Consider the following 1153433-nt stretch of genomic DNA (forward strand, 5'->3'; position numbering starts at 1 on the left):
CAACAACAGCTCCAATTGAACATTTAGCTAAAGTAGTAGAAGAGTTACGAGAGCAAGTTGGGCAGCTAGCATTTCAGTTGAAAGAGGAGATAAAGAAGAAAGATGACGCAACTAAAACACCCACTGGAACTACGCCCATGAATACTGCTGAAAGAGGAAGGGTTACTAGACAGCAAAGGTGTTTTCGCTGTGGAAGACTTGGCCACAGAGCGTTTGAATGTGATCAGAGATGGAACGGTGTTGAAGAAGGCTCTCGGGCTAGTCGAGGCAGGAACTCATCGGGAAACGCCAGTGGGAGACCGATGAACCCCGCATCGGCTCCCTAAAGAATCAGCAGGAAGTGATGGGGAGTTACAGTGGCAGCTACTCTGTGCCTGAGGGATTGATGGGACCGGCTCCACTGATACCAGCATTTGTTAATGGAAACCCATGTACTGTTTTGTTAGACAGCGGATCCCAGGTATCCATCATATTCGAGGACTGGTATAGACATCATTTGGATGATATTCCTATATTACCCTTGTCAGGTCTTATCCTATGGGGATTAAGTGATCATAGTTACCCATATCTAGGGTACATACCTATTACATTAAAATTTCCCTTGGAAGTAGCTGGAGTGAATGGAGAAATACATACCACGGCTTTAATTTGCCCAGAATCAGATGGAGAGGAAAGAGAGGCTTCCGTCATTCTGGGAACCAATGCAAATTTATTCAAAACTTTGGCGCAGTGGTGTCGAGAAGTGGGAGGGACAGCCTATGCCAACTCCTTACATATACATCCCTCCTGCCTGGAGGCATATCGGAAAATTGAAGAAGTGCAGGCCAAGACCAAATACAGCCCACAACATGACATTGAAGAGTGCTTTTCAGGGAGTGATATCCCAGATGAAAGTAAATCTAAGTTGGTGAAGGATCTCATACAGCGGAATGCTGCGTTCTCACAGCATGAGTGGGATCTGGGTTTATCCACCAATGTGTCCCATCAAATTCGTTTAACCGACGAAACTCCCTTTAGGGAAAGATCCCGTAGATTGGCGCCAGCTGATTTAGAAGATATGAGAGAGCATTTGAAAAAATTATTAGACAGCCGAGTCATTCGGGAGTCGGAAAGCCCTTTTGCTTCACCTATAGTGGTCGCAAGAAAAAAGAATGGAGAGGTACGCATGTGCATTGACTACCGTAAACTTAACCAACGGACTGTACCAGATCAATACACAGTACCACGGGTGGATGAGGCCTTGGATTGCCTACAGGGTAGTCAGTGGTTTTCAGTGCTAGATCTAAAAAGTGGATTTTATCAGATCTTGATGGATCCTAAAGATGCTGAGAAGACTGCATTCATCTGTCCATTGGGGTTTTTTGAATTTTTACGAATGCCCCAGGGAACCAAGGGAGCTCCTGCCACGTTTCAGAGGAGTATGGAGAAGACAGTTGGAGATATGCATCTCCGAGAAGTGGTGGTGTATCTTGATGACATCATTGTATTTGGTAAGACATTAGAGGAGCACAATCAGCGGCTTTTAAAGGTGTTAGATCGTCTCATTGCTCACGGGTTTAAGCTATCTTTAGAAAAATGTAAAATATGTCAGAAAACTGTAAAGTATATTGGCCATATTGTCAGCCGAGAGGGAATAGCTGCTGATCCGTCTAAAGTGGAAGCAGTGAAAGAATGGCCTAGGCCGACCAAACTAAAAGAATTACGTTCCTTTTTAGGATTTTGTGGATACTATAGGCGATTTGTGCCAAAATTTTCTAAAATAGCAAAGCCCTTGACTAACCTCACTAAAGGGTATCCTCCTTTAAAAAAATCTTCTCTTAGATATAAGAAAAGTGACCCAGGTGCTTACTATCGGATTAACGAGGAGTTTGGTGAGCGTTGGACTCAACATTGTGAGAAAGCCTTTCTAGAATTGAAGGAACACCTTACCAATACACCAGTCTTGGCATACGCTGATCCATCCCGACCTTATGTTCTACATATAGATGCATCCCTTGAAGGGCTTGGGGGAGTTTTATACCAGCTGTATGACACTCAATTGCGTCCGGTCTCTTATATCAGTCGAGGATTATCACCTAGTGAGCGGAACTATCCCGCTCATAAACTAGAATTTCTAGCTTTAAAATGGGCGGTGGTAGACAAATTACACGATTACTTGTATGGTGTGGCCTTTGAGGTCCACACCGATAATAACCCCCTCACGTATGTTCAGACAACGGCTAAATTGGATGCCACAGGGCATAGGTGGTTGGCAGCCCTGTCAGTATATAATTTTTGTTTAAAATATAGACCAGGGACAAGTAACATTGATGCAGATGCATTGTCCAGATTGAAACAAGAACCGGATGGTACGCAAGAGGAAGGATGGATAGAGGTGCCAGCCTCTGAAGTAAGAGGATTATGCCACCAAAGCTCAGCTAAACAAATAGCTAAGAATTTTATTGAAGTGTTAGGAGCCACAGGAAAGGCACTTCCATTAGCTTATTGCTGGCTATCTAAGGTAGAGATGGGAGATCTCCAAAGAATAAGCCGCAGTCAACTAGAAGTTGAGCAAAAAGCAGATCCGTATATTCAAGAAGTTAGACAAGCTGTGATAAAAGGTCTAAAGCATCCTCCACTGATATCTACTGATAACCCCCAAGCTCGATTACTCTGTAGATAGTTTAACCTTCTCAAGATCAGGAGAGGACTGTTATATAGGGTGAAAGTTTCCAAGGAGGGAAAAGTCAAAGAACAGCTGGTGTTACCAGAAGTTTACCACTCCATAGTACTTAAATCTTTGCATGATGACCATGGCCATTTTGGGATAGACAAGACCTTTGCATTGATTGTAGATCGGTTTTATTGGCCTAAAATGGCAGAAGATGTGACTCGCTATTGTAACAACTGTGGCAACTGTATTCTCCGTAAGACTTTGCCAACAAAGAGTGCAACGCTTAAGAATATCTCATCTGATGGCCCATTAGATTTAGTATGTATAGATTTCCTGGCTATAGAGTCTGGAGAGGATAGAAAGTCATCCATATTAGTGATCACTGATCACTTCACTCGCTACGCGCAAGCTTATTTAGCGAGAGACCAAAGGGCCATTACAGTTGCCAAGATCTTGTGGGAGAAGTTTTTCCTTCATTATGGGTTGCCAGCTCGTATACATTCGGACCAAGGGCGTGAATTTGAAAGTCAAATCATACGAGAAATGTGTGACATATGTGGTATCAAGAAATCTAGGACCACCCCATATCATCCCCAAGGAGATCCACAGCCAGAGCGATTTAATCGCACCCTCCTCAATATGCTGGGTACCTTGGATCCTAGTAAGAAATCTCAGTGGAGTCGGTACATTAGTTTGCTGGTACATTCATATAACTGTACTAAAAATGAGGCCACGGGGTATTCCCCTTACTTCTTGCTGTTCGGAAGAGAAGCCCGTCTTCCAATAGATGTCTGTTTTGGAACCACCACAGGAAGAGCTGGCTGTATTCCCCATACAAAATACGTGGAGCAATTAAGGAGAGATTTGCATGAGGCACACCAACTTGCACAAAGAGCAGCTAAGAAATTAGGAGAAAAGAACAAGGTGCACTATGATTCTAAAGTTCGTGAACATTTACTGTTACCAGGGGATAGAGTTCTGGTTCGGAATTTAGGACATTCTTCCCAACACAAACTGAGCAACCGATGGAATCCTGAACCATATGAGATTGTGGAACAGCTTCCAGAGACCCCCTCTTACAAGATTAGGCCGGAAGGGGCTTCTGGCCCAATTAAAACCTATCATCGGCAACATTTATTGCATATAGGTCGGGAAGTTAGACTTCTCTTAGATTTTCAGCCAGGGCTTGAAAGTAAACAAAACTCTTCAATCCCTGTTTGTCGTAGCAAAAGAGGGAAGGATGAGGAATGTGTTACAGAAAGTGACCTCTCCCACAGTGAGGAAAAAGGAGGTTATTACTACTGTGATTCCCCATTTTCAAGGGATGTCAACATACCTACTGATATTGAACAAAGAAGAGAATTGTTTTCTCCTGAGCTATTAGGGAGAGATAATGAGAGTGAAGATACCAATGAGTCCTCAATGGTGACACTCTATGAACTTTCTCCGTTAGAAGCGCCTTAGTTGGAATTACAGGATTCAGGGAGTCTGGGTGAAGAATCCTTTGAAACTGAAAATGATTTAGGGAAAGTAGAGACCTTTCTACGACCAAAGAGGAATGTTAGGCCTCCGATGATGTTAACCTATGACACTTTAGGACAACCCGTTGAAGTACCCCGCATAATCCATCCCAATATAGTCTTTTCGTGGCCTTACTTTGGGTGGATGAGGGAAATGTAGGGTGGAGATAGAATGTACAGTAAATGGGTATAAGAGGAAAAAAAATAGTACTGTAAAAGGGGCATAGTTACAATACATGAAGTTGTTGATGCACTCACAAGATTCTTTTCAAATTCCTTGTTTGTGCATCAGGGGGAGAGTGTAACACCCTTTAATAAGTATGAGAAAGAGGGATAATCCATATAGGGTGTAAAATATGTAAAATAAAACAGAACTATATGTGTGTATATTACATCTTTAAGATAGTATTGTATCTGTATGTGTTTAATATGACTGTGTATAATTATTATATGTACAGTGTGAAGGGGTGAAACATGGCCCCAGTGAAAGTGATTTACTGCACCTCATACACTGCATGGAGGGATAGTTCTAGAAAGAGCACATGGACAGGTCAGCAAGGTTATAAATGCCACTGCAGCAGCAGTAACTGCCAGTCTAGTAACTGCCAGTCTCCTGATCCCCCTACAGTGCTGACTGACCTGATCACCTCCATGCTGTCTGGCTTAAGAGCTGAGATGACAGCAGAGATGGAGTAACAGGCTCAGTCAGGCCAGTGTGAGCAGAGCAGCATCTGCACTAAGCTGACAGCATCAGCGTCAGATCGGAGGAGTAGCCGCAGCAGCATCTGGCCACTGAGATAGTGGAGTTCAGGCAGGGAGCTGTGTGACGCAGGAGCTCAGTACAGCTGAAGGAAGGCAGGAGGCGGAGGCAGCTGCTAGAGATTTGCCTGAGTGACATAAGGAGTCAGCTGGGAGCAGCTATACGCGGAGGTGGTGAGCCCAGTTAATAACAAACACTAAGGAGTCACTCTTATAAAACTTTTATAATAGCCAAATGGAGAGAAGTGCTGGGGGAGAGATTGGATTAATTTAGACCTGCAGTGATTGCATTTACAGAGATATTACCTTCTGGATTAGATTACCATTATTACACTAACTAATCCCTGGGGCCATGAGACATCCTTAAAAAGCAGACTGTAGTAGCAATATTACTGAGGTTCTGTTTTCAAAAGAAAATAACTTTAAAAGGTGATTCGCTACAATAGTTGCCAATATTAAACGGGATTCTGGACTTGAGACAGGAGAAGCACATTTACTGTACTAAAGGCACCCGTCCTCAGGATATGATATAAAACACTACCCGGAACATATAGCAAACTAAATACTGCTCAGTCTAAGCGAACTATAGCAGCGGACATCCTTCTGTTAAATACAAATTGGGATTACTCCCTGATGCAGGACTAAAGGCACGCCACAGGCTGCCTATTGTGTGATAGACTCATTCATAGACTTTTCTAAATAATTTCATATGTGATGTTTTTCAGTGTTTGTATGTAATAATATACAGGCTATTTATCCTGTTAGCTATTTGCTAGGTATAATATAAATTACTATATTAATAATAAGAGTATGGTTGATTGTATTAAAACCACTATTCTAATATATTTGCAACATAAACATGTGTTATTCAATATGTTAGTAGTACGAAACCTTTAAAACTCTGTTTGAAAGTTATCACAAAATATAGAAAAGAAACTTGTACTGTGGTGTTATTTACTTAATAATCCTTAGGTGAGATATTTCAAAGAGTGAATTCAGTGGAGAAGAATTATACAGATAGCAGGTAAATGATGTTTCTATGTAACGCAACACTAATTTAGTAATTAGGTGGGTTTTGCCCAAGTGGACCCATACTACATTATAACAGTAAATAGCTTGGGTGGAGGCACTAAACTTAACCAATCTGCAGTCACAAACAGGGTTACAACTGGTTTGCAGACTGTCCCTTACTCCCTGCTTGACTCGTGAGACCTCGGGCTCACAGACAGAGAGAATGCAGAGAAGGGAGAAAGTCCAACAGCAGTCAGCATGGTAACTATATAGGTGTAATGGGCTGTTGGGGATTCAGCGAGGAGCGCTCGCTCTGAATCAGGGCCCACCTCCATTAATATGGAGCGTCCTCCTGGATGCTCGTATAGCTTGGGTCACCACCCACAGCATATACGAGCGTGCAGGATGATGGTCGCGATTGTCTTGACCATCGCCACTGCGAGCAACAGCCTGCGGTTGAGGTTTTCAACCGCAAGGCCAGGAGTGATTTTGGCTCTATCAGAGCCAAAATCACTCCCACTGACATCTCTAGTGATGTCAGTGGGGCCGGCTTCAGGCGGTAGGCGTTCCCTTGGGAATGCCTCCGTCTGGCAGGCACACCCCCGGCACGCCCACCAAAGGGGGCGTGCTGTCAGTCAACATCGACAGCACGCCCCCTTTGATGAGACACTCCGAGCGAAGGAAAGTCCCTCCGTCGTGCGCATGCGCAGTGCAGACCATTGACGCACTTGCGAGCGGACAGCCGCTCGCGAGTGGGTCTGAATGAGGGCCATAGATTGTAAGCTCCACTGGGGCAGGGACTGATGTGAATGGACACAAATTATCTCTGTAAAGCGCTGAGGAATATGTGGGCACTATATAAAATAACTGGTAATGTAATATGCTAGCTTTTTGATAAGGCTGTATATGTTGTTAATTATACATAGAAAAAAAATTCTAAATCATACATAAAAGGCTTGATATAGGATACAGCATCATGGTCGGTTGGGTGTGCCATTTGCTATGCATAGGATAGTACTGGTACATGTAGATGCTATGGCTAATGGGTTTGATAGGAAACACTGTGCACCAGCAGGACTTGCTGTCTGAGCATATAAAGTATATTACTATTTGTGTTATGTGAACTGTGGGCACTATTGTTTGGCATAATGTGAACTGTGAGCGCTATTATTTGGCATAATGTGAATTTTATTAGCCACTGTTTTGTATAATATGAATGGGGGCAGTACTTTTTGATATAATATGAACTATGGGCACTACTATGTGGCATAATGTGAATTGTGGGTAGATGAACGTCCTCCTCAATGCTGCCGTATTGCGGCGATCTCTTTTCAAGTGGGAATGGCCACACTACTGTGCACCTGATGATGCCTGTCGCTGGAACTGGGATCACCAATTACCAATGTCTAGTTTGGACCTGGATGCAGATTCAACACCCAGTATATGCCTATGCCTAGCTGTCCAATTTTGCAGCAGATCTCAGATCTGCATCTAGTAAAACAATCTACTGAAAGGATTGTGTCACCATACACACTCTTCCAACCTTTGGTAGACCAGCTGCCACTCACAGCCAAGGGCGTAGCTACACTAGGTGCAGAGAATGGGGCTGCTGTGGGGCTCAGGCCCTGCACCGAGCTACACTGCCATCTCCTAACCATAGGCTTTTCTATTCTCACCAGAGTGCTGCTGCAGGGCATCACAATCAAAATGTATAAACTGCAAAATAATTTGTACTGGGGGGGCCCTTTGGAAATTTTGCTATGGAGACCCCATAGGTTTTGCAACGGCCCTGGGTCAACCCGTCAAAATGCATTATTTTGTCTTTCTGCTGGAGTAACTACCAGTTTCCTCTCTAGAACTCTGTATAATATTAGAAGAAGAAATCAATGTTTTCAGTCTTCCATTTTATTTCAGTTAATTGAAGGGTACTAATTAGCAATTAAACGGGTTATGCTAGAAGTATATGAGAGTTGCTGTCTTACATGCTTAATGAAGAAGAAGCAACTCAGTACAATGGTAAACAGTGAACGCTAGAACGTAGGTCAGGTGGATTGGGGTTACTAATGCGTGTCAAACAATAGTGTCTTGCCGTGGAGCTTGAAAACCTATTTTATAACTATATAAGCAAATAAGTATCATTGATGTTAATGGCAAGCAGCCCGCATCCAGCAAGGAGGCCAAACATTTCCAAATCATATTGTCACAGATGCTAATAAGACTTTATGGGTAATTGTGCTTAGCATTTGTTAAAATAATCCTGACTGCTCCATTATTCCCAACAACACAGTTCTAGGATACTTAACAATAATTGTAGGCTTACTGAGGAATCAACTAAATATCGTACATACTGTCCTAACGTCACATAAGTAATCACGGGGCTGTAGCAGGGCTATAATGTGCAATGTGCCCACCCCGCCTGCTGATCATGTGATGTCATGACATCACATCAGGGGAGCAGGGCTGTGGGATTATGAAGACGAGGAGTGCCAGGAGCTTCCTAACTAACGGTGCTGCTCCCTAGACGCCGAGTCCTGAGCAGCACCACCGCGTGCAGATACCTAGTTATGGCTTTGGGTCATCATATTTTATAATACCATGATTAAAGCTGCATTATAATGCAGCCTCCACCCCACAGCCTTGACACTGCTCCATGCATCCATTTTTTCCCAAAGTCACAAATGTATCTATTGTTACTAAATTACTAACATGCAGTGGTTATTTTCAGTGATATATTGACAGAAGTGGGGTGAGAATTTAAATAGTTTCTACTATGTACAATAGTGATGTTAATCTAAAGTATAATGATAATGTCAGCAATACCAGATATCAGAGGAGTCTATGACAATGTAATGGCGTAGGCTGCAGGCTGGTGGATTTTATAGAGGTCATGGAAAACTTTGAATGACTTCTTATGTTTTACATTGACTAACAATTATAAATGATCAGGGTAATCCAATTAGCCCAGCTGGGAGGTTCAATTAGCGGCATTTACCCCCCACCCATCCCCACGCGCTAATCCGCAGAGGTGAACTTTTCTTCGCAGCTTCAGGATCTGCGAGGAAAAGTCCACGCGAAAAGGCACCTGCGGGGGGGGGGGTTGGGTTGTCGCGCAGAGAAAACCCATTGAATGCGCACATTACCCGGAATCAATGGGTTAGCGCACGTTAAGCCCTTTATTTTGCAAGGAAAATGCTATTTAATTGAATAGCATTTCCCCACGCTGCACGGCTAATCCAATTTCCCCCAAATCATCCAACACTTTAAATATGGTTACTCATTAAATATCATTTGCAGGAGTGACATTACTAGTATATTCTACAGGATATGTTACATATATCCCTGTCATTATACAGTACCATGGGAAAGTATTCTGTCTCGAACACATTTTTTTACATTTTGTATCTGCAGATTCTAAATTTGAAATAGATTAAAGGAGATTTTTGGCACAGATCAGAGTGCTGAGAACAATGTCAGAATATTAATATTCCAAAACCTTTTCACAAGTTAGTAAAAAAGGAAAAAGACAAATGTATTCAATTGAAAAAAGTGCTCATTCCCCCATTGTAATGGCTATCTCAAATTTGCAGAGGTTACCTCTTATAACAGATGGTTTATAGACCCCACCAACGTAAGAAATGAGTGGACTCTCAGTGAGGTCCTACAACATGGTAGTGATGGGGAAAAAAACAACTTTCAAATGAAAGCACAAGAGCCTTTCAAACAAGTCATTGATGATTATACAGAAGCACAAACCTGGGGATAGAAAAACAAAACCATTATAAAGGCAGTGGAGCTCATTGCAGTCCATTGTACAGATGTGGAAGAAGTCACGCTGCTAGGCCCTGCTGTGAACCATAGTTGCACAACAAGTAGGGCACATATTATAGAAGCTACTGAAAGTCAACTGATTGGGTTTAATGGAAGAAAAATGAAGACTTGATTTCTGGTTTTGTGGGAAGGTGGTGCTGTCTGGTGAGCAACAGCGCCAGCTATTGGCTTTTAGCTTAGGAGAATTTTTACTCTATGAATTAGCCTGAGAATACTGAGCCCACTGCCCACTTCCTGTGGCTAGCCAATCACCTGCATCCTGGTATATAATTCTTGCATTTAGTTGCACATACTGTCAAATTTTTATACTTCTCAACCTTGACACAGCATTTCTTTGACTGGCTATTTGACTTCTTGTGTACGATCTTATCTATAACTGAAGGCCAACCCAACTCTCTGACCCTTGCTTCTGCTACAGATAATGTTAATTATCTGTCTCCAGCATTAACTGCAAATCATGCTATTGTCTTGACCACTATTGTGACCCTTTTTTCTAATCACTACACGCCAGTGGAATCCTTACATCTGATGAACTTGTGAGGATTTAACAGACCTGTATCTCAAAGCAACACCATACCTGCCACCAATTGCAACATCAGGGGAGCTACAGAAGTCAGTAGTTGTAATGAAAGATAGGCCAGCAATCCCCAAGGCTTTCTAGAAAACAGACCTTCTTGTGAGGGCTGCAAACAATAAGTTCTGGCTTAAGAACAACATATTCTTTTCTGCAATGAGAATACATTTCAGTGGCAGAAGTGGTAATCTTGTAGGAAGATTTTAGGGTAGTTCAGAGGCAAGCGTGCTATTTTAGCTATGGAATTTTGGATGATCATCCAGTGATCTTATTGGAGAACACTGCTTTCCTTGTTATCTTATATAGCAGTGTTATTTATCATTTTGAATTCAATATAGTCACTGATATTAGAAAAACATGAAAGATATGTGGATCCTAAGGTAATATCATGGGGATCATTATGACCTTCTGCAGTATTGCATGCCATTCTCTTGAAGGTCTTTTTGTTGGATGACCATCTTGGGAACAATAAATGGTGGTGAAATATTCTTTTACCATTTGTGCATTTCCTGCCAGACAATGGACTGAAGTTTTTAGCAGTGGTTTATAACTTGTTCAAGGCTAATGGATAACGACTGTTTTAAAGTTCTTTTTATAATAGGTGATTGACAGTGACAATAAAAATTATATTATTTATACTGTAGGTTCCTTGAAAGGCTCACCTACTAGTCATCTTATTGATTGGTACATCAATACATTGATGAAAACATTACAGAAATAATAAAAGCACCATGCCTACCTGCACACTCTGGAGCCCGACTGCTCCAGAAAGGTCGTGTTGCATTTAGACATGTTAGCACATGGGGACCACGCAGCTTGTAGCCTGTATTGCAGTAGAAATAGGCTTCTCCTCCTGGATGCAGGCTGGTAACAGATACATCCCCATAGGCAGGTCTCTGTGGGAATCCACAGCTCAGGAGATAGGCTACAAAGAGATAAGTCATAAATATATACTATAATTTAATGTTTTCATAATTTATGAATTGATTATACATCTTATTCTATGTCTGCTACAATAGTGCTCGTATAATGGTCCCAGCCCCCCCCCCCCCGTTCCATCATGACCCCCCTGCCATGCTTACTCCAGTTGCCGGTCCTCCTTTCCTAGGTATGTCCTACCTCGCACTTGCAGTGGGAGCCATTGGGGCACACGCCCAGCCATCCACTGTGCGCGCATTGAGGGTACGGGGCAGACCTTACACAATTATTATATAGCAGTGGCGTAACTAGGGTATTTGGAGCCCAGGGCAAATTATGGGAGAGACGTCATGACGTCTCTCCCATTACCCACTGCTGGAGCCGGAAGGTGGAGCTCATGAGTGAGCTCCAGCCCGGCTCTTGCAGTGGGCACTGCAGCAGTCAATGAGAGTCTGTCTGACTCTCATTGGCTGCTGGTTAACACACACATCGCCGCGCGGCGGTGATGTGTGTGCAGCAGCAGCCAGTGAGAGTCTGTCTGACTCTCATTGGCTGCTGGTTAAAACACACATCGATGCCGCGCTAACGGCGATGTATGTGTTAAACTGCACAGCCTGAGCCTGCCTCCCACCCTCCTCCTGTAGCTATTGGTTAAGTCCTCAGGAGGAGGGAAGGGGCTTGGCTGTGCAGCACAGGACCGGTGCTGGGTGCAGGGAAGCCTAGCGCCGGTCCTGTGTAAGTGTGTAGCGCTGACCGCACACACTGCTGTTGGGGCTACACTGCCTAACTAGGAGGGGATGGGCCAGACCGTGGCCAGCGGTGCCCCCCCTCACGCCGCCTGTCCTACGGCGCTCAGGGCACGTGCCCTGCTCGCCCTGCCCTAGTTACACTGCTGTTATATAGGTTATTATTATTATTGCTATTATTATATTGTGGCTGCAAGTGGTTGCTTGGTAAGCTTTTTTTTAATGCTTTTGCATTTTGAGATTAGTGACAGTTGCAGTGTATTACTGTCACACAAGGGAAATGCCAAAACTGCAGATAGAGATTATAACTTAATTATCAGTAAATAGTATCTACCCTGGAAAAAAGGTTGTATAATGACTTAAATAAATATTATTCTAAATAGATACATTTTTATTTATTACAGTAAATGTATTTTTGGTAGCGTTTACATGGTCTGCACACTTGCCATACCTTCATCTTCGTAAAATGCCATTCTAAAACTGGGTACACACTAAACGATGTGTGTACCCAGCGATGCAACACACGAGCCAGCTGCTGACTGGCTGACATATTGAGTGGTCCTTACACACTGGGCGTTCCGGTGCCCAAGCGCCCGATATGCCACCCCCCCTGCATAGCGCAGTATGGGATCGTCAGCTGCATCACCTGATCTTACATGCTGCATAGAAGATCAGGCAATGAGGCTGACGACCCCACAGGAGCACGCACTACATGATATAGTGCATACACACTACACATATTTAAACGATTTGTTGTCCTGATGTGTCGGAATCGGACAAATCATTAAAGATATCGTGTAGTGTGTAAGGGCCTTTAATGCTGAACCTAACAACTTTATTAAAAAATTTTTTTTTATCTTTGATAATGACAGGCTATACTTGGGAGTGTGGCTGTATCTCTTTTGGGCATAGCATAGATACTGTAGTTGTGTGAATGCCAATCAGGTCTGCTTACAGCCTAGTCTGGGAGTGCCCGGGGTGCTCTGCAACACCTGGACCATTGCGACCATCGGGCTTGCGACAAGACCCTTGTGGTAGGGTCTCGTTTCCGCAAGCCCCAGCGAGCTTCCTGCTCTAATAGAGCAGGAAGCTCAACTACTGACATCACGAGTGATGTCAGTAGGGCCACCCTCAAACGGCAGGAACGCCTCAGTTTGACCAGCCTACACCTACAAAACGGGGCAAGCTGTCGATCAACATCGACAGCCGCCCCGTTTTGTTCCGAGCCCCGGAGTGAGTGATTTCTCGCTTGCTCCAGGGCTTGCGTACGCGGCATGTGCGCACTGCCCGGCCAAGGAGCACTTGCGAGCGGGTCTGAATCAGGCCCAGTGTCCAGCAGATTTAGGGCCTGATTCAGACCCACTCGCGAGCGGCTGTCCGCTCGCAAGTGGGTCGATGTTATGGACTGAGCATGCGCACGACGGAGGGAGCTCCGTCGTGCGCATGCGCCAGACGCGGCGAGCGAAGGAAAGTCCTTCGCTCGTTGTGTCCGATCAAAGGGGGCGTGTTGTCAATGTTGATTGACAGCACGCCCCCTTTGGTGGGCGTGCCGGGGGCGTGCCTCCCTGACGGGGGCGTTCCCACGGGAACGCCTCCCGTCAGAAGCCGGCCCACTGACATCACTAGTGATGTCAGTGGGAGTGATTTTGGCTCTGATAGAGCCAAAATCACTCCGGAGCTTGCGGTTGAAAACCTCAACCGCAGGCTCCGGCTCGCAATTTCGATGGTCGCGATGGTCACGACCATCGCGGCCATCACAATGCACGCTCGTATAGCCTGTGGGTGGTGACCCACAGCTATACGAGCGTCCAGGAGGACGCTCCATTTTCATGGAGCCAGGCCCTCATTCAGAGCGTGCGCTCTGCTCAGAGCGTACGGCTCTGAATGAGGGCCTTAGAGCCTGTGCATCACAGTTTGAGTTAAAGTGATTGATCTGTCATGTCACTGTCTCAGTTCATTAAGCAGCCATTTACTGTGTATTGTAAGTAACATATATTATCCATCTAGCATGGACAGTAATTTGCTCATGTGTAATTATTTTGGGGTAATACATAGCCGACTTGTGCTCTCTCAGTCACTTTAACACTGCACAGCCCTGGCATGGTTATAGCGTATGGATTTTACAGGTAAAGGCCGGGGTGTAAGTAGCAATGAGGATTATAAGGTATGTGTAGCTCAGACTGAGGTTCTCCTGCCTGAATCGGAGTGATGAATTATCTGAAATAAAGTTATAATGTCCCATCTCCATCTTGCAATGGATTTCCTGAACCGGGAGTTTGGCACCACTCATTAACTCACAGCTTGATAAATTAGCCGTGCTGCTTTCCTAATGGGACCCATAAAATATTTCCTCTGTGTCTGTGGCACTTGCCTGCAAAGCACAACAGATAGCGAGAAGGGAGAGATCTCACAGGGGGATTAGCGGAGGAAGAAGGAGTAAATGCCGAGCTTTATTCACACTCTAATCTGTGCACAGTAATATATCTCTCTTTATTATATCTGCAGAGTGTGCTAAACAAAGTTGGAATAGAAATTTGAAACAAACAAACACATATACCTGTAATTAGGATGATACATAGCATTAGAGCATCACAATACATTTATAGAATGTGGCTACATCTGTGGCACAGGAACAAGCTCAATAACTCTTGTATAGGGAATAAGCGGTACACCTGTTCTCAGCACATGCACCAATCGCACAGCTTCTGCCATAATATACTAATTCATTATACCTTATTCCTTGTGTTCCATTATATAATATACTAGGGATGTGCAGGCTCGGTTCTACTCGGTCCCTATAATATACATATTGGAGAGCGGCCTAAGTAGGGCCCTAAAGTTCCATTTAAATACAGACAAGGGTCAGAAAGGAAGGATACTTTCGTGTGTGGAAGGCCATGAAATGGATTATAAAGGTACCATTTATCAGGGCCGTAACTAGGGTAGTGCGACCAGTGCCATGGCACAGGGCACCGCAGGGCAGGGGGTGCTGTTCGGGCCTGTCACTTTTCCTGTTTATTATCATTCTCACGTGTAGCTTCCTCTTCTTTTACCCCCAGCATCTCCTGGTCTCCTCTATCTCTTCCCTGGCCCTTCCCCATGAGGCCATGACCCTTTTTCAGGTGCACTATCTTATGTTTCTATTTAAAAAATGGGGAGGGGGGGCGCCAATACTCTCTCTGGCACAGGGCACCAAAAGTCTAGTTACAGCTCTGCCATTTATGTTGGCAATACATGTGATAGGCACTGTAATTAAATATATAAATTGTTTAAGGGCGAAACCGGTAGGTTCGTGGCTTGGCGTTTGAGATCGTGGTCGGAAGCAAGCTCCCGGAGAGCCGCTTGGAGACATCCAGGTCAGCGGCCGGTGATTCCCTTGTTCCTTCGTTTATTGCTGTATATTCTCTCTCTCTCTCTCTCTCTCTCTCTCTCTCTCTCTCTCTCTCTCTCTCTCTCTCTCTCTCTCTCTCCTATCTTGCGGTGCACATGGGCATCAGGATCCAGAGAGGCCCTGTGCCACATACCCTGCACCAAGAGCATGCCTATCTGGTGCTGGCAAATAGATTCCCCCTCCACTGCAGCACCATCTTCCCAGTAACATCTTCAAAAAGAAAGTTCCGCACAATGAAAACCCAGACTGAGCCAGAGCCTTTGTGATCTTGTTTACATGTGCCATGTTCCCAAATATCCCTGAGAAGATGGCGCAGAGGAGGGGGGCACCCACTTGCCCACATCTGGTAGGATGTGGAGGGGAGGGAGGAGGGCCTTTTGCTCAGAAGAGAAGGGCCTGTTGCCCCCTCAAGTGTTAATATGCCCCTGTAGTGTAGTATGTTGTTAAAAAGGTTTATTGACCAAACGTTAAAAAATGCATTTGTACTTTAAAGCAGGTGAATCTTTTTTATCCCATTTCAAGGACAAAGATCCGCTACTACACTTTGCTTCTAATTACCTAATACACCTATATTTTATATAAAATGACTGAGAACATAGCTGTGTTCTTGCTTTTCCACTGAATTGTTCCCTTAATCACTGGTGTCTTAAGTGTTATTAAGTAAAACAAAACTGTAACAAATAAACAATACCTACTGCAGTGTAACACGTATTAAGGTAGCTGTTGTACCAAATTAGCTCAATAGATGGCAGTAGGGGACAATGGTCTGCACCAGTGGAGTGAATGGAAGTTGTAGTTCTGAAAACTCTTTTTGTCTATTTATATTGGTACCATTTGATCTGACGGACAGTATAAAACTCCTTAAAGCTTGTACCAAAATACATTTCATTAGTCTTAAGTGTATAACCAGTTATATTCCTGCAGGAAACTAGCTCAATGGTGGTTGTAAGACATCAGACATTTACCATAAACTAACTACATCTTTTGAGAAATTAACTGGCTGGTATCCCATTTTGGGGGATACCCGCAAATATTTAATATCGCCCCAATGTATGGTGGTCCCTCCATTTTTGAAAGCAGCGGCAACTGCTGTAGGTTTCTATGGGGGATGCCAGTCTGTTTGATTTACCAAGATCTGGAATGCTAAGCATGCCAAAGTATGCCCCCCCGCAGCCTATGGGCTACACTTAGTAAAATTTGCAGTTGCGAGGCTGATCTTTCTCGTTAATTGTCTGCTGATCCACTCTGTCAGTCCCTCCATTGGCTACCGGTCTTCCACCATACTCAATAATACTTACACTCACCCTTAAAGCTATTAACTAAACCACACCAACATACATCTCTTCACTTATCTCAAAATATCTTCCAACCCGACATCTCCGCTCTGCACAAGATCTGCGTCTTACACATTACTTGTTCCCATGTACAGTTACAGGACTTTTTTCGGGCTGCACCCACCCTGTGGAATGCCCTCCCACGCACAATAAAACTTTCCGCTAGTCTCCAAACATTCAAGCGTTCCCTGAAAACTCACCTCTTCAGACAAGCTTATCAGATTCCAGGACCGCCTACATAACCTTCATAGCTTCCAAATCTAACTCCCTTCTTATAGTATAAACATCACATTTTCTCTTTCTTCAATTTCACATCCTACTAACCCTAGGCCAACTTTCCAGTGTGACTGGATCATACAGCTCACCAAGAACATCTGCAATCGGGCTGGACCAATTTGCAATATGTAGCAACTATCCTAGTGTATCAACACCTATTTCCCTATAGATTGTAAGCTTGTAAGCAGGGCCCTCTTACCTTTATGTCTGTCTCTTACAACCCAGTTTTGTTCTATTAATGTTGTTGCAAATTGTAAAGCGCAACAGAGTATGCTGCGCTATATAAGAAACTGTTAATAAATAATAATAATAAGTAAAATTTACTGAGTTTCTCCAGAACCCTCCCCAGCAATGGTCACCATGCATACATGGTCAGTAGACAGCATATGCACAGGAGTCCTGGCGCAGGAGTAAAGAAACTGGAGCCCAGGCCGAGATTTTCAGTTGGCGCTACCCCCTTCATACACCATCTGCCACCAAGGCCCTAAGCTGAGTACACTCGAGATGATATTTTGGATGATTTATCGCTTTGGGATGAATCTGAATGACAAATCGTCCACATCACCCAGTGTGTATGCACTATTGCGTGCTCCTGCGCATCTTTCATCGCATCTTCAGACCTGCCCGCAGTGCAGGACAATCTGAATATCTTGGAGCCGACACCATGGTTCTAGATGCGACGTGGGAACAATATATCGGCTGGTCATGCACCAGATTGTGCAGTGTGTTACGGACCGCACAATTTATATCCTGCCATCGCTGAGTACACACATCGTCTAGTGTACTCCTTCTAAAATCCTGGGGATGCTTAATATTTGCAGTGGCACACTATAGGCCCTTCATAAATTTCAGCTCCAGGCCTATGTAAACCTTTATCTGGCACTGCCCCTAACCCTCCCCCTCCCGAAGCCTAACCCAATCCCTCCATTCCCACAGCCTAACCCTCCGCTGCCAGATCATGCAGAAGGTCAACACATCACATTCAACATTATGACAATAGGAGAACATTTGTCCATAATTTGCTCTATACATTTATATGGTTAATATATAACAATTACATGTTAGTGTATGTCAACATTCAAATGTATTTTTCTTTCTTACTCTGCTTTTCCACTGCATCTTTGTTGAAACAAAAAATATTGTTTCCTGTCCCCTCAATCAAAACAGGGAAATAAACATCTCAACAGCTCTTGAAAAGGTTTTTGATAAGGGTCTAAAAGCACAGATAGCAAAGATCATTATTACTTTAAAATGCGGAGTGCCTAATGGTCTATCCTTAAAGCTAGCAGTAATGACTGACCATAGAGAACTGTGTGTGAAACATAAATCTGTTCACAAAATATCTCTACAAGCCAAACACTTATGCTCTGCAGTCTGCAATATCTTTCCACCCCCTGTCCATTCTAAAGTTATCCAAGATAGAGAAGCTGTACCCACTTCCTGCCCAGTTTTAATCAAGAGGTTTAAGCAACTAGACTAATGGTCAGATATTGTTTATTAAGTACCTCTAAGTGTATCTCTTCAGTAACTATTTCTCATTCTACTGATACTGGATTCCATTTACCAAGCAGAGCAATGGGAAATAGGAACAGTAGAGAATGTTCACCGCTAGAGTATTGCAGCTAGTACTGGATTACTGACAAGAAAAGGCAGCAGCCTTGGGCACTAGGGTACCCCAGTTGTTCTTGGCGAATTAGTGAAAAATTAGTAGAGGTGCTGGGAGCACATGTTGTCAAAGTTAGGGACGTGCAGTCAGGGCAGGCAATACTCAGACTGCAGAGTTTTCACTATAAAAATGTTGATAATAATACAAAGAAGATATTTATAACTTATAACTATCTTCTTTGTATTATTCTGTCCGTTTTTATAGGCAAAAATCACCAAAATTGCAGCACTCCCTGAAAATACAGGGAGAGACGAGAGATGAGGCAGTAAGAGCCAGGCCCGGCGACAGGGGGGTACAAGGGGAACACTTGTACCAGGCCCTGAGACTCCCAAGGGGCCACATGCATGTCCCCCCCATCCCTTGCCTCTGCCGCTGGCCTGCTGCTGTTAACGCCGGGCATACGAAGAAAAAGCCGAGAAGCCGGGGCCGGCAGCCCGGCGCAGTGCGTGTGATGTCATGCTACTGGAACAGAAAGAGGAGCCAGAGCCGGGCCAGAGCTCACTACCCGTGAAGAAGAACAGAACAGCACAGCAGGCAAGTGTTGGCTAGGCTGGGCTAGAGAGACACGGGCAGATGGTGCAGGGGTGCAGATGAAGGGGGGGCTAGGGTGGAGCTGAAGGAATGAGGCTGGGACACACTGGGACTGGGAAATGAGACTGGGCCCGGGTGAAGCATGGGCTGGGAAGTCATAGAGGGGCTGGGGAATGATTAAACAGAGGGACAGAAAGGCTGGGGGATAATTAGGCTGGGAACATACACAGAGGCTGGGGGATGATTAAACTGACATAAAGAAGGGCTGGGACACGATTAAACTGACAGAAAGGGCTGGGGGATGATTAAGGTGAGAGACAGAGGGGATGGGGGATTATCAAACTGAGAGACGGAGGGGCTGGAGTATGATTAAGCTGAGAGACGGAGGGGCTGGAGTATGATTAAGCTGAGAGATGGAGGGGCTGGAGTATGATTAAGCTGAGAGACGGAGGGGCTGGAGTATGATTAAGCTGAGAGATGGAGGGGCTGGGGTATGATTAAGCTGAGAGACGGAGGGGCTGGGGGATGATAAAACTGAGACAGAGGGGCTGGGGGATGATTAAGCTGGGAGACAGAGGGGAGATGAGTGGATGACTGGAGATGGAGAGACATGGATGAGGCTGTAGCGACGCTGGCTAGGATGAGGCTGGTACAACACAGGTGAGGATAAGGCTGAGAGACATGGGATGAGCCAATGGCTGACCTACATATATGTACTAGGAGGGGATAGGGGGCTCCCAAAAAATGAGTGTGCAGGGCCCCAGAATTTCTGTTGCCCTCCTGGTAAGAGCTCTGCTTTACCTCTGATAGCTCAGATACTGCCTGGAGCTGGGGGCTGGGTCACAAAGCAGCTAATAAAAAGAGGAAATAAGCTAATAGAGGCATGCCTCACTGCGAGGGGATGTGCCTTGAGTTCTGATGTACACCTCTAATGATCAGGTGACCAGTCCAGGAAGTACTCAGGCATCGGAGCTCAGCAGCAGCACTGAGGAGGGAAGGAAATTGGAATATGCAGAGGAAAAACACAAAGGAGAAAAAGGTGACGAGGGTCCGCTGCTAGGGGGAGATCTGTGTGTGTGTGGGGGAAATCTTTTGTGCTCGGGGGGATCTTCTGTGCTAGTGGGAGATATGTGTAAGGGGGATCTGTGCTACAGGGAATATGTATGTGGGGGGGATCTGTGTGAGAGGGAGATCTGTGCAAGTGGGACAGGTTCATATACAGTATGTGTATGTAAATCTATCTCTGATACTAGCCGATGCCTCCCATCCATTGACCTCACTGCACATCCCTGATCATAGTCACTTACCAGACTTTTGGGATACAGATGTCATTCCCTTTTTTTTACTGGTGAAAACAGAAAGGAGCTGGAGCACAGTATAGTTTACCCATGGAGCAGTGCACTGAACTGCACTTTGGCAACAAACCAGAACTGTGAACATTCTCTGCTGAACTGAACTAAAGACACATTGGGCGGAATTCAATTGTATTCGCGGCCCGCATCTCCCGTCTAAAGTGACAAGAGCTTGCGGGCCGCTATACAATTGTCCAAGATGTTCGCGCTGATCGCGCCCATAGAGGTCAGGTTTAGCCGCGTAAAGCAGCTAAACCCGACCAAAGTGCTGGGCGCGATTGCGAAAAGTGATGTTTGGGCACCCAGGGGCTGCGAGCTGAAATGTAGCGCTCGCAGCTCATCGTGCCCGACAGGAGCAAGAATTGAATAGCTCCGTCGGGCGCGATAGCGGCTATAAAGAATTGAATTCCGCCCACTGATGGTTGTACCTGGAACCCCCTCAGTAAGCAGTACTGTACACGCTGTAAGTACAAGTTCTCACCTCATACTGTGCTAAGGGGTTTGTACTAGAGATGAGCAGTTCGGTTCTGCTGAACTTTGGGGTTTCGAGTAGAACAAATTCCTGGTTCAGGTCTTCCCACAAGTTGGATCTCGGATCTAGAAATCTGTTTTTTTTTTAAATTACATGTAAGTCCCTCCCTCGTTATTTCAGGTGCTAATTGGTCAAATTTGACTGTAAATTACTGGAAATGAATGATATCAAAACTATAAGAACAAAAACACTCTTTATTTAAAGAAATCCAAAGTCAAAACCAAAACCGTTTTACAACCAAAACATGGGGGTCTGCGCACATCTCTAATTTGTATAGTGTGGCTGATATTGGTGTTTGTGTAATAGAGACATGTGGGTAGGATATGTCAAGGTGTTGCCCATAGCAACCAATAAGATTGTAGCTATCATTTTATAGACTGTACATGACAGCTAGCTTCTCATTGGCTGCTATGAGCAACAACATGAACTCTTTAGAACAGTGGTTCTCAAACTCGGTCCTCAGGACCCCACACAGTTCACGTTTTGCAGGTCACCCAGCAGGTGCACAGGTGTTTTCATTACTCAATGACACATTTTAAAAGGTCCACAGGTGGAGCTAATTATTTCACTTGATTTAGTGTGGAGACATGGAAAACATGCACTGTTTGGGGGACCTGAGGACCAAGTTTGAGAACCTGTGCTTTAGAAGGTTTACTGAATCTCCTATTATGTAGCCAACTTTGCTTAAAAACAGTGGATTGGAGCCAAGGGCCACAAGTAACTACCACAGGTGCATTGGGGGTACAGCTGGTATGGGGCCCACAGCTAAGGTGAGTTTTTTACCATTGGACATATTATAGGAGTCCTTACAAAATGTTGCTATGTAGCCCACACAAGTTTAGTTATGCCCATGGCTGAGGCAAGTACTGAATACACAGCTTAAGTCATTATGGAGTCTAAGGGACAGATTTACAATCCTTTGGATGTACAAAGCAACTGATAATTAGTGGCTTTGCCCGATGGATTTCAAAGGGCAATAGTAATTAATGGTAAATCATGATGATTTAGAATTTATTACTATTGCCCTTTGATATCCATCCGTCCAAGCCACTGATTATCTGCAGTTTGTCATGCCTGTGGATCCGGACTAGGTGGAGTAGCTGGAATGGGGTTGATGAAGCCTGGGAAGAATTGGAGGTTTGATGTAACTCTTCTTCATACACTCTTGGGGACAGTGAGGTATGTATGAATAACGAAGAACTATAACAGGTTTCACAGGTGGGCAGTAATATATGAAGATGCTAGAGAAATCAGCTAAACAGGAACTGCCGAGCAAATACTGGGATTGAACCAGCTATTCAGGATTTGACAGATTTGAGCAGACGCTGGAATGAACCAGCTGTATAGGAACTGCCGAGCAGATACTGAAATTGAACCAGCTATACAGGATTCTCCAGGCTTCAGCAGATGCTGGGATAGATTCAGCTAATCAGGAACTGCTGAGCAGATACTGGGATAGAGCCTGTTATTCAGGGATTGGCAGATATCCACTGGAGCCAGGGAACGCTGGAGGTAGCCGCTGCACAGATAGGCTTGAGCCTGGATACTCACTGTAGAGTGATAACGCTCAAGGTCGCTCAGGAGACAACAAACCACTGGCAGCTTGGGAGCGTTCAGGAAGCGCTCTATATACCTCAGACTGTCCAGGGATTGGCTGAGAATATCATGTGATTGCAGACTGGCTTCTGGTTGGCGTCTGGCTAATTACCTGATACCAGGCTTGCCGACTTTCTGGCTGCCCCTTCCGGGAAAGAGCAGCCAGATCGGCATGACAGGGGGCGTGGCCAGCACAAGGAGGTGGGGTCGGCCAGAGTACGAGTATTTGTGGGCAGGGCCACACAATCGCGTCATTTTGGCCCCCGCCCCCACTACACAATGCCGATATTACAGGCATTGTGATGTAGGGGCGGGGCCAAAATGAAGCAATTCAGCGTGAATCGCGTCACTGCCCCCCCGCTGCGGGGGTTTCAAAGGTAATTGCGGGGGGGAATAGGAGGGGTAGGCGGCAGCTGGGAGGATTGCCTGCCTTCCCGGGTCATTGGGAGCGGCACTCGATTTTCGGGAGGCTCCCGACCAAATCGGGAGGGTAGGAAAGTATGCCTGATTATGACTGTCATGGCTGCGCCCATCTCTGATTCTGGAGGGAACTATGGCGTGGAGCACACTGTGGATATGCAGAGAGAATGGCAAGCACTAAGGACTGATAACAATACTTCCACATGAACTCTGCAGTTCAGATCCAGCACTACCAGCTGGCAACTGGACTGCAAACTGTGCTGTAATCTGCAGATCTCACAGACAGAGAGACCCTCACATGCATAATTAGCCTGGAAGGAAATCCAGCAACACAGACACATGCTGCACCATGTATGCTGAACAGATCTGTCAGGTGAACCTGGATATCCTTAGCCTGCAAGACAGACCGTGGCTGGGGAGACCTGGTCACCTCTACTTTGTGACACAGTTACGTAACTCCGATGGATAGTAAATCTACCCCAAAACTATAATACAGTTCACGGTTTCCTGGTCACCCAACAGGTGCACAGGTGCATGCATTACTGACTGACACATTTTAAAAGATCTACAGGTGGTGCTAATTATTACACTTGCGATTCTGTGATGAGACCTGGAAAACGTTCACTGTTTAGGATCCTGGTTTGAGACCCTATGCTATAATATCACCTGAGAGTCTAATATCTAAATGGTCAAAAAGGTTGTGATAATAATACTAAACAGATTCAATTATTTCGCATTATTGTACATTAGATATATCTAGTTGAACAAACCTAGGGCCTGATTCAGAGCCGTTCGCTATTTGCGGTCGTTCGTTCAAAAACAAGGGGTGGCTATTCAAATGATCCATTCGCAAATTGCAGTCTGTTCCCACCTCTAAGTCTGAACGAGCGAGCAAAACATACGCTCGTTTATTTGATAAAAACGCCCCCTGGCCGCACGCACCATACGTCATGTCCGCTATTTATTAGATTAATCGAGTACATCGTACAGCGTATGAACTGCTCGCTATTCTTGTGGTTGGTGTTTTCAACCGCTATTTTGCGAGCAGTTCTGAGTTAAAAAAAACCAAGTGACGTGGTCAATGACGCTGCTTTGTTAATTATGCACTCCCTTAAAACGCCCGTTTTGACCTTTAAGCACGCCTGCGTTCGGATCTCCACTCCCCGTTTTCAAGCACCTTCCCCTGTTACCACCCACATACGCCTCATTCTGTCACTCAAAATAGCAGGCCCTCGCTATATTGCGTACCAACGATTTTCGGCCGCACTGACTGGTTCGCGCATGCGTACTAAAAACCGTACGCATGCGCAGATGTGCGAACATCGCTCGGAACGAGCGTACTGCCGCTAGCGAGTGGCTCTGAATGAGGGCCCTAATTTGAGCCACCTCTGAGGTGCACTATTAAAATAACTCTGTAATACTTATCATGGATTTGCCTTATTACACTCTAAAGCCGGGTACACACTAGACGATATGTCGTCCGATCCCGCTATGTTGCTGACGATGAGCGCTCCAGCATGTAGTCAGTGACATCGCTTGTTGGACCTGCTTGCAGGTCCAACGGGCGATATCATCAGTGAGGATCATGCTGCTGAATGCAGCATAGCCCCTCTGTCACGCTGTCTCGCTCCCGGGATCGGAAAGTGTGTATGCACTTGCCGATGCCGGCACCCCCGCAGACCTCACTCAGGAATTGCTTACTTCAGCGCACGCTATGAGTCCTCAGGCGGCATCTGGTATTGCAGTGGCTAATTTATGCACGTCCATGCAACGAGATGCACTGGCAGGCCTGCGTTTGCCCGACCCCCCCATCACCACCCACAAACGCCACTTCCTGTCAATCACTCTGCCATGTGTCTGCTTAGCCTCTGTGATCGCAGTCCCGATTGCAGAGTCTGGTTCACGCAGGCGCACTGCGATGTATGCTCAGTGCGAATTAATCGGTCGATTGCGTGTGTATAAGCAACTGCCTTCCTTGCTGAATCAGGCCCAATGTGCTGTGCTCAGACTTCTCTTATGGTACTGAAATGTTCATTATGCCAAGTTTTCTAACCGAGATGTTTCTAGGAGATTCCCTAGTGACTATAATTGTCTGTAGGTTTGTCCCTGCTTGAGCTGTAATCTTTTCTGTTGTATGTCCTAATCTCCGAGCCTGGATAAGGCCGGGTTTTGGGAAGCAGAAGATTTGTTGAGGCTCTCTGGCACGCTTGTGAGGTCACCATGTCTGAACCCTGTACAAGACTGATAAAGCTAAAGATGTCCTAGTTTTCAGTACGGATTACACTTAACTTTCACTAAGCGACATTCATATGATGTGCAGAATCGTACATATCTATAATGTGCATGTGAGGGCAACAGCTCTCGCAGCATTGAGGAACAGTATTATAGTAATGACTATTCATGGGTATCATTATTACTGCAGAGTCGACAGTTCATGGCTGGCCAACAACCAGTAACCAGTGACTGCAAGAGTTAATTAACAATAGGCCGCCGTTATAGCCTGGCAAGTGCCAATTAAACTGATCAGTGCTTCTTCTAACCCTCATTTATTACAAGACATAAGTTAGGAGGCAGGATATCTCCCTCTGTCATTGTGATATATTGATATTTATCCAGCCAGGTTAAACACTCAATTGGTAGCAGCCAGAAGCTCAATAAATGCCATTAGTGGAAGTAACCACAGAAATGTTGTAAATCCCCGGAGGGGAAAGACAGGGAAAGGATGTATATGGCAGGGCTCTAGGCAGAACAGCACTGAGTGACAGGGGAAGGCAGAGAATGAGCCAATAAATCTAAGGACATCTGTTCATAAGTTCCTTTTAAGGTTTGAGAGATTCCAGTGGACGACTACTCCTCATCCTTGATCTCAGAGGAGTGATGCAAGCCCTGACTGTACAAGTGCTTTTTAAATAAACTGAATACTAGTCTGTTAAAGCATTTTGATTGCGGCAGATGCATTTTATTGCAGATCTATGAGGAAGTTCATTGTAGTCAGCTTAGTGGTGTATGTCAGACAGTTAACCTTTAGAAACAGTTTTCTATCAGTACTTTGCCTCATGTTCCTATAAACACTCAACACTACTTCATTGTTGCATTAGATTACATTGCTAGTCATATTCTTTTATATTTAAGAGGACAAAGACAGAACAGAGAAAGAACAGTGGAGAGTACAAATTGGAACAGGTGCAGAGGGAACATTTGGTGTTGCCCATAGCAATACAATACAAACATTATCTGTCATTTAACAAAACAATACAATGAATTGTCAATGAAATATTCCTATTAATCACCCAGACAAGTAAACAGGCAGATTCTCCTTCTTACATAACAATCTCAGATCAGTGCTGTGTACCAATTTAACATGCATATGGCTGTGGGGGGAAAAACTATTATGTAATCGCTTTGTACGAGTCAATAAAGTTCTAAGCCATCTATCTGATGGTAATCTATTAAATAGCATAGCATTTGGATGACTCTGATATTCTAGTGCAGTTTAGAAAATGAAAAGCTGGCATCTGATTGGTAGCTACATCTGAGTGGGTGCAGGTGGAAACATCACATTGTTCCTTCAGTACCAGTTTTCTTAAATTGTACTGGAGTCCCTATGTACATTTTAGGACATATAAAATAAGTTTACCTCAATTTGACTTTACTCTCTATAAAAATGTATTGTTTCGGGTAGGCATAGCCCATGACTCATGAAGTTACCTTGGACAAACAGCAGGGGCTAGCCCCTGGGGACTAGCCTGTGTGAAGTGCCGGCTCCCTCACTGTGTCAGGAGTGCTGCACGTAATGCTACATTGCAGCACCTGGCTCATGTCACTGAGGGGGAGTCGGCACTTTGGTGTCACTCCTGGACGGGTGACACACTGGGTGCTAGGTCACATCGACTCTGCCTGTGTGGGAGCCCCTCTGTGTGTGGGGGCCCCGGGGCGACATCCCTTAAACTGGCCCTTCATGAGGGTGATGAGAAGATCCTCAACAGGTAAGTGGAGCTGGGGGGGGAGAAAGGCTTGTGTTATTGATAAGTATAAGGGTAAGCTATATGAGTTTTATTATGAGGGTAAAGGCGTTAATGTAATATAGATAAGATTAATGGTTTAATGTTTTTATTGACGGTCTCAAAATGCTCTCAGTATGGTGGTCACATAAAATGCTCTTGGTATTGCATGGTCGTCACCAACATTTTCTCAGTGTCCATTGTTTGGGAGCTTCAAAAATGCTCCCGGTATTGTACGGCAGTCACAAAGATGCACTCAGTAGCTACTGTTTGGCGGTAACAAAAATGCTCTTTGGTATTGTATGATGGTCACAAAGTTGTTAAAGTTATTGCTATATTGTTTTAGTGTCATTTTTTATAATTTATGTTGTAATAAATATAAAAATAAATCTACCAATATTTTAAGAAGTCAAGTTTGCATGTGAGCGGTAGGGCGTAGGGTATAGGGAGGAGGAGGAATGATTTTGTGTATCTTGCCTAGGGTGCCTAGAAATCTTGCACCGGCCCTGCATGAGGTATTTAGAGGCTGCAAGCAGGCCATGTTTTGAAATAGTCTATACATAGCAGAGACAGTTATTTTGTGAAATGATCCAATAGGGGACAGTATTTTGGCTCAGGGGCTAGCATTGCTGCCTCATGAGGAGGTCTGTGCACTTCACGAGGAGGTATGTGTGGAGTTTGTATGTTCTATTTGCATGAGTTTCTTCTAAGTGCTCAAGTTTTCTCGCACACACAAAAGGCATACTAGTATGTTAAAAAAAAAAAAAAAAAAAAAAAAATATATATATATATATATATATCAGTGATCGCAAATACGCGCTATAGCGCCTGAAGGGATTAAGGACCGGGGACTCACCTTTAAAAAAAAAAGCCGGGTCCCTGGGGACACGCTGTGCCGCGGCCAATCCCTGTCAGGCTGTTGGGGATTGGCCGCAGCACAGCGCGTCTCCGGGGACAGCACCGCCATCTCTCCTGCAGCTGGCCGTGGCCAGCATCACTGTGTCCTCACAACCCGGTCAGACACTAGAGAGCCAACTGTTGCTCCCTTCTCTGTCTCCGTTCCCACAGCTGCTATGCGCAGGCCCACCTGGTGAGATGGTCTCCGAGGAAATAGCTGCGGTCATTCGTCTTGTGACCAGGAAGTTAATGCATGGGCTGGGCTCTGGAGTCTGACAGTGCTACTGGCGGCAGATATGTATCTGATTCCGCCGCAGCTGAGGAGGTACGTTGGTTGGCGGGGCCCGGTCTGTGGGTAGCAGCCTCCAGCTGTTATGGAGCCACAAGACTCAGCATAAGCTCACAGCTCACAGTATCTACTGTGGTGTTACAGGCCCCAGCATACTCCCCAGGTCTCTCCAAATGCTATAGGACTACAAGTCCCAGCATGCCCTCCAAATGATATAGGAATACAAGTCGTAGCATGCTCCAATGAAATAGAACTACAAGTCCTAGCCAGCATACTCTCCTGCTCTTTTCCCTCCAGGTAACTAAGCACCAGCACGTCTCCGGGACCACGGCCCAGCTGTCCGGCACGCATCAATAACAGTGCAGCTGTCATTCTAATAGGCACTGGTCATGAGACAATCGGAGCTCGCAGACCGGCAGCCAACCAGCAGTGGCTGCTGGTATGCGAGCTCCAATTGGCTCACACGCAGCGCCAAATTTGTATGACAGCAATGCTATTTTCAAGCAAGGGCTGCATTGAGTGCCTGCTGGTGCGGCTGCCTGCTGATGCGGGCGTGGGGGGCCAGGCAGCAGGTGAGGGCTGCTAGAGGGAAACAGGTAAGAGGCTTCTGGGTTACTGTGTGGCATAACATCTAAAGGCTATGCATTACTGTGTGCAGTGCTCGAAGTGGTAATTTAGAGGTGGGGGTATGGAGATTGAATCCCCCCCCTATGGGCCCCTGCTTCCATATCACCCCATTGTACTTCTACCCCCCCCCACACCCCCCTCACCCTTCTCCCTGCCTGCTCCCCTCTCTCACACCTTGCTTTTACTGATTCCCTTTCTTTTTCACCCCCTACAATAGTTAGCCTGCCTCGCTCTGTCTTCCCCTCTCTCTAGTCCCTCTCTCACACCCTCCCCTCTCTCTAATTCCCTCTTACCTGCGCTGCTGGAGTAGAGCCACCGGGATCCTCTGGTCTTCTTCACTGCAGTTTACCTGGCGCCTCTATGAGCCAATGAGAAGCTGCCATTTGGCAGCTTCTCATTGGCTGGCGGCTGCGAGCCTTGCGATTGGCTGGCAGCTGCGAGCCTCGTGATTGGCTGGCAGCCGCACAGTGCGTGGTGCTTACAGTGCAGCCGGGACCAGGTACTTTGTCCCGGCTACATGTCAGCGCCTCCGCTGCACCGATTGAGATGTGTCCCCTGCGGGACACATCTCTACACATTGCTGCCACTGTTTCAGCGCTGGGATCCCATACTGGATCTCAGCACTGGTGCATTCTCTAAAATTAAGTGGGTCCGGGAAGTGGCGGTATGTCATACCGCCGTATACCGCCCCACTTCGACCACTGACTGTGTGGCATAATTTGTAAGGGGTATTAATGCGTGGCATAATGTGTAAAAGGTCGGGCATTGCTGTGTGGCATAATGCGTTATGGGCATTAATGTGCGGCATAATGTGTAAAGGCTGGGCATTGCAGTTTGGCATAAAGTGTAAAGACTGGGCATTGCAGTGTGGAATAATGTGTCAAGGGTATTAATGTGCGGCATAATGTGTAATGGCTATTACTACGTGGCATAATGTGTAAAGATCGGGCATTGCTGTGTAGCATAATGTGTAAAGGGCATTACTGTGTGGCTGGCTGACTTCAAGCCTGGATTTCATCTGGTTTTAATCAGCCACAGAACCTATGTAATCCATGACTGTATCGTTTTAAAGGGATGGTATGTATGGTAAGCCTACGTATTCACTATGGGTTTTGTGTACAGACAAGTCATATCACCTGTAAGATCATGGAGGCATTAAACATGCATTTAAGGGGCATGTGGGAATATCTGATGCTGTTGAGGGTATTAGATGGGCATTCTAGGGGTATGTGGGGATATGTGGTGGCATGTGGGGAGGTCTGAGAGGCATATGGGGAGCTCTAAAGCATAAATTATGATGGGACCCAGAAATGGTCAGGTAGGACCCCATTTTTTTAAAGTACCCCACGTAAGTTGTCACTCAGCGCGATCATGTATATATATATATATATATATATATACACAAGGGTTGGGGTACCTTAGGTGCACTAATATTCGTCTGTAGGAAGAATCTCCACTACAGGGGAGTTTCTATGACAAGTTTTGAAAATGTCAGCTGATAACTAACTCATATACCCTTTTTCTTTTGTTGAAAACATCACCCAAAAGTAAAACCTTTATGGCAACAAAGAATCTTATACCTGAATATTTTATTATTGGTATATCAACAGAGGTAAAATTGTTTACATAAAATAAATACATAGATAAATACATGTGCAGCATAAAATGACTTTATAACCTGCCCCTATACTGAAGAGATGATGTTATTGCCCACCTGCCCCCTTATGGGTGTGAGCTCTTAAGTGGACCTCTCGTGATGAGTGCGGGCTATCAAATCAATGACCCTACGTGTTCTTCAGGGGTACAAACAATAGAATTGGTCTGAATACACACTCAGCGATGTGGGCCTATTCTCCATCCCTTAATCTGATGGTACTCTTAATTCGACTCTTAGATGCCAGGCAATTCTTTTAACCTTCACCATGCAACGGTATATCAAATATCCCAACCAATTGGTAAAGCCGGGTTTTTTATAACAATTTTAAGTACGAGGACGTGTCCTATATTCCCAGCAGGTAGAAGAACCAGGTGAAGCTTAATCCAGTCTGAAGCTGTGTATGTCTCCCTCTGTTAATATATGAGTATAAATAATTATTAATCATATTAAAGAGATCGCAACCAATGATTTCAGTGAAATCAATGAAGCACAAGCTAAATAGAGAGCAATTAAAAAAAAAAGAAGAAAAACAACTTAGAATAACAAGTGATAGAGGAGGTGTATCAGAGGATAAAATATTTGGCAAAACGAAAATTAAGGCTTTATTTCAGACACATTTCTGTTGCAGCACTACTTCTAGTCAGCAGGTGGCACTGCTGAGCTGGTTCTTTACCCCCTCTCCTGTTTAACTTTGTGAATTGTATATAACATTGTGCCTATTAATGAGCAGAGAACATTGTACTGATACACACAATAAACTTACTGTACAGCACAATGACAATAAGAGTCAAGTCAGGAAATAAGGCCCATTGAAAGCATTAGCGAATTGAAAAACGTGTAAAATCCAGGAAAGTGTAAAATTCACTGCAGTTACTGGCTGTAATAATTGTAAATGCTACCTAAAAAAACAATACAAATTGGCTTATATAAAAGAGCTACTGAAAACATTATATACAATGTGGCATTGTATACTCTGCACTGCTGTGCAAATCATTTACCCTGAAAAGTTTTGGATCGTGCTGGAAACCTGCACACAACACACCACACAAGCACACATGAATGTAGTTACAGATGTGTTATCATACATTGTGGCTTCAGTTAGGCCAAACAGCCCCTCTCGCTCTCAGTGCACCAGGTAACAGGGGTCTCGGCTGCGGCGACCGCCTTTCTCACGCAAAATGTGCATCTCATTTGCACTAATAAAACAATAGGAAGCGACAAAACTACTGTACATTGCTAGATTGCACTGATCAACTTCATGTGCAACATTTGTAAATCAGTGTGCGAATGAGTCTGAATCTGTATATGAATTGTTGCAGTGCAGCGTTAGCTTTTTCTCATGGCAAATTTCGTTGTGCTTATCTGCATCTTTGTACATGTTTAAAACTAATTTCTGTGCGGTTAAAGTCGCAGCCCAACATCTCTAGTACACTGAGTGGTGTTTCAGAGCAGACCAGTTGCGACGGGCGTCTCGTGCTGGATGGCGTATTGAGGCTAGGTGAATGAAGACACATCTATATAATTATTTTAGATTTAGAGGGTCATCAGCTGCTACAATCTGACATCTTGCCCGCCCAATCACCAAACATCACCCATGTGACTTTTGGCAGTGTTATTTATTTATTTATTTATTATTTTTATATGTAGAACCAGGTGTTAAATCTGGAGGGCAGCATTAGTCGTAATGTACTGGCTATTCCACCTAACATTCTACATTCTGTTAGGAATGGGTATGAAACAACGGAAGCCAGATCAGTGAACATCCCGACAGGTACCCTATTCCTCCCCTCCCCCCCGCCCCCCTAACCCTAACCCTCCCTTAGTGGTGCCTAACCCTAACCTCACCCCAGTGGTGCCTAACCCTAACCCCCCCTTCCGGCACCCTAAACCTAACCCTAATTTCCCCCCGGGGGTCCCTAAAACTACCCCCCCCATCCTCGGGATGCTGACACCGGTATCCTAATCCCCTTCAGGATAGCGGTGTCGACAGTTTGCTGGGTGGCGGAATTCCGGCCGCGGTATATCGGTGGATGGCATCCCGTCTCTCGGTTTATTAACTACATCCCTTCTGTTATAGAGAATGCTGTTTTTCTTGCAATGGAAACTATTATTAACAACTGTGGAGGAAACATTGAACAATTGTAATGCTATTCAAGTGATTTGTATTGTAACAGCGCCAGGAGGGGAGGTGTGGCTGCCTGAGTCACAGTCCATAAAAAGAGGACGGAACCAAGATGACTTGCCTCTCTAAGAACCGTGTCATTGGGATGCCATTCCTGCCATTTGACTCGCAAGCAGAAGGCTGACCTACACTTCCAGGAGCCCGTGGGACTCTCCATAAATTTGAGTGTCACATGGACATTCCTGGAGAGTCTGCAAGTATGGTTTATATGGTATGAATGGTACACAATGCCTTATACTGGATGACTTGCTAATACAGGTTGAGTCTCCCATATCCAAAATGCTTGGGACCAGGGCCGGACTGGGACTAAAAATAGCCCTGGCATTTAAAGAACATACAGGCCCACATTGGCATCAGCGTCTGGTTCCTGGCATAGACTCCTCCCCTTCGTATTCCTACTCCTCCCACTTATGATGCCCATCCACTAGAAGACAGACAAAAGACTGCACGATTACAACGTTGTAATCGTGCAGTCGTTTGTCAGTCTGTGATGAGCCTGCACTGAACGAGCAGTCATTCAGTGTAGGCACACCAATCATCTGCTAACATGCTCAACCTGACATTATCATAAGGTTGTCCAGCATGTTTGCCCGATGATAGATGTCTAAAATGACCAGCGGGAGCGTGCATCGCTGGTCGTTTTAGACATTTTAGTGAACGATTTGCAAACAATTAATGAACGATTGAACGATAACGATATAGTTATCGTTCAATCACTCAATTTAATTGCCTAGTGGATGGGCAGCATTAGTCTATGCTCTTACACATATATAATTAATATTAGAACAACATACAAGTATACATCATTCTCTGTATTAAAATACACACAACAGAGCTCATCCTGCAGAGGATTCAAACATGAATCAAACGTGTGTCTCTACTGCAGGGGGGGGCTACTACTGGGAACACTACAAGGGTGGGCTACTACGGGGGGCACTGCAAGGGGGACTACTACTGGGGGCATTACAAGGCGGGACTACTACTGGGGGCACTACAAGGCGGGACTACTACTGGGGGCACTACAAGGGGAGGACTACTACTGGGGGCAGTACAAGGGGGGACTACTACTGGGGGCACTACAAGGGGGGGACTACTACTGGGGGCACTACAAGGGGGGGACTACTACTGCGGGCATAACAAGAGGGGGGACTACTACTAGGGTCACTAAAAGGGGGGGCGACCACTACTGGGGGCACTATATAAAGGGTAATACTGAGGGTACTGCATAGGGGATGGGAAATACAACTGGGGCCACTGTTTAAATGGCACTGCATAAAGGGTACCACTATTGGGGGGCACTGCATGGGGGGACTACTACTGGGGGCACTATATAAGGGGATTACTACTGGGGACACAAGGGGCACTGCACAGGGGGGACCACTACCTGGGGCACTGCATAAGGGGGGAGCCAAAAAATATACTCTCTTACCAAAAAATATGTGCTAGAGCCGGCCCTGCGGTCAATCTGCCGATAATGACAGATTGACCATGTTCGGGGATGAGGGAGGGTGCCTACACTGAATGACCTATCGTTCAGTGCAGGCACTGCAGGGGATGGGGAATGATGGTACGATTACGATGTCGTAATCGTACTGTATTTCCCTAGTTGCCAAGTGGATGTGCGGCTTTACAGCAAAACATTTCTAATAGGGATGGGTGTAATTAAAAAAAGTCCATTATTGTTCAGCCTTCAGTGGACCATAACCTAATGTGTGATTACCTCTTCTATAGCTGAGGACCTGAAAATCTGCAAGTAAAGTCACGTACTCACTGGACTATATGAACAATAATAAAGTTATCGTTCATCGGCTTCAATATCGTCCAGTGTGTATGCAAGATATTGTTAACGATGCACACTCCTACAGATCAGTAACGATGTCTTTCATCGCCCGAACATGCAAGGCAACTTGACGATATCGTCAGGTTGTGCATGTTCGGGGATGAGGGAGGGTACCCTCACTGAACGATATCGTTAACGACATTGAGCCCAGCGGTGCAGGGGAAACACTGGACGATAGCGCTCATGGAGCATATCATCCAGTGTGTATGCGGTTTTACACTCTGTATATAAAATGCAGAAGCATTATGCAAAGTGAATACAATTTTTATTTTTACAAGCAAGTAAGATAATAATTGATAATAGACAAATTTAGAATGTGTAAGGTAAATACAACAATATATTTAGCTGTGTCTTTTCCTATAAAATAAAAATATACATATTCATACACTATATATATATATACATATATACACACACACACACTGTACATGCATATTATATATATATATATATACATACACACATATATTTTAGATAACTATACACACAGATACATATATATATATATATATATATATATAATGTGTGTAAATAATGTGTGTGTGTGTATATTTATCTATTTATATATGTGTGTATATATATATATATGCATGTACAGTGTGTGTATATTATATATATATACACACACACACACACACATATATATATATATATATATATATATATATATACACAGTTGTCCGGCACTCTCACTTCAATTGGTACTTTTCACTGGGGTGCTATCCAGGGTTGCTTAATCAGCTTCCCATATATATAGTATTTATGCAATCATCTCCCGACGATGCGGAAACACTCTCCAGACTTAATTATGTAGTTGCAATATTAATCAGCTTTATTATGCATACCAGATTAATTTGCCGACGTTTCGGTTCTAACTGAACCTTTATCACGGCATCAGTATTCTTAACATCAAGGTTTATAATTAACTAAAGTATAAGTAAATACAATAACATCAGCTTAATGGTCTAACAGGTCCTCTCTAATGGGTAATATTAATTGCCAAGTCTATAAGTCATAGTATTCAGAAAACAGTGCCTAGTCAATGGTCTAGTGTCAGTGTGTAACGATAATGTGTTATATGCATATCAACATTCACTGTGTTGATGCCCCACTTCCCTATTATTACTAGTGGATTAGTAGTAATTAGCTCTGATGTTTAGTGAATATCTGGCTAGAAAACATTCAGATCATGGTTTACTTGTATGCATAGATCATGTTATGCAGCTATAGGTAACTTAAAATACAGTTGGTGTGATGATTAAATCTATGTGATGTAGTTAGGTCGTAGCTGATAATAAACTGACAGCTGTCCAACTAGATGTGGCAGGAACTCTGTCTTACCTGCTCGTAGTGTCTCTCAGTGGAGGTATGCAGTGCCGCTGATGGATCAGTGTGGAGCTCTGTTGGCTGGCTTTATACCCGCCTACCGGATGTGCGTCACTTGTGCATATCCGAAACTGGAAGTGCACGCGCTCTCCGTCGGGGGCTGACAACGCTGTAGTTTGGGGACTTGGGCATGGGTGAATATATACGTATAGGTGGTCCTGGGTGTAACAGAGGGCTTTTTATTGGCTAGGTATGAGTACTCCACGCAACCGGAAGTAGGGCATATAGTCCCGATAACCGGAAGTGGGGCATGTCTCATTTTTGCAGGAAGTGGGGCATAGTTGCATGTCCACCGGAAGTGTGGCATGCACATGATGTTCTCACTCTGGCCGAGTCTATAAATGTGCATATGACACTAGGTGCAGTAGTGATGTTAGCGATGTAAATAAAATACATGACATTTACTATCTGCACATGCTATAGTATACAAGTTAGAACATAGGAGGCACATATATTGCTATACGTTAATAGTTGCAAGTAATAAGGTAGTGTGTTTGTATATATTGAATGAGGACTTGTGACCAGTTGAAGCTATAGTGATAGACTTCAAATACATAACTATGAATACTATAGTGTAATATATACATATAAGACATTGAAAGGATAATGTATACAATAATATAAATACTTAGAGGAATATGTTGAGTGGGCAGTATTCATTTAGTCCACGAGGGGCTACAGTGTCCATCTTGTGTATCCACAGACTTTCTTTTTTCTTTAGGCTAGATATTCTATCGCCTCCAAATTCGGGTGGTGGTACCCAGTCTATAAGTTTGCACTTAAGTGATGATACTTGATGTCCTCTCTGAAGGAAATGACGTGCAACTGGTTTATCTGATTGGCCTGTAGATATTGCTGCTCTGATGGATGCTCTGTGATTCGCCATCCTTTCTCTGAAGATCCTTGAGGTAAGTCCCACATAGTATAAGCCACATGGGCATGTTAGTACATAGATCAGGTGGTCCATCCTGCAATGTAGTTTCCACTTAATTTTAATTGCTTTACCTGTGTGTGGGTGGGCCACAGTGGAACCTGTGATCATGGAGCTGCATGTGGTGCAGCCCCCACATCGGTAACTCCCTGGTTTCTTCTGCATTGTCTGGATGAGCGATTCTCCCGCTTTTGGGTTGAGTGTTGGCCGTAATAGGAGTTGCTTGAGGTTGGGTCCTCTCTTATAGGCCATCATTGGTGCTTGTGTATCCCGAAATGGTAGCGTCGGATCTGTTTTAATGATGGGCCAATGGCGTTTGACCGCTTTTTCTATTAGTGCAGTGTTGTTGTTGTATTCAGTCACATAGGTGAGTCTCCCATCTTTTGTTGATCTATGTGTAGGATTAGTGATCTTCTGCTTGGCTTTGTTTAAACATTTGTCCAAAAGGTATTTTGAGTATCCTCTTTCCTGAAGTCTTGCCGTCATCTCTAATATCTGTGTGTTTGTGTTGTTCTCATCTGTGTTGTTACGTAGTACTCTGAGGTATTGGGAGATAGGCAGACTGTTTTTTAATGCTGGTGGGTGGTGACTTGTGGACATTAAGAACAGATTTCTGTCTGTTGGTTTACGATAAAGGGTATGTCCTAATTTTTTGCCATCACGGAATATTGTGAGATCTAGGAAGTCTACCTTGTTGGCATCAATGTGGTACGTGAATCTGACAGGATGTTCAAGTTGGTTAAGGTGTGTAACCATATCTACAAAGGTGGTTTCTGGCACATTCCATATCAGGAAGATGTCATCTATGAATCTTAGGAACAGTACTATGTACTCCCTGTATTTTGGCAGTATCACCTCTTTTTCATATTTAGCCATATATAGATTCGCATAGGCTGGTGCTAGGTTTGACCCCATTGCTGTACCTGAACGCTGGAGGTAGTATTCTTCTTTATACTTGAAGTGGTTATTGCGAAGGACCAATTCTGCTAGATCCAGTAGGAATTTTGTGGGTGCTTGGTAAGTATGGATACCCTGTATTGCCTGTTCCATGGCTATAAGCCCTTCCGAGTGTGGGATAATTGTATAGAGGGAACATACATCCATTGTTGCTAAGAACATGTCACCATCAATGTTGATATCTGCAAGTTTTGTTATCAGATCTCCTGTGTCCCTGATGTAACTGGCAGTTTGTTGGACGAGAGGTTGTAAGAAGTAATCTACGTACACCGCCAAAGGCTGTAAGATTGATCCTTGGGCCGAAATGATCGGTCTTCCTGGTGGTTTATCGAGGGTTTTATGAATCTTGGGTGTAGTATATATGATGGGGCATCGGGGGTTGCTTGGAAGGAGATAGGCATATGTGTTTTCATCCAGCCATCTTGCTGATAATGCTTGTTTTAATATAATTTCCACTTTTGATTGGATTTCTGCCGTTGGGTTATACCCAATGCGTTGATATACAGTTGTATCACTCAATTGTTTTGTTATCTCTTCATCATAATCCTTCCAATTCTGAACCACTACTGCGCCCCCTTTGTCTGCGGGCCTTATGACTATTTGTTCATTCTTGCGGAGATTGTTTAGTGCTTGTATCTCTATGCTAGTCAGATTGTTGAAATATTTGCGTGGTTTCTTTTCTGTTACTTCTTGAGTAATTAGTCGCAGGTACGTTTTGATGCTAGCGTTACTTGAAGGGGGGTCAAACCTCGATGGTTTCTTGAAAGGGGTGATATTCTGATCCCTGTCTTGGTTGGTATCTTTGAAATGTTCCTTGAGGCGAAGTTTTCTGCCAAACTTGTAGTGTTCTATCGTCCATTTAAATGTATCATGTCTATTGGTTGGGACAAACGTTAGGCCTCTGGTGAGCAGTGAGTATTCTGTATCTGTTAATTTATAATCTGAATAATAAAGCTGATTAATATTGCAACTACATAATTAAGTCTGGAGAGTGTTTCCGCATCGTCGGGAGATGATTGCATAAATACTATATATATATATATATATATATATATACACATACATATATTTTAGATAAATATACACACACACAGATACACATATATATATACACACACATATATATATATATATCTGCGTGTGTGTATTTATCTAAAATGTATGTGTGTGCATATAAATATATATATGCATGTACAGTGTGATATATATATATATATATATATACACACATACATATATTTTAGATAAATATACACACACACAGATACACATATATATATATATATATATATTAGGGGTGTGCACCGGCCACTTTTCGTGTTTTGTGTTTTGGTTTTGGATCTGGATCTTTCTTCGTGTTTTGGATCTGGATTGGTTTTGCCAAAACCACCCTTCCGTGTTTTGGGTTCTGGGTTTTGTGTTTTGGATCTGTATTTTTTTTAAAAAAAGCATAAAAACAGCTAAAATCACAGAATTTGTAGGTTTTTCTGCTCCTATGCTATTATTAACCTCAATAACCTTAATTTCCACTCATTTCCAGTCTATTCTGAACACCTCACACCTCACAATAGTGTTTTTATGTCCAAAAGGTTGCACCGAGGTAGCTGGATGACTATGCTAAGCGACACGAGTGGGCGGCACAAACACGTGACCCATCTAGGCGTGATACTGCAGTGGCAGACAGGATGGCAGTTTGAAAAACTAGGCCCCAAACTGTACATAATGCAAAGAAAAAAAAGAGGTGCAAGATGGAATTGTCCTTGGGCCCTCCCACCCACCCTTATGTTGTATAAACAGGACATGCACACTTTAACAAACCAATCATTTCAGCGCCAGGGTCTGCCACACAACTGTGGCTGAAATGATTGGTTCGTTTGGGCCCCCACAAAACAAGCTGGCAATTAATGTGTCCCTGCACAAACTGGCTCTACAGAGGCAAGATGTCATCCTCATCCTCCTCATCCACCGATTCCTCACCCTCTTCAGTGTGTACATCCTCATCCTCACAAAGTATTAACTCGTCCCCACTTGAATCCACCACCACAGGTCCCTCTGTACGTTCTGGAGGCTGGTCTCCCTGGAAGAGCTGATAATTCATTTTGATGAACATCATCTTCTCCACATTCTGTGGAAGCAACCTCCTACGCCTTTCGCTGACAAGGTTCCCGGCTGCACTAAACACTCTTTCGGAGTACACACTGGAGGGGGGGCAACTCAGGTAAAATAGAGCCAGTTTGTACAGGGGCCTCCAAATTGCCTCTTTTTCCTGCCAGTACAGGTATGGACTGTCTGACATGCCTACTTGGATGCTGTCACCGATGTAATCCTCCACCATTCTGTCAATGGTGACAGTATCATATGCAGTGACAGTAGACATGTCAGAAATTGTTGCCAGGTCCTTCAGTCCGGACCAGATGTCCAAACTTGGTCCTGCCTGCCCTGCATCACCGACAGCGGGTTGCTTAGGATACCTAAGTTTTTTCCTGGCAGCCCCAGTTGCGGGTGAAAATGAAGAAGGAGCTGTTGACGTGTCACGTTCCGCTTCAGCTGACAGTGTGTTCACCAGCAGGTCTTTGCACCTCTGCAGGCTTGTGTCGGCCGGAAAGAGAGACACCACATAGGCTTTAAACCTAGGATCGAGCACGGTGGCCAAAATGTAGTGGTCTGATTTCAACAGATTGACCACCCTGGAATCCTGGCAAAGCGAATGAAGGGCTTCATCCACAAGTCCCACATGCCGAGCGGAATCGCTCCGTCTTAGCTCCTCCTTCACTTTCTCCAGCTGCTTCTGCAAAAGCCTGATGAGGGGAATGACCTGACTCAAGCTGGCAGTGTCTGAACTGACTTCACGTGTGGCAAGTTCGAAGGGCTGGAGAACCTTGCACAACACAGAAATCATTCTCCACTGCGCTTGAGTCAGGTGCATACCCCCTCCTTTGCCTATGTCATAGGTGGATGTATAGGCTTGAATGGCCTTTTGCTGCTCCTCCATCCTCTGAAGCATATAGAGGGTTGAGTTCCACCGCGTCACAACCTCTTGCTTCAGGTGATGGTGGGGCAGGTTCAAGAGTGTTTGCTGGCGCTCCAGTCTTCGGCACGCAGTCGTTGAATGGCGAAAGTGGCCTGAAATTTTTCGGGCCACCCAAAGCGTCTCCTGCACGCCCCTGTCACTTTTCAGAAAATTCTGCACCACCAAGTTTATTGTGTGAGCAAAACATGGGACGTGCTGGAATTTGCCCAGATGTAATGCCCGCACAATATTGGTGGCGTTGTCAGATATCACAAATCCCCAGGAGAGTCTAAGTGGGGTAAGCCACTGGGCGATGATTTCCCTCAGTTTCTCTAAGAGGTTGTCGGCGGTGTGCCTCTTACTGAAACCAGTGATACACAGCGTAGCCTGCCTTGGAACGAGCTGGCGTTTCTGAGATGCTGCGACTGGTGACGCTGCTGCTGTTGCTGCGTAAGGTGATACATCTACCCAGTGGGCTGTCACAGTCATATAGTCCTTAGTCTGCCCTGTTCCACTTGTCCACATGTCCGTGGTTAAGTGGACATTGGGTACAACGGCATTTTTCAGGACACTGAGGACACTTTTTCTGACGTTTCTGTACAGTCTCGGTATCGCCTGCCTAGTGAAGTGGAATCTAGACGGGATTTGGAACCGGGGACACACTACCTCCAGCAATTGTCTAAATCCCACTGCACTAATGGCGGATACCGGACGCACGTCTAACACCAACATAGCAGTCAAGGCCTCAGTTATACGTTTTGCTTCAGGATGACTGCTGTCGTACTTCATCCTCCTCGCTAAGGACTGTTGGAGGGTCAATTGTTTAGTAAAAGTAGTGGTGTTCCTACTTCCTCTCTGGGATGATGAACGACTCCCAGCAGCAGCAACAGCAGCAGCGGCAGCAGGAGGCGTAGCAATGCAGGATCCTCCGGAGGAATCCCGGATAGGAGAGTCAGTCATGCCAGTGACATGGCCTGCAGGACTACTTCCGATCCTGACTAAGGAGGAAATTGACGAGGAGGGAGTTGACGGTGTGGTTTGCAGGCGCTTGGATACAACAGGACAACGGGATTTAGGTGTCCCTGGAATGCTTACGGTCTTAGCCAAAGTTTCTGAACTTGACAGTAACTTATTATGAACGCGCTGCAGGTGCCGTATAAGGGAGGATGTTCCTAGGTGGTTAACGTCCCTACCCCTACTTATTCCACCTTTACATAAGGTACATATGGCAAGACAGTTGTTGTCTGGATTTGGATAGAAATATTGCCAGACCAAAGAGGTGGAATGTTTGGTCTTCTGCCCAGGCATGACCGTGATGGGCTTTTTCATCCCACGGACAACAACTGTCTCCCCCGGAGCCTGATTTAAACAAACCACATCACCATCAGAATCCTCCTCGCCAACTTCCTCCTCAGCGCCAGCTACACCAGTATCCTCATCCTGTTGTACTTCAACAGTGACATCTTCAATTTGCATATCAGCAAGTGGACTGTGGGTGCTCCTTTCAGCACTTGCAGGGGGCGTGCAAATGGTGGAAAGAGCCACCTCTTCCCGTCCAGTGCTGGGAAGGTCAGGCATCGCAACCACCACCACACTTGGGCTCTCCTTGGGGATTTGTGATATCTTCTAAGAAAGCACAGTTCTTCGCTGTGCTTTTGCCAGCTTAACTCTTTTGATTTTTTTAGTGGGAGGAGGGCTTCCATCGTCATGTGAAGCTGAACCACTAGTCATGAACATACTAGGGATCGACCTTAGCCGTTCCTTGCCACTCCGTGTCGTAAATGGCATATTGGCAAGTTTACGTTTCTCTTCAGCTGATTTAAATGTTTTTTTCAAGGTCATTTTCCTGAACTTTGTCATTTGGGATTGTATGTGCCCTCTATTATGACATTGGGCATCGGCCTTGGCAGACGACGTTGATGGCATGTTATCGTCTATGTCATGACTAGTGGCAGCAGCTTCAGCACTAGGAGGAAGTGGTTCTTGACCTTTCTCTATTTTATTTTTATCGGAGAAAGTTTGGTCCTCCATTTATGTTATATCGATTTGATATATACGTGCGGCTAAACACAGAAAATATTTTTTTATTTTTGCTGGAGAGTAGTGCACTTTGTGGGTTACACCAGCCTTTAAGAAATGAGCCAGCCGGCTCTTTACTTATGGGACACAGGCGCACGCTTGGCACTACTTTGTTGATGCACGTGCGGCTACTGCGCACACAATTCACAAACACAGAAAATATATATTTTTTTGGTTTGGACTGGAGTGTACTTTGGGGGTTACAGCACCCTTTAACGGTCAAGCCAGCCGGCCCTTTACTTATGACACAGGCGCACGCTTGGCACTACTTTGTTGATGCACGTGCGGCTACTGCGCACACAATTCACAAACACAGAAAATATATATTTTTTTGGTTTGGACTGGAGTGTACTTTGGGGGTTACAGCACCCTTTAACGGTCAAGCCAGCCGGCCCTTTACTTATGACACAGGCGCACGCTTGGCACTACTTTGTTGATGCACGTGCGGCTACTGCGCACACAATTCACAAACACAGAAAATATATATTTTTTTGGTTTGGACTGGAGTGTACTTTGGGGGTTACAGCACCCTTTAACGGTCAAGCCAGCCGGCCCTTTACTTATGACACAGGCGCACGCTTGGCACTACTTTGTTGATGCACGTGCGGCTACTGCGCACACAATTCACAAACACAGAAAATATTTTTTTATTTGGTTTGGAGTGTACTTTGGGGGTTACAGCACCCTTTAACGGTCAAGCTAGCCGGCCCTTTACTTATGACACAGGCGCACGCTTGGCACTACTTTGTTGATGCACGTGCGGCTACTGCGCACACAATTCACAAACACAGAAAATATATATTTTTTGGGTTTGGACTGGAGTGTACTTTGGGGGTTACAGCACCCTTTAAAGGTCAAGCCAGCCGGCCCTTTACTTATGACACAGGCGCACGCTTGGCACTACTTTGTTGATGCACGTGCGGCTACTGCGCACACAATTCACAAACACAGAAAATATATATTTTTGGGGTTTGGACTGGAGTGTACTTTGGGGGTTAAAGCACCCTTTAACGGTCAAGCCAGCCGGCCCTTTACTTATGACACAGGCGCACGCTTGGCACTACTTTGTTGATGCACGTGCGGCTACTGCGCACACAATTCACAAACACAGAAAATAATTTTTTTTGTGGTTTGGACTGGAGTGTACTTTGGGGGTTACAGCACCCTTTAACGGTCAAGCCAGCCGGCCCTTTACTTATGACACAGGCGCACGCTTGGCACTACTTTGTTGATGCACGTGCGGCTACTGCGCACACAATTCACAAACACAGAAAATAATTTTTTTTGGTTTGGACTGGAGTGTACTTTGGGGGTTACAGCACCCTTTAAAGGTCAAGCCAGCCGGCCCTTTACTTATGACACAGGCGCACGCTTGGCACTACTTTGTTGATGCACGTGCGGCTACTGCGCACACAATTCACAAACACAGAAAATATATATTTTTGGGGTTTGGACTGGAGTGTACTTTGGGGGTTACAGCACCCTTTAACGGTCAAGCCAGCCGGCCCTTTACTTATGACACAGGCGCACGCTTGGCACTACTTTGTTGATGCACGTGCGGCTACTGCGCACACAATTCACAAACACAGAAAATAATTTTTTTTGTGGTTTGGACTGGAGTCTACTTTGGGGGTTACAGCACCCTTTAACGGTCAAGCCAGCCGGCCCTTTACTTATGACACAGGCGCACGCTTGGCACTACTTTGTTGATGCACGTGCGGCTACTGCGCACACAATTCACAAACACAGAAAATAATTTTTTTTGGTTTGGACTGGAGTGTACTTTGGGGGTTACAGCACCCTTTAACGGTCAAGCCAGCCGGCCCTTTACTTATGACACAGGCGCACGCTTGGCACTACTTTGTTGATGCACGTGCGGCTACTGCGCACACAATTCACAAACACAGAAAATAATTTTTTTTGGTTTGGACTGGAGTGTACTTTGGGGGTTACAGCACCCTTTAACGGTCAAGCCAGCCGGCCCTTTACTTATGACACAGGCGCACGCTTGGCACTACTTTGTTGATGCACGTGCGGCTACTGCGCACACAATTCACAAACACAGAAAATATATTATTTTTTTAGCACTTGGGGGGAGCACCCCTGATGGACAGAGCACCCCCTGGACAACACTACAGCACCCCTTTAGGACTGGGACACTGCACAGGACTTTGGAGTGGACACAGCCCCTATGGAGAACTGACTGCACAACACAGTCCAGCCAGCCCCTATGGACTTTGAAGTAGTGGACACAGCCCCTATTAACAACAGCAGCACAGCACAACACAGCCAGCCCCTATGGACTTTGAAGTAGTGGACAACAGCAGCACTACACTACACTACACAGCCCAGCCAGCCCTAACTCCCACCCTCCCTCTTCACTGTCCACAGCCGAGTGAGAAAATGGCGCCGACGCGGGTACCTTATATAGGATCCAAAACCCGCGAGACTCGGAAGGCGGGATGATGACGTTTTGCCTCGATTTCAGATCCGAGTCAGGCGGGAAAAGTCGAGCCTGACTCGGATCGGACTCGGATCGTGGGGGCTCGGGGGGGTTCGGATTTCAGAAATCCGAACCCGCTCACCCCTAATATATATATATATTACACATAACTAAGCACTTGCAAGGGGATTCCAACCTCAGCACCTACCTGCAGGTAGGTGCTTTCTATGGTCATCGGACGGGGGATGCTCCTGTGATCATGGGGAAGCGCTGATGTGATCGGGGGGGCACCCGTGTTGGGGGTGGCTGTTGTGATGGGGGAGCACCGCGGGGGTGTCCTCTTGTGATCGCGGGAGGGAGCACCTATGATCATGTGCAGAGCGCAGAGGAGCAGTAGCTCCGCCTCCAGTCGACCATGATTTACTGACACTAGAGCCCACCTCTGCCTCTTGCCATTTTTTACATTTGCACTATGTGGTGGTGGCCATTTTGGGGGGGATTTTTCTGTGTGGTGTGGAGGGAGACATACTCGCCAGGCATGTCAGCAGCCAGACCGGCCCACCTTGGCATCGGCCCTTCTGGCATTTGCCAGATGGCCAGTCCGGCCCTGCTTGGGACTAGGGGTATTTTGGATAACGGAATATTCCGTATTTTAGAATATTTGCATATCATAATGGAATATCTTGGGATTGGGAGCCAAATATACACACAGAATGCATTTATGTATTATATACACCTTATACACACAGCCTGCAGGTAATTGTATACAGTATTTTCAATAATTTTGTGGCTCAAGCAAAGTTTGTGTACAGAAATTAAATTCATTAATATTTCATATACACCTTATACACACTGCCTGAAGGTAATTTTATACAATAGTTTTAATAATTTGTGCCTTAGACAAGTTTGTGTACATTGAACCATCAAAAATCAAAGGTTTCATTATCTCAGTCATGCCAAAATAATTCAGTATTTCGGAATGTTCCGTATTTCGGAATATTTGGATATGGGAGACTCAACCTGTAATAGGAAATGCATATTTAGCTCTGATGTTAGTGTGTCTGTTTCTCTTACATAAAAGCATATATATTAGTTTGATAAATACCAAACATGGCTACAGTACTTATAAACAGTTTGCAAATGCAACCATAGGGTGGTATCACACACATGTTTTTTGCACTGTGTTTAAAAGTACACTCTAACATCATTTATATCTGTATTTAATGCTTACATTGTTCAAAATGGTCATTAAAAAAACCCTCTCCATTTGAAATACATTGTATTTAAGCAGTCTTTCACATAGGGCATATTTAGTGATTGTTACAAGCTGTGAAATTCAGAAGCATTGCTTTTTTTCAATCTGCAATAAAACACAAACTAAATAAAGCATTAGCGTACCTAGATCAGAAGCAGTTATGAAAGGCCAGTGCAGCACCACCCACACAGTCAGCGCCGTAACTGGGTGGCACTGCAGCAGTGATTCTGGCTGCAGGGACCCTGCTAGCCAGATTCATGGACCGATGGTTCCGGCCACAGGGCCCTGCGCTCTTTACTGCAGCCCACAGGGTCCTGCGCTCTTTACTGCACCCACAGGGCCCTGCGCTCTTTGCTGCAGCCCACAGGGCCCTGCGCTCTTTGCTGCAGCCCACAGGGCCCTGCGCTCTTTGCTGCAGTCCACAGGGCCCTACGCTCTTTGCTGCAGCCCACAGGGCACTGCGCTCTTTGCTGCAGCCCACAGGGCCCTCCGCTCTTTGCTGCAGCCCACAGGGCCCCGCGCTCTTTGCTGCAGCCCACAGGGCCCCGCGCTCTTTGCTGCAGCCCACAGGGCCCCGCACTCTTTGCTGCAGCCCACAGGACCCCGCACTCTTTGCTGCAGCCCACAGGGCCCCGCTCTTTACTGCAGCCCACAGGGCCCTGCGCTCTTTACTGCAGCCCCCAGGGCCCTGCGCTTTTTATGACTGCACCATTTGCTCACCTCTAGTTACGACCCTACTAACAGTGTTGACACTAGGGGTGTGCACCGGCCACTTTTCGTGTTTTGTGTTTTGGTTTTGGATCTGGATCTTTCTTCGTGTTTTGGATCTGGATTGGTTTTGCCAAAACCACCCTTCCGTGTTTTGGGTTCTGGGTTTTGTGTTTTGGATCTGTATTTTTTTGAAAAAAAGCATAAAAACAGCTAAAATCACAGAATTTGGAGGTTTTTCTGCTCCTATGCTATTATTAACCTCAATAACCTTAATTTCCACTCATTTCCAGTCTATTCTGAACACCTCATACCTCACAATAGTGTTTTTATGTCCAAAAGGTTGCACCGAGGTAGCTGGATGACTATGCTAAGCGACACGAGTGGGCGGCACAAACACGTGGCCCATCTAGGAGTGACACTGCAGTGGCAGACAGGATGGCAGTTTGAAAAACTAGGCCCCAAACAGTACATAATGCAAAGAAAAAAAAGAGGTGCAAGATGGAATTGTCCTCCCACCCACCCTTATGTTGTATAAACAGGACATGCACACTTTAACAAACCAAACATTTCAGCGCCAGGGTCTGCCACACGACTGTGGCTGAAATTATTGGTTCGTTTGGGCCCCCACAAAACAAGCTGGCAATTAATCTGTCCCTGCACAAACTGGCTCTACGGAGGCAAGATGTCGTCCTCATCCTCCGATTCCTCACCCTCTTCAGTGTTGTGTACATCCTCATCCTCAGAGTATTAATTCGTCCCCGCTGGAATCCACAACCACAGGTCCCTCTGTACGTTCTGGAGGCTGGTCTCCCTGGAAGAGTTGATAATTCATTTTATGAACATCATCTTCTCCACATTTTGTGGAAGCAACGTCCTACGCCTTTTGCTGACAAGGTTCCCGGCTGCACTAAACACTCTTTCGGAGTACACACTGGAGGGGGGCAACTCAGGTAAAATAGAGCCAGTTTGTACAGGGACCTCCAAATTGCTTCTTTTGCCTGCCAGTACAGGTACGGACTGTCTGACATGCCTACTTGGATGCTGTCACCTATGTAATCCTTTAACAGACAGACGCACGCTTGTCGCTGCTGCTTTAAGGATGCAGGTGCGGCTACAGCCCACACATTTCACAAAGACAGAAAAAAAAAGAAGAATATTTTTATTGTTTGTGGACCGCACTTTGAGGGTGTCACCACCCTTTAACAGACAGACGCACGCTTGTCGCTGCTGCTTTAAGGATGCAGGTGCGGCTACAGCCCACACATTTCACAAAGACAGAAAAAAAAATAAGAATTTTTTAATTGTTTGTGGAGCACACTTTGAGGGTTACACCACCCTTTAACAGACAGACGCACGCTTGTCACTGCTGCTTTGAGGATGCAAGTGCGGCTACAGCCCACACAATTCACAAAGATAGAAAAAAAAAGAAGAATTTTTTTATTGTTTGTGGAGCGCACTTTGAGGGTTACACCACCCTTTAACAGACAGACGCACGCTTGTCGCTGCTGCTTTAATGATAAAGGTGCGGCTACAGCCCACACATTTCACAAAGACAGAAAAAAAAGAATAATTTTTTAATTGTTTGTGGAGCGCACTTTGAGGGTTACACCACCCTTTAACAGACAGACGCACGCTTGTCGCTGCTGCTTTGAGGACAGTATCATATGCAGTGACAGTAGACTTGTCAGAAATTGTTGGCACGTCCTTCAGTCCGGACCAGATGTCCAAACCGGCCCTTGACTTATGACACAGGCGCACGCTTGGCACTGCTACTGTGTTGCTGCACGTGCAGCTACATCGCACACAAGTCACAAACACATAAAAAAATATTTTTTATTTTTTGTAGCACTTTGAGGGTTACACCACCCTTTAACAGACAGACGCACGCTTGTCGCTGCTGCTTTGAGGACAGTATCATATGCAGTGACAGTAGACTTGTCAGAAATTGTTGGCACATCCTTCAGTCCGGACCAGATGTCCAAACCGGCCCTTGACTTATGACACAGGCGCACGCTTGGCACTGCTACTGTGTTGCTGCACGTGCGGCTACATCGCACACAAGTCACAAACACATAAAAAAAATATTTTTTATTTTTTGGAGCACTTTGAGGGTTACACCACCCTTTAACAGACAGACGCACGCTTGTCGCTGCTGCTTTGAGGATGCAAGTGCGGCTACAGCCCACACAATTCACAAAGACAGAAAAAAAAGAAGAATATTTTTATTGTTTGTGGAGCGCACTTTGAGGGTTACACCACCCTTTAAAAGACAGACGCACGCTTGTCGCTGCTGCTTTAAGGATGCAGGTGCGGCTACAGCCCACACATTTCACAAAGACAGAAAAAAAAAGAAGAATATTTTTATTGTTTGTGGAGCGCACTTTGAGGGTTACACCACCCTTTAACAGACAGACGCACGCTTGTCGCTGCTGCTTTGAGGATGCAAGTGCGGCTACAGCCCACACAATTCACAAAGACAGAAAAAAAAAAAATATTTTTATTGTTTGTGGAGCGCACTTTGAGGGTTACACCACCCTTTAACAGACAGACGCACGCTTGTCGCTGCTGCTTTAAGGATGCAGGTGCGGCTACAGTCCACACATTTCACAAAGACTGAAAAAAAAAGAAGAATTTTTTTATTGTGTGTGGAGCACACTTTGAGGGTTACACCACCCTTTAACAGACAGACACATGCTTGTCGCTGCTGCTTTGAGGATGCAGGTGGAATCTAGATGGGATTTGGAACCGGGGACACACTACCTCCATCAATTGTCTAAATCCCACTGCACTAATGGCGGATACCGGACCCATGTCTAACACCAACATAGCAGTCAAGGCCTCAGTTATACGTTTTGCTTCAGGATGACTGCTGTCGTACTTCATCCTCATCGCTAGGGACTGTTGGAGGGTCAATTGTTTAGTAAAAGTGGTGGTGTTCCTACTTCCTCTTTGGGATGATGAACAACTCCCAGCAGCAGCAACAGCACTAGGAGGAAGTGGTTCTTGATCTTTCCCTATTTTATTTTTATCGGAGAAAGTTTGGTCCTCCATTTATGTTATATTGATATATACGTGCGGCTAAAGCGCACACAAACACAGAAAATATTTTTTTATTTTTGCTGGAGAGTAGTGCACTTTGTGGGTTACACCAACCTTTAAGAAATGAGCCAGCCGGCTCTTTACTTATGGGACACAGTCGCACGCTTGGCGCTGCTCCTTTGTTGATGCACGTGCAGCCACAGTGCACACAATTCACAAACACAGAAAATATTTTTTTATTTGGTTTGGAGTGTACTTTGGGGGTTACAGCACCCTTTAACGGTCAAGCCAGCCGGCCCTTTACTTCTGACACAGGCGCACGCTTGGCACTACTTTGTTGATGCACGTGTGGCTACTGCGCACACAATTCACAAACACAGAAAATATTTTTTTATTTGGTTTGGAGTGTACTTTGGGGGTTACAGCACCCTTTAATGGTCAAGCCAGCCGGCCTTTACTTATGACACAGGCGCACGCTTGGCACTACTTTGTTGATGCACGTGCGGCTACTGCGCACACAATTCACAAACACAGAAAATATTTTTTTATTTGGTTTGGAGTGTACTTTGGGGGTTACAGCACCCTTTAACGGTCAAGCCAGCCGGCCCTTTACTTATGACACAGGCGCACGCTTGGCACTACTTTGTTGATGCACGTGTGGCTACTGCGCACACAATTCACAAACACAGAAAATATTTTTTTATTTGGTTTGGAGTGTACTTTGGGGGTTACAGCACCCTTTAACGGTCAAGCCAGCCGGCCCTTTACTTATGACACAGGCGCATGCTTGGCACTACTTTGTTGATGCACGTGCGGCTACTGCGCACACAATTCACAAACACAGAAAAAATATTATTTTTTTAGCACTTGGGGGAGCACCCCTGATGGACAGAGCACCCCCTGGACAACACTACAGCACCCCTTTAGGACTGGGACACTGCACAGGACTTTGGAGTGGACACAGCCCCTATGGAGAACTGACTGCACAACACAGTCCAGCCAGCCCCTATGGACTTTGAAGTAGTGGACGCAGCCCCTATTAACAACAGCAGCACAGCACAACACAGCCAGCCCCTATGGACTTTGAAGTAGTGGACAACAGCAGCACAGCGCAGTACAGCACAACACTACTCTGCACTACACTACACTACACAGCCCAGCCAGCCCTAACTCCCACCCTCCCTCTTCACTGTCCACAACCGAGTGAGAAAATGGCGCCGACGCGGGTACCTTATATAGGATCCAAAACCCGCGAGACCCGGAAGGCGGGATGATGACGTTTTGCCTCGATTTCAGATCCGAGTCAGGTGGGAAAAGTCGAGCCTGACTCGGATCTGACTCGGATCGGGGGGGCTCGGGGGGGTTCGGATTTCAGAAATCCGAACCCGCTCACCCCTAGTTGACACATTTTTTATAGTATTTAAGACAACTATCTGCTTATGTAAGAGAAAAATATTTACAACTGTAAAAATTAAATGAAAGCGCCTGGTAAAATAAGGGACACAGATCATAGTATGTTGGAAAGAGTAGTCTCCTCTTGCAGCAACCATTGCCAGATAAAACTGCCAATGGTCCTTGATGGTGCTTACACCATTGGCCACAACATTCAGTACAAACGGAGTTGCAGTGAAATAATGCTCTTAGGGCCTGATTCAGACCTGCTCGCTGAGCGCTCGCAAGCGGGTCGGTGTTGCCCAAGTGCGCATGCGCACGAGGGAGCCGGCTCCAAAGGGGGTCTCGCACCAAAGGGGGCGTGCTGTCGATGGTGATTGACAGCACGCCCCCTTTGGTGGGCGTGCCGGGGGCGTGGCTGCCCAGATGGAGGCGTTCCCATGGGAACGCCTACCATCTGGGGCTGGCCCCACTGACATCACTAGTGATGTCAGTGGGAGTGATTTTGGCTCTGATAGAGCCAAAAGCACTCCAGGGCTTGCGGCAGCGAGACCCTACTGCAGGGTCTTGTCGCAAGCCCGATGGTCGCGATGGTCTTGACCATCACGACCATCATTTTGGCTGCTTGCTATAGCTGTGGGTGGTCACCCCACAGCTATGCGAGTGGCCAGGAGGCCACTCCAAAAAGGAGCAGGGACGGCCCTGATTCAGAGCGATCTCTTTGTCAGAGCATCCAGCTCTGAATCAGGGCCTTATTTCCATTTTAGTTCACATTATAAATAAGCATATATAGTCAACATCAATAAAATTCAAGGACCTTCTTCAATATCTTTGTAGTAAACATCAAGAATCTCATGGTAATTGCAAGACACACAACATTTATCACCCAAAGCTAGTGAAGAGCGAAGCTGCCGTGCGATACCATTTACATCAACTTTCTAGGCCATTTTGGAGAGGTGTGAAATCCAGACCTACAGGGCTTTATTCATAGCCAGACATGTGGCCGCCAAGGCAAACATTCACATTTTTGCGGATTTGCAGGGCTATTCAGAATAGCACGGAAGTCAAACGGACCTCCACTTGTTAAGAATAAACTAAATAAGACCTAATAACTTAGAACCTCTAGATTGTCAAAAAGAAGTACTTACGGACAAGACTATGTTTCAAGTGTGTCCTAAATATTTACCACACCGAGAGGTGGATCTAGTCTCCAATGAAACTTTGAGTCTTTCTGTCTCCCGTGCCTGTCAGCTGAGTATGCCGCAGTAGTAAGATCGGAGCCAAATGAATATCCAACATGCTTGTTGCAGGCTTGTATTGTTGTCTCCGCTTGGTAACTATTAAAATCCTCTACTGTAGCTTGTCACACATCGGGGTGCTGTCAATAAGGGGTCCTCTAACACGTTTTCTCCACTTGTGGCTAAATGGGTATAACTGGGCAACAACAGGATGTACACACTTAGCCAGTGCCATACTCTGTGCCAATACCATCCCATGAACATGTGATGTCATTGTGAGGGGCACTGGTACCAAGAAGAAGATCACTGCTCCAGACAGCTCTATAGCCAGGGTGCCTAGGTGCTCCAAGCAAGCACCCTGCAAACCAAATGCAGGTGCCATTGGGGAGTAGCGGGGCACCCTGGCCGTGGCACCGCTGACACCCACGTATTTACGGCCCTGCACTTAGCATAAGATTGCCATGGGCGTGTAGACGGAAATACGGTTAATATGATGGTAAATGTACACAGAGATCTTGCATATGCTTCACTCCCAGGATAGGAATGGTGTAAATCTGTGCTGAAAATGATGACAGCTGTTCTCGGGTACGGGATGCCAGTGGTCAGAATCCCGACTCCGGCATCTCGACAGGGTTAGCATACTGACACCTATTGGTCGGTATGCTAACCTCCCCCTCTTCTTACTCTAACCCTTCCTCCCCGGTGTCTGACCCTAAACTCCCCCTCCCCGCACCCTAAACCTAACCCTTTCCCTTAGTGCCAAACACTAACCCTCCCCCTAGTACCTAACCATTAACCCTCTCCCTAACCCCGCTATTCTTCGGGATCCTGGAGGTCGGGATGCCAGCGCCGGGATTCTGACAGGTGTCAGGATTTCGGCACCAGCATTCTATGTGCTGGGATATTGACTGCATCCCCATTGACATGGTGGTCATCGAAGCTGGCTTTAAAAAGAAAGGACTTTAAATGTAGCTGTATTAGATTTTGTAAAAAATAATTAAAAGGCCATTAAATTTGCATCCTACTAGTAAGCAGAAGCACATTTCCCATACTTGTAATGGGAAATGCGATCTGTTTCAGACTTACTAAAAGAAATTGCAAAAAAACACTCTGAGGGAGCCCTGCAATAGGAACACTGACAGGTGTCACGCACAGCCATCAGATTACCGGATCACAGAGGAGCTCACTGATCACCTGAACGGAAAGTAGTGTAAGCTGAGTGGGAGAAATGTGGATTGTGATAAATATGCCCCCTAGATTCTTATTCTATACAAAAAGGTTCATGCAATTAAGAAAATGCAATTCCTGTTTGTCTTAATGCCAGATTGTAACTAGATAATTATACATATAGAGCATCCCAAACTACCCTTGTACAGAGCAATCCGGGAGATCTCTACAGAAACTGCCATCTTGGTTCCCAAATTCTGGGACAGAGATACTAAGTCAGATGGGGGCAGCAACACTCCCATAACTTCACACGGGAAATAACATGACTTTTGTGCTATAATGGGATGAAACATGGCACAGCAAATGCTATAGTAGCTAAATAAGTGATCAAGTCATTATGTGTTACCGATTTCAAATGCATGGATACACGAGCCCTAAATTGTACATGTCATAGGTAGACATGAACAGTTCCTTTTATCCTGATTATTAAAGTGTATCCTATTATGTATTATGCTCTGTAGCCTGTAAAATGTTTACTGCTTATTTGTTAAAAACCCTCTATGGTCTTCCTTCCAATAGCAGCAGGCATTTTTTATTTTGAACTGTTGGGAGAGTATTAGCTAATATTACTATATATACACATACTGTTAGACAATACACCATTGCTTGCACATGACTTCCTGTAGCCAGTGGCATCACTTATCTGTGGGACACCCGGCGTGGACTCCTCCAAAGTCACGCGTCAATAAAAAAGGGGGCGTGACCTCGCAGGAGGGGGCATGGCATCGCAAATAGCACAAGCAGCTTCTGCTGATTTAAATGATATGCAGCATGCCTATGTTCTGTGTGCGACTGCGAGTGTATCGGCATAAGAAATGCTAGGTTACAGTGTTACAGCCGCTGACACTGTAATGTAGCGTTTTACAGTCGCTCACACTGTAACGTACCATTTAGCATGCAGATACACCTGCAGTCGTTCACAGGATATAGGCATGCTGCATATAATTTTAATCAGCAGAAGCTACTAGTGCTAACTATTCGCATTGCTGTGCGAATAAGACACATTTGAAGGTAAAAAGTCGCACGAAAAGGTGCTCATTGTTACCGTGTTGCGCCACGACATGGCACGACTAGGAGGGCTGTTTTGCGCGCAAGAAGGCCAGATGTATGAGGACACAGCTGTACAATAGCTTCATTATGATAGTTTTATGGTCCCCTTCTAAAAAGCTTTTGATAACAAAGCAAGGTTTGTGTCTGTTTCCCTTTTGTGTGCTGGCTGTATGTGGTCCCTGAACATGGTCACACCACAAATGATGTCATAGTATGGGGTGCATTTAACAAAAAGTGGAGTTAGAAGAGGTTTGCCATTGCTGCGTATTGTAGAGATAGAACATAATGTATGGCTTCCAGACAGTGCAGACTCTCTCTCAAAAAAAAAAAGAAAATATATCATTTTAAAGTTAGTTAAAATTAGGTGTGTGCACTGGCCACTTTTCGTGTTTTGTGTTTTGGTTTTGGATCTGGAGCTTTCTTCGTGTTTTGGATCTGGATTGGTTTTGCCAAAACCACCCTTCCGTGTTTTGGGTTCTGGGTTTTGTGTTTTGGATCTGTATTTTTTTTTAAAAAGCATAAAAACAGCTAAAATCACAGAATGTGTGGGTTTTTCTGCTCCTATGCTATTATTAACCTCAATAACCTTAATTTCCACTCATTTCCAGTCTATTCTGAACACCTCACACCTCACAATATTGTTTTTATGTCCAAAAGGTTGCACCGAGGTAGCTGGATGACTATGCTAAGCGACACGAGTGGGCGGCACAAACACATGGTCCATCTAGGAGTGATACTACAGTGGCAGACAGGATGGCAGTTTGAAAAACTAGGCCCCAAACAGTACATAATGCAATGAAAAAAAAGAGGTGCAAGATGGAATTGTCCTTGGGCCCTCCCAGCCACCCTTATGTTGTATAAACAGGACATGCACACTTTAACAAACCAATCATTTCAGCACCAGGGTCTGACACATGACTGTGGCTGAAATTATTGGTTCGTTTGGGCCCCCACAAAACAAGCTGGCAATTAATCTGTCCCTGCACAAACTGGCTCTACGGAGGCAAGATGTCGTCCTCATCCTCCTCATCCACCGATTCCTCACCCTCTTCAGTGTTGTATACATCCTCATCCTCACAGAGTATTAATTCGTCCCCGCTGGAATCCACCACCACAGGTCCCTCTGTACGTTCTGGAGGCTGGTCTCCCTGGAAAAGTTGATAATTAATTTTTATGAACATCATCTTCTCCACATTTTGTGGAAGCAACCTCCTACGCCTTTCGCTGACAAGGTTCCCGGCTGCACTAAACACTCTTTGGAGCAGGGTTGCCTACCCTCCCGATTCGGGCGGGAGCCTCCCGATAAACGGGTGCAGCTCCCGCCCCCCCGGAAAGGCAGGCAAGCCTCCCGCCGATCCCCCGACCCCACCTCCAAATGACCTGATAAACCCCCGCAGCGGGGGGGCCGCTGACGCGATTCGCGTCATTTTGGCCCCGCCCCCTGCTTTGCAACGCCTATTTTTCCTGCATTGTGTAGCGGGGGCGGGGTTAAAATGACGCGATCGCATGGCCCCGCCCCCTGTCACGCCCGCAAACTGACCTCACCTCATTTTGACCCGCCCCCTTTTGCCGGCCACGCCCCCTGTGTTGCCGATCTGGCTGCTCCCTCCCGGAAGGAGCAGCCAGATTGTCGGCAAGTATGCTTTGGAGTACACACTGGAGGGGGGGCAACTCAGGTAAAATAGAGCCAGTTTGTACAGGGGCCTCCAAATTGCCTCTTTTTCCTGCCAGTACAGGTACGGACTGTCTGCCATGCCTACTTGGATGCTGTCACCGATGTAATCTTCCACCATTCTGTCAATGGTGACAGTATCATATGCAGTGACAGTAGACATGTCAGAAATTGTTGCCAGGTTCTTCAGTCCGGACCAGATGTCCAAACTTGGTCCTGCCTGCCCTGCATCACCGCCAGCGGGTTGCTTAGGATACATAAATTTTTTCCTGGCAGCCCCAGTTGCAGGAGAAAATGAAGAAGGAGCTGTTGACGTGTCACGTTCCGCTTCAGCTGACAGTGTTTTCACCAGCAGGTCTTTGCACCTCTGCAGGCTTGTGTCAGCTGGAAAGAGAGACACCACATAGGCTTTAAACCTAGGATCAAGCACGGTGGCCAAAATGTAGTGGTCTGATTTCAACAGATTGACCACCCTGGAATCCTGGCAAAGCGAATGAAGGGCTTCATCCACAAGTCCCACATGCCGAGTGGAATCGCTCAATCTTAGCTCCTCCTTCACTTTCTCCAGCTGCTTCTGCAAAAGTCTGATGAGGGGATTGACCTTACTCAAGCTGGCAGTGTCTGAACTGACTTCACGTGTGGCAAGTTCGAAGGGCTGGAGAACCTTGCACAACACGGAAATCATTCTCCACTGCGCTTGAGTCAGGTGCATACCCCCTCCTTTGCCTATGTCATAGGTGGATGTATAGGCTTGAATGGCCTTTTGCTGCTCCTCCATCCTCTGAAGCATATAGAGGGTTGAGTTCCACCGCGTCACAACCTCTTGCTTCAAGTGATGGTGGGGCAGGTTCAAGAGTGTTTGCTGGTGCTCCAGTCTTTGGCACGCAGTCGCTGATTGGTGAAAGTGGCCAGAAATTTTTCGGGCCACCCAAAGCGTCTCCTGCACGCCCCTGTCACTTTTCAGAAAATTCTGCACCACCAAATTTATTGTGCGAGCAAAACATGGGACGTGCTGGAATTTGCCCAGATGTAATGCCCGCACAATATTGGTGGCGTTGTCAGATATCACAAATCCCCAGGAGAGTCTAAATGGGGTAAGCCACTGGGCGATGATTTCCCTCAGTTTCTCTAAGAGGTTGTCGGCAGTGTGCCCTCTTACTGAAACCGGTGATACCCAGCGTAGCCTGCCTTGGAACGAGCTGGTGTTTCTGAGATGCTGCTACTGGTGACGCTGCTGTTATTGCTGCGTAAGGTGATACATCTACTAGGGGTGTGCACCGGCCACTTTTCGTGTTTTGTGTTTTGGTTTTGGATCTGGCTCTTTCTTCGTGTTTTGGATCTGGATTGGTTTTGCCAAAACCACCCTTCCGTGTTTTGGGTTCTGGGTTTTGTGTTTTGGATCTGTATTTTTTTGAAAAATAGCATAAAAACAGCTAAAATCACAGAATTTGTAGGTTTTTCTGCTCCTATGCTATTATTAACCTCAATAACCTTAATTTCCACTCATTTCCAGTCTATTCTGAACACCTCACAATAGTGTTTTTATGTCCAAAAGGTTGCACCGAGGTAGCTGGATGACTATGCTAAGCGACACGAGTGGGCGGCACAAACACGTGACCCATCTAGGCGTGAAACTGCAGTGGCAGACAGGATGGCAGTTTGAAAAACTAGGCCCCAAACTGTACATAATGCAAAGAAAAAAAAGAGGTGCAAGATGGAATTGTCCTTGGGCCCTCCCACCCACCCTTATGTTGTATAAACAGGACATGCACACTTTAACAAACCAATCATTTCAGCGCCAGGGTCTGCCACACAACTGTGGCTGAAATGATTGGTTCGTTTGGGCCCCCACAAAACAAGCTGGCAATTAATCTGTCCCTGCACAAACTGGCTCTACGGAGGCAAGATGTCGTCCTCATCCTCCGATTCCTCTCCCTCTTCAGTGTTGTGTACATCCTCATCCTCAGAGTATTAATTCGTCCCCGCTGGAATCCACAACCACAGGTCCCTCTGTACGTTCTGGAGGCTGGTCTCCCTGGAAGAGTTGATAATTCATTTTATGAACATCATGTTCTCCACATTTTGTGGAAGCAACCTCCTACGCCTTTCGCTGACAAGGTTCCCGGCTGCACTAAACACTCTTTCGGAGTACACACTGGAGGGGGAGCAACTCAGGTAAAATAGAGCCAGTTTGTACAGGGACCTCCAAATTGCTTCTTTTTCCTGCCAGTACAGGTACGGACTGTCTGACATGCCTACTTGGATGCTGTCACCGATGTAATCCTTTAACAGACAGACGCACGCTTGTCGCTGCTGCTTTGAGGATGCAAGTGCGGCTACAGCCCACACAATTCACAAAGACAGAAAAAAAAAAAGAATATTTTTATTGTTTGTGGAGCGCACTTTGAGGGTTACACCACCCTTTAACAGACAGACGCACGCTTGTCGCTGCTGCTTTGAGGATGCAAGTGCGGCTACAGCCCACACATTTCACAAAGACCGAAAAAAGAAGAACAATATTTTTATTGTTTGTGTAGCACACTTTGAGGGTGTCACCACCCTTTAACAGACAGACGCACGCTTGTCGCTGCTGCTTTGAGGACAGTATCATATGCAGTGACAGTAGACTTGTCAGAAATTGTTGGCACGTCCTTCAGTCCGGACCAGATGTCCAAACCAGCCCTTGACTTATGACACAGGCGCACGCTTGGCGCTGCTACTATGTTGATGCACATGCGGCTACATCGCACACAAGTCACAAACACATTAAAAAAATAGTTTTTTATTTTTTGGAGCACTTTGAGGGTTACACCACCCTTTAACAGACAGACGCACGCTTGTCGCTGCTGCTTTGAGGATGCAAGTGCGGCTACAGCCCACACAATTCACAAAGACAGAAAAAAAAAGAACAATATTTTTATTGTTTGTGTAGCACACTTTGAGGGTGTCACCACCCTTTAACAGACAGACGCACGCTTGTCGCTGCTGCTTTGAGGATGCAAGTGCGGCTACAGCCCACACAATTCACAAAGACAGAAAAAAAAAGAACAATATTTTTATTGTTTGTGTAGCACACTTTGAGGGTGTCACCACCCTTTAACAGACAGACGCACGCTTGTCGCTGCTGCTTTGAGGATGCAAGTGCGGCTACAGCCCACACAATTCACAAAGACAGAAAAAAAAAGAACAATATTTTTATTGTTTGTGTAGCACACTTTGAGGGTGTCACCACCCTTTAACAGACAGACGCACGCTTGTCGCTGCTGCTTTAAGGATGCAGGTGCGGCTACAGCCCACACATTTCACAAAGACCGAAAAAAAAAGAACAATATTTTTATTGTTTGTGTAGCACACTTTGAGGGTGTCACCACCCTTTAACAGACAGATGCACGCTTGTCGCTGCTGCTTTGAGGATGCAGGTGGAATCTAGACGGGATTTGGAACCGGGGACACACTACCTCCATCAATTGTCTAAATCCCACTGCACTAATGGCGGATACCGGACGCACGTCTAACACCAACATAGCAGTCAAGGCCTCAGTTATACGTTTTGCTTCAGGATGACTGCTGTCGTACTTCATCCTCATCGCTAGGGACTGTTGGAGGGTCAATTGTTTAGTAAAAGTAGTGATGTTCCTACTTCCTCTCTGGGATGATGAACAACTCCCAGCAGCAGCAATAGCACTAGGAGGAAGTGGTTCCCTTAAAATAGGGAAACTATTTTATTTTTATCGGAGAAAGTTTGGTCCTCCATTTATGTTATATTGATATATACGTGCGGCTAAAGCGCACACAAACTCAGAAAATATTTTTTTATTTTTGCTGGAGAGTAGTGCACTTTGTGGGTTACACCACCCTTTAAGAAATGAGCCAGTCGGCTCTTTACTTATGGGACACAGGTGCACGCTTGGCGCTGCTCCTTTGTTGATGCACGTGCAGCCACAGTGCACACAAGTCACAAACACAGAAAATAATTATTTTTTTGGTTTGGAGTGTACTTTGGGGGTTACAGCACCCTTTAACGGTCAAGCCAGCCGGCCCTTTACTTCTGACACAGGCGCACGCTTGGCACTACTTTGTTGATGCACGTGCGGCTACTGCGCACACAATTCACAAACACAGAAAATAATTTTTTTTTGGGTTTGGACTGGAGTGTACTTTTGGGGTTACAGCACCCTTTAACGGTCAAGCCAGCCGGCTCTTTACTTATGACACAGGCGCACGCTTGGCACTACTTTGTTGATGCACGTGCGGCTACTGCGCACACAATTCACAAACACAGAAAATAATTTTTTTTTGGTTTGGACTGGAGTGTACTTTTGGGGTTACAGCACCCTTTAACGGTCAAGCCAGCCGGCCCTTTACTTATGACACAGGCGCACGCTTGGCACTACTTTGTTGATGCACGTGCGGCTACTGCGCACACAATTCACAAACACAGAAAATATATATTTTTTGGTTTGGAGTGTACTTTGGGGGTTACAGCACCCTTTAACGGTCAAGCCAGCCGGCCCTTTACTTATGACACAGGCGCACGCTTGGCACTACTTTGTTGATGCACGTGCGGCTACTGCGCACACAATTCACAAACACAGAAAATAATTTTTTTTTTGGTTTGGACTGGAGTGTACTTTGGGGGTTACAGCACCCTTTAACAGTCAAGCCAGCCGGCCCTTTACTTATGACACAGGTGCACGCTTGGCACTACTTTGTTGATGCACGTACGGCTACTGCGCACACAATTCACAAACACAGAAAATATATTATTTTTTTAGCACTTGGGGGGAGCACCCCTGATGGACAGAGCACCCCCTGGACAACACTACAGCACCCCTTTAGGACTGGGACACTGCACAGGACTTTGGAGTGGACACAGCCCCTATGGAGAACTGACTGCACAACACAGTCCAGCCAGCCCCTATGGACTTTGAAGTAGTGGACACAGCCCCTATTAACAACAGCAGCACAGCACAACACAGCAAGCCCCTATGGACTTTGAAGTAGTGGACAACAGCAGCACTACACTACACTACACAGCCCAGCCAGCCCTAACTCCCACCCTCCCTCTTCACTGTCCACAGCCGAGTGGGAAAATGGCGCCGACTCGGGTACCTTATATAGGATCCAAAACCTGTGAGACTCGGAAGGCGGGATGATGACGTTTTGCCTCGATTTCAGATCCGAGTCAGGCGGGAAAAGTCGAGCCTGACTCGGATCGGACTCGGATCGGGGGGCTCGGGGGGGTTCGGATTTCAGAAATCCGAACCCGCTCACCCCTAACATCTACCCAGTGGGCTGTCACAGTCATATAGACCTTAGTCTGCCCTGTTCCACTTGTCCACATGTCCGTGGTTAAGTGGACATTGGGTACAACCGCATTTTTCAGGACACTGAGGACACTTTTCCTGACGTTTCTGTACAGTCTCGGTATTGCCTGCCTAGTGAAGTGGAATCTAGACGGGATTTGGAACCGGGGACACACTATCTCCATCAATTGTCTAAATCCCACTGCACTAATGGCGGATACCGGACGCACGTCTAACACCAACATAGCAGTCAAGGCCTCAGTTATACGTTTTGCTTCAGGATGACTGCTGTCGTACTTCATCCTCCTCGCTAAGGACTGTTGGAGGGTCAATTGTTTAGTAAAAGTAGTGGTGTTCCTACTTCCTCTCTGGGATGATGAACGACTCCCAGCAGCAACAGCAGCAGTGGCAGCAGTAGGCGTAGCAGGATCCTCCAGAGGAATCCCCGATAGGAGAGTCAGTCATGCCAGTGACATGGCCTGCAGGACTACTTCCGATCCTGACTAAGGAGGAAATTGACGAGGAGGGAGTTGACGGTGTGGTTTGCAGGTGCTTGGATACAACAGGACAATGGAATTTAGGTGTCCCTGGACTGCTTACGGTCTTAGCCAAAGTTTCTGAACTTGACAGTAACTTTTTATGAACACGCTGCAGGTGATGTATAAGGGAGGATGTTCCTAGGTGGTTAACGTCCCTACCCCTACTTATTTCACCTTTACATATGGTACATATGGCAAGACAGTTGTTGTCCGGATTTGGATAGAAATATTGCCAGACCAAAGAGGTGGAATGTTTGGTCTTCTGCCCAGGCATGACCTCGATGGGCTTTTTCATCCCACGGACAACAACTGTCTCTCCCAGAGCCTGATTTAAACAAACCACATCACCATCAGAATCCTCCTCGCCTACTTCCTCCTCAGCGCCAGCTACACCAGTATCCTCATCCTGTTGTACTTCAACAGTGACATCTTCAATTTGCATATCAGCAAGTGGACTGTGGGTGCTCCTTTCAGCACTTGCAGGGGGCGTGCAAATGGTGGAAAGAGCCACCTCTTCCCGTCCAGTGCTGGGAAGGTCAGGCATCGCAGCCACCACCACACTTGGGCTCTCCTTGGGGATTTGTGATATCTTCTTAGAAAGCACAGTTCTTCGCTGTGCTTTTGCCAGCTTAACTCTTTTGATTTTTTTAGTGGGAGGAGGGCTTCCATCGTCATGTGAAGCTGAACCACTAGTCATGAACATAGGGAAAGACCTTAGCCGTTCCTTGCCACTCATTGTCATAAATGGCATATTGGCAAGTTTACGTTTCTCCTCAGATGATTTAAATGTTTTTTTTAAGGTCATTTTCCTGAACTTTGTCATTTGGGATTGTATATACTCTCTACTATGACATTGGGCATCGGCCTTGGCAGACGACGTTGATGGCATGATATCGTCTATGTCATGACTAGTGGCAGCAGCTTCAGCACTAGGAGGAAGTGGTTCTTGATCTTTCCCTATTTTATTTTTATCGGAGAAAGTTTGGTCCTCCATTTATGTTATATTGATATATACGTGCGGCTAAGGCACACACAAACACAGAAAATTATTTTTTCTTTTTGTTGGAGACTAGTGCACTTTGTGGGTTACACCACCCTTTAAGAAATGAGCCAGCCGGCTCTTTACTTATGGGACACAGGCGCACGCTTGGTGCTGCTCCTTTGTTGATGTACATGCAACTACAGTGCACACAATTCACAAAGACAGAAAAAAAATAATTTTTTATTTTTGTGGAACACACTTTGAGGGTTATATCACCCTTTGACAGACAGACGCACGCTTGGCGCTGCTGATTTGAGGATGCACGTACAGTGCAGACAATTCACAAACACAGAAGAAAATGTTTATTTTTGTTGGAGTGCACTTTGGGGGTTACACCACCCTTTAACAGACAGACGCACTGCTTTGAGGATGCACGTACAGTGCACACAATACACAAACACAGAATAAAAAATATTTTTTGGAGTGCACTTTGGGGGTTACAGCACCCTTTAACGGACAAGCCAGCCGGCCCTTTACTTATGGGACACAGGCGCACGCTTGGCGCTGCTCCTTTGTTGATGCACGTGCAGCTACTTGCACACAATTCACAAATACAGAAAATAATTTTTTATTTTGTTTGGAATGCACTTTGAGGGTTACAGCACCCTTTAACGGTCAAGCCAGCTGGCTCTTTACTTATGACACAGGCGCACGCTTGATGCTACTTTGTTGATGCACGTGCGGCTACTGTGCACACAATTCACAAACACAAAAAAATATATTTTTTTATTTTTTTTGGAGTGCACTTTGGGGTTACAGCACCCTTTAACGGTCAAACCAGCTGGCCCTTTACTTATGACACAGGCGCACAGTTGGCGTTACTTTGTTGATACACGTGCGGCTACTGCGCACACAATTCACAAACACAGATAAAAAAATAATTTTTTTTGGAGTGCACTTTGGGGGAGCTAAGATCACCCCCTGGACAATACTACAGCACCCCTTTAGGACTACAGCCTTTATGGGACACTGCACAACACAGTCCAGCCAGCCCCTATAGACTTTGGAGTGGACACAGCCCCTATGACTGCAACTGACTGCACAACACAGCCCAGCCAGCCCCTATGACAGCAGCACAACACAGCCCAGCCAGCCCCTATGGACAACAGCAGCACAACACAGCCCAGTCAGCCCCTATGGACTGAGTGGTCACAGCCCCTATGGACAACAGCAGCACAACACAGATCAGCCAGCCCTAGCTCCCACCCTCCCTCTTCACTGACCACAGCTGGAGTGAGAAATGGTGCCGACACGGGGACCTTTTATAGAATCCAAAACCCGCGAAATCATGACGTTTTGCCTCGATTCCAGATCCGAGTCAGGCGGGAAAAGTCGAGCCTGACTCGGATACGACTCGGATCGGGGGGGCTCGGGAGGGTTCGGATTTCAGAAATCCGAACCCGCTCATCCCTAGCTAAAATAGGAAAAATACTTGAATTAAAACTAGAGATTTACGTGGACCTACGTGTTTTGGTTCTAATTCATAATCATGTTTTGGTTTTTAAATGGATAAAAACAGCTAAAATCATGTAATTTGGGCCTGTTTTTGTTCATACAGTATAATCAACCTCAATAACATTAATTTCCAGTTATTTCCAATCACTTTTGACCTCCTCTCAGCTCACAATATTTGTTCACCAATATTGGCCACTGGCTCGCTAACCTAAGGAACAGAGCAGCGGCACAAATACACGGCACTTTAAAAGAATATAGCACATCTATGAAACATTGTGGCACAGCAGTGGCAGACAGGTTGGCATTTGTTTTCATTAATCCAGAACTAGATCAGAGGCCAGAGGGTAGTACAGAAAAATGGAGGTGGTGTATGTATGTAGTGGAAGAGAGGTAAACAACTATTTAATCAATCGATTAATTGATAATGAAAACTGAGAAAAGGCCATAAAAGAATACAATTTATCTTGTTCATTCATATTACTTAATAATATGAAATATGCTCCATAGTTCAGTAAACAAAAAATTATTTTTTGTGAGGCACCACAGTATTTCTGGTTAAAAATGTGTTGCAAATTAGTAAATGTATTAGAGCAATAACCAATAAAAATGTTTTTTTTTAATGTGGAAACAGACAATATAAATAGGGCTGCGCTACCTTATAATCAACACTCGTGTAACCCTGCTGCTTTTTCATAAAGAGGGGTCCCCCCTCCTAAACAAAAGAAAGTAGAATAGCTGTATGAAAGGCGCTGAATATGTGTTGAATAGAATATAGGGGTTTCTATATAATTATTTTATAAATCTAATTTTATTTGTATGTTTATAGCATGACAAATCTGATTCCTAAACAATCATGAATACAATTAGTGATCCTAAAAAATGCATATATGTTTATATGTAAAAACATAATATACAAAAAATACACTTATTCAAAATACATTATTACTAAAATACACAGGTGAATAATGATCCTACACACTAACTTTGTGCGTAACTTAATGCTTAAAACATTCCTTTTTATAAAAATATGTAAATATACATGTCCCTTAAAAATTTTTTTTTTTTAAATTATATGGTGGTCATAATTCAGCTCAAATTAAAAATCTGTCACCTCAGTATATTTTTTTATACACCTGGGGGATTCTTTTTTTCTAAAGATTTGATATAAATCCTTGTTAGTCAACTTTGTTTCCATTCAATCAAATGCAGCATCAGAATATATTTTTTTCTAGAAATCTGATACGTCCTTATAGAAACTGTTATTCTAATAAAAAAAGTTTGTCTATGCATAAAAGACAGTTACCAATGCTCCTAAAAAATACAACCCATAATGAAAAGAAAAGTGGTGCAAGATAGAATTGTCCTTTTGCCCCCACCCACCCTTATCTTCAGTGACATGGACTGCCACTTTTGTGGCTGAACGGTTTGATTTGTTTGGGCCCCCACAAAACAAGCTACCAATGGGCTTAAGGCAGCTAACAACAGTGTTAATCATCTCTCGACTGGGAAGATGTCAATATCATCCTCAACCTCATCAGTGTTAACATCACCCACACAATATTAGCTCATTGACCACTGGAATACACTGTTATAGCAGTCTCTGTACTTTGTTGCATTTAGCAGTAAAGGTTTCCCTAATAGAATTTACAGTTCATTTTTCTGAACAGGAGTTTTACACATTTTGAGGAAGTAGCCTCCTATGCTGATTGATCACAAGGGTCTTGGCTTTGCTAAACACTCTTTCTGAGTACACACTGGAGGGTGGACAGCTTAAGTACACCAAATGGGCTTCAAATTGCCTTTTTTTTCTCCCAGTATTCTGGGAGGAAAAAATGTGTGACATGCTAATTTGTACATTATCCTTAAAATAATACTCCACCATTCTAATGATGCTTAGTCTGTCAGATTGAATAATGGTAGAGGTATCAATAATTGTTGTCAATTCTTTTAAGCCTGACCAGATGTCAAAATGGTGTTTCACTTTGGTGCACTGAGTTCACTAATTTTCCACACCCCCCAGTGGGTCTCTTGGAAAAGGCCAATTTTTTCCTGGCAGGAGCATTTACAGAAGAAACTGAAGCAGGAGACGTTATTGTGTCATGTGCCTTTTGAGCTGACAATAAGTTTTATCATTTTAATTTTTGATATCAGTGCCTAAAAACACAACACAGTGCCTCACAGTGCCCCTAGTATACGGCTGGCACCCTAATGACATTATATTTTTTAACAGACAAGTTTTATCATTTAAATTTTTGATAACAGTGCCTGAACACACAACACAGAGGGTGGGGTACGGGAGCCCAGCAGTCAGGGTGCCGGTGGTCAGAATACCGACAGCAGGATCTCGACAATCAGAATCCCGATGCCCAAAGGTAAGTAACCCTACACTAACCCCTAACCCACAATTCCCACAGCCTCACCCTCCCTCTAGTGCCTAACCCTAACCCTTCCCCTAGTGTCTAACCCTAAACCTAACCCTCATACTTACCCGCTGGGATTGCAGGAACCGGGATGCTGGTGCCAGCATTCTCACACCTGTCGGGATTCTGGCGCCGCCATGCTGAGCGTCTGTGATCTGTGCGCCAGGATCCCAACTACATCCCAACACAGTAGCTCACAGTGCTCATAGTCAGGGCTGCTATCAGAAATTGTGGGGCCCGGGACTGACAAAATAGGCAGGGCCCCAGGTCCCCCCCTCCCCCTGCTACATCTCATTAATCATGACTTACCTTATTGCCTTGAAGAATGCTCTTTTCTTATGGCTTCATTTCCTACAGATCTGGCTGGCCGTGCTCCTCACGCGCCGCAAATCCTCTGGGGGGGTTTCTCATTTTTTTTATATATATATATATATATATATATATATATATATATATATACACACACACACATATATAATATATCTACTATATAAAATCGAAAATTTGTCCTGTCATTCTGCTCTTCTGTCTTTCTATACAAATCCACAGTTTACAAGCCAAGATAGTGAAATTTTACATACGTGCGTATTAAAACACAGCGGAGGCAACTAAAAAAATTTGAAATAGAAATTAAATTACTGTTCATTTTTAATTAATTAAAAAACGCAATTTTTGCATAGCATTCGCCCTCTACAGGTCAGGTACGGAATTAGATAAGGATTTAGCTTATCTAATATTTTTTCTTCTCTATCTCTACTATCTACTATATAAAAGCGAAAAATTTTCCTTCTGTCTTTCTATACAAATCCACAGTTTACAAGCCAAGATCTCTCATGGTTCTACACCTAAAACACCAAAGAAGAATAAAAGCATTGTCCTGTCTGGTTTATTGTTAGATGCAGATTTGGACACCATTCTTCTTGGGCCATCTGCAAGGTCAATAATTTGATTTTATAACATGCATTTTGCTACATACTAAGGAATTATGGAATTTTATTCTGTAGCATATAATCTAAGTCTCTGAACATCATTTACTATGGCTCTCGCGTGGAGTTTACAGTACCTTTTAAATGCTGTATGAATTTATAACCACTATTGATTAGAGATGAGCGGGTTCAGTTTTCAGAGAACCGAACCCACCAAAATTTCGGGGATCCGAGCCAAGCTCGGATCTCCCTGCCTGCCCCGGATCCCTCACCCGAGGCAAAACCTTGCGATCAGCGTTAAATTTAATATGCACACAGGAAGCAAAAGAAGATGGCGCCCGCCATCCCCTGCTGCCTGACACCGCCGGCACCCCCCGCTGCCAACAGCGCCGGCACCCCCACTGGCAGCATCCCCAGCTGCTGCCGAGCGTACTGAGGACACCGTCAGTGACCCCCACACTGCCAAAACTGCTGACACTCCCACACTGAGGACACCACCAGCACCCCTGCACTGCCAACACTGTCAGCACATATGCACTGAGAACACCGCTGACACCCCCGCTCTGCTGACACCGCCGGCACCCTGCATTGAGAACACCGCTGCACTGCCAACACAGTCAGCAAACCTGCACTGAGGACACCGCTGGCACCTCCGCACTGCCGACATCGCCGGTACCCTTCACTGAGGACACTGCCAGCACCGCAGCACTGCCATTCCACATACTGAGAACACCGTCAGCAACCCCTGCACTGCCGACACAGCCAGCAAACCTGCATTAAAGACACCGCTGGCACCTCCGCACTGCTGACATAGCTGGTACCCTTCACTGAGGACACTGCCAGCACCACAGCACTGCCATTCCATGTACTGAGGACAACACCAGCAGCCCACAATGCCTCTATGGTTTTCATTTTAATTACACAGTGCCCTGTTAAATTAAACAGTGCTCCCATATGGCATTTTTATTTTAAATTACATTGCCTACACAGTGCCCCTTTAAGATAAACACAATGCTCTTAATGGCTTTTTTAAATGAAACAATGCTCTGCACCTGCCTTTACTGGCTTGACAAACACAACACAGTGCCCTTCTTGTGGAAATCATACAAGACAAATAGACTCACAAAACCTCTTAGTCCTTTTGACATACAATTGGAGAGCCCTCACCAGATCCAACCAAGCCTCATGGTAGATGGATCCGAAGACTAAAATGCAGGAACCATTATTTCCTGATTAATATGAAAACGGGACATTACCTTGGGGAGGTAGCCTAAGCGAGTCCTTAAGACAGCCCTGTTGGAATGGAACACAGGAAAAAAGAGAGCGACACGAGAGAGAGCTCAGATCCGATACCCTCCTAGCCGACATGATGGCTAATAGAAACACCAGTTTCCACGTGAGCCAACGCAAGTCGACTGACTGCAGTGGCTCAAATGGAGGCAACTGGAGAGCTAAAGAAAGTTCCTAGGGCAGCGTTTTTCAACCACTGTGCCATGGCACACTAGTGTACCACGAGCGGTCATCAAGTGTGCCGCGGCGGTCAGCTCAGTACACTTGTACTGTAGTGTGTTTTATTCCTGAGGAGGCCAATGTAGTGTGTTTTATTCCTGAGGAGGCCAATGTAGTATGTTTTATTCCTGTGGAGGCCAATGTAGTGTGTTTCATTCCTGAGGAGGCCAATGTAGTGTTTTATTCCTGTGGAGGCCAATGTAGTGTGTTTTATTCCTGAGGAGGCCAATATAGTGTGTTTTATTCCTGAGGAGGCCAATATACTGTGTTTTATTCCTGTGGAGGCCAATGTAGTGTGTTTTATTCCTGAGGAGGCCAATGTAGTGTGTTTTATTCCTGTGGAGGCCAATGTAGTGTGTTTTATTCCTGAGGAGGCCAATATAGTGTGTTTTATTCCTGAGGAGGCCAATATAGTGTGTTTTATTCCTGTGGAGGCCAATGTAGTGTGTTTTATTCCTGAGGAGGCCAATGTAGTGTGTTTTATTCCTGAGGAGGCCAATGTAGTGTGTATTTTTTTATATGGGAGCCAATGTGTATGTTTTTTCATTGGTGACGTACACCGCATCGCCGGATGGTGTGCATTTGCAATTTTAAAATCTTGTGTAGTGTACCTCAAGTTGAAAAGGTTGAAAATCACTGTGCTAGGGAGCCACAGATGGTGGCTGTACATGGAGAACTCCCTCGAAAAAAATGCACATCTCAGGAAGCAGAGCCCCATCTAATATTAATAAAACCTATGTAGGGGACGCAAAGCTGCTTCCTGGATATGTCTGTATCTGCAGTAGAGAAAATGAAAATCTTATAAACATGGAAAACCCATTTATTGTTCAGAAATTCATGACAAGTAGAATTTAAAAAGATGATTCACATTACTTTAGATTATTTAACCTCTTGAAACTCATATAAAATTAGATTTTTATGACAATTGATTTTCTTGAGTCTTTCTCCACTGTTTATATTATAATCCATTTAACTTTAAAATTGTAAATAAAAGTAAATTTGTAACGTCTTCAAATCCCTCTTACTCCGGATACTTGTCATTACTATACGACACATATACTTATACAAGAAATCTCCAAATTTCAAGTTAAAAAGGTTTGTTATTTAACAATCTGGTCTTAGTACAGTCTCCAGTGAAAAGGGCATATTGTGATTCCCTCTCGACAGAGCACATTTCATTACAGGGAGCTACCATGTATCTCTCTTCCAATAAATCTTTAGGAAGCCAGTATGTAGTTAATGTCAGGCCGGGGGAGGGGGAAGGGGGAGCTCAGAGGATGTCAATTACCCCAGTTGGAGATATTGCCTTAGGCAAAGTGTGCTGTTTAGCAACCTTTCACTGTTACTGGACATGCTGCATCTGAACTGCACATTACAGTACTATAAGTAAGAATTGTATTTTTTCTATTAGTGCCATGTTTATATTTTATATCTTGAATATGATTTATTTCCTTCAGGTAGGAAAAATGGCAAGGTATGATATCAATATTATGCACACTCAGTAACCACTTTAGTACGTTCACCCATACATGTGACCTTTAATGCATATATTTAATCAGTTCAATTTGTGGCCCCAACTCAAAAAGGCAATGTACATATGCTCCAGATGTTCAGTTGTTGTTCAGCCCAAACACCAGAATGATGAATAAATGTGGATTGAGTGATTGTTGGTGCCTGGCTGGATGGTTTGATCATTTCACAAGCTGTGTTCACCAGGGATCTTCATTTACAACAGTCTCTACAGCAGTGGTTCCCAAACTTTTTGGCATCACGGTGCCCTAGAGTATCAGATTTTTTTTCATGGCACCCCTAAGCCAAAAGTTTCTTAATGAGAAATTCAGAAAAAATAAATAAATGAAGTAAATTGTGCTTACTTGTCATCCTTATGTTCAGTTATGTGGTAGTAGACAGGTTTGTCCGTCTGTTTGTCCACATATTTACATTACATTGACTATAAATAATTTGATTTGATGCTAGACCACCAACCTGAGGCACCCCTGCAAGTGTCCTGAGGCACCCCAGGGTGCCACGGCACACAGTTTTAGAACCACTGATCTACAGTTTACATAGAATGGTGAGCAAAACAAAATCTTCCAGTGAGTGGCAGTTTTATGGGAGAAAATGCCTAATTAATGAGAGAGGTCAGAGGTCAAATAACCATGCATTCTAACAGTGGTATGCAGAAGAGCATTTCTGAACACACAGCTTGTTGAACCTTGAAGAAGATAGGCTAGAATAGCAAAAGAGCACTCTTGTCAGCTAAGAACAGGATGGATGCATTGTCACAGACTTACCACAATTAGACAGCTATAAAACATATCCTGCTCACAACAGAAGGCAATATTTTAAATGTATCTGATCATTGTCTTAAATGCTGATTCCAACGCCAGAAAAATCCAAAAAGCCCTATGGAACATACAAGAACTCCAGCCGTCATAGGCAGCCCTATGTGTTTTGTCTCTAGGCCTTTATCAGGGGTGTGACATGGAATTTCAGCCAAGAGAAAGCCCCTTCTCTAAAAAAAAGTTGGCTGTAGTAGGACCTTAAGAGACAAATGTTGTTTATAACCTTATAGAGAAAATGGTTGCATCAAGTTATTGCTGTTAAGGTTATTATACAAGATACTATTTGTAATTTTTCACACATGACTTGGTGAGGACTACCTTAATGTCAAAATTTTCCTAGATGCTTGTCAATCATGAAAGTAGAAATTTTAAAAACATATATATCCATATAATAATGAATATTAGACCAGGGGCGTATCTACCCCTTGGCCAGGATGGCACTTTTCAGCGACACAGGCCAAGGGGCAGTGCCATCCGGTGGTGACACTTGGGGCCAGGGGGTAGAATCAGGGTGGTATTGCCAGGGCTGGAGTCTCAGGCCCACCCCGGCTCCTACCCAATGTAGATTTGTAGATTCCAGTGACAGGCAGCCGATGATGCTTCCGGTGGCTGTCTGGTACAATGAATAAAGGTTATTTTTATTTTGAGACAAGGCGCGCATGATGTCACATGGACTGTATCGCTGCGCTGTCAGACTGAGGAGCCGGCCACAGCGTGAAGGGCACAGCCAGAGACAGAAGATACAAAAGATTGTAAGTATCTGTGGGCTATGGGGGCTGAAATAGGGGGGCTGGAGCTGGAGTGACAGAAGGGGGTGCTATCTGGAGGGACAGAAGGGGGTGCTGGCTGGAGGCAGAAGGGAGTGATGGCTGGAGAGACAGAAGGAGGACTGGCTGGTGAGATAGAAGGGGATGCTGGCTGAGTAGACAGAAGGGGGCTGGCTGGGGAGACAGAAGGGGTAGCTGGCTGGGTATACAGAAGGAGTAGCTGGCTGGGGACACAGAAGTGGGTGCTGGCTAGTGAGACAGAAGGGGTGCTGGCTAGGGAGAAAGAAGGAGGGTTGTACGGTGAGACATAAGGACTGGCTGGAGCTCAAGAGACACTGAGGGACTGGAGGTACAGAAACATGAGGGATGAGGCTGAAAATTATTCTCAACTGGCAGGATTACTGGCACATTACTAACTCCTTTGCGCCCCCTGCTGTGCAGAGGTGACAGCAGCAGCAGCAGCAGCAGCAAATTGGTATTGGAAGGAAGGCCCCTGGGGAATCCGTCTGGGAGAAACAGGAAAAAGGTTAGTTTTAGTATTATGATATGAGTATCACTGGAGAATATCAGTAGTGACCGATATAGAATATCACTGAAGAGTATCGGTAGTGACCGATGTAGAATATCACTGGAGAATATCGGTAGTGGCTGATGCTGAATAACACTGGAGAATATCACAGAGAATGGTGAAGCGCACTGTGGATACAACAGCATGGAGCCTGGAACAGCGATCCGAAGCTAGCAGCTATTGGAGAAGAGAAGTTGTTCAGGCGGCTTTCTGTTTCCTAGAGTCCTGCTTTATACCCTTAGGTAGCTGTCCATTGGACGAGAGTCAGCTGAGATATGACCACTGGTGTAGGGTCCGGTCAGGTGAGACAGACAATATGGCTGCGCCCATGACCACCGCTGCGGGCACTCCGATATGGAGGATTGCGTGGAAGTCAACAGGGCCACTGCCGCCGCACCTGGCGTCTGACTGCACGGCTATTCAGGGGAACCAGCGCCGCAGTGAGTAACGGCCGATCCCAGGCTGAATCCTGACAATAAGTACAGAGTGTCATTATTCATAAAATATGGGGAGAGGGGGCGCCAGTAAAGTAGTTTGCCTGGGGCACTCGGACCACTAGATACACCCCTGTTTTAGACTTTCAGTAGGGGTTATACTAGAGGGACGTAAGGCTGTTGCTAGACTGAGTGTAGAAGAAAAGTCAGGCCAAATATGGATTCAGGTCGTGCCAGGTCACAATCCACATGAATTAATAAAATGACAGAATAAAAGCAGAGATAGTGAAAAGGCTGGACCGTGTTATGGGCAATTGAGGAAAATGCAGTTAGACTATAACTGCATGTGTGATACTCCTCTGATCATACTTACAGTCGCACCTTAGGTGGTAGGAGAACGGACAGGTTTTGTCAGAATTACCTACCTATTTGGTACTGACCTCATTGCGTAACCTCTGCAGGTTTCACATATAGGGCCAAATGTAATAGGGTGAGAGTTTAGAAAATGTGGGAGTTTAGCAGTAAAACTCTCACACTGAGGGGCCTATTCATCAACACTAAAATAACGTTTTTAAGGACATTTTCCTTAAATAACGTTATTTTGGTATTCATGTAGCCACTTAGCACAGGAGATATCACAGATATCTCCTTGCTAAGTTCCCCTGCGTTAATTTCCACACTCCCCATACATTAGTATGGGGATGTGGAAATTGTGGTATTCATCACATTCCGAAAATGATCAATTTTCGGAATTTGATGCAGTTACTATTCGCCACTGTGAGGTGGCAAATAGCAGGTGAAATTTACCTGTATCCGCGTGTGCAGGTCTCCCGACGAGTCCCTCCGGCGCTCTGCTCTGTCCTCAGGCTCCGGAGGCTGGTCGGACATGTGTGCTCCCCAGCAGAGCACAAGAAAGTTTAGACAAAAAAAAAAAGTTTTTTTTTTTTCTAATCTGTCATGTGGTCTGCTGGGAAACCACATGACAGACCAGCAGGACGGAGCCGGAGGCTGCTGCGCCGACAGGTACGTCGGGGGTGGGGGGGGTCGGGGGGTACGAAACTTAACGCATCTGTAGGCAGTGTTGCGCATGCGCTGGTTTTACAGATGTAACAGCGCATGCGCAATACTGTTTCCAGATGCGATAAGGTAGTGTAGGCATGGAAAAGTATCTATTTCCCGAAAAGCTGTCATCGCAAAAATGACAGCTTTTCGGAATAGATACTTATGGAGAGGTGGAATGATAAATTCCACCTATAATTAGCTAGAACTCATGAGAGTTCTAAAGCTAATTATCTCCAGAGAATTTTTATGTTTAATGAATAGGCCACTAATACATTGATCGAGTTGTATTTTCAATACAGGAAACACCTGGATGAGAGTTTAAAACTTGAGAGTTTTTTGAGTCTGAAAAACCTGCTAATTTGCATGTTCTGTGACTTTGGGGGTCATTCAGACCCACTCGCGAGCGGCAGTACGCTCGCAAGTGGGTCGATGTTCCCCACTGCTCATGCGCAAGACGGAGGGAGCTCCGTTGTGCGCATGCGCGAGTCCCGGCGAGTGAAGGACTTTCCATAGCTCCGGGTCTCGCACCAAAGGGGGCGTGCTGTCGATGTTGATTGACAGCACGCCCCCTTTGGTGGGTGTGCCGGGGGCGTGCCTGCCAGACGGAGGCGTTCCCATGGGAACGCCTACCGTCTGAAGCCGGCCCCACTGACATCACTAGTGATGTCAGTGGGAGTGATTTTGGCTCTGATAGAGCCAAAATCACTCCAGGGCTTGTGGTTGAGAAACCCGACCACAGGGTTTCACTCGCAAGTCCGATGGTCGCGATGGCCATCTTGTTGGACGCTCGTATATGCTGTGGGTGGTGACCCACAGCTATACGAGCGTCCAGGAGGACGCTCCATTTTAATGGAGGAGGGCCCTGATTCAGAGTGAGCGCTCTGGTCAGAGCGTCCGGCTCTGAATCAGGGCCTTTATTACATTGGGTGAGTTTAAAAATGTGAGAGTTTTCTCTCACATTTTCTAAACTGTCACCCTATTACATTTGGCCCATAATGCTTGTTTGAAAAGTTCACACTTACTGTACAATTTTTACATTTTATACATTAGGACATCAGACTTTTTCTGGCTCACTTTTCTCCTGCCTCCATATTCCTTTGAAATACAATTTTGTGAGACATGTAGAAACATGAGATAAGAAACATGTTGTAAGGTCAGTAACACTCCACATGGGTTGGAATAAGCAGCAAAACAACCCCTATGTGTAGGATCATCTCAACTAGCTCAGTTTAGAACTTGCAGTAGAATATCACCTTCACTCCAGAGTGAAATCTTTTGACCAGACAGCTGTAAATTACACTAGCCAGCAGACACCCATTGAGGCCACTGTACTCAGGAGGCAGCTGATTCAGCTCTCTCCTTATCGGTCAGATGGAAGGCTGAGATAAGTTTGACTTGGCAGTTTCACAAGATCCTGAGAGCTGCAGCAGCCAGTGCGGTGACAGGAGAATGCAATCTGCAGAGGAAAATGACACAAGGACAAAGATCTATAGACTCCTAACACCTATGCAGTCATAACATGGCAGCTATCAAAGTGAAATGTATGGGTAGGGGCCAACTCCACATCCTGCATTAATATCAAAAGGACATTTATCATGATGTTCGTTTATGTAAAATAAAATGTACTGGCTCATAATGTTACATGGCCCTGTCAAATTTAAGATTGAATTCTTTTGTGCTGTTCCCTGCCAGGTTAAGTTACAGCTAAGTTTGCAATAAAGAGATGATGTTGATATAGGGAGGATACAACTGATAACCCAATAACAATAAATATGGAATAGAGAGGGTGGATAAAAAAAGCAACACATTTACCACATCAAGGTGTGTTCATTTGTAGTATACCTGTAGCCTTGCTGTACATTGCATTAAATGCATTTCCAGGGAACAAGCAATTCAAATGTAAAATAATTGCTAGCAATATTAAAAGAGATACCTAATGGAATACGAAGATTTAACGGTCCATTCATCATAACATAAGTATCACTAGTGATAGTTATGGTTTGAACTCGCTGAGAGTTAAAAAAAAGTTCAAACAAAGTTTTGGGAGTCCTCCTGCCTTAAACTATTACTTTTGAAAAACTGCTGTTTCTGCGAAGTCAGTTTTTCGGAAGCGAGAGACTTTACTTTTCACAGCCTGTCTTCCAGCTGCACAGGCTGCAAAGATTCTTGCAACACCATAGGAGCAGGAGAAAAGTGAGAGGGAGCGACCGAGCGCTGACACCCACCGCAGGCGGTATGCAGTCAGGAAGCTGACGGTCGAAATGCCGACCGCCGTCTTCCCGACTGTGCAATCCCAACAGGGGACTAATGATAGGTGTCAAAATCCCGACGCCTATCATCCCTATGCCGGGAGCCCGATGCCCTGCATACCGAACAAAGTTAAGCCAGGCGGCGGCCGTGGACAGCCACTTTTAGGTTAGGGGCTCCCTGGGGGGACTTAGGGCTCGGCACCCCCGCCCCCCGGGAGGGTTAGGCTAAGGGAAGGGTGCTTAGGGTTAGGTTTAGGCACCCCCCCGGGAGGGTTAGGTTTAGGCTGCGGGGACAGGTTTAGGCACTTACGGGGGGGATTTATTGGCCCCTCTTCACTTGTATATATTTTGTGTTCGTCCACACCCCTCACCCCACACACGTATATTTACTTACCTTCTTATTCTTTTCCTCTTCTGAATGGGCTGCTGGACTCATTCTGGCAGGCCGTGCAACTTCATACTGCCTCTGGCACTAGGTAAGTATCCTAACCCTCCCCCGTTCATCCCCTAACCCTCCCTACCTGCATCCTAACCCTCCCTACCCCGCACCCTAGCCCTCCCGGTTAGTGCCTAAACCTAATCCTCCCTCCTTAGTACCTAAACCTAACCCTCCCCCTTTGTGCCTAACCTCCCCTCCCGGTGGTGCATAACCCCAAGCCCCTCTATCCGCAAACTAACCTCAACCTCCCCCCTCCCGATGCCTTACCCCCCCGTGGTGCCTAAACCTACCCCCCCTTCCCCCACGGCTAATGTATAACCCGGCCCACTATACTTACGATCGGGATGCCAGCTGTCAGCATTGCGACGTCAGCATCTCCACTGATGTCGGGATTCCGGCAGAGGGATTTCGACCGCCGGCATCTCGATCGTAGGTAAACTGACTACATTCCCTGCAGGGCCTGCCTGATAACCTCTGGTTATTGGTAACGTACCCTGCTTGATCTCCCCGATAATCATCTCTGGTTATGGTAATATATACAGCATGGCCTGTCTGATAATCACCTTTGGTTACTGGCGGGGCCATAGGGAACATGGCCGGGACCAGGTACAAGGGGCAGATCCAGGGAGGGCGTACTCCCCCATCCTATCAGATGCACGTAGAGGAGACTGCTGCTAAACTCAGTGATGGCAGCAGCCGCCTTCCTGTACTCACTGTAGCCTAGCACGCAGCAGTGTCACAGTGTGTGACGGGAGCTTCTGCCGCTGACAGAACTAAGAGGAGGGAGGGGTGGAGCGGCAGACTCAGGCGCCCACCGGTCCCCTCCAGCAAGCCCGGGCCGGGTAATCAGTACTGCTCTCAAACCCCTCTCTTGCTAAAGTATGTTGCAAGTCCTCCCTGATAAGAACTTTTGGTTATTGGTATAGTACCCTGCAGGACCTCTCTGATAATCATCCCTGGTTACTGGTAAAGTATGCTGCATGACCTGCCTCATATTCATCCCTGGTTATTGGTAAAGTACCCTGTATGACCTCCCTGATAATCACCTCTGGCTATTGTTACAGTATTCTGCATGCCCTCTCCGCTAATCAGCTCTGCCTCAGTGGCGTCACAAGGGGGGTGCGGGCCACACCCAGCTGTCACTGCCTCAGTGGCGTCACAAGGGGGGTGCAGGCCACACCCAGCTGTCACCCACCGAGGGGTGACAACAAAGTGCCGACTCCTCCTCAGTGACAGGAGCCGGGTGCTGCACTTAGATAAGGTCTAAAGATCTACAGTAAAAAAGTAGACAATGTCTAGATAGATACCAGATGTCAGACAGTCAATGGTGAATTTCAATTCTTTTGATAAAATAGCATTTTAGATTTCATTGTGATTAAATAATTCAGAAATTTGAATGACATTAATATAAGGTATATATACTGGCCCCTGAGAGTTAAGTATCCAATTTGCAGCGAGTTTCGGTGGTGGATACTGAAATAGTGGAGCAATTCAGTATTGCTCTGTATCGGTTGCGGGTCAGCTGCTCCGAAAACCTTATCATCTACACTTTCACCGTGAACTATTAGCGGTGGGAGTTTACACTGCTGGGCAGTGTAAGTGAGCATGTGTGAACTGAGTTGGCCGCTGGAGTTGTTGAATACACAGTGGCTTCATTGTGCAACTAATGATGAATAAGCCTGGTACTGTACCTAAAACATGCATAAACTATGTAGACAGGGACAAAAAGTCGACACATTAAAGGTCGATATGTAAGAAGGTCGATCGACGGGTACAAATGGTCAACAGGGTCAAATGGTCGACATGAAATTGGTCGATTCAAAAATGGTCAACATGTGTTTTTTTTTCCCCCTAGAGTTAGGCACTTACCCCGACGGTTAGGGTTAGGCACCAGTATGGAGGGTTAGGGATAGGCACCAAGGGTAGGGTTAGGGTGAAAATTAGAATTAGAAAGCAAACAAATGTGTCAACATTTTTTGGGTCGACCATTTTCATGTCGACCTTTTGTGTGTCGACTGTGTGTCCCTGTCGACCTATTGACTGTCAACATTTGGTGTCTACCTAGACTAGTGGTCTCCAACATTAATTGAGGTGTGAGCTACTTTAGACACATGAAACCTGAAGAGCTGCTAAAATTGTAGAAAAAAAAAAATCTGGTTAATAACCGAACAATTGAAGGTGATTTAATGAAAATGGAAAAAAAAAAAAATGTTTAATAGAAAATAAAGACAGGCTGCTGTGTGATTTTACGGCAGGGCTGGGTGGGAGTCACTCGCTCCACCGTAGCATAGACGCCGTGGGTGGAACCACACGGAAGAACGCCAGGTGATTATTGTAGAGGCTGCGGAAATCACCTGATGTGCTTCCCTGTGGCTCTACTCATGGCGTCGATTTCCCCGGGGGAGCACACGTCAGAAGTCACTTCCTCCTAGTTGACTCGGCAGTACCGCAGTTAGGTGAGCTACCAAAATTCAGACTGCGAGCTACCGGTAGCTTGCGAGCTACAGGTTGGAGACCACTGATCTAGACATTGTCTACCTTTTTACTGTAGATCTTTCAATCCACATCCGTTGCACTGTAGCATTATGTGCAGTACTCGGCTTCTGACACAGTGAGGGAGCAGGCACTGCAAACAGACTGGTCCCCGGCAGTCCACATCTCCGGGACATCCAGAGTGACATGCCACGCCCCCTGACCACATAGTCACATCCCCTATCCAGCGTGGACATGCCCTTACCCTTTTGGCCATGCCCTTTTTGTCAAAGCCGCACGCACTACAAGCCTGTCCACTCCTACCCGCACCAGGTGTCACCAGAGGGGGGGACGCCATTGCTCTGGCTATTGGTACAGTACTCTGCATGTCCTCCCTGATAATCACCTCTGGTTATTGGTACAGTACTCTGCATGTCCTTCCTGATAATCACCTCTGGCTATTGGGTACAGTACTCTGCATGTCCTTCCTGATAATCACCTCTGGTTATTGGTACAGTACTCTGCATGTCCTTCCTGATAATCACCTCTGGTTATTGGTACAGTACTCTGCATGTCCTTCCTGATAATCACCTCTGGTTATTGGTACAGTACTCTGCATATCCTCCCTGATAATCACCTCTGGTTATTGGTACAGTACTCTGCATGTCCTCCCTGATAATCACCTCTGGCTATTGGGTACAGTACTCTGCATGTCCTTCCTGATAATCACCTCTGGTGATTGGTGCAGTACTCTGCATGCCCTTCCTGATAATCACCTCTGGCTATTGGGTACAGTACTCTGCATGTCCTTCCTGATAATCACCTCTGGTTATTGGTACAGTACTCTGCATGTCCTTCCTGATAATCACCTCTGGCTATTGGGTACAGTACTCTGCATGTCCTTCCTGATAATCACCTCTGGTTATTGGTACAGTACTCTGCATGCCCTTCCTGATAATCACCTCTGGCTATTGGGTACAGTACTCTGCATGTCCTTCCTGATAATCACCTCTGGCTATTGGGTACAGTACTCTGCACGTCCTTCCTGATAATCACCTCTGGTTATTGGTACAGTACTCTGCATGTCCTTCCTGATAATCACCTCTGGCTATTGGGTACAGTACTCTGCACGTCCTTCCTGATAATCACCTCTGGTTATTGGTACAGTACTTTGCATGTCCTTCCTGATAATCACCTCTGGTTACCGTTAAAGTACTTTGCATGACCCGTGACACTGATTAAGCTATCATGCTGAAGCTGCATTAAGAAACTGACAGTGCGGTGCAAGTGTTTTCTTTAGAGCACAACTAGGTCAAATGTATAAAAATAAAATAAAAATGTTGCCATATTTTAATTGCAACTTTACTTTTCATATTAATTTGACCACAAAAAGGAAAAATCATCAATTCTGTTTTAAACTGTGGAATCTGTGCAAACACCATTACATTTTCTACAAAATTCTGTTTTCAAGAAATATCATAGTTAATTTACTTCTGCAATGTTTTCTTTGCTGCCATTTCATCTGTAAATATTTAATTTATTGCCATGGGTGATTCATTAATAAATGAAATGTGTTTTTAAATAGAGGATTTTTCTATCAGTAAGTTGTTTAACTGTTTGTGCCCTGCCTTAGTAATATAGGGCTTGATTCAGCGTGCACTGCTGTACGCAGATTCCCGAATATCGGGAATCCGCGTGAGCAGTACCATTCTGCGAGTGGTGCCTATCTCTTGCACTGATGATGTCAAATTTTGTTTCTGTTATTGCTCAGCTTTAACTTGACAGATGGAGATGAAACAAAGTGCAGATTACTTCTAGGAGTTTCCACTACAAAATAATGCAGTTTCATGAAAATCGATTTAGTCGTTTTTTATGCGCCAACTTGGAACAAACAGACAGACACAACATTCATATAATATTAGTATAAAGTGTTTTTTTCTTGCGGGCACCCCAGTTGACATAACCAGTGATGGCAGCCAGTGGGGGATAGAGGCAGTCAGAGGTGTAGCTAGGTGCCATTGTGCCCGAAGCAAGGGTATGTTGCAGCACCCCCTCACCTGTATTGAACGGGTGGCATGGCCAACATGTACAGTATATGTACAGCGCAATGTATCATTCCATTGCACTGTGCCCTTGCTGGGTATACAGTTACACATCACATAGTGTGTACCCAGCTGTAGACTTACAGTAGTAAAAGCCCAGAACAACCACCTTTAAAGAGCCCTGGAACACAGCGATCCTATTCAATCTGCTCTTTCCAAAAGAGTAGTGATAAAGAAAATACCAAGGATTCACAGTTGTGTGTGTACAAACTGTGTGTGTGTGTATATATATATATATATATATATATATATATATATATATAAAACATACCACAATCCGGCACTTGTGGACTCCAAACAAAATACTTCACCGGGTGCCCTCCACAGGTATACCCCTCCGGAGGTGCTCTGATTATATACAATCCAATCGGCGGCACTCCGGATGTAATAATAATGCACAACAGCTAGTTCTTGATAGGGGCAACGTTTCAGTGCATTTATTTGCACTTTTATCAAGCCAAACAACAATGGTACGACACTTACCCTCCTTATGAAGCCACCATATTCCCAGCACACCAGACGCCACTCGTCACTTCCGGTGCCTGCTAGCAGACACCCACGAAGTGACGTATAAGTTCCAATCCCCATAGCAACCAACCCGCATAAACCGAAAATAATAAACACCAATTAAAATCTCAATGTAGTCAATACTACATCAATTAATCACAAAACAAAGTTTAAACACCCACAATAGATGACAACACTATCTATAAATCATACATCTTAATAACAACAATTGTGTCTCTGAAGGTCATTTACACATAACACCCTCTAACATATTAAATACAACCCCATCCTAATTGATTAATTAATTACATAATATCGTAACTTTTACTATTGCATTACCTATGACAACATTACAATAACTCCCTCATTAAACCACACTACCATACTGATACAATGATAAATTGATCATATTAATCAAATTATACGTGGTTAGACATCAATATATGCACAAAATGGCATCCCATACCCCATATTTGTACATCATCAGCACAAAAATTCAAATGAAGCACTGTAATCCTAGTGTCTCATTTAAGCCCTGAGGAGATAACGTGTCAAGTTTAATGATCCACTGTGTTTCACACTGCAACAATCTCCGTGAGCGGTTACCCCCTCTGATGAGTGGCTGAACATGATCAATGATCCTGTACCTGAGAGACGCTAAATTATGTCTAGCTAAAGCGAAATGTCTCGCCACCGGCTGTTCACCAGACCCAGTGGCAATCGCTGTTCTAATTGCCAACCGGTGTTGTGCCATCTCTCAGAGTACACTACGTTTTACCTATGTAGACCTTCGAACAGGGGCACGTAATAGCATAGACTTACTAGTGCAAGTTAGATGATATTTTATATCAAATTTCTCCCCTGTATATGGATGACAAAATGTGGAACCTGATTGCAAAAATCTGCACGTAGTACAGTTTACGCATCTAAAGCACCCTAATTTTGAGGTACTTAAGAAAGTAGTTTTCACTGTTTTACCTAGTCCTGATACATCATTTTGGACTAAATAGTCCCTAAGATTTTTGCTCCTTCGATAACAAGTCATCAATCTGGTACTATGTAGGGGTTTAAGATCCTTATCCGTCGTAATGATAGGCCATAGTTTTTTGCCTGTTTATTAATACTACTGCTCATATGATTGAACTTATTGACCCAAATATGTGTGTTGTTGGTTCGATCATTACCGGTTATCTTACCCGCCAATAACTCAGTCTCAGGAATAGCTAATGCTTTACCTTTAGCGCGATCTAAAACTTCTTTACTGTACCCCCTTTGTGTCATTTTTACATACATTCCTTCTAACTGTGCCAATCCTTCTTTACGGTCTTTAGCAATCCTAAGTGCCCGTAGGAACTGTGAAAATGGGAGGGCATCTTTCAAAGGAGCAGGATGAGCACTACTCGCCAGGAGAAAATTATTCCTATCTGTAGGTTTTACAAATAAAGATGGAACCAAACGTTCCTCACATTTAGTTAGAGTAACATCTAAGAAGTTGACACATTTTAAATCCGTAGTATAAGTAAATTTCACAGGTCTCTGTAGTCTATTGTAATGATCAATGACTTCGGAAAATGAATCTGGAGAACCTGCCCAAACTATGAACAGATCGTCAATAAACCTATAAAAGGCAATAATATTCTTAGCGATACAAGGATTTGAAAAAAAGACTTCATGTTCGATCGTATACATGTACGCATTGGCGTAGGATGGGGCCACATTCGACCCCATCGCTACGACAGACGTCTGTAAAAAGAACCCACTGTCATACAGTTCCAACAATTGCATGAAAAAATCTACATTGGGGCCAACATAAAATTAATTATCGCTTATTAGTAATTTAGTGGCCTGCATCCCATCACTATTAGGAATGCATGTATACAATGCACACACATCAATTGCACATAGCGTACAAATTTCAGGTAAATCTGGCAGTTATTTCAAAGATATGAGCAGGCTATTAGTGTCCTTCAAAAATGTCGGTCTCGCTTGCACACATGGTTGCAATAGTGCATCTAAATACGTGGAAACAGTTTGATAGATGGACCCCCTGGCCGCAATTATAGGCCTACCAGGAGGCCTTACCGGGTCTTTATGTATTTTCGGGATAAAGTATAAGATGGTTATAACCGGATAATCTACCTCCAATGCTTTCTTAATTGAGGTAGAGATTAACCCCTCAGCGCAAGCTACTGATAAAAGCATGTCTAATTCTTTTTTAAAAACACCAGTAGGATCATTAGGTAATTTCCTATACGTTTTGTTATCACTCAGTTGATTCTGCGCCTCCATTTTATAATCTACCAAATTCAAAATGACCAGGGCACCCCCTTTATCCGCTTAGCGGAAAACCACATCATCATAACTAGATAACTGCTTCAATGCTATATGATCATCTTTATTAAGATTCCAAAACTTTGTTTTTTTATTGCTCCCATCATTCAGAACAGCCTTATCCAACAGATGGGAAAAAGTCTTTATGGACGCATTATAGCTCACTGGATCAAAACTGGAACGCTCCTGTAATTTTAGAAGTATGACTCTAACTTCCACTGTACATTGTTGAAGGGAACCGTAGAGACAAAAGATAGCCCCCTCCCCAAAACCGATAGTTCACTCGGGGTAAATGTCCTACTAGACAAATTATATACTAATTCTTGCAGTTCTTTGGGGGTCTTCCTCTCCCTCTTGCTCTGTTGCCCTCTACAAGTACGTTTGGGACTGGGTCTAAAAAACAAGCCCTGGTACGATTCCCCACTGGGGACTGGCCGCGAACTTTAAATTTGCGGTAAGTTGATGGTTCTGTCTCACTTTCAGTGGTTACTGCTTCATCTGATGTATCCAGCCGTGTTCTATATAATGTCCTCCTGAACAACGGTCTCCTGTCTGTCTTTGGATAAGCCCCTATAAGCCAACTATAAACCAGCTGTTGCTCATAGTCTGAATCCACTTTTTTTTTTTTTTCACTTTTGAATTTTATTAGATCCGCTTTATATTGTTCCAAATGTTGGTTCAGTATTATACACACAAGTATATGTAAATATATATATATATATATATAAAACCTATTATTTACAGCTTAAGGGCTGCGCGATGGGGTCAAGCGCAGCCCCGGTGTACGCCAATATCGTAATGTTTGAAGTGGAAAATGATTTATTTTTCTCCAATATCGATGTTTCGTCATAGATTATTTCATATTCACGATTTATCGATGACTTACTGTTATTTTGGTGTGGAGAAGCAACTGAGTTCCAATTGATTTTGGAAACCCATAATGCCAGTAGTTCCCCCATCAAATTTACATATAATATGAGTAAGGTTGAAATGAATTTCCTGGATGTAAAAATATTGATAAAGAATCAGGCTATTTGTACTACCCTTTACTCTAAGCCCACTGACAGGAATTTATTGTTACAGGTGCAAAGTTGCCATCCAAAAAAACTTATACACGGCTTGCCTTATTCACAAATGATCAGGATTATGCGTATCAACAGTGACCACAATATAGCTATCACACAGATAGATGAGCTGATTGAACAGTTTCGATCTGGTGGTTATTCGTTTAAAAATTTACAACTAACTAAAGCTAAGGTGTTAGCCCTAGATCGAGATCAACTCCTTATTAGGAAGAAGAGACAATTGCTACCAGAGGCTAAATTCCCGTGGGTAAATAGGTATAATACAGCCTCCCCTATTATTAGTCACGCTGCTAAAGCACATTGGCCAGTGATTGAATCAGACAAATCCCTCCATCTTAGTGGTAATCGCCTTATGCCATGTTACTCTAGAGGGCGTAATCTACATGATGCATTAAATGCTCTTGCGTGACCTGCCAGTATTTGATTGGGGGTGATGTATTTACACATCCTCACAGTGGTAAAAAAAATCTTTATCAAACATCAGCTTAATTGTAATACGTGTTTTGTGGTGTATCAGATCATCTGTCCATGTGGTCTTACATATATCTGAAAGACCGAAAGGAAGTTTAAAGAGCGGATGGCGGCTCATAGGTCAGCCATTAGAGGTGCCCTTTTAAGTGGCAGAAGCGAACAGCCAGTTGCGGGACATTTCGCTGAACATAACCATCCCCTAACCAGTATTCGGTACAGAATGATAGACCACATTCCTCCTTTATTGCGAGGTGGTGACCGTGCCTGCAAATTGTTGCAATGTGAGGCACGTTGGATTCCCGAATTAGATGTGATCTTTTCCCGTGGGCTTAACGAGAATTTCATATGCCTGCTTTGGGGCAGTAGCTGTATAATTAAAAAGTGTTGAATTTATTTCAATTTAAATGTTGATATTGTTAGTGTGTTTACCTGTGTTATTGATAACAACATGTTTTGGGGCTCCTATGCGCAGTTTCTACTATAATTTATGCTAGAAGTGTTATCATTGCTGATTGTGATTCCGTTATACATGTTGTTTGTTTATATTGTAGTTATGGTGATGGTGACACATGCGAGGGCGCTGTGGATACGCCATGGGCGTCATGACGTCATTGCAATGAACCGCCGGGCGAGTGGGCGGTCCCAGCTCTGGAGCTCGGCTTCACTTGTGGTGTTGCTTCTGTATAAAGGTATGTGTATTTTTCTATGTTCTTATCTTGATAAAAGTTCTGTAAATTAACTGAAACGTTGACAGTATCAGCCGTGAGTTGTCTTGTTATTTCGATGCCCTGAGTGCCGCACCTTACCTTGATCTATTGTTTACCTCTGTGGGGGCACCGGCAGCAGCAAATTGGAGTGTGTTTTTGGGAGTGCCAGACCTACCACGTTTGTATATATATATATATATATATATATATATATATACACATATATTCATATACATACACACACATATATAAATATGTAAGTATGACTGACAGTGTAGGACCTGCAGAGTAATGGGGTCCCGTGATGTGGGCTGCAGGCTTATACTCATGTATATGGTAAGTGACTTTATGACGGCAATAGCTGAGTATTGTGTTTTTATTTATTCAAGCAATGTGGTCACATGCCACTTTGCACCCCAGGCCTGCGAATGGTGAGTGCAGGTTTACACCCCAAATCTAAGAGTGGTTACAGTGGAGAGTCCCTGGGCTGGTTACTTGTCGTGCATGCCAATAAGAGGGAGGGAGTGAGGGAGGGCAGGGTGTGGGCACCAGAATGGTTTTATGTTGCCCCCCCAACATAAAATCATTCCAACGCCATATATATATAGACCATCAAATGTGTCATCAGAGGGATCTAGTGTACTTAGCAGGCGCAGCCAGCATTCACCTCTTTTTTTTCTTTCTTTTTTTCATCTGGAAACGTCCGTGGCTCCTCTATCCATGCATGTGTTTTGTACTCGGCGTTGCTGGGCTTGCGTTAGTGGATAGATCCCCTTCCGTTTCTGTACCTTGACATCATCAGTTACTGTCCAACATCATTCCCTACATTCCCTACATCTACGTGGGTGTAAAGGCCGAGCCCAAAGCGCGGCAAGCGAACAACTATCTTCTTTTGGTGGACTGTATGGGCAGGAAAGCGCACTTCTGCCCTTACTGCACATCACTACCAGGTACAGAAACAGAAGGAGATTTATACACCACCCTGGGCTTACACTCCACCCCCAGACTTAAGCACCGTATCCCGGTGACATTAGCCATTAGTCACTGGGTAGGCAGGGAGGAGAGGGCTGGATAGGGTAACAGCATCACTGCAAGCGGGTGTCTGCAAGTGTCAGGAGAAGGAAGCAGTGTGCGCCCCTGGAGCCATCACCCGGCAGTCTGTCAGCGATTAGACAATTGTCGGAGTCAGATTTCAGCCAGCGCCTTCTGACCTTTTTGGCACCTGGAGCTCACGCTCCACTGGAACCACTGTTCTTACAACTCTGGAGGCAGTACATAATAAATAGATGCAAAGCCGTATCAAGGCTGGGGCAGCAGTGGCAGTGCCCTGTGGACCCCTTGGCAGTGCGTTAAAATTCTCATGCACTTTTTATACAAATAGGCAATTGCTGATAGTCATCAGCGGGAGGGGGGCTTGTCAGATAGGCAGAAGCCCTAAATCCTCCATTTGTGCCTTTGATAAATAGTCTCCATAATGAGAAACTGTACAAGCTGATAGACCAGATAAGGAACAGGAAAGCGCATTGCAAAGATGTACATTTGATTGTTCACTCTGCTTGCACATTTTGGTTCACATCCCAATAGTTACTACATGTGTTTTTGTACACTCATTGAGCTTTGAGTGCTGCAATTCCACTTTACACAGGACAGGTTAAATTAGTCAGTTCAAATTACAGCCCAGTCTTAAATTATAATGTACTGGCACACTAATTGGCTTCAGATTAAATTGACGCTATGAGCGTATATTGTAATTCGTTAGTGTGACAGAGAAATAAAATTGTAAGCTCCACTAGTACAATATCTTATGATAACACATATTAATTCACTGTACAGCTTAGTGTAATATTTTTTAGTGACATATAAATAAATTATACAAATAATTTTGCTCATTTGCATTACTAACCATTAAATTATGTGTTTTCGTCAAATGTAATTGTCATGTGATGCTTATGTAGCTGGTTTTACATGCACTAACCGTAAAAATGTGTTAAAACGGGTTGGGCATGGGATGCTGACTCTTGAGATCCTGGCGGTCAGAAACCCGGCACTGGCATCCCAACAGGGTTAGCATACCAACCCTTCCCCCTCTCCCTACCCTAACCCTCCCTCCCTGGTGCCTAACCCTAACCCCTCTCTCTAGTGCCTAAACCTAACCTCCCCCTCCCCGCACCCTAAATCTAACCCTCCCCCCTTAGTGCCTAACCCTAACCATCCCCCCTAATGCCTAACCCTAACCCCAAAACGCAACCCAAACCCTCCCCCCAACCCCGCTACTTACCTTCTGGATGCCGGCGCCGGGATTCTGACTGGCGTCGGAAATCCGGCGCCGGTAATGTATCCCTATTAAAACAACGGTCTTGTAGGCAGTGACATCTGCTGTGTTGCCAGGTAAAGTAAGGGCTTTAAATTTGCCCTATCTTCTTCAATAGTAGCTTAATTTTATCAAGTGTTTCTAGATCTTATTTTGGATATCTGGCAAACACTAAGGATTCAGCAGCATCACTCCTGCTTTTGTCAGTATAGCAGCAAATTGCATTAGACACAGACATTTGTCAAAGCAATCCAAGATCTTCACCTGAAGCAAAGAAATCACTGGTGCGCTACACCCAAAAAATGTAATTCCACCACAACTGTTACAATGTCCTTTATCCTGAGATGGTGATAACAGAACAGGTACAGTACTTGTACAATGGTGATACTTGTCAAAAAGGCTTTCCCATGGCTCTGCTGTTAAAAGCCAGTGGAACTTACCACCGGTGGGTGTTAACGCCCTATTACCATGCAGGAATAATGACTACTGTATCAGTCTAGAATTTAATACCCAAAACGATGTTGCACTAATTTTACAAAAATTTATAAATGTGAAAACTTGGCATGGCATAAATTAAACAAGACGCCTTTCTTTACAATTAATACATTTATCTACTATATAAAAGTGAAAATTTGTCCTGTCTTTCTATACAAATCCACAGTTTACAAGCCACGATCCTGAAATTTTACATACGAGGGTATTAAAACACTGCGGAGGCATCTAAAAAAATTTGAAATCAAAATGAATTACTGTTAATTTTTAATTAATGAAAAACCACAATTTTTGCATAGCATGTGCACTCTACAGGTCAGGTACAGAATTACAAAAGGATTTAGCTTATCTACTCTTTTTTCTTTTCTATCTTCTCCACTATATTAAAGCAAAAATGTGTCCTTCTGTACTTCTGTCTTTCTATACAAATCCACAGTTTACAAGCGAAGATCGTGACATTTTACATACATAAAACACGGTGGAGGCAACTAAAGAATTTTTGAATCGAAATTACTGTTAATTTTTAATTACTTTAAAACTACAATTTTTGCTGGACGCTCATTGTGGGGCCTCACGGCATATGGGTAGGGCTTCGGAGCAAACGTTTTGTGTTGTCATGTTTTGTCGTGATCTTACTGTTTATTATCGAAGAGAGCTTTTGCAGGCTTTGCCAACATTATCAGCTCTCTGACTATACCAAGTTACGCAACAACATTTACTTCTTTCTTCCAACTGTGTCAAAATGATGACTTTGCAAGGACCTGCTGTACTGTGAGCTGCCAAAATATTACAAATGGAATTTTTCTCCCAAAGTTTTTTTGCGCAGAAAACAGGGAGTCACTGTAGATGATCATCATGGTATCAGAGTAACAGAAGCTCTTGGCCGTGTTTACACTGTACATCCCACAAATTTTGAATGCTTCTATCACCGAAGTTTGCTTTACACCGTTACAGGTCCTACTTCCTTCGAAGACCTTAGGACTGTTGATGGGGAAGTTTATCACACTTTTCATGAGGCCTGCCTAAGGAGAGGTTGGTTGGAGGATGATGTGTAAACAAACATTCTTAAAATCCCGGGCAATGCCGGGTACTCCAGCTAGTATTAAAATAATATTATAATAAATTATAGTGATACGTATTGTATGCATATAACATCAATAAATGTGAGTTCTAATCAGCAAATATCGTAATGATTGTAGCAGTGGCCAAACCAAACTATAGTATATAGAAAGTTCATTGAAAAAGGAAGGTGCTAATATTCCAGTTCAAAAGTTATTGTAATTAATGCAGTAAGATAGTTTGTAGCAGTTCCTTCCTGAACTCACAAGATCCTCCAGTGTAAACTGACCATTGGTATTCCGGCTTTTTCCAAACACCTCCTCAAATGTGTTGCAGCGCTGGATGGTATTAAATGTTATATCTCACCATCCATATGTGGGGGCTAGTAGCCCGTGTGCCTCATTTCACAGAGCGGTTTCTGAATTGTCAGCACCTCCGTCCGTGTACAGGTACAGCGTGCGGCGTTCCCACCTAACAGTATGACGGGCATCCGCCTGCATGTAGCTCAGCTCCGGCTAAATGACGAATGTCCTGCAGATAGCACCAAGAATCAAGCAGGTATATTCCACTGATGTGTTTCGCTTCACATTTGGAAGCTTTATCAAAGAATGTATCAGTCTAGTATTTGGCAGTTTTAAAGTATGGAGCATAATATGGAGTCCACACTTGAACAACAAATTGTTAGATTGGCTTAGTGCATGCACACTTACCCATCGACCGTCCGATATGACTGGTCAGAAGAACTAGCTGTGATGCCATTATTGCTGGTTGCTGTGTCCAGCATATGCATTGGTCGGTCGGTTGTGTGTACACACAAGCAGATGTGAAAGATACTGTACTGTATATCTTTCAGATAAAATTGCATCTGCCGTGCCACATGGCTGATGCAATATATGTGTGAAAGACGTCATCCACAGATAAATCATGTGTACACACTGCCTGGTGGACTGAACAACATATCGTTCATTGGCTGTAGGAATAATATATCTCCTAAAGTGGGTCAGTTTAACAAAATGCACATACTTCACCAGGAACCACTGGAAGGCAATGCCGGGAGCACGCAGGTCACTGCTCTCTAGCTGTCCCCAGGATGAAAATAACCGGGAAGTTGGGAGGCACAAGATCATCAAAGAAAATTGTGGCTATAGGGTCACAAGCACAGGATCAGAGAGGGAATAGGCTAAGATCAATGTCACAAGTTCAGATGCACAAACGGTAATTCAGGATAAGTCACAGACATGATTCAGAATCACAAACAAGCAGGGGTGTGATACACAGCAATCAATTACAATAACAGGAAATCTGGAGCAAGGTAGTGAGTCCTAATATTTGGCCACCGAATAGTGCTCAGGGTGCTGTTTAAATACAGTATATTTTAATTTAGCACATGACCATCCCATTCACTCCTGCACAGAACTGCATGGCCGCCCCTAGTAGAAATGTCACCGTCAGCATGACAGGATGCTGGAACAGAGGAGAGCAGAGAGTCTGCTGCCGCTCAGCATGTGAACACGCAGGACCTGTACTGCACATGGCAGTGCAGTTCTTGAACTGGCATAGACCGTCACAATCGGAGATGGGTGCTAACCATCGGGTTAGCGCACATCTCTGAATTAGCCCCAAAGTGTTTTATTTTTTTTCTGTGGAGGCCAATGTGTGTGTTTTTTTTTCTTGTGGAGGCCTATGTGTCTTGGTGTTTCCTGTGGAGGCCAATGTGTGTGTTTTTTCTTGTGGAGGCCAATGTGTGTGTTTTTTCTTGTGGAGGCCAATGTGTGTGTTTTTTCTGTGGAGGCCAATGTGTGTGTTTTTTTTTCTTGTGGAGGCCTATGTGTCTTGGTGTTTCCTGTGGAGGCCAATGTGTGTGTTTTTTCTTGTGGAGGCCAATGTGTGTGTTTTTTCTTGAGGAGGCCTATGTGTCTTGGTGTTTCCTGTGGAGGCCGCTGTGTGTGTTTTTTTTCTTGTGGAGGCCTATGTGTGTGTTTTTTTCCTCTGTGTGCCTATGTGTGTGTTTTCCTGTGGATGCATCAAGCAGCGCATTTTGAATGCAATGCATCCCGACAATGATTGATCACATGCATACTGGTGTTTAGTAACGCCATATCAGCCGTCCGAATGTACACTTGCTGCAGGGACCGCTGGTGACTGACAACTAAACTTGACGGCAAATTCAAAATCCCGCCCAGTTGATATGTCAGGGAACACACTTTCAGTGGCCGATCGGTAAATCTGTATAGCTTATCTGATCGGCCGCTGTGTTGATGGATCCGTCGGCACAATGTGTACCCAGCTTTAGGGTAGTCTTGTCGGTAATGGTACATATCTGTCATTGGGACATTGCCATTTGGCTATGTGTGCATATCTGAAAATTCTTTTACGCTCCTTTAATGACTTACTGTTACAGAACTCAGGGACAGGACAAATACTAAAAATGGTCTTGATGAGTTTTTCACCTGTTCACTTCTGTTTCACCTGACACTCCTGTGTCTGACCTGAGACTGACCTGCACGTGCCAATCCCAAGTACTACAGGAGAACTGTGGGATGTTGCACCAATGGATTCAGCAGACACTGTGCAATGCTGGAATGCAAGGGATGCCAGTCCACAGCATACACTATCCACTCAGGTGGACCCGGTTCTCAGAGAACCGCGCCCACCCGTACTACGTGATCCAAGGCGAGATCCGAGTCCGGCTTGGGTTTTCCCGCGTGACTCAGATATGAAAACGAGGCAAAACATTATCCTCCCGCTGTTGGATTCTTGTGGGTTTTGGATTCTATAAAGGTCCCGGTGATCGGCACCATTTTTACTCTGACTGTGGAGAGTGTACAGAGCAGACGTGCTCTGTTCTTCTAGGGTGCAGTCAGTGTTGTGTGTTGTTGTCAGTGACTTGTCACTATTTGTTCAAGGGTGCAGTGTTGTCAGGCTGGGGCTGCAGTACATAAACTGGGGGGTGCTGCTGTGTCACTCACTGTTGTCCTATCAATAAAGGTGCAGGGGCTGCAGTATATGAAGGGCTGCTGCTGTGTTGTCCATAAAAGGGCTTGGGCTGCAGTACATAAAGGGGTGTTGCTGTGTTGTCCTGTCCATCAACGGTCTAGGGCTGCAGGTCATAAAGGGGTGCTGTGTCATCCAGGGGGGCTCTGTCAATCCAGGGGTGATCTTTCCCAGTGTAAAAAAAAAAGTTAAAATTAAAATCTTTTTCTTTTTTCTTGTGTGTGTGCTAGGTAGTTACTAGTTAGTAACTAGTTACAATGTTATTGTACGGTGACACTGCCGGCCAGACCGCAGTTTATCATCCATGTATTTGTGACTCTGCAGATGGTCTGTCCGCACTCCGCTGCTTCGCAGGGGTGCTTTGTTGTCCATAAAGGGGTGCTGTGTTGTTCATCAAGGGGCTTCTGCCACGTCCAGGGGTACTCTTCCCCAGTGTAAAAAATAAATAAAAGTTAAATAAATTGGCATTCCTCAAAAAATAGTTAAAGAAAAGATTTTTTTTTTTTGTGTGCTACTTAGTAGTTACGCTATTATTGTTCGGTGTGCCTGCTGGTCAGACCACAGTGTAAGTTTGTTGATATGGAGGATGTTCAAATGAGAGGAGAGCAGGAACCACATACTAGTCCTGCCAGCAGTCATGATGATGATACAAGGCCATCAACGTCATCTACGAAGGTCGATGCCCATGGGCTTAAGTCAGGGCATGTAAAGTCAAACAAGAAATGTTTTACACTGTTAAAGAAAGAAAAATCAAAAGCTAAGTTAGCTGCAGAGAAACAGAAAAATGGCAATACACCATTTACTACACGAAGTGCAAGGAAAGGATAAGGCATTGGCCTTTATTTATGACTGGTGGTTCTGCATCTTATGATGTAAGCCCTTCTCCCTGTAGAAGTGTCAAAAAAATGAAAATCGCTAAGGCACATGAATCAACTGTGTGCTCCGAAAAGTCACAGATCCCAGAAGAGAGTCCAAGTGTGTCCACGGTTGCCATGTGTGAGCCTGATTTTTCCAATACTGTACTTGAAGAGGATCCTCCTTCCACCATTTGTGTGCCCTCTGCAAATGTGGGGATGAGCAGCACAAGTCAACATGCTGACGTTGAAATCGAGGATGCTTCTGTGGAATTGCAACAGGAGGTTGAGGAGAATATTTCTGTAGTTGGTGCTAATAAGGATGATGAGGATGTTGATGATGAGGATGTTGATGCCGAGGATGTTTGTGTAAATCAGGCACCAGTCGTTGACCATGCTATGAAAACAATCTGAAAAAAATATGGATAGGAACCTGCGCTTCAATATTACGGATGCTGCACTTCAATCCACTAAGGTGGCCACACAACACCTCACAATACAGCTTAAACAAAAATTAGGAAAAAGGCGCAACCTTCTAGAATATAAATATAAATAGTCCCAATAAAGGTCCACAAAATCACTAGGAAAGTAAAAGAAAATGTCCTCCTTCAATTCTCACAGTAGATTAATTCCAATCAAATGAGATCCTCCTGGTTGACATGCAAAAAGAAGAGAAAATCGCAATATAGCGTAATACATTGATTTTAATCACATAAAAATTAACACAAGACGTATATCCAACATTTAAAATCCTCCACCAATATCAAAGCAGCGTACTAGGATTTTTAACATCTAAAGCGAAGAGTGCACATCCAGGAGCTGCCATTCCAGGTTGAACCCGGGAGACTTTGGATTGTTTGGCTTACGTGAATGGGTGTGCATTATACACCGCTATCTCTGGTACGCTGCTTTGATATTGGTGGAGGATTTTAAATGTTGGATATACGTCTTGTGTTAATTTTTATGTGATTAAAATCAATGTATTACGCTATATTGCGATTTTCTCTTCTTTTTGCATGTCAACCACGAGGATCTCATTTGATTGGAATTAATCTACTGTGAAAATTGAAGGAGGACATTTTCTTTTACTTTCCTAGTGATGTTGTGGACATTTATTGGGACTATTTATATTTATATTCTAGAAGGTTGCGCCTTTTTCCTAATTTTTGTTCATGCTATGAAAACGCCCATTGTCATGCCAGGGCAATAGACAAAAAAATCCACCTCTCATGTGTGTAATTATTTCCACCCAAATCGGGACAACAATTGTCAAGCCATCTGTAACGTTTGCAAAGCAAGAGTGAGTAGAGGTAAAGACCTTGACCATCTAGGAACCTCCTCTCTGTTATGTCACTTGCAGCACATTCATCAAATTGAAAAGTATTTTTCAAATTCAGAAACTGTGGCTATAAACTTAACAATCAGTCCAGCATGACCTAGCTGCTCCCTTCTCTCTGTTAGATCCAAACACCTGCAATCTCAAACAACAACACCTGCATCATCATCATCAACATCCTCAATCATGATCGTAAGTAGTCCTGCATCCAATTTCATAAAAATGACTGACTCCTCTCCTATCCGTGATTCCTTGAGTGCTACGTCTCTTGCTGCTGCTATGAGTGGATCTTCATCCCAGAAGGGGACCAGGAGGAAGACTACTTTTAGTAGTTTAGCAAAACAAGTGACTGTCAAACAATCCTTTGCAAGGGGGAACAAGTATGACAGCAGTCACCCAGTTGCACAGTGGATCACTGACGCCATAACAGCTACAAACAAAAAGTATGGTGATCGCTCACATCAGCTTAATGACTTTGCACAGGTGCTTGTAAAGGGCGGGGTTTACACTGAACAACGGAAAAAAAGGGATTTTCCCTCCAGCACACTGCAGCAACATCAACAAAAAAACTTGAATCCTACATAATAATAGAAATTCAGAGGTATTAGTTACATACATTTGCAAATATATGAATAAGCGCTTATTCATGTGCTGTAATCATGCAGTACATTAATTTGTAATTATATGACCCAGAGTGGATGCTACAATTAGGTAGCAACAATTATTTTGGGGTGAGCGTTTGGGCTCTGGCTGAGCTGGATTTGCTCTGGCTGGGCCTTTTTCAGGGCATCACTACTTAATTCACATAGATATTTTTCATCACTTTTATATTTATTTGTCTATTATTTATGTAATTTTAACTCTCTCATTATATTAACACTTATTGATTTATCTTTACACATCTATACTTTACACTTCACTATCACCTTTTTTCCCCTTTTCGTGTGATGCCCTGGGGATGGTCCTTGGCTAGATTTTTTTGGGGTTCCCTGCACCTCAGATGTGAACCCCATAATGTTAGGGATGCCAGTATAGAGGAGCCTTGATGCCTGGCACCATAACAGCTATGCTGTTATTAGATGTGCATCCAGTATCCACCATTAATGCAGTGGGTTTTAGACAGTTAATTGAGGTCCTGTATCCCCGCTAACATGTCCCTTCTAGATTCCTCTTCACTAGAACAGCAATTCCCAGTCTGTACAAGGACATTAAAAAACCTTATTAGTGTCCTCCGAAATGCTGTGTTGTACCCACTGTTCACTTAACCACAGATATGTGGACAAGCAGGACAGGGAAAACTAAAGATTATATGACTGTAACAGCCCACTGGGTAGGTGTAAACAACAAAAAAAAACAGCGCTAATAAAGATGGACGGTGATATTCAATAATATAGTTGTCATTTATTACATATATTAACACAAATAAGGTTGAAAATAAAAATAAATATAAATAGCAATAAACCACACAGTAAAACAAGTGACTAGCACTCTTGATGTAAAAGTCCCATAGAAAATTTCTGGACCAGTATTTAGTGTCTCTGATCCTGTATGTAGGACAAATTAACCAACAGTTTTGATATAGAATTCCAATAAAAAAAGGAAAAGCAACCGCAAAGTGAGTATTATCTTTGATCCTGCACATAAGTCAGTTGAAAAAGGACCTAGGACTCCATCCCCTATATCCAAGACAATGAGGTCTCAAGCAGCCAAGTACTCAATGAGTGTAATAGGTTTCAACACAGTCTTTAGCACACAAGCTGCAAATTAAATAAGCTTTGTAAATCCACCTGTATTGTGATTCCGGCGCTGCCCTCAGTCTTGTAGTGTTGTTGGGGTCCAAAATTTATGGTCCAATGTAGTCAGGATAGTCAGAGTAACCACCTCAACACGTTTCGCTAGGCAAACGGCACCTAGCTTCCTCAGGAGTGTGTATACTAGTTCACATTGTAGGGTTTGTTAAATAATTAAAAACACATGTAGTGGCAATCAACAACATAGAAAGGAGCGTGAATGCACCTTAGTCAAGCTCCATGGAGAATAATTTCCATGTTGTGCAAGGTTCTCAAACCCTTTGAACTTGCCACATGTGACATTAGTTCAAACACTGCCAGCTTGAGTCAGGTCATTCCCCTAATCAGACTTTTGCAAAAGCAGCTAGAGAAACTGAAGGAGGAGCTGAAACGGAGCGATTCTGCTAAGTATTTCAGACTTGTAGATCAAGCCCTTCATTCGCTTTGCCAGGGTCCAAGGGTCATCAGTCTCTTGAAATCAGATCACTATATTTTGGCGACCATACTTGATCCAATGTTTAAGTCATACGTTGTGTCTTTCTTTCCGACGGATACAAATCTGAAGAGATGCAAAGAGCTGTTGTTGAAAAAATTGTCAGCTCAAGCGGAACATGACATGGCAGCATCTCCACCTTCAGTTTCTGCGGCTGCCAGGTAAAAACTAAATTATTATTGTGTGAAGAAGAGGATGTACACACTGATGGGGATGATGATGACGATTACGACATCTGATCTTACCTATGTTGTAAAGCCAGTTTGTGTATGTAGAGATCATTGTCAGCAATGTCAGCTGCCCGTTGGTAGCTTGTTTTGTGGTGGCACAAACAAACCAATCGCTTCAGCCACAAGTGGCAGTCCCTGTCACTGAAGTGATTGATTTGTTAAACTGTGCATGTCTCTGTTTAATATATACAATATAAGGGTGGGTGAGAGGGCCCAAAGACAATTCCACCTTGCACCTCTTTTCTTTGCATTATGTGCTGTTTGGGGCAATGCTGTCTGACATTTTTAATTTTATAGTTTATTAAACTGCCCATCCTGTCTGCTACTGCAGACAGGATTAAGAAGTGAGATAGGAACACAAAGCAAATGGCACTGCTAATAGAGTTCAAATGCAAATCGTGTTTGCAAGCATGAGTTTGTGGCAGAATCCATAGGTATTAAAGGGTCTATTCATCATCACTTAATTTCTACAAAAGCAGGTGAAAATGCACATTTTCACCTGCAATTGCAGAAATTAAGTATTCGGGCCATTCATCAAGAATGGCCTGCTAACCCATCAAGCTCCGAAAATACAATATTTTCGGAGCTTGAGTGCGGGAGCATTAGCCATCTTCAGCTCCGGGCTCGCAACCTGCTGCTTCCCTATGGAAAGGAGTCTCGGGTGGCAAAGACTCTCTGATCCCTCCGCTCCTGTCTGGCTCCTTCTGCCAAATGTCGGGACTCTTGTGCGTATACGTGACCTGTAGTTCACGAATGTGCCCTAGCATCATTGCTCCACATCAGATAAGCTGTCTCATTGCCGGAGCAATGATGACTTGCTCCGGCGTCAACAGCGAGTTAGAATGTTAATTATCAGGGTCCGTTTGGGTCCTGATAATTAACATCAAGAATAGACCCCTAAAAGTGCAGCAGTCCTGGAAGATGAATGTTAAGTGAATAAAGAGACATGGAAAACAAAGCAGCCCTCCTTTCACAGGGCTGTTCTTGGAATTTCCAAAAACAAAAATGTCACTAAATCCCCAAATTTAAATATACAGCTATGAAGAACCATGAAGGTAAAACATGGCAATCTACAAACCAGTGGTGAAAGACCCCATTTAGATAAGTATAAAACCTTCTGTTATTTCAAGTATATTATTCAGCTGAATAATACGCTGCCGTTGTCATAAATTACTGTCACATTCTGTTTACTCACGCTTTATGGGTTTGTTTGACCAGAATGCCGACCCCACAAAAATGTCAACTTAGCTAGAATGATTGATGTTAGAGAAACCATTATTGTAAAGGAGCAGAAGACCAATGAACCATCTGAACTGTCACCTCAGAGAATAGTAAAATATTTAGCATGTGCCAGCAGACTGTTATGTGTGTCAGCACCTCACAATCTGTAACAGCATAAACTTGTTGGCACTAGGAAGAAACTATTGCACTAGATGTAGCTTCCATCCATTACTCAGTGTTCTAGACAAGAAACAGATGTGAATGGACTATTTTAGGGCAAAGGGCTGAGAGTAATTCAAAAATATATTGCCAGCATGATGGATGCACAAAACACGTCTCCTCTTACCATCAGCACATACAGTAGAAGTAGAACTTGCTTCTGTGCTGGGATTCAATGAAAAAGTTCTCAACTTTGTAGGCAATTATGGTAAATTATCACCTAATTGCTTACACCAATTATATTTCCATTAGTGTCTGCGTGCAGCGGGTGTGCATTTAACCTGAGACGCCAGATATTAACTTTAGCAGGATTACATTGCTTTAAATTATTTAATTGCCCCTTAATCTTTGCAGGTTTGCAGCCTGAATTTGCAGCTGGGAGAAAAGATCTTTGATGTCCTCTGGGAAATGCAGATGGGGGATACAGTTTGCACCCGGCTGTTGTGTGCAGCGATTGTCTCTGCACTGAAAGGGTTACAGTTCTGTGTATTCTATTGAGTTTCTTAGAGTGATTTCCCTCAACACATCTTAAATTTAAATGCCAGGTGAATGCTGGTAAGTGAATACAGATGTTTCAGAACAGACTTACATCTCTAAATGGACACCCTGCTGAAATGAAAATGTTTGAAAGTAAAACAATGTTTGAATTGGGACTTAAAATGCTTACAGCTTTCTGTGTGCATGAAGTATAGGCAGAATAAAGAGGCTGTACACCTGTCTGGTATTAAATGTCAGACATGAAGCCATTCAGTGTAATACCCCTTTTACACTGGGGCTAAAACCCTGGTTTTTGAAGGGTTAACCCGGGCAGCTCCCTGGTGTAAAAGGGGAGAGAGTTGGATCGCCGGGTCGAGTGACCCGGCAATCCAACCCAGGTAACTAGCAGGGTTTAACACGGGCGTAGCCCGTGAAACCCTGCTGTGAGAACAGCGCACTCCGGGTCACGATGACCTGGAGTGCGCTGCTAGCCGGCCGATTGGTCTGGCTTCAGTGGCGCATGGAGATGACGTCATCTCCAAGCGACCACATTCACTCCGCAAAAGCCGGGTCTATGCAGACCCGACTGCGGTGTGAGCGGCGCTGACTCGGGAATATCCCGAGTCGGCACCGGCAAAATTCCGGGTCTGATCCGGATAGGAACTTTGTTCCAACTCCGGGTCAGACCCGGAATTTAGGTGGAAAAGGGGTATTAGTGAGGGTGCAATAAGAGTGTGCGGAGAGCTAAATGTGACACTGACTCTCAATCAAATGCCAGTCTCTAGGGTACTGATCACTGTAACCCCATAACTAGTGAGTGATCGGTCCAGATTAAACAATAAGTTTTGCCCCCCCATTGCAAAATAGAGACTTTTTGTGTGAAAAAAGGGCCATGGCCTCATGGGGAAGGGGCATGGCTTTGCAGCACACAAAGTATCAGTATCAGGTCATCAGAAATTGTGGGGCCTAGGACTGACTAAATAGGCAGCCCCCCCATAGTGTTTCTGCAACTCCAGCCCCACAGTGTGTCTCCAGTTGCAGCCAGCTCCCTTCTGTCTCTCCAGCCCCCCTTCGGTCTCCCATGCAAGGACCCCTTCTATCTCCCCAGCCAGCACCCCTTCTGTCTCCCCAGCCAGCACCCATACTGTCTCCCCAGCCAGCACCCATACTGTCTCTCCAACCAGCACTCCTTCTGTCTCTCCAACCAGCACTTCTTCTGTCTCTCCAACCAGCACTCCTTTCTGTTTTTCCAGAAAACTCCCTTCTGTCTCCTCAGCCAGCACCCCATCTGTCTCTCTAGCCAGGATCCAATCTGTCTCTCTAGCCAGCACCCCTTCTGTCTCACCAGCCAACACCCCTACTGTCTCTCCAGCCAGCACCCCTTTCTGTTTTTTTTCAGAAAACTCCCTTCTGTCTCCTCAGCCAGGACCCCATCTGTCTCTCTAGCCAGCACCCCTTCTGTCTCCCAGGCCAACACCCATACTGTCTCCCCAGTCAGCAACCCTTCTGTCTCTCCAACCAGTACTCCTTCTGTCTCTCCAACCACCACTCCTTCTGTCTCCCCAGCCAGCACCCCTTTCTGTTTTTCCAGAAAACTCCCTTCTGTCTCTCCAGCCAGCACCCCTTCTGTCTCTCCAGCCCTGTGGTGTCTCCCTAACCCCCACCAGTCCCCTTCTTTCTCTCCAGCCTGCTTTGACTCTTGTCTCCATTCTCCAGCCCTAGACAGCCCCTGCATTTGCATGACATGACACTTACCTTCTGAAGTTTTGTAGAGTAGTCCTCATGTACTGTGGCTCATTTCTCTTTCAGCGGGCTCACAAAAAAATGTATTGCATGGCTGCAGCTGTAGGAGCAGGCTACCCTGTTACTTTATTGCAACAGGGTAGTAGCAAGTGGCCCACCCTCTCTCACACAGACTCTCATTGGCTGCTGCACCCACTGCCGGAGCCAGGCTGGAGCTCACCCATGAGCTCCACCTTCCCGCTCCCGCATAGTACCAAGCGGGAGGACACAGACGGCAGCGGGTGCGGCAGGAGTGGGGATTCAGGTGAGTGTTTTGTGTGTGTATGTTTGATGTGTTATATATGTAAGGGGCACTACTGGCTGGGGGCACTGTATAGCAGCACTGTATCACTACTGGGAGCACTGCATAAGAGGGACCACTACTGGGGACACTGCATAGGGGGAATGCAACTGGGAGCCTGCTTAAGAGGGACCACTACTGGGGGCACTGTATCAAAGGCACTACTGGGGGCACTGCATAGGGGGGACTGTATAAGAGGCACTACTGGGGGTCCTGTATAAGCGGCACCACTGGGGGCACTGCACAAGACGGACCACTACTGGAGGCACTGTATAAAGGGCACTACTGGGGGCACTGTATAAGGGTGCACTACTGGGGGCACTGTATAAGGGGCACTACTACATGGGGCACTGCTACTGGGGACATTGCATAAGGGGCACTACTACAGTGGGCATTGCAAGAGGGGCACTACTACAGGGGGCATTAAGGTGCATATGGAATGTAAAGGAATGTTCCCAGAGTGACGAGAAATGGGGGGGTCATGTTGACATACCCCATTTGTCAATGGCCACGCCCCTTGTTGCATGTGGCCATGCCCACTTTTTGGCACGTGCACATAGAGGGGTGGGGAGGGGGTTCCCTTTTTTCATCTTGACCTGGACTCCAAATACTCTAGTTACGCCACTGGTTCCTAGTCGAGTCGAGTCCCAGCTCGGATCATGTGGGGCCAGTAGAACCATAATAGAATATTTTTGGAGCTTGACTGTGGGAGCATTCACCATCTTCAGATGGCGTTTGCTCCTGCACACCCGTTCCTTCCTTATGGGAAGGAGTCCTGGATCCCTCCGCCTCTGTCAGGCCCGGCAGTGCTAAGTTTCACTGCTCCTAAAGGATGTTCAGGGAGACAACTGATTCGCATCAGCTGTCTCCATAACAGAGCAATGATGAATTGCTCCGGCGCTCGCTGCGAGTAGGAATCATAATTTTCAAGGTCTGTCCAGGCCCTGTAAATTACCATAAAAAAAAAGGATATACAGTGTTAAAGCTTTAATCTGAACAGTCATTCTGGAAGTAATGTAACTATGTTGTTAAGAAGCTTGTCCGTTCTCATCTAAATTGATCACCTATATGAGGCCTGTAATTTGCCCAGGTTTTTTTTTTTTAATTCCTTACCTACCTGTTGTTTTAGACAATAAATAGTTTAGAAGTGACTCATTACTTAATTTAGAGCTTCCCAGCACCAGAGTATTTGTCCTGGCACTAAAGAACATTGGAAGAAGAGGCCCATGGGTATCTGCAAGCAACGCAATTTAATCTATGAAGCATTTTTATGCATGTCTATTAAAAGGTATTACTATCATCAACGAATCTCAAGACACTCATTACTATAATTGAAATGAGTTGTAAGCCCTAGTAACGTTAAAGTTTTCAAGGCACTACTTTACTGAACATGTACAATCTCTATGTAGAATGTAGCAAATCGTGAATTGCTTCCAACTAAAAATATAACAAAGAAGAAAGCGAAAGATTTTTACTATATAAACATGTAGGTTTATCAGCATTTATTACTATAATGATCTTTATGAATAACATTGTTCGTAGCCTTTTTATGTTTTGAAGTTTAAGCAACTTTTTTACTTTTGATATATTAATTTGAACATTAATAATATATTTATTTATAACATTTATAAAATATCTAGACATTTTAACATAAAATATTATGAGCCGTATTCAATTTGAGCCGAGCCGCGTTAACGCAGCACGGACTTAACGCCGACTTCGCCTGTTTTGTAGGCGTTAAAGTATCGCGCGCGTGCACGCTTTACCCCGTATTCAATTTCAAAGTACGCGTAAACAGCACCCGGCGATACTATAACAAGCGGAAAGTACTGTCATTTTTGGAAAATCAGTCTGTCACCCCCCAAATGATGCTCTGATATGGGGGTTCATTATGGTACCCCCCGATTTGGCTTGCTGAAGGTATTTGGTGTTTTTAAATGGGCTCAATAGCTGCTAAATAGCGTTTTTCTATACCTGATGCAGAATAGTATTTAGGAGTATTTTTTCCAGAAAATAACTTATCCCAGCAAATTTGGGGTACTTGAAAATGGGGGTCAGCATATTTAAAGTTGTAAAAGTGAACTTGAAAAAATCATGAAAAATCCACCTGCCGCACCTGTAATCTAAAAAACACCTGGGGCATACTTGGTGACCCCCCCCAGAGTAAAGTTCGCTAGTTTTTAACTTTGTACCCCAACATTTTTTTTTGCCCCCTTTTTCAAAGTAAATTTTTCGGTTGTCCTTAAGTTTATTTTTTTGACACAGATTACCTTTGGGGGACTGTCTGAAGGCTGCAGGGTTCTTCCCGAAACGTTGCACCCCAAAACCCCAATTCTGCACTTTTTTCCGCCTGCCATTCATAGGCGATACTTTACCGCCTATTACATTGCATTAACTTTCCGCCTAGACGGAAGTCTTTCAAATTGAATACGGGGTAAAACCAAAAAAGGTGATAATGATGTCATCGGTGGTAACTTAACACAAATCCGGACTTAACGCTTAAAATTGAATACAGGCCTATATAAAATTTAAGTTGGTTACATGATAGCATACAAAGATGTATTTATGACTTTGTTAAAGAACTTGTCATTGTTGTGGATAATACTTAGAATAGATTATGTTCCAAGGGGAGTAATTACTCTAGGCATAACAGAATATTCATTTGACAGATCAAAAATTCTTATTTTAAGCCTATTAAAGGATATAGCAGGTGGCCTCTTACATCGTGTCCACTGCCTGCGAAACAAAGAAATCCTCAATGCTATCACAATCATGGTAAACAAAGTACACTATGGTTGCCTACTCTCCTGGTTTGGCTGGGAGCCTCCCGAAAATTAGAAAATTGGGTGGCGCTCCTGCCCCCCCTATGAGAAGGTAACTCTCCTGCACCTAGCCCGGTCGCACCCACTTATCGAGCGAAAGTTGGGGGTCCGGGGGAGGAAAGGTGTCGTGAAAGCTACATAAAGAAGAGGACATGAATGGCTATATGGATTATAGGTGAGTATGCGTGATTGTGAGTGTAATAAACTTGTACTTTCACGTGTGTGTGTCCTGTTTATTTTATTATTTATTTTTTTTATTATTTATTTTGCAGGTGAACTAGAGGTACCTGCGAGCTGGTACTTGTGGCTTTCCAAGTACCAGCATGTGGGAGAAACTTGCTGGAATCAACCCGGCACCTGTCTCCCAGGGGTGCCAGGGATAGCCCCTGGCTATTACCTTTATTAATGGGCTCCCCACCTCCCCAGTGATCCCCGGCCTGGGCTGACCAGCGGTTAGGTGATAATGCTTTGCTGGGGGACCCGGTGAAAGGGTCCCCCGGCTGTGGCATTACACCCCCACTAGAAAGAGTCTGGTGCTGGTTGTGGAAAATACAGGGGTCCCCTACTCATTTTGTCCCTCGTATTTCCACAACTAGGACTGTCTCACTGTGCCTGGCACTGGTTGATGAATATACAGAGGAACCTTACTGTATTTTCACAGCTAGGTCCGGCTCAGAAAAGCCCGGTGCTGGTTGTGCTTTTAGGGGGGAACCCCACGACGTCTTTTTTTTTTTACATTTTACTATTTTTTTTACACGCAGAAGCCTTCACAGATCTCACTGATCTGTAACGGCTTCTGTATAACTCAGATCTTGTAAAAAAAAGTCGCATTACAAGGTCCAAGTGTTCATACGAGAAAACTCTCACAGACTTGCACAAGGTAATAGCCTCAAATTCTCAAGTTCGCAGGCTATTACATTTGCCGAGTTGTGGGACAAACTCAGACCTTCCAAATGTGCAATAAGGTCTGAGTTTGAACTCACAAAAAAACTCGGACCATATTACATCCTGCCTCTACTGTCCGAACATTGGAGCAATGCTGCATTACTCCAGTAATTAATTCACGTTGAGTTGGATACTTAATTATCGGGGGTCACCGAAGTCTAAAGTCACGTGACAAATAAGTCTTAACAGATTCTACTTTGCCATTATTACCATTATTTATTCTACAAAAAAAAATAAGATAGAGTGAATCTGTAGTTTATAGAATCACCCTTAACAGCAATAATTTGCAGTAATTGCTGTTTGTTTGTTTTTTAGTTTATTACTTTATTTAAATCATAATTTGGCAAATTTGTACCAGTCCTTCATATAACACTGCTTCAGTTCATTGATATTTTATTGCATTCATTTATGCACAGCTCTCTTAAAGTACCATGCAAAGGAGTCGAGGGAAGTTGGGCGAGATCAGAATTCTAAGAGAGAGCCCGGACTGAAGCCCCCTCTGCACACGCCATGACTGCTATAACCACGCCCCCTCCAGTGGCCACCCTCCCCCCAGCACCCAGGCCTGTCCAATGTTTCAGTGGTCCTAGTCATATATCTAAATGCGACAGAGGTATTGACTTTGCCTTGGACATTACAAAACTTCATTCTTTTCTTTTTAAGTCATTCAGCTGGACACTTGCAAGTGGGCTTTAGATCCTTTCCCATTGCATGATCCAAATTAGGCCAAGCTTGAGTGTTTTTGTTATAAAGACAAGTCCATGGGGAATCAATAACCCCCTGGTCCTGTTTCCAACATCATTACCCCTTTACCTAATAAAAAATATATATAAGACTTGCTCTGTATAAAGCAGCTAAAGTAAAGGGTTTCAAGTTTGTCAAAAGTATATGAGCGCTGTGTGTAATATGTAGACTGTAGCAATACAATAGGGAAAACATACCCCTTGACCTATCATTCTTAACATTTGGTAGAACGTTTTTTTGGTAATAGATAATAATAATAATAATATGCAGTTTTTGACTTTCAGCAAACATACATTTTTGTATTAAGATCATACAACTTTACTTCTCATCTGGCCAGATGACATTGTTTTTGTGTTTTATTCAGAAATAACTTTGCAAATCCACGTAACAAATTTTTTTTTTGGAGGGAAGGACTCTAAGGATAAGACTCGTCTTGGTACAATTCCAGCCAAAAATCTCCCTGAGTAAGGATCATTTATCAATAATCCTATACTCAATGCGATCTGGGCCCGTCTCTGAGATGTGCTGGGAGTCCTGTGCATGCCTGGTCTACAGACCACGCATGTGGAGTAGCTATTGCCAGGGAGGGTTCCTTAGGAACCCTCTACTGGCTACATGAGCTACAGCAGCACAACACCATCTTTAGATGGCTCAAGCTCCGGAATGCGAAACATTCCGGAACTTGGTAGATCTGACAGCATTGCATCCACCATAAAAACCTATGGGGGTTGAACTGCTGTCAGAAATGTAGGGACCACAACAGATAACGGAAATATCTGTTGCGGTCACTCCATAATACATCTTGGGGATACTTAATATTTACAGCTATCCCCCGAAAACTGGTGTTTTCAGGGAATATGCTGCATATAATTACTAATAAATGGGCCCCTTAGATTACATTTGAATGGTAATGTATAAAGGTACCCTTTCCATTAGAGAACTGAATACATTTTTCCAGGTACAATAAGAGTTTATTATTATGCAGCCATACTGGAGATACTATAGTTGCTGTCCCTAAATGAACTAAACTCTGTGGTATTATTTTATATTGTTGGTGCTGAATTTTGCTGCAATACATTATGATGTAGTGCTACAATTGTACAAGTCAGGACATCTGTGGGAGCTCCAGCAAACCCCCACTCTACGGCGATTTTCACGGCAGCCTAATGCTACCACTGAAAGGTTAAAGCAATATGCACATGTACGATAAATGCCCGGATTCACTGTTCCTTATAGCCAGATATAGGTTACCCAATCTCAGGATCCTCAGCTTTGCTTTTCACCACTTAATAAATTGCCAGATGTTTACATTCCCATAGTTAGCCTTTTGATATATTACACAAAGCAGTAAATGGGCTCTTTAATTTTCGCTCTACACTGTTTCATTAATAGAGCCCTAAGTCTCATAAAAGCACAACTTTGTGATCTGCCACATGGTATATAAATATATACACAAATAAAGAGACATTTCTTTATAATCTCTGTAAGCAGATGGCTCCAATGAAAGCTATGTTTGTCTTTGTTTGTAAATATTTTCTCTGGGTTTTTTTTTTTTTTGGGTATTTCTCAGGCCCAAATGTTCTTCATATGTGTTAGAAGGAATGAGATTCTAACCAGACGACCTCCCAGAAAATTCACATACACACAGACATCATGTGAGACAAACAGTTGGCCAGCATTCTAGATGAGGGTGGTATAAATTATAATGTAAAACCCTGGGCTTTCAGTGTGCTCTGCACCTATTATTACATGATTACACCCATTTATACAGGTAAGCATATAGATATGCAAGCTACGTCTGGTGTGTTTTAAATTTTCAACTTTAAAGTGTCTCCTTCCAGATGCACAATATACAAAAAAGTACATTCCCAAGTGTATTGCAACCAATGTAATAGTAAATTTAAGACACAGAAAATACACATGTAATAAGCAGCGACCAGATGTTCCCTCGCACTCATGGTTAATGTAAGGCTAAAAAAGTTGTATTTTAGGAGAAAACATTAAACATGGAAATAAGTGATGACCCCAAAGTGGTAATAGGATGGACTTCTACAGTAAGTGATATTTTGCTCTTTACACCTGGTGCATTTCCAGCCGATCCCCCATATTGGCAAACACTCTCAGAAAGCATTTATAAAGAGACAGACCCAAGGTATGGACAACTAGGTGCATTTACACAGATAGAAATGGACAGAAATGGATTGTACATCTGCATATTTTGCAATTCATAAATGACCTTCAGTGGCCTCACATGTGGTGGACACAATCCCTGTGCAGAAAATATCTGCATGTTTAATTTAAATGAGCTGAATACAGGAGAATGGCTTGAAATAAGGAGATGCAAGACATACAATTGGAAAACCTTACAAATTCAGCTTGATTAAAGAAGACATTTTGGGACCCAAAGAATAGATCATGTGGTACCATACTAAATATTCTGTATTCTGTCAGAGCATGGAAACACTGGCATAGCAGTCAGGGGAACAATGGTAGTAACTAGGGGTGTGCACCGGCCACTTTTTGTGTTTTGGTTTTGGATCTGGATCTTTCTTCGTGTTTTGGATCTGGATTGGTTTTGCCAAAACCACCCTTCCGTGTTTTGGGTTCTGGGTTTTGTGTTTTGGATCTGTATTTTTTTAAAAAAAGCATAAAAACAGCTAAATCACAGAATTTGTGGGTTTTTCTGCTCCTATGCTATTATTAACCTCAATAACCTTAATTTCCACTCATTTCCAGTCTATTTTGAACACCTCACACCTCACAATAGTGTTTTTATATCCAAAAGGTTGCACCGAGGTAGCTGGATGACTATGCTAAGAGATACGAGTGGGCGGCACAAACACGTGGTCCATCTAGGAGTGACACTGCAGTGGCAGTGAAAAACTAGGCCCCAAACAGTACATAATTCAAAGAAAAAAAAGAGGTGCAAGCTGGAATTGTCCTTGGGCCCTTCCACCCACCCTTATGTTGTATAAACAGGACATGCACACTTTAACAAACCAAACATTTCAGCGCCAGGGTCTGCCACACGACTGTGGCTGAAATGATTGGTTCATTTGGGCCTCCACAAAACAAGCTGGCAATTAATCTGTCCCTGCACAAACTGGCTCTACGGAGGCAAGATGTCGTCCTCATCCTCCTTATCCACCGATTCCTCACCCTCTTCAGTGTTGTGTACATCCTCATCCTCACAGAGTATTAATTCGTCCCCGCTGGAATCCACAACCACAGGTCCCTCTGTACGTTCTGGAGGCTGGTCTCCCTGGAAGAGTTGATAATTCATTTTGTGAACATCATCTTCTCCACATTTTGTGGAAGCAACCTCCTACGCCTTTCGCTGACAAGGTTCCCGGCTGCACTAAACACTCTTTCGGAGTACACACTGGAGGGGGGGCAACTCAGGTAAAATAGAGCCAGTTTGTACAGGGACCTCCAAATTGCTTCTTTTTCCTACCAGTACAGGTACGGACTGTCTGACATGCCTACTTGGATGCTGTCACCGATGTAATCCTTTAACAGACAGAGGCACGCTTGTCGCTGCTGCTTTAAGGATGCAGGTGCGGCTACAGCCCACACATTTCACAAAGACAGAAAAAAAAAGAAGAATTTTTTTATTGTTTGTGGAGAGCACTTTGAGGGTTACACCACCTTTAACAGACAGACGCACGCTTGTCGCTGCTGCTTTGAGAATGCAAGTGCAGCTACAGCCCACACAATTCACAAAGACAGAAAAAAAAAGATTTTTTTTATTGTTTGTGGAGCGCACTTTGAGGGTTACACCACCCTTTAACAGACAGATGCATGCTTGTCGCTGCTGCTTTAAGGATGCAGGTGCGGCTACAGCCCACACATTTCACAAAGACAGAAAAAAAAAAGAAGAATATTTTTATTGTTTGTGGAGCGCACTTTGAGGGTTACACCACCCTTTAACAGACAGACGCACGCTTGTCGCTGCTGCTTTGAGGATGCAAGTGCGGCTACAGCCCACACAATTCACAAAGACAGAAAAAAAAAGAAGAATATTTTTATTGTTTGTGGAGCACACTTTGAGGGTGTCACCACCCTTTAACAGACAGACGCACGCTTGTCACTGCTGCTTTAAGGATGCAGGTGCGGCTACAGCCCACACATTTCACAAAGACAGAAAAAAAAAGAAGAATATTTTTATTGTTTGTGGAGCACACTTTGAGGGTGTCACCACCCTTTAACAGACAGACGCACGCTTGTCACTGCTGCTTTGAGGACAGTATCATATGCAGTGACAGTAGACTTGTCAGAAATTGTTGGCACGTCCTTCAGTCCGGACCAGATGTCCAAACCGGCCCTTGACTTATGACACAGGCGCACGTTTGGCGCTGCTACTGTGTTGATGCACATGCGGCCACATCGCACACAAGTCACAAACACATAAAAAAAAAAGTTTTTTATTTTTTGGAGCACTTTGAGGGTTACACCACCCTTTAACAGACAGATGCACGCTTGTCGCTGCTGCTTTGAGGATGCAAGTGTGGCTACAGCCCACACAATTCACAAAGACAGAAAAAAAAGAAGAATATTTTTATTGTTTGTGGAGCACACTTTGAGAGTGTCACCACCCTTTAACAGACAGACGCACGCTTGTTGCTGCTGCTTTAAGGATGCAGGTGCGTCTACAGCCCACACATTTCACAAAGAGAAAAAAAAAGAATATTTTTATTGTTTGTGGAGCGTACTTTGAGGGTTACATCACCCTTTAACAGACAGACGCACGCTTGTCGCTGCTGCTTTGAGGATGCAAGTGCGGCTACAGCCCACACAATTCACAAAGACAGAAAAAAAAAGAAGAATATTTTTATTGTTTGTGGAGCACACTTTGAGGGTGTCACCACCCTTTAACAGACAGATGCACGCTTGTCGCTGCTGCTTTAAGGATGCAGGTGCGGCCACAGCCCACACATTTCACAAAGAGAAAAAAAAATAAGAATTTTTTTATTGTTTGTGGAGTGCACTTTGAGGGTTACACCACCCTTTAACAGACAGACGCACGCTTGTCGCTGCTGCTTTGAGGATACAGGTGGAATCTAGACGGGATTTGGAACCGGGGACACACTACCTCCATCAATTGTCTAAATCCCACTGCACTAATGGTGGATACCGGACGCACGTCTAACACCAACATAGCAGTCAAGGCCTCAGTTATACGTTTTGCTTCAGGATGACTGCTGTCGTACTTCATCCTCATCACTAGGGACTGTTGGAGGGTCAATTGTTTAGTAAAAGTAGTGGTGTTCCTACTTCCTCTCTGGGATGATGAACAACTCCCAGCAGCAGCAACAGCACTAGGAGGAAGTGGTTCTTGATCTTTCCCTATTTTATTTTTATCGGAGAAAGTTTGGTCCTCCATTTATGTTATATTGATATATACGTGCGGCTAAGGCACACACAAACACAGAAAATATTTTTTTATTTTTGCTGTAGAGTAGTGCACTTTGTGGGTTACACCACCCTTTAAGAAATGAGCCAGCCGGCTCTTTACTTATGGGACACAGGCGCACGCTTGGCGCTGCTCCTTTGTTGATGCACGTGCAGCCACAGTGCACACAATTCACAAACACAGAAAATATTTTTTTATTTGGTTTGGAGTGTACTTTGGGGGTTACAGCACCCTTTAACGGTCAAGCCAGTCGGCCCTTTACTTATGACACAGGCACACGCTTGGCACTACTTTGTTGATGCACGTGCGGCTACTGCGCACACAATTCACAAACACAGAAAATATTTTTTTATTAAGTTTGGACTGGAGTGTACTTTGGGGGTTACAGCACCCTTTAACGGTCAAGCCAGCCGGCCCTTTACTTATGACACAGGCGCATGCTTGGCACTACTTTGTTGATGCACGTGCGGCTACTGCGCACACAATTCACAAACACAGAAAAAATATTTTTTTTTAGCACTTGGGGGGAGCACCCCTGACGGACAGAGCACCCCCTGGACAACACTACAGCACCCCTTTAGGACTGGGACACTGCACAGGACTTTGGAGTGGACACAGCCCCTATGGACAACTGACTGCACAACACAGTCCAGCCAGCCCCTATGGACTTTGAAGTAGTGGACACAGCCCCTATTAACAACAGCAGCACAGCACAACACAGCCAGCCAGCCCCTATGGACTTTGAAGTAGTGGACACAGCCCCTATGGACAACAGCAGCACAGCACAACACTACTCTGCACTACACTACACTACACAGCCCAGCCAGCCCTAACTCCCACCCTCCCTCTTCACTGTCAACAGCCGAGTGAGAAAATGGCGCCAACGCGGGTACCTTATATAGGATCCAAAACCCGCGAGACCCGGAAGGCGGGATGATGACGTTTTGCCTCGATTTCAGATCCGAGTCAGGCTGGAAAAGTCGAGCCTGACTCTGATCGGCCTCGGATCAGGGGGGCTCGGGGGGGTTTGGATTTCAGAAATCCGAACCCGCTCACCCCTAGTAGTAACTGCTACCCATGTAAATGGATTCTGTGGTGAACTCATATCACTATATGTTAAGTGACCTCAGGGCAGCCAAGAAACAAGGAGACAAACATGAGGGAGATAGGCAAGAAACATGGGGGAGACAGGCATGAGGGGGGGCAGCTAAGAAACATGGAGGCATGAGGGAAAAGAGAAGAAACATGGGGGAACCAAGCATGAAAGGACAGATAAGAAATATGGCAGAGACAGGCATGAGCGGGATAGAAAGATGGGGCAAACAAGCAACATATGAAGACAGACATGAGTAGGAGAGACAGGAAACATGGGTAAGACAGAAAAGAGGGGAACAGACAAAAAACATTAAGGAGACAGACATGAGGGGGAGAGATAGGAAACATGGGTGAGACATGAGAGGGAGAGGCAGGAAACATGGGTGAGACATGAGAGGGAGAAACAAGGAACATGGGGGAGACCAGCTGGAGGGAGACAGACAAGAAACATTGGGGAGACAGATATGAGGGGGGGAGACAGGAAACATTGGGGAGACATGAGAGGGAGAGACAGGAAACATGGGTGAGACATGAGAGGGAGAGATGGGAAACATGGGTGAGACATGAGAGGGAGAAACAAGGAACATGGGGGAGACCGGCTGGAGGGAGACAGACAAGAAACATTGGGGAGACAGATATGAGGGGGAGAGACAGGAAACATTGGGGAGACATGAGAGGGAGAGACAGGAAACATGGTGAGACATGAGAGGGAGAGGCAGGAAACATGGGTAAGACATGAGAGGGAGAGGCAGGAAACATGGGTGTGACATGAGAGGGAGAGGCAGGAAATATGGGTGAGACATGAGAGTGAGAAACAAGGAACATGGAGGAGACACGAGAGTGAGAAACAAGGAACATGGAGGAGACATGAGAGTGAGAAACAAGGAACATGGAGGAGATATGAGAGTGAGAAACAAGGAACATGGAGGAGACATGAGAGTGAGAAACAAGGAACATGGAGGAGACACAAGAGTGAGAAACAAGGGACATGGAGGCAACATGAGAGTGAGAAACAAGGAACATGGAGGAGACACGAGAGTGAGAAACAAGGAACATGGAGGAGACACGAGAGTGAGAAACAAGGAACATGGAGGAGACATGAGAGTGAGAAACAAGGAACATGGAGGAGATATGAGAGTGAGAAACAAGGAACATGGAGGAGACATGAGAGTGAGAAACAAGGAACATGGAGGAGAGGGGGTAGACAAGAAATATGAGCAAGGAAAACAAGAGGGGGACATAAAAGAAACATGGGAAAGACAGGCATGACAATAAAATTAGTTGTCGTGTGGTGGGCATGGAGGGTTCATATACAGTATTACATCATGACCTGGGAGACCTGCTAGACCACTGCCTAGAAAAGCAGGACATATTGCTAAAGGGAGCCTCTTATTACATATACTGTACAGCTACAGCTACAGTAATGACCCCTACAGAGCAGGGGACCCAGAATACATGCTTTATCTGGCAGAATACAATGACATATGGAAAAGCATTGTTTCCATAAAGAAAAGACTTTGCAGCAAAATATTTGGTTACAATACTTACTAGCATGCTCAATTAATTAATTAATGTTAATGTCAACTGTATAGGAATGTTACATTACCTTGGTAATAGAAGCGGAAACTGCCTGGGTTGGTGGTTGGCTGCAAGCTCTGGAAATGCACCATGACTTGATTGATTGGACTTCGGATCACCTGACCCCTCATTAGAAAAGATTCATTGGCAAGGATCACAGGCTCCACTCCTTCTAGGCTCTCCACAGTTACTGTCTCACCTTCTGATAAACTGATGTTTTGCACCTGTCGAGAACAATGAGCAGTAGAACCACTTAGAATGAATTATTTAAAGAGGTGTAGTGTATAATTGTACTGTGGCATCTCATGCAGGCATTCCTGAATAGTGCACATGATAATGTGAATTCTAAAAACAGAAGCAGTTCCCCTGTCACCAGGGTTGCCAAGGGTTACTGACAATTTAACTACAGCCAATAATGACTTACATGTTACAATATTTATGTAATTCTAAAATGTTCACAAAAGTGAAAGTACTACCATATAGAGAACAAAATAGGTTACAAATGCAATATATGGGGTTAATGCACTACTGTATATTGAGTTGAAACACAATTGTAGTGAATGCTAAATGTACTTTACTAGTATCATATTTTACTGTACGTATTTGCCTGACAGTGAATTGATATACACAATATTGGCGCCTAAATGTACTAACAACCAGTTGCATCATTTAGGAACATTACATTTACCCAAACCAGTAATATTAATCAAAATTAAAAATTGCTGCTTGACTACTGTATATTCGAAAAAAGAGATACCAAATTGAATTACTGATTACTCACTAGTGCCTTTCAGTTTAAGATAACATTGTTTGGTTTAATGTATACAATCACTGATTGTGAAATAAAAGTCTATTTTTATTATTTGGGGCAGATGTTGAAAAGTTGCCCAAAGCAAGCAAACAGCTGCTTAGTTCCATTTATCTAGCAAAGTCTTTGAAATGACAGAAGCTGATTGGTTGTTTTCGGCAACTGCTCCACTTTATCTCTCGCCAAGGCTTGATACATCTCCCCTTATAAATCTCACCAGTGCTTTTTTTCTTTAAAAGAGTGGTGGTACTCATCTAACGTTGCAAGCTGATAAAAGATATATAATAGCTTCGACACTTTGTGCAGATGCTTATTTCATTCATTTCTGAAATGATCTCCATTTTTTTTCCTGTTTCTGGAACTAGTTCTAAGTATTAAAGATTTGACCAATAAATGGTACTGGTACCCTTGAGTACTACCATAAAAAAGCACTGACTCTTACGATGCTTTTGTCATGCTCCGGCCCTTAAAAAACACATTCTTACCTCTCTGGTGCTTGTGCTGTGCATCACTTCCGGAAGCCGGCTGCCTTAATACCAGCAGTGGTTGAAATACACGCTGAAGTGATCGCAGGGCTTGCGGCAGGGTATGGTCAACCTCAAGCGCTGCGATCGCATCCGATGGTGCTCGATGTACCAATGGTTTCAAGCACTTTCAGGAGATGATGTGCGCAAGTGGGCGTCTTATGAATGGCTGGTCTGCATACATAAAGCGATTGCACTCCAAGACATAGTGGGCGTGCTTATGCTTTGCCGTATGATCGCCTGCCTTGCCGTCACTTAGCCGAATTTGCATACGCATCGAGCGAGTGTTTGCATCTAACGAGAGGCTCTGAATGAGCTCCAGAGTTCCGCACATGCTGCACAATGTTGCACAACACTTCCGACTGGTACTGAGGCCTGTCTGTGCTGCTCCTGCCCCGTCCGCTCAGTGTCCTGTCACTGAGAATGGAGCATGGAGTTCCCTCCTAAACCACAGTATAGACACAGCCATGTTGGACTCTTTCACCTGACACACTCTTCCTCCACTCAGAGCGCTGCTCCCAGCATCCAATCCCGGGGGATCCTCCCCTAAAAATTCCATTTCCTGATTGGCCTCTGTGCCAGTACAACGTTGCTTCTTGCTGAAGTTACAGCTCTGTGCTGAGCTCACAGGTACTCTGTATCTGAATGGTCCCAGTCCGTTATATCCAGTTCCTAGATTTGGTAAACAAGTCTTCTATACCATCTTGCACACAAGTCTGGTTTTACCACTGAGACTTGTTCTTACAGCCTCCATCGGTTCCAACCAATACCTCCAACCATCGCTCACATCCGATGCCTCCAACATCAGACTCTTATCAATTAAGTTCTTCAATTCATCGACATCGGTCCCAACCGATCAAGTTCTTCAATTCATCAACATTGGTCCCAACCGCTCAAGTTCATCAATTCATCAACATCGGACTCGTATCAATTAAGTTCTTCAATTAATCAACGTCGGTCTCAGGGCCTGATTCAGAGCCGCTCGTAAGCGGCCGCTCGTTCGCTCCGAGCGATGGTCGCACAACTGCGCATGCATATGGGTCGTAATGCGCATGTGCCAACCAGTCAGTGCGATCGGAAATCAAGCGCTCGCCAAATAGCGAGTGCCTGCTAATTTGAGTGACAGGATGAGGCGTTTGTGGGTGGTAACAGGGGAAGGTGCTTGTGAACGGGGAGTGGAGATCCGAACGCAGGCATGCCAAACGGTCAAAACGGGCGTTTTAAGGGTGTGCATAATTAACAAAGCAGCGTCATCGACCACGCCACTTGGTTCTTAGCCTGAACTGTTCGCATGATTGCGGTAGGATAAACCTACCACAAGCACTGCGAGCAGTTCAGATGCTTTTCGATGTACTCGATTAATCAAATAAATAGCGGAGATGACGTATGATGCGAGCGGCCAGGGGTCGTCTTTACAAAATAGCGAGCGCATGTTTCATTCGCTCGCTCAGACATAGAGGCGTCAACAGACCGCAAAGAGCGAGCGCTCAATTTAAATAGCCAGCCCCTTTTTCTGACCAAGTGAGCGCAAATAGCGTCCGGCTCTGAATCAGGCCCTCAAACCGATTCAGCTCTCAATCTAGCATTATCAGTCCCAATCTGATTCTGCCCATTCCTTCAGTATTATATATCCAGTCCCATTCCAACCTGCTGTTCAATAAAGACATTCTATTTCTGTCCTCACCTTCGGGCCCATCATCCACTGCCGTATCTTTACCTCCTCACATCTATACATGAGGAAGTCCTGGCTCAAGCTACCTAAGTTCCTTCATGACTCTCAAAACTCCTCTTCCTGCCCTTGAACTTGTATTATTATTTGGACTCTACTTTTGATTGCTGCCTGCCCCTGATTTTGTATTATTACTTGGATTCTACCTCTGACCACTGCCTGCCCCTGACCTTGCATTATTACTATAGCGAAAGCTACAACAGGAATTTGTCCTCATAAAAAGTTTGAAAGTTTGGCTCAAGAGTCGTGCTGCCAGATCTATTGGAGATAGATGGCGGACAAAACTCTCTTTCTGTGAATATACTTTATTTTTTTGTTTACAACATAGTGAACAAGTAAAGAAGCTAAGCAAATAAATCATGAAAAAGGACCTGATAACAGGACTGCTTTAAAAAGTTGCTTCCCTGTAAGGTAAGAAAATACAATTAAAAAAATTGTCCACAATCTTGTAGTCAGGACTCAGGAGTCATCAGTGGTTTGTAACATTATGCGTCGGATACCCCTCCGGCAGATACCTGATTAAGTTAAGTTACTGCTCAACTGGAAAATATGTGGATGCTCCCACAGAAGCAGGGGGCGATGTGTAAACATGGAAAATCCTATTAAAATTGTTGATAGTTTGTGTCATTGTTATCTACTGTAGCTGTCTGTGTGCTGTTGCCTTATATGTTGGCCTTATATAATATTATCCTATACATATAGAGTATATATCAGTCTATGGAAGGCTTAATGCTTTGTATTTCATGACTACAGACAGGGCAGATGTACTAAGCTCTGGAAAGTGATACATTGGAGAGTGATAAACTACCAAGCAATCAGCCCCTAACTGTCATTTTTCAAACACAGCCTGTAACATGACATTTAGGAGCTGAGTGACATTTAGGAGCTGAGGTAGTTTATCACTCTCCAATTTATCACTTGCCAGAGCTTAGTACATCTCCCCCTGTGTTATGTGCATAGTGAAATGCCTTGTACAGTACACAAAGCACTCACTTGTCTATATTATCTTAAATATTTGAAAGTCGCTAAGACATTATCATCACTATTTAAGTGCCTCTTTCACAACAAGCAGCTTCAATGTTGTCAGTGGTATAAAAACATTAGATGAATGGTCTTTTTTTAAGAAGTGAGAAGTTTGCTTTAGAAACACGTAGAAAGTGGTCTATCTTGAATGTACTCTGAAATAATGGAGGATAAACTTTACCAAAAGGTGACTATGTTAAGATTTGCAAACTAGAACCTGACTCCAAAATAGTGATGTGAATACTGAAATCATTGAGAAATATCAGAGCATCATTTTGGTTTTCATGTGAATGATAAATGTTTTTGAACCCCATGAAAATGTAGAAGGATAAGTTATTAGTCATTGTACATCCACTGAAACCCATGAAGAGGGAGAGCCTAAAAAAGTAATCCATTCTGATACAGTTTGTAGATTATGCAAACACAAGAAGAAGAGTTACAGGTGCACAACTCCAACATTACTAATTATATATAATACAATACATTTTGCAATAGAATTTTGCAATAAATAGATAGAGGTTTTGGCATAATCATGGCCATGGTTATGAGCCTACCCACTGCGCCAAGGTAACCTCTGAGGGTAGGTCCCTAACATAATGGGGTTGAAATCCAGAGCGCAGGACGCCCCCAAACAAGCCCAGCTGAGCCACCCTAGAGCATCACTCCAATGAGGAAAGGCGAAGTGTAAAAAGGTGTTAGATAGATAAGAGCAGCTACTGCTGCATGTAGTGAGGTGAAAATAAAGATGTAAAAAAACAAAATAAAAACATTTTGCAGATTAAATAAAGTGCGCTATGGGCCTGATGAACGCATTGGCAATTATGGACACAGATTGAGCGATTATTTGTCAGTGCGCATGTGTAGTATAAGTCGAACTGCACGTGTGCAGTGATCGCATTGCAATTACAGATGCACAGAGGATCCACTCGCAAAGTGAGTGACAGGTAGTCAGCGTTTGGGGGAGGTAACGGGGGTGATCAATAAGACGTAGGCGTGTGTGACCGTTTGGACGCTGTTATGTGGGCGTGCATAAATTAGTCCTTGCGATCTCCTACGCAGCATGAGAACCCCTCTGAGTCAGGAGTGATGCTGAGTCTGCGGCTGCTCAGTTATGTCGCAAGGGCAAGATGGCCACTCGATGTGCGTCGATGTTACCGATAAATACACAAGTAAGCGACGTCGTACGCATGTAAGAAGGCAGCAGTGGGCATCCTTATGCTCGAGTGATCTTTCGAACAATTAGCATATTTTCGCAGCTGCATTAATCGCATTAGTGTCCATCTCTGAATCAGACCCTATGCACATTTTTGTCTCTGCTGACTACTACATGTTGGAGGAGGAATGTGACTGAAGAAAGGAATAATGAGGAGTTTAATATAAGTGTGATGAAAACAATTTTAAGCAAATCCACTTATTTGATTATTTTTTTGAATACTTATTTGAATACGATTTTTTATTTTTATATCCTTCTGTCACAAGGCAATTCCTTCCTGATTTGTACGTCAGTTATCAAACACTAAATCATTAACCACAAGGAATTATTTTATTTTAACGTTTAGTCTAATAGTGATCAGATGAGCATAGTCATTTCTCACAGATTATTCATACTATTGCAATATACCTTATGATATATATATTTGCTTCTTTTTATGACATTTTTGGCATTATGACATGTAGATTAACACGTTATAAAGTAGGCAGGTTAATGATAGGGGTGGGTAGGTAAAAAGTACACAGGTCCAACCTGACAGATATGCGAGGCATGCCCCAAAGATGGTATGGCCACACCAACTGAGGGCACCACACAGCATGTGGTAGAAGGCCCTGGTATTCAAAATGGGGCATGAGCATAACCCCACACTTGGCCGGACCTCCCACTAGTAAAAAAGCCCGAAAGGAGTCTTTATATGTAATTTCTTTTCAACTTTGTGTCACATTACTAGGTTACTTGTCTCAAAGGGGATGTAGTCGGTTTCCCAAAAGTCGGATTCTCAATACTCAGTATACAGACTGCGGGATCCAGACAGGGCAAAATGCAGGCAACTTCAAAAGATAAGTATTAGGGGGAGGGCTAGGCTGGGGGAGGGGAGGGACAGGGTTAGGCTGCTGGGGGGAGTGTTAGGGTTAGGCTGTGTGTATGTGTGAGGGGGCGGTTATGGTTAGGCAGCCAACGGGCGGTTGGGGTTAGTTGTGGGAGGGATGGGTTAGGGTTGGGATTAGGCTTAGAATACTTACCGAAAATCTGAAGATTTTTCACTGTTAGGATTCCGCTGCCGGCATTCCGACTATCAGGATTCTGACTGTCGGGATGCCATACCTAACCCGTCTCACAGTAATGTAAATGTAATAGGTGAAAAATGTTAAATGAAATGTACAGTGTGGATGATATGTTAAATATATTTAAATATATAATTAAAATGAATCACAAATATCTGCTCGTGCTTGCTCCTGTATCCAGCATATTGGTCAAACCAATTTAAAAATTTGTTGTCACAAAATACCCCAATGTGACTGCAAACATAAAATGAATAAAAAAATGGAATTCACTTCTAAACACTTCTTATTAGAGATTTTTTCATTAATGTGATGTATGTTTTACACAATCTGTTTCATGATGTCAGATCAGTGTTAAATAATAAACTGAAGGGCCCAGCAGGAAATTGGAGCTCGCTGTTGAGTCAAAAGTAACATACTATATTATTAATAATGTAACACCTACATATTATAAATATACAATAGCATACAACATACTTTGGAAATTGAAAGGGGCTTAATGTCAGTCATTCTCTCATGTTTCCTTTTAAAAGAAACACGCTTGAGTTTGGTGCCCACTTATAAATACCTGGTAACCTCAGTTAGTCAGAGATTTTGTAATATGGATTAACATTTAACTACTGTATAGTATTTTTCTTGGTCAAATACAATCAGTGGAGTAAGTTTATCCCAGTCGCTCTATCTATCCACATGCACAGGGGCAAACACACTGAAATAGAATATGTGAAAATGTTTCTATTCGGCCTATTTGGTAAAGCACGATTTCAGGGGATATCCGCAAATTTACAGTATCCCCTGAATGTATCTAGGGGGGCATGGCAGCAGATATGCTTGCATAAGCAGCCCGCATAGGTTTTTATGGGTGCTGCTTTTTTGTCAAATGTACCAAGATGCATTCCGATGCTTGGCCCCAGTAGCTAACGTCAATTCACACATTGGCCCCGATTCAGACCCGCTCGCTAAGATGCATACTCTCGCTGCTGCGGATGGTATGCAGTGTGTATGCATTGTGCGCATGCATCGCAGTGCGCATACCTTAGCGAATGTTCACCATGCGCATAGACAGCCCAGCAGAGTGAGTGACAGGGGAAGCCGTTTGTAGGTGGTAACAGGGGCTGGCCATTAAAAATGGGGAAGTGGAGGTGCAAACGCAGGCGTGCCTGAGCATCTCAACGGCATTTTAGAGGTGTGCATAATTTAAAGTCAGCATCATAGTACATGTCACCTGGCTTGTTTTTACACTGAAGTGCTTGCAGTGCTTGCGGCAGGGTATGGTCAACCTCAAGCGCAGCGATAGCATCCGATGTTACCTGATGTACCGATGGTTGCATACACTTCCTGGACATGATGTGCACAAGTGGGCGTCTTAAAACAGGCTGGTGGGTGTCTGCATACACTATGTGATTGCTCTCTAAGAAATACAGGGCGTGTTAATGCATTCCCTACGCAATTTGCATACACATCGTGCGAGCGATTGCATCTAGCAAGCGGCTCTGAATCAGGCCCATTGTCCCCTACAGGAACAAAATAAAACACATCGGCCCCTCAGAGGAAAAGAAAAATACACATTGGCCCCCACAGGAAAAAACACACACATTGTCCCCAACAAGAAAAAAAAAACCACATTGGCCCCCACAGGAAAAAAACACACACATTGAATCTCACAAAAAAAATAAACACATTGGCTCCCACAGAAAAATAATTAATAAGCCCTTCACAGAAGACTTACCTGATTTGTCAGTAGCAAAGGAGGAATTCCCAGTTCCTCAGCCGTGGGCAACACAGGCACCCAGGCCAGGAGTGGCTGCAGCTTCATTTACTGCAGAAAGAGTGACAGAGCACTGCTCGGGTGGTACTGCGATGTGGCATGCGGCTGCGTGATCTATGATGTCACGCCAAAGTGTCTATGTTGGTTATGGCCTGGTCTGCATCTGAGCCTCCCAGAAGAACCCAGCACTGCCCAGGCCCAAATTTAGAACTTTAGATGCTTTAATTCTACAATGAGAAAATAGTGGCAAAAATTCCATGCAGCCCGTGGTTGAAGGCAAAAGAAAGTGTCACTCACACTCCACCAAAATATATTTGAAAGGAAAATATTACCAACAATATTCCTCAGGCGCTCTAAGATATCTAGAACTCAATAAAAAACAAGAGAAATTCCATAGTGTAGTACATTTATGATATTTTCCCTCGATGTGTCTCACAACAAATGACCCCCCTCTTATTCAGACTCGTACCATTAGAGATGGTCTACTATGAATAAAGTAGACAAACCAGCATAGATAGATCAAACTTGTGGCTTTCCTGCAGGAGTGAGGTTTCCTTACTTTTTAGAAACACAATGTCCACCATTGCATATGTGAAGAAAAACTGTTCCAAATAGTGTAATACTGTTTTTAATTCCAAACATAGATTATATGAAACATAAATTATATAAAACAAAACATGTGTGAGTGGGGAATAAATGGACCCTCACCAGATGGATTGGTCTACCAATTTTAGTAGACAACAATGCATAAGTCCAAACATCAGGTGTCCTCGGTAGTTGTCAAAAGGACTTGCTGAGAAGTGTCCAAAAAATCCCCACTCAGCTCCTCCACCAACGGGTTTCGATACTATTGTATCTTTTTCAAGGTATGAGGAGACATACTGAACTATCCAATATATATACCCCGCCTAATGATCCTAATAATCACCCGCTCAAACCTATTGCCAGACATGGATCAACTTGCCAAACTAAAACACATAGCCTTCCTACTGATACCCCGCTCCTTTCGCTCCATCTCTGTCCACAGTCCTGACCAGATAATATAACTGCAAACACTGTTCACTGGCTTCATCTCGTCCGGGAGTTTGCGGTCCGAGTCTCTCTCTCGCACCCGTAACGTCACTTCCGGTCACCTGTTTCCGGGCCTCCCGTGTTAGTAACCATGCTATAGAAACTTAACAGACTGTGGCTTGGTGAGGAATAAAATAAAACAAGAATATAAAAGATTAATGACTACAAAAGAACTTAGAACTAAGGGCCTGATTCAGACCCACTCGCGAGCAGCTGTCCGCTCGCAAGTGGGTCGATGTTATGGACTGAGCATGCGCACGATGGAGGGAGCTCCGTCGTGCGCATGCGCCAGACGCGACGAGCGAAGGAAAGTCCTTTGCTCGTTGTGTCCGATCAAAGGGGGCGTGCTGTCAATGTTGATTGACAGCATGCCCCCTTTGGTGGGCGTGCCGGGGGCGTGCCTCCCGGACGGGGGTGTTCCCACAGGAACGCCTCCCATCAAAAGCCGGCCCACTGACATAACTAGTGATGTCAGTGGGAGTGATTTTGGCTCTGATAGAGCCAAAATCACTCCGGAGCTTGCGGTTGAAAACCTCAACCGCAGGCTCCGGCTCGCAAATTCGATGGTCGCGATGGTCACGACCATCGCGGCCATCACAATGCACGCTCGTATAGCCTGTGGGTGGTGACCCACAGCTATACGAGCGTCCAGGAGGACGCTCCATTTTCATGGAGCCCGGCCCTCATTCAGAGCGTGCGCTCTGCTCAAAGCGTATGGCTCTGAATGAGGGCCTAAGTTTTAAAATTTTATATAGCATGGTTACTAACACGGGAGGCCCGGAAACAGGTAACCAGAAGTGACGTTACGGGTGCGAGAGAGAGACTCGGACCGCAAACTCCCGAATGAGATGAAGCTGGTAAACAGTGTTTGCAGTTATATTATCCGGTCGGGACTGTGGACAGAGATGGAGCGGAAGGAACGGGATATCAGTAGGAAGGCTATGTGTTTTAGTTTGGCAAGTTGATCCATGTCTGGCATAGGGTTTGAGCGGGTGATTGTTAGGATCATTAGGCGGGGTATATATATTGGATGGTTCAGTATGTCACCTCATACCTTGAAAAAGATACAATAGTATCGAAACGCATTGGTGGAGGAGGGGATTTTTTGGACACTTCCCAGCAAGTCCTTTTGACAACTACCGGGGATGCCTGATGTTTGGACTTTAGAATTAAAGCACCGGCTTCTTCTTTGCCTACGCAGTCTTGGAGTGACGCCTTTTTTCCTTGTGGTTGTGTGGCGGAGGCTAGTACCCCAGGATGAGCACCCAGGCAGGTTACTGTCAAAGGCTCTTGTAAACTGAGTGCCGGTAATTTTGTACTATATATTTATATATATATATATTGTTGCAGTATCACGAGAGATTGGGATTGGAGCGATCCTCCCACACAGGGTAGAATTACTGAGATGTGACACACCTGTGGGTTGCATTGTGGAGAGAGCTCAGGTGTAGGCTGATGAGAAGGCAGACCAGTCAGGCTGCTGTTGGAGACAGTCTATGTGGGACTGTGAAGCTAAGCAAGCCATTGGGGGCAAGGAGGCCTGTGTCTGGACCTTGCAGGAGGCAGGGGGGGACCATAAACCTCTCAGACTGTGTGACATTGAAGCAGCTGGGCTGCAGGCTGAGGAAGCCAGGTCCTATACCTGGAGGATACAGGGAAGGCAACCAAGACTGATGGTGTTTGTATAGCTGTGGCAGCCAAGCCAGGCAGGAGCCAGCAATAGACCTGCAGAGAAGAAGGCAGAGACTTTATTGGCAGACTAGCTGCACCTTCATAGAGAAAGTTCAAGAAGTGAGCTAGTGACCTAGGGCTAGGTTGTTTGTTAATTTCTATTTCTGTTTCCTGATTTCCATGCTGGAAGTAAAAGACCATTTTCGTTTATTTTACTGGAATGTCATGTGTGAACTCTAATTCTGTATCTAATCACTGCACCAGTGACACCAATCTACCAAGCTAATTACCCCAAGTTATCACAATATATATATATATATATGTGTGTGTGTATTATATATATGTATGTATTATATATATGTATTATATATGCATATATGAGTATATATAGATATATGTGTGTATATATGTAGATATTTGTGTATTGATATTTACACAGTAGTCAGCATTTCTTTTGATTTCGCTGTGAGCGGGGGTTCTTTTTTTTTTTTGCCACCCCCTGGGGTTGGGTTGAGGGGGCCAAAGAGATATCAGTGCTCCGGGCTGCAAGATTTCTGTTCCCAGCCCTGCCTGCAAATATGCAAATGCAGCAGGAGATGTATGACACCTGGCCTTGCCGACTCCGGGGCTGCGTGCAATGAGGCACACTCACAGAATGGGTCCTGCGCACACGCAGATTCCCGATAGTCGAGAATCTGCATTCAGCATTACACTAATGAGCCCCCTAGTACATAAGTGGACAGACAACTGCTCCTCATTATGATTCTCTACATGATCAAAATTATGCATTTTGGTAGTGGCATTATAATTATGCCTATAGGCCACGCTCAGATTATACCATGTACAATGAATGAAACATGCCAGGCCATCAGTTAATGTAAATATATTCATTTTATATTTTGTAATAAATCCCAAAGCCCTCCAATCATTGCCTTTTTGCCTGTGATAAAGCTTAACAGCGAAACGCACGTCGGCGTTACACCTGCCGTGTGTTACCCATGTCTCGTATATAATAACTAGATTTAATAGGAGCTTATTTCACTAACTGTCCAGTTACAGGACATTATATCACTTTGTGACTACACAAACGCACGGCATACCTGACTGTTTAATACCAACAATTAAATTTGTCACTTTGTATATGTGTTATTTGCGATCAGGTCTGATTTGCCAGCACCATGAAAAATGCGTTCCTCTATGTACTAATACTTAATAATTGATTATTTGTCCAGTTACAGGACAATAGGTTACATTGTGATTATATGAATGTGCGGCACCTCTGACTGTTTTAATACTAGCAACTAAGCCTGATACTTTGTTTAAATAATTAGACCAGATCTGTCAGCACTATGATAAGTGCATCTCCTATGCACTAGCATTTAATAAATATATGCTTGTCCAGTTACAGGACATTTAGAGTGGAGGTGTCTGGTCTGTGTCTATGGATCTATAGCAATAGCAACCACTGACAACAGTGTTTCAGTTTTTATGTCTGATAAACTGAAACAGTCAGTAGAACATACTACAGATGGATGAATATTGCTATTATATATAATAGGATATTAACTTTATGAGGAAAATCTGATAATAAATTCGTATCAATTAAATTATAAGATACTGTTGATTTTGTTGATAAATCCTCATAGATTCTTAATCTTGAATAATATACTACTGAGACACCAGCACCAATTAATTACCAAAGAAGCTGTGTAAGAATTTATACTTACACTCCTTTCCTTTTTCTGAACATGGGAATCTATTAATAAGATTAATAAGCAATTAATTCACAAGGCAGGGTTTTTTCATGATTTTATTTCACCTTTTCATTACAAATAGCCACACGATTAGTATTTATTATTTTTATTTTTAACCTTATTTCGCTGAAGTCTATTCCCATTGGAATATCTTAATGCATACCTAATAAAGTATTATTTTATCATATTATCTTAGTTTGTGCACCATTCTCATGACAACCTTCTCTTTTTCCTTCAGTAATAATATAGCACCTCTTGTCTAATGGCAGCACCCCCATTATTAATATTGTAATATTGATAATACTACTATATGGGGTCAATTTAACTATTTAATAACATCTAATGTATGTGTGCAGATGTACTTTTCTTCTTGTATTTTGTCAAATATGCAAATGCAGCAGGAAATGTATGACACCCGGCCTTGCCGACTCCGGGGCTGCGTGCAATGAGGCACACTCGCAGAATGGGTCCTGCGCACGTGCAGATTCCTGATAGTCGAGAATCTGCATTCAGCATTGCACGCTGAATGAGCCCCCTAGTACATAAGTGGACAGACAACTGCTCCTCATTATGATTCTCTACATGATCAAAATTATGCATTTTGGTAGTGGCATTATAATCATGCCTATAGGCCACGCTCAGATTATGCCATGTACAATGAATGAAACATGCCAGGCCATCAGTTAATGTAAATATATTCATTTTATATTTTGTAATAAATCCCAAAGCCCTCCAATCATTGCACAAGCAAACCTAGGAGAAATGTTATTGACAAAACCACAAAGTTGTTTTAGTAATTATTTAGCAACTGTTCCCAAGAGGACAGAGAATGCTCATGAGAGTGAGATTAACATGCAAACATCACCCTTTGTAGCCAGTTTCCTGGTGGCTCTGAATGCATAATTACACGTCGTCAGCCTTATACCAATGCTGTGAATGTTAAAGCTTCCCCTTTCTGTATGCTGTGATGAAACACATGCCGCTTTCAGTCTACATCATCTTTATTCAGGAAGACATGTATAATTTACAGTGAGGAGGCCTCTTAAACAAAGTCAGGCCTACAGCTGATTATCCCCCAAATTCTCTCTTTATTCATTGTAGCAATAGCTTTTTATTCTTTGACAGTTGTATGTTGTACAGTCTGTATGATGAATGCTTGGCTGACTACAATCAATAAGTGCCTCTAGTCTGCTCTATCTGCCTAGACTCTTTTGGTGGATCAATAGTATACAACCTTTAAAGGGCATGTTCCCATCTGAGTTCTTTAAACAAAACCCATACCTCCCGCAGACCTCCAGCAATCCTAAACTGAAGCCTCTCATGAGGTGGGGCCACGACATAAAGGTTGGTAGCTGTGTTCCAGAGAAAAGGATAATATGCATTCAATAATGACAGCCTGAGTAGATAGCGGAAAATATAGAGAGCAGCCACGGGCATCATTATGTTTAGTTGTGCTACTTATCAATAATCCCTGGATCCTGGTGGGTGGTTTAAAGGAAATTATAGCTAAAATACAATCAATGGATTATTTGAATGCATGTGGATTAAGATCCTTCAACAAAATGTAAAGTTTTAATATTTTTAGTTTCTCAGCATGTCCGTTGAAATGAGGGTAGAGCTGATAGACTATGTAGCCATGGAAATGCTTACATGTTTGCTTTTATAAACCAGGTGTACAACATCTCTGCTTGAAAGTATGTATGCAAATGATTGATGGGAGAGTTACATGTATACCTGTCTGCAGAGTGTATCCTCAGGGGAGGGCTGAGCTGGGGGGGCTACAATTTTACTGCTTTGGGCCCGCCGGCAGGGGGGTCAAATCTGGCATTTGATTTTTCATAAGGGAGAGGGGGGGATCAGGTGTGTTTGTGGGTCATATTGGAGAATGATTTTTTTATTCAGGGAGGTAGGGGGTCAGTCAAATCTGGGATATGTTTGTAAAGAAAGGTCGTTAAGATATGGCATATGGTTTCTAGTGACCGAGGATGGGAGGTCAGATTTGGGTTCTAATTTGAAATCTGTTTATTTTATAGAGGTCACTGTTTTGTTCTCTGTATTGAACAGAGGACACTATAATAGTCTCTGCTTTGTCAGGTGGGGCTGGAATGTTTTGTAGTAGTTTTATAACCAGGGATGAGCCTTTGTGTGCCCCATAGCAAAATTGTGAAGGGGCCCCCAATGCTAGAGAGAAGGAAAAGTGTGCTTACCTGAGATCTTTATATTCAGTTATGTGCCGTTGAACGCGGTCTTACCTCTGTTCGCCCACGCTACCTCTCATCTGCAGTTACCAGAAGTGGGGAGGGGGGCAAAGGCATAGTTGTGGATGGTGGTAAAATCACAGTAAGAGATGGGGAGGGTGGCTCAAAGGCACGCAGATGAAGGGTGTTCAGGGGTACCTGAAGGTTTGGAAGGGTAACACTGCACAGGTGTATGTGTGGGATGGTGGTGACTGGGGGAAAGGTGGGGGGGATGAAGATGTACGGATAGGGAAAGGGGGGGCGAGCGGATGGGGAGACGGGGGAAGCCGGTGAGGTGTGGTGGCTGTGTGTGGTAATCTATACTGGTGTAGGGTGGTGTGTGATACTGGCGTGAATAAATACTGGACAGTGAATACAGGGTGAACAAGTGTTTATTGCAGTGTACAAATAAGAGACACAGTGCTCGAAGTACTTGTGCAAGTCCCTTCTGGGCTCAGAACCATATGAAGCTTGTTACAGTCCAAGGGGAAAAGTCCATACCCTATTGGTGAGGGGGGGATTTGAATAGTTCCAAAGTGGGGGTAGCCTGGCTGGCTCCATGGAGGCACAGTCAGGGGTGTTCCAGTGCTAGAGCGGCGTCCCGCTTAGACTTTATCACTTACCGGTAAGTGTGGTGAGTGGGGCAGGGGTCCAGCTGGAGCCTCGTGTCCTTGTCACTTGGGTGCACTGGTGTTGGACCGGGGGCGTTGTGCTGTGGTGCCCGTGCGGTCCTGGCTTCTCAAGGTAGGATCACGAGTGTGGGTGTTTCACCGGTGGTTCATCTCACTCCTACTGTTGCGCAGCGTCACCTTGCCGCTGGTGTGGGTGGGGTGGTGGTTACCGTAGCAGGTAACTTTGATGTCTTGCCGGTGGGTCAGGACCCTTCTTGGGGGGCAATCCTGCGGCTCTCTTAACAGATGTAGACAGCCATGCGTCTGTGTGTTCCTCGCTGTGTGCTGGTGACAGCCTGGAAACGTGATGTTCAGCATTCCTCTTAGCCCTAACTTCCAGCTCCAGGGGCAGGCGGGTTTGGCTTTCACAGTGTTGGCTCTGGTTTCAGCTGGAGATTGGTGTGCGGAGTACGCGGGTAGCGTCGATGTGTGAAAGCTGGTGTAGTTGTGTGTAGCTTGGTCCTGGTAGGTCTAACACGTTTCAGCACAGCATGCCTTTGTCAAAGATTTCCAGGCGTGGGTGTGTACTGTTTAAATCACTTCCTGATTTTCCGTCATTGGATGGTGGACATGTGGCGGCCTAATGGCTCGTGCTGTGATTGGCTGAGGTAATGGAGGTAATTAGGTTGCTATAGTCATCAGGGTGTGTGTGTGTTGATGATAAACTCTGATCAGCTGAGTCACTTCCTGAAGCCCAGAATCAGGTTGCTATAGTAACCAGGGTGTAAACTCCGATCAGCTGAGAGGATGGGGTAATCATGATGATGTAGGTGTGTCTGTGATCATGATCTCTATTGCTAAATATCTTGGTGAATGGGGAAATAGAGAAGGAGGATCAAATCGGAAATTTGCAGGTATTGCAATCATAGTGGATCAGAATTCTAGGTTGCAGCGTAGCTAGTGGATTTGTGGGTGTGGTTGGGACAGGTTCCTAGATCACGTGAGAGGCTATCGGCAGTTAAGGGTAGAAAGGCTGCAAAACCTGTTGTAGGTTCTCTATGTAAGTGTTGTTCGGACACTGATTTAGCAACTATAATAATGATCCTGTGTGGGAATGGATACTGAGGATCAATTGTTCGCACATGAGTGTGTTGTAATTTGGGGTGAGTGACTGTGGTTACAATGGGTGGGGCGTGGTGGTGTGGTTGGGGTGATGGGGTTTTATGTTTGTGTTGATAGTGATGGGAGGAGGGGATAGGGGGTAATTGGGGATTGTAGGGGTGCAAGTTATATTAGTGTGGGGACCGGTGTTTGTATGTGTTATATGATGGATAGAATGTTGAAGTCAATATTGAGCCTCTTTGGTGCTAGGGTTTTCATCATGTAGATCCATTTGAGTTCTGTCTTATTTATTTTCTTAATGTAATCTCCCCCCCTCCAATCCCTCGGTATTTGTTGAATGGCTGCAAAAGTGAGGGTGGAGAAATCTTGTTCGTGTTCCTCATTGTAGTGTTGTGACAGGTTGTGTTTATCACTTTTGACGTTCCGTATGTGTTCGGCTATCCTAGTTTTAAAGGGCCTAATGGTTCTGCCTATGTACTGCAGATGGCAAGGATATGAGATTATGTATATGACTCCTTTTGTATGACTGGTTTATTCTTGTTTGATTGTGTGCGTGTTTCCTGTTGTGTTTGATATGACTTCTGTGGTGAGTGTCTTCCCTATGTTGCCTGTTGTTTTGCAGCCAATGCAAGTGCCGCAGTAATGGAATCCATGTTTTTTGGCTGTGTCATTCAATGTTGTCTGTATAAGAGAGAGTGGTATGTGACTGTGTACCAGTGCGGTCTTGATGTCGGGTGCCTTTCTATATACCACTTTTGGCTTCCTGGGAAGAACTGAGGCTAGTGTTTCATCTTGCATTAGGATGTCCCAGTGCTCCTTGATGATGTTTTTAATTTTGTTGGCCGATGAGTTAAATTGTGTGACAAAGAATATGTCTTTATTGTCTGTGTCGTCTGTTTTCTGTTTGTATTCTAGAAGATGATCTTTGTTTAGGGTTTCTGCTTTTTTGAATGCAGTGTCTACTGTTCCTCTGTTATGGTTTTTTTTTAAATTTTTGTTTGAGTTCTTTACATGGTGAAGTGGCTCAGAGGCACACATGGAGATCATGGTTCAGAGTAACACGAGTAAAGGGGGTCAGAGGCACACATGGGGAGGTGGGTTCAGAAACACAGTTTGGAATGGAGGTCAGAGGCACACATGGGGGGGTCAATGGCACAGCATGGCAGGGGAGTAAGAGGAACACTATGGGAGGGGGTCAGAGGCAAACTAGAGGAGGAATATGGGTTGAGGCACACATGGGAAAGTTACTGTGATACTACCATGCAAGGCAGGGGCGGGATGAGAAAAGTTGGGGGTGGGGACACGTGAATAGAACGAGTACAGCAGTAGGGGTGGTTTCTATAGTGAAGCCTCCAATAAGAAGGGAGCCAGGGGAAAATAACTTTCATGCCCCCATCTAAAAGCTAGATGAATATTGAACACTGTGACAATATCAGTGCGTCAGTCAGGGGGTCTGCAGTGCTTATGATCCTAGCAGTATGTCTGTCAGGGGTCTGCATTGCTGATGGTCCCGGCAGCAATCTGCTTCTTAGTCACAGGCAGACCAAGAAGCAGTTTGTTGCTGGGACCATCAGTGCCAGCAGTCATTACCACACACATTCACGCAGACCAAAGCCGGCCTGGCTACAGAGTCCAGCAGCACCCTGTGTAGCTCTGTCCCATTCCATATAACTCTGCCCCATTCTTGCATAACTACGCCCCTATGGTGACATAGAGGAAGTCACTAGAGCTCAGAACAAAAGAGCTGTGATCATCATCAGCTGCTGTAAGTTTGTATGGGTGCTTCCTTACAGCTGGCCGCTCAATGTGCTGAGTGAGGTGACCTGGATGCAGAGGTGGTGGGCATTGTAGGTTCTCCGGGCCCCATTAGCGACTGCACCCCCTGCATCCATGCTAGTTATGCCCCTTTTATAGCTCTTTGACATGAAAATTGATACACCAAGTGTGGCTATTAAATAATGAGACTGATGTTATAATTTATGTTTAATTATATTAAATTCGTATTAACTCTGTTCACCTTCTATGTACCCCCCCTGCTGCTTCCACACACAGCTGCATTCTTTTTTTTTGGTCAAAGCCATGCTGTAGCTCATTATCTGTCTCAACAGCTCCATTGTTTTCTTTTTTACGTCAGTAAACTAACTGATGCAAAACGGGTTCCCTTGAAAACAGATTTGACTTTAGGGAAAAAAAAGAAGTCACATGGTGCTAGGTCTGGCGAGTATGGAGGGTGTTCTAGCACTGCAATCTGTTTCTTGGCCAAACACTGCTTCACAGAGAGAGCTGTTTGGGCTGGTGCATTGTCCTGATGGAGGATGAAACCATTTTTCCACAACTCTGGCCTCTTTCTTCTCATTCTATCCCGCAAAGCTGCTAGAACATTTTTATTGTAATGTTGATTCACTGTTGCGCCTTCTGGTACCCAGTCTTCCAAAATAACACCCATGATATCAAAGAAAACAATTAACATGGCTTTGAATTTGCTTTGCTGTGACGTGCTTTCTTCATTCTTGGTGATGATGGTGTTTCCAGTGCATGGACTGGTGTTTTGTCTCGGGATCATACTGGAAGATCCATGTTTCATCACAGGTAATAACTTTATTTAAAAATGTGAATCTACTAAAAATGTCTGTACAAATTTGCTTTCTATTCTCTTTCTGCTCGGCAGTGAGAAGCCTAGGAACCATCTTAGCACAAACTTTTGTCATATTAAGATCTTGCTGAAAAACTTTCCTAACAGTTTCTTTGTCGATGTTTACCATTTCTGCTATCATTCGACTGCTGAGTCAATGGACAAGTTGAACAATTTTCTAAATTTTTTGTGCCAATCAAACACACGTGCACGTGGCATACAATGTACCCCGTAAGCCTCGGTTAGGATATGGAAAGAGTCGGTGGGCATTTTGTTCAATTTAACTAAAAACACGTTGCTCTACTTTTGAACTAAGCATGTTTCTGAAGAACAGGAAAAACACAATTTCTTTGTACACTGTATGGCAGCAAACTATCTGTGCGAGAGGGGTGAAACCTGCAATACCATTTTGGCATAGTCCAAGGTCAATGTTCCCCCACTTCCTTTTAACTCTTAACTCTTAAGTACAGTCTCATTATTTAATAGCTACACCTCGTACTGCAAGGACGTCTTAAACCACACCCACATTAGATGAATCACTCCTGCTAGTTTGTTGTGCTAATTTTTCAATTGCAGCTTGCTGGTAGAATTAGCAAAAATATGTATTTTTCCACTGTAGGATTTATGTTAGTAGCACATCAAGCATGCACATAGACCACAGGTGTACTGCAAGACACATACACCTCTGTATATGGCCAATTATATGTATTTTTCTGTGCACAGTTTGGGAGCAACATAAACCTATTTTACGTTCACCTCGGTATCAGCCGCATAGACAATATACAGCAGTAAAGTTAGTAAGTTTCCCACATGCCAGTAAAAAAAATCGGGACACAACTGACCACACTCCAGCGATATGGGCAATTCACAAATCCACACAAAGTTTACCACCATTACACATCCAAATGACCTATTTGGATAGAAGACTTATTCTTCTATAAAAAAATGTACCGGCACTCACCTAAAGTTACAGATGTACTTGCCTACTCTCCCGCAATTTCTTGGAAGCTCACAATTTTTTGGGTAGTCCCCCGCACCCCCAGAAGAGTAGGAGGATCTCCCGCCTCTCGCCTACTTTCTAGTGAAGTGGGCAGGCTGGGGAGATTATACAGGGAATTTGCGGGTTCGGGAGTGACGAGTCCAGGCCCTCCATCGACTGGCAGAGATTTCCTGGCCTCTTTTTAGTTTCTGCAGCGGACAGCTTGCATGACTCCATGGGTCACTTAGCCGGTTGATGGTCACACAGATGATTCGATGTTGCATTCTATAACGCAACTCGGATCAGTAATGGATGCAGGAGGCATGATGCCTCCTGCTGCATTACCATATTAGAGCTATCACAGCTGCTACCATGTTAGCAGCTGTGATAGCTAGTGCATCCTTTGCTGAATCAGGCCCTAAGTTGTTTGCTGCCTGCACTGACCTTGGATTAGTTTGCCTACATCATTCCTTTTTCTACCTTGTTATCCTTAACCACTTATCTGACACTATGAGATTATCAAGTTTTTGCTGTGCATTTGTTTATGTGCATACAGTTGTATTTTAGCTTCTGTATATACTGTAAGTGTATCAATATTATCTGGTCTCTACCAATTGACTACTTTGTGAATTAACACATAGTACCATGATATAATCGCTATATATTGTATTATACAGGCAGTAAGTACAGGGGTACTATGTATCCTTTAAATGTCCTGTTAAACACATTAGTATTAACATAGACTCAGATAAGTTCTTACTATGCACACTGAAGTCATGGTGGCATCTAAGTACCTGTAAGCATATAAAGCTTTATGGGAAATTAGGCTTCTTTAGGTGGTCAAAGTTTGTGGTTCTAAGAATTTAACAAGTGCAATTGTATGATTCATTATATAATGAAATGTGGTCAAACATACACTGGAGACCATCATGAAAATAAAAACAAAAACCTTCCCTTACTGGCATTCAAACACTATCTATCCAGCATGGAGTTTGCTGTTTCATATATGTATGACATTAAACATGCATGAATGCTGGTCCTACTCTTCTTTATTGGAATACAAGACTATTGCACCACATTCCTATGTGATTGTTCTGGTCACCAAAATATTTATTTCCTACTGTATCTTGTCTTTGAAAATGAATGTGTCTGCGGATCATCTAAAATCTGCCCAAATATGTTATATATAATATAACATGACTACGGCTAATGTGGGCTGAATAGAGCTACCTGGCCAGCAGCACCAGTTATTGTGATGATAACCCCTATGTTTGTATACTCAGCATGAAAATGGACCTGATCCATTTATATATTGGCTGCAGAACAATTTGAACTTTCGCATAGAACCTCATGACAGGTAACCTGCACATTTAAAAAAAAAAAAAAACCTTGGGAATTTTACTGAAGGGAAATCCAATATCACACAGAATGATCACAAATGCATGTAATGTAAAAGACAATGACCAGAAATGCATGTAATAAACAATATATAAAGTGCACAATTATTAAACATAAACAGTATGTTTAGTACACAAAAACAGATAATTGCAAGTGCTTGCAGGTATGTATACATAAGATGGATTAATGGTGCCATGGAAAAGTATCAAAGTTGAAAGCAAGACCACATAAGTACACTGCTAAATAGACCAATGCCTAGGCCAAATTCACTGGCAAAAAAAAAATCACAATATAAGTGAGACAGTCTTTCTGAAGGTGACCAGAGGTAAATGAGACTTCCTTAAGGTGGGTACACACCTAGCAGATATATCTGCAGATCGAGTGATCTGCATTATAAGGGCAGTGTTACTATAGTATGCGTAGTATAAGAGCAGTATATCTGTAGATGATGGTCATTCATATACACTGAAGACCTCATCTTCCAGGCAACCACGGGTCCTGCTGGCTGGGTGTGTCCGCCCCCCTCCCTGCGGCTGCCGCTGCATGTGTACTGGCGATCGGCTGATTGCCCGCACACACTTACCGATGGACAGATATGTCTGCAGATATATCTATCCATCGGCTGCGCAGCAAAGCTGATGCGATATAGATATATATCACTCACAGCTTATGCGAGCGGCCAAAATGATGGTCGCGATGGTCAAGACCATCGCGACCATCGGGCTTGCGACGAGACCCTGCGGTAGGGTCTCGCTGCCACAAGCCCAGGAGTGCTATTGGCTCTATCAGAGCCAAAATCACTACCACTGACATCACTACTGATGTCAGTGGGGCCGGCTCCAGACGGAAGGCGTTCCCATGGGAACGCCTCCGTCTGGGCAGCAACGCCCCCGGCACGCCCCCCAAAGGGGGCGTGCTGTCAGTCACCATCGAAAGCACGCCCCCTTTGGTGCGAGACCCATAGCGACAGCTTGGCTGTCGCTATGCGGGTCTCGCGCATGCGCACGACGGAGCTCCCTCCGTCGTGCGCATGCGCATTGGGGCACCATCAACCCGCTTGCAAGCGCTCAGCGCTCGCGAGCGGGTCTGAATTTGGCCCTGAGTTCATGCAGTAAATAAATTAGTGATTTGACAACAATAGGGTTCTAATGAGTGTGTAAATATAGATAACCGAGGTTTGAATAGAACAGAGGGCATATAAACCTCTAGGCAGTGATGGAGGGGGTTAATAAAGTTGGAGGAGTGTTTAGTTATTGATTGACAGTTCATTCAGTGACAGGGACAGGTGGTTGTTTTGTTAAGGGAGTGGTTTCTTAGGAGTGATGGTAGGTAATGATATACCGCCTCTGAATCTGATCTATCACCCTCCCTCCCCTATTGTGTCTTGTGTCGGCTTTACTTCTTGGCAGGGAAAGACCGGCAATCTATAAAGCGTCTATCTTGCTGCAGTATGAGCAGTGCACTCCCCTTCAATGCACTGGTTAGGCTGATTTCACCCTACAGGGGTCAGCGGCACCTCTCAACCGAGTAGGCCAAAATAGTGCATTGTCATGGGTGTTGGATACCGCCTCACTTGCTTAGAAAGGGAGAGTTGGCCTTGCAAGTATTTAATATCACACTTGCCCTTGACTCGGAATAGTTGGCTCTGGTGAGTTTTGACATCTTTCCTAAGTCAAGTGGGTGCCGGTTTGTTTGCCATTGTTTCCTCTGCCACCACACTCATATATTGTACAAATAAATAAAGCTGACCCATTATTTTTTAATTCCATATACTTGGTCTTTGCCTTTATTTTAGTTAAGTATGGGTTAAGAAGTTTATGGTTACATCCATCATCTGCCAATAGTTTATTCACTTGTTATCAAAGCTTGAGCACATCTCTATATTATATTTGAAATTATATATCAATTTATTTTTCTGACTTTGCTAAACACATTTCTCCCAGACATCAGAGTGAGCCTTTTCATTACCTCCAACAATATCAGCCAAAACCACAGAATGTTTTATCACATACTCCTCATGTAATTTTTTGTGCTTATAATAAAGATAGCAGTATATATATAATACAACATGCAATCTATAAACCTTCATGTTAAATGTAACCGTTTAATCATAGGCTGACATGTGAGATTGAATAGATAGTGGACTCATTTTGAGCCTATTTGGAGATGTCAGCTGTAATAATGGGATACTGTAAGATGTCAGATAGATGGCTTTTCCAGATGGATTTGCAAACATTTCACACTTACTTTATTATTCAAGGCACATGAAATAACGCTTATTGAAAACAAATTAAATCAGAGACATAATAAATAATTATTTTGATAGGTTTGTAGTGTACACAGATAATATTTACAGCCTTATCTTATGTCTAATGGCAATAACTGAAATGTATTTCAAGAGCAGATGCTATGAAGGTGCCAGCATGGTGCTGTCTGCTATCGACTAGGTGCACCATGTGCACCAAGATGCACCGGAGGCAATACTCATGATTTTTCACAAATATATACTAACTAGAACCATAATATAATAAATATATCATTTGAGAATTACGAATAATAGGATGCATACAGGTGCATTGGATTTCCATTTCTGTTACAAAATTGGGATGAGGTTGCATTTTAATTGTCTATTCTAATAGTATTGAAAAGTCTAGAAACAGCCCTGCATACTGTACAGACACTATATTACTAGAGACCCCAACATTGCAGCCCTTTTCCTCATTCATTGAGCAAGGAGGAAACACATGGTGATACAAATCAGTGCTTCCTCCTGCAGTCGCTGAATGCATAGCTCCCAACAGTCCCAATCTTTGCAGTACAGTCCAGTTGTTTGGAAGGAAACAAGGATGGGACTTACAGTATCTATTGGGAATAAGGTTTCTGGTTGGTATCTGGTCTGGCTATATTGGAGGTATAACTTATTTTGTGCAATTTTCTGGAATGTAAAGAAAAATTTCTTCGTAGGGAGTGAAGTACAGTATCTGACAGCGGGAGTGGAGGAAATACATTCCTTCCTTTGTGTATCTTTTAAACCAGGCATGTCAAACTCAAAATCCCAACCGGCCCGAATATTGAAGGTCTAAAGGAGCACATCCACTAGGTGATATTAAAGAGCGATATAACAATATCGTTATCGTTCAATCGCTCATTAATCATGCATGAATTGGGCACTAAAAAGTCGGAAACGACCAGCGATGCGCGCTCCCACTGGTCGTTTCCGACATCAATCATCGCCTGAGCATGCCGGTCAGTCTGCCGATAATGATAGACTGACCATGTTCAGGGATGAGGGAGGGTGCCTGCACTGAATGATATATCATTCAGTGTGGGCACTGTACAGTTTAATGAATGATATCATTATTGTTCAGTCCTTCACTAGTCGCCTAGTGGATGTGCCCCTTTAGAGTGTGTGGGCGCAAGAAAAAATTTTTTTTATGCATTTTTGAAAGGTTCAATCAATATAACATTATAAAAATTGCAGGCAAAGTTAGGTTGCAAAATAAGTGCATATAACAATCACATAATAATATAATATAATATGCTCCTGATCCCCCTCCTCAATAATATGCTCCAGACCCCATCACCACATGACATAATAATATGCTTCAGACCCCCCTTGTATGCTCCACAAACACCAGCCCCACTCACCCAATAATATACACCAGCCCCGCCTGCTCACCTCCCAACACATATGTACACTGGACAAGACTATGCCCCTCCTTGTGTCTCAGCCTCACCATTCCCCAGCTCCTGTCTTCCAGTGTCACGATTCCCCAGCCCATCTCTAAGCCTCACCATTGCCCAGATTCCCCAGCCATGTCTTCAGCTCCAAACCACCCCCCTTTACACTAGTCAGGCAGACAGATTTATTAAAGTATAAATTTACAAACTGTCACACTACTGTGACACAGTCAGAATTGGTGGGCCGGCACTGGTTCCTCTTCTTGACTTCTGTCGGTGTGCACACTGTAGGGCAGGCTGCTGCTTTGTGTGACTATGTGTGCCGGGAAGGGCCAGCCTACGCTGCTGACGAGTTGTAGGTGGAACCGCCAGTGGTGACTTATGGGGGAGCTGCTGCGGGTGGGCATACACAGCAGCTCCCCCGTTGGCCATGTTTTTAACTACAGTAATACTGCCCGATCGGAGCTGAGTTCCGATCGCTGCAGCCAGGCCAGCTGATCAAAGCAGGTGGGGGAATGAAGAGCAGGCCGCATGTTTGATATGCCTGATTTAGACCTACCATCTGAAAAGACACTCCTTATATAGTGACTCTTGGAAATATCTTCTGTATTCATTATGGGGCTGAGTTAAACAAAGTCCATTTGTGGAGAATATGTGTCGTTGCATATAATAAAACTCCTTAATAAATGGGCCCCAAGGGTAGCTAACTGTTCTGCTGTATAAATGTTACTGATAAATGGTCAGGTTTAGACCAATCCCTACATTTTGTTTCCTCTCATTATATATGTCACGGACCGCAGTGATGACTTGTGGTTATTAACTCCAGTATCTGCCACCAGCAGAAGACCAATTTAACACTAAAGTGTAAGGCAAGCTTCTGCTCTCACCTGTACACACAACTTATCAATATTTAAACATAGGTAACATGCCAAACATGAGGAGTTTGGGTCATAAAAACACAGATTCCAGGAACTAAACTTAGTTTAGTTTAATTCAAGAAATATCTTCAAAGCTTATGTACAAAAATTATAAAGGATGTTACAAAAAGTCACAAACACAGTTAATCACAATTTCAAGTAAACTAAAGAAAATAATAAAATGGGAGAAAACAGAGCATTCAGATCATGACGGATAGAACAGCTTTGGGAATGAGGCCTTCCCTGTGATGAAGTCAGGTGCCCTGTTTCTTGTCGACAGCCTCAAGCAGAGAATCACCCACTCTTAACAGTGAGCCTGTCTTTTATTATGGGGTAATTAACCCTTGTCAGCTCAGAGTGTATTGTCCCTCTAGTTGGACTACAGGGTTTCTCTATAATTTGGACAGGGGTTATTTTAATTACCTTTCAACCCTTTCTGAAGTTTGAGAAGTGGGCTTAGGTCAATAAACGTGCACACAGATTAAGGGGGGGAAGTTAGGGCTAGCCACCCCCCCGGGAGGGTTAGGATGCAGGGAGGGGGGTTAGGTTTAGGCACCCCCTGGGGGACTTAGGGTTAGGCACCACCCCGGGAGTTTTAGGGTTAGGCACCACCAAGGGAGGGTTAGGGTTAGCGGGGGACAGGGGAGGGATAGCCTACTTACCAGCCCCAGGCGAGATGTTAAACCTTCGGGCTTCCGGCGTCGGTATGAGAACAGATGGCTATTCAGCCGTCAATATTTCATACCGATTCCCCGCCCATGACCCATTAAAGAAGGGACAGAATGCTTTGTTCCAGGGCTTTCCTCTTAAATTATGATTGCCATCACCTGTGTTGAACTAGTTAATTGATAAGAAAGGTGTTTCAACACAGATGATGTCAATCATAAATTAAGAGGGAAGTCCAGGAACAGAGCATTTTGTCCCTCCTGTAATGGGTCATGGGAGGGGAATCGGTATGAAATATCGATGGCTGACTAGCCGTCTGTTCTCATACCGACGTACTATGGATACAATAAGTATCCAATTCGCAGTGGGGAATACTTTACAGCGGAGCAATTCATCATTGCTTCGGTGCGCAGACAGCTGCTCCGAAAAGCAGCTGTCCCCGCGGTTAGTAGCACAGCTACAGAAGTAGCTGCATTACTTACCTCTCCCCCCATCTACCTCTCCCCTGCCGAGGTAGTGAAGAGGCGGCTGAGGGATCCACTGGGATCTCTCTTCACATTCTCGGAACTCCTTCCCATAGGAAGGAGTTGGAATCTGAGAACAAGTGCCATCTGAAGATGGCGTTTGTTCTCACAAGCAAACTCCGAAAACTCTGCAACTATGTACATGAAAATAGGATAGCAAAATTTATATTTTAATATTATAATTGGTAGTTTAATTTTAAAGGATACAAAAATGTTATCCTAATTTGGGGTAGAGATATCTGTACTCTCTGGCCCCACTGCTGTTAGATTTATACTACTTTCAGACCTGAGAACACACTGCCTGTCCACAGTCAGTACTAGTTCTGCTTTTATGCTCTTTGACTGTCGTCCACTGTTACAAGAAAGAAGGATTGCTATCTGCAATGTAATCTGGAAAAGAATATAGATGGTCGTGTTTTTTGCATCGGGCTACCGGCCAACACCTATTCAGCTCCCTAGTGCATAAAGCATTGTGGTTTGAGATGCCTCCACTCATACCAAAGATCCCAGTGACACTGATGGATCCACTGCCCTTCGGACAGATCTGTGCTTTATGATGTCACCAATCCTCTTTAGGGGAATTATAGCTGAGTGAATCACAGTTGCAGCTACCATCATTTAGCTGATGTTTTCTACACTCATTATTGGTTCCCTTTGCTGCCCATAAAACATACTAAGACAGTTCTGGGACAGCACTGCAAATTCATCAGCCGGTGGACATGATCAGAACCATGCAGTGTTCTATGCATGCTATTATCCGTGGCAGAGGCTGTTCAGCAAAGCTCACATTGTCAGTCAGTGTACGATGCTTGGGATAAACAGTGCTATGTTATTTTTGACAGCTGGATAAATATCAAGGATTTAGGGTTATTTATTTGACTACAGGACAAACAAGAGCAAAGTACTATATAGTTTACCTGGAGGGTAGAGAAAAAAAGAGACTCTTGCTTGCAGTTTTGTTAAGAACATTGTAAATGTTGTATACTCTACTACACAATGCTGGTAAACAGTAATGTGGGCCATATATGCATACATGCAAATTATGAAGGTTAATGGTAAAAAAAAAATACATTAAAAGTAGGGGTGAGCGGGTTCGGATTTCTGAAATCCGAACCCCCCCGAGCCCCCCGATCCAAGTCCGATCCGAATCAGGCTCGACTTTTCCCGCCTGACTCGGATCTGAAATCGAGGCAAAACTTCATCATCCCGCCTTCCGAGTCTCGCGGGTTTTGGATCCTATATAAGGTACCCACGTCGGCGCCATTTTCTCACTCGGCTGTGGACAGTGAAGAGGGAGGGTGGGAGTTAGGGCTGTGTAGTGTAGTGTAGTGTAGTGCTGCTGTTGTCCACTACTTCAAAGTCCATAGGGGCTGGCTGTGTTGTGCTGTGCTGCTGTTGTTAATAGGGGCTGTGTCCACTACTTCAAAGTCCATAGGGGCTGGCTGGACTGTGTTGTGCAGTCAGTTCTCCATAGGGGCTGTGTCCACTCCAAAGTCCTGTGCAGTGTCCCAGTCCTAAAGGAGTGCTGCAGTGTTGTCCAGGGGGTGCTCTGTCCATCAGGGGTGCTCCCCCCAAGTGCTAAAAAAATTATATATTTTCTGTGTTTGTGAATTGTGTGCGCAGTAGCCGCACGTGCATCAACAAAGTAGTGCCAAGCGTGCGCCTGTGTCATAAGTAAAGGGCCGGCTGGCTTGACCGTTAAGGGTGCTGTAACCCCCGAAAGTACACTCCAGTCCAAACCAAAAAAAAAATTATTTTCTGTGTTTGTGAATTGTGTGCGCAGTAGCCGCACGTGCATCAACAAAGTAGTGCCAAGCGTGCGCCTGTGTCATAAGTAAAGGGCCGGCTGGCTTGACCGTTAAGGGTGCTGTAACCCCCGAAAGTACACTCCAGTCCAAACCAAAAAAAAAATTATTTTCTGTGTTTGTGAATTGTGTGCGCAGTAGCCGCACGTGCATCAACAAAGTAGTGCCAAGCGTGCGCCTGTGTCATAAGTAAAGGGCCGGCTGGCTTGACCGTTAAGGGTGCTGTAACCCCCGAAAGTACACTCCAGTCCAAACCAAAAAAAAAATTATTTTCTGTGTTTGTGAATTGTGTGCACTGTGGCTGCACGTGCATCAACAAAGGAGCAGCGCCAAGCGTGCGCCTGTGTCCCATAAGTAAAGAGCCGGCTGGCTCATTTCTTAAAGGGTGGTGTAACCCACAAAGTGCACTACTCTCCAGCAAAAATAAAATAATATTTTCTGTGTTTGTGTGCGCTTTAGCCGCACGTATATATATCAATATAACATAAATGGAGGACCAAACTTTCTCCGATAAAAATAAAATAGGGAAAGATCAAGAACCACTTCCTCCTAGTGCTGTTGCTGCTGCTGGGAGTTGTTCATCATCCCAGAGAGGAAGTAGGAACATCACTACTTTTACTAAACAATTGACCCTCCAACAGTCCCTAGCGATGAGGATGAAGTACGACAGCAGTCATCCTGAAGCAAAACGTATAACTGAGGCCTTGACTGCTATGTTGGTGTTAGACGTGCGTCCGGTATCCGACATTAGTGCAGTGGGATTTAGACAATTGATGGAGGTAGTGTGTCCTCGGTTCCAAATCCCGTCTAGATTCCACCTGCATCCTCAAAGCAGCAGCGACAAGCGTGCGTCTGTCTGTTAAAGGGTGGTGACACCCTCAAAGTGTGCTACACAAACAATTAAAATATTGTTCTTTTTTTTTCTGTCTTTGTGAATTGTGTGGGCTGTAGCCGCACCTGCATCCTTAAAGCAGCAGCGACAAGCGTGCGTCTGTCTGTTAAAGGGTGGTGACACCCTCAAAGTGTGCTACACAAACAATTAAAATATTGTTCTTTTTTTTTCTGTCTTTGTGAATTGTGTGGGCTGTAGCCACACCTGCATCCTTAAAGCAGCAGCGACAAGCGTGCGTCTGTCTGTTAAAGGGTGGTGACACCCTCAAAGTGTGCTACACAAACAATTAAAATATTGTTCTTTTTCTTTTGGTCTTTGTGAAATGTGTGGGCTGTAGCCGCACCTGCATCCTTAAAGCAGCAGCGACAAGCGTGCGTCTGTCTGTTATAGGGTGGTGACACCCTCAAAGTGTGCTACACAAACAATTAAAATATTGTTCTTTTTTTTTCTGTCTTTGTGAATTGTGTGGGCTGTAGCCGCACCTGCATCCTTAAAGCAGCAGCGACAAGCGTGCGTCTGTCTGTTAAAGGGTGGTGACACCCTCAAAGTGTGCTACACAAACAATTAAAATATTGTTCTTTTTTTTTTGGTCTTTGTGAAATGTGTGGGCTGTAGCCGCACCTGCATCCTTAAAGCAGCAGCGACAAGCGTGCGTCTGTCTGTTAAAGGGTGGTGACACCCTCAAAGTGTGCTACACAAACAATTAAAATATTGTTCTTTTTTTTTTTGGTCTTTGTGAAATGTGTGGGCTGTAGCCGCACCTGCATCCTTAAAGCAGCAGCGACAAGCGTGCGTCTGTCTGTTAAAGGGTGGTGACACCCTCAAAGTGTTCTACACAAACAATTAAAATATTGTTCTTTTTTTTTCGGTCTTTGTGAAATGTGTGGGCTGTAGCCGCACCTGCATCCTTAAAGCAGCAGCGACAAGCGTGCGTCTGTCTGTTAAAGGGTGGTGACACCCTCAAAGTGTTCTACACAAACAATTAAAATATTGTTCTTTTTTTTTCGGTCTTTGTGAAATGTGTGGGCTGTAGCCGCACCTGCATCCTTAAAGCAGCAGCGACAAGCGTGCGTCTGTCTGTTAAAGGGTGGTGTAACTCTCAAAGTGCTCCAAAAAATAAAAAACTATTTTTTTAATGTGTTTGTGACTTGTGTGCGATGTAGCCGCACCTGCATCCTTAAAGCAGCAGCGACAAGCGTGCGTCTGTCTGTTAAAGGGTGGTGACACCCTCAAAGTGTGCTACACAAACAATAAAAATATTCTTCTTTTTTCTGTCTATGTGAATTGTGTGGGCTGTAGCCGCACCTGCATCCTTAAAGCAGCAGCGACAAGCGTGCGTCTGTCTGTTAAAGGGTGGTGACACCCTCAAAGTGTTCTACACAAACAATTAAAATATTGTTCTTTTTTTTTCGGTCTTTGTGAAATGTGTGGGCTGTAGCCGCACCTGCATCCTTAAAGCAGCAGCGACAAGCGTGCGTCTGTCTGTTAAAGGGTGGTGTAACTCTCAAAGTGTTCCAAAAAATAAAAAACTATTTTTTTAATGTGTTTGTGACTTGTGTGCGATGTAGCCACACTTGCATCCTCAAAGCAGCAGCGACAAGCGTGCGTCTGTCTGTTAAAGGGTGGTGACACCCTCAAAGTGTGCTACACAAACAATTAAAATATTGTTCTTTTTTTTTCTGTCTATGTGAATTGTGTGGGCTGTAGCCGCACCTGCATCCTTAAAGCAGCAGCGACAAGCGTGCGTCTGTCTGTTAAAGGGTGGTGACACCTCAAAGTGTTCTACACAAACAATTAAAATATTGTTGTTTTTTTTTTGGTCTTTGTGAAATGTGTGGGCTGTAGCCGCACCTGCATCCTTAAAGCAGCAGCGACAAGTGTGCGTCTGTCTGTTAAAGGGTGGTGACACCTCAAAGTGTTCTACACAAACAATTAAAATATTCTTCTTCTTTTTTCTGTCTTTGTGAATTGTGTGGGCTGTAGCCGCACTTGCATCCTCAAAGCAGCAGCGACAAGCGTGCGTCTGTCTGTTAAAGGGTGGTGTAACCCTCAAAGTGTGCTCCACAAACAATAAAAATATTCTTTTTTTTTTCTGTCTTTGTGAATTGTGTGGGCTGTAGCCGCACTTGAATCCTCAAAGCAGCAGCGACAAGCGTGCGTCTGTCTGTTAAAGGATTACATCGGTGACAGCATCCAAGTAGGCATGTCAGACAGTCCGTACCTGTACTGGCAGGAAAAAGAAGCAATTTGGAGGTCCCTGTACAAACTGGCTCTATTTTACCTGAGTTGCCCCCCCTCCAGTGTGTACTCCGAAAGAGTGTTTAATGCAGCCGGGAACCTTGTCAGCGAAAGGCGTAGGAGGTTGCTTCCACAAAATGTGGAGAAGATGATGTTCATAAAATGAATTATCAACTCTTCCAGGGAGACCAGCCTCCAGAACGTACAGAGGGACCTGTGGTTCCAGCAGGGACGAATTAATACTCTGTGAGGATGAGGATGTACACACTGAAGAGGGTGAGGAATCGGTGGATGAGGAGGATGAGGATGACATCTTGCCTCCGTAGAGCCAGTTTGTGCAGGGACAGATAAATTGCCAGCTTGTTTTGTGGGGGCCCAAACGAACCAATCATTTCAGCCACAGTTGTGTGGCAGACCCTGGCGCTGAAATGATTGCTTTGTTAAAGTGTGCATGTCCTGTTTATACAACATAAGGGTGGGTGGGAGGGCCCAAGGACAATTCCATCTTGCACCTCTTTTTTTTCTTTGCATTATGTACAGTTTGGGGCCTAGTTTTTCAATGCCATCCTGTCTGCCACTGCAGTTTCACGCCTAGATGGGTCACGTGTTTGTGCCGCCCACTTGTGTCGCTTAGCATAGTCATCCAGCTACCTCGGTGCAACCTTTTGGACATAAAAACACTATTGTGAGGTGTGAGGTATTCAGAATAGACTGGAAATGAGTGGAAATTAAGGTTATTGAGGTTAATAATAGCATAGGAGCAGAAAAACCTACAAATTCTGTGATTTTAGCTGTTTTTATGCTTTTTTTCAAAAAAATACAGATCCAAAACACAAAACCCAGAACCCAAAACACGCAAGGGTGGTTTTGGCAAAACCAATCCAGATCCAAAACACGAAGAAAGATCCAGATCCAAAACCAAAACACAAAACACGAAAAGTGGCCGGTGCACACCCCTAATTAAAAGAAGAGAGATGCACACATTGTTTCGTTTTCAGAGTTTGCCTGTGGGAACCGATTGCTTCTTGGAACTCTGGGCCTGATTCAGACCCGCTCGCGAGCGCTGAGCGCTCGCAAGCGGGTCGATGGTGGCCCAGTGCGCATATGCACAACGGAGCCGGCTCCGTCGTTCGCATGCGCGAGACCCGGATAGCGACGGGCAAACTGTCGCTTCGGGGCTTGTACAAAAGGGGGCGTGCTGTCGATGTTGAGTGACAGCACGCCCCCTTTGGTGGGCGTGCCAGGGGGAGTGGCTGCCCAGACGGAGGCGTTCCCATGGGAACGCCTACCGTCTGGGGCCGGCCCCACTGACATCACAAGTGTCTGTCACTCCCACTGACATCACAAGTGATGTCAGTGGGAGTGCTTTCAGCTCTGTTTGAGCCGAAAGCACTCTAGGGCTTGCGGAAACGAGACCCTACCACAAGGGTCTCATCGCAAGCCCGATGGTCGCAATGGTCTTGACCATCGCGACCATTTTCCTGGCCGCTCGCTATTGCCAGGAAGCCGCTCTAAAAATCAAGAAGGACGGCCCTGATTCAGAGCGAGCGCTCTGTCAGAGCGTCCGGCTCTGAATCAGGGCCCCTGCTCCTTCCTATGGTTGCAAATAGGAATCAGAGTGGATCCCTCCGCTACCTCTGCAGTGAATGCCCTGCAGCTGTGCTCATTCGCGACCTCGGTTTACACTTGTGCATATGGCTGGCATGGCAGTAGCAGAGTTACTGATCGTGGGGACAGCTACTTCTCTGAAGCGAGTTGGATCATCAGGGGCCAACTTGCTTAAATCATTTTGCCCTTAATGTTATTCAGTTTCAGAACCAGTAAGATATCCCAGTATCATATACTCTTACCACCATGCTTCATGCTAGATATAGGGCTCTTGGGTGCACATGCAGATTTATGGCCTGATTCAGAGCCGCTCACAAGCGCACAGCACTCGCAAGCAGCTCGATGGTCCCCCACTGCGCACGCGCCATGTCCGGCGTGCGTGTGCGCTCGCCCCGTCAAGCGACTGAGCTTCAGTTGCTGCGGCGCTTGCTACAAGATGGGCGGGTGTCGATGGTGAGTGACAGCTCGCCCCGTTTTGTAGGCGGGGAGAGGGGGTGGTTGGGCAAATGCAGGCGTTCCCATCGGAACGCCTGGCGTTTGAGGGCGAACCTACTGACTGACATCACTAGTGATGTCAGTAGTGGACTTCTAGAGCAGGAAGTCCACCCGGGTTTGCGGGAGTTGAGACCCTACCACAGGGTCTCATCGCAAGCCCGATGGGACGGACTCCAGGCCGCTTGCAGAAGCTTTGCGAGTGGCCTGGAGAAAAAAAAAAACATGCCCATCAGACCTGCGAGCTGCCTCCGGCAGCGAGCGGGTCTGAATCAGGCCCTTAGTCCTCATGGGGCCCTAAGCAAGACATAACACTATATTTTCATTCCTGAATTATTTGTTGTTTTACCTCCTTATGTTCAACTTTTTAAAAACTTTAAACATTCCTGACATTACAAGTATTAAAAAGGAACATAAAAACAGTGTAAATACAAAATAATTTATTAAAACTTTATGTCACACACAAAGAAAAGGGAAGGCATTTTCCCAATTGACCAAGCCTTAGCTTAGCAGTTGTAGAGAATTAGATCGTGTTCACTGTAGGAATTTTTTAGGGCAGAGGGTGCTGAACACAGAGGACGACACATCTGTGCACACCAAAGCAGAGCCGTTACTACACATTTTGGTATCCTGTGTATATAAAGATCATTGGTGCCCCTATCCATAATTGAAGCAGGGAGAGCATGCACCCAAAAAATACAGGTGTTGTCTTGCTGGGAAGGGGTGTGACCACACAATAGTACCCCCAATACAAATTATGCCACACAGTAGTGCTCCTTAGTCACATTATACAGCACAGTAGTGCATCTGCAACACATTACACCACACAGTAGTGTCCCTTAGTCACATAACAAAGCACAGTAGTGCTCCTTATTCATGTTACTCCACACAGTAGTGCCCAATCAGGTTTCGCCACACAGAACCCATTCACATTATGCCACACAGAGCCTATTCATGTTATGCCACACCATGCCCCTTATACATTATGCCACACAGTAATGCCCTTTACACATTATGCCATACAGTAATGCCCTTTATACATTATGTCACACAGTAATGCCACTTACACATATGCCACACACAGTAATGCCCATTATAACATTATGCCACACAGTAATACACATTATACCCTGCCCCCAGTAACTCACCTCCCCCACCCCGGAAACTCCCCTCCTCCCCTGCCTTTCACCCTGCTCCCCGTGTCCCTCCAGCAGCCACTGGCCTGGATTTGATGCCACAGACAGCGCAGCCCTTGAGTTGAGAGAGACAGCACCACCGTCATTCAAATCTGGCGCTCTGAATCCTTGATCTATTTAAAGGTACATGTACTGTATAAGGTAAAATGGACCGCAGCTCCTTCACATTTGTTCATTACTATTTATATAGTGCACACATCACATCACCCCCACAAACTCACACAGAAGCCGCCATCCCGTCCCGAAACAAACAATTCCCCCCCTGCAGCCTGCACCTCCCCTCGGACTACTGGAGAAGGGGAGTGTTGCAGAAGGCAACCAATTTCTGGGAGCAACCGGAGAGGAGCTGCTGCTCTCAGCTTTGGGGAGTGGAGCCAGACTATAGTCGTTATTAGGCCCCACCCCCTTTACAGGAAAAGCTCACAAACTGCGGGTCCGTGAGGAGAGGGTGGGGTTAAAAGATACGATTCGCGTCATGTAGCCCTGTCCCCTTCCTAAGGACCTGCAAATTTCTCTGAAAAGCTCCCCATCCTGCCCACTTCACTAGGTGATTTGCCTATTTTTTCGAAGGTGCACGGGGTTACCCGAAAAATCGGGAGCCTCCTGCAACTCCCAGGAGAGTAGGCAAGTATGGTGCAAGGGGAGCAGCTGCTATGGGGCCCAGAGCTGAGGTGGGTTCATCTTCCTTGTAAAAGTTACATGTGTTAGATACATTTTTCTACATAGGGGCCCTTACAAACTTTTGCTATTGGGCCTTCAAATACCTAGTTATGCCCCTGCCTATTCTGGTTCATTTTATTAACCTCAAGACATGTTTACACCCACTGTACATTCACGTATAGCCATATACTAAAGAAATGCACATATTTAACCAATATCATTGCAATCTACAATACAGTATCTTACTATCTATATGCCTCCCTATCACATTGGCTGTGGGCTGCGATTGGAGCTGCTGCACATGTGCTACAGCAAATCCTGCCTTTGCTCCTGACCTCCTACAACACAAGCTCACATTCACACTACGGTTGATTTTGTAAGAAGTCAACCTAACAATATGTGTTTGGAGTGTGGGAGATAACCCAAACTCCACACAGAAGGTTATTTGTTTAGAATTTAACCCATGACCCCCAGAGCTATATGTGAGGCAGTAATACTAACCACTGTGCTATCATATTTTACTTAGTTATGCATCACAACATGCAGCTAAAAAGTCACTTTTGGAGTAAGCTTCTATAGCCTATAGACAAAACATTTCTGAAATTGATACACATTAGCACTGAGTTGTCAAATATTTATTATCATAGTCCTCTTGTTTCTCTGCTCACAGAATCTCCCTGGGGTTGATGAGTAGTATTTGTATTGAACTTAGAACTTGCAATGCATGCATTTGAAGTATATTTATTTTTACAGAACGAAGAAACGGAAGAAACCTTTCTTGACAAAAGGGAATTGGCCAGTACGCTATTGTTAGTTTTATTTTCCAAACACAACCAATGTTTCTGACAATTTGCTCTGCCAGTCCTCCTTGCAAAATCACTTTATGAATAACCACATCAGCAATGTGATACTACACAAACAGATCTATAAAATAAAGAATATTTTAAAGATGATGCAATGCCTCTCATACGAAGTATTGTTTAGTGTTCTGAGCCGCATGGTTGTGGTAAGAGACAGTACCCACCCATTCACCACACCCACTGCCGTTCCAGTGCGTGTGTTAGTGGCGAGATTGGATGATTTAAAAGTGCCCTCCTCGATCCTAACAATTTTTAAATTTTATTAGATGAAATGAGAGTGCTGTTTTTTGTGAGCATTATGCAGCTTCCCCTTGTTATACACAGCTCCCCTTGTTGTACTGATTAGTAAACAACTTCCCCTGTTGTACCCAGTACAGTGCTTCTCCTATTGTACCAAGGACCATCATCAAAAATAATTGAGAGGCCCGGGACTGACAAAATAGGCAGCCCGCCCCTGTATTTGTATTTCTGAAACTCCAGCCCTGCAGTGTCTTTCCTGCTCCAATGTCAGAATAGCTAATGCCCTGGAGCAGCTCGCCCGCCTGCGCATGTTGGAGCCGGCCTCCCTTCCTGCTGGAACATCAGGGCCCTCCACCTCTGGCGCAACATCGGCCATCCCCCCAAATGTGCCTAGCCCTATGCCTAGCCCAGAGGAAACACCAGCTACCTCTGCCCAGGCGTGCGTACAACCAGACAGACAAAGTCATACTCCGTCCAACATCAAGCCAAGCGGGGGAGAAGGCGTTGACAGCACTGGCTAATTTCCCCAAATTCCATCTCTGTGTTTGCCCAATATTTTTGCTACACCAAACCTCCCTCTTCTTTCTTGTGAATTGATTTTTTTATAACATTACTTTATTTTTGGGATGTAAAAAAAACAAAACATTTGGCTGAAAAAAAACAACATTTCTAACAATGGCCCTGATTCAGAGCCGGACGCTCTGACCAGAGCGCTCGATCTGAATCAGGGCCCACCTCCATAATTATGGAGCGTCCTCCTGGACGCTCGTATAGCTGTGGGTCACCACCCACAGCATATACGAGCGTGCAGGCTGATGGTCGCGATGGTCTTGACCATTGCGACCATCGCCACTGCGAGCCGAAGCCTGCGGTTGAATTTCTCAACCGCAAGGCCCAGAGTGATTTTGGCTCTATCAGAGCCAAAATTACTCCCACTGACATTACTAGTGATGTCAGTGGGGCCGGCTTCAGACGGTAGGCGTTCCCTTGGGAACGCCCCCGTCTGGGAGGCACGCCCCCGGCACGCCCACCAAAGGGGGCGTGCTGTCAATCAACATCGACAGCACGCCCCCTTTGATCAGACACAATGAGCGAAGGAAAGTCCTTCACTCGTCGCGTCTCGCGCATGCGCACGACGGAGCTCCCTCCGTCGTGCGCATGCGTAGTGCAGACCTTCGACCCACTTGCGAGCGGACAGCCGCTCGCGAGTGGGTCTGAATCAGGCCCAAAATGTGAACATTTAATTTTTGAAAAAAAAAAAAACCTAAAAAAAAAAATGTGTGTCAAATTCACTAGCAAATGGCTAAAAGGGACTGGAACAAACATACTTAAATACATAACAAAGGTCATATACTTTAAAAAATGTTTCAATCCAAAAAACAAGGTAACAGGTAGGTAAACAATAACACAAGCAAAGCGATTAGTAGCTGATTGTCTTTCTGTATTGTAACCAAAATGTAAAAAAAAATTATACATAAAAAAAAAAAGTGTTGGGCTTTTTAAAAACGAAATAAATCTGACAACAACATGCGTACGGAATATAGGAAAAATATCAAGCATTTTAAACTTTATTTAAACATTTATTTTGTGATTGCTGTGATTATAAAACACAACAAATAGGAACACAACATGCGTTCCAAATTTAGCTAATAAATCATGGCCATTGAAAATCACCTTCTCGCAAGTGATCCAATTATTAGGTGATTGGTCTTGTGCCTTGTAAAGGAGAATAGCAAAACATTGTTTCGCTAAGGGAGCTACGAAGAGACCATCGTCTTTGCGAGATCCAATACCCTACCACAAGCTGAACGAGCAGTCATAATGGAAACTGGATCACACAGTGACGTATCCAAAATACCGTCCAAATTGGACGTTCGCACAAGATAATACATGTACGCCCAAAAAACGTCTTGCCACGCCTGCGTTTTCTCATCTCCACCCCCGTTACCACCCATAAACGGAACATTCTGTCAATCAAATTACATAGGTCACTTCCTGTTCGCTGTGTATACGAATGAACGAAAAATGACCGCAATAATCCGGCCGCACATGCGCAATGACAATCGGACGCATGCGTGGTTTAAAACAATCGAATGCGTACGAGTGAACGGCTGATTGCGTCCGGCTCTGAATCAGGCCCTGAGTGTTCATGTTTAGTGTGTTAATACAAATGTATCTAGTCTTTTGAGGCTGAGATTGGATTGACAATACATACTAATATCTATTGAGCTGGAATACAACCAGCAGATTCAGTGGGTCCCCACTAAAGGGACATGTGGATGTAGACACATAGGGGGTCATTCAGACCCGCTCGCGAGCAAAGGACGCTCGCAAGTGGGTCAATGTTTGCCGAATGCGCATGCGCACGACGGAGGGAACTCCGTCGTGCGCATGCGCGAGACCCGGCGAGCAACGAGGAATACGTCGCTCGGGGTCTCGCACCAAAGGGGGCGTGCTGTCGATGGTGACTGACAGCATGCCCCCTTTGGTGGGCGTGCCGGGGGCGTGGCTGCCAGACGAAGGCGTTCCCATGGGAACGCCTACCGTCTGAGCCCGGCCCCACTGACATCAGTAATGATGTCAGTGGGAGTGATTTTGGCTCTGATAGAGCCAAAATCACTCCTGGGCTTGCGGCAGCGACCCTACCGCGACCCTACCGCAGGGTCTCGTCGCAAGCCCGATGGTCGCGATGGTCAAAAACCATCGCGACCTTCATCGTGGCCGCTCGCTATAGCTGCGGGTGGTCGCTCCATTTTTAGGGAGGAGGGCCCTGATTCAGAGCGAGCGCTCTGGTCAGAGTGTTCGGCTCTGAATCAGGCCCATAGCTTGCAGGGAAGACAGAGCCAAAGCTTCCTGGCCAAATGCAGCAACAACCTTTATAAGCCAGATCAGCAGACGTTTATGCAGATAACTGTATTTGATTAATCTGTCTTATAATAAATTACTTGTTTTATAGCGCAGTATTTTGAACAGGATTTCTCCTGGGCAGTATTAATATTAATACTTAAACATAGAGTTCAATTGTATCCTGATTGTCTATTGAAGCCAAGTTAATAAATACAGAAACAAAAAAACATGGCTGAAATTTTCTTAATCAAAAATAGTAAAAGACAGACACCCAGATTTCCAGTTTGACCAAAAGTTTAAGTAGCTAGGCAGAGCACATCATGGGAAGTAGTTCAATCTTACAGTAATAAGGTATTGCCCTAATATTTTAATCCAGGTGGCAGACAACTTGCTCAGCTTTATTGACGTTGTAATGGTTAGCTTTACTGCCTAACAGCACTGAGGTCATGGGTTTGATTCCCACTACAGCCCTAACTGTGCAGCAGTGGCGTAACGTGGGAGGGTTGAGCAGGCCACGTGCCCTGGGCGCCATCAGACCCGGCCACAGGGCACGTGCGGTCACCGCCGGCGGTGTTTGTTTTAGCACTGCAGCCAATAAGAGTCAGACAGACTCTTATTGACTGCTGCACCCAGGGCCGGAGCCCCGCCTTCTGCCTCATGAGCTCCACCTTCTGGCTCCTGCACTGGGTGAAGGGATAGATGACATGACATCTCTCCCACAGTGCTGAGCAGGAAGGGAGCAGCGGACAGCGGCGGTAGGCGCAGGAGCGGGGATTGAGGTAAGTAAATTATGTGATGTGTGTGCCTTATGTGTTAAATGCACTACTGCTGGGGGCTCTGTATATTGGGCACTACTGGGCTGCACTATATAATGGGCACTATATATTGGGCACTAATGGGGGCACTGTATAAGGGGCACTATATATTGAGCACTACTGGGGGCACTGCATAAGGGCCACTATATATTATGGCACTGTATAAGGGACACTATATATTGGGCACTACTGGGGGCACTGCATAAGGGGTACTACTGGGGGCACTGTATAAGGGGCAGTACTGGGAGCACTGTATAAGGGGCACTATATTGGGCACTGCATATGGGGCACTACTTTGAGCACTGCATAAGGGGCACTACTGAGGGCACTGTAGAAGGGGCACTACTTGGAGGACTATTTATTGGGCACTACTGGGGGCACTGTATACTGGGCACTACAAGGGGCATGGTATAAGGGGCACTACTGGGGGTACTATATATTGGGCACTACTGGGGGCACTGCCTACTGGGCACTGGGGGCACTGTATATTGGACACTACTGGGGGCACTGTATCAGGGGAACTACTGGGAGTACTATACATTGGGCACTGCATAAGGGGCACTGCTTAAGCTGCATAATGGGCACTAAAACAGGGAGCATTGCATAAGGGGCACTACTACTGGAGGCACTGCATAAGGGTCACTACTGGGGGCATTGCATAATGTGCACTACAACAAAGGGCATTGCATAAGGGGCACTACTACTGGGAGCACTGCATAAAAGGCACTACCAGGGTCGCCATCAGGGGGGACTACCGGGACTAGAGTCCCGAGCCTGGACTCTGGCAGAACGAGAGGGAGCCCGGCCCGCTCCTGCTCTTCCCACCGCTGTACATGCATAGCCCGCAGTGAGTACACTACCCACTTGAGCAAGGGACAGATTCCTTTTCAATCCACGATTGCAATGGGGGGCGGAGCCAATGTGTCAAGCCCACCCCCATACACCCGCAAATCGCATCATTGTGGAAGGGGCGGGGCCTAATAATGCGAGGTGCCCAGGGCCAGCTGCTGTTGCATCAGAGGAAGTAAGTATATATGTGTATTTTTATGTGTTAGTGTGTATGTATTATTATAATGTATATATGTTAATGAGTGTTAGTGTATATAAGTGTATGTATTAGTGTGGATATATGTATGTTAGTGTGTAAACACTGTATGTTTGTGTATACTGTATATGTGTTAGTGTGTGTATACTGTATATTTGTGTTAATGTGTATATAAGTGTTAATGTGTATATACAGTATGTGTGATATATATATATATAATATATATGTTTGCTATATACTGAATATGTATAGATGTATTTAATAAACACACACACGCATGTGTATCTGTGCATATATATATATATATATATATAAATATAAATATAACAAATTATATTAGAACCCCCCCCCCCCGAAAATCCTGCGTTTGTCCCATTTTGTTTTTCCTTTGACACGCAGCTGGAAGGAAGAGGAGAGCCACAGCGCGCGAGGAGCAGCAGCAGCCAGACCTGGAGGAGAAGAAGCCAGAAGGAAGGAGCATTCTTCAAGAAGATAAGGTAAGTCATGACTCACGAGACTTACTGTAGCAGTAGCGCAGGAAGTTGGCCCAGGGGCCCTGCCTATTTTATCAGTCCCAGTCCCCACAATTTTTGATGGCAGCCCTGGGCACTACTACTGGGGCACTGCATAAGGGACACTACTTCAGGGGACATTGCCTAAGGGGCACTGCTACTGGATACATTGCATGAGGGGCACTAGTACTGGAGGCATCAAGGTGCATATGGAATGGAAAGTAATGCTCCCAGAGTGACAAGAAACGGTGGTGCCATGTGGACACGCCCCCTTTTTTCAGTGGTGATGACCCTTGTGGCATTTGGTCGCAACCACTTTTATCTACCACATGGGGGGGAAGGTAGCTTAATTTTTCATCTTGCCCTGAGCTCCAAATACCCTAATTACGCCACTGCTATGCAGAGTTTGTATATTCTCTCTGTGATTGCGTGGGTTTCCTCCGGATGCTGCGGTTTCCTCCCACAGTCCAAAAATATAATGGTAGGTTAATTAGCTCCCAATAAAAAAATAATCCTAGTGTGTATGTGTTTGTAATTACATGTGATAGGGAATATACAGTAGATTGTAAACTCCACTGGGGCATGGACTGATGTAAATGGCCTGTAAAGCACTGCGGAATATGTGTGCGCTATATAAATAACTGATTGTGATAATAATAATATAAACTATTAGTATTCTAGGAATTAACCACTTCTACATTTCAAAGTGATGCAAGATAAAGAAGCACCTTAAACAAATAAAGGTTTGCAAACATGCCAGGGGGTAAATTTACTAAGAATCGAGATGGTCCCGATTTTCAAGGAGATTAATCTCGCTGGAACTCGCCAAAATTCGGGTGATTTAATCCCTTGTTTTTTACCAAATTTACCAACAGGCGATTTGAGGCTAAACGAGTTGGCCGATAGTGAAGTAGAACGGGCTATCTCTCCCCAGTATCTCGTTTTGCAGGAGATAACTCACCCGAGATTGCAGTGTTTTCTCTCTGCAAATCTCTCCCGAGCTAGCAGCCTGCACATATCAGTGAGATATGTGTTGGCTGCTTGTGTGTTAAGACTTGTAAAAAAGGGTTAAATGTTTCTTTTTTAAATTACGTGAGGTCCCCCCCCAAAAGACTAACCAGCCCCGGGCTTGCCAGCCAGTCCTGGTTCTTAAATTTACAGGGAAAAAATGTGTAGGGTTCCACTGACAATTTACGAACCAGCACCAGGCAGCAGGGACAGAGCTGGTTTTAAATATATGGAGAAAAAAAATGGCATGAGGTTCCCCGTATATTTAAAACCAGCCCTGGACCCTTTCTACTGCCACAGCAAGGGGAGCCCTTTAACCGGGCCCCCCAGCTTGACCGCTAGTCAGCCCAGGCCAGGGATCCCTGGGGAGTTGAGTACCCCTCCAATAAAGGGGTACCCCTCTCCAGGGCACCCTTGGCCTAGGCTGATAGCCCGCGGCTATCCCCGGCACCCTAGGGTGGTGGGTGCCGGGTTGATCGTGTATGTGTAATGCAAAAGAAATGGTTAAATATTGTCTTTAGCTGTGGAACAACACATCCCAGAAAGCCTCCCCCACATGCTGGTATTTGGAGAACCACAAATACCAGCATGTGGGCATTACAGGCCCGCTGGCACTTGTAGTTCCACAACCAAAGCAATACGTAAAAAACACAACATACACCGTGATAGTAAAATTTTATTATAACATTAATGCACACTCACACTCACTATTACACATACTCACCTAGTATCCGAAGTAATCCATAGGGAACCTATAAAAAAAATCCATACTCATCTCTACTATGCGTAGTTCACGTCCTCTTCTCCAAGTAGGCATCCAAAGGGTTAAAACAAAAAACTGGTGTTCCCGAATTCAAACGGACTGAGCAAAGCTATGTGTTTCCACATAGCTTTACTCCGCGCGAATGGCCGGGGCACACGTGGGCCCCGTCATTGAAGGAGCCGCCAGCCAATCAGCGGGCATCTCCGTCGGAGCAGCTCGCTAATTGGCTGTGTGCTGTCAGCGTGTATCCCCATAGACTTCTATGGGGAGAATTCTCCATTGAAGTCTATGCTGGGAACCGCAACATTCTATCTACTGCTGTAACCACAAGGTTAATTGAGGTCACCCTTGTGGTTACAGCAGTAAATACTATGGCGCAGTGATTTTGACAGAGAGTTTGCTCCTATCTCACCCGAGCTTGTCATCCCGATTCTTGGTAAATTTGAGAGATGTTATGATTTAGGTGAAAAGTACTTCCGATTTGGCCCGATGGTGATTTGATTCGAGATTGCTATGTCACCGGAGTTTTACGAGTGAGATGAGAGAAATCTCTCTAACTCACCCGACTTTACCTTTAGTAAATTTGCAAGCAGGAAAAAAATGAATAAATCACCCGAGATGGTCATCTCGACCTATCTCGATTCTTAGTAAATTTACCCCAGCGGTCACATATCTAGCATGAAAGTTATTTGTGCAATTCAAGTTAATTTAACAAACTAATGCAGCCCGCTAGAGGGTTTAATTGACAATAAAAAAAAACTGTATGTTCTACTTAGCCATCATAAAATGCTTTTCGGTTTAAATATGTTATCTATGTATACTGTATTTTCCCCCGGATAAAATTAATTCAGTGCTCACATCGGCCAGCTGCGAGGAGACACTTCCTGCATTCTATGGAAGAGGAAATTATTACAACATAAGATCGAAACAACAGCGTTCCTATTATAGTACTTACACACTTGCCGAAGCGGGCAGCGACAATGCAAAGGCGGGGACTCTGCTGTATTCGGCAGCATGTCCTTTGCTAATGACATTTCCCGTCAGCCCTGCATGTAGGATAGACAGAGGATGTCGCTGACGACCCACTGGAGTGTGCTTCGTAAGCGACATAGTGGGTACAGGATGCAATCGGGAAGCCGGCTGACATTATACCGACAGCCGGCTTCCCGACTGACATATCCCGGCGAGAGTTAAATGACCGGCGTCTAGATGTAGACGCCGCTCATTTCACCAATGGCGTAGACCGGAGCGAGCGGGCAGCTGCGCGGGGGGGGGGGTTAAGTTTAGGGCTCCCGGCAGGGACTTAGGGTTAGGCACTCCCCGGGAGGTTAGGGTTAGGCTAGGGGGAGGGAGGGTTAGGGTTAGGCACCCCCGAGGGGAGGTTAGGGTTAGGCACATCCCTGGGGACTTAGGTTTAGGCAGCGGGGAAGGGGGGGGTTAGGTTTAGGCACTTAGAGGGGGGATTAGGGTTAGGCACTTGGGGGGAGGTTAGGGTTAGGCACCCCTAAGGGACGGTTAGGGGGGTAGGTTAGGTTAGTTCATACTTACCTGGGGACGATCGGGATTTCCAGCGCTGTCGGTCTGCCGCTGCCGGGATCTGTTCCTCTGTTGGCCCGACGCTGCCGGGAATCGAACTGCCGGCCATGCGGCCGGCGGTATTTCATACCGATTCCAGGGGGTACACACTAGACGATGTGCCGGGTTTGTCAGTCTGATCCGCCGGATCGGGTAACATATCGTCTAGTGTGTACCCAGCATAAAAGTGTACAATGACCCCAGCCTGTACACAGCTTGCAAACATACAGTATACTTACAAATACAAATATGGAGCTTTCGGACTATCTGTTAATGTTAGTAACAGATGATTTAATACTGACATGCTGAAGTTGAAGAACATGTTTTTACTATAGAGCTAAAATTACAAACTGCTTCTACTGTAGCAACACTTATTTTAGTCAACTGTTGGTTTTTAGTTTACACACATATTTTGTTTATTTCTTCACTTTATAATTAACTTGACAATGTCACAAAAAGATATGGAGCCCTACTAACACATACAGAACAGTTATTGTTGTCATAAACATATGAACAAACACAATCGCGTCATTCCTACATGACAACTACTTATCATTTGAGTACCAAGTTCTCCTTCTTGATCTAACTATTTGCAAGATTAAAACACCTTTGTTGCTTTCATGTATCACTGTTAACAGAGCGTTTGGCTCTCCGAAACAAATTTCACCTCTGTAGATTATAATGCTTCTGACACGAGCCTTCTGTTGGTCCAGGAAATTGGATTTTACCCTAAATTGAACCACTGATTGACTTGCAATCATTTGAGTCACCAGTGTTATCCATGCCCACTGTGAATTTAAGGAAATCTTTTGCTGATACAGTATGTTCAAATTAATGTCTTGAGTTGTTTGACTCTCTTGACTGCATTCCAGTCTCTCCAAGGCTTATTATTACACATCTACAGAGAATTTCCATTGCAGTTGCAATATTTTGACATAGTTGTGGCCATATAACAATGCCCTCACTGCTTGGCTGCAACTGTAGATCTTAGGTAAAATCTAATTGATTCCAACTTCAGGTATACTATATCCCTCAGTGTTGGTGCACCTCTGATATCTGCAAGGCCGGCAACAGAAATGTTGGGGCCCGGTACATTAATGTCTCTTGGCCCCCCCCACCCTCACCACTCTCGCACCCATATATCCCTCACCAGCATGTGCCAATACCTGAGGCTGTCTCAGGGGTGGGGAGAAGGTGTGCAGTCCCAGTCAGTGGTGCTAATGTGCAGCATAGCGGCTGGTGCTGCTGCAGCTTGCTACATGTACTTGCAGGCCACACTGAAAGTTTGCTCCTACCCAGCTTGTCTTCTCCTGCTCCTCCTTGGTAGCAGTGGCATAATGACACCGCTGCAGCATCATTCTTTATTATGGCGCATACATAGCATCAGGTGACATCCTCAAGGGGGGACGGGGATGGGGAAAGGGGGGGTGGGGTGGGTGGGTTTGTCTTTTGTTACCTAGTTGGGCTGGGACTGGCCTGTACATCAAATAGTGTTTGGCGCCATGGTCCCTAAGGATTTTGGTTTTGTGTCCCCTCTTAACCTTGGGGCCCCTCTTAAACTCGGGCCCCTCTTAACCTCGGGGCCCCTCTTAACTTCAGGGTCTGGGACAGGTGTACCCATTGTACCCTCCTGTTGCCAGCCTGGATATCTGGCATCCTTTATGGAATGGAGATTGTGCTGTTAATAGTACCACTGTGGTTGAGTAGAACTCTCTGATCTTCCTCTAGTGGCATATATAACATTATATTGTGGGAAATCCACAAAAAAGGTCTCCCATGGATGTAAGTGGGGTCACTCCATATAAGACCGTAAAAGCAGCCCACAATAAATTTAAAATATGATGCAATGACAGGTTCAATATCTGTATTAAGGGGCTTCCCCATTGTTTAGAATTATTATTTTTCTAACAATTAAGCATCTGATATGGCCATATTAACATAGCTAATGAGTGTAAAATAGTTTTGCTGTATTTACCCAACAAAGGAAGCATTTGGTATTTTTCATGGACTTAGCAAAGCAAAATGTACTCCACATATAACATATACTTTGAAATACAAATAATGTAAAAAACAAGACAAACCATTCCTAAGACATATTCTTATCTATTGTATTTCTGTTCCTTTTGCTGGGATTTGAGTACATTTAAATGGCCTATATTAAAAATGTCTTGTTCAACAGATTGTCAGTTTGCTTGCAGCGATTCATGACAGCTCATGCAGTAAGTAACACAGCTAAAACAATGCTTTAAATGTACTGTTGTCATGACAACAATCGGATTCTGAATATGGCCTAATTTGCTAAATTATCACACTTTTCGCCTCTAGAAATGTATCTTAAGCGAAGAACATGCATGCATGAGGTGACCCTTACAACTAGGTTTGTTTTGTATTCACTTACACTTTTGCATTTAATCATGAATCACTTATGGTTAGGACTGCCCAGTTAAACCTATAAATGTCCCTTTTTTCATTAGCAAGTCCATGGTCCAGGCAAAATGTGCTATACTATGCATACAATGTGAATGCAAGCATTGGAGCTAGCTCCTTGATTAGGTGTAGAGCATCACAGGGAAGGAACAAGGAAAGTTGTGCAACCTAGTGTGAAATAAGAGGACAAAGGATAGCAGACACTAGCTGGAGTTTAGCAAAGATTGTTGATGTATACCCTAGTATAGGCCGTCCTATCTCATCATCACCCACCGGCACCTATTTGTCATTAAAGATTTGAGGCATATTTCTCAAAAACACTAGTTTTCGGCAGGATACCGGCAAATATTTAGTATCACCGCAATGTATGAAGGCTGTCAGATTTACAAAGCTCCATAATGTGAAGCATGCCAGGGGTTTTCCCCCGCAGCTAACGCTATCTGAAGATGGCATTGTGCTGCTGCAGCCTAGGAGCTACTCTTCGTAAAATTTACCGGCAATGGCCACCGTGCATCATTGGTTTGTAGATTGCGCATGCGCAGGAGTCCCGGCACAAGAATGAAGAGACCATCTTTTCACTCCGAGCACATTGCAGGGATGCCTCCCTGCATGTGCAATTTCACACATTTGGGCGGTATAATCGCATCCTACAATGTGATCATGGGTGCTAGTTTCGCACCCAGATAGCATTTCAAATGCAGTTATTGATAAATGGGCCCCACAATGAGTTACTGCAGGCAATAGCATTGTTAAGCCTTCCGCATGTTTACTGGATGTAAGGAAAACGCTCAAATGTACTTAGAACAATGGAATCTGACCTGGTGAAGTGGTAAGTAATTATTACCGCCAGTATAACCAGGTCAGTTGAGTAAGTCATATTAAAATTTGTTCAGAGCAGGGAAAAGAAAAGTAAGAAATCGCTTCCACACCATTGGATGGCAGAGAATATCAGAACGCTGCCATTGAATGGTAAAACTGCTACCATTGAAAAAAAAAAATATTGTTGGTTATCAAACTTTTCCTGTCAATGGACATCTCTACTGCAGCTTACCACGCCCCTCTGTTGTCCCTTAATAGCAGGCACAATCATAGAGCAGAATCATTGCTAGGGGGAGAGTTAGGTACTAGTGGGAGGGGAGGAACTATGGGGAGGGTTAGAGACAGGAGTAGTGTATTCACTAGGGGTGTGCACCGCCCACTTTTCGTGTTTTGTGTTTTGGTTTTGGATCTTTCTTCGTGTTTTGGATCTGGATTGGTTTTGCCAAAACCACCCTTCCGTGTTTTGGGTTCTGGGTTTTGTGTTTTGGATCTGTATTTTTTTTAAAAAAGCATAAAAACAGCTAAATCACAGAATGTGTTGGTTTTTCTGCTCCTATGCTATTATTAACCTCAATAACCTTAATTTCCACTAATTTCCAGTCTATTCTGAACACCTCACACCTCACAATAGTGTTTTTATGTCCAAAAGGTTGCACCGAGGTAGCTGGATGACTATGCTAAGCGACATGAGTGGGCGGCACAAACACGTGACCCATCTAGGAGTGATACTGCAGTGGCAGACAGGATGGCAGTTTGAAAAACTAGGCCCCAAACTGTACATAATGCAAAGAAAAAAAAGAGGTGCAAGATGGAATTGTCCTTGGGCCCTCCCACCCACCGTTATGTTGTATAAACAGGACATGCACACTTTAACAAAGCAATCATTTCAGCGCCAGGGTCTGCCACACAACTGTGGCTGAAATGATTGGTTCGTTTGGGCCCCCACAAAACAAGCTGGCAATTAATCTGTCCCTGCACAAACTGGCTCTACGGAGGCAAGATGTCGTCCTCATCCTCCTCATCCACCGATTCCTCACCCTCTTCAGTGTTGTGTACATCCTCATCCTCACAGATTATTAACTTGTCCCCACTGGAATCCACCACCACAGGTCCCTCTGTACGTTCTGGAGGCTGGTCTCCCTGGAAGAGTTGATAATTCATTTTTATGAACATCATCTTCTCCACATTTTGTGGAAGCAACCTCCTACGTCTTTCGCTGACAAGGTTCCCGACTGCACTAAACACTCTTTCGGAGTACACACTGGAGGGGGGGCAACTCAGGTAAAATAGAGCCAGTTTGTACAGGGGCCTCCAAATTGCCTCTTTTTCCTGCCAGTACAGGTATGGACTGTCTGACATGCCTACTTGGATGCTGTCACCGATGTAATCCTCCACCATTCTGTCAATGGTGACAGTATCATATGTAGTGACAGTAGACATGTCAGAAATTGTTGCCAGGTCCTTCAGTCCGGACCAGATGTCCAAACTTGGTCCTGCCTGCCCTGCATCACCGCCAACGGGTTGCTTAGGATACCTAAGTTTTTTCCTGGCAGCCCCAGTTGCGGGAGAAAATGAAGAAGGAGCTGTTGACGTGTCACGTTCTGCTTCAGCTGACAGTGTTTTCACCAGCAGGTCTTTGCACCTCTGCAGGCTTGTGTCGGCCGGAAAGAGAGACACCACATAGGCTTTAAACCTAGGATCGAGCACGGTGGCCAAAATGTAGTGGTCTGATTTCAACAGATTGACCACCCTGGAATCCTGGCAAAGCGAATGAAGGGCTTCATCAACAAGTCCCACATGCCGAGCGGAATCGCTCCGTCTTAGCTCATCCTTCACTTTCTCCAGCTGCTTCTGCAAAAGCCTGATGAGGGGAATGATCTAACTCAAGCTGGCAGTGTCTGAACTGACTTCATGTGTGGCAAGTTCGAAGGGCTGGAGAACCTTGCACAACACGGAAATCATTCTCCACTGCGCTTGAGTCAGGTGCATACCCCCTCCTTTGCCTATGTCATAGGTGGATGTATAGGCTTGAATGGCCATTTGCTGCTCCTCCATCCTCTGAAGCATATAGAGGGTTGAGTTCCACCGCGTCACAACCTCTTGCTTCAGGTGATGGCGGGGCAGGTTCAAGAGTGTTTGCTGGCGCTCCAGCCTTCGGCATGCAGTCGCTGAATGGCGAAAGTGGGCAGAAATTTTTCGGGCCACCCAAAGCGTCTCCTGCACGCCCCTGTCGCTTTTCAGAAAATTCTGCACCACCAAGTTTATTGTGTGAGCAAAACATGGGACGTGCTGGAATTTGCCCAGATGTAATGCCTGCACAATATTGGTGGCGTTGTCAGATATCACAAATCCCCAGGAGAGTCTAAGTGGGTTAAGCCACTGGGCGATGATTTCCCTCAGTTTCTCTAAGAGGTTGTCGGCGGTGTGCCTCTTACTGAAACCGGTGATACACAGCGTAGCCTGACTTGGAACGAGCTGGCGTTTCTGAGATGCTGCTACTGGTGACGCTGCTGCTGTTGCTGCATAAGTTGATACATCTACCCAGTGGGCTGTCACAGTCATATAGTCCTTAGTCTGCCCTGTTCCACTTGTCCACATGTCCGTGGTTAAGTGGACATTGGGTACAACGGCATTTTTCAGGATACTGAGGACACTTTTTCTGACGTTTCTGTACAGTCTCGGTATCGCCTGCCTAGTGAAGTGGAACCTAGACGGGATTTGGAACCGGGGACACTCTACCTCCATCAATTGTCTAAATCCCACTGCACTAATGGCGGATACCGGACGCACGTCTAACACCAACATAGCAGTCAAGGCCTCAGTTATACGTTTTGCTTCAGGATGACTGCTGTCGTACTTCATCCTCCTCGCTAAGGACTGTTGGAGGGTCAATTGTATAGTAAAAGTAGTGGTGTTCCTACTTCCTCTCTGGGGTGATGAACGACTCCCAGCAGCAGCAACAGCAGCAGCAACAGCAGCAGCGGCAGCAGGAGGCGTAGCAATGCAGGATCCTCCGGAGGAATCCCGGATAGGAGAGTCAGTCATGCCAGTGACATGGCCTGCAGGACTACTTCCGATCCTGACTAAGGAGGAAATTGACGAGGAGGGAGTTGATGGTGTGGTTTGCAGGCGCTTGGATACAACAGGACAATGGGATTTAGGTGTCCCTGGACTGCTTACGGTCTTAGCCAAAGTTTCTGAACTTGACAGTAACTTTTTATGAACGCGCTGCAGGTGCCGTATAAGGGAGGATGTTCCTAGGTGGTTAATGTCCCTACCCCTACTTATTTCACCTTTACATATGGTACATATGGCAAGACGGTTGTTGTCTGGATTTGGATAGAAACATTGCCAGACCAAAGAGGTGGAATGTTTGGTCTTCTGCCCAGGCATGACCGTGATGGGCTTTTTCATCCCACGGACAACAACTGTCTCCCCCGGAGCCTGATTTAAACAAACCACATCACCATCAGAATCCTCCTCGCCAACTTCCTCCTCAGCGCCAGCTACACCAGTATCCTCATCCTGTTGTACTTCAACAGTGACATCTTCAATTTGCATATCAGCAAGTGGACTGTGGGTGCTCCTTTCAGCACTTGCAGGGGGCGTGCAAATGGTGGAAAGAGCCACCTCTTCCCGTCCAGTGCTGGGAAGGTCAGGCATCGCAACCGCCACCACACTTGGACTCTCCTTGGGGATTTGTGATATCTTCTTAGAACGCACAGTTCTTTGCTGTGCTTTTGCCAGCTTAACTCATTTGATTTTTTTAGCGGGAGGAGGGCTTCCATCGTCATGTGAAGCTGAACCACTAGTCATGAACATACTAGTCATACTAGTACGACACACACTAGTCATAGGGAAAGACCTTAGCCGTTCCTTGCCACTCCGTATCATAAATGGCATATTTGCAAATTTACGTTTCTCTTCAGATGATTTAAATGTTTTTTTTAAGGTAATTTTCCTGAACTTTGTTATTTGGGATTGTATGTGGCCTCTACTATGACACTGGGCATCGGCCTTGGCAGACGACGTTGATGGCATGTTATCGTCTATGTCATGACTAGTGGCAGCAGCTTCAGCACTAGCAGGAAGTGGTTCTTGATCTTTCCCTATTTTATTTTTATCGGAGAAAGTTTGGTCCTCCATTTATGTTATATCGATTTGATATATACGTGCGGCTAAGGCGCACACAAACACAGAAAATATTTTTTTATTTTTGCTGGAGAGTAGTGCACTTTGTGGGTTATACCACCCTTTAAGAAATGAGCCAGCCGGCTCTTTACTTATGGGACACAGGCGCACGCTTGGCGCTGCTCCTTTGTTGATACACGTGCAGCCACAGTGCACACAATTCACAAACACAGAAAATATTTTTTTATTTGGTTTGGAGTGTACTTTGGGGGTTACAGCACCCTTTAACGGTGAAGCCAGCCGGCCCTTTACTTATGACACAGGCGCATGCTTGGCACTACTTTGTTGATGCACATGCGGCTACTGCGCACACAATTCACAAACACAGAAAATAATTTTTTTTTGGGTTTGGACTGGAGTGTACTTTGGGGGTTACAGCACCCTTTAACGGTCAAGCCAGCCGGCCCTTTACTTATGACACAGGCGCACGCTTGGCACTCCTTTGTTGATGCACGTGCGGCTACTGCGCACACAATTCACAAACACAGAAAATATATATATTTTTTTGCACTTGGGGGGAGCACCCCTGATGGACAGAGCACCCCCTGGACAACACTACAGCACCCCTTTAGGACTGGGACTCTCGCAGCCTAAACCTAACCCTCCCGGGGGGAGGGTGCCTAACCCTAACCTCCCCTGGGGGTGCCTAACCCTAACCCCCCCTTCCCCTAGCCTATCCCTAACCCTCAAGGGGGGGTGCCTAATCCTAACTCCTCCCTGGGAGTCGCTAACCTAACCCTCCTCCCCCGCGGCTGTCCATACCCGCAGCCCGGCTTACCTTCATTCGGTATGCTGGGTTTTGGGCTCCCGGCGTAGGGATAATGACAGGTGTCGGGATTTCGATGCCTATCATTAGTCCCCTGTCAGGATTGCACAGTCGGGAAGCCGGCGGTCAGCATTTCGACCGTCGGCTTCCTGACTGCATACCGTGTATAAGGTGTATATGAAACATAAATGAAATTCATCTATATACACAAACTTTTGTTGGTGCACAAATTATTAAAAATATTCTATAAAATTATCTTCAGGCTGTGTGTATAAGGTGTATATAAAACATAAAAACATTCTGTGTTTAGATTTGGGTCCCAATCCCAAGATATTTATTTACTGTATGCAAATATTCCAAAATGCGGAATATTCCGATATCCAAAATACCCCTGGTCCCAAGCATTTTGGATATGGGAGACTCAACCTGTATTCTCAGGCTGATATTTTTCCTCTCAGACAAGGTGGCTGCTGTGACTGTTGTTTTTACTCCCTTGATCCTAACACAATAAGAGTTTCTTGTCTTACAAAATCTTACAAAAACACTTAGCTTAGGCAAGTGATGCCATTAATCGTTTTACATTAAAATTATATAATTTTAATTTGAGTATTACTGTAATGGATTTATCTCTTATTTATTACAGGAACTCACCAACTGTGAGGTAACATTTACCATGTTTTTTTTATAACATAAATAGAAAAGAAATAAATCATACACAGGGAACCATTGTCTTTCATCTGTCTTCGGTCTCAGGTCTGCAGTTTTATCTCCGTATATTAAGCACTTTTCTATTTTATCTGTGTTTCGATCTGCCTGTCAGTCTACATTGTATGGGTTGTTCATCCTGTAGTGCGGTATCTGTCACAAGTTTTTCTCAATCTTCTTTTCCTTTGCCTATCATTGTATAATTTATAAATCTGTTTTATCGTAATGTTTTGTCTTCATTTTTTTAATTAATTATTTACAGTAATATAGTCATGACACTAAATCTACAAATCTATTTATGTTTACTCTCATATTATGTTTACTCTCATATAGATACTGACCTTCATTCTACTAGCATAACAAAAGGAAATTCAACCTACCTACTCATCCACATAGTCCTTTATAATGCAGTGGTGGGATTTATGAATGAATAGAGGTTGCATGTGAAGATGGCGATGGGTAAAAACTAAAAATATGTTAATAAGCACAAAGGTCATTGCTAAAAATACTAGTATAACACATATACTGTAGTCTCAGTGTTCTGTAAATCTTTGACCATGAACTGACTGCGGTGGAAGGAGCCAAAGCAAGTTCTATGCACAAGAGGCAACTGTCTCAACAAGACTTGGGATACAGTAGATTTACTAAAACTTCTAACAGTAGAGGTGATCCCAATATCAACCAATCAGATTCCAGCAGTTATTCTATAGAATGTTCTAGATAAATGAGAACTAGAATCTAATTGGTTACTAAGGGGAACACCTCCATTTTTCCTGTTTAGATGTTTTAGTAAACCTTCTCCTAGAGGAGGACACTATTGATTATGCTCTGCTTCAGTGGCGTCACCAGGTCTGATGACACCCGGTGCGCACTTTAAATCCCCACTGCGCGTGCCCGAAAAGGGGCATGGCCTAACATAAAGGGGGCAAGGCCTCATGGGGGGGGGGAATCCCGATTGCATCACTCCAGGGGTGTGCCCAGGATCCCCGTAGATGATGGGCTGCCCCCGGAGACTCATAGGCAAATGCAGGGGGGGTTTCCGACTGCCTGGAAACCCCCCGCCCAGCACACACCATGACCACAATAGAAATAGTAATATAATAGAATGTTCCTAGTGCTGCATTTTCTTCTCAGTTTCACAAATGAAATAATTAGCACCATCTGTGGATCTTTTAACTTGTGTCAGCCAGTAATAAATACACCTGTGAACCAACTAGGAGATGTGGAAAACATGCACTGTTAGGGGTGCATTGCTATAGACAATTAATAGGGTTAATTATTAATATTGTATAATAATACACTATCCAGTACATAAGAAGACCGACATGTACATATATGTCCAGGGCAGTGCTAGGTTCTTCTGCTGTTCCCCCAGACTGTAATGGTGCCCACATCTGAAAAAAAACATTCAGCTCAGGCAGGATGGCCCTACTGCCGCATTTAATGGCTTACTGTGATCGCTGGTCCTGTATATGCTGGAATTATGACACACAGCACACTTTGTACGACGCATATTAAAGCTGGATAAGTGATAATTATGCCCTCTTTATGGACTGGCCACACTCACTCTAAAATCAAGCATTTGGAAACCCCTCTCTAGAAATCCTGCGTTTGCCCCTGGAGACTAGTTCCTGCACTGCCAGCTCCTCCTCTTTAACAGGAGCCCAGTGTTGCAGTAGAATGTCACACTGCAGCACCCGGCTCCTGTCACTGGGGATGAGCCGGCATTTTGGTGTCACCCCCTCCACACCACCCGTATCCCCATAGTGACTCCGCTACTCTGCTTCTATCCTGCTTTAGAGGAACAGCAAGAGAACTAGGGGCCTGATACAGGGTGGATGCAGATCACACAGCCGCTGCAGCAATCAATGGGGACAAATATTAGAATACTGTAGGTGATTTTCATATCCATATGATGCAAGCCCATTAAAAGTTTTTTTGTTTTAAATAAAACAAAAGTTTTTTAAAACATAATTTTTTTTAAATAACTTATATAATAGTGAAGCTTTTCAGTTGTGCAACTACAAGTTCCAGCATTGCCTATAAGTTCCCAACAACTGGAGAGACACAGCATATGTAACACATGAGATGCAATATCATAAACAGCATCAATGCATTTAATTAGTGATAGCGATATGCACAAATTGCCTCTCTCTCTTATAGCTCTGCATGAATCAAAGTTTGCTTAACATGGCAGATCCCCGTTTATGCTCCCCACGTCTCACACCACAGATGCTAACAGAGGAGCTCAGAAATGGAAAAAGGTTAAATCCAGAGACGTGTAGCGAGACAAAACGTTCTTGCAGAGAACGCCAGGCTTGGTTTTACATTACAGGGAAAATCACAATTCTCTATTTATTCTATCTTTGTAAAACTTTGTGAAACAAAGGAAAATACTGGCAATGTTGTGAATGACGAGTACATAGCCTGCAGCAAACACTAGGGATTGATTATAAAGTCTTGCTTGAAATTTAGCAAAACTCATATTGCTGTGTCATTAAATATCATTATTACAACTTTAAAGGGACTATGGGGCCTATTCATCAACACTAAAATAACGTTTTTAAGGACATTTTCCTTAAATAACGTTATTTTGGTATTCATGAACAGACTTAGCACAGGAGATATCACAGATATCTCCTTGCTAAGTTCCCCTGCGTTAATTTCCACAGTCCCCATACATTAGTATGGGGATGTGGAAATTGTGGTATTCATCAAATTCCGAAAATTATGAATTTTTGGAATTTGATGCAGTTACTATTCGCCACTGTGAGGTGGCGAATAGCAGAATCGACTTACCTGTATCCGCGTGTGCAGGTCCCCCGACGAGTCCCTCCGGCGCTCTTCTCTGTCCTCAGGCTCCGGAGGCTGGTCGGACATGTGTGCTCCCCAGCAGAGCACAAGAAAGTTTTGAAAAAAAAAAGTTTTTTTTTCTTCTAATCTGTCATGTGGTCTGCTGGGAAACCACATGACAGACCAGCAGGACGGAGCCGGAGGCTGCTGCGCAAACAGGTAAGTCGGGGGGGGGGGGGGGTCGGGGAGCGGAGGGGGGAGGGGGGGTACACAAACTTAACGCATCTGGTTTTACAGATGTAACAGCGCATGCGCAGCACTGTTTCCAGATGCGATAAGGTAGTGTAGGCAGGGAAAAGTATCTATTTCCCGAAAAGCTGTCATCGCAAAAATGACAGCTTTTCGGAATAGATACTCATGGAGAGGTGGAATGATGAATTCCACCGATAATTAGGTAGAACTCCAAGTTCTAAACCTAATTATCTCTAGAGAATTTTTAGGTTTAATGAATAGGCCCCTATATATGACATGTATCATGCGATATTATACATTACACATGCAGATTTTTTAAGTGATGCAACATGTATTTATGTCAATAACTACGGTGTTCCCAGAAAAGCCAAGCCCGTGATGTCACAAGTGGGTGTTTTTATTGTATATATGAGAATAAACATGCATTTAATAAATACAATACAACTGAACTTTTATTTTCTTTTTCATTAAAGAAATCTTAAAAAGGAACAATGGGGTATATTTACTAAAGTGAGGGTTTTTGGAAGTGGAGATGTTGCCCATAACAACCAATTAGATTCTACTTAACATTTATCAAGCACCTTCTAGAAGATAATAGTTAGAATCCGATTGGTTGCTATTGACAACATCTCCACTACCTAAAAACCCGCAGCTTAGTAAATATACCCTTTTGTGTTCATACAGAATTATCTTCCAGGCAGATATGTTGATTCCAGTGCACAGACCAGAGCAATAAATTTAAACTAATCTGTCAGTAAGCTAGAACTGACTGAAAGCGGATATCCCCTTTAAAGAGTAAAAATAATAATAAAACACAGAGACAATGAGAAAGTATAAAGTATAAAAACTGGAATAGATGCGCCACTGCCCAGTTAAAGTTACAAGTTGATACAAAATGTATAATATCTTCCATACTCTGGATAAGTCTTCAGATCTTACGGAATTTGATTTATTTCTGAAATGATTTCAATGATTTCTTCCTATTTCTGGAACCGCTACAGTATAAGAATTAAAAGCAATACTAGGAAATATTTGCCGGCACTGCGTACCGTTGAGTGCTATCAGGAACAAGGCACTGGTATTTGATGATTAATTACTGTGTTCCAGTTTTCTGTGTATTATTTTTCTTTCAAGCAACGGTTCTGAATTCTCTGCAGCTCTTAATGATAAACATTGTCCAAAAGAATCACTTTGAAATTGCCATCACATAAAAGTGTCTCCTTGGAAAAGATTTGGTTTCCCAATATGTATTTGTAGAAAATATAATAACAGCATTGCTCAGTATGTCAGCTCATTACCATTACTTCAAAGCCCGAACCTTTGCAAATGTCTCCATTACCTACAACTGTCTGGCATGAAATAGCAGTTGATATTTATGGCCTGCTAGCCAATGGCCAATATATCCTTGTCATCATAGATGAGTACTCAAGATACCCTGATATTGCACTTATTTCATCCACATCTCCTGTCAGGGTAATACTTGCTGTGGAAAACACATTTTTTTCAGCTCATGGCATTCCTCGGATATTGAAGTCAGATAACAGTATTCCTTTTAGTGACTATACATTTCTTCAATTTGCAGCTTGCAGTGGATTCATTTCCCCAGGAGATAACCCCAGGTTGAGCATAAGCAGAGGGAAGATTCTTCCACACTTTTAATGAAGAGTTAAAATCACAAAGTGAATACTAGAACAAATAGATTTGTACAAGAAGAACTCATCCCATACTACTACTGCTTCAGTACACCTGTGGGGAAGGGGGAACGTATAGATATAAATGAGCCTACTTATGTAACTACAAGGAGCGGGATTATAATGAACTGCGGTTTTGGAGGCGAGTTGAAAGTCACCTCAAATTGGCATCACCTACAAGCCAATTGATCTAATACATAGTACCTTGGAGGCTGGAAATCCAAATCAACAGCGATATGCAGCTATTTGTGGGGGTTTTGGAAAGCCAAGCTCACGATTGCCAGAAATACCGTAAGTAACTGCCTCTGGCTGGCGAGAATTCTATCTGTCTGGACAGAGCCTAATAAGTTGCCATATTAAACATGTATTAAAATGGAAATAACACTTAAGCGGCCAAAACAATTAATATTTATAGTTTTATACTCATAGGGGCACAATCACTTAATTTATTATTGGAGGCAATTTAATACTAAATTATAAAATAAGAATATTTTTTTTTATTAAATGAACAATATAACATTACATACATATTGTTGTTATAACCGCCAGTGAGAGATACTCACAAGGTTATTTTTCTTATCTACATAATCATGGTGAAGACTCAGGACGTTTCACATTGTGTTGATCATAGGTGTCAGTGATCAGACTAAAGCTGGATACACACTGACAGATATATTGGCCAATCAATTGATCGGCCAATATATCTGGTGCCCGTTGGCCAGTGTGTACCAGCGATATATCTGTAAATGTTGGGTGTGCTGCATAGCCGATGGACAGATATATCTGCAGACATATTTGTCCATCGGCAAGTGTCACATGCAGCGGCAGCTGTGGGGAGGGGGCAGACCCGCCCCCGACCAGCCCCTCGGTCAGCAGGACCCGCGGCTGTCTGGAAGATGATGATATATCTGCAGATCACTCAATCTGCAGATTTATCTGCTAGGTGTATACCCACCTATAGGGTCAAAGAACCATAAACAAGTACTGGGAAAGAAGCCTTAAGATGGGCACACACCTAGCAGATATATTGGCCGATCAATTGATCGGCCAATATATCTGTCAGTGTGTACCCAAACTTTAGAACTGCACCCTAGGAACAAAGAGAATGTTGACCAAAATGCAAAGATCATCTGTCAGCATAATTCAATTAAAGCACTACACAATACACCACGGGTTCTCAAACTCGGTCCTCAGGACCCCAAACAGTGCATGTTTTCCTGGTCTCCTCACAGAATCACAAGATAAATAATTAACTCCACCTGTGGATCTTTTAAAATGTGTCAGTGAGTAATAACTACACCTGTGCATCTGCTGGGTGACCTGGAAAATGTGACCTGTGAGGTAGTAACTGCTGAATACACCCACACACTCCCAACTCACAAGTCTAGCTCTGTGTATGTGAATTATTACAACTTTAATAAAGCAAGTACAGGTGGAGGAGGAGAGGAAGTAAAATTAATGTGGGGAAGGGGACACACATGCTGGAAGTCAGGTGCTCTGCTGCTAAGCAACGTGGGCACCTGGTCTGGGGAAGGAGGGGAAACCATGAGAGAGGGAGGCCTGAGCCATGTCATTGGCCCCCTGTTCAGATTGCAGCCCTGATCATCAACACCTCCATGTTTACCTCCTGTAGCCCTTAATGGTGGCTCTTCCAACAGGTGCCCCTTCTGGGCTTGCGCCTGGAGACAAACGCCTATACTGTCCATGGTAGTTACAGCACTATTTATCACACAAATAAAATGACAAGTTTGTTTTACATTCCTTAAGGAATTTGAATGGTATTGGGTAGAGTTTACTCGTCCTTTATTTTTGGCGCATGTATTTGAATGATGTGGTTATATATTGTGCATGTTTGTATTCATTTATAAGCACTAAAGGGTAATCGTTAAACATTGGGCCAGTTTCAGACTTACTGAAGTAGCAAATAAAAAAGGAGCTATTTGCACCATAGTATAACCATGTTGTGCTGCTGGTGGGGCAGATATCAAATGTGCAGAGAGATTTAGGGTCAAATGTAATAGGGTGAGAGTTTAGAAAATGTGAGAGTTTAGCAGTAAAACTCTCACAATAATACATTGATCGAGTTGTATTTTCAATACAGGAAACACCTGGATGAGAGTTTAAATCTTGAGAGTTTTCTTGAGTCTGAAAAACATGCGAGTTTGCGTGTTCTGTGACTGTATTACATTGGTTGAGTTTAAAATTGTTAGAGTTTTCTCTCACATTTTCTAAACTCTCACCCTATTACATTTGGCCCTTAGAGTTTGAATGGGGTGTCCTACTTCTAAATTTCAGTGTAAAAACAAAGCCGCTCGGTATTCGTTCACTAGATGCAAAAGCAGCCAGTATTTTCTCTGCATGCAAAAATACATTTGCACCCATTCTTGCCTACTGTCCCGGAACGGCCGGTAGGGTCCCAAATCACGGATGTTGCTCAGGGCTGACCTGTGCCCACCTGGCTCTGCCCACTTCCCGAGTAAAGTTTGCGGTTCGTGCAGCTGGAGATGCAATTCGCACTGAGCCCACCACTTTACAATGCTGGTAATCTCTGCATTTTATAGCGAAGGGCAGAGCCATGATGAGGCCATTGTGCAGCACCTCCCCTATACCACACCGTGCCCCCTCACAGTGCCCACCCTATGCCACCCCCCCTCCGCTGTGCTGTCCTAGCTGCCCCCTCCCGAAGGCGGCAGCCAGAAAGTTGGCAAGTATGTTTGCACCCCTTACATAGCAACATAGTTTGTGCCAGGAGCAAATTGCATCTTTTTTTATATTCTCCTACTGTAACTCTGTATCAGGCCCATTGTGTTTATTGGATGTGTACAGCAATACATTATTGGGCATAGTTCTGATTATCACAAGTGGAGCCCTGGAGTCTACGACTCTACGCTATTAAAAGATTAACTCCATTCGTCAGTCAGCTCCATATTTAGGCTTTTAATACCCTAGGCTATGTTTTTCAGTGCCAGCCTCAAACCTCTGTTAGGAACCAGAATAGTAAACGATATGCCGTACATATCTCTGCCTTTACAAATAATTCAATCTAAATAGTAGTTATGTTTTCATTGGAACATAACAATTTGTGACAATTTCTTAATTAAAAACAGAAAATATTTGTCAAACTATAAATCTGTCAACTAACTATAAATAAGTAAGCTAAATAAGTAAAATAAAATACATGTTCTTAAACTTGGTCCTCAGGACCCCAAACAGTGCATGTTTTCCAGGTCTCACAGAATCGCAAGTGAAATAATTAGCTCCACCTGTGGATCTTTTAAAATGTGTCAGTGAGTAATGACTACAATAGCAATAATTATCAAAATAAAAAACAAAGTAATATACAAATTATTGCACTCATTTGACTGGAACAGCTGCACAGAGAGCTCGACGCCATAGGGGGCGCATTGTGGGGCTGCCCAACTCAGATGGACCTACTGTACTAAGGTGATCCAACCAGTGGTGCAACTCCAGGAGGCAATGGAAGCATTGGCCTCTGAGTGCCAGCTCTCAGGGGGGCACCAAGGAGCAGGCCCGATGACAGGGGGTACAAGGGGCTCAGTTGTATTGGGCCCAAGGTGCCAGGCCCACAGATAAATCCATATATAATGCTGCTTGCACCCTGGTGATCACTGCAGCAGAGTAAGCAGCGGTTATAAATGGATTTTAACTGTGGGGTCTGGGAAGCCACTGTCACTTGATCTTCCGTCTGCCAGTGACTGGTGCAATAACGTTCTCTTTGCTTATCACTGATGCCAGGACGTTGCAGAGCTGAAAGGCAAAGCAGCCCCGAAGCAAAGAGAAGCAGCCAGTAGACACAGAAGAAGGTAAGTGTATGTGGGCTGGAGTCAAACGGATGTGGGAGCTGGAAAGACTGCAGGGCTGGAGAGATAGAAGGGAGCTGGAGATACACTAGGGAACTGGAGAGAAAGAAGGGGGCTGGCTGGAGCTGGAGAGACATTGGTGGGCTGGAGAGACACTGGCGGCTGGTGCTGCAGAATTGGGAATGAGGCTGGAGAGACACAAATGGGAATGAGGCTTAAGAGAACTGGAGGGAAGTGGCTGGAGATTATTCACAACTGACAGGATTACTGGTACATTATTTCCTCCTTTGCCCCCCAGCTGTGTAACTGAGATGCGACAAAAGGTGCTGGTGCATGCACTAACTGGAACCACTGGGATGGGAGAATTACCATCTATTTAGCCTCCGGGCTCCTGGTATGAACTTGTGCCTCTGGGTCCAGCACACTAGTTAATTATGTGACCCGTGATTTCACTGTTGCAGGAGGAAGGTAGCCTGACCAACTTACTGTGGGAACAATTGCGTATAGTGGCACTGTGTGGGTAAAAGCATATACAGTATGGGCATGAATGATTGTGGGGGCAATTGCATGTAGGCGCAGTGTGGGGGAAATATCTTATAGAAGCACTGTGGGGGCAATGGTATGTATATATGGGCACTACTGACTATAGGTCCAATGGCATATAGGGGCACAACTGAATGTGGGGACAATGGTATATAAGGGCACTGTGGGGGCAGTATTTATTTCTGTTGATAAAAGTATTAATTATAAACATAGTTGGATGGATAGAAAAACTCATGCACAGTGCTAGTAGACCTGGGGCCAGCCCAAGTACCAACATACTGATGTTGCAGCTGTTTATGTATTATTTAGGGCTCTATGTCGCAGCTGACCAGGGCAGGAGCCAGGAGACCAGCTGTTCAGAGCCCCAGAGGACATCACCAGAGCACGGATCATCGGCCCCTAGATGCAGGTATGTGTTTGTTTTACAATTTTTTTTCTAGTAATCAGTTTGTGGTCTTATTAGACCACACAGCTAATCACAGGGGCTCTGCTCTGCCTGTTAAAGCAGAGCATGAGTCGGAGAACCAGTGGAAACCCTGGATAACGCCATCCAGGTAGCGTTATTATCACAGGGCTTACCCCGTTTTTTTTTCACATTTTATTTTTAATAAATCTAACACAGATCGCATTTACCATTACATATGTGATAATTAGGGTTTGGAGTAGAATTTTACGAATTCTAGTAAAATTGCCCTTTAGTACATTTATGTTTTTTATTTTAGTAAAAATAATGTTAATAAATAGAGCCCATAGAGCCCATAGTCCTTTTACTCTATAGCAGGATAGAAGCTGAGAATATTCAATGTTATTCTCCTTTAAGGAGTAGATTTACATAACCTTTTAAAAAAGAAAAATGAAAGTGTTGCCCATAGCAACAATTCAGATTCTAGCTATCATTTAACTAGAACATTCTATAAAATAACAGCTGGAATCTGATTGGTTGCTGTTGGGAACACCTGTTCATTTAGAAGTATTAGTAAATCTATCCCCAAGTCTTGTTGAGACAGTTGCTGTGTGCTGACTCCTTTCTCCTGGCTGCTGGGATCCCATTGTGTCGGAGGCACGTCACAGTGCGACCTCCAACCCTAGTGCACTACTGCGCATGTGCGCTTTACCACGGGTCTTCAGCTCTATCCTCTATTCAGGAAGGACCCCAGAGAGTCTCCACAGAGACACGGCCTTATACACAGGAAAGACCCTGCATATATTTCACTGTGTCACTACCTTTATATATATAAATTTGTGCATAGTCCACTATTTGTGCATGTACAGGTGTGTGCTTCCCGTTATCCGCACACCACTAGCGTTATTCCATATGTTTCTGGCTGGACCTGATGCATCTATTATACTGTATACAGTACTGTGCCTGCATTGTGTACCTGTTTTACATACATACCAATATTAAACCCTGCGTTATTCTGAAACCTATTCTTCCAGGTTAATAAACCAAAGACCTGGTTAAGTTATTCATCATGTGGAATGACCTCCACCACAAACCACTACCACCACAGTATCAACACTACAAAATACTTGCCAACTCACCCTCATTGCCAGGGAGACTCCCTGAAATAGTAGCATTCTCCCTGTATCCCCGAAGAGTCTATCAATCTCCCTGATTGCACCTTACCCCCGCTATGAAGCTGTTATATAAAGTAAAACCCAGAGAAATATACATTCAGATGGGATCATTAGTATCATTTCCCTGCATTGGTTATAAGGCACAATGATCCCTATGGCTACATGCATTTTCTGAAAAGCATCAGTGTGTTTTCATCAACAAGTAGATCTTACTAACTGCTATGGAGCTCGTTTACAATTGGATGAAAGTCAATTTTATGACACGCCTCTCAGATGTAGCAGTACACGCCCACTTTACCGCGCACTCATAGGTGTTGCTTTCACAATCTCCCTGACATGCTGTTTCAAAAGTAGGCAAGTATGGATTATAGGTTCTGCCAATAGTTTACATGCACACTCAGTTCATGGTCGAAGATTTACAAAACACTGGCGCTGTATGTGTTATGCTAATGTGGGAGGTCCGGGGCCACGCGCCCCCCCTCCCACGAAGACGCCGGTAAGGACCGGACCCCGCGTCGCCGGATGCGCCCACGTGTTGTGGCGCGTCATCACCCAGCGGCGCGGCCATGACGCCGGCAAGGACCGGACCCCGCATTGCCGGGCGCGCCCACGTGTTGGGGCGCGTCATCACCCGGCGGCGCGGCGGGCGAATGAGGGCCCGCCGCGTCATCCAGCCCAGGAGCCCGCGCGGCGGGGTATTTAAAATCCCTGCCTGCAGGCAGGAAGGGGAGAGCGGAGGAGTCGTCGGAGCAAGCGGATCGTCGCTGGAGGGAGTCCCGAACGCGAGTTGGCAGCTCAGGTAAGCCCTCAGTGAGGCCCTTGTATCTTGGTATTAGACCACTGTACCATTGTGTTAGGTTATTGTGTACCCACTGTACCACCACCGTGCGGCGCTAGGCCGAGGCCATTGTACCCCTGTGTTAGGTTGTTGTGTACCCACTGTACCACCACCGTGCGGCGCTAGGCAGAGACCACTGTCCCACTGTGTTAGGTTATTATGTACCCACTGTACCACCACCGTGCGGCGCTAGGCCGAGGCCATTGTACCCCTGTGTTAGGTTGTTGTGTACCCACTGTACCACCACCGTGCGGGGCGCTAGGCCGAGACCACTGTCCCACTGTGTTAGGTTATTGTGTACCCACTGTACCACCACCGTGCGGCGCTAGGCCGAGGCCATTGTACCCCTGTGTTAGGTTGTTGTGTACCCACTGTACCACCACCGTGCGGCGCTAGGCAGAGACCACTGTACCATTGTGTTAGGTTGTTGTGAACCCATTGTACCACCACCGTGCGGCGCTAGGCCGAGACCACTGTACCATTTGTACCCACTGTACCACCACCGTGCGGCGATAGGCCGAGACCACTGTACCATTTGTACCCACTGTACCACCACCGTGCGGCGCTAGGCCGAGACCACTGTACCATTTGTATCCACTGTACCACCACCGTGCGGCGCTAGGCCGAGACCACTGTACCATTGTGTTAGGTTGTTGTGAACCCACTGTACCACCACCGTGCGGCGCTAGGCCGAGACCACTGTGCCTGTGCTAGGTTACCGCATATCCACTGCACCATCACCGTGCGGTGTTAGGCTGCAGGTATTGTTCTAGTGCGGCGCCAGAGAGCAGAGAGCAGGACTACTCGCCCAGCAAAGAGACAAGGGGCATACCCGGTGAGCGCATTCTGTGTTTGTGTGTCGAATCATTGTTTGTGTGTCGTCCCCTCTTCCCTTTCCCCTTTTCGGGCATTTCCGTTCGGGTTGCACCCATGTGCCTGGCATGCAGGTGCAAACCAGTCTGAGGCCACAAGTGCCAATGATGACCATCCTCTAGTCCCCGCACCCCTGTCCGTCAGTCCGTCCTGTGGCACCAAGGTCCGGCCCATAGGTTCAGCGTGTCCAACCTATCTTACAGGTTAGACCGTCCCCGGCTGTGTCGAACCGGAAAGACCCAGGACCGTCGGTGGGAGAAACCAAGGTGTCCTGAAGGTGAGAGCCACGGAGTGTGAGAGGTAAGTGCCCCGCCACACCTGCACGGCAGCAGACGCACACAGCAGTCCACCCCTTGCCCCTCTTACATTAATCTATCTATCTATCTATCTATCTATCTATCTTTGGGCGGGATGTACTAAAGGCGAAAATGCGGTTTTACCGCATTCTCCAAATGCACTAAGCAAGCACCAGAATGTGATGCATTCCGGTGCTTAGTCCCAATATAAGCTTATGGCCTATGGGCTTCTTATCGGGACGCTCCCCCTTGGGAGGGATCCGATCATACCCAAAGACAGGCGGGATGTACCACACAGCGAATGCGAGGCTTAGTACATCCCATTCTATCTATCTGTCTATCTATCTATCTGTCTGTCTGTCTATCTATCTATCTATCTATCTATCTATCTATCTATCTATCTATCTATCTATCTATCTATCTATCTATCTATCTATCTATTCCTATTGCTCTCCAAACAGTCAGGACTTAAACTGGCCACATGTCTATAGAATATAATTTCAACCAACTAGTTGGAACTATAATCTGACAATTGACCGTTTGCTCCAAAATGTTGGGAAACGGACGAAAATGGTTGTTTTCTGGCATTTGGGTGATTGACGTTTGCTCCCAGACATTACCAGATTTTTGATCCAAACAACCAAATAGTTGGCTGGTTGGAATGATGATCTTTAGATGTGTGGTCAGCTTTATATGCAGTATATCGGGACACAAAACTGATTAAATTAATGATGAGGGGAGATGAATGTACCAGAACAATCGGACCTTATTTTTGATCATGGAAGAAAGCATTAACCTGTTCTCTGCCAAAAAGTAGTTTACAATCCTTTTTTTCTGTATATATGAATAGTTCTCTCCCATTTACCTGTTAGCTCTAGTACCCGGAGCACAATCCTGTATCTGTCTAAGAGGCAAGACATAAACAGCGATCTGTAATTAAATGGGTCACTGACTTAAAAGGAGCGCACAGGGAATGGTGCATGCCTGGGAGATGGAGTTTTGACTGCTAATTAAAGGGTGTAATTAAGTAGGAACAAAATAAATTATGTAGCACGGGTAACATCTGTTCGTACAAAGGGTGTCCGGAGACACAGCAAGACAGGAGAGAGTAGGGTACAGGAAAGCAGTTAGAAGACAATGAATTAACATGATAGGAAGGGTAACACATAAACTAAAGACAATTAAATCTATTTGTGATTTCCCAACATTTTAGTCAGATGTCTGCGTTTTCTGCCCTGGTAATGCAGGTGACCCACACATGAAGAGGCAAGACCTCAACCCAAACAGGGCCCCACGTAAATTGGACAGTTTAAAAGAATGGGGGAAGGGGCTTGGACTGCACATCCTAATTTTAAACATAATAAGAGGTGCTACCATCCTGAAACTTGTAGTACAATGCAGCAGACAGAAAATGCAGGCGCACACTCTAAGCACTAAGAACAATGATCATCAAAATAATTCTGATAAACTCTACAATTAACATGGAGTATAAGTAAGGTTCTTAGAACATGTTTGCCCAAAAATGTTTGGGAGGGAGCAATGAAGCAGTGCCTGCTGGGCCTGTGTAATGTTTGCTGAATGCTGAAGGAGATGTGTTTTATAAGAATAATTATTTTTTGGGTTTTTGCTCATTATAAGTTGAAGTCTGAGCCTGTCTATCTCTTCTAACATAGTGTGTGTATTGGTGTCTCATAATATTTCCCATGTGTGGCATAAATGCAATGTGTACTGTACCTATTGTGCTAAACTTAATGCATTATTAGTTGTTGCATGAATTACTGGATGGAGGGATTGGGAGTCCGTATGTCTGTATTTGGGTGGAGTCTGACGTTGTAGTCACATAGGTGCGTGTTCATGTCTGTACATAGGGCGTCCAGATTGTGCAAAGTTTGCAGCGTTTGATATGTATATTTTTTTTATCCTTCAATTCTTTCTTCTTTTATACCTACAGTGAACATGCGTTGCATGATGTCTCTGTACTACTAGAGTGAGGTTCAGTGCACCGTAGTGATAAGTTTCTAAACCTACAGTATGCCAAATGAAAACTCCCAGCAGCACCACTGGACTGTGTGTGTGTGTGTTTGTGTATGTAAGAGAGAGAGAAATAAATAAATATATTAATTTGGGGGGCGGGGGTTTTCAGATCCATTCAGTCCCAGCCACAATAGCTTGTGACCAGGCAAATGATGGGTCCAAAATACTAGTTTCAGGTATCATGACAAATAATTATACACAGAAGGCCTGATGCAGTATGGATTGCAATTGCGATCGCAGCTGTGTAATCACACGCAGTGAAGACGACTCAGTCGCATACAAACTTTTGTCCAGGGCATCTAGTCTAATAGCGCTCCTCATGCAAGACCCAGCTGTACTCACTATGGGCCTGATTCAGCATGGATCGCAGCTGCGTAATCGCACGCAATGAATCTGAAAAAATATGCTAATGTCTGCCATGCTCAGCCAGCATAGAGACACCCACTACTGCCTTCTCACATCCGTAATACCTCGCAGTCCTGAGTATACATCGGTAACATCGGAGAACATCAGCCCATCACGCACAATTACAGCAGGTCTGACCTGTCTCAGAAATTGCAAATCTCGTCGCACGGAGTGCATACTCAAGCTGCGTAGGCAATCGCAGTAGCTAATTTACGCATGCCCATGCAACGGGGTTGAAATGGACAGGCACGTCTTTGTTTCTCCAACCACTCCCCCATCACCACCCCCAAACGCTCACGGCCTGTCACTCACTCTTCGATGGATTCCTGTTTGCATCCGTGATCGCAGTGCATGCGCAGTGCGTTGTATACGCATGCGCAGTAAGCAACAATCAGCCAATCTGCGTACGCAGTTGCAATTGCGATCCGTGCTGAATCATGGCCAGAGTCCACAAAAAGGACTATTTGGTTATATGAAGATGTAGTTAAGAGGTCAGGTGTTTATCATATACTATGATGGTCCTTAGGGCCTGATTCAGAGCCGCTCGCAAGGGGCCGCTCGTTCATTCCGAGCAATGTTTGCACAACTGCGCATGCGTATGGATCGTAATACGCATGCGCGAACCAGTCAGTGCGGCCGAAAATCGTTTGTTCGCTAAATAGCGAATGCCTGCTATTTTGAGTGACAGGAGGAGGCGTATGTGGGTGGTAACAGGGGAAGGTGCTTGAAAACGGGGAGTGGAGATCCGAACGCAGGCATGCTTAAAGGTCAAAACGGGTGTTTTATGGGTGTGCATAATTAATACAGCAGCGTCATTGACCACTTCACTGGGTTATTTTATAGTCAGAACTGCTCGCAAGATTGCGGTAGGAAAAACCAACCACAAGAATAGCGAGCAGTTTATACGCTGGTCGATGTACTCGATTAATCTAATAAATAGCGGACATGACGTAGGATGCGAGCGGCCAGGGGGCGTAGTTTCCCAAAAAACGACCGCAAGTTTTGTTAGCTCGTTCAGACCTAGAGGCGTGAACAGACCGCAAAGAGCGAACGGTTCATTTGAATAGCCACCCCTTTTTTCTGAACGAGCGAGCGCAAATAGCGTCCGCCTCTGAATCAGGCCCTTAGACCGTTATTGTGCTGTCCCCACAGGCAACTAGTTTGATATTGACAAGCAGGGAGTAACATAATACAATCTTTATAATGGGATTTATCAACTTTTGTTGCTGTGTCTGTTATTTCGCTCTCTCTTTTATCTGTGTGGTAAAATTTAAGCCAAGATGAGATAGCATGAATGGTGTTACATGGAGAGTTTTCTTTTGTATTTCCTGCGTTCTCGGTAAGGTAAGATGTAAAGCTTCGCTGTGCGTGGAACGGGCAGCTGTGGAGAAGTAATGGCTTACAAGAAATAAAACATATACATTCTATAAAAGAATACAGTAGGAACCGAATTATTCTCCAAACTTGTTCAGGATTGCCTTTCTTTATGCTTCTTATTCCACTATGTTATATCATCCCTTTTCCTCAAATTCTGCCTCCTTTTATTTCTAGTTAATTCCACTGAAAAAGTCTCTTTATAAGACAGTGGCAATTCTTCTACTTACTACTTACTGAATTAGCACTCCAAATTTAAATAAAAGTACATATTGATTCTGTCTGTAGAGAATAACTAGTACATTCTTCACCCTAAACCAAGTCCTTTTCAATGTAATATAGAATAAAACTGCATACAGTATAGTCATTTAAATAGAATCAAAGTCCATTTTCAAATCCCTCCATTTTATTAAGATAACACACAATTCTTCTGTAGCGGTATGCAGGTAGTCCCACAGATTACATCCTGAAAATGTTTATTGAGCAGAGTTATGTACTGTACCAATCGGGACTGGGGCTTAACAAATTACAGATATCTCCTTGCTAAGTTCCCCTGCGTTAATTTCCACACTCCCCATACATTAGTATGGGGATGTGGAAATTATGGTATTCATCAAATTCCAAAAATTATCAATTTTCGGAATTTGATGCAGTTACTATTCGGCACTGTGAGGTGGTGAATAGCAGAATCCACTTACCTGTATCGGCGTGTGCAGGTCCCCCGACGAGTCCCTCCGGCGCTCTGCTCCGTCCTCAGGCTCCAGAGGCTGGTCTGTCATGTGTGCTCCCCAGCAGAGCACAAGAAAGTTTAGAAAAAGAAAATTTTTTTTTTTTTTTCTAATCTGTCATGTGGTCTGCTGGGAAACCACATGACAGACCAGCAGGACGGAGCCGGAGGCTGCTGCGTGGATAGGTAAGTCGGGGGGGGGGGGGAGGTGAGTGGAGGGGGTCGGGGGGTGAGGAGGTCGGGGGGGTACGAAACTTAACGCATCTGTAGGCAGTGCTGCGCATGCGCTGGTTTTACAGATGTAACAGCACATGCGCACCACTGTTTCCAGATGCGATAAGGTAGTGTAGGCAGGGAAAAGTATCTATTTCCCGAAAAGCTGTCATCGCAAAAATGACAGCTTTTCGGAATAGATACTTATGGAGAGGTGGAATGATGAATTCCGCCTATAATTAGCTAGAACTCCATGAGAGTTCTAAAGCTAATTATCTGCATTGAATTTTTACGTTTAATGAATAGGCCCCTATACCTGTTACAGCCCATGCGGCTACTATGGGGCACAGAGTAATAAGAGGCATGTTGACATTATGGGGTCTATTTCTGATGCCTAAAACACCTGTTATATAGTATTGGGGTTGTACAAGAAATGTGTAGCAGAAGATATCAGATAGGCAAAGTAACGTATAATTCTCAATGAGGACGTTAGTCTGCAGCTATTTATCATACTTGGCAGCGACAGCTAATGCAAGCTGAAGTGTTCTAGAACTGTGACCTGATTCTGAGTCGGACAAATACCAATGTTCACAGAAATTGGTGATGTTTTTCAACCGTGTGTGCGTCTAAGTAGGTAAAAGGTCTCACTGTGTCTGCATCCCATGGTGTGAGCTCACAGAGTCGCAGGAGTGATTGAAATGTACAGTGTAATAAATATATTGGGCGCTCCCGGGGCGGTGACTGGGAGGTGGCTATTCAGACTCACAGAGATGTACCGTCTTATGAGCATATTATAAGAGTGCTGTGGGCGATGTGGTAAGCCGGCCCTGCACAGCAGGGAGGCACTGGGCTGGAGAGGCGCTGCTGATGCCTTCTCCATTTGCTGGCCATACACTGAGATTTTGTTACCAGCAGGTGTCCAGCAGCTCCTTCCCTGCAGCCTGAGGCTAGAGCTCACTCTTGAGCTCTGCCTTATGGCTCCCGCAATATGTGTTGGGAGATATGTCCCATAGCGCAGACAGCGAGGAGCTGTCGGACACTATTACTGTGGGCATTATGTGTAAGGGGTACTACTACTGTGGGTATTAAGTGTAAGGGGCACTACTACTTTGGGCACTATGTTTAGGGGGCACTACTACTGTGGGCATTATGTGTAAGGGGCACTATTACTGTGGGCATTATGTGTAAGGGGCACTATTACTGTGGGCATTATGTGTAAGGGGCACTATTACTGTGGGCATTATGTCTAAGGGACGCTACTACTGTGGGCATTATGTGTAAGGGGCACTACGGTGGGCATTGTGTATAAGGGGCACTACTCAGGGCATTGTGAGCACTACTGTGTGACATTATGGGCATAAGGGGCATTACTGTCAACATTATGCTGTGGCATTATGTGTATAAGGGGCACTGCTACTGTGTGACATTATGTGTATAAGGGGCACTACTGTGCGGTATAACGTGAATAAGGGACACTACTAGGTGACGTAAAGTGAATAAGGGGCACTACTGTGCATCATAACGTGAATAAAGGACACCACTATGTGGTGTAATGTGAATTAGGGGCACTACGTGTGGTGTAATGTTAATAGAATTGCGCTACTGTTCGCCCTCTCCTTCTCAGGGTGTAGAGTGGTTGGCTGACCCATTTTGATACTCACGCTTCGTCTCATACTTGAGCTATAGATTGCCCAACATAACCGATGCATCCTCTGGAGTCCCACCTCCTTGCCTTCCCCCCCTTCCCATACCAACACCCGCAGGCCTTTCCCTTTCCCTCTATGCACCTTATATGTTTCATGAATTGCATAAATCACTCTATACTATAGCTTAGGATGTTCCCTTACTTCTCCTGATCTCCTTAGAATTTCTAGCAATAGTCTCGATTTGACTTGTCCTCTGTATATATTACAAAGAACATCTACTGTAATATTGTTGTTTTAACTGCAATTTATTGAAATACTTTGATACCCTGGTCCTCCCTCCCTTTTTCTTTTTCTGTACCCTGTTCCTTCAACTTATTATTACAATAAAATCAATAAAATTGATTAAAAAAAAATGAAAAAGATTGTACTGTGTGGTGTAATTTGTATAGGGGGTACTATTGTGTGTCCATGCCCCTTTTTTGCAGTCCCTTTATAAAATATGGGAGGGAGGGCACAAATTTATAGTTTGCAGGGGGGTGACAAACACCCTAGCACCTGTGGGCGTGTCACAGAAGTGGTTGCAAACTGAGACGCAAACTGGAGGCCATCTTTTGACGGAAAATCTGCACCTAGTATGAATCTGTTGCTTTGATGGATGAAGTTTCAATGGTGAGTCCCATGGTTGCATCTAAAGAAGCGGAATTGTTGTGTCTAAAGACAAAATTGGTGTCTCAGTCTTTGCACATTCAGATGCACTAATGTACACCAGGAAAGGGCTTATACTGTGGCAAAAGATGGAACACGGATGCCAACTCAGAATCAGGCCCTACATTTGCACAACCCATGACCTGTGGCTTCATTGCGTGCACATTCTGGGGAAAACCTGCCATCTGCTGCTCAGACCACCAGTGTAGAGGTTGACTCTGCGCCGGGTATGGGGGAGGCATTATTCATTGGCATTCACTCACTGAGGTGGGTCACTGCAATGACTTGCCTGTGGCAGACTGCCTTGGCAGCAAAGGAGATCAGCTGCTTGTCTTAGTGGCCTTGGATCCCAGAGTCTCGGATTTGGTCATCTCATGAGACACTGCTCTTTCCCCCTTGGTCACTGTGTACTTCAGGTCCAACCTGACACCACCAGACTGCGCCAACGCTTCAACAAAAAAGTCATTTTAAATACAGTCTATAGAAGCAGCTATATAGCGTCTAAATTTAGAATTATCATGAAAAAATACTATTTTTGGATTTAATATATTCACCTACTGTGGCCACTCTACTCATGTATTATACAGTAGGCTATATTGAACTTCCATGCACTTATGGAGGTTTGACTAGAGTAGCCACTTTAAGTACAGCAGGTGACTGTAACATATGTACTTTATTATTTAATGCAAGAATATAAGTGGATTATAGTAAAAATCTTGCAGGACGACCTGAGACGAAAATTTCAGATGGAAGCATAGATCACACCAGGGGCTCTTCCTTTGTATACTGTTGCCAAGTTTCATATTGGGCCTACTAAGGTAATAATACATATGCAGGAGAATGTGTACTATATTGTATGTATTTTGTATGTTTAAGCAATAAACGTTTTACTGCAGCCCCTCTGAATATTATCTCTGGCTCGGGATAAAAAAGGTTTTGCATCCATGTTCTAAGCTATGGGGATAGAATCACTGGAGAAGGATATTCTGGTCCCTGCTCGACAGGCTGCATGATACTCGCTTCTTTTTTTATCATTTATTTTTTTCTGTACATGTGCGGCCTTATGGGCTACTCTGGGGTGGCACATTTTAACACTTTATTTAGCACTTTAACACCTTCAGATTCTTATTATTTTTTTCTCTTAGCATTTTTTTTTTCTTAGCATTTTAATTACACCTTTCACCTAAGTATCACCTATTAACACATAACACTTTAGTCTTTCACTGGTGTGCTGCCTGGGGTGGCTTGCCTTCGCCGGCTTTTTGGGGTTCTGCACCCCAGACTTTGACCAAGTATTAGGAACCTCCAGTAAACAGAGAAACCGTGACGTGGCCTGGAGGCTTAGCCATATTTTTGCAAATATATGCAAATGTGTAAATGACAGGTCCACTTGTTTAGGAACAACTTCATTATTTACAATAAATATTTATTTTATCCTTATATAATATAAGGGCTGAATATAATATTTACTTTCTGTCCAAAAAATAAAATACTAAAGCCTAAAAAGTTGGATGTCTAAACTTCATTTTATAGAATGAAGAGTTTAACACCACAGTTGTTGAGAGCAAGGGAAAAAGTTAGAGATAGAGGAGAGAGAAAGGGAAACAGAGATAAGGAGCAGGAGAATAAAAGATCAAAGGGCGGTTAGAGAGAGAGGAGGAGGGGGAAAGGGAGAGAGGAGAGCGAAAGAGAGAAGAATGGAACAAAAGAAAGAGAAACAAAGGATAGAGAAAGTGGGGCAGCGAGACGGAGCATGAAAGTAGGGGAGAAGGAGAGAGACAGGGAAAGAAAGCTGGGGAAAGAGAGAGACATCTGGGAGAGAGGGAGACAGAAGGTGAGAGAGACATGGAGGGAGGGAGAGAGAGAAGGATTGAGAAGGAGGGCGTTAGAGTTAATGAAAGAAAGACAGACAGACGAGATAGAGTGAGAGAGAAGGCGAGGGGAGAATGTGTGAGAAGAAGACAGAAAGAGAGAGAGAAAGAGTGGGAGTGGTACTAAGGGGTCTATTCATCATCACTTTATTTTTACAAAAGCAGGTGAAAATTTACATTTTCACCTACTTTTGTAGAAATTAAGTATTGGGGCTATTCATCATAAAGGTAACCGCTGTCCCCATACAATAGTACGGGGACCTAAATTCATCAAGCTTCGAAAATACATCATTTTCGGAGCTTGACTTTCAGATCCCTCCACCCGTCTGACTCCTTCCGCAAGACACCGGGGCTTTGTGCACCTGCGTGAAGTCCAGTTCACGCAGGCGCACTAGCACTGCTGAGTCAGATTCGCAGTGCTAACTTTCACTGTCCCAGAGACAGCTGATTTTGCACCGGAGCAATGTTGAATTGCTACTTTGCTACTTGCAGCGAGTTTGATACTTAATTATTGGGTGCCGACAGACCCCTGTTAATTAACATAATGAATGGACCTAAGAGAGAAGGAAAGAGAAAGTAGGGGGAGAGAGAAATCAAAAGAAGAAGAGGTAAAGTGAAAGGGTAGATAGGGAGGAGGGGCAAAATGGTAAAAAAAGAGATAGAGGAAGAGAGAGTGGATAAAGAGGGGAGGTGGAGAGAGAGAGAGGAGAAAGAGAGAGAGTGAAAGAAAGCAATGGAAAGAGAGAAGCAAGAGGGTCGGATTGGATCCCTCCCAGCATGCCCTGTAGTTGCAGCGTCACTCTGTGCATGCGCAGATGGACTCCCGGGTCATAAACCCGGAAGTCCACAAGGCGGCAGGGATCGCAAAGGACAGCTCTTATCGGAAGAGCTGTCCTTTGCTGTACAGATCACATATGTTAGTGCATATGCAATCTGTACAATTGCGGTGACTGGCGGTAGGTGTTAGTGCATCCCACTTAGAGAGAGAAAAAGAAAGTGAAGGAGAAAGAGTGAGGGGGGAGAGAGAAAGAGGGAATGAGAGAGAGAAAGAGAGAGAGAGAGATAGAGAGAGAGAGAGAGAGAGAGAGAGAGAGAAAGACTGGCTCAGTGCACCTTTTTGTTATTTTTTTAAGCATCAGTGCTGAAGAATAAATGACAGGATTGTATGTGTAAGTGGTGCTGCTGAGACAGAAGAAAGCTGCTGCTTAACCACAAGCTGTGGGAGAGCTCAGCTCTCTCAAAAAAACAAAGAACAAATCAAATTCAACACCTTTCTAATATTTCTTTGAAAATTAATTTTACTTTTCCCCCTGTAGCCTTGCAACAGATCCACTTGGTATAGGTAATTCAGCATGTATTAAATTAACAGCTATTAGGATTCCTCAGTGTTTCAGTGTTAACACACTAGTACATCGCTCTGTGATAGTGCCACATCATGGAAGATTAGTGTGGCCGGAGGCCGTCCACACGTGGATAATGGTGACCGCGGCACTGTAGGGGTTAACCCCCGTGCTGCGGCGCCATTTTTTAAATAAAACAATAGGCGATGGTTGCTGCTATTTCCTATGTGGCTAAAGGACCTCGCTGACGTAACCACTTCCGTGCCCGAAGCGGGGCGAGCATAGCCAGCCCGCGAGGGGAAACTTTTGGTCCCCCATTAGCATCCCCGCCCGTCCCCTTTTCAGGCCGGGTCACGTGGGTGTGATGATGTCACAGGTCCATCAGCGCTCTATAGTCTAGACCTAACCAATAGGCGATAGGCACCCATTTGTAAATGTATATTTGGTGCTAGGTGCCGAGTGTTTTAACTTGAATGTAATTTATGTTGATGTGCCACAGCCCCAGACCCTTTTTGAAGGCTGAAGCGATGTTTCATGTGAACACCCAGTGTGCTGCACTGGGGGACTGTATAGAAGTGCCGCAGCCCCGGATCATCTCCGGTGGGTGACCAGATGGAAGGAGCTCCGGCAGCCGGGACATGGTCTGCAAGGCTGGGTGCCGACTGCTGAGGACCGGGAGCATGGGTCCCAGTTGCAGTGACCCAGGAAAGCCGGAGGTCGCTGCAGCCGGGACAAGCCCGGACTGCAGGGCTATGAGTGGCCGCATACTGGGGGCCAGGAGCACCAGCTCCTGGTACTTCAGTACCGTGTGGAAGGCACACAGAGTAGCAGCTGCCCCTGCAGTGGGGGAGAGCCCCAGCACTACCTCGGCTACACGAGGGGGGCCTTGACTGTGCAGGGTGCTGGGGACTGGGAGGCTAGCTCCCAGTATTGCCAGCAGCAAAAAAGTTAAAGCACAAAGGATGTAAAATAAAGTGTTAAATAAAATCTAAAGGTATAATAAACGGGTTAGGTATGGATTGTTGTCTGACTAAATTGTGACGCCGCAAGCCCAAATGCTGAAGATCTAACTGTCCACCCCCATCCCCCTCATGGCTAAGTGCTAACACTGCCTGGCTTACCTTTGTTAGAAAAGCCGCCTGTCTTGATTCTGGCGTCGGGATATAGAGGGGCGTCGGGATATCGGCGCCTGTCTTTAGTCTCGCGTTGGTATTTAGACACTAGGATTTAGTCAGACGGCTTCCCGGCTGTCGGCATTGTGACTGTATCCCATTATATACGGTGTGTGCAGCACTGAGTCAGGAGAGCAGTCCTGAGCTGCAGTGCTGCAGTCTGTGAAAACCTTTTGCAGGGCACAGGCATGGTGCATTTATTTTAACATGATGTGCCTAAATATATCTTAAAGTAAATGTAAAGTGTTTTAAATGTATTTATAAGTAAAATCCACTTAACTTGTTCCCTGGAGGTCCAGGGGGATCCGGAACTCTCAGTGGGCTGCTGGGTCCCCCAGCCTCTCTCCTAGGGGAATTAAAAGCCTTCCTCTGCAGCCTCATGCTTGAAAGTGGCATGAGAAGGTAGGGGAATGGCTGCATAATGCAGCCAGCTAATTGTTTCAGGGAGCTCCAAAGAGCTTCCCCTCCGTGACCAGGAAACCATGCCTGGGGACCTTGGTTGCCCACCTCTGGAGCTCCAATTCAGGCAGAGGTAGCAGGCTTGGTCTCTTAACAGATTCCTGGAAGTACGTTTTGGAGGGAAGAGTTTTTCATTCCAGACGTGACAGAGCCTGGGCGTCGCCGAGCCCTGCGGATGTGCTCGGCTCAGTTTGGTAGTGGCAGCAACGTTACACGCCCACCGTGCAGTGGTCGGAGTAAGTAACAGGCGGTTACTGATGGTAAGAGGGAATTCCTAAAACCCCAAGATCCAGTGGGGATCAATACTAATCAGTGATCGGGTGGCGAGTGAGGTCATCCATTCACAAACAGCATTTGCTTATGTTACAATGAGGTGACGGTGTCTAGTGTATTGTCGGTTTACATGGTAAAGTATTTTATTCTGAACCACAATCCACAACTAAAAACAGAATTTTTCTCAGGTAATATATTAACTGAATTTTCTCAATTTATTACCTGAATTTTCAGAAAAGTGTTCACTTACTGATTTATACAAGAATTATATTTTGTACAATACCCCTACTTTTTTGTTCTCTAAAAGTACTCATCTCCCTGCTATGACCCTAAAACAGTCCCCTTCACCTTCAGTAACAGTATCGATGTCATTCTGCCAACCGAGAACATCTACCACCATTCTGTTACATTTTCTGCCATTCTGACACCATAGAACATTACATAATTCTGTAGCAGTACAGTAGCTGTCATTCTGCTCCACTTAGATCATTCTCAACCACCTTTCTGTAACAGGACCTGCTATTATGCAATACTATAATACTCCTCCTCACCTTTCTATGACAGTAGCTGTCATTCAGTCCTCCTTAGTATATTCTGCCCCCATTCTATAATAGTAGCTGTCATTCTTCCCCCTTAGTATATTCCTCCCCTGTACTACAGTATAGCACAAGCTGTCATTCTGCCCCCTAGTAAATTCCCCCACCCCTTTCTTTAATGGTAGCTGTCAGTTTGCCCATCTAGTATTCATCCCCCATTCTATACCAGCTGTCGTTCTGCCACCCCTAGTATATATCCCCCCCTTTGTATTACAGTAGCTGTAATTTTGCCCCCCTAGTATATTCCTCCTCTGTACTACTGTATTGCAGAAGCTGCCGTTCTGCCCCCTAGGATATTTATTCCCTGTGCTATAGCAGAAGCTGTAATTCTGCCCTCTTAGCATATGCCCCCTCTTTCTATAACACTAGCTATCATTCTGCCCACCTAGTATATTCTGCCTCCATTCTATAATAGTAGCTGTCATTCTGGCTCCCTACTGTATTCCACCTCCATTCTATAATAGTACTGTAGCTGTCATTCTGGCCCCCTAGTATGATCCTATAATAGTAGCTGTTATACAGGCATCCTGGTATATTCCTCCTCCATTCTATAACAGAAGCTGTCATTCTGGTCCCCTAGTATATTCCTCCTTTATTCTATAACAGTAGGTGTAATTCTGGCCCCCTAGTATATTACACCTCCATTCTATAATAGTACTGTAGCTGTCATCCTGGCCCCCTAGTATTATACTATAATATAGTAGCTGTTATACTGGCCCCCTAGTATATTCCTCCTCCATTCTATAACAGTAGCTGTCATTCTGGTCCCCTAGTATATTCCTCCTTTATTCTATAACAGTAGGTGTCATTCTGGCCCCCTAGTATATTACACCTCCATTCTATAATAGTACTGTAGCTGTCATCCTGGCCCCCTAGTATTATACTATAATATAGTAGCTGTTATACTGGCCCCCTAGTATTATACTATAATAGTAGCTGTTATACTGGCCCCCTAGTATATTCCTCCTCCATTCTATAACAGTAGCTGTAATTCTGGCCCCCTAGTATTATCCTATAACAGTAGCTGTCATTCTGGCCCCCTACTACATTCCACCTCCATTCTATAATAGTAGCTGTCATTCTGGCTCCTTACTATATTCCACCTATATGCCCCCTAGTATTATACTATAATATAGTAGCTGTTATACTGGAATCCTAGTATATTCCTCCTCTATTCTATAACAGTAGCTGTCATTCTGGCTCCCTAGTATGATCCTATAGCTGTCATTCTGGCTCCCTAGTATATTCCACTTCTATTCTACGTATAACAGTAGCTGTAATTCTGGCCCCCTAGTATATTCCTCCTCTATTCTATAACAGTAGCTGTCATTCTGGCTCCCTAGTACGATCCTATAACAGTAGCTGTCATTCTGGCTCCCTAGTATGATCCTATAGCTGTCATTCTGGCTCCCTAGTATATTCCACTTCTATTCTACGTATAACAGTAGCTGTCATTCTGGCCTCCTAGTATATTCCTCCACTGTTCTATAACAGTAGCTGTCATTCTGCCCCCCATCTGACAATTCTGAACACCATAGAAATAAAACACAGTAGACCCTAACTTTTGCAGTAATATGATCGATCTGAATAGGTGTAACACAATAAACAAAAGTAAGATTACAGTAGCAAGGGTGGATGGGTGGAGGTTAGGAAGATAGTAGGGGCTATAGGTCAAAACTCATTAATATGGAGAAAAGACAAATGTAGATTGTACAGGGTTATAGGGCCTGATTCAGAGCCGTCCTTCTGTGTTTTTAGAGCGGCCTCCTGGCCGCTCACAACTATAGCGAGCGGCCAGGAAGATGGTCGCGATGGTCAAGACCATCGCGACCATCGGGCTTGCGACGAGGCCCTTGTGGTAGGGTCTCATTGCTGCAAGCCCTAGAGTGCTTTCTGCTCTACCAGAGCCGAAAGCACTCCCACTGACATCACTTGTTATGTCAGTGGGGCCGGCCCCAGACGGTGGGCGTTCCCATGGAAACGCCTCCGTCTGGGCAGCCATGCCCCCGGCCCGCCCACCAAAGGGGGCGTGCTGTCACTCAACATCGACAGCATGCTCCCTTTGGTACAAGACCCAGAGCGACGGTTTGCCCGTCGCTATCCGGGTCTCGCACATGCGCACGACGGAGCCGGCTCCATCGTGAGCATGAGCACTGGGCCACCATCGACCCGCTTGCGAGCGCATAGCGCTCGCGAGCATGTCTGAATCAGTCCCATAATCCATACTTACCTACTTTTGAAAATGCATTTCAGGGAGATTCTGAAAGCAACACCTATGAGCGCGGCGGTAAAGTGGGCGTGTACTGCTACATCTGAGAGGCGTGGCATCAAATTGACTTTCATCCAATTGTAAACAAGCTCCAAAGCAGTTAGTAAGATTATTTGTTGATGAAAAAAAACACACTGATACTTTTCAGAAAATGCATGTAGCCATAGGGATCATTGTGCCGTATAACCATAACCAATACAGGGAAATGATACTAATTATCCCATTCGAATGTATATTTCTCTGGGTTTTATTTTATATAACAGCTTCATAATGGGGCTAAGGTGCAATCAGGGAGATTGCTGGACTCTTCAGGGAGTCAGGGAGATTGCTACTATTTCAGGGAGTCTCCCTGGCACTCAGTATATTCTGCCTCCATTCTATAATAGTAGCTGTCATTCTGGCTCCCTACTGTATTCCTCCTCCATTCTATAATAGTACTGTAGCTGTCATTCTGGCCCCCTAGTATGATCCTATACTAATAGCTGTATACAAGCATCCTAGTATATTCCTCCTCCATTCTATAACAGTAGGTGTCATTCTGGCCCCCTAGTATATTTCTCCTTTATTCTATAACAGTAGCTGTCATTCTGGCTCCCTAGTACAATCCTATAATAGTAGCTGTTATTCTGGCTCCCTAGTATATTTCTCCTCTATTTTATAACAGTAGCTGTCATTCTGGCCCCCTAGTATATTACACCTCCATTCTATAATAGTAGCTGTCATTCTGGCTCCCTACTATATTCCACCTCCATTCTATAATAGTACTGTAGCTGTCATCCTGGCCCCCTAGTATTATACTATTATATAGTAGCTGTTATACTGGCATCCTAGTATATTCCTCCTCCATTCTATAGCAGTAGCTGTCATTCTACTCCCCTTCTGATGAAGCCGAGCACCATAGAAATAAAACACAGTAGACCCTAAATTTTGCAGAAATATGATCGATCTGAATAGGTGTAACACAATAAACAGAAGTTTACAGTAGCAAGGGTGGATGGGTGGAGGTTAGGAAGATAGTAGGGACTATAGGTCAAAATACTCATTAATATGGAGAAAAGACAAATGTAGATTGTACAGGGTTATAATCCATACTTACCTACATTTGAAAATGCATTTCAGGGAGATTCTGAAAGCAAAACCTATGAGTGCGGCAGAAAGTGGGCGTGTACTGCTACATCTGAGAGGCGTGGCATAAACCTGACTTACATCCAATTTTAAACAAGCTCCATAGCAGTTAGTAAGATCTATTTGTTGATTAAAAAAACACACTGATACTTTTCAGAAAATACATGTAGCCATAGGGATCATTGTGCCGTATAACAAATACAGGGAAGTGATACTAATGATCCCATTTGAATATATATTTCTCTGGGTTTTATTTTATATAACAGCTTCATAATGGGGCTAAGGTGAAATCAGGGAGATTGCTGGGCTCTTCAGGGAGTCAGGGAGATTGCTACTATTTCAGGGAGTCTCCCTGACAATCAGGGAGCATTTGGAAGCATGTTATAATCTGGCAGAGGTGCCCGTAGAATGAGAGGTACCCTCAGAATGAGTGGGGGAATATCAGAAAATTAGCGGAGGGTAGACTAGGTGTACCCAAAGTGCCAAACATAATTATTCAGTCCGAAGAGTATGGGTAAGAGCTGGATTTTCCGCTGGAGCCAGGATATGAGAAACCAGTTTTTTAGAGAATTTACTTAAATCTTGAGGAGCCCGAGGGGGGTATAGTAGGAAAGTCCAAGTATCTCTAGAAATTGGAGATTCCAACATTCCATTTAAAATATTGAGGACAGTGTCCCAGTAAGGGACAATTACAGGGCAGGACGACCAAATGTGAAGTAATGTACCACTGTGGCCACAATTTCTCCAGCAATATGGGGAGTCACCAGGAAACATCCCACTCAACTTGTCGGGTGTCTAATACCATCGATAGTATATTTTATAGGGCGTTTATTTTAGTAGAAATGAAACGTTTTGCTATCTCTGTCCTCACCTCACTCCTGGCCTCTCAAGTAAAATGCCATGAATGGAGGATATCATCCCTTTCTGCAGCAGACAGTGACAGCTCAAAGCATGTGAGACCTCAAAGGACATGAGTAGAAGGGACATGAGTAGAGGGGAGGGAGGGATGGCAGGAAATGTTTTATATGAAGACACTCAATAGATCTGAAGTTGTAAGACGGGAATTTGTGCTGCAGATCATGGAGAGAGAACCAGCTACCACTCCATGCAAAATAGGCGGAGCACTTAAGGCCCACATGTGTCCATTCAGAAAACCGTGCGCATGACAGTATTGGATGAAAGTCGAGGTTACCCCAAATAGGAGTCAGTGGGGAGTGTGCGGTGGTAAAATCGTCCTTATGTAAATACAGATCACATAACATTAAACTGCAATGATGGGGGTTATGTTGAGGTGAGCGGTGTATGCTCCGAGGGTACTAACCTGTGAAAGGAAACTGATTGCCTATTTAGGGAGAAGGCCTCAATGTTGACCCAGGAAACCACACTCCCCGGGGAGGGAGAGTAAGCTACAATTCGTGTGAAGTGAGCCGCTAAGTAATACAACTTGATATCAGGAAGCCCGCAAGCCACCATTAGGGATGAGTTTTTTAAGCAGGTTTGAAAAAGTCTTGGAGGTCTATCATTCCAGATAAATCACACGATAAATTAGATTTATTTTAATGGATATGACAATAGATGTTTGCATTTATTTAAACTTAAATTGCTAGGTGAATTTAGCTTTATTATTTATTACTTAATAACTGTCCAGACATATTGTTCATGAATTGTTCTGCTGGGTGTGGTATGATATGTCGATATTCATCATATTGACATGAGAATGCTGATACCATCCTCACTATCTACTATCATGTAGATTGTGAGGAAATGTTGACATTTTAGAATGTCGACATATTGTCCCTGGTGGCCCTGCTGAGACTTACCTGCTCCTGTCGACTGCAGCGGCTCCAGCATGGCTTCCAGGTCCTGGCAGTCATGTGACTGTGATTTCCGGGTCAGAGTTGTGATCCACCATCGTTCTGGTGAGTATTTGTCCTCTTTCCCTAACCCTGATCCTTACCCATGGTCCTCCCTCTAGCGCATAACCCTAACCCCACCCGCAGCCTATCCCTAACCTACGCAAAGATTTATTTGCTTTGAGAAGAACAGTAGCAGTTTGGACAGGTATGTGGAGGTGTAAATGATGTGGGACAGGCATGTGGAGGTGTAAATGATGTGGGACAGGCATGTGGAGGTGTAAATGATGTGGGACAGGCATGTGGAGGTGTAAATGATGTGGGACAGGTATATGGTGGTGTAAATGATGTAGGACAGGTATGTGGAGGTGTAAATGATGTGGGACAGGTATGTGGAGGTGTAAATGATGTGGGGCAGGTATGCGGAGGTGTAAATGATATGAGGCAGGTATGTAGAGGTGTAAATGATGTGGGGCAGATATGTGGAGGTGTAAATGATGTGGGGCATATATGTGTATTTGTAAATGATGTGGGGCGGATAGGAGGTGTAAATGTTGTGGGACAGGTATATGGTGGTGTAAATGATGTGGGGCAGGTATGTGGAGGTGTAAATGATGTGGGGCATGTATGTGGAGTTGTAAATGATGTAGGACAGGTATGTGGAGGTGTAAATGATGTAGGATAGGTATGTGGAGGTGTAAATGATGTAGGACAGGTATGTGGAGGTGTAACTGATGTGGGACAGGCATGTGGAGGTGTAAATGATGTGGGACAGGTATGTGGAGGTGTGAGTGATGTAGGACAGGTACGTGGAGGTATAAATGATGTGGGACAGGTATGTGGAGCTGTTGTATTGATGAGAGAGGGGTTTTTGAACTTGCAAATGAGAGGTAAAATTATTTATTCCACCTATTTACAAACTTTACAAACTTGGAAAATCACTTTATACACATTTTTCTGTACACCAAAATGTAGGAAAGACTTACATTTGCGGAGAAACGCTTGCTATAATTTTTTTTACCCAATTATAAAAAGTGCAAAGATCAGCCATTTGGCACCTTTTAAAAAAACTCCATTACTTTCCTTATGGCCACTAACATCTTTCTATGTGGTCCTGCTATCTCAGTTGCCAGTGTTTTTGGGGTCCATGATGGTTTCCCATCTTTTTCATGCCCTTCTCCTAGGTTTCATTTTATAGTAAAGTTGCAGACCCTCGCAGTGAGTACCACAAATTGGCATTTATTTGAATCTCACATTTCTCGGTTGCCGCATTCTTGCTATGTACAGTATTTGAGTTTCATGAAAGAAAATAGCTTTTGCAAACTTGCTCCTAACTGAATTGACCCCTTGGTGTATTTGTGCAAAATGAGGCACTCAGAGGGGTCAAAGATTTATTTGCTTTGAGAAGAACAGTAGCAGTTTGGTGCTTTATAAATTACCTCAATTGTATTTACATAGTACTTAAATGCCTCCAAACATTTTGGTTATAGGCACCCTGCTATAGAAATTCTGCATTTTCAACTGTGTAAGTGTTGCCACTTGCAGGAAAGGCAGCCAAAGTATTGATCATGTCACAAACACAAAAGTAACGCTTCCCTGAACTAGAGGTTATGTCACATATTGATATGAATTTTTCAGTTTTCTCTGGTCTCCAACTCGAAGAGAAATGCAATTTTCTGGATTTATGATAGGATCATCCTCACACTGTCACTTTGCTTTACATCACTTACATTGAAATAGGGTTCTCTATAAATGACAGTTAGTGAATCCGATTTCTGAACATTGCAGGAGACAGTGCAAGGAGATCATGTTATGGAAATACCAATTGTCATAATGTAAAGCATTTTCTGTGCCTTCTACTCATATAAACTCATCATTGCTGAAGGGATTACAGCATATCCCCACAGAACCAAATGGGGGTCGGGAGAAGGTGGGGCAGCTGGCAGCCTCTCTCACCCTGCTAAAAATTCTATTTCATGGCTAGATTGGAAAATCTTCTCCTGAAGTCCATAATGTTTTTTGAAGCCTTAAACAAAGAGGACAGAGTCAGTGAACTCACAGCTTTCATACCCATTTAGTTTATCCATAAATCTCCTGGGCTGTTTGCGAGAAATGCAGCCTGCCTCTCCTTCCACACTTGAGTGGTTCATTTTTAACTCTTAAACCTTACAACGTCGACCAGTGGCACAAATAATGAGGGATGGAAAAAAATGGACTTCTGTAATAAATTATTTGTAGAAACAGATTTCACCTAACTGCAGACTGCAACCTCAGGACCCGATTTCTGGTGATTCATAGCGCTTGGCAAATAAGAAACATTGTGTAGAAAGCATTGTATATGAGAATTCTCCAGCCACTCACTGCATCATAACATAATTAGCAGTTAGAGAGGTGCCGGATGGTATCTCCGTGGTGTTATTAGCTGCCATTTTGAAGGCAGGTTTAATATGAAAAAAATAAACATTATGGTGGACATCGGGCTTAGGCAACTTGGGTCTCACCAGTATTTGTGGAAGTACAAACTGTGGTATAGATGATAAATATAAATTCTTAAGAGCTTTACATAAGATATCAATTATGTATACAGTATATAATAAACATTCCTTTTTATCTTAGAAAAGCAGGATATCTGTACCAAGGGGATGTGGCCTATCATTGTAACATGCCCATAACAAAACATCAGACATGATCAGACTGGAGATGTGATCAGGCTTACATTAGAGAGAGGGTCCAGAGAACATCCACGTCCTGCAAGTTTGGTTTTTCTCTGCTTCATTTCCCAAAGACAGCTCTTAATTGACATAAAAATTGTGATTTGGCTGCTATTTATATTCTAAAGTAATCTGTGTGATTTACTGTAGTTTGCCTATTCTCCCAGAATGTCTGGGAGACTTGTGAATTTCGGGGCACTCTATCATACTCCTACGGAGAGGAGACCAGCCTTAGGGATGCAGAGAGGGGAGGGGAGTGGGTACTAATTATTCGGGCCTAGGCTTGATGGAATGGCCCAGCAGTGGTCCGGGTCAGCCCCCCCCTCTCTCAGTGGGCGGGATGCATCAAAGGGAGAAATGCGGTCAAATTCCGAAAATGCGGGTTTGACCGCATTTCTCATATGTACCAAGCCCCAGAATGCAATGCATTCTGGGACTTGGCTGCGGTGGGTACATCATTTTCCTGTTGGCATTACCCTATAGAAGCCTATGGGCTTCTATCGGGAAAGTTACTAATGCCGGCATACATGCGAAGAGCGCCTCTGGGACAAAAAGTTGGCCAGGATGGGCATTATGCATTAATGATAGATGGAATGTTTGAAACAGTTGTTGTGTTTGATGATATTCTGGTGGGTTAGGATAGTTATGAAAGTCTATTTGGAAATGTGCTGGTTATTTAGTGTGTAGAACTACAAGTCCCAGCATGTTTTTTCACATCCCCTCCCAGCTGTACAATTTTTATGCTGTTCTCCCTCTGTATGCACATCAACACAGTGCTACTTCTCTTACAATGAAGTCACATTATGTATATATTTCTGTACAATGTGAATCATTATGGTGCCTCTTCTTCACTTCTCTGCATTTATTTTGATTCTCTAGATTGTGAGCTGTTATGAGCAGTTCCTTCTCAGGCAGATGCACACCTTCTATCAAAACCCTGTATATTCTCAGTGTGTATAAGATTTATTTTTTGTACGATTTATTGTACTGTCTGTATAGTTTTATGGCGCCTTACAAATAAACCTTGATAATTTTGTACCTGACTAATTTCTAGGGTCAGCACCAGGTTTTAAAAATGTAATCCTGGATTAAATGTACCCAAGGCCGCAGACAGGCCCGGTCTTGGGTACATTGTACCCACACATACCTCTTGGCACCAGTCCTGCAGAAAAGTGTACCTGAAAAATCATTTTAAAATACTGGCAATTCAATATATATTCTGTATTACTAGAGATATGGATAAACCCTCTACTATAGTTCAGTACACTGCATGCTAGGGTTGCAGGATTATTTCTTTATAAGAGACTCATATGAATTACACAGGTTCTGTGGCTGATTAAAACCAGATGAAATGCAAAAATGATGTCAGCCAGCCACATAGCCTCTGTAATTCATGTGTGTCCCTACTGGGTGCACCGTTTTAAGAATACTACAGATAGTTGCAAAGAGACTAATATAACCGAATCACTAATAGTAGTAGTACTAATGATACAAATGTATGGATAAATGCTAAAAATATTGTACTTGTAGATTTGACAAATTTTTCATAACAGTTCTTACAGTTCTTATTCAGACTCGACAGAGCTTATTCCAGCTTGTGCCCATGAATTATTACTGTGACAGCCTAGGGAGCAGTGGCTGTGCGCCTCTGACATGCAGAATCTGAAGTGATCTTAAAAACTGCTCTTTGTTCTAGAAGGGCCTATTCATTATCACTTCATTTTTACAAAAGCAGGTGAAAATGAACATTTACACCTGCAATTGTAAAAATTAAGTATTCGGGTCATTCATCAAGAAGGTTAAGCAGGAGATATCACAGATATCTCCTGCTTACCTTCCTGTGGTGGAATGGCCCACTGTCCCAGAATTCTTCAAGCTCCGAAAATACAATATTTTTGGAGCTTGAGTGCGGGAGCATTCGCCATCTTCAGATGGCATTTGCTCCCGCTACAGGCTCGCAACCCGCTCCTTCCCTATCCCGGGTTGCGAAGAGGGCTCCATTCTAATTCCTCCGCCCCTGTCTGGCTTCTTCCACCGGACGTCGGGGCTCTTGTGCGCATGCATGACCTGTAGGTCACCCATGTGCACTAGCATCACTGCTCTGAGAGGGGCAGTGAAAAGATTTACTCCTCTGAAAGGAGCAGTAATACACATCAGGGAGACAGCTGATTTTCGGATCAGTTGTCTCCGCGCCAGAGTAAGGATGAATTGCTCCGGTGCTCACAACGAATTAGAATGTTAATTATCGGGGTCCGAACCTAGATAATTAACATCATGAAAAGACCCCTTAGCCTTGCCAAGGCTTAAATATTTCAAGTGGGAGTTGTCTGTCTTACTGTGTGAATAATTGTATAAAGCCAGTTATCTACTGGCATTAAGAATCATTATTACTAGAGTTTCCATCCCCATACCTGTTTACTTATGCTAGTAAGAGCATGCAAATGGATATAGGGATGGCATCTATAAGCTCCCAGGAATCAATAATCATTTTTGCTTGCGTCTGCCATCGGAAACGATGGTGGCGCGGTCGTGTCTTTGGATGCTATCTGCTGTATTTGCTCAAGGTCTCTGCATTTGAACAGAGGCTGTTTATTTAGAATCTGCCCAAGTTCAGGTGCAAGCATTGCTAACATCTTACATTATGTTTTGCTGCATGGATTTAATACCAATGGGAAATGACCATTGTTGTAATGATGAGATAGTTATATAAATGTCTCCATGCTGTTATATTGATAACAATTGCAATCTTCATGTGTACACAGGAACCCACTGGAATTTGGGAATAATACCTTATTGGCTCCACTGAGGGTATCTCCATCTGCCCTATTACTCCCTACTTCCAGCTCTCTTGTATCTGTAAAATAGGTTTAAGTCTAAGACCCTCAAACAGGAGGTAGGAGAAGGTTATACTGGGTTACGTTCCTAAAACAAGTAAGAAACTGGCTGCTGGAAACTAGTTGATCCAAGTTGCACCATAAATTCATGTGAATCAAGATTTCCCATGGAATAGGCCATTTCATAGATGTAATGGGCCACTTTCACAGAAGCAAGGATCATTCTAATCTTGTAGACAGGGATTCATAATACCCTTCCTATCCTCATGGACTAGGTTAATATTATCCAACATCATATGAGGATGTATGAGGGAAGGATGAGAATGGATGGGTTTTTCTATTATGTCTGGGTATTCAGAATTATGAGTAAATTATAGGGCAGTTCATACACCCTTAAAACAACATTTTCCTACTACTTTATAGTCTGATCTTCCCTATGAATACTTTGGTAAGATCAGTTGCCTATGGGAATGAGAATATGTAAAGTACATATGTTTTCTAATGATGCTAGTTGTAAAGGTGTCATAAATAGCCATTGTGTGTTATATTGCTTGTATGAACTAATTTCTAACTTTACAATCTATAACACTTTGGGCGGAATTCAATTGTTTTCGCGGCCCGCATCTCCCGTCTAAAGTGACAGGAGATTGCGGGCCGCTATGCAATTGTTCCAGATTTTCGTGCTGATCGCGCCCAAAGTGGTCGGGTTTAGCCACGTAAAGCAGCTAAACCCGACCAAAGTGCTGGGCGCGATCGCGAAAAGTGATGTCTGGGCGCCCAAACATGTCACTTTTCGCACATTTCAGCTCTCACCCCCCTGGGGCTGCGAGCTGAAATGTAGCGCTGGCAACTGATCATGCCCGACAGGAGCAAGAATTGAATAGCTCAGTCGGGCACGATGGGGCAGGAATCAATTGAATTCCGCCCTTTATATGATAAATCTTCTACCTCTGAAATAATAAGCTGGTAAAAAAAGTACGACTGCGCCAAACTCTACTTTTAAATAATAATCTAACCATTCAGGTAAATTGCAAATGAATCTATGTGGTCTGTTGACTGAAGACCGAAGTCACATATTCAGTAGCAGTAAAGCAAAAATAAGTGACAAAAACCATCCTACACTAGCATCTCTCATCAGCAAATGCCAATAGGGTACTGCTTGGGATCAATTTGTATAGACAGCAGTGGAGAAGCCATTTTAATTACAAAGAAGACAAGTTCCACGCTACTCCTCTGTATAGGTTTGGAACATACTCCTCTGTATAGGTATGTTCCAAACCTATACAGAGGAGTAGCGTGGAACCAGTGCATGTCATAGCGCTCCCCCCTCCCAGTGCTGAACTGTGCAAGTGGGGTATGGCCAGCCTGCAGGGGAATACTGAAGTGAAGAGAAAAACAGCAAACAGTGGCAGTATCATGCTGGGCATTGAGGTCCCATTGGGGGAATAGAATGCTTCAGTGATGCACTATCTGACATTAAGGGGTAGCTCCTTTGGCACTGCTATATTTATGTATAGCACCTAGGATCTGACTTTTATCTCATTTGAACCATTGTTATTAGTCAATAGAGCAGATTGTATTCTATATTCTGATCATTTAACTTAAATTGACAGAGTACATGTGCTAGAGTGAGATTCCACAGGGTGCACAGCTTTTTACTGTGTTACTGCCCCAAGCAGCTTTCACTGGAGTGGGAACACCTATGGGAAGCTCCCTTCTCAGCTCTGCTCCTACATCGCAAATATACATTGCACCTATATTATTGTGAGTACTACTAATCATGTTCTGTCTACCACCATTATTATTATTATTTCAGGTCTCCTAATATTTTTTAAAAGGCCTTTCAAATAACACTGTGTGGTCATGCCTGGGAACACCCCCATTACTTTACATAGCAAAGCAGTGACTTTTTTTAAACTCATACCTTATAATTAAAGTTTAGGATTTTACCTCAGATGTATAACTAGTAAGTCCATTGAAGCACAGAATGAGAAAAGAAGGAGGGAGTGGGTCAAAGAGGAGAGGGAAGAGGAAAGTGCCGATCAGAGAGGGGTGGTGACAGAGGCCAATAAGCAAGGAGTGGAGAGGGGCAAAGCCAGTAAGAGAGGGGCAGCGACAGAAGCCAATAAGAAAGGAGAGGACAGGGGCAAAGAGCCGATCCCATGGTAGAGAGGGGAGGGAATTAAAGAGGAGAGAAGTGAATGTAATCACTCTGACAGGAAAGGGGAGGTGACAGAAGATGATCACAGAGGACAGAGGGACCGAGGGGAGGCAATCTGGGCAGTTTGAGGGATGAAATGTAGAAACTGATCTCAGATCCGTAACTTATTTAGGATATACAGCAAACAAACCGAAATTAAACTAACAGGCGGCCGTCACACTGTGCAGCGGCCCATGAATTCTGGAGCTCTGGATGGTGTCCTCTGTCCATTTTGGCACCCGGAGCTCATGCTCTACTGGAACCACCCTCGCTACTCCCCTGCACATACCTATTAAGCTATGAGGCATATGTGATTTATTATAATGTATTATTAGGTATGCTATCAACAGAGAAACCACTAATTCAGAGAATTGTGGCAAGAAAAATTTACTTTTACAATGTATCCCATAGAGTTTACTCCAGACAAATTTCTGGTTTCACCTCGCCCAGTCACATTGCAGGACTGGCTCTAGCAATAGCTGATAATGAGAGCCCACAGATCATTATATTGTTGCCGACCACATTATTCAACCTGTGTGTGTACGCGGTGTAATTACCAGTATATTTCCACATACAGTAAAGCTTCCACAAATGAGAAGGGAGCTGAGAATAAAGATTACCCTCTGCTCTCTGTAGCACATCACAAAAGCCACAATTCTGGCTTCAAATGTTGCAGTATAAGTAATGTGGATCCATGTACATTTGTCTTACAGTTTGTTACCATCTGATTATTCCAAATGATTGTTAAAAAACCTTCACATACATGGTCATCCAGTGCCGTCGCATTAAGTGGCATAGCATGGAGCCATGGCAACTGAGCATGCCTATGCTAATGCCATATCCCGCCGCCCCCACACTGAATTTTGGTAAAGTGGGCATGATCAGCATGTGAGTCTAATTTAAAATGTAAAAAAAAAAATCATACACGGTCCACAGAGACAGTCTTTTGCTAAATGCACCCTGTGCTGCTTTCATCTCGCCCCTGTCCTCTCTGTGCCCCTCTCCTCCCTGTGACTTTCTTTACCCCACACTTCTCCACCCAGGGCACACTACTGTGTGTCACCCATGGCCCGCCTTCACTCATTTGTATCTGACCAGGGGGAGGGCGCAATAACCGTAGTCAGTAGCTACACTGCCCCAGGGTGCTCCCACCTACTGAGATGAGTGATGCCAGCAAGCCCCGTCTCCAGCAGTTACACACAGCATTCCCAGCCACCTAATCCCTGTCTCATTGTCGCATACACACTGACTGTTGTCAGTGTGAGTTGCGTGACTTGCACTGTGGTGACAGGATCATCATAGTGCAAGTCGCACGACTTTTAAATGACACACACTGACAGCCAGTGTGTGTTTATGTTCCACGGTCGCTTGGGCAATACGGACAGAAGACCTGTATTATCATTTCTTGGAGCCCTAGGCGAGTTAAAGATTCAGGGAACCTCAACCTCTGCCCCTGTATTGTCAGTACAGCCCAGTCTGTGTCATTTTACTGACATTTACCTTATTGGTGTAGGCCTGTTGGTACATTCAGCAAATGTCTGACCCACCCTCTTAGTCCGGGCCCGCATGCCTATACACCATTTTGTATTTAAAAAATTCAGTCAAGTTACCTGTGTACAACTTATTGTGTTACCTAAACCAACCAATTGCACATTTCCTTCTATCTGTACTCTCTTGTGTCTGTCTGTGCTTCGATTTGTGCCCCCTTGTGGCTCTTTGCACCTCTATCTGTACCCTCTTCTGCCTCTGTAACCGCTATTCGTATCTGTGACTCTATCTGTGCTCCCTTCTGCCTCTCTGTGCCTCTATCTGTACCCCCTTCTGCCTTTCTGTGCCTCTATCTGTAACCCCTCTGCCTCTGTCTGTACCACCTATTCCTCTCTGTGGCTCTATCTGTGCCCCCTCAGGATTGTGCAAGTGGAAAAGTGTGAGAAACCCGTGGTTAGGGCGCGCTATTCGCAGTTACGGCACCCTAAGCAGAACTTTAGACGGGTTTAGCATGTTTCACGCCCTAAACCTTGTCTAATAGGGCGTGAAGAGGGCAATAATTAATGAGTGCCCAGTACAAATTAATTGCAAAACTGGGCGCTCATTAATTATCGCCCCCCATGCAACATTTGAATTGCCCCGTACCTCTCAATGTCCGTAATGTCTTCTGTAACTAAGGTGGTTCCCCCTGGTATTCCCTAGTTTCACTTATTTGCAAAGCAGTTTGTTTGAATTGTTAGATGAATGAATTATACCTCCTGCATGTTTACAATAATCCTGCAACTGCAATCTCCAGTCTCCTTATAGCTTCCTTATTAATACTTTCCAATATGCCATCCATCTAAATTCAGCCAGTGTAAATGAAGGGATCAATGTTTTTAATGAGTTGCAGTTTCTTCCCCTGTCTAAAACCACATTTGGAAATACAGCTCTGTGCAATGCTGACCTTTGCATGGATCACATAACCTCGCATGCTGTCGAGATGAATTCCCTTGAAGAGAGAATTCATTTCACAGATGTTAATGCAAATTGATAGACAATCGCCACCTTCAGGTAGAATAAACATTAACAAGATAACTTTTTATCTGCTGCTCAAAATATTGTATTCTGGAGCACTTAAACAAACATTGAAACAAAATGAAAAAACATATCTATCAATCTATCTATCTATCTATCTATCTATCTATCTATCTATCTATCTATCTATCTATCTATCTATCTATCTATCTATCTAATTTTATATATACTTGAGTTCTTTAAGCATTATCTTATATAAATATTTAACATGAAGAAGCAAGCAAAGTAGCAACAGTAAATACGTAGTTTAAAAACCACAATGAAAATAAACAGTAATGCTTTAGAGTCAATGTAACAAACATAAAATGCCAAGGTTTTGCTTTTCTGTTTTATTGATTAGGGATTCCTCTTTGTGAAAGTCCACAGTGTTTGTACAAAAGCTTTACACAGCACTTGATGATACCTTTTCTTCAGTTATGTAGTTGTCCTGGTGCTTAGTGTTATCCTTTATTTATATGGTGCCAATTGGTCCAAGTACAGAACCTTGGGGAACACCTACAGGTAGTGGAAATGTGGTGAAAGTGGAATCATGAGAAAAGACAGAAAAAGAAGAGTCAGGGGTCTATTTACTAAGCAGTGTTAGGAGACAGAGTGAAAATTGATAAGAAAGTGATAAGGTGCCAGCCAATCAGCTCCCAACTGTAATTTTTCAAACACAGCCTGTGAGATGACAGTTGGGAGATGATTGGATGGCACCTTATCACTTTTCACTCTGTCTCCTAACACTGCTTAGTAAATAGACCCCTCAGAGAGGTAGAAGGACAGCCAAGAGAGAGTGTATCACACACACCGGGGGAGTGAAGGATTTGCAGGAGGACTGGTGGGCCACAGTGTTAAGAACTGCAGAAAGGTCAAGGAAAATGAGCAGAGAGTAGTAATGATCAGTGTAGTGGCCCTTGGATTTGGCAGCAAGAAGGTAATTGGAGTAGAGAGAACTTAAGCCAAACTGGGTCAAGCAGGAAGTGGGAAGAAACAACGGTGGTGAGGTGGTTGTAGACAATCCGCTCAAGAAGTTTGGAGGCAAATAGGAGGAGAGAGATTGGGCAGTAGTTAGAGAGGGTGGCAGGATCGAGGGTGGGGTTTTTAAGGATGGGGGAGAAAAGGGCATGCTTGAATGCAGACAGGACAGTGCCTTATGTGAGGGAAACATTACAGAGATAGGCAAGATGGGAACAAGCAATGGGAGAGAGGGAGCAGAGGAGGCAGGAGGGGACAGGATCAAGGGGGTGGTGGATTAGGATCATGACCATCTCCAGATACTGGATCGAAGGAATTTGAATATAAGTCTGCATTGGTGAGCGATTTCCTCCACTATAGCTCAGAGGGACATACAGAAGGATGATCCTCAGAACTCAAGGAAGATAGAGATGTACAGTATATTCCCTCATGATCATTGACTACTATAAATGTATTATTGCAAGTTTATGTGCAGTAATTAAGTCTGTACAAAATCTGTTCGTAATTAGATAAGGAAGCATAAATACAGATAAAATATTTACTAGTACTGAGCATTTTCTTTTCTGATGATTTGATATACCTGTACATAAAAATGAATAAACAGAGCAGATCTTTGCACGTCACTGAAATTAATTTGGAATCAATAGTTACAGTAAATGTGTATTATATATAAAGCATATTAAATCAATATATGATATACATATATATAATGAGTAAATATCAGATATACGTCATTTACAGTATAGTATATGTCATAGTTATCTCGCCCACGTGACCTCTTCTGAAGACAAAGGGGCCCTTTTATGATTATTTATGTAAATGACCCCCAAAACTACAAGTTTTTATTGCTGTGCTTATGCAATATTAAATTCATATGATGGGCAATCACAATACACCTCTCTGGACAAGTTGATCCATTGTGGCAAGCGAACTTCAGTTGATGTTGGCCAATTAAGACAATATCAGAAAAGCATAATACTGCCGTAATCATGCAAAAAGAAAACAACCATTTCTGGATGTTTTAAGGACATAATTCAATTGATAAAGAGGCCTCAAAGTCCTTTTTTTTAACTAATTGTTAACTAAATTACTAGCGATTTAAAAAATGCTTTACCTGGAGTGTGTGTCATAATTAGTCATTTATTGAGAGTTGAGGTCTCTGGAACTAACCTTTGGTAGACCTGAAAAGATAACATAACTCGGGGGTACTGTATTTGCAAAATTGCCAGCCTAACCGAAACGTGAAAATATACCATTCCTTCAGGTACACTGATGTACGGGATATATCTATGTCTTTACTTTGACAGAAGGCTCCAACAGCTGACCTGTTAGCACATCATGGACAAAGCAGTAGCTATTGGCATTTCAGCAGCGGGTTGTCAGTACGTCTACGGGCTGATATAATCTAGGTCTTTCACCTGTAGCAGCCTATTTGTGACCTCATATTTGAGATTTGCAGTCCCTAGACCTTAGCAGCCACCCCTTGGGTGGCCATTGGGCTGCAGCTGGATAAGAACTCACATTCAAGTTGTTAGGGAGACCTAGATAACTGCATTTTTTTGTACTATATGCTGGGTTAGAGCTACAATTACATTGTGATAATGTATTCCATTTCAAGAGAATATTCAGGGTAGACGGCAACCAATCAGTGGGGGATTATGGCATCATCAAGGACAAAGCATCAGAAAATGAGCAGTACACACCCTGCACTGGGGCACAGGAATGCCCAATTAATTAGGAAGATCTATGATTGCGTCACCAATCATATAATTTTTTTAAATATAAGTTTGAGTCTTTGTTTTGCATAATGGTATGTGCACAAACATATCTGGGATGGATGTCCGTTGCACGGCTGTGAAAATAGCTAGGGGGAGATGTACTAAGCCTTGGAGAGTGATAAAGTGGAGAGAGATAAAGTACCAACTAATCAACTCCTGTCATTTTATCAAACACAACCTGTAAAATGAGCTGATTGGGCTCCACTTTATCACTTTCCAAGGCTTAGTACATCACTCCCCTAGTGTGTTACAGAATAACTTTTTCCCCATCAACAGGCAAATCAGCAGCCATTCTCCACTATGGCAGTTGGCCTAGGCAACCTCTATTCTACTGGTAGATGGCCCAATCTTCACTCCTTACCCTTTAATGAAAACCTTCAGATTGACCCTTTTAGACAACACTACTGGACTAGGCAGGGGCATAACTAGACCTGGAGGGCCCCCATAGCAAAATTTTCTCGGGCCCCCTAGGCTCTCTGACCTCCTCCTCCCTCTCCACAACCCCCCCCCCCCCGCAGCCCCTCTCCGTGACTTGCCTCTGCACAAAGGCGAAACTAGACAAAATAACAGGCTTTGCTGCACGTCACGAGGGGCATGGTCACTAGAAATGGGGGATTGTCCTCATTACACTTCACCCATTTCTCATCTCTATGAGAGCATTCCTGTACACAAGGGGCAGGAGGCTGAAGGGGACACATAGGGCACGAGTCTGGTTGATCAGTTTCTTCAGAGGTTCCACGTTGCAGACAAACCACCATATAAGTAAAGTGTATCCTGCCCCTTGTGTCTCTCCAACTTATTTTCTTTACACCCTCTTGCCCCATCTCTCCAGCTTCCTGCCTCCTGCCACGTCACTCCAGCCTTCTGCCTTTCCAGCCTCCTGCCTATGTCTCTTAGCCTCAATTTCTCCCGTGTACGTCAGCTTTCCCTTCATCCTGTGTTAATCAGCCTCCCCCTCTGTGTCAGTCAGCCTCCCCCATGTGTCAACCAGCCAGTCTCCTCCGTGTGTCAACCGGCTAGCCTCCCCGTGTGTCAACCATCCAGCCTCCCCATGTGTCAATTAATCAGCCAGCCTCCCACTGTGTCAATCAATCAGCCAGCCTCCCCCTGTGTCAATCAGCCAGCCTCCCCCTGTTTTCAATCAGCCAGACTCCCCCCTGTGTCGATCAGCCAGACACCGTCCTGTGTCTTTACCAGCCAGCCTCCCTGTGTCTCTAATTCTCTGTCTCTGCAGCCAATAGCCCACTGAGCACAGTGCACACTTACCTGCACCTGCAGTTCTGATCATGCCCAGTTCTCTCCACTGCACTTCAGTTCTTCAGATGAGGAATGCAAAGAGAGCATGCGGTGTGATGTCATCACATCACGTCGCGTGAGGCCCTTTGAATAGATGCAGCAGGGGAGGATGAGCTCGGGAGTTTCTAACACAAGTAGTGTTAGTCCTAACGATCCTTACTGGACCGGTCGCAGTGGCGGCCGCAGACGGTAAGCACTTTAAATTTGTGGCAGGCTGGCTAATAAGTGGTCCGGTGCACCCCCTATGCCTCTACTCTGTGGCGGAGCCGACCGGGACGGCAGATGTGATGCGACCATGGTTGGCCTGGCACCGTAGGTGTAGGGGGAGGGCTGGGCCCCGGAAGAGACTTGGGCCCTGTAGCAGCCGCACCCCCTGCACCTATGGTAGTTATGCCAGTAGGACTGGACTTATGAATACATTTAGGGCAAGTACTATCTGGACTTCTGCAATAAACTAGTTTCACAGCTGTGTTTTCTCTACATATTATAGTGTAATTATTCACTATACACTGGCCAATCGAATTAAACTACACAGAACTATTTTCTAGAATTATTCCACCACTTTGCTAAAATGACCACAATGCCTTCTCTATGTGTTATTAGTTATTATTATGCACCCATAATATTATATGCTGGGCTTCCTGCTCACTAGTTGTTTTATGATTATCAGTAGAGTTTTATGCTCCAAATGTTGGTATTTTAAATAGATTGGGAAATGGGTACACTTGCATGAAGCAGAAATGGTTATTCAAAGGAAAGAACATCGTAGATTACCATGAAAGAAGCTTATTCTGCCAGCTCAGTCTTAAATTCCCCAGAAACATACATGATGACTGATAGCATCTGAGTCTTTTCCTGCATGCTACTTATTGGTAGCAGAAGAGACCAAGGGGTCTATTTACCAATTTACTGAAATAAGACAGCAATTTAACAAGAAAAGTTTGTCAGACAGCTGACACTAAGCTCCCCAGCGATACTGGCTGGCATCAGTAAGAGCACACTTACCACATTGCCGTCTGCCCTGATCCCCTCTGCACATGAGTGACCCGAATTTACCACATGTTCAGCTCACTGGAAGCTTGGATATTAGCTTCCAGTTGTTCTTTCAATAAAAATTAAAAATATAAAAATGCTTTCTTTTAATAATTAAGCCTTTTTTTCTGTACCAACCCCTGGCTAGCTCCATCCTCAGATTTTACTTTCCGAGTACCATTCTTTGTCATATTCAAATGTTTCTTATGAAATTAGGGATTTAGGGCTTATCTCTGTTACATAAATATACCCCCACATGTCTTGTAGACTTAAGTAAGAGCTTTTTTAAAATTGTACCTGTTGCTTGTACACTGTGTTGTGGCCTGAGCCAATATGCAGCCTGGTAACTAGTGACATAATTGAGGCATGCGGCAATATGCAGCCTGGTAACTAGTGACATAATTGAGGCATGAGGCACTGCCTATAAGCAACATTTAAAATTATATTTTCTTTTTATGTTCTTCATGTCAAAAGGTTAAATGTCAACATTGTCAGAATGTCGACATTAGGGTTAGGCTGTGGGCGGGAGGGTTAGGGGTAAGCTGAAGGGGGGAGGTTAGGGATAGGCACCAGATGGAGGATGACTCAAGCATGGATATCCCTAAAACATGAACTGTAATCGTGGAGTTTGGGAAATTCTTATATAAGGCACAAATATAACTATACTGCCATACAGATGGGTTCATCAGATAATACATTTAACGATCAGAACCAATAAAAAAGCATTTTCATATTTGAAGGTTCTACTTAAAGCTTTGCCACAGTAGTTCAGGAGAATATGATAATATGTCAATAATTCTCTGCCTATGTTATTCAGTGTACACAAAGTTGCAAGAGTAAAATACCTATTAATAAACAAGCCATATCTCCTTTAGGAAATAACCTGGCCCCTGATGCTGCATTTGTGGTGTATTATAATAATATCAACACTAAATGAAATAAGCAGATTGACCACAACAGATCTTAAAGATATCCCGATATAGTGGGTTCTCATATGTCCAGCCTGGCTCCTACGGAGATGGGCTTATTTCAAAGTAACAGTAATGATGTGAATGATCCTCAACAATTAATTTTACCTTTGCACAAAGAAGCGATCCTATTCACATACGATGGGCATTGCCAACACAGCTTCCTGTGTAAAAGAGACTAACTGTGGCAGAAATAAGCAGTTAATTGCTAAACCATTACAGAAATTGGGGGATCTGCTGAACTGGAAGGAATAATGGATGCCAAGAGGGGGGAGAGCGGACACTAATTTCCCAGGCCCAGGCTTGCTGGAGGGGCCCGGCAGGGGCTGAGCAGCAGCAGTCTCCTCTGCCTGTGGGGGGCGGAGCGTTTACACCGATCGCACCCCCACTGGATTTGCGCCGGGCTGAGGGATTCACAACGCCCCCTCCCTGGCGTGCAGCGCCGCTTCAGGTTATTTTCCTTTAAGAAAGATGCTCCCCATATGCTCTGATAGTGAATTACACACTATCAGAGGGGCCCGGCATTCTCTATCTGCCTCCCAGACTGCAGCCACAGAGTCTGATTGGGGGAGGGGGGAGATCGTCCTTTCTCAGGGTGCTCCTATACTTTAATCACAGCTGCAGTGCAGAACAGGAATTGCACTGCGTGCTGGAGAAGAGGGAGGCGGAGTCCATAATCCTTGCTTTACATGTTTTTTTTTATGTTTAAACATTGTTTTTGAAGTACCAATAAATCTACAGGTTTAATTTTATTGACTGTTTACATTTTTATTCCCATGAATGGTCTGGTAGGGGCCCCAGTGCATTGCTTTGCCCAGGGCCTACAATGCTATTAAGATGACCCTACTAGGACAGGCTCCTTTCAGAATAAGGATTCCTTATTATTATCGGAAGCTCATCGCATATTTTAATAAATATGTCCCTATGTGCTGTTCCAATTCTTTGCGGGATTCCCTATCTATAAACCTGTGGATGTGGATATTTTATTTACTGACAATCAGGAAAAGTAACTTATTGATATTGCAATGTACTGTGTGCACCCTGCTTTGTTGTTTATTTTTAACAATGTGTTTCAAGGTTCTCTCTGTAAAAGGATCAAGGTAGAAGAGTCTGTTCCTTACAGTGAATATCGCGTGGTAAACATGCCTAAAAATAGTCAGTGATTCACGTACAGCTGGTCAGAGCACACATCCTCGCAAAGAGAAGATAAATCCTTAACTCTAATCGGAACAGCTTTCAAAAGGTCAGGGCACAAGACAGCATGAGAGATGAGAGCGAATACAGAGGAACAGATAAAAGGACGCCAGGCAAGAACATGTTTCTGCTTTCCGCAGAAACACAAAAACCTAGACCCAGTGTTTCTCTGCTCAACTTTTCACACAATTCCACAATTTGAAAATGCTAAAAGTAGAACACAATCATAAAAAGCTGATTGAATTTCAGAAAGTATTCCTCATTTATGAAGAGCACAGGGTCTACTCAGTGAACTGTATGGGTCACATCTACCATCACTGAACAAAATGTTTACTAATTTACAGTACGTGGAAAAGCTGAAAATACAATGTTTCTGTTTTGTCTCGGAAAACAGTACTGAATATAACCTTGTTCATGGTTTTAATTATGCATGAGAAACGAGGATATTTCTTTATTATGTTTAGCACTTTTGTGTTTTTAAAAGTTTATTTTTTTATGTTATTCCAAAACAGGCCAGCTTATCTTGGGGTATATTAATTGACTAAATACCTAGAACATGGGAACCCCTGGGAGGGTCTTCTGATGCCCAGAGACACCCCTGGGTGATTAAAACAATCGCACTTACTGGTCCTATTTCTATGGACCCAATTGTATTTCTATTAGTATAATTTTCAATAAAAATTTTGTGACAATAAAAAAAAAAAATCGTACAACTTGTCTGTACTTAGGTGCTAAAATGGGATGTAGTCAAAATGTTGACAATGACTATGTCGACAGTTATGATGTCAACATTGTGAAAATGATGACAGGTAACATGTTGACATTCTCAGAATGTCGTAAGATGAAATGTCAACATTGTCAGAATGTCGACATAAGGATTAGGCTGTGGGTGGTAGGGTTAGAGTTAAGCTGTAGGGGGAGGCTAGGGTTTGTCAGAATGGGAGGAGGTTAGGGATATGCACTAGAGGGAGGATGACTCAAGCATGGATATCCTTAAAACCTGAACTGTAATGGGAGTTTGGGAAATTGTATAAGGCTCAAATATAACTATACTGCCATACAGGTGGGTTCATCAGATAATACATTCAATGATCAGAACCAATAACAAAGCATTTTCTTATTTGTAAGATCTACTTAAAGTTTGGCCACAGTAGTTCAGGAAAACATGATAATATGTCAATAAGTCTCTGCCTGTGTTATTCAGTGTACACAAAATTGCAAGAGTAAAATATCTATTAATAAACAAGCCATATCTCCTTTAGGAAATAACCTGATCCCTGGTGCTGCATGTGGTGTGTTATAAAAATATCAACACTAAATGAAATAAGCAGATTGACCACAATATATCTTAAAGGACATTCCGATATGGTGGGTTCTCATATGTCCAGCCATCTCCTGGCTCCTACGACCATGGGCTTATTTCAAAGTAACAGTAATGATGTGAATGATCCTCAACAATTAATTTTACATTTGCAGTGAAACGAATCCCATTCACATACAATGGGCATTGCCAACACAGCTTCCTGTGTAAAACAGGCTAACTGTGGCAGAAATGAGTACAGGTTGAGTCTCCCATATCCAAAATGCTTGGGACCAGGGGTATTTTGGATATATCGGATTTTTCTGTATTTTGGAATATTTGCATACCATAATGAGATATCTTGGGAATGGGACACAAAATGCTTTTATGTTTTATATACACCTTGTACACACACAGAGCCGTTGAGAATCCTGCCGGGCCCAGGTACAGAGGGGGCGGGGCCTAATCGCGGGAGGCGTGGTCACACAGCCCTTGAGCAAAGAAAAAAAACCTTTTGCACCGCCGCTGCGGCGCTGCGCATTGGGAAGGGGGGCGCTGTGAGACCCTCAGCCCAGTGCAAAGCCAGGGGGGGCGCAATCAGATTGATCACTCCCCCCCACAGGCATAGGAGACTGCTGTGGCTGGTGCTCAGCAGCCACGAGCAGTCTCCCACTGCAGCTCAGCACATGCTGTGTGCGGGGCTGCTGTGAGTGAGAGAGAAGGGAGGGGGGTGGTGCCGGGCCCGGGCCCCCATCAGGATCCTCAGGAAGCCCGGGGCTGGTTAAATAGTACCCACTCCACCCCCCCTCCCGGCACCTCTGTACACATAGCCTGAAGGTAATTTTGTACAATATTTTTAAATATTTGTGCCTTATACAAAGTTTGTGTACATTGAACCATCAGAAGTTTCACTATCTGAGTCATGCTAAACAAAATTCCGTATTTGGGAATATTCCGTATTTGTAAATATTTGGATATGGGAGACTCAACCTGTAGTTACTGCTAAACCATTACAGAAACTGGGACATCTGCTGAACTGGGACAAATGCTGGACCCCAGCATTCACTATTATACAATAACTTATTTGATTATCACCCATAAATAATGACCTTACAAAATAAGGGAAGCAGCGAAGTACCATAGTAAAGTGTAAACTTTCATAGAGAAATATTAAAAGGGCTGCAGTGAGTTTTAAAACTTGTTGTGTATGATAATGATGCTCTAGCCAATCAGCTCCTAACTGTCATCTGTTTGAAAAATGATAGGAGCTGATTGTCTGAAGCACCATTTATCATACACAACAAGTTCTAAAACTCATTGCGTATGATAAAACACGTGACAGATGGCCCCCTAAATATGAAATTCTATCCATCCAGAGAAAAGCTTTAGAATGATGGTGAAAGCAGCTAGTAGTTCTATCCTATTAGATTAGATCTATCCTATTAGATGGCGTTTGGCATCTGCTGGTGGAGTGTGGAGATAAATAGGGCACCAGTCATTTTGTTTGTAATTCTGTTTCGACTTTAAGATTGTAGAGAAAGTGGGATAAGAACAGAGGATGGGCCTGAGTAGTTCTCATGTTACTTCAAAATTTGTGCACTTTGGAACCAGGCAACTGCAAACTAAAAATATGGTTCTTCAGATACAGTACATGAACGGTCTGTCACACCTGCTTTCTCTCCAGCAATTCCCACATGGCCCATATCTAATATAACAATACAGGGATGATCAAAAATCATGTCTATTAAACATAACCCTAGGCATATCTAGCTGTCTCTGGTTACAGCAATGGGAACCCTCTAGTGTCTACATAAAAAATAAAAAGTAGCCTATTAATGGAAAGTGAAATCTCGCCTTGGAGACACCTGTATTGAAACCATACTCACGTGACACTGGTAACAAATAAAAAATATACAAGGAACTGATGTTAATAATGTGATTGCTACATTAGTATATAAACTTGATACAAATATTACTCAATGCAGCAATGTTATAATTATTTATACTACTTTCTCTACATTGTACATCTCTCTCTCTCTCTCTCTCTGTCTCTCTCTCTCTCTCTGTATCAGTGTTGGCTAACCATGACACTCCAGCTGTTATGGAACTACATAACCCAGCATGCACTGCTACAGTTTTGCTATTAGGGCATGCTAAAACTGTGGCAGGGCATGCTGAGATATATAGTTCCACAACAGCTGGAGTGTCAAGGTTAGCCAACACTGTTCTATATTCTTATACATTCCTTACTGTTCACTCCATCCATTTAATATGCAATTACTAAATTAACAGTGCTTTTAACTCTTCACCATAACACAACATCCAGTTCACTGTTTGCCCTTTCAAGCATGTGTTTCACTTTCTCAAGTTTTCTCTCTTGCCGGCTGTATCCTAGTAATGCTGATGATTATAATCCATTCCTTCACACTCACACAGAGCTGACCTAGCACTAATACTTGCTGACAGGGAAGGAAATCAGGGTTAAACATCAATACTGCAATGTCTGTACTGCTGTACGAGGCAGCCAAAAAAAGGGAAGCTTCATGCCTAATACTGCCCCTTTCTAACGTACGGAGCTGAGCGTGATCTATATCACTAGGGGGAAATACACTAAGCTTTGGCGAGTGATAAAGTACCAACCAATCAACTCCTTACTGGCATTTTTCAAACACAGCCTGTAAAGTGACAGTTAGGAGCTGATTGGTTGGTACTTTATCTCCATTGACTTCATCTCTCTCCAAGGCTTAGTGCAGCTCCTCCTAATAAACACATAAGTATTCCTGTATAGAATACTTTAAATACATTGCACATTTATTTTAAATACATTGCCCATTTATTTCACCATTGCTTTGCTAATCCACCATTAAAAAGAGAAATGTGCACGGCAAAGCTGCATGTATTCGCCCATATGCACCTTCAGATGCGCCCACATCTGTGTTTGGAGCATATTATTATTATCATCATTATCCTTTATTTATATGGCACCACACAGGGGCGTATTAAGGGCCTGCTTCAGACCCGGTCGCAAGTGCTGAGCGCTTGCAACCGGGTCGATGCGCACAACGGAGCCGGCTCCATCATGCGCATGCGCGAGACCCGGATAGCGACGGGCAATCCATGGCTAAGGGTCTCGCACCAAAGGGGGCGTGCTGTCGATGTTGAGTGACAGCACGCCCCCTTTGGTGGGCAGGCCGGGGGGTTGGCTGCCAAGACGGAGGCTTTCCCATGAGAACGCCTACCGTTTGGGGGCGGCCCCACTGACATCACAAGTGATGTCAGTGGGAGAGCTTTTGGCTCTGTTTGAGCCGAAAGCTCTCTGGGGCATGCGGCCATGAGACCCTACCACAAGGGTCTCGTCGCAAGCCCGATGGTCGCGAAGGTCTTGATCATCGCGACCATCATCCTGGCCGCTCGCATTAGCTATGGGTGGAAACCCACAGCAATGCGAGCGGCCAGGAGGCCGCTCCATAAAAAAAAATAGACCCCCTGATTCAGAGCGAGTGCTCTGTCAGAGCGTCTGGCTCTGGATCAGGGCCTAAGAGAGGAGGGGGCCTGTGTTCACTCCCCGTCTGTTGCCCCCTCCTCTCTCCCCAGCTTCTGTCAGCAAACTCACAGCCCCCGTCGACTCTGGGCACTCGTTTGTGCCCGAAATCTACTGCGCATGGACAGGTCACCGAGAAAATGGTGCAGCAGCTATTTTCCCAGTGATTTCCCACTGCGCATGCGCAAAACGCTGGGAAAATGGCCACGGTGGCCACTTTCTGCGCTTTGTGTAGCGCTACTCTGTGGGACTTCGGAAAGGTATGTATGGAAAAAAAATGACAGATGCAGGGTGCATCGCACACACTGCACCCATTATAAATACGCCCCTGGAGCACCAAGCACATGGGGAAGAGGGCCCTGCTCGTGAGAATATGTGCCTAGTTTGCTACTTGTCATTATTATCACAATTACACCTGCCCTATACTATGCACAAAAGATACACCTTCAAAAATGCATATTTATGCTAACGTTCCTGTATGCATAGCCCACATTTGCATGAGAACCTCACTGCATACTTGCCTACATGAATATGCCCTGTCACACCAAAGCTTTGCCTCTCCTGTCGTTCATATAGATGGGATCAAAATGCTTATGACTCTGTACCGCCCATACTTGCAAGCACTTATTTTCTATGAATTTGCAGTGTGAATTTATGCAAGATACGCTCCGCAAACTGGCGCATGTTCAACCTTGCATCAGCCAATATACTGTATATCCAAATTCATTCTTGTATCTGGAAAAGTGTTTTTTCGTGGATAAACTGCAAGTAAATAAAAGAAATTGTACGAACACTGTCAGAGGTGCCAAGTTCAAGATAATTCGGCTAATTCTGAATTGGACGCATCAGCAACTTTTTTCCCATACAGCAGCGGCAGCTTGTTTACTGCATTATGGTAATGAGAATATCCGACTGTCCATGCCGAATATATGTTCTTCTTCATGCAGAAGACCGAGCAACACACTGCTCTTCTGTCTGCAGCTGCAGCTGTTACATTAGTATCTGGACTTACACCCACCCCATGCTGAGTGAAAAAGATCTGTCAGAAACAGGCGTACTATGCCACAAAAGAAGCTGGGAAGTCTACCTACATGCCTACAACACTCCTACAAGATGGATCAGTTTTGTTCATTTGCATGGTAGTCTCGCCTAGTTGCTGTCCACAAATGCCCATTTTAATGGACAGATCAATCAGTCCTCACCAGGGCCGTAACTATAGATATACGAGTGGTGCCTTCACCTTCAGTGCAGGGCTCAGTGGGTAGCACTATCGCTGACCAACAACACCTGCATTTGGCTGGCCTGGAATGTCACCCGGCAGTCAGTAGAGCTGCCTGGAGCATCTGCATTTGGACTTGTGACTCAAAATTCTCCCCAATGTAAACACTCCTCTATTGGCCGCTTATTTGGCTGACAAAGTCTGGTTGCCGTTACGACATGCTGTCATTTGTTATAGGAGACCTCTGAAACAATCTATCCCCTGCAAAGATTACAAATCTCCACAGGCTTATGTAATTGGAAACATAATTGCAAAATAGACGGGTGATTCCCGCGGGTTGGGAATGAAATACCGGCGGCTGACAAGGATAGCGGCATCAGCATTTTGCTGGGTGGTGGGATTCCGGCATCGGTATATATTGACGGATGGCATCCCATTCACTGGCATATTCACTACATCCCGATTATCGCACAGGATGAAGATAAATATACAAATATCTGTATACATAGGTGGGTACCCCATACATTTTTTTTCTTCAATTTAATAATTCAGGTACTAGAGCCATTCATAATACCTGCATGTCTATATTTTAAATGTTGACATTTTGACCCTGTCAGAATATATCATTCCAGCCCTGGGCTTACCAGTTTGGAACTGGTTAACATTATGGCAGGGGGACCTCATGCTGTGTGTCTCTCTACTATAGCATTACCCCCTCTAATGATTCAGCCTGGTGCTGGGGGAATCCCATACTGTTTTTTCCCCAGATTTTCCAATACTAGCCCAGGCCCAGAGGTCTGGGGATGGTTATGGATTTGGGGGGAGACCCCATACGTTTTTTTTTTTTATCTATTTTGCTTCTGCTAGCAGCCTCTAAACTGGCACCTGTCAAATACATCTGAGACGCGGCGTTTAACAGCATCTGAGCCGCCTGCCAGCTTTTATCAGCGGCAATTTTTTTTAGTTATGACTGTCGACATTTTTCGCTGTCGACATTTTGACATTCCAACCTGTCTATATATATATCAAGTGTCTAAATTATGTCTATGTCTATATTTTGACTATCTACATATTGATTGTCGACATATAGTCTATGTCAACATTTTGGTAGTCTAATATTGTATGTGCCTGTCAAGATTATATTTTGAATATCTAACTAATAGACCCAACCCAATCAAATATATTACCATGTTGCATGCAAATATGATAGTTGGAAGTGGCGTTTCTTTAAAGTTTATAGAAGAGATTTACTTTTTTTATTGCAGCTGAATATTTAATATGTCAACTCCTATTAATATAATATAGCAAAAAGCAAACATGTTACTCTTAAAATATTTTGTGAGATTGATGAAGCTGGTGTGGTAGAATGTTGGGTATAGATTACCTTGCTTGCAGGTCCTGGTAGGAAAATTTGTCATTACGCTCCTAATAATAGTCAGTGTAAAACTTCCCTAAACGATCAATTGAAATATTCATCAATAAGGCAAACTGTAAACCCTAAAGAATATACTCAGTGCTCCACAAATAAATACATTATTATCTCCGCCATGTCGGTAAAATTAACTGCTAGCTCCCTCAGCACAGACAGGCTGGGTTTTACATGCTATATCCAGATAGAAATAGCTAGCGAAGCTCCCTGCCAGCTCGGTTGCTACTGTAATAGTGGTATGGAGCCAAGGCCCATGAGTTACAGCATTGATTGAAAGCAGTATAATAGGTTAATAGGTTCAGCAGCTGCCAAGTGTGAGCAAAGTCCCAGTGCTCACCCTGGCTCTCTGAATGTGAGCGAGACTGCATTAACCTTGGATATCCCACACACACCTGGCATGGCTGCTGCTGCAGAATGCACAGCAGAGCTACTGCTTATGGAGATCATCTGCAAAGCAGGAACTCCTCTGACAGAAACATGTTTACAGAAATGCATGTGAAACTCTCTGGGATGTTCCCAGACATACTGCTGAATGATGTCATATCATATACTGTACAAATTACCAGGAATGTTTGTAGCAGGAAAAAGCATTAGTTGCTATTAATGGAAAGTGCTCCATAATATACAAATATTGTCACCAGGAGCTCTGCAAAACAATCACAGGAGCCCATTCAGACATGAAGCAATGAAAAAAAGATGGATTAAGGCTAAAAATAGACTTAATAACCACGTGTGTGGTACGTGTGGAATGGTTAATGCACATACTGTATTTAAAGCAATATGCATTTTCTGTAACCCCATCATGTCAAATGCTAAAATTCTGGTTTTACAAGGATACAAGTTCAAAGACCCATGTTTTATACTGCATTGGATTATGCCCAATAGGCATTATGTGGGAATATTTACCTACTGTATAATTAAAAAATACACCTATTTATGTCGGAATGTCAGCATTGTGATTATAGACAGTCGGCATGTTGACATAGCATTCGTAGCTGATTTTTTAACCCTAACTGCCTACTCTCCTGGAATCGCTAGGAGGCTCCCGAATCTCAGGTGCTGCTCCCGGCTGCCTGGAATAGCATCCAAGTCTCCCAGTGACTGACTAACATCCGCCTGGCGCTGCCCACTTTCCAAGTAAAAAGGGTGGTTTGGGCAGCCAATGATGCAATTTTCGTAAATCGCATCATTGCAACCACGTACCCTGCTTTACAATGTCAGTAATCTCGGAATCATATAGCTTTGACGATTACAAAATTGTGCAGTCACACACCGCACACCTCCCCCTATGCTGTGCCGACCTGGCTGCCCCTTACCAGAGGGGCCTAACCCTAACACTAAAATAAACTGTCTACATTCCGTCCATGTCAAAATTCTGGTGTCAACATTCTGAATGTTGACATAACTGCATACAGGCTATATAGAGAAGAGTCCAATCACCTGATAGACAGTATCAAACACAGATGCACATCCTCAGATGACCAGTATACATGCAAAGCAAAGTCCCATCATCTGGTAACCACCATCACATGCAGATGTTCAATACCCGATAACCCTTGTATAATGTAAAGCACAATCTTCTGATAACTAGGATACAGTGGAGCACTCGATAATTTATCTAATGATATCACTTATCCACATCCCCTTTCACCGGTAGTCCGTACTCTCTGTGAGGCAACATTAGATCCCATTGACCTGATTGCCAAATGATAGGGTATGTTGGCAAATGGTCCACACATATGATATGGCCAAAATTTCACTACTGTAGCGGTCTGGCAGATGGGCTGAAGAAACAACTTGGCTGATATGATAATGCCTGCATGTACAGTATCAGAATAAAATCCAATTCAGTCTATTTATTAGGTAAATCTACTTTTGTGTGAATATAACCAATTTACCTGATCTGATGCCTCTGGGCCTCATTCAGAAGTGCACATAATGTAGCTGCCGCACGCAAGTGGCTGATGATTTCAGTGCGGATGTGTCCGAATCATACTGCAAACGCGTCCTAATGGTTACCGTTGGGAGCGGTAGAACGAATCTGGATGCCAGAGCTGAGGATCTCAGTGGGTGTTCCTGAGAAGTAACATGGGGCTGCTACCTAGTTGCGGGCGTGTTGCAGGCATTTTGTGGCCGGCAAATGCATCTAAAGACGCACTGACACAGAAGGCCATGTTCAGTCGGCTAATCTGCTCCTCCATAGGGCTGCTAATGTTTGGTGGTGCCACCAATTCTGCGTCTTAACACGCACAGCGGTAAATTAGTGCTGCAGCCGGCCGACACCTCTCTATAAATACCATCGACTGTGGCATTAGCATAAAGAAGCAGGAACTGATTCAGGGATGGACAAAATGATCATATTTACGTAGTTGAGTGATTATTGGTGATCTGCACATGTCTCTTAGTCACACTGCGCATGAGGAAAGTTTCTTAATCATCACTCACTAGGAGGATTTATTCACAAAGTGATTGACAGGCAGGGACCATATATGAGGCAGCAACTCAAACTGAGCCGCGTCGCAATACTATAATACTATATAATAAAATATTATTTATTGAATAAAAATGAAAATTCATAAAAATATCCACACACTAATAAAACAATTATATTGCCCCTATTGCTTATTTAGTCCCAATCCACTCTTACTATCCTTTATGAAGATAAAATCCACTATATAATAGTAATATAGAATCCTTTGTAGTGTAGTGATACAGACAACCTTTTTTAACTTCATTGTGCCTAGTCTGAAAGTAAAAGTGTGGTTTTACTCAGAAGACAGATTATCAACTGATCTGCGACTGATGATACATCTTTATATGCAGTCGCTTGAATTTGCAAAGCTGCCATTGGGCGCCTCAATGCAAATCCCGCGGCCGCGTCATTTTCCTATTCTCGCACAGCAACAGTGGCATTAGCGTCATACTTGCCGACTATCTGGCTGCTCTTTCCGGGAGGGAGCAGCCAGATCGGCAGGGCAGGGGGCGTGGCCGAATGGGAAGATGTAATTTTTTGGGCGTGATGGGGGGCGTGGCCACACGATCGCCTCATTTTGGCACCTTCCCCGCTAAACAATGCCAATAAAATAGGCAATGTGAAGCAGGGGGCGGGGTAAAAATTACACGATTCAGCGTGAATCGAGTCACCGGGGAGGGGGGACCGGGAGCTGCACCCGTTTATCGGGAGGCTCCCAGCCGAATCGGGAGGGTAGGCAACCCTGATTAGCGTACATCTCACTCTGAATCAGACCCACAGTCGTGCTATGGCAATAGACGCACTCGCAGCTTCAGTAGCGTGCACCTCTGAATCAGGCTCTCTGTGCGTAACCTACACTTTATTTTCACTTTTACATGAGTTTGTCTATACCCACTTCAGTCATCTAAAAGCACCGCGCCACCCAACATCTATTTATTATTTGCTCTGTAACGGGCATACTGAGATTAGTTTTGCAAAGCACAATACTGATTTGCTGTGTTATAATATACTCATAGAACTGAGGGTAATGAAGCCTGCAGATGCTCACACAAGAGGACAGTAACACACTACATCTCTGATAAGGGAGTAATCCAGAAGGAAGTGTTGAACATGGCTTTAAAGCACATGTAAAGAGATTAAAACAATGTGAAGCAGGATATGTACAGGTCTCGTGTAAAGCTTAGAACTATGGTGACAGAACAAATCACGCGCCAGTATAATTAAAGGTAGTTTCATCGACAAGCTTTCAGCCAGCTAATGATAGAAAAAGCCTGCAGGCTTTAATGTTTTTAAAAGGAGCATTTCTAAAAGATCTATGCCAGCATTGTGTTTGTGCATGTAAACAGAAACATATTCTATTCATGATCAAGGTCAATTTACACATTATTTTGCTATGTATGTTCTGCGTAATATGGGCAATATTCTGCAATAGGGTATCCTGCACAAAGGACATTTTTACTATACTTTACTTTATAACAGTCCACGGATAGTAGCAGTGACATATTTTTATTTAAAAGTAATTCATTGCATAGAAGTAAAACAATATTTGCTTTCTGCAACTCAAATCCAATTCTTTAAATGTGTTTACATTTACTTTATTTTGCCACAAAGCAGCACTGGTACATTTATTAAAATCTACAATTTACAAACAATATTTGTCATGATATTTGGCTTATTTAATAACATGACATGTATGTATAGGTGTGCCTATGTTATAGCGAGTCTAAATTACAAACCTATGTCTTCGGGATGTAGTCACCATCCCGGCGCAGACAATGCCGGCGGACAGAATCCCGGCACCGGAATCCAGACAGCTGTGATCACGGAGGGTTGGGGTTATGGGGGGTATTCACTTGTACATATACAAATGACAGCACGATTACGCACGTTCACTCGTTCAGTCCCAGCAGATCCCTCATCCCCGCACATGCTGAACCTGACGAGGTCGTCAGGTTGACCAGCATGTATGGGCGATGACGGATGTCAGAAGTGACCAGCGGGCAAGCGCATCGCTGGTCGCTTCCGAACAAAACATGCCTGATGCATGCACGGTGCATGCGCGATTTGCAAGCGATTGCACAATAATGATGTCGTTGTCGTGCAATCGCTTGGCTAAATCGCTAAGTGGATACCCCTCTTTAGTCTGTGGTAAAGGTGGGTTAGGGGTGGGATTAGGGGAAGGGTTACAATCTTACCTGCGTGCATCTGGATTTCTACCGCCAGGATTTCATTGCCGGGATTCTCACCGTCAGCATTATCAGTGTCGGGAATTCGTACCCAACCCGTCTATTCTGATGGCTAGTTTACTTATTGGATATCCATCCTGGTGGATAGCCCACCCTATTCTATATCATCTACACAATATATCTATTGTGGGTGGCTAGTTTACTAAACAGACACAACTTGGAACATTAAGGACCAACAAAATCAAGCTCGATTCACAGTGGTTAGATTTCCTGACTCTCAGTGTTATGGTCACACCAACTACTGTATATATCCCCTCACGCATGAGTAATTGAAAATATAGATAAGCTAAATAAGTACTACTTTAGGAGCAAAATGAAAAAGTTGAAATTAGTGAAAGACAGTATTGTAGACAGCACAATGGCGCTGTGGTTAGCATTGCTGTCTAACATCTCTGGGGTCATACGTTAGATTCCAACCAGGGCCCTATTTGTTTACTCCAGATGCTCAATTTTTGGAGTTTTCATTTGTCACCATGGTTGTTCCTTTTGGCAGGCTGTGGGAGCTGAAGCTTCCCGCAACCTGACCGGGTGCTGGCCACGTAAGAGGCCAGGAATCTGCGTCCGCCAATGCAGACTTATCCTCGTCCCTCCAGGAAAACGGGGGCAACATGTCTGTGCAGGCTTAGACCCGGAAACATCGGAAATGTACATTCATCATCAGATGAACATAGATCTCTGAATCAGGCCCATAGATTGTATGTTCCATTGGAGCAGGGACTGATGTAATGTTGGAGCTATATAAATCAAATATTTATAAATAAATAAATGCTATCCTCCTATGAGATGCTGGCATTCAGTGCCATATAGTGGAAATTGGGCCTATTGGCAGGTCTGCAGACCCTGAACCTGTTGAATTTCAAACAGAACTACATCCGTGGCCAAAAGTTAAAAAGTTAACAGAGGAAGAACAATGATTTCAAGCTCCACCCTCCTTTTAAAGCCTCCAGTCTGTTATTCTAACTCAATCAGCATGACAGAGTGATCTCCAGTCTTGTCCACGTCAACATTCTCACCAGTGTTAACGTGAGAATCACTTACATGATGTCAGCTGGTCCTTTTGTGGCAGGGCTGAAATGCAGTAGAAATGTTGATTTTGGGATTAAAGGCCTGATTCAGGTTGGATCGCAAGGCTGCGTTCACATGCAGCCAGCCGATGTTTGCATTCTGAGCATGCATATAAGACACAGTGCACATGCATGAACCGGCCACTGTGATCGGGAAGCAATCACAGTGAGTACGCAGAGTCTTCACACAGTGATTGACAGAAAGTGACCGGTTGAGGTGATGGGGGGTGGTAGGAATGCAGACATGCCTGGGCGTTTAAACGCCGTTACAGGGCCGTGCATAATTAAGCCCCTACGATAGCATACGCTGGCAAAGGTTCCGATGGTACTCAATGTTACCGATGTTTTCGCTGACTTGCGGATGCATGTCATGGGAAGTGGGTGGCTTTATACAATGGTGGGCTTCTTGTTATAGCTGCGGTTGCCGTGCGATTGTAGCAAATTTTTGCATGGAGTGGGGTACGTGTGAACCAACCTGAATCAGACCCTAAGTTCATTGTCATGGCAAAGAGGGACTTTGCAATTAATTGCAATTCATCTGATCACTCTTCATGACATTCTGGAGTATATGCAAATTGCCATAAAAAAACTGAAGCAGCAAACTGTGAAAACCAATACTTGTGTCAATCTTAAAACTTTTGGCCATGGCTGTAAGCAAATTTGCAGTTTAATATTAAATGGAATCTAGTGTCTATTTGTCACAGAATTTTTCTCAGTTCCAAATCAATGTAATATTATGTTATCATGGTGCAGTACTTTTCCATAGTGCACTTATTGGTCTTGTAAATATTGCATGTAGGTGGAGTGGTGAAATAAATCTTAATAAATATCAAGATTTCACAAATATTAATCACTGCACTATGCTAAAACCACCAATGGGATCCTTTCGGAATGTCAACAGGTTCTGAAAACATCAGAATCTCAACATGGACTTTAGATGTACAAGCAATATGTCGACATTCAAGAATGTTGACATGGTCAAAGTGTCAATATATTTCATAATGTCAACATTTTACATGTTGACACCAGAATTTTTTTGTCTTATTTTTTAGGTTTAGGGTTAGGCTTAGAGTTATGTTTAGGGTTAGGCTAAAATAAAAAAAACCACAATGTCGATATTCTGGTAAATGTTGATATTCACTGTATATGTCGACATTATGAACATGTTGACATTTTTGAATGTTGATATATTTCTTGTCGATCTAAAGTCTATATTGACATCTGTCTGTTGACATTCTGAGCCTGTCAGCATTCTGAATGTCGACTTTTCATACCACACCTACCCACCATCAGCATAAATAATACACTAGGGGTAAGAAAGCATTTCAATGGCAGGTTTTGATAATTGCAGTCAGTGGTGAAGGTCCGTGTGCCAACATTCCAACGGATCATAGTCAGATACTGCAGGAATACTATGGGGAAATTCAGCTATTCTCCCACTGTTTCCTGCCGGTAATATACAGGCTTAGGTGGCTCTCCATCCTCTTTTTCACAAAATATTTAGTTTTTTTGATTGTTAATAGATTTTCACTTTCCCTTGTAGGGTTTTGAGAAAAGTTTGCTAAATTTCATTATTATATTCACAAGCATGGCATGAGTTTATATTAATACCTTTTCTTCTCCAACATAATGTCTTTCCTTGTTGTAGGAATGAATGAAAGAATTGTGGATGCATTGAGTACTGGATAGATACAGAATAAAGGTTTCTATTTTCAGCTTGTATTGTTTATCAAATACAGTGGTTGACTGCCTGTGTATGCCTGCACCTAGATAGGTGACAGTGCTAAAATTAACAACAAGTGTTTTTGGCTGTGGTTAGTGTGTTGTAATAAGTTTTTTTTTTATGTGATACTGTTTAAACAGTTATGTAGCTAATGCAAGGCACAGAAAAGTGTATAATAGCAATTATTCACAGATAGTGTAAACAAGTATAAGTACAATACACAACAAGTAACCACAGTATACGTACATAAAATAGGTAAAACATTACTGTAGTATTACAGATTATGTAGGACAAGTGAAAGGGGCAAGAGTAAGACAACTTGCTGTAGCTTGAAGCAGTGGCGTCACTAGAGAGGTGCGGGCTGCCAAGAGTGACACCATGTGAGGGGGCAACACCAATATAGCTGAGCTGCTCTGCTACATTGGTGTCACCCCCTCAGATGGTGTCACCGGGCAACGGTGACGGATCACTCAGGCATGCGAGTGTCATCCACACTGTGTCGGGAGAGGCTTGGGGCTGCCCAGCAGGAATTGGGGTGTGACACGCAGTCATAGCCGCCGCTGCACCCCCGCTAATGTCCCCTGGGCCCCAAGTGTAGGGCAGACCAGAGTGAGTAGCGGTCCGCCCTACACAGTTTACAAACACACAGCCGCCAGCATCGGTTGTGTTTGTTATAGCATCCAATGAGAGTCAGACATGGGTTGCTGCGTCGACCACAGAGCAGTGGACAGCGGCGGTCGTTGGCAGGAGCGGGGATCAGGTAAGTTGCTTTTTTTATGTGTGTGTGTAAGGGGGCACGGGGACTGGCAGAGCATAGGGGGGGGCGCTACTGGGAGCACTATATAGGGTGGGGCTGCTACTGGGGGGACTGTATAGGGATGGTGGCCACTACTGGGGGCATTGCATAGGGGGAGGCGCTACTAGGGGTACTGTATAGGGGGGCCGCTACTGGGGGCACTGTATGGGGAGTGTGGCCACTACTGGGGGCACTGTATGGGGGGACTAGTACTGGGGGCACTACATAGGGGGGATTACTACTGGGGGAACTGCATAGGGGGTGATTACTACTGGGGACACTCCATTGGGGGGCTACTACTGGGGCCACTGCATGGGGGGACTAATACTGGGGACACTGCATAGGGGGACTACTACTGGGGGCACTGCATAGGGGTATTTCTACTGGGGCAATGCATAGGGGGGGCTACTACTGGGGGCACTGCATATGGGGACTACTACTGGGGGCACTGCATAGGGGGGATTACTACTGGGGGCACTGCATAGGGGGGATTACTAATGGGGGCACTGCATAGCGGTGACCACTTATGGGGGCACTGTATAAGGGGTACTACTGGGGGCACTGCATAGGAAATGTGTTGTACTGTACATGTTCAGACTGTGACTTGTGTTTTTTTCTGTAAATTACTTCTGTTTTTCTGCCGATAGCCAACACCCCCCTCTCCTCTCCCGGCAAAGCCTTCTCCAATAGCATCCCATCCACAGCAGAGGATTGTTTATTAGGGGCCCCAGTGCATTGCTTTGCCCAGGGGCCTGCACTGCTTTTAAGACAGCCCTGAGAAGCCCATGTCTCTGTTATGGGGCCAAGCAGTGATGGGGCCCAGAGATGCATGCCCATTGTCAGAGTGGAGCTGAAAGTCCAAACAGGCCTATTACATACAGACATGTGCTTTTCAGTGCCACTGTCACCTTGCACCTTTATGTCTTCTGTAATATTCTCTGTTTTGTTTCCCTTAATGTGCCTCTTTCCTAATATGTTTCTTTTCATGGATCCATTTTCAGGCTATGAAATGCCCACTGGAATGCATCACTGTAGCAGCAAATACTTGTTGGCCTCTTTTTGTAGCTGTGACCTTTAGGAGAATGCACACGTCCCATCCGCAATGGGTTGATACCATGACACCATTAATTGAATTCCCCTTTTTTGCTTCTATGATCCTTACATACTGGAAACGAGAACAACTTCATTCCAGCTTTCAGCCCTTTTAAAACTTTAGTAACATTCTAATAACTGTGCTCTCACTGTGGAATCAGTGCTGTTATGACAGTACCACATTCTAGCTGCACGCCGTGTGTGTGGAAGAAGCCAGTCATCTCAGGATGCAATTAAATAGATCAGAGTGAATGAAGAAACATCACTCATGTCATCAGTAACTAGCAGCAGCTCCCTGCATGTGCATCAGACAGAGCGCTCAGGAGCCAGGCAACCATAAAGGGAGAGTAAATAATCTGCTAACATCTTGACTTTTTGCATATTTTAAACCTTTCCAGCAGGTGCATGGTGTCAGGAGAATTGGATAGTGTGAGACAAGCTTCTCATTTTAAAAAAAGAGTTCATGGGTCTTTAAACCCTGAATAATGTTTTGCTTTTGTTTGTAACTATTGATACTCACAGAATAGAATTAACACATACAAATGACTGATAATCCCCTGCGTTTGAGAGAAAAAATGTAATAAGGTGACTTGTTGCATTATACCGCTCTTCTCTTTTGCCCGCAGCTTCCACCAATTCTATTCTCCTCTATTTCATTTGTCTACTCGTACAAGCTGAATATGTCTTTCTTCATTATGTTCCTTACACCCACTCAGCATTCCTTGAATCTTTTTACCTTATTGTTCTCTTGCTTTGTTCACACTCTGCACACTCACTTCAATTTGTACCTCTCTTCCCTATACATTGCTCAGATCCCCCCTCCCTTCCTACCGTGCCACCCCTGCAGCTGTCTCAGGCTGTCAGGATATGTTCTGTGCATCCTCATATTCGGAGATGTGCCTTCTCACCTCGACAGAGGTGCCATGAATACCGAATGAAGCCTCCTCGTTTCTCTTGCTGCCTGCCCCGAGGGAAAATGCTGCCTGTCTCTTTCTCCTTCATTCAATTCAAGTTCCCATTATGTTGTACATGAAATTGGTGGACGCTGAAACCTTTTTCTTTTAATCTTCTTGGAAGATGCTGAATTCTTAAAGCTTCATGCAAAGGAACATTCTTTTGACTATTGCTATTGGAGGAACTATCATTAGCCGCAGACTAGCGACGTGTGACATAATAGATTATTTCACAAAATGACACTAGTAACATATATGAGTGCTTAGGAGAACTTTAGGCGAACATAGAAGTCTAGTAATATAAGCAAGTTTAGGCAATTTCCAGCCGTCAAGCCATTGTTAAAAATAAATCTCCTGTAATGCTCAGGCAGCAACTTACTCCTGTGGTAAACTTAGATGTACAGCTATGACAGCTTAACAGCTATTAAAGATTAATATTCGCTTGCACTCTGCAATAATGTTTCAAATCTGGTATTTCAGATGACTGACAGTTACTTGGCCAATGTATTTATTCAGTTTTAGGAATGTACACATCTGCTAAAAGTATTTCTGAAAAAGTACAATCTGTTTATTTTCTCAAATCACTTCATAAATTGAAGCATATTTTCTAAAACTCATGTTCAGCCTTGTGTAACAGCTGCCAAGACAGCTCAAGTCATTAATGAAAAATTCTCAAAGAGTTAGCGGAATATCGGATGGCAATTTTTGGTGGAAGGGAAAGCGTCTTTTCACCCTGGGTTATGGCTATGCTTGCCTAATTTTGAAAAAGCAATTCAGGGAGATTGTGATAGGAACACCCATGCGCGTGATGCTGAAGAGGACGTGTACTGCTCCAAAATTTACCTTCGTCCAACTGTAAATGAGCCCCAAAGCAGCTACATAGTTCCGCACATGTAATCCATATAGCAAGCACATCTGCAATGGTCTCAGAAAGTGCCTGCACAGATGGCCAATATATTTATTCTTTAGCCCATGTACCCATTAATGCCAGAGGTTTTAACTAGAGATTTACGCCGACCCCCATGTTTTGGATTTGGATACAGATTCATTTTCGTGTGTTAGATTGGCTTTGCAAAAACCACCCTCACATGTTTTGGTTTTGGACCTGTATTTTAAAAAAAGAAAGAAAGAAAACAGCTAAAATGACGTAATTTTGACCTGTTAGCATCAATCCAAAACCCGAGTTTGGTTTTTTAATTCGAGTTTCGAACCACAGGAAGATCCAAACTGGGATTCGGTTTGACTCAGTACCGCAAAGTGATTCCGAACTCGGACTTGGGGCCTGATTCAGCTTGGATCGCTATTGTGATAGCGTACGCAGATGGCCGATTGCTGCGTACTGTGCATGTGCAATCACTGTGATTGCAGAGACCATGCAGACCCATTGCGGAGTGATTGACAGGAAGCAAGCATTTGGGTGTGTAGACGGGGGGATGGTCGGTGAAACGCAGGCATGCCAGTGTGTTTGAACGCTGTTAAAGGGGCGTGCATAAATTAGCCCCTACGATGGCATTCACAGCTTCAGTACTCACTGCATACAGGAAGGTTAGCAATTTTTGAGTAAGGTCTGACCTTGTGTAATTGTACGTAAGGTTTCAATTAGGGGTGAGCGGGTTCGGATTTCTGAAATCGGAACCCCCCCGAGCCCCCCCGATCCGAGGCCGATCCGAGTCAGGCTCGACTTTTCCCGCCTGACTCGGATCTGAAATCGAGGCAAAACGTCATCATCCAGCCTTCCAGGTCTCGCGGGTTTTGGATCCTATATAAGGTACCCGCGTCGGCGCCATTTTCTCACTCGGCTGTGGACAGTGAAGAGGGAGGGAGGGAGTTAGGGCTGGCTGGGCTGTGTAGTGTAGTGTAGTGCAGTGTAGTGTTGTGCTGTGCTGCTGTTGTCCATAGGGGCTGTGTCCACTACTTCAAAGTCCATAGGGGCTGGCTGGACTGTGTTGTGCAGTCAGTTGTCCATAGGGGCTGTGTCCACTCCAAAGTCCTGTGCAGTGTTCCAGTCCTAAAGGGGTGCTGTAGTGTTGTCCAGGGGGTGCTCTGTCCATCAGGGGTGCTCCCCCCAAGTGCAAAAAAAAAAAAATTTTTTCTGTGTTTGCGAATTGTGTGCACTGTGGCTGCACGTGCATCAACAAAGGAGCAGCGCCAAGCGTTCGCCTGTGTCCCATAAGTAAAAGGCCGGCTGGCTTGTCCATTAAAGGGTGCTATAACCCCCAAAGGGCACTCCAAACAAAATAAAAAAATATATTTTTTTGTGTTTGTGAATTGTGTGCGCAGTAGCCGCACGTGCATCAACAAAGTAGTGCCAACCGTGCGCCTGTGTCCCATAAATAAAGGGCTGGCTGGATTGACCGCTAAAGGGTGCTGTAACCCCCAAAGGGCACTCCAAACAAAATAAATTTTTTTTTCTGTGTTTGTGAATTGTGTGCACTGTGGCTGCACGTGCATCAACAAAGGAGCAGCGCCAAGCTTGTGCCTGTGTCCCATAAGTAAACGCCGGCTGGCTTGTCCGTTAAAGGGTGCTGTAACCCCCAAAGGGCACTCCAAACAAAATAAAAAAATATATTTTTGTGTTTGTGAATTGTGTGCGCAGTAGCCGCACGTGCATTAACAAAGTAGTGCCAAGCGTGCGCCTGTGTCCCATAAATAAAGGGCCGGCTGGATTGACCGCTAAAGGGTGCTGTAACCCCCAAAGGGCACTCCAAACAAAATAAAAAAAAATATTTTTTTGTGTTTGTGAATTGTGTGCGCAGTAGCTGCACGTGCATCAACAAAGGAGCAGCGCCAAGCGTGCGCCTGTGTCCCATAAGTAAAGGGCCGGCTGGCTCATTTCTTAAAGGGTGGTATAACCAACAAAGTGCACTAGTCTCCAACAAAAATAAAAAATTATTTTCTGTGTTTGTGTGCGCCTTAGCCGCACGTATATATCAATATAACATAAATGGAGGACCAAACTTTCTCAGATAAAAATAAAATAGGGAAAGATGAAGAACCACTTCCTCCTAGTGCTGAAGCTGCTGCCACTAGTCATGACATAGACGATAACATGCCATCAACGTCGTCTGCCAAGGCCGATGCCCAATGTCATAGTAGAGGGCACATACAATCCCAAATGACAAAGTTCAGGAAAATGACCTTGAAAAAAACATTTAAATCATCTGAAGAGAAACGTAAACTTGCCGATATGCCATTTACGACACAGAGTGGCAAGGAATGGCTAAGGTCTTTCCCTATGTTCATGACTAGTGGTTCAGCTTCACATGACGATGGAAGCCCTCCTCCCACTAAAAAAATCAAACGAGTTAAGCTGGCAAAAGCACAGCGAAGAACTGTGTGTTCTAAGAAGATATCACAAATCCCCAAGGAGAGTCCAAGTGTGGTGGTGGTTGCGATGCCTGACCTTCCCAGCACTGGACGGGAAGAGGTGGCTCTTTCCACCATTTGCACGCCCCCTGCAAGTGCTGAAAGGAGCACCCACAGTCCACTTGCTGATATGCAAATTGAAGATGTCACTGTTGAAGTACAACAGGATGAGGATACTGGTGTAGCTGGCACTGTGGAGGAAGTTGGCGAGGAGGATTCTGATGGTGATGTGGTTTGTCTAAATCAGGCTCTGGGGGAGACAGTTGTTGTCCGTGGGATGAAAAAGCCCATCACGGTCATGCCTGGGCAGAAGACCAAACATTCCACCTCTTTGGTCTGGCAATATTTCTATCCAAATCCAGACAACAACTGTCTTGCCATATGTACCATATGTAAAGGTGAAATAAGTAGGGGTAGGGACGTTAACCACCTAGGAACATCTTCCCTTATACGGCACCTGCAGCGCGTTCATAAAAAGTTACTGTCAAGTTCAGAAACTTTGGCTAAGACTTTGGCTAAGACCGTAAGCAGTCCAGGGACACCTAAATCCCGTTGCCCTGTTGTATCTGAGCACCTGCAAACCACACCGTCAACTCCCTCCTCGTCAATTTCCTCCTTAGTGAGGATCGGAAGTAGTCCTGCAGGCCATGTCACTGGCATGACTGACTCTCCTATCCGGGATTCCTCTGGAGGATCCTGCATTGCTACGCCTCCTGCTGCCACTGCTGCTGTTGCTGCTGCTGGGAGTCATTCATCATCCCAGAGAGGAAGTAGGAACACCACTACTTTTACTAAAGAATTGACCCTCCAACAGTCCTTAGCGAGGAGGATGAGATACGACAGCAGTCATCCTGAAGCAAAACGTATAACTGAGGCCTTGACTGCTATGTTGGTGTTAGACGTCCATCCGGTATCCGCCATTAGTGCAGTGGGATTTAGACAATTGATGGAGGTAGTGTGTCCCCGGTTCCAAATCCCGTCTAGATTCCACTTCACTAGGCAGGTGATACCAAGACTGTGCAGAAACCTCAGAAAAAGTGTCCTCAGTGTCCTGAAAAATGCTGTTGTACCCAATGTCCACTTAACCATGGACATGTGGACAAGTGGAACAGGGCAGACTAAGGACTATATGACTGTGACAGCCCACTGGGTAGATGTATCACCTTACACAGCAACAGCAGCAGCGTCACCAGTAGCAGCATCTCAGAAACACCAGCTCGTTCCAAGGCTACGCTGTGTATCACTGGTTTCAGTAAGAGGCACACCGCCGACAACCTCTTAGAGAAACTGAGGGAAATCATCGCCCAGTGGCTTACCCCACTTAGACTCTCCTGGGGATTTGTGATATCTGACAACGCCATCAATATTGTGCGGGCATTACATCTAGGCAAATTCCAGCACGTCCCATGTTTTGCTCACACAATAAACTTGGTGGTGCAGAATTTTCTGAAAAGCGACAGGGGCGTGCAGGAGACGCTTTGGGTGGCCAGAAAAATTTCTGGCCACTTTCGTCATTCAGCGACTGCGTGGTGAAGACTGGAGCGCCAGCCAACACTCTTGAACCTGCCCTGCCATCACCTGAAGCAAGAGGTTGTGATGCGGTGGAACTCAACCCTCTATATGCTTCAGAGGATGGAGGAGCAGCAAAAGGCCATTCAGGCTTATACATCCACCTATGACATAGGCAAAGGAGGGGGTATGCACCTGACTCAAGCGCAGTGGAGAATGTTTTCCGTGTTGTGCAAGGTTCTCCAGCCCTTCAAACTTGCCACACGTGAAGTCAGTTCAGACACTGCCAGCTTGAGTCAGGTCATTCTCCTCATCAGGCTTTTGCAGAAGCAGCTGGAGAAAGTGAAGGAGGAGCTAAGACGGAGCGATTCCGCTCGCCATGTGGGACTTGTGGATGAAGCCCTTCATTTGCTTTGCCAGGATTCCAGGGTGGTCAATCTGTTGAAATCAGACCACTACATTTTGGCCACCGTGCTCGATCCTAGGTTTAAAGCCTATGTGGTGTCTCTCTTTCCAGCTGACACAAGCCTGCAGAGGTGCAAAGACCTGCTGGTGAAAACACTGTCAGCTGAAGCGGAACGTGACACGTCAACAGCTCCTTCTTCATTTTCTCCCGCAACTGGGGCTGCCAGGAAAAAACTTAGGTATCCTAAGCAACCCGCTGGCGGTGATGCAGGGCAGGCAGGACCAAGTTTGGACATCTGGTCCGGACTGAAGGACCTGGCAACAATTTCTGACATGTCTACTGTCACTGCATATGATACTGTCACCATTGACAGAAATGTGGAGGATTACATCGGTGACAGCATCCAAGTAGGCATGTCAGACAGTCCGTACCTGTACTGGCAGGAAAAAGAGGCAATTTGGAGGCCCCTGTACAAACTGGCTCTATTTTACCTGAGTTGCCCCCCCCTCCAGTGTGTACTCCGAAAGAGTGTTTAGTGGAGCCGGGAACCTTGTCAGCGAAAGGCGTAGGAGGTTGCTTCCACAAAATGTGGAGAAGATGATGTTCATAAAAATGAATTATCAATTCTTCCAGGGAGACCAGCCTCCAGAACGTACAGAGAGACCTGTGGTGGTGGATTCCAGCGGGGACGAGTTAATACTCTGTGAGGATGAGGATGTACACAACACTGAAGAGGGTGAGGAATCGGTGGATGAGGAGGATGAGGACTACATCTTGCCTCCGTAGAGCCAGTTTGTGCAGGGACAGATTAATTGCCAGCTTGTTTTGTGGGGGCCCAAACGAACCAATCATTTCAGCCACAGTCATGTGGCAGACCCTGGCGCTGAAATGATTGGTTTGTTAAAGTGTGCATGTCCTGTTTATACAACATAAGGGTGGGTGGGAGGGCCCAAGGAGAATTCCATCTTGCACCTCTTTTTTTTCTTTGCATTTGCATTATGTACAGTTTGGGGCCCAGTTTTTCAAACTGCCATCCTGTCTGCCACTGCAGTGCCACTCCTAGATGGGCCACGTGTTTGTGCCGTCCACTCGTATCGCTTAGCATAGTCATCCAGCTACCTCGGTGCAACCTTTTGGACATAAAAACACTATTGTGAGGTGTGAGGTGTTCAGAATAGACTGGAAATGAGTGGAAATTAAGGTTATTGAGGTTAATAATAGCATAGGAGCAGAAAAACCCACAAATTCTGTGATTTTAGCTGTTTTTATGCTTTTTTGAAAAAAAAATACAGATCCAAAACACAAAACCCAGAACCCAAAACACGGAAGGGTGGTTTTGGCAAAACCAATCCAGATCCAAATCTCGAAGAAAGATCCAGATCCAAAACCAAAACACAAAACACGAAAAGTGGCCGATGCACACCCCTAGTTTCAATGTTACTTGATGGTACCGATGTTTTTGCAGACTTTGCAAGGTATTATGGATGTGAGTAAGGGGAAGTGGGCGTCTCTATGCTGGCTGTGCGACGGCATTGCGATTGCATTCATTAGCATATTTTCACAGTGGGTCTGCATGTGTAATCGCAGCTGAGAACGCAATAGTGATCTGTAGTGAAAACCCCTAAATTCGGTTGATGTCAGTTCTCTGAGAACCGGACCCGCACATCTCTAGTTTTAACATAGACGTGGCACTACATTAAAATATGCTGCACTCTGAGTCTGATTCAGACCCGGTCGCAAGCGCTGAGTGCTCGCAACCGGGTTGATGGTTGCCCACAGCGCATGCGCACGACGGAGCCGGCTAGTGACGGGTATTCCGTCGCTCCGGGACTCGCACCAAAGGGGGCGAGCTATCGATGTTGAGTGACAGCTCGCCCCTTTTGGTGGGCGGGCCGGGGGGGTGGCTGCCCAAATGGAGGTGTTCCCATGAGAACCGAAAGCTCTCTGGGACTTGCGATGGGCGAGACCCTACCACAAGGGTCTCGTCGCAAGCATGATGGTCGCGATGGTCTTGACCATCTTGACCATCATCCTGGCCGCTCGCAATAGCTGTGGGTGGCCACCCACAGCTAAGCTATCGGACAAGAGACCGCTCAAAAAAAAAAAGCCCGGCCCTGATTCAGAGCGAGTGCTCTCACAGAGCGAGCGGCTCTGAATCAGGCCCTCTATTTTCTTGCATCTTAAATGTCCCCTCTAACTCTCTCTCTTCCATCATCACTGTGTTGCACACCACTAGTTACGTCCCTGAGAATATGAAACTTTTAGCTGCTGCAAGTCTTTATACTTTTAATTAGATAAGAACAATCAGTGAAAAGAACTATTTCACAATACATTTCAAATATTTATAGATACTTCCGCTGTGGGCAAACTTACAGTCAGGGCCGGATTAAGGTCTGTGGGGGCCCCTGGGCAACAAACTTGTGGGGGCCCCTTATGCAATGTCCCCAGTAGCAATGCCCCTTATGGAGTGCCCCCAGTAATGGTCCCCCCAATGCAGTGCCCACTGTAGTAATGCCCCTTATGCAGTGCCCCCAGTAGTGGTCCCCCTATGCAGTGCTTATATAATGACCCCCAGTAGTGGTCCCCCTATACAGTGCCCCCAGTAGTGCCCCATATATAGTGCCCCCAGACCCAGTAGTGGTTCCCCCCTATGCAGTGCCCCTTATATAGTGACCCCAGTAGTAGTCCCCCTTATGAATTGCCCCCAGTAGTAGTCCCCCCCTATACAGTGGGGCCAGTAGTTGTCCCCCCTGTGCATTGACCCTAGTAGCGCCCCCCCAGTGCCCCCATTAAGCGGGCCCCCTATGCAGTTCCCCCTGTAGCGGCCCCCCCTATGCAGTGTCCCCTGTAGCGGCCCCCCCTATGCAGTGTCCCCTTATGCAGTGCCCCCTGTAGCGGCCCCCCTATACCGTGTCCCTGTAGCGGCCCACCCTATGCAGTGTCCCCTGTAGCGGCCCCCCCTATGCAGTGTCCCCTTATGCAGTGCCCCCTGTAGCGGTCCCCCTATACCGTGTCCCTGTAGCGGCCCCCCCTATGCAGTGCACCCTGTAACGGCCCACCTATGCAGTGCCCCCTTTAGCAGCCAACCCCTATGCAGTGTCTTTTACAAACACACACACACAAAAAAAAAATCACAACTTACCTGAATCCCCGCTCCTGACGCGACCACCGCTGCCTGCTCCGAGTCCCGTCTCTTCCACTGCACTATGGGAGAGACGTCAGTGTTATGACGTCTCTCCCATCATCACACGCTGCGGGAGGAGCCGGAAGGCGGAGCTCATGAGTGAGCTCCAGCCGGCTCCCTCTGTTGACGCAGCAGCCAATGAGAGTCTGTCTGACTCTCATCAACTGCTCTAACAAACACACAGCTGCCGGCGGCGGCTGTGTCTTTGTAACTGTGTAGTGTGGTCGTGCTCACTGCGGTCTACACTACACTAGCGGTGGGGACACTAGTGGAGGCCCCTCCGTGTGTGGGGGCCCAGGGACGACCGCCCCTGTCACCCCCCCTTAATCCGGCCTTGCTTACAGTCCTTAAAAGATCGCCAGTTGTTCTAAATACAAAAACACCCTGAGCTATACTATAGATCTATGTGAGTATATTTATATTCACAATACAGATTTGGTGATCAATCCTGACCACAGATTGAACCACAATATTCCAATATTTATGATACATTGCTACTTGAGTTCCTTAAGCTGGGTACACACTAGATGATTTTTTACACGTCTTGTCCGATTCCGACGCTTTGGAACAATAAATCGTGCAGTGTCCAAGAATTTAAACAATGCCAATGCGCGGTCCCACGGGTTTTTGGTCATATCCTCAGATCTTCCCTAAATGCAATAAGATCTGGCAATCTCGTTAATGATTTGGCGCAGATTGTTAGGTCGTTGGTCAGACTGCACAGTTTTATGCACTATATTGTTTGTCCGGGGAGTTGCTGGGTAGTTCAAGGGAAATCGCTGATGACAGCACATCGTTTGCAAGTCGTCTAGTAAACAACTTTAAGTCCTATCTAGGCTTAAAACATTTCTGCATAATAAGTTTAGATGGAATACAGTTTATTCAGCAGATGACACTCAAACCTAACCAATAAGAGATGTCACAGAGTAGAATTGACAAAGATGTCAAGAAATCGTGCGGCCCCCAGTACCTAGGGGGATGTAGCCAAATATGTAGAGTCATTTTTTTAATAAAATCAGGAATGTCACAGCGCGCCTGACACCGGCGATGCTGGTCTATGGCAGGTCAGCAGGCGGGGACCCCCCCGGCGCTCGCTGTTGGCTGATCCTCCTGCCCTCCGGCGGCATAGTGAGGGCGGGCGCGGCTCCCTGTGGACGTGCACGCTGAACTGAAGAGAATTTAAAGGGCCATGTACACCAATTAGGTGAAGTCACAGATGGCGCCAGATTCAAGCCCTGCCTATTTATGGAAGTATCTAGGAGCAATCCTGTGCCAGAGTATAGGCTCCCAAACCTTAGTCCAGCGTCCCTGTATACTCATTGCTTGGTCCTGACCTTGGCTTTGTTTGTGACCCGATTTCGTCTGCCCCCTGGTACTGTGCTTTGTAATCCAGTTTTGACCTTGGCTATCCTTCGTGACCTGTCTACGTCTGCTTCCCGGTACTGCGCTTGGTAATCTGGTTTTGACCTTGGCAATCCTTCGTGACCTGCATAAGTCTGCTCCCTGGTATTGTCTTGTCCGTTTGGTTCTGACTCGGCCTGTCGACTACGCTGAAAACCTCCGCTCCATCCAGAGCTCTCCAGCACCTGTATAGGGAAACCTAGGCTGGTGTCGGACACAGCTAAGTCCATACCTCCTTGCGGGGGTCCCTGGTTAACACTGCCGGCACATTAGACTCTGCGCCTCAGTTATAGGTCTCACCAATCTCAATACGGGTTACATCCATTATCCACCCGCGAGTTGCGACAAGGGCCATCTGTACGTGATGCACACAGTGGTGAGTGCGAAAGGTGATGTTGTTGAGAAATCTTAGGGGACAGATTACTGTGGGCCTGATTCAGACCCACTCGCTAGCGCAGTGCGCTTGCAAGCGGCCTGATGGTTTGCGAACGCGCATGCGCATGCTTCGTTCTGCGCATGCGTGAACTACTATGTGCGGTCACAGCTGCTCGCTCGCCCAGCAAAGGCAGCCCAGTGAAATGAGTGACAAGAGAGGCCGTTTGTGGGTGGTAACAGGGGCAGGACACTAATAACGGGGGTTGGAGATGCGAACGCAGGCGTGCCTGAGTGTTTCAATGCCATTTTCAGAGGCGTGCATATTTAACAGGCAGCGTCATAGTACACATCACTTGCCATTTTTTTACCCTGATTTCCTCGCAATGCTTGCTGTAGGGTAAAGCTCCCGCAAGCACTGCGTTAGCATACGGTGGTGCTCGATGTACCAGTGTTTTAATACAATTCCAGGAGATGACGTGTGCTGGTGGGCGGCTCTGCTTTTGTGAATGGGTGTACGCTCACACAAAGTGACCGCTCGCTAAGACATGGTGGGTGTGCGTATACCTTGGCGAGCGATTGCTTCCCGTGGCATCACTTTGAAAAATTTGCATACGCATCTAGCGAGCGTACGCAGATAGCGACCGGGTCTGAATCAGGCCCTGTGTTCACTTATCATTATCCTTACAGCAATACTCATATTTACAAACACTATTAAATACATATGGTTCTAAAGCTATCAATAAAATACAGCTTTCAGTATGCTCAACTAATAGGTAATTTTAGTAACATCTGAAGTGACATAAATTTCCTAACCATGTTCTAGATTCTGTAGGATGTATTGAAGTAATTGAGGGTGGTATATTGAAACATACCCTATGGGAAGCTGACATTAATTGCTACAGGAGGTCTACATCACCACTGCTCTTGTAATGATTGTGGGGTAAAGAAATAACGATCCACTGCAGATACTTTTTTTAAATTTACAGTAAACATACCATTACGTCAAACCTTCACAAAAATATCAAAGAAAGTGGTTGCCCTTTTTTTTTGCTGCGCTAATGAATTGAAGTGCCGGCTTCCAGGCCTGTTGCCATTGTTCTGTTTCTTCCAAAGATATGCTGTCAAGATTCATATGGAAAAAGAGTTGAGAGTAAGGTGCTTTGTTGATTAGAACAACACACGACAGCTCACCCAGATCCTGCCTCATGCCCGACTGTCTCTCATTATACATCAAACAAGTTCTCGGGCTGCCAACTGTAGAACTGGATACAAAGCTCTCGCGTCAATATTGTCACCAATTATTACCATCTTGTAAGATCATATAAGGCCATAAACACTGGATTCTGCATTCAACGAAAAGCTGCAAGTCAACAGGCAAGGTTTGCATCACATTCTTACGCACAGGATGAAACAACATCACCCTGGTCTTAAATATACAAGGCTCAGATACTAATCCTGTTTGGGTCAAATATTCTTTCATTGATTGCATGGCAGAACATAGCTCAGGGCAAGTCACTTATTCTCACTGTGCTACTGAAATCTCGCTGTACTTAGAAACATCTGGTATATAAAATCTCTGTTTCCTAGTCTTAGAAAGTATCTAAACTAGAAACACAGTTGACCTACAGTATATCAGTTGGTTGCAATAAGAATAACATTTAATGATAATGTGATGAGAGCCTGTAGGGATCAGCTCCAGATGGACAAAATACAGAAGTAATGTGATGTGAGCGCTGTAGCCATCATCTTAGGAATCTAAAAGACAATTTTAGAGAAATGCAGTTTATGGCGAACTGCTAGCAGCCAAAGAGTGTTATTTATAGCGCTAAATAATGCAAATGCCCATCAATGACTGCACATGTGCAAAATTAGGTGCACACAATGAGAAGAAAGCAGTTTAGCGCTGCGATACCTCATTTTGTAAACAGCCTCAATGTCCCATGACTGAAAAGACTCATACACACTAGACGATGTGTGATGATCGATATTGGATGTGGCAGGGGGGCCGACATTGGTAAGTGTATACACACTTTCCAATGTCGGCCACGATGAGCGATTGAGCGCACGGGGGGGGGGGGGGAGCAGGGCCATGCTGCATTCGGCAGCATGGCATCATTAATGATATCCCCAGATTGAGCTGCATGTTCAGCCGACTGGGAATATCGTTAACAAACTGCGGAAGTGCGCATCATTGATTGTTCACTGCATGCACACTAGATGATACGAACGATATATCGTTGAACAATATCGTTATTGTCCATATCGTTCATAAATATCGTCTAGTGTGTACGCGGCTTAAAACATACTGGTGTTATAGTTACACAATAGTTAGAGATACACAAGTGTACTGCAAACATTGCAAATACAGTTATTTTGACTCTTTTCTCTCCTCTACACATCCTCTGAAATATGGATACTGCTTATAGATGGCGTTACCTAGTGGCAGAAAGCGTAGGTTGAGTAAGAGTCACTTGATAATTTTTTGTGTACTACTAATCCTTTAGCTTTGGTTGGGACTGTTTCCCAGTGGGACTGCGTGCTGCAGGGTTCATTGTGGGACTGGTCCAACCTGTTAAGTTGCTAGCTCACTCTTAAGCATGGGATCCCAAGTTTCTCTTCTATTTCAATTCACCAGGCATTTCAATGTGCTTTCAGCTTGTAGCTCATACTCTAGTTGGCCCATTCAAATGCATGGACAATGAATGGCAAATCTCTCACTGGTTATCTGACTGGTTTTCAGGAAATCTTGAGTATCTGAAACTAGTAAGATTATTTTTGGAATTTGCAGTAGCAACCGATTTCTGTGAATTTGAGATGTTTGCAAATTTGTGGAGATTTCAAAAATGAACAAGGTAGTTTCCCTTTACTAGATTTGGTGAATTCATGTCGTTAAAAAATATGGCAATTTCTGCAAGTCACTCTTTCCTGAATTCACCCTTAAGTCCCATTAGCAATCAGTGATACAGGTAAAAATCTTTTTGTGGGCTCTACTATGTGCCTGCTGCATGGAAAGGGCACTGGGGTGGGTGGGGGCAGTGATGGCAGTGAGCTTTAGATCAATTGAAGAGTGTTGATCAATCAAAATCACCTTTCAAATCAGTTGCACTGCAGACATCTGTCTCATAGCATAGCAGCAAGCTCAGCATGTCTGAGGAGGAGGAAGCTGGAGCTGTGCATGGAGAGTTATCTAGGTGGCATGCCATGTCATCCGGGTGAGAAGCCCAATTACAGCCAGTGCTTCATTGTCCTTTCTCATTGTCTTAGAGAGCAGTGTTCTTTGGCACTGTCTCCTGCATTCACCCGAGTACTAGGACCAGGAGTCACCGTGATATCTGACCTCCTTCCTGATGATGTCACTATTGGGCTACTGCTCATGTGCAGCCGGCACCATCTTTACTGTGTAGACTGTCACAGTACTGTGTGGATGCACATTATTTATCTCCTCATAAGTTATACCACTATTACCTGCTACATACTGCTGTTATAGCCACAGCTGTTATTCTGCCTCACCACTGTGTATGTACAACTGTTAACACTCTTACTGCTGTTACCAATAAACCCAGCATCCTGGTTAAGGAGATCTTTGTGGCATAACATTCACTTTCACATAACACTTGAAACCTATCGTGACAAGCCAGGTTCCACTAAATAGGTTATATCAATAAGTTATGGACCCAGTATGAAATAAACAGAAAGATCCTTCATTTTGAATCAGCACATACAAAATGCAAGTGCAGCTGCAGGCATGACCTTCACCAAAGAGGTATCGAGAACTACGCCATGTGGAAGTTTGATATGGAGATGCCGCTGAAGCAGAAAACATTTAAGAAATCACAAATGATTCAGGTGATAATCCAAATCCTGATGAAGTGGATTTGGCTATGAGGACCATAGATCTGGCTGTGAAGCAGCACGTGTATTCCATAATTCATGGGAAAGTGTCACCACATATTTGGATAGAACTAAAAGTAACTTATGAAGACATGGGTCCCTAGAGGAGGATAAACCTGAGGTGTACACTGTACAATACCAAACTGAGTGCATGCAAAGACATGACTGAATACATTGACAAGATGTTATCTAAATCTTAGCAATTAACATATGTAGGAGACCAGGTGAATGAGGAGGAGGTTGCAATGGTAATGCTACAGACTCTAACGCCTGAATTTGATTTCTTGGTGGTGGCTTTAGAAACCAGTACGACTAAGCTATCAACAGAGATCATGAGGGCTAAACTGCTGCAGTTCCAGAAATGCATACCAGTTAAGACAAATCCTGAGAGTTCTGCTTTACTCACAAAGGTCACTGTACCTGATTCAGAAATTTACATAAAATTGAGATGCACATAAATCTCCAATGTTTTTTGATCTGCACATGTGTAGGAGCTGCATTGCACATGTGCAGATCAGGTCCTGCCAAGTATGTCACATTGCTCCAAAAGCCGCAGCATGATTGACATGCTGCTTTCATTTGGGGGTGGTGATGATGGATAGCATTGCAGAAAACTGGGGTTGTGGTGGCCCCATTTACAGGGCTTGCCAAAGCCAGTGGCTGCATCCTTGGATGCAGTTTCACTGTCCCAGGCAGCAGCGGATCAGAGTAGCCAGCAGCATGTCTTTTTGCTTAAGATGCCACCTGTGGCTTTTGCATATATCAGTACAGTTGCTGCATACAAATAGGCGGCCTGTAAAACAAGTCAGTCTATGGAACTGCAGCACAGACATCTAGGCCACCTGGGGGAAACTTCTTGATGAAATGGTGGCGGGAATAGCCATGAGCAATACAGAGAGACTGACATGTAAGAGTTGTACAATGAGTAAACAGACCCACTGTCCCTTCTCAAAGTCAGCAACCAGAGCTGAGGCATCACTAACATTGGTGCATACAGATGTGTGTCCCAATGACTTCTCAAGAATGACACATTTACTTCATCACAACCAAGAGTGAAGTACAGTAGCAAGCAATATAGCAGACTACAAAAGTCAGGTGGTGATTCAAACAGATAAAGATCATGGGATCTGACAATGGCGGGGAATTTGAAAATAAAAATGTAGCCGTCTTCCTGAAGATAAATGGTGTTGAGCAGTTAACCATTGTGCACACACCAAAGCAAAATGTCAGTAAGCATGCAAATTGCACAATTGCGGTAAGAAGTACAGACTATGCTAAGTGATACAGGCCTAAAAAATTATTTTGGGTAGAATCAGTGTCTACAGCAGTATATTTAAAAAAAATTGTGCTCACACAGTTGCTGTATAAGACAAAAGACCACTGGATGCGTGTTCTTGAAGTAAGCCAAATCTCAATCATCTCAAAGTGTTTGGATGCAAAACTTATGTGCACATTCCAAAATAAAAGAGCTGCAAGCTAGATCCAAAGTCTGTGGAATGTGGATTTGGGACATTACGATTATAAAGCTTATAAAGTCCAGGAATGTAGTATTCCAAAAAAACAGCATGACCCAATGTGAAACTGGAACATGAATCAAACCTGTTTAGCTGGATATACTGACAGCTGGAAGCGTGTCTGAATTAGAGACTTTTTCCAGGATTTTGAAACATTGTCCAGGATCTCTAACGGCTCCGCTGCTCCTGGCTGCAGCACCACTCGACACAAGCGAACAAGGCCTGCCCGGGGCCATCTTGGATCTGGATGGTTGGCACTGCATTTGTGTTCTCCCAGAGTCCCCGCTGTGAACAGAGCCAGAGAGCCCTAGGACTACTGGCTGCCACCCATGATCCATCACGGCCGCCTGCCTGTAATACAGGTTGAGTCTCCCATATCCAAAATGCTTGGGACCAGGGGTATTTTGGATAACGGAATATTCCGTATTTTGGAATATTTGCATATCATAATGCAATAACTTGGGAATGGGACCCCAATATACACACATAATGCATTTATGTGTTATATACACACCCTGCAGGTAATTTTAGACAATATTTTCAATAATTTTGTGGCTCAAGCAAAGTTTGTGTACACAAATGAAATTCATTTATGTTTCATATACACCTTATACACACAGCCTGAAGGTAATTCTATACAATATTTTTAATAATTTGTGCCTTAGACAATATTTGTGTACATTGAACCATAAAAAATCAAAGATTTCATTATCTCAGTCATGTAAAAATGATTCCGTATTTCGGAATATTCCATATTTCGGAATATTTGGATATGGGAGACTCAACCTGTACTGAGTCTGGGTCTGGACCATCACCTGCAGCACCATGGTGATCACCTGTGACCTGAGGCTGATGGTGGCCTGTGGACAGGCCAGGCTGCCAGGGGCTGGCTGAGTGTGGGTGCTGGCTAGAGGCTGTGCTGTGGCTGTTTGTACTGTTGCACTGCAGTGCAATAAATGCGAGTAAGCATGTACATTAAAGTCATTTTCTAAATGTTTGTCTTTTTCATGTAAACACTAGTAGGCCTGGCAGATAGAAGGAATTGTCCAGCCCTTGTATTTTTGAGAGGTGGCAATGTGGATACCCAAGTGCAGAACAGAAGTTCTGTCAGGAACAATAAAGGAAAGCCCCCCAGGAGATATTACTATATGAGGAGCTTGCAAACATTGCTTTACATGCACCCCAAAATATCAAAGAAGCAAACTCAGGTAATGACTGGGAAGAATGGATGTCAGTAATAGACAAAGAAATGGTATCATTACCTGACAACAATTTGTGAACTCTTGCTAAAAGGCGAGTTATTGCAAGACAATCAAGAACAAATGGGTCGTCTGTAAAAAGTTAAATATAGATAGTACAGTTACAAAGCCCATCTTTTCACTAAAAAGTACACACAGAAATCCTGGATTGACTACGGTGAAATCTACTCATCTGGGGCAAGTTATAGTACACTGACTATAGTTATTGTCATGTCTGCCATGTATGATTTGTTACTATACCAATTAGACATTGAATGGAGGGTTAATTGAAGAAATTTATATGGAACCTCCAGAACTTTATACAGAGGACATGTTCCAAGAAGGAAAAGTCTTTGTTAAAGAAAGCTTTATATAGTCTGAAACAAAGTGTCCGTTGTTGGTATATTAAATAACATTTAGATTTAAATATACTTGCAGATGCAGCCATCAGCTGGGCAAGCAGAAAGCAACTAGAGAGCAGTGCTCTCCGGCATACATCAGGGTACTAGGACCTGGAGTTTTCCAGAGGTCTGACATCCGACCTGATGATGTCACCACTGAGCTACTGCTCATGTGCAGCTGGTGCCATCTTTACTGTGCAGAATGTCACAATACTGCGCAGATGCACTGTACTTAGCTCTTCATAAGTGATGCCACTGTTACCTGCAATATGCCACTGTTATAGCTACCATTGTTATCCTACATCACCACTGTGTTTGTACTGTTGTTACCAATAAACCCAACATCTGGTTAAGGAGTTTTGTGTGACCTAACATCCACTTTCACATTCCGCTTGACACCTATTGTGACCACCCAGGTTCCACCCAATAGGTTATATCAATACACTGGACCCCAGCGATATGTGAGTGACCTACCTTTGCACATCAGCAGTCGCCATAGCATGTTAAGTTAAAAGGAGTTTTATTTGATTGCTATCTTAATCTATCTGGTAAAAATACACTATAGCAACAATATATTCTTGGTTAAAGATAAAGAGGCATATTTACTAATTATTGGGGCCTAGACCAATAATTATAATTTCTTATATACACTATTTGCGTCAATAAGATATTACGTGCCAGGATGTACTATTGATCGCATCCAGGGACAGAGGAACCGGTGTAAAAGTAAAGTGATCACATTAGTAATCACTTTCATTTCTCTTCCCGGCAGACGCCGCAGTACTGCGCATGTGCCATCTGCTGACTGCGCAAGGTAGAATGGTGAGTGCTGGGGTCATATGGATCCCTCTCACAGTCATTTTTGAGATCTGTAGAGTATAGGCTACAATGAATAACTGCTACCTTCAGGGGGCCAAGCTTGGTAAATTCATGGAACGAAACCTGGGGATCGCAGCAGATATTGGAGATAAATATTGGAGATATCTGCTGCTGTCCCCTGTATATACAATCAGGGGGATACTTATTATTTGCAGGTATGCCACAAAAAAGGGTCCAGGAAGGCTGCTACCATTGAGCAGCAACAGTCTCCTGTCTCTCCTTGCTCAATGTGCCACTGAGCTGCTATTCAGCGGCCAACAATAGTGGGCAGAGGAGAGAAATTTTACAGGTGAGGGCGACTGCACTGATATTTCTGCACATAGTATTTTTTTTTTCAAAGGGGGCGTGGCCATGTTTTCTGGATTTGGCAAGGCCCCCAATACCCAGGTCCACTGGAGTTCTCAACGGCCCTAGTTATGACAGTGGAACCTGCATGCTCCATTTAAAAGTGAAGACACCACAGAATAAATGTAGCTGGCACTGGGGGTACCAAGTCTTTGCCCTGGGTGACAGAAAGCCTATATTCACCCCTGAGTGTACCTGTTATTTGGGCCATGTGTGTACTCCTTAAGTGAAGCACATTGTGTACATATAAAGACGATGTTAACCAATATATTAGAAAAAAATGTTTTGATCTCTTCATTATTTTTACACCTACATAATACACAAGTTAATTATTTTGATATTGTGTATTAATAGCATATGGAACTGACAGAACCGTGCATTGTGCATGCATAGCACACAAAAAAGTGTGAAAATAATTTAGATCACTGACTGCTGTAAAATCTTTTTCCTTTCGCACCTTATCCCAAGAACTCATGAGAATGTTGGAAGCCTTAGCAGAGTATTGATTGCTTGTTCCTATCTCCTTTTCTCCAGAACTCCTGATTTTTTTTTCAGCAGACAGCGTCCGAAAGCGGGCAGCTTTCTTTTCAGCTTATGTTTCCCGTTACATTTCTTTAGTCGTCAATGTGTAACAGAAGCTACACAGCATATTACTGCTCTTGTTTTTAATAATTACTTTAGTGCAATGGGAATACACTGTTCAAAAAGAGAGTGAACTCACTCAAAACAAACAATTCCAATCTTGAATTGGGTAATTGTTGAAAATCAATGATTTGATATGCAAACCTAAACATTTGGGAGAAGAGGAGGCATTTCTTCAGGGTATTGCTGTACTAAATGTTGCATGTAGCTGATGCACAATCAATAATGATGAAGTAGTGTACAAGAACTCAACTCTTTAAGTTATAGAATAACAGTAATAATAGCGTTGATTTAATTGACGTCTTAACTTTCACATAAAAGCCTTAATAAAACTAAAGTGCATAGATGGATCTGTAGGCTGTCGTGAAATAGAGCAGTTATACGTAATCAAGGGGCTGATGTACTAAGTGAGTACTATGCCGGTTGTGTGTTTATCTTGCATTATTTTGTGCTGCACATGCTCAGAAAGTGAACACACATTGCAATATTGAAGACCTGCCCTTGTCCAATACTTATGACTCCCTAGGAAAGGAGAGGCAGAATGATAACTGACATTTTCTGTATGTACTAAGCTCTGGAATGTGATACAATCTAGGGCTTGGAGCCGGTGGGCAATGTCATCTTTAAATGGCATTGCCCATTAAAAGCCTATGGGCTGCTCAGCGCAATCTGCACTGAGAGGGATCCAATCAGATCGCTCCCAGTGTTCCCTGTGGTGCGTATGTCATTCTGCGCATAGGCAAAGGGACTTCTGGGAAATAAACCCAGAAGTCTCAGTATCACATAGTACAGGTCTTATCGGGAGAACTGTCCTTTGCGATTTTAATCGGATTTCTTGGCACATACCGGTGTTAGCAACGATCCACGATACAATGCTTAGCACATCCTGCCCTGGGTGAGGAAAAGGGTGCTGTAACAGAGGCTGAGAATAGTAAAGACGTTTGAATGCTAGTGCATCCCATGCACCTACTCCAGGGGTAAAATAAACTCTAATGAAGACTTGTCTTAAAACCAGATGAATATATGTCAGACCCTAAGTGCAGATGTCTTTCTTTAAAGAGGAAACTATGTTATAAAGTTTCTTTATGTCACAATATTTAATTATATATAAACTGAACTGTTGCCTTAAATCCAGGTAGTGTAAGGACAACAGCATTCTACCAGGCACAATACTCCTGTTTTACAATGTTCGATGGTGTGGTCGATGGTGTGTCTTATTGTGCACAGCGGCAGATCAGTGACTCAGCCGGTGGGCGTCTCAATACAAAACCCATCGGCTGCAGCAGCCTTGCTACAGGAAAAGACGCAGTAATGGCTGCAATAACGTGCACCTTTGAATTGGGATCTCTGTCCTCTACAGCAGTTTCCAAAACTCCGCCATTACAGTACACATTTTAAGGATATCCATGCTTGAGCTCAGGTGACTTAATTAGTACCTCAGCCAATTTAATTTAACCATCTGGACTCGAACATTGATATTCTTAAAACCTGGACTGCAATGGCAGAGTCTGGGAAACTGTGCTCTGCTACACTGAAATCTCTCCTCTCTACAACACTGAAATCTCTCCTCTCTGCTACACTGAAATCTCTCCTCTCTACAACACTGAAATCTCTCCTCTCTACAACACTGAAATCTCTCCTCTCTGCTACACTGAAATCTCTCCTCTCCGCTACACTGAAATCTCTCCTCTCTACAACACTGAAATCTCTCCTCTCCGCTACACTGAAATCTCTCCTCTCTACAACACTGAAATCTCTCCTCTCTGCTACACTGAAATCTCTCCTCTCTACAACACTGAAATCTCTCCTCTCTACAACACTGAAATCTCTCCTCTCTGCTACACTGAAATCTCTCCTCTCTACAACACTGAAATCTCTCCTCTCTGCTACACTGAAATCTCTCCTCTCTACAACACTGAAATCTCTCCTCTCTACAACACTGAAATCTCTCCTCTCTACAACACTGAAATCTCTCCTCTCTGCTACACTGAAATCTCTCCTCTCTACAACACTGAAATCTCTCCTCTCTACAACACTGAAATCTCTCCTCTCTGCTACACTGAAATCTCTCCTCTCCGCTACACTGAAATCTCTCCTCTCTGCTACACTGAACTCTCTCCTCTCTGCTACACTGAAATCTCTCCTCGCTACAACACTGAAATCTCTCCTCTCTGCTACACTGAAATCTCTCCTCTCTACAACACTGAAATCTCTCCTCTCTACAAGCACTCTAGACAAAAAATATATGTTATATCCCACGAGAAATATTTACAACCACTTAGGTGTAAGCTTTTTTAAAAAAATTTCAGAACAAATAAATGTTAACCATAAACTTCTCACACTACAGTTTTCTGAAGACAAAAAAGCAACTTTGTCACCTTTTAAAAGCAAATTTACAAATAAGTTTTTGTTTATATGTTATTAGGTCATTTTTAAAATATCACTTCTTGTGAAATTAGCCTTTTATGTTGTATGGGATTTAAAGCTACATCTACATACGGGATGTCGGCGGTCAGAATCCCAACCTAACTAGGTACAACTGTCCTAACCCTAACCCACCTTTCCCGCAGCCTAAAGTGGCCTATCCATTACACAACTTTTTGAACGATCTGACCAAAACCAGGAGGTGTGATGGACAGCCGGAAAGGACGAGCAATGCACGTGCATGATGGGTCCTTGCTGACCCCGACTATCTGTTGAACATGCTGGTCAACCTGACGACGCTCGTCAGGTTCCACATGTTAGCAGATAGGGAGGTCGGTCTCCTGCACTGAATGACGTTCAGTGAACGCCGTTCAGTGCGGGCACCACACCCAGCGACCTGAAAGAGTGAACGCTAGACATTTAGTTTTTCAGGTAGCCTAATCGATAGGCCCCTTAACACTAACCATCCCCCCTGCAGCCTAGCCCTAACCTTCCCTCCCCGCAGCCTAGCCATAACCCTCCTCCTAGTGCCTAACCCTAAACCTAATCTTCCCCCTAACCCTAATACTTACCGTCGGGATGCTGGCGGTTGGGATTCCGTCCTCGGTATCCTGAGCGTCAGCATCCAAACCACCAGGATGATAACTACATTGCATCCACACAAATGCTTTTTTGTCATGCAGGAGTGAATTAGAGCAGAAGTTTAACTATTATGGCTAAAATACATTTCTAAGTTTATGGGTAATAGTTACTTTCATAACTTCCACTGATATTAATAAATTCAAATTTGCAAATAAATATTTTTGTTTAGAAAAATCAATGCTAATATGTTTTACTGAACATTTGCTGAGATATATCACAGAGAAATTTTTAGCAAGGTGTTAATCTCTCTCTCATGTTACCATGTTACAGTGCCAAGAACCAGCTTTATTTTGAAATCCCTGTGGTGTCTCCTGAAAAGAATCTACTTCACCCTATTGGCCTAGAATGTTTACACCAACTGGTTGTGAGGTGATAATTAAACCCCAACTCACAATGCAGTAATGTAAATGTACTGCTTGCATTTATTATAGATGGGGCACTGGGATAGAGCTTCTGGAAAAGCTCTGTCCTGGCAAAAGGCTAGAAGCAAAGTAATAGCTATTGCTATCACATCATCAAGTCCGTTATTGTATTTTGTATATTTCTGATTGTGTTTTGTTTTTAAAGTCAAACATGGTTGTAAAATTTGCAGATGACACCACTGTTGTGGGCAGGGCCGGATTAAGGATTGTGGGGGCCCCGGGGAAACTAAATTGTGGGGGCCCCATAGAAAAAAAAAGTAAAATGCAGGATTTAGAGTGGGGGAGATTATATATATATATATATATATATATATATACACACACACAGTATATATATTATATAGATAGATAAATAAAATTGAGATATATAAATATATATATTAATAGATAAAGATAGAGATATAGATACAGTAAAGAGAGAGTGGGGGGAGGGGGAGAAAGGGACAAGGAGGGAGAGAGACAGAGAGAGAGAGATGGGGTGGGAGTGAGACAGAGATGGATGGGGAGGGAGACAAAGAGGGAAATAGAGGAAGGGAGAGAGAGGGAAGAGGAGACAGAGGGGGAGAGAGAGATGGAGGAAGGGAGCTCGCACACTAACCTTTTGCAGCTGCAGCAGGCAACCCAGCAACCGTTCTGATGGGGCAGGAACTTCACTGCATTAAGCCCCGCCCCCTACTCGTGCACCCGCGAATCGCGGCATTGTCAACAAGGGGGCGGGACTTCCATACAGCCACTGTCGGGTGAAACAGTGGCAGTGAGGCTGTGATGCTGCCGTCCCCGGAAGCTGGCCAGGGTGAGTGGCCAGGTTCCAATCATTATTGTCATCAGTGTGGGGGCCCCAAAGGTGTGGGGGCCCCTGGACGATCGCCCCGCTCGCCCCTCCTATAATCCGGCCCTGGTTGTGGGTTTATTTAGCGATGGAGATGAAGACAAGTATAGGGTTGAGGTTCAGCGCCTTGTAAATTGGGGGTTGATGGGACAGATCCCGTAACAATAAAAAAATGAAAGAGGTCATCTAAGATTTTAGGAGGGTAAAAAAACCCACAGATCTGCACCCACTCTGCATAAAAGTTTTAAGGGCCTTGTGCTCTTGTGCGCGTGTCATCATTTTTTTTAACTTTTACTGTCAAACAGGTGATTAAGGATCATTAAAACATACACAAGTAGGTTTAGGAATAGTTTCCTTCAGTTTGTGATGTTTAAATGAAATTTGCAGTAAACTGTTTTTATCAAGTGTTACTATTGGATTATTTTATGACTGTAGCGTAATTTCGCTTCATTGCATTTGATGTTTTGTAGTGACAATAATCAATTGAATTTCATCACTTCTGGGTGTGGACCTGGCAAGCATACTGTGCATGCGCAAACCATTGGCTGCATATGCGTCAATGGGGGCTATTGGGAAGGGACCAGAGTAACCCATACGTACAGTAGAGTAGCCATAGGCTATTATTGGCTAAAGCCATCAGAAGATTCCATAGCTTGATAAATCTGACAGTTTAACAGCCTCCATAGACACCTATGCGATCTGCTTTTGTGTTCGGAAATGGTACGCGCAGATATCGGATAAATCATGGTGTTACTTAGCTTTTGTGGGGATTTCATGAGATTTTCTGCAAAATAACTTTAATAAGTATTGGCCCAAAACACCAGCAATGGATTGTCGCGATGCTGCGATCCCCAAATGCCCGGGTCAGAGTATCGATGAAATCCAACATGTTGGATTTCACAGATTTGACAATCACGATCAAAATATGATCATGATATGCAAATCTGTGAAATTTAACATGTATAATTTCAATGATCTTCCGACGGATCGGAGAACATTGATGGCCGCCAGTCGGCATTTCCGACCGGAGGATCGGCGTTTCCGCTCCCTTTGCTGGATTGGACAATACGTTGCCTGGTGTATGGGGGCCTTATGGCCCTTAGGGCCGTATTCAATTAGTTTCGCACCCACAATACTTTTTCGCATGCCATACTTTTCGCTAACATCATGTGTTTTGGCCGCAAAAACTTTTCGTGCATGTCCCCGCTATTCGCCGTGTTCAATTCCAAAAGACGCAAAAGCGCAACCCGGTGAATGCAAACCAGGTGAAAAGTGCTGTCAGAATTGGGTAAATCAGCCTGACACCCCCTAAAAGATGCACTAACATGGGGATCAATGTACATGTCCCCAAATAGCTGTAATAAAGCTATTTGGGGTACTTAAGGTGTGTCAATTTCTTCTAATTAGCATCTTTGCACAAGTGGTGAAGAATAGCATTAAGCAGTTTTTTAGGTGAAAATAAGTAGTTCTGTCAAATTTGCGGTCTTTGAAAATGGGTGCAAGCATGGTTTCAAGTCGCTAAAGTAAAGCTTAAAAAAACGTAAAAAAACGCACCTGAAGCAAGCACCTGCAATAAAAAAACACCTCACCCATACTTGCAGACCACCCAAAAGTCTATTTTGCTAGTTTTTAATTTTGTACCCCCACTTTTGCGCCACATTTTCAAAGTGCTTTTTTGAGGTGTTCCTCACTATTTTTTAGGTTTTTTTTACGCAGTTATCCTTTGGCTGTCCCAAAATAGTGATTTTGCACTTTTTTTCTCCACCTATTCATAGGCAAATCTTTTTCGCCTATTACAATGCATTGCGTTTTCGTGTACGCAAAAAGTGTTTGCAATTGAAAACAGTGATAAGTTTCCGCCTGGCGAAAATTCGCAATCGCCAATACTTTTTCGCAGATTCCAACTTTTTGCGGCTAATTGAATACGGGCCTTAGAATGTAAAAGTATACTGTATTTATTGCAATTAGATTAAATGGAAAACACATTCTGGGGTATGTGGTACTTTCCTCTAATTACTCTTTCTGCATTTTATGTGGCACATTTAATGTACAAGAAGCAGGTGAAGATTGCCCAGTTGGTGTCTGCATTGTTAGACAATGGGGAGGGAGCAATAATTGGTTCTCCTTATGAATAGGGGGAAATTCAGATACAGCAACTTAATAAAAGTTAATGTGATGTGTTAGTAACCTGAGAACAATATAAATTAGATAATTGAAAGCTCCCAATCAGAAAACTACCATGTGGCTGACACTCCCTCCTGCTTAAAGCTTTTATTTTTTGTAGCTACAGTAGCATGAGATTGCAGCAAGTCACATCTCATACCCCGGCAGATTGTAAAGATGCTAAAGAAAAAATGGTTCTTCTCACTGGGAGTTCTAACAGTAATCTCTTTAATCATCCACACAGCAGAATGACAATGATCAAGCCGTGTAATGAGGAAGTTCTAGAGCACAGGGTTTTTATCTCTACAGAGACAACTCCTCTTTTGGTAGAAAATCCCTAGCACCTTCTTGCTGCAAAATGGGACTTTCTTCCTTCTTGCGTTTCACAGATTTACCTAGAGTCGGATGGCCTTGGACAATGCAACAAACAAACAAACAAACAACAAAATGGCAGAGGCAGTCCAGTCTGACCCCCAAATGCTCCTGAATCATGATCAAAACGGCTAGTACTAATGACTTTCTCCTAGTGCTTTAAAGATTCAGTTTATGGGAATTAAATGTGACATCAGCAGTAGGGTCAGGTCAAGTGTGACAACAGCAGTAGAGTTAAGGCCCCCATACATCAGAGATGGATTGCAGAATCGTGCAATTTGCAATCGATTGTGTATAAAAATCTGCAATGTATGGGCTTCACAGATTACAGATTGCAACAAAAAAGTGATTGGAATTGTTTAATCAGATTGTCCAACATGTTGGATTTCACATATCCATTGGGGATGTAGATTGCTAGTGTATGAACATGATCAGCAGATTTGCAGACCGTTTCTAGCAAAATGATGGGCCTTTCAAGATTGCCAGATCTGTGTTTGCTGCAATCGATCTGCAAATCACTGAAAAAGATCTGTAGTGTATGGGCGCAGATTGCTCGATTGGGAAATCCTAAGATCGGGCAATAAATCTTCAAATTGTTCAATTGTGGTTTTCAGATAGCTAATGTATGGGGGCCTTTAGAGTCAGCTAGGATATATATTTTTCTGACCCGCACATTAATACTATACACACCCATTAATTTATAATACAATAGTTCTGAAGTCTCTTTATTCAAATGTCATAGCAATTAATCAACAGACATGCAATTGAAGGTAATATTCATTTCTATAAATCCCTGGTGTCATTTTAATTTCTTATGGCTGAATATGCAGTTGATTTTAGAGCGTTCCATACAGTTCTCTGAGATAAAATAACATTTACTCACAGAGTACATTTTGGTCCCCTCCAGCTCCTGTAACAAAAACAAGAGAACACTGTGTGCTTTTCAGTAACCTTCTCACGTCTCTACCAATTTCTATCCTCTCTGCTAAGAGGGATGAGTGGTCTCCATAGCAGCGTTTTAAATACAGCCATATGCAGAAAATGCAGTGAAGGTATTCTCTTAAATATCATCATCTCTTATACCTATGAGACAGACAGGAAACACAAAGGCAGCCTGCAATATGCCAGCTTCTCCATAGGAACTAAACACCAAAAAAAGAATAGAGGACCATTAACTAAAATATCAGGGATACAAAAGTGTGAAGTGTTAAAAGCAATAAATACATATGAGAACCCAGAATATACAACAAAATAATTTTTCGTGCTAGTCCTGTGTAGGGAGACTGATGCCCATTTAGCTTTTCATGGATAGCGCCAGTGCTATTATTTTTGGGCATAATTCACAATTACATTAACCCTTGAAAGAAAACCACAAAATTGTTCTACTCAGCAGCGTTCGCAATCATCAGCCTTGTGTGCATAGCTCCTAAAATGTATGGGGTGTAAAGCTAAAAAAAAAATCAGATGAAGAAACTGCCTGGTTCCATAGGTACCCCCCTACTTCCTATGTTTTCTCTCACAAGTGGTTTTCCTAAATTGTTTCTATTTTTTTTTAATTCTCTTTATTCACAACAAGTGAAAGCATACAAGTGACAGAACACAGTGGATGCCTTGTGTCTCAAACAGTTACCAATAACAAACATGACAAAGCCAAATTGTTTCTCTTAATTGACTAAAATTCAGCTGTATTTATTTAATTTGTTTTATTTACCTGATATATTTTGTTATAATTCTGTTGCTTTATTTAATGGGCTCAACAATAGTAGACAGCTCCAAATGAAAGCAGTGAAACCTACCTCCTCCAAAATTGTGTTGAAATCAAGAGTTTACACACTGAGAAATAGGTCTGTGACACCACGCAAGTTAGGGAACACATTATATATATATAATCGTATAAAACACCACTATACATACTGGTTTATTTATTGAATTTTTCGTTGCCTTGAGAGTGAACTATTGTTTTTGGAAATTAAAATGTAATACTGTACAGATAATGAACAGGAGCCTTCCTTAACCCATCTTGCCTCCTTTACATACTAGATAGGAGGTTAAGGAGCAGGGTCCTCCCTACTGTACTTTTTGTTTTCACATCTGCATTCATTTTGTTAATATTTTTCAGAATGCTGCCTACAGTCTGAATATTGGTTCACTAAATATCTGCCCCACCCTGTGTAACAACAAGTAACAATACTGCACTTTGCTAGGTATCCACTGGAATTTCCAGGAGTTCGCACAGAGTCCCAGTGTCATGGCCAGGGTTTCACGGCATGGTGGTCACCGGGTATTACCTGTGAGGTCATTGTGGCGAGGGGTCTCTGGCAGCGGTGCTGGTGTTTGGCGAGGGGCATTGGCTGTGCGTGGTTCTGTGCGGGCACATTGTCACTTAGGCCTGGTGAGGCCTGGTGGTGTTTGGCATGGGCGCCGCCATCTTGCCTCAGGTCATGTGATTCAAGCTGTCCAATCCTGGTGGGTCATGTGCTCTTTCCAGCCAGTCACAGCACGGCACCTGGTATTTAGGAAGGTCCAGAGCCTTCATTCATTGCCAGTGCACAGTACCTGTGCCTTACCTGTCTGCCTGGAAGCGCTACTAGCCTGTTACCTTGCCTGCTCCAACTGCTGGACTCACCCTGCACCCTCCATTTACCTTTCCCCTGCCTGAGTACCTGAACCTGCTGTTTCCCTGCACCTTGCCTCACACTCTAACTCCCAGCTGGACTTCAGTACCTCTGCCTGCACTTCGTTACAGCTCACCAAACCTGCATAATGGACATTTCCTGCCTGTCACTATCTGGATATTCTCCCATTTGCTTCACCACAGTTATCAAGTGCACTTTAGTGCTAAACCTGGACTTTTTCTTTTGCCATTCCCATGTCTGCTAAATCACTTATTAAAAACTCCACCTTTTTATTTAAATCTGCTTCTGTGTTTGCTCCAGTCACCACCCCGGGTCCACAACAAACCCAGACCTTCACACCCAGAAGAAAAGGCCACACTTCCCTATCTGCCTCTGTACTAGGAAAGTGGGCAGTGGTAGGGCTTGACGTGATTTGATTTCAATTGTATCATGATTGCACAAATTGTGATGCCGTACCCCTGCACTTGCTCCCATGGACTTCCTCTCTAGAATCCCTCAAAGAGGAGATAAACAATATTTACATACAGTACAGTCTCATTTAATTTCCGCTCTAACAACAGTGTATACTTCATCACATAGCAGCTATTAGATCAGGTATGCTTGGATTTACTGTATGCTGCCTGGGAGGAGAGATTCACGTTTGTTTTCCTCTTCTGAGGATTCCCCAGACTGATGCATGTATACAGCACCCCGCTATCCCTGCTCCACTATAGGAAGTATAACTGTGGGACCTGTAGCCATGAAGACCTTTAATGCTCTTTACTGACGTGGGTTTAAGTAATCTTTACTGTAATTGACAACAACCCAAATAAGCAGGCTTACAACTAAGAGTACGAGAATTTGTACAGAAGATAATATTACATGTTTTAACATTCAAAATTGGTGGAAATTACAAAGATTATGAAGGACTTCAGTTAAATATGGTAAGAATGACTATGACTCCATGGGCGGAATTCAATTCTTTTCATCCCCTATCGCGCCCGACGGAGCTATTCTATTCTTGCTCCTGTCGGGCGCGATCAGCTGCCAAGCGCTACATTTCAGCTCGCAGCCCCTGGGGGATGAGAGCTGAAATGTGCGAAAAGTGACATGTTTGGGCGCCCAAACATCACTTTTCGCGATCGCGCCCAGCACTTAGGTCGGAGTTAGCCGTTTTACGCGGCTAAACCCGACCACTTTGGGTGCGATCAGCGTGAAACGCTGGCACAATTGAATAGCGGCCCACGATCTCCTGTCACTTTAGACGGGAGATGCGGGCCGCGAAATCAATTGAATTCCGCCCCATCTGTATAATAACAAATTCTCTGGAGTCTTTCAAAACATCATGTGTGATCGGATGTAGTATTTAGATATATCATCTATTTATTTAACTGTAAATACACTGATGTACATGTATCCTTGATAGATATTTAAATTACTGTTATGTACAATAGCTTAGACCATAAGGGAACTGCCTCTAATTGTATGTAGTGCAGTATGTGCAGATTTGTGAGTGAGCTGCTTGTTGTGCAGTTGCCAAGCTCTAATTAATCGGCAGGCGATGAACACCAGTTGTATAGAGGTGGGATGGTTTGCTAGAATGCCGACCAAATCCTATCACATAGCGATCCAGCACACTAATTATTTTCAACTGACAGAAATTTGACTGTGCAAACATAAGCCTTTAATTATATCATTCCCACTGCAAATATAAAGTTCCATTAAGTTTTTCAATGGCAACCGTTTAATTGCCGGTAACTATTTAAACATATACTTTCTATTTAAAAAAAAAAAAATGCTTGCCAGCAGTAACCTTAATAGAAAACAATAAAATGTTAACTTTTATTAGTCTAAAACTTGCTCCACATCACCATGTGCGGGCTGCAAGCCTGGATGCGTCCGTCCTTGCGTGTGTGTGTGTTGAAGAGGGGGGTCATGCGTTAATGGAATGAATTGGCCTTTTATAATGCTGTCAATTACTTTATCATCAAACAACCTTATCTGTGCAATCTTGGTCTTCCTGTGTGTGGCTACATTTGCCAAAGAGCTTATTGTTTGATTATCATGTGCCACCAGCGTAACTTTTTCTACCCCGTATCTGCATAATAATAGTTCCTGTAGCTTACAGCACATGAATTATGTTATTAATTATTACAAACAGTTCTATCACAACAATAATTATTTAGAAATTTCTGGAGAAGTGAATGTTTGCAGAATGTAAAACTCATGTCTCATTTTTTTTTGGCATAATGAGGCTTGTGTACAATTGGATGGACACACTAGCACCCTCCAATGTAAGCAGATTAAAATTGCACACAATAAAAAGTATATCTACAGTTGCTCTAGAAAATCATCACATCCTGTCAAAATCTTGTGTTTCTGGGTACACAGAAATCCCATCCTGCATGTGCCACAATTGTTTGTACCCGAGCTAGTTTATATTGGTTACTCTAAAGGTGTGATCACTTAAGCAAATCAGATATTTTAGATATCATATTAATTAAGAAGTTTTGTAAATGTTATTTTTACTTCCATGTTGATGGTTATGTGTAATAAAGCTGGAAAAAGTAATGTGGCAAAACATACAGATTTTCACTGGCTATGATGATTTTCCATATTTACTGTATGCGCATATTTTTAGTCGTACACATCTCATGATGCATGAAAATGTAAAACAGTAGCATATTCACTAGTGGTAAATCAGGCACACAAGTTTGTATACTTATGCACCATGATTGCTTAGAGAAAGCACAGTGTTCATAGTGTTATTATTAATAATTGCTAAAGTCAGGGGCGTAATCAGAGGTATGGGGACCCCATAGCAAAATTTCCTTGGGGCCCCCATAGGTCTACCTTTGCCCCCTGTCGCCCCCACCATCCTCCAGGCCCACACTATTTACCTCCTCCTAAGCCCAGCGCTCCGCTCCATCTCTCCTCACTGAAGATGGGAGGAGGCCTGGCCGTGGTCTGGGATGTCATCATAGCCATGCCTCCTCCTAGCTTCTCTTAGATGTATCAGAGGAGAGCCATCACTTTTAATCAGGTGCTGATTGGCTGCTTGTCCACAAGTTCCTATTGGCTCACAACCGGCACCTGATTAAAAATGACACTGGTGCTGTACTTGGAAGGGTGCAAGGGGTTGCTGATTGCTGAGCTGGTGGGCCACCTAAGCTGCTAGGCCCAATAGCAAGCGCACCCTCTATAGTTACACTACTGGCTAAAGTTGCAATACTCTACTTGTACACAATAGAATAATGAAAAGTCACACATACAAGATAGAATATTGTTTTGACCATTAGTAATAAATGTAAAAAGTTGCAATTTTATGATTAAAATGTAATTAAGGGGGCATGGCAGCCAACTGGAGTGGACGTGCCTAGTTAGCGCTCCATCCTGGCCATTCACTATTTATATATATATATATATATATACATATATAGGACTACAAAGGACCCCTCCTTTACTCCCCTATCTTTTCTGAAGCCTGTACATGCTGGGTGGAAAAGTCCGTGGAGCCGGGGGTTACTCCTTCCCCGCGGGTTGCAGTCTACTGAACCCACAGAAGTCTGGGACTCGATTTTGGTCAAGATCCAGCCGGATCACTACATCGCGGCGGAGGTCCGGAGCCACACTTACTCCCTCTCCACCATCTATCCGCAGCCTGCTGACCTGCTATGTCTCCCTGGTGGCTGTATTGACCTGTGGAGAGTGCCGCTTGCCGCTGGGCTTAGTGTTGGCCTAAGGTGTCTCCTTCGGCGACCAGCGTCCAGTGGTGCTGTGCTGGGTGTGTGCTTGCTGATCCCTTCTCCTGTTAGGATACTATGTTGCAGTTAAGAGGCCCTCTATCATACTGACCCTCTATTCCTTCAGCCTTGACCCAGGAGAGGTCTTGTACACTCCTCAGTGTACTAGGGGTGAGTCCCTGGGACCAGTGGTGCTCATTCATTCTACGGGCTGGTGGGGCTGCTCTGATCCCTGCACATGTTTCGTCCCACTATATAATATAGTTCCTTCTTACTGCTGGGTTCACTTTTCAATTTAGCCCTGATTGTTTCAATGATATTGTTACTAAAGTGGATTTACTACATATTGTAAATTATATTTGGCTTTTAAATATACTATAATCTCCATTTTTTAGGTTGGGGCTTAGCCTTACAGTCCATATAGGCTCATTCCTAAGGTTGTAGCTCCCCCTTGTGACCAGTCTTCGTAATCACAGCAACTCCTGATTTATTCCTGTTCAGGCTGCACATCCATAAGTAATTATTCCCACAATTACTGATTACTGAGGACATGATCTCTTGAGCAGCTTAGATCACCTGAAGATGCTGCTTAATCCTATGATCTAACGCTATCCGGGATTATGGCTGTCTAGGCCAATTTCTCTGAGGAATGTGAACAGTGACATGACATGTGTTCCTGATTATACCTATGGTCTATACTTCAATATGGTTGCTCAGTTTTCTCTCCACGTTGACAGCCTCTATATTGCTGCTGTTTTCCACTGGCAAGAACAAGAAGAGCTCCTCAAAGGTGGACACTCCTAAACCGCAGAGATCCTTTCTTCACCCTGACTTACGTAATTTTTTACAGACTCCCATGGCACCCTCAACTGGTATGGAGGCCTTTTCTCAACCTTCCTCTCCAGGTACACCTCTTCGCCATGTCTTTCCCAAATGGAATATTATAGCAGTGTTGCTTTATCGGAGACCCATAACCTCTCAGCCATAATGCAACTCCTCAAATCCCTACCAACAAAACAAGAACTTCCATCTAAAAGGGACTTTGTATTGCTTGAAGTTAAACTCCAAGAAACAGTCCGCAAAGAAGCGGCGGTTCTCCATACTGATATCTCTCATTTGACAACCAGGTTGGTCAGTCTGAAAGAAGGTAGGGAGACCATTGTTGAGGATTACCAAAATTATACGGTCCATGCTCAAGCCAAAGGTTTGCTCATTCTGCAACATAAAGTAGATCATCTAGATAATAGAGGACGTGGAAACAACTTTCAGGTTCGGGGCATCCCTGAAGATGTTCCAATGCAGGGTTTAATAGACGTCATGACCTACATTTTCAATGAAATATTGGGCAACGATCCTAATGCACTTATCACATTTGATAGAGCACATAGAGCTTTAAAACCAAGAAGTGATTATAACAATAAACCAAGGGATGTTATCTGTCGGTTGCACTATTGTGCCCAGAAGGAAGAGATCCTATGGAAAATGCGTAATGTGGAAGGAGTGGACTTTAATGGCCTCCGCGTCCAGATATTTCAGGATCTTTCTTGGCACACCCTCCAGCAGCAGCATCTACTACTGCCATTAACTGAAGTGTTGCGTTCTAATAACAGGAAATATAAATGGCTTTTTCCTTTTGGCCTTCAATTGTCACATAATGGCAAATTCGCTGTGTTGTGGGATCCATCTGATCTTGACACATACTGCTGTGTTCTGGACTGTTCTAGCAGATTGGACTGAAACCTACTTAGTTCCTCAGCCCCCAAAATACTCTCCTCGGGATGGGTCTTTTCAACTGGTGAGGGCCTCCAAACGACAACATAGGCGTCGGCACTCGGTAGCTATACCTGATGTCACTTGATGCATTTTCTGAGGCTGACCCCATGCCTTCTGATATATATTTATCTCATATAGATTTTTTGTGAAAGGTTCAGTTACCTATAGGCCATCCATATATTACAATGTTTTTCCTGCACATCTTGCGACTTTGTTATTCTACTGGCCTTTCTAGGAATTTCCTGAGGTTTCTAGTCTAACTTTCATTGAGTCATTGTGTTGAATATTTTCTTCTATAACTATTGTTTAGTCTAATAGACTGTTTAGGTTATGTAATATTTTGCAATTAAGCTTATTTCTTGCTTTACATTTACCAATGTTTATATTTTTGTGATAAACAATGTTCTCTATCTAATGTATGTTACTGTTGGCGCTGTTTCCCAAGAGCCCCTATACAGCCAATGTTTTTCCTAATATTGGGAAGACTTTCTTTCCACCTTTATTAGGAGCGGTATTCCATTTGCTGGTTTTCAACTCATTTCAGTTGCTAATTTTTATATTGTATGTTCCAGAAAAGAAGTCCAGAATTCTCAGAGCTTCAGGCAGACAGAGCGGATGTGGCCTTTATTCAAGAGACTCATTTTAAAGAAGGTAAGGCACCACAGCTTTGCAATCATGACTATCCCCATTCCTATTTCAGTAACAATAGTTTGGGTAAGACGTTAGGGGTAGCGATTCTTTTTTCTCATCATCTTCCACTCTCTGATGTTGACCTACATGTTCTCAATGAGGGACGAGGACTACTGATTAACTGCAAGATCCATTCTCAGGTTTTTACGTTTGTTAACATTTATGCTCCGAATCTACACCAACCTGCCTTCTTGGACCGATTGTTTGAACAGGTACATACTCTTAAAATGGGGTTCTTGATGGTGGGGGGAGATCTTAATTGAACACTTCACCCTTTAGTGGACTTATCCTCTAAATCCTCCAACCGTCCTGAGTCACAGCACCTCCAGGAACATCAACTAGTTGACACGTGGAGGTTACGTCACCCCACAGACCGTGACTACACTCCCACCCACACAATGTCTACTCCCGAATAGACTACTTGTTCACAAATATTTGCATGTGATCAGTGATGCGAGGATTGGTTCCCTAATTTCAATGGAGGAATAAACCAAGTAAGATGTTAGCCAGGGCTTTGCAAGCGCAAAGAGCCTCCATGCATATCCAGACGATAGTAGACACCTCGGGCTGGGATTGACGGCTAACATCAGAGATTGCCGAAGCATTCCACTCATATTATTCTGGGCTTTATAATTTGACTAAAGGCTCCTCACACTGTCGGTAGCGCTCTTGCAATGGATAGCCCTTTTACATTAGGGGAACTGGGCGAGACAATCAAGTCATCTACATCTGGGAAAAGTCCGGGTCCGGATGGGTTCCCAATTTCATATTATAAAGTGTTCCGAGACACCCTAGTGCCTATGAGGCTCCAAGCATTTAACACAGTCTCTGATGAACATCATTTTTCAACTCAATCTTTAGAGGAACATATTACCATCATTCCCAAGGAAGGGAAGAATCCCTCCCTTTGCCCTAGCTGTAGACCTACAGTATATCCCTTTTAAATGTGGATTTGAAACTTTATGCAAAGCTTATTGCAAATAGATTAAAATTACTCCTACCTTCAGTGATTCATACGGATCAAGTGGGTTTTGTCTTGGGTCGTGAGGCTTGAGATAACACAACCAAAATGCTTAACTTAATCCACTTAGCAACCCGGTCTCCAGTGGCTTCAATGCTCTTATCCACTGATGCCGAGAAGGCTTTTGACTGCATTAGGTGGGCATTTATGCAGGGTTTGTTAGAATATATGGGGCTGAATCCAATGTCCTTGCATAGAATTTAGCGCTCTACAAAGGACCTTCCACCAGAATTAAAATAAATGTTGATTTTTCTAATCCGGTCCAGATATCTAATGGGACATGGCAAGGGTGTCCACTGTCTGCGTTGATATTCATGTTATGCATAGAGGCTCTTGCGCGAGCCATAAGAGCCAATCTAAATATTTCGAGTTTACAGGTGGGGGGATCGGAATATAAATTGGCCCTTTTTGTTTATGACCTGCTAGCAATCATTACAAACCCTATGATCTCCCTTCCTAATTTGATAAAAGAATTTCAAATTTTTTGTGAACTTTCCTATTTTAAAATCAATTATTCCAAATTGGTTCAAAACTATGAACCCAACTGTTGCTACTTCGGTTCTTACTGGTGTGCAACAGGCCTTTGCCTTTCAGTGGCATCCCTCACACTTAAAATACTTAGGAGTCCTTCTCCCCAGGGACCTCTCTAAGGTTCGCTCACTCAATTTTACTCCTTTACTTGCAAAAATCCAACAGGAGTTTACCACTTGGACACATAAGGGTATCTCATGGATTGGGAGGATTAATGTAATAAAAATGAATATCCTACCTCAGGTGCTCTATCTCTTGCCAGTACTTATTCTTCATGGTTGGTTTACAGATCTTCATCGGGTGGTGAAACATTTTGTGTGGGGTGGGAGAACCCCTCGGTTCAAAGATGATGTCCTATTTAGACTTAGACACTTGGGAGGGCTCCAGTTCCCACATTTTAGTATTTATCATGACGCTGTTATACTTAGTAGAATACTGGATTGGTCCAGGATGAATTCTGATAAACAGTGTGTAACTATTAAGGGTTCCTTTTTGCAGTCACCCCTGAATGCTGTGCCCTGGTTTTCACGCTTACCTAGCATTTTACATCCAACCATAGGACCTACATTAGGGACATGGAAAAGGCTTAGGGGCTTAGAATGCATCTCCATGGTTCCTTCTCCTCTAGCTCCGATATTTGGCAATCCTGCTTTTCCCCCTGGGGTTTCCAACCTGGCTTTCAAATGTTGGTCACAGGCAGGGATATCCAGGATACAGTAGGTCAATTGTTGGGAGCCTCCGGAGTACTGTCTTTTCAGGATATTCAAGCTCAGTGGCAGTTACCAAATAATGAGATCTAGAAATAACTCCTGGTTAAACATTTTCTCCAATCACAAAATCTCCTTTTTTAAGGTACTCATAAACCTTTGCCATTTGAGCAATTGGTTCGGTCCTCAACTTTCCCATCCCACATTGTTTCCACAATATACACCCTTTTGACTCTTGAATTTACTTACCATGCTTTTATCTGTATACAAAAAATCCCTTCTGAAGTACCTTAATAGTGCTGTCAAGGCCGTTATTCCTGTGCAATGGAAGTCTACCTCCCCCCAACTCTACTTGATTGGTTCCAAAGGATTGAATTATATCGTTCAATGGATGACATTATACTATCTTCTGCTGATCAGTCCAAAAATTACCTGAAGGTTTGGTTTTATTGGTTGGAATTTTGTGAGTCGGCCCGCTATAAATCCCTAATGGGAGTCGTATAACACTAATTCCCACATGCCCTTGATAAATTGATTTCTGCTTCTTGGTCCTTAGGTTCCCCCCACTCCCTCTCTCAACCTGTCACTTTCTCCCTTTCTTTCTCACCCATTTTTTCTTTTTCTTCCTTTTTTACTATTTTATATTTATTATACAGGTATTAGATAATTATTTTAATTTGGTATTTTTATGCGATGGTTTATATAAAGCCATACTATTTGATTGTGTTCTCTTTAAGTTCATACCATGTATATATTGCAATATTTTTGTTACTTTGTTTTGTATACTTTCATGGCTATTGAATACTATCACATGCTATTGTGTCTATGTATTTGCATTGCAAACTCTTTAATAAAATCTACTTGCAGAAATTTTTTTTTTATTAAATACAAACACAAATAAAAATACACATTAAATTAAAATGATATAACATTAAGTTAAAATTACATTAAATAACATTTCTTGTTTGGGAATGGAAGTCTTTTTTCCTGCAGTAGTAAAAATGAAAACAGCAATCAAGCAATATGAATAGAAGGCCACTGCTTCATATAATATAGCTGTGAGTACTTTAGTACTATTAGCTGGATGAGTCAAAAAGCAGCCAGCCAATCAGTAATGCCGAGATGATGCTGCTGATTGTTGAGAGAATCATTGCATATTGTTGCAATAGCCTTCCAGCACCAGCAAAGGGATATGTCTCCATTTGATGATGCATCCAAGTCTACTTGAGTCACAATTAAATGAACCTTTTCTTACTGTACTTGGCCTATGCTTTCCCATCCCTGGTCCCCCATGTATCAGATCTTCAGAGGTAAGGAGTTATGAGTGTAAAATGCACACTTTTCTAATAACGTCTAGTTTATTGATACACATGAGCAATGTGGAAAAGCATACATTATGCAAAAATGTAAATGTAACTCTGCATGAGCCTCAAAGAGAGAGAGAAGTGCTTCATTCAGTATTTTTGTTGATGGTCTTCCTTCATATGTTACATTTACTAAAGGTAAAATCTTAACTATCTTGGTGTCTTTGAATCCTGTTTCACAACATCAGATATAGGGCCTCATTTATCAACGACTGATATTCTTGTTATCACTTGTTACTAATCTGAAATGGTGCTCCAACCAATCAGCTCCTAACTGTCATTTTTAAAGCACATGATAGTAGGGAGCTGATTGGTTGGAGCACCATTTAAGATTAGTAACTACTTGAGTGATAAAAAGAATATCTCGCATTGATAAATGAGACCCATAGCAACAATAGATTCAATGATCATGAGACAAACCCAATTTTCTGTAACCAAGTTGGCTAGGTCATACTGACTTGGGCAAGAAGTCTTAGTGTAATGTGAGGGTTGCTGAGTAGATCGGGGGAGTTAGTAGGGTAATCAGGGGCATAGCTGGCAGATGAGTGACATGACCAGTCTTCTTCCCGATTTTTTCTTTGGTCTTTTGGGAGGTATAAGATTATACTGATATCTGAATTCTCTACATTGAAGGTTTAAAGTGCTAGGTAGGTACATATAAGATCGAAATTGGGTTTCTCCTCATAAATATCCCAAGATATGGTTTTAAAATAACTTTCAAAGACTTTTGCACAATGTGCTTCATGCCTTGTAAAGCAACATTTCAACTGCTGGTACAGGTGCATTTTCATGTTCTTTTTGTTTTATAAGATTTCCTCAAAAGAAATATTAAAGATGAACCTAGAATATGTTAAAGCAATTATACTTTTCACTTTTACTCCTTGTCATTAAGCGTCCTTACCTTAATTTCAACTCCATAACCGGAATAAACATAGATTGTATAGCTGCAGTCCAGGCCAGTACTATACTGAGGACTTCTGTTAGCTGAAGACAGGAGAATACCCTCAGGGGCAGTAAAATTTTTACTACAAGGTTCTGTAAAAGAAAGCAGAGTAACAAAGTTAAATAAGACACAAACTAACTACAACTATGTAAACTTGTTAATTTTTCAGTTTTCAATGATCAATAACAATTCAGATTTGAAAAGTGCTGAGATCACTAAGCCTTGGAGAGAGGTAAAGTGGAGAGAAATAAAGTACCAACCAATCAGCTCCTGTCATGTTACAGGATGTGTTTGAAAAATGACAGTTAGGGGCTGATTGGTTGGTACATTATTTCTCTCCAATGTATCTCTCTCCAAGGCTTAGTACATCTACCCCTTGGACCAGGGCCATAACTAGGGTAGTGTGACCAGTGCCATAGCACAGGGCACCGCAGGACAAGGGGCGCTGTTCGTGCCTCTCAATTTTCTGTTTATTATCATTCTCACTTGTAGCTTCCTCTTATGTTATCCCCAGCATTTGGAATTTTGTGAGTCGGCCCGCTATAAATCCCTAATGGGAGTCCCCAGCATCTCCTGGCCTCCCCTATCTCCTTCCTGCCCCTTCCCCATGTGGCCATGCCCCTTTTTAGGGTGCTTTATGTCCCTACTTGAAAAATGGGGGGGCGCCAATGCTCTTTCTGGCACAGGGCACCAAAAAGTCTAGTTATGGCTCTGCCTTGGACACATGGAGACAAATATATTGCTAGACTTATTTCTAATGAGATACATACCCTCTGTCAATATGTTAATATTTGAAACCGTACCACCTGCAAAGACCAAAGAGTACTATTTCCAGGGCTGTTATTTATTTTTCATGTGTCAGACACACAATCTATGCCATTTGTATGTATTTCTGACATGCGTGAATTAAGCTCCTTAAGCTTGTATGAGGGCAGCTGTCACCAAGCCAATCTTGGTTCTACATAAGCCAGCCAAGAGAGATTAATGGGCTGCTTCCAATCTGGTACCTAATCAACTCAGCAATGTTTAGTCACTGTATGCATCATCTATATTGATGTTTGCTATATGTCACTAGTCTATATGATTAATCATACAGCAGATTTCCATTCAATGCTATAAGCAAGGCAATAGTTATAACCATGAGAATACTTCTCAATTTCCAAACCGTCATAGCTTACTACTTCTGCATTCATTCCAATAATATCCTCCTTCTGTAAACACAATGCCATAGTTTTGCTTCTGCTCACCCTCACTCGCTAAATGTTAGCAAAATGTCCATTTAGCAGATTGAATTCCTATGTAGATATATTTGGCTAAAGTGAGCTAGTCATAGTGTAGTCACCTGGGGCCGGAGCTGTCATGGTCACGGTTGTGGTGATGATGGTGCTGGTTGTGGTTTCCTCTTCCTCTTCATAAGATGTAACTGGAGATGGTGAGATACTAGATATGATCTTCTTCATATCTAGGCCATTTGATCCTGCTAGGATGCTGGTGGTGGTTTTACTTAAAACAGAAGTAGCAGGACCAATACTATCGTGTGCAGCAATGGAAAACTTATTGTGAGGGATAGATGATGATTCCAAATGTTTACTATCTTGTTGGGAATAATAATCAGCATTAATCTTATCTGCCTGGAATATAACTTGAGCATCAGAAGTTGGCAGTGGATCTAAGACTGGGGCTGAGGACACTGTTTCCTGTAATTCTTCAGTGTCCTTTCCATTTTCAGTAACAATGGATGTGGTGTCCATTATCATTGTAGATGGAGTAAGAGGCATGGTAGGTGTAGGAGAGTCACCGAGGGACATAGGGACATAGTCTGGATGAGCCAGATTTACTCTTGCTTTGAGTGTGGACAATTTTTCTTTCAAATCAGTATCATGTGGTTGTTTAGTTCTGGCAAAGTAAGGTGGTAGGTACTGGAAATCTTTCTTCATGATACTTTCATGTAGAATCCCCTCCAGGACTGGGTGATGGTTCAATAATGTCATAGTAGGTGCTGTTGTTATGAAAGGTACCTCTCCTTCTAGATCCTCTACCATGGAGGTGGATGTTGGATCCAGTTTTGTATCCCATCTTCTAAGTGCCTTGCTCCTAATTCCATTTGTCACTGCAAAAATCAAACCTAAATAAAAGGTGAAAAAAAAATAATAATGAACTACAGTAAAGGGATCCACTAATTCAATGTTTCTCAAACTCGCTCCTCAGGATCCCTAACAGCTACATGTTTTCCAGACTACCTGTGGATCAGTTCCAGTAAAGCTAGGTACTGTATACACTATGTAATTATTGGGCTGATAATCTCACAGTGTCTGTGCTGCAACCATGGCTAATTATTGTTTTAACACCATTCAGATTGGATGACTGGATCTGACATACTGCAACTTTTCTGAAAAATTATATTGTGCACATTTTGTTGGGTGTATACATTTTTAATCACCTGTTTGACATTTCTGCTGATAGTTAATTTAAAACCATCACTTTTGTGACAATCTAGGACGAATAGTCATTAGGACTGGAATGATAACTCCCTAGTATACTCGGATGTTCTCAAGATCGTTTACAGTAATTTCTCAAAGAATTGTAAAGTCATTCATCATAAATGAATTCGTTCAGATGTGTAACTACTGTAGCAATAACAATTAGTGCACCACCACCTTCTATAATGTGACAGTTACAGTAGTAATAAACACCCCTGTGCACCAGCCAGGTGGTCTGGAAAATGTGAACTCTTTGGAGTCCTGGTGACCGAGTTTGAGAAATGCTGGGTTAATTAAGATTATTGAACTTAAATAATGAACCATATAGTTATAGTATGTGAATATCTCTCATAATTTCCAAGACATTCTCATATAAGGGTTACAAGAGAATTCTATCTTCAGCGCACACATTATCAAAGTACTGTATCTTGGACATAGTTCAAAGACGGGAAAGAAGGATTCTGAAAGTGTTCAGCAGCCAGATTTCACAGTTCACACTAAAGCTACTATACTTCTTTCTTTGACCTAAAAATAAGCTCTGCCAATCAGTGACCTTTGAACCAAGATGGAATCCAAAGCTGCAGAGGAAAAATTATTTGCAACTTGTTCCAGGGTCACATTCCTTAAAAATAAAATGAGCATTTCTTTTACTTTCGCCTGCAGAGCCTGAAGGATGAAAGAAAGGTTCATCTAGACCTGACCCCAATCAAGTTGAAAGAGAAAAATCTATTTCCAGTGGCTGCAACTAGGACAAAAACTGAAGGGATTAATGTGGCTAGTGGGAATAATGCCAGTATTAAATAGTCCAGGCTGTTCTCCTCTCTTATAGGAGTACACAGGAACAGAGATGGAAAAGTCAGATCATGCATGTGGTCAGGCAGAAGCTTCCCATGACATTAACAATTTCGGTGTTTATTGAATTATTTCTGTTTTTCTGAGCTGATGCCGGGAGCTGGGTAATTCGCCTTATCTGACCCTACATGCCACTTGATAGTGTTGTAAAACAACAATTGTGTTATTGGTCGTATAGAGCAACATGTTGTACACCCTTAGTGACAAGATTCTAAGGCAAAATATCTTATTGCTGTTTTAGAAAGTACTGCACTTTAAATAAAATACAACCGTGTATACTCCAGTTCAGAATGTTTTCTTTCCCTGGGCAAGCTATTTTGTTAAATACTAGCTGTTGCCCGCACCTTCGCCCATGATGAAATCGCTTCTGCCAATAGTTTTTTTATTTGAAGTGTTCTAGTTATATTGCTTTGCTTAGGGGCCCTGTCGCGGGAGGGGCCCATGTGACCAGCAGCTCTATACAGACTCACCCACCACTCACACCAATGTCACTGTGTGCCCTGCGCACAGACTGCTATGTAGCCTATACTATGCAAGTGATTGTGGGCCAAAATTATCTATCCACCCACCCCTTACCAGTCACGTGCATGGTGCTACATCTATCTCTTGCATTGATTGTGTCAGTAAATGTTGTGTTTCCACTACAAAATTATGCAGGTTTCATGAAAATCAGTTCAATAGTTTTTGCGCCAACTTGGAACAAACAGGCAGACACTATGTACCTATGTTATATTAGTATAGATCTACCCTCCTCTATCCACCCTGTTCTAATTGCTCTGTTAACACATTGGAATTTGTTTCTAAATAGGTATGTAAAAGTTCAAATGGCGTCAGACCTGAATTTAAGTAAGTGATGGCAAAGTGGAATAGGAACTTTACAGGTGTTTTGAATTACTTGTATAATATGTTTTTATTAAACATAAATAACATGAACATATATGATATTTTACATAAAATCTTAATCTATAATTATACTTGGTGAGTAAACTGATGATATTAGGCCACTGAATAAATAGGTAGGAGAATGATTTTTTGGCTGCATTCACAAAGGGTGAATAAAATGCAAAGACACCATTACATATAACTGTCTGACACAGGAGAAGGTACGGCTATGCCTAAACAGGATTGGTTTAGCAGTTATGTCTGTTGCTGATTTAAATCCATTGATAACAGAGGGCTTTGACAATCCGCAGGATAGTAAATCTAACCCCTAGTCCAGGTGGCATTCACCCATGTGTTTTAGGGGAATTAAATTCAATAATTAATGTACCACTATTACTTATGTATTCCACTTCAAAAGGGAACAAATAGGATCTTTGTACAGCAGTTGATGTGATATATTTGGATTTTTCAAAATCCTCTGATTCTGTTTAACATACTAGACTGGTACATAAGATAAGAGGGTTTGTGTTTGGCATCCGGGCGGTCTGGATGCCGATGCTCGTATTACCGGCTCATACTGTAATCCCAACACCGGTCAGAAGCCCAGCGGTCGGGATGCGGGCTTCGGGCTTCTGACTGAAGGTAAGTATCGGGGGGTTAGCTTTAGGGTTAGGGGTTAGGGTTAGGCACTAGGGGGAGGGTTAGGGTTAGGTACTAAGGGGGGGTTAGGCATCGGGGAAGATGTGTAGGGTTAGGCACTAGGGGGGAGGTTAGGTTTGGGCACCAAAGAGAGAGGGTTAGGGTTAGGATAGAGAGAGGGGAGGGTTAGCATACCGACCAACAAGTGTCGGTATGCTAGCCCTTTCGGGATCCCGGCGTCGGGATTCTAACAGCTGGGATCCCGAGCACCAACATCTCATACAGATTCCAATAAGAGCACTAGGTTTTCTGGTAATTCTTAGGCAGTAAGTCCCCCAGACTGCCGGAAATGCGTTACTGTGCGTTACTGCAAACGCACATGCAGCTTGTCCATGCGTCTTCAGCTTCATCATCCATGCTAGAAGAACGTGTCTCTGAGAATCTCCGACTATACCACAATAGAGACGGCGTAACGAAAGCCAGGGACCCCCAGTAGTTCCACTGCACTGCCACCGCTGTACCTGTATGTGTACAGAGCCAGCGTGCATACTCCACTGCCACCACTGTAATTACAGACACAGGAGTGTGCTCCCACCTGTCACACACCACCTGCGCTCTCCTGGCTGGATCTGGTGCATACATCATATACATTACTGTGTAACTGTTATACATACAGTACCTGCTTGATTAGCCATGTGTCATCCTGATAACATGTTCTGCCTGGTTAATAAACCTAAGACCTGGTTAAGTAATCTACTGTGTGGACTAAGGGCCTGATTCAGACCCGGGCGCTAAGCTGCGGATGCTCGCTAGGGGCGATTATCGCACATCTGCGCATGCATATGCGTCAAAGTACGCATTCGCGAACCAGTCACTGCGGCCAAGAATCCTGCGCTCGTAGTACACAGACTGGATGCTACTTTGAGTGACAGATAGCACCGTTTGTGGGTGGTGACAGAGGAAGGTGCTTGTGAACAGGGGAGTGTATGTGCGAACGCAGGCGTGTCTGAGCGTCAAAATGGAGTTTAATGGGTGTGAATAATTAGCAAAGTTGTGTCATTGAAAACGTCACTTGTTTTTTTTCTAGCCTGAACTGATCGCAGTGCTTGCGGTGGGGTATGGGCTACCTCAAGTGCTGCGTGCAGCTCCGATGGGTCTCGATGTTACCGATTAATCAGACACTTCCTGGAGATGACGTGTGCTAAGAGTGAGAGGTGGGCGGCTTTATACTCCTGCGTACGCTCACTGCCGTCGCCCTCTAAGACATAGAGGGCGTCCTTAAGCCAGACAGTGCGATTGCGGGATTTGCATACCCGGCCCCTTTTGGCAACGAGCGTTTGCAGTTTAGCGACCAGGTCTGAATCAGGCCCTAATATCCATCACACACCTCTGCTGCCTGTGCCAACTATAGGGTCTGCCAATAGGAATATAGTTATAAAGATAACACATTCAAATTGGGCTAAAGTTATTTAATGATGTACCATAGTGATTAGAACTTGGACCTATCCCATTATTTCTTAGTGACCTTGTAGATTGCCTAGAATGTAGGTAAACTATGTATAGTAGATTACAATACTTTGCAAATTCCAACACTGTCTCATCATTGCCCCCAAAACACATTTCAAGCTACTTGTTCTCTCCTTCAAAGGTCTCACCAACACATACATCTCTGACCTCATCACAAGATGATTGCCCTCCTAGATCTGCCTCTGCCCTGAGCCCAATCTTCTCTGTGATAACCATTCCACCTTACTGCCTCCAAGACTTCTCTCCATGCAGTTAAGGAACTCATTACCCCACCTGGCCAGACTCTCCTTTAATCATTTTAGCACTCTTTCATCTTTTCATTATATCGTATAACATCCTCACATGATACTGTTACATCTGTATGCTCTACCAGCTACCATCTCTACTCCCAGTCCCACTAGCTCTTTTTGTCTTAGCATTCATTGCCCCCTCCATCTAGACTGTAAGCTCTCATGAGCAGGATATTCTATACCGTCTGTCTAACATCTGTACCACCTTCAGCAACCTTTGATCGATGTACTTGTTCTTTTTTATGTAAACTTTTATTTTGTTTGATTTTTCATTCTGACTGTTCAGTGCTGTGGATTTTTGTGGCACCCTACAAATAAATGATGCTGATAGCTGTTAACACAAAGTAGGATAACAACAGGTTACAAAATTATTTGGACAAAGTGGTAAACTGTCTGCCTGCCAGATAATATGTAATGTAGATAAATGTAGGGTTATACACGTGGCAGGGCTGATTCTCAGTTGATGGATCTCAGTGATTGGGCACAAATGGTAGATTTTTGCATACAGCGCATGTGCAGAGAAGAATTTACAATTTTTTTCATATGTCCGTCCTATTCAGAATCATAAAGCACTTGGCCGGATATGTCTTTCCGTGAAATTGAGTATTTCGGGGTAGCAATAATGCATGCACCTAGCATGGGGCTGCCGTAAGTGCCAATACTAATAACAGTTGCGGCAGCTGGTGTAAAATCAGTGGGCAGCGCGGATTGCAACTTGCAGACATTTGAACGCACACAGTTGCCGTAGGGATTCTTGCATAAGCATAGTGTAGTTCATCTGGCTTGTGCGGCTGCCTGCAACTACCCTCTCTTTGCATGAGGCTCAGCCCCATAGGGGATACTTGTGTTTTTTTTGTTTTAAGAAATAAAAGCTTTTGTTTAACTTAAAATGGATAGAAGTATACAGAAAATCCATTGCTATGTCTATTTTTTAAAGTGTGCTATGTAGATTTATTTTATTAACAGTTAATTATATAGCAAACACATATTACTCTGCCTTTTACAGAACATATTTAGTGTTTCACATCAGCCCCTGCCCCAGTGGAGCTTACAATCTATATTCCCTACCACACTGATACACTTACATATACTGGTTATATTTTTTTATCAGAAGCCAATTAACATGCCAGTGAGTTCTTGCATTGTGGGAGCCATGTTGAGAGGATGTCAGGATGCAGGCTGTCACAAACAAGTCGCTGGAATCCCGACGGCAGTCAAAATCCCAGTTTCAGAATCCCGACCACTGACATCCTGATGGTTAGGTTTAGGGTTAGGGTAAGGCACTAGGGGGAGGGTTAAGGTTAGGCTGCAGAAGGGGAGGGTTAGAAAGTCTGTGGGAGGGAAGGGTTAGGGTTAAGCTGCGGGAAAGGTGGTTTAGGAGGAGGGTTAATTACCAAATTCTGTTGGGATTCTGACTGTCGGGATGTCGCTGTTAGTATTCTGAATTTCTGAGCATTGGCATCCAGACTGCCGGGATCCCATATCCAACCCAACTGGAGCTACTTAAGGAAACCCATGGAAACACAGGGAGGACACACAAACTCCACACTGATAGGGTCCTGGTAGAAATCAAACCCATGACCTCATTGCTGTAAGGCAGCACAGATAGTCACTGTGACACCATGTTGACCATGATATAGAGCAACAAGTCCAATGTCATATACAATGTCATATACTGTACAGTGTTGCCAATGGTAAAAACTGATCTTAGCTTATGACGTGGATTAGTAGCACAAATTTGAAAAGGAAAAAGGGTTATTAGTACATGTAAACATGTCACCAATCCATGTCAAAAGCAAAGATCGGTGTTTACAGAAGGGAGGCTGCACAACCCCTTCAGTCAGTGAAAACGTGAGGCAGACTTAACAAATACCCTATCAGAGTGATTTACTAAATATATTTTATGCCATTATACTGTATATTTTAAATAGTATCTACTGATGTACTTATGCTACATACAAAGTATTCACAACAAGTAATGTCTTATTGATTGATTCACCTCTGCAAATTTTTAAATCCATTCAACTGATGAACACTTCTCTACAACACTATTCTCCTGTGCTTGCATTGTAATTAATAAATGTATTCATCATCTACTCTGACCTTTCTTCCAAGTCCATCGCGATTTCCCTAATCATTTTCACTTGTTTGCCAGTGTTTGTCCACATTTCATCCTATTTCTCCCTTATTATCCATTCCTCCTCCAGATCTGCTTATCTACTTCATTACAAGGGAGTGTCAGAAAATGAGCGTGTTATTATTTTCTCTCACAATAACTTCTTGCTAAATGAGCCAGAATATCACCCGTTAGTAGCAGTTGTTTGTACATGATTATAAGATGAGGTAAGCCAATATGTGACCCGAGTCTATATTACCTGCAGAAGGACTACCAGTACTGTCATGTTTTCTCAGTTAATGAGCATATTGGTATGTGTAGCTACTGTAGACAACAGTTAAAAGTGCTGCTTTTTGTGTTTAATCTTAAAGATACTCCTGCTACTTGTACTGATGGGAGGCGGCCATTTTGTTGACTGAACCAATATTCATGATGATAATACTGCCAATCCTAGTAACTAGGGAGTGTAAAGGAATGGGTATGAAATACCAGCGTCTGAAAAGCTTCATATACCGATATCGGAAGCTTGACAGTTCAGGATCCCGATGCGGACAGGTAAGTCCCCCCCAACCCTCCCTTTGTGGTGCCTAACCCTAACATCCCCGGGGGGGCTAACCCTATCCTCCCCCCGTTGGTGCCTAACCCTAACCCCCCTCCCCGCACCCTATACCTAAGCCTCCTGGGGTGTGTCTAACCCTAACCTCCCCTCACCGTAACTCTAATTTGCCCCGAGGGGTGCCTAAACCTAACCCCTCCTTCCCTGGGAAGCAGCTCATACTTACCCGGCCCTGGACATTCGGCAGTCCAGCGTTTTGGGATGCCGACACTGGCATCTTAATCCCTTTTGGGATATCGGCATCGGCATTTTGCCAGGCGGCGGGTTTCCGACATCGGTATTTCGACGGCCGACATCCCGTCCGCCGGCTCTCAACTGCATCCCAGGGGAAAGTAGAAACACCTATATGCTGTGATAAATATTGCAATGTCACTGATAGCTCTTATTGAACTTATAGGCAGAATATTATTTGAGCCCACAAAATGGTAGCCACCACTGTGTGACAGGTGCACTTTAAACACTTATCGTTTATTGTCGAGTGTTTTGTGCTTCTGTCTTAGAGATTTTTCTTTTCCTTTCAAACTGTCTATTTTTCTGCAGAAACAGAATTACGGTAGAAGCCTGAATATCTATCCTGTATTTATCATTTTACAGCACAGAACCATATCAATAATAATGGTTCTCTCAGAAAATGTATCACTTGCAGACTGAACAATCACAGCCTGCTCTTACAGATGTTGCTCGTGTTATTGTATTTGCCAAATGTGTTTAAGCTGATTTGAAAGAAGTGCAATTTAAATATGTATGCCAGAGTTGGAGGAAAAAAAAAGATAGAATATAAACATTCATTCCAAAATTATAACAAGTGAACACAGGCTATTGGGTAAATATCAAAGCCTGTATACAAGAGAGATACAATTTATACCTGAAGTAACTGAAGTGCCAAACTGTAACTCCAGGCAGTGCACAGAGGCCTGAGGCCTTATCAATCTGAGACATTGGCTGGTAGGCATTGGAGATGTTCTATCTATGCATTTGTGGATTCAAACACAAAGGTATGTCCAGTGATATTGTAACACGATTCAATGGTTCAGTGACATACGCTGCTTAATTTTTCAGTCTTTAGACCTACTGTATAATAGTGTATATACGGATATGGGATGTCTCTTTTGCACTTTGTTATTGTGTGGGAGGGATACATAAATTATTCTCTACCTTTTATAGAAAAAATTAGAGATGTGTGGTTCGGTTTTGGATCAGATCTTCCCGTCAAGTTTGGATTTCAGAAAGAGGCAAAATGTCATATTGCACATATGTCCGTGAAAGATGACATTTTGTCCGTGAAAGATGATGTTTTGTCTATGGAAGATTATGTTTTGTCTGTGGAAGGTGATGTTTGTCCGTGGAAGATGATGTTTTGTCCATGAAAGATGACTTTATGTCTGTGAAAGATGATGTTTTGTCTGTGAAAAGGAGCATACACACGGGACGATCAGACAACGATCAGATATCGTTGTCTGATCGTCCTGCATGTGCTGGATGTTCGATGTTGAACATCCAGCACATGCCCCAAACACCTAACTACTATAACGACCCCGCGATCATCGATCGCGGGTCCCTATAGTAAACAGGCTAGCCTGGTTGATATCGACCAGGTTGGCCTGCATGCATGGGTGATGGTCGATATCGATATCGACCATCCATGCCTGCACATCGACCATCGTTTGGTCGTTGAAAGGGGCTATTTTCAGGATGATATAAACAATTGAACGATAAACTATATCGTTTATATCGACCAGAATATCTGATCGTGTGTATGCACCATAAGATGATGTTTTGTCTGTGCAAGATGATGCTCTGAGATCCGAACTTTGCAGGAAGATCAGACCGAAAATCGAGCCACACATCTCTAAAAAATTACTATTGTTTAGCTTAGTAGCATGATATATGATAGTGGACAGTATAACAAGGGTTTATTCACATCTATCTGCTGCTAATATAGTTTTCAGCCACTGACACTTGATAAGCACATGAAAAAAGGATGACTGGTCTTAAGATGTTAATCTTAAAATGCCATGTATACATTTTTATATTGAAGAACCACTCATGCATCAATGTGAATCACCAGGGTATAAGATTGCCTCAGTAAAATCACAACACATGCATGTTTACCCATTTCTCAATGTATATTTTAGTTTGAACCTAAAAGTCATTAAGTTATCGTGTTCCCTTGTGTCAAACTTGGGCAGGAAAACTGTGCCTGAACCTCTCCTGTATGCTATCGTTGTATCACCTTTCTCCTTTGATTCTGAAGCCATCTACAAAAACATGTGGACTATAAAAGTGAAATAGAAGCTGTATAGAAACTGGCTGCCTTCCTAACAAAAGCACTGATTCATATGCAACGTATATACACACACAAAAGAAAGTAAGTAAGAAAAGCTGATGGAATAAGTCTGGAAAAAAGTACAGTAATTCATGCAATGCTATGTCTATTATCCATTCCCTTAGTCAAGCTGCATGCTCAAGCACGTCTTACCAAAATAAACAATTATTGGGAAAAGGCAGCATAGCTTTTAACACTGCATATGGTCTTGAACAGTGTCAGAGCAGATCTCACTGTCATCCTGTCGCTGCTCTGCCACCGAAAGCTGGACATCTTATGAGGGGACGAGGCCACTGGCAGTAGAAAGTGGAGAGATAGCGGATGCTGTGGTCCCTCTACATTGCAATGGCTGTGGGGTAGCTACAGTGTCACTCCCAGGGCCCTGCGCTCTGGGTGATGGCACCGTTTGAACAGCCTTCCCTACGCACCGCTCTGGAATCAAGCATAGGCTGTTGCAGTCGTACACATTTCAATTGCATCACTTGTGACTGAGGAGGTGTAACTGTCTCTCTTTGATGACTGTTGGGCTATTAACCTGATTACTAGTCCTTGAAGAATAGTATCATCAACTTTTATTTTTGCAGGTTAATGCGGTTCATCTGTACAGTATGTCCAATGGGTAGTCACTGCCAGTCACAGTGTAGCCAGTGCAGTCATGGGCTGCAACTGGCTCACTGAGGAGGCAGATTTAACTGGAGGGGGGCTGCAGTGTGCAGTCCTGTAGCCCCTGGGTAATATCTGACACTGGGCCTGATTAATTACCGATTGCAACTGTGATTACGCACGCATTTGGCCAATTGTTGCGTTCTGAGCATGCGTATGCATCGCAGTGCGCATGCGTGAACCGCCCACTGCGATCGGGACTGTGATCGCAATGACTATGCAGACCCATCGCATAGTGAATTACAGGAAGTGACGTTTGTGGGAGGTAACGGGGTGGTCGGCGAAACGCAGGTGTGTCAGTGCATTGCGTGGGTGTGCATAAATTATCCATTACGATGCCTTACGCAGCTTGAGTACTCATAGCATGCGATGAAATTAGCAATTCCTGAGTAAAGTCAGAGCTTGTGCAAGTGTGCGTGAGGCAGCGATGATACCGATGGTTTCGCAGTCTTGCTAAACATTACAGATGTGTGTAAGGTAGAGTGGGCGTCCTTATGTTGTGCTGCGACGGCATAGCGATCAAAGTGGATTAGCGATTGCAGTGGATTAGCATAGTATTGCAGTAAGACTGCGCGTGTAATTGCTATTGCAATCGTAGTTGCGATTGGTAGTGAATCAGGCCCACTAGTTGCAATAGTTTTCTAGCTTTTATCTGTTGCTCTGCTCTCTCTCTATTCTACACATGGCTAGTAAAACACGCATATGACATGCAAATTTGTTTGATCTTTGTTTTTAATAATTTGTAGAGTTTCTAATGCACTGAAATATGGAAATGCATGCAGATGGAACAAGTAGCTTTCTGAGGAATGTTACCACAACTCAACAGAATGCAAAGCAATTAAAAACTGAATGGAAATGTTAACACTACAGACATTGGTTTCTAGTGTGAGGATTGTTTACATGATCTTTTTTTTAAATGATAAAAACTATAACACGTGTGTGTGTGTGTGTGTGTGTAGCCTAAGCGGCTTTTGCAGAATAGAATGCAAGACGGTTTTGTGGGTGTATTTTGCATGTTTTTTGTGCTGTGCCTGCTCCAAAGCTGTATGTGCATAAGTATGGTGATGCAGAGTGGTTGCAAACCAGTCACCTCTCCATTTGTGGCTGAAGGGGTGTCACACTTGTAGGCTAAGTTCAGAAACAGTATGTCTATGCAGAGTTGGGCAAACATATATTTCTGATTTCAGACAGATCTTCTTAGCCAGAATTAGGCCTGGGGTAAATGTCCTCTGATAATATATATACCAAAAATATACCGGTAGGTTAATTGGACCCAACAAAAATTAACCCTAGTGTGTATGCGTGCATGTGGTAGGGAATATACAGTGTAAGCTCCACTGGGGCAGGGACTGATGTGAATGGCCAAATATTCTCTGTAAAAGTGCTGCGGAATATGTGTGCGCTAGAAGAATAACTGGTAATAAATAATAATAATAATAATAATGATAACAGATATCAACCCAAGCCTCAAGATATGGCGTCCTACCAGAGGGTTGTATACAACTCTGCACACATAAGGACGAATGAACCCTTTTTTATGCCATGCACGGATTGCTGGAGCAATTACGGCTGACTTGTAATCATCTCTACATCAGCTTCTATATCAGGAAAAGGCTATGGCCAGTTGGATCGTTCTTTCACTGTTTAAAAATACAATTTTTTTATTCTATAGAACACATCCAGGAGAGTGGAAGATTAGGCAGTGATCATTTCCAACACCTAAAGATTTAGAAAACAAAAGCTCATGAGAGTTTTTCTTCTAATCTCTTTTATGGTAATGGAACAGAGGGCCTGATTCAGAGCCGGACGCTCTGACCAGAGAGCTCGCTCTGAATCAGGGCCCTCCTACCTAAAAATGGAGCGGTCTCCTGGCCGCTCGCATAGCCACCCACAGCTTATGCGAGCGGCCAAAAAGATGGTCGCGATGGTCAAGACCATCAGGCTTGCAACGAGACCCTGCGGTAGGGTCTCGCTGCCGCAAGCCCTGGAGTGCTTTTGGCACTAGTGATGTCAGTGGGGCCGGCCCTAGACAGTAGGCGTTCCCATGGGAACGCCTCCGTCTGGGCAGCAACGCCCCCGGCACGCCCACCAAAGGGCGACACTCACTCACCATCGACAGCACGCCCCCTTTGGTGCGAGACCCATAGCGACAGCTTGGCTGTCGCTATGCGGGTCTCGCGCATGCTCACGTCGGAGCTCCCTCCATCGTGCACATGTGCATTAGGGCACCATCGACCCGCTTGCGAGCGCTCAGCGCTCGTGAGCGGGCCTGAATCAGGCCCAGAGTTTAAACAATCTTAGAAACACATGTGAAGTGTCAAAGTTCTTCACACTCCAAAGATGTCTGATGCAGCTTGTAAAGTCATCATAGTCATCATGTGTAGGCTCCTTTACAAATTGTTGAACATATCCAGTTGTGGAATATTTTGGCTACCATTGCAGTGGTGTGACTAGGGTATTTGGAGCCCAGGGCAAGATGAAAAACAGAGCCCCTGAATATGCGGACGCCGAAAAGTGGGCATGGCCACTGAAAAATAGGGGCATGTCAACATGATACACCACCGTTTCTCGTCACTCTGGGAACATTCCTTTCCATTCCATATGCACCTTAATGCCCCCAGTAGTAGTGCCCCTCTTGCAATGCTCACTGTAGTACTGCCCCTTATGCAAAGTCCCCAGTAGCAGTGCCCCATGTAGTAGTGCCCCAGAAGTGCCCCTTATACAGTGCCCCCAGTACTGGTCCCCCCTATGCAGTGCCCCCAGTAGTGCCCCTTATGCAGTGCCCTATAGTAGTGCCCCGGATACAGTAGCCCTAGTAGTGGTCCCCCCTATGCAGTGCCCGCAGTAGTGGTCCCTCTTATGCAGGCCCCCAGTAGTGTACCTTATACAGTGCACCCAGTAGTGGCCGCCCTTGCAGTGCCGCTTATACAGTACCACCAGTGAGCTCCAGACCGGCTCTGGCAGTGGACGCAGCCGCAGTGAGAGTCTGTCTGACTCTCATTGGCTGCTGGAACACATAAACCTCTGCCGTGTAGTACAAATGTACTAACCAGTGCTGGCGACGGTGTGTGTGTTACTGTGTACTGTAGTCTGCACTACACTGACTTTACCGGACCTGGACTGCGGCCGCTGGTGCGCTCCCCCCCTGCTGCTGGTCCAATGACGACCAGGGCACGAGCCACGCCCGCCCCCCCCCCGGTTACGCCACTGATGTCTGTATATAAATGTATTGTTACTTGCTTTAATAAAGGTCCACCTTTACAGTACATGAGGACTCTCAATGGTGTTCACCTGGATAAATAATATCATTGATTTGCCCCGGCCCACTGTTTGTCTATTAAAACTGATATGTTTAATATTAATATTCATGTCTTATGTAACTAATAGGAAGACTATGGCCAACTTGATTTCCTGTTCACAATGAGGAGTGTCTTGTGTAACTAGGGCTGAAAAAGAAACAATATTAGGCTCCATTACTAGAATGTCAGATCTGATGGTCATAGAGCAATTGTCCATTATTAAAATGGTTCTATGTATGGGGCCTGGAGTAGAATGGAGTAGGACGTGTTTGCCAGCTCTCCCGATTACATCCTGTTTAAAACTCCTGTTTCCCTGGACATATCCTTTCCAGCTTTGGTGTGGTGGTGTGGTACACTCTCCTGCATCTCCTGTGAAGTACCGGTAACATATTTTGTCAATACCTACCTGCTGTGGTCCGCTGATCTTCGTGTCTGGATCCCGCAGTGTGGCCTGCCTTGCTCTGGCGGCTGGTCTCTTGTGCTGGGCGGCTCCCTCCAGTTTCCTGGCAGCGATCTCCGGTGATCCGGTTACGGTGAATGTTGCTGTTGCTCACTGTCCCTCCGATTTCACTGTGGTCAGTCCTGGTGGTTTTAGACGTGTGGAGGATCGACGGGTGCTCTCTTATCCCTGGCGGAGTTTACCTGTCCCCTTTGTGGACTCTGCTGGTGCAGTTTTACGGTCTGCTAGCCGCCGCCATCTTGTCAAATACTCCTGTTAATTTTGCTGGCTTTGGTTAAAGAGATAGTATAATTGCTAAGGCTATGTTTACTCCCCTACAATCAGTACTTCATGCTATCAATGCCTCAACACAGAGACTTCTCAATAAGCTTGATGCCATTTCACTGGAGGTTGCTTTTCCTTGCGAAAGGGTTAAGCTGGATACACACCTGATGCTTGACTTTGCGGATCTCACAGTGGATATGACAGCCTGTACTCTGGAGTTGTTTGATGTAAATGTGGGTCTTCACAAAATTCCCCCAATAATCCTATTTGGTGCACTGAAAATGCAGGATCTATATTTTCAGTACATTGTGAATTTTCCTGTTTCTCCTTGAATGTGCTGGACCGAGACTGCTCCTTTACTTTTATTTTCTCAAGGGACAGAGGCCTGGCCGGACTAATGTTTAATGTTGTGTAACCCAACATCAGGCCTTACTAATTGGTACTTATACTGTGTAGTCTGTATATCCTGTTTTATTTAATTTTTGCATTTTTTTTTATATATCTGACATATTATAGGTGTGTCTGTAAATATAATGAGAGTTTTCCTATTTTCCCTCAAGTGAGATATGGGTCTGTTCCTTTTTTTTCTCCTCTCAAGGGACTAATGCCTGGTCAGGCTAATGTCTAGTGTTTTGCAGCCCAATATCAGGCCATACTTATAGCTATTCTCAGTGTATACTTAGTTGCTGCAACATCTGTATATCTGTATATCTGTGACATATATGCTGATTCATATGGGAATTGTTCCAGTTATGTATAGTACAGGAGAGTTGAGTTTAGCCTAGTTTAGGAGATGTGACCGGACTAATATTAGTATTTTGCAGTATATTATTATGTTTATCTGTTGGTAGTTATATATATCCTGTTGAATGCTTCATTAAATTTTTCTCCTTTGTAATATGGGTATATTTCGGTTTGCAATCTATTGCTATTTGTCCGGTGGAATGTATTAAAATTTCTAATGTTGCGGGAGGGCTGGGGCTAGTCTGGCCTAGCTTAGGGCCATTAGTTTAATGCCCCTGTCATTTATTTAATTATAATCCTTTATTTGGGCTGGGTTGGGGGGGGTTAGGGCTGTTAGAGTAGTTAGTGGCGGGTTGGGAGTTAGGGGATCCAAGTATGCCTGGGTTGGGGTTAGGTTATACAGGGTGGGGGGCTACGGGGTGGTTTGATTTTCTGGGGGGGGTTCATATATATTATTTAAATTATATTATATTTTTATATCAGTAGGCATGGGACTGTTTTTTTTTTTTTCTTCAGTATTACTCCTGTTATGTGGTATAATACATACTACATAGATAATATGTATGTTTATAAGACATATCTTATATAGCCATAGATTAGGTGGGCTCAGATGGCGCCTTTGAGTGCGCCCTATACTATCCGTATGGTTTGAGTTAGGTATATCTATACGTTTGCTATTTACCATGGATTATGATTTCTATACATGTAACACCTGATTGCTTATTACTGTGTGATCTACATTCTATGTCTGCTAATATTATTATCATTCTGCAATTTTTGATATAATGTTTGGGTATGTCTCAAAATTTTTTTATAAAAAACTATAAGATTAAAAAAAAATGGTTCTATGTGGTTACAAAGCTTGCATAGTTCACCTTCTAATGAAGTAGTATAGTAACTGGATTTAAACGCTTTGGAGAGGCAACAATATATTCTTTACAATAACTTTTCATCCATACTTAACCATGACCACTATACAATAGCTATTTTACATGTATACACCTGTGTTATTTTCATAGTTATTATTTTGCTACTTTTTTTCTTCTCTTTGATTATCCGAGATTTGTTTTCGAAGCATAAATGCTGCAAACATGGAATAACTATCTTTGACAATCTAAAGGGTCAGGAATAAAAGCAAATCACAGTACAACAGCATCATCAGTGGGAACCCAACTGTATAGCAGCTGCAAGGACAATAATGGAGAAAGGTAACTATATACTGGGCTTTATGCAATGCTGTTTTCTAAAGTGGTCTGGTTATTATACTTTGAGGGGTATTCAATATGAAACATTAACTTCACTGTCGAAGTTAACGTTTCACATCAGAGTTTTTACCTGCGTTAAAGTATCGGGCGCGCGCCCGCTTATCCCCGTATTCAATATAAAATTAACGAAAACGGGAAACTCCGAAGTTGGATTTGCGTAAAGTTACGAATTTTTCCTTAAAACAATTGTAAGACCCCCCTAAAGTAGTAAAAACATGGGGGATCAGGATCACTATGGGTACCCCCGTTTTAGCCTTTAATTGAAAGTCGGGGATTTAGATAGCCGCAGCAGGTGTTTTTTTTCCGACATTGAAGAAGTGATGCAGAAGAGCACTTAGGTTATTTTTTTCGTTTTTTTAAGTGGTCCTATCAAATTTGGGGTACATGAAAATGGGTTCTAGCATATTATTATGTCCCTAAAGTAAGTTTTTAAAAATTCTGCATTTGTGCACCTGCCGCTATTATTCTATTCTAGAAAACATTTGCCGCATACTTTCAGAATAGCCCTGAACCTATTTCCCTATTGTTAAACAATTTTTTCCCATTTTTTTTTTCACCCCAATTTTTTTATTAATTTTTTGGGGTGTCCCTATTTTTTTTTAAAACTTTTTTTGACACAGTTCTTTTTTAAATGTCAGTCCCAGGGGTGCAGGCTATTTTTTTTAAGCCTGCACCCCTAAACCCCAATTCTGCACTTTTTTTCGACACCTATTCAATGGTGAAAACTTATCCCCGTTTTTTATCAAAGACTTTTCAAAACTGCGATAAGTCTTTGAAATTGAATACGGTGTAAAACTAAAACCTGCGATAATGACGTCATACCTCCGATATTAACGCAAAAACGATGTTATCGCACCCATATTGAATACCCCTGTTAGTATCCAGTATAAAACGATAACATTTTACACCTGTGTAGAACTAATAATAAATAAACAGACACTAGGTACAAACATTAACAGCAAATCTACTGTAGAGGACTGGAAACTAATGTCGAACCCGTATTATCTCAGTCTTGTTCCTGCCCTTTAGACTGTAAGATCCTGTGAGCAGAGCTCTCTTTCCCTGTCTTCTTGTCTGCTCCCATCTTGTCCATCTGTAAATTTTTCCTGCATGTTTTTGTTTATTACACTTGTTGCATACCTTGAATAGTATGTCCTATGCTCAGTATTATGCTTCTTATATGTCCCTGTTGGTCCTCTACATTTTTGCTATATACTCTACTTCCTCACTGTACAGCGCTGCAGATTTTTGTGGCGTCTTTTAAATAAAGGATAATAGTGTTAGTAATTTAGCAAATTCAGTATATGCTGTGCCATTGTTAGGAGAAGAGACCTCAGCAGGGCCATAGGGAGGGTGCTGCAGCCGGTGCCTCTGCACAGGGCGGAAGCCTCCAGGGTCACTGGCCACACACTTCCCGGCTCCAGAGGTCTGCAGGAAGAGACCTCCGGCAGTGGTGCGCGGTGCACCAAGAACAACGGCGGAGGATCCCGCCCTCCCTCCACCCTGGAGGGAAAGGTAAGCGCTCAGGTGGAGGAGGGGGGCGGGGGGTGAGCAAGAGGGGCGGCAGTGCTGCACAGGGTGCACTGCCGTCCAGATACGGCACTGGACCTCAGTGTCTTTGAGAGAGGTGGCATTTAGTGTTCATTTAGAAAAAACTGCTGTGATGATGGGTGCCTAACTAACCAATAATAAATAAATGAAATCTTGGGGAGGAGCTTGTAACTTACCATCATTAACAAAACTATTAATGGAATGTCTCATGGATTGATGGTGTCTCATTCCTGCTATGAAGAGTTCATGGCAGGTCTCTGCGAAGTTGTTCTGGTGACACGGAGGTTACATACAGAACTGAGCAGAACCAAAAGCTATTAAGACACTATAAGGTGGCGTTTCCTTTATTTCTGGAGTTCCCTGTTCTAAGGTTGTTATTTCCAAACAGACATGATAATAGCAATGACACTGGGCACCTGGTACTATAGGCAACCATAATGTACAGAATGTGAGTGCAGTCCACTTATTGCAATTTCACTTAAGCACTTCCCTTCATAATAATAATAATACTTTGGTGATGTCCTTCACACTTGTGACCCCTAACATTCCCAATAATTATCAGGGCCCCAGCACTTTCTTGCAGACAGCAACAGAGGGGCAATGAGAGGGGGATGAAGGTACCTGGACAAAGGCTCATCTAAATGGAGGCAAAAACACTCCTCCATGATGGCTTGCAGGCAGTGCAGCATATAAAGAGAGCCCTGGTACTGTATTTCAAACATGGATTTCTCAGTGGTCCTAGCAACCATCTCTGCTGATCACCCAATAGTACTGCTTAGTTCTTTTTGCAACAGGTAATACTTGAAAGCACCAGAGATGTTTTGGCTCTCCTCTGCTTTGTGCTGCCGTACAAAGGGTGTATGGACACGATTGGTCCTGTAATTGCAAAAATAGTTTAATACTCTTTGCAGACAGGCATTTTTCCAGAACCACTAAAGGAAGCAATTGTTAGATCACATCTTGAAATACCTTATTTAGGCCCCGACTGCATGACCAACTACAGACTGGTATCAAACCTTCCTTTTCTAGGAAAGGTCATTGATAAAGTGGTGGCAATGCAACTGGAAACCCGCCTGTCTACCCATGATATTTATGATCCATTCCATTCAGGATTCAGGAAAAGACATAGCACTGAAACAGCTTTGGTATGTGTACTTAATGATCTTCTGATGGCAAGAGACAGAGATGATTGTTCAATCTTAATCCTTCTGGATCTCTCTGCAGCATTCTGATACCGTGGACCACGGGATGAGTGCCTGAAAAATTTCTGTGGACTGGATGGCACAGTCCTTAGCTGGTTCAAATCATTTCTGTCCGGCAGGTCACAGAGAGTTTCTTCTGGAATATACTCTTCATCACCATTGCCACTTCCATGCAGTGTCCCAAAGAGTTCTATACTATCTCCCATGCTTTTTGCAGTATACATGCTACAGTACCATTGTGTGAAATAATCAGATGTCATGGCTTGGTCTACCACTGCTATGCAGATGATACACAACTGTACCTGTCCTTTGCTCCAGGTACTAAAAAACCCATAACAACCATAAATGTCTGCCTAGCTGAGCTCTAGGAGTGGATGAGTGCCAGTTGGCTGCGACTGAACCCGAATAAAACAGAGGTAATTTTGATAGGTCACAGGACAAGGCTACAGCATAGCCAACCCACAGGACTAACAATTGTGGGCTCAGAGTTACAAAACGCTGAACATGTTTGGAATCTTGGTGTTGTCCTGGATAGTGGCTTGACACTTAAATATCAGGTATCAGCCACAATCAAATGCTGATTCCTTCATCTGAGGAACATAGCCAGAATCAAGCACTTAATTCCCTCAGAAGATCTGCCTTGTTTTCAAGATTGGCTTACTAACTTTCAAAGTCCTGCATGACCAGGGCCAAGGTACCTGAAGCAGCTTTTGATTCCTTACTGTCTATCTCGATTACTGTGATCCGTTGATGAAGGATTATTAACAGTACCTAGAGTCTTCTGGAATTCGTCTGGGGTCAAACTTTCACACTTTGTGGCTCCGACTCTATGGAACTCACTTCCCCACACAGTTCAAGAGGCCTCCACTCTAGAATCCCATTCACCCAAGCATTTCACTAATGACCCTTGTTAAGCTTGTTTTTGTTTTGTGCTGTAAAGGCAAATGTAAAGCACTTTGAGTCCTTTAGGAGAAATTATTATTATTATTAAAGCGCAGAATGCAATGTTGTCGGAACCATCCCTAGCCCTAATCTCTATTTGCCAGGTGCCCGCTGCTATGTATGGTACCGGCTCCTGCTCCGCAACCCTGACATTGTGCTCCACCTCCCTCGGTTCCCGCTCTGTCTGTAGGGAGAGACTTGATATCTTTCCAGACTCCCACAGTGACGAGCATCGAGTGAGGTGCTAATGGGTGTACAAACAAAGCAGAGTCCCAGACAATGACAGTGTCAAGGGGAGACATACTAAGCCTTGGAGATTGATAAAGTGGAGAGAGATAAGGTACCAACAAGTCAGCTCATAACTGCCATTTTTCAAACACAGCTTGAACATGGCAGTTACGAGCTGATTGCCTGGTACTTTATCTCTCTCCCTTTATCACTCACCAAAGCTTAGAACATCTCCCCCTTAGTGTGAGGCTGAGCCTAGGCTGGGTCAGTGCTGCATATGGGAGAGAGAGAGGCATGGTGTGTGGGGGGATATGCTAAAGCATAAGGTGCATTACTGTGTGGCATAATGTGTAAGGGGCATTACTGTGTGGCATAATGTGTAAAGGACATTACTGTGTGGCATAATGTGTAAAGGACATTACTGTGTGGAATAAGGTGTGTATGGGGCACTACTGTGTGGCATAATGTGTATAAGGGGCTCTACTGTGTGGTGTAATGTGAATAAGGGGCTCTACTGTGTGGCATAATGTGAATAAGGGGCACTACTGTGTGGTGTAATGTGAATAAGGGGCACTACTGTGCGGTGTAATGTGAATAAGGGGCACTACTGTGCGGTGTAATGTGAATAAGGGGCACTACTGTGTGGCGTAATGTGAATAAGGGGCACTACTGTGTGGCGTAATGTGAATAAGGGGCACTACTGTGTGGTGTAATGTGAATAAGGGGCACTACTGTGTGGTGTAATGTAAATAAGGGGCACTACTGTGTGGTGTAATGTGAATATGGGGCACTACTGTGCAGTGTAATGTGAATAAGGTTGCACTACTGTGTGGTGTAATTTGAATGGGGGGTACTATTGTGTGGCCATGCCCCTTCCCCATGAGACCACCCCCCTTTTTGGATGCATCTTTGGCATGCACTGTTCCTATTGAAAATATGTGGGGGAGGGGCAACCAATGCTCTTTCTGGCACAGGGCATCAAAATTTCTAGTTACGCTTTGGTTTCGAGACACTACTAAATACAGTGAAACTTTCCAAATGAAATGTTGGTTGTTCAAGTCCACAAAATTGGCGTGATGGTAATAATCTTACAATGTTTCACAAAAATGTTATTATTTATATTTCTCTAATCTGTTGCTTCTGTTTTTTTTTCTTATAGTAGACGTAGTAGATGTACGGTGATACGTTCAGGACTGCAGTGTATACAATGTGTAATTTCCTCTTTATTTTTTTTCCTGTAAAATATACAATTATTATGTAACTATAGTCATTCAGAGATAGTGTATAGTACACATTCATTCTTATGAGTTTCCCTGCTGCTATGCTCACTGTTAGTTTATATACTGTATGTACAGTTCTGTTTCCCTCTGTCTCTCTCCTGCCTTTTCCATGTCTTTAGCAGGGTATCACTCATTGCTAGCTCCCCCTCCTTGCATCTTGCCCGGGGGTCAGAGATATGAGGGCCAGCAGTGAGCGGAGGATCAAGAAGCGAATTTCACGGCTGGTGATGTAAAAGGCAAAACACTATCGTCTGGGCAGAGCTAACAAATGTACTCTCCTCGCTTAATAAGAAAGAATTATGTTAAGTAATACCAGCGAGACAGTTTCTGTAAAGCTAATAAATTAACCGCGTCAACGGGAACCAGAAGGAGGGGGTACGGAGAGGAAGGAGAGATGGAGAGAATGGAGAAGACTCAGGCAGCAAATTACATTTCTTCTGATTGTGTTTTCTGTATATACAGAGTATAATAGCACACACAAGGCTCCATAATTAATCTTTGTTTCCAAACTACACTATTACATTTCATCCCAAGCAAGGCCTACCTTAATTATAGCACAGTCCCTAGACCAAGCTATTGCTCGCTGTTTGTAGAAAGACCAACAAGTCCCAGCATGTACTGCCAGATATGTGCAATGTGTTGTTCTCTACCTGATGGGACAAATAAAGTCCTATCATATATGCTCATAGTTATAGATCCTGTTCTATTATAAAATGAGTCTTCAGGCTATTTTCTTCTTTTTAACCTGTCAGTGGCGCTGCCTGGATGTTTTCTACTCTATAGACTGACACTAGATGGATCAGGGTAGAATCAAGCCATGTCTGACACAATGCAGCACATATTGGGGGTCATTCAGACCCGGTCGTTAGCGCCGATGTGCTCGGACCGGGTCGATGGCCCCCCACAGAGCATGCGCACGACGGCGCCGGCGCCGTTGTGCGCATGCGTGAGACCCGCTACGACCGACAGCGCTGGTCGAAGTGGGTCTCGATCCAAAGGGGGCGAGCTGTCGATGTTGATTGACAGCTCGCCCCGTTTGGAAGGTGGGCCAGGACCCTAGGGTCTCGTCGTAAGCCCCGATGGCCGCGATGGTCTCTGACCATCGCGACCATCACCGGAGCGGTCATTAGAGCTGTGGGTGTTAACCTAACGACCGCAACAGAAGCGGGCGGTCAGGATGCAAGTGGCCGCCCAGTTTCTGAGCGACCGCTTGCATCCTCCGACCGCCTCTGAATGAGGCCCATTGTGTCTTCAAGTTGCCTCCAATGCCCACTTTTCTCTGGAAGTGTGCAGTGGTGGCCAACAGGGTTCTTATTGCGGGATACATGCCTACTCTTCCTGGTGTCCGGGAGAATCACAGAGATTCATGAGTCTCCTGGACAAACTTGACGACTTTTGCATCTCCTCTACGGGAGAAGCTCGTAGAGGGGATGCAAGTGGGTAGTAAGGTGGCAGAGCTGAACTATTTTCATCATTAGGCGTCGCCCCCCCACTGCAAAATGATCAGAAAGTTTAAAAACACGCATAGTTGAATAGGGAGTGGGGCCAAATGATGCGACTATCATAGAATCACTGCACTAGGCCCACCCTGCTCCTCGTGGACCATGGATTTCCAATATTATCCTCCCCATTCTGCTTACTTCACTAGGAAGTGGGAGGGATGTGGGAGGAATACCTACTCTTCTGGGGGTGCATTGGCCTACCCGAAAATAGTGAGCCTCTCGCAAGTTCTGGGAGACGAGACAAGTATGGTCCTGGACATTCTGTGAAAGTAGGCAGTATGCTCCAAATGTGGTACTACAAGTCAGACTTGTATGCAAACCCGATAGTTTCTGTACAAGTCTGATGGTGGGGGCTGTGCATGCGCATGACCTGTTCTGCGCATGTGCAGAAGGGGTCTTGTGAGATTGCTCACAGTGCCACCTAAGCCACAACATGATTGGCATGCTGTGGCCATTTGGGGGTGGGGTAGTGACGTTGATCATTTTACTAAAGGGCTTGTCGCGGTCAGGGTATGCGTCTTCCAATACAGATTTCCTGGTCCCGGCTGAGCAGTACCATTGGTCATCCTGAGTCTGTCAGCAGGAGGCATCATTTTTCTTCAGACACCTCCTGCTGCATTAGCAAAGATTCAGCAGCCACTGTATGCATATAGTGTACAACTCTGAATCAGGCCCACAGTGGGGAACCTCTGGTACACCCCTCTCAATGAATAATCATGCACATGGAGGGCCATTTGGCGGATACAGACATGTACATTTTCAAGTGAATTTCTCTAAAAACCTCAATAATGGGTTAAATGATGTGGGACATGTATGTGGAGGTGTAAATTCTGTGTGACAGGTATGTGGAGGTGTAAATGATGTGGGACAGGTATGTGGAGGTGTACATGATGTGGGACAGGTATGTGGAGGTGTAAATGATGTAGGACAGGTATGTGGAGGTGTAAATGATGTGGGACAGGTATGTGGAGGTGTAAGTGATGTAGGACAGGTATGTGGAGGTGTAAATGATGTGGGACAGGTATGTGGAGGTGTAAATAATGTGGGACAGGTATGTGGAGGTGTAAATAATGTGGGACAGGTATGTGGAGGTGTAACTAATGTGGGACAGGTATGTGGAGGTGTAAATGATGTAAGATTGGAATGTGGAGGTGTAATTCATGTGGGACAGGTATGTGGAGGTGTGAATGATATAGGAAAGGTATGTGGAGGTGTAAATTATGTGGGAGAGGTACACGGAGGTGTAAATGATGTGGGACAGGTATGCGGAGGTGTAAATTAAATTGGACTTGAAAGTGGAGGTGTAAATGATGTGGGGCATGTATGTGGATGTGTAAATGATGTGGGACAGGTATGTGAAGGTGTAAATGATGTGGGGCATGTATGTGGAGGTGTAAATGATGTGGGACAGGTATGTGGAGGTGTAAATGATGTGGGGCATGTATGTGGAGGTGTAAATTATGTGGGACAGGTATGTGAAGGTGTAAATGATGTGGGGCATGTATGTGGAGATGTAAATGAAGTGGGACAGGTATGTGGAGGTGTAAATGATGTGGGACAGGTATGTGGAGGTGTATATGATGTGGGGCAGGTATGTGGAGGTGTAAATGATGTGGGACAGATATGTGGAGGTGTAAATTATGTGGGACAGGTACTGTATGTGGAGGTGTAAATTATGTGGGAGAGGTATGTGGAGGTGTAAATTATGTGGGACAGGTATGTGGAGGTGTAAATGATGTGGGACAGGTAATGTATGTGGAGGTGTAAATGATGTGGGACAGGTACTGTATGTGGAAGTGTAAATGATGTGGGACAGGTATGTGGAAGTGTAAATGATGTGAGACAGGTTTCTGGAGGTGTAAATGATGTGGAACATGTATGTGGAGGTGTAAATGATGTGGGACATATATGTGGAGGTGTAAATGATGAGGGACAGGTAGTTGGAGGTGTAAATGATGTAGGACAGGTATGTGGAGGTGTAAATGATGTGGGATAGGTATGCGAAGGTGTAAATGATGTGGGACAGGTATGTGGAGGTGTAAATGTTGTGGGACAGGTATGTGGAGGTGTAAGTGATGTGGGACAGGCATGTGGAGGTGTTAATGATGTGGGACAGGCATGTGGAGGTGTAAATGATGTGGGACAGGTATGTGGAGGTGTAAGTGATGTGGGACAGGCATGTGGAGGTGTAAATGATGTGTAACAGGTATGTGGAGGTGTAAATGATGTGGGACAGGCATGTGTAGGTGTACATGATGTGGGACAGGTATGTGGCAGTGTAAATGATGTGGGACAGGTATGTGGAGGCGTAAATGTTGTGGGACAGGTATGTGGAGGTGTTAATGATGTAGGACAGGTGTGTGGAGGTATAAATGATGTAGGACAGGTGTGTGGAGGTGTAAATGATGTCGGACAGGTATGTGGATGTGTGAATGATGTAGGACAGGTACGTGGAGGCGTAAATGATGTGGGACAGGTATGTGGAGGTGTAAATGTTGTGGGACAGGTATGTGGAGGTGTGAATAATTTGGGACAGGTGTATGGAGGTATAAATGATGTAGGACAGGTAATGTATGTGGAGGTGTAAATGATGTGGGACAGGTACTGTATGTGGAAGTGTAACTGATGTGGGACAGGTATGTGGAGATGTAAATGTTGTGGGACAGGTATGTGGAGGTGTTAATGATGTGGGACAGGTAATGTATGTGGAGGTGTAAATGATGTGGGACAGGTACTGTATGTGGAAGTGTAAATGATGTGGGACAGGTATGTGGAAGTGTAAATGATGTGAGACAGGTTTCTGGAGGTGTAAATGATGTGGAACATGTATGTGGAGGTGTAAATGATGTGGGACATGTATGTGGAGGTGTAAATGTTGTGGGACAGGTATGTGGAGGTGTAAATTATGTGTGTAAATGATGTGGGACAGGTATGTGGAGGTGTAAATGTTGTGGGACAGGTATGTGGAGGTGTGAATGATGTAGGACAGGTACGTGGAGGTGTAAATGATGTGGGACAGGTATGTGGAGGTGTAAATGTTGTGGAACAGGTATGTGGAGGTGTTAATGATGTGGGACAGGTAATGTATGTGGAGGTGTAAATGATGTGGGACAGGTACTGTTTATGGAAGTGTAAATTTTGTGGGACAGGTATGTGGAAGTGTAAATGATGTGCAAACATGTATGTGGAGGTGTAAATTATGTGGGACATGTATGTGGAGGTGTAAATGATGTGGGACAGGTAGTTGGAGGTGTAAATGATGTGGGACAGGTATGTGGAGGCGTAAGTGATGCAGGATGGGTATGTGGAGGTGTAAATTATGTAGGACATTTATGTAGAGGTGTAAAAGATGTGGAACAGGTATGTAGAGGTGCAAATGATGTGGGACAGGCATGTGGAGGAGTAAATGATGTGGGACAGGCATGTGGAGGTGTAAATGATGTGGGACAGGTGTGTGAAGGTATAAATGATGTAGGACAGGTATGTGGAGGTATAAATGCTGTGGGACATGTATGTGGAGGTGTGAATGATGTAGGACAGGTACGTGGAGGTGTAATTGGTGTGGGACAGGTATGTGGAGGTGTAAATGTTGTGGGACAGGTATGTGGAGGTGTTAATGATGTAGGACAGGTATGTGGAGGTGTATTTGATGTGGGACAGGTATGTGGAGGTGTAAATGATGTAGGACAGGTATATGGAGGTGTTAATGATGTGGGACAGGTGTGTGGAGGTATAAATGATGCAGGACAGGTATGTGGAGGTGTAAATGATGTGGGACAGGTATGTGGAGGTGTGAGTGATGTAGGACAGGTACGTGGAGGTGTAAATGATGTGGGACAGGTATGTGGAGCTCTTGTATTGATGGCAGAGGGGGTTCTGAACTTGCAAAGAGAGGTAAAAGTGTTTATTTCAATGTTTTACAAACATATATAAAAATGCTGAAAAATTATTATACAGACATTTTCCTATATCCCAAAATGCTGGAAATAGTTTAATTTACCAAAAAACATTTGCTTGCTATCATTTTTCAACCATTAACAAATATTGCAAAAATCAGACATTTGACACCTTTCACCTCCAGTACTTTCCTTATGGCCACTAACAGCCTTTTGTGTGCTATTTGAGTTGTCACTTTTTTGGGTCCAAGATGGTTTCCCCTCTTTTTCATGCACTTCTCCCAGGTTGCATTTTGTAGAAAAGTCATTCAACCTTGAAGGAAATAGCATTTTTTAGGTGCACGCATGTGAGATGTCTGCTAGTTTCATTAAATAAACTAATTTTTTTAAACCCGCTCTAAATTGTATTGGCCCCGTTGTATAATTGCTCAGGTTGGAGATGAGGAGGTATGTGATGTCGCAATCAAGTCATCATGGCCATGCCCCACTAGATAGAGCAATATCTGGGTTATACAGATATTATACAGAAATTTCGTAGTCTCACAGATATTGCAGGAGAGTAGGTAATTATTGTCTATACATATTGAGAAAGATTGGTCTCTAAGGACTGGGGGCACTGCATAGCAAAGCATAGCACTAGCAAGAGGTCACTTCAAAGATAGATATGGTTAAAAAAATACACTTAGAAGCTAAAGTAGATTCTATTTACGGATTTATTTGGACCTAAGATTTATATGGGTCTATATGATGGAATTGCCTGAAATACTTCTAGCAAATTTTGTGAGCAGGGACCTTTAATCCAGCCTTGACAGATGAGGATGCTTGAACTGTTTTAAAACTTAATTTAAAGAAGAATGATGCAACCTCAACTTCAATCCGCCGCACTGGCAGAGAGTGTGCTGCCATTTAATTACACACAAAATGAAACAGAACAGACTGAAGCCAGAGAGAAAATAGAGTCAGTAAAAGGCTGTTGGTGAAGGGTTTAATACATTCAAGGGAATGAATAAGTTATATAAGAAAAGTGAAACACACAAATATTATCACAACAGAGCTTATCCCTGAGGATCTGAACAAATGGGGAAATGAGGGGGCAAGAGCATATTTATTCTGACAGAGGGGTTGTCAATCAGGGCTTACCAATCCTTTAAATATTATTTGTTTAGGTGGAACTATTTTATTATAATTCAATTTAGGTAAGGTATGGAATGCCCCATATGGTGGAGATATAAAGCATGGTCCAGAAGCCAATAATGGGTATATTTACTAAAGTGAGAGTTTTTAGAAGTGGAGATGTTGCCCATAGCAACCACTTAGATTCTACCTATTATCTTCTAGAAGGTGCTAGTTAAATGTTCAGTAGAATCTGATTGGTTGCTATGGGCAACATCACCATTTCTAAAAACTCTCACTTTAGAAAATATACCCCTAGGAGTGGAAGTCAATTAGAGGTCAGGGGATGTGGCTCCTGGGATGATTACCTGGAGCTATTTACTTGACTGCATCGTGCCCGACACTTAAGTCAGGAGATGCAGTTTACTGTGTCTAAAGCCCGGCGCTTAGTCATGGTAAACTGGGCGCGATGCTGCTACCGCACGTGGTAACATTGCGATTACTTGCAGTTTCTATTGCTGGTCAGACCTGCTGTAAATGCTGCGTGACGGACCGATGGACGTCAATGGTACTGAATCTACTAATGTATACACAGAAAAGCGAGGTTGGACGGATATGAGAAAGCAGCAGTGGGCGTCCCTATGTCAGCTGTGCTTTAGCAAGCATTAGCATATTTTCGCAGCTGCATTTCGTATGAAATCGCAGCTGCGATAACAATTGCATACGCTGCTGAATGAAGCCCACAGTACTTCAGACATGGGCCTGTGGTGCCAGTTCTTGCAACACTCCTGTGTAATATATACAATAGGATTACAACAAACAAGGGCAGTGGTCATTGAGTCGACTATAGTCGTCACCACACTTGGGCTCCTGAAAAAGTATTTTCCTGCTCGGTAACCACTTAACGTGTCTAGATTTGATATCACTATTTCAATGCGCAGACGAATCACAAGAATTTCTCATCATTTCATTGGTACCATTTATAGCTTGGGGAAATCCGGGAAGAAGTAATATCCAGATCCAGTTCATATAATGTATCACACAGCGCATAGCACTACATTTCCTTTGCTAAAATTAAATCATTAGGAGCATTTCATGGCTCTGTGAGCCCAAAATGTTGCTCCCCCATACCTTCCAGGCACAGTGCTGCTTTCCAGCCATCCATCAATCTCTCTGCGTCTTGCACCACACCCTGTGGTCACACTGCTGCCACAAAGATAAGTCTCTACACCATCATCCCTACTAGACTAATAGTATATACTCTCCAGCTGCAATACAAACAGAACAATACAGTACCAGAGGCTCCCAAACTCCGCCATTACAGTACACATTTTGAGTCTATCCATGCTTGAGCACAGTAGCCCAAGTGACTTAATTAGTACCTCAGTCAATTTGATTTAACCGTCTGGACTCAAGCATGGATATCCTTAAAACCTGGACTGTAATGATGGAGTTTGAAAACCTCTGCTACATACTGTATCAGTACATCCATACACTTTCTAGTACATATCATTAAATAGCACTGTGTTATTTTCTGGTGTTTTTGTACATACCCAGCAGTTACATATACATTATTTCATTCATACTACAAAGAAAAGTTGTATTCATTAAAACGTTGCTGAAATAAATAGGATGTATTACAGTAGCAATAACAATATGAAGACAACATACTTCCTGTATTTCAGTTGCAGGAATAATATGTTAAATACATTTTTCTTTATAAATTAAAAGAACGCACGTCCATTTGCTGTAGCAGTACTGAGATACATGTAGTACCTTGGTCGCTCACCAAGGCAAAGAAATAACCTGGTGGCATAGAGCTTCGTCTAAAAGCTCAATGACATTTATGTCATTGTGCATGCTCAGTGCAAAAGTTCATCCAAGCCGATAAGGCCGCACATGGCCAGTAATGATTTTACCCATAAACATTACTGAATATATGCAATATGTAATTCCAGGATAGCAGAACGGTGGCAGCAGTGGCGTAACTGTAGACGGTGCAAGGGGTGCGCATGCTATGGGGCCTGGCGGCTTAGAGGGCGCACCGGTCCAGCAAGCAACACCCTGCCAAGTACAGCAGCAATGTCATTTTTAATCAGGCGTTGATTGCGAGGGAATAGGAACTCACGGACCAGCAGCCAATCAGCAGCGGCTGCTGGTCCATGAGTTCCGATTCACTCACTATCAGCGCCTGATTAAAAATTACATCGGTGCTGTACTTGGCTGGATGTTTCCTCTGATATGTCTCAGAGAAGCTGGGAGGAGGTGTGGCTATGATGACATCCCCAGTTCTCGGCAATGCCTCCTCCCAGCTTCAGTAAGGAGAAGCAGTGCGCCGGGCTCTGGAGGAGGTAAGTAGTGCAGGGCTGGAGGGTGTGTGTGGGGAGTAGACCTATGGGGGCCCTGAGGAAATTTTGCTATAGGGCCCCCATACCTCTGGTTACGCCCCTTGGTAGCAGAAATGTTAAGTATACATAGAAGTCCATTCATTATCATTTAACTTCTACAAAAGCAGGTGAAAATTTAAATTTTCACCAACTTTTGTAGAAATTAAGTTATGGTACCATTCATCATCATCATAAAGGTAATGCAAGAAATATCTACTGCTTACCTTTCTGTCCCGGGGTGGGATGCACGACACTTCGCATTCAGGATACGATGCATCCCGTCACCCTACGCATGCATACCAGCGTTAAGTACGCCGGTATGCATGATGGGAAATGCTAAGGACAGCTCTCTCAGAGTCTCTATAAGAGCTGTCCTTTGCAAGTGGGGGACTTCTGGGTCTATGACCCATAAGTCCCTCTGGCGTACTTTTGCGCATGCACAGAAGGATGCGAAACGCAGGGGGTGCTAGGAGATGGCATTGCCCACCACATCAAAGCCTCGGAATATATTGCATTTCGGGGCTTGATGCATATGAGAAATACGGTCAGACCCCCGAAAACTGCATGTTTGGGGGTTTGACTGCATTTTTTGCTTTTCTGCATCCCGCTGCCGATTTGACCCGCTGTCCCTATACACTAATATGGGGGCCTAAATTCACCAAGCTCAGAAAATACAATATTTTTGGAGCTTGACTGCAGGAGCATTCGCCATCTTTATTTGGCGTTTGCTCCCGCACATCCGCTCCTTCCATATGGGATGGAGTCCCGGGTTGCGAAGAGGTATACTTCGCCCCTGTCGATTCCTTCCGCCGGACGCCGGGGCTTTGTGCGCCTGCGTGAACTCTATCACTATCACTGCTGAGTCAGGCTGTTCCACTGTTTCCTTGCTCCTTTCAGAGTGACATTCAATGGTGAATTGCTCCAGCGCTCACCTCTATTTAGAATGTTAATTATCTGGGTCCGCCCGAACCCCAATAATTAACATAATGAATATGGCCCATAGTAACTTATTGAGATGGTATTATGTTTTTCTCTCAAACTGGGAAAATATAAACTTTTCGCAGTTTGTTAATTGGCGAACGCACTGCAGTCTCCATTGCAGGCTATGGGACAACAATAAACAGAAAAAACAAAGGTAACCCGTTTGATAAATGGCAGGTGACCAGTGATACCCCTTTATCCACAGAAAATTACAGAAAAAGCGTGTTTCACAACTTGATATATACGGGCCTATTCATGATTTTAATTATCGGGGTTCGGTAATTCGGGGTTGCTCCGGCGCGGTAACAGCTGATCCGAAAATCTGCTGTCCCCACAAGCGGCTTCACTGCTACTTTTTGGATCAGTGAATCTTTTTACTGCTCCTTCCAGAGCAGTGACAGGAGTGCGCAGTCACGCATGCGCATAAGAGCCCCGAAGTCTGGCAGAAGGAGCTGGACAGGGGTGGAGGGATCTGAAAGGATCCATCTTCACGAGCCGGGACTTCTTCCTATAGGGAAGAAGCGGGTATTGGGCTCACGCTCTGAAAATATGATATTTTTGTAGATTGATTAATTCGGTCCCCATATTAGTGGGCCGTTCCGTGAGAGGAAGGTAAAATGTTCATTTTCACCTGGTTTTCTAAAAAATTAAGTGATGATGAATAGGCCACATAGAGCGGTAAGTCTTCTCCATTGCAACCAGGATACTGAAATAAGTTCTGCTGTTACTCTTTAAAGAAAAAATGCATCTGCTTTCCTCTGTTACATCTCATGAGACCTCACATTATTACTTTAAGACTTATTGGCAACGATTTATTTACGGGTGAGATTTACAGAGTACTCACCTGCCACTAGCATAAGTAACTGATAGTGAGTGCACTTGTAAATCCTACAGCTCCTTAATAGATCTTATCCACTGACATACAGTAACTTCAGCAGCTTCTGCCATAGCGGAAATAGAATATACCAGAAATAAAGTAGTAGTTTATCATCACATTGAAGCCGCATACACAGTGGAAATAGCTGCAGCTTAAGTATCTTACAAAGGAGACTCATTCACCCATTTCCTGGGAGCCGTAATGAAATAGTTGTTTGTTTGCGGTTTATAATAGTTTACAAATGTTTATGATGAATACTATAGCTGCATGAATGAATACATCTGATATTTCATCCTACACCAATTATATTTATATGAGCTACAGTGCGTTGTTACTCTTGTAGAATTGCAGAATTGACAAGCTGAAAATCCTCAATGTGAATTAAGTGATCTCAAGCTTCTATGAAGAGCTGTGTTGATATTTTCTGAAATCACTTTGCTATTAACATGGTGAAAATTATTCCTAAGATAATTTCTTCCTGTGTCGGCACAAATCTAAATCTACCCTTATGACTATTGTGCAAATACTGTAACATTAATGAATTATTTTACATTTAGGATTCTATTTATCAAATAGCCCCAAAAAGTCCTATTTTCTATTGATGCTGATTAGAGCGATAGAAAGTATTTGTTGGGGGCTATTTATTTCAAGCACATCACTGGGAATACTGAGCCATACTCATATCCTTATCGATACTGGTCGGCAATAGTAAGCTTCTCTTCTGAAAACGCCTGAGCATGGGAGTATCTCTGATGGGTTCACGGTGTGCGATGCACACGGGCCCCTGGATACAGGGAGGACCACCTCGCACATCCTGCACCCATAGATGTTACTTACCTGTCCATCAGCGCCGCAGAAATCACCCGGACAATGTCACAGACACCATTTTCCAGAAGTTCTGCACATGTACAGTACAGTACAGCAATCGCTGGGAAAATGCGCAGTAGACTCAGGGCCTGATTCAGAGCCGGACGTTATTTGCGCTATTTAAATTGAGCGCTCGCTCTTGGCGGTCTGTTGACGCCTCTATGTCTGAGCGAGCGAACGAAACATGTGCTCGCTATTTTGTAGAGACGCCCCCTGGCCGCTCGCATCCTACGTCATCTCCGCTATTTATTAGATTAATCGAGTATATCGAAAGACGTGTGAACTCAGAGCCGTAACTAGACTTTTTGGTGCCCTGTGCCAGAAAGAGCATTGGTGCCCCCCTCATATTTCTAAGGGACATAATGCACCCAAAAAAGGGCCATGGCTTCATGGGGAAGGGCCAGGTAAGAGATAGAAGAGGCCAGGAGATGCTGGGGATGAAATAAGAGGAAGCTACAAGCAAGAATGATAATAAACATAAATTTGACAGGCCAAACAGCGCCCCCTGACCTGTGGTGCCCTGTGCGATGGCACCGGCCGCACTACCCTAGCTACGGCCCTGTCTGAACTGCTCGCAGTGCTTGTGGTTGGATTTTCCTACCGCAATCATGCGAACAGTTCAGGCTAAGGGACAACCAAGTGACGTGGCCGATGACGCTGCTTTGTTAATTATGCACACCCTTAAAACGCCCGTTTTGACCGTTTGGCACGCCTGCGTTCGGATCTCCACTCCCCGTTTTCAAGCACCTTCCCCTGTTACCACCCACAAACGCCTCATCCTGTCACTCAAATTAGCAGGCACTCGCTATTTTGCGAACACACAAATTCTGACTGTACTGACTGTTTGGCGCATGCGCATTACGATCCATATGCATGCGCAGATGTGCGAACATCGCTCGGAGCGAACGAGCAGCTGCTTATGAGCGGCTCTGAATCAGGCCCTCAGTGCCATATGCTGGCCATACACCTGCACGATTTCGGGCCGATTGCCCGAATTTCGACGAGTCTTTAGGACGGATCCTGTGAAAATCGTGTATTTTTGGAGTAAGATACGAGATGATGCGAGCTCACGCAGCTCCTAAAACGGATCGTATGATCAGATGTGCAGCACATACAGTATGTTCCATCCTATCGTGTGCAGATCGTACCGTGTATTTTGTGCATGCGATGCATCGTGTGTCCATTCAAGCAATTTCAATGACTTTTTCCCTGATGAGCGCGTGAGGCACAGGATCCTGTGCTAAGAAAAACAACAAATATGCTGCCGACACTGCCATGGAGCTCCAGGGAGTCAGATGGTGTGCCAGCAACAGGGGAGGTGGTTTCTCATGGAGGCTGCAAATGGGCCCCCTCCTCTCTAAATCCGCACCTGCTCATGACCCACTAATATTGTGCCATGTATGTATACAGTACAGCACCGAGAACATGTTCTCAAGTAAGACGGCAATAGCATAGGAGAACAGCTGGCAATACCACCAATAAAATATAGGACAAAGAAGCATGCAATGCATGAGGAAGCTATCGCATAATATCCCTGTGATGTGCGCCGCCAGCGATAGTTGAGATGGTCATCCATTAAGGATCGTCTCCCTTTATGATTGTTTTCATTTTAGATTTTTTTTAGGGCATTCATAAGCTAATATGCAAGATTACTAGGCCTACCAAATAACATTTTATTGAGCATTTTCCCTGCTTATAATGGTAGTGTACAATATACAGTATGAGATACGTATCGGAAAACATCACAGCACAATATAAGAACAGAAGATCTATTTCTGTATATGAAATGTAAAAGAATAAACAGATTTTACCAATGTGAGTAATTTCATAATGACCCAAACCTACTGATCAAGCGACCCTCCTTCCTCTATTGTTTCCTAGGAGAGATAGTAAAATTGGTTGCTATGGATACTGTTTCAGTTGTCAATCCCAGTGCAAATTGATGTAAAGCGAAAGTAACCACAAAAATGTTATGTTCATTTAATTTGTTAAAAGCTTCTTATTTTATGCCATTGTATTGAATGATAGATTCTAAAAATCATCACTTTCGCAACTAAAAATATTTATTTTGCGTTTTGGTTCTTCTGTGCACTGATGTAAAACGTTATGCAGTTCAAATATTTAAGAATTTGTGCGCAGTGCAGTAAAAATTACAATTTGAAGATAGTGACATTATCAGTTAACTGTACTTGGGATAACAAATTTCCTACTGCTAATTATTTATGATTTTGAAGTCACCTCAAGTTACCTCTGTGAATTGCATAACATTAACACAGCTTTTTTACACAGTTTGGTTGAAGTGTTACTCAAGGTCACTCAAGTTAGTAAAATACAAATATACAGGCTTGATGCGCAATTTAAGTTTTGTTATGTCACGCACCTACAAAATTCCATGTTTCATTCATATTTGCCCAATGGTCTGCGGCAGGAGGTAGACCCAGGTAGGGGAGGGAGAATGGGCGTGGCACCAAGATTTATGTCAATGCTGCCCTGACCCATGTGTACAATGGCGTTATTATTGTCATTGTGCCACTAGGCACAGGGCTAAGATTCCTTGTGAATTGCATTATCAAGCGCCCAATTTCTCTAGTATACTACCATGGGATCCCGCCGCCCGGTAAAATGCCAACGCAGCAACCTCCTTAGGGACCAGGATACCGGCATCGGAATCCCGACAGCCGGCATCCTGATCATAAGACGGCGGAGACAGGTAAGTCTTACTTGCGGGGTGGGGGGAGACTTGTCAGGTTTAGCCACACATGGGGGGATTTAGAGTTAGACACCTCCGGGGAGGGTTAGGGTCAGGCTTCGGGGAGGGGGGTGAGGGTTAGGCACCATCTGGGAGAGGTTAGGGTTAGGCACTCCCCCAGGAGGGTTAGGTTTAGGGTGTGGGAAGGGGGGGTTAGGGTTAGGCACCATAGGGGGGGAGGTTAGGGTTAGGCACCCTCCTGGGAGGCTAGGGTTAGGCACCACTAAGGGAGGGATAAGGTTAGGGGGGGGGAAGGGTAGGGATAGAATACTTACAGCCGCCATCGGGATTTTGACTGTTCGGCTACTGAGCCGCCAGTATTCCCATAGCAACCAATCAACTTCTAGCTATTATTTATCTGGCACAGTCTATGAAATGACATTTAGAAGCTCATTGGTTGCTATGGTCAACTGCTCCACGTTATCTCTCGCAAAGGTTTCATACATCTCCCCTCAGGAGAGCTCCCCTGAGATTCAAAAATCTCCCAGATATTCTGTAAGAGTAAGTAAGTATGCTTCATTATGACAAATCCTGAACATCTTCTTATGAGAGAAGCGATGAATAAGTGCGTTCCTTGCTAAAACCAGAATTAACACACACATGCACTTCATAGTGCATCCAGAAGGAAACCAAGGTATCAGGATGAGCAACTAGATATTTACATAAGACTGCATTGGTGTAGAAAACACATTTGAAAGTGTCTTCCTCAATGAACTTGGGCTGCACATGCCTTTTCTCATGCAAGAGGACTTAGGGGTATATTTATTATTATTATTATTATTATTATTTGCGGCCAACCCCAGAAAATATAGATACCTTATTGCCACAATTTACCTCAAGAAGGAATCTTTATTTGTCAGGGTGAATTATTTCTGAGTCACTGGGACAAGGGGTTTGTTTAGTAGCCTATCCCAGCGATCAGTGAGAAGTAAAGTAATTGCATTGCGGACACATTACTGTATTTCCTGCTTTGTCCTCTCAGCTGTGATACTGCTCATGTGCTGAAACAAATGGTGAAAGGTAGCCCATAGGCCCATAGCGTACCTTGGGGCTAACTATCATGGGCCTATGTGCCCCTCAATCAGGGCAAAAGTCAGCATTGCATTCCAGAGCTTAATAATTCAGGTAGCACAGTAACCCCCATAGAAACTTTAGGGGACTGCTGCTGTTGCTGTTGGAAATGGAGGGAATGCGGGAGATATCAGAGATACTTAGAATTTGTGGGTAACCCTGAAAATGGGTGTTTTCGAGGGATACCCCGCAAATATACTTTAATAAATTTGCCCCCTAATGTTACTGGCTTGGAGATGGTTAAATTACATTTTCAATGGAGTGCCTTTTTAACCTTGCAGAATTATTTTATAGATGAAATAACATTTATATTTGCAGTTTTAATAATGTAATAAAAACTTTAAAATGTACAATAGTGATGCATGAAATAGGAACAGTGCCAATGTTCTCTAGCTGTAATAATATATCTAAAAAATAAATGAATCTTAAACACGCGGTATTTTTTCCAGAAAAAAAACTTGATTTGAATGTAGTTAAGAAGGTGGTTTTAAAATGTTAGTACTGTAGATAGGCAGGACTTTAAACATACATTATTTCCCATGTGCATTTTTACCTGGGTGCCTAGGGGTATATTTAGTAAGTGGCGGCTTTAAAAAGTTGCTGATTGTCAGTGGTTCTGGCCGAAGAATATAAAAGAGCAATGATATTAAATTCAACACTGGGAGTAAATATACCCCATAATCGTGGAACATGTGAAATGTGCATTTGCAGAGGTAATTTTCCAGAACTGTCAAACAGGAATATTTGGACATTCACTGCGAAAAATACATTGTTTTTCAAATTTGTAGATGACCCCCACTGTTAAATTCACACATCTCAGGACTCGAGGGCTGACATGTTTCTTGGTGAGGCCCAAGTATTCAAGGTTCCTCTAGTGCAGGGGTCAGGGAACTTTTTACCTTTTACTCCAAAGTATATTTAGATACGCCGACGTTACCCCCTTGATTTGAAGTGAAGAAAGTCATATAGTAGTGCCCCCATATAATGCCCCTGTAGTAGTGCCCCCATAGTTATGCCCATGTAGTAGTGCTCCCGTAGTTATGCCTCCATATAATGCCCCTGTAGAAGTGCCCTCGTAGTAATGCCCCTGTAGTAGTGCCCCTGTAGTAGTGCCCCCATAGTTATGCCCCTGTAGTAGTGCCCCCATATAAGGCCCCTGTAGTAGTGCACCCATATAAGGCCCCTGTAGTAGTGCCCCCATATAGGGCCCCTGTGGTATTGCCCCCATATAGGGCCCCTGTAGTAGTGCCCCCATATAGGGCCCCTGTAGTAGTGCCCTCTTGTAGTGCCCTCATATAGGGCCCCTGTAGTAGTGCCCTCATATAGGGCACCTGTAGTAGTGCCCCATATAGGGCCCCTGTAGCAGTGCCCTCATATAGTGCCCTCATATAGGGCCCCTGTATTAGTGCCCTCATATAGGGCCCCCATAGTAGAGCCCCCATATAATGCCCCTGTAGCAGTGCCCCCAAATAATGCCCCAGTAGCAGTGTCCCCATATAATGCCCCTTTAGCAGTGCCCCCATATAATGCCCCTTTAGTAGTGCCCCCATATAGTGCCCCTGTAGTGCCGCTTGCACAAAGAAAAAAAAACACTTACCTTAATCCCCGCTCCTGCATCCACCGCCATCCTGTCCGCCCGGCTGCTCCTCGAAACTATGGGAGAAACGTCATGACGTCTCTCCCATAGTGCGCATGGGGAGAGCCTGAAGCTGGAGTTCAGAAGAGAACTCCAGCCTCCGGCTAACGCGGCGCTGCATGGAAGGCGCCGAGCTTATAGCCTCCCTGCGGCACTGGGCTGGAGGACACTGGCGCCGCACTTGGTATGGGCTGGAGGACACTGTGCATGCCGCCATGATGAGAGGCTATGCATGCCTCCATGATGAGAGGTTGTGCATGCCACCATGATGAGAGACTGTGCATGCCTCCATGATGAGAGACTGTGCATGCCTCCATGATGAGAGGCTGTGCATGTCGCCATGATGAGAGGCTGAGTATGCCGCCATGATGAGAGGCTGTGCATGCCGCCATGATGAGAGGCTGTGCATGCCTCCATGATGAGAGGCTGTTCATGCCTCCATGATGAGAGGCTGTGCATGCCGCCATGATGAGAGGCTGTGCATGCCTCCATGATGAGGCTGTGCATGCCGCCATGATGAGAGGCGGTGCATGCCGCCATGATGAGAGGCTGTGCATGCCACCATGATGAGAGGCTGTGCATGCCACCATGATGAGAGGCTGTGCATGCCGCCATGATGAGGGGACACCATGGGATTGTTCAGAACTTCCAAAGCAATGGGCTACCCCTTTTTCTCTTGTAAAAACACCCTCTGTGGATGTAACCTGTCAACTGTCCCTGAATCAAGGCAAAAGTCTGGGCATTTCCTCCTAAAGGTGCATATCCACTACACGATATAAATGAATGATTGAACGATTATGATGTTGTAATCATACAGTCGTTCTACACTCGTGTAGTGGACATGCACCTTAAGTCTTGACAATCGGAAAGTGATGCAAGTTAACCATGATCCTCTGGGGTAATTAGTATGTTTTATGTTTTTCTTTTATGTGAATTGCATATTAATTTATTATAAGTGCTAAATATTATTTGTTTTGGCTGATATGGGTGCCAAAGTTTTTGCATTACAATAATGAGAAATCTACAAATACTTATAATTAATGATAACAGTGACTCACAAGTAGGTAAATGTGTATGGGGAAGGAATGGCCAATAGCTAACAGGATACTACATATGAATAACATATGCTACATGGCACAATGAATAGTTTTCACAGTTGTTCTGGCCTCTCTGAGTAGCTCTGCCTAGAGTGGGGGGGGAGGGGGGGGAGTGGAAAGTAGGCAACGGGGTCACAGTTGTTCTGGTCTCTCTGAGTAGCTCTACCTAGCGTGGGGGGGGGGAGTGGAAAGTAGGCAGCGGGGGAGATGAGTTTCTCCACCTCTCCAGGACCACTTTAAGCCCTGGGCATAAGGCTTGATCATAACACACTGCATATTAGCCCAGTAGATAGAATTAGCATTATTATTGGTGTAGATTTACAATACACTACAGTCAGGGGCGCCGAGAGGGGGGGGGGGAGCGGGTACAGATTACCGAGGCCCAGGCTTCCTGAGGGGCCCAGCAGGGGCCCGGGTCCGGCGCCGCTCCCCCTCCCTCACAGCAGCAGCCACAGCAGTCTCATGTGCCTGTGGGGGGGAGCGATCACACTGATCGCGCCCCCCCTGGCTTTGAGCAGGGCTGAGGGGGCCCAGAGCGCCCCGCTCCCCAGCGCGCAGCCTCCTGCGATTAGGCCACACCCCCTATTACCCGGGCCCGCCGCGGCTCTCAGCGGTCCTGACTACAGTGCTCCACAGTGACAAATTGTGGGCATACTGTACACAAAATAAGAAAATTCTAAGTAGATCTAATACAAAGGCTAAGCAGTGCCCTGCATTGCAGAGCTTACAAGCCAGGGTTGGAATGTCTCATGTTACTAACTTCAATTTAGCAGTTAATAAGGTTTTATTGGAAAACTTAGTCAATAAATAGTAATTGTGAGCATTCTGGCGGATTTCATTTTGCTTTGAGGTAATTTACTAAGCAACGCTTCTTGGCAAGTTTGACCCCACCTTTAACATCAGTGCCGTTTTACATTTCTGGGTCAAACCCACAAGCAGTATCGGTTTGTAGAAGGCCCTACTTAGTATATTTATGTCTTTATATAATTATACATTGTTGCTCTCTAGCTAAAATGTTTGCAGGGCAAGTCATTGTAATTTTTATTAAATAACATAGCGCCTCCATATTTTGCAACACTTTTAGAAAGAATATTTATCATTCACATGACTACCTGCCCCAGAGGAGCTTACAATATATATTTCATACCACACAGACAACTACACTATGGTAATTTTGCTAGAAGGCAATTTACCTACAAGTATGTCTTTGGAGTATGATAGGAAATCCACACAATAATTGGGAGAATATACAAACTTCAGATATACAGGGCCATCCGGAGTGGAACACATGACCCAACTCTGTGATACAGCATGGTCCAGTCATAGACACTGCATTGTAAAGACAGCAAGTCTTGTACACATTTAATACTAGCACCATGTTAATATAGTAGGTGCACAAATTAAGTATTTAGCTTTACTTTTGTCTCATTTTTAATTCTTTTAACTAGTTCCAGGAAAAGGAGGAAATCAGTGAAATAATTTTAGAAATGAATAAAATCAGCATCTGTACAGTTCTGCAGACTGTGGAAGCTGCTATAAATCTTGCATCAATATGTAACTTTAGAACTTTAGGTGAGTACAGGCACCTTTTGTGATAGAAAATAATCATTGCTTCTATTGAATTTAGAGCAAGCTCAATTTCCACAGGTTGTTTATTTTGCATTTGTTCACTTACTTAAATATGATTTGAGCAGAGCATTGTCAGTGAGACCACAGAAAGGAACAGATGCATCATCATTCGGCTACAGACACAGGACCCATTTCCTGCCCTGATCTGGCTGCAGCTAAGTGCCTGAGGTTGCCAGGCAGAACATTTCTGAAGTGACACCTGTCGTTGGCTGTGCTTACTTGTCATACATTTTAATGAATAATTAAGGGGGGGAGGGAAGGAAATGATCCGAGGAATTAAGGAGCTGACAGGAACACTCTAAGCTGACCTAGCTGTGGCCTGCGCTGTTTACAGGCTCCAAGTCATTCCTTTTTTTGTAATTGCCTGCCAATTTAATATTTTTAGGTGAGCAAAACATCTTAATCTTTAATGATGTAAAGATTCTCTCTGCCTAGAGCTCTGAGGGTGGACAGCTGCCAAGTCTGACCATTTAATCATGTCACAAACAAATCACCAGGAATTAAAAGACCGTTTTAGATGAGAAATTGAAATGAAAGTGCCATAATAAGCTCAATTTACCCTCCAACTTCAATCCGTTTCCGAACATAAAGACGCTTTCTAAGAGCAACAAAAACAAATGAGCTCATTTATAGAAAGCACCCCATATATGCATATATACTTATGGGAACACAGCTTTATGTCTATCCTTCCGAACAGACCAGCAATAGCTGGAAATCCTGATTACAAAACACAACTGCTTCTGTATGCACTGGCTATAGGCACTAAGCACACACACTAATCACACTGTGGGGCACATTTAATATGCGGTTGGTGGTGAGACATCTTTTGTTGGTAAGCACTTTCATTGACCATGCTTCAGCTGCTTCAGGTGTCTGCACAGAGCTTCCAAGAAGGAAGTAAAGTGATAGTTACCACTATCACTTTGCTTCTGTGTTTGTATTCATTAGTGGGGTAAGATGAGGAGGGATCTATGCGGCATAAGAGTAACCTATAGGCTCGCACGGTGATAGCTACCGGGGTCAAGCTCCAGAATGCTTAGCATGCCGAAGCTTGGTAAATTTCACAGTCCAGCAGCCCCCATAGTAGTCATCTGCTGTGGTCCCTCATTTACAAAATACACAGTGCTATTTTTCAGCAGGAACTCAGTTCTTGAACCTCTCATTAGCTATGACGTAATGTCCTGGGCCAAAATGTATTTTTCAGAAGATAAGTTTTATTTTAAAGTCCTTTCTGAGTGCCTTTGTTTTTTAATACTATATATACAGTATGTATATATAATATATGTTTATGTATAATATATATATATATACATACACAGTATACTGTATATATATATATATATATATATATATTTATATTTATATATAATAGCTCGCAGGAGGAAGGGGAGACTGAGGTGACCAATATATTGTTTGTTAGTTAACAATTAGTTTCAATTTAGCGGATTTAGTTCAAATGTAATTAAATCAAGATCATGATGCAGCTGATATTTTATATGAGTATTTTATTTATTTATGTATTTATTTATTTAATAACAGTTTCCGTTGCGCTTTACAATTGGAAACATTAATAGAACACAACTGGTTAATAACAGATATATAGGTAGGAAGGCCCTGGTCGCAAGCTTACAATCTATAGGGAAATAGGCATTGATACACAAGGATAGGTGCTACATATTGCAATTTGGTCCAGCCAGAATGCAGAGTTTCTTGGTGAGCTGCAGGATCCAGTCACGCAGGAATGTCGACCAAATGTCAGGATGATGTGAAAGAAAGATAAGCTTGCCTGAAGAGGTGAATTTTCAGGGAACGCTTGAAGGATTGGAGAATAGATGTAAGTCTTATTGTGCGTGGTATGTATGTACAGTATGTAAATAAGTACAAAGAAAACGTTCTGGTCACACAAAATATAAGAAAGAAAATGAGGACCAAACATTTTCCTATATTTTAGAGTAAATATTATATAAATTTATAAATATAAATGTTATTCATACAACTTTTACTATTAGAAATTGAGAATGTGATTAGCTGATGGAGTGCAGCAAGTTATATAAAAGGTTGCTCTATACAGAATAATATTTTTGACATGACCTTATAGCATAGCATAACTGAAGTCATATTATTTCCTTTCATAGCGTACAGTGCATTAATAAGCATGCTTAAGCTAGGATGTATAAGAGATGAGAGTAGGGTGCAGATTCAGCTGCTGCCTTGGGCGAGATTGCCTATAAGAGATTATTTAAAAAGGGTTCATTAAAGGGCTTCATTTGTTTAGGAAATAAGCTCATGGGGTAAATAATACTGACAGTTAGGTCGTCATACAGAAATGTTTGTGTAATCTCAACATTTCCTCAGTGCACAAGTTTTCTTTGGAAAGAAAAAATATAAATCAAATAGCCGCTACATCTTGAATGGTGTAACCGACAGCTCCACAAGAGTGAAGTGGTGGCGATTGGCATCCAGGTGGGTGGGGTTGGAGGGGCTGGGCACCAGAGTAAGCAAGTAAACGATGGGGACTGTGAATATAGAATATTATTTTTTGGTAGTATTATATTGTAAGTGTTCGTGTGATTCATATCACAGTTTTCTTCCACTATGTTACCTTTCTGTAATTTTCAGATTTTTATCATTTTATATTATATATATATATATACACGAAAGTGACAAAAATCATGGGATAGTGGTATGTAAAGTTAATAGTAAGTGGTGTCACAGTACTGTGATGTCTTGGAGATGCCCAGACCTGCATCAGTTGTCATCTAACATCTCGTGAGTCACTTTGAACACCGGCTAGGCTGCTCATGGCAAGGCGACATTAAATATCAGAGTTCGAAAGGGGGATGATAGTGGGTGCCTGACGGATTCGACATTCCAATTCCAAAGTTGTGTGGACATTCAACATTTCTTGCTCTACACTGCAGAATGTTGACTGTATGTACCAGGAATACCTCATGGAAGGCATAACATCTACCGTGGACAGTGCAGTGGTCAACCATGGGTGCGTAATGATCACAATCAGCTGTGTCTGGCCAAAACTGTGTGTAGTAACAGACAAGAAACACTAACTCAAATATCATCCACATTCAATGCAGGAGGGACCAGATGCATATCCAGTAGGTCAGTGCAGCGTTCTTTAGCGTCCATTTGATATGGGAGTAGAAGTGCCCCTGCTAACACTACGACACTGGACGCTGATGTCACGCGTCTCCACTCAACATGTAAATAATACACATCCAATGTGCTAGAAAGCACAGAAACAGCACAATTTTATCACATACTGCCGGTGGTCTTAAAAAAACCGACCCCAGCATGTGTATACAAAAGCACAGTTAAAGCTTTATAACACTAAGGGGGGAATTCAATTAGCCACGATAATTTACGCGGCTAACTGATCTCCCGGGGGCCATTCAATTAGCTCCGCAGCAGGCAGTTAGCAAAAACAGGGATGTAATTGAATTGTGCAGAAAAATAAAACACAAAACAATCCTGTTTTACGCTCGTGAAAAATGAACGAGTCTAATTGAATTCCCCCTAAATCTAGATCTAATTAGTATCGTTATGCATTAATGTCAAACGCTTAAATATACATGTCAAACATTTAGATATACAAGCCCACAGTGCATAACTGTGAAAACAAAACTGATATGAATAAAAAAATAAAACATAAAAAATAATACACAACAACAAAATTACAAACCACATAAAAATAGCACAAAGGACCTCATTCAGAGCCGGTCGTTGCGGCCGCTCGGTCGTACGCAACCGATGTTCGCTAAACTGCGCATGCATAAAATTCACAATGCGCGTGCGCAAACTAGCTGTTACGATCAGAATTTGCTCTCTCCTTGAACACAGCCAGGTCGTTAGTTTGAGTGACAGGATGAGCCGTTTGTGGGTGGTAACAGGGAAAGGTGCTTGTGAATGGGGGTGTGGAGATCCGAACACAGGCGTGCCTGACTATGCAAACGGCGTTTTATGGGAGTGCATAATTAACTAAGTAGTGTCATGGCACATGTGACATGGGAGGTTTTTACACTGACTTGATCATAGTGCTTAAGAGAGGGTATGGTCAACCTTAAGCTCTACGACCAGCTCCGATGGTTCCCGATGGTCTCAATTAAACCTTATATGCCCGGAGAAGATGTGTATTGCGAACGAGAAGGGGGCGTGTTTCTAGTCTTACGGTCGTATCCTCCCCTCGATCGTCCAGCTAACGATTCCATATTAACGACGCAACTTGTGAGCGCATCATTTGCATATCCGGCCCCTTTTCCCTTACGACCGAGCGGCCGCAACGACCGACTCTGAATGAGGTCCAAAGTCCTTAATAATGATATAGCAGATCAGTAGATGTATATATATATATAAAAAAAAAAAAAGTCAGCGACAAACTAATACTCCTAAATGAGTAAGCCCTAATGATGGTACAAACATAAGGGGAGCCTGCAATATCAAAACCCGCCACACTCTTGGAGGTTCAAAAAACTACCAATCTTACAAGAAAAAAAACATTGCTGGAAAAAAAATTAAGGAAAACAAACAGGCAAGGAAGCATATGTGATAAGACCTATACATTATCAAATAACCACATTGTGCCCATGGCAAACTCGTGTCTTGTACTCAAATCAACAAGGAAGCGACGTGTCATGATCTAATAACAATAAAAAAGCACTGAGCTTGAGAAAGAGCTGCCTGAAACGTTGCTGTATACTGTATTTCAAATGCAGTAAATAAGCACTGTGATGTTTGAATGACAACCTGGAGTGCTGTTATCCATATCTTAGCTGCATCTACTATATCCTGGCACCCTTGAAAAAACATTGGACACTTGAGTGCCCATTTCCTCTACACATACTGTACTGTATAAATACTATATATATATATATATATATATATATATATATATATGTCAATACAGTTCTGTAGTGCAGGCACTCCCGTTCAAGTATTTCTTATGCCGTGGTGCTCGCCCAGTAGATGAAAAAGCAGGGGGATGCGGCGTCACTCTCCGGACTTGAAATCAAAGACTATGGGGTCTATGGGCTAAGCAGTGATAAGTGACAGAGTGAAAAGTGATAAGTCTGTGATAAGTGCCAGCCAATCAGCTCCCAACTGTAATTTTTCAAACACACTTTTCACTCTGTCACTTATCACTGCTTAGACAAGCAGGAACTGAAGACATTTGCAGTAGAGGCCTGGCAGAGCATCACCAGGGATGAAACCCAGCGTCTGGTGATGTCTATGCGTTCCAGACTTCAGGCTGTAATTGCCTGCAAAGGATTTGCAACAAAGTATTAAAAAGTGAAAGTTAGATTTAGGATTGTTTAGTTTGTCCCATTACTTTTGGCCCCTTAAAAAGTGGGAGGCACATATAGAAACTGTTGTAATTCCTACACCGTTCACCCGATTTGGATGTAATTACCCTCAAAATAAATATGAAAGACTGCAGTTAAAGCACATCTTGTTTGTTTCACTTCAAAACCATTGTGGTGGTGAATAGAGGCCAAAATCTGAAAATTCTGTCAATGTCCCAATATTTATGGACCTGACTATATATATATATATATATATATATATATACATATTTAATTTCAACCCGAAGACTATTCTTATCTAAATAATTTGAATGATGCTTAGCCAGAAGCACTTAGTGCTGTGTAATTACATTCTTCCACATATAAATAGTTTCCAGAGGGCAATCAATCCATCCCCAGGTGTTGCCCATTATACAGAGTTGAACCATAAACGAGCCACAAAAAAATCTGCAGACTAGGACACAACATCAATACAATTGGTATACAATTAATATTGAATTGATCGGTGTCTGCAGCTATAAAGTGATTAGTGAAGTGGGAAATTAGTTGAGAAGTAAATAAGACAAGTATGCTTAATTGGAAAAACATGTTGTAATGTCATAATTTATGCCCGTCTCTTACTAGTAGAACTAATATTATTTATTCCAGATAATTGTTCATTAAATGTATTTTGTTGTTGTTTACTTGACGGTGGATCATAGTTAATATGGAAATTTATTTTGTTTGTCTGTCTGTCTGATTATGCATTCAGACACCCATGCACTGATTGGGATGAAACCAATGCAAGGGGGGGGTTAGGGTCTCGGTCAGATCTCCCGTTGGTGTACGCTGGGCAGAACTTTGACCCGTGGAGCCCTAAGCCTTTCACTAGATGGATTTAGATGATAACTTCACAGAGTGGTAACATTGGATCCCTAAGACATATTAGGGGGATTAGTTCCTGGTTGGACCTCCCGTTGGTATATGCTGGGCAGAACTTTGAACCAGGGACTCTGCGCAGAACTTTGACCCGTTAAGCCTGTTCTGAGCCTTCCACTTTATGGATTTGGATGAAAACAGCACAGAGGTTGTTAATTGGTCTGGGGTGCCTAATGGAGTGGTTGGGGTCCCAGTTGGACCTCACATTGGAGTGCGTTGGGTAGAAGTTTGATCCAGGGAGCCTGTTCTGGGCCTTTCACAGGATGGCTTTGGATGACATCACATAATTTGGATGAAAACCTCTGAGAGTAGTAGCACTGGATCCCAGAAGACATAGTAGGGGGTTGAGGTCCCGGTCTGACCACCCGTTAGTGTACGCCGGGCAGAACTTTGACCCAGGGTTCTGTTCTGGGCCTTCCACTCTATGTATTGGACAACATCACATAATAAAACTTGATAACGAAGATTTAAACCCGGGCAACGCCGGGTACTACAGCTAGTATATATATATATATATTTACTGTATATATATCTATCTATCTATATATAATATTACATATATATATATATATATATATATATATATATACAGTCAGGTACATAAATATTGGGACATTGACAGAATTTTCAGATTTTGGCATCTATTCACCACCACAATGGTTTTGAAATGAAACAAACAAGATGTGCTTTAACTGCAGACTTTCAGATTTAATTTGAGGGTAATTACATCCAAATCGGGTGAACGGTGTAGGAATTACAACAGTTTAAATATGTGCCTCCCACTTTTTAAGGGGCCAAAAGTAATGGGACTATCAACTCAAAAGCTATTTCATGGACAGGTGTGGGCTATTCCCTCGTTATTTCATTATCAATTAAGCAGGTAAAAGGTCTGGAGTTGATTCTAGGTGTGACATTTGCATTTGGAAACAGTTGCTGTCAACTCTCAATATGAGATCCAAAGAGCTGTCACTATCAGTGAAGCAAGCCATCATTAGGCTGAAAAATCAATACAAACCCATCAGAGAGATAGCAAAACATTAGGTGTGGCCAAATCAACTTTCTTAAAAAGAAAGAACGCACCGGAGAGCTCAGCAACACTAAAAGACCCGGAAGACAGCGGAAAACAACTGTGGTGGATGACAAAAGAATTATTTCCCTGGTGAAGAAAAACCCCTTCACAACAGTTGGCCAAATCAAGAACACTCTCCAGGAGGTAGATGTATATGTGTCAAAGTCAACAATCAAGAGAAGACTTCACAAGAGTGAATATAGAGGGTTCACTACAAGATGCAAACCATTGGTGAGCCACAAAAACAGGAAGACCAGATTAGAGTTTGCCAAACAACATCTAAAAAAGCCATTACAGTTCTGGAACAACATCCTATTGACAGATGAGACAAAGATCAACTTGTACCAGAGTGATGGGAAGAGAAGAGAAGGAAAGTAACTGCTCATGATCCAAAACATACCACCTCATCAGTGAAGCATGGTGGTGGTAGTGTCATGTGGGCATGTATAGCTGCCAATGGAACTGGTTCCCTTGTATTTAATGATGATGTGACTGCTGACAAAAGCAGCAGAATGAATTCTGAAGTGTTTCGGGCAATATTATATGCTCATATTCAGTCAAATGCTTCAGAACTCATTGGACAGCGCTTTACAGTGCAGATGGACAATGACCCGAAGCATACTGCAAAAGCAACCAAAGAGTTTTTTAAGGCTAAAAAGTGGAATGTTATGCGATGGTCAAGTCAATCCCCTGACCTGAATCCGATTGAGCATGCATTTCACTTGATGAAGACAAAACTGAAGGGAAAATGCCCCAAGAACAAGCAGGAACTGAAGACATTTGCAGTAGAGGCCTGGCAGAGCATCACCAGGGATGAAACACAGCGTCTGGTGTTATCTATGCATTTCAGACTTCAGGCTGTAATTGCCTGCAAAGGATTTGCAACAAAGTATTAAAAAGTGAAAGTTAGATTTAGGATTGTTTAGTTTGTCCCATTACTTTTGGCCCCTTAAAAAGTGGGAGGCACATATAGAAACTGTTGTAATTCCTACACCGTTCACCTGATTTGGATGTAATTACCCTCAAATTAAATCTGAAAATCTGCAGTTAAATCACATCTTGTTTGTTTCATTTCAAAGCCATTGTGGTGGTGAATAGAGGACAAAATATGAAAATTCTGTCAATGTCCCAATATTTATGGACCTGACTGTATATATCAAAGGCTACTTAAAAAAAAAACCAAGAGAGGAATTTATTCCACGCGACAGCTATAGTAGAATACATTCCCACTGATTCTTTCCTCATTCCTGGAGTGCCTTCTGATATTTTTTCTTCATTACTGTGGGGATAGATGCTGCCCATTTTCCTAAAATATAAATACAAAGTATTTTAAGGTATACTACTATAATGTGCCCATAGATATATAATGACACACATAGCAATCCTGTAAGAATGGATGTTTAAGGATAATACAGTAGAGGACAAACACATGCTGAATAGAGCATGTTGTGTCTTGGATGTGCTTGGCATGTTGAACTCTTCTCTTTTCCCTACTTTTTTCCTTGTTGAGGAAGAATATAGAAGAAGGTTTATACAATAGGCTAGTTTGTGGGACAATGGTATCATTATGTGTGTCTTCCTTTATGGATGTCATGTGGATTTGATGAGAGACTCTTCTTCTTGTCACAGCAATACATAACGAGAGAGTGTAACACATACACACACACACACACACACACACACAGACACCTTGTACTCAATAACATTCTTCGTTCCATGCAACATGAAAAGCAACCTTGTGTTCAAAGACATGCTTGGTGGAACTTTTGTGAGTAGCAGTCTAGTGACAGGACAACTATACAATTTACAATTGAACGAAACAGAAATCATTGTGCAGATTTTTTTTTGCTTTTATTATTGTCTATGATGCATATATTTCAATAGGTGTTTTATCAAGGCCTTGATGATCTTGCATTGTGCTTGATGATCCTCATGAAAATGATGAAATGTACCCCAGCCATTGCCATAACAGTGCTCAATAAGATCGGTAAAGGAAAAAACATATATAATTGTGAGTAGGGATAGATTTAGGGCATCCTTGAGAAGACATTTACACTTGGCACAAAGGTTGGCACTGGTGTTGCTTATGTCATATTTTGTTAATTGGGAGAGCTATTATTTGTACCTAACATGTATATCAACTTGAAAATTGTGGCTCAGAACAATGGCAAGCGCAAGTCAAATGGAGTCAGCCATGACAGTATAAATGTTTAAAGAAACATACTGCTCTGTGTGCCAAAGCACCCATGAAAAGACTCCACTGTTACTTTAGAGAGGAGAAACCTGCAAAGACATTAGTTTTATACAAAATGCAGTCCCCACATGTGTGAGAAAACATATTTCTTTTTAGGTTAACCTTCAACCTTCCTGCCTCAAATGGCTGCATAACATAATCCATAATGAATATAATAATGATATGTTTAAACATAATATCAATACAAGTTATGCATGAAGTTCCCGAAGTGGAATTCATGCTAGAGATTTTCAGTTATACACCAATGATCTCATTAGCTACTAAAATATTATTACACTTTTTCAACAACTTACAATATTGTGATCGGTGGCTGCTGTGCCACGACTAACATATTTTAAGTTTGGTTTAGCCACACCCCTTCCATCTGGTCCAGCCTGGTAATATTTAGAGGTTTATATGAGAGATAACAGGTTGCATGCTGGCCACATCTATAGATTTAATGTATATTACCATGATTGCTTTGCCTCCCTACCATTGGGACACTGTCTCAGCATAAATACATCTAGTATGGAAATCTGTCATTTAATTTCATATGCAAACTGTACTATTCAAAGAATAATAAATAAAAAAAATTATTATGTCAGTATTCTGTGCTGCAATCTGGGTTTGGCTTGCTAAAATCAAGAAACCATAAAATAATCGACAATGAGATTTGTTCCGCTGTCTTAGTATCGGTCAACTATCATGATCCCATGTTAAGGACTTTGAACATTTGCAGCACTCAGTACTGGTTTAATTATACATTGTGCATTGAGAACGGATTTGTGCAATAGTGCAGGAGAGGCGTTATTGACATACAGATATTGGAGATCAGCGTAATTCTAGTAGGCATGTTTCTTAAGTATTGGCGAGGAGCATATTTAGGCTACAGTGAGTCAAGTGTTTTACCATTTGCAATATGTATAATAATACATGCAAACCGTGGAGTTTTAAGAGAGGAGGGGACCCATATGCAGCCTCGTGTGGGCCCCCTCCTCTCCAGCAGGCAGTAGAATCTGGATTTGTGCCAGAGTCCACGCATGCACAGGTCTCCATGCCTTCTTCCCGGAGACATCAGTACTGCGCATGTGCAAATCACAGGGAAAATAGCCACTGCATTTTCCCGGTGATGTTTGCAGAACCGGCTGACAACAGACTCCAGAGAGATAAGTATAATATTTTATGGATACTGGGTGTGCAGAGTGGGCTCCCCTGGACCCAGTGGCCTGTGTGCACTACATACTCTGCACCCATTATAGATACGCCAATGCACGCAGGGCCAAATTGTAATGAACCAATCGTTCTGGTATTGGACCAAATGACCATGTTGTACAGTGACGGAGACACTTAGCAATTCTATGTTGGCCAGTAACTGCACAGATAATCCACTGGGGACAGAATTATTGATTAGTCCAGTGGTTCCCAAACTTTTTTGAATCGCAGCTCCCTAGAGTATCAGCATTTTTTCCACGGCACCCCCGGGACAAAAGTTTCTTATTGAGAGATTCAGCAAAAATGAAATGAAGTAAATTGTACTTATATGTCACCCTTAGGTTCAGTTATGTGGTGGTTGGCAGGGCTGTGCTTTTTGTCCACATATTTTTTGATTGGCAGCCATTATTAGTGGTTTTGCATATCACACTGACTAAATATAATGTTATTTGGCACTGGACCACCAACCCGAGGCACCCGTGCAAGTGTCCTGAGCACCCCAGGGTGCTACGGCACCCAGTTTGGGAACCAGTAAATTAGTCTATTTTTTGTTGTGTCTGATAAAATCTTATTAGTCAAGTTGAACTTTTATTGTGCAGAACAATCATTAATTTTGGGTTGCTTTTGGCAAAATTGAAAGGTAAAACTTAGGCCTTTCCTGGGTTGTATAATAAATACAGAGTACATTTTTAAGAAATGACACTGTAAAAAACTGATGTTGTACTCACTTTCTCTCCTTTATACTGCATGCGAGCTTTCCATGCAAGTTAGCAAGCTCCCCTTCATGGAGAAACAAATATGTGCTTTTCATATTGACATTGACCTAGTAAGAAACTGTAAAAGCCCAGCACACAGCAGGACACCCAAGATCTACGTAGGTGCAGACAAAAGCCTAGTCCTCGGCAAAATACATTTACTGGAGATGATTAAGAAATAGCAACAAAAACTCAAAACATTATTCCCCATCTACAATCCTGCTTTTTTTTTAAGCGTAACATTCTGTGTTCATGTTTACTATGTTATACATGTATGAATGGCTTTTCTCTGCCTGATCTTTATATGCTGCCGGCAATATCACTGAGGCATGAGGAATCTAATGTGTTGTTTCCATGCCTCACTGATGTTAGTAATGAGGAATTAATTAATAGTCTACTTTCTTATTAACATACTGGACCTGCCCACAAAATGGCTTCCTCCGTTGTTATCAGGTGATGGGTACTCCTTAGGGGTCTATGTACTAAGCAGTGTTAGGAGATAGAGTGAAAAGTGATAAGTGCCAGCCAACCAGCTCCTAACTGCCATCACAGGCTGTGTTTGAAAAATGACAGTTGGGAGCTGATTGGCTGTCACCTTATCACTTTTCACCTCGTTCTCCTAACACTGCTTAGTAAATAGACCCCTTAGTCTTTAATGTCAGAACGAGTTACTAAAGGAAAAGCTTCTGCTTCTATTTTCAAAATTGTCTACTAATTTTCATTGATTAGTGAGATATTAATCTGTTTAGGCGAAGGAAAAGTTCAGTGAGGATGCATCAGTGCAACGGCAGGTAATGCAGAGTTGGACATATAGTAGTAAGTGTAAATACAGCAGTGTCCTGGTATATCTCTTGCACCTAATATAGGGCCATGCAGCCCACTTCCCATATGAAGTAAGCAGTCTGGGTGATCAATGACGCGTTTTGCGCTGAATCATGGCATAATGGCTCTGCCCCCCATTTCATAATGGTGTTAGTCGCAGCATTGTACCGAGGGGGCAGGGTCACGGTGATGCCAGCACAGTCTCACTCCCCCTCCTCGCGCATCCTGCCACATCCCACGCACTTGCTCTTTGAAAGAAAGTATTAGGGGCCTGTTATTTTGAGGTTAAGAATCCCTACTATAAATTTTAGTTCTACTTTTTCTTAGTATAATGGCTAAGGGGGAATGTAATTAGCCGCGATAACCCATTTCTGCATGTAAATGTGACATTTTTACGGGTGAAATGAACTTCGAGCCATTCAATTAGCCCACAAGTAACGGGGGGTATGCACCTTGCCTTGGAGAGAGAGAAAGAGGAGAGTGATAACGTACCAACCAATCAGCTCCTAACTGTCATTTTTCATACACACCCTGTGGCATGGCAGTTAGGAGCTGATTGGTTGGTACTTTATTTCTCTCCACTTTATCACTCCCCAAGGCTTAGTGCATCTCTACTGCGTTAATTTTCCATAGGATTTAACATGATGTTTGTTTCGCCACTCCTTGAGCAGGTGAAAAGTTGGGGAACATTTTATGGTATACATGTGGGGACTTGGGGGGTCATTCAGACCCGCTCATGAGCGGCAGTACGCTCGCAAGCGGGTCGATGTTCCCCCACTACGCATGTGCACGACGGAGGGAGCTCCGTCGTGCGCATGCGCGAGACCCTGCGAGCGACGGGCTCTCCATCGCTCCGGGTCTCGCACCAAAGGGGGCGTGCTGTTGATGTTGATTGACAGCACGCCCCCTTTGGTGGGCGTGCCTGCCAGACGGAGGCGTTCCCATGGGAACGCCTACCGTCTCAAGCTGGCCCCACTGACATCACTGATAGAGCCAAAATCACTCCAGGGCTTGCGGCAGCGAGACCCTACTGCAGGGTCTCCGTTGCAAGCCCGATGGTCGCGATGGTCAAGACCATCTCGACCATCATCATGGACGCTCGCTATAGCTGTGGGTGGTAACCCACAGCTATGCGAGCGTCCATGAGGACGCTCCAAAAAAAGGTAGGAAGGCCCTGATTCAGAGCGTTCAGCTCTGAATCAGGCCCTTGGTTCAGAACCACTGGGACACCCTCCAAAATGATTAAATAGGCACTTAGAAGTTCTTAATTAGCTTAATTTGGTCAATAATGACATCTATTTTGGGGTGAAATTCTGCAAAACGCACAATAATGCGTTACACAAGATGTAGGAAAGGGGTGCTGTATTAATGGGACAGGTGTTTGTAAGCTTGCTGGTAGGAGTTCAAGGTGTTTTGTATACATTTTTAAAATTGTAAGCCTTTTTAATTTGCATGTCAATTGAAGTGAAGTAAAATTAACGGGCGATATGCATGTTGATTTAATGCGCGAAAAACATTTTTTTTTATTGCGGCTAATTGAATTTGACTCTATGGTTCTTATTGTTGTTTTGCACTTTTTCAAGTGCAGTGTCATGTATGGAGCCCAGTGCATTACATATGAGCAAGAAGAAGCCACATTCTAGTTAATAAAAATATTGTAGCTTTCTTCTTTGCCACTCATAAGATGGCATACTGTATTGTTCTATGATTACCGTATATACTCGAGTATAAGTCGACCCGAATATAAGCCGAGGTACCTACTTTTACCCCAAAAAACTGGGAAAACTTACTGACTCGAGTATAAGCCTAGTGTGGGAAATGGCAGCAGCTGGTAGTGCCCCCAGTAGTAATTCCCCCTGGTTGTGCCCCCAGTAGTAATCCCTCCTGGTAGTGCCCCCAGTGGTAATCCCCCCTTTCAGTACCTCCAGTAGTAATCCCCCCTGGTAGTAGCCCCAGTAGTAATCCCCCCTTTTAGTGCCCCCTGTAATAATCCCCCACTGGTAGTGCCCCCTGTAGTAATCCTCCCCTGGTAGTTCCCCCAGTGGTAATCCCCCCTTTTAGTGCCCCCTGTAGTAATCCCCCCTTTTAGTGCCCCCTGTAGTAATCCCCCCTGTAGTAATCCCCCCCTGGTAGTACCCACTGTAGTAATCACCCCTTGTAGTTCCCCCAGTGGTAATCCCCCCTTTTAGTGCCCCCTGTAGTAATCGCCCCCTGACAATGCCCCTTGGTAGTGCCCCCTGTAGTAATCGCCCCCTGGTAGTGCCCCCTGGTAGTGCCCCTTGTAGTCATCGCCCCCTGGTAGTGCCCCCTGTAGTCACCCCCCCTAGTAGAGAGAGACGTGAAAAGAATAAAAAAAAAATAAACACTTACCTTAAACTCCCGCTCCTGGTCCCGCCGCTGTCCGCTCCTCCGGCCGCTTTGCATGGGAGAGACGTTGTCATGACGACGTGTCTCCCATCACCCACTGCGGGAGCCGGAAGATGGCTCCCGCAGTGGGAGCAGCAGCAGCCGCTGAGAGTCTGACAGACTCTCAGCGGCTGCTGATTACACCAAACACGCAGCTGCCGGCTCCGGCGGCTGTGTGTTTGGCAGTGTGTAGCGCTGACCGAACTCCGTGCGGTCAGCGCTACACTTGACTCGAGTATAAGCCGAGGGGGTACTTTTTCAGCACATTTTTTGTGCTGAAAAACTCGGCTTATACTCGAGTATATATGGTAAATGGTTCTTTTGTGAAACTGATCCAGATGCACACAGTTTCTTGGTCACATTTGGATTAATGACTAAGCTCATTTGACACATTTTTGTAAGTACACATCTCTTAATATCTGGTCTCACTAAGACAACTGACTGTAGCAGTTATTAAATCTCTAAATCTATTATCTTTCCCCTCAAGGTGCGACCTTTCAGCTCTCAGCATTAATAATGGAGCATTTCTTTCCAGTTACATTTCACCGCCAGGATTCAGCCACTTTGAAATGAGATTGGAACATGGAGTTTTCCTTTCTTCACGTTCTTCCACCAATAATACTTCTATTTCTTATGTATTTACATGAATAGAAAGCTTGATTCTAATGGAGTACTGAGATGAGACAATAAAACAAACCTACTACTGAAGACGTAAAAGACGGCAAAGCAAAGAGTTAAAGTTTCTAGGGACAAGGTAAGTGTTTTTTAACGTCAGATGCAAGAATGCAAGGTGAAAATTTGTCTGTCACATCATCCACGGAAGAATCTCAAAGAGCATCCCCGCTACCAAATGAAGAGCAGGCACACAGAAAGAGATAATAGAATCAAAAAGCACTGTCACTTTCAAACACACAGTAATTTCATCAAGTGTTCTCCCTGAAAGCAAAGAAACCAACGCGTTTCTAGCCATTGACCTGTCAGATGCAATCAAGTCGGTTCTTTATCCAACTTTATGGTGGATCTTCTCTCATATACTGTGAGTTTTATTATTGTTTCCATAAGTCTCTGAAGATACAACACTGAATCTGAACATAGTGTGCTACAGGAACCCTATATATACACATATACATATTTATAGGTATACAAAAAAACATTCATTTCCCCTAATAGATTAAATATTGGGACAAAATAGACATAGTTATAGTTTATTTGAACTGAGTGCTAAAGTGTACCTGAGACCTACACTGGATGCAGCTATTTTGCATAATAATGCAGGCTTTCAAATTACTAGGGGTCCACAATATCACCGATGCATAAGGTTCTAATAATATCCCTAGCTCCCAATGAATTAAATAAGCACCTTCCTCATAAATATAGGCCTCAAACTGATGTTGTGGTGGTTCTCAAGTTCTGGTTCCCAATGACCAGTCAGCGGTCTACTCAAACTCTGCTTCAAAGATACCATGTGAGACTGAACCAGGCCACCATGAGACCCCCAAAATAAACTATATACTTTTAATTAAAATTCTATACTACCAAAATGTATTAAGGGAAACAACGGCAGGAATTGCTGATGAATATTTGCAATAATTACAAAATTTGAAATATACAGTATACTGTATGTAATTCTCTTCTACTGTTTCTCAAATTGGGTTCCATGGAACCACAAGATTGCCAATGGTTTAGTGAGATGACTATGCATAATGGAGGAAATAATTTATTGTTATATTTAAAATTTGTATGAAGACATTGGCCATTAACTATTACAATTACAGTATATGGACAATCTACCGCTGTATCAGTCCAGAAGAGTCTTGGGCCTCATTTATCAATGAGTGATATTCTTGTTATAGCTCGTTACTAATTTTAATTGGTGCTCCAACCAATCAGCTCCTAACTAGGAATGAGCGGGTTCGGATTTACTCGGTTGTTATCACCACTTTACCGCAGGTTTGGATTAGTTCGGATTTATTTTATTGGCTATCCAAAGCACGTGATAGCCGATAGCCAATAAAATGCCGTTTTGAGAACCGAGTAATTCCGAGTAAATCTGAACACGCTCATCCCTACTTCTAACTGTAATTTTTCAAACACATGGTAGCTAGGAGCTGATTGGTTGGAACACCATGTAAGATTAGTAACGTGTGATAACAAGAATATCACTCGTTGATAAATGAGGCCATTATTAGTACTATCATTTATGACTCATCACCAACTATCACAAGAAAAGCTCTATGCCACAGCTGTCAGTGAGTTACCAGAGAAGCTATTGAGAAAGTTTTTATGTGTGTTTTTTAAAACATTTTTTCATTAATAAGTGGCTACTAAGCGGTAGTATGAAGAAAACACACCTGATATTTGTGAAGAAACTGTGGAGGTACCAGATAGCAGTTACAATCCTGTCATTTCCTTCAAGTACCAGAAACTTGTAGGCCAGCTTTTTTTTATGTAAACTGTCTTATATTTACTTGGCCAGGGTTTGTGTATTTATTTCAGTTTTAAATAGTGGGTGTAAGTTATTACTTTGTTCTTTAAGTAAATGAATTCCCTGAATGTTGTTGCAGTTATCTGGCATGTGGGTTGAACTGGGAATGTTGTCTACTGTTCTAGTCCAAGGTGCCTTTGTTCTTTACTTATTTACACTGACCGTAGCTACCTTTGATCTGGTCACTAGGGTGTGATAGTAATACTTGCCTACTTTTGAGAAAGCATTTCAGGGAGATTGTGGAAGCAACACCTAAGAGTGCGGCAGTAAAGTAGACGTGTACTGCTACATCTGAGAGGTGTGTCATAAAATTACCTTATATCCAAATGTAAACAAGCCCAAAAGCAGTTAGTAAGATCTACTTGTTGATTAAAAAAAAACACTGTTATTTTTAAGAAAATGCATGTAGTCATAGGGATCATTGTGCCTTATAACAAATGCAGGGAAATTATACTATTTATCCAATTTGAATCATAATGTATACATCTGTTTTTATTTAATATATAACAACTTTATAATAGGGGTAAGGTGCAATCAGGGAGATTGCTGGGCTCTTCAAGGAGTCAGGGAGATTATTACTTTTTCAGGGAGTATCCCTGACAATCAAGGAGAGTTGGCAAGTATGAGTGAATGTGTCCTGCTTCTATGTACTATCATAATAACCTAGTCTACTTTCACTGCTCTGGTTTATACTGTACCTTCCCTCTTCCCTATCTCCTGTATTTTAACTCATAAATAACAATAAGACTGTTATTGCCTATGCGAGAACTTCCTATCACAACCCAGTTTCACCTCAGTCGTAAGTGTAGATGTGGGGTATGTATGGGGATACAGGAGCAATAAGGGGTGGTTAAGGTAAACACAAAAGGATCACAAGGGAACAGGGGCGTATCAAGAGAGGAGGGGGTCTGTGTGCATTCCCCATCCGGGGCCCCCTCCTCTCTCCCCGGCGACCGGCTACGGACTGACCACAGCAGTAGACTCTGTGCACTAGTCTGTGCTCAGAGTCTACTGCGCATGCGCAGGTCATCGGGAAAATAGCACGGCCGCCATTTTCCCGGCAATTTCCCCACTGTGCATGCGCAAAATGCTGGGAAAGCAGGCGTTTAGTGCAGGGCTGCGACAACGATGCGGGACTTCGGAGAGGTAAGTATGAGTGAATAAGGGTGCAGGGTGTGCAGTGCACACCCTGCACCTATTATAGATATACGCCCATGCAAGGGAATGATCAGGATACAGGAAGGGACCTGAATAATTGGTCAGATTGAGAACGGAGATCTATGTTAGTAAATACTAATTTACAGGTCTCTGATCCTATTTCCCGAGGCACTACTGATACACTAAGGGCAGGATGTATCAAGCATATTTTGAATGTGATACATCCCATCATTTACACATGCATGACCTATGCATGTACAATTGTGATTAAAACCACGAAGGACAGCTCTTCCGATAAGAGCTGTCCTTTGCGGTGTGAGGACTTCCGGGTTTATGACCCGAAAGTCCTTCTGCGCATACAGTAGATGGCCACTGGTCAAAGCATGCATGAGCAGGGGGGTCCCTGGGAGTGATCCTATTGGATCCCCACTGGGAATGCTGCGAAAAAAAGCCCATAGGCTTCTATTAGGCAATGGCATCTATAGATAGTGTTGCTTATCGGGTACAAGCTCTGCAAAATGTTGCTTTCCTGAGCCTGATATGGTAAATGCGGTCAAACCTGGGGCACATCCCTGGGAACTCTTGCAGTCCCAGTATATTGAAAAATGTGTGAACTCTGTCTGTCACTCCCCATTATCATCTCTGAGCGCTGGACATGAAAGCATAGGTCTATCTTCCTTCTTAAAGCTCAGTGATGTACTCAGAGGCTGCCCAGCAGATGTGCCCAGGAGTTGTTAGTACAGGGATGTTACTAATATGAATAAATGGGAGGTAGAGGGCAGGAAGGAGGCCTTTGGTCTGTAAGCCATGTGGTCGGTTCACTTATCTCTCTCTTAGGAATAAAGGTTTTCTGTATAGAGAGTCACAGTACAGACCGATAGAGGGTTAATGTACTTAACATCTGCCTACAACCTAATGAGGTGGAATTCTAATGGAATATGTTAATGCTTCTTCATTGCCGCTTCTTTCTCCTCACCACAAATTTGCAATCCTTCATTACTCAGAAACTATTATCTTTTAAGCTATGCAAATAAACCAAGTTTGGAGCCATTTAAAGTATTTAGACAAAATTAAAAAAGACTTGGTGCTGTTCCCAATGAGCCGTGGTAACGTCTCCTCTGTGTGTCGTTCCGCACCTCTCACGTGACCTTCTCTTCTCTCCTAACCCCTCTTGTGCCTTTAATGCTTTCCATAGACCAAGCAGCACTAAAATGTTTGCAGTATGAGATCTCTCTCATTAGGTTCTCTCAATGGGGGGTGCTGAAGTCCTGGAGATATGCACATAATAGTCTTATTTAGGGGAAATATCATTTACAAAAAGAAAGGCATTTATTTGACCATTGACTTCACAGGGCCATGTTTACAGTATGAGCTTCCCTGTATCAATGTGATAAATAGATCATAATGTACATTCACTGCCTTAAACTTTTTGTAATTTTAAAAATTGAAGAATTTCTCTGCTGCTTCCTGAACAATGTGGTTGTATGCCTATAACCTGTTACAAAATGATACTATAGCTGGACACCTAGGGGCCTATTCATCATCACTTAATTTTCACAAAAGCAGGTGAAAATGCACATTTTCACCTGCAATTGTAAAAATTAAGTTATCAGGCCATTCATCAAGAAGGTGAAGCTGGAGATATCACAGATATCTCCTACTTACCTTCCTCTTGCGGAATGGCCCACTGTCCCCATACATTAGTATGGGGACAGAATTCATCAAGCTCCGAATAGCTAATATTTTCGGAGCTTGACTGCGGGAGCATTCTCCATCTTCAGATGGCTCCTGCTCCTGGATCGCAACATGCTCCTACCCTAGGGAAGGAGATCCAGGTTGCTATGAGGCATGCTTTCGGATCCCTCCGCCCCTGTCCGGTCCCTTCTGTCGGACGTCGGGGCGCTTGTGCGCATGGGTGACCTGTAGGACTCCCGTCACTGCTCCGAAAGGAGCAGTGAAAAGATTCACAGCTCCCAAAAGGAGCAGTGAAGCTGCTCGCGGGGACAGCTGATATCGCATCAGCTGTCACCGCGCCGAAGCAATGAGGAACTGCTCCAGTAGCCACGACGAGTTAGAATGTTAATTATCGGATAATTAACATCATGAATAGGCCCCTTAGACACCTAGGCTGGGCCAGGGGAGCAGAGAGGCATCTGCTTGGTAAATGTGATTTCAGTAACCTTTAATAACACGGTCCAAACATGTATCATATTGTTTATATATTGTGTACTGTAAATTCGGAAAAGCCCTAAGGTAAGTAAATCACCACATAGGTTCATGGGGCACTACCCTATACAATACTACACTATACAAAATATGGGATGAAATTATTTATTATCATAATGGTGGCAATATTTAACAATTAAGATGGCACAGATTACATTTATTAATATACTAAAGGGTACATTATATTTACTATTTTGAGGGTGGCACGCATTATATTTAAAACCTAAAATGGGGTGCAGACTACAACTATTCTGATAAGGGAAAACATGTTTTTATATGTATATATTATTAGCAGTTTACCTTAGGGGGGACAGATTATTATTATTATTATTATTATTATTAAGGGGGAACATCTATATATTAATTCTATAAGGTCTTTTACTGAGACCTATGTTGAGAGAACGTCTGAATGTAAAAATATGGTAGCGGTATCAAAATAAAGGTCTTACCATGTAGATGTGCCAGAAGAAGAGAAAAATTTGATTTGGGTGTGGCGGTGCTGAAAAATTCCCATGTCAAGTAATGTGTTATAATGACAGCATTCCCGCTAACATGATTGGACACACTAGATCACATGACTGTGCATTATTTCCCAACGGAATTGGATTCCGTTGGGAAACCACTCACCTGGACGACAACCGCTCACCTGGACGACTTACAACTGTCACATGACCATCTGGAAATAAATCCAACTGTAAAGTACACTACTAACTGTATATAAAAAACACCCCTCAAAGCATGTACATCGGGGGTATTCAACATGTGGCCCTCCAGCTACTGTGAAACTACACATCCCAGTATGCCCTGCAACAGTTTTAGCATGCCCTAATAGCTAAACTGTGGCACAGCATCTGGAGGGCCACATGTTGAATATGCCTGATGTTCACCATAATCATACACCAGACCCTCCAACATGACCCCTTCCACCAGGTACAAAGTTATCTGCTCCTGGACTTCCCACTTGGTGTATGATTGCCGTCACCTGTGTTAAAAATTATCTTCTCTTCAATTAGTCAGTTCAACACAGGTGACTGCAATTATAAAATAAGTGGGAAGTCCAGGAGCAGAGCATTGTGTACCTGGTGGAAGGGGTCATGTTGGAGGGTATGCATATACAGTATATTCTTGCACACTCTTCTACTGGAAGACAGAGCCTTAACATGGCCAAAGCAGCCTTTATGACTATTCAGGTGACCATCACTATACTGGACAAAGGAAACAAAGCAAACCTGTGCCTCTAAAACTGTTAATATGTGGCGTGGTTTGCAAAAGACAAAACTCTTTGAAAAGTGTTTTTTTCTTTTTCAGAGGCATTCAGCACATGTGTGGTTAGTTCATAAATTAATGTGAAATTTACATGTTGTATGCATACCAGAGATATGCCTAAAAACACAAATATGTAGAGAATGGTTGTTGTTTGTTGGGTAACCATTTCTACTTCCCAAAAAGTAACCTTCTCCTTGGATACTCATCCAGATGACAAAGATTCAATATATCCAGTGTTCTCCCCAGGCTGCATCGCCTGGCAGAAACAGCCTGCCGCCCGGAACTTTTCCCCGCCAACCCCCGCTGTGGAACGCTGGCCTCTGAAGCGACCGGAGGCTAAAGAAACCTCCGATCGCTTCAGAGGCCAGTGTTCCCAGTGATGCACTGCGCGGGTGATGTCATGACCTCACCTGCGACGTGAGGAGCCTGCCCCACGTGCCTGCTGGATCTAGTTAGATCCAGTCAGCGCTAGGCAGCAGGAGCGGCGAGCGGCCAGCAAGCTAAGGTAAGTGCAGGGCTGGGGCTGAGACCTGGACCAGTCTGGGGACACTATTTAAGTCTGGGGCACTGCATAAGGGACACTATTAAACCTGGGGGCACTGCATAAGGGGCCAGCCTGGGGCACTGCATAAGGGACACTATTAAAATTGGGGGCACTGCATAAGGGGCCAGCCCCGGGGCACTGCATAAGGGGCCAGTCTGGGTGCACTATTTAAGCCTGGGGGCACTACATAAGGGACCAGTCTGGGGGCACTACATAGGGGCACTACTTCAGCCAGGGGGCAATGCATAAGGGCAAAGTTAAAATACAGGGGGCAATGCATAAAGGGGAAAACTACAGGGAGCACTGTATAATGGGCACTTTTGACTGAGAGTGGGGAAGCAGCCTGAGACCTGTCGGGCTAGATTGGTAAGGGAGATACCCCTTTTCCCAGCGCGCGCATAATTGCGAAGGCCCCCACATAGCTACTTTTGGATGCCACCCGCGTAAAAAAAAATTCTGAGAAGAACACTGATATCTTATATATAAAATTGATTGGTCTGTTATTTTGCTTGTTATGCATTCGGACCCCAGTACACCGATTGGGATGGAACAAATGCAAGATGGTCCAGTTGGATCCTGGCCAGGTTTTAGTGGGGTTGGGGTCTCGGTCAGACCTCCCGTTGGTGTACGCTGGCACTTTGACCTGAGGAGCCTGTTCTGGGATTTCCACTGGATGGATTTTGGCGAAAACTTCACAGAGTGGTAACATTTGATCCCAGAAGATATACTAGGGGGTTGCGGTCCCAGTCAGACCTCCTGTTGGTGTACGCTGGGCAGAACTTTCACCAAGGGATGCTGGGCAGAACTTTGTCCCGGGGAGCCTGTTCTGGGCCTTTCACTGGATGGATGTGAATAAAAACTTTACAGAGCAGTGGCAATTAATCTGTGATACAAAATGGAGTCATTGGGGTCCCAGTCGGACTCACAGTGGAGTGTGCCGGGCATAACTTTGACCCAGTTAGCCTGTTCTGGGTCTTTCACTGGATGGATTTGGACAACATCACATAATTTTGATGAAAACTTCACAGAGCGGTAACATTGGATAACAGAAGACATACTAGGGGGTTGAGGTCCCAGTCGAACCTCCCATTGGGGTACGCTGGGCAGAACTTTTACCCTGGGAGCCTGTTCTGAGCCTTCCACTGGATGGATTTGGACAAAAACTTCACAGAGTGGTAACATTGGATCCCAAAAGACATATTAGGGGGTTGAGGTCCTGGTCGGACCTCCCTTTGGTGTACGCTGGGCAGAACGTTGACCCAGGAGCCTGCTCTGGGCTTTGCACTGGATAGATTTGGATGAAAACTTTACAGAGGGGTGGCAATTGGTTTGGGATGCCTAAAGGAGTGGTTGGGATCCCAGTCGGACCTCATGGTGAAGTGCGCCAGACAGAACTTTGACCCAGTCAGCCTGTTCTGGGCCCAGAGAAGTAGCGTGGAACCATGACGACCGGAGAAAGTGCATGTCGTAGCGTCCCCCCTGTACTCAACTGTGCCAGTGGGGTATTGCCAACCTGCGGGGGAATACTGAAATGAAGAGAAAAACAGCAAACAGTGGCTGTATGACACTTGGCATTGAGGTCTCATTGGGGGAATGGAATGGTTCGGTGATGCACTATCTGACATTAAGGGGTAGCTCCTTTGCACTGCTATATTTATGTATAGCACCTAGGATCTGACTTTTATCTCCTTTGAATCATTGTTATTAGTAAATATAGCAGATTATATATTCTGATCATTTAACTTAAATTGACAGAATACATGTGCTAGAGTGAGATATCACAGGGTGCACAGCTTATTACTGCAATTACTGCCCCAAGCAGCTATCACTGGAGTGGGAACACCTATGGGAAGCTCCCTTCTCAGCTATGCTCCTACTTCGCAAATATACATTGCACCTATATTTATATGAGTACTACTAATCATGTTCTGTCTACCACCATTATTTGAGGTCTCCTAAAACAGTATTTTTTTAAAGACCTTTCAAATAACACTTTGTGGTCATGCCTAGGACACCTCATTACTTTAAAAAGCAAAGCAGTTACTTTTTTTTAAAACTCATACCTGCTAATAAGAAAAGGAGAGGAGAGGGGCAAAGAGCTGATCAGAGAGGGGTGGTGACATAAGCCAATAAGAAAAGGAGAGAAGAGGGGTGGTGAGAGAAGCCAATAAGAAAAGGAGAGGGGAGGGGCAAAGAGTTGATCAGAGAGGGGTGGTGACAGAAGCCAACAAGAAAGGAGTGGACAGGAGCAAAGAGCCGATCACAGGGTAGAGAGGGGAGAGAATTAAAGAGGAGAGAAGTGAATGTAATCAATCTGACAGGAAAGGGGAGGTGACAGAGGATGATCACAGAGGAGAGAGGGCCGGAGGGGAGGCAATCTGGCCATCTTGAGGGAGCATGAAATGTAGAAACAGATCTCAGATCCATAACTTATTTAAGATATAGAGCAAACAAACCGAGATAAAACTAACAGGCAGCCGTCATACTGTGCAGCGCCCCATGAATTCCGGAAACCTGAATGGCGCCCTCTGTCCATTTTGTCGCCTGGAGCTCATGCTCTACTGGAACCACCCTCGCTACTCCCCTGTTTGGGCCTTCCACTGATGGATTTGGGTGACATCACATAATAAAACTTAATAACTTGAAGATTTAAACCTGGGCAGTGCCAGGTACTTTAGCTAGTATAATTATTATTCGACCAAAGGAAGTAGATATTATTATTATGTGACTAAAGGGGATACAAATTACTATTATTATTTGACTAAAGGGGGCATGTAATATTATTACTCTACCCCCTTTTTCCACCTATATCATTTCCCCCTTGTCTCCTCCACCTCCTCCTTCCTTTATCTCCCCTACTCTGTCTGCCGTCCTCCCTCTCCTCTGCCACTAATACACTTTCATTCTCTTCTACCCCTCCTTTGTCCTACTAGTCCTCTGATAATCCTTCCTCCAAACCTCCTCTCCATGTCACCCCATACCACCCCATCATATTAAACTCCCTCCCTGCCAACCACCTACAGATTTCCTTCCCAGCTCTGGTCCCAGCATAATCTCTCCACTACATTCATCTCGGCCACCCATATTAAACTCACCTTCTCGCTACAGCAACCCAAAATCTAATTCACATCTCTCCCACAAACACTGTCCCTCTATCCTGTGCCCTCTGGAATGCCAGATCAGTATGTAACAAACTTGTACCCACCCATGACCTTTTCATCTCTAAAAACTTGCATCTCCTAGCCATTACTGAAACCTGGATTTCACCCTCTGACACCACTTCCCCTGCTGCTCTCTCCTCTGGGGGCCTCATCTTCTCTCATACCCCTCGGCCTGGGGGTCGCCATGGTGGTGGGGTAGGGGTAGTTCTATCCCCCGGTTACTTCTACCAACTCCTACCCTCTGAACCATCTCTTACTTTCTCTACATTTGAGGTTCATGCTATACGCCTCTTCCAACCAGTTCACCTTAGAGTAGCTGTCATTTACCGTCCCCCTGGCCCTCCTTCCAAATTCATTGACAACTTCGCTTCCTGGCTTCCTCACTTTCTCTCCTCTGACCTTCCCTCTATTATCCTAGGTGACTTCAATATTCCTATTGATATCCCCACAGAAGCCTCTGCCTCCAAACTCCTCACCCTCATGTCTTCATTTGGTCTCTCCCAATGGACCTCCTCGCCCTCCCATGTGAGTGGGCATTCATTTGACCTGGTCTTCACTCACCGTTGTGATATTTCTGATTACTCCAATTCCCCATTCCCCCTCTCAGACCATCACCTTCTCTCTTTTAACCTATCCCTCTCTCCTTCCCTTCCTCTACCTCCTAAGGCCACTATCACTAAGCGTAACATTGACGCTATTGACACCGTTTCTTTTTCTTCCCAGCTTGACTCACTTCTCTCCCCTATCCTCTTTCTCTCCTGCCCTGAACAAGCCATTTCTCTATACAATACCTCCCTTACTTCTGCTATGGAGTCTGTTGCTCCGGCGATCACTATTCGCCCTCGCAGATTTACACTTCAACCCTGGCATTCCAAATGCAACAGATACCTGCAAAAGTGTTCGCGGACTGCCAAACAACTGTGGAGAAAATCACGCTCTAAGGCTGATTTTCTCCATTTCAAATTTATGCTCTCATCATACAGTGCTGCCCTTTCCCGTCTAAACAGTCATATTTCCAGAACCTTATCTCCTCTCAGTCCTCAAATCCCCATCGTCTCTTCACCACCTTCAACTCCTTCCTCCGCCCACCCTCTCCTCGCCTCCCCTCCTCGCTCTCTGCCCTTGATTTTGCTACCTACTTTACATCTAAAATTTACTCCATACGTCAGGACATCATATCCCACCAGTCCCCCTGCTATCCACTTCAGCCTCTCTTCCCAGATCACCTCTCTCCTTCAATTTTACCGACTCTAACTTTCTTCTCCCCTGTATCTGGAGAGGAATTCATGTCCCTCATCCAGTCCTCCCCCCCTTCCACCTCCCCCCTTGACCCTATCCCTTCACGTCTCTTCTGCTACCTCTCTCCTTCTGCCTGCTCCCGTCTTGCCCACCTCTTTAATCTCTCCCTATCATCAGGCACTGTCCCTTCTGCATTCAAACATGCCCTTATCTCCCCCATACTAAAAAAACAACCCTTGATTTTAACACTCTCTCCAACTACCGTCCCATCTCTCTCCTCCCTTTTGCTTCCGAGCATGTTGTTTTCAAGCGCCTTACCACCTTTCTTTCCTCTCATTCCCTCCTTGACCCTTTTCAGTCTGGCTTCCGCTCTCTCCACTCCACTGAAACTGCCCTCACAAAAGTCAGCAATGACCTCCTTGCTGCTAAATCCAAGGGCCACTACTCTCTGCTCATTCTCCTTGACCTTTCTGCTGCTTTTGACACTGTGGACCACCCTCTCCTTCTGCAAATCCTTCACTCCCTTGGTCTGCATGACACTGCCCTCTCCTGGCTAGCCTCCTACCTCTCTGACCGATCCTTCTCTGTCTCCTCTCATGACTTCTCTTCTCCCCCACAGCCTCTTGCAGTGGGTGTTCCCCAAGGTTCTGTTCTTGGACCTCTCCTTTTCTCACTCTATACATCCTCACTAGGTGAACTAATCAGCTCTTTTTACCTTCAATATCATCTCTATGCTGATGATACTCAGATCTACCTTTCCTCCCCTGACCTCTCTCCCTCTCTCCTCACTCGTGTCTCCAACTGTCTCTCTGCCATCTCTTCCTGGATGTCCCAGCAATTTCTTAAACTTAATATGTCTAAGACTGAGTTTATCATCTTCCCTCCCCCCTACATAACCACACTTCCCACCATTTCTTTATCTATTGATGGCACAACTATCTCCTCCAGCCCCAAAGTGCGCTGTCTTGGAGTTATCCTGGACTCCTCCCTATCCTTCAAACCACATATCCAGAATCTCTCATAGTCCTATCGCTTTCATCTTAAAAATATTTCCAAGATTAGACCCTTTCTAACCCAGGATGCCACTAAAACCCTCATACACTCATTGGTCATCTCCAGATTGGCCTACTGTAACCTTCTCCTATCTGGCCTCCCCAAATCCCTTCTCTCCCCTCTCCAGTCTGTCCTCAATGCTGCTGCTCGGCTCATCTTCCTCTCAAAATTCTCTGCATCTGCCTCCCCTCTCCTACAAGCCCTCCACTGGCTTCCCTTCCCCTTTAGAACGCAATTTAAGGTTCTCACACTCACTTACAAAGCCCTCAGCCATTCCTCTCCTATTTACATCTCTGATCTCATTTCCCTTCACTCTCCTGTCCGCCCTCTTCGTTCAACAAATGCACGCCGCCTCTCATGCCAATTGATTACTTCCTCCCACTCCCGCCTACAAGATTTTGCATGTGCTGCTCCCCACCTTAGGAACTCTCTCCCGCTTCCCATCAGACTCTCCACCTCTCTACAATCCTTCAAACGTGCTCTCAAGACCCACTATTTCATCAAAGCCTTCCAGCTCTCATCTTAACTTGCTGCTACATACTCCTCTCTCCCTGCCTACTCCATCTGTTTCACCCCTGTCTGTCCCTCCCCCTTAGAATGTAATCTCCTATGAGCAGGGCCCTCTACCCTCTTGTCCATCTCCTTACTATACCTTCATCTGCTTCTTACTGTCTACCAGGGCACCTAACACTTGATTGCTTTGCATTGTTGCTTATCTGGGTGTTATGGTCGTGAATGTAGCAATGTATATTATCCATGTCCTGTAATGTATTGTACTGTACTGTAAGTCACTGTAAATCAATCTATTTGTTTATGTACTTTGTAAGGCGCTGCGGAACACTTGTGGCGCCATATAAATAAACGATAATAATAATTATTTGATTAATGGGATTACAGATTATTAATATTTGACAAAAGGGGTTACGAATGGCTATTACTTGGATAAAAGGGGTACAGATTATTATCTGAAAGAGAGCACAGATTATTATTCGACAAAAAGGGGATATTGATTATTATTTGTTGCAGATTAATATTAATCAACTAATCAGGTACAGATTATTGTTATATGAAACAGTGGTGCATGCGGGGGGTTCTGAGTTCCCAGAGGCCCCCCGAAAGGACCAATTTTTTTTCAGAGACGGAGACATGTCATATATATGGAAACCCTCCCAAAAATCCTGAGTTTGGTCCTGTGTATAAACTAAGAGGGGTTAATATTATTTTTTTGGCTAAAGAGAGCACAGTTTATTATTCAGGAGAATTTTTGTCTACCTGAAAAGTCAACTTGTATATTCAGTTGTGCAAGTACAGGAGAGCCAAGTACTGTAGGTAGTTTCTGTAAAAATAATTTGCTGTTGTGGGATACTTTTTAAGAGTTCTGCATTTTATATCCAATAGCCTGTGGCTCTTGCATTAGATATTCATGTATATACATATACACCTCCTGTACAAACTGTATTTCTGTTTCTTAAAATTAATTATACACACAATACATATTATCAGTTATATGTGGGTGGTTGTGTTTTTTTAATGTTTAATGCAGCCTCTTTTATTTTTGTTTTGCTTGGGGCCCACAAAATCTAGTGCCGTCTCTGGTTAGGGATTAGTGTATCAGTGAATAGCTTGGGATGTTTGCGTTAATAGAAAAAAAATGAACATTCTGACCAATAGTTTTAGCGGTTTACTGAAAAAAAAAAAACTCTGCTCTTCTGTAGCAGTGCAACAAGGGAAACAAGGGAAACACAGAAAACTCTCTCTGTGGGGAAGATGTATCAAACCTTAGAGTGATAAAGTGAAGACAGAGAAAGAACCACCCAATCAGCTTCTAACTGCCATTTTTTTAACACAGCTTGTAAAATGACACTTAAGGTGCGTACACACGGTACGATCAGCCAGCGATAACAATATCGCTGACTGATCATACTGCACTTTTCCGGTCTGCTGGATGATCGTTATCGTGCATCCAGCACACAACGATCGTGGGTCCCTATGTAACCTGGTCGATATCGGCCAGGTTGGGCTGCATGCACGGACGATGGTCGATATCGTTATCGCCCATACGTGCCCGTGCATCGCAGGTCATTTGAAGGTTGGTAGGCACCAAAATATGAACGATCTGAATCATAACGATATGGTCGATATCATTATCTTTTCATATCGTGCATTTTTATCGTACTGTGTGTGCGCCACCATTAGAAGCTTATTGATTGGTACTTTACCTCTCTCCACTGTATCTCTCTCCAAGGCTTAATACATCTCCCCCTATGTATCTAAAGCTGGGTGCACACCATATGATGTAACGATATAAAGCGTGCGCCGTACACACTGCACAACGGCTCAATGTATCGTTACATGCTGCATGAAACAGAACCGCGTCATTCATTGCATCATCTCATTTGCCGCACAGAACAATTGATAGGACGATGTGACGAATGACCATTGTGACCGAGGGATCCAGGCATACACACTATATGATATGTACCATACTGTATGTCATTCCGATCCACTTCGCAACGATATATTGTACAATATATAGAATATAGTGTGTACCCAGCTAAAGGAAAGAACAAAGTTAAACAAAAGTTGACCTATAAGCATATTGTAACATTTACAAATATATTCACAATAACAGAACTTGAGATATTTGTTTTTGCTAAATGCAGCTGAGTGCAAGCTTTGTTCTGTTATCATTCCTTTCAGACACAGAAACTGACTGCAGTCTTATTCAACAGACTAAAGTCATGTTTGTATTGAAAATATATTTCATGATTACAGCTTTATCTGCAATATCCTTGAGTTTACATGTATATTTTTTGAATGCTACTAGTTGTTCTTTTATATAGGAAACTTGTAACTTTTTTTTTTTTCACCCACACAGCCAAATTCTATTATACTATAATGCAGATAGTTGTTTATGGTCTGTCTTTAACTGGATTCTGCATTATACTAAAATAAAATAGCTTGTATTGGCTACATATTTACAATGGGGATATCATTATTAGTTTTACAGAGAGTTTTATCCAACTAGTCATTTTTTAAGATGTCATATTAATGCCAAAAACCATTGTTTTAAATACGTGCAGCTTTGCATTTGTGATTTTCTGCCTGATATAATGATGCTTCCTCAATCTCAACATCTTTTAGCTTTCACCTCCCTTCATCTCCTGTCAATCATTTCTTCCTGTAAGTAGTTTGATGAAGGCTGATGGTGAAATCAGGGGAAAAAAATTATAGAGAGCTGACAGAAGACACAGAGTAAAAGAACACAACTGAGGAAAATGTGTAATTAAACTGTCTTTAAAGATGTGGAAGAGAAGAATAGAAGTGAGGGAGGTAAGGGAAAAAACCAGCAGATGAGAGATGAGACACTACAAAGAAAAATAAGTTAAGTATTAGTAGGCATAAAGACAACACAGAGTGAGAAAAAATAAAGGTCAGCCATAAAGTAGACATCAGTAAGACAGTCAGATAAAAGATGATTATGTGTGCATTAATTGAAATCACAGTACCTGCAGCAAAATTGCTACCAATAGACATATAGGGCCTGATTCAGACTTTAGAATAGAGTAAGACAGAGCAAGTAACTATGGGCCTGATTCAGCACGGATCGCAATTGTGATCGCAGCTACGTAATCGCACGCAATGCAGCTGCAAAAATATGTCTTGCATCCGTAATACCTCACAGTCCTGTGTATACATCGGTAACATCGAAGCACATCAGCCCGTCATGCACAATTACAGCAGGTCTGACCCATCGCAGAAATTGCAAGTCTCGTCACATGCAGAAGGCTCTCAAGCTGCGTAAGCAACCACAGTGGCTAATTTATGCACGCCCATGCAACGGCGTTCAAACACGTATGAGTTTCTGCAACCCTTCCCCCGTCACCACCCCCCAACACTCACAGCCTGTCACTCACTCTGCGATGGATTCCTATCTGGGTGCGTAATCACATTGCGATCACTGTTGAATCAGGCCCAAACCATGTTGCTATGAAAGGGGTGAAAACACTTTTTTTTGCATCTAGGGTAAATACTGGCTGCTTTTGCATGTAGCCCACAAATGCAGGACAGCTTTATTTTTACACTGTAATTTAGATCTCCGCTTGGACACACCCTGCCCAAATCTAATCTCTCTGCACATGTTACATCTGCCCCACCTGCAGTTCAGCATGGTTTTACCAAGATGCACAGTTACTTGCTCTTTCCTATACCAGGTACACAATAGATGATATGTTGTCCGATCGGATGACATATCGTCCACATCGACCAGTGTGTACCGGCTATGTTGCTGACGATGCACATTCTCACGTGTCGTCAGCGACATCGTCTGTCAGACCTGCATGCAGGTCCAACAGGCCATATTGCCAGTGGTGGTCATGCTGCCGAGTGCAGCACAGCCAATGCTTTCATTCTGTCGCTGCCGGCATCGGCAAGTTTGTATGCACTTGCCGATGCCAGCTCCCCGCCAGGTACCGTCACTTACGAGGTCAGTACACACTAGACATCGTCTAGTGCAGGCCTGGCCAACCTGTGGCTCTCCATCTGTTGTGAAACTACAAGTCCCAACATGCCCTACAACAGTTTTAGCATTCCATAATAGTAAAACTGTAGCAGGGCATGCTGGGACTTGTAGTTTCACAACAGCTGGAGAGCCACAGGTTGGCCAGGCCTGGTCTAGTGTGTACCGGCCTTTACTCTATTACCAAATTTGAATCAGGCCCATAGTAATTTCTGAACTACACCTTCATGTTTTGCATGCAGCTATTGTCAGATGAGCATTAGGAGCAGTGCAGCCTGACCACACTAGCCACTGCATTGTAAAGCTGGCCACACATGTGCTGATATTGGACAACTGTCCTAAAGTTGATGTACAAGGCCAAAAACTACCATATTCCCCTAAAATGTTCAGCAGTTGTTTCAGTAATTATCTGGCATATTGATATTGGTCTGTGCATGCAGTCATCTTTCCAGGCCATTAGTATGTCAGAATATAACTGACACTGATTCTGGCCAAATTAGAAATGAATCCTGTCACCTGGCACTTGCACTGAGACTCCCTAACCACCATCAATCTGGACATATACATTCTGTTGGATTTGTATTGGACTATAATTCTCCCTTTGGAAAAAAATCTCTGCAGCCTTGAAGGATTCCTTGCGGATTGTGCTTCAGCTTATGTATTCCGATTGCTGGATGCCAGAGGACTTCCTAAACAGCCAAAACAGCCATCTATTGCCTTGGATGATTCCTTGTGGATTGTGCTTCAGCCTTACATTCTAATCGCTGGATGCCAGAGGACTTCCTGATAAGCCAATACAACCTATGCTGGTAACGTTGTGCTGCTAATTACTATCTCATTTGGAACTTTGTGGAGAGAGCCCTATTCCAACCTTTACATTTTGGTGGACTTTTTGTTATGTATTGTTTTTATTTTTGATATCTTCTGATTAGCTATATGCAGTAGGAATCAGTATGTAATACCGCTGGCTGCCCTAACCCTAACCCTCCTTTAAGGGTGCCTAACCCTAACCTCCCCCCCTAGTGCCTAACCCTAACCCCCCTCTAAGTGCCTAAACCTAACCCCCCTTTCCCTGCGGTCTAAACCTAAGTCTCCCAGGGGGTGCCTAACCCTAACCTCCCCCGGAGGTGCCTAACCCTAACCTCCCCCTTCCCCAGCCTATACCTAACCCTCCCGGGTGGGGTGCCTAACCCTAAGTCGCCCCTGGAGCCCTAAAACCTAACCCTCCACCCCACCGTGCCCGGCGCCCGGCTTACCTTCGTTCGGTATACCGGGCGTCGGGCTCCCAGCGTAGGTCTAATGACAGGCATCGGGATTTCGACACCTGTCATTAGTACCTTGCCGGGATTAGACAGTTGGGAAGCCGGCGGTCGGCATTTCGACCGTCGGCTTCCTGACTGCATCTCATGTATGCATGCGCATTGGTTTGGTACATGTTACTCAATTGTAACAATATACGAGATCTTGTTTAAGCAGATGTGCGTTTTTTAGCCTATTAATAAAATACCAATTGATTGAATTCAGAAGGGGCCTATCCATTACACGACTTTTTGAATGATCCGACCAAAACCAGGAGGTTTTGGTCGCATTACTCACAAAGTCGTGTAATGGATAGCCGGCAAGGACCAGCAATGCGCGTGCACGCTGGGTCCTTGCCGACCCCGACTATCTGCCGAACATGCTGGTCAACCTGGCGACGCTCATCAAGTTCCACATGTTAGCAGATAATGGGAGGTTGGTCTCCTGCACTGAATGACATTCAATGAACGCCGTTCAGTGCGGACACCGCACCCGGCAAACGCTAGATGTTCAGTTTTTCAGGTCGCGTAATGGATAGGCCCCTTTAGGACAAACTGTCCATCATTATTGGTTTATATACTATCGTCTACATGTAGCTCTGGTTTAATTTTTTTACTTGCCCTGAGATGTCGGTTTATCTACTGCAGTGATACATATCCTAGCTGAAACGTGCAGTTATCTGTTGGCCATTACATGGCTTGATAAAATTTGGAGCCTGAAGCATAAAGAAAGTCTGCCTCCACATATCCACTGCTCCCCAGTACTCTATCAGTTCCTCCAAAATATTTATTCCATAATGTAACAAAGTAAAATTCTATGTATCATGCAGAGACAAACAAGACCATCTGTCCTTCAGTTGACACTTCTACATATGGCTAAATTCTCAGTTTAATTGAAATATAACAAAAATATTTACATTTGTCACAATGGATATACAAATCCTAGGAATACAAGGCCCTTTTTATGTCAATAATGCATTAGAACAGAAACAATTTGAAACATTATTAATATTATTATATTTAGTATATTAGACCTGACATACAGTCAGGTCCATAAATATTGGGACATTGACAGAATTTTCAGATTTTTGAAACAAACAAGATGTGCTTTAACTGCAGACTTTCAGATTTAATTTGAGGGTAATTACATCCAAATCGGGTGAACGGTGTAGGAATTACAACAGTTTCAATATGTGCCTCCCACTTTTTAAGGGGCCAAAAGTAATGGGACTATCAACTCAAAAGCTATTTCATGGACAGGTGTGGGCTATTCCCTCGTTATTTCATTATCAATTAAGCAGGTAAAAGGTCTGGAGTTGATTCTAGGTGTGACATTTGCATTTGGAATCAGTTGCTGTCAACTCTCAATATGAGATCCAAAGAGCTGTCACTATCAGTGAAGCAAGCCATCATTAGGCTGAAAAATCAAAACAAACCCATCAGAGAGATAGCAAAAACATTAGGTGTGGCCAAATCAACTGTTTGGAACATTCTTAAAAAGAAAGAATGCACCGGAGAGCTCAGCAACACCAAAAGACCCGGAAGACCACGGAAAACAACTGTGGTGGATGACAAAAGAATTATTTCCCTGGTGAAAAAAAACCCCTTCACAACAGTTGGCCAAATCAAGAACACTCTCCAGGAGGTAGATGTATATGTGTCAAAGTCAACAATCAAGAGAAGACTTCACAAGAGTGAATATAGAGGGTTCACCACAAGATGCAAACCATTGGTGAGCCACAAAAACAGGAAGACCAGATTAGAGTTTGCCAAACAACATCTAAAAAAGCCATTACAGTTCTGGAACAACATCCTATTGACAGATGAGACAAATATCAACTTGTACCAGAGTGATTGGAAGAGAAGAGAAGGAAAGGAACTGCTCATGATCCAAAACATACCACCTCATCAGTGAAGCATGGTGGTGGTAGTGTCATGGTGTGGGCATGTATGGCTGCCAATGGAACTGGTTCCCTTGTATTTATTGATGATGTGACTGCTGACAAAAGCAGCAGAATGAATTCTGAAGTGTTTCGGGCAATATTATATGCTTATATTCAGTCAAATGCTTCAGAACTCATTGGACAGCGCTTCACAGTGCAGATGGACAATGACCCGAAGCATACTGCAAAAGCAACCAAATAATTTTTTAAGGCTAAAAAGTGGAATGTTATGCAATGGCCAAGTCAATCCCCTGACCTGAATCCGATTGAGCATGCATTTCACTTGATGAAGACAAAACTGAAGGGAAAATGCCCCAAGAACAAGCAGGAACTGAAGACATTTGCAGTAGAGGCCTGGCAGAGCAACACCAGGGATGAAACCCAGCGTCTGGTATTGTCTATGCGTTCCAGACTTCAGGCTGTAATTGCCTGCAAAGGATTTGCAACAAAGTCTTAAAAAGTGAAAGTTAGATTTAGGATTGTTTAGTTTGTCCCATTACTTTTGGCCCCTTAAAAAGTGGGAGGCACATATAGAAACCATTGTAATTCCTACACCGTTCACCTGATTAGGATGTAATTACCCTCAAATTAAATCTGAAAGTCTGCAGTTAAAGCACATCTTGTTTGTTTCATTTCAAAGTCATTGTGGTGGTGAATAGAGGACAAAATATGAAAATTCTGTCAATGTCCCAATATTTATGGACCTGACTGTATGTCACCTTGGTCTGCCCTTGTGCATACTTCGCTCCACCCCCCACTCTGTTCAGCACCGCTGACCCTCCCGCAGTGCTGCAGCTGCTCATCCTGAGGAGTTACTGGATTTTACTGAGCTTTGGTATAAAGCTACAGCAAAGCATCCAAGCCGTTTCCCCATTCTACTTTAAGTCTATCAAGATCTGGGACTAAACGCAATAGCATGCAAGTTGTTTTGCAATATCAAACTCGCACCTAGTCGTACAGTTTGTTCCAGCAACTCGCACAATGTAATAGAGTGTGAGTTTGTGATGCGAGTTTGACTGGCATGCGAGTTCATATGAGTTAAACTTCGGGTGAACTCGCACCTTATAATGCGAGTTTCATTACAAGGTGCTAGTTTGACAGAAGTATGCACAGATCAGTGAAACCCGTGCATGCTTCTGTGTGTAGAAAAACTTCGGGTGAACTCGCACCTTATAATGCGAGTTTCATTACAAGGTGCTAGTTTGACAGAAGTATGCACAGATCAGTGAAACCCGTGCATGCTTCTGTGTGTAGAAAAAAATAAAATAAATCAAAATCTGAAAAAATCGGTGTGAGGTCCCCCCCAAAAGCATAACCAGCATCAGGTTCTTTGAGTTGGCCCTGGTTAAAAAAATACAGGGTTCCTCTGTATTTAATGAACCATCACCAGGCTCTTGTATCAGTCCTGGTTCTAAAAATTTAAGGAATAAAATGAGTATGGGTCCCCCGTATTTTTACAACCAGCACCGGGCTCCACTAGCAGGAGGGTAATACTACAACCAGGGGACACACTTGACAGGGTACCCCCAGCTGTAACATTCATCCCCACTAACTAGTCAGCCTAGGCTGGGGATTCCTGGGGAAGTGAGGACCCCCCAATAAAGAGGTCCTTCCTATCCAGGACACCCAAGGCCTGGGCTGAAGCCCAGGACTATCCCCGACACCCCTGGGCTGTGGGTGCCGAGTTGATTGTGTCAAAAATAGTAAAAATAATATTGTGATTTACAAGAGACATCAAGGGCCCACTGGTACGTCTAGTTCAATATTTAAAAATAAATATTAAAAAAAATACAAGATGCACACCCCGAATGTTGTATATTTTTATTACACAAACATTCACTCGCTCAAACTCACCTGCACTCACACTACAGACATACCTTGTCCCTAACGCCGGTCTGCTTTCTTGTCCAGTAGAATCCACGATCGGTACCTGTAAAAAAAAAAAAACATACTCACTGTCCCTTGTGTCACATCCTCTTCGTTCCATGTAGGGATCCACAGTCTTCTTTTAATAAAAGAAAAAGAAGTGTGGACCCTTTAGACAGTGTACCATCCTCTAAGGGTGGTACTTCTTGAATGCCACTCTAGCCGCTGCAGTTCACATAGAAATGCATTGGCTGGATGTTCATTGGCTGAGAGAGGCGAGCCTCCACCTCTCAGCCAATGAGCGGTTCCCCCTATTGACTTCAATGGTGGGAACTGCGAGGTTACTAAAGTGCATTCACTGGGTCCCCATTTCCTGAGGAATCCCCAACCTTGGCTGACTAGTATGGGGTGATTAATGCTTTGGCCAGGGAACGCAGTGTAGCATGTCCACAGCTGTGGCATTTACATCCTCGCTAGAAAGAGCCTGGTATTGGTTTTGTAAAATACTGGGGACTCCTACGTCTTTTCCCCCCTGTATTTTCACAACCAGGACTGGCTAAGGAGCCTAGTACTGGCTGTGTAAAATATGGGGGACCCCAACATTTTATTTCCCCTGTATTTTCACAACCAGCACTGGCTCACACAGCCCAGTGCTGGTTGTGCTTTGGGGAAGGGTAGACTGCAGGTCATTTGTTAAAATACTTTTAACACCTTAATATCTTTTTACATACAGAAGCCTTCAATGATCTCATTGATCTGTGAAGGCTTCTGTGAGACACCCACCTACTCAGGCTAAACTCGCTAGCCTGAAACAGGTCTATTATTTTGTAAATTTTATTTAAGTAATTTTATGCGAGTTAAAAACTCATGCGCTATGACATTGGGCGAGTTGTATGTTTTTCATGGGTAAACATCTGGATGCGACTTTGCACCATACGAGTTGTGGAAATGCGCAAAACATGTGTTTGCATGTTATCGCAGCCTATTACATGTGCTAGTTGTAAAAAAAAATTTGAGTTTAGCGCTAAACACAGATTTTTTCACAACTCGCACCCTATCACATTTAGCTGGTCTGCTTTGCTTAAAACCCCAATGTTACACTGCCCCCACATATTTACCAGTTATAAATAGTTTACTAAACGATCCATAACTTAATTTTATCCTAAGGCATTGGCAAATCTTATATGCAGGCAGTCTGAGGGCACTGTTAGAAGAAGATACCTTTTTATGGGTTGTTTGGGCACATAGGGCCTGATTCAGACCCGGTCGCAAGCGTTGAGCGCTTGCAACCAGGTTGATGGTGGCCCACAGCACATGCGCACTACGGAGCCAGCTCTGTCGTGTGCATGTGTGAGACCTGGCTAGCAACGGGCACTCCATTGCTCCGGGTCTCGCAACAAAGGGGGCGAGCTGTTGATGTTGAGTGACAGCTTGCCCCCTTTGGTGGGCGGGCTGGGGGGGTGGCTGCCCAAACGGAGGTGTTCCCATGAGAACGCCTGTCATTTGTGGGCGACCCACTGACATCACGAGTGATGTCAGTGGAGAGATTCCGGCTCTGTTAGAGCCGAAATCTCTCTGGGGCTTGCGGCCACGAGACCCTACCACAAGGGTCTCGTCGCAAGCCCGATGGTCACGATGGTCTTGACCATCGTGACCATCATCATGGCCGCTCGCTGTAGCTGTGGGTAGTCACCCACAGCTATGCAAGCGGACAGGAGGACGTTCTAAAAAAAACCAAAACCCGGCCCTGATTCAGAGCGAGCACTCTGTCAGAGCGACCGGGTCTTAATCAGGCCCTTAGGCTGCTATGCCTATAGTTATAGTAAGCGCTTGCTTCAGCCATTGTCCATCATGAACCTACCAAGGGAATTAGTGTTCTGTGACAGCTGGAGTGTTGAATATTGCCCATGTCGGCTCTATAATGCATTGTACTTTTATGGTTGAGGAGGCAATGAACGATTATACGCCATCTGAATGAAGCAGGGTCCTCTTTACTAATTGTTGCTAAGCTCTGTATGTTATTGCTCTGAAAATTGTCTCATGGAAGAGCACCACTTAACAAAATATGTCCCCCAATCTGTCACTTCGCTGTTATATCACCATCTCCTACCAGATGCTGCAAATTATAACAAAAGCCGTGCATGGTGTTTAATCCATTTGACCTAATTTTAATTACTGTGCTGCACTGAAGAGTCTCAATATATATGAGTAATCCGGTAATAATATAATATACATGAAAATACAGCATCAGTGGTATTTAGAAGAATTAATAAAATGTAAAGACACAGAATAGCTGATTACAGTTCCACATTGTAATGTAACCAACTGAGGTCAAATGCACTGTGAGCCAGTAGAGAAATTATGAATGCTCAGTAGATAAGTGGAAAAATAAAATAAGAAGTTTACAATCACATTTATGCAGGACTGCAGTGTCTCTGGGATTTAAACATTTTTCAGAAATGATTTGCCATGTTCTAAGTCACGAGTTTCCCTTGCAGTGTGAAATTGCAATGAGATATGTTTTAGAGAAAAAAACAAGTTGCAATTTTATTCTGCGTATCACAGACAAATACAGCGTCTAAAGCTTGCTTCACATTTGTTAGAATAACTGTCATTACATCATAAACATCCATCGGAAAACTGTAGAATACAAATAACACAAAGTAGTCTGTGATCCCTGCAACAGTATAATCTCATACTTCTATGGGGGAAATTCAATTAGACGCAGGGTTTGCCAAACGGTGAATAGCACCAGCTTTGACACTCAGAGCTACTCAATTAATTAGCATTTTCCTAGCACAGTAAACCATGGATTACCGCACACTAACCCATAGATTCTGCGCAAAGTGCTGGAAGCTTTGGGTTTCCCCACACATTAAAATGCAGAGTCTGCATTTTGAATACAGATTTATCCTCACAGTTCCAGAGGCTGTGATGAAAAATCCACCCTCAGGGCTTATTATGCAGGGTTCCTGCAGCTACTTGAATCTGGCAGTGTGTTCCATTAGCTGTGGGGTAAACCCTGCACCTAATTTAATTCCCTCCTATGAATTAATGTTTCTGCTGTGTTTTTTGACTGCAGTAATACTGCATGCATCCGCAGAGGATTAAATGCATAGTATTTGCATTGGGAAAAGAGGAGGCAACAGTACTAAACTCCAAGTAACGGGTTGCATTTACCCACAGGTAAGTTAGAAAGAACAACACCTTTGCTACAGGGAACACTAATTATTTTGGTCGCCTCTATTTACAATGTGGACCATATATATATATATATATATATATATATATATATATATAATATATATATATATATATATATTATACACCGTGTCGTGTCTGTATATATGTATGTTTATATATATATATATATATATATATATATATATATGTGGATAGGCTGTGCTGGCCTTGGAGCAGCAGATTTGAAGGGACATCAGGTTGCCTCTTATATCTGCTGGCAGGGCTGTCCCTAGGGTGGTCCGTCTGGTTCTGCCACCTAGAGCGCATGGCTGATGTTGCCACCCTGAGCCTAGCTTGTGAAGTGACTGGAGAGGAACCTGGCTGCCTGAAGGGAACCAATGAGTAGACGTATGACCACAAGTGATGACCGGCCCATCACTGTACCTCTAGCATTTAATTCTATTAAGGATATGTTGAATGTTCCTATTCTAAAAAAGCCAGCATTTGATCCATCCTATTCCATAAGCAACCACCCTTTCTTCAACCTTCCTTTTATTTCCATCTCCCTGACGATCTAGGGGTATACCCTGCATAGCCCGTTATCTTCACCAACCCCCTTTCAATGACTTGAAAATTTATGATGGCCCATCCTCAAACTGTTATCATTACATCCACCCATAACCTCACTAACAATACAACTCTCATTTTTATATTTAGCATCCACTATCATAACACAGAGCGAATCAGTTTTCCTTGTACCACTTCAACCCATAAATATGATTGCGAGGCTGATTTTCCTTATGAATCATTTTAATAATGATGACACTCTGCTAGTTACTGTATTACAGTAGCTGTCTGTTTTCTGGGATACAATTACATTTCTAGTATTTATTTAGAAAGCATTGCACAATTGTGTACCCTGGTACATAATTCTATGGCTGTCATCCTTCCTTATAACCATCTACTATTCAAGTCTTCAAGACTTCTCTTGTGCTGTGCTGCACTGATACCATGTGGAATGCGCTACCTCTGACAATGAGACTAACCACTTTGGAAATGTGGGTGATGAGGTTGAATTATATTTTGTACTATATGGGGAGCCTGTGATCAGAATGGCAGGGCAGGGAGGTGGAAGGACAGTGTTTGGAGAGGAAATTCAATCTCGCCCTGGCCTGCTGTTCATCATCTACCTTTTATGTATAATTTGTAGTTCCCTACCATGTGACACTGCAGAATACCGAAAAAGCTTTTAAATATACAGGAATAATAACAATAACTTCATACCATAATTGGAGATCATTGGCAGAGCATCTATTATGCTTTTCCTAAACTTTATCACATAATGTAGTTAATGTAAGTCGTTTGTATTCACTGCAGATGCAAGCAGAAAAAAGTAAAACTGCCCCCTCCTCCTTCTGAGTCCTCACTGGATTCTGACTCTGCAAACTGATAAGTGCAAATACACTTTGACAAAAGTTAATAATGAAAATGCTTGTATCTTATTCATATGTATAAAGCCAGACCATCATGCAAATTGATTAATATAGAAAGTAAAGTATGACATTTTCCGCTCCTCGCTGAACTGATTGTTGGGAACTTGGTGCGTTTATTAGATACTGCACTAGGGGCCTGATGTAGCAGCGTACGCAATTGCTACTACATACGCAGATCAGCCGATTGTTCCGTACTGCGCATGCCTATGCACCGCACTGCGTGTCCGCTGCCACCGCACTGCGATTACGCACGCAGATAGGATCCTTTGCAGAGTGAGTGACAGGCCAGGAGTGTTTGGGGGTGGTGACGGGGAAGGGGTTGAACACCGTTGCATAAATTAGCCACTGCGATTGCATACGCAGCTTGAGTACACACTGCGTACGACTAGACTTGCAGTTTCTGCGATAGGTCAGATCTGCTGTAATTGTGCATGATGGGCCAATGTGCTTCGATGGTACCGATGTACACGCAGGACTGCGAGGTATTACGATGTGAGAAAGCAGCAGTGGGCGTATCTATACTGGCTGAGCTGTGGCAGGCATTAGCATACTTTTGCAGCTGTATTGCGTGCGATTCCAAAGCTGTGATGGCAATTGTCATCCATACTGAATCAGGCCCTAGGTAACTAGATGGAGCAATTTACGTATCTCATTCACAATTGCATGTAGACTCTCAAGTCGTATACATGCTAAGGAAAAAATATTAAAGCTCACGTTCTAGGCTTCCCACTCATCCACATGATGCATATACAATACAGTCCCTATTCCTGTAAATAAAAGGTGAAGGGCTTGTTGATTTGGCTGGATTAAGTGGAAATGACAATTTTTCTCAATATTATTTCCCCAAACATGGAATACAATGATATAATACGATCCCTGCATAACAACGATGTGGAGCTTACATTTTATCCATCTCAATCTCACTTGATTACCTTAAATTTATGTAGCAAGACAATGAACCAGGGAATCCTGATGTGAACTCATGAAGACTTTGCTTTGAAGACACTACTCCTACTAAGAGCTGAACCATCATCTGTCTTGTCCAGCCCAGTCCTGCCCAGCAGAATTACTACTGCAACAGCAGATGCAACAGGTGCTACAGTTCCTGGCATCTACGATCAGCAGAAAACTTAATGGGCTCCCTGCTTTATGACCACCAACAGCTTAATAAATTAATTCTGATACTTTAAGGCAAGTTTCAAATTTGGTGCAGGGGTTCATGAAGACCCAGTAACACACTTTGAAGAGTATACAGCCATTGGCCAAAAGTTTTGAGAATGACAAAAGTATTGGTTTTCACAAAGTCTGCTGCTTCAGCTTTTATGATGACAATTTGCATATACTCCATAATGTCATGAAGAGTGATCAGATGAATTGCAATTAATTGTAAAGTCCCTCTTTGCCATGACAATGAACTTAAACCCCAAAACAACATTTCCACTGCATTTCAGCCTTGCCACAAAAGGACCAGTTGACATCATGTCAGTGATTCTCTCATTAACACAGGTGAGAGTGTAGATGAAGACAAGGCTGGAGATCACTCTGTCATACTGATTGAGTTAGAGTAACAGACTGGAAGCTTTAAAAGGAGGGTGGAGCTTGAAGTCATTGTTCTTCCTCTGTTAACCATAGGTACCTGCAAGGAAACACATGCAGTCATCATTTGTTTGATCAAAAAGGGCTTCACAGGCAAGTATATTGCTGTCAACCATTTATCAGATCATCAAGAACTTCAAGGAGAGAGGTTCAATAGTTCAGAAGAAGGCTTTAGGGCGCCGAAGAACGTCTAGCAAGCACCAGGACCATCTCCTAAAGTTGATTCAGCTGCGGGATCGGGGTACCACCAGTGCAGAGCTTGCTCAGGAATGGCAGCTGGCAGGTGTGAGTGCATCTTCACGCAAAATGAGGCGAAGACTTTTGAAGGATGGCCTGGTGTCAAGAAGGGCAGCCTTAGAAGACACTTCTCTCCAGGAAAAACATCAGGCACAGACTGATATTCTGCAAACGGTACAGGGATTGGACTGCTGAGGACTGGGGTAAAGTTATTTTCTCTGATGAATCCCCTTTCAGATTGTTTGGGGCATCTGGAAAAATGCTAGTCCAGAGAAGGAAAGGTGAGCGCTACCATCAGTCCTGTGTCATGCCAACAGTAAAGCATCCTGAGACCTTACATGTGTGGGGTTGCTTCTTAGCCAAGGGAGTTGGCACACTCACAATTTTGCCTAAGAACACAGCCATGAATAAAAAATGGTACCAAAACATCCTCCAAGAGCAAATTCTCTCAACCATCCAAGAACAGTTTGGTGAAGAACAATGCCTTTTCCAGCATGATGGAGCACCTTGCCATAAGGTAAAAGTGATAACTAAGTGGCTCGGGGAACATCGAAATTTGGAGTCCATGGCCATGAAACTCCCCAGACCTTGATCCCATTGAGAGCTTGTGGTCGATTCTCAAGAGGCGGGTGGACAAAACCCCACACAAATTCTGACAAACTCCAAGCATTGATTAGGCAAGAATGGGTGGCCATCAGTCAGTATGTGGCCCAGAAGTTGATTGACAGCATGCCAGGGCGAATTGCAGAGGTCTTGAAAGATAAGGGTCAACACTACAAATATTGACTCTTTGCATAAACTTAATGTAATTGTCAATAAAAGCCTTTGACACTTATGAAATGCTTGTAATTTTACTTCAGTATACCATAGTAACATCTGACAAAAAGGTTTAAAAACATTGAAGCAGCAAACTTTGTGATAACAAAGTTATTCTCATTCTCAAAACTCATTCACAAAGTCATTGTGTCATTCTCAAAACTTTTGGCCAAGGCTATACTTCACAATGGAAAAAAATACAAATACAAGTTGATAAATATTTGTAAACTATTCACTAACTGCAAATAGCCAGCTGCTGCCTTCTTTGGTTTGTGCAAATATTTTTGTTTAAATATACATAAAGCTGGAAAGAATTTTTTTCATACACCAAACCCATCACTAACCTCTAATATTGCTAGAGACGCAATTGCATTTTTCTACAGTTTTCTACAATATGCATTTGCAAATGAATCTACATTACTTTTCTCTCATTACTCCAGCTTCGCAGTAATCAGAGAGATCAGAATGGATTTTTCAGACCAGCCGGTCGAGAGCCCAGCAGGCATTTTATTAACCACTAATTTATAACACTGTTCTATGCCCAGGAAAAATAAAAATCAACCTTTAGCGGCAAAGCAGTTTTTTGTCACTGTGAATTGTAATCTCAGTTTCAGCTCCACTGTGTACAGAACATTGAAATGTATTCCTGACAAGTGGTGTTTGTATTAACGCGACTCTAAGGTGCCAAAGACAGGCGATTCATCATCTTTACCAGTGTTCTAAATTCATGTTGTACTTCACATCCTATTTAATGGATTAGGTTAATAACAAACCCCATAAAACTACTATGAAAAGTGGTGCAGTCATTTTTAATAGGAAAATGGCATACAGCATGTAAACATTTGCCATAGAAAATTCTATCACCCTATTTGTACCTGCCTCTCTGCTGCCAGCGCAGTATGTCTAAACAGCTGCAAACGGAAAGGTTTTTAAAATGCGTGTAATAAAACAACTAAATATACCATAAAAAAAACTGCTATATTAACGGCAAGGCAAAAAAGAGAGAGAGAAAAAAGACTTAAACATGAGCAGAATTCAGTGCTTAAGTCATGCTGCAAGTAATGTAGCTTATCAATTCCTAGTGGATGTCCAGCCTGCAGAAAGGATACTAAATCACACAGACTTGTGGTGTCCGGAGTTCAGAATACTATGCATTCCATTCCACCACCTACACCCCAACCATTTATACTCATGCTTATAAGTAATGGAAGGCAGGAGCTGTGGGACAGACAGACACAAAGGGTTAGCAATGTTGCCATCATGGTTCACAAGGATCATTGTTCCTATGGACCCATCGCTGCTCCCAAGGTGAGTAGTCTTGACAATGGAAAATGTGAGCAACATAGATTCCTGATGCTAAGCATATTGGGGGTCATTCAGACCCGGTCGTTAGCGTCAATGCGCTAGGACCGGGTCGATGGCCCCCCACAGAGCATGCGCACGACGGTGCCGGCGCCGTCATGCGTGAGACCCGCTATGACCGACAGTGCCGGTCGTAGCGGGTCTCGATCCAAAGGGGGCGATTGACAGCTCGCCCCGTTTGGAAGGCGGGCCGGGGGGGTGGCAGCCCAAATGGAGGCGTTCCTATGGGAACGCCTGCCGTTTGGGGGAGGCCCCACTGACATCACTAGTGACAGAGCCAGAAGCTCTCCGGGGCTTACGAAAAGTGAGACCCTACCCTAGGGTCTCGTCGTAAGCCCCAATGGTCGCGATGGTCTCTGACCATCGCGACCATCTCCGGAGCAGTCGTTAGAGCTGTGGGTGTTAACCCACAGCCTAACGACCGCAACAGAGGTGGGCGGTCAGGATGCAAGTGGCCGCCCAGTTTCTGAGCGACCGCTTGCATCCTCCGACCACCTCTGAATGAGGCCCATAGTCTCAAATGAGAAGATGTATTAGCTACCTGGTGGCATTTGAGTATGTAGCCATAGAGACTACTAAGGGGCATTTTTCCAAATAAGAGGGCCCGTGTTCAATTGCTTTCTGCGGACCTTCTATGTTCCAGTCAATATAAGGTCCCCGTCATGTTACTTGGCGGCCAGTGGCTCTATCTTTCTGGTAATGTCTTTTCAATTATGGAGATGGAGAATAGGATAACAAAGAATACAGACAAATTACTAGGGGTCAAAGGGTTAATGGAGAACCAAACATTGGAGTCTGCAGCAGCAACTTGAAAGAGCTAATTGCCTCAAAAACAACCAAGGGAGAAAACAGCTGTATTGCTGTGCTGGCGTATTGGACAGTGAATAAAAAAACAATGTAAAAAATGATTATTGTTTATTTAAAACCACACATTAAAAGATGGTCCCATATTATTAGGAACATAGATCTATCTACAGTATTTAACTTAAACCATAAACATTTATAACATTTGTATGCGTCGCTAGTTGAACCCCTAATCGACTAACCCAGCAGCTAAAGGAGTTCTCCATAGCTGCAGAGCAAATACCCTGGAAACTGACTTCATACTCATCACTAGCTGAAGCTTGCAGTACTGACTCTGAGCATTATACACACTCTTTAATTGATAGTACATTAAGGAAATGCTTTTGTTAATACACAACCCTACAGTCAAGAGATCAGAGTGGTTTGGAATTATTATCTTCTTGATAAAAAGCTGGCAGCAGCAAGTGGTAGAAATTATATTTTATATCTTCTCCCATTATGTCATGACCAGGGTTTCACGGCGTGGATGTTTGCGGTCCTTACCGGTGAGGGCGCTGTGGCACGATCCTTCTGGCAAGGGAGCTGTGCATGGAGACGGGCAGTGGGTATGCGCAGGGGTCTGCCAGCATTGGGCCATCCTGGCAAGGGTAAGTCTAGCAGTGTCTCAGCACCACAGGTACATGGGCGTGTCCATCTTGCCTCGGGTCATGTAACATAGTGGGCTATCCTGATGTGTCAGGTGGCCTCTCCAGCCACTCACGGTCTGCTGCTGGGTACTTAAGAGGGTTTAGTGCTACCTGTAGTTGCCAGTGCAAAGTGTTTCAGCATCAGCTATGAGAAAATTCTCTGCGCTCCTGAACCAGACCTTAGCTCCGGTGTTGCCTCAGTTCCTTGCTGGTCCCTGGCTACCTGCAAACCTGCACCACTCTACCCTGCTTTGCTCCCTGCTGTGGATCAAGTCCTACTCCTTCTACCTACCCACTTCTCCCTGAACCTGAAGTTCCCAAACTTACCCATTCCTTCCTGAACCTGTAGTTCTCAATTACCTACTCCAGCCTGCACCTGAGTATTCAGCTAAAGCCCTGATCAGCCATCATCGCAGCATTACCTGCTTTCCGTTTCAGCAACTATTACAGCATTTCCGGATTACCCTGTTTAGCCATCATCTCAGCATTGCCTGCTTTCCCTTTCAGCTATTATCACAGTATTCCTGGATTCCCTACCCTGCTATTACCACTGGCTTACTGGACTTTTCCTTCAGCTCCACAGTTACCTCAGTTAAGCAAGACTTTATTTTAGTTCTGTCACTGATCTGGACATTCATTCATTGCATCACTATTGTTCTTTCAGTCACAGATGTTAGTCAGTATTATTCTTGTACATGTCTACTAGTACTTACATTAAACAACCTACTTTTCACTTTAAATATGTTCCAGTGTCTGCCCCTGTTACCACCCTAGGTCCACAACAAACACAGATCCTAACACATTACATTTAGTGGCAACAACAGATAAATAGCATTATTGTTCCATAACCTATTGGTGGCAGCAGTGGGATGTATATCCCCCTTGACAATGTGCATGCTAGGCTGTCACTATTATGCTGCAGAAAGATATTTTTAGATGTAATGGCCAGGGGCACTGAGAGGGTGGGAGCTAGTACTAATTACCCATGCCCGTCCTTGCTGGAGGGGCCCGGCGAGGGACCAGGTCTGATGCCACCCCCTCCTCCCTTTCAGCTGAGCAGGGAGACTACTTGCTGCTGCAGAGCAGCAGTAGTCTCCTCTGGCCCTCTCTGGATATGCGCTGGGCTGAGTGGCTCATAGCGCTCCCCTCCCCAGCGCTTTGCGGCACTGCAACAATGTTTTTTTTTTTCTTAAGGGGGTGGCCACGCCTTCTGAGATTAAGCCAGGCCCCCTTCACCTAGCCCCGGGCCATCTCTTGCAGCCCTGGTAATGCCCAACATACCTTAGCTTTTATTTAGTTTTTAGTTTTGCTCTGTCTACACCCTCTCTCTTTTTGTTTGTTTCTCTACCCCTCCCCCATCCTCTCTCTCCCCCTAACACTTTCTTCCCATCTTTCTTTTCCACCCCAACACTTTCTCTCCATCTCTCCTCCCTTCCCGAAGTCCCTATCATCAACCCCTCATTCTATACTGTGCATCTCTAACACTAGAGGGGTAAGAGTTTATACCATATGTCAGAGGTTCCCAAACTTTATTGAATCACAATGTCCTAGAGTACCAGCACTTCTTTCATAGTATCCCTATGCCAAAAGATTTTTATTGAGAAATTCAGCAAACATTTTTAAATTTAGTAAATTGTGCTTACAGTACCTGTCATTTTTAGGTTCACTTATGTCGTGTAGGACAGAGTTGCACTTCTGTTTTTCCACATATTTTATAATTGGCAGCCACCAGCTCTAATTTGCCTATCACATTGCAGTTCTTTCATCATGTAGAAATTGTTTCTAACAATTTGTTGTAAAAGAAAAAAACATTGTGTAGGATGAGCCAAGGATGAGAAACATCTATTGTATGTTTCATAGTATGAGTTGTATTGTTTGAATATATTAAATTGCAACTACATCACACAGTGTGCAAAGTATGTAGCAGTAATTTGGTTGCGGATTCTTTGAAATATGCCACTGTCAATGAACAAATAAGATTGTAGGAAACATATCACATCATTTTAACCAGACTATGGAGCTGATGTATCAAAGAGCAAAGTAGGTACTATTGGTATAAATCTAAGAACAACATAATAGTAATTTTAATGATGATAAAACAATTTTGGTGAATTGTCTTATTTACTAATCACTTAATTGTGGTATAGTTTACACCATATACGATTGCTCAATGTTTATGCATAGTATATTAAAATAGTATAATTTACTTACTACATAGTGAAAAACGATGTTGCATAAAAATGTGCAAACATTTATGGAGATGTATAGAGCAGACAAAACCTACTGGATCCAGTGGTTTCTTATATCCTTTGCATGTTTAGAGCAGTAAAAAAAATATTTTAGTAAACAAATTAATTTTTTTTTCTTTAATGACCTTTACAAGTATCATATGGCACTATAGGGGGAGATGTACTAAGCCTTAAAAACTGATAAACTGCAGAGTGATAAAGTACCAACCAATCAGCTCCTAACTGCCATTTTTCAAACACAGCCTCTAAAGTGACAGTTGGTTGGTACTTTATCACTCTCCACTTTATCACTTTTCAAGGCTTAGTACATCTCCCCACAAATTAGGTAGCTAAAGCACGAGCTTAAAGAGTATGTGAATATTATTTTGAAGCATGATGGTTCCAGTCATTGGTTCCCTTTTGTTTCACCAATTGGGTAAATATGAATTAGCATTACTTTCTAAATTTAGGTAATTTAGGAGCTGCCTTGTAATATCTTTCATCTAGATAATTTTTTTCCCTTGTCCTACGCTTTTGATTCATGTTAAGTATACAAAGTAAACTATGGCCTCTGCCCCTGATTCAGAGCTGGACGCTCTGACAGGCCCTCTCTTCTATGGGTAGTAGGCATAAATCCAGTTGACAAGTTGCTCTCTTGCTTTTAATGTAGAGCAATTCCCAACAGAAAAGTGTGATAACTTTGGTGGGTAACTTGTGTGGCAATGTGAGACAAAGTAAGTGTAGGAAGTTGAAAAGGGCTCGTTGTTAAAGTACTGTTCAGGCCTCAATAAGAGCTAAAGCATTGACAATCAAGTATTATTGTTCTGCTTTATGTTGTACATAAGTGCCCATATTACACAGCACTGTACATCTGAGGGGAGCACAATATTAATAAATAATATAAAATGATTTGAACACAGAGGTAAAGAGGACCCTGTTCATCTAACAAATCTGTTTTTCCGCTCTTATTTTATGAAGTCAGATCTACATGTTGGCTAGGCTTTAATGGGTGGTCACATATACAGATACCATAACAGGCTGGACAATATCCAGCCTGTTAGTATGTTTGGAAGATGGTCTCACACACAGCAGGCCAATAGTAGTGATCTGCAGTCATCTCCCATCATCTTTACCAACATGCCAGATAGTGGCACAAAAAATATGAATCTAATTAATATCGGGCACTGTGGGATTTTCTGTGAAATCATACCAATTGCCAAAACTGGCCACCAGACTGTAGCATATTGCATGTATTTGTTCAGGTTATCACTACTTATAATGTACTGTACTGGATACTATCCACTGGTCAATAAATGCCTAATGCCTTAAACAAACATCCTGCCCTAACGCAGACTTTGCCAAAAGCCATACAAACAGCCCCTATTCAATGAACCATTTAAAAAAAGATGCCATGTTGCGAAAGTTACGAAAGGTTAACTTGCACCCAGCAGGAGCAGAATTATTTTTTAATGTGATCAATTTATTATGCCATAAAAGTTAATGAGTTTATACTAAAGGATGCCAAACCTCCTTTTATGTTTTAATAGGGGTTTAGTACTTGTGCAGGAACTCCACAATGCCTCATTAACCTCCCCCTGTGTCAGAAGTCGGAAGGAAGGGAGGGGATTTGTCTGCAACTGTAATGAAAGATGGATATACATTCTCATCTTCATATCCTAAAGCAATTTGGGATTTGCAGCCCAATAATCTTAAAGTAAAATGAGTTCAAAAGCAAAAAAAATCTCTTTTGCTACTGCAGAATACAAATATCTGCCATTTACTCTTATAAATCATACTTCTGAATGCATTTGGAATACACGTAACTTTGATGTTGTAGATGTCCTTAGTTTATTCGACATACAATAAGCATGTAACATGCATATTCTTCCTCTCAGTTGATCACCCCTCTCTAAAGTTCCAAAACTACTTATTACTGTATGCGGAGCAAGTGGGATGCTTTGTAAAAAGTGAAGATAGCCAAGACTATCATACCTACTAAAACATACTTGCCTACTTTTGAAAAAACATTTCAGAGAGATTGTGAAAGCAGCACCTATGAGCGCGGCGGTAAAGTAGGCGTGTACTGCTACATCTGAGAGGCGTGTCATAACACTGACTTACATCCAAAAGTATTGTAAACGAGCCGAAAAGCAGTCAGTAAGATCTATTTGTTGATGAAAACACACTAATACCTTTCAGAAAATTCATGTAGCCATAGGGATCATTGTGCCTTATAAACAATACAGGGAAATTATACTAATGATCCCATTTGAATGTATATATCTCTGTTTTTTTTTTTAATGTAACAGCTTCATAATGGGGGGTAAGGTGCAATCAGGGAGATTGCTAGACTCTGCAGGGAGTCAGGGAGATTGCTACTGTTTCGGGGAGTCTCCCTGACAATGAGGGAGAGTTGGCAAATATGTACTAAAGACATTCACAAAAAATGTAAATCTTTCAACAGCTCATTGAAACTAAGCAAATTTAAAGTGTACGCATTTGATCATGCACAAAAGACTTCCTATAAATGACACTATTAAAGGGCAATGTAAGAATCCTTTTAATGCCTATGGGGTCTATTTACTAAGCAGTGTTAGGAGACAGAGTGAAAAGTGATAAGGTGCCAGCCAATCAACTCCCAACTGTCATTTTTCAAACACAGCCTGAGAGATGGCAGTTAGGAGCTGATTGGCTGGCACCTTATCACTTTTCACTTTGTCTCCTAACACTGCTTAGTAAATAGACCCCTCAAAGTGGTGAAAACCAAGCAGCATAGGTTGCACTGCAATAACAATAACAACCATATTAAAGGCGACCTAGCACCAGTCTGACTAGGGATGCTTATAAACATTTTTAGACATGTGTAATTGAAGAACTTAATACAACTTTTCCCCCTTTACAATTATAATAATAATAATAATAATAATGATAATAATAATAATAATAGTAATAATAATAATAATCTGTCCCCCTAAAGTAAACTGATAATAACAGTATATTCCTCCCATTTGTGTTGTGAGCCTATGACATCACTTCATGAGCTTTGCCTGAATATTAACAGGTCTAGTACTGATCTGGCTGTCCAGGGATAGCAAGAAACTCCAGCCACAATCAATTCTTACAACAAGAAACCAAAATGTAGCATTGCTAAGAGAATTGCTAAGAGAATTAAGACTCATTTGAAAACAGAGAATATACTCGTAAGACAATGGCTTTCTCCTCTCCTTCATCTGACTACTGCATTTTTATTTACTAACCTTTGTAATTCATCACTCCGTACCATGCTCATATTCACATAACAGAAAACGTATTCAGGTAAATACTCAATTTACACTTCTAGATAATACTGCAGTTGTACTTTCTGCAAAGGTTATACTGTATATGCCCAAAACACCCTAATACAGTTTATCCACTATTTTTATTCCATTGTTCTGAGACTATTATTATTGTAGTCTAGTTCATATGCTAGTTTGAACTACTGTCGCTAGAATGAACAACTTCCACTGATATGGTTGGTGCTCTTGGTTTGTATAGGCTGCTATCAGGAGGTTTTGAAGTGAAGGAGAGCAAAGGGTAAAATATGCACCAAATGTCTAGCAATTAGAGATGTGTGGCTCGCGTTTCGTGGAAACCGAACACACCTGAACTTAGGGGTACCGTGTCGAACCGAGCCCCAGCTCGGGCCACCCCACCGAGCTCGGATCCCAAAATGAGGCAAGATGTCATCTTCCCAGCATCGAATCTTACGTGTTTTGAATTGCACATTAAAGTCCCTCCCTTGTGATCTGGCACCATTTCACTCAGGAGATCAAAAGGAGGAGGCACGAGACTGTGGGCTGCATCACTATGAGGCATTAAAAAAACACATTAGGAGGAATGGACTGGAGCACTGTGTTAAAAAAGCCTACAGGGGCACTTTGTCATAAAAAAATGATTAGGAGCACTGTGTTAAACATGCACTGTAGGTAGAGGCACTGTGAAATGTAGGCTGCAGCACTGTAAGGCACTAAAAGACGCCATTAGGAGTGGACTGGAGCACTGTGTTAAAGCCTACAGAGGCACTTTGTCATTTAAATAAACAAAACGCCATTAGGAGCACTGTGTTTAACTTAAAGAGTCACTGTGTAATAATAAAAAAATGCCAAATGAGTGCAGTGAGGCATGGTGTTGTGTGTTCAGATAATGTTATAAAAAATTGACATAAAATTTGTGCATTAAAAAATATAACATCATTAGGGTGCCACCATTACTAGGAGCGCTGTGATGCTCTGTGTAGCGTGCTCATGCACTGGGAAAAAAATACAAATAAAACTTGCATGTTAAAATATATAACGTCATTAGGGTGCCACCATTACTAAGAGCACTGTGAGTTGATATGGATCAGTTGATAGAATAGCACAAGTACTAGTGCTGTGGCTGCTGCCAGCAATCATGATAGTATTTCAACATTTAGGTGGTCCAGCGGTAATAAAGTTTAAGAAAGGACACCTGGAATCTGTATAATAGTTCACAATGTTATGGAAAACATCCCCTCTAATAATAAAGGCAAAATTTACTGATGAAAAACATACAATTGCCAACATTCCATACACCACACGCAATGGTAAGGAAAGGCTCAGGCTATAGCCTTCCTTTGTAAGTGGTGGTCCTGCTACTGCTGTTTCATGCACTAGAAAGCCTATTGCAGAGGCCGGGGCCAAACACAGTCAGACAGCTTCTGAAACCACACGTGCAACACCTTCTTACTTTAAGTCTACATGTGTCATCTTTAAAACAGGCAAATCAATTCACCAAAACAAAGCTAAGGCTGAAGAACAAACTGTGTGTTCACAGTCTTCACAAATCCCTGAGGAGAGTCTAAGTGTGTCCACTAGTGCTATGTGTGAGTCAGATATTTCTGACACTGTACTCCTAGAGAAGCCTACCATTTCCACACCCTCTGCAAATGTGAGCATGATCAGCAGTAAAAGTAAAGATGGTGACTTTGAAAATGAGGATGCTAGAGCGGAAGTGCAACATGATGAGGGGGATATTTGTACATCTGACAGTAATGAGGATGATGAGGATGCTGTTTGTGTAAAAGTAAGTCAGCCACCAGTGGCAGCCATTATAAGAAGTAGGCCATTGTTATGCCTGGACATAGAACCAAAAAAGCCACCTCTTTCATGTGAAATAATTTTTACCCAAATCCTGAGGATATTTGTCAAGCCATCAGCTAAAGTAAGTAGAGGTAGGGAAGGTAACCATCTAGGAACCTCCTCCTTGTTACATCATTTGCAGCGAGTTCATGCAAATTATTTTGGAAAATCATGTAAAATAATGCCTAGCAGTCCAGCATCAGCCAGCAGTAGCATAGATAGATCCCAGCACATGCTATCTTCACCGCCAACATCTTCATCATCAATCTCCTCTTTAATGATCGGAGGTAGTCCTCCTGTATCCAATTTGCAAAAGCTGACTCCTCCCCCATCCAGGATTCTTCAGAATAATCTTTGCATGCTAGGACTGCAGCTAGGGGTGAATCTTCATCCCAGAAAAGAACAAAAAAGATTAGTTTCAAACAACAATTGACTGTGAAACAATCCTTTGAAAGACAAAACAAGCATAAAAGTTGCCATCCAGGTGCACAGCACATCAGTGAAACCATGACAGCTATGCTAGCATTAGATCTGCATCAAATATCCACCATCAATGCATATGGTTTTTAAATGAGGTCCGGGGTCCTCGCTACCAAACTCTATTTTACCAGAGGAGCAATTCCTCGCCTATACCGGGACATTAAAAAAAAAAAAATAGTTCTTGGCCTAGAAAATGCCATTGTATCCACTTAAACACAGATATGTGGACAAGTGGTACTAGTCAAACTAAAGATGACAGCCCACTGGGTGGGTGTATCGCCTTCAGCAACAACAGTATCTAACACAAAACGCCAGCTCATTTACAGGCAGGTTACTCTCTGTATCACCAGCTTTACTAAGAGGCATACTGGTGTCAATTGTTAGAAAAACTAAGGGATGTCATAGCAAGATTGCTTACCCCACTAGGACTCTCTTCAGGATTTGTAATTTCCGATAACGCAAGTAACATTGTGAGCACTACAACTGGGTGAACTTGAACACATCCCATGTTTTGACCACACAATAAACTTGGTGGTTCAAAAATGTAAAAAAAATTGAAAGAGGCATACAGGAGGTGCTGTCTGTGGCCCGAAAAATTTCTGGAAATTTTCGGCATTCAACAAAAGCATGTAAAAAATTGCAGTAGCTGCGAGAACAAATCAATTTGCCATGCCACCAACTGAAGCAAGACATAGTGACCAGGTGAAAATCTTTCCTTTATATGCTTCAGCAAGACAAGAAGAGGAACAGCAACAAGCCATACCTACATAATAAGGGAGATGAGAGGTGATGTACTTTCCCAGCACAATGGAGAATTCTCTCTGTTTTATGCATGTTTCTGAAGTCATTTGAAGTAACTAATGAAGTGAGTTCAGGCACTGCCATCTTGAGTCAGGTCAGGTGATTTACTTAATAAAACTACAGTAAAAGAAGCTACAGAAACTGAAATAGGAAATGAAACAAAGTGATTGCGCTAAGTATGTTGGATTTGTAGATCAAGTATTTTATCCGGTTCGCCATGACCAAAGGGCTGTCAGGATCTTGCACTGGGACAGTGTTTTACTCTGTGCTTAGTGGTTGTCCAGGTTATCAGGTAATGCTATTGTGCTGACTTTGTATTGGTTTCCCTGTGCTGTCTGCTATTGTATTTGGCTGGTTCAGAGAAGGGTGCTGGTTCCAGGGCTAGGGTTTAGTTTGCAGTATACGGTCTGTACACTAAGGTGTCCAGAAAGTTGTATTACTTATTCTGACTCTTAGTTTCTGAGTTCCTCACTGGTTGCAGTTCCATTTCTTGCGTCAGAGCATTGCCAGAGTTACAGCTTCCTCAATTTGTACTCTGACTACATAAGACTCCGATTCCTGGCTTAAGTTCTGAGTTCCTATCTATCAGTACTATATTGTTCTGAGTCCGGGAGTTCAATCTTGTTTCTGGAGTGTATCACTGGTCTTGCTGGCCTTCACAGCTCACAAAGCGAGGGGTCACCCAGTGTACCTGGTCTGTTCACTGCAGTTCCAGTTCAGTATCCATGCATATCACAAGACTGTGGTACCTACACTGTCACTAGTGTACCTGTACTCCTGGTTATACTCATGTGCAAGAGTTACATTAAGTCTCCTCGTTTCATCTGCACCTCCGTTCAGTCTCAGAATGTGGAAAAAATGTTCATAAAAATGAACTGCAAATTCTATGAGGAAGACCTCTGCCACCAAATGCAGCAAAGTACAGAGACTTCTGTAACGGTGGATTCCAGTGGGGATGAGCTAATATTGTGTGAAGATGATGTTAAGACTGATGAGGGTGAAGAAGATAATGACATCTTTCCAGTGTGGAGATGATTAACAATGCTGTTAGATGCCTTAAGCCAATCGGTAGCTTGTTTGGTGGGAGCCCAAATAAACCAAGCACTTCAGCCACAAAAGTGGCAGTCCCTGCCGCTGAAGTGCTTTGTTTGTTAGACTGTACATGTCCTTTTTAATATACAACACAAGGGTGGGTGGGAGGTCCCAAGGACAATTCCATTCTGCGCCACTTTTTATTATGTGCTTTGCCAAAATTGTGTGTGTGTGTGTGTGACAGATCCATTTTGGATGCTTGTTTTTAAATAGTTTATTCCATTTCTCTGATGTTTTTTATAGGTAGAATAATAATAATGTAATCAATCAATCAATGTTGTACCTGGCTTCCACTAAATACTCCCCATCTATTTACCCGTGCTGCCCTCAGGCTTCTGATCTAGTTCTTGATTAATGAAAAAATTCTATAGCATCATATAATTTATATTAAACTGCCATCTTGTCTGCTACTGCAGTGCCACTCTGTTTCCTAGATGTGCTATAGTCTTGTTTAAATTGCCAGGTGTATGTGCCGCTGCTCTGCCGCTTAGTTTAGTTAGTCAGCTCACTGCAGCCTTGGCCAATATGGGTCAAAACAATATCGGAATTTGACTGGAAATGACTGGAAATGAATGTTATTGAGGTTAATAATACTGTAGAAACAAAAATCGGTCCAATTTACATGATTTTTTTATCTTTTTAAAAAAAACAAAAAACAAAACATAGGGTTCTGCGGACATCTCAAACATATATTGCATGTACTCATACAATCGCAGCCGCAGCACTGTACACTCTGATGTGGGTAGCCAGTCAGATTCCAATAGTAAGGATCAGGATGCCAGCTAATGGCAGGATACCCTTGGCTCTCAGAGATTTTTATAGGTAGGATCCACATAAGGAGAGACACCACTAGCCAGGAATGGATCCACATAAGTCAGAACCCACTGTTCTAAATGCTGTTATCCTCCACACTGATAGTGCTCAAAGTTCTAACATTAAGAAAGCGTCAAGTAGGCTATGATGTTATTAGGGGGAGGGACTGTTCACCCCTTCCCACTGGGCTATGTCACTGGCAGCTAGCAGTGCTCTGGTCCTTTGGTTGATTTAAACTTTAAATTTAGTCCTATTTGTCCCTATTTTATATTACATTATAGGTTACATTAAATGTTCTTATTCAGGGAACAGACACAGACACTCCTTGTCATTTTGTGTCACATATGAATCAGCCTGGATGGGCTAATCAATCTCCAAACACCTGATTAGATCTGCCTGCAGCATTAAGGGATTCTTGAAAGGTAATCAGGTCATTTTATGAAGGCATCCAGAAGTCCTGTCATTTTGTTAATTATATTATGAGCACAGCAAAAAGGATGACAGATGACTCAGAGAAAAACTTGTGTCTTCCTACAGTATAATACAGTACGCTCCCTTCAGCTATTCAGGCAACTTGCTGCAAATACATTGTAAATGCAAGATTATCACCTGTTGGGTATGAATAGATGCAATGACAATTACTATTTTAATGTTAAGTATGAATATGTTAAAGCCAAATTACTAATGAGACAAAAAACAATGTAACCAAAATTGCGGTCTTTTTTGGAATTTACATTGTGTATGGATAGTGTATGCAGACAGGGGCTTGAGCATTGATGTCACTATAAGGGCCCTATTTATCAATATTTTTTTTACTAAAATAAAGTGAAAAACTGTGTTTTCACACCCTTTTTACATTATTTCAGTTTCAGTGAAAAAGGTATTAAAGGGCAGTTGGAGTAGTTTTTGTGAAAAACTAGTCCAAGCCCTTTAATTCACATTTCTTTAGCAAGCAGATCACATTTCCCATACTTGTAATTGTAAAAAAATACAGGGTGGGAGCCCTGCTATAACATCATCATCTGGAGATGGTGTAAAGCAGGGTTCCCCCTGGTTCCCCGGCTCCTGCTCAGCTCTCACAGGCAAAACAGAGCCAGAAGCCTCAGACACTTACCTGCAGCTGGGGGTCTGCTGATCGGTGAGCTCTCTCCTCCAGTCAGCTGGTCCCTGGTGCTCCTGTACTCTGCCACCGGTCAGCTGTGCTTTAAATCAGTGTCTCAGTTTACAACTGCCCGGGGGTAGTCACAGGGGGTCGCGTAGGGGGTAACGCTAGCTGGTGTCAGTGCAGAGGCACTGTCACTAATTGTTTTGCAAAAAATACAGTGTTTGTGTGATGAGGATTCGCAGGGACGGAGATCACTCACAAGCTCTGTCTGCTTGAAAATGTTGATACATTCTCGCGATAGTTCTTAATTCCTAAATTCGCAATGCGACAATGCAAATTTAGGTGAAATTATCACACTACAATACGTATTTGAAACGCATATTGTAGTAAACAGGGGCCATATCTGAAAAGCAGGGGCGTAACCAAACTTTGTGGGCCCCATAGCAACATTTAGAGGGGCCTCCCGCGTTCTAATGTAGGCTAAGTGAGGGAGTGGTCAATGGAATTACTGTCTTTGCAGAGTTGTGCATAATGTTTTCAGGGAAGGTACAACTATACATAAAGGGTTAATATCTGCATTTTGTTCTGTGCACACCATGTGGGAGTAAATAGGGCGGACTTGCAGTCAATTGGGGGCAAATAAAATAAAGATATAAGCATGTGACCAGGTAACTGGGGTTTACAGAATGTTCCTAGGATGATAGAAAAGTCTGCAGTTGTATGCTGGCATATAGCATACAGAATGAAAACAGAAAAGCCAGAGCCTGCAGGATGCATCACTCTCCTCCAACCCAGTCATTGCTTTTGGGTTAAGAAATATCAAATTAAATCCTTTGCCTGATTGTTGGTTTCAGATGGTTGGTTTGTTTCCTCTTAGCGTTTTTACACTCGTGCTGCAATACTCCCCCTGCTGCTAACAGGATGGGCTCCTGTAACGAGATGGAACTGCTGGATGGGTAGTTTGAATCCGCTGCAGAATGTGTAAATAAATTGAAATGCTAATAATACAACAGCAGGATAAATTTGCTTCATGACCCGGGTGACCTCATCAGCATGAACGTATCCCATTGTGTCCCGTCAAGACTCAGGAGAATGGGAGGAGGAGACGGGGGGGGGGGAAGTGGAGGAGATGGAAAGAAGGATACAGATAAACACCCAGCTGGGAAGTTTCCTTGTGCAGTAAGGGATGAGCTATAGATAGGTGACCTCACATTAACTATTTAACAGACAGAATCAAGGGTATTGGTGCTTTTGGTTGCTAGAAAAAGCTACAGACTGAATCTCATTACAAACAACCACCTTGGTAACTGCGGTTCATGCAGAACTACTGTCCTTGGGAAACCAACAGAATGCCACAACTGAAGTCCACTGAATGCAGTAGTGTTATCAGGTGCAAAACTACTATGACTGCCTGAAATAGAAACAGCAGTGAAGACATTTAAAGGCTGCATTTACACAATGGGTGTTTATAAATGAAGATCTTTCTTTGAAGCAGGGGCGTATCTATAATGGGTGCAGGGTGTGTGGGGCACACAGGCCCCGGGGTCCAGGAGGGCCCCGAACATGCACACCTTGCACCCATAGTATACTTCCCTCTTCGGAGTCCCACGTCAGTGCAGGGGGGGGGGTGTGCTGTAAAAAATGGCTGGAAAATGGCCACCGCGGCCATTTTCCCGTTGTTTCTGCGCATGCGCAGCACAGGGAAAATGGGCGCCGTGGCCATTTTCCCAGTGACTTGAGCATGCGCTATAGAATCTGGGCACACTCTAGTGCCCAGAATCTATGAGTGTGGCGCTGGCCGTGCACAGCCGGAGGGGGAGAAGGGGACCTGTGTCGGAGACTACACACGGGCCCCCTCCTCTATAGAAACGCCCCTGCTTTGGAGTTTTGATTTTCTAAAAATAATGTGAAGCTATAGCTTGCCTATTATTCCTGACTGATTTCTGAAAAGGTAATGTGTATTTATGAGTAGACATACAGTATATACATAGACCTAACACTTTTCGTGTTGCATGGTTATTGTCCCAGTGATACATACTTGCCAACCGTATCTTTGAAATAGCATTTCAAGGAGATAGTGAAAGCAAAACCTATGTGCACGGCGCTGAAGAGGACTCTCCAGCTAAGAGTCTGTAAATAAACGCTAAAGCTGTTACATAGTTTGACATGCACACACACATTTCTTTGTGAGTTTACAGTACACTGTTGTTCTGTCACAGAGGAGAGCAGTGCCTGCAGTATCAGTGCTACTGGATCAGACTGTGTTGCCCCTTTCCCCTGCTTTACAGTGCAATTAAGACTCAATTACAATCACAGCCTTAAAACAGTTTAGGGGAGATGTATCAAGCCTTGGAGAGAAATAAAGTGGTGTTGCCCAAAGCAACCACCCAGTATCTGTCAATTCAAAGACTGTGTTAAGTAAATGACAGAAGCTGATTGGTTGCTTTGGGCAATTCTTCCTTTATATCTCACCAAGGCCCCTATTTACTACAATCCGCATTTTAAATGCAGTTGTAGTGTGATATTTTCAACTAAATTTGCAATGCGAACTTAGGAAATATTACTTCACATCTGCATGCAGGGACAGAGCTTGCGATAAAGTTCTGTCCCTGCGAATACCCGCCGCACAAAATATGCAAAAAATATCATGAGTATGTGCCCGGGCATGCACCGACCAGCTCATCATACCCCCCCCATACTCCCCCCCCCCACAATTGCCCTCCCTGCACCTTATCCTGTGGCACCAACTCAGCGATCCCCCCTGCTCAGGTTCCCATTACCTTTGTGGTTGGTGCTCCGGTGATGTCCTCTCTCTGGGGCTCTGGGCAGCTGGCCTCCGAGCTCCTGCACTGTGACCCCGATCAGCTGCTCTATGCTGCACACTGAAATGCCGGCATAGAGCAGCTGACCAGTGTCACAGTGCAGAAGCCCGGAGACCAGCTGACTGGAGCCCCAGAGGAAGTCACCGGAGCACCGATTACCGGTCCCTGGAAGCAGATAAGTTTTTTGTGTAACTATTTTTTTATTTGCAGTGATCAGCTTGTGGTCTCTTTAGACCACACAGCTGATCACAGGGGCCATCTCCCAGCTCTGCTCTGCCTGTCAGAACAGAGTAGGAGTCGGGGAAGCCGGGGAAAGCCCCAGTAACTCCATCTGAAGGCGTTATTATCACAGGCCTTCCTTCAGTATTTTTTCACAATATATTTTTAGTAAGTCTGAGCAGATCACATTTCCCATTAAAAGCATGGGACATGCGATCTGCTTACTAAATATATGTGAATTGAAAGGATTGGAGTAGTTTTTCACAAAAACGATTGCCCTTTAATAGATATTTGGGTGTTAAAGGGTGTGAAAACACCAGTTTTCACATTATTTTATTAAAAATAATGTTAATAATTATGTCCCCAAGCAGTGGCATAAGTTCTTCCCAGTCGCCCGGAGGCATGCAGACAGGCTATAGATAGACGAAGGCAGCAGCTGATGGTCTGTCATGGAGCTCTCCACTAGTGTATGGAGGCTTCTCAGGTGCCGGGAAGGAGTGTCATGTATGGGGTGGTCATGACGGTACACTCTGTGTACATAGTTACAGCCCTAAGTGGGGTGAATATGTTGAGGACAATGGAGGAGGTGCCCCTTCAGAGCTGGAACCCAGCGGCAGGCGCCTCCATTGTCTCCCATAGTTCTGCCCCTGTCCCCAAGGCTTGATACACCTCCTCTCCATGTATTCACTTGCTGTGACACACATGTTATACAGTAACACTACTTACAACAACATAGATGCAGAAACGGCAGCACACAAGTGGAGGTTACATTATATACAGGGGCGCCGAGAGGGGGGGAGCTGGTACAAATTACCCGGGCCTGGGCATGGCAGCTGGCCCGAGCCACCCGCAGCATTTTTTTTTTTAAATCTGTTTTTTTTAATTCACTCTTACTAAACCACTGCGATGGGCGGCGGGTGGCAGTTCGGGTGGGGGGGGGAGGAGTGGAGGGGTCTCTGTCATTGGCCACACTGTCTGTGTGTCAGTGTCACACATTTACAGGTTGCAGCCACGCCGCTGTGGAGCTGATGCTCTCACGAGATGATGATGTCATCATCTTGCCAGGGCTCTCTCCCATCACCAGCAGGCAACAGTTCCATGCTCCAGGTGGCGGACTGGGACTGGGAGGGGAAGGCAGGTGACCATTGGCACGCCGCGCGGGCATCCTGTTTGTGTGGAGCAGACAGTGTGAGTTTAGGTGTCAGACTGCACTGTGAAGGAAAGAGCCACTGGCACTGACTGCTGTACTGTGACGTGGTTCTCTTATATAGGATATATATAACATATACATATATATATATATATATATTCATATAAAATACATATATCTAAACATGTGTAGTATATAATATATATTTATATATGTGTGTGTGTATAAATATATATATATATACACGTGACTACATATAGACATATATGTGTGTGTGTATATATATATATAGATATAGATATATATATTATATATATATATATATGTATATATATATATATATAATGCAAGGCACTCACTGTTTTCAATAAAACTGCAGCTTACTGGGTGCCCTCCACTTTTGCAGCATGCTGCTAATATAGATAAATATAGTACAGTGGGATGGCGGCACTCCAGATTAGATTAGTAATGCTGTGCCTGACAGAGCAGCGCAATCAAGCGCTGAAACCGTGAAATCTTGTAACACTGCAATGAGTCTTTATTTCTGGAGTGTCGCCATCCTACTGTATTTATATTATTATCCTTTATTTATATATTATCCTTTATTTCACAAGCTGGACCCACCCGCAAAGAGGTGCAGCCATGCTGTACCCGGGCCCAGGATTTCTCTTGGCAGCCCTGATTATATACAATGAAATTCCTGCTGATAAGCATATATATATATATATATATATATATATATATATATATATATACACAAACCACTAGAGAGCGCATATAAAATAGACTAAAACTGGTATTCTGTGCTGCCTTGCTGATTAATTGAAGAGGTCAGCAGTAAAGTGACAGCAATCACTAACTTGTTACAGCCGGCCCTGACCATGCACATGTGCGTCCATTAGAGAGGGGAGGAGCATGTTTAGTTGTGTGCATGTGGAGCATGTACACAAATCTCCGGTTATAATAATTATGCTTAAATTCAGACATATGTTATGGTATTGATAAGCCTTATTTCATAAATATAACTGCATGCCATAGATTCTTCTATTTATACATCCAGGATGTCTTTACTAGACAAAATGCACTGGTTGCTTTACACAACCATTGGCACTAATGGTACTCATAGGCTTTGGAGGTACAGAGCTTTAGAACTTTACACTGATAGCATCTATAGAGTGTCTGGCAGCCGTGGATCTCTGCATTATATTACTAATAAAGTGACACTTTGTTCTGAAAGATTTTGAGGACTACAAGTGCAACATACTGAAATAATAAGATTAACTTTGAACTTAAATGAAATTAATTCAAAGTAGCTAATTACTACATGGATTTGTAAGGAATGAGCACACTGGGACTGTATGGACCAGGTAATTTTATTGCATATTTACTAAAGGGCAATATCTTAATGTATGGTTTGTAAACCACTTAACATACTAAAGGCAAAACTGCACATTATATAGTATCAAATCCACAAGGCCTCAAACTACATTTGTCTAAAAGAAAGGATTTTTTAAAAAATTCTGAAAAAAACATATCCCCCTCCAATAAAGACACCAGACACAGTGCTATTTAGTTTGTGCTGTTTGCCCCAAATTGGGGGACTAAAAAGCAAACACCTTTCACTATTAAAATGGAAAGTTCACCTAAAAAGTACCAGCCTAGTGCTAAACAGTCCCAGGCTCCGGCTTTGTATACCAGGGTAATTAAATTAAGCACCAGCATTCACAGGGGTGCAAATGCATGCTTGCACCAGTGGTGCCATAACAACATGGAAAAAAACAGATCATTACAAAAAAAACTTAAAAGAAATACCCACTTAAATTTTTCTAACAGTCAGCATTTTGGCATGGTCCAAAGGGAATATTTTTAATTCATAAGGTAAAAAAATAAATAAAATAAATAGAACACTCTGTTTACTGAGCTTACCCAAGAAGCATGCACTGTAGCCAATCAGAAGTCGTTTCGCACACCACTTAGCCAATCACAGAGTGGCCATACATGACTGGCTGGCTGAACGGTTTGGGTGTAAAATGTGCATAGTTGAATTGGCATTTTACAAACTGCAAACAAAAATTGGCTATTAGTAAATGCTGGCCAAGGACCATACTTGCCTACTTTCTTATTTTCCTCTCTGGGAGAAGCCCGTAGAGGAAATGCAGGTGGGTGGTGATGGGGGTGGGGCTAGACTATCCACATCATTAAGCCCTCGTGGTAAAATGCCACAAATCCAACATATTTAAATACTGTAGGAGAAGAGGCCAAATTATGTGATTCTCATAGAATTGTGTAATTAGGCTCCGCCCCCTACTTGTGGACTGCCAATCTCTGGGAAATTTTCCCCATACTGTCCATTTCACCAGGAAGTGACGCGGAAGGGGTTACCCAAAAAGTCGTGAGTCTCCCGCAGGTTTTGGGAGTGTAAGCAAGTATGCCAAGGACCATATTTGTAGCCCAGCAGTTTATTTTTTAGTTGTTGAAAAAGCTATAATATAATTTGAAGACACTGTTTTTGGAGGACCACTGTTATTTAAACTCAAACAGAAAGCAACAGGAAAATGTATGAATGTTCTTGTCTTCTAAAGTAAGCTATCTGTGCCACTCCAGGGACTTCTCCATCAAGTTATTCGAAACATCAGGTAGACAATACAAGCCATCTATTTTTCAATAAACTGATGCCGCCAGTCAGTAGAGTGTTGGAGGAAAATGAAACAGAGCTTTCCATCTTCAATTAACTTCTTCTGGCCAGAAGGATTTCATGTTGGGAGAAAGCTGCCAATAATTAATTCTGAAATGATTTTCCAGAGAGAGCTTTATTTTTATTTTAAGAAATAGTAGCTGTGCCGTATTCCCAACATATCCCCCACACCCAACTTGCCACAGCATCGTGGCATTGATTACATTGATTCATTCTGCTGAAAGTACTGTATAAGGAACTAGGGAAAAAATAAAGTTTTCATTGTGTGTATATATATATATATATATATATATATATATATACACACACACACACACACAAACCACTAGAGGGCGCATATAAAATAGACTAAGACTGGTATTCTCTGCTGCCTAGCTGATTAATTGAAGATTTTCTGGTGATTTACAAGGATTAAATTATTCTAATGGGCATCCAGTGTCTGGGCGTTACAAACCTGCCCCAACAAACATTAATATCAATGGTGCTGTACCCAAAATTCAGTAGATAATACTATAGGTCTGTTAACCCAACACTAGAATTTGAAATATATTTTGTAAAATTAATTTATATAAAACACACATTTCACAATACATATTACATCACAATTATTTGCAGCCTTTCCATTATAAAGATATAAGATTTTTCCACCCTTATTCTAGGGTTCAGAGTTCAATTGTGTATCCTTACAGTTGATCTCAAAGCCTCTTTACCCTACATGTTTCGTCTCCTCAGAAGACTTCATCAGGGGCTCAGTTTGTTTTTGAAATTGGATGATATAATCACCAATGATTGTCCAGGAGTGTTTTTCAATACAAAAATAGCAGAAAAATTCCCACCTCTATATAGTTGTGTTTGCAACTTGAGCCCGTCTAATATAATGGCAGAGAAAAGGATCTTACACCTGTTAACTTTACCACTTGCCACTGTGATCAAAGCTGTGACTCTGCAAGCTCTAGGAAAAGTGTTGAGAAGGATAGATAGATAGATAGATAGATAGATAGATAGATAACAATCAAGTTGCATAACAAAGAAATTAATAAATAAATAGAGGACAGATTTTGTGTGAAGTTTGTATTGCAGAGAAGTGGACGTGGTTTGCAGATATATCTACATTTCACAAGCAGAGCTGGAAATAAAGTGTTTTCATTGTTTTTTTAGCTCACGCAAAGAAAAATAAATATTTTAATTAGATAATAACAGGGTTACTGTGCATGTGGACATCATGCAGAAGGTATAATTAAACACTCTACTTATTAGCATAGAGGAAAGCTTCTCTACCAGACAGGGATGCAACCCAATGAGCATAATGACTTACAGATGTTAGAGAGCTGAGATGCCGAATGTATGGAATAAAATGCAGTTATGTTTATGCTGAGTTGCACGCATCTTAAGATATGTGTAACTCAGTGTAGTATGTGGCGTGCATGTGCATGTGTAGAGCATGATGATATTATGTTATTCGGCTGACATCATAAAGTTGAGGCACTTGTCATGCCCATGGCCTGGGCTGGCAGCAGCAAGATTGTGGAGTGAGGGGGTGTGATCAATGCATAGAGACCCCAGAGACAAAACACAATTGGCACTTGGCTATGACACTATAAAAGGGACCCCTGTAAGGGGCATTTGGCAAGTTATACACAGGTCAGTGAGGGGTGTTGAAGGGACTGAGGGCTATGTAGAGTTGTGTGTAAGCATAAATATTACTCTTTTCAGATGTATCTTGTGCACCAAGCACAGGGATTGTGCAAGTTTGCACTGATAATGATGACAGGTATCAAACAAGCATACAGTATGTATAGGGGCGGTTCAACCACAGAGATGCATAAAAGTCAGCATATGGGTGTTTATACACACTTATTGCTGTGCACGCAGTGTGGGAGAAATTACAGTCTACTTGCGTTCAACTCAGACGTGTATTCCTATCTTTTCAACCCTTCCATTGCATTGGTCATCTGTACAGAGCTAAGAATTAGGTGCTGAGAAAACTGCATTATATATATATTGACTGATTATATTTATAATTAATAATTACAAAGCAGCAGGCACCTCAAATTACAGAATAGTCAACCAACTACATAAATATGCTCAGGTCACACCTTGTATGCCGCATGTGATGTACACTTTGGGTCATTCGGATTGCAAAATGCATGCAATTCTACATATGGATGCAAATACACTCTTTCTTATATTTGCCTTTTCCTACTTATGTCAAAGATTTGTAATAATATTGTAAATGAGCCCCTATGCAGGCAGACATATGTGCACTGTTCGTATTGTTCTAACAAAAAGTGCAAGGATCATTCACATAGTTAATCCTTATGGCGTTATATAAGAATAAGATACAGTAGCTGCACATCAATTCTTTAATAAGGGATGCACCTTTCCCAAAACCCATACAGTATGTATACATGCTGACCATGCCTCAAGTAACATGGAGCAGCACAGATGGTGTAATGGTTAGCATTACTGCATCACAGCATTGAGGTCGTGGGTTCGATTCCCACCACGGCCCTAACTGTGTGGAGTTTGTATATTCTCCCTGTGCCTGCGTGGGTTTTCTCTGGGTACTCTGGTTTCCTCCCACACTCCAAAAATATACTGGTAGGTTAATTGACTCCCAACAAAATTAACCCTAGTGCGTATGTGTGTGTACATGTGATAGGGAATATAGATTGTAAGCTCCACTGGGGCAGGGACTGATGTGAATGGCCAAATATTCTCTGTAGAGCACTGTGGAATATGTGTGCGCCATATAAATAACTGGTAATAAATAAATAATAAATAATAACATGGAGCTTTGGGATAAAGCTATACACAATGTTACTATACACCTCTACAAATTACTTATTATAATTACTGTCTATAACAAATATTATAAGTGTTGTGACCTTGAATGTTACAGATCACAAGAACAAACATTTCATCTTATCAGTTTAATGAAAATGGCGACAAACCAGCGATTGACTTCTGTGTTAATGTGGCTGTGTGAATTTCATATTCACATATCACTTGCAATTTGTGCCCTATTATATGCACAGACACATGCAAGTAACAAAGTCTATATACAATTTCACAACATATAAGAGTATTACAGATGATATACTATAATAATAATAATAATTTCTGTCAAGGTGACACTGTTGGATGGATTAAATAGCATATACATGCCTTAAATTTCTCAGGCTGTTAATTATTGTGCTATGAAATGGTCTTCCCTATTTTGTAACATGGCAATCCTTTTAAAATAACTGGTTCTTAAACAGTATTTTCCTAGATGAGAAAATTTATCGAACAGGGGCCCCAAGTGATTACGATAATAATATATAACATTTCAAAATTGAATAGACTGACAATTTAATAGCTAAAGATAAGTGTACTGGAAAATGTCTCTGATGTATTTTTACACTTATTATTTATTGAATTTTTGGGTTTGTGAAGGAAAATAATAAGAAAAGGGCAGGCACATACATTATAAAGTGTATTAAATACTGTATGAGACAATATTCAAAGTTTCATTTTCATCAGCATTCCTGCAGGTCAGCACCACGGACAGCTCCTGTAAATCCTCTTCATCACTAATCACTTATACTGCTTTTATTCTTAAATTCCAGGTCTTACCGGGAGGTTGGAACTGGGTTCCAAACCGCATCAGACCCAGAATTTACCCGGAACCAACCCAGGATATTTCCGAGTTTGCGTCGTTCACACCGGAGCCAGGTCTGCAGTGACCCGGCTCTTCCGGCGTGGAAGTGGACGCTTAGAGATGACGTCAAGGTCATCGTGACTCGGATCGTGACATTTACACTGCAGGGTTTCACAGGTTATTCCCGTGTTAAACATTGCAAGTTACCTGGGTTTAATTGCCGAGTCACTCAACCCGGGAACCAACCCTGTCCCCTTTTACACCAAGGAGCTACCAGGGTTAACCCTGCAATAACCCGTGTTTTAACTCTGCTGTAAAAGGGGTATTACATATTGTACATTAAGAGTATTAAAATAGATATTTTTGAATTTTCCTGATATTTGTAAATAAATATGTATTATATTTCTCTGTGGATCCTTTAGACATGACTCAGAATCTATACTGTACACTAGCCTTCCACACCTGCCAATCCTTCCCTAGCTATGACGTATTCACTACAACAGTCAATTTATCGCTACAACAGTCCCTTTTATAAGTGTTCAGTTAATACAGCACACATCTGAGAAAGTGATCACTATTGCAGATTGCAGACATGTGGGGATATGAATTACAACTCTAATTGTAACTCATTAAAACCAATCAGATTAGAACTGTCATTTTAGTGTCCGTTTACAAAATAAAAGTAAACGTGTAATTGGTGGCTGTGGGTTACAGCACATCTGTTTACACACTCTTATAACTTTCAATAAGAAGTATTGTTTGATTCTCAATTGATTTTCAGTTTGGAACAAAAGTATTTGAATTATGTCCTAGCTGGGAAGAGGACAGTTAATTGTTCCACCTTATTCCTCAGTAAATGCTGCATTAATTTATTATTATTACTATTATTATTATTATTTTAATTAAAAACAACAATAACTTGGTGTATTGCATAAACATATCAGTTTCAGTCTGAAATGAAAAGAATGAATAGCACTTTTTAAGTGTACAGTATCTGCTGCTCCTCGCCATTTTCATTATTTCATATAATGAGCTAAATGCTTGTGACTTGGTGAGTCAGTTGTACCTAGTGCAGTATATGTTACATCAGCAGCATGTGTACCGAGAAGATATCATAGAATCAATTATTCACTGTACTGTCATTGAGGCAGTATGGCTGCTACAGTTACTGTAGTTTCTAAATGCATTTTTCCATGATAATGTGTGATGATTGTCTAATATGTGATCATTAAAGGCTTCAAGATAACTTTTTTAATGGAATGGAGGAATCCTCTCATATAGGGGAATATGTATCTAGCTGAGAAAGTAGAGACATTGGCCAATGCAACTACAGTAATCAGCTTCTAACTGTCATTTATCTAGCACAGTGGGCGGGATTCATCAAGCATCACATTTTGGATCATATACATGATCGCATGTGTATCGGCGTTTAGTAACGCTGTATGCACAGGCTATGAAATGACAGAAGACAATTGGTTGCTTTGGGCAACTTCTCCACTATATCTGTCTCTAAGGGGGAGATGTACTAAGCTCTGGAAAGTGATAAATTGGAGAGTGATAAACTACCAACCATTCAGCTCCTAACTGTCAAGTTACAGACTGTATTTGAAAAATGACAGTTAGGAGCTGATTGGTTGGTACGTCTACCTCACAATTTTCAGAACCTTTATTTTCCATGTAATTAAAACAATTGTAGTTCCATGAGAACAGCCACTATAGTTGAATTTTTGCAAATGCAGATCCCGTAGGTTTCTATGGAGCTGTGAAAATGCCCCATTTACATGGATTCGAAAAGCTTAGCTATTTGTAGCATGGCCTCATTAACTGACACCATCTTTAGGGGATGTTACTGCAAACTATAGGCTACATTTGCAAATCTGTTATGAGATCCCTCTCCAGTAATTACTGCTTGCTCATGCACGTCCCGTTGGCATTACAGCATAGTTGCTCAGCTTGGTCACATTTGCTTTTAGCCTTTGATGCCACTCCCAGATAAAATAATTCTCATTGTCGTGGTATGCGTTGATAAGAAATTAAACAGCTGATATTGTTAAATCAGCCCATAGGGGAGGGGACACAATTGTTTTTTTTTTTTAAAGGGACCCCCCCCCTAGCGGATTGAGTAGTATGAGCTGTTATTTTTTTTTTTTACACCGATTCTGACAGGCAAGTTACCTGACAAAGAATTGCAGAATTGAAAAAATATATTTTATGTGCTGTATGCTCTTTAGTAAATCTAATGCAAATCACTAAAACGCAGGTTTTCTAAACAATTTATAAAGAGGCACCAGCTCATAGGTGATAGGAGAAGGGACGCTAGATTTTCATTGGTTTGATGATCAAATTCTATGGGGACTATTTATTTAAGGGTAATGTTGAATTTTCAGATACATTTTTCCAACTGTTTTTGGTATTGGCATGAATTTCCAAAGAAGTCAAATTATTGCAGAATTATTTTTTATTTACTTGGTTTTGCTAAATCTATTAGAAACCTAGATTATGCAATATAGTGATTGTTTTGAATTCAGTCTCTCTTGCAGTGATTCATCCTAATAGTCTTTTTTTTTGACTCTCCAAGGTTCCCCTTGTTAAAAATAGAAATATGCTACATAAGACGCCTAGAACAAAAATTTTATTTTCTGTGAAACATACCCATAACAAAATGCAAATATGTGGTCTGGATTTTAAGGTATGAATACTTCCAGTTATGAAGGTGTTAAGATTTTGACAACTTCATAAGTGAAAACTTGGATCATGGCCGGTTATTACTCACAGGGAACATAGTTGTGTACAACGAGCAGCTTATTGCTGTGACAGCTTCCGAAAGCACTTACTGTTACTATATCACTGTGCTCAGTCATGTTGCACTTCATGTATTGATTAGTGCTCACACAAACAACTTCACCTTATTATGATGAAACAACATGAAATCTATACCAATGTATGTCACATTAAAGGATAGGAAACTTGCCCTCAACGGTCACAGGAGAACTGCTCACACACACAAGTAAACAACATTCACACGTCCTAGGTGTTCTTAATGAGGGCATATCATTGTTTCTTGTTTAAAAGCTACAGGCTCCGTATTTTGGCAATACCTAATAAACCCTGTGTGATATCTCAGAGAGATTTGTTTATATTTAATAAAGTTCAAAGATAATTAAATCCTATCCTGCCATTACTCTAATTATGTTGTTACAGACAATGATTCCCCAAAACCAATTATTACTACACTGAGATCATCGCATCTGGCAGTCTGAGACGTTATAATGTGTCGGGAGGAGGGGCTTACATAGGACTCTAACTGTGGCCTACTCCAAATGGGACCTCAGGGATGTCCCCGAGAAGTTATCCGCACAGCATACTGACTTTGACTAATCCTCCTTGGGAAAGTATCGGGGGAGGGGGCAATAATATCTCATTAAAACAAAGGTCCCTATTGTACAAAATTACAATTTGTGGGATCAAGCCCTCTGACCACCTACTTCAATAACTGAGCGGCATGCAGAACACTTGACTTCCTTTCTGGCTTCCTAGGGAGCCCCAACACTTTATGAGTCTCCCAGAGATACCGGGATAGTAGGGATGTGAGTAAATGTTAGCAAGAGTTAAGGCTTTGATTTGCAATCCAAATGTATACTTTATGCAGTGTTTATCCTATTGCATAAACGATCTGTCTTTGAATTTTTGTTTGGGAAATCCCTATGTCCCTTTTGCAACATTGTGAGGACAGACTTTAATAATAATTAAGGAAGGAAAAAAGGAAGGATGCAAGAATTAAAACATTAGTATGATCTACAAATGATAATTAAGCAATAATACCAGACACTGTATCTCTTTTTTAAACAATGTAATTATCATGTGCCAATTATTAAGCTTTATTAAACTTGAGCAAAATAGCTTTAAATTGCTTACATGCAGTATATACATATATATTTTTTAAGGAAATCAATATAGACACTAAGGGGTAAATTTACTAAGATTTGAGATGGTCCCGATTTTCAAAGTGATTTATCTTGCTGGTACTCGCCAAAATTCAGGAGATTTAATCCCTTTTTTTTTTCCAAATTTACCAACAGGCGATTTGAGGCTAAACGAGTTTGCCGATGGTGAAGCAGAACGAGATATCTCTCCCGTGTAACTCGTTTTGCAGGAATTTACTCACCCGACCTTGCAGTGTTTTCTCTCTGCAAATCTCTCCCGAGCTAGCAGCCAGCACATATCAGTGAAATATGTGCTTGCTGCTTGTGTGTTAAGACTTGTAAAAAGTAGAGAAAAGTTTTTATAAAAAAATGACATGAGGTCCCCCCCCAAAACACTAACCAGCCCCGAACATGCCAGCTAGTGCTGGTTCTTAACATTACAGGGAAAAAAATGTGTTGGGTTCCACTGTAATTTAAGAACCAGCACCAGGCACACAGCTGGTTTTAAATATACGGGGAAAAAAATTGACGTGAGGTACCCCGTATATTTAAAACCAGCCCTGGACCCTTTCTAACGGGGGGCTGATGCCACATCCAAGGGTGCCCTTTCACCGGGCCCCCCAGCCGCAGCATCAACCCTGATCATTAGTAAGCCCAGGCCAGGTATCCCTAGGGAGATGGAGACCCCCCCAATAAAGGGATCACCCTCTCCAGGGCACCCCTGGCCTAGGCTGATAGCCCGGGGCTATCCCCACCACCCCTGGGTGGTGGGTGGCGGGTTGATAGTGTTAGGTGTAGTGTAAAAATTAGAATTTTCAACATTGACTTTACAGTGGAACTACAGGTCCCAGCAAGCCTTAAGATTTAATGGCTAGAGCTCCTTTATTTTAATTTAGTCTGTAATGGATTGTGATGGGAAAGAAAAACATAGCAATAAAGTGATTAGAACACCATCTCCTACTTACGGAAAGAGGGCTTGATTCAGAGGCGCACGCTATTTGCGTGCGCTCGCCCTGAATCAGGGCGTCCCTATTTTTTTTAATTCCGGCCTCCAGGACGCTCACACAGCTGTGAGTGACCACCCACAGCTTGTGCGAGCGGCATGGCAATGGTCGCGATTATCGCGACCATCGGCATTGTGAGGAGACCCTTGTGGTAGGGTCTCAGCACTCGCAATGCCAAGTGGACTTCCAGCTCTAATAGAGCCGGAAGTCCACTACTGACATCACAAGTGATGTCAGTAAGGCTGCCCACAAACGGCAGGCGTTACTTCGGGAACACCTCCGTTTGTTCAGCCAGCCCCCTACCCGCGTACAAAATGGGGCGAGCTGTCGATCTTCATCGACAGCCACCCCGATTTGCTGCGAGCTCCGGAACGAATGAAGGTCTCACTCGCTATGGGGCTCGCGCATGAGTATCAAATGAAGTGCACAGATAGCTCTTGCGCCCAATTATACTACTGCTAGCCTAGTTTTGATTTAATGCCAGGTTGATATTACAAATTTAAGGGGAAATGTATCAAGACGTGAAGGGAGATAACATGGAGAATTTGCCCAAAGAAACCAATCAGCTTCTGCATTTCTAAGACTGTGCTACATAACTGACAGTTTATTTCACAATGTCCTAATCCCTCCAAAACTGAAGTGTAAGATCTTAAGGGCATGGAAATTTGCCTTTAAATAAGTAAATATCTAATATATAAGCTTTAACCAGCATATTCCCCCAACTACTATAATGGTTGAAAATATGATGCAAAGTATAAATCTCCAGCCATGACAGTCTGAGGAATTTAGAATGGGTCTACAAACATCATTGTGTGAGGCGGTTAGTGTGAGGCGGTTAGACAGAATTTGATTGGACAATCTGTGGCAGGATTTAACATCCTCAAAGACCATTGACTTTATTTTATACATCATTTTAGGATTCCATGTCGTCCATTACTGACAAGAGCAAGCAGAAGAGTCTCCGAACCTTAGAAGCTCAAGAGAGATGACCCTACAGTTATACTGGCTGGGTAGATGGAGTTTAGGCTTATAGACTAGAGTCCCCCTTTAATTTGTAAGTTGTAGTTTCAGCAGCAGCTGTTCCCCATTCTTTTGGACGTTGACAGAAAACCACCTTAAATGCATGTTGACGTTTAATTATTTATACACTAAGCAAGATAATAGTTTTCAAAGGGAATGGGATTGAAATACCAGAGGCTTCAAATCCAGACAGTGACAGTGCGACAGATTGAGATCCCGACGGGCGTTGGTAAGTACCCTAACCCTCCCCTCTCCTCACCCTAACCCTCCCTTAGGGGTGCCTAACCCTAACCTCCACACAGGGGTGCCTAAACCTAACCCCCCTCCTCGCACCCTAAACCAAACCCTCCCAGGGGGGTGCCTAACCCTAACCTTCCCCTCTAGTGCCTAACCCTAAGCCCCCCTTCCTCTAGCCTAACCCTAACCTTCCCCAGGGGGGTGCCTAACCCTAAAACCCCCCGGGGGTCCCTAATCTTAATCTCCCCATCCCCACGCTAAGTGTTATACTTACCCGTCAGAGGACGATTGGGATGGTGGGGGTCGGTCTTCCGGCGTCGGGATTAAGATAGGCGTCGGCATTTCGACGACTATCTTAAGTCCCTTGTCGGGCAGGTCATGTCGGGATTTAGACCGACGGCATTGTGTCCGACAGTCTATTAACTACATCCCTTTAAAAATATAAGATAAGAATTTCTCCATGTGAAATTGCACAAGCACAAGACCACCTTTTCTATTCAATACATTGCTGGCTTTTTTTTTCACAGTTCCAATTATAAACCCTTAAAACTTGCTGCTGCTGGCTAGATTTCAGGAAGGGACAGTGGTGTACTTCCTTCTATCTAATTTCCAAGTGTGTCTTTCTCTGTCTTCTGTCCTTGCTTCCTTTCCTTTCTTTAGGCTACAAAGGCACAATGTCAAAAGTGAGAAGCTGAAATTAACTCCTCTGTATCTCGGTGGTTATAGATGGAATATGTTGGCCTACATTTTGTAGTACTTCATACATTTATGTGATGTTTAATTTGGTAAAAATACATATATTTTTTTCAGATAATCATAAAGGATTAAATTGGAATGTGGATGAAAAGCTTATCAAAAATATCATACTTGTGAAGCAGACAAAAGTAATATATAGTCATTTTTGCTTGATTTTTGGCTGCCATTATAGTGGCTCTGAGACAATGGTCAACTGCAAGTATAGAAAATTAAGTACATTTCTATGATGATGGAAAACTCTGGGCCTGATTCAGACCCGCTCGCTAGATGCGGCCACTCGCTCCCAGCGTATGGAAATTTTGCTAAGTGACGTCAAGGCAGCCACTCGCTCGGCAAGGCATAAGCACGCCCACTATGTCTTGGCAAGCGATCACTTTGTGTTTACAGATGCCCACCAGTCTGTCTTTAGCCGCCCACTAGCATACATCATCTTCAGAAAGTATATACTACCATCAGTACATCGGGTTCCATCGGATCTGACCGCAGCACTTGCGGTTGACTGTACCCTACCGCAAGCACTGCGAGCACTTCAGTGTATTATTCAACTAGGTGACTTGTACTATGACACTGCCTGTTAAATATGCACACCCCAGAAAATTACCGCGGCTGTAGGCAGTGCTGCGCATGCGCTGGTTTTACAGATGTAACAGCACATGCGCAGCACGGATGCCAGCTGCGCTAAGTTAGAGCAGGCAGGGATAACTATCTATTTCCCAAAAAGCTGTCATTGCAAAAATGACAGCTTTTCGGAATCGATAGTTATGGAGAGGAGGAATGATGAATTCCTCCGGTAATTAGGTAGAACTCCATGCAAGTTCTAAACCTAGTTATCTCCAGATAATTTTTAGGTATGATGAATAGGCCCCAATGTTACTGTAGAGTTGTACATATTTTAAAATACACCTTCTTTCATACACACACTTGCAGCCAACCTGCCTGCAGCTCTACAACTTTAGTACATAGGAAGAAATTAAATTTCACCTGATTAATGCGATATGCCATTTTGGTACGGCAAATCGTGTCCACTGGCAACGCGATGTCAGCACTACAATAAATATGTGTGCAACCGGACATCACCATTGCTTTTATTCCCCATATCATTTTCACATTCCCCTTATAGACTCCAAAGAGAGTAAAGAAGAAAGCAACATTCAGCAGCACCACTGATGCAGAGTTTCTTTAGAATATATATTATATAATGTAGTTTGTAGGCTTCATATATGCCATTTTGGGACAGGCATGCGTGATATTGAAATTGACAACAATCAGAAGGTGGCAGTATGATGCCGACATGATCCTAATGTGATGTGAAGCATTGTAACTGTGTCGGCTTTGCAACTAGTTTAAAAACATGAATGTAAAGCATCATGTTTAAAGCTGTAAAGTCGACACGATTACAGGGCCTGATTCTGAGGTGGATGCTGCAGCGTCCATGTGTGTGAGCTTTTTGCCGCTATTGCTTTTGTGAGTTTATTCAAATGGCGCTACAAGCCCTTCCCTGGTGTACAGCATCTTCATGTGCAAGGACTGAGACGCACACTTTAAGCATCTTTAGGTGCTCAAATACCGCTTGGTGCATCTTTAGACACCACCTTGGGTCACAACATCGACACATGAACCAGCTCCATGTGATTATGCGCCTGAGTTCGTAACCAGTTCAGCAACACGCCCGCGACACTCCCATAACACGTCCATAAAACGGACCATCTGTGTGTGTCTGAATAGCCTCCTCCCAGTCACCGCACAGGAACACCCAGTACATTTCCAATACATTTCTGATACTGTGCGTCTCAATTGCAACTGTGCCTGTGTGTACACACTCTGGGACGCATGCGCTGTGTGAGTCTTTAGCGACTTCAACACATGTGCTATAGTAATTCAAGTCTGTGAACATCAGCATTGTGTGCGACTCAGTGTCTGACTGGGGCATAAAGGGCCCACCAGGGGAATGCAGTGATAGGGGTCCATGCTTAGGGGTGTGACCAGCCATCAGAGGGGGTGTGGTCAGCCTCCACAGAGGCTTGGCTAACCATTATAGAGTGCATGGTCTGGGCCCCTTTAAAAAATCTGTACAGTAAATACTGCTAGTGCATGCATGATAATGTACCAGATTAAAAACAGCAATGCATTGTAGAAAATACACCATAGTCCCGTGTAGTATAAAGTAACATATGTATAATGTATAATTCAACTGCACAGTCTGGAACCTGATCCCTAAAGGAGGGGGTGGGCCCTCAGGCAGTGGGGCCCACCGGGGGTTTCCCCTCTACCCCTGTGGGCCAGTCTGTCCCTGGTGCGACTCATAATCAGGACCACATTGATCTACATTGCTTTAGTCCCAAAATGGCAATAAGGGGCCCACATCACGCTGCTATCTTCTGATTATCAGCATTCTCAACATCAATAATCTGGCGTCAATAATCTGACTACATTCGCAATATTTGTCATGTTAGGGGGGGGTGATATATTTAAAGAGAATATGTTTTATCCAAAATATCACCCCCCTAACATGACAGAGTGATAACACATACTGTATGCTCTTTAAATATATCACCCCCCTTACATGACTAAGTCATAAAATATGTGCACTTTAAATATATCACCCCCCTCCTACCTCCAGCACCGACCCCACCCCACCCTCATAGGGCTTGGCTTGCACTTGACAGACTTACTATAATGTTTTTTACTGCCAGTCTGCCACAGCCCACAGCGTCACTGCTTATCTGCTGGGCTGGCTCTGGATGCTCTCCCGGCCACTCTCCCCACAGTGACAGCCGCTGGTTCTACGGCACGGTGAGAACGTCCACTGCCAGCCGCCGCCGCCTGTGCAGTCTCTGAGTCCCGTTTCCTCAGGCGGGCAGGCACAGGGTCGTGGGCGGTCACAGGCTACGTGACGTCCGCGACCAGAGACCACAGAGTCCAGACAAGGTGGAGAAGCGCTGCTAATGCAGATCGTCGCTCAGCTCAGCGGCTCCTCTGTTTTAGAACCCGGTAGCACATGTAATGGCCGGGTGACAATGGAGGAGGTGCCCCCTTCAGGGCTTGGCCGCACTGCATGTAATGCATATAGAAAAAAATATTTGTATCTATCTATCTATCTATCTATCTATCTATCTATCTATCTATCTATCCATCCATATATCCATCTCTCTCTCTCTCTCTCTCTCTCTCTCTCTCTCTCTCTCTCTCTCTCTCTATCAATTATCATTTCCTCATATATATAGCAAAGACACTGTTAAAGGCATAATATTTTATTTTTATGTATTGCTGGTTTAATAAAGCATTAGTTATAGGGGTATATTGCGGTATATTGTATATAGGGGTATATAGTGCGGGTTGTTAGAAGTGGAGATGTTGCCCAAAGCAACCAATTAGATTCTAGCTATTATCTTCTAGAAGGTGCTAGATAAATGATAAGTTTATCTGATTGGTTGCTATGGGCAACATCTCCACTTCTAAAAACCTGCACTTTAGTAAATATACCCCTAAGGGTGTATTATATAGAATGATACACATGTAACACTTTCCAGTTGATAAAGATAAACACTATCTTACAACATATTTATATAACAATGGGGTTTCTGTGAGTAAATCTGTTACCAGGCCAAACCACCTTGGTTTCCCCAAGCAAGTGTGTCTGTGCCATTAATGTCACACTGTGTTGTTTTCTCACAGCTGGCATTGTTATATACTTTCCACTGTGAAAGATCAATAATTTTTTCCAATTTTGTGTTTTCAAATATTGTACCACTCACCCAACACCCCACTCCTATTTCCACAATCATTAAAGCATAGTCAGATACATGCATGGAGATGAGACAGGGCTGCCATAAAAAATTGGGAGCATAGTCAGGCCCTACATGCATATATGGCCTCATGAAGATGGCCAAACAATAATGGAGGTGTGGCTACACCTCCTTGGCTGACCTTGGTTCGCAGACAGGCCTGGGTACTCTGGGGTAAGCTGCTGGTTTGAAAATAATATACAATTTATTCAACAATCAATCAAATACATTAAAATAATGCAGTGTCACGGTACGCAAATGGAAATGGCCTATAAGGCCTATGGCCACAAAAATATATTATATTGATTAAATATTGTATGGATCCGGCAAAAAGCATAAAAATAAAAATAATAACAAGAATTGCACAATACACCGGTCTTAAATGCATTATGTTAGCAGCAAAGCATGGAAATGGATCGTTGGATAAAAGTTCAAATGTATTTGATTGATTGTTGAATAAATTGTATATTATTATCAAACCAGCAGCTGTGTACAAGCGCTCCCATTATTTCTGCTATAGTTTACATTATATGGTGGAGTCCCAGATCCACATCTGTGGGGACAGCTATACCAGTCTAATTAAAGATTTATTGGACATAATTTTGTTATAAACCAGCGCCCACTTTTAAATTTTTTCCTTTTTCTATATGTATGAAGCAGTGAAAAGAGTGGAGAAGTGTACCAGTGGAGAAGTTCCCCATGGCAACCAATCAGCTTTGAGGCTGCATTTATGAAGTACATCTACAAAATGATAGGTAGAAGCTGATTGGGTGGCATAGGTAACTTCTCCACTGCCCGGCTGCAGCGACTGCCGAGGAGGACCGCATCGGAGACAGCTAAATGCTGTACTCCGCCGGTCTTAGTACTAGTGGCAGGGGACAGAGTGTGGGGGCCCACTATGTGTGGGGGCCCCAGGGCGACCGCCCCTGTCACCCTGCTTATAATCCGGCTCTGAAGGTGATACTCCAGACACCCTACAGAGAAATACAAATGCAATCGGTGCCACCCTCTAGGCCTTGAGCACTGGGCGGCGGCATCTCTTGCCAACCCCTAGTTACTCCTTTTCTGGTACATAAAATAGGAGTTCTAGGTGTAGAGCAAACAGTGTGCAACTGTCCAGTCCAGGACTTGTCTCCTGCCAGTATTCCTCCTGCTCCTGACCATGCTTCTAGCTTGCCGGTTGCTAGGAGACCCAGACGTCAGAGGATTTCACATGTTTCCTCCTAGTGTTGCCTGATTGGCACCTGATCCTATTTGAACTTCCTGGACTGTCGCCGCCCTGTCGGCTATAGAGTTTTCATGTGGAACTTTTGGTTATGCAAGCTGCCCTCTGTGCATCCAGACTTCCAGCTATATTTTCTACATGCTGCGTGTAATCTGCTCACCGGCTTTTAAGTGACCCAAGTACCCTGGGTCCAAGCAACGCTGTCTCCAGGGCCCTTCAGGCCATACAGCTATCCTGCTTCTATACCACGTTTCAAGTAACGCTGTCTGCAGGCCCCTCCAGGCCATACAGCTATCCTGCTACTATACCACGGTTCAAGCATTGCTGTCTACAGAGCCTCCAGGCCATACAGCTATTCTGCTTCTATACCACAGTTCAAGCATCGCTGTCTGCTGAGCCCTCCAGGCCATACAGCTATCTTGCTTCCAAACAACGTTTCTAGCTACGCTGTCTACTAGGCCCTCCAGGCCATACAGCAATCCTGCTTCAACACCACGTTTCAAGCACCACTGTCTACTAGGCCCTCCTAGCCATACAGCAATCCTGCTTCTACACCAGGTTTCAAGCATCGCTGTCTGCTAGGCCCTCCAGGCCATACTGCAACCCTGCTTCTATACCAGGTTTCAAGCATCGCTGTCTGCTAGGCCCTCCAGGCCATCCAGCAATTCTGCTTCTTCACCACGTTTCAAACACTGCTGTCTACTAGGTCTCCTGGCCATTTAACTACTTTAGTTTGGACTGTAAACCTACAGTATATTCTATTGACTGTCCTATGGTTTCAGCTCCTTATTGCACCATTGACATGTTGTGTTGTCACTGATCATATCATTTATTTAGTAAACTCCCATGATGTAACTATACTTCTTGTGTTTGTTCTTCGATGTGCCATATCTCCAACAGCTCCATCTCGGTCCTAGCAATTGCTAGAGGATCGTAACAGCACCTTGGTAGAGATTACTGGTGGAAGAATAGATGATTAAGGGAAACAAACTCAGCCTAAGATAAAATGCAGATTGTAGTGTGATATTTCCTACTGAATTCGCTTCGCTAATTCAGGCAATATCCCAGGGATTTATTAAAAATCCATTACAGGGACAGAGCTTGCGATAAAGCTCTGTGCCTGCGAATTTCCCCCGCAATCTTTTCACTGTATTATTCGGAAAAGGTGCTGCGCATATGCCGCCCGCCGCCACATTTCCCATTACAATTATGAGAAATGCGATCTGTTTACTAGAAATATGTGATAATTAGGGCTTGGAGTAGGATTTTACGAATTCTACTCCAGTTGCCCTTTAGTAAATTTAGGTGATACTAAAATTATGTGAAAGGGGTGTGAAAACACCCCTTTTCACTTTATTTTAGTCAAAATAATGTTAATAAATAGTCCCCTATTAAATGCTTTCAATTCTAGGGCCAATTTATAGTCCTGACAACAGGTATCAGTTGTCCGTTTTAGCCTTTTAAATTAATGAGCTTTTAGATGGCCTCAAATTTGCTACACAGGAATATAAAGATAGAGCAGGATATGCCACTACATGACGGATGAAATGCAATGCAGATAAACCTGAATTATAGTACTAATTATGCTGCTTATACATAAAAGGAATACAACTGAGAAAAACTGAGATGAATATAACTTAATACTAAGTTAAGTAGCCACACACAGTGCCAGGCAACATCTGCAAAGGCAAATAAAAAGTGGGCTAATTACATACGATGCAATCACAGTAGTGTTTATTTATTTACAATTATTTATACAGAGCACACATACAGTCAGGTGCATAAATATTGGGACATTGACAGAATTTTCATATTTTGGCCTCTATTCACCACCACAATGGCTTTGAAAAGAAACAAACAAGATGTGCTTTAACTGCAGACTTTCAGATTTAATTTGAGGGTAATTACATCCAAATCAGGTGAACGGTGTAGGAATTACAACGGTTTCTATATGTGCCTCCCACTTTTTAAAGGGCCAAAAGTAATAGGACTATCAACTCAAAAGCTATTTCATGGACAGGTGTGGGCTATTCCCTCATTATTTCATTATCAATTAAGCAGGTAAAAGGTCTGGCGTTGATTCTATGTGTGACATTTGCATTTGGAATCAGTTGCTGTCGACTCTCAATATGAGATCCAAAGAGCTGTCACTATCAGTGAAGCAAGCCATCATTAGGCTGAAAAATAAAAAAACCCATCAGAGAGATAGCAAAAACATTAGGTGTGGCCAAATCAACTGTTTGGAACATTCTTAAAAAGAAAGAATGCACCGGAGAGCTCAGCAACACCAAAAGACCCGGAAGACCACGGAAAACAACTGACAGAAGAATTATTTCCCCGGTGAAGAAAAACCTCTTCACAACAGTTGGCCAAATCAAGAACACTCTCCAGGAGGTAGGTGTATATGTGTCAAAGTCAACAATCAAGAGAAGACTTCACAAGAGTGAATATAGAGGGTTCACCACAAGATGTAAACCATTGGTGAGCCACAAAAACAGTAAGACCAGATTAGAGTTTGCCAAACAACATCTAAAAAAGACATTACAGTTCTGGAACAACATCCTATGGACAGATGAGACAAAAGATCAACTTATACCAGAGTGATGGGAAGAGAAGAGTATGGAGAATAAAAGGAACTGCTCATGATCCAAAACATACCACTTCATCAGTGAAGCATGGTGGTGGTAGTGTCATGGCGTGGGCATGTATGGCTGCCAATGGAACTGGTTCCCTTGTATTTATTGATGATGTGACTGCTGACAAAAGCAGCAGAATGAATTCTGAAGTGTTTCGGGCAATATTATATCCTCATATTCAGTCAAATGCTTCAGAACTCATTGGATGGCGCTTCACAATGCAGATGGACAATGACCCGAAGCATACTGCAAAAGCAACCAAAGAGTTTTTTAAGGCTAAAAAGTGGAATGTTATTCAATGGCCAAGTCAATCCCCTGACCTGAATCCGATTGAGCATTCATTTCACTTGATGAAGACAAAACTGAAGGGAAAATTCCCCAAGAACTAGCAGGAACTGAAGACATTTGCAGTAGAGGCCTGGCAGAGCATCACCAGGGATGAAACCCAGCGTCTGGTGATGTCTATGCGTTCCAGACTTCTGGCTGTAATTGCCTGCAAAGGATTTGCACCAAAGTATTAAAAAGTGAAAGTTAGATTTAGGATTGTTTAGTTTGTCCCATTACTTTTGGCCCCTTAAAAAGTGGGAGGCACATATAGAAACCGTTGTAATTCCTACAATGTTCACCTGATTTGGATGTAATTACCCTCAAATTAAATCTGAAATTCTGCAGTTAAAGCACATCTTGTTTGTTTCATTTCAAAGCCATTGTGGTGGTGAATAGAGGCCAAAATATGAAAATTCTGTCAATGTCCCAATATTTATGGACCTGACTGTATTAAACAGCACTTTACAGAGAATATTTTCTCAGTCATTCACATCAGTCCCTGCCCCAGTGGAGCTTACAACCTATATTACCGTCTACGTATATGCACATACACACTAGGGTTAATTTTTTGTCAGAAGCCAATTAATCTACCAGTATTCTTTTTGGAGTGTGGGAGGAAACCCACACAAACATGGGGTAAATGTATAAACTCCGCACAGATTGTCCATGACCAGGAATTTAACTCATCACCTCAGTGCTGTGGGGCAGTAATGGTAACCATTACCTTGTATAAGTTATTAGTTAGAACACATTTGATATGAGAAATATGAGAAACAGTTTTAGACATCTCACTGTAACCAGGGCATAAGAATACCATAAGAATAAGAAGAATGCCAAAGTAAACTTTGTAAATACAGGAATTGGATAGGTTAAAAATAAAGGGATTAGCAAAAAGAGGTTTGCAAAACTTGCAAACATGGCAGTTTAGAGGTGACTTAATTAATACCCATAAATATATTCAACGTCAACACCATAATTTGTTTAAAAAAACTATGCATATCAATGACCATACAAGGGGTTACCAATTGTGAACAGTTTAAACATGAACATAGGAAGGATTCTTTGCTGTAAAGGTAGTTGAACTGTGGAATTTCTTGTAACAGAATGTAAAAATGTATTGGATGCCTTAATTCTGTCTTTAGCTACAATAAGTAAAGACATTATGTGGGTGATTAACTCATGAAGATCGATGATCCAATTTTTAGGAACATGGGGACATATTAAGTCTCCCTATGAAGCTAAGTTGACAACTGTATTGCCTTCTTTTTGATCAACATAATTGGAATTTACAAAAAGGTTCAATGAACCTTATTATGTAACCTCCTGACTCTTGTGGTTTTAATTATTATTATTATTATTATTACAGGTTGGGTCTCCCATATACAAAATGCTTGGGACCGGAATAGCCTAAAGGTAATTTTATACAATATTGTTAATAATTTTGTGCATCAAACAAAGTTTGCTTACATACACAAAAGTCATTTATGTTTCATATACATCTTATGCACACAGCATAAATATAATTGTATACAATATTTTTTATAGTTTTGTGCATTAAACAAAGTTTGCGAAAATTGAACCATCAGAAAGCAAAGGTGTCACTATTTTAGTCGATCTAAAAAAATTCCATATATCTGAATATTCTGTATTTCTGAATATTTCAATACAGTAGACTCGGCCTGTATTATTATTGTTATTATTACTATTATTATTATTAATAGTACTACTACTACTACTAATAATAATAATGCAATACATCAGCCCAGTTAATACCTTGCAAGAGAATAAATATTTATAGTAAGCATACTCTGTATATATGACATTACTATATATTCATATACATTTGATTTCAAAAAGAAAAAATCCTATCTTACACTTATTAGATAACTCAATAAAAAATGATTTTAGGCAATGAACTCACCCCAATAGAAGAGCTCCAATTTGGGAAATATATTATCCCTGCATGTTCCTGCGGATTGAAGCCATTTCAGTAACTCCCATCTACAACATCTTATATTGGAACTCCAGACTGTGAGCGCTGAATGGCCACAGGGATGCAAATGTTGAGATCAATTAATGGTGAAGTGCTTGGAATGGGAGCCTGACTCTAGTTGGTGTCATCATTTCCCATATTTTTTACCCAGACACTTTATATTTTTGATTTCTAAGGGGCATAGTTATCACAGTTCACATCTTATTTGAATACATCACAAGGATGTATCAAAAATCACATACAGGGACGGAGCAAAAAATACAGTGAGAAGGTGTCCGCGCATGCGCCGCTTGCTCACCAACGACCCGCGACTGCGGTCGCCCCTCCCAACCCCCTAGCCTTTGATCCCCCCTCTCTTCAGCTTACACTTACCTGGCCGGTCATCGTTGCTCGGGGCACTGATCTCCGGTTTGGATGCAGGTAACTGGGTTTTATTTTTTACAGTGAACAGCTTGTGGTCTATTTAGACACAAAGCTGATCACAGGGGCCGGCTCCCAGCACTGCTCTGCCTGTCAGAGCAGAGCAGGAGTCAGGGAACCGGAGGAAAGCCTGGATAACGCCATCTCTATGTGGCATTATAATCACAAGGCTTCCTCAGGTATTTTTCACATTTTATTTTTAGTAAATCTGAGCAGATCACATTTACCATTACAAGTAATGGGAAATGTGATCTGCTTACTAAAAATATGTGAATTGAAGGGCTTGGAGTAGTTTTTCACAAAACCTGCAGCGTGCCCAGTGACCAGGGCATAGGGGTGGTGGAAGGAGACAAGTTTCAGACCAGAAGGTGAGGTGACAACTTTATCTTTGCCCCTAGAATGGTACTGCCAGAAATTAGATTTGCACGTCACCTTATGGGAGAAATGGCTCTGGCAATAAACTGTTTTGTTAATTTACATAGCTTTTCATATATAGGCAGGAGCGCACGCAGGGAGGGTTTCTGAGTACCTAGAAACCCCCCCTGATGGACCAAATTTGTTTTATAGAGACGGAGATAGCCTTGTCTCCATCTCTGCACTTGCCGCATGCCACTCGCGAGCACGATTGCCAGCCGCTCCTCAGACAGAGAGCTCTGCTTGGCAGAGCTCTCTACACAGGATACATCGAGACCGAGGGAGCTGAGCTCCGCATAGATGACCTCTGTGGCAAGCGTCCTCATGAGCCGGGAGCCCAGGACTGGAGCCCTCGGTTTTGTGAGTGTATGTCGTCCATAGGGAGGGGGCGGGGCAAAATGACGATAATTTGCGTCATTTGGCTCTGCCCCCTCAGCACAGACCCGCGAATTGCAGAGTTTTCCTGTAAAAGGGGCGGGGCCTAACAAAGCTGGGATCAGCAGGTCGTCTTCGGTTGCTCCCGGAAAGGACTACAAAAAAGTACGTAAGTATGGTGTGTGTTCTATGTGCTGGGAGTGTATATGTATGCATGCTGTGTGTAAGTATACTTATATGTGTGTGTGTGTGTGTGTGTGTGTGTGTATATGTATGCATGCTGTGTGTAAGTATGTTTATATGTGTATGCATGCTGTGTGTAAGTATGCTTATATGTGTATGTATGCATGCTGTGTGTAAGTATGCTTATATGTGTGTGTGTGTGTGTTTGCGTATATGTATGCATGCTGTGTGTAAGTATGTTTATATGTGTATGCATGCTGTGTGTAAGTATGCTTATATGTGTATGCATGCTTATATGTGTGTGTGTGTATGTATGCATGCTGTGTGTAAGTATGCTTATATATGTGTGTGTATATGTATGCATGCTGTAATTATGCTTATATATGTGTGCGTGTGTGTGTATATATATATGCATGCTGTGTGTAAGTATGCTTATATGTGTGTGTGTGTATATGTATGCATACTGTAATTATGGTTATATATGTGTGCGTGTATGTATGCATGCTGTGTGTAAGTATGCTTATATGTGTGTGTGTATATGTATGCATGCTGTGTGTAAGTATGCTTATATGTGTGTGTGTATATGTATGCATACTGTAATTATGGTTATATATGTGTGCGTGTGTATGTATGCATGCTGTGTGTAAGTATGCTTATATGTGTGTGTGTGTGTGTATGTATGCATGCTGTGTGTAAGTATACTTATATGTGTGTGTGTACCTAACACTTGAAGTGCACCACTGCACAGATAGGACATCACAATCATTCATACACAGTTCGCATTAGCTGGGTGGATCATAATAATAATAATAATAATAATAATAATAATAATAATAATAATAATAATTCTTCCATTTGATGAGTTATTAAAAAAAGAAAAAAGAAAAATTGTGTATACCACAGTGTATATACTGTAAATAATATATATATAACCCCCCTTAAAAATCCTGAGTTTGCCACTGATATGGAGTAAATAATCTAAACTTTGCTGTAAAGTCATTCAAATTTAGCAAACTTTACAGAATCATAGGTGCGAATTGCAAGTAGCACGTTTGTTTCTATAAACTCGCACACTTCGCCACAAAGCGCGCTCCAGAGAATTCTCCAATCCAATTAAAAATACCTATTCGCACTACTCGCAGTGGAGGGCTGCAAATTGACTGCCAAATGAGATTTGCGAGAAATGCATGAAAATGTGGGGAGACCATCCTGGACCCCCAAAAATGGATAATTTCATTAGCAGGACCATATAGAAGGCTGTTTGTGGCCATTAGGAAGTTACTATAGGTTTTGAAATGGTGTCAAATGGCTGATTTGTTTTTTTTTTTTAATGCAAGAGAATGATAAAAAATACTTTTTTTGTTTCATTATTGGAATAAATAAACTAATTAGAAACTTCCAATTGCCTAATTGGTCATTAGGGGGGGTGTCCAAGTGGTTCAGCACGGTGTCCCCACATTTTAACCATAAAATAAAGATTTTCCTTTCCATCTCTCACCCTCAGGGAGGTGCGAGTGTAAAGTTGCGAATTCAGTCTGACTGATCAGTGCGAGTTGCTAATTGGAATGCAAAATGAATTCGCTATGCGAATTCGAAGTGAAAATCACAACTCGCACCTCGCAATTCGCACCTAATAGGATTGACCCCATAGATCCAAATATATTTATTGCCCTGGGGATTGTCCTGAAGATAACATGACATTGTATGTTGATTGTTGGCAGTGCCGGATTAAGGTCTGTGGGGGCCCCTGGGCAACAAATGTGTGCCTCTATCAATAAAAGTTTTGTATTATATATATATATATATATATATATATATATATATATATAAATAACGCCGGCACTCCACAGTGTAGTCAGTACCTGCCTGGGTGCCCTCTAATGGTGTATGAACCAATTATATAGGGAAAAACAGCGGCACTCTCAGGACTTGAAAAATAAAAGAGACTCACGACTCCAAGAGATCAGCGTCCAATTAGGACGCTGATCTCTTGGAGTCGTGAGTCTCTTTTATTTTTCAAGTCCTGAGAGTGCCGCTGCTTTTCCTTATATATATATATATATATATATATATATATACACTTACACAAATACACACACACATCGGACTGCCTGCCTGACGTGTGTATATATATATATATATATATATATATATATACACACACACACACACATAATATATATACACATATACATATATATATATATATATATATAAAAACACACACATATATACATATAGACACAGATACACATATAAACATTATTACTTACTTAAGAGGCAGCAGGCCACCAGCAGCAGCAGAAGAGGGCGGAGCCTAATGCCGGAGGGGGCAGAGCTTAACCGCGGGCCGCGGCAGGTGGCTCCGATAAAAAAACAAAAAACAGTTCATCGTGGGGAAGTGGCTGGCCGGCCGGTGACACCATGGGAGTGCCCCCTATGTGAGGAGGCCCCGGGACGTCCGCTCCTGTCACCCTCCCTATATTCCGGCCCTGCGTGTTGGGCAGACGAACGCACTAATGCACCTACAGTACATGTAAGAAGGAGAGCTTGTTTTATGGCATAAGATGGCTGAAATAAAATTGAAGGGATTGAGGAGGCACACTTGGGGATTGTTAGCTGTTTAGTGGGAGGCCATAAAGCAGTTTCCTTCATACAAAAAGAATGAATTTTCCACATCTTTAATAAAAACTAAGTGTGTACATTGCAGAAGCACTTATACGAGAAAAATGAAAATACATTTTGAACACAATGTGAAACATAATAAAGTTATATCCAATGTCCTCTCTCATGAGTCATTTAAAATACACAAGACTATACTCAGCAGTATTTAAGGAGTAGGATGAAATTTGACATTTTCACTCTTTTCACCATCTGTGGCTCAAGTCAAACTCATCACACAAAAACACACACACACGCACATGCGGCTATGAATGAGCGCTGTTAAAGACATATATCATAGGATATATATCGTATAGTGGGGCTAATTCACTGATGAACACCGAATTCACGATTATCGAGGGCGTATCCGTCCCATTTTCCGGGACTGGCAAGCCCAGGATCTGCGTTGATCTAGCTGGCCAGGCTGAGTAAGTTGAGGCTTACTGAGCTGTCCGGCCGCCCGGCGCCGTCCACCATCGCGACCATCGGTACACCTCCTACTGCATTTGCACTATTGCAAGGATGCAATTGCAAAGTTGCCTGCGTGCCAGTGTGCACCCAGTTCAGATGCTAATGCAAAAGACCAACTACTGATATGAGTGAGCCACGCCATGCATCACGCCACACAGTGTTGTGCTTAGTCTGCCACTTTATACCAACTCCATTTGACAAATATACTGAACCTGAGCACCTAATGCACTATAAGCAACTTGGAATCATCTACGATGCAACACAGATGCAAAATTAAGATATAGGTACAAAAGTCAGAGAATCGCTACCTGTGGTGGAGCTTCTAAGTCGCACCATACAGTACATCTCATTCCGTATGGCGCAAAAAGGATGGCTGAATGAAGACACATCTTACATCTGTAAGTAAGATAACATCTGGAGTCACAGGTTTGGGATTCTAGCTATACACTATACACTAAAACCAGGTATGCAATCCCCCCTTCTTCCAGAATGAAATCTCATTTAGAAAGAAAAATCCTCTGTGTTGACCTGTCTCATCTGACAGTCTATATGTACTGAGGGCCTGATTCATAGATGGGCGCTATAGTCCAGCCAATGTGTCTTTGTACACAGTGGCTGTGCTAAAGTATCCAAAAGTCGCATGAGGCATCTTAAGTAGAAGACACCTACTGCCGGCTTCTCTGATCCGCCACTGCATCCGAAGACACAGCATCAGATCAACTGCATGACCATCAGACATCTGTGTAACACTCAGGTTACTCAGGATGTCTGACAAATTCGCGCTGTATGGGCCAGTGAAGGACGCATCCAACTCCCTTTCACTGCCCCTAAATGCCAGCAGCATGTCAGTCATACTTTGGCTTTGGGGCACTGTGACCGACGTTGTAGTAACAGATCTGTACATGCGCAGCGCGGCTTTAATACACGCGTAGATCTGCAAACATCCCATATTTAAGTAAATTATGAATTTACGTTAATATCTGCAATAGGCCCTGAAGCGGTTGTATTACACTAAATAGAAACATTATTAAGCAATATGCTAACTATATTGCTAGGGTGTGCAGTCTTTTGGTACACTGGGGTTGTGGAACTGCAACTCTCACCAAAGTTGTGCTTGGACAGCAGACAGAGATTGTAAAATCCAGTTCTATTTAATTTTTAGCTAAACAAATTAAAAAATAAAGATATTGCGCCTGATTCAGTACGGATCGCAAATGCGATCGAAGCTGCGAAATCGCATGCAACGCAGCTAGGAAAATATGCTAATGCCTGCCAAAACTCAGGCAGCACAAAGACGCCCACTGCTGCTTTCTCACATCCGTCCACTGTTGCTCTTCTGCATAAACATCGGTACTATCGACACACTTCGACCACTTACGCAGCATTTTCACCAGGTCTGACCAGCCGCAGACTCTGCAAGTCTCTTCACACACAGTGGGCTCCCCGGCGTATACAATCGCAGGGGCTAATTTATGCATACCCAAGCAAGGGCATTCAAACAAACAGGCACGCCACTCCCCAGTCACCACCCCCAAAAGCTTGCAGCTAGTCGCTCACTCTACAATACATTCCTCTGTGCACGCATAATCGCAGCGCAATCACAGCGCACTCGCAGTGCGGTTTATACGCATGCGCAATGGCTAACAATCGCTCGATCTACATATGTAGATGCATTTGCGATCGCTGCTGAATCAGGCCCATTTTTCCCAGCGTTCTAACTACAGGATCTTCAGGACTAATCAAGGGCAACGTGTTACCTACACACTGAAACAAGAGCAGGCTTTATTTCAGCACTCTTGCGATATAGCTTTATTCACACAAACAAAGCTGACAGCATAAGGTTCTAATCCACTGCATAAACCCACCTGATGGAGAGGACTTAAAATCTACAAAAGTTGGAGGAGCTAAGAAATAATCCTCCTTATACCGCTGTTTCCAATGAAGAAAGTGCAGGAAGTGGAGGAAGGGGAGGGAGGGAGAAAGAAGGGTACCATTCGCAAAAATCAATTTAGTTTCGTAGGAAGAAAAAAAAATGTAGGAAGAAGCAGAAGGGAAAAAAAGGCATCGTATAACTCCTAAATCAATACAGAGCTGTGTATAAAGAAATAACACGTTGCACAATAAGCCAGGCAGACAGAGATGTAATGCAGCCGTGCCCTAGAGGAGACATGCTGACTCCTGATGAGCCGCTGAATGAAAGGCACCCCTAGCACAGCCCAGCCTGCAAAGTCATCCTAGTCACACAGGCATAATATTAGCCAGGAAAATATATATAAGTATGAACTAGACTGAACAGGGCAGAGGGCAAATAGATTATCTACTTAATATGTATTGAAGATTACCTAGGTAAAATGCACTAAATCTCGCTGATCTACAGAATAAGGCATTGAGGATGAACAAGTGTAAAAGACGCCATGTTTTAATATGGTTTATTTTCACTACGCAGGGCTATAAAAACATAATGATCTCAGATATTCGCGATAGATAACCTTAACTCTATATTTCTCTTTCTCTGTAATATATATACATACATATATATATATATATATATATGTATGTATATACAGTATATATATATATATATATATATATATATATATATACTGTATATAAAACCTAATCACAAAGCCACAGCAGTATCACTCCGGAAGTGTAAACAATACCATCACTCACAGAGAGACTACTCAAGGAGAAGCAGCACATCACTGCCTCAGTCTAACAGAAGAATTTAAAAAAACGGCAGAATTACCACATACAGTGGAGGATGCATCAAAGCTAGGATCGCTCCCAGGGAAGTTTCCTGATAAGAAGCCCATAGGCTTCTATTACACAATGCCATCTATAGATGGCGTTGCCTATCGGGTCGAGGGCCGCGCTTGCACAGTGGGATGCCCGGGTTATAAACTCGTAAGTCCTGACACTGCAAAGTACTGTTCTTGCCGGAAGAGCTGTACTTTGCTTAAATGATCATGCATACGGCGTTACTGTATGCTGGTATGCATGCAATCATTCGCGGGATGCTTGGAATCCAAAATGCGATGCTTGATGTATCCCACCCACAGTACTACAAAGGACTGACATCAATCCTCACCAAAGGTAACTGGTACAATAAAGATCTCTTCAAAGAACTTGTACAGGAAATTTTATAAGATACTGTAGCTATACCACTCTTGGGAGTGCGGTCGCACTCTGATATACGCACGCCTTCGGCCTCATGTATCACAATGCACACCAATATCAGAGTGTAACAGCACACCTAAGAGTGGTTTATCTATTACATATATAAATGTACAGTTTATATTGCACAAAACAGTCAGCACTCTGCAACTTCAGAGGTGCAAACTCAATGATTTCCACTATCCAAAGGATCACATTGACATTGGCAGAAACGAGAGGGCACTCGCCATATTTATAGTAAAAAGGTTTTTTTTTTAGTTCACTTACCATCAAGGGGTCTATTCATATAGTTTGGCGATAGTAAAATGTTAATTAACACCAGACATTTTGCATTTTATAGATGCGATATCACGGTGTAATAAGTTGGAATTCATGTAGACTTAACTTCTCTGCGATGTGATCCGGTATCCTGGGTCCTGGCGATCATGTCTTCTCCTTTATCGGCATCCCTTGGATCCACTTCAGTCTGCGCATGCGCTGTCTTCTCGGACTTTAGGTGTCCTGCGCATGCGCATGCCGCTAGTACTACCACAGAGGGGGAAGCCCGGGCAGGTGATCATACGGAAGATTCGGGCAGAGTTTTTCTCTCTCCCCCTCTCTCTGGACACCGCTGATTGGCCAGTGTCAGGGAAGGGGGCGGGGAGATGGCAGGGAGACAGCTCTTCTCCCCTCAGGCGGCACATTACGTCATCCTGAGATGGAGAAAACATTTTTAGAAGCAAAAAGGAAAGCTGAGCTTTCTGTGCTTCTATGAATCGCTCTCCCCATTATATTATAGGGGGAACCAATGTCAATACAATGTCAATACTGTTTCCCCTTCTATGAATAGGGAGAAGCAGTGAAAAGCCCTTTTATCACTGATAACTGCTACGTGAATAGACCTCCATGTGTTTTTTATGATATTGCTAGCATTCTGTGGGTCTTGTCAAAGGTTCACTTCTTGGACCAAAACGTCAACACTATGGACCTCATTCAGAGTCTCTCGCTAGATGCGATCGCTCGCCCCCAGCGTATGCAAATTTGTCAAAGTGATACCATGGGAAGCGATCGCTCGCCAAGGCATAAGCACGCCTACCATGTCTTAGTGAGCGGCCAGCGTACGCCCAATCGCACAGGCAGAACCGCCCACCAGTATACGTCATCTCCAGGAAGTGTATTAAAACATTGGTACATCGAGGTCAATCGGAAGCGATCGCAGCGCTTGTGGTTGCCTTACCCTACCACAAGCACTGCGAGGACTTCAGTGTAAAAAACAGGCATGTGACGTGTACTGTGACGCTGCCTGTTAATTATGCATGCCTTAAAAATGGTGTTGAAACACTCAGGCACGCTCGCGTTCGCACCTCCTCTCCACCGTTATTAGTGTCCTGCCCCTGTTACCACCCACAAATGGCCTCTCCTGTCACTCATTTCACTGGGCTGTCATGCTGGGCGAGCGTTCGGCCTGCGATCGCACAGAGTAGTTCGCGCACGCGCAGAACGAAGCGTACACAAACCATCAGGCCGCTTGCGAGCGCACAGCGCTAGCGAGAGACTCTGAATGAGGTCCTATATGTGTTTAAAGAACACCCGGTGATATGTGAATTTAAAAAGAAACGGAAAAAATGGGCACTCAACATAAAGCATATAAACTCCAAGTGCCAGAATAAAATGGTAATATAACCATATTAGTTTATAAACTACAGATTCGCCCAGTTACATTGTGGCTGATCGGGCCACAAACGTGCGCACACATCGCGCCATGCGATTCCCCGCGCTTGCATATGCTGCGGTACGCTATGGCATGCACTGCAATCACACCATGCATTCCTATGGAGGTGCAGTCACGTACGCAGTGTATGTATCCGCTCGTGTGCACGTGTCTCGCGTGTGTGGCGTGATTTGCCGCACCAGTGGCAAGGATATAGCTTGACATATCTGTAGTATAAGCATATTAGTTTATTTTTTAAAAAAATCCCCCACCACACTGCAATAGGCCAGACTTACAGCCTACATGATAATAGCAATGCAGAAATCTCAGTTACATACATTTGTAAACATATTGTAAGCCACCAGCAATGGCAAGGTGTCTCTGCTGTGGTAGACCTACACTACATGATAATAGCACCAGTCAAAGCTCTGCTTCTCAAGTAGCTTTGAATGAGATGATGCTGTTTATTGTCTTGATAAATGACATAAATATGACTGAAACGTTGACCACTTGTATGCTGGGATTGGTATGAAAGGTTCAAATCCCGACGCCGGAAGACCGGCAACAGAAGATCCCAACAGGTAAGTATTTTTACTATTACTAACCCTACCCCTTCCCTAACCATAACCCTCCCTTAGGGGTGCCTAACCCAAACATCCCCCGCAAGTGCCTAACCTTAACCCCCCTGTAGGTGCCTAAACCTAACCTCCCTTCCCCGCAGCCTAAACCTAGGTCTCCCTGGGGAGGTGCCTAACCCATACCTCCTCCCCGGGGGTGCCTTCCCCTAACCCCCCCTTACCCTAGCCTAGCCCTAACCCTCCCAGTGGGGGTGCCTAACCCTAAGTCCCCCCGGGAGCCCCTAACCTAATCCGCTCACGGCTGTCCGCGCCCACCGCCCGGCTTACCTTTGTTCGGTATGCTGGGGGTCGGGCTCCAGGCATAGGGATAATGCTAGGCATCGGGATTTCGACGCATATCATTAGACCCCCTGCTGGGATTAGACAGTCGGGAAGCCGGCGGTCGGCATTTCGACCGTCGGCTTCCTGAATGCATCCCTGTATGCTATGCTGTTAATAAAATTGTGATTTTTCTAATAACAAGACTGATGAGTGCTGTCCTCAACAAGGATTATAAATTCAGTAGCCTGATTTCATCTTCATTGATCCACTGTACCTGAATTATATGTACATATATCTGTATATATATACGGGAAGCAATCGGGAAGCCGACTGCCTAAATACCGGCAGCCGGCTTCCCGACTGTCATATTCCGGCAAGGGTGAAATGCCGGGCGTCTAGATGTAGACGCCCACATTTCCCCGACGCCGGGAGACCGGCGCCCGGCATCCCGATCGTAGTGATGCCGGGCGTCGCGAGTGGACAGCCGCGCGGGGGGGGGAGGGTTAGGTTTAGGGCTCCCGGCAGGGATTTAAGGTTAGGCACCCCCCCGGGAGGGTTAGGCTAGGGGGAGGGAGGGTTAGGGTTAGGCACCCCCGGGGGGGACTTAGGGCTAGGCACCCCCCCGGGGGACTTAGGTTTAGGCAGCGGGGAAGGGGGTGGTTAGGGTTAGGCACTTAGAGGGGGGATTAGGGTTAGGCACTTGGGGGGGAAGTTAGGGTTAGGCACCCCTAAGGAGGGTTAGGGTTAGGGGGATTAGGTTAGGTTAGTAGATACTTACCTATCCACGATCGGGATTTCCAGCACTGTCGGGCTTCCGCTGCTTCTAACTCTGCTCTTGTCGGGCTGCCGCTGACGGGAATCGAACCGCCGGCCATGCGGCTGGCGGTATTTCATACCCATTCCATATATACATATTAGTGTTAGGTAAAATGACATATAATATGCTATGAGCCAAATAATAATGGCAGAACTTTTGGACTGAATTACCAAGCAATCATAATTTACCATAGAATTCTGATATTTGGAATTATCAAGGATTTATTTAGCAAAATGAGCATATGTAATACATATAAATTTTTTTTTATAAATACTTTTTCAGACAAATGTTCAAGCAGTGTACCAGTTCCAAAAGACAAGATTCGAGAATGTTCTACAATGTCTTCCCATTCAAGGCAAATTTCATATTTGTTGGCTCCCCAATTAAATGCATTCTTGTTGTAACATTGACACTAACAGCAGTTACATTCAATTAAAATAACTTTTTAAAAAGAAAGTAAAATATAAATGACTATTTCAAATAACTAAAATGTTTGCAACATTTACCATAGATTTATCTTTAACATTTACAGTATTCTGTTTTAAATTGAATTCACCTCCACTTTAAAGCTTTAATTGCGGTTTTGCCATATATCTATAGTTTGCCTGCTCTCCATAGGCTTCGGACAGTGCTTGTGTTGTAGTGTTGGTTATACTGTACCCTTTGGTTACACGGGAATGATTAAGCTGTGTGTTCTCTTTCAGGATGTATAGTTCCAATCAGAAAAAACAGCTCAGTTGCAACCAAGTAGTAGAAATGTCAGTCTCTCTTTTAAAATTTTAAATGTCAAGGCATCTGTGAAGGCTGCTATCCTACTCTAAATTATTCTGCCGATACAACAGAACAAGTCCAGTCAAAGGGAGTAATAGAAGGTGCCCAGCACACAAGTTGCCATTTATAGAAATGTCATTATTTGGAGGACTGAAAGGTTGTCCAATAAAAAGTGAGCCGCGCAAAAATAGAAAATATAGTCAACAATTTAACACTAGAAATACAGTGCTGTATATATGATAACAAATATAGGAAGATTTGGTAGCGAAGGAAAAGCAGAGATATGTAAAACGAGAGATGTAACACACATGGAGGAAGATGGATTATTATTATACTTTGAATTATCCTCAATAAAAATATATGTGCCGGATAGGTTTATGGCCAGTAATATATCCATATTGGTTTTTGGTGGAAATAATTTCGCAGAATCGTCAACTTTGAACCAAACCCATAAACACAAAAATAATTTGTTGCTGATTAAGTTAAATACTGCTTCATTTCTTATGCCATCCATCTCTAGCATGTTGTGAGCAGTATTCTTCCATAAACGAGCGACATATATTTTCTTTATAATGGTCTTTTAAAGCCTGCACTGTTTCCGGCTTTACTGCTGCTTGTTGTTACCGTACATTTTCACCATGTATGGCAATCAGACTTGCATTTTCTATCTGCTCTGAATACCTTGAGTGAGCACTAAGGGCCTGATTCAGAGGCGCTCGCTCTGAATCAGGGCGTGTTTTTTTTTTCTCCAGGCCGCTCACAAAGCTGTGGGTGACCACCCACAGCTTGTGCGAGCGGCCTGGAGTCCGTCGTGATTATCGCGACCATCGGGCTTGCGACGAGACCCTGTGGTAGGTCTCGGCTCCTGCAAGCCCGAGTGGACTTCTTGCTCTAATAGAGCAGGACGTCCACTACTGACATCACTACTGACATCGCCCTCAAACGCCAGGCATTCCTTTGGGAACGCCTGCGTTTGACCAACTACCCCCCCTCCCAGCCTACAAAACGGGGCGAGCTGTCACTCACCATCGACATCCGCCCCATCTTGTAGTGAGCCCCGCAGAGACTGAAGCTCAGTCGCTCGTCGGGGTTCGCGCATGCGTACGCTGGACGCGGTGCATGCGCAGACCATAAACATTGAGCCGCTTGCGAGTGGCTCTGAATGAAGCCCTAAGATCGTATCCTGCAAACTGCTATAAAGTCTATTGTGTCTGCTTCCTCCATTACCTCTGCACAAAATATACCAGCATTTTGGAGGAAGTGCGAGCAAAAGGGTTAGATGGAAAATACTTAAAAGGTGAGTAGTTTTGGAACAGATGGCTGGCATGTTATGAAAGCATTTTATTTTGTACTCTATTTGTAATAAAAGCACATAAAAAGGAATTTCACCGTCAGATAAATATAACTTATGGCCTTGAACATACCGTCCTCCATGTTTTTTGTATATTTAGTAAGTCCTTTATAGAATCAGGCAGAGTTATTTCTTGATTTTGCTTTGTGAATAATACACAGAGCTCCTCTATAGTACTGTAGTCATAGAGAGCACAAACAGGGTCATTAAATATCCCCAAAGCATAAAACAGATTGAGTGTTCCTTACTAGGGGGCCTATTTATGAAGTTGAAAATAATACATGAACGGCAGTGTACATATGATTTAAGCATCATACCTATTTAAGAAGAATCACATATATCTCTTGTTTCCTAGGAAACCTCATGCTGCAATGCACAGTCCCCATTATTCTTAATGGGGACTGAGGTCTTTACCAAGCTCTGTCCAAGCTTGGCCCAAATAGCCAATGTGATTTCAGATGGCTTTAGTCACTGTAATCCTATAGGGATAGCACTGCAATTATCATATGCACATGCACAGTGACCTAGTTGGCAGTAAAGTGATAGCGACTTCTTATCCTATTGAGTATGCTCCCCTGACAAGAGTTTTTGTGAAATACAAACAAACTAAGCGCTTGATTCAGACCCGCTCGCGAGCGCATAGCGCTGGCAAGCGGGTCGATGGTTGGCCAGTGCGCACGCGCGAACCCTGGAACAAGTGAGAACTTCACTTGCTCCGGGGTTCGCTACAAATTGGGGCGGCTGTCGATGTTGATCGACAGCTCGCCCCGTTTTGTAGGCGGGGAGGATGGGTGGCTGGACAAACGGAGACTTTCACAAAGGAACGCCTGCCATTTGTGGGCGGCCCTACTGACATCATTCGTGATGTCAGTAGTGAACTTCCTGCTCTATTAGAGCAGGAAGTTCACTCGGGCTTGCGGGAACCGAGACCCTACCACAAGGGTCTCGTCGCAAGCCCGATGGTCGTGATAATCGCGACCATCGCCAGGCCGCTCGCCCACAGCTATGCGAGTGCCCTGATTCAGAGCGAGTACTCGCAAATAGCGAGCGCCTCTGAATCAGGCCCTGATTTCCTATGACTGCAGCCATAAGAATTTATACATATTGGGGCTCCACTGCCACCAATGATAAATAGACTTCTAATTTCAGATTAGGCACATTTGGGCACTGAAGTGCAGAGATGAGACTTTGCTTCACAAGATTATTTAAAATAAAGGGAGTGGGTGTGGATACAGGTACAACCAGGGCCGGTGCTACCATTAGGCAACCTTAGGCAGCCGCCTAAGGGTGCCGGTCACTGGAGGGTGCCGCTGAGTCCACAAAAAAAAAAACAATTAATAGCATAATTCATGGCTGAGTGGCATATAATGAATTTGCGGCAGTGTTAGGTACATTATGATGTTAGCGCTCTGCTGTGTGTAATATTCTATATAGTATATTGCGAATTTAGGACACTGCATGTGTGGCATGTTATTTAACTGGGGAGACTGATGTGTGGCATATTATGAATTGGAGGGAGCAGGGGCGGTTGGTGAAATGTTGCCTAGGGCGCCTGGAAACCTTACACCGGCCCTGGGTACAGTCTCTGTTTTCTGTAAGGGAACACAAGCCTTTTCTTCCGATAACGTTCCACCATAGTCTGGGCTCCTTGCTCCTCTCATGTGTGAAAGCACATTTCTAGGTGCACATCAACCACTTTAACAAAAAGCTTTGAATACACAAAATTGAGAAATTTAGTAAAGGTTGTCCTGCTGTACCCTCAGTGTTATGATTCGTTTCTGAAAGCAAGGGACATTAAATGGAGCGGTATTTCCGGAGAAACATTGAGCACGGAATTAATAAATGATTTCCCTAAAGTGGTTTCAGGTCAGACCTGGATGTGGGGTCAGGTAGTTGCTGTTGCCACACCCAGCATTATTCATAGTATCTGAAGATTGCTTCTATGGGCGTGTTTCCGAAGACCATGAAAAAGACATGTTTAATCCACAGGCAATGATCATAAATAATTCTGTCTCATATACAGTAGTTGCATTGCAAAATAACACAGGGGTCTATTTATGAAAGGTAAAACCATGTGGAAACAGTACATGGTTTAAGAACCACAGCAGTATGTCAAAGGCCGAACACAGGAGATATTAGAGATACCCCCTTCATTAGGCGAACTAACACAGCAAACATCAGTTATCATTATTTACCATATGGCCTGGACCAATTTACCAAGCTCTGGAATTCTTCTGATAGTGTTAGCTGTTACAATCCTACTGTATGAAGGGACTATTGGTAGAGGGAGATACTCTGAACCCTCCATGGCAGCCTATATGCTCTACCCCAGCCAGTTAGAGTGATTTACTGCGCAAAGTGCATGTGCAGCATCGGAGATGGCAGTAAAGTTAACAATACAGTAGCTATCACATTACTGCAAAACTCTTCACTGGGACAGGCACATATGTCATAGAAAGGGTTTTTTGCTAAATAGCCCCCCAAATAATTCCTTTTTACTGTAATATGCAGCAATAAGGAATGATACTTCCGTATTACACATTGCTACCAATGACAAATATATACAGGTTGAGTCTTCCATATCCAAAATGCTTGGGACCAGGGGTATTTTGGATATCGGAATATTCCTTATTTTGGAATAATTGCATACTATAATGAGATATCTTGGGAATGGAACCTAAATATACACACAGAATGTATTTATGTGTTATATACACACCTTATACACACAGCCTGCAGGTAATTATACAATATTTGTAATAATTTTGTGCCTTAAACAAAGTTTGTGTACACTGAACCTTTAAAAAGCAAAGGTGTCACTATCTCAGTCATGCTAAAAAAGTCTATATTTCAGAATATTCCGTATTTTGGAATATTTGGATTTGGGAGTCTCAACCTATAATATATACATAATATTAGTAAAGACTATGGGGCCTATTCAGCATCACTTATTTTTCACAAAAGTATGTGAAAATTAACATTTTCACATACTTTTGTAAAAAATAAGTGTCAGGGCCATTCATCAAGTTCCGAAAAAGCATTATTATTTTCGGAACTTGATGGTGTTACTGAACGCCACCACTCTGAGATGGCGTTCAGCCTGTGAAGATTTGCATGCCAATCACAGCACAGGGATCTATTCAGATCACTCCCTGCTGTGTCTGCACTGCAGAGTCCCAGAGCTCTGCAGACATGTGGCCACACTCACCGGCTGAAGGAGACCGAAGACGGGAGAGACAAGAAACAGGTGAAAAGGAGCTAGGGGGGCCAGATCGTACCCCTGCAGGGGGGGGGGTCATCGGACACCTTAATGGGGGGGTCATCGGACACCCACAGGGGAAAGGGAGGCGTATTGGACACCCGCGCAGGGCTTGAATGGACACCGGAGGATGCGGGGGGTGGGAGGGTGGCCGATCGGACACCGGCGGACGCGGGGGGAGGAGGTGAGACACAGCGGGGAATAGAGATTGAGGGAGGGGGGAAGAGACATGCAGCACTGAGGAAATCCTTATGGATACCTCAGCTGCATGGGTAAAAGTATCGCTTTTCCGAAAAGATGACTCCGCAAAAAGAGCAGCTTTTTGGAAGTGATACATTTGTTAGGGAGGAATGATGAATGGCTCCAAATAAGTCTTTGAACTCGCAGAGAGTTCAAAACATAGTTATCTCTAATGATAATTATGTAATAATGAATAGGCCCCTATGAGATCATGCCCTAATTAATAATTCAGTCACCTAAAGCTCGAAAGCTTTTTTAAGCTACTCCAAAGAAAGGTGAGATGTTTCCAGCCAGGAGATAAATAGGAGTGAACGCTATGTGCTTTTGAAAATGTGCCATCTGTTGTGGTTGGTTAGGCTGTGTCACAGCATTCTGGTCCATACTTTCATCTGCGATTCTTTGCCATTGGAGCATATATTTCAATTTCATGTAACTATCAGAGTAATACAGCACATAGTAGACCCTATGTCTCCTACTGTACGCTAGGCTGACCTATCACTTTCAACCACGCATCTGTCTTAATAGTAAGTGATGCACTAGTCTGATTTTTCAGCTTCACAAGTTTTTCTGTTGTAAACAATTTTTTCAACAAAGTTCTTCTTGATTCAGTGTCTGTGATAAAGGGGGGATAGGTGCTCTGCAACTTCAGTTTTGATTTATGGAAATGTAATCTGTTTTTCTCTCAGCTGGGACTGAGAAGTACTTTGGTTTTGTTTATTTGAGATGCCTGAAACATAATCTTAATTACACACATGCCCTAGCCATCAGTGGATTTGTGGCACATCACAACATCAAGACATCAGATTTTATTAAGGATGTTAATAGATAAGTTGGATGTAATTAATATGAGACCGAGAGACTTTGCTCAAATGGGAGTTCAAAATCATGACCATATTCCCATATGCAGTTTTGTAGTCAAGTTGTAATTAAGTTGATTTGATACATTCTTTTTTTACATCACACTTTGTGAACAAAAATAATAAAGCTACTTCCACTACACAAATAGATATACTTATATAGGACCCTGATGTTCTTCATAAATTTGGACAACTTTACCTACAGTACACTGTATACATAACCTAGAAAGTTGCATACAGCTATGTTAAATTGTTAATAATATAGATGGACCAATTGTTATCCCAGATTGATGTTAAGCAAACACAGATAACTATGGGCCTGATTAAGAGATGGACGCCATTCACGCATGGCTGCGATTTTTTATGGATTCGCAACAGCGAAAATATGCAAACACCAGTTTCAGCATTCGCCTTCTGTAATAGCGTGCGGCAGACTGAGTAAACCCAGAGATGCCCACTGCGTAGTGCAAATCCAATGGTGGTTAAGAACACTCCACCATCAATGCACCATCGACCCCTCGCACAGCCTGTGGGTCATGCAGTGTATCCATATTAAATTCCTCAGCAAATGGCCTCTGTGACTGCGGTGCTGTGACAGAGAACCCAGTCACACGCATTTACACCCCCATGACACTCCCATAACATGCCTGTAATATAGCCACTTGTTGCATTCACTCCAGGTCACCTTCCATTAACATCCCATACACTCCCATATTTTGCAGTGGCTTTTTCTAATGATATTGATCTTGTACGCAACTGCGACCTCTATCAAACAGCTGAGTTCAGACATGCGCAGTATGGGTTTCTCATACTTTTCCCACAAGCGCAGTAGCAAAATTTCACCTAACATCGTCCACTGCATCCAAATCTGCATCAGGCCCTATGTCTTGAGTTCTCTGTTAAACTGCTGGCTATGGACTATGGGTCTCATTCAGACCCGGTCGCAAGCACTGATGTGCTCGCAACCGGGTCTATAGTTAGCCCTGCGCACGCGCAGCGGCCGCACTGTGTGTGTGCAAGCCCCGAAGCGAGAGAGAAACTCTCTCGCTCCGGAGCGCTCTACAAAAGGGGCGGCTGTCGATGTTGATCGACAGCTCGCCCCGTTTTGTAGGCGGGCAGGGGGGGTGGTTTCCAAAATGAAGGCGTTCCTTAAGGAACGCCTATCATTTTGTGGGCGGGCGCACTGACATCATCAGTGATGTCAGTGGGGAGTTTCCTGCTCTTTCAGAGCCAGAAGCTCCCTTGGGTTTGCGGCTGCTGAAACCCAACCTTAGGGTCTCCTTGCAAGCCCCGATGGTCGCGATGGTGTTTACCATCGCGACCATCAACCTGGTCGGTTGTTAAGCTGTGGGTGGTAACCCACAGCTTACCTAACGACCAGGAGGCCGCACTTCAAAAATGAAGCGGCCGTCCTCATTCAGAACGAGCTCTCGCTTCTTGCCAGCGCCTCTGAATGAGGGCCTATGTCTGCAAAACAAGGGGGTAATTTAATATTTGTCTTAGGCATGTTAATTAATGGGCACCCAATGTTGAAGTTCAATTTTTTGAGCAGCCATTAATTATTGTGCTTGTCGCGCCCAATTAGAAAGGATTTAGCCACTGAAAACGGTTAAGCTTGTCTAAAGTCCTGGTTATGGCGCCAAACAGCAGTTTGGGTGCCAAAAACTAGGACTTATCCCACATTTCTTCTCGCCACCTGCGAGCAGAAATGCCGGTGCTGGTGGCTATCGCGTCCGAACAGAGCAACAATTCAATTGCTCTGTCGGGCGCTCATTAGTCAATGACGTCGGCAAAGACAATTGAATTCCCTCCAAAGTGTCTCAGACACAGTTGGTCCACTCAGATATGCCCTGTATTCTTTCTAACATGTTAACAAGAGCCATATTAGGGCATATATATGTATGCATTGCAAATACATGCACATGCACGCGCACACACAAGTAAAAGAAATATATATTATGGTTGCAATAATAATGATAGTATAAATGGTATCTATCTACGTAAATTTATACAACTCAAAACATCTTAAAGTCAAGGTCAACAGGGTGTGTAGTCTGAACAGATGATTGACATATGATAATTGTCAATTATCGATTCTGACTAGAGACCACATTCACTTTCTCTATAATATTTTTATTTAGCTATAGCAATCATAATATAATATAATATATATCCTTATATATCCTCACAGCTCATGTTATGTATTGTGCTCCTCCCTAAGATGTACCTCCTCAATGCAGCTATTAAACAAAGTACCAGGAAAAAACAAACTTACAAACATAGATAAATCAAAAGCGCAGAGTTTGCATTTAAATAATAATAAAAAAAATCTGGCAGATTATTTGACTATGAAACACAGTTTTTATTTCTAACAAATATTAACATGGGGGTTAACACATGGATTTTAAATTTAGATGTTATTTAAGTGAAAATGTACTTTTACTTTAAGTTTCGCACCTCTTCTACAAGAAACCTCTCTTACTTCTGTCTCCAGCCAGGTTTTTTTTTAAGAAGCTAGAGGGCCCTGCAAAAGCCCCACTAGTGCCCTTTCTCATGACCCCTCCGACCACGACGGGGCCCCTCCCACTGGAGCCAGACAAGCCTTTTAAACCCCCCATCTGCTCCAAGTGTCACAATTATGTATGGCACTTCTAATATAGGGGTATATGTACTGTAGTGTTCTCGCTAGGCTGTTTTAGCGGGGCGCGGCGCCCTGCCCTCTTTCTGGAAGGCAAAAAGCGCCCTGCCCTCCAGAAGGAGGGCAAAAAGCGCCCTGCCCTAACAGCCTGCGGGAACCGTCTTCATCCGTGGGTCGCAGTGTCCCACGGGTGAAGAAATGTGCGGTGACCCTGTCTGCAGGGCTTGGGGGCTGCCCGGCGTGTCCGTAAGTGCCGGGCACACCCTCAAGAGTGACGAAAAGGGGCCGCGTCTTATAGACACGCCCCCTTTTCGATGACCACGCCCCCTTCTCGGTCGCACGCGCACCTTCGGCGCGCGCACGGACATGCCCTCTCTAGCTCCGGCTCCCTGCCTCCTGCCGGAGCTAGAGGGATCACTATGTACTGTATCAAGCCTTGGAGAGAGATCATGTGTAGAGAGATACGGTAACTACCAATCAGCTCCAAACACAGGGCGGGATGTTACTAAAGGGAGTTTCGGAGCTCTGGCAGCATACCACATATGCAACACTTCCTGGAGCTTGTATACGTTAGGCAACACCATCTATTAGAAGCTTATGGGCTTGTCGCCGCAATGTTCACTGTGAGGGATCCAATCGGATCCCTCGCAGTGCCCCCCCCCCGCGGCATGTGCGTTGCATAGAAGGACTCCTGAAGGACTTCTGGGTCATAAAATCTTTTTGGAAGAGCTGTCCTTTGTAATATATATCTCATACTGACATTATTATCGCAACTATGTACCCAATGAGTAGCGGGATGTACTGCATTTAAAATACAAGGCGTAGTACATCCCGCCTGCTGCCCCAGCCTGTAAAATGACAGGTAGCAGCTGATTGGTTGGTGCTTTATCTCTCTCCACTTTATCTCTCTCCCATGCTTGAAGTGCCCCTACTCTTTTTCCCCATGCAGATGGTGGGTAAAGGATGGGCAGCAGAGGGCTCCCCTGGCTTGGGGGCATATGTGAACTGCACACCCTGCACCCATTGTTAATACACTACTGCCTCCAAGACGGAATTGGTATGATTTACCGCCGGACTCATGCTCGGCAGTCAGGGCCGGCCCTAGCCCAAATTTTTTGGTAAGCGAGTATATTTTTGGGCGCCCCCCTATGCAGTGTCCATTTTACAGTGCCCCCGGTAGTGGTACCCCTTATGCAGTGCCATTTAAACAGTGGCCCCAGGTGAAGTTCCCCCCCTATGCAGTACCCCCAGTATTGCCCTTTATATAGTGCCCCCAGTAGTGGTCCCCCCCTTGTAGTGGCCCTAGTAGTAGTCCCCCCTCTTGTAGTAGTCCCTCCTTGTAGTAGTCCCCCCATTGTTGTGCCCCCAGTGGAGGTTCCCCACCTATGCAGTGCCCCCAGTAGTAGCCCCCCTTGTAGTGCCCCCAGTAGTAGTCCCCCCTTGTAGTACCCCCAGTAGTAGTCCTCCCTTGTAGTACCCCCAGTAGTAACCTCCCCTTGTACTGCCCCCAATAGTAACCCCCCCTTGTTGTGCCCCCAGTAGTAACTCCCCCCTTGTAGTGCCCCCAGTAGTAGCCCCCCTTGTAGTGCCCCCAGTAGTAGTCCCCCCCAGTAGAGACACACGTAATAATAATAAAAAAAACACTTCCCTGAAACCCCGCTCCTGCAGCAGCTATCAGCTCCTCCATCCGTCCTCCCGGGCTGGGCCGCTTTGCATTATGGGCTATTACCCACTGCATGAGCCGGAAGATGGCTCCAGCAGTGGGCGCAGCAGCCGATGAGAGTCTGACAGACTCTCATTGGCTGCTAATCAAAACACACACAGCTGCCGGCGCCTGTGTGTTTGGCACTGTGTAGTGCTGACTGAAATCCGTCCGGTCAGCGCTACACACACGGTGCAGCTGTGTTACAGAGACACAGACTGCCCGCGGCCCGCACGGTACGCAGCTGAGGTGCCTTCCACTATGTGGCGCCCCACTCGTAATTAATGGTAGAACCGGCCCTGACAGCACCAGGTGACAGGGAGAGGGTGACGACAGGGAGAGGGTGACAGCACTAGGTGACAGGGAGAGGGTGACGACAGGGAGAGGGTGACAGCACTAGGTGACAGGGAGAGGGTGACGACAGGGAGAGGGTGACAGCACTAGGTGACAGGGAGAGGGTGGCGACAGGGAGAGGGTGACAGCGTTAGGTGAGAGGGAGAGGGTGACAACAGGGAGAGGGTGATGACAGGGAGAGGGTGACATTACTAGGTGACAGGGAGAGGGTGACAGCATTAGGTGACAGGGAGAGGGTGACAGCGTTAGGTGACAGGGAGAGGGTGATAACAGGGAGAGGGTGACAGCACTAGGTGACAGGGAGAGGGTGACAGGGAGAGGGTGACAGCATTAGGTGACAGGGAGAGGGTGACAGCGTTAGGCGACATGGAGAGGGTGACAGGAAGAGGGTGACAGCACTAGGTGACAGGGAGAGGGTGACAGGGAGAGAGTGACAGCACTAGGTGACAGGGAGAGGGTGACAGGGAGAGAGTGACAGCACTAGGTGACAGGGAGAGGGTGACAGTGTTAGGTGACAGGGAGAGGGTGACAGCACTAGGTGACAAGGAGAGGGTGACAGCATTAGGTGACAGGGAGAGGGTGACAGCGTTAGGTGACAGGGAGAGGGTGACAGTGTTAGGTGACAGGGAGAGGGTGATGACAGGGAGAGTGTGACGACAGGGAGAGGGTGACAGCATTAGGTGACAGGGAGAGGGTGACAGCATTAGGTGACAGGGAGAGGGTGACAGCATTAGGTGACAGGGAGAGGGTGACAGCATTAGGTGACAGGGTGACAGCCATTGCATGACAAATAGAAAGTAATTAAATTGACTTACCTGGGGCCAGAACTGCAGCGAGTGGATGGCTCTTCCACTTCCTAACCCTGGAGTACTCACTAAACGCTGGGGACGGAGATCGTGACGTCAGATCTCCGGAGTCCAAGCAGTAGCACAGAGAGAAGAGGAAGCTGGGGATGGAGGGGAGGAGCTAAGGAGAGGGGAGAGCGAGGCCCCTCCTCCCCCTCCAGCCAGGCAAAGACTCCTGTAAGATGAGTCACTCAGGAGGGGAGGAGTTGAGGGAGAGGAGAAGAGAGTGGCCAATCCTCTCCAGCCGTCCCCGGCCTGTCATTAATGAACTTGTGGGCCAGTGAATTACGAGTCACACTGACTCCTTTTATGCCGCTAAGCAGCCAGCCACAGCCGTTCAGGCAGCGGCTGTGGCTAGCTGCGCAGCGGCATAAAAGGAGTCAGTGTGACTCATTGTAATTAATTTTACGGCATGTTTGGGGGACAGTGGCGGGACTCTTCCGCCCTTATAACTTAGCGCCGTACGCGACTGCGTACCTGGCGTAATGGGCCGGCCGGCCCTGTTGGCAGTTCAAATCCCGACAGCGGCAGCCCAACAAGGATGAAAATCCCGATCGTCCCCAGATAAGTATTCACTAACCTATTCTACCCCTAACCCTCCCTTAGGGGTGCCTAACCCTAATCCCCCCTCTAAATGCCTAAACCTAACCCCCCCTTCCCCGCCGCCTCAACCTAAGTCCCCCGGGGGGATGCCTAACCCTAACCTCCCCCCGGGGGTGCCTAACCCTAACCCCCCCCTTCCCCTAACCTAACCCTAACCTCCTGGGGGGGGGATGCCTAACCCTAAGTCCCCCCCCGGGAACCCTAAACCTAACGCGGCTATCCACGCTCTGCGGTCTCCCGACGTCGGTAAAATGACAGGCGTCTACATTTAGACACCTGTCATTTAACCCTTGCCGGGATTAAGCAGTCGGGAAGCCGGCTGTCGGGATTAGGTCCGCCGGCTTCCCGACTGCATACCCTCCAAGTCTTCCTACCCCACCTGATCAAACTCTCCCCTAACCATCAATCTTTCAAAGCCCATCCTGGGTTAGTTTGCACTATTTAGAGACGTGTGTTAGGCTGTTATATAGTGCCATTGCTTAGATTTGCCTTAATCATGTACTGTATGTTCTATTTATGTTTACAGAAACTATACTATTCCATGTGTTATCTATCATAAATTAGCAGCAGTACAGATGTGTCATCATAGTCAGTCATGCCAAATACAGTAACCCCTCTCTGTGTGCGAGGTCCCGGGAGACTGAGCAGCGCTGAGTGTCTTTCTCACACAAAATGTGCATCAATTTCGCATAAATAAAACAACTGGGCTGACAAAACTACTTTTGAACACTGATCAATTTGATGTGCAACATTTGTACAACAGTGTTTGACTGAGTCTGAATCTCTATACGAGGTGCAACGGCCTCGGCTTTTTCTCACAAGTTCTGTTGTGCTTCATCTGCGACTTTGTACGTGTTTAAAACTAATTCCTGTGCGGTTAAAGTCGCAGCTCAGAGTCTCTACTACACTGTGAGTGGTGTTTTGCTGCCCCTGCAATGCGAATAAGACACAAAATTTACAGACAAAGATGGTACACTACACCTCTCGAAGCATCGCTATGGGGTAAATTTACTAAAGTGAGAGTTTTTGGAAGTGGAGATGTTGCTCATAGTAACCACTCAGATTCTAGCTATTATCTTTTAGAAGGTGCTAGTTATATGTTAAGTAGTATCTGATTGGTTGCTATGGGCAACATCTCCACTTTCTAAAAACTCTCACTTTAGTAAATATACCCATGTAAAGGGGGCGCGGCCTAATCATGGGAGGCGTGGCCATGCCTCCTTCGAGAAAAACAAAACAGAACACATTTTGCAGCGCCACAAAGCGGCGCTGGCGAGGAGGGCGTTCTTAGCCCCCTCAGCCCGATGCATAACCAGTGGGGGGCGCGATCAGCTTGATCGTTCCCCCCATAGGCATAGGAGACTGCTGTGGCTGCTTCATAGCAGCCGCGAGCAGTCTCCCAGTGCAGCCCAGCACAAAGCAGCGTGTGCTGGGCTGCTGTGATGAAAGTAGTACCGGCCCCGGGCCCCCGCCGGGTCCCTCCAGAAAGCCCGGGCCCGGTAATTTGTACCCGCTCCCCGCTCCTCTCTGAATATACCCCTACGTGCATGAGGACACAGCTGTAGATTAATCACAGTTTATGGGAGAGTTTGTCAGTGGAAGACATGAATGGATAGATGTCTCACACTTACTAACAATTATCTGACGGCCAGCCGGCTGCTGACAGAGCAACAGCAGACACAAAATGAATACATATTTCATTTTTTAAGATGATATGAAAATTAAATCCTCTCTATCAAACACACAGAAACAAATCCAACAGTCTGCAATATGCGATTTATCTCCCCCTATGAGGGTCTGCTTCATTCCGTGACAATCAAGAACAATTGGCAAAAACATAGAGCATAAAGCCTTTGAATCTGTGCAATCTGAATCTTAAAGCAAGTAGTGGCAGACATGAGAAACATATTTTTGCTTTGTCTATTTCCGCAGAATAAAAGGATGAAATGCCATTTTAATCTATATGGAGTAAATAATGACAAAAAGAAGGGATTGTGGAAGTCTGCAGCGTTCAAAGACACAGTTCACCAGAGCTTGTGCGCGTAAGAAGGATTATCTGACGGTCAACTGCCTGCTACCACCACAACCACGTCTGACATCTGAAAGACTTAACAAAATAACAGTCTGAGCATGTAATCACAGGCAACTTGCAAATTCCGCCACCAAAGCCTCTCTCTGGGGTGAAGGTGTTAAGACAATTTATATCTGCAAGTGTCCGGCTCCTCTCTGCGGATTGCGGTTGCTTATCTACCTCATGCAGCCTCACTGCAGGCCTGGCAGAGGCGTCTTTAGCTTTACCTCCAAGGACCCTTTGACTGAAGTACCCAGCACTGCCTGTCATGTGACCAGCTTGAATGAGCCTGGGGATTTCACTACAAATAGAAGCAGTTACACACTTTGTCTTCGGCTGTCTGAGGAAAAATGCTACCCAACCAAACGCACCTAGTCATTTCATTTAAGGTCTAGTGACTGCAATGTGATTGTACTCAGCGCAGGCAAAGCTTAAAGTGAACCGCCTGCCAAGTAAGCTTCTTGCACAGTTAGAGAGAGATTAATAGAAAATATGCATACACTGCTAGAGTATTGAAAAGACTGTAATTGCATCCTGCGTCAGCATAAGAACATTTAGTTCACCTTTTCTGTAAAAATTGTCCTAATCTGCCATTTCAGATAAAGGTCTGCTTTTACATTTTCCAAAATAAAGCACAGTAAAAAAACTGATCTGGATAAAAAAATAAAAAAAAATCACCCAAAATATGAAGCCTCTGTGAATCCAAGTAAATTTGAGACTCGTGAGATTCCATCTGTAATAGCCTGCGATTTGCGGGCACCGGCGCAATTTTGGTGATCAAGCCACTAGATTTAAAGTGCCAATTAGTTTTAAAGCAAAAGCAACCTGATTTTGCTTTATAACTAATTGCTGCTTTAAATCCAGCAATTACAGTATGTTGACAAATTCCCACCATGCCCGTAAATAGTAGGCTATTACATTTGAAGCTTTAAGGCCTATGTATAATAGTGGCAACACTGCGGTGATAATTAACGGTCAGTCTTGTGACTGACTTTTTAATTAGTTACAAAAATGCCCCGACTATGTACTTACTGTAACTCACTTGGACAGTGGTAGTGATAACTGCTGTCCCTGCAAGCTACATCCCTGGGAGGAGTCTGACATTTGTGAAAGACTCTTCTGAGTGTATCTGATACTGTGCGAATGCGAAAACCATACGGAAAGTTTGGGAGAGGGATCCTAAGATCTCTCTCCTGAAAATATGCCTCCATAGGTATAAAGCTGTTTGCGCCATTTGAGTACGGCATAAACCAACGGTACCAATCTACAAAAATCTTCGCTTTCTAGAGTTTGGTACATAGGGGTCAGATTGTAGTTTCCATTAATATTAATGGGGACTGGACAGCGCTAATGAGTCTTTTGCAGGAGTTTTCTGTGAAGCTCATTCATAGATGCAATTTGACCATTGTAATAAAAACTTTAAGACACTGGAAATGGTGATGATGGCTTATAAGCAACAGCTCATTTGTATACAGGAACAAATAGTTATTATTCATGTTACTTACTTTGTCATTAAAATCTAGCAAGGGAAGCTCTAAAAAGACACTAGTTATAAAAGAAGTGTAAACAGTTCCTAACAACTAATTTCAGTGAAAACCTCACTAATGCTGGGCATACATTGCCAGATAAAATGCCTGTTAGCCTGCAGATATCGCAGCCATACACTGTGAGATATTTCACAGTGTACTGGTCCCAATATCTGCACTCCGCCCCTGGGGGAGGAGACATTTCCCCGCTCCTTCCATGGGAACGAACAGGGGAAATATCTGTATGTCGGCCACGGCTTGGCATACACTGCCCGATGCGGACGACATTTTAACTTGCTGATATCGCATCAAACGGGCATGCTGGACGATCCGGCATGCTGGACGATCGGCATGCCTGACCAATCGATATTTAACTCTCGGTCGGCCACACACACACTACAATTATCGGGGCGATCCGTGGATATCGGGCGGATCGGCCCGATAATTGTAGAGTGTATGCTCAGCATAAGAAATCTGAAAATACAGACAAATATAAACAGGATTACATGTTTATTTTCTACCAGGACAGTCAGATAATTTTCTACTCAATTGCATTTAAAACATAAAAAATGACATGCACAGTTTTCTCTGTTATAAATGTGTAGCAACAATTTATACATAAAATTATGCTCACTTTAAAAAATGTCTCTCAGTGTTCAAAAAAAGAAATGATGGAATGCAATAGATATCCTTCAACTGAAAGTGAAATATAACTACTGCATTACTCATCTGTCCAAAGCAGGTATATTAATAAAATCTTACCTGTCATTCTTATGCTTTTAAAATGAGAAAATAAAACACTTTTCAGAAACTTAGTTGAAAGTCATCAACATAATATCTGCATTGAAATCTGTGTTGTGCTTTCTCTGCAATCCCTGGTGTACAGTAAGTATGGTAGACTACAGGAAGCTGGAAACAACCAAAGGTGGGAAAGAAAAATATACAGTAACTGCAGTACCATATATGACCACTATGATGATCTATTCAAACTTAAATGTAGAAAGTACTTTGTAGGCCAGGGGTGGCCAACCAGTCAGAGTCAAAGAGCCAAAAAATATCTGTAGTCAAGGTAGAGAGCCGATAGCATGCGCGTGCGCAAAAATTTGGCGAAGCCTAGCTGTCACAAGGCCAGGCCCCATTTTTGTGCACATGCCATTGGTATGACATTTGCAGGAGCATGACCTTGTGTCACTGTACTCATTTTTAGTCACGCTGGAGGCGAGCCCAGCACATTGAAAATACACAATTTACATAATCTTCCCAATATAATTTTTTCACTGTTGAAGTGAAAGAAAAAGCCAGAACAATATTGAAAACACTGAAAAAGCCACGTTCACATAAAATACACAGAAACAAGCCAGATCCACATAAAATACATTTTAAAAACCACATCCACATAAAATACATTGTGAAATCCAGTACCACATTAAATACATTGAGAAAACAAGATTCACATAATACACACTTCAGCTCCTCAGTGTGTCACTTCATCCTCCTCCCCTGCCATTCCAACCCACATTCATGTGTCATTGCAGCCCCCCCATGCCACTGCAGTGCCCCCTCATGTGTCACTCCACCCGTCCCCCCCTTCCCGGAGTTATCTCAACAGCCCCACTCTGCCCCCATAAGCATGAAAGCAGGCATCATCCCCCCAGCTCTCAGACTCCTCCCTCCACTGGCTCTCAGACAGTAGTGCCAATTATGCTGTGCCCCTCATGCAATGTCCCCAGTAGTTGCGCCCCTTATACAATGCCCTCTGTAGCTGTGCCCATTATGCAATGCCCCCAGTAGTTGTGCCCCTTCTGCAATGCCACCTGTAGTTGTGCCCATTATGCAATGCCCCCAGTAGTTGCGGGGGACATTGCTTAATGGGCACAAATACAGGTGGCACTGCATAATGGGCAAAGCTACAGGGGGCATTGCATAAGGGGCTTATGCAATGCCCTCTGTAGCTATGCCCATTATGCAGTGCCCCAGTAGTTGTGCCCCTTCTGCAATGCCACCTGTAGTTGTGCCCATTAAGCAATGTCCCCAGTAGTTGTGGCCCTTATGCAATGCCCCCAGTAGTTGTTGCCCTTATGAAATGCTCCCTGTAGCTGTGCCCATTATGCAATCCCCCAGTAGTTGTGCCCCTTCTGCAATGCCCCCTGTAGTTGTGCCCATTAAGCAATGCCCCCATTAGTTGTGGCCCTTATGCAATGCCCCCTGTAGCTGTGTCCATTTATGCAATGCCCCAGTAGTTGTGCCCCTTCTGCAATGCACCCTGTAGTTGTGCCCCCTAAAGTAGTGCCCCCAGTACTAGTTCCCCTCCCCACCCACACCCATGCTGGCACCGCTGCACAGCATCAGGGCTCCTGAGTCCCGCCGTCGCTGCTGCTGCCACTTCTGCTGCCTGCTGGATCTAACTGGATCCAGCAGGTACACAGACTCATCACGTCATGACGTCACCCGCGTACTGCATCACTGGGAACGCTGGCCTCTGAAGCAATCAAAAGCGTCTTTAGCCTCTGATCGCTTCAGAGGCCAGCGTTCCCAGTTCCAGTGGGGGTCTGCTGAGCCACGAGCTGCATCGGCAATACAAAAGAGCCACATGTGTCTCAAGAGCCGCAGGTTGGCCACCCCTGTTGTGCTATGGTAGTACAGGATTTTCACTTACTTTTATGTACACTGAAGGATTGCTGTTCATGTATCAACGATGTGTGTGGCATTTTACAAAAGATGATGGACTGACAGCCACAAAAAATTCTGTATTGCTTTGTATGACAGCCCATCTTCTGTGATATTATTAGTGTTTTTGTATGTACAGTAGGATCACTATGTTATGCAGGGCTGTACATAATTATTGTCATACACACTGTCGAAGCTGGATTAGTGGCTGAGACGGAATCAGTGTAGAAATTGGCTTGCGTGACATCATCTTGCGAATGGCAGCTAGACTCCATTTTAGAAACAAGAATCTGCAAGACGCCATTTTGTGACCAGCACCATTTTAAGTTACAACTCATGAGCTAAGAACAGATGGCAATGTTTTTGATAATCTACCAAAGACAACTAGAAATACAGCCCCTGAGAAAAGTAAATAGAATAGACAATGCACCAGAATACTGTGAGTGTTTTACATACAAATTGGGAATCCCTGTATGTAGACAAGTATAGTTGTGGCAATTGTAATATAACCCAGGCATTGATCTACACAATTGAATTTGTCTGAATCCTAAACAGGTTTTAGTCCCACACCCAGACAGAAAGGGGTAACACATTTGCATTGCCGTTTGAAACTGTGAGTGAGGAATGAGATGTGTGTGTATGTATGTATGTATGTGTGTGTATATATATATATATATATATATATATATTAGGGGTGAGCGGGTTCGGTTTTACTCGGATTTACTCGGATCTTTAAACGGCATTTTATTGGCTATCGCCTATCATGTGTTTTGGATAGCCAATATAATAAATCCGAATTTGCGGTAAAGTGGCGATAAGAACCGAGTAAATCCGAGTAAAACCGAGCCTGCACATCCCTAATATATATATATATATATATATATATATATTAGGGGTGAGCGGGTTCGGATTTCTGAAATCCGAACCCCCCCGAGCCCCCCCGATCCGAGTCCGATCCGAGTCAGGCTCGACTTTTCCCGCCTGACTAGGATTCTGAAATCGAGGCAAAACGTCATCTTCCCGCCTTCCGAGTCTCGCGGGTTTTGGATCCTATATAAGGTACCCACGTCGGCGCCATTTTCTCACTCGGCTGTGGACAGTGAAGAGGGAGGGTGGGAGTTAGGGCTGTGTAGTGTAGTGTAGTGTAGTGCTGCTGTTGTCCACTACTTCAAAGTCCATAGGGGCTGGCTGTGTTGTGCTGTGCTGCTGTTGTTAATAGGGGCTGTGTCCACTACTTCAAAGTCCATAGGGGCTGGCTGGACTGTGTTGTGCAGTCAGTTCTCCATAGGGGCTGTGTCCACTCCAAAGTCCTGTGCAGTGTCCCAGTCCTAAAGAGGTGCTGTAGTGTTGTCCAGGGGGTGCTCTGTCCATCAGGGGTGCTCCCCCCAAGTGCTAAAAATATAATATATTTTCTGTGTTTGTGAATTGTGTGCGCAGTAGCCGCACGTGCATCAACAAAGTAGTGCCAAGCGTGCGCCTGTGTCATAAGTAAAGGGCCGGCTGGCTTGACCGTTAAAGGGTGCTGTAACCCCCGAAAGTACACTCCAGTCCAAACCAAAAAAAAATTATTTTCTGTGTTTGTGAATTGTGTGCGCAGTAGCCGCACGTGCATCAACAAAGTAGTGCCAAGCGTGCGCCTGTGTCATAAGTAAAGGGCCGGCTGGCTTGACCGTTAAGGGTGCTGTAACCCCCGAAAGTACACTCCAGTCCAAACCAAAAAAAAATTATTTTCTGTGTTTGTGAATTGTGTGCGCAGTAGCCGCACGTGCATCAACAAAGTAGTGCCAAGCGTGCGCCTGTGTCATAAGTAAAGGGCCGGCTGGCTTGACCGTTAAGGGTGCTGTAACCCCCGAAAGTACACTCCAGTCTAAACCAAAAAAAAAATTATTTTCTGTGTTTGTGAATTGTGTGCGCAGTAGCCGCACGTGCATCAACAAAGTAGTGCCAAGCGTGCGCCTGTGTCATAAGTAAAGGGCCGGCTGGCTTGACCGTTAAGGGTGCTGTAACCCCCGAAAGTACACTCCAGTCCAAACCAAAAAAAAAATTATTTTCTGTGTTTGTGAATTGTGTGCGCAGTAGCCGCATGTGCATCAACAAAGTAGTGCCAAGCGTGCGCCTGTGTCATAAGTAAAGGGCCGGCTGGCTTGACCGTTAAGGGTGCTGTAACCCCCGAAAGTACACTCCAGTCCAAACCAAAAAAAAAATTATTTTCTGTGTTTGTGAATTGTGTGCGCAGTAGCCGCACGTGCATCAACAAAGTAGTGCCAAGCGTGCGCCTGTGTCATAAGTAAAGGGCCGGCTGGCTTGACCGTTAAGGGTGCTGTAACCCCCGAAAGTACACTCCAGTCCAAACCAAAAAAAAAATTATTTTCTGTGTTTGTGAATTGTGTGCGCAGTAGCCGCACGTGCATCAACAAAGTAGTGCCAAGCGTGCGCCTGTGTCATAAGTAAAGGGCCGGCTGGCTTGACCGTTAAGGGTGCTGTAACCCCCGAAAGTACACTCCAGTCCAAACCAAAAAAAAAATTATTTTCTGTTTGTGAATTGTGTGCGCAGTAGCCGCATGTGCATCAACAAAGTAGTGCCAAGCGTGCGCCTGTGTCATAAGTAAAGGGCCAGCTGGCTTGACCGTTAAAGGGTGCTGTAACCCCCAAAGTACACTCCAGTCCAAACCAAAAAAAAATTTATTTTCTGTGTTTGTGAATTGTGTGCGCAGTAGCCGCACGTGCATCAACAAAGTAGTGCCAAGTGTGTGCCTGTGTCATAAGTAAAGGGCCGGCTGGCTTGACCGTTAAAGGGTGCTGTAACCCCCGAAAGTACACTCCAGTCCAAACCAAAAAAAAAATTATTTTCTGTGTTTGTGAATTGTGTGCGCAGTAGCCGCACGTGCATCAACAAAGTAGTGCCAAGCGTGCGCCTGTGTCATAAGTAAAGGGCCGGCTGGCTTGACCGTTAAAGGGTTCTGTAACCCCCAAAGTACACTCCAAACCAAAAAAATATATATTTTCTGTGTTTGTGACTTGTGTGCACTGTGGCTGCACGTGCATCAACAAAGGAGCAGCGCCAAGCGTGCGCCTGTGTCCCATAAGTAAAGAGCCGGCTGGCTCATTTCTTAAAGGGTGGTGTAACCCACAAAGTGTACTACTCTCCAGCAAAAATAAAAAAATATTTTCTGTGTTTGTGTGCGCTTTAGCCGCACGTATATATATCAATATAACATAAATGGAGGACCAAACTTTCTCTGATAAAAATAAAATAGGGAAAGATCAAGAACCACTTCCTACTAGTGCTGTTGCTGCTGCTGGGAGTTGTTCATCATCCCAGAGAGGAAGTAGGAACATCACTACTTTTACTAAACAATTGACCCTCCAACAGTCCCTAGCGATGAGGATGAAGTACGACAGCAGTCATCCTGAAGCAAAACGTATAACTGAAGCCTTGACTGCTATGTTGGTGTTAGACGTGCGTCCGGTATCCGACATTAGTGCAGTGGGATTTAGACAATTGATGGAGGTAGTGTGTCCTCGGTTCCAAATCCCGTCTAGATTCCACCTGCATCCTCAAAGCAGCAGCGACAAGCGTGCGTCTGTCTGTTAAAGGGTGGTGACACCCTCAAAGTGTGCTACACAAACAATTAAAATATTGTTCTTTTTTTTTCTGTCTTTGTGAAATGTGTGGGCTGTAGCCGCACCTGCATCCTTAAAGCAGCAGCGACAAGCGTGCGTCTGTCTGTTAAAGGGTGGTGACACCCTCAAAGTGTGCTACACAAACAATTAAAATATTGTTCTTTTTTTTTCTGTCTTTGTGAATTGTGTGGGCTGTAGCCGCACTTGCATCCTCAAAGCAGCAGCGACAAGCATGCGTCTGTCTGTTAAAGGGTGTTGTAACTCTCAAAGTGCTCCAAAAAATCAAAAAATTTTTTTTAATGTGTTTGTGACTTGTGTGCGATGTAGCAACACTTGCATCCTCAAAGCAGCAGCGACAAGCGTGCGTCTGTCTGTTAAAGGGTGGTGACACCCTCAAAGTGTGCTACACAAACAATAAAAATATTCTTCTTCTTTTTTCTGTCTTTGTGAATTGTGTGGGCTGTAGCCGCACCTGCATCCTTAAAGCAGCAGCGACAAGCGTGCGTCTGTCTGTTAAAGGGTGGTGTAACTCACGAAGTGTTCCAAAAAATAAAAAACTATTTTTTTAATGTGTTTGTGACTTGTGTGCGATGTAGCCGCACTTGCATCCTCAAAGCAGCAGCGACAAGCGTGCGTCTGTCTGTTAAAGGGTGGTGACACCCTCAAAGTGTGCTACACAAACAATAAAAATATTCTTCTTTTTTCTGTCTTTGTGAATTGTGTGGGCTGTAGCCGCACCTGCATCCTTAAAGCAGCAGCGACAAGCGTGCGTCTGTCTGTTAAAGGGTGGTGACACCCTCAAAGTGTGCTACACAAACAATTAAAATATTGTTCTTTTTTTTTCGGTCTTTGTGAAATGTGTGGGCTGTAGCCGCACCTGCATCCTTAAAGCAGCAGCGACAAGCGTGCGTCTGTCTGTTAAAGGGTGGTGACACCCTCAAAGTGTGCTACACAAAGAATAAAAATATTCTTCTTCTTTTTTCTGTCTTTGTGAATTGTGTGGGCTGTAGCTGCACTTGCATCCTCAAAGCAGCAGCGACAAGCGTGCGTCTGTCTGTTAGAGGGTGGTGTAACCCTCAAAGTGTGCTCCACAAACAATAAAAATATTCTTTTTTTTTTTCTGTCTTTGTGAATTGTGTGGGCTGTAGCCGCACTTGAATCCTCAAAGCAGCAGCGACAAGCGTGCGTCTGTCTGTTAAAGGATTACATCGGTGACAGCATCCAAGTAGGCATGTCAGACAGTCCGTACCTGTACTGGCAGGAAAAAGAAGCAATTTGGAGGTCCCTGTACAAACTGGCTCTATTTTACCTGAGTTGCCCCCCCTCCAGTGTGTACTCCGAAAGAGTGTTTAGTGCAGCCGGGAACCTTGTTAGCGAAAGGCGTAGGAGGTTGCTTCCACAAAATGTGGAGAAGATGATGTTCATAAAATGAATGATCAACTCTTCCAGGGAGACCAGCCTCCAGAACGTACAGAGGGACCTGTGGTTCCAGCAGGGACGAATTAATACTCTGTGAGGATGAGGATGTACATAACACTGAAGAGGGTGAGGAATCTGTGGATGAGGAGGATGAGGACGACTTCTTGCCTCCGTAGGGCCAGTTTGTGCAGGGACAGATTAATTGCCAGCTTGTTTTGTGGGGGCCCAAACGAACCAATCATTTCAGCCACAGTTGTGTGGCAGACCCTGGCGCTGAAATGATTGGTTTGTTAAAGTGTGCATGTCCTGTTTATACAACATAAGGGTGGGTGGGAGGGCCCAAGGACAATTCCATCTTGCACCTCTTTTTTTTCTTTGCATTATGTACAGTTTGGGGCCTAGTTTTTCAATGCCATCCTGTCTGCCACTGCAGTTTCACGCCTAGATGGGTCACGTGTTTGTGCCGCCCACTCGTGTCGCTTAGCATAGTCATCCAGCTACCTCGGTGCAACCTTTTGGACATAAAAACACTATTGTGAGGTGTGAGGTATTCAGAATAGACTGGAAATGAGTGGAAATTAAGGTTATTGAGGTTAATAATAGCATAGGAGCAGAAAAACCTACAAATTCTGTGATTTTAGCTGTTTTTATGCTTTTTTTCAAAAAAATACAGATCCAAAACACAAAACCCAGAACCCAAAACACGGAAGGGTGGTTTTGGCAAAACCAATCCAGATCCAAAACACGAAGAAAGATCCAGATCCAAAACCAAAACACAAAACACGAAAAGTTGCCGGTGCACACCCCTAATATATATATATATATATATATGTATATGTTAAGTCTATCATAGATAGAATCTCATGCATAAATACCGCACATTACGCACAGTTGAGCTGCTAACATGACGCTCAGTAGCGAATGCACAATATCCCGCATGCGAACGCTGTTTATTAGCTGCATGCGTGCACATCTGCCCCAAATCAGATAAACCTAACTAGCGTCTTTTCCCATATCCCTAATACTTACATAATGCACACTTACACAAAAGGTTCCATAGCTATAAAGTAAAAGATTCAAGTTTTATTCATTTATTACAAATGTTGTGAAATAAAGACTATTTTGGTATCTAAGGTTTAATACATGTCCGCTAAGGTTTAATGCTGTCCGCTCGCAAGTGGGTCGATGGTCTGGACTGCGCATGCGCACGACGGAGGGAGCTCCGTCGTGCGCAAGCGCGAGATGCGACGAGCGAAGGACTTTCCTTCGCTCATAGTGTCTGATCAAAGGGGGCGTGCTGTCAATGTTGATTGACAGCACGCCCCCTTTGGTAGGCGTGCCAGGGGGCATGCCTGCCAGACGGAGGCGTTCCCAAGGGAACGCCTACCGTCTGAAGCCGGCCCCCCTGACATCACTAGTGATGTCAGTGGGAGTGATTTTGGCTCTGATAGAGCCAAAATCACTCCTGGCCTTGCGGTTGAGAAACTCAACCGCAGGCTTCTGCTCGCAGTGGCGATGGTCGCGATGGTCAAGACCATCGCGACCATCATCCTGCACGCTCGTATATGCTGTGGGTGGTGACCCACAGCTATACGAGCGTCCAGGAGGACGCTCCATATTTATGGAGGTGGGCCCTGATTCAGAGCGAGCGCTCTGGTCAGAGCGTCCGGCTCTGAATCAGGGCCTTTATCCACAGCTTCCCGGTATCAATGGTGTGAAGATCGGAACATGCGTTCGCAACTTATGGACCGTAAAGACATAAAGAACCAAAATGTATTTTTGTGCATGCAGGGGAAATAGAGGAGGCAACAAGCTGTTAGAGGCTGTTCTGTGTTCATTTGAACCAACCTCTTAAATGCTCTGTAACAGATGCGTCCCCCTTGGGAACCAATGGCATCAGCAACAAGCCTTTCTATTGTGTTGTCTATTTCTGGGGGGGTATAAATATGTGTGCTCTGACCCTGGGTTTCTAGTCTTCTTGCTGATTGCTGATTGACGGAGGTTATCTTGCTGATGCCGGGATCTAGTCCAGAGCGCTTGCGTATGTATAACTGTACTTGGGTCTGTATAATTTCTTTGCGTTAAATTGTACTTATATCATAGCGTGTAACTGACTGTACTTTTACTTGAATAATACTTTGTGCTTTGGAACCACAGTTTCAAGGTCTGGAGTCTTTATTTAATGTATGACTGCGTACACAAATTGCGTCAACCTTAGAGGTTTATAGGCAGCATATTAGAAGGTATAGGCAGGAGTGTATAGTGGTTAGAATCCAGAATCCTTAACACACACAACACACACACACAACACACACACACTACTTATTAGGACCTGGTTGAAAATTAAGCTCATGACCCTTTTTGGGCACTGATCCGCTGTCCCACTCGTGTGCCGCAGTGTCCCGTGGGCAGTCGGGAGGCTGGAGACACTCCAGAGAGCAGCGATGTGCAGAACCGGTCCTGCGTAATCTGTTGCAGTCCTCTCTTAGCCGCAGCATGACTGACGTAGCCCAGGGCCTGTGTAGTCGGACGCAGACTTTGTGGACCCGGCAGACCAGTTCTTACACAGACTGTCTGAGGGCTGTGAACATCGTGATCGTCGATCCAATGCTGCATCTTCGGATGCTGCACTCAGATCTATTTCCTACAGATGCCTCCTGCTGCATTTGCATTTTAGCTGTACGGTATTGGGAAGCGGCTGCGCAATACCGTACAAATCAGAATTAGGCCCATAGTTGCCAGAGCAGCTATGTGATACCAGAAACACATACAGACAGACACGCATGCTGCATTGGCATTATGCAGTATGATTATTTCATGTGCCAAATTTTAATGGCTAACTTGGACATTTTACATTGTGCTAAAAATGCCAAGTTTAAAGGTCTATATTTTTTTCCATTGCATTTTATTCTCACAGTTGTCTGATTGCTGAACTCTGAATAGTTAGTAAATAGTAACAAACAGATTTTTATTGCAATATATTATTTATCCTTACTTTGTGCATAAATTTCCATTTGATGACCTGAGCAGAATAGCAATTACCTGTTGATTTTTAGTAGTCTCTCAGAGGGTAAACAAGACGGTTCATCAGATGAAGATGCAGACATTTTCACGATTACAGTATGAACAGCTTTATCTTTCACCTTCTTATCCTCTCCTCCCTGAACAGATACTTTCTTGATTGCCTCATTTTCTGTACCTCTGATGTTGGCGCAGAGGTTAACGAGCTCTGATTGGCAGCAGCACTTGTCTGTTAGGCCCTGCCAAGGTCTTGGAGCCAATTAAGCAAGAAATTGTGCCTGAAAGGTTTAACCTGTTGCGTACAGCAACAATCCTCCAATCTCTACTGCTTTATGTATGATTTCCCCTCAAGTCATTACAAGATTATAATTGTATACAGTAGGGGTGAGCGGGTTCGGATTTCTGAAATCCGAACCCCCCCGAGCCCCCCCGATCCGAGTCCGATCCGAGTCTGGCTCGACTTTTCCCGCCTGACTCGGATCTGAAATCGAGGCAAAACGTCATCATCCCGCCTTCCGAGTCTCGCGGGTTTTGGATCCTACATAAGGTACCCACGTCGGCGCCATTTTCTCACTCGGCTGTGGACAGTGAAGAGGGAGGGTGGGAGTTAGGGCTGTGTAGTGTAGTGTAGTGTAGTGCTGCTGTTGTCCACTACTTCAAAGTCCATAGGGGCTGGCTGTGTTGTGCTGTGCTGCTGTTGTTAATAGGGGCTGTGTCCACTACTTCAAAGTCCATAGGGGCTGGCTGGACTGTGTTGTGCAGTCAGTTCTCCATAGGGGCTGTGTCCACTCCAAAGTCCTGTGCAGTGTCCCAGTCCTAAAGGAGTGCTGTAGTGTTGTCCAGGGGGTGCTCTGTCCATCAGGGGTGCTCCCCCCAAGTGCTAAAAAAATAATATATTTTCTGTGTTTGTGAATTGTGTGCGCAGTAGCCGCACGTGCATCAACAAAGTAGTGCCAAGCGTGCGCCTGTGTCATAAGTAAAGGGCCGGCTGGCTTGACCGTTAAAGGGTGCTGTAACCCCCGAAAGTACACTCCAGTCCAAACCAAAAAAAAATTATTTTCTGTGTTTGTGAATTGTGTGCGCAGTAGCCGCACGTGCATCAACAAAGTAGTGCCAAGCGTGCGCCTGTGTCATAAGTAAAGGGCCGGCTGGCTTGACCGTTAAGGGTGCTGTAACCCCCGAAAGTACACTCCAGTCCAAACCAAAAAAAAAATTATTTTCTGTGTTTGTGAATTGTGTGCGCAGTAGCCGCACGTGCATCAACAAAGTAGTGCCAAGCGTGCACCTGTGTCATAAGTAAAGGGCCGGCTGGCTTGACCGTTAAAGGTGCTGTAACCCCCGAAAGTACACTCCAGTCCAAACCAAAAAAAAAATTATTTTCTGTGTTTGTGAATTGTGTGCGCAGTAGCCGCACGTGCATCAACAAAGTAGTGCCAAGCGTGCGCCTGTGTCATAAGTAAAGGGCCGGCTGGCTTGACCGTTAAAGGTTGCTGTAACCCCCAAAGTACACTCCAGTCCAAACCAAAAAAAAAATTATTTTCTGTCTTTGTGAATTGTGTGCGCAGTAGCCGCACGTGCATCAACAAAGTAGTGCCAAGCGTGCGCCTGTGTCATAAGTAAAGGGCCGGCTGGCTTGACCGTTAAAGGGTGCTGTAACCCCCGAAAGTACACTCCAGTCCAAACCAAAAAAAAATTATTTTCTGTGTTTGTGAATTGTGTGCGCAGTAGCCGCACGTGCATCAACAAAGTAGTGCCAAGCGTGCGCCTGTGTCATAAGTAAAGGGCCGGCTGGCTTGACCGTTAAAGGGTGCTGTAACCCCCGAAAGTACACTCCAGTCCAAAACAAAAAAAAATTATTTTCTGTGTTTGTGAATTGTGTGCGCAGTAGCCGCACGTGCATCAACAAAGTAGTGCCAAGCGTGCGCCTGTGTCATAAGTAAAGGGCCGGCTGGCTTGACCGTTAAAGGGTGCTGTAACCCCCAAAGTACACTCCAGTCCAAACCAAAAAAAAAATTATTTTCTGTGTTTGTGAATTGTGTGCGCAGTAGCCGCACGTGCATCAACAAAGTAGTGCCAAGCGTGCGCCTGTGTCATAAGTAAAGGGCCGGCTGGCTTGACCATTAAAGGGTGCTGTAACCCCCGAAAGTACACTCCAGTCCAAACTAAAAAAAAATTATTTTCTGTGTTTGTGAATTGTGTGCGCAGTAGCCGCACGTGCATCAACAAAGTAGTGCCAAGCGTGCGCCTGTGTCATAAGTAAAGGGCCGGCTGGCTTGACCGTTAAAGGGTGCTGTAACCCCCGAAAGTACACTCCAGTCCAAACCAAAAAAAAATTATTTTCTGTGTTTGTGAATTGTGTGCGCAGTAGCCGCACGTGCATCAACAAAGTAGTGCCAAGCGTGCGCCTGTGTCATAAGTAAAGGGCCGGCTGGCTTGACCGTTAAAGGGTGCTGTAACCCCCGAAAGTACACTCTAGTCCAAACCAAAAAAAAATTATTTTCTGTGTTTGTGAATTGTGTGCGCAGTAGCCGCACGTGCATCAACAAAGTAGTGCCAAGCGTGCGCCTGTGTCATAAGTAAAGGGCCGGCTGGCTTGACCGTTAAAGGGTGCTGTAACCCCCAAAGTACACTCCAGTCCAAACCAAAAAAAAAATTATTTTCTGTGTTTGTGAATTGTGTGCGCAGTAGCCGCACGTGCATCAACAAAGTAGTGCCAAGCGTGCGCCTGTGTCATAAGTAAAGGGCCGGCTGGCTTGACCGTTAAAGGGTGCTGTAACCCCCGAAAGTACACTCCAGTCCAAACCAAAAAAAAATTATTTTCTGTGTTTGTGAATTGTGTGCGCAGTAGCCGCACGTGCATCAACAAAGTAGTGCCAAGCGTGCGCCTGTGTCATAAGTAAAGGGCCGGCTGGCTTGACCGTTAAAGGGTGCTGTAACCCCCGAAAGTACACTCCAGTCCAAACCAAAAAAAAATTATTTTCTGTGTTTGTGAATTGTGTGCGCAGTAGCCGCACGTGCATCAACAAAGTAGTGCCAAGCGTGCGCCTGTGTCATAAGTAAAGGGCCGGCTGGCTTGACCGTTAAAGGGTGCTGTAACCCCCAAAGTACACTCCAGTCCAAACCAAAAAAAAAATTATTTTCTGTGTTTGTGAATTGTGTGCGCAGTAGCCGCACGTGCATCAACAAAGTAGTGCCAGGCGTGCGCCTGTGTCATAAGTAAAGGGCCGGCTGGCTTGACCGTTAAAGGGTGCTGTAACCCCCAAAGTACACTCCAGTCCAAACCAAAAAAAAAATTATTTTCTGTGTTTGTGAATTGTGTGCGCAGTAGCCGCACGTGCATCAACAAAGTAGTGCCAAGCGTGCGCCTGTGTCATAAGTAAAGGGCCGGCTGGCTTGACCGTTAAAGGGTGCTGTAACCCCCGAAAGTACACTCCAGTCCAAACCAAAAAAAAATTATTTTCTGTGTTTGTGAATTGTGTGCGCAGTAGCCGCACGTGCATCAACAAAGTAGTGCCAAGCGTGCGCCTGTGTCATAAGTAAAGGGCCGGCTGGCTTGACCGTTAAAGGGTGCTGTAACCCCCGAAAGTACACTCCAGTCCAAACCAAAAAAAAATTATTTTCTGTGTTTGTGAATTGTGTGCGCAGTAGCCGCACGTGCATCAACAAAGTAGTGCCAAGCATGCGCCTGTGTCATAAGTAAAGGGCCGGCTGGCTTGACCGTTAAAGGGTGCTGTAACCCCCAAAGTACACTCCAGTCCAAACCAAAAAAAAAATTATTTTCTGTGTTTGTGAATTGTGTGCGCAGTAGCCGCACGTGCATCAACAAAGTAGTGCCAAGCGTGCGCCTGTGTCATAAGTAAAGGGCCGGCTGGCTTGACCGTTAAAGGGTGCTGTAACCCCCGAAAGTACACTCCAGTCTAAACCAAAAAAAAATTATTTTCTGTGTTTGTGAATTGTGTGCGCAGTAGCCGCACGTGCATCAACAAAGTAGTGCCAAGCGTGCGCCTGTGTCATAAGTAAAGGGCCGGCTGGCTTGACCGTTAAGGGTGCTGTAACCCCCGAAAGTACACTCCAGTCCAAACCAAAAAAAAATTATTTTCTGTGTTTGTGAATTGTGTGCGCAGTAGCCGCACGTGCATCAACAAAGTAGTGCCAAGAGTGCGCCTGTGTCATAAGTAAAGGGCCGGCTGGCTTGACCGTTAAAGGGTGCTGTAACCCACAAAGTACACTCCAGTCCAAACCAAAAAAAAAATTATTTTCTGTGTTTAGCCGCACGTATATATCAAATCGATATAACATAAATGGAGGACCAAACTTTCTCCGATAAAAATAAAATAGAGAAAGATCAAGAACCACTTCCTCCTAGTGCTGAAGCTGCTGCCACTAGTCATGACATAGACGATAACATGCCATCAACGTCGTCTGCCAAGGCCGATGCCCAATGTCATAGTAGAGGGCACATACAATCCCAAATGGCAAAGTTCAGGAAAATGACCTTGAAAAAGACATTTAAATCAGCTGAAGAGAAACGTAAACTTGCCAATATGCCATTTACGACACGGAGTGGCAAGGAACGGCTAAGGTCGATCCCTAGTATGTTCATGACTAGTGGTTCAGCTTCACATGACGATGGAAGCCCTCCTCCCACTAAAAAAATCAAAAGAGTTAAGCTGGCAAAAGCACAGCGAAGAACTGTTCTTTCTAAGAAGATATCACAAATCCCCAAGGAGAGTCCAAGTGTGGTGGTGGTTGCGATGCCTGACCTTCCCAGCACTGGACGGGAAGAGGTGGCTCTTTCCACCATTTGCACGCCCCCTGCAAGTGCTGAAAGGAGCACCCACAGTCCACTTGCTGATATGCAAATTGAAGATGTCACTGTTGAAGTACAACAGGATGAGGATACTGGTGTAGCTGGCGCTGAGGAGGAAGTTGGCGAGGAGGATTCTGATGGTGATGTGGTTTGTTTAAATCAGGCTCCGGGGGAGACAGTTGTTGTCCGTGGGATGAAAAAGCCCATCACGGTCATGCCTGGGCAGAAGACCAAACATTCCACCTCTTTGGTCTGGCAATATTTCTATCCAAATCCGGACAACAACTGTCTTGCCATATGTACCATATGTAAAGGTGAAATAAGTAGGGGTAGGGACGTCAACCACCTAGGAACATCCTCCCTTATACGGCACCTGCAGCGCGTTCATAAAAAGTTACTGTCAAGTTCAGAAACTTTGGCTAAGACCGTAAGCAGTCCAGGGACACCTAAATCCCATTGTCCTGTTGTATCCAAGCGCCTGCAAACCACACCGTCAACTCCCTCCTCGTCAATTTCCTCCTTAGTCAGGATCGGAAGTAGTCCTGCAGGACATGTCACTGGCATGACTGACTCTCCTATCCGGGATTCCTCTGGAGGATCCTGCATTGCTACGCCTACTGCTGCCGCTGCTGCTGTTGCTGCTGCTGGGAGTCGTTCATCATCCCAGAGAGGAAGTAGGAACACCACTACTTTTACTAAACAATTGACCCTCCAACAGTCCTTAGCGAGGAGGATGAAGTACGACAGCAGTCATCCTGAAGCAAAACGTATAACTGAGGCCTTGACTGCTATGTTGGTGTTAGACGTGCGTCCGGTATCCGACATTAGTGCAGTGGGATTTAGACAATTGATGGAGGTAGTGTGTCCCCGGTTCCAAATCCCGTCTAGATTCCACTTCACTAGGCAGGCGATACCGAGACTGTACAGAAACGTCAGAAAAAGTGTCCTCAGTGTCCTGAAAAATGCCGTTGTACACAATGTCCACTTAACCACGGACATGTGGACAAGTGGAACAGGGCAGACTAAGGACTATATGACTGTGACAGCCCACTGGGTAGATGTATCACCTTACGCAGCAACAGCAGCAGCGTCACCAGTAGCAGCATCTCAGAAACGCCAGCTCGTTACAAGGCAGGCTACGCTGTGTATCACCTGTTTCAGTAAGAGGCACACCGCCGACAACCTCTTAGAGAAACTGAGGGAAATCATCGCCCAGTGGCTTACCCCACTTAGACTCTCCTGGGGATTTGTGATATCTGACAACGCCACCAATATTGTGCGGGCATTACATCTGGGCAAATTCCAGCACGTCCCATGTTTTGCTCACACAATAAACTTGGTGGTGCAGAATTTTCTGAAAAGCGACAGGGGCGTGCAGGAGACGCTTTGGGTGGCCCGAAAAATTTCTGGCCACTTTCGCCATTCAGCGACTGCGTGCCGAAGACTGGAGCGCCAGCAAACACTCTTGAACCTGCCCCGCCATCACCTGAAGCAAGAGGTTGTGACGCGGTGGAACTCAACCCTCTATATGCTTCAGAGGATGGAGGAGCAGCAAAAGGCCATACAAGCCTATACATCCACCTATGACATAGGCAAAGGAGGGGGTATGCACCTGACTCAAGCGCAGTGGAGAATGATTTCCGTGTTGTGCAAGGTTCTCCAGCCCTTCGAACTTGCCACACGTGAAGTCAGTTCAGACACTGCCAGCTTGAGTCAGGTCATTCCCCTCATCAGGCTTTTGCAGAAGCAGCTGGAGAAAGTGAAGGAGGAGCTAAGACGGAGCGATTCCGCTCGGCATGTGGGACTTGTGGATGAAGCCCTTCATTCGCTTTGCCAGGATTCCAGGGTGGTCAATCTGTTGAAATCAGACCACTACGTTTTGGCCACCGTGCTCGATCCTAGGTTTAAAGCCTATGTGGTGTCTCTCTTTCCGGCTGACACAAGCCTGCAGAGGTGCAAAGACCTGCTGGTGAACACACTGTCAGCTGAAGCGGAACGTGACACGTCAACGGCTCCTTCTTCATTTTCTCCTGCAACTGGGGCTGCCAGGAAAAAACTTAGGTATCCTAAGCAACCCGCTGGCGGTGATGCAGGGCAGGCAGGACCAAGTTTGGACATCTGGTCCGGACTGAAGGACCTGGCAACAATTTCTGACATGTCTACTGTCACTGCATATGATACTGTCACCATTGACAGAATGGTGGAGGATTACATCGGTGACAGCATCCAAGTAGGCATGGCAGACAGTCCATACCTGTACTGGCAGGAAAAAGAGGCAATTTGGAGGCCCCTGTACAAACTGGCTCTATTTTACCTGAGTTGCCCCCCCTCCAGTGTGTACTCCGAAAGAGTGTTTAGTGCAGCCGGGAACCTTGTCAGCGAAAGGCGTAGGAGGTTACTTCCACAGAATGTGGAGAAGATGATGTTCATCAAAATGAATTATCAGCTCTTCCAGGGAGACCAGCCTCCAGAAGGTACAGAGGGACCTGTGGTGGTGGATTCAAGTGGGGACGAGTTAATACTTTGTGAGGATGAGGATGTACACACTGAAGAGGGTGAGGAATCGGTGGATGAGGAGGATGAGGATGACATCTTGCCTCCATAGAGCCAGTTTGTGCAGGGACACATTAATTGCCAGCTTGTTTTGTGGGGGCCCAAACGAACCAATCATTTCAGCCACAGTTGTGTGGCAGACCCTGGCGCTGAAATGATTGGTTTGTTAAAGTGTGCATGTCCTGTTTATACAACATAAGGGTGGGTGGGAGGGCCCAAGGACAATTCCATCTTGCACCTCTTTTTTTTCTTTGCATTATGTACAGTTTGGGGCCTAGTTTTTCAAACTGCCATCCTGTCTGCCACTGCAGTTTCACGCCTAGATGGGTCACGTGTTTGTGCCGCCCACTCGTGTCGCTTAGCATAGTCATCCAGCTACCTTGGTGTAATCTTTTGGCCATAAAAACAATATTGTGAGGTGTGAGGTGTTCAGAATAGACTGGAAATGAGTGGAAATGAAGGTTATTGAGGTTAATAATTGCATAGGAGCAGAAAAACCCACAAATTCTGTGATTTAAGCTGTTTTTATGTTTTTTTAAAAAAAATACAGATCCAAAACACAAAACCCAGAACCCAAAACACCGAAGGGTGGTTTTGGCAAAACCAATCCAGATCCAAAACACGAAGAAAGATCCAGATCCAAAACCAAAACACAAAACACGAAAAGTGGCCGGTGCACACCCCTAGTATACAGTATATGTAGCTTTTGAAGAGGTTCCTTCTGTAACTTAGGGCAGCAATGCATGCTGGGATGGGACAGTCGCCTTGGTTTGTAAGTATTGTTACTCCAAACCAACCACTCTGTTATCTTATTGATTATGTGTTTTGAATAATGGAAATGCCATGCAAGCTGGAGGGTTTTGTTTCAATTCAATCAATTCACTGCCCTTTTATTGTAATCACAGTGCTACCATGGAAACCATTTTGTTACCACTTAAAACATGGCAATGCCATGGTAACCACTGTAGTGTTTATCTCTTTTATCATTGTGCATAAGCCTCTAATTTTCCACTTCTGCAGTGTTGAAGTCACTTACACTGCAATTACATCACTTTCCTGCATGCATCCAGATAGATATGAATTCTTAAATTATCTAATACTGTTTCTGAAATGCACTTCTCCTGCCCATTACCCAGCTGATGGTCAAAAGAAACATTTTTTTTTTAATATTCTCAACTCAAACTACAAATTTCTCTACATCATTCTATAACCAAAATTATTTCTTTTATTATTGACCACTAGCAATCTGAGTAACCCCAAGGCCAGGAAGTTTGGTTTGTAAGATGCACATCCTGACCTCGGCACTCCATAAAATTGGGGCAACATGCCCCAGTTTTCCGGAATGGAGGCCAACCCTGCCCTCAAACTGTGCTGCAGCTACGTGGAACTGCGAGAGATCTCACAGTGAAAGACTGGCACATGCGCAGTAAAGATCGCGTGTGAAGGCACCAATCTTCTAACATGGGGGTAGTAGGCAAAGCATCGGGTTTGCCTTTTACCCTGAAGAAGCCCTCTGCTCATACTGAAATGCCCACTTGCAGTAGTGCTAATCTGTCACAGTGCACCATCAGAGATGGAGAATCTGCACCTTACACGGAGCTAGTGCAAGTTTCTGTGGTGCGTCTTATGGTTGCATCTAAAGATGCTCCAAGCGGGATTGTTGTATCTAAAGATGCACAAAGTGGGTATCTCAGGTTTGCACAGTCAGATGCACACTTGTACATCAAGGGAATGGCTTGTACTAGCATTAGCATAAAATCACACAAATACGGCAAAAGACACTAAACTATTCGTAGCAGCCCCTAAGTTTGCACTTAATTTTCAACTCGTGATTAGGGAAGAAGGGGACATAGATAGATAGATGTACTTTTAATGTACATTTAACTAGGCCCCTCACCCTAATATACAATTGGGGGACATTAGAAAAAATACCAGAATTCTGCATTCCAGCAACAATATATATACACTGATCAAACTGTGTTGGAGTTTGAGCTGTGGTTGGTTTGATTCATTTACATACAAAACACAGAATGTCAGCATATGATAAAGACTAGCTGCATGTGTCAGTATTCCTATTGTGCTTATTAACAGTTGGTTCCCACAATAGTGCTTTATTTATCCAAATATGCTTAGTCCCCTGTCACCATGTGTAGCATTAGGGGGTGCATTGGGAGGTGATGCACCTCTTTTACTGCACTCTTATTGCTCTGGCTAACTCTTAGGTGCGGCCTTACGTGACCATAGGGATCTGCTCATGCAGATCTTACAGTAAATAACTTATGTGGAGGTGGTATGGTGATGGTACAGTGCAAACAGGTATCACAGTAAAATGGGCACCAGACCATCTATCATTCAAAAGCAATGGAATTATATTTACGCTGTTTCAGCACAGTACTTGATTGCAATATTTAAGTCATTGAAATGGCGGACATGTTATGTAGTTTGTCATTCGCATTTCTTCATTAGCCTCACAGGGCCGCTCACATTTTCAATACTTCAGCATCCATCTCTCATCCCCTGGTAGAGCTTTGTGACTCCACAGCACTACTGTATCTCTCAGCTCTCTCTCACACATGCAGGCCCTTGTTTCCCTGCTTCTCTCACTGATTGGCTCTTTCTCTCATGTTTGGCTGCATTGTGTAGCTCCTCTTCTCTCTAGTAGGATGCATCCTCTTTTCATCACAATACGCTTTAACTATCACTACTTGTCAATGTCTGACCATGTTTCCTGGTGACTATCATCCACCTATGTCACCAGTGTGTATGGCACATGATCTCTCTGAGGTGGCAAAACTCGTCAACACTCACTCACTGATCAATAGCATGGCTGTGTATCTATCACTCCTCATATTGATTGGTCTGTCCACCGCTCACAATATGATGGGTGATATTAGTGTTCTGATTAGGGGGCACCTAAGATACTGAGGGGTCTATTTACTAAGCAGTGTTAGGAGACAGAGTGAAAAGTGATAAGGTGCCAGCCAATCAGCTCCCAACTGTCATTTTTCAAACACAGCCTGTGAGATGGCAGTTAGGAGCTGATTGGCTGGCACTTATCACTTTCACTCTGTCTCCTAACACTGCTTAGTAAATAGACCCCCTAATGTTGTTTCTTAACTTGTAGATAAGACAGGCAGAGAGGATGGATGATAGTTCCCTCTGCATATCCATAGTGTTAGTGATAGGCTGGTATCATGGTACTGTGCAGTTACAGAATAGCATCACATTCCCAGCCTGGCATAGAGGAGCAGCCACTGGTTACACTGATGTCTCTTCCCCCTGCCAATGGTAGAAGTATGTAGAGGGGTGCAGCCAGAGGAGGAATGCCAAGGATCTACTGGGAGCTATCAACAGTGTGGCACATCCTCCTAAAATGGACTTAATCTGTACATCTGCTAGAAGATTGTTCATATTACAAATTATTGTTATAATTTAATCAAAGACTTATTTTCATTGCTTTATATTCAAATGAACAAGTCTGCCCAAAGTATGGTTTTCATTCAGTGAACACTGATTTGTATAAACTAAGAGACCTAAAATGAAATATTAGATCACAAATCATAATAATTTTCCTATATTAGCAAAATACTGTAGAGCACTTCACCTGATTAATAATGCCAACATCTTGTACCTGTGTTAACTTTTATGTTTTAGGCTATAGAGTTTGTCCATATTTTCATGGTATTGCCCTTAAATATTATTGCTCAGGACTCGAGTAGACTATAAGGGCTCTCCTGATTGACATAGGCATGCACAGGGTTTTCATGTGGAGTGTGCATGACATACCATGCCCTCACATTGGCACTCCCCTGACACAGACCGTTCACCTCCCTCTTCCTAGGAGCCAGCCAATGACATGGAGTGCCCACCAATGTCAGAGCTGCACCGCTCTGTCCCCAGGTACACTGCTGGGATTGCGGTCTGCCAATTCCAGTGATTACAGTCAGTGCAGAGTGTGCACTGATAGGATGGTCTGCCTAAGGGGTGTGGTACCCACGCCTATGCTAATTAGTCAAATTTGGGTCTGAACAGTCTTACTGTTTGCTAATAATAATCAGAAATAAAGGTAATTAAACAAAATAAGATCTCACCTTTCTAAATGAATACTAACTAGTGACAGATTTCATGTACGCATGTGTGTGTCAGTGTAAGAGTCCCACTGTAACTCTACCAGGAACCTTTGCATAGAATAATTGCTTTACACTCAGCAAGACATACAGTAATACTGTATTTTCACTGGTTTGCTTATTCCAGCAGCCGCATTCATTGGAAATTTTTGTAGTTGCTTGTTAGTACTTTTCTTGCACCACCCTATAAATTGCTTAGCAAGTTGGTGATAAAGTATCTTTATGTCAGAACGTGTTGCAGTATCTTCTGAATCTGGTGAAGTGAGCGTGACAGGTGTCTGACACTTATCGCTGTGTTCTCAGTACACTGCTTACCAATTTACTGCTGAGCTGCCAAGTTGCCATCCTAATGGATCTGCGCAGCTTCCATGCTCTGCAATGCATCTGTAGACGGGAGGAAATCCTGATTCTAGAGAGACATTTAATATATGGTTTTTTTAATACCGGAACACTGTTTAGATTTAAACCACCACATGTTCTAGCCCAGTGTAAAGTAAACAACTCATTATTCATATTGGTGTAGAATGGTGTTAAATTTAGTTGAGCTGCTCAGAAACAGCTGTATGACCATAATACAGAAATAGAACCTTTCTGTAAAAAAATGTTTTCTTAATAATTAGGTAATAAAATATTTATAACTTAAATCTCATGCTTCTAGTGCAGGTGCAGCTTTTTCCGCCCTGCTCTGATTTGGGGCATCTGCATTCAAGTGACTTCTCCACTAATTACAGCTTTCTGCAGATTTAGTGGACACTCAAAAAACTGCTGGAAAAATGAATTAATGGCCTCATTTTGTCCCTGAAAATAGATGAATCAGCAATTTAAAAAAAAAAAACATTGGTTATCTTTTTGAAGGAAATATTTTAGGCACATATAATATTATTATTACAGTATGTTCTTCTACATAATATATTCCAACTCTCACTAATTCATTTCCACTCTCTCCTCACATTTGTGGAATTTTGAGATGACTCTCCAGGTACCATGGCTCTAATGCAAACTGTTATGATTTTTACTTGACTTGGGGCCTGGTTCAGAGATGTACAGTAAACTATTAGCAACACAGCTGCGATTCTGTATGCAGCTGATAAGCAAACGTCGCAGCTGCCGGGATATGTTTCAGGCAGAACCAAGCATCTGCGTAGAAAGTTGCAGCATTGGACGCAGATCATTTGATGTTAGCAGTCTTGAGTAACTCTATGGTCGTGCAGAATGGCAAGGGAACTGAGACGCCGGAACCATATTTCTTGCGTATGGGTTTGCAGACGCAGGATGTGACATGCAGCAGAAACGGTTGCGAAATGTCTGCGTTTTTACCCAACACTCCCCATTGCCACCCCCAAATGCCCTCTGATTGTCAATAACACTGCAAATAAATAGCTGCTGCGAGCAACTACGGTAATATACCTTGAGGCATGCGCAGTGTGACTCAGACGCGTGCACAGACGGCAGATAATCACTCAACTGCGAAAACATCGTCATAGCGTACAACTCTGAATCAAAACTTGGTGTCTGAAGAATTATGCATCCTCTGCTTAACACTGTGTGTGGCTTCTAAGCCTCCTCTACACTGTAGTATCCCAAAGTCCTTTTCCTTGTCAGTAATGTGTAAGCAGCATCCCTTTTACCATGACTGGGCGTATGACCCTACATTTATCAAACTTAATCTGCCCTGCCACAGCCTAATTTGCCTTTTTGTCTCGATCTTTCTTTATCAAGTTGTTACACTGCTCTGGGTTTATAATCCCACATAGCTTTGTGTAATCTGCAAATGTGGACCCCTTATGCCATTAACAACATATTTAATGAAAATATTAACAAGGACATGCCCCAATTCTGATCCCTGTGGTACAGCACTAATGACTTTAGCCCAATCTGTTTATGTTACATTTATTTTTTAAGCCTTTTTGTTATTTTTTTCTTTGCTTATTTCTTTTCGTTTTATTTTGCCCATTTTGTTCCCTTACACCAGGCATGTCAAACTCAAAATACCGACCAGGACGAATATTCAAGGTCTAAGAGTGTGTGGGCTGCAAGAATAAAAAAAGTCTTATATGCAATTTTGAAAGGGTTATTATTAATAAAACCAATGCAGTCCCCCTGTAGTAGTGCCCATTATGCAGTCCCCTGTATAAGAGCCCCTTATGCAATGCCCCATTTATAAGAGCTCCTTATACAATGCCCCCTGTATTAGAGCCCCCAGTAGTGTCCATTATGCAGTGCCCCCAGCAGTGCACCTTATTCAATGCCTTCTGTATTAGAGCCCCTTACGCAGTGCCCATAGTAGTGTCCATTATGCAGTGCTCCCTGCATAAGAGCCCGTTATGCAATGCTCCCTTTATAAGAGCTCATTATGCAATGCCCCTTGTATTAGAGCTCCTTAGGCAGTGCCCCCAGTAGTGCCCATTATGCAGTGCCCCCAGTAGTGCCCCTTATTCAGTGCCCCTTATGCTGTGCCCACAGTAATGCCCCTTATGTTGTGCCCACAGTAATGCCCCTTATGTTGTGCCCACAGTAATGTCCCTAGTAGTGCCCCAGTAATGCCCCTTATGCTGTGCCCCCTCCCCTGTGCAGTACTAACCTCTCTCTTATTTACCTTTCTTCACACTGGCCACTGGGCACTGTTCCCGCATAGACACCTGCCGCTAACTGGATCTAACTAGATCCAGCAGGACTGGCTGCTCACATTGCGTCATGACATCACCCGTGCCCCCGCGAACTGCATCACTGTGAACGCTGGCCTTCGGAGACCAGTGTTCCAAGTTTAAACACAAATATTATGTGGCCCAGTCACCCCTGCCACGATCGGAGCTGAGTTCGATCGCAGCAGGGGTGACTGGGCCACATAATATATGTATTTGGGCCCACACGGTTCGGCCGCGAGTTTGACATGCCTGCCTTACACCTTTAGCGATCTGAGGTTCTGGCATTTTCTTATAGGGAGTCTCTCAAATCTAGCACCCCAGCCGCCCTGCCATCAATTGCTGATGATAGCATTTACTACTCTAGCTTCTCGGTTCCTGGATGCAATATTAATTCTGAATCCTCTGACTTCCAATAATTTACCCACCACAAAAGTCTAGAACACAGGACCTGATTCAGACTCGCTCGCGAGCGCATAGCGCTCGCAAGTGGGTCAATGGTGGGGTACTCGGCACACGTGGCGCACCCCGCATGCATGTGCAAGCCCCGGAGCGAGAGAGAAATTCTCTCGCTCCGGGAATCACTACAAAAGGGGCGGCTGTCGATGTTGATCGACAACTCGCCCCGTTTTGTAGACGGGGAGGGGGGTGGCTACACAAACGGAGGCGTTCCAGAAGGAATGCCTGCTGTTAGAGCAGGAAGCTCTCTGGGGCTTGCGACGGACGAGACCCTACCACAAGGGTCTCGTCACAAGCCCCCGATGGTCGCGACCATCAACTGTCCGCTCGCAAAAGCTGTGGGTGATCACCCACAGCTTAGCGAGCAGCCAGGAGGCCGCTACAAAAGAAAAAAAACGCCCTGATTCAGAGCGAGTGCTCTTAAAGAGCGTCCGGCTCTGAATCAGGCCCTCAGGTCTATAATTTTCTAGTTCCAAAATGTTCGCTTTTTAAAGTTTGCTACCGTATTTTCTACCAGTCTCTTACTGTCAGCATGAGGAATGTCCGGTGTGGAGAAAGGAAGGATGTTTATTAATCAAGCAAATAGTGACATGATCAGTATTACATTTGGTGACATATGTTTTGATTACTTTGATGTCATTGGGGTCTGTTAACCTTCAAAACAAACATTTTTGTAACCATTTAAACAACTGAATAAAGGTTTATGCAGAAAGACATACAGTAGCAAACACATTTTATAGGCAATAATATACAATGCAGAGATAACTCAGGGTCAAACATGTCAAATGACCAATTTAGGTATAAAGCTCATAAGCGGATCTCCTTGTTACGTCAATGTGGCTGACATAGAGGGATCAGTCAGAGGGATAAGTGTTAGATTCAATTATTATTTATATATTAATATTTATAATTTATATCACACACATAATACACATAACTATATAGATAATAGTCAGTCATTCACATCAGTCCCTGCCCAATGGAGCTTACAACCTATACTCCCAGCCACATACACACACATACACTGGTGGCCAAAATTGCGGACACATTTTGAAATGTGAATGTTTTTTGACTTTGAATGCTTATAAAAACGGTTTCACTTCACACAGGGCAATGATTCATATATCAAATGAAAGGAAATTTAATGCTGAATTCAACACAATAAACAGAGGTCAAATATTTGCATTACAAGGGAAGTTATGCTACTTTCAGTCAGACAAAGAAGCACAGATGTGTGAGATTCAAGAAGCGGATTGTAGTAACTGCTACTACCAGCCAATCAGAATCGTCGTTCTGAGGACCAATCAGCTGTCGTTTATGAGCAGGTGCAAGGTCATGTTCAGAGGTGGGAAAGGTCAGTTTGGCTGTTTCATTTTGCAGAATAAAGTTGGTTACTGAAGTGCAATTATGGCTGGATGTTTGTGTGTATTGTTTAGTGCTATCGACGGTGTAAAAAAAAATACAATAATGTCGTCCAGGCAAAGTGGTGACTGGTCACCCAGGAAGGGATCCAGGATTGTGGTGTTACGTGAAAATGGTCTTTTGTATGCAGCAATTGCGGGAGAAGTTGGTGGGAATGTGACAACATCAGGAGTACGAAAGTTTTGTTTACGCTATCAGGAAACACAATCTATACAAAACAAAGAAGGAAAAGGACGGAAAAAGTGCACAACAGCTGTTGATGATAGGAGAATAAAACGAATTTGCGTCAGGGACAGATGGATGTCATCTGTGGCCATTAGCAGTAAACTGAGTGCAATTGGTGTTGTTGTCAGTGCAAGAACGGTATGGAGAAGACTAACAGAGGTTGGCCTAAAAGGTAGAATTTCCCGAAAAAAGCCATTGCTGAATAAAAAGCAGCGGCAGAAACGAATACAGTGGGCAAAAGAACACATTGCATGGACAGAAGGTCAGTGGAAACAAGTGATATGGAGTGACAAAACTAAGATATCGATATTTGGTAGTGATGGGGAAAAAAATGTGGGATGTGACATCGGGGAAGAGGTACATCCAGATTGCATTCAAGCGACAACAAAGAATCCTACAAGTGTTATGATCTGGGCATGTATGACAGCAGATGCTGTAGGCCGCCTTTATGTCATAGATGGCACACTGAACAGCAGAAAGTACATTGACACCATCCTACAACCAAAACTTCTACCTTCTATCAGGGATCTTTTGCCAGATATTGCCCCATTTTTTTTCCAGCAGGATTCAGCTCCCTGCCACACTGCATGGATATGCCAACAGTGGTTCACGGAGAATGACATACAGGTGCTGAGATGGCCAGGAAACAGACCAGACCTGAACCCCATAGAACATTTGTGGTTCCGTTTGAAAAAACTGGTACATCTGAGGCATCCATCCAATAAAAGACAATTAATTGAGGCTATAATTTCCTCAGGGCACCACATAATAAAGAAGGAAGCGCTCCAAACATTGGTTGGCTCAATGCCACGTCGCTGTGCTGCTGTCTTGAAAAATAAAGGATACCCAACAAAATACTGATAGGACAGTAACATCATAAGTTCACAGGGATTTTCACCATAAGTGTTGTTTTCAATGCATAACTTCTCTTGTACTGCAAATATTTGACCTCTGTTTATTGTGTTGAATTCAGCATTAAATTTCCATTCATTTGATATATAAATCATTGCACTGCATGAAGGGTAACAGTTTTTATAAGTATTCGAAGTTGAAAAACATTAAAATTTCAAAAAGTGTCTGCAATTTTGGCCACCACTGTACACACTAGAGTAAATAAAAAAAATGTTACAAGACAATTAAACTACCAGTATGAATTGGATTGTGGGAGGAAACCCATGCACACTCATGGAGAACATAGAAAACTCCAGACAGATTGGGCCTTTGTGTGCTCATGGCCTCAATGCTGTGAGTCAGTAATGCTAACCACTACACTACCTTGCTACTCAATTAAGCTTAAGCTTCTGTCAAAACCTGTCGCAATGTGCGGCCGTGCATACTGTATATGAGGTTATTATGATAGAAAAACATAGCTTGTTTTTACTTGCACATCTATGGATAACCCCATCTACAGTAGCGTGAATCTCCCTCCTCCCCCTACCAGGGCCGGCTCCAGGGGTCTGAGCACAATGTGCCGGCCCGGTAAACAGCGACCTAGAATCAGACCGAAATTGGGGGCGTGGCATCATTACCATAGGCCACGCCTCCTAAGTAACGTTATTTGGAGGCGTGCCTGCATGGCATGCCTCCAATTAACGTCAGGCTGGGGGTAAAGCCCCGCCCTCTGTCACTGGCTGGGCTTCCCCCAGCCCTCTCCTGTCAGTGAATGAATGACGCGCGCATTCGTGCGGCATCCATTCACACTCCGGGGGTCCCCAACCTCCCGATTTCACCACACGCGGGCCACTTCGGCCCACGGGTGGAACAGGACTGCCCCGCTGAAATTGGGATTTTGGGGAGGGGTGCGCCCTCTATGGATGGCGCCCCTGTGCGTCCGCACTGGTCGAACACCCCTAGAGCTGGCCCTGCCCCCTACAGTATGTGCTGTAATTTTTTTCTGTGAAACCATACACTTTGCTGTGATATCCTGCACCATCATATTCTGTCTGTGTTATCCTGCATTAATTTGAGAATGACATTGTAGTGGGGCACAGACTGGTCTAGTAAGTTACTGCGCATCACTGTTCTTCATGTAAAATGCTAAAAGGCTTAAAACACACAATGAAGAAGTGACTGTGACTTTCTGCAGTGCCGAGTGCCACACCATGTTCCTGTGCCCATGGCTATGTGTTTTATTCTTTTTGATTTGCCGGACAGCATGTAACCTTTAATCCTGTTTTATGTTTTGTTAAAGTTTCACTTGTTACTTAGTGTTTTATGATTTTACTTAGCTATTTTATTGGACCTGTCGTATCCCTTTCTTACTCCTTTGTTCTGTGCTATTTTATTACCATTGTAAAGACCTCCAGGAGATGTAGAACTAGGTTTATTGTTCTAGTGACTTGCAAAGAAAGAGCTGAAAGACTGAGAAGCATTAGCTGAGTCATGTTGGGTCATTATTGAGGGAATATGTATTATTATAGCAAGACAACACAGCTCAGCCAGAATATGTTTAACAAAAGTGTGGAAAAGGTATGCAAGATGGGCATTGTTCACACGCAGTATACACAGCTCTCTCTCTATCCTGTTGTTTTCTTACATGTTACAAACTTTTACTGGTTATGCCAAAATTGTTCAGAGTGAGAAATGATTGTAGATAGTACATCGGAGACTGTGAGCAATGTCCACATCACTTTGAGGCATGGAAAGAGGCTTGGATTTAAACTAAAGCACTCACACCACAGTTGTTAGAGAAAACCTTTGTAACTCTGTTCTACAATGAACAATGTGCACAACAGCTCATGGGAAAGACCTAAATTCCTGTATAGGGGATGAGTGTGGGAGTGAGTAGGTAAAATAACTCCCTCTTCCAGGCGGATGACCTAGGTCACATGACTTTACCTTCCAAAAAAAAGTTTACTTTGGTACAAAACAATTGGCATATAGCTACAACTGGAATGTAACTATGCTTTAGGACATTCGTTGGCCAGGTTAGAGATCTATTGGCAGGCCCTCTCTCTCTCTCTCTCTCTCTCTCTCTCTATATATATATATACATATTTATTTCTATACACGCAATGTGAATCAGGTTCTAGAAGTAGATTATAATTGTGAGTACAGTGCAGTTTCCAGAGAGCAATACAAGACATACAAGAGCAAGCTAACACTGAATGTTTCTTCCACTTTTTATGTATTTCAGGACTTTAGGACTAATATTTGCTCTATTAATAAAGCATGTGACCTTTTCAGATACAGGAATGTTGCTAATAGTGGCGCTATGTGAGGGCTAGGTTGAAAGCTGTAGTATAGTATATTGTCTGTATATAAATGTATTGTTACTTGCTTTAATACAGGTCCACCTTTACAGTACATGAGGATGGGAATCGGTATGTTATACAGCCGAACGTCAGCCCGGCAGCTGAAATATAGACACTGGAAGGCCAGCAACTGAAAAGATCCCGACAGGGGAGGTAAGTAGGCTATCCATAACCCTCTCCCCCCCTAACCCTCCCTTAGGGGTGCCTAACCCTAACTTCACCCCCTAGTGCCTAACCCTCCCCTCCCCCCCAGGGGTGCCTAAACCTAACCCCCCTCCCCGCACCCTAAACCTAACCCTCCCAGAGGGGGTACCTAACCTTAATCTCCCCCCCGGGTTGCCTTACCCTAACCCTCCCTTCCACTAGCCTAAATCTGACCCTCCAGGGGGGGTGCCTAACCCTAAGTTCCCCCAGCAGACCGTAAACCTAACACCCCCCACCGCGCGGCTATCGGCTTACCTACGTTCGGTATGCCGGGCATCGGGATTTCGGCGTGGGGCTAGTGATAGGCGTTGGTATTTAGACGCCTATCATTAGTCCCATGCCGGGATTTCACTGTCTGACTGCATACCTGAGGGGGATCAATGGTGTTCACCTGGATCAATAATATCATTGATTTGCCCCAGCCCATTGTTTGTCTATTAGAAAAGTTACTGATAAGTTTAATATTAATATTCATGTCTTAAGGAACTAATAGGAATACTATGGCCAACTTGATTTCCTGTTCATAATGAGGAGTGTCTTGTGTAACTAGGGCTGAAAAAGAAGCAATATTAGTCTCCATTACTAGAATGTCCATTATTAAAGTGGTTCTCTGCGGTTACAAAGCTTGCATAGTTCACCTTGTAATGAAGTAGTATAGTAACTGGCACTTAAATAGCTTAGAGAGGCAACAATATACTATTTTTGATAAGTTTTCCTCTATACTTAACCATGACCACTATACTATAGCTATTATACTCTTACTATTAAAATTGCAAACACCTGTATTATGTTTTTTGCTATTAAACCACTGCTATTTTACATGTAGACACCTGTGTTATTTTGTAGGTTATTCTTTTGCTGCCTTTATGCTCTTTGATTTTCCGAGATTTGTTTCGAAGCATAAATGCTGCAAACATGGAATAATTATCTTTGACAATCTAAAGGGTCAGGAATAAAAGCAAATCACAGTACAACAGCATCATCAGTGGGAACCCAACTGTATAGCAGCTGCAAGGACAATAATGGAGAAAGGTAACTATATACAGAGCTTTATGTAATGCTGTTTCTCAAGTGGTCTGGTTATTATACTTAGTATCCAGTATAAAACGATAACATTTTACACATCTGTAGAACTAATAATAAATAAACAGGCACTAGGTACAAACATTAAATAAAACTGAGAGACATACTTCATTTTATGATAGGCAGACTCAAGGCCGCGCCCATGTCTCGGCGCCCTAGGCAGCTGCCTAAAGCTGCCTAATGGTAGATCCGGCCCTGGATGGAAACAGCAAATCTAATGCAGAGGACCAGAAACTAAGAAGAGTTAAAATAAGCTTCTATTAAAAATGTAAATCCAAAGAAGAATCCAACTTCAGACTTGGTATCTAATGCCGGCTGTTGGGATGCCTCCTGTCAAAATACCGATAGTGGCATCCCGATAGTTGGTATCCCAACAGGGGTCGGGTAAGTATACTTACCCTTCCCCCTTCTCCCCCTAACTCTAACCCACCTATCCTAACCCTCCCCACCCCACACCCTAACCCTAACCCTCCCCGTTAGTGCCTAAACCTAAGTCTCCCCCCTTCATGCCTAAACCTAACCCTCCCCCCTTAGTGCCTAAACCTAACCCCCCCACTGGTGCCTAAGCCCAGGGCCGTAGGGAAGGTGGTGCGGCCGGTGTCTCCGCATACTTCCCGGCGCCGGAGGTCTGCAGGAAGAGACCTCCGGCAGTGGTGTGCGTCGCACGAAGAACGTCGGCACAGGGTCCCGCCATCCACCCCCTGGAAGGAAAGGTAAGTGCTCAGGGGAGGGCGGGGGGTGGAGAGGGAGCGAGAGGGGCGGCAGTGCTGCAGAGGGTGCACTGCCATCCAGATACGGCGCTGCCTAACCCATCCCTCCCCCCTAGGGGTGCCTAATCCTAACCCCCTCAAATCCAAGGCCGCAACTAGTGGGCGCTGGAGGTACTTCACCCACTGCCAGGGTCTTCCAGCCCGGCACCGCAGGGTGCTCCAAGCCGGATGCCCTTCTTTGCAGCGCCGCGGTAGCCGGAGGCTGGAGTTCTCTCCTGAACTCCAGCTTCTGGCTCTTACCACAGGCACTATGGGAGAGTAGTCATGACATCTCTCCTATAGTTCCGAGGAGCAGCCAGGTGGACCAGATGGTGGTGGATGTAGGAGCGGGGTTTAAGGTAAGTATTGTTTTTTTTGTATAAGCGGCACTACAGAGGCATTACTATGGGGGCATTACCATATGGGCACTACTAAAGGGGCATTACTATGGGGGCATTACCATATGGGCACTACTAAAGGGGCATTACAATGGGGGCATCACCATATGGGCACTACTACAGGGGCATTACTATGGGGGCATTACTATATGGACACTACTACAGGGGCATTACTATGGGGTCATTACCATATGGGCACTACTACAGGGGCATTACTATGGGGGCATTACTATATGGGCACTACTATAGGGGCATTACTATGGTGACATTACCATATGGGCACTACTACAAGGACATTACTATGGGGGCATTACCATATGGGAACTACTACAGGGGCATTACTATATGGGCACTAATACAGGGGCATTACCTAAGGGGCTATTACTATAGGTGCACTGCTGAAGGGGGCATTACTATAGGGGCACTGCTGCAGGGAGCATTACTATGGGTGAAGTACCATCGGAGGGGGGACAAATTACTGTCTTGCCCCGGGTGACAAAAATCCTAGTTTCGGCCCTGCTAAAGCCTAACCCTAATCCCCGCTACACTGCCTAAACCTAAAACACTCACCCCACCCCCCCGCAGCTAACAGCTAAGGGTGCCCCGGACTTATCTTGTTCAGGTTGGTCAGGATTCAGAACGACAGCATGCCGTCTGCCGGTCTGATAACTACATCCCTCCAACTTCATCAAATATATTGTTTTTACAGCGCACAATTATTGTACTTAGATACTTTCTATATTCACTAGCGATGCAACCATGACAAAGCTGGAGAGCAGACAATTTACTAATTCAGGACTCTGTTAACTAGAACATATTTATTTGCTTTACGTGGTGGATCATTGCTTATCCTTAATTTTTTTGTTCCTTCTATCATGTTCATTTACTAAAATATATTTTTGTATGCCATCTATATATATCTTGTATATACACTCGAACACTCGTAGAACACTTTATAATCTATTTTGTTTAAATTGTGTGCATATAGCCTACCAGTCTTCCTCTTAGGTCCAACCTCATTGGCCCAATCTCTCATTTGCACACATTCTCGCCTAATGTCAACCGGTATTATCTCAGCCTCGTTCCTGCCCATTAGACTGTAAGATCCTGTGAGCAGAGCTCTCTTTCCCCGTCTTCTTGTCTGCTCCCATCTTCTCCACCTGTACATTTATCCTACATGTTTTCTTTATTACTCTTGTTGTATACCCTGAATATTATGTCCTATGCCCAATATTATGCTTCTTATATGTCAAATCCTTTTCCTGTTGGTCCTCTACATTTTTGCTATATACTCTACTTCCTCACTGTACAGATTTTTGTGGCGTTTTTTAAATAAAGGATAATAGCGATAGTAATTTAGCAAATTCAGCATATGCTGTACACCTAAGCAGCACAACAATAACAATTTATGCTCAAATCACTCTCATTAATTAACCTTTAATTATTTTTATGAAGCATAACTAACCACAATAATCACATTGGTGAATCACTGTTACTAATTGGTTCTGATGCTGTAATAGCCATTCATTGCTGACCACTGCTTCCAAAAGGTTAAAGGCCTTAATCCAATGGAACACTATACGGCTACAGAGAAACTCGCCAAAACTGAGGTTGCAAATTGGATTTATATGGCCAACCTCAAATCTTTGCAAAGTCCAGCAATAAGCAGTATTACATGGCACAGCTTTCCACCCAATGGGTCATTGCAAACCACATATTAGTACACATCTAGAGGTTGCAACCTGATATACAATACACATGACCATAATAGGATAGTACTCTACAGTAGATGGAATAAGCAACTGTGGGCCTGATGTAGTAGAGGATGCAGAAGCTATCACAGCTGCTTACATGATAGCAGCTGCAATAGCACTAATGTGGTAATACAGCGGGAGACATCAAGTTTCCTGCATGCATTACTGTTATAGAACGCAACATCAAATCATCTGCAAGGCCATTGGCTGTCTAAGTGACCCATGAGGGATGTTAAAGAGAGGCCAGGAAATGTCCGTTAGCCAATGGAGATCCTGGTCTCGTCACTCCCCCACTACAGCGGCAACACGCAGATATGAAGCCTGTCGCCGCCCCCTCCCATCCCCGAAACAACAGCAGACTGTCAATCACTGACATCATGCTATCAAACTGCGAGCAACATCGCAGACCCGTACTGCACATGCGCAGTATGGATCCGGCGCATGCACAGATTCCTGAACAATTGGGAATCTGCATAAAATAATATACTACATGCTCTGCTGAATCAGGCCCTGTATTCACATTGTCTTCTATCTTCTACAAATATTACAGCATTAAACATTAAAATCAGCAAACTAGTTGAAGGTTACAGTAGATTTTACATAGAACGGTTTGTTCATCTTCTGCATTCTATAATGCATACGAATATTTAAAAAAATTATCCCCAGCACTTTGTGGAGTGCCCTTCAAAAGGTATTGCAGAAATTACCTTTGTAGTATAAGCTAAAAGTGAGACAAAAAAGGGGAAAAACAAACCAAAATGACAAAAGGCAAATAAACAAAGAGTGTAAAGTGCAGAGAGTCTCTCTGGGGCCTTGTCCTGCCAGGGTGTGGAAATCACTGTTAATATTCAAGTAGGAGCTTTTGGCAATGTGTTTGACCTTGTATGTTTTGTGATTCTCCTTCAGCAGAACAGCCATTTAATCACTGACACATGTCACACGTCATCTATATCCGCTCCCTGAAGCGTCAGAGGAATTGTACTGGTGACAAATGACGGCTGATACTTCAGACACTGTTTTAGGAGTGTCGGTAAAGTGGAGAAAATAGACCATCTATATAATCCCAGTACACAAGTAATACCGCAATTCCCAGAGATAGGGAAAATTTGTGCTCCAAAGTACCTGCCGATGGAGGGAAGCAATGGAGAGAATGCTGATCACTTTGGAATTGCAAATGTCAGGTCACAGCAATTTAAGCTTTGTGAAACAGTGTTATTATGTTTTTCTAGCAAACAGTAAATTTAGACTAAAGCACAGTAACGTCCGCAGTTCAAATAAGAAAATAAAAGAATGTTGAAAATGACTATAAAATGTTGACTTTTAAATCTTGAAAAGGTAGAAAAGGCAACATTTTATACTGTAATTTGGCATCTATTAACTTACTTGCAAACATGAACTTTATTCGAACTTTATATTTGTGTTAACAGCTTAGCAGTCACAAAATACAAACCATGTTGGCTGAATCAAGAATGAGTTTCGATACATTTGTAACTAAAAGTTTCAGATCATCACGCCAGTTCTATTTCATCAAAACAATTTTCAGAAATCTTGTTTAGATATATTGCCCTGGAAAAGTTTTTAAATCACAAAGTCTTGCAAAGTGCCTGGGGTGAGTATTTAGCATGTCTTGTCTGAGGGAGGAATTCCAGGTGCCTGGAATGTACAGTACATACCTCTGTGCTTGTCCTTGCTAAAGAAGAACAGAGAGGTGTATAATACCAGCTTATAGGTTGCCATGGTTAGAACAGAAAAATACCTGCATGCCTGGTCTGAACCCATCCTTGGGGATATGTTAACATATAAAGCTGTATACACATATTAAGAATTTGTGAGTGGAATAGAACAGCTTGGCACAGTCTACCTCCTCTTCCTTCTGGGACTGAAAGGATTAAAGGATTGCAGAAAGAAGATGGTGTTTGGATCAGCATCAATATGAATCAGTCCACTATTTCCACGTTTATAATTATCATACTCCATACTGGTGCCAGATGTTAACATGCTTTAACAATGATAGTGTAAATATTAAACAGGCGTTTCCCATTTTCCCATAAAAGATAGGCATTGACTCAATACTTGCCACTGACAACACAATATAAAATCGTGCCTATGTAACATATGCTGCTATCCATCTGTGCTACTGCATTAACCATGAAGAAGACATTGCCATACCCTAGAACTTCCATATAGTTACTCCAAGAAGTCTCTTGCTGTCCTATTAAAATATATCACATTCTCAAACGAGTGCAGCAAATGCCAAGAAAAGGAAGTACTCAGTGTCTGTGCCAAAAACGGGCATACACAGTGCTTTATAATGAGAATACCACCCAATGCAGAGAACAGAGGACACCGCACTAACAAAAATAGATTTTTATTATTTTATATACATAAAAGGATTAAAGAGCTAATGCGTGGGAAATAACTTACATTCCCTGCCCTATAATGATTTAGGTTCATTGGCTAGGTATTGCAAATTACTAGCAGCATTACTTTCTGTGCTTTCTTTTATCTACTTTTCCATTACATTTTTATTTTTTTTATATGCAAAATATAAAAAATTCAAAGCTATAATTGAGGAATACAAGCTTGAATCATGTAATTGTGTTTCAAATGAAAGTATAGTTTTGTTTATTTTTATGGTATGAATTTTTAATAGCTCAGCAGAAAGTCTACTTGTGTTACAATGTACCTACAAAGAAAGTGTGTCACTTGCAATTATATGTGTTGTAGTCGTAAGCAAATCTCTTGAGGCCAGTGCCAGGGTCTGGAGGTGCCTCCAGAAACTCCAGGTGTGAAGACCAGGTATAGGGAAGGGAATAATATATTTGAGGACATTCACAAACTGTCTTCTGTATTTCACAATAATCTAGGAATATAATATGTTCACCAAGGTTTTTAAACGCCTGAAGGTAATAATGTCACTTTACCCATAATTTTCTAGTGTCCTACTACGGGGATTCACTTAAGCTTAGGGTTTACTGGAGGCTTCTCTGGAAATTTTAATTGCCAGTGTTTGTGACTAATAAGGAACAATTAAGCATTAACTTTGAAGATTGTATATTCAGGCAATTTAATTGTTTTAAAGGTGGAAATATTTCCCAATGCTAATTGGAGAAGCAATGTAATTGGTTTACTGGGGAAGGGAAAGAATTGCAAAACTTAAACTCAAGTGCTTCTTTGGCTTTAGCACAGTAAGTTAGATGCCCTGTCAGCTCTTTTATGCTCTGACATTATAAAACTATGTAGCAGTAGACTTCAGCATTTCATATGTGGCATTCCCTGGCTCAGCAGGTGAGGGGGCAGGCAGCAACGGGAAGTGCAGCTCTGACCAGAGCTTTCTGAGGACGCTCCAATCGACTGTACAGACTGCAGGGTGTCTATCTGGAGCGTCTAAAGGACGCTCCGGCGGTGCTGCAGCACTGATTTTGGCTGCTGGGTGCCGTGTAAGGCATCCTAATTGCATCTCAGTATGGGTTAAAGGGTCTGGCTTATATATAACTACTAGGGTCTCAAGAGTTGCCATAATTTTAATCCCCTTCTTGAATAAATCATGAACTTCCTGGGTATAAGGAAAAATCGATCCAACATGTACAGGGTATCTCTGGAGGGGAAACCTGATTCCAAGTGGGACGGCCCTACTCAGGGATGAATTGGGGCTGCTAAGCAGCCCTGGCAGTCCCCCTGTGCACAAGGGGGCATGGCCTAACATCAAAAGGGGTCTGGTCTTGCCTCACGGGGGGCGTGTCGTGAGTCACGGGGGCCTAGCCTCATGTCAAGTCCCCGTCTTTCAGTATCCCAGGCCGAGCAGAGCGCCAGGAGGCGGAGTTGCTCGCCTGGGGTTTGACGCCGGAGCGGCCCATCTGGCCATCGGCCCTTCTGGCATTTGCCAGAAGTGCCAGATGGACAGTCCGGCCCTTGCCCTACTGCATTTATAGTTTCCTCTTGTTACATTACAGCCAAAAGGAACATCATGAATCTAGACATGCGGAGTGAGCAGGGGAGATCCTGGACACAGGGGATTGGGAGTGCATTAGGAATAACAGTAAATTTTTACAGTTCTACAGTATATCACAGTGCTATTCTGCCTCCTCCCATCCCAACGATTTATGTATCTTTAAAACAAACTAATTGAAAGTTCTTGTTTACAAAAAGGAAACAGGACTCTCTACCACATTGCATTTAATTGGCTCTGTATATGCTAGAACACAATAACTGGAGAGCTACAAGTTGTACAATCAATGGTTGCTATATATGTTCAAGATGTACAACCTCAGTCCCCGTACCCCATCTATACATCCTAAGAATGTTCAGTAAAAGAATCATTCTCAGGTCCTTTCCTCCCATTTCTCTTTAAACTTTGGTAAGCAACAAGTAAATAACTCCCATGATTATTTGCTGCCATCTCTCACCTCCGGATGCTCCATAAAACCTCATAAATACATTTCTAATGATACAATTTCCTGCAGCTCTTCTTGCAGATAAGGAGCAGAACTGTCTGTTACTTCTCTGCTCTTGTGCTCTGCTTGTCAGTGAGGGGTAGACGGTGATATTTTTACTGGATTATATAAGACTTAGCTTAAACCCTGTACTTCGTAAGAGACATCATGTGAAGATGTGAATTGGTTCTTAATGTAAGTGTACAATCCATGCTGGATGTGCAATTCTCTTGTCTGACACTTTCTTGTACCATATGGCAATTACCTCTCCAACAAGTGACTGTGCTGTGTACAGTACATATAATATTTAGTAATATTTAGTACAAAGCTCACGTAGCTGAATTATACACTTTATTTGTATATGCATCTTCATACATACATAGAAAATCTACTTTAGGAGGAGTTTGTGACCCATTTGCATACTCTTCAATCACTTAATATTTGATATATAACAGGAGCACTTAGAGAGAAGTAACAATTTGTATACAACGTATAAAAAAACACAGCTTATTATATACAGCTTCACATATTGTAAAACGCTAAACACATAACTTCAAAGATACAAACTTACAGAAGTTTAAGTTACACATCTACGAGCTGAATGAGACACTTCTCTATAATGATCAATACATTAGAACAAATACTGTAAAGAGGAACAGTTTGAAAGAAAAGATGGACAAAAGCATTTTATTCCAAATTAATCCAAATGGGACCATATACTATAGTGAACAATAGTAGAATATTTTTCGAAACCTTAAAAAATTACATATTTGGGAACCAAACAATGATGTAAAGAAAATCGTGTTTTATTATTTAATGGTTCTCGTTAGGAAAACATACAAATAAAATTGTAATAGAATTAAATAAAATTGTGTAATAAACAAATTAAATTTCTAGGACCTGTAAGTTAAAAAAGAATAAGAAGGAGCACAAATGTTCAACTTATTACTAGGGATGTTGCGCCGGACCATTTTTGCTGGATTTGGATTTGGCTCTGATTCGTCGTCTGGCTTTGGTTTTGGATTTGGATTTACCAAACCTGCTGTGACTGGTTTTGGATTTAGATTTGGATTTGGATTTTTTACAAAAATTGCCAAAAAAGCTAAAACATTAATTTCCAGTCATTTAAAGTCAATTTAGACCACCTCACAGCTTAAATATTGTTTTCACCATTATTGGCCAAAGGCTGCAGTTAGCTGGCTGGTTACTAAGCGACAGAGCAGCGGCACAGACACCACAGTTTAAAGCACATTTATGAAACATTGCCACACATCAGTGGCAGAAATGAAAGGTAGTGCAAGATGGAATTGTGCTTGGGCCCTGCCACCCACCCTTCTTCTTGGTCCACTTCTGGGATGAAGAGCCACCCCCAGCAGCAGCAGCAGGCCTAGCGCTCAAGAATTTTTCTGAGGAGTCCTGGAAAGGGAATGAGTCACCTAGCAAATTGGATGCCAGACTACCTCTGATCATTACTGAGGATATTGAGGATGAAGGTGTTGGCGGTGGAGATTGCAGATGCTGGGATCTAGTAGAGAGAAGGGAGCTAGCTGATGCTGGACTGCTTGTTGTTACCTCTACTTACTGTGGTTCCACAATGGCTAAAAATGACTTGACAAATGTTGCAGGATTTGGGTAAAAATAATTCCAGACATAAGAGGTGGATTTGTTGGTCTTATGCCCAGGCATGACAATGTCCTTTTTCTTATCATGGCCAAGAGCTGCTTCCACCAGTGCCTGACACACAAACAACATCCTCATCCTCAATATCCTCATTAGTGCCAGCGTCAGCTACAGAAATATCCCCCTCATCCTCAATTGCAATTCTACGTTGGCATTCTCAATTTCTATGTCATCAGCAATACTTATGGTGCTCATCCCCACAAATACAGTAGGGACCAGAAACTGTGGAAGGCAGTTTCTCTGAAAGATCAGGCTCACACATAGCACTCGTGGACACACTTAGACTCTCCTCACAGATTTCTGACATTTGTGTTTCTGAACGCACAGTTTGATCTACTGCCTTAGTGGTTTTCAGTTTTATTTACACTTCTTCTAAAGTCTGAGTGAAAAGGCGTTTCATTGTCATGAGAGGCAGAAGATGCATCACTGACAGTTGCAGAACCACCACTAAGAAATAAAGGCCAAGGCCTGAGCCTTTCTTTGCCACTGCGTGTGGTGAACGGTATGTTGCCAATTTTCTGTTTTTCTGCACTAACCTTTAGATGTTTTTTTTGTCTTTACCCCTGTGAAATCTTGATTTCTGATTTCAGATACCCTAATTTTTTAAAGCCTCTATGCCCTTGAGCATTAGCTTTAGATGATGGGCCCTCTACCCTCTTGTGCTTCTCCCTCCTGTATTTTCATTTATCTCTTACTCCCCACTAGGGCAACTAACACTTGGCTGTTCATGTGGGTGTAAAGGTCACTAATATACTATGTTTATTATCCATGTCTGTGTCCTGCTTTGTATTGTATTGTATTGTAAGACGCTGGCTACTTATTTGTTTATGTACTTTGTAAGGCGCTGCTGAACACTTGTGGTGCCATATAAATAAATAATAATAATAATAGTGATAGTGAATGACTAGTATTGTCATCATGACTGGTTCCAGCAGCTGCACTGCTAGCATTTTCTTGCTGCTTCTGCTCTACACTTCATTGGTTGTCGTGATCCATATTGATGAAAACACTCAAGTTGTACAAAACTACTAAGTTAGTAATAATATGTATTTATTTACTAATCAACACTCACTGTGAGTAACAGTACTTGTGTGTTATGGAGTCACGGTGCTTATACACACAGATGGCTACTGCCCAAGGAGTCACGGTGCTTATACACACAGATGGATACTGCCCAAGGAGTCATGGTGCTTATACACACAGAGGTCTGTTGCTCAAGGAGTCACGGTGCTTATACACACAGATGGCTATTGCCCAAGGAGTCACGGTGCTTATACACACAGATGGCTATTTCCCAAGGAGTCACGGTGCTTATACACACAGATGGCTTTTTCCCAAGGAGTCACGGTGCTTATACACACAGAGGGCTACTGCCCAAGGAGTCACGGTGCTTATACACACAGATGGATACTGCCCTAGGAGTCATGGTCCTTATACACACAGAGATCTATTGCCCAAGGAGTCACGGTTCTTATACACAAAGATGGCTATTGCCCAAGGAGTCACGGTGCTTATACACACAGAGGGCTATTGCTCAAGAAGTCTTGGTGCTTATACACACAGAGGTCTATTGCCCAAGGAGTCATGGTGCTTATACACACAGATGGCTATTTCCCAAGGAGTCACGATGCTTATACACACAGATGGCTATTGCCCAAGGAGTCACGGTGCTTATACGCACAGAGGGCTATTTCTCAAGGAGTCATGGTGCTTATATACACAGAGGGCTATTGCTCAAGGAGTCACGGTGCTTATACATACAGAGGGCTACTGCCCAAGGAATCACAGTGCTTGTATACACAGAGGGCTATTGCCCAAGGAGTCACAGTGCTTGTATACACAGAGGGCTACTGCCCAAGGAGTCAGGGTGCTTGTATACACAGAGGGCTACTGCCCAAGGAGTCACAGTGCTTGTATACACAGAGGGCTACTGCCCAACGAGTCACAGTGCTTGTAAACACAGAGGGCTACTGCCCAGGGAGTCAGAGTGCTTATATACACAGAGGGCTACTGCCCAAGGAGTCACAGTGCTTGTATACACAGAGTGCTACTGCCCAAGGAGTCACAGTGCTTGTATACACAGAGGGCTACTGCCCAAGGAGTCACAGTGCTTGTATACACAGAGACTGTTGCCCAAGGAGTCACAGTGCTTGTATACACAGAGGGCTACTGCACTGCCCAATGGGTCACTTTAATTAGCAGAGTAGCGCAGCATCAGCGTGCAGTGTGCCCCCCCTACAGTCACTTAACAGCACAGCTAGTAGCCACTAGTCTGGACACAGACAACTTCCTTGCAGAGCTCTGCGCAGCGTGTGTGCCAAATGAGTCCAACAAATGGCGCAGAGTCCCGGCCGCGCGGCACCTTATATAGAGGCCGAATGTCATCCAAGTCTCGCGAGAATCCGATGTCTAGAGGATGACGTTCGACCTCGAAATGGGATCTGAGTCAGGCGGGAGTGGACTTGGATCCCCTGTGTTCAGAGCGGTTCGGATTCCACAGAATCCGAACCGCTCTTCTCTACTTATTACCCTATAACTATAAAACAGAAATCACTTTGGGGTACTTTAATTTTTACCTCATATTACATTTAGAAAGGTTGCTCAAGATTAAATTGAGTTTATTTTAAAATCAACACTTTCTTCACACTAACACTTTGGCTAGAAGCCCTGAACTGTGTTTTAAAACTTATGATGTCCAGGACTTTGACCAGAGCCATAGTACGGCACTTCCGCACTCAGGGTTCATCACTGGTACCCTGAAATAAGTGACATCGACATCACAGAAGACGAAGTCTGAAGTAGGCATTGTCACGCTGGGAGGCGGGTTTTTGAAAGCCGAGGTCTGAGGCTGCGGGAGGAGGCGAAGGCGAGGGGCCTGGATGTATGATCTCCTCATCCACAAGTCTTGGTCATTGGCTAGACCTAGTCAATGGTGCGGAGTCTAACTCACAAGGAGGTGTTCGCCAGTGACCCCTCCAAGCGGGATATGGGCTTGTGCGGCTCCCTGTAAGCAGGTCGCGGTCCTTTGACTTGGTGACCAAGGCCTGCAGGGAAAAGAGAATCAAAAACACCCGTGACCCAAGGGTAATGCCTGGAATAGGCACGTGGGGAGTGGGATAGAACTCCTGGCTGGAGAAAGGCACTTGAGGTGCTGGCTAGAGAGGTGTGGAGATTTATTGGTAGGCTGAGGTAACAGCTGGATATCCCACGAAGTATATACCGGATTGCCGGCTGGAAATCATGCACTAGGGTGCAATGAGATGAAGGGTTAACCTGCACACAGGCTGTGATGGTGAAAGCACTGTGATGAGATGAAGGGTTAACTTGCAAACAGGCTGTGATGGTAAAAGCTCTGCGATGAGACAAAGGGTTAACCTGCACACAGGCTGTGATGGTGAAAGCACTGCAATGAGATGAAGGGTTAACTTGCAAACAGGCTGTGATGGTAAAGGCTCTGCGATGAGATGAAGGGTTAACTTTCACACAGGCTGTGATGGTAAAAACACTGCAGTGAGATGAAGGGTTAACTTGCACACAGGCTGTGATGGTAAAAGCACTGTGGGGAGATGGAGGGTTAACTTGCACACAGGCTGTTGATTAGTAAAGGCACTGTGGTGAGATGGAGGTTAAACTTGCACACAGGCTGTTGATTAGTAAAGGCACTGTGGTGAGATGGAGGTTAAACTTGCACACAGGCTGTTGATTAGTAAAGGCACTGTGGAGAGATGGAGGTTAGCTTTCACACAGGCTGCTGATAGTAAAGGCACTGTGATGAGATAGCTCAGAAGCTCTGGAAGAAACACACTGGAAGCACGGAAACCTGGAACGAGACTCCTCTAGTTACACTAGCGGCGACAATGATTGTTCAGGCAACTACCAGGAGCACAGGAGCCGGATATATACCCCTGGAAGCCTGCTGATAGGCCCACAGCGTCAGCTGACCAGTCGGGCCACTCAGGGAAGGAAGTACTGACATAGGGAAAGTGTCATGGCGGCGCCCATGATGGAAACTGCGATCCCCGCTCACCGGGTTGCCTGACACCACAGCTACAGGGTGAATGCTCAGCTCCTCCCACGTCGCCGCGCCAGCCGCCCGACTGCCCGGGAAGTCAGAGGAAGCCGGGGGGACGGTAAGGGACGGCCGATTCCCGGCTGAACTCTGACAGGCATCAAGGAGCCAAAAACATCCTAACAATGTATTGGGCAACTCTCCAAGCAGTAGGGTGCCCTTCCAGACACCCCAAAAGCTGAAGATAGGTGCCACCAAGGCAGTAACCTTGTTGTCCCCTCATACTTACACCCTGGGTGGGAGCACTGGGTGGTAGAACTAGTTATAGCCCTGACCTCTGCTGGTGAATAGCTGTGCGCTTGTCCAATCAGTAGTGATTTCTGCCTATGTCAGACCTCCCTCTCCTTTGGTGACACTGGGAAATGAACAAAGCACATTCAAAGGGATTTGAAAAACTAGATTGTGTGATAACTGCAGTATCTTATGATTTCTATGGATTTTAGAGCAAAAAAACTTTACTTACACAATACTGCCTTACCAGGACAAATGTCACATCTAATTTTTGGTGCTCTGTTACAGTAAAGTACATTAAGCTAGCAGCAAATAATTCAGGGCATTGCCCAGGTGTACTGAGGTTAAATAAGATCTTTTTACTACTGAGAAAATCTTATACTTGCTTCTTACACTGCAGAAACACAAGTCTCAACAATTGTCAGCTTCTAGGTTCCTGTCTTCTTTTTTTAACTTTCTTAACATAACAAACACATAAAGTACTTTGGTTGACTCAATAAATACAGCATAACAGCTCAATCACTTTGCAGTAGGAAAGGACAATCAAAGGGCCTGCAACGATAATGTGGATTGGTCTGGCATCAAGAACCATATATTAATGCCTGACGACCATCAGACAGAAATAATCAATATTTTAGTGTATTGATAAAAACCGCATGCACGCAGGAGACCATTTCTTTGTCTGCCTCTTGGCTTTGATTGCCTGTGGTTTGTCCTACTGGAGTCTAACAACAGCTAGCAAGTTAGATATGCTTACTATGGGATGGAGGAGAGTGAGAGTCCCACATGCAATGTCACATGCACCTACTGATAGACGACCTGGGGCCAAGAGCACCAATAATGACTCTTGGCCCCGTGATGCTGCACATGTGACTGCAGCCATCTTTACATAGTACTGTGTAGTCATGGTGGGAGTCAGTAGTCTCCCATTTAGCTCCTTAGAGACACGGTTAATACCAGCATATGGTGGTTGACCTTTACAGCTACTAGTTCTCAGCATACACTCGCTGCCTGGTGAGCTGTATAGAATGCCGCTCCACTCCATTACCAGTGTACATGTAACAGTGAGTACGGCTGTACCTACTATACTTCAATAAACTAACACCACTGATTAACTAACTTGGCTGTTCATAGTTTGAGTCATCCGCTGATGTGCGACTACATTACTCTGCAATATCAACACCTGCACACACATCATTTCCATCAATGTACACATAAACCATTGCTGGGAAATATGACAGTGTCTTATATGTGGTGTTTACTACCTGTGGCAGCATGCTATTTATAGGGATGTAATTTTGTATCATAAGACAATGATAATGTATAAAAGAAAATACAATAATAATGTATAAAAGAAACCTAAATAACATGTTTATAATGAGCATTTTGCTGTAAAGATGAAAAAATCTAAGTTGTAACCAATATATTACAACTTTTTCCCTCCTTGAATATATCTTTATTTACAGCTACTGTAAATCGCAGGTATGAGTCCTCTCTCAGACATTTCCAATGGAGATTGAAAACTAGAACCTGCTTCACAGAAGCTTTTGATCTAGAGTCAGGGGTCACCTTGGGCCATGTTATATTACAGGATTTAATCACTCCTCTTTCTTCCTTTCATTTTCAGGTACTCGATTGGAAATTCTCTGTAATTCCCCAGAGGGAAATGTCATTTTCACCTTTCAGAAGAAGAAAAAATATTCACAGGACCCAAACTTCTTACATCAAAAGTCCAATCACTTGAGAGATGATGGGATAGAGAGTTATTGTGGCCAGGGAGAGGGTTGAACACAGGTGTAGGCGTTTAGTAGAGGACAACATAGAAACAAAAGGACATTATAATGCATGGAAATAGATAAAGGTGAAAATGAGAAAGAATCTGAAGTGAGAACACAAGAGAACAAAATATAAGCAAAGGAGAAGTGCTATGTCCATAATACTGTGAGGAGACAACGGCGAGACAGAATAGCCACAACAGGAAAGGATTAATGTATGAATAAGACTTTTGAGTGAGATTACTTTATGCAGATCAGTCTTGTTCCAATTTTAAATCAGGTTTAGATTAGGGTTCGCTGAGGGCTACTGAGACATCAGATGGGCCCTTGTGCTTGAGGGAGGGCATGGCCAACTACGGGGCATGGTCATTCCAACTCAGTAAAAGATCCACTTACAAGAATGCACACACCTTAGCATTCTTCCACTTCCATGGCTGATCTGGGCTTTTCAGACAAGCCCAACCCAGATATTCAGTACCTGTCCCACTCTCTGTCCCCCTGGGTTTGCTTTAGATAAATCTTTAGCGGGGATGTATCAAACCTTCTATATAGGACAAATGGAGAATATACCAATAGCAATCAGCTATTATTTATCTAGTACAGGGGTCTTCAAACTTGGCCCTCCAGCTGCTGTGGAACTACAAATCCCAGCATGCACTGCCACCTTTTTGATATAACAGCATGCTAAAACTATGTGCAGTGCATGCTGGGATGTGTAGTTCCACAGCATCTGGAGGGCCAAGTTTGAAGACCCCTGATCTAGTACATTCTATAAAATGATAGGTAGAATCTGATTGGTTGCTATATGCAATTTCTTCACTTGGCTTCTTTAGAAGGTTCGATACATCTCCCCATTACTGCTTTTCTTAGTGCTGCAAGTGTTGGTTACCACCACATGTGAAACGCCAGTGGGTACTCAGCCATAGCTGGTCAAGCAGCTGGAAAGTGTTGTGTTCTAACTTACTCTTAATTAAGCTGGCTGCTATTTCTGTTCAATCAAGAGCTGTGTTCACTATTTACAAATTATATGAGATTTTGAATCTTCTACCCATTTTGCAATGCCAGAGCTGCCAGTTGTCCCACTGATGCCAGTGTGGCCAATGTGTGAATGTATTACAGTGGAAGTACCACTTTAATAAAATAGGTCTGCTCTATTATGGAATAAAGTCACTTTTTCCAAGCCTATACCACTGTTTCTTAGAGTTTGCAACTTGCTCTAATGATATGACAAGTGACAAGACCCATCCAGATAATTAACCTGAGAGAGGAAAACAGAGTCTGATGTAAAAAAAAGAGCTCTTAAAAGCTTACAAAATTAAATGGCAAATAAATTGTAGATGATTTGCCCTTCACAGTGTTCCCTTTTTACTTGCTGTCCCTGCCTACTGTACTTGTCTCCCACTTTGGCCTCTCATTTGCCCGCAGCCTCTTCCTGGCACCTTACTTGTAAATCACAAATTGATAGAGTACAGATCACAAGGTGCCTGTTTCTTACATCCTCGTCAGGAGGAATTACTGCTGTCATCACTGACAAAAGAGCACCCGTTATGCAGCTCACGCAATGCCTTCACTCCCTCTATGTTGTCAAACCAACTGTAACTCGTTATTACAGTGAGAAATTAAAAGCTTGTGTATTTTATTAATAAGGATATGATAAAAGCAGCCGGGAACTGGCTACTTTCTGCGTTGTTACCCTGTGGCCTTTATTTTGTAAGCTTTATATTCTGGCAGAAATGGAATCCAACTCATTAGCTGTAGTATGGATATATTATACATATATATTATACACACACGCACATAAAATGGTCAATGTTTACTCTTTATAGATGGAGGGATATATCTGTGATATATCTGTGCATGTGTCTATTTCTTATTATATGTGTATATATATATATATATATATATATATATACTGTATATGTATATATTTATATGTAAACACACACATCCACACTCGCACACACATGCATTATATATATATAAATATATATATATATATATATATATATATATATATACAGTCAGGTCCATAAATATTGGGACATTGACATAATTTTCATATTTTGGCCTCTATTCACCACCACTATGGCTTTGAAATGAAACAAACAAGATGTGATTTAACTGCAGACTTTCAGATTTAATTTGAGGGTAATTACATCCAAATCAGGTGAACGGTGTAGGAATTACAATGGTTTCTATATGTGCCTCCCACTTTTTAAAGGGGCCATAAGTAATGGGACAAACTAAACAATCCTAAATCTAACTTTCACTTTTTAATACTTTGTTGCAAATCCTTTGCAGGCAATTACAGCCTGAAGTCTGGAACGCATAGACATCACCAGATGCTGGTTTTCATCCCTGGTGATGCTCTGTCAGGCATCTACTGCAAATGTCTTCAGTCCTGCTTGTTCTTGGGGCATTTTCCCTTCAGTTTTGTCTTCATCAAGTGAAATGCATGCTCAATAGGATTCAGGTCAGGGGATTGACTTGGCCATTGCATAACATTCCACTTTTTAGCCTTAAAAAACTCTTTGGTTGCTTTTGCAGTATGCTTCGGGTCATTGTCCATCTGCACTGTGAAGCGCTGTCCAATGAATTCTGAAGCATTTGACTGAATATGAGCATATAATATTGCCCGAAACACTTCAGAATTCATTCTGCTGCTTTTGTCAGCAGTCACATCATCAATAAATACAAGGGAACCAGTTCCATTGGCAGCCATACATGCCCATGCCATGACACTACCATCATCATGCTTCACTGATGAGGTGGTATGTTTTGGATCATGAGCAGTTCCTTTCCTTCTCCGTACTCTTCTCTTCCCATCACTCTGGTACAAGTTGATCTTTGTCTCATCTGTCCATAGGATGTTGTTCCAGAACTGTAATGGCTTTTTTAGATTTTGTTTGGCAAACTTTAATCTGGTCTTCCTGTTTTTGTGTGTCACCAATGATTTGCATCTTGTGGTGAACCCTCTATATTCACTCTTGTGAAGTCTTCTCTTGATTGTTGACTTTGACACATATACATCTACCTCCTGGAGAGTGTTCTTGATTTGGCCAACTGTTGTGAATGGGTTTTTCTTCACCAGGGAAATAATTCTTCTGTCATCCACCACAGTTGTTTTCCGTGGTCTTTCGGGTCTTTTGGTGTTGCTGAGCTCTCCGGTGCGTTCTTACTTTTTAAGAATGTGCCAAACAGTTGATTTGGCCACACCTAATGTTTTTACTATCTCTCTGATGGGTTTGTTTTGATTTTTCAGCCTAATGATGGCTTGCTTCACTGATAGTGACAGCTCTTTGGATCTCATATTGAGAGTCGACATCAACTGATTCCAAATGCAAATGTCACACCTAGGATCAACTCCAGACCTTTTACCTTCTTAATTGATAATGAAATAACGAGGGAATAGCCCACACCTGTCCATGAAATAGCTTTTGAGTTGATAGTCCCATTACTTTTGGCCCCTTAAAAAGTGAGAGGCACATATTGAAACCTTTGTAATTCCTACACCGTTCACCCGATTTGAATGTAATTACCCTCAAATTAAATCTGAAAGTCTGCAGTTAAAGCAGATCTTGTTTGTTTCATTTCAAAACCATTGTGGTGGTGAATAGAGGCCAAAATATGAAAATTATGTCAATGTACCAATATTTATGGACCTGACTGTATAATATATATATATATATATATATATATATGTATATACAGTATATGTATATACATATATATATATATACACAGCGTATATATATATATATATATATATATATATAGACACACTGGATATATATATATTTGAGAATGTTACCTGTCAACATTTTAACATTGTGGTGTTGACATTACGAATGTCCACAATGTCCTCGTTGACCTATTGACTACATCCCATATACAGTTAGGTCCTTATATATTTAAATACTGACACGACTTTCATGATTTTGCCTTTGTACGACAACACAATTCATTTTTTTTTTCTCAGAATGTACCACACTGTTGGTTTGGCCACTGCTAAGGTTCCTGTTTTTGCAGCCTAGGGATTCCCTGTAACTTGCATTGAGAGCTTCTTTGACATTTGTTCACAGCAACAGATTCCAAATGCAAATGCCACACTTGGAATCATCTCCAGACCTTTTGCCTACTTAATTGATAAAGAAATAATGAAGCCGAAGCCCACAACTGTCCATGAAACAGCGTTTGAGTCAATTGTCCACTGACTATTGGTACCTTGAAAAAGAGGGGTCTATATATTAAACAGCTACAATTCCTAAACCCATCCTCCCATTTGGATGTGAATACCCTCAAATTAAAGCTGATAGTCTGCTCTTTAAAATCACATTCATTATATAGCTGTGACTTGAATATGTTTTGGTAAACTGCTAACATACGACAACTTGTGTCAGTGTCCCAATATACAGTATATGGACATAACTGTAATATATATATATATATGTATATATATATATATATATATATATATATATATGGAAAGAGCACAAACACCAGCAGACTTGCAAGGTAGAGTGGACTTTATTTTTCTTACAGCAGTTTACAACAGACATGTTGTTGGTATCTTCATATACACCGCTATTACAGGTCCTGTTGTTCACCCTGTTTGGCAGGGCTCCCTAACGCTAGCTTTCACAAACTATTGCCTGGCCACTTGCTGGCATCAGGAGCACTGGTAACAATATCTACTCCAGCTAAATAGGGAAGTCACTTTCTGGAACAGCTGAGGCAAAGCCCATCCCGACTCCCAAGAAAATCCGGCCTAAACCCAGGTTGAAAGCGTGAAACAATGAGTTCTCCCAGGTCCCGGGGCACCTTTTAGCTGCTTGAACTATGGCACCTGAGTCTCTCTGCCACACACCCTCCACCTAAGCCTCTTGCCACCTGGTGAAGCTTCTTGTATCTTAAGGAAATTTACGCATTTGCCATCTTTTAACCTTTTCAAGATAGCTCAGAGAAAAACTAATATCAGCCTTCCTTTCCTCCCCCAGATTCACCATATGTTCTTTTGTTTGTACAACCTTAATGTCCCACCTGGAGAGAGCGCCTGCATTTGCATGCATTTTGCCTGGTTGATGTTGAACTGAAAAATTGTAGGGTTGCAAAGTCAGAAACCATCGGATGACTCTTGCATTCGTTTCTTTATTCTAATGCATCCACTGCAACGGGGCATCGTCCGTTATCAAAAGAAATTATCTTCCCAGAAGGTAATATTGTAGTGTTTTCACTGCCCATTTTATAGCCAAACACTCCCGTTCTACTGTGGCATATTTCTTTTCCCAAGGTAAGAGCTTGCGGCTAAGATATAGGATGAATTTTTCCTCTCCCTTTACATCTGGAGCCAAAACAGCTCCCAGGCCCATTTCTGAAGCATCTGTAACACAAATTTCTTTCTGAAATCAGGCGTCTGTAGAACTGGGGCGGAACATAAGGTTCCTCTTAAGTCCTTCCAAGCAGTTTCTACCTCTTGTGTCCAAATAACCTTGTCTGGGCTGTTCTTCTTCAGACACTCAGTTAAAGCCACGGCTCTGGTCGCAAAATTAGGAATGAACCTTTGATAGAAGCCTACCAAACCTAAAAAGGTTTGTACTTGGGTTTTACAAGTGGGTTTAGGCCAGGTAAGTCTCTTCTATAGTGACTGGACAGCCTGGACTATTTACAGCAACGTTAGAGATCTGGCCTGTGTTTCCTTTCCAGGGTTTTAGCAGGTTAATATGATAAATTTGTTCTGGCTTCTGCTTCCCCTCCTGTCTAACATTGTAGTTGCCAGGCCCGACCACTTCTATCACTTCATATGGTCCTTGCCAGTGGGCATAAAGCTTGCTTTCCTGAGTAGGCACCAGTACTAAGACTTTGTCACCCAGTTTGAACGACCAACTAACTGCTGTTTTGTCATAATATTTATGTTGTCAACTTTGAGCAAGATGCAGGTTCTGTTGAAGGAAAGGCTCTATTTGGTGGATACATTGGTACAACTGAGATACAAATTGTACCACATTGGGATTTGGGGCTGACTGCTTCTCCCATCCTTCTTTCAGCAAATCGAGGATGTCCCGAGGCTGTCTACCAAACAAAAGTTCAAAGGGACTAAATCCTGTAGATGCTTGGGGAACTTCTCTTATGGCGAACATTAAGTATTGGAGCAATAGCTCCCAGTCCCGTTTATCTTGGGCCACAGCCCGTCATATAATTTGTTTTAAGGTGAAGTTAAATCTCTCCACTAGCCCATCTCTTTGTGGATGATAGACTGAAGTTGTTAACTTTCTTACATCTAACAGTTTACACATATCTTTCATTAGCTTGGATACAAAGGGAGTACCTTGATTCGTAAGCATTTCTTTTGGTATACTCAATCGGGAATAGACCATCAACAACTCTCGGGCTATGGTACTAAATTGATATTCCTTAATGGAATAACTTTGGGGTACCTCGTGGCATAATCTAGTATCACCAATATATATTGGTGTCCCCTACCTGATTTGTCAACAGGACCTACTATGTCCATTCCAACTCTTTCAAAGGGCACAGAAATGATAGGTAGGAGAACCAAGGGTGCACGGAAATGTGGGCGAGGGCTGGTTCTTTGGCAGATAGGGCACTTTCGACAGTGCTTCTGAACTGTTGCCATGATCCCTGGCCAAAAGAACCGCTGTTGTACTTTTTGCAAGGTTTTCTCTTCTCCCAGATGATCCTCCATAACTGTGTATGAGCAGCTTGGAAAACTAGCCCTACATGTGTCTAGGGTACCAACAATTGATAGACTTTATTACCCTGTATGTAGGCTACCCAATGTAACAAATTTCCTTTTAAAGCAAAGTAAGGGGTACCCTCAGTGGAAAAAGAAAACTTTAGGTGCCAATTTATCTCCACTACATTCTTAAAGGCATTTGACAAATTAGCGTCATTTATTCACCCCCCAGACAATCCTGCTCCCAGCTCCCCTCATCGCCTTCTTCCCCCATGATTTCAGAAATGGGGGCCTGTAGCCCTAGGGGTAACTCCACATGTCCATGTAAAGCTTGTAGTGGAAGGGGGTTTGCTTCTTTGGCTGTCCCAGCAACTGTAGACTTGGTCTCCACCCGGAAGGTAATAATCTCCTATAGCAATGGTAAGTCTTGACCAAAGATTAAGGGGTACGGTGACCAGGGTGCCACTGTCGCTACCAATGGTATCTAATTTCCCTGCCAAGTCAGTGGGAACTTTACACATGGGCACTCCTCCACAGCTCCATGCATGCACATGACCTTTATATGTGGTAGGTCTTGGGTGGCCTCTCGGGAGGTACCAAGTCAGCTGAAATCAAGGATAGCTCACTTCCGGTATCCACAAGTCCCCACACTTCCCGGCCTCCAATTTTAACTGCTACCCCAAATAGAGTAGCCTCTCCTGGTGAATTTAAGGCCACATACAGGCTGTTGGTGGGTCCACTCACTTTTCCGATCCCACATTCCTTAGGCTTGGCCCAGTTAGGACAATCCTGCCGGATATGTCCCAACTCCCCGCACTCATAGCATGGAATGGCCCTCGTCCTGGCAGGGACCTCTGCATGGGGTCTTCGTGCATGGGCGGGGCACAGGTTTAGACACTCTGTCTGAAGGGTTCCCCATTTTCCCCAAAGCCAAATATCTTTCAATGGCCTGGGCTAAGACCTCATAGTTCCCAGTATCTTATTGCAGGGTCCACCTTTGTAGGTCTCATTCCAGACTCCTTACACAGTGATCCACAGCTAAAATCACTGTGATCTGTAAGCCTGTATTCATTTCCAGCTGTAGCCAGGTCCATACTAGGTGAGCCAACAAGGCTAACTGAGCACGTACAGAATCATCAGGGTTAAAGCACTAATCATGGAACCTTTGAGCTTTTGCCGACCCCCTTAACCCACTTCTGGCTAATACAGCAGCTTTCAAATGGCGGTATGATTTTGATTGTTGTTCGGGCAGGTCCATATAAGCTTTTTGGGGTTCTCCTGTTAAATATGGAGCAAGTCTCTCAGCCCAAACTTATTATTCAATATTTACTTTGGCTACAAGTCAACATTAACATCTGGACAGAATATCTTTTGAAAGTAAACTACATCCAAAATGAAAAATGTAAAAACGTTTTGGGAAATAAGCAACTCAACGACATTCACTGTAGCTATACCAATGCCTATACTGTTTTTGAAGCAAGAAATAGTTTTCCTAATCCCTTCTATCACTCTGAAATTATTTTACATGCGTCATACAAATAAAATCAGCACAAAACCACAATAGATATCCACTAAAGTGTGCACATTGAGCAGGAATTGAGAGTCAACAAATACAAGTCAGGTTTTTATAACCCCATAGGAAACTCGTAAAATAAGCTTTTAGCATATACTACCTTTTACAGTATATCTGTGCTTATCACATAACTCAGTGGATGCATTAAACAGACACAGGCCAATAGCAAAGGTTTATGTGGATAGTGATGGAAGGTCATTTCTGACCTTGCCATTGTAAATTAAAGGCTTGTTTTGAAGCAGTTTCATCACATTTATTTCTGTGCTGCACATACAGGGCTCTATTTACTACAATCCGCATTTTGAATGCAGATGGTAGATGCAGATTGTAGTGTGATATTACCGACTGAATTCGCATTGCGAATTCAAGCAATATCACAGGGATTTACTAAAAATCCCTTGCAGGGACAGAGCTTGCGATAAAGCTCTGTCTCTGCGAATCCCCTCCACACACTTATCACAGTATTTAAAAAAAAAATACTGTGACAAGTGCCGTCGCAATGCGCCAACGTCGCTGAGCCCAGCCCCTGATGCTAATCCCTGCCCCCAGTGATCGGCAGGTGACGACCGGGCACCAGTGCAGGCTGGGAGACCAGCTGACCGGAAGGGAGACATCACCAGAACCCCGATCTCTGGTCCCTGGACTCAGGTAAGTTTTCTTATTTTTCTATTTTTTTTACAGTGTATCAGTTTAGACCACACAGCTGATCATTGGGGCCGGCTCTGGGCTCTGCCCTTTAGAGCAGAGCAGGTGTCCGGTAACCGGGGGAGACCGGTTACCGGACACAGGGCTTTTTCCCGGTATTTTTTCACAATTTATTTTTAGTAACTTTGGCCAGATCACATTTCCCAATTTACATTTATGGGAAATGCGATCTGCTTACTAAAAATAAGTGATAATTAGGGCTTGGAGTACAATTTTACGAATTCTACTCCAATTGCCCTTTAGTAACTTTAGGTGATACTAAAATAATGTGAAAAGGGTGTGAAAACACCCTTTTTCACTTTATTTTAGTAAAAATAATGTTAATAAATATAGCGCCATAGTATGTGGCCAACAATACTAGAAATTATAAGAGGATGCATCAGCCCATTACAAGCTGCTTTGATACATTTTGACTGCTATAGTGTACTAGGCTTGTAGTCATAATTAGATGTACTGTAAGGGAATTAGCTTCAACAGAAATTGTGAATTCTGTGACTTTTGAAGCAGTAATGGGAAACATGTTTTACCTGATTATGGCTTAATCAGGACTTAACAAAGTAATATATAAATGTTCAATCCCCTAGATGGGAGTTGTTCCTATCCCGCGACAATCATCTGTGGAACTAATTCAGGGGAGAAGCTCGGTGTCATCTAAAGTGTCTGTATCTTGTCACATAACTGGGTTGTTTATACTATATCAAGGGGACCCCAGCCAAATAATATACAGATAAGATCATCATACCACCTACGTTTATGGCCCAGCTTTACAGATACAAAATGTTTTAAGATCCCTTTGAAGCCACAACAGGATACAAGGAGTGCAGTATATTTTATCTAAAAACTGATATGCATCAAAGCAAATCTCTGCATAATCCATATTTTGGGAAGGCTTCTGTATATACTTATAATCAGGGATAGATTTACATTCAATTTGCCAACTATATCGCAGAAAAAATATCTTCCTAAGGTATTTATATTACATTTTTATGTGTTATAGATATCAGTATGTTACATTTTACTTTGTTAATTGGATATATTATTATATTTCTCAATGTACAAAATAAAGATATTTTATTTACAAGAAGTCTTGATTATAAATATGTTTGAAATACAGATTATACGAGGGTGGTTCAATAAGTAAGGTAACAAGACCTTTCACCTGTGTAATGTTCTCTATTTCATTCTAATTACCTGCCAGGCCAGAGCAGGTAGACCACAGCTTCCCCTTATAGCCATTAGACTGCGCCTCATATCAATCATACTGTCCCAACATCAATTGTAAGATGGCGGGGCTGGAGAAACTTGGTCTAACATCGAGTTGCGTAGTGTGATCAGATTTCTGTGGCTAAAGGGCACCTCAGCAGCTGAAATTTATCGCCAGCTTGTCAAGGTGTACGGCGATAATATCATGTCACAGATACAAGTTTGGGTTTGGTGCACTGCCTTTGATAAGAGCACAGGACAGATGTTCAAGATAGGTTGCGATCCAGCTGGCCAAGCACGTCCATCACAGATGACAATTTGAGCCTGATACAGGAGGACAGACGCATTGAAGTTAGTGATATTGTTAACAACCGAAACATCTCAGTTGGTACTGTGCACAATATCGTTCATGAGCAACTGGGGTACAGGAAAAATTGTTCATGCTAGGTACCGAAGCAACTCAAAGTTCATAAATCCAATAGGATGGGATTCACTCTCGTGCACTTGACACGGTACCATGAGGAAGGAGTGCATCTCCATCTCTTTGGACCATTGAAAAAGCACTTGGGTGGAAGGTGATCGCAACCGACTGCGAAGTTCAGCAAGTTGTCGTGTGCTTGCATAAGGCGCTTGACACTGATTTCTTCGATGCCAGAATAGATGTCTTGGTGTACCATTGGAACAAATGCTTTGACAAATATGGGGACTACTGTATGTAGAAAAATAATCTGTACCAACGCCATACTAATGATTATACATATACTGTATGTACGAGTTGAATAAATTTACGCAATGAGAGGTCTTGTTACCTTATTTATTGAACCACCCTTGTACAATACTACATAAGTGTTCTATTTTCGATAAGTTTATCCTTCATACTGTTTTCGCAATGTATCTAGTATGTAATTTTTATCTCTTATATATATTGTAAGCATTGTATTTGCTGTACTAAATCTAAAATTTAATAAGTTTGTCATGTTTGCTCTATGTAATTGATAGGCCTGTTAGAAAATAAGAACTGTTTGGCAGTACTAACCTTTGCTAGTGTGTGAAGTGTTGTCTCCTTTGATTAACAAAACACAATGGGGATGATTCTGTGTTGGAAAAAAGGGAAAAGAAAGGAGTAACTTTGCATCTGGGCAAACCATGTTGCTATACAAAGGGTAAATAATTTCTGCTTTTGCATGTAGTCCTCAAATGCTGGACAGCTTTATTTTTACTTTGTAATTTATATTTGAGCTAGGACACAAACTGTAATCTCTCAACACAAATATGCCTCATCCTGCAGAGCAAATGGTTTTGTGAAAGTGCAAAGTTACTCATTTTATTTGTATTGCCCCAACTCAGAATTAACACCTGTATAGTAGAGACATTTCAGGGACCTATTGATGGGATGCTTTAAGTGTGTATGGGCAGTCTTCCTAACCTATTTTCTAAGTTCTATGTGAGTGATGTGTTGTTATGGTTGTTTTTGGTGATGTTGTTTGTTGTTAAAACTAACCCTATGCTACAAAATCCCTCCTATTGTAAAGTGTTATTTGATTCTTGAATGCACAGATAGTGAGTCCTGCCAAACTTTATCGTCATTTAAAGCAGGTGTATGATATGATAAAATGGTGTGAAATGTTCAATAATGGAAGAACAAACGTGCATGAGGAAGATCACATGGGAAGCCCACCACCTGTTACAGTTCTGGGTTGGCAGGTTATCATCATCCACCCTATAGTCCAGCCCTTTTCCCAGCAATTTTCACTTTTTCACTAAGCTCAAAGAGTTCCTGGGCGGAAAACGTTTTGGAAGTGATGATGAGCTGAATATTGCAGTCAACAAATGGCTCAATGGACTGGAGGCAGCTGAGTACAACAGGGGGATTCTAAAGCTTGTGGACAGATATGATAAATGCTTAATTGAAGAAGGTTATTATGTGAAGAAATAGACAAAGGTACTCTGTAAAAAAAGAAAAAAAAGTGTGTTTTTTATTTCCAGGCAATCAGTTTTTAGTTTCTGGATTACCCTTGTATTTATTGAATTGATCTTTACACTTTTCTCAAGGTAACTGAGTGGGACAGTTGAAGGGTTTCAGTTTTGCATTTTTGGTTTCCTTAATGTATCCATTGGCAGCATGAGGGCTTGTTCTTGTAGTATAAAACAGTGGTTCTTATGGAACAATGGAGTATTGGGTAGTGCATGTAATGTCAGAGAAAGGAGCTGCAGAGAAGAGATGTCTGAGCAGCTATCGAGGTTGATAATCTATTTGGTAAAAAGGCTTGTTAAACTACTTAACTGACGTGGTCGTATGGGATGCAAATGCGGCCAGCTGTGCTTCAATTGACATGGTGCGACCGCACCACCCGCTGTGTTTTTGAAGAGGAAATTTGTTCTACACATGTGCAGAACGAATCTACTCTGACTCCATGGACTTTTTTGCAGACCCGGCAATTTCTGAGTGGTTTTACTGGAAAAATTGTCAGTTAAGTGGTTAAAGTGACTGTGCCCAGAGAAGTGACCTTTCTTTGTCATAATTAAATATGAGCCAAAAGCCTAAGCAAAGAATAAGAGTTGGAAGTGAAGGGGACATAAAACAGATAAAAGCACCAGCATATCATAAAGCTAGAAGAAGCTGAGGGATACAGTTAAAGACTCAGAGCACCACAGATGCCCACTGGACCATCTGTTGCCGATCCCTGATCATACAGACTCCAGGGAGATCAATTCAACACTGCTCACATTCCTGTCCTCAAATGCTGGGCAGGCCCTCAACTAAGCAGCTGGAATAAATTGTCCTGAGGTTGAAGTCAATACATCAAGTCTGTCTTTAAATTACTATTTTGAGGACCATCTAAAATGCATTCACCTTAGACATCTCTGCAATTGACTCTGAGTATGTGCCCTAAGGTTTTATTTTTTGACGTTATGCAACTTTATTATATGCTGACCCCTATATAACAGCACTAACAATGGCAATCAAATATCCAGTTTGTATAAATAGCAAAAATGTACAAGGAGCCAAAAGCTTAGACATTACTACATTTATGTTGACAGTGCTCTCTCGATATAACACAGCCCTCCCTATTTACTTATATCACACTTTTGACTCAAGGTTTCTTCATGATAAATGACATTATATACTGAAATCATTGAAACACAAGCTTTAAAGTAATTCCCACATTGCAGTTCTCCAGGGTACCATTAAAAGTCAAAGCTTTGCTCCCAACCTCCTTGTCACTCATATACTTATCTCTGGCGCACAGGGGACAAAGCTGTCTCTAATTCCTGCTTCCAATTTGTACTGCTGGGATTGTTTCTAAAATGCTTACTATTGCTGGGATTAAAAAGAGAAATTGGTAAAAATCAGAGAGCGTTTCAGTATTTAATAAAGTCTATATTAAATTAAATGTACGTGCTGTTTGAAGCATATCACATTCACATTCATATAACGAATTGTGAGAGCAGCTTACTGAATCTGCACTAGTAATATTGAAAACAAGCTGTGTTCTTTGTAATCTATGAGGAGTCTTAGTCATTCTCCCTTCACTACGTCGGCACTGATCATGAGCACTGTTGATTAGGAAGTAGACGGATGATACAGAAGAGGGTTGTATACTCCCAATCACTACCACTATGATGCACAGTCCTAAGCGTCTATGATACAGTATACAGAGAGAGGGAGTTCAGATAAACCTTATTTTGATTAGACAGAATAAACAACATCCTTCATTAGAATTCACAAACCTCTGGAAAGCTCATAAATGCTTATAAGCAAAGTAGGAGAGAGTTTTAAAGATTATTTGGATTTAAAGTAGGGGTGTGCACCGGCCACTTTTCGTGTTTTGTGTTTTGGTTTTTGATCTGGATCTTTCTTCGTGTTTTGGATCTGGATTGGTTTTGCCAAAACCACCCTTCCGTGTTTTGGGTTCTGGGTTTTGTGTTTTGGATCTGTATTTTTTTTTTAAAAAGCATAAAAACAGCTAAAATCACAGAATTTGTGGGTTTTTCTGCTCCTATGCTATTATTAACCTTAATAACCTTAATTTCCACTCATTTCCAGTCTATTCTGAACACCTCACATCTCACAATAGTGATTTTATGTCCAAAAGGTTGCACCGAGGTAGCTGGATGACTATGCTAAGCGACACAAGTGGGCGGCACAAACACGTGGCCCATCTAGGAGTGACACTGCAGTGGCAGACAGGATGGCAGTTTGAAAAACTAGGCCGCAAACAGTACATAATGCAAAGAAAAAAAAGAGGTGCAAGATCGAATTGTCCTTGGGCACTCCCACCCACCCTTATGTTGTATAAACAGGACATGCACACTTTAACAAAGCAATCATTTCAGCGCCAGGGTCTGCCACACGACTGTGGCTGAAATGATTGGTTCGTTTGGGCCCCCACAAAACAAGCTGGCAATTAATCTGTCCCTGCACAAACTGGCTCTACGGAGGCAAGATGTCATCCTCATCCTCCTCATTCACCGATTCCTCACCCTCTTCAGTGTTGTGTACATCCTCTTCCTCACAGAGTATTAATTCGTCCCCGCTGGCATCCACCACCACAGGTCCCTCTGTACGTTATGGAGGCTGGTCTCCCTGGAAGAGTTGATAATTCATTTTTATGAACATCATCTTCTCCACATTTTGTGGAAGCAACCTCCTATGCCTTTCGCTGACAAGGTTCCCGGCTGCACTAAACACTCTTTCGGAGTACACACTGGAGGGGGGGCATCTCAGGTAAAATACAGCCAGTTTGTACAGGGGCCTCCAAATTGCCTATTTTTCCAGCCAGTACATGTACGGACTGTCTGGCATGCCTACTTGGATGCTGTCACCGATGTAATCCTTTAACAGACAGACGCACGCTTGTCGCTGCTGCTTTGAGGATGCAGGTGCGGCTACAGCCCACACAATTCACAAAGACAGAAAAAAAAGGAATTTTTTATTTTTTGTGGAGCGCACTTTGAGGGTTACACCACCCATTAACAGACAGACGCATGCTTGTCGTTGCTGCTTTGAGGATGCAGGTGCGGCTACTGCGCATACATTTCACACACAAACACAGAAAAAAAGATTATTTTATTTTGGTTGGAGCGCACTTTGGGGGTTACACCACCCTTTAACAGACATACGCATGCTTGTCGCTGCTGCTTTGAGGATGCAGGTGCGGCTACAGCCCACACATTTCACAAAGACAGAAAAAAAAAGAATTTTTTATTTTTTGTGGAGCGCACTTTGGGGGTTACACAACCCTTTAACAGACAGACGCACGCTTGTCGCTGCTGCTTTGAGGATGCAGGTGCGGCTACAGCCCACACATTTCACAAAGACAGAAAAAAAAGAATTATTTTATTGTTTGTGGAGCGCACTTTGAGGGTTACACCACCCTTTAACAGACAGACGCACGCTTGTCGCTGCTGCTTTGAGGATGCAGGTGGAATCTAGATGGGATTTGGAACCGGGGACACACTACCTCAATCAATTATCTAAATCTCACTGCACTAATGGCGGATACCGGACGCACGTCTAACACCAACATAGCAGTCAAGGCCTCAGTTATACGTTTTGCTTCAGGATGACTGCTGTCGTACTTCATCCTCCTCGCTAAGGACTGTTGGAGGGTCAATTGTTTAGTAAAAGTAGTGATGTTCCTACTTCCTCTCTGGGATGATGAACAACTCCCAGCAGCAGCAACAGCACTAGGAGGAAGTGGTTCTTGATCTTTCCCTATTTCATTTTTATCGGAGAAAGTTTGGTCCTCCATTTATGTTATATTGATATATACGTGCAGCTAAGGCGCACACAAACACAGAAAATAATTTTTTATTTTTGTTGGAGACTAGTACACTTTGTGGGTTACACCACCCTTTAAGAAATGAGCCAGCCGGCCCTTTATTTATGGGATACAGGCACACGCTTGGCGCTGCTCCTTTGTTGATGCACGTGCAGCCACAGTGCACACAATTCACAAACACAGAAAATATTTTTTTATTTTGTTTGGAGTGCCCTTTGGAGGTTACAACACCCTTTAACGGACAAGCCAGCCGGCCCTTTACTTATGGGACACAGGCGCACGCTCGGCGCTGCTCCTTTGTTGATGCACGTGCAGCCACAGTGCACACAATTCATAAACACAGAAAATATTTTTTTATTTTGTTTGGAGTACCCTTTAACGGTCAAGCCAGCCGGCCCTTTACCTATGACACAGGCGCACACTTGGTGCTACTTTGTTGATGCACGTGCGGCTACTGTGCACACAATTCACAAACAGAAAAAAAATATATCTATTTTTTTGGAGTGCACTTTGGGGGTTACACCACCTTTTAACGGTCAAGCCAGCTGGCCCTTTACCTATGGGACACAGGCGCACGCTTGGCGCTGCTCCTTTGTTGATGCACGTGCAGACACAGTGCACACAATTCACAAACACAGAAAATATTTTTTTATTTTGTTTGGAGTGCCCTTTGGGGGTTACAGCACCCTTTAACGGACAAGCCAGCCGGCCCTTTACTTATGACACAGGCGCGCGCTTGGCACTACTTTGTTGATGCACGTGCGGCTACTGCGCACACAATTCACAAACACAGAAAAATATTTATTTTTTTGCACTTGGGGGGAACACCCCTGATGGACAGAGCATCCCCTGGACAATACTACAGCACCCCTTTAGGACTGGAACACTGCACAGGACTTTGGAGTGGACACAGCCCCTATGGACAACTGACTGCACAACACAGTCCAGCCAGCCCCTATGGACTTTGGACTGGAGGAGTGGACACTGCCCCTATGGACAACAGCAGCACAGCGCAGCACAGCACAGCACAGCACAACACTACACTGCACTACACTACACTACACTACACAGCCCAGCCAGCCCTAACTCCCACCCTCCCTCTTCACTGTCCACAGCCGAGTGAGAAAATGGCGCCGACGCAGGTACCTTATATAGAATCCAAAACCCGTGAGACCCGAAAGGCGGGATGATGACATTTTGCCTCAATTTCAGATCCGAGTCAGGCGGGAAAAGTCGAGCCTGACTCGGATCGGCCTCGGATCGGGGGAGCTCGGGGGGGTTTCTTATTTCAGAAATCCGAACCCGCTCATCCCTAATTTAAAGTGATTTTGTTATGTTATGTTATTTTGTCCATTGTTTTTTAAAAGGGCAGTACCATTTCCCCAAAGACTTGGTCACTTTCCCTTTACTCTTTTGCTGGATGTTGAAATATGTTACAATACTACCAGAAGCAGGTTTCCCGAGACACTTCCGTTGTAATTACTTTTTTCACAAATCGAATTTTTTAAATCTAGTTTCCCGCTAAAGATTATTCTAAGCTTAAATAGTCCCTTTATTTTATATTCTGCCTGCACCAAATAGTGCTTGTGGGTGACTGCTCACTGGGGAACCCTGTTGTTATGCTAGAGTGGACTATGTTGTTTATCTTACAGCAGAGGCTACAGCCGCTAAAGTATGTCTACCATGTGTGCCCATTAGCAATTGACTGATAGGTTCATCGGTGGCCCCAATCTTCCCTGACAACTATAATAGTCAGTGCTCTGTTACATCATTCATTACACATAGCCCATTAAAATATACATAATGGGAATGTGTACATCCTGACATAGATTAGGTTCCATAAATAAGGGGACACCAGTATTTGTTGTGCTAAATATACATCTAGTCACTCATCAGCAGTGTAATGACTGCCTACAAATAGACATATGATTAGGGAAGGCAATCCTGATCCATAGGAACAAAATATTCTGGGATTTTATTCCCGGATTGAGTGCAGCAATCCAGAGATTTTGGAATTAGTAAAACTTGTCTACTTGCTGACCGGCACAGCATGAAATAACCAGGCCACAGGAGTATCAAGGGTTAACGGGGCAGCTACATGCAGAGGATCGGGGCACACTGCAGTGCACTACTGGGCAAATCCCATGGAACTCTCCAGAGGGGTCAGAGGAGCCCATCACATGTTCCTCTGATTCAGCCTCCTGGGAATGATTCATCTGAGGCTGTGGGGCAGATGTATTAACCACTGAAGTGGCATCAGCGCATGTTATGTGGGAGGCTGTGCAGTAAATGACATGGGCGCTATGCGCCCGTCATTATCGGCGCTGCTATCTTACAAATAGCAGTGCCGATAACCTGGGCAATGTCTGAATGGTCAGTTCGCCTGACCGTTCCGCCTGCTGCAGCTATCGATATTGACAGCTACAGCTGGCGATGCCCTATCCCCAGCAGGGACATCGCTGTCCCTGCTGCAGTGGCTGCCAGCTCCAGGGGCTGCACGCGGATCTTGCAATGCTTGCAAGATCCCACGCATGCTCTGTGGAGCCTGCCAGGATTGGGACACAGTGCATCAGCGTTAGGCTGATGCGCTGTAGGCCCTAGCGGGTATTGCCGGAGGGGGAGTTGTCACTCCCCCGCTCCGGCAGATGAGACGTTAATACATCTCATTGTTAGTGCTTCCTGCTTTGCCTCAGTAAAGAAGGGAGGCAGGAAGCGTTATAGCGGCACGATGAGTGCCGCTATAATACAACTCTCCCCTGTGTCTGTTCTACAGACTAACTGTGGCTTCTTATGAATACAGGACCTCATTCAGAGTGCTCGCTCTGAATGAGGGCGGCAGCATCTCTATAATAAGCCGGCTTCCTGGCTGCTCGCTAAGCTGTGGGTGACCACCAACAGCTTTAGCGAGCGACCACGTTGATGGTCGCGATGGTCAAGACCATCGCGACCTTCGGGGCTTGTGACGAGACCCTTGTGGTAGGGTCTCGTCTGCCGCAAGCCCCAGTGAGCTTTCGGCTCTAATAGAGCCGGAAGCTCACCACTGACATCACGAGTGGTGTCAGTGGGGCCGCCCCCAAACGGCAGGCGTTCCTTCGGGAACGCTTCCGTTTGGCAAGCCACCCTCCCACCTCTCCTACAAAATGGTGTAAGCTGTCGATCACCATCGACAGCCGCCCCTTTTGTAGTGAGCCCCGGAGCGAGATAATTTCTCTCTCGCTCCGGGGCTTGCGCACATGAAGTGCAGCCGCTGCGCGTGCGCAGGGCCTCAACATCGACCCGCTTGCGAGTGCTCAGCGCTTGCGAGCGGGTCTGAATGAGACCCACAGTGTATACAAATACAAGTCTCTATTCATTTGACTACTGATCACATAACAAGTGTGCCACCTATCAGAGGCATTTATTATCTCATTTAAAGATGTCCATATGTAGATATGTTGTTGTGAAACTTGTGTAATCTAAAACTTTGAGGTTCCACTGAAAAAAATAAATACAGTACAAATTATATATATTTAAGAATAAGGCAGAGCACCATAAAATACCAAGCTGATACACTTTGGGGACCACAGAATAATAATAGTTTCTTTGTACAATTCAATACTGGGAATCCTGAGATTACAAAAATGGGGCAGGTTTGGCTTCCTTACATGTTATACATTAATTAAATGAGATTTGTTTACTGTACTTCCAATCTTTACCACTGTGATGTATCGTTCATGATGTAACCCTGGCTCACCTTAAATGCCAGCTGGTCAGGTGTAGCACAGGTGACCTCTTCTTTCTTTCACTCCTTTAATCAGTGCCTTCACCAAAGCCTGTATGTTGAATTCTCTCCACCAGGGATTGGCTTGGGGAAACCCCTGTGTGTTAAGCTGGCCACACATCTAAAGATTATCTGTCCAACCAGCCAACTAGGTGAGTGGTTGGAATGAAAATCTGGTAAGGTATGAAAGCAAATGACAATCAGCAATTTGCTCCCAAACGCCGGAAAATGGACAAAAACTGTTGTTCGAACAAATTGTTTATATCAAACATTCAACAAACTTGTGTGAATGGCCATTTTCATCTGTGTTCTGGCATTTAGAAGCAAATTGCTGATCATCAGTTACTCCCATACGTTACCAGATTTTCATTCCAGCCAATCAACCAGTTGGCTGGTTGGACAGATAATCTTTAGAAGTGTGGCCCGCTTTAGGGTATCTCCTCCTATACTGGGAATACATTATTCTCCCTAAAAGATGTTCGGTAATAATTCTTTTTTTACAGCATAATAACACAAGGATAAAGGAAACAAAAACTAAGACAACAATAATTTATTTTTCATAAACTTGTAGAATTCACAGGGTCCCTTCAGCAAACATGTTCATGTTAAATTGGTCATTACAGATAAAATATTCACAAAATCCCTTTGTATACAATACTCTAAAGCTGGGCATCCACTATACAATTTTCTGTCAGATATCTGTCCAATCTGGCTGGTTGGAATGAAAACCTGGTAATGTATGGGAGCAAATGACAATCGTCCATTTGTTCACAAACACTGGAAAATAGCCAAAAATGGTTGTTCATACAAATTGGTTAAAACACACAAATGTAACCAATTTGAACAATTTTCTTGTCCATTTGCTCCCATACATTACCAGGTTTTCATTCCAACCAGCCAGATTGGACAGATATCTGACAGAAAATTGTATAGTGGATGCCCAGCTTTACTCTTTCAGTAACAGTTCCCTCTAATAGAGCACCTTCCTTATTTTGCTCCTCCATCCCACATTATTAGCTTATATAGTATGTAATTCCCCCCAAGGTATATACATGTATCTCATTCTCAATTATAATTAATTACATGCAATTCCCAAAATACTGTATTTCCTAAGTAACGCCCTAGTACAGGGGTTCCAAACTCGGTCCTCAATGCACCCTAATAGTCCAGGTTTTAAGAATATCCATGCTTGACCACAGGTGACTTAATTAGTACCTCAGTCAATTTGATTTAACCACCTGTGATCAGCCATGGATATCTCTAAAACCTGAGCTGTTGGGGAGCCTTGAGGACTGCGTTGGGAACTTCTGCACTAGTATAAACATAAACATCTACCCTATACCACTAAATATCCCCACTCTCACAGCGATCACATTTTATACCCTTTACCTCTCTTAAATATCACTTTAAATAGACTGAACACTGGTGCCAGTGGATAAAGGACAAATAAAGCTGAGTTATCCTCTCATCGATTGTCCAAGTTTTGCCAAAGTAACGTTGGTGCACATAACACCTGTTGTAACCCCGGTTATGTTGTAACCTATATTATACAGTCCACTGCTGTTCCACTGTGTTCATCTCTAATGCCCTCCTCAGGGAGACAAGATATAGTGCCAAATGTAATAGGGTGAGAGTTTAGAAAATGTAAGAGTCTAGCAGTAAACTCTCACACTTTTTAAAATCGTCCATTGTAATGGAGTCCGAGAACATGCAAACTCGCATGTTTTTAGACTCAAAAAACTCTCACGATTTAAACTCTCATCCAGATGTTTTCCCATTTTGTAGATAAAACTCGACGAATGTGAAAGTTTACTGCTAAACTCTCACATTTTCTAAACTCTCACCCTATTACATTTAGTCCGTAGTCTTATAATGTTAGAAACGAATCTGGTAGGTCCCTTAGCAAAGCTTCCTACAATTCTTGTCAGTATAGGAGTAATTACATAGAATTAGTAGTCTCCGCAGGCCAATAACATTGCATATTATGTATGGGTAAAGCAGGAGCTGTTAGGTAAGTCCAAAGATTAGTCTATTTTGCCTTCTCCTGCAATTTACTGTGACTGAAAATAACTATTTAACAGGGATTCAGACTCTAACTGTTGTCCCTTTGGGAGGCTTACTCCGGTATATCAGTACAGGTATATGCTTTTTAATCAAGGTTTATAAACAGAGGGAATTAACATTCAGTTTTCTCTGAGTCTCTGAAGCCTATAATTTATCATCTCCTCTTTCTTATGCATATCCTAGTTGTTATGTTATTTAGCAGAGGAGATGATGCTGACAATGATTAGGCTTCTATTCTGTCCCCACTACATAGGCAAACGCAGGGGGGGGGGGTTTCCGTCTGCCTGGAAACCCCCCTCCCCAGCACACACCATGACCACAATAGAAATAGTAATATAATAGAATGTTACTAGTGCTGCATGTTCTTCTCAGTATCACAAATGAAATGATTAGCACCAACTGTGGATCTTTTAAAAAGTGTCAGTCAGTAATAAATAAACCTGTGCACCAACTAGGAGATGTGGAAAACATGCACTGTTAGGGGTGCACTGCTATAGACCATCAATAGGGTTAATAATACTGTATAATAATACACTATCCAGTACATAAGGAGACCAATATGTACATATATGTCCAGGACAGTGCTCAGTTCTTCTCCCTCAGACTCCCGGACTTGCTCCAATGCTCAGGAATGATGCTCACATCTGAAAAAAACATTCTGCTCAGACAGGATGGACCTACTGCCGCATGTAATGGCTCACTGCGATCGCTGGTCCTGTATATGCTGGAATTATGCAACACAATATACTTTATATGTAACATATTAAAGCTGGATAAGTGCTAATTATGCCCTCTTCATGGACTGGCCACACTCACTCTAAATCAAGCATTTGGAAACCCATCTCGAGAAATCCTGCGTTTGCCACTGCACTATATTGCTGAGTGTATTGTAAGCTGTCTGGTACAGGCATTATAAGGACCTCTCATCACATCTGTCCATTCAGCACCAGGTCCCCGAAGGTGTCAGCTGACACTGTAGGATACCTTAATTACCACTTCCTCAGCAAACACTAGGAGACTCTCCAAGTCTTAGGGGCCATTGCTGTCCGTGCCTCTCACACAGCTAGAGCTCCTGGTAACAGCTGTCCCAGATCAGTCACTCTCCTCATGTAACTGTCCCAACTGCTACACCTGCCAGCAGCCTCTGCCTTCTAACAAGCCCTGCCCCTCTCCCGCTCTCAGCTCCTGCCGACACAAGATTCAGCCACAAGACCAGGACAGTCAGTAATGTTTTATATCATACGCTTAGCCTTGTGCCAATACTTATAGGTATAGATTCACCTTAAGCATTTCTGAATTACCCAAATACAAAGTCCATTACATACAGTATAGTACATATACGTTACTACAGTATTTACAATTACTTAACTTATCAAACATTCACTATATAATAATAAATTATAATATTCATACTTCCCTTTAAAAATATATCCTATTCATACGGTGGGTTACAATAATAATATAGACTATTCCTGGAAATCTAATTTAGTAAAACAGGAATGGTGAATAATATGTCAGTGTAGCAGGTATTCTCTTTCCATTACTTGCTACTATAATCCTTTCTAATCTTTCTTTCCCTTTAGTGCCTCCACCCAAGTCTTGTATCTCATTATGCTAAACCTGGAGTGGACTTGGGAACACTCCTCGCTGGTAAGTATCGGTTACTGCAACTCTCTGTTCTGCTGAAGATGAGTTTGGTTAATGAGCAATGCATTAGTCATAACATTTTCAGAATAACATTCCCACATGAATGAAATTGTCACAATATTATTCTATACAAATTACTTACAAATAACCAATAACCTGTAATCTTTAAAGCTTTAAAGAGATTACCCTCTCATATGCGGTTCTTAAATTCCCCTTATTAGTCAATGTGAATGGCCATGCTTGTTGGTGCACATATTGGTAGAGTAGTATGCATTTAGTAGTAAAATCCGGGTTTATAGGGAATTCCTAAAATTAGTCTCTTCTCATCCAATGGGCTCTAGTAGTGATATGCACCAGCCTGTAGAGTTATTCCTTATAATCCTTGGTGCTATGTTAGCAATTGTGCCTGAATATAAATACAATAGGCAGGAGTCTATGCTGTCTGAAGGCCAGAATTATAATGCTAAACAGGTGCTGAATGTTAGTATAGCTAATTCCTCCTTAATCTAATGCACTCAGTACAACAAACAGTACCACCTATCCGCTTCAATGCGATGTCAGTCTATGGACTGCTGAACTGCTGTCCGGTACTCATGTGGTATGTAAAGTTAGTATTACTGTAATAAAGAGACCTGTCAGCAGGACTCATTTTAGACTTATCTCTGTCTCCTTCTGTCTCTTCCACAGGCACAGCAGTGCTGACTAGACTCCTCCTGGGGGCTGGGCCTCTGACCCTCTGGTTTGCTGACTTTCAAGTTTCTCCTCCACAAAGCTGAGTTATAGGCAGAATTCACTCTACAGATCCTTCCCCTAATATCTAGCAGTGTTCACCTCAGCATCCCTCCTATCAATCACTGGTTTCCAGCTCTCAAACACCTTGGCACGCCATCCTCTATTCAGGTACGCAGCCGATCAAGAGCCCCCTCGAATAACTGTTTTTTCTGCCAGCTCCAACTGTCACTTCACAAACTGCCAATCGCACCCCTTCAGTGCCAGGGATACTGCAATAGTTCATCGTCCTCCCAATAAATGATACCACTGTCACCACTGTAATGTTTAAACCCCTGCATATACATTACATTACACTACAGTGGCACACTATACATATTTATAAATATATATAATAACTATATACATACTATTTACATGCTTAAAGCTGCTTATTTTAATATTGCAAGGGATTACATTCTCCCCCTGGTGCTCAGGTACTGCAACAGATATACTATGCATTTTCAGATCCAGAGCACCATTGTTTTCTTTACATAACCTGTATTACATTTCCTATTTCTGCTTAACATAACCAGTATTCTCAATTATCCTAATTCTAGTAAATACTCCCAAAATAGGGCCATGAATTTACATAATACGGCTGTATTACCCTTGGTATTTCTACAGGTAATCCTAGCTTTTCATAAGTAAATATCATAGGAAGTTTTCGCTCTCATACAGGACGGTCACTGAGAGTCCTCACTGGTTCAAGAGAGATTTCTATTTCCGAGATTACTGGTGAATCACTCAATAGTGATCCTTCTATTACATCCCCAGAACTTGAAATTTCTACCCTCCTTAAAACCAACAGATGGGCCTTCTTCAGGATCATCTATATCACTACCAGTCTGGGGATTATACTTTGTCAAAGGAGCTTTATCATCTAACAATGGGGGCGAACTATCTTTGTAATAATACCCTCCAGTATTATGCTCATAGCTATCCTCCCCCGTATCACCATTTTCATTATAAGGAAGTGTGTCTACAGATATAGGTTGATGTCTATGTGCTCTGTTCTTTAAATGATTAACTTCCTTCTCACATGGCTGCTGAGTTTCCTTACTAGGCTTAGGTAACTGAATTTCATGGCTGATAGGTAAAAGATGTTGGCGATGATATGTCACAATAGGTCCTGATCCATTCTCCAATCTTAACCAATAAACAGGAAGATCTGGTAGTTTTTCAACAATTACATATGGTTCCTCCCTCCATCTGTTCAATAATTTCTTCCTTTTAGCCAGTTCTAGCTGTCACAGTAGCACTCTGTCCCCAGTTTTCAATGCATGCCCTTTCACATTTCTATCATAGTAAATCTTGTTGCGTTCTCCAGATTTCTGTGAAATTTGACTGGCAAGTTCATAGGCTTCCTTTAGCTCCCTTCTTAATTGCTGTACATATTTGGTATGGGGTTGAAAAGAAGTGTTGTTGGCAGAAATCCCTAAACTCACATCAATGGGTAGACGAGCCTCATGCCTGAACATCAGTACATAAGGGGAGTAACCAGTTGACTCAGTTTTTGTGCAGTTGTACGCATGCACTAGCTGGCTCAAGTACTTACTCCACTGATGTTTGGCTTAAGGATCCAGTGTACCCAGCATATCTAATAGTGTTCTATTAAATCTTTCTGGTTGTGGGTCACCTTGGGGATGGTAAGGAGTTGGATGTGACTTGGTTATCCCACAGCATGCACAAAGTTCATGGATCAATTGACTCTCAAATTCTCTGCCTTGATCAGTATGTATTCTTGCTGGCAATCCATAATGAATGAAAAACTTGTCCCACAACGTCTTCGCTACAGTATTGGATTTCTGATTTGGTATGATATAGGCTTGGGCGTAACGAGTAAAATGGTCTGTTATAACTAAGATGTGGTACTCTTTACCTGATGGTCCTTCAAAAGTCAGAAAATCTAGGCAGATTAGATCTAAGGGCCCTTGATTAGTAATACTGACCAATAGGGCTCCATGCTGTGGTAATGTTTTCCTCAATATGCAATTTCGACAATTCTTGCAATGTTGACTTACTTCTTGGTCCATGCATGGCCAAAAGAACCGATCAGAGATCAGCCCAAATGTCTTATCCACTCCAAGATGGCCATGTTTGTCATGAAGAGCCGTCAAAACTAGGGGTCGATATATCTGAGGCAGTATCAATTGGAGATATGCCTGTCGATGGGCTTTCAGTCATCTTCTGTACATTAATCCCCTTTTCACAATTAACTGCTTTCGCTGCTTTAATAATATCTTTGACTCTTTAGAGAGGTTACTAGAATCAATTGAAGGATGTTTGTTTTGGATTATCTTCCAAACTGGACCAATTACAGGATCTCTCTGCTGCTCCAATTTCATTTGTTCATAAGATATTTTAGGTAATCCATACAATTCCTTAGTACTAAGCCAACAGTAGACTGGAGGAAGGACTTTTTCAGAAACACCTAAGTAACTTACTGCTGCCACGCTAGTTCCACTGTTACTTTGCACGCACTGATATGTGCCCCTAATTGAAGAGGCAGGAACTTCCACCCATTCTTCTCCCCCTGATTCTGACTGACCTGGGATATGGGAAAGATTGTCAGCATCAATATTACTCACACCTGTGCGGTATTTCAAACTAAAATCATAGATGCTTAAAGCGGCTAACCAGCGATGTCCTGTGGCATCTAACTTGGCACTTGTATGGATGTAAGTCAGAGGGTTATTGTCTGTATGTACTTCCAGTTTGGCTCCATATAGATAGTCATGCAATCGATCAACAATTGCCCATTTCAAAGATAAAAACTCGAGTTTATGTACAGGATAATTTCTTTCACTAGAAGACAGTCCTCTGCTTACATAGGATACAGGGTGAAGTCCATTCTCATGCCGCTGGTATAGCACTCCTCCTAACCTGTCAAAGGAGGCATCAATATGTAATATGTAGGGCAACTTTGGATCAGCATAAGCTAGCACAGGAGCTTTAGTGAGGCTGTCTTTTAGTGCTGCAAAAGCTTTCTCACAGGCATCTGTCCACCGTTCCCCAAACTCCTCTGATGATCGATAATAAACGTTTGGAGCTACTCGTTTTTTCTTGTTCACAGGAGCATAACCCTTGGTGAGATCGGTGAGATACTTGGCAATCTTAGAATATTGGGGTACAAATTTTCTGTAGTATCCACAGAATCCTAGGAAGGATCTGAGTTCTTTTAGCTTCTTTGGTCTAGGCCAATTCATTACTGCCTCCACCTTTTATGGGTCAGTGGCAATTCCATCCCTGCTTACTATATGGCCTAGATACTTAACAGATGACTGACAAAATCTGCATTTATCTAATGACAACTTGAGTCCTCTGTTCATCGATCGGTCTAACACCTTAATGAGTCATTCGTTATGTTCCTGTAAAGTGGTTCCAAAAACAATGATATCATCTAAATAAACAATCACCTCGCAATAATTCATGTCCCCAAGTGTTTGCTCCATGGTTCGTTGAAAGGTTGCAGGAGCTCCCTTAATTCCTTGAGGCATCTTGAGGAATTCAAAGAAACCCAATGGACAGATAAAAGCTGTTTTATTTCTATCTGATGCATGCATTGGTATCTGGTAGTATCCACTTCTCAAGTCCACCACGGAAAACCAACTGCTGCCTACAAGACAATCAAGTGCTTCCTCTATCCGAGGAACAGTATATTGATCAGGAACTGTGCGATTGTTGAGTGTCCTATAATCTATGCACATTCTTATCTCTCCTGATTTCTTCCTTGCTACAACAATTGGTGAAGCATAAGGACTTTCTGAGTGTGTTATTACATGCATCTCAATTAGCTTCTTTAGATGTTCCCTCACATCCTCCAAATCAGCTGGAGCCAATCTCCTAGATCTCTCCCTAAAAGGGGTGGTGTCAGTCAACTTGATGGCATGTTCGACTCCTGTTTCTTTCCCAATGTCCCTTTCTTCCCATGAAAAAACTTCAGGATGCTGAATGATCTCCTGTAATAGCCAACTCTTATCAGAAGAGGAAATGTCACTATCAGCAAAACAAATTTCCAATCGGTCAGTCTTTGATTTAGCTGTCTCAGGATGATTCATGTTTGTCATCTTTAGACTAAGGGACAACACATCCATACCCAGGGTTGTGGGGGTCTCTTTATCCTCTTCCTGACAGCAAAGAGTCAGATGTTTAAACAAATGGGTATTTGTTCCCACAATTATAGATACCTCTCCTTTATCTCCTGGGGAGTCCGGACACACTAAGGCAATCATTAGGATTTTTTCCATCATACTGGTTGAATTTTCAGTGAACATGATTTTCACCACTACATATCCTAAATAGGGGTATTTATGCTCGCTTAGTCCCCAGATAGTAAGACCTGTGAGAGGTTGTATTGGACATCAGATAAATACTGGCGGTACCAATGCTCAAAGATTATTGACACTTGCGATCCACTATCAAGCAGAACCTTGCATCGATGTCCATTCACTATAGCTGTTACCAATGGAGTAGGTCCCATCAATCCTTCAGGTAGAGTACTACTCCATCTTGGCGCTCCACATCATGCAAATCTTTACAGTTTGAGGGGTTTGTCTGGGGTTCACAGACTCCCCCTGGTCGTTTCCCAAAGCTGCTAAACTTTGTGATGTTCCAGCGGGTCTGTGTGAGTTCAACAGTACACATTTGGCTGCACGATGACCTTGTTTACCACACCTAAAACTACCTTTTATTTGGAAACCCTCTCTTCGTCTCACAGTCTCACGTGTCCCATTCATCTGATACAGTGGATTGTTGTTTATTAACTTCTCATGATGTAGAGCAATTAATTTGTCTATCTTCTGGTTCTGGTCTTCCATCAATTGAAGAAACTGCATTTTTATGCCACTGGTCTCTGGCCCAGGCATCACCATTTTAACCTTTCTAAGAGTATTTTCTCTAGCTTCAATCAGCACCTCTTCCTGCTTGGCTTCTTTAATAAGTTCACTTAAAGTTGGATTATTTACTCTAAGGACTGAACAACTAATCCTTTGAGCCACTGGGTCAGATGTCAAGGTCCCACGGATAATCTGTTTCATCCTTTGCTTATCAGCATCTCTTCTCTGAAATCCTCCTTTTCTATTATCTTAAAAATAATTTTATCTATCCTATATATATAGGCAGTTAATGCCTCATCAGGCTCCTGGAAAGTATTGCTAAATTTAGAGATTAAATCGTCCACTTCCTCTATTGTTCCATAAGCATAATCCAAGGCCTCGATATAGTCATGCACAGTAGAGTTTGGATTATTTTGTCTAGTAACTTGTACTATGCCCATAGCTGGACTGCACAAACTTTCCACTACTCTCTGTTTTTATACGTAGTCTGGACATTGCCATTCTTCGATTTGATGCATGGCGGCCTCCTTCCACACCTCATAAATTTCTTCCCCAGTAGGAATTGGTATTATTCCAGAGAATATACGAAGTTTACAATAACTACCCTCCTAATGCCACCTTTCTAGTTGTGACAACACTTTTTCTACAAAGTTTTCAAACTGATTTCCAAAGGGGTCATTTTTAAAATTCAAGGTTGCCGTATTATTACCACTTTGGTTAGAGGGCAAATTATCTTGTGATGGAGTATGTTCTTGCGAGTCTATAATTGGTGTTATTACATGAGGAGAACTCAATGAAGGCTTTTTAGGCCACACTAATTTCCACCGCTTTCCTCGATCATTCTCAGCAACAATTATCGAAGGGAGTACTTCAGGTTCCAGCCTGTTCACATTTTCAATGAGTAGGGCATTAATAACCTCATGCTCTCCTACCCATTGATCTACTATATGTGGTTGTATTATACTATACAATTTACTCAACATCCCTAACACTTCCTCCTTAGCGGTGTCTGCTAAATTCCCACTCAGTCCAAAACCTAACTATCTATCTAACTCTACCCCATACTTTTGACACCATGTGTACACATCATACCCAGTGATACTCTCTTTCTCTGTATTCATGGTGCCCTTACGGTTAGGACAGAGACCCCTATAATTTGGTTGTTCCCATCTCAGCAGTGCCTCCATTATGTAGCAGGTATTCTCTTTCCATTACTTGCTACTATAAACCTTTCTAATCTTTCTTTCCCTTTATCCCTCCACCCAAGTCTTGTATCTCATTATGCTAAACCTGGAGTGGACTTGGGAACACCCCTCGCTGGTAAGTATTGGTTATGTGTCAAGTTATACCTTAATATCAATTGATTTAACCCACCACTGACACTTACAAATATGTAGCAGCAATAATTCACTTCAATTTAACATCTATGTTCATACTCAGGATTACACACGAATAGGTAAGTAACATAGTTTATTTTACTGCAACTCTTTGTTCTGCTGAAGATGAGTTTGGTTAATGAGCAATGCATTAGTCATAACATTTTCAGAATAACATTCCCACATGAATGAAATTGTCACAATATTATTCTATACAAATTACTTACAAATAACCAATAACCTGTTTTCTTTAAAGCTTTAAAGAGATTACCCTCTCATATGCGGTTCTTAAATTCCCCTTATTAGTCAATGTGAATGGCCATGCTTGTTGGTGCACATATTGGTAGAGTAGTATGCATTTAGTAGTAAAATCCGGGTTTATAGGGAATTCCTAAAATTAGTCTCTTCTCATCCAATGGGCTCTAGTAGTGATATGCACCAGCCTGTAGAGTTATTCCTTATAATCCTTGGTGCTATGTTAGCAATTGTGCCTGAATATAAATACAATAGGCAGGAGTCTATGCTGTCTGAAGGCCAGAATTATAATGCTGAGCAGGTGCTGAATGTTAGTATAGCTAATTCCTCCTTAATCTAATGCACTCAGTACAACAAACAGTACCACCTATCCGCTTCAATGCGATGTCAGTCTATGGACTGCTGAACTGCTGTCCGGTACTCATGTGGTATGTAAAGTTAGTATTACTGTAATAAAGAGACCTGTCAGCAGGACTCATTTTAGATTTATCTCTGTCTCCTTCCGTCTCTTCCACAGGCACAGCAGTGCTGACTAGACTCCTCCTGGGGGCTGGGCCTCCGACCCTCTGGTTTGCTGACTTTCAAGTTTCTCCTCCACAAAGCTGAGTTATAGGCAGCATTCACTCTACAGATCCTTCCCCTAATATCTAGCAGTGTTCACCTCAGCGTCCCTCCTATCAATCACTGGTTTCCAGCTCTCAAACACCTTGGCATGCCATCCTCTATTCAGGTACGCAGCCGTTCAAGAGCCCCCTCGAATAACTGTTTTTTCTGCCAGCTCCAACTGTCACTTCACAAACTGCCAATCGCACACCTTCAGTGCCAGGGATACTGCAATAGTTCATCGTCCTCCCAATAAATGATACCACTGTTGCCACTGTAATGATTAAACCCCTGCATATACATTACATTACACTACAGTGGTACACTATACATATTTATAAATATATATAATAACTATATACATACTATTTACATACTTAAAGCTGCTTATTTTAATATTGCAAGGGATTACATCAGCACTTGGTACAGGTATACATGTTCTGCAAAGATAGGCCTCTTTTCTTTGCCATCCCATCTGCCCAACTACCCAGAGTTGTAGCTCTGCATGTTTCCATTTTTAAATGAACAAATAGAAATAATTCTAAACTAATTTATCCTAACTGAAATGTTAACAATATGCAAAGAGAACATTATATATATTCAGCATAAAATAATAATAATTGATGTGTAGAGGGAACACAGTCTGTGCCGCCCATGTGCCCATTCCAACAATCAAGGTCTGTATGTAGTAAGTTTAGGTTACTTTAGGCAGGTTTCAATAGATGCAATACTTATTGTATACCAAGTTGATAACAAGAGTTTAACCTCGTATACATTGTATGTATCATGTCTTATCTGATAGCAAATGGAGTAATATGTTGGTAATATTGATGCATTGAAGTCAGTGATTCATTACATTTTGCATGGAACCTGGGAGCTGTGTAAGTCATGGGGACTTGTTTCGTTCCTGATCACCCACTGCAACCCTCATAATTATTTGGCAACCTCTTTGTATTACTTATACTCTGCAAGCTCTTTGCTATAAACAAATTTACTATTTATTATTAATTCTCCCCAAGTCTATTTGAATAGACAGCAAGTCTGTCAACGTCCGTAAGGTTATAATTTATTAAGGTCTGGAACCATTTACTGCCTTTTACTTCAATGGGCTACTAACCAAAATACTACCTATTATAAACCACAACTGGTTCTTTGCCCAATTTACCAAGCGAAACACAAAGATCCAGAAATATTGTGCTATTTATCAGTTTACTTCAGATCACTTCTATCAAACAGTTACAGAAATAAACTTGTGCTTACAAGAGTGGATATCAGAAACGTGTGTATACTATATCCCACACATACTGTATAACCTAGAACTCTTTTTCTTCTAAACAGAATCTTATATTCTATCCAAGGTGAAAAATAAAGATTTGAGATCTTATTGATTCTCAATTATAACTATTTATATCTACTAACATAACACAAATACAAGGTACAATTACATTAATATGAGAATGACATTTATTATCTAGTTTAGCATACATTTACAGAACTGTTTACACTTGAGTCTTTTGTACCTATTCAGTATACACACGGTTCTTCTGGAGAGAATAGGAGGTGTTTTTTGCCCCTTACAAAACACAGCTAAATCACATAAATAAATTACAACAAATGATACCACTGCATGTAATCATACTGTAACTACAATGTGTAATATTATCACTGCATGTGTCAATAACTACTGCATGTAATAACACTACTGCATACAACAACTACAATGTGTAATAATACTCATGCATCTAATAAAAACTACAATAATTATAATAACACTGGATATAATAATAACTACAGCATACAGGGTGTTTCGTTCGTAGGAAGTCCAGAGTTGTCGCCCACCACAGACTGAATATACAAACAAGACAATTGCAGCTACGGGAGTACTGACATTGATAGATGCTTGTTTACATTAAATGCAACACAGTGCAAGTAACTATTAACAATTTCAGCAGTTTAATAGATCGCAGCTGTGTTAGTGAATATGAAATAAGCAAAAGTAGCCATAACTAGTTATCTGTTCATCTAGGCTTCAGTTTTTCACAAGATTCCGCTGTTGCCCTCATACTCAAGAATTCTCCTGGTGTCAGAAAGATAATGTATTCCTGCAGCCATTTAAACCTGGCGCTCCAAGATAAATTACATGTCTATAGTTATTTCCCAGGTGATGACTGAACAGAAGTGACAGGCGCAATCTCTTTCCCTCTCGCGTGCTCCCTCTCAGAGATGCATGTTGGTCTGCACTGACACAAACATAGGTGTAGAAGAGCTGTGTCAGCCATTCTCCCTAGGGGCAATGTTGCATTACTAGGAGCCTCTTTGTCCCCACTTCACAGGCAGGAAACCACCTTATCCTCATCCTCACAGACATGTCTAATCATTTTAGGCTTTTCATACTCAACTTCTTATTCATCTTTACTCAGAGAGTTCTGAAGAGAATCTGCTCAGATTGGATGTCTAGATTCAATTTACTGACAAAACCGTTTCCCACATATTCAACGTTCTCATATAAAATAAACAAGATTTACCTTTATTCTAATTAAATATTTCACTGGCAATATAAAAGCACATTTAAAAAAAAAATACATTTATAGAGATTAAACTACTACAGATGTAGCTATGCAGAAACCCTATGGGTCATTAATGAATGAGAGATGCAATGCTTATTTTGGCACAAATGCATGCCATTATCTGCCTTGTGTAGACATAGGTGCAGATTGCCTTGTAGTCTGCACATGACAACATTCATTGTGTTCTGTGATAGGAAGAGTAAAATAGTCACTCTAAAGTTATTACTTTTGGAACACCCGCTTAGGTAATTATAACCTGTTTGGAAGCATAGGGGGTATCCAATTAGCCGCTGTAAATTACCCCAGCTAATTACCTCGCCCGGGGCTATCCAGTTAGCCCCAAATCCGGCACTTATCAGGGATTTTGTTTCGCCGGTCTCAGGCAGGCGAAACCAAAGCCCCTGATAAGAAGGTGTTTTTCTCCCGATCGCAACAGAGAAAATACATAGGTCCTATGTATTTTCATGAGAAAAACAGAACATTTGTAATAAACAGGGTTTAATTGGATAGCACGATAAAAAAATCGGTGAAAAATACCCGAACGTCGGTGAAAAAAACCACGATTTTTGCAACCAAAAATTAGATACTCCCCATAGTATTTTGTATGGGAAGGAAGGGGTCAGATTGGAGGGTCCATATTTTTTTTACCTATAATTGTGCTTTCCCCTATAAAGTACTTTTGGATGCCACTTAAAGCTTCCCATAATGATGGTGTCCAGTTTCCAGAATGACTGATTATGTGTAAAAATCTAGTTTCTCTGGGTATAATGTAGCGTGTGACGTGGAGTGCTCTATTATAGGCATTAATGTGCAGAGCCAGTACTCAGTATGCCATGATCTGCAGTACTCATTCTATCAGATGGACTTGCCACCGAGTTGCCATAGCAGCAGTGTGCCCTGAATAACCATTACTATGTTGTTTTTGTTGTGAGCAAAAATGTTTGTACATTTGCATTTATTGGCGATTTCATATTTAAAACTCCCTTACTGCCTACTAAAATATTTTACCAAGGATCTAATCAAAGCTCCGGGAAAAACTATTCTCTTACACCACTAACTAAAACTGGGGATGTGGAAGGGTTGGTGGGTGTGAGCAGTGGACCGATCAAGATATTGCAGGTTAGTATTTTTGCTGAGGTATCGCCATTACAAGTGGGCAATCAAATAGTGGTGGCATTGCTGCTATCAAAACATGCTTTGCATGTAACCACTGCATGGTAGCCATTCGATCGTTTAACCTTTGAAGGTTAGCTAGAGTGGATGCACAGTGGACACCAGACAATTGCACATGTGCAAAGGAGCTCTGCTGTTAACTCTCTTTCCTGGTGTCCACAGCTGAATGGAAGCCAGCAGCCATCGAATGACATCAGAAAGAAGCAGGCGATGGTTGCAATGATTGAAATCCCAGCAATAATAGAAAAAGCATTTCAACGGGTCGGAGACATCAATGGCTGCCAACCATTGGTTTCTGATGGCCATCCCTATTTCGCTCACACTTCTTTCCGCTGCACAATTTAAAGCTGGTGAACAAAAGTGATTTGTTGGAAGAATGGTTTTATTGCAGTACCTTTAACTCTGTCTAGATGGAGGATATAATATTCCATACTAAAAGGTAGCAACACTAAGCAATTAACATGGTATAACATGAATATTAGACTGGTAATGAAAGGGGTTATCCACTTTCAGATAATTTAATTTATTGACTTGTATACTTGTATATATAATCAGGCAACTTTTTAATTTCTTTGCCTTTGCATAATAATTCTGAAAACTTACGCGTATGTATTCAATACAGAAAGCTTTGTGCCATGATAAAATACAATAAGAATAAGCAATATGCCTTGATGATATAAAAACTTGACTAAATAGTACATAAACAAGGCATGGAAATAAAGCAATATATTTAAATAAGTTCCAGAATAGCATGAGCAAGCCAATACAGTACAATTATCTCAAGGGTAAACTTTAATAAATCAGGATGTAAAAGTGAAAAGAAATATCTTCAATAAGCAAAACTTTTGCAACACTGGAGTAATGTCAGCTTGGTGCACGTTACTGTGTTTCCTGCCTGTGTATGGTCTGTACTAGCCATGGAATGTGGAGGAGATCCACATATTTTGAAGGTTCTCCAGGACTCCCAAAATAGTAGATAGATTCTGGGATCACATCCCCTCCCTAGAGATGGACATCGACCATTGATGTTTAGCAAACATCAGTGTTTTGCCATCAATGTCTGAGTTCTGATGTTTCCTATGTCGCAAGTCACTTTGCCCAACTCTCCAGGTGGCCGCCCCTTAGCCCCACCACCTACTATGATTGGCCCACCACTATCAGATGTCCGAACTTGGGCTGCCCACCGATGGTTCTAACCCTCAATAGTTTTCCATCAATGGTTTCTCATTCGATGTCCATCTCTAGCCCCTCCACATTGAAGTGGCTGGTATGGGAGCTTGCTGATGTGGTTTGTGCTTTGTGGTGATCAGTGCCTGATCCACCCCCACTACTCAACTGCACAACTTGCTTCACCTACATCCTGGACATGCAGCTCTGCTGGAAGAGACAATAAAAATGTTGGCAAGCATGGTTTGGTCATACATAGTGGGTAAATAAAAAAGTGCTTGTACAGTATGTTTCTTCGCTGGTAGCTGTGTGGTAGTTTTATTGACAGTGCTTAGTATAAATATGTGAAAAACAATGATAAAGTTACTTTCAATTTCCTTTCACTGGCATTGGGTGTTTAAGGGCTATTCCCAGAGGCAGACAAATATGAGAAATCCATTTGCATTGGGACAAAAGGTTGCTACTTGGGTGAGTGCTTTCATTTCATTACATCTTCACTGACTTCACTTAATAAGAATGGTGAGTAAACTCTATCAATTGCCAGGAATGAGTAAAGCACGGCTGACCAAAAAGCCATTGTGTTGTTCATTTAAGAAGTGCTGAGCAGGCAGCTGACTTAGATGGGCAATATTACTTATACTCCTAGATTGCAGAACAAAATACTGGGGAGAATTGAGAAAGTGTTTTACTTACAATACAATCTAGAATGTTGAAATATATACTGTGCATTCAAAAAGTAAAATATATGGTTTCATAAACTAATGAGTATGTTTATATGTATTGTTAGTCCCAACATTAGGCATTTTCTGCCCTTTTGCTCAAGGAAGGGCACATAGACGGTTGTAGTTTCAAAAATAATAGCTACAAAGCTGCAGATCCTACAGATAAAATAAGAAAAACCTTGCACAGACAATATATATAGAATTTTAACAAGTGAATTATTTTTACAGGCGCCGTGCTGAATGCATTTATGTTAAAAGAAAGACCAAACGTTGCAGGCTTGCTTAAAAACTACACGAGCATAATGTCTGAGCTGTGTGTGGATTTATCTGATCTTACCAGAGTGGTTGGTAGAGTCTATGCAGACTGCCCAGAAGTTTTACCTTTAAAACTTGCAGTTTACAGGTAAAAGTTGTAATTTACAGTTCTGACAAACTTGTTATCAGGTCCTGCACAAAATATGCTTACTGTGAATGTTATACACACATGGACACAGGGGTGTATTAAGAGAGGAGTCCGGGGCCCCCTCCTCTCTCCCTGGCTGCCGTCAGCGAACTGGCAGCAACGGTAGACTCCGGGCACTAGAGTGTGCCTGGAGTCTACTGCTCATGCTCAGATAACCAGGAAGTGGTGTGGCACCCATTTTCCCGGTGATTTCCTACTGCGCAAAAAGCCGGGAAAATGGCCACAATAGCGCTACTCCGTGGGACATCGGAGAGGTAAGTATAAGAAAAGAAAGTATAGGTGCAGAGTGTGCGGTGCAGGCTCCCCTGGATCCAGGGGCCAGTGTGCACCGCACACCCTGCAGCCATTGTAAATACGCCCCTGCATGGACAGCTTCTCCTGTATGATCAGATATGAAAAGACAAAACATGAAGGTACTCAAAGTGTAGTAATTACTATTGTCCTTAAGAGTCCTGCCTCAAATCACCTCCACTGATGGCCATCAAGGTTGTAAACCTGCAGAGAGACCATACTTTAAAATATAAGAAAACACTGAAGCACCTAGAAGAATTGATGATGTTTTGAAGGCAAAGTGTTGTCACACCAAATATTGATTTGATTTAGATTCTCATCTGTTCATTCACTTTGCATTTTGTTAATTGCTAAAAATAAACTATTAACACTTCTATTTTTTGAAAGCATTCTTAAGGCACACATCCACTAGCAGACCAAAAAACAACTACACGATTACGATATTGTAATGGTGCAGTCGTTTAACAGTCTGTGCTGTGCCTACACTGAACGTCCAGTCGCTCAGTGTAGGCACATTAATCATCCCCTACCATGCTCAACCTGATGTTATCGTCAGGTTGTACAGCATGTCTGACCGATGATTGATGTCAGAAACGACCAGCAGGAGCGCGCATTGCTGGTCGTTTCCGACAATGTGCTGGATTCATGTACGATTCATGTGCGATTGAACGATAACGATATCGTTATCATTCACTCGCACATAGAAATCGGCAAGTGGATGTGCGCCCTTACTTTGCAGCAGTTTTGACACCTGCATAAAACTTTTGCACAGTATTGTATAATGAAGGCAATTTATTATGTACTTAATAAGGTGACAGATACTGTAACATTGATAAATCTCATATGAGAAAAATACTGTTTTCTTATTGTTGTATGATGTATGCACAATTTATATGGGATGTAGTTTAAATCCCGGCTGTCGGGTTGCTGGTGCTCCCAATGCCGTAGCTGGAATCCCGACACCAATCAGAATCCCGACTGCCAGCATCCCGAAAATAAGTAATGAGGCTAGGGAGAGGGTTAGGGTTAGGCACTAGGGGGAGGGATAGGCACTAGCGGGGGAGGGTTAGGTTTAGGCTACGGGGGGGGTTAGGTGTAGGCTGCGAGGAGGGGTGGGGTTAGGTTTAGGCGTAGGCACCCGGAACCCCAAAGTGCTTCCGAACTGGGACTCGATTTGACTTGGAACCCCTAAGTTTGGGTATGTTCGAATTCAGGAAAACATCTCTAGTAGATGCATCCATGTCTGCCACTTTGCAGAGTATGACATGCTCCCTTAGGGTGGCAAGCCATCTCTAGGTCATACTAGCCCACTCTCCCGGAAGTTGCGGGAGGCTACCAATTTTTCAGGTAGCCCACCACACCCCTGGAAGAGTGGACAAATCTCTAGTGAAGTGGCAAAATGACAAGATAATACCGGGAGCGAGGGGATGGGCCCAGAGTGATGCAAGTCGCTGTGTTTTAGCTCAGCCCCCTTCCCATGGACCCACGTTTCGCGGCATTTTGCATGACGGGGCGGGGCCTAATGATGTTCAAGTCATGATAGCATCTCCTCTCTGGGTTTCTCCTGGAGAGGTGACTTTACAGGTTGGCAAGTATGTCCTGGGTGTTCATTACACAAACTACCTGAAACTATTTTTGAAAAGTCGGCAAGTATGAATAAAATTCACAAACTGAATCACATTGACAACAGGTGGAGAGAGAAAATATATCTGGGGACTGTCGGACAGGAATTGTAAAGTATAATTTGTTATTAAAGAGAGAAGAAGATTTTGTCTACTTTCTGGTGACAAAGCAATGGCTCATCTTTTACATTGTAGAACTGCACCAAATGAAATCCGTCAGGTCGGAGTGCCCCAGGAAATGGGGTCAGAGAAAAGACAGCAGCAATCAGAGATACAGAATTATCTCGGTTAATCAACCCCACTGAAGAGACTCTCTGGAACTATGCTCACGTACTGTAAATGCTGGTAGAGCTCTAGCAGGGAACACAGTGCATAGGTTACAAGCAAAATCAAAACAGACACCACTCGCTTACATACTGTAAAACACTCTTGTGGAATATTCACACTTTCATTATTCTTCTCTGCAGAAGTGTAATTGAAAATTATTTCATATAAACTAAAGGCATAGGAATGTACATACAATGATTTCCTTATGTTGATAGAACATCACTTACAATAATTCTATAGTCATGATTATGGAATTTCAAGAGCCCCCAGCGATGGTCATTTACTAAGCTCAGGAATTACGCCATGTAGCCCATTTGCTTTTGTCCAAATGTATCTATTGTTCCGTATGTGCAAACATGAGAAGGACAGGTCCCCTTAACCATGTCATGAGAGTATAGAGACATCAGGTCTGTCTTTATGTCATGTGTCACATTTCTCGATCTGCTTGTCCTGTATATTACATTACTATTTGTCTACATAATAATGCGCTAAATCTGTATATACAGGTTTAAGACTTAAGTTCAAGTAAAAAAGGTAAATTATGTCACATATAGCATTTGCTGCGGGAACTGCATTCTACTGATTTAGAAAGGATCCTCAGGGTGTAAGTGAGAGATGTACAGTATAAGTAATGCACACTTTAAAGAAATGAAGTGAAAGACAGTTTACAGTACGATTGAAAGACAGGTTCAGTGTTTGTAATATAATTTATCCATGTTATTTTTGGATAAGCTGGAGAAGTTAATGATGGCAGCTGGACATGAGCAAAATAAAAGCGATGTTGCTGAAATGTCATTTTGCTACAGAGCAGGTCATTTTGTATTGGTACAAAGTTACGGCAAAATAATCTTCAACTTTTGCTTCCTTCTTCTGTACTATAGCATTTTCCAAAATATTGAGAAATTCCTCATTCACTGGATTTATTATAGCTAAGAGAGATGATGGTAGTCAATTCATTCAGCTATGGTGTATGGGGCAGGGCCATGGGCGAAGCTATAGTGGGTGCAGGAGGTGCAATTGCTAGGGGCCCAGAGGCTTAGGGGGCCCTGAACCCAGGATATATAACTGCATACCAATTTCCCAGATTTGCTTGCTAAGCAAATGGGCCCAGACTGAATGGGGTGACATTTAATTTTCAGTGAGTGGTGTGTGTCTAGTGGATGGGGATGTAGTTAGAATCCCGACGCATGGGAAGTCATCTGATGGAATCCCGGAGTCGAAATCCAGACCTAATACTAAAGATAGGTGTCTAAATACCGATGCCTATCTTTAGCCCGACAATGGAATCCCGAAAGATGGCTTCCCGAACGAAGTTAAGCGGGAGGATTAGCGCTTACCAATGGGGGGTTTGGGTAGGCTTAGGCACCCCAGGGGGAATTTAGGGTTAGGCACCCCCTGGGGAGGGTTAGGGTTAGGCTAGGGGAAGGGGAAGGGGGGGTTAGGGTTAGGCACCGCTGGGGGTAGGTTAAGGTTAGGCACCCTCCTGGGAGGGTTAGGTTTAGGGTGCGGGAAGGGGGGATTAGGTTTAGGCCCCCCCGGGGGGGATTTAGGGTTGGGCACCACCCCGGGAGTTTTAGGGTTAGGCACCCCTAAGAGAGGATTAGGGTTAGGGGAGGGGAAGGGTAGGATTAGCATACTTACTTGCCCCATCAGGATTCTGCTGTTTCGGGCTTCATTTCGGGCTGTATTCAGCCGCCGGGATTTCATACCCAACCCAGTGGACATTATAATGATAAGGGAGCACTGTAATGTGCCATAATCTAAAATGGATAGTGTAATATTGCATAATCTGAATTTGAGGGCACTGTAATGTGGCATAATCTGGCATGCTCATCGTTATGTGGTATAGTATGAACTGGAGAACACTGTAATGTGAAATAATTTGACCTGGAGAGGCTGTAATGCGGCACATATGAACTGGAGGCACTATAGTGTAGCATAATACAAATAGGGCACTGTAATGTGGCATAATATGAACTGTGGGCACTACAATGTGACATCATATGTACTGGGATGAACCAGCGTCGCGGCCATCACAGTCTGACACAGCTATGACTGATTAGTACACAAACACATTTATCGGCAGTGCGGCACACTTGTCTCCATCTCCTCACTCCTCACGCTGGGCCTGGGTTGCCTGTATCAGTGTCAGCGCTGCCGCTGATGAGCCGCTGCAGTTGCTTTCACTTGTTTGTGAAAGCAAAGCAATGAATCCATTGCCGACCCCCTAACCTCCTCTATACTGTGCTTTGGCTCCTCCTCTCCCTCTTAGAGACGAGAAGCAGGGTTGCTGAGAGCCTGGGAGTGGGAACGAAACCTTGTCTTCTTCAGTTCAGAGAATTCATTATTAGTAATAATGGTGCTGCTGTGAACTGGCAGTATTTAATATTATATATATTAACAAGAAATGTATGTATTGGGTGTCAGTAAGTGTAATGGCGCTGTAGACAGTATATAATATACTGGCTGACACACATACAGTACATACAGTACATTTCTTGTTAATATATATACTGTACTGTAATATATATATATATATATATATATATATACATACAGTATGTATATATATATATATATATATATATATATATATATAAACAACACATGTAAGTTGAGTGTAAGTGTAATGGGGGAGGGGGGCGTAGGCTGAAGTTCTGCCTAGGGTGTTGGGGAACCTTGCACCAGCCCTATCTATATCACATCTCTTCACAAAACAGGTGAGGGTACATGAATTGCTACTAATTTAAGCTATAGATCGCATCAAACTGATGCAATCTATAGTGATAAGTAACAATTCTGTACTGCAATTCTTTATGAATAGACCCCATAATGTGAACTAGGACATGACTTTGGTTCATAAAATAAACTAGGGCACTACTATGGGGCATAACACTAACTAGGGCACTATTATGATTTAGAAAATTAGCTAGGTCACTACTGTGGCCGGAGCCCGACCACACGTGTAGAAAATGGCCACCGCAGCACTGAAGGGGTTAACCCCATACATGCCGACTATCTGGCTGGGAGGGAGCAGCCAGATCGGCATTACTGGGGGGGCGTGGCCAGCAGACGGGGGCCGGCAAGATTAGAAGTTTTTGCGGGCGGGGGCGGAGCCACGCGAGCACGTCATTTTGGCCCCGCCCCCGCTACACACTGCCGATATTACAGATAGTGTGAAGCGCGGGGCGGTGCCAAAATGACGTGAATCGTGTCACCGCCCCCCTTGACTGCCGGAAGACTTGCGGTGGGACAGGAGGGGTCGGCGGTGGGACAGGAGGGGTCAGCGGCAGCCGGGAGACTCGCCTGCCATCCCGGGAGGTTGGGAGCGGCACCCGATTTTCGGGAGGCTCCCGACCAAATCGGGAGGGTAGGCAAGTATGGTTAACCCTATTGCTGTGGCGCCATTTTTAGAGGGCACTAGGCGGCATTTTTAAAATGTACAGGCGCTAGGTGTCGAGTGTTTAAAAATAAAAACATATTTAAAATGGTATGTGCAGCACTGAGCAAGGACAGCAGGTCCTGGGCTACAGTGCTGCAGGGTGCGAAGCCTGATGCTGTGCACAGGCATGAAATATGAATGTATTTAAAATGTATGATTTTAAATGTATATTTTGTAAAGAAAATGCACTTCTTGAATATGCCTGTATAACACATGACCAGCTTGTGACTGCAGGAAATTAGATGCTGATTGTCATTTCCTAGCAAGAGGTCTGATGAATAGAAAGACCTGTTGTGGTCAGTGAACTCCAGGTGAGACCTGGATGGAAGCTTTCTGTGTGAAGGTGTGAAGAGAGTCAAATGGCCAAATCGTCCTTTGAAATGGCCCTGAGACTGTCTCTTGTGGGTCTGCACTTCTGGGGAAATAAGTAATTGTTTTTCATGATTTCCTTGAATATTGCAGGAAGACGAAAGCGAATACTATTGCTGGTTATTCTACATAGATATTTTGTCATTGTGTGATAAATGTATCAAAGGATGAAAATAAATTACCAGTTCCTGTGGGATGTGAGTTGTAATTACATTTGGGATAGATGATCTGATTGGTTTACAAGACCAACTGTGGGAGGATTGCACCATGCTGTATTATGTGTTCTGACAATATATACAGGGCCTGTGAGCCTGTGTAGGGGTACATCTTTGTTTATCCTGTGTGGAGAAGAATTGCTGTAACATCTTGTATGCTGATATTCCCCTTAATTCCAAAGGGACGAGTCTTTTTTAAGACTTTGAGCAATAAACACCTTTGCCTGTTCGATTGGATCTGAATCCTGTGACCAACAGAATTGCACCAAACGCTATTCTGTTCTCCTACTGTTCTGGGTTGAGCTGAGCATCTCCGAAGCCCAAGCCCCCTGCCAGCTACCGTGCAGAGCCTGGTCCATTGTGAGGGATCAGGCAGGAACAGCCGACACCAAACAGGAGGTGTGGCTGCAGCTAGTCAATGCATACGCACCAGAGTGGCTCCTGGTACCGGCGGTAGGAGCCTGAGTGTACCTAAGAAGCGGTTCCGAGTGCCGATAGGAGGAGCTCGGTGGTGGCAGCATTGTTACGCCCATGGTGCGGTGGGCGCCTGAGTGTACCTAAGAAGCGGTTCCGAGTGCCGATAGGAGGAGCTTGGTGGTGGCAGCATTGTTACGCCCATGGTGCAGTGGGCGGATTCAGTGACAGGCGGTCACTGACGGTAAGCGGGAATCCCTGATACCCCAAGTCTCAGTGGGGCTCAAACCCCAACCTGTGATCGGGAGTCGGCAAGAGGTCATCCGGTCACAGATATTGCCATCACTGACTTAATTAATGTGTTTCTTGAGCAAATAGATCTTACTAACTGCTTTTGGGCTCGTTTACATTTGGATGTAAGTAGATTTTATGACACACCTATCAGATGTATCAGTACACGTCTACTTTACTGCCGCGTTCATAGGTGTTGCTTTCACAATCTCCCTGAAATTCTTTTTCAAAAGTAGGCAAGTATGGCCATACGTACTCAGTTCATCAGTGGCTGCATAGATTTATGTTCAAAGTGTTTTATTACAAGTGTAGGAAAATATATTATGATTTGGATTTATACGGGAGTTCAGCAGAAGTAGAAAACTGTACCTGATGTCACTGCTGCAGGAAGACAAATGCCATCACTCACAAGTGAGTTCTATTACCCTCCACTCCAGCACCTGTTTTGTACACTGCCTGTACACTGCCTACTAAACTGTTAGCTTGTATAAGATCACTGGTGATTTATGAGCCACTTGCAAATCTTGTCTCTACCTTTTGTTTTTGTGTCCCTTTTTCTATTCATTTGAATTACCACATACCTCTACATAGGCTTACCCTACTATCCCTTTAAATTACACAGGTTCTGTGGCTGATTGAAACCAGGTGAAATCAGCCAGCCACAGAACCTGTGTAATTCATGAGTGTCCTGGTATAAAGGAATGGTATGATAAGACTACCTCTACCAGATCTAAACCGACATCTCTTCCTGTCACTCCACTCTGTCCCATTTTCTCCCCTCCCAGTTATCTTCCCTGCACCCCCAACTTCCCTGCCCTTACCTACTTCAAGCTACCCCTGTACTGCTTCACTCACTCTCCTGACACCTCCACTGTCTAGCCCACCTGTCTCTGCTAACTACCTGGACTGTTAGGCATAATATCCCTTTAGTGCCTGTTGTCTCTCATTAACCTCTCCCTCTAAAATGTTAGCTCTCGTGGTCAGGGCCCTGTAACCTATGTCTCCTGTCTCTCCACTCTGTCCTAATTGTTTGATCCTGTCATGTCTTATGCAGAACTGTTTTATCCATGCATTTCTGCTTATCTGTGTCTATATATCTTTACTCTTCTCGTGAATGTCTTTATAAGCATGATTTGTTATGTGCTCTATTAACATGTAGTCAGTAGTGAAAGTAGGGTGGTACAGGCTGGTATGGCGTACCATTAAGAAATTGGTAACCGGTATGGCATACCATTAAAAATCTGGTAGCAGGTACACTGAACCTGCCAATACCACGTTAGCACCGCCATTAGCTGTGCCGCCAAGCAAGTCACAGTGCTTAGCTGCAAGACAGTCCCCAGCGCCCAGGCTGGCTCGTGAATGACCGGGTGCAGCACAGCAGCTCCTGGAGCACCGGGCATACCCTCAGAGTGCTGAGAAACCGGGGGTGTCAAGCAGACAAGACCCTGATGCGTGTGGGTAGCCATGCCCATTTATGTATGCACATGCCTAGGGCGCACACACAGTACCAGCAAATAAATTAATCTACTTGCACCACTGCTTACAGTTGTTTGTTCATAGTAGAACTCTGTACCATTTATTCATCTTTTTACTTTGTTAATGGGTCCTGCCATCCCCCTATGTACTGTATAACTGTGGAAACTGAGTGGTACCTTATAAATAAAAGATATTAAGAAATAATTTTATCAGCTCACTTGGAATTTACCTCACTCCTAGAACTATGACGTGCTTCGCACTAAGCTGTCTGCTCACTCAGAAACTCAGTCTCATTATAGTTTAATGGTATCTAGAAACATCTCAGTACCAGTAATGGGTAGGATTACATCCTTTTCGTATTATTTCAGTAAATGTAAGGTAAATGTGTTAAAGATAAAATCCATTTTCTTTAAATTATTAAAAATCAGCTTAGAGGTTTCCAGCCACATGGGGAGAGCAATTTGCCTTTGTACTCGTCAGCACAAATGTGCACATTTCTTGGGAATGTGCATTAGAAGACATGTCCCTAAAATACAATCCTTATTAGCATTCATAACGATCTTACTGAAGGAGGCAGATCCTGACAGCTGTAACTGGGGCAATGAATAAGATACATAGTAAAGGGAATCTGAGAGAACTCCGGAATAGAACCCATGAGAAGCTCAAATCAAAATGAAAAAAGCAGTTCTTAATTGTAATTGTGTAAAAATAATTTATGATGTATTAAACATGCACAATGTAATGACCCTCACACCATCCAATCCTCCTATGCACATGCAGAGTGCATACTAATAGGTTGGAAAGTATGTATAACACAAATATCTTGCATGCTCATCCCATAGCAGAAGACATACAGTATGTACATGCCAGATTAGATATGGTAACAGGAAAGGAATGGGGAATGGCCCCCAGCTGTTACAGAAAAAAAAAAAGAGACAAACGTTTTGTCTATAATAGAGGTTTCCAAACGAGGTCCTCAAGGCACCCCAACAGTTCAGGTTTTAGAGATATCCATGATTGAGCACAGGTGGTTAAATAAAATTGACTGAGGTACTAATTAAGTCATCTGCGCTCAACCATGGATATCTCCAAAATATGAGCCTTGAGGTACGTGTTTCGAAACCTCTGGTCTATAAGAATAGCCAGTCACAAACAGTTTAACATCTTCATGCGTTGTGTTGCCCTGCACTATATTTGACCAATACATCATTATGACATTCACTTAACCATACTCACAATAGTTGCTTTTAAGTTTTAACAAATGTCTACTGGACTATAAAAGTAACTTTGTTTAACCACTTATGGGTGTGTGCCTTAATACAATCATCAACCTAATAATATCGAGAGAGGTTTACCAGCAAAACATAAACGGATTGAAGACCCTGCTACATATAAAATATCCTGTTTCTCCATTTATATAGCTTAGTAAGTTATCTTTACGGTGCAAATGTATGCTTTGAAATAATAAATTCAGAAATTACAGTAATATCAAATAATATATTGCATATTAATTATCAAGAGTGGGGGAAGCTGTTACAAATGAAATAACACAAGCATGAACCTGTCCAGAGCCCTGGGCTGCCACAAAAGAGCAGCTACACCCCCAAGATGGAGGGATCATGTCCCATTCAGTTTGTGGTGCAGTATATAAAGAGGGTCCCAACTGGGAAAGCGCTTGGCTACGCCACCTAATACCGGCCCATGATATCTGACAGCCTTGCAAAAAGGGTTGGTCCTGTGCACTGAGCTCTGTGGTCGCGGCAAGCTGCTGACATCCAATAGGTACCCTTGCCTATTTAGTGGAAATATGGAAAGTAGAAACGGTGTGGCGCTCAGCCTGTGATTTATGGTGATGTGACCAGCGCCGTAGGTAGACGGCAGTGCGCCCAGTGCAGCACTGCCGCCCCTCTCACTCCCTCTCCGCCCCCCCTGAGCGCTTACCCTACCTTCCGGCAGCAGGAGGGCGGGCGGGATCTTCCGCCGATATTTCAATGTCAGGCGCGCACCAGCCGGAGGTCTCTATCTACAGACCTCTGGCACAGAAAAGTGTGTGGCCGGTGCCGCTGCAGGATGGCGCCCGGTGCACATGACCCCTCAGCCCCCCCCTAGTTGCGGCCCTGATGTGACGTGTGACAATGATTGCCTGAGTATGGGAGTGATTACCTTATTAACTAATTATAATGAGAGCCCAATAGTATGAATGTATAAAATCACTTTTACTTATGTTAAAAAAAATAATAAGAAGAAACATGTATCATATATCATACAATTCCCATGTAGGTGAATAATAGTAAATCAAGATACTGTATGATCATCTAATATTATCAACTTGGTATATAGTGCACCCCGCAGGTGGGCAAGGTCTATATAGTAAAGTCTAAGTTGGTAATGATAATCGATAATTTTTACTAATCATGATCGATAGTCCAAGTAGTAAGTAGTCTATCTGAGGATGGCAAGATGGTAATAAGTATTTTCTGTTCGTTGCCCAGGATGATCTCCTTAGGAATGGGGCTGGGGTACTGGGGCAATAAAGAGGGCCTCCTGGCTGGACTTCCTTCCCCTCTGACATGAGACTGGTGGTGTATCTGTTGCCAGACACACTGCCAGGAAAGCGTGACTCGAGGGTGGCTCGTCTATGTCTGAGGAGGGGACGTGTCGGCTAGGGTTCAAGTGAACCAGTTGCCAGGTATTCCCTCTAAACAGAGACTCACCTCTAGTGTACTCTCCAGACATCCGCTCCCACTCCTTGACGACTCGCTGTCCATGTTCCGTCTCTCCTGGTAGCTGCTACTTCCGGGTAACTCACGTGACTGAGGCTCATTGTAATTGCAGATAGAGATTTCTTTTTCCTCTTCACAGGGTCCGAATCTGTCTATTGAGTAAGTCTGTATAGGTGTATAACCCCAACGCGTTTCAGCCTTAATTGGCCTTCCTCTGGGAGATAGTATATAAAGAGCGTCCCAACTGGGAAAGTGCTTGGCTACGTCACCTAATACCGGAACCTGATCTCTGACAGGTTTGCATGTTAGTTACCAAAGCCAGTATTATAGAAACAGCATTCTCTGTAAAGCTTTGCGTTATATGCAGTGGCGTCACTAGGGGGATGCTGTGGGTGCGGACCACACCTGGTGTCAGTCTCTGATGGGGTGACACCAAAATGCCAGCTCCTCTTCAGTGACAGGGAGTCAGGCGCTGCACACTAACATCACAGTGCAGCTCCAAGCTCCCGATCACTGAGGAGGAGCCTGCAGTGCAGGGAGAGTCACTGGGGGCAGCCTGGCATCTCTGAATTGTTGGGCACACCCTGAGAGTGATGAAATGGGGGTATGCTGTGAGAGCCCACCCTTCCCCACGAGGCCATGCTCCATTTTTAGAGTGTGCATGCTAGAGGCACGCACATGGGGTCTTTTGGCCGCACAGGATGTCACCGACCCCAGTACCGCCACTGGTTATATATGTGCATAGTATAAATAAACTGTTAATAAATTAAAAAACCTGTAGTAAAAACCACAATATGAAAACAAATCTGTGATGGTTAGTTCTGGCTTCAGCATGTGCAGGTTAATTTATCCAAACTTGATTATGTGCAGAGATGGAAACAATCGGGATGACTCTGAATTGGACTTACATCAGTTCGTATAGCATATAACACGCAAATTACCTCTGTGAATGCCAGGAAACAGGCCTCAGGCACTTGCGACTAGAAATCTGGGATGAGAAATGCAAGAGGGTGGTCTAAAGTAGGCCGAGCACATTTACATGGTGTTCAAGTAATTACAAAGAGATAAAGAACCACCAAAAGACGCATATGTGTCTGTCAAAGCCATATACATTGCAGATATCTGAGAGTTTTTGCAATTACATGCTTTTATATGCAGTAAGTCATGTATTTAGAAGAGCAATTGAACCCCTGCTTTTAAGACTTTTCTTTATCATCATTTAATGCACATTTCTAGGCACCTACAATTAGTAATGAAAGCTCCTTGAGAGATTCTGCACACTTGGTTAAGTATTAGGTCAGTCCTACATAATATGTTCATGTAGCAAATTAGAGCATGAAAGGCTCAATAAGAGAATTCAGTTGAGGTTTTGCAAGAGCAGCGACTCTCCCCCAAGAGACATCTTTCTTCTTGATGATGTGAGCCTACGTCACACAGAACTGGGAGGATTTTCCAGTTTATAACATTATACATTGTTTCCGCTTTCAAGTTAAGAATATACGCCCTGCTGTGTGAATGAGTCCCAGTTCCTTGAGAAAATATTCATTATGTTTATTATATTGCTCCAATGTTGTAACAACAGCTTCAACACCAGCTGCACGGAGACCTGAAAAGAGTTTTGCCTTTCAAACGGCTGACAGTCAAGTGTCTCAATACCCCCTCTTATACCTGTGGTTTTTAAACAGCTCTTCAGGCCTTGTTATCACTAAGCACAACTACATTATCTAAAGAACAAACCATTTTGTTCAGAGGTCGATGTCCAGGGATATCTTGGAACGAGGTATACTCAGTAGGCTTTAAGCTACTATTGTGATTGTGTTCAGTGGGAGGATTTTAGCCACTGCCTAAGACAAAATCTGTTCCACACTGCTTAAATGGATAACAGAAGCTCTCATTATTATTATTACCAGTTATTTATATAGCGCACACATATTCTGCAGCGCTGAGAATATCTTACCATTCACATCTTGTTCCACACTCTATAAACCCTACCACATGCTCACACATACTGTATACACACTATGGTAAGACAATTTTTTTTTTGTGGGGAGCCAATTAACCTACCAGTAAATTTTTAGAGTGTGGGAGGAAACCAGAGTACCCGGAGAAAACCCACGCAAGCACAGGGAGAATATACAAACTCCACACAGTTAGGGCCGTAATGGGAATTGAACCCATGACCTCAGTGCTGTGAGGCAGTAACGCTAACCATTACACCATCTGTGCTGCCCATGAATATAACATTTTATAATCATGCACATGCTCTATTTATGAAGCTTAAAACTTTGTGGAGAAACTGACTTTTTCTGTATGGTTTTGCAGTTCGGAGTATCAGGCTATTTAATGCCTAATGCTGGAGATGGGATGTAGTTACATGAACGGCGGTAGCAAGGCCGCCAGTCACAATCCCGATGCCGGGAATGCCGGCTAAGGAGTTATGACAGGCATCAAGATACCGACGCCTGTCATAATCCCGACGCCGGAAAGTAGAATGACGCGGGCCTGATCGAGGTAAGTATGGGCGCCCGTTCTTCTTAGCCACGGGGTGGAGGGTTAGGTTTAGGGCACCCTGGAGGACAGGGTTAGGCACCCCCCCAGGAAGGTTAGGGTTAGGCTAGGGGAAGGGGGGGTTAGGTTTAGGCACTAACGGGGGGAAGGTTAGGGTTAGGCACTAAGGTGGTAGGTTAGGGTTAGTCACCCCTAAAGGCAGGTTAGGGTTAGGGGGTATAGGGGAGGGTTAGACTGACTTACCTGCGCTGTCAGCATTCTGTCCTGCCGGGCTCTCCCTGACGGGATTTGAACCGGAGGCTAAAAACAATCCCATTCTGCAGGAGATATCAGATAGATCAGACAAGCTAAACTGAAGACTACAGTCCCTATAATATTTTTTCCTCAGAATGTGCATCTTTGCATAATTAAAATAACTGGAAGTGACAAAACTGTACTGCTAGCGTATGCTGACCACTGGGGATAGCAACATTTTTATATTAGTGTGCGACTGAGTTTGAATCTTTGTAAAAAGCTCCCATACGAGCAGCCGTAGCTTTTCCTCATGCCAAGTTCCGTTGTGCTTCATCGGTGACTTTGTATATTTGTTAAACCAATCCTGTGCTGTTAAAGTCGCAGTCTAGCGCCTCTAGTATTCTGTGAGCTGCTTTTTGCTGCGTCTGTGATGTGACAAAGGTGCAAACTTTAAAGTGAAATATGCTCACTACTTATCTCGGAGCTTCTCAGTTGTACTGGTCATCTTGTGCTGTATAGCATAAAGACACTCAGTATATGAGGACACATCTGTACTTTGTGTCTATGAATCAATGAAATTGTGAGAATTTCCAAACTTGCCATAATCTTTCCCTGAGAACTGTATCTGCTTTCTTCAGTGTTGCACTTAGTTTGCTCCGTGGTGCACAATCCCTGCAGGTAAAACAAATATAGGTGATACTTAAATGCAGATTTCCCCGCAAGGCTTCAAGAAAGGGAACAGCCATGATTATCATGCGGGAGCGCAGAGGTGCCAGTGCATGATGAATTGCTCTCATTGCTTTCATTCCAATTATAGTCTCTTACTGTAAACACAAGGGATCAAGCTGTTGAACTATAGGCAACTTAAGATGTGTGGTCAAATATTTCCAGCCCCTTGTGGTTTATTTTCTACATTTACTACATAGTAGAGGAAATGGATTAAAATTTTTTAAATAAATCCGTAAAATTCAAGAGTCTATAGATACTGGAGAAGGAAGGGGGTCCAGTGTGCAGGTGATGGGGTGTTACGATTCACATCATCACAATCCCATGCTCCATGCTGCAATGTGCTGTGACTTGTGACTACAGTATGCACCCGGGGGATGAGGCTTTAAATATGTAATTCACTGCAAATCGCATCTTTCCCACGGAAGTGGGCAGAATGCGAGAAGGTGGGCTACTCTACCATGGGTTAAGGGAAATCAATTAAATTTGGGAGAAGGCAAGTATGCTCCAGAATACTTGTTTTTATTTGCTGGCATTATTGAAGAGCATTGCAAAAAACGGATTTATATGCTATTTCATTAATTGACCCTTTTTCTTCCACTGGAACTTAATTGTCACCGTATACAACAGAGGCAGTCATTTTACAGGGTGGACAAATATTCATAAGAATGCAGTTTATTTTTCCCCAGCAACTAGTGATATCATAGTGGCTTGAGTCCCTCAATAATGTCACTAGGTCCTAATCAATTGATGTGCTGAATGTTGGTTGTGTCACAAAAAGTTTTTTATTCATTTTGTTTTTATTCATATATTTTTAACTTATCTATGTCCCGAAGCTCTTCACCTTCTCTCGCTCAGTACTGTATGTCACGGCCAGGGTTTCTCGGCATGGTAGTCATCGGGTATTACCTGTGAGGTTGTTATGGGGGGGGGTCTCTGGCAGCGGTGCTGGTGTTTGGTGAGGGGCATTGGCTGTGTGTGGTTCTGTGCGGGCACATTGTCACTAGGCCTGTTGAGGTCTGGTGGTGTTTCCGTTCCGTTGGCATGGGAGCTGCCATCTTGCCTGCGGCCATGTGATTCCGGCTGTCCAATCCTGGTAGGTCATGTGATCATTCCAGCCAGTCACAGTGCGGCATTGAGTATTTAGGAAGGTCCAGAGCCTTCCTTCCTTGCCAGTGCAACGTGTTTCTCAGCTGTGGCTGAGAGTACCTGTGCCTTACCTGCCTGCCTGCCTGTCTGTTACGCTACTAGCCTGAACCTTGCCTGCTCCAACCTGCTGGATTTACCCTGCACCCACCACATACCTTTTACCTGCCTGAGTACCTGAACCTGCTGTTCCCTGCACCTTGCCTCCCTTCACTCCCAGCTGGACTTTATTACCTCAGCCTGCATTTGTTACAGCTTACCTTACCTGCACTCATTACAGCACATCATTCCTGCATTCAGTTACAGCTCACCATAATTGTTTACTGGACTGTTTCTGCCTGTCACTATCTGGACATTTCCCATTAACCCCCACTACAGTTATCAAGTGCACTTTAGTGCTATACCTGGACTTTTTCATTTGCCATTCCCATGTCTTCTAAGTCACTTACTAAAAACACTTTTTCATTTAAGTCTGCTTCTGTGCCTGCTCCTATCACCACCCTGGGTCCACAACAAATTCAGAACCTCACACTGTACTCATTGTACTCTCAACAGATGGATGATCCAAATCCTTGTGTGTGTTGTAGTCACCCTTTAAACTCTTTAAAGTATCTTTTGTTTAGCAAAGATTGTGAAGTGGAGTGCTCAGAGCACACTCTGCAGGTAACACAAAGAGCTGTAATCAGATGCTGCTTACCTCATTCGCCAACCCTGGTGATACGGGCCGCTGCAGCATTCCAATAGCCTAGCAAGTTTACAGACAGTCCTCATTTTATCCTCCTGGTTATTGTTTCAATGTAAAGACTATGGGCCTGATTCAGACCCACTCGCGAGCGGCTGTCCGCTCGCAAGTGGGTCGATGGTCTGCACTGAGCATGTGCACGACGGAGGGAGCTCCGTCGTGCGCATGCACCAGACGCGACGAGCGAAGGACTTTCCTTCGCTCGTTGTGTCTGATCAAAGGGGGCGTGCTGTCGATGTTGATTGACAGCACGCCCCCTTTGGTGGGCGTGCCGGGGGCGTGCCTCCCTGACGGGGGCGTTCCCAAGGGAACGCCTCCCGTCAGAAGCCGGCCCACTGACATCACTAGTGATGTCAGTGGGAGTGATTTTGGCTCTGATAGAGCCAAAATCACTCCGGGCCTTGTGGTTGAAAACCTCAACTGCAGGCTCCGGCTCGCAGTTTCGATGGTCGCGATGGTCACGACCATCGCGGCCATCAAACTGCACGCTCGTATAGGCTGTGGGTGGTGACCCACAGCTATACGAGCGTCCAGGAGGACGCTCCATAGTTATGGAGGACGGCCCTCATTCAGAGCGTGCGCTCTGCTCAGAGCGTACGGCTCTGAATGAGGGCCTATGTTCATTATCTGAAACCTACACAGACCTTGAACTCAGTTACATTTTGTACTGTATGCTGAATGATTTGGGATGCCAGTCATCCTTTATGTACTACAAAGTAGTTATGTAGACAGCAATACTGTTGAATAAATTATGCATGAAAGCAGCAAACCTACTATATCATGATAATATGGTTTTGGATGCCAACTAGTGGGTGCAAAATTTTGCCCCAATGATTCCTAAAAACAACACACCGTCCTCTCTTAACATGTTCTGTTCTGTAGTTATTGAGTACAACAGAAGATAGAGTTGGTACAGATGATGAAGCAGAGGTGGAAGTGGTTTGGATCCGTAGAAATCTGACAGAGACAAATTTTGTCTTGGTTCCTCCCGGCAAATTCGGTTCTCAAAACAAGGCAAAACTTAATTTTACCAGAAATGTCCGATCTCGCGTGTTTTGGATTGTATATAAGTCCATCCCTGTCATATTGCTTCTTTTTCCTATTCCTCCCTGAACCAGCTCCGCCTTTGTGGGTGGGTTGAAAGCACTACACAGATCAGTATGATATGTGCAGGCTTAGTTATGTGCTAAAGATAGAAGTAATGGTTAATTTAAAAACAAATGTGTGCCCCCCAAATTTGTAACCAGCCCCAGACCTCTCTGAGCCTGGTCTTGTATTGGATAATAGGGGGAAGAATGGACGGAATGGGGTTCCCCTATTTCCCAATAACTAGCACCAGGCAAATCCTGCTGGGTGGGTAACACTATAGCAGGGAGACACAGCATGGAGTCCCCCTATCATAGCATTAACCAACCTCAAACTGGTCAGCCCAGGGCTGGAATCTCTCGGAAAGTCGGGATCCCCCAAAAACACAGATTTTTCACATTTATGCTGAACCCCTTATTTAATTAATCTGAGCATTTTTTTGTGTCTCCCATATAATACTTTAAGCATTTCTGTAACCACCATACACTATGTAGAATATTTTTGTGACCATCATTCAATAATCAGAGCATTTTTGTCTGCTATTTTTTGGGACCTATGTACATTACAGAGAGCATTTTTGTGACTGCCATTTAATACAGAGAGCATGCTAATGATTGCCATATGATACAGAGGAGTTTTGAGACTGCCACACAATATCATCTACATCTATATCATCTACTCCATCCTCAAAATTCATAAACTCCTTCTGTACAAACTTAACAGCTTCAACCCCCCTTCCTTGGTCACTCGTTCACAGCTGCAACATCTCCCCACTTCTGGCAAAGTGAGTAAAAGGAGTAAAAATTTACTTTTAATGTGTGATAGCAGCAAACAGGTGCCGTGTTCCGTAGGGCCATCGGGTCCTAGGTGACCACCTGTACTGCCTTGTTGGTAATCCGGCTCTCTGTGTACCCACAGTAGATCTGAATAGTGACCTGCTTATGCATCTGGACAACTTATCCCTTCAATTAATGACAATTGTAACTGCACATTTCCAATGGCTGATTGTAGTCAGACTGTATCTTACCTTATAAATAACATGCAGAGTTAAATGCAAGTCTGTCTCATGTTCTGGAACCAAGCATATGCAACTACATGTAATGCAGAGTTGTTTTCAGTATAGAACTGTAGTAAGTGAACTTTCTTAATGATGTCTGCTATGGAACCAAGCATGCAGACAGTAGAGAGCCGGATGCAGAAATGCATACTTTGCATATGGGAAAATATAAGCATTTAGTTTTCTGGAGCTATTATGGCCGACACACTTTCAGCTCTGTATCCTAGTACCTTTATTGCATGTTTTAGTGATTAAAGGAATGATATGTTTTTTTATTATCTATTTATAGTGTCACTGTGTACTAATGAAGCAAAAAAAGGTAGTCTACATTCTATCAGGTCAGGTGACAACTGCTGACACCAATGACCATGTCAGTCTGTATGTGTGATGTGGGCATAGCTATATTGGGTGCAACTGGTGCCATTGCTATGGGGCATAGAGGCTTATGGTGCCCCAAAACCAACTCATATAGCTGTGTACCAAGTTCCCAAAATTGCCTGCAAAGAAATTAGGTCTGGCCCATTGTCCTGGATGGAAAAGGGGGACTCGTCAGTGGTGATCTCTGCCTCTCCCTCTCCCTCTCAGTATAGCTCCACACTGATATGATCCATCTCCCACACTCCTGTTTCATTCTCACAGACACACCTGAGCTAATCAGTAAGCCCAGGACAGTTTGAGAGAAGGCACCTCCTTCTTTACAGCCTTTTTGAAGCTGCGGGCAGGGATTGAGCACCAAGATTAGAGCTGTCCCAGAAAAGGACAGTGTGCTTAAATTAAGAAGGTCTCCATTTAAAATGTAATGGCCCGCATTAGGAGGTATCCCCCTAAGGTAGGAGCTGGTTGGTCTCTGACCCAGGTGTGGCATAATGTGAACTGGAGGCACTGTGTGGCACAATGTGTACTGGCAGCACTACAATGTGGCATATTTTTAACTGTGGAGAATACAATGTGGCATAATATGAACTGATGGTACTGATATAATGTGAGCCAGGGCATTTCTATGGGGCATAAAATGAAATAGGGTACTGCTATGGGGCTTAAAGTGAACTAGGGCACTTTTATTGTATAGTGCATGTCAGGGACCCCAGTAGGTATCCCTGAGTTTGCACTCTGGCTATGGTCATAGGTAGTAATTTGATTCACCTTGACTGCATCACACTAGCATCGGGACTGCGATCCCACAGATCACTACATCCTAATTCAGTGAGGGCAGAGGTGACTGTAATACTCACAATGAATATTATATTACTCTGCCTGTTATACTCTACATCTCTCTTTTGCCATCACCTCTAGTAATTACAAAGGGCCACAGGTCCCCAAAAACTCTATCCTAATTGTACAGTCACAGTGACAAAAACTATCACACAGTTAGTTCCTGCTATTAGCAATAAAGTTATAGTGTAACATTAGCGATCTAATAGTTTCCTCAAAGACTGGGTTTTGGAGCATATATGAAATATACTAAAAAGGAATACTTTAATTACAAAAGAACAACGTTTAGTTACATAATTGATATAAAATGGGTTACAGTTTACATAGACAACATGAGTTGAAATTTCAAATAAAAAGGAAAAACTTACAGTATGTAACATGCAGCTTAATCTGGCCTGGGGGACAGCAGTAAATGCAGTTACAGGCTTCAACTTAGCATTGATCCTCAAGTCTGCTTCAGAGCAAAAGACTCCCATATCTTTTATCAACTGCCTCCCTTCTCTGACTTGGTTGACTGACTGACCTGTTAATTTGTCCAGGGTACATACTAGGCCTGCCCACATAATTTTTAACCTAAGTACAAATAATTGTACTTAATGTCCCCTGTGTGAACGCTACCTCAAATATGGTACATTCACATTATTCTCTATTATTTAAGCTATCAAGTTAATGTAAATATCACATCACTGTGATGTGTGTTTGGTTAGATACCTAATTTTTTTAAACCCATAAATCCTAATGTTTCCCAAATCATGCCTAACCTGCGTATAGACTTCAGGTATTTTTCTATGATTTTGGGAACTCCTAGATATTAAAAAAAATATGAATTTCATGTTAAAACCAGATAAAATGTGATAAGGCTTTGATCTTTGCTTATGTGCAGTCACACCTGGTTCTTAGACAGCTCTTTGTTTACCACACTGTTGTGTTTGGAGCCAGATAAGCAGCTTCACCTCATTTAAATGCAGCCCTAGATAAAAGGTTTTGTTTACCCATGTCCTGTTAGAATAATGTTTTTTTCCTCCTCAAGGGTTGTACATTTTAATTAACTACACCAGACCACTTATGGTTTCCTGAGTGTGATTGACATTTTATTGATCTGTGTAGGGAAGACTTATAACCTAATATCAAAAGAAAAACATAACTCGCAATAAGTCTAATAAACCTGAAGGGGTAAATGTGATAGGCTGCGGCTCTGAGACATTGACAAGTGACGTGCGAGACCGCCCGATGTTTTAAAGTAGCTGTCTTCTAATAGGCAATATTAACATGGTTTTGACTACTAAAAGACTGCTACTATAAAACATCAGGCAGTCTCGCATGGGACTCGACTATGTCTCAAAGCTGCAGCCTATTACATTTACCCCATTAGGTTTATTAGGCTCATAGGGCCTCATTTAGAGGCGGTTGTTAGATGCAAGCGGTCGCTCTGAATCAGGGCGGCCACTTGCATCCTTAACGGCCGCCTCCTTGTCGATCGTTAAGCTGTGGGTTAACACCCACAGCTCTAATGACCGACATGGGTGATGGTCACGATGGTCAGTTATATGGTGTACATACAAGAAAAGCTTGTATGTTGCATATTCAAATGTTACCTTACAGTATTTTTGTCCAAAGCTGGATGAAAATATTGATGGATTATTCATAAGACATTTCAATAGAATTTGAAAGCATATGGAGGGTTTTTTAATACATGCCTTGAGGTACAGGAACATATTTCTCCTGAGCTGACATTTTCCACTATGTATCCTAAACATATACATAAGGAACAGTAAGGGAGGAATCAGAGGCAGATGGTATGGCTGGATGCAGAGATGATACTTGCAATCAAATAGTAGGGGAAATTAAATGTCCAGAAGCAGAACTATTCTATGCTCAAGAAATAAATTTATTCTAGGTAAAGTATTGATCCATTTCTGATTTTTGCTTATGTTTAACTTAATAAGTAAACCATACACAGAGCACAAATACAAAGCATAGCGCTTTCTTTGATGATTATGCTAGCTATGAGTTAAAATAGACTTTTGGAAGTAATAGTGAAATGAAGCATTATGATACATTGTGGTCTATTTATCTGGATCATAAAGGTTAATAGGTATTAAACCTTAATTAATTCTAACTATTTATGTTTATGCCTTTGTGTTTCCTTATTCTAGTGATAAACTTAATTAGTTTGCTGCCTTTCATTTTCGCTTAATGCATCTGAAGGATGTGCTGAGGAGGCAGAAAGTTATCAGTTGTCTAAAAACACCATCTGAACCTCAGTATTAAGGGCTTCTGACTTTATTAGTCTTTATTTTTGAATATCAAAAGAATCTCAATACATAGCCCATAAATAGACATGTTAATGGTTTCTGCTAGCATCATTTATTTAGATGGTGTCAGCCTATTATGCAGCATGGCACACTGTGGGCTTAAAAGACAGTAATGTGTATAATTATGACTTAACATGTGGGTATTATGTCAAACCATGATTATGTTTTGCAGCTGGTCGGGCATGAAGTCAACCAAGCTGCAATAAATTTAGCATGGGCAATGAAGTTATGTTATTCAGATGTGAATCACAACTTTTATCCATGCTTGCCTACTCTTTCGGAGCCCCAGTGAAACTGCCGAATTTGTGGGTAGTCCCCTGGACCCCAGAAGAGTAGACCGCCCTGCTGCAGGACGGGGTGGACAATGACGAGAATTGCGGGTTCTTGGGGAGGGAATGAGGCCAACATGATGTTTCTATGAGAAACACGCTATTTTGGCCTCACCTCCTCTCGATCAACCTGTGATTTGCAGCATTACATCACAAGGGGTGAGGCCTAATGACGTGAAACACCTATCCTCGTCCACACCACAAGTTAGCTGGATTTCTCTTCTGGGCATTTCCCAGAGGAGAGAATCCAGAAATATGACCATGAAAAGAGCAATTAGTAACCTATTGTCCATATAACCTATAAAGTCCTCACACAGAGGCAGATCTGTCTGCTCTGTTCCAGCAGAGAGCATATGACTCTTTGCCCAGTATGGACTAAGTATGATAGTTAAGGGGAGATGTATCAAGCCTTGGAGATAGATAAAGTGAAGTAGTTGCTCAAAGCAATTAATCAGCTTCTAACTGTCATTTCAAAGACTCTGCTAGATAAAAGATAAAAGCTGATTGGTTCCTTTAAGCATCTTCTCCACTTAAACTCACTCCAAGGCTTGATACATCTCCCCCTAATAGTCCTGTCGCATCTCACACATGGTCAGATTCATGGTAACATTTCAGATCTGCTGGCATCAATTCCAAATCTAACCAAAATAGGTCTGGTCCATTTCATGAAAAAACATTCCTGGCTCACATCACTAGAGCTATGGATTTCATTCCGACCGGGTTTCCTCCAGCTGCTTGTCTTCTCAACATAATGATGGATTTAATTGGTTTCTGACAAAATGAACTTGTGAGTGTTCATATGGTAGATTCTAAATTCCACCAAGGCATAAATAAGAATGATTTATAATCTCTGTAAAGCGCTGCATAGTATGTAGGTCATATATAAATAAAGGTTTATAATAATCATTTTGTTTCTCAGCATTGTAATGAATATAGTCTTAATGAAATGTGTACTGAGCTACAGTTTGCTCCATCAAAACGTTAAGGTTCAGCAATCTGACAATAGGGATGATGTATCAAGCCTTCTAAAAAGTGGAGAAGTGGAGAAGTTGCCATAGCAACTAATCAGCTTTTATCTATCATTTTATAGAATGTACTTGATAAACTCTAAATAGAAGCTAATTGGTTGCTATGGGTAAATTCTTTCCTTGTCTCTTCTCCACTGTTTAGAAGGATCCCCCAATGTATCATGTCCTGATAAAAAAACAACAATTTGCTAATCCCTTAATATGAAGCTTTTTAGACAGGGCCTTCCTTCCTCTTTATGTTCCCTAGCACAATCCATGTCACCTGAATTCTCCTCCCTTGTCTCCGAGTCCTCCCCTATGGAGACTCAGACACTGGGGTATATGTGTCAAGCCTTGGAGAAAGATAAAGTTCCAACCAATAACCTCTTGTCACTTTTTGAAACACAGGGGTATATCTACTAAGCCATGGAGAGAGATCAAGTGGATGGAGATAAAGTACCAACCAATCAGTTCCCAACTGTCCCAACTTTACAGTTTTTGAAAGATGACAGTAGCTGATTAATTTATACTTTATCTCCATCCACTTTTCTCTCTCCAAGGCTTAGTACATAGACCCCACAGTCTATAAAGTGATAGTTATATGCTAATTGATTGGTTGGCACTTTTACTCTCTCCACTTTATGTCTTTCTAAGGCTTGGTACATCTAGCCCACTCTTTGCCCATACGTTGAGTACAATATCAATGAGTACTGCATCAAATACCACCCTGACTCACCTCTGCATGCTCCTTCGAGCATTAGCAAGTTGCCCTACCTGTGTCCCTGTTATTTCATCTACCCAGTCTTTGGGTAATGCCTGGTACGTACTGTATGCCATAATTCTTATGCTATGCTTAGCTTTGGTATATTTTACTTGTGCTCCAACACTGTTATTGTGAAATATTTATATATTTACCCTGTACAACACTGTGTTGTGCATTATAAATAGAAGACAATAATAATAATAATAATAATAATAATAATAATAATAATTCAGTACTATATATCTACCTCAAATGTGCTACTAGAATTTTTTAATGCTTGATAAACAAATGTGGTGAAAGAGGTATAGTGATGTAGCCCTTGAAACCCCCATCCTCTCTTTTCCTTGTGAGGTTGTCCAAACAAATGTTTGACATATGCTATAACAACAAAAAAAATATAAAATAATTTGACCTAATTCTATAATCCATTGCAACAAGAGTTATCTTGATGAAATGTTAATGTAGGATGGACACAGGCTTCCATTATCAAAGGGGGATACTCTATTCAATTGGAGGCATTTGAAAACAACCTTTGCGAAAATTGTTGCCTTCCTAAAGAATAATAAGCACAATTAGGATTAGTATGTGCCATTCAATTCAGCCATACATGATGATCACTTCCCCCATTTTCTGAGAATGAAGAGAAACGCCTGTCTTCCTTGGCTTATTTTTCTCCTAGTCCAATCATACTTTTAGTCCTTGATGAGATCTGTTTGCAAAGCTATCCTTCCTGCATGTCAGATTCATTGATGAGAATGCCACTGTATTATATCTTTCCATTGCCCATCAAGGAAGCAAGCTTAGCAATTCAAATATATAAAGTTGTATTATAGTCCTGCCATGTGTTTATCAAGATTCTTACATGGCCTACAACGCCCAAAAGAAAATTTACTGTCTGAGAATTAGTCCAAGTTAGGACAGAAGCACCTGAAGTTAAAGTAATTTCCCGCATCACAAATGGTAATAAGCAGCATTCTACATCCCTGAGAGCAACAGTCAGCCTGGAGCTCTTTCTAGTGGACAGGAACTGGTCTGCCATTCAGTTCCACCTCCAATCCCACGTTGTAAGTACCAGCCAGAGTTGGGACTCAGTACCCGTACATACAAGAAAGTAGTTCTCTCTAATACGCTTGATTTGGCCCTCTTCATTACCTTGCATAGCTCTAAAAGTATTACAGTAGGAACTGTATAGATTTATAGATGATACAATAATTGACATTAATTATTGATATTATTTTATAAATACAAGATAGTCAGTATGACCATTCTCTTTCTCCCTCTTGTAACCTTCTTTTCACCCTTCTCTGTAGCTGAAGCCTACAGTCCTACAGGCTGAGCATAAGATAAATAGTCTGCAGTTTCACATGGTCTACATAATTACGATGTATTATTGAGGCGCATTATTTATGCCAAAAGCACTTCACTGATACTTCTATAGTTTAATTTAAATCTGCCAACCAGGGCTGGCACTTCCATGAGGCAAAACTTTGTGGTTACCTGGGACACCATTGATTGGAGGGGGGCTTAATACCTTGACTGAGTGCTATGCTGTCACTTATCCAGGGGGAGGTGTACTAAGCTCTGGAAAGTAATCAACTGGAAAGTGATAAACTACCAGCCACTCAGCTCCTACCTGTCATGTCACAGGCTATGTTAGAAAAAAGACAGTTAGGAGCTGATTGGTTGGCAGTTTATCACTCTCCAAGTTATCACTTTCCGGAGCTTAATACATCTGCTCCTCAGTGTTTTTATTGTCTCCCACGAAGAACTACATGGAGCATTAGATGCCTACATGGAGAAGAATCTTATCTGTGAAGCTATTGACTATCACTCCTCATTGTCAGGGATGTGCTGGGAGAGTGGCGCTGGGGTATGATGCCACTATCAAGTACCACACTTCCAGACTTCTAAGAAGCAACATTAAGGGGGGTTGAGTTTACCAGCAAGGCGACCATCTCTGTTTCTGCCAGCCCTGCTGCCAACTTTCACAGGTTATGTAGAAGAGCTCTGGGAAGTACAAACAAGACTTGAGACTTTGACAAAAAAGTGTTGGCTGCATCTTTTATTTTTTGTTAGTTATGTTGTTTTTCACTAGTATAAACACAACTTTAATGTTTCACAGTAAACATTATTTTTGTACTGTTATTTTTTATTATACAAGTTTTCCAAGTATATAATTGCTAGCCAACTATGTTTTTGCTGAAATAACTTTCCTACAGTATGTAAGAGGTTCCATCTCTAGTGTCATGGTCATTTGAAGTAACAATATAAATAACAACAAATTAATAATAATAATAATAAAAATAATAATAATAATAATAATAATAATAATAATAATAAATAATAATAATACAAAATAATAATAGCCAATTAGTTCTAAACTTATGCTCCATAAACTTCTAGCAATATTGAGTCATATGTTCTCTTTCTCTTCATTTCTCTCTTCCTAAGCTAAATACTTTGATTAGATATGTGATCACTACCTTGGATGTCTGGCTCCTTCACTTTTCCAATACTTTTAGATCAGCTGAAAGTGATCAATCACAAAGCTGTAGCTAACTTTCTGCTGCAGGCGCATAATTAGAAATGTTTGAATAATTTACTGCAAGTAAATTAGGTGACTACTTTCAAGTAATCTTAAAGGGAATCCATCACTTAAAAATAGTTGTTTCTGTTTTAAAGCAGACACAGCATTCTGCTATCTACTGCTAGCTATGTACACTTTATTATTAATAATTAATAATTAATTCTTCTGAAATGAAATGGTCTTCTTGTCATATGCCAATATTTCAGATCAGTTAAATTTACTCTGTATACAAACCGCCATCTTTTTCTCTGTCCCCCTCTCTTATCCCATTCTCTCTCATTCCCTCTCTATCTCTCGCCCTCCCCCTCTCTGTCTTCCCCTCTTTTTCCCTGTTTGTCTTACTCTCACCCCCCTTTCCACCTATCCCATCGTCTCTCTTTACACAATATTATCCCTGTCTTTGTCTCATCCCTTTTATCATTCTCTCTCCCTCTTTCACTGTCGTTCTCTCACTGTCTTCCCCATTTCTCTCCCCCTCTTCCCCTATTTCTTTCATTCTTCTCTCCCCTCTCTCTTGTCTCTGTCCCCTCTCACTCTATTTTTTTTCTTTCTTCTCCTCTTTTCTGTCTCCCCCTTTTTCTCTCTATCTCCTAGTGTCAGTGCTTTTTCTCTGGACCTGTCTGATCCATGAGGGGAGACACACAAAGCGAGGGATCTCACACTGATGGGCAAGTGGTTGTGTATTGGGTAAGTTAGATGGGAAAGTGGGTGAGTGTGCTGACTAAGCTGGCCAAGTCTGCATTTGTGGCCTTTTTTTGTTCATAAGTAGCAGCGGGGGGCTTGTGCGAAGAACATACGCATCACCGTTCGGCTCTCACTGAGCATGTCATAGACGTACAGTCAGTTTATTGATCTATATAGTAAATTTATATGTTTCCTTGGCTGATAACTAATAGGCATATTTACGGTACTAAGCAGTGAATTTACAAAACCGTGTACCGTGAACAAGCCAGCAGAGGCGAAGCGATATCATCGGAGACAGACGCAGCACCTCCGTTCCTGCTGTGCGCACAGCGGGTGCTGTTACAGACCAGGTGACGCTTTGTCCTACTATCACAGCCGCATAAGGTAACAAATCATTTGTACCTTGTGGCTAACATTATCCATTGATTAACTCATACTTTGTGGTTTGTGACTCTTGCAGACAAGGGGATAATTATTACCCGTGCCATGCAGGATCTAGCTTGTCCCACAGTCGGATCATCAAGTGAATATTAACACATCACTGATTACTGACAGGGCACCTCTCACTGCACATACACAATTGAATACTCAACTTTACTGTTACTACCAATTTTGTTCACTTACTGACGTTAGTTGTGAGAGTCTCCCTGCCATATTCATATGCTGTCTGATAAGGGAAACCTATATTCGAGCCAGTGACAACTGTTGCTATACAGTTTCTCACTCTCATGCCATCAGCTGGAAGAATTTAGAATAATGAGGTGACAGGGACAAGGGAAATTCATATTCAAGCTTGTGACAGCTTTTTGATCCAATATTGAGTGATATCTGTGACAGTATCATAACCATCGATTGTCGCAGCATCCATTCACAAGGGAAATGTAAATCATGATGATGTTTTTCGTTAGTATCAAAGAGGAAATGTAGATTGAATCTATTATATTTATATTACTATCTATCCACGAACGTTTTGTGTGAGAATTTCTCTGTCATATCTTTGTTGTCTAACAAGGGAAACCTATATTTAAGCCAGTGACAAACGTTGATTAATATTGAGTGATATCTGAGACAGTGTTATTACCATCGATTGTTGCTACACCCTTTCACAAGGGAAATGTCAAACGTGATGATATTTTCTAATTTATTGGGAAACCTATATTCAAGCCAGTGATAACAGTTGAATAATATTGAGTGATACCTGGTACAACGTTACTACCATCGATTGTTGTTATACCCATTCATAAGGGGAATGTCTATTGTGATGATTGTTTCTAGGTATTATCAAAGGGGAAACATCGATTGAATCAACCAGACCACCATTTGTCAGCAAACGATTGTGTTACAGTTTTTCTATCATACCTAATGCTGTCTAGATCCTCAGGTGTGATGTGACTATATTTACTCACAGTTATACACTACAAGGCATGAGCTCTCACCCACTACTTTATGTAAAGTGAAGGACACTAGTCAGTGGATAGATATCAGGATAATCACTCTAAGCACATATCATTTGCTAGGAGTTTAGACATTAATCTAGGGAGAATACTCTGATAGAGGATGGAGAATTAAATTATTAGCAAATGTCTTTAATTACTTATAGGGTACCTGGCATATCGGAACGGAACAATATTTTTTGAAGTATCTAGATGTACACATATGTATTTGTACCTTATTTTATTTAATATGAATGTGGAACACTACAGACTTTAGCTGTATTTTACTATCTTTCTTCGCACTCTCATCGGTACTGGCCCGCAGGAGCCGGGCACAGTAAGGCCGAAATCAGATGCACATATCAAAAAGGATCAATTATTGTCATTACATGTACTCTCATCATTATCTCCTCTGCACGATACCGCTGAAGCATAGAGATTTGAAAGCAGATGCATGGCATTCTTGATTCTTTCTTTTCAGTATGACTACTACTCATCTTCATTTTCTGACTGTTATAACTGACACCGAGAAGGTTAACACTCATTAATATCATTCGATGCATGCAGATGAATTAACAGCAGTATTTCACTCCTCAAAGTGTGCAGTTCTTTGATACCCACTATTCTTTTTTTCCTTCTTTCTTTTCGGCAGTCAAAATCATTGACAGATATTACCCCATACTATAAGGGGGCAGTCTGGTGATATTACCAACTGATACTTCATTCTATATGTTTCTTTATATACATTTTTTGCCTTGACATATGAACACGGCAGTTCATACTTGGAGGACACATTCTGGATTACAACAAGCATTTTTTATGGCTATATAGTGACCAGAACACAATATATTTGTCCAACTATAGATTAATAAACAGTGTGATACTTAAACATATAACCTTTTTGTAATTTGTCCGTCTATATATGGTGTTATGTCTTCTATGTATGTAAGTTGAAGATTATGTAATAAACTTTGTTTTAATAGATTACATTAAGTTTGTGCCCCCAGCCAATAGAGTTTTATTTTCCTTTCTTTTCTTGATTCCAATTTACAAAACCCTCAATTTTTACAGATATTTACTGACAGACTCAAAAGGGCAATAATACCTCATGCAAAACCAGCCTGATTTTGCATTTACTATTATCGCAGAACAAATCTGTAACAATCGAGTGTTTTGTAAATCTTCTTAGTAAATCTGCCTATTTAGAGAGCATAGAAAAAAAGGTGATCTAATCTTGTGCCATACTAATAAAGAAAATCAGACAACAGGGGCATGAAAAATTATTTATGCTAATTCAGAAGTAAATGTTTACAGAAGGAGTAAAGCAAATATTTTGTGTGATTAGAGTGGTCAGATTACTCAAACACCTGGAATCAGGCATGGAATGTGTTTTAGTTATAAAAATATATATTTTAATTAGAAAGTGATTAATAAAGTAGATTGCATTTTTATTTAGAACAATCCTTCTAAAGTTATAAAAATAGATTTAAAATGACTGTGTTGGGAAGTTATATACATTAGTTATTCACTACCGTGCAAAAGTACATATGCCCAGTGCAAATGTTCTTTTGTGATGTCACATTATATGATATAGTTTGCGTAAAGGAACTCCTGTTTACTCGTGCATAAGAGTACCTTGTTTATATGGGTAACTGCTCCTAGCTTTGCACTTACTGTAAATGAAAAACAAGATTTAATGCACTTGCTCAAAAAGACAAGCCGTGCGGCATTGCAGTTTGTAAGTGAGCCGCAATGACTCACTTGCTATGAACCAGGCTAGAAAGGCTTATATAAAAATGCCAGCCAGGATATTACAATAGATATAAAGGGCTTTAGCTGGTGAGTTGTATCAGCAGGAAAATAAACACATAGACCTAAGCAGTAAAGAAACAGATTAGAAATTGTCACAAATACTGAAATGTTTGACAAATAATAAAATCTGCTAGACAGCTCACATATTATAGTTGCATGAAAGGGCACAAGATAATGATATTGCTCTCAGTGTTTTTGTAGAATGTGCATGATGGGCTTGAGGAAAATATATATTGTTAATGAGTTGTGTAATTGCAAGGAGCAAGTTCCATGGTCAATATATAATGTTCTGTTTAATTGTACCATGATATTGAAGAACTGTGCAATTAGAATAAATAAACACAGCTGCGTCCAATGGGAAATGTTATGTGAAGCACATCGTCATTGGCATAACAAGAGTGTTAGTGGCCAATTTCTTGCAATCTCTTGCGGCTTAGTTGATCACCAGTAATTGTTTGTATGTCTAAGTGCTCACTGCTGAATATGACCAGGTAAATTCTACACCCTCCCCTTTGCATTCCTAACCCTAAACACTTCTATAGCCCTTAAAGAATGCTGCCCCCTACAGATCCTAAATGTAATTATACCCTCAGAAGTTTAATCCTACTGATAATCTTGTAACAATCTTTCTCCCTTTAGTTTTACCTGGAAAAGAAGGAACATCAAACGTGGGCAAAGTGGGCAAGAATAGCTGAAGTGGCATTGAGACCAGAGCCAGGAGGAAGAGGTAAGGAATATGCTTTCTAGAGATAGATATAAGCAATTGCAGTAAAATAATGAGATTATGTATAATAACGCTGTCTAACAACTGGCTTGCTTATCTTTAAACTAATTGCAGATTATGGGTATATAGCCACAAATGTTATGTACAGTATAGAGCATTTCCATTCCAACCCAAATGCAGAATTTGCACAAGCTAACCAACGCTCACCCTTATTGTGGCTGGTAACAGAGACAAACTACTTGCATTCAGAAGCAGATAGAATGGAAATATGATATCAAATATCTCACATTATCTTAAGGTAATGGAAACTTTTACTTATATTTTTGTGAGTGTTATGAGAAGACATTTCTTATTGCATTAACATTGATTTCATGCTAAATGGTCCTTTAAAAGATAAACAAAATATCAATATTTAACTAGGTGCCTTGCTTGTTCAATTACTTTGATACCTTGCAAGCTTATTAGAAAACAAACCTTTTATCCTTGGATTGTCAGAGCAGTGAACTCAACCTCAAAATAATGTAAGTTGCCTGTGTAGCAGCGTTCATAGTCAGGCTTTGCTCATTAGGTATCATCTGTGTGACATGGGACTTTGCAGTTGTGTAGAGAGCTGTCATAGGAAAGGATAACAAGCACTGGAAAAGGAGAGGGCATGTAAATAGCACAAAGAGTATTTCCTGTCAACATATAAATAAACAATACACTACAAAGGCAGTGATAATTGCAAGGAGGAGACTTTGCACATGAGGTTTTAAAAAAACTGGATTGGCCAGATAGTAAATGTGATATGTTACAATGCTAAATATTTCAATATCAGATTAAGGGCTGTATTCAATTAGTTTTGCATCGGTGAGAAAGTTCCGCCTGCCTGACTTTTCGCCGCCTTCACGTGTTTTGGATGCAAAAACTTTTCGTGCGCACTTCCGATTTACTCCATATTCAATTGCCAAATAGGCGAAAACGGGATCTGGCGAATGTGAACCAGGCGAAAAGTGCAGAATGAATTGGATGGATCATTCTGTACCCCTGAATAAGATGATCTGACTTCGGAAATCATTATGTTAGTTTAGTATTAGCCCTAATTGAACTAGTTAGGGTACTTAAGTAGTGGTAATTGCTTGCTATTAGCGTCTAGGTAAAAATGGTGAAGAATGGCATAAAGCAGTGTTTTTTGGGGCAAATAAGTAGTCCCATCAAATTTGGGGTGCTTGTAAATGGGTACTAGCATATTTTAATGTCTCTAAAGTGAAGCTTTAGAAAAAATTAAATTCCTCCATCATACAAGACCTGCATTCCAAAAACACTTGGCCCCTTCTTAGAGCACCCCCAGAAGCTTATTTCACTAGTTTTTGAAGTTGTCCCCCACTATTTTTATTTTTGCCCAAAATTTCAAATGCGTTATTTGGGGTGTTCCAGGAATTTTGTATTTCTTTTTTTTTGATTAATTGTCCTTTGGGGGAGAGGGGGGAGGGGTGTACCAAGGGATCTGCGTGGTTTCCCAAAATCTGCACCCCAAAATATGGATTTTGCACTTTTTTACACCTGCTATTTCGTGGAGATAAAGTATCGCCTATTTCCGTGCGTTCACTTTTTGCATAGGCGAAAACGGACTGGAATTGAATATGGAGATACATTTTCAGGCAAAATTTTCTCCAAAAAATGGGCAAACACGACTTCGCTTCTAATTGAATATGGCCCTAAATATACAAATTATATAGATATTCATCCGTTGTCTCATCAGGGACTCCTAACATTGCTAAGAACGTAAGAGATGAGGCAAGAATTAGAAGGTTCTTTTTGAAAATAGCATGCCAGGATTAGAATTGTTGATTTTTGTGAAAGGTGGATTATTTTAATTCAAGGATTGTTGGTACACAGAGCCGAGAGCTGAACTGGGAAAAGGCAGCATCCCAGGAGAGGTGCATCTGGGTTATATATTCCTCCCAGCTATGTTCTGGTCTTAGAATGTACAGTAACTCTGTTCTGTTCTGCACTTCTTCCATGGTAATCACTATGCACCCCACTCATAAAGTACTTTGTGTCAGATTATATATGGGTCCTTCATCATGACTAATATTAGTGCTGATAATACAGTACTTGTGAAATTACGGACTCAAAAGGAACTATAGAAAATTTTATTAAGAATTAACAAATGGTGAATGATTCATATGGTTTGAACCCCTGGGGCTTCACTGACCTTCGTCCATGTGTTACCATGGGAAATAACACACAAAACTTCATCATAATTAATTAAAGATACAATCATCAGGGGTTTCATTATACGCTTACTGCTGCTAGTGCCAGCTAATTACCATTACAGTTCAAATCATCTCAATCACAGGATAAAACCCATTTTCTTTTATACATTAATACATGAATGCAATAAAACATGCATAGAACCATTGTGGTTTATAATATATTCTGTAGCGAAATAGTTGATTAAAACTGTGCATTTCATAAGCAATAAGTGAACAATTAAATCAGCAAAATGTATATCTGAATAAAAGTCCCTCATCACTTATTGCATATCTTTTACTGTTTAAAACTGTAAAACAAAACTTAGCAATTGGTATTATTTTGAAAGGGATGGGGGGGGTTGTAACATTTTGGGGGTTTTGAAGAAATGGATGGCAGATCCACCCATTTAATCAGTTAATTTTAAGTATTTTGCCTTTTGTTACATGCGGATTACATCAGCAATCGGTGGGGCGGGGTAATTGTCAACCTTACTATATATTTTTTATTTTTTTATTTTACTCTTTTATCCTACTCAGTAAAAATAGATTTAGTACTTCGTTCTACATCCAATTTATCATGTTACCTTGTTATTCTGTTCTGTACATATACAGAATGCTGAATGTGCAGTAAACATTAATAAGACTTTATCAGTGAATTTGTTGCCAACTGAAGCATCCTGTCTCCGACATGACAGCATTCAGGCTTAATCACCATGGATATGTATAAAATATTGCCGGCATGACTGCACGCCATCGTATACTCCATACCTCGGTAAGATTTCCAGAGCTCTCCGATAGATGGGCCATATATGTTCTTGCACTATATATACACAATGTAGCTGTGTCAGTGATTCAGACTGTCAGCCAGGATATGCCTAGTTTCCCCAGTTGTCTAATACAAATAAACAGTCTCCTCCTCCTTCATAACATCCCCCTTGTCTCCCTGCTGTGTCTTGCTGCCATTCTGACATACCTAATAACTGAACCCCAGCTCTTCTGTCAGACTGAGTTCCCTCTGTATGTTTCTCTGCTCAGCCATATCATTTTCCCCTGCGGTCAAAATTTCGAACAGTGTGTGGTAAACAACTAGCATTATTTTGGAAATGACAAGAGAAGCAAGCTGAGAAAGCAAAAGGAGGAGGGGAAGATCTTTCTTATACTTTTCGCCTTTTCCTACCACTACAGTGCCGCCCACCTTTCCATTACAGCTCACCCTGTGTAAATAACCAGTGTCATGTTAGCATATAATGAAATAAGAAGAAAGAGAATTCACCTCTATTGTTTCTCAGTGTAAGCAACCGTAGCTAGGAAGGAACCCGCCTGTGATGTTACCCACACACCATCATTGATTGTAATTGTTAGTTTTAAAATTAATAATAATAATAATAATGATAATAATAATGATATCTAGCTTTTGTCAGCATTTCCATAAATAATTGGGCACATTGCCAAATTATGGTCTTTCTTAAAACTTTTTAAGGGGACATGGATGTAAAATATCAGTTGTTTCTAAATTGAATAACCGTTAACATTAAGAAAAAGTTTACCGTGCCAGCAAATGAAGGAAGGGTGATTTATTGATTCCATATTCTATTGGATGTTTAATGATTATTGTAAAATACTTAACAAATAATGTATGCTTCACTGGCATTGAAAGGGAAAATGTGCAGTTTTCAATCATATACTGGGTTTATTCACAATTTTATTTTTCTCTCTCAAAGTTTAGCAAATAGCACATAAAATATTGTTCGTTAGCTTATTTGTATTTAAAAGATGTCCCCACTAATCATGTGTGATGTTAATTAGAAAAAGCTGTTTCTACAGTGTAGCATTCCATTGTACCAGCAGAGGGCCTATCCCGTTTTTCCTGCAAGGGAGCTCGCTATGGACGTGGGTTCATGATGTTACATCTGAGAGAGACAGAGAATGTCATTGGGATTATAATGCATCTTTTATAAAGCAGGACTACAACAGTAACGTACTGTAAGTTATGGCAACTGGGTACACAGTGGAGCAATGTCGTTTCCATTTGGCCAAATAGGAAAGACAAATAGTGCATATTGTGCAGAGTGTATACACGATATGCACGCTTCCATGGTCGCATGCGACGTCGTCAGGTTTGATTTGCTGAACATCAAACCTGACGATATGGCACGCGGCGCCATGCAGTGTACTGAAGGAGTTATCATTCCGTTGTTCATTACATCGTTCTCATGTGTACCCAGTATCCGACATGTCGGCCCATTGGTGTACAATATGTCGCTCAGTGTGTACCCAGCTTAACTAGCTAACTTCTCCTGATATACTGTACCAAGTTGTTAGATACTTTAGAGATATTTACAAGATTGCGAGCTAGTTTAGGAAGTTGTTGTATGCGGGAATCATAAAAATGGGACTTAATATGACCAAACAGTAAAAAACTAAAATAAGGAGTTAAAGAGTCCTCTATAAAAGGAAATTCAGATGCTTATGTCTGAGGGGATGCATTGTCATGTCCACATACTCACTGTGACTGTTGACCTCCTTTACCAAACCATATCTGACATCCTCTGCATAAGGTCTAGGTTGAGATGTGTCTTTAAGCCCATTGTGTCTTTAAGCCCAATGTAGAGGCTGAGATGGACTGTGGTGACTCTAGTTTCACCAGTCCATGAGTACTGTCAATCATTAAAATTCAGCAAAAACTTGTGTATAGTTTGCTGCAAGAAAACACCTGTTGCACATAAAATATGCAACTGGTAACATAGTAATACATTTAGTTGCATACTTGTACATTAACAACTGCTAACACACAACATGCATCTGCAGTGGTGTAAGTTCATCCCAGACGTCCGGAGGAAAGTTATAATTTGGTGCCCCCCCCCCCTTCGCAGGCACTGACACTGTAATGTAGCAATTTGCATGCAGACAGGCTATAGATAAATGAAGGCAGCAGCTGATGGTCTGTCATGGAGCTCTCCACTAGTGTATGGTGGCTTCTCAGGTGCCGTGAGGGGGTGCCATGTATTGGGCGGCCGTGACGGTACACTCTGGGTACATAGTTACAGCCCTAAGTGGGGTGAATATGTTGTGGACAATGGAGGAGGTGCCCCTTCAGAGCTGGAGCTTGGCGGCAGGCGCCTCCATTGTCTCCCACAGTTCTGCCCCTGCGCATATGACTGAATTGCAGTAGAACCAGCCACCATACTCGCTCTTAAGTAAATGTAACAACTTGACTCTTATCAAAATGCATGTTTTAAACTTATGCAAGGAAACTCCGAAAATATGCCAATCCATTATTCCATTGGTTCCCAAACTGGGTACCGTTGCACCTTGGGATGCCACAGGGCACATGCAGGGGTGTCACGGGTTGGTGGTCCAGGACCAAATCAAATTATTTATAGTAAATGTGATAGATAAAATCAGTGCTGGTGACTGCCAATCATAAAATATGTGGACAATCAGAAGCGCAACTCTATCCACCACCACATAACTGCACCTAATGCTGGGTACACACACCACTAAATATATCATTCGACAAATTATATATCGGTATCGGTATCGGATAAGCAAGTCCGTACACTTGATATATCTGTGAACAACATCATTCACAGACATCAGGTCAGCGCTGCAGCACAGCCGATGCTGATATATATCATGCAGATATATCGGTTCATCTGCATGTGTGTACGGGCGACACACCAACCTCCTGTACACTGGCTGCAGAGACTGGAGAAACTAACATCACAACTTGACGGGCAAATTTAAATGCCACGCCAAGTTGTGATGTCTGGCCAGACATATCAAGCAGCCGATGGGAAGTGTGTACAGCTTACCAAATCGGCCATTTGGTCGGTGCGGTCTGTTAGTTAAGTGTGTAGCCAGCTTAAGGGTGACAGATAAGCACAATTTACTTAATTTGATAATGCTTTCTGAATTTCTCAATAAGAAACTTTTGGCCTAGGAGTGCTGTGAAAAAAATGCTGGAACTCTATAGCGCAACGATTCAAGAGAGTTTGGAAACCATTGTGTTATACTGTTCTATTATAAAATACTCAACATAAATGAATACATGAAGATAATTCTCTGTATTGCACTGTGTGCGTCACTATAAAATACATTCCTATTTTGAGTTTAATTTAACAAGTTTTTGCTCTCATTATTTTCTTTTTTTTATATTCTACTTGTATTAAAGTCAGGTACTATTGTGCTGCTATTGAGGGAATTAGAAGTAGAACGTGAATGCTATTTAGGTGCACGTGAATACAAAACGTGTCTTTTGTGGCTAACAGCAGCACCAATCAGCGACTGCTGCTAATTTATTCCTTTGACAATGTCAGCTGGCTCATAATACATCTCTGTCTGTTGTGCACCAGGCTCCTATAATAGAGAGACTGTGCTATATGTCATTCAATCAATGCCTATAAAAGCAATTGTCATTTCCGGAGCTCACAGGCCCGTAAGAGCCACATATATAACAATTTTGGGCCGGAGGGAACCATAATTGCTGTCACATTGCTGGCTACCTCAACATCTTAAGAGTTAACTTGACTATGGACGTTCATATGAGTAAAGGACATCATCACTAAAAGCTGCAGCTGAGACTAGTACTTATTTCTTTCCTATTAGTGATGCAGCTGCGCCATTTGCAGCTTCTTAAAAGCAGACGCAATGAACAAGGTCACCTTATATGTTTTCATTAGGGCATAATTTCAAGCATGAAACATTTGAGTTACGGTTTACATTTATGCCCTTATTAAGGAGGCCCTTGGTATTTTTCACTGTTAAATGACCTTGTTTACACCATTTTGTAGATTGTTAGTTTCACCTTTTAACAAAATGACACTCCTTTATTCCAAAATATGTCCAACATGCAGAACAATCTGCGTAACGTTCCCTGCCCTTTCTTTTTCTCACAATGCCTTTCAAAATGGAACAACAAGCTGTAGAGAAACAGGTGGTGAGTGACACAAGGTGATTACTGGTTGTCTGCTATGAAAAGCTGCAGAGCTCAGACACATTCTGTTATCACTTTACTGACCAACTCAATGTTCTGCCTCGGATGAATTCCCCATCAACATCACTGCAGTACAGTCACACCTACTGTACCTTTCAAGGTATCTGTTTCTAACAGAAACAGGGGCCAAGATTTGTGTTGTCAGAACAGGGCGTCTCATTAAGGGGCCTATTTATCAAATAATATTTGCGGGATATTCGCAAAAAATACTAGTTTTTTGGGGATATTTGCAAATATTGAGTATGCCCCAAATGTACTAGGGCTACATCCGCATATGTTTCTATGGGGGCTGCTGTGCTGACAACTTGGTCCTGATTGGATAATTACATCTCCAGATGGCGTTTACCCTATAGTAACCTATGGGCTACTAATTTACACATTTTTCCATCTCCATTGGCCCCCAGTGACGCATGAGCCGGCCAATGGCCGCACATGCACATTGTCTGCTGGTCACCCAAACCAGGAAGCAGTGTGATAGCTCCTATACAAGCCCATCTCCTGGCAAGAGAAATTTAGTACATATTCATTTTCACATTTTGAATTTGGCTGAAATATAATTATCACATCCGTAATTAAAAATGCAGATTGTGATAAATATGCCCCTGTATTTAAAAATGTATTTGGGTTTCCCAAACTTGGTCCTCAAGGCAACCTTCCATTCCAGGTTTTAAGGCTATCCATGCTTGAGCACAGATAGTTAAACCAAAACGACAAATGACTGAGGCACCTGTGGATCATAATATTACAAAATGATTTAAAAAAAAAAAAAAAGATAATTAAAATAGATACCTGGAACCATGATATTGAAAATCAAACACAAGACAGCATATGGATTTCACTATTAATTGCCTCATATAATCTCTAGGGACTATCAGGGTAATTTCAATGTATCTCAGTTAGGGATTTTATAGAGTGTTTTAGGGCAGGACTGTTTTATGAGAGAGGAGGGGCTTGTGCAATCTACTGTACCAGAGTCTACTTTTCATATCTTTGAGAAAATTGTGCTATTTTCAAGGTGATTACTCTACAGTGCATGCACATACTGTATCTCCAGGAAATAATTAGAGATCAGCGGTTTGCCTTTGGCTTGGATCTTCCCGACAAGTTCGGATCTCAGAATGAGGGAAATTATAATTTTTCATGGGCATTTTCTGTGAAAGATTACATTTTCCTTGTTCTGAGATCTGAACTTGGCTGGAAGATCTGAGCCAAAACCAAACCTACAGTATCATCTCTAGATATAATGCTAATCAAATAGTGGCCATAGCGAGCAGCCGGTCGCCCGAACTTTGGGTTTTCACCACTACTGGGGGCACTGCTTGGGAGGACTACTACTGGGGCACTACATAGGGGGGATTACTGTTGGGGACACTGCTGGGGGGACTACTACTAGGGGCACTGCTGGGAGGACTACTACTACTGGGGGCACTGCACTGGTGGGACCACTACTGGGGGCAGCTACTGGGGGGATTACTAATGGGGGCACTGCTGGGGGGGGGAGACTACTACTAGGAACACTAGAACGGGGGACCATACTGGGGGCACTGCAAAGGGAGGGTTACTACTGCGGGCACTATATAAAGGGCACTGTACAGGTGGGGGGCTACTGGTGGCACTGCATAGAGGGGCCACAACTAGGGGCACAGTATAAGGGGTACTATATTGGGGGCACTGCATGGGGGAACCACTACTGGAGCACTGTATAAGGGCTTGTGTAGCTATCGAGGGTGGAAGCGGGGAGGGGGGGCGCGTAAGGCTGAAGAAATGCCTAGGGTGCCAAGAAATCTTGCACTGGCCCTGGTGCTAGCATATTTTAAAGTCTCTAAAGTGATGTTTAAAAAAACATAAAAATTCAAACGGTTGCAATCACCTACAATCTTAAAAATACCTGACCCATCCTTGCAGACCCCCAAAAAGTATATTTCGCTAGTATTTATGCTTGTCCCCCCACTTTTTACTTTTTCGCCCCCCAAAATGAAAGTACTTTTTTTCGGATGTTCTTAAGGTTTTTTGGGGGATTTTTTTGACACAGTTGTCCTTTGGTGTGCTGTCCCAAGGGTTCTGAGTGGTTTCCCTAGCTTTGCACCCCAAAATAGAAATGTTGTACTTCTTTTCACCTGTTATTCACAGGCGAATATTTTCACCTATTACATTGCATTGACTTTCCGTGTACGCGAAAAGTGGCTGGAATTGAATATGGAGATAAGTTTCCGCCACACGAAAAGCCGAGATCGGCAATACTTTTCCGCGGATCTCAGCTTTTCGCTTCTAATTGAATACGGCCCTAAAGTGGTAACATTTAACGGCATATTTGTCACTAATCACATTGGATGAGATAAATATTTTTAGCATAAATTCACATTGGGAGAATTAATATTTTCATGCAAATTTACCTGCTCTTGCCAGGAGATGGGATCCAATAAGAGCCCTTCCCGGGGGAAGAGCTGGAAGCAGAATGATAGCTTAAGCTACTGTATCTTCTGCTTATACTTTGGGTCTACGGTGCACATTGCACATACACAGCCATCGGCCAGCACATGCGTCTGTTAGGGAACACACGTAAAAATCCCCTGATACAGTAGCCAATAGGCTACTATAGACTAACGCCATTTTCACATTGCAGAGCTTGGTAAATCCGACTGCATATCATCCCCCATTGCTTTCCGGTAGGAAATGGAAGGGTCGCTGCAGATATCGGAGATATTTGTAGCGGTCCCTCCATGGTAAATACCGGGGATCCTTAATATTTGTGGGTACCCCCTGAAAACATCCGGCAAATGTAAATTGATAAATATGCCCCTTATTGTGCTACAACAAAGGGACTGGACAGCAGCCGGACGTACCTTGCCAAAAAAAAGTTCTCCTCAGGTACAATAGGATGTGAACTAATCCTGTGATGCTCACATCCAATCTTGGGACAACCTCTTCAGTCAGGTAAATCCTGTTGTGTCTCCAATACACAATGCTATGAATGTTGGGATTGTGCCAGGTGTTTCCTACACCTTTAAAGAAAAAATAGAAAACTAACAGATAATTTAACTGAGTGAGCAGTGATACACAGGAAAAAAAAATTGCAGTTATTGTTTAACGCATGCGCAGTAGCAAAATATCAGTCATGTGTGAAAATACTGGCATTGTGTGCAACGGTGAATCAGGCTCTATGTCACTTAAAAAAACAGGCACTAAGCCTAAAAGATACTGTGGCTTCCAAGTACCTGCATTGTAATTGCACAATTCATGTAAAATAATGTAAAATGTTCCTTTTCAATACTATTTTTGCCAAACATACAGGTCGCCACCGTTCGTTCCTCTGTGGCTTTATGCAATATGGGCAACTGTTTGCATACTGCACATCATCTAATTTGATGTTTACTTGCTGGTGACTCACATAGGCAGAGGATCATCGGATCTTCCAGTCTGCAAAATTGCTATAGGGAACCACACTGGATTCCACAAAACTCATCCCAGTATTTGCTCCAGTATATATTTATTTGTCAAACACAGTGCAATTCACTGGTCCTATAGGTAAGACCTTCTAAGGAAGTGTGTCTAACAACCGTGAGTCTCACACTGTGTGTCTGCGTATACATTATTGAGGAACAGAAGCACGTGTGTTTCAGATATGTGTTCTTGCAGCCAGATGTCTGATAAGTAGCAATCCACCTTCAGGGGTGGGGGGGACATTTGTTATTCCTGAAGAATGAGCCTCGAGCTGCTCAGCCTCGACATTCTGCAAAGCCAAGACAAGCAATTTGATATAAACTTGTCATGATAGCAAATGACTGTATCTTTCTGGAGGTACAAAGAGATGTCAGTTTTTAACTTGTATAAATAATAAAAAAAAAAGTGAATTTATTCTGCCATAAAAAAAAAAAATGTGCGTTTCTATGAAAACAGGCAGACCCTCATAGCAATTACCTACAGTACCTGCAATATTGCATTAATAATTCACACCGTCTTGGTTCCCTGTGCAGCCTGGAGCAGAGAAGTGGATTAATAGGGCCAGAGTTGGCCTATTCTGTTATACGCGAGGAGTGTACTTTCCCAGGAAGCCGCCAATATCTGACCCATATTATGGGAATGGGGCTTACCCTGAGAGGGGAGGGGCTTATTCTGCACTCAAGAAGGTTAGTAAGAAAAAGCCAGCCCTTGCACATTAAGCCCTATTTATATCCACGGAGATCATCTGCTCACTTCTCATCTAATCCATGTTTATCAGTAAATCTGGAGGAAGCTCACAGCATAAAACATTTGTTGTTATCTAAGGAGGTCACAGATGTATACACGTTTCATAGAACTAATAGTACCAAAGTGTGCAGAGATTCAGATGAACATTCTATCTAAACATATGATGTGCCAGGCTTGTTGCATTTATACTGTAGCCATAGGTAATCACAGTTTAGAGCAGTTGTAGAGGAATCCATAAGTTCCTTAATGGGGTGATGCTCAGTATGATTTTCCCTCTTTGGTTGTATATATTCTGTAGGTATAAATGGGAGAGTGAGGTCTGTGTATTTACAAAGTCACTGTTGTAGATGGTGGTGTCTTCTCACTAGTGATCCTTCTCTTTGGGCTATATGAATACTTCCTCCTGTGTCTCTAATCTCATAATGTGCTGATACCGTAAGATACTGTAATATGTGTCTCTCATATGTGAGATCAAGGACCAAATATCATGTTGTACACCACAAGCCGTTTATGTACTTGCCTTTGACTGTCACTTAAAATACTGTAACTTCTTGTGACTGCACTGATAGATAAATTAAGGAAGTAGCCAAGTTCCTTGTGGTCTACTTGTACAGACAGGTATGTACAGTATGTCCAATGCTAGTACAGATAGTAGCTTAGTGGTGCTGTTAAAAGCTCCTGGGGGAGATTTATCAAGCTTTCTAAAGAGGGCTGGTAGAGAAGCTTCCCTTAGCAAACAATCAGCTTCTGGATATCATTTTATAAAATGTACTTGATAAATTATATCTATAAGCTGATTGGTTGTCTATCCCCTTTAGAAGGGTTGATACATCTTCACCTTAGTGCTATAAGCAGAGTGATAGGGGCTATATGTTAGCAATCTGCTACTACTAACACTCAATGCAACTCTCCATCAGAATGAACTCGGACGCTCAGTTCATACAGTATAAAATCCATTGGTCCCTCAAGAAAAACTCATTACAATACAGTTATACTGTAGGGCAGTTAGTCTAGGGAGCAGCTGAATTTTAAAAACAGAAATCAGCCTGTCAGTGCATGCATCATGCATAACTGTACCATGTGCTTTGATCAGGAGGGTAGTCATATCTCCCACCTACTCTAATTACACATGTAGTCAACACACCTCAAACCTGTCAGGCTAATAATCTACACATGAGGAGCGCAAACAAAGGAACCTTCTGTAACACCACAAGAAACCTTTATTTTACAGCAAGCAACCCCCATTTCAAGTACTCAAGTAGTCTGTGTATTATTATTTTACACATGAAGTGTCTCATTTACATTCTACAACGTTCTCTAGATAAACTCCATCCCTATGTGTAGGCTATTGATCATTTTCATAATTGTGGTTTTATCCCTGCATTTAATTAATAGCGCAACCGAGGCAAATGGGAATAGTATGTCATTGACAGCTTTAATGTTATGCTTTCCAGTCTTTGATACAACACAGGATTTAAAGGTCACAGGCTTTAATACTTATTTTCTTGTTTTAATTTCTTAAGAATCTGTACAAATGGATTGAAAATGAGAATTGTATCATGATTCTTAATGCAGGGGCAAACGCAGGATTTTTAGTTTGTTTTTTCCATATATATATATATATATGTACTGTGTATATATATATATATATATATATATATATATATATGTACTGTATATATATATACATATATATATATATATTTGTATATGCGAAATACCTCCCCCCCATTTTTAGTCCCGCTGGGGGCGAGCTCAGCACATTGAAAATACAAGCCAAATCTACATAAAATATACTGAAACAAAGCAGATCCACATCAAATACACTGGAACAAGCCAGATCCACATAAAATACGCTGAAAAAGCCACTTCAGCATAAAATACACTGCAACAAGCCACTTCCACATAAAATCCATTGAGAAAGCCAGAGCCACATAAAATATATTTTAAAAGCCACATCCACATAAAATACATTTTGAAATCCAGAACCACATAAAATACATTGAAAAAGCAAGATTCACATACTGTAATACTTCACATACTTCAGCTCCTCCATGTGTCTCTTCATCCCCCTCCCTAGCCATTCCAGCCCACATTCATGTGTCATTGCAGCCCCCCCTCTCATGCCACTGCAGCGGCCCGTTATGTGTCACTTCTGCCACCCCCCCTGAGTTATCTCAACAGCCCCACTCTGCCCCCATAAGCAGGCATTATTCCCCCGGCTATCGGCCAAGAGTGCCCATTATGCTGTGCCCCCTGTAGTTGTCCCCATATGTGCCCCCTGTAGTTGTGCCCCTTATGCAGAGCCCCCTGTATTTGTGACCCTTATGCAGTGCCCCCTGTATTTGTGATCCTTATGCAGTGCCCCCATGTATTTGTGATCCTTATGCAGTGCCCCCTGTATTTGTGCCCCTTATGCAGTGCCCCCTGAAGTTTTGCCCCATATACAGGCCCCCCTAAGTAGTGCCCCAAATGCAGTGTCCCCTAAAGTAGTGCCCCATATGCACGACCCCCTAAAGTAGTGACCCATATGCAGCAGGGGCGCCGAGAGGCGGGGGGAGCGGATACATATTACCGGGGCCTGGGCTTCCTGAGGGGCCTGGCGGGGGCCGGGTCCGGTGCCATTCCCACTCCCTCACAGCAGCCCAGCACACAGCGTGTGCTGAGCTGCAGTGGAGACTGCTCGTGGCTGCTGAGCAGCAGCCACAGCAGTCTCCTATGCCTGTGGGGGGGAGCGATCACACTGATTGCGCCCCCTTGGCTTTGAGCAGGGCTGAGGGGGCCCAGAGCGCCACCCTCCCCAGCGCGGCGCTGCAAATCTTTGTTTGTTTTTTTGGGCAGGGGGCGTGGCCACACCTCCGACGATTAGGCCACGCCCCCTATTACCCGACCCCGCCGCGGCTCTCAGCGGGCCTGTTATGCAGTACCTCCTAAAGTAGTGCCACTTATGCAGTGTCCCCCCCCAGCCCAGTACTTACCTCAGCACGCTGGCTGACGCTCCTTCAGCGCCGCTGCCTTTGACTCGATCTGTCTAGATCCAGGAGACTCACAGGGCAGACTCCTCACATCACCCGAACATTGCATCACTGGGAACGCTGGCCTCTGAAGCGATCAGAGGCTTCTTTAGCCTCCGATCGCTTCAGACAGCATTCACAGTTGCAGGTAGCCGCATTAGAAAGCAGGGGTCAAAGGTGAAAAAAAAAATTGGTTCATCTGGAAGGGGGGGGGGGGTTCTGGGTACTCAGAAACCCCCCTGCTTGCGCTAGTGTACTGCAATACTGTATGCGCTGATAGTGAATTGATTTTATTTTAGTAAACATAACTTATTTAGCCAGTGCAATGATCACATATGTGTATTACCCTAATGTATTTTTGTCACTGACAGTCACACATTGATCAAACTTCTGAATCTGCATTGAATTATAGTCTTCACCAACACAAACATGATGCTTAGGGGTTATTGACCTTTTGGCCAAAAGAAAACAATATTTAATGATCTGTAATGGATTTATAGCTATTAATATTATCAGTATCATGCCACAAAATGCCTTCCTTAGCTATGTGTAGCAACAGATGCACATTAATCTTTTCACTTTTAGGGCAGAATGCATCAAGCATCACATTTTGAAGGCGATACATTCTGCCACTGACTGTATGCATAGCTACGTTTATTAACGCCATATGCATGACTAATTATACAAGGGACAGCACTATCCCTTGCTAAGAGAAGACATCCGAGTCTATGAACCGGGAGAACTTCTGCACATGATCGGCGGTGGGGGGACACTGGGAGAGATCTATTGGATCCCTCTCGGGAAAGTCTCTGGTAAGAAGCCCATAGGCTTCCATAAGGCCATAGGCTTCTATAGATGGTGTTGCCTAGTGGGAATAAGCTCCGGAAGGTTTCACTTTCCACAGCTTAGTGCAAATGGGAATGCAGTCAAGGTTTGAGCACATTTTTTAGGCTAGTGCATCAAACCTTTAATATGTGAAAATAAATTATTTTGTTAATACTCATTATATTGTGAATGGGGTTCTTACTTTTGGACAATACTCCTCTTAATGTACAAAATAAGGGGATACCTGGAACCGGTTATACATTACCTGAGGACTTATCCCATTCAGTCTTTCTCAGTTTAGGGGAGATGTATCAAAACTTTGAAAGAGATAAAGCGTAGAAGATCCCCATAACAAGCAATCAGTTTCTGTCAGTTATCTAACCCAGTCTATACAATGACAAAATTTGATTGCTATGGACAACTTCTCCACTTTAACTCACTCAAAGGTTTGATACATCTCCCACTTATAAGTGAAAACAATGTTTTTCATCTATTACATTGGAGTGAATCGATTGAGCAGCTGACTGCACATGGATGGTGCAATTCGGGTCCAGGTTTCAGGAAATGCTGGCAAGTTTCAGAGGGAGGAACCCAGGTGTGGCTTGGTCAATAGTGGGTCACCACTTTATGTTATGAAATAATTGGAAATATGAAAAGTTTCACATGAAAAATAAATAGGGTGTAGCTAGGAGCCATAGTGCTTGGAGAAAGGGTAAGTTGCAGCGCCCCTTCCCCTGTACTGAATTGAGGGCGTGGCCAACATGTGGGGGCATGTCAGCATTTGAAAGGAAAAAAAATGCTAAATTTATGACAGAGCCCACTCTGTTTTAATATTCAGAAATACAATACATAAAGATATAGTATGGTGTCGCCATCTAAATTAACTATATATATATATATATATATCTCGAGAGAGATTTTTCTGGCACTCACTGTGTCATTTGTTCTGCTCCCTGTTGCCTTCCTTTGATGCAATAAGAACTCTGCTTAGTGCAGGAAATGCAGACAGGATACATGTGGTACTAAGGAACACAATGAAAGTCATGGTGATGCCAATATGGATACCGACATTTCAATACTGTTATTGTACCCTGAGGAGAATACAATACAGGTATTGAAACGTCTGTAGCCATACTGGCATTCTCCACAACATTAATTTTACCCCTGAGTGCCGTCTGAATTCTGTCTATATATATATATATATATATATAAAATATATAATCAAATGTCCTGATTGACTGACTCATCAATGCTCAGCCCAAACCTCTGGACCTAGAAACATGAAATTCGGGGAGTATATTCCGTCTGTGAGGTAAGCATCCACTAAGCAGGGATTATGCAAAATTCGACCCTTAATGGGAGTAAAAAGGATAAATGGGACTGTAATCTCATTGTCTTGGATGAGTGGCGGCTTCAGAGGTGGGACTGCAGTCCAATATTCAAATGGGGGAGTTAAGGTGACATTACCCCAGAGGAGACAGAGAGAGAGAGAGACTTCATTATAAAAGTGCATGTGATTGAAATATTTAATACACAACAATTATACATGGCAGGAGCGGCCAGTACACAACTTTTTTTTATTTCTTTTGGACATCAACCATCAATGTTTTTGAAACATCGAAGGCAGCTCAATGTTAAATAGTTTTGCCATCGATGGCAGAGAACCACTGGTTCTCTGCCATCAATGGAAGAGTGGAAGCCCATGGAGATTGCTAATCCCCGCCTCCCATCTTTGACGGGCCAGCGGTCCGCAGTGCTCCCAGCAATGGTGGCCATCAAGGGGGTGCAGACCATTGATGGTTTACCATAGATGGTTTTTGTGCCATCAATGGTAATCATCGATGGGCACCCCACCGATGGTCATCCCTACATCGACGCCTCCTCTCTCCGTGCGTATGGAGTACCCGGCGGCTCTGGGCTTAAGCTCCACCCTCGACTTATTCTCCACCTCCCATTGCCACTGGACTTATACCCCATATCCCGGCGATGCCAGCCGTCAGTCTCCGGGAAAGCAGGGAGATGGCTGGATAGGTGGAGACGCAGTGGGGGCATGGCTTTGCAGCGGGCGCGATCGATTCCTGTCTGCGGATGTAACGTAATCCGCCAAGGCTCAGGTCAGGTCTGAGGTATGCTGGACTCGAGTTAAATTTATGTTAAGCCAGCACCCTCTGACCTTTTTCGGCATCTGGAGCTTCACCAAAACCGCCCTCCCTACCCACCTGGCTACTAATGTTATTATTGTAGTCAGTGTAATAATTTGTACATACCTAGATAATAAAGACTGTATGAGCATAACATTCTTTCAGTATATGCATGATCATTATAAAAGTAAATACATTTTGAAATTAGCAAGTGCAGCATGCATTATTTAAAACATCTCACAACAGTGGCCATGTAACTGTGATGTACAGTATGGTTATATGAAGACAGAGATGTACTATAAAACATTATGCTCTGAGGAAAGGTTCAATTCATTGCAAGCTGCTCTGGCTGCCCACGGGTTAAGTCACATTGCAAATTTAATCTATTTCAAGGTATTTCATTCCCAACTCAAGCATTTTCTGCCAGATCCAATCTAGATCTGCAATGTAAAGCAGGTATTTCTGCAGACATCTACAAGTAGAAATGATCCACCGGTAAATGAGTCAGGAAGAGTTTGGCATTTTCTGATTAAAAAATAAGCACATCAAAAGATTTTATTCTATGTGAAGCAGCTAATTAAATGGGTAAATCTCTGTGAACCTCTTTAACTTCGCTGTGCTCAACCTCCATCCTCCCTACTGAACATGTTAGGCTTTTAGGATAAAAAAAAAATGAAAGGACAAATCCATAAAATGATAGATCCATCAGTTCTCAACTGTGCTGCATAACACTGTGGGACTGACACAGAGGTGGATGCAGTGTCCATGTCAGATGCTAGCATTTGTTTTCAGTCTGTCCGAGCCACACTGCGCATGCGTCCCAATGGTCACCATCGGGGAACGCAGAACAAGAGGGGCAATTTCAGTGGGTGTTCTTGGTTGATAAGAGAGGGGTGGCTAGTCAGATGTGGGCATGTAGCAGGCTTGTTGTGGCCATGTTCAGACAGTCATTCTATGCCTCCACAAGGTTAGTTCAATGTTCGATGGTGGGACCGATGGTGCATCTTATTACCCAAAGGGCCCTACAGTATTTATCAATTTTTTTCTTACTAAAAAAAAATTGAAAAAATAAGCTTTCACACCATTTTCAAATTATTTCAGTATCATATAAATTTATTAAAGGCAATTAGAGTAGTTTTCATGAAAATCTATTCCGTGCCCTTTAATTGGCATATTTTTAGTATGCAGTTCACATTTCCCATACTTGTAATGGGAAATGCGATCTGCCTGAGATTTACTCAAAATATATTGTTACAAAATACTGGGGAAAGCCCTGTGATAACACCACCTGGAAATTGCATTATCCAGGGTTTCCCCCGGTTCTCCAACTCCTGCTTTGCTTTAACAGGCTCCCTCTGATCAGCTTTGTGGTCTAAATAGGTTTTGCTGATCACTGCAAAAAAAAACCCACTTACCTGATTTCAGGGACTGGTGATCAGTGCTCCGGTGATGTCCTCTGGGGCACCGGTCAGCTGGTCTCCCGCCTTCCGCATAGAACAGCTGACCGGGATCACAGTGCTGGAGCCGGGATATTCGCAATGCGAATTTAGGCAAAAATATCACACTACAACCACATTTTAAATGCAAAGTGGTGGATTAGTGCTGCAGCTGGTAGGCGTCAAATCCTATCGGCTTCGGCATCAGCATAGAGAGGCTGCCGTGCTGCATAAAAAGTGGCAGTCACGGTTGTATTAGCATCCACCTCAGATTCAGGCCCCTGTAGGCCTAATTTATGAAATACCCTCCATAAGTAAAGCAAAACGTTCTATACTGTACTACATTTTTCCAATCGGCACACATCAATGGCACGCCTACCCATCAACTGTGTGAGAAGACGCCATAAGTTAGATTCATGAGTCAATATGCAAATGTTTAAAACATCACATCAAAGTACAAGTTTCTACCAATTTAGTACTACCCAGTTCATTAGGTTAAACTTTTACATTTTTCTCCTAAATACTGCGTGAGGTGACATTGGGGCTTTGTTTCATCAAATGTACTACTTTTCTGGATGTGTGAAGCATTTTAGTACAGTAGTTGGAGTACACCTAAATATGTACTCCCCCAATGATGTGCAACATGGATGTGCAACATGGGTCCCATTAAATTATAGGATGATAGTGAGACCAGAAGACCATCAGCTCAGTACTGGTGCACAATTCAAGTCTTTTGTGTGTGAAAATGGCAGTATGCTCCTCTACACATCAAGCAATGTCCCGAATTAGGAGCCCTCTCCATCCCTTTCGTCATTTTAATAATCTCAGTCTGCAAAAGAAAATCTCATTTTACACTGTGCGGAGAAAAACAGATGCACCAGTTTGCCAACTCCATACTTTAAAAGGATCGTTCTCACTGTAGGCTAACTTCTCTCTGCAAACTTCTGTTTCCTTCATACATAAGCATTACAGTGAAAATCTAGGTGCACTTGTGCCTGGGACCAGTATGCCCTGTTCATCAGATGCTTAATGTTTGCAATGACCCACTTTGACACTATTGTGCCACCCCAGGGCATGTCCCTTGTGCCACCTCCTGGTCCAGTTCAGGGCGTCAATGTGCCAGACTGTGAAGGTAGGAAGGAGTGTGAGTACTTCTACACCAGGTGTAAGAACATCCTTATATTTCCGGCCCATTATTTTCAATGTGGAAAGGAAGACATGTGTGGCGGGACTGTTCCTGCTCGATTGAACACATTGTTTATAGTACATATAGGCATTTATTTCACTGTATGTATTGTGAATGATGTTTATGTAGCGACTTTATTCTTTAGAAACCTGAACAGGTATACACTTTTGTCATGTAACCACATACTGAAATTTATATTTTTGATGACTTTTCTATACATATTGTAATATTCTGTATAATTCCCAGATAACATAATAACATGGTAAAAAGAATATATATTTTAAAAAATATATGAGCAGCAATAATGTTTTCACAAGAGTGTTATTTATCCAGATGAATCATGCCCGCCTGGCGAGTCATTATGCTAGGAGACTTCTATCAGTTCCGGTGGATGTGGACTAAGGGCCTGATTCAGCAGAGGACGGAATTGCAAAGCCGCACAGAAGTGGCTTTGCAATCCCGTCCTGCAAAAATGTGAATGCCGCAGAAGGATATACAATCAGGAAACCGGCTGCCTTAATACCGGCAAATGTGAAATGCTGGGCATCTAGATGTAGATGCCTGTCATTTCCTGGACGCCGGGAGACTGGCGCCCGGTATCCCGATTGAAGGGATGCCGGGTGCCGCGAGCTGCAGCCGTGGGGGGGAGGGTTAGGTTTAGGGCACCCGGGGGGACTTAGGGTCAGGCACCCCCCTGGGAGGGTTAGGCTAGGGGGAGGGAGGGTTAGGGTTAGGCACCCCCGGGGGGGACTTAGGGTTAGGCACCCCCTGGGGGACTTAGGTTTAGGCAGCGGGGAAGGGGAGGGTTAGGGTTAGGCACTTGGGGGGGAGGTTAGGGTTAGGCACCCCTAAGGAGGGTTAGGGTTAGGGGGTTAGGTTAGTTTATACTTACCTTAGCGACGATCGGGATCTCCAGCTTTGTCGGCCTTCCGCTGCCGGGAACTCTGCTTTTGTCGGCCAGGCGCTGTCGGGAATCGAACCGCCGGCCATGCGACCATCAGTATTTCATACCGATTCCCGCAGAAGGTGTCGGACACCTCCTTGCTGCATCTGCTATCCCAACACTGCGACCGAGGTCACAATCTTGGATCATTATCGCAACTATGGTGACTGATGGTCGTGATGGTTGTCCCTTTGAGTAGGCTGCGGTAGCTGAAGCATACTGCAACCGGTCCGGGTCCTGGCAGCCTGCGAGGCCAGGATGTCTGATTCCATGTCCATTCTACAGTGCTGCATGACCACAGATTGAAATGAAACATACAATTGATAAAGTAACATATTCAGTGAAACAGTAGGTGGTGGAGACTTGCACACAATAGCTTAAAACTTTATAGCTTTATCTTGCATACTGCTGTATTTAAATTATATTATTTTTATGACTTTTGTATCTTTGGTAAATCATTCTCTTTCACAAATGAAAAAAAAAGTTATTTAATGATGCTGTTTCATGTAGATGAATGTAGACACAAATAGATCACTGGAAAGGAGCATCTGTTCAACGTCTTGATAGTGTCTTCCCCAACTGTTAGCTTCAGAATCATTGTATGTGAGTAATGTCTTTCCGGGCCAGAATATTCTGTTGATATCTCTTCTCATGCGACTGGGGAAAGTGTCTGTGTGTGTGTGGGGTGTGGAATAGGGGACAATGTAATTGCAACATTCCATGTCTACTAAATGAGTCTCCTTGTTAAGGATTAAGTGGATGTGATCAGCAATATATATTCAATTAATATCAATAATGCAGTGCCTAAAGACTTCCAGCCCCTTGTCAAGTCTTGAGCATGTAAAGCCAGAGATACAGTATGGGGGCTGATTCGGTGATGGGATCAAATAAAAAAGCTAGTAGCTTTTCACCTTTGTAAAACCATGTTGCACTGTAGATTTTAAATATGCAGATAGATTTAGATTTGGATAAAAACATAGCTGTGCAGCATTTTTGGGCTACATGCAAATACAGCCAGTATTTACTTTGCATGCAAAAAAAATCAAAGTATTGTCACTACTTGCAGTGCAACAGGTTTTGTCATGGTGCACATTACACCTTTTTTTGCTTTGCTCCCAAGTCAGAATCAGCCTTAAATATTTTCTAGTTTTGAAGCCAGAAATTGTATCAAGAATAACATAAAAAAGAGAATCAAGCTTTTGTAGATCAGATACAAAACACCAATTGTTCCTTCATAAAAGCAATGTATTAGAAGGGGTATAAGCAAAGTATACACATGTATTTTCTTGAGAGAGAGTGAAAGATATTTATGAATTGATGTGGCCAGTCCCCCAAAATAAGGATTCTTTAACATCGTAATTTGTGACAGTAAGGAATCCTTATTCGCCTAAAGGTATTATTTACTGAGTAAAACAAAAGTATCAAAACATAAATGGTGAGTCTCCTAGCGCACCGGCCATACAAGCAGCTGAGAATCACTAGCTTTGAGTATCCCTTTACCCAACTAGTAAATATAAAGGTGAAAACATTATGTAATGGTCTCGGCGCAAATGGTGAAATAATGGGGGTCTATTTACTAAGCTTTGTTAGGAGATAAAGTGAACGGAGGTAAGGTACCAGCCAATCAGCTCCTAACTGTCATTTTTCAAGCACAGCCTGTGACATGACAGGAGCTGATTGGCTGGTACCTTACCTCAGTTCACTTTATCTCCTAACACAGCTTAGTAAATAGACCCTATATGTTTATCAGGATATTGCATTGGCGAAACAGGTTTATTTTCTTCACAGAAAAAACAATAATAATAATAATGGTATTAGTACAATTCAATAAAATATAATCACATAAGGTGCATATATAGTGCAGAGAGCAAAGATATTTTTACAGCTTAGTAAGCATACTCCATACATATACACAATCAATTAGCTCCAAATTAGAGCAAGGAAATGCAATTAATATAATAAATACAAAGTTAGTTCCAAAACAGAGCAAAACAAATGGAAATCTATAGTTCCTACATAAGGTAATTGTGAGGTCTAAGGAATAGGCACTCTGGTTAACATCCTGTTTTGGACACTCACAGGCTTATGTCTCTTTAATCCTTTGGAAGTTAGGTAGATGCACATCCAAAGCCCTCTGTTTTGTAGGGAGTATGCTTACTAAACCGTAAGAATTTCTTTGCTCTCTGCACTACAGTATATATGCACCTTATGAGATTATATTTTATTGAATTGTACTAATAATACCATTATTATTTCGCCCTTGCAATATCCTGATAAACATATTATTTTACCATTAGCGCTGAGACAATCATTTTTTCTTAGTAAAATAAAAGTGATTGTGGAATCTATTTCGGCCAGCTGCGTATGTGTCGCTCTCGGTTGGCACATGTGCAGGCGGGCTGCAGATGGGTGGGATCCTACGGATCCCTCTCCCGAAAAACTGTGCGGAGTGACCCTTAGGCTACAATGGGTTAAAACTATCTAAAAATGGTGTTAGCTGCCGGAGCAAAGCTCTGGAATTCTTCGTATTCAGGAGCTTGGTAAATCTGACAGCTTTTCAGCCCCCATAGAAACCGATGAGGCTAAGACTGTTTTTGGAAATGGAAGAACCGCGACAGATATGATGATATCTGCTGCGATCCTTCCATGTTACAGGTGTTTTGGGTGATATCCCGTAACTATTTTTTGATTAATAGGCCTGAGAGGGAGAGGGGGAGAGGGAGAGAGGAACAGAAATAAAGATCCATTCTTATCTGCCTTTGCTTCAATTTGTCTTAAAATGTACTTTATCTTTAGACAAGACATATCCTTGCCCCCTAATACTTTCCAAGTTGGGAATTCATAGGTGCCAAAGTTAGAACAGGGGAGGGGAGGGGGTTAGACCTGAATAACATAGCCATTACTAAAGGAAATAACATTAGCTTTTTTTCTTGCCGTGATTTTGTCTGCAACATGAGTAATGTTGCTTAGCACCTTTGTAATAGTCTCTGCCAATCTCTTTAAAATCCCTCTTCAAAAGACCCCCTGTGTGGCATTTAATTAACTTTATTGATATTTAGAAATTAGGAGGGTAGAGAGATGGAGAAATCATTAACTTACACAGCAGGAGGGATTACAAACTATCCATAAACACCCTTAACCCATATGTTGCGGCAAGGGCCGGGAAATGTCCTGCTTAGTAATGCGCTGATGCCAGCAGCCCTGGCACCAGACCAGTTAACATTAACATACTATTCAGCCCGTATCTTAATATGATTTGATACACAGATGCAGCCGACGTGACTGCAGCCATACAGGGTACAGTTGCTGCAAACAAAAAATTGTTCGACAAAAACATTTGTTCGTTATCTCTCTACATAATAATTTGTAAAAAGCAGTGTATTTCACCCAGGACATCACCAAAATCATTATTTTACATGACACAATTTGTATCATCTAAATAAGTTAATATTCTAATTGCAACACATATCTCTCAACTTGCTTCGCCAGCTATTGGTAATTTAACAATGTCAATGCTGATGTATTAAGTTGATCTGGTGGTATATCAAGGACACAACCAACAAATCTTGTAGCAAAAGAAGGCTTTGGATCCTGACTACCTGGAACACGTTCCTAAGCACTCACCTTCCTTTCTCTCTCTGACATTGCCCCTCTATTTGTAGTACTTTCCTGGCCTCTTAGGTAAATATACAGTGCACCATTCTGACATACTGTACAGTACTGCTGTGTAAAGTGCAGAAAGCATACATGAAAAATTGGTATCATGGGGGAGATGTATCAAAAGATATCTTAAGAGTGGAGAAGTGGATACGTTGAGACGTTGCTTATAGCAACCAATCAACTCCAAGGTAGCATTTATCAAGTGCATTCTATAAAAAGATAAGTTAGTCTACAGCAGGATGAAAGACTATATTGACAGCAGGATGAAATAGTATATTGGCAGCAGGTTAATGCTCATACACCTTGGTAAACTGGTATCAATCAGTTGGATTTTTGCTGCCAACTGGGACCTTATTTATTATTATTAATATTATTATTATTTAAGGAGCTTACAAATGAAAAGGAATTGGGATAGAGACCATACTTAAGGGAACTTGAATTCTGACAAAGTGTATATAAATCAGATTTGGTTTTGCAATTACATTTTGGGGAATGTCTGCAGAAGAGATGTAGAGAGGTGCAAATTTGGTAAATTGCTTAAGGCTTTGTAGGTTAAGACTTACATTTTGAAAAGTATCCTGAGCGTGAAATGGAGCCAGTATACAGTAGAGACTGACAGAGAACAGAAGCACTTGAGTGGGAGGAAAGGTGTTTGGGTCAAGTTGCTGTATATGAACAGCTTGGAGTGGATCCAGTCAGTTCAGTTATAGATCTTAGAGTGTTGCAAAAGCATTCACCAATATCATTGATGTACTGTATTGTATGAGAAAGGAATAGGTGGGGTGGGGGGAATCGGTATGATATGCCGGCTGTCGGGGTGCCTCGTGTCAAAATACCAACAATGACATCCCGATGGTTGGTATACCGAGAGGGGTCGGGTAAGTATACTTACCCCCCCCTAACCCTCCCTTCTGGTAGCCTAACCCTCCCCACCCCACACCCTAACTTTAATTCTCCCCGTTAGTTCCTGAACCTAAGTCCCCCTCCTTCGTGCCTAAACCTATCCCTCCCCCTTAGTGTTTAAACCTAACCCCCCCAGTGGTGCCTGACCATAACACTCCCCCCCTAGGAGTGCCTAACCCTAGGGGGAAGGCACCCCCCAAAACCTAACGCTAATCCTGCTAACTGCCCTAACCCTTGCCCCCCCCTCCACGGCTAAGCAGACGGGTGCCCCGGACTTACCTCATTTGGGCATCCGTCCATCAGCTTTCCGGCATCAGGTTTAAGATAGGCATCAGCATTTCGATGCCTATCTTAACCTCCTATGGGAAGGATGTCCGGGTTGCGAAGAGAGATCCTTTCGGATCTTTCTGTCCCTGTTCGACTCCTTCCACCAAATGTCGGGGCTCTTGTGTGCATGCGTGACCTGTAGGTCACGCATGCGCAGTCTCGTCACTGCTCCAAAAGGCAGTGAAGCCGCTTGCAGGGACAGCTGATTTTGCATCAGCTGTCACCATGCTGGAGCAATGATGAATTGCTCTGGCAGCTACGGCGAGTTAAATTGTTAATTAATATATTAAAGAAAGGTGTTAGAGCATGAATATACAGAATGTGAGTGCGCAGTTTAAAATTACACATAAGCAGCAGGTTCAGGTTCTGGTGAGACTGAAATGCTCCCCACAGTGATTGCTATGCCAGATAACAGATTTAAAATTAGCAAAACAGAAAAGTTCAGTTTTAAGCATAGAGAACATAAACAGTGAGACATCAGTAAAGCAGTCAAGAACACAAACCAATAGTTGAATAATGATATCTGACCAGCTAGGCAAGGAGAAAACTTATATACACCTCAGAGAGATCTCGCTTGGTAGCCCCTTTTTAGAGCTTGACAAGTTTTGCAGTATTTGCTCAGACACTAACTCATTGACATAATAATATTTTTTCAGCAACAAAAGTGTTGTGATGCTGTCATCTTCTGACAAGATTTTCTATTCATCCTGATTGACACCTGAAAGATCCAACCAGTTGTTGGATTGGGATTGGTTGCCATGGCAGGCCCACGTAAGCTGTGATATTGCGCCCAGTTAGGTCTAAGATGACCTGGTTGACTGGCAGATCTGCAGTGTGCATGCACACCTTCAATTTAGCTAGAATTTAGATGGTACATATGATAAGCTCAGTCTCTGTAATGTAATCGATCGCGGGTGAACTTGGCCTATGTATGATAATATGCATCACTGCATTAAAGAACACATGTCCCGTGTGTGCCTACTGCAGATTGGTATGCTAATTGTAAGCACAGATAGAACAAGACAAAGGCAGGCATTCGTGATTGTAGAGAATGAATTCATGATCCCTCGCTGTTTGTATCACATGCAAGGAACGCTTGACAGAAACACAACTAGATAATGGAACAATAGATCAAAACAAACTTGTGTTTGCACTCTCTATACTCTGATGTGTCTCTTCCTCTAACCCGGATTCTGTTTATAACCATTTATAACTACTTGAAGTGCACGGCAGAAAACAAAATTCTTTAGTCATTAGTAGAAAATTCAGGAATTTCAAATAGATAAAAGGAAATGTAAGAACATTGTTGTTTTTCTCTTTTACACTGTGCTTACTTTTGATTACACTGTACCGATTTTATAAAAGGGAAAAGATGCAAGTATGTGTCGCTCTGGGTTCTCGACATACCATGATATTTGAAATAAAAATATGTATTACTGTACAGTAACTCTAGTCAGCTACTCGACATTAAATTCAATGCTTTTTTTAAGCATATGTTTAACAGGTCATTTTTAAAAACAGGGTTTTTTTAACAAATAAAACATGACTTAGCAAAAGGCCAGTGTTATACCATCCTATGGGGAAATGGGTGAAACCTCCTAAAGAGGACAACTGAAGATGATGCCTTTAGCAGCCAATCAGATAATTTATCTAGTACAATCTATAAAATGATAGCTAGGGTCTGATTGGTTGCTATGCCTCCACCTCCACTTGTCTTCTCTAGGTTTGATAAGTTTATCTCTATTATTCTTTCTTAGGCGCACTTTGGGTAGATTCTATATCAGAGTATTGCTGTGATTGCTATTTTCTAAGCTGTGCACGTTTTTCATTTTCATGTGCACTAAGGTTGGGCCATTACTGATTACCATGGCCCGGACTCGCCTTTTGGGACCAGTGGGGACCGGAGCCAGCCATGGAAATTGAGCAATGTGCACAATGTTGTCAAGCAATGGTTTTCTATCCACTAGGTCCCATGAGGTGTCCTTTTCCTTTTACCATATTTGTGTTCACTAGGTTGCAATAAGTTTAACAGACTTTGAAGCCTTAAGTGGCCCATACATCTAAGGCCCCGATTCCCCATTCTGCTGATCCGATCTGCGGAATGGCGGCCATCAATGATCAGCGATATGTCAGTCAATTGGGGAAATTTAACATGTAAAAGATCCCCAACTTGCCGATTCCGATCATTTTTGAGTCGGTATTGGGAATTCGAGATTTTTTCAACATGTTGAAAAATCCTTGTTCCCTGTCCCCACTGTTGCCAAAACAGGTCTATAGTCAAAATGTATGGGCCCCAAAAGTTGGGATCTTTCAGTGACTAGAGAATCCAGACAATAACACTAAGTGAGGAACACTGGTTGGACTGTATGGCTGTAGCACCATCCAATCATTGTTTTTGGCATAAGTCTTCAAAGGCTCTGAGATCCATAACTTGGCTTCTACAGTTCACCCTATTTAGGGTGTGAAGGTAGTTTTAACTATATTTTATGTTTGACTGCATTTAAAAAAAAAATGCAATAAAGTCTAAGATAAACAAATATGGAGATGGGAGTAGACCATCACAGGTTCACAAGAAAAATCATAAAATATATATATATATATATATATATATATATATATATATATATATAGTGGAATAATGTACGGATTAAAGTTCATTTTCTCTGCAGCATAAGCAAGCAATTTGTAATGGCTTCAGTCTGAAATCAATTTTTGAAAATGGTTGATTATTTAAAGCAAAGAAACAGCAAATAGCACCATTCAGCATAGGTCACCATGCTGTTTCCCTGTAATCTGTGCTACATGCGATCATCCCTAACTATTCCTGCTGATACCACATTTTACAGCCTAGGCTAATGCTAGAAAATTGGAGCAAATTGCTTTAATGCGTATGGTAAGGTGTATGGCTGAAATGCCTCAGCTTTCTTTCTAAATTACTTTATTACCCAGATCTCAAGATGCTATGTTTTTGCTTTTGCGTATGCAAAAAGGAAACAAATGAAGAATACTGTATGCTGACTGCTGTCTGGATTATTGTGGCAAAGCAAGAGTCATTTATAGGCATCATTGTAATGTCTTCAGCATACTGTAACCTTGGATGCCTGGCTGCAAAAACATTTTACTTACACAATGATTTATTTGCCAATTGGTGTCTTATAAGACTCCAATTTTCACAGATTTTGCTACAGGATTTAAGCAGGGTACACACTAGACGATATGTTGTCCGATCCCGCAGATCGGAGCGACATACCGAGTACATCGTTACCCATGATATACGTGCTCCAATGGGTTTGTTAGCGATATCCACCCTTGGGCCCCATTGCAGTTGCCGCATGCCGGGTCCCATCACCCGCGATGTCGGGCTGGGTACACATTGTCTGACATTTTGTTTAAAGGCAATACACAGCATGTCTTCACTGTTCAAAAATTGGCACTTTAAATCCTGCTGCAAAATCACTAAAAAATATCACTGAAATATCAGAGGAAATTGCTGCTTCTGGATTGTCCCTGTCTTTCCATATATAGCTTCTCTGTTCCATATTTCTTCCTGTAATTTCCTGTATCCTTCTCTACTGGGTGAATGTAGATTACATACTATATGATGCCATATGATGACCTGGGACATTGTACCGTAAAAAGAATCATGGTGACATGCTATATAATCATATCTATATTTATATTACAGTTTCCTAAGGTATGTCCCAACTCCAGCATGCATGCGCAGTGGGAACTGGGGTGTGCGCCACCCATCCAATGGCTCCCACTGCTAGGGAGATGAGACATACCCTAGCCTAGCAGAAGAGGAAGAGGAGGAGGACCATGGCTATCTGGAACACAGTAAGTATGGTGTCAAGGTGGAACAGGGGTAGAACAGAGTGCGGGTGGGGGGGCGCAGAGCAAGTGGGGGACAGAGGAGAAGGCAGAGAGGGGGTGGGATGGGACAAGGTGGGGGCATAGCTGTGAATAGAGATGGGCAGGGCAGAGCAGTGGGCAGACACTGATGTTTATTGAATTATTCTGTATGATTTGATAGTTACCATACAGTACATATCAGTTTCCATGTAACAAAGCAGTTTCACTCGCAATATCAGTACTTTACCTTAAAGCTTGAGGTTTATTTTATAATATGGAAACAAATCAAGATATGCATAAGACATAAGCTTAATAAGCTTAATATTGAGGTTAAGACTTTATTATAATATTATGTTTTCAGTGGACTGTGGATAATTTGACTCAATATCAACTCTTTCTGAGAGCATTGAATTCTCCCTAATGCTTCTTGTATCTCAAAATTATTTCACAGTTTATTATTCCCATATTCTTTACTTTTGCTAAAAGTTTACTCTGCACACCCAGGACACACCATGATTAATTATGGGTATAATGGTATCATCTGAGGTAAGATTAGCTCTCTCCTCTCCCACCCTCTCCCCTTACTCCTGTGGGAGAGTCTCTAACACATATTTTTATTGTGTTTTTATGAAGATAAATGAAAGTGGAAAGAATTTCTCTATCATTGTCAGGTTTTTGTATCTCACTTTCGTTCCTTTCCAGGAAACCATAAGGCCTAATTAATCCTTAGTGATTTTATAGCACGAAAGTACCAAATGACTCAGGCCAATTACTGTGCATCTTAAGCATAAATACCCCCTTTCAACTGTATCTAAATATATCGAAAGACAGATATATGTGCACACACCAGCAATTGTAGTGCTGACAGCTTTACTGTGCTAAATAACATTCATCGAAAGTATTTTTAATGCAAATCAGCTACACACTATCACCGCAAATGTTTCTTGTGCTTTGATTAAGAGAAGAACGAGTCAGTAATAAAAAACTCATATAGAAGTGTGGTTTGCAATTGCATACATACGATTCAGCTCATACTCCCCCCCACATAATTTTCTTTTTTAGAACTTCTGGCATATTTTTCTATGCATTTTGTTCATGTATACATGTTGCTACACAGTACCTACCATTTTGCATTTACACCTGGCATAATGTAAATATGTAAATGTACTTTTTCTATGTTTCAGGATCTGTATGAGTACAAAATGTATCATTCCTCCTTTATATTTTATTTCATTCTTAGGGCTCTTATTACTGAATGAAAGGCTATATAGCTGCTGTGTGCAGGGCCACAGAGGGGATCATAGGTAAAGGTCCCAAACGTGGCTAGGGTGCAATTTGGCCCACATTTGGCTCTGCCCCCTATCCCTGCAGTCCGGCAGTTATTCAGCTTACCGCCAGCAATACTATAACCATCAAAGTTAAATTTAAATTCAAAGAACTGAAATGTTGTTAATGTAGTATTGTAGTTGATCGTCACAGTTGGTGTGTTCACTAAAACTGACAATAATACAATGGCGACCCAAAATATATTTTACAACTCTCCCAATTGTCAGGCCGGGGTGAAGTGTTCTTTACAGCTGTTTTCTTTTTTCTCTTCCTCAATAACTAAAGTCCCATTGTTTCTGCCAGTTGGGTTAAATGAAGCAATTTCCCCTTGAACACTAATCTTAGTTTTTTTTCCTTGCGATAGATGCATATATATAAATTCAGTACAAGAGTCATATACTTGTACACCATTCGGAATACTCATTAAAACATTGCCTGATTGCAGCTAGTGAGAGACTGACCAGTGGAGTTTACATTTGCTGTGCACCTGTTTATTACATTTTCTAAGAAGAATAGAACTCACTGGCAAAGAGTACAGTACTGTAGATACCACCTGAGAAAGAATGTGGTTGGGAATTTGGAAGGAGTATATTATGCATATGATGGATTTTTACCACCACATAGGATATCAGTAGAGACCTCCAATGTGCGGCTATAGATCAAAGAGAAACTACTATGCCATGCATTTTGCCCACACGCACAGTTAAATTAAGCAAGAGGCAAGTGATTTATTGGGACTTTACAATCTCTATACTTGTTTTTTTATTCTGCTTTATTTCTTACACACAGAAAGTGTGAGCTAAATTTTCATTTGATTTATATAGAGCTTTCATTTACGTTACTGGGTGAAGTTTTGAGTCAATCATGATGATGTTTGCATATTTGCTCACAGGCAATTTATACACTACAATAGACTTAAGGTTGCATATAGCTTCATTCAAAACACAGATGAGAAAAAAAGTGTGCAGGTGCATATTTGTGCATAAGCAAATGGACTTCTTTTACATTCATAAGTCTAAATCACTCCATCACTCCATTATATTACATGGTATTTATTTTAACTCTCTCCATCTAATGAGTTATATAGAAGGGTTGATTGGCATTTCCTCTGATCCTGCAAGTAGGTCAAGCTGCTAACTAATCTGTAACAGGTCATGTTGTTGGAACAGGCCACTCATCTCTGAAACCCTGACTTCAGAACTCCAACTTTCCTATAGCCAGTCCGGGTCATTATCAGGACTATTAAATGATAATTATTTATTAGATGTAGAGCCAGTGATGAAGCATCAGTTTATGTTTGTGTTAATAGGATCTGATGTATGTAATAGATTTTTCCTCACTCTCTGTATAGACTCACAGCTGTGTTAGAGCAACAGTATTTGTAGACAGAGGAGATTTAGTCTGACAGGTCCGTAAAGGTCAAAACTGGGTGATATTAATGAAGTAAAAATAAGAAAGAAAATGATTGATATGGCATTTACAGAGTGGTCCTGACCTTTGTTCTCATCCTTTGGTAAACTAAAGTCTTCTTGATAATACAAAAAGAAAAGACAGGAACATTAGGGTGTTAATGAGAAAATGGCCTGCAATTGATCTTTGGTGAAAGGTTTTCATACAGTGACAGTCTATAGAGATTCGCATATTCTCAATCAGCTGTTGTCCGGGACTTCACCCACAATGAAATCGCTTCTGCCATTTTTTTGTTTGAGGTGCTATAGTTGTATTGATTTGCATAGGGGCCCTGTCGCGGGAGTGTCCTACGTGACCAGCAGCGACATATAGACTGGTGGCAGCAGCGCCTTCACCCACCACTCACACCAATGTCACCGTATGCCCTGTGCACAGACTACTATGTAGCCTATCTTATTCAAGTGAACACGGGCCCAAAGCACCTTTCCCCCACCCCTTACTGGACGCGCATGGTGATGTCAGTAAATGTTGTTTCTGTTATTGCTCAGCTTTAACTTGACAGATTGAGATGAAACAAAGTGCAGATTACTTCTAGGAGTTTCCACTGCAAAATGAAAATCAGTTCAGTACTGTAGTTTTTGCACCAACTTGGAACAAACAAACAGACACAATGTTCTTATAATATTAGTATAGATAACTATTTTGGTGTATAATTAATTATATAATGATCTAATTTCTCTCAAATCTTTTGAGAATATTTAAAAAATGTACTGACCAGCTATTAAATTTTGGAGATGACCAATTACACTGCAGTGATCATTTTCAGCATTATGGTAGGTCTATTTTTGACATCATTAGAGTGTCAGAAAAACTGGTAAGACATAGCACATATTAAGGATAATAAATGTGTATACCGTAGAAATCTGGGACTGGTAACTGTGTGCGGGAAGATTTGATTGCAGCAATTATAACTTTCTTACCTGTTGCCACCTCTGTGTCCTGATAGCAACAGTGCAGCCAGGGGCGTCTTAAGAGAGGAGGGGGCCCGTGTGCACTCCCCGTGTGAGGCCCCCTCCTCTCTCCCCGGTGGCCGGCAGCTGACTGATGCGGCTAGCCAGCCACCGGAGCCTTAGTAGACTCCGGGCACTAGAGTGTCCCTGGAGTCTACTGTGTATGCGCAGAACGCCGGAAAATGGCCGAGGCGGCCATTTTTCTAGCATTCTCCACATGCGCAGTAGACTCCGGGGACACTCTAGTGCCCGGAGTCTACTGCGCATGTGCAGAATGCCGGAAAAATGGCCGCGGCGGCCATTTTCCGGTGTTCTGAGCGGCGCAGACACCTGACGTGGGACCACGGACAGGTAAGTCTAAAATAATGTGGGTGCAGTGTGTGCGGTGCGGGGCCCCCCTGGACCTGGTGGCCCGTGTGCCCCGCACACACTGCACCCATTATAGATACGCCTGTGCAGCACAAAGAAGGTGACACAATTGGACAAGTGGGTGAGAGGTGGATTAGTGTATAGCAAAGTTTACTAAACTTCACCATTAAAGTCCAGGTTTTAAGGATAACCTTACTTGAGCACATGTGACTTAATTAGTACCTCAATTTGATTCAACCATCTGGACTCAAGCATGGATATCCTTACAACCTGGACTGTTATGGTGAAGATTGGGAAACTCTGGTGTATAGTAAACAGGGTGAAAGCAAACTTACTGGAGAGCAGAAAGGATGAGAGATTAATAGTTAGTGAATGAAAGTGTTGCCTTAAGCTGACCACACACTAGACCAACTTACATCCAATCAGCCAACTAGTTATTTGGTTGGAATGAAAATCTGGTAAGGTATGAAAGCAAGTGACAATCAGCAATTTGCTCCCAAACGCGGTAAATGGACAAAAACTGCTGTTTGAACAAATGTTTTAGTTCAAACATTTAACAAACTTGTCTAACGACCATTTTCATCTGTATTCTGGCATTTAGGAGCAAATTGCTGATTGTCATTTGCTTTCATGCCTTACCAGATTTTCATTCCAAGCAATCAACAAGTTGGATGGTTGAATGAAAGTTGGTCTAGTGTGTGGTCAGCTTTAGCCTTTACACTGCAAGAAATGGTTGCTCCTGGGATGGATCTTGTAACTGATCCTGGTAATGACTGAACATTTTGGGAACAAACTGCGTGCACCACACACCTAATAAATATACCAATACAATGCACATGATATACTGTACATAATAAATACAATAATAATTGTATTGGATATCTTTCAATCGCCTCAGTTATTATATATAGGACTAAGAAAGGTCAGACCTGGAGCAATTCTTGAGGGTTTTATCCTTTACAATCAATTAGAACATAAATAAATATATGCCTACAACATTATCATGCTAAAATCAATAGGAGATGTAGAGAAATGTTACCCTGGAGGAGATTTGTTAAGTGTGGGCTGATCTAAAGTGTTTTATTTAATTTTATTTCTTATAGGATATTGAAATGAAAAGTGTTGATACACAAAAATGGTTTTACAGCATCTAAAAAGGTTTAAACACATAATTATGTTGTCTCATAGAATATAGAATACATGGAATTTTTTTATGTCGAGATATTTAAAGTTCATGTTCTATTAATATTAATAGATGGGAAGATTAATGGAATTATTAAATGTTAAATTGTATTCTGGTATATCGATTCCTTTAGGTTACTTACCTGTTAGTCATTCTCCAAACCAGGGATAGGCAATCTGTAACACTCTGCCACAGGGCATGCTGGGATGTGTAGTTCCACAGCAGCTGGAGTGCCACAGGTAACCTACCGGTGCTCCAAACCATGCACCTGGTGTATTCACAGCTAAATATCCATGTGGCACAATGCTGGGCATGCCGGTAGATACATAAGGAAACATGGGAATCACTGAAAATTCTTCTGGGAGGAATGAAATCCAGAACTCTTCATGTAATCATATGGTTTATATGAAATAGCTAGTGATAATGGAAAACCGTAGCTACTAATTATAGTAATATCTTATTACATTTAAAAGTTGCTGCACGTGCCTTCTTAAAGAGGAAATAAGTTATAGGCATTTTTAAGTATACTTAATTATACATTTATACAATGACTATAGAAATAACTCCTACATGGAAAATAGAGGAAGATGTAATAAAGAAATAGGTTTTCCATGTATAATGGGCCGTGCTGTCCAGACACTAATGCTGGCCATGGGTTGGGTATGGGATACTGGCTGTAAGAATACCGACTGATATCAAGAGGATGATTATGGCGGATCGCAGTCTTTTTCTGGCCCTAAAAACACTCCCATATCAGTTACAATATATTAGCACTTATATTAGGAGTGTGATAAAGTACCAAGCAATCAGCTCCTGTCAGTTTACACACTGTGTTTGAAAAATGACAGTTAGGAGCTGATTAGTTGGTACTTTATCGCTCTCCACTTTATCACTCTCCAAGGCTTATTGCATCTACCCAATCACAGCGTGTATGTGCGAGCCTTACTGTTACAGTGCATGCATGAGAAGTTTCATCATCATGTGGCCATACCAATGTTTAAGACAATTTTTTTTACCTTAGTAGCTTCAGCTGTGAGCATATTCCCCACTTTAACATCTACACAATTTTATGAGAGGGAAACTCCATCTTTACAAAACTTTGCATTCTAGGCAGATTTGTCTATGTTCATTATTCTTAGATATGACAAGAGATCTTCTGTACAGATACAAGTAGCTGAGTTATTGTATCTAAAGACAGCAAAATAAAACCTGCCTAGAAGATAAAAATGACAGGAGATAGAGTTCCCATTTGTCTTATTTGATTCTTTAGTAAACATCTTCTGCAATATACTCTCAAAAGTATTATGGACCTGTCATTTGTCTGGTTGCTACTAGTCTACTCTCCTATATCCCTGTCTCTCTCCCCTCTTTTTTCAACCCACCCTGTTTCTGTTCCTCCTCCTCTCTTCTCCTTTTCACCTCACCTCTATCTCACACCATCTCTCTCTCCACCGCTGCCTAAGTGATGAGCCCTTGGCGTCACACACTTCTAGTTGCTGTTACTGATTACTCCAAGGTCGGTAACATTGTGCAGCATTAATGGCAGTTGGAGGCATGTGTAAGACGTCTAGGTGTGGTTTGAGTGCATCGCCATCAGGCACCACTGCGAATGTCCTAGATGGACAACTGCCAGCATTATCTAAAATAAATGAAACCAAAAACAAAGTAAAATAAATTATTTCGTCAAATGAGACATATACTTTGACAATATGTGTTCTCTGCAATCATATGGCCAAGTTAGATGGAAATCTCTAATTTCATGAAGTTTATTATGGGTAAAATTTGCTAAATCAAATTTTGCAAATCTAGTATGTATATTATTTAAACACTTTTGTATATATACAGTCTATTAGGATGTATATAAAACACTTAATCTCCCTGAAGCTACTGTTCTCTATTGGGTTTGGAGGTGTAGGCTATAATGAATCTGTGTATGACCAGCTACTGTACCTCCACCACATGAAACCCCAAAGTCATTTGGTTTTCACTGAGTGGCACAAAAATTATACTCAAATCTGTTGATGCTGAGAAGATGACGTGTAAAAGGGGGGCATATCCGGTTGGAAGACTCACTACTGCCATCCTGGTGAAGATGGCAAGAGCAAGAGAATATAAATAGAAATAGAGCAGAGAAGAAATAAAGAATATGTTTGCAAGATAAACCCTCCGGGTCTTTTCTGCACATTTATCCTCTAAAATAACCTCCCTGAAAGCAAGGTTAGCTCTTAATTGAATAGAAGAGAAAGAAAACTACTTTATGATGATGTTTAATATTCTAATACAAAGGAAAGAAGAAATGATTCAGAGGAAGTTGGGAGCAATAGCTTAATTCCACACTGGGTATGAAAGAAGCAATTTTCCTGCACTTAGGGAAATGAGCCCTGTCAGGCAAAGTCTATGGAAAAGTTGACAGTCTACGACATCTCCGAAATCTGAAATAAACCTTTGGAGCGAACACAGGGCTCATGACATATGGCTGGCTTAAGGCTCTCTCTTCCTGTGCTGAGCTGTCCTGATTGCCATATGGTGTTTGAATAATGGCAGTACAGAGCCCAAATAAACAGCAGAGGAAGAGTCTGTGTCTCCAGTCAACTACCTGCTGATTACAGAAGTGAAGGTCTACAGTGGATCATGCAATTCCAATTTATGGCAAATGTCAAGCAGCTAATAAGTCAAATTATAATGAAGGAACTGCAAGAAAGAAAAATTATTATTTTTTAACCATCGCACTGCTGGTAGGACAATTTCATACATATAAATATTCTAGAGAGGTATCTCTCTTCTCTCACTCTAAAGGTGAATCATGGATTAAAATGTGTGGAAAAATGATGGACGGGAAAGTCTAGTCCCTATGATGTTCTGATTTCTGCACAGAGCTATGAGGACTGGAAATGAAAGAGTTAGAAGATAAAGAGGAGCACAATAAGAATACTGTATGCTGTGTAGTACAACTCTGCACATCCATTATTTTAACACCATATGTTCCAGAGTGCACAGTTTACACAGGAACAGAGGTTTCACTAAGTCGATCCCATTCATTTGGCCAGTTAACAAATACTGTACTGTAGTTTATTGCATTAAGAGAACATGTATAACATATTTCCAAATACACAGCTACCTTGAAATCTCAAATTCGTATAATTGCTTATTTACATATAAATAACATGCACTGTTGAATGCTGGGCACATTTTAGATGCAAGATTAGGGTCAAGTAATAGCACTGTACAACAAATTAATACTTTTAATTTGTTTCCTTTCTAAAAATAGTCATACATTACTAATTTGAGGTCAAGAAAAACTAAAATGATTTCAGAATGTTTTTACTAGCTCTATTTTTTGAGCTACACTACTTGCACTATACTGTCTGTACATTAGTAATATAGTCAGTGAAAACCTATTTTAAAACAATCTGATATTTTCTTGATAGCAAATAAATAACAGTTGTTTTAATTCAATCAATCACAAATAAGAACACAAAACGAAACAAAGATACAGCATACGAAACAAACATACAGCATACGAAAGTACTATCTAATATAGTGGCCTATTCATGGGGGTGCTTTCTCTTTGCTTGTTGCTTGTACTCCTCCTCTGGGGCATCTCTTGTCACTGTCCAACAGTAGTGATTCACCTACCCTGATATCTTTGTTCCATTGCTGAAATGTCTTGGTGGAATCGCTCACTATGCTTGTCACTCAGTGCACTACAGTTATCTTGTGTGGGTATTCCCGTGAATTGCATATATTTGAATAGGGGAGGGGACAAATAACTGATTCATTTAATTGGGTCATTAGGCCACGCCCCCTCTGCGCGGAACGCAGATTGCTGGTAAGATTCTCTCCATTCTGCCCACTGCACTAGGAATACCCCTACATCGTCATAAATGGGCTATATCTCGGAACTCAGAGCTAACTGAGAGTTTTAAATGTCATATTCATTCTTTGCATGCTGAAATCAATTAGAACTATTTTCACATCAGAAATATTTTCAATGTTGTGCAGTGTAGTCAAAGGGGAAAACTTTCAATAGACAGAAATAGTATAACAACCATCAAGAGGCCGATAAATATAGATGACAAATGTGGCCATTCAAAATAAATGTTACAAAATATGAAATTATTTAGGATCATCTGGAATTTTATCTATGATTTTTCCTAATTTCCCATTATATTATTGGAGTGACATATTGCCTAGAGTGGTGGAAGGAATCTATTAAGAAAAATAAAAAGGTTGTAATGTGCTAACAGCTTTCACCATCATTACATAACACTTTTATAGCTAAGGAGGGCCCATTTAGCATATGGTTATAATGTCAGCAGCACATTTAAGGCTAATCTAGCTTTCCATCTATTATGCCATAATGGTCAACAGCCTGTCTGGCATTGTTATGTGAGCAGGCAATCCACTGAGAACGTTTGTCTTAAAAAGTTCTGATACAATATGTGCTGAGGTGCAGATTGAGCAGAATGTATTGCCTTGGCTGTTAAAGTATACCAGTTTAACCAATACTGAAACATTTCACTGGGAGCTACTTACTCTAATTTCTTTTAAGTCACTAGTCCCTGGTAAGTTTATTGACTGCACTGTCCATATCTGGAGTGTTGCTGAGATCACAAAATGTCTGCGTCCACATTGTGCGGGTGATTGGCTCACGTTAAAGAATATGTAAGTACCAGATGACAGGTAAGATGCAACTTGCAGAGGTTAAAGGATGCGGAATATTGTGCAGTTTCTGAGCCTCCAGACACCTCTTTCTAATGGACCTAATGTGAGAGGAATCTAAATGTAGAGGTTACCCACGGCAGGGATGAAGGGCACAAGTAGAAAAAGGGATGCTTCACAAGTCATTTTAATAGCTGTTCAGGTGAAGGCTTTATGGAAACAATATGGCACAATTCTTTTTTATTGTTAGATTTTATAAGCGTTATCTTGTTATTCTGCCATAGGAATTATGGGCAGAAAAGTGTTTCAACATTCAGAACAAATTAACCTCTATTTGGGTTGTTTCAGCTCACTTAACCAGCGACCACTAGGTCACCCAACTGTCCTGCAGACATGTCTGACCATACATTTAATGAACAATACTACCGTATAATAACCAATTATACAATAACCTTTCACACTCTTACATAACAATGGGGCACTTGAAGATAACAATATACAGCAACTTCCCCCATTTCCCACTTGTAAAAGACTATGATCATGTAAGACTGGTTACGTGTGCAGGCAGTAAACTGTGAAATAATTAAATATCACATTGCCACACACGCACACACATACTGTAGGTACCTTGTATCCCATTTCTCAGAGTCAACAGAGATGGATAATTATTCATTTTCTCAACTGGAAATGAAGCTCTCTGCTAAGTTAAAACAAATAATCCTGAATAATGTCTATTGATGGGATTTCATGAGCTGGCTGCAAAAGTGATGAGTGAAAAAAGCAAGCAAATGAATTCACATAAATTATTTTTAAAGCTTAGGTGGAGTTCTTTGTTTCAGGGGTGACACAGAGTCTGACGTTTATTTAACTGGTGGTGCCCGTCCCCTATTACTATCTCCCTCTTGATCCACTATTCTTGTCTCAGCATGTAGTTTCCGTTTTTTTCCCCTTCTGCGCAAATCTGCCATATGGAAGGTTTAACCTCGTTGGGGAACCTGTTATAACTGCTGCCGTTTGGGTTTCTCTGAGTTTCCAGTAGTTAAATTTTTTTTATTAGTGATCCCTTGATAAAATAATGGCAGTTACAATTTTTTTACTGACTCATTATTTATATAATTGTAAATGTAATTGTACAAGTGACAAACTAAGACTGGCAGAACTTAAAGGACAGAGTGATACATGGATTGAAAAGAAGGATCTTGTCTTCTTAATAAGAAGCAAAAATATATGTCTGGCAAGAGCTATTTGTTATTAATCTCTGTTTCTGGTATAATGATGGCTAATTAGTGGCTAGTCAGTAAATTTGCTGACAGCTGTAACCATAGTGCTGACTGTTGCTATGCAACTAAACAATTTTACCAAATTTTTACCAGTACACTCCTGGCTATGGCTCATGCTGTATACATCCCTGGCTAATGAGTTTATGAGGCGATATGTGATATTAGGTAAGTAGTTCTATTTTCAGTTGATTCACAAATCTTTTATTATAGGTTAAAAACAGTTTACAAAAGACTTTCCAAGGGTGTAAGACGTCAAAGTGGGGCATAAGTGATTACATACCTATATGCCAGACTGGTGCAAATGCTACTGATTTAGAGATGGGGCATCCTGACATACATCCACTGAGCAATCATTCATTTTTCCTATGCTCAGAGCACAAATGTATGCACCTGTGTAGTTGTGTAGTATTACTCCATGGTACAAAAGTGTTAAGGCAAAAATAGTGCACAGTGAACATCCTTTGATCCTCCATGGAACTAGGTCATGCTCTTATTGTTCGCTGCAGAGCAACACTGTGGGGCCAATACGTAATCCTTCTTTGAATAAAGAAAAGATATTCTTGAAAAAATGACACAGTGTACAGTAGTTCATTTTTAAAGCCATGGGATAAAGTTTCCCCATTCGTCCTCCTAGCTAAACACAGCTGTTCAGTAAAAACCTCAGCTTCAATAGAAGTATAAAAAAAAGTATTGCCAGTGCCTGTTCAGTAGTTATTTCTGTTAATGGAACGTCCATGTGTGTGTGTTAGGAGGTGTAAAGTGAGTGGGGCTGCTGTGTGCTAGTAGGTGAAAGGGGGGGGATGAATAGTGCAAGGGGGTGAGAAGAGGTGGTCTGATGTGCTTTTGGCAGTGTGATGGAGGGGACACTACTGTGTGCTGGGGAGTGGTCTTGGTTAGGAGTTTGAGATGGGGGAACAATAATGTATGATGGGCAGTGTTACTGGTAATGGGGTGCTGCAGGGGGGTGAGAAGGTGGACTTTGCCGAGGGGTAAGAAGGGGGGGACATTGCTGTATGCTCGGTACTAGAAAGGGTGGAACACTGTTGTGCCGCTGTGTGTATGGGTGTATGAAAACAAAACAGGGCAAACAACCAGAAATTTGCTCCAGGAACAAACCAAGTTACAGTACACATGGTACAAATGCATTTATTTATTTGCATACAGGGAAAATGCTAGCCGCTTTTGAATGCAACAAAAAAAAACTGGGTAGCTTGGTTTTTGCACTGAAATTTAAAACCGAGCTAGAATACACCCCTTTAAAACTATAGATATGTCTGCACATTTTCAAACTGCCCCACCTGCAGTGCAACATGGTTTTGCCAAAGTGTATATTTGTTCTTTCTTATGATTTGCATTGCCTTCCCACCCGGAACGACCAGGGCCAGATTAACAATAGGGCGGATGGAGCTACAGCTCCAGGCCTCCTCATAAAAATAGGCCCATTGTCATGACAACATGATGTTGACTGGCCAACTGCTCTCCACGCGGTCAGCCATAAATCATAAGTAGTAAAATTGTATTTCTATTTACCTCACAAAATGAAGGATTTTTTTCCATTTTACATACTTAGGGAGACATTGGAGCAGAGTGTATAGGGGATACACGCCCACATTTTACTGGACACACCCACACAGCACTGGTCACGCCGCCTCCTGCTTCTCATAATAGGCCCTTGGTCATTTTCAGCTCCAGGCCCATGTGGCCATCAATCCGGCCCTGGGAACGACTGTGAGGCTCCCGAAAATTGGGTGCTGCTCCCGGTCGCCCAGAAAGCCATACAAGTATCTTGCAGTGCTCCCCTGTCTGCCCGGTGCCGCCCACTTTCTCAAGGAAAGTGGGTGGGTCGGGCAGCTGATGACGTGATTCGTGCTGAATCTCGTCATCGTAGCCATGCCCCCGTTTTACAGTGCCACTACTATAGGCATTGTATAGTGGGGACACGGCCACTACGACGAGATCATGCTAGCATGCCCCTGCACCACCCACCTATGCCACGCCGTGCCCCCTTACCCCCCCCTGCTGTGTTGACCTGGCTGCCCTCTCCCAGTGGGGGCTACCAGAATGTCAGCAAGTGTGTCCCAATACCGAATCAGGTTCTTTGAGACCAAAGAACTTCCAAAGTAGCTAGGAGAAAAAATATTTTTCTAGACAGGTGGAGTACCCTGGTAGTGTGGTGCCCTCCTGCCCTCCTTGCCGTGTTGTGTCAGCACACCTGTATAGCACACACACACCTTTAATTATTAGACCCTTACATATAGTACTACAGTATATATGACACAAAGAATAAGTTTTCCTGTCTGAACTGAAGAGATTAAAATAATGTCTACTCAGAGACTAATAAGTTAAATGAAAAGAGCGCAAACAAAAATAGTTTACTGGTACTGAACATTAAATATGTATATAATGCATAATGTTACCTTTGGGATGATCTGTTATTAGAACGTGCAAATTAAAATGATCCCCTATACTGCAGATCACATCTAAAGTTACAGACATCATAAAGACACAGGAATTTTGTTGGACAGTATAATGGCTGATCACGTCTCATGTCCTGAGGAGGAGAAATCTGCCCTGAGAATGGGTTGAAGTCTATAGTAGATTCTGTATATAGGAAAATGATTAATTATAGGACTAGGGAGTCTATGTACTAAGCAGTGATAAGTGACAGAGTGAAAAGTGATAAGTCTGTGATAAGTGCCAGCCAATCAGCTTCCAACTGTCATCTCACAGGCTGTGTTTTAAAAATGATAGTTGGGAGCTGACTGGCTGGCACCTTATCACAGGCTTATCACTTTTCACTCTGTCTCATAACACTGCTTAGTACATAGACCCCTGGAGCTTTTTATATAAAACTTTTATATTCCATTGTCTATATATCCAACTGAAATGATACCTGACTAAATGAGTAGGCAAAATCCTTTTTAAAGTGTATTTTTAGTTTGATTTTGCTTCTGCTAAGAAATGTACATGTACAATATATGCGGTTCCTCTGTTTTTTTTATTACAAAAGTAGTCACCAAATGTTTTTTATGGGGGCTGCTAAAATACCAAAACTACCAAGATCCGGAACAGCGGTGGTGCAGTTATGGCGCCCGGTGCAGGCCATGCCCCCTCAACGCATGATGTCATGCCATGTGGGACCAAGCGACCAGAACAGGGGGGTTTCTAGAGAGGAGGGGGCCAATGTGCAGTCTCCAACATGGGACCCCCTCCTCTCCGCCCAGCGGCCGGCAGCGCACTGAGCTGTGCGTGACCAGCGCCGGAGTTATGGACTCTGGGCTCTAGAGTGTGTCCAGAGTCTATAGTGTATGCACAGGTCACCGGGACAATGGCCGCGGTGGCCATTTTCCCTGTACTGCGTATGCGTAAATGACGCAATAATGTCCGCCGCGTCCATTTTCCAGTCATTTCACAGCGCTGGACCCCGCGCCAATGTGGGACTTCGGAGAGGTAAGTAATATTATGGGTGCAGGATGTGCGGTGCGGGGCCACCCTGGACCCAGGGGCCCGTGTTCCCCGTACACCCTGCCCCCATTAAAGATACGCCCCTGGACCAGAAACAACATTGCCTGCCTGGAGCATCCTCAGGATGCTCTGGGTGGATGTTATAGCAGCAGTCTGCCATTTGGAGCGTCCAGAGGACTGCACCTACGATTCTGACTGCAGGATGCCATTCCCGGCACTCTGCTAGCCAAATACAGAAACTGTGGATGGTCGGAGGTGCTGTCCACAGTGCGCTGCACTCTGTGTGGTGGCACCGGTCACCCATAGCTAGTTATGGCTCTAATCCGGAATGCTTGACCTGGTAGCTAATACAATCTACAGATGGTGTTAGCCATTGTAGACTATGGGCTACATTCCACAGCATTTACCAGGAGAGGAATTCAGGAGAGGGCATGTTAGACACTACTATACTTTTACACATTGCAGAGTAGGACTCCTATCAGAGCCCCTGGCCCTAGATGTGTATTATCATACATACAGGCAATAGCTAATTTCATGTTGCTGGTATAAGAAGTTATAATTATTGGGACTGAGGGACTGATTCAGGATGGTTCGCACACACCCGGCCGATGTTTGCATTCTGCGCACGCATATGCATCGCAGTGCACGAGCGCAAACCGACCGCTGCGATTGGGAATCGATCACAGTAAGCACGCAGTCCCATTACACAGTGATTGACAGGAAGTGACCGTTTGGGGGTGGAGGGGGGGTGGTCGGCAAACGCAGGTGTGCCTGTGCGTTTGAACACAGTTACAGGGGCAGCATAATTAAGCCCATGCGATTGTGTATGTAGCCAGAGATCTAGTTGGTGACAGGAAGATTAGCAGTTTGTGCGGCAGGTCATGGTCATCCACAACTGTGTGGATGGTTCCGATGTTACTCGTTGTTACCGATGTTTTTGCTGACTTGCGGATGCATGTCATGGGAAGCGGGCAGCTTTATACAGTGGTGGAGTTTTGGTATAGTGCTGCGGTTGCCGTGCGATTGCATTCATTGGCATATTTTCGCAGCAAGCGTGTGCGTGTGAACGCAGCCTTGTGAACCAACCTGAATCAGGCCCTGAGTTCTAATAATTATTAAGCATGCCCCAAAGTCACATATAATTAAAAAATGGACATAATTGTCCAAGGCTTTTCAGAGTACTGTAACACAGCAGAGTACTGTAATATAGCAGGAATCATATGGAACTCTTGATTTCTGTAACCAACATTTTCACCTGAAAGATCCCAATGAAAGACATAATAATAGACTAATAAACACAAAGTTATACCTGCCAACATCTGTATTTGCAAGATTATAAGTGCTTACACAGATGTATAACAAATTATTAAGGTGAAATAATTGCAAATTTATTGCTGTGCTATATAATGCAGGTAATGACGAGTCATATCATATACTAATGAGCAGGTGTCACTTTATTATGTTTTTAGCTGGAATGTACTAAGACACCAGTGGCGTATCTATCATGGGTACACCCAGGACCTACCACTGTGTCTCCCATGCAGTAAGCTGACTCCCTATGCTTGTACTATTTGCTTCCTTACACCAGTCCCCTCCCTCTAGCCCCTACATAACATTGTCCCCACACAGCAATCCACACATAACATGAAGATCACTACAGTATATTATCACATATATGCTTTCTGTCCCACATTTACATCCAGTCTCATGAACATCCACAGTCAATAATTCTAACCTACATACACATACATGAACCTATTTAGAAATGCACAGCATTCTTCATTTAGGCCCGTATTCATGGGCGCCGAGAGGGGGGAGGAGCGGGTACAGTTTACCCGGGCCAGGGCTTGCTAGAGGGGCATCACCCCTATCCCCCCCCGATGGTTTTTTTTTTCCGTGATTAGGCCACGCCCCCTCCTTTACCCAGGCCCAGCCAGGCTCTCTACGGCCCTGCCCGTATTCAATTAGCCGCGAAAAGTCAGAGTCCAAGAAAAAGTATCGTCGATTGCGACTTTTCGGTCAAGCGGAAACTTATCTCTGTATTCAATTGCAAACACTTTTCGCGTACGCGAAAACGCAATGCAATGTAATAGGTGAAAAAGTTTCCTCTATGAATAGGTGGAGAAAAAAAATGCAAAATCGCTATTTTGGGGTGCAAAGGTGGGGAAACCATCCAGCACCCTTGGGACAGTCCCCCAAAGGATAACTGCGTAAAAAAAATCCTAAGAAAAAATGAGGAACACCCCAAAAAAGCACTTTGAAAAAGGGGGCAAAAAAGTGCAAAGTGGGGGTACAAACATAAAAAGTAGCGAAATACACCTTTGGAGGGTCTGCAAATATGGGTGAGGTGTTTTTTGTTTGCTGAAGGTGCTTTTTTTTACGTTTCTTATAACTTCATTTTAGCAACTTCTTAATATGCTTGCACCCATTTTCAAGTACCCCAAATTTGACAGGAATTCTTATTTTCTCCTAAAAATACTGCTTTATGCCATTCTTTACTACTTGTGCAAAGACGCTAATTAGTGGCAATGGTGCAAACTTAAGTACCCCAAACTGTTTCATTAGGGCAAATCAGGCACTACTACATTGATCCCCAAACTTTCCACATCTTTTTGGGGGGTTCGGGCTGATTTCCCTGATTCTGACATTTTTGCTTCTTTTGGAATTGAATAGGGCAAATAGCGGGTATGTGCATGATAAGTTTCCGCCTTTAAAATACGTGATGTAGGTCCAGCAGGCGAAGAAGTATTGCAGTTGCGAAACTAATTGAATACGGGCCTTAGAAGGGCTTGATTTTTACTGCATGACAACAGATTGGAACTCGTGCTACACTGTTATTGGGATTCATTTTGCACCTTCCAGCATGTTTGGTGAAAAATGCATTCTAGTCGCATTTCTAGTCTCACCATAACCAATGTAATAAAGCATTTACCAGCACAGAAATACTGTGTAATAAAGACAGCCCACTAAAACTATCATTATTTTAAGATAAAAAATTAATACGTTTAAAGAGGTAAGAGAGGAGGGGGCTAAAGTGTTTGCAGTTTGGATTTTTTGACAAATCTAGGTGGATTTTACCAGGGTAGCTACGAGGCTGGGTAGTTGACGTGCACCTGAAATGCACTATTTGGGCAAGATAGCTAATTTGTCTACATTAATGAAAATTATAGGCCTAAAGGATTTGTGGCATCTTATTAGTCTTAATGATGGAACATATGTCCTGCATTGGTGAGTTATCTCATTGTCAAACTGTCATTTTTCTCATTGAGTAATAAAATTCATTGATATTACATACTGGAGCATGGATTTCCAGAAAGTAATACATTTTATGCCTGCTATGTATGTTATAAATTTTCCATTTTTTTTGCTTTATATATCTATTTCCTGTACTGTAACTGTAAGTAGTATATGGTGCATGTACATTGCTATTTTTAGCCATTACAATAATACTATAGCTATATTTCTTCTATTGCTACTTTGCATTACTTTCTTCTTCCTCCATCCTACACTCCTCTTCTATCCCTCTCTTCTGTACGTTACATCTTACAGTACCTGCGTTTCCTATCCCTCTCCTATTCCAATATTCTTACAATCATTGCCTACAGTATCTTTCTCCTCTTCATTATGCTTTCTATCTCTTTCTGTTTTTTCTCCCCTTTCCAATACTGTGCCTCTTCTATTCCATACCTGTCCTATTTCTACCTTCGTCTTCCTTTTTATTGAGCTCCTTTTGTATCCTTTACTTCTCATATTTTATTCTTCAACTCTTATCCCTCTGTGTTCTTCTTATCAGTCTCCTCTCCTTTTCCTCTCTTTCCTATACATTGTTTATCTATTCTTTTTTCCTATCTCACTCCTGTTCTACTCTCCCTATCCCTCTCCTTTCCTTTCCCTCTCTTCAATTATTCTCCTTTCTGGTTTTCTGTACTACTCCTATCTCATTCCTCCACTGCCTTAGACCATTCCTGTAATATTCCTTAATTATGCTTATTCCTCCTTACCTATCTCTCTTCTATTGTATTCATATTCTTGCCTCTCACTCTTCTATTCCTCTTATTTTCTACTTCTACAGTATATTCTATTCCTCTCTATACCTATCTATCTATCTATCTATCTATCTATCTATCTATCTATCTATCTATCTATCTATCTATCTATCTATCTATCTATCTATCTATCTCATCTTCTATTCCTATACTCTCCAATTCATATTCATTCTTGCCCTATAGGAGTCCTCTCTTCCTCTATATTTCATCCTTATACTCTTTTTGAGTAATCATCTTGGATGTTTTGCCTCTAGATACCACTAAGTGATAGACATGGACCCCATACATTAACATAAGAGACTGCTATGGGCAAAGCAAGGTAAGTAAAATTACAGGGCCCAGTTACCATGAGTATGTTTATTGAAGAGAAATGTTGCTACAAATTAACTCCTTTCTCCCTGGCCACTAAATGCAGTTACACTTGTTTTACAGCAATCCACAGTCATATCTGAAGGATTTTTATTCACAAACCTTCATTGTTTTTAGCCAAATGCTTTTACTTTCACGTTATACTTCCCTCTGCTGGCTGAGAAAACTGCACACAGAGAATCTCAGCCTGATCTGCTGCCTCAGTGAGGTAAGACCTTTCATCAATAACCAAATTTTGCCAACTCTGACAATTCCTTTCACTGTCAAAAAGTTATTGTGGCGGAAAGCTTTAGAATCAGCTTTCCTAACAGTGATTAGAAGGCTTTCTATATGGATGTTGAACAGCTCTTGTAGCCAGTGAGGCGGCAGGTTTTTTTTTCATACCGTTGCTGCTCTTTTCTGTATTTATTAGTTCACCCTGTCACCATGCTCATTAGGAAGCCCAGAGTCCATCCATCAAAGCATGCTGCAATAGGTAATATGTAACATTACAGACAGGGAGTTTAGGCAAAACAGTCAGCAGCCAAACAAATTCCTTATTTCATACTCTACCTGAGAACACATTGTTACTTGTACATGAAACTTTATACTGCTGAAATGTTAGCGGTCACTTTTCGTCAGCACCTTAAACACTCTGGGTAACATGAAATGAAACACATCTGTTTACATGTAAGACTGAGAGACATTAACATTTCCTGAAAATAACTCAGTGATGCATTTTCGGATCAAGGTCTAATGTTTGATTCCTACCATGATAAAAATGTGAATAGCACAAAGGGCCTCATTCAGAGATGCCCGCTAACTGCACGCAATGCCGATATGCACGCAGTTGGCCGATGTTTGAAGTACTGCCCATGCAAGTGAGTCATATTTGTCTACTCTCCAGAATTGGTCGGGAGCCTCCTCAAAATTGGGTGTCACTCCCGGCCTCCTGGAAGAGTAGGCACGTCTCCCGGCCAGCGCCGCCCGCAACCCCCGCCGGCGTCCGCACCTAACGTTGATAACTGGCCGGTCCGGGGGCAGCTGATGATGCAATTCACGCTGAATCACGTCATCGTGGCCCCGCCCCCGGAAACACAATGCCGGTAATCTCGGCATTGTGTACCGGGGTGAAGCAGCGATGATGCAATCACGCTGCCACGCCCTGCCATGCCCTCAAAACATTGACATTTCCTGCCATGCCCTCAAAACATTGACATTTGATCACACTGCACATGGATCATGATGGTGACGCAGAACAAATTTGGATGCAAGAGCTGTGAATTTCAATGGGCTTTCCTGGGAGGTAAAAGGGGGGGTGATTTGTCAGACACGGGCGTGTTGCTGACAGCTACTGCATCTAAAGATTCAGTAGCGCTGGCACATGACGCCATGTTCAGACAGAGATATTGCACCTGACATAGGGCTGTTGCAAGCTTTGATGTGCGACGCATTAGCCCCACTACAGGTGGGTACCTCAGTATGCTCAGAATCAGTCCCCTAGCTGTGGAAAAAGATACATCTGCATGCACCTCTGACTTAGGCCCAAAGGGTTGTAAATTGGATGTCCTACTGGACTTAGAACTCTAGTGGCACCTCAGACACATTTAATTGGTGACTTGCTCAGCCTTAAAGCTAGGCTTATTGATTAGATGTGTACTTAGAGAATAGAGTATAGGAGTATAGGCCCATGTTATTCTGACCATTAAAATTCTCTCCAATCTGTGCCTGTTTGGCTACTGGGCTATTGTGTAATTTACAGCTTGTAAAAACGTTTTTTTTTTTTGGAGAAGGAATAATATATATATTTTCCAGGTGTTAAAGATATATTTTTAATGCTTTTATTTTTATTCATGTTATCCATCAATTTCGTGTTTTCTGTTTATTTAGCCCATCATGATTTTTATTGCATTCCAGGTGCATTAGGCAAGTACTATACAGGTCTCTGTATCAGTAATTTAAGCTATGAATGCCACATGTTAACATTGCAATATAAAGAAAAAGCATTAAAGAGAAAGCAGAGCTAAATATATACAGAAAAAAATGGGTATTCAGTCTGACACATAAAATATTATATTATATAAATCAGAAGATCTATTACTACACATGTGGATGGTATTGCACAGCTGCAGGGAAATGGCTGTGCAATACTGTGCAACTAAAATGCAAATGCAGGAAATAGACACCGCCTGCATGCAGCTGCGACCGCTGCTACGGGTAACCATCGCAACCATTGGTCAACGGAAGCTTACTCAGCCTGGCTTTTAGAACCCCTCTGCCGAGTCCAGGAAGTCTGGGCTCGGCATGCATACAAAACAATCATGGTCGTTGCCCCTGCTCCACCCCCCCAAATGCCACAGCATGTCAAACATGCTGCAGCTACAGTAAGGGGGACTGCGAGCGATCACGCAGGAACCATTCTGCACATGCACAGAACAAGTCCTTCAACTGCGCAGTCCATAAACCATCGTATTTGTACATAAGCCAATGGGTTTGCATTCCAATCAGGCCCATAATCTTTATAACGAAGGGTAATTGTTCTTTGTAGTCCACCAAGGGAGGCCTTAGCCCAAGAACTTTGTGCCCACTTTCCCTTTTTTGCACCTTCGAGTAATACTTGATCAGCTCCTTGGTATTACAGCACAGGTTAACACCATTGGTTTGGGATTTTAGATGATTTTGCATCGGTTTTGCAATCCAATCATTTATTAAAGACAAAAACAAAAAAAATGTCCAAATGACCAACTTTAGAACACTTTAGAACATCAGAATAACAGTCAATTTTTTAACAAAGACAAGATTAGGATTTACAGATTTACTAATGGTTGGTTTTAAAACTGACCAAAAACCAACCATAAAACGATGACAAACTCGCCCAAACAATAGACATGCCTGTGGTGAGTTTGGGAGAAGCACTGCACAGATCACTATGATCTGAGCAGGCTACATTAGTGTAAAAATTACAGAAATAGTTGAAAAAATTTATAAAAGGGTTAGGTCCCCCACCAAATCCATAATCAGCCCTGGACCTCTGAGCCTGGTCTGGTATTGGAAACATGGATAAAAAATGGAATGGGGCTCCCTATATTTTCCAATAACCAGCACCAGTTATGGATTTGGAGGGGGAGGACCCAGACATTTTTTAATCATAGTGATCTGTGCAGTGTTTCTCCCAAACTCACCTGCCAGAGGCAGGTATATTGTTTGAGCTGCAAATACACCAGGGAAAACCTCCTGATTTCAACATCCAAATGTAATTAAAGTTGAAACCCAACAGATAGTAAATAGATATTTTTTAGACAGCAATACACTATCTATACCTGTAATTTTTTGGGTTACAACCAAAACCGAATGATAGTAAACTTAGCACCATCTTTACTTTGTACTGTGGTTTTATGAACTTATTTTGTTAGTTTTATTGAGTTTGTTTGTATAGTCATTTTGTATATATAATGGCTGACCACTAACTGAGTAAAATGAAACCCCAGGGCAGTAACTAAAATAAATAAAAAGATGGGTAGTTAGGAAGAATTTTGCATAATGGATAATAACTCAGGGTCAAGGCATTATACTGTAGATAGAGTAACAGAAGGAAATAGTCAAGAGAACTGACAGTTGACCAGTATTCTAGGGTGGACAGTCATACACCAAAGGGTCAAAACCAAAACAAGTAGTCAAGCAGGCAGGCCAGAGGAAAAAACTGTTTGAAGAAACGTGTGGTGTCCATTTGTACCAGCAATAGGCCTACTGTAGGCATGTTAGCACTTTAGCAGGGAAACCAAACAGCATGCATTCCAAGCCATACTGACAAACCAGCCCTAGGCCAATCTGCATGGGGCTGTAATCCCTAGGGATCACAACATTACTGCTGGGTTGTGGGTGAAGCCACTCTGATTGGTTAGGAGTGGACAGTACCTTATGTAGATTTAGATATTTCTAACCTAAATTAGTGGCTTTTCCCACACTCTGACCAATCAGAGTTTGATTAGAGTAACAGGTGTAGAGCTTTAGCATCGTCTGACCTGCCCCTTCCACTTCAGGCTCCCATTTTGTGTTATTCCATCTGCAAGTGTCCTTAGGATTCGAACACTAGCAGATGCTGCAGACTGCTGCAGGTAACACATGATGTCACTCGGTAGAGACAGTGGTCAATGCTGCTATTGGATACCTACTGTATAAGTTGTTGGTTATTGCCACTATTATAGCACTTAATGCTGTGTTATCACTGAACGCTGCCTTTCTCCACCTAGAACTGATTTTTTTAACCGAATGCTGAAAATATACAAAATCAAAAGTTTTTACAATACACAACTCTAGGGTGACAAATAAAACAAAATCACATACAGTATATATTTCTAGAGTAAATGTTTTATATTATCTACAGATATAAATATGCTTTTATCTTAGCACTAGTCCTAACATTACCCCAAATCCTTAATTTGAAACTAACCAAAACGTACTGTAGCTCCAAGCACAACATTTGCCCAAGGTCTGATGTAAATTTAGCAGTGAATTAAATCCAGAATTAAATCACTCAGATTATATTTCTTCAAGTTTTTAAATGTTATCTGTACAACTGGAAAATTAAATAAATATATTTTGTTTGTTTTTGCTCCAGCAAAACATATATCTAAGTTTATAATACAGCTGCATTTATCTCTAGTGATAAAATGACCCATTAGTGTAATCTTTAAGATGGACCCTTTAAGGACTTTAAAACAGCCATAAAAAGCATATAAATAAAATAAACAGTACAGGGACAACATTGAAATCATCAAAGGCCATTAGAGTAGCACTACAAAATAATCTACATACAGTACACCAAATAATATGTCAATCAAATGCTGCCTAACTGACAGGTACTTTTCTAAGAAGGTAATCAAATTTTCTTATGTCAATTTTGCAGTGTTAAATGACTGTTGAAGTAAACAGAGGTGACACAGAAATGCTAATTTATCAAAATTACCATATCTTAGGTGTGTGAATTGCAGCACATGTCCAAATTTGTACCAAATTTTTAGACTTTCATAAATGTCTTCTAAACATATCTTTTGGAATCAGGTTCAATCACACATAATTCATTTTTCTCGGCAAGAAAATTCTACAGTAGCTCATACACTTTAAATAAATCCCATATCAGGGATTGAAAATGGCATACATAGTGTAATATTTGACTTTCCAGATCTTCTATCTACGACAGGCATATTAATGATATAGTACATTGTGAAACATCACATTTTTCATCACTACACTTTGCAAGAGTGCAAAGCATGTCCCTATATGTCAGTCTACTTTGCAGGTTAAGGGGTATGTAGAGTTTTACAAGAATACCAAATAGATTTTAAGAAATCAAAAAGTCACAATAAAAATTCTTTATAATGATCTGGCCTGAACTTTTATTCCTAAAGAACCAAATATTTCAGGGTACATTCACACAAGACTAAATAATTTATGTTTGTGCTTTGAGTTTCTAATCCATCTGCAAATAAGGTGTGATGTTTCACATCAATGTATAAAAAGAGTTTTAAGAAGCTATTTTACCTCCAGTTTCTTTAATAAGTTAAACACTTTTGTAAGGTGAAACATTAATTAAAAAAAAGGCAGCTAAGCCGCAACCTGGGCTCATATAGTGATAAGGTGTATTCGCCAGGGACTTAGCCAGCACTATTTGTAATGACTCAATGGTATGCAGTGGCTTTTGACAGGTTTGATACATTACAATATTAGTAACACAATATGCGGCCATACTACGGCATTTCATAAATTTGCAACACTACAGCAACAAGCAAAAGTTATGGGACAACATTTTGTCTCTTCTTCAGGTCTGACCAGAAATCAATATTTTGGCCTAAAACGTAGCTGCTAATTATTGCACTACTGCCACTAATAAATATGGATATCTAAACTTGAATAAAATAAGACAATGTATCAGACTTAAATTAACATATCATATCCAATTGCCTTAAAAAAGGTAATGCAAGTATAACAATAACTACTTGCAACTACTTAATCATATGTGGAACATTTTGAATGTTCTAAAGAAATAAAATTCTAATTAAGAAAAAATAAAGGATTTTGCAGTTCCTGCACATAAATAAAAATTCTCCCAGTTATAGTTTTGGGCTAAACATACCTTTGAATTTCATTAGGTATATTGTACCATGTTTGCACTACAATGTCACTTTATTAAAGAGATCTGTTTGTGACAAGTTTGAAAAAAGTTATTCATATAGGAATATGAAACATTGACCATCAACAGTTTTAACAGTAATGTTTTTTAAAACGGAATCATCCAACGATATAAACACTACAGTATATACACTGGTTTATGTGCATGAGTGTGTTAATTTACACTATGCAATGCTTGCTTGTCCCAACAAAGTCTTCCAAATACTTTCGGCAATAGCTGATCAGATATTTTTAAAGTGGCTTTCAAATCTTGTCATGTTTTAGGAAATTCTATTACGCTGGCTTCCTGTTTATTGGTTTAACAAATATGCCCAGCATTCTTTCTGAAAATTGTTTTGCTCTGTGTTCATAATCAGCTTTCCAAGCTCAGCTGGCAGAGAGACCGATAAATTACACACAACTGATACTCTGACTGACAACTGTTTTCTTGCGTTATTACATTTTTAGAAGGACACTAATTTCATATTTGCTTTGAAGGATGTTTTTTAAATGAGTTGCAGTACATGACAAAAAAAGCAAAAGCATTTAACTTTAATGAAAAAAGGAAGACACCACACTTGAATATTAACATGCGGAACCAAAACCAAATAATCTTAAGAGACAGCCATTCCAAATCAAACTGTATTTCTGAGTCTGGCCTGGTCCAAAATGAAACAGCTGAAATATATCACATCACAGCTTCTTTCAGTCACAGCTAAAGTTGCAGTGCTTGCCTGTCAAGTCATATTTTTGCAAGAGCTTCCAAAGAAAGAACATAAGCATCTGCACTGAAGGGAGCCTAACCATGCAGGACAGAAGGCACTAGCAGTCACAAATCATGATTTACACTTTTCACTTTAAAGAATGTCATTCAAAATAGAGATATGAAGTTGTTTCATTCTCAACAAAGAACAATGTGATATATTAGTAGCAGCAAAAGTCCCATAGATCTTTATTCTTAAACAAAATTAGTGTATCAACCTCTTACTTCCCCTTTAACAGAGCAATCACGCTACAGTTTGCAAATTATTAGGTTACTTACTTCTCTCCATCTGCAACACATTTAATTTTTCTCAGTACACAGAATTAAATAGGTATGTATTCACAGTTAGGTATGAGGAATTTTGACCAAAAGTAGATTTATGTTGACCCCTCACTGTCTAAACAGCTGAAGTTTTTAAGAGCACTCAGTTACAGTACTTTCTGACTGTAGCCCCATAGTTGGTAACTTGGACCACTGATTCTCAAACAACAATATAAGAAGTTTTTAATCTAAGTCTGTGTCTACAGTGTTCCTAAGTCAATATGTGTAAGAGAACATGTGTGGCACCTAAAGTGTAAAGTCAACTGATAATGTGTAATAGTGTGTAGTGTAACGTGCAATGTAATAGTGACCCCTCATGCCCCAAGTGATGACATAAACGTCCTCATGCTTCCTTTTGAAACTCTTCTCAAACTTTGGCAGCAGAGTCTTTAGGAGGTGCTTTTAATTATTTCCATCTTAACTAATTGTCTCCATTAAACAGATGTTCTCTTGGGAAATCCCATAAAAAAAGATTAGAAAACAGGATGTAATATTTCACAAATGAGGTAAATCATTTGCCAATAACTTAATTAATTGTGCACCAGAGTGGGAGCAGAGTTCATTGTTGAAACGAATTGCAGCATAAAAATTCTATTATTTCAAGGCAAATGATTAAATGGCATTTCATTTCCAACAAAATGAGATTATCGAAAAGAAGTAATTATGAGATACCCCAGGCACTTTAGTTTTAGAATAGACATATCTGTCAAGGACATATTCATCCACTGGAATCCAATTTTTCATTTTAATCTTAGGGTGAACTACTGAAAGGCATTAGTGAAGCATGTTTATAGAAGTATAGCAATAATTAAGCGTGGTAGGAATAAATAAACTTGAGTTGACTTCATCACACATTTCTGTACATAAAGAAACCAGTATGTCCTACTATTCGAGAAAATAGTGACTTATAAGGTTAAATAATTAAAATATAAGCATTAGAACCCTCTGTAATTAAATTGACCTCTGTTAAGAAAAAGCAGCGTGGTCTTGAAACAATGACAAATTGAAAGGTGACTTCATAAGCATAATTCAGCAGCAAAAAAATGAAAAATGAAACGACTGAGGGAGTCCTTACCTTGAGAATGGATATGCACCATAGCTGTTAATATAAAGCACACAGCATACATGTTTTTAGGATAATCTCCTTATTACTCGGAGCAGTCTCTTTATACAGCCTCTTCTCTTCTACCTTCTGTGTTTGTATGTGTGTGTGTGGTTTTTCCTAATACTTTGGAAGCAGGAACATACACTGATCACGCTGTGGAAAGGAGCTGCATTGAAAGAAGCACCCGGTGCCTGAAGTGATGGGTGAAGAGGGAAGGGAGAAAGCAATTACCCAAATAAAATAGAACAGGAAGAAATAGCTTGTTGTGGCTCTTCTGACTGGTGTAATTGCAATCAGCTGTAGTGAGGAGAAGCTTACATTTCACTGCTTGCTGCTGGGAGACGATTGCCTGCCTGCATCTATATTTCCAAGCACCTAGAAAGCTTTCAGCACCGCGGACAGCGCCTAGTGTCTGCTCTAGGAATAGCTTTAACTGGCGAGGTGCTGGAATGGACAGCTCCTACATTGCCAGCCAATGGGAAGCAGCAGCAGCAGCAGCACCACCACCAGTGTTCTGCCTCATTAATCTCCCAGAGAACATGCTTAGGACTTGGCAGAATACAATGTGTTAACGGGTACAATTATTATAACTCGCTGCTCCATGCATCCTACATTTACATCATTGCGCATAGTTTGCAGCCTTGTTAAGGCTTTTTGAGATGATTATTACTATCAGAACTCTATTGCTATTTAGTCCTCCTTTATAGTGACATAAATAACAATCAACAGAGCTATGAAATGTGAACACTTCTCTTATACCCGGTAAAGGGAACATAGTATTTTTTTTATTATTGCACTTATAGAATGTAGGAGTTAAGAATTTAGAAATTATTGGCCATTTACTCCCCCAATACAAGCACTTAATAGGTTAGCAACTTTCAAGCTTATCCATGTTGAAGTGCAAATCAGTCAATCCCATGTGTTTTGGATTTTTACACTAGTTGTACAGGTATATTTACCAAAGTGTGGATTTTTAGAAGTGGAGATGTTGCCCATAGCAACCAATCAGATTCTACTTAACATTTAACTAGCACCTTCTAGAAGCTAATAGCTAGAATCTGATTGGTTGTTATGGGAAACATCTCCACTTCTAAAAACCCGCACTTTAGTAAATTTACCCCAAGATGTCAAGTCAGGGCTATCCGTATGGAGCATCCTGAGCAGGACTGAAAAACAATGGCTGTTCTAAATCGCAATGAACAGCGATACATCTTGGACTGACAGAGTTCCTCCACAACTGACTTAAGAGCTTCTAGTGTAGAAAGTAACACATCAATCGCTAGAAAATTTACATAGAAGATAAAATATTTAGGAATGAGTATTGTTACCAGAATATGTTACCATCAATATTTATCTGCTGTAAGATTTCCCATCTAAAGTCCTCCACTGAATACAGCACTCTGCAAGATGTATTTGAAACTATATCTAATGTGTGTTTATGCATATTTATGTTTTCCTGAGCCAAGTTAATTTTTCTCCCTTGAAACACTCATCATACTTCTTACAAACCTTTTATGAGATTCAAGATTTCCTGGTATGTGCTCTGCCCCCTCCCTCTCCTTAAAGCTCATGGGATTTCCAAGGCTACTCAGTTTAATTAAAATAACTGCATCGTGTTAATTGATGTGACAAGGAACATCAACAGAAATATCCAATAAAGACAGACACAATTTTGTACATCAGTTGTTAGTCAATGAAATGACAATGTGCAAATGAATATAAAAGCTACCTAGTCAATAGAATAGTAAGACTACTAGAAAGATAAAAAATAACTCTATGTGCCTATAATCATAAGGGGCCTGGGTACGATCACTTCAAAGGCTGTTGGAGTGTACAACAACTCAGTGGTTGATATATTTGTTCTGTATTTCAGATTCACTGGATAATGAAGATGGCTTTTGAGCACACAAAGGACAATAAATGACTACTTTGCACTCAATAAATGCCAAGGCTCCAGGCAGCTGCATCAGCACCAAACTGTGCTAGAAAAAAAAAGCTTAATTATCATTATATTATAGTTAAAAGCTTGTGGCAGTGTTATTTAAACGAATAATTTCTCACACATCAAGCCTCCAGAAATAAAAAAAGAAGCTTACTGCCAATCTATTTTCAAAGTATTGTATTTTTCTCAAGGTAGAACATTTCAGGTGTTTATTCTCTAATGTTTTAGATTGCCATGGTATGGTGATAAATCTGGCTCTGGTAATATCCGTGGTGTCCATTCAAATAATTGTAATTTGTTTTTATTTATTTTATTGAAGTCTTAATACATTTTCATCAAGCCCATGCGCTGGTTGCTGTATCTCGCAATATGACAGTCTTGGCAATAAAGCTAGCTGCTGCTTACCCGATTTCCTGTGTAATAGAACATAATGAATCACCTAAAGGTAATGAATCATACTCCAAAATGATGCTTATCTTTGTTATCCACATTGTAATGTAGAACTGCCTTCGCTGAGTGAAAGGTAGTTACTCCAATGTTAAGGATAATTAAATTCTATTTTCAGAAACTTTGTGACTTTTTCTTTTCTTGCAGACACTGCTGGTTATAGAATGAATATGACTTACACAATCTTGGGCAGTACCAAAACAAGTTTCTACTATCCTAAGGTTTGTTAAGACGGCTTATAGTCATTCAAATGAAAGAGGTGTGCTTGTTTTATCCTATTGTGTGACTATTGGATTCAAGCTTCAATCTTTGGCCAGACAACTAAAATCTTAAATACATACTTATTTAATACACTTTACCTTAGTACAGAAGTAATACTACCCTTCAGCTGTATATTCATTTAACAAACATTTGGAAATGGAGTGCACAATTCCATATTATATCTGAAAACATTAAGAATGTTAGTCCTTAAAAGTGCTAGATGCATTTACTGTTAAAGCACATACTTTCTCATTTTCATCAATAGGAGAAAATATTTACTGTACTTTTCAAGCAAATTCATCCTATATACCTAAATATGTATTATAAACAAAACCTGCTGTACACATCCATAAAAGTCATTGGAAGGGTGTTGTGTCTGTGTTTTTAAACACTGTGATCAATACATAGGTTTTTCTGGTATGGTTGTTTGTTTTAGTTCTCTACAATTTCACACTTTGTACAATATTTTCCTCATCAATATGTGGAAAATTGTCCAGATGTATGGGTTTGCATTATGTTCAGTGCTCTAAGTGCAGGGGGATGCACACTTTAATGAATACTGTTAAACAAAATGAAAAGTTAATGAATAAAGCAGTCACATGTCTGAAAGGGAAATTGTCTCTTGTGTGATGAATTTGGATCATTTAAGCATTAATAAAAATTTCATGAAAAACGTTCCCTGAAAGTAAAATCTGTAGTAGTTGAGTTCCTGTACTTTGGAGAAAGAATGAACAGAGATATAGTATATCATGTAGTCTGAAATTTAGGCATGATGAAAGGGGAATTTAGGTAACTTGTAATTGGTTATGACTTGTATTGCAAACAATTATGTAGGCAGACTGATATCGGGATTACAGTAAAAGGAACATTGTCATCAATGTCCATTAATTAATTTTGGTCACCCATTCAGTTCTCTTTAAAGGATATTGCTGTTTAATAGACTTTGAGCCAAAATCCACTATATTGAACGGTAATTAAGTGAAATTTGCATATTGTTCCATTATATACACAAAACGTTGTTGTGTCTTCAAACTTGCGGATCTAGAACTCAGGGCCTGATTCAGAGCCGGACGCTATTTGCACTCGCTCGTTCAGAAAAAGGGGCCGGCTATTTAAATTGAGCGCTTGCTCTTTGCGGTCTGTTGACGTCTCTATGTCTGAGCGAGCGAACGAAACATGCGCTCGCTATTTTGTAAAGACGCCCCCTGGCCGCTCGCATCCTACATCATCTCCACTATTTATTAGATTAATCAAGTACATTGAAAGGCGTCTGAACTGCTCGCAGTGCTTGTGGTTGGATTTTCCTACCGCAATCATGCGAACAGTTCAGGCTAAGAGACAACCAAGTGACGTGGCCGATGACGCTGCTTTGTTAATTATGCACACCCTTAAAATGCCCGTTTTGACCGTTTGGCACGCCTGCGTTCGGATCTCCACTCCCCGTTTTCAAGCACCTTCCCCTCTTACTACCCACAAACGCCTCATCCTGTCACTCAAATTAGCAGGCACTCGCTATTTTGTGAGCGCTCGATTTCCGACCACACTGACTGGTTGGCGCATGCACATTACGATCCATATGCATGCGCAGATGTGCGAACATCATTCAGAGTGAACGAGTGGCCGCTTACGAGCGGCTCTGAATCAGGCCCTCAGTTTCATTTGTGAATTCTGAGTTCTCTTATCCTGAAAACTGTTTTACACAGCCTAAGTCACAAAGTACATGATATATTATGGCTTTACTGTACTTGTGGTGTTTTACTGATTAGTAGCATTATATTAGTCTTTAAAGTTTTCAGCTTCTTGTTTACTTTATATTCTCAACAAAACAATATGTATGTTTATATAATCTTCTTCTTATCCGTAGAAAGAATTTTTAGATTATACAGTTATCATATATACCAAACACCATCCCATAGGCAATTTTATAGAGATTTATGCATAAGCTTTCGGTATGATATTAGAGCTGGATTTACTCTATATCCTTAGTCTTGAGCTTCTCATGTAGAGCAGTGAGATCATATTTAGTTATGAAGACTCTATACTATTTTTTTTTGTATATTTTAGAAAATAAGAATAAAATCCAACTTTTTTCAATAAATACTTAATTGTGGTATTTTGGAATTCAGAAATTATTATTATTTTCTCAAGTTTCTCTTTTCTCCACTCTTATATAACCCTCCACACCTCCCCCGGCCCACCTGCATCTGGAAAGTTTATAACTAATTGAATGGCTTCTGTTGATGTGATGAAGATGTATCAGAAATGATTATTTCAATACTATACTTTATTTTCATTAGTATGTCTAATTATTTTCCAAGTCATCATCATGGGTCTTTTTCTGAGTTAGGTTAAAGAGCAAAAAAAAGAAAGACCATGTTGCACAGATAGGGCAGATTTAAATTGTGCAGAAATGTATTGTCCTACTATAGCTTAACTCTAAATTTCAATTCATGCAAATGTTCATGATATGCAAAAGCAGCCAGCATTTTCCCTGCAATAAATACATTTATTTGCACCCCTTGCATTGCTACATAGTTTGCATGGTTGCATGGCTTGCACTTTTTTTGCACTTTCACCTAGCTCTGAAAGGTCCAGTGTATTATAATCACCCATTTTTACACTATATTTTTGTAATTGTATATTATTGATGTCAAAGTTGTAATCGGAGACCAGTTTTCTGGCAGCATTAAAAAAGCTGTTATACTATACACTTTGAAAGCTAACCAAAGCCCCTTATATGGATATTAAGAACCTATGTACCATCCATTTACAACAAGACAATATGATGGCATATGAGAAAATGTTTTGTGCATGCTTTGGTTTGCACTAAAGATAGCTAGTTATACCCATATCTTTGTTAGCAGTCATTTTACATTTATGCGACCACTAGAAAAACATTCAACCTGGTGCTTTGTGCTTTTATATTCTCACACAACGCCTCAATCTAGATTAACCACATAATATTTGTTCTCTAAATATTTTGTTCAATAAAACAAGGATCTTTTCATTTTCAAGTGATGAAGTTTTTCAAAAAATTTGCTACGGTTACACCCTACATACTTTCTGAAATATTTATGGTCATTTGGACACCAAGGAGCTGATGCAGAGTGTGTCTTGCGCATTTTGCTTTCCACATGCTCTGAAACCAAAGGGCTTATGTAAAAGGTTGTGAGTTGCAGATGCTGTGAGAACTCCTGTGAGTCTTTAACCTAGCTGGATTTGACTTTCAAATGATTGCCGCTTTAAAAATACGGGCAGACTCGCAGGAGTTCCCTCAGTGGCTGCAGTTCGCAACCTTTTACAAAAGCCCCGTAGTGAACACAACTCTGAGTGATATAGAGTCAGACACATCTCAGTTGCATCTCCACTTGCAACTGAAGCAGGGTGACTGGCCTGTAACTGTGCATACTCACAGGGTTGTACTGGCCCACAGGGGTACAGGGGAAATCCCCGGTGGGCCCCACTGACTGAGGGCCTCCTTCCATCCTCTTGGGGTGAGTTTCTAGATTGTGCACTTGCATTATATGTCAAAAATGTGGTGCTTAGTTTGTTTCTATGGAAACTACATATAATTAGCCCTCCTGATAATCAAAGTAGGCATTCCTGACACACCCTTGTCCTGTTCTTTATAAAGGGGCCCTGTGTTTTGCATGCTGATTATATCCTATCGAATGGTTAGCCAAGTCCCTCTGTGGTGGCTGGCCAAACCCCCTCTGGAGACTGGCCACACCTCTCAAACATGGGCCCCTACCACTGCATGCCCTGGTGGCCCTTCATGACCCAGTCCGACACTGCATACTCATGTAGGCTCAGAGAAGGTGTGTTAATGGAATTGTGGGCTATACAGCATTATGGGTACTGGTAAATGCGCCTGTCTTCAGAGAAGTGTGTGCACCACAAATAGAGCTGGCATAAGTGTGCTAGTGAGTATATACATGTATAACTAAGCATGCTGGCGAATATTCACATTTTGGGCCTTGTTCATAAATGGATGCAGTACCAATGTTTATGCAGTTGAGCTATGATTTTTGCTACTGCACATGTACGACAACTAAAGAATCCCTTACTGCACGTGCATGAAACAAAGTGTCCTGTGCCATTCGCACTTGCGTACGGCATCGCTAACACTTGAGAAGGGGTTTGCAAGCCCTGGGCATTTCAGAGTGGAGACTGGGAGGTGATCTAGAGTGATTGCAAAAAGACTGTTTCATGGGTGTGTGATGAGAGTGTCATGGGCATGTCTGAGAACGCTGCTGCATTCTCAATCGCAGATTCATAGCTCCACAGGCCATGTGTAGTTGGATTTGAGGAGAATAGTTAGAGTAGAGTAGACCCTAGGCTACCACAAATGTCGATGATGCCACCGTTGTGTTGAAATTGGAGTGTTTACAATCTCCATTGCAAATGCTCAGATTACGGAGCCTGAAAGTGAACATTTCAACACTCTTACATCTCACCATCGTGCATAAAGGGAGAGATTAGCTTTTGCATATTCGCGCAACAGCTATTGCGAGAGCGACTGTGAGCTTAATTGCATAACCAACCATCTCTAAATCAGCTCCTTAGGTCCATGCATGCAATGAGGGAGCAATTACAGCTGATTTGCATTCAACTCAGCATAAGTCCCTAGGTCAGAGATTAGTTCTGCTGGTGTCTATGTAAATCTCCACCCATGTAGAGATCCTCACTGTAGGCATACCTCTTTTTCTGTTAAGTGTGGTCATTCCTACACTGGTATTACCAGTATTATCTCAATACTGGAACCTGATTGCCTCCATACAGTTTAGTAATATAGAGCAGATAGCACTATTCAAAGTACACTGCTTTGTGTATTAAGGAACATCATTGGCTGTACATTGGTCGCGCCATTGAACATTGCACCAGCCCTATGGAAGTGCAGAATGTCCGTCTGCACATGGCAGCTAAATTCAGTGCAAATATGGCAAAAGCTACATTCGCTGACTGCGATACACCTGCGCCTGGCTAGCCACATGCCTGTCACCATTCAGGAACACCCACTGAAATTGTCTCTATCTGCATCCAAATTTGTTCTGTGGCTTTCGGCAGTAACAATCAGCACATATGTAACAGACGCATGCACATACTGAAAACATTGGCCGTTTGTCTGAAAAGTTTAACTGTGTGATGACTATTAATCAGCAGTACTGAGGGCCTGATTCAGAGATAAATGCTAATGTAATCGCACCTGCGATGTTGCACTGAATGCAGCTGCGAAAATATGGTAATGTTTCCAAAGCTTACCCAAGCATATGGATGCCCACTGCTACCCTCTCATATTGGTCCAATGTCACACACCAGCACAAACATCCGTAACATCAATGCAGATCGGGCGGCCATGCAGCATATGAGGCTAGTCTGACCTGTCTCAAACACAGCATCTTTTCTGACATGCAGACAGCTCTCATGGTGCGAAAGAAATTGCAATGGCTAATTTATGTTTATGCCCATGAAATGGTGTTTAAACTAGAGATGAGCGGGCTCAGGGCCTACTTCAGTAGTGCACGCAAGTGCACTGCAGAACACAGATTCCTGATGATCGGGAATCTGCGCAGGCGCATGACCAGTTCTACGCATGTGCAGAACGGGCCTGCGATCCCGCACGCAGACTGCCAGCCAGTGATTGACAGTCTGCTGGCATTTGAGGGCGGGAAGGGGAAGGCGATGGCCTCCGTTTCCTAAAACAGAGATGTGTCGCCACCTTTGGGGGGGGAGGGAAGAGGCCAGGATCTCCATCGGCTGATGGAGATTTCCTAGGCCTCTTGCTCTAAACTGCAGCGGCCGGCTACAGGACCCCATGGGTCATGCAGCCGGCCGATGGTCCGCAGAGTATCGATGCTGCATTGGACAACGCAGCTCGGATACGTAATGCAGCAGAAGGCGTGATGCCTCCTGTGTATTACCATAATTGCAAGAATCGCAATTGCAAAGCTGCCTGCATGCATACATCATATCTATAGCATGCGCGCAGCTTTGCAATTGTGGTCCTTGCTAAATCAGGCCTTGTTCTCAGAGAACTGAGCCCACCCAAACTTCCGGGATTGGGGGGATCCAAAACACAGCTCGGTTCTCCATGTCTGCCCCGGATGGATATCCGAGGCAAAACCACGAGATTCCGCTGTCTGGTTTTGCCTCGGACGCCAATTTCATAGGTCCCATTGAAATCAATGGGCTGACCGCTGATTGGCTGAGAGAGCTGCTTGTCACGGCTCTCAGTTAAACAGCGCTTCCCCATAGAATTCAATGGGGCAGACACATGAAAGATGGCAGCCCCCACTGCACTGAGGGCACGCCGCCTGCACTTGCCGACACCGCCGGCACTCCCACCGCCGACTCCACTGGCACCCCTGCACTGAGATTACTGCTGGCACCCCTGCACTGAGATTACTGCTGGCACCCCTGCACTGAGGACACCGTCAGCACCCCCACACTGCCAACACCACCGGCACCCTTGCTCTGCCAACATTGTTGGCACCCCTGCACTGCCAACACCACTGGCACCCCCTGCAATGTGGACACTGCCAACACCTCCCCACACTGAGGACACTGGTGGCAACACTGCGCTGCCAACACCACTAGCAACCCCGCACTGAGAACACAGCTGACACCCCCAGCACTGAGGATACCGCCGGCACATTAAGTGCACTATTGGTGTATCCAACTCACACTGTATCCAACCTACACTGTCACCTGCACTGTATCCAATCTGCACTGTATCCAACCCACACTGTATCCGACCTGCACTGTATCCATCCCACACTGTATCCGACCTGCACTGTATCCAACCCACACTGTATCCGACCTGCACTGTATCCAACCCACACTGTATGCGACCTGCACTGTATCCAACCCACACTGTATCCAACTCACACTGTATCCAACCTACACTGTCACCTGCACTGTATCCAATCTGCACTGTATCCAACCCACACTGTATCCAACCTGCACTGTATCCAACCCACACTGTATCCGACCTGCACTGTATCCAACCCACACTGAATCCGACCTGCACTGTATCCAACCCACACTGTATCCGACCTGCACTGTAAACCGCACTGTATCCAACCTGCACTGTAAACCGCACTGTATCCAACCTGCACTGTAAACCGCACTGTATCCAACCTGCACTGTATCCGCACCGCATGGTTAGGTAGATTTTGGGAAACTTTACATGGGCACAGGGTGCCAGTCATCAGTGGCCCAGCTCCCCCAGGAGGGAAGTACAGATTGGGCACTGAGAATAGGCATGTGCTGGGGGCATGTGCACTTGTGTAGGGGGCATTCATGTCTGTTGTTGCTATTTACACATGTTTAGGGATTTTTTCTTTGCTGCTTGCTAACTACGGCTACTTTTGTTTTGAGCAAGGATATTCCATGCACAGTTTTTAGTAAATTTCTGTGTTGCATTGTTTTTTATTGATAGTACTTGCTCATTAGTTTGATTGGTTATTGCTAATACATTAATCATTTGCTAAACATTTTTAAACAGAATTAACTGCCATGTGTTTGTGCCGCTGCTCTGTTGCTTACTTTAGGCAGCCAGCTGACTGCAGCCTTTGGCCTATAGTGGTGAAAAGTAGTGAAAACAATATTGTGACCAATTCCAAAACACATGAGGGTGATTTTACAAAGCCAGAACCAAAACTAAAACACAAAGGTTAATCCAGATCTATAACCAAAACGGGGGTCAGTGCACATCTCTAGAATAAATGTTCAAACACGTCTGCGTTTGCTTAGTCACCCCCCTTTACCTCCCTCGAATGCTGACTACCTCTCACTCACTTTGCGAATGCATCCTCTCTGTATGCTTAATCACAAAACAATCGATTTGCGTGTGCAGTGCAGATTACACGCATGCGCAATGGCAAACAATCACTGAATCTGCATAAATATCACCATTGTGTACATCTCTGAATCAGGCCCTGAGTTAACTGTATTGAACCTCCCAGTATCGATCATTGAATTGAAGGGATGGCTTACAGTGGGAATTTTTCCATGGGTGACAATCTGTATTAAATTGCCACGGTATGTAATTCATATCCATATACTGTATATGGTAAAATATGGTATTTTCTGCATATTGGTTATAAAATGTTGAATATATTTGAAACATAGGAAAATTCTATAGGATATGGAAACGTCCCCTTTTACGCTGTTATGTATGTGCTGTTTTTTATTATATTGTTTCTGAAACTGTATATAACAATGAGATGCCTTTTCTCAGTTCCATCACCTCTCATTATGTGCAATACAAATGACCTAGAACAAAATGTGAGCAGCATATTCAAACACTGGGCCAAATATAATAGGGTGAGAGTGTAATAAACTCTCACATTGGTCGAGTTTTATCATCAAAATGGGAAAATATCTGGAGGAGAGTTTTTTAGTCTAAAAACATGCAAGTTTGAATTTAAAAGGTGTGAGAGTTTTCTGCTAAATGCTCACATTTTCTAAACTCTCACCCTATTACATTTGGCCCAATATGTGACTCTTCACTGGAATTAGAATAAATAAGCAGTCTTCAATCTTTATTCTTCTTGTCATTTTGTACTGGGGTAGGCAAGCATCAGAATGCTAGTACTTCGCTGTTATTATCTTTGGACCTGATTCAGCTTTGGGAATAGAGTAAGATATAGCAAGAAACTGTGCATCATGGTAAAACCATGTTGCACTGCAGGTGGGACATATTTAAAATGTGCAGAGAAATTTAGATTTGGGAGGGGTGTGTCCAGACTGACATCTAAATTGCAGTGTAAAAAATAAAGCTGTCCAGTATTTGTGGGCTACAGTACATGCAAAAGCAGCCTGTGTTTACCCCACATGCAAAGAAAAGTATATATTTGCACCCCTTGCACTGCAACATGGTTTGTCCAGGTTCACAGTTACAGTATTTGCTATATCGTACTCTGGGCCTGATTCAGAGACGGACGCTCTGACCAGAGCGCTCGCTCTGAATCAGGGCCCTCCTACATGAAAATGGAGCGGCCTTATGGACGCTCGCATAGCTGTGGGTGACCACCCACAGCTATAGCGAGCGTCCATGATGATGGTCGCGATGGTCCCATGGGAACGCCTCCGTCTGGCAGCCACGCCCCCGGCACGCCCACCAAAGGGGGCATGCTGTCAATCAACATCGACAGCACGCCCCCCTTTGGTGTGAGACCCGGAGCGACGGCTACCCCGTCGCTAGCCGGGTCTCGCGCATGCGCACGACGGAGCTCCCTCCATCATGCGCATGCGCAGTAGGGCACCATCGACCCACTTGCGAGCGTCCTGCGTCCGTGAGCGTGTCTGAATCAGGCCCTCTATTCCCAAAGCTGAATCAGGCCCTTTATCCTTTTATGCAACATTTCTACATTTTTACTGTTTTATTTGTACTTGCCCACATACACAGGTCAGCCATTACATTAAAACCACCTGCCTAATATATGTAGGTCCCCCTCATGCCGCCAAAATAGATCTGACCTGTCAAGGCAAAAACTCCACAAGACTCTAAAGGTATCTTGTGGTATCTGGCACTAAGACATTAGCAGCAGATCCTTTAAGTCCTGTAAATTGCGAGGTGAGGCCTCCATGGCTCAGTCTAGTTTTTCCAGTATGCACACCCAGCCATCCATATGATGTAAAAGAAAACATGGCCACCTTCGTCTATTGCTCCATAGTCTAGTTCTGTTGCTTATGTGCCCATTGTAAGTGATTTTGGCGGAGGACAGGGGTCAGCATGGGCACTCTGACTGGTGTGTGGTTATGCAGTCTCATATACAGCAAGTTGCGATGCACTGTTTATTCTGACACCATTCTATCATTGGACCTCATTCAGAGTCGGTCGTAAGCCTAACAATCGAGAATCAGAAAAAGAAAACAATCGCACGGCCTGGCGATCGCAACAAAAGTGACGCCCATACATGAACAAAGCACCTCCTCTAGCTAACGAGTGATAGCAGCTAGCAATCGAGTCAATCGTTGTCAGTCGTTGTCAGTCGCTGTATGTTAATTTTCTTCTGATGGTTGCGGCCGCTTATGTTGTGTGCAAATTACATAAAAAATTAACAAAAAATGCATAGAATAAGCCATCCCCATGAAATATATTTATTCTTATTATTCTCTAATGCAAACGCAACTGAATCAATTACAAGCCAATTAGCAATGTTATTAGCAACAACAAACGATTATTAGCTGCTTGCATTGTGTGGCACAAAATAGAAACATCAAACATAACATCAGTCACATTCGATAGTATCGCTTGTATTCTGGTGTTTGAGAGAGCACATACCCAACCTCATGGTACGACCAGCCAGGCCTCTAACCTACTCGCAGAGTGACGTTTTACTACTTCCGGCCTTCTATGTTGGTCGTAGCAGGAAATTTATGTACGCCCCTAAAACGCCCTGAAAACGGTGAGGAACGCCTGCGTTTTTAGACCACCACCCCCGTCAGCACCCACAAACAGCCTTTCATGTCAATCAACTCCTGGAAGCCGCTTCCTGCTCGTAAGCCATACGATCGACAGCATTTTGTATCGCAAGGTCTCATACACACATGCGCACAACTAACCGTATGCATGCGTGGTTTGGAAACATCGGATGCGTACGACCGAGCGGCCGCTTACGACCGACTCTGAATGAGGTCCATAGTGAGCATTAACTTTTTCCACAATTTGTGCTATAGTAGGTCTTCTGTGGGATAAGCCAGATAGACTATCCTTTGCACCCCATGCGCATCAATGAGCCTTGGGCACCCATGACCCTGTAACCGATTCTCTGGTTGTCCTTCCTTGAACCACTGTTGGTAGGTACTAATCACTGTATATTGGGAACACCCCACAAAACCTGCTGTTTGGATATGCTCTGATCCACTCATCTAGACCATCACAATTTGGCCCTTGTTATTGTCGCTCAGATCTATAAATTTGCCCATCTTTCCTGCTTCCAACACAACACTGTCTAATATCCCACCCCTTATCAGGTGCCATTGTAATGAGATACACAATGTTATCCACTTCACCTGTCAGTGGTTTTAATGTTATGTCTGATCAGTATATAAATGAACTTTTCACTGTGAAGTAATCCCAATTGTTGTTGAGTGGTTTTGGCATGTCTTGTGATGTTTTCTAAACTGGTGGTTTTCTGCCAGTTTGGCCTTTAGTAAATATGGCAGAAGGAAAAAACACCAGGCAGAAAAACAAAACCTGTAAATGTATTGGAAACACAACAGTGACAGCAAATAAACACAAACTAAGCATGATTAGGTTGATGCATGTATTTGTAGCTAGGACTATTGTAGATTTTTACAGTTGAACCAAAGAAGAATTTTTCGGGATCTTTAAGTGAGCAGCTGTGTACATATTTATGTCAGTGAATTAATTCCCTAAAATTTTCGGATCCATGGTTCATTCGAATATGGCCTTAAACTGTGTGTTTTTGTGTATCACACTTTCATTAGAAGGAACAGATTTCTCTTAATGAAGGTGAAAATAACCAGAAACGTGGTAAGAATTGAACTACAAATAATGCACAGGAAGTCTCTGAGTGCCAGTTTTGTGAAACCATGTTATCATCTCTATGATTCACTGGACATTGATACTTGTAAACGCAATGGTATTTAACCAGAGAGACTCACATGACTATGCCGGCTGACTCACAGGAATAGGAGCCAGGGGAGTTTCGTAAGTTTATGAAAACCTTTCTCAATGGAGCACAAAATGATTATCACCTATTAGGGACATTGGTTCACTAAGTCAGTGACTTTACAACCAGAGAATCATCTTAATATTAAGATAAAGCTGCTAGTATTATCTCTACTGCTAATGAAACCCCACATATATAGATGGACAGCCATACTTATGTGTTATAATTTATAGACAGTACATATATTAATGCTTATACATTTTGGGGCTGGTTTGGAGTCAGAAGCAGCTGCATCCATGTCTGCGTCTGTTGGCGGTCACCCGTCTTTATGCAAATGAGGCTATAAAGTCCTTCCCTGGTGCACATCTGTGCGTCCAAATTTGCAACAGCTGAGATGCCCACTTTCAGTGTCCATAGATGCTGAAATACTGCTTAGTGCATCTTTAGACTCACCATCGATCGCACACTTGTACCAGCTCTATGGCAGGTGCAGTTTCTCCACCATCCTATATGAGCGGTTGAACGTCTCTGTATGCAACTGCTTTCGGTGACACGCCCATAACATGGACCATCTCCATGCTCAACCCTGTTGCCACCTGGGAACGCCTGATACATTTTCAGCACAATTCTGATATTGTGCGTCTCCTGTGCTCCTCAATCACATGCCGACTCTGGACCTGATTCAGAGATGTACGTTCATCCGAGGATGAATGCACATCTCTGATGTTGAAGGGTCCCAAGCAGCAGCATGATTGACATGCTGTGGCATTTGGGGGTGAGGCAGGGGAGGGCCTGGATGCCGTTCCCGGAAATAGAGTCATGTCACCTCAGTTTTCCGGGAGGGATGAGGCCAGGCTCTGCATCGATGGACACGTGACCAAGCACCGGCCAGGCTGCAGGAGGCTTCAGCTCCCACAGCCTGACTTAAGGAGCAACCATCACCACCATCGGACACGATGGTTCCGATGGTGATTTCAGCCTGGGATCGCAAATGCAGCAAGGAGATGTCTGACACCTCCTTCTGCATTTGCATGTGAGATGGACGGATTTGCACAGCCGCTTGTGTGCGTCTGTGTAAATTTGTCCATCTCTGAATCAAGCCCTCTATGCGCATGCTACCTGGATGCATGCGTAGTGAGACAGAAACGCACGCTCAGAAGAAAAACATCTCTCCACTGTGTACATCATTGGCAGTGTGTGCAATTTAGAATCAGGCCCATTGTGTACTATCATATAGTATTTTTTATTAATGGGAAAAAGGCTCATAGCGCTGGTAACAGTATTGAATGAATTGAACAGATGTACTGAAGCAAGCGTGCAATAAAGTAACAGTTTATTAAAAGTAACAATTCATGTATGAAAAAGTAACCACTAGACTGTGTGCATCTGCAAATATCAAGCACAGTTATATGTGTTATGGTGTCAAAAACATACAGTTATTACTAACATAATTACTGGCAGTCCAATAGAAGAAAAATCCCATAAAAAGGTGCAATTTCTGTGAATGATCTCCACACACTGATGATTCCACAGTGATACAATATGTATGGGAAATCCTTGATGGAAATAACACAGATATCCTGAATGACTGGCCAGTGTTTAGATGATACAGGTCTGGCTGTAGCAAAACATCCAGGACTAGCTGCTCCGGACCACAGCCTTTGGCTTGTGTAACAATCCACTGTTTACCACTGTTTGTAGTTAGACTACACCTGGGCTTTGTGCATCGCCCTGTGTACATAGGCCCTCATTCAGAGCCGCTCGTAAGTGGCCGTACGCTCGTAGTCATCAGATGTTGTTAAACCACGCATGCGTCGGTGTAACAGTGCGCATGTGCGTTCGGCTGATCGAGATAATTTTTTCAGGAAGTGACATGTCAAATGTGATTGACAGAACTGTCCGTTTTGGGGCGGTGACGGGGGTGGAGATGGGAAAACGCAGGCGTGTCGAGGCGTTTTTTGGGTGTACATAAATTATCTGATGCGAACGGCCAATGTGAACGGAAAAAGTGTTACGTCACTGTCTGATCCACTTTCCATTAAAAGTGCTCGCTCAGCTTGTGGTCTGGTATTCTCTACCGCAATGACGATGGTCTCTTCGTTCTTCCCGTGGCTCATCGATGGTTTCCCGATTAATCAATTGAGGCCTCAAAAACAATCATTTTTGAATTGCAAAAATGCTTGTAAGGTGTTTAGCAAATAGGCTTTTTTTAGTAGCAAAAAAACGTACGCAGGTGAACTACTCAGCTGCTAATTTCTGGGTTAGACAATCAATTAGCTTACAAATTTATTTTCAATTTGCGTGTTTTTGCCAAATTTGTTTTCTTCTTTTTTTAGGGCAACAATATTGTACGCATGTTTGTTGTTTTTCTTCATTTTTTAGGGGCCAAGAAAACAATCGTCCTTTGGTTTTTTGCTAAGTGTTAATTAAAACTCATAAATTGTTTTTAACCCTTGGTTTTTTTTTCAAAAAATAATGTTTACATTTCCGTTGTATTGTTTGTAATTTTATTTGCGGGATTACCTTTTAACCAGTTTTGGAATAAATTAACAGTAGAATTGTGCAGATTTTCAACATGATTTTATTTTTTGTTCTTTTTTTTTTTTAAATAAATTTTTGGGAAATAATAAAAACTTGATAACGTAAAAACAAATAACAAATGATTTTAGAAACACAAAAACTAAATAAGTGGCATTTGAAATCCACAAACAAACACAATTAATAAAAAATTCACAAGAAAGGAGAGGGAGGTTTGGGGCATTAAGGAATATGGGGCAAACACAGAGAAGGATTGTGGGAAAATTAGCCAGTGCTGTCATCGCCTTTTGGCCCGTTTGCCGGGGTAGGGAGGGAACCTGAACAGGTCCAGGATGTCCTTCTGCTGGCCTGGCCAGAGGCAGATGTTGTGGCCTCTGGACTAGGCATACGGCTAGGCACATTTGGAGGGATGTTGTGCCAGAGGTGGAGGGTCCTGATGTTCCGGCAGGAAGGGAGGCCGGCTCCAACATGTGCTGGCGAACGAGCTGCTCCAGGGCATTTGCTATTCGCACATTGGCCCCAGTATTTTCCGCCAGGGCCTTAGCAATGGTCACGTTGGCCGCAGCACTTTGCTCCACGGTGTCCGCCACCCGTAGCAGATTGGCGTCCATCCTCACCAGAATTTCGGTCTGCTGATCCGTTTTAATATTGAGATCAGTGAGGAGGCCCACTGCCTGCGATGGGGAATGCCCTGGACTGTCTGCTACAGAGTCCCCAGCCGGATCTACTGCTTCCTCCCCTGCATAGCCAGCAGAAATTCTGTGAGAAAAAAGAGAAAAAGAGTAACATTTCTGAGTTGTTAACATTACAACATTTACCTGGGTCAACATGAGGAGCCGCAAAGTCTGGCATGTCGGTATCCATGTTCGACATGCCAAACACCTCCTCATCCTGCACACACCCCTGGGCCATCTCCTCCAAATCTGTGAGCTCCAGTGACACAGGGGTGGGACCCCCACCTGTCCCCCCTGCATGCCTAGCCCTATCAGCCATTTTTTGCTTAAGACGATATTTGAAGTCGCTCCATCTGTGGGGTAAAAAGTTGGCATTATTCCTGCAGTATTTGGACCTGTAAACACTTTTTACTAAAATGTAGTTTTTACGTACCGGCGTTTGACCTCCCGGGTTGAACGTTCAAACTCACCCACCCTATTGACACCACTGGCTATGTCATCCCACATTTTCCATTTCTGGCTTGCACCCATATTCCTTGCTGCCTGTGGCAGGTTGTCATTGCACATTTGCACCAAAACCTCCATCTCCTTTCTTGTGGCTGCCTTTTTTTTTGTTTAGTTGGCCTACTAGGCCCAGCAGCCTCTTCCATGGCATCCTGAACACTTTTTTTAAAAATGGGATTAAAATTTATAATGTAAAATGTTCCCAAAATTATTGTTAAACATAATCCTTTTGCCCAAAAAAGAGAAATACTTACCTGGCGCCTCTTGGCCAGTGCTTTGCTGCTCTGTGGTCATTTTGGACTTTCAGGTCTCACTACAGCAGACCGATTTGGTTTTTCAGTGATGTTTTTAAACATGCGTCAGCATTATTCGGCCGCATCACTGACTGTGCGCTTCTATTGTCCGTCCTTAATTTGAGCGGGAAAATAAAGACTATTTATGGCTTGGTGTGACTGGAGTCGATGTGGCATGTTGTTTGTTGGAGGTTTGGCGGAGTGGTTTTGAGGTTTAGTGTGTAGAAGGAGGACATTTTCGGAGCGTTTTTTTTGTTTTTTTCTAGCTTCTTTCTTTTCCGTTGGCTATTTTTAGGATTGTTTGGCTTTTTTTTTGTGATTTGTTGAGTAAGTATTTTTAAAAACCACCGTAAAAAATCATAGTAAATAGTTTACAAATGTTTTTAATATTTATTTTTTTTGGTTTACAGTTATTTTGGCATTGCCCCAGTGAAGTTTTTGAACTTTGGGATATTTGTCTGTTTTTGGTAAGTGTTTTTGTTTTCATGATTTTACAAATTAGATGTGTTGTTCTTAGCATATGTTTGGCAAAGTAATGTTGTTTATTTTCTGGGAACAATCATGTCTTACCACTAAATGTAGCGTACTATTTTGCGAACTAATGTGTCTTGATTTAACTGTAAAAGTAGCGTACTATTTTGCGAACTAATGTGTCTTGATTTAACTGTAAAAGTAGCCTACTATTTTGCGAACTAATGTGTCTTGATTTAACTGTAAAAGTAGCGTACTATTTTGCGAACTAATGTGTCTTGATTTAACTGTAAAAGTAGTGTACTATTTTGCGCAGGAATGTGTCTTGATTTAACTGTAAAAGTAGCGTACTATTTTGCGAACTAATGTGTCTTGATTTAACTGTAAAAGTAGCGTTCTATTTTGCGAACTAATGTGTTTTGATTTAACTGTAAAAGTAGCGTACTATTTTGCGAACTAATGTGTCTTGATTTAACTGTAAAAGTAGCGTACTATTTTGTGAACTAATGTGTCTTGATTTAACTGTAAAAGTAGCGTACTATTTTGTGAATTAATGTGTCTTGATTTAACTGTAAAAGTAGCGTACTATTTTGCGCAGGAATGTGTCTTGAATTAACTGTAAAAGTAGCGTACTATTTTGCACAGTAATGTTTTTTTAATTTTTTCTTGTAAAATCATCTCTTACCACTAAATGTAGCGTACTAGTTTCTTCACTAATGTGTGCTCCCTTCTCTATTTTTTCTCCAAAATAATTTGTTTACAATCCTATTTTATAAAATTAATCTAAAACATATTTTCTATTTTGGAAATGTAGGTTGTTCTGCACATGACACGGCCCAGGCCTGTAAGCATCTTTGGATTTCTTAGAAAAGATAAGTATATTTTTCTTAACACATTTGTCTTAAACAATAACTACCTGGCTTACCATTTCAGGTTGATGTTGGTCGTATTATATTGGCCATGGTTCCAGAACCCGACCAACCTCAACTTCGTCCCAGGCGTAGGCCTCGTAGGTGTGCAAGGCCCCAGATATCTAGAACATGTGTCATCCTTTTTGGAATGACAGATGATGAGGTATTAAGGCGATACCGTCTGCCACCCCAAATCATCATAGACACTCTCTCATTAATAGAGAGTGATCTTGAACTGCAAATTGATAGTCCTACAGGAATACCACCACTTACTCATTTAATGTCGGTGTTACATTTTTGTGCCTCAGGATCCTTTCAAACACTGTGGGAATAGTTGCGGGAATATCCCAATCCTCCTTTTCAAGGATCCTGAGGGCAGTGATGGAGGCCCTTTTCAAACACCTCCATCATTTTATTCAAATGCCATTGGATATGGGTACCCTTAATGTGGCGAAGGCCAATTTTTACCAAATAGCTGGCTTCCCACACATCATAGGGGTTGTGGATGGCACTCACATACCACTTCAGCCTCCAACAAGGCTGGAGGCTATTTTTAGGAACCGCAAGCACTTTCATTCACTGAATGTAATGGTGGTATGTGATGCCTCCCTCCAGATCCTGTCCCTGAATGCCAAATTCCCCGGCAGTGCACATGATTCCTTCATCATCCGGCAATCAGGGCTTTGGAACAAATTAAACAACCTACATGGTGATGCGTGGCTTCTGGGTAAGTTGACACCTTCTGTTGCAACCACTGCAAAGCTTGTTACACAATGGTCCTGATGTTTGTTTTCATCTTTTCACAGGAGACAGTGGTTACCCTTGCAAGCCCTGGCTGCTCACTCTTTATTTGGTTCCCACACCAGGGCCACAAAGTGAGTATAATTCCGCACTTACAGCCACCAGGCAGGTGGTGGAGTGCTGTATCAGCCTTTTAAATGGCCGATTCAGATGCCTCCACCGCTCTGGTGGCGAGCTCATGTATTTGCCGGCTATGGTTTCGAAAATTGTGGTCCTGTGTGGGATATTTCACAGCATCGCCATAAGCAGTGGTGTCCCAATGCAGCCAGAGGATGCCTTGCCTGAGGATGGCCCCCCCGAGGTTGGTCGGAGGTCAGTATGTGGGGGGGCCATACGCGATGACATTGTGGACAGATTTTTTAGGTAATTATTTTCAAAAATTCAGTTAATTGACACAATGTAGACATGTAAGATTTTAATGGCCAATTTTAATTTGTGTTTTATATTTTTTTGTCTTTTATTCCATAAAATTAACCTAAAAAACGATGCCTACTACCTGATCCAAAAAATTGACTTCATGTGGACACATTGGATATAACTTCGGGAACAATGATTTCTTCGCCTCATTTGTGGATTCATGTTGGCATGCTACTTCTTCAAACAGTTCATGATTGTTGTTGTTATTTTGTTCTTTTTGGTGTTGGTTGGATTTTTGTGTTTGATTTCACTGTGTGAAATGATTGTGCTAATTCACTTTGTGTTTATTATTTGTGTGCATTAAATTTATTTTTAACGTTAATCAAACATTTCCTTGTTAAATTACAAGCAAGTGTAACCTGGTCCAAAAAAGGCAAACTTGCTTAATGGCTAATCCTGTAATGTGTTAAATTGTAAAGTATTTTACCCTGCTTTGTGGCTAAAAACAAACACCAAAGGTATTATGGTGAATTAGTATGTTTTCTAATCTAGGCCTAAGCAGGTTTTATTTAATTTTTACATTACCCACAAAAAATTAAAAAAAACATTTGCAGTTAATTCTACAAACCTATTGGTATTGTTAGGTGTTTAATGTGCCAGCTTACATACTTACTTGAGCTTTCTACAATCTAATTTACATTACTTAAAAACTCATGCTACAATAGTCGACTTATGTAAGGTTCAACAATCTAATATTTCCAGACAAGGAATGAGACTTTAATAAATCAAAATATATTTTATTTTTTAAAACAATTTTTTTGGGGAAAAACAAAAAATTAGTGGCACAGGAGCGCCAACATATGATCCAGGACCACTAGCATGCCTACTACATGGCCCCTCAACCTCTGCAAGCCAGCAAACATTTCTTGCATCCGCCTCTGGTCCTCTGTGGGTTAAAAAAATGTGTGGATTACTAAAATGACACCTTAATTTATATGTTACCAAACAACTTAAAAATCAGACTATACAAAAACAAACAAACAAAAAAAACAACAACAAAAAATAGGGACAACTACGCAAAAATACTACATTTGTTGGTACCTTAAACAAGAAAGACACAAGTATGAGTGTTTGGACATGTGTCATATGTGTAAGGGGAAAACATCCTAGACATTGTTTCACAAAGATATATATCCAAAACATTAGAAAAACTAGACAATTTTGAACAGCACAGGCAAAAGGACAACATCAACCAAATACCAAAAATTTCTAAAGCAACCATAGTTTAAAAGGGAAACATACCGGTCATTATGCTGACTGGGCCTGGAGCCCCGAAATCGTCCTACTCAGAGGTGGGCCAGTGCTGGTCGGATGGAGGAGGGGTGATTTGGGAGGAGGTTGAGGGTGAGGAAAAGAGAGGCGTGGGTGGAGGGGAGGGTGATGAAAAGATAGGGGGGTGGAGGGGAGTCTGAATTTGGAGGGATGGGAATGTGATGAGAGGGAGGGGCATCACGGTCTGCCAGGTCTGGGGTGGAGGGGGAATTTGCGGAAGGTTGGGGAGACGATGTTTGGGAGGGAGTGGGGGATAGGGGACGAGCCCGATGTCATATACTTTGTTGACGTCGAAGTCTGCGCTCAGCCCCTAAATGAGGTTGAAAAATGTAAATTATTACATATTTAATATTTTTAAAACAAAATTTACACACCAAAAAAAAAAAAAAAGGGCTATATGGAAAACATGCACACGCAGGTATGTCCAAAATAAAGAAACAGGGCTATATGGAAAACATGCACACGCAGGTATGTCCAAAATAAAGAAACAGGGCTATATGGAAAACATGCACACGCAGGTATGTCCAAAATAAAGAAACAGGGCTATATGGAAAACATGCACACGCAGGTATGTCCAAAATAAAGAAACAGGGCTATATGGAAAACATGCACACGCAAGTATGTCCAAAATAAAGAAACAGGGCTATATGGGAAACATGCACACGCAGGTATGCTTACATTTTAAATATAAAAAAAAAAAACACTTACTTTCCATTATTTGCTCCCACAAATTGTCCAACAGGCGTGGGGATCGGCGCCGGAGATCGGACCACCGCCTTTCTAACTGTCCAATATTTCTGCGGAATCCGATCCTACGCAGGCAGCGCCGCACCTCCGCATAGGCGAGCCGCTTGCGGAGGTTAGTGATGGGGGCCGGATGCTCCGTGATTCTCCGGTCCATCACGTCTGTGAGGACCAGGAGTTCGCGGCGACAAAAAGCTGCAGCTCTCATGATGGCAATGATTTTTTATACAAAAAACAGTTTTTATAAAGGTCCTAGAAAAAATTTGATTGGCTAATGTACTTTGTAAATTAACAGAAAGCATTGTATTGGTTATTGTATGAGTCATGTGACCTACACCCTCACAAATATAATGTGAGTTATGATAGGCTTGATGCAGTGACATGCGTAAGCTAATTTAAATATTAATAAAAAGATGAAAAATCTGCATATAAAAAAACGCAAAACAATAGTAGCATTCAAACAAACTTTTAATTTTGAACAACCATCCCCTTGGTCCAACCGTACGTATTCTGCGGAAGCATTGACACACACTAACAATAATAAAGTTTATTGACATTGAAAAAAAAAAAAGATTGCAAAGATGTGAATACCAATTAAGCTAATTAATATAGTGATTGCCATTAATCGATTCAAGTATGTTTGTTGAATGAAATAGCAGGCAATCGAAAACAGACAGGGCCACTTCCGGAATTGACTTGTGCGAGCGTTCCCTGCAACCAAAGAGGAGACGGACGGTTGCTATTTTGAACGTTCGCTAGCTAGAGGAGGGGTTGGGAGACTATGGGGCGGAAGATTAGCTGCGAGCGAACATACGAGCGAGCGCTTGAATACACATTTTCCCACTCGTACGCCGAGCGAACGGCCACTTGCGTCCGGGTCTGAATCAGGCCCATAGGCTGGGACCTGGCCAGCACTTAGGCCCTCATTCAGAGGTGGTCGCAAAAACGATCACTCTTTCTGAATGAGGGCGGCCGCTTCCTTTTTTTTAGTGCGGCCTCCTGGTCGCTAGCTAAGCTGTGGGTTACCACCCACAGCTTAGCGACCGACCAGGTTGATGGTCGCGATGGTGAACACCATTGCGACCATCGGGGTTTGTGACGAGACCCTAAGGTTGGGTCTCGGCAACCGCAAGCCCCAGGGAGCTTCCTGCTCTGATCGAGCAGGAAGCTCCCCACTGACATCACTGATGATGTCAGTGTGGACGCCCACAAAACGGTAAAACGATAGGCGTTCCTTAAGGATCGCCTCAGTTTTTTTAACCTCCCCCCCGGGCCGCCTTCAAAACGGGGCAAGCTGTCGATCAACATCGACAGCCGCCCCTTTTGTAGAGAGCTCCGGAGCGAGAGAGTTTATCTCTCACTCCAGGGCTTGCGCACACGCAGTGCGGCCGCTGTGCGTGCGCAGAGCTAACCATCGACCTAGTTGCGAGCGCATCGGCGCTTGCGACTGGGTATGAATGAGACCCTCTTTGTGCAGCCGTGCACCTGGAGAACTCAGCACTTATCATTTAGAGCAGGGCAGCACAGACGGTGTAATGGTTAGCGTTACTGCCTCACAGCAATAAGGTCAAGGGTTCAATTCCTAACATGGTCCTAGCTGTGTGGAGTTTGTACTTGCATGGGTTTTCTCCCACACTCTGAAAATATACTGGTATGTTAATTGGCTCCCAACAAAATGTAACCCTAGTGTGTGATAGGGAACATAGGATCTCATTCAGAGCCGGACGCTATTTGCACTCGCTCGTTCAGAAAAAAGGGGTGGCTATTCAAATGAACCGTTCGCTCTTTGCGGTCTGTTCACGCCTCTAGGTCTGAACGAGCGAACCAAACATGCGGTCGTTTTTTGGAAAACTACGCCCCCTGGCCGCTCGCATCCTATGACATGTCCGATATTTATTAGATTAATCGAGTACATCGACCAGCGCTATTCTTGTGGTTGGTTTTTCCTACCGCAATCTTGCGAGCAGTTCTGACTATAAAATAACCCAGTGACGTGGTCAATGACGCTGCTGTTTTAATTATGCACACCCATAAAATGCCTGTTTTGACCTTTAAGCACACCTGCGTTCGGATCTCCACTCCCCGTTTTCAGGCACCTTCCCCTGTTACCACCCACATACGCCTCCTCCTGTCACTCAAAATAGAGGCATTCGCTATTTAGCGAACAAACGATTTTCGGCCGCACTGACTGGTTCGCGCATGCGTATCACGATCCGTACGCATGCGCAGTTGTGCAAACATCGCTCGGAACGAATGAGCGGCCGCTTACGAGCGGCTCTGAATCAGGACCATAGATTGTAAGCTCCACTGGGGCAGGGACTGATGTGAATGGCCAAATATTCTCTCTGTAAAGTGCTGCAGGATGTGTGTGTGCTATATAAATAACTGGTATAAATAAAACTTTTAAACTGTTACTTTATTGCACGCTTGCTTCAGTATATCTGTTCAGTTCATTTAATACTGCTACCAGGGCTGTGAGCCTTTTTACCCATTGTGTACTGGATTCATAAGATTCCAATTTTAGGGGGCTCACATCCCCCTTCACAGCTGCAGGGCATTATTGATTTAGTGCCTTAAAGAGGGTACATTTATTCATATATATATATATATATATATATATATATATATATATATATTATATATATATATATATATATATATATATAGCATTTTTTATTAAACCTGATAAATAAAAAATATTCGCCTATTGTCAGCACTTTTATGATTGTTAGTTATTTATTTCCCTTATATAAAGCATTATGTACAAGTCTCATATTTTTTCCTTATTTACAGTCTTGGGTAATAAATAATTATCCCCTGCATTTTTTTTTAGTAAAGGGAATTATGCCCAAGGTGAAAGTGTTTTTCTTGGTAGTGTTTTACAATCTCTGTAGGAGAAATGGGCAGCAGAAAACCTTTAGTTACTCCTAAAGATTGTACATTAAAAAGAACATTTCGATTTCTTAGCCTTTCCTTTAGTAAATTATATTTTGTTTTTATCTTGGGAAATTTACTGAGTATTTTTCTATGTTGTTGTAGGAAGTTTAGCAATACGTTTTATTTCTTTTACACAGTATTTGTGCCATCAGCAGCTGCTATGAACACTCACCAGCATTGTTGGCTTCCCAATGTGGCATGTAGTCCTTGTTTTAAGGGATGACTGTGTCACTGGGAGGGCAGTGTTTGGGACAAAGTGGAAACATCTCTACCACATTTGCTAGTGACAATAAATCAATTCATATTGCATTGCATTCATTGTCTGTGATAGAATGTAATATGTTCTTGCCACAGATCCTGCCCATGACATGGTGTCCATCAGAGGGATGTCTGGCAGTGTTAGCCTGATTATGGGTGTCCTTGCAGTTTTGTATCTTTAGCAGAGGACTTCTATCTTCTGCTATTACCAATGATACAGCATCACTAAACATTAGCACTGCAGCCTGGCACAGTCAGTTGTCTCTGCAGCCGTCACTATATGGGTTCAATCTTGGATTCATCTGGTTACAGAGAGACCAGGGAGAACATGAAAGTTCAGGCTTTGGTTCCTTGGACATCTGTAGGTCTGCTCATAGTTGTTCCTGGCTAGTATTTCACACTGCTAAGATAAGAAATCAATTAATGTTACTTGCAGTCTATGCAGTGCAGTACTTCACTGGGGCAGGACAGCAAGGTGTGCGTTTGCATATCCACCTTTTACCACTACATCTAGAGGGTGCACATGATGGACATGTGAAATGTTGGCTGCTACACTGTGAGAATGTATTAAGAGTGAGTCCCCTGACAGAAGGGAGGGTATCTCTGCTGGAAGGGATGGACTGGGGCTGTAGAACAGCTCTGGCAGTCCACCCTGTGCATGCGCCTTAGGTCCACCACTGCTGCCATCCCTTCCGTCTCCCTGATAGCGAATCCGGAGGTGGGGCGTGATGGGTGGGGACACGTCTGCCCTCCTCAAGCCAGCCCTGAGGCCATCAGCCTTTCTGGCATTTGTCATAAGTGCCCGATGGACAGTCTGGCCCTGTCTGCTGGGCCATGAACATAACTATGTATTTGAAGGCCCCATAGCATAAGTTTGTAGGGGGCCCCTATGTACCACACAATGGTGAATAAAGTATATAACACATGTAACTTTGACAAGGAAGATGGGCCCCCCTAAGCTCTGGGCCCCATAGCAGCTGCACCTCCTACATCTATAGTAGTTACACCCATTGTCAGGGCCAAATGTAAGTGCACACTAACTGACTGCTTTGAGTGCCTCTACCAGCACTGAGGTATTAGTAGCTCCTGTTCTATCCTCATATCCCCAAACAACTCCTGCCCACCATTATAGTGTGTAGCTGAAAAAAGCAGCAGCCACTATAGATTGCCATCCCTTTCTAGCAGGATGGTAGGTAGTCTAGTTCCAATTACTGGACTCTTTCTTCGTCATAAAACAGTGGGCCTGATTCAGAGCCGAATGCTCTGACCAGAGTGCTCGCTCTGAATCAGTGCCCTCCTACCTGAAAATGGAGCGGCCTCCTGGCCGCTCGCATAGCTGTTGGTGACCACCCACAGCATATGCGAGCGGCCAAAAAGATGGTCGCGATGGTCAAGACCATCGCGACCATCGGGCTTGCGACGAGACCCTGCGGTAGGGTCTCGCTGCCACAAGCCCAGGAGTGATTTTGGCTCTATCAGAGCCAAAATCACTCCCACTGATATCATTACTAATGTCAGTGGGGCCGGCTTCAGACGGTAGGCGTTCCCATGGGAACGCCTCCGTCTGGCAGCCACGCCCCTGGCACACTCACAAAAAGGCGCGTGCTGTCACTCACCATCGACAGCACGCCTCCTTTGGTGCGAGACCCCGAGCTACGTATTCCTCGTCGCTCACCGGGTCTCGCGCATGCGCACAACATCGACCCGCTTGCGAGCGTCCTTTGCTCGCGAGCGGGTCTGAATGACCCCCAGTGTCTTTTGGTGAGCAGAATCTGACCCCACAACTAAACATTCAAGCTTACCACATGTCTCAAAGAGTTTTAATGTTAAAGGGTTGCAATATTTGTCCCTGAATGCTGGACTGTTGGCTTAGAAGAAGCTAAGTAAAATAGTAATGTTTCTGTTTTTTTGTTACATCATTAATATGGATAGATTAGCATGTTGCCTGTGGATAGACAGGTCCTGAGAGACACTGGCAGCTCTACAATATGTTGGAAGTAAATTGGTCCCTTAGAAGAGTTTTTCTTTTCCATACTCTTACTAGGATCAGTGCAACAAATAGGTAAACTGAGATAGTCACCAAAGCAGTCAGTGAAAGGACAGGACCTAAGACAATAAATATGTAACAATACTGTCACTTACATATTGTTTTTCATTGTCCCTGAAGGACCCCTACATTAAGTGGCAGCCACCGGCAGCATATTAGCTTCTCCATGTCTGTGATACTCTAGAAGTGTGCCACTGGTCTATTAAGTCGCAGCCCAATGCTACACCCCCAGCCTGAGGAACAGAGAATATTGGCCCTAAATCCTTCTCAAACTGTCTCTCTCTACCACAAACTAAGTCATTGTCAGTGGGCTGTAGAAAATACACTGGTTTTGAATTGTGCAATTTATATATTATACCTTCAGCAATGTGTATATCATATGCATTTAATGATATCTGTGTAAACTCCATCTAGTGGTCAGCCTAGAATCAGCTGAACTGGACTCTCAGACAACCCAATGTACTCTGGGTTGAGGAATCTCTCATGGTTCCTGCAAACAGATGCATATATATTCCTCCCTTCAGCACAGCATCGATGGTAAGAATTTACACCTAAATCTGCCATCATTAGATCTGCTCACAGTTCGGTTATGTTATGTCTTGCATTATATCAGTTGCATATTATAACTGCTTCATACTTGCTTATTCTCCCGGGACTGCCGGGAGCCTCCCGAAAATTGTGTGCCACTCCCTGCACCCTGCAAGAATAGGCAAGTCTCCCTGAATGGCTGTCGGCCCCCCGTGACTCCCTGCACCCGCATACGAAAGTGGGTGATTTGGGGGTTGATTACGTGATTTGTGTTAAATTGCATCATCGTAGCCCCATCCCCTGCTTTATAATGCCGGTAATATTGGTATTATAAAGCAGGGGTGGGGCTGCAATGACACAATTGCGCTGGCAGGCCCCTTCACTGCCCACTTCAGCCACCCCCATACCCCCTGCTGCACCGACGTGGCATCCAACTCCTGGAGGGGGCTGCCAGAATGTCGGTAAGTATGAACTGCATACTACTGTTTGTTTTACAGTTTTCACCTATTACAGTAAACATCATTCTTCAGATCCTCACATCTAGATTGGATTATTGAAAAGTAGGAGTGGTTATGCTGTCTGTCTAATTTTAATCAGAGAAGATTGTAATGAGGGCAGAGCAAAGGGTTTGATTCAGACTTGGGAATAAAGTGAGAAAGAGCAAGTAACTGTGCATCTTAGTAAAATCATGCTGCAGTGCAGGTGGGGCAGATGTAACATGTGCAGAGAGATTTAGATGTTGGGTGTGTGTCTTTTGTGGGATTCTTATATTCCCTTTAATTCCTTATATTGTTCTTTGCTTTATAAATCTTAGTCCCCACTATATAAGTCCTATTATCACATGAAATAACATAAAACAACCATGGAGTTCTATGTATAATATTAGTTTATCAAAGTAGGATTACACAGTACATATATATATCCCTGCTACAATTAACTACAAAACAATATATTCAATTACACACATAAAAACAATATAATGTAATGATTGATACTTATGTTCTTGGAGATCACAGGCCTGGCTTAAATGTTGTTCAGGCAGCAGTCTCAACACGTGTCCAGTCTGAGCTCAAACTCTCACATATAAGATCCTAGCTGTAACCTGACACAGGAAATGGGGGAAGCAATCTCTATTCTTTGATCAAGTGTGTGTGAGTAACAACTGGTCATTTTAGCTGGCTGGGCAGAGAAAGGAGGGTGTTGGGAGAGAGAGCTTTTGGAAGACAGAGCTGGAATAGAATTCTCCTATAACAGTTTTTAAACTGAAATCTAATTGCAGTGTAAGAATAAAGCTGCTCAGCACAAGTGGGCTACATGCAAAAGCAGCCAGTATTTACCCCACATGAAAAAAAGGTATGCATTTGCACCCCTTGCTTGCAGCATGGTTTGTCCAGGTGCTCAGTTACTTGCTCTATCTTACTCTAGTCCCAATCTGAATCAGGCCCAATAGCTAATGGCAATAATAAAAAGTACATAATAAAATTTGGGATTTACATCAGCATTGCATTGTAAATACACCAGTTGATATCTGTATTACCTGTATTACCTGGGGATTTGTATACTGCACCTATAAAGCTAAAGGTGCAAATGACAAGTACGGAAACAAGGAAGACTGTGAATGGCAACTTGTTTAATGGGTAAAAATGCTACAAATTTATTGTACTTCAATTGTGACAATACTGATAACTACTGTATATAGGGTGTATTATGTGTTAATCCAAAGCAAATCAGGAAGTGCTGCTGAATAATCCAGACAACAATGCAGGAAATGCAGTGCACATAGAAGTGTTGAGTGGTGAGGGTCACAAAGGCACAACATTTACCCAGCATACAATCCGAGGGAGTGGGACAGGGGGTGGCTGTATATCCCTTCTATAAAGCAGTGCACATCTGACACTTGTTGGTATTCTCTTTTCTACATCACATGCACAGCAATGGGTTTCACCTTCTAATAGGAACTATTCATCAAATTACATTTTTGGCAAATTGGGATCAACTCTGGGATTAATTCATTAGTAAATGTCAAAGTCGGACAAATCAATTCCCCTTCACTACATCTTTGTAGACCGGACGGCTTTACAATATTATTGGGTTTTTCTAACCCTTTTCCAAAAATAGAGTTTTAAAGCAAGCTCGCAATACAAAAACCCCCACAAATCTATTTAATTTCAACTGGTACAAATGATGCTACATGATGGTATCTTAAAGGCTTAGAGTTTGGTAAGGTGAGGTCAGTGTTGTTTTACAATTTGTGGTGGGTTTTAGGAGTTAATCTTTCAGTAGAGTTAGATTTAGGCATTGGGGCAAGTTTTGGGGTAGATTCAGTATTAGCGTTCAGGCTAATATTAGGGCTGTGTAAGGGTTAGGATTAAGAATATTCGGTTAATGTCAGTATTTTTCAAAAGATTCTTTTGTCATATAATAGTCATGCTAGCATTTCCAATAAGGGCATATACCGTAGTCTCCACCAATCGGCACCACTGGTGAGTGGGTGGCAAAATATTGGTTGCCATCGACCTACTGTACTTAGCTATCATCATCATCATCTGTACATGTACAGTTTTGTATGTATTATTTAGTAGCACTTTTGCCATTTGTCATATAGCTATTAATGCAGTTCAACTGAATGAATGTACAGTATATGCAACAATGATTATTTTCTTATCAAGTGGTTTTGCGGTGAATGAAGCTAAATGGAAAGTGGAAAGTGGAAAAAATACACAACTGTACTCTATCCCTTCTCTTTGCTTATGCCTTATAATTACATCTACTGTTTTAAACAGTCTCATTACATTATCAGGTTGTGACCTTTTCTGTGCACCATCTCCTGTGCTTTTCTGAAGTATGTGATGTTACTGGTATTTGTGCTTTTTTCTAAATTGACTGAGGTCTTAGTTAGGTTGATGTAGTAGAAATAAAATGACACAGCTGTTTATTTGTGCAATTTTAAAATGATCTATTTGGGTGGTAAATGTGTTTAAAAATGTAGAGTGTACTTTTGCAGAAGACAGGAACGAATTAAGCACAACATTAGCATAAATGTTTGTTTTTAATCAGATTACATGGATTATGCATCTGTGCTACTGTTTAATAGATAAAAAAGTCAGTGAGCAGGAACTTGCATATGACTAAAAATTAGTTCACTGTTGGCTCATCTCTCATTTGAGCTGTGAATAATGTTCAGAAGTTTAGAAGATTATTATTTTATGTGAGCAAAAATAACAAATTTGCTAAGATCTGTATGGGATCATTAACCAAGGGCAGTTGTAGTACTTTAAGACGTGCATATTGCAGTGTCTATATACAGTTCATGCAATAGTCTGTCCACTAATTATGATGGCTTCACATTCTTACTAAAGAATCTGCTGTTGGCTGCTCCTCATTGCCTGTTATGTGGGTATCTTAATAACAAGTGACAGACCTGCAAAAGTGGCACAGAACAGCAATCTTTAGAAAGGTTTATCCCCACAGTATTCAGCGCTGAACAGCAAGAAATAGGTATAAACTCTAGGAAGGAACACCACCTGCTGTAATGCAAACTATACACTTTTAAGATGCAGTAAATAAAAAAGATAAACTTTGAACCATTCAGATCTCAGGTTGACTCCTCTGAGAATCTCTCAGTATGTGCTGACCTGGAACCCCAGACAGAGAGAAGGATTATTAATATTTTTTCATTCCCAAATGGAGTATATAAAAACAATAAAGAATCAAGAGACATGCTGTGTATGCCATCTAATGAAGATTGAGAGCAAGGGCCTCAGCTGACAAAACATAGAACAGGGTCGGCGGGTTCTAGAAGGATTAATTAATAACACTTTTCTATGTGTTTGTTTCTTCATCGTTATTATGTTAGACAAATGTGCACTTTAGGTGCATCTACTGTAGACCTGCTCCCTAATTTCTTGCCCTCAAAAGCAACAAACCACTCACTAAAGCATGTGTAGAGCCAGTCCTCAAAAATAAACAAAGCTTTCAATGGTTTATTACCTTATTTTACTACAATATACTGTAGCAAAAACTTCCAGATGATAATTAAAAACACAGTGTTAAAAGATTCCATCCTAAGGTGAGGGTGGGTGTCTGCGAAAATCATGATGTGTGGCGCTTATCTCAAATACAAGATGGAAGTCCTGCCTCAGGGACATGCCACCAAGTTATATAGATCTCCAGAAAAAATTTACTACTTCTTCCCCAGTGTTCCATGCCAACACATTTCAACTGGAGCCTTTATCAAGTGATTATTATGAAATAAGATACAGGGGCCTATTCATCAACACTAAAATAATGGTTTTAAGGACATTTTTCTTAATTACCGTTTTTTTTTTATTCATTAACACACTTAACACAGGAAATATCACTGATATATCATGGATAAGTCCGTCTGAATTAGTTTCCACACTCCCTATATATTAGTATATGGATGTAGAAATAAGGCTATTCATCAAATTCAGAAAATTATGTATTTTCAGAATTTGATGGTATTACTAAACGACACTCTCAGGTGGCGTACAGCAGGATATACTTACCTACTTTCAGCGTGAGCAGGTCCTCCTCGGCTCCCTCCGTCGCTCCTTGGTCCCTCCTCTGGCTCTGGCTGCTGCTCTGACACAGTCTGTGTGTTCTCTTGGCAGAAAACAGTAAAGTTTATAAAAAATAAACAGTAAAGTTAAAAATAAAATCTTCAGCCCACCCCCTCTGCCTGGCCCTACTGTCCACTACAGACCGGGGTTGGGCGGGAGGTCGGGGTCCGTGGCTGCAGCCTGTGACAGGCGGCCAAGTAGGTGGGGGAGGGGAGGGTTGGCAGACGGCGGATGGACACAGGATTACCGCAGCTGTAATCAGTGCTGCACAAGCGCCGCTTTTATGAACGTAACGGTGCATGCGCAGCACTGATTACAGCTGCAGTAATTTAGAGCAGATAAGGAAAAGTATCTATTTCCCGAAAAGCTGTCATCGCAACAATAACAGCTTTTCGGAATAGATACTTATGGAGAGGAGGAATGATGAATGCCTCCGGTAATTAGGTAGAACTCCATGCGAGGTCTAAACCTAATTACCTCCATGGTTTTTTTTAGTAATAATGAATAGGCCCCACAGTCACTAATACCTGCAGCTGCCCTTTATTTATCTAATTTGCATGCTGACTACACTAAAAAATGTACTTTGCCATATAAGAAGTTGCAGTTTTGGTACCACTAAGATATGAAGCGAGAAGCTTCTGGCACTTCTCAGAGTGAAGCTTATACTACATTTTCTCCTCACATTCACATAGGCATCTGAGATACATGATTGGTGCAGCGTGTCAGGTGTGCCCAATTGCATGTCTGCTAATCTGAATATTGCTCCACCTGCAGCAAAGTATTTTATTCTATCACAAAGCAGGAAAAGACATATTCCAAAGCTATTTTAAAATGGATAACTTCTCCCCTTTAAGGCTTTTGCTGACATTTCCTGGCGAGAAGTAATAGAACACTTTTATTGATAAATTTGGTAGTCTTCAATCCTAGAGTAAAAGTAGAGTCAAACTTTGATAAACCGTAATCTACTGGATATAAAACTTGTTATTTCAAAACCAACACTATGAATTGCTTGGAAATACAATTCTTGGCATCAATTTTCTTGCACTATAGATACTCTTTGCTCTTGTCACTTATTTTAAATTTCCGCTTCAGACATGACACATGCAGCATGTTCTGCCAGATTAGCTTTCTCCCTGAAGGGAAAAGAAAATTGCCCTAATCAAGGGTAGTTCTTGTTATAAATTCACAGCGGTGGTGAATGAAGCTGCTAGCAGTGCTGTAACATAAATGGAAGCAGGATAGAAATTGTACATGTAATGTGCATCATTATGATCCACCATAAGAAGCTTATTTCTACCTGGAAAAAGTCGGCTGCAGTTGGGTCTCTGACTTTCGTCATCATCATTTATTTGTAATACACCATAGAATCTGCAGCGCCAGAAATACATTATAAAGCATACAGAACAGAATCAAGCTGCCAGAATTCAGTAATTGTTCCTGCAGTTTCATTGCTGTGCATTACAGCAGGGGTAGACAACGTGTGGCACTCCAGCTGCTGTGGAACTACAGATCGCAGCATGCCTTGCCACTGTTTTGCTGTAAAGGCATGCAAAAACTGTGGGAAGGGCATACTGGGATTTGAAGTTCCACGTTAGCTGGAGGGCCAGACATTGCATAATCCTGCATTACAGCATGCAGCTGCTCTTTTAATCAAGCACACTATGGGCCAAATGTAACTGGTCACGATTTAAAGTAAAAATCCAACTCGCACCTTCACGCATTTTTTGAAGGTTTGAGTTGGTGCTTTACTCGCAAATGTAATATCCTGCGAACTTTTCAGCTCGAGGCTACTACTGTGCGAGTATTTCCCTATGTAAACTTACACCTTTTAATGCGACTAGGATTAAAAAGTGCGAGTTATACAGAAGCCATCACAGATCAGTGAGATCCATGAAGGCTTCTGTCTGTGTGTTTTAAAAAAAAAGACATGCACCCCCTCTCCGTAAGCATAACCAGCACCGGGCTCTGTACAGCCTATCCTGGTTCTAAAAATACAGGGGCCAAAATGCATAGGGGGCCCCTGTATATTAAGTACCAGCAGTCCTGGTTGTGGAAAAACAGGGGACAAAATGAGTAGAGGTCCCCTGTAATTTCCATAACCAGCACTGGACTCTTTCTAGCTTAATGCTTCAGCCAGGGAAAACCTTTGACTGGTTTCCTCTGCCAAAGCATTACCCCTGACTGCTAGTCAGCCCAGGCCAGGGATCCCTGGGGAGGTGGGGACCCCCCAATAAAGGGGTCCCCCTCTCCAGGGCACCCCAGGCTTAGGCTGATAGCCCGGGGCTATCCACGGCAGCCCTGGCCAGTGGGTGTTGGGTTGTAAATGTGTTATGTAAAATAGAAGTGTCAAGTCTTTAGCTGTGGTATTACACGTCCCAGCAAGCCTCCCCCGCATGCTGGTATTTGGTGAACCACAGCTACCAGCATGCGGGGCATTATGGGCCCACTGGTATCTGTAGTTCCACAGCCAAAGAAATATTTAAATAAAGACAAGACACACCGTGAAAGTACAATTTTATTTAAACACACACGCACACTCACACTCGCACTAACTGACACACATACAGTATTCACCTAGTATCCCTGATGACATCATGTCCCCTTGTCTAGCAGGATTCCATAGGTGTACCTGTAATAAAAAAATCCATACTCACCTCTCCTATGCGATGTTCATATCCTCTTTGGTCCCTGTAGGCATCCATGGGGTTAGAAAAAAACAACGCAAAAATCCGAAACCATGCCGGACAGGAGGAAAGCTATGTGTTTACACATACCTTTCCTCCGGGCGAATGACTTGGGCCCACGTGTGGCCAGTCATTGCAGGAGCCGCCAGCCAATCATCGGGCATCTCCGTCGTAGCTGCTCACAGATTGGCTGTATGCAGTCAGCCTGTCTCCTCCATAGACTTCAATGGTGACAAATATCCATTGAAGTCTATGGTGGGAACCGCGACATTGTATCCAATGATGTGACCACAAGGTTCACCTCAAGTAACACTTTATTTCCAATAGGTTTTAAAACTCATGTAAAGTTGCAGAATTTTGTTTTAGCTTTGTTCATCATCACTTATTTTTCACAAAAGCATATGAAAATGAACATTTTCAAATACGTTTGTAAAAAATAAGTGTCAGGGCTATTCATCAAGTTCCAAAGAAGTATTTTTACCCGGACCTTGATGGTGTTACTGAACGCCACTTTCTGATGGCGTTCAGCCCCCGATAGTATTCACAGGCTGCTGTTTACAAGGTAGCCACAGCAGAGTGATCTATTCAGATTCCTCCCTGATGTGTCTGCACTGCAGCACCCCGGAGCTGAGAGCTCCAGGGCACTGCAGACATATGACCCGGATTCACCGAGAGAACACGGATGAGCCGGGATGGGTAGAAGATGCGGCGGCTCCGGATCAGATACCCGCCAGCAGAGAGAGGAGCTCCTGTTTGGAAATCCGCAGAGGGGGCGGGGGTGGATGGTGATCAGACACCCGTGGGGGGAGCAAGGGTGCATCAGACACCCGCAGGAGTGGGGCCACATCGGACATCCATGGAGGGGACGCATTGGACACCTGCGGATGGGGAGGGGGGCCGCATCAGACACCCACAGTGGGCATCAGACAGACACCAGCAAGGGATTGGCCTGGGACAGACAGCGGTGGAGAAGGGAAGGCACGAGGCAGGCTGCGGGCAGGGAGGGGGGATACAGGGAGCAGAGGCTGCGGGCAGGGAGGGGGGATACTGGGAGCAGAGGCTGCGGGCAGGGAGCTTGGAGACAGGCAGAGGCTGCTGGTTGGGAGCAGAGAGGGCTTAGATAAATGAGAATAGTATCCCAATTCCGAAAAGCTGAATCCGCAAAAAGAGCAGCTTTTCGGAAGTGATACTTTAGGCAAGGAGGCATGATGAATACCTCCGAACGGTTCTTTGAACTCGCAGCGAGTTCAAAACATAATTATCTAGGTCCCTATCACTTGGTCAGAATCTGGGGTGCAGAACCCCAAAAAAGCCGGCGATGGCCAGCCACTCCAGTGTGCTGGGGGATTACTTTTTGTTGTTTCTTGTATAGACTAACCCCTCCCTTACATGCACCTGAGTGATATTACTGAAATGATTGAGCAGCTACCAACATGTATTTCTGTACTGAGAGGCATAGATGGGACCAGCGTTTGGAGGGCATGCTGGTTCTTGTAGTACCATTAGGAGGACTTAGGGGTGACTCCAAGGTAAGCTGGCTCTCAATTCAGGCATATTTGTATTTGCCATTATCATGTGGCCTTATATTGGGCAATTATGACCCAAATTGGATATAGTTATCAGTTTTGGGGATGAGTTTGGGGTGCGGTGCCCCCGGGTTGGTGTTGCTCAGGTGTGGCACACATTAACACCTTATTTAGCACTTTCACACCTTCAAATTATATTTTGATTACTGCGTATATATATTTATTTTTCTTAGCATTTTAATTACACCTTTCACCTATTAACACATAGTTTTTGCTTTAATCTTACATACTAACACTTTAGTCTCTCACTAGTGTGCTTCACTGGGGTGGCTGGCCATTGCTTTTTTGGGGTTCTGCACCCCAGATTCTGACCAAGTGATAGGGACCTCCGGTATCAGAGACGCCGTGACGCGGCCTGGAGGCTTAGCCATATCTTTGCAAATATATGCGACTGAGATCTCTGAATTATCTACCACCATATAGTTTTTCAAATCTTATTGCTGATTTCATTCAGTGTGCTGGGGGATTACTTTTTGTTGTTTCTTGTATAGACTAACCCCTCCCTTACATGCACCTGAGTGATAGTACTGAAGTGATTGAGCAGCTACCAACATGTATTAGGATTCAAGAAATACATTAACTTTTCATTGAGTAAAATATAATTTTAAAAACTGGTTATTGTGTGCACCATACATGAGCATAAAACAAAGTAATCATAAAAGCTTGCAATAAAATCATACAGGTAAAAACTTAAATGAAGAAGAGAACAAGACGTAAGACAAGTACAAATAAGTGAGAAAGAAGGAGCAATGGGCTATGCTCATGAGAGCAAACAATGGGAGGGGGATGCTGAGACAAAAGTACTGTAGCTAGTGAAAGGAACAGGGTACAGGAGTAGTAACCTCATGTGGCGATTGGACAGGCCAAATGGGAGCAAGAATGAAAATACAGTAGGGGCTTATTCTAGCAAGAGTGGGAGGAGCAGTGCAGAAAAGTCTTGAAGGCGAGAGTGTAACGTGCTAATTGGAGAAGGTGAAAAGAGGAGGGGATGGGTGGAAGAGTCAGGGTCTAATATATAGTACACCTTATGCACATAGATCAGGGTGCAGCTATTTCACAAAAAGGTTACCACCAACCCAATAAATATGCAAACAATATATTTTGGGCCTCTAGTGCTAGCTTCCTCCGCCAAAAAAAACAGTGGCCCAAAATCTGGAAGTTACAGAATAAGTCCAGTCATATAGATATGAAGGAGGAGAATCACTAAGCTTCCTCCCTGGTTAGAAGGACAACCAGTAATGGTAAGTGGTCCATAATGAAACACAAACATCATTAGCCACATTGTGGGGACAAGATGTAGACGTGGTAGAGTTAAGCTGTACATCCACAAGCAGATGGGTACACAACAGTACGATTACGACATCGTAATCGTACCGTCGTTACCCATCCTCTGAGTGCCTACACTGAACGATTAGTCGTACAGTGTAGGCACCCTCTGTCATCCCCGAACATGGTCAATCTGTCGTTATTGGCAGATTGACCAGCATGTTCGGGTGATGATCGATGCCGGCAACAACCAGCGTGAACGCGCATTGCCGGTCGTTGCCGACATTTTGCTGCCCGATCAGTGCATGATTAATGGACTACTAAACGATAATGATATCGTTATCGTTCAGTCATCCATTAATATCACGTAGTGGATACGCACCTTAAGGGCCACTATTTGTCCATTAAAAAGAGACCTTATGGATTAGTGCAATGGATGTATGAGAAAAGCCTATTTACATAATATATGTAGATTTTAGAGATGTGCAGTTCAGTTTTACTCGGATTTACTTGGATATGTTCGGATCTCAAAAATGGCATCATATTGGCTATCCGGCTGTTACGTGTTTTGGATAGCCATTAAGATAAATCTGAACTAATCTGAACTTGCGATAATTTGGTGATAAGAACGAATAAGACCGAACCCGCACATCTCTAGTAGGTTTATGTTGATGAGGTAATAATGAGAATATGTAGCCCTGGTGGAAATGGTCCACCTGTGTGATACACCTTGATAAAGACCTTTAAGGGTCGAAATGTATCGGTGGAGTACAGGAGCTGCTATCCTTTCTTGGGACCTCTGAAGGTGGACTATCTACAGCGTGGAGGTGATTTGTCCCGGGAAACTTACTTACATGCTGTCTCAGTGCTTTGGTTAAGGCCCAAGTTGGTATGCAGCCATTTTTATCATTATTTTTCATTATCACTATATGAATGGAAGTATATTTTAACATTATTTTTAACATGGAATAAGTTGTACAGTTTTACACTATGTGAAGTATATATTTATAATTTTTTGAGGTCCATCGACCCAAGTATATCAAAGTGACTGAAGTATTGTTGTGGAATATTGTTGGATCCTAAGGCATATTTGGATCTGGAATTGTTATCTATCAAGGATTTGCTGTACTGGTATATGGAACATATTATATCAGATACTTGCTGGACTGGTACTGACTCTTTCCTAATTTGGGAGCGCATCTCTTTATAACGATGAAGTAGACTCGTCAGTGAGGGCTTTGTAGGTGAGGATCAGCACCTTAAATTATATTCTGGAAGAAATGTGGAACCAGTGTAGAGCTTTGTTGAATAGTGCTACAAAAAATGGAGGAATGGGAAAGGAAGATTAGTCTCACCACAGCATTTGGGATTGCTTGAAGAGGGGAGAGATGGGTGAAGACATGGCTAGTTACTGTAACAGGAGATTGCGGTAGTCAAGAAAGGAAATGATTAAGGAATACATGAGGATTTAAGTGACGTCTCGAAAAAGAGCCTATTCAAGCTACTATATTTACCAAAAATTAGGGAGACAAGATTACATAAGGAACTGTATATAAGCTGAGGTTGGAGCCAAAGATTACAATATGGCAGCCATCAGAGCCAACTGTTCAAAATTATTTGGTGTGCCCCCTATTTGACTGAAAAATAGTGGCACAAATGTTGGGGGGGAAAGGGGGGGGTCAGCAAGCACAGAGCTGACTCTTATGATGGCAAGGTGCCTGGGGAACAGGAGAGATTGTGAAGTTTTCCACCATGAAAGGAAATGTAATAGGGCAGGAGAAGCCAGAAGGGAGATGATGATGAGATTGGTCTTGGATCTAGGTTCAGATGGTAGAGTCAGTTAGAAACATTGGATTACAAAAAAGGGAAAAAGGTCAGAGGTGGTGAAGAATATTTGGTAGTGGAGTGTATCTGAAGGAGCAGATGAGTTTGCAAAAAGAAGAGGCGTAAAGAGAGAAAAACAAAGAATAAAGAACAGAGCCTTGAGGATGATTTTAGAAGTCAATTTCTATATTCAAGGTCTGCGGTTTAAAACCATAGCAATTTCTGTGTTTGCATCTGTTTTCTAACTTTTCAAATTGTGTTTTTATTTAGATCCCGTTGTGGCCTTGATAAGGTGGGGAATTTGCGAAAGGGTGATTCATCTTATATTATGTGGTTTGACATATAGCAAGCATTATATAATGAAGTTTATTTTCCCCTCAAAAGGCAATTAAAAATAATAGCAAAGGTAATTGTGCACAGAGAATATGACTTTTCTGTATGTTGTATTAATACACAGCAATAGTGAGTCACCAGGGGGTGATGCAGAGATGACAACCCAGCATCAGTTCACAAATCTGCTGAAAACAGCATTAAAGGTTGGGTCTTATAGGCAATTATCTATAAAGTGACCTGATTCTTTTTCCATAAACAGTAAATATACAAATATAGGATCTCAGACTGGCAATCTGTAGAATGGATGGGATCCTCTGAGAGCATTCTACAGCCAGCAACTTTCATACAAAAAATGTAAACTTTAAAGCAAGAATAAATTCTACAGGACCGAATGAAATGACCAACAAAATACAAATACAAAATATGTTTTTTTTTTCTTGTTATACGTTAAAGTGGTTTAATGTCTCCTCAAGTGAGTATGGCTTGTTAACTACAAACCTTTGGACTTCAGGTTCATCTGTTTTCTATGTGCTTTGGAGGAAACCATTTTTGGAAACTGAACCAATATTCAAGGTAGACTCACAGATTGGCTGTCATGACCCACTCAATGAATTGTTAAAGGCAGGCAAGTACAGAGCTGTTAGAACCTGCCACGGAGGGGAGGGGGGAGAAAAAATAATTTATCAAATCAATAAAGAACAATGAAAAACACTAGGCCTGCTGCTAGATCAGGCTTAGGCCATATTTGCTCGGCAGCAACAAATTGCCTAAGCCTGGACTAGTGTTTTATAGTAAATTCATATTTATTCCTAATACAGGAATCATAATTGTCAGTAGTACTAGAGTCTGTAGGTGCCTAGAGGCATCATTGTGTGGCATAATGTGTAAGGGGCACTTCTGTGTGACATATTTTGAATTGGGGGTACTATTGTTCAGCCACACCCCTACCCTGCGAGAACACGCCCTTTTCTGGATACGTGCGCTCTATACCTATTTAAAATATGGGGGGGGGGAGCCAGTGCTCTTTCAGGCACTACAATTTCTAGTTACGGCTCTGTGACAATGACACTACTTTACATTCAAATCAGTGTACTTCTTATAAAAGTGAAAGAATTAGCTCAAAAGTAGACACATGATGTTACAAAATGCCACTTTTGTAAATGCCCCTAATTCTGTGCTACGTGACATTGTAAATGATGTAAGAGTGAAAAATATATAGATATATTATCGGACTGTTGCAACATTAGAATATTGTATTTGTACTATAACATTATAAACCTTCAGTATATATATAGTAATAATACAGAATAGCATGTCCTGATCCCTTCCCTGCCAATGGCTCTCATTACCACAACAGAGAAAGAACAGCTCAATAGAGGAGTATCTTTGCACCGCCACTATATATTATTAATAATTATATAACAAAATAAATAGTATTTTGTTGTATGGGTTCATAATCATGTAGAGATTAAAGGGCCTATTCGTCATCACTTAATTTTTACAAAAGCAAGTGAAAATTAACATTTTCACCTGCAATTGTAAAAATTAAGTGTTCGGGCCATTCATCAAGAAGATAAAGCAGGAGATATCACAGATATCTCCTACTTACCTTCCTCTTGCGGAATGGCCCGCTGTCCCCATGTACTAGTATGGGTCAGAATTCATCAAGCTCCGAAAATACAATTTCAGAGCTTGACTGCGGGAGCATTTGCCATCTTCAGATCTTCCCGCTTGTGCATCGCAACCTGCTCCTTCCCTATGGGAAGGAGGTCCGGGTTGTGAAGAGGGATCCTTTTGAATCCCTCCGCCCCTGTCTGGCTCCTTCTGCTGGACGTTGGGGCTCTTGTGCGCATGCATTAAAGGAATATGGAAAAGATTCACTGCTCCGAAAAGGAGCAGTGAAGCCGCTCGCGGGGACAGCTGATTTTGCATCAGCTGTCACCGCGCCAGAGCAATGATGAGTTGCTCCGGAATCCGCAGTTAGTTAGACCTGTTCGGACCCCGATAATTAACATCATGAATAGGCCCCCAAAACCATTCCCATTCAGGTATAGACTTTGGGAAATTGTAATTTGCTTTGCTGCCCTTTATATCAGTTTATAGAGTGGTCGAGTGTTGACTTACTGTATACTGGCATAGAAGACCACATACAGACAGTCTGTTTCATCCTTGTTAGTGTCCTGAGTACAGGACAGGATATTCAAAAGTGAAATTCCTCATCTCTTTTATAAACTTAAATGGGATTTTAAAATCTGGTTGATTTTGCACCATTCCTTTTTTGCATACTCTTTGGGTGTGGTACGTAATGTTCACATTCACGATGTCAACATTCAGAATGTCCACACTAAACTGTCGACATGTAGATTGTTGACATGGATGTTATGTTGTCATGTGCATGTCGATATAGCATTTTTGCAGTGTTAGAGGCCTAACCAGGGTCGGATTAATTGGGGGGGCAACAGGGGCGATCGTCCCTGGGCCCCCACATGTTAAGGGCCCCCACACCCATCGGGGTTAAAGTGGACCGGAGGAAGCGGAACCAGTTCCGCCTCCTCCGGCCAACCTAACCCCGGCACCGCAGGGAGGCTCCTTTTACCAGGCGTCCGCTGTAAACAGGAGGAGGATCAGCCGAGCGGACTGCAGCGGACGCGGGGCTAAGGTTCAGGTAAGTATGAGCTTTATTTTTTTTTTTTTTTTTAGTGCAAGCGGCCTACTGGGGGCATTACTGGCGGGGGGCATTACTAAAGGGGACATTACTTAGGGGGAGCATTATACCTGGGGCATTACTCGGGGAGGGGGGAGGCATTACTACTGGGGGCATTACTGGCGGGGGGCATTATTCAGGGGGGAGCATTACTACTGGGGCATTACTCAGGGAGGGGGGAGGCATTACTACTGGGGGCATTATTCAGGGGGGAGCATTACTACTGGGGCATTACTCGGGGAGGGGGAGGCATTACTACTGGGGGCATTATTCAGGGGGGAGCATTACTACTGGGGTATTACTCGGGGAGGGGGGAGGCATTACTACTGGGGGCATTATTCAGGGGGGAGCATTACTACTGGGGCATTACTTGGGGGGGTGGCATTACTACTGGGGGCATTACTACTGGGGGCATTACTGGGGGGGAATTACTACTGGGAACATTACTCGGGGGGGAAGCATTACTGCTGGGGGCATTAATCAGGGGGCATCTCTATTGGGGGCTCTATTAGAGAGGGAGCATTAGTATTGGGGCACTAATAGAGGGGCATTACTACTGGGGGCATTTCTACAGAGGGCTCTACTAAAGGGGGAATGACTACTGGGGGCATTACTATTGGGGGCACAACTACATGGGTATTTCTACTGGGGGATTTATACAGGGGGCATTACTACTAGGGCATTACTATTGGTCACACGCCCAAGTACTACTGGGGGACATTACTATTTGGGGCACAACTACAGGGGTATTACTACTGGGGGCATTTATACAGAGGGCATTACTAATGGGAGTATTGCATAGGGGGCACTGCATAAGGGGCACTACTACTGGGTGCACTGCATACGGGGAACTACCACTGTGGGCACTGACACTACTGGTGGCTCTGCATAAGGTCCCCATTGCGCATACCCCCAGTTTGTCACATTTAATAGGGTCCCCCTCATGTTTGTTGCCCAGGGGCCCCCACAGACCTTAATCCGGCCCTGGGCCTAACCATACACTAACCTTTACCGCAGCCTAACCCTAACACTAAACCTAATCTTAACAGCAGCCTCTCCCTAACACTAAACCTAATCTTAAATGCAGCCTATCTCTAACACTAAACCTAAAACTTAACCGCAGCCTATCCCGAACGCTAAACCTAATCTTAACAGCAGCCTATCCCTAACACTAAACCTAATCTTAAATGCAGCCTATCCCTAACACTAAACCTAATCTTAACCGCAGCCTATCCCGAACGCTAAACCTAATCTTAACAGCAGCCTATCCCTAAACCTAATACTGACATGCACTGTCGACATTGGGACAGTCAACATATACAATGTCAACATAATGACCATGTAGATAGTGCGTCCATGTTGACAGTACATCAATGTCGACATTGTGAATTTCATAATTTCCACTGTCAACATATCGACCATCTTGATATTCGTAATGTCGATATTCAGACCATGTCGACATGCTGTTTTTTGACATTCTGAATGTCAACATAATGATAACATACCCTTTGCATTTGCAATGTGCTTCATATATACTAATGAAATATCTTGATTCTTTAAAAATAGTAAAGAAAGATGTCCTATTTCTGTAATTGCCTTAATACATCAAAAATATGCTGATAAATTATGCAATGGGAATACAATAAGTTAGTCAATATCTGATTTTGAATTATTAACTAATCTTAAAAAAGTAATCACAACCATATATAATAATGGACTTTGACCAGTGTTTATTATACACCACAGAACATGATATGAAGCTACTAACAGCTCTCTACTTGATATATAACCCTAATTAAAAGGGGTTGCTATAGAGCTGATATGAATGATCAATACACCCATTTCAGTTTCTATTTTTGCCTATATATCTTTTTGTACAGCTAATAACTCTGAATGTGGGACTTGCATTATAAGCATAGTTTATTGGATTTATCAAAATATATAGAGCAACTGCCAGTTTATACAAAATTACCACCACATAAATCAGTAAGTAATAATAAATGTAATGTATATAAACATAGCTACAGTAAACACTGTACATCACTGTACATCATTACATCATAAAACAAGTATTACTGTTTTTCAAGCAATGTAGATTTCTAAATAACATTTTTTGCTCTTGCTCTTTCATATAGTCCTGGTGTATACTTACCCGGCTAATTTGAAGTGCTTATCGGTGAGTCCTCATACTATTGTGGTGGAGCTGGATACAGATGCCAGTGCTGCTTTTTATATATGGAGATTGATGATTGAAGAACTGCATCATAATGGTGAGTACTACAGAAGGATCGGTACAGAGTTATTACACACCCAACAGATTTTGAGAGACACTAGACAACCATTGTGCCAAGGGGAGAGACCACATTGCTAGTGGTGGGTGGACACTCAATATCAGGTATATACCTGCCCCCTGTCTGGCTATAAGCAAGGACCATTTAATTGGATTACCTGGCTTATATATCAGCTCTACACTAACTGCTTAAATATAAGCATACTCTGGACCTTGTAGTTCCATGGAGAGGATTTCTCCATTGACACTTTTATATTTGCCCCTTGTCTGGCCAGTAGCAAGCAGCATAAACTGTAACTGGATTGCCTGGCTCATATGTCAGCTCTTAACAAACTGCTGAAGTGGAAGCATATTCCGGGATTTGTGGTTCCACGGGGAGGATTTCTTCATCGACACTTATACCTCTTTTCCACCAAAAACCCGGGTCCGACCTGGATTTTCAGACATGGTTCCAACCCAAGTCAGACCCAGGTCCATCGATCTGGGTTATTCTCATGTCAGCCCCATTCACACTGAACCTGGGTTTGTCCTGCTAAACTTGTGAGGTCATAAAAAGTGGGAGGTGATTGCTCCACAACCACCAATCAGCTCATTTTAGGCATGACCCAGGTTGGATAATACGGGTTGCTCCGTTTATACTGCATCATTACCCAGGTCCATCCTGGGTCCGACCCTGGTAGCTACCTGGGTTGGATTGCCGGGTTACTTGACATGGGTTATTTTTCAGTGACCCTTTTACACTGAGCTGCAACCCGGGTAGACCCAGCAATAACCAAGGCTCTGGTGTATAAGGGGTATAATATATATGTTGTGAACTCTCATATGACTTTCTGTATAGGCACTGGACGTATCTATATACAATGGTTTTATTAATAAGGGCTATTAACTAATTGATGTGAAATATTTTTAGTTGTTTGATTTATAGATATTAAAGTATTTTTATATATATATTCTTCACAGTATTATCATGTCTTGACTTATTGTGCCGTATCAGTATTTGGTATTTTAGTATTTTGATATAAGTGCAGTTTTTTGGGAAACCAGGGTGATCTGCATTATATGTAGCTCTGACAAAATGTTCATGCTGCTTTGGATTTGGTACAATACTTGTGAACCATTATGCAAGGCTAATGTTTGATATGTGCCAATAGCCCTGAGCACTGCTCTCTGTCAATGAGTCCAACCTTTAATTGTTGCATGGTGACACCCAGTAATTAGTTTAAACTTTTTAGTTTTTCTATGAAATGCTGCTCAGTTTCATGTACGATTAATTTATTAAATGAATGAGAGGACATTGTGGCAGTCTTTATTACACCTCTCACATTTGGAAGTTTAAAATGTTTTTTTCTTTTTTTAAACAAAGGATGCAATGTAATGTGCACAAGATAGTGTGACTAGAAGGCAAAATGTTTTACCTTTGAAAATATAGGCTATTGTCTGCTTTCCATCATCTCCAAGGTTAGAAAAAAACAAAGTTACTATATTTTATGGGGAAATAAATAATCTTGTCCTGCAGAGCTTTTTTTTTTTTTTTCATTTGGATGTATACCCTACTGCTCCACGGGAGGTTTCTGTCCTCCCTGAGCTCGCCTTAGGACACCTGCGTTACGGTTTGACAGGTGTACCGCCCCAGTCAAACTCCCCACCTGCAAACTCCCCCATTCACATACTCTGACTTAGGGGCCTATTTATCAGTGGTGTCAAAAGGGTGGTGCTGGCAGCAACCGGGTGTCACCCGCCGAGGGATGACACCAAGGTGCAGGCTCCCCCTCAGTGACAGGAGCCGGGTGCTGCACTGTAGCATTAAGTGCAGCACTTGGCTCCTGTTACAGTGAGGGAGCCGGCACTACCAGCTCCTCCAGCACCCCCACCACTCCATAACCACAGGCCGGTCAGGCATGGGCCACGAGGCCATGCCCTCTTACCCGAGACCACACCCTTAACCGAGGTCACGCTGAGCCACGTGCATGGCATCCCTAGCCTCACCAGGTGTCTCACCGCAGGGAGGGATGCCACTGCTATTTATCATTACATTTTTGTGGCATATTCCCAAAAAACACCCATTTTCAGGGAATACCTGCACACATTAAGTATCACCCCAATGTATGAAGTAGGGAACGCATTTCCAACAGCAGCACAGCTTCCATAGTTTCTATGGGGGTTGCAAATGCAAAGCATTTTGGAGTTTGTCGCCCACAACTAATGCCATCTGAAGATGGCGTTAGCCAATGTACTCTGCAAAATTTACCAGGAGAGGGATCCCCTGGAACCCTTCCCATCAATGGCCGCCACACATGCATGGTCAGCAGATCGCAAATGTGCAGGAGTCCTGATAGAGGAGCGAAGAGACCGCTGATGCAATCACTTCACTCCGAACACATGGCAGGGATGGGCTCCTGTCAAAGCCCCTGTCCACACATGTGGTATTTGATGCATTCTGGTGTTATTGTCATATACCGCGCTGTGATTTATAATATCTCTACAGACCACACTGAAAATTTTATTATTGATAAATGGGTCCCATAAAACTAAATGTCCACAGTCTGTCCAGCTCCTCCAATCAGAACATTACAGGACCCTGTTCTCCAGGAACTTCCCTTTGTTTGTACCTCTTCCCCATTCTTCCTCACTTCTTCTAAATTCAAATGCATACTTTATATACATCATATTCTCCCTGCGTAGTGCTTACTATGAGTCTATTTTCACTGTTTAAACAGCATGAACGTTTAGATAATGTTTAAGTGTAATTGGCTATAAGTCCCCTAACAAATGCACAATAGTTGACAGGCTTTATATATTCTTAAATAACTAAATAGTGAACTACAGTATACAAGCGCTCTCCAAGCTGAACTGTGTTACAAATAAAATCCAGCAAGTGTGTCTGTATTTTCCAGAACATTTTATAGGAAATGCAATTTTCTTTTCAACATATATCATATAAAAGGCTCTGTAAAATATGGACACCCTTGTTGGATTGTATTTGTTACACAGCTCAACTTGGATATTTCACTATTCTGTTATTTATGTTAGTTTTATGTGAGTTTTTGGCCACTCAGATGAAATTCAGCTGCACCAGGCGTAGTGCTAAATCATTTATAAGCTTTATATATTGAGACCCATCTCAAATATCCCCATTGTATCTTGAATGAGTTCACAAGAAAAACTCACCAAGATTAACCAAGCTATCACTAGCTATTGCTCTCATTCACAAACTGATTTAGACCTATCTTTGTCAACAAAAAAGTAGAAAAGATATGCATAACTGACATAGAGGCATAATTAGCGCCCTAAGAATTTACCAAGCCTAACACATATATACAGCTCAAACAGGTATTATCTAACATGTACATGCTAGTGATCTAATGGGTATGAAGCCTATCTATTTAATGTGAACGTTCACTCTTTGCTTAGAGTCTCAGAACTTTAATAGTACTACAAGTATTACTTTCCAAATTGGGCCTGAACATTCTATGATCAAGCCAAAGAGGAATTAGTAGGCAAAGCTGTAAGAACAAGCATGAGAGAACAACACAGTTTTACCAGTTGTCCCAATTATGGGTGACTGCTCCACACAGTCAGGACGTTGTCCCTCTTCATGCTGTTTTGCTCGTGGATGTGTGTCTGTCATTGCCAGTATCTTTGAAGGGAGATTAAAGGGGTTGGGTTGTTGACTAGTGCTGTTTAAAGAAACAGCCTTGCCCTGACATGTTGGCAATGCTCACTCCAGTGGCATCCTGGAGCTACGAGATTAGTAATCAAACCACTCATAATGTAATGATGATTTTTAAAAGTTGTCCAATCCTTTAGCAACCAAGTAGTGGAGACCTATTTGAGTCATTGGTGCTGCCATTCTTGGTTAAAAACTAAAGAGGAAAAAGTAGAAGTAATAAAGTTGAAAACATACCTCTGGTTCTGTCCTTGTAGCTCTCTAAAATAACATTATACCCATTAGGATGATTAAAACTATTATTACGTACTATTAAACATGAAAGAAAACTTCTATTTTCTACAGTATGTTAGTAATAGTTGAGGTAAATGGTAGTCATTTTTTACACACTCATGACGCAAATAAAGTCACAGCTGAATGTTTTACAGATAATAAAAGAGCATAGTTCCTATTTTAAATATCAGGTTCCTTTATTGTTAAATTATCATCTAACATCCCAAGAAACTATACATTTTTAATATTAGGAGATTTTAAAAATGCAAAGGGAAAGGAACATTTTGAAATCAAATTGAACCTTTCAATATTATTATATTCATATTACCTTAATCTCCTTGGCACTTTCTTTTGTACAAGCTTTGACTCCTAATGAGTCATCACCTATAAAAAATTCTATGTATTGAAATGAAAATGTACATTAATATTGATTTCAGAATATAATCAGACAGTAATCTGCTGACTTGCTCTAAACTCATACGATGTCAGGAGGGTTTGAAAGCAAGTTTGGGTCCGTGAAACAAAGCACGGTACGTCATAATCTAAGCCTATAGTATAGTCAGAGACAGATGGTTCACACGCCTGACCCCGAGTACCTCCTCACTGCTCTCAGCTCCCACTGACTGAACTTCTAAATGAATCTGCTCCAGTCCTCCAATCAATAGCAGTCACTGCAGAGGCAAGAGCTGTGACTGCTGCCCAAACCACCAACCTTGCTCTCAAGACCCTGCTGCAGTGGCAGAATCACGCCTCCTGGATTAAGTCTGCACCCACTCATATGGGTTACTGACTTACCTTCCTCACCCATTTCACTGCCATGTGTCATCACCCAGCAGTATGCAATAGAGGTGTAGACACAGGGGTAAGAAAGACAGAAAGTAGAGGGAGAAGAGGAAAGTAGGGGGGGGGGCAGGGAAAGAGAAGGAAAGAGTAAATAGGAGAGAGAAAACAGAGGGGAGGGTTCAAGGGGATTATGTATGAAAACGTGTTAGAGAAATATGGGTCCAACACATCATTACATGTACATCGATTGTTTCAATAGTTGACAGACAAACAGATGATACATGAAAATCTCTGTCAGAGAGATTAAAAAATGGTGAAGAAGAATCAAATCAATACCAAGCGGAAGGTGGTGGAGGAAAGGGAAAGTGAAGGAGCAAGGCAGGGGTGGGGGTGAAAAAAAAGTAAATCAAAATAACAGCTTAAAAGGAGAAAACAAACTGTACAAGTAACAAAGTTACACGCAATAAATAAGAAAAGAGGGGAGAATAAAATAATGGAATAGAAATACTAAAAAGGGGGGAGAGAAGACAGGGCGGAAAAGGTGGAAAAGAGAGAAAAAAGGTAATAGAGAAAAAAGAGGGGAGAAAAATAAAAATAAAGAAAACATAGGAAGAGAGAAGAAAGGGGAGACAAAAAACAAGAGGAGCTAGCCACAGGGAGAGCAGGGGGATAAATGGGAAAGAAAGGACAAAAAGAGAGGAGTGGAAAGAAAGAGATGAGAAGAAGAGCAGCAGATGGATAGACAGGGAAAGTGGATGAGACAGAGAGAAGGGAAACAAAACAGTAAAATTGGGTAAAAAGGGGGGAGAGGAGTAGGGACAAAGCTGGCATAAGAAAGGCACTGAGAGAGAGATGAGGGTGGAAGAGGCGGAGAGAGATGGGACAATGGGGGGAGAAAGAGGATAAAAAAACCTGCAATGCCAGGCAAAATAGCTAGCGACCACGGCAAATGATAGGTCAAAAATACTACACTAAATATATATGTAAAGTCTACTTTTACAAGAATTTTTTCCAACTACTGTATTTAAAACATTTTTATATCTATCTATTTTTTATGTCTCTATCTGATATATATCTTATCTATGTATCTATCATCTCTCTATTATCATATCTATCTAATATTATATCTATTTTTATCACTATCTGATATACATCTAAGCTATCATCTATCTATTACTTTATCTATCTATTAGTCTTTCTAATATTCTATTTATCTCAATCTATCAATTATCAAATATATCTATTGATAAGTCTATATACCTAATATTCTATTTATCATCTATCTATCTATCTATCTATCTATCTATCTATCTATCTATCTATCTATCTATCTATCTATCTATCTATCATTCTAATTATCTCATATCTATCTAATATTCTATTTATGATACATCCATCTATCTATCTATCTATCTATCTATCTATCTATCTATCTATCTATCTGTCTGTCTGTCTGTCTGTCTGTCTATCTATCTATCCAGGGGTGTATCTATAATGGGTGCAGGATGTGCGGGGAACACGGGCCCCTGGGTCCAGGGGGACCCCGCACCGCACACCCTGCACCCATAATATTACTTACATCTCCGGAGTCCCACGTTGGCGCGGGCATCCGGCGCTGTAAAACGACTGGAAAATGGCCATGGCGGCCATTTTCCCTTTGTTTGCGCATCCGCAGTACAGGGAAAATGGCCACCGCGCCCATTTTCCTGGTGACCTGTGCATACACTATAGACTCTGGCCACACTCTAGTGCCTAGAGTCTTTAACACCGGCGCTAGCCGCGCACAGCTCAATGCGCTGCTGGCCACCGGGCGGAGGGAAGGGGGCCTGTGTCAGAGACTGCACACGAGCCCCCTCCTCTCTAGAAACGCCCCTGTATCTATCTATCTATCTATCTATCTCGCATCAAACTACTTAACACATCTTATATAGATGTTATAGTTTTGTATGTCTACATAACTACTAGTTGACAACCTTCTATCTATCTATCTATCTATCTATCTATCTATCTATCTATCTATCTATCTATCTATCTATCTATCTATCTATCTATCTATCTAATACATATTATATAGATGTTATATTTTGTCTGCCTACATGGCTACTGGTTGACAACCTTCATTGGAAAGCACTCAGCCGACAATAACTTGAAAATTCAGAAACCCATGAAACTATCTTGCAGTTGTTGATGTTATGATAACCACCAGATAAATCAAAATGCTAAGCGTCTGATGCTTGTTAGTGTGTGAACAGTTAATAAGAGCTGACAGCATCAGTTTTTATTAGCTGCTAACAGAAACATCACACATTCTGTGGCATAAAATCAAATGAATCATGAAATGTGCTCCTAATTATTTTTACTATTTAAATCCAAATAACGTTGTATCATCTTATTAAATGACTTCAACATAACACTGCAGAAAAAAACATACATTGGTATTATACTGTGCAATACGATGCTACTAACAAGTAATTTTAAGAGAATTAGTTTACCAGTTGTCATAACTGCTACCAACATCCACACAATTTATATTAGAGATAAATACTACCCTTGGGTTGTTTTTTTTTGGGTGGGGGTTCTCTTTTTTACTGACTGCTAGTAAACAACCTACACAGGCTTAGCACAACTTTTAGAATGTTAAACTATCAAAAAACTTCTAAAAGAAAATAGTAGAAAGGTGTGTGGCTATGTAAGCTGCAAATCAAATGGCAGCATATGTGAACATGCCTTATCAAAGAGAGTTTTATGTGGTCTACCCGACCCACTTCCTCCCCAACCCCCACACTTTCCTTCTGTCCCCTCCCCTTCCACCCTCAATTTGTTTCTAAAATTTGCATCACAAGACTTTGATTGCTCCCATCTCAGCTTTTTTATTTAATATATCCATTATTTTAAGATTTTTTGTTTGTAAAACAAGAGTGTCTGTACAGTACATAAGAATAAAGAAAAGGAAGAGGTAAACACAACAGTTGGTAGTAACAATAGTTGATGTCACACCCAAGTGTTCCAAAAATGGATAACAAATATAAACAAAGAAAGGAAGCAGAAAGCGAAAAGAAAGGACAGATGAAGGGAACAGTAAAGAGGGAGGAAAATTGAGGGAGTAATTGTGATCTAGGGCAGACAAAAGAATGATACAATTGGGGAGAGAGCTACAGCCAGGCTAAGGATACTGGTGAGAAATGTATAATCCGTCACTGCACCCAAGGAGGAAGGTGGGCATCCAGAGTGATTGGGAGGTAATCAGATAGGATTGAGAACTTTTAAAGTCTATCCAGGTAAACCAAATGGCCATGAACTCCGAATATCTATCTGAAGCCAATACAAAAGATGTCATCCATAGCCCTGTAATAGTCCATTGTTTGGAACCAGTCTCGTGCAGAGAGGGGGATATGTGAGTGCCAGTGAGCTGACAGAACTGTCCTAGCAGTATTATTCATATATTTAAGCATTTTTTTAATATTTGGACAAAGGTATATCAGAGTGCGAAAGTAAAAAAAAATAGGACCCAGGGGTATAGTGGTGCAGAATCTCACAGGCCAAGGCTATAATTTTGGTCCAAAGGGGGTTAATGAGAGCACAGTCCCACCTAATATGAAATAAAGAGTCTGAGAATCAGGACAGATTCCCAGGCTGTTCTGTGTATGCCCCTAGAACCCAAGCTAGCGAGGTCTTCCGCCACTAACATGGGAGACGTTCACTGGTACTTAAGTGGCCGCCTGGACTTATTACTTGAAGTAGTAGGGGTTTATACTGGTTACCTTCGGAACCCAGAGAATAATGGAAGATACTGGAAACTGAGAGAGAGATCAGTAGTTTGGCTAAGAAGCCGATGGTGCGGCTTTGAACGCCAGTGATGCAGCTAAAGCTGGTAGTACAATTAGAAGGGTTGATGCAGTGGCTTTGAGAGCTGCTGATGAGATGCGACTTTGAGCTGGTAGTGTAACTGCAGATGTGGTGGTGAGATGCGGCTTTGAAAGCTGGCAGTATGGCTTGTGAGCCAGTGGTGAGATGCAGTTCTGAGAGCTGGTTGTATGGCTTGTAAATCATTGGTGAGATGTGGGTTTGAGCCGGTAGTGTGGCTGGAGAGCTGGTGGTGAGATGCGGCTTTGAGAGCCGGTAGTATGTCTTGTAAGCCGGTGGTGAGATGCGGCTTTGAGCTGGTAGTGCCGCTGAAGAGCTGGTGGTGAGATGCGGCTTTGAGAGCCGGTGGTATGGCTGCAGAGGTGGTGGTGACATGCAGCTTTGAGAGATGGTAGCAGCAGTGGTGAGATGTGGCTTCGTGAGCCGGTGGGGTGGCTGGAAAGCCAGTGGTGCGATGCAGCTTTGAAAGCCAGTAGTGTGGCTAGAAAGCCTGTGGTGAGATGTGGCTTTGAGAGCCGGGGGTGTGGCTGGAAAGCCGGCGGTGAGATTCGGCTCTGAGCCGGCAGTGTGGCTGGAGAGCTGGTGGTGAGATGCAACTTTGAGAGCCAGTAGTATGGCCTGTGAGCCGGTGGTGAGATGCAGCCTTGAGCGGGCTGTGAGGCTGGAGAGTTGGTGGTGAGATGCGGCTTCGAGCCGGTAGTGTGGCTGGAAAGCCGGTGGTGAGATGTGGCTTTGAGCCGGTGGTGTGGCCAGAGAGCTGGTAGTGAGATGCAGATTTAAAAGCCAGTAGTATGACCTGTGAGCCAATGGTGAGATGCAGCTTTGAGATGGCAGTGAGGCTGGAGAGCCGGTGGTGAGATGCAGCTTAAAGCCAGTAGTATGGCTGGAGAGCCAATGGAGCGGCAACAAAGCCGGTAGCAGCTAGGGAGCTGATGGTGCAGCTGTGAAGTCGATGTAGCAGCAACAAAGCCGGTAACAGCTTGGGAGCTGATGGTGTAGCTGGGAAGCCGATGTAGCGGCAACAAAGCCGGTAGCAGCTTGGGAGCTGACGGTGCGGCTGGGAAGCCGATGTCGCTGGATACCAAAACTAGGAGAAATACAGGAGCGCTGACCATGCTGCTGAGCCAAGAGATCCACAAGGAACGCTATAGTCAGCGAGACGGCAAAGGGCCAGGGTGCAGAAATATGGGAAGAAACCAATCAAGTCGTGCTGCAAAGAGTACGTGACGTCCAGGGGCGTCCAGATTACCTAGCAACCGAACAGAAACAACATTGCTAGAAGGAGACATGTCGTGACCGCGACTTGTAACAATCACCTCCAGCAGAGAGAGGATACAGTGGGCAAGAATGTGTGTATAATGTCAGGGCAGCGAAACCACCTAGCAGTTAATACTTTGAATTAGGTCTCCATCTCTGCTATATCTTATAGTGGTGCATTGTAATTTTCTGTTACTCTGTGATTATTTCTGTCTTACTGTAACTGTTTACTTGTTATGCTCCGGATGCCTGATGCATTTAATAAACTGACTGTGCAGTATACTGTATATAAATTTTGGAAACATAAATAGTTTTAATTAAAGATCCCGGACAGTACCTACAGTAAAATGTGCACATAATTACAAAACATGCAAAAAGATAAAAAGATAAAACTACTATCTGCCAATGGACATACTTGTATAAGCAAAAGTTCAGAATCCTAAAATGTATTTAGAAAATTACAATATACTGTACACTCCTAATATCATCCAAAATTAATTCAAGTGAGTATTGAACATTAGTTAAATCCAAATAATGTTGTATCATCTTATTAAATGACATCAACAAAACATACATTGATAATACAATACAATGCTTCTAATAAGTAATTTTAAGAAAATTAGTGTACCAGTTACCATAACTGCTACCCACATTCACACAAGTCATATTAGAGACAAACAATACTTTTGGGTTGTTTTTCTTTTTTACTGACTGCTAGTAAACAATCTACACAGGCTTGACACAACTTTTAGAATGTTACACTATCAAAAAAGCTTTTCTAAAGATAAAGTATTTTAAAGGTGTGTGGCTATGTAAGCAGCAAATCAAATGTCAGCATTTGTGAATACGCTTTATCAAAAGAGAGTTTTCGAAAATTACAATATACATTCCTAATATCATCCAAAATTAATTCAGGTGGGTATTGAACATTAGCTATTCATTAATAAGGAAGGATTCATAAATAAACAAAGCATATCAAAAATGTCCTTTGCTTATAGAGATTATTAAAATGTTCATAACTGAATTGTATCTAGGGGAACCTTTGGTATTCCCAGTTCTACCCTAACTGCAGGAGACAAAAAAATCTAAAGGTATACAGTAAGTACAGCACAAAATGGCCGTCCACTGAAGTGCGAAGCAACACTCAAAGATTGTATCTTAGAAATTAGAAGATTTGTGTTACATGTTGTTCAGCTGTCACATGTGATTCAAACAAAATTTTCCCACAACTTTGTCCAGTTTTATTCTATTTGTATTTGTTACATATATACAATATATACTGTAACTTAAAAAAAATCACAATGTTTGTTCATCAGGTATATAACTATTTAAGGGGCCCATACATTTACCGCCCCGGTTCCCCATTCTGCCAATCTGACCCAATCTGCAGATTGGAGGCCATCGATGATTGGCCAGCCATCGACGGATCTGGGAAATTTACCTGTTAAAAATTACAGACTCACCAATTTCTGCCATTTTTGGGTTGGAATCGGGAAATTTATATTTTTTCAACATGTTGAATATCCCAGATTCCCTGACCTCGTCCTTGGCAGAACAGGAGTTGCAGCAATGAGTCGCAGATGAATGGGTCCCATTAGAAATTTCAGACAATTTTTAGCTCTTTGCATCTGGTTGACCTCTACTGTGAGATGGATCTTCTTGTCTCTTATGTGGTGGAGACTCTCTTTGGTGTGATGGAAGGAGTTGTCGGTGTTCTGCAAATGAGCGTAGGTCCAAGTACTGCAATAATAATTATTCTCTGCTGTAAAGTAAGATGAATATGTATGTACTATTTTTGTGCTGTACTGTAGTCAGGATCCATTCAGAATGTAAACATGGACGTAATGTTCACAAGGAAGATGTACACATACACAAATTTTAGGGTTAGGCACTTTGCCCATTTCCCTGAAACCCCAAATAAACAACAACTGATGTAATCAATCTGTTCCTACACTCTAGTGGTGTCAGAGATTCAAATGCAAGATATCACGACAAAGGGGAGAGGTTCAATTTAATACTACATCTAATGAGAACTCTCTTGTTAATAGATTAACAAAATCATTGTACAATTCACTCACTCTTAAAATCCCGAACTGAGCATTGAGCGATTCACAAGTCTATGTGCAAGGCTGTCGCAGAAAGCTATCTTTAAATTGACTGTTTCATAGCATTTCCCGTGATTCAGCTGCATTTTCCCCTTGTGGGCTGTAACATAGTGACAAGTTGTCAACTGAAACTGATTCTATATTATTTTGGTATTAAACAACAATGTTTCATTTTCTTATGAATGAGTGAAAATAGGAGATGGGGTAACTGAAAAGATTAGGCAAACTAAGTATACAGAGGAAGATGTACTTAATCTTCTAAAGAGGACAAGTGGAGAAGTTCCCATAGCAACCAATCAATTCTAGCTATCATATGTCAAGTACAGTCTATGAAATTATCTCTAGAAACTGATTGGTTGCTATGGTCAACGTCTCCACATCTCCCCCATAGTCTCCTCAATGAAACCAAAAGTCTAATTGTGGCCAATTGGATAGCTACATGACTGACAATTATTTAGATTAGAACATAACCAGTTATTTGTACAATTTCTCTGACATTTTTAATGACACTTGGTACCAATGATCTACTTATCCTGAGGTCCAAGACCTCACTAGCTGGTATAGATTTACAGACTCTGGACTTATCTGTCTCTGCCTCTCTCATCCACCTGCTCCTTATTTGTAACTAACATCTCCTGACCTGGATGTAAGCAGCATCCTGAGAGATAGGATGCCGACGGTCACAATACCGACAACAGCATCCCGACTATCAGTATATCGACAGATTGCAGAGGTAAGTATTATGGTCAAGGGGAGACTAAGGGTTAGGATTATGGAGAGGATTAGGATTAGGCAATAGGGGGAGGGTTATGGTTAGGCTATGAGACAGGAAGGTTAGTGTTAGGCTGCAGGAGAGGTGGGTTAGTGTTAGGGGGAGGGTTAGGGTAAGGGTTATAATACTTGCATAAAAATGTCGGGATTCTGACTGTCTGGATGCTACTGTTGGTATTCTGACTGTCGTACCAAACACTCCTGACCCCTTCATCTATTCACCTTTGTATTTCCATCCGAACTGATTGTTATCGATAAGTGACGTTTGATGTATTATTGCATTAAATGCAGTTTCTTTAAATGCCTTTTGTAATTCAATGTACTGTAGCTCTATTAGATAATTGTGAACCTATATAACATTTCTATGTTGTTTCCCGCATTACTCTTCACTCTTTCTTTCTCCTACCTGAACCCCCTCCCATTGTATTACTTGAAGAATAAAATTACTTTTAAAAAATTGTTTGAATTTACTTGTGCTTTATGTGTTGCAAAACTATATATATTTGGATTCATCTGAAATATTAAAAGTAATAAATATTACATTTGTACAACTTACCAAATAAACCCTTTCCTTTGCCATTTCCATTTAACATCAGATCTAGGGTTCACTAGGACGGTATATGTAATTTAATACAGAAATGCAGTGCTTTACATTTCAAATAATGAATAGCAGCAGATGATAGATATTTATTTTCTCTGTGGCTAAATAGCTATCATTTAGCCATTTAATACAATTTAAACAACCCATTGACAGGCGTCCCATCAGAAATGATGAAAGAAGATTCAATGAAAAGAGTTGTAGCTGTAATTATCGATGCCAAACCAGTGGCTGGCAATTAAAATGTGAACCATGAAGTATTCAACTGTGAGCTGATTTCTGCTGAGCAAAAGGAAAAAAAAATAAAAAGACAAAAATACAGATAGCTGCATTGTGTAACAGAAGGAAGAATTATTCCACTCACTGTGCACTTCTTACATGGGGTCACAAATTGACTTTAAATGAGTAACTATCAAGAATTGCTGAATTTTCTTTTCTTACCTCTACAACATATTTATATTGTTACTTGTGCCTCTAGATGATTTTGGATAATAGTGTAAAATGTCTATGAAGTCTATGTATATTCTTTTCTGTAAAACTTCCATTAATTACCATTCTGGATAGCTGCATGTTGCAGCAACTCTGAATCTATCATAAGGGTGATTTATCATTTCAGATATATAGGGACATGGGTTTCGAAAAAGGGGGCTCGATTCAGATCCACTCGCTAGTTCTGTTCGCTCACTCGATGCGTATCCAAATTTGGGAAGGCAGGCAAGGCATTAGCACGCCCACTATGTCTTGGCAAGCGATCGCTTTGTGTATGTAGACGCCCACCAGCCTGTCTTAAAACGCCAACTTGCACACATCATCTCCAGGAAGTGTATGCAACCATCGGACCCATACGCAGCACTTGTTGCTGACCATACCCTACCGCAAGCACTGCGAGCACTTCAGTGTAATATTCAACCAGGTGACGTGTACTATGACGCTGCCTCTTAATTATGCATGCCCCTGAAACGGCTTTGAGACACTCAGGCACGCCTGCTTTTGCACCTCCACTCCCCCGTTTTTAATGGCCAGCACCTGTCACCACCCATGAAAGGCTTCTCCTGTCACTCATTCAGCGGGCTGTATATGCGCGGCGAGCGAACGTTTCCCAATCTCTCTGATTTGTTCGCGCACGCACACTGCGATGAATACGCGTGCTCAGATTGCAAAAATCATCTGGCTGCGTTCTAACACTTCCTAGCGAGCGGGTCTGAATTGGGCCCAGAGTCCATAGTGTTGAATGCTAAAAAGTAAAGTGATTGCTTATGCTGCTTCTGGTGGAGTATCCTTATCGAGATTCACGACACTGCAATCCTGAGGATGTTAATGGACCCTGGGCCTGATTCAGAGCCGGAGCAATCAGCCGTTCGCCCGCAGTAGGTACGATCGTCCAAATGTCAAACCAAGCACTCGCACGGGTGGTCGCTCGTAGCGAGTCTTCCGCCCTATATTTCCACAACCCCTCCTCTAGCTAACGAGCGTCCGAAATAGTGAGCGCACTACTCGTTTTTGGATGAACTGTTCGCTCGCACAAGTACGACCGGAAGTAGGCCTGTCATTTGTCGATTGCCTTGTTTTTCTTTCGTTACACATCCGTGAATCGATTGGTGGCAATCATTACCTTAATTGACTTAATTGTTGGTCGAAATTTTCAATCTTGTTTCTTTTTTGAATGTCAATAAACTTTATTGTTTGTTTTGTATTCATTTTGGTCCGTAGAATCCGTCCGCTTTTAACGGCAAACTTGTTTTTTTTCAATCCAAAGGCAGTTTGTTTGCTTTTTTACTAGCTTTTATTTTGGTTTATAATTTTGAAATTGTTTTATTTCCAGCTTGTTGCTAACGCATCCAAATGCAGCAAGCCAATCATAAGTCACAATATATATTTAGGGGTTGTTCACAAGACTCACACATTAACCAATAGAATTCTTAATGTTATTTATGAAAGTACATTAGCCAATCAAAATTTAGGGGTCCCTGTAATAAAACTGATTTGTGTAAAATAAAAACTATTGCCATCATGAGAGCCAGTGCTTTTACACGGCGTGAGCTGCTGGTGCTCACTGAAATTATTGATCGCCGTATAACGGACATGCTGCCCCCCGTCACCAACCAATGCAAGCACCGGGCGTACGCGGAGGTGCGGTGCAGGCTGCGGGCCATGGGATTTCGGAGGACCATCGGCCAATTAGAACGCCGGTGGTCGGATTTACGATGCCGGTCCCCACACCTGCTTGCGCATCTTCGGATGAGGATCCATCGGCGTAAGTGGACATTTGAATGTTTATATATCTATGACAATCTGTTGTTACTTTTTGTCTTTGCTAATGTAAATTTGCATTAATGCATATGCATGTGTGCAGTATGCGTTTTCTTGGGGCTAAATGAGACCTTGTTATTGTTTTTTTTTAAGATTAATATTTTCTTTTTGGTTAATGTTTTCCATTTAAAATGTTTTTTGGTATACATATTTGCTAATATTACAAACTATACATCATTTAGGTCAGGAGCGGATCCAGAGACAGAGATGGAGGCCTGCCCAACCCCTCTCCCCAACTCCCACCATCTCCTCCCCTGCCCACTCCTCCCAAATTTCGCCACCCTCCCCTGACCTGGTCATCTCTGTTTACCCTCCCTCTCCTGCTCCCCAAATCCAAATAACCCCTCCCTCCCCTGTCCTACCCATCCACATTCCCACACCCTTCCCTGATGCACCCACTCCTGAATACAACCCCTCCCCTTTATCCCCCCCGGACATTTCGCCCCCGTATTTGCACATCCACTGGCCCACTTCGGAGGAAGAGGATCTGGGCCAACCTGGCCCTGAACCTGCAGGTATTTTTTTGGGATGTTTGCAATTATTGTGTTAAAATGTGCCCTATATGCATACACTATTGTATCCCAGCTTACAATCTAAGGGCAGTCAAATTTTTTTTATTGTTTCTTTTGCGTGGTATTTTTGTTTAAATTTTGCTCCAATTTTTTTTTTTTTAAATGCTTTTTTATTTCTTTTTACAAGTTTTAGTGATTTTGTTTTCCTAAATTTTTGCCCAATTTATTCATGTTTCTAAACAAAATAAACTTTACAATAACCACATATGCCAGAGCCAAATACAAGTTTCATTGTTTTTTTTAAATTTCTACACTAAAATCAATATACAAATGGTGTAAGGATTATTTAAGATCCCAAAGTGATTGTTCAAACCACTATTCTCATGTTCATGTTTTTTTTTTGTTTTGGTGCCAATTGGTAATTTAGGCAAATTTATGTTACCACTATAGTTTTGCAACAAAATTAGCATGGTATGTAAACTTTATTTAAGTGTAAATAATCCTGTTTTTCTTGTATGTATTTTTTTAAAAATTCACAATTATTTTAAACTCATATTTGTCTTTCTACAGACCCAAGGATGTGGGATCAAGCCATTTTGGGCCAGATAATGGCAATGAGGGGACATTTGGTCCAGCTGCTGGTCCCAATGGACCATTTGATTTTGTTTTTGAGACATTAATTTATTCTGTTATTTTATGTTGTTAATAAAAGCTGTTTCTTTAAACCAATCTCATTTATTGACTCCAAAATTAACTCACAAAGTAATTTTTTTTTTGGTGTAAACATTTGGGTTTATGGAATTTGCATATGAAAATGCAAACAATGTGGCATACTAAATTTTTGGAGTAAGTATTCTTTAAAAGTTAAACTTTTAAAAATAAAAGTGGTTTCCCAGACTTTAAAGACATATTTGTACATTCCAATAATTGGGCCAATTGACATTAACTCCATAATGTTTTTTGAAAAATCCCTTATGTAATTATTTAATTTATTAAAAAATATCCATGCAACTCCCAAAATAGTTAAAAAAATATGAAAAAGGTAGGCCCAACTATGCAAACATGTTGTTAATTGTTATGTTGTTTTTAAAATTGTTTTTCCAAAAAAAGTTACAGTAAAAGAAAACACTTGTAAATTAAGTTAAAAGGTACTGTCCATTTGCTGTTTTTTTAGGTAAAAAAAACCAAATAATTTTAAAATTAGTTTATTATACAATATCTCACAATAAAAACAAAATACACACAAAGATTGGAAACAAAAAATCTAGAACTGCTTGAAGATGGTGCATGCCAACATGCTGTCCCAAAATCAGGTAAGAAACACATTTGTCCAGGTGTTAAGGTCATTTTTGAGACATTAATGTCACAGGCGAGCATTTTCAGGAAGTAAGAAGGTTGTTGTTTGGATTTTGCAAAAAAAAAAAAAAGGTTAAAATTCGAAACATAGGATAGTAAACCCACAATGTCAACAAATGTAAAACCAAGGAAATTCAAATACCTGAAAAAGCGGGAAAAGACCTCATCACGTATGGCCCCCCTGACACTCTCCTCCGACCAACCTCAGGGGGGCCATCCTCAGGCAAGGCATCCTCTGGCTGCATTGGGACACCATTCCTTATGGCGATGTTGTGAAATATCCCACACAGGACCACAATTTTGGAAACCATAGCCGGCAAATACATGAGGTCGCCACCAGAGAGGTGGAGGCATCGAAATCGGCCTTTTAAAAGGCCAATACAATGCTCCACCACCTGCCTGGTGGCAGTAAGTGCGGAATTATATTGAGTTTGTGGCCCTGGTGTAGGAACCAAATAAGGAGTGAGCAGCCAGGGTGTGCAAGGGTAACCACTGTCTCCTGTGAAAATAAAAAATAATTCAGTACCGTTTCTCAGTCAACAGTGTTTGGTTTAAAAATTAGGGGTACCACTTACCCAGAAGCCACGCATCACCAGCTTGTAGGTTGTTTAATTTGTGCCAAAGCCCTGATTGCCGGATGACAAATGAATCATGTGCACTTCCTGGAAATTTGGCATTCAGGGACAGGATCTGGAGGGAGGCATCACATACCACCATTACATTCATTGAATGGAAATGCTTGCGGTTCCTAAATATGGCCTCCAGCACTGCTGGAGGCTGAAGTGGTATGTGAGTGCCGTCCACAACCCCTATGATGTGTGGGAAGCCTGCAATTTCAAAAAATGTCTGCTTCACCACATTAAGGGAACCCATATCCAATGGCATATTAATAAAATGATGGAGGTGCTTAAACAGTGCATCCACTATAATTCGCCCAACATCAATCTGAAATTTTAGACAATGTAGTTATTTTTCCAACATTTAAAAATAAAAAAATATACTTATCTTTTTGACACATTAAGAAGAATCTTACAAGGTTAGGCAGTGACATCTTGAAGTAAACCTACGAATTAGATTTAACATAAATAAAAACTCAAAAAAATTCCCACAAAATAAAGACAGCCTAAGACAAAAATATAAAGAATGCATGCACTACACAGATGTTGTTAGTGTCTGATTTTATTCTAATAATCCAATGTACGCTAACGTCACAGACAGGAGATGTGCAAAATATACGCAATAGAGGATACAAAATACCGCTAAATGGTACGCTAACGCCACAGACAGGAGATGTGCAAAATATACGCAATAGAGGATACAAAATACCGCTAAATGGTACGCTAACGCCACAGACAGGAGATGTGCAAAATATACGCAATAGAGGATACAAAATACCGCTAAATGGTACGCTAATGCCACAGACAGGAGATGTGCAAAATATATACGCAATAGAGGATACAAAATACCACTAAATGGTATGCTAACGCCACAGACAGGAGATGTGCAAAATATATGCCAGACATTTCGCATTTTTGATGGCCAAATAATGATTTTGGAAAAAAAAAAATGCATAATGAGATCCCTTAAAAAAACATGATAAATGTTAACAATAAACAGGGTCTAATGTATCTCAATAAACACTTACCGTACAAAGATGATCCCGAAACTCGAAATGCAGTCCTCAAGACGAAAGGAGATAAATTAAAAAAACAAAACAAAACAAAAAAAACATTTTAAAAATAAATTGAAAAAAAAAACAAACAACCAAAAAAGCGAACCACCAAACTTACCTCAAAACCAAAAAAAAGGCTTATTACAAAAACGCAAAAATGCGAAAAAAAAAAAACAATCGACATCTCGCACCAAATCCAAACAACTTCACAAACCACAACTCTGCACCTCTAACAACCACCAACCACTTCTATCAACCCACCCCAAAACAAGGCCACAAAAAAGCCTTAAATAGACCTAACTTTCCCACTCAAATCAATCACGCTCAATAGATGCGCCCGTATAATGCACACGCATCTATAAAAACGTCACAAGAGGCCACAATGGGTCTGCTGAATTCAAGGGTTTAATCATGTCCACTGAACAGCAGCAAAGCCAAATTCCAGGACCAAACAGTAATTAGCTCCAAATGTAAAGTTAACACACCAAAAAAAAATTAAAAAATAATTATTGTTTTATTTTTTGTAAGGTGTTGAGACTGACAATGAGGAGGCTGTGGGGCCTAGTACCCAGGCCAGGGCCAAACAAAAAAGGCAGCCACAATTCACAAGAAAGGAGATGGAGGCTTTGGTGCAACAGTGCGTGGATAACCTGGCACAGGCACCCCGAAATATGAGTGCAAGCCAGAGATGGAAACTGTGGGAGGAAATAGCCAGTGCTGTCAATGGTGTTTGTGATTTTGTCCGTTCAACCAAAGAAGTCAAACGCCGGTAAGTAAATGATATAACCTATTTCCACAATTCTAAAAACTTAGTTAAAAAACTGAACATACATTTTTAAACAACAGATGGAGCGACTTCAAATATTGGCTCAAACAAAAACTGGCTTATAGGGGTAGGCATGCAAGGGGGACAGGTGGTGGGCCAACCCCTGTGTCATTGGAGTAACCGATTTGGAGGAACTGGCACAGGGATGTGTGCAGGAAGAGGAGGTGTATGGCGTGTCCAACATGGACACAGACATGCCAGACTTTGCGGCTCCACATGTTGCTGCAGGTAAATTATCTAAAAATGTTCGAACAACTTGTTTAAATACAATGACTAATGTACTCATATTTTTATGATCTCTCTTTTTCACACAGGCACAGAAGAGGACAAGTCTGCTCCAGAACTGAGGTTTGGCCGCAGTAGATCTGCTGGCTCCGCAGGGGAGGAAGCAGTATTTCCGGCTGGGGACCCTGTGGCGGACAGTCCAGGGCCTTCCCCCTCGCAGGCAGTGGCCTTTCTCACAGATCTCAATGATAAAACGGATAAAAACACTGAGATTCTGCTGAGGATGGACGCCAATCTGCTACGGGTGGCGGACGCCCTGGAGGCAAATGCTGCGGCCAATGTCAGAATAGCTAATGCCCTGGAGCAGCTCGTCCGCCTGTGCATGTTGGAGCCGGCCTCCCTTCCTGCCAGAACATCAGGGCCCTCCACCTCTGGCGTAACAACGGCCATCCCTCCAAATGTGCCTAGCCCTATGCCTAGCCCAGAGGAAACACCAGCTACCTCTGCCCAGGCACGCCGTACAACCAGACAGACAAAATCATGCTCCCTCCAACATCAAGCCAAGTGGGGGAGAAGGCGTTGACAGCACTGGCTAATTTCCCCAAATTCCATCTCTGTGTTTGCCCCATATTTTGGCTACAACAAACCTCCCTCTCCTTTCTTGCGAATTGTTTTTTTTTTTACATTCATTTATTTTTTTGATGTCAAATAAAATAACAAATTGGCTGTAAAAAAAGCAACATTTGTAAAAAATTTCAACATTTTATTTTTGAAAAATAAAAATCCATTCTTAAAAAAATGTGTGTCCAATTCATTAGGAAATGGCTAAAAGGGACTGGAACAAACATACTTAAAAACATAACAAAGGTCATATACTTTAAAAAATATTTAAAACCAAAAAACATAAGGTTACAGGTAGGTAAAAAATAACACAAGCAAAGCAATTAGTAGCTGTCTTTCTGTATTGTAACCAAATTGTCCCAAAAAATTAGACATAAAAAAAGGTGTTGGGCTTTTTAAAAACAAAATAAATCTGACAACAACATGCGTATGGAATTTAGCCAAAAAAAAACATTTTTACCTTTATTTTAAAATTTATTTTGTGATTGCTGTGATTACAAAACACAAACAAATAGGAACACAACATGCGTTCCAAATTTAGCTAATAAATCATGGCCATTGAAAATCACCTTCTCGCAAGTGATCCAATTATTAGGTGATTGGTCTTGTGCCTTGTAAAGGAGAATAGCAAAACATCGATTCGATAAGGGAGCTACGAAGAGACCATCGTCTTTGCGAGATCCAATACCCTACCACAAGCTGAACGAGCAGTCATAATGGAAACTGGATCACACAGTGACGTCTCCAAAATATCGTCCAAATTTGATATTCGCACAAGATAATACATGTACGCCCAAAAAATGCCTTGCCAGGCCTGCGTTTTCCCATCTCCACCCCAGTTACCACCCATAAACGGAACATTCTGTCAATCAACTGACATAGGTCACTTCCTGTTCGCTGTGAATACGAGCGAACGAAAAATGACCGCAATGATCCGGCTGCACATGCTCAATGAGAACCGGACGCATGCGTGGTTTAAAACAATCGAATGCGTACGAGCGAATGGCTGATTGCGTCCGGGTCTGAATCAGGCCCCCAATCCTTTAACCAGTAGTAACGTCCTATTGCACACGAGTGACTAAGTCCACACCTGTACTCTGGGTAACTGGAAAGCAGTTCCGAACAAAAGGTGGATTTCAGCGTTCATTGTATGCACACTCAGGGCCTCATTCAGAGCCGCTCGGAAGCGGCCACTCGTTCGCTCTGAGCGATGTTCGTACAACTGCGCAAGCATATGGGTCATAATGCACATGTGCAAACCAGTCATTGCGGCCGGAAATCGTGCGCTCGCAAAACAGTGAGGGGCTGCTAATTTGATTGACAGAATGTACCGTTTGTGGGTGGTAACAGGGGAAGGTGCTTGAAAACGGGGGAGTGGAGATCCGAACGCAGGCGTGCCTAACGGTCAAAAGGGCGTTTAATGGGAGTGCATAATTAGTAAAGGAGCGTCATCGACCAGGTCACTTGGTTGTCTTTTAGCCTGAGCTGCTCGCAGTGATTGCAGTAAGAAAAACCTACCACAAGCACTGCGAGCAGTTCAGATGCCTTTCGATATTCCCGATTAATCTAATAAATACCGGAGATGACGTGTGATGCGAACGGCAAAGGGGTGTCTTTACAAAATAGCGAGCGCATTTTTCGTTCGCTCGCTCAGACATAGAGGCGTCAACAAACCGCAAAGTGCGAGCGCTCAATTAAATAGCCGGACCCTTTTTTGGAACGACCGTCCACAAATAGCGTCCGGCTCTGAATCAGGCCCTCTGTTAGTGCTACACAGACTTTTCATTCATAATAATTGTACCTATTGTGCATCCACGCTGAAAATTCATAACTCTATGCAAACATGCTGAAGTTAAAAGTCATGTTATTTTTTCTACCAGTTTCTACTTTAATGTCCTCTATCCTTTATTATTAACATTTGTGTTAATGGATTTAATGGATTCTGCTTGGACTGGGTGGGGGCAGTAAACAGGACAGCCCTCTTTATACAGCCTTGTTTGTGTTGGCCATGGAGGCTTTACCTTTATATGTACTGAGCAGCTTGTCGTCGCTTCTGGTCATGGGAGCTCAAAAATATGAAATTTATTATTAAATATTGAATGCAACACCAGGAGTGCTTTGCATTTAATATTATTGCCTTTTAAAATTCCACAGCCAGTGTTGCCAACAGGTTAGGGTTATGCTGCAGGAGAGGGAGGGTGGGTTAGGGTTATGCTGCAGGAGGGGGAGGGTGGGTTAGGGTTATGCTGCAGGAGGGGGAGGGTGGGTTAGGGTTAGGCTGTGGGGAGGAGAGTTAGGGTTAGGCTACTTATTTTCAGGTGTTGGGTTTCTGAATGTTGGGGTGCCACTATCAGTATTCTGAATACTGCATCCCGACCTCCGGGATCACGACTCCCATATCCCAACTACCGGGATCCCATATCCAACCCCATAACATATGTGTCCCTAGTACAGTGCCATAACAGGGTGAATGTGCGCCCCACGCCTTCCCCACCCACTAAACCCATGATGTCATGCCTAGGGGGCTGCAGGCTCTAGGAAGTGGAGTACTATCCTTAGTATGTGTGGGGGCAGCTCTGCAGGCTGTATGTGCCTACCTGGACACTCCAGGTGACTCTGCAGCAGCACTACTGGCTGCAGGTTGCCATTCCAGGGCCATGCGCCCTGTGTAACAGCAGCATTTGCACAGTCCTAGTTACATCCCTGCCCTAATATATATACTCCTTAGTCACCTGAATGCTCAATAGTTTCAAGCATAGGTTCAGTAACATAGAATCTCCAAGTATATTTACACCTTCATTAAGAATTATGTTGTAAAAATGTACTCATATTTAAAATCTTGTGGTGTTATGGAGACGGGAAGCAGGATAAGGGTGGGGTAATCTTCACAGGACTGAAGCATTATTGAAAAACAGATACATACAAGGGGCTGATCCTGAGTTGGGAGCGACTAAAACAAAATGAATAACTGTGTTAGAAAGCAGGGCACTTCTCACTGTGCATACATACTGGGCACTAGGACCCAGAGTCTGCAGGAAAGTCCCTCCTCTTACCTTGGGCGGGATGTATTAAGCATCGCACATCCCGCCTCCCTTCTGTACATAACGCGGTTCATTACCGCAGTATGTACCTAGAATATCGCAAAGGACAGCTCTCCCGATAAGAGCTGTCCTTTGCGATCCCCCGGCTCAAGGGACTTCCGGATTTAACACCCAGAAGTCCCTCTGGCGTCCCTCTGTGCATGCGCAGAAGGATGCCGGCTGCGGTGGGTGATGGGAGGGTTCCGATTGGATCCCTCTCATTAGGAGCATCCCGGAAAGAAACCTATAGGCTTCTATTGGGTAACAGCACCTGAAGGTGGCGTTACCCACTGGGATGAAGCACAGGAATGCATCGCATTCTGGTGCTTTGTATATATGGGGTAAGCGGTAAAACCCCCAAAACTGCATTTTTTGGAGTTTTACCATATTTCCCCCTTTAGTACATCCTGTCCCTGATGTGCTACTGCACATGTGACTGCAGCCAACTTAGTACAATTTTATGTGAGAGTATCACAATGGAAGACAGATGTCATCCACTTAGCTCCAAAGAGACCCCATTGTATACCTGTTTACAGCTGTTCCAGCATCCCTACATCACTACCTGCAAGCAGTGGCATAACTAAGGGGGGTCGAGCAGGGCATGTGCTCTGGGCGCCGCAGGACCAGCGGCGCACGGGGTGTGTGTGTGTGTGCCGCTGCCCACGGTACCGGCCCGTCCTAGTTAGCCAGTGTAGTGCCGACCACAGTGAGTGCGGTCAGCACTACACGTTTACACAGGACTTTCCAGCGCCGGTCCTGTGCTGCACAGCCGAGCTCCTTCCCTCCCCCTGAGTGCTTGCCCAATAGCACCAGGAGGAGGGTGGCAGGCGGGCTCATGCTGTGCATTCTAACACACACATCGCCGCCAGCGCAGCGGCGATGTGTGTGTTAATTAGTCAGACAGACTCTCATTGGCTGCTGCTGCTGCACACACATCATCGCCAGCTCTGGCGGCGATGTGTGTGTTCAACAGCAGCCAATGAGAGTCAGATAGACTCTCCTTGACTACTGCAGCGCCCACTGCAAGACCCGGTTCCCTTCCAGCTCCTGCAGTGGGTAATGGGAGAGACGTCATGACGTCTCTCCCATAATGCAGAGCGCGCCATCCCGGGAGGACTGACGTGCGGACAGCGGCGGGAGCCGGAGCGTGGATTCAGGTAAGTATTTTTCTTTTATTTATTGTTTTATTTTCAGTGTGTATTTGCCCCTAGTTTCTATACTGGGGGCACTTATACTGGGGGCACTAATGGGGCACTTATACGGGGGGCACTTATACGGGGGGCACTTATGCTGGGGGCACTTATACTGGGGACACTAATGGGGACACTAATGGGGGGGACCTATACATGGGGCACTTATACTGGGAGCACTTATACTGGGGCACTAATGGAGGGGACATATAGTGGGGGCACTTATACTGGGAGCACTTATACTGGGGGCACTAATGGAGGGGACCTATACTGGGGGCACTTATACTGGGGCACTAATGGAGGGGACCTATACTGGGGCCCTTATACCGGGGGCAGTAATGGAGGGGACCTATACTGCTGGCACTAATGGAGGGGACCTATACTGGGGGCACTAATGGAGGAGACCTCTACTGGGGACACTAATGGGGGGGACCTCTACTGGGGGCACTAATGGGGGGGACCTCTACTGGGGGGGCTACTACTGGGGGCACCACTGGGGGATCCACTACTGGGGGCACTGTATGGGGGGGCTACTACTGGGGGGCACTGCATGGGGGGGACTGCTACTGGGAGCACTATATAAGGGGCACTGCATAGTGGAACCACTACTGGGGCACAATATAAGGGGCTTACTACTGGAGGCACAAGGGACACTGCACTGGGGGCACTGAATAGGGAGGACCACTACTGGGGACGTGCATAAGGGGGACCACTACTGGGGGCACTGTGTAAGGGGCCCTACTGGGGGCACTGCATAGGGCAGACCACTACATGGGGCATTGCATAAGGGGGATTACTACTGGGGCCACTGTTTAAGGGGCACTACTGGGGGCCTGCATAAGGGGGACCACTACTGGGGGTGCTGTACAAGTGGCACTACTGGGGGCCTGCATAAGAGGGACCACTCCTAGGGATATTGCATACTGGGGGCACTGTATAAGGGGCACTACTGGGGGCCTGCATAAGAGGGACCACTACTGGGGGCATTGCATAGGGGGGGACTGTATAAGGGGCACTACTGGGGTTAAGGTGAATATGGAATGGAAAGAAATGTTCAGAGGGATGAGAAAGGGGTAAGTGTGTCATGTTGACACGCTCCATTTTGACCACGCCCATTTTTCACCTTCGGTGCGAGCACACTGGGTAGGGCTCCGTTTCTACATTTGCCCTGGGCTCCAAATACCCTAGTTACGCCACTGCCTGCAAGCAACATACTGTACACTCACCGGTATAGAACCCTGCTTCACTTAAGCTACGCTCCATGTACAAGTTTGTATAACAGTGAGTATGGCTTTACTTTCAATAAACCAACACCACTGGTTAAGTAACTGGGCTGTTCATTGTTTGAGTTATCCCCTGGTGGAGGCCTATATAATTCTGCAGTATCAACACCTGCACAAACATCATTTCCAACACTTTGCACCTGGACATGCCATGCTGCAATACAAGGGGTTGAAATACATATATTTTTGCATGCAGGGTAAATACTGGCTGCATTTGCCTGCAGCCCACAAATGCTGGACAGCTTTATTTTGACACTGCAGTTAAGATTTGAGTTTCTCAAATCAAATCTCTCTGCTTATTTTATATCTGCCCCACCTGCAGTGCTACATGGTTTTGCCAGGTGCAAAGTTACAGTACATGCTTTTTATGCTTTGCACACAACGCTGTATCAGCACCATAATTGGTAATAGCCATTAATGCCTAGCAATTGTGTCTGTTAATGAGCCTATTGGAGGTTACAATTTCCCACGGAATTGGTATGATTTACCGCCGAACCCCTGCCCGGCGGTTGGAATCCTGACACCAGGAGTCCGGCAGAGGAGGAAATCCCGATCGTCGAAGGTAAGTACTTACTAACCTATTTCTAACCCCCTAACCCTAACTCTGATTTGGGGTGCCTAACCCTAACCTTCCTCCACACTGCCTAACCCTAATCCCCACTCTAAGTGCCTAAACCTAACCCCCCCTTCCCCGCTGCCTAAACCTAAGTCCCCCAGGGGAGTGCCTAACCATAAGTCCCCCCCTGGGGTGCCTAACCCTAACCCTCCCTCCCCCTAGCCTAGCCCTAACCTCCCGGGGATGTGCCTCCCCCAGGAGCCCTAAACCTAACCCTCCCCCCCGCAGCTGTCCGCAGCGGCGCCCAGCGTCACTTCGATCGGGATGCTGGGCGCCGGTCTACCGGCGTCGGTAAAATGACAGGCGTCTAGATTTAGATGCCTGTCTTTTAACCCTTGCCAGGATAAAGCAGTCGGGAAATCGGCTTTCGGGATTAGGTCCGCCGGGTTCCCGACTGCATACCTTTCCCACTTGGTCTTTGCTCTGGTGTAGACTCCACTGTGTCGTTAGATCTGGTGAGATTGTGTATATTTTCTGCTTTTCACATGTCTAGCTAAACTTCTTTCAGTTAGTATTCCCTCGCCATCTTATTGTTCAGCACCATCTTGTTACTGTGCTGAGTGTCAGAGTGGGATACTGTAGTCTCTCACTTAACTCCATTGAGACCCAGTATTACCGATGACCATAAAGCTGTTCCAGCATCCTTGCACGGCTGGTGAGCTGTATGTCACCCCAACCGCTCAAGCTCCATTCCAATATACAGTACCAATATGTGTAACCAGGGGCTGGATGGCAACTTTTAGCCTAGGGGGCGGTTTTTAAACCAGTGCATTGCAATGGGGAAAGACACATTATTATTATTTATTATTATTATCGTTTCTGCAGCGCCTTACATAGTACATAACTAAAACGTGACTTACAGTGCAATACAATACAATACAATACAATGCAGGACAATGACATGGATAATATACATTGATACATTGGTGGCCATAACACTCAAATAAGCAACAGAGCATAAGCAACCAAGTGTTAAGTGTCCTAGTGGTGGGTAAGAAGTAGATGAAAATAAAGTAAGGAGAAGCACAAGAGGGTAGAGGGCCCTGTTCGCAGGAGCTTACATTCTCAAGTGGAGGGACAGACATACAGGCATGATACAGATGGGGAAGACAGGGAGGAGGGAGCATGTAGCAGCAAGTTAGAATGAGAGCTGTAAAGCTTTCATGAAATAGTGGGTCTTGAGAACCCGTTTGAAGAAACACATGATAATAGTGGATTGGGTATGAAATGCCAGCGCTCGGGATCCTGAAAGGGCTAGCATACTGACACTTGTTGTTCGTTATGCTAACCCTCTCCCTACCCTAATCCTCCCTCCCCGGTGCCTAACCCTAACCTCCTCCTTCCTGGTGCCTAAACCTAACCCTTCCCCCTTAGTGCCTACTCCTAACCCCCTGATACATACCTTCAGGATGCTGGCGGTCGGGTTTCTGGAGCCGGGATCCTGACTGTCAGCATCTCTATAATATCCTCTGTAGGTAAGGTTTGTATAATGTGGGTGTGCCTTAAATAGCCAATTAAATATATGAAAAATTGTTATGTCAAAGAGCTATAAACAATACAACAACCAGCCCCATCCCAGTGACCCCTACATAATGCACACAGCACTCTAGTGACAGATATACAATACAGGAACCCTTCTACTTACCAATATACAATAAAGGGGCCATTCATTGTGACCATTATACAATTCAGGGATTATTCTTAATTCTTGTGACATACTGTATATATAATACAGGCAATTCTGGTAACATGTATATAATATAGGGACTATTCCAGCGACTGGAATATAAAACAGGGACCATTCTAGTGATTATCATTTATAAAAAGTATGGTTAATAAATATAAAAACATTACAAATGTGGATTAATAATAATGTATTCTTCTACTTGTTAGTAAACAATAAGCAAGCAGCCCAGTTTAATATATCTGCATTATGCTCATAGGCTATGAAGCTGCAGCACATGTACTGTTTTTATTTATAAGTTCAAAAGCGATGGAACGGCAAATATCAATTAAATAAAAACGTCATATGGGAATTTATAGGCCACAGTCAAGCAAGAGTTCAGCACATCGACTAATGGCAGCAGCAGTGATAGTGTGAAATACATGTTTTCAGTGGTGTAACTACTGCCCCCGCAGCCCCCGCGGTGGCTTGGGGGCGACGGGGGCAGTAGTAGTAACTACGGAGGGTGCAGGGGGTGCGGTCGCACCCCCTGCACCCTCCATCTGCTGGGCACCCGCTGAGTATGTTACCAGCAGGCGCTCGGCTCCTAACCAAACCCCTGGCGGCAGCCGGATGACGGAGCTCCCTCCGTCTTCCGGGTCCCGCAGGGCACTATGGGAGTGACGTAATGACGTCACTCCCATAGTGCCGAGGAGCGGACGCCGGGGTATGGACGGCAGCAGCACTGGAGCGGGGATAAAGGTAAGTGTTTGTGTTTTTTTCTTTTGTGTGTGTGTGTTTGTTTGTGTGCGCGCGGAGGGGGGGAGCAACTACAGGGGGCTAACTACAGGCGGCTAACTACAGGGGGCTAACTACAGGCAGCTAACTACAGGAGGCTAACTACAGGGGGCTAACTACAGGGGGCTAACTACAGGCGGCTAACTACAGGGGGCAAACTACAGGCGGCTAACTACTAGAAGGGGCACTACAGGGGGCTAACTGCTAGAAGGGGCACTACAGGGGGCCCTGCATAATGGGCACTACTACAGGGGGCACTACTTTAATGGGCACTACTACAGGGGGCGCTGCATAATGGGCACTACTACAGGGGGCCCTGCATAATGAGCACTACTACAGGGGGCATTGCATAATGGACACTACTACAGGGGGCATTGCATAAGGGGCACTACTACAGGGGGCATTGCATAAGGGGCACTACTACAGGGGGCATTGCATAATGGGCACTACTACAGGGGACATTGCAAAAGGGGCACTACTACAGGGGGCATTGCATAAGGGGCACTACTACAGGGGGCATTGCATAATGGGCACTACTACAGGGGACATTGCAAAAGGGGCACTACTACAGGGGGCATTGCATAAGGGGCACTACTACAGGGGGCATTGCATAAGGGGCACTAGTATAGGGGGCATTGCATTTTGGGGCACAACTACAGGGGGCACTGTATAAGGGGCACTAATTTGATACACAGTTTACAGGTTATAAACTATGTTCCCAATAATCTGGTTCTACACGGACATAAAAACTGTGCAACCTGTCTTGAGCTGAGGTGATGGACTGGCAGGAGCAGAAAGGAGGGTTGGTGAAGTAGATATGTCAGGGTGGGATGTAATGGGCATTACTGTTTGGCATAATGTGTATTTGGCATTACTGTGTGCACAATGTGCTATTAGGGGCATTACTGTGTGGCATAATGTGTAAGGGGCATTACTGTGTGGCATAATGTGTTGTATGTGGCATTACAGTGTGGCATAATGTGAAATAGGGGCATTACAGCATGGCATAAATTTGTTATAAGCGCTTTACTGTATGTCATTATGTGTTATATGCGGCATTATTGTGTGGGATGTGTAAGGGGCATTGCTGTGTGGCATAATGTGTTGTAAGGGGCACTCCGGTGTGGCATAATGTGTTGTAAGGGGCATTCCGGTGTGGCACACTGTGTTATAAGTGGCATTACTTAGTGTGTCATAATGTGTAAGGCACGTTGCTGTATAATGTAACCACACACCTTAAACGTAGTCTTTGGGTGTGTTTGATCTTTGGGTGGGGGGGGGGCGCCTGAAACTTTTTTGGCATGGGGGAGCAAAATTTATAGTTACGCCACTGCATGTTTTTAATCATTCACTGACTTAAAATAGTTTAGCAGCCTACCCAAGAACCTGGATTTGGTATGGCTCTTTAACAGAGCTATGTCCACTGTCACACACATAGCCGCACCTACAGCCATGGCCAAAAGTTTTGAGAATGACACAAGTATTGGTTTTCACAAAGTTTGCTGCTTCAGTGTTTTTAGACCTTTTTGTCAGATGTTACTATAGTATACGGAAGTAAAATTACAAGCATTTCATAAGTGTCAAAGGCCCTCATTCAGAGCCGCTCGTTAACAGCAGTACGCTCGTTGCGTTCCGATGTTGAATAACCGCGCATGCGTCGGTGTAACACTGCGCATGTGCGTACTGCAGATTGCGAGTTTTTTTGGACTCGTTCCTAAAATAGCGTACAGGTCAAATGTGATTGACAGAACAGGGCGTTTTAGGGTGTTGACGAGGGTGGAGATGGAAAAACGCAGGCGTGGCGAGGCGTTTTTGGGGCGTACATACATTAGCAGATGCGAGCGTAAAATGTGTACGGACCGACTCCTACGTCACTGGATGATCCTCTTTCCCTTCCAAATGCTCGCACAGCTTAGGGTCTGGATTACTCGACCACATTGGCGATGGCCTTCTCCTCCGTCCATGGACTCCACGATGTTGTTGCGATTAATCGCGGGCGGGCAGGCAGAAAAGCAATTAGTGTTGGATTGAGAACCGGCTTGGTATGTGTTTTGAAATCAGTTTTTTGGGATAGCACAAAACGTACGCAGGTGGAACTCAGAGCTGCTAATGTCAGGATGACACAGTCAATTTGCGTACATTTGGGGGGGTTTATTTGGGCAGCAATTTGGTGGTTAGGGCCTATTGTAACAATAATTTCATCATGTTTTCAGTTTCGCACCATTTTATTTGTGCCTCTTGAATTTGCCGAATTATATGAATTTTTAAACGTTCCTTAAAGAGCCCTTTTTTTTTTTTTTTTTTGGCCGAGTTTTTGCCTTTTGGCCCAGGATTAAATGTAACCCATTTGTACAATAATTTCACAATCCAATGTCATTGTTTAATTTCCAATTTATTGCTCAAACAAAAAAACTTATTTTAAAAATTTTGGGGACATCTTTTTTGCCCAAAGATATGTTCCCAAATCAAACAAATTGGCCCAACATAACTGTTGACATAAACATACATCAAAAAAATAAAAACATTTCACAAGAAAGGAGAGGGAAGTTTTGACCCGAAAGGAATATGAGCCAAGCACAGAAGGATTGTGGGAAAAGTCACCATTGCTGTCACCGTTTTTTCACCCGTTTGGATGGGGGAGGGAGGGCGCCAGACCGGGTCTGGGATGTCATCGGGCTGGCCTGTCCAGAGGCAGATGTTGTGGCCTCTGGACTAGGCACAGGGCTAGGCACATTTGGAGGATTGGCTGATGTTGTGCCAGAGGTGGAGGATCCTGATGTTCCGGCAGGAAGGGAGGTCGGCTCCACCATGTGCTGGCGAACAAGCTGCTCCAGGGCATTGGCGATGCGGATGTTGGCCCTGGTATTTTCCGCCAGGGCCTGACCAATGGTCTCGTTGGCCGCAGCATTTTGCTCCAGGGCCTCAGCCACCCGTAGCAGACTGACGTCCATCCTCTGCAGAATCTCCGTATGGGAATCCGATTTGAAATTGAGTTCTGTGAGGAGGGCCACTGCCTGCGAGGGGGATTGTCCTGGACTGGCTTCTGCAGGGTCCTCAGCCGGATGTACTGGTTCCTCCCCTGCAGAGCCAGCAGAAATTCGTGTGGCCAAGGCTGCCCTCTGGAGCAGACTCATCCGCCTGTGTCTCTGTTAGGAAAAAAGAGAAAAGCCTCACATTACAATCTACATATTGGCACAATAACATTTCAGAGTTGATGACATCCAAAGATTTACCTGGGACAACATGAGGAGCCGCAAAGTCTGGCATGTCCGTATCCATGTTGGACACGCCAAACACCTCCACAGGCTGCACACACCCCTGTGCCAGCTCTTCTAAATCTGTCAACTCCAATGACACAGGGGTGGGACCCCCACCTGTCCCCCTTGCATGCCTAGCCCTGTCCGCAAGTTTTTGTTTTAAGCGATATTTGAACTCGCCCCATCTGTGGGAAAAAATGGAAGCCATTATCCTTTGGTTTAAAATGGGGTTTGTTTTTAGGGGGGGCAAGGGTTTACTTACCGCCGTTTGACATCCCGGGCTAGACGGACATAATCACCCACCCTATTGACAGCAACGGCTACCTCTTCCCACATTCTCCACTTCTGGCTTAGACTCATATTCCTGTCTGCCTGTGGCAGGATGTCCACACACTTCTGGATCAAAACCTCCATCTCCTTTCTTGTGAAATGTGGCTGCCTTTTTTTTTTGGCCGCTTTGGCCGGAATACTGGGCCCAGCAGCCTCTTCCATGTCATTCTCCTCACCTATTTGTGTAATTTTACAGAATTCACAAAATCACAACTTGCCTAATCTTATGTTTCAAATTAATCATTGATACAAAATGCATGAAAGACTTACCGCCTGACTCTTGGGCATTTTTTCCCTGGTCTGTCGCCATGTCTGAGGTCCAAACAAGAAATACACCAGAATTTGAATGTGTTTTCGTGACGTATTTATACATGCGTCCTTATTTTGCGGCCGCATCATTGATTGTGCGGCCCTATGATCCCTCCTTAATTTGTGCGGGAAACGAAACACTATTTATGGCTTAGTGTGTCTCAAGTCGAGGTGGCGTTTTTGGATTGTTGGAGGTTATCTTGGCTGGAGTTTATTGATTGCGTAGAAAGGAGTTGGCGGTTGGAGATTCGTTTGTTGGTTAGATTTGCATTTTTTTTTTCCGTTATCTTTGTTGGTTTATATTTTTGGGACCTCGTTTCTTGATTTGGTAAGTTTTGTGAAGTCTAACTTTTGTTCAATTGTTGTTTCATTGTGTTTCTTATTTTTTGTAATTTTTGGATCCATAATTTCTTCTATTTTAGATTTTGTTTATTTTCGACCCAAAAGACCTTTTGATTTTGACTCTTATATATTTGCTCTTGGTAAGTCCATTTTTTATCTTGTATTTGCAAACTAATTAGCGCATTTTTAGTAGTTACTCCTGTGACTTGTATTAGCGAACTAATTAGCGCATTTTTAGTAGTTACTCTTGTGACTTGTATTAGCGAACTAATTAGCGCATTTTTAGTAGTTACTCTTGTGACTTGTATTAGCGAACTAATTAGCGCATTTTTAGTAGTTACTCTTGTGACTTGTATTAGCGAACTAATTAGCGCATTTTTAACAGCTTAATAATCATTCTAACTTTTTGGTGGTTTCTCTTTCGCTTTTTGTGCCAACATTTCGACCCATTTTGATGTACTGTGTTAAATGTCGCTTTGCTGTTTTGCTAAATGGGTGTTTGGCATATTTTAACTTTGGTCTAGCACAAAATTTGTAAACAAAAATGCACAGAGTGAAATGTGTCAAGTAATTTTGGTGTTTATTTTCAGTTTGGACGTATCATGACAATACCCTGGCATGTAAGCAGCAATGGATGGTATCATCAAGCTAAGTTGTTTTAATATAGTTTTGGGGTGGGTCAAAAGCCTTACTTTAAAATCTTTGAATTTCAGGTTGATCTGGGGCGGATTGTTCTGGCCATGCTCCCGGAAGCCGACCAACCTCAATCTCGTCCCAGGCATAGGCATCGTAGGCATGCAAGGCCCCAGATATTTCGAACACGTGTCACCCTTTTTGGAATGCCCGATGATGAGGTTTTAAGACGCTACCGTCTACCTCCCAAAATCATCATAGACACTCTCTCATTAATAGAAAGTGATCTTGAGTGGCAAATTGACAGTCCAACAGCAATACCACCACTTACGCAATTTATGGCGGTGTTACATTTCTGTGCCTCAGGATCGTTTCAAACAACGGTGGGAATAGTGGCGGGCATCTTCCAATCCTCCTTTTCCCGGATCCTGAGGGCAGTGATGGAGGCACTTTTCAAGCACCTCCATCATTTTATTCAAATGCCTTTGGATATGGGTGCCCTTAGTGTGGCCAAGGCCAATTTTTACCAAATAGCTGCCTTCCCACACATCATAGGGGTTGTGGATACCACTTCAGCCTCCAGCCCGGCTGGAGGCCATATTTAGAAACAGGAAACACTATCACTCCCTGAATGTAATGGTGGTATGTGATGCCTCCCTCCAGATCCTGTCCCTGAATGCTAAATTACCCGGAAGTGCACATGACTCCTTCGTCATCCGGCAATCAGGGATATGGCACAAATTAACCAACCTACAAGCTGGTGATGCGTGGCTTCTGGGTAAGTGGAGACCTTTAGTACATAACAATGTTAAGCTTGATACACAGTGTTCCTGATGTTGTCAATTCTTTTCCATAGGAGACAGTGGATATCCTTGCATGTCCTGGCTGCTCACTCCTTATTTGGCTCCCACACCAGGCCCACAAAGTGCATTTAATTCCGCACTTACAGCCACCAGGCAAGTGGTGGAGCGCTGTATCGGCCTTTTAAAAGGCAGATTCAGATGCCTCCACCTCTCTGGTGGCGAGCTCATGTATTTGCCAGATATGGTGTCGAAAATTGTGGTCCTGTGTGGGATATTTCACAACATCGCCATAAGGAGTGGTGTCCCAATGCAGCCAGAGGATGCCTTACCTGAGGATGGCCCCCCCGAGGTTGGTCGGAGGTCAGTATGTGGGGGGGCCATACGCGATGATGTGGTGGCCAGATTTTTTAGGTAAGTTTGAACAAAACAGTGTTTAAACCTAATGTGTTTGTGTTTGTTTGCGAACATCTAATTTTGTTTTCTTTTTTTCAACATCTTCGGTTTGTTCACATAATCTTTGGCACTACAACGCTCACTACTTCATGCTACCCTTACCAAACCTGGATCTGGTCATTTTGGGAATATATTCTGGAACCCATATCGCAACGCCATGTTTGTGGAATCATTTTGGCATGGTCCTTCCTCAACCAGTTCTTGATTTGTTTTTTTTGGTTGTTTTTTTATTGGGTATGTGTTGTATTTTAGATTATCACTGTGTGTTTTTTTTGTGAGTGACCACTTTGATTTCTCAGTTATGTTGTGAATAAATGTTTGGAGAGTTAAATGTTCTTCCTTTTTTTGGACGTTACCAGCAAGTTTAACCAGGTTAACACACCTTACATTTGACTAAGGGGTAATCCAGTACTGACGCCAGTTGAGCAAAAATGAAATATGTTTTCAGGTTCCCAACCCACACCAAAAGGAAGCCTGTCCAATCATTTGGCTTTGTAAGATTCGCCTAAGCAGCTTGCCCGCCAACTAGGAACCTGTAAAATGTAGAAATATCTAATTGACACTACACACAAAAAGGGAAATTACATTGTTACTGTTATGTGTTTCTTGAGGGTGTTTTACATACAAATACAAAACCCAATCTAATTTTTAAAAAATGCAAAACCTTGCAGGAACAGTCTACTTATGTCAGGGTTAACTATCTTTGGTTTTGAAAAAACGAATGAGGCAGAACGTATATTAGAAATAAACAATTTATTTGGAAAAAGATAAAAACAAAAAAAAACTACTGCCGAAGGATGCCAGACAGCCGGTCAAGGGCCACAAGCACCCCAATTACATTTTGGCACATGTGTGCCACACAATCTTCGACCTCTTGCCGACGCCTCTGTTCCTCTGTGGGTGAGAAAAGTGTGTGGATTAATCAAACAATAGGGAATCCACAATAAAAAAACAAAAACACAACGAAATCACTCCAAAACCAAAATTTTAAAAAAAAGGGGTGCTGCAAAAATTACAAGGCCTATGTAGAAATACCCACAGGTGTGATATGTGTATGTTGAAATCAGCAGGAAGAGGTAAAGGCAAACTGCTAAATCACCAAAAAAGAACCCAAAAATCACGAATAAAGGAACGACACATGATTACATACAAACAGTTTGTGGTTAAAAAAAACGCAAAAGAAAAACATACCGGTAGCCAAAACGGCAGATCCCGAAGTCCCTCCATCTTCATCCTCGGAGGAGCCTTCATTCCCCAAAGAACGGGGCGGGGTTATCACGGACTCCGGGGAGGGGCTAATTGGAAGAGGGGTGGTTGGAGGAGAGGGGGAAGGGGGACGGAGGGGAAGGAGGCCCGACAGTTCCGGGAGAGGGTCTTGGAAGGCTTGGGAGGAGGGGGGAATAGGGGAATTATTTGGGGTGGAGTGTTGGCTGGGGGTGGGTGAGAGTGGGCGGGACCGCCGTCTGGCCGGACGGTGACGGCGTAGTCTTGCCTGTCCCCCTAAAAGATGTCAAACAAATTGTGGTTAGTTTCTGGCCAAATCCTGGCCAAATAACATTTTAAAATCACCCACCACCAACAAAAAACATGCAAATATGAGTAGAATGAATATATGAGAAATAGAGGGAAAACATGGTCATGCAGATATGAGGAGAATGAATAAATAGGACAGACATAAAAACATGCACACGCAGATATGATGAGAATGAAAAAATAGGACAGACATGAAAACATGCACACGCAGTTTGCCCCACAAAGACAAACATGAAAACCACAATACATAACACTTACTTTCCACTATCTGCATGCGAAAGCATGCCAGCAAGCGGGGCGTTCGCCGTTGCAGGTCAGACCACCTGCGCTCCAGCTGGCCGATGTTGCGGCGTGAGCCGAAGGAGCGCAGGCGGGCCCGTGCCTCCGCATACGCGGAACGCTTCTGCCGGTTGGTGATGGGTGGAGGCTGGCTGGTGATACGCCGATCCATCACCTCCGTTAGCACCAGCAGCTCGCGCCTGGTGAATGCGGAGGCTCTCATGATGGCAATGGTGTTTTTCTTAAAATTCATTTTTGATAAAGTGTGCCAAAAATTTCTGATTGGCTAATGTATCTTGGAAATTAACAGGAGCAATTTGATTGGTTAGTGTATGAGTCATGTGTTCGACAGGGCCAGAAATCTCTGGAGAGTTATGATAGGCTTCATGCAGTGACATGCGTAAGCAAATTTAAATAAAGAAATGAACCCCGGAAAATATGCGGGGATCCACAGCAATAGAACAATTGTCTCATTGTGGCTAACATGTTTTTTGAGCAATAAAAGCGAATGTTTAAGCCGTACGTATTCTGCGGGTAAACACAAACACGGACAAGAGTAAAGTTTCTTGCATTGTGTTGAAAAAAAAAAACCATTAAGCTAATTGATACATTGATTGGCATGATACGATTGATGGAGGTAGGCAGAATAAAGGAGCAGGTAATCGACATCTGACATGGCCACTTCCGGTTTATACTTGTGCGTGCGTTCCCTTCAAGCCATTTCGGGGATGTACGCTCGCTATTTCGCACGCTCGTTAGTTAGAGGAGGGGTCGTCTGAGTTTGGGGAGGATTTTTAGATGCGATCGAAAATACGAGCGAGCCCTTGAATTTAAATATTTTTGTACGTACGCCTAACGTACGTGCGCCCGCTTGCGAGTGGGTCTGAATGAGGGCCAAAGGCTTTTATTGACAATTACATTAAGTTTATGCAAAGAGTCAATATTTGCAGTATTGACCCTTCTTTTTCAAGGCCTCTGCAATTCGCCCTGGCATGCTGTCAGTCAAATTCTGGGCCACATACTGACTGACTCATTCTTGCCTAATCAATGCTTGGAGTTTGTCAGAATTTGTGGGTTTTTGTTTGTCCACCTGCCTCTTGAAGATTGACCACAAGTTCTCAATGGGATTAAGGTCTGGGGAGTTTCCTGGCTATGGACCCAAAATTTAGATGTTTTGTTCCCCGAGCCACGTAGTTATCACTTTTGCCTTATGACTGTGCTCCATCATGCTGAAAAAGGCATTGTTCGAGCCTCTAAAGGCAATGATGTGCCATATATAACGCAGAAAGGTTTGCAGTGACTGCAAGATCAGGGAGCGTTGCAGTGGCTGCCAGACAATGCGGATCATAGTGGTAATCGCCAGATAATGCAGAGACCCACATATAACAGATATTATGAATATACCCCTCACACACAATAACAATACCCCCGCACATACACACCCATTATTATACACCGCTCCCAGCACAGACAGTATTAACCCCCGACCCAAGAAAAAAAACATCTACACCCCTCTCCATTGCAGTATTCCACCCCCCCTAAATTATAGTTTTAAACATTTTCAGACATCCACTGGCACTTACCTGTCTGGAAGGAGGATCTGTCTGGTCCCAGCCTGCGGAGCTCCAGGGTACAAGAAAAGATAACAGACAGGATAGACTAAACAAGGGGTGAAGACTCGGGGTGAGGGGGCAGGGTCTTGAGAAGGGGCAGTAGCAGGTAGATTAAAATAGGCAGACAGGGTAAGAGAGGGGACAGGAAGCAGGGCCGAAACTAAGATTTTTGACACCCGGGGCAAGGCCATAATTTGGCACCCCCCAAAAAAAATTTACAACAAAGAGTTTGAAAGGGTGTGTGGTTTTATGACACAGTAATGCATCTTATAACACATTATGCCACACATTAATGACACTTATAACACATTATGTCACAGTAATGTCCCTTAAGTTATAACACATTATGCTATAGTAATGTCCCTTACAACACATTATGCCACAGTAATGCCCCTTACAACACATTATACCACTGTAATGCCCCTTATACATTAAGCCACAGTAATGCCCCTTATACATTATACCACAGGAATGCCCCTTATAACACATTATGCCACAGTAATGCCCCTTGCAACACATTATGCCACAGTAAGGCCCCTTACACATTATGCCACAGTAAGGCTCCTTATACATTATGCCACAGTAAGGCTCCTTATACATTATGCCACAGTAAGGCCTTTTTTTTACATTAAGCTACAGTAAGGCTCCATCTCTCTTACCTGCCCAGCTGCGCAGTGGGTGAGCCCAGGGTTGGCATGGGATGGGGCTGCCACACGCTGGGGTACTGGCAGTACTGCCGTCATTGTAATGTGGCACCAATTGGAGCTCACAGACCTACAGCCTCTGCTGATTTTTTGCCGGTCCGTGAGTACTGATTGGCTTGGGACAGGCACCACATTAGATTGACAGTGTTTCTGTGCCTCTCAAGGCCGGGATGCGGCTCCAAACCCACAAGAGCAGCAACCTAGCCTCCCGACAGCCTCTCTCCGGAACCCCCTCAAGTCCGCCACCCAGATCACGTGCTCCCTTAGCCCCCACTCCCTAGTTGCGGCCCTGCAGGAAGGAGTTTAGAACAGTCAGAGAGGGTAGAGGGATCCTGGGTCTTGCCCAGGACACTGGAGGGAGTAGATTCAGTAGCAGAGTGTGAGGTCAGATTCAGAATAGTGACAGACAGGGGATAGCAGGGGTGGAGATGAAGCGGTCTCAAGCAGGGAGGGGAGCCCCTGCAGTGGAGCGGACTCAGGGCCTGATTCAGACCCACTCGTGAGCGCTGAGCGCTTGCAAGCGGGTCAAAGGTGCCCTAGTGCGCATGCGCACGATGGAGGGAGCTCCGTCGTGCGCATGCATGAGACCCAGGGAGCGACGGGGAAGCCGTCACTCCAGGTCTCGCACCAAAGGGGGCGTGCTGTCGATGTTGATTGACAGCATGCCCCCTTTGGTGGGCATGCCGGGGGCGTGGCTGCCAGATGGAGGCATTCCCATGGGAACGCCTACCGTCTGGGTCTGGCCCCACTGACATCACTAGTGATGTCAGTGGGAGTGATTTTGGCTCTGATAGAGCCAAAATCACTCCAGGGCTTGCGGTCACCGAGACCCTACCGCAGGGTCTCGTCGAAAGCCCGATGGTCGCAATGGTGTTGACCATCGCGACCATCATCATGGACGCTCGCATAAGCTGTGGGTGGTAACCCACAGCTATGCGAGCGTCCAAGAGGCCGCTCCAAGTTTAGGTAGGAGGGCCCTGATTCAGAGCGAGCGCTCTGGTCAGAGCGTCCGGCTCTGAATCAGGCCCTCAGAAGAGAAGTGCTCAGTGTGCAGCCACAAGCTGCATGGATGTGACAGACAGCTGGGTATCAGGCAGATAATGCTGCCCAGCCGCTCTGATGGTTCTATAGTCGGAGCAACTGCAGAGCACTTTCTGCCTGTCACCCGATCATCAGTCATCAGTCATGCATGTGCAATGTGTGAATGCAGCCCTCTCTGAAGAAAAAGTGTACCGGCCCGGGGCGCATATGGCACCCTGCCCCCAGCCCAGTCCACCCCTGGGTGTAACAGTGAGTACTGCTTTACCCATTATCCCTTCAAGAAACTACTACACTGGTTAAATAACTGGGCGGTTCATTATCTCAGGGCATCCACTGGTGTGTACAGAACAATAAGATCTTATTTATATAGCAAAGCCTAGGCTCCAGTATTTGAGATCTTGGGTCCGGGTCTGTTAGTGTTAAAGACAGAGCAAGGTAATGGATATTGATTCAAGTCAAACAATTTTGGGATTTTTGTTAGTAAATACATTTTAAATACAAAGCCAGTATTGTCTTGACTTGAAACAATATTTATTTGCATTATCATTAACTAGGGGTGTGCACCGGCCACTTTTCGTGTTTTGGTTTTGGATCTGGATCTTTCTTTGTGTTTTGGATCTGGATTGGTTTTGCCAAAACCACCCTTCCGTGTTTTGGGTTCTGGGTTTTGTGTTTTGGATCTGTATTTTTTTTTAAAAAAGCATAAAAACAGCTAAAATCACAGAATTTGTGTGTTTTTCTGCTCCTATGCTATTATTAACCTCAATAACCTTAATTTCCACTCATTTCCAGTCTATTCTGAACACCTCACACCTCACAATAGTGTTTTTATATCCAAAAGGTTGCACCGAGGTAGCTGGATGACTATGCTAAGAGATACGAGTGGGCGGCACAAACACGTGGTCCATCTAGTAGTGACATTGCAGTGGCAGACAGGATGGCAGTTTGAAAAACTAGGCCCCAAACAGTACATAATTCAAAGAAAAAAAAGAGGTGCAAGATGGAATTGTCCTTGGGTCCTCCCACCCACCCTTATGTTGTATAAACAGGACATGCACACTTTAACAAACCAAACATTTCAGTGCAAGGGTCTGCTACACGACTGTGGCTGAAATGATTGGTTCGTTTGGGCCCCCACAAAACAAGCTGGCAATTAATCTGTCCCTGCACAAACTGGCTCTACGGAGGCAAGATGTCGTCCTCATCCTCCTCATCCACCGATTCCTCACCCTCTTCAGTGTTGTGTACATCCTCATCCTCACAGAGTATTAATTAGTCCCCGCTGGAATCCACAATCACAGGTCCCTCTGTACGTTCTGGAGGCTGGTCTCCCTGGAAGAGTTGATAATTCAATTTATGAACATCATCTTCTCCACATTTTGTGGAAGCAACCTCCTACGCCTTTCGCTGACAGGGTTCCCGGCAGCACTAAACACTCTTTCGGAGTACACACTGGAGGGGGGCAACTCAGGTAAAATAGAGCCAGTTTGTACAGGGACCTCCAAATTTCTTCTTTTTCCAGCCAGTACAGGTACGGACTGTCTGACATGCCTACTTGGATGCTGTCACCGATGTAATCCTTTAACATACAGACGCACGCTTGTCGCTGCTGCTTTAAGGATGCAGGTGCGGCTATAGCCCACACATTTCACAAAGAGGAAAAAAAAGAAGAATATTTTTATTGTTTGTGGAGCGCACTTTGAGGGTTACACCACCCTTTAACAGACAGATGCATGCTTGTCACTGCTGCTTTGAGGACAGTATCATATGCAGTGACAGTAGACTTGTCAGAAATTGTTGGCACGTCTTTCAGTCCGGACCAGGTGTCCAAACCGGCCCTTGACTTAAGACACAGGCGCACGCTTGGCGCTGCTACTGTGTTGATGCACGTGCGGCTACATCGCACACAAGTCACAAACACATAAAAAAAAAGTTTTTTATTTTTTGGAGCACTTTGAGGGTTACACCACCCTTTAACAGACAGACGCACGCTTGGCGCTGCTGCTTTGAGGATGCAAGTGCGGCTACAGCCCACACAATTCACAAAGACAGAAAAAAAAAGAATTTTTTTATTGTTTGAGGAGCGCACTTTGAGGGTTACACCACCCTTTAACAGACCGGTGCACGCTTGTCGCTGCTGCTTTAAGGATGCAGGTGTGGCTACAGCCCACACATTTCACAAAGACAGAAAAAAAATAAGAATTTTTTTATTGTTTGTGGAGCGCACTTTGAGGGTTACACCACCCTTTAACAGACAGATGCACGCTTGTCGCTGCTGCTTTGAGGACAGTATCATATGCAGTGACAGTAGACTTGTCAGAAATTGTTGGCACGTCCTTCAGTCCGGACCAGATGTCCAAACTGGCCCTTGACTTATGACACAGGCGCACGCTTGGCGCTGCTACTGTGTTGATGCATGTGCGGCTACATCGCACACAAGTCACAAACACATAAAAAAATAGTTTTTTATTTTTTGGAGCACTTTGAGGGTTACACCACCCTTTAACAGACAGATGCACGCTTGTCGCTGCTGCTTTGAGGATGCAAGTGCGGCTACATCCCACACAATTCACAAAGACAGAAAAAAAAAGAATTTTTTTATTGTTTGTGGAGCGCACTTTGAGGGTTACACCACCCTTTAACAGACAGACGCACGCTTGTCGCTGCTGCTTTAAGGATGCAGGTGCGGCTACAGCCCACACATTTCACAAAGACAGAAAAAAAATAAGAATTTTTTCATTGTTTGTGGAGCGCACTTTGAGGGTTACACCACCCTTTAACAGACAGATGCACGCTTGTCGCTGCTGCTTTGAGGACAGTATCATATGCAGTGACAGTAGACTTGTCAGAAATTGTTGGCACGTCCTTCAGTCCGGACCAGATGTCCAAACCGGCCCTTGACTTATGACACAGGCGCACGCTTTTCGCTGCTACTGTGTTGATGCACGTACGGCTACATCGCACACAAGTCACAAACACATAAAAAAAATAGTTTTTTATTTTTTGGAGCACTTTGAGGGTTACACCACCCTTTAACAGACAGATGCATGCTTGTCGCTGCTGCTTTGAGGATGCAAGTGCGGCTACAGCCCACACATTTCACAAAGACAGAAAAAAAAAGAATTTTTTTATTGTTTGTGGAGCGCACTTTGAGGGTTACACCACCCTTTAACAGACAGACGCATGCTTGTCGCTGCTGCTTTAAGGATGCAGGTGCATCTACAGCTCACACATTTCACAAAGACAGAAAAAAAAGAAGAATATTTTTATTGTTTGTGGAGCACACTTTGAGGGTGTCACCACCCTTTAACAGACAGACGCACGCTTGTTGCTGCTGCTTTAAGGATGCAGGTGTGGCTACAGCCCACACATTTCACAAAGACAGAAAAAAAAAGAAGAATATTTTTATTTTTTGTGGAGCGCACTTTGAGGGTTACACCACCCTTTAACAGACAGATGCACGCTTGTCGCTGCTGCTTTGAGGACAGTATCATATGCAGTGACAGTAGACTTGTCAGAAATTGTTGGCATGTCCTTCAGTCCGCACCAGATGTCCAAACCGGCCCTTGACTTATGACACAGGCGCACGCTTGGCGCTGCTCCTGTGTTGATGCACGTGCGGCTACATCGCACACAAGTCACAAACACATAAAAAAAATGTTTTTTATTTTTTGGAGCACTTTGAGGGTTACACCACCCTTTAACAGACAGACGCACGCTTGTCGCTGCTGCTTTGAGGATGCAAGTGCGGCTACAGCCCACACATTTCACAAAGACAGAAAAAAAAAGAATTTTTTTATTGTTTGTGGAGCGCACTTTGAGGGTTACACCACCCTTTAACAGACCGGTGCATGCTTGTCGCTGCTGCTTTGAAGATGCAGGTGCGGCTACAGCCAACACAATTCACAAAGACAGAAAAAAAAGAAGAATTTTTTAATTGTTTGTGGAGCGCACTTTGAGGGTTACACCACCCTTTAACAGACAGACGCACGCTTGTCGCTGCTGCTTTGAGGATGCAGGTGGAATCTAGACGGGATTTGGAACCGGGGACACACTACCTCCATCAATTGTCTAAATCCCACTGCACTAATGGCGGATACCGGACGCACGTCTAACACCAACATAGCAGTCAAGGCCTCAGTTATACGTTTTGCTTCAGGATGACTGCTGTCGTACTTCATCCTCATCGCTAGGGACTGTTGGAGGGTCAATTGTTTAGTAAAAGTAGTGGTGTTCCAACTTCCTCTCTGGGATGATGAACAACTCCCAGCAGCAGCAACAGCACTAGGAGGAAGTGGTTCTTGATCTTTCCCTATTTTATTTTTATCGGAGAAAGTTTGGTCATCCATTTATGTTATATTGATATATACGTGCGGCTAAGGCGCACACAAACACAGAAAATATTTTTTTATTTTTGCTGGAGAGTAGTGCACTTTGTGGGTTACACCACCCTTTAAGAAATGAGCCAGCCGGCTCTTTACTTATGGGACACAGGCGCACGCTTGGCGCTGCTCCTTTGTTGATGCACGTGCAGCCACAGAGCACACAATTCACAAACACAGAAAAAATGCTTTTATTTTGTTTGGAGTGCCCTTTGGAGGTTACAGCACCCTTTAGCGGTCAAGCCAGCCGGCCCTTTATTTATGGGACACAGGCGCACGCTTGGCACTACTTTGTTGACGCACGTGCGGCTACTGCGCACACAATTCACAAACACAGAAAATATTTTTTTATTTGGTTTGGAGTGTACTTTGGGGGTTACAGCACCCTTTAATGGTCAAGCCAGCCGGCCCTTGACTTATGACACAGGCGCACGCTTGGCACTACTTTGTTGATGCACGTGCGGCTACTGCGCACACAATTCACAAACACAGAAAATATTTTTTTATTTGGTTTGGAGTGTACTTTGGGGGTTACAGCACCCTTTAATGGTCAAGCCAGCTGGCCCTTTACTTATGACACAGGCGCACGCTTGGCACTACTTTGTTGATGCACGTGCGGCTACTGCGCACACAATTCACAAACACCACGCTGGTTTTCCCCAATCTTCCTGTACCAGAACAGGTTCAGAGGTACAGGGCTGATTTTTAAATTCTTAACTCTTTCTTTTAACTATAACACTTAGAAGCCTGCACAGATCACACTGATCTATGTAGTGCTGCTGCTGCTGCTGAACATGCTGATGAGGAGGTGGTGTATTTCAAACTTCTCTTTTGGTCCGTATTTTCTTCATGTTCGATCATGTTTGTAAACATGAATCTTGGTAAATTCCTGTAATGTATTCCAGTCTATGGAAAGTACTTCTGAGTTGTTTCGATGGTGTATTGAATTTTATTTGTGTGTTCAGCTGTGTTTTGCAGATCAAATCGTGTTTTAGACTTTTTACACTCATGTTTGCCTTTAGTAAATCTCAGTGTTTGAAAATCAGGCAAAACACGCCCGGGAATGCAATCTCGGACAGACATGATTCTTAGTAACAATGATGATATAGTCTCAAGCGATATCATTATTGTTGATTCTATAGCTGGTTTGTGATTGTTGGATCCCATACGTATATTTACCTTTTTTATGATTCTTAGTAAATATACTTCCTAGTGTTAGCACAAAAGTATTTCTATTTTAAATAAAATCTACTGGCTAAACCATGTTTTATTGAAATTGCAAGAAAGGGAACTAAGGGCAAATGCATGTATTTTTTTTTCTTGCCACCACCAGGATATGTTAAAATATGTCTCTGGGCACAGACCTAAAAAGAAGCCAGCCCTTGTGGTCAGAACCTCAGAGTGTCCCAATACACTCCTAATTGAATAAATGGAAATAGGTGCTAACCTCTTGGAGCTCAAGAGTGGGGTGACTCAATTTACTCAAAATATTAAAAAAACACAAACTAGTGTGATTAACAGCATATGAATAAATGAAAACACATAAAACAAGCTAAACAAAAAATACAATGTAAATATAGCATTTAGCATTTTTGCCACCATAGCAGCAGAGCACAGCACAACACTACTCTGCACTACACTACACTACACAGCCCAGGCAGCCCTAACTCCCACCCTCCCTCTTCACTGTCCACAGCCGAGTGAGAAAATGGCGCCGACGCGGGTACCTTATAAAGGATCCAAAACCCGCGAGACTCGGAAGGCGGGATGATGACGTTTTGCCTCGATTTCAGAATCCGAGTCAGGCGGGAAAAGTCGAGCTTGACTCGGATCTGCCTCGGATCCGGGGGGTTCAGATTTCAGAAATCCGAACCCGCTCACCCCTAATATATATATATACACTAGGGGTGTGCACCGGCCACTTTTCGTGTTTTGTGTTTTGGTTTTGGATCTGGATCTTTCTTCGTGTTTTGGATCTGGATTGGTTTTGCCAAAACCACCCTTCCGTGTTTTGGGTTCTGGGTTTTGTGTTTTGGATCTGTATTTTTTTTTTAAAAAGCATAAAAACAGCTAAAATCACAGAATTTGTTGGTTTCTCTGCTCCTATGCTATTATTAACCTCAATAACCTTAATTTCCACTCATTTCCAGTCTATTCTGAACACCTCACACCTCACAATAGTGTTTTCATGTCCAAAAGGTTGCACCGAGGTAGCTGGATGACTATGCTAAGCGACACGAGTGGGCGGCACAAACACGTGACCCATCTAGGAGTGACACTGCAGTGGCAGACAGGATGGCAGTTAGAAAAACTAGGCCCCAAACTGTACATAATGCAAAGAAAAAAAAGAAGTGCAAGATGGAATTGTCCTTGGGCCCTCCCACCCACCCTTATGTTGTATAAACAGGACATGCACACTTTAACAAATCAATCATTTCAGCGCCAGGGTCTGCCACACAACTGTGGCTGAAATGATTGGTTCGTTTGGGCCCCCACAAAACAAGCTGGCAATTAATGTGTCCCTGCACAAACTGGCTCTACGGAGGCAAGATGTCATCCTCATCCTCCTCATCCACCGATTCCTTACCCTCTTCAGTGTGTACATCCTCATCCTCACAAAGTATTAACTCGTCCCCACTTGAATCCACCACCACAGGTCCCTCTGTACCTTCTGGAGGCTGGTCTCCCTGGAAGAGCTGATAATTCATTTTGATGAACATCATCTTCTCCACATTCTGTGGAAGCAACCTCCTACGCCTTTCGCTGACAAGGTTCCCGGCTGCACTAAACACTCTTTCGGAGTACACACTGGAGGGGGGGCAACTCAGGTAAAATAGAGCCAGCTTGTACAGGGGCCTCCAAATTGCCTCTTTTTCCTGCCAGTACAGGTATGGACTGTCTGACATGCCTACTTGGATGCTGTCACCGATGTAATCCTCCACCATTCTGTCAATGGTGACAGTATCATAGGCAGTGACAGTAGACATGTCAGAAATTGTTGCCAGGTCCTTCAGTCCGGACCAGATGTCCAAACTTGGTCCTGTCTGCCCTGCATCACCGCCAGCAGGTTGCTTAGGATACCTAAGTTTTTTCCTGGCAGCCCCAGTTGCGGGAGAAAATGAAGAAGGAGCCGTTGACGTGTCACGTTCCGCTTCAGCTGACAGTGTGTTCACCAGCAGGTCTTTGCACCTCTGCAGGCTTGTGTCGGCCGGAAAGAGAGACACCACATAGGCTTTAAACCTAGGATCAAGCACGGTGGCCAAAATGTAGTGGTCTGATTTCAACAGATTGACCACCCTGGAATCCTGGCAAAGCGAATGAAGGGCTTCATCCACAAGTCCCACATGCCGAGCGGAATCGCTCCGTCTTAGCTCCTCCTTCACTTTCTCCAGCTGCTTCTGCGAAAGCCTGATGAGGGGAATGACCTGACTCAAGCTGGCTGTGTCTGAACTGACTTCACGTGTGGCAAGTTCGAAGGGCTGGAGAACCTTGCACAACACGGAAATCATTCTCCACTGCGCTTGAGTCAGGTGCATACCCCCTCCTTTGCCTATGTCATAGGTGGATGTATAGGCTTGTATGGCCTTTTGCTGCTCCTCCATCCTCTGAAGCATATAGAGGGTTGAGTTCCACCGCGTCACAACCTCTTGCTTCAGGTGATGGCGGGGCAGGTTCAAGAGTGTTTGCTGGCGCTCCAGTCTTCGGCACGCAGTCGCTGAATGGCGAAAGTGGCCAGAAATTTTTCGGGCCACCCAAAGCGTCTCCTGCACGCCCCTGTCGCTTTTCATAAAATTCTGCACCACCAAGTTTATTGTGTGAGCAAAACATGGGACGTGCTGGAATTTGCCCAGATGTAATGCCCGCACAATATTGGTGGCGTTGTCAGATATCACAAATCCCCAGGAGAGTCTAAGTGGGGTAAGCCACTGGGCGATGATTTCCCTCAGTTTCTCTAAGAGGTTGTCGGCGGTGTGCCTCTTACTGAAACCGGTGATACACAGCGTAGCCTGCCTTGTAACGAGCTGGCGTTTCTGAGATGCTGCTACTGGTGACGCTGCTGCTGTTGCTGCGTAAGGTGATACATCTACCCAGTGGGCTGTCACAGTCATATAGTCCTTAGTCTGCCCTGTTCCACTTGTCCACATGTCCGTGGTTAAGTGGACATTGTGTACAACGGCATTTTTCAGGACACTGAGGACACTTTTTCTGACGTTTCTGTACAGTCTCGGTATCGCCTGCCTAGTGAAGTGGAATCTAGACGGGATTTGGAACCGGGGACACACTACCTCCATCAATTGTCTAAATCCCACTGCACTAATGGCGGATACCGGACGCACGTCTAACACCAACATAGCAGTCAAGGCCTCAGTTATACGTTTTGCTTCAGGATGACTGCTGTCGTACTTCATCCTCCTCGCTAAGGACTGTTGGAGGGTCAATTGTTTAGTAAAAGTAGTGGTGTTCCTACTTCCTCTCTGGGATGATGAACGACTCCCAGCAGCAGCAACAGCAGCAGCGGCAGCAGTAGGCGTAGCAATGCAGGATCCTCCAGAGGAATCCCGGATAGGAGAGTCAGTCATGCCAGTGACATGGCCTGCAGGACTACTTCCGATCCTGACTAAGGAGGAAATTGACGAGGAGGGAGTTGACGGTGTGGTTTGCAGGCGCTTGGATACAACAGGACAACGGGATTTAGGTGTCCCTGGACTGCTTACGGTCTTAGCCAAAGTTTCTGAACTTGACAGTAACTTTTTATGAACGCGCTGCAGGTGCCGTATAAGGGAGGATGTTCCTAGGTGGTTGACGTCCCTACCCCTACTTATTTCACCTTTACATATGGTACATATGGCAAGACAGTTGTTGTCCGGATTTGGATAGAAATATTGCCAGACCAAAGAGGTGGAATGTTTGGTCTTCTGCCCAGGCATGACCGTGATGGGCTTTTTCATCCCACGGACAACAACTGTCTCCCCCGGAGCCTGATTTAAACAAACCACATCACCATCAGAATCCTCCTCGCCAACTTCCTCCTCAGCGCCAGCTACACCAGTATCCTCATCCTGTTGTACTTCAACAGTGACATCTTCAATTTGCATATCAGCAAGTGGACCGTGGGTGCTCCTTTCAGCACTTGCAGGGGGCGTGCAAATGGTGGAAAGAGCCACCTCTTCCCGTCCAGTGCTGGGAAGGTCAGGCATCGCAACCACCACCACACTTGGACTCTCCTTGGGGATTTGTGATATCTTCTTAGAAAGCACAGTTCTTCGCTGTGCTTTTGCCAGCTTAACTCTTTTGATTTTTTTAGTGGGAGGAGGGCTTCCATCGTCATGTGAAGCTGAACCACTAGTCATGAACATACTAGGGATCGACCTTAGCCGTTCCTTGCCACTCCGTGTCGTAAATGGCATATTGGCAAGTTTACGTTTCTCTTCAGCTGATTTAAATGTCTTTTTCAAGGTCATTTTCCTGAACTTTGCCATTTGGGATTGTATGTGCCCTCTACTATGACATTGGGCATCGGCCTTGGCAGACGACGTTGATGGCATGTTATCGTCTATGTCATGACTAGTGGCAGCAGCTTCAGCACTAGGAGGAAGTGGTTCTTGATCTTTCTCTATTTTATTTTTATCGGAGAAAGTTTGGTCCTCCATTTATGTTATATCGATTTGATATATACGTGCGGCTAAACCCAGAAAATAATTTTTTTTTTGGTTTGGACTGGAGTGTACTTTGGGGGTTACAGCACCCTTTAACGGTCAAGCCAGCCGGCCCTTTACTTATGACACAGGCGCACTCTTGGCACTACTTTGTTGATGCACGTGCGGCTACTGCGCACACAATTCACAAACACAGAAAATAATTTTTTTTTGGTTTGGACTGGAGTGTACTTTCGGGGGTTACAGCACCCTTAACGGTCAAGCCAGCCGGCCCTTTACTTATGACACAGGCGCACGCTTGGCACTACTTTGTTGATGCACGTGCGGCTACTGCGCACACAATTCACAAACACAGAAAATAATTTTTTTTTTGGTTTGGACTGGAGTGTACTTTGGGGGTTACAGCACCCTTTAACGGTCAAGCCAGCCGGCCCTTTACTTATGACACAGGCGCACGCTTGGCACTACTTTGTTGATGCACGTGCGGCTACTGCGCACACAATTCACAAACACAGAAAATAATTTGTTTTTGGTTTGGACTGGAGTGTACTTTCGGGGGTTACAGCACCCTTTAACGGTCAAGTCAGCCGGCCCTTTACTTATGACACAGGCGCACGCTTGGCACTACTTTGTTGATGCACGTGCGGCTACTGCGCACACAATTCACAAACACAGAAAATAATTTTTTTTTTGGTTTGGACTGGAGTGTACTTTCGGGGGTTACAGCACCCTTAACGGTCAAGCCAGCCGGCCCTTTACTTATGACACAGGCGCACGCTTGGCACTACTTTGTTGATGCACGTGCGGCTACTGCGCACACAATTCACAAACACAGAAAATAATTTTTTTTTTGGTTTGGACTGGAGTGTACTTTCGGGGGTTACAGCACCCTTAACAGTCAAGCCAGCCGGCCCTTTACTTATGACACAGGCGCACGCTTGGCACTACTTTGTTGATGCACGTGCGGCTACTGCGCACACAATTCACAAACACAGAAAATAATTTTTTTTTTGGTTTGGACTGGAGTGTACTTTCGGGGGTTACAGCACCCTTAACGGTCAAGCCAGCCGGCCCTTTACTTATGACACAGGTGCACGCTTGGCACTACTTTGTTGATGCACGTGCGGCTACTGCGCACACAATTCACAAACACAGAAAATAATTTTTTTTTTGGTTTGGACTGGAGTGTACTTTCGGGGGTTACAGCACCCTTAACGGTCAAGCCAGCCGGCCCTTTACTTATGACACAGGCGCACGCTTGGCACTACTTTGTTGATGCACGTGCGGCTACTGCGCACACAATTCACAAACACAGAAAATACTTTTTTTTTTGGTTTGGACTGGAGTGTACTTTCGGGGGTTACAGCACCCTTAACGGTCAAGCCAGCCGGCCCTTTACTTATGACACAGGCGCACGCTTGGCACTACTTTGTTGATGCACGTGCGGCTACTGCGCACACAATTCACAAACACAGAAAATAATTTTTTTTTTGGTTTGGACTGGAGTGTACTTTCGGGGGTTACAGCACCCTTAACGGTCAAGCCAGCCGGCCCTTTACTTATGACACAGGCGCACGCTTGGCACTACTTTGTTGATGCACGTGCGGCTACTGCGCACACAATTCACAAACACAGAAAATAATTTTTTTTTTGGTTTGGACTGGAGTGTACTTTCGGGGGTTACAGCACCCTTAACGGTCAAGCCAGCCGGCCCTTTACTTATGACACAGGCGCACGCTTGGCACTACTTTGTTGATGCACGTGCGGCTACTGCGCACACAATTCACAAACACAGAAAATAATTTTTTTTTTGGTTTGGACTGGAGTGTACTTTTGGGGGTTACAGCACCCTTAACGGTCAAGCCAGCCGGCCCTTTACTTATGACACAGGCGCACGCTTGGCACTACTTTGTTGATGCACGTGCGGCTACTGCGCACACAATTCACAAACACAGAAAATAATTTTTTTTTTGGTTTGGACTGGAGTGTACTTTCGGGGGTTACAGCACCCTTAACGGTCAAGCCAGCCGGCCCTTTACTTATGACACAGGCGCACGCTTGGCACTACTTTGTTGATGCACGTGCGGCTACTGCGCACACAATTCACAAACACAGAAAATATATTATTTTTTTAGCACTTGGGGGGAGCACCCCTGATGGACAGAGCACCCCCTGGACAACACTGCAGCACTCCTTTAGGACTGGGACACTGCACAGGACTTTGGAGTGGACACAGCCCCTATGGAGAACTGACTGCACAACACAGTCCAGCCAGCCCCTATGGACTTTGAAGTAGTGGACACAGCCCCTATTAACAACAGCAGCACAGCACAACACAGCCAGCCCCTATGGACTTTGAAGTAGTGGACAACAGCAGCACTACACTACACTACACTACACAGCCCTAACTCCCACCCTCCCTCTTCACTGTCCACAGCCGAGTGAGAAAATGGCGCCGACGTGGGTACCTTATATAGGATCCAAAACCCGCGAGACTCGGAAGGCGGGATGATGACGTTTTGCCTCGATTTCAGATCCGAGTCAGGCGGGAAAAGTCGAGCCTGATTCGGATCGGACTCGGATCGGGGGGGCTCGGGGGGGTTCGGATTTCAGAAATCCGAACCCGCTCACCCCTAATATACACACACACATATAATGGTATATATACAATTACAGATTGTCTCTTCTAAAATGTAATATGTATTTTAAATTTGTAATATGTTCTCTGCATGTATATTTTTTATTAAGATGCTTTCTATGTTGTATATATGTTACCAGAATCGTATTTTGTTTTATGTTGTTTACTAAGATGCTGTATTGTATTGGTCGCTAGAGTATTTTTTTATTGTATAATGTAAAATGGACAATTTGATATTTAGACTATAACCTCAATTGAGGCCTGGACTAATGTCAATCATTACATATTTTATGTGTAGCACTGTACAGTACTATATATATATATATATATATATATAAGGGCCATTGCTGTTTATTTTCTTTGCCACTACAACACAAAATAGACATATGGATGCAGATGGGGCCAATCTGAATAAAAGCAGGGTCAGCAAATATACAGTAAATAATCCTGATTTAGAAGGCTTTGTATAAAAAAAGCACATAAGCAACATTAGAAAACATCCCCCCCCTCCCCCCCTCCCGCACACACATACACACAATATGTTCAATAGAAAGATTGCAGGAAGCATGTGCAGACTGGTAATTTAAAAAAAAAAAAAGATAAATGATAAGAAGCTAGAAATCATTTTTATAATCATTTGCATTGGAAGATTGGTATAAAGTAATTGCAAAACCACAGCACATACAGTACGTATAAAGGAATTTTATCTGAAAATGAAATAATTAAAAATAACTATAAAGTTACAACTATCTTTGATTTCTGAAACCTTTGTGAAACTATGAAAGTTTGCTCACATAAAGTCAGTTTTGATATGTTTCACCTTGTTCTATAAGAGTATCTCTGCCAATTTGAAAAATAGAAGATTTTGCCACTGATGAAACATTTTTATAAAACCCATAAAGATGACCTGACTTCAAGGACTTAAAACTCCAGGTTGCTGGTATTGCACACTTTAAATCATGACATGGGTACAGATATCATTAACCAATTCGACACAAACCCTTATCCAGTTACTCTCAATGTCAATAGAAGAAAAAAAGGAGGATAAAATTCATTGTTCTGTTAGTTTCTCTATTTTTTTTCTGTTGTTTGCTATATTACATCACAACATTCACTAGTCCCCAGTTAAAGCCTTTAGATATCACATTAACTTTAAGACTAAACTTATTGCATTCCATAATTCACACTGGGGAGTCATAGCATTTAATGCTAGAGAAGTTAGTGTAGGGACTTGATTAACTCCTCAGTGGACCCCAGAGGCCAGTTAGCCGTGTTTCGACTACTAATTACTGATTATGGTAAAATACTGCTTACATGTTTTCATTATCTTAAGTAATGCTTATCACCAAGAGAATTGTGTTTAATATTTTATTAATTACTTTTAAAGCATAGTTTAATCCTGACTATACAGTATACCATAATATTAAACTTTCACAGCACAGTATCTCTGGGATAGTTTTGTCTTAATTGCTTTGTACAGAAATGAACTGTACAAATAATGACAATTGTATATGTTGTAAATTAATGGTGTAAAAGTACAAAATATCTGATTATATTTTTTCTGGCATAGGAGCCGCAATTTATTTCTTATTGGTGCTGCCATATTACATTTTAATTGATTTCCATACTGGCTAAATCATTACTGTATATTATTATGAGTTTTACAATGATTGTTGACTACCTGTTGCACCAAATTTGCCTGTTTTTTCCCCTCTCAATCTCCCACTTATTGCTTTGGAGTAGATTGAAGAGAGACAAAGGACCTCATTCAGAGTCGGTCGTAGCGGCCGCACGGTCGTACGCTTCCGATGTTTTTCTTTCTGCGCATGCGCACGGCTAGCTGTGCGCATGTGCGTACGAGCTCTACTGATGCAAAATACTGTCGGTCGTAGGGCTTCCGAAACGGGAGTGGATTGCTAAAGTTGATTGACAGGAAAGTCCGTTTGTGGGTGTATACGGGGGTGGTGGTCTGCAAACGGAGGCATGCTTCAGCGTTTCCAGGCATTTTAGGGGAGTTCATAAATTATCTGCTTCGTACGACCATGAATTGCGGATGCTTGACAACGTCACTCTACGAACAGGATGATCGTCCAGGCTAAGGTAGGCAAGAAGCGTCCGTAAGCCACAACAGTACAATCTTTAATCCGATGTTACTTGTGATGTTTCTAATTGGAACCACACAAACCAAGCAGCTAAGATTGGTGCATTGTAACTATTAATTACCTTGTAACTGATTTCACTTGCGTGGGCATTAGGGAATTCGTAACACATATGTTTATTTGTGCTTTTTAAACTTATTTTGTTCGGACATTTTTAAAAACATCTAGCATTGTGTTTTGCGTAGCAGCCTTTTCAGATACCATACTTTTTAAACCATACATTGATATAGTTAAACATTTTGTATTAAAATTTTTTTATTTTTATGAAATTAGCCTTTCATCACAATTTTACTTACAATTGTTAGGGCAACATTTGCCTATAAATAAATAAAAAAAAAACAACACAATTCTAAAAATAAATTAATAAAAAAAAAAAAAGAGCTTGAGACATTGGTGACAAGAAATATGGGGACTGGACAAGAGGTGAGGGAGGAGATATCCAGGGCTATTTTCATCGTTTGGGCCAGCTCGGAGGAAGAGGTAAGCTACGGACAGCCGACTGGCATGTAACACGCCGACTGGCCTGGCCAGAGGTAGTGGTCCTGGTGTGGGAGGTCCAGGGCCGCGCGCCCCCCCTCCCACAAAGGCGCCGGTACAGACCGGACCCCGCGTCGCCGGACGTGCCCACGTGTTGGGGCGTGTCATCACCCGGCGGCCCTCATTGGCCCGCCGCGTCATCCAGCCCAGGAGCCCGCGCGGCGGGGTATTTAAAATCCCCGCCTGCGGGCAGGAGGGGTAGAGCAGAGGAGTCATCGGAGCAGGCGGATCGTCGCTGGAGGGAGTCCCGAACGCGAGTTGGCAGTTCAGGTAAGCCCTCAGTGAGGCCCTTGTATCTTGGTATTAGGCCATTGTACCCCTGTGTTAGGTTATTGTGAACCCACTGTACCACCACTGTGAGGCACTGCTCGTTCTGATGGTTGCCCTGGAGTAGACTCCACAGGGTCCCCAGATACTTGTACTTGGATCTTCCCCTGCAGAGTCTCCATCTGTGCTGGACCCAGACCTGACCTCAGGACCAGGCACTACCTCCTCTGAGTCTGGAAATAAAAAAAAACATTAGTATTTTTTAAAAATAAAAAAACGCATACACGTTTGAGCTTTAGACTTTTTTGCTTCCAAAAAATATTTACATTCTTGCACATGTGGAGCGTTGAAGTCGGCCATGTCAGTGTCCATAGTGGACACGCTGACTATCTCCTCTTCCATCACACATCCCTGAGCCAACGTCTCCAACCTCGTCAAGGTCAGCTCCTCAGGGATGGGACCACCACCTGTCCCCGCAGCATGGTCCACCCTACTCCGTAGCTTCCTCTTCAACTGGTATTTGAAAGTGGTCCATCTGACAATGTGATTTTGCATTTTTTAAGGGTTAGTTTACTTAATTAAGATCTCGCTTTTGACTTCAGTACACTCACAATATCATTTTCTTACCATTTTTTCATGACTTTCATGGTTCTGTGGGTTGTCCCCACAGCATTAACAGCCCTGGATATCTCCTCCCAAATCCTGTCTTTGGCTCCAGCCCCCATATTTCTTGGGGCATGGACAAGGTTATCCATTGTCATGGTCACCAATGTCTCAAGCTCTATCCTTGAAAACTGAGGATTTCTTGGCCTTGGCCTGCTTGGCCCCGCCTCCTCCTCCTCTAGTGGTGGTATTGGATTCCCAGCACCTACAATATTTTTCAATTTAGATTAAAAAAAAAAAGCATTTTTGGAAAATATGAACTGTTCTTGGGTTTTTATCAAAATGTGTAACACTTACCTGCCTCATTTGGCCTCTGAACACCATGCTCCTCACTTGCCATTTTCCAAACTTGTGAGAGAGCATGAAGAATAGTGCTTGTGAAGACTAATTTATAGAAGTGAGCGCATCCCTGGATTGGTTACCCATGCATCCCTATTTGCCTACGTACAATGCACACCTTGCCTGCATTCTGTAATCACTGCGTGGGTTGGGCTAGATGTGAGTGCATCCCTGGATTGGTTACCCGTGCATCCCTATTTGCCTACGTACAATGCACACCTTGCCTGCATTCTGTAATCACTGCGTGGGTTGGGCTAGATGTGAGCGCATCCCTGGATTGGTTACCCGTGCATCCCTATTTGTCTACGTACAATGCACACCTTGCCTGCATTCTGTAATCACTGCGTGGGTTGGGCTAGATGTGAGTGCATCCCTGGATTGGTTACCCGTGCATCCCTATTTGCCTACGTACAATGCACACCTTGCCTGCATGATTCAATCATTGTGTTATTTTTGGCCTTATTTAAGGCAAAGCCAAATGTTCCCTTACTTGTGGGTTGTAGTTGGAGTGATTTGTGGTGTAGGAAGGGATTGCTAGTGTTTACAGTGTTTGGAGTTGTTTGAGTGGTGCTTGTGTGTGTTTTTGGAGTGGTGCTTGTGTGTGTTGTTTGAGTGGTGCTTGTGTGTGTTGTTTGAGTGGTGCTTGTGTGTATTGTTTGGGTGGTGCTTGTGTGTGTTTTTGGAGTGGTGCTTGTGTGTGTTGTTTGAGTGGTGCTTTTGTGTGTTTTTGGAGTGGTGCTTGTGTGTGTTGTTTGAGTGGTGCTTGTGTGTGTTTTTGGAGTGGTGGTTTTTTTTTTTTTTTGGGTGGTGGGCTTTTTTTATTTTGGTTTGTCCATACATTTCCAAAACCCGGTTACTTTGTGTGTTTGGGTGGCCGTGTTTTTTGAGGAAGAAAATAACAACGTTCTTGGCAGACTCCAGTAAGTGTGCCAGCCTACTGCATGCTGTTTGTTTTTTGGTTGTTATTTAAATCCAAAAAAAAAATATTATTCAAACAATTATTGTCATATTCTATTGTTTTGTTTTAGGTGTTTAAGAGTCCAGTTTGTACTTGATTCAGGTAAGTGTCTATTTTTACAAGCCTAAAAGCTTTTTTTATGTAAGAATAAAGTGTTTTTTGCAGTCTTTTTGACATTTAATAATGCATTTGTGGTTTATAATGTTAAAAAAATAATTATGTTTTCAAAATTTAATATTGCCCAATTTCAAAGTTAAGGATTGTTTTAACAATAATAGTAGTAATAGTGGTGTTTTTTGCATAAAATATTATTTTTTTTGTCTTCCATAAAATAAAAACCCGTACACAAACAACACCTGTAGGGGTTCCCGAAGATGGCACAGCCCGACCCTGTAAGAATATGTACCATTACTACTAAGCTAAGTATTTTTGTAAAAATATTGAAAAAACATTCTCAAAAACACTACTTTTTTGGATTTGTAACTTTACAGAGCGATGTGGGCAAGCTAATAGTGACCATGTTGCCCCCCACCAAACTTCCTCAGCCTCCTCCTGGGCATAGACATAGGAGGCGTGCAAGGGCCAAGATATATAGAACACATGTTACCCTTTTTGGAATGCCTGATGATGTGGTTGTAACCACTTATCACCTGCCTCCAAATATTATCCTAGACACTCTTTCAATAATAAAGAATGATCTAGAAAGTCAGTTTCACATACCTTCAGCAATCACACCACTTACACAGTTGTTGGCGGTGTTACATTTCTGCACCTCAGGGTCCTTCCAAACCACTGTGGGGCTGGTGGGTGGCCTCTCCCAGCCCTCATTTTCACGGATCCTGAGGCGTGTGCTAGATGCATTCTTCAATCATATAGCACATTTTATTAGTATGCCTTTGGATACGGAAGCCCCTGATGTGGTAAAGCAGAAGTTTTTTGAGATTGCAGGCTTTCCACACGTCATAGGGGTAGTGGATGGCACTCACATAGCACTTCAGCCCCCTGCATGCAGGAAACAAATCTATAGGAACCATAAACATTTCCATTTGCTAAATGTAATGGTGCTATGTGATGCCTCCCTCCAGATCCTTTCCCTGAATGACAAATTTCCAGGCTGTAGCCATGATGCATACGTGATCCAGCATTTAGGGATTTGGCCAAAATTAAGCACACTGCAAACTGGTGATGCGTGGCTTCTTGGTAAGTATAAATCCAGTATGTAGCTATAGTAATAGTGTAAACATGTTTTCATTGACAATTTATGGATCTTTTGGTGTCCCATTTCCATCAGGTGACAGTGGATATCCTTGCATGCCCTGGCTGCTGACTCCTTATTTGAATCCCACACCAGGGCCACAAACTCAATATAACGCTGCGTTTACTGCCACCAGGCAGGTGGTGGAGCGCTGTATCAGCCTTTTAAAGGGCCGGTTCCGGTGTCTCCATCACTCTGGTGGTGCACTCATGTACTCGCCGTATATGGTTTCTCGCATTGTGGTCCTGTGTGGGATTTTACACAACATTGCAATAAGGAGTCGAGTACCCACGCAGCCAGAGGATGCCTTGCCAGAGGATGGCCCCCCAGAGGAAGGTGTTGTGATGCTGTCAGGGGGGCCAGACGCGATTCTGTTGTTTCCAGATTTTTTAGGTAATAATTTTTAAATTTAATTTCAATTTTACAGTTAGAGCAAATGTATTTTAAGGTGAACCTAATTTTTCTTTCTTTTTGCACCAAAATCACAACACTTTCCAAAACTGAAAAAATAATGGAACCCATTGGCAATACCCTGTTCTGTTTTTGGACAACTAACATAATTTTTCCGGATATACCACCACATGTTTAGTTAATTTTGTGTTTTTGTAAAAAAAATGTCTGTTGAAAAAGAAAAATTGTTTGTTTTTTGCTTTGGTTGTTTATGTGTGACTAAGAAAGAAATTTTAGTTGTGAAAACCCACAGGCCATTTTTTTGTGTGATTCTGTGATGAAATGCTTTTTACAATTAAAAGCATTTTGGCAACATGTTTGTTATTTAATAAATGTTTTACCAAAAAAAAAGGTTTGGTGTAAATGTATTTTGAAAGCCATTTTGAGGTGGATAATGTAGGGCAACCCCAAACCAAAAAAAAAAAACATTAATGCAAATGTTCTTAAGGTTTACATAAACATTTTTGTATTAGTTACACTATGGAAAGGCACCCAGCTTTGTTCACAAAGTATTTGAAAAGCAGAATTACACCATTTAATTTTTAAGAAAAAAAGAGGAAAAATGTTTTTCAAAAAAAACTTTACTGGAAATATCTTAAATTATAAATGTACAAAGAGAAAAAAAAACTGAAACCGCTCCAGACTCCCCACAATCCGCTGTAGGCAGCAGTAGGCCTCCAACAGATGGCCACTTGTATGAGTGAGCTCCTCCCGAATTCCCACCAGTATGTTGGTTAGATCTGTGGACAGAAAAATTTATTTGTAGGTTAAAAACATCTAAAAAATGACCCACATTTTAACATTACACATTTTTCAATGTCCCAAATAGTTTCATCCACACAACATTATTATTATGTAGAAACTTTTATGGTGTAAAAACACTTTGAAACACTAACTATGTTGCATAACCAAAAAAACCCTAGAATGATTTCTAAACAACTGGGAGGTGTATTCTTAAGTCATGATGGCCATATCCTTAAAACACACTGCACGTATTCACTTCTAGAATGTTCGTGATAATCCAAAATTACAATGTGTTTGTTTGCTATGGATAACATCACTTTTCCTAATGAAGTTACATCTTAGTACATTTTAAACACAGTGTACACAACATTAACAAGGTTAGTCTGGTTCCTACCACCTTCCCAAGTTCTGTGACATGTTTTATTTAAATCTAAAATCCAAATCCAAATGTAATCAATTTTTACACCAAATAAAAAGCATTTTGTAAACCCCAAAAGGCATACATTTTTGGGCACCCCCCCAAAAAAGGGCCCAGGTACAAAACATAAGCAAAAAATATTGAATAACAGGATTACTGCGCAATGATTATGACACCCATAATGTAAAAAAGAAAACAAACACACAGCCAAAAAAAAACAAAACATGGATAACAACAACACTCCACAAAAAAACAAAAACAAACAAAATAATAATAAAAAACACATACCATCAGAGCGTGCCAACGAAGCACCCGATGGAGATGGTGCTGGAGATGGAGATGCAGATGAGGAGAAAGTTGGAGTTGGGGGAATGGTGGGAGGGGAAATGGATTGGCAAAAATCAAAGGGAGGGGATATTTGTGTTGCGGACTCGGACACGAGAGTGGAGATTTGGGATGAGTGGGCAGGGGAGGGAGGAAAACTAGGGGAGTTTTGGAAGAGGGAGGGAGGGTTACTGGGGGAGTATGGTGGTGGAGAGGGAGGGCTGGGTTGAGCGGATGGGGAAGGTGAGGGGGAGGGCTGCAGGTTGGGGCCTGTATTGCGTCCAAATCTGCGGGCCCTTCTCTGTCTCCGCTGTGTTTCTAAAATTTAAAGATTTTAAAAAAACCTAAGTTTAGTTTTCACTTTTGGCTACACAATACAAGTACACTTTACACATTCAGGACAATAGGGAAAACATACAGGAGGATTTGTTTACATTTAATAAAATAATTGGAAAAGGAACATACATTTTTAACAGTCCACTAATTATAACATTTATGCAAACGCATACTTATGTCTGCGTAATCTCGCCCGCAAATTTCCCAAATGGACTGGCGACAGGCGGCGCAAATCAGACCACCGCCTCTCTAGTTGTGCTATATTGCGCCTATGTCCCGCACTGCGAAGGGCTCTCTTCACCTCCGCATAGGCCGCACGCTTTATGCAGTTTGAAATTGGAGGCTGGGCGTTCGTAATCCGCCTGTCCATAATATTGACAAGAATCAACAATTCCCGACGGGTAAAGGCCGCGGCTCTCATGATGGCAATGGCCGATTTTTCAGAAAACATGAAATATACATGGGGTAAAAGAAAGATGATTGGCTAAAATATTTACTCAGTTTCCTAAAAAGAAACACTATTGGCCAATCCTTTAATCATGTGACCCGAAAAATAAGGTCAGATTTGATTGGATAAAACACGCAGTGTGCAATTGCAAACATAAGAGTGCAAATGATCCTAACGCAAAATGCACATGCATTTTTAAAGTTAACACAATTAGCAACAGTACATTCACAGATAATAAACATTACTTTGTTTTGGAAATTTTGAAAAAAAACGAGAACGGAGAAAAAACCCACAAAAAAAACAATCAAGTTTATTGACACATGAAAAAAAACTGAATAAAAAGAACAGCAAGAGTTAAACACTCTTAATTAGATAATTGACAACAATCTAATAACAAGCTGTTCGATAGTCCATGTAAACATGACATGTGACCATCAATACAACACATACGGCCGCAAACATCAGAACATAATTAGCATACAGCGACTGACAGCGCCTGACTACGACTGTCTCGTTCGTTCAATCAGATCAGTCGGTAGCTAGAGGAGGTGCAGTGCTAATGAATGGGCGTCACTTTGTCTACGATCGACCAGCCGTACGATCGGATTTTGCAGCCATAGCCCGTATGACCATGCGGCCGCTACGACCAACTCTGAATGAGGGCCAAAGTACTAACTAAACAGCTACTGTAATTTTTCCAATACGGCCTGTAAGATGACAGGAGCTGATTGGTTAGTACTTTATCTCTCCAAGCTTTGATAAATCTGCCCCTTTGTCTCTTCCCCAGCTCTCTCTCTTCCCCTCTGTCTGTCTCTCTTTCTCAATATTACACTTTCTTCTCTTTTCTCTCCACTCCAATCCATGCTTACATGCACCAGCTAGCGCAAAAATAAAATAAAATAAATAGTTAAAAAACCACAGTACACACACCGTATACAGTAAAACTTTATTACATACACCTAACCCACTCACACATACTTACCTGTGCCCAGCTGGTCTGTCCTCTTGTCCCATGTAGATTCCACAAGTGTACCTGGAAAATACTGGAAAATGACATAATACTTGCACCTCGCGAAATGACAGATGACCCTGATCATCTGTTAGTTGCCATGGGCTGCTAGCCAATCAGTGGCCGCTTTACATATAGGGACCGCTCATTGGCTGAGACCCACGTGTAATCAGCCAATGAGCGGCAGCTACATGTAAAGTGGCCGCTGATTGGCCTGCAGCCCGTGGGAACTAACAGATGATCAGGGTCATCTGTCATTTTGCGAGGTGCAAGTATTATGTCACAACATATACTTTCACCGGTTTGTGTGGTTCATGTAAGTCGTTTTCTTATTTTGCCAAGTACGTGGATGCTACGGAGAGCGGCGCCAGGATGGAGGTGAGTATGGGATCTTTTTTCCAGGTACACCCATGGAATGTACATGGGACAAGAGGACAGACCAGCTGGGCACAGGTAAGTATGTGTGAGGGGGTTAGGTGTTTGTAATAAAGTTTTACAGTATACGGTGTGTGCGTACTGTGGTTTTTTAACTATTTATTTTACAGTGGGGGTGCGGGTGCTGCCCTCCTGCTGGCACTTGTAGTTCCACATGTGCCAAAGGGCAGGCATGCTGGCACCTGTAGTTCCACTGTAAAATACAATAGTTTACTACTATTTTACACATTATTACTCCCCTGTTCCCACAGCCCAGGGGTGCGGGGAAGAGCCCCGGGATTCAGACCAAGCCTGGGGTTTTGGGAGAGGGAGGATCCCTTTTTGAGAGGGCCCCACCTCGCCTGAGATCCCCGGCTTGGCCTGACCGGCTTAGGGTGCAAATGCTTTGGCCATGGAGATCTGGTAATAGGGTCTCCTGGCTGTGACATTATAACCCGGTCAGTTTGGGTCCAGTGCTGGTTTTAAATATAGGGGAACCCATAAGCAATTTTTTCCCCCTTATATTTAAAACCAGCACTGTCCCTGCAGCCATGTGCTGGTTCCTAAATTACGGGGGAAGCCTAATCGTTTTGTTCCCAGTAATTTCTGGAACCAGGAGTAACTGGCCAGTCCAGGGTAGGTTAATGCTTTTGGGGGGGATCCTACCTCATTTTTTAAAAATATAAACACTATACATTAACTACACATGCAAAAACATACACAAATCACAATGACCCGTGTATGTTTCTGGCAAACTCACAGCTCAGGAGGTTGAGTATTTGAAACTTCAATTTCTCTGTGAGTTTACTCTTATCTCACCAGAGATTGAAATCTCGAATCTTACTAAATTTGCAAACTGCATGAAAAGTACCTCCGAGTTTGCCCGATGGTGAGAAGATTTGAGTTTGTGATCTCACCCAAGTTTTAAGAACTCTCTCCCCAAACTCACCCGAGTTTGTCTATAATAAATTTTCGAGATGAAAAACATGCCTAAACTCACCCGAGATTGTCATCTCGACCAAACTTGAATCTTAGTAAATTTACTCCCAGCTGCAATGGCGTAACTAGGGTATTTGGAGTCCAGGGCAAATTGAAAAATGGAAGCCCCCACCCCCCTATGTGCACAAGCCGAAGGCGGGTGCATCAAAAAAATAGGCATGGTCACTGAAAAATGGGGCAAGTCAACATTACACACACTCCTTTCTTGTCACTCTGGGAACATTCCTTACCATTCCATATGCACCTTAATGCCCCGAGTAGATGTGCCCCTCTTGCAATGCCCACTGTAGTAGTGCCCCTTATGTAATGTCCCCAGTAGCAGAGCCCCATGTAGTAGTGCCCTTTATACAGTGCCTGAGTAGTGCACCCTTATACAGTGCCCTTTATACAGTGCCTCCAGTAGTGCACCCTTATACAGTGCCCCCCTATGCAGTGCCCTTTATACAGTCCCCCCTATGCAGTGCCCCTTATACAGTCTATACTATGCAGTACCCCCAGTAGTGGTTCCCCTTATGCAGGCACCCAGTAATGCCCCTTATACAGTACCCACAGTAAGCAGTGCCCCAAGTAGTGGTCCCTCTTATGCAAGCCCTCAGTAGTGCCCTTTATACAGTACCCCCAGTAGTGGTCCCCCTTATGCAGGCCCCCAGTAGTGGTCCTTATACAGTTCCCCCAGTAGTGGTCCCCTTATGCAGGCCCCCAGTAGTGCCCCTTATACAGTGTCCCCAGTATTGATGCCCCCTATGCTGTGTCCCTTATACAGTGCCCCCAGTAGTGGTCCCCTTTATGAAGGCCCCCAGTAGTGATCCCCCCTTATACCGTGCCTTCTGTAGTGCATAAAACACACACACAGACAGACAGACACACACACATAACACTTACTTGGCTTACCTGAATCCCCACTCCTGCAGCACCTGCCGCAATCTGCTCCTCTGTCCTCCTGCTGGGTCCCGCTCGGTACTATGGGAGAGACTTCATGACGTCTCTCCCATAACCCACTGCAGGAGCCGGAAGCCGGACCTCATGAGTGAGCTCCAGCCCCTCCGGCAGTGGGCCAGCAGCCACTGAGAGTCTGTCTGACTCTCATTGGCTGCTGAAGCACACACATCGCCGCCGGGTAGTATGAGTGTACTACCCAGCGCCAGCAGACAGCACTCACTATGGTCTGCACTACACTGGCTGACTAGAACGGGCCTGTACCGTGGCTGGCGGCAACTCCCCCCGTCGCCTGTCCTACGGCTCCCAGGGCACGAGCCCCGGCGGCCCTGCCCCAGTTACGCCACTGCCCAGCTATGTGTTTTTATTTCAGACCCCTGTTGTAGCATTACTGATTATTTATAAGAAATAAATAAAAAAAGACCTGTGCAAAAGCTCTAAGACAATTAAATTAATTTTGAAAGTAGACAGCCATCTTTGAAACAGTTGTAGCTATGATCAAAGATCTGGCCTTGTGGGTTGGGCCTAGTTTACGGTAATGGGGGATCCAGGTTCAAATCCAAGTTTTTTAAAAAGTTTTTTTATTTCCATTTAAATTATTGTTCTCATTCTTGTTTTTATTTTATGTTCAATTAGCACATTTTTATGAACTGTTTTCCATAAACATAAAGTGACACCATGAAACAGAGCTGACCATATATACTTTGATGTTAGAGGTAACCTTTAAGAAGTTCAGAAACTTATACACTTTTTTATTTTTTTAAACCAGTGTAACGCCTCCTTTTATTAATAATAGTGTCTACTCATTCACTATTCATTATATTCACACCAGCTGGGTGTTATTATTTCAGACCCCTGTTGTAGCATTCAATGCCGAAATTCCTACACACCAGAATATTCTCTCTTACATTAGTTTGTTCTTGTATATCTGCAGGTATAAGTATTTCATTACATTGCTTATAGCCTCCCTATGTGACCATTTGAAATGTTGGAAAACTACAATATATTGCTTGGAATGTTAGAGAACTTACTTTATGTAGGCACATATTCTACTTCATTGTGTTGACATTAGAGATGTGTGCCGACCCCCGTGTTTTGGTTTTGAATCTGGATTGGTTTTGCCAAAACCTCACCTCCGTGTTTTGTTTTCGTGTTTTGGTTTTGGATCTGGATTTTTTCTTAAAAAATAAAAAAAACAGCTAAAATCACATAAAATGGGCCTTTTTTGTTCCTACAGTATTAATAACCTCAATAACATTTATTTCCACTTGTTTCCAGTCAATTTTGACCATCTCACAACTCACAAGGGGACCAGGAAGTGTGCTTTCCAAAAATAAATAAACAAATGACTTAAATAATGCTTTGCAAATCTTCTATAAACTGGCATTTCCCAACCTGTAGAGGGACATAAAAAAAAACATAGTTCAAACTGCCATTGTTGCCACTGTCCACTTAACCATATGAGATATATTGTGAACAAGCGGAACTAAGCAGCAAATGCAACATTTCTGACCTAAGGTTTTAGTATTACATTGTGTGGCTGCGCCATGCCTGCTTGCTGGCATTTTTTTTTTATCCCAGAAGGGGACCAGGAAGCGTGCTTTCCAAAAATAAATCTTCTGTTCTGTAATGGAATTTTTCCAACCTGTAAAAAGACATTAAAAAAAACAGAGTTTGTTAGTGGCCTTCAAATTGCCATTGTTCCCACTGTTCACTTATTCTTGGACTGGAGCAACCATGGTGACTGAATTAGTGTCATAACTTGAGGAGGCTGCAAACTGGGTGTCATGTTATGAGTTGGCCATATGGGTTATGTTGCTGTTAAGGGATCAGGCTGATTATATCAGTGGACACATTAATTATAGTTTTTGTTATTCTGGGTTTCCATCTCCTGAAGGGTGTTTACCAACAGACAGAGACTACCTACCTATCAGCTCAGGCATAGACAGTTCCTGAGGAACAGAGCTCTGTTCTCTGGACGGAAGCCAAATAGGTGGGAGCCCCTGTTCCAAGTCCAACATTTGAAGCTCTTATTCTCTCCACATCATCTATGATAGAAGAAAAAAAATGTCATTGGGGACATCTATCGCCTCTTTCTGTACCCTGCTTACCCATTTTGGACAGTAAGTCCAGCATGGATGGTTTGGAAGAAGAAGGTCTAGCAACAGATGGGGATGGTCATTATCAAGACCTGGTCCCCCAAGTGGGTGTAGTCTGGGAGGTATTGGTTGGCATGCAGGCAGCGGAATAACAAAGGCCTCCATGTTGTCTGTGCTTACTATTCCGTATTTCAGTTTGCCATTCAGGTAGGAATAAACTAGTGGGCTACAGAACACAGTGACAGAATCACTGGATGTCTTAGTGCATTCCCTATAGATTGTAAGCTTGCAAGCAGGGCCCTCTTACCTCTATGTCTGTCTGTTATTACCCTGTTTTGTTCTATCAATGTTTCCAATTGTAAAGCGCAACGGAATATGCTGCGCTATATAAGAAACTGTTAATAAATAAAAATAAATAATTCAGGCCAAATACGATCCATGAATTCCCAGACAGATTCCGGACAGATGAATCCTTTGCTTGTAATAATCTTTGCTAATCTATAACACCCACCTTTGCCAGGAATTACCAGACACTTCGAAGGCTGTAACTTTGAATTGCTTTATAGAAAACATGTGAATGAAACATTTCCATACTGCAGAACATGATGGAGAAATCCCTTGAAGTTCAGCACCTAGAGCATCTTTTTTCATGTTCTCTGAGGCCTCTCCTGACAGTGAAGAAAGATTTTCCACACTGTAGTCTTCCATTGTTAATGGTAATTTCAATGTTGTCCACTAGCTAAGATCCATCTCATCTGAGGGTTGAGGTTGTGTTTTCCCCATGCAAATGAGACAATTCACATCCAGAAGGTGACTCTTATGTTTAGCCGCGGTGTCAGTCTCTCTTTTGGCTGAATTAGGCTTTCGTTTTTTACAAATATTATAAATATAGGCTTTAGTTTTTTAGAGCATATAACTTTATTAGCTGTTAGGATAACATTTCTACTATGTGTAAGATTAAAACAAAATAAACTTTTTGTAACCCAATAACTTAAAAAAAAGTTTTCATTGCAATATTCATGCAGCCCCTTGCCAGACAGCAGCACAGCACCCCTGCGCAGCTATGCCGATGACAGGTGTGGCTGACACACACATAAAAAAAAATATTTATTATTTTGGGCAGCAGGCCCTCGACAGACAGGAGCACAGCACCCCTGTGCAGCTACACCAATGACAGTGACAGCCAGGTGTAAAATTGATAATAAATTAATTAAAAAACAATGCATTGGTTGCAGCCCCTGGCTGTTAAATTGATCATAAATTAATTAAAAAACAATTCATTGGTTGCAGCCCCTGGCTGTTAAATTGATCATAAATTAATTAAAAAACAATTAATTGGTTGCAGCCCCTGGCTGTTAAATTGATCATAAATTATTTTAAAAAAATCATTGGTTCCTAAACCAATCATAACATTAATTTAAAATGTCAGGCAGCAATGCCCCAATAAGCATGTAATGGAATGGAAAAAGGTGCAAGATGGAATAGTCCTTGGGCCCTCCCACCCACCCTTATGTTGTTTACGCAACAGAACAGTTTAACAAACCAATCATTTCAGCGACAAGGACTGCCAATTGTGGCTGAAATGATTGGTTTGTTTGGACCCCCATAAAACAAGTTGCCAATGTGCTTTGGACATGGAAGAGAAAATAATCCCATACACAAACTGGCTTTACATTACAAGTTGTCATCATCCTCATCCTCATCCTCCCCATCAGTGTGTACATCCTCTTCTTCACACAATATCAATTCATCCCCACTGGATTCCACCATAGGCACCTCTGTCATTTTTTTATGTAATTGTTGGTCGAGGTCTTCCTCGTGGAATTTGTAATTAATTTTAATGAACATAATCTTTTCCACATTTTGAGGAAGTAACCTCCTACGCCGATCACTGACAAGGTTGCCAGCTGCACTGAAAACTCTTTCGGAGTACAAACTGGAGGGTGGGCAACTTAAGTAATGCAAAGACAGTTTGTGAATGGGTCTCTAAATTGCCTCTTTTTCCTGCCAGTACTGAAAGGGACTGTCTGACATCTCTGAAATAGTCCTCCACCATTCTGTGAATGGAGACCGTATCACACATAGTCACGGTAGAAGACATGTCACTCAGGCCCAACCAGATGTCATTTTTTGGTGACTGATCTGCATGACCAGCAGGCATTCTGTATGTAAAATGTAGTTTTTTCCTGGCAGCTGTTGAAACTGAAGGAGGAGATGAAGGCGATTCACATGCGGCTGCAGCTGACAATTTTTTGACCAACAGCTCTTTGCATTGTTTTAGATTTTGGGCTTTTGGACTTAAACCTAGGATCCAGAATGGTGGCCAAAATATATTTTTCAGATTTCAATAGATTGACAACTCTTGGATCCTGGTGAAGTGAATCAAGGGCTTGATCCACCATACTTTGCGCAATCGCTCCGTTTCAGCTTCTCCTTCAGTTTCTCCAGCTGTTTTTGCAAAGTCTGATGAGGGGAATGACCTGACTCAAGCTGGCAGTGTCTGAACTAACTTCACTTGTGGCAAATTCAAAGGGTTTGAGAACCTTGCACAACACGGAAATTATTCTCCACTGCGCTTGAGTAAGGTGCATTCCCCCTCCACGGCCTATGTCATAGTCCGCTGTATAGGCCTGGATGGCCTTGTGCTGTTCCTCCATCCGCTGAAGCATATAGAGGGTAGAATTCCACCGAGTTACTACCTCTTGCTTCAGCTGATGGAAGGGCAAATTTAACTGTACCTGTTGGTCATGCAATCTTCGACAGACGGTCTCCGAATGTCTAAAATGTCCGGATATTTTGAGTGCCACTGAAAGCATCTCCTGCACGCCCCTGTCACTTTTAAAAAAATGTTGCACCACCAAATTAATTGTGTGAGCAAAACATGGGACATGTTGGAATTGCTCAGATATAATGCTCTCACAATATTGGTGGCATTGTCCGAAATCACAAATCCCGAGGAGAGTGCAAGTGGGGTAATCCATTAAGAAATGATTTCCCTGAGTTTTTCTAAGAGGTTCTCAGCAGTATGCCTCTTAGTGAAACCAGTTATACAAAGAGTAGCCTGCCTCTGTATCAGCTTTCTTTTTGGAGATGTTGCTGCTGATGTTGCTGTTGTAGGCAATACACCTACCCAGTGGGCTGTCACAGTCATGTAATCCTTAGTTTGCCCTGTCCCACTTGTCCACATATCAGTGGTCAAGTGGACAGTGGGTACAACGGCATTTCTGAGGACATTAATAAGGTTTTTTTTAATGTCCTTGTACAGATTTGGAATTGCTCTTCTAGCGAAGTGGAATCTAGAAGGGATCTGGTAGCAAGGACACAGGACCTGAATTAACTGTTGAAAACCCACTGCAGTAATGGCGGATACTGGACGCACATCTAATACCAGCATAGCTGTTATGACGTCGGTAATCCGCTGTGCAACTGTGTGATTGCTGTCATACTTGTTTGCCCTTGCAAACGATTGTTTAACAGTTAATTGCTTTTTGGAGGATACACTACAAGTAGTCTTCCTCCTGGTCCCCTTCTGGGATGAAGATCCACTGACAGCGACAGCAGCAGCAACAGGCATAGTCATCAAGGATCCTTCTGAGGAATCACGGATAGTAGAGGAGTCAATCATGTTTGGAATACCAACATTGGATGCAGCAGGACTACTCCTGATGGCAAATGAGGATGTTGATGATGCAGGTGTTGGTGTTGGAGATCAAAGGCACTTGGATCTCACAGAGATGGAGCAGGTTAGTGACACTGGACTTGTTACGTTTTGAGTTTTGGAACTTGGCAACGTACACTTTGATATTTGATGAATGCGCTCCAAGTGAAGTAACAAGGAGGAGGTTCCTAGGTGGTTTAGGTCCCTCCCTCTACTCACTCTTGCATGGCAATGGGCACATATGGCTTGACAACTGTTGTCCGGATCGGGATGGAAATAATTACATGTAAGTAGATTTTTTTGTCTATAGTCCTGGCATGACAACAATAGGCTTTGGCTTTTTCAAACCATGGGCAACAGCTGTTGCCTTACTTACACAAAGGACATCCTCGGCATCAACATCCTCATCACCAACACCAACATCTTCATCATCAACATCCTCATCATCCTTAGCGCCTTCATCCAGCAAAATATCCTCCTCCTCCATGTGCAATTCCACAGAAGCATCCTCAATGACTACGTTGCAAGATGTTGACTGCCCTTCCCCACATTTACAGATGGCACACAAATGTTGGAACTTGGAGGATCCTCCAGTACACTAGCATTTAGGTCGGGCTCACACATGGCAGCCGCGGACACACTTGCACTCTCCTCAGGGATTTGTGATTTCGATTTCTCAGGGCACACAGTTGTTTTTTCTGGAGCTGTCTTAACAACTTTCACATTTTTAATTGGACCACCACCACTACTACTACAAGCAGAAGGCTATCAAAATCAGCAGTCTTCTTCATAAAGTAAGAAGGCCAAGGCCTTATCCTTTGCTTGCCACTTCGTGTAGTGAATGGTGTATTGCCAATTTTTTGTTTATCTAAAGTCAAATATCCTTTCAATTTTTTTTCTTAATTTCAGTAAAACCTGCTTTACCATAGCGATGGCATGACTTAAGCCCTGGGGCATGGGCCTTCCTAGAGGTCGAGGAAGTTGCCGGCCTTGCACTGCTGCCAGCAGCTACAACATGTGGTTATTGGCCTTGCTTTCCTGTCATGTGACAGCCCTCCATATTTTTTCTGCAGTCTAGAAGCAGTGTCACAATCACCAATAGTGTAGTCAAGTTGCGGTTACAAAATGAATACACGTGCAGTCGTGCGCACACACAAAAATATTATAAAAAACGACAAATGATGATTTAGATTTTTTGTCAGCTCCGGAAGAACTTGGCCCCAGAGTAATGATTGATCACGACTGGAGTCTGTCAGCACAAGGTTGCAACTTGCGTTGCTGGCTGGATCTTGTCCACTACTACGGTTAAGCCGAAAACCCACCCACACAAACAAAAAAAAAATATGACACTTCAATTGTATTTTTTTTTAAGAATGATTGGAGTCTGTCAGCACAAGGTTGCAACTTGCATTGCTTTCTGGATCTTGTCCAATACTGCGGATAAGCCGAAAACCCACCCACACAAACAAGAAAAAAATATGACACTTTAATTGTATTTTTTTTAAGAACGATTGGAGTTCTGTTAGCACAAGGTTGCAACTTGCATTGCTTTCTGGATCTTGTCCACTACTACGGTTAAGCCGAAAACCCACCCACACAAACAAGAAAAAAATATGACACTTCAATTGTATTTTTTTTGAAGAATGATTGGAGTCTGTCAGCACAAGGTTGCAACTTGCATTACTTTCTGGATCTTGTCCAATACTGCGGATAAGCCGAAAACCCACCCACACAAACAAGAAAAAAATATGACACATTAATTGTATTTTTTTTAAGAACGATTGGAGTCTGTCAGCACAAGGTTGCAACTTGCATTGCTTTCTGGATCTTGTCCACTACTACGGTTAAGCCGAAAACCCACCCACACAAACAAGAAAAAAATATGACACTTCAATTGTATTTTTTTTGAAGAATGATTGGAGTCCGTCAGCACAAGGTTGCAACTTGCATTACTTTGTGGATCTTGTCCACTACTGCGGTTAAGCCAAAAATCCACCCACACAAACAAGAAAAAAATATGACACTTTAATTGTATTTTTTTTTTATTGAACATGACTGTAGTCGCTGTATCTTGTGCGCTAATGTGGTTAAGCCTAACACCCACGCACACACAGAAGAAAAATATATGACAGTGACACTTGTATTGTTTTTTTTTAAATTGAACACGACTGTACTGTAGTCGCTGGATCTTGTGCGCTAATGTGGTTAAGCCTAACACCCACGCACACACAGAAGAAAAAAATATATAAGACAGTGACACTTGTATTGTTTTTTTTTTATTGAACACGACAGCAGTCGCTGTATCTTGTGTGCTAATGTGGTTAAGCCTAACACCCACGCACACACAGAAGAAAAAAATATATAAGACAGTGACACTTGTATTGTTTTTTTTTTATTGAACACGACAGCAGTCGCTGTATCTTGTGTGCTAATGTGGTTAAGCCTAACACCCACGCACACACAGAAGAAAAAAATATATAAGACAGTGACACTTGTATTGTTTTTTTTTTATTGAACACGACAGCAGTCGCTGTATCTTGTGTGCTAATGTGGTTAAGCCTAACACCCACGCACGCACAGAAGAAAAAAATATATGACAGTGACACTTGTATTGTTTTCTTTTTAATAGAACAAGAAAGCAGTCGCTGTATCCTGTGCACTAATGTGGTTAAGCCTAACACCCACGCATTTACAAAAGAAAAAATATATGACAGTGACACTTGTATTGTTTTTTTTTTTATTGAACACAACTGTACTGTAGTCGCTTGTGTGCTAATGTGGTTAAGCCTAACACCCACGCACACACAGAAGAAAAAAATATATAAGACAGTGACACTTGTATTTTTTTTTTTTTTTATTGAACATGACTGTACTGTAGTCTCTGGATCTTGTGCGCTAATGTGGTTAAGCCTAACACCCATGCACACACAGAAGAAAAAAATATATAAGACAGTGATACTTGTATTGTTTTTTTTTTGATTGAACATGACTGTACTGTAGTCCCTGGATCTTGTGCGCTAATGTGGTTAAGCCAAACACCCACTCACACACAGAAGAATAAATTTATATACACAGAGAAAAATATAAAAACTTAAGAGTCACTTTTTTTTTTTGGAGTCCAGAACTTGGGCCCAGAGATAGACACAGCACAAGCCCAGGACACAGCAGACAGCCCAGATGGATCACCAGACAGCACCATAACCAGACACCAGAATGGATCAGCACAGACAGCACAGTGATAGTGACAGCCCCGTAACCAGAATGGATCAGCAGACAGCACAATGACAGTGACAGCACCATGACCAGAGACCAGAATGGATCAGCAGTCACCAGCCCAGGACACAGCAGATAGCACCAGTACTCTCCCAGCCCTACACTACCCACCCTTCCTGTTCACTTTACACAGCCGGAGTGGAAATGGCGTCTGTTGCGTGGTCCCTTATATACTACATTGATCATAAAGACGAAAGCTTGCGAACCGCGAGATTTCCGTCTCTATGGTTTTGCCTCGGTTTCGAGAACCAAGTAAGGCGGGAACCTCCGAGCCTGCTTGGATTCGACTCGGTTATGCTAAATTCGGGTGGCCTCGGTTCTCTGAGAACCGAACCCGCTCATCTCTAGTTGACATATTTAGATGACACTTTCAAAAATAAAATGGGCAGTTTTGGAAATACTTTATTTTCTAAAAATATGTAGCATAGCGATAGTAAGGTATGAGGACATTGCAGTGATATGAATAATAATTAGAGATGAGCGGTTCGGTTTTGGCTCGGATCTTCCCACTAAGTTCGGATCTCAGAATGAGGCAAAACGTCACCTTTCACGGAAATCTCAGCACAGGTGTCCATTAAAGATGACATTTTGCCGTGTTCTGAGATCCGAACTTGGTGGGAAGATTTGAGTCAAAACCAAACCACACATCTGTACTAATAATCCTTTAAAATACACTAGAAAATGTCCCATTTTCTGGATTTTTTTCTGGATGCTCTACTTTCACTTAATGTATGACACGTGAAAAAGTAGAAGAGAAGAAGACGAGATCAGGTTACTGATGAACCAAGTGCACAGAATGTAGGATTTGAACTCCGTCATTCCTTTCAATCAATTTAAGATATGAAATATTGAACAAAATGTATATAGAAGGCAGCACACTTTTCTGTAAAGTCCACAACTTACTAAGTAAAAATCTTTGAAATATCACACGGGTTCAAAAATCAAGGACAGGATGTCTGGTACAGTTTTTAGAGAAGAAAAACTTCAAAAACATGTTATATTTCTTTCCTATTGTATTGTCTATTCTATTATTCTGTCTGCTGATTTTGTAGAAATATGTCCATTTTTAGTCATAAAAGAATGATACTGCATAATGGTAAAAAAAATTCCCAATGTTTTCAAGTACTGTATTAACAAAGAACCCTTTTAGTTTAACACTATCTTAAAGCTACAATCACATAATAAGATTAAAACTTGAACAAGTAAGAATGTTGTCATTGTATTCAGAGATACCTAATGAGTTAGTCCATTTTTCTGTGACGGACTAGGATTTTGAGGTTGTTTTTTAAAAAATACTTATGACTGACAACCATATCCAATTAATGGTAATTATCGTTATTGCTACTGAATATTCAGACTGTATAAGTGGCAGTATATTGTTGTTATAATGCCAGAGAAAGGATGAATATTCCATTATTGTCTTAGAGGATGAAAAGATAATATGTATTTCTTTCATCTTGTGAGCTATGGCAATATGAAATACCCCAAAGACAAAATCATATGCCAAAACCATATCTTCATTTCTTTTGCTTTTTAACAGTTCAGCAAATACACAAAAGACATGTAATGCATCAGAATGGGAAGTTAATTCAGTGCCTGCTAAAACTATTACTATTGTTCTGTCATCCTCCTTGACCTTGCTGCCATGTAGAAGTGGTTGACTTCAATCTATCTGGATTAAGAACATCTGTGGCATCTCACCATTCATTCCCTTCTTTCAGTTTTATGTATTTTCAATGGTCAGGCTTTTAACACTATTCACAATTTTATACTGTACATAGGAGAAGAACTCAAGAAAAATTCAGTCATTTTGTCTTTTGTAAATTATATTATTATTTTATTGTTATCTTTTGACATTGAGAACATTTTCTGTACCTAATCTTATTTGATGCATGTGACTCGGATAGACATAGAGGCTCTACCAAGGTAAAAATTATATGACACAGTGTCTCAAACCAAGGTCACCAGTAATTTTTAAAAGGATAAAACCTTCCAAGACTAAAAATGTTGCTTTCAATTCTAATTCAGCATGTCGTCTTATGACTGTATGGTCCATTGCAGGACATCTTCTAACCTGCTACTGTACGCCTGATTCAAACAGGCAGCATTGTTCTTAATGTCCATCATCTGTGATCTTTCCAGGTGTGGGATCATCAATATGCTGTCAGTTTGAAAAACTCTACCTCAAAGGAAGAGAGGGTCCACTGAGGTGCATCATTAAATCCATATGAAGCCTTGGGATCTTGCTTCCATGGGAAAACACACTGAAAGAGGTACTGTATAGCTGTGATACTCCAAGAGGTGGCAGCCACGGAATTCCCTGAGGTGTTTAACAAAGTGTGAGATATTTATAGTGTGCCACAAGGTACATAGATATGTTGGAACTATTTTTACAGTGTGTAGCATGCAATAAGGTATATGGAAGTATTGGTACTTGTTGAGCAGTGAGTAGTGTGCAAAAAGGTACACCGAGATATTGGCACTGTTTGTACAGCGCGTAGCATGCAATAGGGTATATGGAGGTTTTGTCACTGTTTGGACAGCGCATAGCATGTAATGAGATACATGTATGTGCTGGAAGTGTGGGAACAGCTTGTAGCATGCAATGAGAGGCGCGGATGTGTTGGCACTGTGGGAAAAAGCATGTAGTGTGCAATGAGAGGCACAGCTATATTGGCACTGTGGGAACAGCTCATAGCATGCAATGAGAGGCACGGCTATGTTGGCACTGTGGGAACAGGTCATAGCATGAAATGAGAGGCACGGCTATGTTGGCACTGTTGGAACAGCATATAGCGTGCAATGTGAGGCACAGATGTGTTGGCACTGTGGGAACAGCACACAGCATGCAACCAGTGGCGTATCTATAATGGGTGCAGTGTGCGCGGGGCACACGGGCCCCCGGGTCCAGGGGGCCCCGCACTGCACACACTGCACCCATATTTTTTTTAAACTTACCTGTCCGAGGCCCCGCATCGGATGTCACTGCTGCTCAGAACACCGGAAAAATGTCCACCGCGGCCATTTTCCGGTGTTCTGTGCATGTGCAGTAGACTCCGGGCACTAGAGTGTGCCCGGAGTCTACTGCGCATGCATATAACGCCCGGAAAATGACCGCCATGGCCATTTTTCGGGCGTTTTGCGCATGCGCAGTAGACTTCGGGCACACTCTAGTGCCCGGAGTCTACTAATGCTCCAGTGGCTGGCCAGCCACGTCAGTTGGCTGCCAGCCACCAGGGAGAGAGGAGGGGTCCCCGCACAAGAAGTGCACACGGGCCCCCTCCTCTTGTACGCCCCTGCGTACAAAGAGAAACACATATGTGCTAACACTGTGGCAAGAGTGCGTAGTGTGCAATGAGAGGTACAGCTGTGTTGGCACTGTGGGAACAGCACATAGCGTGCAATGAGATACACGTATGTGCTAGCACTGTGGGAAGAGTGCGTAGTGTGCAATGAGAGGTACAGCTGTGTAGGCACTGTGGGAACAGCACATAGCGTGCAATGAGATACACGTATGTGCTAGCACTGTGGGAAGAGCCTGTAGTGTGCAATGAGAGGTACAGCTGTGTTGGCACTGTGAGAACAGCACATAGCTTGTAATGAGATATACAGTATACCTGCAATAAACCTGGTGTATCATCAGATTTACCACACCCACACAGATGATCAATGCAAACAGGTAGAACTGGCAAAACCAAAAATCCTGGCGCAGAGTTTAAGACCACCACTGGACTTCACCAGGAATCCCCACAAGAAGATAGGGACTTTACTCAGTGAGAGCCCATGTTGTGGCCCAATGTAATTGGTTCTCACCATGAAAGCAACAGAGTCCTTAGCTGGTATGAGGACTGGAAACACAGGAGATGGAAATGCGGGCATGGAAGTGCTGCTGTAAAGGAAACTGAACACTGGAGTTTAAACAAAGAGAACTACTGTATACTGGAGAATATAGTCCTGGAGCGGAACCACCCATAAAGAACACAATTGATACTCAGGCACTGGAGGAGTGGAGCGTGCATGTTCTGATTGATGGGTGATCCCGGCATGAGTCATCTGTGCTGGAAGTTAGTGGTAACGACTGAGAGAGGGTTATGTCATCTCTAGCCTGAGGCTGATCAGCTGGTTTCTGTTGCCAGCAATCAGTGGCCTACTGAGTATTGGTTGCAGGCCAGTGGTATCCATGATTGCTGGTACTGACAAGCCATCACTGAAGGCATATAATTTTGGGATTACAGAAACAGAGGTAAAGTAAGTCATACATTCTATTTTGCTTTTTTATTTTTTAATTCGTTAAGGGGTAAATTTATTAAGATTCAAGTTTGGCCTAAGTTACTTCAAGATTAATCTTGCTGGACCTCGCCAGAACTCGGGTGATTTTAACATTATTTAACTCACAAATTTACCAACAGGCGATTTGTGCCAAATCGAGTTGGTCGATGGTGAAGTAGATTGAGTTTCTCAGGTGATTTTCAAGCAAGCTCGAGTGAGTTATCTCTCCCGCCCAAGTGTTTTTTTATCCCAATACCACCCGAGTGAGCTTTCTGCCGCCTGCCCATGCTAAACTGTGAATTACTCGGACGAGAACACCATTCTCCTTGCAGACACACCTCTGTGGGTTTATTTGATTGGCTAAACAGATGTCATGTGTTGGAGTGATCACTAAGTATTTAAATAGCCCTGGAAACGGCAAAACCTTGTGGGTTGGTGTTTGGTGTTTGGAGTTTGGAGAGTGAGGGACAGTGAGGTGATTTGTGGTCAGTTAGATTGGGATTGCGATTGTTGATTGGTGAGTGAATATAGTCTTGTGCATATTTGTTGTCTTGTTTGTTAATTTTCCTGTCTGTTGTCTATTTAATTTTGTCCTGTCAGTGTTTATTTGTGTGTGTGTGTGGTGTGTGTTGCTAGTGGTAGGAGAGGAGGTTTGTGTTTGTTTGTCTTTTAACTTCCTGTGTTATTTGTATTTGGAGTTGATGGATGATGTCTGGAGACCAGGAGAGACAGGGCCAGATTGAGGGAGAGGTGTTGGCTGCAAATGAGTCACATGTCAGCTCCAGTGAGGAGAGTGAGGTGGCTGCCACACAGAGGGGAAAGACCAAAACTGGACGTAATGTCAGTTTTACTTTTGATCAGAACCTGGCACTTGTCACAGAGGTGAAGAAGCACCAGCACCTGTTGCTCGATAGGAAGGCTGCCAGCACCTCTGATCGACGCAAAAGTGCCATTTGGGCTTTTGTTGTCTCACCCATTAATGCAGTTGGCCCTACCAAGGGGGCCATTGTAAAAAAAAGGTTCTCAGACGTAAAGCGTCACGTAAAGTCCAAAATGGCTGATGAAATGAAGTCCGCAGAAGCTACTGGTCGTGGCCTCATATCTGGAGTATGAGGAGCCACTGAAAAGTATCATTCCGCCTGTGGTGCTGCAAAGCTAATTGTGGGACACAGATGTCCCTAAGAGCACTTGTAAGTTTTTTATTTTAAAATTCCTAAAACTTCACTTTCCAGTTAGTGTTTAATGTTTATGTAAATACTGTTTGAAATGATGGTCCTTGTTGTTTCTAATGGTGAATTATTGTCAAATGTATGTCTTTCAATGTAACCTGCATTTGTTATTTGAGGGGTTCTGTTCTGTTGTGAATAGTTTGGTCACAATAGGTTTAACATTTGTCCTTCTGTTTGCCTGTGTAATCCTAACCTTTGTTTGCGAAGTTCATTGTGCTTTTGTGGGTTATTTTTTAAATGGACTTTTTTTTGGGTGTGTTTGTGGCTAGAAAACAGTGTATAATTGTATTGTAGATAAGATCATACATATGATGTGAGTTTACTTACACAATAATGCTATTATACAATAAGGCAGGTTTGAGCAGTTACCAGATTGGTCATTGCAGGGTTTATATTTTGAACATGTATATTTTTTCTCAACTGCAGAGTTTTGTCTTAGCAAACAAACTCCTTAAACGTAATGTTTTACCTGCTTTTAAAAAAATTTTGCTATTGCCATCATCAGGGGCGGATTGGGATCGAAAACAAGGCCAGCAAATTTTTGAAATTAGTCCTGATGAGGGTGGGCTCTGTTGAGAGGGCGGGGTCATGCTGAAGGAATGGGATACTCCCTCCTTATAGAGCCTGATTCTAAGTTGTACGCAGTCGCGGTTACTACTAACCCCCTGCAAGGTGCACACTCGTGTGTATATTTATACTACGGGTGTGCACCGGCCACTTTTCGTGTTTTGGTTTTGGAACTGGATCTTTCTTCGTGTTTTGGATCTGGATTGGTTTTGCCAAAACCACCCTTCCGTGTTTTGGGTTCTGGGTTTTATGTTTTGGATCTCTATTTTTTTTTTTAAAAAAAGCATAAAACCAGCTAAAATCACATAATTTGTGGGTTTTTCTGCTCCTATGCTATTATTAACCTCAATGACCTTAATTTCCACTCATTTCCAGTCTATTCTGAACACCTCACACCTCACAATAGTGTTTTTATGTCCAAAAGGTTGCACCGAGGTAGCTGGATGACTATGCTAAGCGACATGAGTGGGCAGCACAAACACGTGGCACATCTAGGAGTGACACTGCAGTGGCAGACGGGATGGCAGTTTGAAACACTAGGCCCCAAACAGTACATAATGCAAAGAAAAAAAAGAGGTGCAAGATGGAATTGTCCTTGGGCCCTCCCACCCACCCACCCTTATGTTGTATAAACAGGACATGCACACTTTAGCAAACCAATCATTTCAGCACCAGGGTCTGCTACACAACTGTGGCTGAAATTATTGGTTCGTTTGGGCCCCCACAAAACAAGCTGGCAATTAATGTGTCCCTGCACAAACTGGCTCTACGGAGGCAAGATGTCGTCCTCATCCTCCTCATCCATCGATTCCTCACCCTCTTCAGTGTTGTGTACATCCTCATCCTCACAGAGTATTAATTCGTCCCTGCTGGAATCCACCACCACAGGTCCCTCTGTACGTTCTGGAGGCTGGTCTCCCTGGAAGAGTTGATAATTCATTTTTATGAACATCATCTTCTCCACATTTTGTGGAAGCAACCTCAAACGCCTTTCGCTGACAAGGTTCCCGGCTGCACTAAACACTCTTTCGGAGTACCTACTGGAGAGGGAGCCAGAGGATAAAATAGAGCCAGTTTGTACAGGGGCCTCCAAATTGCCTCTTTTTCCTGCCAGTACAGGTACGGACTGTCTGACATGCCTACTTGGATGCTGTCACCAATGTAATCCTCCACCATTCTGTCAATAGTGACAGTATCATATGCAGTGACAGAAGACTTGTCAGAAATTGTTGGCAAGTCCTTTAGTCCAGACCAGATGTCCAAACCGGCCCTTGACTTATGACACAGGCGCACGCTTGGCGCTGCTGTGTTGATGCACGTGTGGCTACTGCGCATGCATTTCGCACACAAACAGAAAAAAAAGAATTGTTTATTTTTTGTGGAGTACACTTTGGTGGTTACACAACCCTTTAACAGACTTAAGGGACACAGGTGCATGCTTGGCGCTGCTCCTTTATTGATGCACGTGCAGCCACAGTGCACACAATTCACAAACACAGAAAATTATTTTTTATTTTGTTTGGAGTGCACTTTGGGGTTTACAGCACCCTTTAACGGTCAAGCCAGTCGGCCCTTTACTTATGACACAGGCGCATGCTTGATGCTACTTTGTTGATGCACGTGCGGCTACTGTGCACACAATTCACAAACACAGAAAATATTATTTTATTTTGTTTGGAGTGCACTTTGGGGGTTACAGCACCCTTTAACAGACGAGCCAGCCGGCCCTTTACTTATGACACAGGCACACGATTGGCCCTACTTAGTTGATGCACGTGCGGCCACAGTGCACACAGTTCACAAACACAGAAAATATTTTTTTATTTTGTTTGGAGTGCACTTTAGGGGTTACAGCACCCTTTAACGGTCAAGCCAGCCGGCCCTTTACTTATGACACAGGCGCATGCTTGACACTACTTTGTTGATGCACGTGCGGCTACTGTGCACACAATTCACAAAGGCAGAAAAAAAAGAATTGTTTATTTTTTGTGGAGCGCACTTTGGGGGTTACACCACCCTTTAACAGACAGACGCATGCTTGGCGCTGCTGCTTTGAGGATGCACGTACAGTGCACACAATTCACAAACATAGAAAAAAAATTATATTTTTTGGAGTGCACTTTGGGGGTTACAGCACACTTTAACGGATGAGCCAGCTGGCCCTTTACTTATGACACAGGCGCATGCTTGGGGCTACTTTGTTGATACACATGTGGCTACTGCGCACACAATTCACAAACATAGAAAAAATATATATTTTTTTTGCACTTGGGGGGAGCACCCCTCATGGACAGACCACCCCCTGGACAACACTACAACACCCCTTTAGGACTGGGACACTGCACAGGACTTTGGAGTGGACACAGCCCCTATGGACAACAGCAGCACAGCACAACACAGCCAGCCCCTATGGACTTTGGAGGAGTGGACACAGCCCCTATGGACAACAGCAACACAGCACAGCACAGAACAGCACTACACTGCACTACACTACACTACACAGCCCAGCCAGCCCTAACTCCCACCCTCCCTTTTCACTGTCCACAGCCGAGTGAGAAAATGGCACCGACGCGGGTACCTTATATAGAATCCAAAACCCGAGACCCGGAAGGCGGGATGATGACCTTTTGCCTCGATTTCAGATCCGAGTCAGGCGGGAAAAGTCGAACCTGACTCGGATCGGACTCGGACCAGGGGGCTCGGGGGAGTTCGGATTTCAGAAATCCGAACCCGCTCACCCCTAATCTATATATATATATATATAATATATATATATATATATATACAGTCAGGTGCATAAATATTGGGACATTGACAGAATTTTCATGCTTTGGCCTCTATTCACCAGCACAATGGCTTTGAAATGAAACAAACAAGATGTGCTTTAACTGCAGACTTTCAGATTTAATTTGAGGGTAATTACATCCAAATCAGGTGAACGGTGTAGGAATTACAACGGTTTCTATATGTGCCTCCCACTTTTTAAGGGGCCAAAAGTAATGGGACAAACTAAACAATCCTAAATCTAACTTTCACTTTTTAATACTTTGTTGTAAATCCTTTGCAGGCAATTACAGCCTGAAGTCTGGAATGCATAGACATCACCAGATGCTGGGTTTCATCCCTGGTGATGCTCTGCCAGGCCTCTACTGCAAATGTCTTCAGTTCCTGCTTGTTCTTGGGGCATTTTCCCTTCAGTTTTGTCTTCATCAAGTGAAATGCATGCATATGAGCATATAATATTGCCTGAAACACTTCAGAATTCATTCTGCTGCTTTTGTCAGCAGTCACATCATCAATAAATACAAGGGAACCATTTCCATTGGCAGCCATACATGCCCACGCCATGACACTATCACCACCATGCTTCACTGATGAGGTGGTTTGCTTTGGATCATGAGCAGTTCCTTTCCTTCTCCATACTCTTCTCTTCCCATCACTCTGGTACAAGTTGATCTTTGTCTCATCTGTCCATAGGATGTTGTTCCAGAACTGTAATGGCTTTTTTAGATGTTGTTTGGCAAACTCTAATCTGGTCTTCCTGTTTTTGTGGCTCACCAGTGGTTTACATCTTGTGGTGAACCCTCTATATTCACTCTTGTGAAGTCTTCTCTTGATTGTTGACTTTTACACATATACACCTACCTCCTGGAGAGTGTTCTTGATTTCGCCAACTGTTGTGAAGGGGTTTTACTTCACCAGGGAAATAGTTCTTCTGTCATCCACCACAGTTGTTTTCCATGGTCTTACGGGTCTTTTTGTGTTGCTGAGCTTTCCAGTGCATTCTTTCTTTTTAAGAATGTTCCAAACAGTTGATTTGGCCACACCTAATGTTTTTGCTATCTCTCTGATGGGTTTATTTTGATTTTTCAGCCCAATGATGGCTTGCTTCACTGATAGTGACAGCTCTTTGGATCTCATATTGAGAGTCGACAGCAACTGATTCCAAATGCAAATGTCACACCTAGAAAGAGCTCCAGACCTTTTACCTGCTTAATTGATAATGAAATAACGAGGGAATAGCCCACACCTGTCCATGAAATAGCTTTTGAGTTGATAGTCCCATTACTTTTGGCCCCTTAAAAAGTGGGAGGCACATATAGAAACCATTGTAATTCCTACACCGTTCACCTGATTTGGATGTAATTACCCTCAAATTAAATCTGAAAGTCTGCAGTTAAAGAACATCTGGTTTGTTTAATTTCAAAGCCATTGTGGTGAATAGAGGCCAAAGTATGAAAATTCTGTCAATGTCCCAATATTTATGCACCTGACAATATATATATATATATATATATATATATATATACATATAAAACATATACACACAGTATATATACATATATATATAATCCTCCAAAGGTGCGGCACTCACGGTTAAAAAAAAACAGATGAAGAACGTGGCATAAGTTGTCAAAATTTCAGTTTATCAACAAAACTGTTCTCAAGATAACAGTTGATAAACTGAAACATTGACAACTTATGCCAAGCTCTTCGTCTGTATCTTTGTACCTTTGGAGGATTATGTATATGACAAATTGTGGGGGCCCCAGGTCAAGATATCTATTTTTAAGTGAGTGCCGAACCATTGGATATATATATATATATATATATATACATATATATATATACACACACACAGTATGTATGTATAGAGATCTATATATACACATACAGTATATGTATTTTGATGTCTTGGGGGTAATTAGCTCTGCACAGGGTAGACTGGTGCAGTGTTTAGGTGCTTAATGAGGGTCCACACACAGCTTTCCAGTAAAATACAGTAGATGGTGCTTTACTTCCAGGAGGGAAAAACAGGTACAACACAAAGGAAAAGAAAATAATAAACAACCTAGCCCCTCTATTTGGCGTCTAACTCACTTCTTGAGCCCTCTCTATGTGGTGCAGCTCGTCTGCCAACAAAGTCTCTGCCTGCTTCTTGCAGGTCTATCGCCCCCTCCATCCTGGCTTGGCTGCCACAGCTATATAAACACAGTCTCTGTGCCTTACCGGTATCCTCCAGGTATACAGTAGATCCTGGCTTCCTCAGCCTGCAGCCCAGCTGCTTCAATGTCACACAGTCTGAGAATTTGGAGTCTCCCCTGCCTCTTGCAGGTACAGACCCAGGCCTCATGGCCCCCAATGGCTCACTCAGCTTCACTGGACTCTCTGGCTGCCGCATTCCCACATAGACTGTCTCCCACGGCAGACTGACTGGTCTGCCTTCGCATCAGCCCACACCTGAGCTCTATCCACAAGGCAGCCCTTAGACATAATCCCAGAATCCTTTTCTTCTCTGTGTGGGTAGATCTCTCCTGCCCCACACAGAATCTGCTGCTCACCAGTGCCATCTCTGGTGATACTGCCACTATATATATATATATATATATATATATTGTCGAAGCTGGATAATTGGCTGAGACAAGATCAGTTTAAAATTGGATCGCAGTGATGCCATCTTGCGACTGGCCGCAAGACGCCATCTTGAAAATGAGATCGCAAGACATCATTTTGTGAATGGCCGCCTAAGTGCCATTAAAGATAAACTCACACTTTAGTACATGTGGTGATATTACTATTAGCATCATGCGATTGCATCTTTCACCATTTCTCATACATACATTAATAAGCACAATTGCGCTGTTAACTAGTCGCATATTAGCGAATGCATAAGATCCTGTATGAAAACGCTGAATATTAGCTTCATGCACACATATCTGCCCCAAGTTAACTAGCGTCTTTACATCAAACCCCACATACTCACACATTACATATTCACATACAAGGTTCCATAAGCTTTAAGGTATAAAATTCAAGTATGCACATTTACTATAATTGCTATGAAATAATGATTATTTCATAACTAAGGTTTTATTCGTGATAAGTAAGCCATGTTTGGTATTGTACTGATGCGTACTCTCTCAACAGTATTCCGGTAATATCGATGGAGAGATCGCAACATGCATTCTCAACTTATGGACCGCAGAGACTTCAAGCAACAAAATGTACATTATATGAACAACTGTTAGGAGGCGGGAAACCAGAGACCACCAGTTGTTAGAGGCTGGATTATGTCTATTTGAACCAACCTGTTAAATGCCTTGTAACATATGCCCTCTCCTTTAGGACCAATGGTATTAGCAACAAACTTCTCTATTGTGTTGTTTATTTCTGGGGGGTATAAATATGTGTGCTCTGACCCTGGGTTCCTACTCATCATGCTGAATGCTGATTGACGAGGGGTTTCTTGCTGATGCCTACATCTGGACCAGAGAGCGCTGCGTATGTATAATTGTACTTGGGTCTGTATAATCTCTTTGCGCTAAGATTATATGAGGATCATAGCATGTAACTGCTGTACTTTTACTTGAATAATACTTTGTGCTTTGGAACCACAGGTTCTAGGTCTGGAGTCTTTATTTACTGTATGACTGCATACGCAAATTAGCATCATCCTTAGAGGTTTATAGGCAGGATATTAGAAGGTATAGGCAGGGGTATATAGAGGTTCAAAGGCAGTATCATTAGTTGGGGGCTCGTAGTGAAGTCACTTACCCGCTCACACGGCACTTACGGTTATCGATTTCTCATCAAAGGGTGGAGTGGCCACATGCAGGGTTTACCTGCAACCACTCGGTGCTGAGAGATCACTACCCATTTTTGTGTGAGCCAGGGATGCTGACTAGAATCCAGGGACAAGAGAGGAAAAAGTTTGTTTTCCTTTATTGATAGAACCTAACATTTAAAGGGATGCCGCAGTATTGAACACGCGGCTGAATCACAGTTTTGCGCACAGTAAAGATGCACTTTCATGTACTAAAGGTTGTCATACGGTTGTGTGGTAGTCGCATTATTGTGTATGCGACTAGTTGCACAATAGCATATACGTACTTCCGGTTGTGCTGCCACGTGTTTAAACAAAGCCGTTGAGATTTACATTCTTTTCAATTGTTGTCAATATCTGGGTTAACGCATATTTTTCTGTGCAGGAAAAAAGTGTGTAACAGTGAGTATTTGTTGGTAGGGGTAACTTGTTCCCTAAAGTTAGAGGTACCATATGACCTTTAAGGGCTAAGTGCTAGCCGATTGGTAAGCAGCTTACCGTTCTATACACAGTAGCAGGTGTACATGTTGTCTTTGTTGTAGAGAGGTGTGTGGAAGTAGCCGACTTAAACTTCCATAGGTGTGGAAGTTGCCTTCTTAAATCTTATCCGGGTGGGTGGAGTAGCTTTCTTCAAATCTTCACAGGTGTGTGGGCGCTGCCGTTAAATCGTCCACAGGTAAGTGAAAGTATCTTGACTGTCTTTCACCAGTTTAAATTTTTATTGAAAAGCGTAGAAGTTGTCTCAGAATGGGAGCCATGCAAACAATGATGAGCTGCTAATGGAAGCGCCGCTTGGATCAACCTGTCGTATTATGGATACTAAGTATGGTACTTATGCAATAAGGTATTATGATGTATGGTTTAAAATGACAGTGAAGAGTGTTAGACCGTTTCCCAGAATTGGTAGTTTTGATAAAGATGTATTAGATAATGTCCGGGATCACATCAGTCTGATGCGATCCCGAGAGAAAAAGGTTAAATATTATGAATGTTTAAAGTTGTGGCAGCATGAAGGGGATGCGTGGCTTAAAAATGTGCAAGCGATGCAATCTAGCAGTGCGAGCGCAATGCCAGAGAATACATTCGCGATGCTGAATTGCAATATGTGTAAAATGGCGCACATGTGCAGCAAAGTAGCGTTGCGGAAGGTATTCCCAGCAGTTCACGCGCACCACCACCACCTTATGAGGATGGAGGTGCAAGTACAGTTATCAAAAATACCCATAAAAATGTAACAAGCAATTTGTACCCTCTCTTAAGCAACTATAAAGAAAATGTTCATGATGTGGATGATGAGCCTATTGTAATGTCTGCCATTTCCCATGCTGTACAAATGATAGATGCTACGCCACGACAATCACGAGTGGTGCCACCATCTCCATCAGTAACAGCAAGGGAAGTGCTAACACCCTCTGCACCCGTAGAGGAAGTTGTTACCATACGTAGCAGCAACAGATTAAACCCCCAGCCAGGTAATAAGGTCAAAGGTAGCAGCGCTACCAGTCTGTATCTAATTCGGACAATAACTGTTCTGAATGGAAATGCAGATGCGAACGGTGTAGTGCCCACGAGGGAAGTGGTAATGCATTGTCCTTGGACAAGAGTAGAACTAAATTCCATCATAAATGATTTCCCCAATCCCCTAAAGGAACTAGCCAAATGTAAGAGATTTTTGAGGAATTTGGGTAGTTCTCATGAGCCAACTAATAAAGATTGGCGTGTGGTGTTAAGGGCCTGTCTACCACGCAATACCGTCGTGACAAAATTTATCACGGATTGTGCATTGGATGATGACATTCCCTTAACGGACCAAGTAAACCAAGGTAACATTTCCCGCATTGTAACTCAATTGGGTATATATTTTCCGGTAGTAGTTAACTGGAACTAAATTTTCACCATTAAGCAAAAGGAGAGTGAATCTGCAGAAGAGTATTGCGACCGGGTTCTGCAGGCTATCACCCAGTACACTGGGATAGAAGATATTAAAGATAGCACTTACCACAGGGGAATGATAGTCACGGTACTCATGGACGGTCTTAAAAAAAACTTAAAAACTCGGGTTCAGACCTCACAACTTGGCTGGAGGGGAGTCACAATAGATACACTCAAAGAATCTGCCATAGAACATGATAAAAACATCTCAAAGAAGGGAGAGACCCAGAGCAAAAAACTAATGGCTGTCAGTATTCAGGCTCTGGAAGGAATGACGGTAACATCACAGCCAACAGACACACTTGCATCTACACACACACCTGTACTTGAACAGTTATATGCCCTCACTAATCCCGCACAACAACAAACACAGCTCTATTCTACTAACCCTACACAACCACAGGTCCCAGACTACTCACAAACTTCTTATCCACCACAATACCCTTATCCTCCATATCCCTACCCATATCCACCACCTTTTCCCCCTGCTCAAACCTCACAACAACCCGTGTCTCCATCCGATCCATGAATAAGTTTTAATTGTAACCAGCCAGGACATTTAAGTAGAACCTGCAGAGTAAAAAGGGTAGGACCCCCAAACCAGAGAGTACCTGGATATCCCCATAAGGGATATGCACAGAGACCAGCAAATATCCAGCAAGCACCAGCTCCAATTGTTGCCATTAATGCTTTATTGGAGAATGGTAGCCAACGCTAGGGGTCAGGTCATACCTGTAGTCTACAGATAGTCAGGTTAACGGGAAGTACTAGGGAAGAACCGGTCATGATGGTGGATGTAGCTGGTACTGAATATGCTTTTCTTGTAGACACAGGGGCGACCAGGTCAGTGATAAAATCTCCTGTTAATTTACAGGTGACCAACGAGGCAGTACCAACAATGGGTGTAACAGGTAAAGTGGAACATTATCCTTTAACAAAGTCCACAGAGGTTACTATTGGGCCATTGCATACCAGGCATTCTTTCCTTCTGGCTGCTGCGGCTCCTACTAACCTGCTTGGTAGAGACTTGCTATGCAAGATGGGATGTGTTATATATTGCACCCCTGATGGTGTATTTTTAGATATCCCTGAGAGAGTTGCGCGCGAGGTGCAGGAAATGTTGAACACTCCGCAAAGGATAATGTATCACTCTACCAGTGTAAGTGAAAATCCATCCCAGGTAGATCAAATGTTGTCCCAAATTCCAGATTCCCTTTGGACTAAGGATGGACAGGACACTGGATTAATGGCAAACGTAAGCCCAGTAATGGTAAATTTAAAAAGCGGTAGGCAAGCTCCAAAAATTCCCCAGTACCCACTAAAACAGGAGGTAGAATTAGGGGTTTTTCCAATAATTGAGCGATTATTGTAACAGGGAATTTTAGTTCGTACAGCTATTGTAGCCAACAGTCCCATCTTTCTGGTGAAGAAGAGTAGTGGGAGGGGTTATAGACTGGTACAGGACCTTAGAGGTGTTAATAAGGTAGTAGAGAGCCAATTCCCCATAGTGCCAAATCCAGCTGTCATTCTTATGCAGATCCCTCTAAACACAATCCATTTCACTGTCATTGACCTCTGTTCTGCTTTCTTCTCTGTGCCTCTGCACCCTGACTGTCAGTATCTATTCGCATTTACATACAGAGGTGTGCAATATACATGGACACGGTTGCCCCAAAGTTTTATAGACAGCCCCAGTATCTTTTCCCAGGCATTGCATGACTGTTTACAATCTTTTCAACCTGCAAATGGATCTGTTGTAATTCAATATGTGGACGATTTATTGCTGTGTTCTGATTCGTTTATGTCATGTTTGAATGAAACTAAACTTTTGTTGCTTCAACTCTCGCATACAGGACACAAGGTGGCTAAGGACAAACTACAGCCGTGCCAATCCAGAGTAATATATTTGGGACACTGCCTAACCCAGGGGTTAAGACATCTCACAAATGATAGAATCCAGGCCATACAGAACCTGACACTTGCGCAGAACCAACAGCAAATTCGTACCTTCTTGGGCATGTGTGGATATTGTAGAATGTGGATCCCAGGTTTTTCTATTTTGGCCTTGCCTTTACAGGACTTAATCTCTTCCTCAAAGCCCGATTGTGTCATACACACAGAGGAATCAGAGCAGGCTTTCCTTAATCTTAAGGATAGTCTGACAAAAGCACCTGCATTGGGAATACCTGATTATGAAAAACCTTTTGATTTGTATTGTATGGAAGCCGATGGTTGTGCTGCAGGTGTCCTTACACAAAAACATGGTGATGCCAGTAGGCCCATAGCATCCTACAGTGCCCAACTGGACACTGTGGCGAGATCACTCCCCACCTGTTTGAGAAGTGTAGCAGCTACCGCTTTATTGGTGAGTAAAAGTGAGGACGTAGTATTGGGTCATGATATGATTGTATACACTCCCCATGCTGTATCTGCTCTGCTGAACTCTGCTCAAACCAGACACGTAGCTTCGGCTAGGTTTACCAAATTGGAACTAGCTCTAATCACTCCTGCAAACATCACTGTTAAACGATGTAATACGCTGAATCCAGCAACGTATTTACCATATGTACAACATGATGTACAAAGGGTGGAAGGAGACGAGTTGCTGGCGGGAAGTGAGTTCAGCGGACATAATGAAACACACGATTGTATGGAATATCTGAATCAGACCTTTACTGCTAGACCTGACATACGTGACACACCTTTAGAGAATGTGGATGTGACATTTTACACAGACGGGAGTTGTCATAGACAAACAGACACAGGTGAATTATGTACAGGTTATACTGTTGTAAATGACACAGACATCATAGAAGCCAAACCTCTTGGTCCTCCTCACTCAGCCCAAGTGGCAGAGTTAGTAGCACTAACTAGGGCGTGTGAACTGGCAGCAGGCAAATTGGCTAACATTTACACTGACTCGAGATACGCATTCGGGGTGGTGCACGATTTCGGGGCTCTTTGGCTTCTGAGAAATTTTATGACAGCAGCAGGCACACCAGTTGCACACTCCCAACACATAAAACATCTTTTAGAACCAATCCAACTGCCCAAAGTGGTGACAGTAATCAAGTGTAAAGCCCATACATGCGAGGATGACCCGGTGTCACTGGGCAACAACAGAGCTGATGAAGCTGCAAAATGCGCAGCAGGATTAAAAATGTTTTCTCCCACTGAAAAAATTATGTCTTTCCAAACAATTGATATGCTGAAATTAATTGAGATGCAAAATTTGTGTTCAATTCAGGAAAAGTCCATTTGGAAGTACAATGGATGTGAGCAAGAGTCCTCCCGACTCTGGAGGGACGGACAAGGTAAGCCAGTAGCCCCCAAGGCATATTACCCCAGCCTGGCTGAGGCAGCACATGGTCTGACTCATCTGGGAAAGCAAGGTATGTGCAAGTTGGTGAGAGCATAGTGGTGCGCACCAGGTTTCTCTTCACAAGCAGAAAAGAGAGCAACGTCCTGTCTGACCTGCTTGAGGAACAACATAGGGAAAGCGATCCCTACCGAACCGTCCCACATTCCACTGACTGATGGACCTTTCCAGGTGATACAACTTGATTTCATCCAATCATGGCAGAGACTGGACTAGGTTGGCCAGAAGCATTACCGTTGGTCCTGCATAGTATAAGGACCACTCCCAGACCCCCTCTAAATCTGTCTCCCTTTGAAATACTGTTCGGTAGACAACCTCATTTGATTATAAGTCCACAGGAAGACTTGAAAGGTAACAACGAGGTAACTGTAAAGTATCTTGTATCAATGAGTAAGCAGTTAAAACAACAGCAGCAGAAACTGAAATTGTTGTCCAATGATATGCCTGAAACTAACTGTCATGATGTTGAATCAGGAGAATATGTTATGATCAGAAATTTCTTGCGTTCAGGTTGTTTGACTGATCGGTGGGAAGGTCCATACCAGGTTCTGCTGACAAGTACTACATCTTTGAAGGTGGCTGAGAGAGATACCTGGGTCCATTCCACTCACTGCAAAAAGGTCAACCAACCGGTGGAGAAATGAGTCGGAGACAAGGCTGATAGCGTGAACCTGTCGCTCGTGAGCTTGTTCTGGGAGGATTGAAAAGGTCGTAGTGAGATACCTGAACTAAAAGAAATCTGCAGGTTTTGTTGTGGCAATGGACAGGCCTGCTATGTTCATTTTCATATTCTCTTTTAGAGTGTTCACCATCCTGGTCGGTTCGGGAATGTCCGGTTTCTGATTGTGGAGAGGGGAGTTGATGGCAGTGCTGATGGAGAGGAGTCAGAAGGAGTGCAATGCCAATCAGGGGAGTGTCTGATCAATCTTAGTACTGTTATTGTTAAGAGAGCTGTTATTCAGGATACTTGGGGATGGTGTGGATGTTTATCGTTGAAGATTCCTGTATTTGTGAGCTTTGTGGGTCCCTAGTTGATGAGAATTGTATCCAACGGTGCCAACCTAAATATAACCCGTACTGGGGTGGGTATCCTTTAGAGGATTATCATAGCATGGTAGGCAAAGTGTTAAATCAAACTGATTGCTGGGTGTGTTCACATGTGCCACAGGGACAGCATAATGTAGGGTTGGTGCCATTTCCGCTGAATATCACGGAAATTTTAGAATTACAGAAAGGGAAAACATTGGTTGGAAAATTCCCCTCATCCAAACCACCTGGACTTTTGTCCAGGAATGATGATGTTCGTCCATGTAAGATGACGTTTTGCCTCTTTCTGAGTTCCGTTTTTTTGGACGGAAAAATCCGAACTCAACGTGCAAACTCGAACCTATCCGAGCCTGCACATCCCTAATAAAAACACACCGTCACCATATCTTCACACACAATATGAACACAGAGGCAAATGAAATATGATACCTGGTGACTTGCACAAAGCCACTCAGTTAATTAGTAAGACAACTGGCTTTCAAGTTTTAGTCACATTGGATCCCACCAGGATTGCTCGGGGTACATTAAACTTCAGATATATTCAGAATTTCCCTCAAATTAAATCTGAAAGTCTGCAGTTAAACCACATGTTGTTTGTTTCATTTCAAAGCCATTGTGGTGGTGAATAGAGGCCAAAATATGAAAATTCTGTCAATGTCCCAATATTTATGCACCTGACTGTATGTGTCCGGTGTGTTCCTATTGTGTTGAAGTGTGGAAAATGTAAAAATAGAGTAAAATGAAAGAACGAAATTATGATGGTGGTCAGTATGAATACCGAGGTAAATATAGAACTGCATTATATCCCTGAACTAGGAAATACCATCATTTAATGTATTATATTTAGACCTGCATAGAATGTATTATTGAAATGTTATTTCAAAACACCTCAGATAATGTAAAGTCTCAAATTTCCCTTCAAGACTGCCTTTATAGGACTGGTGTATCCCCACACCTTTCACATGATCTTCCAAGATCCGCGGTGTGCGTATAATAGTAGTTTTATGTCCCCACTCAGAGACACAATATTGATGGATTAAGAACCACCTTGTGCCATCCCATAATAACACTAAATAGTATATAAATGTAAGCCTAAATTATTTTTAAAAATCAGATTGTGATAGCATGTTGTTCACTATCAAAGGGTGGACTGTCAAAGCTGGATAATTGGCTGAGACAAGATCAGTTTAAAATTGGATCGCAGCGACGCCATCTTGCGACTGGCCGCAAGACGCCATCTTGAAAATGAGATCGCAAGATGCCATTTTGCTAATGGCCACCTAAGCGCCATTTTAGATAAACTCACACTTTAGTACATGTGGCGATATTACTATTAGCATCATACGATTGCATCTTTCACCATTTCTCATACACACATTAATAAGCACAATTGCGCTGTTAACTAGTCGCATATTAGCAAATGCATAAGATCCTGTATGAAAACGCTGAATATTAGCTTCATGCACACATATCTGCCCCAAGTTAACTAGCGTCTTTACATCAGACCCCACATACTCACACATTACATATTCACATACAAGGTTCTATAAGCTTTAAGGTATAAGATTCAAGTATGCACATTTACTATAATTGCTATGAAATAAAGATTATTTTGTAACTAAGGTTTTATACGTGATAAGTAAGCCATGTTTGGTATTGTACTGATGCGTACTCTCTCAACAGTATTCCGGTAATATCGATGGAGAGATCGCAACATGCATTCTCAACTTATGGACCGCAGAGACTTCAAGCAACAAAATGTACATTATATGAACAACTGTTAGGATTTGCATGAGGCGGGAAACCAGAGACCTCCAGTTGTTAGAGGCTGGACTGTGTCTATTTGAACCAACCTGTTAAATTCCTTGTAACATATGCTCTCTCCTTTAGGACCAATGGTATTAGCAACAAACTTCTCTATTGTGTTGTCTATTTCTGGGGGGGTACAAATATGTGTGCTCTGACCCTGGGTTCCTAGTCTTTGTGCTGAATGCTGATTGACGAGGGGTTTCTTGCTGATGCCTAACATCTGGACCAGAGAGTGCTGCGTATGTATAACTGTACTTGGGTCTCTATAATTTCTTTGCGCTAAGATTATATGAGGATCATAGCGTGTAACTGCTGTACTTTTACTTGAATAATACTTTGTGCTTTGGAACCACAGGTTCTAGGTCTGGAGTCTTTATTTACTGTGTGACTGCATACGCAAAATAGCGTCATCCTTAGAGGTTTATAGGAAGGATATTAGAAGGTATAGGCAGGGGTATTTATAAGGTTCAAAGGCAGTATCGTTAATATATACTATATATATATACACACACACAGATTATATGTATAGCAAATGGATGGGCGGCAGTTTAGATGTACTGTATCTGTGTATGTATATATATATATATATATTTAATATACACATAGTATATACAGTATATACAGTATATATATATATATATATATATATATATGGATGGATAGAAATATATATATATATATATATATATATGCAAATAGCCGTCACTCCCAAGCTGCAGAACAATAGCTTGTGTCCGGTGCCCTCCATGCTACCTCTCCTATATAGGGGAGGACATATGTACATCCATGAAGGCGGCACTCACGATGGCTTGAAACATGACAAAACCCTGTTGTATGGATTCATACAACGGGGTTCTTGTCATGTTTCAAGCCGACGTGAGTGCCACCTTCATGGATGTATATATATATATATATATATATATATATTTATGCACTACCATTGAAAAGTTTGGGGTCACCCAGACAATTTTGTGTTTTACATGAAAACTGACTTTTATTTATCAAATGTGTTGCAAAATGAATATAACATATATTCAAGACATTGGCAAGGTTTGAAATAATAATTTTGCCCTTCAAACTTTGCTTTTGTCAAAGAATGCTCCTTTTGCAGCAATTACAGCATTGCAGACCTATGGCATTCTAACTGTTAACTTGTTGAGGTAATCTGAAGAAATTTCACCCCAGGCTTCATGAAGCACCTCCCACAAGTTGGATTGGCTTGATGGGCACTTCTTGAGTACCATACGGTCTAGCTTCTCCCACAACAGCTCAATGGGGTTGAGGTCTGGTGACTGCATTGGCAACTCCATTACAGACAGAATACCAGCTGCCTGCTTCTTCCCTAAATAGTTCTTCCATAATTTGGAGGTGTGCTTTGGGTCATTGTCCTGTTGGTGGTGGAAATTGGCTCCAATCAAGCGCTGTCCACAGGGTATGGCATGGCATTGCAAAATGGAGTAATAGCATTCCTTATTCAAGATCCCTTTTACCTTGTACAAATCTCCCACTTTACCAGCACCAAAGCAGCCCCAGACCATCACATTACCTCCACCATGCTTGACAGATGGCATCAGGCACTCTTCCAGCAACTATTCACTTGTTCTGCGTCTCATAAATGTTCTTCTGTGTGATCCAAACACCTCAAACTTCGATTCGTCTGTCCATAACACTTTTTTCCAATCTTCCTCTGTCCAATGTCTGTGTTCGTTTGTCCATATTAATCTTTTCCTTTATTGGCCAGTCTCAGATATAGTTTTTTCTTTGCCACTCTGCCTAGAAGGCCAGCATCCCGGAGTGACCTCTTCACTGTAGACGTTGACACTGGCATTTTGAAGGTACCATTTGATGAAGCTGCCAGTTGAGGACTTGTGAGGCATCTATTTCTCAACTAGAGACTCTAATGTACTTGTCTTCTTGCACAGTTGTGCACAGGGATCTCCCACTTATCTTTCTACTGTGGTTAGAGTCTGTTTGTACTGTTCTCTGAAGGGAGTAGTACACACCGTTGTAGGAAATGTTCTGTTTCTTGGCAATGTCCCGCATGGAATAGCCTTCATTTTTAAGAACAAGAATAGACTGTCGAGTTTCACATGAAAGTTCTCTTTTTCTGGCCATTTGGAGAGTATAATTGAACCCACAAATGTGATGCTCCAGATACTCAACTAGCTTAAAGGAAGGACAGTTTTATAGCTTTTCTAATGAGCAAACCCAAGGGTTTTCTAATCAACCATTAGTCTTCTAACATGCTTAATAAACACAATGTACCATTAGAAAACTGGAGTGATGGTTGCTGGAAATGGGCCTCTATACACCTATGTAGATATTCCGTTAAAAACCAGACGTTTGCAGCTAGTATAGTCATTTACCACATTAACAATATATAGAGTGTATTTCTGATTAATTTAATGTTATCTTCATTGAAAAAAACAGTGCTTTTCTTAATAAGGAATTTTCTAAGCGACCCCAAACTTTTGAATGGTAGTATATATATATATATATATATATATACATATACATATATTCAGTCAGGCAGACATACGTTGGCTACAAATAATACAGTTTATTTACCGACTGTCAGAATTTGTAGACTGCCGGCTCCTCTGTGCTGGCTGCTGCTGTTCCTCTGTGTACAGTACTATAGTCTACATGTCTGCTGCTTGATGCAGACAGCATCCAGTGCTGCCCATGCCTGGTCCTGGGGGCGCCAAGGCAGGCCGCAGACAGCCTGTAGGCGGAGCCATCAGTAATGACTGACAGGCTCTGCAAAGGCTTATGGGGGATCTCCCCATTGGCCATTTTGATTAAGGTCAAAACACTGCCCGATTGGAGCTGTGCTCCGATCGCGGCAGAGAGCTGGGCAAGCTGAGGGGTGGTTGAGGGAAGGGCGGCTGCCAGCAATGCACAGAAGTTGCAACGCTGCAGCTGGGCTGGCAGTGGGGTGGGTGAGGGAAGGGTGGCCGCTGGCCCCTAAAAGGCATATAAAGGGGGAAACGGCCCAGCATTCCAGCGGCCCGATCCGCCCCTGGCTATCATCTCCACTTCTAAGAAATGGCATTTTGGTAATTGACCCCTATGGCCTAACACATGTCAGCATGGGATTCCGTAGTGAAACTCAGACAGAATTTACAAACTACTTGTGTTAGCATGCAGGGAAATGTAGGTAGACCACCAGATGGAGGGAAGCTTACTACACAAGTTTTGGGTAAACTGTCATTTCTTGTTAGTCTAATATATTTGTCAACTGAAATTTGAAATAAACATTTAAATGCTTCATGTGTCATACTGCAGTAATAAATTTTTAGGTGCCAAAATCGACAAGGAACATGTGTTATTATTTGTCTGGTTTTAGACTTAAATGTGTGCGTTATTCTTTACACCAGTAATATGTCCGTATTTAAACATACAGTATAAGTTTAAATTCAAATAGTGTATGGTTTGCATTTTCAAGGTGATATACAACATGGCAAGCCCCTAAATGTAGACCCCAAACATAAAAAACAGACCTCAAGAAGAAACAAGACAGATACAACACTAACATCTTTACCGTAGACTCATTCTGAACAAGTTTCGGCTTATGTTTGTAGTGGAAATGAGCAAAGTAGTAAATAATGTCATATTTTAGATATAATGGCAAATCAGCAAATTGAACTTCTGCTTTTTTTTAAAAAAAACATTTACACAGCTAAACCCACAGCTGCATCCCAAAAAAGAACCAGGCAACACCAGGATACAGACTTTGAGGAGAGCGTTAAGTTAATGCACATATTTTTTAGGGTCAAAACAATAGTGACCTTCCGCACAAAAAAAAGGCATAGCCTGCTTTGGCCATTGAACCACAGACCAAACCATCACAAGCTGAAGCCAGAAGAATGGACACTCGGTCTTCTCCAGCTGGTCCATCGTCACCCCATCTTGATGGTGAGTCTGTGATTTCTGGTCTTCCAATAACATTAACTAAACACATAAAAGATTTATTTTTATTTAAAAATCACAGCCGCACATTACCATACATTTACATGCTTTAGACTAAAGTTGAGGCTGTGTTTCCCTTTTTTATTTGTAGGGGTCTAAATAAATATGTCCCTATTTCCATGTACATACCTAATCAATGCAGTAGGCATTTTATATTTGCAACAGTTTAATAGCCATTGAAATGCATATGTGTACTCTAAAGTAGATTGTCGGCCTGATTTGCTTTGCATTTGGCTTTTGCTTGTTAACTAGGGCCCCTATTAATTATAGGTGAAAAGTTGTAAAGTCTTTGCCTGACCGACTTTCCGCCTCATTTGCCTGTTTCTGCGGCAAATTCATTCCGTGGGCGTACCCGCTTTTCGCCAAATTGAAATCCAAAACAGGCGGAAGTGGAAATCGGCGACTGCGGAACAGGCGAAAAGTACTGAAAGAATTGAGGAAATCAGTCTGTACTCCAGTAAAAGATGCACTAACATGGGAAATCAATATAGATGTGTACTAAAAGCCCGAACCGAACTATTTTGGGGACTTAAGTTGTGTAAATTGCTTGCTATTAGCGTGTTTGTAAAAGTGGTGCAGCATGGCATAAAGCTGTATTTTTATGTTAAATTAAGGAGTCCAGTCAAATTTGGGGTACTTGAAAATGGGTGTTGACATATTTTTATGTCTCTAGAGTGAACTTTGACAAAACGTGAAAAATCTACCTGCTGCATGCACCTGCAAACCCAAAAACACCTGACCCATCCTTGTAGCCCCCAAAGAAGCCTATTTTGCTAGTTTTAATGGTTATCGCCCCTTTTTTAGTAACCTCAAAAATTACATGTCTTTTTGGGGTGTTCTATTTTTTTGTTTGAAATTTTGGCTGATTTTTCCTTTGGGGGTTGTCCCAAGGGTTCAGAGTCGTTTCCCCACGATTGCACCACAAATTAATGATTTTGCTCTTCTTTTCATCTGCTATTTATTGGCCAAACTTTAACGCATATTTCAATGTTTAGAGTTTCCACTTCGGTGAAATCATACTGGATTTGAATTCAGAGATAAGTCACGAACAGGTGAAAAGCGACAATAGGCAAAACTTTTCGCCAATTACGGCTTTTTAGCATCTAATTCATTCAAAACAAAAAACTTCTACTTACCAACTTCTCTCTTGTAGATTCCTATGATATGCCAGGGATTCCCCCTGCATTCTGCTCTGAAGACGAGCCCCTAGAAGATCAACAAGAAGTGGTTACACTGACAGAAATTCTAATAGAGCAGGAAGTTCATTACTGACATCACGTATGATGTCAGTAGGGCTGCCCACAAATGGCAATTGTTCCTTCGGGAATGCCTCAGTTTGTCCAGCCACCCCCCCTCCCCGCCTACAAAACGGGGGTGGGCTGTCGATCAACATCGACTGCCGCCCCGTTTTGTAGCGAGCCCCGGAGCGAGTGAAGTTCTCACTCCGGGGCTCACGCACGCGCATTGCACATGCCGCGCATCGACCTGCTTGTGAGCGCTATGTGCTCGCGAGCGGGTCTGAATCAGGCCCAATGTCATTGAGTATACTAACCCGAAAAATGATCCAAGATGAGCTGCTTCCCCACTTGTCTTCCACTCTCTGTCGTTCACCTGTCGCCTAGATCAACAAAATCCCCAGCCTGCTCGCTGTCCTCTGCATAACTAGTTGGTAAACGCTACTGCAAACACATATTATGCAAAAAAGATCAGCAGAGCACAATGTCTGACACTTTATTTGGCAAATACAACAAGATCCCTCCAGATTTATCAAGACAGCGAAAACTAGATTTTAACAGGACAAAAGTACATTCTATCACAGATCTGGTGGACTTATGTGCATGATTATACTTGCGCTCAGCTGGAGAATTTGGAAGCGACAGTAGTCTTTAACCAGGAGCAATACCTGTAGCCAGAGTCACCTATTGTGGTTTGGAAATATAAAACAGTCACTAAGACCTAGGAATAAATGTGCACAGGAAGTTACTATATAGAAATATACTTACCCAGCACCCAACCATCTGGCATTTGTTGAGCCTCAAATTTATAATGGAGGGATGACTGGCTGAGGACAAAGGCATCGTGACATGAGCCAGGATAACCGACTACAACACTCATGATTTTCAATTTAGCATCACAAACCACCTGCGCGTTGGTGGTATGGGCATGGTGCCTATTTAAATATACGTGTGCTCTGGCTCTAGGTGGTCTCAGCTAAATGTGTGTGCAGTCTATTGCGCCCAGTACATTTGGCATGCCTGCAATGCCATGAAAAGCTACTTTGACTGCATGCCAGTGACTCCTGGTTAGGTAAGCAGATTGACAAGGCCATCTTTTCCATTGGGCTTATTGGGCAGTTGCCCAAGGGCCCGGAGCTTGTAGGGGCCCACCAATGCGCCCCCCTGCAACCGTGGCCAGTTGGTAAATTTGTGATATTTTTATAAGCTGGCCGCCAGTGCACTGTATTCCGATCTAACCTTACCTACTCCATTCCTCCACCCATGATGAGTACTTACCTTCATCCGCCGGCTTCAGACCAGTCAGACAGAGTCTCTCTGCATGTGTGGGAGGTCTGATGGGCCTGCAGGAGGGTTTAATTTTGTTGACCATTTACATTTTTTTCCCGTGAATGGGTGGGTAGGGGCCCCAGTGCATTGCTTTGCCCAGGGCCCACTCTGCTGTTAAGACAACCCTGCAGATTGAGGTGCTTAGCAGAGGCATAAATGCAGTCATCACCTGAGTCAGGTATCTGGAGAATGTGGACTGGGATATCCCTATAACTGTACCAGTTACAGACTGGAAGTTTCCAGTAGCAAAAAAGTACATCACACTCAAAAGCTTATGTAGACCAGAAACAGCCCATGAGCGTCCTGTCTCTGGGTCTGTCTCCAGTTTAACAATGTCATACAGACGGAATATGTTGGCACGATTGAGCCTGAACATCTGTATGACCTCGGCATTGACCAATGCGTTTAGGTTCAAACACTCCCTAAAAAAATGTGGCCTGCGCAGCCTCTGCGGTACCTGCATAACGTCTTCAGCCTGCTCAGTTTCTTGCTCCTGTGTCCTCCCAGCCTGTTGGTAGAGCCTCTGATATCACAGCCACATGCCAAACACAGCACTGCTCACAAAGTGTGCCATTATTCCTCTCACAACACAAAACATGTGAATTAGGGCCTTTTATATGCTTCCTGGGAGTGTGCTAATTAGTCTTCATCGAAAACACATGCAAACTCGTTATAAACTTGAGGGATTTGGCAACAGAGTTTGCAATCTTATCCAAGTTTGAAGTAATTTTTGACAAACTCGCTGCTGCCAGTCAGGTCTGTTTGTTTTTCGAGTTTGCTCATCCGAGTTTGCATCTTTCTCAGGCGAGTTTACAAACTAGAATCTTGGTAAATTTGCAATTTGCATATTTTAGATGAAAAGTACTTGCGAGTTGGCCCGATGTTGAGTTAAGACGAGTTGGCTATCTTACCTGATTTGAATGAACTCAATCGAGACATCTCACCCGAGTTTATTTTATTTATTTATTATTACCATTTATTTACTGTATATAGCGCACGCATATTCTGCAGCACTTTACAGAGAATATCTTACCATTCACATCTGTCCCTGCCCCAGTGGAGATTACAATCTATATTCCCTATCACATGCACACATACATACACACTATGGTCAATTTTGTGGGGAGCCAATTAACCTACCAGTATATTTTTTGGAGCATGGGAGGAAACCAGAGCACCCGGATGAAACCCACGCAAGCACAGGGAGTATATACAAACTCCACACAGTTAGGGCCAAGGTGGGGAATGAACCTATGACCTCAGTGCTGTGAGTATATCTTTAGTAAATTTGCGAGTTGAAAAAAATTGCTAAATTCACCCAAGTTTTGTCATCTTGACCAAACTGGGATCTTAGTAAATTTACCCCATAGAGTAAATAATATGGAGCAAATCCATTAACCCAATTTTACATTTTGTACACATCACTAAAATTCAGGTCTTTTGAATAATTTTGTAAATTGGGCTGACTCTCATAGGATTTAATTAGATTCAAAATATTTCTATAAAATCAGGCTAATCACTGTCATGCAAATGAAAATGCTATACTTATCATCACATAACAATAACTTTATAAAAGTAGCATGTACCGGTTTTCCTTTAATGTTTCATATGTCAATATCCTGTAGTTATCACTGGTCTCTTTAAAGCAGGTCAGAGGTTATCTGTGTTCAGCTGTAGCATCCTACTTACTTTCATGTGCTAATGTGAGAATCTGGCAAACATTCATATAACTACATGTGGAAGCCTAACCCGCCCGCTATTGTTACATTTGCAGCCATCATCATTAGTATCTGGATATGCACCCACTCCATGCTACTGTAGGTGCAAAAGATTTGTCATAAACAGGCTTGTCATCTCCATCAGCACACTATGATAGTGCATGGAATTCAGCTTACATGTCTGTGACACTTCCATGACACTCCAATGATACTTCCACAAGACAGAGCAGCGTCCTATTAGGTGGTCTATTTACTGAGCTTTAGAAAGTCATAAAGTGGATGGTGATAAAGTGCCAACCAATCATCTCCTAACTGTCATTTTTCAAACAGCCTCTAATGTGATAGTTTGTAACTGATTGGTTGGTTTTTTATCTCCATCCATGTTATCTCTCACCAAGGCTTAATACATAGGGGGTCATTCAGACCCGCTCGTGAGCCGCAGTACGCTCGCAATCGGGTCGATGTTCCCCCACTGCGCATGCGGTACGACGGCGGGAGCTCCACCGTGCGCATGCGCGAGACCCGGCGAGCGACGGGCTCTCCATTGCTCCGGGTCTCACACCAAAGGGGGCGTGCTGTCGATGTTGATTGACAGCACTCCCCCTTTGGTGGGCGTGCCGGGGGCGTGCCTGCCAGACGGAGGCGTTCCCATGGGAACGCCTACCGGCTGGGTCCGGCCCCACTGACATCACTAGTGATGTCAGTGGGAGTGATTTTGGCTCTGATAGAGCCAAAATCACTCCTGGGCTTGCGGCAGCGAGACCCTACTGCAGGGTCTCCGTCGCAAGCCCGATGGTCACGATGGTCAAGACCATCGCGACCATCATCATGGATGCTCGCATTTGCTGTGGGTGGTCACCCACAGCTATGGGAGCGTCCAAGAGGACGCTCCATTTTCAGGGAGGAGGGCCCTGATTCAGAGCGAGCGCTCTGGCCAGAGCGTTCAGCTCTGAATCAGGCCCATAGATCCCTAGATACCAGAACACCCAATTCTTGTAAAATGTGGTCCACTTACAGATGGATCAATTTGTTTTCAAATTTGTCCTTGACGTATGCCTGATCTGGTGCATGCACAGTATGCTGAAATTCATGAGGTCCATCCACATTTGCACTTACATTCGACTCTGTATCAGGACCATTGTATTCAGGTTATATTGAGAGTACTTCAGCCTGTTTGTTTCTGGTCTTGGTTCTTTCTTATTTCCCTGGTGGATTCCCTTGGCTCCTGAACTCCTTCTAATCTTTAGCCTAAATTACCTTTGATTTGCTTCAGACTATCTGTTATGACTTTAGGGAAATTGACCCCCTGTGATGGAACAGGCTCTGCTGGCTGGGATACTGGCAGAAGGAACTGAGGAGGTCTAAGATATGTCTTCCTCATAGGATGGCACGAGGCTTAAAGAATCGGAACACAGGATAAGTAGACAAAGGCAGACTGTAGTGAAGCAGGAACTTGGAACACGATGAGTATAGTAAAGCATGGAACTTTATTTGATCACAAGTTGATAGAAAATTTTTAGTAGTAGGAAGTCCGAACCTCATACAGAGTGCAGAGCTGTGCTCAGTAAACAATGGCTTAAGAGCTTGCTTGAGAGTACTGAGCCGAGCTCAATGTAACACAATAGCAACAGTTCTCCAGGTCAGGAACAAATGTAGATCCAACAGGAGCCAACAACGTAACTATAGGAGACGTTGCACACACACACACACTGACTGAGAGTCAAGGAAGGGTTTATATACCCAGTGTCTGCTGCTGGTTGGACAATTACTCACAGCTGACAGGATTGGCCGATGCGGAATCAGGTGACCAAGCCAAGATGGCTGCGCCCATGGTCCGGAGAAGCCAGCGTGGGCACAGTGGAGCAGCGTCATGCCGTGCAGACAACATCAGGTGAAAGGAGCGTGGCCAGCCGGTAGCAATGGGGCTGAGTGATTACCAGGACTTGGACAGCCGGAGTGCGACTTTCCGGACCCTCCGTTGTGATCCATCAGCCTAGTTCCTGACACTATAATTTTACATTGTTTCTTGAGAATGCTATTGCCTTTTCCTGTTATGTTCTGCACATTCTACCTGCTTATATTTGTCCATGTCCCCTTCCTGTTGGTATTGTGACCGCTAGCATTCAGACCATCGGGAGCCTGACTACATCCCCCACGATTACTTGCTCTTGTTTGCTTTACACACACCTCAGAATCAGGCCACATGTCTGTCATGACTGGATTTGTAGTCCTACAACAGGTGCAACCTTGAGGGCATATCCACAGATTGTATCTCTTCATAAAACATAAGAATAGTTACATTTATTTGTCAACTGTAACTAACTCTTTTATTATTTTTACAACTTGAAGATTAGTGGACTGAGCTAGATTAGAATGAAATGCTTCAGCTGATTTGTCATAGTGTCACATGTGATGGAAGAATGAATACATTGTCACCATCTTGAAAAAAGTTATATAAAGATATGTAGACACTTTTTTTAACTTCCTTTTAGCACATTAGCATTCTTGTAGGTAAAGATGTCTATTCTCAATGTTCAGTGTTTTCCAGCTGACTACAAACATGAGCAGAGTGAGGGTAGTGGATGAGAAAGGCAACTATGGTAGTAAGAGAAGCAAGCAATGAGGTACAGAGGACAGAGAGGGGAAAGGGATCAAGCTGGGTAACTAAAGGCAGGGCTGTTGAGAGCGGGAATGGGCCCGGATACTGGGGGGCATAACCAAATTTGGTGAAGCATGGCCTTGCCCCCTTCCAGAAATTCTTCACAGGTGTGGGAGGGGAGTGCCACATGAATCAATGAGATCCTCCCCTTACTGTAGCGCTTCTTACCTGCTAACTACTGTTGGCTGCTGTATAGCAGTGCAGTGGAAACATCATGCAGGTGGAGAGAGGAGCGTGTGCTGGACTGGGAGAGAGGACATGGACCACCATTTGAGAGCCGAGCCCAGTTGCTGACTACACTTACCCCCTGGGATTATTTTCACAGCAGCTGATGCCCCATGTGACCTGCTCAGCCTCCTGGAGGTGAAACGCTAGGAGGGCTGCGAATGGAGCTTCCACCGGAGGGACGGCATTGCTGTGTGCTGTCACCAGGTTCACACTGCCAGAGCCAGAGCTATCAGCATTCGAAAGCCGCTGGAGCGGCAGGACTGACAGGAGGAGAGTGAGTACAGCGGAGCATTGAGTGTTTCTCACTCCGCACTGCAATACAGCCACATATTGGAACTGCACATCAAAAGTGCACTGTGGAACATTAGGCCTGATTCAGAGCCGGTCGCTATTTGCGCTCGCTCGTCCAGAAAATAGGGGTGGCTATTCAAATGAACCATTCGCTGTTTGCGGTCTGTTCACGCCTCTAGGTCTGAATGAGTGAGCAAAACTTGCGGTCGTTTTTTGGGAAACTACGCCCCCTGGCCGCTCGCATCCTACGTCATGTCCGCTATTTATTAGATTAATAGAGTACATCGACCAGGGTATGAGCAGCTCGCTATTCTTGTGGTTGGTTTTTGCTACCACAATTTTGCGAGCAGTTCTGGCTAAAAAAAAAACCAGTGACGTTGTCAATGACGCTGATGTTTTAATTATGCACACCCATAAAACGCCCATTTTGACCTATAAGCACGCCTGCGATCGGATCTCCACTCCCCGTTTTCAAGCACCTTCCCCTGTTACCACCCACATACGCCTCATTCTGTCACTCAAAATAGCAGGCATTCGCTATTTTGCGAGCACACGATTTTCGACCGCACTGACTGGTTTGCGCATGCGTATAACGATCCGTATGCATGCGCAGTTGGGCAAACATCGCTCGGAGCGAACGAGCGGCCGCTTACAAGTGGCTCTGAATCAGGCCCTTTGTCAGCTATTCAGTTACACTGGGCCGTTCATCTTCCAATTTATTGCTACAATAGTTGCTTATTCTCAGCTACTAGACACATTGTTGCCAATTGGGCCTCTTTTAAACTTGGCTTAATACATGTTTCTACAGATGCATTGGAGTTCAGATTCATACTCATCAGCTGAGAACTATTAGAGGAAATAATTTTTTATTGTATGTGTTTGTTTGTTATTATAATATCGAATTATGAGTTTGTGTTCTATTTAGTAAATGTTGTGTATAGAGTTTTTACACGCCCGGGAGTTTTATGTATGCTCTTGAATGTTTATCTATACTCAGATACATGAGATTTTATTAAAGGATATTTAACACTACACTCCCTGATTTGTGTTTATAGGCACTGCCTACTATTCTTGTTTGTATTTTTGGACTGGGAGAGAGGCTGCTGCCGCGGAACAACATCGGCCTCCTATCACTCCCTGTTTGATGTCTGTGCAACTGACAACTGGCCTGAGCTCCCACCAGGCCATTCCAACAAGCCCATGTCTGGGTAACTAGCACTCCCCTCAGTGGCCTTTACTAACAGAGTGAAAGAAGTAGGTAATGAGGCACAGAGTAAAGCTGGGAGACTGAGGGAGAGATAGGCACACTGACACTAAGAGAGTGAGAGAAACAGGTGATGAGGCACAGAGGAGATCGGAAGAAGAGGGAGAGAGAGGCATATTGCTGGGTAGCTAAGAGAGTGAGAAAAACAGGTGATGAGGCACAGAGGAGATCGGAAGAAGAGGGAGAGAGAGGCATAGTGATGGGTAACTAGGTGAGTGAGAAAAACAGGTGATGAGGTACAGAAGAAAGGGGGGTGGTGTGGTCCAGGTAACTAAGGGAGTGAGAAAAACAGGTGATGAGGTAAAGAAGAGAGCAGGGTTGCATGGTGCCAAGTAACTAAGGGAGTGAGAAAAACATGTGATGAGATACAAAAGAGAGGGGGGTGGCTTGGTGCTAGGTAACTAATGGAGTGAGAAAAACAGGTCATGAGGTATAGAAGTGAGGGGGGTTGTGTGGTGCCAGGTAACTAAAGGCCCCCATACTGTACATCAGAGATTGATTGCAGCAATCGTGCATTTCTGCAATCGATTGTGTATAAAAATCTTTCCCTTTTTCAATCGATTGCAGATTGCAGAATTGCTACAATCGATTGAAAAAGGGAAAGAGTTTTATACACAATCGATTGCAAATTGCATGATTGCTGCAATCAATCTCTGATGTATGGGGGCCTTAAGGCAGTGAGAAAAACAGGTGATGAGGCACAGAGCAGAACAGGGAAAGAGGGAGAGAGAGGCATAGTGATGGGTAACTAGGCGAGTGAGAAAAACAGGAGATGAGGTACAGAAGAGAGCAGGATTGCATGGTGCCAAGTAACTAATGGAGTGAGAAAAACAGGTGATGAGATACAAAAGAGAGGGGGGTGGCTTGGTGCCAGGTAACTAAGGGAGTGAGAAAAACAGGTGATGAGGTACAGAAGTGAGAGGGGTTGCATGGTGCAGGTAACTAAGGGAGTGAGAAAAACAGGTGATGAAGTAAAGAAGAGAGGGGCGCTATGTGGTGCCAGGTAACTAAGGGAGTGAGAAAAACAGGTGATGAAGTAAAGAAAAGAGGGTGGTTATGTGGTGCAGGTAACTAAGGGAGTGAGAAAAACAGGTGATGAGGTACAGAAGTGAGAGGGGTTGCATGGTGCAGGTAACTAAGGGAGTGAGAAAAACAGGTGATGAAGTAAAGAAGAGAGGGGGGGGTTATGTTGTGCCAGGTAACTAAGGCAGTGAGAAAAACAGGTGAAATAGGTACAGAATTGAGAGAGGTGGCGTGGTGCCTCGGGTATCACTGTCCATATTTACCATCTGGGATACGAGGCAGCAGGTACGGAGGTGCACCAATATATGTGGTTACATGCTGTATATGTTCCTTTGGAATGTAGTCAGTATTCCGCTGTGCTGGATTCCGACGGCCAAAATACTGGCACCAAAATCCTGACAGCATCGGGATCCCGTCACCAGGATCCCGACCGCCGGCATCCCGAAGGTAAGTATCGGCGGTTAGGGGGATGGTTAAGGTGCAGGGTTTGGGTTAGCCATTAGGGGGAGGGTTAGGGTTAGGCACTAAGGGGGAAGCATAAGTTTAGGGTGCAGGGAGAACTACGTTAGGTTTAGGCACTAGAGGAGCCAGGGGTGGATTGGGTTGAAAAACCAGCCCGGGAAATTTCTGGAAGCAGCCCTATTTGGGGTGTGGTCTGATGAGGGGGCGGATTCCTCCTCTGATGGCCTGATTCTGAGTTGGATGCAACTATTATATATTCTAAAATCAAAGCACAAGAAGTAGCAACTAGTATAGTAGATTCATACAGAGGGGATGTAGTTGACATCCCTGGGGTCATAATACGATCCCCACAATCCAGATGGTAAGTATTAGGTTTACGGGTTAGGTTTAAGGTTAAGGGTTAGGCACTAGGGGGAGGGTTAGGCTGCAGGGGGAGGGCTAGGGTTATGCTACTGGGGGAGGGGGGCTGCATAGGGTTAGGTTTAGGCAGCGGGAAATGTGTGTTAGTGGGAGGGTTAGGGGTCAGGGTTAGGCAACCAGAGATACCACCATCAAAGGAGGCGGAGCCGTGAGGTGTCACTCACGTGCTCTGCAATGCCCCACGGGAGGAGCTGCTGCGGCTCGGCGTACACAGCAGCCTTCCCTCTACCATCTCACTACTAAATGAGCTTCTGAGCCTGCACAGAAACTCATTCATGACCACTGCGCTTTCGGAGCTGAGCTCTGATCACGGTAGCGGCAGTTAGAGCCGCCGGTCAGTCAGTGTGTAAAGCGGCCCAGCAGGGGGGAGAGGGGACCAGCCCAGCAGGAACTTTCCCGCAGTCCTGGTGGCCCAATCCACCCCTGAGAGGAGCTGTTAGGTTTAGACACCGGGGAGGGAGTGTTAGGGTTAATGTGCCGGGAAGGGGGAGGTTAGCTTTATGCACTTGTTGGGGAAGGTTAGAGTTAGGCACTGGGGAGGGAGGGATAGGGGTAGAGGTAAGGGTTAGTCTTATCTTAGTTCCCTTATGGGTGTCGGGATTCTGACTGTCGGGATGCTGCTGTCGGTATTCTGACCAGCGGCATCCCAACAGCCGGGATCTCATACCCAACCCATTCTTTTAAATGTGAGCGTAATTTGTTAATAAATGTCACAGTTTTACCTGAGATAATGCACAATCACTCTTTTCTTTTATTGAAGCATAATGGAGGAACAATTAAATAATACCTATTGATGGCTTACTAATCTTATTTGCGAACACATCTAAGCTAAGGACATTGATTGCCAAGTTTCCCATTGAAGAAAGAGACTGATGCTTCCAAACCTACAGTATAAGTGTTGGATTCCACAGATATTCTTCATATTATGTCAACACTTGGTTTTTATTTCCTGTATGTAATAGGATAAGTGCCATATTGTTTGGAGGTTGGTGAAACTCCCTAAGTTATCCTATAGGCTGCTAACCTTCCATTTTTTGTGTGCAGGAGTAAGGTTTAATTCTATTACTGTACATTTGCATCTAGAGCAAGTTTCGATGGTGCGACTGATGGTGACATCTAAAGATGTATCAGTCAGAATTACAGAATTTAAAGATGCTGAAAGTGGGCGACTCAGTCCTTAGGCATTCATACGCATGGCTTTGTAGCTGCATTTTTATAAAGTCACAGATGGATGATCGGCAAAAGATGCAGCCAGAGCCGTGTCTACATCCACCACTGAATTAGGCCCATAGTAACAAGTAACTAAGGGAGTGAGAAACAGGGGATGGGGCACAGAGGAGAGCAGGTGGAGAGGGATAAATATGGTTATCTGAGATGAATAGAGGGGGGGCCTGGGGAGAGTGGGCAAAAAAATAAAACAGACAAAAAGAAAGGAGAAAGGATACTTGGAAAACATAAGAGAGAAGTGGAGAAACATAGGAAACATTATGGAATGAAAAAGGGACACAAAAGATAGGACTTAAAATATTATTACACAAAGGAGACTTGAAAGAGACAAAGTATTATATATATAGGGGAAGGTGAAGTAGCACAGCTGACACAAGAGAGAGGTAAAGGCATAGTCAGAAGTTTGTGGGCGCCATAGCAACATTTTAAGGGGCCCGGCCTCAATGATTTTAGAGAGATACCTCTCTCTCTGCAGTAGTTGCTCATTTTATGCTCCATAGTAGTGCCCTAGTTCTTCTTATGCTCCATAGTAGCATTCATCTTATACTTTGTTAGTAGTGCCCTAGTTAATTTTATGCCCCATAGTAGTGCTCTAGTTTATTTTATGCCCCATAGTAGTGATCTAGTTTATTTTATGCCCCATAGTAGTGCCCTAGTTCCTCTAGTTCATTTTATGCCCCATAGTTTTGCCCTAATTCATTTTTTCCATAATAATGCCCTATTTAATTTTATGCTTCATAATAGTGCCCTAGTTCATCTTATGCCCCACAGTTCCACCAGTTCACATTATCCAACACTGTACAGTAGTTCCCCAGTTCATACTGATAGACAATTATATGACCTTTGTGTAGGTGAACTGGCCCCTCTAAGCTTCTAAACCCCATAGCAATGGCACCCCTAGACCCACTATAGCTTTGCCCATGGGTGAAGTGACACACAGGAGAAGTATTCGGACACAGGAGAGGTGGATGACAAAGGGTGAATTACCTTATATCATTTAGGTTGTATTGTATTACATTATATAGTGTAAAATGAATTTATCAACATAAAAAAATACCTAAAGCTTTACAAAGTTTTATAAACATATTTACTCCATATGTTTCTTTGGGTGTCACACAAAATAAAACAACAAAATGCAGTATCTATCCTTATCCTGTAATAGTTGATGTATTAGGAGTCAGAATTATGGGAACACAAGCTTAGTGCATAATAGAGGACTTTCTTGGAAAAATTTGGACACATAATAGATCTAACCAAAGTTATTTTTCCTTTTCTGGCCACCTTGCAACTTCATCTTTGCAACATTTCATGAACCCAACCTCCATCATGTCTTATTTTAGGCAGGATTACCCCAAGGCTGAATTGGCAACTTCTACACAGAGTTCTGCCCTCCCCTGGATCACCACAGATATACTTTCTGGAAAAAAAAACTACTGTACATGTACCTGCTTCTCTTATTAATCATGAATATACAACTATCTGTATAAAACTTTGATTTAATGAAAAATCTGTAGTCTACCTCTGATTAAAAATTAATACAGTTTTGTGTGCCCCAATGCATCTATATACCCAATACTTTGTTTTTCTTTCCGCAACCCTAGGCCAGACTGCAGACTGCTCCTAGAGACTCCCCATTGTAAAGCACAGCAGAATATGGCTCTGTATAAATAAATGTTAATAATAAAGAGGTTGATAGGGAAGCTTTTTTTTTAATCAAACACATATCAGTAAGAGTGCTTCCCAAATTCAGTCATCAAGGCACACTAAAAGTCTAGGTTTTTAGGATCTTGAGCACAAATTAAATCAAAATGACCTAGGGGTCTATTTACTAAGCAGTGTTAGGAGAAGTGAAACGTGTAGAGTGAAAAGTGATAAGGTGCCAGCCTATCAGCTCCTAACTGCCATCTCACAGGCTGTGTTTGAAAAATTGCAGTTGGGAGCTGATTGGCTGGTACCTTATCACTTTTCACTTCTCCTAACACTGCTTAGTAAATAGACCCCTTAGGTACAAATTAAGTCACCTGAGCTAAAGCATGCATATACTTAAAATCTGGACTGCTAGTGTGCCTTAATGACCGAGTTTGAGTAGCACTAATCTATAACATATACTGTATATGAAAAGGAGCTAAAATATAACTGTTATTTTGATTAATATTTTACAATTTAAATATATTACCTACAAATATGTAGACATACTGTCACAGTGCATCGGACACTGGCACGCACTTACTGGGCAGGCGGCGCTGGTCTGTGGCAGCGGGTGTCCCCGACACCCGCTGCTCTGTGATACTCCTCCCCCCGGAGGCATGGTGCGGATGGGCATGTGCGCCAACCTGAATTAGATTTAAAGGGCCAGACACCTTTCCTAGTGACATCACCGGAGGCTCCTAAATTCAAGCTCTGTCTATAAAAGGTAGTCCCGTGGAGCATTCCTCTGCCAGAGTATAGGCTCCCAATCCTTACTCATTGCTCATTCCTGACATTGGCTTTGTCCATGACCTGATTTCTTCTGCTCTCTGGTACTGAGCTTGGTATTCTGGTTTTGACCTTGGCTACCCTCCGTGAGCTGCGTACGTCTGCTCCCTGGTACTGTCTTCTCCATTTGGTTCTGACTCGGCCTGTCGAATACGCTGTACGTTTTCATCCTTCTCCACTCCATCCAGAGCTCACCAGCACCTGTATTGGGGAACATAGTCTGAGGACCGCGACCTGCGTGTCGGATGCAGCTAAGTCCATACCTCCTTGCCAGGGTCTCTGTTGAACGCAGCCAGCACGTAGACTCCGCACCACAGTAATAGGTCTCCCCAATCCCAAATACGGATTTGCATCCGTTTCCCACCTGAGAGTTGCAACACATACCAAGACTGATTGAAAGGTAATGAGACTGATATATTTATTCAGAATCAGATGACTCCACAGGATCTGTACATTTATTTTTTCAAAGTAGCGTCCTTCACAATCAATAAATTTTTTGCAGTGTTTTGACAACAATTCAAAGACGCACATTAGACTGTTTTTGTGACATCACTTTTAGTGTTGCAGCTGTGGCGCTTTTCAATTCATCATCTGTTGAGAACTTCTTTCTCTTGGCTCCACGCAAACAAGTTTTCAGGATGTTTGCATAGTAGTCCCCATTATTTGTTTGTCAACGGGGAATCCAGTGCTGTAGGATCATAGTAGGATCATACCGTGCACATCACAGAACAGCAGAAGAATGATTTTACACGTCTAAGGAATCACACTGATTTTTTTGGGGACAGAGGCGAATTTGTGTGTTTCCATACACTGGACTGTTGTGTGGATTCCGGATCATAATGACGAATCCACGATTCATCACACATAACAATCAATGTCAGGAAATCTGGTATCCTCTCCGAAATTCGAACTGTATTCTTGTATGATTCAACTCGTCATCTCGGGATCGGTATGATTTACCGCCAGCCCGACAGCAGCAGCCCGACATGGGTGAAAATCCCGAACGGTGATTAAGGTAAGTATCGCTAATCATTCCCTCCCCCCCAACCCTAACCCTCCCTTAGGGGTGCCTAACCCTAGCCTCCCCCCCAGTGCCTAACCCTAATCCACCCTCTAAGTGCCTAAATCTAACCCCCCTTCCCCGCTGCCTAAACCTAAGTCTCCCGGGGGGGTGCCTAACCCTAACCTCCCCGGGGGTGCCTAACCCTAACCCCCCTTCCCCTAGCCTAAACCTAACCTTCCCAGGGAGTGCCTAACTCTAAGTCCCCCCTGGGAGCCCCTAACCTAACCCTTACCCCCGCGGCTGTCCACGGGTCGGGCTCCCGGGGTAGGTAAAATGACAGGTGTATGGATATCGACGCCTGTCATTTAATTCTTGCCGAGATTAGACAGTCGGGAAGCTGACTGCTTCCCGTCATTGCATCTGCTCTTCTGTGAGATTTCTGGGTACCCACCTGGTATACACACAATGTATTTTCAGTTCCTTGGTCACAATATGCTGAACTCGTTCAAATGAGATGCCAAGTGAAGCCAAAAGTATGCGTTTACCTTCTGTCTATTTGCAACATCTCGGCAGCTCTGGCAATGTTGACATCTGTAACCGCTGTGGATGGTCTCCCAGAATGCGCTTCGTCAGTCACTCGCATATTACCCTAATTGAAGTGCTTCCACCACCGAAATACTGCAGCACGGCTAATTGTTTCTCCACCGTATGCTGCCGTAACATTTCATGAGTTTTCCGCGTTTAACACAAAATTCAATTACACATCTCTGATGTAATCTCAGACACGTCTTCCTCATCCGCCATGATGAAGATCTTCCACTCACTGTTACCAAACAAAGACGGCTACAGCAGTCCAACCGCAGGTTCAGACACATCAATATATGAGCTTCACAATAACCAACATAGCGATGTCAAGTCTACCTATGGGACAGAAAAACAGAGGCAGTCTCATTACTTTTCAATTGACCACGTATTTTTTGGTGTTTTTAGATCCCAGAATGCTATCCATATATAAAATGTGTATTTCTTCAGAAAACACTGTAGTTTTTATAAATTTTCTGTAAAATTAAATTTGTAAACTACAGTACACCAAATCCTGATATAGCATGCAACTAATGCCAGAAGAGCACAATAAAACTGGAGCAAAGGGAGCAATATTCTGCATGTGATTTTATTTTTAGCAATGATCCGTGCAAATATGTGCTTCCTAAATGTTACCCATACAAACTGAATAAAATACTATTATTAAATATGGTCATACAGTATCTCTTACTGTCCAGAGGTGCTGGGGACAGCTCCTATGATACTATAATTCATTTTGCATTGTACATCTCTGTCCTTGTGTTGGGCGCCATAGGAATTGAGCAGAACTAGCTTCCCTGCCATTTGTAGTAGATTTTCTCTTTGTTGCTGGAGGATTCTGCCAGACAGGCAACAGATAACATATCCACCACATGCTATGGCTATACAATTCTATTTGTACACCTGAAGTGCTGTCCTTTACCCTTTCTGTCCCTGAGTCAAGTTCCGCAATACTGAAGAAGTAGGAGTCTTCAGAACTCTTACTCTCCAGCTATGAAAGGGTTACCGATGCTCTGTTTTGGCAGCAGGACCATTTCAGAGAACAAAATGATTTTTTTCTGCTGAGGCTGCCAGTGACTCTCGCTTCTAACAGCGACAGTAATGCAATGTGCCTGATGTGAGGACACCTGTCCACTATGTACAGATACCACTAGCACACTTGACCTATTATGTCAGAACATGTTGCTACCAACTGCCACTTGTGCCATATAATAGACTCTGCTGAGTTTGACTTTGGGATATACTGAACTTAGCAAACTTTAGTTTTAAAAGTCATCACATGGAGTGTACTGGAGCTTAGTGTTTTCTCAGTGGGGAAAATATTGTTGTCTAAAGTTCATGCTATAATTACTGTATGTATGTGTGCAAAAATATTTCTGAATATTAAAAAGTCCTTTCATATACAGTATTAACAGTTTTAGGGCCTGATTCAGCATGGATCGCAACTGCGTAATCGCAGGCAATGAAGCTGGGAACATATGCTATTGTCTGCCATTGCTCAGACAGCATAGAGAAGCCCATTACTGCCTTCTTATATCCATAATACCTCGAGTGCTGCATAAACATCGTTGACATCGGAGGACATCAGCCAATCACGTACAATTACAGCAGGTCTAACCTGTCTCAAAACTTGTAAGTCTCATCGCACGCAGTGAGTACTCACGCTGCGTAGGCAATCGCAGTGGCTAATTTATGTATGCCCATGCAACGGCATTCAAATGCACAGGCACCCCTGCGTTTCTGCAACCACTCCCCCGTCAACACCCCCAAATGCTCACGGTCTGTCACTCACTCTGCGATGGATTCCACCGTGCGTCCGTAATCGCAGTGTGATCGCCATGCATGCGCAGTGTGGTGTGTATGCATGAGCAGTACGCAACAATTGGCTGATTTGCTTACGCGGTTGCAATTGCGATCCATGCTGAATCAGGCCCTTAGTTAGCAGCCCTCAACCTTTACTTGTTGATATAATTGCTGGTAGCAGTTTTTTAAAATTTTCTTATTGTTATAGCTTTTGTTATTTGAATAACTAACACCCAAATACATTTTATTGATTTATGTCTGCACACAGGGCCATAGAGAGTGGCCACAGGCCCCGGTACTGAGAAGGGATGTGGCCAACATGGGGAGATAAGGCTATGGCCCATCTTAAAAAATTAGAAAAAATAGTGGTGGTCTGGGGCTGCGAAAAGAGATCCCAGCGGATCCCTCCACCACCTCTGCAATGAGTGCCCTGCGGCCATGCGCAGGTCATGCGTGATCAGTCAGCCAGTATGTCACCGGTACGGGATCACGGGGACAGCTGCTATTCGGAGCAATAGTGGCTTGCTCCGGTAGTTAAATATCCACCATCACAACTCGCGGTGAGTTGGTTATTAATGTATAAGGGACCACACGTCCCCCAATGATGAATAGGCCCCATAGTCATTTACAGTTATATTTATAGACTTTTGAGCAGATTTGTGTTTATATGTCTTTAGTTAGACTGACATGTGTATTAAAATAGATGTAACTTAAAATATTCACAGATGCATACTTGTCTACTTTTGATAACTAGTTTCAGGAGAATATAATTGGTAGCAGAATACGCCACGCGAAGCCACAGAGCGAGGCTGCCATGCTCCACCCAAAGACCGCGTGTCTAGCTCCGCCTGTGGGTGTATCTATGCTTAAATGCTTGTTACTAGATATTTCTATATAACATTAGAAACAATATACCTGTATTTTGGTACATTTTGCATGTATTGATACTGACAGTGCTGCCTGCAATACTCGATTTCTTGTTTGTAACTATTCGCTGTGATATTTCTTTTATTCTCTCTCAGGACTATGTACATGATAAATGTGATGCCTATGCAATAAATTCCAAATGCAATTTGACATTGAGTGAATTCAACCCTAAGCATATATTTCTTGCCAGGCCGATTGAGAATATGTTGCTTAGTATATTTTTTTGTTAGATGTTATTGCATTGTGAACACTGGACTAACACCCTTGTACACACTACTTATACTTATTGGCTGTGCTGTTAAACATACCTTTATAGTATTCTCAAAATAATTACAGACGCCAGATACTCTATCTAAACACAATTTACTCCAGTCTGAGGAATGGTTTGTTATCTGTAAAGCTACAGCATACTTATCGGTCACTTTAGCTACTTTGAGGAATTATGCTTGGGATCCTGCTAGTATTTATTTAAACAACTGATTATAGTCACCTAAATAACATTGGTTTACTGCATATGATAAGAGATTACAGACTTACTTTAATGATAATTTTTTGGTAAGAAACAGATTTTAAAACTTTTTGTAGTATTGTCTATTTTGTGTGTTCACAGTGAAAAACTCACATTGAGAATAGTATCTCCCCTGTATTATAATTAAAAATTACTAATAAAAATCTGACACTCTATTTTTTAACGGTCTGGTATTTGGCTAATTTCTTAATATTTTAATTTGGGGTATTTGATCCCTTTTGAAGATTTGATTTTTTTTTTATTTAGACTGGAATTTTTTTTTATTCACCTGATGTCTATCTTTACCACTACTGTCCTTTTGATTGTTAGATACGGGGGTCTGGATGGCACCTTCGGACACCCGTCATATTGTTACGCTGTTATATGGGGTGCAGGTAACTGTGAGGTCCATGTATATTATTACCTCCTGAATCTTGTCTGTTCATGGTATGATCGTTCCAGTCTTTCCTTTAATTTTGTTTATTTGTGTTGTGTGTCCCCCTCCTTTGTGTGACCTCTCTTTTGCTCTTCTTTGGTGTTTAATATTTTCTTTTATTTTAATTTTTTTGTATTTTTGTTGTTTCTCAGTCCTTATCTATGCCAGATTTATGTACTGTATTATTTTACTGATATATGCATATATGTCATCTGTCTAGTTTATTCTGCTCTTGTGGGTGTAACAAATAAACAAAAAAAATAAACAAGATTAAAAAACAAAGTAAAAATCTGACACTCAGGGCCTGATTCAGAGCCGGATGCAAGTGGCCGTTCGCTCGTCCGCCGTACGAGCCGAAATATTTAAATTCAAGCGCTCGCTCGTAAGTTCGCTCGTAGCTAATTTTCCGCCCCATAGTCTCTCAACCCCTCCTCTAGCTAGCGAACGTTCAAAATAGCAACCGTCCGTCTCCTCTTTGGTTGCAGGGAACGCTCGCACAAGTCAATTCCGGAAGTGGCCCTGTCAGTTTTTGATTGCCTGCTATTTTATTCTTCAAACATACTTTAATCGTTTCATGGCAATCACTATATTAATTACCTTAATTGCTATTCACATGTTTTCAATCCTGTTTTTTTTTTCATTGTCAATAAACTTTATTCTTGTCAGTGTGTATCATTTGTACCGCAGAATATGTATGGTTTCACCAATGGTATTGTTTTTCGAAATTAAAGGTTTTTTGGAATGATACTATTGTTTTCCGTTGTTTTTTATAGGCATATTTTAGTACTTTAATTTTTTTATTTAAATTTGCTTACACATGTCACTGCATCAAGCCTATCATAACTCACATTATATTTGTGAGGCTGTAGGTCACATGACTCATACAATAACCAATAGAATGGTTCCTTTTAATTTACAAAGTACATTAGCCAATCAAATTTTTTCTAGGGCCTTTATTAAAACTGATTTGTGTAAAAAAAATCATTGCCATCATGAGAGCCTCCGCGTTTTGTAGGCGTGAGCTCCTGGTCCTAGCAGATGGCGTACGCGGAGGTGCGCCGCCGCCTGCGCTCCATCGGCTATCGACGAAATATCGGCCAACTGGAGCGCAGGTGGTTGGATTTGCACTGCCGAACCCCACGCCTGCTTGCACGTTTGCGTCTCCAGATTCTGGAAAGTAAGTGTTTATGTGTTTGTATATATTTTTTGTTTTATTTTTTTGTGGCCCTACCTGCGTGTGCATGTTTCCAGTATAGCCCTGTTTGTGTTTTTTGGCCCTACCTGCGTGTGCATGTTTCCAGTATAGCCCTGTTTGTGTTTTTTGGCCCTACCTGCATGTGCATGTCCAGTATAGCCCTGTTTGTCAATTTTGGCCCTACCTGCGTGTGCATGTTTACAGTATAGCCCTGTTTGTGAATTTTGGCCCTACCTGCGTGTGCATGTTTACAGTATAGCCCTGTCAGTGAATTTTGGCCCTACCTGCGTGTGCATGTTTACAGTATAGCCCTGTTTGTGAATCTTGGCCCTACCTGCGTGTGCATGTTTACAGTATAGGCGTGGTTTTTTTTTTGCTGGTTTTTTTGTAAAAAAAATATAAACAAAAAAGCATTTGAATTAAATATGTAGGTCTCCTTCATTTAAGGGCCGAGTGGATAATGAGACGGCGCAGACGGGTGTCTCGACCCCTATCCCCCACTCCCACCCAAACATCCTCTGCCCACACTTCCCCATATTCCCCCTCCACCCCAGACCTTGCCGCACGTCAGACCCCTCCCTCTCCTCACCTTACCATCCCTCCAACTTCCCCCTCCCCTCAAACCCCCCCTCTCTTTTCCTCATCCTCCACTTCCTCCCAAATTACACCTCCTCCTTCCCAGAGCCACTGGCCAACCTCTGAAGAGGAGGATTTCAGTGCCCCAGGCCCAGGCACCATTTTGACCAGTATGTTTACATTTTAAACTATGGTTTTCTTATGGTTTTTGTCATTTGGGTTGATGTTGTCCTTTTGCTTGTGCAGTTCAAAATAGTAAAGTAGTTCCAATGTTTTTGATATATATCTTTGTGAAACAATGTCAAGGATGTTTTCCCCTTACACATATGACACATGTCCAAACACTCACACTTGTGTCTTTCTTGTTAACGCTACCCACAAATGTTGTATTTTTTCCCCTTTGTAGTTTTTTTACTTTTGTATTTTTCTTTTTTTTTCTGGGGCCCTTATTTGTTTTGAATCTGTTCGTTTTGCATTCCTTTTGTTTTGGGCCTGTTTTGGCTTTTATTTTATTTTTTTAACGATAGTCTGAATTGTTAGATTTTTTTTTAAATATAAATGAAGGTGTCATTTTACTAATCCACACATTTTTTTTACCCACAGAGGAGCAGAGGTGGAACGAGGCATTGTCTGCGGGCTTAATGGAGCTATGGGGCCATGTCGTAGCAATGCTGGTCTCCTTGGACCATATTTTGGTGAGCCTGCGCCACTAATGTTTTTTTTTTGCAAAAACAGTTTGTTTAAAAATAAAGTTTATTTTGATTTATTTAAGTCTCATTCCTTGTGTGTAAATCTTAGATTGTTGAACCTTACATAAGTCTACTATTTGTCCCTGATTTTTAAAGTAATGTAAATTTGTTTGTCGAAAGCTCAAGTAAGTATGTAAGCTTGCACATTAAACACATAACAATACCAATAGGTTTGGAGAAGTAACCTCAAAATGTGATTATTTTTTGGTGTGGGTAATGTTAAAAATAAAGCTACCTGCTTAGGCCTACAATTGCAAACATACTGATTCACCATAATACCTTTGGTGTTTGTTTTTAGTAACAAAATAGGGTACTAAACTTTTCCAAATAAGAAATTACAGTATTAGGCATTAAGCAACTTTGCATTTTTAGAAACAGGTTACACTTGGTTGTAATTTACGATGGAAATGGTTGGTTAACGTAAAATAAAATTTTAATGCACACAAATAATACACACCAAGTGAATATACACAATAAATTCAAACATTCAAAACACACACACAAGTCAAAACCACACAAAACCCCCCCAAAAAACACAATCAGGAACTGTTTGAAGAAGTAGCATGCCAACATGAATCCACAAATGAGGAGAAGAAATCATTGTTCCCGAAGTTATATCCAATGTGTCCACATAAAGTCATTTGTGTTGATCAGGTAGTAGGCATGGATTTTTAGGGTCATTTGAGGGTTAAAAACAAAAGACAAAAAAAACTGTTAAAAGTGTACTTTAAAATATTACATGTCTACATTGTGGCAATTTTAAAAATTATTAGGAAATAATTACCTAAAAAATCTGGCCACAACTTCATCGCATATGGCCCCCCCACATACTGACCTCCGACCAACCTCAGGGGGGCCGTCCTCAGGCAAGGCATCCTCTGGCTGCATTGGGACACCACTCCTTATGGTGATGTTGTGAAATATCCCACACAGGACCACAATTTTCAAAACCATAGCCGGCAAATACATGAGGTCGCCACCAGAGCGGTGGAGGCATCTGAATCGGCCTTTTAAAAGGCCGATACAGTGCTCCACCACCTGCCTGGTGGCTGTAAGTGTGGAATTATACTGACTTTGTGACCCTGGTGTGGGAACCAAATAAGGAGTGAGCAGCCAGGGCGTGCAAGGGTAACCACTGTCTCCTGTGAAAATATAAAAAAAACATCAGGACCATTGTGTAACAAGCTTTGCATTGGTTTCAACAGAAGGTTTCAACTTACCCAGAAGCCACGCGTCACCAGCTTGTAGGTTGTTTAATTTGTGCCAAATCCTTGATTGCCAGATGAGGAAGGAATCATGTGCACTTCCGGGGAATTTGGCATTCAGGGACAGGATCTGGAGGGAGGCATCACATGCCACCATTACATTCATCGAGTGAAAGTGCTTTCGGTTCCTAAATATAGCCTCCAGCCTTGCTGGAGGCTGAAGTGGTATGTGAGTGCCATCCACAACCTGATGTGTGGGAAGCCAGCTATTTGGTAAAAATTAGCCTTCGCCACATTAAGGGAACCCATATCCAATGGCATTTTAATAAAATGATGGAGGTGTTTAAAAAGTGTCTCCATCACTGCCCTCAGGATCCTTGAAAAGGAGGATTGGGATATTCCAGTGACTATTCCCACAGTGGTTTGAAAGGATCCTGAGGCACAAAAATGTAACACCGACATTAATTGCGTAAGTGGTGGTATTGCTGTAGGACTGTCAATTTGCCGTTCAAGATCACTCTCTATTAATGAGAGAGTGTCTATGATGATTTGTGGTGGAAGACGGTAGCGCCTTAACACTTCCTCATCTGGCATTCCAAAAAGGGTGACACGTGTTCTATATATCTGGGGCCTTGCACGCCTGCACGCCTATGCCTGGGGCGAAGTTGAGGTTGGTCGGGTTCTGGAACCATGGCCAATATAATACGACCAACATCAACCTGAAATGTTAAGCCAGGTTGTTATTGTTTTAGACAAATGTGTTAAAAAATATATACTTATCTTTTCCAAGCAAACCAAAGATGCTTACAGGCCTGGGACGTGTCATGTGCAAACCAACCTACATTTCAAAAGTAGAAAATATTTTTAAGATTAATTTAATAAACTATGATTGAAAACAAATTTCGTTTTCGAAAAAATAGAGAAGGGAGCACACATTAGTTCTCAAAATAGTATGCTACATTTAGTGGTAAGACATGATTTTACACAGAAAAATTAAAAAAACATTTGTTCGCAAAATAGTACGTTAATTTTACATTTAAAAACAAAAACAACATTAGTTCGCTAAATAGTACGCTACTTTTACAGTTAAAACCACTAAAACATTAGTTCGCTAAATATTACGTTAATTTTACATTTAAAAACAAAAAAACATTAGTTCGCTAAATAGTATACTACTTTTACAGTTAAAACCACTAAAACATTAGTTCGCTAAATAGTATACTACTTTTACAGTTAAATAAGGACACATTAGTTCGTTAAATAGTACGCTACTTTTACAGTTAAATAAGGACACATTAGTTCACTAAATAGTATGCTACTTTTACAGTTAAATAAGGACACATTAGTTCGCTAAATAGTACGCTACTTTTACAGTTAAATAAGGACACATTAGTTCGCTAAATAGTACGCTACTTTACAGTTAAATAAGGACACATTAGTTCGCTAAATAGTATGCTAAATTTAGTGGTAAGACATGATTGTTCACAGAAAAAAAAACATTACTTAGCGAAACATATGCTAAGACCAACACATCGAATTTGTAAATTCATGAAACCAAAAACACTTACCTAAAACAGACAAATATCCCAAAGTTAAAAAACGTCACTGGGTCACTTCCAAAATAACTGTAAAAAAAAATTATTAAAAAAAAATGTAAACTATTTACTATTATTTTTTAAGGTGGTTTTTTGAAATACTTACTCAAAAATTCAAATAAAAAAAGCCCAAAAATAAACAAAAATGCTAACGGAAAAAAAACAAGTAAGAAAAAAAGCAAAAAGATCAATAAAAACAAGTACTCCTTCTACACAACCACAAATCACCAACAATCCACTACAACGCAAAACCTCCAACAATCATAACATGCCACCTCACTTGGAGTCACACAAAGCCATAAATAGGCTTTATTTTCCCACTCAAATTAAGGACAGATAATAGGAGCGGAATGACAGGCACCATGTAAGTGTTTTTATTTTTGATGGGAAAATGCATATGTTGAACATTACATTTTAAAACATTTGACTAAAAAAATTTTTTAACATTTAAAAAAAAAGGTGTGGAGGATGCCATGGAAGAGGCTGCTGGCCCTAGTAGGCAAACTTGGGCCAAAAAAAAAGGCAGCCACAATTCACAAGGAAGGAGATGGAGGTTTTGGTGCAAATGTGCAATGACAACCTGGCACAGGCATCAAGGAATATGGGTGCAACCCAGAAATGGAAACTGTGGGACGACATAGCCAGTGGTGTCAATGGTGTGGGTGAGTTTGAACGTTCAACCCGGGAGGTCAAACGCCGGTATGTAAAAACTACATTTAAGTAAAAAGTGTTTACAGGTCAAAATACTGCAGGAATAATGCCAAGTTTTAAACCAACAGATGGAGCAACTTCAAATATCGGCTTAAACAAAAACTGTCTGATAGGGCTAGGCATGCAGGGGGGACAGGTGGGGGTCCCACCCCTGTGTCACTTGAGCTCACAGATTTGGAGGAGCTGGCCCAGGGGTGTGTGCAGGATGAGGAAGTGTTTGGCGTGTCGAACACGGATACCGACATGCCAGACTTTGCGGCTCTTCATGTTGTAATGTTAACAACTCAGAAATGTGTTTTTGACAATATCTAGATTATAATTTTACTCTTTTCTCTTTTTTCTCACAGAGACACAGGCGGATGAGTCTGCTCCAGAGGTGAGCTTTGGCCGCAGAATTTGTTCTGGCTCTGCAGGGGAGGAAGCAGTAGATCCGGCTGGGGACCCTGTGGCAGACAGTCCAAGGCATTCCCCCTCACAGGCAGTGGCCCTCCTCACTGATCTCAATGGTAAAATGGATCAGCAGACCGAGATTCTGCTGAGGATGGATGCCAATCTGCTACGGGTGGCGGACGCCCTGGAGCAAAGTGCTGCGGCCAACGTGACCATTGCTAAGGCCCTTGCGGAAAATACTGGGGCCAACGTGCGAATAGCAAATGCCCTGGAGCAGCTCATTCACCAGCACATGTTGGAGCCGGCCTCCCTTCCTGCCGGAACATCAGGACCCTCCACCTCTGGCACAACAACAGCCATCCCTCCAAATGTGCCTAGCCCTATGCCTAGTCCAGAGGCCACAACATCTGCCTCTGGCCAGGCCAGCCGAAGGACTTCCCGGACCCGTTCAGGCTCCCTCCAACCCCCGGCCAAATAGCCTAAAAGGCGATGACAGCACTGGCTAATTTCCCCACAATCCATCTCTGTGTTTGCCCCATATTCCTGCATGGCAAAAACCTCCCTCTCCTTTCTTGTGAATTGTTTTTATTTGTTTTATTTGTGTTCAAATGCCACTTATTTTGTTGGTGTGTGGGCAAAATGATTTCTAGATTTTGTCCCATGAAAAAAAATGTTTACTTTAAAAAAAACTTGACACAAAAATAACAAAAATATTAATAAACTTTGGAAACAAAATTGCAAAATTCTATTGTTGATTCATTCACAAACTGGTTAAAAGGTAATCCCTCTAACAAACTTACAAACAGTACAATGGAAATAGAAACATTTCATATTTTGCCTAAAAAACAAGGGTTAAAATCAATTTATGAGTTTTAATTAACAATTATCAAAAAACAAAAGGATTATTGGTTTCTTGGTCAAAAAATAAAATAGAAAAAAACCAAACATGCGTACAATATTGTTTGCCTACAAAATAAACACTTACAAATATGTAAAAAGCACTCAAAAACCCAAACATTTGTTTGCTAATTGATTGTATGCCCCAGAAATTAGCAGCTGAGTAGTTCACCTGCGTTCGGTTTTTAGCTACTAAAAAAGGTCTATTTGCGAAACACCTTACAAGCTGTTTAGCAATTAAAAGTTAATTATTTTTGTTGCCTCACTTGATTAATCGCACCACCATCGATGAGTCCAGGGAAGTACGAGGAGACCATCGTCATTGCGGTAGACTATACCAGAACACAAGCTGAGCGAGCAGTCTTAATGGAAATTGGATCACACAGTGACATGTACAAAATAGCGTCCACATTGGACGTTCGCACAAGATAATACATGTACGCCCAAAAAACGCCTTGCCACGCCTGCGTTTTCTCATCTCCACCCACGTTACCACCCATAAACGGAACATTCTGTCAATCAAATGACATAGGTCACTTCCTGTTCACTGTGTATACGAGTGAATGAAAAATGACCGCAATGATCCGGCCGCACATGTGCAATGAGAACCGGACGCATGCGTGGTTTAAAACAATCAAATACTTACGAGCGAACGGCTGATAGCGTCCGGCTCTGAATGAGGTCCTCAGTCACAGCTCACACTAGCAGCAGCATAGGGTATTGGGTATGGGAGCTCGGCAGTGGGGATGCCAGCTTCCAAAATACAGACAGAGACATCCCGATGCTCAGTATCCCGATAGTGGTTCCGTAAGTATGCTAACTCTCCCCCCTTCACCCATTAACCCTAACCCTCTGTTCTGCAACCCTCCCCCCCACACCCTAACCCTCCCTGTTAGTGCCTAAACCTAACTCTCCCCCTTGGTGCCGGAACCTAACCTTCCCCCCTTAGTGCCTAACCCTAACCTCCCCCAGTGTGCCTTAAACCTAACACCCCCTGTCTGCAGCCTAACCCTATCCCCCCGTGGTGCCTAAACCTAACCCTACCCCCCCTTGGCTAACAACTAACCTGGCCTGCTATACTTACATTCGGGATGCTGGCTGTTGAGATTCCAGCTTCAGCATCTCAACTGGCGTCGGGATTCCGGCACTGGTGTTCTGTCCGCAGGTCGTGTTTCCAGCACCGGGATTCCAACAGCTGGCATTCCGTGCGGAGGTATGATATCCCCAACAGAGGCTGTGACTCACTGCAGCATACTCACACAAAGATAAGAAGAAACATAGCTGTTGTCCATGCCCAATGGCAGCAGCTTCTCCTACCAAGTCTGCTGTGTGTGTGGATCTGAGCACTCATTCAGCACACCAAACCATAGAGACCAGAGAGCAGCTGCCAGCAGGAAAAGACAGATGTCTTAACATAAGGTGGGAGAATGTGTGCTTAGAAAGCTCAGATCTGTCTCCTACTGGTTATAATATATATATATATATATATATATATATATGTATATATTTATTATGGGATGTTTATTCTTTTCTTGATTACTTATGTTATTTATATATGATAAATATTTGATAAAGAAAGTACATTTTTTAGACACGCTTCCGACATCCTTTAGATCAGTTTCTCAAACTTGGTCTTCAGAGAACCTTAACAGTGAATTCTTTACATACTGTATCTCCTCAGTATCATAATTGAAATAATTACCACCTGTAGATCTTTTAAAATGCTGGTAATGAATACACCTGTGCACCTACTGGGAGATCTGTATAACATGCACTGTTTGGCACCCGAGGTTGGAAAACACTGATATAGAACATCTATAGTGTTCATTATTTATACTGCATTACATACACCATCCTCTGTTTTGAATTCTTACATTTAGGTCCAGGTTCGGTGCTTGTTTTTCTGCTCCTGGACTTGTTCCAATGTTCTGCAGAGCAGAGGACTTGGATTGTGGAATGGTGCTCACATGCAGAAGAAATGAAACATTCAGCTCAGATGGGTTTCCCCTACTTCTGCATCTAATGGCTTGCTATTATTGCTGGCCTTGTGTATGTGAAGTATTATGTACACAGTACTTTGTATGAGACAGACTATAGCTTTATATGTGCGCATGTTATGTGGACTTTCTAAGGGAAGGCGAGGACTCATTACTTTTGCTCAAAGGACCATTGGTTTAATAAAATGTTACTACTGTGTAATTAGCTATTAACAAGGTAAAAAGTTCAATTATTTCATTAGGGGATTCAAACCTTACAATATCTAAGAATAATAAAATAACTGAAGGCAATAAAAAGCATACAGATTTGCTGCCTATGGGATAGAAATAATAAAGGTGTTCCTCATGCCTCAAATCAACATATGCAACATAAGAATCTCCTTCCTACCCACTGGAGCTACTATATAGAATGATGTCCCTTTTCAAAGATTTACACAATGAGGTCCTCCTCCTGCTCTGTATCCAGATTTAACCATCTGTATTCATTGTCATTAGCAACTAAAGACCTCCTTACTCCTCCACAATGTGACCAATTGCACTAGCGCACTCAAGGGGGGGTTTCTGCCTCCTCATATCGAGAGATTTCCAGGTGTGCCGCTGGAGAAGAGGTGGAGAGATCCCGTGCCCGCAGTAAACTAACTTACTTTGGGTCCGGGCAGCGCTGGGCTCAGCTGCTGCCCGGGCCATGACCAATAGACACGTGGCGGCGTGACATCATAGGTCACGCCCGCCGCTTCGCCATCATGCCCGCACAGTACTCCCTGCTGCGCAGTGAGTGTTTGGCCTTCTGTGGGGACAATGCAATGTTTTTTAATGTGGGGGGAAATGTGATTGTTTCTTATGTGGGGACAATTTGTGTTGGGGGGGGCGCATCTTTAATAAAATTATGTCAGCAGTGTTTATATGCAGAGGTGGGTGTGGTGAGCCTGTCTGAGGGGTGCTCTAAGGGTTTTAAAAATTCTGGCACAGTAGGTAACCATCTAGGTGCCTGCCCAATACATATTCAATCTACCACAGTAAAACAAAATAAGTGTGTGTCTGTGTGTATTTTACCAGAAAAATAGCCCTATATATATATATATATATATATATATATATATATATATATTTATATATATATTTATATATATAAATATATATTAGGGGTGTGCACCGGCCACTTTTCGTGTTTTGTGTTTTGGTTTTGGATCTTTCTTCGTGTTTTGGATATGGATTGGTTTTGCCAAAACCACCCTTCCGTGTTTTGGGTTCTGGGTTTTGTGTTTTGGATCTGTATTTTTTTTAAAAAAGGCATAAAAACAGCTTAAATCACAGAATTTGTGGGTTTTTCTGGTCCTATGCAATTATTAACCTCAATAACCTTCATTTCCACTCATTTCCAGTCTATTCTGAACACCTCAGTGGCAGACAGGATGGCTGTTTGAAAAACTAGGCCCCAAACAGTACATACTGCAAAGAAAAAAAAGAGGCGCAAGATGGAATTGTCCTTGGGCCCTCCCACCCACCCTTATGTTGTATAAATAGGACATGCACACTTTAACAAACCAATCATTTCAGCGCCAGGGTCTGCCACATGACTGTGGCTGAAATGATTGGTTCGTTTGGGCCCCCACAAAACAAGCTGGCAATTAATGTGTCCCTGCACAAACTGGCTCTACGGAGGCAAGATGTCGTCCTCATCCTCCTCATCCACCGATTCCTTGGATAAAACAGGAAAAAGGGATTTATGTGTCCCTGGACTGATTACGGTCTTAGCCAAAGTTTCTGAACTTGACAGTAACTTTTTATGAACGCGCTGCCGTATAAGGGAGGATGTTCCTAGGTAGTTAACGTCCCTACCCCTACTTATTTCACCTTTACATATGGTACATATGGCAAGACAGTTGTTGTCTGGATTTGGATAGAAATATTGCCAGACCAAAGAGGTGGAATGTTTGGTCTTCTGCCCAGGCATGACCGTGATGGGCTTTTTCATCCCACGGAGCCTGATGTAAACAAACCACATCACCATCAGAATCCTCCTCGCCAACTTCCTCCTCAGTGCCAGCTACACCAGTATCCTCATCCTGTTGTACTTCAACAGTGATATCTTCAATTTGCATATCAGCAAGTGGACTGTGGGTGTTCCTTTCAGCACTTGCAGGGGGCGTGCAAATGGTGGAAAGAGCCACCTCTTCCCGTCCAGTGCTGGGAAGGTCAGGCATCGCAACCGCCACCACACTTGGACTCTCCTTGGGGATTTGTGATATCTTCTTAGAACGCACAGTTCTTCGCTGTGCTTTTGCCAGCTTAACTCGTTTGATTGTTTTAGCGGGAGGAGGGCTTCCATCGTCATGTGAAGCTGAACCACTAGTCATGAACATAGGGAAAGCCGTTCCTTGCCACTCCGTGTCGTAAATGGCATATTGGCAAGTTTACGTTTCTCTTCAGATGATTTAAATGTTTTTATCAAGGTCATTTTCCTGAACTTTGTCATTTGTGATTGTATGTGCCCTCTACTATGACATTGGGCATCGGCCTTGGCAGACGACGTTGATGGCATGTTATCGTCTATGTCATGACTAGTGGCAGCAGCTTCAGCACTAGGAGGAAGTGGTTCTTGATCTTTCTCTATTTTATTTTTATCGGAGAAAGTTTGGTCCTCCATTTATGTTATATCGATTTGATATATATACGTGCAGCTAAACACAGAAAATATTTTTTTATTTTTGCTGGAGAGTAGTGCACTTTGTGGGTTACACCACCCTTTAAGAAATGAGCCAGCCGGCTCTTTACTTATGGGACACAGGCGCACGCTTGGCGCTGCTCCTTTGTTGATGCACGTGCGGCTACTGCGCACACAATTCACAAACACAGAAAATATTTTGTTATTTGGTTTGGAGTGTACTTTGGGGGTTACAGAACCCTTTAACGGTCAAGCCAGCTGGCTTTTTACTTATGACACAGGCACACGCTTGGCACTACTTTGTTGATGCACGTGCAGCTACTGCGCACACAATTCACAAACACAGAAAAAATATTATTTTTTTAGCACTTGGGGGGAGCACCCCTGATGGACAGAGCACCCCCTGGACAACACTACAGCACCCCTTTGGGACTGGGACACTGCACAGGACACAGCCCCTATGGACAACTGACTGCACAACACAGTCCAGCCAGCCCCTATGGACTTTGAAGTAGTGGACACAGCCCCTATTAACAACAGCAGCACAGCACAACACAGTCAGCCCCTATGGACTTTGAAGTAGTGGACACAGCCCCTATGGACAACAGCAGCACAGTGCAGCACAGCACAGCACAACACTACTCTGCACTACACTACACTACACAGCCCAGCCAGCCCTAACTCCCACCCTCCCTCTTCACTGACCACAGCCGAGTGAGAAAATGGTGCAGATGCGGGTACCTTATATAGGATCCAAAACCTGCGAGACCCGGAAGGCGGGATGATGACGTTTTGCCTCGATTTCAGATCCGAGTCAGGCGGAAAAAGTCGAGCCTGACTCGGATCGGCCTCGGATCAGGGGGGCTCGGGGGGGTTCGGATTTCAGAAAAATTAAAGCAGCAGCGACAAGCGTGCGTCTGTCTGTTAAAGGATTACATCGGTGACAGCATCCAAGTAGGCATGTCAGACAGTCCGTACCTGTACTGGCAGGAAAAAGAAGCAATTTGGAGGTTCCTGTACAAACTGGCTCTATTTTACCTGAGTTGCCCCCCCTCCAGTGTGTACTCCGAAAGAGTGTTTAGTGCAGCCGGGAACCTTGTCAGCGAAAGGCGTAGGAGGTTGCTTCCACAAAATGTGGAGAAGATGATGTTCATAAAATGAATTGCCAACTCTTCCAGGGAGACCAGCCTCCAGAACGTACAGAGGGACCTGTGGTTGTGGATTCCAGCGGGGACGAATTAATACTCTGTGAGGATGAGGATGTACACAACACTGAAGAGGGTGAGGAATTGGTGGATGAGGAGGATGAGGACGACATGTTGCCTCCGTAGAGCAAGTTTGTGCAGGGACAGATTAATTGCCAGCTTGTTTTGTGGGGGCCCAAATGAACCAATCATTTCAGCCACAGTCGTGTGGCAGACCCTGGCGCTGAAATGTTTGGTTTGTTAAAGTGTGCATGTCCTGTTTATACAACATAAGGGTGGGTGGGAGGGCCCAAGGACAATTCCATCTTGCACCTCTTTTTTTTCTTTGAATTATGTACTGTTTGGGGCCTAGTTTTTCAAACTGCCATCCTGTCTGCCACTGCAGTGTCACTCCTAGATGGACCACGTGTTTGTGCCTCCCACTCGTATCTCTTAGCATAGTCATCCAGCTACCTCGGTGCAACCTTTTGGATATAAAAACACTATTGTGAGGTGTGAGGTGTTCAGAATAGACTGGAATTGAGTGGAAATTAAGGTTATTGAGGTTAATAATAGCATAGGAGCAGAAAAACCCACAAATTCTGTGATTTTAGCTGTTTTTTGCTTTTTTAAAAAAAAATACAGATCCAACACACAAAACCCAGAACCCAAAACACGGAAGGGTGGTTTTGGCAAAACCAATCCAGATCCAAAGCATGAAGAAAGATCCAGATCCAAAACCAAAACACGAAAAGTGGCCGGTGCACACCCCTAAAATATATATATAGATATATATATTTATATATATATATATATATATATATATGTACATAAATACACACACACATATCATTCCTTACTCACAGTTTCAGACTGCAATGCAAATGTGTTACCTCCAGCTGTGAAGCTGGGGCCATTCTGTCTGGGTGTGGGGCTAAAACCTGTTTAGGATTCAGACACATTCAATTGTGTAGATCAATGCCTGGATTATATTACAATTGCCACAACTATACTTATCTGCATACAGGGATTCCCAATTTGTATGTAAAGCACTCACAGTTTCTGGTGCATTGTCTATTCTATTTACTTTTTCTCAAGAGGCTGTTCTTCTAGTTGCCCTTGGTAGATTATCAAAAACATTGCCATCTGTTCTTAGCTCGTGAGTTGTAACTTAAAGTGACGCTGGTCGCAAAATGGCGTCTTGCAGATTCTTATTTCTAAAATGGAGTCTAGCTGCCATTCGCAAGATGGCATCGCGCACGCTTCAATTTTAAACTGATCTTGTTTCAGCCAATTATCCAGCTTCGACACAACAGTTGAACGACAAAAATACCTATCAGAAGCTCCGTAATATCCAACAAAAGGAATTCTGTCTAAATTGCAAGATTTACTTAATAAATATAAAAAACAATATATTCTGGGGGAAAATTAATACAATTTCTTTTAATCCATAACCTATGATCCCTGCAATTTATATTCTTCCTCAAGATCCATAACCTATAGTCTCCAGGTTAGATTCAGTGATGCCCAATATCTGTGAATACATAGACTTTCACTTACAACCTCTAGTTTTAAACAACCGGTCCTATCTAAAGGACACTAAAAATCCATTAAATTATCTTAAGATGGTCCAATGGGAAGATAGGTTATTGATGGTGATGGCTGATGTAAAGTCACTGTATACCATTTTAAAACATCAGGACAGTATTAAAGTAGTTACCAACTACTTGGAAAGAGCAATCTAAATGAAAAACTATAATGTTTTTTATTTGAGGAAGTATAATTAATTTTTTCCAATAATTATTTTGCATTTAAAGATCACTTTTATCTCCAGAATGTAGGAACAGTGATGGGCACCAGGGTCACTCCAAGTTATGCTAACATCATCATATGTCAATGGGAGAATGACCACATTTGGGAGAACAAATCCCTTTGGAGCTAACCTGGTGTCCTGGTCAAGATACCTCAGTGATGCCCTATTTTTCTGGAAAGGGGATAGAGAATGTCTAGATAAATTCTATGACTTCCTGAATGATAACAATCTTAAAGGTGTGTTTCAAAAGCAAACAAGATTATTGCTTATTTTAGCCACCCGTGGTACTCTGTTCTCTTTATTGCCCTCTGGTAACTGTTTTAGTTGTATTGGGTGTCCAGAACAGTTTTTTCCTCCTGCAATTGTTAGCTTAAACTCTTGATTTTATTGTACTTTTTATGTAATTTTATCTAACTGTGAGTTTTTCCATCACATATTCGCGGATATATTTGTAATGTGGATGTGATAACAAATTATCGATTGATTGATCTTAATATATATTTCAATCATAAATTTAATGGAACTATGGCCAATTTTTTAGATGTGACCATCATAGAGGAAAATAGGCTCTGTACTAAGAGCTACACAAAGCCGACTGACTCCCAGACATATATCCAGGCAAGTGATTCTGCCATCACCAGAATTGGCTGATTTTTATTACAGTATGTGCGGCCAATTCAAGAGATTATAGCACAACTGCACTGATAATAAAATATATTTAACACAGGCAAACAAAATGCAGACACCAACCAGGTAGATAGAAACCTAATAAAGAGAGGATTAAGGACAAGGAATCCACTAATTTTGAGTGAGCATTAGTCACTTTGTAAAGCAGTAAACTAATTGAAAAATCTCTACAAAGACAGGGGGTCCTCTTAAAAGATCCTGTAATTGGACTATTGATTCAAGGAAAACCTAAATATATTTACAGGAGAGCTCCTAACATCAGTAACAGCCTAGTAAGTAGTGCTCTACTTACCTACAAACCCATATCAAGAATTGCATCCAAAGATTTCCACTGTTGTGGTTCATGTTTAGGATGTAAGGAAGTCCCAAATGGTGGGTGCAGCAAAATCAATGAATTAACTATTAACAATAAAGGGGATTCTGTATGGGATTTTAGGACTATAGTTTATGCTATAGAGTGTAACTGCTATTTATTTCACGTAGGACAAACTACAAGACCCCTAAAAGTGAGAATAGGGGAACACTTGAGAAGTATTAAAAGTGGTCTTGAATCCCATGCTCTATCTAATCTCTTTAAACTACATCATAACTGTTCCAATTTAGGGTTCAAGAGCTTTTAGGTATGCAAGTAGGTAAGGAGAATTGTAGACAAAGAGATACTAGGGGGTATACTTATTAAAGTGCAGATATTTAGAAGTGGCATTGTTTCCCATAGCAACCAATCAGATTCTACTTATCATTTATCTAGCAGCTTCTAGAAGATACAAGCTAGAATCTGATACTAGTTGGAGTGCTATTAAGTGTTACATTGGTAAGAAGTGACAGTTAAAGTGTTAGATTATTTTACTCACATTGATGCCCTGAAGCAGCACAGTCACACCAGCCCAGGGGGGCCATGCATTTTTGACCAAATAGGATGCTAAGAATTTGTACTCAATGTTAAATTGAAGAGATTTTTATAATGGTTCTGATTGTCAGTGTTCTTAGTACTTAGAGTGCACCTGCATTGCATGTTTTCTATGTGGAACTACTGGTCTCAGCTAGTAGCATCACACACACACATTCCTAGACATGCAACATGCTCAACTGTTATTTGATTAATAAACTTAAGGTGCGTATCCACTAACAGATAGTGGAACGACAGTACGATTACAACATTGTAATTGTACAGTCATTCCTTATCCCCTTTAATGCCTACACTGAATGATATGTTGTTCAGTGCAGACAACCTTCCTAATCCCTGAACATGTCCAATCAGTTGTTATCAGCAGACTGACCGGCATGTTCAGGCGATGATTGATGTCGAAAATGAACAGCGGGAGCGCGCATCGTTGCTCATTTTTGAAATTGTGAACGATTAATTAGCAATTGAACTATAACATTGTCATTATAGTTCATTTAATCACCTAGTGGATACACGGCTTTAGATATTGCCATCCTCCAAAATGTTACATTTCACTCTATATATGGCCTCATACACTTAATTTTGTGTAAATATCCACATTTGCTGTAATTAAGACAATCCCAATATCCCAACCATTGGCATATCTATTATGGTGTAGTGTGTGATGTACAAAGGCTCCAGGGGGCTCACATAACATACTTTGCACTATACTTACCTTGCTGCTGCTGGTGAATAAATCACCAGGTAAATCATTAACATGAAAAATAACTAACAGTGTAAATGTCTAAAAGTGCACAGTTGTTGATCAGTTTATAAGAGAAGACCAGGAACTCGGTAATCATTTGAAAAAGATTTTATTCTCGCCATTACATCACCTATTGGATTGAATGATGGCCCTTAAATTTACCTTTACCTTCATTTATATGGACATGTTGTTTTCTACAAGAAACTGGATTAGTTTGCCCTCTTTAACACTGTACAAGATTCAGCGCCATAACTAGACTTTTTGGTGCCCTGTGCCAGAAAGAGCATTGGTGCCCCCCTCATTTTTCAAAGGGACATAATGCACCCAAAAAAGGGCCATGGCTTCATGGGGAAGGGCCAGGGAAGAGATAGGAGAGGTTAGGAGATGCTGGGGATGAAATAAGAGGAAGCTACATGCAAGAATGATAATAAACAGAAATTTGACAGGCCCAAACAGCGCCCCCTGACCTGCAGTGCCCTGTGCGATGGCACCGGCCGCACTACCCTAGCTACGGCCCTGACAAGATTCTACCTGATACATTAAGAAAGTGCAAAACTCCATTCTGCGTGGGACTGTTATTTAGGCATGTATGTACATTTGTGAAAGTCTACAGTAAATAGTATCTCTGGCTATAATTTTATCTCTGTGGAAACAAAAAGAGGATCATAATGTTACTGATTCATTCTTTATAAATGCTTGCAAGGCACATACCAGTATAATTGCACAACATAGATTCAAATAAAATGATCTTAGGGTGAAATTGTTTTCATTACCACCTGTGAATGAGATCTCACATATGAATAAAAAAGATGAGAACAAACAAATAAACATGTTTCAACTGTTCGTTTGAAATGCCTTTCATTTTTTTTTCATGCTACATTGTAGATTACATACAGTATAATAGTTATCAATTTCCCATGATTTGGATGTCTCCACTTTCTTCCTGATTATTGGATCCCTTTTATGCCTCTCATTGTTTGCTATGTAAGAAAATGTAAACTAGGTATTGTGTTACAGCCATGGTGGGAACGTAAATACTAGTATACCGCCCATGCAAATCACAGCCCTAAAGGTGGATACACACCTGACAGATATATCTGCAGATGATGGTCGTTCATACACACTTAACAGCCATCATCTGCTTGTGCACTCGGGTCCCGGCGGCCGGGGGGCCGACCGCCCGTACACACCTGCCGATGGACAGATATGTCTGCAGCACAGCCAATGCGATATGTAGGTGAATGTCAACGTTCACCGACATATCGTGGGTACAAACTGGCCGACGTGCAGCAGATATATTGGCCGATCAATTGATTGGCCAATGTATCTGTCAGTGTGTATCCAGCATAAGATTGGACCTACTGTATTCAATCTGTTCACAACCTGAGCCATTGTTATTATGATCACTGTATGATGTGTGGGACCCTTGGCTTCAAAACACTTGTCCTTTTGTTCATTCATTGAATTATTAATGTGGGTTTGTTTATCATTAATGTTCTTCCCTTTTTAATTTATTTCTATTTTTATTTATTGCTTTATTCCTTATTTAAAACTGTTTTTAAATAATATACTATAATAGAAGTCATAAATATCATCATATCATATTTTTAATGTGCCTGTTACTATGTGTTAGCCCTCTCTCTGTTTGTATGCAATCATAATGCAAATAAAAATATAGTTGAATTTATGCACAACTTTGTGTTTTAAAATATACTGTATCTTGTAGATTAGAATGTTTATACAATATTGATCTATGTAAATGTTTCAATCCCATTAAATAAAAAATACTTTGTACGTGCAATATGTACAATTGTACTCATTATAAGGAAGAGCTGTTCCTTGCATAACTAGTCATGCATAAAGCTATAATAAACTCTGGTATGCATGCGATAAGGGGAGGAATGTATCACACTGAAAACGAGACACATGATACAAATTGCCCATGATGTCATAGGTAATATCAAAATGTAAATTATTGTTATGGGGAATCGGTATGTACTGTAATGCTGAATAGCCGCCGGATCAAATAGCGATTGCGGGAGACTGATGGTTCGAAATCCCAAAGGGGGGTGGTAAGTACCTTATCCCTCCCCTCTCCCTACCCTATCCCTCCCGTAGTGGTGCCTAACCCTAACCTCCCCCCATTGGTGCCTAAACCTAATCCCCCCTTCCCCTTGCTTATCCCTAACCCTCCCGGGGGTGCCTAACCCACCCCCGTGGCTAGAACCTAAGACACCTGGCTTACCTTCGTTCGGTATGCCGGGTGCCAGGATTTCATAATGGGGCTAGGCCTGGGCCCCTTTATTGGGCCTGGGCTGACTAGCGGTCAGGGGTAATGCTTTAGCTGGGGAAACCGGTGAAAGGTTTTCCATGGGTGTGGCATTACCCCCCCGCCAGAAAGAGTCCGGTGCTGGTTATGGAGATTATAGGTGACCCCTACTCATTTTGTCCCCTGTTTTTCCACAACCAGGACAGGCTCAGCAAAGCCCTGTGCTGGTTCTTAATATACAGGGGCCCCCTATGTATTTTGGCCCCCGTATTTTTAGAACCAGTACAGGCTTTAAAAAGCCCGGGGCTGGTTATGCTTTTTGTGGAGGGGCTGCATGTAATTTTTTAATTAAAATACAGACAGACGCCATCACCGATCTCACTGATCTGTGATGGCTTCTGTATAAATGGTGTCAGTTTACATAGTCCAAAACTCACCTAAATTCGCATATGTAGTAGCCTTGAGCTGAAAAGTTTGCAGGCTATTACATTTGCGAGTTACAGGACAGATTCGCACTTTTTAAAAGTGCAAGAAAGTGCGAGTTTGTACTGTTACCAAAACAGACATCCTATTACATTTGGCCCATAAACCCCAGTGCAGGTGATCGAACACCTATTCAGTATCTAATGAAATCAGAATCAGTGGGGTATTATCAGGGCCGGCTCCAGGGTCATGCGCACAGCATCCATTCAGCTACTCATTGTCCGGCACCGACACACAGCTGCGGCGGTGGGGGTGCCCAATCTCCCGATTTGACCACCCGCGGGACACTTCAGCCCACGGGTGGAACAACGGGACAGCACTGTCCCACTGAAAGCGGGATGTTGGGAGGGGGTGCTCCCTCTATGGGGTGGTGTCCATGTTTGACCGGACTGGTCGAACACCCCAAGAGCCAGCCCTGGGTATTATCTATACCAACTACTGATAATATTTAAAAAGTGCAAGTGTTATCTGATAGAAAACCTGACTAGTCTGGTTTAACTAAATCCGGGACCCAAGGTATATAGATCTATGAGATCTAAGATATAAAGATCTATGCGACGATTGCTCAAACAATCATCACATAGATCTTTATATCAGGATTAGAGCAATTGATCTGGTGTATGTATGGTCACTATCTGGGATTCAAGTATATCTCTTCCAGAGACATACTGTACAGGTACTGTATCTGATGCTTCATTGAATACCAGAGTTAAAATTGGGATTAACTCTTTCTGAAACTTTACATAAATATGTTAATAAATCCATCTGTTCCTGGTGCTTTGTCTTTGGGATGAGCCATTACTGATATGTACATCTCTTCTTCAGTACTTCTAGAACTAATCCTATTATGACAGGAATTATCTAAAACTTTTTTTGAATACCCTACAAGGATGGTTGCTGTGTACCTATATCTTTTTTTAAAATAATATAGAGATTCTTAATTACGCCTACTGTAGCAAGTACTGTACCATGTTCTCTTAAAAAACAATTTGATTTGATTTTGTAACAATTTATCTAAAATAATATCACATAACTTAATTTACAGTTAGATTGTTTGATTCTATAGTCAAAATTGGAATTTGTCCATTGTACCCTCCCACCTTCCTAATTTATTCTGTATTATTTTCCTGTTTAATTAAAATCAATAGAACTCATTTTACCAGAAAAAATTATCAAGAATACTGTAGAATCTCCAAATGTCTGTTCAGTAAGACAAATTAATCTGTTTTATAATGGACAAACATTATTTTATGCTTTTATCATCCTTTTTTGAGCATGCAGCTGCATAGAATAAAAGGAGCTTGTTAAGCATAATTCTCAAGTCACATCTCCAGACAGGAATGCTGCTTCAGACCTTGTGGAGTTTTTCACAGTAAGATAAGAAAACATATGCTGGGCATGGAAAGTGTCTGTGATTCATCATGTAGTTTTCAAACTAGAATTCATTATTTAAGATAAATAAAATGTATAAACAAGACTTTCTTAGGAAAAGTGAATATGTTGTAAAATATTATTATTTTTCTAGTACTTTTGTCATATTTATGGTGAACTTATTGGTGATATTTGTACTATACTGTAGGTGCAGTTACAGTTTGGATGATTAGAGTCTGCTGGTCTTAAGAATAACAGAAAATACTTATGGGGGTCTATTCACTAAGCCTTGGAGAGAGATAAAGTGGAATACCAACCAATCGGCTCCTGTCATTTTCCAAACACAGCCTGTAAAATGACAGTTAGGAACTTATTGGTTGGGAATTATCTTTCTCCACTTTATCTCTCTCCAACAGTGACATGCATTGAGGTCAATGGCTGGGGAGGCACACCTGTAGATGGGTCTGAGTGCTGGGAACCTGTCTCACCCCCTACTCACTGTAACTCTCCCCTCACTACATTAAGCTTCAGTGTCCACTGATTCTCCTACCTGCATCACTGTCTTCTCTTGCTGCTGCTGACTGAACTCTGATCTGTAAACACTGCAGTGCACTTCCTGGTCACATGAGACATCAAAGGTGTCCTTCAGGCATGCCCACCATACTCATGCCTCTATTGGCTCTCTTTCTGTGCAGCTGATGCCCATGGTGTGGCCCTGCCCCCAGCTCTGCATGCAGTGTCTGACTATATAGAAGCGAGGCTGAGCTGTTGTTGCTTCATCTCTTGTCTCCCTGCAGTCCCAGGGAGCTCCACAAAGTTGGTGAGTGTTAACTATAAAATTATTATAACAAAGAAAATGTTTATAAGTTATAAATATCTTCCTTGTAGTATTCTAATAATTTTCATATCAAATCTCGGACAGACAGACCGGGGGGCAACCAGCAGAAAGTGCTTTGAATGTGAAACCTGCCAGCTGCCAGTGCATGGACTGGGAAACTGAGGGCTTACTTGGTGTTAGTGATGGCTTTTACTTGGGGGAGGTGGGGGACTGCAGCCTTCACATGAATAATAACAGTTTATTTTTACAGGGTGCTGCAATAGGATGTAGTCGGCATCCCGGCGTGCAGGATGCCGACGGTCTAAATCCCGGCGTCGAAATCCCGACAGGTTGGGATCCCGGTACCAGTGTCCTGACCGTTGGCATCCCGAAAGTAAGTTTCAGGCTGTTAGAGGGAGGTTAGCGTCAGGTAGGGGGGGTTAGGATTAGACATTAGGGGGAGGGTTAGGCACCGGTGAGGGAGTGTTAGGATTATGGTGCATGGAGGTGGAGGTTAGGTTTAGGCACTGGGGGGGAGGTTAGGTTTAGGCACTAGGGGAGGAGGTGTTAGGTTTAGGGTGCGGGGAGGGGGAGGGGGAGGTTAGGTTTAGGCACTAGGGAGGGGGGTTAGGTTTAGGCACAGGGGAGGGAGGATTAGAGTTAGGGTGGGGTTAGAGTAGTGGTAGGGAAAATACTTACCAGCCGTTCTTATGGGTGTCGGGATTCTGGCTGCCGGGATGCCGTTGTCTGTATTCTGACCAGCGGCATCCCAACAACCGGGATTTCATACCCAACCCACTTCAATATCTGTATTTTTTATACAACCATGTAAGTACATACTATACTGTCTTTTTTATGAATCATCTGCGTATTTCACTTTTGTACATGATTTTTTCCTAGGAAGAAATGGACCGTGGATTTGCTGGACTATGACAGGTAAGATATTTCATACCTGTGTCTGCCAAGATCTTCATTATAAACCATAAAGAAAAAAATAAGTTTGACCTTTTTCTCTATTATATTATTCAGAACTCAGAAGAGCATTAAAATATTTTTTGTATCAAAAAGGGCATTTATAATACATATTTATTGAAAAGTAATAAAGGTACACAGCAATCGTTTTATATATTTTTTATTTTTTCATTTTCCTTTCTTTCATCACTAAAATCTACATTGGTACGGTCATTAACAGGTTGTGGCTGGTACCCTCACCCTAATTCAAATTATATTCTATAATATTATTTTTCATATACTGTATGTATATAGATATACTGTACAAATGTATCATATATTCTGTAGGAATACCATACATACAATTTAAAATAGAGTATACTATTTTAAGACAATTATAAAGAATACATCACATATAAAAGTGGTGGATGTCTATACCAGCATGTTTTATTATTATGAATCTTGCATTATCAGTACACATCATTGTGTTTGTGTCATAGTTGCCGACTTTCTGGCTGCTCCTTCCGGGAGGGAGCAGCCAGATCGGCAGGGCAGCGGGGGGCATTGCCAAAAAGGGGGCGTGTCCGGATGGGTGCCTGGCATTTGTAGGCGTCACGGGGGCGGGGTCACACGATCGCGTCATTTTGGCCCCGTCCCCGCTACACAATGCCGATAATACAGGCATTGTGAGGCAGGGGGTGGGGCCAAAATGACGCGAATCGCGTCACTGGCTGCCCTCACAGCGGGGGTTAGGTGTAAATTGCGGGGGGATGTCGGGGGATCGGCGGCGATTGGCGGCCGCCGGGAGGCTTGCCTGCCTTTCCGGGGGGGTGGGAGCTGCACCCGATTATCGGGAGGCTCCTGCCCAAATCGGGAGGGTAGGCAACCCTGGTTTGTGTGTCACAGACAGATTGCATCAATATCTTGGGGAGAGATACCAGCAGCTACAGGTCATGTGCAAGGAGTGCAAGTCATGCCTAAGCTTCTTTGGAATGCAAGACAGAAGCCAGTTAAGGCTCTCATCTCAGGTAATCCTGGAAACTCTGCCAGTGGTGGAACTAGCGGCGGTGCAGCCGGTGGCTTGCACCAAAGCCTACTCTGGTGCATGGGCCCATAGCCCCTGCAGCCAACAGCGCTGCTGCACCCTCCGCTAGTGACCCCCGTGCCCCACAGTGTAGTGAGGACCGCAGTGAGTGCGGTCTGCACTACACAACAAACCCCGCCGCCGGCCCCGGGTAGTACACTCGGTGGCGGTGTATTTGTTTTGGCAGCCAATAAGAGTCAGACAGACTCTCATGGGCTGCTGCGTCCACGGAGGGAGCTTGGCTGTAGCTCACTCATGAGCTCTGTCTTCCGGCTCCCACAGTGGGTGATGGGAGAGACGTCATGATGTCTCTCCCATAGTGCAGAGCGAGTGTGGGTCGGGAGGACGGAGGAGCAGACAGCGGCGGGCACAGGAGCAGGTATTCAAGTAAGTGTTTTTTTTTGTCTTAGTCAAATTAAGTTCTGGTGTCTCTACAAATCACAAATATATACATATATATAATATTCTAATAAACTTTCAACTCACATATGGTTAAAAATTGAATGGTAACGTTAATGCCCAATAATGGCCACTGACTGTGCCTTATCCAATTGGGAACCTCCTTGTGGATTCCAGACCGGCATCATTTACCATACTCCAGCTGCGTCTATCCATCTCTATACCATCTGTAAGCCAAACTACCTGCTATTAGGATGTGATTATACTTCAACAAGCTGGTAAATATAAACTTCCAGAGCTGGACATTATTCTGGTTTCTACTGTTGAGGACCATTATTGGGCATTAACATTACCATTTGAATTAGGACTCATTCACAATACCTAATTTTATGAAGGACTTTTTATTATTATTATTATTATACATTATATCATTCTAATTTGTATTATATTTTTTACTGAATATATGCATTAAATATGTTTCAAGTTGTGAATTGCAGCAATAAATGAATATTTATCTTTTCTCAATCAAGCCGTATACCATTCATTTTTAACCATATGTGATTTTAAAGTTTATTAGAATTTTCTATATATGTATATATTTGTGATTTGTAGAGACACCAGAACTTAATTTGACTAAGACATATAATATCCTTGTGAATATAGGGACTTTAGCGCAGGTTCATCTATTTATTCAAATTTTCCATTTATGCTAGGAGAGTGACATCCTCCTTGAACCAGCAGTTTTTCGATAGCGCCATCCTGATTCCTTGTTTCTTTCTTATTTGTTTTTTTTTGTGTTTGTTCAACAGGCAGGCTACTACTAGGGGCATTGCACATAGCAGGGACTACTACTGGGGGAAATGCACATAGTGGGGACTACTACTGGGGGCAGTGCACCTAGGAGGAACTACTACTGGGGGCACTGCACATAAAGGGAACTACTACTGGGGGCACTGCACATAGAGGGGACTACTACTGGGGGCAGTGCACATAGCGGGAACTACTACTGGTGGTACTGCAGTAATAGGGGGGCCTGTTACTGGGGGCACTGCACCTAGGGGGAACTACTACTGGGGGCACAGCACATAAATGGAACTACTACTGGGGGCACTGCACATAGAGGGGACTACTACTGGGGGCAGTGCACATAGAGGGGCCTACTACTGGGGGCACTGCACCTAGGAGGAACTACTACTGGGGGCACTGCACATAAAGGGAACTACTACTGGGGGCACTGCACATAGTGGGGACTACTACTGGGAGAAGTGCAAATAGAGGGGACTACTACTGGGGGCACTGCACATAGGGGGGACTACTACTGGGGGCACTGCACCTAGGAGGAATTACTACTGGGGGCACTGCACATAAAGGAAACTACTACTGGGTGCACTGCACATAGCGGGGACTACTACAGGGGACAGTGCACATAGCAGGGACTACTACTGGTGGTACTGCACATAGGGGGGCCCACTACTGGGGGCACTGCACCTAGGGGCAACTACTATGAGGGGCACTGCACATAACTGCACATAGCGGCAGGGCCGGCCCTAGCCCAAAGTTTTTGGTAAGCGAGTATATTTTTTGGTGCCCCAGGCATATTGTTGCGCGTGCCCAAACAAATTAATGCATATTGTTGCGCGTGCCCAAACAAATTAAGGGGCTGTGGTCTCATGGAAAAAGCCATAACCATGACACACACCCCTTTCTCGTCACTCTGATAACAGTCCTTTCCATTCCATATGCACCTTAATGCAGTCCCCCCAGTAGTACCGACAGTATGCAATGCCCCCAGTAGTGCCCCTTATACATTGCCCCCAGTAGTGGTCACCCTTATGCAGGCCCCCAGTAGTAATCCTCGCTTTGCAGTGCCTCTTATACAGTGCCCCCAGTAGTTGTCCCACCTGTGCAGTACCCTTGTGCCCCAGGAGTGGTTCCCCTTATGCAGTCCCCCAGTAGTGCCCTTTATATAGTGCCCCCAGTAGTAGTCCACCTATACAGTGCCTCCAGTAGTTGTCCCACCTATGCAGTGCTCCCTGTAGTGGTCCCCCCTATGCAGTGCCCCTTGTGCCCCAGGAGAGGTCCCCCTTATGCAGTGCCCCCAGTAGTGATCCTCCCTATGCAGTGCCTCTTATACAGTGCCCCCAGTAGTGATCCCCCCTGTGCAGTGCCCCTTTTGCCCCTAGTAAGCCACTTATATAGTGCACCCAGTAGTAGTCCCCCCTATGCAGTGCCCCCAGTAGTGGTACTGCCTATGCAGTGCCCCTTATATAGTGCCTCCAGTAGTAGTCCCCCCATGCAGTGCCCCCAATAGTGGTACACTTTATGCAGTGCCCTTTAAATAGTGGCCCCTGTTGTAGTTCCCCCCCTATGCAGTGCCCCCAGTAGTGGTCCCCTGATGGAGTGCCCCCAATGGTAGCCCCCCCTATGCAGTGCCCCTAGTAGTGGTCCCCCCTTGTAGGGCCCCTAGTAGTAGTCCCCCCCTTGTAGTGCTCATAGTAGTAGTGCCCAGGGTTGTCTTAACAGCAGTGTGGGCCCTGGGCAAAGCAATGCACTGGGGCCCTACCCACCCATTCTCGGGAAAAAAATGTAAATGGTCAATAAAATTAAACCCTCCTGCATGCCCATCAGACCTCCCACACATGCAGAGAGACTCTGTCTGACTGGTCTGAAGCCGGCGGATGAAGTGAAGCTGAGGTGAGTAGTCATCATGACGGAGGAATGGGGTAGGTAAGGTTAGATTGGAATACAGTGTACTGGTGGCCAGCTTATAAAAATATCACAAATTTACCAACTAGGACTGAGGTGAGTACTCATCGGGGGGGGAATGGGGTAGGTAAGGTTAGATCAGAATACTGTGCACCGGCGGCCAGCTTATACAAATAGTACAAATTTATCAACTGACCAAGGTTGCAGGGGGGCGCATTGGTGGGCCCCTACAAGCTCCGGGCCCTTGGGCAACTGCCCAACAAGCCCAATGGAAAAGATGGCCTTGGTAGTCCCCCCATTGTAGTGCCCCTAGTAGTAGTCTTCCTAGTAGTAGTACCCCCTTGTAGTGCCCCTAGCAGTAGTCCCCCCCTTGTAGTGCCACAAGGGGTTCCCCCACCATGCAGTGCCCCCAGTAGTAGCCCCCCTTGTAGTGCCCCTAGTAGTAGTTCCCCCCTTGTAGTGCCCCTAGTAGTAGTCCCCCCTTGTAGTGCCCCTAGTAGTAGTCCCCCCCTTGTAGTGCCCCCTGTGGAGGCCCCCCTATGCAGTGCCCCAGTAGTAGTCCTCCCCAGTAGACACACACACGTAATAAAAAAAGGAAAAAACCCACTTCCCTGAATCCCCGCTCTAGCTCCTGCTCCCGCCTCTGCCATCCGCTCCTCCGTCCGTCTTCGTGGGCCGGCCTGCTCTGCATTATGAGAGACGTCATGACATCTCTCCCATTAACCACTGCGGGAGCCGGAAAATGGATTTCAAGAGTGAGCTCCAGCCCGGCTCCGGCAGTTGGCGCAGCAGTCAATGAGAGTCTGACAGACTCTCATTGGCTGCTAAATAAAACAAACACACTGCTGTCAGTGCCGGCGGCTGTGTTGTCGTAGCTGGATTATTGGCTGAGACAAGATCAGTTTAAAATTGAATCGCAATGACGCCATCTTGTGACTGGCCGCAAGACGCCATCTTGGAAATTAAATCGCAAGATGCCATTTTGTGAATGGCCGCCCAAGCGCCATTTTAGATAAACTCACACTTTAGTACATGTGGCGATATTACTATTAGCATCATGCGATTGCATCTTACACCATTTCTCATACACACATTAATACGCACAATTGCGCAGTTAACTAGTCGTATATTAGCGAATGTATAAGATCCTGTATGAAAACGCCGAATATTAGCTTCATGCACACGCATCTGCCCCAAGTTAACTAGCGTCTTTACATCAAACCCCACATACTCACACATTACCTATCCACATACAAGGTTCCATAAACTTTAAGGTATAAGATTCAAGTATGCACATTTACTATAATTGCTATGAAATAAAGATTATTTTGTAACTAAGGTTTTAAACGTGATAAATAAGCCATGTTTGGTATTGTACTGATGCGTACTCTCTCAACAGTATTCCGGTAACATCGATGTAGAGATCGCAACATGCATTCTCAACTTATGGACCGCAGAGACTTCAAGCAACAAAAAGTACATTATATGACCAAAAGGATTTGCATGAGGCGGGAATCCAGAGACCACCAGTTGTTAGAGGCTGGACTGTGTCTATATGAACCAACCTGTTAGATGCCTTGTAACATATGCCCTCTCAATTAGGACCAATGGTATTAGCAATAAACTTCTCTATTGTGTTGTCTATTTCTGGGGGATATAAATATGTATGCTCTGACCCTGGGTTTCTAGTCTTCGTGCTGAATGCTGATTGATGAGGGGTTTCTTGCTGAAGCCTACATCTGGACCAGAGCGCTGCGTATGTATAACTGTACTTGGGTCTGTATAATTCCTTTGCGCTAAATTGTACTTATAATTAGCGTGTAACTGACTGTACTTTTACTTGAATAATACTTTGTGCTTTGGAACCACAGGTTCTAGGTCTGGAGTCTTTATTTACTGTATAACTGCGTACGCAAAATAGCGTCATCCTTGGAGGTTTATAGGCAGGATATCAGAAATTATAGGCAGGGGTGTATAGAGGTTCAAAGGCAGTGTCGTTAGTTGGGAGCTCATAGTGAAGTCACTTACCCACTCACACAGCACATATGGTTATCGATATCTCATCAAAGGGTGGAGTGGCCACATGCAGGGTTTACCTGCAACCGCTCGGTGCTGAGAAATCGCTACCCATTTTCGTGTGAGCCAGGGACGCTGACTAGAATCCAGGGACAAGAGAGGAAAAAGTTTGTTTTTATTTGTAACATTTAAAGGGGTGCCGCAGTATAGAACACACGGCTGAGTCGCAGTTTTGCGCACAGTAAAGAGGCACTTTTGTGTACGCAGCTAAAGGTTGTCATACGGTTGTGTGGTAGTCGCATTATTGTGTATGCGACTGGTCGCACAATAGCGTATACGTACTTCCGGTTGTGTTGCCACGTGTTTAAACAAAGCCATTGAGTTTACATTATCAATTGTTGCTAAATATCTGGGTTAACGTGTATTTTTCTGCACAGGAAAAAAGCGTGTAACTGTGAGTGTTTGTTTAGGGTGTAACACGGGACCTAAATGTTAAGGGTATCGTAGACCCTTAAGTGCTAGGCGCAGGAGTTGGCCTAGTGACTCGGTAGCAGCTTACTGTTTACTTTCAACAAAGCAGGTGTATGGTTTGTTATTTTTGTTAGGGTTCGGCCCCCAGTGTGATTATAGCGTTCTGCAATCAATGTGTGTGATCTGTTAGGCTTATTTGAACACTATAATTGAACCTCATAATCTTGGCTAGATTGTGATTGTGAGCTGGTGGGAGAGTGGACGAAATCAACTGGAACACAAAGGGTACTTTGCTGCCCCCTAGTAGTTGAAAGGTAGTCAAAAAGGAATTGCTGAGCGGAAGCGGCCTTTACTTCCGTAGGTGACTGGAAGTGTCTAGAAGTCCTCCATAAGGTTTGCGAATACGCCTTTTTTCCAAGACGTTCGCAGGTAAGTGAAAGTATCTTGACTGTCTTTCACCAGTTTAAATCTTTATTGAAAAATGTAGGAGTTGTCTTAGAATGGGAGCCACGCAAACAATAGAGATGTTAGACAATGATGTGCTGTTAATGGAAGCGCCGCCTGGATTGGCCTGTCGTATTATGCATACTAAGTACGGTACTTATGCAATAAGGTATTGTGATGTATGGTTTAAAATGACGATGAAGAGTGTTAGGCCGTTTCCCAGAATTGGTAGTTTTGATAAAGATGTATTAGATAATGTCCGGGATCACATCAGTCTGATGCGCTCCCGAGAGAAAAAGGTCAAATATTATGAATGTTTAAAGTTGAGGCAGCATGAAGGGGATGCGTGGCTTAAAAATGCGCTAGCGGCTCAAACTAGCGTTGCAAGCGCATTGCCAGAGAATACATCCGCGACGCTGAATTGCAATGCGGGCGAGCCGCAAAATGGCACGCACATGCAGCAAGGTAGTGTTGCGGAAGGTATTGCCAGCAGTTCACGCGCACCACCCCCACCTTATGTGGATTGAGGTGCAAGTACAGTTATCAAAAATACCCATAAAAATTTAACAAGCAATTTGTACCCTCTCTTAAGCAACTATAAAGAAAATGTTCATGATGCGGATGATGAGCCTATTGTAATGTCTGCCATTTCCCATGCTGTACAAATGATAAATGCTACACCACGACAATCACGAGTGGTGCCGCCATCTCCATCGGTAACAGCAAGGGAAGTGCTAACACCCTCTGCACCCATAGAGGAAGTTGTTAATACCATATGTAGCTGCAACCGATTAAACCCCCAGCAAGGTAACAAGGTCAAAGGTAGCAGCGCTACCAGTCTGCATCCCATTCGGACAATAACTGTTCCGAATGGAAATGCAGATGCGAACGGTGTAGTGCCCACGAGGGAAGTGGCAATGCATTGTCCTTGGACAAGAGCAGAACTAAATTCCATCATAAATGATTTCCCCAATCCCAAAAAGGAACTAGTCAAATGTCAGAGATTTTTGAGGAATTTGGGTAGTTCTCATGAGCCAACTAATAAAGATTGGCGTGTGGTGTTAAGGGCATGTCTACCACGCAATACCGACGTGACAAAATTTATCACGGATTGTGTATTGGATGGTGACGTTCCCTTAACAGACCAAGTAAATCAAGGTAACATTTCTCGCATTGTAACTCAGTTGGGTATATATTTTCCGGTAGTAGTTAACTGGAACAAAATTTTCACCATAAAGCAAAAGGAGAGTGAATCTGCAGAAGAGTATTATGACCGGGCTCTGCAGGCTATCATCCAGTACACTGGGATAGAAGATATTAAAGATAGCACTCACCATAGGGGAATGATAGTCACGGTACTCATGGACGGTCTTAAAAAAAACTTAAAAACTCTTGTTCAGACCTCACAACTTGGCTGGAGGGGAGTCACAATAGATACACTCAAAGAATCTGCCATAGAACATGATAAAAACATCTCAAAGAAGGGAGAGACCCAGAGCAAAAAACTAATGGCTGTCAGTATTCAAGCTCTGGAAGGAATGACGGTAACATCACAACCAACAGACACACTTGCATCTACACACACACTTACACCTGAACAGTTATATGCCCTCACTAATCCCACGCAACAGCAAACACATCTCCATTCTACTAACCCTACACAACCACAGGTCCCAGACTACTCACAAACTTCATATCCCCCACAATACCCTTATCCTCCATATCCCTACCCATATCCACCACCTTTTCCCCCTGCTCAAACCTCACAACAACCTGTGTCTTCATCCGATCCACGAATATGTTTTAATTGTAACCAGCCAGGACATTTAATTAAAAACTGCAGAGTAAAAAGGGTAGGACCCCCAAACCATAGAGTACCTGGATATCCCCATAAGGGATATGCACAGAGAAGAGCAAATGTCCAGCAGGCACCAGCTCCAATTGTGGCCGTTAATGCTTTATTGGAGAATTGTAGCCAATGCTAAGGGTCAGGTCATACCTGTAGTCTACAGATAGCCAGGTTAACGGGAAGTACTAGGGAAGAACCGGTCATGATGGTTGATGTAGCTGGTACTGAATATCCTTTTCTTGTAGACACAGGGGTGACCAGGTCAGTGATAAAATCTCCTGTTAATTTACTGGTGACCAACGAGACAGTACCATCAATGGGTGTAACAGGTAAAGTGGAACATTATCCTTTAACAAAGTCCACAGAGGTTACTATTGGGCCGTTGCATACCAGGCATTCTTTTCATTTGGCTGCTGCGGCTCCTACTAACCTGCTGCGCAGAGACTTGTTATGTAAGACGGGATGTGTTATATATTGCACCCCTGATGGTGTATTTTTAGATATCCTCGAGAGAGTTGCGCACAAGGTGCTGGATATGTTGGACACTCCCCAAAGGATAATGTATCACTCTACCAGTTTAAATGAAAATCCATCCCAGATAGATCAAATGTTGTTCCAAATTCCAGATTCCCTTTGGACTAAGAATGGACAGGACACTGGATTAATGGCAAACGTAAGCCCCATAATGGTACATTTAAAAAGTGGTAGGCAAGCTCCAAAAATTCCCCAGTACCCACTAAAACAGGAGGTAGAATTAGGGGTTTTTCCAATAATTGAACGATTATTGCAACAGGGAATTTTAGTCCGTACAGCTAGTGTAGCCAACAGTCCCATCTTCCTGGTGAAAAAGAGTAGTGGGAGGGGTTATAGGCTGGTACAAGACCTTAGAGGTGTTAATAAGGTCGTAGAAAGCCAATTCCCCATAGTGCCAAACCCAGCTGTCATCCTGATGTAGATCCCACCAAATGCCACCCATTTCACTGTCATTGACCTCTGTTCTGCTTTCTTCTCTGTGCCTCTCCACCCTGACTGTCAGTATCTCTTCGCATTTACATACAGAGGTGTGCAATATACATGGACACGGTTGCTCCAAGGTTTCATAGACAGCCCCAGTATCTTTTCCCAGACATTGCACGACTGTTTACAATCTTTTCAACCTGCCAATGGATCTGTTCTAATTCAATATGTGGACGATTTATTGCTGTGTTCTGATTCATTTATGTCATGTATGAATGATACTATACTGTTGTTGTTTCATCTCTCGCATACAGGACACAAGGTGGCTAAGGACAAACTACAGCCGTGCCAATCCAGCGTAAAATATTTGTGACACTGCCTAACCCAGGGGTTAAGACATCTCACAAATGATAGAATCCAGGCCATACAGAACATGACACTGCCGCAGAATCAACAGCAAATTTGTACCTTCTTGGGCATGTGTGGATACTGTAGAATGTGGATCCCAGGTTTTTCTATTTTGGCCTTGCCTTTACAGGAACTTAATCTCTTCCTCAAAGACCGATCGTGTTATACACACAGAGGAATCAGAGCAGGCTTTCCTTAATCTTAAGGATGGTCTGACAAAAGCACCTGCATTGGGAATACCTGATTATGAAAAACCTTTTGATTTGTATTGTACGGAAGCCAATGGTTGTGCTGCAGGTGTCCTTACACAAAAACATGGTGATGCCAGTAGGCCCGTAGCATACTACAGTGTCCAATTGGACACTGTGGCAAGATCACTCCCCACCTGTTTGAGAAGTGTAGCAGCTACCGCTCTATTGGTGAGTAAAAGTGATGACATAGTATTGGGTCATGATATGATTGTATACACTAGCCACGCTGTATCTGCTCTGCTGATCTCTGCTCAAACCAGACAAGTCTCTTCAGCTAGGTTTACCAAATGGGAACTAGCTCTAACCACACCTGCAAACATCACTGTTAAATGTTGCAGCACGCTGAATCCAGTAACGTATTTACAACATGTACAACATGATGTACAAAGGGTGGAAGGAGACGAGTTGCTGGCAGGGGGTGAGTTCAGCGGACATAATGATACACACAATTGTATGGAATATCTGAATAAGACCTTTACTGCTAGACATATACGACACACCTTTAGAGAATGTAGATGTGACTTTTTACACGGATGGGAGTTGTCATAGACAAACAGACACAGGTGAATTATGTACAGGTTATGCTGTTGTACATGACCCAGACATCATAGAAGCTAAACCTTTTGGTCCTCCTCACTCAGCCCAGGTGGCAGAGTTAGTAGCACTAACTAGAGCGTGTGAACTGGCAGCAGGCAAATCTGCTAACATTTACACTGACTCGAGGTACGTGTTCGGGGTGGTGCACAATTTCGGGGCTCTATGGCATCTGAGAAATTTTATGACAGCAGCAGGCACACCAGTTGCACATTCCCGACACATAAAACATATTTTAGAAGCAATCCAACTGCCCAAAGTGGTGGCAGTAATCAAGTGTAAAGTCCATACATGTGAGGATGACCCGGTGTCACTGGGCAACAACAGAGCCGATGAAGCTGAAAAATGGGCAGCAGGGTTAAAAATGTTTTCTCCCACTGAAAAAATTATGTCTTTCCAAACAATTGATATGCTGAAATTAATTGAGATGCAAAATTTGTGTTCAATTCAGGAATAGTCCATTTGGAAGTCCAAGGGATGTGGGCAAGAGTCCTCCGGGCTCTGGAGGGATGGACAAGGTAAGCCAGTAGCCCCCAAGGCATATTACCCCAGCCTGGCTGAGGCAGCGCACGGTCTGACTCATCTGGGAAAGCAAGGTATGTGCAAGTTGGTGAGAGCATACTGGTGCGCACCAGGTTTTTCTTCACAAGCAGAAAAGAGAGCAATGTCCTGTCTTACCTGCTTGAGGAAGAACATAGGGAAAGCGATCCCTACCGAACCGTCCCACATTCCACCGACTGATGGACCTTTCCAGGTGATACAAATTGATTTCATCCAATTACCACCCTGCAGGAATCTTAAGTATGTATTAGTGTGCACTGATGTATTTTCTAATTGGGTTGAGGCCTACCCAGCGGCCACTAATGCTGCTGCATTTACTGCCAAGAAAATAGTTCAGGAATTTGTATGCAGACACGGTATCCCTAAAATCATTGAGAGTGACAGGGGTACTCATTTCACAGGTGATGTTTTTCAAAATATGTGTAAGCTGATGGGTATTAATAGTCGACTTCACACCCCCTACAGACCGCAAGCCAGTGCCAAGGTAAAGAGGATGAACGGGACTATTAAAAATAAGTTGAGTAAAATCATGGCAGAGACTGGACTAGGATGGCCAGAAGCGTTACCTTTGGTCCTACATAGTATAAGGACCACTCCTAGATCCCCTCTAAATCTGTCCCCATTTCAAATACTGTTCGGTAGACAACCTCATTTGATTATAAGTCCACAGGAAGACCTGAAGGGTAACAATGAGGTAACTGTAAAGTATCTTATATCAATGAGTAAGCAGTTAAAACAACAGCAGCAGAAACTGAAATTGTTGTCCAATGATATGCCTGAAACTAACTGTCATGATGTTGAACCAGCAGAATATGTTATGATCAGAAATTTCTTGCGTTCAGGTTGTTTGACTGATCGGTGGGAAGGTCCGTACCAATTGCTGCTGACAAGTACTACATCTTTGAAGGTGGCTGAGAGAGATACCTGGGTCCATTTCACTCACTGCAAAAAGGTCAATCACCTGGTGGAGAAACAAGTCGGAGACAAGGCTGATAGCATGGACCTGTTGCTCGTGAACTTGTTCCGGGAGGATTGAAAAGGTCATAGTGAGATACCTGAACTAAAAGAAATCCACAGGTCTTGTTGTGGCAATGGACGGGCCTGCTGTGTTCATTTTCATGTTCTCTTTTAGAGTGTTCACCATCCTGGTCAGTTTGGGAATGTCCGGTATCTGTGAAGGGGGACCGATTGTGGAGAGGGGAGTTGATGGCAGTGCTGATGGAGTGGAGAGTCACAAGGAGTGCAATGCCAATCAGGGAAGTGTCTGACCAATCTTAATACTGTTATTGTTAAGAGAGCTGTTATTCCGGACACTCGGGGACATTGTGGAGGTTTATCATCTGTAGATTCCTGTATTTGTGAGCTTTGTGGGTCCCTAGTTGATGAGAACTGTATCCAACGGTGCCAGCCTAAATATAACCCATACTGGGGTGGGTATCCTTTAGAGGATTATCATAGCATGGTAGGCAAAGTGTTAAATCAAACTGATTGCTGGGTGTGTTCACATGTGCCACAGGGACAGCATAATGTAGGGTTGGTGCCATTTCCGCTGAATATCACGGAAATTTTAGAATTACAAAAAGGGAAATCATTGGATGGAAAATTCCTCTCATCCAAACCACCTCATTTCAAACTCTATAATTCCAAGTAGATAGATCACTTTTGTGTTTAAACATAACCAACCCCAATATTCCCTGGGAAGTGACAGGGAATAATCAGATGATGACCTTCTCACAAAGAGCTGATAATGAGTCCATAAACCATGATCTGTTACGCTCAATTAAATCTAGTGGGAGACATTTTAGGTACCGGTATGCATTGAGTTCCACCAAAGAAATTATTGGTAAGGTGCCAGATGGTTATTATGCTAAAATAATACAGCCAGAAACTTGCATGTACCAGATGGAAGAACCAGAAATAGGATTGTTTGCAAGGGAAATGTGCTTAATGATAATGATGCATACCATTCCTTGTTCTCCCTGATAATGTATATTTTATATGTGGAAGAAAAGCGTATAAGTGGCTTTCCCCGAGTTCCAAAGGTTTGTGTTACCTGGGAAGAGTAGTCCCAGAAGTTATGACCCTCACACATGTTGAAATGCTTGGTATACATAAAAACACACCGTCACCATATCTTCACACACAATATGAACACAGAGGCAAACAAAATATGATACCTGGTGACGTGCACAAAGCCACTCAGTCAATTAGTGAGACAACTGGCTTTCAAGTTTTAGTCACATTGGACCCCTCCAGGATTGCTCGGGGTACATTAAACTTCAGATATATTCAGGAACTTGCTAAATTGATAAATAATATCACCGAGATGTACGATGACACATTCAGGTATACAGGGAGAGAATTGCAAGCGTACAAGAAAGAACTGGTGCAACACAGGCTAGTGTTCAATTATTTAACTGCTGTTACTGGAAGGTACTGCGTAACTTTGGCCACCCAATTTGGAGTAAAATGTTGCACCAATGTCACCAGTGATACCAGCGACCCCAAGGAGGTGATAGACCGAAAGATGGATGAAATTCTGCAGCTAAAATGGGAATTTCGTAAGAACCATAATGCTTCAGTGGCTGAAGTAGGGGAGAAGATAGAAGGATGGGTTTCATGGCTGAACTCAGTGAAATGGTTCTCAGGTCTAGGGGAATGGGTCCAGGAAGTGATCGCCAGCATCGGCAAATTCTTAATCCTTATACTGATTGTCATCATAATAATTGCAACATGCATTCTCAACTTATGGACCGCAGAGACTTCAAGCAACAAAATGTACATTATATGACCAACTGTTAGGATTTGCATGAGGCCGGAAACCAGAGACCACCAGTTGTTAGAGGCTGGACTGTGTCTATTTGAACCAACCTGTTAGATGCCTTGTAACATATGCCCTCTCCTTTAGGACCAATGGTATTAGCAACAAACTTCTCTATTGTGTTGTCTATTTCTGGGGGGGTATAAATATGTGTGCTCTGACCCTGGGTTTCTAGTCTTCATGCTGAATGCTGATTGACGAGGGGTTTCTTGCTGATGCCTACATCTGGTCCAGAGTGCTGCGTATGTATAACTTTACTTGGGTCTGAATAATTCCTTTGCGCAAAATTGTACTTATAACTAGCGTGTAACTGACTTTACTTTTACTTGAATAATACTTTGTGCTTTCGAACCACAGGTTCTAGGTCTGGAGTCTTTATTTACTGTATAACTGTGTACGCAAAATAGCATCATCCTTAGAGGTTTATAGGCAGGATATCAGAAGGTATAGGCAGGAGTGTATAGAGGTTCAAAGGCAGTTCCTTAGTGTGTTTGTCACTGTGCAGTGCTGACCGCACTCCGTCTGGTCAGCACTACATGAGCGGTGCAGCTGTGTCACAGAGACACAGTCTGCCCGTGGCCCGCATGGTCACAGCTGAGGCGCCATTCACTATGTGGCACCCTACTCATCTGCCTACCATGTGTATGCAAAGAACCGGCCCTGCATAGCGGGGAACTACTACTGGGGGCACTGCACATAGCGGGGACTACTACTGGGGGCACTGCACATAGGGGGGACTACTACTGGGGGCACTGTATAAAGGGTACTACTGGGGGCATTACATAGGGGTACCACTACGTGGGGCACTGCATAGGGGGACCCAAAGCATATTCTTGCACCTGGGCCCACCACTCTCTAGTTCCGCCAATGAACTCTACCATTGTGCAGCATGACCTTCAGCTTATATAGGCAGGCATCTGCACAGTAATACCAATTTGACCATGAGCTTATAGGCACCCACATAGCAATACCACACAAATTATGTTTGCCATGGATGTCATAAATTGCTTTAAGTTATCTACTAAAACCTGTCATACAGGCATTCTGGTCTCACATCAACCAATTTATTAAATTGTTGTTGGATGAGGGCTCCCTTTTTCAGATAAAAGAGCACTTTTGTAACATTGCTTTTATCACCCATACTAAATGAGTCAATATGTCATAACCAGAAACATTACCATTCGATCAATGCACACGCTACTGTATATGTTGCCAGTATTCTAGGGAGTACACACGACTCCATTATAATGAAGGAAATAGAAATATGAAAAGAGACAATGAGACCACACGTGGCTATTAGGTAAGTGTATACTGTACACATTCACAACATATTGTTTATAATTCAGGGGTGGGCAATAAGCGGCCCTCCAGCTGTTGTTGAACTACACATACCAGCATGCCATGCAACAGTTTTAACATGGCCAAATAGTAAAACTGTGGCATGGCATGCTGGATTGTGTAGTTCTACAACAGCTGGGGGGGGGGGGACTTATTGCCCACCCCTAGTTTATATCATGCTTTTGCCAACACTTAGGACTTGTATGCATTTATATACATAGAGACCCAGAAAAAGCAAAGCAAAAAATTATCTCATCAGTAAAATGCATCAATCCGTCATGTCAGTTGTGTCAAGGGTCAGTGTACTAAGCAAAGGCTGTGTACAAATACATTTCTTCTAACATTTGTAATTTAAAAGTATTGCTTTTATGTTACAAAACTCTTCATTGAATGTTTTTTAGTTTTAGTTCTTGTGTAACAATTTATATTTTACCTTCTGGGTAAGAACATGTTAGGGTTATATACAAATGTTGCACCCTTTGCTGCTTTGTCTATACAGCTGAAAGCAGCATACAGATCTGTCTTCTTACACCTATCTCTTTTGTGCCATATGTAGCGAGATGTCTGGCACAATTCCCATGCTGCGCACTCTTTCCTCAGTTTTGCTACTTCTTCCTCAATAATGTGTCAGGGGTCTATTTACTAAGCCTTAAAAAGAGATAGAGTGGATGGAGATAAAGTACCACCTAATCAGCTAATAACTGTCACTTATCAAACAGCCTGTAAAGTGACAGTTAGGAGCTGATTGGTTGGTACTTTTTCTCCATTCACTTTATCTCTCTCCTGGTTAGCAAATAGTGTACTACTGTAGGTTTTCTGTTACAGAAGATTTGATATAAAGTCGCAGATTAAGCATACAGTATTTATGCATGGTGAGAGTCACTCATAGCGGATCTGCCTTGGGTACTTTTTCCTCTACTTGCATGTTAGAGTCTGATTCATAGATGTGCGCTAATCCTGCTGTGACTATGACTTTTTATTGTGCTCGCTATGCAAAATATGCAATTGTCGCAGCCACTTTGAGATGTATGAGACACTGATCTGTGGCTTTGCAAATCCAGACATTTGTGTAAAATGCTGTAGCATCTGGGTAAGACGAAGCAGCATCGGTCGTAGATCAGTCGATCATCAGCCTTCTGAGTAACCTTATGGCTACTTAGAATGGATGATGGAACTAAGACGCCGGCATCAGTGAAACTGCGTACAAACACAAAGTCGCTGGACCCTCCTATAAAACAGTTGTGACACGCCCACATTCTCCTAACCACCCCTTGTTATTACCCACAAATGGCAGATAATTGTCCATCACTCTGAGTCTAAATCTTCTCTGTGAGCGACATCACAGAGGCACCGGGACTCATGCTCTGTGCGACTCAGACTAATGTGCCGTAATAAAAACATTGTTTAACTGTGTAAATATCGGCATAGCATACAAGTCTGAATCAGGCCCTTAGTTTGCAAATAGATAGGTACTTACTATAGCATTAGTGTTTTGGTGCGGCAAAGTAGCAATGTCCATGGTGTGATAAATGGGGCTACTGTTTTTGGCGCAATTTGAGGATAGGTGTATGTGGGCACATCTGTATTATGAGTTGCTTTGTAAACATACATATCAAACAGATTGCCAAGTTACAGACGTAGGGTATAATTTAGCCACATATTTGTCATTTGTCTAAAAATGTGTTTTCAAATTGCAACTATTACCCTCTGTGACTTTGTCTCCTGAATCCTATATTACATCCAGCCACAGAACAAGAATTGCAGACAATGGCCCTCATTCAGAGCCGCTCGTTAGCGGCAGTACGCTCGTTCCGAGCGATGTTTGCACATCTGCGCATGCGTACGGTTTTTAGTACGCATGCGCGAACCAGTCAGTGCGGCCGAAAATCGTTGGTACGCAATATAGCGAGGGCCTGCTATTTTGAGTGACAGAATGAGGCGTATGTGGGTGGTAACAGGGGAAGGTGCTTGAAAATGGGGAGTGGAGATCCGAACGCAGGCGTGCTTAAAGGTCAAAACGGGCGTTTTATGGGTGTGCATATTTAAAACAGCAGCGTCATTGACCACGTCACTGGGTTATTTTATAGCCAGAACTGCTCGCAAATTTGTGGTAGCAAACACCAACCACAAGAATAGCGAGCAGTTCATACGCTGGTCGATGTACTCGATTAATCTAATAAATAGCGGACATGACGTAGGATGCGAGCGGCCAGGGGGCGTTTTTAACAAAAAAACGAGCGTATGTTTTGCTCGCTCGTTCAGACTTAGAGGTGTGAACAGACTGCAATGTGCGTACGGATCATTTGAATAGCCACCCCTTGTTTTTAAACGAGCGACCACAAATAGCGAACGGCTCTGAATCAGGCCCAATATTCAACACGTCTCTACTAGATATATAAAGAGCCATTGGCAGCTTAAACATTTTTTTCATTGTTTTCAGTGCTCTGGAGGAGCCTTCAAGTAAACACTGACTATTGTATGCAATGATTCATGATATTACAGTTATGAAGGGGGTGCGAAGGTTATTTTGTCAGGGGAGACTTTTGACACTGATCCTGTATTTGTCACCATTGAAGCTGAAAACAAGATGAGAAATGACGTTATCCAACAGTGATTCAGTTGTAAGTACAATATATCAAACCACGACAAGGGCCCATATTTAATTTGAGCTGAGCCGCGATACTTTTTCGCCTCCCGGACTTTTCGCCTACATTGTGTGTTTTGCAGGCGGAAAAGTAACGTGCGCATATCAGCGTATTCAATTTGAAAGTAGGCGAAAACGGGACCCGGCGAAACTTAAACAAGCAGAAAGCAGAGACAGATTTGGGGAAATCAGCTTGACACCCCCATGCTCTGACATGGGGGTTAGCTATGATACCCCCCGATTTGGCTTGCTGAAGGTATTTGATGTTTTTAAACGGGCTCAATAGCTGCTAAATAGCGTTTTTGTATAAGTGGTGCAGAATAGTATTCAGGAGGTTTTTTTGCAGAAAATAACTTATCCCAGCAAATTTCGGGTACTTGAAAATGGGGACCAGCATATTTTAAAGTTGCTAAAGTTAAGTTTAAAAAAAATTTGAAAAATCCACCTGCTGCAAGTCCCTGCAATGAAAAAAACACCTGGGTGACCCCCCCAGAGGCAAGTTCCCTAGTTTTTAATTTTTTCCTCCAACATTTTTATTTTTTGCCCCCAAATTCAAAGTAATTTTTTGGGGTGTCCTTAAGTGTTTTTTTTTTTATTTTTTGACACAGTTCACCTTTGGGGGACTGTCTGAAGGCTGCACGGGGGTTCCCGCAACGTTGCACCCCAAGACCCCAATTCTGCACTTTTTTCCGCCTGCTATTCATAGGCAAAACTTTTTCTCCTATTACATTGCATTGACTTTCTGCCTAAGCGGAAGTCTTTCAAATTGAATACGGCGATACTTTTCCGCTTGGCGAAATGACGTCATCGGCGAAAAGTTTTCGCCAAAAACAGGCGTGAACGTTTTTTTTGCTCCAAATTGAATACAGGCCATACCTGGAAATGTGTATCCAATATAGGTGTGACTACCAGTGTATACCAAATACATCTTCCTGTTTAGGCCATGGCACAATCTGTAGCAATGCTGGGTTATCAAAAATATACTGGTAGGTTAATTGGCTCCCAACACAAATTAATCCTAGTGTGTATGTGTGTGCGCATGTGATAGGGAATATAGATTGTAAGCTCCACTGGGACAGGGACTGATGTGAATGGTCAAATATTCTCTGTAAAGCGCTACGGAAAAATGTGTGCACTATATAAATATCTGGTGATAATAATAATCAATGTTAACAAGTAATAAGTCCATAATTATGCCTAAATGTCAATTTCACCTTTTATTTATGAATTAACTAGTTTATTAACATTAGAAGACATCACCCACCAAAGTTTGAAAGGACATCCACACTTTATATTAGGGGTGTGCACCGGCCACTTTTCGTGTTTTGTGTTTTGGTTTTGGATCTGGATCTTTCTTCGTGTTTTGGATCTGGATTGGTTTTGCCAAAACCACCCTTCGGTGTTTTGGGTTCTGGGTTTTGTGTTTTGAATCTGTATTTTTTTTTTAAAGCATAAAAACAGCTAAAATCACAGAATGTGTTGATTTTTCTGCTCCTATGCTATTATTAACCTCAAAAACCTTAATTTCCACTCATTTCCAGTAAATTCTGAACACCTCAGACCTCACAATAGTGTTTTTATGTCCAAAAGGTTGCACCGAGGTAGATGGATGACTATGCTAAGCGACACGAGTGGGCGGCACAAACACGTGGCCCATCTAGGAGTGACACTGCAGTGGCAGACAGGATGGCAGTTTGAAAAACTAGGCCCCAAACAGTACATAATTCAAAGAAAAAAAAGATGTGCAAGATGGAATTGTCCTTGGGACCTCCCACCCACCCTTATGTTGTATAAACAGGACATGCACACTTTAACAAACCAATCATTTCAGCACCAGGGTCTGCCACACGACTGTGGCTGAAAAGATTGGTTCGTTTGGGCCCCCACAAAACAAGCTGGCAATTAATCTGTCCCTGCACAAACTGGCTCTATGGAGGCAGGATGTCGTCCTCATCCTCATCCACCGATTCCTCACCCTCTTCAGTGTTGTGTACATCCTCATCCTCACAGAGTATTAACACTTGCAGGGGGCGTGCAAATGGTGGAAAGAGCCACCTCTTCCCGTCCAGTGCTGGGAAGGTCAGGCATCGCAACCACCACCACACTTCGACTCTCCTTGGGGATTTGTGATATCTTCTTAGGACGCACAGTTCTTCGCTGTGCTTTTGCCAGCTTAACTCTTTTGATTTTTTTAGTGGGAGGAGGGCTTCCATCGTCATGTGAAGCTGAACCACTAGTCATGAACATAGGGAAAGACCTTAGCCATTCCTTGCCACTCCGTGTCGTAAATGGCACATTGGCAAGTTTACGTTTCTCTTCAGATGATTTAAATGTTGTTTACAAGGTCATTTTCCTGAACTTTGCCATTTGGGATTGTATGTGCCCTCTACTATGACATTGGGCATCGGTCTTGGCAGACGACGTTGATGGCATGTTATCGTCTATGTCATGACTAGTGGCAGCAGCTTCAGCACTAGGAGGAAGTGGTTCTTGATCTTTCTCTATTTTATTTTTATCTGAGAAAGTTTGGTCCTCCATTTATGTTATATCGATTTGATATATACGTGCGGCTAAGGCGCACACAAACACAGAAACTATTTTTTTATTTTTGCTGGAGAGTAGTGCACTTTGTGGGTTACACCACCCTTTAAGAAATGAGCCAGCCGGCTGTATACTTATGGGACACAGGCGCACGCTTGGCGCTGCTCCTTTCTTGATGCACGTGTGGCTACTGCGCACACAATTCACAAACACAAAAAAGATTTTTTTATTTGGTTTGGAGTGTACTTTGGGGGTTACAGCACCCTTTAGCGGTCAAGCCAGCCGGCCCTTTACTTATGACACAGGCGCACGCTTGGCACTACTTTGTTGATGCACGTGCGGCTACTGCGCACACAATTCACAAACACAGAAAATATTTTTTTATTTGGTTTGGAGTGTACTGTGGGGATACAGCACCCTTTAACGGTCAAGCCAACCGGCCCTTTACTTATGACACAGGCGCACGCTTGGCACTACTTTGTTGATGCACGTGCGGCTACTGCGCACACAATTCACAAACACAGAAAATAATTTTTTATTTGGTTTGGAGTGTAGTTTGGGGGTTACAGCACCCTTTAATGGTCAAGCCAGCCGGCCCTTTACTTATGACACAGGCGCACGCTTGGAACTACTTTGTTGATGCACGTGCGGCTACTGCGCACACAATTCACAAACACAGAAAATATTTTTTTATTTGGTTTGGAGTGTACTTTGGGGGTTACAGCACCCTTTAACGGTCAAGCCAGCCGGCCCTTTACTTATGACACAGGCGCACACTTGGCACTACTTTGTTGATGCACGTGCGGCTACTGCGCACACAATTCACAAACACAGAAAAAAATATTTTATTTAGCACTTGGGGGGAGCACCCCTGATGGACAGAGCACCCCCTGGACAACACTACAGCACCCCTTTAGGACTGGGACACTGCACAGGACTTTGGAGTGGACACAGCTCCTATGGACAACTGACTGCACAACACAGTCCAGCCAGCCCCTATGGACTTTGAAGTAGTGGACACAGCCCCTATGGACAACAGCAGCACAGCACAACACAGCCAGCCCCTATGGACTTTGAAGTAGTGGACACAGCCCCTATGGACAACATCAGCACAGCGCAGCACAGCACAGCACAACACTACTCTGCACTACACTACACTACACAGCCCAGTCAGCCCTAACTCCCACCCTCCCTCTTCACTGTCCACAGCCGAGAGAGAAAATGGCGCTGACGCGGGTACCTTATATAGGATCCAAAACCCGCGAGACGCGGAAGGCGGGATGATGACGTTTTGCCTCGATTTCAGATCCGAGTCAGGCGGGAAAAGTCGAGCCTGACTCGGATCGGCCTCGGATCGGGGGGGTTCCGATTTCAGAAATCCGAACCCGCTCACCCCTACTTTATATGTAAAAACCAAAACATTTGACGTACCTGTACCTCCTACCCTATGGTTAATGTTATTTTGATTATCCAGTAGTGGTGTGCTTACTGGTTTATACTACAGAAATCTGCTCATTGTGAGCATACTGGATTCTGTAGCAATGCCAAAGGCGTACTACATATAGGCCAGATAATAAATCATACCTACAATTCCTGTTCAACAGTTATTTGCTATTGTTAATTTAAAAAGACAATTCACATTTGTCACCATGCATCTGTGCAGCATACTTGCTTACTTTTTCCTCTCCTCTCTGGGAGAAACCTGGAGAGGAGATGCAGCTGCCTACTTCAGGGTGCCGAGCCGTCTCTCATGTCATAAGGCCCCACACCCATTGTGGAAAAATTAATTGGGACTGTCTACCTCCATTACCTTCCACCAGTAATATTCATGAGAACATCACTGGACTTTCCCAATATATCTCCACAGGAACAGGCCTTTTGCATAATACAAATAAGCACCATTTAACTGTGTTGTGTGTTTTTAATTCCTACCTATCTATACACTCTAAAATGTTGCTATTTAGCGTTGTAAGTCACACAATAAATAATTACTCTTCAGACTTTGATTGTGTTTCCAAAGCACAAAAAGATATTATTCATTAAAAAGCAGATAGTTACACGCTGTGATCTAAATACAATTAGCCCAAACAAATTATACAATCACAAGGTACAATCCATATATTACACAGGCGCTCTGGATCCAGATTTCCGGCATCAAAGGTGAAGCCTCCGTCAACAGAAAGAACATGATGACTGACTAGCAGGTTCATGGAGCTTGCATATAAACCCTTGCAGAGATAGGCAATACAATAGAACAAGTTGGCATAATACCATTGGTTCTTCTTCCTGGTTCTTCTGTTATAATACAGTTCATAGGTCAGTTTGTAAGATCACAGTCCAGCCTCCAACAGCTCTTTGTGTCTATTTTCCTGCTGAATAACAAGTCTAAACTGGCTGCATTACAGAGTACATTTTAATGCCTATCTCTCTATGATCCATAATTTGCAGACGCATGTTGCGATTTCCCCACCGATGGAACCAGAAGTCTGCAAATAAACAGTAGTTTAGAATAGCACCAAACACGGTCTGCTTATCATATACTAAACCTGAGATCTTAAAATACAGTCGCTTTATTACATACTTAATAATGAATAAAACCTTGAATATTAACCTTAATGCTAGGGAACCTTTTTATGTAAGTGTGCAATGTGTAAGTGTAAGAATATGGCGTAGTTTTGCTAATATGTGTGGTGCGTTTATGTGTTTTGTGCTTTGATAATATTTATATGTTTTATTTAATGTGTGTATGCATGTAAGTCTATGTGTGTGTGTTATGCATGTAAGTCTATGTGTGTGTGTGTTTTCATGCAGCGGAAAAAGGTGCGTTGTGTGTTTCTATTTATAATTGCAACTGTATGTCTATGTGTGCATGCATTGTGGATACTCATGTGATCATTTAAGTGTATATATATGTACATATATACATACATATATATACATACATACACACATTCACATATATATACTGTATATCCTCAAACATTTGTTATTATTTATTTTACTTCTGTCTGGACTAAAGGAATGACAGACAATGGGGTTTTGTCCTGTTCATGGATGGAGCAAGCCTTGGCAAACAATCTGATAATTTTAACGAAAGGCTCCCCTAATACAACTTAAATACATCAGCATTGGATATTTGTTAACAATAGCTACACGTCTGGCAATTGTTTATTAATCTACATTTAGGACACTTCATTTGTGCATATCAGTGTCTGGGTTATATTTCAAGTGCCACAGACATATTGTGTATATATTTGAAGTAAACACTCACAGTATCTTTGTGTATTCTTGATTATTTGTGACAGACATGTCTACAAGACAAGTCTGCTATCACTGAATACTGTATATAAGTCTTTAAATATATATATTTATATGTGTATCCATGCATATGGGGTATGATAGGTTTTTAAACAGTATGCAGTGGTAATGTGATCACAATGCTAATAATAGCATATTAGTATCACACATCATGGTTTCATGCTGACGATGCAAGATGGCGTCGTCAGAGGCAACCTAAAATGGCGTCGCTCGATATTAATTTTAAGATCTGATCTCAGCCAATCATCCGGCTTCGACAGTGTATAGTGTGTATTGTATAAATATATATTTGCTTATTTGTTACATAGATGCTGCGTTATGGAGGCAATTTCTTTGCATTAATAAGGTTGCTGAGTGAATGCCTGTGGTTTAGGAGATTTAAGATACAGTAAAGGTTCTCTGTGATGGTGAAGCCCTGAAGCAATCCCGGCAGCCTGGACACTTCAGGGCGTCTTTAACTACAGCTGCCCACTGGCTGGACTCTTTCACTGCTGCCGCATACACTGCGTTGTAGCAACTCAAACCAAACCGGTAGATGTCCCAGGGTCTGATAAACAGAAAACTACAGGATTTATTAAGGATCTCGATGCATATCTCCTACTTTCAATAAGTGAGACAGAACTCCAACAGGTGAACACAGAACCTGAGAATACAAACGCGGTGAGACCGACCATTTTTTCTTATATACATGTATATATTGAATTTTTCCATTATACCATGGTGCACAGTGGATACATATGATATTTTAACTGGAATTGTATTCTAACTACAGCATCTGACTCAAAGGGGGCGATTCAAATGTTTTTTAAGCCGTGATAATTAATGAGCGCCCAGTTTTGCTATTCAGTTGGTCTGGGCGCTCATTAATTATCACCCTCTTCGCCCTCTATGAGACCAGGTTTAGCCGTGTAAAATGGCTAAACCCATCTAAAATTCTGGTTAGGGCGCGCTAACTGCGTTTAGCGCACCCTAACCAGGGGGGGTCTCTCACACATTTCTGCTTGCACCCTCCTGAGTGTGTGCAGAAATGCCAGCACCGGCGGCTATCGCGCCTTGACAGAGCAACAGTTGAATTGCTCTGTCAGGTGTCTTAAAAAAAGCCGGCAAAACATTTGAATTGCACCCATCAACTATACAAAGTTGGATACTACTGTTTAAAAATATTCTCACATTTGCAACATTGTTGGTTTCTCAACTTCCCTGCTTCTTTATATGCACAAAGAACTTGAGAAGAAGCTATATGTATATACTGTATTTACGTTTTTTTTACAGGTGTGATTAAAGGGGCCTATCCATTAGATGACTTTCTGTATGATGCGAACAAAACCAGGAGGTTTTGGTCGTATCGTTCAGAAAGTCATCTAATGGATTGCCATCAAGGACCAGCGATGCGTGTGCGCGCTGGGTCCTAGCCAATGCCGACTATCTGTGGAACATGCCCGTCAACCTAACGACGATCATCAGGTTTGGCATGTTCACAGATGGGAGGTCGGTCTCCTGCACTGAATGACGTTCAGTGAACGATGTTCAGTGCGGGCACTGCACCTAGGCGACCTGAAGGACTGAATGCTAGTCATTCAGTTTTTCAGGTCGCCTAATGGATAGGCCCTTAAGAACAAACATTAATAAGATTTATACTTTTTCACCCTACTTTACACATTTACTGTGAAGGGAAACTTGTAACCAATGTGTAGTTTTTATTATTTCTTTTTTTTTATCATTTATTTTCTATTTTGATGTGATTATTTTTGAACAATGATTCACATTAGGTCCTTGAATATACAGATAGAGGTGTTTATACTTTAATCTGCATGTCTTTCTTAATGGTATTTTAAAATGTTGAGTAATAAACTATGATTACTGTTTTTACAAACTGTACTTTCCATAAATTTGTGATGGACACAACGGAAAAACTGAGCTCTTCCCTTTACACCAATAAACCCTGACCTCTCTGTAATCTATTGTTATGTAAGGTAACACACTAGCAGGAGCTTGTCCTTCTCCCCCCTTTTTTAAAAAATATATATATATTTTTTTAAAGACAGATAAATAAAACTGTGGTTTCCCCTGCAAAAAAATAACCAGCACTAGAACTTTCACCCTAGGCTGGTAGTGAAAAAATCAGGGAAACAAAGAGCATGAGGTACCCCTGAAATTTCCACTGACCTGCACTAGACTTTACCAGAGGTTCATACTATAGAATAGTAGATTCACAGCATAGTGTCCCCCCACAATAGTAGCAACCATCTCTAGGCTGTCAACATTGGGCTGTAATACCTGTGGGAATTGCGACTGCAAAAAATTCTCCCCAAGGAAAAAAACATCCCTATGCTGATAGCAAGGGGAGGGGTCAGCATTTTAATGAAGGATTTGTTAATAGTAAAAAGAATACTTAAACTACAGGTACCAGCAAACTCTGGTCTGTCATGCCTAACTTTAATATCTGACAGGGCAAGTGTTCTTGGAGAACCACAAGTATATATAAATGACAGTACACATACTGTAGAAAGCATTTAAAAATCCTCTGTTACATAAAACACGCCCATCATTTTCCAATTCATTACTCATTTACATTTTCTGGGGTGATCATCTTCATTCTCTGTAGGCATTCACATACATGGAAAAAACACATATAATATAAATGATGCATAACTAGTCCTTGATGGACCCCATCGTGAATGACAGGTAATTACTTGTCAATCCTTATCAAGGAGGCAGCACAGATGGTGTAATGGTTAGCATGAGTTCTATTCCCACTATGGCCCTAACGGTGTGGAGTTTGTATATTCTCCCTGTACTTGCGTGGGTTTCCTCCGGGTACTCCGGTTTCCTCCCACACTCCAAAAATATACAGGTAGGTTAATTGGCTCCCAACAAAAATTAACCCTAGTGTGTATGTGTGTGTGCATGTGGTAGGGGAAATAGATTGTAAGCTCCACTGGGGCAGGGACTGATGTGAATGGCCGAATATTCTTTCTGTAAAGTGCTGCGGAATATGTGAGCATTATATAAAAACTGGTAATAAATAAATAATAAATAAATAAGGAGACACAACTAAGACATTCTTTATTTGTACAGAAGATCCATTGAACCATGGCTTGTATGTTAGCAAGAGATATGCTTTCAAAAAGTTTTTGCAAATAAGTTGTAGTCGAGTATCCATCAAAAAGTCTTTGATCTTTTTCTATCAAACAGAAATTCCTCAGCTGTACAGGGAGGTCAAAGATAAATTCATGAAGTCCCAAAACACTAATTTGCACCAACTTATACAGATACTGTATATGGACAGATGATACTGGTCAAACAAAGAATGATATAAGCATGACAGCCCACTGGTAAATGTGTCGGCAACAGCAGCAACCCCATGAGCATCCTTATTATACATAGTAGTCCCTCAAGAATCATCATACTTAGTAGTGCCTCAATGATTGCGGTGATCCTCTTTCACTTAGCATAGTACTGCAAGTCACAGAGAACTTACTTTATGCAAGATCTCTAGGTCTAAAAATACCACCCTTTCAACATGGGGCAAAAGATGTGCCCATCGCAGTGCCGTGTGTTTGTAGAAAAAAGTCGCCATCATACCAAAAATAATTTTTGGTTAAAATAAATTCTTGAGCATCCATTCCATGATAAAATTGATTTTACTATTTGGTATGTCTGTTGATGTCAACAGGTAGTGACGAGTGGCATCACATCCATCTTGAAAACATCAAATTATTTTTGGTATGGTGGCGACTTTTTTCTACAAACCCACCCCATGTTATGCAAACTTGTTTGTAGCATGGTGGGAAGATAATCAGATATGGCAAAATAACCCATTTTGGGAGAAGATTATTATTTGGAGGAGATATATAGACGATCTTTTTTTCATTTGGAATGGCACTAATGATGAACTAGTGTAATTTCTGGTACATATGAATAACAATACTTGTAATCTAGAATTTACATCTAACCACAGTAAAGAAATGGTGGTCTTTTTAGACTTAGAGATCTTCATAAGAAACAACCAATTACATACATGAAATCATGTAAAAGAGGTCAGTGGAAACAACATTTTACCAACTCATAGCAATCACCACAGACAATGGATTAAGAACATTCCAGGCAGACAATTCCACAGGATAAGGAGAAATTGTTCCGAGATTACAATCTTCCAAGACCAAGCCAGACAAATGAAAGAAACATTCAAAGAAAAGGGATACAATGAGAAACTTTTACAGAAGGAAATTGATGAAATCTCAAAGGTAGAAAGAAATTAACTAATCCAATATAAAACAAAAAATCAAGATAATTTTGGACCCATAGCGTTTATAACATGGTAACCATCAAAAAGTAGAGAATGTCCTTAACAAATATTGGACATATTAATGTTGGATGAAGAAGCAAGAAAGATATTACCAAAGAAACCAAGAATTATCTATAAGAAAGCAAGTAATTTAAAACAACTGACAAAAAGTTACTTACCCACTGAAATAAATATCAATAGAACAAATCTGGGTACTAAAGGATTTCACTTCTGTAAAAATTGCCCAGGGTGCAAAAACCAGATAGTAGATACCAAAAGGAAACAAGAATTTATGTCACTACAAACAAAACGAACATTTCAGATTAAGGACTTCATGTCCTGTGAAACAGAAGGAATGATTTATTTATTAGAATGCCCATGTGTTATCCAATATGTTAGACAGACGAAAAGAAAAATTAAGGTGAGAATACCAGAACACCTATATAATATTTAAAAATTACTCACCACCCATAGTGTATCAGCAAATTTTTTGACCCATCATGATAAGAACCCAAAAGGTCTGAAATTTCTGGGTATTCAAAAAATCAAACCAAATTGGAGAGGAGAGGATAAGATTAATTTATTGAAAAGAGATGAAACAAAGTGGATCTTCCTCCTGAAAACTTTGGAACCATATGGGTTAAACATCGATCTAGAATTAAATGCTTTCTTGTAAAACCTTTCCTTTTTAATATATATAGACCTTTTTATCGTAATTGCCTCCTGATGAAACTCTTATTTTATACATCCATACTATCATAATTATTCACACTGACTGTGCATAATAATCATCAAATTTAAATTTTTAATCCTAAATTGAATCAGGAACATGTGCTTCTTGCCAAAAATTCCTGACTTTCGGGAATGGACTTCCGGTTTTCATTCTGACTTCTGGAATTGAACTTCCGGTTTTTACTTCAATAAAGCTTAGTATAAATATACCCATTTCAAAGAACAACCCTCATCCTTAAAAAAGGACCAGAAGTGGTCCAAAATGCGTTGGATAAGGAAGGAAGTGTGGAGAGCTTAAGGAAAAGACCGAGCGCTATACTCACTGCGAAGATCCGTGAGGCAGCTAGTGTCTGACGTCATCTTCCAGTGCAACAGCAACTTCATCGGCCAAGACACGCTATCATTTGGAGAAGGTAAACACCGTTAGGGATAGCACAGGCAGAGACCGACACCACTGACTTTTTACACCTACGGCCAATTTGCGGAACTATAGCCACCACTTCTCAAAAAGACTATAAACATTAATAATTTTTATGTCTTCGTTTGTATGATTATTATGCTTTACAGCGCTCATTTACATACATCAATTTGGCAACTGCATACTCAGTACTGTAACTGCTGCAACACAATAATATATATTCTACCATGCTAACAAATAATATAACTGGTGCAAATAGGTGCAAGTCTACATTCTTCAGTAAGTTAAGTAGTTGCAACAAGTCATCAAGCTCTAGACATCGACCCATGATGTAGGGAGAAGAGCAACAGGTTATCTTAATCCCGCAGATGGGAGGTTCCTTCTGGTTTTATGCAACCACCTTAAATGTTTGAAGTAGCAACAAATGATATTATAGACAGCGATCCTGTGTGCAGTCATATCACCAGCGGAAAAGCAACTGGAGAAACTGAAGGAGCCTATGACAAGAAGAGATTCTACTTAGATATTGGTATTATTATAAGTTCATTACTCATTTCACTAGGACCCAAGGGTCTGCATCATACTAAAATCTAATCAAAACCTTTTGAAAACAATGTTTTTTCCTAGTTTTAAAGCCTATGTAATGTCTTTATTTCCAACAGACACAGATGTACAGAAATGCAAACAGTATCTTCAGTACAAGTTGTCAGCTCAAGTGGCAAATGAGATGGCAGCCTTTTCAGCCACTGCAAATGCTTCTGTCTGTAAAAAAATCACTTATTATAATGAGAAGAATCACACTGATGAGTTATCACAGCAGACACATGTCATAAATGATTATGACATCTGGTCAGGCTTAACTCCTTCAGTACTAAGGATGGGTGGCACAATGCTGATGAGGTATAGGGGATATATCTTCTAAAGTGTGGATTTTTAGAAGTTGAAATGTTGCCCATAGCAACCAATCAGATTTCACTTAACACTTATCTAGCACATTCTAGAAGATAATAGCTAGAATCTGATTGGTTGCTTATGTGATTTATTTAACCAGCAATGAGTTCCCAGGTGGGCTAGGGGCATTGCATAAAACTGACCTAAGGGCATTCCATTTGGTTAGCAGGATGAAAAAAAGCTAAAAATTAACCCACTGAAACAGGAAAGTCCCGATGACAAATAAACTAGTTATTTATTGGGATTCAGTAATATTTTCATCCAGCCAGCCAGCTTGCTGCTGTTTTGTTGTTTGGCCAATGTTGATCACAATGGGGATCATGCTGAGTTGAGCATATACATATTTGCTTATTATAAAATGTCAAATTTGTACATGTCCACAAAAAAAGCACAAACCTACATCCGTATGCATACCTAACTCTTGTGGTTGAAGAGATGGTAAGGGAAAGCAGCATGCAAACACAGACCCAGTACAGTATCGGTGTGATTACATGATTATGAACTGAGGCAGACCCCTACAGAGTTACATATACAGTATACCTGCCAGTAGCTGTATCACTGGTGGTGCACATAAACACTGATGATGATGAAGATTGATGTTGATGACAGTCCCCAGCACCAGTTATCCACTTCTGATTGGTTGATTATGGATTGATCAATCTCTTTATAGACCATGCTTATTTTATATGATTTTGTGGGTGTACTTTAGAATTAATTGTTTGTTACTTTCATTTTTATATACAAGATGATGTGTGGTCCTAGCACTGGTGTATGGTATTATATCTACCACCTTATGAAGATACCAGAAAATATATAAATAGGTGGGGTGCTCCCAAATCCAAACAGATACATACACAGAAACACACATAGGTGTGACAAGTGCTCTAAAGATGGCTACACATTGATAGATATATTGCCCTTTCCATTGAATGGACGATATATCTATACTGCATTGCCGTGTGTGAACAGCAGATATGTCTGTAAACAACATAATTTACAGACATATCCGATCTGCTGTGAAAGATATATCGTTTATCTGCTGGTGTGCAGGGACCCAGTGGTGATTGACAGCTCAACTGGGCAGGCAATTTAAATGCCCGCCGAGTTGAGCTGTCAAGTCAGGCACATCAGACAGATGATTGGTAAGTGTGTATACATTTACCAATTGTTAGATAGGTTGATGGGTCAGCCAAACAGCTGACCCGTTGAACTAGTGTGTACCTAGCTTTAAGCATTACAGCATATTACAAGGTCTGTGACATTAATTTTAATTTATTAAGTAACTGTTTTGACCTACAGTACACTAATAACAGACAAATATAAAGAAGAAAGGATAGCCCTAGTGGCCTATCACACTGAGTAAGCTCAATTAATTTAATTAGATATTGACAGTAATCTCAGTATAACTCTGGGCTATTTGCCCTATTGGTAAAATAAAAAAATATTCTCTAAATGCCAGAGCAATCTGACAATATGAGAGATGTGAATTACAGCAAAAATATATATGCGGAGGGAAAAAAAAGATAATAAAGTCATGGTTTGCTGTGATCCATCTTTTTTGATCACAAAAGCAGCTTCCATAGGTTTCTATGGGGGCTGCTAAAATGTCATATTTACCAAGCTTGGGAATGCAAAACATTTTGTAGCATAGCCATGCTTGTTTGAAGCCTACAGGCAAAAGTTTGCAAAACTTTTTGAGTAAGTGATCTGAACTTTTGCGACTTAACCCCTGAAATGCAACATCGATGTTGATAATTTTAGATAGATTTTTAATCGATTAAAACTGATCTTTAGTAAATTTACCTCTAGAGGTGAAAACATACAGTGCTGGAGCAAGCATGAACTTTGCCAAGTTAGTGAGTTCAGAGAATGACACTACATGTAAATTCACTATGCAGATTCATATCTTCGTAATAATCCTAATCCAGATGATGTGGATAGAGCCATGGGAACTATAGGTCTAGCTGTAGAATAGCAATTATATTCCATAATACATGGGAAGGTGAAAGTGCATGAAATGTGGATAGCATTGCAAATGTCTTATGAAGACAAAGGCATAATGAGATGAATCATTCCGAGGCACACTCTGTACAGTACTAATTTTACTGGGTGCAAGAATATGAATGAATATATAGATAGAATGCTGTCTATATCTCAGAGATTTACTTCAGCAGGCATCCAATAAAGTAGATGAGGAGATTGCGATGGTGATGCTGCCAAACTTAAAGCCAAAGTATCATTTCCTAGTTGTAGCTTTGGACTCATGCGCTATCAAGCTATCAACAGAAATTATATGGGCCAAGCTAGATGGGACATAAGGCCTAAGAATGTAAAGTGAGTGAACTAAGTTGTATTTTGTTGTGCAACCGTAATAGAAGGAATGAGTCAACACTGAATGTAGCAGTTAGCATGGCAAATATTGCTGGTACATGGACTCAGGAGCCATGAGGTACTTTAACTGTAATGAAAGAAGCCATGCTAACCTGTACATTATTGGGGAAGAGGAAATAAAGTCCTAAATGCCATGAAAGTCATAACAATTATAGTGCAATTTAGAATTAAAGATGAAACAGTTGTCACATACATAGACGATGTACAGAATATTCTAAGCAGCATGGTGACAGGGATGTCAGTAAACCACCCAAAAAGACGAGAATGTAAATGTTGCGTGAAGGGTAAGCAAACACATTGCCCCTTTCCAAAGTCAGCACCCAGAGCTAAAGCACCATTGGAATTAGTGCATTTGCATGTGTATGGACCAATGGAGGTGAAGTCAAGGAGTGGGAACAGTTACTTCATGACACTCTTAGATGATGCTTCAAGGATGATGCAATTATACTACCTGAAAATTGCAGCTACCAGTATTGTATTGCAGAATACATGAGTCTAGTAGATACCCAGACAGGCCTGAGAACAAAAGGGTTGAGGTCTGATTATGATGGAGAATATACAAACAGAGTTCAGGCTACTTATCTAAAGAGAAATGGCATCCAACACCAATTAACAGTTGCCTACACATCTGAGCAAAACGCCTTTAGTGAGATGGCAAATAGAACAATTGATGAAAAAGCACGGGCTATATTAAGTGATGCAGGACAGGACAAAAAATTCTGGGCAGAAACAGTTCTTACTGCAGTACATATAACTCAAGAATCGAACTCTTAGAGTGGCAATCACAAATAAAACACCATTGGAGTTTTGGTCCAGTGAATAGCCAAGTGGCAAACCTCTTTGTATATTTGGATTAAAAGAATATGCTCACATCCCTAAAAAAAGAAGATGCAAGTTAGATCACATAGTTTATCGCATGTGCTATGCTTGGATGTTGTTAACAAAGCAAAGGATACAGATTGTGGAGCAGTACTAATTAAAAGTTCATAAAATCAAGAGACATAGGGCCGTATTCAATTAGAAGTGAAAAGTCCGTTTTGTGGAGTCATTTTCACCGATTCCACTTTTCCCGTATTCAATTAGTCGGACTTTTCACAGATGCAAAAAGTTTGCACCTTGTAACCAGCGGAAAAGTTTCGCCTCTGAAGACCCAGCGGAAAAAAGTGCAGAATTTGGGTTTTGGGGTGCAGCGTCCCTGCACCCTTTGGACACCCCCTTCTGACACTATATGCGTCAAAATCTCCCACAAAGGACACTCCAAAAATGCACTTTGAAAAAGTGGGCAAAAATAATCAAATTGGGGTATAAATATATACAAAAACTAGCGAAATAGACTCTGGGGGGGTCCCCAAGTATGCCTCAAGTTTATTTTTGTTTTAACAAATTGCTGAAGGTGCGTTTGTAGCACTTGTTAACACTTCACTTTAGCCAATTAAAAACATGCTTGCATCCATTTTCATGTACCCCAAATTTGATGGGAGTTGTTATTTTCACCAAAAAAACCTTCAAAATGCTATTCTTCACCACTTATGTAAAGACGCTATTTAGTACCTGTTGAGCCAGTTTAATAACACCAAATACCTTCAGCAGGGCAAACCGGGGGTACCCATAGTGATCATCCCATGTCAGAACATCTTTTGGGGGTTGTCAGGCTGAATTCCCCCAAAATAACAGCACTTTTCGCTCATTTACTTTTCGCCGGGTTCCGTTTTCACCGAATTGGAATTGAATACGGGGATACGCGGGGACGAGCGTGATACTTTTTCACGCAGAAAAGCGGGGAAGACAGCGAAAAGTCCGGCAATTAACTTTTCGCTTCTAATTGAATACGGCCCATAGTTTTGCATGACACAATCAAAGGCAAGCTAAATTTCACAACATCACAAGGACTTGTGATGCTAGACATGCCAACAGTTAGAATTGTGAAAAAAGAAACTATTAATCTAGGCGCTTGTTTACTACAACAATTATATTTCTATAGTCTCAGTACAAAATTGATTAGTGTATAATATATATTAAATTAAAGCTGCAGGTCCTCAATTATGGGATTTGTGAATACCCATTACCTAAACTGAAAAAGAAATATAAATTGAAAGGACTGCGCTAGTAGAGAATCTAACAATTGTAAAATGACAGAAAATTTAAACTCTGTTGATCATAAGATGAATTGTTTTATTTACCCGCAGTTAATTCATGTAGCATATAGATCTCTCACGTTGTATGCAAATACATAATCAATACACAATAAAAAACATAAAATATATATATATATATATATATATATATATATATATCTTTTCCAAATAAGTAATGAAAACTATGCAGATATTACAATGGTGATAATTATAGAAAAGTCTCTTGTGTGTGCACACATCACTTATATTGCAATATTGCATAAATGTTGCTATAGTGGTGATACTTGATCCAGCTTAAAAGTTCCACATTGATATCCAATTGGACTGGTTAAGAATGGACAAGCTGAGATGCAACAAGGAAATTAATCCAAAGTACCTGTGGTTATGTTGTATAGCGAGTGTCTCACAGCACTATTCCAGCTGATGGTGGATCTGGCTTCTCATGTCTCCAAGGCAGCCGCTGGAGTTGGGTTGACGCTGCACCAGCAAATCTTCCATCTCCCATGCTCACCAGCTAGGCATGCCGTGCAGCTCTAACCAGAGCCTGTGTAAAGATCCAGCAGGCTGCTATGAGTGCTCGCATCTGATAAACTGCTTGGTGAATGGTAATCCTTTATGATACGACCAGTCAGAAAAGCACTGTGGGCAGCTGCTGGAAAATCATTTTCTAGCAGCCGCCAATCACAGAGGGACCTCCTGGTCCCTCTGCACACTGTCCCTCCTGGTGGGCCGATCACTGCTGGAAGTGATTTGAGAGTACAGCACCGGCACACCCACCCCCTGGCGGCTGCGCTGAGGGGACAGGGCAGAGAAGGCAGCCCTGTCCCCTCAGCTGACAGGGCTGTCCTTCTCTCCCTCCTCCTCCGGATAGCAGCAGCCCAGCGGCTGCTGACAGGGCAGAGAAGGCAGAGCTGACAGCGCTGTCCTTCTCTCCCTCCCCCTCCAGCTAGCATCAGCTGCCGGGCAGAGAAAGTAGCGCTAACAGCGCTGTCCTTCCCTCTCTCCATCCCCGCTAGCAGCAGCCTCTCCCCCATTTTTGCAAGCCCCATCCCCCATGACTAAACAGCAGATCCCTGGCTATATTATATATCTATATGTGTATGTATATATATATATATATATATATATATATAGGTGTTTATATATATATATATACATATGTGTATATATATATATGTATATATATGTATATATACATATATATATATGTATATATATGTATATATATGTATATATATATATATATACATATACATATATATATATATATATATATATATATATACACATACACACACATATCAATATCTAATATCAACTAAAGAAAATTAAATAATATGTTTTAATAAACAAAATTTACTAAGAACCTGCTGTGGATAATGTGGGTGGCATAGATATCATATACAGAAAAATAAAACATTTTATGAAAATATTACAAAAAACAGCTCAGTCTTAATGCTTCATTTAAGCCTCTCGGGCTCACAGTATCTAACATGAAGATCCATCTGGCCTCACACTGTAACAATGTTTTGGACCTATCACACCTTCTATTCTTGAACGGCACCTGTTCAATCATCCTATATCTTAGCATGGCCATACTGTGTCTAGCCTGAACAAAATGCCTAGCCACAGCCTGGTCACTGTGTCCAGAAACCAGAACTGCTCTAATGGCTGACCTATGCTGTGCCAGCTGTTTTTTGTAATATTTGAATTACATTTTTGATTTTTATATATATCTGATATCTATGCCACCCACACTATCCATAGTAGGTTCTTAGTAAATTTAGTTTATTATAACATATTATTTAATTTTTTTTAGTTGATATTAGATATTGAATATTATTTATGTCTTTAGGAGATAATGTTCACACTTTTATGTGTTTATATTTATCTGCAGTTTTATTCATCTTTAATAGGTAGAACTTAATATGCACTTTCTTTTGTTTTTTATTACTTGTATTTTATATATTCACATTAGTATTTCAGTACAACAGCACTAGGGTTGGTTTGCCACATCTTTATTGAAGACTGTCTTATATAAAATTATTTTTACATATGGTTTTTCAGCAGTCTTTGTATAATATATTTTTTTCACACTGTAATACTTTATTAGTCTTGCTGGTGTTTTATTGTTTTAGCACTTGTTTGTGATAATTGTTTTTTGTCTAATATTTTGATTAACATTCCATAGAGCCGGATTGGCATCTGGTCTGTGATCACGTCACTTCCGGTGACACGGAGTAACGTGACCGGAAGGAGGAGTCCGTGACAGGGACGGCTGCCGGTTCACAGGTGAGAATGGAGTCCTCTTGGACATGTAAGTATTTAAGTTTGTGTTTTTTGCATTGTATAATCTTGTCTGTCCTGAAGACGGGGTGTTCCCCGAAATGCCGTAGAATTAAAGACATCTTGGCTTCACCTTTATCATAAGTCTCTGAGTGCCGCTGAATTGCGTATACTAGATTGAAAGGTGTGATACACCTTGGATGAAGGCACCTGAGCCAGCTAAGCCGAGAATGAGCAACCCGTGAGTGCCGGTCCATTTTTTGGATATATATATATATATATATATGTATGTGTGTGTATATATATATATATATATATATATACATATATATATATATATATACATATTAGGGGTGTGCACCGGCCACTTTTCGTATTTTGTGTTTTGGTTTTGGATCTGGAACTTTCTTCGTGTTTTGGATCTTGATTGGTTTTGTCAAAACCACCCTTCCGTGTTTTGGGTTCTGGGTTTTGTGTTTTGGATCTGTATTTTTTTGAAAAAAAGCATAAAAACAGCTAAAATCACAGAATTTGTGGGTTTTTCTGCTCCTATGCTATTATTAACCTCAATAACCTTAATTTCCACTCATTTCCAGTCTATTCTGAACACCTCACAATAGTATTTTTATGTCCAAAAGGTTGTACAGAGGTAGCTGGATGACTATGCTAAGCGACACGAGTGGGCAGCACAAACACGAGGCCCATCTAGGAGTAACACTGCAGTGGCAGACAGGATGGCAGTTTGAAAAACTAGGCGCCAAACAGTACATTATGCAAAAAAAAAAGAGGTACAAGATGGAATTGTCCTTGGGCCCTCCCACCCACCCTTATGTTGTATAAACAGGACATGCACAATTTAGCAAACCAATCATTTCAGCACCAGGGTCTGCCACACGACTGTGGCTGAAATGATTGGTTCGTTTGGGCTCCCACAAAACAAGCTGGCAATTAATCTGTCCCTGCACAAACTGGCTCTACGGAGGCAAGATGTCGTCCTCATCCTCCTCATCCACCGATTCCTCACCCTCTTCAGTGTGTACATCGTCATCCTCACAGAGTATTAACTCGTCCCCACTTGAATCCACCACCACAGGTCCAACTGTACGTTCTGGAGGCTGGTCTCCCTGGAAGAGCTGATAATTCATTTTGATGAACATCATCTTCTCCACATTTTGTGGAAGCAACCTCCTACGCCTTTCGCTGACAAGGTTCCCGGCTGCACTAAACACTCTTTCGGAGTACACACTGGAGGGGGGGGAAACTCAGGTAAAATAGAGCCAGTTTGTACAGAGGCCTCCAAATTGCCTCTTTTTCCTGCCAGTACAGGTACGGACTGTCTGACATACCTACTTGGATGCTGTCACCGATGTAATCCTTTAACAGACAGACGCACGCTTGTCGCTGCTGCTTTGAGGGTGCAGGTGCGACTACAGCCCACACAATTCACAAAGAGAGAAAAAAAAGAAGAATTTTTTATTTTTTGTGGAGCTTACTTTGAGGGTTACACCACCCTTTAACAGAGAGATGCACGCATGTCGCTGCTGCTTTGAGGATGCAGGTGCGGCTACTGCGCATACATTTCACACACAAACACAGAGAAAAAGAAGATTATTTTATTTTGGTTGGAGCGCATTTTGGGGGTTACACCACCCTTTAACAGACAGACGCAGGCTTGTCGCTGCTGCTTTGAGGATACAGGTGCGGCTACAACCCACACAATTCACTAAGATAGAAAAAAAAGAATTTTTTTTTTGGAGCACACTTTGAGGGTTACACCACCCTTTAACAGACAGACGCACGCTTGGTGCTGCTGCTTTGAGGATGCAGGTGCGGCTACAGCCCACACAATTCACAAAGAAAGAAAAAAAAAGAAGAATTTTTTTATTTTTTGTGGAGCGCACTTGGGGGTTACAGCACCCTTTAATGGACAAGCCATCTGGCCCTTTACTTATGACAAAGGCGCACGCTTGGCGCTGCTCCTTTGTTGATGCACGTGCAGCCACAGTGCACACAATTCACAAACAGAGAAAATAATTCCTCCACCATTCTGTCAGTGGAGACAGTATCATATGCAGTGACAGTAGACATGTCAGAAATTGACATTGTTGGCACGGCCTTCAGACCAGATGTCCAAACCGGCCCTTGACTTATGACACAGGTGCATGCTTGGCGCTGCTGCTGTGTTGATGCATGTGCGGCTACTGTGCATAAATTTCGCACACAAACACAGAAAAAAAAGAATTATTTTTTGTGGAGTGCACTTTGGGGGTTACACCACCCTTTAACAGACTTATGGGACACAGGCGCACGCTTGGCACTGCTCCTTTGTTGATGTACGTGCAGCCACAGTGCACACAATTCACAAACACAAAAAATTATTTTTATTTTTTTTTGGAGTGCACTTTGGAGGTTACAGCACCCTTTAATGGTCAAGCCAGCCGTCCCTTTACTTATGACACAGGCGCAAGGTTGGCGTTACTTTGTTGATGCACATGCGGCTACTGCGCACACTGGGCCTGATTCAGACCCGCTCGCGAGCGCTGAGCACTCGTAAACGGTCGATGGTGCCCTAGTGCGCATGCGCGAGACACGCATAGCGACAGCCAAGCTATCGCTATGGGTCTCACACCAAAGGGGGCGTGCTGTCGATGGTGAGTGACAGCACGCCCCCTTTGGTGGGCGTGCCGGGGGCGTTGCTGCCCAGAAGGAGGCGTTCCCATGGGAACGCCTACCGTCCGGGTCCGGCCACACTGACATCACATCTATCAGAGCCAAAAGCACTCCTGGGCTTGCAGCAGCGAGACCCTACCGCAGGGTCTCGTCTCAAGCCCGATGGTCACGATGGTCTTGACCATCGCGACCATCTTTTTGGCTGCTCGCATAAGCTGTAATTTGGTCACCCACAGCTATGCGAGTGGCCAGGAGGCCGCTTCAATATTAGGTAGGAGGGCCCTGATTCAGAGCGAGCGCCCTGGTCAGAGCGTCCGGCCCTGAATCAGGCCCACAATTCACCAACACAGAAAAAGAAAATTTTTTTTTTGGAGTGCACTTTGGGGGAGCACCCCTGATGCACAGATCACCCCCTGGACAACACTACAGCACCCTTCTAGGACTACAGCCTTTATGGGACACTGCACAACACAGTCCAGCCAGCCCCTATAGAATTTGGAGTGGACACAGCCCCTATGACTGCAAATGACTGCACAACACAGCCCAGCCAGCCCCTATGACAGCAGCACAACACAGCCCAGCCATCCCCTATGGACAACAGCAGCACAACACAGCCCAGTCAGCCCCTATGGACTGAGTGGTCACAGCCCCTATGGACAACAGCTGCACAACACAGCCCAGCCAGCCCTAGCTCCCACCCTCCATCTTCACTGTCCACAGCCAGAGTGAAAAATGGCGCAGACGCAGGGACCTTTTATAGAATCCAAAACCCACGAGATCTGGAAGGCTGGATGATGATGTTTTGCCTAGATTTCATATCCGAATCAGGCGGGAAAAGACGAGCCTGACTCGGATACGACTCGGATCGGGGGGCTCAGGGGGGTTCGGATTTCAGAAATCCGAACCTGCTCATCCCTAATATATATGTATATATATATGTGTGTGCATATATATATATATATATATATATATATATATACACACACATGTGTAATATATACACATGGATAAATACATAAACTGTGTGCATGTACATATATATATATATATACCTTAAATGTATATAGATTGCGTGTGCAGCCCCCCCAGCCAATGTCAAACAATCGATTGTTTCTATGTACAGCTGTCAATGACCAGAACTACAGTATACCATAAAAAATTTTATTTTTATGGTATATGGTGTTTTTTTTAAAAATGCGTTGGAATAGTTTTAAAAAGATGTTCGTGACCTAATTCAATCATATAAAAATTACAATTTCGGAGTGTTTTTTTGAAAAAAAAAAAAAATTGTCATTTAAGTGGTTAAACTAAAAGATCTTGCACCCACATATCAACTGCTAGGTCTAAGCATAAAGCAAAATAAGAATACTGGGACTGTTACTATTGACCAACAAGGGGACATTGAAGTGATGCTCAACAAATTTGGCATGGCAGATGCTAAACCATTCAGTACATTACTTGAAAAAAGTGTCCAACTTCAGAGGCAGAGATGGAGGAAATGAAATGTGGGCCTGATTCAGAGCCGGACGCTCTGACAGAGCGCTCGCTCTGAATCAGGGCCGGCCCTCTGGTTTTTCAGAATGGCCTCCTGGCTACTTGCATAGCTGTGGGTGACCAGCCACAGCTATAGCGAGCGGCCATGATGATGGTCGTGATGGTCAAGACCATCGCGACCATCAGGCTTGTGATGAGACCCTTGTGGTAGGGTCTCGTTGCCGCAAGCCCAAGAGTGCTTTCGGCTCTAACAGAGCCGAAAGCACTCCCACTGACATCACTCAACATCGACAGCACGCCCCCTTTGGTACGAGACCCAGAGCGATAGTTTGCCCATCGCTATCCGGGTCTCACGCATGCGCACGATGGAGCTGGCTCCGTCGTGTGCATGCGCACTGTGCCACCATCGACCCGCTTGCGAGCGCATAGCGCTCGCGAGCGGGTCTGAATCAGGCCCTGAGTTCCTTATAAAGTATGAGTGTTGGCACACAACTAGATATCACGCATACAATAAAGGTGCAATCAACTTGTCTTACAGCACCAAACACCATAGTTGCTCTAAATATTTTGTTATAAGACACCATTTCATTAGAGAGTTGGTATTATTATTATCCTTTATTTATATGGTACCACAAGTGTGCCGCAGCGCCTTACAAAGTACATAAACATAACTGAACAAGAACCCAGTGACTTAAGGTACCCATACATCTGCGATGGATTGCCATGATCCTGCAAATTAAATCAGAAACGCTGACCACCCATCATCGATGCTCAGTGATCTGTCGCAGGATCGCTGAAATTGTACATGTTAAATGTCCCCGATTTGACGACCACGATAATTTTTTGATTGCGATCGTCATATTGGGAAAATCCAACATCCTGCGATGCCAGGTTGCAGCATCGCAGGATCTCGGCAATCCATTGCAGATGGATGGGTATCTTTACAGTACAATACAGGACAAGGATATGCGGCATTAGTGATTATAACACTCAAATTAAGCAGCAGGGAGTCATCAATCAAGTGTTAGATGCCCTTGTGGGGAGTAAAGCTGGCCATACACTCTACAATTATCAGGGCGATCCGCCCGATATCCACGGTTCGCACCAATAATTGTAGCATGTGGGGGACGACCGAGGGTTAAATATTGCTCGGTCGGGTATGCCGTATTGTCTAGCATGCCCACCCGGTGCGATATTTATGGGGTAAACTGTCGGCCGCATCGGGCAGTGTATGCAGAGCCGCGCCCGACAGACAGACAGACAGACAGACATTGTGTTCCTTCCCATGGAAGGAACAGGGAAATGTCTCCTCCCCCGGGGGCAGAGCGCAGATGTCAGCTAATACACTGTGAAAGAAATCTCACAGTGTATGCCGCAGACATCTGCGGTTGGCAGGCTGCCAGATAAAATGTCTGTTGGTCTGACAGACATTTTATCTTGCCGTGTATGCCCAGCTTCAGGAATAGACGAAAGTATAAGGAGAAGCACATGAGGGAAGAGGGCCCTGCTTGTGAGAGCTTACAGTCTAAAGGGGAGGGGCAGACAAACAGGCATGGCACAGATGGAGTAAAAAGGGAGGAAAGAGCATGTAGTAGTGGGTTAGGATGAGAACTGATAGGCCTTGATGAAGTAGTGGATCTTGAGAGCCCGTTTGAAGATTTGTAGAGAGGTACTGTAGATAGATAGCGCTTTAATCAGTGTGAATTATGCAGTTAGTTAGGGTAGGTAGGGAATTCATGCTGACATGGTAACCAATGTTTTGACATAACACACATGAATACCTTTTCTTCAAAATTGTAGGTTGAAATGTACATCAAATGTTGATGTATTATGTGTATGCATCAGGGCCGTAGCTAGGGTACTGCGGCCGATACCATAGCACAGGGCACCACAGGTCAGGGGGCGCTGTTTGGGCCTGTCAATTTTCTGTTTTTTATCATTTTCACTTATAGCTTCATCTTATTTCATCCCCAGCATCTCCTGGCCTCTCCTATATCTTCCCTGGCCCTTCCCCATGAGGCCATGGCCCTTTTTAGGGTGTATTATGTCTCTATGAAAAATGAGGGGGGCGCCAGTGCTCTTTCTGGCACAGGGCACCAAAAAGTCTAGTTACGGCTCTGGTATGCTGATGATACTGGATCAGAACCTCTATATACCCCTGCCTGTACCTTCTAAAATCCTACCTATAAACCTCTAAGGATGACGCCAATTTGCATACGCAGTCATACAGTAAATAAAAGACTCCAGACTTGGAACGTGTGGTTCCGAAGCACAAAGTATTATTCAAGTAAAAAGCACAGACAGTTACACGCTATTGATCCAGACACAATTAGACGCAAAGGAATTATACAGACCTCAAGTACAGTATACATACGCAGCGCTTTCTGGTCCAGATGTTAGGCATCAGCAAGAAACCCCGTCGTCATTCAGCATTCAGGAAGAAGACTAAAAACCCAGTGTTTGAGCACACATATTTATACCCCCCAGAATAGACAGGACAATAGAGAAGTTTGTTGCTGATGCTATTGGTTCCCATGGGGGAAGCATCTGTTACAGAGCGTTTAACAGGCTGGTTCAAATAGACTCAACCCAGCCTCCAACACCAGGGGGTCTCTGCCCTCCCACCCCATGCAATCATCCTAACAGTTGTTCATATAATATACATTTAGTTGCTTGAAGTCTCTGCAGTCCATAAGTTGAGAATGCATGATGCGATCTCCACACCGATAATACCGGAATTCTGTTGAAAGAGTACGCATCAATACGAAACCAAACACGGCTTTCTTACCATGTATAAAACCTTAGTTATCAAATATCTTTATTTCACAGCATTTATACTAACTGAACCAACTTAAATCTTATACCTTAAAGCTTATTAAACCTTTTATGTGGATATGTAATGTGTGAGTATACAGGGTTTAATATAAAGACACTAGTTAACTGGGGACAGATGCGTGCGCATTTAGCTAATAAAACAGTGTTTTCATACAAGGTCTAATGCATTCGCTAATATGCAATTAGTTACCAGCGCAATTGTGCGTATTAATGTGTGTATGAGAAATGGTGCACTTAAATCTCACTTACTAAGTGAACACCTAGCAGTGTGGATTTCTGAGCATTATAGTTCCACATGCCCCCTATCTCAGCAGCCCCCACCTTTCCCAGGCTCAATAGAAAAGCTCTTTATTCTCTCAGACTCTTGTGTGAATGCAAATGTGTTACCCCAAGCTGTGAAGCTGGGGCCATCCTGTCTGGGTGTGGGGCTAAAACCTGTTTAGGATTCAGACAAATCCAATTGTGTAGATCAATGCCTGGATTATATTACAATTGCCACAACTATACTTGTCTGCATACAGGGATTACCAATTTGTATGTAAAAACACTCATTGTCTATTCTATTTACTTTTTCTCAGGAAGCTGTTCTTCCAGTTGCCCTTGGTAGATTATCGAAAACATTGCCATCTGTACTTAGTTTGTGAGTTGTAACTTAAAATGGAGCTGGTCACAAAATGGCGTCTTGTAGATTCTTGTTTCTAAAATGGAGTCTAGCTGCCATTTGCAAGATGGCGTCGTGCACGCTTCAATTTTAAACTGATCTTGTCTCAGCCAATAATCCAGTTTCGACAATGCATACCCACTTATGTTTTTCATTGCATAGAAAGCATCCAAAATGTAGGATGTCTTGTATTGTAAATATATTCAGAGACAGCCGTGAGCAAAGTGGGAGTGTAGGAGAAAGCACCCTATGCTGTCTCTTTGTCCAGGCACTACGAACCATGACTTTCGGAGGTGCAACTTCCGGCAGCCCAGGGGTGCCAGGGCAGAGACACAGCGCAGGGAACTTTCTCCTAACAAGACCTGGATGCATTTTCACATTCCTCTGACCGAACATAAAGAGGCATACAGTAAATACTTATGTTTACATGCAGCGCTTCAGAGATTAATATTTTACACATATGTATCCAACACAGCATGAGCCCCAATATTGTCACGTGTGAGGTGGTCATTATAAAAACAGTAAATTAATGTAACTGACAAGCAGAGCCGTAACTAGACATTTTAGTGCCCTGTGCCAGAAAGAGTATTTTTAAAAGGGACATAATGCACACAAAAAAGGGCCATGGCTTCATGGGGAAGGACCAGGGAAGAGATAGGGGAGGCCAGGAGATGCTGGGGATGAAAAAAAAGGAAGCAACAAGCAAGAATGATAATAAACAGAAATTTGACAGGCCCAAACATTGCCCCCTGACCTGCAGTGCCCTGTGCAATGGCACCAGCTGCACTACCCTAGCTACGGCCCTGCTGACAAAAATACTAATGGAGGAATGAAAACTAGGTCTGAAAAACATAATTCTATGAAATCTCTATTTTATTTTATTTAAATGAAAAAAAAAATGTTGTGAAATCCAACTACAAGCCTTGTTGATCCAATATAAAAACAGAAGACAGTATTGAAAAAAAATCAAAACACTGTGATGGGTGATTGCTTATCTCCATTACAAAGGTTCCCAAACTCAGGCCTCAAGGCACCCTAACAGTCCAGGTTTTAAGGATATCCATGCTTGACCACAGGTGACTTAATTAGTACTGCAGTCAATTTGATTTAACCACCTGTGCTCAATCATGGATATCTCTAAAACCTGAACTTTTGGGGTGCCTTGAGGACTGCGTTTCTAAACTTCTGCTGTATTATCAAGTAAAGAAAGAGAAGCTGAAGATCACTTCTATGAAACAGCAAGGAAATATTTATGAGTTTTGCACAGCAAGAAAACCTCTTGCACATGTAAGCAGGGCCGGACTGGGACTAAAAATAGACCCTGGCATTTAAAGAGCACACAGGCCCACCTTGCGTCAGCATCTGGCTTCTGGCATAGACTCCTCCTCTTACTATTCCTGACCCCTCCCACTCCTTAGTCTATGCTCTTAGTGTTCACTCTATGTCCGGCAGCAGGCAGGGCGCCAGACTTAGAGATAGGGCACTTCTGCGCGCACGCCTGAAAAGGGGGCTTGACCAAAGAAAAGGGGGCATGTTTTTATGATGCATTCCCTTTTTGTCACTCCTGGGGGCGTGCCCGGGACTGACGGACATGCTGGGCAGCCCCCAAGCGCTGCGGTCACTGTGAATGGATGCCGGGCGCATGCACCCAGCATCCATTCACTGGCAGTGACCGCTACGTCACCGTTTTGACCACCCACGGGAGATGGTGACCCGCAGGTGGAGAAAGAACCCGCAAGCAAGGTGCTTTCTGCCCTTCAGAAATAGGGCAGGGTGCAGCACCCCGCTGAAACAGCCTAGTGGGAACGCTAGCTCTTACATATATAATTAATATTAGAACAGACAAGTACAAATCATTATCTATTAAAATACATACAATAGAGCACATCCTGCAGGGGAGTCATTTGGTATGGTGTCGGTTCTGTTAAGCTATGTACACACCTATAGATATATTTGTCCAATTCGTGTGGTGGGACAGAAAATCTGGGAATGTATGGGGCAAATAACAATAGAAATTTGCTCCCAGATGCAGGAAAATGGACCATATTTTACTTCCCACCAGACAGATTGGAAAGATATCTATAGGTAAAGCTGGCACTTCACTGGTGCAGGTCATACACAAAGAAAGGGGAAGGCATTTTCCCAAGCCCTAGTTTAGCAGTTGTAGATTAGATAGTGTTCACTGTAGGACTCTTTTAGGACAGGGGTGCTGAACGTAGATGACATCTGTGCACACCAAAGCAGAGCCATAACTACACATTTTGACAAAAGAGCATGTGTGCCAAATCCATAGGTGAAGCAGGGAGAGCGCGTGCAAAAAATTCAGGTGTGGTCTTGCTAGGAAGGGGCATAGCCACCTAATTTTTCATGTTACTTCACACAGTAGTGTGTTTTTCACATTACATCACACAGTAGTGCCCCATAGTCACGTTACGTCACACAGTAGTTCCCCATAGTCACGTTACACCACACGGTAGTGTCCCTTCATCATACTACACTGGACAGTAGTGTCCCTTATTCATGTTACATCACACTTTTAGAAGAAGAGAAGGTAGGATATCTGCGCTCTGAGAATGGGTATGGTTGGCGAGCTGCAGTAAGTGGTACAGCTGACACTGTAAATAGGCAAATGGATAAATAAATATACATACTGCGCTCAGCTTAACCTTAATCTAGGCTAGGAAGATGGTCTCGTGTGGACTGATATATAAACCGTGAGAATCAGTATGATTATGAAACAACGAGGGGTTTTAATGCAAAAAATGGGGGGGCATATACAATTCATATGTATACATCACAAAATGTACAAAAACAAATAAATTAATAGGGAAGGTGATAATATATATCACTATTTGTAACAAAGACAAATAGATGGGTAGATAAGTGATAAACATTAATCAAATACAATGATCAATAAAGATGGGCATGCATAGGAGATCATGAATGAGATATACTGCTGTTTGTACAGATGGTTCAATATCAGAGCTCAGAATGTGTCCAAAGTCATGTAGTTGGACAGATCGGTCTTTAGGAATGGGGTTGTAGCGGCGTCCCGCTTGTAATATGGTATAGTCTAATGTAGTGCTAGATGAGGTGCCCGGGTGAAACTTCCTGAGGAAGGGAGTACGGAGAGATCGGCAGCCAGGGGGTTAACTCTGACCGACTGCCGCTGACTCCCGTGCAGGTACCTGCGGTGCACCTGTTCCCAGGCGTCCGCCGGAGCCGCAGTCCGGAACAGCTGCTGCCGTGGTGTGAGAGATGCTATAGTCAGACTCTGTGTGGCCAGTGACCATACATCCCTCTCACATCAGAGACTTACCTCCCTTAGTACCGCCGCTGACCGCTCCTTCCTCTTGCCGGCTGTGTTGGTCTGCAGTGCTTGTCTGCCCTTCGTTCTGCCTGGTCTCCTGGTCTGGTCATGTATCGGGCCCTTCTCTATGTGTTTCTCCTCCGCTTCTGGGTATGGTCACGTGGGGGTTATCTGAGCTGCGGTCTCAGAAGTAGCAGTATTTCTCATGAAGATCTCTGAATGTAGAATAATTGTAATGATCTTATGGTGGATTAGTTGTCCTCCAACGCGTTTCAGCCCAATGGCCTTTTTCAAGGAGTTGTCTGTCAATGTAGGGGTATGTTCCTTCCAGCATAATATAGGAAGGATCTTCTGATTAGATTTGTCTCATGTGAATCAAGCGTACCCTGATTGGTCCATATGCTAATTGTCATTAGGCCAAGATGCTACAGGTGGTTATATGCTAGGCTTGATTTTAGTGGTAAATCTCTGGTTGCAAGTATAAGTGGCTAAGTAAATAGCCAAGTACATGGGTTGTACAGCAATAAATGTAGATAAATGCATAAGGAGTAGCTCTTATTGATAATAGGATGATTAATAAATCCAACTTGTAGAGATAGTGCTAATGTACATATAGAAATCCCAAATTGAATAAAAAAATACATATATTAAAATGAAAATATTGTGAGTAAAAGTAAAAATGAAAAAATCTTGCAGCACAATAACGACCGGAAACTGACTGACTACCTATATGTCGCTGTTCACATAAATGTTTATATCTGTGATATGAATAGTGTTTCTATAAACCTCTTATATTGAGTGCAAGTATAGACATATATGGAATTGAATATATATATATATATATGTATACGGGCATGCATGTATATAACATATAAGTATGTATATCTGCAACAGCCTAAATCTATATATACGCATGGTGGCATAGGAGTCAGTACTCCTGTGTAATCAAGTCACACTCCTATGTAATGTAAAACTCATGTTTGGCCCTATATCTCAGAAGAGTGGAGAATGGTGTGTGTAAAGATCATAATGGTTATAGTGGATTCTGGTATAAGGTATGGAGTTGTAATGGATCTCGTATCACTTGTTACATATTATTGATTTTATCTCGTTATCCATGTTGTGTCCTTGTGGTGCAAATGTATTAAGTTCGTACATCCATTTAAGCTCCCTTGTATTAATTTTATGTTCATAGTTACCCCCTCTCCAATTGGGTATTACTTCTTCTATTCCTAGGAATCTGAGTGTTCTGGGGTCACTATTATGACAGAGTTTGAAATGGTCCGAGAGATTATGATCCACACCCTCTTTTCTGATATTTCTAATATGTTCATTTATCCGTGTTCTCAGCGATCTTGTGGTCCTCCCAATGTATTGTTTTCCGCATCCACATTCTATTAGGTATATTACCCCTTTACTGTGGCATGTGATTCTTTTAGTTATTGGGTATTCCTTTCCGGTACTACTAGATTTAAATGTGGTAGTAGGTTTTGTTGTTCTTTGTCCCATATTCTTGCATCCTATGCATCCACCACAGTAGAAAAACCCTACTGTGAGTGTATTGTTATCAATAGTGGTTTGTATAAGTTGTTTCGGTGGAATATGGTTGTGTACTAGTTTGTATTTTAAATCAGGTGCTTTCCTGTACACAATTTTAGGTTTTGCTGGTAAATTGTCTGTAAGGTTATCATCCCCAAGTAGGATTGGTCATCGTTTATTTATGATTTTTTGCATTTGTTTCGCTTGTCTAGAATATTGTGTAATGAACAATGGGGTGTCCATATCATTTTGGTTATCTTTCTGTTTGTAATCAAGTAGGTCGTTCCTTTCTAGTTGTTCTACTTCCTTAAATGCCTGTTCTACTTTATGTTTATCGTATTGTTTTTCCAAAAATTGAGAGGATAATACCTGTCCTTGTACCTGGAAGTCTTGTAGTTTTGAACAATTCCTCCTTAATCTGAGGAACTGTCCCTTTGGTATCGTTTCTAGCCATCGTGGATGGTGCCAGCTACTAGACAAAATAAAACTATTGACATCCACTGTTTTTCTGAATGTATTAGTGTGTAGAATTCCTTCTTCTATGAAGATGTTGAGATCTAAAAATGTGACTTGTGTCTTACTATAGTTGGAAGTGAAGTATAGGTGATTGTCATTGTTGTTAATTGAGGTTAGGAAATCAAGCAGTGATTGCTCATCTCCTCGCCAGATAAAGAAAACATCATCGATGTATCTTTTCCAGAGTACGAGACTTGCCCAAGTTCTGGTCGGCCCCAAATGTTGAGGTCTTCCCACCAACTCATAAATAAGTTGGCGTAACTTGGGGCAAATCTCGTACCCATCGCTGTCCCTATCGTTTGTAAGTAGAAAAGGTTATCGAACAATACATAATTATGTTTAAGTATGAAATGAATACTATTGATAATGAAATCCCGTTGTGTATCTGTCAGGGAATTATCTTGATCTAGATGGTATCTAATGCTGGAAATACCTTGTTGATGGTCAATTATGGAATATAATGAGGTAATGTCTGTCGTCACAAGCCATAATCCTTCTTCCCATTTAGTATCTTTGAGGATGTTCAAAATTTGAGTGGTATCTTTTAAATATGCTGTTTGTCTGCAAACGTATGGTTGTAATATATTGTCTAAATATTCCGATAAGTTAGAAGTTAAAGATCCTATACCCGATATGATTGGTCTCCCTGGAGGTCTAAGCAGGTTTTTATGCATTTTAGGGAGGTAGTAGAATACCGGAATTATGGGATGAGGTGTTTCTATGAATTTACGCTCCTGAATACTCAATACTCCAGTTAAACTACCTGTCTGTAGATGGTCAGTAAGTTCCTTCTTGAACCTGTCTGTGGGGTCCATATTAAGAATCTGGTAGGTTGTATTGTCACCTAGAATCCTGTGTGCCTCTTGTAAATAATCTGATTTGTTAAGAACAACGATACCACCCCCCTTGTCTGCTGGTTTTATAATTATCGAGTGAGTGTCCTGCAGATCTTGTAGTGTTTTTCGTTCATTCTTCGTTAGGTTGTTGTGTTTGGTCTTGTGGATGGTGATCTTATTGATGTCTTTTTCTACTAATTTCGTAAAGGTCTCTATATGTGGCCCTTTCATATGGCTGGGATAAAATGTACTTGGCGGTTTTAATTCTGTTAAGTTTTTGGGGAAATCCATATTGGCATTTCTGATTGCACTGGGTGTTGTCATTGCAAAGTATTTTTTAAGTGTGATCTTCCTGGTAAACTTATGTAGATCAACATATGTCTGAAATTTATTCATATTGTTGCTCGGGGCAAACTTTAAGCCTTTGTCTAGTATTTTAATGCAATCATTGGATAATATAGTATTACTCAGATTGAATATTCCTTGTCCTGATGCGGGGTGTGTGGTTTGTATGGAACCCTTGCTTTTTTCTCCCCCCCTACATCCCCTTCTTGTATGTCCAACTTTCTTTTTCCTATGTGTTGATTTGTATTGTTCGTTGTGAAGGGTGTTTTGTATAGAAGTTCCTCTAAAAAAAACCCTGGTAGGGAAACACATTCTTGTGAGTTGATGACTTCTATTTCTGGTAGGGAAACACATCCTTGTGGGTTAGTGGCTTTTGATGCCAAAGTGTTGATGTTTGGTTGTGTAGTGGTTGAGATGATTGTATTGGTGTCAATACTGTTCCAACCTTGATCTATTGAGAGTCTAGCTAGTTGTTCGTAATCAGAATCGTCATCCACCTCATGTATTGAAAATGATATCTCTGAGTCTGAGCTATCACAGGTTTCCCCAAAGGAAAATTTCCTAATTTGGATTGGATTGACGAGTGTCTTGGGTTTTGTATAGGTTTGTTTATTGTGTAATCTGGACATATATTGCTGATATGTTAGGTTTAATCTGCGATATACAGGTGTATTGGTGTGGATAAAATGATCTGGTTTGTGAGGAGTTGATTTAATTTTGTTATTCCGACTGATTTGTTTGGGTACCTGTTTTTTGTATTTTGATAATTGACCTGACGGATGTCTTTTGAGACCGTATTTGTCTCTCAGTATTTTATCTTTTTTAGTAGCAATCAATTTTTCTTCATTCTTAGTGACTCTATTGGCTGTTAGATTAGACAAGGTGATGAATTCACTATCATCTTTATATGGCTCTAATATTTGATCTGCTGTCTTTATCTCCTGATCTAAAGTTTGGAGTTCTTGTAAATGCATGTCTATCAGTAACTGGATTAGTTTGTAGGAACAGTCTGTCAGAATATTGTTCCAATTGTTCATAAACTCTGTGTTGTCTTGATTATGTGTAGGTATTTTCTTTATACGTAATCCTTTTGGTATTGTCTTATTGTTTAAATACCATTGTAATGTGTGGGTATCCCACCAAATACGTGTTTCTTTGGTGATTAGTTTTTCTAGTTTAAGGAACGTGTCACAAAAATGATTACTGTTATGTTTTGGTGGAATGTGTTTATTGATGTCTGAAAATACAGTGTTGGCCCTATCTAATCTGCTTGACCTTATGTCAAGTAGTCCCATCTATGGTCTCTCGCTGCAGATCCAAAGTCAGAAATTACTTTTAGAAGAAGAGGAGGTAGGATATCTGCGCACTGAGAATGGGTATGGTTGGCGAGCTGCAGTAAGTGGTACAGCTGACACTGTAAATAGGCAAATGGATAAATAAATATACGTACTGCGCTCAGCTTAACCTTAATCTAGGCTAGGAAGATGGTCTCGTGTGGACTGATATATAAACCGTGAGAATCAGTATGATTATGAAACAACGAGGGGTTTTAATGCAAAAAATGGGGGGGCATATACAATTCATATGTATACATCACAAAATGTACAAAAGCAAATAAATTAATAGGGAAGGTGATAATATATATCACTATTTGTAACAAAGACAAATAGATGGGTAGATAAGTGATAAACATTAATCAAATACAATGATCAATAAAGATGGGCATGCATAGGAGATCATGAATGAGATATACTGCTGTTTGTACAGATGGTTCAATATCAGAGCTCAGAATGTGTCCAAAGTCATGTAGTTGGACAGATCGGTCTTTTGGAATGGGGTTGTAGCGGCGTCCAGCTTGTAATATGGTATAGTCTAATGTAGCGCTAGATGAGGTGCCCGGGTGAAACTTCCTGAGGAAGAGCTACTCCTTATGCATTTATCTACATTTATTGCTGTACAACCCATGTACTTGGCTATTTACTTAGCCACTTATACTTGCAACCAGAGATTTACCACTAAAATCAAGCCTAGCATATAACCACCTGTAGCATCTTGGCCTAATGACAATTAGTATATGGACCAATCAGGGTACGCTTGATTCACATGAGACCAATCTAATCAGAAGATCCTTCCTATATTATGCTGGAAGGAACTTACCCCTACATTGACAGACAACACCTTGAAAAAGGCCATTGGGCTGAAACGCGTTGGATGACAACTAATCCACCATAAGATCATTACAATTATTCTACATTCAGAGATCTTCATGAGAAATACTGCTACTTCTGTGGCTGCAGCTCAGATAACCCCCACGTGACCATACCCAGAAGCGGAGGAGAAACACACAGAGAAGGGCCCGATACATGACCAGACCAGGAGACCAGGCAGAACGAAGGGCAGACAAGCACTGCAGACCAACACAGCCGGCAAGAGGAAGTAGCGGTCAGCGGCGGTACTAAGGGAGGTAAGTCTCTGATGTGAGAGGGACATATGGTCACTGGCCACACAGTGTCTGACTATAGCATCTCTCACACCACGGCAGCAGCTGTTCCGGACTGCGGCTCCGGCGGACGCCTGGGAACAGGTGCACCGCCGGTACCTGCACGGGAGTCAGCGGCAGTCGGTCAGAGTTAACCCCCTGGCTGCCGATCTCTCCGTACTCCCTTCCTCAGGAAGTTTCACCCGGGCACCTCATCTAGCGCTACATTAGACTATACCATATTACAAGCGGGACGCCGCTACAACCCCATTCCTAAAGACCGATCTGTCCAACTACATGACTTTGGACACATTCTGAGCTCTGATATTGAACCATCTGTACAAACAGCAGTATATCTCATTCATGATCTCCTATGCATGCCCATCTTTATTGATCATTGTATTTGATTAATGTTTATCACTTATCTACCCATTTATTTGTCTTTGTTACAAATAGTGATATATATTATCACCTTCCCTATTAATTTATTTGTTTTTGTACATTTTGTGATGTATACATATGTATTGTATATGCCCCCCCGTTTTTTGCATTAAAACCCCTCGTTGTTTCATAATCATACTGATTCTCACGGTTTATATATCAGTCCACACGAGACCATCTTCCTAGCCTAGATTAAGGTTAAGCTGAGCGCAGTACGTATATTTATTTATCCATGTTACATCACACAGTAGTGCCCTTTTTCACCTTTCATCAAACAGTATTTTCCCTTTTTCATGTTACAACACACAGTAGTGTCCCTTTTTCACATTACGTCAGTGTCCCTTTTTCACCTTATGTCACACAATAGAGTCCCTTATACACAAACATGAATATTTGCACATACCAAGTATTATAAAATAGAAATATTATAAAAAATATATTGTATACAATTAATATTAATACTACATGGATCTGCAGGTTTGAAATAGCAACATATTAAAAGGAATAGAGGGAGACAGGAAAAAGAGGAGGAATTTGGGCAGCTGGGGAGAGAGAAGGAAAGAGGGGACCAAATAGGAGAATTAGGGAGAGCCAGGAGAGAGAGAGGAGGAACTGGAGTAGAGAGAGAATATGGGGAACCAGAAGTGACGTAGGATACATATGGGGAGTGGGAAGGGAGAGGGAAGAGAGAGAGGAAATAGGGAGAGCCAGGAGAGAGGAGGAACTGGGGTAGAGAGAATATGGGGAGCCAGGAGAGACGTAGGATAAATATGGGGAGTGGGAAGGGAGAGGGAAGAGAGAGAGAGGAAATAGGGAGAGCCAGAAAAGAAAGAGAAGTTATAGGTTGAACCGGGAGAGAGCAGAAATAGGGAGAGCCGTAAGAGAGTGAAGGAACAGGTTGAGCTGAGAGGAGGAATTGGGTAAGCTAGAGAGACATATGGTGAGCTGGGAGAGAAAGAAGGAATAGGGGAAGCTGGGAGAGAGAGAAGAAATTGGGGAGGCTAGGAAAGACATAGGAGAAGGGAGCTGGGCTGAGGGGAGGAAGAGAGAGAGAGGAGGAAGAGAGAGAGGAGGAAGAGAGAGAGAGAGAGGAAGAGAGAGAGAGGAGGAGGAAGAGAGAGAGAGGAAGAAGAGAGAGAGAGGAGGAAGAGAGAGAGAGAGGAGGAAGAGAAAGAGAGGAGGAAGAGGGAGAGAGAGGGAGGGAGGGAGAGGGAGGGAGAGGGAGGAAGGGAGAGGAAGAGAGAGTAAGGGAGGGAGGGGGAGGGAGGGGGAGGGAGGGGGAGGGAGAGGGAGGGAGAGGGAGGGAGAGAGAGAGAGAGAGGGGAGAGAGAGAGGGGAGAGAGGGGGAGAGAGAGAGGGGAGAGAGGGGGAGAGAGAGAGGGAGAGAGAGGGGGAGAGAGAGAGGGGGGAGAGAGAGAGGGGGGAGAGAGTGAGGGAGGGAGTGGGGGAGGGAGGGGGAGGGAGAGAATGAATGGAAGAAGCTGGGTGATAGAGGGTAAGAATAGGGGGAGACGGGAGAGACATAGAAGAAAGAGAGAAAACTGGGAGAGAGAGAGGAGGAATAGGGGGAAATCCAGTGCCCCATATACAGTGCCTGGAGTTGGTAGTCACGTGTTAGGTGCCCTATGGGGAGTAGAGAGTTGAAGAAAATGTTAAAAGAAGCACATGAGGGAAGAGGTCCCTGCTCATGAGAGCTTACATATACATGAGAGCTTACATATACAGTGCCGCCAGTAGTGCCCCATATACAGTGCCCCCAGTAGTGGTCCCCCCTATGCAGTACCCCCAGTAGTAGTCCCCCCTATGCAGTGCCCCTAGTAGCACCCCCCCATATACAGTGTCCCAGTAGCAGCCACCCCCCATACAGTGCCCCCAGTAACAGCCATCCCACCTATGCAGTGCCCCCAGTAGTGGTCCCCATATACAGTGCACTGCCCTCAGTAGTGGTCCCCCTATGTAGTGCCCCCAGAAGTGGTCCTCCCATGCATTGCCCATGGTAGTAGTCCACCCAGTAGTAGCCCCCCCCTATACAGTGCCCCCAGTAGTAGTACCCCCTATGCATAGGCCCCCATGGTAGTCCCCACAGAGTAGCCCACCCACCACACCAAGGGGAATACAAATTGTACACACTCACTGTGACTGCACACACGATTGTCTGGGGTCTTGGCTGCAGTCTCAGCTGGTGTCTGTGTCAGGCTGTCAGCAGCAGCTCATGAGGTCTGAAGATGGCATCGGTCCAGTCCATTCAGATTCCAACCCATGCCATGCTTTTGACATCACCGCGGCGTTGGCCGCACGTGACACTCCAGTGGTCAGCATGGTGTCACGGTGCCTGTTGCTCAGCAGTTAGTAGCCCCCCTGCAGTCAGCTCTCAGGAGCTAATGGCTGGGTCCCGCCCCCACCACGCATAGTACCTGGCTGCGTCATGACATCTTGACGCGGTTGCATCATGACGCGGCTGCACTTAACACCGGGCAGCGCAGGAGCTGGCTACATAGCCTCCAGCTGCATGCCCGACGCCTGCGTAATGACATTATTACGCACTGATGCTGCCACGGAAGAAACCAGGTAAGTGCTGAACACTGCAGTGCCGGCCGGGTAAGCCTGCACTCAGCGGCAGCCACACCAGCCCATCTACCCATCGGCCCTTCTGGCATTTGCCAGAAGTGCACGATGGCCAGTCTGGCCCTGCATGTAAGGATGATAACTATCTACCAAGAACTTTCTTGACTGGCCACATGAGGAGCACTGGTGCAAGCAATTTATAATTAGATCCCACAGAGTGAGCATATATAGTTATACTAATCATTAGAATACTCCCTGTGTCATATATTGATTCTTCCGGAGTCGTGCACATTTCAGTAGCTTCTCCACATACAACTAAAGGGTCCTAACTGGTCTGAAACAGGAGTTCTCACATAGGCAATGTGTGGGCTACAGATGTGTCCTTACATATCTTTGCTGCAGTATTGGCCTAAAAGCCCTTCTTGGCTTTTAGGCCAATTACTGCCCACTGCCCCTCCGCAAACATTTGCAGCCACGCATAAATTAGCGTCCACCTCTAAATCAGGCACATAGTTATATGCATACATACAGTATTGGGAGCATTTATAGCCAACTTGTTTAACTCAGCATTAGGCAACACCTGTAAAACTCCATTAATGCTCATGTAAAAATCCCAAAACTCTCATGTCAGTGACTTTGCAACTCAGTTATTGCTGCTTAGTGCCAGCATTACTGCTATTCTGCTAGTAAATATAAGCCATACTGTATATATTATCCCCATAGATGAGAGCAGTAATGTAGATGAAACTGTGCTGGGATGGGCATCTCCAGCTGTGTGTGAAGAAAAAAATCCTGAGATGAAGCATTAGTAAAAAAAAGATGTACAGTACTATGCAATTCTTGTACCAACTTCATCTGAAAATTAAAGAAATACAGTAAATTGAACATCATTCTAGCAAGCTGAGATGAATAAGCAGCATACTTACCGACAGGGGCTGCCCGGCCTCATCACAGCCCCGCCCCCCACTTTATAATGCCGGTATTACCGGTATTGTAAAGCAGGGGGTGGTGCTATGATGAAACAATTCAGCAGCCATTCCGGGAGAATTGTTGTTAGGATCCGCGGGTAGCGGCCATGGATGCGACTGGGACACTGCATCATGTCCTATCCTTGTTCCAGCTGTTGCAGGCAGATGGAAATTGTGTGTGTATATCTCATAGCCTGTTATTCCTGCTTGTTTGTGTGCAGATCTCAGGTGCACACTAGCCTGTATTAGGAAAAGCTCTCTGCAGGAAATGGCTCTGATTGGACCCTGCATATCTTAAGTTACAACCAGCCTTGCACTCAGTGCTGGTTATACTGTCTGACTTAGTAAGTTGCTGGTCTTTCTCAGAAGTCTGAACTCTAGCCGGTCTTCTCATGTTCCACAGTTCTACTATGTCAGCATTAATCCAGTGGCATTCTGTACTACAAGTCCTGTCAAGCTGTGTCTCTCAGTATTCAGTTAATCTACCTGCCGTGCCTGAGTACACCTGTCTGGTTCCTGTTCCACAGCCTGCAAGGCCATATTCTACTCTGTCTATACCATCACGGCGCAGTAACTGCACCCAGGCTGTTTATGCTGCATCACGGCCCGTAGGCTGCATCGAACTCCGTCCGTACCATTACAGCTCATTAGCCGCACCCTAGCTGTCACAGTGGCGCCGCAGCTATCACGCCGCATTCTTGCCAAATCCATCTCGGCTGCCTCTGCCGCACCTTGGCCACTAGGCCGCATCTCGCCAAGATCACCTCAGCTCTCAAAGCTACACCTCGGCCACTAAGCGGCATCTTAGCCAAGATCTTCACAGCTCTCAAAGCTGCATCTCGGCCACAAGGCCGCATCCTTGCCAAGTTTGTCTCAGCTCTCAAAGCTGCACCTTAGCCACTGTTCTGCCTCATTGTTTTTTGTCTATGTTTCTTGTTTATCTTGCCTGTCTTGTCTAGTCTGTAATCCTGCTATATCCTCAATCCTGGTCATTCCTGTTGTGCAGCTAGTTTAGGTTGTCCATTCTCTGCCTGCCTGACACCCCAGATCGCACCATAGTCCCTAGGCTATCCTTAGACCCATTATCTGCCGCTGCTAGTGCACCCTGTAATATATCTGTTTAGTGTCACTCCTCTGCAGCCTCACTCCAGTTAGCCAGTTGTGGAAGGATTGCCACATCACCATCCTGCCTTGTCCTAGTCAGCAGCCCTGCAGTCTCATCTCATCGTGTGAGATTGTAACACTTGTCGACTCTTGAGGGGGGCCGAGAGGCTCCCAGCAGTCCTGTGGAGAGTAGGCATGTATGATATACAAATGTATAATTTTATACTGTGGCTTCAGTCATGACAAATAGCCTCTCTTGGTGCGTCAGCGGTATGCAATCGGGAAGCCGACGCACGTAAGCCCGACAGCTGGCTTCCCGATTGCTTTATCCCAGCGAGGGTTAAATGACAGGCATCTAATTCTAGACGCCTGTCATCCCGATCGAAGTGATGCCGGGCACCGCAGTGGACAGCTGTGGGGGGGAGGGTTAGGTTTAGGGGTGGGAGGGTTAGGGTTAGGCACCCCCGGGGGGACTTAGGGTTAGGCACCCCCCGGGGGACTTAGGTTTAGGCGGCAGGGAAGGGGGGGTTAGGTTTAGGCACTTAGAGGGGGGATTAGGGTTAGGCACTGGGGGGAAGGTTAGGGTTTGGCACCACTAAGGAGCGTTAGGGGGGTTTGGTCAGTTCATACTTACCTGCGGATGATCAGGATCTTCAGCCATGTCGGCCTGCCGCTGCCGGGATTTGAACCGCCAGACTTGTGTCCATCGGTAAATCGTATGTATTCCACGTCAGCCCATGCCATGCTGCTTTTCTGCTCAAAATTTGTGTTATAATTACATAAATAAAACAACTGTAATCGACAAAACTACATTTGTACATCTATGTGCTACTGAGTCTGAATCTGTGTAAAAAAGGCTCCAATGTGAGCAGCTGCGACTTTTTCTCATGCCAAATTTGGTTTGCTTCTTCAGCGACTTTGTGTGTGTAAAATAGAAATGAGCAATATGCTTTGACTCGGATCTCCCTGCCAAGCTCGGATCTCAAAATGAGGCACAGATTTCCGTTAAAGATTAAGTTTTGCCTTGTTCAGAGAACCAAACTTGGTGGGAAGATCTGATCCAAAACCAAACTGCTCATTTCTATTTTACACACATAGGGGGAGAAGTATTATAGCGGCACTTAACGCTTTCTGCTTCTCCTCCTTACCGAGGCAAAGCAGGAAGCACTAACGATGAGATGTATTAACATCTCATCGGCCGGAGAGGGGGAGTGTTAACTCCCCCCTCTGGCGATCTCCGCTAGAGATCACAGCACATCAGCCTAGTGCTGATGCGTTGTGTCTCAGTCCCGGCCTGCTCCATTGAGCATGCACAAGATCTCGCAAGTATTGTGAGATCCCACATGCAGCCCTGTAGGAGAGAGGGTGGGGCATCTCAGGCCCATGACAAGACTGCGTGGCACCTGCAGAGTTCTGGGGATTGGGGGCCTCTCCGTTCTCGGCGTCGCTGCAGTTCACCCCAGGTTAGTGTAATTCCTGTCGTGACACCCGCGGTTCCCCCAGATTTGGGGGTGCTCACAGGCATATTGGTATCTCTGGTAGGGGCATTGACCCATTTGCTGCAGAGCACAGGGGTGGGGGGGGCGTCTGATGGTATGGGGCAAGCTGCTGGAGTACAGGCACCTCTTAGATGTAGCGTCGCATTTTGGGGCTCCTGGAGTTTTAGTTTAACATGATGCCGGAGCTTTAGGCAGTGTGCCTATGACCTGTCAGCGGAATGTGAAGTGTAAGCAGACATGCTGGATACAGTAGTCCTCCATACAGATTACTATGCCAGGATACAATATACTTGGCTAATGTACATGTGGGGTTAATATGTACTTAATATAATTAAACATAAATTAAAGCACCAGTTTCATTATTTAATAGCCACACCTCATATAACGCAGTAGTTTGTGCTGGTGGTGGTTAGTTCACATGTGGTACAGCTTAACCAGTTCTTAGATTTATTGAATCAGTTAGAACTACAAGTAGCATAAAACACAGGAATGTCACAGGTGTAACAGTGATATGCAGAGAAACACAAAGACGCAGTGCATGCACTATAGCAGGTTGGGCCTGTGTGGCTGAGCAGATGCTGCTCCTAGTCACCACTCATACCCCTTTTCCACTGCCAGCAAATGCACGTGAGCTCGCAGCAACTCGGGTTATTGTGCAGTATGAAAGGGCACAGTTGACACCAGCACTTCAACCCTGGTCACGAGAAGGGTTGAACACATGTTCAACCCTGTTCTTGAAGCAGTGTGAATGGGTAACCCGTGTCCATATGACCCGGGTCCCGTTCTCTGCATAGGAAGAGCCTGGTGCTTAGAGATGAGATCATACCCCAAGAGGTATGAGTCAGCTTATCTTGCAGGGTACTGGATAGGAGGCAGCGCCGGAGTACGTACCAACATTTTTGTATCTAATACATTATTGTTCCTAATATACAGAGCAGTCAGGAACTGATACAGGTAATTCCAAAAACGGAATAATGCATCGTGCAGGGTGGCAATGAACAGCATATTCTCAAATACAGCTTTCATTATGCTTTTAACGCTTTCACTTCCAACCCATTAATTTTAGATTAACACATAGTCTACACGTGCGATGACTGTATATGTGTAAGAGGGTCAATCACAGCCACAGGAATTTATTTTCAATAGTCAATTTTATGTTCAATTGGGTGGATGTGACTTCTTTTGTTACTATAGAAGAATAGGACAGGAGACATCTGAACTAGTTTCATCAATTTTTTTATTAACTTCCATTGATCTTATCTGCAGTTTCCCTGTTGTTGGAATTTAGAACTTATAATGCCCTTGGTCTTTGCTTGCACTAGCAGAAATGCCAAAATGACTCATTTCATCAGGAAGACAATTGTCTGATTTTGTATTTTCCACTTTTCTAATGAATTCACTTGAGCTTGGTTAAATGAATTCATGTGAAAGTTAATGAATTGATTGATTTATGTTAATTAATTGAGCCAAAGTTCAGTCATTCAACATGTGAATAGGAAATGCTGGACTAGACAAATTAGTTGCCTGTCTATGACTATGCTAGAGAAAATTTGCTAGCAGTCAGTGGATGTTTTGTTGTTTTTCGGAAATAGCACTCATAGAGGGGCTCATTCTGAGTCACAGATGCAAACAGCGGATTCTTGCATACAGTGTATACTCAGAAGTGAATTCAGATGGAGCTTGGCTGCATCTGTTTTCCATGAAATAGGGTGTTTGGGTGGCAACTGAGCAGTGACAATGCGAGCACTTGTAACCACCCTGATTTACACCTCTTCTCCACCAAAAACCTGTGTCCGACCCGTGTTTGCGAACATGGTTCTTCCAACCCATGTCAGAGCCGGGTCAGACCCCGTTTACACTGCACCTTAGACCCAGGCTATTCCTGGGTCGGCCCCATTTACACTGAACCCAGGTCTACCCTGCAAAATCTTTGTATGTCATTAGAAATGGCCTTTTTCAGGCTCACAAAGATGAGGTCGTAAAAAGTGGGTGGGGACTGCTCACTGAAGCCCCAATCAGCAGCTTTTTCTCATGACCCGAGTTGGATAACCCAGATTTAGCTGTTTACACTGCACCCTTACCCGGGTCTTTCCCGGGTTCGACCCTGGTAGCTATTGTCAGGTTACTGCCTAGGATCGGCCGTTAGTCACCCCAGCTTCCCCTGACTTCTCGAGCGGTCAGAAGTCAGGTGCCGCGGCGAGTGACGCTCTGAGGATTATGCCTTAGGACCGCTTAGACTTCCATGTGCTGCCCGTTGACTTGGTTACTATGGTTGCTGTCATGGGCACAGCCGGTGCTTGAATGGGAGGGGTTATCTAGAAAACGTTTCCTCCAGCACACTACTATAAACTATTAAAAAAAGGTAACATTCTGTTTGCATATAAACACAATTTATCAAGATATGACCCAGCGTTTGGTGTTATGTTGTCCAATAATTGTACAGCGGTGTAACTCAATCAATATGCAATTGTATTAAAATTAGGGATGTGCAGGCTCGGTTCTACTCGGTTCCGTTCGGTTCTTTTTACCGAATCTTATTGGCTATCCAAAACTCGTGACAGCTGAAACCCAATAAGATCCGGTAAAAAGAACCGAACGGAACCGAGTAGAACCGAGCCTGCACATCCCTAATTAAAATAAGTAATAGGTTCAAAAAAATCAGAGGTATCGAAAAATATTAACAAAAACTATACTTTGTACATAAATGGAATAAAGTGTTATAAACCTAGAGGAAAATAAATGAAGTGATAGCCTATTTATAGCTGCTCCCACAGCGCAAGCTATTAGGTGTGACATACATGCATGTATAACCATAATGACGGGACAGAGAGGATCGGGAATAGGGGGTAAGTATAACAGGGCAGGAGGAGGTGGGGACAGGATGAAAGAGGGGTTGAATGGGGGTGGTTAAGGTGACCAGGCAGATCCATTTACTACTATGAGAATCCCTGGAAAGGTTCCTATTATAGGTCTTAGTAATAACGTTAATAATAAATTACAAAATATCACATTATACAAGCAGCTAAGAACATGGTAGTAAAGATCTGGAAACTATATCACTACCCCTTACATACTATACAGGTAAACGCAGTACCAGGTTGATCACCTCTATAAAAAAAAATCATTTACTACTTGCAGGGAGGGTAAAGGTGACATACTTGATCACATTTTGGAACCATGGTTCACATTTACCTGTAAAAATCCTAAAACTTCTTCATATCGTAAATATCTGACCATTATGTTACTGTAATTACAGTGTATTCAGTTGCTTATTGGATAATGGATACATGGTACTTTTGAAGTATAACACTGTCTCCCCCTATATGCCTGCCCAATAAGCCAAACTTATCTCTACCCTCTTGATTGTTTTTTTTCCCCCCAATACCCTTTATAATAATAATGAATAAAGAAAAAATAAGTTTGAGAAAAGACACTAGGAATAAACATTTTTTTTGTCATTGTGATAGTTTGTTAGTGTTTTAGTATTAATTTTATATTGAAATATGCAAGACATGTTTTAACATGTTATCTTGAAACACAAATAAAAATAAATATTACATTCTTTACAAGATAGTGCCATAGTTATATTATTAGAGATGGTATGAGGAAGAAACCTTGATTGTTACTACATATAAAGATTCATTGAGTATGTGAAATTGATGTAGACAGTTGTCTTTGCGTGAGGCAGTGCTGATCAATGGTGGTCTTAAGGTCAGTAGTGACAAACTCATTATTGTCTGACAGCTCCTTGGTGCATGACAGTTTAGGACAGAATGTGTATATTAAATCACTACAGAGTCTTTATACAGCACAAGTACCTCTAACACTGAATGAAATAACCAGGATTAAAACCGGGTCACTCCTAGGTAGGGATGTGCAGGCTCGGATAGGTTCGAGTTTGCACGTTGAGTTCGGATTTTTCCCTCCAAAAAAACGGAACTCAGAAAGAGGCTAAACGTCATCTTACATGGACGAACATCATCATTCCTGGACAAAAGTCCAGGAATGCTGATGTTCGTCCATGTAAGATGACGTTTAGCCTCTTTCTGGGTTCCGTTTTTTTGGAGGGAAAAATCCGAACTCAACGTGCAAACTCGAACCTATCCGAGCCTGCACATCCCTACTCCTAGGGGTATATTTACTAAAGTGCGGATTTTTAGAAGTGGAGATGTTGCCCATAGCAACCAATCAGATTCAAACTATTATCTTCAATAAGGTGTTAGACAAATATTAAGTAGAATCGGATTGGTTGTTATGGGCAACATCTCCACTTGTAAAAACCCGCACTTTGGTAAATATACCCCCTATACTATTGTCTTCCCTCCATTGGTAAAAGCAAAATACTACTATAGAAGACTCGAAGACCACAAAGTCGTATTTATTCAAACCTCATTAAAACTCAGGGCCTGATTCAGAGACAGACGCTCTAAAAGAGCGCTCACTCTGAATCAGGGTGTTTTTTTTTTTTGGAGCTGCCTCCTGGCAGCTTGCATAGCTGTGGGTGACCACACACAGCTATAGCAAGCGGCTAGGTTGATGGTCGCGATAGACTCAAGACCATCGTGACCATCGGGGCTTGCGACGAGACCCTTGTGGTAGGGTCTCGTGGCCGCAAGCCCCAGAGAGCTTCTGGCTCTAATAGAGCCGGAAGCTCTCCCACTGACATCACTGGTGATGTCAGTGGGGCCGCCCACAAACGGCAGGCGTTCACTTGGGAACGCCTCAGTTTGTGAACCACCCCCCGGCCACGCCTACCAAACATGGCGAGCTGTCATTCACCATCGACAGCTCGCCCCCTTTGGTGCAAGACCCGGCATGACGGAGTGGAGAAACATCGACCCGGTTGCGAGCGCTCAGCACTTGCGACCGGGTCTGAATCAGGCCCTCAGTTTAACAAGTACATTTAACATATATTTTGCTCTATTGCGATTTTAAAAACTACAACAATTTTTACTGCCTTATTATAGGGGTGTGCACCAGCCACTTTTCGTGTTTTGTGTTTTGGTTTTGGACCTGGATCTTTCTTCGTGTTTTGGATCTGGATTAGTTTTGCCAAAACCACTCTTCTGTGTTTTGGGTTCTGGGTTTTGTGTTTTGGATCTGTATTTTTTTTTAAAAAAGCATAAAAACAGCTAGAATCACAGAATTTGTGGGTTTTTCAGCTCCTATGCTATTATTAACCTCAGTAACCTTAAATTCCACTCTTTTCCAGTCTATTCTGAACACCTCACACCTCACAATAGTGTTTTTATGTCCAAAAGGTTGCACCGAGGTAGCTGAATGACTATGCTAAGCGACACGAGTGGGCGGCACAAACACGTGGTCCATCTAGAAGTGACACTGCAGTGGCAGACAGGATGGCAGTTTGAAAAACTAGGCCACAAACAGTACATAATGCAAAGAAAAAAAAGAGGTGCAAGATGGAATTGTCCTTCGGCCCTCCCACCCACCCTTATGTTGTATAAACAGGACATGCACACTTTAACAAACCAATCATTTCAGCGCCAGGGTCTGCCACATGACTGTGGCTGAAATGATTGGTTCGTTTGGGCCCCCACAAAACAAGCTGGCAATTACTCTGTCCCTGCACAAACTGGCTCTACGGAGGCAAGATGTCGTCCTCATCCTCCTCATCCACCGATTCCTCACCCTCTTCAGTGTTGTGTACATCCTCATCCTCACAGAGTATTAATTCATCCCCGCTGGACTCCACAACCACAGGTCCCTCTGTACGTTATGGAGGCTGGTCTCCCTGGAAGTGTTGATAATTCATTTTTATGAACATCATCTTCTCCACATTTTGTGGAAGCAACCTCCTACGCCTTTCGCTGACAAGGTTCCCGGCTGCACTAAACACTCTTTCGGAGTACACACTGGAGGGGGGGCAACTCAGGTAAAATAGAGCCAGTTTGTACAGGGGCCTCCAAATTGCCTCTTTTTCCTGCCAGTACAGGTACGGACTGTCTGACATGCCTACTTGGATGCTGTCACCGATGTAATCCTTTAACAGACAGACGCATGCTTGTCGCTGCTGCTTTGAGGATGCAGGTGCGGCTACAGCCCACACAATTCACAAAGACAGAAAAAAAAGAAGTTTTTTATTTTTTGTGGAGTGCACTTGGGGGTAACAGCACCCTTTAACGGACAAGCCATCCGGCCCTTTACTTATGACACAGGCGCACGCTTGGCGCTGCTCCTTTGTTGATGCACATGCAGCCACAGTGCACACAGTTCACAAACACAGAAAATAATTCCTCCACCATTCTGTCAGTGGTGACAGTATCATATGCAGTGATAGTAGACATGTCAGAAATTGACATTGTTGGCACGTCCTTCAGACCAGATGTCCAAACCGGCCTTTGACTTATGACACAGGTGCATGCTTGGCGCTGCTGCTTTACACCACCCTTTAACAGACAGACGCACATTTGTCACTGCTGCATTGAGGATGCAGGTGCGGCTACAGCCCACACAATTCACAAAGATAGAAAAAAAAGAATTTTTTTATTGTTTGTGGAGCACACTTTGAAGGTTACACCACCCTTTAACAGACAGATGCATGCTTGTTGCTGCTTCTTTGAGGATGCAGGTGCGGCTACAGCCCACACAATTCACAAAGACAGAATTTTTTTTTTTTTTTTTTATTGTTTGTGGAGCACACTTTGAGGGTTACACCACCCTTTAACAGACAGATGCACGCTTGTCGCTGCTGCTTTGAGGATGCAGGTGCAGCTACAGCCCATACAATTCACAAAAACAGAAAAAAAAGGAAATTTTTTATTGTTTGTGGAGCGCACTTTGAGGGTTACACCACCCTTTAACAGACAGACGCAAGCTTGTCACTTCTGCTTTGAGGATGCAGGTGAGGCTACAGCCCACACAATTTACAAAGACAGAAAAAAAGAAGAATTTTTTTATTGTTTGTGGAGCGCACTTTGAGGGTTACACCACCCTTTAACAGACAGATGCAAGCTTGTCACTTCTGCTTTGAGGATGCAGGTGAGGCTACAGCCCACACAATTTACAAAGACAGAAAAATGAAGAATTTTTTTATTGTTTGTGGAGCGCACTTTGAGGGTTACACCACCCTTTAACAGACAGACGCACACTTGTTGCTGCTGCTTTGAGGATGCAGGTGCGGCTACAGCCCACACAATTAAGAAAGACAGAAAAAAAAAGAAGAATTTTTTTATTGTTTGTGGAGCGCACTTTGAAGGTTACACCACCCTTTAACAGACAGATGCATGCTTGTCGCTGCTGCTTTGAGGATGCAGGTGCGGCTACTGTGCATGCATTTCACACACAAACACAGAAAAAAAGAAGATTATTTTATTTTGGTTGGAGCGCACTTTGGGGTTACACCACCCTTTAACAGACGCATGCTTGGTGCTGCTGCTCTGAGGATGCAGGTGCGGCTACTGCACATACATTTCACACACAAACACAGAAAAAAAGAAGATTATTTTATTTTGTTGGAGCGCACTTTAGGGGTAACACCACCCTTTAACAGACAGACGCACACTTGTCGCTGCTGCTTTGAGGACAGTATCATATGCAGTGACAGTAGACTTGTCAGAAATTGTTGGCACGTCCTTCAGTCCGGACCAGATGTCCAAACCGGCCCTTTACCTATGACACAGGCGCACGGTCGGCGCTGCTACTGTGTTGATGCATGTGCAGCTACATCGCATACAAGTCACAAACACAGAAAAAAATTGTTTTTTATTTTTTGGAGCACTTTGGGGGTTACACCACCCTTTAACAGACTTATGGGACACAGGTGAACGCTTAGCGCTACTCCTTTGTTGATGCACATGCAGCTACAGTGCACACAATTCACAAAGACAGAAAAAAAAGAATTTTTTATTTTTTGTGGAGCGCACTTTGTGGGTTAAACCACCCTTTAACAGACAGACGCAGGCTTGTCGCTGCTGCTTTGAGGATGCAGGTGCGGCTACAGCCCACACAATTCACAAAGACAGAAAAAAATGAATTTTTTATTTTTTGTGGAGCGCACTTTGAGGGTTACACCACCCTTTAACAGACAGACGCACGCTTGTCGCTGCTGCTTTGAAGATGCAGGTGCGGCTACAGCCCACACAATTCACAAAGACATAAAAAAAAAGAAGAATTTTTTATTTTCTTTGGAGTGCACTTTGGGGGTTACAGCACCCTTTAACAGACAAGCCAGCCTGCCCTTTACTTATGACACAGGCTCACACAGTCACTGAATGGCAAAAGTGGCCAGAAATTTTTCGGGCCAACCAAAGCGTCTCCTGAACGCCCCTGTCGCTTTTTAGAAAATTCTGCACCACCAAGTTGTGTGAGCAAAACATGGACATGCTGGAATTTGCCCAGATGCAATGCCCGCACAAAATTGGTGGCATTGTCAGATATCACAAATCCCCAGGAGAGTCTAAGTGGGGTAAGCCACTGGGTGATGATTTCTCTCAGTTTCTCTAAGAGGTTGTTGGCGGTGTGCCTCTTACTGAAATCGGTGAAACACAGCGTAGCCTGCCTTGGAACGAGCTGGCGTTTCTGAGATGCTGCTACTGGTGATGCTGCTGTTGTTGCTGCGTAAGGTGATACATCTACCCAGTGGGCTGTCACAGTCATATAGTCCTTAGTCTGCCCTGTTCAACTTGTCCACATGCCCGTGGTTAAGTGGACATTGGGTATAACCAAATTTTTCAGGACACTGAGGACACTTTTTCTGACGTTTCTGTACAGTCTCGGTATCCCCTGCCTAGTGAAGTGGAATCTAGACGGGATTTGGAACCGGGGACACACTACCTCCATCAATTGTCTAAATCCCACTGCACTAATGGCGGATACTGGACACACGCCTAACACCAACATAGCAGTCAAGGCCTCAGTTATACGTTTTGCTTCAGGATGACTGCTGTCGTACAACAGCACTAGGAGGAAGTGGTTCTTGATCTTTCCCTATTTTATTTTTATCAGAGAAAGTTTGGTCCTCCATTTATTTTATATTGATATATATAGTGCGGCTAAGGCGAACACAAACACAGAAAATAATTTTTTATTTTTGTTGGAGACTAGTTCACTTTGTGGGTTACACCACCCTTTAAGAAATGAGCCAGCCGGCCCTAAACTTATAGGACACAGGCGCACGTTTGACGCTGCTCCTTTGTTGATGCACGTGCAGCCACAGCGCACACAATTCACAAACACAGAAAATATTTTTTTATTTGGTTTGGAGTGCACTTTGGGGGTTACAGCACCCTTTAACGGTCAAGCCAGCCGGCCCTTTACCTATGACACAGGCGCATGCTTGGCGCTACTTTGTTGATGCACGTGCGGCTATTGTACACACAATTCACAAACACAGAAAAAATAATTTTTTTGCACTTGGGGGGAGCACCCCTGATGGACAGAGCACCCCCTGGACAACACTACAGCACCCCTTTAGGACTGGGACACTGCACAGGACTTTGGAGTGGACACAGCCCCTATGGACAACTGACTGCACAACACAGTCCAGCCAGCCCCTATGGACTTTGGAGGAGTGGACACAGCCCCTATGGACAACAGCAGCACAGCAGAACACAGCCAGCCCCTATGGACTTTGGAGGAGTGGACACAGCCCCTATGGACAACAGCAGCACAGCACAACACTACACTGCACTACACTACACTACACTACACAGCCCAGCCAGCCCTAACTCCCACCCTCCCTCTTCACTGTCCACAGCCGAGTGAGAAAATTGCGCCGACGCGGGTACCTTATATAGAATCCAAAACCAGCGAGACCCGGAAGGCGGGATGATGATGTTTTGCCTCGATTTCAGATCCAAGTCAGGCGGGAAAAGTCGAGCCTGACTTGGATCGGCCTCGGATCGGGGGGGCTCGGGGGGGTTCGGATTTCAGAAATCCGAACCCACTCACCCCTACTTTGTTATCTTTACTGCGTTGTAGCCTTTAAAAGCAAGATTCTCTATATATATAATGCCCAGTGCTATCTAAAAAATATATGGTGCACAATAGATACTGGATGTTGTCTGTAGAGCCGGAAAAAATCTTTGGACAGCTCATACATACACTGTAGATCTCAAGTAATTAATTTTAATGAGTTTTTTTGTATTGTCAAGTGTCTTCTTTCTCCACTCACATTTAGTGATTTGACTGAGGGAAATATGGAGTGAGATCCCCAAACAGTCAGGGTGTTCTCGCATCTGGTTTTAGCGCACTGGTCACCTTCAGTTGTAACAAAGTAAATGTTGAATGGCTGCGCTATACAGACAAAATGTACAGTATCTAAAATGAGTAGTGCCCTAAGCTCTTTTATAGCACTTTGGTTCAATAAATAGCATTGACACGTCAACATGGCACACAGTGCAGTATGTTTGAAGTTTGCAGGACTGGGAGCATTGACGTGCTTTTGTTGTAGCTGTCATCTCAGAACGGTTCTAAGGCTGTTTGTACAGCTCATGTTGAATCAATGGCTCCGACTTACTGTTTGACTAAAATATATGTGCATCAGAACCAAGGCCAAAAATTATGCCTGCCATTGTCAAACACGAGCCGGAATGAAAAATAGTCTTTAATCATTTATTGATCTTGACTCCTTAGGAAAGCTGGCTGGATTCTTAACTCATTAAAGATAAGCACCAGAACGATGGAGGAAGAAATCTTCTTGTTTATTGCATAATAATAAACAGTCTGTAAATAGGAAAATATAAACGCCCCAACTTGGCTAAAGAATCAATTAGGTGCTGTGTATCAGCCACTGTAAGATGTGCTCCCATATTATCAGTGTTAGACAACAGCTCCTTATGACATGGGCAGATTGCTAAACATCATAATAATTGGTTCACAATCTATAGTACATATTGCTGGAATCAGACCATTCCTGCTCTGCTTCACTTTAGCACTGTAAAGTAGGACAGAGCCAGCAGTCGCTAGGATGTGCTCATGCCCAGCTAAGAGAGGTCTGACCTCTGGCATGCGCTACTGGTCATGCACTACGTCTCTGCAGATCTTTACTCCCCAATGTAACTAGGAGACTCTCACCACCTCAAAACCTGCAGTTCCTCACTGTATGCCCGCAAGTACACTATACCATCATCATTGTACACTAGATCAACAGTGCTACTATCTGCCGATGCCAATATTGCGATCACGCCCCACGCACTATAATGCCCTGCATAACCCTGCACTATAGACTGCCACAAACAGAATATATGATATTCCCTGTGTCATATACTACCTGTTGTTCTACTTGATGTAATAAATCTATAAACTGGTTAAGCATACCATGTGTGGCACTGTGGACGAATTGCCACCAGTACCAAGTACTGCATTATACACATAATCAACATCACTTACAATCTGGCAACATTATATATCAACACCAGCATGCTCAACATATTATTCTGTTAATAAATATAGTATAAAGGTGTCAGACGAGGTCCTTTCTAAATTAACATAGCAGCTGAGAATGAGGGGTATGGAGGACTCTGGTAAACTGTCCCTTCACATGAACTGAATGATTTTACATATGTACAATAAATGGTTAAATTTTTTAATGCGTAGATGGTGCCTTCAAGATTTCTACTATTGCAAGGTATCTTACTACCAAGGCAGGGAGCCTTCACAGTCTTACCTGTAGCTACACATTGTAGATATAATAAAATTGCATTGGAAATTTTTATTCAAGAGCAAGTAATGTCACTATTGTGCATTGTATCAAAGAATCTGATAGTAGATGTATGCTAATGCCGCCGCAGCTGCAAATCCAAGTGACTGCGTACAAAGACGCAGCATCAGTTGAAGATCAGTCGATTATCGGAGTACTGAGTTACCCTATAGTCATGCAGAATAGCCACAGGAACAATGATGTTGGGGCCATTTTAACTGCATATTGGATCCCAGTCGCAGACAGTGATGCCTTCTAAACAGTCACGACATCCCTGCCTTTGAGTTGCCCCTCGTTGCCATCCACAAACAGTCCATTCATGTCAATGACTTTGCAAATAAATCCTCATGGCGAGCGATGATGGTAATGGAACTTGACGCATGCCCAGTGTGTCTCATATGCAGGGCAGGCACAAGCCCAATTTTTTTGGTATGCGAATATATATTTCAGCACCCTCTGGTGTACTTATGTGCGCACCAAAGGCGTGCATCTGAAAATATTAGGGGACATGGTCACGTGGGAAAAAACTTACTCACAAGCCATACCCCATTTGTTAGAGTCTGTGTATGTTGTGGACCCGGGGTGGTAACAGGAGTAGAAACCGGAACAGGTTTAAACTGAAAGGTGGGTTGTTTAATGTGAATGTTGGTAGACATGAATAATAAGAAAAACTAAAGTCCAGTAATAAACAAACTAATATACAGTCAGGTCCATAAATATTGGGACATTGACAGAATTTTCAGATTTTGGCCTCTATTCACCACCACAATGGTTTTGAAATGAAACAAACAAGATGTGCTTTAACTGCAGACTTTCAGATTTAATTTGAGGGTAATTACATCCAAATCGGGTGAACGGTGTAGGAATTACAACAGTTTCAATATGTGCCTCCCACTTTTTAAGGGGCCAAAAGTAATGGGACTATCAATTCAAAAGCTATTTCATGGACAGGTGTGGGCTATTCCCTTGTTATTTCATTATCAATTAAGCAGGTAAAAGGTCTGGAGTTGATTCTAGGTGTGACATTTGCATTTGGAATCAGTTGCTGTCAACTCTCAATATGAGATCCAAAGAGCTGTCACTATCAGTGAAGCAAGCCATCATTAGGCTGAAAAATCTAAACAAATCCATCAGAGAGATAGCAAAAACATTAGGTTTGGCCAAATCAACTGTTTGGAACATTCTTAAAAAGAAAGAACGCACTGGAGAGCTCAGCAACACCAAAAGACCCGGAAGACCACAGAAAACAACTATGGTGGATGACAAAATAAATATTTCCCTGGTGAAGAAAAACCTCTTCACAACAGTTGGCCAAATCAAGAACACTCTCCAGGAGGTAGATGTATATGTGTCAAAGTCAACAATCAAGAGAAGACTTCACAAGAGTGAATATAGAGGGTTCATCACAAGATGCAAACCATTGGTGAGCCACAAAAACAGGAAGACCAGATTAGAGTTTGCCAAACAACATCTAAAAAAGCCATTAAAGTTCTGGAACAACATCCTATTGACAGATGAGACAAAGATCAACTTGTACCAGAGTGATGGGAAGAGAAGGAAAGGAACTGCTCATGATCCAAAACATACCACCTCATCAGTGAAGCATGGTGGTGGTAGTGTCATGGCATGGGCATGTATAGCTGCCAATCGAACTGGTTCCCTTGTATTTATTGATGATGTGACTGCGGACAAAAGCAGCAGAATGAATTCTGAAGTGTTTCGGGCAATATTATATGCTCATATTCAGTCAAATGCTTCAGAACTCATTGGACAGCGCTTCACAGTGCAGATGGACAATGAACCGAAGCATACTGCAAAAGCAACCAAAGAGTTTTTTAAGGCTAAAAAGTGGAATGTTATGCAATGGCCTGGTCAATCCCCTGACCTGAATCCGATTGAGCATGCTTTTCACTTGATGAAGACAAAACTGAAGGGAAAATGCCCCAAGAACAAGCAGGAACTGAAGACATTTGCAGTAGAGGCCTGGCAGAGCATCACCAGGGATGAAACCCAGCGTCTGGTGATGTCTATGCGTTTCAGACTTCAGGCTGTAATTGCCAGCAAAGGATTTGCAACAAAGTATTAAAAAGTGAAAGTTAGATTTAGGATTGTTTAGTTTGTCCCATTACTTTTGGCCCCTTAAAAAGTGGGAGGCACATATAGAAACCGTTGTAATTCCTACACCGTTCACCTGATTTGGATGTAATTACCCTCAAATTAAATCTGAAAGTCTGCAGTTAAATCACATCTTGTTTGTTTCATTTCAAAGCCATTGTGGTGGTGAATAGAGAACAAAATATGAAAATTCTGTCAATGTCCCAATATTTATGGACCTGACTGTATGTGGCAGGAGGGAACTGTAGTAAGTGCAGAGAACTCTCTCTCACAGCTGACACTGTGAACACATTGCACTGGCAACTACAGGGCACTCCGAACACCCTTAAGTACCCAGTAACGGAACGTGATAGGCCAGAGAGAGCAGGTGATCCACAGACGATTGGCCTGCTATGTCACATGGCCAAAGACATCATGTTGGCGCCCAGACAGCCGTGACAGCCACTAAACTTACTCTTGCCAGGATGGCCCAACACTGGCAGACCTCTGCGTACACGCAATGCCAGTCTCCACACGCCAGCTCCCCCGCCAGAAGGACTGGGCCACAGTGCAAACCTCCATGCCACGAAACCCAGGTCGTGACACCATTTATGTCATGCGAGAGGCATGCCCAGCTCCTTGGTAAAGAGAAGGAAGCCAAAGGGGGCCAACAACAAAGGGGAGAGAGACCATAAACAGGTGCAAGACATTAAGAAGAGAGAGAGAGCAAGAGAGGCAGAAAGAGAAGGGGAAGACAGAGGAGAGAGGCAGAGAAATTAGAGATAGCTGCCACTTTAGTAAGTATTTTCTAATTAACATGTCACTGGTGCAGCCGAGCCAGGGCGCCTTCCTCTATGTGGCGCCTTACTTGGCCATGTAACCAGCGTATGGGTAAATCCGGTCCTGCTCATATCCATGTGCAGATTACTGATAATCACTCAACTGCGTAAATATCGGCATTGTGTCCAATTCTGAATAGGCCCAAAATACATGTAATACTGTGCTTAAAATACTTTCAATAATTGAAGTGACTAACGGGCACTGTAGATTTACTAAAGCTTCTAAAACAGAAAAGTGGTGGTGTGCCCATAGCAACCAATCAGATTCTGCCTATCACTTTCTAGAATGCAATAGTGAAATGATAGCTACACACCTCTACTTCATACTTGCCTACTTTTCAAAATTAATTTGACGGAGATTGGGGATGGCTGTAGAATGCGCCGCGCGTCGTTGTGAGGGCGTAGTCTGCTCCACCCAAAGGGCATGTCTAGTTCCACCTATGGGCGTATATATATTCCCATAAGCTCACACACACACTTACATGAATAGATTCCCATACACACAGGGGTCTATTTACTAAGAAGTGTTAGGAGACAGAGTGAAAACTGATAAGAAAGTGATAAGGTGCCAGCCAATCAGCTCCCAACTGTCATCTCACAGGCTGTGTTTGAAAAATGACTGTTGGGAGCTGATTGGCTTGCACCTTATCACTTTCTTATCCCTTTTCACTCTGTCTCCTAACACTGCTTAGATAATAGACCCCACAGTCTCACACGCACACACACTTACATGAATAGATACACGCAAACACACACACACTTACATGAATAGATTCCCCCACACACAGTCACACACACATACATGAATAGATTCACACACACACACTTACAAGAATATATTTATACACACTTACACACGCCACGCCTATAACATTTAAAAGTTCCAAAATAAATGTAAGGCATGTGCAAAACCGACATGATGTTTGGATTTCTTCCCTTTCCCCCTAATTGTAATATCAGTGTATTATAGTCCAAAAGTCTGCCATCTATTTCATAAAGTTACGGTTGCCCTCTTCATATATTAGACATACTGTAATTGAGCACTGATTGGTGGATTATTCTAGATAAAGAATATACTACAAAGTAACTGGATCCACTTTATTATCAAAATAACTGGTTTGGTTTTAGCCCAATGTGTGTGTGAAGCCATCTCTTTGTACAGTAAGTGCAGTTATTTAAATAAAATTTAAAAATCAAATGACACCCAACCCTGGACTCCGATGTGAAATCACTATGTTAGGGCCATAACACAATACTCACTGTAAGCCCCATATATAGGTAAAGCAGTTCTATGAATCATTTATAATTTGTCCTGTTAATATGAGTTAATTAACAGGTCAAAATATGGCAAAATGATTGAGTGGATTCTGAGTGGAGATGAGATCTGCCTTGGGAAACTGGGATACGGTACCGATGCACTTTCATAATAAAACAGCATCTTCTTTACTGCTAGCAGTGTGTCACGACCAGCCGGCCAATTCTCCAGATACCTTAATCTGAGAATCACCACCAGTGATTTATGGTTACCTCAGTATGTGCGGTTAATCTGACATGGTACTGCCACCATCAACGAAGTTCACAGGAGTCGCTAGGTTCTCCCTTCAAATATCAATATTGCACACTCACTTACATATAGGTACGTAGCTTTGACCTCAGGCTCGTGAATTCAACACGGACACAGAGAATACACTGGATTAAGAATGTTTAATCCGAAAAATATTTCCAAGGTTCTTAATTATAGAAAAAGGTAATACAGATATGGACAATACAAATATATCACAAATAAGTTTCAGAAAATAAAAGGAATTAAAATGATAGAAAATCCAGAGTTTTACACTTCTTAGACTCTGTTGTGAAGGATACACAGGAGCGTTGGGGTCCAGTCCAGTCATCAGGACTCTCCTTAGGCACAAGTACACTTACTATTGAGGGAGAAGCACAGTTATACCCTCACAGCTGCACTAGCCCCCACCTTTGGGTTTTTAACTCTTTCTTTGCTGTACACTGGACATAAAGAAATTGGACACACCCTTCTACATATTGTCTATAGGAAGTAGGGGGTCTAGAAACAGGGTGGATGGGGTTTTAGAAACCAATACCCAGGTAGCATACCATACATTCCTGTCATCTCCCTCCTAAAGGATTTTATATCCCATGACCTGGGTTGACCAGGTCTGACCATCTGCATTAAGGAAGTATCTCTCCCCAAACTTTATGGTCTGTAGAGATAGAGATAGAGATAAGAGATGGTTATCGTGATGCCTGGTTCCAGGAAGACAGAAATCTCCACCAAGCCTTGTTGGAATACAGGTAAAATACTGGACACTGCCTAGAAACCCTTTTGATACACACTTATATATATATTTACATATATTCTTGAGATAAAAGCCACACAGTGCAAAAATGATTCAGCTACCGAGGACTTTGTCATTTGTTATGTCTGACAAATATGTTCCCAACAGTCTGTTTGCATACATAACAAGCATGGTTACTATTTGGGAGAGGTATGTAAATTCATACAGATCCTTGCATGCACCCAAAATATGCAATACTAATTCAAATATGAAAGTAATTATTATTGAACTAGTGTAAATTGGGGCCCCTAAAAACAGAAACCCTGGAGGAAATCACTGCACTCTGTAGTAGATTACATCTAATGAGTATTTAGCTGTAGGAGTGAAGTTGTACTTTGCCAGGTTATAAAACAAGTCCAAATTATTTCTTATAAATTAAATAATAAGTAATGTATTCCAAATCCACTTGAAAGTAACACAGTGTCCCAGTTGTGTCCGCTTTCAGGGACAGATTCAGCAGTGCATGCTAGTGCACTGCTGAACGCAGATTCCAAATATTCGGGAATCTGCCCAGGCACCGGACCCATTCTGCGAGTGTGCTGAATGGGTCCTGCTAACACACTCGCAGACTGGCAGCAGACTGTCAGTGGTTGACAGTCCGCTACCATTTGTGGGAGGGCAGCCTTGCATTTAAGATTCATACAAAACTGCTCATCTCTACAAAGAGATGTTAATAAATAAATGTACAAATGTTAAAGCAAGTGCTTAACAGTCTTAAGGTGTGTATCCACTTAGCGATTAAGCAGGCCGATTGAACGATAACGACATTGAAATCGTTCAATCGCTTGTTAATTGTCCGCAAATCAGGCAGTTTAAAGCAAAAAAACTACAGCGACCGCTGGTTGTTTTTGACATCTATCATCGCCCGTACATGCTCAACCTGACGATAAAGTCAGGTTGAGCATGTACGGGGATGATGGATGTTCCTACACTGAACGACTGAACGTTGAGTATAGGCACAGCACAGACTGTGAAATGACTGCATGATTACAATGTCGTAATCGTGCTCTCATCGGCAAGTGGATGTGTGGCGTTACATTAGGTCACAATATCTATGTCAGTGAATTGCTTCATGCCCAAGTACAGTGGATTAATGGCAGCCAGTACTTGGGTTAACAAACTCTTAATGTATAAAGCTGGGTATACATACTATACTATGTGTGTACCCAGCGATGTAATGATATATCGCACACGCAATACACACAGCACGTTCCGGTGTACAATGGTGCAATATATTGTTACATGCTGCAGTTAGCAGCATGGCATCGTTCATTGCATTGTCCCATTTTCTGTGCAGAACAGCAGATGAGACGTTACTATGAACGACCATCAAGAATGACGAATTGAATGTTCATATGGCATAATCAACAACGTTTATGTTTATTCATTGTGCATTCAGCATTACGGCCGCAGACTGACATCGAAAGCATAAGGCCCCAGAGAGGTGGCCACCAATAGGTTAATTACATTGAGGATATGACTTGCCTTACATATTTTCATGTGTTACGTATCAGCAGGATATCAGAGGTATACTATATTTTGGATCACAACTGAATTGAGATATTTATGTATCCACCATTTGAACTTGTAGCACATGTCACTGACTTAACTCAGAAATGTATTCTCCTAATGGACTTTTTAGGTATCGAGACCTGAGTGGTCATTATTATATAGGTCTATGTTTTATGTTGCCAAGGAACATTGCTAGTTTTGCACCTTGATTTGTTTTATCATTTTAATAATTTACAAATTATTATTAAAAAGTGTTGTTTTTAATCAAGTCACTGGATGTGAGATTTTATTAGCTCTGCTCTCGTGTTCAGAACAAATAAAACACACAACCGGGCACAAAAGATGTACCTGTTGTGGTACCAATTACTGACTATTATTTTTTCGGATTGGGAGGCCTGACAATTTCTCCTTTACGACAAGAATGCACCTTCTCTTTCATATCTCAGCTGTCTTTTCAGGACAAATTGAAGGACTGCTACAGGGGCATCTTTAGAGAGGAGGAGCCTGTGTGCATTCCCCTTCATGGGCCCCCTCCTCTCTTCCCAGCGGCCAGCAGCCGACTGACGTGGCTGGTTGGCCACTGGAGCATTAGTAGACTCTGGACAATAGAGTGTGCCTGGAGTCTACTGTGCATGCGCAAAACACCGGAAAAATGTCTGTGGTGCCCATTTTTCCGGCTTTTTGTACAGCGCTGAAATCCGGCGCGGGACCTAGAGAGGTGAGTTTTAAATAATGTGGTGCGGGCCCCCCCTGGACCCGGGGGCCCATGTGCACCGCACACCCTACACCCATTATAGATACGCCCCCTGGACTCCTATAATATATATCCACTACACAGGCATTGGTACAAGTCAGCTCATTAAATACTAACGATAATGTAAAACTTTCCTGTATGCTGGGTAGGACATTTGCACCGCCTGCAGAGTCACTTTTCTTAGCATGTGTAAGTTTATAGGGTCAGAGCTACTAAAGCTCAGGCTACTAATCGTAGTGTAATACTGTACCTAGCAACAATGGCATGCAGTCAGTGAGGCATATACATTGGATGCAGGATGCACCGCTCACCATGCACCCATTTCTTCAATACTTACTTCTCAGGAGTCCCACGTAAGTACTGCAGAAATCCCTGCAAAACATCACAGCGGCCATTACCCTGCATTTTGCATATGTGCAGTAAGAAAAGTTCCCAGGAAAATGGCCACCGTACCATTTCCCCCGAAGACCTGCGTATGTGCAGTAGACTATGGCACTGTACTACTAGTGCTAACTAATGCACTGCAGTGCCAGATAGAGAGGACGGGGCCTGCACAGGGAGACTGCGCACAGGCCCCCTCCTCTCTTAATACGACCATACATACAGAATAGTGCACCATTTAATGACAAGACCCTAACCCAGGATTTCCCATCTCTAGTCCTTAGGAAACCCTAATAGTTCATGTTTTCATAACTTTGTGCTGGAGCACTGTTGACTTCAGTACTGACTGACATTTTTCAGAGATCGATAAGCAAAAGGAGAAAGAAACACTATAATGGAGACACACTCCTAAATATGTATAATGGCGTTACGGTAAAATATAACTTTTATGACAAAGCAGGGTAACATATAATATGCTAGAACTGTATAAGAATGGAACACACTAAGAGGTGAGTAGCATAGATATGGGGTATGTACAGTTAGCCCACATATCAGTTATATAACTTACTGTAACTTATTTTGTATATATATGTGGGCTAACTGTACATACTCCATATTTATGATACTTGCTGTAAAGATGCGTAAACACTAGACGACTCGCAACCGATGCAATGTCATCAGTGTTTTCCCTTGAACACTCCAGCAACTCCCTGGCACTCCTGGACATACCATATCGTGCATGAAACAGTGAAATGTGACATACGATCTAACAATATATTGTGTGTCCTTAATGATTTTCAAATCGTTAGATCGTGCACAATATATCATTTGCTAACCAAAACACCTCACGACCATCTTAAAGATGTGTGCCCAAATCAAAATAATGGTCTGAGCTATGAGACACAGTAGCATGCACAGATCAGTAAAATCCATGCATGCATCTCTATTAAAAAAATGCATGTCACGTGTAAAACACAAAAACAAAAAAAACAACATGGCTCCACCCCTAAAGCACAACCTGCCCCAGACTTTTCAGAGCCAGTCCTGGTTGTCAAAAAACAGGGGATAAAACACATAGGGTACCCTGTATTTAGCACAAACCAGCACTGGGCTCAGCGACCCGGTCCTGGTTTTGGAAATACATGGGACATATAGAGTAGGGGTTCCCTGTATATTCCATAACCAGCACCGGACTCTTTCTAGCGGTGGTGTAATGCCTGCAGAGGTGGGGACACCCCCAGTAAAGGGATTCCGCTCGCCAGGGCACCCCAGACCCGGATCTATCCCCGGCACCACTGGGCGGTGGGTGCTGATTTGATAGTGTAATAATGTGGTGTGAAAATAGATGAAATTACATTATCTTTTGCAGGAGAACTACAGGTCCCAGCAATCCTCCCCGCCATGCTGGTACTTTGAGAACCACAAGTACCAGCATGCAGGCCATTAAGGTCTCCTCACGTCTTGGCTCTTTTTCACTTCTAGCAGCTGAGGAGCTACAACCCAGACTGGATAGTTTTTTTGGTGGAATGGCTGTTCTAAAACTTAGCCTTCAAAACTGTGGCCCTTTTCCATACCATTCACTGATAATGCACAACCGAAGACTGAGATGTAAAAAGAACTAAACTTATACTGCTTTTACATTTGATAGCTGGGTCGCATCCGGGATTATGTTCACGTGCTCATGCAGCGTGCCTCACGGCTGAGAACTCATACAGACAGTGGCCCTGATTCAGAGCCGGATGCTCTGAAAGAGCGCTCGCTCTGAATCAGGGCGTTTTTTTTTTTGTGCGGCCACCCACAGTTATAGCAAGCGGCCAGGTTGATGGTCGCAATGGCCAAGACCATCATGACCATCGGGCTTGCAACGAGACCCTTGTGGTAGGGTCTTGTGGCCACAAGCCCCAGAGAGATTTCGGCTCTAACAGTGCCGGAATCTCTCCACTGACATCACTCGTGATGTCAGTGGGGCTGCCCCCAAATGGCAAGCGCTCTCATTCCTCCGTTTGGGCAGCTACCCCCCCCCCCAGCCCGCCCACCAAAGGCGGCGAGCTGTCACTCAACATCGACAATTGCCTCCTTTGGTGCGAGACCCGGAGCGATGGATGCGCTGTGGGCCACCATCGACCCAGTTGCGAGCGCTCAGTGCTTGCGACTGGGTCTGAATCAGGCCCAGACTGCCTGACCAGGCACTAATGCCGGGTTGATGACTCCATCTGCATCATGTGATAAGCCGGCACTTGCAGATGATTTCATCTCCAAGCGGCAACTCTTCCTATGCAGAGAATGAGACCTGGGTCGCATCGACCCGGGTTACATGTTCACACTGCATCACAAGCAGGTTGAACACACGTTCAAACGTGCAGCAACGATCACGTGCAATAATCCGGATTATTGTTGCTAGTGTACAAGAGGTGTTAGTTGGAATGTGGTATACTAGAGGGAAAAAGCTTTGACAAGTGTCGAAGCTGGATAATTGGCTGAGACAAGATCAGTTTAAAAGTGGATCGCAGCGACGCCATCTTGCGACTGGCCGCAAGATGCCATCTTGGAAATGAGATCGCAAGACGCCATTTTACGAATGGCCGCCTAAGCGCCATTTTAGATAAACTCACACTTTAGTACATGTGGCAATATTACTATTAGCATCATGCAATTGCATCTGTGACCATCGCCATAACTTACGGCGATTCATCAAAAGCCCATTTCATGACTTTAAGTAGTTTGGGTGCTCTGGATAAAGTGTGTGTATTATTATAATTCCCCCAAAGGATATATTTCAGAAATGGCTGTACAGTATGTCAAAATTGGATTGCATTAGCTAAACAGAGCAAATGGCCACATGACAACTAGCCTGTGAAGACAAGCTTCATGGACATAACGTCTGCTCTCACTCTAGGTGGCCATGCTCAAATACAGCAAGAGGGTCTTTTGTAGCACCTTACATTAGCAAGCTTCCTACAAGCTTCTTTAGATTGTAAGCTCTCACGAGCAGGGCAATCTACCCTCTTGTGCTTCTCCTTACTATAGTGTCATTTACTTCTTACTCACCACTAGGGCACCTAACACTTGGTTGCTTATGCTCTGTTGCTTATCTAGGTGATATGGTTGCTAATGTAGCAATATATATTATCCATGTCCTGTATTGTATTGTTCTGTAAGTCACTTGTATACAATTTGTTTTTGTACTTTGTAAGGCGCTGCGGAACACTTGTGGCGCCATATAAATAAATTATAATAATAATAATAATACAATAAAATACCTTCAAAGCCAAGAGTGTTATCTGAGGTTTGGGTCTTGTAGCTGTGCTAATTTGCATCTACACAGGCCCTGGGAGAACAAAGACCAGTATTTTGGAGCCTGAAAAGGGTGGGTGGGGGCTGCTGGGGCACGAGCAAGTCATGGAACTATAATGCTCAGCATTCCACACTGCTAGGTGTTCACTTAGTTTAAGTGAGATTTAAGTGCACCATTTCTCATACACACATTAATATGCACAATTGCGCTGTTAACTAGTCGCATATTAGCGAATGCATAAGACCCTGTATGAAAACGCTGAATATTAGCTCCATGCACATGCATCTGCCCCAAGTTAACTAGTGTCTTTACATCAAACACCACATACTCACACATTACATATTCACATACAAGATTCCATAAGCTTTAAGGTATAAGATTCGAGTATGCACATTTATTATCATTGCTAGGAAATAAAGGTTATTTCGTAACTAAGGTTTTATACGTGATAAGTAAGCCATGTTTGGTATTGTACTGATGCGTACTCTCTCAACAGTATTCCGGTAATATCGATATAGAGATCGCAACATGCATTCTCAACTTATGGACCGCAGAGACTTAAAGCAACAAAATGTACATTATAGGAACAACTGTTAGGATTTGCATGAGGTGGGAAACCAGAGACCACCAGTTGTTAGAGGCTGGATTGTGTCTATTTGAACCAACCTGTTAAATGCCTTTTAACATATGCCCTCTCCTTTAGGACCAATGGTATTAGCAACAAACTTCTCTATTGTGTTGTTTATTCCTGGGGTGTATAAATATGTGTGCTCTGACCCTGGGTTCCTAGTCTTTGTGCTGAATGCTGATTGACGAGGGGTTTCTTGCTGATGCCTAACATCTGGACCAGAGAGTGCTGCATATGTATAATTGTACTTGGGTCTGTATAATCTCTTTGTGCTAAGATTATATGAGGATCATAGCGTGTAACTGCTGTACTTTTACTTGAATAATACTTTGTGCTTTGGAACCACAGGTTCTAGGTCTGGAGTCTTTATTTACTGTATGACTGCGTACACAAATTAGCGTCATCCTTAGAGGTTTATAGGCAGGATATTAAAAGGTATAGGCAGGGGTATATAGAGGTTCAAAGGCAGTATCATTAGTTGGGGGCTCATAGTGAAATCACTTACCCACTCACACGGCACTTACCGTTATCGATTTCTCACCAAATGGTGGAGTGGCCACATGCAGGGTTTACCTGCAACCGCTCGGTGCTGAAAGATCGCTACCCATTTTCTTGTGAGCCAGGCACGCTGACTAGAATCCAGGGACAAGAGAGGAAAAAGTTTGTTTTCCTTTGTTGATAGAACCTAACATTTAAAGGGGTGCCGCAGTATTGAACACGCGGCTGAGTCGCAGTTTTGCGCACAGTAAAGATGCACTTTTGTGTACGCAGCAAAAGGTTGTCATACGGTTGTGTGGTAGTCGCATTATTGTGTATGCGACTGGTCACACAATAGCGTATACATACTTCCGGTCATGCTGCCACCTGTTTAAACAAAGCCATTGAGGTTTACATTATTTTCAATTGTTGTCAATATCTGGGTTAACGTGTATTTTTCTGCGCAGGAAAAGAGTGTGTAACAGTGAGTATTTGTTGGTAGGGGTAACTTGTTCCCTAAAGTTAGAGGTACCATATGACCTTTAAGGGCTAAGGGCTAGCCGCTCGTTAAGCAGCTTACCGTTCTATACACAGTAGCAGGTGTACATGTTGCCTTTGTTGTAGAGAGGTGCATGGAAGTAGCAAACTTAAACTTCCATAGGTGTGGAAGTTGCCTTCTTAAATCTTATCCAGGTGGGTGGAGCAGCCTTCTTCAAATCTTCACAGGTGTGTGGGCGCTGCCGTTAAATCGTCCACAGGTAAGTGAAAGTATCTTGACTGTCTTTCACCAGTTTAAATCTTTATTGAAAAACATAGGAGTTGTCTCAGAATGGGAGCCATGCAAACAATAGAGATGTTAGACAATGATGTGCTGCTAATGGAAGCGCCGTTTGGATCAGCCCGCCATATTATGCATACTAAGTACGGTACTTATACAATTACGGTATTGTGATGTATGGTTTAAAATGACGATGAAGAGTGTTAGACCGTTTCCCAGAATTGGTAGTTTTGATAAAGATGTATTAGATAATGTTCGGGATCACATCAGTCTGATGCGCTCCCGAGAGAAAAAGGTCAAATATTATGAATGTTTAAAGTTGAGGCAGCATGAAGGGCATGCGTGGCTTAAAAATGCGCAAGCGACGCAAACTAGCGTTGCGAGCGCATTGCCAGAGAATACATCCGTGACGCTGAATTGCAGTGCGGGCGAGCCACAAAATGGTGCGCACGTGCAGCAAGGTATCATTGCAGAAGGTATTGCCAGCAGTTCACGCGCACCACCCCCACCTTATGTGGATGGAGGTGCAAGTACAGTTATCAAAAATACCCATAAAAATTTAACAAGCAATTTGTACCCTCTCTTAAGCAACTATAAAGAAAATGTTCATGATGTGAATGATGAGCCTATTGTAATGTCTGCCATTTCCCATGCTGTACAGATGATAGATGCTGCATCACAACAATCACGAGTGGTGCCGTCATCTCCATCAGTAACAGTAAGGGAAGTGCTAACACCCTCTGCACCCGTAGAGGAAGTTGCTAATACCATATGTAGCAGCAACAGATCAAACCCCCAGCCAGGTAACAAGGTAAAAGGTAGCAGCACTAACGGTCTGCATCCCATTTGGACAATAACTGTTCCGAATGGAAATGCAGATGCGAACGGTGTAGTGCCCACGAGGGAAGTGGCAATGCATTGTCCTTGGACAAGAGCAGAACTAAATTCCATCATAAATGATTTCCCCGATCCCAAAAAGGAACTAGCCAAATGTCAGAGATTTTTGAGGAATTTGGGTAGTTCTCATGAGCCAACTAATAAAGATTGGAGTGTTGTGTTAAGGGCCTTTCTACCACGCAATACCGACGTGACAAAATTTATCATGGATTGTGTATTGGATGGTGACGTTCCCTTAACGGACAAAGTAAACCAAGATAATATTACCCGGGTTCAGACCTCACAGCCTGGCTGGAGGGGAGTCGCAATAGATACACTCATAGAATCTGCCATAGAACATGATAAAAACATCTCAAAGAAGAGAGAGACCCAGAGCAAAAAACTAATGGCTGTCAGTATCCAAGCTCTGGAAGGAATGACTGTAACATCACAGCCAGTAGACACACCTGCACTATACACACACTTGCACCTGAACAGTTACACATCCTCACCAATCCCACACCACAGCAAACACATCCTTACCCCACATATCATACACAACCACAGGTCCCATGCTACCCACAAATTTCATACCTCCCACCATACCCTTATCCTCCATATTCCTACCCATACCCACCATGTTTCCCTCTTGCTCAACTCCCACAACAATCCTTTCATCCACCCCGTTCAAAAAGATGTTTTAACTGTCACAAAGTGGGACACATAAGTAAGTACTGCAAAGTGAAGAACACCACACATGAACACGGGTTTCCCATGGGTTCATAGGCAACTTCTATCTTCTCCCAGGCCTTATATGACTATTTACAATCTTTTCAACCTGCCAATGGATCTGTTCTAATGTAAAATGTGGACAATTTATTGTTGTATTTAGGTCATGTTTAAATGATATTTAACTGTCGTGCTTTATCTCTCACACACAGGACACAAGGTTGCTAAGGATAAATGGCAGCCATGCCAGGCTAAGGTCAAATACTGGAAATACTATCCAACCCAGGGGCCCAGGCATTATTTAGAGCAGTAGCTATTAATAACAAGATTTAATTGCAGAAACCTGTATGCAGATACTATATCCCTAGAATTATTCAAAGTGATAGGTGGACTCATTTTACAGGTGACGTTTCCCAGAACATGTGTAAGGTGATGGGTAATAAAACCAAGATTGTTCCAGACTGTCATTTCTTTTATCTGTTCCCCTTTGAGATACGAAGATGAATAAGAATAACAGAAATTGAAAGTGTTATTAACTAACATGTCTAATGCAAACTGTCATGATGTCAAGCCTGGGGAATTTGTTATGATCCGAATTTATTTTAGCTCAGGTCGTTTGACTGATTGGTGGAAAGGTCCGTATCTGACGATTGTTGACAAAGTACCACATCCTCAAAGGGTGGCCGGGGAAGATACATGGGTCCATTCCACTCACTATAGGGAGGTTAACCAACCGGTGGAGATACAAGGCGGAGACGAGGCCGATAACGTGGACCTATCAATTGCGAGCTTGTGCCGGAAGGATTAAAAAGGTGACGGTGAGATACCTGAGCTAAAGAAATGTGTAGATCAGTGCTCCCAGCAATGGAATGGTCTGCTGTGGTCATCCTAGTTCTTTCTTCCAGAGTTTTTGTCGTGATGATCTGTTTGGGGATACCCAGTTTCTGTGATGGAGGACCAATAGAGGAGATGGGAGCTGATGGCAGTGCTGATGGAGTGGAGTCAGGAGGAGTGCTATGCCAATCAGGGGAGTGTCTGACCAATCTTAGTACTGTTATTGTTAAGAGAGCTGTTATTCCGGATACTCGGGGACGGTGTGGAGGTTTATCGTCTGCAGATTCCTGTATTTGTGAGCTTTGTGGGTCCCTAGTTGATGAGAATTGTATCCAACGGTGCCAGCCTAAATATAACCCGTACTGGGGTGGGTATCCTTTAGAGGATTATCATAGCATGCTAGGCAAAGTGTTAAATCAAACTGATTGCTGGGTGTGTTCAAATGTGCCACAGGGACAGCATAATGTAGGGTTGGTGCCATTTCCGCTGAATATCATGGAAATTTTAGAATTACAGAAAGGGAAAACATTGGAAAATTCCTCTCATCCAAACCACCTCATTTCAAACTCTATTAATTCCAAGTAGATAGATCACTTTTGTGTCTAAACATAACCAACCCCAATAAACACGGGAGTTGGGAAGTGACAGGGAATAATCAAATGATGACCTTCTCACAAAGAGTTGATAATGAGTCCATAAACCATGATCTGTTATGCTCAATTAAATCTAGTGGGAGACATCTTAGGTACCGGTATGCATTGAGTTCCACCAAAGAAATTATTGGTAAGCTGCCAGATGGTTATTGTGCTAAGATAATACAGCCAGAGACTTGCATGTATCAGATGAAAGACCCAGAAATAGGATTGCTTGCAAGGGAAATGTGCTTATTGATAATGATGCATACCATTCCTTATGTTCTCCCTGATAATGTATATTTTATATGTGGAAGAAAAGCGTATAAGTGGCTCTCCCCGAGTTCCGAAGGTTTGTGCTTTCAAGTTTTAGTTGCATTGGATCCCACCAGGATCACTCGGGGTACATTAAACTTTAGATATATTCAGGAACTTGCTAAATTGATAGATAATATCACCGAGATGTACGATGACACATTCAGGTATACAGGGAGAGAATTGCAAGCGTACAAGAAAGAACTGGTGCAACACAGGCTAGTGTTAAATTAATTAACTGCTGTTACTGGAGGGTATTGCGTAACGTTGGCCACCCAATTTGGAGTAAAATGTTGCACCTATGTCACCAATGATACCAGCGACCCTAAGGAAGTGATAGACCGGAAGATGGATAAAATTCTGCAGCTAAAATGGGAATTTCGTAAGAACCATAATGCTTCAGTGGCTGAAGTAGGGGAGAAGATAGAAGGATGGGTTTCATGGCTGAACCCAGTGAAATGGTTCTCAGGTCTAGGGGAATGGGTCCAGGAAGTGATCGCCAGCATCGGCAAATTCTTAATCCTTATACTGATTGTCATCATAATAATTGGCATATGTGTCCGGTGTGTTCCTATTGTGTTGAAGTGTGGAAAATGTAAAAATAGAGTAAAACGAAAGAATGAAATTATGATGGTGGTCAGTATGAATACTGAGGTAAATACAGTACTGCATTACAACCCTGAACTAGGAAATACCATCATTTAATGTATTATATTTAGACATGCATAGAATGTATTATTGAAATGTTATTTTAAACCACCTCAGATAATGTAAAGTCTCAAATTTCCCCTTCAAGACTGCCTTTATAGGACTGGTGTATCCCCACACCTTTCACATGATCTTCCAAGATCCGCGGTGTGAGTATAATAGTAGTTTTATGTCCCCACTCAGAGACACATAATTGATGGATTAAGAGCCACCTTGTGCCATCCCATAATAACACTAAATAGTATATAAATGTAAGCCTAAATTGTATTTTAAAATCAGATTGTGATAGCATGTTGTTTGCTATCAAAGGGTGGACTGTCGAAGCTGGATAATTGGCTGAGACAAGATCAGTTTAAAAGTGGATCGTAGCGATGCCATCTTGCGACTGGCCGCAAGGCGCCATCTTGGAAATGAGATCGCAAGACGCCACCTAAGCGCCATTTTAGATAAACTCACACTTTAGTACATGTGGCGATATTACAATTAGCATCATGCAATTGCATCTGTGACCATCACCATAAGTTACGGCGATTCATCAAAAGCCCATTTCATGACTTTAAGTAGTTTGGGTGCTCTGGATAAAGTATGTGTATTATTATAATTTCCCTAAAGGATATATTTCAGAAATGGCTGTACAGTATGTCAAAATTGGATTGCATTAGCTAAACAGAGCAAATGGCCACGTGATAACTAGCCTGTGAAGACAAGCTTCATGGACATAACGTCTGCTCTCACTCTAGGTGGCCCTGCTCGAATACAGCAAGAGGGTCGTTTGTAGCACCTTACATTAGCAGGCTTCCTACAATAAAATACCTTCAAAGCCAAGAGTGTTATCTGAGGTTTGGGTCTTGTAGCTGTGCTAATTTGCATCTACACAGGCCCTGGGAGAACAAAGACCAGTATTTTGGAGCCTGAAAAGGGTGGGTGGGGGCTGCTGGGGCATGAGCAAGTCATGGAACTATAATGCTCAGCATTCCACACTGCTAGGTGTTCACTTAGTTTAAGTGAGATTTAAGTGCACCATTTCTCATACACACATTAATACACACAATTGCGCTGTTAACTAGTCGCATATTAGCGAATGCATAAGACCCTGTATGAAAACGCTGAATATTAGCTCCATGCACACGCATCTACCCCAAGTTAACTAGCGTCTTTACATCAAACCCCACATACTCACACATTACATATTCACATACAAGGTTCCGTAAGCTTTAAGGTATAAGATTCGAGTATGCACATTTATTATCATTGCTAGGAAATAAAGGTTATTTCGTAACTAAGGTTTTATACGTGATAAGTAAGCCATGTTTGGTATTGTGCTGATGCGTACTCTCTCAACAGTATTCCGGTAATATCGATGGAGAGATCGCAACATGCATTCTCAACTTATGGACCGCAGAGACTTCAAGCAACAAAATGTACATTATATGAACAACTGTTAGGATTTGCATGAGGCGGGAAACCAGAGACCACCAGTTGTTAGAGGCTGGATTGTGTCTATTTGAACCAACCTGTTAAATGCCTTGTAACATATGCCCTCTCCTTTAGGACCAATGGTATTAGCAACAAACTTCTCTATTGTGTTGTTTATTCCTGGGGGGTATAAATATGTGTGCTCTGACCCTGGGTTCCTAGTCTTCGTGCTGAATGCTGATTGACAAGGGGTTTCTTGCTGATGCCTAACATCTGGACCAGAGAGCGCTGCGTATGTATAATTGTACTTGGGTCTGTATAATCTCTTTGCGCTAAGATTATATGAGGATCACAGTGTGTAACTGCTGTACTTTTACTTGAATAATACTTTGTGCTTTGGAACCACAGGTTCTAGGTCTGGAGTCTTTATTTACTGTATGACTGCGTACGCAAATTAGTGTCATCCTTAGAGGTTTATAGGCAGGATATTAGAAGGTATAGGCAGGGGTATATAGAGGTTCAAATGCAGTATCATTAAAAGGAACACATAAGTCATTCACATCTGGATAACAATGCAATTTATGAGTAAGTGACAGTACAGGCAGGCATATTCTATGACTGTTTGGAATTGGGTATATCAAGAGCAGAGGGACGTACAGCCCAGAAATTCCCAAATCACTGCGGTTTCAGAAATCACTGCAGTACAGAAATCAGTGCAGAATAGAAATCATTGCCGAAACAAAATATCTGCAAACCAGCATTGGAGAGCATGGCAAATGAACATGGATAAGTGTCAGTGCAGTTGCAGTGTGACAGCTGATCCTCCAACTCACTGCTCTTCCGTTGGAGCTCTGCCTGCCCCCCATTGGTAAATATCGGCATGTGCCTTCAGATCAGTGGAGTTTTAGGAATTAGAAGACATCCTGAGCAATGTTGCTTTAACAAAGATTTCAATCCTGAGACTCCACAGGCTACTTAGTGGGCACCATGTAGACCTCCATGGCACTGATAAACCTCAAACATAGCCAAAAACCTAATCCCTGTCTAACTACATCACCATGCTAAATTTGGTGGAGCTAGGTACTGTGCATAAAGGCCTGAGAGATGCATGCACACACGCATACACACTTTTTCAATTATTATATACAGTAGATATATAAATCAGTATAGATATATTGGATAGAAAACAATGTTGTGGGGAGAACCCCTCAATAAAACACTCACAATGGTGAATAGAAATCAGACATATCACAATATGATCTAAAATAGGCAGACCCCATCACTGTGTAAATTATGGTCGGAAATGCCCCCTTAGCAGGACACTCACACATGTAGTAATAGAAGAAGGTACATGCGGTGGGTCTTTCTTTCCTCCTTATTCTCAGACACAAGTAACCCCTCATAAAGGAAAGCACATAAACATCAAAAGTTATTCTGTATCATAACAAACAGGGAGCAGACACATAACATGACACATAACATGAGATGGATGGGTTCATACCCAAGGTGTAGAGAGGCAGCTCTAGTTTTGAATATTGGGGCCCCATTAGCAAACGTCACCTCTGTTCCCCCTCAGGTATGGTCATCGACTGTTCCAAGCAGCCTTCCCCACTTACGCATTTCCACCCAAGATGTAGGAGAAGACTAAAGGTGTGCCCTTACATTCTTAAGAGTGGACTGAAGGACTCCACGTGTGTCCCACCCATAATATACCCTACACATGTATACCATAAAACCATGAAGGATGATCAGGGAAAGGGATGATCACCTGCAGTTCCCCTCCAAGACACTGGATGTCACTACTTCTGATCTACATTTTAGGTTTTTAATAATATAAAAAGCATATAACTTTTTAAATGTATGTATGGAAAGACACAAAATACAAGCTTAGCAAATCAGACCCCCTTAGTGATTTATAATATTCATGTCACTTTGGTACTACTCTGCAGCAATATATTCTGTTTTATAAATTGTATAAAATTATATATTTATGTGGGATGATGGCATTTTACCTGCAGATATGTATACCTGGGACTGATTTCTATGTGTTTTCAGTGGGAAAATGGCTATATATTTCTTATTTACATGGGATTATGACATTTTAAGCACTAATTTGTGTACCTGGGACTGTTTTCTATGTGTCCAATGGGAAGATGGGTACAGTATATGTTTTTTTATTTACGTGGGATGATGGCAGTTTAAGCAGATATGTATACCTGGGACTGTTTTCTATACATTTCCAGTAAGTAGCTGGTTATGTGCGGGATGCAGTAATGCAGTAATGCATAGCATAGCATTTTTAATGCGATGTATTCCGCCACTCATCGCAAGGGTAACAGCATTTACTAACATCGTATGCTTGAAGAAAACAACAAAGGACAGCTCTCCTGGTAAGAGCAATCTTTTGCGGAGGAAGGACTCCCAGATTTAGGACCCGGGAGTCCGTCTGAGCAAGTGTCGAGTGACGCACGCCACTTGGGGGGTACTGGGAGGGATCCAAAATGATGCCTCTCAGGGGGAAATGCAAATCACAAGCCCATAGGTATCTTTTGGGTAACGCCATCTACACATACCATTGCCCAATGCATCTAAGCACCGGAATCTATCGTATTTTGGAGTTTGGTGCATATGTGGTAAGCGGCCAAACCTCATTTTCAGATGTTTGACCGCAAAATAGGAATTGCTGCATCCCGCAAAAATCCATATTACTGGAAACATATAGAAATCAGTCCCAGGTATATATATCTGCGCTGAAAATGCCATCATCCCACATAAATAAAAAAAGATATAGCCATCTTCCCACTGTCAAAGCATAGATATCGGTGCCTGGACTCAATATTGATATTTGGATACAGGCTTCCTTATTTAATACTAGCTGGGATAGCTGGCATTGCCCGGGTTGAAGAATGGACTTTGAAGTACATCTGCAATCTTCATTTTTTGACATAGTCCTCGCCTATAACCCCATTTCATTGATCCATTGACATCTGCTTGTACTTCTCTGTGGTCTCCTCACATCTTGCCTCTCTTTAACTTCTAGCAGCTAAGGAGCTGCAACCCAGACTGGATTGTTTTATTGGTGGCATGGCTGTTCTGAAACTTAGCCTTCAAAAGTGTGGTCCTTTTCCAGACCATTCACTGATAAAGCACAACCAAAGACTGGGATACAAAAAGAACTAAATTTATACTGCTTTTACATTTGATTGCCGGGTCGCACATGGGATTATGTTCATGCTCTTATGCAGGATGCCACACAGCTTAGACCTCATATAGACAGACGGCCTGACCAGGCATTAATGCTGGTTTGATGACTCCATCGGCATCACTTGATAAGCCGGCGCTTGGAGATGATTTAATCTCAAAGTGGCAGCTCTTCTTATGCAGAGAAAGAGACCTGGGTCACATCAACCCGGGTTACATGTTCACACTGCATCACAAGCAGGTTGAATATGTGTTCAACCCTTCTCGTGACCAGGGTTGAAATGTAGGATTTCTCAAACCGGCTTGTTTCAACCCATCCCTTTCACACTGCACAGTAATCCGGGTTGCTGCATGTTCACGTGCAATAATCCAGATTATTGCTGCTAGTGTAAAAGAGGTGTTAGTTGGAATGTGGTATACTAAAGGGGAAAATCTTTGACAAGGAACACGTAAGTCATTCACATCTGGATAACAATGATTTTTTAGTAACTGACAGTGCAGGCAGGCATATTCTATGACTGTTTGGAATGGGGTATTTCAAGAGCAGAGGGACGTACAGGACAGAAATTATTATAAATTCCCAAATCACTGTAGTTTCAGAAATCACTGCAGTACAGAAATCAGTGCAGAATAGAAATCATTGCCGAAAATAAATATCTGCAAAACAGCATTGGAGAGCATGACATATGAAAATGTGCTTGGAGGAAATGAGTTAGTGTCAGTGCAGGTGCAGTGTGACAGTTGATCCTCCAACTCACTGCTCTTCTGTTGGAGCTCTGCCTGCCCCCACACTGCTACATATTAGCCTGTGCCTTAAGATCAGTGGAGCTGTAGGCATTGGAAGACATCCTGAGCAATGTTGCTTTAACAAAGATTTCAAACCAGAGACTCCACAGCCTACTTAGTGGGCACCATGTAGACCTCCATGGCCCTGATTAAATTCAAACATAGCCAAAAACCTAATCCCGGGCTAACTACACCACCATGCTAAATTTGGTGTAGCTAGGTACAAAACTCAGGCTGTACATAAAGAACAGAGAGACACGCATGCATGCACACTTTTTCAATTATTATTATAAGGGCACAGTTGTGCCCTTATATTAAGGCTGAATCTAAGAAAATGGAAATCTCCATAGATAATTCTGGAAGGGGGGTGGACATGGTGTTTAAGGGGCTGCACCTCAATAACTGTAGCAGGTACCAAGATGAAATTTGGCAAGGACGGGTAGATCTGATGCTCGGTGCTGCATGCCAAATTTCAGGGCAAAAACATAAAAAATTAGGATTTGGGAGTGATCTAAAGTTCCAATTTACAGTTGTTTCTGACATTCTCAGTTAGGGCCACTTTTCTGCTGTTCTCTATGGGGGATTTTTGGGAAGGCATGACTCAGGGTAGGGGGCAAATTTAGACTTGGGGTTTGTTTTATTAGGTAGCTATTGTTCCAGAATAGGGCCTTTTGGGGTTTAGGTAATTGAGAAAGATACAGTTTTTAAACTATTACCTCATGAATCCGCCATTATACAGATAGGAAGTTTTAATTCGTTGCGCAGCCGCAGCAGGAGGATATCCGGTCATTAGGTCTACATTGTCTAGATAGACAATGTTTGGGTAGACAATGGAAGATAGACAGTCAATAGATAGACAGGGACTGAAGGTCGACAGGTTCTGAAGGTTGACACACTGAACGTCGACTAGTAACAAGGTCAACAGGGACTGAAGGTCAACAGGGTCAGAAGGTCGACTGGTAACAAGGTCGACAGGTATGAAGGTCGACAGGCAGTAGGTCGATAGGGTCAGAAGGTCAACACACTAAAGGTCAACTGGTAAGGTCGACATGTATGAAGGTCGACAAGCAGTAGGTTGACAGGGACTAAAGGTCGACAGGGTTAGAAGGTCGACACACTAAATGTTGACTGGTAACAAGGTCGACATATACTGAAGGTCGACATGGCCATTAGGTCAACACTCATATGGTCGACATTCAAATGGTCGACACATGGTTTGTTTTGTTTTTTAGCCCTAATCTTTATCCTAACCCTCCTCTTGGTGCCTAACCCTAAACCTCCTGGTGCCTAACCCTAACTGTTGGAGTAAGAGCCTAACCCTAACCGTCAGAGTAAGTGCCTAACCCTAACCGTTGAGGTAAGTGACTAACCTGAACTGTCGGAGTAAGAGCCTGAACCATTGGAGTAAGTGCCTAACCCTAACCGTCGGAGTAAGTGAGCCTAACCATCAGAGTAAGTGCCTAACCGTAACCATTGGAGTAAGAGGCTGACCCTAACTGTTAGAGTAAGTGCCTAACCCTGACACTAATCCTAACCCTAAAAAAAGTGTTGACCATTTGACTATATGAGTGTCGACCTACTGCCTGTGGACTTTGTTACTAGTCAACCCATCAGAGAAAGTCCCTAACTGTTGGAGTAAGTGCCTAACCCTAACCCTGACACTAACCCTAAAAAAAAAGTCAACCATTTAACTATATGAGTGTCTACCTACTGCCTGTCAACCTTGTTACTAGTCAACCCGACAGTGTAAGTGCCTAACCCTAAGTGTCTAACCCTAACCCTGACTGTAACCCTAAAAGTGTTGACCATTTGACTATATGAGTGTCAACCTACTGCCTGTCGACCTTCATAGCTACCGACCTTGTTACTAGTCAACCCGTCGGAGTAAGTGCTTAACACTAACCCTAAAAAAAAAAAATGTGTTGACCACTTGACTATATGAGTGTCGACCTACTGCCTGTCGACTTTCATAGCTGTTGACCTTGTTACTAGTTGACCCATTGGAGTAAGTGCCTAACCCTAACCCTGACACTAACCCTATAAAAAAAAAGTGTCAACCATTTGACTATATGAGTGTCGACCTACTATCGACCTTCATACCTGTCGACATTGTTACAAGTCGACCTTTAGTGTGTTGACCTTTAGCGTGTCGACCTTCTGACCCTGTCGACCTTCAGTCCCTGTCAACCTACTGCCTGTTGACCTTCATACCTGTCGACCTTGTTACCAGTCGACCTTTAGTGTGTTGACCTTCAGACCCTGTCAAACTTCAGTCCCTGTCTATCTATTGCCTGTCTATCTTCCATTGTCTACCCAAACATTGTCTACCTAGGCAATGTAGACCTAATGATCCACACCCCAGTAGAAGCTTCCAGCAGGTGTACTCACTGTGGCTTCACTCGGGTACACCAAGATGGCTGACCTTTGCAGGCAATAGCGGCGATGAGCTTGGGAAAATTAAGTGGGCATTAGCTATGGCTGAAACCTGGGAGAGGGGGGGTAGCGGGCGTTAGCTCCGACTGGGACCTGGGGATGGTAGCAGGCATTAGCGGTGGTGGTGCTGGCGTTAGGAGCCGGGGTAGGTAGCAGCACACAGATGCAGGCTCGGATATGGAAGATCCGTGATACCTGCATCTGTGTTTAAATAAATAAACAAACACAGAAGCAATGATGGGACCAGTGAGACTTGTCTGCTTCTGAGTTTAATTAAAAAAAAACCTGAGTAATAATTTAAAAAAATTATGTGCCCCCCCTCAAAAAACAACAACCAGCACTGAGCTTTGGAAACCCAGTACTGGTTGTGCTAAATACAGGGAACAAATGATGTAGAGGTCCCCTGTATTAAGCACAACCAGCACCAGACATTTCAGAATCAGTCCTGGTTAACAAAATACAAGGGACAAATGACGTAGGGGTCCCCCGTATTTAGCGCAACTAGCACTGGGCTCTGAGTCAGTCTTGGTTCTGGAAATAGAGGGGGAAGGGGCCCCCTGTAATTACCTGAACCAGCACCAGACCCTTTCTAGCTGGGAGGTGATGCCACAGCCAGGGGAGCCCTTTCACCGGGCCCCCCAGCCAAAGCATCACCGCTGATAACTATTCAGCCCAGGTCGAGGATACCTGGGGAGCTGGGGACCCCCCAACAAAGGGGTCCCCCTCTCCAGGGCACCCCATGCCCAGGCTGATAGCCCGGGGCTATCCCCGTCACCCCTGGCCGGTGAGTGCCGGGTTGATTATGTAAAGTGTGGTGCAATTAAAGTTAAAATATTGGCTTTACAGTTCCCAGCAAGCCTCCCACGCATGCTGGTACTTAGAGAACCACAAATATCAGCATGCGGGGCATTGTGGGCCTGCTGGTACCTGTACTTCCACAGCAAAAGTAATATTAAAAAATCACAGAACACACACCGTAGAAAAGTAAAATTTTATTAAAACATACATGCACACACACATGCACACACTATCTCACATACTCACCTATGTATCTCTGTAGCCAATCTGTCCTCTTCTCCAGTAGATTATTCAATGGAGTACCTGTAATAAAAAAGCCATACTCACCTCCTCCTATGCGTGGATCTGTTCTCTTCATTCCAAAGTAGCCAATCCAGGGTCTTGGCAAAAAAAACAAAACACATGGTGTCATGGCATAACCATATCTGTATTACGCAAGTTTGAGTGGCAAAATTCAATAGGTTTTGTGACATTTCAGATCACGTCTAGGAAGTCTTAATGGGACATGTGAAACCGTAAGGTATTTTGTCTATGGAATATATATATATATATATATATATATATACTGTATATCTCATCGTGTATGCAGCACAGTTCAGGATTCAAACACCAACTGTCACTCCAACAGCTGCCAAACATCACTGGCAGTTGGTGAGGCTCCCCTACTTCATCAGTGAGGGAAAGGTATTCAATTAGCGGTGATAAAGGAAGTTTTTTTCGCCATTGGCAAATAAAGCGGCGAAAATGGCAACAGGTGAAAAAAAACTGGAGAAAAGTTTGCTCCATCCCAGACCAGGTGAAAAAAAATGCACAATCCCTATTTTGGCTAAAACTGTGGGGATTTCTTTCAGAACCCTTTGGACACCCCGTAATCATATATTTCCAGAATATAAATTCGTAAGTTGCGTACTTTGGCAAAAAACGGCCGCGCAAATTATGGCCGAAAAAAATATATACTTGCACCTATTTTAATTTACGTGGAACAGTAATATTCCTGGGAAAAAAATTGCTTTCTATCTTTTTTCAAACTTTTTTTTTTCCCAAAAAATTTGCGCGGAAGTCTTTCGCCAAAGTACGCAACTTACAAATTTTTTTCCGGTAATTTATCATTAGGTAGGGTGATAACCTGGTAAAAAAAAAAGAGCCGGTCTGTTTGCATTTTTTTCTGTCTATTTGAATTTACAAATACACAAATGAAGATCTAATCTGTCCTGTGGCTGGAATCATGATGACCCAATAGCCGTAGTATATAATATAACTTATGAGAGCTGCCCCATACTATTAATGGTAGTACCCCATGCTCCTTTTACACTATTGTGCAAGAGCTGTAACAGCTGCGAGAGACCTGAGTGGGCAGGCGGGAGCAGGAACTCTCAGCACACAGGTGGCAGTTGGCAGCTGCATGCGCTGCAGTATAGGGAACCACCATCCTGAGTGTCTCCTTCCAGAGGTCACCCGCAGGAGAGGGCTGTGTCAGAGGTGTGAGGGCAGGATTTGGGGTAGAGCCAGTGAGAGTGACAGGCTGTGGGCCGAGATATCTGGCAACTGAGGGGGCGGTGCTGGAAGTTGCACTGGGCCCTATCAACGCTAATGAGCGGTCAGACAGAAGAGGATGGCCTCCGGCTGTGAGACGCAACTTAGGTACAGTGCCCAAACTCAGTAACTTCTTCTCATTGTATAAACTCATTGGAAAAGCCTAACATTACACTGACGTGCAATAGCAGTTTATTCTAGGGGTGTGCACCCGCCACTTTTCGTGTTTTGTGTTTTGGTTTTGGATCTGGATCTTTCTTCGTGTTTTGGATCTGGATTGGTTTTGCCAAAACCACCCTTCCGTGTTTTGGGTTCTGGGTTTTGTGTTTTGGATCTGTATTTTTTTTAAAAAAAAGCATAAAAACAGCTAAAATCACAGAATTTGTAGGTTTTTCTGCTCCTATGCTATTATTAACCTCAATAACCTTGATTTCCACTCATTTCCAGTCTATTCTGAACACCTCACACCTCACAATAGTGTTTTTATGTCCAAAAGGTTGCACCGAGGTAGCTGGATGACTATGCTAAGCGACACGAGTGGGCGGCACAAACACGTGACCCATCTAGGCGTAATACTGCAGTGGCAGACAGGATGGCAGTTTGAAAAACTAGGCCCCAAACTGTACATAATGCAAAGAAAAAAAAGAAGTGCAAGATGGAATTGTCCTTGGGCCCTCCCACCCACCCTTATGTTGTATAAACAGGACATGCACACTTTAACAAACCAATCATTTCAGCGCCAGGGTCTGCCACACAACTGTGGCTGAAATGATTGGTTCGTTTGGGCCCCCACAAAACAAGCTGGCAATTAATCTGTCCCTGCACAAACTGGCTCTACGGAGGCAAGATGTCATCCTCATCCTCCTCATCCACCGATTCCTCACCCTCTTCAGTGTGTACATCCTCATCCTCACAGAGTATTAACTCGTCCCCACTTGAATCCACCACCACAGGTCCAACTGTACGTTCTGGAGGCTGGTCTCCCTGGAAGAGCTGATAATTCATTTTGATGAACATCATCTTCTCCACATTCTGTGGAAGCAACCTCCTACGCCTTTTGCTGACAAGGTTCCCGGCTGCACTAAACACTCTTTCGGAGTACACACTGGAGGGGGGCAACTCAGGTAAAATAGAGCCAGTTTGTACAGGGGCCTCCAAATTGCCTCTTTTTCCTGCCAGTACAGGTATGGACTGTCTGACATGCCTACCTGGATGCTGTCACCGATGTAATCCTCCACCATTCTGTCAATGGTGACAGTATCATATGCAGTGACAGTAGACATGTCAGAAATTGTTGCCAGGTCCTTCAGTCCGGACCAGATGTCCAAACTTGGTCCTGCCTGCCCTGCATCACCGCCAGCGGGTTGCTTAGGATACCTAAGTTTTTTCTTGCCAGCCCCAGTTGCGGGAGAAAATGAAGAAGGAGCTGTTGATGTGTCACATTCCGCTTCAGCTGACAGTGTGTTCACCAGCAGGTCTTTGCACCTCTGCAGGCTTGTGTCGGCCGGAAAGAGAGACACCACATAGGCTTTAAACCTAGGATCAAGCACGGTGGCCAAAATGTAGTGGTCTGATTTCAACAGATTGACCACCCTGGAATCCCGGCAAAGCGAATGAAGGGCTTCATCCACAAGTCCCACATGCCGAGCGGAATCGCTCCATCTTAGCTCCTCCTTCACTTTCTCCAGCTGTTTCTGAAAAAGCCTGATGAGGGGAATGACCTGACTCAAGCTGGCAGTGTCTGAACTGACTTCACGTGTGGCAAGTTCGAAGGGCTGGAGAACCTTGCACAACACGGAAATCATTCTCCACTGTGCTTGAGTCAGGTGCATACCCCCTCCTTTGCCTATGTCATAGGTGGATGTATAGGCTTGAATGGCCTTTTGCTGCTCCTCCATCCTCTGAAGCATATAGAGGGTTGAGTTCCACCGCGTCACAACCTCTTGCTTCAGGTGATGGCGGGGCAGGTTCAAGAGTGTTTGCTGGTGTTCCAGTCTTCGGCACGCAGTCGCTGAATGGCGAAAGTGGCCAGAAATTTTTCGGGCAACCCAAAGCGTCTCCTGCACGCCCCTGTCGCTTTTCAGAAAATTCTGCACCACCAAGTTTATTGTGTGAGCAAAACATGGGACGTGCTGGAATTTGCCCAGATGTAATGCCCGCACAATATTGGTGGCGTTGTCAGATATCACAAATCCCCAGGAGAGTCTAAGTGGGGTAAGCCACTGGGCGATGATTTCCCTCAGTTTCTCTAAGAGGTTGTCGGCGGTGTGCCTCTTACTGAAACCGGTGATACACAGCGTAGCCTGACTTGGAACGAGCTGGCGTTTCTGAGATGCTGTGACTGGTGACGCTGCTGCTGTTGCTGCGTAAGGTGATACATCTACCCAGTGGGCTGTCACAGTCATATAGTCCTTAGTCTGCCCTGTTCCACTTGTCCACATGTCCGTGGTTAAGTGGACATTGGGTACAACGGCATTTTTCAGGACACTGAGGACACTTTTTCTGACGTTTCTGTACAGTCTCGGTATCGCCTGCCTAGTGAAGTGGAATCTAGATGGGATTTGGAACCGGGGACACACTACCTTCATCAATTGTCTAAATCCCACTGCACTAATGGCGGATACCGGATGCACGTCTAACACCAACATAGCAGTCAAGGCCTCAGTTATACGTTTTGCTTCAGGATGACTGCTGTCGTACTTCATCCTCCTCGCTAAGGACTGTTGGAGGGTCAATTGTTTAGTAAAGTAGTGGTGTTCCTACTTCCTCTCTGGGATGATGAACGACTCCCAGCAGCAGCAACAGTAGCAGCGGCAGCAGGAGGCGTAGCAATGCAGGATCCTCCGGAGGAATCCCCGATAGGAGAGTCAGTCATGCCAGTGACATGGCCTGCAGGACTACTTCCGATCCTGACTAAGGAGGAAATTGACGAGGAGGGAGTTGACGGTGTGGTTTGCAGGTGCTTGGATACAACAGGACAACGGGATTTAGGTATCCCTGGACTGCTTACGGTCTTAGCCAAAGTTTCTGAACTTGACAGTAACTTATTATGAACGTGCTGCAGGTGCCGTATAAGGGAGGATGTTCCTAGGTGGTTAACGTCCCTACCCCTACTTATTCCACCTTTACATAAGGTACATATGGCAAGACAGTTGTTGTCCGGATTTGGATAGAAATATTGCCAGACCAAAGAGGTGGAATGTTTGGTCTTCTGCCCAGGCATGACCGTGATGGGCTTTTTCATCCCACGGACAACAACTGTCTCCCCCGGAGCCTGATTTAAACAAACCACATCACCATCAGAATCCTCCTCGCCAACTTCCTCCTCAGCGCCAGCTACACCAGTATCCTCATCCTGTTGTACTTCAACAGTGACATCTTCAATTTGCATATCAGCAAGTGGACTGTGGGTGCTCCTTTCAGCACTTGCAGGGGGCGTGCAAATGGTGGAAAGAGCCACCTCTTCCCGTCCAGTGCTGGGAAGGTCAGGCATCGCAACCACCACCACACTTGGACTCTCCTTGGGGATTTGTCATATCTTCTTAGAAAGCACAGTTCTTCGCTGTGCTTTTGCCAGCTTAACTCTTTTGATTTTTTTAGTGGGAGGAGGGCTTCCATCGTCATGTGAAGCTGAACCACTAGTCATGAACATACTAGGGATCGACCTTAGCCGTTCCTTGCCACTCCGTGTCGTAAATGGCATATTGGCAAGTTTACGTTTCTCTTCAGCTGATTTAAATGTTTTTTTCAAGGTCATTTTCCTGAACTTTGTCATTTGGGATTGTATGTGCCCTCTATTATGACATTGGGCATCGGCCTTGGCAGACGAAGTTGATGGCATGTTATCATCTATGTCATGACTAGTGGCAGCAGCTTCAGCACTAGGAGGAAGAGGTTTTTGATCTTTCTCTATTTTATTTTTATCGGAGAAAGTTTGGTCCTCCATTTATGTTATATCGATTTGATATATACGTGCGGCAAAACACAGAAAATATTTTTTTATTTTTGCTGGAGAGTAGTGCACTTTGTGGGTTACACCAGCCTTTAAGAAATGAGCCAGCCGGCTCTTTACTTATGGGACACAGGCGCACGCTTGGCGCTGCTCCTTTGTTGATGCACGTGCGGCTACTGCGCACACAATTCACAAACACAGAAAATAATTTTTTTTTTGGTTTGGACTGGAGTGTACTTTGGGGATTACAGCACCCTTTAATGGTCAAGCCAGCCGGCCCTTTACTTATGACACAGGCGCACGCTTGGCACTACTTTGTTGATGCACGTGCGGGTACTGCGCACACAATTCACAAACACAGAAAATAATTTTTTTGGTTTGGAGTGTACTTTGGGGGTTACAGCACCCTTTAACGGTCAAGCCAGCTGGCCCTTTACTTATGACACAGGCGCACGCTTGGCACTACTTTGTTGATGCACGTGCGGCTACTGCGCACACAATTCACAAACACAGAAAATATTTTTTTTTTTAGTTTGGACTGGAGTGTACTTTGGGGGTTACAGCACCCTTTAACGGTCAAGCCAGCCGGCCCTTTACTTATGACACAGGCGCACGCTTGGCACTACTTTGTTGATGCACGTGCGGCTACTGCGCACACAATTCACAAACACAGAAAATATTTTGTTATTTGGTTTGGAGTGTACTTTGGGGGTTACAGCACCCTTTAACGGTCAAGCCAGCCGGCCCTTTACTTATGACACAGGCGCACGCTTGGCACTACTTTGTTGATGCATGTGCGGCTACTGCGCACACAATTCACAAACACACAAAAAATATTATTTTTTTAGCACTTGGGGGGAGCACCCCTGATGGACAGAGCACCCCCTGGACAACACTACAGCACCCCTTTAGGACTGGGACACTGCACAGGACTTTGGAGTGGACACAGCCCCTATGGAGAACTGACTGCACAACACAGTCCAGCCAGCCCTTATGGACTTTGAAGTAGTGGACACAGCCCCTATTAACAACAGCAGCACAGCACAACACAGCCAGCCCCTATGGACTTTGAAGTAGTGGACAACAGCTGCACAGCGCAGCACAGCACAGCACAGCACAACACTACTCTGCACTACACTACACTACACTACACAGCCCAGCCAGCCCTAACTCCCACCCTCCCTCTTCACTGTCCACAGCCGAGTGAGAAAATGGCGCCGACGCGGGTACCTTATATAGGATCCAAAACCCGCGAGACTCGGAAGGCGGGATGATGACGCTTTGCCTCAATTTCAGATCCGAGTCAGGCGGGAAAAGTCGAGCCTGACTCGGATCTGCCTCGGATCGGGGGGGCTCGGGGGAGTTCGGATTTCAGAAATCCGAACCCGCTCACCCCTAGTTTATTCTAATGTGAATCAATCTTACATCACTTATGCTGCATACACACGGTCAGATTTGTAGTCAGATATGAACAATAACGTTATAAAATTCGTTCAATCATTCATATCTGAAAGAAAATCTGACATGTGGGTCTGCAACGATGAACGATGCGCATTCCCGCATGTCAGATAACGATATCTGACATCTGATGTGTTTGCAGTCAGATTTGGACGATTTCATTCATTTTAATACTGTCTGAAATCGTTCAATCGTTTAAATCGTTGGTAAAATTGTTCAATCGTTCAACGTTTATCTGACAGATCTGACCGTGTGTGTGCAGCATTACACTTACAATCGTCAGTCAAACATTACCCTGTGTATATTAGTAGAGGAAGCAGAGAAATAGCGCACATTTTGGTAAAAGCAAGATTACTTCTACTGCCGTATTACATTCATTTATTGGTATTGAGGTAAATTGTTGTAGCAGGTAACTTATTTCTTGTAAAGTCTTGCGAGGATGATGCAACAGTTAATTTTGCACTAGAGGTATTTTGTAACTTAAGAGTAATTTGTTGACATTGAATTTTATAATTGTATGGATATGTGTATTGTACTATGGAGCTGATTCAGACCCGCTCGCTAAGATGCATGCTCTCGCTGCTGCCGATGGTATGCATTGTGTATGCATTGTGCGCATGCTCATACCTTAGAGAAAGTTCACATTGCTTTCGCTCGCTGCGCATAGACGGCCCAGCAGAGTGAGTGACAGGGAATGCCGTTTGTAGGTGGTAACAGGGGCTGGCCATTAAAAACAGAGCAGTGGAGGTGCAAACGCAGGCGTGCCTGAGTATCTCAATGGCATTTTAGAGGTGTGCATAATTATAAGACAGCATCATAGTACATGTCACATGGCTTGTTTTTACACTGAAGTGCTCACAGTGCTTGCGGCAGGGTATGGTCAACCTCAAGCGCTGCATCAGCCTTAATGATCATAATTTCATTGCTTTTTGAAGTTTGAGTGGCAGAAATTCAATAGGTTTTGTGAAATTTCAGATCATGTCTAAGAAGCCTTAATGGGACATGTGAAACCGTAAGGTTTTTTGTCTATGGAATATACAGTATATATATCTCATCGTGTATGTAGCACAGTTCAGAATTCAAACACCAACTGTCACCAACTGTCACTCCGACTGCTGCCAAACATCACTGGCAGTTGGTGTGGCTCCCCTACTTCATCAGTGAGGGAAGGGTATTCATTTAGCGGGGAAAAAGGAAGGGTTTTTTTTAGGGATGTGCAGGCTCGGATAGGTTCGAGTTTGCACGTGGAGTTCGGATTTTTCCCTCCAAAAAAACGGAACTCAGAACGAGGCAAAACGTCATCTTACATGGACGAACATCATCATTCCTGGTCTTTTGTCCAGGAATGATGATGTTCGTCCATGTAAGATGACGTTTTGCCTCGTTCTGAGTTCCGTTTTTTTGGAGGGAAAAATCCGAACTCCACGTGCAAACTCGAACCTATCCGAGCCTGCACATCCCTAGTTTTTTTGCCATTGGCGAAAACGGACGTTTTCACCAAAAAACAGCAAAACGGCAACAGGTAAAAAAAACTGGAGAAAAGTTTTCTCCATCCCAGACCAGGCGAAAAAAAATGCAAAATCCCTATTTTTGGCTGAAAATGTGGGGATTTCTTACAGAACCCTTTGGACACCCCCTAATCATAAAAAAATAGTTGAAAATGGTTAACCTATTGGGTCTGATTTTTCGATGGGCGGTATGGATGCGTCAAGTGTTTTAAACATTGCACGCGGTCGCAGCAGGCGTTTTTTTAACGGTATTTAAAACTGTGTTTTTACGACACAAAAATATACTTGCACCCATTTTAACATACCCCCAATTTACGTGGAACAGTAAATTCCTGGAAAAAAATAGCTTTCTATCTTTTTTCAACGTTTTTTTTTTTTTCACCAAAAATTTACACGGTAATTTTTCGCCTAAGTACGCATTTTACGTTTTTTTCCGGCAAATTATCATTGGGGGGGGTGTTAACCTGCCAAAAAAATGGCCGATCTGTTTGCATTTTTTTCTGTCTAAATTAATTTACAAATACACAAATGAAGATCTAATCTGTCCTGTGGCTGGAATCATGACCCAATAGCCATAGTATATAATATAATATAATTGTACTAAAAAGGGGCTCATATGGATAGGACTTATGAGAGCTGCCCCGTACTATTAATTGTAGTACCCCATGCTCCTTTTACACTATTGTGCAAGCGCTGCAGCAGCTGCGGGAGATATGAGTGGGCAGGCGGTAGCCAGAACTTTCAGCACACTGGCGGCAGTTGGCAGCTCCATGCGCTGCAGTATAGGGAACCACCATCCTGAGCATCTCCATCCAGAGGTCACCCGCAGGAGAGGGCTGTGTCAGAGGTATGAGGGCAGGATTTGGGGTGGAGCCAGTGAGAGTGACAGGCTGTGGGTGGAGATATCTGGCAACTGAGGGGGCGGTGCTGGAAGTTACACTGGGCCCTATCAACGCTGATGAGTGGTCAGACAGAAGAGGATGGCCTCCGGCTGTGAGACGCACCTCGGGTACAGTGCCCAAACTCAGTAACTTCTCCTCATTGTATAAACCATTAGCTACAGTAACAGCTGTGTAATTAAGAAACTCATTGGAAAAGCCTAACATTACACTGACGTGCAATAGCAGTTTATTCTAATGTGAATCAGGCTTACATCACTTATGCTGCATACACACGGTCAGATTTGTTGTCAGATATGAACAATAACGTTATAAAATTCGTTCAATCATTCATATCTGAAAGAAAATCTGACATGTGGGTCTGCAACGATGAACGATGCGCATTCCCGCATGTCAGATAATGATATCTGACATCTGATGTGTTTGCAGTCAGATTTGGATGATTTCATTCATTTTAATACTGTCTGAAATCGTTCAATCATTTAAATCGTTGGTAAAATTGTTCAATCGTTCAACGTTTATCTGACAGATCTGACCGTGTGTGTGCAGCATTACACTTACAATCGTCAGTCAAACATTACCCTGTTTATATTAGTAGAGGAAGCAGAGAAATAGCGCACATTTTGGTAAAAGCAAGGTTACTTCTACTGCAGTATTATATTCATTTATTGGTATTGAGGTAAATTGTTGTAGCAGGCAACTTATTTCTTGTAAAGTCTTGCGAGGATGATGCGACAGTTAATTTTGTGCTAAAGGTATTTTGTAACTTAAGAGTAATTTGTTGACATTGAATTTTATATTTGTATGGACATGTGCATTGTACTATGGAGCTGATTCAGACCCGCTCGCTAAGATGCATGCTCTCGCTGCTGCCGATGGTATGCATTGTGCGTATGCATTGCAATGTGCATGCGTATACCTTAGCGAAAGTTCACAATGCATTCGCTCACTGCACATAGACAGCCCAGCAGAGTGAGTGACAGCGGAAGCCATTTGTAGGTGGTAACAGGGGCTGGCCATTAAAAAACAGGGGAGTGGAGGTGCACACGCAGGCGTGCCTGAGCATCTCAACGGCATTTTAGAGGTGTGCATAACTAAAAAACAGCATCATAGTACACGTCACCTGGCTTGTTTTACACTGAAGTGCTTGCAGTGCTTGCGGCAGAGTATGGTCAACCTCAAGCGCTGCGATTGCATCCGATGTTAACCAATGTACCCATGGTTGCATACACTTCCTGGACATGACGTGTTCAAGTGGGTATCTTAAAACAGGCTGGTGGTTGTCTGCATACACTATGTGATCGCTCTCTAAGAAATAATGGGCGTGCTAAAGCATTGTTGTGCGGTAGCATTGCCTACGCAATTTGCATACACATCGTGCGAGCGATTGCATATAGCGAGCAGCTCTAAATCAGGCCCTGTATGTACTAATCTTTTACTTGACCTAGTGACCAGTAGGGGAATTTCTTCTTGAAAGGCAGGGGTAATTCGGAAAGGGGTACCGCACAAATGTGTTACACATTTTAAAAATAATTATATTGCACCGAACAGAAGAGGGGGACCGGCTGAGAACCCCTAAGAGGAGGCTGAAGTGCCGCACCAAACAGCTGAGAGGGACCTGCTGAGATCCCCTAAGAAGCGGCCGAAGCACGGCCCTGAACAGTAGAGAGGGACCTCCTGAGTACCCCGAACCCCTAAGAGTCAGCTGAAGAGCCGTAAGTGATCAGCAGAGGGAAAAGCAAAGGGGGACCTGCTAAAAACACTTTAGAGGAGACTGTAGCACCACTCCGAACAGCAGAGGGGTACCTGCTGTGACCCCCTAAGAGGGGGCTGAAGCGCTGAACTGAACAGCAGAAGGGGACTTGCTGAGAACCGCTAAGAGGCAGCCGAAGCACCGCACCATACAGCAGAGGGGGAACTGCTGAAAACCCCTAAGATGTGGCCGTAGTGCCACTTCGAACAGCAAAAGGGGGACCTACTGAGAACACCTAAGAGGCGGCCGAAGAGCCATTCTATACAGCAGAGGGGGACCTACTGAGAACCCCTAAGAGGGAGCCATAGCACCGCATTGAACAGCTGAGGGGGACCTGCTGAAAAACTCTAAGAGGCAGCCGAAGCACCACGAGCAATCAGCAGAGGGGGACCTGCTGATAACCCCTAAGAGGCAGCCAAAACACTGCTAGTGATCAGCAGAGGAAGACCTGCTGAGAACCCCTAAAAGGCGCCCAAGGTGCCTCTCCAAACAGCAAAGGGGGACCTGCGCAGAACCTCTAAGAGGCAGCCAAAGCGCCTTTCAGCAGGGGGACCTGCTGAGAACCCTTAAAAGATGGCCAAAACACAGCACCAAAAAGCAGAGGAGGACCTGTTATGAACCCCTAAGAGGAGGCCGAAGCGCCGCTCTGAACAGCAGAGGGTGACCTTATAGGAACCCATAAGAGGAGGCCGAAGCGCCGCTAGTGATCAGGAGAGGGGGCCCTGCTGAGAACTCCTAAGAGGCAACAAAAGCATTGATTCTGAACAGCAGAAGGGGACCTGCTGAGAACCCCTAAGAGGTGGCCAAAGCGCCGCTTGGGACAGCAGAGGGGGACCTGCTGTGAACCCCTAAGAGGCCGCCAAAGCACCATGAGTGATCAGCAAAGGGGGGCCTGCTATGAACCCCTAAGAGGTGGCCGCAGTGCCACAAGTGATCAGCAGAGGGGGACCTGCTATGAACCCCTAAGAGGTGGCAGAAGCACCGCACTGAATAGCAGATGGGACCTGCTGAGAACCACTAAGAGGCGGCTGAAGCACCACACTGAATAGCAGAGGGGGATCTGCTGAGAACCCCTAAGAGGCGGTCGAAGTGCCGCACCAAAAAGCAGAGGAGTATCTGCTCAGAACCCCTAAGAGGCGGCCGAAGCACCGCTCTGAACAGCAGAGGGGGACCTGCTGAGAACCCCTAAGAGGCAGTTGAGGTGCCATGAGTGATCAGCAGTGGAGGACCTGCTGATAACCCGTAAGAGGCGGCCTAAGTGCCGCGAGTGATCAGCAGAGAAAGACCACCTGAGAACCCCTAAAAGGTGGCCGAGGTGCTGCTCCGAATAGCAGAGGGGGACCTGCTGAGAACCCCTAAAAGGGGGCCAATGTACCACACCAAAGAGCAGAGGGTGACTTGCTGAGAAGCCCTAAGAGGCAGCAGAGGGATTGCTGAGAACCCCTAGGAGGCGGCTGAAGCGCCGCACTGAATAGCAGAGGGGGACCTGCTAAGAACCCCTAAGAAGCAACCAAAGTGCCACTCCAAACAGCAGAGGGGAACCTGCTGAGAACCCCTAAGAGGCGGGCGAAGTGCCGCTCGGGACAGCAGAGGGAAACCTGTTGTGAACCATTAAGAGGTGGCAGTAGTGCCGCTCCAAACAGCAGACAGGGACTTGCTGAGATTCCCTAAGAGGGGGCAGAAGTGCCACACTGAACAGGAGATTGGGACTAGCTGAGAAATCCTAAGAGGTGGCAAAGGGGTTGCTGATAACCCCTAAGAGGCGGCCGAAGTGCTGCTAGTGATCAGCAGAGGGAGACCTGCTGAGAACCTTTAAAAGGCACCCAAGGTGCCTCTCTGGACCTGCTGAGAACCCCTAAGAGGTTGCCAAAGCATCGCGAGTGATCAGCAGAGGGGGACCTGCTGATAACCCATAAGAGGCTGATGAAGTGGCGTGAATGATCAGCAGAGGGAGACCTGCTTAGAACCCCTAAAAGGTGGCCATAGTGCTGCTCCAAACAGCAGAGGGGGACCTGCTGAGAACCTTTAAGAGGGGGCCAAAGTGCCACACCGAATATCAGAGGGGGACTTGCTAAGAACCCCTAAGAGGTGGCAGAGGGATTGCTCAGAATCCATAAGAGGCAGCTGAAGCACCGCACTGAACAGCAATGGGGGAACTGCTGAGAACCCATTAGAGTCGACCAAAGAGCTGCTCCGAACAGCAGAGAGGGATCTGCTGAGAACCCCTAAGAGGTGGCCAAAGTGCCACGAGTGATCAGCAGAGGGGGACATGCTGATAACCCATAAAAGGCGGCCGAAGCGCCGCTAGTAATCAGCAGATGGGGACCTGCTGAGAACCTCTAAAAGGCACCCAAGGTGCCTCTCCGAACAGTAGAGGGGGACCTGCTGAGAACCTCGTAGAGGCGGCCGAAGCACCATGAGTGATCACCAGAGGGGGAACAGCTGAGAACCCTAAAACTCAGCCAATGTACCGCTCCGAACAGCAGATGGGGATCTGCAGAGAACCCCTAAGAGTGGACTGAAGTGCCACACCCACCAGCAGAGTCGGACCTGCTGAGAACCCCTAAAAGGTGGCCGAGGTGCTGCTCCGATCAGCATAGGGGGACCTGCTGAGAACACCTGAGAGGGGGCCGATGTGCCACACCAAATAGCAGAGGGTGACTTGCTGAGAAGCCCTAAGAGCCAGCAGAGGAGTTGCTGAGAACCCATAAGAGGCGGCTAAAGCAACGCACCGAACAGCAGATGGGGACTTGCTGAGAACCCCTAAGAAGTGGCCAGAGTGCCACACTGAACAGCAGAAGGAGACCTCCTGAGAACCCCTAAGAGGTGGCCAAAGCTCTACTCCAAACAGCTGAGGGGTAGCTGCTAAAAACCCTTAAGAAGTGACCAAAACGCCACTCCAAGCAGCAGAGGGGGACCTGCTGATAAACCCTAAGAGGCGGCCAAAGCGCCACGAGTGATCATTAGAGAGGGACCTGCTATTAACGCCTAAGAGGCAGTATATATCGATTTGATATATACGTGCGGCAAAACACAGAAAATATTTTTTTATTTTTGCTGGAGAGTAGTGCACTTTGTGGGTTACACCAGCCTTTAAGAAATGAGCCAGCCGGCTCTTTACTTATGGGACACAGGCGCACGCTTGGCGCTGCTCCTTTGTTGATGCACGTGCGGCTACTGCGCACACAATTCACAAACACAGAAAATAATTTTTTTTTTGGTTTGGACTGGAGTGTACTTTGGGGATTACAGCACCCTTTAATGGTCAAGCCAGCCGGCCCTTTACTTATGACACAGGCGCACGCTTGGCACTACTTTGTTGATGCACGTGCGGGTACTGCGCACACAATTCACAAACACAGAAAATAATTTTTTTGGTTTGGAGTGTACTTTGGGGGTTACAGCACCCTTTAACGGTCAAGCCAGCTGGCCCTTTACTTATGACACAGGCGCACGCTTGGCACTACTTTGTTGATGCACGTGCGGCTACTGCGCACACAATTCACAAACACAGAAAATATTTTTTTTTTTAGTTTGGACTGGAGTGTACTTTGGGGGTTACAGCACCCTTTAACGGTCAAGCCAGCCGGCCCTTTACTTATGACACAGGCGCACGCTTGGCACTACTTTGTTGATGCACGTGCGGCTACTGCGCACACAATTCACAAACACAGAAAATATTTTGTTATTTGGTTTGGAGTGTACTTTGGGGGTTACAGCACCCTTTAACGGTCAAGCCAGCCGGCCCTTACTTATGACACAGGCGCACGCTTGGCACTACTTTGTTGATGCATGTGCGGCTACTGCGCACACAATTCACAAACACACAAAAAATATTATTTTTTTAGCACTTGGGGGGAGCACCCCTGATGGACAGAGCACCCCCTGGACAACACTACAGCACCCCTTTAGGACTGGGACACTGCACAGGACTTTGGAGTGGACACAGCCCCTATGGAGAACTGACTGCACAACACAGTCCAGCCAGCCCTTATGGACTTTGAAGTAGTGGACACAGCCCCTATTAACAGCAGCAGCACAGCACAACACAGCCAGCCCCTATGGACTTTGAAGTAGTGGACAACAGCTGCACAGCGCAGCACAGCACAGCACAGCACAACACTACTCTGCACTACACTACACTACACTACACAGCCCAGCCAGCCCTAACTCCCACCCTCCCTCTTCACTGTCCACAGCCGAGTGAGAAAATGGCGCCGACGCGGGTACCTTATATAGGATCCAAAACCCGCGAGACTCGGAAGGCGGGATGATGACGTTTTGCCTCAATTTCAGATCCGAGTCAGGCGGGAAAAGTCGAGCCTGACTCGGATCTGCCTCGGATCGGGGGGGCTCGGGGGAGTTCGGATTTCAGAAATCCGAACCCGCTCACCCCTAGTTTATTCTAATGTGAATCAATCTTACATCACTTATGCTGCATACACACGGTCAGATTTGTAGTCAGATATGAACAATAACGTTATAAAATTCGTTCAATCATTCATATCTGAAAGAAAATCTGACATGTGGGTCTGCAACGATGAACGATGCGCATTCCCGCATGTCAGATAACGATATCTGACATCTGATGTGTTTGCAGTCAGATTTGGACGATTTCATTCATTTTAATACTGTCTGAAATCGTTCAATCGTTTAAATCGTTGGTAAAATTGTTCAATCGTTCAACGTTTATCTGACAGATCTGACCGTGTGTGTGCAGCATTACACTTACAATCGTCAGTCAAACATTACCCTGTGTATATTAGTAGAGGAAGCAGAGAAATAGCGCACATTTTGGTAAAAGCAAGATTACTTCTACTGCCGTATTACATTCATTTATTGGTATTGAGGTAAATTGTTGTAGCAGGTAACTTATTTCTTGTAAAGTCTTGCGAGGATGATGCAACAGTTAATTTTGCACTAGAGGTATTTTGTAACTTAAGAGTAATTTGTTGACATTGAATTTTATAATTGTATGGATATGTGTATTGTACTATGGAGCTGATTCAGACCCGCTCGCTAAGATGCATGCTCTCGCTGCTGCCGATGGTATGCATTGTGTATGCATTGTGCGCATGCTCATACCTTAGAGAAAGTTCACATTGCTTTCGCTCGCTGCACATAGACGGCCCAGCAGAGTGAGTGACAGGGAATGCCGTTTGTAGGTGGTAACAGGGGCTGGCCATTAAAAACAGAGCAGTGGAGGTGCAAACGCAGGCGTGCCTGAGTATCTCAATGGCATTTTAGAGGTGTGCATAATTATAAGACAGCATCATAGTACATGTCACATGGCTTGTTTTTACACTGAAGTGCTCACAGTGCTTGTGGCAGGGTATGGTCAACCTCAAGCGCTGCATCAGCCTTAATGATCATAATTTCATTGCTTTTTGAAGTTTGAGTGGCAGAAATTCAATAGGTTTTGTGAAATTTCAGATCATGTCTAAGAAGCCTTAATGGGACATGTGAAACCGTAAGGTTTTTTGTCTATGGAATATACAGTATATATATCTCATCGTGTATGTAGCACAGTTCAGAATTCAAACACCAACTGTCACCAACTGTCACTCCGACTGCTGCCAAACATCACTGGCAGTTGGTGTGGCTCCCCTACTTCATCAGTGAGGGAAGGGTATTCATTTAGCGGGGAAAAAGGAAGGGTTTTTTTGCCATTGGCGAAAACGGACGTTTTCACCAAAAAACAGCAAAACGGCAACAGGTAAAAAAAAACTGGAGAAAAGTTTTCTCCATCCCAGACCAGGCGAAAAAAAATGCAAAATCCCTATTTTTGGCTGAAAATGTGGGGATTTCTTACAGAACCCTTTGGACACCCCCTAATCATAAAAAAATAGTTGAAAATGGTTAACCTATTGGGTCTGATTTTTCGATGGGCGGTATGGATGCGTCAAGTGTTTTAAACATTGCACGCGGTCGCAGCAGGCGTTTTTTTAACGGTATTTAAAACTGTGTTTTTACGACACAAAAATATACTTGCACCCATTTTAACATACCCCCAATTTACGTGGAACAGTAAATTCCTGGAAAAAAATAGCTTTCTATCTTTTTTCAACGTTTTTTTTTTTTTCACCAAAAATTTACACGGTAATTTTTCGCCTAAGTACGCATTTTACGTTTTTTTCCGGCAAATTATCATTGGGGGGGGTGTTAACCTGCCAAAAAAATGGCCGATCTGTTTGCATTTTTTTCTGTCTAAATTAATTTACAAATACACAAATGAAGATCTAATCTGTCCTGTGGCTGGAATCATGACCCAATAGCCGTAGTATATAATATAATATAATTGTACTAAAAAGGGGCTCATATGGATAGGACTTATGAGAGCTGCCCCGTACTATTAATTGTAGTACCCCATGCTCCTTTTACACTATTGTGCAAGCGCTGCAGCAGCTGCGGGAGATATGAGTGGGCAGGCGGTAGCCAGAACTTTCAGCACACTGGCGGCAGTTGGCAGCTCCATGCGCTGCAGTATAGGGAACCACCATCCTGAGCATCTCCATCCAGAGGTCACCCGCAGGAGAGGGCTGTGTCAGAGGTATGAGGGCAGGATTTGGGGTGGAGCCAGTGAGAGTGACAGGCTGTGGGTGGAGATATCTGGCAACTGAGGGGGCGGTGCTGGAAGTTACACTGGGCCCTATCAACGCTGATGAGTGGTCAGACAGAAGAGGATGGCCTCCGGCTGTGAGACGCACCTCGGGTACAGTGCCCAAACTCAGTAACTTCTCCTCATTGTATAAACCATTAGCTACAGTAACAGCTGTGTAATTAAGAAACTCATTGGAAAAGCCTAACATTACACTGACGTGCAATAGCAGTTTATTCTAATGTGAATCAGGCTTACATCACTTATGCTGCATACACACGGTCAGATTTGTTGTCAGATATGAACAATAACGTTATAAAATTCGTTCAATCATTCATATCTGAAAGAAAATCTGACATGTGGGTCTGCAACGATGAACGATGCGCATTCCCGCATGTCAGATAATGATATCTGACATCTGATGTGTTTGCAGTCAGATTTGGATGATTTCATTCATTTTAATACTGTCTGAAATCGTTCAATCATTTAAATCGTTGGTAAAATTGTTCAATCGTTCAACGTTTATCTGACAGATCTGACCGTGTGTGTGCAGCATTACACTTACAATCGTCAGTCAAACATTACCCTGTTTATATTAGTAGAGGAAGCAGAGAAATAGCGCACATTTTGGTAAAAGCAAGGTTACTTCTACTGCAGTATTATATTCATTTATTGGTATTGAGGTAAATTGTTGTAGCAGGCAATTTATTTCTTGTAAAGTCTTGCGAGGATGATGCGACAGTTAATTTTGTGCTAAAGGTATTTTGTAACTTAAGAGTAATTTGTTGACATTGAATTTTATATTTGTATGGACATGTGCATTGTACTATGGAGCTGATTCAGACCCGCTCGCTAAGATGCATGCTCTCGCTGCTGCCGATGGTATGCATTGTGCGTATGCATTGCAATGTGCATGCGTATACCTTAGCGAAAGTTCACAATGCATTCGCTCACTGCACATAGACAGCCCAGCAGAGTGAGTGACAGCGGAAGCCATTTGTAGGTGGTAACAGGGGCTGGCCATTAAAAAACAGGGGAGTGGAGGTGCACACGCAGGCGTGCCTGAGCATCTCAACGGCATTTTAGAGGTGTGCATAACTAAAAAACAGCATCATAGTACACGTCACCTGGCTTGTTTTTACACTGAAGTGCTTGCAGTGCTTGCGGCAGAGTATGGTCAACCTCAAGCGCTGCGATTGCATCCGATGTTAACCAATGTACCCATGGTTGCATACACTTCCTGGACATGACGTGTTCAAGTGGGTATCTTAAAACAGGCTGGTGGTTGTCTGCATACACTATGTGATCGCTCTCTAAGAAATAATGGGCGTGCTAAAGCATTGTTGTGCGGTAGCATTGCCTACGCAATTTGCATACACATCGTGCGAGCGATTGCATATAGCGAGCAGCTCTAAATCAGGCCCTGTATGTACTAATCTTTTACTTGACCTAGTGACCAGTAGGGGAATTTCTTCTTGAAAGGCAGGGGTAATTCGGAAAGGGGTACCGCACAAATGTGTTACACATTTTAAAAATAATTATATTGCACCGAACAGAAGAGGGGGACCGGCTGAGAACCCCTAAGAGGAGGCTGAAGTGTCGCACCAAACAGCTGAGAGGGACCTGCTGAGATCCCCTAAGAAGCGGCCGAAGCACGGCCCTGAACAGTAGAGAGGGACCTCCTGAGTACCCCGAACCCCTAAGAGTCAGCTGAAGAGCCGTAAGTGATCAGCAGAGGGAAAAGCAAAGGGGGACCTGCTAAAAACACTTTAGAGGAGACTGTAGCACCACTCCGAACAGCAGAGGGGTACCTGCTGTGACCCCCTAAGAGGGGGCTGAAGCGCTGAACTGAACAGCAGAAGGGGACTTGCTGAGAACCGCTAAGAGGCAGCCGAAGCACCGCACCATACAGCAGAGGGGGAACTGCTGAAAACCCCTAAGATGTGGCCGTAGTGCCACTTCGAACAGCAAAAGGGGGACCTACTGAGAACACCTAAGAGGCGGCCGAAGAGCCATTCTATACAGCAGAGGGGGACCTACTGAGAACCCCTAAGAGGGAGCCATAGCACCGCATTGAACAGCTGAGGGGGACCTGCTGAAAAACTCTAAGAGGCAGCCGAAGCACCACGAGCAATCAGCAGAGGGGGACCTGCTGATAACCCCTAAGAGGCAGCCAAAACACTGCTAGTGATCAGCAGAGGAAGACCTGCTGAGAACCCCTAAAAGGCGCCCAAGGTGCCTCTCCAAACAGCAAAGGGGGACCTGCGCAGAACCTCTAAGAGGCAGCCAAAGCGCCTTTCAGCAGGGGGACCTGCTGAGAACCCTTAAAAGATGGCCAAAACACAGCACCAAAAAGCAGAGGAGGACCTGTTATGAACCCCTAAGAGGAGGCCGAAGCGCCGCTCTGAACAGCAGAGGGTGACCTTATAGGAACCCATAAGAGGAGGCCGAAGCGCCGCTAGTGATCAGGAGAGGGGGCCCTGCTGAGAACTCCTAAGAGGCAACAAAAGCATTGATTCTGAACAGCAGAAGGGGACCTGCTGAGAACCCCTAAGAGGTGGCCAAAGCGCCGCTTGGGACAGCAGAGGGGGACCTGCTGTGAACCCCTAAGAGGCCGCCAAAGCACCATGAGTGATCAGCAAAGGGGGGCCTGCTATGAACCCCTAAGAGGTGGCCGCAGTGCCACAAGTGATCAGCAGAGGGGGACCTGCTATGAACCCCTAAGAGGTGGCAGAAGCACCGCACTGAATAGCAGATGGGACCTGCTGAGAACCACTAAGAGGCGGCTGAAGCACCACACTGAATAGCAGAGGGGGATCTGCAGAGAACCCCTAAGAGGCGGTCGAAGTGCCGCACCAAAAAGCAGAGGAGTATCTGCTCAGAACCCCTAAGAGGCGGCCGAAGCACCGCTCTGAACAGCAGAGGGGGACCTGCTGAGAACCCCTAAGAGGCAGTTGAGGTGCCATGAGTGATCAGCAGTGGGGGACCTGCTGATAACCCGTAAGAGGCGGCCTAAGTGCCGCGAGTGATCAGCAGAGAAAGACCACCTGAGAACCCCTAAAAGGTGGCCGAGGTGCTGCTCCGAATAGCAGAGGGGGACCTGCTGAGAACCCCTAAAAGGGGGCCAATGTACCACACCAAAGAGCAGAGGGTGACTTGCTGAGAAGCCATAAGAGGCAGCAGAGGGATTGCTGAGAACCCCTAGGAGGCGGCTGAAGCGCCGCACTGAATAGCAGAGGGGGACCTGCTAAGAACCCCTAAGAAGCAACCAAAGTGCCACTCCAAACAGCAGAGGGGAACCTGCTGAGAACCCCTAAGAGGCGGGCGAAGTGCCGCTCGGGACAGCAGAGGGAAACCTGTTGTGAACCATTAAGAGGTGGCAGTAGTGCCGCTCCAAACAGCAGACAGGGACTTGCTGAGATTCCCTAAGAGGGGGCAGAAGTGCCACACTGAACAGGAGATTGGGACTAGCTGAGAAATCCTAAGAGGTGGCAAAGGGGTTGCTGATAACCCCTAAGAGGCGGCCGAAGTGCTGCTAGTGATCAGCAGAGGGAGACCTGCTGAGAACCTTTAAAAGGCACCCAAGGTGCCTCTCTGGACCTGCTGAGAACCCCTAAGAGGTTGCCAAAGCATCGCGAGTGATCAGCAGAGGGGGACCTGCTGATAACCCATAAGAGGCTGATGAAGTGGCGTGAATGATCAGCAGAGGGAGACCTGCTTAGAACCCCTAAAAGGTGGCCATAGTGCTGCTCCAAACAGCAGAGGGGGACCTGCTGAGAACCTTTAAGAGGGGGCCAAAGTGCCACACCGAATATCAGAGGGGGACTTGCTAAGAACCCCTAAGAGGTGGCAGAGGGATTGCTCAGAATCCATAAGAGGCAGCTGAAGCACCGCACTGAACAGCAATGGGGGAACTGCTGAGAACCCATTAGAGTCGACCAAAGAGCTGCTCCGAACAGCAGAGAGGGATCTGCTGAGAACCCCTAAGAGGTGGCCAAAGTGCCACGAGTGATCAGCAGAGGGGGACATGCTGATAACCCATAAAAGGCGGCCGAAGCGCCGCTAGTAATCAGCAGATGGGGACCTGCTGAGAACCTCTAAAAGGCACCCAAGGTGCCTCTCCGAACAGTAGAGGGGGACCTGCTGAGAACCTCGTAGAGGCGGCCGAAGCACCGTGAGTGATCACCAGAGGGGGAACAGCTGAGAACCCTAAAACTCAGCCAATGTACCGCTCCGAACAGCAGATGGGGATCTGCAGAGAACCCCTAAGAGTGGACTGAAGTGCCACACCCACCAGCAGAGTCGGACCTGCTGAGAACCCCTAAAAGGTGGCCGAGGTGCTGCTCCGATCAGCATAGGGGGACCTGCTGAGAACACCTGAGAGGGGGCCGATGTGCCACACCAAATAGCAGAGGGTGACTTGCTGAGAAGCCCTAAGAGCCAGCAGAGGAGTTGCTGAGAACCCATAAGAGGCGGCTAAAGCAACGCACCGAACAGCAGATGGGGACTTGCTGAGAACCCCTAAGAAGTGGCCAGAGTGCCACACTGAACAGCAGAAGGAGACCTCCTGAGAACCCCTAAGAGGTGGCCAAAGCTCTACTCCAAACAGCTGAGGGGTAGCTGCTAAAAACCCTTAAGAAGTGACCAAAACGCCACTCCAAGCAGCAGAGGGGGACCTGCTGATAAACCCTAAGAGGCGGCCAAAGCGCCACGAGTGATCATTAGAGAGGGACCTGCTATTAACGCCTAAGAGGCGGCCGAATCGCCATGAGTGATCAGCAGAGGGGGACCTGCTGAGATCCCCTAAGAGGCTGCCGAAGTGCTGTGAGTGATCAGCAGAAGGGGACATGCTGAGAACCCCTAGGAGGCAGCCGAGGCACCGCTCCAAACAGCAGAGGGGGACCTGCTGAGAACCCCTTCAAGGCACCTGAGGTGCCTCTCCCAGCAGCAGTCTGTGAACAGGGGACGGTGTACCCAGGAGACCTCTGGGCCAGTAGCAGCCACACTTCTGACTCCCTGCACCCGATGAGTAACCCCTGCATCTTAAGCTCAAGCCCCGCCCCCTTTACCTCCCGACTTGCGCATGTGCAGTTCAGATTTTTATGCAGGGCTTTGTGAATGTGGGGGATTCAGCCTACTTTGTGGGGTGGCGGGAGTTCCCACCTTAATTCTGGAGACTCTCGCGAAATTCGGGAGGGTAGGCAACTCTGCTCCACTTTTCATTTTTAGGAGCTTTAGTAAATCTACCTAAATACCTAATTTTGTATGTGTGTCTCATACTGAATTCTACAAGAATGGAATACGTGACTCACTCACATGACCTGAGCTACTGTACAAACCTGAATTGCTATAGCTATGGATAAATAATTAGCAGAGCATATTCTAATTCACTTATTATTAAACCAGGTTACTAGCTAGACATTATATATAAAGCATCATTTTGTTGCGACTCCAAGATTCCTGCATTTATTTTCCACTTTGACTCTATAAAGTTTCTAAGGGCAACATATAAACTATATAATGAAATATACAGATAAAATAAATAGCACAATAGGAAAATGCAGAAATTTTGGAACACTGGAAACTGTCATTGGGGCGGGGTCTTTTCTCCCAACTCTGAAGCTGCCACTGCTCCTAACACTCATTCATTGCCAGGTGCACCAGTTACAGAGCAGCTACAGTATGACCGAGAAATACACGCCTACTTCCTGACCCATGAGATAAAGCTGTGCCAATTGGGATGGTGGAACAGAGCCCTCTAAGTGCTCAAATCAGGATAGTTGGCAAAATGCTAAAATAGTTTTTCCTGCATAATAAAGAGTATAAAATAAGTTTTGTAAATGCATATTGATATCACACTATTGGCCTGATTCAGACCCACTCGCAAGTGGGTCGATGGTCCCCCACTGTGCATGCACTGCCTCCGGAGTGCGCATGCGCGAGACCCATCCAGCGACGGCTGCTCTGTCGCTACGGGTCTCGCTGCAAGATGGGGAGGCTGTCGATGTTGATTGACAGGTCGCCTGTTTTGTAGGCAGGGGGGAGGTGGCTGCACAAACGCAGGCGTTCTCTTAGGAACGTCTGGCGTTTGTGGGCAGCCCTACTGACATCACTAGTGATGTCAGTAGTGTACTTCCTGCCCTATTAGAATACCCTACCACAGGGGTAATCTTTATTCATTTATCTTCAGGATTCTAGTGCAATATTCAGTACTGTCGTCATTTTCAGTTTATGGAGTATATTTCCACCTCTACTTGAAACCATTGTGTCATCAGTCAAGCAAAACATAAACAAACTAACAGAATGATTATATTTTATAAAATGGATGCCAACGGGGGAGGATTACAAACTGGATATAATTGCTGACCTTTTTTAAGGAAACACAGTCTTTAATTTCACATGTTATTTCTACCAACAGAAATATTCCTAAAAGAGCATATCAGAACATAAAGCACATATGTTGAACCAGATGTTTGGTATCCCTTGGTATTCATTGAATTTTGCAGAGATTCTTAACTATACAACAATTACTGTATATAGTACATGCCTTTCTTTTCAATATGTGCACAATGTAGAAATGGGATTTTAATAATCAAACTAGGGTATATATTTAATAAAGCACTATTTTATTAAGAAACAAGAATTATGTGATCTAATGCTAACTACGTTACTCTGATTACCAAAGTACAATATTGTTTCAGACCCAGTCGCAAGCACTGAGCGCTCGCAACCAGGTAGATGTCGACCCATTGAGCATGCGCACGTCGGAGCCGGCTCCGACGTGCGCATGCGCGAGACCCGGCTAGCGACGGGCGCTCCGTCGCTACGGGTCTCGCACCAAAGGGGGCAAGCTGTCGATGTTGAATGACAGGTAGGTGGGCAGGGGGGTGGCCGGCAAAACGGAGGCGTTCACGACGGAACACTTGCCTTTTGAGGGTGGCCCCACTGACATCATCAGTGATGTCAGTGGGGAGCTTCCTGCTCGATCAGAGCAGGAAGCTCCCTGGGGCTTGCGCTTGCCGAGATACAAACTTAGGGTCTCGTCGCAAGCCCCGATGGTCGCGATGGTCTTGACCATCGCGACCATCACCCTGGTTGCTCGCTAGAGCTGTGGGTGGCAACCCACAGCTTAGCTAGCAACCAAGAGGCCACACTTCAAGATGCAAGTGGCTGCCCTCATTCAGAGCGACTGCTTGCATCTTAAGACCGACTCTGAATGAGGGCCTGAATCTTCAGCCAACACCAAAAGCTACTGTAAATAAATAATGTTAATACTCTACATTGCAATTGGATTCTTACTTTGGCCATAGTATTAATGTTAGATTAAAAAAATAAAAAAAAATGCTTGACAGATAGACTTTCAACCATAGGGCCATTATTTTCCAACAATATTCAAAGTCTGGGGTAGAGGGTGCGGAGGGTGCGCTCGCCCTATGGGTGTAATGCTGGAGTAATAGTGTGTTGTGGTCTTTTGTGTTCGATGTTGTTTGTGGAGTGATGGGGTGTAGGGAGGGAAGGGGGTCTAATGGACTGGAGGTGGTGGGTGAGGAAATGAAGACAGAGGCAGAAATGGGGGCCAAAGGGTTTATTGGAAAAAAACAGTACTAATCCTGTTTGGTCCCAGGCACCCAGGTGGGGTGAGCGATCCACTTGGGGGTGTGTGTGGGTGGAGACTGGGGAGGTGAGTGGACCCTTTTAGGGGGCTCCTTTCCGTGCAGTTCAATAGACCGGCACGTTACCCCTGCTGGACCTTTGGTCAACAGTCTTAGGATGTCTTGGGGGGAGGGGAGTGGTGGGTTGGCAGCGGGTCTGGCGGTTGTGGATGTACACCCTGGCGGCGTCCCGCGCAGGGGTATAAGTCTCGGAGTCAATTACCTACCGGTAGGATTTGTTGGTGAAAAAGGCTTGGGCTGCTGGTAGCTGGTGTTAGTTTCCTTTTGCAGATGCGGTGTTGGATGGCTGTTGCGGTGTCAGCGGTTGGAGGAAGCTCTGTGTGTGGTAGTGGCTTGCTGGTGCACTGTGGGGCTTGGTGTATCGCGTTGTTGGCGTTCTGTTCCCGCTGCCTGGTGAGTGCCTGCTGGTGTGGATCGCTTAGGGATTGCTGCTGGATGAACAGCTGTGAGTGGAGCTGGTGTTGGTTGCTCCCAGGGGGCGGTGCGTGGTCGCCTGGGTCTAGCAGGTGGAGTGGTGATCAAGAGGGGTGCGAAGGGCTTTGCTAGGTGTGATGCCCAGCGCGGCCCTGCGGGTGGTGGGTAGAGAGGGTTCTGGAAGCAGCAAGGCTCGACCGAGTTCTCCGCAGGAATGAAGAGCTCTGGTGTAAGCTGGCTGTGGTGTCAGAATGTAGGGGGTCTCCAACGTGTTTCGGCAGGGGCTCTGCCTTCTTCAAGGAGGTAAGAAGTGTGGCTATGCATGTGTGAGGTTTAAATGTGGAACTTCCGGGTTCTGTGTTTGTCAGGTGGTGGAGATGACCAATCAGGGCTAAGAGTGGGTGTGGCCCATGTATCTGATAGGTCGTGGGTGATTGTGCAAGGCTAAGCCTGTGGTTGGGTGATAACGTCACGTGGTTTGGGCAGCCAATGTTTACTGTGCAGCTGTGGTTGTGTTAGCTGGAGCTCGTGTCTGGGTGCATATGTGGCTGCTATGGGGATTGTGACCGGCTGTGAATGGTCAGCGGCGGTCATGTGGTGTCGGCAGCCAATCGTGTGCTCTGCTGGTGTGGGTGTGTATGCTGGGGCTGGTGTGCTTTAATGCATTATGCAGCTGCTATGGGGATCGAGACCGGGTGCGGTTGGTTGGAGGTGGTCACGTGGTTCTGGCAGCCAATCTTGTGCTGTGTAGGGTTTCCGTATGTTTACATGGGTTAAGGTGACAGCTGGCTCTGGCGTGCGTTGGGCGGAGGAGGTATGCGGAGTGTTTTGTGCTGTGTGGAGGATTTAATGAGCGGGCAGGGGCATGTGGCGAGTAGGGTGGGGGTCAAGGGCACCGGGGTGTGTAAGGCAATTATTGTGGAGGTGGGGATGTGAAACAGCATTGTCGTGGTAGTTTAGTCCCGTGGTGCAGGCGGCCAAACGTGTGTGTGTGGGGGGGTGATTATGAGGGTGATGGTTGGTGGCTCGGGTGACCGCAAGGGTCTGGGGAGGTGTGGATGGGCATCTCTCCGGGGATGGTGGCTAGGTAATCGGGCAGGGGGAGATGGAATAAGACTGGTGCGTGTGGCATGTGTCAATCTGGCAGTGCTGTAGTGGACATTCCTGTTATGTGTATAATGGTGTCTAGATGATGGCCGCGTGTAGTGGGAGGGTGGGAGTAGTGGTTAGTATCGCTAACCTGTATGATGTGTGGAATGCCAGGGTTGTGTAAGTATATATGTGGTGTGGCCAAGTGGTTAAATCGACTGACACGGGGAAGTGTGTGTCAACGTGTGGCGAGGAGGAGTAAGGTAGGTGTGTTGACTAATAGGTTCTTAGTGTGTGGAATGTGTTTGGTGCAGTAGTGTGTAAATGGTCTTGTTGTGGAGAGGGGGGGGGAAGGGGTGCCGTCTTGGGGTGGTGTGGTCACTATAGAGGCAGGAATGTGTGTGGGGGCTGGGATAAAATGTAGCGTGAGGGGGGGTAGAGGGCAGGTGTGTGTTCATGTTACGGATTGGTGATGTGTGTCAGACAGGAGCCATAGCAACATAGAGAGGCGGGGGGCGGGGTGTGTCTTAAATGTGTGTGGCAGTGGGGTGTAATGGGTGCTTAATGTGCTGGGCGATGAGGTGAGGGGGACGGGGGTGGCTCGGATGAGGTCGTGACTAGGTGTATAAGTGTGAGGGCCGCTGTCTGTTGTGTCGGGGGAGTCCGTTTGGGATGTGGGTGGGGGTGTTGGAATTGGTGGTGCGGGCGATATAAAGGGTATGGGGGTGGTAGTGATCAAGGTGTCAGGGTGTGTATGTGTTAGGGCAGGGTTGGTTGGGGAAGGGGATGTCTAGGTAACGGTGATGCGGGGGGTGAATGGGGATCACTGATTCTGGGTGTCAGCATTTGAAGGTGAGTATGGCTTGATGGGGGCGGTAGGGGGAGGTGGTAGATGATTTAGTGGAGGGGGGGTTTGGATGGTCAGAGGGTGGAAGGTCGGATTGTCTTGACATTTTAAGAGGTTCAGTACGCGGGGTTGCATGGGGATCGGTGTTGTTAATGTGTCAAGTATATGGTGGCCGTGTTCATTTGGAGATGACTGATTTAATCTCGTTATCGATGTTTAGTCCTTTGGGTGCTAGTGTTTTGAGGGTGAAGATCCACCGGAGTTCTTCCTTGTTTAGGGTCTTGGTGTGGTCCCCTCCCCTCCAGTTTTTCTTGATGTGTTTAATGCCTGTGAATCTGATGCCTGTCATCTTGCTATGGTGGTGTTCTTGGAAGTGTATCGGTATGCTGTGGTTGTCTGTCTGTTTCGTGATGTTTCTGAGGTGTTCTTGGATCCTGGTTTTAAGTTGTCTGGTGGTTCTGCCGATGTATTGTTGGTTGCAGGGGCATTGTATAAGATATATGACGTTCATGGTGTTGCATGTTATGTGTTCCTGTATTTTGTATGTTTCTCCTGTCTGTGTTGATGTGAATGATGTGGTGGGTCTGGTGCTGCGATATTTCAAGGTGGTACAGTTGGTGCACGTACCGCAGTGGAAAAAACTGCGGTACGTGCACCAACGTGTACCACTGCGGTGGATCTTCACCCTCAAAACACTAGCACCCAAAGGACTAAACATCGATAACGAGATTAAATCAGTCATCTCCAAATGAACACGGCCACCATATACTTGACACATTAACAACACCGATCCCCACGCAACCCCGCGTACTCAACCTCTTAAAATGTCAAGACAATCCGACCTTCCACCCTCTGACCATCCAAACTCCCCCTCCACTAAATCATCTACCACCTCCCCCTACCCTTCCCCAACCAACCCTGCCCTAACACATACACACCCTGACACCTTGATCACTACCACCCCCATACCCTTTATATCGCCCGCACCACCAATTCCAACACCCCCACCCACATCCCAAACGGACTCCCCCCGACACAACAGACAGCGGCCCTCACACTTATACACCTAGTCACGACCTCATCCGAGCCACCCCCGTCCCCCTCACCTCATCGCCCAGCACATTAAGCACCCATTACACCCCACTGCCACACACATTTAAGACACACCCCGCCCCCCGCCTCTCTATGTTGCTATGGCTCCTGTCTGACACACATCACCAATCCGTAACATGAACACACACCTGCCCCCTACCCCCCCTCATGCTACATTTTAACCCAGCCCCCACACACATTCCTGCCTCTATAGTGACCACACCACCCCAAGACGGCACCCCTTCCCCCCCCCCCTCTCCACAACAAGACCATTTACACACTACTGCACCAAACACATTCCACACACTAAGAACCTATTAGTCAACACACCAACCTTACTCCTCCTCGCCACATGTTGACACACACTTCCCCATGTCAGTCGATTTAACCACTTGGCCACACCACATATATACTTACACAACCCTGGCATTCCACACATCATACAGGTTAGCGATACTAACCACTACTCCCACCCTCCAACTACACGCGGCCATCATCTAGACACCATTATACACATAACAGGAATGTCCACTACAGCACTGCCAGATTGACACATGCCACATGCACCAGTCTTATTCCATCTCCCCCTGCCCGATCACCTAGCCACCATCCCCAGAGAGATGCCCATCCACACCTCCCCGGACCCCTGCGGTCACCCGAGCCACCAACCATCACCCTCATAATCACCCCCCCACACACACACGTTTGGCCGCCTGCACCACGGGACTAAACTACCACGACAATGCTGTTTCACATCCCCACCTCCACAATAATTGCCTTACACACCCCGGTGCCCTTGACCCCCACCCTACTCGCCACATGCCCCTGCCCGCTCATTAAATCCTCCACACAGCACAAAACACTCCGCATACCTCCTCCACCCAACGCACGCCAGAGCCAGCTGTCACCTTAACCCATGTAAACATACGGAAACCCTACACAGCACAAGATTGGCTGCCAGAACCACGTGACCACCTCCAACCAAACGCACCCGGTCTCGATCCCCATAGCAGCTGCATAATGCATTAAAGCACACCAGCCCCAGCATACACACCCACACCAGCAGAGCACTCGATTGGCTGCCGACACCACATGACCGCCGCTGACCATTCACAGCCGGTCACAATCCCCATAGCAGCCACATATGCACCCAGACACGAGCTCCAGCTAACACAACCACAGCTGCACAGTAAACATTGGCTGCCCAAACCACGTGACGTTATCACCCAACCACAGGTTTAGCCTCGCACAATCACCCACGACCTATCAGATACATGGGCCACACCCACTCTTAGCCCTGATTGGTCATCTCCACCACCTGACAAACACAGAACCCGGAAGTTCCACATTTAAACCTCACACATGCATAGCCACACTTCTTACCTCCTTGAAGAAGGCAGAGCCCCTGCCGAAACGCGTTGGAGACCCCCTACATTCTGACACCACAGCCAGCTTACACCAGAGCTCTTCATTCCTGCGGAGAACTCGGTCGAGCCTTGCTGCTTCCAGAACCCTCTCTACCCACCACCCGCAGGGCCGCGCTGGGCATCACACCTAGCAAAGCCCTTCGCACCCCTCTTGATCACCACTCCACCTGCTAGACCCAGGCGACCACGCACCGCCCCCTGGGAGCAACCAACACCAGCTCCACTCACAGCTGTTCGTCCAGCAGCAATCCCTAAGCGATCCACACCAGCAGGCACTCACCAGGCAGTGGGAACAGAACACCAACAACGCAGTGCACCAAGCCCCACAGTGCACCAGCAAGCCACTACCACACACAGAGCTTCCTCCAACCGCTGACACCGCAACAGCCATCCAACACCGCATCTGCAAAAGGAAACTAACACCAGCTACCAGCAGCCCAAGCCTTTTTCACCAACAAATCCTACCGGTAGGTAAGTGACTCCGAGACTTATACCCCTGCGCGGGACGCCGCCAGGGTGTACATCCACAACCGCCAGACCAGCTGCCAACCCACCACTCCCCTCCCCCCAAGACATCCTAAGACTGTTGACCAAAGGTCCAGCAGGGGTAACGTGACGGTCTATTGAACTGCATGGAAAGGAGCCCCCTAAAAGGGTCCACTCACCTCCCCAGTCTCCACCCACACACACCCCCAAGTGGATCGCTCACCCCACCTGGGTGCCTGGGACCAAACAGGATTAGTACTGTTTTTTTCCAATAAACCCTTTGGCCCCCATTTCTGCCTCTGTCTTCATTTCCTCACCCACCACCTCCAGTCCATTAGACCCCCTTCCCTCCCTACACCCCATCACTCCACAAACAACATCGAACACAAAAGACCACAACACACTATTACTCCAGCATTACACCCATAGGGCGAGCGCACCCTCCACACCCTCTACCCCATTATATCGTTACACAGGACCCGGTACTCCTGCTTTTAGGAAGGTGCAGCACCCCGACACAAACAATACATCTCACATCCCAACTGCCCATACAGCAGAGCGCAGTTCTAACCCATCATTTGCAGTAATATTCAAAGTCTGCAGTAAACATTAAAATAGATATTGTGACAAAAACACTGGACATGTTGTCAAGGGGAGATATATATACCCCAGTAATTTAGCTTCTTCTGGTACAGAGATGCCCAAACTCCACCATTTAAATCCAGGTTTTAAGGCTATCCATGCTCCAATCCAGATGGTTAAATCAAATTCACTGATTAAGTAACCTGTGCTCAAGCATGGATATCTTAAACGTGGACTGTAATGGCAGAGTTTCGGAGACTCTGGTCTGGTAGACAAAAGCTGATTAGCAGCCTTGATTGCCAGACAACCTGTGAGAGGCTGAAAAAGGGAGTGTCAGTCTATGTAGTCACTCTGTCACTGCCTGGGGAATATGTTAGACACATGTTGAGAGACACTATTATAAACAACTGTAAGTGTTGTGGTAAAGTCTTCAGTCTTGTGAGAGGGACATTAGTTCCTTCAGGTCTGAGAGGTAATCATTATGTTTAGTTTTAGCTGGACAGACCAGGATTTGACTAAATGGATCTATATGATGGACACAGTGAAACCCAGAGGTTTAAATGACCATTTAACTTTTTCCCCATTTCTTTAGTGGAACTGGATATCTATTAGATATGTCCCAGTGGAACTGGATACTCACTGCATATGTAGTAGGTTTATCAATTAAGATATGGAAATACAGTTTTGTTATATATGTAGTGCTAGAGGTAGTATTGATGTTTTTATGGGTATTTAGCTGTAGAGTAATTTTAGCTTTAAGTGATGTGCAATATATGGGTTTACTGAATTAATAGATTCCGGTCTTTTGATTGAGAGTCATTACAGATAGATTTTGGGAATTGTATATATGATTAATGCAATGCAGTTCTATTTTTAACCCCCTGATAATTATGTATCTATACACATTCTTTGCTTGACATTATGATCTTGGAGAAAATGTGCAATAGGTAGCTAGGAGTTTCAGCAATAATTTATTGTTAGCAAATATGTATTTATTTGACCAATCTGATGTATATTGGAGCCTCAGATAGTGGTATATGGATGTGTACTATTCTTTATTTGTGTTGTGTTGTATATTATTGTATTATATTATTGTTCTATATATTGTGGTATGGTGTAGGATTCACAGGTGTTGTCGTCTTGTTGCCGTGGTAACGGGGTGGCTTCCTGTTTTGACATCACCGGATATTGCTGGAAGCCATGGGCGTGCCGCGAACAGAGCCAGTGAGCAGCAGGCGTAAATTAAGTGATATTGTCTATATAAGATAAGAACTGGTTGTATTTTTCTTGTATATCCTGATGACAGGTTTATAATAAACTCAAAATGTAGATATTATCAGGATTTGTTTGATCCTGCATGATATATATATATATATATATATATACAAAAGGTACTGATAGAAGTGCTAGTCCCTTTGTGGATTCTGTATACACCAAGTTCCTTTTGATGAATCAGTGAATATTCCACTATAATCCCTTTGTCATGGTGGCTGCCCACAGTTCTCCAAATGGATCGTTGTTATGCGGTCCCCAAATTTTATGAAATTACAAAAGGTGAGAATGAGCGCCTTATAGTGTAGTATAATATATGGTTCGTTGCCCACTCATATAAATTACAAAGCATACCTCATAGTGTAATATTGTTGATTTGTAGTGAAAATAGGTGCTCAAAATAATTGTGCATACCAGAAGAAAAATCTTTAAAGTTTATTTGAATCCCAGAGGGCTTCCCGCTGGATGGAGTGGACAGGAAATCATCTGCTGGATCACCTTAGAATGAGCACATTCAAGCCCAGGGGAAGGGGATGATATAGTGTAGTATTTTTGGTCATGAGTTGCTGGACAGGACAACAAAGAACTGCATACCAGAGAATGCTGTATTAAAAGCATGTAGTAAGTACTTCCCACTAATCTCCTAGTATCCCTTTTTCCTCAGTAATTCTTGGGAATGTGTGTGGTGAATATACACAAACTTTGGAATAGATACAAATGATCTCCCATCAGTAATTTTAACACGGGTTTTAATTGGATACAATAACATATGGAGACAATTTTAACATACAAAATGGTAAAAATAAAGAAATGTGCTTATCTTTTTGGGATGGAACCCAGTCCTCTTAGGTAAAGTGTCCAAAATCTAGAGAGCCTGGGTCAGTTATCTAGATTTTGGACACTTTACCTAAGAGGACTGGGGGGGTCATTCAGACCCGGTCGTTAGCGCCGATGCGCTCGGACAAGGTCGATGGCCCCCCACAGAGCATGCGATGGCGCCTAAACCTAAGTCTCCCGGGGGGGGTGCCTAACCCTAAGCTCCCCTCAGGGGTGCCTAACCCCAACCCCCCCTTCCCCTAGCCTGAACCTAACCCTCTCAGGAGGGTGCCTAACCCTAAGTCCCCCTGGGAGCCCTAAAACCTAACTCCCCCACCGCGCAGCTGTCCATGCCCGGCGCCCGGCTTACCTTCGTTCAGTATGCCGAGCGTTGGGCTCCCGGCATAGGTCAGGATTTTGACGCCTGTCATTAGTACCTTGCCGGGATTAGATAGTCGGGAAGCCGGTGGTCATCATTTAGACTGTCGGCTTCCTGACTACATCCCGCCAGTGGCTGCTGTGTATTACCTCCTGAGGAGGAACAACACAAAAGAAAAAAAAAAACTTTTTCTTTAATTGGGTTTAAACAGACTACATACAGGAACATGTTTTCCATAGCTTTCCTGTGCTCAGGTAACAGAGAAAGCAAAAAAAAATCCTTTCTCTGCTGCAACAAATTCACAAACAATATATTTTGTGCTGGAACACATTCACCAACTGATGCTGTTGCTTGCAGATATTCACATGGTGTAAACACTTATTTCTCTTCAAGGACACAGCACAGACTTTACACATTTGCATTTTGCATTCTTTTTCTATATGTGCAAATAAACTGATTTTTTCAGGCCGGTTAACCTCACTCACCGACCCAGCAAGACAGCACCTGGTCTCTGCCATGCGGTATGTGGCTGGTAGAAGGATCCCACTTCCCACACTACTTTGTAAGAATCTGCTTACAATGGAATGACTCTTCACACTGGTTGGTTTAGTCAGATGGCTTCTTTACTCATCACAAATGTTATAACACATTTGTATACAAGAGATGGCTTCCTGACATTAGCTATGACCCACCAGCCCTAGATATTGTCCGGCTGCTAGTCAGCATCGGCAGCCCCACCCACCGGATCCCACAATCCTTTTATCCTTCACACACTACAGAGCAATCACACCATATATAGTGCACCTTTCCGATAGGAGACAGCAGGATCCCTAGCACTGTCTGCCCCTTGTCCTAGAGAGTGAGGACCTCATTCAGAGGCAGTCGTTAGATGCAAGCGGTCGCTCTGAATCAGGACGGCCGCTTGCATCCTGAACGGCTGCCTCCTTGTCGATCATTAAGCTGTGGGTTAACACCCACAGCTCTAACGACCGACATGGGTGATGGTCGAGATGGTCAAGACCATCACGACCATCGGGGCTTACGACCAGACCCTAGGGTAGGGTCTGGGCACTTGTATGCCCCAGGGAGCTTCCTGCTCTGTTCGAGCAGGAAGTTCCCACTGACATCAGGAATGATGTCAGTGGGGACGACCCAAACAGCAAGCGTTCCGACTGGAATGCCTCCGTTTGGCCGGGCATGCCCCCAGCCCACCAAGCAAATGGGGCGAGCTGTCACTCAACATCGACAGCTCGCCCCATCTGCTACGAGACCCCTAACGACGGAGTGCCCGTCGTTATCCGGGTCTCGTGCATGCGCATGACGGAGCCGGCTCTGTTGTGCACATGTGCTGTGGGGCAACATCGAGTCGGTTGTGAGCGCTCAGCGCTCACGAATGACTCTGAATGAGCTCCTGAGTCCTGTTCTGGATATCAGAACTTTGCAAAGTGCCCTCTTTGCCATAATATATATATATATATATATATATATATAAATATACTGTATATATATATATATATATACATATATTTACTGTATTTATGAGTACATGTAGAGGGTCACTCTCAGTTCAAAGAGTAAGGTGCCGGGGTGCCTTCCTCAAAATCATACAGCAATCCAGTGTCCATATAGACACAGAACAGACGGCACTCCAAGGGGCTTCATATATATCCAAAATCGTTTATTACCAACATTTCAAGGCTACATATGTCTAGGCCTATATGGCCTTGAAACGTTGGTAATAATCTATTTTGCCAATATATATGAAGCCCGTTGGAGTGCCGCCTGTTCCGTTTCTATATGGACACTGGATTGTTATATATATGTATAAATATTAGGGGTGAGCGGGTTCGGATTTCTGAAATCCGAACCCCCCCGAGCCCCCCCGATCCGAGTCCGATCCGAGTCAGGCTCGACTTTTCCCGCCTGACTCGGATCTGACATCGAGGCAAAACGTCATCATCCCGCCTTCCGAGTCTCGCGGGTTTTGGATCCTATATAAGGTACCCGCGTCGGCGCCATTTTCTCACTCGGCTGTGGACAGTGAAGAGGGAGGGTGGGAGTTAGTGCTGTGTAGTGTAGTGTAGTGTAGTGCTGCTGTTGTCCACTACTTCAAAGTCCATAGGGGCTGGCTGTGTTGTGCTGTGCTGCTGTTGTTAATAGGGGCTGTGTCCACTACTTCAAAGTCCATAGGGGCTGGCTGGACTGTGTTGTGCAGTCAGTTCTCCATAGGGGCTGTGTCCACTCCAAAGTCCTGTGCAGTGTCCCAGTCCTAAAGGGGTGCTGTAGTGTTGTCCAGGGGGTGCTCTGTCCATCAGGGGTGCTCCCCCCAAGTGCTAAAAAAATAATATATTTTCTGTGTTTGTGAATTGTGTGCGCAGTAGCCGCACGTGCATCAACAAAGTAGTGCCAAGCGTGCGCCTGTGTCATAAGTAAAGGGCCGGCTGGCTTGACCGTTAAGGGTGCTGTAACCCCCGAAAGTACACTCCAGTCCAAACCAAAAAAAAAATTATTTTCTGTGTTTGTGAATTGTGTGCGCAGTAGCCGCACGTGCATCAACAAAGTAGTGCCAAGCGTGCGCCTGTGTCATAAGTAAAGGGCCGGCTGGCTTGACCGTTAAGGGTGCTGTAACCCCCGAAAGTACACTCCAGTCCAAACCAAAAAAAAAATTATTTTCTGTGTTTGTGAATTGTGTGCGCAGTAGCCGCACGTGCATCAACAAAGTAGTGCCAAGCGTGCGCCTGTGTCATAAGTAAAGGGCCGGCTGGCTTGACCGTTAAGGGTGCTGTAACCCCCGAAAGTACACTCCAGTCCAAACCTAAAAAAAAATTATTTTCTGTGTTTGTGAATTGTGTGCGCAGTAGCCGCACGTGCATCAACAAAGTAGTGCCAAGCGTGCGCCTGTGTCATAAGTAAAGGGCCGGCTGGCTTGACCGTTAAGGGTGCTGTAACCCCCGAAAGTACACTCCAGTCCAAACCTAAAAAAAAATTATTTTCTGTGTTTGTGAATTGTGTGCGCAGTAGCCGCACGTGCATCAACAAAGTAGTGCCAAGCGTGCGCCTGTGTCATAAGTAAAGGGCCGGCTGGCTTGACCGTTAAAGGGTGCTGTAACCCCCGAAAGTACACTCCAGTCCAAACCAAAAAAAAATTATTTTCTGTGTTTGTGAATTGTGTGCGCAGTAGCCGCACGTGCATCAACAAAGTAGTGCCAAGCGTGCGCCTGTGTCATAAGTAAAGGGCCGGCTGGCTTGACCGTTAAGGGTGCTGTAACCCCCGAAAGTACACTCCAGTCCAAACCAAAAAAAAATTATTTTCTGTGTTTGTGAATTGTGTGCGCAGTAGCCGCACGTGCATCAACAAAGTAGTGCCAAGCGTGCGCCTGTGTCATAAGTAAAGGGCCGGCTGGCTTGACCGTTAAAGGGTGCTGTAACCCCCAAAGTACACTCCAGTCCAAACCAAAAAAAAATTATTTTCTGTGTTTGTGAATTGTGTGCGCAGTAGCCGCACGTGCATCAACAAAGTAGTGCCAAGAGTGCGCCTGTGTCATAAGTAAAGGGCCGGCTGGCTTGACCGTTAAAGGGTGCTGTAACCCACAAAGTACACTCCAGTCCGAACCAAAAAAAAATTTATTTTCTGTGTTTAGCCGCACGTATATATCAAATCGATATAACATAAATGGAGGACCAAACTTTCTCCGATAAAAATAAAATAGAGAAAGATCAAGAACCACTTCCTCCTAGTGCTGAAGCTGCTGCCACTAGTCATGACATAGACGATAACATGCCATCAACGTCGTCTGCCAAGGCCGATGCCCAATGTCATAGTAGAGGGCACATACAATCCCAAATGGCAAAGTTCAGGAAAATGACCTTGAAAAAGACATTTAAATCAGCTGAAGAGAAACGTAAACTTGCCAATATGCCATTTACGACACGGAGTGGCAAGGAACGGCTAAGGTCGATCCCTAGTATGTTCATGACTAGTGGTTCAGCTTCACATGACGATGGAAGCACTCCTCCCACTAAAAAAATCAAAAGAGTTAAGCTGGCAAAAGCACAGCGAAGAACTGTGCTTTCTAAGAAGATATCACAAATCCCCAAAGAGAGTCCAAGTGTGGTGGTGGTTGCGATGCCTGACCTTCCCAGCACTGGACGGGAAGAGGTGGCTCTTTCCACCATTTGCACGCCCCCTGCAAGTGCTGAAAGGAGCACCCACAGTCCACTTGCTGATATGCAAATTGAAGATGTCACTGTTGAAGTACAACAGGATGAGGATACTGGTGTAGCTGGCGCTGAGGAGGAAGTTGGCGAGGAGGATTCTGATGGTGATGTGGTTTGTTTAAATCAGGCTCCGGGGGAGACAGTTGTTGTCCGTGGGATGAAAAAGCCCATCACGGTCATGCCTGGGCAGAAGACCAAACATTCCACCTCTTTGGTCTGGCAATATTTCTATCCAAATCCGGACAACAACTGTCTTGCCATATGTACCATATGTAAAGGTGAAATAAGTAGGGGTAGGGACGTCAACCACCTAGGAACATCCTCCCTTATACGGCACCTGCAGCGCGTTCATAAAAAGTTACTGTCAAGTTCAGAAACTTTGGCTCAGACCGTAAGCAGTCCAGGGACACCTAAATCCCGTTGTCCTGTTGTATCCAAGCGCCTGCAAACCACACCGTCAACTCCCTCCTCGTCAATTTCCTCCTTAGTCAGGATCGGAAGTAGTCCTGCAGGCCATATCACTGGCATGACTGACTCTCCTATCCGGGATTCCTCCGGAGGATCCTGCATTGCTACGCCTACTGCTGCCGCTGCTGCTGTTGCTGCTGCTGCTGGGAGTCGTTCATCATCCCAGAGAGGAAGTAGGAACACCACTACTTTTACTAAACAATTGACCCTCCAACAGTCCTTAGCGAGGAGGATGAAGTACGACAGCAGTCATCCTGAAGCAAAACGTATAACTGAGGCCTTGACTGCTATGTTGGTGTTAGACGTGCGTCCGGTATCCGCCATTAGTGCAGTGGGATTTAGACAATTGATGGAGGTAGTGTGTCCCCGGTTCCAAATCCCGTCTAGATTCCACTTCACTAGGCAGGCGATACCGAGACTGTACAGAAACGTCAGAAAAAGTGTCCTCAGTGTCCTGAAAAATGCCGTTGTACACAATGTCCACTTAACCACGGACATGTGGACAAGTGGAACAGGGCAGACTAAGGACTATATGACTGTGACAGCCCACTGGGTAGATGTATCACCTTACGCAGCAACAGCAGCAGCGTCACCAGTAGCAGCATCTCAGAAACGCCAGCTCGTTACAAGGCAGGCTACGCTGTGTATCACCGGTTTCAGTAAGAGGCACACCGCCGACAACCTCTTAGAGAAACTGAGGGAAATCATCGCCCAGTGGCTTACCCCACTTAGACTCTCCTGGGGATTTGTGATATCTGACAACGCCACCAATATTGTGCGGGCATTACATCTGGGCAAATTCCAGCACGTCCCATGTTTTGCTCACACAATAAACTTGGTGGTGCAGAATTTTCTGAAAAGCGACAGGGGCGTGCAGGAGACGCTTTGGGTGGCCCGAAAAATTTCTGGCCACTTTCGCCATTCAGCGACTGCGTGCCGAAGACTGGAGCGCCAGCAAACACTCTTGAACCTGCCCCGCCATCACCTGAAGCAAGAGGTTGTGACGCGGTGGAACTCAACCCTCTATATGCTTCAGAGGATGGAGGAGCAGCAAAAGGCCATACAAGCCTATACATCCACCTATGACATAGGCAAAGGAGGGGGTATGCACCTGACTCAAGCGCAGTGGAGAATGATTTCCGTGTTGTGCAAGGTTCTTCAGCCCTTCGAACTTGCCACACGTGAAGTCAGTTCAGACACTGCCAGCTTGAGTCAGGTCATTCCCCTCATCATGCTTTTGCAGAAGCAGCTGGAGAAAGTGAAGGAGGAGCTAAGACGGAGCGATTCCGCTCGGCATGTGGGACTTGTGGATGAAGCCCTTCATTCGCTTTGCCAGGATTCCAGGGTGGTCAATCTGTTGAAATCAGACCACTACATTTTGGCCACCGTGCTCGATCCTAGGTTTAAAGCCTATGTGGTGTCTCTCTTTCCGGCCGACACAAGCCTGCAGAGGTGCAAAGACCTGCTGGTGAACACACTGTCAGCTGAAGCGGAACGTGACACGTCAACGGCTCCTTCTTCATTTTCTCCCGCAACTGGGGCTGCCAGGAAAAAACTTAGGTATCCTAAGCAACCCGCTGGCGGTGATGCAGGGCAGGCAGGACCAAGTTTGGACATCTGGTCCGGACTGAAGGACCTGGCAACAATTTCTGACATGTCTACTGTCACTGCATATGATACTGTCACCATTGACAGAATGGTGGAGGATTACATCGGTGACAGCATCCAAGTAGGCATGTCAGACAGTCCATACCTGTACTGGCAGGAAAAAGAGGCAATTTGGAGGCCCCTGTACAAACTGGCTCTATTTTACCTGAGTTGCCCCCCCTCCAGTGTGTACTCCGAAAGAGTGTTTAGTGCAGCCGGGAACCTTGTCAGCGAAAGGCGTAGGAGGTTGCTTCCACAGAATGTGGAGAAGATGATGTTCATCAAAATGAATTATCAGCTCTTCCAGGGAGACCAGCCTCCAGAAGGTACAGAGGGACCTGTGGTGGTGGATTCAAGTGGGGACGAGTTAATACTTTGTGAGGATGAGGATGTACACACTGAAGAGGGTGAGGAATCGGTGGATGAGGAGGATGAGGATGACATCTTGCCTCCGTAGAGCCAGTTTGTGCAGGGACACATTAATTGCCAGCTTGTTTTGTGGGGGCCCAAACGAACCAATCATTTCAGCCACAGTTGTGTGGCAGACCCTGGCGCTGAAATGATTGATTTGTTAAAGTGTGCATGTCCTGTTTATACAACATAAGGGTGGGTGGGAGGGCCCAAGGACAATTCCATCTTGCACCTCTTTTTTTCTTTGCATTATGTACAGTTTGGGGCCTAGTTTTTCTAACTGCCATCCTGCCTGCCACTGCAGTGTCACTCCTAGATGGGTCACGTGTTTGTGCCGCCCACTCGTGTCGCTTAGCATAGTCATCCAGCTACCTCGGTGCAACCTTTTGGACATAAAAACACTATTGTGAGGTGTGAGGTGTTCAGAATAGACTGGAAATGAGTGGAAATTAAGGTTATTGAGGTTAATAATAGCATAGGAGCAGAAAAACCTACAAATTCTGTGATTTTAGCTGTTTTTATGCTTTTTTTCAAAAAAATACAGATCCAAAACACAAAACCCAGAACCCAAAACACGGAAGGGTGGTTTTGGCAAAACCAATCCAGATCCAAAACACGAAGAAAGATCCAGATCCAAAACCAAAACACGAAAAGTGGCCGGTGCACACCCCTAATAAATATGGTATACACCTTGTGAGATTTATGCTCTTCTATTTCATATACATTGAAACTTACTTGATGGTCAGGTGACCGAAGATCATTCCCTTTTAAAATAAGTCTCCGGATCCTCTTATTTCCTCATGCGCTTTATTTTGGCACTTTATAATTGATTCTACACTAGTAGGCACTCTTTTATCTTCAGTTATTCAATTTACATATATGTGTTCCACCTATACACATTTTACTGTAAAGAGCAGCCACTCATTAATTGGGAAGTGTTTATGTATATCCTATATTTTATTTGTTTGTTTGCACAGAACCTTATAATAAGGATTCTCTAAGTTTACATACACTTTAGTGCCTTATTCTTTCACACTATATATATATATATATATATAAATATATATATATGTGTGTGTGTTGTGTGTGTGTGTGTGTGAGAATGTGTATAGGGACAGCACACAAAAAAATGTTTTCCTCAGGTTAAATAAAGAATAGATAAACAAATAAAGTGCAACTAGTGCAGTGATAAAGTCAAGTGAAATTCACTAATTCTTGAAATTAACAGTCATTAATCCTTGAAATAAAGGCGGCAACAGTCTTCTTGGGGTTCCTTTTGGCCAATGGTTGGAGTAATTCTGGAAAGAGGGTTAAAAAGACATGCACCTGATAGTGTAATATTGTTGATTTATAGTGAAAATAGGTGCACAAAATAATTGTGCGTACCAGAAGAAAAATCTTTAAAGCTTATCCGAATCCCAGAGGTACAGGGCTTCCCGCTGGATGGAGTGGACAGGATGTCATCTGCTGGATCACCTTAGAAAGAGCTAATTCAAGCCCAGGGAAAAGGGATGATATAGTGTAGTATTTTTGGTCATGAGTAGCTGGACAGGACTACAAAGAACTGCATACCAAAGAATGCTGTATTAAAAGCCTGTAGTAAGTGCTTCAGTATAATCTCCTAGTATCCATTTTTCCTCAGTAATTACCTGTCAGTAATTTTAACACGGGTTTTAATTGGATACATTAACATATGGAGACAGTTTTCACATACAAAATGGTAAAAATGAAGAAATGTGCTTATCTTTTTGGGATGGTACCCAGGACCTCATTCAGAGCCGGTCACACAGAGCGTGCGGTCGGTCTGAATGAGGGGAGGACCTCTTGAATTTTCAAGCCCCGGAGAGCTTTCGGCTCTGTCTGAGCCAGAAGCTCTCCACTGACATCACTAGTGATGTCAGTGGGGCCGCCCCCAAATGGTAGGTGTTCCCATGGGAACGCCCCCGTTTGGGCTGCCACCCCCCCGACCCGCCTTCTAAACGGGGCGAGCTGTCAATCAACATCGACAGCTCGCCCCCTTTGGATCGAGACCTGCTACGACTGGCGCTGTCGGTCGTAGCGGGTCTCACGCATGCGCACGACGGCGCCGTAAGCCGGGCGCCGGGCATGGACAGCTGCGCGGTGGGGGAGTTAGGTTTTAGGGCTCCCAGGGGGACTTAGGGTTAGGCACCCTCCTGAGAGGGTTAGGTTCAGGCTAGGGGAAGGGGGGGTTGGGGTTAGGCACCCCTGAGGGGAGCTTAGGGTTAGGCACCCCCCCCCCAGGAGACTTAGGTTTAGGCTTCGGGGAAGAGGGGGTTAGGCTTAGGCACTTTGGGGGGGCTTAGGGTTAGGCACTTGGGCGAGTGGTTAGGGTGAGGCACCCCTAAACTAGGGTTAGGGTAGGGAATTAGGTTAGCTATACTTACCTAATTAGCAATCAGGATCTTCACCTCTGCCAGGCTTCCGCTGTCGGGATTTGAACCGCTGGCCATGCGGCCAGAGGTAATGCCTACTACACCCCCATGGGTAGCTGAAATTATGGGAGCATCAGAAATATTGGCTTGTCGATGTATGTTAAGGGAGGCCCAAATCTGCTGCTCCGTCAGCTCAGACAGCAAGATTAAAAAAATCCTCTGGACCTTAACTAATGTGGCCACTGCACTACAAGCTCAGCTGGGCCAAATGCTATCCATCACGGAAGCCCAGGTGAAGAGCAACAAATTGTTGTGGGCAGAGCTCAGTCAGCTCCAACTGGGTGAACATGGGCCTACCGTGATGCAGAAGATGACTAACTCAGACGATGTTGAGGCCTTTCTGTTGTCCTTTAAAAGGATGGCAACTCAATGGGCAATAGTGGAGTGGGTGGCAACATTGGCTCCTTAATTGAGTGGCAAAGCACAGCAGGCCTATGTGGATATGCACGAAGCCCAGGCAGTGAATTATTGGCAGTTAAAAGCCATTATTACAGCGCGCAGGAGGGCACAATGTCTTTATGACTGGCGATTTAGGCCGGAGTCCGCAACACATGTTCAGCTAGCCAACCTGGCAAAATTAACAAAAAGCTGGTTAGAGCCCAACTGAAATCCGCTGGTCAGAATCTTGGAAGTTCTTGCAATCAAACATTGCAGAACCTAAACCTGTGAGCTACAAAGATAGCTTCTATAAAGCAATTCGCAGTCAATTGAAGAGCTTGCGATAGCCATTGACCAATATTATGCCCAGAGAAATATGGCCCAGGCAGCAGAGAAGGTTATCAGGCCAATCTTCAGGCCAAAACCAACACAAGATGTTGGCACAGACTGCAGGGTGACCCCAGAAGGGTGCTTTGAGTGTGGCGACCCAGAGCACTTTCAGAGGAATTGTCGAAATTGGCAGGAACCAATGGATTGTTCAGTGGGATGACTAGGCCTCCTGTTTACTGTTTGTTTGACATGGCCTCATCCATGGGTAGTCCAATGCTGTTCTGGGTGCCTCCTCATACAGCAATGGGCGGAGTTGGAATTAATAGATTCAGGAAGTAAATTCACTTTGGTGTCCAACACTCTAGTTCCAGAAGGCTTGATTGTCTGGCTTCCACCAATAAAAGTCATATGCATCTAAAGGGCTACTGAGGAACGGTGCTAGTGGTAGCGTCAATAGCATCAGGGTTGCATTACCCCCTTATTCTGGGGTGAGACTTTCCCCTGTACTGGGAAATTATACTCAACCGGATTGGTCCAGACATACCGGCTCCTGAATCACCAGCTGGACGTCTGACCCTACATGATCCTGTTACTCACAACCCGAAGCAGCAATATCTGTAGCGTGGGTACCAGTTTTTGGCTGCAATCAGACCAGCATTGAGTTCCAGAAGATGTGCGAAGAAGGCCTGGTCAGAAAAGGATGGGAGGAAACAGAAACCTTGCCAGCTGGTGAGGAATATTTGTCTCCTGTATCAAGGACTGTATCGTTCCAAGACTTTGCTGGAGAACAATTAAATGAGGGTGTATTAGAATATGCCTTGCTATATAGGGTAGAGGTGGTACAAGAGAAAATAGTTAATTAACTCTTGGTTCCACAGGTACATGGTTTTTTGGTATTGGCAGTGGCACATATACACCCTAAGTGAGGGCATTTGGGAGATGAGAAAACTCTTACTTGGGTACTCCAGAGGTTTTACTAGTCAGGCATCCACATGGCGATCAAGAGATACTGCCAAGCTTGCACAATCTGCAAACAGACTGTCCCTAAACCTAATTACTGAGCTCTCCAGATACTTCTTCCTATAATCCCAGGTCCGTTAAGTGACACTTATAGGAATCATAGGGATTGCAAAAGAGGGGTTGACACCCGAGCCCCCAAACACACCTTTAATAATGGTGACAACGTGATTGTCCTGGCGCCCATCCAAGAGGGCAAATTGTGTGTGTATGGGCAAGGCCTCTGTGAAGTGATAGAGGCTGTAGGAATGGCAAATTATTGAGTATGGCACCTGGGTAGAGAGCAAATAGAGCAAGTCTATTATGTTAACTAGTTAAAACCATGGGTGGAGGAAGCATTTCTTCAGCAAAGTCTTGCACCAAGAAGGTTCCCGGTTCCATAGACCCTCACATCAACAGACTACAGAGGGAGGTGAAAGGAAAATCAAAACTATATCTGATAGAGGACCTCGGCCAAAACTTTAGCGTCAGGACAATTGCCCTTACTACAGCTTTGCAATGGAACATAAAGATGGGGCTCTACATAATAATGCCAATGCCCTGTCACATGTTTGTGCTTTCCAGGGCACCTGATTCTCCAAAGTTGGTGAAGCTAAGAGAGGGGGAGTTGGAAAAAGGGAAATCTTTTCCAGGTAAAGAGTCTGCTTTGCCAAATATGGAAAAGTTAAGGGGAAGGCTATGTGGCAAAAAAGTTACTTTGCCATGTTCTGATGTCCAGAACAGGATTTGCTCCCTAAAACAAGGGACAGACAGGGTTAATGATCACATTGTCTCCTACAGGAATCCTTCCGTGTTTTGTGTTTTGGATCTGTATTTTTTGGGAAAAAGCATAAAAACAGCTAAAATCGCAGAATTATTATTTTATTTTGTTCCTACGCTATTATTAACCTCAATAACATTCATTTCCATTCATTTCCAGTCTATTCTGAACACCTCATACCTCACTATATTGTTTTTAGGCCAAAAGGTTGCACCGAGGTAGCAAGATGACTATGCTAAGCGACACAAGTGGGCGGCACAAACACGTGGCCCATCTAGGAGTGGCAGTGCAGTGGCAGACAGGATGGCAGTTTGTAAAACTATGCCCCAAACAGTACATAATTCAAAGAAAAAAAAGAGGTGCAAGATGGAATTGTCCTTGGGCCCTCCCACCCACCCTTATATTGTATAAACAGGACATGCACACTTTAACAAACCATTCATTTCAGCGACAGGGTCTGCCACACGACTGTGGCTGAAATAATTGGTTCATTTTGGGCCCCCACATAACAAGCTGGCAATTAATCTGTCTCTGCACCAACTGGCTCTACGGAGGCAAGATGTCCTCATCCACCAATTCCTCACACTCTTCAGTGTTGTGTACATCCTCATCCTCACAGAGTATTCATTCGTCCCCGCTGGAATCCACCACCACAGGTCCCTCTGTACTTTCTGGAGGCTGGTCTTCCTGGAAGAATTGCTAATTAATTTTGATGAACATCATCTTCTCCACATTTTGTGGAAGCAACCTCCTACGTCTTTCGCTGACAAGGTTCCCGGCTGCACTAAAAACTCTTTTGGAGTAAACATTGGAGGGGGGCAACTTAGGTAAAATAGAGACAGTTTGTACTGGGGCCTCCAAATTGCCTCTTTTTCCTGCCAGTACAGGTATGGACTGTCTGACATGCCTACGTGAATGCTGTCACCGATGTAATCCTCCACCATTTTGTCAATGGTGACAGCATCATATGCAGTGACAGTAGACAAGTCAGAAATTGTTGCCAGGTCCTTCAGTTTGGACCAGATGTCGAAACTTGGTCCTGCCTGCCCTGCATCACCGCCAGTGGGTTGCTTAGAATATCTAAGTTATTTCCTGGCAGCCCCAGTTGCGGGAGAAAATGAAGAAGTAGCTGTTGATGTGTCACGTTCCACTTCAGCTGACAGTGTTTTCACCAGCAGGTCTTTACACCTCTGCAGGCTTGTGTCGGCCAGAAAGAGAGACACCATGTAGGCTTTAAACCTAGGATCGAGCACGGTGGCCAAAATGTAGTGGTTTGATTTCAACAGATTGACCACCCTCGAAATCTGGCAAAGCGAATGAAGTGCTTCAAACACAAGTCCAACATACTGAGCGGAATCGCTCCATCTTAGCTCCTCCTTCAATGCTTCTGCAAAAGCTTGATGAGGGCAATGACCTGACTCAAGATGGCAGTGTCTGAACTGACTTCACGTGTGGCAAGTTTGAAGGGCTGGAGAACCTTGCACAACACGGAAATCATTCTCCACTGCGCTTGAGTCAAGTGTATACCCCCTCCTTTGCCTATGTCATAGGTGGATGTATAGGCTTGAATGCCCTTTTGCTGCTCCTCCATCCTCTGAAGCATATAGAGGGTTGAGTTCTACCACGTCACAACCTCTTGCTTCAGGTGATGGCATGGCAGGTTCAAGAGTGTTTGCTGGAGCTCCAGTCTTCGGCACGCAGCCGCTGAATGGCGAAAGTGGCCAGAAATTTTTTGGCCCACCCAAAGCGTCTCCTGCACGTCCTTGTTGTTTTTCAGAAAATTCTGCTCCACCAAATTTATTGTGTGAGCAAAACATGGGACATGCTGGAATTTTCCCAAATGTAATGCCTGCACAATATTGGTGGCATTGTCAGATATCACAAATCCCCAAAAGAGTCTAAGTGGTGTAAGCCATTGGGCAATAACTTCCCTCAGTTTCACTAAGAGGTTTTCGGTGGAGTGCCTCTTACTGAAACCAGTGATACACAGCGTAGCCTGCCTTGGAACAAGCCGGTGTTTCTGAGATGCTGCTACTGGTGACGCTGCTGTTGTTGCTGCATAAGGCCATACATCTACCCAGTGGGCTGTCACAGTCATATAGTCCTTAGTCTGCTCTGTTCCACTTGTCCACATGTCTGTGGTTAAGTGGACATTGGATACAACTGCAATTTTTAGGACACTGAGGACACTTTCTCTGACGTCTCTGTACATTCTCAGTTTCGCCTGCCTAGTGAAGGGGAATCTAGACAGGATTTATTACCGGGGACACACTACCTACATCAATTGTCTAAATCCCACTGCACTAATGGCAGATACCGGACGCACGTCTAACACCAACATAGCTGTGAAGGCCTCAGTTATCCGCTTTGCAACAGGATGACTGCTGTCGTACTTCATCCTCCTCGCTAAGGACTGTTGGAGGGTCAATTGCCTAGTAAAAGATGTAGTGGTGTTCCTACTTCCTCTCTGGGATGATGAACGACTCCCAGCAGCACCAGCAGCAGCGGCAGCAGTAGGCATAGCATTGCAGGATCCTCCAGAGGAATCCCGGATAGGAGAGGAGTTAGTCATGCTAGTGACATGGCATGCAGGACTACGTCCGATCCTGACTGAGGAGGAAATTGACGAGGAGGGAGTTGACGGTGTGGTTTGCAGGCACTTGGATACAATAGGACAAAGGGATTTAGGTGTCCCTGGACTGTTTATGGACTTAGCCACAGTTGCTGAACTTGACAGTAACTTTTTATGAACGCGTTACAGGTGCCGTATAAGGGAGGATGTTCCTAGGTGGTTAATGTCCCTATCCCTACTTATTACACCTTTACATACGCAACATATGGCAAGGCAGTAGTTGTCCGGATTTGGACTGAAATATTTCCAGACAAAAGAGGTAGAATGTTTGGTCTTCTGCTCAGGCATGACCGTGATGGGGTTTTTCATCCCACGGACAACAACTGTCTCCCCCAGTGCCTGATTTAAACAAACCTCATCACCATCAGAAACCTCTTCATCAAATTCCTCCTCAGCGCCAGCTACAACAATATCCTCATCCTGTTGTACTTCAACAGCATAGCCCTGCACCACACAGGACAGCACCTGTAAAAATAATGTGTATTTTGGGCAGCGATCCCCTGCACCACACAGGAGAGCACCTGTCAAAATTGGAGAAGGGCAGCGGCATACACCACAACACACAGGCCAGCACCTGTAAAAATTATTTGTATTTTGGGCAGCGTACCCCTGAACCACACAGGACAGCACCTGTAAAAATTGAAAAAGGGCAGCAGCCTAAACCACAACACACAGGACAGTACCTGAAAAAATTATTTGTATTTTGGGCAGCGTACCCCTGCACCACAGAGGACAGTACCTGTAAAAATGATTTGTATTTTTCTGCAGCGTACCCCTGCACCACACAGAACATCACCTGGCAAAATTGAAGAAGGACAGCAGCCTACACCACAACACACAGGACAGCACCTGTAAAAATTATTTGTATTTTGGGCAGCGTACCCCTGTACAACACAGGACAGCACCTGTCAAAATTGGAGAAGGGCAGGGGCCTACACCACAACACACAGGACAGCCCCTGTAAAAATCATTTGTATTTTGGGCAGCATACCCCTGCACATACTTGCCTACCCTCCCGATTTGGTCGGGAGCCTCCCGAAAATCGGGTGCCGCTCCCGACCTCCTGGGAAGGCAGGCAAGTCTCCTGGCGGCTGCAAACCCCTCCTGCCCCCCACCGCAATTACAGTAAAATCCTCGGCAGCGGGGGGCCTGTGACGCGATTCACATCGAATCGCGTCATTTTGGCCCCGCCCTCTGCTTCACGCTGCCTGTAATATCGGCAGTGTGTAGCGGGTACGGGGCCCAAAGTGACGCAATCACGTGGCTCCGCCCCCCGCTCCACCCGCATACTCTTTTAGTCTGGCCGGCCCCACCCCATTTGCTGGCCACGCCCCCCAGTAAAGCCTATCTGGCTGCTCCCTCCCGAAAGGGGCAGCCAGATAGTCGGCAAGCATGCCCCTGCACCATAGAGGACAGCACCTGTAAAAATTATTTGTATTTTGGGCAGTGTACCCCTGCACCACAGAGGACAGCACCTGTCAATATTGGAGAAGGACAGCAGCCTACACCACAACACACAGGACAGTACCTGTAAAAATTATTTGTATTGTGGGCAGTGTACCCCTGCACTACACAGGTCAGCACCTATAAAAATTATTTGTATTTTGGGCAGCGTACCCCTGCACCACAGAGGACAGCACCTGTAAAAATTGAAGAAGGGCAGCAGCCTACACCACAACACACAGGACAGCACCTGTAAAAATGATTTGTATTTTGGGCAGCGTACCCCTGCACCACACTGGACAGCCCCTGTAAAAATCATTTGTACTTTGGGCGGGAAGCAATCGGGAAGCCGACTGCCTAAATACCGGCAGCCGGCTTCCTGACTGTCATATCCCGGCAAGGGTGAAATGCCGGGCGTCTAGATGTAGACGCCCGCATTTCCCTGATGCTGGGAGACCGGCGCCCGGCATCGCGATCGTAGTGATGCCGGGCGCCGCGAGCGGACAGCCACGGGGGGGGAGGGTTGGGTTTAGGGCTCCCGGGTGGGACCTAGGGTTAGGCACCCCCCCCGGAGGGTTAGGGTTAGGCTAGGGGGAGGGAGGGTTAGGGTTAGGCACCCCTGGGGGGGACTTAGGGTTAGGCACCCCCCCGGGGGACTTAGGTTTAGGCAGCGGGGAAGGGTGTGGTTAGGGTTAGGCACTTAGAGGGGGGATTAGGGTTAGGCACTTGGGGGGGAAGTTAGGGTTAGGCACCCCTAAGGAGGGTTAGGGTTAGGGGGGTTAGGTTAGGTTAGTAGATACTCACCTATCCACGATCGGGATTTCCAGCGCTGTCGGGCTTCCGCTGCTCGGAACTCTGCTGATGTCGGCCTGCCGCTCACAGGAATCGAACCCATTCCCTTTGGGCAGCGTACCCCTGCACCTGTAAAAATTGGAGAAGGGCAGCTGCCTACACCACAACACATAGGACAGCACCTGTAAAAATGATTTGTATTTTTGGCAGCGTACCCCTGCACCACACAGGACAGCACCTGTTAAAATTATTTATATTTTTGGGCAGCAGCCCCTTGATAGGACCACAGCACCCCTGCACACCTACCTACGCCGGTGACAGGTGTGCTGGCTAACATGCCACGCACACAGAAAATTAAAAAATATATATTTTTTTAACACTGGTGGTGGTAGGTGAAGAGAGCACCCCTGTAGGATGAGCAACCCCTGAACACAGCACTACAGCCAGCCAGCCAGCCCCTAAGGACAGGACAACAGCCAACCCCTATATGGACAACAGTAGCCAGCCAGCCTCTTCACAGTAGCCAGCTAGCCCAGTATGTAATGTATCACACAACACTAGCCAACAGCTCCCTCCCTCTGCACACACGCTCCACAGCCGGAATGAAAAATGGCAGCGATCATGGGACCTTTTATAGAATCCAAATCCCGCGAGAATCCGACAGCAGGATGATGACGTTTTGCCTCAATTTCAGTACCGAGCCAGGCGGCAAAACCCGAGCCTGACTCTGTTCCCAGCTCGGATCGGGGGGTTCGGATTTCGGAAATCCGAACCCGCTCATCCCTAATACAAACATATTTTTAATTAAATAAATAATGAGTAAATTATGCATAGTTTTTAATCTGTCACCAACAGCAAACATACACCAGATTCTGACACGTCATAACATATTAATGCTGCTATAGTTTTTTGGGCAGAACTACCAATCTTCGTATAAATTAATACATTCAAAATGAATGACACTAACAAAATGTTGAATAATGGTGATTGCAGTGTTAGTGGAGACACCTGTTGCGCCTAGATGACAAGAATCTTTGGCCTGGTCTAGACTAGAGATTCTTATAAACCTAGTAACGGCTGATGTTTTGCCCAGTGTATGTGATCTAGGGGTGTGCACCGGCCACTTTTCGTGTTTTGGTTTTGGATCTGGATCTTTCTTCGTGTTTTGGATCTGGATTGGTTTTGCCAAAACCACCCTTCCGTGTTTTGGGTTCTGGGTTTTGTGTTTTGGATCTGTATTTTTTTGAAAAAAAGCATAAAAACAGCTAAAATCACAGAATTTGTAGGTTTTTCTGCTCCTATGCTATTATTAACCTCAATAACCTTAATTTCCACTCATTTCCAGTCTATTCTGAATACCTCACACCTCACAATAGTGTTTTTATGTCCAAAAGGTTGCACCGAGGTAGCTGGATGACTATGCTAAGCGACACGAGTGGGCGGCACAAACACGTGACCCATCTAGGCGTGAAACTGCAGTGGCAGACAGGATGGCAGTTAGAAAAACTAGGCCCCAAACTGTACATAATGCAAAGAAAAAAAAGAGGTGCAAGATGGAATTGTCCTTGGGCCCTCCCACCCACCCTTATGTTGTATAAACAGGACATGCACACTTTAACAAACCAATCATTTCAGCGCCAGGATCTGCCACACAACTGTGGCTGAAATGATTGGTTCGTTTGGGCCCCCACAAAACAAGCTGGCAATTAATCTGTCCCTGCACAAACTGGCTCTACGGAGGCAAGAAGTCGTCCTCATCCTCCTCATCCACAGATTCCTCACCCTCTTCAGTGTTATGTACATCCTCATCCTCACAGAGTATTAATTCGTCCCTGCTGGAACCACAGGTCCCTCTGTACGTTCTGGAGGCTGGTCTCCCTGGAAGAGTTGATCATTCATTTTATGAACATCATCTTCTCCACATTTTGTGGAAGCAACCTCCTACGCCTTTCGCTAACAAGGTTCCCGGCTGCACTAAACACTCTTTCGGAGTACACACTGGAGGGGGGGCAACTCAGGTAAAATAGAGCCAGTTTGTACAGGGACCTCCAAATTGCTTCTTTTTCCTGCCAGTACAGGTACGGACTGTCTGACATGCCTACTTGGATGCTGTCACCGATGTAATCCTTTAACAGACAGACGCACGCTTGTCGCTGCTGCTTTGAGGATTCAAGTGCGGCTACAGCCCACACAATTCACAAAGACAGAAAAAAAAAAAAAGAATATTTTTATTGTTTGTGGAGCACACTTTGAGGGTTACACCACCCTCTAACAGACAGACGCACGCTTGTCGCTGCTGCTTTGAGGATGCAAGTGCGGCTACAGCCCACACAATTCACAAAGACAGAAAAAAGAAGAAGAATATTTTTATTCTTTGTGTAGCACACTTTGAGGGTGTCACCACCCTTTAACAGACAGACGCACGCTTGTCGCTGCTGCTTTAAGGATGCAGGTGCGGCTACAGCCCACACATTTCACAAAGACCGAAAAAAAAAGAACAATATTTTAATTGTTTGTGTAGCACACTTTGAGGGTGTCACCACCCTTTAACAGACAGACGCACGCTTGTCGCTGCTGCTTTAAGGATGCAGGTGCGGCTACAGCCCACACATTTCACAAAGACCGAAAAAAAAGAACAATATTTTAATTGTTTGTGTAGAACACTTTGAGGGTGTCACCACCCTTTAACAGACAGACGCACGCTTGTCGCTGCTGCTTTAAGGATGCAGGTGCGGCTACAGCCCACACAATTCACAAAGACAGAAAAAATAACAATATTTTAATTGTTTGTGTAGCACACTTTGAGGGTGTCACCACCCTTTAACAGACAGACGCACGCTTGTCGCTGCTGCTTTGAGGATGCAAGTGTGGCTACATCGCACACAAGTCACAAACACATTAAAAAAATTTTTTGATTTTTTGGAGCACTTTGAGAGTTACAACACCCTTTAACAGACAGACGCACGCTTGTCGCTGCTGCTTTGAGGATGCAAGTGCGGCTACAGCCCACACAATTCACAAAGACAGAAAAAAAAAGAACAATATTTTAATTGTTTGTGTAGCACACTTTGAGGGTGTCACGACCCTTTAACAGACAGACGCACGCTTGTCGCTGCTGCTTTAAGGATGCAGGTGCGGCTACAGCCCACACAATTCACAAAGACAGAAAAAAGAAGAATATTTTTATTGTTTGTGTAGCACACTTTGAGGGTGTCACCACCCTTTAACAGACAGACGCACGCTTGTCGCTGCTGCTTTGAGGATGCAAGTGCAGCTACATCGCACACAAGTCACAAACACATAAAAAAAATAGTTTTTTATTTTTTGGAGCACTTTGAGAGTTACACCACCCTTTAACAGACAGACGCACGCTTGTCGCTGCTGCTTTAAGGATGCAGGTGCGGCTACAGCCCACACATTTCACAAAGACCGAAAAAAAAGAACAATATTTTAATTGTTTGTGTAGAACACTTTGAGGGTGTCACCACCCTTTAACAGACAGACGCACGCTTGTCGCTGCTGCTTTAAGGATGCAGGTGCGGCTACAGCCCACACGTTTCACAAAGACAGAAAAAAAAAGAACAATATTTTAATTGTTTGTGTAGCACACTTTGAGGGTGTCACCACCCTTTAACAGACAGACGCACGCTTGTCGCTGCTGCTTTGAGGATGCAGGTGGAATCTAGACGGGATTTGGAACCGAGGACACACTACCTCCATCAATTGTCTAAATCCCACTGCACTAATGTCGGATACCGGACGCACGTCTAACACCAACATAGCAGTCAAGGCCTCAGTTATACGTTTTGCTTCAGGATGACTGCTGTCGTACTTCATCCTCATTGCTAGGGACTGTTGGAGGGTCAATTGTTTAGTAAAAGTAGTGATGTTCCTACTTCCTCTCTGGGATGATGAACAACTCCCAGCAGCAGCAACAGCACTAGTAGGAAGTGGTTCTTGATCTTTCCCTATTTTATTTTTATCAGAGAAAGTTTGGTCCTCCATTTATGTTATATTGATATATATACGTGCGGCTAAAGCGCACACAAACACAGAAAATATTTTTTTATTTTTGCTGGAGAGTAGTGCACTTTGTGGGTTACACCACCCTTTAAGAAATGAGCCAGCCGGCTGTTTACTTATGGGACACAGGCGCACGCTTGGCGCTGCTCCTTTGTTGATGCACGTGCAGCCACAGTGCACACAAGTCACAAACACAGAAAATATATATTTTTTTGGTTTGGAGTGTACTTTGGGGGTTACAGAACCCTTTAACGGTCAAGCCAGCCGGCCCTTTACGTATGACACAGGCGTACGCTTGGCACTACTTTGTTGATGCACGTGCGGCTACTGCGCACACAATTCACAAACACAGAAAATAATTTTTTTTTTGGTTTGGACTGGAGTGTACTTTCGGGGGTTACAGCACCCTTTATCGGTCAAGCCAGCCGGCCCTTTACTTATGACACAGGCGCACACTTGGCACTACTTTGTTGATGCACGTGCGGCTACTGCGCACACAATTCACAAACACAGAAAATAATTTTTTTTCGGTTTGGACTGGAGTGTACTTTGGGGGTTACAGCACCCTTTAACGGTCAAGCCAGCCGGCCCTTTACTTATGACACAGGCGCACGCTTGGCACTACTTTGTTGATGCACGTGCGGCTACTGCGCACACAATTCACAAACACAGAAAATAATTTTTTTTTTGGTTTGGACTGGAGTGTACTTTCGGGGGTTACAGCACCCTTTAACGGTCAAGCCAGCCGGCCCTTTACTTATGACACAGGCGCATGCTTGGCACTACTTTGTTGATGCACGTGCGGCTACTGCGCACACAATTCACAAACACAGAAAATAAAATTTTTTTTGGTTTGGACTGGAGTGTACTTTGGGGGTTACAGCACCCTTTAACGGTCAAGCCAGCTGGCCCTTTACTTATGACACAGGCGCACGCTTGGCACTACTTTGTTGATGCACATGCGGCTACTGCGCACACAATTCACAAACACAGAAAATAATTTTTTTTTTGGTTTGGACTGGAGTGTACTTTGGGGGTTACAGCACCCTTTAACGGTCAAGCCAGCCGGCCCTTTACTTATGACACAGGCGCACGTTTGGCACTACTTTGTTGATGCACGTGCGGCTACTGCGCACACAATTCACAAACACAGAAAATAATTTTTTTTTTGGTTTGGACTGGAGTGTACTTTCGGGGGTTACAGCACCCTTAACGGTCAAGCCAGCCGGCCCTTTACTTATGACACAGGCGCACGCTTGGCACTACTTTGTTGATGCACGTGCGGCTACTGCGCACACAATTCACAAACACAGAAAATAATTTTTTTTTTGGTTTGGACTGGAGTGTACTTTCGGGGGTTACAGCACCCTTAACGGTCAAGCCAGCCGGCCCTTTACTTATGACACAGGCGCACGCTTGGCACTACTTTGTTGATGCACGTGCGGCTACTGCGCACACAATTCACAAACACAGAAAATAATTTTTTTTTTGGTTTGGACTGGAGTGTACTTTCGGGGGTTACAGCACCCTTAACGGTCAAGCCAGCCGGCCCTTTACTTATGACACAGGCGCACGCTTGGCACTACTTTGTTGATGCACGTGCGGCTACTGCGCACACAATTCACAAACACAGAAAATAATTTTTTTTTTGGTTTGGACTGGAGTGTTCTTTCGGGGGTTACAGCACCCTTAACGGTCAAGCCAGCCGGCCCTTTACTTATGACACAGGCGCACGCTTGGCACTACTTTGTTGATGCACGTGCGGCTACTGCGCACACAATTCACAAACACAGAAAATAATTTTTTTTTGGTTTGGACTGGAGTGTACTTTCAGGGGTTACAGCACCCTTTAACGGTCAAGCCAGCCGGCCCTTTACTTATGACACAGGCGCACGCTTGGCACTACTTTGTTGATGCACGTGCGGCTACTGCGCACACAATTCACAAACACAGAAAATATATAATTTTTTTAGCACTTGGGGGGAGCACCCCTGATGGACAGAGCACCCCCTGGACAACACTACAGCACCTCTTTAGGACTGGGACACTGCACAGGACTTTGGAGTGGACACAGCCCCTATGGAGAACTGACTGCACAACACAGTCCAGCCAGCCCCTATGGACTTTGAAGTAGTGGACACAGCCCCTATTAACAACAGCAGCACAGCACAACACAGCCAGCCCCTATGGACTTTGAAGTAGTGGACAACAGCAGCACTACACTACACTACACTACACTACACAGCCCTAACTCCCACCCTCCCTCTTCACTGTCCACAGCCGAGTGAGAAAATGGCGCCGACGTGGGTACCTTATATAGGATCCAAAACCCGCGAGACTCGGAAGGCGGGATGATGACGTTTTGCCTCGATTTCAGATCCGAGTCAGGCGGGAAAAGTCGAGCCTGATTCGGATCGGACTCGGATCGGGGGGGCTCGGGGGGGTTCGGATTTCAGAAATCCGAACCCGCTCACCCCTAATGTGATCATTAACCATAACATATAACACTTCAAACTTATCTAATAATAAAGACACGGAGACAGTAATGGATTTAAAAAACAGGTCAGCTATTTATTTAAGAAAGTTAATTTAATTATTGAAATACTTTAAATATTTTAAATATTGTATGGTGGCTGGAAGAATGGCACTTACACAGAGCAGCCCAACAATGCTAACTCAACAAAAACACAGCATTGCAGGCGTATATCCGCCCTATGGATGTCAAACCCTGCACTTGGGTATTAATCATAGACCTTCTAACACACACAAAACCATCCTTAGATGGCTTTACTGCCCCCGTAGAGGTGGTACAGTACTTCTCAACTTAATAGAAGGTAAGCACACCCAATGCACACACACTACACCCGGGCTGATGATAAGCCGTACTTCTCGCCAAAGCAAGGATCTACCTAAGAGAACCGCAGCCCGCCACCATACGCACTAGACCACCTGACTTATACCATCAAACAAACTCCCAACAAACAAAACTAAACCAGCCTCCGTTAGATGCACCCCATCAGGCCTATAGAGATGTTTATCACGAAACCTGATTAAAGGATGTTGGATCACAAAACCTCCCTGTGACAGCAGAAACTTCCCTACAGCAGCATTGATTTTCTTACGAGCCTCGTCCAAAGCTTTTGGAGAACATGCACCACGCCACTGTAGCCTAGGGATGATGCAGGACCAAATCACTTTACAGAAAGGCCAAGCACCCATAATGAGGAGGAGGTCGGACACTATGTCAAGCCTTAAATCAAGGGAAATCCTGGAACCAATGTCGTTCCCACCCAGATGTATAACCAGCACTTTGGGGACACCAAATTGCCGTACTGCGCTATCAATCTTGTCTTAAGAGACCCCCAACGCAGACCCCTAAACCCTAACCAGCGAATCCTCGCGGACTCAGGCCGTAACAGCTGGATGCTGACATGAGAGGCCCTAGCGGCCCAAAACACAAATGAATGGCCCACGATCCAAACATCCCTAACATCAAATATCGGACCTATAAGGGGCAGGAAAGGAATCTAAATAGAATTAGTAAATGAAAACAGAGTAACAGGAGAGAGACAGACAGGACGTAAAACAAATATTTTAGCAGCCGTAAGAAACCGACTATAACTAGATTGGGAACTTTTAAGGTTTAGTTTGAAGAGACTAATCAAAATAACAAACTTTACTTAAATTTACAGTAACTAATTTTATAACGATTTTAAATTTGGCTGCCTAATAACACATAGAACAAACAAGTTCAAGTTTAAGTTTAGAATCTAAATTAGCATTGGACAACAATGGAGAACGATAGGGGAAAACCAGGGAGGGAAGGGGAGGGGGGGGGGGGGTTGGGTGGAAACAGGAAAAAACAAAGCAACTCGACGAGAGGTAAACCAAAAACCTGCTGAGGGACTGTATGTTTGGCCGAATTAGTCCGTCTAGCCAGTTCACATAAAATCCCTCAAGACCCCCACTTGTTTAAAGCAACAAGTGGCAAGTATTACCCGAGTAGGATGGACAGGGGAGACATAACAAGACAAACATAACAAACATGAAGAAAAGTCGAACGAAGACATGATACATAGGCAGACATAACATCAACAGAAAACGCAACAGCAATTTAATCAGCGGATGCCGGCCTAACATATCGCTTATAGCAAGCCGATTTCCAATGCCCTAGAGCCATGATCTGCGGAACCGACAAGCCAGCTGCGGTGGCCGATGTAGCTGCGCCAATTCTAAAGGAATGGGTACCGAAATCTCCGGGGGAGAGGCCAATGTGAAGCAAACAGCGTCTAAAAATGAATTGAAACTGATACTTAGTAAGAGGCGAACCGTCAGCATGAAGCAACCATGCGCCGCCAACTACAGGCCGTAATGGCATGAAAAGCTTAGCCAAATGTACCGGGCAAACACGGTGATCCACGCAGTACTTAAGGGAGACCCAACGACCGCGACCCAGTTGATCAGTTTTAGATCGCCGTATTTTGCACAACAAAGCCCCCTCCCCAATACTGATATCGGAACAGGACATGGGCGAAAGCGCTAATCTAGAAGGGGCAACTAGTTCCGAAATACAGAAGGCACCATGAAATGCCATAGAAAAAGCCAAACAAAAAAGATTAGCCTCGAAAGGAGAAATCACCACATGAGGAACCGCAGCTAGCAACTTAATCAAAAGGAGAATATCAATCGGTCTTCGCTTATCCACCGGCCGAGGCGAGGCGCGAGCCCAACCCTTAAGGGCCTTGATAACTGCAAAGCTCTTCGTAAGGTCTGTGCGCCCTTTCAGCCTGGAATAAAAGGAAATGCCAGCCAGCATGCGCGAAACTACTGCGCGGGACCGACCAGAGACATACATGCTCCAAACAAAAGAAAGCATTGAGCACTGCGCGCTCTCACCTTGGCTTCCGCGATGACGTAGGTAACTTTCCCATTCGGACCAAGCCTTCTGATAGGCCCGCAATGTAGTTGGGGCAAGGGTTTGCTCCGCTAGACCCTCCATGCCGGCTCGATGACCTGCCAATGGGGGGCAAGGCTCACCAACTAAACAAGCCTCCGGAGCAAGCGACCTAAACCAATCCCACTGAAAACGGGAGAGCGCGTCAGCAATGTTATTGTCCAAGCCTGAAATGTGACGTGCCTTAAACAAAATGTTAAATTGCAAACAACGCAGCACTAGCTGCGAAAGCAAGTGCAAAGCAGACAAGGAAGAAGCGCGCTGTCCATTAACAGCATGAACAACGCCTAGGTTGTCGCATCTAAAAACAATGTTCCTATCGCGCAACTCAGGAGCCCACAGTTCCAGCGCCACCATAATGGGAAACAATTCCAGAAGGATTAGATCTATAGTTAAACCCCTGGAAAACCACTCCGCAGGCCAGGGGGCAGCGCACCATGACCGACGGAGGTAACACCCAAAACCCGACGAGCCGGCCGTGTCCATGAACAACTGCAACTGACCGCTGGGAACAGGAGGAGGCAGCCACAGGAGAACACCATTAAAGACGGCTAAAAACGAGAGCCAAATAGCTAGATCCCTTTTTATTTCGGCTGAGAGCCGAATAAAATGGTGCGCCCGGCGGACGCCTGCAGTGGCTCGCTGTAGTTTCCTAGAAAATACACTACCCATGGGGATCACCCGGCAAGAGAAATTGAGCAAACCCAGGAGAGACTGAGCTTGCCGCAATGTCACCTTACCCGCAGCCAGGCAACCCTGAATGGCATGTTTCAATTTGAGAAGTTTCTCAGCTGGAAGCCTGCAGCAGCCATCCAAGGTATCAATTTCAATGCCCAGATAGGATAGCCGGGAGACCGGGCCCAATGTTTTATCGCTGGCAATAGGAACCACAAAAAAGGAAAAAAGTGCCTGAATGGACTCTAACAAAAAACGGCAATGGGGGGAATCAGCAGGGCCGACACTCAGGAAGTCATCCAGGTAATGGGCCACGCCCTGACCGCCGGTACCAGCCTCGACGCACCAATGCAGAAAGGTACTAAACCTTTCGAAATAGGCACAGGACACGGAACACCCCATAGGCAAGCACTTGTCTATGTAGTATCCGTCGTCCAAACGAAAACCCATGTACCTGAACGAGTCCGGGTGCAAGGGCAACAAGCAAAAAGCCGATTCCACATCCACCTTTCCCATCAAAGTGCCGGGTCCGTGAGCCCTGACTAGCTCTAGCGCCTCATCAAAAGACTGATAAGAGACCGAACACAGCTCCTGCGGAATGGCGTCATTAACTGATCGGCCAGATGGGAAAGATAGATGCTGAAAGAGCCTAAAAGCACCGGGCGTCTTCTTAGGGACCACCCCAACAGGGGACAGCACCAAGTCAGCTAAAGGGGGCACAAGAAAAGGACCAATGATGCGACCAAGCCGCACCTCCTTAAGGACTTTTTCCCTAATGATGTGCGGCAGCTCTATAGCAGATCGAAGGTTCCTTGGAGAACCCGCAGGCACCACTGAAGCTACCGGCAAACGAAAACCAAACTGAAAGCCTTCACTTAAAAACTGCGCCGCAACTGTGTCAGGGTACCAAGCGAGCCATTTTGCCATGGCGTCAAGGTTAACAGGGGAGAAAGCTTTAACTAGCAGGCCCGGGGCCGGCAGGCTTTCTGGGAGCTGGGGAAGCGATAGATTTCGAGCAGCCAGAAGCTGGGTGGGCATCGCCGCATTTGTTACAGAGGTGGCGAAAACAACACCGCTGACCAAATGAACACTGTGTCGAGTTAAATGCGAAGCACTTACCCTTACTATGGTTGGATGGGCCCGACCGGCTAGCGCCGAACTTTCTCCGTTGGCCAACTGCAGCCGGAGAAGATTTGGCACCCTGAGTGACATCGAGCCAGACCTCGACATCCTTGCAGCCAAAATCAATAATGTGCAGCCGGTCCTGCTTACGACGAAATTCTTCATCGTAAACGCGCCAAGCTGTCCCTCGGCCTGACCTCTGCATATTATGAATTAGATGAAAGTACCTAATGATATTGGGGTGTTCTGCAGGGCGGGTTTCCAAATAGCATGCCGAGAAGACGAATATCCCAGCCTGCCAATTAGAATACGTCTGGAAGGCGTCCAAACCAATACCGCCTTTACGCTTGGCAGCTCGCAAATCCTTGCGCATGGTATCTGTAAGGGAGAATACGTCCACATAACGACCCTTCCTTATCCTGTCTTTAACGCACGGACGGAGACCCCGCAGAACCGCGGTGTTTGCGCAATGCACCACCCCGGCGTCAGCACTATCCGCGGGTGCCTTGTCATCACGCGGGGCGTTGCGCTTATGGCGAGTCTTATGCAAGCGCCTGTCAGCCTCAATCCTAGCGAACTTAGCCGCACGCTTACGCGCCTTGCGAGCTTTCTGGGAGGGGCTATTATCACTGGAGTCATCAGAGGTAGAATAACGTACGTCGCTAAATGTTGAATAGGAACTGGCCGAACACTCACCAACCGTCCCTGCTATAGGATCAGCACGGCTACTGGATTGATGCGAACCAGAAGCCGCCTCGTCACCAGCTTCCCAGGAGGGGTCCATGGAACCTGTAATAGATGTTGAAAGGCCGTCCGGAGCCAGGGAAGGCTGTGGGACCCCAACTGACGGAAGACCACCATTAGGACCCGCACCTGAAGCACTGTCAGGCATACGTACGTCTGAAACGTAATTTATCTGCGACGCGGCTGGAGCAACAGGGGTGCTTGGTCCTGCTTGCGCAGTAGCAGGCATCAAGGCCGCAAACATTGGCGCTAAGGCGGTGGCCATATTAACGAAAAGCCCCATAATAGCAGTGGGGTCAAATGCCTGCTGGCCAGCTGATAGCAGAGGGAAGGGAGCAACAGGCAGAGGGCCAGGAATAGCGGCAGGCAAAGAGGGCATAGCAGCAGCCCCAGGCAGTACCAGTGGGGCTGCAACATTAACGGACCTAAGCCCTGCCCCCCGCCGAGTCCCATGATGGCGGCCACTAACAGCGGAGGCAGCGTCATCCGCGCCACCTCCGCTAGCAGCCTGGGACCGTCCGGCAGCACGGGGGGAGGGTGTACGCGAGGAGGCACAGCTCCCACTCGCAGAGCGCCAGGTGCGGCGCCGGCTAACGCCCGCACTGCGGGCGCGGCAGAGTGAGCCCCTTATATAAGCTCTGTCCCACTCCGCCCAATAATGATTTAATAGGCTGGAACCTAACCCCATGATCACTACCCCAGGCAAAAGCCCAGCCTCCTGGTTTAAGACACTCCTGTCTTATTCAAGCCCTCCGTTATTCTTCAACAAGACAAAACCAAAAGAAAGTGAGAATTATCCTCCTGGCCAATTTGCCAAAATAGTGTGTACTACGAACAAATAAATTATTTATATTCTAGTGTGATATTATATAAATTTTTAATGTTACGTTATATTGTATTACAGTTCTTAAATAACTAAGGCCCTCATTCAGACCCACTCGCAAGCGGGCGCACGTACGTTAGGCGTACGTACAAAAATATTTAAATTCAATGGCTCGCTCGTATTTTCGTTCGCATCTAAAATTCCTCCCAAAACTCTGACGACCCCTCCTCTAACTAACGAGCGTACGAAATAGCGAGCGTACATCCCCGAAATGGCTTGAAAGGAACGCACGCACAAGTATAAACAGGAAGTGGCCTTGTCAGATGTCGATTACCTGCTCCTTTATTCTGCCTACCTCCATCAATCGTATCATGTCAATCAATGTATCAATTAGCTTAATTGTTTTTTTTTTTTCAACACAATGAAAGAAACTTTACTCTTGTCTGTGTTTGTGTTTACCCGCAGAATACGTACGGATGAAACATTCGCTTGTATTGTTTAAAAAACATGTGAACCACAATTAAACAATTGTACTATTGCTGTGTATCCCCGCATATTTCCCTGGGTTCATTTCTTTATTTAAATTTGCTTACGCATGTCACTGCATCAAGCCTATCCTAACTCTCCAGAGATTTCTGGCCCTGTCGAACACATGACTCATACACTAACCAATAAAATTGCTCCTGTTAATTTCCAAAATACATTAGCCAATCAGAAAATTTTTACACACTTTATCAAAAATGATTTTTAAGAAAAACACCATTGCCATCATGAGAGCCTCCGCATTCACCAGGCGTGAGCTGCTGGTGCTTACGGAGGTCATGGATCGCCGGATCACCAGCCAGCCAGAACCCATGACCAACCGGCAGAAGCGCTCCGCGTATGCGGAGGTACGGTCCCGCCTGCGGTCCTTTGGATCACGCCGCAACATCGGGCAGCTGGAGCGCAGGTGGTCCGACCTGCAACGGCGAACGCCCCGCTTGCTGGCATGCTTTCGCATGCAGATCCTGGCAAGTAAGTGTTATGTATTGTGGTTTTAATGTTTGTGTTTGTGGGGCAAACTGCGTGTGCATGTTTTCATGTTTGTTCAATTTATTATTTGTACTCATATCTGCGTCTGCATGTTTTCCTGTCTGTTCTATTTATTATTTGTACTCATATCTGCGTCTGCATGTTTTCCTGTCTGTTCTATTTATTATTTGTACTCATATCTGCGTCTGCATGTTTTCCTGTCTGTTCTATTTATTTTTTGTACTCATATCTGCGTCTGCATGTTTTCCCTCTTTTTATGAATTTTTAATTCTACTGCTATTTTTTTTTTTTTATTTTTTTTTTTTGTTTGTTTGTTTGGCCGGATTTGTCCATAAACTAAACGCAATTTATTTGACATATTTTAGGGGGACAGCCAAGACTCCGCCGTCAACGTCGGCGTTCCCGCCCACTCTCCCCAACCCCCAGCCAACACTCCACCCCAAATCTTTCCCCTATTCCCCACTCCTCCCCATCCTTCCCAGACCCTCTCCCGGAAATGTCGGGACTCCTTCCCCTCCGTCCCACTTCCCCCTCTCCTCCACCCACCCCTCTTCCAATTACCCCCTCCCCGGAGTCCAGCATAACTCCGCCCCATTCTTTGGGGAATGACGGATCCTCCGAGGAGGATCATGGAGGTTTTGTCGGAGCTCCCGATTTGTTTAAGGGTATGTTTTTTATTATTTTTTTTTAAAGCACAAACTGTTTGTATGTAATCATGTGTCGTGCCTTTCTTCGTGTTTTTGTGGCTTGACTTTTGTTGATTGTGAAGGTTTGCCTTTACCTCTTCCTGGTGATTTAAGCATACACATATCATACCTGTGGGAATTTGTACCTAGGCCTTGTATTTTTGCCAGCCCACACTTTTTATTTATGTTTTTGGGTTTAGGAGTGATTTGTTTTTTAAATAATGTTTTTCTGTGGAGTCCCTATTGTTGTATTAACCCACACACTTTTCTCACCCACAGAGGAACAGAGGCGTCGCCAAGAGGTGGCGGATGTTGTGGGGCAGATGCGCCACCATGTAATCGGCCTTCTGGTGGCCCTCGACCGACTGTCTGGCCTCCTTCGGCATTAGATTTTTTTTGTTTGTTGTATTTTCCCAATAAAATTTTAAAGACAAATATACGTTGTGGATCATTTTTAAAAACCAAAACCAAGATAGTTTAGCCTGACATAAGTTCCTGCAAGGATTTCCCTTTTGTAAAAGTTAGATTGTGTTTTGTCTTTGTATGTCAAACAGACACCAGAAACACATAACAGTAACAATGTAATTTCCCTTTTTGGGTGTAGTGTCAATTTCAGATTTCTACATTTTCCAGGTTCCTACTTGGTGCGCAAGCTGCTTAGGCCAATCTTACAAATCCCAAGGTTGGGCCAGGCTTCCTTTTGGTGTGGATTTGAAAGCTGAAAACATATTTCAGTTTTGCTCATCTGGCGTCAGTACTGGTTTACCCCTTAGTCAAATGTAACTTGTGTTAACCTGGTTACACTTGCTGTTAACGTCCCAAAAAAGGAAGACCATTTCACTCTTCAAACATTTATTCACCACATAACAGAGCAAACAAAGTGGTCACTCCCCAAAAAAATACACAGTGATAAATTCAAATACAACACATACCAAGAAAAAAATAAATAAAAACACAAAATCAAGAACTGGTTGACGAAGGACCATGCCAACATGATTCCACAAACATGGCGTTGCGATATGGGTTCCAGAATATATGCCCAAAAGGACCAGATCCAGGTTTGGTAAGGGTAGCAGGAAGTAGTGAGCGTTGGAGTGCCAAAGATTATGTGAACAAACAGAAGATGGTGAGAAAAATAAAAATTAATTAGATGTTTGCCCAAAAAAAAAAACACATTAGGTATAAACACTGGAGTTTTGAACAAACTTACCTAAAAAATCTGGCCACCACATCATCGCGTATGGCCCCCCCACATACTGACCTTCGACCAACCTCGGGGGGGCCATCCTCAGGTAAGGCATCCTCTGGCTGCATTGGGACACCACTCCTTATGGCAATGTTGTGAAATATCCCACACAGGACCACAATTTTAGACACCATATCCGGCACATACATGAGCTCGCCACCAGAGCGGTGGAGGCATCTGAATCGGCCTTTTAAAAGGCCGATACAGCGCTCCACCACTTGCCTGGTGGCTGTAAGTGCGGAATTATACGCACTTTGTGGCCCTGGTGTGGGAGCCAAATAAGGAGTGAGCAGCCAGGACATGCAAGGGTATCCACTGTCTCCTGTGAACAAAAATAGACCACATCAGGAACACTGTGTATCAAGCTTAACATTGTTATGTACTAAAGGTCTCCACTTACCCAGAAGCCACGCATCACCAGCTTGTAGGTTGGTTAATTTCTGCCATATCCCTGATTGCCGGATGACGAAGGAGTCATGAGCACTTCCGGGTAATTTAGCATTCAGGGACAGGATCTGGAGGGAGGCATCACATACCACCATTACATTCAGGGAGTGATAGTGTTTCCTGTTTCTAAATATGGCCTCCAGCCGTGCGGGAGGCTGAAGTGGTATGTGAGTACCATCCACAACCCCTATGATGTGTGGGAAGCCAGCTATTTGGTAAAAATTGGCCTTGGCCACACTAAGGGCACCCATATCCAAAGGCATTTGAATAAAATGATGGAGGTGCTTGAAAAGTGCCTCCATCACTGCCCTCAGGATCCGGGAAAAGGAGGATTGGGAGATGCCCGCCACTATTCCGACCGTTGTTTGAAACGATCCTGAGGCACAGAAATGTAACACCGCCATAAATTGCGTCAGTGGTGGTATTGCTGTTGGACTGTCAATTTGCCGCTCAAGATCACTTTCTATTAATGAGAGAGTGTCTATGATGATTTTGGGAGGTAGACGGTAGCGTCTTAAAACCTCATCATCGGGCATTCCAAAAAGGGTGACACGTGTTCGAAATATCTGGGGCCTTGCATGCCTACGATGCCTACGCCTGGGACGAGTTTGAGGTTGGTCGTCTTCCGGGAGCAGGGCCAGAACAATTCGCCCCAGATCTATCTGAAATTCAAAGTTCACTATGTAAGGCTTTTGACCCACCCCAAAAGTAAGAAAAAAAAACTTAGCTTTCTGATACCATCCATAGCTGCTTACATGCCGGGGTATTGTCATGATATGTATAAACTGAAAAAAAGGCAACAATGAGACGTCAAAAATGTAAAGGGTTTTTTTTTAGGTAAAAAATTGTTGCAAGCCAACACAGAAAATAACGGAAAAACACATTTGGCCATCGCTGAAAACTACATTGCACACCGTACGTCAAATAGGGTTCAAATGGACCCAAAAAATGGAAAAGGGAAAAGCAAAACTGGATTATATGATGAATAAGCCGTCCAAAATGCGGAAAATTATTCGCAAATGCAAGTCACTACACCAACAGTCCAAAATGCGGAAAATTATTCGCAAATGCAAGTCACTACACCAACAGTCCAAAATGCGGAAAATTATTCGCAAATGCAAGTCACTACACCAACAGTCCAAAATGCGGAAAATTATTCGCAAATGCAAGTCACTACACCAACAGTCCAAAATGCGGAAAATTATTCGCAAATGCAAGTCACTACACCAACAGTCCAAAATGCGGTAATTCATTCGCAAATGCAAGACAAAAAATGGACTTACCCAACTCGAATATATAAGATGTCCTCAAAAAACTTCTTTGGGTCCGAAAACAAAAAAAAACTAACAAATATGAAATGAGTGTTAAACAAATTAACTAACCACAAAACAGAAGAATACAACAATTGGCCACAAATTTGAATGCACAAAACTTACCAAATCAGGAAAGGATGTAGAAAAAATGAAAAAAATGCGAACGGAAAAACAAAAGAAATGTAGCAAAAACAAACAACTCTCCAAATTCCTCCAAACGCAACCAACCAACCAAATCCAAACCACTTCAGCGACAACACTCCAACAACCCCACCTCGAATCCACACACACCAAGCCATAAATAGTGTTTATTTTCCCGCACAAATTAAGGATGAATCATAGGGACGCACAATCAATGATGCGGCCGCAATCTAACGACGCATGTATAAATACGTCACAAAATCACATAGAATTTCTGGATGATTTCATGCTGGAAGCAGAGACATGGCTTCAAACCAGGGAAACAATGGTCAAAATTGCGGCGGTAAGGCCTTCATGCATTTTGTGTCAATGAGTATTTTAAAACATAATATTGTGCAAGTTGTGAAGTGGCTAAATCTGCATATTTACCCAAATAGGTGAGGAGGATGACATGGAAGAGACTGCTGGCCCCAGTCAACCCGCCAAAGCTGCAAAAAAAAAAAGGCAGCCACATTTCACAAGCAAGGAGATGGAGGTTTTGATCCAGAAGTGCGTTGACATCCTGCCCCAGGCAGCCAGGAATATGAGCCAAAGCCAGAAGTGGAGAATGTGGGAGGAGGTCGCCGTTGCTGTCAATAGGGTGGGTGATTATGTCCGTCTAGCCCGGGATGTCAAACGGCGGTAAGTAAACACTTTCCCATCCTATAAACAAACCCCATTGTTAAAAAAAGGATAATGGTTCCAAATTCATTCCACAGATGGGCAGACTTCAAATATCGTCTAAAGCAAAAACTTGCCGACAGGGCTAGGCATGCAAGGGGGACAGGTGGGGGTCCCACCCCTGTGTCATTGGAGTTGACAGACTTAGAAGAGATGGCACAGGGGTGTGTGCAGGCTGTGGAGGTGTTTGGCGTGTCCAACATGGATACGGACATGCCAGACTTTGCGGCTCCTCATGTTGGCCAAGGTAAGTCTTGTGATGTCACCATCTCAGAAATGCTATTGTGCCAATATGTAGATTCTAATGTGAGTCTTTTCTCCAATTTCCTAACAGAGACAGAGGCGGATGAGTCTGCTCCAGAGGGGAGCCTTGGCCGCAGAATTTCTGCTGACTCTGCAGGGGAGGAACCAGTACATCCGGCTGAGGACCCTGCAGAAGCCAGTCCAGGGCGTGCCCCCTCGCAGGCAGTGGGCCTCCTCACAGAACTCAATTTTAAATCGGATTGCCATACGGAGATTCTGCAGAGGATGGACGCCAGTCTGATACGGGTGGCTGAGGCCCTGGAGCAAAATGCTGCGGCCAACGTGACCATTGCTCAGGCCCTGGCGGAAAATACCAGGGCCAACATCCGCATCGCCGATGCCCTGGAGCAGCTCGTTCGCCAGCACATGGTGGAGCCGACCTCCCTTCCTGCCGGAACATCCAGATCCTCCACCTCTGGCACAACATCAGGCAATCCTCCAAATGTGCCTAGCCCTGTGCCTAGTCCAGAGGCCACAACATCTGCCTCTGGACAGGCCAGCCCGATGGCATCCCGGACCCGGTCTGGCGCCCACCCTCACCCATCCAAACGGCCGAGAAAACGGTGACAGCAATGGCGACTTTTCCCACTTTCCTTCTGTGCTTGGCTCATATTCCTTTCTGGTCAAAACTTCCCTCTCCTTTCTTGTGAAATGTTTTTAAATTTTGTATTTACGATTATGTTAGTAGTTATGTTTTTTTTTTTTTTAGATCAAATATCTTGGCCACAAAAAAAGGCAATACAATATTATGCCAATTTGTTTGTGTGTAAACAATAAATTTTATAAAAAAAACAGACATTGTATTGTGACATTATTGTACAAATGGGTTACATTTAATCCTGGCCTTAAACGCAAAAACTGACCCTCTTATGTTAAAAAAAAGGCCTCTTTAAGGAACGTTTAAAAAAACACATAGCGATGCAAATTCCACAGTAAACCAAAAAAAAGGGGAGCTAATTAAAAGATGATGACATTATTTTTACAATAGGCCATAACCACCAAATTGTAGTAAAAAAAAAAACCCAAAAATGTACGCTAATTGATTATGTAATCATGACATTAGCAGCTCTGATTTCCACCTGCGTACGCTTTTGTGCTATCCCAATAAACTGCTTTCCAAACACATACCAAGCCGGATTTCAATCCAACACTAATTACTTTACTGACCAGCCACGATTAATCGCAGCACCATCGTGGAGTCCCGGGACGGAGGAGAAGGCCATCGCCAATGTGGTCGAGTAATCCTGACCCTAAGCTGTGCGAGCATTTTGAAGGGAAAGCGGATGTTTCAGTGACGTATTAGACGGTCCGAACACATTTGACGTTCGCATCTGCTAATGTATGTACGCCCCAAAAACGCTTCGCCACGCCTGCGTTTTGTCATCTCCACCCCCGTCAACACCCAAAAACGCCCTGTTCTGTCAATCACATTTGACATGTCACTTCCTGTACGCTATTTTAGGAACGAGAGAAAAAAAGCTCGCAATTTGCCGTACGCGCATGCGCGGTGTAACCCCGACGCATGCGCGGTTAGTCAACATCGGAACGCAACGAGCGTACTGTTGTTAACGTGCGGCTCTGAATGAGGGCCTAAGTACCATTCAAAACAAAAACAGAAGTCATATCTGATTCCCTGACTTGCTGGCCTACAAAAGGTTACAAGTATACATGAGTTGGACTGTAATAAACATCTGATCGCTGTATTTACCATGATTGGCTGAGACAATGCAAAGAAAACAGCAATGCATTTCAGGACAGAGAAAGTGGCTAATATTTAAGAGCTGAAGAATGAAAAGAAATGGTCAGAGCTCATTTAATCACATGCAGCCCTCTTTGACCCATAGAACCACTTTGTTTTCAGTTTTGGAATTGTGTCACAGCTGATTGTCCTTGAATGCTGCAATCAGCTGTCCATAGCAGCAGTTTGATACAATCCCTTTAAGAACTTGAAGCTATAAACACGGAAAAGAAGATTGTGCAACTAGACAGATCTGCTTCAATATTTCAGATTAACATTTTCCAAAAACCATTTGGTTGTTCACAAAAGACTGAACTTTGTATATAATACCCCTTTTACACCGGAGCTAAAACCCGGGTTATTGGAGGATTAACCCGGGCAGCTCCTTGGTGTAAAAGGGGTGAGGGTTGGATCGCCGGGTCCAGTGACCCGGCAATCCAACCCAGGTAAATAGCAGGGTTTAACACGGACGTAGCCCATGAAACCTTGCTGTGTGTCCAGCGCACTCCGGGTCACGATGACCTGCAGTGCGCCGCAAGCCAGCCGATTGGTCCGGCTTCAGTGGTGCTTGGAGATGACGTCATCTCCAAGCGTCCACTTTCACGCCGGAAAAGCCGGGTCTAGGCAGACCTGACTGCGGTGTGAGCGGCGCCGACTCGGGAATATCCCGAGTCGGCGCCGGCTAAATTCCAGGTCTGATCCGGATAGGAACTCTGTTCCAACTCTGGGTCAGACCCGGAATTTTGGTGGAAAAGGGGTATTATACATCTTGTCCAATACAGCAATCAATTAAAAGACCAAGTTTACATTATGAAAAGTGCTATGTAAGTTTGTGACTACTCTTTGGAACCAAATTTTGTGTGGCTACTGTAGAAGTAAATTTTACATGACGGTTAAGTAAACTGTTCTAATTGGTACTAAAGTACCATTAGCACAAAAAATGATTAAAGTATTCAATACATAAGGCAATAGAAAAACAGATCTCAAGAGACTTTAAATGCAAATAATGAAATGCACAAGCAGTTTTTCCATGTTCCTCAACTCGCCTTAACATTGTTCTCCCTAATGAATGCAGCCTTTAGAAGTGTAGAACAAAGAAACATTCATAAGTCAGGGTTATTCTAGGATGACATGAATAAACAGTGGCACTTATCTTTGCTGAGCAGCATTGATTTGCTAGTAACTAGCTTTATTCAATCCTGTCCATTATTACAATTAATATTGATTTGTGTGGTCACTGCCATGACGAAGTCAATGGATTCTAGTCTTATAAATTTCCTTCTCTAGATCAATAGGTAACAAGATCCTCATTGTTTAAGAAAAGTTTTGGTATAGCAATCAGTAGAACGTCTCGCGATATTTCAAGATTGAGCAAATGGCATGAATACTAAATTCCTATAGTATTATACAGGATAAGTGCCTTTAGCTAGTAGACTTTTGTCCTGGTTATATTGAGATGTTGGCTTGGGGAAATTCTTTAGCCCAACTAACTAATTTTGATGCTCAAATTTGCCTTTGGCAAACTCTTTAAAGCACCTACAAAAAATGTATTTTATAATAATAATAATAATAATAATAATAATAATAATAATAATAATAATAATAATAATACATTTTTCTTGAGTAAACTTTGTCTTGAAATAATACCTGTCATATATTTTTATTCTTTTTTTATTACTGGAAATTCCTTTTGTAGGAACTTCTTTGTTTCCGAGTTTTTTTGCTGCATCGGGCCTGGGCCTAAAGACATAAAGAGCTCGGCCCTGCCTTGCCCTGTCCCCAAAGTGGAGCCAGCATTAGTAGGGCATGCTGGTTCTAGTAGTGCTAGTTGGAGTTCCCAGGGGTGACTCCCAGGTAAGCTGGCTATCAATGTGGATGCATTTATGTATGTGCCTTCAGGAGGCCTTACATTTGACAAAAATTATATGTGCCTTTATCATGAGGCCTTATAATTGGTATATTTTACATTTGGGGTGAGCGTTCGGGCGTAAGGCCCCCGGGGCTGGTCTGGCTGGGCCCCCTCAGGGCATCACCACTTAATACACATAGTTGCTTTTTACATCACATATTATGTTTGTATTTTTTTCATGTAATAATTCACATATATTTTAACCCCTTTTTCCAACACTCATTAATTAGTCTTACACACCTATACTTTACACTGAACTGTCACTCTTTTTCCATTTTTCGTGTGATGCCCTGGGGGGGTCCTGGGCTGGACGTTTTCGGGGTGCACTGCGCCCCGGATGTGAACCCCTTAGTGTTAGGGACTGCTAGAGACAGAGAAGCCGTGACGTGGCCCAGCAGCTTCCCATGTATTTGCAAATGCATGCAAATAATATCTCTGATTTTAAGACCGTATAGTCTTCATATATTGTTGCAGGTACTATTCAGTGTGCTGAGGAACAATCGGGGGTTAAACCCCCCTCCTTTTTCTACCTGTCTCCAAAGTGGTCAGCTGCATCCAGGGGCGGATTGGCCATTACCTTTAGAGGGGAGAATCCCGGTGGGTCGATTGGTCTGTGGGGCCGCTTCTCAACCATGGCCCCGCCCCCTGTCACCCGGCTATCATGCTTTATTTTTTGTAGCATGACAGGCAGTCCAGCCTGTCACACCTTGAGCTGTCAGCTGCTGTGGCCCGCCTCTATCGCGAGAAGAGGCTTTCTGAGAACACTACGTCAGACGCCGTCAGCCTGGGAAAGGGGGCAGAGTGGAAAGGAGACAATCAGGGCTGGGTGCCTCGGAGAATCAGGCAGACCTGGTTTTACTTTAAAATCATGAGAGCCCCGTGGAGCAGCAGTGCAATGGAGACAGACGGGGCTGGGCTGGCTGGCTGGCTGGCTGGCTGCTTGGGAGATGGGAGTTTGAATTTTGTGTAAAACTTGGAAAAGGCAGAAATAAAACTCATGAAATGTTACGGCAAGCATACGGTAGAGAAACATTTAGCCGTGCTGCAGTATTTCTGTGGTGGAAGCACTTCAATAAGGGTAATATGCGAGTGACTGACAAAGAGCGTTCTGGGAGACCATCCACCATGGTTACAGATGTCAACATTGCCAAAGCTGCGGAGATGTTGCAAAATGACAGAAGGTTAACTTATGCAAACTTTCGGGCTTCACTTGGCATTTCATTCGAATGGGCTCAGCATATTGTGACAAAGGAACTGAGAATACATTGTGTGTGTGCCAGGTGGGTACCCAGAGATCTCACAGAAGAGCAGATGCGACGAGAAGTTGAACCTTGGAAGAACACTGATCGAATGTTGGAGAGGATACCCAATTCCTGACATCGATTATGTAATGTTACGAATCGTGAATTCGTTATTATGATCTAGAATCCAAACAACAGTCCAGTGTATGGAAACACGTGAATTCGCCTTCGCCCAAAAAATTCTGTGCAATTCCTTCAGCATGTAAAGTCATGCTTCTGCTGTTCTTTGATGCGCACGGTATGATCCTACAGCAATGGGTTCCCCGTGGACAGATAATTAAAGGTGACTACTATGCAAATGTCCTGAAAACCCATTGGTGTGGAGCCATGAGGAAGAAAAGACCACATTTGCTGAAGAAACAGTGGCCCTCATTCAGAGCCGTTCGCTATTTGCGGTCGTTCGTTTAAAAACAAGGGGTGGCTATTCAAATGATCCGTACGCACATTGCAGTCTGTTCACACCTCTAAGTCTGAACGAACGAGCAAAACATACGCTCGTTTATTTGTTAAAAACGCCCCCTGGCCGCACGCATCCTACGTCATGTCCGCTATTTATTAGATTAATCGAGTACATCGACCAGCGTATGAACTGCTCGCTATTCTTGTGGTTGGTGTTTGCTACCACAAATTTGCGAGCAGTTCTGGCTCTAAAATAACCCAGTGACGTGGTCAATGACGCTGCTGTTTTAAATATACACACCCATAAAACGCCCGTTTTGACCTTTAAGCACGCCTGCGTTCGGATCTCCACTCCCCATTTTCAAGCACCTTCCCCTGTTACCACCCACATACGCCTCATTCTGTCACTCAAAATAGCAGGCACTCGCTATATAGCGTACAAAGGATTTTCGGCCGCACTGACTGGTTCGCGCATGCGTACTAAAAAGCGTACGCATGCGCAGATGTGCAAACATCGCTCGGAACGAGCGTACTGCAGCTAACGAGCGGCTCTGAATGAGGGCCAGTGATCTTTGCTCCAAGACAATGTCCAATCACATGTTACTGCTGTTGCATTGGCAGCGCTGAAAAAACAACTGCGCAGAAAGAAATTCTCAACAGGTGATGAAGTAAAAAATGTCACAGCTGCAACACTAAAAGTGATGTCACAAAACAGTCTACTGCACATCTTTGAATCGTTGTTGAAATGCTGTAAAAAATGTTTTGAATGTGAAGGACGCTACTTTGAAAAAGAAAAATGTTCAGATTCTGTGGTCATCTGAGTAAAAATATCAGTCTCATTATATTTCAATCACCCCTTGTATTATATACATAGCACATTGTATTGGGCAGACTATAGCTTGCACTAATTATGACTACTTCATGGGCTGGTTACATTTGCTCTAAAATCAAGCACATGGAAACCCCTCTATAAAAATTCCTATGTTTGCCCCTAAATGTTGGCACTTATTTCTTTTACCAGCTAAAGATACCTGCTTCATAGTAGAAAATATTAGTTTTGATTGAAAATGTTAAAACAATATCAAATTGAAATATGTCGCTTTAGTATTTTTTGGTGAGGTACTATACAAACATACATTAAATACATTTTTGTGCAGCAAATTAGGTGGTTAAACACGTGACGCTCCCCATTAGAGTATGGAACTGGTTAGAAAAACTTGGCATATTAAATTAACTGCTATACTTGTGCCCAGAGCTATTCAATTATAGCTATGGCTTACTGCATACCTCCCAACGGTATGTAGTCAGGAAGCCGGCGGTCGAAATGCAGACCGCCGGCTTCCCGACTGTGAAATCCTGGCATGGGATTAATAATAGGCATCCAAATACCGATGCCTATCATCAGTTCCACAACGAAATCCCGACACCGGCATACCGAACATATATAAGCCGGGCTTCGGGACCTGTTATCACAAGCCGCTGCCCTGTGAATGCAGGGCGAGGTGAACGCCAGGCGAACGTTTGCTGAACTCCTTCCCATCAAGTTGTCAATCATTCCTGGTTTGGTCCTGATTGGATCCTGTGACTATTTCCTGTAGGTGCCAGAGCTGCTCCAATACTGGTGATAGCGTTGTTGTCCTGTTTCCGGTTCTGGCTTAGTCTCCTGTTTGTTCAGTCGAGTACCCAGTCCTCCTGCCAAGCTTTGACTACCTGCCATTTGTGTCATCCAGGCGGCATGGTCCGCATCCATATTATCTGCCGTTTGTGTCATCCAGGCAGCACGGTCCACACACCTATCTCCTGCCGTTTGTGTCAGCCAGGTGGCATGAATTGCACTCCTGAGTTCAGAGTGCGCTGTCTAGTGTCTAGCTGCTTGTGTCAACCCGGCGGCACAGGCCGCACTCCAGCGTCCAGAGTATGCAGTCCTGTGTACCACCGCTTTTGTGTCAACCCAGCGGCACAGGCCGCACTCCAGCGTTCTTTGTACGCAAGCTTGAGTACCATCGCTTGTGTCAACCCGGTGGCAGAGGCCACACTCCAGCATCCAGAGTGCGCAATCTTGTGTACCACTGTTGGTGTAAACCTGGCGGCAAAGGCCGCACTCCAGTGTCCAAAGTACGCAATCTTGTGTACCACCACTTGTGTCAACCTGGCGACATAGGCACATCCCAGCGACTACCGGGTCTCAAGGCTGCTTCACAGTCAAAAGACTGCATCTTGTTCTACGGCCCACTGGTCGCTTCTAGCCAAGAGTTACCAGCCCTCAAGGCTGCTTCACAGCCCAAAGGTTGCATCTTGTTCTACGACCCACAGACCGCTTCTAGCCAAGAGTTACCAGCCCCAACCCCAAAGGCTGCATCATTACCATCGGCCCTCAGGCCACTACCTGCCAAGGCCTTCCAGCCCACAATGCTGCTACACGGCCCAAAGGAAGCAACTTATTTTACAACCCACAGTCCACTACCTGCCAGGAATAATCAGCCCTCAAGGCTGCTACAAGGCCGCAGCAAGCCAAGTTACCCAGCCCTCAAACCTGTAGCTGGACTGAGTTAATGAGGTACCTCTATCCTTAACACCTAGCCGCGGGGTGGGGGTTTAGTTTAGGGACTCCCGGGGGACTTAGGGTTAGGCACGCCCCCGGGGGGGTTAGGATTAGTCTAAGGGAATGGGGGGTTAGGGTCAGGCACCCTCGGGGGGATGTTTGGGTTAGGCACCCCCCAGGAGGGTTAGGTTTAGGGAGCGGGGAGGGGGGGTTAGGTTTAGGCACCCCTGGGGGAAGGTTATGGTTAGGCGCTAGGGGGGAGGTTAGGGATAGACACCACTAATGGAGGGTTAAGGTTGGGGGGGAGAGGGGAGGGTTAGGATACTTACCAGGCACCATCCAGATCTTCATCTGCCGGAATTCCGGCGTCGGTATTTCAACCGCCGGGCTTAGGTCCAGCGGTATGTCAAACCGATTCCTTCCCAACATCTGTACTGTAAAATTCGATACTACTTGCATGCCAAAAATGGGGCACAGCCTCGCTGCTCACCCCCGTATTCAACACTCTGGGGGTGTGTCTAACACTATGAGAGATGCTGGGCTGCCCCCAGAGACTCTTCCCGTACTGTCTAGATGCCATGCACATGTGCAAAGAATCTATTCAACCACTGCGCTGTTATGCTATCCTATGCAGGGCAGCAGTATCTGCTCCCCCCAACTTTCCCCACTGCCCACAGGACACCGCAGCCTGCAGGTGGGAGAAAGAGACGGTCCCTGAAAAGTGTGACTGTTCTGCCAATAGTGGGTGGGTTGGGAGGTATGCTTACCCCGCTAACGTGCCCGCAACGAGCACTAGTTACTATGGTTTTCTATTCACACCTTAAGTGGGTGTGAGCAGAAATCAGCATTAAGGGCCTGATTTAGACCCGCTCGCGAGCGCTGAGTGCTCGCAAGCGGGTCGATGGTGCCCTAATGCGCATGCGCACGACAGAGGGAGCTATGGGTCTCGCACCAAAGGGGGCGTGCTGTCGATGGTGAGTGACAGCACGCCCCCTTTGGTGGGAATGCCAGGGGTGTTGCTGCCCAGATGGAGGCGTTCCCATGGGAACGCCTTCCGTGTGGAGCCAGCCCCACTGACATCACTAGTGATGTCAGTGGGAGTGCTTTTGGCTCTGATAGAGCCAAAAGCACTCCTGGGCTTGCAGCAGCGAGACCCTACCGCAGGGTCTCGTCGCAAGCCCGATGGTCGCGATGGTCTTGACCATCGCGACCATCTTTTTGGCCGCTCGCATAAGCTGTGGGTGGTCACCCACAGCTATGCGAGCGGCCAGGAAGCCGCTCCATTTTTAGGTAGGAGGGCCCTGATTCAGAGCAAGCGCTCTGGTCAGAGCATCCGGCTCTGAATCAGGCCCTAAGTGCACACTTAGGGCTAGTTGTGGGCTTACCATGGGTAATAATTGAATAGCTCCAGGCACTGAACCTGGAAGCTAAAACGAAGCAGTTAGTCCCGCGGCTAATTGAATCTGCCTCTGAGATTTTATTATGTAGGTTGATATATTTAAATGATCCTGAGGGAGAGATATTGAGAATCTTCTTGTTTTTCTGAGGCACCAAAAGTCTCCCTAATTGGGAGGTAGTGGAAATCAGTGTAACCCCCTGGCAGTCAGCCAGGAGAGGTTAGGGATGGACAACAGAAGCCAATGGTTAGCAACCATCATTGTTCCTGATTCAATGGAACTAGTGTTTCCATTGAATGGTGGGAATTTCATGGTTACCAGCTATCAGATGCAGCTTTCCAAATGCCCATCCTATGGCTAGCTACTTCTGAGCAGCTGCAGACACTTGAAAGTGGTGTCAGCAGCTTAGCTAATATGTGTGTGCACAAAGCTCTTAAAGCTTCTGCGTATTCCGATGTCCATCCTTAGATGTGCTGAGCAGCAAGGCCTAATAGAAAATGTCTGCACCTATATCAGGCTAGAAAAAGATGGCCACCATTAACCAATGGGGAGCCAAATCTCCTTTTCCAGGAACCTGAGGGGCTTGAGAGTGAGAAAAGGGGGCAGGACTTATCAGGGGACTCCAGGCTGGAGACTGTCCGTAGAAGAGGAGCCGATAAAAGATACTTTTTAAATCCAAGTGAGGAGAGAGACAGAGAGGGATGAGACGTGGAGTGCTGCAGGGGGGAGGGCAGTCTGTGCAGACCCCACCATTGTGTTGTTGCAGAAAGAGGTTGTGTGGGAGAAGCCCTGTGTCAGAGGGAGAGAAACTAAGAAGAGCCTGCTTGTGGAGCAACAGGACCCAGATAATTAGTAAACTGTCTGTATCTGCTTGTATGGAAGGGATGTAGTTATATAACCAGCGTCTGCAAGTCCGCCGGTCACAATCCTCATGCCGGAACACCGGCTAAGGAGTTATAATAGACATCAAGATACCGACGCCTGTCATAATCCCAAAGCTGGAATACAGAATGCTGCTGGCCCAATCAAGGTAAGTAAAGATGCCTGTTCTCTTAGATGCGCGGGGGGGGGTTAGGTTTAGGGCACCCTGGGGGTACTTAGTGTTAGGCACCCCCCGGGGAGGGTTAGGCTAGGGGAAGGGGGGGTTAGGGTTAGGCACCCCTGGGGGGAGGTTAGGTCTAGGCCCCCCTGGGAGGGTTAGGTTTAGGAAGCAGGGAGGGGGATTAAGTATAGGCACTAATGGGGGAAAGTTAGGGTTTGGCACTAGGGGGAAGGTTAGGGTTAGGCACCTCTAAAGTCAGGTTAGGGTTAGGGGGAAGAGGGGAGGGTTAGAGTCGGGGATGGCTCCAGGGGTCAGAGCAATCTATGCCGGCCCTTAATAAGGCGCCCTTACTTTGAGGGCGGCAATGCAACTTGAGGCCGAAAATGGGGGCATAGCCTAATTACCATAGGCCATGCCCCCTACATGACGTTATTTGGAGGCGTGGCATGACTCCAAATAACGTCAGGCTGGGGGGAGCCTCGCTAGCACCTCTCCCGTCACGGCATGTGCACAGCATCCATTCAGACTCCGGGGTCTGGCACCACTGCACAGCTGCAGCGGTGGGGGTCCCCAACCTCCTGATTTGACCACCAGCGGGCAACTTCGGCCAATGGGTGGAACAGCAGAACAGTACTGTCCTGCTGAAATCGGGATGTTGGGGAGAGGTGCTCCCTCTATGGGTGGCGCCCCTGTGCGACCGCACTGGTCGAACACCCCTAGAGCCAGCCCTGGTTAGAGTCTGTCAGGATTTCAGTCTATCGGTCTCTCCTTGTCGGGATTTGAACCGGTGGCTAAACAGCCACCGGTGATACATCCCAGTCTGTATGGAACTAGGAGTATCAGCCAGCTTGTCATATACTGACTGGGAGAGACTGATAAAAGTGAAAGTATGTCCCTTATCTTGTAACTGAGCTGCAGATGGAATGCAAGCAAGAAGGGAAAATATCAATGCATGTAGCTGAATTGTTCACAATTACCTGCATTGACCACACAAGTTACAGTACCATTTGTCTGTTATAAACGTAATCATCAAGACTGTAAAGTCTGCTCATCTTATACTTTTTGCTTCAGTTCATACATTTCAGGGTCTGTAACAAGTGCACCAACAGTACCTACAGTAACAAGCTCAGTACTGCAGTATTACTTAGATTGTTAATGCTTAGTTGGCCTGGCCTAGAGAAGAACGCTAATGTAGTTGCTGCTGCATCTTTGTACACACCAACTCTGCGAGAATATGCAAATGTCACAGCCGCCGGGATATATGTCCAAGTGCCCATCTGCGGCTTCACAAATCCAAGCGATCGCATACAAAGACGCAGTAACAGTCACAGATCCTTTGATAAGACACCCAAACCATGTTATCTGCATATTGGATCACAGATGCTGCCTGAGACCCACCCCGAAAATGGTCGCAACACACTTTCAGTTTTGCCACCACTCCCCCATTACCTCCCACAAACGGTGCCCGAATGTCAATCACCTTGTGTGAAAATAGTCACTACAAGCAACTATGGTAAAGGACTTTGACACATGCACTGCATGACTAAAATGCATGCGCAGATTGACAATTTTCACTCAACTACATAAATATCAGAATAGTGTACATCTTTAAATCAGGCCCAGTGTTAAGTAGAACCTAAATTGTTGTTAGCCAGTGCAGGGTGGATTGTGCCACTTAAAGGTGTGTGTTTGTGTGGATTGACTTGGTGGGAGAAAGAGATAATCTCAATAGTACTGTACCTAGAGGAATTATTGTCTTTTTTTCTTTATGTCAATATTTGCTCTATGGTCATTTTGTGTATTTTGTGTTTCCCAACAAATCTTTTTGAATCCTTACCACTTACCACCCACTTTTACCTGGCCTTCAATTAATGTGCTGATGCGGCTTTTACAAAAGTGTTGTGTGTGTGTTGTCCTTGGGTAGGTCTGGTTCCAAGTGGTCTCCCAAGTCATTCCCTCGTGGAAGATTCCCCTCTCCACATCCACTCACAACAAGAGGAGTAGTTTGGGGGGAGGCATTGCATCACTGAGAAGAAGGAAGTGAAAACACACACACCATACATAAGCACAACACCCTTTCCTGTTGATAAAAAGGGGTGTTACATTAGTGTTCTATGAATTTCTGCTAAGCTAGTGATGACCTTCAAAAGCTACAGTATGCCAGTGATGGTCTATGGTTTTTCACCATCGGTAATTAGCCATAGACATTTAGGCTATGTACATGCACAGACGTTTCCTGTACATGCGCATAGTGGGATCAATGAACATTCGATGGTTGATGGACACCCCCAAGCTAATGGTCTTGCTCATCGATTTTGTATATGGTACATGAACTAGCTGAGTTGGTTTGTGCAGTTGCGTAAACCTTGACCGTACAAATATACGCAATTTCATCATAGATTATAAACAGATCATAGAGCTGATAGACCATTATTTTCCATGGATTGTTCACTAGTAATTCTCTCGCCAGTCTGTGCTAGGATTGTTTAATGGGTTTATCGCTGTCATCATGCCATGCAGCTCTCATTTCAGATGATATGTGCCTACAAACATATTAAACTGTCTTTCAAAAATTGGACCTTACATGGAAAAAACAGAGAGCAGGTGTTCTATTGGGCTTATCTTTACTGACTTTTCCTACAACTACTGAAAAGTTCAGGCCTATTCACTGGATATGATTTTATCATCACAACAGACCTGTTATCATCTCTACGGGCAGTGAAAATAAACCAATCTAAAGATGGATTTTACCTTTAAGAACCAATTTAGGTGACGATCTTTGTAGACTTGTTTGAGGGCTATATTTTGAGTGACAACCATAAGCACCTTTAATCTCCTTTCTGCTGACTGTAAATTAGCATTGACTCTTTATAAGTGTTAATGCTAGGGGAATATTGATCCAGAGAAAGTAATACAACAAACCTATACTTACAGCATGTTGTGTAGCATTGATACAACTTGTGATCCCTCAATTTAGTGTTCAACAATCATATTTATATACTGTAAAATAAGAAGATAACTCTAACATTTTAAAATCAATGATACTATAATTATGTTGTATATAACATTTGGTACTGTGACACAGTTGGGATAGAGGTATCTCTCCTGGGATAGATGGACTCCCTCTTTACACACACAGCAGCCAGAGAAACGGTACACAGTTCTGGGGTTCTTGTGCAAGCTGGTCGGAGCCAGTCTTTATTGTACCAGACACATAAACAAACTAAAACATAAACAAAATCCTAGCCCATCTGGGCTCTAACTAGACAGTAGGTTCCCTCACTATCAGAACACTAAACAACTTCACGTCCACGGTACTTACAGGTTTGTATCAAACAGTGTCTCAGAGAAAGCAAGCCTGTGGGCCTGCTCTCCCAGGTGTGAGACACTCAGCCACAACTAAACCCAGCTTATACCAGCCATTTCCAGGTGCAAGCCCTAATGAGCCTGCTACCAGGCTGAAAGGCCCAACACCTGGAGTGCCCTGTGGATGGAGCCCTCCCTCTCCTCACATCCACACCCCGAGGACCCATTCCGGCTTTTCACCAAAGCCGACATTTCTAGTCTGTTTTGTCAAACAGACTTCTCCTGAGGGATTCAAAACACATAGGACAGGAATCTGGGACACATATAGAAGCCATTGCAAACTTTTCCAGTGCTTCTATCACATATCCCCCCCTTTGTTTCGACCCGTGGGGTGGAACAACTGCAGCCCCCAAACTATGAACGTGTGACAAAGCGTCTGCATTGGATAGCTGGCTTCCTTGCCTGTGTTCTACCAAAAATATAAAGTTTTGCAATGCCAAGAACCACCTTGTTATTCTCCCATTGCTCTCTTTGTTCTCTGACATCCACTTCAACAGGGCATGGTCAGTGATCAGCCTGAATTTCTTTCCCAACAGGTAGTACCTGAGAGTTTCCAATGCCCATTTTATTGCCAACGCTTCCTTCATGACTGTAGCATAGTTTCTCTCATGTACATTTCATTTCCTGCTTAGGTAAAAAATAGGGTGTTCCTCACCTTCTTTGCTCTGGGACAAGACCGCTCCTATACCTACTTCTGATGTATCAGTTTGCATAACAAACTCCCTATCAAAATCAGTAGTCATCAGAACTGGTTGGGAACACAACACTATTTTCAACTCCTGAAAAGCCTTCTCTGCTTCTGGACTCCATTCCACAATTACTTTCTGTTTGCCTTTGGTAAGGTCAGTCAGAGGGACTGCAGTGGTGGCAAAATTGGGTATAAACCTCCCATAATACTCAGTAATCCCTAAGAAGGCTCTCACCTGCTTCTTATTCAGGGGTCGTGGCCAGTTCTGTATTGCCTCAATCTTATTAAGCTGTGGCTTTATCAAACCTCTGCCAATGGTGTATACTTTACTTCTTCTATCCCTCGACAACACTTTTTTGGGTTGGTTGTCAAACCTGCCTATAGATGGAGTCCAACACTGCTTGCACTCTGGACAAGTGAGACTGCCAATCAGGACTATGAATGACCACATTATCCAGATAAGCAGCAGCATACTGTCAATGGGGCCTTAGAATCCTATCCATCATTCTTTGAAAGGTAGCAGGTGCCCCATGTTGTCCAAAAGGCAATATCTTGTATTGAAACAACCCCTCTTGTGCAGAAAAAGCTGTCTTTTCTTTGGCATTCTCAGTTAACGGCACTTGCCAATACCCTTTGGTTAAGTCAAGAGTGGTTAAATATCTGGCTGTCCCTAGCCTTTCAATTAGTTCATCCACCCTAGGCATTGGGTAGGCATCGAACTTTGACACACTGTTCAATTTCTGGAAGTCATTGCAGAAACGCATACTCCCGTCAGGCTTTGGAATAAGCACAATGGGACTTGACCACTCACTATGCGATTCTTCAATTACATCCAACTCATTTTTTGAATTTCTTTTGATACTGATTCTCTTTGGGCTTCTGGTAATCTATAGGGCTTTAGGTTAACCTTAACCCCTGGATCAGTGATTATGTCATGTTTAATGACCATGGCTTTTCCTGGTATGTCAGAAAACAGCACCCTATTTCTGATCAGAAATTCCTTAACTTCCTGCTGTTGACTGGCTGACAGGGTTTTTGCCACTGTCACTTCGGGAACCAAGAGCCCTGGGTTTACTGGAGGGGCTTGGATGGCTGAAAGTGCTGCTCTATCCTTCCAGGGTTTTATGAGATTTACATGGTATATCTGTTCTGGCTTTCTTTTACCCGGCTGGTAAACTTTATAATTGACCTGCCCCACTTTTTCTAAAATTTCAAAGGGTCCTTGCCATTTAGCCAAAAGTTTACTTTCTACTGTGGGAACCAACACCAACACTCTGTCCCCAGGAGCAAAGATGCGTAACTGAGCATTGCGGTTGTATACCCTCTGCTGTGCCTGTTGGGCCTGTTCCAAGTGCTCTCTCACTATCGGTACCACAGCAGCAATTCTTTCTTGCATTTGGGAAACATGCTCAATAACTGTTTTATACGGACTGAACTGCCCCTCCCATGTCTCTTTGGCAATGTCTAGTAACCCCCTTGGGTGTCTCCCATATTAAATTGAAAGGTGAATACCTTGTGGAGGATTGAGGAACCTCTCTTATGGCCAACAACAAATAAGGCAACAAGTAATCCCAATCCCTACCATCCTTGTCGACCACTTTTCTTAGCATATGTTTTAACGTCTTGTTAAACCTCTCCACCAACCCATCGGTTTGGGGGTGATAGACCGTAGTTCTTAACTGTTCAATTTTGAACAGGCAGCATAACTCTTTCATGACTTTTGACATAAATGGGGTACCGTGGTCAGTCAGTACTTCCTTAGGTATTCCCAACCTGCTAAAGACATGGACTAACTCTCTAGCAATGGACTTGGTTGACATATTGCGCAATAGTATTGCTTCCGGGTACCTGGTAGGGTAATCCATTATCACCAGAATGTATTGATGGCCCCGGGCAGACTTCATTAAGGGTCCAACCAAATCCATAGCTATTCTTTCAAATGGCACCTCTATAATAGGTAATGGGACTAGTGGACTTTTAAAATTTGTTCTGGGAGCATGATACTGACATTCAGGGAAAGATTTACAAAAATCAGATACCTCTTTATGGACCCCAGGCCAGAAAAACCTCTGCAAAATTCGCTCAGTGGTTTTCTCTACCCCCAGGTGGCCTGTGTTATATGACCATGAGCCAGATCAAACACTGTTCTTCTGTATGCTTTGGAAACTAATAATTGTTACACAATATCTTCCCCTTTCTTAGTCACCTGATACAAAAAATCCCAACATACTGCCATGTGAGGATATGACAAAGGACAATTGGGGTCTATGGGTTTACCATCGATCACTTTGACATTCTCCCTGGCTTTTACCAGAGTAGGGTCATTTAACTGCTCCACGGCAAAGACCCCTCATCTGACCTTTAAATAAGCCTGATGATCAACTGGCTCAATAACACTTTCCACCATCACGCTCTGCATTCTCTAGTTCGCCAATCATACTAGAAAAAGGGAGCATCTTCCTCTGCTACTACATCAGTAACCTTCTCAAATGGGTCAGGGTGATCTACCTCTGTAAAAAAATCAGCTTTCCCACAACATACAGAAGTGAGCAAAGTCTCTCCCCAATATTGCATCATACATTAAGCCATGTACCAAACCCACAGAGACTATCGCGGAACCACATTTTGTTTCTATGTTCACTTTCCCCAGTAACATAATAGCAAGTGTCCCCCTGTATGCAGATCACACCAACAGTTTTCCCCTTACGCTTCAAGGGGTTCACCAGTTCAGCTTTCATTAGTGTAACCAGGCTACCAGAATCTAACAGAGCCTCTACTCAGTTGCCTTCTACAGTGAGTACACACATGTGCTTATCTGTCTCAGACTGCCGGTCAGCTGTACAGGCTGGCTGTGCAAAGAAAGACCTCCTGCGGTTGACATGAACCGTACCACATTGCATAGCTTCAGGGGTAAGTAAACAATTAGCCGCAATATGGCCAAAACCACCACATCGGAAACACTGAATTACATTATTATCTAGTCTTTTATGGGGTAGGAACCTTCCTGGCCTGGCTGGCCTGTCTCCAGGTTCCACACCATCAATCTTAAGTACATTCCATCGCCCAGCACCCTTCTCCCCTGGAACAGTCTTACCAGTGTTGATGAGAGTTCACCGATGCGCCATCTGGGCTTGGTGGGGCAGAGTCAACAGCTCCTCAGCCACCACATACCTCTCCATCAGTTCAACTAAATGGTCTGCGGACTTAGGATCTGCATGGCTCACCCACTTGCGCAGAGTTGCAGGTAGCGATCGCAGATACCAGTCCATCATGACTTTTTCCACGATCTGTGGTCCTGTCAGCGTCTCGGGCTGTAACCATTTTGTGGTTAGATGGACGAGGTCTTGCATCTGTGAGCATGGAGATTTTTCCATTTGGAACTCCCAGTGGTGGACTCATTGGGTATGAACAAATGTGGTGACTCCCTTTGCATCAGCCAGGCACAAATCATAGTAGGCCTTTTGTGGTTCTCCAGACAGGAAGGGTGCCACAAGACTTGTTCCTTAGGCCAACTCTCCCTTTCTGCGGCTCTCTCAAGGGCCGTTAGATACTCCTCCACATCATCACTTGGAGTCATCTTCTGTAAAAAAAATACTGGTGTGTATGGAGTGAGTGTGGGTTGGAGGGCAAGTGGAAGCATCTCCAGACCAGGCTACTAGGTGTTGTATAGGGGTGTGCACCGGACACTTTTCGTGTTTTGTGTTTTGGTTTTGGATCTGGATCTTTCTTCATGTTTTGGATCTGGATTGGTTTTGCCAAAACCACCCTTCCGTGTTTTGGGTTCTGGGTTTTGTGTTTTGGATCTGTATTTTTTTTTAAAAAAGCATAAAAACAGCTAAAATCACAGAATTTGTGGGTTTTTCTGCTCCTATGCTATTATTAACCTCAATAACCTTAATTTCCACTCATTTCCAGTCTATTCTGAACACCTCACACCTCACAATAGTGTTTTTATATCCAAAAGGTTGCACCGAGGTAGCTGGATGACTATGCTAAGAGATACGAGTGGGCGGCACAAACACGTGGTCCATCGAGGAGTGACACTGCAGTGGCAGACAGGATGGCAGTTTGAAAAACTAGGCCCCAAACAGTACATAATTAAAAAAAAAAATAAGAGGTGCAAGATGGAATTGTCCTTGGGCCCTCCAAGCCACCCTTATGTTGTATAAACAGGACATGCACACTTTAACAAATCAAACATTTCAGCGCCAGGGTCTGCCACACAACTGTGGCTGAAATGATTGGTTCGTTTGGGCCCCCACAAAACAAGCTGGCAATTAATCTGTCCCTGCACAAACTGGCTCTACGGAGGCAAGATGTCGTCCTCATCCTCCTCATCCACCGATTCCTCACCCTCTTCAGTGTTGTGTACATCCTCATCCTCACAGAGTATTAATTCGTCCCCGCTGGAATCCACAACCACAGGTCCCTCTGTACGTTCTGGAGGCTGGTCTCCCTGGAAGAGTTGATAATTCATTTTATGAACATCATCTTCTCCACATTTTGTGGAAGGAACCTCCTACACCTTTCGCTGACAAGGTTCCCGGCTGCACTAAACACTCTTTCGGAGTACACACTGGAGGGGGGGCAACTCAGGTAAAATAGAGCCAGTTTGTACAGGGACCTCCAAATTGCTACTTTTTCCGGCCAGTACAGGTACGGACTGTCTGACATGCCTAATTGGATGCTGTCACCGATGTAATCCTTTAACAGACAGACGCACGCTTGTCGCTGCTGCTTTAAGGATGCAGGTGCGGCTACAGCCCACACATTTCACAAAGACAGAAAAAAAAAGAAGAATTTTTTTATTGTTTGTGGAGCGCACTTTGAGGGTTACACCACCCTTTAACAGACAGATGCAAGCTTGTCGCTGCTGCTTTGAGGATGCAAGTTCGGCTACAGCCCACACAATTCACAAAGACAGAAAAAAAAAGAATTTTTTTATTGTTTGTGGAGCGCACTTTGAGGGTTACACCACCCTTTAACAGACAGACGCACGCTTGTCGCTGCTGCTTTGAGGATGCAGGTGCGGCTACAGCCCACACATTTCACAAAGACAGAAAAAAAAGAAGAATATTTTTATTGTTTGTGGAGCGCACTTTGAGGGTTACACCACCCTTTAACAGACAGACGCACGCTTGTCGCTGCTGCTTTGAGGATGCAAGTGCGGCTACAGCCCACACATTACAGAAAGACAGAAAAAAAAAGAAGAATATTTTTATTGTTTGTGGAGCGCACTTTGAGGGTTACACCACCCTTCAACAGACAGACGCACGCTTGTTGCTGCTGCTTTGAGGATGCAGGTGGAATCTAGACGGGATTTGGAACCGGGGACGCACTACCTCCATCAAATGTCTAAATCCCACTGCACTAATGGCGGATACCGGATGCACGTCTAACACCAACATAGCAGTCAAGGCCTCAGTTATACATTTTGCTTCAGGATGACTGCTGTCGTACTTCATCCTCATCGCTAGGGACTGTTGGATGGTCAATTGTTTAGTAAAAGTAGTGGTGTTCCTACTTCCTCTCTGGGATCTCTCTGGGATGATGAACAACTCCCAGCAGCAGCAACAGCACTAAGAGGAAGTGGTCCTTGATCTTTCCCTATTTTATTTTTATCGGAGAAAGTTTAGTCCTCCATTTATGTTATATTGATATATACGTGCGGCTAAGGCGCACACAAACACAGAAAATATTTTTTTTATTTTTGCTGGAGAGTAGTGCACTTTGTGGGTTACACCACCCTTTAAGAAATGAGCCAGCCGGCTCTTTACTTATGGGATACAGGCGCACGCTTGGCGCTGCTCCTTTGTTGATGCACGTGCAGCCACAGTGCACACAATTCACAAACACAGAAAATATTTTTTTTATTTGGTTTGGAGTGTACTTTGGGGGTTACAGCACCCTTTAACGGTCAAGCCAGCCTGCCCTTATCTTATGACACAGGCGCACGCTTGGCACTACTTTGTTGATGCACGTGTGGCTACTGCGCACACAATTCACAAACACAGAAAAAATATTTTGTTATTTGGTTTGGAGTGTACTTTGGGGGTTACAGCACCCTTTAATGGTCAAGCCAGCCTGCCCTTATCTTATGACACAGGCGCACGCTTGGCACTACTTTGTTAATGCACGTGCGGCTACTGCGCACACAATTCACAAACACAGAAAAAATATTTTGTTATTTGGTTTGGAGTGTACTTTGGGGGTTACAGCACCCTTTAACGGTCAAGCCAGCCGGCCCTTTACTTATGACACAGGCGCACGCTTGGCACTACTTTGTTGATGCACGTGCGGCTACTGCGCACACAATTCACAAACACAGAAAATAATTTTTTTTTTGGTTTGGCCTGGAGTGTACTTTGGGGGTTACAGCACCCTTTAACAGTCAAGCCAGCCGGCCCTTTACTTATGACACAGGCGCACGTTTGGCACTACTTTGTTGATGCACGTGCGGCTACTGCGCACACAATTCACAAACACAGAAAATATTTTTTTGTTTGGTTTGGACTGGAGTGTACTTTGGGGGTTACAGCACCCTTTAACGGTCAAGCCAGCCGGCCCTTTACTTATGACACAGGCGCACGCTTGGCACTACTTTGTTGATGCACGTGCGGCTACTGCGCACACAATTCACAAACACAGAAAAAATATTTTGTTAGTTGGTTTGTAGTGTACTTTGGGGGTTACAGCACCCTTTAACGGTCAAGCCAGCCGGCCCTTTACTTATGACACAGGCGCACGCTTGGCACTACTTTGTTGATGCACGTGCGGCTACTGCGCACACAATTCACAAACACAGAAAATATATATTTTTTTGGATTGGACTGGAGTGTACTTTGGGGGATACAGCACCCTTTAACGGTCAAGCCAGCCGGCCCTTTACTTATGACACAGGCGCACGCTTGGCACTACTTTGTTGATGCACGTGCGGCTACTGCGCACACAATTCACAAACACAGAAAATATATATTTTTTTGGTTTGGAGTGTACACTGGGGCTTACATCACCCTTTAACGGTCAAGCCAGCTGGCCCTTTACTTATGACACAGGCGCACGGTTGGCACTACTTTGTTAATGCACGTGCGGCTACTGCGCACACAATTCACAAACACAGAAAAAATATTTTGTTATTTGGTTTGGAGTGTACTTTGGGGGTTACAGCACCCTTTAACGGTCAAGCCAGCTGGCCCTTTACTTATGACACAGGCGCACGCTTGGCACTACTTTGTTGATGCACGTGCGGCTACTGCGCACACAATTCACAAACACAGAAAATAATTTTTTTTTTGGTTTGGACTGGAGTGTACTTTGGGGGTTACAGCACCCTTTAACAGTCAAGCCAGCCGGCCCTTTACTTATGACACAGGCGCACGTTTGGCACTACTTTGTTGATGCACGTGCGGCTACTGCGCACACAATTCACAAACACAGAAAATATTTTTTTGTTTGGTTTGGACTGGAGTGTACTTTGGGGGTTACAGCACCCTTTAACGGTCAAGCCAGCCGGCCCTTTACTTATGACACAGGCGCACGCTTGGCACTACTTTGTTGATGCACGTGCGGCTACTGCGCACACAATTCACAAACACAGAAAATATATATTTTTTTGGTTTGGAGTGTACTTTGGGGGTTACAGCACCCTTTAACGGTCAAGCCAGCTGGCCCTTTACTTATGACACAGGCGCACGCTTGGCACTACTTTGTTGATGCACGTGCGGCTACTGCGCACACAATTCACAAACACTGAAAAAATATTTTGTTAGTTGGTTTGTAGTGTACTTTGGGGGTTACAGCACCCTTTAACGGTCAAGCCAGCCGGCCCTTTACTTATGACACAGGCGCACGCTTGGCACTACTTTGTTGATGCACGTGCGGCTACTGCGCACACAATTCACAAACACAGAAAATATATATTTTTTTGGTTTGGAGTGTACTTTGGGGCTTACATCACCCTTTAACGGTCAAGCCAGCTGGCCCTTTACTTATGACACAGGCGCACGCTTGGCACTACTTTGTTGATGCACGTGCGGCTACTGCGCACACAATTCACAAACACAGAAAAAATATTTTGTTAGTTGGTTTGTAGTGTACTTTGGTGGTTACAGCACCCTTTAATGGTCAAGCTAGCTGGCCCTTTACTTATGACACAGGCGCACGCTTGGCACTACTTTGTTGATGCACGTGCGGCTACTGCGCACACAATTCACAAACACACAAAAAATATTATTTTTTTAGCACTTGGGGGTAGCACCCCTGATGGACAGAGCACCCCCTGGACAACACTACAGCACCCCTTTAGGACTGGGACACTGCACAGGACTTTGGAGTGGACACAGCCCATATGGAGAACTGACTGCACAACACAGTCCAGCCAGCCCCTATGGACTTTGAAGTAGTGGACACAGCCCCTATTAACAGCAGCACAGCACATCACAGCCAGCCCCTATGGACTTTGAAGTAGTGGACACAGCCCCTATTGTCAACAGCAGCACAGCGCCGCACAGCACAGCACAACACTACTCTGCACTACACTACACTACACTACACAGCCCAGCCAGCCCTAACTCCCACCCTCCCTCTTCACTGTCCACAGCCAAGTGAGAAAATGGCGCCGACGCGGGTACCTTATATAGGATCCAAAACCCGCGAGACTGGAAGGCTGGATGATGAAGTTTTGCCTCGATTTCAGATCCGAGTCAGGCGGGAAAAGTCAAGCCTGACTCGGATCTGCCTCGGATCGGGGGGGCTCGGGGGGCTTCGGATTTCAGAAATCCGAACCCGCTCACCCCTAGTGTTGTACCACCTCTTTAATGGCCTGGCTGTTTTCCGCTATGGCCCAGCGGGTTTCCTCGATGGTTACTTGTTGTTGCCTCTGGGCTGCCTCCAAGGCCAATAGTTGCACCTGGGTGGATTCTTGCTGAGCTCTGGTAGCTTCCTGCTGAGCAAACGTAGCCTGAAGCAAGGTTTTTGCAACATCCTACATGTTGTCTTTAGGGGTAGGATGAAAGCAGAACCTGGCCTCTCTGAGCATCTGCTGATGCCACCTTCATGGATTCCACAATCTTGTGTCTGTCCCTTTAAATTTTAAAGGAAAATTTTTCCTTGCTGCAATTTGAGTGTGTGACTGCCCGCATTCTCCACCAATTGTGACACAGTCAGGATAGGGGTCCCTCTCCTGGGATAGATGGACTCCCTCTTTACACACACAGCAGCCAGAGAAACAGGACACAGTTCTGGGGTTCTTGTGCAAGCTGGTCAGAGCCAGTCTTTATTGTACCAGACACATAAACAAAAAAAACATAAACAAAATCCCAGCCCATCGGGGCTATAACTAGATAGTAGGTTCCCTCACTATCAGAACACTAAATAAGTTCACGTCCACAGTACTTACAGGTTTGTATCAAACAGTGTCTCAGAGCAAGCTAGCCTGCGGGCCTGCTCTCCCAGGTGTGAGCAACTCAGCCACAACTAAACCCAGCTTATACCAGTCATTTCCAGGTGCAAGCCCTAATGAGCCTGCTACCAGGCTGAAAGGCCCAACACCTGGAGTGGCCTGTGGATGGAACCCTCCCTCTCTCTGCAATTCTTCCACTTGACCAGTGTTTCAAAAATCCCATGGGTTTAATTGAGCAGAAAAAACGTGAGTGTATTGTATAATTACTCCTTTCACACATAGTCTAAATGTCTAAATACAGTACCCAGGTTTTTGCTTGTGCATGCTCACCAACCTGGTTCTAGACTATCTGTGATAGGGGCTAACCTCAGTCGTAGTCCCAGGTCCGTGACCCTGCTCAGTAGCAAGGTAATTCCCAGGTTCGACCTGGGTTGCCTCTAGTCTGAATGGCATAACCCGGGTCGCGATGATCCAGGTCATGCCTAAAAGTTCCCGATTGGCTGGCTCAGTTGAGATATGAGATAACATCATCTCCAAACATCCACTGCTGTTTGACAGCAGACCCAGGTCAGTGCAAGATCCAGGTCTGGTGTAAAGGGTGGCAACCCGGAAATAACCTGGGTTATCACCAAAGTGTAAAAGGGCTAACCTGGCTTCAACTGGTGTACTGTGTCTGGGAATTTATATCTGAAAATGGCATAAATTGTCTTTTAGGTGTCTATTCATCATTATGTAATTATCAATGGTGATGACTACTCTTTTTTTGGAGTCAGTATTTTGGAATTGTGATACTTTTCCCTATAATCCTAATTGTCTCTGTTCCCAGCTGGCTGCTGCTGCCCCATGTCTCCCCTCTCCCAGCCTGCAGCATTTGCCTCTTTCCTCTCCCTGAGCTCCCCTGCCCACAGCCTGTCCCTGGTTTCTCCCCTCTCCTGGACTACACCTGCTCCCCATGTCTCCCCCATCACTGCCAGCATCTCTTCCCCATATCAACCCCTCACTGCCCGGGCCTCCTCCCCACGGCTCCCATTTCACTGCTTGCATCTCCTCCTCAAATCTCCCCCTCACTGCCCGCACCTCCTCCCCATGTCTCCCCCTCACTGCTTGCATCTCCTCCCCATATCTCCACTCTCAGTGCATGGACCTCCTTTCCGCATCTCCCCTCTCACTGCCCGCATCTCCTCCCTGTGCCTCCGCCTCACTGTCTGGGCCTCCTCACCATGGCTCCCATCTTACTGCCTGCATCTTCTCCCCATATCTCCTCTCTCACTGCCTCCCCGTGTCTCCCCCTCACTGTCTGGGCCTCCTCCCCATTGCTCCCATCTCACTGCCTGCATCTCCTCCCCATGTCTCCCGCTCACTGCCTGCATCTCCTCCCCAATTCTCCACTCTCAGTGTCTGGTCATCCTTCCCGTGTCTCCTCTCTCACTGTCCGACTCTCATCCCTGTGTCTGCCCCTCACTGCCAGGATCTCCACACCATGTCTCCCATCTCACTGCCCGCATCTCCTACCCATCTCTCCCCTCTCACTGCCCGCACCTCCTTCCCATGTCTCTCCTCTTAGTGCCTGGACCCTCCTACCCATGTCTCCCCTCTCATTGGCCTGACTTCCTCCTTGTGTCTCCCCTCTCCCCCAGTGTCTCCTCTCTATGCTGGTGTCAATGGGCAACGTTCAGTGCGCCCCCCATGCAGATTCATATGAGAGTGACCACTGGTGCAGAAGAAGAACAAAGAGCAGTGACAGAGCATGTGGGTATTGTGGAAGGGAGGAGGGATGCAGATGTAGCAAACAGGCACCGAAGGCAGTGGGGATAGAGCAGGGAGAGATCTGAAAAGATCCCTCCATGCATTTGTGAATGCTCTTGGGGCCTGTACGCCATCTCAGGGTGGCATACAGTTGCACAGTCAAAATCCAAAAGAAAATGCTTTTTCGGAGCTTGATGAATGGCATCATTTCTACGCCCCCATACTAAAGTATAGTGACTGGAAATTATCAGGGGAGAATTGTAACCAGGAGATATCAATGATATCTCCTGCATTACATGAATGATGCATGGGTCTGACACTTAATTTATAAAAACGTAGGTGAAAATTAATTTTCATCTGCTTTTGTATACATTAAGTGATAATGAATAGACCCCTTAATGTCAAAGGGTCTCTGCTCTACTGGTATGTATCTATTTGTGTTTTTTCCCTGATCCCATTATCAACGAGTGAGTGAAACAGGGAGACACATCTTCGGCTGCCTTCTAATAGGATGTGGAGGAGGAGGAGAAGGAGGAGTGACAAGTATTTTTTATTGTGTCCATTGCTAAGAACTTGGATTAGGAAATCATTGTGCATCTGAGAGAAAGTGGATTTATTTATAAGAAAGGAACTCTTGTAATCCGGGAGAGAGCCTGGGCACAAATACATACATCATCCTATAAACACTATTCTTGGGTAGTAAGGTGAAGCTTCCAGTTTTTTCTGTTGGTTTATTTGTCGGACACACTGCTCATATAATTGCACACATTTTTTGTTCATGGGAACTGTAGTTTATTATGATCACTAAGGTGCTGGGCTGGCAACAATACCAGCACAGGGACTGCAGGATCAATTGCCATTGACCCAATTGCCTTGTGGGCCTCATTTGCCTAAATGACCTATTTTGCCCACCACTGTCCTTGGGGGATTAGAGAAGTGTACCCACTTACTACAGAATGTTAGCAACAACAAAGCCTAATTTTGTTGGAAGTGGAACTAAGACAACCCCACACTGCCACACAGGTACAGTATTAGAAGTACAATAGTTAAGAAAGCAGTGCAAGGGATTCTGGGCCTGATTCAGTTTTGGGAATAGAGTGAGAAACAGCACCTAACTGAGCACTTTAGTGAAACCATGCTGCACTGCAGGTGGGGCAGATGTAAAATGTGCAGAGAGATTTAGATTTGGGAGGAATGTGTCCAAACTGACATCTAAATTGCAGTGTAAAAATAAAGCTGTGCAGTATTTGTGGGCTACATGCAAAAGCAGCCAGTATTTACCCAACATGCAAAATAAAATGTGTTTGCACCCCTTGCAGTGCAACATGGTTTGTCCTGGTTCACAGTTAAGTGCTCTTTCTCACTCTATTCCCAAAGCTGAATCAGGCCTTCTGTCTTTCTTATCCAGCGCAGTTCATTCTTACCTACCAATAAAGTTTGAAATGCTGAATTAATTTGTTTTGGAGATAAAAGTATGTAAGAAGCCATTTAGTAATTGATGACAGGCTACTATACCATTACTGGAAAGTTAGGTATATTTTCTACTATAAAAGATGCAAGTTGTGGAGCTACTATCATTAATAGTTTTCCAATGAATATGCTCATAGCAACCTACAAAACATTTGAATTATCTACCCTTTAGTGCAAGAGATACAGTATGTCATGCATTCTGTAGAAATTTGATTTCTGCAACCATTCCCATAGTTCTCTATAGCGATATGATATGTTTCCTTTACTTAACTCAGTTTCCGCTCTTAGCGATATTTTTGCTATGTGCTTGTACTTATGTGTTTGCGTCTAGATCACCATGTTATATTTCCTCAAAGTTTTACCCCTTATAGCTGCATATAGTTTAAGACAGTTAAGACAGGGGTGGCCAAAGCGTTGATCGTGATCGACTAGTAAATGGTGGACACTCGATCGGTAGATTGTGGTAACATCCAACAGCAGCCAGCAGTAGCCAATAAAAACCATGCTGATTCTTATTGACTGGCTGCAAAAGAATCAGGCTGATTCTTAGTGGCTGAGGGACTCAGCCAATAAGTTCTTGCCAAACTTTAGTGGCGAGCTCTCCCTGCACCTGGCCAGTGGCAGTGGTGGCACCTAAGCCCCAAAACGGCTGTCCATGTTCCAGCTGCTCACTCACAACTTCTCAATGAAGAAGGTAGCCAGCATATGCAAGATACTGGAGGACTGGGGACATCAAGAGGCTGGAGCACTTCCTGTGATCCATTCCCATGACCCATGGGGTGTGCAAGGCCATTAACCAGCAAAAGTCCATCCTGAGAGCTCGAGCAATGTCGTCCTACCACACCGGCAACTTCAGGAACCTCTACCACATCTTGGAAAACCACAAGCTCACTAAGGGATCCCATAGAAGCTGCAGGCCATGTGGCTGGAAGCCCTCTACTAGGAGACCTGAGAAGCTGTGGGTGCACCCCCTAAGTTCTGGGTTCTGAAGAACAGGTCAGTCCCAGAAACTTGTCGCCCAGCTGCACCCCTGTCTCAGAGACAACTGGTCTTTGGTGTATACCTGCACTTAAGGTTTCATGGGCAAACAAGGGAAATGTTGGGAAGATTTGATTACATATTTGCTGACTTTCTAATTAATTTAAAATTGATATGTTTCTTAGTTTGTTTCATTGACTAAGGGCCCTAAAAAAGCATATCTCCAGACAGTCTCGATTTTGGTGAGACAATCCCTAAGCCCCCTTTTTCTGGCCTGCTTTGTAGATCGCAAAATATTTTTACCATCTAGAGTAGATCACCAAGTCCAAAAGTCTGGTCACCCCTAGTTAAAAACATGGTATTGAAAGTAATATGGTATATTTGCAATGCTTGGTAAATATGCCCCTACTGTATGTGTTGCTGCACATTTGTAGTTTGTCTTAGTAAACCCCTTTTGTCTCTCCCTACTGACTTTTACCTGATATGAGATGTCTGATGTTATACAGTCTTTTGCTCTATGTTAGCCAACTAAGGTTATCATCTAAACCTATTCATACACACTGAATTCAACAGACAATTAGACTGTTTTAGCAAGTGGCTGCAAATTGGAGCAGATGGGGTCAAAACAACCACTACTTGTCATGTACCAGACGTTGACTGAAACTTGTAGAAAATATGGTTGAACAAAGATTGTCATCTGGCATTGTGTGTAGACATTGAGCCTGATTCAGCAAGGATGCTATTGCGATCGCAGTTGCGATTACACACGCAGTCTCACTGCGACAATGTGGTAATGATCGCAATGTCGTCGCAGCCTAACATAAGGATGCCCACTTTACATTATACACTCCGTAAAACTTTGCAAGTCTGCAAAACCATCGTGACATCGAGTACCATCTGAACCTCACGCACACTTGCATGACGTCAGTCCTTACTCATAAATTGCTAACCTCATCGCACGCAGTAAAAGCCCAAGCTGCATATGGCATTGCAGTGGCAAATTTATGCACACTCCTTTAACGGCGTTCAAACGCACTAGCATGCCTGCGTTTTGCCGACCACCCACCCATCACCACCCCTAAACGCCCAGTTCCGGTCAATCACTCTGCAATGGGTCTGCGTAGTCACTGCGATCGCAGTCCTGATCGCAGTGAAGTCTTCGCATACACAGAATGCAACAATCGGCCGATTGCATGCGTAATCGCAGTTGCAATCTGTAATGAATAAGGCCCAGTGCCCAGTGTATGACTACTTTCATGAAACAGATGTATCAGGTTTTCATTTAAAATCTCTACTGGAAAACATAAGATAATGCCTAGCTATTTCATACATTTCACCCTTGTCCACCAAAAGTATTACATAATATAGCAGTAAGGTAGGTTTTAAATATCACAACAGATCAACCAAGCCATGCTTATTACTAGGGGTGTGCACCGGACACTTTTCGTGTTTTGTGTTTTGGTTTTGGATCTGGATCTTTCTTCGTGTTTTGGATCTGGATTGGTTTTGCCAAAACCACCCTTCCGTGTTTTGGGTTCTGGGTTTTGTGTTTTGGATCTGTATTTTTTTTTAAAAAAAGCATAAAAACAGCTAAAATCACAGAATTTGTGTGTTTTTCTGCTCCTATGCTATTATTAACATCAATAACCTTAATTTCCACTCATTTCCAGTCTATTCTGAACACCTCACACCTCACAATAGTGTTTTTATATCCAAAAGGTTGCACCGAGGTAGCTGGATGACTATGCTAAGAGATACGAGTGGGCGGCACAAACACGTGGTCCATCTAGGAGTGACACTGCAGTGGCATACAGGATGACAGTTTGAAAAACTAGGCCCCAAACAGTACATAATTCAAAGAAAAAAAAGAGGTGCAAGATGGAATTGTCATTGGGCCCTCCCACCCACCCTTATGTTGTATAAACAGGACATGCACACTTTAACAAACCAATCATTTCAGCGCCAGGGTCTGCCACATGACTGTGGCTGAAATGATTGGTTCGTTTGGGCCCCCACAAAACAAGCTGGCAATTAATCTGTCCCTGCACAAACTGGCTCTACGGAGGCAAGATGTCGTCCTCATCCTCCTCATCCACCGATTCCTCACCCTCTTCAGTGTTGTGTACATCATCATCCTCACAGAGTATTAATTCGTCCCTGCTGGAATCCACAACCACAGGTCCCTCTGTACATTCTGGAGGCTGGTCTTCCTGGAAGCGTTGATAATTCATTTTATGAACATCATCTTCTCCACATTTTGTGGAAGCAACCTCCTACGCCTTTCGCTGACAAGGTTCCCGGCTGCACTAAACACTCTTTCGGAGTACACACTGGAGGGGGGGCAACTCAGATAAAATAGAGCCAGTTTGTACAAGGACCTCCAAATTGCTACTTTTTCCTGCCAGTACAGGTACGGACTGTCTGACATGCCTACTTGGATGCTGTCACCGATGTAATCCTTTAACAGACAGACGCACGCTTGTCGCTGCTGCTTTAAGGATGCAGGTGCGGCTACAGCCCACACATTTCACAAAGACAGAAAAAAAAGAAGAATTTTTTTATTGTTTGTGGAGCGCACTTTGAGGGTTACACCACCCTTTAACAGACAGACGAACGCTTGTCGCTGCTGCTTAGAGGACAGTATCATATGCAGTGACAGTAGACTTGTCAGAAATTGTTGGCACGTCCTTCAGTCCGGACCAGATGTCCAAACCGGCCCTTGACTTATGACACAGGCGCACGCTTGGCACTACTTTGTTGATGCATGTGCGGCTACTGCGCACACAATTCACAAACACAGAAAATATTTTGTTATTTGGTTTGGACTGGAGTGTACTTTGGGGGTTACAGCACCCTTTAACGGTCAAGCCAGCCGGCCCTTTACTTATGACACAGGCGCACGCTTGGCACTACTTTGTTGATGCACGTGCGGCTACTGCGCATACAATTCACAAACACAGAAAATATTTTGTTATTTGGTTTGGAGTGTACTTTGGGGGTTACAGCACCCTTTAACGGTCAAGCCAGCGGGCCCTTTACTTATGACACAGGCACACGCTTGGCACTACTTTGTTGATGCACGTGCGGCTACTGCGCACACAATTCACAAACACAGAAAAAATATTTTTTTTTTTAGCACTTAGGGGGAGCACCCCTGATGGACAGAGCACCCCCTGGACAACACTACAGCACCCCTTTAGGACTGGGACACTGCACAGGACTTTGGAGTGGACACAGCCCCTATGGACAACTGACTGCACAACACAGTCCAGCCAGCCCCTATGGACTTTGAAGTAGTGGACACAGCCCCTATTAACAACAGCAGCACAGCACAACACAGCCAGCCCCTATGGACTTTGAAGTAGTGGACACAGCCCCTATGGACAACAGCATCATAGCGCAGCACAGCACAGCACAACACTACTCTGCACTACACTACACTACACTACACAGCCCAGCCAGCCCTAACTCCCTCCCTCCCTCTTTACTGTCCACAGCCGAGTGAGAAAATGGTGCAGACGCGGGTACCTTATATAGGATCCAAAACCCGCGAGACTCGGAAGGCGGGATGATGACGTTTTGCCTCGATTTCAGAATCCGAGTCAGGCGGGAAAAGTCGAGCCTGACTCGGATCGGCCTCGGGTCGGGGGGGCTCGGGGGGGTTCGGATTTCAGAAATCCGAACCCGCTCACCCCTACTTATTACACATGCTGCAAAAGCCACAGGTTATGTCAGACATGAGGAACAGCTATGTTGTATGGCTGGCTGAAGCCTTGTTACACAACTGGCACTTTGCAGTGAATGTAAGTTACTTCTGATGCTGAGAGACACATTTTTTCCTACTAATCTTTAAATATCAAGCAATCTCACTGAAGTGTTGTTAGAAAGGGTTGCAACAAGGTATCCATACATTATACTTCATCCAGTACTGTTAATCATTTCACAGCCTGACACTGGCCCTGATTCAGAGCCAGACGCTCTGACAGATCACTCGCTCTGAATCAGGGCGGTCCTTCTTGATTTTCAGAGCGGGCTCCTGGCCGCTCGTATAGCTGTTGGTAACCACCCACAGCTATAGCGAGCGGCCAGGAAGATGGTCGCGATGGTCAAGACCATCGTGACCATCGGGCTTGCGGCGAGACCCTTGTGGTAGGGTCTCGTTGCCGCAAGCCCTAGAGTGCTTTCGGCTCAAACAGAGCCGAAAGCACTCCCACTGACATCACTTGTGATGTCAGTGGGGCCGGCCCCAGATGGTAGGCGTTCCAATGGGAACACCTCCGTCTGGGCAGCCACGCCCCCAGCACGCCCACCAAAAGGGGCGTGCTGTCACTCAACATCGACAGTACGCCCCCTTTGGTACGAGACCCAGGGCGAGGGTTTGCCCGTCGCTATCCGGGTCTCGCGCATATGCACGATGGAGCCGGCTCCGTCGTGCGCATGCGCACTGGGCCACCATCGCGAAGCGCTCGCGAGCGGGTCTGAATCAGGCCCACTGTCTGAGATTGATTATGATACATTTTTGTGTAGAGCTACCACTGGCAACTGAGAGGGACCAACCTGAAGATGCTTAGGTAATACACATCTACAGTACCAAACAAAACTCCAAACAAACAACCTTAATAATAAATTACTAAGGGGTCTATTTACTAAGCAGTGTCAGGAGAGTGAAAAGTGATAAAAAAAAAGTGATAAGGTGCCAGCCAATCAGCTCCCAATTGTCATCTCACAGGCTGTGTTTGAAAAATGACAGTTGGGAGCTGATTGGCTGGCACTTTATCACTTTTCACTCTGTCTGCTAACACTGCTTAGTAAATAGACCCCTAAGGCACTAGCTTGCTGGTGAAGGTGCGCTCTGGCGTTGCCTCCATCCAGTGGTGGATTCAGGGAGGGGCACCCAGGCACATGCCCCCCCTGTCGTTTAGGAGATTTTTTTTTTACTGTAGCTGCACTGGCCTGGCAGCCATAAGGGTGAGGCTGCTGCTGTGAGCCCTCCCCGGGCCGTGCAGCTACTAGAAGTCTGCCGGCACCACAGCCAATAAAGTTGGATTATTTTTGTTAAAGTCCCGGCGCGCGTGACGTCAAGAGAGGAGCGCTGGAGCCGCTTCCCAGAACAGCAAGGCAGACTTGCAAAGGTAAGTGTGGGGGCTGCTAGGGACACAAGGGGCTGCTGAGGATGCGTAAGGGGGCAGCTAAGGACAGAGACACAGACGGAGGGCTGCGGGGGACACAAGGGGACTGCTGAGAATGGGTAAGGGGGCAGCTAAGGAAGGAGACAGACGGGGGCTGTGGGGGTCACAAGGGGGCTGCTGAGGATGCGTAAGGGGCAGCTAAGGAAGGAGACACAGATGGAGGGCTGCGGGGGTCACAAGGGGGCTGCTGAGGATGGAGATACAGAAAATGGGGCTGCTGGGGACACAAGGAGTGCTGCTGGTGACAAAGAAGTGGGGCTACTGGGGACACAGAAAGGGGCTGCTGAGGACAAAAGGGGGTCAGAGACACAGTAGGGCAGTCCGCTGGGGATGGAGACACTGTATGGGGGTCTGCTGGGGACGGAGACACTGTAGGGGGGTCTGCAGGGGGTGGAGACAGAACGGGGGCTTTCTGGGGGTGAAGACACAGAAGGGGGGCCTGCTGGGGGCGAAGACACAGAAGGGGGGCCTGCTGGGGATGTAGACACAGAAAAGGTGGCAGCTCGGGCGGTGACAGAAGGGGGGGTCTGCTGGGGACGAAGAGGGGGGGATGCTTGGCTCCCTTTCAGGAAGACATTAATGCCGCTCAATCCGCTCTACAGTCTGCCACCACCTGACCGGGAGGACCTTCATGTTCTGCACCTCCGCCTCTCTTGTGTTGTCACCAATTGATTCATCTTTCTTGTGCATGAGCTCACGGTGATGTCATGCCGTGCACGCTCGCGCGCTATGCCAGTGAGGAGCCGAGGTGCTGTCACTGTCACCTGCTACCTATACATGGGGAGGACACCGCAGCCTTAGCCACACTGCAGCTTGCAGGGGAGGGGACTTACCGGGTACAGCAGCAGCAGCCAACTCCCTGTCACCTCCACACACGTGACCCAGTGCTGGGAGCCTGGAGGCACAGATGAGGAAACCCAATGGTCTGTTCTGTGAGGGGGGCTCTGTGCTGTGAGGGGGGTCTGTGCAGCGAGGGGGGGTCTGTGCTGTGAGGGGGGGTCTGTGATGTGAGAAAGAGGGGGTTTGTACTGAGAGGTGAGAGGGGTCAGTAATGTGAGAAAGAGGGGGTCTGTGCTGTGAGTGGGGTCTGTAGTGAGAGGGGTCAGTGATGTAAGAAAGGGGGGGTCTGTGTTTAGAGGTGAGAGGGGTCTGTGGTGAGAGGGGTCAAGTGATGTGAGAGGGGTCTGTGCTGTGAGGGGGCCTGTGCTGACCGGGCTCTGTGATGTGAGAAAGAGGGGGTCTGGGGGTGTTGGAGCTGACTGCACAGGGGGCTGGGGGGGATTGGAGCTGACTGCACAGGGTGGCTGGGGGGGAGGTTGGAGCTGACTGCACAGGGTTTGGGTGACATGGGCTAGGGAATGATGCTGATGCACACTGGGGTTCATGGAATGGGGCTGAGAGATGCACACTGGTGCCGGGGGGGAGTCAGCACTGGGGCAGAGAGACGCACACAGGAACTGGGGAAATTGGGCTGAGAGATGCACACTGGGGCCGGGGGAATGGGGCTGAGAGACGCACACTGGGGCCGGGGGAAAGAGGCTGTGAGCCACAGGTGGGCCTGAGGATGGAAAGATGCAGGGGGTCCTGGGGATGGAGAGGCCCAGGGGCTCCTGGGGATGGAGAGACCCAGGGGTTCCTGGGGAGAGAGAGACAGGGGGCCTGGAGATAAAGAGACACTGAGAGCCTGGAGAACCACAGGGGGGCCTAGGGATGGAGACATTGGGGGGTCTGGAGTAGCACAGGGGAGCCTGGAGAGACACAGAAGTTTGATCAGGGATATTCACATTGTTCCTACACAAAAACTTCTGTTACAACAGTATATATTATCTGGTTATGATGATGACATGAGTTATGTTTATATGTAAACAGGCATCTTCCAGACAATGTGATCTCCTACATGAATAGTGAATACCGGCTGAAGACGCTGCTCAGTGAGGCTAATATTCCTCATAGGTTCCCCGTTGCAGAGAAACCACCATATAGGTAAGAAAAGACTTTCAAACTGACTGTGGGGTGACAGGAGCCGGGTGCTGTACTGTAGCATTAAGTGCAGCACTCAGCTCCTGACAGTGTGAGGGAGCTGGCACTGCACAATGCTTATCCATACTTCTGGCACCCCCCACCACACCGGACCACTGGGGTTCAGGCGGCAAGGCCATACCCCTTCTCAAGTGACCATGCCCCCTGTCCATGAGGCCATGCCCCCTTTTCGGAGGCGCACACAACAGCCTTCTCCACACAGGGAACACCATGGGGACAGATGCCACTGGTGTATATATATATATATGTGTGATACAGTTTTTTTTGCAGAAACAGTAACACAATATCTGACATGCTAAGACTGGGACCACCCATTGCCGGATCTCTAGTTTCCCCTATGGCTATGGAGGAGTTAGTTATATAGATATGGACAGGGAGAGGGCAATGAGAGAGATCTATGCATTCTAATGCTTTATGTTGGCTGGCAGTTGCAGATTCATGTGGAGGGATTTAAATTATTTGACACTTTTAAATGTAGGTATTTATTACCTCTCTCTTTTCCAAAAAGGTCTGAAACTTCCCAAGATTTAGACAACTACCAATGGAGCTTAGAGGACCAACTGACAGGTAAGACATGAATTGCCTTGGCCTTGGTAATTGTATGTACTCTATGCCTCAGCATAATGAAAACTAGGACGTGGCTCATGAGTATGGCATTCCCGATGAGACCATGCCCCTTGCTATGAGGCCACACCCCTTGCTGTGTGGCCACACCCACTTAGCCTTTCTCTTTTGTGGTGCCCCCGCCCCTGTCATTTTGTTCTGGATCCGCCCCTGCCTCTATCCATGCTGAAGACAGGTAACTGAGCCGGCGCCCTCTAGGACCTGATGGAGTCAGCAAGAGGTCCGACCTCTGAGATGTGCTACTGCGCATAGGCGGTGTCTCCACCCATCTATCTCCCTGGCGTTCCTCATGGATAGATGCAATCCTGATGCTTCTTAGCTTATCAGGCAGCTGGTGTGGAGCAACATATCCTGATGTTCACCCTTTAAGTGTGGCTCTGGGCTGTGTCATCATAGTCACACACCCCATCCCAGCCCATCATGGGCATGGAGGAGTTTCAGCTGTCTGCTAATTATCCATGTCAGTAGCCAGTGCTCCATATGAGCGGAATATATTCTCGTCTGTTTTATTGCATAGAGTTATGCCAAGAAATGGAAGAAAGAAACCATAAGCCACAGTTCTAATGATCTATTTCATGCAGTCTGCAGTTCCAGGCTTATTTTATTGAACAGCTCTGGATTATATCATCTGTAAACTTAACACGGCAACCTCTGATTATGTCAGCTTTGCAATGATTTTAAAACTGTTCCAATAACTCCTGAAGAGCAGCAACCAGAAAATTACATTTCATGGCATCCTTAAAGAAAATGCTTCTTAAATAATTGCACAGGGGAATTTCAGTCTTCATACACAATCCTATATTTCATAATGTGCGGTTACAATACAACAGTCATCCCTGTATGGCACCAACCTAGAAGCTGCAATTAGCTCTGTAATGAATACAAAATGGTCCATATGATGAAAACACTAGGTACATACGAACATACTGTGCATTGTATCGTTTTGGAATGATGTGGAAATATAAATGACAGTTCTATTATTATGTGGGGATTGTTTGCCTCTGCTAGGTAGGACAATCAAATTGCTATTTCCATATAATTATTACTGAATAAAATATTTTTCAATAAGTAATGAAGGTCACACAACCAACTCAGACACAGATAGGAGTGCAAGATATATCAAAGTACACAAGCTGATATATGTGGCCACATGAATTAGCAAAAATATTATAAAAATTAGATTTTGAAAAAAAAAACAATGTGCTTGGGTATAGTTAGGGATGGCATTATGTCATTTGAGCCTCTAGGCACATAAACCATGACAGATTTTGTCACGTCCCATCCAGTGTCGGCCCTCCCCGCGGTGACACCCGGTGCGGCTAGGAATGCCATGCCGAAAAGGGGGTGTGGCCTCATGGAGAGGGGCGTCACCTCACAGGCAGGGGACATGGCCTTGAGGCCCGAACCCCGGCCCATAGTTATCATCACTGGGGTGGTGGGGGCTGCCGGAGGTGCGTAGTGCCAGTTCCCTCACTGTAAGAAGAGCCGAGTGCTGCACTTAATGCTACAATGCAGCTCCTTGGTGTCACCCCTCGGCGGTTGACACCTTGGTGCTCCCCACACCCCTCTTGTGACGCCACTGGTCCCAACCACTAAACACACATCTTTTACATAGAGTGCAGTCTAGATTTTTGGTCATGTTATAAAGACATAAACAGAAGTAAAGTGCAATTATTCCCTTGAGTGTGATCTAGAAAATTTAAATTTTCACCTTCTTTTGTATAAATTAAGTGACAGGGCTATTAATTATAAAGGTAATGCAGCAGATATCATGGATATGTCTTGCTCACCTTTCAGTCCTGGTCTGGCCCGCTGTCCTCATACACTTGTATGGGAACTATGACCAGATAACCTCACTCGCCACCCGATAAATGATTAGGTTCGATCCCCACTGGATCTTGAGGTATCAGGGATTCCCTCTTACCATCAGTAACCGCCTGTTACTGACTCCACCTACTGCGCAATGGGCGTGTAATGTTGCCACCACCAAACTTCTACCATTGGCGTTTTGAACCACTTACGTACACCCAGGCTCCTACCACCGGCACCTGGAAGCAATTCTGCTGCGTATGTATTGACACGCTGTGGCCACACCTCCTGATTGGTGTTGGCTGTTTCCCCTGATCCCTCACAATGGACCAGACTCTGCACGGCATCTGGCAGAGGGCTTGAGCTTGGAGACACCGGGCTCAATCCAGAACAGTCGGAGAATGCATTTGACCCAATTCTGTTGTCACAGAGGTCAGATGTACTGTAGGGCCGATTGCAACTTTCGCAAGTCAGAAACTCATCTCTGTATTCAATTCCATCCAATTTTTGCGTACGCGGAAAGTCAATGCAATGTAATAGGCAAAAAAGATTCGCCTCTGACTAGCAGGAGAAAAGAAGTGCAATTTTTTTATTTTGGGGTGCAAAGGTGGGGAAACCACTCAGAACCCTTGGAAAAGGCCCCCAAAGGACAACTGTGTCAAAAAATCCATAAAAAAAGTAAGGAACACCCCTAAAAAGTAGTTTGAATTTGGGGGTGGAAAAGTTCAAAGTGGGGGTACAAATATAAAAAGTAGCAAAATAGACTTTTTGGGGGCCTGCAAGTATGGGTGAGGTGTTTTTTTGATTGCAGATGCTTGCTTCAGGTACGTTTTTTATGTTTTTAAAATTTCACTTTAGCGACTTTTAAATATGCTTGCACCCATTTTCAAGTACCCCAAATTTGAGAGGACCACTTATTTTATCCCAAAAAAACTGCTTAATGCTATTCTTCACCACTTGTGCAAAGACGCTAATTAGAGGCAATTGTACCAACTTAAGTACCCCAAACAGATTAATTAGGGCTAATCGAGCACTACTACATTGATCCCCAATGTTTCTGCATCTTTTTGGGGGTTCAGGCTGATTTCCCCGATTCTGACAACACTTTCAGCCTGTTCTGACTTTGCGTGTTGCCGTATTTGCTCCTTTTGGAATTTAATAGGGCGAATAGTGGGCACGCACATGATACAGTAAGTCTCCGTTGCTAAATTACGCAATGTAGGTGAAAAGTCCGGCAGGCAAAACTTTATCGCGTATACGGAACTAATTGAATACCGCCCGTAGTCGTTAAAGGTAACATGTTTATTGCTCAGATAGTCTTATAAAAGATGCTTCCCCTCAGCTTAAGGGGGATCAGCATACAGATGTTTAACAGCAGTACAATCATTGATGCTCAAAAAGATATACATACAACCAGGCTCGCAGGCCTTCTTTTATGCCACTCCAATACACATTACCACTGTCCACTCTGTGGTTTTCACCCAATCAATGTAAGTGCATATACCTTGCATGCCCAAAGCATGCTCACCTTTAACATTGTCTATGAACAGTGGGGAGTGGTCACTCCCCTGTGCCTGAGCCCACCCACAGGGCTCAGCCATGACCAGGCTCCATCACATCTGAAGTGAAAAAATTGTTCCCTCCAAAACATACTTCCAGGAATCTGCTAAGGGACCCAGCCTGCCACCTCTAGCCTAAATCTGAGCTCCAAATGTGCGCAAACAAGGTCCCCAGGCAGAGTTTCCAGGCCATGGAGGGGAAGCTCTTTGGAGCTCCCTGAAAACAAGTAGCTGGCTGCATTGGCCAGCTCCCCATGAACCTCCTCATACCACTTTCAGGCATGAGGCTGCACAGGATGGCAGTTTATTTCTCTGGAAGGGGCTGGGTGATCCAGCAGTCCATTGATGACTCTGGATCCCCTGATCTTCAAGATAAATCAAAGGTAAGTGCACTTTACTTTTACATTATACATTTAACATTTAACATTGTTATACCTGTGTGGGTTTTGTGCTTTATGCTCTTACACTGTGCCCAGCGCTCAGCACTGGACTTTGCTAAAACAGCCCTGCAGGGCTGGGACACTGGAAGACGAGCTCCCAGTGCCCTGGCTGCAGCAGCTGTTCCTTTGCTCTCCCCCTAGAGCCTCACACTGAGGGTTAACTATGCCTCCTGAGCGCCAAAGCCCCTGGACTTGGTCCAGCTGCAGGTGCTCCATACTGCCCTTGCTCTGTGCTGGGAAGATGGGGAGTTGGCTCTCCCTGCCCTCAAGCATACAGCCAATCTGCCTATTAGCACTGGGGTGCCAGGAGCTAAGCTACCGATCCCTAGCAGTCTGCATCAGGGGTTAACCTGCTGCCATGCTGCACTGGGAGCCGACTTCCCCGGTCTCCCAATGTGTGGCCATTCAGCCATGGAGTGCTGAAGTGCCAGAACTATGCTCCTGGTCTCCAGCGGTCGGCACCCAGGTCTGCAGCCTGGAACTCAGGACCTGATTCAAATCCGCATGCAGACAGCTGATGTTTGCAATCTGCGCATGCATACGCCAAGACATAACGGGCATGATAATGCATTGCCGTGTGATTGTCTGCCTTTCCAAATTTGCATACGCATCGTGCAAGCGAACCCATCTAGCAAGCGGGTCTGAATGAGGTCCTCAATCCCGGCAGCCTCCACATTGGCAGCATCCCTCATTGCCACGGCTGCCGGAGTCCATCTCCGGTGGCTGTGGTGCTTAGATACAGTCCCCTGGTGCAGCACTCTCCATTGCCACAGCCACCGGAGAAGATCCAGGCCATGGCAAAACACATAAAAAAATACATTTATTAACACTTGGCACCTAGTGCTGAGCACACGCTTAAAATGGAGGCCTAGCACCTATAACATTTCAAAGATGGTGCAGCAGCATGGGGTTTAACGCCTTCAGTGCTGCGGCTGCCATTACCCATGTGAGCGTGTGGGGGGTTCCGGCTGTATGCAAGTGTTGATATTGCAGAGTTATATTTGCACACACCAGAGGATAACTTAAACTATGAACTGCCCAGTTACTTCACCAGTGGTGTTAGCTTATTGATAAATATCACAGGTACAACCGTACTCACTGTTACATGCACATAGGTGATGGAGCAGAGCATGAGCAAAGAAGGCTTCCATACAACTCACCAACTGTTGGGTGTATTCTGCTTGTGGGTAGTGGTGCAAGATGCTGGAACACACTTCTCCAAACAGCAAACCACAGGCCCGAGGCCAGAACAGATGTTTGAAGATGGAGTATTTAGGGGAAGGTAATGCATTGATTATTCAATATATGGAAAAGTAAATCTGAAACAATGAACAAACCAAGCTTCCAAATGTTTTCAAATGCAAATTGAATCCAAACAGCAAATCACAGGCCTCAGGCCAGTAGAGGAGATTGCTGCTGGAGTAAATTCTAGTATAAAACTAGATCACCGTCAATCTTACTCCAAACAGCAAATCACAAGCCTAAGGCCAGCACAGATAAACGGAAATAGAATAACAGGCTAGTAGTCTTTACACCAATTCAGTAAGGTGGGCAAAGCCAATAATGAAAAGTGGTGCATGATGGCATTGTCCTTGTTCCCTCCCACCCACTCTTATGTTGTATATTTAAAAGGATGTGCACATTTGTGGCTAAAGTGCTTGGTTTGTTTGGACTACTACAAAAGAAAACATTTTGGTGGTACTACCAATGGGCTTAATGCTAGCAGTGTTAATCATCCTCAAATTTTTAGAAGTCATCATCCTCATCATCTCCCTAATCACTGTTGTTAATATCATCACACAATATTAGCTAATCCTTACTGGATACCACTGTTACAATCTCTATTTGATACTGGTGGCAAACTTATTCTTTGAATTTCTGGTTCATTTTGATGAACACCATTTTTTTTCACATTTTTTGGAAGTAGCCTCCTATTTCCAAAGTAGAAATTCTCACAAAGTTCCCAGATGTAGCAAACACACATTTCAAATACACTGGATGGTGGGGAGCTTAAGCACACCATAGCTGTTTTGTAGGGGCTCCAAATGTCCAATTTCCTCCTAGTATTCAAAGGGACTGTGTGAAGTGATAATTTGTATATTATCTTTAGAGTAATCCTCTACCATTCTATTGATGCATACTGTATCAGATTGAGTCATAGTAGAGGTGTCAATATATGTGGGCATTTCTTTTTATCCTGTGTGCTGAGTTGGCTCATCATCATCGGTGAGTCTTTTGGCAAAGATCGGCTTTTGTTTGACAGTATCATGTGCAGGAGAAACTGTAGTAGGAGACATTGTGTTATGTGCCACTTGAGCTGAAAACTTGCTTGTGAGGAGCTATTTGCATTTCTTAATATCTGTGTCATTTGGAAAGAAATACATTACATAGGACTTAAACGTAGGATCAAGCATGGTTGCCAAAATGAAGTGATCCAATTGCACGATGTTGCAAACCCTTTGGTCCTGTCAAAGTGAATAAATAGCTTGAATCAAAACATACCTAGGGAATTGCTTAATTTCATTTCCTTCTTCAGGAATCTCTAGCTGCTTTTCTAGTAGTGTAATTAAGGGTGTGGCTTGACTCTGGCTGGCAGTGTCTAAACTCACTTCATTGGTTACAATTTTAAATGGTTTCTGTAGCTTGCGTAAAACAGAGAGAATTCTCCAGCATGCTGCAGTTAGGTGGCAACATGTCCTCCCTCTCCCTATCTCATGGCTTGATATGTATGTCATGATGGCTTGTTGCTGTTCCTCCAGTCACTGAAGCATGTAAAAGGTGTAATTCTACCTGGTTACTACCTCTTGCTTTTGTTTGTGGCAGTTGCTGCAATGTTCTACATGTTGTTGCTGAATGTCGAATATGCCAAGAAAATTTGTAGGCCACAGCCAGCATCTTCTGCATAGACCAGTCATGTAAAGAAATTCTGGACCACCAATTTCATTGTGTGCACAAAACATGGTACGTGTTGAAATTGACCAAGTTGTAATGCTCGTACAATGTTACTTGCATTATCGGAAATGCCAAATCCTTAGGAGAGTCTAAGTGTGTTAAGCCATTTTGCTATCACAGCCAGTGATATAGAGAGTAACCTGCTGGTGAAAGAGCTGGCATTGTGTGTTAGATACTGCTGCTAAAGGCAATACACCCACCCAGTGGGCTGTCACAGTCACTGTTATGTAATCTTTAGTTTCACCAGTAGCACTTGTCTACTTATCTGTAGTCAAGTGGATAGTTGGTACAATAGCATTTCCTAGGCAAAGAATAACTTTTGTTTAGATTCCAGGAGAGGAAATGCTGTTCTGGTAAAATAGAATAGAGATGGATGTGGTAGTATAGACAAATGACTAATTATCTAAAACCAGATGAATTGATGGCGGATATTGGATGCAGATCTAATGCTAACATTGCCATCATGGTTTCAGTGATCTGATGTGAAACAGAATGTCAGCTGTCATACTTGGTTCCTCTTGCAAATGACTGTTTCATAGACAATTGGTGTTTGAAACTACTCGTTGTCATGGTATGATTATTTTGTAGATCTGGCTCGGCCAACACGCATGTGAAAGAGTTGGATAAAGCCATCTCCTGACACATGAGTATGTTGGGACCACAGACTTGTTATATGCAAGGATGCTAGACTGGAACCGAGGCGATTACCCAGGACACAGGACAACCCCTCACCTAGTGACCTCAGGCGGCCAACCAGACCAGGGTTATGACCCTGTAACTCAGAATAGCATAGTAGTGGTAGGTAGGAACTCAGAACTCAGGCCAGGAATCAGAGTCTTATGTATACAGAATACTACTTAAGATAGTTCCAACCCTGGTACAGCTCTAATGCAAGACCTGGAACTGGAACCTGTGAGGAACTCAGAAACTGAGAGTTAGGAAAAGTAATACAGCTACTGAACACCTCAGTGCACAGACTGTATAACTCACACTGAACCTTAGCCCTAAAACCAGCACCTTCTCTGAACCAGCCCAAGACAACAGCACAGAGTGCAGGGAAACCAATACCACTTAACCGAATAGTATTACTACATACCTGGACAAACAGCTGAGCACAGAGTAGAACAGCATAAACAGCTAATATGCAATGTCCCAGTGATATGATGGAATAAGACCACAGGTGAGCACACAGACTCAGTATAGGCAGGCAACAGTTCACAGGTAAATGGAAGTGGTATACAAGCAGGCTGGAGTGTGATGGTAAAGCTGACTTGTATGTAGTATGTGAATTGCAGGACAGGCAAATAACAGAGCACAGAGGTGGATTGTTCCAAGATGGTAAACAGCATGGACGTTGCATTGCTGGTGGGTGTTAGAGATACAGGGCCTGATTCAGCAAGGATCGCAGTAGCAAAGAAGCACGCAGTCGATTTTTTTGGCAATTGCGATGGGAAATACATTTGCAGAGGCTACGCAGACCAAGAGCACATTAATTGTCAGGAAGTGCCGTTTGTGGGTGCTGATGGGGAGGGTGGTCGGGTGAATGTAGGCGTGCCAGTGCATTGCAGGGGCGTGCATAAATTATCCACTGCAATACCATACGCAGCATAGTGTGTGCTGAAGTTAGTAATTCCTGAGTGAGGTCTAACCTGCCTTAACTGTGTGTATGGGTCCAATGTTACTCAATGTTACTGATTATTTTGCTATATTGCCCAAGTATGTGTGTAAGGGGAAGTGGGTGGCCCTATGTTAGGCTGTGATCGCAATGCGATTGCAAACATTTGCATTGCACCGCTAATATTAGCAACTGCGGTGCGTGCATTCTAGCAGAATAACGATCCTTGCTGAATCAGGCTGGCAAGAACAGGCAAGTAACCGAGCACAGTGGTTTATAGTTTCAAGATTTTAGACAGCATGGACGCTGCAATGTTGGCGGGTGTTGGAGACACAGTGGCAGGTCTGTGCACAGCGTGAGAGCTGCTACACTGACAGGACCAGAAAACAGTGGCTTATGGAACTCAGGAGGACAGCATGAACAAAGCAGTGCTGGCAGGTGATAGTAACACAGCAACAGATGGATAGCAGGTCTGTGACAGCATGGACGCTATGATGTCAGCAGGTGAGAGATACTCAGCGAAGATGGTAAATAGCTGGAATCAACAAAGTAGCAATTCAGTCACAGAGGACACAAATACAGGATACGAAGTAAACCTGGAGCCTTGACCTCTCCGGGGTAGGAACACGTAATGGGTTAGACACAGGTACTAGTTTAAATAGGGAGTGGTCTCTAGCCATTTGACTAGCAGAGCAGGTGAGCAAACCTATGCAGCCATTAGTCACAGGGAGATGCCTCTGTGATGTTTTGAGACAGCAATGAATAAATGTCTGATTTTAAAAGGAATCCTACGACCCCGATTCGTGACACTTGGTCCCCTTCTATGGTGAATATTCATCCCCAGCAGCAGCAGCTGTAGTGCACAAACAGTCTTCTTGGGACTCATGAATAGAGGAGTCAGCTTGCCTTTACATATTGGATGCAGCACTACCTACAATCACTAATGAGGCAGTTGATGATGAAGGTGTTGGTGGTAAATATTGTATGTGCTGATATCTATCCATTCTTGCTGGTAGCTGATGCTGTACTACTGTACTTATGATTTTCCAGATTTTGATAAACATCTTGAATGAGATCATTGCAAATGACGTAAAAGGGAGGAGGTACCTAAATGGTTAATGTCCCTACCTCTACTTACTTTGGCACTACAAATGCCACAGATGACTTGCCAAATGTTGTTAGGATTTTGGTAAAAATAATTCCACATGGATAAGGTGAATTTTTTTTTGGCACAGGCATGATAATGCACTGCTTATCACTGGCATGAAGTGCTGCCATTTCTACACAAACTACATAATCTTCCTGAATTTTATCAACTTGTTCTTGTCCAATAGATTGATCATCAATATCCTAATTAGAGTCAAATACACAATTATCATCCTCATTGTGTTGCACATTTACAACTTCCATAGTAGTATCCTCAAAATCTCAATGTCTAAAGCATCTTCATTATCATTACTTTTACTACTACTCATCCTCACATTTGCATAGGGTTCAGAAATGGATCAACTTGAACAAGAGTATAAGAAAAGATATAGTGGAATATTCCACCTTAGGGAGCGCATTTAATATCAACCATCATACCATATATCAAGGATATCAAATGTATTAAAACCACAGGCATAAATAAAATCACTGTACACTCACACACATATAATATTACCACTACTTGTCACCGACTCTTCAGATATTAACTGTGATAGTTCTTAGTAGAAATTATTTGGACAGAGCTTCCAGGTATTATGTGAATTGGGACTTCAATATATATGTGTATGTCCTTTTAAATTTTAAAAGAAAGTTTATCTTTTTTCGCTAAATGCTTTATACAGGGGATAGCGCTGCTCCTTCTATGCTCGACCCTTACATCCAGTTATTGCTGGCACCGTGTATTAACCTGTCCATGCTGTTAATAAGAGAAATAGCTCCTGCTCTGTATCATAAAACGCCCAGCGCTATGCTCAACCTCTCTTAAATATTTCCTTTGCTTAGTTACCGCAGTTGAAATTACGACTTGTACAGGGGATGATTGCATCTATATGAAGTGTGGCAATGGTGTCACTCGGGCAATATCCACGTTTTTTTCCCAGTCCTGGAAATCTCCCCAGTCGTAAGTGGGTACAGTTGGTGACCAACAGTGAAGTCCAAGCGGCTGTATTAGTGAATCTTTATGCATTTCTCCGTCTACAGTAAATATGACGGTTTCATCAGAGGATAAAAATTGCTTTGAATTCGAACACTATTTAAACCAGCCTTGTCCAATCCATTTCATTTGTCCTGATTGGAAATTGCTATCGCATTTGTCTCATAAAGGGTGTGAGTCTAATGGGGCCCATCCATCAGCGATGGATTGCCACAATCCCGCTATGCTGCAACCCGGCATTGCGGGATCACAGAAATCCAACAAGTTGGATTTTCCCGATTTGACGATCGCGATCAAAAAATGATTGCGATCGTCAAATCGGGGACATTAAACATGTAATATTTCAGTGATCCTGAGACGGATAGCTGAACATCAATGTTGGCCGGCGTTTCCACCCGGCAGATCGGCATTTCCGATCGCGTCGCAGGATCGCCGAAATACCTGTCAGATGTATAGGCACCTTAAAATCCCATTCTAACATCCCCAGTCCTTTCTAAAAACCTTTATATTTATAGCATAATTAAGTTTATACTTTCATATAGATATACAATACCATATATAACACTATGTCATAAATAATAATAAAAAACACATTTTATAGGCATCACTCAAGGTCCACTGAGAACAAACAACATAATAGATATAACCGAATCACTTGCAAGTATTCACTGGTTCCTTTATAGACTAGAAGGCTAGATCTCAATCCTGAAGCTGGCCACACACTAGACCGACTTTCATTCAACCTGCCAACTAGTTGATTGGTTGGAATGAAAATCTGGTAACGTATGGGAGTAACTGATGATCAGCAATTAGCTCCTAAATGCCAGAAAACAGGTGAAAATGGTTGTCAGGCAAGTTTGTTAAATGTTTTATCAAACCAATTTGTTCAAACAACAGTTTTTAGTCAATTTTCAGGCGTTTGAGAGCAAATTGCTGCTTGTCATTTGCTTTCATACCTTACCAGTTTTCATTCCAACCAACCAACTAGTTGGAGAGGCGCCTGGCTGCATGCAGCACCGCTGAGATTAATTTATGCATGCCTGTAATGACGTGCATGTTGGACCCCAAATCTAGGAATGGTGAGTGTCGTGGATTAGTGATTTTTGTTTATTTGATTAATTTTTATAATGAATCATATTGTGCTCACATTTTCTCATGCACCCCTTTTAACATGTTTAATCTAACTTGTGTCAGCTGTTTTCCTACGTGCTTTGCAACAGGTATGCTTGGTGACTGTCTCACGTTTAAAAGCAAAATTGCTGTGAGCTATAAACCTTGATAGCATACCCTGAGTCTAATACTAATGTGATGGCTAGTTCCATGTTATAATTCTGAGCAATAGAGTAGGGACTTGCAGTAAAGTGGGGTCCCATGACGGGGGCTGCAAGCTTAAATGCATTGATCAATTCATGAACCAAAACCCCACTGTTTATTATGTGTACTATTATTATTGTCAGTTATTATGGTGATGCAGAGCCCCTGTGATTTATTTATAGATATACAGTATGTGTATATATATATATATATATATATATATATATATATATATAATATATACAGGATCCGCTCATCTCTAATATATATAAATATAAATCCACGCTGGAATCCGGCACTCACTATATATATTAGAGATGTGCGCCGACCCCAGTGTTTTGGTTTTGGATCTGGATCTACCCTGGTTTTGCATCTGGATTGGTTTTGCCAAAACCTCACCTCTGTGTTTTGCTTTCATGTTTTGGTTTTGGATCTGGATTTTTTCTTAAAAAATCATAAAAACAGCTAAAATCACATAAAATGGGCCTGTTTTTGTTCCTACAGTATAATTAACCTCAATAACATTTATTTCCAGTAATTTCCAATCAATTTTGACCACCTCACAATATTATTTGCTTAATCTAGTTAAGGCCAAAAGGTTGCATCCAGCTAGCTGCCTGACTAAGCTAAGTGACACAGTGGGCGGCACTAACATGTGGCAGTTCAGTTTCTAATTTCCAACATGGATACAGTGTGTTATACAGTGTGGGTTGGATACACCAATAGTGCACTTACTGTGACAGCAGTGTCGGCAGAGCAGGGTTGCTGACGCTGTCCTCAGTACATGGAATGGCAGTGCTGCGGTACTGGCAGTGTCCTCAGTGAAGGGTAACGGTGATGTCGGCAGTGCGGGGGGTGCCAGCAATGTCTTTAGTGCAGGTTTGCTGGCTGTGTCGGCAGTGCGGGGGTGCCAGTGGTGTCTTTAGTGCAGGTTTGCTAGTTGTGTTGGCAGTGCGGGGGTGCCAGCGGTGTCTTTAGTGCAGGTTTGCTGGCTGTTCGGCAGTGCGGGGGTGCCAGTAGTGTCTTAGTGCAGGTTTACTGGCTGTGTCGGCAGTGCGGGGGTGCCAGCGGTGTCTTTAGTGCAGGTTTGCTGCCTGTATCGGCAGTGCGGGGGTGCCCTCGGTGCAGGTTTGCTGACTGTGTCGGCAGTGCAGGGGTGTTCTCAATACAGAGTGCCGGCGGTGTCGGCAGTGTGGGGGTGCCAGCGATGTCCTCAGTGCAGGTTTGCTGACTCTGTCAGCAGTGCATGGGTGCTGGTGCTGTCCTCACTGTGGGAGTGTCGGCAGTGTGGGGGTCGCTGACGGTGTCCTCAGTACATTGGGCAGCAGTGCAGGAGTGTCAGCAGCGGTGGTGTCGGCAGTGGGGGATGCTGGCAGTGGGGGTGCTGGCGGTGTCAGGCGGTGGGGGATGGCGGGCTCCATCTAAAAAGATGGAAAAATCCCTCCCTTGTAGTGTTTTCAATGGGCTTAACGCTGATTGGCTGAGATCCGTGACAGACGACTCTCTCAGCCAATCAGCGTTAAGCCCACTGTAAACAAAACCTCATAACTCGACAGATGGGTCGCAAGGTTTTGGCTCAGGTCAGGGATCGCTGCGCTGGGATCGCCACCCATCTCTAAAATATATATATATATATATATATATATATATATATATATACAGACCAGGAGGTGCGGCACTCACGGACCCATATGAGGAAACACGAAGGTGAACCAAATGGTTACCATTTGGTTCACCTTCGTGTTTCCTCATATGGGTCTGTGAGTGCCGCACCTCCTGGTCTGTATTTCGCTATATTGTGGGGGCACCCGGCAAAGCTGCTTATATTTTCAATGAGTGCCGGTCCTGTGTTGTTTATATATATATATATATATATACATATATCTATATCCATGCTGGAATCCGGCACTCGTTATAATAAGTTGCTTCTTACCCCGTTGCCTTCCGAACCAACCGCACACAAGGTGTGCCACATGTAAATAGCAAAATCGGCGGCACTCAGAGATTTTCAAAAGAACGACAGCAAACACAGGATGTTCAGTCTAGTCGATGTTTGAATACAGAAGTATTTTCATCAGGACACAATACAATACAAATAACACTGACCTTAAATAGGTGCTCCCCATCACCAGCAGTTCCGTGTGCTTCCTGTCCACTTCCGGCCACAGACACGCTGGAAGGCACATAATAATGACATCATCAACGTGCACCCATCACCAGGACAACGGATGTATACACATGGTTACCATACAATACATCACACATACAAAACCACCAGCATCGCAATGCATCATAGCGATCATAGGACCTCATTCACACCCGGCCGCAAGAGATGAGCGCTCGCAACCGGGTTGATGTTAAGGCCCTGCGCATGCACAGCAGCCACACTGCGCGTGCGCAAGACCCGAAGTGAGAGAGAATTTCTCTCGCTCCGGAGCTCACTACAATAGGGGCGGCTGTCGATGGTGATCGACAGCTCGACCCGTTTTGTAGGCGGAGCGGGGGGGTGGCTACACAAATGGAGGCGTTCCCAAGCGAACGTCTGCCGTTTTGTGGGCGGCCGCACTGACATCAGCAGTGTCAGTTAAACAAACAACAAGCTGTCGTAATAAAACAGCTACAGTTACAATTAGTGGAAACATTGAAAACTAGCATAATTTGGAACATGGCCCTGTACAGTTGTCCTATAGAATCGAAGATGCTAGCATTGATTTTCTTGACGTAGCTATTAGCATTGTTAACCATAAAATTCAGACATCTCTTTTCATTAAACCAACTGATTGCAACATGTTGCTCTCACCTCAGAGTTTTCATCCTGCTGCAGTTCAAAAAGGTTTGCCATTTTCTCAACTTCTGCGATTCGCAGAATTTGTAATAATGATGAAGACCTGCAGGAGAAAATGTCCTTTATGATTAATAAGTTCATCGAGAGAGGTTATAAATTGAATTCATTGCTAAGCATCAAAGAGAGGGTTCTATCCATTCCTCGCTCACAGACTCTTATGCCTAAAAAGTCCAAAAATCTTGCCAATAGAATTAAATGGCCAAATCAGTTTAGCACAGCTAGTCCTAAAGCGCGTAGAGCTATTAAACAGCATTGACCCATTGTGAGCAGCGACAAAGATTTACATATGTTGCAGGATAAGCGGATTTTGACATGTTATTCCCGTGGTAGAAATTTCCACGATGTGATCGTCCATACAGATGTGTCACAACTTGGTAAACCTGTCTCTAGTCTAAACACTTGTTGGGACCCCTTAGTAATGGATGTTTTAAATGTGCGGGCTGTGTCACCTGTGGATATATGCTCACCGGTGACACTATTAAGCACCCATATTCCACAAAACCTTTTAAAATCCGTCATCGTGTTGGCTGCACGAGCATATACGTAATTTATGTGCTTGTCTGCCCGTGTGGCAAATATTATGTTGGAAAACAGATCGCCAGTTCAGGGAGAGAATGTCCATACACCGATCATCGATCCGTGCTGCCATTCTCTCTGGGACTGGTGAGCAATCTGTAGCCAAGCACTTTGCTCGTGCTGGACATTCTCTGACAGCTATGCGACACATGATTATTGATCATGTTCCGCCGCTGGTGAGAGGTGGTAATAGATCTAGGATCTTACTGCAAAGGGAAGCTAAATGAATCTAGGGGTCTGAACGAAACTAATAGTTTTCAATATTTCCTCTAATTGTCACTGTAGCTGTCTTATTACGACAGCTTGTTGTTTGTTTAACTGACATTTAGTGCATATTTATTTCTTGGACTGTGTTCTTCCATTATATGCCTTCCTTAGTAGTGCATCGCATGACACTATGGGCCTGATTCAGAGCCGCTCGTAAGCGGCCGCTCGTTCGCTCCGAGCGATGTTCACACATCTGCGCATGCGTATGGGTTGTAATGCGCATGCGCCAACCAGTCATTGCAGTCGAAAATGGAGCGCTCGCAAAATAGCGAGTGCCTGCTAATTTGAGTGACAGGATGAGGCGTTTGTGGGTGGTAACAGGGGAAGGTGCTTGAAAACGGGGAGTGGTGATCCGAACGCAGGCATGCCAAACGGTCAAAACGGGCGTTTTAAGGGTGTGCATAATTAACAAAGCAGCGTCATCGACCACGTCACTTGGTTGTTTCTTAGCCTGAAATGTTCGCATGATTGCGGTAGGAAAGTCCTGCGAGCAGTTCAGATGCCTTTCAATGTACTCGATTAATCAAATAAATAGCGGAGATGACGTAGGATGCGAGCGGCCAGGGAGCGTCTTTACAAAATAGCGAGCGCATGTTTCGTTCGCTCGCTCAGACATAGAGGCGTCAACAGACCGCAAAGAGCGAGCGCTCAATTTAAATAGCTGGCCCCTTTTTCTGAACGAGCGAGCGCAAATAGCGTCCGGCTCTGAATCAGGCCCTATGATCGCTATGATGCATTGCGATGCTGGTGGTTTTGTATGTGTGATGTATTGTACGGTAACCATGTGTATACATCCGTTGTCCTGGTGATGGGTGCATGTTGGTGATGTCATTATTATGTGCCTTCCAGCGTGTCTGTGGCCGGAAGTGGACAGGAAGCACACGAAACTGCTGGTGAAGGGGAGCACCTATTTAAGGTCAGTGTTATTTGTATTGTATTGTGTCCTGATGAAAATACTTCTGTATTGAAACGTCGACTAGACTGAAAATCCTGTGTTTGCTGTCGTTCTATTGAATATCTCTGAGTGCCGCCAATTTTGCTGTATGTATTATATATATATATATATATATTATATATATCTATCGTCATGAGAATCACATAGACCAGGTAAGATCCATCAGCAGCTTCATTTCTCTCTACAGGCAGTTTCACAGGCAAGATGTTACACAAAGTCTTCCAAACAGCAATATTTTCTTCAGTGGACTCGCAGATCTAGGATCCCTAACACTAGTCACTCCTGGGCCTATAACCTGGGCGACTATCTCACCATCAGGATCAGTTTCCCCAGTGTGTCTGCAGCTCTTAAACCAGCCTCACACAGGTGTCTGTAATCAGCTGCCTTTCCAGACTCTGATGCAACACCTGAACTGGACATTACACATTCCTAATGCCTTTGCTCTGCCAAACCTGGGAGATCTGGATATTCCACATTTACTTCATGTGGAATTATGCTGACCATGTCACACTCCTCCCCCCTTAGCTTCAACCACCTGGTTGAAACTAAAACACTTTCAGGCGAGCTATCTGCTTCACCCACATCTTTTTGTGCCATCCATCCGGGTACACAGCTCTCTACCATTTTCCACAATTCGCCATCCTCACCCTCTTCCTCCTCCTCTAGCTTCACCATAGGGTTGCTTGGAGGATCGGGCCCACAAACTTCCTGGAAAGGGCATCAGTATTGAGGTGCTGTTTCCCTGGACGATGCTGCACCTCAAACTTAAATGGCTGCAAAGACAAAAACCAGCGGGTTACACAAGCATTCACTTCTTTGTTCATGTGCATCCACTATAAAGGGGCATGATCTGTAACCAACAAAAATTCCTGCCCCAACAAATAATATTTTAACAAGTCTACTGCCCACTTAATTGCCAAGCACTCTTGCTCCACAGTTGAGTACTTGCGCTCCCTGGGCAGCAATTTCTGGATAAGGTAGAGGATGGGTTTCTCTTCCCCTTCTACCACTTGGGAAAGGACTGTCCCCATTCCCGTACCTGAGGAATCTGTCTGTAATATAAACTGCTTTTTAAAGTAAGGAGACTGCAAAACAGGTTCTGCACACAATACTTGCCTTAAATCCTGCCATGCAGCTTCTGCTGCTCTAGACCATACAATCTTGTCTGGGGACTGCTTTTTAAGACACTCAGTTAATGGTGCTGCCCTAGTGGCAAAATCACGAATTAATCTGTGGTAGTAACCCACTAGGCCAAGGAATGATCTGAGCTGGGATTTACATTTGGGTTTAGGCCATGTGAGGACCGCCTCCACCTTACTGGGCTGAGGTTTTACCTGCCCTCTGCCTACAATACAGTATATCCCAAATATTTTGCCTCCACCATTCCAATGGCACATTTCTCAGGATTAGCAGTAAACCTAGGCGCCCATAAAGATTGCAACACTGCTTCTACTCTTGGTAGGTGTGACTCCCAGTCAGGGCTAAAGATGACTGTCATCTAGATATGCAGTGGCATATTCCTTGTGAGGTTGCAGCAACCTGTTCATAGCCCTCAGGAAAGTTGCCAGAGCCCCATGCAGACCAAAAAGCAGCATTTTATACAGAAACAAACCTTCTGGGCTAGAGAGGGCTGTTTTGGTCTTAGCAGTCTCAGTTAAAGGAATCCGCCAATACCTTTTTGTCCAATCTAGGGTTGTGAGATACTGGCTGTTTGCTAAATTCTCCACCAGCTCGTTCACCCGGGGCATCGGATAGGAATCAAACTATGACACTTTATTTAATTTTTGAAAATCATTGCAGAATCTTAAAGCACTTGAAGGCTTAGGCACTAAAACTATGGATTATTCCATTTGCTATTTGATTCCTCTATGACCCCTAGGCGCAGCATTTCCTCTACTTCCTGTTTAACCACTGCCCGCATGGCCTCGGGTATATGGTATGGCCTCTGTTTTATTACCACCTCGGGAGGAGTAACTACTGTATATCATGCTAGATAATTTGTGTTTTTCCCAGAATGGCAGAGAACACATCTTGGTGCCGTGCTACTAAACTCTCCACCTCCTGTTTCTGGCGGGGATTAAGGGTAACTCCAATGGGTACCTTACATTACGGGGTTTTCTTGGCAACCAAAGAGTGCTGACCAGTGCTCTCATTCCAGGGTTTTAATAGGTTTACATGGTAGATTTGCACTTCTTTCCTTCTATCCTCCTGTCGAACCTTATAATTAACAGGTCCCTCTGTCTCTATAACTTCATAAGGGCCTCGCCACTGGGCATACAGCTTTCAGTGGTGGGTACCAGGACCAGTACCTTGTCTCCCAGTTTAAAAGACCGATTAACCGTGGTCACAGTGACATCATATCAACGTTTCTGCCACTGTTGTGCCCTATCCATGTGCTCGTTCACAAGTGGCACAATTTGCCTTAAACGGCCATACAATTGGGTCACAAACTGAATGATGTTAGGCTCTTGGCATGACTGTTGTTCCCATCCTTCTTTCAACAGATCTAAACTCCCTCTAGGTTGCCTCCCTTAGAGGAGTTCAAAGGGACTAAGGGCCTGATTCAGACCCATTCACAAGCTGCCGCTCGCTCGTACGCAGCCGATGTTAAGCAACCGTGCATGTGCACACTTCGTTATGCGCATGCGTGAATGAGTCGTTGCGATCACAAATTCCCTCGCTTGTACGGACAGCGAGCAGGAAGTGACTCCCGATAGTTGATTGACAGGAAGGGCTGTTTGTGGGAGGTGACGCGGGGGTGGTGTAAAAACGCAGGCATTGCCACAGCGTTTGCATGGCGTTTTAGGGGCATACATAAATTATCTGCTGCGAGAGAGATTGAAGAGCAGAAGTAGTAATACATCTGCAAGCAGGTTTCAGGTTGGGATGATCGTTCAGTTTGTGGTAGGGTATAGGCTCCCGCAAGACGTATAGTCTGTTCGATGCTATCTAATGTAACCGATGTTACTAGTGATGTTGCTATTTCGAAGGCCACAATGCAAACACCTAATAATCGTCTAAGTTGGTGTTAATAACAGGAATAATTGGCTGCCCAATTGCTCAGGTGCGTTTGCAGGAGTGAATTAGCTTAATTAACCAATTTACTTTTGCAGGATTTCAAAATGTGTTCTTTTTTGTTGCTACAGAAACTATTTATTGGTTAAATGTTTAACCAAATGTTTTTTGTAAGCAAATACCTTTTACCTGGGATTATTAACCCTGCGTATTTGTTAAGTATAATTAAAATGTAAAAAAAGAAATCTACACAAACACGTATGCTGTTTTTTTGTTTAAAATAACAATTTTATTTTTGCTTTTTGTCCATTTAGAGTCATGGGTTTTGATAAAAAAAAACACATTTCTTGAAAATGCAATCATAATAAAAGTAAAACAAACTATTCACGAGGAAGGAGATGGAAGTTTGGGTTGCAAGAAATATGGGGACTGCACAGGAATGGATGAAGGACGAGATAGCCAGTGCTATTTTCTGCGTTTTGTACGCCTCGGCTGAAGATGAAGCCCCGCAACAGTCGACTGGTGTGTAACACGCCGACTGGCCTTGTCAGAGCTGGATGGTATTGGCTCTGGCCCCTGAGCCATCTCTTCCAAATCTGTTAAATTGAGAGACTCAGGGGTGGAACCACCACCTGTCCCTATGGCATGGTGAGCCCTATTTGCTAGCTTGGTCTTCAGCCGGTACTTGAAGTCGGACCATCTGTCATGGATTTGTTTGGGTATAGTTTTGTTACTTAAAAGGCAATTTTTCTTTATAATTATCAAAAAACATTTAAATTCTCAATAATGTACAGTCTTTTAAAGACCCAAGTTGTTCTGTGGGTGGTCCCCTCCACGTTAACAGCACTGGCTATCTCGTCCCAAATTCTGTCCTTTTGTGCTGCCCCATATTTCTTGGTGCATGGACAATATTGCCCATGCACATGGCAACCAAAACCTCCATCTCCTTCCTCGTGAATGGTGGCTGCCTAATCCTCCACCTCTGTTGGCTTTTCCCAGCCTCCTCCTCACTTGCTTGTGCATCTTGAGGGTCTATACATTGAAAATGTAAATTTGTGTTTAGTTTGTTAAACATGAATAATTCATACTGTCATTCATTTTTGGGCCAAGTGCAAACATTGACGTTGAAACGTACTTAATTGTTCTGTTCTCTGGTTTTCCTGCTCCTGAGAGTCCATGGTGTGACTTCTGTTGAAAGCATGAGTAACAGTGGTGTTTGAACCTTTATTTATAGATGCATACGCATAATTGGTTGTACGCATCATTGCCTGTGCGCCGTGGCGTGTGTACGTTTTTTTTTTTATTTTCTGCAGGAGATTGCACCCTAATTAAGTTTGAGGTGTTTCAGCCATTAGATGTGCTTTATTGCTGGTTGTTGGGTTTAGCACAATATCTCGTTGGTTTTTGGCCCAGGTAAGTACATTTGAGTAGTGCATGCTGCTCTTTTGTGGAGGTTGCCTTAGCCTGTCATGTTTGTCACTATTCCAATGTATAGTAATCTTCTTTATTAGCAGGCCATGTTTACCAGTGTTTGTATGTTTGTTTTTAATTTTGTAGTGTTGTCTTATCTTTGTTTTGGACAAGGGTGGACTTCCCCTTTAATCCATTTGTGTTTTTTGGCCCAGGTAAGTACATATGAGTAGTGCATGCTGTTCTTTTTTGGAGGTTGCCTTAGCCTATCATGTTTGTTACTATTCCAATGTCTAGTAATCTTCTTTATTTGCAGGCCATGTTTACCAGTGTTTGTCTGTTTGTTTGTTTTTATTTTGTAGTGTTGACTTATCTTTGTTTTGGACATGGGTGGATTTGCCTTTTGTGTTTTTTGTCCCAGGTAAGTACATATGAGTAGTGCATGCTGTTCTTTTGTGGAGGTTGCCATAGCCTGTCATGTTTGACACTATTGTAATTTCTGTGTTTGGGTTTATTTAGCAGGCACTGTTTTAGACATAGAAAATGTTGAGTTTGATTATTTGTTAGGAGGCCATGGTTTACCTTTTTTTTTCCATTTTTAATTTATTTCATTTTTTTTTTCCAAAACATGTAGGAGCAACCCAAGATGTTCCTTCCCAACCCTATAAGATTATTCAACATTCTTCTGAAGTTAAGTTTTTACCTGCATTTTTGTATTCTCTACAACATTAAGGATGTTTGACATTTCAGAGAGTGGTTGGAGATTTGATAGTGGTGATGCTCTCACACCCCAACCTACCTGATCATTCTTCTAGGCAGAGGCAGAGGAGGCATGCAAGTCCTCAGATATATCAAACACATGTCACCCTTTTTGGAATGCCAGATGATGTTGTGTTAAGAATGTACTGGCTCCCACCCAGCATTATCCTAGACACTCTCTCATTAATAGAGAGTGATCTAGAATGTCAAATTCACATTCCTACAGCAATCCCACCACTAACGCAGTTGTTGTCGGTGTTACATTTCTGCGCCTCAGGGTCCTTCAAGACCACAGTGGGTGTGGTGGGTGGAATCTCCCAGCCATCCTTTTTGAGGAATCTGAGGCATGTCATGGATGCAATTTTTAAGCACATCCAGTATTTTATTAGTATGCCATTGGATATGGTAGCCCTTGGTGTGGTAAAGCAGCAGTTTTTATGAAAATTGCTGGCTTTCCACACATCATAGGGGTAGTGGATGGCACTCACATAGCACTTTAGCCTCCTGTGTTGCAAGAGGCAATATATAGGAACAGGAAGCACTTTCATTCCTTAAATGTAATGCTGGCATGTGATGCCTCCCTCCAGATCCTGTCCCTGAATGCCAAGTTTCCAGGGAGTGCCCATGATGCATTTGTAATTCGGCAATCAGGGCTTTGGCACAAATAATCCACTCTGCAAGCTGGTGATGCGTGGCTTCTGGGTAAGTACAATATGTTAATGTGTTGCTCAAATTAACTTGATGTCACTGTTTGTTTCTGATTGGTTTTTTTTAAAACAATTTTGTGCAGGAGACCGTGGATATCCTTGCATGGGAATCAGTATGATTCAAATCCCGACAGTGGCTGCCCGACACAGTAGGAATTCCCGATCGTCCTAAGGTAAGTACTAACTAACCTAATTCTACCCCCTAAACCTAACCCTCCATTAGGGGTGCCTAACCCTAACCTCTCCCCTTAAGGCCCAATGCAAACCAAATGCCTTCTGAACATATGGTAGATATGGGTAGTAAGGCTAACCTGCTTTTTTGTTGCTTTGTGGTTTTTTGCAGGTTTGTATTTAAAATCTCTGCAATTGTCAACTAATTTTTGAATAAACCAAACAGCCCTAGGTATTTTTCACAACCAGTTGAAATGTGGTGTTACAGTTACCCATTCAAATGACAATGGATGACAAAAAGTAAAATATTACTACATAAATTTTATTACCGTGCAAACATACTAAATGAGGTGTAGACCTTGCTTCACAATGTGATTAGTTTTGAATAATGACTCTGTGGTTGAAATCAACAGAATTTTTATTATAAAAAATTGAAAATTTAAACCACAACATTATAAAATTTGGCACTCAATTGTTTCGCAACAATGTAATAATTGTGTTGAAGCAGCCATCCAGTCGACCTAAATAGAACTGGGCCAATTCAAAATCGGCTATCAGCCTGTGTGACAGCATCCTGGGATCTGTTGGTAATGTAACAAAAATAAGTTAGAAGAACATAAATTATTCAAAAACATACAAAAATATATACCAAAAACAAATTAAAAACATCAGGGATGGCCACTAAGCTGACCTCAAGCTGAAAGATAAGTACACATCCGTACATGCCTAGCAAAAGATTGGGCACATTAAATTTGGCAAACTGTGGCAGGGGTTGCAGCACAATGTAGTTTGGTGTCTGTTAAAAATGGTCAAACTAAATGCCAAACACAAAAACATATTCTAAATTACATATATGTACACATTTTGACTTTAAAAAATAATATACTACAAATGTCTCAATGCTAGTTTACACGTTTCAAAAACAGACTGCTACACATGAAATTCATGGTAACATATACAAAGAATATAAAAATATTTAGCAGTTCAGGGGCCCAATCTGTATTTGTGGTATCCCAAGCCAAAGTTAAATTAGATGACATAAAATAAGGCAATAACAGAAAGTGCCATGGCCTCATGATAAAGGGCCAGGTAAGAGACGGTAGGGCAATATATGGTGGTTATTAAAGAAGATATATACAAGTGTTAATAAAGCCAAATGTCACAACAAGTAACAGTGTCCAAATTAATATATTAAAACTGCATATTTATGTTTTAATACAAATCCTGAAGGCAAAATAGCAACAACAATGGCAAAACTAAACAATGGGTACTACTTATCTGTGTGTAAATTCACACCTAAATAGCAATGTTAAAGCTTTTAATTCAAGAGGATAATGTTGACCATAAATTAGTACAAATGATTTTGCAACACCAAAAAATATTAGTAGTGAGCATATGATGTGGCTGCTCCAAATTATTGATATTGTAACATTATATAAATTACTTTGGTAAAAGCAACAACAAACAACTTTGTTTTTTTAGAATGTGTATACATTTCTCACAAATACTTTTGCTGGCCTAAATTGAACATGGTGGCACCTCAAGTATGCTTCAACATGCACCAAAGACCAGGTTGCCTTCTATGTTTGTTTTTTTAGTTTGGTCAGTTCAAAACAGTTTAGGCATAGGCCCAACCCCCCCCCCCCAAAAAAAAAAAATGTAGCAGTGTACTATTTTAATTACCACAACATCAAGAAATACCCACAATATTAGTGTACACATTATTATGTTTTAAAACTCACATTTGTGGTTATGTCAACAAGGCCAGCAATTTGGAATATTATATGGGCACCCTTAACAACATTACCATGTAGCCCCACACACATACATGATAGTTACATATTTTTTTTTTTTTTTTTACATTTAATAAAAAATTTGTAAATATTACCTGCAGTCCTGCCAATTGCTGGATCCAGTGGCAAGTGAGGGTCTGTTGGGAGTGAAGGATGTGAGGAGGGTTTGAGGGAGGGAGGGGTAATTTGGGAGGAGTGGGCAGGGGATGGAGGAGACATTTGGGAGGAGTGGGCAGGGGAGGGAGGTGAAATTTGGGTGGATTGGGCAGGGAAGGAAGGTGAAATTTGGGAGTAGTGTTCTAGGGAGGGAGGGGTAATTTGGGATGAGGGGCCAGGGGATGGAGGGGTAATTTGGGAGGGATAATTTGGGAGGAGGGGCCAGGGGAGGGAGGAGACATTTGGGAGGAGTGGGCAGGGGAGGGGCTTTGTTGTATGGGCCGACGATTCTGAAGTCAGCCTGCCCTTAGCCTCGATCTCCATATCTGCTGTTGTCCTAAGTGAAGTGTGTATATGTGTGTGTGTGTATATATATATAAAACATTTTCTCGTGGTTTGTTTACTATGTTTTTAAACAAGAAATTACCATACTCAGATTTTGCGTAAGTATACAGTTTTTGATGAAGTGAAAACTGATTTGGTGACATACTGTACATAATATAATGTACAGTGGGCCCATACTGTACAATATTTGCAACATTCATTACTGCTTAATATCAGATTTACTGTACAGTATATAGAAAAAAACTAAAAACCAAATAAAAAAAAAATTAATAAAAATGATTGTACATTTATTATTTTTAATAAATCATACTTACGCCTTGTAATACGCAGCCGCAAAGAAGCCAGAAGGGCAGGTGAGCAGCACCGCAAATCTGACCAACGCCTTTCAAGCTGGGCAATGGTCCTACTGTACCCAAACGTACGCAGTGGCAGTGGCCACCACACCTCCACGTATGCCTCTCTTTTGATTCTGTTGGGGACGGGGGCGGCTAGAGTGCCCAAGCGCCTTTCCATAATCTGGACCAAAATGGACAGCTCACGGCGTGTGAACGCTGCCACTCTCATTATGGCAATGATGATTTTAACAGTAAACACAATTTATACATGACAAAAAAAAGATGATTGGCTAGTTAAATTTAATAGATCACAAATGCTAACTTCTATTGGATACTGCATGAGTCATGTGAAAATTATATTTCATAATATTGCGAGTTATGATTGGTTATATGTGTTTAGGTGCGAATGCAAAGTTAAGGGCCAAAAATAACCATACATAGAAATACACAACAATTGTAAAAATGCACTAAGTAACATACAAACATTTTCTTTTAAAAGACAAAACAAAACCACACCAACAAAACAATGAAGAGTTAAATCAAAAAACCAAAACAAAGAAAATGACATTTGAGCATTAAAATCTATTGACAATAAAAAAGGGAATAAAGCCAACATTTGCACAACACTTAAGTTAACTAATTAAATAATTGTCAGCAATTGAATAACAAATGCTGTGTGAAAAAAAAACAACAATCGAAACATGACATGTTTGCTGCTGAAAAAAACCTGCGAGCGCAACCATCACCAAAAAAAACCCCACGAGTGGCTCGGTCGCTAACTTCTATCGCTCGCTAGCCATAGGAGGAGCATTGCACATTTTTGGGCGTCATTTTGGTTGTGGGCGATTGCATGGGCGATTACCATTGATTACCATATTCTAGCTCATGCTGCGTATGAGCAAGTGGCCATTTGCAAATGGGTCTGAATCAGGTCCTAAATCCCGTAGAGAATTGGGGTACCTCTCGCACTGCAAACATTAAATAGGGTAGGAGTAAGTCCAAATCTCGCTTTTCCTCAGATACCGCCCTTTTTATCATTTGTTTAAGGGTCTGGTTAAAGCATTCAACAAGCCCATCGGTTTGCAGGTGGTAAACTGAAGTAGTAATCCTATTCACCTTTAACAGTCGGCACATATCTTTAATTAGTTTACAGACAAAAGGGGTGCCTTGGCCCGTTAAGACTTCCTTTGGAATTCCCAAGCGGGTATACAGCATCAACAATTCCCGGGCAATAGTGCTAGATTTCACGTTATGTAGCAGGATGGCCTCCAGGTACCTTGTGGCATAATCTACCACCGCTAATATGTATTGATGCCCATGAGCAGATTTTTCCATCGGCCCTATCAGATCCATACCAATTCTCTCAAAAGGTACAAAAATGACATGGAGGGGAACCAAGGGTGCCCGAAACCCTGGCTGGAGTGCTGTCTTCTGGCACACTGGACATTCCTGACAATACTTTTTTACTGCCGCATTAATGCCGGGCCAGAAGAATCTTAACCGAATACGCTGGAGAGTTTTCTCCTTCCCCAAATGGCCACCCCACAGGTGTGTATGATCCGCCCGTAACACCAACTGCTCGAATTTTCGGGGAATTAACAATTGGTCTACTCTCTTACCCTCCAAATAGGTTACATGATATAAAAAATATTTTTGATGCAAAGTATGGTACACCTTCTGCTGGTAAAGCCATGATTACTCTACCATTTATCTCTACAACATTTACAAATGCATTTATGAAGTACCCATCATTCTGTTGATCCTGGCCAAAGTCCTGCAAGGACACTTCCTTGCCAATGGGAACCCACTGTCAGTGCCGTAACTAGACTTTTTGGTGCCCTGTGCCAGAAAAAGCATTGGCGCCCCCCCTCATTTTTCAAAGGGACATAATTCACCCAAAAAAGGGCCATGGCTTCATGGAGAAGGGCCAGGGAAGAGATAGGAGAGGCCAGGAGATGCTGGGGATGAAATAAGAGGAAGCTACAAGCAAGAATGATAATAAACAGAAACTTGACAGGCCCAAACAGCACCCCCTGACCTGTGGTGCCCTGTGCGATGGCACCGGCCGCACTACCCTAGCTACGGCCCTGCCCACTGTGTCTCGGTCTCACTCCCCTCCGGTTGCTCACTGGCCAAGGAGGGCGTTACAGCCACCAAACTTTGGGAAACAGCAGAGCTTGGCTCCTGGGACACCTCTGATGTGAACCTTCTGCTGTTATCATGCCATGTAACCACCTCTTGTAACAACGAAAAGTCCTGACCTAGGATCAATGGGTAGGGTGGCCTGGTGGCTACTGTGGCTGTCACCTTCAGGGATCACCCTTTGATCGCTATTGGTAAGTGCACTCAGGGGCATTCTTCTACATCCCCATGTACACATATAATCTATACTGGGGGTAGCACCTGATCAGCCCCAGGTGGAACCAGGTTGGCAGACATGATGGTTAATTTGCTGCCAGTATCCACTAAGGCCCAGACCTCCTGGCCTTCCACTTGCACCATCAAATAAAATGGGGTGGCTTACACTGGGGAAGTGCTTCCAGCAGCCATGCTGACTACTGCTTGAGTTGTTTTTCCAGCACTACAGTCCATCGGCTCGCCCTGCTTTGGGCAGTGCTGGTGCAAATGACCAGGCTCACCACAGTCAAAACACACAGCTGGAGGTGGGTTGTTAGCCTCAACAACTGGGACCTGGGCTCTAGGCTTGGGAACTGGCTGTAATCCCTGTTTGGCTTTGTTTAACTTCCCAAGAGTCAGGTACTGTTCAATCGCCACTGCTAACTCGTCAAACATTTGAGGATCAGCCTGTAGAGCCCACTGTTGGACCACATGATCTAGTACCCGCACAGCATGGTCCAAAGCCACCATCTCTACGATGCGCTGAGCAGAGTTCTTATCTGGCTGCAACCACACCTTACTCAGCCTGGGTAATTTGGCCAGCTCGACCCTTAGAGCTTCAGATGGGCTTAGCCACTATTCCTGAACCTTTTGAGCTTTGCTAGGTCCAGTCACTCCAACTCAGTCACGTTCAAATCAACATATGCTCTCTGAGGTTCCTCTGTGAGACAGGGAGCAAGTCTGGCAGCCCACTCCTCCTCAGGCCATTTTAAACATGCAGAAGTATGCCAAAGGTGCACAGAAAAGCTTCAATGTCATCAGATGGAGTAAGCTTCTAAAACACCTCTCGCTCCTGCCCACCTTTCCTCACTTCAGTTAACTCTGCATGCAATAGCTGAATTTGGATCTGCTGCCATTTAGTCAATTCAGCTTTCATCAATTCCTCCATGTTACACTGCTTTATCCCTTTATGGACAAACTTAGCAGGCTTTATTAAATCTCTTTTGCAAGCCAGATCCGCAGCAGTCTATAACAGCTTTAAAACTGCACTACATTCCCTGGGTACTCAACCACATACATAGGAATTAAGCAGTTTTTTATTTTGCACAATTTGCATATACACAGACAAATTATCACTGTGAACAACTGCTGCTTTATGGCTGGCCTGCCACACTCACCTACCCAGCTGCTAGTAAAGCGACACACCAATCCGCTGTGCAGCGGGTAGCATCCTGCAATGCATCTCACTGCCACTGTGGGTGGATCCGTTCACTGTGTCCGGACTCTTGCTGTGTAGTAATTTCCAACAAGTCCCTGTTCAGACACCAAATGTGAAGAGAATCACATAGACCGGGTATAATCCATCAGCAGATTTAGTTCTCACAACAGGCAGGTACACAAGATATGGCAGTTTCACAAGCAAGATGTTACACAAAGTCTTCCAAACAGCAATATTTTCTTTAGTGGACTCGCAGGTCCAGGATTCCTAACACTAGTCACCCCCGGGCCTATAACCTAGGGAACTATCTCACCATCAGGATCAGTTTCCCCAGTGTCTCTGCAGCTCTTAAACCAGCCTCACACAGGTGTCTGTAATCAGCTGCCTTTCCAGACTCTGATTGAGGCAACACCTGAACTGGACATTACACATTCCAACTGACTTTGCTCTGCCAAACCTGGGAGATCTGGATATTCCACATTCACTTCATGTGGAATTATGCTGACCATGTCACTATATATATATATATATATATATATATATATAGAGAGAGAGAGAGAGAGAGAGAATAATATCTGGTGGCAATGCACAGAAAAAAGACCGGCACACTTCTTATAGTTGCAAAAAAGACATAATAGTCATATTGTAATGTATAAAAATAATACAGTATAAAACTATCCAACGAAGGCATGTCACAGTGTAACAAGGCAGCATGTATACTGGAGCAATAGTCAATTTCACACTTTGTTACAATAACAATGACAGTGTTGACCAGCAAAAAAATATGTGGTATACTTATCAATAGCCTATGTGAGGAAATTGAAAAGGTTGTTGGAAACACTACTTGATCAAGTTTAGTATCTGCAGATTTTGATTTTAGTAGTGAATTCCTGTCCATCTCCATACACCGTTGGATCGCTGCATCAACCTCGTGACCATCATATCCACGTTTTATAAAGTGGTCACCCATTTTCCTTAAAGCTTTTGGTAAATTCTCAGTATTTGATGTAATTCTAGCAACTCAGATCAGTTGGGAGAAAGGCAGACCTTTTTTGAGGGGTTTAGCTTGAAAACTTTTGGCAATCAAGATTGTATTTAAATCTGTCGGCTTTTTAAAGATTTTAGTCTCAAATTTGTTATTGACAATAGAAATTGCCACATTCAAAAAATTCAAAGTACATGGACTGCTTGAACATGTGAAACGTATAGTACTAGTGATATTGTTCAAATGTACAACAAACTCATCAAGTGCTTCCAGACCCTCAGTCCATAGAAAGAAAATATCATCAATAAATCTAATGTATAAAGCAATAAATTTAGAGAAAAATCCATTGTTAAGAATGTGCGTACATTCATAATCATACATGTATAGATTGGCGTAGCTAGGGGCAATGTTTGACCCCATATCTGTGCCTTGTAGTTGCAGGTAAAAAGTGTTCTCAAAAAGAAAATAGTTCTTGTGAAGGATTACATCTATTAGAAGTAGTAGAAATTCACTAGGGGGGCCTATATACTTTGGGTTATTCAAAATAGCTCTCCTAATGGCCACCATGCCTTCTTCATGGTTAATATTTGTATAGAGGCTCACTATATCAAGGGAGACTAAGAGGCATTCGGTGGGTGGTGGTCCAAAAGAATCAAGTTTCAGTAGGAAGCCAGTGGTATACCTGAGAATCCAGACGACATCACTGACCACCGGCTGAAGAAAAAAATCAACAAATTGTGACAATTACTGATATAGTGATCCCCTCGATGAAATAACCGGCCTCCCAGGAGGCTTTGTCATCGATGTGGACCTTTGGAAGGATATACAGAAGAGGGATCACAGGAAAATGTTGTGTAAGAAATTTTACTGTATGTTCATCCAACCACCCATTAGAAAACCCTAAGGATATGATAGAATCAAACTCCCTTTTATAAGATGCAGTGGGGTAAATTTCTTAATGTTGTGTAATAGGTCTGATTGGAAAGCTGCAGTTGGACCTCATTAATGTAAACAACTCGATTCATTATCACCGTACCTCCGCCCTTATCGGCCGGTCATATAATAATCAATTTATTCTCTTTCAGCTTTTTATGGCCTGTAATTCATTTTTTGTTATATTAGAATAGGACACCTGCTGGGTTTTCATATAGGGTATCACATCCTGTCTAACAAGCCTAAAAAAAAGTCTCAATGGATGGATTAGAGCATGGGGGTAGAAGGTACTGGGGAAATGAAATGGAGATTTGACATTAAGCTCTGTATTCGCTTTGTGAAAAAAAATCTTTAAGTCGCAACTGATGCTGAAATGTATAAAGTTCCACTTCACAATCAAAGGCCCTTTGTCTGTGAGTGTTCACAAATGAGAAGCCCTTTGATAGTACTGTCATCTCAATAGGGGTAGGACTATAATCTGAAATGTTATATATAGTTATTTCTTTTGACCCCTTTTCATCACATCTATGCTTGGACCTGGTGTTACCTCTTCCCCTCCTAAAATGCCTTTTCTGTTTCTGGTGCATGTAGGGAGTCTTCCCCTTAAAAAAGATTGACCTCTGGTGCCAGAGTTGTCAGAATCAGATGTCTGTGATTCCAAATCTGTGTAAGTTTTATCAAATCTCCTTCTACCAACTTGGCCAGTATTCCACTGTCGTATGCCTCCCTGAAAAAAGACCCATGGGTAAACCCTTAATTCCTTTTAGTCATCTTTCACCTTTTTTTACTTATATTTTTTTAAAGTTAATAATTCGGTCTTAAATGATGTTATATTATTTTCAAGTTTTGCAATCCAATCACAAGAATCATCACCCTTGAGAACATTAGTACCCTTATGTTCACATGCTAAGATTTCCTTATCAAGGATCATAAGGTCGGTGTTGACCTGCTGGATTACCAATAACATCAGGTCGAAACTACATTGATTTAATATGAAGCACCACTGTTTGCAAAATTCCTTGTTGTTCCGACCTATGGTTGGTTGGTTTTGAATATGGAAACCTCTAGGTACCAGTTTCTCTTTGTGGTACTGGGAGAGTGTAAGTCCATCAGTGCTGTAACTAGACTTTTTGGTGCCCTGTGCCAGAAAGAACATTGGCACCCCCCTCATTTTTCAAAGGGACATAATTCACCCAAAAAAGGACCATGGCATCATGAGGAAGGGTCAGGGAAGAGATAGGAGAGGCCAGGAGATGCTGGGGATGAAATAAGAGGAAGCTACAAGCAAGAATGATAATAAACAGAAATTTGACAGGCCCAAACAGCGCCCCCTGACCTGTGGTGCCCTGTGCGATGGCACCGGCCGCACTACCCTAGCTACCGCCCTGAAGTCCATTTAAGTTAAGTTCAACCTGTCTTTTTTTCAATTTAACTAAGTCTGAGAAGACTTCATTTGGTGTATCCGTGTCAAAGTTCAAAGATTCAGTGTTGGAAAAAAGAATCTTTGACACATCTTTGTCTAGAAAATGCTTCGTTCCTGACAAATCACCAGCATCAAGATCCATCATGTCCCCCCCAAATTTTTTTTTTATTTTGAGCAATGTAAGCAAAAAAATTGTATATCAAAAGTCACTGATTAAATAGCCTATGGTGCTTGTTCATCATAAAAGTTCAAAATATGTCCAGTCAAGAACAGCACACACTTAATAAATGTTAATAATGTTCCGGTGCTGCAATCCCATAATAGATAAATAGAATAATAGCTGGTGACAATGCACAGAAAAAAGACCAGCACACTTTTTATAGATGCAAAAAAGACATAATAGTCATATTGTAATGTATAAAAAAATATAGCATAAAAATATTCACTGAAGGCATGTCACAGTGTAACAAGGCAACATGTATACTGGAGCAATAGTCAATTTAACACTTTTTTACAATAACAATGACAGTGTTGACCAACAAAAAAATATGTGGTATACTTATCAATAGCCTGGTGACATTGAATGCAATAAAAGTGGTAGATGGCCTCACAGCCGTTTCGGTGTGTTTACACCTTCATCATGGGCACACTCACCATAGAATATTGTACTGTTTAAATAGAGAAAACCTGAAAATTAAGCAAAGACACTCACCTGTATCTACAATCAGCCATAAACCACGAGACAACGCATCCCGGAAGTGTCTCACCGGACTCCAGCATGGAACTGGCGTGTCACGCAGCTGACATCATCACGCAACTGAGACAGATGCGGCAGTGGGACCAGCACTAGCATGAGTCTCAGGCACATAGGATGACATAGCTGTACCCTGGAAAACCTTTGTAAACTACATTTGGATTTAGCCTGGTATAGTTATTAATACTGAAAAAGGTGCTTTGCTGATAGTCTGGCTGGCGCCCATCTCAAATAACAAAACAGACATAAAAATGAAAAACTTATTCTTAACCAAAAACATACTAAAGAGTACGTAAAAAAAAAAAAATTAATAATGAAAAAATACCCAACCAATGTGTGTGTCATAATTTCTAAAGAACAAAAAGTATCAAAATAACTCAAACAAATCAAAATATTTTACCCAAAGCACGTCATAAAGTGCAAAAAATATAAAACAAAAAAACATCTTAATAAAAATATAATCCATAAAGAAAATAAGGTTTTTCTACTTGGTATGACCCCTCCCTTTCATACACCTGAATAGTACTACCAGATTGATAGAGCAGATGCCATTTTATTTGTTTGTGGTCATGAGATGCATGAATGAGCCAATATTAGCAGGGCCTGCTGGTTCTAGTAGTGCTAGTTGGAGTTCCCAGTGATGACTCCCAGGTAAGCTGGCTCTCAATTTGGATGCATTTATATATGTGCCTTTATCATGAGGCCTTACATTTGCCAAAATATATATGTGCCTTTATTATGAGGCCTTATAATTGGTATTTATTACATTTGGAGTGAGCGTTTGGGCGTAGGGCCCCGAGACTACTCTGGCTGGGCCTCCTCAGGGCATCACCACTTAATACATATAGTTACTTTTTACATCACCTTTTATGTTTGTTTTTTATTCATGTATTTTTTCACATATATTTTAACCTCTTTTTCAACACTTATTAACTACTCGCACACATCTATACTTTACACTGCACTGTCACTCTTTTTCCATTTTTTTGTGATGCCCTGGGGGGGTCCTGGGCTGGACATTTTTTGGGGTGCTCTGTGCCCCAGTTGTGAACCCATTAGTGTTAGGGACTGCAATTGACAGAGAAGCCATGACGTGGCCTAGCAGCTTCCCATGGATTTGCAAATGCATGCAACCAATATCTCTGAAGTTCTATTACCATATAGTGTTCATATATTGTTGCAAGTATAATTCAGTGTGCTGAGGAACAATAGGGGGTTAAACCCTCCTCCCTTTTCAGCTTTGCGTCATTGTCCTGCTGGAAGGTGAACCTCCATCCTTGTCTCAAGTAACAGGAGGCAGACAAACAGGTTTTGCTCAAGAATATCCCTGTATTTAGCACCATCCATCTTTCCCTCGACTCTAAACAGTTTCCCAGTCCCTGCTGCTGAAAAACATCCCCACAGCATGATGCTGCCACCACCATGTTTCACTGTGGGGATGGTGTTCTTGGGGTGATGGGATGTGTTGGGTTTGCACCAGACATAGCGTTTTCCTTGGTGGCCGAAAAGTAAAATTTTAGTCTCATCTGACCAGGGCACCTTCCTCCATACATTTGGGGAGTTGCCCACATGCCTTTTGGCAAACTCAAATTGTGTCTTCTTATTTTTATCACTAAGTATTGGCTTTTCTCTGGCCACTCTTCCATAAAGCCCAGCTCTATTGAGTGTATGGCTTATTGTGGTCACATGCACAGATACACCAGTCTCTGCTGTGGAACTCTGCAGCTCCTTCAGGGTTACCTTTGGTCTCTGTGCTGCCTCTCTGATTAATGTCCTCCTTGCCCGGTCTGTAAGTTTTGGTGGGTGGCCCTCTCTTGGCAGGTTTATTGTGGTACCATATTCTTTCCATTTGATGATGATGGATTTGATGATGCTCCGGGGGATCATTAAAGATTTGGATATTTTTTTATAACCCAACCCAGAATTGTACTTCTCAACAACTTTGTCCCTGACTTTTTTGGAGAGCTCCTTGATCTTCATGGTGTGATGCCTCTTGCTTAGTGGTGTTGCAGCCTCTGGGGCCTTTCAGAAAAGGTGTGTTTTTACTGACAGATCATGTGACACTTAGATTTCACACAGGTGGACTTCATTTCACTAATTATGTGAATTCTGAAGGTAATTAGTTGCACCAGAACTTTTGAGGGGCTTCATAGCAAAGGGGGTGATTACATATGCACATGTCAATTTTCTGGATTTCATTTATAAGATTATTTTTTATATATATTTTTCTCACATCACTTCACCAACTTAGACTATTTTGTGCAGATCCATCACATAAAATTCAGATTAAAAAAAAAGATATATAATGATAATTAAAAGATACATATATAATTGCCTATAGATATCAATGTACTGTTTTGAGCATAACCTTGTACTAGATATTGATTTGTGTACTGGGGGATAATTAGCAGTGCTGTGTAGGAGGTTAAAACAATGTTATGGTGGATATCTTCTAAGTGTTAGAATAAAATGTGATTTTGTCAGCACTCCTACTGACTTATTAAAATGAATAAGTATCCAGTGTGTGGAAGTTAGAAACTTAAATATAAAACAAATATTATTTTGTTGGGATACCCTCTGTCTTTGTGTGGTATTAATTTTTGAGACCTTACAAGGCATTAGCCCTTTCTCTACACCTATTCACTATTGTAGGGGATTCCCGAGCCAACCGCTCAGTCCACTGTCATCAAACAAGCATTAACCGCTGCTTACTGCTTTTCTATAGTAACTTTCTGGGGCTCATCAGATCTGCAGAGTTACACCAACATAGAGTATGAATGATATTTGTTGTAAAAATAAAGTTTGTAAGGCAACTTAAAATCCACAGCTACTGTAAATTTCTTGACCCACATTTTACATGTACTGTAAATTCAGGCTGCACAATTGCACTTTGCTCTAATCAGCCCCTGTGTAAAACATGGTTGTTGCATAAACATTAAAAGCATTTTCTTTCATTTGCATAATTCTCCTTACACGATTATGAACTTTATTTATGAAGCTGAAAATTTAAAGCTGCAGTAACAGTCAGTGTAAAGCCCGACGTACTTTACACTGAATGTTAGTGCTGCTTTAAATTTACAGCTCCAACCCCCATAGAAGCGTCGGCTTTTGTTAGGTACCGCTTCGTAAATAAAGCCCTATATATTACACATTAATTCCCCTGCACATGTTCATCGATGTGTCCATTGTTCCAACACCTCATTATTGATGGATCTTTTTTCTTGTTTGGAATTCATAGAAAGTCAATTATTTCAGTTACTCTCATCTTCATCCGAAATTACTTGAACTTTATGTGTGTGTTTTTATTTCTCTACTCTCTTTTATTCTTCATTTTTGCTACAATATATGTTGAGTCAGTTTGATCAATGAAACATTTGTACACAAAGTACAATTAACTTCTATTTTTAAAGTATATTTATTTTTTCCATTATTCTGTACTACCAACGCTTTTTATTGTTTGGTTTTTTTTTCTTTGGTTTTGATTTTTATGTTTTGTCACAGATTTGTGGGCATTTGTTGTGGTTCATTTTCTACCATCTGTTACTCTGCATTATGTTTGCCGTCATGTAAAAATGACATTTCCCTATAGAGCATCCAGTGTAGACAGATGGCCGAATGCCAATGAAATTAATGCCTTGGACAGGTGTTAGTAAATGATTTGGTCCTATCACATAACCAAAGCAAAATCCATTGGGTTGTGCCGTGCTTACTTGTCATCCATTTGCTGCTCACAGGCGGAAAGCATAGGTAGGGGGTTAACCTATTACAATTCATTGCTCACTCAGCCTAGCTTAATAGGCTTTGCAAGACCAACTCATTCCTTTGAACTGCAATTACTTTTAAACCTAAATATCTAGATGACTTTTAAAATGCATACATGTTTTATACTCTGCTTCTTCTTTTATCATCTAAATAAAACTAACTACCTATAGTGCTATCATTTAATGTGAAAGTACCAGTTGCATTAAAGTTTTACCATTACTCAAATAAAAAGTCTGCATGAGACCACCTGCAATTGCAAACACTGGGGGCTATTGTATTGGAACATTTAATTTAATTCATGTTTTTACCTCTTCTAAGTCATATTGAAGTATTTGCATTTATATTTCTAAAATCAATTAAATTTTCTAAAATAAACTATAATATGATAAGTCACACATATGCACTAGAACCTGAAACTTGTGTTTCCAGTTGCAGATAACTTAGTAAAAAATAAAAACTTAAATATTTTCATTTATGTTTCATAGAAAACAATTTTTTATATTCGTAAAAACATTTTTTTCTTTTACTGTCCCCACCATAGCCTTCCTGAAATGGCAATAATGATCGGAGGACAACGTGGTACAGTACTTGTAAAAATCACTCTTCTTGTTAAAATGTGGTAGCTTGCTTCCCAATACAAAGCTAGGAAACTATGGGTGGGATGTAATAGGGTCTGAGTTTTTTGCGGTATCAAACTCGCACTTTCTCGCACATTTGGAAACTGCCTGATTGTCCCTTATCTCGCAAATGTAATAAGGTACAAGTTTAAGCGCCCAAGTTTGAAGTTTGACTCTAAAGCGAGTGCATGCAAGTTAAACTGCAGGTAAACTTGCACCTTGTAATGCAGCTTTCATTACAAGGTGTAAGTTACACAGGAGGCTTCACATATCAGTGAGATCCAAGAAGGCTTCTGTGTTAAAAAGCTAGTAAAAAGTTAAAATTAAAAATTAGGTGAGGTCCTCCCCTAAAAGCACAACCAGCACTGGGCTTTTCTGAGCTGGTCCTAGTGTGAAAATATCAGGGACAAAAGATGTAGGGGTCCCCCGTATTTACAACAACCAGCATCAGGCTCAGTAAGCTGGTCCGGGGGCGTGTAAATACAGCATACAAAATGAGTCTCTCGTATTATTCACAACCACCAACGGGCTCTAAATAGCGGTTGTGTACTGCTGCAACCCGGAGGAGAGGGGTTCCCTGGGGAGGTGGAGCACCCACCCAATAAAGGGGTCCCCCTCTCCAGGTTACCCCAGGCCAGGGCTGAAACCTGGTGCTATCCCCCACATCCCTGGTTGGTGGATGCGGGGTTGATTGTGTAAAAAAATATACTAAATAATATTGTCTTTTACAGGAGGACTAGTGGTCCCAGCAAGTCTCCCCCACATGCTAGAACTTGGAGAACCACAAGTACCAGCATGCGGGGCATTAAAGACCTGCTAATACCTCTAGTTCATCTGCAAAAGAAATATTAAAATAAAGACAACACTCACACATCGTGACAGTAAAACTTGAATACACTCACACTCACACATTCTCACCTTGACTCTACTGTAGATGGTGTCCCCTTGTCCAGTAGAATCCAGATCAGGACCTATAAAAAAAAAAAAATCATACTCACCTACTCCTTGGTTCCGGTCCCGTTTGGTCAATGTAGGCATCCACCATCTTCTTAAAATAAAAAAATGCCAAGCCCAGACCCAGACATAGTACCATCCTCTAAGGAAGGTACTTTGTGAATGATGCGAACATTCCTTGGCTTAGAGAGGCAAACTAAAAAAAATAAGTTAACAGGCTCAGAAAGCTATGCAACATGTAAATTTGCAATGGAGATGCAATTAAAGAGAGAAAAGCTGTAGAAGTCACCAGTGATCCAGTGATAACCCTAACACAGATGATGTTGATAGAGCTATGGGGACTATAGGCTTAGCTGTAGAACAGCATGTATACAACATTATTCACAGGAAGATATATGTGATATATGGGTGACTTTATAGACATCTTATGAAGACAAAGGTCTAATGAGCACAAAGCTCAGTTCATGCAAGAATATGAATACATAGATAAAATACTGTGTATCTTGGCAATTGACTTCAGTAGGCATCCAAATACAGATGTGTCCTCTTGCATCTTTGCCGCTCACGCTGCAAACATGCGCATGCATTGCCCCATGCAATTAGCCGTGGGCGTAAGCACCATGGTACGCCATGCCACGTGCTGCGGTCACACCATGCGTAGCACGATTTGCCGCACAAGCAGCAAAGATGCAAGAGTTCATATCTGTAGATGACAAAGAGGTTGCAGTTGCACATCAGAATACAATTTCCTAGTAGTGGCTTTGCAGTCCTGTGCTACAAAGCTATCAACAGAAGTTGATGGGCCAAGCTACTGCAGTTTCAAGACTGTAGAGACCAATTCTGAGAGTTCTATTCTGCTGTCAAAGAGTGCAAAACCCAAAAACCAAAGTACAAATGCTTCAAGTGTCAAATTAGAACATAAGGGCTCAGAGTGCAGAGCAAGGGAACCAAGTAGTATCTCTTCACAAAAGCATGATAGAAGTAAAGAATCAGTATTAAATGTAGCAGTTACCACAAAGACTGTTGGTACTTGGACTCAGAAGCCATGAGGCACCTGAGCTGTAATGAAAGTTGGTTCAAGTTACTAAAGCCATGTGAACCTGTGAACATCAGGGAAATAGGAGCCAAAGTCATAAATGCCATAAAAGTTGTGACAATTACTGTGCACTTTAGAGGCAAAACAGTTGTCACAGACATAAAAGATGTGTTATTTGTACCAGAGCTAGGACCTAATTTGATTGCCATCAATGTATTGGAGAAGAAGGGATACAAAATCCAATTCATGGAGGGTCAGTGTGTTGTGTTCAACAAAAGAGGAACTATATATCGTGGACACTGAAGAGTGTTGTGCAATGGAAGTTTCTGACTCCCACCGAACTATGGCAAATTAAACTGGGTCACCTAGGGTACGACAATGTACAAAACCTTCTAAATGGCATGACGACGGAGATGTTGATGAACAATCCTGAAAGAGCAGAGTGTGAAAGTTGTGTGAAAGGAAAGCAAACACATAGCACCTCTCCCAAGTCAGCATTCGGCGCTAAAGCACAGTTGGAATTAGAGCATATGGGTGTATATGGAATCAATGAGCAGAAACCATTGCTCATGATGCAGATAATGCTACAAGGATGATGCATGTATACTTCCTGAGAAAGAAGAAAAAAGATACAAACAAAATAATAGAGTACAAGAGTCTAGTAAAGAATCAAACAGGCCTGAAGTGAAAAGTACTGGTGGATTATGAAAATAGAGATCTAGCTGTTTACGTGAAGACGAATGGAATATAGTATGACTAACAATTGCCTACACACCAGAACAATAAGGTGTGAGCAAAAGGACAAATAGAACAATTAAGTTAAGATGCATATGACTCTTTTGAGTATAGTCCTGCAACAGCCTTGAGGGCTGGAACTCTTGGCTGGATGCGGCTGTGCAACAGCTTTGTGAGCTGGTAGAAACTTGGCTATGTCGGCCGGAAGGCCGTAGATTATGAAGCGCCTTTAGGCCGTGCAGCAGCCTTGAGGGCTGGTATAGCTTGGCAAGATGCGACCTTTGGGTCGTGTAGCAGTCTTTGGGCTTAGTAGCAGCCTCTGGGCTGTGCAGCAGCCTTGAGGTCTGGTATCACTTGGCTTGCTGTGGCCAGTGGGCCATAGAGTATGAAGCAGCCTGCAGGCCATGCAGTAGCCTTAAGGGATGGTATAGCTTGGCAAGATGCGACCTTTGGGTTGTGTAACAGCCTTTGGGCCATTTAGCAGCCTTTGGGCTGAGTAGCAGCCTTTGGGCTGTGTGGCAACCTTGAGGGCTGGATAACTTGGCAAGTGATACAGCTGTAACACAATCACTGGTGTTGATGCATAGGACTGCGCACAAAAGTCAGTGGAGTGCGACCTGAGCTGCCGAATTGACACAATCAGCTGATGCTGTAGTGCGGCCCATGCCGCCGCTTTGACACAAGCAGCTGACACTATAGTGCGGCCTATGCCACCGGGTTGACACAAGCAGCTGACGCTGTAGTGTGGCCTGTGCAGCCAGGTTGACACAAGCAGCTGACGTTGTACTGAGGGTACTATCTGTGCCGCCTGGATGACACGAACATCAGTAAACAGATATGCGGACCGTGCCGCCTGGATGACACAAATGGCAGAACAACATATAAGAGGCAGGAACACTGGAGCTCAACTGGAGACACAAGACAAAACCAGAACCGGAAACCAGAGAACTCTATCACCGCCATCGTAGTAGCGTTAGCCCCAGCAGGATATAGATGCCAGAGCCAATCTGGACTGATCCACAGAATGATGGACAGGAGGTAGGCGGAGATTCAGTGAACACTTGCCCGATGTTCACCTCGCACAGCATTCACAGTGCGGTGGCTTGTGACAAATTGTTGAATGAGCATGGGCTATGTTAAGTGATGCAGGACTGGAAAAATTATCCTGTACAGGAAAGGCCACACCGCGGTCTAGCTCAACAATAAAGCACCTACAGTGGGAATCAAAGATAGTACAACTTTGGAGGCGTGGTCTGGTAAAAGACCAATGATCAATCATCTATGTGTATTTGGGTGCAGAGCATATACTGTACCTGTATCCCTAAAGAAAGGAGGTACAAATTAGATCCTAAATTCATCTTGTGTGTCAGACTAGGTTGCTGTCAACAAAGCAAAGGCTGCAGATTACAGTATGAGACATCAACAACAAAAAGCTCAAGAGTTTCACGAGACCACCTCAATGATTAAAAAAAGACAGGACATCATAACACAACAAAATCTTGCGATGCTGGACATACCTGCAGCTGAAAATGTGTTAGAGACTGAAACCATAGAGTTAAGTAATCAACCACAGAGCAGAAATTCTATGAGAGGCAACAAAGGTAGACCTCCTAAAAGATACAGCGAGGAATTTGTAAAAAAATTTCTGCTGTGAAACTAAAAACCCTCCAGGAAGCAAAATCCAGCGGCTACTGGCAAGAGTCAAAATCATCTATAGATAAAGAGATTACAGATTAAAACAACAATGACACATGGACTATTGTGGAAAGGCCAAGTGTCCATAAAACAGTCTAAAATAAGTGTGTTTTCTGGAGGAAACTCAACACCAACAGAAGTTACACTAAAAAATATAGCATTGCCATGGGGAGATCTCTTCTGTTGTAAAATAAAATATACTGCAGTATACTGTACATGGTCAATGCCATATCTACTATGTATGATTTGCTCCTATATCATCTGTATATATATTCAGTCTACATATCAGTGAACTAGAAGAAGAAATGTACAGTAAACCACTAGAACATTACAGTTACATTCCCAAAGGGAAAAGTATGTCTGCTGATTGTACATCAAGTTAGACAGTGTACTGCTAGAGATGAACTTTGTTCAGTCAAAAATTGACCACTGTCCATATTACAAGTGTAAAGAGAAAATATATTTCTCATACTTATGTATATAGATGATCTACTACTTGCAGGACAAAAGAACCAAATAGCTAATGTCAAGCTGTTACTAAGCGACAAGTATAAGCTCAAAGACCTTGGGCCGGTGCACCAAATGCTATGTCTGAGAATTATTTAAAACATAAAAGTTAGGACTGTTACCATAGTTCAAAAAGGCTACATCAAAGTTTAGAATGGCAGATGCCAAGCCAGTCAGCACACCAATCAACAAAGGCATGAAAATCTCAAAAGATATCTGTCCGACAACAGACACAGAAATTGAAGAGATGAGAAAAATTTCATACATGCTATTGGAACTTTAATGTATGCAAGCATTAGAACATGACCAGGCATAACCCACCCTGTCAGCCGTGTAAACCAATTTGCAAACAATATAATTAATGATAACTGGATTGCTGTAAAGCACATATTTTGCTACCTGAGGGGGACAAGTTCCCTAAAGCTTAAGTACAAGCAAACAGAAACTTTAGAGCTACAAACATTCTGTGATGCCGGTTGGGGAGCAAAGGGAGGTTGACAGGCGATCCTACACTGGATACCTATTTGCTATGGCAGACCCAGCCATCAGCTTGTCTAGTAGAAAACAGTCAACAGTTGCATTATCTACTACAGAATATATACTTCATACAGAAACAGACAAATAAGCATTATGGTTAAAAGAGACCATCGGGTAAATGTACTACAGGTCACTTAGTTGGTTTGGGGCATTTTTCTGTCAGTTTTGCAATCCGAGCATTTATTAAAGTGCAAACCAATGAAAAATTGACCAGATTACTGACTTTAGAATCCAATAGAACATTGGACCAACTATCAATTACTTTACATACACAAATATACCAACCGTAGATTTACTAAGCATCAGTTTGCAAAACCAACCAAAACTGACCAAAAAACGATGGTAAAAATACCCAAATAATAGACCTGCAACTGAGAGGGATGTTTGAGTACTTAAAACACATTCTATTGCAGAAAGTTCCATCATGATGCCAATAACAAGGGACAGAACCATATGGTACACTGTGCATCTAGGAATTATGGCCCTCATTCAGAGCCGTACGCTCTGAGCAGAGCGCACGCTCTGAATGAGGGCCGCCCTCCATGAAAATGGAGCGTCCTCCTGGACGCTCGTATAGCTGTGGGTCACCACCCACAGCCTATATGAGCGTGCATTGTGATGGCCGCGATGGTCGTGACCATCGCGACCATCGAAACTGCGAGCCGGAGCCTGCGATTGAGGTTTTCAACCGCAAGCTCCGGAGTGATTTTGGCTCTATCAGAGCCAAAATCACTCCCACTGACATCACTAGTGATGTCAGTGGGCCGGCTTCTGTCAGGGAGGCACACCCCCGGCACGCCCACCAAAGGGGGCGTGCTGTCAATCAACATCGACAGCACGCCCCCTTTGATCAGACACAACGAGCGAAGGACTTTCCTTCGCTCGTCGCGTCTGGCGCATGTGCACGACAGAGCTCCCTCCGTCGTGCGCATGCTCAGTGCATAACATCGACCCACTTGCGAGCGGACAGCCACTCGCGAGTGGGTCTGAATCAGGCCCTATGTCCTTTCAAGTTCAGCACATTCTTTAGATATGCATCACACCACCATCTAACTAACAGGAGCCAGAAATAGAGTACAGTACCAACAGCAGCTTTATGAGATACTGCAGAGCCTGCGCAGGTCTAGGTTCTTGCATGGACAAATAAACTTCTCCTTCTCCTTTTACTATGATAAAAAACAGTCTTCAGATCTTTACATCTAGTTTGGATTAGGGGTGAGCGGGTTCGGATTTCTGAAATCCGAACCCCCCCGAGCCCCCCCGATCCGAGGCCGATCCGAGTCAGGCTCGACTTTTCCAGCCTTACTCGGATCTGAAATCGAGGCAAAACGTCATCATCCCGCCTTCCGAGTCTCGCGGGTTTTGGATCCTATATAAGGTACCCGCGTCGGCGCCATTTTCTCACTCGGCTGTGGACAGTGAAGAGGGAGGGTGGGAGTTAGGGCTGGCTGGGCTGTGTAGTGTAGTGTAGTGCAGAGTAGTGTTGTGCTGTGCTGTGCTGCGCTGTGCTGCTGTTGTCCACTACTTCAAAGTCCATAGGGGCTGGCTGTGTTGTGCTGTGCTGCTGTTGTTAATAGGGGCTGTGTCCACTACTTCAAAGTCCATAGGGGCTGGCTGGACTGTGATGTGCAGTCAGTTCTCCATAGGGGCTGTGTCCACTCCAAAGTCCTGTGCAGTGTCCCAGTCCTAAAGGGGTGCTGTAGTGTTGTCCAGGGGGTGCTCTTCCATCAGGGGTGCTCCCCCCAAGTGCTAAAAAAATAATATTTTTTGTGTGTTTGTGAATTGTGTGCGCAGTAGCCGCACGTGCATCAACAAAGTAGTGCCAAGCGTGCGCCTGTGTCATAAGTAAAGGGCCGGCTGGCTTGACCGTTAAAGGGTGCTGTAACCCCCAAAGTACACTCCAGTCCAAACCAAAATAAAAATTATTTTCTGTGTTTGTGAATTGTGTGCGCAGTAGCCGCACGTGCATCAACAAAGTAGAGCCAAGCGTGCGCCTGTGTCATAAGTAAAGGGCCGGCTGGCTTGACCATTAAAGGGTGCTGTAACCCCCAAAGTACACTCCAGTCCAAACCAAAAAAAAAAATTATTTTCTGTGTTTGTGAATTGTGTGCGCAGTAGCCACACATGCATCAACAAAGTAGTGCCAAGCGTGTGCCTGTGTCATAAGTAAAGGGCCGGCTGGCTTGACCGTTAAAGGGTGCTGTAACCCCCAAAGTACACTCCAGTCCAAACCAAAAAAAAAAATATTTTCTGTGTTTGTGAATTGTGTGCACAGTAGCCGCACGTGCATCAACAAAGTAGTGCCAAGCGTATGCCTGTGTCATAAGTAAAGGGCCGGCTGGCTTGACCGTTAAAGGGTGCTCTAACCCCCAAAGTACACTCCAAACCAAAAAAATATATATTTTTTGTGTTTGTGACTTGTGTGCACTGTGGCTGCACGTGCATCAACAAAGGAGCAGCGCCAAGCATGCGCCTGTGTCCCATAAGTAAAGAGCCGGGGGGTCATTTCTTAAAGGGTGGTGTAACCCTCAAAGTGCACTACTCTCCAGCAAAAATAAAAAAATATTTTCTGTATTTGTGTGCGCTTTAGCCGCACGTATATATCAATATAACATAAATGGAGGACCAAACTTTCTCCGATAAAAATAAAATAGGGAAAGATCAAGAACCACTTCCTCCTAGTGCTATTGCTGCTGCTGGGAGTTGTTCATCATCCCAGAGAGTAAGTAGGAACATCACTACTTTTACTAAACAATTGACCCTCCAACAGTCCCATAGCGATGAGGATGAAGTACGACAGCAGTCATCCTGAAGCAAAACGTATAACTGAGGCCTTGACTGCTATGTTGGTGTTAGACGTGCGTCCGGTATCCGCCATTAGTGCAGTGGGATTTAGACAATTGATGGAGGTAGTATGCCCCCGGTTCCAAATCCCATCTAGATTCCACCTGCATCCTCAAAGCAGCAGCGGCAAGCGTGCGTCTGTCTGTTAAAGGGTGGTGACACCCTCAAAGTGTGCTACACAAAAAATAAAAATATTGTTCTTTTTTTTCTGTCTTTGTGAATTGTGTGGGCTGTAGCCGCACTTGCATCCTCAAAGCAGCAGCGACAAGCGTGCGTCTGTCTGTAAAAGGGTGGTGTAACCCTCAAAGTGCTCCAAAAAATAAAAAACTATTTTTTTAATGTCTTTGTGACTTGTGTGCGATGTAGCCGCACGTGCATCAACATAGTAGCAGCGCCAAGCGTGCGCCTGTGTCATATGTCAAGGGCTGGTTTGGACATCTGGTCTGGACTGAAGGACGTGCCAACAATTTCTGACAAGTCTACTGTCACTGCATATGATACTGTCCTCAAAGCAGCAGCGACAAGCGTGCGTCTGTCTGTTAAAGGGTGGTGACATCCTCAAAGTGTGCTACACAAACAATAAAAATATTGTTCTTTTTTTTCTGTCTTTGTGAATTGTGTGGGCTGTAGCCGCACTTGCATCATCAAAGCAGCAGTGACAAGCGTGCGTCTGTCTGTTAAAGGGTGGTGTAACCCTCAAAGTGCTCCAAAAAATAAAAAACTATTTTTTAATGTGTTTGTGACTTGTGTGCGATGTAGCCGCACGTGCATCAACATAGTAGCAGCGCCAAGCGTGCGCCTGTGTCATAAGTAAAGGGCTGGTTTGGACATCTGGTCCGGACTGAAGGACGTGCCAACAATTTCTGACAAGTCTACTGTCACTGCATATGATACTGTCCTCAAAGCAGCAGCGACAAGCGTGCATCTGTCTGTTAAAGGGTGGTGACACCCTCAAAGTGTGCTACACAAACAATAAAAATATTGTTCTTTTTTTTTCTGTCTTTGTGAATTGCGTGGGCTGTAGCCGCACTTGCATCCTCAAAGCAGCAGCGAGAAGCGTGTGTCTGTCTGTTAAAGGGTGGTGTAACTCTCAAAGTGCTCCAAAAAATAAAAAACTATTTTTTTAATGTGTTTGTGACTTGTGTGCCATGTAGCCGCACTTGCATCCTCAAAGCAGCAGTGACAAGCGTGCGTCTGTCTGTTAAAGGGTGGTGACACCCTCAAAGTGTGCTACACAAACAATAAAAATATTGTTCTTTTTTTTTCGGTCTTTGTGAAATGTGTGGGCTGTAGCCGCACCTGCATCCTTAAAGCAGCAGCGACAAGCGTGCGTCTGTCTGTTAAAGGGTGGTGACACCCTCAAAGTGTGCAACACAAACAATAAAAATATTGTTCTTTTTTTTTCTGTCTTTGTGAATTGTGTGGGCTGTAGCCGCACTTGCATCCTCAAAGCAGCAGCGACTAGCGTGCGTCTGTCTGTTAAAGGGTGGTGTAACTCTCAAAGTGCTCCAAAAAATAAAAAACAATTTTTTTAATGTGTATGTGACTTGTGTGCGATGTAGCCGCACTTGCATCCTCAAAGCAGCAGCGACAAGCGTGCGTCTGTCTGTTAAAGGGTGGTGACACCCTCAAAGTGTGCTACACAAACAATAAAAATATTCTTCTTCTTTTTTCAGTCTTTGTGAATTGTGTCGGCTGTAGCCGCATCTGCATCCTTAAAGCAGCAGCGACAAGCGTGCGTCTGTCTGTTAAAGGGTGGTGACACCCTCAAAGTGTGCTACACAAACAATTAAAATATTGTGCCTTTTTTTTTCGGTCTTTGTGAAATGTGTGGGCTGTAGCCGCACCTGCATCCTTAAAGCAGCAGCGACAAGCGTGCATCTGTCTGTTAAAGGGTGGTGACACCCTCAAAGTGTGCTACACAAACAATAAAAATATTCTTCTTCTTTTTTCTGTCTTTGTGAATTGTGTGGGCTGTAGCCGCACTTGCATCCTCAAAGCAGCAGCGACAAGCGTGCGTCTGTCTGTTAAAGGGTGGTGTAACCCTCAAAGTGCGCTCCACAAACAATAAAAATATTCTTTTTTTTTTTCTGTCTTTGTGAATTGTGTGGGCTGTAGCCGCACTTGCATCCTCAAAGCAGCAGCGACAAGTGTGCGTCTGTCTGTTAAAGGATTACATCGTTGACAGCATCCAAGTAGGCATGTCAGACAGTCCGTACCTGTACTGGCAGGAAAAAGAAGCAATTTGGAGGTCCCTGTACAAACTGGCTCTATTTTACCTGAGTTTGCCCCCCCTCCAGTGTGTACTCCGAAAGAGTGTTTAGTGCAGCCGGGAACCTTGTCAGCGAAAGGCATAGGAGGTTGCTTCCACAAAATGTGGAGAAGATGATGTTCATAAAATGAATTATCAACTCTTCCAGGGAGACCAGCCTCCAGAACGTACAGAGGGACCTGTGGTTCCAGCGGGGACGAATTAATACTCTGTGAGGATGAGGATGTACACACTGAAGAGGGTGAGGAATCGGTGGATGAGGAGGATGAGGATGACATCTTGCCTCCGTAGAGCCAGTTTGTGCAGGGACAGATTAATTGCCAGCTTGTTTTGTGGGGGCCCAAATGAACCAATCATTTCAGCCACAGTTGTGTGGCAGACCCTGGCGCTGAAATGATTGGTTTGTTAAAGTGTGCATGTCCTGTTTATACAACATAAGGGTGGGTGGGACATATCCCAAGGACAATTCCATCTTGCGCCTCTTTTTTTTCTTTGCATTATGTACAGTTTGGGGCCTAGTTTTTCAAACTGCCATCCTGTCTGCCACTGCAGTTTCACGCCTAGATGGGTCACGTGTTTGTGCCGCCCACTCGTATCTCTTAGTATAGTCATCCAGCTACCTCGGTGCAACCTTTTGGACATAAAAACACTATTGTGAGGTGTGAGGTGTACAGAATAGACTGGAAAAGAGTGGAAATTAAGGTTATTGAGGTTAATAATAGTATAGGAGCAGAAAAACCTACAAATTCGGTGATTTTAGCTGCTTTTATGCTTTTTTTCAAAAATATACAGATCCAAAACACAAAACCCAGAACCCAAAACACGGAAGGGTGGTTTTGGCAAAACCAATCCAGATCCAAAACCTGAAGAAAGATCCAGATCCAAAACCAAAACACAAAACACGAAAAGTGGCCGGTGCACACCCCTAGTTTGGATTATTCAAAAGTAGGAGTGTTTATGTTGTCTGTAAAATTATACTGTATATATATACAGGAATCATATAGTGAACCTGTATAATAACTTAATAATAACAATAATAACTTAATGAACCTGTATAACCTCATTAAGGATCAGCTTGAGCCAAACATTGCACATATCAGTCCTGTACCAGCTGCTGTATGCTCTGCTTTTTTGCCTCTGGATCCTTCTAGTCAGTCACCTCTACAGTGCTGAGCATTTTACAACCAACTTTCAGCCGTCATTTCACCCAGATCATGGCAGCCCTGAAGGCGCTCTCAAATTATTAAATTTGCCTTTCCAGCCAGGAGTCACAGTGGTATAAACTAAGGGTAGATTTCTATAGTCTTGCAGGCTTTCCCAATTCTTTTGGGAGCTATAGCCTGCACAAAAATTGGGCTGAGACTACCTAAGATAATGGCAGATATTTACATAAACAGGCACCACACCTATTCCATGAATGTGCAGGTGGTGTGTGATACAAAACAAAAAATAATGAGTGTTGTAGCTTGCTATCCTAGTTCATGACACAAGGCCTTTATCCTCAGTAACTAATCCCTCTATGCAAAGTTTGAGGTGTAAAAAAAGCCAGAAGGATGGCTGCAATGTTGGTGTCTAATTTAATGGTATAAACAATATATGATTACTCTCATTTTATATAGTTTTCATTTTCCAAGGGAATTCTGGCTATGGCTGTTGCTCTTGGCTTTTGACTCTGTTGTCGCTTTTGCTGTATAAGTATAATTATGCACATATATCCAGTAGATCAGTGATAGAATGCACTTTTGGATTATTAAATTCCAGGTTCAGGTGTCTTGATAAATCTCCCGGTATTTTGTTATATCATCCAAGCAAAGTGTCTGATATTGTGCTCTGCTACAGTCTATTGCATAATCTGGCCGTAACTAGACTTTTTGGTGCACTGGCACCCCTCCTTTCCCCCCCATTTTTCAAATAGGAAAATATGGCATGTGCCTGAACAAGGGGCTTGGCCTCATGGGGAAGGAGCATGACAAATCTGATTTGTCAAGGAGAACCAATTCCTTTGTACCACTATTACCAGGTGTCGGTGCCAAATACAGTGTGAATCCAATGACTGCAGTGATGATGCACAATAATTATGCTATATATAACTCACCAGTTCTAGATGTAGGAGAGAGCTGTTGAAGCTGCACCTGCAGCAGGATTTGTCTATCAGAACAGCTGTGCACAAGCCTGGAGCCAGCAGTGTAGATCACCGGATCAAGGTTTGGAAAGAGTGTTGCTTGTAGTGTATATGCAGCAAACCATTAAGTTGATATGAGCAACCACTATTTTGTATTGCTATATGCAGCAATTATCAGCATCGTCTTTCCAGTCCCGGGCATGACAGTATTTTAAAATGTGTGCATTAAATAAAGGATGATGTGACAGAAAGTGCTTGGGGAGGTGCCACATGGAGGGGGGGGGGGTCAGCCACAGAGGAGATAGGGGCAGCCAGGAGATGCCGAGGATCAAAGAAGATGTAGCTAAAAGTGAGAATAATTCTAAACAGAAAATTGACAGGAGCCACCGAACAGTGCCCCCCGCCCCCTGTTGCCCTGTGCTGTGGCACATGTCACACCAACCTAACTATGGCCATGTTCAGCAAACTGGCAATTGTTTCAAGAAATAAAAACATAAACATTTGTAAAATAAAATACAAAGGGTTTACTCTTGTGATTTAAACAAATTGTGTAAAACAATTCACATAGCCACTACACCAACCTACATTTTACTGGTAAGTACAGTATACTGAAATTAAACCTTAATGTAAGTGAACATGATCTTTTCCTTTTAGAAAGTGATGCTGGGGATGAGTCCTCAGGGTTTCTGTGTGTGAGACCACGGCTTGGTGGAATTACTGGTGCTGAGCAGTGTGGTGTGGTTCTGCTTACTGCAGTTGAATGTCTGCTTTCTGGTAAGTGAGCAACACTTTGTTCACCTAAGGATGCTATATTATTACTTAACCCACGTATAACATTAGTATGTATGCTTAGTGCGGGTAGCATTTAATTGTTCTTCTTGCATTATAATAAATGCACAGGTTTAAGATTTTTGTAACCGAATAATGCCAGTAGTATTTGCATCTGAGGCTGTTGACAAGCTCTGGTTATTGGAAATACAGGGGTCTATTTACTAAGCAGTATTAGGAGACAGAGTGAAAAGTGATAAGGTGCCTGCCAATCAGCTTCTAACTGCCATCTCACAAGCTGTGTTTGAAAAATGACAGTTGGGAGCTGATTGGCTGGCACCTTATCACTTTTCACTCTGTCTCCTAACACTGCTTAGTAAATAGACCCCATAGTAATAATTGCTGCAGCACATAATTTCCTACCCTCCTGGGACCTGCAGGAGGTTCCTGATTTTCACTTCTCTGCATTCTACCCACTTCCTAGTGAAGTGGGCAGAATGGGGAATATTTTCTTGCGGATCGGCGGGGCCTAATGATGCTATTCTATGAAAATTGCTTCATTTGGCCCCGTCCCCTAGTCAAATATGCATGATTCTCTGTATTTTACCATAAGGGGTGGAGCTTCATGATGCTTCTGGTCCCGCCCCCACTGCCACCCATCTGCTTCTCCTCTCCGGAAAACTCCTGGAGAGGAAAATCTCAATGTCGGCAAGTTTGCTGCAGCATCTCTTCCTGGTGTTGGTGGTGCTGTAGGGGTGCCATGTGTAGTTTTTTCCTGGCCATTTGCACCAGTGGAGACACTGGCATGAAATGGAAAGTCACCATCTCTTCCTCTTATTCATCCTCATCAGGACTTGGGTCATGTGTGGCAGACTTTTCCAGGAGAGATATGGCCATTTCTGCACACTGAATACACAGGTATTAATGTGTGAGATTGCAATGTGTTGGAGTATAAATTAGAGAGGTGTGTGGACCCCCATGTATTAGTGTTGGCAAAACCACCCTTAAATGTTAATTGTTAAAAGTTAAGTGTTTTGGTTCGGATTTAGATTTGTTTTTGTATTTCTTTAATATTGATAAAAACAGCTAAAATCATGTAATTTGGACATGTTTGGACCACACTTGCCAACCCTCCCTGATTGTTAGGGTGACTCCCTGAAATAGTAGCAATCTCCCTGACTCTCTTAAGAGTCTAATAATCTCCCTGATTGCACCTTAACCCCATTATCTAACTGTTATATACTTGGGGGAGATATGGTATAATCAGTGCCATTTCAGTGCCATTTCCCTGTATTGGTTATAAGTAGGGGTGTGCACCGGCCACTTTTCATGTTTTGTGTTTTGGTTTTGGATCTGGATCTTTCTTCGTGTTTTGGATCTGGATTGGTTTTGCCAAAACCACCCTTCTGTGTTTTGGGTTCTGGGTTTTGTGTTTTCGATCTCTATTTTTTGGAAAAAAAAGCATAAAAACAGCTAAAATCACAGAATTTGTGAGTTTTTCTGCTCCTATGCTATTATTTACCTCAATAACCTTAATTTCCACTCATTTCCAGTCTATTCTGAAAAGCTGGATGACTATGCTAAGCGACACGAGTGGGCGGCACAAACACATGGCCCATCTAGGAGTGACACTGCAGTGGCAGACAGGATGGCAGTTTGAAAAACTAGGCCCCAAACAGTACATAATGCAAAGAAAAAAAAGTGGTGCAAGATGGAATTGTCCTTGGGCCCTTCCATGCACACTTTAGCAAACCAATCATTTCAGCGCCAGGGTCTGCCACACAACTGTGGCTGAAATGATTGGTTCGTTTGGGCCCCCACAAAACAAGCTGGCAATTAATCTGTCCCTACACAAACTGGCTCTACGGAGGCAAGATGTCGTCCTCATCCTCTTCATCCACCGATTCCTCACCCTCTTCAGTGTTGTGTACATCCTCATCCTCACAGAGTATTAACTCGTCCCCACTGGAATCCACCACCACAGGTCCCTCTGTACGTTCTGGAGGCTGGTCTCCCTGGAAGAGTTGATAATTCATTTTTATGAACATCATCTTCTCCACATTTTGTGGAAGCAACCTCCTACGCCTTTTGCTAACAAGGTTCCCGGCTGCACAAAACACTCTTTCGGAGTACACACTGGAGGGGGGGCAACTCAGGTAAAATAGAGCCAGTTTGTACAGGGACCTCCAAATTGCCTCTTTTTCCTGCCAGTACAGGTACGGACTGTCTGACATGCCTACTTGGATGCTGTCACTGATGTAATCCTCCACCATTCTGTCAATGGTGACAGTATCATATGCAGTGACAGTAGACATGTCAGAAATTGTTGCCAGGTCCTTCAGTCCGGACCAGATGTCCAAACTTGGTCCTGCCTGCCCTGCATCACCGCCAGCGGGTTGCTTAGGATACCTAAGTTTTTTTCTGGCAGCCCCAGTTGTGGGAGAAAATGAAGACGGAGCTGTTGACGTGTCACGTTCTGCTTCAGCTGACAGTGTTTTCACCAGCAGGTCTTTGCACCTCTGCAGGCTTGTGTTGGCCAGAAAGAGAGACACCACATAGGCTTTAAATGTAGGATCGAGCACGGTGGCCAAAATGTAGTGGTCTGATTTCAACAGATTGACCACACTGGAATCCTGGCAAAGCGAATGAAGGGCTTCATCCACAAGTCCCACATGCCGAGCGGAATCGCTCCATCTTAGCTCCTCCTTCACTTTCTCCAGCTGCTTCTGCAGAAGCCTGATGAGGGGAATGACCTGACCCAAGCTGGCAGTGTCTGAACTGACTTCACGTGTGGCAAGTTCGAAGGGCTGGAGAACCTTGCACAACACAGAAATCATTCTCCACTGTGCTTGAGTCAGGTGCATACCCCCTTCTTTGCCTATGTCATAGGTGGATGTATAGGCTTGAATGGCCTTTTGCTGCTCCTCCATCCTCTGAAGCATATAGAGGGTTGAGTTCCACCGCGTCACAACCTCTTGCTTCAGGTGATGGCGGGGCAGGTTCAAGAGTGTTTGCTGGTGCTCCAGTCTTCGGCACGCAGTCGCTGAATGGTGAAAGTGGCCAGAAATTTTTCGGGCCACCCAAAGCGTCTCCTGCACGCCCCTGTCGCTTTTCAGAAAATTCTGCACCACCAAGTTTATTGTGTGAGCAAAACATGGGATGTGCTGGAATTTGCCCAGATGTAATGCCCACACAATATTGGTGGCATTGTCAGATATCACAATCTCCAGGAGAGTCTAAGTGGGGTAAGCCACTGGGCGATGATTTCCCTTAGTTTCTCTAAGAGGTTGTCGGCAGTGTGCCTCTTACTGAAACCGGTGATACACAGCATAGCCTGCCTTGGAACGAGCTGGCATTTCTGAGATGCTGCTACTGGTGACGCTGCTGTTGTTGCTGCGTAAGGTGATACATCTACCCAGTGGGCTGTCACAGTCATATAGTCCTTAGTTTGCCCTGTTCCACTTGTCCACATGTTCGTGGTTAAGTGGACATTGGGTACAACTGCATTTTTCAGGCCACTGAGGACACTTTTTCTGACGTTTCTGTACAGTCTGGGTATCGCCTACCTAGTGAAGTGGAATCTAGATGGGATTTGGAACCGGGGACACACTACCTCCATCAATTGTCTAAATCCCACTGCACTAATGGCGGATACCGGACACACGTCTAACACCAACATAGCAGTCAAGGCCTCAGTTATACGTTTTGCTTCAGGGTGACTGCTGTCGTACTTCATCCTCCTCTCTAAGGACTGTTGGAGGGTCAATTGTTTAGTAAAAGTAGCAGCAACAGCAGCAGCGGCAGCAGTAGGCGTAGCAATGAGGATCCACCAGAGGAATCCCGGATAGGAGAGTCAGTCATGCTAGTGACATGGCCTGCAGGACTACTTCCGATCCTGACTAAGGAGGAAATTGACGAGAAGGGAGTTGACGGTGTTGTTTGCAGGCGCTTGGATACAACAGGACAACAGGATTTAGGTGTCCCTGGACTGCTTATGGTCTTAGCCATAGTTTCTGAACTTGACAGTAACTTTTTATGAACACGCTGCAGGTGCCATATAAGGGAGGATGTTCCTAGGTGGTTAACGCCCCTACCCCTACTTATTTCACCTTTGGTACATGGTACATATGGCAAGACAGTTGTTGTCCGGATTTGGATAGAAATATTGCCAGACCAAAGAGGTGGAATGTTTGGTCTTCTGCCCAGGCATGACCGTGATGGGCTTTTTCATCCCACGGACAACAACTGTCTCCCCCGTGGCCTGATTTAAACAAACCACATCACCATCAGAATCCTCATCGCCAACTTCCTCCTCAGCGCCAGCTACACCAGTATCCTCATCCTGTTGTACTTCAACAGTGATATCTTCAATTTGCATATCAGCAAGTGGACTGTGGGTGCTCCTTTCAGCTCTTGCAGGGGGCGTGCAAATGGTGGAAAGAGCCACCTCTTCCTGTCCAGTGCTGGGAAGGTCAGGCATCGCAACCGCCACCACACTTGGACTCTCCTTGGGGATTTGTGATATCTTCTTAGAACGCACAGTTCTTCACTGTGCTTTTGCCAGCTTAACTCGTTTGATTTTTTAGCGGGAGGAGGGCTTCCATCATCATGTGAAGCTGAACCACTAGTCATGAACATAGGGAAAGACCTTAGCCGTTCCTTGCCACTCCGTGTCGTAAATGGCATATTGGCATGTTTACGTTTCTCCTCAGATGATTTAAATGTTTTTTTTAAGGTCATTTTCCTGAACTTTGTCATTTGGGATTGTATGTGCACTCTACTATGACATTGGGCATCAGCCTTGGCAGACGACGTTGATGGCATGTTTTCGTGTATGTCATGTCTAGTGACAGCAGCTTCAGCACTAGGAGGAAGTGGTTCTTGATCTTTCCCTATTTTATTTTTATCTGAGAAAGTTTGGTCCTCCATTTATGTTATATTGATACATACGAGCGGCTAAGGCGCACACAAACACAGAAAATAATTTTTTATTTTTGTTGGAGACTAGTGCACTTTGTGAGTTTCACCACCCTTTAAGAAATGAGCCAGCCGGCTCTTTACTTATGGGACACAGGCGCACGCTTGGTGCTGCTCCTTTGTTGATGCATGTGCAGCTACAGGGCACACAATTCACAAAGACAGAAAAAAAAGAAGAATTTTTTATTCTTTGTGGAGCGCACTTTGATTGTTACACCACCCTTTAACAGACAGACGCACGCTTGGTGCTGCTGCTTTGAGGATGCACATACAGTGCAGACAATTCACAAACAGAAGAAAATGTTTTATTTTTGTTGGAGTGCACTTTGGGGGTTACACCTTGGCGCTGCACCTTTGTTGATGCACATGCAGCCACAGTGCACACAATTCACAAACACAGAAAATATTTTTTTGTTTGGTTTGGAGTGCACTTTGGGGGTTATAGCACCCTTTAATGGTCAAGCCAGCCGGCCCTTGACCTATGACAGAGGCGCACGCTTGGCGCTACTTTGTTGATGCACTTGCGGCTACTGAGCATACAATTCACAAACACAAAAAAATATATTTTTTAATTTTTTTTGGAGTGCACTTTGCTGGTTACAGCACCCTTTAATGGTCAAGCCATCCGGCCCTTTACTTATGACACAGGCGCATGCTTGGCACTACTTTGTTGATGCACATGCGGCTACTGCGCACACAATTCACAAACACAAAAAAAATTATTTTTTTATTTTTTTTGGAATGCTCTTTGGGGGTTACAGCACCCTTTAACGGACAAGCCAGCCTGCCCTTTACTTATGGGACACAGGCGCATGCTTGGCGCTGCTCCTTTGTTGATGAACGTGCAGCCACAGTGCACACAATTCAAAAACACAGAAAATATTTTTTTATTTGGTTTGGAGTGCACTTTGGGGGTTACAGCACCCTTTAACGGTCAAGCCAGCTGGCCCTTTACTTATGACACAGGCGGACGCTTGGCGCTACTCTGTTGATGCACATGCAGGTACTGCGCACACAATTCACAAACACAGAAATTTTTTTTTTTTTTTTTGCACTTGGGGGGAGCACCCCTGATGGACAGAGCACCCTCTGGACAACACTACAGAACCCCTTTAGGACTGGGACACTGCACAGGACTTTGGAGTGGACACAGCCCCTATGGACAACTGACTGCACAACACAGTACAGCCAGTCCCTATGGACTTTGGAGGAGTGGACACAGCCCCTATGGACAACAGCAGCACAGCACAGCACAACACTACATTGCACTACACTACACTACACTACACAGCCCAGCCAGCCCTAACTCCCACCCTCCCTCTTCACTGTCCACAGCCGAGTGAGAAAATGGCGCCGACGCGGGTACCTTATATAGAATCCAAAACCCGCGAGACCCGGAAGGCGGGATGATGACGTTTTGCCTCAATTTCAGATCTGAGTCAGGCGGGAAAAGTCGAGCCTGACTCGGATCGGCCTCGAATCATGGGGGGCTCGGGGGGGTCCGAATTTTAGAAATCTGAACCCGCTCACCCCTAGTTATAAGGCACAATGATCCCTATTGCTACATACATTTATATGAAACACTTATATGGAACCCCTTGTAATACACAATACATGAACAAGCAATGAAAAGTATTGGTGTATTCTCATCAAAAAGTAGATCTTACTAACTGCTTTGGGGCTCAGTTACATGTGTATATAAGTCAGTTTATGGCACGCCTCTCAGATGTAGCAGTACACGCCCACTTTACCACTGCATTCATAGGTGTTGCAATCTCCCTGAAATGCTTTTCAAGAAGTGGGCAAGTATTATTTGGACATGTATTCATGCAATCCAAAACTGAGATTTGTATTTTAAATCAGAGTTCAGATCTTACAGCAGATTTGAACCGGGACTCGGTTCTACTCAGAACCCTAACAGTGATCCGAGCTGGAACTCGATTCTGTTTGGAGCACCTAAATTTGGGTGTGTTCATTTTTCAGGAAAACCGAACTGCACGCTCTAGTTCCACTCCACCCCCCCATGACATCCGCTTCCCCTTGCAAGTGAGTGGTTCGGGGAGAGGCGATGACACAATTTGCACTGGTTAGTTTAATTGTGGCCCAGCCCTCGTAGTTGCACACAGAATATAGGCATGCCACATGTCATTTTAATCATAGCAGAAGCTGCTTTGACGTCCTGTTTTATTCACTGTGTGAATACAATGCATTTGAAGGGAAACAGTTGCACAAAAAGATGCCCGGTGCTACCGAGTTACACCACGGCATGGCACGACTAGAAGGGTTGTTTAACGCTGATTAGAGTATATATATATATATGCATACATATATATATATATATATTAGGGGTGAGCGGGTTCGGATTTCTGAAATCCGAACCCCCCCGAGCCCCCCCGATCCGAGTCCGATCCGAGTCAGGCTCGACTTTTCCCGCCTGACTCGGATCTGAAATCGAGGCAAAACATCATCATCCCGCCTTCCGAGTCTCGCGGGTTTTGGATCCTATATAAGGTACCCGCGTCGGCGCCATTTTCTCACTCGGCTGTGGACAGTGAAGAGGGAGGGTGGGAGTTAGGGCTGTGTAGTGTAGTGTAGTGTAGTGCTGCTGTTGTCCACTACTTCAAAGTCCATAGGGGCTGGCTGTGTTGTGCTGTGCTGCTGTTGTTAATAGGGGCTGTGTCCACTACTTCAAAGTCCATAGGGGCTGGCTGGACTGTGTTGTGCAGTCAGTTCTCCATAGGGGCTGTGTCCACTCCAAAGTCCTGTGCAGTGTCCCAGTCCTAAAGGGGTGCTGTAGTGTTGTCCAGGGGGTGCTCTGTCCATCAGGGGTGCTCCCCCCAAGTGCTAAAAAAATTATATATTTTCTGTGTTTGTGAATTGTGTGCGCAGTAGCCGCACGTGCATCAACAAAGTAGTGCCAAGCGTGCGCCTGTGTCATAAGTAAAGGGCCGGCTGGCTTGACTGTTAAAGAGTGCTGTAACCCCCAAAGTACACTGCAGTCCAAACCAAAAAAAAAATTATTTTCTGTGTTTGTGAATTGTGTGCGCAGTAGCCGCACGTGCATCAACAAAGTAGTGCCAAGCGTGCGCCTGTGTCATAAGTAAAGGGCCGGCTGGTTTGACCGTTAAAGGGTGCTGTAACCCCCGAAAGTACACTCCAGTCCAAACCAAAAAAATAATATTTTCTGTGTTTGTGAATTGTGTGCACAGTAGCCGCACGTGCATCAACAAAGTAGTGCCAAGCGTGCGCCTGTGTCATAAGTAAAGGGTTGGCTGGCTTGACCGTTAAGGGTGCTGTAACCCCCGAAAGTACACTCTAGTCCAAACCAAAAAAAAAATTATTTTCAGTGTTTGTGAATTGTGTGCGCAGTAGCCACACGGTGCATCAACAAAGTAGTGCCAAGCGTGCGCCTGTGTCATAAGTAAAGGGCCGGCTGGCTTGACCGTTAAGGGTGCTGTAACCCCCGAAAGTACACTCCAGTCCAAACCAAAAAAATAATTATTTTCTGTGTTTGTGAATTGTGTGCGCAGTAGCCGCACGTGCATCAACAAAGTAGTGCCAAGCGTACGCCTGTGTCATAAGTAAAGGGCTGGCTGGCTTGACCGTTAAAGGGTGCTGTAACCCCCGAAAGTACACTCCAGTCCAAACCAAAAAAAAAATTATTTTCTGTGTTTGTGAATTGTGTGCGCAGTAGCCGCACGTGCATCAACAAAGTAGTGCCAAGCGTGCGCCTGTGTCATAAGTAAAGGGCCGGCTGGCTTGACCGTTAAAGGGTGCTGTAACCCCCGAAAGTACACTCCAGTCCAAACCAAAAAAATATTATTTTCTGTATTTGTGAATTGTGTGCGCAGTAGCCGCACGTGCATCAACAAAGTAGTGCCAAGCGTGCGCCTGTGTCATAAGTAAAGGGTTGGCTAGCTTGACCGTTAAGGGTGCTGTAACCCCCGAAAGTACACTCTAGTCCAAACCAAAAAAAAAATTATTTTCAGTGTTTGTGAATTGTGTGCGCAGTAGCCGCACGTGCATCAACAAAGTAGTGCCAAGCATGCGCCTGTGTCATAAGTAAAGGGCCGGCTGGCTTGACCGTTAAGGGTGCTGTAACCCCCGAAAGTACACTCCAGTCCAAACCAAAAAAAAAATTATTTTCTGTGTTTGTGAATTGTGTGCGCAGTAGCCGCACGTGCATCAACAAAGTAGTGCCAAGCATGCGCCTGTGTCATAAGTAAAGGGCCGGCTGGCTTGACCATTAAGGATGCTGTAACCCCCGAAAGTACACTCCAGTCCAAACCAAAAAAAAAATTATTTTCTGTGTTTGTGAATTGTGTGCGCAGTAGCCGCACGTGCATCAACAAAGTAGTGCCAAGCGTGCGCCTGTGTCATAAGTAAAGGGCCGGCTGGCTTGACCGTTAAAGGGTGCTGTAACCCCCAAAGTACACTCCAGTCCAAACCAAAAAAAAAAATATTTTCTGTGTTTGTGAATTGTGTGCGCAGTAGCCGCACGTGGATCAACAAAGTAGTGCCAAGCGTGCGCCTGTGTCATAAGTAAAGGGCCGGCTGGCTTGACCGGTAAAGGGTTCTGTAACCCCCAAACTACACTCCAAAACAAAAAAATATATATTTTCTGTGTTTGTGACTTGTGTGCACAGTGGCTGCACGTGCATCAACAAAGGAGCAGCGCCAAGCGTGCGCCTGTGTCCCATAAGTAAAGAGCCGGCTGGCTCATTTCTTAAAGGGTGGTGTAACCCACAAAGTGCACTACTCTCCAGCAAAAATAAAAAAATATTTTCTGTGTTTGTGTGCGCTTTAGCCGCACGTATATATCAATATAACATAAATGGAGGACCAAACTTTCTCCGATAAAAATAAAATAGGGAAAGATCAAGAACCACTTCCTCCTAGTGCTGTTGTTGCTGCTGCTGGGAGTTGTTCATCATCCCAGAGAGGAAGTAGGAACATCACTACTTTTACTAAACAATTGACCCTCCAACAGTCCCTAGCAATGAGGATGAAGTACGACAGCAGTCATCCTGAAGCAAAACGTATAACTGAGGCCTTGACTGCTATGTTGGTGTTAGACGTGCGTCCGGTATCCGCCAATAGTGCAGTGGGATTTAGACAATTGATGGAGGTAGTGTGTCCTCAGTTCCAAATCCCGTCTAGATTCCACCAGCATCCTCAAAGCAGCAGCGACAAGCGTGCGTCTGTCTGTTAAAGGGTGGTGACACCCTCAAAGTGTGCTACACAAACAAATAAAATATTGTTCTTGTTTTTTCTGTCTTTGTGAAATGTGTGGGCTGTAGCCGCACCTGCATCCTTAAAGCAGCAGCGACAAGCGTGCGTCTGTCTGTTAAAGGGTGGTGACACCCTCAAAGTGTGCTACACAAACAAATAAAATATTGTTCTTGTTTTTTCTGTCTTTGTGAAATGTGTGGGCTGTAGCCGCACCTGCATCCTTAAAGCAGCAGCGACAAGCGTGCGTCTGTCTGTTAAAGGGTGGTGACACCCTCAAAGTGTGCTACACAAACAAATAAAATATTGTTCTTGTTTTTTCTGTCTTTGTGAAATGTGTGGGCTGTAGCCGCACCTGCATCCTTAAAGCAGCAGCGACAAGCGTGCGTCTGTCTGTTAAAGGGTGGTGACACCCTCAAAGTGTGCTACACAAACAATTAAAATATTGTTCATTTTTTTTCTGTCTTTGTGAATTGTGTGGGCTGTAGCCGCACTTGCATCCTCAAAGCAGCAGCGACAAGCGTGCGTCTGTCTGTTAAAGGGTGTTGTAACTCTCAAAGTGCTCCAAAAAATAAAAAATTTTTTTTAATGTGTTTGTGACTTGTGTGCGATGTAGCCGCACTTGCATCCTCAAAGCAGCAGTGACAAGCGTGCGTCTGTCTGTTAAAGGGTGGTGACACCCTCAAAGTGTGCTACACAAACAATAAAAATATTCTTCTTCTTTTTTCTGTCTTTGTGAATTGTGTGGGCTGTAGCCGCACCTGCATCCTTAAAGCAGCAGCGACAAGCGTGCGTCTGTCTGTTAAAGGGTGGTGACACCCGCAAAGTGTGCTACACAAACAATTAAAATATTGTTCTTTTTTTTCGGTCTTTGTGAAATGTGTGGGCTGTAGCCGCACCTGCATCCTTAAAGCAGCAGCGATAAGCGTGCGTCTGTCTGTTAAAGGGTGTTGTAACTCTCAAAGTGCTCCAAAAATAAAAAACTATTTTTTTAATGTGTTTGTGACTTGTGTGCGATGTAGCCGCACTTGCATCCTCAAAGCAGCAGCGACAAGCGTGCGTCTGTCTGTTAAAGGGTGGTGACACCCTCAAAGTGTGCTACACAAATAATAAAAATATTCTTCTTTTTTCTGTCTTTGTGAATTGTGTGGGCTGTAGCCGCACCTGCATCCTTAAGGCAGCAGCGACAAGCATGCGTCTGTCTGTTAAAGGGTGGTGACACCCTCAAAGTGTGCTACACAAACAATTAAAATATTGTTCTTTTTTTTTCGGTCTTTGTGAAATGTGTGGGCTGTAGCCGCACCTGCATCCTTAAAGCAGCAGCGACAAGCGTGCGTCTGTCTGTTAAAGGGTGGTGTAACTCTCAAAGTGCTCCAAGAAATAAAAAACTATTTTTTCAATGTGTTCGTGACTTGTGTGCGATGTAGCCGCACTTGCATCCTCAAAGCAGCAGCGACAAGCATGCGTCTGTCTGTTAAAGGGTGGTGACACCCTCAAAGTGTGCTACACAAACAATAAAAATATTCTTCTTTTTCTGTCTTTGTGAATTGTGTGGGCTGTAGCCGCACCTGCATCCTTAAAGCAGCAGCGACAAGCGTGCGTCTGTCTGTTAAAGGGTGGTGTAACTCTCAAAGTGCTCCAAAAAAAACAAAACTATTTTTTTAATGTGTTTGTGACTTGTGTGCGATGTAGCCGCACTTGCATCCTCAAAGCAGCAGCGACAAGCGTGCGTCTGTCTGTTAAAGGGTGGTGACACCCTCAAAGTGTACAATACAAACAAATAAAATATTGTTCTTGTTTTTTCTGTCTTTGTGAAATGTGTGGGCTGTAGCCGCACCTGCATCCTTAAAGCAGCAGCGACAAGCGTGCGTCTGTCTGTTAAAGGGTGGTGACACCCTCAAAGTGTGCTACACAAACAATTAAAATATTGTTCATTTTTTTCTGTCTTTGTGAATTGTGTGGGCTGTAGCCACACTTGCATCCTCAAAGCAGCAGCGACAAGCGTGCGTCTGTCTGTTAAAGGGTGTTGTAACTCTCAAAGTGCTCCAAAAAAATAAATTTTTTTTTTAATGTTTGTGACTTGTGTGCGATGTAGCCGCACTTGCATCCTCAAAGCAGCAGCGACAAGCGTGCGTCTGTCTGTTAAAGGGTGTTGTAACTCTCAAAGTGCTCCAAAAAATAAAAAACATTTTTTAATGTGTTTGTGACTTGTGTGCGATGTAGCCGCACTTGCATCCTCAAAGCAGCAGCGACAAGTGTGCGTCTGTCTGTTAAAGGGTGGTAACACCCTCAAAGTGTGCTACACAAACAATAAAAATATTCTTCTTCTTTTTTCTGTCTTTGTGAATTGTGTGGGCTGTAGCCGCACCTGCATCCTTAAAGCAGCAGCGACAAGCGTGCGTCTGTCTGTTAAAGGGTGGTGACACCCTCAAAGTGTGCTACACAAACAATTAAAATATTGTTCTTTTTTTTTTGGTCTTTGTGAAATGTGTGGGCTGTAGCCGCACCTGCATCCTTAAAGCAGCAGCGACAAGCGTGCGTCTGTCTGTTAAAGGGTGTTGTAACTCTCAAAGTGCTCCAAAAAATAAAAAAATTTTTTTAATGTGTTTGTGACTTGTGTGCGATGTAGCCGCACTTGCATCCTCAAAGCAGCAGCGACAAGCGTGCGTCTGTCTGTTAAAGGGTGTTGTAACTCTCAAAGTGCTCCAAAAAATAAAAAAAATTTTTTAATGTGTTTGTGACTTGTGTGCGATGTAGCCGCACTTGCATCCTCAAAGCAGCAGCGACAAGCGTGCGTCTGTCTGTTAAAGGGTGGTGACACCCTCAAAGTGTGCTACACAAACAATAAAAATACTCTTCTTCTTTTTTCTGTCTTTGTGAATTGTGTGGGCTGTAGCCGCACCTGCATCCTTAAAGCAGCAGCGACAAGCGTGCGTCTGTCTGTTAAAGGGTGGTGACACCCTCAAAGTGTGCTACACAAACAATTAAAATATTGTTCTTTTGTTTTCGGTCTTTGTGAAATGTGTGGGCTGTAGCCGCACCTGCATCCTTAAAGCAGCAGCGACAAGCGTGCGTCTGTCTGTTAAAGGGTGTTGTAACTCTCAAAGTGCTCCAAAAATAAAAAACTATTTTTTTAATGTGTTTGTGACTTGTGTGCGATGTATCCGCACTTGCATCCTCAAAGCAGCAGCGACAAGCGTGCGTCTGTCTGTTAAAGGGTGGTGACACCCTCAAAGTGTGCTACACAAACAATAAAAATATTCTTCTTTTTTCTGTCTTTGTGAATTGTGTGGGCTGTAGCCGCACCTGCATCCTTAAAGCAGCAGCGACAAGCATGCGTCTGTCTGTTAAAGGGTGGTGACACCCTCAAAGTGTGCTACACAAACAATTAAAATATTGTTCTTTTTTTTTCGGTCTTTGTGAAATGTGTGGGCTGTAGCCGCACCTGCATCCTTAAAGCAGCAGCGACAAGCGTGCGTCTGTCTGTTAAAGGGTGGTGTAACTCTCAAAGTGCTCCAAAAAATAAAAAACTATTTTTTTAATGTGTTTGTGACTTGTGTGCGCTGTAGCCGCACTTGCATCCTCAAAGCAGCAGCGACAAGCGTGCATCTGTCTGTTAAAGGGTGGTGACACCCTCAAAGTGTGCTACACAAACAATAAAAATATTCTTCTTTTTTCTGTCTTTGTGAATTGTGTGGGCTGTAGCCGCACCGGCATCCTTAAAGCAGCAGCGACAAGCGTGCGTCTGTCTGTTAAAGGGTGGTGTAACTCTCAAAGTGCTCCCAAAAAAACAAAACTATTTTTTTAATATGTTTGTGACTTGTGTGCGATGTAGCCGCACTTGCATCCTCAAAGCAGCAGCGACAAGCGTGCGTCTGTCTGTTAAAGGGTGGTGACACCCTCAAAGTGTGCTACACAAACAATAAAAATATTCTTCTTCTTTTTTCTGTCTTTGTGAATTGTGTGGGCTGTAGCCGCACCTGCATCCTTAAAGCAGCAGCGACAAGCGTGCGTCTGTCTGTTAAAGGGTGGTGACACCCTCAAAGTGTGCTACACAAACAATAAAAATATTCTTCTTTTTTCTGTCTTTGTGAATTGTGTGGGCTGTAGCCACACCTGCATCCTTAAAGCAGCAGCGACAAGCGTGCGTCTGTCTGTTAAAGGATTACATCGGTGACAGCATCCAAGTAGGCATGTCAGACAGTCCGTACCTGTACTGGCAGGAAAAAGAAGCAATTTGGAGGTCCCTGTACAAACTGGCTCTATTTTACCTGAGTTGCCCACCCTCCAGTGTGTACTCCGAAAGAGTGTTTAGTGCAGCCGGGAACCTTGTCAGCGAAAGGCGTAGGAGGTTGCTTCCACAAAATGTGGAGAAGATGATGTTCATAAAATGAATTATCAACTCTTCCAGGGAGACCAGCCTCCAGAACGTACAGAGGGACCTGTGGTTCCAGCAGGGACGAATTAATACTCTGTGAGGATGAGGATGTACACACTGAAGAGGGTGAGGAATCGGTGGATGAGGAGGATGAGGATGACATCTTGCCTCCGTAGAGCCAGTTTGTGCAGGGACAGATTAATTGCCAGCTTGTTTTGTGGGGGCCCAAACGAACCAATCATTTCAGCCACAGTTGTGTGGCAGACCCTGGCGCTGAAATGATTGGTTTGTTAAAGTGTGCATGTCCTGTTTATACAACATAAGGGTGGGTGGGAGAGCCCAAGGACAATTCCATCTTGCACCTCTTTTTTTTCTTTGCATTATGTACAGTTTGGGGCCTAGTTTTTCAAACTGCCATCCTGTCTGCCACTGCAGTATCACGCCTAGATGGGTCACGTGTTTGTGCCGCCCACTCGTGTCGCTTAGCATAGTCATCCAGCTACCTCGGTGCAACCTTTTGGACATAAAAACACTATTGTGAGGTGTGAGGTGTTCAGAATAGACTGGAAATGAGTGGAAATTAAGGTTATTGAGGTTAATAATAGCATAGGAGCAGAAAAACCTACAAATTCTGTGATTTTAGCTGTTTTTATGCTTTTTTTCAAAAAAATACAGATCCAAAACACAAAACCCAGAACCCAAAACACGGAAGGGTGGTTTTGGCAAAACCAATCCAGATCCAAAACACGAAGAAAGATCCAGATCCAAAACCAAAACACAAAACACGAAAAGTGGCCGATGCACACCCCTAATATATATACACACACAATGGATATGGCTTGTTACTGAAAATTTGTCTTTGGTTGTTTGGGGAGAAGTCCATAAACTCACAAACATTACTTTTTTATTTTTTTTGTTTATTTTTTAAGGAAGCTTGACCCTTACGTGATGGCTTAACAGGAGCTGAACATGATATTGGTTCCACTTGCTGCTGAACATTAGGTACAATCTCCAGCTGCAGTGGCCATAGAGTTCTAATTAATATTTACGTTAAACAAAACTTGAATGCAGTATATTGTTGTATTTTAAGAATTAAAAAAAATAACCTGGCACTGCACCATCCTCAACTAATGTGACCCTGGCTAGACGTCTTTTTCTAGGCTGAACTATAAGTCAATCTGGATATGAACATTAGATTGTTAACAAAACAACCAAATCATTGTGTCTGCCTATGAACAGTGTGATAACTTATGTCGAAGCTGAATAATTGAGTAAGACAAGTTCAGTTTAAAATTCAATCACAGCGACGCCATCTTGCGACTGGCCGCAAGACTCCATTTTTGAAATGCGATCGCAAGACGCCATTTTGTGAATGGCCACCTAAGCGCCATTTTAGATAAACTCACATTTTAGTACATGTGGCGATAATACCATTAGCATCATGCGAAGGCATCTGTGACCATTATCATATGAAGCAAGTGGCCAGGTGACAACTGGCTTGGGGTAGATAAGTTTCCTGCATAGTGTTTGTTCACTACGGGTGGTCTGGCTAGAATAAATAAGCAAGCTTCCTGCAATGACACAGGAAAGGTGGGAGGGCCTGCTGACAGGACATGTAGAACTATCTAACCCAGCATGCCACACTGCTAAAGTGTTCACTCAGTTAGAGACAAATGCATTTTCATACACACATTAAATATGTCTTTATACCAAACCCTGAATACCCACACATTTCATATTCATACATAAGGTTCAATAAGCTTTAAAGTGTATGATTCAAGAAGGTTCAGTTAGTGTAAAAGCTAAGAAATAAAGATATTTGTTAACTAAGGAATTATACAAGATAAACACGTCATTATTGGAGTTGTTCTGATGCATACTCTTTCCACAGTTTTCCGGTGCTATCGGTGAGGAGATCGCATTATGCATTCTCAAGTTATGAACCGCAGAACCTACAAGCAACCAAAATGTATATTTTAGATTCAACTGTTAGGATGCTGAAGAAGGCGTGAGGAGGAAGATCCCTAGCTGTTAGAGGCAGGGAAAGTCTGTTTAAACCAGCCTGTTAGATGCACTGTAACAGATGCTTCACCTCTGAGAACCAACGACATCAGCAACAGACATACCTTTTGTCTTGTTTATACTGGGGGGGTATAAGTATGGGTGCACGGACACTATTTGGGAGTCTTTGTGCTGAATGCTGAATGACGAGGGGTCTCTTGCTGAAGCCTATCTCTGGGTCCAGAAGCGCCTGCATACGTATACTGTACTTGTGGTCTGTATGATTTACTTTTGCGCCTAAATTGTGTCTTGATCAATTGCGTATAACTGTCTGAACTTTTACCTGAATATCACTTGTGCTTTGGAACCACAGGTTCTATGTCTAAGTCTTTATTTATGGTGTGACTGCGTACGCAAATTAGTATCATCCTTAGAGGTTTATAGGAAGGATTTTAGAAGGTACAGGCAGGGGTACATAGAGGTTAATTTCTAATATTGTTAGTTGGGGGCTCGTGAAGAAGTCACTTACCTGCTTACACGGTACATACGGTCATCGATATTTCAGCAAAGGGTGGAGTGGCCATATGCAGGGTTTGCCTGCAACCGCTTTGTGCTGAAAGATCGCTATCCGTCTCCGTGTGAATTAAGGAAGCTGACTAGAATCCAGGGACACGAGAGGAAAAAGTTTGTTTTCCTCTGTTGATAGAACCTTGTGTTTAGAGGGGTGCCGCAGTATTGCGTACGCAGCTAAAACGCATTTTTGCGTACGCAGTTAAAAAGTCATTATACGGTTGTGTGGTAGTCGCATAATTGTGCATGCAGCTGTTCGCACAATAGCGTATACGCACTTCCGGTTCTGCTGCCACGTGTTTGAACAAAGCCATTGAGTTTTACATTTTTTTTTTATATTACCAATATCTGGGTTAAACGTGTATTTTTCTGCACAGGAAAAAGTGTGTAACAGTCAGTGTATTGTTGGTAGGGTTAATTTATTACTTAAAGTTAAGGGTATCGTATGATCCTTAAGGGCTAGGTGTAAGGGTTAGCCTAGTCGCTCGGTAAGCAGCTTACCGTTCTAAACACAGTAGCAGGTGTACATGTTGTCTTTGTTGTATAGAGGTGCGTGAGAGTGGCCGACATATAAACTCTCATAGGTGTGGAAGTAACCTTACTAAAGCTTATCCGGGTGTGGAAGTGGCCTGCTTCAAATCTTATCCAGGTGTGGAGGTTGCCTTACTAAATCTTATCCAGGTGTGTGGGCGCCGCCGACTTAAATCGTCCACAGGTAAGTGAAAGTGTCTTGATTGTCTTTCACCGGTTTAAATTTTTATTGAAAAGCGTAGGAGTTGTCTCAGAATGGGAGCCACGCAAACAGTAGAGATGTTAAGCAATGATGTGCTGCTAATGGAGGCGCCGATCGGATCGGCCCGTCGTATCATGCATACCAAGTACGGTACTTATGCAATAAGGTATTGTGATATATGGTTTAATATGACGAGGAAGAGTGTTAGACCGTTTCCCAGAATTGGTAGTTTTGACAAAAATGTGTTAGATAATGTCCAGGATCACATCGGTATGGTGCGATCCCGAGAGAAAAAGATTAAGTATTTTGAATGTTTAAAACTATGGCAGCATGAAGGGGATGCTTGGCTTAAAAATGTGCAAATGACGCAAACTAGCGTTGTGAACGCATTGCCAGAAAATACATCCACGACGCTGAATTGCAATACGGGCAAGCCGCAAATTGGCGCGCACGTGCGGCAAGGTAGCGTCATGGAGAGTATTGCCAGCAGTTCACGCTCACCTCCCCCACCTTATGTGGATGGAGGTGCAAGTACAGTTACCAAAAATACCGACAAAAATGTAACAAGTAATTTGTACCCCCTCTTAAGTAACCATAAAGAAAATGTTTATGACGTAGATGATGAGCCTATTGTAATGTCTGCCATTTCCTATGCTGTGCAAATGATAGATGCTGCATCACCACAATCAGGGGTGGTGCCGCCATCTCCATCGGTAACAGCAAGGGAAGTGTTAAAACACTCTGCACCCATTGAGGAAGTTGTTAATACCATACGTAGCAGCAGCAGATTAAACCCCCAGCCAGGTAATCAGGTCAGAGGTAGCAACGCTGCCGGTCTGCATCCCATTCAGATAATAACTGTTCCGAATGGAAATGCGAATGCAAATGGTGTAGTGCCCACTAGGGAAGTAGTAATGCATTGTCCATGGACAAGGGCAGAACTAAATTCCATCATAAATGATTTCCCTGATCCAAAAAAGGAATTAGCCAAATCTCAAAGATTTTTGAGAAATTTGGGTAGTTCTCATGAGCCCACTAATAAAGATTGGCGTGTAGTGTTAAGGGCCTGTCTACCACGCAATACCGACGTGACAAAATTTATCACGGATTGTGTATTGGATGGCGATGTTCCCTTAACAGACCAAGTAAACCAAGGTAACATTTCCCGCATTGTGACTCAATTGGGTATATATTTTCCTGTAGTAGTTAACTGGAACAAAATCTTCACAATCAAAAAAAAGGAGAGTGAAACTGCAGAAGACTATTGCGATCGGGCTCTGCAGGCTATCACCCAGTACACTGGGATAGAAGATATTAAAGATAGCATTCACCACAGGGGAATGATAGTCACGATATTAATGGACGGTTTAAAAGAGAATTTAAAAACTCTGGTTCAGACCTCACAGCCTGGCTGGAGGGGACTTACAATAGATAACCTCATGCAATAGAACATGACAAAAACATCTCAAAAAAGAGGGAGACCCAGAGCGAAAAATTAATGGCTGTCAGTATACAAGCTCTGGAGGGAATGACGGTAACACCACAGCCAACAGACACGCTTGCACTTGCACACACACTCATGTCAGAACAAGTTGCTCTCACTAACCCCACTCAACAACAAACACAACTCTATCCTACTAACCCAATGCAACCACAGGTCCCAGGATATCCACCTACTTCTTATCCCCCACAATACCCTTACCCTCCCTATCCTTACCCATATCCACCACCTTTACCCTCTGCTCAATCTCCACAACAACACATGCTTTCACCTGAATCACGGACATGTTTTAATTGCAAACAAACAGGACACTTAAGTAGAAACTGCACAGTAAAAAGAGTATGGACCCCACACCAAGGGAAACCTGGATATCCCCATAAGGGATATGCACAGAGATCAGCAAATATTCAGCAAGCACCAGCTTCAATTGTAGCCGTAAATGCTTTATTGGAGAATGGTAGCCAACGATAGGGGTCAGGTCATACCTGTAGTCTACAGATAGTCAGGTTAACGGGAAGTACTAAGGAAGAACCAGTCTTGATGGTTGATGTAGCTGGTACTGAATATCCTTTTCTTGTAGACACAGGGGCGACCAAGTCAGTGATGAAATCTCCCGTTAATTTACAGGTGACCAACGAGACAATACCAACAATGGGTGTGAAAGGTAGAGTGGAACGTTATCCTTTAACAAAGTCCGCAGAGGTTAGAATTGGGCCGTTGCATACCAGACATTCTTTTCTCCTGGCTGCCGCGGCTCCTACTAACCTGCTGGGCAGAGACTTGTTATGTAAAATGGGATGTGTCATATATTGCACCCCTGATGGTGTATATTTAGATATCCCAGAGAGAATGGTATACGAGGTGCGGGATATGTTAGACACTCCTCAAAGGATAATGTATCACTCTACCGTTTTAAAAGAAAATCCATCACAAGTAGATGAAATGTTGTCCCAAATTCCAGATTCCCTTTGGACAAAAGATGGACAGGACACTGGATTAATGGCAAACGTAAGACCGGTAATGGTAAACTTAAAAAGCGGTAGGCAAGCTCCAAAAATTTCCCAGTACCCACTAAAACAGGAAGTAGAACTAGGGGTGTTTCAATAATCGAGCGATTATTGCAACAGGGAATTTTAGTTCGTACAGTTAGTGTAGCCAACAGTCCCATCTTTCCAGTAAAGAAGAGTGGTGGGAGGGGTTATAGGCTGGTGCAAGACTTTAGAGGTGTTAATAAGGTAGTAGAGAGCCAATTCCCTGTAGTGCCGAATCCAGCTGTCATCCTTATGCAGATCCCACCAAATGCAACCCATTTCACTGTCATTGACCTCTGTTCTGCTTTCTTCTCTGTGCCTCTCCACCCTGCCTGTCAGTACCTATTCGCATTCACATACAGAGGTGTGCAATATACATGGACACGATTGCCCCAAGATTTCATAGACAGCCCCAGTATTTTCTCCTAGGCATTGCATGACTGTTTACAAGCTTTTCAACCTGCCAATGGATCAGTTCTAATTCAATATGTGGACAATTTATTGCTATGTTCTGACTCTTTTATGTCATGTGTGAATGATACTAAACTTTTGTTACTTCATCTCTCACACACAGGACACAAAGTGGCTAAGGACAAGTTACAGCCGTGCCAGCCCGGAGTAAAATATTTGGGACACTGCCTAACCCAGGGGTTACGACATCTCACAAATGATAGAATCCAGGCCATACAAAACATGACACTGCCGCAGAATCAACAGCAAATTCGTACCTTCTTGGGAATGTGTGGATATTGCCAAACGTGGATCCCAGGTTTTTCTATTTTGGCCTTGCCTTTACAGGAACTAGTCTCTTCCTCAAAGCCCAATCGCGTCACACACACTGAGGAATCAGAACAGGCTTTTCTTAATCTTAAGGATAGTCTGACAAAAGCTCCTGCATTGGGAATACCCGATTATGAAAAACCTTTTGATTTATATTGTACGGAAGCTGATGGTTGTGCTGCAGGTGTCCTTACACAAAAACATGGTGATGTCAGTAGGCCCGTAGTATACTACAGTGCCCAATTGGACATGGTAGCAAGATCACTCCCCACCTGTTTGAGAAGTGTAGCAGCTACCGCTTTATTGGTGAGTAAAAGTGAGGACGTAGTATTGGGCCATGATATGATTGTCTACACTCCCCATGCTGTATCTGCTCTGTTGAACTCAGCTCAAACCAGACACGTCTCCTCGGCTAGGTTCACCAAATGGGAACTAGACCTAATTGCTCCTGCAAATATTACTGTTAAACGTTGCAGTACGCTGAATCCAGTAACATACCTACCATATGTACAACATGATGTACGAAGGGTGGAAGGAGAGGAGTTGCTGGTGGGAGGTGAGTTCAGCAGACATAATGACACTCACGATTGTATGACATATCTGAATCAGACCTTTACTGCTAGACCTGACATTCATGACACACCTTTAGAGAATGTGGATGTGACTTTCTATACGGATGGGAGTTGTCATAGACAAACAGACACAGGTGAATTATGTACAGGTTATGCTGTTGTAAATGACACAGACATCATGGAAGCTAAACCTCTCGGTCCTCCTCACTCAGCCCAGGTGGCAGAGTTAGTAGCACTGACTAGAGCATGTGAACTGGCAGCAGGCAAATCTGCTAACATTTACACTGACTCGAGGTATGCGTTTGGGGTGGTGCACGATTTTGGGACTCTATGGCGTCTGAGAAATTTTATGACAGCAGCAGGCACACCAGTTGCACACTCCCGACACATAAAACATCTCTTAGAAGCAATCCAATTGCCCAAGGCAGTGGCAGTAATTAAATGCAAAGCCCACACATGTGAGGATGACCCGGTGTCACTGGGCAACAACAGAGCTGATGAAGCTACAAAATGGGCAGCAGGGTTAAAAATGTCTTCCCCGATTGAAATAATTATGTCATTCCAAACCATTGATATGCTGAAATTAATTGAGATGCAAAATTTGTGTTCAATTCAGGAAAAATCCATATGGAAGTCCATGGGGTGTGAGCAAGAGTCCTCTGGGCTCTGGAGGGATGGACATGGTAAGCCAGTAGCCCCCAAGGCATATTACCCCAGCCTGGCTGAGGCAGCACACGGTCTGACTCACCTGGGCAAACAGGGTATGAGCAAGTTGGTGAGGGAATACTGGTGCGCACCAGGTTTTTCTTCACAAGCAGAGAAGATAGCAATGTCCTGTCTGACCTGCTTGAGAAAGAACATAGGGAAAGCGATCCCTACTGAACCGTCCCACATTCCTCCGACTGATGGACCTTTTCAGGTGATACAAATTGATTTCATCCAATTACCACCCTGCAGGAACCTTAAGTATGTACTAGTGTGCACAGACATAATTTCTAACTGGGTTGAGGCCTACCCAGTGGCCACTAATACTGCTGCGTTTACTGCCAAGAAAATAGTTCAGGAATTTGTATGCAGGTACGGTATCCCTAGAATCATTGAGAGTGATAGGGGTACCCATTTCACAGGTGATGTTTTTCAAAATATGTGTAAGCTGATGGGTATTAATAGCCGACTTCATACCCCCTACCGACCGCAAGCCAGTGCCAAGGTAGAGAGGATGAACGGGACTATTAAAAATAAGCTAAGTAAAAGCATGACTGAGACTGGACTAGGATGGCCAGAAGCGTTACCTATGGTCCTACATAGCATAAGGACCACTCCTAGACCTCCTCTGAATCTGTCCCCATTTGAAATATTGTTCGGTAGACAACCTCATTTGATTATAAGTCCACAGGAAGATCTAAAGGGTAGATAACTGTGAAGTATCTTATATCAATGAGTAAGCAGTTAAAGCAACAGCAGCAGAAACTGAAATTGTTGTCTAATGATATGCCTGAAACGAACTGTCATGATGTTGAACCAATCGCAGGCCAGTGCCAAGGTAGAGAGGATGAACGGAACTATTAAAAATAAGCTAATTAAAATCATGGCAGAGACTGGACTAGGATGGCCAGAAGCGTTACCTTTGGTCCTACATAGCATAAGGACATAAGGACCACTCCTAGGTTTCCTCTGAATCTGTCCCCATTTGAAATACTATTTGGCAGACAACCTCATTTGATTATAAGTCCCCAGGAAGACTTGAAGGGTAACAACAAGGTAACTGTAAATTATCTTATATCAATGAGTAGGCAGTTAAAGCAACAGCAGCAGAAATTGAAATTGTTGTCTAATGATATGCCTGAAACTAACTGTCATGATGTTGAACCAGGAGAATATGTAATGATCAGAAATTTCTTGCATTCAGGTTGTTTGACTGATCGGTGGGAAGGTCCATACCAGGTGCTGCTGACAAGTACTACATCTTTGAAGGTGGCCAAGAGAGATACCTGGGTCCATTCCACTCACTGCAAAAAGGTCAATCAACCGGTGGAGAAACAAGGCGGAGACAAGGCTGATAGTGTGGACCTGTCGCTCGCGAACTTGTTCCGGGAGGATTGAAAAGGTTGTAGTGAGATACCTGAACCGAGAGAAATTTTGCAGGACTTGTTGTTAAAATGGACAGGCCTGCTGTGTTCATTCTCATATTCTCTTTTAGAGTGTTCACCATCCTGGTCAGTTCGGGAATATCCAGTGTCTGTGATGGGGGACCGATTGAGGAAACAGGAGCTGATGGCAGTGCTGATGGAGTGGAGAAAGGAGGAGTGCAATGCCAATCAGGGGAGTGTCTGACCAATCTTAGTACTGTTATTGTTAAGAGAGCTGTCATTCCGGATACTCGGGGAAGGTGTGGAGGTTTATCGTCTGAAGATTCCTGTATTTGTGAGTTTTGTGGGTCCCTAGTTGATGAGAACTGTGCCAACCTAAATATAACCCGTACTGTGGAGGGTATCCTTTAGAGGATTATCACAGCATGGTAGGCAAAGTGTTAAATCAAACTGATTGCTGGGTGTGTTCACATGTGCCACAGGGACAGCATAATGTAGGGTTGGTGCCATTTCCGCTGAATATCACGGAAATTTTAGATTTACAAAAAGGGAAAACTTTGGATGGAAAATTCCTCTCATCCAAACCACCTCATTTCAAACTCTATCAATTCCAAGTAGATAGATCACTTTTATGTTTGAACATAACCAACCCCAATAAACCCGGAGGTTGGGAAGTGACGGGGAATAATCAGACGATGCCCTTCTCACAAAGAGCTGATAATGAGTCCATAAACTATGATCTGTTACGCTCAATTAAATCAAGTGGAAAACATTTTAGGTACCGGCATACATTGAGTTCCACCAAAGAAATGATTGGTAAAGTACCAGATGGTTATTGTGCTAAAATAATACAACCCGAAACTTGCATATACCAAATGGAAGAGCCTGAGATAGGATTGTTTGCAAGAGAAATGTGTTTAATGATAATGATGCATACCATTCCTTATGTTCTCCCTGATAATGTATATTTTATATGTGGAAGAAAAGCGTATAAATGGCTCTCCCCGAGTTCCGAAGGTTTGTGTTATCTGGGAAGAGTAGTCCCAGAAGTTATGACCCTCACACATGTTGAAATGTTGGGAATACATAAAAACACACCGTCACCATATCTTCACACGCAATATGAACACAGAGGCAAGAGAAATATGATACCTGGTGATATGCACAAAGCCGCTCAGTTAATCAGTGAGACAACTGGCTTCCAAGTTTTAGTCACCCTGGATCCCACCAGAATTGCTAGGGGTACATTAAATTTTAGATATATCCAGGAACTTGCTAAATTAATACATAATATCACCGAGATGTACGATGACACGTTCAGGTACATGGGGAGAGAATTGCAAGCGTACAAGAAAGAACTACTGCAACACAGGCTAGTGTTGAATTATTTAACCGCTGTTACTGGAGGGATTTGCGTAACGTTAGCCACCCAATTTGGAGTAAAATGTTGCACTTATGTCACCAATGATACCAGCGACCCTAAGGAGGTGATAGACCAGAAGATGGATGGGATTCTGCAGCTAAAGTGGGAATTTTGTAAGAACCATAACGCATCAGTGGCTGAAGCAGGGGAAAAGATAGAAGGATGGGTGTCATGGCTGAACCCAGTTAAATGGTTCTCGGGTCTAGAGGAATGGGTCCAGGAAGTGATCGCCAGCGTAGGCAAATTCTTGATCCTTATACTGATTGTCATCATAATAATTGGCATATGCGACCGGTGTGTTCCTATTGTGTTGAAGTGTGGAAAATGTAAAAATAGAGTAAAATGAAAGAATGAAATTATGATGGTGGTCAGAAATGATAATAGGTAGATACAGAACTGCATTACAACCCTGAGCTAGGAAGTACTATCATTTAAATGTATAATATTTAGACATGCATAGATGATATTATTGAAATGTTATTTATAGAACACCTCAGATAATGTAAAGTCTCAAATTCCCCTTCAAGACTGCTGTTATAAGACTGGTGCATTCCCACACCTGTCACATGATCTCCCAAGATCCGCGGTGTGCGTATAATAGTAGTTTTATGTCCCCACCCAGAGACACATTATTGATGGATTAAGGAACACCTTGTGCCATCCCAGAATAACACTAAATAATATGTAAATGTAAGCCTAAAATAAATTTATATAACAGATTGTGATAGCATGTTGTTTGCTATCAAAGGGTGGACTGTCGAAGCTGAATAATTGAGTAAGACAAGTTCAGTTTAAAATTCAGTCACAGCGACACCATCTTGCGACTGGCCACAAGACTCCATTTTTGAAATGCGATCACAAGACGCCATTTTGCGAATGGCCACCTAAGCGCCATTTTAGATAAACTCACATTTTAGTACATGTGGCGATAATACCATTAGCATCATGCGAAGGCATCTGTGACCATTATCATATGAAGCAAGTGGCCAGGTGACAACTGGCTTGGGGTAGATAAGTTTCCTGCATAGTGTTTGTTCACTTACGGGTGGTCTGGCTAGAATAAATAAGCAAGCTTCCTGCAATGACACAGGAAAGGTGGGAGTGCCTGTTGACAGGACATGTAGAACTATCTAACCCAGCATGCCACACTGCTAAAGTGTTCACTCAGTTAGAGACAAATGCATTTTCATACACACATTAAATATATCTTTATACCAAACTCTGAATACCCACACATTTCATATTCATACATAAGGTTCAATAAGCTTTAAAGTGTATGATTCAAGAAGGTTCAGTTAGTTTAAAAGCTAAGAAATAAAGATATTTGTTAACTAAGGAATTATACAAGATAAACATGTCATTCTTGGAGTTGTTCTGATGCATACTCTTTCCACAGTTTCCCGGTGCTATCGGTGAGGAGATCGCATTATGCATTCTCGAGTTATGGACCGCAGAACCTACAAGCAACCAAAATGTATATTTTAGATTCAACTGTTAGGATGCTGAAGAAGGCGTGAGGAGGAAGACCCCTAGCTGTTAGAGGCAGGGAAAGTCTGTTTAAACCAGCCTGTTAGATGCACTGTAACAGATGCTTCACCTCTGAGAACCAGTGACATCAACAATAGACATACCTTTTGTCTTGTTTATATTGGGGGGGTATAAGTATGGGTGCACAGACACTATTTGGGAGTCTTTGTGCTGAATGCTGAATGATGAAGGGTCTCTTTCTGAAGCCTATCTCTGGGTCCAGAAGCGCCTGCATACGTATACTGTACTTGTGGTCTGTATGATTTACTTTTGCACCTAAATTGTGTCTTGATCAATTGCATGTAACTGTCTGAACTTTTACCTGAATATCACTTGTGCTTTGGAACCACAGGTTCTATGTCTAAGTCTTTATTTATGGTGTGACTGCGTACGCAAGTTAGCGTCATCCTTAGAGGTTTATAGGAAGGATTTTAGAAGGTACAGGCAGGGGTACATAGAGGTTCATTTCTAATATTGTTACTTACCAATACACGTACTGTACTAAGTGTGCTTATTATTGACGAATGATATGTAGGCGTAATACATGTTTTAGCGGTGTATGGTGACTGCTGTGGTGGACATGGGGGGTGGGGGGGCAACACTGTCATGGATATTCACGCCTTCCGTGGGCTCTGCTGGGATGATCCTTCACACTGGCTTCTCATATTCAAAATATTCAGTGTCTATGAGAGGACCACCGCCAGAGTGCTGTGCATCCTTGTGCTGCTCAGCCATCTTCGTCTTCACTTTCTTTTAGATTTCTGAGAAGTGCTTCCCACATTGGGACTCCTATTATTATAATGCTCACAGCATTGACTGCCTCCACTGCTGCCCCCCCCATGTCCTAGCAACCTGCCTCCCAAAAAGCGACTTATAATTAGTAACCAATGCATTAACAACAGTGACATTATTTTCAAAACAATAATGGACATTACACACTGACTTTGTTTTCCTTGCCACAAATAAGACACACACAAGACAAACATACACAGAAAAATAAAACCTACACTAAAGCTGGGTACACGCCTGAATGATATCGGCCCAAGTTGGCCAATCTGGCTAAATCAGAACAACAAATTGGGCATATCGTGCAGTGTGTATGCCCAATTTGCATGCTCGCGTGGTCGCATGCGATATCGTGTGATTGGCCATGCTGCACAGCCAATCACACAATATTGCATGTGAGGCTGTACATATTAATGAAGGACGGAACAGTGGTCATTACATTGTTTATTAAATCTTTTAAGTGTGTACCGGCAATCATGCGATGACCATGGTGAAGGCAAATCGCCCTGAACATCTGCACGATTGCTGGTTGTTTATGTGTGTACCCACCCTAACACTACACTCCTCACAAGCACACTACATGCACACACAAATAAACGCTGACAAGTAAAAAAAATGCACAGCAGATGAAAAAATTAGACAGATTTTTAACTAAGATAAGACTACACACAATAAGATAATTCGCAAAAATCAAATAATTCTCCAAACTAGTACTGTATCTCCAACCTCAACCTATCTCCAACCACCTCAATACACCCTCACAATGTGTTTGAGTGGTTTGGGGAGCTTTTATTAGGGATTTGTGATGTAGAGATGCCATGTAGTATGTTTAGACCAATGGGAAAAGCACTAGAAAATGACTCCATTGGACATGAAAATTCAGATTGATTTTAAGCCATCAAAAATCAATCAACTTCGCCATCGGTTCCAATTGACACTGAAAACCGACGGTTAGTAAATACACAATTTGCAGACACTATTCTGGTATTGTTGCTCATTAGTATTCGTCAGTTTTGAAACAATATCAAAATCAACACTTAGTAAATATTGTATGGTAAATGTATTACGCCTTGGAGAGAGATAAAGTGGATGGAGATAAGTGCCAACCAATCAGCTCCTAACTGTCATTTTTCAACACAGACTGTAAAGTGACAGTCAGGAGCTGACTGATTGGTACTTTATCTCCATCCACTTTATCTCTCTCCAAGGCTTAGTATATAGACCTCTATTTATGAGTTAGGTATTCTTAGTTTAGATGAGACCATTAACAACAGAGGTGCAATAGACTTATCTTGGGATCAGTATGATTTACCGGCGGTTCAAATCCCGACGCCGGAAGACCGGCAGTGAAGATCCCTACAAGCTAAGTAAATTAAGTATTTCTAACCCTCCGCCCCTAACCCTCCTTTAGGGGTGCCTAACCCTAACCTCCCCCCCTAGTACCTAACTCTAACTTCCCCCTTGTAAGTACCTAAACCTAACCCCTCCTCCCTGCAGCCTAAACCTAACTCTCCCAGGGGGGTGCCTAATTCCCCTGAGAGCCCCTAACCTAAACCCCCCCGCGGCTGTCTGTGTCTGCCGACCGGCTTGCATTCGTTCGGTATGCCGTCGGGCTCCCGGTGTAGGGATAATGACAGGTGTCAGGATTTTGACGCCTATCATTAGACCCCTGCCAGGATTTGACAGTCGGGAAGCCAGCAGTCGGCATTTCGGTAGAGCCAAACACCACGGTAGAGCCAAACACATTGCCACAAGGCCCCATTTCATTAGAGACCTGGTAGATAGAGTGTTTCATGTGACTAGTGAGGAAAATGCCAATGATATATTAACAAACATCTGACATCACATGTATAGTATTAAATGTTTTCTAAGTTTGGACAAGAATTCATTTGAATGTTGATGCATTTTATGTCATGTCATGTTTTTGGTTACAGATGAGACATCCTAATGTGGTATGCTCATATTGTTATTTATGGAACCAGAGAAAGCCTTGCGTGAGGGCGAGCGTGATAGGGGAGCCTTCGGTGCTACCTCTGTCTCACGCTGCCGCCGGACACTAGGACTGGGAGCGGCAGGTGCTGGAGGCATGACCTCTGACCCATGCTACTGTGCATGCATGCCTTCAGGACCGACCTAGGGGCCTAGGGGCATCCCAAGCCTATGGCCAGTGGTAGATTTTTTTTCTATGAGCTGGCTCGCGTACTGATTGCTATCTCAGCAATCCGAGCCAACCAGGAGGGTCAGTAGGCTGCAGCAGCAGGACACAGAGCTGGTGCTCAGTCTCAGACAGGCAGGAAGTGTGTTTACTTTCACTTTCTGCCTGAGGCGGAGCAGCTGCAGAGGAAGCCAGGCAACATTCGCGGAGCTGTAGGACCCTGCCCCAGCCAAACAGGATAAAGGTAGGAGCTGGATGAGGGGAGGCAGAAACATATGGGGAGTGGGGGCTCAGGGGGCTGATGACACTGTTATGGGGGGAGGCAGAGACAAGGGTGTGTGGGAGCTCAGGACTGATGACACAGCTATTGGGGGGAGGGCAGGAAGCAAAAACACATGGGGAGTGAGGGCTCAGGGTGCTAATGACACTGATATGGGGGAGGGGAGACATATTGGGAGTGGGGTCCCAGGGGGATATGACACAGCTATGGGTATGGATGGACTCCACATTTGTAAGAAGGGACCCAGTGTGTGGACTAGTGACGATGATGGTCACCAGGATAGAAGGGGGTAGGTTTAGGTCTAGAATGAGGTGCTTAATAGGACCTCTGATGTCACAGCCACATGCCTGGTGACAAAAGGGGGAGGTGCAAGGTTCAAAACAGGGGGCAAAAGTGGCCCCTCACGGGCTTGCTTCTCTTGCTCCGCTTCGGCACTGTGGCTTACTTTGATCACCACAGGTTCATATTCCCCTACGATAGTAAAACTGGTTGCGGACCGGCCCTGCCATAGCGGTCACGTGGTTGTGACATCAAAGATCCTTTCTTCAACTTGGATCTAGCAGCAACCGCTGTGCTGTAATCTGTGCTGTGAGGGGTGTGGTGCTAGATGAGGGGTGATGGGTGCTGTGTTGTAATCTGTGCTGTGATGGGTGCTATGCGGGGAGAGGGACGTAGGGTGAGAGGTGATGGGTGCTGTGTTGTGATCTGTGCTGTGCTTCGTGAGGGGTGCTATACCGGGTGAGGAATGTTGGGTGCTGTGCTGTAATCTGTGCTGTGCTGTGCTAGGAAAGGGGTGCAGGGTGAGAGGTGCTGTGCTGGGCAAGAGGTGATGTGTGCTGTGCTGTAATCTGTGCTGTGCTGAGTGAGGTGTGCTGTGCTGGGAGAGAGGTGTTGGGTGATGGGTAATGGATGATGTGCTGTGATCTGTGCTGGGTGAGGGGTGCTGTACTGGAAGAGGGTTGCTGTGCTGAGAGAGGGGTGTTGGATGAGGGGTGATGGGTGTTGTGATCTGTGTTGTGTGAGGGCTTCTGTGCTGGGAGAGGGGTGCTGGGCGAGGGGTGCTGTGCTCTAATCTGTGGTGTAAATTGTACTGTGCTGGGTGAGGGGTGCTTTCAGGGGTGCTGTGCATTGAGGAAGAGTAGTGCTGTCAGGGAATAATGTGCCCTATAAAATGCCTTCTGAGTTGGGGGTATAAGGAACTTTCCCTTAAAACCTGTCCCATTTTTCTTTAGGTACAGCAGTGCACTGTGAGGGGAGAAGGGTGCTGTGAGGGAAGACCTGGGATTATCTGATGGGGCACCAGCCAAAATATTGTCTAGGGCACCAAATTGGTTAGGGCCGGCTCTGCGTGCCTTCCCGACACGTCTTTTCTTCAGCTCCAGACGTGCACCTGTGGAAACCCCACAGAAAATGCAATATCCACTGTGCCACCACCACAGTATATATTAACTATTTCGCTATATAGTATAGTATATACTAGTATATATATACACTAGTATATATAGTATAGTATATATTAACTATACCATATTGTCTGCCAATAGTATAATCAGCATGTTATATTCTACAAAAATTATTTGCCTATAGTAGCCCGTATTATCAGTTTATCCGGTATTATTTACATGACATTGATGACCTTATTTCAGTTAGGAGACATTAATGTTTTCCTGAAAATGTTGATTTACTCAACCATAGTGATTTATCTTTACGTTTCAGTAGTGGAGAAATGGAATCAATTACCTAGAGATCATGTCAGCTGGATATATGCACGGATGTGCTTTGTTACAACAATATGGGTAGCACTGTTTTGTGAGACCTGACAGTCGTCATCATCCTTTACACTGTATTAAGTACCTCCCTGGGGTCAGTTTGTTAGATTGAGGCATGTTTGTTCTGATTATACAAGTTTCAACATAAGAACTAGTGACTAAAAGGGAATATGATTGGAGCAAAAATGACAGTGTGAACATTGTTACAACATTCAGTTTAGAAATTAATAAAATATGTTGTATTGTTAGAGCCTTAGGGCCTGAATCAGGGCCGGGTTTTTATTTCTTTAGAACGGCCTCCTGGTGAGCGGCCATGATGATGGTCGCGATGGTCGCGACCAACGGGCTTGCGACGAGACCCTTGTGGTAGGGTCTCGTGGCCGCAAGCCCCAGAGAGATTTCGGGTCTAACAGAGCCGGAATCTCTCCACTGACATCACTCGACATTCTCATGGGAACGCCTCAGTTTGGGCAGTCACCCCCCCGGCCCGCCCACCAAAGGGAACGAGCTGTCACACAACACCGACAGCTCGCCCCCTTTGGTGCGAGACCTGGAGCGAAGGAGTGCCCATCACTATCCGGGTCTCGCGCATGCGCACGACGGAGCCGGCTCCGTCGTCCGCATGCGCTCTGGGCCACCATCGACCCAGTTGCGAACGCTCAGCGCTTGCGACAGGGTCTGAATCAGGCCCTTAAATCCCATTCTGGAATCTGATAAGGTGCATAAAGAGATTTTAGGACATCTATACATTTAGAGCCGGGCGCTATGCCGATATTCATGCAAATGTTTGATGTGTCTAAAAATGCACTAGTCTGTATGGGTGTCTACACACGTTAACAGTTTGCATCTAAGTCCTTGCACATTCAGACGCACGGCTGTACACCAGGGAAGAGTTTGTAGGGATATTAGCATAAATTTGCAGATCCGACAGCGGGAAAAAGAGGCACACATGCTTAGGTCTAGGATGTATTGTCTCCAGGTTTTTTGGCAAATATATATTTCTACATTTAAATTGTCTCTATGGGTACAAGCATTCAGCTTCTACAGTACTATCAGGCCTGGTAACAGGGGGGTGCAAAGGGTACACCCATCCCGGGTCCCGAGGTTCAAAGGGGTCCCAAGGATCGGGGGCACAAAAGTATGCCATTTGTTTATAAACTGAGCGGTCCCACTGCTCTTCCAGCGCAAGTAGGCTAAAAATAAACAGTCCCAACACCCCCCTCCTTTCTAACGGAAATACCCCGCACTTGCTTTGCCGGGCACCGGACCCTCTCTATCGCCGCAGCACGGGAAAGAGGAGCAATGCCACTGAGGTGCACTGCAGGCGAGCATGAAGTACCTGCCTCCCGCCGGGCACAGTGACATCACAGCACTGCTCCATCAACTTCAAGCTGCAGGCCTGCAGCACCACCGCTTCTATATCTTTCCATAGGGTACCTGACTACCTGACTGGGGGAGAAGAGGAGGGGGCAGATTGGAAAAGTCTCGACAGGTGTTATATAATTTCATTAACAACAAAGAGCCTCATTTAATGTTGAAGATACTGTAACAACAGAGTAGGGAAATTTAGCTTTATTTTACTGTCGATTTTGTTTTTAGAATTTGGAGACCCAGAAAGCATGTGTTAATATTTTTTTTAGGTTTATATGTATATTATTTTTGACATATCTATTCAAATGCAGACTCGGGTACATAGAGGTGATGAAGTTGAGTCTTATGGCCTCTGCAATGTTGAATTGACATGCACAGAAAGATTTGAGAAAGGGGTGACTGTCATACCTTTCAGAAGAGTGAGGAAATGTATAGGAATGATGGCCCCTGAATGATTATTTTCTTTGAGAATAGTATTTTCAGAATGTTCTTCCAAATAAGGTTTAGAAAACATTCTAGACAGGGCATCAGCTTTGCCATTTCTGGATCCAGGTTGGTGTGAAATTATAAAGTTAAAGCAAGAGATGAACAAAGACTATCTGGCCTGTGTAGTGAAATTCTAGATTCCTGTGTAACTGGATGGACAGAGAAATAGGCATAGGTATACAACAACACGATTGCACCCACAAACTGAAAGACTATAGCTCCATCGCGTTGGGTACAGGATACCGGTGCTCAAGATCCCGACGGTGAGAATCCAACAATGGTATCACGACAGGGTTGGAATACTGACCCTAACCCTGCCGCTAACCCTCCCTCCCTGCAGCCTAACCCTAACCCTCCCCCTAGTGCCTAACCATAACCGCTAACCCTATACCTAACCCTCCCCTTAAACCCAATACTTACCATTGGGTTGTCAATGACTGGATGCCGCCACCGGAATTCTGACTAGTGGCCGGGTTCCAACACCGGCATTTTGTGTGCCGGCATCCTGACCACCGGGATGTGAACTACTTCCCATCTCCGACAACTGCCAGAGACATCAGCTTCAAAAATAAAGAGTAGTTTAGGATCTGGATGGGGCCCCCATAGCAGTGTCTCTTCTCACTGATGCTGGTAAAGAGAGTCATATAATAGGAGGGACAAGGCTCATAAGTCTGAAGTGTGCCTGTGACTAAGGAGGGACCCGTGGTCCTGACAACATCCAGTACTTACTCCATCAAACATGGGTGCAGAAAGGAGGCAGGTCCCGGAGGTGCTGCTGGCCCCATAGCAACTGCACCACTTGCATCCACGGTAGTTTGGCCCATGCAGGGGGCCTTCTCCATGAGCGAGAGGGAAATAAAGTTGTGGGCTCCCTGGAAACAACTTGCTTAAAATTTTTCATAGAAATGGTTTTACATATCTTTTTTGGGCAGCTAAATGCATAATGCCTCAATCTAAACAAAGCTTTTCTATATGAATACACAGACACAAACTGTTTCCCAGTCTAAAACCTCCTAATCTTTCTTACTTGCATCTAAACAGTACACAATCAATCTGAATGCACAGTAATTAAATTAATTTCAAATAAAAGTTAAAAACAGTTATAGTATCACTCTTCTTGCAGCCGTGGATATATATAAGGGAGTGGGTTTTATGGGCTGCTTCAACAATCCTGTCAGGGCAGGAGGAGAAGGGCACATGTGGCAGCACAGGTGGTGTAATGGTTAGCATTACTGCCTCACAGCACTGAGGTCGTGGGTTCGTTTCCTACTATTACCCTAACTGTGTGGAGTTTATATATTCTCCCTGTGCTTGCGTGGGTTTCCTCCGGGTGCTCCGGTTTCCTCCCCCACTCCAAAAATATACTGGTAGGTTAATTGGGTCCCAACAAAAATTAACCCTAGTGTGTAAGTCTGTGTGAGCATGTGATAAGAAATATCGATTGTAAGCTCCACTGTGGCAGGGAATGATGTGAATGGACCAATAATCTCTGTAAAGCGATGTGGAATATGTGTGTGCTATATAAATAGCTGGTAATAAATAATAATAATAATAATAATAAATAAACGTGCAGATGCAAAATAAGATCAAGGAGGATGTGGAGAAGCTAGTGAAGTTTAACACACTTTTGCAAAGCCGTCTCCGCAAAAACTGCAGCTTTTCGGAAGTGATGTTCATGTAAGCTGCCGAATGATAAATGGCCCTGGTATTTAAAGGACACTCGCTGTTTATAACAGTGAGTTCCAAACTAAAGTTACACAGGGGATAATTTTACCATGATGAATGTGCCCCTAACTGTGAAGATCTTCATCTTGTTATTAATGAATGGTGCAGTTTGTATTTTTTTTTTTTTCAATGCGGCATTGGTTCAGGAAGCCTCTGTACTGACGAGGTTGCTGAACTTTGAAGGCATAGGTAAATGTAAGAATTGTGGAGAATCATTATTTCTTAGGATATTTTGCAAATTAGTTAATTGTTTTTGTTGAAAGTACAGTAAACAAGAGTTTGCAGTTACCCGAGTTACTTTGATGAATGCAAGCAAACTCTTGCAATTCTAAAGCTATGAGGAGGAAATGAGAGAGCTACAGAAGGGAAAGAGCAGTGAGAGAGATCTGGAGGGGACAATGAGAAAGAAATATGGAGGGGCAGTGGGCATATATGAAGGGGGAATTAGAAAATGATATAGAGGTAGTGAGAGATATGAAGGGATGAGGCAATCAGTGAGACCTGTGCATACATATTAATACTTTGTTGGTTGGTGACCAGAGGAGGTGACTATGACATTTTATTATATAAGACAAATGTGTCTGAAAAAAACAAATTAATTATTTCAACGAGTAAGGGTATTATCACAAGTCAAACAGGCTTTACTGTGTCGTTGCTCTGGTTGAAAGAAAGCCCCTCAGAATTAATCAAGTCAGAATTAATCAAGAACAGTAAAACTAAATTACTGCTGTTCTTGCTGCAGATTAGATTAATGGGCATTATCGGGAAAGGAGGAAGTGGCAGGGCCTGATTTAAATAGAAAGTCAGAGGAGGAACTAGAACATACTGGAGCAGTAGTAGTAAGATTGAAATGGGCATAAGGTAATGCGCTGCCCAATATGGATGGTTAACCATCAGTGGCAGTCATCAATGGTTCCATTGGTACCTTTCATCAATGGCAAGAAACCATAGATGGGAAAACATAGATGGTTTACATAATCAGTGGCCAAGCACTTATTAGGGATCCAGCGGGTGACAAGCCATCCAGGGAAGGGGTTCACAGCTATGCAGAGCAAAGAGCTATGTCGTGTTCTCTTCTATGGGAAGGAGGGGGAGAAACATCACCACACTCCCTACGATCAATCATGAAGAAACATCAGAATGCCGCCATCAATGACAAACACATCAGTGGTTGATGGTCATCCATTCTGCCCAACAGTTAGAATATCTGAGTCAGAGATAAACCTCAAGAGAAAATGTTCCTGAGTTTGAATCTTGACAGTGAGTCAATATTTTAACAACATTAAGAAGTCCATTCATCATCACTTTTGTTCAACAAAAGCAGGTGAAAATTTAAATGTTCACCTACTTTTGTAGAACTTAAGTATTGGGGCTATTCATTATAAAGGTAATGCAGGAGACATGACTGATATCTCCTGATTACAGCACCTAAGATCTGTATCAATGTCCACATACACTAATATGGGGACCTAAATTCATCAAACTTGACTGCAGGAGCATTCGTCATGGGAAGGAGTCCTGGGTAGGATCCCTTCACCCTAGTCCGGCTCCTTCCTCTGGAGGCCGTGGCTTTGTGCTCCTGTATATAGCCCAGTTCACACAGGCGCACTAGCACTGCTGAGTCAGACTTTGCAGTGCTCACTTTCACTGCTACGAAAGTAGCATTGAAGGGGATTGCAGAGATAGCTGATTTTCAGATCAGCTGTGTCCGCACTGGAGCAATGTTGAATTGCTCTGGTGAATTTGTATACACCGCTGCTACTCGCAGTGAGTTGAAAACGTAATTAACATGATGAATGGACAACTAAAAGACCAAACCTAGCCAGCCCAGATTATTTAATGATTAGTAAATTAACTTAAAGCTACACTGCCACCTACACGTTATATTTTTCCAGACTCCTCCCTAACCTGGCTGGAGCCATGGGGTGTGCATATTTCCAGATTGTATGGTACTGTACGCATCACTTACATTTTCCTTGCACCTATAAATGAAATAATGTTTTAGTGCCATGACAATCTGCGAAGACACTCGAGGCACCTATGGGACCATGCACTTAATTGAATTAGCCCAAGGACACCAAAATGTAATTTGACTTTTAATTGTTTTTTAGATAGATAATCTAATCCATTGCATTATGAACAACTGTTTCCCCTATGCAACTCTATCATTACACATCATATATTTTGGTATTTTTGAGCTAGAAAATATTTTGTATTATAGTAACAAATTGTTTCAAAAATATTCTACTTTGTCTGTATTTGTATATATATTTCACTTTAAATTAGTTTATATTGCTGTAATGTATTCTCTAATTACTTTTATTATGTATTAATTAGAGATGAGCGGTTCGGATTCTGTGGAATCCGAACCGCTCCGAACATTGGGGATCCGAGTCCACCCGAACCCTGTTCGGGTGTTCACCGCCTGACTCGGATCCCCGTTCGGGGCCGAACGGCGGCCGCCTGATGTCGGATTCTCACTAGAGAATCCGACATCAGGTCTCCTCGCGTGTAGGGCAGAGCGCAGTGATAGCGCTCTGCCCTACACAGACACAGACACACAGCCGCCAGCGGCAGCTGTGTGTTTGTTACAGCAGCCAATGAGAGTCACACAGACTCTCATTGGCTGCTGCACGGAGGGAGCCGGCTGGAGCTCACACATGAGCTCCGTCTTCCGGCTCCCTCCTCAGCGTGTGACAGAGCGGACGGCGCGGGAGCGGGGATACAGGTAAGTTTTATTTTTTTAATTTTTTTACTTGTCAAAGGTCCGGGGGCGCTACTGGGGGGGGGGGTCTGCACTACTGGGGGGGTCTGCTACTGGGGGGGGGCTATACTACTGGGGGGGCCATACTACAGAGGGGCCTGCTACTGGGGGGGCTATACTACTGGGGGGGGGGGTCTGCACTACTGGGGGGGGGTCTGCTACTGGGGGAGGCAATACTACTGGGGGGGCCATACTACAGAGGGGCCTGCTACTGGGGGGGCTATACTACTGGGGGGGGGTCTGCTACTGGGGGGGCCATACTACTGGGGGGGCCTACTACAGGGGGGGCCATACTACAGGGGGGGCCCATACTACAGGGGGGGCTACTACTGGAGCAGCCTACTACTGGGGGGGCCTGCTACTGGGGCAGCCTACTACTGGGGGAGCCATACTACTGGGGGGGCATACTACTGGGTGGCATACTACTGGGGGGGCCTGCTAATGGGGGACATACTACTGGGGGGGCCTGCTAATGGGGGGCATACTACTGGGGAGCATTCAACTGGGGGCACTGCATAGTGGACCGTACTACTAAGGGGACTGCATAGGGGGCACCACTGCTGGGGGACATTGTGTAAGGGACACCGCTACTGTGGGCATTGTGTAAAAGGGTCACTACTGTGGGCATTGTGTAAAAGGGGCACTACTGTGTGTCGTAACATAAATAAGAGACACTACTTTATGGTGTAATGTGAATCAGGCCCTATGTGCGGTGTAATGCTAATAAGATTGTGCACTGTGACTCCTAGGGCCGTAGCCCACTTTGTAAACAAGTACTGTGACTCTGCTGGCCGTACCCCACTGGGTGGGTGCACTACTTTTCATTTCTGCCACTGCTGTGTGGCAATGTGTCATAGATGTGCTTTATACTGTGGTGTCTGTGTCGTTGTGCCGCTGCTTTGTCGCTTAGTAACCAGTCAGCTCACTGCAACCTTTGGCCAATAATGTTGAAAACAATATTATAAGCTGTGATATGGTCTAAATTGACTGGAAATTAATGTTATTGAGGTTAATAATACTCTAGGAAGAAAAAAAAGACCAATTTATGTGATTTTAGCTTTTTTTGTCAATTTTTGTAAAAAAATCCAAATCCAAATCCAAATCCAAATCCAAAGCCAGTCACCGCAGTTTGGCAAATCCAAATCCAAATCCAAAGCCGGACGACGAATTAGAACCAAATCCAAATCCGGCAAAAATGGTCCGGCGCACATCCCTAGTATTAATTGACTTTGGATGTATAATGTCTGTATTTGTCTCTTCCTTTATGTTATGAGAAAAGGTGATCTGTGCCTGGCTGAAACATTTCTGCTGCAGAGATGGTTAATGGGTCCATGGTTTCTGTATGTTTTGAAAATGCAGAGCAATTTGACTCCTATTGGAGAAGAGCATTATATAAATAAAATTATTCTTATTTGCTTAATGCCTTTGCTGCGGAGGACAAGTGGGGCTCATTATCCACATATCTTAAAACTGCAGATAAAGAGTCCCACTCATTAGCCGCAGAAAAGTGCTCCCGTTTACTTACTTTCTCCCCATGAGCACTAATAACCAGTGGGGAGACCCATGATCTATGTGTCACACGTCAGGCTCTGAGACTCAATTACCTGACTCAGTGCTGCCTCTTCGCTTCCTTTGGGTCTCCCATGCATTTCTGCAGTAATCTATGATGTCTACCAACCTCCTCTATGGTTGACACCATATTGGTATTATTCCTCAATCCCAGCACTTCATGGGCACCACCATATTGGTTACAGTCAGCTGACTCTGGATTCTCCAAACAGAGGTTGCTAGTGACAAGCTGACTTGAGCAGCCTATATGCATCTTGGGTACCCTATTTAAATTCCTCATAGTCAGAACAACTTCACTTGTGACCGGTTTCCTGGCTCCAGTCGCAGAAGCTTCTTAGCTTCCTGTGCTTTCCTGTGTGTTTCTGCTCAACTGTGCAGCATCCAGCAAGTGCCAGCATCTCACCTGCCGTGCGCTCTCTTCATTGAATACTAACTCCACTGTGCAGCATCCAGCAAGTGGCAGCATCTCACCTGCTGTGCACTCTCTCCAGTGAACACCAGCTTCATGGGCAGCATCCAGCAAGCGCCAGTATCTCATCTGCTCTGTGCTCTCTTTAATGAACACCAGCTCCACTTTGCAGCATTCAGCAAGCACCAGCATCTCAGCTGATGTGCACTCTCTTCAGTGTTTCTCAGTTTCACTGTCCACTATCCAGCAGGTGCCAGCATTCCACCTACTGTGTGCTCTCATTTCACTGTATGAATTCCAGCATTCTTTCTGCTGTGCGCTCTCTCTGTCTGTGGAGCTTCATTAGACCACCCAACTTCATACACTCCACTTTTAGCCAGACTAGCCCAACAGTTCTTTTACAGATGTCCTGATTCAGCTTGGATCGCAGTTGCTAAAACACATGCAATCTGCCGATTGTTGCGTTCTGCACATGCGTATGCATCTCAGTGCGCATGCGCGAACTAGCTATTGCAATCTGGACTGCGATCGCAGAAGCTACACAGACCTCTCGCAGAGTTATTGAGAGGAAGCACTGTTTGTCGTGGTGACAGGGGGTGGTCTGAGAAACGCATGTGTGCCAGTGCGTTCGCACACCGTAGCAGGGGCATGCATAAATTAGCCACTGCAATGCCGTACGCAGTGTGAGGTCTCATAGCGTGCGTGGTTGTTAGCAATTCCTGAGTGAGGTCAGCGCTTGTGCAAGTGTGCATGAGGCTGTAGTGGTACTCAAATGTACCGATGGTTTCACTATTCTGCTAAGCATTACGGATGTGTGTACGGTAAAGTGGGCATCTTTTTGTTGTGCTGAGTTTGCATTGCTATCACAAAGGATTAGCTTGCTATAGCAGTTGAACTGCGTGCATACGCAAAATTGCGATCTGTAGTGAATCAGGCCCACAAGAAGCCCGTTCTCTGACACTATGCTGGTCCCACTCTCATGCGTGCCAACTTTTTTATTTAAACTTTAATATATTGCAAGTGAAGGGTATGGAGGGACTCTAAATCCATTTATCTCCACAACCCTGGCAACTACTGTAGATAGACTATAGAGATTATTGCCTGGTGATCAGTGAGCAGGAGGCAGCTAACGTGATTCATTCTAAAAATAGTATATCAGGATAAAAACAGCGCACAAATGGCATTAAGCCTATTATATTAATTAATAGCTTAAACAGCATGCATTAAAACATTTATTGAATGTAGACGTATAAAATGCCAATTAAGCTAAATGTGATCAGCACATATACTGGCCTTCGAGAATAAATCAGCGGATATGTTAAATAAAAGTCAATGACAATTAGTGATCCTCCAATTAGCATTATATGGGATTCAGACATGGGCGTACAGCCCTTTAATTGAAAAAGTCACCAGCTTTTAAGGTAACATGGTTACCAGTTCCGTGGAAATTGTAATGGGGTTCAAATTAGCAAAGTGGTCTGACACACAGTTGATGATTCACCTTTAGGAATGGTTGTTGCACTGGAAATTTCAAGTATAAGGAAGGTTCTATTGCTGGTGCAGTGGAGGTCCAGTGGCAAACGCATGATTTCAAAAGGGGAGTTTCCAAATGCTTGATTTTTGAGTGAGTGTAGCCAGTACATGAAGAGGGCATATTTAGCACTTATCAAGCTTTAATATGCATCATACAAAGTATATTGTGTGTCATAATTCTAGCATATAGAGGACCAGCAATCACAGTAAGCCATTAGATGCAGCAGTAGCGCCATCCTGCCGGAGCTATATGTTTTTATTTTAGATGTGGGCACCATTCCAGGGCATGGGAGCAAGTCCGGGAGTCTGGGGGAGCAGCAGAATAACCTAGCACTGCCCTGGACATATATGTACATATTGGGCTCTATAGCAGTGCATCCCTAACAGTACATGTTTTCCAAATCCCCTAATTGGTGCACAGGTGTATTTTATACTGGCTGATACATGTTAAAAGATCCCCAGGTGGTGCTATTTATTTCATTTATGATACTGAGAAGAACATGCTGCACTAGTAAAATTCCATTATATTACTATTGTGGTCATGGTGTGGGCTGGGGAGGGGGGTTTCCAGGCAGACGGAAACCCCCCCTGCGTTTGCCTATGAGGTCTTTAAAAATAGTCCCACCAAGGAGAGTAAATGCTAAGACACCCATTTGGTGGTGACAGCAGAGACGCATTGCATGTCTTGACACAGTGGACTCCCACCTGTCTCCTGTGGTCTCCAGAGTCCCATGCAGCTTCAGCAATGAGAATTTTTTTTTTACAAACTTTAACAGCTGGCCAGTGAGACAGAGAGGTCACTTCCTGCTTCTTCATGTTAGGAGAAGCAGATAACGACAGCTACAGTTAACAAAGCCGAAACTTGAGATGACAGCTGATAGAAAGTGACCTTTCTTCTTTCTTAGTAATAGCTGGGTCACTTAGCGCTGCCATGCATTGTAGGTGTATATGGCAGCACCAATATTCTAGGCTGTTGTTAGCACTAGCAGACGAAAGGTAGAAAAATTCCTTTAGTACATAACGAGAAGCGTATGTACAGGAATTTTCTCTGTCATTTTTGTTTGGCCTCCTTTGTACCCCTTAGTACATGGAGCCTTAAGTGTTGGAGGTGAGGTCAGGTGGAGTTTGAACTGTTCTCCTCAATTTAGGGGCCTATTCATCAACACTAAAATAAAGTTTTTAAGGATATTTTCCTCAATTAACGTTATTTTAGTATTCATGAACACACTTAGCACAGGGGATATCACTGATATCTCCTTGTTAAGTCCCCCTGCGTTAATTTTCACACTCCCCATACATTAGTATGGGGATATGGAAATTATGGTATTTATCAAATTCCAAAAATTATGTATTTTCGGAATTTGATGGAGTTACTATCCGCCACTGTGAGGTGGCGAAGAGCAGGTGAGACTTACCTGCTTCCAGCTGGGCAGGTCCTCCGGCGTCTTCCTCCGGCGCTCTGATCTCTACTCAGGCTCCGTCTGCTATGCTGACATTGTGTTCTCCAGACAGAACACAAAAAAGTTTAGAGAAAACAAAAAAAGTTTTTGTTTTTATTCTAAACAGCACTGTGCTCTGGTGGGAGAACACGTGACAGCATAGCAGACGGAGCCGGAGGCTGCAGCGCGGGTAGGTACGTTCTGGCGGGGGGGGGGCGGTGAGCGGAGAGGGGAGGGGGGGCAGGTGAGCGGAGGGGGGACACAAACTTTCCGCAGGTGTAGGCAGTGCTGCGCATGCACTGGTTTTACAGATGTAACAGCGCATGCGCAGCACGGATTCCAGCTGCTGTAAGCTAAAGTAGATAGAGATAACTATCTGTTTCCCGAAAAGCTGTCATCGCAACAATGACAGCTTTTCGGAATAGATAGTTATGGGGAGGAGGAATGATGAAGTCCTCCGGTAATTAGGTAGAACTCCATGCGAGTTCTAAACCTAATTACATCCTGAGAAACTTTAGGTATGATGAATAGGCCCCTTAGTGAGCTGAAGCTGGTTCTTTGTTTCTCTATATTGTGTTTATAACAAATGTTAATCTATTTTGAAAGATGAACTTGGAAAAATAAGGCACAACTATTTTTTTTGTTTTGTTAAACAGACTGTCTAAAACAAAGATTTGAAAAACTGATCTACAGTATGTCTATTTTCATTAGTTCTGATGAATCATGTTTTACAGTAATTTGTTTAATGATAGCAATAGAAAGAAACTTCTCCTAACGCTTATTCGGCAATTTCTATTTCTCACTTGCCATAGCTGTTGAATGTCAGCCTGCAGTTGCCACATTTTTCACTTGTCACAAAAAAATAATAGCAGTGTGAGTCATATTCGATTCCCGACAACTGTATATGTCAATTTCAACAACTTGGATAGTGAATTATACATTCCAGGAAGTGCAAACAACTGTTGTTGAGCATGCACTACGTATTACAGATTAAGTGCTAGATGGAATAAACATCTCAGTTGCCAATGCTTGTAAACTATTCCTATGGACTAGGTGTACATGAATTTGTTAATGTAAATCCACAGACAGACTGCTGTGCATTATTCCTGTATTATATTAGTACTGTATATTCCGGTACCAGCACAGGGATGCACAGTTGTTGACATTGCCATGTTGTCTCATACACACCATCAGCTCACTGTAAACTTCTACTACCTTGCAAGAAAATACAAAGGCAACTCATTGAGCACCTGATGCTCTATGGGGAGCCTGGGGGTTGCTATGGGGGAAGATAGGATGCTTGTTCTTTAGGTTTATGCAAAAGCAGAAAGTAGTCATTTCTGCAATATCTTCTCCTGTTAGGGATTATGGAATATATGATAACCAACTAGTGGTAGAAAGTATTACTGCAAATAATGTTCTATTAAAGGAAAATTATTTGTTAAACTGGAAAACATCAAAGTGTACTAGTTTGACACAGTTGATGCAACCAATTAGCAACTCCTTGCCCCTCTATGAATGTATTTATGCCTCTCAAGGCTGCTCAGATTAATGTTTGAAGTTCATGGCTTCAGTGTTGCTACATGGTGCGCCAACCACTGACACAAAGAAGAAGCAGCCAGCAACTTCATACATGTGAAGCTACCAGCTCCTGGTAGTACATGTCAGTGTTGCTGTCCCGTGGCAGACTAGTACAGGGCTGGGTTAAGCCTTCAGGGGGCTCGGGGCACTTAATACAGGGTCTAGTCCTCCGGTCATTCCACTCTTGTCAGCACTGCCCCCACCCAGTGGTGGCACAGTGGATGTTGGGGTCTCATGGGGCTCCCACACTTGTGGGACTACTCAGGATCACACCCGTATATGCCAAACGGAGAGGAAAGTGCAATGGGGTGCTGTGCATGTGCAGAAGGCACATGTTGGAGGTTGCCCCCCTGTGGAGAGAGGCTGGGTCCTAGTGCCTGGCAGCTGCTGTGTAGCAATTGCCTCTAACATTGCACAATGCAGCAGTGTGCTCGGCCAGGGGGCTCCATACCCCAACCATTAATCCAGCTCTGGACTGGAAGTATGATCTCTGTTTGTCAGCTTAGGTTTGGTGCTGGCAGTGTCAAGGCACATGGTTTAACGGATTCCCTGGTTTTCACCAGGCACTATGGCAAGGGGGTGTGAACTTAGCTCTTGGATGTCTGCAGGTGCAACCCTATAACTGCCCCATTGACATGACTAGCTAGGTAGTAATGTATGACGGTAATGAAAGGAGGTTTAGAATCAGAATGCAAAGAATGATCATGGTCACAGGCTCAGATTCAAAAATAGTGAACAGGTCTCAGGCTCAAGTTCGTAAACTGTTAATCAAGGGCACAAGCAGAAAATTAAGGTAATAAAGCAGGGGTTTGGTACACAATAGACATGCACTAGATATGGATGCTGGAGCTATGAAATAAGAAATTATACTCTGGCACTTATTACAGAGGGAGAGATAACTTGACAGCAAGACCTTTGAATTTGGCACAGCTGTCACCTGGTGGTCAGGGAACACATCATTGTTGTACATCCTCCTCTAGAGAATGTAGCAAACCAACAACAGAGAAATGCGGCAAACATAAAGACCTCACTGTCTGGACCAATGTTGGCACATTTCACCATTTTGTGAAAGTTTCTTTGAGAGTGCCACACTCACAGTGTAAAGAGAAAAGCTCTTACGTACCTCTAGTCTGTTAATCAAAGTAGTATAGTAGTGAGAGGAAGAGATGGAATATTTCCTGTGGAGAATGGGCACCTCCAGAACACTTAGTGAGTTGCGCTGGCTCTGTACCTTTGAGGGAGTAAATGGTACTTGACTAAGGGGCATATTTATCACAATCTGCATCTCAGATGCAGATAGGATGTAAAAAAATTGCCCAAAATTGCAATACTATATTTGAATACATCGCAATGCTGTATCGAATATCTATAACATATAAAGGGGGAGAGCGCTCTACAGTAACAAAATTAATTATATTAATGTGTATGTAAAAGAGAACTAGATGTCATATATAGTCTCATCTAATAGCAAGCAACTGCAGGTGTTGTATATCATGTTTAAAAATGTCTTTTGAAACTTTGTTAGAATTCTGGTAACCGTTATCAGTTATCACAAACGGGTAGGCAAAAACTGTGGGCAGATTCTTGATTGAGGATCTTAGATCCACAAACAGTCTTGTTAATAAACAACTCCTTTTTACAGGTGGGCAATAACATTAGGCAGAATGTTGGATGTTACAGGATGTTGATCGTGCTTCCTTCTTTATATCAATAAGACCCTTCATAGCACACTAATCCAAGTTTTCTGTAGCAAATGCTGCTCTATGTGTTGTTTCAGCTTGTGAGTACCTCCATGATAATAAATGCAGTATCAGGGTAGTGTGAGCACAATAGTGCAGCTGGTAAATTAATAGGAGCTTACTTACCATATAATGCTGCTGGTCATCCAATCCAAGGCTGGTCTGCTTCCTTGAGGCTGATAGTCTGCAGGTTTTCAAGGACAAATGATGTGTACACTTACTTTCTAGGCTTTATACTGTCTGTCCTCGGTATCCTGTTTAAGTGCTGTCACTGAGTGACGCACTTCTGGGTTTCGCTTGGTGCGCATGTGCCCTCGGTGGTCACCCGGCTTTTTGAAGTGTGCATGTGCGGCCCCATACTGATGACTCTTGAGACACTTGTGATGTTCCACTGAGTGTTAATTGTATTGCCTACCCTCCAACTAGACCCATACAAAACACTCTGCTCCTGGACTTCCCACCTAATTTATGATTGCAGCCACCTGTGTTGAACTAGGTAATTGATGAGACAGGTGTGTCAGCTCAGGTTTCTGCAATCATAAATTAAGAGGGAAGTCCAGGAGCACAGCATTTTGTACCTAATGGAATGGGTCATGTTGGAGGGTCTGGTATTGGTCTGCCCACTTGGTTAAAGGTTCTCTATTGTTTGGGCTTCGTTCCTTTCCCATGGTGGTGGCCATTTTGTTGTAGTTTCATTCTCAATGTTGCGCAGACCTCATGTTATGATCCGCTACCAGGATTTCTGACAGCCTTAGCAGTTTCAAGTCCTGGCTGTTGCTAGGCAGCAGGGAATCTGTCAGTATTGTGGAAGCATTCAGCTGCATCTAGCTTTCAGTGTGTATGCAGTTCAGTTGTATCGTATTTAGGAGGATGGTTGCATTGGTTCCTCTTCCTGTTATATTGCATTCACTCCCAGCATTATTAAGGTGATAGCTTATACCTTGTGTTGTTGCCTGGTCCGTTCCATGTGTATCGTTGTTCTGGTCTACTGCTCTGCATATGCCCAGCTGTCTCTTTTCCAAGTCTACTACGTTCTCGTGGAACTTTAATTATAGTTTCTACCAACTGCAAGTATTACCAAACCTACACAGTGAATAGCTGCCTTGCACATCTATGCTGACTCCTGTAGTGTTTCTGCAAATACAAATATCTGCCTTTGTACAATTGTGTATGTATATATGTATGTATATGTGTGTGTATATATATATATATATATATATATATATATATTTTGTGCTGCTACACCTGCAAGTCTTGCTGTGTGGATTATTGTTGCTGCCTGCTAAATCTCCTGTTTGCTATCCAGACTAACTGTCCTGCAGTTAAACGTGTAGATGCTTTTATATATATATATATATATACATATATATATATATATATATATATAAATATATATATATATATATATATATATATATACATGCTGTGTTAGAGTCTGTGCTGCTGCTACAAGCAGGGCTGGTGCAAAGTTCCTTGGCACCCTAGGCATTTCTTCAGCCTTGCACCCCCCCACCCTTGGTTAGCTACACAAGCCTTTATACACTGCCCCAGCAGTGGTCCCCTCTATGCAGTGCCCCCAGTAGTGCCCCTTATACAGTGCCCCCAGTAGTGGCCCCCTATGCAGTGCCCCTTATATAATGCCCCCAATAGTAGTCCCCCCCTGTGCAGTGCCCCTTATATAGTGCCCCCCAGTACTAGTCCCCCCTGTGCAGTGCCCCTTATATAGTGCCCCCAGTACTAACCCACCATGCAGTGCCCCCAGTAGTGGTCCCCCAATGCAATGCTCCCAGTAATAGTCCCCCCCAGCAGTGCCTCCAGTAGTCCCCCCCAGCTGTCCCCCCAGTAGTAGTCCCCCACCTATGCAGTGCCCCCAGCAGTAATCCCCACCTTTGCAGTGCCCCCAGTAGTGGTCCCACCTGTGCAGTGCCCCCAGCTGTAATCCCCCCAGCAGTGCCCCCAGTAGTAGTCCTCCCCCAGCAGTGCCCCCAGTAGTAGCCTCCCCCCAGCAGTGTCCCCAGTAGTAGCCTCTCCCCAGCAGCAGTCGTGTCCCCAGTAGTAGCCTCCCCCCAGCAATGCCCCATGTAGTAATCGTGCCCCCAGTAGTAGCCTCTCCCCAGCAGTGCCCCCAGTAGTGATACAACCCCTAGCAGTAATCCCAGACAGACACACACGGAAGAAAAAAACAAAAACCTCCACTTACCTTAATCCCTGCTCCAGCGTCCACTCCTCTGTCACCCCGGCCGGGCCGCTCTGCATGATGGGAGAGACATCATGATGTCTCTCCCATCACTCACTGCAGGAGCCGGAAAATGGAGCTCATGAGTGAGCTCCAGCCCGGCTCCGGCAGTGGGCGCAGCAGCCGATGACAGTCCAGCGCCGGCGGCTGTGTGTTTGTTCCTAGTAGTGTAGTGCGGACTTATGTGCGGTCCACACTACCGCCCTGCAGTGGCCAGTGCTCTCAGGCAGCTGCCTAAGTTTGCCTAGTGGTAGTGCCAGCCCTACTACAAGTCTTGCTGTGTGGATTATTGTAACTGTCTGCTAATTCACCTGTTTGCTATTCAAACTAACTGTACTGCAATTAAACCTGTGGATGCTGGTTCTGATTCTGCAATTACCCTGACCTTGTAAAGTATATGTATCTACTCCAGCCAATATCCTGTTATCACCCTTGTATTGTATAAGCCCCTACTGCCTGAGCTTAAGTACCAGTGAGTGCATTCAACTTGGCAGAAGTTCTCAGTAGGAGGACGCTCTAGGGGTCTTATACAGGTGTGTTTCATAACTCCTCATCACTTCTCCAATCAGGGCAATATATCTTACTGTATGTCATATTATAATGGTTGCTTTCCAGATTAATCAACCTTGTGGCAATAGAACTAATCCTTGGATCTTGGCAAATATTCAGCTTGTTTGAATGTGAGTCAATACATCGAATATAACTACCTTATTATAATATAAATAATATTCAAAACTCCCTGTGTATTTATTACTGTTTTATGTCACCATAGGTGTTTGCAATTATTGAGCATTGTGTTTCAGTAAGCTTTGTTAGTAGGGGAGCAAAACATGATTTTTATGATGTGTCTTACAGTTTGCCACATGTATGCTTACTTACAGGAATGTGTACCCCTTTAAATGGTCTTAATCTACACCTCTTGGGTAAGTGGTTCAGTGATTTTTCTTAATGAAATAATTTGAGAATATGTAATTAAGAAATCTAAGTGTTCATTGGTTCTTATGGTATATTGGAAAAAGTTGCAACGTATGGTTCATAGGTATGTGTCACAAGGGGGCATATTCAATTAGCCGTGAGAAGCCGTTTTCGGCGAAAAGTTTTCGCCACTGACGTAATTTCACCAAGCGAAAACTTATCCCTGTATTCAATTGCAAAGACTTTTCGACGTTGCGGAAAGTCAATGAATTGGAATGGGTGAAACAGATTCGCCTATGAAAGCTGTCGAAATGCAGAATTGGGGTTTTGGGGTGCAAACACCCCAAAAAATTACTTTAATTTTGGGGGTTGAAAAAAACAAAGTTGGGGGACAAACTTAAAAACTAGTGAAATAGACTCCAGAGGGGTCCCCAAGTATGCCCCAGGTGTTATTAAGATTGCAGGTGCTTGCGGAAGGTGCATTTTTTTTAAACTTCACTTCAGCAACTTCAAAATATGCTAGCACCCATTTTCATGTATCCCAAATTTGCTGGGACTATTTAGTTTCAGCAAAAAAAAAAACTGTTAAATATTAAGCTTCACCACATTATTATTATTATTATTATTATTATTATTAATATTATTATCCTTTATTTATATGGAACCACAAGCGTTCCACAGCACCTTACAGAGTACATAAACAAATGCGCACACAAAAGACAAGTATATAGACAAATTATCACACAAGAAAAACAGTTATTAACAGTACAAACAATGCAGGACAAATACACAATTTATACATTGCTGTATAACAGTTAAAAAAGCAGCATGGCGTCAGCAACCAAGGGTTAGGTGCTGTTGTAAATTAAAGTAGGAGCAAGTGAGTTAGAAGCACATGAGGGAAGAGGGCCCTGCTCGTGAGAACTTACATTCTAAAGGAGAGGGAGCAGACAAACAGGGGTGACATAGATGGGCTGGATTGCGAGGAAGGAACATGGAGTAGTGGGTTAGGTTGAGAGCTGGAAAGCTTTGAGGATGAAAGGGGTCTTGAGAGCCAATTTCAAGGTTAGGAGCCAAGAAGCAAAGTTAACATGGAATTTTGAGTTAAGGCCAGGGGGATGAGGAAAGTCAGCTACTCGAGGAAAAGGCAACTGATATGAGCATTTAATTCAAATAATGAAGTGGAGAGTTTAGAAGGTAAGAGTTGGTGGGAGTGACCAGATGATAGAAGTACCCCAACACCAACACTGTGGCAACCTCCAGACCAGGGAGTGTGAAAGAATGTGAGGCTCCCAAAGGAGATAGCTGCAGGAGAAGTGGTGTCAGATGGCTAAGTCCAGGATTTGGTGATGGCTAGGAGATTTAAGGAGTTGAATATGAAGCCGTAATGGACAGGGACCAGTTGATTATAGACAGGACTGGCATTCCAGAGGAGACAGAAGAGAGGGACAGAGTTGGGAGGAGAGAGAAGGAGATTGTTAGGGTTGCTGTAGACTAGTGTGGGGTTGAGATTGATTTAGAGCAGGGGGATAAGGAGAGTGTGGGTATGTGGTGGGCTTCTGAGTGAGGAAGGGTGACAGCAGATGGTGGGCAAGGTGGAGGTTTAGTGTGGTGTGAGTTGAGAAGAAGCGGTGTAACTTGCAGAAAAGGGAGGGTGCAGGGCTTGTGAGTTATGGAACATGTGGTGGAGAGTACTAGATGGGATGAAAGAAGATAGAGGAGAGGCGGGAGGGAGATGAGAAAGTGGAGGAGAGGGAGAAATTAAATGGGAACTGGTGTTAGAGGAAAATATTCTATAGCTTCTGAGTGAGGGGGGAGTAGAAGAAAAGAGAGACACTGCGTAGATGAGGGATTGGGGAGGAGAAAACAGCAGTAGTAGTGATGAGAGTGAGATACAGGAATAGTACAGTTAAAATGTCTAAAAATGAGATAAAAGGAAGAACAGTGTTAGTAGATGTAAAGGCACAACTAGAAAGAGTATATAATAAACAAATGAGTTTAGAGCTGTTAAAGTTGCAGGACTTTAAATTAAGGATAAAGCATTCTTATTGATGAGAAGGTGTTTAAAAATGGTAGATACAACAGTGGTGTAGAGATAAATTGACAGTGGTATAGGAATAATAAACAGTCTTCTGCAAAGACGCTAATTAGCAGCTATTGAGACCATTTAAGTACCCCAAATACCTTCAGCAGGCCTATTTGGGGGTATCTATAGTGATCTCCAATGTCAGTGCTTCTTTTTGGTGGGTGTCAGGCTGATTCCCCAAATCTGACAGGACTTTTCGCTGGTTTCGAATTCGCCGGGTTCCATTTTCGCTGATTTAGAATTGAATACGGGGATAAGCGGGGATGAGCGTGATACTTTTTCGCATGGAAAACCAGCAATGTCAGCGAAAAGTCCGGCATGCGAATACAGTTGCTAATTTGTATCACATTGTACACAATAGATCGCAATCCTATGGTTTTAAGATCTATGATCCAGCTATACGATGGCAGTCCCTGCATCGGCATCCTAAAATATACAGAATCAACACACGATGTGCAGGATTGATCGTTGCAATTGATCAAAATCGTCCACATCATGCAAAAAATCGCACCATGTATGGGCCGCTTTAGTTTCAGGGATCTATAATGAGACCTTCCGGATGTAGCGTCTGGAGTTTGAATATCCCCCTACTCTCTGCTTTATCAGTTCTCTCTAACTCATTCCCTCCTCTCCAGTTATAACTGATCTTATCTATTGCTATAAATTTCAAACCTTTAGGATTACAATTGTGTTTACACCTAAAATTTTCAGATATGCCATGTTTCTCATAGCCTCTGCAGATGTTTCTCAGGTGTTCACCTATCCTTTCAGGCGTCTGGTTGTTTGGCCTATGCATATATTGCAGCCCACACAGGCATTCTAGTAAATAAATTACATTGTCGCTATCACACGTTACTGTGGGCTCTATTTATTAACATTATTTTTACTAAAATAAAGTGAAAAAGGGTGTTTTCACACCCTTTTCACATTATTTTAGTTTCACCTGTAGTTATTACAGGGCAATTGGAGTAGAATTAGTAAAATTCTACTCCAACCCCCAGTATCACTTATTTTTAGTAAAGCAGATCGCATTTCCCATAATTGTAATGGGAAATGTGATCTGTGTGCAAGTTACTAAAAATAAATTGTAAAAAAATACTGGGGGAAGCCCTGTGATAATAACGCCACCTGGAGGTGGCGTTATCCAGGGTCTCCCCCGGTTACCGGGCTCCCACTCTGCTCTAACGGGGAGAGCAGAGGCGGGAGCCGGTACCAGTAATCAGCTATGTGGTCTAAGTAGACCGCAAGCTGATTACTGTAAAAAAAAGAAAAAAAAATTAAACATTTTTTTTTCCTTACCTGAATCCAGGGACCGGTGATCGGGCCTCCGGTGATGGCTCCTCTCCGGTCAGCTGGTCTCCCACAGTGCACTGGGGCCCGGTCATCAGGTGAACGGGCCCCAGTGCAGTATGGGAGATCACCTGATCGGGAAGCCCGGAGAAGATCACCGGAGGCCATGAGGATGCAGGTAAGTCTAATGAAGGGAGGGGGGGTCGCGGGGGAGGAAGGGGGGGTCGCGGGGGGTCCGCGATCGCGGGGGGCGGGGCTTAGCGCCGGGGGCGGGGCTTAGCGTCGGTGGGGGGGTAGTAGCGGTGGTCGGTCGGCGCATGCGCGGGCTCTTAGTCGCGGTATTTTTTCCGAAAATACCGCGACTAGAGTGCGGATGGGATCCGCAGGGACAGAGCTTTATCGCAAGCTCTGTCCCTGCAAGGGATTTATAGTAAATCCCTGTGATATTGCCTGAATTCGCAATGCGAATTCACTCGGTAATATCACACTACAATCCGCATTCAATATGCGGATTGTAGTAAATAGAGCCCTGTATCTTTGATCCTTTATTTCTTGCATGTTTGTTTAGATTGAAATGTGCAGATGGGTTTGGTGTTTCTATAGCACAACCTCTTACAATTTGAACATCTTCGACAGTGGTAAAATATCTTGGATACATCCTGTCCATCTAGAGTGGTTTGTTTTGAGTGATTATCTGATTTAAGATGGTTGTGAGTGAGTTTCTGTCTTAAATCTGGTGCCAAATACTATATCTAGTCTATCTGACAGTAACATCTTCAAATTGTGGTCCATATGTAGAATATGCCAATGCTTTCTCATAATGTTTTTCATTTTTTGAGTTTTTGAGATGCCCCTGTGTAGTTTGTAATGAAGTAAACCTTGTTATTCTCTTTTGTGTGTGGTTTGGCTGAATTATTGAGTAATTCCTCTCTAGGTTTTTCTTTTAGTGTCTCAAAAACCATTTCTACTCCTTCCATATCATACTTTCTTTTCTTCAAACTGTTTTTTCAGATTGATACCTTGTACTATGTAGTCCTCCATGTTCGTGCAGTTTCATCTTAATCTTGTTAATTGTCAACATCACCTTGTTTGTGATGTGTTTTGGTGTGTAACTTAGAATCTGTAATAAAAATTTTCTAAATCCAGGAATTCCACCCTTTCTGTATTGTATTTGGAGGTAAAAAACACATTTCTATCATTGTTGTTGATATGTCTGAGAAAGTGCTGTAGTGATGTCACATAACCTTGCCAAATAAACAAGACATCATCTAAGTATCTTTTCCAGAGAACTAAGGGCCTGATTCAAAGCCGAACGCTCTGAATTAGTGCCCTCCTCCATGAAAATGGAGCGGCCTCCTGGCCGCTCGCATAGCTGTGGGTGACCACCCACAGCATATGCGAGCGTCCATGATGATGGTCGCGATGGTCTTGACCATCGCGACCATCGGGCTTGCGACGGAGACCCTGCAGTAGGGTCTTGCTGCCGCAAGCCCTGGAGTGATTTTGGCTCTATCAGAGCCAAAATCACTCCCACTGACATCACTACTGATGTCAGTGGAGCCGGACTCAGACGGTAGGCGTTCCCATGGGAACGCCTCCGTCTGGCAGGCAGGACCCCGGCACGCCCACCAAAGGGGGTGTGCTGTCAATCAACATCGACAGCATGCCCCCCTTGGTGCGAGACCCGGAGCGATAGAGAGCCCGTCGCTTTCCGGGTCTCGCGCATGCACACGACGGAGCTCCCTCCGTCGTGCGCATGCACAGTGGGGGAACATCGACCCGCTTGCGAGCGTCCTACGCTCGCGAGCGGGTCTGAATGACCCCCTAAGTTTGCCACAAGTTCACAATTGATCCATATGTTGTGGTCCTCCCAATGACTCATAAAGAGATTTGCATACAGTAACTTGAGGCAAACTTAGTTCCCATAGCTGTCCAATGGCACTGCAAGAAGAATTCCTCTTTAAACCACATGCAATTATGTGTTAGAATAAATTCTATCCCTTGAAGCATAAATGAAGTATAAATGAGATTTGTGTCATCTCAAGCTATGTTTCCTGTTCTAAAAAATATCTAATACTTTCAAGCCTTACTGGTGATGAATAATGGTGTAAAGTGATGTCACATCACTAGTTACCAACCAGTAATCCTCCTTCCATTTAATCTCTTCAATAATATTGAGTACCTGGGAGGTATCTTTTAGGTAAGATTTTTGTTTAACATTTTCTTGCAGGTAAAAATCTATAAATTGTGATAGTGGTGAAGTGATGGAATCTATACCTGATGCTAGCTGAGTCGGGACATCTGGGCATGGGACCCTGTTGATTGGGATCAATAAGCATATGATGCCTCTGTCTACACCCCACATACCCAATGACTCTGGCTGGCTACTTCCCCACCTTAAATTATTCCTACTGGCCCCACCCATGATATTGGATGTCCCACATTCCCCACTCACCCACTCATCCCTGTGATGTCTCCCAGTCTCCACACCTCAAATATGGCAAGAGGTTGGACAGTGGGGTAGAGAAAATGTCGGATAAGACCTCACAGGGCCCTAGGCAAAATACTAGTTTGGGACCCCATATTAAAGTATATATATAAATTCATATTCAGCTCTCCCTCCATCACACACACAGCTCCTACCTCACACACAGCTCTCCTTAGCAGAAATCTCCCCACACACAGATCTCCTCATAGCCCCTGAAACACAGATCTCCCCTTAACACAGAAAGTCCCCCACACACAGATTCCCCCCTAGTATAGAAGTTCCCCCTCAGCATTTACACAGATCTCCCTCAGCATAGAAGTCCCCCCCACACATAGGGGTGCAGCTATGGGAGACAATGTAAGCACACTGAAGGGACACCTTCTCCATTACCCACAGTATATTCACCCCACTTAGGGCTGTACCAATGTGCCCGGAGTGCATATACGAATGGAGGGCTCTGTGTCAGACCATCAGCTGCCACATCCTCCTTTCCATCTATAACCCATCCCAGTCACTGGTGTCACTTCCCTCAAGGAGCTTCTTCTGCCAGTGTGAACATCCAGTGCGCCCCCGCCTCACCCACAACTCCCCACCCCACTCTTCCCTAGTGGCAGTCCTAGCTGTGGACCCGTGCAGCAGAGTCCTGTGCGGACAGCCCGCCCAGAGCATGAGTGCGGCTGAGGATCTTCTTCCAAGAGCTGGATGTCAACAAGGATGGCGACATCTTTATCAATGACCAGACTGTAGTCCTCCTCCTCCAGCAGTTCTGGTGTCCCGGATGGAGCTGGAGCTGCATGTGAGAGGCGGGGGCCTGGGGCACCAGTGACTGAGTCTGGGGGCAGATCTGTGGTGGAGCAACTTCCCAGCATGTGTGGCAGTTGGTGGTAGACCAGGAATTTTGGTATTTGTAGTCCCACCACAGTGGCAGTCTTATCTTGCCTCTGCCTGACAAAACGCAGTCTTCAAAGCCCCACATCAGGTGGTTTTCCACTCCATCAGGGGTAACAGGAGGAGGGTGCCCAGTGACCACATCAGGTGACTTTCCCCTCCATAAGGAGGACTCTGAGCCTCAAACTAATTGCACTATGCATGTCACTATTTTATCTGTGACTAATGCATGGCTGTATATTTATCTAATTACCCCCAGGGCTGTTTCTGTCGGTGTGACAAAACTACATCACATTCCTCAGTGCAGTTCTCATCTTTATAATAGACATTGTTGCAATGTTATCCCTTAATATATGTCTCTGGTATATGATGAGAGAGTTGTATACCTTTCTATGTGTAACAGATACATTAACTGAAGGGGATCTATATACAACCCTAATGTGAACTCTTTACTTCTCCTTCAGCACTACTGTGCATACATGGTCCGAGAGGAGAGTGCCAGGGAGGGATGCTTTAGATCCATCTCCCGATACTTTTTGCGATCTGTAGCCCATAGGCTTGATATGGCATTAGCTATTGGGGTCAGTCTCCTGAATGCAGATTCATTCAGGGGATTCTATAAATTTGCAGATATCTCCCAAGGATATATTGTAAATTTAGTTTAGTGTACGGGCCCAATAGAAACAAATTCACATATTCTATTTTAGTGTGTTTTTTGTGTGTTCCAGTATATGTATATAGATAGATAGATAGATAGAATATACTGTATATGCACCATATTTATTTTCCCTTTGTTTGAGGGGGGGGGGTTCCATCCTCTAACTTGCCTTCGGGCATCTTGAATGAACTTACGCCACTGCCCACACAAAAATCTTCTTATCATAAATTACTGCTCCCCCCACAGATATCTCCCTACCAGAGATAGATGCTCCCCCCACAGATATCTCCCTACCATAGATCGCTGTTTCCCCCTTCCTAACGCACACACCAGTGGCGCATCTATAATGGGCGCAGTGTGCGCGGGGCCCCGCACCGCACACCCTGCACCCATATTATTTTAAATTTACCTGTCCGTGGTCCTGCGGCGGATGTCAACGCTGCTCAGAACAACAGAAAATGGCCGCCACATGAGCAGTAGACTCCGTGCACACTCTAGTGTCCAGAGTTTACTGTGCATGCACAGAACCCTGGAAAATGGTTACCACGGCCATTTTCCCGGTGTTCTGCATATGCACAGTAGACTCCGGGCACACTCTAGTGCCCGGTTTCTACTAATACTCCGGTGGCTCGTCAGCCACATCAGTCGGCTGCCGGCCACCGAGAAGATAGGAGGGGGCCCCGCACGGAGAGTGCACACGGGCCCCTTACTCTCTTAAGACGCCCCTGGCACACACACTAACCCCCATGTCATTAATCCAGCCATGGGCAAGGGCGGAGCCAGTGGGGTGGGACTCAAAGCACATGGAGTTACTTGATGGGGTCCCTCACCCATCCATGATGTGTGGCTTCCCATCCTGCTTCTGTGACTGTCAAGCATCAACTGTGGCCTGCCTCCTCCTAACTGCCATTGACTGGCTCGGATCCCAGAATTAGGCAAAATTTTATTTTCCTGGAAATGTTGGCTGCGGTGTGTTTTGGATTGCATAAAGTCCCTCCATCATGATCAGGTGCCATTTCACACAGGAGGGTGTAGGGAGAGCATGTGGGCAATAGTTAGTCTTCAAAATGTCATTAGGACGCTATTAGGACACCATTAGGACACATATCTAATTGCGGGTGCTGAATGGCTCTCAGCCAATCAGCGCTTCCCCATGGACTTCAATGGGGCAGATGCACGCAAGATGGCGGCCCCCACCGCACAGAGCACACCGCCGCTCACACTTGCCGACACCGGGGTGGTGTCGCCGGCACCCTCACTCTGCCAATACTGCCATGACACCGCCGAAACACCAGCTCTGCCGACACCGCCAGCACTCCCTCACTGAGGACACTGCCGGCACTGCCAACACAGTAAGTGCACTATTGGTGTATCCAACCCACACTGTATATGACCTGCACTGTATCCAACCCACACTGTATCCCGCACTGTAACCGACTCAAACTGTATCCAACCTGCACTGTATTCCGCACTGTATCCAACCGGCACTGTATCCCACCCACACTATATCCCACACTGTATCCAACCCACGCTGTATCCAACCTGCTCTTTATCCAACCCGCACTGTATCTGACCTGCACTGTAACCTGCACTTTATACGACCCAAACTGTTTGTGACCAGCAGGTACGGAACACTGTTGTTATGGTTTGGGAGATTTTGGGAAACTGCTCAACAAAAAGGCCGATTGATCGGGGCTTTACATGGACACAGAGTGCCAGTCATCAGTGGCCTAGCGCCCCCAGGAGACATGTGCTGGGGACATGTGCACTGTTGTAGGAGGCATTCACTTCTGCTGCTGCTATTTTATGCATGCTTTAGGGATTTTTTCTTTGATGCTTGTTAACTACGACTACTTTTGTTTTGAGCAAGGATATTCCATGCATGATTTTTAGTAAATGTCTGTTTTGCATTGTTTTCTATTGAAAGTACCTGCGAGTTAGTTTGATTAGTTATTGCTAATACATTAATAATTTGCTAAACATTCTTAAACAGAAATAAATGCCGTGTGTTTGTGCTGTTACTCTGTCGTTTACTTTAGCCAGCCAGCTCACTGCAGCCTTTTGCCTATATTGATGAAAAGTAGTGAAAACAATATTATGAGCTGTGAGGTGGTCAAAATTTACTGGAAATTACTGGAAATTAATGTTATTAAGGTTAATAATATTGTAGGAACCAGGTGCATTTCAAGAGAGGAGAGGGCCCATGTGCAGTCTCCGCCCGAAGTCTCCTCCTCTCTCTCCAGTGGCCGGCAGCGCACTGAGTGCAGCGCCGCAGCGGTAGACTCTGGGCACTATTTCCCCAGTGTTTCCATACTGCATATTTGCATGGCTCCCAGCCCTCCAGTACTCAAGGGCGGCAGGTTATCACTGCAGCCAGGACAAGTGTCCTGGACTGCAGGGCTGAGTGCTACATGCAGGAGGACCGGGGGGACTGTACGCTGACCGCTGGGGACTGGGAGCTTAGCTCCAAGCACTATGGCACTCCAAGATAGAGTGGCTGCATGCTGGTAGATAGCTCCATCGACCCCCAGTGCTATGGGCAGGCAACAGGAGGCTCAACCCCCGGTGTGCTGCATTGGGGGAGAGTCCCTGCAGTCCCAAGCTGCAGGGCTTTGTTTGTGAAGCCCAGGGCACAGTTTGTAAACAAAGATATATAAACTTTTAATTATGTGCCCATGAAATACAGTGTGTATGCAGCCTGTGCCAGGAAAGCAGTTCCTGAGCTACAGTGTCTGAAGTCTAAAGACTTGTGCAGGGCACCAGGCACAAAGTATGTGTTTTTAAATGCATATATTTAATTTAAAGTATTTTCAATGTATAATTGAAAGTAAACGTGCACTTATCTATGTTTCCCTGTAAGTCCCTGAGGATCCAGGGCTCTGTGTGGATTGCTGGATCTCCCAAAACCATCCAGGGAAATGGACTGCCCAACCATGCAACCAGGGATGCCGAAAGGGGGGGGCGGGTACAAATTACCCAGGCCTGGGCTTACTGCAGGGGCCCGGTACTGGCACCGCTCCCCCTCCCTCTTAAGTCACAGTAGCCCAGCCCACGCTGCTGTGTGCTGGGCTGCACAAGGCGACTAAATTAGCAGCCAGAGCAGTCATCTATTCCTATGGGAGGAGCGATTGGCTGTGCTCTGGGCTGAGGGGCACACAGCGCCCACTCGCCCACTTTCTAAGGGGGCGTGGCCACACTGGCACAATTAGGCCACATCCCCTTTCACCTGGGCCCGGCGCAGCTGTTGTCAGCCCTGCATGCCACCTCATGTCTGAAAGTGGTATGAGGAGGTGCATGGGGAACTGGCCAATGCAGCCAGCTAATTATTTTCAGGGGGTTCTAAAGAGCTTTCCCTCTGTGGCCAGGAAACCTGCCTGGTGACCATGGTTGCCATATCTGGAGCTCAGATTCAGGCTAGAGGTGGCAGGATTGGTCCCTTAGCAGATTGCTGGAAGTACATTTTGGAGGGAACTCTTTTTCATCCTAGACGTGATGGCACCTGGGCGGGGATGAGCCCTACGGGTGGGCTCAAGTACAGAGAATTGACCACTCCTCAATGTCCATTAGGGACAATGTTAAAAGTGAGCATGCCATGAGCATGCAAGGCACATGCACTTAATTTGATTGGGTAAAAACCACAGGGCGGACTTGTTTTTGTGTATCTTTTTGAACATCGAGAATGATTGTACTGCTGTGAACATCTGTATGCTGTACCCCCTAAGTCAAGGGGAAGAGTCTTTCTGAACAATAAACATCTTGCCTTTACACAACTGCATCTGTATCCTGTGATAACAGAATTGTGCCAATCGCTATTCCATTCTCTGGCTGCTCTTGACTGAGCCCAGTGTCTTCAAGCTCAAGCTCTCTGCCAGCTACCAAGCAGGGTCTTATCCATTGTGAGGGATCAGGAGGTATCAGCAAACACCAATCAGGAGGTGTGGCCACAGCTTGTCTACGTGTACGCAGCGGAGGTGGTTGCAGGTGCCGACTGTCACAATCGTGGGATTTAAAGACTGTGTTCCCGGACTGGCCCTTTTTACCTGTATCACTTGGCGCAGATGCTCGCAGGAGGAGACTTGGTTTAATAAAGTTCCTCCGCATGAGAGGGAGCAGTGAACTAATAGGGAATTTGAGTACTGTTAGAAGTGGTGTGGTAGCTTGGAAGCCACTTGGAAAGACTGGATAGCCTTGTGTGGACGTTAGGAGCTGAGAAGCTACGTGGAGCGGCTGGATAGCCGTGGGTAGACGATGGTAGCTGGGTGACTACGTGGAGTGGCTGGATAGCCGTGGGTAGACGTTGGTAGCTGGGTGGCTACGTGGAGCGGCTGGATAGCTGTGAGTAGACGTTGGTAGCTGGGTGGCTACGTGGAGCGGCTGGATAGCCGTGAGTAGACGTTGGTAGCTGGGTGGCTACGTGGAGCGGCTGGATAGCCATGGGTAGACGTTGGTAGCTGGGTGGCTATGTGGAGTGGCTGGATAGCCGTGGGTAGACGTTGGTAGCTGGGTGGCTACGTGGAGCGGCTGGATAGCTGTGGGTAGAGGTTGGTAGCTGGGTGGCTACGTGGAGGGGCTGGATAGCCGTGGGTAGACGTTGGTAGCTGGGTGGCTACGTGGAGCGGCTGGATAGCCGTGGGTAGACATTGGTAGCTGGGTGGCTACGTGGAGTGGCTGGATAGCCGTGGGTAGACGTTGGTAGCTGGGTGGCTACGTGGAGCGGCTGGATAGCCGTGGGTAGACGTTGGTAGCTGGGTGGCTACGTGGAGTGGCTGGATAGCCGTGGGGAGACGTCGGTAGCTGGGAAGCTACGTGGAGCGACTGGAGCACAGTGGGAAAGCTCACTAGGAAACTAGTTGCACTGGCAACTTGTGTCAGCATTGGGGAACCTTATATAGTGGATGCTTGGAGCTGACAGGCTGAGAGAGAAGGAGAAGACTCCTCATTGGTGGTAGTGGAGTCACATGGGCAATCCAAGATGGCCGCGCCCATGGACCGGAGGACAGCACTTCTCAGAAGGAGTCAGCGGGGACCAGCGACCAGCAGGAGCCAGCGTGGGAGCCGGAAGACAGTGTGGATCAGCACCCACAAAGGTAGGCGACGGGGTCTGATTCTGGGGTCTGCAGGGCGGCATGTGACAGTACCCCCTTCTTCTTGAGTGGCCACCAGACACTTCCTTGGTTTATGAGGAAATTTCATATGGAATGCTTTGACCAGACGGGGCGCATGGACATTGGAGGCATTTATCCAGATTCGTTCTTCCGGACCATAATTTTTCCAGTCGATGAGGTATTGAAGACATTGTATCGACAATGGGAATCTAAGATTCTGTCAACTTTGAACTCCTCTCCTTGTTGTGTTTGAACACTAGAAGCTTTGGAATCGGTTTAAGACCAGTGGTTTTAGAATAGAAATATGGAAAGAACTTGGAATGCGAAGAAATGGAGGAAGTTTTAGCTTGTAGGCCACAGGATTCAAGACTTTGACGATTGGGAATGGACCAATGTACTGCGGGGCAAATTTCATTGAGGGAACTCGGAGTCTTAGGTTTCGGGTAGAGAGCCAGACCATATCCCCAGGTTGGAAATTGGGAACCGCTCGTCTTTGGCGGTCAGCAAATCTCTTGTACCGGGCTAAGGTTTTAGTTAGAGAGGAACGAACCTTTTCCCAGATGTTGGAGAACCGTTGAAGAGACATCTTGGCTGCGGGCACATCTAATGTTGGAAGAAGAGGGAAATCTGGCACTCGAGGATGATGACCAAAAACTGTAAAAAAAGGAGTTGAGTTGGTGGACGTGTGATAATGATTACTGTGAGCAAATTCGGCCCAAGGAAGAAGTTCAATCCAGTCATCTTGGGAGGAGGAGACAAAATGCGCAGGAACTGTTCCAGGTCTTGATTGACCCTTTCGGTCTGACCATTGGTCTGGGGGTGATAAGCGGTAGAAAATTTTAGTTTGATTTGAAAGGCTGAGCAGAGTGACCTCCAGAACTTCGCTACGAACTGTACTCCCCTATCTGAGATGATCTTTTGAGGAAGGCCGTGGAGCTTGAAGATCTCTTTTTATAAAACTCTGGGCGAGTAGAGGTGCAGACGGGAGCCCAGTTAGAGGTACAAAATGAGCCATTTTAGAAAAGCGATCCACGATAACCCATATGGTGTTGTGGCCCGAGATGGAGGAAGCTCAGAGATGAAATCCATAGAGAGGTGAGTCCATGGCTTAGATGGAATTGCTAGAGGCTGGAGTTGACCGTGTGGAACCCACCGAGGTATTTTGTGTTGAGCACATTTGATGCATGATGATACATAAGACCTGACATCCTTTTTCATCGAAGGCCACCAATAGGACTGCTGGATGAATTCAAGGGTTTTATCCATACCCAAGTGTCCAGAGAACCGGGAAGCATGGGCCCAATGCAGCAACATCTTGCGGAGTTCTGGAGCGACGAAAGTCTTCCCAACCGGGGGTATAGAAGATAATTTGGTGGAGGCGAAGAAAGCTGGATTCAGAATTGGTTGGGGCTGTTCCATGGGTAGATCAGGGTCGCTTGTCATGGAACGGGAGAGTGCGTCGGCTTTGAGATTTTGTGAGCCAGGGCGATAGGAGAGTTTGAAGTTAAACCTGGAAAAAAACATTGCCCACCGGGCTTGACGAGGGTTCAAGCAATTTGCGGGTTTAAGATAAAGCAGGTTCTTGTGGTCTGTGAAAATGGTAATGGGGTAATGGGCTCCTTCTAGAAGATATCGCCATTCTTCGAGGGCTAGTTTCATGGCGAGTAACTCTTGATCTCCGATGGTGTAGTTTTTTTCTGCAGGCAAAACCTTCCAGGAAAAGAAACCACAGGGATGAAGTTTTTCATCTTCAAACCGCTGGGAAAGCACAGCACCGACACCTTCGGAGGATGCGTCCACCTCCAGGATAAATGGCCGGGTGGAATCCGGTTGCTTTAAGATGGGAGCGGAGATGAAGGCTTGCTTAAGGAGTTGAAATGCCGAGGTAGCTTCGACGGGCCACTTAGTTGGATCTGCTCCCTTACGGGTGAGAGCTGTAATAGGAGCTACCAGTGTTGAAAAACCTTTCACAAACTTGCGATAATAGTTGGCAAATCCTAGGAACCTTTGTATGGATTTTAAGGAAGAAGGAAGAGACTAATCAAGAATGGCTTGTAGTTTTGAAGAATCCATTTGAAGGCCTGTTCTGGAGATGATGTACCCCAGGAATGGTACACTTGAGACTTCAAACAGACACTTCTCTAATTTGCAAAAAATTTGATTGGACCGCAACCTCAGAAGGACTTCCTTCACCTGGTCTCGATGAGTTTGGAGGTCTTGAGAAAAAATCAAAATGTCGTCCAAGTACACGATCACACTCTTGTACAAAAGATCCCGGAAGATTTCGTTGATGAAAAACTGGAAGACGGCTGGAGCATTACAGAGGCCGAAGGGCAAAACAAGATATTCGTAATGCCCATCCCTGGTGTTGAAGGCCATTTTCCATTCATCGCCTGGACGGATACGAATTAAATTATAGGCCCCTCTTAGGTCGAGTTTGGTAAAAACTGTGGCTCCCTTGACTCTATCGAACAACTCTGTTATGAGAGGAAGAGGGTAGCGATTCTTAATAGTTATTTCATTAAGACCCCGGTAGTCAATACACGGGCGCAGCCCACCGTCTTTCTTTTTTACGAAGAAAAATCCAGCCCCGGCTGGAGACGTGGAGGGTCGAATGAAGCCTTTACTTAAGTTTTCTTTAATGTAGTCCGACATAGCTTGAGTCTCAGGGAGAGATAGAGGGTAGGTTCGGCCTCTAGGAGGATTCTTCCCAGGAATCAGATCTATGGGACAGTCCCAATCATGATGGGGAGGTAATAGGTCTGCACTCTGTTTGCTGAAGACATCCAAAAACCCACCATAAGCTTTGGGCAGGTCAGTAGAATCCTGTATGACAGAAGATCGGACAGGTACTACCCGCTGAAGGCAGCCTTTGAAGCAATTGGAACCCCAAGAGGTTATTTGCATGGTGGTCCAATCAATTTGTGGTGAATGTCTCGGTAGCCAGGGTAGTCCAAGGACTAAAGAATGAGAGGCTTTGGGAATCACTAGGAAGGACAGTTGTTCGGTATGGAGCACCCCAATGGTAAGCCTAAGTGGTGCTGTACGATGGGTGATGGTTCCACTAGTAATGCAACTACCATCGATGGCGGTTAAAGTGATGACCCGAGGCAACGCTTCTATGGGGATTTGATGCTTCTGGGCAAAGTCCGTAGTGACAAAGTTCTCTGCTGCTCCAGAATCCAGAAGCGCTAATACAGATTTGGAACCTCGGGGAAGCTTTAAGTGAGCCTGGATGGTGGAATCAGACTTCCTATGTGATTCAATGGCAACTCCTAACTTAACCTCTCTGTCATAAGTTAGGAGGAGGCGTTTCCCGGACGAATTGGACGGATGGGACAGGATCTAACTAAGTGTTGAGGAGATCCGCAGTACATACAGAGGTTCTGTCTCTGCCTTTTCTGTCGTTCCTCAGCCAAAAGACGAGCATGGGTTCTTCGCCCATAGGAGGAGAGGGTAAATGGGAAGCTGGATGTGGCCTTCCGCGGTCAAGTTTGCCTCTTTCCAAGGCACGCTCCCTGTGACGAAGATCCACCTTGTTGCAAAGGGAAATTAAATCATCCAAATTGGTTGGAAGGTCACGGGAAGCTAGGTCGTCTTTGAGTCTTTCTGAAAGACCACTCCAGAAGGCAGCGATGCAAGCATCCTCGTTCCAATTGAGTTCTGAGGCCAGAGTTTGGAACTGGACTACATATTGACCGACGGTCCTGCTACCCTGACGGAGGCATAGAATATCAGCTGATGCGGAAGTGGTTCTTCCAGGTTCATCAAAGATCTTGCGAAACGTGGAAATAAATTCAGGGTAGTTGGAGAGCAAAGGATCTGATTTCTCCCAAAGGGGCGAGACCCAGTCGAGTGCTTGGCCAGAGAGCAGAGATGATATATGCCACCCTGGTTCTGGCTGTTGGAAAATTGGCAGATTGTAGCTCGAACTGGATTTCGCATTGGTTTAAGAAACCCCATGCATAATTTGGGGTTGCCATCGAACTTGCTCGGAGGGGAAAGCTGAAGATGAGCAGGAGGTAGAAGCAGGGGAACAGGTGACACCACAGGAGGAGAGGCGGCTTGGGAGCCAGCGGGAGCGGGATGAGCCAATAAGGACTGAATGTTGTCCAAGCATGACGATATATCTTGGATGAACTGGATCAACTGGGCCTGAGAGGTCTCCTGTCTTTCCAGATGAGATAGTACATCCTGCGAGGGATCTACCCAGATCCTTGACCACTTACCGAGTCCGTCTGGCCAGTGCAAACTGTCACAATCATGGGATTTAAAGACTGTGTTCCCGGACTGGGCCTTGGACCTGTATCACTTGGCGCAGACGCTCGTAGGAGGAGACTTGGTTTAATAAAGTTCCTCCACATGAGAGGGAGCAGTGAACTAATAGGGAATTTGAGTACTGTTAGAAGTGGTGTGGTAGCTTGGAAGCCACTTGGAAAGACTGGATAGCCTTGTGTGGACGTTAGAAGCTGAGAAGCTACATGGAGCGGCTGGATAGCCGTGGGTAGACGTTGGTAGCTGGGTGGCTACGTGGAGCGGCTGGACAGCCGTGGGTAGACGTTGGTAGCTGGGTGGCTATGTGGAGCGGCTGGACAGCCGTGGGTAGACGTTGGTAGCTGGGTGGCTATGTGGAGCGGCTGGATAGCCGTGGGTAGACGTTGGTAGCTGGGTGGCTATGTGGAGTGGCTGGATAGCCGTGGGTAGACGTTGGTAGCTGGGTGGCTACGTGGAGCGGCTGGATAGCTGTGGGGAGATGTCGGTAGCTGGGAAGCTATGTGGAGCGACTGGAGCACAGTGGGAAAGCTCACTAGGAAACTAGTTGCACTGGCAACTTGTGTCAGCATTGGGGAACCTTATATAGTGGACGCTGGGAGCTGACAGGCTGAGAGAGAAGGAGAAGACTCCTCATTGGTGGTAGTGGAGTCACATGGGCAATCCAAGATGGCCATGTCCATGGACCGGAGGACAGCGCTTCTCTGAAGGAGTCAGCGGGGACCAGTGACCAGCAGGAGCCAGCGCGGGAGCCGGAAGACAGCGTGGGTCAGCACCCGCAAAGGTAGGCGATGGGGTCTGATTCTGGGGTCTCCAGGGCGGTGTGTGACACTGACGTATGAGTATGGCAGAAGCGGTTCCCAGGGCTGGAGGTAGGAGCCTGGCTGTATGTAGTCTGTTCCAAGTGCCGATTATAAAAACTTGGTGGTGGCAGCGAAGTTACACACCCATGGCGCAGTGGGCAGAGTCAGTAACAGGTGGTTACTGATGGTAAGAGGGAATCCCTTATACCCCAAGATCCAGTGGGATCAAAACTAATCTGTGGCCACTTGGAAGCAAGGTCATCCGGTCACTGTTGAAATATGTACAACAGACTGTTGGTTTATTCAAATGCATGTACTTACCTTGGAGGGAAAGCAGATGGCAATATATTCATATATATGTTTTGTTTGTCTGCTGTATATTGCTGTACTTGCTTGTACTTCCTTTTCCATGTGTGCTCTAGGAAAGAGACTGAAGGAGAAATGAAGATGAGCCATGGAGCTCATATTACAGACATGATGTGTTTAAGAAGCTGTTACTGAAAGCTGATGTTTGTGATCTTTATATTAATCCTGCTACCCAGTACTATATAAAGAAGTTATATCTTTCAAGGCTCATCCTGTCTGATTGTAAGGTAACTCCCTGTGATGATCTTTTGTGTATGAGACCTCCCGCTGGACACTGATGGTATTCCATCGCCACACGCCGACAGTCATACCAGGGCCAAACACAGTCAGGCACTTTCTGTACCTCACATGTACCACTTTCTCACTTTGGGGGAGATGTACTAAGCTCTGGAAATTGATAAATTAGAAAGTGATACATTACCAAACAACTCAGATCCTGTCATGTTACAGACTCCATTTGAAAAATGACAGGAGCTGATTGGTTGTTAGTTTATAACTCTTCAACTTTCCAGAGCTTAGTACATTTGCCCCTCTGAGTCTAGGTGTGTCACCTTAAAAACAGACAAATCAGTGCAGAAAAAGGATACTGAGGGCTAAATGTAATATATTGTGATCTTCAGCCACTGCAGGGATTTATGCGAGCTTCCATGTGAGCTTCCCTGTATATTTAAAGTGGCAATCATTTTAAAGGCTTATTATGAGTATGCGTATTAGAGTTTTTGCAGTGTCTTGCGTAAGATATGGTTGAATTTTGGCTATGTTTTTTAGTGTGTATGTAACAGGATTTGGAGACAGATTGAATGTGGGGAACAAAAGACAAAAAATGAAAAGAAAGTTCAGAGTCAAGGATGACACCTAGGCAACGAGCTTGTGGGGTGGGGTTGATTTAGAGTTGTCAACACTAATAGAGATATCTGGTTGGTAACTGCTGTTGGCCGGTGGAAATATAATTAATTCTGTTTTGGATATATTAAGTTTGAGGTGGCCAGATGACATCCAAGATGAAATGGCAGAGAGACATTCAGTGACACGGACCAGCATAGATGGTGACAAATCTGGGGAGAATAGGTAAATTTGAGTATCGTCCACGTATAGATGATACTGAAAACTAAGAGAGCTGATTAGTTTGCCAAGAGAGGTGGTATAGATTGAGAAAAGCAGAGGACCTAATACTGAACCTTGTGGTACTCCAACTGATAGAGGTAGCGAAGTGGAGGTAGAATCAAAAAAGTTAACAGTGAAAAGCGATTAGATAGGTAGGATGAGAACCAAGACAGGGCTGTGTCTTGAAGACCTAGGGATTGTAGTGTTTGTATGAGAAGAGAGTGGTCAACAGTGTCAAAGGCAGCAGAGACATCTAAAAGAATTAGAAGTGAATAATGGCCTTTAGCCTTGGTAGTGACCAGATCATTTACTACCTTAGTCAGTGCTGTCTCAGTGGAGTGTTGGGAACGAAATCCTGACTGAAGTGGATCCAATAAGTTTTGTGTGTTAAGAAAGTGTGTGAAGCGAGTGTAGGCAAGTCTCTCCAGTAGCTTGGAGGGACAAGGTAGCTGGGAGATAGGACGGTACTTTGAGAGAGAGTTAGGGTCAGAATTTTTTTTCATCAAAATGGGAGTGATCACTGCCTGCTTGAACAGTGATGGAAAGATACCAGTAGAGAAAGAGAGATTACAGATTGTAGCTAAGTGTGGAATGAGCACAGGAGACAGAGCTTTACTGATTTGTGAGGGTATAGGATCAAGAGGAGAGGTAGTAGAGTAGGAGTATGAGAAGAGTGTAGCTAATGTACTTCATCTTCATTGGTGGGGTCAAATGATGAGAACGTGCCACTGGGTTCAGGTAGGGAATTGAACAAGACACTGGCTGAGGAAGTGCATACCATTTCATTTCAGATATTAGGAAAGAGTGATTGTTGCAGAGAGGTTCATAGTTGTTCAAAATTAATAGCATTAATATCTCTACGGGTTTGAGGAGGTTTGGTTGATTTGCTTGGCATTGAGGTTGACGCAATGGAGGAGAGTGTGCAGGTGATAAGGTTATGATCTGAGAGAGGGAAAGGAGAATTAGTGAAATCAGAGACTGAGCATAGTCTGGTAAATAGAAGATCATGGCAGTGGCCATTTTGATGAGTAGAGGAGTCAGTACATTGGGAGAAGCCAAGAGAGGATGTTAAGGATAGAAGTTTGGAGGCATGAGGGGATTTTGGACTGTAAATTGGGATATTGAAGTCACCCATAATAATGGTGGAGATGTCAGAGGATAGTAAGTGAGGGAGTCAGGCAGAAAAATGTTCCAGAAAGTGATTGGGTGGTCCAGGTGGACAATAGATAGCAGCAATGTGCAGAGTGAAAGGAGTGAAAGTCCTAATAAAATGTACTTCAAATGATGTAAATGTAAGGGATGGTACCTGTGGAATAACTGTGTATGTAAAAGATTGGGACAGTAGTATTCCTACTCCACCTCCTTACTATTATCAGGCCTGGAGGTGTGTGTGAAGTGTAGACCACCATATGAGAGCGCTGCAGGGGAGGAAGTGTCTGTTTGTGTTAGCCATGTTTCTGTTAATGCCAGAAGATTGAGGTTATTTGAAATAAAGAGGTCATTAATGGATGTTAGTTTGTTGCAGACAGAGCGTGCATTCCATAAGGCACATTTCAGTGTTTTGGAGGGTGATGGGAGGCATGTGATGTGTCTGAGGTTTGCTGGATTTATATTCCATTGTGAGTAGGGCATGTGTGTAGGACCTGGATTTCGTGATATGTCACCAGCTAATAGAAGTAGAAGGAGAGAGATATAAATATAGTTCAGGGCTTTGTATGAAAGTTTTTTTATGGCGACAGGTTGTGGATGTTATTGTCAATTTAGAAAGATAAGTAAATAGCTCATGTGTGTTCACAAGAGGGGAGCAGATTATTGAGGCTGCAATGTGTACAGAAAGGTGAGCTGCATGGAGAGTAAAGGATGCAATAGACTTAGAGAACATGCCATGGAATGAAATAAGAATGAATACTATTTGGTACATGATGATTTAGAATAAAAAGAGAAAATCCTTAGAATACAAATACTTCTAGTTTGCATTTAGAAATTACCTGCTTTTTGATGGTGTTCAATGTTTGTTCAACTGTTTTTTTAACTGTTAATTTTTGATACTTTATGCATAGGATACTTCATGCATGGAATGCCCAGCTCAGTTGAGCCCAGCTCTCTTAGATGTGACTGGTAAGATATACTGTGGCTGATTAACACAAGCTACATTTGAGACATGTCCAGTTGACCTAAGGTGTTAAATTGCCTTGTGTTTGACTATGTAAACAACAGCCCAGTATGCCATCATAAACTATGCTTCACTAACAACATCACAAACATAGGTTATGACTATTGCAACATTTTAAGATATCACATACATTTAAATAAGTTGAATGAATAAAGTTCAGAGTATGATTGCAGGAGGGTGGATATCACATACCTGAGAGATGAGAAAAGAAGATGGTTAGGTCCAGATAAATGTAAATTGTTTTTTAACTGTTCATTTTTGCTACTTTATGCATAGGATACTTCATGCATGGGATGCCCAGCTCAGTCGAGCCCAGCTCTCTTAAATTCTTCAGCATCTGGAGGAACAGCAACAAGCCCTCATGACGTACACATCAAGCCATGAAATATGGAGATTAGTGGCATGTTACCTTAGTCTAGGGCAGTAGAGAATACTCTTTGTTTATGCAAGCTACCAAAACCAATGAAGTGAGATCAGACACTGCCAGCTGGAGTCAGGTCGTACCATTAATTAAACTACTGGAAAAGCAGCTAGATAATCTGAAGGAGGAGATTAATTGAAGTGATTCCACTAAGTATGTTGGACTTTTAGGTCAACTTTATGTTTTGTTTCACCTGGATCAAAGGATCTAGCAATTGGATTAGTACATTTTGGCAACCATGCTTGATCCTAGGTTTAGGTCCTATGTAATGTCTTTTTACAAAAATCTTAAGAGATGCAAAGAGCTACTTGCAAGCAAGTTGTCAGCTGAAGTGGCACATTACATTTTACTGCGTCAGTGTCTTATTCAAATGCTGCTGCCAGGGAAAAACTATCCTTTTCCAAGAGACCCACTTGTGATGAGGATGAGTCAACTCAGCAAAGCAGAGGGAAACAACATTATTACATCTGGCCAGGCCTAAAATAATTGCCCAAAATTATTCACTCCTCTGCTGTGACTCACTCTGATACACTAAGCATCAATAGAATGGTGGAGGATTATTTTAATAGCAATGTACAAATTAGCGTGTCACACAGTCACTTTGAATACTTGGACGAAAAAAATTAGAATTTGAAGCTCCTTGTACAAACTAGCTTTGCTTTCCTTAAGCTACCTTTCCTCCAGTGTGTACTCGGATATAGTGTTTAGCACAGCCAGGAATCTTGTGAACAATCGGCATAGGAGGCTACTTTCAAAGAATGTGAAAAAACTGATATTCACCAAAATGAACCTCAAATTCAAAAAGGAACACATTTTCTGCCACTTACAATAAATAGAGAATTGTGTAATGGTGCATTCTGGTGGGGATGAGCTAATATTGTGTGATGATATTAACAGTGATGAGAGTGATATTGACATCTTACAACTGTGACAATTATTAAAAACACTGTTAGCCACCTTAAGTCCATTGGTAGCTTGGTTTAACTAAACCATCAAGATGTTTTCTTTTGCCCAAACAAATCAAGCACTTCAGCCACAAAAGTGGCAGTCTCTACCACTGAAGTGTTTTGCCACAATGAAGTGTTTAGTTTGTTAAACTGTGCATGTCCTTTTTAATATATAATGTAAGGATGGGTGGGAGGGTCCAAGAACAATTCAATAATGCACCACTTCTTATTATGGGCTTTGCCAGGATTGTGTGTGTGTTACAGACATCGGAAATTACTGTACTTGACTGGGATATTGATATTTTTCTGTGTCTTGCAAGACCATCCATTACCAGCTTCTCATCCAGGTGTATAGGCCTCATTTCAGGCAACTTCTCCACTACAGAGTAATATAATTTTGCTTATTATCCTTTATTGTGTAAGTTTGACAGGCAGTGTATAATACTATTATTCACTGGGGTGTTGATGTTCTTCTGTATCTTGCAAGACCATCCATCATCAGTTTCTCCTCATCAATTTATATAATCTTTATACAGTCTGGTGCATAAATATTGGGACATTGACAGAATTTTCATATTTTGGCCTCTATTCACCACCACAATGGCTTTGAAATGAAACAAACAAGATGTGCTTTAACTGCAGACTTTCAGATTTAATTTGAGGGTAATTACATCCAAATCAGGTAAACTGTGTAGGAATTACAACGGTTTCTATATGTGCCTCCCACTTTTTGAGGGGCTAAAAGTAATGGAACTATCAACTCAAAAGCTATTTCATGGACAGGTGTGGGCTATTCCCTCATTATTTCATTATCAATTAAGCAGGTAAAAGGTCTGGAGTTGATTCTAGGTGTGACATTTGCATTTGGAATCAGTTGCTGTCGACTCTCAATATGAGATCCAAAGAGCTGTCACTATCAGTGAAGCAAGCCATCATTAGGCTGAAAAATCAAAACAAACCCATCAGAGAGATAGCAAAAACATTAGGTGTGGCCAAATCAACAGTTTGGAACATTCTTAAAAAGAAAGAACGCACCGGAGAGCTCAGCAACACCAAAAGACCTGGAAGACCACGGAAAACAACTGTGGTGGATGACAGAAGAATTATTTCCCTTTGGCCAAATCAAGAACACTCTCCAGGAGGTAGGTGTATATGTGTCAAAGTCAACAATCAAGAGAAGACTTCACAAGAGTGAATATAGAGGGTTCACCACAAGATGTAAACCATTGGTGAGCCACAAAAACAGGAAGACCAGATTAGAGTTTGCCAAACAACATCTAAAAAAGCCATTACAGTTCTGGAACAACATCCTATGGACAGATGAGACAAAGATCAACTTGTACCAGAGTGATGGGAAGAGAAGAGTATAGAGAAGGAAAGGAACTGCTCATGATCCAAAACATACCAGCTCATCAGTGAAGCATGGTGGTGGTAGTGTCATTGCGTGGGCATGTATGGCTGCCAATGGAACTGGTTTCCTAGTATTTACTGATGATGTGACTGCTGACAAAAGCAGCAGAATGAATTCTGAAGTGTTTCGAGCAATATTATATGCTCATTTTCAGTCAAATGCTTCAGAACTCATTGGACGGCGCTTCACAGTGCAGATGGACAATGATCCGAAGCATACTGCAAAAGCAACCAAAGAGTTTTGTAAGGCTAAAAAGTGGAATGTTATGCAATGGCCAAGTCAATCCCCTGACCTGAATCCAATTGAGCATGCATTTCACTTGATGAAGACAAAACTGAAGGGAAAATGCCCCAAGAAAAAAGCTAAAACTGAAGACATTTGCAGTAGAGGCCTGGCAGAGCATCACCAGGGATGAAACCAAGCATCTGGTGAAGTCTATGCGTTCCAGACTTCAGGCTGTAATTGCCTGCAAAGGATTTGCAACAAAGTATTAAAAAGTGAAAGGTAGATTTAATATTGTTTAGTTTGTCCCATTACTTTTGGCCTCTTAAAAAGTGGGAGGCACATATAGAAACCGTTGTAATTCCTACTCCGTTCACCTGATTTGGATGTAATTACCCTCAAATTAAATCTGAAAATCTGCAGTTAAAGCACATCTTGTTTGTTTTATTTCAAAGCCATTGTGGTGGTGAATAGAGGCCAAAATATGAAAATTCTGTCAATGTCCCGATATTTATGCACCTGACTGTATAATCTTCATATCATATAATCATATCATCAATTCATATATTTATATAATTATTAACTTCTCCACAGATACAGAGTAGTAACATAAAATAATGTAATCTTCAATCATATAAGCATATCATCAAATCATGTAATCATAGAATTATCACCTTTTGACTAGGCTGTTACTCTGCTTTGAATCGCCTGTATTGTCCTGAGGCCTGTGATTTCAAGTTTGGAATGGATTTACTTTCCTTTCCATTTTCAAAATCTTAGTAAGATATTTGGAAGATTGCTCCATAATAACTTCTTTAATGTCTTTATCACTGTTAGTAATCAATCAATGCTTTATTTGGCTTCCACTACATTAATACTCCACCTCTATTTACCTGTACTAACTTTGGGCCTCTGATCTAGTTTTTGATTAATGAAAGTATCCCGTCTGCTTTCAAAGCCATCCTGTCTGCCATTGCTGTGCCACTATGTTCCATAGATGCGTTATATTCTTTTAAACTTTCATGTGTTTGTGCTGCTACTTAGTGGCTTAGTTTAGCCAGTTCACTGCAGCCTTTGGCCAATATTGGTGAAAACAATATTGTGAGCTGTGAGGTGATCAAATTGACTGGAATTGACTGGAAATTAATGGTATTGATGTCAATAATACTGTAGGAACAAAAACAGGTCCAAATTAGCTGTTTTTATTAATTCAAAAACAAAACATTTTGAGGGTGGCTTTGCCAAAACCAAAACCAAAATAAAACCCAAACCAAAACACAACAAAGATTTAGAACCAGACCACAGATGTTTGCACTTATTTCTAATAATATCTCGTACCCCACGTACACTCTGCTCTTTTGTTATGGCACACTCCTCGAGCTTCAAAAAATAAAAATATGTTGTGGTAAAAGCAGTATTCCACCTACTTATATTGTTTGCAAGATTCTCTTACACAGTACATTGCTTTGAGAGTATAAACACTGAGAAAACTAGGCTACAGAAAATGAATTACATGTCTACTATAAATAGGAAAATAAAATCCTAGAACTTTAAGGACATCGACAAGTTTATTTGCACTAAAAACATCTTGAAATATGCTATTTTATTTTCTAGAACTTCAGTGTGAATTAAGATCAGGAGAAGAGGTGTTGGGAATTATCTCCTGCTTACACACCATGCCCTATCAGTTGTTCTTGTTAACTATTATTTACCTTCTGTATAGAGGGAGATTTATTTTCATTAGTGAAACAGACATGGCAGCTCAGCTGCAAGAAACAAAGCAATTAAGGGTGGACACTGCATGTGGTCATTGTAATAATGTCACATCTCCTTCCCACAGGCGCAAGATAAAGCTTTATTTTGTGTTGGGAAGATCTTATTTAAAAGAATAAATACAGTTATTCAGTTGTGCCAACTAGTTAAAGAAATATAGAGGAATAATAAGGGTCCAGGAACTCCACATAATGGTCACCTATGCTAAGATTACATTTGGCAGTTTAGCCATTTTGATTAGATAAGTACATACTGTAGATACTGTATGTCTGTTAGCTTTATAGGGGTGTACTAGGTATATATGCATATATGCTGTGGTGTGATGCTTTATTTTATTATATTTGTTTAAAGGTGCTTATAAGAAAAAGTAGATCCTCGCTCTAGAGACTATCTGAATAGTAATGAGATGTGGCGTATCACAAATATCTATCAGGATAAGGTACAATAGCTTTTATTGAGTCACAGTGCTCAAAGAATAAGATTTACACATGTATAGTAGGAACATACATCTTGGTAAAAATGTCATCTATAACATAAATGTTGCTGTTAGTTAGCAAAGTACAAATATGCGTCCCCGTTTGAATTATGCATAGGGTGAGAATCAGGGAAATTCCAATGGTTGTGCGGTCACTGTAAACAAAAGTATAATAATTGCAGTAGTGTTGGCTGATGATATAGCCTTAGGGTTATGTAAGGTACAGGTGATGGTGTTGTCACTACAGACTGGCGTCCCATTCCTGTGTATAGTACCTCTTATCCTTATTGGTGAATTGTAGTGGTCACAGTAGATGGGAGTCTCCAGGTACCTGGGATCTGTGTCGCTGTGTGTCCTGCTTGATTGATGGAAGAAAGTAGCATAAGTTCATCCAGCCCCCTGAGTAACCTCAAAAACCAACCTGCTCCCCAACACCCTCCAATTTACCTTAATTTCAGCAGCTGGACTGCTCCATTTACTTTCAGTTTGGCGTTCTGCTGCTCCAGCCATGGCAGCCAGTGTATTGTGCGCTTCCTGCTCCGCAGGCTCTTCGGGTCTTCTTCTTCCTGAGCACTTGACACATAGCACTTGTCCCTGTAGAGACCCAGCTGGGTCACGGGGGCATGGCCTAATTGAAGGAGGCGTGACCATGCCCCCATATGGAAAAATAATCCTTTTTGCAGTTGTGTTACAGGGGGCGATCACCCTGATTGCCCCCCTGGATTCGCACACAACACACTACATAATTAACTTGTCCCTTGTTCCAGTCTGTCCCCTTGTCCAGTAGAACCACGATCGGTACCTGTAAAAAAAAAAAAAAAAACATGCCCGCCCCTTGGTTTCTATCCTCTTCATTCTCTGTAGGCATCCATGGTCTCACCAAAATAAAAAAAAATGCTAACATGGAGCCCACCGGACAGAGGACCTGATTCAGACCTGCTCGCTAGGAAGCGTTCGCATGCAGACTAACGATGTTTGCATTGTGTGTGAACCAGTCTGAGCAATTGGGAAGCATTCATGCACTGTGCATAAACTGCCCAGCTGAGTGAGTGACAGGAGAAGCCATTTGTGGGTGGTGACAGGGGTTGGTCTGTGAAAACCGGGGAGTGGAGGTGCAAACGCAGGCATGCCTGAGCGTCTTAACACCATTTCAGTGGCTTGCATAATTAAGACGCAGCATCATAGTACATGTCACCTGGCTGGGTTTTACACTGAAGTGCTCGCAGTGCTTGTGGTAGGGTAAGGTCAAGCACAAGCACTGCGTTCGCTTCCGATGGGACCCAATGGTACTGATGGTTGCATACACTTCCTGGAGATGATGTTTAGTGGGCGTCTTAAGACAGGCTGGTAGGCATCTGCATACACAGAGCGAATGCACGCCAAGACATTGTGAGTGTGCTTAAGCCTTGCATTGCGATTGCCTGCCTTGCTGTTAGTTAGCCAAATTTGTATACACATCTAGCGAGCGCATGCATCTGGCGAGCGGGTCTGAATCAAGCCCAGAGTACTGTCCTCAAAAGACAGTACTTACCGAATGCTGGTTCCCATAGAAATGCATTGGCTGAATGTTCATTGGCTGAGAGAGGTGAGTCTCCACCTCTCAGCCAATGAGTGGTTCCCCCTTATACTTTAATGGTGGGAATGAACTCGTGGTTCCCACCATTGAACTCTATGAGGAAACCTATCATTGGCTGAAATGCAGAGGTTTGACTCTATCAGCCAGGACCACAGAGCCTGGTGCTAGTTGATGAAAATATGTATCGGACCCCTACATCTTTTTCCCCCTTATTTTCACAACCAGGACCAGCTCACACAGCTCGCTGCTTATTGTGCTATTGGGTGGAGACGGGACGCCACATAATTTTTTTTTAATTATTTTAACACTTTAATTGCCTTTTACACACAGAAGCCTACATGGATATCACTGATCTGTGTAGTCTTCTGCTATAGATACTGCTGCTAAACTTGCTAGCTTTAAGCAGGTCTATTATTTTGCAAGTTTTTCTAACTAATTATGTGTGAGTTAACAACTCGCACCCTATTACATTGTGCAAGTTGTATGTTTTCCATGGGAAAACATCTGGATGCAAGTTTGCAGTATGCAAGTATTGAAAATGCAAGAAACATGTAAGTTTTCAGATTCTGGCAGCCTATTACATGTGCGAGTTCTGAAAAGGTTTGAGTTTTGCGCAAAACTCACACATTTTTAGAACTAGCACCCTATTACATTCTGCCCTATATATGATAGCCTGAAACCCTCCTACCCTGGGGAGGAAACATTTCTCCTGTGTGAAAGAACAGGGAAAATATCAGGTGGTCGGCCGCGGCAGAGTATACACTACCCAATGTAGATAACCAATGGTTGTGGTCATACACTATGCAATTATCAGCTCGATCCACTGATAATCTGATAATTGCATACTTTATGCCCAGCTTTACTGACAGCAGGCTGAGGAGAAACTCTCTGATCCTGAGGCGACAGTTGTCTGAAATGGCAGTTAAAACAAGGAGCATTGTAATTTTAGGAGGGAAGGCACCATCTTGTATTGAGTGTATAACAGTAGGGATGTGCGCCGACCCCCGTGTTTTGGATTTGGATCTGTATCTCCTTCAAGGTTTTGGATCTGGATTTGGTCTTGCAAAATCACTCTTAAGTGTTTTGGTTTTGGATCTTTATTTAAAAAAAAAAAAAATAGATAAAAAGCTTTCAAAACATCTAAAATCATGTAATTTATGCAATCCAAAACCCAAAAATTGGATTTAAAATCCGAATTCTGAACCGCAAAAAGAACAGAATCGTGACCTGGATTTACCCGGATCTCCTCAGGAGATCAGAACCACGACCCTGATTTAGCCAGATATATGAAATTCGGGTAGATTCGGATTTCTGGAGAACCGAACCACACATCTCTATATAACAGCAGTAGAGAACAGACAGACTGAAAGATCCTTAGAGAGAAGCAGCTTTTGCAATCTCAGAGAGATCACAAGTGAGAGAAAGAAGCAGCAGAAGTTTGGAGACGCACTGATTTTCCTGCTGAGACTGGAATCGGAGGGGAAGCTGACTGTCCCCACAACACACTGCTTGGTGAGAAAGTTTCAGTTGATGTATTGCACATATCTAGGCTCCACATAGTTACTCACATTCCAGAGACACTAACTCTATTAATAGCCAAGGGTCACACTACTATTGATGTACGCCGACCTTCGTGTTTTGGTTTTGGTTTAGGATTTGTATCTCCTTCAGTGTTTTGGATCTGGATTTGGTTTTGCAAAACTGCCCTTGCGTGTTTTGGTTTTGGTGTTGGATCTGTATTTTCTTTAAAAAAAAATGATAAAAACTGCTAAAATCACATAATTTGGGCTTTTATGTTCCTACAGTATTATTAACCTCAATAACATTAATTTCCAGACAATTTTGACCACCTCACAGCTCACAATATTGTTTTCATCCAGTTTAGGTCCCAAAGTTGCACCAAGCTAGCTGTCTGACTAAGCTAAGCGGCAGAAGTGGACGGCACAAAAACGTGGCAGTTCAACCCCTAACATGGCACATAAGGAAACTAATGTTTTCATTAATCAAGACGCCTGAGGGAGATGGAGTATGTATGTACTGTAGTTAAAGGCAGGGAAAGGAACAGTTGATTCATAGTAAATTCTATTTTTTTATTCCAAAGCAAATTTATCAGGGAGGAAGGGAGAGCATGGGTGAACAATATGTCCCATGTTTTGCCCACAAAATCAACTTGGTGGTTTAGAATATATTTTAAACCTAAAGGGGCATGCAGGAAATGCTGTCTGTAACCATAAACATTTTGACATTCAGCAACCACATGTCAAAGATTGCAGCAGCTGTGGCAGTTCAACTTCAAACATGGCACATCAAGAAACATATGTTTTAATTATTAAAGAGGCCTCAGGGAGTTGGAATATGTATGTAGTTGAAGGTAGGGAAAAGAATGGTTGATTAGTAGTTAATTTCATTTAATTTTTTGATTCCAAAGCAAATTTATGAGGGAGGAGGGGAGGCATTTACAAAAAATATTTTACTCATTCACATCAGTTCTTGTCCCAGTGGAGATTCTCGGTGGTTCCAACTTTTATTAAAAGAATCAAAGGAGCATGCAGGAGATGATGTCTGTGGCAGCACACAAAACAGAAGCTCTGAACAGGAAGGGGGCAGAGGGATTTTAAAATCTGGTACTAAACATCTCTTATCATTGTGCTTCTGGGATTATGTATGGGAAGGCTGGGAGGGGAGGAGGGAGAACATCTCCAGATACCATCACAAAATAGTCTCTCCATTTGGTGTTTGAGTTACATCTGACCAAACATGGCTGTTATGATCAAGGAAAGTATGGAGATGAAAGAGAAAAGAGACAGTACTCTCCTTGGTGGGGTGCTAATCCATCATAAGAAGGATATAAATCATGAATATATTATGTAACTAAGAGTTAACTTTTAATGGTAATATATTAAAATGAAAGAAGACACTCACAGTGCTCAAGTTGCTTTCCCCTTTTTCCCAATCCCCCCCAAATATATGATCAAGGAAGCCAAGCCCACCAGGTTGGTATCTAAAATCAAGGTTGAAAAATGGCATAAGAGTATTTTGCAAGTATGCCTATTTGTGATTTTAGTTGAAATAAATACAGTATGAAACTAAAAAAAAAAGGAAGCACAAAAGCACAAAACAAAAGTGCCACAAAAGCACAGCAGTTTAAAAAAATGTAGGACATCTATTAAACATTTGCCACACAGCAATGGCAGACAGGATGGCAGTTTATTAAACTATAAAATTAAAATTGTCAAGCAGCAATGCCCCAAAAAGCACATAATGCAAAGAAAAAAGGTGCAAGATGGAATTGTAATTGGGCACTTCAACCCACCTTTATGTTATATATAGTAAACCAATCACTTCAGCAACAGGGAAAGCCAATTGTGGCTGAAGTTATTGGTTTGTTTGGGCCCCCACAAAACAAGCTACCAACGGGCAGCTGACATTGCTGGCAATGATCTCTCCATGCACAAACTGGCTTTACAGAGGCAAGATGTTGTCGACATCATCATTCGATTCCTCACCCTCCTCAGTGTGTACATCATCTTCACACAATATGAATTTGTCCCCACTTGAATCCACCATTACAGCCTCAGGTGCCTCTGTAATTTTTGGATGTAATTGGTGGTAAAGGTCTTCCTCGTGAAATTTGTAGTTCATTTTGATGAACATCATCTTTTCCACATTTTAAGGAAGTAGCCTCCTGTGGCTATCGCTGCTAAGGTTCCCAGCTGAGCTGAAATTTCTTTCTGAGTACACACTGGAGGGTGGGCAGCTCAAGTAAAGCACAGCTAGTTTGTGCAAGGGCCTCCAAATTGTCTTTTTTTTCCTGCCAGTAGTGAAATGGACTGTCTGACATGTCTATTTGGGCGCTATCATTAAAATAGTCAAAAACCATCCTTTGAATGGTGACCATATGAGATGGAGTCATGGTAGAGGTCGCATTAATTGTAGGCAATTCTTTTAGATCTGAACAGATCTGAAAACTTGATTGTGTTGATTCATCTGCATCACCAGTGGGTTTTTTTGGGGAAAGTTTAGTCTTTTCCAGGCAGCCGCACTTGCTGTAGAAACTGAAGGAGGAACCTTCGCTGCATCACGTGCCGCTTGAGCTGACAATTTGCTTACCAACAGTTCTTTGCATCTCTTCAGATCTGTGTCTGCTGGGAAGAAGACATGATGTATGACTTAAACCTAGGATCCAGCACAGTCACCAAAATACATTGATCCCATTGTAAGATCCTGACAACCCTTGGATCCTGGCGAAGTGGATAAAGGACTTGTCAGACATGCTTAGCTGAATCGCATCACTTCAGCTCCTCCTTCAGTTCCTCAAGCTGCTTTTCCAACAGTCTAATTGGGGAATTACCTGACTCAAGCTGGCAGTGTCTGAACTCACTACACAGGTGACTACTTCAAAGGTTTTCAGCACTTTGCAGAACATGGAAAGTATTTTCTACTGAGCTTGAGTAAGGTACAACCTCCATTCTTTTCCTATGTCATAGTTCATTGTGCAGCTTTGGATGGCTTTTTGCTGTTCCTCCATCCGCTGAAGCATATAAAGGGTGGAGTTCCACCTTGTAACTACCTCTTGCTTCAGCTGGTGACAGGGTAAATTCAACATTTCTTGCAGGTGCTGCAATCTTCTACATGCACCTGCTGAATGGCGAAACTTTCAAGAAATTTTGCGGGCCACAGAGAGCATCTCCTGCATGGCCCTGTCATTTTAAAATAAAATTTGCACCACTAAGTTGATTGTGTGAGCAAAACCTGGGATGCGTTGAAATTCACCCTGCTCTAATGCTCTCACAATATCGGTGGCGTTGTCAGAAATCACAAATCCCGAGGAGAGTACAAGCGGGCTAAGCCATTTTGCAATGACTTCCCTGAGTTTTTCTAAGAGGTTGTCAGCAGTATGCCTCATAGTGAAACTGGTGATACACAAAGTAGCCTGCCTTTGAATGAGCTGCTGTTTCTTAGATGCTGCTGTTGTTGGCATTTTGGATGACACTAAGTAAGTTATTTTTAATGTCCCTGTACAGGCTGGGAATTGCTTTTCTAGTTAAGTGGAACCTAGATGGGATTTGGTACTGTGGACACAGGACCTCAATTAACTGTCTAAAACCCACTGCTCTAATGGTGGATATGGGACACACATCTAATATCAGCATAGATGTTATGGTGTCAGTGATCTGCTGTACAACTGAGTGACTGCTGTCATACTTGCTCTCCCTTGTAAAGGATTGTTTAACAGTCAGTTGTTTTTAGGACTACTATCAGTAGTCTTCCTGGTTCCTTTGTGGGATGAAGATCCACTCCCAGCAGCAGCAGCAGGCATAGCGCTCAACGATTATTCTAAGGAATCCAGGACAGGGGAGGTTCGAGTTAACCTTATCAGATTGGATGCAGGACTACTTCCAATAATGATTGAGAATATTGTTGATGAAGGTGTTGGTTGGGAAGATGCCAGGTGCTTGAATCTAGCAGAGAGAAGGGAGCTAGCTGATGCTGGACTGCTTGTTGGTACTTTTAGCCAAAGTTTAGGAATTTTGCACACACTTTTGATAGATGCGCTGTACTGTAGATGACCTAACAGGGAGGAGGTTTCTAAATGGTTAGGGTCCCTAACACTGCTTACTCTGGCATGACAGATGGCTTAACAATTGTTGTCTGGATTTCGGTAGAAATGATTCCACACATAAGAAGTGGATTTTTCTGGTTTATGCCCAGGCATGACAATGGGCATTTCCTTATCATGGGCAACAACTGTTTTCATTGGGACCTGATTTACACAAACAAAATCCTCATTAACAACATCCTTATCATCAACATCCTTATTAGCATCAGCTACACAAATATCCTCCTCATCCTGGTGCACTTCCACAGAAGCATCCTCAATTTTAATGTCAGCATGTTGACTCCTCAGGGATTTGTAATATTTCTGAGTGCACAGTTGGTTCCTGTGCCTTAACAATTTTCATTTTTTGAAACATCTAAAGGGAGAAGAGCCTAAATCATCATAAGAGGCAGAACCACAAGTCATAAATAAAGGCCAAGGCCTTAGCCTTTTCTTGCCACTTTGTGTGGTGAAAGGCATATTGCTAATTTTATGTCTTTCTGCAGTTAACTTTCCCTTTGATGTTTTTTTCTTTACCTATGTAAAAGATTGGTTCTTTGATTTTAGATGCCCTGACTTAAGCCCTGTATGCCCTTGGGCATCGGCTTTATTAGATGATGTAGACAGCCAAGTATCATCATGACTGGTGGCACTGGCTCCAGCCCTAATATGTGGTTCCTGCTCTCCTCTCAACTGATCGTACTCCATATCAACAAACACGAATTAAGTGGGTTACATACACATCAATTTGTACCAATTTTAAATATTATATTGCGGTATCAGTGACCTACAGTGTCAGAATATTTTTTATGAATAAGAAAAGAATAACACACTACACTACCACTTACAGTGTCACAAGATTTTTTTTTTAGTAAAACACTGCGCTACCACTTACAGTGTCACAAGATATTTTTTATGAATAAGAAAAGAATAACACACAGCACTACCACTTACAGTGTCATAATATTTTTATGAATAAATAAGACTAACACACTGTGCTATCACTTAGTGTCACAACATTTTTTATGAGTAAAACACTGTGCTACAACTTACAATGTCACAATATTTTTTAATGAAAAAGAAAAGAATACTGGGAAAAAACACACCTGGACAAGGCAGCAGCCCCTTGATAAACAATACAGCACCCCTTTATGGACAACAAAACACCCCTAAGGACTGTGGACAGACTACCTGCAGAATCACAAATACGTGGTTGATAAACTGTGGTCTGGCCTGCAGTGTCACCGACAACACTGCACCCTTGAACAACAGCAGCACCGGCCCCAAGTCTGATAACACTGCACCCTTGAACAACAGCAGCACAGACCCCCTGCCCAACAACACTACCCCCTTGAAAAACAACAGCACAAACAGAGCACGTCTTTTCTGTACATTCTCCACAGCCGGAATGAAAATGATGCAGATCACCTGGATCTTTATAGAATCCAAAACCCGCAAGAATCCAACAGTGGTAGGATGACGTTTTGCCTCATTTTGGATTTGGAGTTAGGCAGGAAAACCCGAGTCATGCTCAGATCTCGTATCGCAAAGTTTGAAGTTTGGAAGTTCTCTACAATTGAGACATATTATAGTCTGAGAGCCCTAAACTAAAGGAAAGTCAACATTGAATCCACCTTGCACATTTATTACACAGTGCTGCAGCTTATCTTGTTAGTAGACAGTACTTTAAGTATTATTCTCTTATGCTAGCCAACGTTTACTATACACCAGCTGGCCACAACAAGTACTCGAATGCTTATACTAGAGAATATCTCTTGCATAATTGTTAAACTTACAATTTTTATGTAGGATTCCACTGAACTTTAATTGATACAGTGTATAATATAAGTTTGATTATTTATATTGTGATTGAATTAGGCCTTATACCAAATCGCAGAACAAACCATGTTATTCTTTGCATCATATTTGTGTCCCCATCTCTGTTAACCTAGGGGAAGACCTTGCCTCTCTGTTGGGGCTGGGAACAGCAGGAAAGTAATTTCAGAATAAGAACATCCTAGATTAAGATACCTCCACTCTGCACACATTGCACCCACTCAACCACACAAGCCACTGGGGTATCACAGATGTACACTTATTGAGATACAGTATGTTTGTCTGAACAGTGAATGTGATTTTTGGTTGTACAAATGGTGGTTTGGCAGAGTTAATGTACACACTAACAGAATGTGTGATTGATCCAAGAATAAGTCCAGTGTAGCTTAATCAGACAGTGTCGTTTATTGAGCAAATGATAGTACAGCCATACTCACTGATACACTGGCTGAAGAGCATGAAACGGAGTGGGGTTCAAACGGATCACCAACCAGTGACGTGGTAGCGTGTGGGTGCTGGAACAGCGTCTTTGTGGGTAATAGGTCACAAGTCTCCGGACCTTAGGGGGAGACGTCCATGCTCAGTAGTAGGATCCGGTGGTCATCTTGGTCGGGGAATAAATTGTCATTCCCAGAAGAGGCATACTGGAGACTGCAAAGTAGTGCTCTCCTATTCTAACATTTCTATGCTTGAATCTTTTCCTGCTTACATTTATGGAACATATGAATCCAATTGTGCATGAGCCCCCATAGGTGAATGGGTGAAGTCAAGATATAAATCTTATTTTCATATTAATATGGACACTGCTGTTTCTCACAAATGCACCAGCTCCTTCTGTAATTAACTAATGAAATCATCTTTTCCTGTCAATGATAACAAAAGAACTCTGATATATAACTTATAGCTCAAATATTATTACATCTACCATTTATTAATAGGGGTGCCAAGAGGAGGGGGGGTAGCAGGTACTGTTTACAAAAGAGCATAGTATTCTTTTTTTTCAACGAGATATGTTTGTTATTGATAATAGGGCCTCTGTTATGTCTCTGGAATCAATGTGGTCTATTTAGCAAGCAGTGATATAACTCAGTTTTTGATGTTTTCAGTGGATACAAAGACATACAAATTAGTATTGTCTATAAACGCTGGAAGTGGTCCTTGCACATTCATACATACGGATATACACCAGGGAAAGGCTTTGTAGTAACATTTGCAAGTCGCAGATGGGCAAATGCCAAAAAACTCAGACATGAGCGTGGCTGCGCTTGAGTAAGAGAACCAGCCCCAGAATCTTTACTGTATCTCGGTTTGTGATAAATACATAATGCCATCTTCGGATAATGCATACTTACTGGCAGGGCCGGACTGGCCATCTGGCCCTTCTGGTAAATGTCAGAAGGGTCGATGGCCTGATGGGCCGGTGAAGATTGAAACCCTGGCCTCCCAGCTTCGACTCCCAGCGCACTGCTCACTCGGGATACTGAGAGACAGGGGTGTGTGACAAGTCCATGATGCCCCTGCCCAGTGACCCCACACCCCCTATGGCATGCAAATTGTGATTAATGCTAAGGCTGTTCTACAGCCCCAGTCCATCCCTGATTACTGGGCTGCCAGAGATTCAAAGAGTTTTCTCTTCCACTTTCAGGCAGGCTTCAACTGAGGCTTCTCCCCCTGTAGGTGAATTTTTTACTTCCTCTAGCCAATTACATAAAAGCACTTACTGGGCATGCAAAACCTTATCAGCTTGTGCATGTACTGTAAGGTCAATTAGGGCACAGGAATTTTCACATCAACATTACATTGCTGCAGAGTTTAGAAACAGGCACCACTTGCCCCCTCAAAACAATTCTTTACAATTTTGGCTTTATATTTATATTGGCACTGAAATACACAATGGAAACACTGATAAGGAGAATACAAAAGCAATGTAAAAAAGTAAATGGCCGAGAGCCTGGGGGCCGCTTACAAACTTTAGGGCCACAGAAACTTTTAAAACTCCTGCCTCAACCTGAGACTGCAATGTTATGTCACTTAGAAAGAAACAAAAATGTTTTATACTTACAGTGTGACTTTTTCTGCTGCCCTTTTAGTCTTTGTCACTTGGGTATGCCATGCTTTTTGTTGTTATTGCAACACCTATGTATCCCCTGTGCTTGATTCTTTTCTTACCTATATGGTAGTTTCTCTGCATTGGGGGACTGCTGAAGAAATTGAGCCTTCCTAGGCAGTGTCTTAAATCGGTATTTAGTATGCATATAGGCCACGTGTTTGAGTAGTAATAATATGTTACCTTCATACAAAAGAGGTTCAACCAGATAATACATAGTAATAGAGGGCTTGGGGCAAGGCAAAGTGTGAACGTCCTTCATTAATCATCTTGGAGAGATACCATCCTCCTATGTCTCTAGCGCCGTCCTCCCTGCATCACACTAGTACCACCCCTGTGCATCTCTCCTGCTTCCTCCCTGTGTCTCTCCAGTGTCATCATCCTGCGTCTCTTCAGTACCAAATTTCTGTGTCTCACCAGCATCATCCCCTGTACCTTAACAGTGTCATCCCCGCCTGCATCTCTACAACACTAACCTCCTTGCATCTCTTCTGCACTATCTAATTGTGCCTCACCAGTGTCATACCCCCTGAGTCTCTCCATCTCCAGCCCCTCCCACATCTCTTCAATGTCACCCCCCCGCATCTCTCCAAAACCAAACTCCCTTATGTATCTTCACCATCTTAATGAGTCTCACCAGCTCATCTCTTTCCAACACCGACACCCTGAGTCTTTTCAGCGTCATCTTCCCCTAAGTTCTTCAGTGTCATCCCCCAGCATGTCACCAGCATCAATCCCCCTACATCTCACCAACACCATCTTTCTGTGTCTCTCCAGCTCACTCCACTTGTGTCCCTTCCGCAGCTCACCCAACCTGTGTCTCTCCATAGCTCACCCCACCTGTGTACCTCCAGCAGCTCAATTTACTAAAATAACTTGTATCCAGGGATCGGTTATGGTGTGCAGTGCTGCAGTGAGTGCACTCTAGTCCACATACTCATGCAACACAAATGCCATGGGACCTCCATCTCCCCAGGGGCGCAGAGAGGTGGAGGGAGCAGGTTCTCTTTATCCAGGCCTTTTGCAGAAGTTCAGCAGAGACCTGTGTCCTGCAATGCCCCCCTCCTCATAACAGGGTGTGGTACTTTGGGAAGGGAGAGAGAGGAGACTGCTGCTGCAGCAGCTTCTCTCCTCACCTCAGCAGATGCTGCTGTGTGCAGGGCTAGGGAGAGAGGCTGCTGCAGCAGCACTGCAGTCAGTCCTCTCTCTCCTTCCATGATGTTCAAGTGGAAAGTAATCGCACTCGCCCCCCACCAGATCTGCCACTAGTCCCCCTTTGCGCAGTGCATGCGTCTGCTTCAGGACCGTGCACACCTCCCCCCGTTGACCACGTCCCCGACCCGACAGTGCTGTCTGCTGCTCTGTCTTTCCTTTTATGAGCCGCAGGAAGGAGACAGACATCACCTTGTGACATAACTGCATCTCACTCCTACCAGCACCCACTCCTTAGGAAGTGGAGGCGGGGCCAGGCCAAGTAAGTTACTGTAGCACTGCTTATCCACCACATCCATTGATATCGATGGTGCAGCCTACCTTAACCCCTGGGTGGTTCATTATAAGTCTAACTTGACCAAAAGCAACAAGATGTTTTATTTGTAGTTTAAAGTCTTTTTATCGAGAATATTTCAACAACAGTACAGAAGCAGCTTAGAGAAGGGGAGGGCTGTATGTGCTGTAGGCTAGGTTAATACGGTAGCACAGAAAATGCTAATTATATAGTATTCAGTGGAGGTTCAGCCTGAATGTGGTTAATCCAGGAGATCCAGGTTCTAACATAGCAAAGGGGAACATCATACAGAGGAGCTGTAATGTATTCCTGATAAACCGTGGAGGCTTTATTGCCAATATTAATATTATACTCCTAAGCAAATGTTGCTAATTTAATAACTTAATAACTTATCATAATTAATAGCTAGTTATAAAACGTTTATACTCATTAATTCTATATTTCTTAATGAATTCTGCCCTTTAAAATATACGGAAACTGCTTTTTCCGCATATTTAAGGGCAGAATTAAGTATCCAAAACACAAATGGAGCTGCGCTAGTGTTAAAATAACTAATGTTGCAAAAAGCTGTATAATTTGTTTGATTGAGCATATGAACTTCAAAAGGCTTTCTCAATAAATAACATTTATTTCAAATTCCATTCCTCCACAAGAATGCATATTATAAGAAAAAGTGTTATAATATCAAACAATTATAATTACGATAAAATGTATCTTTGCAGTTGCCAATACAATGCTGCAATTTATTCACAGCAAGCTACTATAATTCTCTTGGTATCCACCTGGGTTTAGCTCCTTATATCCATATACCTGTTAATCAGTTTGCATATAGTCTTGGTAAGCGTCTTAGTAATAAGAACAAAGTGGTATAAAGATGTTGCTCACCATACTCCACCAAGTAATAAATAACTGGTCAATATATGCTTAGTATCCAGCTCTCACCACAGGTGGATTTGTATTAAGAAAATAAAAACAGTCCCGTTTAGCGTGGCGTCTATGGTGTCTCGTTCTCCATCTCTTTCCCGGCAACAGGACGGGAGAGACCCGCCTTCACCATGCCGATGACACGTGGGCGCACCACTTTTTCGTATAATATGCATTCTTGTGGAGGAATGGAATTTTAAATAAATGTTGTTTATTGAGAAAGCCTTTTGAAGTTCATATGCTCGATCCAACATATTATACAGCTTTTTGCAACATGTTATTTTAACACTAGCGCAGCTCCATTTGTGTTTTGGGAAGTTTTTGGTTTAAGTCAGCACAATTACTGACTTTTTGAGCTAGCAGCTGTGTACACATTTTACAACATACTAGTGGAACCTATATTACAAAAAAGCCTATATAGCACCGGGATAAAGCTCTCAGTGGCAACACAGATAGATTACCTCTTGCAGAATTAAGTACTGTATACCTTAAATGTACCACAGAGGAAAGCAGAAGAGATTGGCGATATCACCTGCTTTCTGTGATCAGGGGTGCCAAGAGGGCGGGTACTAATTAGCCCGGGCTTGTTGGAGTGACCTGGCAGGGACCCGAGTCCCCCCCCCTCTTACATCTCTTTGGTCTGCACTGAGAGACTGCTCGCGGCTGCTAAGACGCAGCCACAGCAGTCTCCTATGCCTGTGGGGGAAGCGATCATGCTGGGCCGCCAGGCCATCATTCTGGAAGAGGGAAGTGAGTGGAGGGACACTGAGTAGATACAGGCCATTTATCGTACACTGGCTAATAAACACCTTCTGAGGGCAATGCCCCCAAGCAGCAAAAGCTCTGACCACATTCGCAGATCCGGAGGCACTTGTAAGGCATATTAGTGCTCTAAAATACTTTATAGATTATGACAAGCTCACTCCAAAAAACTTGAAATCCATTAGGAAACATCTACATAGAGCCTATACGCCAGCTGCAAGAATAACATTACAATCCCTAGGTGAGAAGTGGAAGCGTCTGGGGTGAGTAGGAGACGGTGAAAGGATTGCTGCAGACATACCAACAAGCTAAGGTAAGACACAGTGAAAGTTTTGTACCAGCAAGAATTGTTATCATTGTTATCCTTCTGTTTAACTCCTGAATAACTCCGTCTTCCATTTAAATATTCTAATAACACTTTGAACTAAGCATTATTGCTAAAGCAGCATATGAGTAACTAATAAGTATAGCTACAACCATGTGTCCAGGCTGCTTACGCCCCACCCCCAAACCCCTCCGACCACAACACAGGGTAGGAAATAAACAAAGGGCGGGAGGGCCGACTGCAAGTCCAGATTCACAGAACATTCTGGCCTCAATTTAATATTCTAACTACGTTCTATAATAGCAACAAGGAGGGGGCATCCAGGTGATAATTAAACATGCAGAGAAAGTAGTGTCCTAGGGGTCTCTAGCCCTGATAACATAATGAGAAAATCTATCCCTGTATCCCTGGACAGAAAGCAGATGTGCACTATAGTCATTTTAAAATGTTTCAGAAATTGCAAAAATATGTGAGAAATATCTATATACAATTCATTCTACTATGGCAGGGATGGGGAACCTCAGGCCCGGGGGCCGTCTAAGACCCTCAGAATCATTTGGTCTGGCCTTCTGAGCTTTTTTTTGTTAGCCTCATCTGACTAGCAGGGTGCCTAGAATGGCACCCTACAGCCAGAATCTATGCATCATTGCCACCTGGAGCATCCTTAGGATGTTTCAGACGGTCACACCGCTGCCCTTGCAGCCCTGCGGAGCATCCTGAGGATGCTCCGGGCACTGCTGTAATAACCGGCGATTGTGGCCCCGACCCTGTATGATGTCACACGGTGGGCGCATGGCCTGCACAATGTTCTATATATATCAAAATGGCCCTTGGCAGAAAAAAGGTTCCCCACCCCTGTACAATGGGGTAATTTGTTTTAGGTCTTGTTAATACAGAAACATTTATAGCTTTTATATATAGCAGAGTAAACAACATTTTATCTAACAGTAATATTTTGGAAATGCTGGGGTACAGATAATGCCAATGGGCTGCCAGGCGGTACCCAGATGGGAAATGTCTGAGAACCGCTGACCTACTGTAAGAAGGAGATCTGTTTCTGCTGTATTCAAAATACTTTATTTTTTACATTTTATTAAAAGTTATCTGTGAATGTGTATTTAATTATCAATATAAATGTTTAATGCTTAAAAAAATAGGTGTAAGTGTATTTTTGTACATGCCTGATGTAAATATGGCATGTACTGTATGCTATTGGTGCAGACCTACCTGCACTTTTGCAGCTTTGCATGTGCAGGGAATACAAGATACACCTGCAAATTTAAATGAAAATGGACTAATAAGCTCAGTTTGTAAGTTAGAGAGGTTATATTCATGGGGTAAACAATGTAACATAACATTGTTACTAGTCCCATAGTGAAGTGTTCTAATTGGTTCAGTGTCGTTGTTAATTATGCCATTGTCATTATTGTAATTGCAGATCCTACCACTAATGTCACTAATGTTGTTTGCTGATTCTTCTTCTGAATGTAATTACCAAATGTCATTATTGGATGTCATTACTGAATGCTACAATATCGCGTTATTGTTCATCTACTCCTTTACAACAAAATTACATTATTGTCTCATCACATGCTATTCATATTTCATAGCTACAGTTAAATATGTAATTCTATATCTGCCGAGGACAGAGCCCTCCTTATTTTCACTTTATTTAACTTGCCTGCCAGATATCAGGCCATTTAGTAAGTCATCCCCAGTCATTCCTTGTCAGCTGGGCTGGAATACCCCCAAATTAACCCCTGGTAAATGCTTCCAAGATATGGAACCCTAAAGAATGGCTCAAAATTTACCCAGCAGTTGGTTGCTGGGGTGTGGAAACCACAGATGGACGGCCCATTCCAACTCAAAACTACAGTATTTAAAAAGTAATTTTGATCCACTAAACTGAACCCATTGTCCATCCCGGTTGATTTAGTTTCCAAATGCTGATCCCACTGCAAAGCCTCTGCAGAAATTATTTATTGCCCGACACCCAATGTGCTCTCAGCTCGGGGATGGCATTTCCTAGGGGTGAGCTCACATTATTTTTGTGGACCCAATGCCCCTAGGGAGTACAGCCCTGTGCTGACCGGTCTAGGGCTGGTTGACACAATGTCAGGGGGAAGAAATGCTGTGGGTCTTCCCCTGCTGTAGTAGCATCAGCACTGACTGGTAATGCCTAGTGTTGGTATTTCAGGGGTTCTCCATGCTCTTTGTGCCCCCCACTTTTTCCACTACCAGCCTATTGTGAAGTGTAGGGGCTGGTTTAAAAATAAGGGAGGACCCCACTGTTTTTTTTTCTAAAGTTTTCTATTTTTAAACAAGAGAAAAAAGAGATCCATGCAGTACTTAACAAAACTCGCCTCAGAGTCCACTGACTTTTTTGGGTAATTTTCAGCATTTTTGCTGTGTTTTTGGGGTGGTTTTAAATAAACCCTGTTTAATAAATCTGGGGGGTTATTTCTTGTAATCGATATAGCATTTATGGTTCTAAAGTGCGATTTAGCAGCAGTTTTGCATCCATTTTTAGCTTTTTAAAACCGTGGGATACAATTCTGAAATTCTGTAAATGTTGGAAACCTGAGACTACCCTGTGTAATATAGTCCCCCCTCCAGGTATCTGGCAGCACAGTGGCTACACATGCAAAACAATGAGTGAAGGTAAGACATACCTGAATAGGAAAATCGTCATAAAAGAAATATATAAAAAATATTTGTTGTTATCAGAAAATGATAACATACAGTGATATATTTTAGTATTTACTAGCTGAAGTACCTGGCTCCGTTTGGGTGGAAGTCGGTGATCTGTCTCTCCCTAGGCAGCCGGCTCCCTCCGTCAGTGGACTGCACTCTGGTGATTTCTGCCACTGTTGTACTGAGCCACGCTTCCTGCCCAGGGACCACCCCTAGAGACTAGTACTGAGAAGGTCCCTCTGTACTCTTCTGTGACTGCCCTGCGATATTCTCGTCACTGAGGACAGTGCTGCAGCCTCCTCAGATGACAGGGAGCTCCACCCCACATATAACGGGTCCCTGAACAGCAGCTAAACCAGCGCTTTGTAATGGGTCTCCTCAGGCAGAGATAGATTACCTGATTGGCAACATAGGCGGCTATCTAGGGCCTGGTGACTCTAGGGGCCCGCCTATACTGCTCGACTTATAAAGATTTTTTAAATTTAGTTAAAGATCCTCTAAGGTCTGCAGAGCCCAGATCCTGGAGAGCAAGGTGGACCCCGAGCATACTGAAGTACCGGGACCTGCGGAGTTAGTGATTGACACAGAGCAGCTACAGGGCCTGTTGGTCATGCACAGCTGCACATTTCCTGGATTTGCAGTCTGCCAATCAGAGGTGGGGGGTGGGCAATAGGTCCCCATTATGGCACTAAACCATCCTCCCTCCAGTGCCCTGTGTCACTAGGTTACACCCCCCATCCCACCAGGACTGAAAGACTTAGGCACAGAAACAGACAAATCGCAGGTGCACAGCTCCAAATTATTAATAAAATATAGAAACGCAATAAAATTTTGCAATCAATAGAGGTTTTTAGTATAATCATGGCCAAGATTATGGGCCTACCCACCATATCCAGGTAGCCTCTTTCGGGTAGGTCCCTAACATACTAGGGTTTAAATCCAGAGCGCAGGACCCCCCAAAACCGGCCCAGCCAAGCTTCCCCAGGGCACCACCATAGTAAGAAAGTACAGTGTAAAGAGATAGTTAGGAGCAGCTGCAGCTGCATATAAAGAATATATAAAGAATGAAAATAAAAAAGTGAAGTACATATATATTAAACACACAGTGAAGGGTTAAAATGTGTTATAATGCAGTGCCCTGAGACAGATCAACCAATGCAATCCAGGGCGACCCACGCCCCAAAAATGAACCAAAGTTGCACTACAGTATATAACTTGTAGGATTTACCTAGAATTGTGCCTAATACGGTGTGTATATACATTACCATTCTCCATGCTTTTAAACCAATAAGGAAGGGTGCTAATCCAGAATCGGGGTGTCTCCTCTCCCTCAGAAGTGCAATAAAGCACATTAAATGGAGTATATGGGAAAGATTTCTGGACTGCACAACCTGACTATATATATATGATGGGAGGTGCTACCTGATGAGACTAATTGCAGGCACAGAAACAGACAAATCTCAGGTGCACTTAGGCCCTGATTCAGAGCCGCTCGCTGCTGGTGGGCGCTCGCTCTGAATGTGGGCATTTTTTTTTTTTCTCCGGCCGCTCACAAAGCTGTGGGAGGCCACCCACCAGAAGATTATCACGATTAACGCGACCATCGGGCTTGCGATGAGACCCTAGGGTAGGGTCTATCCGTCACAAGCCCGAGTGGACTTCCTGCTCTAATAGAGCAGGAAGTCCACTATTGACATCAGTAGTGATGTCAGTAAGCCCTCCTACCAATGCCAGGTGTTCCTAAGGGAATGCCCGCATTTGTCCGCCGCCCCCTCTACCTGCCCACAAAATGGGACGGGATGTCAGAGGTCAACCATCGGGCCGCTTACGAGCGCACAGCACTTGCAAGCGGCTCTGTATTGAGCTCTTAATGTGGTATTAACCTATCATCCACCCAAGGGCCAAAAGAGCCCCCAAGAGCTATTACCAACTCCCTCCAATATTATTACCACTCACTCTAAGTTAGAGCACGTGTCAGGGAGGACTTATCAGTCCCCCTGCTGCAGCTGATCTCTGCAACCCCAGAGATCAGCCAAATAGATCTCAGGGTGGAACTAAAGTTCACTTTTCACTTTTCTTACAGGCAGGTGCGCCAAAAGCCACGCCGGGCTCGGGTAAAAGGGGGCATGGTCTAATCGCAGGAGAAGTGGCCACACCCCTTCAGGAGGAAAACAAAACAGTAATGATAAGATTTTTGCAGTGCCGTGAAGTGGTGCTGTGCGCTGGGGAGGGGGGTGCTGTGATTCCCGTCAGTCCGGCGCATAACCAGTGGGGGCCACGATCAGTTTGAGGAGGAGACTGCTGCGGCTGCTGCTTGGCAGCAACGAGCAGTCTCCCAGTGAAGCCCAGCACACAGCAGTGTGCCAGTGCCAGATCCAGCCCCCGCCGGGCCCCTCCAGCAGTACCCACTTCCCCCCTACTCAGTGCCCCTGGTTACAGGCACATGTGATAGTCATGTCAGCGGCCACAGACAACCATCATCACTGCACAAGGAAATTTCCTGAATTCTTCATCAACAGCTGGAGGATGGATGCAGACAGCACGGTCGCATTGGATGTGACCATCTTAGTAAAAGCCCAGCTGGCTGCATTCATATCTCAACATACTTGTCTACTTTCTCGGAACAGCTGTGTGGCGCTCCCGGCCACCTGGTAGAGTGGGCAACACTCTCAGCTGGCAGCCACCCGTCTGCAACCCCCGTCGGCATCCACCTTCCGACACAGCTGCCCACTTATAGAATACAAGTAGGTGGTGGGGGTAAGCTGATGACACAATTTGCTCTGAATCGCGTCATCATGGCCCCACTGCCTGCTGCACAATTGTGGTAATCTCGGCATGTATAGCGGGGCAGGGCTGTGATGACACTATCACGCAGTCATGCCCCCTCCGCTTCTCCCCCAATCACTCATCACTCCCCGCTGTGCTGTCCTGGCTGCCTCTGTCTAGAGGGCACAGCCAGAATGTCGGCAAATATGCATCTCATGCGACTATGCTGGTTAAGTTGTCAACTAGTGTTTTGCACAAATCAGCACTCATTAAAATTTTACAAAATTGGATTTGGTTTTCACATATTTCAATATATAAGTATATTTATAGATAATTGGATGCCATGTGGGTCAGACTGAGCATATAACACATGGATCAGTGATGTATACATTCTCTGATACATCATATACATTCTGTGAGCATTTGACTTATTAGTACATTACATTGTTCTGTCAAAAGCTTTTGTATTAAACTTCTGTAAATTATCTATAATAGTTTGCAAACCTAATATCGCTAATTACCCGAGAATTACCAGAGAATTGTGAATTCGTTCTTCAGAAGTCCTTTTTCAAGTAAAGTAGCAGTAGGACAAGCAGATATTTTTAGTTCCTCTGTGTCTTAAGTGTCACAACTTGTTTACTTTTCTTTTAAACATGTACATTGTTTCCCATTATCTTATAGGAAATACATTATTTGCTGCCTCATAGCACTGGGGTCATGGATTCCAATTCAAACTGGACCTTATCTGTGTTGCATTTCTATTCTCTCCCTGTGTTTATGTGTGTTTTCTTGGGGTGCTGTGGTTTCCTCTTACACTACAGGGATGTACTGATAGATTAATTAGAGTGGTATTTACTGATGAAAAGAGGGGGCCTCAAACCAGTACCTTGCTTAGGGCCCATACATTTTTAATCTGGATCTGTCCTCTTTACTGCAGGCTCTGGACTCCTCTCGCTGCTCACAGAAAAATCTCCTCTTCGGAGCATAGGGCTTAACATAATTTAGACGGCCCACAGCGCCCTGATAACCGATCATGATGATCCTTAGCCTAAATCCTGACTGGTAAAATGGTGAAAACCGCATCACAATTGGTTCAGTGGTTCCAGAGTCTATCGCAATCAGGCAAGCAAACAAACAGACATTATCATTTATAAAATAGATAGATAGATAGATAGATAGATAGATAGATAGATAGATAGATAGATAGATAGATAGATAGATAGATAGATAGATAGATAGATAGATAGATAGATATGTTCTCTTCATTTGTGTACTGTGTTTAAATGAAATTGATCCTTCTATATTATAAACTAACTGGGATACCCGGGGTTGTAGACTGGACCCTAAACTACACCTGCAACCTTCATTTTTTAATATTGTCCTCGCCTATAACCTGGATAACTATGCAAATTAGGAGTAAATGACAGTGCAGACAGACAGGCATATTCTCATACCAGTTGGAATGGGCTATATAAGGAGCAGACTGACTTACAGAACAGAAATCAGAATAGCTTCCAAAATCACTTATGTTTCAGAAATCACTGCAGAGGGGGTGAATCAGCTGTGGATGAATATGCTATCACAATTACTAACATGTTAGCAGCTGCAATGACTGTAATATGGTAATGCAGCAGGAGGTGTCACGCCTCCTGCCTGCATTACTGATCTGAGTTGCAGCATCGAATCACCTGCAATGCCTTTGGCCAGCTGAGTGCCAATGGTGTCATGCAAGCTGGCTGCTGCAGATGAGTAAAAGAGGCCAGGAAATCAGCCAATGGAAATCATGGCCTTTCCACTCCCTCCCCCCAATGGTGATGACACACCTCCATTTTGGGAAACAGGAGTCATCGCTGCACCTCCCCACCCAGAAACGTCTGCTGGTTTTGTCAAGAGCAGCTCCGTTTACATATCATATAATCTTAAAAGCTAACAAGAGCGCTATTAAATAGAACAAAATAATGTTTAACATGAATGCAATACCATAAAAACTAAATTTTAAAAGCTTTATTTGCTGATTAATGTTTATAGCCTTTTGTGAAGGTGTGCGTGGTTTCGGTGTCAACAGAACCATGCACACCTTCACAAAAAGGCTATAAACATTAACTGACAGTCTGCTGCCAGACTGCGTGCGGGATCGCAAACCCAAACTGCACATGGGCATTATAGGTCAAGCGTATGCACAGATTCCAGATAATCTGGCACTGTGTGGCTGCAATAAATCTCCACTGCTGTTTGTAATCTCCATATGCTAAGCTTTGCCAGGATCAAAAATTGTGGATTGATTATGCTGTCTGCTACAGTCTGAAGGTATTGAGTGCAGAGCTGCTCATGAGCCTGCCAGGCTGAGATGAGAGTCTGACAGTGTGTGTATGAAGCCTTCCCCTCAGCCCCAGAACCTGTGTGATTTAAGATTGTCCCAGTTTTATGTGATTTTATGACAGTGTGTGGACCTGACAAAGGCCCTGATTCAGAGCCGGACGCTCTGACCAGAGCGCTCGCTCTGAATCAGGGCCCACCTCCATAATTATGGAGCGTTCTCCTGGACGCTCGTATAGCTGTGGGTCACCACCCACAGCATATACAAGCGTGCAGGATGATGGTCGCGATGGTCTTGACCATCGCGATCATCGCCACTGCGAGCCGAAGCCTGTGGTTGAGTTTCTCAACCGCAAGGCCCGGAGTGATTTTGGCTCTATCAGAGCCAAAATCACTCCCACTGACAACATCGACAGCACGCCCCCTTTGATCAGACACTACGAGCGAAGGAAAGTCCTTCGCTCATCGCGTCTCGCGCATGCGCACGACGGAGCTCCCTCCGTCGTGCGCATGCGCAGTGCAGACCATCGACCCACTTGCGAGCGGACAGCCGCTCGCGAGTGGGTCTGAATCAGGCCCAAAGTTCAAACCTAGGCAAAAACCTAATCCTGCTCAAACTACACCACCCTGCCAAATTTGGTGGAGCTACTGTAGGTAAAAAACTCTGGACATGCATAAAGGACAGACAGACAGACACACACAATTTCTCGCTTATTATATAGATTAGCAAAGATTAATTCCAATTCATTTTTAATTTAACTTTGAACACATGACCAAGAATATTCTTGGGTGTGCTCTATGCGGAACACCACCTTCCTTGCATTATGTCCCACCTTCACCTTTGCTACTTAACTCGGACAGAAAGTGTGGCATTGTACTGTGACCTAGCCTAGTGCCACACTCCCTGTGTAATACTGACATGGAGGGACAGCAGCCAGCAGCTTCACATACAGTATAAGAAAACTCTGCCTACTTCCCCTTTATGTCAACAGACGGTGCTAAATATGGGGGTGTTGCTGGGGCATTTAAAATAGTGGATGAGTGACATTACAGTATGTCATTCATCCAGTGTTTTAGGCACCCAATAACCATTAGCATCTTAGGCAATCAATAGCACTGTCCTGCTTGAACCCATTACATAATTTATGCAACATGTTGCTGGTATGACACTGCTGCTACTTGTAGTTCAACAGCAACCAGAGACTTATGGTGCATACACACGGTCAGATTTGCTAGATCATCGATAACGATGAATTATATTAACGATTTCATCAACGATTTAATGAACGATGAACGAATTCTATATGAAGATCATGATGATACCACTACTCCATAAGTCCACTCTAGTTATTTGAAACACTTTGTTTTTTGAGATAATCCTTATAATTTCTGTGATGTGATGATTTCACCATTCAGTTCCTTCAATAAAAATGGCTGTAATATACCACTATATATGTGGGTACAACACAATTCTTTATCAAAATTGTGTCAGACAGTCTATAAGTATATGAAATATTTTTAACCAGTTCACTGCAGATTCACCATTCCAATAAATTTTCCGTTCTATTCCTCTTTTAGATGCGGCTCTTCTCTTGTGCAAACTTCTTATAATATATGTCCATGAAAAACACAAAGAGAGGTAGCCACCATAGCATAAAATCTTTTACACTTTATTGGGAATATAATTAGAAACATAAAAATGGAAGCGTACCAAATATGACCTTTTGAGAAAGGTACACTTTAACACATATAGGGGTATTATGCTCCCCCTATAGAGCGTTACCTTCCCCGTCTGGGTATGCGTCCAATATAGTCACCAACGCGTTTCAACCACTATCTGGGTCTTTATCAAGGTGTAAAGTGATGCTGCAGTGATCAGCTATTTATAGGTGAACAGGACCCGCCTTGGTATTTATTTTAACAATTACTTACTCAGAGTATAGGAGCTGTCTATCAGTCCTTTGGTGCTGAGGGCCAGCGTGCTCCCTGTGGCGTCCCACGTAACTTTGATGCGGAAGTGCCTGCGTTCCAGCATCTCTCGATGCGCTCCACGCACAGCTACTTCCGCATCACATGGTTTACGGAGCGCACGGCCGGAGGGACAAGGAAATGCTAAGCGCGTCCCACGTGGTGCACATCGTGATGCGAAGACTCCCACGTGATGCACCTCATGATGCGGAAGCTCCTGCGTTCCAGCATCTAGCGATGCGTTCCACATTACCTCCGCTTCACTCGGTCACATACTTCATGTAATAGGATGCCAAGATATTACCTTCACATAACATGGTTATATATTATGACCATGACCAGCAATATATTGCCTGTATATATTCTATATGGCACTTTAAACTCATATATATAGATGATGTACATAGGGACCATAGTAATCATAATCATGCAATGGGAACATTGTCATAAAGATCTACATTAATCCTCACATCTATAATATATAATAAACATTTAGATGGATAAATATACACAAAAGTAAAATACATATAAAATCTCATCTCTATTGTGAAACATTATAAACCACCCGAGAATAAAAGTACATAAAATCATAGTATAAAAAGTAAGATGAGATGTAAAAATATACATTCATAAAATACCATATGTGACTAAAAGATATATGAATACATAAAAATTATAAAAGGAAACCAGGGAAACAATGATTATACGAACCATTTCAGTTCGAAATCGGAATTTAATCCGTTTGGTTCTAGAGTATTTATTTCATAGATATATCGCATTTCTGCTTTTGCTAAAAATGTTTCCGTCCCTTTGGTTCTCCAATTCCCATCTACTTTTTTAATACCAGTGATCAGCCTAATTTCGCTGACTGAATTATTATGTTTTTCATGGAAATGATTTGATAGTGCATGGTTTGTCAATCCTCTCTTAATATTTCGCAGATGTTCGCCCCATCTTTCTCTCAATTTCCTCGAAGTCTTGCCAATATATTGCAGGCCGCAACTACATTCGATCATGTATATGCAGTTCTTACTGTTGCAAGTCATAAATTCATCTATACTAAATGTATTTTGATTGGATTTGGATTTAAACGTTTCCAATTTGATTTCCTGTCTGGTGTGGTTAGTGCACACCAGACATGAACCACATCTGTGGAAACCCTTAGTTTTTATTCTCCCCACTCTTTTTTCCGGTATAGCACTTTTTACCAATTTGTTTATTATGTTAGGTGCTCTTCTATATGTGAAAACCGTTTTTTCTGGTATGATCTCTTTTAATACAGGATCTTGTAGTAGGAGATACCAATTTTTCCTAATTATATTTTCCATTTTCTTATATTGATTATGAAATGTAGTAGTGAAGGTTAACATAGGTCTCTTATCTAAATTCATTTTGTCTTTGTAAGTTAGGAGATCATTTTGCGGTATTTTTCCTATCTCTTCTATAACTTTATTTATATATTCATCATCATATCCTTTGACTAAGAATTTTTTACGTAGAGTTCCTATTTCCTCCATAAAATCTTTATCCTCTGTACAATTTCTACGTATTCGTTGAACTTGACTTTTTGGGATGTTTCTTAACCATTTGGGGTGATGATGACTTTTCATGTTGCTATATGAGTTACTATCCGTGGGTTTGTTGTAATTTTTCGTGGCTATTCCCTCATCTGTATAATAAATAACTAAATCAAGGAAGTTGACCTCTTTTCTACTGATATTAAACGTGAGGTGGATCAAATCATTTCCATGAAAAACATAATAATTCGGTCAGCGAAATTAGGCTGATCACTGGTATTAAAAAAGTAGATGGGAATTGGAGAACCAAAGGGACGGAAACATTTTTAGCAAAAGCAGAAATGCGATATATCTATGAAATAAATACTCTAGAACCAAACGGATTAAATTCCGATTTCGAACTGAAATGGTTCTTATAATCATTGTTTCCCTGGTTTCCTTTTATAATTTTTATGTATTCATATATCTTTTAGTCACATATGGTATTTTATGAATGTATATTTTTACATCTCATCTTACTTTTTATACTATGATTTTATGTACTTTTATTCTCGGGTGGTTTATAATGTTTCACAATAGAGATGAGATTTTATATGTATTTTACTTTTGTGTATATTTATCCATCTAAATGTTTATTATATATTATAGATGTGAGGATTAATGTAGATCTTTATGACAATGTTCCCATTGCATGATTATGATTACTATGGTCCCTATGTACATCATCTATAAATATGAGTTTTAAGTGCCATATAGAATATATACAGGCAATATATTGCTGGTCATGGTCATAATATATAACCATGTTATGTGAAGGTAATATCTTGGCATCCTATTACATGAAGTATGTGACCGAGTGAAGCGGAGGTAATGTGGAACGCATCGCTAGATGCTGGAACGCAGGAGCTTTCGCATCACAAGGTGCATCACGTGGGAGTCTTCGCATCACGATGTGCACCACATGGGACGCGCTTAGCATTTCCTTGTCCCTCCGGCCGTGCGCTCCGTAAACCATGTGATGCGGAAGTAGCTGTGCGTGGAGCGCATCGAGAGATGCTGGAACGCAGGCACTTCCGCATCAAAGTCACGTGGGACGCCACAGAGAGCGCGCTGGCCCTCAGCACCAAAGGACTGATAGACAGCTCCTATACTCTGAGTAAGTAATTTTTAAAATAAATACCAAGGCGGGTCCTGTTCACCTATAAATAGCTGATCACTGCAGCATCACTTTACACCTTGGTAAAGACCCAGACAGTGGTTGAAACGCGTTGGTGACTATATTGGATGCATACCCAGACGGGGAAGGTAACGCTCTATAGGGGGAGCATAATACCCCTATATGTGTTAAAGTGGACCTTTCTCAAAAGGTCATATTTGGTACGCTTCCATTTTTATGTTTCTAATTATATTCCCAATAAAGTGTAAAAGATTTTATGCTATGGTGGCTACCTCTCTTTGTGTTTTTCATGGCCATATATTATAAGAAGTTTGCACAAGAGACGAGCCGCATCTAAAAGAGGAATAGAACGGAAAATTTATTGGAATGGTGAATCTGCAGTGAACTGGTTAAAAATATTTCATATACTTCTTATAGACTGTCTGACACAATTTTGATAAAGAATTGTGTTGTACCCACATATATAGTGGTATATTACAGCCATTTTTATTGAAGGAACTGAATGGTGAAATCATCACATCACAGAAATTATAAGGATTATCTCAAAAAACAAAGTGTTTCAAATAACTAGAGTGGACTTATGGAGTAGTGGTATCATCATGATCTTCATATAGAATTATTGTGAATATATTGATTGCAAGTGCTTTTGAAGTTTTTTGAAATCCCATTGGGAGCGCACTGAAACTTTTTTTATTTTGCCTGTTTAGTGTGATTAGGGTGATTAAGTGATAATCACCATTGTTCTAAGTGCTGCCCTATTTAATGTGGATCGCGTTTGTTTAAATTGCCTTTTTCATGAACGATTTCTGACCGTATTTAAATGAATGAAATCGTCCAAATCTGACTGCAAACACAGTCGATATCAGATATCATTATCTGACATGCGGGCACGCGCATTGTTCGTCGATGCATGCCAAACATGTAACGATTTTTACAATCGTTATTGTTTATATGTTCCAGAAAATCTGACCGTGTGTACTCAGGTCCGTAGAGAGCCCTGGCAGGCCCAGGTACAGAGGTGGGCGTGGCCTAATCGTGGGAGGCGTGGCCATGCCCCTTGAGCAAAAACAATAGCACTTTTGCAGCGCCGCGAAGTGTTGCTGTGCACCGGGGAGGGTGGCGCCGTAAGCCCCTCAGCCCAACTCAAAACCAGGGGGGGTGCGATCAGTGTGATCATTTACCCCCCCCACAGGCAAAGGAGACTCTTGTGGCTGTTGCTCAACAGCCATGAGCAGTCTCCCACTGCAGCTCAGTACACGCTGTATGCTGGGCTGATGTGAGAGTGAGAGAAGGGAGGGGGGGGGCCCGTCGGACCCTCAGGAAGCCAGGTCTGGGTAAAGCCAGGTCTGGGTACACAGTACCCGCTCGTCCCCCCCTCTAGGCACTCCTGTGTGTACCCTCCATAAAAGTTTGCCAAAGCCTGCTGTGTGCGATCAATTACACAGAGCTTGTAAAAAGCTCATTGCTTTTTACACTTCAGATTTTTCTATGCAGTAGTTTTTGTTACATTTCAAACATTGACATCCATAACCACTTGCTGAAATAGTAATTCAAACTGCATACTTTTCTCACTGCCAAAACTGCTGGAGAACATTGGAATTATCAAAGATTCAGCTGTGTTAAATATGCACAAGCAATTTAAATTTGTATTGTGTTTAATGGATACAATAGAGAGCGTGGAAAATGATAACATAGCACACTAGTAAGCGTATCAGGCATACATATTAAACGTTAGGAAAGAATACCTGTCCAAAAACATCATACAATAGCTCATTTTCTCTATTGTGCCTTGGCTTATTTACAGAAACAGTGGGTAAATTGGCTAAAAATTGTTGGTCTTGGGTTTTGCGTTTCGTTTTTTACGCATATATAGAATTGTAATGAACATTTCAACAAAAGGCACCGTTCATGAAAAACAGGTAACATATAATTTTGTGATTCTATTTGTATGGAATAAGGTTAGTCATTTACATTCAGTGCTGATATATTCACATTGATAACATGGGGAGAGTGTGAGTCAAAAAAAAAACATTTAATTACCATGTTTTCAAATGCAACAAAGTTGACAACCCAGACTTTAATTATCCTAAAGTTGCCAATAATTATCCTACAGTATGTACTGTTCCACTGAGAAAAATAACACCACCAATTCAGCAAATAAAAATGTCCATGCTTTTAGTTTTGAGG

At 43.5% G+C, this 1153433-nt stretch overlaps 1 protein-coding gene across 1 annotated transcript; it reads right to left on the reverse strand.

Moving 5' to 3' along the window:
- Positions 1-9601: 9601 nt before the first annotated feature.
- Positions 9602-606681, reverse strand: LOC148518028 (seizure protein 6-like). Its single transcript, XM_088477790.1, has 6 exons — positions 606388-606681; positions 277586-278368; positions 276202-276335; positions 115911-116106; positions 11085-11270; positions 9602-9696 (listed from the first exon to the last, which is right to left on the reverse strand). Exons 1-6 carry the CDS (start codon positions 606437-606439, stop codon positions 9602-9604), a joined length of 1446 nt encoding a protein of 481 aa, XP_088333916.1. The 5' UTR covers positions 606440-606681.
- Positions 606682-1153433: the final 546752 nt, after the last annotated feature.

The sequence above is a fragment of the Taudactylus pleione genome, unplaced genomic scaffold (assembly GCF_031769625.1).
Source record: "Taudactylus pleione unplaced genomic scaffold, aTauple2 ptg000203l, whole genome shotgun sequence".
Classification (NCBI taxonomy): domain Eukaryota; kingdom Metazoa; phylum Chordata; class Amphibia; order Anura; family Myobatrachidae; genus Taudactylus; species Taudactylus pleione.

Coding starts and splice junctions, on each gene's coding strand:
- LOC148518028 (XM_088477790.1), bottom strand. CDS start 606,439: ATGTATGCTGTGTGCTTTATATTAACAGCTATGGTGCATATCCATTCT. Junction 276,336..277,585: donor CATGACAGCTCCGGCCCCAG/GTGACTACACTA, acceptor TTTCTTTTACAG/AACCTTGTAGTAAAAATTTT. Junction 9,697..11,084: donor TCGGGCTCCAGAGTGTGCAG/GTAGGCATGGTG, acceptor TTCTATCCCCAG/GTTTGTGCTTCTGTATAATC.